The following is a 1,153,433-nucleotide window of genomic DNA, read 5'->3' on the forward strand; positions in this document are numbered from 1 at the left end:
ACTTTTGCATGTAACTTAATGCATTTTAACATCACTATAGTATCTGACGTACCATCCACTATTGTTGAGCTCACCTCTAGGAGCCCCCTGATTATTAAACTCATCCCAACCTCCTCCCATATCATAATGACAAATCCTAGCCCAAGCCTACAATTGAAAAAAAGGAAGAATGAAAGTGAACAATTCAATATTTCAGTAACAACTATTGTGATGAACATCAGATCAATGAATAACGTGAGCATCACAAATAGTAGCAACTCCCAAACCACTATATGTAATAGTAAAATATTTCAAATGCTAATTCCAAAAGTAAAAAATTATTTATGTAATGGGATCAGTAATGCAAATATGACTAGCAGTAGAAGTACAATAATGAAAAGGCATGCAATACGTAGTAGCAGAAAGAAACGGCAAGCGTGCAAAAGTAAATATGATGCATATCATGGATTAGGAATAGATGCAGCTGGTGAAATATGTCAACAATGAGTGGCAAGAAACAACACATGCATGCAAGGCCGAAGGACTTCTAGGATTATCAGAGAAAATTGCAGCACTCGTGGAGCAAACATGCAAGCATACATGGGCAGAACACATCACACAATTAACATGGATTGCGGCACTCAAGAGACCAGTAAAAGTGCATCAACAGAAATCATGCAAACTGTGCTTTTTCAGTGAAGGAACCGCATCTGTCGAATCGAATGAACAATGTAACCGAAGTGTCATAGTACCCGATCTATGCGCTTATGGATTATTATTGGATCTTTGGCCAGCAAGAGTACTTGCACCTCCCGCCTTCTTGGAGGGGCTACTGTTCACTAGCAACGCTGCACTCTGCCCTGTTTGTAGTACCCGAAGAGCGCCTGATGCGGAGACTCCTACTCAAAGCTCCCACCATACCCACAACCGCAGAAGCTTGAAACACAGTGCCACCCCCAAACATTTGCATCCTCCCCAAGAAAGGGCCCCATGACCGACTGCAAAGAAGAAAGAGAGCCTTTAATTACATATCCATCGACACGTCCGAATGGCTTGCGCGAATACCTGATGAATATAAGCTCTATAATTCAGCAGAGACATTTTGTGCATCTCTAGTACCCAGTATCCAGACACGAGCAAATGTAAAATGGCTCCAAACAGTGAGATGGGAGCTGATCCAGCTCGATAACGATACTGAACAAGGGTTCGATGTCATAGAAGTGGAATTAAGGGCCCTTAGACTAATCACAATGCAGAACCGCTATGTATTGGATCTCCTGACAGCCATGGAATGAGGTGTTTTCGAAAAGATCGGGAGTTCATGTTGCACATTCGTACCATCTGAAGATGCTGAAAATGGGACCCTATCACACTTCAGTGCAGTGGTACATGAGCTTGAGGTGAACATGAAAAAGAAGGTGGGGTCCAAGAATAAGAGTGGTTCACATGGCCTTTAACGGGGTCCCATCATGGCTTGGAACATTGGTGAAGATGTTGGTCCCCATCATCATGGTTATGCTGGTGATCTTTTGCACGTGCCAATTGGGTCTGTGGTGTTGTGCCAAAGCTGTGCCTAATAGCGCATTGGTGATGGTTTGTATTGGGAATGCTAAGGTACCTCGTGATACAAAAGAAGTAGAGTTACAGACTGATCAAAAGGACCACCCTGTTCACTACATGGTCCCAATTCCTATTGGAGATATAGTTGATAATTTATTTCACACGACCATTGTTCCTCACCCGGACCCAGAACATTAGAATGAGATATGGGTGGATCTGCCGGGTAGGGGAGGGTGTATCTGTATAACATGCACACCTGAACAATATACATAAAGGGGAGAACGTTTATGACGTGTGCAGAGCTTGGATGGCAATTAAGGGACCACCAGCATGGGACGAAGCTGAAAGGCGCACATATGAGAGTAACTATGGGGGAAGACAATGTGTTGCTGTAGCCAGAACTGCTTGGTCACATACTTTCTGCAAGAAACCACAAGCATCCCCAGACATGTTTCGGCCTCTTTGGGCGTCATCAGTGAGGAGTAGATTTCGTCTCTAGGCATAATGGGCACGAGACCATTGTCTGGACATACCCGTCCCACTCGGGCTGACAACAGCATAACAAAAGAGCCTTATTTGCATATGGTTTTCCCCTTTTTCAATGGCTTGGCAGGTGAAGAACAATGGTGAGAGAATGGAATCAGTCTGAGGTGAGAGGGAGGTGCTGGAGAGAGCTGGAGGTTTTTGAGATGGAAATGAGTATATCCCAACCCCCTAGGCGCTTTCAGTGAGGTGAACCCCATATGAAGTGATGTAGTGTACAAAGGGGGAGAAAACTGCACCACAAAACACAATATAGAAGCAATGCAGTGCAAATAGTAGGTGCACAGCATTATATAAACATATAGCATATGACTAAATTTTGTATTGGGCCTAATAAGCATAGGCTTGCATGATCCTGGTGTCTGCAAACCCAGTTCACTAGGCCCAATCTCAGTAAAAACAGAATGAATCCACAGAGACTCATTACCACAGAATTTCACTTCTCCCTCGTCCCTCCAGTGTTGCGAATATTTAGTATCTTCCACAGGATTGCGCCCTGCAAGAGCGTGAGACAACACCAGGCTCTGCGCTGCGTCAATTCATCTCCACTAAATTGCCAGTAGACCTCTACCCCCACCCAGCCTGTCCGGAGCCAGCCCCAAACCACTGACCCGACCCCCACACCTTTGCGTTCCTTGATAAGCAAGCAACCTCCCTGTCCCAGCTGCAATGAAGTGTCTGCAGAAGATCTAAGCATACGCGGCTGTATTTCTTCAAGCAGGAAAACACATCTCTTGTAACACGAGGTACAGGGAGAGATAAATTACTGATCAAAACCCTGGGTGGAGACCTTGAGGTATCAACGAAGTCCTGAATGTGTGGGTCAGTGTGACTGTATTTTATCCTCCCTTCCCCCGGCAGCATTTCTTTCATGTGCCACCCAGGTGCATGCCACAGTGATGGAATAGGGAGCTTAACGTGTTAGTTTAGATGATACAATGTACTATAAGAGCAGCCTAACCTTCACCCAAGACCACGATGAGACCAGCTGACCCACGTGGATCCTGATCGATGACAACAGAACTAACCAATGGTAACCTGGCATCTCCTATGGAGAAGGCCCCTCTATAGTGCTTAACCAATCAGTAGTATTAGTTTGTACTGTATACGATGAGAAGGCCCTTGAAGTTTCTGCTTTGCTTCAGAATAACCAGAGTGCTCTCGAGCAGCAGAGTACTTTTCTGATATTTGTATTCTGTACAATTACACTTTGTTATCCTTGCAACGCTATCTCCTGGCGTATTTCCCCAGACGGTTGATTTCATTCGGGAGTGTGCGTACAAAGGGACTTTCCTTCAAGGTGCAGGAAGAGGTTGATGTACAGAAAGAGCTAAAGGTTCAGGAGGAGGTGGAAGTGCAGAAGGAAGTTGAGTAGCAGGAGCACAAAGAGGGAACGAGACAGTGGAAGTTGCAGCGTGAGGTAGAGGTGCAGAGTGAATTGGAGGAATAGGGGAAGCTGGAAGAAGAAAGACTGGAGAAGGTGAACATCAGGCAGGAGAGGAGGAGACAAGAAGAGGTTGGGCTTGTGGGGGTAAAAGGAAGAGGAAGGACAGCAGAAGAGAGTGGAGTAGTGAGGATCAAGGAGAACGATGGGAGAGAACAGATGTTTGGAAGAAGTGAAGGTCTGGTGAGAGGAGAGATGACAAAGCAGGTAATAGGAATCGAACTCTGGGAGAAAATAAAATAGAATAAGAGAAAGAATGCCATAGATAGAGAAAGATAGCAAAAGAAAGACACTGACAGACAGAGGGAGAGACAGAGCAAGAGAGATGAGAGAAAGAGAGAGAGACAGAGAGCGAGAGACGAAACAGCAGGTGAAAGGAAGGAGGAAGATTGATCTGGTGAAAAGGCCCGCAGATGGAGGGGTGGAGTAACATCTGAAGATAAGGAGGAACGGCAGTGGGAATACCATTGTAAGTACAGAGCCAGAGAGAGTCATAGAGTAAGAAAACACTAATCTAGCCATTGTATGCGAGGAGGAACGAGCTTGTGGCAAGGTGGCCAGGAGGTCAGCTGATAAGTGCTCCTGGCCTGAACCTTTGGCACTGGCCTTGCACAAATGTGAGTGCTGCCTCTGTGTGGAAGGAACTATGAAGGGTTTCTGTAACATCATAAGGCCCCGAGACAGCATGGTGAGGAAGGACTTAGACAGCCTCCTCTGCCACCGCATCTCTGCGTGACTCTGAGAACTCTGCTATAGCAAACCCGATCTCTAGTGTCCAGAACTCCAGAGTGAGGTAATGTATTCCCAGACCGGCAAAGAGAAACCCACATGAAATCAAGAGAACTTCCAACATAGCAGAGCTGCACAAAAAGACCATGAGTGACAATGAGGAGTAGCCTGGATAAAGTGCAAAAGAGAGAGCTAGACAGAGGGAGAGACAGAGATGGATAGATGTTTTGACAGCAAAAGCTATTCTTGAGTGAGGAAACTAGAATAGGAAGTAGAATTCTGTACGAATTTATGTACACTTTTGAAAACACTTTCCACTAGACCTTGGTGGACTGATGGACACTATCAATTGTCTAGGAACTCTATTGCCATAAGGGAAGTCTATGAATGTCTCGGTGACCCTGGCAAAAATCTAACAAACTCAGTTGGCTGTCATGTTTTCTGATGTCCCTTGCTGTGGCACTGTGCTTTCTGTATGCTAATTAGTCCCACACTTATTTTTCATACTCTCATACTGGTGTTGTGGCAGGCATGACACACAGATGATCTCGCATTGGGCAGGGCTCATTTTAGACTGTCATTGGTGCACACTTTCTTGAGGAGGAGAGCTGCAGAACCCCATTCTTAGCTTTCACCAATGTTAGCTCTTGTTTTAAGACTGCCTCCTCTAGTTTGGATTTTGTGCTATATCTTCCCCCTCTCCAGATGCTCCTCATCTTCACCCACATGGCCTTATAAATGCTAGGCTTCTTCATAAAATGTCTTTGGCTTTGACGTTAGCGGGCCATTTTCAGGTCTATTCCAGTTACCCATTGCTTCAGAATAAGGATCTGAGGTCACTCGCAGAAATAGTCGCAGGAGCTGCGGGTTTCAGGGAGGCTGTAATCCATACTCCATCAATTAGGGCAGGCTGATTTTGGGTGAAAGGGCCCAATTGAGCTCCCTGTGCTCTTTCCCGACATGGTAGGCAAGTACGTGGGAGTACTTGCTGTTCAGCTATAACAGCCCCTTTCCAAGGGTAGGTTGCCAAGCGTAACCATGGATTATCAAACAATGACTTCAGTACACTTTCCAGGGCCAATGCGTTTTTTGGCTGGTGCCTTTGTCAGTAGGACAGACTGTGCCGGCACTTGCGATACCACCCCAAACCATGCCGTGGACAGTTCCAGTGAGATTCCATGGGACCTGGACATGTCAGCATGGCTTTTGGGGTCCACGCCCTTCAGGATGATTAAATACTATACGTAGCGACCTGATGACGAACTCTCCAGCTTCATTATGAATGCCAACTCAATGTTCTCTCATGCAGCTCACCTCTCAGGCTCTGGAGGACCTACTCAGTGCAAGGGTTGCACTTATGGGACCAAGAAAGTACTGGAGATATTCTGCCTGCTCTGTTCTTAAGGTAATTGCAGTACCCTCCTAGGGGCACAACAGCACAGGAATGGCCTCCTCTAGCATCACAGGCTTTTTGTCACTGCCCAGGGATGCTAGTCCCACCAGGCTCCTGCAGACTGCCATTGATCTCTGTCAGCATTCCTCTCTCTATCAAGGGGAATCAAGTCACTTTTGGGACCTATCTGTTTCAGTTACGCACTCAGGGGTCATCTTCTCATCAGTGATCTGAATGCTCTGGCGGCATGACATAAGCCATGGTTATATTGCAGGTATGGACTATCCCTTGTAAGTCTCTTTTCATCCAGGATAAGGGGTAGGAAACAACTCTCCTGCAGTCCCTCTACCCCAGGAGGTAAGTGCCACAACCGGCACCTCCCAAACTGACCTTATTTAGGATTGTTTGTTTCTCTCTGGCTGGGCACTCCTGTGACATTACCAGCTTCCTTAAATGCTCTTTCACTTATTAAGTGTTAAATGTTAATGATTCATTTTTCTGGCTATCAGAGCTTTTATATGAAGTAAAATCTGTTTTCACAGCCTTAGAAAATTGGTTGCTGATCCAGTATGGTGTTCTTCCATGATTCGGAATGATATGGTAGGGAATTTGTAATTCCCAAACATCTCACTTCTGCCGAGGCATCATGGCGCAGGCTGGTCCGATAAAACCACACCACCTGAGTTCTTTCCAAGTCCTGGGGATGTCCTAGCATTACCTAGAAAACAAAAAGGTTTTCAATGTCTTTCTAAATTCTGTGTGCTCTTAAAGGGGGTGTAAAGATAAGGGCTGTGAGTGCCATAGTTTTGCTCTCTATACAGAAAAGGACCATCCACAAAGACACACAGTTCGTTGTATTTCATTGGGATAGGTTGAAGACAGGGAAGTGACTGAAGGTGCTGGGTGCTCAGATGGGGCTATGCATGTTTTGAAGCTGCCTCTGCCATTGGTTGGGCTGGTGCATATGTGAGGGCTTTGGTGGAAACTTTAGGCTCTGCTGTGAGCTATTTCCTTTCAGAACGACATGGTTGATGAATAGCATGTTGCTATAGTCCAAATTCTAGATGCTGATTCACAGGATGACTTTTTTATAGTTAGATATAGTTTTACATTTGTACCTGTTTGTGATATACATAGATATACATAGATGATTAAAGGTATACACATGACTTTCTGTATTTCTCAGTCGTTGGAAGCAAACGTATGAGGGACAGTGTAGCAGGGCAGTAGAGTGGTCGGAATGACCTTTGCTCAGGCGACTTTGGCTGTGGGTGGCAGTGGTCTGGACACTTACGCGAAGTTCCGTGTTGTTCCAGAGCGGATCTGGAGTTGCTCTCCTGGAAGGCAGATCTTGGGAGGGGGGTAAATGCAGAGTTTTCCAGCCAGAAGCACAATCATCTCAAGACAGTGCTTGGCAATTTGGGTGGTGGTGCAGGAGACAACATTGGACTTGGAATTACAGTGGGTTGGCGGGTGGCATGAGAGAAGATCCATTTAAGCTGGAGCTAAAGCAGGCTTTCCATGTGATCATTTACATGAGAGAATTAGGACATTGCATATGGGCCCGCTGCAGATGGTGTTTATGAGGTTCCAAAGGTGGATAAAGTACAATTGAATAGGGTATTGGTAGCAGCCCTTCAAGGCGTGGTTGGAAATAGATGTATGTATTTACTTATTCATCATTCCCTTCGCTGTACATTCACTCTGTCCCATTTACCGCTTCATACCTTTACTTCTTCTGTCTTTCACTTCTTCTCAAATTCACTTTGTCATTACAGGGGGCGACCCCGGCACCCTCCATCTTTTCTAACCCATGCTCTTTCCCCTAACTCCTCCTTGATGCCATCCCTAACTTTACAGCTGAATTTACCATGGCCATTGCCTCCTAGACAATGTGAAAATGAAGACGAAGTAAAGGTAAGAAGTTAATGATTGAAGAGGTAAATGTCTGACGAAGTCAATGCAGAAGAGTTAGGTGTTGAAGAAGTGTTTTGGTGAAGTAAAGGGGGATAACGAAATAGTGGGGGAGATGGAAGAGGAAACAGATTCTGCAGGCTTCTGAGTTAACATGGAAGAGGAGGTGGTGTGGATCTGACTCTGCGATGCTGCTCGCCGAGACACATGCATCATCTTATGGGAAAGGGTGCTTAGTGTGCCCGCGATATTTCAAACATTAATGAGCACTGCAATCTATTCATTCAGTAACATACTACAACACACCAGCAGTCTTATAAAAGGTAGTTTTACATTAGTTAACAATTAGTTTACCCAGATTGAAACAGCCATGGCTTTTTAAATCTGTTTCCTAGACATTTGTAGGCCACTTGTACATTTTGGAAGCAGTGCACAGTTACTTTCTGCAAACTATGAGTGGTAGGTGGGCTGCTGGGTCTTTCTATAGTTTGCAGTACTCAGACAGACAGACACACCACACATACACATTAGAGGAACATTAGACAACACTGGCAATCCTTTATTGCCCAAATCGCATTAGAAGAGTCGTCAACGTAGATACAGGTTTCCTGCATGAGCATGGCTGCTGCTTACAGGTTTGCAAATTCATGTGGTGCTTGCAAATCCATTTTTAACAGAGAAAACAAACATTATGGATGGCTGAGCATCTTTGATGCGAGTACTGATTCACATAATTTTCTCAACTCCGATAGCTCAATGGATTAGGAGAATTGATTATCTAGATGACTTTATTAAAGAAAATCTTGCAGAAGTCAAATATTTATCCAGTCACAAAATTCACGGACTAAATCATGTCAAAAGCTGGTAAAAACAAAATGGAGTATAAAATGCCCATCTGCCCATGTGACTGTAACATTTACAAACATGAATTAAAATGTGCTGCTGGCCTTTTCACCTGACTCTAAATGTACAAAGAAATTTCGTATTAATACAGGAGCTTGTGCGGGTAACATGGCAGGTCTTTTGCTGAAAAATTAGGGTTTGTAAACCAAAACAAAGCTTCCTAAAGTTAATCAATGGTATTGCTTGATTTTATTTGACAGGCTAAGAATTTATTCAATACGTTTGCGTCCCAGGAATCCTTTTTATAAATCAACTCATTATCCTGCCTGGGAACCAATAACATAACATTACATTTCCTTCTTGTAAAAAGCACTAGATCATATGCTGACAATCAGTTTCATATAATGTGAAGATTGTAAAAACACCTATCGATATCAAATTGTGCTGCATTGTAATATTAAAGACTTTTCATAAAGTAGTTGGCTTTAGGAAACAGGTTCTCTTTGTTTTTGGTCTCGATTCTGAACAAGATAAAATGAACGGGAATAGAAGCGCTTCACAGGGTTTCCAAAACTCTTAATGCAAACATTGATAAGACCTTTTAGTTGGTCCAGCTCCGTGAGGCGTCCTCAGTAATACAGAAGTGCTCTTTAAAATATGATTTAAAAGGAGTATCTGCAGTGTAGTCTAAAATCGATCAATCATTTGAATTTTTGGAGTTTCGGTGGTCACATTTATGGAAATGCTGCAATGTTAAATAAGGTCCAACCTGTAGCAATTTCCTTTATTTTTATTTTTTATATCAAATAGAAATTAAACTCAATCTCTTGGGTTGGTCCCAACAAGACATAATTGTAATCACCAGTACCTACTTTTAACGTGGATCTAGGAGGTCAGTATAACACTGCTTCAACTCCATCATGCTGAAAAACACTGTTAGATTATGTGTGCAGGAAGTACTGTGAGATCACCAGCTCAGAACACAGTGTATCGCTGTTTTCTAAAAGGGTGCTCTCACGCTAACTCCCCCTCCAAACCGATCCTTCATGCAGTAAACATATTCAGCCATTGTGAGGATTTTAATGGTCATGTGAGTGGCATACTCTATAATAACTGATATAGAATGAAAAGATCCATGACACAGTCAATGGATGTATTTCTTTAATCTGATGGCATTCTTTAGAGCCCCCCTCTGCAAGCAGGAGTCCAGTTACCCAAAGGTTTAATGGGTAATATTAGGAGAATTAGAAGTTACTTATACTAGGCATGAAAAAGAGCTAAACACTTCATTTTTCCTATTCTTGATAGAGAACCAAACCTGTATCTGACCTAAATGAGGCACGCCTTCGATACCTATAGTCTGAGTATGAGTTAAGCGAAGCAAATGCCCCCTAAGGATGGAGTAACAGTATATCATATACATTAAACATTTTCAGAAATGTAGAAAAAAATAAAATAAGGTTGGCAATATTATAAACATTCATCTTGAACCTAATAATTGCAGAAAACCCCTTGTCCCTTTCTCACTGCCACCTCCTGCATTACTTCGTGTAGTAAGACTGACAGAAGTGGGGGTAACAGAATCTTCTTCACCCATCCTACCACAAAAAACGTCAAGCGGTATACAGACTACACACAAATGTCCAATCAGAGGTGTGGGGCACATCTCATTTTCTCTCGGTGACAGTTTTTCAAGTTGTCAGATTCCAATGGATCGTCCAGGTAGTCTCACACTGGCTGTGCCATACCAACATTGCGGACACTGAGTCTTGGTTCTGACAGTGTTGCACTGGAGTAACCACGGTTGAAAAAAAGGTCCTGTTACATTCGGCCATAATGTGATATCACTAAAGACAAGAAAATAAAGGGTAAGGATTTGAAAGGTTATCATGAACAAGCTTTTTTTCAGACAGCCTAAAAAGTGGACAAGAACGTCATTTTCTTCCACCACTATAGGTCCCAAAAAGTCTTTCTTTTCTTTTTATAGGAAAATACCCCAAACAATGCTTTTTTATTGTGGTTCCAGTTCACATGACAAGCAGAAGGATAGAGCTCCACAACAGGATCGACCACTGACAATGATTTATGGGTCGAGAATGTGAGGTTTCAGCGGATTTCATATGTGTGGAATCGACCAGACGTCTTTCTTCCGTCGGCACCTGAAAAAGAAAATGGTAGTTTTTACATTTATAAGAGACAACAGGTATTCTTGTGCGGTCATACTTGCAAAAAGAATCAATATGGCAGTATATTAGAACACAATAGGAACTTTATTATGTGTAATGTGTTTGTTGCATACTACAACATATTCAGGGATGTATGGTAATATTCTGTAAAATATGAGAGAATTATGCAGTTGTTTTTGTGTTTTTGATCAATATTAATGTTTTGTACTGTAGTTTTTTAATTAATTAGTCATATATATTCACTTTTAACGTGTATTTTTGAATGGAAACTATGAGCGAGCACAATATATTCAGAGGTATACTACACTTGACTAAAGTATTTTGTAAAAGGCACAGTTGTTTGTACTTAGCAACGAAGTTCATGATGTAACTACTGTACGAGTTGTATAAATAAATGGCAGTTTAGTGGATGATTCATTTAAAGTATATTCTCTATTAAAAAGTAAAGAGCTTGTATTAAGCACATAGTGACCACATAGGGGTCTGTTCACTAACAAAGTTGTACATTCACATAGACTTATATTAGACCTACATCAGGTCATGACTTGATATGGCATATTGTAGCCAAAAATACATGTCCCGCACAGGTGCAACCTTTATATACTTGTCAGGTCACACTCTTGAAAGCAGTTGTACTCAAAAAGACAGCACACGCCTACAATGTGGGTTTACACATGAATAAGGCGGAAAACACAGCGTACAATACGCTGTGCAAGTGAGAACAACTTTCTTAAAGTTACAAACTATTGAAATCCCTTTTTCTCTTGGCTGTACATACCTTTTCCATCACCGTTGCTTGCCTTTGGGTTAGCAATCGGTGCATTTTCCTAGTCACTTAAATCTAGATGACTCATATCTGGGTTTAGCATGCTGACAGGTGTATCAAATGCTTTAGCAAATATTTGTGAATTTTCATGAGGTTCATATTTCATGGGCTTTCACAAACATGAGCATTGCCACTACACATACTCACACGCACAGTTACACACAGAAAAAACACACACAAACATACAGCAATTGGACTGCTTTGAGGGAGCGGTGTCTGTAGACTCACCACCCCCTTAGGGGACACTGCTTTGTCTTCCATGGTAGGAGGGGAGGCAGGGGGTTAGACTATTACCATTCAATGACATCTGCCAAGTTGGTTTAAGGCTGTATTGGCACCAATCATCTGTCAGCTCAACGAGAGGCACGTTCTGTAGACATTGATGCATACTGCCAGATTGTGGCGGGACCGTAGGCATGCTTTCAGGTCCAGTTAGTGTCTGTTCAGGTGGCAGCTGTCTCAGGCTTGGCAGCAGCTGCATCAGTCTGATTATGGACATGAGATGCACATTGGCTCAGGCTGCCACATGCTCAGGCGGGCAGGTACCCTCTTGGCCAAGGTAGCAAGAACAAGCTTTTTTGCTTTTGCCATCTCCTTTTGTACATTATGGGCCTCATTACGAATCAGGCGTTAAGGGGTTAACGGCGCCGTAAACGGCGCCGACCCTTAACACCTGATTCCAAGGTCCCTTTGCGCCATGGTGAGTTTAACGCCTGCTTTTTGCAGGCGTTAAAATCTATGGCGCTAAGGGACCATGGTGCTAATTACGCCACCGTAATTTTCGGTGGCGTAATTAGCGCCTTCCCCACTCCCATTATGCCCTATGGGGCAAAAATGGGAATGGGGAAGGGTAAAATGGGAAATGGGGATTTACCGCCCCACTCACCTTGGAATGGGGCGGTAAATCCGCCATCCACCATAGTGTAAACGTAGTTTACACCATGGTGGTAAGGGTACGACCCAGGCGGTAACTTACCGCCTGGGTCGTAATGAGGCCCTATGTGCCTCTTCAACAAGATCTTCCATGATGTGTTGGCTGCCATCGGACACCCGGTGAAAATGGGACAGAGTGGCAATAAAGCCCTTATCATTCCGTGCCATCTTCTGCTCACCAGGGTCAATGGTGTGTAACATGGTCATGAGACTGGCGAATGGCCCTGTCAGTGGTGGCATGAGGGAGGAGGTAGGGGGAACTTGTGCGATGGCCAGGCCCAGGTGTCACAAGTGTAGTCTATGAAGTATGTGGGGATTGCAGAGCCTATGGGTAACTTTTGATCCTCTGTGGTGAGAACCCACAGTGTAGCACCCAGCCTCAGACTTTGCAGATCCAGAGGTTCCAGTATCAGGATGATGGCGGATGTATTCTGAGGCTGCGAGGGGCAGGGGGGTAATTGAAAGTTCAAGTCAGAGTGAAGCCAGATTTGTCTGGCTTTTTGTCGCTCTCTTCGAGGATTTCCTCTGCTGTGGTATCATGGACGCCACCTGCTATAGGGAGTAAGTTGCTAGTGTGCCTGAACCTACTTTTCTGAATACATTGCAGTTGCATATATTGGGTGACTGGTATGCCACAATGATGTGACTAGACGCTCATCTTCGTGTCGCTAAAGACTCTTGGCAAAGATCCACATGTTTGCTACATAAATACATAAATATGTCCACCAACGGGAAAATGGAGGGCTCATCAGAACTCTTATGAACGCTTGTTCAAGAACTGGCTTTGAGTCAAGTCACACACAAACATATAACTGCAGTCATGGCCAGTAAGAAAGCTTTGCCTCTCCACACTTTGTTCCTTTATAACTTCCTTCTACTTGGTTCCTTTCTAACTTGCCTCTGAACTGATAAAGATACTTAGATGGTTGTACTTTGCAGGCCCTCAGGACATTTTGATATGTTAAGACTTCTATGATGCTAGTACAACTATTGTAGCTCCCATCAATATTCAAGATGGAAGACTGTCCACACCTAGCATCACCTCTGCAACCACATGAAATCCACTTCCCCATCCATTCTACGGCATGTGTTGCATTGTCTCCACATTGTAAAAGGCCTGCGAGTCACATTATATGTACTCAACTCTCTTGGTTTCTAAACCTGGATTTCCACCCAACGAATAATAAAAATTAAATAAATGAATAACTGTATCCCTCCTTTTCACAATCTATCCATTCCTCACTCTCCAACTGCCCTTTCTACCACACTGGTGTTCTGCCCTCACTCATTTCTGCCTCTCGCATTGTCTATCAAAAATCTGCTTGCACATATTACCTTGTAATTGACGTGATCTACTTGCACTGTTTTCCTCTCTAAGGCATGATAATATGATATTCAGCACCTGATAAACTTGATACACAAGCTCTTTAATGTTTGGGGATTTGTGCTGTAAACATTTGCAGATAACCAGAATACATGTGAAGGAAATATTATAGAATGTCTCTATCTGCAAGGGCTTAAGGAGGTGTTATTTTTTAGATATTTAAGTATTGTCTATGTCCTGCGGAAGTCAGGACTGTGCTATCATTTTTGTCTCTTTGCCGAAACTAGAGTATACTAGTCAGCTTCTGTTTAAGGATTCTGCTCAATGAAAATGAATGCGGATTCAGGTCCAGTTAAATGAATGTGAGTTGTTGTCACTCTCATTACAGTTAATGTTTATTACTATGAATTCAGGATTAATAGTTCAGCTGGAGTACGGGCAATATTATCTCTGAAGTAGATGATCAATGAGGATCTATATTAATTACTGTGAAAGAAAATGTGAAAGTGGCCTGAAGATGTATGTGCATTTATATGAATTGAGGGTGTGGTAATGTCTCTCACTAGGTTACAGCTTTCTATGAGCACCTAAATGACAATATCATGTTGTAAATTGTCCAGTTGTATTAATTGATATGTGATATATAGTATTCTGGCAAATCCAGGATACAAGCATGAATGCTTTTGTTCCATGGTCTTGAATTTGGATACTTCACCTCTTGGACTAACAGTTTATGCCATCGTTGGAGGCGATTGCCTAGGTTTTACAATACCCCATCTGAACAAACAAATTTCTAGACCTTCACCATTCGGATGATATGTTAGTTTTTATAGCAACCCTATCTGGTGCAGATGCATTGCTGATAATAGCAGATGTTGTTCTGTAATATCAAGTACATATGCTGGCAGGTTTATAAACTTCAGACATAGGAAAAGCTCAGCCAGCCTTGCTGGAATGTGATATTCTAATTGTGCATATGAACACATATCTCTGCAATGGGTGCTTCACACACTGAGCTAACCTCTGAACCACTGTGGCACTCAATTTATCAATATGAATGTCACCATTGCCTATTGCACATGATCAACATAATTCCCACATAGTTGTGCCGTAAGGAACACACAAACTATATATAACACAGTGAACACAGAGAGCAATACATGATGAATTGATCAAGGCAGAATGTACTTGTGAAAACATAAAGGCAATGAGATTAAAGAGCCTCAGCAGCACCCCATAAAATATCCTCAAGTGTGCTATTTAAGACTGGAGAACAATGGAATCTTCTTCAGATCAGGCAGTCTTGTAGGGCCCCCTCCAAGGTGGTGGCCCGGTGTTCGGAAATAGTAACAAAAATGATAGGGGTGGTGGCATTGGGTGGAAACCCCCCCAAAAATAAAAAAATAAAAATGTTGGATTTTCCAGTGAAAAATCTTTGTAAAAAAACACCATTGAAAAAATAGCTGTCGAAGAAATGACATAGAACCACAGGAATCCATTGGAACAGGTCATTTTGTCTCCACAATGCTGTGCGTTCTTTTCACAGCTGGGATAAAAATGGGGGCAAAACCAATGCTAAAAACAGCCACCTCATCTGACATCTGCAAATATGCAAGCTCTATGTACTCTTAAGGCAGCAAGTGGGCATGTAAGCGTACACTGACTAAGGATTCGACTGCCTCTGAACACTGCGAGGGTCTGTTAAAACCACCCGATAGTGCCAACTCCGAGAAACCTAAAGTATTACCACTTCCCCATCTCTTCTTTAATAGGATTACCCCGGCGATGGCCATTAGTAGAACTCAGTCAAGCTCACAGACCAACTTTGTCCAGAGCTCGTTATGTCCAGTGTATTAATAGCATATTTCACATCATGAAAAAGGGATTCTAATGTCCTGTGAGCCATACACACTTTCCTTTAGATAAAAGAGTTGTATGTACAGGACACAGCCTCCCATAGCTAAGAATTGTGGGAGCCTTAGAGTTTGGGAAATATAACTCCTAGGCGAGGGACAACAATGTGGATCCATCTTAACAAACACCTTCTCTCACATCATCCTTCTCTCTTCTCAGAGAAGCGAAGATTGTCAGTAACAACTGTCAAAAAGACAACTCTATAGGTCACCTAAACCATCAGTCATCCTATCTCCTCCCAGGCTTCATGATATCAGGGGGTGCATTTCTGCTCTGTGCAGGGAAGAATGTCACACTGTCATAACCCAGCTGATCAATGATACTGACCATTGCGAGTGATGTCGCTGGTCTGCAGGAAAAAGGAAAAGATGAGCCTTCTGCATCCCAGGTTTTAGCCCAAAGTCGAAAAACCCATGCGTGACAGACCATCATTAATGCTGCCCCAATCCCTAATGTGAGCTCCGGGTGGAATGCCCAATACACTGCTGCTTTCATTTACCAACCATTTCCATTACGCCATCCCGATGCAACAGGCAACTACGTACCCTGACTCCAGTCTCGTGTCTTCAAGCCCCTAAAATATTAGCTTGTGCCAAGTATCATCGCCTCAGTCCATGAAGACATACATTACAGTGTCTAGAGCCAAGGAATGGATCCTACCTTATCCTGAATCGACGACTACATCTTATAGGTATGTCTGTATGTTAGCATCGGTTTTACAAAGCACAAACCTAACTGGGAGGTAATGGGATCAGGGGAGGGGGAATGTCCAGAAGGCCAGAAATATGGTTGATTGGACCAAATACCAATAAAACGACCCAAAGACAGGACTGTCCTCTGATTGGCTAGCAAGTGAACCACTACAGTCTGTAAACTTCCTTTGGCATGAAATCAATAATTTAGCAACCCTGACTGAAAGCAATGGTTTTAGTACAAGGGTCTGCAACCTTTGGCTCTCCTGATGCTTTGGACTGCAACTCCCATCAGTTCAAACATGTGGAGAGCCGTAAATTGTAAAGCCATGTTTTACTGCTACCCCGAATAGACCCAAATAAGATTAGAAAACATCAAGAATGGTACAAAGGATAAGTAGGTTAACATCAGAGATTCAATCTGAGGGATATATGACTATTGAAAAAGTAATCCTAAACTACTGATCGTGGTAAAACAGACAAGAGTAGGTTTTAATCCTCTGCCTGTTTTAATTGAAACTGTGCTGCTTGAAAAACACGTTCCCTATTAAGCCGCTTTCTAGTTTTGCTGAATACTTTGAAGATAGAATGGAAGTTTGCATAAAATACACCCACTTCCTCTAGGAGTGGAGCTACCATTATCAAATACATCTCTACTAGGAGGACTAACTCTTTGATGACTTCCATGTGCCCGGAAGTCACCCAATGATTCCCAAATGTCCAAGGAGGGGTTCGTGTCCAAGGCCCAGGTGGTCAGATTCATGGCAACTGTAGGAGGGAGGGTGAGATGAGGATTGGTCTATGTTCTTTGGCCACATGGTCTAGAACACACCAGCATATCAGATGGGATGGGGCTCAAACTGTCTTCCCATCACACAACTTGCTAGGATATGCTCTCATCAATGACTTTGCAGGTCATAAATCAACACTTCCCTACACACTGGTGCTATTGTGTTTGGGAAGGCCAATAGTGTCAGGACCAGCCTCTATACTTAAATGATTGGCTCCGTTTGCAGATTTATTTCTTAAGGGTTTTGTAACAGAGATGCCGTCCTATATGCAGGACACCACAAGTATTATCAACCTAATCGAAGGTCATCCCTTCGATAATCAAACTGAGATCCTGTTGAGTTTAGACATAATTTCCTTATAAATACAAGCAGGCCAGCTAAATAACAAAATTAAAAAAATACAAAAATATGTAAAAACATAAAATAAGAAATACCACAGGAAGCAACACTTAACATGGTAGAAGAACTATTGCTTTCCAAAAGACAAGGTGGTATCGCTCCTAATTATTTTTTTAATTGGTGCACTGACATGGCATTAACTGAAAACTATTTTCAGTTTAACAACAGATTTCACCAATAGATCCATGGCACTGCAATGCGGTCTGCAGCCGTACCCACATTAGGACATTTGTATGTTGAGTGTCTTGAACGAAGTAAGATACTTTTTAATGACAATCCCTTTAAGGATCAAATCACATTGTGGAAGAGATATATCGATGACGTGTTAGTCATCTGGCATGGTGATGTAACAAGTATTGAAGCCTTTTTTTGAGTGGCTGAATAAACAGAATCCTTATCTATAATTCACTATGAATAGCAGTAAGGACATGCTTAACCTTTTAGATATGACAATTTACGTGGACATTGACGAAAGGGTACTAAAAGTAAAATCATTCCACAAAACCACGGATAAAAACTCACTCCTGGTCTATGATAGCTTCCATCCAACACACATCCGTGAGAATTTACCTGTTGGACAATTTGTATGGGTCAAACGTAACAGCACTAACAGGTCAGCGTTTGAAAAGGAAGATAAAGTACTGAGTATCCATTTGAAGGAATGAGGCTATCCCAATAGGATCATAAAAAGAGCTTTCAAAAAAGCTTAGAATAATAATCGTGAAGCATTATTGGAATATCTACAGAAAGATGAGAAGAACGAGCAAATCATGTTTGAACGAGCAAATTATGTTTGTTAGCACATTTAATGCAATGTCTAACCCGATCAAAAGAATAGTTAATAAAAATTGGCATATCATATCGAAGGGAACTCAGCATATTGAAGCTATGAGACGTGCATGTAAAAGGAGCAAAAATCTGAAAGAGTTAATAACCAGGAACAACCTATACAAACACAATTTTAGACAGTTGACCCTAATAGAGACATATGGTTTGAATAGAATAGAGGGCCATAGTGCCTGCGGGAGGTGTAGATGTTCACAGAAAGAACAATTGGTTAGATACCCCATGGCAACAACGTAATTTTATTAATTGCAACACCCCACGGTTCCTTCATGTGATCTGGTGTCCATGTAGAAAGATCTACATTGGCAAAACAGAATGGTTATTTAAAATCTGCATCAGGGAACACAAACGTTTTATTAGGATCAGGATATTAACAGCCCCCATGGTAGGTCCTTTTCTGATGGCTGGACACACTTGCGATGATTTTAAGTGTTCTGCACTCATTAAACTAAATCAGAGTCATAATAATCAACGTGATAAACTCTTATTGACTAAAGGAGAAAAGTGCATGATTTTCCTAACTAACAGTCACATTATTGGGATGAACAAGAACATCGATTGGCACAGCTTATATTAACCTAGTCAGAGCAGAAGACTGCGATATGTGAACAGCAAAATAGTTTCATTTTTCTTTGAAGTTAAGAAACAGTACGTTTCATCAGCACACTCAAATTGCTTATGTTCAACAGATTATACAGTTGTTTCTTCATATGTGTTTGTAATTGATTCATCACTATGTATTGTTATTTCATGCTTAAAATTCAATAAAGATTTTTAAAATTAAAAAAAGAGTCGTATATAATGTGTACCAATTGCATTATTAACGGTCCATATGATAATAGTAATAACAAACTAGATTGATTATCAGATCTAAATGAGCCCAATAATACATATATACTGCTTCATAACAGCGCACGGTTTCCTTCTAAAAATGGCCACCAGATGTGACACTTGAATCTATGCAGACATGCTCTAGTTAATTAATGAATGCTTCTACATGAAAAGAGGTGTCTCATGAGAACCGTAGCATCAGGAAACAGAGCTGAGCGAGGTGCCGAGGGTTGAATTGTTTGCATGTGGATGGTGTAAGTACCAACAATAGTTACTGTATACAGACTTTACACTGACCGAGTCTTGGCAGTGTACAAGCACACAAATTAACTGTACCCGCATTGCCCCTGTACCAATGTACTCTGTCTGTTTTCTGTTTTCTGCTTCTTGCTGGTGTCTTCACCTCCGCCCAAAGTGCAGTTCTGAAGCTAACAACATATTCTCCTACAAAAGCACAAGCTCGGTGGTGGTGCCGCCCGATTTGACTATGCGGGATGAAGAGCAATTGTACAACAGAATTAAAGTAAACTCCCTTATAGATCATCCATGTGTTCATCTTTTGCTCTATATCATGCTCTTATTGCGAGCCGTTACTATGCTAGTAGTAATTGCGGGATTAGTAAATTATACAGTTATTTTTTTCTGTTATATAATTCCTGATGAGCACTACAATTCTAAATTATGTTGCAGATTGTCTGCCGTGTCTATGATTCGAAATTAATGAACACACCTATAAGACGCCACCCCTTGAGTACTTACCATTTCCAATGATAGACATACACCAGACTCTGCTACTAAGTAAGTAATTGGTGATGTGAGTTTTTAAATATTGATAAAGCAATAGTGACATTGGGTCACTGACTTCTGGTCCACATTTTTATGTCTTCCTAGGAAGGAAGCCTTGAGGTTGATTTATACACTCAAATTTACTCCTATTGCAAGTAAATACAATGGGTAAGTGAGTGAGTTTTGTAGAATACTATTTCACAATTAAGTTAAGTTGCTAAGTGCAACTCACTTTTCGATTATTTAACAATCAATTAAGAACAACTACTACAGAGTTGCTCTTGTTTATGTTCATGTTTCAGAACATCATGAATGAATAAAGAGCGAGACACATCAATTTTAGATATTGGTGACAACACAGAACTCGATTTGAAACCCCCTGAAGAATTTCCTACATTTGCACATATAATTTGGAGTATAGGAACGAAACATGTTGGGTTATTAGGAGCCACATTTAGTGTGCTTCATACATTTGAGCACTTTTGTATTTGTGTAATTGTTTCAGGTTTTTGACAATCAAGCTGTTGTTTGAGTATTGTGAAGTGTAAATTGTATATTTCTGTAGGTTTGTTTGCCTTGACACTGAGTTTGTGGCTATATGTCACAAAAATGCAGAGTACCAAAAGGGAGTTTATTTACTTGTTTTTGACTTGTTGTTTTCATATAACTGTATCCAAATAAAATATTTTTGTATTTTTGTATTAACAAGGGTAAATTGAATTATTTTCCCATTAATATTGCTTCTCATGTGGCCTCCTGTAATCCAGTGAACTATAGTACCCAGTCCTTTTTTGAGTTCTTTCAGGTTGTAACCAGGGCTGACCGGAATGCTAATTCCCCTGGAGTTGTTCTTTTGTAGATGAGCTATTGTGTTTGGTACATTTCCCAAACATTCAATAATTGATTTCAAAAACGTACCACTGTCCACAGTTGGTCATGAATTCGCTTAACAATCAGCTACAGAAATGTGTAAATTGCCCCAGAAGTTCCTTTTTGGTGATAGAACTATATTTGTTCCTCCAGGAGCTCAGGTGTCAATAATCGCTCCAGAAGCTCAATACGTGGTCTGAGAAGCTACATTATTGATTCCTATATTAGTCCTATCCCATTTATTGTCCCAGATGCTGATTAATGCTAATTAACATAGGATACCACTTAATGTGTCCCAACAGTGGGTTAATAGGTCACTCCTTGCTTTCAGACTTGTATTTGTATTTCACAATCGTTCACATAATATTTGCAGGAGTTTATGGATAGTCCATGAAATGTTTTTATGGAGAACAGAACATTAATGCTTGAGAAACTGATTATGCAGTCCCAGTCGGTCATCAATTGCTCACAGCTCAGATGCTGCTACCAGAATAAACTCCATACAATTATTAGATGGTCTCATAATGCTACTATTTACCTGAAAACGTGTATTATTGGTGTTGGGAAGGCATTAATAGGATATGGCTTGTGACATTGTCCTACAGGATTTCTGGTCAGTACAAGCTCACCTTGTAGTCCCAGATGCTCAAGAACTGTTCACAGGTTCTCATTAATTGTGACTATCTTAAAGGTTGCCCAACACATAGCATCAGTTTCCCCAGCTCTTTAATGGAAACATTCCTTAATGGCTGCCATTAACTCATGTATTATCTCACAGTCCTACACATATTCCAGAAGCTGATTCATTAGTCAAACATCATTAATTGGCCCAAGACACTAATTAATTGGTCATAGATCATTAATTACTGACAGGCCATTACTTGGTGATTAGCTCCAGCAGCCTATTATGGGTCCAGTATCTCTGAAAATGAACTGAACCAGTTAATTAATTAGTGAAAGAGGTTAATCAACCAATTTAATTTGCCCTATTTAATATTCTTCTCCAAAAGCTATTAGTTGCCCTCTCTGTCCCAAGAAGGATACAGAGATGAAACAGCAAGACATGCTAGGGCATTTAGGATTACTGTGATAAGAAAAATGGGAAGGTTCCTGAGTCTCCATTTATTCAATAACTTTAAAAAAAGAATACCCATTCGTAGAGAACATTTTTACCCTTTTGATGTTTTCTTTGGAAGGAATATGGCTATTTTCTGGTATGTGATACCTTTGTGATGCTACTAACAAACCCCTTTCAACAGGGATGGAACAGTCCGATATTGCATCTCCAGTCAATTTGGCCGATTCCGAGTCATACTGGTGGAAATCACCCAGTTGCAGAGAAAAAGCATAGTCACGTGGAAAGTACATGTGGGTGATTCCACTGGTAACACAAAGTATCAGGGATAAGGTCATCTAGCTACATAAACTATTTGGTGCAGCAAAAATATACAAACTAAATAAAACAACACACCAGCACTGAAGATACAAAAAACCCATTGCTGACTGTTGCAACCTCATCTAACCCTTGCCCCAGCTCATGATATGATATGATAGGTTATTTATTACGCACTTAATACCCAGAGGTTTCTAAGCGTGGATCCGGGGATTGAACCTGTGGTGCTCTGTGCCGTCTTGCTTCCAAGGCGAGCACGTTGCCCCTGAGCTATCCTCCTGGGAAATGCCACTGCAGACCATCACAATCTGCTGCAAGGACCCCTGGCCGGCCAGTGACCAGCTCACTGTTCTTGCACCACAACACCTGTGGCTGACTCATGGACTGCCTTGCCACCACCACACTTTGCTATCACTTTGTAGGTCCCACAAGAAAATGGTTGGTGAAGACGATGAACATAAAGTCTATCCTGGTGGGCAGAATAGTGAAGGAGATGCCCCATCTACTTGCTTCTCTCATTATGGAACTGCACCGCTAGGCAGGACCCAGATTTGGAAGGCCATCTGAACATATGTTAACAGGGTTGCTGTGTGTGTGACGGGATGCCTACTGCTCTGCGAAGGAGGAGTACAGGGGTGAGTGGTGGTTTGTAAAAATGTACGTCGCCCCGCTCTACTAATAAACTGGCAGCGATCTCGGTCATATCGGTGAATGAGGCACAGCATGAATGGGACACCCCCTTTGCCTCTTTAAAGGTAGCGTCCTAATTAAACTAAAATTACGAGCACACTATTAAAACACTAACAACCAATTCCTGTAATAAAATACACAGGCTATTCAGACATTTGGGTGAACAAGGCACTCTGGGTATGAAGACAGTGGTTTGCAGGGAATTGTCTTTGCAGCAATGTTCAATATCAAGAGCATGTCTTGAAGATATGAAATGGGATCTTATATTGCCACTATGACCCATAGAATAGAAAAGGGCCAGTGGGACAAAACAGCTGTTAAATACCTTAGTGTCTGTGTTGGGATGATGTGAGAACCTTCTCTGGGTCTCTGAGGAAAGTTGTGTCTGTTTTCTTATCTTCCCAGTCAGGAAGCTTCACAGGGACCCTTGTAGGTTTTCCAATTCAGCAAGCTGTGACCTGGCTACAATTCCCCAGCAGGCTCCTCAACAGCTGGGCTTTGGAGTGCTGTGAGTCCCTGCACAGTTATCCCCGTTTTCTGCCCTTCCCAGCCAGGATGGTTGACGGGGACCCCTCCAGGGGTACCCGCCCCAGCAGCTAGAGTCCTGCGCACCTGTGCACAAGTAATAGGCAGGCCTTTCCTAACAGCAGGTCACTTAAAATGTTCCTCTGAAGTGGTTCAGGGGAGGGTTTGCCCCCCTCCTTACAAATATGTATCTTCATTTCAATGGCTGAAGACTTACGGCAAGCTGTGCATCAGTTCTAGTGAAATCCTCCTCCTTCTCGAATCCAAACAGGATTCAGCTAAGAGGGAGTCTCATCTGCTTAGACGCTCATCTTTCTACAGCTGATTGGTCCGTTTCAAGCCTTGAAGCCTACTGCTGTGATAGGAGTGTTACAAGCTGATGCTCCCAGAGTGCTTTTTTCTGCATGAAGTTGAAAGGGGGCATGTAAGTGTTTGCGGGATGGGAATTCCAAGAAGGTGTAACCCTACTTCTGGAGGCAACTCCTCTTATTGGCTACAAAACATCTCTCCTTCCCCTTGTCTACCTTACATCAGAAATATTCTAATTCTTATCCCCTGGTTTGACTTTCCATTTTGCAGGCAGGGCTTTCTTTAAAGTACCTATCCTGATATTTTGGACTATGCTCCCATGATCTCTCTTCATTAAATACGCTGGCTACAGATGATGGGAGTTGCAGACCAATACAGCTGAAACACTTGGTTCCACAGCAATACAGCTGGAGAACCAAAGATTGCAAACCCTTGCCCGAGAAGCATGGCCTGCCTGCCTAGGAAGGTGTCAAGACTTCCCAACCTCTTAGACTGCTCACAGCAACCTGTTGTGAGTGAAACATAGCCCCAGAAAGTAATATACAAAAGCTACGTCAGTCACATGGGGTTAGTGGAAATCCAGTTGAATAAAAGGTAATCAAATTGGCTTCAGCAATATATAAATATATCTCCCTATATATACTTACGTATTATTATATTATTACATGTAAGCATGTCTCGGGGGAAGGGGGGCATTTATATTGAACCCTGCTTGTTTACCTTCTAAGGACTTCTTGTCTTTTTTCCAGAACAAGGCACATGCATAATTCAGACTTACTTTGTTTGTAGGCATGCCAGCAAGATGTCCTTGGAAGCCACCTCCCTGATATAGTCAGGAATATGACTTGCGATGTATAGACTGCTAGCAGATTTGTTGCAGGATTGCCAACCAAAAATGGTTCTGATGCATTAGTGAACAAATTGCCTAGCCGGTCAGATAGCAAATTAGCCGGTCAGATAGCACATTAGCCGTTCAGATAGCACAGCGAGGGCCCGCTTTGACATCTGTGCAGAGCGTGCCGACGCAGGTTTGAATCCTGGCGGGGCCAAACTCAGCCTTCCATCCTTCTGAGGTCGATACATGAGCACCACACACCGTGGGTAATAATAAGAAGCGCTCAGATGCCTCAGGGTTCGTAGCGCTATATAAATGCTAAATTATTATTATTTTTAAGGCACATTCTAAAATTGTAGCCTCATATCAGATAGCATGCTTTTGGCATGCCAATTACTGATGCCTAGCAATAAGCATACATGGGGTGTCTTATATATGGACATTGGTAACTTCAATACACACCCAACTGCTGACCGTTCCACTTGGGCACAAATCCACCAACATCACAGAGCGCTGTCAGATCTGAGTTTCCATTTAACAGAGCGCCTTATATTAATAAATAGAGTCCTCCTAATAAACAGCAGTGAGACAATCTATACAGGCAGTGGGTACTGCAGTGGTCTGCACAACTAACCTAAGTGCAGAAAAGGAGCTGAAACCTATTCTTTTGTTTCCTTGTTTACTTGTGTTTGTGAAATAGGAACAGCTCAGGGAGTTGAGTGCTTGCTTACTTGACAGGTTCAAATTCCTGCTGGTGTTACACAGCCCTTCATGCTTTAGAGGTTGATGCACTCTTTAGCATAGAATTGGGCAATAACAACAGCTATTGTTTAAGCCATTGGCAGCAGACTGATCCTGATAGGATACACTATAAGAGAACACGATTTTATTATAGTGCACACTAAACAGAATAAAGAAAGTGCCAATTTCAATGTATTTAATCATTCAATGTATCTTTATTGTACAGCCCTTACAAGGCATAGACTCATGAACTATAGTGAATATAGTAAAATCACATGTTACCAAAACCCCTAAGAAAATGAAACACCCCCTAAGAGATGAACTAAAAACAAAGCAACCTGTACAAGAAAGCCTTTGAATCAATTCTGTGAGAGTCAAATTGAAATCACCTACATGCAAAGGATTTCTGGTTAAAGAAAGGCGTAATGATTTTTTACGCCTTGATTTACATCTATGGCACCTTTTCTTGTCGTGACAAGTCGAGGCGTGGAACGCAGCGGAGATAAGGTCTTGCGCGTTCTGCCTCCATCTCGACAGTGAGTTTGATTTCACGCCTGCGTGACATTTTCCTGCCAGCGTGACTGAATGGATTTCCATGGGATACGCCTTGGTTTTGCACCTGCTCAAAAACAGATGAATTTCATAGGAAATGTGTAAATGCCGCCAATATAGTTTATTCGGAGGTGGCGTTTAACGCCGCCAGTAAAGCGTATATGGAGGTGGCGTTTACTTTTTCATGAGACGGAGGGGACAAATGAAAGAGTAAAAGCAAGTTTGCCTCGCCTTCGCTCTTTGCTTCTCCTCTCTACCTCATGGATGTTGGCATGCAGAGGACCCAACAGTATGTAAGTGCTAACATTGGTGATGACCTGCATGCAATTTGCATTTTATATCTATGAGGCTGATAGTTTGCAATAGCAAATGGATCTAGTTAATAGTCCACAATAAAGCCTCATAACAAAGCCAGAATCACACTTCTTAACCCTCAGTAATCAGAGCTCAATCCATCTTTTCTAATTGAATGATTGAATGATTTTTTCCAATGAAATTCTGTCCTAGATAAATGCCAGCAACTTTTCCTCCCCTCCAATGACCTATTTTGGAATTCAAAGGCAGGATCCTCAAATTCAGCTCTCTAGCCCATGGGTGGATTCGAAAGAATCTTCAAAAGTTGCTGCTGGATTTCAAGACATCGAAGCTCCGTAAAAGCCCCAGAAAGTCCTTACGACTTTCCTGCTGGATACAGTCCTTAGAGTCCCAGAAATTACACAGTCCTAGTTTGACCAGTGAATCCCTAATATAATCCAGCCAGGGTAGAGAATCAGAGAAATGGGCCATGAGAGTTGACCATTACAGGTTCATGATATCAGCCGGTGGATCCCAAAAACAAGATAATTCCTCCTTGGCCTAGATCATAAGCTAAAGACACAGTCGCTTCATCTTGGCGCGTAAACTACATCTTTTAACCACACATCCTTCCTTCAAAACAGGTTTAATGAACTCTCAGTGATGGAAAAGAAAGATGTAAGAAGGGTATTTTCAGCCACCTGTGACTTTTTATTTGGAACAACCCAAAAGCTCACTGCCATATAGAGTGTGGATCACCAGCATGGCCTGGTACATAGACAGAAGAGTGAGCAATGATTTCCCTGTTAAATCTCAAATTGAGTCTGCAAGGACGTACGTTTAGCAATCTGTCGATGTCAAGGTCGTGCTGGTGGAATGCCGCCCTTTCCCATACAGTGCTAATAAAATGTGGTATTACGTCATGTCAATTTTGTGCATGCGCTTAGTTCGAGTTAGGGAGGTTTTGCAGCAGATTTCGTCAAATTCGATTTCACCAAACTTATTTTAACAAATGTTGCAGGAAATGTATGTGGGCCGTGGGTTTAGGTGAATAAATAATGTAGGGGGTTCTGGGGAGTTGCATGGGGCCTCCCCCCACATATATTTGTGGCAAAATAATTTGATGAAATCGAATTCGATAAAATCTTTTTGACAAAATCACATAGGACCGCTTTGTTAATATGTGCTGATTTTCTGAATATTTTACATATCGAGGTGACCTATATTGGGGTGCTGGCAGTATTTGGCCAGGTTTTTGCCATTTGTCTGTTTCTGAGTATAAGGATGTACGCATGGTATGCCACGCCAGTCTGGTGCCCGCTACTGGTGCTCCCCTAGGCAGATGCATGCAGTTGCCATGCTGTAGTTTTAATTGTTTATTTATTTATGCAGCATTTACCGCACAGCTCAATGGCCATCAGTTGGATCCAGATGTAGATGGGCTACATCGCCAGGAAGCCATGTGTTACACATATTGGGATCTATTTTCAATTGGTATGTTGCCATGGCAAATAGTGAAAAGGCAAGCTTTTATTTTAGCTTTGGACCGCATGACGTTGCAGTAGTGCACGTTTTGCATCATCCCTGTACGGAGCTCTGTGGCAGTAGAACCTCTGTGCCCTGGCATTTGCTTGTTGTGTTAATTATGGAATGGATGTTGGCATGATGGGAGTGCAGTGCGAGGGAGTGTAGATTTAGGGTGATTTTGTCTTTGAGGTGGACAGGAGCTGTCTTACATGATGTCCCCGCTTGGGCAGGGCGGCAGGTTGGTTGTCTGGGTTCGGATCTCACCTATCCATATTTTCTGAACCAATAATGATCCTCGAAACTGCATTTTATCCTCTTTGGACCCACTGAGCCTTGACAGTCCTTTGTCTATGGCAAAGATCTAGTCCAATCTGGAGTTATTTAGTGTGCCGACAATCAAAGAGTGGCTTAATGAGATGATGGAAGTGGCAGAAGTTCCTGAGGAGTTTTAGCCTGAAATGGGATGGTGTAGCACCAATTCCAGGTTCAGAACTGAGTCCAAGGCCGGCTTTCCACATGACTCCCATGATTCTGACTTTGATCTTGGAGGGGATGGTTTGACCAAATGTTGCTCAGAAAGAGGGTATCTAGCATCCTGGGAAGCTGATAGGGTCCTACGACAAGGAGTTCAGACTCAACCCAATTTCGTTTGCAGCCTTTTGGCCCCATCCATGCTTTGATGGCCTCGACTCTATGCATCACAATGACAACCTAGTTTATATGATTACCGACACGGTGGCACAGCTATGTGACATCTACTTAGTTGTGGAATTGTACATCGCGTGAGCATGGGTGGGACACCACAGGTTTTATGCATCTGTTGAAAAGGAGGGTTGAGGGAGAGAATCTTTGTAGGGGGTCCACAAGTTACAGGGATAATGAACAGAGAACAGTGCCAGCTCTTACCCCCTCTACCCTGCTGCAGTTTGAAAAGCGCTGAACCACTTAAGAGAAAGCTTGTTGACCAAATAGTGGACCTTTGGAGGAGTATTTTATTGTATTTTATATAGCGCCTTAATCCAAAGCGCTGCACATTTTGAAAACAGGGCACGGTACAGAAATAATGACAGATATAACATATCAAACAGTAATCAATTCTGCCAGCAAGCAATCAGGGGCAGTGAAGAAGATGAGTTTTCAGAGAGAGACGAAAGAGAGGGTAAACAGTGATAGAGCGGACAGGGAGTGGAAGACCATTCCAAAGTAAGGGAACAAGAAGCTGTAAAGATCGGAAACGGGACTGAGCGCATGGAGGACGTGGAACGTTCAGTCTAAAGAGACAAGAGGAGTGGCGAGAACGCGAGGGAGTATAGAAAGGTAATAGCACAGCAAGATAGTCAGGTACAAGCCCATAGGGAGATTTAAAGACTAAGCAAAGGAAATGAAATTTGAGTTGGGAGTGAAAGGGCAACCAGCCAAGTGAGGCAATGGAAGAGGAAATAGAGTCTTGATAAGAAAGAAGACAAAGTAGACGAACAGAAGAATTATAGATTGACTTTAAGGGAGCAAGACGAGAGCTTTGGAGACCAAAAAGAGTGGTAGAGCAGTAAAAGAGTTGAGAGAAAATTAGGGAAGAGATAAGAAGTTTAGTAGCTTGAAAAGTGAGGAAAGGACAAACTTTACAAATATTATAGAGATGGATACGACAGAAACTTGAGGTAAGAGAAATTTGGTGAGCAAAAGAGAGATTCAAGTCAAGGTAGAGGCCAAGATTGCGAGCTGTGGCAGAACTAGAGAGAACAGAGGGAGGAAAGGATATAAGAGGAGCTGGAGGATGCGGGGGAAGAGTGTTAGCAGGGAAGAATGAGACCTCAGTCTTCCCTGCATTTAGAGTGAGACGGTGAGGGGCCATCCAGGATTTGATAGCGGAAAGACAAGCTGTAAGAGTGTGGTGGATTATCGGCATAAAAGTGATGAGAAAGACCCAAAGAAGAGATTATGGCAGCAAGTTGAGAAGTGTACAATGAGAATAGAAATGGACCCAAGAATTATCCTTGGGGATCTCTGTGCTCAAGGGGAAAAGGCGAGGAGGTTTTGTCAGCCCAGGAGACGGAAAAAGTTCTGTTAGACAGATAAGAGGAGAACCAGGAAAAGACAGAACCTCTGAGACCAAAAGGAAGAGAGAGATTCCAAGAGCAAAGAATGAGCCACAGTGTTAAAAGCAGCAGATAAGTCAAGAAGAATAAGAACAGAGGACTGTTTGGAGTAGCGAGCCAAGAGAAGAGAGTTTAGCACCCAGATCAGAACAGTCTCAGTCGAGTGAAGAGGACGCAAAACCAGACTGCAAGTGAGGAAGAAGAGATAGATCAGTGACAAAGGGTAAAATCTGAGAATATACAAGATGCTCTAAAAGTTTAGAGAAGTAAGGTAGGAGGGAGATAGGATGGAAATTAGAAACAATAAGAGGATTCGCTGTGGGTTGTTTCATGATAGGAATGATAGTTGCATTCTTAAAGGCTGTAGGCATGTGTGGAAGCCTTTGTTCGACATGTTAAGGAAGTTAAGTGCTGGAACTCTGGAGCACCATCTCAACCTACATCCGTATGGCATCATCGCCCTCGAAGTTCAGGTACGACCCAGAGAACTTGTTGTTCAAGGAGCTCCTTAAACAACACCGGGAGTCACTGGGCGTTGGTTCGCAGAACCCACTTGCAGCCAGCCTCGCCTATGGCATTCCATGTATATAATTTCCCCCTTGATAAGTGCTCTGTTGCTTCCTAACTGGGCCTGCCCTTTAAACATCGCCTACATTTATACAAATCTTGGTTTGGTGGTTTGGGTGCCGCCCGGATTGACTTTTTTCAACAATTATAGTTCAGTTGAAGGTGATTTAGAAGCTATGATGCATCAATTCTTTCTAGAATCCTCATAGCACACATATTTGAAGACAGCACAGTTATTATCATAGCCCTAGCAGCCCTCATTGTAGGTGAGAGGGAAAGGATCATAGGCAACATTCCGGCAATATAAATGAAACTAACTACCACGCATATGGGGACTTTCATAGACTGAAGTCTGCGGCAGGAGATCAACCTTCAGACAGTTTGGTACTGCCGCGCAAGCTGCGAAGGGGCGCGACAGTAAATCTCTCCAAGATAAACACCCAGGTAAGCACTTCTCAGCACCTGAAGCAGCTCTAATTGATTGTCTTATTATGTCCAGGAGATCACAGGACATTCGTCAACTTAATAGGAGGAAAAAGAACCTTCACTTTCACGGATCAGTTTGCTCCATAAATCAGCCTTTACAGCTCACAATAAGGTTTTTATTCTTTAATAATCCCATGGCAGGAAGGCACGCTGATAATTTAGGTTTCTTCAGCGCCTCAACCTTTCCAAGCCTTGCCAGAGATCTTTTGAAGGACTGCGTCTGCAGCATCTGGGTTTCAGGGACGAGGCTATATCTGCTGTGTGCAGGTGCTATAAATGACGCTAATTTACCCAACAGCACGTGTTATATCTTGTGATGTTTAGAAGGGACCCAACCCATATGACAAAATGTTTGCACTGGGACAGAAATGCAGCTAAACGACTGTGCCCATTGTGCTGGTTTGGTGCTAAGAGACAGCGAGTTGGGTATATGTTACAAAATTCTGGAACAGAGAAATAAATAGATTTGTCAATTTTATAAGATCTACATCATAATGAGAATAAATATTTCTCAAAATGCAAACGGTAGGGCAGTGGCAGAAAATACTCGTATTCTGCCCTTACGCAGCATAGCACCAAGTCTTCTATTTTCAAGCAGCAATTCTGTGTAAAAAAAAAATGAAGCATTTTATATAGTGCCAATCTATCTGCATAGCGTTGTAAAACAAGGGGCTCAGGTTGCAGGCTACAATGTTATGGCTTTGAGTAGAAGAATTGAGTACTAATGGCACAGCTAGAAGACTATGGAGAGAGTTTAGGGAAGGTCACGAGTTGGGGAGATAGGAGAGTGAGGGAAAGGTGGGCCCAGTCAGGGTCGAGAGGACGCGCAGGTGTGCTCCTTTTGAAGCTATATAGCTATATTTATGTGCGTTTGTACTGATCTGACAGCCACTTAGCAGGTGCCTGGATCTCCATCTTTGAGTCTCTCCTTTGCATTCTTCTGCTTCTGCTGCGTACTTGCAGACTACCATTCCAATGAAGGCTAGAAGAATGGACCCTCTGAGCTGACACAAGATGTCCGACAGTACTAACCATCCGATCACCCCCACCTGGCCGGCTATTTCCTGTCTCTTACTTGATTACCCACCCCGTCACCATGCCCTGCCATTACCCAATAGTGCACTGATTTCACTGGGTTCCAATTATGAAACACAAAACCTTAAAGGAGAGCAAAAGAAAAGTAAAACATTTTTAAAAAACTAAATTATGGTAACATTTCAGATTCATTTGAGCAACGGCAAAAGGAACACCATTATATTAATAAAGTTAAAATGCATAAATGGTTTTTATAATGATTTGAAACGGCAACATACAAAAATCAAGTAAACCTGACGGAACATTAGAGAAATGGAAAACAAAATAAAAGCCTTTAAATATGCATAAAAAGCAGGTTTCTGTGCTGTGCTTGGGAGGAGCGGACTGAGACGACAGACCAAAAAGGACTTTTTCTGGAAATTAAAGCAGACAAAGGGTTAAATTGTGGACAGCCTGTTTTCTGGAAAATGGATGGGAGATTATGGGGACTATGATTATTTCCAAATAGAGGATGAGGGCACATATTTGCATTTATTGAGGGAACAAGGAAAACATACACTATAAAACCTGAGTCATTGAGGCAATCCTCTATCAGGTGCCTTGAAATACAGGGAAGGTCGTGCTGAACTGGCTGCTTGATGATGGCGCAGAGTACACAGTACGGAAACCGGGATGGGACAAGAGACATGAAGACATTGATCTGAGCGGACTAGATATGCACAGGCAGAGGTAAGGACAGAGGCGTAGCCAGGGTTGTCTAACAAGTGGGGCCTCAAGCTAATGTATTTGGGCCCACTGCAGTGTCATTAACATCTGTAAGTTCCCTAACATTGAGTGGGCATGTACAGATTTTGGGTGGGCCTTGCCTGCTGAGACCCTACCCTGTTTAGACTTCTGGGTAAGGACATTGGGGAAGGTAATATGTGAGTAAATAGAGGAGGCTCTTTTTTGGTTAAGGAGGTGGAGCCTTAGCGAATATTTAGAGGAATGGATGGAGGAGGGGTTTTTAAATGGAGGATAGGGAGCTCCAGTGGTTTGGGGCAAGGAGAGAGAAATAGGGAATGTGAGAGGAATCGTAAGGTGGTCGGGAAATGGAGAGATTAAGGAGAATACTAGAGCAGCGGTTGCCCAGAATAGAATAGCAGAAGTGTCGTCCCCAGTATGAATTTGAAAATGAGCAGAAGGAATTTGAAGAGAGACAGGTTTCTGGTGGAAAGCCAACCTGCATGGAGGCACTGCGGGCAAGTGGAGAGTAGTGTGGGAGATGTAGAGACGAGGCCTGTAGAGTAGGGAAGGTAATTGAGTACCTGAGTCAGCATGTGGCTTTTGTTATAGTGGTAGGTGAGTGTGGGCAGATAATAATAATAATAATAAATAATAATAATAATAATGATCTAGCAGATGTTCCTGAGGTCATGCAGGTTAACACAGGGTGCAATAGAGGTAGTAGTAATACCCTGGTGTAGCTTGAGAGCGATGCCCAGGTGAGGAGGCGCTTGTTTAGGGGAGAGCAAGTCAGGGAAGAATGAGAGGAGTGAATTAGGGGTGGACACTGAAGGGAGGAAAGAAGATTACTTTGACCTTGGAGGGGTCACAGATTAGAAAACTAAGTGGTGTCCGAAGTCGGTTTGTTGATGATAATTAGGATGATGTGTTATGGAAATAGCGCTTTACATAGAACATATGTACATTCAATATCACCCAAACTAAGATGGTAGTCATTTATCGAACTAGGGAGGGTGAAAGATTGAGTTGGCCTTGCCGGGATTCAAAACTGCGACATGCAGGTCATGCACAAATCGCAGCAGCAAGTGCTCAACCCACTGAAATATCATACCGGCATTGTTGAGATGCAAGTCGAAAGGCATGCAGAGAAATTAGGAGGAGTAATAGTGGGGAAATAGAAGATTTGTGTGAAATCTACAAAGAAGTGGTAGGAGCACCCAAAAGTGCAAATTAGTTGGGCTATAGAAGATGTTTGAAGGTGAATAGTAAGAGGCCTGACTCAGGATCTTGAGGGACACCAACAATGGGGGATGTCAAGTTAGAGGGTCCCGTGTTCTATCAGATTGGGCAGGAACAATGAGTATGGTAGTTTGGAATCCATTTGAGAGCTGTCCCCTGGATTCAAAAGGCAGCAAGAGTTAACTAACGAACAGTTGGACACCATATCAAATGCGGCCGGGACTAGGAGAACAGAGAATTAACCATGTTGGATAAAGGTCCGAAAATTGGAGACGTCAGTGAGGGTTGTTTCAGTAGAATGACCTCTGCGGAATCCAGATCTGTGGGAGTCACAGAGGTCATTAGTGTCCGGGGTAGGTGGAGATCCTATTTAAGACAATACATTCAAGGATTTCAGAATAGTGAGGGAGGAGCGATACAGGGAAATTGTAACTAAGAGTATTTGGGCCTCTTTATTTTATTTATTTATTTATGTTTGATATGTTATTCATAACGCACTTAATAATGCACTTAATACCCAGAGGTTTCTAAGCACGGACCTGGGGATTGAACCTGTGTTGCTCCGTGTCGTCTTGCTTCTAAGGCGAGCACGTTGCCCCTGAGCTATCCTCCAGACACTTAAATTTAGGGTTGTGAAAACAGTCACTACCTTGAAGCTGGCAGTAAAAACTCTAAGGAACAGATAGAAATAGAAGAGGGAGTCAAGGTAGGAGCAGATGGAAAGTGCAAGCTCTTTAACCGTGTGCAGGGCAAACAGGCAAATGGTGATTCAGGAGGTGTTTGCAGTTCTCAGGATAGGTGCCAGTTTAGTGGGAGAAGTTGGGAAAAACCATTGTAGGTGGGGAGCTGTGGAGATAATTTGAGCAATCTTAGATTAGAAGTAATGGGAGAAGTCATTAGTAGATAGGGAAGAGAAGAGAGCGCACGCAAAGGTGTGGAGGAGCCCGCATGGCTTGTAGTGTAGGATGCATTTGTGGGGGTGAGAGTGAAGAGTAGTACTTGGATTGATGAAGTCATATGATAGTGTAGGAGGGCAGGACACTCTTGGTGCGGAGAAGTGAGGAGATCTGTTCCTGGCTTCACTTACGAAGATGGTGTTGCTTGTAGAACCACGTTTTAAAAAATGTTTGCTACAAGATAAGCTAAAAGCCATCTTATTCTCTTACCTACATGTTGTCGGGCCTTTGCATTAACACGCTGTTAGGTGATATGCACAACATATGTACCCAACATTTCTAGCCCTGTTTATGGCAATCTATCCAGTACGTATTCATCAATCAAAATACAGATAGCCTCTCTGATATTTTCACTTGCAAGCTTATTCACATCACATGTGGTTGCACCATATCGCACATCCGATTTAAAATGTAAAAGCGTGTGGGAGCCCCTCTACTGAGAACAAACTAGGTTCAAATACCTGTTCTATGGAATCTCTTGCACTCAGAAGGGTCTACAACCAGGTTTTATTGTATTGTATCCTTCACAGAGGAGCAATAGCCATTTGCATACCAGTCTAGCCCCACCCACATGGGCATTCCAGCAAGAAACTAAGCAATTTTCCTTTGAACAAGAGTACCGTCAGCAAACCTAAACACGTGTTTCAACCTTGTTGGGCCTCCGCACTGAGGTGAAACTGAGCCACTCTAAAGCACAGTGAGCAAGGGGTCCACGTCTGGATTGCCCTTAGTGACTTAGGGTGAACCCCAAGTGTTAAACAATGCCCCTTTACTGAGAACGAACATAGTTTAAATAACCTGTTCTATGGAATTTCTCCCACTCAGGAGTCTACAACCATGTTTTAGCTCACAGCACCCGACACAGAGGAGAAATATCCATTTGCATATCACCCTGGTCCCACCCACATTGGCAGTGGGTGGGACCAGACTGATATAATAAAGAAACCAGAGGCAGTACTGCCATGTCTGTATTTGTTTGTCTGACCCTCCAAATATGTTGCTAATGGTAAGAATGTGGGCTGTTACTGGCAGTCTGATTTGGGCCTTTGCCAGAAAATCTATACTATAATTCAGTCAGTGTACTATAATCTTTGGCTACTCCGGGCAGCCATTCCCTTTCTGCATCACAGTTATGTTCCAATAGTTGTGGGATCATTGGTCAACTCAAAGCTGGACTATGTCAAAACCATGTTAATACGTATTCCTAAATATCAGCTTCAACGACGGCAGGTTGTCCAAAATGCTGTGGTGAGAATTATTTACCGAGTTCCAAAATGTACATCTGTAACTAAGTGCGGAGTTTCTTTACACAGGTTGGCAGTTAGTTAACAAATTGACTTCAAGACCCACTGCCTGGTGTACAAATGTGTGAATGGATTGTCCCTCCATACCTTGCTAATAGGATTTTGGGCTATCAGCCTACAAGATCATTGAGATCAGAAGATCCAAAATTGCTAAAGGTACCTTCATCCCACTTTGTTCAACGAGGAGAAACTTTCTGTCTACGGACCATGACTTTGGAACTCTCTGCATATTGAACTAAGGAACATCACTTCTCTACTTTCATTTCGTAAAGCACTAACAACATAACTTTTTCAATAATTTACTCAATATCACATAATTTCATATCTCATTTGAAAGCTAATTTAAGATCAATGCCCAAACGCAGTTTATTCTGCAAGATGAGTGTTATAAATCACAAATACAAATAGAAATACTGATTACTGATATGATATGATTTTTTTATTGGGAATTTTCAATTTGGTAAAGACCTCAACTCTAAGGTCTACACGTGTTTCGTGCTAGCATATCTGGCCATTCTTCAGGACTTGAAATGCCACATATTTGTAATGCAAGAATTGAATAGAAAAAACAACAAAAGAAAATCCACCAGGAACACTATCAGATATATATCATATCTTATACAAAGTCTATCATAACTTTGCAATACAATGGAGTCAGTTTACTGTGTAGATAGTCCAATGAACATACCGAGAATCCATGAGGAGGAAAGTAAATGACCCAGTGTACTAACTAACAATACCAAGAGGACAGGAGGAGTGAAAGTTTCATTGAACCCCTTATAAGCTGCTACGATCATGATGCATTGCGGAGCGCCACAGTTGAGGGGGAATTGGGAGTAGGGCAGAATGATCCTTCTACCTGTGTGCTTGAACTTGTGAAATAAATACTCAATAAAAAGAAGTGGGGATGCTACAACAGTTTATGCTAGATAATCATTAGTAACCGTGTCTCAGTATCATATTAGGATCCAAATCCTGTGTTTCTATTGGCGATTTAGGGTACCATGTTTGAATGATCTCTGTTGTAGCCCCACTGCTATAGACCGAATCTGTTTCTCATAGTTTATGACTGAATCGATTTTAAGCTGAGCCATTGATGGCAACACCTCTAGCATCAAAGATGGCCTGCTAATTTATACAATTCCACTGCACTTAGCTTTGACATTGTTTACTGTTTTGTCCCAGTGAGTGTTCCAAGAGTTGCTGGTGCTAAACACCATACCCAATGGGTAACACTGGCCACTTTTCCAATGGGTTTTTCTCCAGCAAGGAGTACCTCTCTGCTGGACTCTTCTGGGTTACAAATGAGGTGAGCATGTTAATAGTGCAATGTCGTCAGCATAGAGGAGGGAGTGCACATGCTGTTGCTACATCTTTGGGGATATTGCTTGAACAATGCTAGTTGGCCTTTATGGTCCTAGTGAATTCCATCTTAGTGTTGTTCGTTTGTACATCTCATTTTTGAGGGTTTTGAGATAATTAATTTTTGTTTAATGAATTTATGTTTTTGCTCTTGTGGTGTTTATCTGTGTGTCATCACTAGTTAATTTGTAAGTTTCTGTAGCTATTTAATGTGGCCTCAAGAGGACCTGGCATGTCAGCTGCTACACACTGTCATAGCCCTATAGTGAATGGTTGGTTCATCTCTAGTGTTGTGCACGAAATGTAGACCTTGATGCAACTGCACTTAGAAGAAGTGTTCATTGTTTTTATGAAATCAACAACACCTATATATCTAACTTGACTTCCTACTTATAGGTTTTGACGTATCTACTTTATAATTGCTGCAGATGCTCAACAAGAGTGTGGAAGCCCCTCTTCTGAGAATGACCATGGATCAAATAACCTGTTGTATGGAATTTCTTCCTCTCAGGAGAGGTTACAACCACGCTCTAGCTCACTGACCATTCACTGAGGAGAAATATCCATATACACATTAATATGGTCCCACCCACAAGGGGAGCCCAGCACCCAAATTCTAGGCAATTCTCATCTGAACAAGAGTACAGTTACCAAACCCAGACACATGTTTTGGCCTTGTTGGGCCTGCTCAGTGAGGTGAAGCTGGGCCTCTCTAAGGCACAGTGAGTAGGGGCTCTATATTCTGGATTACCCTGGGTTACTTAGGGTGAAACCACAGGTTTTACAAATTCAACAAGTGTGTGGGAGTCCCTCTACTGAGAGCGAACATGGTTCAAATAACCAGTTTCATGGAATTTCATCGGGTCCTACTCACAAGGGCAGTCCAGCACTGAATTGCTAGGCAATTCTCCTCTGAACAAGAGTACCATCAGCAAGTCCAGACAGGCTTGTTAGGCTTCCTAAGTGAGGTGATGTTGAGACTCTCTAAGGCACAGTGAGCAATGGCTCCATGTCTGGATTATCCAGTGTTACTTAGGGTGAAAAACAAGTGGTGGGAGCTCATCAAATCAGGGTAATCTAGACGTGGACCCTTTGCCTTAGAGAGGCTTAACTTCACCTCACAAAGGAGGCCCAACAAGCCCAAAACACGTGTCTGGGGTTGGTGATGGTGTTCTTGTTCAGAAAACAATTCACTAGCATTTCAGTGCTTGACTACCCATTGAAAATGATCAGACCTTAAAATACACTAAAGAGTTGCAAGGAGAAGTATATGAAAAATAAATCAAACGTGAAGTGGGCAGAAAGATGTGCCATGTAAATGACCAGATCTTCAAAAGAAACCTCAAAGCCCAATAACAATTTATTGAGGAATCCCTGAGAGCATCCAGTGTTTGTCTTTATCAAGAATAGATCATTGGAAAAAAATAAAAATAGACAAAGAGATGGAGAAGAAGACAGAGCAGTGAAAGGCTCTGACCTGACAGCCTCCTTAAGGTTTATAAAACTCGTCTAGCTACGAGGATGCAATTTCTAAATATGATGCTGAAGTATATGACTCGAAGGACTCCGGTGACATTTTGCTACTATTAGTCCAAGCCCTTGTCTAGAAATCATTTGGAAGGCATCGACATTTTTGAGAGAAGCAGATCAGATTGGAAGATCTATCCTAATTTCGAATGTCTATGGGAGCTCATGATCACCAGAAAATCTTGAAACATGCACTGCCAAGTTCAATCACTAGTCCTGCACAAGAAAGAAGGATACGGAAAAGGAGTTTAAGTAGTCGAGAGAATATAAACAGAAGTCTAACTTGTGATATTTCCCACTGGTAAACATTTCTACCAATCCATAGGCACATTAGGGCACATAATAAGCACAAGACTCTCCGTAAACCCCCAGGGGCTTTATAGGGCTCTAGATGAGTCTAGCCATAAACCTCAATTTGAAATTGGTGCAGACGAACAAGGGCAAAAGTTACCATTTGAACATTGCTCACATACTTAAATCCTCTATGTAATGGCACTTAATACGGTACCCAACTACTTCAAAAGCCATCACATAAGGAAAAATTGTGCCAAGACTATAACTTACTTTTTTTCTGTTTAAACCATCAACAGGTGCGTAACATGCATGTGACAACATCTGACGGGATGGTGGTGCCTTGTATCACTGTCTTAGATCGGAGATGGTGTGGTAGGATTGCCAACATTTGCATATTTTGCAGCAGCCTCAAAAACACATTGGGCCTCATTACGAGTCCGGCGGTAACCGAGCCGGAAAAACCGGCTAGTTACCGCCGGACTCATATTACCATTCCGCCTCCGTAATTCCTGGAAACCGGGGCATTATGACCCCAGTGACCCGGGAATTCCGGAGGCGGAATTGTGAAAGTCCCCATTCCCATGGAGCCCCATAGAACTTCATGAGGACGGGGACCATGGAAACACCGGTTCCGTCTATGGCAGAGCCGGTGTTTCCATGTCCGCCTGTAGTCGGGTGGTGTTAAACCCGGCAGGTCGGACCTGGCGGGAGTGACACCTCCCGCCTGCAGGACTCTTAATCAGCTGGTCCGGAAAGAACGATGGTGGCGGTTTACCACCACTGTTCTTTCTGGACTGGCAGGGTCGTAATGAGGCCCATTGAGCAAAATGGAGAGGGACACAAGAGACCCACAGAATGAACAGACAGCAGTCACTACACGGAAATGCACCATATTTAAGCCTCCCAGTCCATGGAGAGGTCTGAGGGTGATGCATGTTCCTCAGAATTGCAGCCAACCTACACTTCACATGTTTGTATATTCAGCAGACAGGGTTGTCTTAGCTCTTCATCCTTCAGTGATTGATAAATTGATCACCATTCAATAAATTGGTGAGAATAGCTACCATTACAGTGAGTAGAATCGGGAGTCATCCGGCATGAATCGCTGTAAAAAAACATGGCATTGTGAAAGTTCTTATTAGCAGACTGGGCGGCGCAATCCCCTATTAAGAATGCTCAGAACGCTGGCTGTATTGACTAAGGAAAGCCAGCGTTGCGAGTATTCTCATTGGTGACAAGCGCTTCCCTTCCCCGCCCCCCTCATAATTTGGCACCCGTGTAGTTCCATACATAGGTGCTAATGGTGTCCTATTTTCAAAACAGAAAAAATAAAAATTAAACTTTGTGGTGTGGCTCGGCTCTGGCAGTGCTGCTCTTCGTGAAGACTGTTGTCCATTTTGATGACATCACAGTCATCAAGAAGGAAAATGGACTTCCCTGACAGCACTGCTGGAACTGAGCTGCCCCAAAATAGTAAGTTTCTGCCTTAAAAAAACAAAAACACAATTAGCACCCGTGTAGGGAAACTACACAAGTGCTACTGGCGATATTAACCATGGCGGTGGGCCGACCCTGTCAGTAACGGCACTGTGCCAAAGTTAAGTGCCCGAGCGACCGACAGGGTTGGCTAACTGCCTAAATTAATATCGCCTCATTACTATAGATATTATTAATAATAATACCCCAAGATCGAGAATATCAAAGGCTCCTGGTAACTACATCATGATAAGAGTAGGAACATCACCCAGATCCAAGGTAACATAAAATCAATGATCAGATAAATTGCAAACTAACAAATGTCCACATGAAGGTCAGTCCCATTTAATGATGTTTTCCCATAATTTCGATGTGAAGGGTTTACGGTTGTATTTCACATTTGCCAAAAATGCCCACACGTTTGAATTTTCTGAACTGATGAATTGAATTGATCAAACACGCTGAACGACACTATCTACATGTGAGGGGTCTTGAATGGATGAAGAACTTCTCAGAAGTTGTCCGGCCATCTTGATCATCCTCACACATGTCTTGTATTCTGAAGACAAAAGGCCTTATCTTGAAATACATTTCTTCGTTCACATTGATGATTCTGAGGGCACTTCTGCTGGGGGACAGTTATCGGGGCAACACATTAACAGATCTTGCCCAGATGATACGGCTTACAGAGGGTGGTCTTTGTGCATCCATTAAGGGGCATGAAGGAAGCTTGGGCCTTTTCTTCAGGTTGATTCCATGAACCATATCCACAGCCCGAGTTGGATCTGACGATGCATCTTCTTGTGCATTTATTTGCCAGGAGGAGCGTACAGTGAAATCCGAAGGACATCGCGACGGTTCTGCATATCGGAATGCCAGTATACCGTTATAGCAAAGATCTGCAAGCCCACTCACAGCGAACCTCCTTGTTAAAGAGCTGGAGTCCCCCTGAATATGTTATTTCCATTACAGCTCCATTTTTATTTACCTGGTCAATGATGTAGCCTCGTACTGTTGTTGCGTCTCCGATGGAGTTGGAGTTTCGCTCGTGCTTCCCCTTTCCTGTTGTTGAGATGATCGATGGACTTGTTGCCGAATTCAGATATGTCCCATTGCCGAAGGCACGAACTGCTCTCTCTAGGAGGAGATATAGGAACAGAGAAGGAATAGGCTGTTAAGAGGGCATTTGTAGTACAGCAAAAGAATGAACATTCTTCACCACTTGTCGATCTATTGGAAACACTGCAGCGCCAACTCAACACTGCAAAGGTGCGATGCAGATCTGCACTGCAAAGTGTGAACTGTTTGTACAAACACATTGGGAGCAAGAAGTAAAGGCATTAAAAATGCAAACACATATGCCCTCTTTACAAGGTTGGCAAAATTGACACCTTTGGAATTTCGACTGGCAGTAGTTTCTCCAATTTCCAATGAAGTCCTATGGGACTTGAAAATGGGGAGTAACCATAACTGATAATCTGGCAAAGGACCATTGTTACCTATGGAGGCAATGGTAAATCCATTGGCAGTATTATCATTGGTAATACTGCCAAACTCATAATGGTGACCTTTAGAGTATTTAAAAGAGCCAAACCGTAAACCTCAGTTCTGTCCATTATTTCAAATGGTGCACTGAAGACATGTTATTTAGAATGTGCATGTTTCAAACATACCTTCACAACTTAACATTGGGGATGATTTTATATTCCCACAGAGTGCAATATGCTGTTAAAACAAAGCGCAAGAGCTTTACGCCTTTGCACACTCCAAGGGATTTTCAAAGTTTTCACAGGTGGACTGTGGATACAGGATTACTGTCTTGGCTTCCCCTTCTGCTCCACCTGCAGAAACCGAATGGTTTTCTGCCAGCACAACAATGCCATGCTGGCAGAAAACCATTGGGCTCCTATGCACACCTGCTAAAAGCAAGCAAATTCCGTATGAAACCCCTGTAATTGCCTCCCATATGTGTTCAGTGTGGGAGGCATTTACACTGGATCTGCAAGGTTTAACACACATTATTTGAAATTTGCAGTACAAATGGCAAATATTACATGAACGGAGCCAAATTGATGGTCCCCATGTAATTGCAACTTTCTTTAATATGGCCTCTATTGTGGTGTTTCATTGATCAATCCAACATGATGCTCAGAGGTGATCATAAGTAATACTATTCACAAAAAAAACATCTTGGTTCTTGCCGACTGCCATCCCTGCCTCCTGGCTCTACTCGACCTCTCGGGTGCTTTCAATACAATAGACCACCAGGCGCTTACAGACACCCTACAGACACCCTACATAGCCACATGGGTATCAGCAATTTTGTCCTACGCTGGTTCAAGTCCTACCTGGCCAACCGCCAGCAGTTTGTTCTAGATCGCTAATGCTACCCATCACCTGTGGAGTCGCGCAGGATTCCATCCTCTCCCCAGGTATCTTCAATCTATACATGGAGCCGCTGGGAGCCCTCCTAGCCACACACAGCATCCACATCCACCAATACGCCGACAACACACAGCTATACCTCAAGATCGACTCCATCATCCATAGGCTTAAAACCTGCCTCTCACTGATCTAGTCTTGGATGTCCAGTGCATACCTAATTCATACTCCTCACCAACAATACCGAACACCCAGACATACAGACCTGGCTAGCAAACATGAATATTGAGGGCTTCACACCCAAGCTCACCTCCTGCGCAAAGTCCTTCTGGTTCCACATCGATAAACACCTCTCCTTCAAGACACACATAGCTAAGAAAACTCAGACAGCGTGGTATCAGCTCTGTCTCCTGCAGAAAGTCAAGCCCTACCTCCCTCCCGACAGCTTTTGATCCACCGTTCAAGCACTGGTCCTAACCCACCTGTATGAAGGCAATTCACTCCCCAAAGGCCTCCTGTCGTCCTCCCTTGTGCACCTGCGAAGTGTCCTCCACGCATTGGCATGCCTCATCCAGGGTCTACACAGCTATGACCACATCACCCTGGCCCTCATCGACCTACACTGGCTCCCACTGCATGCACAAATCCCCTTCAAGTCGTGTGGCTTAATGTATAAGGCAGTCACCCTCAAGTCACCAAGCTACCTCACAGAGCAACTCAACATCTCCAGCAGACAGTGCACCACCAGAAGCCAGGACACATTCAGACATGACATCCACTGGTTGGTGGGTAGATCTCTTGCCTCTGCAGGTGCCTGCCTCTGGAATGGCCTCCCTGCCCCTCTCAAACATGAGCCGGGCCAACTGAAGTTCCGAAGCAGCTCAAAACATTCCTCTTCTCTGCTTTCTCTCTCCCATGCTGACCTACCTGTCTGCTGTACAGACTGGTTGCTTGGCTACCCTCAGAGTCTCACTGGGTACCAGGCTCTTTCTTGATCAGTCACCCTTGCACTGCCTCTGGGCTTCACACACACTTAGGGGCTGTAACTGTAACCCTACAGTCCCTTGTTCTCCTTGCAATACCCAGAGCCACGCTGCCCTGAGTGAATTTACTCAGAGCATTGCTGCCCTGTTTCCTCCTCCCCTCTCCCTTGCACTCCCCCCTCCCTTTCCACTTGCACGATATGAATGACACAAGGCCTAGTAAGATCGTTTGTCTTGTCCTCCCTCTGTCTTCCCTCCCTTGTCGCTCCTAGAAACACTTGTGTACAGGTGCGTTATAAATGACATATCATATCATAACCACAGCTTGTTGTGCAGTTGCCGCCACATTTGGATTTCTGAAAACTAATCAAAACCTTGCTTAAACCTCTTGCAATGACCGGCCAGTTTCCCCCTTTATTCTGTTTGCATGGTTTTATCCTAGTCCAATTTGTCTTCTTGGAGCAGATCTCTATAAGGGTGGCGGGGGTGGACTAAACTACCAGCAAACTCTTTCAAAGTATCTCTAGGGGGTTCTTTCAATGGCATGTTATTTGTTTGTTTCAATAAAGAGAATATGTCGGGAGGAATAGCAGCACTGAACTGATTTTCTGAAATACCTCCGAAACATTATTTTAGAAAATGCACGTTTAGTATTCGTCAACCTTCAACAATTTAGTATCATCCTTTCAAATGGATTTGGTACAATAGTTTCTCACCTGCTATTGCACCATATTAACACACAGCAGGGTCATTAATGACCAGGGTTGAGTGAAATTATGCACAGAATTTCACATGAAATTTATCTATTTTGGCCATAGTTGTCGCATCTATAAATTGCAGTTTACCACGCTAAGGTTTTGCAATTTGCACCAATTTATGTGGCTGAAATAGATCTAAATTGTGGAATCGCAGCACTTTGGACCATTGGAAACATGAGCATCTCAGATTTTGCATATTCAAAATGTACCACGCAAAATGTTGGTTTTGCGCAAACTGCCGAATGTGAAATTCGGCAATATAGCTTCACCAGCAGAAAAGTTGCTCACCCCTATTCATGACTATGCTGTGCCTTATATAATGAAGGTAGTGAAAAGAAGATTCCAGAACCGTTCTGTCTCTTAAGCTGAAAAGAGAAGCTAGTGCCCCTTCTCTTGAAGGACAAAAGTTTGTTTTTGGGACTGTATGTATGCTGTCATTTGTTATGACATCTCCGCTATGCACAATGCCCTTAGGACGCACACGGTGTATAGAGAGCATATTGGACTCCTTTATCCCCTCACCTACTGCCAATACATTTTGATGTATCTGTATTTGAATTTTGAATGTGCTTCTCCTGGCTGGACAATGATATGTAATGCCAACCACTATGATGGCACCATCGTTACTGCCAATCACTATGGATTCCACCTCCTTTATTCTTTATAGCGGGAACCTGGCCAGTAGGTAGCTGAGCGCTTTACAGAGTTCAGGAGAAGCCAGAGGCTAGTGTCGAGCTAGCGTTTTTTACTGTAAACGCAGTACTGTGGGCGATTGTCAAGGCTTCAGTCCTGGGGGAGGAAGCGATGAAAGAGCCATGTCTTCACGGTTTTGCTGAACTGCATGGGGCATAGCAGGAGAATAATCGCTTTCTGGTCCTTTCCTTACAGATAAGCATGGACTCTAACCTTTTCATGGTAGAGCTACCGGAGGTGCGGGAAACCTCCTGAGATACCCGGTTATCAATATAGATTCAAGCCTCTCTGCTCACATCAAAGTTGGATATGGGCGACAACACTGTAGAAAAGAGCTACATTGGCTGGCCATGGAAGAGAGAATCACATTTAAATCCCTCACCATGGTCCATCGATGCCTATATGGGAAGGCCACAGAATACCTAAAGAAACAGTTTAAATGGCATACACCCACCAGATGCTTAAGATCATCTAACACAGGCCTTCTACAAATCATTCCAACAAAAAAGGAAAAAGGCCTTGACAGAGCCTTCCCTACCAGAAGCATCCAAAAATGGAATGAATTACCTCCATATTTGAAGCTTGAAACTAACTATATCCAATTCAGAAAGAATCTAAAAACACTACTGTTTAAATAGACCTTGATGTAATACATTTTCAGCACCTGCAAAGTTTTCACTACATGTAACTACTCTTGGTCCTGTCCTCTGCCACTATATGTCCCGTCTCTTTGTAAGCGCTCCGATGCCTGCAGGCTTTAGCGCTATATAAATATATAAATAAAATAAATAAATAAAATGTAGGTCTTCGCTCACGAGCGTGGATACCTACAGAGCATATTTCCTGCTCTCTGCCATGGAATATGGCAGCAATTGAATGCGAGTGGTAATAATGCAAGCCACAGCATTACGTTTTATCCTCCTATGCAAGGGGGGAAAAGGCAAGGGTATATAGTGCCAGAGGGAGGGAAAAACTTGGAATACAGAAGGGGTTACTCCTTGTCAAAGCAAATACAAAAGCTCCAGCCTGCATTTTTATTGCTGCCATTCTACTGCCAGCAAATTAACATATTTTCAATAATTATGCAAATAGTCTTATGTAGATCTTTATTTGTTTATACCATTAATGTGTGTGAACTTTGGAAAAATGCCTAAACGCCCTCAGAGATAGGTTCCCACTGCTTATTTTCCTGAACAAGTGCCCGGCTGCTGGTTTTTGCTGGAGGGATCAGCGACAAAACATTGAACAGAGGACAGTGCATCAATTGTGCGCCATTTAAAAACAAAAAACGTTTGCGGCAAGGACGCATTGAGGGCTCTAAGGTGGTTTGCAAAGATAAACAAGCAGAACATGTATTGCAGTGGAGCAGCCGTAACCTTATTAATAGTGGAGTAATGACGCAGGTTGACAATGATGATGATGACTGGAAGCAATAGGTATTGTAAGAATTGTAGCAAAAGACTGATGTGGATAGAACCCATCGGAGAGATCAATGGTTTCAAGGCATGCAGCTGGAAAAGGCAAGTACAAGGAGATAGCTGAACTACCGGTGCTTATGCACCTGCTCTGAGGCTACGGTCCACCAGTGCGCAGTGAATCCAAAGCTGAAAGTGGGGGATTAGCATAGGGGACAGCCATGTCTGGAGCAACACTTAAGATCATTATAAGAGTTCCAAAGGTGAGGAAGGATACAGTAATTTGTTCAATGTGTGGATATGCGTAGTGTTGTGTTTACTGGGTAGGCAAGAGGAGCTTAAAATTAAGATAGGATAGGACCTGGAAGACAAAAGCACAAGTTAGGAGACAGTGAAGAAATGTCTTATCTTGAAAATATATGTATGGGTGAAATAAGTGGAGACCAACAAAGGTTGATATGTAGCGTACTCTCTCTTAAGGCACTCCTGGGTTCAAATCCATTATCTGCTGGTTGAAGCGGTGATGCAGTGACGTCCTGCTTTGGCATACACTACCACTGTGAGCAGGAGCAGACGAGGGTGATGTAAGTACTACTTTTGAACATGACACTGCCTGAGGCCCGTCTGTCAGCCCTCTAATCTTCCCAGTGGCCTAATGGTTTTCTCGGATGCTTTATTTGAGAAAGATACTGGAAAGAGCTGTCGGTCAACCAACCTGAATCAGCACAATCCCGTGATTATGATGAGTGTTATGAAAGGCCTTGGACCATGGTTCAGTGGGGTATGCAGTAATTGATAAAGGGTCTCATAGTATTAGGTCCGTTATTTATTCATTCATACATTTGTAGTTTTTCTATGCCACCAACATTTTCTCCACAGGAGGGATCATGAGGTTTTTGGGCTAAGTGACTATGTGGAAGGGAAAGGCTTTCAAGAGTTAGTTAAAGGGCATCTTGGAATTAGTGGATCGATGATCCTTAGGAAGACTGTTCCCAAGGCATGAACCTGCAGATAACTGAGAATTGAGGACATTGGATGTACAAGATTAGCGTACACCAATAGTATCCTACTGGATTGTATCATTCATCTAAAGTCGTACCGAGAATGCAAAGCCACCTACCACTTTACTTTTTATATCGAAGAGACTTCGATATCACAGATGCAGTTTGTTATTTTGGAAGAAGTGGAGGCAACATTGAGAGGGGATGACTTTAACAAAATGTTATCGAAGAGACAGATTTTTTGGGATTGAAAAACTAGACACACAGGGAATTCATTCTGAGTGGGATATATCCTGTTTTCTATGAATTGGTGATAATGGGCAAGATATTGCTTTTTGAACATCTTGGGGGTCATTACGAGTATGGAGGTAGCCATGGTGCTATTAGCGCCATGGCTACCCCCATACCGCATACCGGGTCCGGGTTCCTTGAATGAGGAATTACCGGGCCATTCCAACCTTAGAGGACCCGGTAATTCCTCATTCAAAATACCCATCCCCATTCCCATTCAATCCCCCATAGGGCGCTGTTAACACCTTACCGCGAGGGTCGGAATGAGGCCCCTTGTCTTTATATGAGCATGTGTTTGTTCATAAAGGTAGTATAACATCTGAATTGCATAATATGTATGAGATTAATATACAAATTACATCCATATTAAAACTTTCTTAAGAGATTTACATTCATAATTGCTCAGACTGTAATTAATAAACTATGATACACTACATATAATTCTATTTAACTAGGGAAGTTAACTTGATTGCATAAAGAAGACAGAGGAATAGATTTCTGAGACACATAGGGGGTAATTCATAGAATTCAGCGCACAAGTGGCGCACGCGGCTGGCGCACAGTGTGCGCGTGCGAATCCCTGCGCCAGCCGCGTGCGCCAAAACCCATTTCCGCGCACAGCGTATTCATGGATTCCAGCCACCAAAACCAGCCGTGGCGCACAGTGGCGCAGCGACCTTGCAGCAGCGCCAGTTACGCCCCCAAGAACGCCTTCCACGCAGGGAAAAGCCATCAAACTCCCCAATCCAGCGCAAAGGGCTGCGCTAACCCTGTACCAGCACGGCAAGCGGGCTACGTGTATTTCAGGGGTTCACGTGAGGTTTCTCACGCGATCGGGCCTGGGGGAGCGGGCTACGTGTATTTCAGGGGTTCGCGTGAACTTTTTCACGCGATCGGGCCTGGGGGAGCGTGCTACGTGTATTTCAGGGGTTCGCGTGAAGTTTCTCACGCGATCGGGCCTGGGGGAGCGGGCTACGTGTATTTCAGGGGTTCGCGTGAAGTTTCTCACGCGATCGGGCCTGGGGGAGCGGGCTACGTGTATTTCAGGGGTTCGCGTGAACTTTTTCACGCGATCGGGCCTGGGGGAGCGTGCTACGTGTATTTCAGGGGTTCGCGTGAAGTTTCTCACGCGATCGGTCCTGGGGGAGCGGGCTACGTGTATTTCAGGGGTGCGTGAGAAGTTCCACACGCGATTGGCCTGGCCGCGTGTATTTCAGGGTTGCGTGTGAAGTTCCACACGCGATTGTCCTGGGCGCGTGTATTTCAGGGGTGCGTGGGAAGTTCCACACGCGATTGTCCTGGGCGCGTGTATTTCAGGGGTGCGCGGGAAGTTCCACACGCGATTGTCCTGGCCGCGTGTATTTCAGGGGTGCGTGGGAAGTTCCACACGCGATTGGGCTGCGTGCGGGAATTACAGGGGTGCGCACAAAGTTTTACACGTGATTTCAGCAGGGTACGTGTATTTCAGGGGTGCCGGGGAGTCCTACATGTGATTTGCCAGTGTGGGTCCTCCCAGGTGTTCCCTGTACACCCTCCACGGCCCCTGCAGGCAGCCCACACTACAGGGGACTACCCTGCATCCCTGGTCATGTCCCACAGGCAGCCCACCCAACATGGGCATGCCCCCCAGCAAAGGCACATGTCTCCTTGCACCAATGATCACCAACTCATGTCCCCTTGCACCCCCACCCCCAGCATTGCGGGGCACCTGCCAGCAGGCCCCCACCCATGTCTCCCAGCACCCCCACCCCCCCAGTCACCAGGGGCAGCCTCCACCAGGCCCCCACCCATGACTCCCAGCACCCCCACCCCCCCAGTCACCAGGGGCAGCCTCCACCAGGCCCCCACCCATGTCCCCCACCACCCCCACCCCCCAGCAGTGCAGGGGCACCCACCACCAGGCCCCCACCCATGTCTCCCAGCACCCCTAACCCCCCCAGTCACCAGGGGCAGCCTCCACCAGGCCCCCACCCATGTCTCCCAGCACCCCCACCCCTCCCAGTCACCAGGGGCAGCCTCCACCAGGCCCCCACCCATGTCTCCCAGCACCCCCACCCCCCCAGTCACCAGGGGCAGCCTCCACCAGGCCCCCACCCATGTCTCCCAGCACCCCCACCCCCACCAGTCACCAGGGGCAGCCTCCACCAGGCCCCCACCCATGTCTCCCAGCACCCCCACCCCCCCAGTCACCAGGGGCAGCCTCCACCAGGCCCCCACCCATGTCTCCCACCACCCCCACCCCCCAGCACTGTGGGGCACCTGCCAGCAGGCCCCCACCCATGTCCAACTCATGTCCCCCACCACCCCCACCCCCCAGCACTGTGGGGCACCTGCCAGCAGGCCCCCACCCATGTCCCATCCATGCCCCCCTGCACCTGGGTCCCAACAATCCCCAATCATGTCCGTAATGGCCATCCTCCCCTGCCAAAAGGCCCAACCAAATATCACATCCACCCACATATCAAAGGCAATTACATGTTACACACCCAATGTAAATAATGCAAATGAACACATGTCTGTCACACACAATGGCTGCAAGTGAATGTTAAAACACCCAACATGACATGCATGAAAGTAATGAGATGATACGACACATTGAAGGATGAAAATAAAAATGTATTGAAAATCAACAAGAATGGAAATGAAATTAGAAAAACCACAAAGCAAAACAACAAAAAGAAGATGAATGTCCATGAAAAAAATCCAAAAAATCCAAAAATCCATAGAAGAACTATATACAAGACAATCCCGGGTCCATGAGCCCAACCAAATGAAACCTAACTATGTCAACTAACTAAAAACTGAACTATATACAAAAAAGTGGCGCATTGTCCAATCGCAACCAAATAAAAAAAAAAATAATTTAAAGGAAACCTACCACTAACTATATTACTATATACAATGGCAGCGGGCAAGTCCTGCGGCTCACTCTGTGATGTTGCCGGCCAGGGCATCATCGAACTCCATGTCGATGTCCTGGAGGCGGGACTCTGTCCTGGCCCCGAGGTCTCGCAGGGATAACCCCATGTTCACCTCAAACTCCCTGCGAGCTTCCTCGAGGCACTCAGCCTGCCTCAACGCCCGACGCATGGAGAACTCCGCCCTGACCATGGTGAGCCTCTCCTCTTCCGCCCGCTGCTGCTCCGCACCTATCCGCTGGACCAACTGCTCCCACACGGAAGACACTACCATCCCAGGGTTCTCCTGCCCTCCGGCCGATGCCTGCCCCTCTGATCTTGATGGCCCCGAGCCATGATGCCTCCCACGTCGAGCCTGCTGCTGCCTCCGACGCCACTGCCTCTGCCAGCACGACGGCATCCAGGATGATGGAAACCACCGACGCCGTCGTGCACGTGCCCTGCCCGATGATGCCGTCACATCCTCCATCTGCTGGGGTCCAGTTGCTGTGTTGTCCACCCCTGCTGGACCTCTGACTCCCGACTGTGGCAGGGATGGGATCCCCACCGAGCTGGCTGCATTGGTCAGGGCAGGTCCACAGGGGGCCCTGGTGGCATCTGGGCCGGAAGACGGCAAGGAGAACGACTGGCGTATAGTCTCCACAGAGGAGGAGAGGGTCGCCAGATTGGCCGACACATGCAGGAAACCCCCGAACATGGCCGATCCCAATTGGGCCACGTCGGCACGGTGCTCTTCGTGATGACGTGCGTGCTCCTCCTGGGAAGCACGCACGGCATCACAAATCACAGCCGTGCGCATCGCGACCCCAATCAGGACCTTCTCCACACGGCCAGGGGTCCCCTCGTCCGCAGGTGGAGGGGAGTCAGATGACATGGACATCCCCTCTAACTGCGGACGGGCCTGGGACGGGGCATCCCTGCTGGTGCAAGGTGGTGCACCCACAGGTTCAGGGACAGCGACATGCACAGGCCCCTCCACGGTGACCTGTGCTGTCTCCTGCCCCTGCCCCTGGACTGCACCACTTGCACCAGCAGGGATGCCCCCACCAGGCCCCATGTGCGCCTCAGTGGCGGCCTCCTCCTCCTCTGTGGAAACCACCAACCTGGATGGCTCCTCGCCGTCTACCGCCGTAGCAGGCCCCTGTGGGGGCTCACCCACCCCTTCCGCTGCAGCCGTGGGGGCATCCCCGCCGCCTTGCTCCACAGCGCCGTCTCCGCCCTCTCCTTCACTAGCCGCTGCGTAGAGGGAGACATAGAACACAAGCATCAGGGTACTGTACAATGGTCCCCTAGACAGGAAGCAATAGCAGATGAGTGCCACTGTCAAAGTACACTTCCATCATGTCACACCACAACACATGTGTCAGTCCAGGCAAAACACACACAGTGACAGTCATGGTGCGTGCCATGGACATTTCAATGCATGTCCAATGGACTCTCGAATCATACAATGTAATGGGACTCACATGCATCATGGGTCATGCCTATCACATGCACACACTTCACCTCAGTCACATCCATCTGGCCCCGTACACCCCATTCACAGTGCATACAAGGATGACTAGGCTGCATCAGTGAATCTGTACATTGTCACAGACATGTGTTATTGTTATTTTGCACTTATATAGCGCCTTATATACCATTGGTATGGTCTGAAGGCGCTGGTAGGTTGAACGCCCTTGGGAACCGAAGTTCAGATCAGTAGAGAGAGTAGGGAGAGTCAAAAGGTGCGTGTGTGCACCGGATATGTGTGCAGCTCGTGCGGTACACATGTAATAGCTGATTCTTATTGATAGGTGTGGTGGTTGAGAGATCAGGAGAATGTGTTCGTTCTGGCAGGATTTATCCGGAACGGATGTGGCTGCGTTAGGCCTGAGGAAAACGCCTGGCTGGGGTGTGAGACCAGCAGTGTTTACATAGAATGATGTGGAGTAAGCGGTGGATGTTCGTATGGGAACAGTTATACCGAATGGTGTCATAGTATCTCTGTGTTCTAGTTGAGTGGTGATGTAAAGGAGAGAGTAAGCGTGGGGTGTGGTAAGAATGGTTATATGCTCTTTCAATGTGCAAACTTCTAAAATCACTTTCCCAGAGAGGCTACCGGGCGAACTTCTAAGTACAATTTTCCATACAGAGGCTATTGGGAACGTTTCTAAATTCATTTTATCAGCGAGGCTACTAGGCACACTTTTAAGTGTAACACTCGCGGAGGCTATTGGGTACACTTCTAAATGCAAAATTTCACAGAGCGTCTGTCTACTGGGCTACATTTCTAAGTTCAATTTTCCAGAGAGGCTATTGGGCAAACTTCTACTTGAGACTTTCCAGGGTGTCTATTGGATACACTTCTATAATCAACTTTCACAGATGCTATTGGTAGCACTTCTAAATGCAGCTTTCACAGCGTGGCTAATGGGCACACTTCTAGATGTAGCTTTCACAGAGGATATTGGGCCCATATCTAAATTCAATTTTCCACAGAGAGGCTACTGGGCGCACTATTAACTTCATTTTCCTGCGAGGCTATTGGGGATACTTCCAAATTCAGTTTTCCAGCGAGGCTATTAGGAACATTTCTAAATTCAGTTTACCCGGGAGGCTATTGGGCACACCTCTAAATGTAACTCTCATTGCGGCTAATGGGTACACCTCTAAATTTCACAGAGGGGTTGTTGGGCACACTTCTGAAAGCAACTTTCACAGAGTGGTTATTGGGAACACTACTAAATTCACAGCGAGGTTATTGGGCACACTTCTAATGGAACTTTCCAGAGTGTCTATTGGGTACATTTCTAAATGCGGCTTTCCAGAGTGTCTGTTGGGCACACTACTGAATGCAAATTTTCACAGAGAGGCTATTGTGCTCACTTCTAAATGCATCTTTCACAGAGGATCTTGGGCACACATCTAAATTCAATTTACCAGAGAGGCTATTGGGCACATTTCTAAGCTTGACGGAGAGGCTGTAAGGCACACTTTCTAAATGCAACTTTTACATGCTAACTTTCACAATTCCATCTAAGAGTGGACATGCTAACTTTCGGAATTCCGTCTAGGAGTGGACATGCCAACTTTCACAGTTTTAGAGTGGACATGCTAACTTTCACAATTCCGTCTAGGAGTGGACATGCTAACTTTCACAGTTCTAGAGTGGACATGCTAACTTTCATAATTCCGTCTAGGAGTGGACATGCTAACTTTCACAGTTCTAGAGTGGACATGCTAACTTTCACAATTCCGTCTAGGAGTGGACATGCTAACTTTTACAGTTCTAGAGTGGACATGCTAACTTTCACAACTCCGTCTAGGAGTGGACATGCTAACTTTCACAGTTCTAGAGTGGACATGCTAACTTTCACAATTCCGTCTAGGAGTGGACATGCTAACTTTCACAATTCCATCAAGGAGTGGACATGCCAACTTTCACAATTCAGTCTAGGAGTGGACATGCTAACTTTCACAGTTCTAGAGTGGACATGCTAACTTTCACAATTCCGTCTAGGAGTGGACATGCTAACTTTTACAGTTCTAGAGTGGACATGCTAACTTTCACAACTCCGTCTAGGAGTGGACATGCTAACTTTCACAGTTCTAGAGTGGACATGCTAACTTTCACAATTCCGTCTAGGAGTGGACATGCTAACTTTCACAATTCCATCAAGGAGTGGACATGCCAACTTTCACAATTCAGTCTAGGAGTGGACATGCTAACTTTCACAGTTCTAGAGTGGACATGCTAACTTTCACAATTCCGTCTAGGAGTGGACATGCTAACTTTCACAGTTCTAGAGTGGACATGCAAACTTTCACAATTCCGTCTAGGAGTGGACATGCTAACTTTCACAATTCCGTCTAGGAGTGGACATGCTAACTTTCATAGTTCTAGAGTGGACATGCTAACTTTCATAAATTCCGTCTAGGAGTGGACATGCTAACTTTCACAGTTCTAGAGTGGACATGCTAACTTTCACAGTTCTAGAGTGGACATGCTAACTTTCATAAATTCCGTCTAGGAGTGGACATGCTAACTTTCACAATTCCGTCTAGGAGTGGACATGCTAACTTTCACAGTTCTAGAGTGGACATGCTAACTTTCACAAATTCCGTCTAGGAGTGGACATGCTAACTTTCACAAATTCCGTCTAGGAGTGGACATGCTAACATTATGGCAATCTATGTTATTTGGTGGTAAAATAGAGTGGCATGGGCTTTCTGGAGTGGAGTGATTGCTCTACTCCCCTACCCATACCACACTCACGGTTTTGGTGGTGACTGTTGGTTGCTGGCTTCCTTGGCGTCCCCTGCGGACATCTGCTGACACTTCCTGGAGCCGCCTCTGTTGGAGCCGCCCTTGGCCATGGGTCCTTAGCCGATGGGGCTGCCGGGCAGGGGCTGCCCTGGGGGGATTGGCTTTGAATGGAAGTCCTCTTGATGCGACCAATGGGAGGGGGTGGGCGGGAGGCGGGGAGGGCCGGGGAATGAGGAAATGGATGCGGGGGGGGGAATGGGAGGCGGATGGGCTACGGGGGGGGAACGGGGACTACGGATGCCACCAGAAGGGTGGATTCGGACCTAAAACACAGGCGGCTGCACTCACCAGGCTCTCGGGGGCTATGGGAGCCAGGCCGGGCACGCGAGTAGCTAGGGTGGATGAGAAGTTGGATTGACATCCATGGCACTCACAAGTCACTCACAAGTCACAGACACGCAGGTCAGGCACACAGACATGGATACCACATATGTATCTGGCATCAGCACCCATCCCTCGCCCCCACCCATGTCCAGGAACAGAGACTGCCATGCTCTCATGTGTGCAATCTGCACAGGGCTCCCCACGTCGCATTCAAACACATGCAACAACCGTGCGGTTCACACATTACAGGTCGCACATGCATTCCCATGATGTCCCTGCACACATACATGCGTACATGGCCTATGTCACACATGCAGGCAAGTATCAGACAACCAGCACACTGCAACATGCCCTGTCTCACACAGCAATGCTTGGCCACTTACCGCTCAACTCCAGACGGGTCTCCCTCTCAAGGACCTGGGCGTGGAGCGCTGGGTGTGCGCGTTCCAGGACCCTCAACTGGATGGAACTCATGCGGCCCCGGCCCCCCTCCACGAGGCGCCGGGCCTTCATGAGGGTCCTGGACCTCAAGTCCTCCCAGCGCTTCTTGACCTTCTGGATGGTGCGGGTTGCCACCCCCTCCGCGTTGATGGCAACCACACAGTCGGCCCAGATCCTATCCCGTCCTTCCCTGTTGGCGCGGGACGATCCGAAGAGGGCATCATACTGCCCCAGGACTTGCTCCACCAGGACACCAACTTCGGTGGCAGTGAAGCTGGTGCCACTCTGCCCCTCTGGCCGGGGGTTGCCACTGGGGTCAGATGTGGATGTGCCCGACATAGCAACCCCAGGGGCAGGAGTGGGTGGGCAACTGGGTCCTGGGGCTGGGCTGTGGAGCGATGTTATTCGAGTCGGGAGTCTTCTGTACCAGCAGGGGTGGACACAGCAACTGGACCCCTGCAGATGGCTGATGTGCAGGCACCAAATGGCAGGGCACGGTGGCAGCAGGCAGGCAGGCAGGCAGGCAGGCAGGCAGCAGCAGATGGCACGTGGGAGGCTGCTCGGGGCACTGGGGGGCAGTGATTCGGCCTTCTGGGCAGGAGCGTGGTCTTCCGTCTGTTTTCGTGTGGCCAGCTTGATACGGAGTGATTTGGCACGTGAAAAATCTGCACGTCAGCGTGTAATTCGAGGAAAGGCCCTTAGCGCGTAAGCGTGTCAGCACGCGTATGCGATTTCATTGGACCAAAGGCCCTTACAGCGTAAGCGCGTCTGTGACGTTTTGCGCACAGGCGTTGCCCTGGCAGGGCTTGGAGATCCCGCGTGCCTTTATATTCTGTACGTGCTTTTCATGGGTGCGTGTTTTTTCCATCCGTTGGGGTTCACACGCTATTACTTCACAGCGGGTGTTGGCTACGCGTTCTACTACACGCAAGGCAGACGGTGAGTGGTACCCCCGATCGCGTGAGAAAGTTCACGCGAACCCCTGAAATACACGTAGCCCGCTCCCCCAGGCCCAATCGCGTGAGAAACTTCACGCGAACCCCTGAAATACACGTAGCCCGCTCCCCCAGGCCCGATCGCGTGAGAAAATTCACGCGAACCCCTGAAATACACGTAGCCCGCTCCCCCAGGCCCGATCGCGTGAGAAACTTCACGCGAACCCCTGAAATACACGTAGCCCGCTCCCCCAGGCCCGATCGCGTGAGAAACTTCACGCGAACCCCTGAAATACACGTAGCCTGCTCCCCCAGGCCAGATCGCGTGAGAAACTTCACGCGAACCCCTGAAATACACATAGCCCGCTCCCCCAGGCCCGATCGTGTGAGAAACTTCACGCGAACCCCTGAAATACACGTAGCCCGCTCCCCCAGGCCCGATCGCGTGAGAAAATTCACGCGAACCCCTGAAATACACGTAGCCCGCTCCCCCAGGCCCGATCGCGTGAGAAACTTCATGCGAACCCCTGCAATACACATAGCCCGCTCCCCCAGGCCCGATCGCGTGAGAAACTTCACGCGAACCCCTGAAATACACGAAGCCCGCTCCCCCAGGCCCGATCGCGTGAGAAACTTCACGCGAACCCCTGAAATACACGTACCCCGCTCAATCGCGTGTGTAACTTCCCGCGCAACCCCGAAATACACGTGCCCCGCTCGCACAGGCACTATTGCTGTATGTTGCCACTTTTGTAATGCGCAGGGACGCTACCGCCTGCCTTCGTGTGGCGGACGTGTTTGGGCTTGCGCGTGTCTTCCGCTGTGCGTGGCTTTGCCCTATTCGATTCCATGAATACGTGTGGTTCGGGTGCGTGTGGGCGTTCCCTCTGCTTCCCGCAGTACATCCCCAGTTACGCCCTTGTTTTTGCGAGTTGTTCCCCATTCCGCGCGTTACGCCCCGTGTTCCGCCCACTTTCTAGTGTATGCGCAGAGGTTGTGCGCTTTCACTGTGCGCGTCGCGCACGTCTTTCGGGATGTTGCAGTGACGTGTGCGCCATGCACGGGTTTGGCGCACATCCCGAGGAAGACACGCGCAGGGACTTCCATGAATCGCACGCCTCTTTTTTTCCGCTTGCGCCTGCTTGCGCCTGCTTGCGCCTGCTTGCGCGTAGATTTTCGGCGCACGTTTGTTCCATGAATCTGCCTCATAATCTCTTATACCATTCCAAGATGGTATCAGAGAGAAGACAAATTTGGTGTAGCGTACTATGCTATTAACAATCAAGGCATCCGTTACGGGTTTGACACGCATTTTTGCAGTGTTTTCACAGGGATATAGGTCTGGCCCTTGCACTGAGAGGGTTAATACCACTCCAGAACCAATGGGCTACATGAGAGATGGTGTTTCTTCTATAGAAGTATTTTGATATGATTCCTTTAGAACAGTGAAAGGATGATTTTAACAAGGTTCCCATTACATTTGGTGGGGTTTCTCATACAATTTTGTGTACTTTGCAAGCCATCTTTTATAAGCTTATAAATATGCAACATATTTCCATATTTATAAAAGATGGCTTGCCAAGTACACAAACAATAGTAAAGTACACATATTTGTATGTGTACCTTACTATGGTCTGTGCACTTTTCAAGACTTCTTTTTTAAATACAGAAATATGTAACACATTTCTATGTTTATGAGGCGTCTTTGTCCACCGGCAAAACTTTATAAAAGATGGCTTGAATTGTGTACTTTACAAGCCATCTTTTATAAATATAGAAATATGTCACGCAGTCCCCATGTTTGCCGAGGGTCAAAGATGCCTCGGTGAACTGGGGAGGGTGAAAGAAAAGGACAGTACTTCCCCTGGTGACCCCTCAAGCGAGGGGTCACCAGAGGAAATTACAGTGACTGACAGAAGTGCCAGCCAGAAACAGCGACGCTGCGGCTGGCTGGCACTTCTGCCAGCTTGCCTGACTAAATGACAGGCGCATATCCCATTGCGGCTGCGGCTGTGGCGGGATAATGTGTCTCACTGTTATTTGGTGGGACCGGGGTAACCCGGCAGACCCCGGGCTCAGCCCCACTTTTTGGAGACTGCCAGGGCCCAGCCCCGGCCCACTTAAAGCACTGAAGGGGAGCCCAAAACAGGTTAGGAAAGCTGGTGAAATACACCCGGCGTAGGGTTTCTATTCTCTTTCTCATATTCCTTCAGGGAGCTCCTCCTGTAGGATGTCATCAGCTACAGGGTACATTCGATAGGGTTGTCTCAATGGATATCTCCTTCCAAATACTTGCTGCGGTATTGGTACGATATCCTCACACTGTGTTTCATTGGTCTTCTAACCTATAAGGCCCTTTGTTATACTGACTAATACAATTGGTTGGCACTTTTGTGCCATGTCTGGGCAATTCGGGTCATTTAGCAGCACGTAAACCAAGACCCAGGTGCAGGGAGATAGGTCATAAAGCTACCTCACCACCCATTTAGCCCAACATCTCTGGCTTATTATTTCATGATACCAATGTCCAGTTTCTACATAGTGGTGGTTTCGCTTGCATTCTTTCCACTACTCATAGCTAGCTTCTACCTTGCATTTCAGCACCTGTACATTCATTGTTAATGTGTAATTTTACTTTGTCATTTGTCCTCTGTGATTCATACATCGAGCCTCATTATAAGTTTGACGATTTAGAAACAAGGGTTCTGGTAAGCTCACTAGCACCCTAGTTTCCAGACCGGCAAACTACATGTCTTCCTGCCATGGCCGCTGTACCTAACAGGTCTGATCCTACAAGGCGCAGCGGCCACAGTAGGCAGACTCCTCATGGAAGCGACGGCAGCATGAACAACGGTGCCGGCACTTCCGCGTCCCCACTCCCATAGAGTCCAATTGGACTCTATGGGAATGGGGACTTATATTTTACCGGCGCCTGACTTCCGGGTTGTAATCTCCCGGTGGCTCCAGGAAGTCAGGCACCCATAAAATATTACGAGTCTGGCGGCAACCCGCCGGTAGCACCGGCAGGGTCACCTCTGGACTTGTAATGAGGCCCACCGTCTTCATTCAGTATCTCGGGACAAGGTGGACACTTTCTTATGAGGTCACCAGTTCATTTTCTTTGCTCTTTCTCATATTCCTTCAGGGAGTTCCTCCTGTAGGATGTCATCAACTCCAGGGTACATTCGATAGGGTTGTCTCAATGGATAGCTCCTTCCAAATACTTGCTGCAGTATTGGTACGATTGCTGGTGTCAGGAAAGGCACAGCCTCATGTCTCCAATACAAAGGAGGTAGGGGGGCGGGATCTCCTGTGCATGTACACATCTGCTCCTCTACATTTCCTTCATGCACGGGAGGATGCTGTCCCTGCAGCTCACCCATGAGCTGACAACTTGCGCTTTGGTGAAAGCCAAGTGCTCCTTTCAATGGGACTTTGCCCCGCTTCAGGAGATGGGTGCAGCTAAAATTGGGTACCATATTTTCTCCCTTCAAGACACCACTTGGGCTATGCAGTGTGTATGCGCCACCAGATGTGGCAAGCACACAGAGTCTAATTGCTCTAAGCATGGCCTGCTAATATTAACCACACACGTGGCAATCATTCTGCATTAGGTTGGGGCACGCCACCCTATTTAAATGAAGAAATGCCCACTCTAGAAATGCCTACCGGATGGCACTCCATGTCATGCAATGGCACAATTCCATTAATGGGGCAAGAGGTACACTTGTAATGATGTCAATAGTATGTTGGATGAATCAAGATCTTGGACGCACCGCTCTGCTCTCGTGATTAGTTCCTAAAAAAAAGGCAATAAGAGCCTCAACAGAAACATATCACCTGCAGAAAGGGCCCCAAAGCAGTCCTATTCTAGCAAGCGTGCGGCGTATAGATAGTTGGAGCACCCCAACTACAAGCAGGGATAATCTAAAAGGCAAAAAATGTCCAATTGCAGGTGCTACAACCATAACACCTGCGTTGGTTAGCTCTCTAAGGAAAGGCAGAGACATCAAGCAAGGCACAACAAGGTAAGACACCCGTGTGACATTGTTAACATTATATGTGTATTGCTACCCACACATTTAACGTACCATTGTTACATTGCCTTTTTATAGTGCAACAAGCTTGCGATAAGGCAGAGCATTCAATTGAATCCAGTTGCTATGAGAAAATACACACAAAATAACAACTGAATACATGAACAAGTCACTCATTGTGTACTAATGAATGACCTAGCTAATCCTGCACCACAACTTTCGCTGGCACATTATACTGTTGCTCTTTCAGCAGCTTAAGCAAATTAGTTATTTCTGCTATCTCAATGGTATGCAATTGTGCACTGCACTGTTTTGCTCAGTTGCTCTACAATGGTGAGCCATTGAGCTTTACATTGTTATAAGCAAAATGCACAATCATTCGTCATGAAAAAACACTGAGCTATCTGTGCCCTGCAGGCAGCCAATAGCCTTATGAGTGCTGTGCTGTAGTGTTGGGAGCACTAGCAATGCTTGCCTCTTTCACAGGCAGTCAATTTCACGCATGGTGCATAGAATTTACCTACACAGCCATGGTTGACATGTTTCCTGGAGGTTTAGGCTTGGTGCCTGGCAGCCATATGTTATCTGTAGCATCAATTCAAGGATTTCTTTGAGTATCTATAGCACTGTTTCCTTGCTGGTTTTAGAGCTTAAAATATCCTAAGCCAATATGGCGGCCATGTATCTGCTTTCTCTCATATGGTCTCCAGGCAGCCGGTAGGGCTAGAGCCATCGGGACTGTACATTTACTGCGACTCTAGAATGTCGCCCGGGACTAACACTGCGCCTCTGCACAGTAAAAAAAAGGCTGAGTTCCATTACTGCCACTAATCGAAGTGGGGGTGCCCCCCACTCCTCTTAGTCGTGGTAATGGGGGTCGGCGGTGGCAGGGTTTGCGGGGGTGTCCCCTGCTTCCGTTAAATGAAGAGCAGGGCACAAGAAAGATTTGGGGAAAGAAAAAGGGACCCTGCGGCCCCAGCGCCGACCCACGCAAGTGGCTGGGAACTGATGCTGCAGGATGAGGTAAGTCTGTGTGTCCTGCTGTTAAGGTAAGTAGCTAGAGGGGGAGTGGGGTAGGGAGATGCAGGCTACAGTGAGCTATCTGATCACTGCGCCGTAATGGTCGTCGACATTTTCATCCGTGGAATTACAGCCGGCACAGTGATCACATCTATTCAGGCCTTCAACTCTCCCTTCTTTCTTGCTACAATATATGTCTCTAGAGGCCTTGCATTTTCCTGATGGAAGTCTGATCCTCGATCCCAATACCTGAGATTCTGGATTTTGTCATTTAAGCTACGTGGCTAATAAAGGGGTACCCCACTTAGCTGAGTAGGCATAACTATGCTTTTCCCAATGAGGCGGATTACAGTGGTTTCAAGGAAGGCTTACCAATATCTTTATCTCTAGAAGTACCAAGGGGTTTTGGAGTGATGTCTGGCATGGATTCACAATTCAGCTCACAAATGAGTGCTCAACAGATACAATTCAATCATGTTTTCAAATGACCCAACCTATATTTATATGATGCCAACTGAAACTCATATGTATTTGTACATATCTGTATACATTGTCAATGTGGATATCTTGAAAATGGACCCGGTTGATGTGCAGAGTTCGACAACAAATTGCTAGGGATAGAAACAATGACAACCTGTACATAACTTTGCAAAAGGCTGCGCTGTGCGTTTCTGCTCACTGGTTTAGCACCGCCGCTGTGCAGCGCTTCGGCCAATGGAAGTCGGGTAGTAATGCAGCGGTTCTTGATACTCACGGATGCAGATGTTGTCTGTGAAGAGGTGCAGAAAGCTCTCGCATTCTTCCTGTCGGTTTCCACTTGAGTTGCACGTGCACCAGGGTGCCACGTTTGAGGTGGAGTTGTCCATATAGTTAGGCGTAATGGGACTACCTGCAGAGTAAATAAAGTGCTCGCCGTTACTAGACTGTAATCTGCAAGACAGGCACCGTCTTGGATACAACAATGCATGAATGTGACCAAGAAAGACAGAGCAAATACTTCCTTTTGCATTTTTTGGGTTCATTTTCCAAATAGCGTATGCAACTGGCATGTTGGGAGCAATGTGTGCCCTTTCATATACTTTGAGCCCTCCATGCAATTTTCGTCATGGAACCGTGCAAAGTGTATTTTTGCAGTACAAAATGACTTTGCCCAGACTTTGCACGCCAAAAATACACTTTGCACGGTTCCATGAATCAGGGTTTATGACGGCAGTGCAAAGTCACTTTTCAGCACTGCAAATTCACTTTCAACCGGATAAATATTATTCTTATTCCCTATTTAACCTCCTTCTTCAACACTTGTCTCTCCATGGCCACCTTTCCTACGGCCTTCAAGCATGCCACTATTATCCCTATCCTTAAAAAGCCTTCTGTGAATCCCCTTCTTACAGCTAACTTTCGCCCAATCTCACTTCTACCTTTTCTCTCTAAATTACTTGAACGCCTAGCCTATTCTCAACTTTCGACCTTTCCACTCTCTCCTTCCTCCCTCGCAATCTGGCGTCCGCCTTAAACACTCCACTGAATCTGCTCTTGTGTCCTTAACTACCTCCTTACTGCTCGCTATGCTAAGCAATCCTCTATCCTCATCCTCCTCGACCTCTCTGCTGCTTTTGATACTGTCGATCACCCCTTACTTCTCAATACTCTTTCCTCCTTTGGCTTCCAAGGCTCAGTCCTTAACTGGCTCTCATCTTACACCGCTCATTCGCCATCTCTTGGGGTGGACATACCTCCTCCACCTTCCGTCTGGACTACGGCGTTCCCCAAGGCTCCGTCCTCGGACCCTTCTTATTCTCTCTCTATACTTCACTTCTCGCTCCTCTCATCTCATCATTCAGTATTTCTCACCATTTCTACGCTGATGATACTCAGCTGTTCCTCTCCTTTTCTTCCTTCTCTCCTGACCTACATCTAAATCTCTCCTCCTGTCTCACTGCCATTAAAAATCGGATGTCCTCTTACTATCTCTCTTAATACTGACAAGAATGAGGTCTTATTCTTCCCTTCTAACACAAGTCCTCCTCCTTCTCCCCCTCCCTCTATTCATTTTCTCCCTTCTAATCTTCCGATTTACCCTCATGCCCAGAATCTAGGACAGTACTTTGACTCATGCCTGTCCTATAGTCACCATATTTCCCTTACGTCTCGCTCTTGTCGCTACCACCTCTTCAATATCTGTAAAGTCTGTGCTTCTCTCACCTTCCATGCTACCAAACTCTTAATCTCCTCCCTTATCTTTTCTCACCGTTTCTACTGTTCTTCTCTCTTTTTCGGTCTCCCTGCCTCCCATCTTGCTCCCCTTAAATCCCTCTACCAGTCTGCCATCCGTACCCTCCGTCTTCTCTCTCCCCATGATTCCATCTCCAACTCACTTTCCGACATTGTCTGGCTTCCTTTCCATTCCCAACTTAAATTTTACTTCCTTTGTCTTGTCTTTAAATCTCTTCATGACCTTTGCCCCTCCTTACCGTTTCTCTCTTCTCTCATTCTGTACCCCCTCTCGCTTCCTTAGTTCTGCACATCTCTTCTTACTTTCCACCCCCCCTCCACCTTGCGGCGCCTCTCATTTCCGCTCCTCTCAGCTCCTTGCCCCCCTACATTGGAAATCCCTTCCTTTCATCCACTCCACTTCCAGCTAGTCCTCCTTCTGTTCCTCCTTGAAAGCACTCCTTCTCCACTCCCCTCCCTGACACCTTTTCTCTCTCCTTTCAATACCCTCTTCCTCGTCCCTCTTTCTTCCCTGTCTCCCCATGATCTCCATCCTCCCTCATAACTCCCACCACTCCCTACGCTTTCTCCCTTTTTTCCACCCCTCCCCTCCATTCTTCTTCCTCCTCAAATTCAAATTGTTCCACATGCTGTTTTTCTGGTTTGTGTCAAATATACTGTTATTGCTTCTATGTAGCATGTTTAATGTTCCTGTGTTGTTAAACTATAAAGCCCTTTGGTTTAAAGCGCTATATAAACAATACAATACAAATACAAATACAAATATTCCATGAATCAGACCCAAAATGTTAAAATTTGGTCTGCACGCTTTCACTTCACTTCGTAGCGCTAATGAGTGTAAATGGATCTCACTTTATGCTGCAGGAGGCATTTACAATACGTTGCTATGGAATCTGCCTGCTTTTAGCAGGTGCCAAAAACAGACCGAGTTCATAGGGACCCAATGGTTTTCTACCAGCATGGAAATTATACGCTGCCGGAAAAGCATTTGTTTTTTTTCCAGGTGAAGCGACAGGAGAGTTGGACATTGTAATCCCATTTCACCCCCCTTGTTCCACTTGCAAAAATGATGAAAATGCTGCAGCCCTCAAAGAAATGTTGCTACAGCAAGCTAAAACTTTTACGCCTAATTTTAGTGCCACGTTTGCACTTTAGGATCTAGCAAAATGTAAGTGCTTGTTTCGGCCATCCACAAACCCTAATTCTGAGCAAGAATTAGCATCAACAGAACCTACATTGCCTCCTTCCTCCCTGCCCGTAGAGGAGCTGTGTCTATAATGACATTGAAGGTTCATAAAGTGCTTCATTATTCTTGGAGATTTCTAACAATATTTTATCAATTTCGCATGACCACATTATCAATATTTTTCATTACTTTCTTGATATCAAAAAAGAAAAGGTAAAAGGAAGGAATTTAAATGCTCATTTCGTTTTTTTACATCTTTTTCCCAGAACGACACATTTTTTTTTCCCTCACGTACACTTGGCCTCATTACAACCCTGTCAGTATCCTGGCGGTAAACCCACCAGGATACAGGTAAAGGCTATTGCCGTTTCCAGCACCCGGTCCACGGTGTTGCCATTGGATCACGAGTGCCGGAGTGACAGTGTAAATCCCATAGGACTCCATGAGGTGATTTGCCGTCATTAACGGCAGTTCTGGTGCCGGCAAGGACAGCGTTATTTGTAGGACAACTGCCTTACCTTCAAATTTTAGCTGGAGGTAAAACCGGTGCCTCACAGCGAACCCTGTAGTCGGCTGGTCCGGTAAAGTGCCGGTATTTGGGGATACCGGCACTTTAATACTGGACCGGCCGACTAGGAATGAGGGCCAATGGCCCTCATTACAACACCGGCGGTAACCAATGGCGCTATTAGCACCATGGTTGCTGCCGGTATTGTAACGAGTCCGCCAATGGTAAATGGGGAAATACCGCCCCATTCCAAGGTTGACGGGGCGGTAATTCCCCATTTACCATTGGCCCTTCCCCATTCCCATTTTTGCCCCATAGGGCTCAATGGGACTGGGGAAGGCGGTAATTACGGTACCGCAAATTGCAGTACCGTAATTACCTCGGGAGTCCCTTTGCAGGTCCCTACTTTAACGGCTGGTCCAGACCAGTCGTTAAGGTCGGGAGCCGCGAAGGGACCTCGTAATCAGGCGTTAAGGGTTTAACGGCACCGGCACCTTTTATGGCGCCGTTAAACCCTTAACGCCAGGGTCGTAATGACCCCCAATGTCTTGTCAAGAGGAGAAAGAAGCGGTTTGTGTGCTGTGTGCTGAGTTTGATATGTACTTTTTATAAGTGCCCTGCTTTATATAGTGCTCGCACTGCTAGGTGGCCGTTTTACAATATTTCTTTAAGAAGAAGGATGGAGGGGACGAAAGACATAAGATCAATTGGCAGGCGAGCCGCCCCGAGAGCAATGCAGCCATTGCAAACCATAGGCCGAGATGAAGACGTAATTCTTCAATGTTCTCCAGAAAAAGATCTACACGCGAAAAGGAGACAACCTAAAATAAAGTTTTCTGGCCTAAGTTTATTATTGCTTAAGTCTTAAAGTAGACTTCTGAAAGTCGACCCTTTTATTTGATTTTTGATAATATTTATATGTTTTAATAGGGATCCCACATTCCTCCTTTACCTCTCACTAACTACACCTTTACCCATCTTTTGATATATAGTGAGTGGTGTTTTCTGTTCCAAGCATGTTTCAATTGTTTCTATTTATTTTTTCATTCAGTCCAAATGCCACATTAAAACCTATTCTATGTCAAATTGCACTAGTGTAAAATCTAGCATTGCCAATGCAAACGCTCACTTAGGTGCTGCTAGCCAATCAAATGAGAACACATCTCTGGGTATGAAAAGTATATAGGGCTTATCACCTTTTCTGACATTTGTTGATGGATGGAGTTATGCTGGTAGCATGAACAGTGCCCATTCTCTGTGCTGGGGTCTGTGTCAAGCTATGGTGATTTAAACAGCCATTTCTACTAAGCTGCTTGTTATGAAAATCCATATCTCATGAAATGGATTTATAAAATGTATTAAGGGTGACTGTGTTAATAACTGATCGTAAACTGATCCTCGGGTAATACAATCTTCATAGCCAAGTGTGCCTTTAATCACTAACCCACCACAACATACACCTATGACTGAAAGTATTTGTCTTATTTTATAATTTTTCTAGTGAAAAGGTATAGACAGTTTAGACATTGTTAGCATTTCAGTTCAATCAGATGTTGTCCAAAAGTGTTTGTGAAAAAAAGCATAATGTCATAAATTGCAACATATGCTTATAATCCGAACAGCTAGCTCCAAACTCCAAGTCACGCCACATAAGCCTGTAGGCACACATGAAACCTTCCTCTGGACTTTTGTAGGGATGCATTTCACAAGTGTGCATGTAGAACTATGGACTTTACCAGCTTTCTCTTCTCAAGCACAATTGAACATATACAGCGCATTATTGAAACTTCAGAAGTCATGACAGGGTTAATGTGTTCACTGGAAGCCACAAAAAAAGCTTGATGCATTTAAAATTGCATTTATTTATTTCTATGCGAAAAGCACAAGATAAGAGCTTGACTAAGCAATAAATCGCCCTTTTAATTTTGTCCCTTTTGCACATTGTTTTTCAGAACAGTGCAATCCCCTCGCTTTGCTTTAGTGAGCACTCCATCCCAATATCAGAATAGTTATTAAAATGTAGCAGCATTGTATTTAGAAAATTGCTTTCATTATTAATATGAAAATAGCAGCAGAGAGTATCCAAATTCAAAAACATATGCAATATTTAGTTACAAAAGAACATTATTCTGAAAAGGTTTTAATTGCAAACACGCCAAAAATGTTATCTATAAAGCACTGATGTTTTTTTTTTATCATTGGACAAAGGTGCACCTTGTTCAGACCTGCTAGTTCTTACCTAAGCGCCATATAACTACAAGATTGGCTATAGTTCAAATATAAACAAAGAAGATGTTCTGTTTTGCTGTTCCTACTGATTACATTAATGACATTAATATCTGTTAGAATGTGATTGGTTAATAAGGAAACAGGGATGGGACTTAGCTGATACATGTCAGCTGTTTAAGACAGTTTAGAGACTTCTAAAATTTCCCTGAAGGCTGCAACACTCTGAATCCTGACACGGATGGCACGAGGATACTGCTGTCCCACAGGATCTTGACATGCCTGGGTAGGGAAGCTGGAAGAAATTGTGATGGCTCGGCCAAGGCTGCAATTCGCTTCTTTGTCCCTAAAATGTACCACTTTGCTAACTTTTCCCAAATTCTGATGTGTAATGTTTGCTTTAATGACTTGGAGGCAGAGGCATATTTCAATGCTGTACAGCCTTGGAAACGTGCAGCAAACAGCTTTCAGATGCCTTCAGCCTGAGACAGTAAACTGGCCATGGTGCTAAAAATTGGCACTTTTCATAATTTTCCAAATTCTAATGTTGTCTGTGTTCATATTTTTGTGTTGGGGGTCTGAAAAAGAGTCTTTTACCAATTCCTTCAACGTACATTTTTCTTTTCTATGGGAGAGACACCGTTATATATTTTTGGAACCTGAAAAACTCCCCCAATATGTATTTAGCAGGTGCTGATTTTGTACAGCGATAGGGGGTGTGTTGGGAGTAATGGCATTTCTGGCACTCACAATTTGACTTACTTGTAAATGTAAGTGCTTTGGCACCACACATAGCACACACGTTGTTTGCTTTTTAAAATTGTTCTGTGTGTTAAGCACCTGCCAGAGAAAGGATTGTATAGTGCACGTAGGAGTTTGCATTCTGTTAATCACCCTTCTGATGTCAAATCACTGAGTTCCAATAACAGCTCGCATTACAGTGCTTAGAAATAGAAGACCCAATCACACACGCATACAGAAAACACTTGAACTAATAGTGCTTCTTACTCTTTACTACTGATGCAAATATCTTACAATGAACTTATCTATGCCATGAAGCACATAGCATTACCTAACTTGCTGTCTTCATTCAACTACAATTCTGCAACATGTATTTTATATGCAAGAACATTGACTTATGCAATAGTGAAACAATAGTAGAAAGGTAGTCTCACATTGAGTGCATGAGTAAGACTTTAAAAAAAGTCAAAAAGTACAGATTTGAAAACATTTCAAAAAGCACAAGCGTTCAAAGTTCACCATTGTCCATTATTCACACATCACAGTCACTACATTGTCATTTCACATATCTACACACCCTGGGCTGCAGCCTATTACTTGTGGCTTTGCCAGCGCGAGCTAGATGGTGTGTCGTGTACTGCTTGTATTCAAGGCATGGCATAATTGTGTATTATTATTATTCGTATTATTGTATTTATAGAGAGCAGGCCTAACTTCGGCGAGCAACAGAGTGCTTTTCAATCATAGGGGGAAGAACACAGTGAGTGAAGCAGAGAAGAAGGGAGCGGTGAGCTAACAAGGTAGGGTGGGGCGGCCAATTGTCAGCAAGGGATATACAAGCAACCATCTGAGGGGACAGTGGGGAGCAGATCACAGAGTCTCAGGTAGGGTGGAGAGTGCAGAGTGTGTGAGCCGAGGTGTTAGGGAGGTTTGGCTAGTGGTGTTTTAGGGACCCAGCAGAGAAAGGAGACCTTTTCTCAGTCTTTTCATGGTTGTTTAAACACATGATTGCACATCAGCCTTTAGAACTTCTTTCTTTGGCGAGAGGGGTGCTCTTGGCCAGTGCTCCTTCCATGATTACTGTGTGTGGATGGATTTCAAATGCAAGGTTTTTGTACAGAGAATTGATAAAGTAACAGGAAATTATTTACAAAGTTTTTTTTAATGGGATAGCGCCATAGTAAAATGATTTTGTCAATCAGGCCCACAGTCTTTAGTAAGCCAAGCTTTGTTTTTCGTTAGCCAAAAACAAATGTATTTCATGTTTGCATAAACAGCGCCTTGTCAGTGTAGTCATCTTAGAGAAAAAGGTTGTAACTCTGTAAAATTGGTGCAGATTGGTGAAACGGTGTGGAATTTTATAAGGAACTAAGCTTTGTCAAGCCACAAACCGACACCCACATTTTCATTTTTGCTGAATTCCGGGGAAAGGGGTCGCGTGTCCAGATGTCATGCAGGCAGTGATGTCTGGAGGGTCCTAACGATTGACTGTGCAAAATCTGGTGCAGAATGGGTAAACGGTGTGGAATTGTATAGGGAATATACGCAAAGTCACAACCCCACACACCCACACCCACATTTTCACTTTTGCTGAAATCCAGGGCAAGGGCTTTCCAGATGTCATGTAGTTAGTAATGTCCAGAGGGTCCTAACAGGAGACTGTGCAAAATGTGGTGCAGATTGGTGGAACGGTGTGGAATTGTATAGGGAACATATGCTTTGCCACAAACACACAAACTCACAAATGCTCACTTCTATATATATATAGAAGATAGATACATGTTTCACATGGTGGCATCATACAGCACAAGACAATTTAATATCAAACCACTATAAAGACACTTATACAGGAAACCAGCCTTGTACACACACCTGGTTGCAGTACCTATTGTTGTTTGGCATCAAATAACCCTGTATGATAATATTATTTACATAAACCTGTGCTATATTTGTAGCAGCATAAGCACACAAAGGGGAAGGCATACTGCACAATACAGTTAATTAAACTGGCCGTGTGAAAGATTGTCTAATATAAGAAATTGCTTCTTCTTGTATCTTTATCTATTGATTGGTACTGTTGTAGCCAACTCAGGGGGAATGTATGGTGAATTTATTTCCAAGGATATTGAGACTTGTTAGCTGTCAGCGCTGGAGTACATAGCCATGTTTTCTTTGTACACACACACTGCCCTTAATACAGATACCCATCACTCACAGGAATCCCCCATGTACAGACACATTTCCACACACAAACATGCATCCACAGGGCATCTCCATATCCCCATACACAGAGGCATCTGCAAACAGCCCCCTCACTGCACCCCTCTCCCCCGCACACACACTCACACACCCAACCACCACAAAAGGAGCCCCTTCCAATAATATAGATGACCTCCTATGTCATTTTGGTAGGAGACAGAAGGAGCAAACACATACTATGTATTAGTGCCCATTAACACTTATTTGCAAATTTCACCCTCCCCTTCTGTAACAATGCAGGTGCAATGGAAGCTGCCAAGAGGAAATACCTGTGGTTATGATTAATTCAAAACTTTCTAGCCATCATTTTATTAGTATTTATATTTAGTCTCCCTAAGTGGGCGGGGATATGCCCTTGCTTGCAGTGCCCAGAAAAAAAGCTGCACCTCAATGCTGAGCACCAACAAGGCTGAACATGTCTTGGGTGGCTTGTGAGGCCATGGAGAGGGGATGTGGTTTAACAGTCTGGGCTATCCTGCTTTCCTTGAGGGCAGAACCAAGATTGATTTGCATGTGGTTGGTCCCATTCTGTGTAGGTGCAAAGCTAAAAAGGATGGAATGGCAGCTGCCAAATGGAATGCTCAGTGCTCATGATTTAATTGGAAGGTTTCACATGATCACTATCACTTATCACATAAACACTCCAGTTTCATAATGTATGAATATGAAGGGGATTTTCATGTTAGGTAGCCGGGACATGAGAAAAAAGTCTATTTGTATTTGTATTCATTATTTATTTGTTAAGCACTTTCGCCAAAGTGCTGTTACAGACTAGTCAAACGGTACGAAAATAAGAAACCAAAAGCAACGTGAAAACAGTCAAGGAGAGGTACAAAGAGAAAGGAAATGTTCCTTGAGAAGAGTTTGTATAGTTGCCAAAGTGGAGGCAGAGCGCACATGCAGCGGCAAAGTGTTCCAATGTTTAGGGGCTAACAAAGAGAATGCTTGAAAATGGGACTGGGCGCAAGGCACCACAGGTACAGAGAGGAGAAATAAAGGGGAAGAACGAAGGGAACGAGAAGAAGTATACAGAGAAACTAGAGATGATGAATAAACAGGAGCAAGACCATGTAAACATTTATAAACAATACATTATTATTATTATTATTGTTATTTATTTATTATAAAGCACCACACGCCCAAGGGCCTCAGGGCACTAGGAATTGAAACAAAGTACAGTAGTGAAATGTAAGCCAGTGGCGCAAAATAGAGGAGGCTGAGATAAAAGAACGGGGAGGAAGGTGAAAAAGCAAGTCAAAAGAAGCCTTGAAAATAGAGGCAAACGGAGCTAATGCATACGCTGGAAGACCTACCAAAAGTGTGGAACAGTCATCGAAATGGGAGAAGACAAAAGAGGAGATCAAAGTCTTGTGGCATGAAACGTTATTTTAGAAATAATATATAAAGTAAAGTGTTGGGGGTAGGGTTGGGGTTACACAGCAGGGATTTCATGGGAGAATGATGTGGGGATTCTAGGGCGAGTCATTGGGGGAGAGCACTGTCAGTGGATGCCTTCTGTTTGTACTGTACTTTAATCAAATAAACAATACCTGCTGACCGAATACTGCTACCTAATATTGGCGATGAGGATGGGATCTGGAGGGTCCATGCTGCAACTGTACGGACCGGGGTGTCGATGTCTTCTAACACAGTGCGTCCTTCAGTCGCTGTGCCCCGGCATGGGGCTCCTCACCAACATTAGGAACCAGTCTTTGGTTAGCAAGTATTGTTTATTTTGAGTTGTAATTGCCAGGGATAAAACATGTGCAGCTGGCTTCCTGTCTAGACTTCCCAAGGTAGAGGAAGGTAATGGACTGGATGAGGTAGTGGTGGCAGAAGTGGAAATTGCAGCGATATCGGAGGAAGAGAGGACTCAGGCAGAGGAAAATGACAAGGTTTTTAAATGCATCAAGGGTGGCCTTTTGGTGGTTGGCCAGAAAAATCAGTACTAGAGGGTGATAACTTCATCAGATATCCTACGGATCGAGCTTCCACCAATTAGAAATGCGACAAACTGGGCACTCATCGAGTTCACTCCACCATCAATGCTGATGTTAATTCAATCTAATGTGCTCATTTTAGAGCAGTTCGGTCTGACGCTTACCACCTGTCGGAAAATAAAGAAACAAGTACCGCAACAAGCTACACTACAACTCTTGAAAATAGGAGCAACTCTACTGACAATGATAACTCGAAACGGACCAATTCACGGGCATTGCAAAAAAGCAATTACCCAGATTAAGGCAAATTCGCAAGTAATTGAATGCTGGGTGCCAGAACAAATGACGACAAAGGGTGGTTGACAACTACCGGAGAAAAACTGCCTGAAATGGATCTCCTAGAACACACAGGGATATAGATCCTTCCTGACCCGACCACTAGGAAGTGCCACGTTATTAGAACAAGATGTATTTATCTTACAGGAGATATGGGCCACAAACGGTTTCAACAAAGATGGATACACAATACTACATGGGCTAGCTCTCCCCTCAATTAAGGGGTCGAGCTAGCGGGGGCTTGGGCATAGGAACTAAGTCTAATTACTCATTGAAGGTTGCTAGTAGTCAAATGGCAAATCCATTTGTACTAACTGCAGTGTTTACCCCCTCTCTGGATAAGAAAGAATGCATTTTAATTATAAATATCTATGACCCTCCCCACGGCATGCATACAAAAATTATACAGAAATCGTCGGTTGGGGAACTAATCATGGATTGGCATGAAAAATCCCCAAAAGGGCTTATGCTATTAGCGGGAGATTTTAATGTTAAAGATTTGCCTACATTGGGCCTCATTACGACTATGGAGGTAGCCATGCCACTATTGGTGGCATGGCTACCCCCATACTGGGGACCGGGTCCGATTTCCCGGAATGGGGAAGTACCGGGCCATTCCGACCTTGGAGTGCCCAGTAATTCCCCTTCCCGGGAACCCGGACCCGGGACATCGCCATTCCCATGCGAGCCCCCATAGGGCTCAATGGGAATGGGGAGAATGCAAACAACGGGCCTGTTAATGACGGGCCCGTTGTTTGCATCCTGGTCTGCTCCCGGGACCCGCTAAGGATGCCTGGTAAAACTGGGAGTCCTTAGCGGGTCCCGCGAGGAGACCTCGTAATGGGGCGGTAGAGGGATAACGGGGCCAGCATCTCTACCGACCCTGTTATCCTTCTACCGCATACCTCGTAATGAGGCCCATTAACTGATAAACACAGGAAACTATATCGAAGGTGGAAACATTGCATAAGCATACATAATTTAGAGTGTTTATCATATGATATCCCGACCAAAAAAGAACCAAGCTATACATGGATATATGGACTGGTAAAATCACACATAGACTATGTGGTCACCGATTCGGATATGATGGTTCAATGTGGACAGGTCAAGATACTACCAAATGATCTTAGTGATCACTCAATACTGTCCTGGACAGTGGGCATGACCTACGCAGGACAAAATAAACAGAGAGAACTAAACATTGGTCAGTACAGGGGGGAACCGTATTAAATGTGGTTGGAAAAAAAATTAAGCATATAAACACCCTTTTATGGGATAACCATGGTGCACTGGGAAATTGGCTGGAGGTAAACAACTGGGAAATTGAAATGATGATAACGAAAATAACTATTGGTCTAGTACAACAGAAAGGAAATTCCTTATCCAAATTAGGTATCTGAAATAGAGGACCGTTTGATCCCCAAATACACCAGAAAAAAAGGAATATCGCAAAGCCAGGGCATGGTTAGAGGGAACACCATGGTAAATGAAAGCGAGAAAATGCTACTCCCAGCAACATGCCAACTGGAAACAAATTGCAGGCTGGTTAAAGTCACATGACAGTAAAAAGCGTTGGCCGTGTTTCAATACCTTCTGCAAAGGCCCATAGGCTGTGGAATTAAATCCAATAACGGAAGCCACATGGTCAAATCATATAGCTGAGCTGCATATTGAGAACATCGAAAACTATCAGTTAGAACAACCCCTCTTCCCAAAGGGCACAGCTAAGCTAATGGAGCTTGGGAAGATATGGAGTATATAATCTCAAAGCTTAAGGCAATATGTGCACAGCATAAAGAACATCCACAGCTATGGTCAAAGATACTGATAGCATTCATAGAGGCAATACAGTATAGGGGAGTTATCCCAGATAGCTGGACGAAATCAATACTAATCCTGATTTTTTAAAAAGGGGATAGGTTAGTTCCAGCTAACTAGCGGCTTTTTAGCAGTGATGGACTCTTGTAAAAAAATATTCACAACAATATTGTTAGGGAAGATCTCAAAATGGGGACGAATCAACAAACATACTGGAGCCCTATCAGACTGGATTTAGGAAATCGTTAAACACAACAACTAATCTATCTGTGATTCAATACCTAATAGCAGAGGATGTAAAGGGGGTCAAAAACAACCTATATTGCTGATATGTGTACTACATCAAAGCATTTGATTTGGTCTGCAGCACCCTGTTGTGGTAGAAATTGATAAAATGGGGGATAGACCCGACACTACTATATTAAATACAATTACTGTATACGTACTGCTCAGTCTCAGTTCGGCTGAGCCAATCAGAAATTTACATCAATTATCTTCAAACCATGAGGGGGCTCAAACAGGGTTGTGCACTAGCGCCTATGCTGTATAACCTGTACACAGCAGATATGCATGCAAGTCTTAAAGCTGTAAGGAATTTCCCGCCAAAGGTCAATGGGGAACCACTGTGGTGACTCACATACGCAGATGACATAATCCTGTTTGATAAAACCCCTTTTGGATTACAGTGAACAATTGATGCGCTAGCCGGCTGCTCGCAAAAAAAACATAAGTTTATTAACATCTCAAAAACCAAAATAATGTGTTTGGGGGGCAAATTGCCAAAAAAAATAAACAATGTTTGTTTGGAAATTGGGAGATCACAAATTAGAGATAACGCAGTATAGCTATTTAGGGCCCGATTCAAGGAATATTTGCCCGGTTCAAAGTGAATTTGCGCTGCTGAAAAGTGTATTTCTGCCGTGCAAAGTCCGGGCAAAGCCCTTAGGGTTTCCATTAGAATGGATCCATTTTTAAAATTTTACCATAGAGGGACTATTGGAGACTTACCGAACGAGTACAGTCACAAGTGTCCTTTATGGGGCATCGGTAGTGCCATGTCGATTTATGACAGGGTTGGATAAGATAGAAGGGAAACTCTTGGGAACTGTTATCCATCTCCCACCCTGTGTACCGGTTGAGGCTCTTAGGCTAGAATATGGACTAACAGCACTCTCTACCACATGGGGTCTTTAAAGACTATTACTCTACATTAAACTCCTACCAGTGAACAATAACACAAATGACTATTAAGGCTAATTGGAGGGAAGGCTACTATGCGGGACACGAATTTGTTTCTGGCGGAACTTTGAACTGACGCCCTTATGATCCTAAACAAGATGGGAGTCGAGTTAAATCAGATATTGGGCAACCCAAACTATGAAACAGTAAATCAAAATACATTTCAACTCAGGGATAAGGTAATGAGTGTTGATAAATTAAACTTATCAAAGAGATATAATGAATACTCCCACCAGAGTTTTGGACATAAAACCCCATGTAGATCCCTAAACAAATGCTGTGCAATTGTCTTGAAGTGCTTTATATTATATCTGAGGTCAAATCTGCTCCGTACTAGTGAGTACATCGGGCTTGGCTGAATATGCCATATAACGAACGACTCTGTCGTCTTTGCCAAAAAGAAATTGAGACGAGACATACTCAGGGCCTGCCGAGTGCTAGACTCAGATTATGAGAAGGGATAGGTCCATTTAGTACTAGGAAAAGATCAGATTGTCAAGGACCAATTTTGGAGTTCCTCGATGCGGAATCAGTGGTCTTAACGGCGGCAGCATATCATATATGGGAGGAGGCCCCCAAGCCGCCGCAGATGGACCCTAAATATGGGTAACTATAACTTGGTTAGGAAGGTGATCCAAGTTTGCACACGGTGGATGAGGTATGAGACCAATTGGTATTTTAACAGGTCCAACTGGAGAGTATATTGCTAATGAAATGGTATACTTCAGTTGACTTCATTTTAAAGCCGACGTTTATTATGAAATGCATATAATGAATATACAGGTGAATAGAGGAATTACATTTTAAACAATTTGGGAATGATTAACCTTGATTAATTGTAATGTGATCATTTTTATAATGTGATTTAATGATGTCTTTTTATATTTGAGGTGCTTAAAATGTGCTTAAAGTGTGTACTGCTGAATGCACAATAGAAAAAGCTAGAGGGTGATTGGGGTGGGTGGCATGAAGTCAGGGGTGAGATGTGCATTATTGATGGTAGTTTGAGGAGAAACAGCAACATAATACCCCTGGTTGCTATTATAGAGTGCATCATTAGGTTGGCCCATGAGGGTCATTTGGGTGGAATGTTACGAAGTAGAGACTCAGAGGGGGTCTTTACAAGTTTGCCAACTATGGTACTGGTAAGCATGCCAGTACTGTAGTTCCCAGACCGGCAAACTACGAGTTATGTTTGCGGGTGCCATTACGACTGCCAGGTCTGTATTGTCGGCCGTACCGGCACCCACGAGCAGAGCATCCGGCTTCTCCATTTCCATTGAGCCACATGGAGCTCAAATGGGAATGGGGAAAAATATTTTCTGGTGCCCAGGAATGGGCAATTACTGGGTCCGGCAAGGCCGTAATGACCCGTTAATTGCCTATTCCTGTGCACCGAAAAAATAAAAAATACCGGCGGCAGAGTCTTTCAGATGGCCAGTTATGGATGCCATGGCAGATCGAATGGTTGTGTGGAATGTGTTGCTGCTGATAAATCGAAAGTTGTCATGGAGACGCCATTACGACCTGTGCCAAGTGAGCCTTGGATGAAGGTGGTGGTGGTGGACCGGTACATGTTTTAGGATATGGAATTAAATTTGTTTTGGAAGATTTTCACAGCAAGTTTATTGAATGGTGTGCAGTCTGAGAGGTGTCTACTGGTGCAATGATCAAATCCTTCTGTGTGTTTATTCATGTATCTATTTTGTCTGATGTTTAAGACCCCAAACCCGTATTTTTTAGTTTCATTTTTTGTCTGTTCCTCTCACTAGTCATCCTGTCACCTCGAGACCAAGAGTATAGAGAAGGGGCGTGCAGCCTGCAGCTGTCCAGATGTTTTGGACTACGATCCCCATGATACCTCACCATTGACTATGCTGGCTAGGGCTGATAGGAGTTGTAGTCAACACCTGGTAGGTAAATCAAGGCCTTTTCTCTGTGGAATTTAGGACAGGACATGGGAGTGGCGGCGTTGCGTCAATTTTATGATTCATATTTGGCGTGACCTGCGTTCTATATAATATCATACCTTGAAAATGCTTAAACCTAAATGTGGCAGTAAACTCTCTGCCTACACATCACACGGCACTTTAACGCGAGTCACTTGCTATCCACATATATGGCTGCATATCTGATTGTAACCATCACAGTTCTAAGACTGGGGGCTTTAATGATCGCACGTGCAGCATTAATTGACCAAGGGCCAGCTGAATGTATGGTAATAATGCTCCATTAGGGAGCGGGATAGAGAATTGACCAGTGCGGAAAAGACAGCCAGGATTAATCAAGGGTGTCCACAAAGCTGCCAGCGCGAGGACCTCACTGGTGACATTTATGTTGAAATGTACACATAAGGAAAGGGAGAACTGAAGGGAAGGTGCAGTCCCAAAGCTGAGTCTGCAAATTTGCCATCCAAGGTGCCTTTGGGAATCAGGGCGAGCCTCAGCTTTTAATAACTCAATCATTGGGATCAAGGGGTGCAGTGGATACACACAATCAGTAGACTGTGATGTAGCCTCTTCAATTCCTTGAAACACATCTATAATTTCCTTATTGTGATGTATTACATGTCACTTACAGAAAGGTTACTTCAGGGGCCACATGTAAAATAGGGGTTGCATGGAAGGTAGGCGACTGGTATAGGGGGAAAAAGCAGTGCAATATTGTATTTATGTATTTATTGTTAATCTGTAAGGGGCCAGCTGCGTGCACAGCTGCTCCTTGGAGGGCCATTCAGGGCCACACTAGCAACCCGCCGCTGTAAAGGAATGATGCACAGAATATGCACTCCGTTGGTTGAAATAGGACATCTGGGTACGAAGACAAGTTTTTGCAGGAAATTGTTTCAGCAGCAATGTTCAAGTTTAAGATTATTGGCCTCATTACAAGTTTGCCGGTCTGGTAACAACGGTGCCTGTAAACTCCCGGCACCGTTGTTACCGGACCAGCAAACTATGAAGTCTGCGAGCGGGTGCATCCATCCTCCCCATTCCCAATGGGACTCGAGTGGGAATGGGGGAGTAATTGTTTCCGGCGGCCGGCACTGTAATGCCCCGTTAGGGCCCCATTGCCGGGTGCTGGAAAAAAAATGACTCCGGCATTTACCGGCAAGGCTACCACCGGACTCATAATGAGGCCCTGTGTGTATTTTTAAAAGGTATGGAGTGGGGTCATAATTGTGACTAGAGCCCATAGACCAAGGACCGGGGGACAGAACCACTGTTAAATACCTTAGTGTCTTCCTTGGAGCACTTTGTTATGTTAAGTTAGCTAGATTTGTAAAGCACAAGTTCACCCGAGGGCATCTTGGCGCTAGGAAACACATGGAAATGCTGCCCAATACCCAGACCTATAAGAGCAACGTCTTCAATAAGCATCTACATTCCACGTTGTTTTGAGTACGCCTAAGGACAAGGAACAGAGCGTTTGCCAATTTGCCAGAAGCAATTGAAAACGTGACCCCACACCCTACAAAGGCGGCTGAACTTTGGAAAGCACTGCCAGAGTGGAGAGCCCAACTAGGAAGATTAGGAATGAACCTATCTTGGCACTTAGCAGTAATAAGCTTGATGAACTCTTCAAACTCAATTTGTCTGGCCACTGGGAGCCAGTGGAGTGAGTGCAGGACTGGGGTGATATGGGCGCCATAGGATGAGTTGGTAGCCACTCGAGCAGCACGATTTTGCAACACCTGTAACATGTAAGAGGATTCAATTCAACACTACAGCTAAGTCAATGCCTAGTCTGGGATACTGAATGGAAACCCTTATTGATATATCTTTATGTCCAGTTCATGCGTTCTGGATGACTACCCCTATATAACACCCCTCTCTTGGAATCCCCCTGACCCCACTGAGCCAAGAAGTAGTTCTGTTTTGCAAGTTAAAAGGTTTATTTCAGAATTTAAACAATATATATATATATCACACTTTATAATAAATTAATAATTGAATATCACACTTAATCTTATATGATAAGGATTAACAACGGAGAATCTGGCACTAGCCCACTTCTTTATAATCACTAAGGAGTTGACATGAAATGGATAAGGTAGCACACTGGTAAATAGGGACAGAAGAATAATGTGGTAGAGAATGCTTTATAGGGTTCAAGGAAATGCAAGGTTGAATGAATGAAATGCAGTATAGAAAATAAACTGATATGGTTTCACAAAAGACAAGGTAATCACTTTCCCTTTGTGGCAATTCACCCCCCCTATACAATGTAAGGAGATGGAAGGAAGAGCACACAGTTCAGGTATACAATCACAATGTAATACAGAGTTCCAGTTTCCCAGCAAGCTTAGAGGAGAATAGATATGAGTTTTACACAGGCTCAAAATGCTTTAAAATGTGATAGCAATATATTGGAAAATGTGCTAAAATGATTTTAATTCCCTTCAGGAGGTTCAGGTTGAGGATTAGTTGGTTTAAATTAGTTCAGGCTTACTTTAGCAATGTTCTAGGAATGATTGGCAGGTTAAACGAATTTTTGGCAAATGAAAGCAAGGAAGCTGCTGTTTTCACACGTGGAGAAATTTGCAAATCGCGGCAAATTCGCGAGTGCGTTTTTCGCGATTGCGGCAAAAGTATAGGGAGTAGGAATGCGGTTCTAGGTTCGTTGAAAAGCCAAGATTCCCAGCTTTCAGAGGAAAGTTACTGCAAGTCTCTAAGACAAACGGTCACGGAGATATGAGCGATATGGTAAAGGTCGTTTTTCAGATTTGAAATTTTAAAAGTTCAAAGTGACAAGTTACAGCTTGCAACTAGAAAATGACAGGTGACAGCTTTGCAAATGACAGGTGACAGTTAGGAGACAGTTCTGGTTAGATTAAAATAGATTGAATTATATTATTTTAACTAAGAGATTGGTTCTGCACAGTTCTGCTAGGTACTCACAATATATTTAGAAATAGAATGGGCCTCGCCACGGATCTGGTCAGGTTTTCTTCACTCGCCACGGACGGTCTCTGCGCACAGCGGTCTGGGTCAGCTCTCTGGTTCTGCGAACAGCGGTCTGGGTCAGCTCTGCTCTGCCTCTGGTTCTGGATACTGCTCTGCTTTCTCTGGGTACAGCACTGCTTCTGGATCTTTCTGCACAGCTTTCTCTGGACCCAGCGCTGATCTGCACGGCTCCTGGATGCTGCTATCGCTGTTAGGTTTGCTGGATGCTGAGGCCCACTGAGAAGAGTTCTCAGTTTGTGGGTTTAGGCCCTTGCTTTGAGTTCTGAATCAAGTTCTTTGGAGTTTTAAAGTCTAAGTGTTGAATCTAGTATCTTCTGGATGTTGTGTGGTCCGGCATAGCGCGTTGCAGCAAATGGAATTGAATGTCCCTATCTGTCCTGACTGTCTGCTTTTATGTGTTTTGAAAGTGGGTGGAGAGGCTAGCTTTCTAGACCCTACCCCTCTCCACTTGTCATTGGCCACTTCATCCTCTTCCCCTTGATTGGGGGAATGAAATGAAGTGTCATCATGATGAGGTCTGTTTATGATACAGAGAACCCACCCCTGTCAAATTACACACAATCTATATTTTGACCCAAAAGACATAGTTGCACAGGTACACATTTGTTTAAAATTACATGCACCCATCACATATCACAGGAGGTATACCCTGTCCAAATCTGCTCTTCCTGAGAGCTTGCATTGAGAAATGGCAACATTTGCACTTTTTAACTGGTTTTGCAATATCGGACATTAACCCAAATTTACACACATGTGCGCAAGGAGTATGGACATTAATTGATGAAGTGTCAGATTTTTAACATGCATACATTTTAAGTAATACCCTCTTAACTGCTAGCTTGCCCCCAGATCATACCACCGGTTCTAAAAACCTCTTAAAATGTGGGCAGAAAAATCACAAGAATTATGGTATCATTTATAACATTTTCACAAGTCCGCTCTATGAATGATCCATCTTTTTAGAGTTATGTTCTGGCCCCAAAGGGGTGTGGTTTCCCCCCAGCACAAGGTTGAATTTCTGGTTTTTCCAGTTCTGCCAAGCCAGCTTGCTCTCACAGGCAGTGCTCCTCCCCTTTCCTTCCAGGAGGAAGCCACATTTACGACTCCCACCAATAAAACATTTGCCTGAGTCAGGACAGGGCTTTGTTCAATTTCCTGTAGAGCCCAGGTAATTCAATCAGAGAAGTGTCATATCCCTTTTGGTGGGAACAGCAAAAGGCAGCTAGGCCTGGGAACACAGCTGTTGTGCAAGTCTCATCTCCTGTCGGGGGTAGCTGGTGGGCAGAATTCAGTTCCTTAAGCCAGGCCCCAGCTAATGTCACTTTTAGTTACCCAGTTTTCTGCATTCAAATAAAACTAACCATTTTTACATATGTAGCTAGAATGCTGATTCTAAGTTTAAAACTATGACATTTAAACAATTGCAACCTATGTGACACTCAAAAGTAGGTCACTCATTTCTTTTAAACATTTAGATTTTTAGTGTCTTTCAGTCCAAATTTACTTAAACTGCTGAAATCCACAGCTCAGCCAGTCTTGTTATAAACCTTCAAGTCACTTCAGAATATAACTTTACATTGGATCCATCTCTCAGTAAGTCTTTCTTTGGCCTGCTTTGGGTTCATTTATTCAGTTTTACACAAAAAAGTCTGGTGTTGTTTTAAAACGCCGGCTTTCTGATAGTGGTGAGTACTGGTAATGCACCCATTTTTGGGATTTAAGAAAATGAATTCCCCACAATTCTAGGTTGCTTTTGGCAATCAGCATTGCCATTCCCAATGGTTTCAGGCTACTGTGTGGGTAGTCCAATGGTGGTTTTAGGCAGTGCCCTTCTGTGCCCATAACATCGGCAAAAATGGGTGGCAGCCTATTCTTCATGCATTTCCCTGGGCTTTTTCTGGGAAGCTCTGGCCATCATGATGTTTTCAATGCCAGTACTGCACAGTTTTTGAGGTAGGGCTCGGATGCATGGGTAAAAACATCCCACAAACAAATGGATAAGACCCGCAGGCTGAGCCAAGAACTGGGTGTTGCAATCATCTATTTGGCTTAAAATGAGTGAGGCCACTATCAAAGGTTGCAGATGACTAGGCAAGAATGGTAGAACCATGTGCAATACCCTAAAGTTAAAGTGACCAGTCTTACAAACCACACCGACCTGAGAGGCCATCGAGAGTGACGTAGACAGAGCAACCCCTACGTTCTTAACCACTGTCACTGGCATAGGAAAATCACCTAGTGCAGAAGGCCAGAAAGACAGGGTCCAACGTGTAGGATTAGGAGGAGAACCCACCCCCAAAACTTCTGTCTTGTCCCCATTCATCTTCAGCCATTTGCTGTTCATCCACCCCCTCATGGCTGTCAGGCACTGACACAGGCATGACGACTCCTCTACCTAGTTTGAGATCTAAACGAACCAGGATTTGGGTGTCATCGGCATATGAATAGCACTGGAGGCCGAAGGAGCAGACAAGTAAATCAAGAGGCTGAATGTAGATGTTAAAAAGCATAGGAAAAAAGGCAGAGTCCTGTGGGACCCCAAAGGATAGGGAGCAAGAGGGAGAAGAAAACCGAAGGAGAGCGAGTGATTGGCCCCTATCGGGCAGGAAAGAAGTGAACCACGCCAGGGTGGGCCCAGAGAGACCTTCAGAGACCAGGCGAGACAGCACGATAAAGTGGTCGACAGTGACGAAAGCCGCTGAAAGATCGAGCATTATCAGGGCACCCACTCGCCCACCGTCCACCAGCCTGGCTATGTAATCAACAACAGACACCAGGACACCATCTGTACCACGTCCCAGGCGAAAGAATGTTTAGCTACCTGGGATACCCAGATACTCATGCCAGGTATGATGTGTTTAAGATCATCCAAAGGAACTAGATCGGAAGGTGCAGTCAATTTAAGCTGCATAACAGCATTAACTACGGCTTCTGCAGAAAACATGTGACCAAGTCTGTAGGGAATCCACTAGAATCCATACTGGCAGCACACCAGTGTGCCAGGTGTACATTGGCACCTATTTTTTCAATTTTAGTTATAAAGTATTTAGACAGTGAGTCACAGAGCAGTTGAGTAGGAACAACAGTGGATGTGACGTAAGGTCGGTGGCAGAGGAAAGAGATGTGTGACCCTTCCCAGGGTCTGTGAGAACATACAAGTCCATCATCTGCATTCCTAGCCATAGGACACATGCAAGACAGGTACTTTAGCAGACACCGTTCTGGGTGCACTGTTCCAGCAGCAGGCAGGCTTTCCAAACACCAGGTCCTGGATGCTCCCTGGGATCCTGCACTGGATCACTGAGGAAAGGTGAGTCTATCTTCTGCCCATCCTAGCTAGGAAGGTTGCCAGAGAACCCCTGCATGGGTGACACTCCATGGGCTTTCAGATGTTCAGCAGTAGACATGATTTGTCCACCAGCAGGTTACTTCAAATGTCCCACCCATGTGATTGAGGGGAGGTTCTGCCCCTCTTCCTGAAAGGCAATATCTTCTCCTCGATGGGTGAACTCTTTGCCCTGACTGTACACCAATAAAGTTCCAGTGAAATCCTTCTTCTAAAGTCCAAAGATGAAACAATTAAGGCGGGAGGATGTGGACATTATATTTTCTTATAATTGGCCACAGGCAGCGCATTAGGATGGGCACTATTCCACCTGCCTGTCCCCCTAATAATGGTGCTCGCTCCAGCCCCAATTCCTCTATGCCTGCACATTCTAGCTGCATATAGCCACGTGACCTCAGTCTCATTCCCACAGCGTGTTTTTGGAGTCTGGTTACACAGTAGCAGCCTTTGTTGCTGTAATTGCCTCAATTCCCTCTGGATTACCAACCCCAGGGTTCGGCCCAGGTACACGGTAGTCAAGTGCCTTGCAATTATAGTACTTTTATTTTATTTTATTTAATGGCATTTTTTCAGATTCTTAACACTCTACTGGGTTTATTTTGTGACAGCGCCAGGTCTGACAGCAATGTAGCACACTCCTTGACCGTAGAGTCGAGTGCTACTTCTAAGGGCTTTGAGCCCCACTTTCTGACTACACAGGTGAGCTCAGCCCATTATTTTTATATACATCCATATCAGGTCATAGGTCGGCTTAACAGCAATATAAATGTGATACTCCGTGCTCTACGTTTCAGGGCCACACGTCTCTCTGGATATGACAGCGAGTTTATCTCGTAACAGGGGACATACCTAGCAATTACGTCCCCTAGTCTAGCTAGGAGGAAGGCTACGTTTATTTATTCTTTGTTTATTTATTGTTCGATTGTTAGGCGCTTACAGGAAGTAAATACTGTTTCAAAGCACCCACAGGGCAGCAGAGAGGATCTTCCGAAATTTAAGAAAGTCCTGCTGAATACAAAGAGGGAGGGGGAGCTGTTCCAAAGAAAGGAGCCAGCTGAGGAAAGCGATCGACCTCCTGCCCTCTGTTTAGCAAAACGCTTACACAGAAGGTGTTGGTGCCAGAGGAGCGCAGAGGTCTAGAGGGGGAATATTTGGTAAGAGAGAGTGCAGATTGTGTGGTTATCAGACAGCCTTGTGGATGATACAGGGGGATTTTAATTTAATCTATGAAGCAACCGGGAGCCAGTGGAGAGTTGTTTGAGAAGGGGAGATGCAGTTTCTGGGCTTGAGGCCAAGGATAAGTCTCGCTGCCCTATTCTAGATTATCTGGAGGGTCACAGAGTGAACAAAGGTAGATTCAGGGGGAGGCTATTGCAATAATCAAGCCTATAGAGAAACAGGGCTTGGGTAACATTGAGCTTCTGGGGGTAGAAAGGGTAGAATTCCTTTGAGAAGGAAGAGCTGAAAGTGGGACTTCTTGGCAATGTCCTGAGGGTGAGTGAGGAGAGAGTGGGATCGAAGATGGCTCAGAGGTTTCTGGCTTCAGAAGAGGGAACAGGGGGGAGAGCCCATGGAAGAAGGCCAGAGTGAAGGGAAGAATTTAGGTGCATGGGTCCCAATGGGAAGGATCTCCATTTTGCTAGCATTGAGGCAGAGATCATTGGAAGTGCACCAGGCCTGGATGGCAGAAAGGCCATCAGGGGTGATGGAGGATGCAAGGGGGTTAGCCAGGAGTTTGAAGAAGAGTTGTGTGAGCATAATACTAGACGTTGGGGAAGAAGGAGGCGATGAGGATTGCCAGCTGAGTAAGGGTAGATGTTAAAGAGCCACAGTAAGAGAACAGAGCCCTGGGGCACATCACAGGTGGAGCAGGAAGTAGGAGGGGAGAAGGAGCCTGGGATGACATGGGAGGAGCGGCCAGTTAGGAAGGAGGTAAGCCAGTCCAGTGCCCACTCTGAGATACCAAAGGTATCATGGAGCCTTTGTATGAGGATGGAGTAGTTGACCGTGTCAAATAGAGAGGTGAGATCAAGAAGGATGAGGACCGCAGGAGAGTTGAAATACAGGGATGTGAGGAGTTCTTCACTGTGGGTCCACTTATTGTTTTTATTAGTTTCATGATTTCCTCCACAGGGCATTACTGTACTTGATTTAGCTCTTTTTAAACGGTATGATCAATATTCACGTTATGGTAGGCACAAGTTTTGTTCATTCCATGCAGGATCAATGGTCCTGAAGAAGGCATATATCCGCCGAAACTTATGGATGGTCTAATGATCTGTGGACCAATTTCTTGTCACTATACACTAATCCTAGTGTTTAGTCATATGCTGTTTTAGATTTATAAATGAGACAATACATATATAAAATACATGTTCTTTTGTTTTATTTATATATATTTAATGTCATAGTATAAATTTAAAAACCTTACACATATAAAATGTAAGATTAATCAATCAATTCCAATTATACATTCCATTAAATCTTATTCCATTACACAGAAATAAATACACATCTAAAACCTGAAATGCGGATAAAATTTCTAATAAAATTCACATTACATCCACCTGTCCACAATCGTATGTCAAACTCACTATGCTAAACTTGGATACATCCAATGTCCTCATGGATTCGAAAGATGATTATTTTGATATCTCCAGATCTTCTATGATCAGATTCTTAGACACAAAGCTCCACACTCTGTACAGTGCCCTTTGCAAGGCTCTGTTCTTTGTATTTAAACATCGCTTCTAGAAAAACAGAGTTTTAATCGTTTCAAGATGATATACAAATTTACCTAAATAATTCATGTATATAGGGCCTAAATGTAAACATTCTGTGAGGATAAGTTTGGACGTCTCTAAGGATATCGGGTTTTGGCATATACGACAGTACCTTTCTTCTTCAGACAAAGAGAGAGACAGACCCTTAGAGCTTAATACAAGTAGAGGGTTTATATGAAGCAAAGGTATACATTTCCAAAGATGTATAGAGGGTCATATAACTAAGTACGACTGAGCCTTTTTATAAGAATATAGCATGTCCGTAACTAAAGTTTGACTTTTTAGGGTTCATAGATGCTCACAACAATCCCATAAGTGCATTTGCCTCTCCAGAGATTTCTTCGCTGCATAATACTCATTCTCCAGATTGGGATTCCATTCAATGCAATCAAACAACCGTATCAGGCTTTCCTTAAAGTTTGGTTTTGCTCTATTCCTGTCATTTGCTTTATCCAGACTGTATAAAAGGAGATTTGTGGGGCTACACAACATTTTAATATACAAGAGAGCTCGCTTTATCAGGACCATAGCTGTAAGAGAAGAAACCCCTAGCTTGAGCCAAATAGTGGTCATAGGTACACAGCTGGGAGGACAAAGGAGTTTTCTCCAAAATATTCCTTCGATAAGCTGTAGCCATTTTAAGTCTATGCTGGTGACAGCCGGTACTAGCCAATGAAAATAAAGTCACCTATCCTCCACATATGTGAAACCAGCTGTTCTCTACACAAAGTGGTCTATAAGGGTAGTTAACTGAGCCACCTTCCTTATTCGAACCTCTAAACATGTTTTATAACTTGGCCGTTGGTCAAACTCGACTCCTAGGTACTTGTAGTGTGCTGTATATTCATTTTCGAAGCCTTGGATCATTAACCTGGGGCATGCTATTATTTTTGCAGTAAATAACATGATCTGCGTCTTACTCCTGATTATAACCGAGGAGTTCTTCTCAGCATAATCCCATAATGCAGTAGCAGAACGTTGCATGCCTGTAAATGTACGATCAAAAATTACAAGGTCGTCTGCATAAGCCAATACACCACAATGGGTCACATCGAATTTTGACAGACATCCTCTTACAGAAGACAGGCACTTTGGAAGATTAGGCAAGTACCAATTAAAAGTAGAGGGGCCAGGACACATCCCTGCTTGACTCCACAGTTAGAGGTGACAGGGGCAGTCAAGGCTCCCCCCGCATCGAGCTTCAGTCGAGTTGTGCTGTTAGCATGGAAAAGCTTAAGGTAATGGAGTAAACAAACAGGGCTGACATACTGTTTCAACTTCCACCATAACTGGTCCCTGCACACAGAATCAAAAGCAGCTTTGAAATCAACGAACAATACGTACAAGGGTGGCAGGTCTTTCACATTAGCTTGTTCCACCAAGTATTATATTATGTTTTGTGGAGTAATCCGGGCAGAATCCACTTGGATATCTGTCCAACACGCCCTGCTTGTCTGCCCACTCCTGTAAAAGGTATATAGCAAGCAGCTTGCCTGTACAGTCCAAAATGGATATAAGTCGATAGTTTCCCATGTCTGTTGGACACCCCTTTTTCAACACAGGAACTAGCGTTACTGTTTGCAAAAGAGGTGGGCATTCTTCTCCCCTCTAACACCTTGTCAAAGAGGATCTTTAACAAGGAGGACCAGAAAACAGGATTTTGACTCAGCACCATATTCACAAGGCCATTTGGCCCTGGCGTCCTCGATGATTTTAGCCTACTAATCTTCAGTTGGATATCTTCCTCGTCAATTTCAAATGACTGATCAGAGGGTATTGTATCCATGTGCACTTTTGGGGCAATCAAGGTCATAGTACAACAGCTCTTTAGAAAAGCTACCCATAGGTGCTCATTAATGGGGATAACTAACTGCAGTTTCATACTTCCTTTGGCCTCCCCTCACATTGTCGAAATACTCCTCGTATTGCTGCTACTAAGAACGCAATCATACGCTGCCTCTGAGCGCACCTAGTAGAATTATGCCACCATCGTAACCAGTTACGTATGAGTTCTTTATAGATTTAATTTCTCTAAACCAAGCCATATAGGATAGCTATTTGGCTTTAGATTGAGCAGATCCCAACAGAGCTTACGCTTCCCATCTCTGACGATTCTATCATAGATTGGGATCGCTCTATCTACTCTAATAATCAAATATTGGTTGCTAGATACGGGGTGGCCTGCAACGGTAGATACCCAACCCTCAATTTACTCCATATCCTTCTACTTACAATCTAGGAGGAAAGAATGATTCACAGACTTAGTCAAATGTGTGGCTCAATGTATATTACTTTCGGACCAGCTAATCCGAATTCTGGAGTGGTTCACTTCCATATCCCCTAACTCTTTCACCACGGGAGCTACAACAGACCCATTTAACTTTAAAATGAATGCCCTGTGATCACCTTATTCATTGGCACTCACATACATATCAACCACTTTAGTAGATGCTTCTGAGTTAACAAAGAAGTAGTCAAGTGTGGCATTTGAACTGCCCCTGTTCCACGTATGCCCACCAGGTGTGTCCCCCTTGGTGTGGCCATTTAAATTTTCGAGGTACCAGCTCTGAAAGAACCTCATCCATTTGAATCCCTCAGCATCAGGAGCCGACTGTTACATGATACTTTTACTAGACAAATGTCCCATCGACTAATTATCCTTCACCACCCACACAATGACAATTAAGGTAACCACCTATAATAATACAATAAGCAACATTTTTGCCCCTCGACCAAAACACAAAAAGATCATGTAAAGCATTCTGGATCTGTTTACTGTATAGGGCTCGAAGTGGGTTATAGATTTTAAGCAGAAATATATGGTGGTTACAAGCGTTTAAAGGAATATCCACCTCACTGCTAGCAGGTTATCTGATCCAGTAGATCATTTGCGGGAATTTTAAATTATGAACGACTCTGATAGCCAAATCCCAAAAGGGTCTGCCCCTTATGCCCTTCTTTGCTGCAGTATGATATGATACTATCTGATAAGGCATTTATAATGCACCTGTACACAAGTGTTTCTAGGCGTGCCAAGAGAAGGAGAAGGAAACAGATGGAGGTCAGAACAACAATCTTACTAGGCCGTGTGTCATTCAGATTGTGCAAGTGCAGGGAAGTGGAAGGGGATAAGTGCCGTGGGGGCGGGGGGAGAAATGCATGTAACTAAATAAGTGCAGCCAGTGAGTGGCTCATAAGTGCAGAGAGAAGGGACTGTAGGGTTGCATATACAGACCATAGGTGCTGGGGGAGTCAGAGGCAGTGCGAGGGCAACTGGACATGCAAGAGCCTGGGCCAGAGTTTAGATGATAGCCAGGTGACCAGTGCGTGGAGCAATAGGGACATCAGCATGGGTCAGGAAGAGAGAAAGTTGAAGCAAAAAGGAAGGTCTTGAGTTGCTTCTGGAAACAGAGGTGGTTCTGCTCAAGTTTGAGAGAGGCAGGGAGGCTGTTCCGAGGGAGGCCCATCTGTAGAGAGTGATCTGCCCCCAACTCTCTGCTTGGAAAAGCATCTGAACCTTAGAGAGTTGGAAGTGGATGAGCGAAGGGCTCGAGAAGGGAGATGTTTAGGAAGAGAAAGTTGGAGGTAGTGCGGTACTAGGCCACAGAAAGCCTTATGGACGATCCAAAGGGTCTTGAACTTGATCCTTACCTCCACAGGGAGACAGTGAAGAGATTTCAGACCTGAGCTTGAGGCCAAGGACAAGTCTCACAGTTCTGTTCTGGATAAGTTGCAGAGGTTGGAGAGTAGAGGCAGGCAGATTTAGAAAGAAGCTGTTGCAGTAGTCCAGCGTAGAGAGGACCAGAGCTCTGGAGAAAGTGAGCTTTTGGGGAAAAGTGAGAAAAGGAAGAATACCTCTGAGGAGGTGCAGATTATAGTTTGACTTCTTAGAGACGGCAGAGATGTGAGGAGAGAAGGAGAGGGCGGAGTCGAAGATGACACCAAGGTTCTTAGCCTCACAGGTAGGAGCAGGAAGAGGGCCCTGAGTGTGCAGCCAGAGGGAGAGAGAGGAAAGGAGGGAGCTGGTGTTCAAATGAGGAGGATCTCAGTCCTACTGGCATTAAGGCAGAGATCATTAATGGCAGACCATTCCTGAATTGCGGTCAAACAGTCTGTTATGAGAGAAGCGGAAGAGGCGGCTGAGAGGAACCTGAAAGAGAGCTGGGTGTCATCTGCATAACACTGAAAGTTGGAGCAGAAAGTAGTGATGCAGTGGGCAAGAGGTGCCAGGTAGTGGTTGAAAAGCCAGGGAGAAGTGTTGATGGACAGTATACCAATCTATGAAAATTGCAGTACAGAGTGCAGAGAGCCACATGAAGATAGTAAATGGGTGAAACTTTTGTTTAGTAAGCGCCACAGGTAATGATTCTGCAAGCCTCCCACCTACCCTAAGGAATGAGACCTTGCACTTTGCCTTCCGCACAGCCCTTAAAACGAGGCTCTTCAATTAGTCCACATACCACCCTTAGGTTCACCACTTCGGTTCCTTTGTTCACAAATGCAAGAGTTGTAGAAGGTTCACTTGTAACCCTCTGAACTGGTGAGGCTCCATATCCTCTGTAACAGTATTCCTTGTACCACTATCTGTCCTTTTAGTAGGTTGCCTGTAACCCACAAACCACAAACAGGCTGTCATTCATGTGTAACTAAGTAAGCCTCCTTGTAACAGTGCCACAATGCCCCGCGCTGCTTTGTGCGCTTTATAAATGTAAAAAATGAAACAAAAAAAATAGATTGCATATCAGATAGCTGTACTTTGTCCTTGCTGGGCAATTGTGAAGTTGACGTATTCCAAAGAAGGGAAAGGGCTCGACCAAATGCAAATGCAGGGTCCACTGTTTCAGCTTTTACCTCGAGTTCATCCCCACAGCTCAACAAATGTGTCCGAAAATTAAGTAACTAGTGGACAGTGTGCATGTGTTTACCATGGACAGCCGACACATTAGAGTTAATGCTCTTTAACTGCTCGAAACAGTCAAAATCTTCTGACACTTAAACCCAAAGTTGTGGTATTTGATGAAGGTGGGGCATAAAAGCAGAATGACCAAGCCATTTATCCCTAGATTTTTGGTTCATGTTTTTATGTTTTTCACCAGCAGAACTGTGCTCTCAAGCACCCTGGCTCCTGATGGGTCGACACCTGTGGCTTATTTAAAACGAGGGAACGCGCATCCAGCAAGCGTACATTGAGAGGAGTGCTTCAGTAGAGTGCTGTTTGCTGTGGCAGAAGGACTTTGTGGCTGACTCCCGACGCAGTGTTTTTACACACTTTGCCACTGATAATGGATGACAAATATTATAAATACCTTGTGTGTCACGCAAACCCTCCTGATAATGAGGGGGGGTCACCCTTTTATTCCCTTAATCCTTGACTTCTATAGAGATAACCTGATTATTCTGATTCAAAAGATGAAATGCTCTAGAGCACCAGGACATAATGGCCGGGACTATATTGTCCTAAAGGAAAACCCAGAAGAATGGGCATCTTTATTAAAGATACTGTTTGAAAAAGTCTGTAAGTTGGGCATAAGCCCACTATCCTGGAGGCAAGCATTGGTTGTAACGGTATTCAAAAGGTCGAGACTTTCTGTCCAACTACCGCCTCTTATCTATGCTGGAAGTTTCTTTGAAAATGTTTGGTCTACTGCTACTTAAAGAATTAAAAAAATGGGTTAAGGAGCGGAATATCCCAGGAACATTCCAGACTGGGTTTAGAGGCAGTTCAACCACATACTCATAACATAGTAGTACTGGATGCATTGATCAGGAAATCCTCTACCAGGTATGTACCTTCCTGTATGTATTATATGTGGGCCTTTGGACCGCATTTAATGGTGTTGACCGTAACAAGCTTTGGTCAAAACTTAGCAGGATGGAAATTGCTACATGCTTGTTAGAGGATGTAAGACAACTATATGAGGGGATGACAGTACATGTTCCGCTTGATGGGGGCGGTGTGAGCACTGGCCCTGTACCTATTAATTGTGGGGTTAAGCAGGGATGCGTGCTCGCACCTCTCCTGTTCAATCTGTATGTGTGTGACCTGCCTCACTATCTTGTAGGGGTAAATTATTGCCTGACAAAACTTGGAGGGGTGCATATTAGATGGCTGTCCTACGAGGACGATATAGTAATTTTTGACAACACGTATGTGGGTCTGAGTAGGGCAGCCATCAAATTGCAGAGGTACGCTGACTCTAATGGGTTAGTTCTCAACTTCGAAAAAACAAAGTGTATGGGCCACGGAAAGGGCTATAAGAGATCTCTATTGAAGTTAGCTGAAGGTATAATTGAGGAAGTAGCGACCTATAAATACCTATGCCTGGAAATGGACAAGGGGAATTATATTGAAATGAAGATAAAAAAGATATGAAAGGAAAGAATCCAGACCATATTGATTAAAAAAATTGCCAGCAAGACTGCAGGGCTTTAGCTATTCGGGGAAATATAACACTTTACAAACAGAGATTTTGTCCCGCAGTGGTCTATAGCCTGGAAGCAGCTTATATGACTGAGCTAAGCTGGCTAAAAAAACTAAGGTACATTTTGGAGATATGTATTGTGCCTAGCTTGTTCGGTACCTATTGACCTCATATGACTAGAATTTTGGTTATCATCATTGGTTTTCCAGGTTTTAAAAAGAAGAGGTATTTTGCTGATTAAGTCAAGAAAAACTCGTCAGTGTCCTCTACTTAAACAGTTGTGCCAAGCTATGGTTGATGAGCACAAGGGGAATGGTTTATCCGCCTGGTCAGATTTGTCTCTCAATCTATTTGAATCCTTGAATTGGACACTGAATTGGTTGTTGAAATTCCTTGAATTTAAGGAAGAATTGATAAAGAAGATAACAGAGTGGGATTGGATTGCAAACTTTACTCATTTGGAGAGCTTCAAGAGATATCAGATACAAAGATGAATGTAGTACAAATGTAAGGCATCCAATCTTACTTGCTTAAATGTCCAGCCATTACTGTTCTGTTTGTAGATTCTATTTATTGTTACGATGAGATCAATTACCTACCTTGACAACCTTGCGGTCTGTGCGGGTCATTCCGAGGGAGTGTCATACATGTTAAATTTGCTTAAATTCCAAAGTTAGTGAAACAGCGCAGCACACTAACCTCTTACAAGAAGATGAAATTGATATCTCTGGAATTGTTGAGTGGATATGTTTATCGTCTCCAATCACTAAGTGAAGAGTCGTTTTAGAGATATTGGGCCTCATTACGAGGTTGGAGGTAGCCATGGAGCTATTAGCTATTAGCTCCATGGCTGCCTCCAAAACCCTTCCGACTCCTCCTTCCGAGGTCGGAGGGACCGGTAATTCCCCATTCACCAGGGCCATTCCCCATTCCCATTTGAGCCCCCATAGGGCTCAACGGGAAGGGGGAAGGCGCTAATAACGGTACCTCAAATTGCGCTACCGTTATTAGCTCTAGAATCCCTTTGCGAGTCCCGTCCTCAACGCCTGCAAAAAGCAGACATTAAAGAAGGACCCGCAAAGGGAACTCGTAGTAGGGAGGTAAGGGATTACCGGCACCGATGCCCTTACCGGTGCCGGTAATCCCTTACCTCCCACCTCGTAATGAGGCCCATTGTCTCAATTCTGGAAGCTTATATTTAACGAATGGCACTAAATTATGTGTGGATTGAAAAAATGAAATGGCTTGGAAATTACATTTTTAGAAATTGTTGATCTTAACTTTTTTATTGATAATTTTAAAGGTGTAATGCTATGTAATTTGATATGTGATTTGGTATTTTGTATTTTGTATACTGTGATGGTTAATATGAAATATGTGAAACAGTTCTTCGGAACTAGTAACAGATTATGAACAGTAAATATAAGTGTATTGCGCCATTCAGTAGGTGCCGAAGCGCCTGTAATGGCAAGGTGTCCTTTCTGTAATGTGTGCAATAAGTTGAACAATTCTCTAGAGGAGTTTGCAGCCGTGGAGATGTTACTATCATATATCTCCTTCTTAGAGGCGGGAAGAGCAGCTTTATATTGAGTTTGTGCTAAGGCACACTCCTGCCGATGTTCAATAAGACCTGACTTGTGCCATTTCCTTTCGGCCCACTGCATAATCCTCTGCAGATTTCCCACAGTGTTGATGTCAACAGTCAGATTATTCCGAGACCTGATCGTCTTTGGTCTGACCGGAGAGACGAAGTCCAGAGCAGCCTTCAATGAGCTGTGATACAATCGATCTTTGTTCTAATGATTTTAGGAAGGTATCCTTATTTAGTGGCATGAGCATAGGAGTCATGGGGCCTCATTACGACCCTGGTGCTCCCGTAATGAAGGGGGCCGGTATGGGACCGGCACCCTTCATTACGGGAGTGCCTATTACGAGTTTCCCTTTGCAGGACCCGGATCAGACGTCTGGTAAAACCAGACATATTTTCCTGGTCCTGCGAGTGGAAGAGGGAGGTAACAACAGGACACTTGTAATGTGCCCGTTGTTACCTCCCTCCCCATTCCCATTGAGCCCTATGGGGGCTCAATGGGAATGGGGAATGGTTCCTGCAAGGAGGAATTACCGGGTCCTCCTATGTCGGAATGACCCGGTAAGTCCCCATTACAGGAACCCGGTAATGGAGCCTGGTTTGGAGGCCCATGGTCTGACATGACATTCTATTATGGTTCTGGGAGAGAATTCTTGCTGTGCTGATCCGATTAATTGTTGTTTTCCCAGGCATCGCTAGCTCAAGGTTAAGCACCAAATAGTCTGACCATGGACATTTGGATAAGTCAATTTTTGTGATAACAACATGATTGGAAAGGATCCAATCGATGGTCCCCCCAATTTTCATGTGAGGGCCCCTGACTAGCTGTGAGAAATTGAGTTCTTCAAGAATGGCAGACAGTCAGACGCTTCTTTGTGGTCAGAATCCAAGTAGCCAAGATTAAGTTCTCCTAGTATGATGTTGGTTGAATTGATGGTCATAAATGATACAACTGCTTCTATGAGGGAGTATTTTGAGTATGGCATATGTTCACGTGGACGGTATAGGCATGAACAGTTGTATGTAAGGTTTCGATTGACCCAAAGTTTGATGTGAAGTATTTCACATCAAGATAGGTTGAATTTCCAATGCATATATGTTGAGACTTTTTGAGATCATAACAGCTAACCCACGCCTCTACACAATCTAAGCGATCTTGACAGAAGATAAGACGGATTTGTCAACAGACAGCTGTATGATGTGAAAGAGGTTTCTTAGTGCAATTACGTCTTAAAAAGGAAACCTACATGAGCAACTGTGACTCAGTGTCTGTAGTTGGACATTTGCAGCTGTTCATACTTTTATGTTAGGTACTGTGTGGGCGTATAGCTGCTGGCATGCCAACTCCTGATGCCTCGCATAAAGTATACATGTGGGGTCTTACGCATGGATGTTGGAAATGTCAACTATACACTCAATAGCTGGCAAGCCCATCTGCGTACAAACTCAGCAACACCAGATTTTTTTTTAAATAAGAGACCGCTGAAAGTGAGACTGTGTAGCAGATCTGACTTTCATGCCACAATACATTCAGTAGAACTCCTGAAATTTAAAAAAATAAATAATAATCTTGGCGATTCCCTCTAGAAGATTGAAATCTGTCACAAATATCCCGTCTGGGTCACTTTCAGATTCAACAAAATAGTGAAATGCTATGGACACGTGCTCCGAGTGGAACCATTTTCTAATTATGCCACCAAAACCTGCCTCCTCTGCGGCTTATGGTTCCATGGCTGCTGAGGCCAGTTGTTGGATTAGTCACACATGGCACTGGGAGCAGACACCGAATGAAAACCCAAGGGATCTATTCCTGGCAATTAGTACAAGGCGTCAGTGACTGACATTGAGGCTCTGTTACATGTGCATGCATCCGTGGGTCAAACAGAGGTTGTGGCACAGGATGGCAGCTGAGATGATCCAGTGAGAGGCAGCAATCTTTTCTTGATTGAATCATTGTGACTTTGCAACTTGGAAGTTCTATTTATAGAGTGTTTCGTTCTTATAGACAGATGAAGAAAAAAAACAAAGACTAATGTGTCCAAACTCTAAATTAACTGGAGTGAGCACGGTCCCTCATAATCAGGAGATGGCAATGTATATTTGTATTTATATTCATTTATATTTCTAAAGCGCTTACACCTAAGCGCTATACAAAATGAATAAGATGATACAATGAAGATATGCTATAAAACACAAAATTACTGTATACGCTAAAAGTGGCTGTAATTTCAACACACCACCGAATTAGGGGTTGGCACTAATTCTGCCAGCAGAATTAGCCCTGGTGGAATTACCACCAACATCAGGCAGAATTAGCATTGCTGCTAATACCGCCAGCAGAATTACCGCCAAGATGCAAAACGGTATTTCCACCATATCAAAAGATGAAACAAAGCTGCAATACCACCTAAAAGGTGGAGGTAAATGCAGTCAGGTGATAGAAAAATAGTCACAGGTGCACCCACTTTATTTATTTATTTATCTTTTTATAATGCGCCGGAGCCCGCAGGTATCAGGGCGCAAAAAGATTTGGTCAAAGGGCCAACAGATCAAAGGAAGGAAGGAATATTTATTTAAACAGAATTGTCTTCAGACACTTCCTGAAGTTGTGCAGATCTGGGATCATTCTCGGCTCCAAGGGCAGTTTATTCCACGAAGCCGCGGCTAGCAGTGGAAAAGAGCGACCAGTAGCTCTTTTTATCCGGGGACAGCAAAGGAGCATAGTGTCACTTGACCTAGTAGTTCTTGGGGACTGCTTCAAATGAATGCTGTCTCGAAGGTATATCGGGGATAAACCATACAAGCATTAATGGTTAATGGTACTAATCTTAAAAGGGATCCTCTCATCGATGGATAACCAGTGAAGGTCTCTTCTATGTTTATTAACCGATACACCTCTTGGGATACTTTCAACAATGCGACTTTTTGCAGTACCGGCATCCTTTGAATACACCTTTTGTTAGCTCCGGCCAACACGGCATTACAGTAGCACAGCCTTGGCATGAGCACAGCCCTTGTTAGCGTAATGCAATTGGCTTGGGAGAGGAAAGGTTTAATTAACCTGAGGAACCTCAGATGATATTGTGTCTTATTTACAATACTGCTAGTGTGGGCATCTGAACCTAAGCAAGGACATGGATCACTTGCTGTTCAATCCGAAAACCTGCATAGTCCGCACTCAGCTTTGCACTTGATTGGGTGGCCCCAAACACGAGGAACTCTGTTTTGGATCCATTTATGCGTAGTCCATTTTCCATCATCCATGCCTTGATTGATTCCTACACAAGGGAAATCTCCTCTGCGTGCTTGCTATTGTCATCACTTAATTGCATGACGAGCTGGGCATCGTCCGCGTAGTTGGTGAAGTGGACACCCAGCTCGTATAAGAGGTCACACAAAGGAGGACAGAACACATTGAACAGTGCCGGGGACAAACAAGCCCTTTGTGGAACTCCGCACTCTGTGTATTCTGACTCAGAACTCTCCTCCCCCCAGTGGATGCTTGACATCATATTACTGAGAAACGATTTTATCAATTTAATAACTGTTTCTGAGCAGTGTCCCACCTCTCCAACCCTTTTCACCAAATGATTATGGTACACAAAGTCGAAGGCTGCTGATAGATCTAAAAGCATCAGCTGCCCCAGCTTGCTGTTATCCACAATATCCGGCATTCCTGCCTGGAGATCTATCAAGGCACTTTCAGTGCTGTGGTAAGCGCTAAACCCTGATTGTTTTCCATGAAGGACCTTATTAGTCTCTAGAAATTCCTGTAAAAGCGGTACATTAGTGATAGGTCTCAGGTTGTTATAATTACGAGGGTCTTGACCTGGCGTCTTTGGTAGTGGAGTAAATACCACTCTTTTACAACAGACAGGAACTTTGCTGTGTTTGAAAGTGGCGTCCACCCTGAAAGACAACATAAGGCTGCCACCTGACCAAAACACACTTTCAAACAACATGCTGCCATCAGGTCTCGCTAACGAACATGTGTGTCGGTGCCACATTTTCTTGCCAGCAGCACTTTTGAGCACACTGGGCATGCTGCATTGCATGTACCAGCCCACTTTTTCACTTATGCTCGGGTAGGTGCTGCAGACATTCCTGTGCCATGCATCCTGGCACATCTTCCTGCCCACTACCATGCCACAGATAAATGCCACAAAGGCACGCATCTACACAGCAGCCAACATGTCAAACATTATTGCCGTGCTTGACTGCACCCATGCGGTGTAGTTTACCCCCAGGCATGCGAAGAGGCATACGGCAACAGGAAGCAGTTCCACTTGAATGTGCAGGTTACGTGCAACGTTGAACTGCTAAGAAAAGACTGCTGCACTCGCTTACCTGGATCCACCAGCGATGCCATGGCCCTCCGTAACAGCGCCTTGCCTGCGTACATTGAGAGCCATAGAGAGCAACGGACATGGATGCTGGGTACAAGTGCTGTCATACAATACAATCTCGCAGCACCAGTCGAATGCAATGTGAAGCGGGATGGAACATCCCTACTAATGATCAATGCATGCCCTGTCAATGCTCCATAAATGCAGGACCTGCCCTCTCATGCCACACATGACAACCACCAACCGACAGGACTAGGCCCAGAAGGACCTTGGGGTAGGATGACAGCAATGCATAATGCCCCACAAAGTTACTTCTGCACAGATGACTACAGGAACCACAATGCATAGGGCACAAATACATATACAGCCAACGTAACAGTTCAACACTGCACTGCTGGTGGTATGAGTGCCAGATGTGGTAGTGGTAACAGTAATTCTGCCGATGCCAGGTAGAATTAGCATCCAAAACTGTTTTACGGTGGTAATTCCACCGGATGTAATTACTGTTACCGAGAACATTGTGTGCGCGCTCCTGAGAACTTGTAATAGGGTCGTAATTTAGCCAGACACCACTCCGGTAATGTCAATTGCACCAGCGCAGAATTACTGCTGCATTACCACCCAACGCGTAATGAGGGCCAAACAGTCAATGCAAAGGGCAAGCAATTTGAGAACACTTGCAAGACAAAAAACATTTTTTGTAACACTGAATGAAAAGGAGGACTTCAATGATGAGGTAGAAACAGCCAAAACTGCAGATCGCCAGTAGAAAGCCTGGGGCAGAGAAAAATGTCATCCTGAGGAAGTGGGACGCCAGGGCAGAGGGAGGAAGGCACTGTACCCAACCAAGTCAGAGTCATAGCAGCGATGACAGCACAACAACACCAACTCTGCTGAAGGGCCAACCTCACCGCCACTTCTTGTGCCGATGGGGATACAGAGTGCCATCTCCATTGGACACAGTTCAATACATGGTTTTCGCCACAGCCTGTTCCCAAGAATGAACATTAAAGTTATGTTTAAACATAAGACTTATGCTGTGTACCTGAGCACTGGTAGAATGCAAACACCATTAGTTTGTGGGATAACACACTAGTCTCATGCTGGTCTTTGCCAGTCTCTGATCCCACAAGCATGTTCTAGCTCTGAGAAGTTCCAGGTTGCAAAAGACCAGAAATCGCCATAGAGTGTTACTTCCCACATCCCTCGCCAGGTCTTTCATTGCCATCAGCTGCTGTGTTCTTATTCTCCAGATGAATAGATGAACACAGATACATAAGCCAGTATTTTCGGTGCATGCTTATGTCACTTCCGGAGCTAGCATGTCCCAAAGATATTCCACAATAGCTTCTATATAGAGGCGAGGCACCAATTGCTGAGACACCACACAAGTAGATGAAGCCTTGGTTTACACGGTACCCAGTCATTTTACCGAAAACAAAACAGAGTGGTACATTTCACCGAAGTACATAACACCTAAAAACACCAAAAAGATTCATTAAATATATATGGGGTAGTGGGGTTAAAATGAGTCGGGATGGGGATGCAGTCCCATTATAAGCGTAGAAAAACCAGCGCACCCCAAATGTACAAATAAATAAAAATGTTGTGTTTTTCAGTATTATGGCAGCAAATAAATGTACCAGTCTGAAATTTGGGTCGGTAAAATGCATATAACCGGTTGACACCTGCGAATCACGGTTACCTTCTAGGCCATGTAATGGAAGTGTAAAGAGAGAGTTCCTAAACCTTGGAACAAGGAGACTGTTTTTACAATTCTTTCTCAATTCCTAGACCATTGATTTAGCACTGAGTGACTTAACTTGACCAGTTCAGCAGGTTAAGTTAATGCATATTGTAAGCCCCCAACGTGTGCATTCAAGGAAATAATACAACACCTTCTCCTGCTGGAAAGAGAAAACAAAATGTCCTCCGTTTCCTTTCTAGCACACGTGGACCACCATTTCCACTGCTAGCAAGAGTAGTCGCTCACGCGGCACACAGACTTGTTTTTCTATTAGTAGTTTGAGGGTGTGCATACTACCTTTCCAGCGTGGGTGTTGTGAAGGTGTAGAAAACATGACCGCTGCTCTGGCGCCATCCTCATCAAGCTCTTCCCTGCTTGAACCCTTACATTTTCTATCAAACCGCCCCAAATGTTTGAACGTTCGAGAGATTTCGCACTACCACAAATGTGTGTCGTTGTTTTCCTCAAAGAGGCTCAAGCGTGGCTATTGAGGAGGAGACACATTAAAGGGGGGTGCAAGCATGCAACCCCAGACATCCACACAGGGGTGTTGCTAGGTCTGGAAAAAATCAGGGTCTAAGCTAATATCGGAACTGGTAGGACTCTGGGCTAGCTAGCAGTTTGGTTGTAGAACCGAGCTTCTATCCGGGGTTACAACCAAAAGACCCGGGGCTATAGCCCTCTTAGCCACTCCCTATAGCAACGCCTCTGCATCCATGTGCATTTCTAGGGCACATTTGTAACAACGAGACTCTTTCAGACATTTTTCCATTTCTGTCCTCGTGCGTCTAGCATATTCTAATAGAATTATAATACACACACCACGACGATCACCCATGAAAACGTATTCCCGTTAGCTTAAAATGATACCTGTTAGCTGAGATTTCTGAAAAAGGTCTGTCACCTTGCAGCTGCGAAATAGAATAGGGTGCCTTGGAGAGTCCACATTCAACACTTTCACTAGCCTATAAAGTCAAATAAACTTGTTTTATGATACCCTTCCGCTAAGCTCGGCCTTCCACAGCATCCAACTGGGCCCCAATTACATTTAATTGTGTGAGCCCTTGGCTGACCACTTCACTGCGGTATAATATGTTTCCAAGTTTCTTTGTCTGTCTTCCCCGAAGGTCCCCTGCATTTTGAAAGCATGTGAAGTACCTGTGAGTGTTGGCATGTTTATGGCTCCATAACAGACCCCTCTTGGGAAAAGGGTTGCCAGCTGCAGGAACCCCGAAGAACATGAATTCATTTAACTCCCTCCATGGCCCACTAACTATCTCAAAAAGAGAAGAAAAAAAGTATTTCTTTTTATTTGTATGTGGACTGAAACAGCTTTTGTTTGGAAAACCTAAAAACGGGTGCAATAATGAGTTTTCGAATCAGGGTTTGCCTTTGCTTTTCTGCTTTGGGGTTATTTGGTCAAACTGAAAGAAGCTTATTGCTTGTCCTTACCTATTAGAGAAAGATGTGCTTGAAACTCATCGTAAGAATTTGGGGGCACATAAAATAATAAACGGTCATGTTTGTGATAAAACACCTTGAAATCTGGTTACCTGGGGCCAGATTACAAAAACCTTGAACTGGTGCAAGTGCAAAGTTTGCACGGTATTATCACTAGGGCAAAAGTTGCCCTATTTTGGACATGTTAGAAAACTATTGCACTATGACAAGTTTGTCGTGGTATAAGCACGATGGCAAAACTTGTTCTTGGGCAAAAAAGAGAAATGTTCACTCCATTATTGCACCAGGGCAAAGTTTGCCCTAGTGCTAATACGGAATGGTATTAGCACTATGGTAAACTTTGCCCTGGTGAAAAACCACATCTTTTTTTCACTATGGCAAGTTTTGCCTTAGTTCTTATACCATACCACACTGCACTTGTCATGGTGAAATAGTTTTCTAATACCTCCAAGTGTTTTTAAAAATAGGGCAAACTTTGCTCTAGTGCTAATACCGTGCAAATTCTGCACTTGCACTGGTGCAAATTTTCCGTGACCTGGCCCCCAGTGGTCAGGTCGTGTGCAATAATAATGCATCAAACACACTGGTGGTCATTTTCGATGAGGCGGAACGTTAAATGAAGACGTAATGCTTTTATGCCTCCACTTAAGACAATTTTTCTTACTCGTTTTATTGTTTTCATCAGTTAATAACAACAAACGTGACAGTGGTTCAGTGAATCAGCCCCCTCACCCTTACGCCCAAAATACATCATGATTCTGTTTCCTGTTGTCCACATCCATTGAGTGCAATTATCATCATACTGTTATTTCTCGACATCTCAGTATTTGCAACTGTACCCCCACCATGAGTGGGTATTCACCTCTCCTCCTACAACCGATGCAGACTACTTCCTCCACAATCAATGACAGAATGGGTTCAAAGTACCTCTTCTTCAGATAAGGTCTCACTTTCTTGGGATGCAGAGTGAGATGTTACTTATAAGGACCCTTATCTTTAGGCCTGGCATAGGGGTGGGCTAGTCTTCCATACTTCCTTTCCATTTCGTTACAGTAAAGGATATCCTTTTACCCACTGCATTAGTGTTGGACTCCTTGCTCTACTCCACACCATTGCCACCCTCGGTTTAGACAAAAGCATTAGTAGCCCAGCCAGCTTCCGCACCTGCCCAGTGATCTGCTTGGTATATCCCAGTAACGCCACTCTCGGGTAAGGCCCCACCCTTTCTGCTATTATGATCCTCATTGCATCAAAGACTCCTTCCCAAAACTGAAATATTGAAGGGCAGCCCCACGCTACATGCATAAAGTCATTAAAAAACGGGTGTGTTCTTCTGCAGTGTTCAGAAATAATGTATGTTTGTTTGTTTGTTTGTTTGTTTTATTTATTTGTATAGCGCTCCAGACCCAGGGGTATATGGGCGCTCAAGGATATGGTTACAGACAGGGTAAATACATTAGAATATATGTACAAGATTTATACATTTGCAGCAGTACAGTTAATGCAGATGGCAAAGAGACCGAATGTAAGGTAAGCATTTGGTAGTTACACAGAGTTATAAGGGCTATGGAAGCTAGTATCGCTGTGAGCATTTTGCTTAAGTGTAGTTTCATAGGGGTGTAAAACAATTGATGGAGATATTTAAAGTGAATGAGCTTAAGCCCACTATTAAGGGAGATCTTGCTAGTCTGGGCGCAGCAGTATTTGAACATAAGGAGAACTGGGGTTCGTAATTAAGACAGTGCGCTAGTTGATACTACAAAAATACATGGGTATGGCCTGCTGCAATGATACACTTCCACTGGCGTCCCCTAGTAAACACCAGTACAGATAAACATGAAGATGATGATGGAAGTATAAGTTCAGTGCACAGATCCCCAAAATTCTTGTTAAAAGTCCAAAAGACAAGTGAATCTGGCTTCAAATCCAATTTATTGATGACTAGACAGCCGACACGTGTTTCGACCTTTCAGGTCGTTCTCAAGGCTGTGCGTTAGTCAGAAAATAATATAATCACATATAAAGTACAGAATCATAAAGAAAAAATGTATGGGACATCCCAATCACAATAAAACCAGATAAAAAAGGAAAATGACATACCAGTTTTAAGTGCATGGTTGAAGCCAATAGAAAGAGAATAAAAAGGAAAAACAACAGAAATCAAACATAAAACAAAAAGATAATTAAAGTTAGTATGGGCTGCATGTCCAGTGTGACAATATTGATAATAATGAGCATGTGGGAAGTTGCTACATAACGTGACTCAGAATATATTATGAACAGATTGAATTTTCGCAATAAGTTTGTTGCCTGTAATGGTAATGAAATAACCCTTACTGGTGAGTCCATTACTAGTGAAAATGGTTTTGATAGTTGGTTTAAAGATACACAATGGCAAAATAAATAAAAGAGTTAGGCTGACTCACCCTCCAATGGGTATGTGTCTTTAAGAATGGATGATTATCTAAAAAGTAAAATATTGTATCACAAATTTGAGTGCTGCTATATGCTATAGGTATCTTCAATAGAGATATTGTTCAGAAGAAGTACTGTACCTGAAGCTGGCTAGCTCTTATGTATTCAGGGGTCGAATCCCCATGGTTGTTAGTGAGCAAGTAATCTACAATGGCGCCGTTTGCCACATCCATTGTAAATCGCGGCAAAGTGCGTTTTTGCGGGTGACGTCACGTGCGCACGGCCCGTAATTGACGTAAGTGCCCGTCATGGCATTAGATCAGTGATTAGATGTAAACAAGAGGTAAGCATAGGGAATACATCACAGCTTCACAAGTCATGCTCCTAAGCACCTACCAAGTTGAATAGAGTGTCATCTGTTTAGAGGCATAATAAGTGAAACGTCATGCTGCATGAGCTATCAAAATAAAATATTAGCTTCCAATTGACTAGCAAATCAGTATTGCGGAACTGTTCGTGTGTCATTAGACACTTGTTATGTATTACTGATGTGTGATACCATTAAAAATTAAGATGTGCAGATTCTCACAGCTCATTTTGGTTAAATGAGAAGACTTCTCAATGCCATCAATGTTAATAAAACAGATTGTAAAGCAAAGAATGCAGGGGCTGCTAAGGTAAATATATGGCATCTGAAATAACACCTTATTCAAATATTACACAGAGACATTGGGCCTCATTAGGACCCAGGCGGTAAGGGGGTTACGCCGGCGTAAACCATGGCGCCCCTTACCGCCTGAGTACGAGTTCCCTTAGCGCCATGGTGATTTTAACGCCTGCTTTTAGCAGGCGTTAAAATCCATGGCGCTAAGGGACCTTGTTGTTAATTACGCCACCGTAATTTACGGTGGCGTAATTAACGCCTTCCCCACTCCCATTATGCCCTATGGGGCCAGAAAGGGGAATGGGGAAGGGTAAATGGGGATTGGGGACTTACCGCCCCGCCAACCTCGGAATGGGGCGGTAAGTCCGCCAACCCCCATGGCGGAGTTGGCAGCTTAGCGCCATGGACCATGGTGCTAATAGCGCCATGGTCCTCCGCCAAGGTCCTAATGAGGGCCATTGTGCGCATGTTTCACAGAGACAAACTTAAATTAACCCTTGTTGGATGTATAGCCATTAGCCATTATCGGATGTATATAGGGTCAAATATTATAAACAAATGCACAGACAAATCATGTCTGTTATGTCAACACTATCATAACAGGTGTATAACCAATCATAGATAGCACAAATGGAGGAGAGATAAAGCTTGTGTTATCAATAGCAAGGCAAAGCATTTTACAAATGACATATGGACAGAAATGCTGAGAAATAAAACATGTTTTGTCAAATGGCAAAGCGTTTAACAAATGACATATGGACACAAATTTGTTTCCTTCACTTTATTATAGAAGCGGGACACACGTTTACTGGTATCCACCCTTTCCACTGCCTCATCTAACGTGGCAGCTCCCTCTGGTTCTCCTGGAAAAGTAGAGAATAAATCTTTCAGGGAGTCCCTTAACCTGAAATGTAGAAATAAATCTGAAGGCGTAATAACCTCTTTACTCTGCAGCTCCTCCACCATCAGGAACTGACCTTCTGGGAAAAGTTTGTGAAAGCTTACAATACCCAGCCAGTTCATGCTGTGTACATACCCCGGCTCACAAGTCAGTGGTAACCCTGGAATATGGATGCCCGAGAGTTTAGGAGAATACAAAACTTCAACTTTCCCCTTTTTCTCATTCGGACCCACCACTGGTTAATTATGGTTAATTCCATCATATTCGTCACTGTAGACGACCTTCCAGGGGTCGTTAGTATTATTGCCTTTAACAGAGATGGTGCTGCGAGCGCTCTTTCCATTTACACATGCCTCCTTTTAAGCCCTCCCTCACACCAGTATGCCAGAAATCCCGCCTGAGCCTGCCTCATAATACACCTCAAAGTTCGGCAACTCTAAGCCCCCTTTAACGGCTCCACCAGTTTCTTCCATGATATGCCTGCTTGCTTGCCTGCTCAGACGAACCGAGATATCTCTGACTGCACCTCGCGGAAATATGACTTCGATATCGCTATCAGTTCATTTAAAAATACATAAAGAAACCGAGTAGGACCATTTTTACCAATGATATCCTTCCGTAAAGATTAAGTGGGAGGTACATCCACCTTTTCAGCACCACCTTTTATAGCACCACAGCATAATTTTGCTGATACAAGACCTCAGGGGAATGCGCAATATCTATCCCCAGGTATCTAGTATAACTAATATGCCAATGAAACCCTAGTTCATCAGCCAACTGCCCTGTACTTTCAGTGAGTGGGAAAAGCACTGACTTTACGACATGATTTTCAATCCACAGTACTCCCCAAATTCCGATACTTCCTTCATAATCGGTCCTAAGTTAACTTGCGGATTACTAACATATATCACCATGTATGCTGCATATTGGGATACCACCGCCCTATATCTATACAACTGTATTCACCCATGTTGTATCTATCCTTCATCGTCTCCGCCAACGGCTCTATCGCTAAGGCAAGCATCAGGGATGACAATGGGCACTCCTGCCTTATGCCTCTCTGAAGCGGGATGACCGATGTAAATTGGCCGTTTACCCTAATCCGTGCATTGGGCGAGATATACACAATGAGACCAAGCATAGGAATTCCTCTCCTATCCCCAACCTTTGCAACACTAAAAACAAATAGGGCCATTCTACTGAATCGAATGCTTTCTCAGCATCTAACAGCATCACCATTATCAAGTCTTCCTGCCAAACTGCTGCCATTAACCCAAAAAGTCACTGCAAGCCATAGGAAGTAGATCGTCCAGGGATGAATCCAGACTGGCCTGACTTCACACATTTATGTATCAGGGGGGACAATTGCATCACTAATAATTCAGCCAGGATTTTATTATTCAAATTAATAAGCGAGATAGGGCAGTATGACAAGCACTCTTCAGCCCCTTTACCTGGTTTAAGCAGTGCTGTAACCACTGCCTCCCTTATAGAATCTGGCAACTTCCCATCCCGCAGAACCTGTCGATACACCTCCAAGAGATGCAGTGCTAATTTCCTGGCAAAACACTTCTAAAACTCGCCTGTCAGACCATATGGCCCAAGAGCTTTCCCTGACAATAGTGATTTAATCGCCCGCAGTATCTCTTGCTCCGTAACGGGTTGACAGCCATTCTCTCTCCTCATCACTGCACCAATATAGCGCTGCCCCTTCAAGAAAACCACTCATCTCTGATTGTGAAACCCAAGCCCGTGCGGAATAAAGGCGCGTTTAGAACGTGCAAAATTAATGGAGGGTGTCTCCATCTGCAAATTTCAGCTCCCCTTGTGCGTCCTTGTGTGATGGTTTCTAATGTGCATTTCGCCTTCCGACCTATTTCCAACATGGCTGCCACTTCTGCACTAGGAAATCGTCTACTCCACAGTCTAGTTGAGACTGATTCCAAGATGGCCGCCACAGCGGTTACCATCGCTAGCGTACAATGCAGGCTAGTTGTTAATTCCCAGGAAGCCTTTCAACCTTCCACCATCACTTCCTGTTCACTCCCTTATAATCCAGCAACAACAGAAGGAAGATGCGTTGCTACTCTCTCAGGAGCCGGCACACGCTTCGTAAGTTCGCCTCACTAGGATTACGAAGACCTTTCCTCTCAACCATTTTTTGTCTACTTTACTCACCTTCTTGTTCTCCATTCCTCCCTTTTATTTCAGAAGGCTTTACGGAACCTTTCATTTTCATTTCCGGCATTTCCGGGATCGATTCTACTTCTAAGCACGCTTAGACCCGGAATCTCCTCCATACCTCCCTCCAGGGAGTCTCTAGGTACTAATCTAGTTTTCATCTTACTTCTTCAATCACTCCTGGCTATCGGACTTCTGTTTCTAACTCCTCACCCTTCCTTTATAGCAATACCTTGTTGGGAACCTCCAGATTTTCCTCATCCACTCAGGCTGGCTCAAAAGGACTTGGAAGTAAAAGGGTAGGCTTTCTCCTAGTTCATCCTACTCTTATAGAACTAGATACATCCACCCTAAATCTTACGGGTCTTTTCTTTCCCTCATCATAGTGCCCTCTTACTTTTGCAACACGACGGAGATTCCTTACCTATCCGCTCTCTTCATGTTTAGCACATGGTAAGCTCTCAGAACCCTCTATAGGAACTTCTCCTTTCCTTACTTTCAGGAATAACTGTGTTCATTTTTACCCACTATATTTAGCTCAGTTTCAAAGGCCTCTCGTCTAAAACAGCCAGAAAGAATACCCAGACCAGCTCTCACCAGGTCTCCACAGGAAGACAACGCCCACCAGCAGCTCTTCCAGGGTTTTATCCCCCACGAGGGTTTCCCTCAGAGTTTCACGAAGGACAAGCTTTTGCAGGTCCTTTGAGCAGTTCTCAGGGGGATTTCTCCTATTCTTCAAAGATCCACCAGGGTTTCTTCAGACATCTGTTCACCATATAAATCCCCAGGTAGGTGGTTTTTTGATTCTTGCCAGTGTATTTCGGAACAATTTTGTTGTCTTTACAAAACAGTTAACACCTTGATCGATAGGATATGTTCCCTGGCCATTCTAGCTAGTCGCTTACCTAGTGTTGCCGTTCCCTATATTGCCGAATTACAGCTTTCACTCGCAAGAACTTCACCTCCCTTTGAGCCCCATCTCTGAATATATACAACTCCTCCCAGATCCCCCTTTGTACGGTAGGGTCAGGCGTACCCTCTGCAGCCACCTGTAAATCCCGAAGACGCATTTCACTAGCTGTTAATTCCCTCCTTATCTGTTTCCGATTCACTCGAGATGCACTCCCCCTAACCACATTTTTTAAAGCTTCCCATACCGTTGAGTTCGAAGGCACAGAACCTACATTTTCCCCAAAAAATGCATCCATCACCTGTGTTATCTCAGTACGGAACACCTCATCGCTCAAACATTCACTCTTTTGAACCCCCATGCTGGCAGTTGCCCCTGGTATCTCTAAAGCCAGCACCACTGGCACGTGGTTAGACAGTGTGCATGCTAAAATAGGAATGCCAGTTAGCCAGCTGGCTACACTACCTGAGAATAAAATATAATCCAGCAGCTACGCCGACTGGTGGACCATGGGGGTGAATGTATAGCCCCTCTCCCCTTTGTGTCTAACTCTCCAAATATCAATCAGCTGCCATTTCCAGCACAGATCCTGCAGTGTGTGGGTTGACTTTGAACGAGACCTTTGGAACCCCCCGTTCTGTACATATCCTGTTTCAGCACTGCATTAAAGTCACCAGCCCACATGATCATCCCAGTGGCGTTTTTGTCAAGTTGTTGTGCTATCCAGTCCAGTGTCTCGACAGAATCATGATTAGGGCCATAATAATTAACCATAGTGACTGCCTGATCATACAAAGTCCCCATTATCAGTAGTACCCGCCCCTCCCGATCCGGGTTTACCTCTGTCAATCGGAATCCCACCGAGCTGTGTATCAGCATACACACCCCATGGAGTAAGTGGAATAGGATGAGAAATAATAGTGGCACCCCCAACTTTGTCTGAAACATGTCTCAATCAATGTCGCTAGATGCGTCTTCCGAAGAAACACTATGTCAATCTGATGCATTTTCATGTATAGAAATACCTTGTGAGATTTAGAGGGACAGTTCAATCCTCTAACATTTCATGTCATACTTCTGAGAGTCTTACCCATAATCAGCCACTTCCCTCACATTGATAACAAAGTGTTTTTGCACGCATCCCATTCCCCAGTATATCCACCACTCATAACAATGGTAAAGCAAAAATTGTCTGAGGGAGATCTTCCGAACCACCATCGCCTCCCAACAACAACCCAAGCCTCACCACTCCACCGGCAACCCCAACATGCCAGTTAACTAAACCAGTGAATGTCATATGCTCTCGCATGAGGGCATCTCCCAGACCTAGCTACCCCAAACCCCAACAACAGTATATCCTCATCTCCCGCAGCCACTAATGCAGTTATCATAACATCACCAACTTGTATCAGTTCACACTTATATTTCACGGTGAGTCATCCCCATGTCCGTTATTCCCCTTGCGCCTCGGGGCTCTCAGCAGCGACTCAAGAAAAGTGTTGGCTTCATCCGGGTTTTGAAAGAACAGCACTCACCCCTCATGTTCAGTTTGGCTGGGAAGAGCATAGCATATTCCATTTCTCTCAGCTGCTTCTTAACATTAACATATCTCCTCCTGGATGCCTGTACCTTGTCTGGAAAGTCTGGAAAGATTCGGATAGAACCCTTTGTATGTCAAGGTTCCTTTCTCCCTGGTTTTACATGGAGCGAGGTCTCTGTCCCGGTAATTCAGCATACAGGCTATGATTGGTCTCACTGGTGCCCCAGCAATCGGATTCCTCCTGTTAGGGACTCAAAGTGCCCACTCCACAATGAAGACTGCTGAGAAGTCCTCGCCACCAAGTGCCTCACGTAGGATGGACTCAACCAGGGGCTCCATTAGTCTCTGATCCACGGACTTCGGCACTCTCACTATCTGCAGGTTATTCCACCTGGAGCGTGACTCAAGGTCCTCCTGCTTTGCCGCCAGTTAATTAAGGGCCTTCTTGATTTGGACGAGGTCACGCAACACCATAGAGGATTCATCCTCCACAGCCGAGACCTGGCCCTCAACCTCATCCAACCTTTCCCCGTGCTTGTCCAAGTGCACCTGCATGTGGTCCACTTTACATGTTAGAGTATCAATCTTTCAGTCTAATGATTGTATACCAGCCTGGAGCTGGTTGAACATGACGTTAATATCATTAAACGCACCACTGAGGTCCAAGGAGGAAGACTGAGAGCCCCGGCTGCAAGATTCCTTCATCACTTTGTTATTCTTGGCCTGACTGAGAGTCTCAAATTGCAACTTGGACTGTTGCTTCCCTCCTTTATGCGATTTAGACATGCTGCTGCAATGCCAGGCTTACTCCGAGGCACCCCTTCCACCACCAACAGAGGTTGCGGCCACCCCAATTCCAAAATAGTTGCACAGTGCCAGTTTTAGCCGTGCCATGGGACTTGGTTGGTCCGAACAGGCCCCCACTCAAGGCCGACAGTGCACCCCTCCAGACAGGCGGGAGCAAAACAGATGGCCCCCACTGAGCAACAACCAGCACACCAGGAACCCCCAGCCCTATGACTCAGCTTGTCTCAGCCAGCGTTACCAGCATCGTCAGCCCTACATTTCTGCCACTTCTCTGGGTGTAGAGTACGTCCCATCTCCTCTCAGCCTCTAAGACTGCTGTCTTTCTCCTCTCTTACTTCCAGAATCCTATGAGCACTTAGGTAACACGTCTCCCACCTTCCTCATGCATCGCCAGTGCACCAACCACTGAGGGTGCAAGTTGCTCACCCGGGGTATCTGATAACGAGCAGAGTATTTGTGTTTCCTCAAGTCAGTGTTTTAAACCGCAACTAGAGCAGAGCACTCTCTGGAATGATCTGTAAGCAATAGGCGCTGGATCATCCAAACATGTGAGCCATAGGTCCCCCACCATCTTCCCAGCCTTGTTCTGTGGTTGTGCCTTCTCCAAATCACAGTAGGCAATTCCCTGTGTGTGCAGGTGTGTCTGCCCCCTGTGACATTACATCACCAACCTGCAGCAGTATATCTCACCACAGTCTGGGCGTGCCGTCACTCCCTCAACTAGGGGTCCTGCAAAGTACAGGGTCCCACCATCCCTTCCAGGCAAGTAGGGATATTGGGCCTCTCACTCTCCCCAGCACCGGCAGCACAGTGCAGCTTGCCACCCGCGTTATCTTTTCACAATTTTGTAATGCCAGTCATGTTGCAGAGCACCTCACTCCCCGCCCCCCCCTGAGGTTACAGTAGCAAGCTCTCAGGCATGTCCACCTCGCCGCTCAGCACGCACCTCCAATCAGAGGTCCACGCTTCCCAGATCTCATCCAACTACCGGAGCCAAACCAGATCACAGTCGCGGCTTCCCACTGGGGGGCAGCAGCGCTGCTCACCTCGTTCTTCCTCGTACTGTGCTACTTTCTGCGAGCGCCCTCACCGACCTCCCACACTCCTTGTCGGTCTGCCCGTGGTATACTGGGCTCCAGCCTCCGATACCAGCTATTCACAGGGGGGCCACCCAAGCTGCCTCGCGTTTGTCAGTACCCTCAGAAGGGGTCTCCTGCGCCTTGTGCGTGGCCTCCCGCACCAATATGAATGTCAAGGCTCGCTGAATGTCAAGCACCACACGTATGACAGGGCAGCCAAACTTTGCCAGACAGCTCTGTATGTAGTCAGCAAGCCAGTACACTCTGGAATACTGCGAGGATGCCGTGGGTAAGGGCCAGATTTCTTCCGGATTTATGGAGGGGTCAGGGAGGTCATAGGCTCACGCCTATCTTGGCTGGGCTCTTTAAGGCCCTCCATGCACCCTATTTTTTAGAATGTATATATGTGGTTTTAGTTAAAAATTTAATTATGCTATTTAAGAATGATTTGTGTAAAGTTCCGTGTGAGCTGAATCACAATAAATAAATAGGTAAATAAATAAATAAATACAAAATAAATAGTACAATTTTTACCCTGAATTCCATCCTGCGCTCTGCCATAGCTTTAACAAGACAAAAGCAGTATTTAGTTTGACTCACGTTGACCAAACAAGCCTTGACAATACAAAGCTTCTGCCTTTTTTTATATGCATTTTACAAACATTTTCCAGTTACCATTTGCCAGCTATTGCCATTGAACGCCAAAGTACTAGCAACATTTGTTCTGCTACTAAGATCATGTGATAAGTATTGTTACCACATGCATACTAGTGCTTGCCATTGGCAGGGTTGGCCATCCATTGCCCTGGTCCATGGATTGCTATCAAATGGTCAGGTACTCACACAAGTGTGAAGCAGGTGAGGCGTGTGAAACAAGCATTGCCAAAGCCTCTTTGCATGGCTTTGTATATGTTGAGTGTTCAACTTCCTTTCTAAAGAGGAGAAAAAGGCTTATGCTCTACACTTGCAAAACAAAATTATTTGGCATTGACAATGCTTGTTATTTTAGATTCTCCATCAACGAGCATTCCCAATCCTTGCACTTAATAATGTCTTCCAGATTGACGCGCTCTCTGCGCTGCAACCTTATTTGTGTTTCAGTTTCTCTGACCAGCACCCTGTGTATACTCCTAAAATTACACAGCTCTCATTTGCATACCCACACATTCCTGTTGTTTGTGTTAGCTACTGCTGTTTTCTTGTTGGAAATCATTTTATAATTGCAAGCCTGGTGGACTACAAAGGGTTGAATGGAGTGAGTTGAGTGGATGGGTTTTATGTGATTTCATCGAGGAAATTGGTTGAATCCAAATACATCAATGTTTTCTTTTATTTTTATGTGCGGGGGAGACCCCCCTGCAGCCCACTCTTACCCCCCCCCCGCATCTTAATCATTACATTTACCCATCCCCCACATATAGTTACGGCCAAATTCGTCCAAATAAATGCTATGGATTTGGCTTCGACCAAATCTCCTGCGATGACACCTCTCTATCCCGAGTGGGTGGACAGAGCTGTGAGGGTACACAAGAGCTACCCACGTTTCAGATTATTCAATAATGGAGCATTTATATAAATGTCATCTACCTTGAAAAAAACGTGTTCAGTCCAACATACAAACAAAAAATTGGCCCAAGCGTTGAATACACAGCCCCTTCTCCCCTCCCAGCCTTTCTGTAAAACGTTGTGAAAACAATGGCGCGAATCTTCTCTAAAATAATGCATTACATTACATGACACAGCTTAACGTTTTCCCACACAAGTAAAACATTCACTAGAAACATCCTAGAAAGGACACGCACGTGTAACAAAAACATGGTCAGGCAACTCCACAATGGCCCTCATGAAAGGAATGTGTTTCTTTCTCAGATGCAATGTGCCAATGAAAAGCACTCTCTATACCATGAAGCAGCTAGTTGTTATGGAGTGTGGGCTTTAAAAAATATATATATTTTAGCAAAACTAACATTGTGAGCCACTGCCAAAAGAAAGGCAAATCTTATAATAACAACAGAACTAATGCAAGGAAATGACAGGTACCCGCTAGGACACTCTAAGAATGTTTGGTGGTTCTATTTATTTATTTTATTTATTTGTATTTATAAAGCGTGCATCGGCCCTTGGGCATCGTGGCGCTGTTACAGTATACTTGCTTAAGTGAACAACAGTTTGCATGTAAGTTCACAACATTTTACAGAGTAGGAAGGCGAGATGCAAAAAACATTCGGTTGAAACATAGAGATGGGTGCGCCTATCATGCATTGGTTATTGGAAGAGTTGCGTCTTCAGTGCCTTGCGGAAGGCTGTGAGGGAGGTTTCTTTCCTGAGGGCAGGGGGGAGCATGTTCCAGTTTTTAGGGGCTTGAACTGCAAAACTCGAGCCACCCACTCTGGATCTTTTGAAGGTGTGGAATGCAAGTTGGTTGCAGTGCTGGACATGCTTGGGTCTTTCACATGTGGTGCGGTGGATGGTTCCTGAGAGGTAGAGGGGTGCTGTGTTTGATAAGCAGGAGTGTGTGATGGAGAGGGTTTTAAAGAGGATGTGCTCTTTAACTGGGAGCCAATGGACGTCTCACCTGGCTTCAGATATGTGCTCCCTTTTCGGAATGCTAAGGGCAGCTCTGAGGGCGTTGTTCTGTGTGATTTTTGAGTTTCTTCAGGTTTTTGGATGATGTGCGTAGGAACAGGACGTTGCTAGTTAGGATATGCTAGTAGTTAGTATATGCTATGCCGTGATCGTCAAGGGCATTGAACAGAGAGAGGGTAAAAATGTTGTAGAGGGTAGGCGAGGGACAGGAACCCTGCGGGACTCTGCAGTGGATAGGGATGGGGGTGGCGCATGCCTGGCCATTAGTCTTCCTTCCAGGAAGGAGGTGATCCAGGAGGTGGCTTGCTGTGAAAAATGGGCCGCGGCCTTGAGGTGTCTGCATAGGGTCTTGAGATCTACGAGATCGAAGGCTGTTCATTGACCCTCTGTTGTGATCTACGAGATCAAAGGCTGCGGACACGTTCTCGGTTTCAATGACCCTCTGTTTCCCTGATCTAGTATTGGGTAATGATCGGCTCATTAGCTAATGTCAGTTAACATAAGCCCATTTTTGCAGCTGCAGGATTTTGGGAAATAATATGGGCCAAATATATCATGTCAGCCATCTTGCCATCCGGTAAGCACTTCCCTCATAGGCTCTGTTGATTAGTGGCTGCCCGGTAACCAGCTCTGCATCCTTTGAAGCATCAATCCCAAGTGCATCTTCCAGGCACTTCAGGTCAGACTTCATGGTCAAATTACACAATGTGTGTAGTCCACGTATTGAAGTTAGATACAGTGAGCCATGTTTTGATTTGCTCTTCCATGAAGAGATCTTTGAAGATATGGGCTCCAAGTGTCCAGAGCGGGTAACTTCCTGTCAACTGATGGCATTCAAGCATCTGTTACTCTCCGGCAAGACCTGACACAGTGTCGTGCCCACTTGTTTCCGCACAAAATCCATCCATTTCTTTTCACCATGTTGAGAAGTTGTGGATTCTACACCTCTGCGGTGACCACCTTCTAGAGCTCTCCGCCAATTCTCATGAGGTCAACAGAGTCTAATGTCTGCACGAAACCTTTTACCTTCCCTTTGGGGGTCCAGATAGGTTCAGTCCTTGGCCGCCACTCCTCTTTAATCACTATTTGAAGCCTCTTGCTGACCTGTTAAATGCCACGATACCCCATTTCAGTGCTATGACTTCATGATTCAAAACACCGATTGCTCTTCTGAAGTCATCGCACACTGTCAAGTCCCCATGCAGGACTGGGCCAATGGACAACCACCTATGCTTGAATGTCACAAATACAGAATGTGTCCATCCCTGCTTTGTGCCCTTTCACGTGGCCTTCCTCTATGGCCTTACCTAAGACACATGTCTCTTAAGCCAAAAACCCATGCTTCTATTTCGACGGACATCTGATCTTTCGCAGGCAGACCCGTAAGCACGCCAAAGCTTGCCGTTTGCACCGGCTGTCATGCTGAAGCAGATGTGCCATTCCTAAATATGGACCAGAGGTTGGAGGCCAATAAGGGTTATGGTACTAGCAAGACTTGACTATTTCAATAGCCTATACCATGGCCTCCCAGACCATCTGTTCCACATCTCGCAGTGTACCCAAAACAAAGTTTCCAGCCTCATCCTCAACTTAAGAAAGCATGATCATATGAAAGCAGCCCTGATTCCCCACCACTGGCTTCCCATGGAAAAAAGAATTGAGTTCCAGACTCTATGCCTCACCCGCTGAAAGATCTCACAGTAGTTGGACAATCTCCTGAAAAGGTACCTCCCTTCAGGAATGGCAAGACCCTCCATTGCCAAAGCGCTGTCTCCAGCATCCTTGATGAAGAAGCACCCTGGGAAACAATCCATCTGGTGCCGGAGGCGCCTGTGTGTGCAACTCCCTTCCCCCCTGGCTTACAGAATGATACAGCCTCTTGTCCTTTAGGCAAAAACATTCCGATACAAGGAGGCATTTCCACTAGACCAACACTTTCATATGAACTGCAGGTCCTCCTCCTCTAAAGCACTGCCTGCAGGGTGCCCATGTTGCTTGTCACGTGGACTTGATACCATGAACGTTGTTGTGCTCATACATAAGAAGCTGGTAAAATGGCTCAGCGCGTAAAATGCTCATTTCTGTGATTGATTTGCAGGTCACAGGTTCAAATCCCAGCTAGGCCAAATGAACTTTCAGCTTTCTGAGTTTGATAAATGAGTACCAATTTTGATTGGGTAATAATAGTAATGTATATAAATATGCCCTATGTAAAGCACTTTAGATTAAAGAACCATATAAAACAGCATATTATTACCTCCTTGCACTTGTTTAAAGCACTTGTTTTGCACTTGCACTTTCAGCTCCCTATTCCCCTATGCACCTACTCTGATCTGAATGTACCAGGCCCTGGGAATTATCATTTTTTGTGTTACTCCTCCTTGCCTTTCCCTCCCCACCTTGGAACACTTTAAAGTCACTTGTTTTGCAGATGATACTACACATATTAACAATAAATATATAAATAAGTAAACGGTCAATAGGATCATTCTTAGAAAACATGATGTTTGAGTCAACTAGACCTGTCACCTAATAGCTGCTCCCCGTGTATTAGAATGTATTAGAACGCCAAGTGCCTAGCTAATATCAATGCATGCTTCACCAACACCAAACACACCATGCTTATTTCAAAACCATGCCATCTGCTTATCACGTTGTCAAGCACATCAGGGGCCAGATTACAGAAGCGTTGCACTAGTGCAAGTGCAAAATTGCACAGAATAAGCAGTAGGACAAAGTTTGTCCTATTTCTAAAAACACTGGGACATATTCGAAAATCATTGCATCATGACAGTGCAGTTTGGCATGTTAAAAGTACTAGGGCGAAAATTCCCCCAGTGGAAAAAAGATACATTTTCACTGCATTTTTTGCACCAGGGCAAAGTTTGCCCTAGTGCTAATGCGGAATGGTATGAGCACTGAGGCAAAAATGCATCAAAAAGTTATCTTTTTTGCACTAGGGCAATTTTTCTCCTGGTGGTTATACCATGCCAAATTGTGGGTGTCATGGCGCAATGGGTGTCTAATATGCCCTGTGTTTTTAAAAAGGGTCAGCTTTGCCAAAGTGCTTATACTGTGCAACCTTGCACTTGTACACGTGCAACGTTTCTGTAATCTGGCCCCTCATGTCCTTCCACTCGCAGTGGAAGAAACCTTTGGTTGCCTCTTTCCCACTAACATACCCTTATCTGCTGAAAGCAGAAGAACATGTCATTTTTGTAGAATTTCCTTGGAGAAAAACTTAATTACAGCATTTCAGAGACAGAGGGAGGTCACCCAGTCGCTGCTAGGTTCCCATCGTAGGCAAATGTGATTTGGTTTCTCCCTGGCTACAGTGCTATGATTTCCTCATATGGGGCAATGCTGCTCGGTTTAGAAAGAAATATTAGGGATAGACATATATAATCTGTGGGTGTAGGCCAGTGGCCCCAATGCATATACATGTCTATAATCCCTGCACAGATGTGACTCAGAGGTGTTTTTGCTCTCTTATTATTAATAAAGCACGAACTATGACTGACAACTTTAGCTTCAATGTGCCGAACAGAAATTACAGTGCGCACTGATTAATGCCCGATCCATACCCGCACACACCCTTGACGTCAACGACCTGCTCATCAAGGACGTCCTCGACCTCCTCATCCTTACTGAAACTTGGCTCAATGAAACGTCAGGCCCAGCCCTAACCCTTGCCCTCCCACCTGGGTATTCCATCTTCAGGAAAGACCGCACCTCGCAGAAAGGTGGAGGTGTTGCCCTCATCGCCAGGGAAGCCATTGCCATTAGAGAAGTTGAAGCCCTGCTTGACAGCAACAGCGACTACCTCCCTCTAAAAAATGACGTTTCCCCCAACTGCACCATAACCATGCACATTGTATATAGACCCCCAGGCTCATCCTCTGACTTCTATGACACCCTTATCCACGCACTGTCCAACAACATCAAAAAAAATCACGGGTCTTACTTCTGGGTGACCTCAACCTAGGGCTGAATGACCCTAAGTACCCCCCAGCGAAATCGCTCAAGAAAGCCCTGTCCAACCTCGGCTTCACACACTCCATCTCCGAGCCCACTCATATAAAAGGGCGCACCCTCGACTGGATCAGTCATCACAACTGCTCCCTTCTCATCACTGCCAACACCCCATCCCTTGGTCGGACCACCACTACATCCAATTCACCCTTGGAACCAAGAAAGTGGCCTTCGCCCCCCCCCACCCACCGTGCCCAGCAACCTACGCTAGGTGCTCTCGCCTTCTCACAGTTGAGAATCTAGCACACTACCTCCTCAACCCTGCCCTCCAGGCCCCCTCCTCTAACAACCCAGAAACCTTAGCTGACACCTTTAAGGATATCATCACGTCAGCCGTTGACGCCATTGCTCCATTGACCCTAAAAAACGCAAAAAAAGCCAAACATGCCAACTCATGGTTCTCCAAAGAACTTCTTGAACAACGCGCACAAAAAAGGACTGCCCTCTCCGCCTGGAAAGCAAGCCCCCCTGAGGCCACCAAACAGAAGTTCAAAACCATCTCCAAATCCTACAAGACTAACATTACCTTAGCCATGGCCGCCTCCTTTAACACCAGGATCGCTGAAGCCAAGTCAGGGTCCAAGGAACTATTCACCATCTTTAGGGAACTGGAAAAACCATCTGCCCCCCCCATCAATCATCAAAGATGACAAGTGGTGTAATAGCTTTCAGTCGGCCATGCTACACAAGCTCAACACCCTCCAAACCAAAATCCGTGGCCACCAAAAAGCCCTCCAACATCTTAGCCAACTTGCGCGCTGAGCCACCCATCAAGACCAGCGCCTCCCCTTTATTTGAATTCAAAGATATCACTGAGCGAGAGGTCATCACCCTGCTCAACTCCATCAAACCCTCCAATTGCAAGGGCGACGCCTGCCCAGCTAGCCTCATCAAAGACTCAGCACCTACCCTAGCCCCCTTCCTTACAGCTTTTATCAACTCCTCCTTCCAGTCAGGCCATGTCCCGTCTGGACTCAAGGAAGCTTGGGTGCGCCCACTCCTTAAAAAACCCTTGCTTGACCCCACAGTCCCTGGTAATTACAGACCTATTACCACTGTACCCTTCCTGCTCAAAATTTTGGACAAAGCAGCTTACCTGCAAGTCCAGAAGTTCTTAGAGGATAACCGGCTCTTAGGCCTGCAGCAATCTGGATTCCGCCCACGGCACAGCACCGAAACGGCCCTCCTAGACCTTAAGAATCAAATGGACGATCTTAGAGATGCAGGCAAACCTGCTCTCCTACTGCTCCTTGATCTATCCGCAGCCTTTGATCTCGTGGACCACAATACCTTGTGCCACCATCTAGCCACCCAAGCCAACTTCTCCCCGAAAGCCTGTCAATGGATCACCTCCTTCCTCCAAGAAAGGGCCATGAAAGTGTTCTCGGAGTCTGCATCCGCCACCCCGAGCCTCCTCACCTGCGCTGTTCCCCAGGGGTTCTGTATAGCACCTGCGCTTTACAACCTTTTCACAAGGCCCCTGTTCATCATCTTGGATTCCCTTGGCATATCCTACACCAATTACGCGGATGACACACAGGTACGTATCCCACTCTCGGGCGACTACCTAGCAGACACTAACACCCTCACCACTATCTACTCCACCATCCAATCCTGGATGGCAGAGAACTGGCTTTGCCTCAATAGTGAAAAAACTGAACTCCTCCTCATGGAATCACCATTCACATTGGGCAAACTTGGAGACCAGTACTCCTCCTTCACCATCGATAACATTCCTATCAAGGTCTCAAACCATGTTAAGACCCTCGGAGTCTACCTTGACTCCGACCTTTCCATGGACAGACAGGTCAATGCTATTGCCTCCCCTTCAGCCTATTACTCTAAAATCCTCAACACTGCTAGGCCCTTCCTGGCCCGCCACAATTGCCTCACCATTGCCAGGGCAATTATCGGGTCAAGGCTAAACTATTGCAATGCCCTCCTCGCTGGGACCTCCAGATAAACGTGGCCAAATTGCAGCTAGCTCAAAACAATGCGCACAGGGCAGCCACAGGTCCTGCCAGAAGAGACCACATCTCTGAAATCAGAAGGCAAGCCCACTGGCTCCCTATCAAAGAGAGAATTGTCTTTAAAACGCTTGCCCTCACCCACAAATGCCACCACGAGCTTGCTCCGCCCTACCTGACCGACAGAATCATCAGGCACACGGCCACCAGACCCCTAAAATCACGCTATGCCAACACGATTGTCACACCTACATCACAAAAGGTGCGCGCTGGAGGCTCCAGCTTCCCCACCCAAGCAGCCACGCACTGGTACGCACTGCCACCTCACCTAAGACTGATTGAATCACACCTAGCCTTCCGCAAGGCTATCAAAACTAGACTCTTTGTCTAAACAGAATATCTATCACAAATTGGTTTGAGCAATTCCCTGCATATTTGTTCGTTATTGTGTAACCTTGAGCCCATTGGGCACCCACCTGTAACTCAAGTCTGCTTATCATCTGTAACAGCGCCTCGATGCCTCATGGGCTGCAAGCGCGCTTAAATAAATGCAAATAAATAAATAAATAAACTAAATTAAATAGGGGTATAACTAGGTAAAGTATATGCAAATACAAATCTGACATTAAATAGTCCAGTAAAATACAACCTGGCACCCCCCAGAGACATACAGATAACCTGCTTTTCGTGCCTCCTGATTGGCTGGCTCCCCCGCAGAGGTGCTAATGATTTAGTCAGTAGGAAAACACATTTTTTAACAACAGATAATATTTAAGGCTTTTTTTTTTTAAATCAAGTAAACTCACCTTTCCCCTGGAACCTGAAATCGCTCATTGTCCAATTATAAGGATCCCTTTTTTTTCCATGACATGGGAGCGTGGGTGACCAGGAAGAAGAGGGCCACCGGGGCGAGCAGGTAATTGAGCTGGTGTACGGTGATGATGGCTGGTGCTGGGTTCCATGGTTACTGGCAAACCAAAAATAGCAGACACCCAGGGTAGGCACTCGGTTGGACAAGAGAATGCGAGCGGTCATTGACAGATTTAGACCATGTTCCGGGCCCCCTGATTGGCTAATCACATTCCCTGGGTACAAATAATAGTAAACAATAGCTTGTTCAAAGCCATCTATGCATTCTCGTAGGCAGCACCTGACCAAGAAAGACTAGTCATCTGCAAGACAAGCTGTTTCCTTGAGTAACTTGGGAAGTAGAACATCCAAGTGAGGGCCTGGTGATTCTGTAAGAGGATTCAATTCAACACTACAGCTAAGTCAATGCCTAGTCTGGGATACTGAATGGAAACCCTTATTGATATATCTTTATGTCCAGTTCATGCGTTCTGGATGACTACCCCTATATAACACCCCTCTATTGGAATCCCCCTGACCCCACTGAGCCAAGAAGTAGTTCTGTTTTGCAAGTTAAAAGGTTTATTTGAGAATTTAAACAATATATATATATATCACACTTTATAATAAATTAATAATTGGATATCACACTTAATCTGATATGTAATCAATAATGGATAGTCTGGCACTAGCACACTTCTTTATAATCAATGATGAGTGGTTATAGGATGGATAAGATAGCAACAATACTTTTATGGTTTCAAATGGATGCAATGTGGAATGAAATGCAGTACAGAAAATACTCAATATGATTTCAACAAAACAATGTAATCACTTTTCTCTGGCAATCCCCTCCCCCCTTTAATGCAATGCAAGGAAATGGAAGAAAAGCACACAGTTCTCAGAAATGCAATCAAATGTAATTCCGTTCACCCCAGCAAGCTTACACTACAGATCGGAGTTTTAAACACAGGCCCAAAATGCTTTTATATGTGCTGGCAATGAAGTGAAAAATATGCTAAAATGCTTTTAATTCCCTCTAGAGGTTCAGGGTGAGTGGTATCTAGTTAATATTAGTCCAGGCTCACCCTAGCAATGATTCCGGAATGATTGGCAGGTTAAACAAATTTTGCAACTAGAAAATGACAGGTGACAGCTTTGCAAATGACAGGTGACAGTTAGGAGGCAGTTCTACTTAGATTAAAATAGATTGAATTATATTATTTTAACTAAGAGATTGGTTCTGCACAGTTTGCTAGGTACTCACACTATATTCTTGAATTAAATGGGCCTCGCCACGGATCTGGTCAGGTTTTAGACTGGACTCTGGTCTCTGCACTTCACAATGATCTGGGTCAGCTCTACTCTGCTGGTCTGGTCTGGGTCTCTGAAGGTTGATGGAGGTAAAGTATGGATTTTCCCGGCAGAGCTTCCAGCTGCAAATGGATTTGAATGTCCCTATCTGTCCTGTCTGTCTGCTTTTATCTGTTTTTAAAATGGGTGTGTGTGCAGCATCACTAGGCTCTACCCCTCTCCACTTGCCATTGGCCCAATTCTCCCCTCTCCCATGATTGGGGAAGGAACTATGAGTCAGAGTGATGCTGTAGGTTTTATGGGTCAGAGGATCCTCCCCTGTCAACTTTACACACAATCTATATTTGCTCAAAAAACATATTTGCACAGGTACACATTTGTCTAAAATTACATGCACCCCTCACATATCACAGGAGGTATCCCCTGTTCAAACTCTGCTCTTCCTGGGGGCTTGCATTCAGAAATGGCACATATTTCACTTTTTCTCTGATTTTGCAATTTCGGACATTAACCCAAATTTACACACATGTGCGCAAGGGGTATGGACATTAGTTGATGAAGTGTCAGATTTTTCACATGCACACATTTTGAGTAATATCCTTTTTTCCGCTAAAACCCCCCTGAACATACCACCGGGTCCTAACACGTCTTAAAATGTGGGCAGAAAAATCACAAGAATTATGGTGTCATTTAAATAATTTTCACAAGTCCGTACTATGAGTTATTCATCTTTTTAGAGTTATGTTCTGGCCCCAAAGGGGTGTGGTTTCCCCCCAGCACAAGGTTGAATTTCTGGTTTTTCCAGTTCTGCCAAGCCAGCTTGCTCTCACAGGCAGTGCTCCTCCCCTGTCCTTCCAGGAGGAAGCTCCATTTACGACTCCCGCCAATAAAACATTTGCCTGAGTCAGGACAGGGCTTTGTTCAGAGCTCCTGTATTCTGTGGGGGGCTCCCCTTAATTCAATTATCAGAGAGATGGCATATCCTTAGTGTGGCCAGCAAAAGGCAGATAGGCCTGGGAACACAGCTGTGACTCAAGTTTCATCTCCTGTCGGGGGTAGCTGGTGGGCAGAATTCAGTTCCTTAAGCCAGGTTCCAGATAAAATGTCACTTTTTGTTACCCAGTTTAAGTCAAGACAATGTTTACATATGCAGCTAGAATGCTGATTCTAAGTTTAAAACTATGACATTTAAACAATTGCAACCTATGTGACACTCAAAGTAGGTCACTCATTTATTTTAAACATTTAGATTTTTAGTGTCTTTCAGTCCAAATTTACTTAAACTGCTGAAATCCACAGCTCAGCCAGTCTTGTTATAAACCTTCAAGTCACTTCAGAATATAACTTTACATTGGATCCACCTCTCAGTAAGTCTTTCTTTGGCTTGCTTTGGGTTCATTTATTCAGTTTTCTACAAAAAAGTAAAATCTGGTGTTGTTTTAAAACGCCGGCTTTCTGATAGTGGTGAGTACTGGTACTGCACCCCTTTTTGGGATTTAAGAAATTGAATTCCCAACAGTTATGGGTTTGCTTTTGGCAATCAGCATTGCCATTCCCAATAGTTTCAGACTACTGTGTGGGTAGTCCAATGGTGGTTTTAGGCAGTGTCCTTCTGTGCCCATAACATCGGCAAAAATGAGTGGCAGCCTATTCTTCATGCATTTCCCTGTGCATTTTCTGGGAAGCTCTGGCCATCATGATGTTTTCCATGTCAGTACTGCACAGTTTTGAGGTAGGGCTTGGATGCGTGGATAAAAACATCCCACAAGCCCCCCTCTTGCGATGGCCATTCTGTTTCACTGATGGGACTCGCAAGACCTGGGATGTTTCCTCATCTTCTTCCAATAGATGGCACAGTTCAGCATCTTTTCCTCCATCCGGTCGGATCGATCGGTTCTCCTCGCCGGTCCTGATGGGAAGATTGGGCGGTACACCGGGCCCCTTGCGTCTCTGCTCCCGGTCTTCGGATCGTCCTCCTTGGCCCGTCTCCAGGTTTTCTTTCTCCTAGGACGACAAAGGAAGAGCGGCAATACCTACTCATAGACGTCTTTCCACCACTGTTGAGATAGTGGGGCAGCATATGTATTTCATCATAACGAAACATTACATTCTTATTTTTTTAAAAAAACAGTATAACTAAGAGACAGTTTCATGCAAATCACAATATTTTAGAGACTAGATGTGGTATGTTTTATGGTTGGAACTGAATTAGTCTGAGACAGTACCCGCTAGGATTCCAGAGGATTCCTCCAGTTGTTGCAGAGTGTGCCTGGGATGGCAACATTTCAACTGGTTTATGTGGACCCACTTGTCTTCCCCCTCTGCCAAACCGCCTTTGGGGATGTGGATTTTGTAGGCCACAGGGGAGATCTTGTCGATGATCTCAAAGGGTCCCTTCCACGTAGGCAAAAATTTCCGCTGTTTTGCCTGGTTTCTTTGGAAGTTGTATAGATAGACCCGGTCCCCCACCTGATATTCCTTCTTGGAAGTCTTCAGGTCATAGTGGGTCTTCATGCTATCAGCTGATCTTTCTAGATTCCGCTGAGCATAAGCAAAAGCATGTTGAAGGTGTTTCCTTAAATTCTCCACATACTCATGAGTTGTGGAGGCATTTATCAGTGTCTGCTCTTGGGTCCTGTAGAGCAAATGCTGAGGAAGCACCATCTTGCGCCCAGTCATCAACTCGAATGGTGACATTTTGGTTGCAGATGAAGGGGTAGATCTGATGGCCATTAGGACCAGAGGTAATCGGATATCCCAACTTGGCCCAGAATCTGCCACAAACTTCTTTAATATGCTCACAATGGTTCGGTTATATCTCTCTACTGCCCCAGAAGAAGCTGGCCGGTAAGCAATATGCAACTTCCTTTTGACCCCCAGTATCTCCCACATCTTTGTCATTACTTCACTGGTGAAGTGGCTACCCCTGTCTGACTCAATCCTTTGAGGTAGACCAAAACGGGAAAAGATGTGGTTAATCATCAGGGCAGCTGCCGTTTCTGCCTTGCAGTTTGGGGCTGGGAGACATTCCACCCACTTGGTAAACAAGCATGTCACAGTCAACATGTACTTATTCCCCCTAGCAGAGCGAATCACGGGGCCTACAAAGTCGATTTGTAAATCTGACCATGGCAGTGTTATCCCCCTCTTTTGGAGAGGCGCACGGTGCGTGAGGGATGATGGCTGAAATTGTGCACACACAAGACACCCCTTCAAGTATTGGTCGAGGTCCTGCCCCATGTGTGGCCAGTATGCAACCTCTCTTAAGATTTCCAATGTTGTGTGAAACCCCCTATGACCGGCGGTGGCCGCATCATGGGCGTGACTTAACATCAGGCTTCGGAATGAGGTAGGAACCACCCACTGATCGTGGCCAGCTTTGGATTTCCTTACCAACAAACCGTCTTGGATTCGGAACATTTTTGGACATTTCATCAACACTCTTAGGTCCTCTTTCCCAGTGTAATCGGTATCCGTCAGGGGAAAGTTCTCAGGGTCCTCAATGTGCTGGTAAAATTTACCAATTATTGGATCCCCCTTCTGAGCGGTAATCAAATCAGCATCAGGGGTCTCCTTACTCCATTGGGCAATTGAAAGGTCGTTGTGAGCATTTGTCTGGGACCTAGTGATAGCAGTGACCTGGATTTCCCCCAATAGGGACTCAATCTCAATTAGATCCCCTTGGATGGCCCCGGTTTTGGCCAGCTGATCAGCTAAGTCATTTCCAGTTTTGTCTGGTCCCTCTACTTTGGAATGACCCTTGATCTTTTTCCAATAGATGGTCATCTCATTCGAGGTGACCAGATCGTCAATGTTTTGGATCAACTTCCCGTGTTTCAAGGGTTTGTTATTAGCACATAACATGCCTCTGGTTTTCCAATTAACCAGGTGCTCCACGAACCCGTTCCGTACATAATCCGAATCTGTGATTATGACCAGTTCGTGGAGTTGATGCTGGACAGCAGTGAGGATGGCCTGATGCACAGCCATCAATTCTGCCACCTGACTACTTCGGGGACCAATTTTGTATCCAGCGGAGGGTTCTGGGGACTCATTCACCCATGCATTCCCTACGCCGGCCACCAGTTCTTTCTCCCCGTCGTTGTCAACGTGGTACGAGCATCCATCCACATAGACAGTGGGCATTCCCTCACACTTGTCCTCTTCAAAGACTTTGTGTGGGGAATTAAGGTATGCCTCCGCGTTGTCCTTGATTTTTAGACTTTCGTCCTCGAGACAGTTTTCTCTGGCACAATCATGCAAGTCAGCCAGACCTTGCGCGAGTGGACTCTTCTTGTTTTGGCCATATCTGACCTCCACAGGAAAGCCTTGCATTGACAGAATCCAGGAAGTAATTCGGGAATTACTCACATTTCCGGCCCGGATTCTGTCACTTTGGAGATATTGCAGAGGCTGGTGTGGAGTCTCCACTATGATGTGTTCCCCCTGGACAAACGGGCGGTAATTCTTCAATGCCCACACCGTTGCTAGGAGTGCCTTCTCACAATCGTTGAATTTTTCCTCCACAGAGGATAAAGTTTTGCTCGCATAGGAGATTACTTTATTGACCTTGTCATGCTTTTGGTATAATACTGCCGTCAAGCACGTATTAGAGAACCCCGTCTCCAGGAAGAACTCCTTGTTTCTGACAGGGTAAGCTAGGCAAGGCGCTTGTGAGAGGCTTCTTTTGAGTTGTCTTACTGCCTCGGCTTGTTCTGGACCCCATTCCCACTTGGCCCCCCCCCTTCAAGAGATGAATCAGGGGTCTGGTGATCTCTGCGTAGCCCTCAATGAACTTTCTGCTGTAATTAGTCAGTCCAAGGAGGCTCCTTAGTTCCCGCAGAGTTGTGGGGTCTTTCAGTTTCTGAAGTGCTTCCACTTTCTTTTCCTGGGGACAGAGACCCTGAGGAGTAATCTCATGCCCCAAGAAATTAACACGGGTTCTACACCACTGTGCTTTCTGAAAGGAAAGTTTTGCTCCGGCGGCTCTCAACTGGGTCAGAACATAACGGATCTCCGCTATGTGTTCCTCCACAGATGAACTTTTGATGAGGACATCATCTACATAAGCCAGGTTACCCCTTGCACCCAGGTCGGGCATGGCCTTATGTAGGAAAATATTGAACTCATTACCGGAGTTAAGGTATCCGAAGGGAGTCCGGGTCCATGTATACTGCTGGCCCCCAAAGGTAAAAGCCAGTTTGTATTGGTCCTCCCTGCTGACAGGCACAGTCCAGTATCCATTGGTCAGGTCTATTGCAGTGAATACCTGTGACCCCTGGATCTGGGCCAGCCCTTGGTCAATGTAGGGCAGAGGCCATCGGGAAGTATGGACCCGTTTGTTGAGTTCCCTAAGGTCAGCGCAGAGTCTCCACTGGCCGTTTGGCTTCAATATTCCCAGCACCGGATTATTGAAGGTGCTGTGAACTGGACGGATTATTCCCCGGGACTCAAGGTTCTTAATTATTTCAGTAAGGGACTCCATTGATGCGAGAGGCAAGCGATATTGCTTCACAAACACAGGAGTCATGCCAGGGTCCGTGGGGATTGTTGTTGTGTGGATGTCAGTGCGACCACAGTCATATGAGTCTACCGCAAAGAGATCTTGGAAATCCAAGAAAACTTGTTTCAACTTTTGCTTTTGTTCCAGAGTCACACAGGCATCAGCTAGGTTGACTCTCTCTTCCACCATCTGCCTGAAGCCTGGAAAGACTTCTGGTTTGGCTATCTCCGCGGCCTCCTCCAGCTGGGTGGAGAAGTCCCTGGTCAGAGTGCTGATTTGGACTGGAGGCTTCAGGTGTGAAAGGCAGACCTCATGGACCTGGAAAATCACCTCATCCCTCCTGAAGTCACAAGTCACATCTTCCTTACCATAAGGGCAAGAAGTGTACACCAGGAAGTTCCCCCCATGCCGGGTAAAAATCCTGTCTGGTGTTGTATTGTCATCACTGTCACTGTCAAAGCAGTCCTTGGGGATTGGCCCTAACAGTTCATTACCTAGATCTATGGAAAAATGTCGGTCATCAACCGCCATTCCAATAATGGTGCCTGCGGCTAGAGTAATACTCTTTAAGTCGCTGTTATCCACCTCTATTAGAATGGTGTCATGTTCTATGTTGACTAATGGTGTTGGGTTTACCCCCAACCCTTGCTGTTGGAGCGAAGCGTTTAGATGTATGTAAGCATCAGGGTTTTTCAAATGTTGTCCTCTTTTAACTTTCACTTCCAGGGAGAATTGTCGGGTCCTTTCTGGGATGGTGACTTCCTCTTTGATCTGAATTTCAACTGCATAAGGTAGCAATTGAGCTGACCTAAATGCTTTTTCTGGATAATCAAAGCCCATGGGATTATCCGCTAATCGGGACCAAGCTTTGAAGTTTATTAGGTCCAAACTAATGGCAAAGCGATTGAGAATGTCACTGCCAAAGTAAAAGGCGGCAGTGACATCTCGCACGACCCAACAATTATGGACTATGCTCTTGTTGCCAATGGAGATTTTGAGCATACACCTGCTTGGCAGGAGATGTTTGGAATTAGGCGCTTCCAGGTCCATTTCCCATTTGTCTATCAGTTTGAATGTGGGAATGGCTGGATCTTTTGGGAGTTGGCGGAACATGGCTTCGCTGATGAAGCTCTTACCGTTGTTCACGCACACTCGAGCGAGAACAGAGTCCTTCCCATCATTTAACTGACCAGGGATGAACAACTGCTCTCCAACTTGCTGAATATCAGCCAGGCTCTGAGCTGATTTCACATCTTTCTGGACTATAGGAGTGGGAGTTTCTGATTGTGGATTAGTATAGAATCTCAGAGTGTTTCCTTCCAGCGTGGAGTACCACTTTAGACTGGAAGGAAGGTTGATTTTCAGAAATAGAGAGGACCCCCCATCACCAGTCTGTTGTCCTACCGCTATTACTGTCACGTCTGGAATTTGGCTATTCTGGAAGTGAAATTCTACTTGGTCAGATTTTTGTTCAACCATGTGGCATGTGCCGTTTAAACTAACATGGTTGACACTCTGTTTAAATTTTATTGGTCGGCTAGTCTGGGTCCAGAGGACCTTGTTTACGCAATCTATTAGGGGTGACAACCTTCTCAGGAGGTCATTCCCTAGTAAACAAGGGGTGCCCTCTGGGGTCACTACTATGACCGGGTGTTTCAACTTGTGTCGCCCAATTTTAATGTCCAAATCTGCCGTCCCCTCGACGGGAATTTCCTTCCCGTCAAAGTTCTGGAGTTGTCCAGGAAGTGAGGTGAGAGGAATTTGGTAATTCCCTCCCCTTCATGCATTCAGTTCATCAAAGGCCCTTCTGGACAGAAGGGTGGCTTGAGATCCAGTGTCCACCAGTGCCAAAATTGTACCCTGCCCCTGTACTTGTACCGGGGCATAGTATCTTCCCTCCTTCTCCTCAAGGGGGCACAGATAATGCACATTTTTGGACAACTGGTGGGCTAACTTTCTGGTTTTGGACATTGCTAGCGAAGAGATTTGGGCAGAATTCTGTGGAGAGCCTTGGGAATCTGAAAGAAAAAGTTGGCAACTGGAGATCAGAGCCATTGTGGGTTCCCCTGGCTCCGGTTCCGGGCCGCCGCCCCCCTTTTGGAGGCAGTCACCAGGATGGGTTTGAACCAGGGGATTTTCTTGCTGTTGGTTCTGGGATGAGATGGTGGGCGGCGGTAGCTCAGTCTCCACATCTCCCCAGTCTGGATTTGCATCCCTAGGGACCCATTTCTCTTTGGGAGGAGTTCCCCCCTCTCTGAAGGATAAGATCCTTTTCCCAGGATCCTCTGAGGATCCCTCTCCCTCAAATTGGAAGATCTGTACCTCCTCCTCAAACTGAGTTTGTTTGGGTCTTTTGTTTCTCCTACCACCCCTCTGCTCCTTAGGAGGCAGACTTTTATGGGCAAGAGATTTTGTTTCCGGTTCCTGGGTTTCCAGGGGCTGTTTACAAGTGAGGAAGGAAGCTTCCTCCAAGGCTTTACACCCCCCTTCCCCTTGTGCCTCCTCCCTGGGAACCGGTGAGTTATCGGGGTGCTGCCCCCGTCATTGTTCTGGAGCACCAGGTCCAGAGTTGGGTGCGTTCTGCGCCGGCATGCCGATCTGAGGGTTCTGCTGAGCCCTCAGTATGTGACCCAGATCCCGCGCCATGTTTTGAACCTGGCGCTCTAACTGGGACACCCGCTCAGGCTGATACGGGGCCCTGTTTTCTCCCCTGGGTTGATCCCGGGAAGGGTAACTATCCCTTCTCTGGTAATACCCCGGATTGGGAAGATTTGGGTTAGGTGCTTGGCTGGATCCCCCCCTTGGGCTGGAGGAGTCCACACATAACCCAGGATGGGTCGATTTCCCTTGTAACGGGGACTTACATAATCAGGAGAGCGAGGGACCCCATTTGTGGGGCTGCCTCCCTGGCTCCCTGGCTCCCTGTCTGTGACTGGCCCGAGGACCTTCTGGGCCTAGCATTATTAGGTGCAGGTAGGTTTTTAGGCCCCCCCATCTCCAAATCCAAAACGGGGGTGACCTTTACCTCTGCCACCTTGGCAGCAGCAGGGGTGCTGTTGGCTTTGGGGTTTTTCTGGGCATTACTTTTGCTATCTACCGGTTTCTGCACCTCATAGATCCGGGTAGCCTGTTCAATGACCCAGTCTAAAGATCTTTTCTCGTGAAAATCCCTCACGAGCTGGGTCATTATGTATGTGGGCAAGGCATGAAAAAATGTATTAATGAATTCTCTATTGTCTGTGCGCACCCTTCTGGTGGTCTGCGCAAAAGCACGTTTCAGTTCTTGCACAAATTCTTGTGGGGCCTGATCCTCCCCACATTGCAAATTGTAGGCTGCCTTGCGAGCCTCTTGAGGATTTCTGTGAACAGAAAAATGTTTCAAGATGGCCGCCTTATAGGTGGACCATCTTACATGATTTTGGTCCTCCAGCCCCGCAAAGAAACTGGAGTATTCCGGGGAGAAGGTCCACTTTACATATTGAATACAGCTTTGGCTGTCCTTCAAATGGAAAGTCTCCATCATTTGCTCAAACAACTCTAAGTGCTCCCAAACAGAATACTTGGCGTTCTTGTGATAAGGCGTGATGACACTCCTGATTGCCTTTATTTGCTTCAATGGGTCCTTAAGCAAGGCCCTTTTTGCCTTATTGGCCCTTTTGGTCCGGGTAACCCTGGTCCATTCATCTTCTGACTCAGAGGCACTGCTCCCAGAGGTTCCCGTCTGTTCTTCCAGGTTTTCCCGGATTCTGCGAGCCTGGGAATGGCTGGCAAAATGTGGGGACCTGGTCTCCTGTGTCCTGTACCGCTCAGAGGAGTCTTCAGATCCCTCCTGGCTGCCAGGATTTAATAGGTACCCCCTCCACTGACCTAACTGGCAGAGGTTTTCAGGATGCCCTTAATGGGCCTACTCTCCTGGGGTTCCCCATTAAATTGCACTGTGCTTGGGTGCCCATACCCGGATGCCCGCCCCTCCATTCCTGGGTGGTACTGGCCTATGAGCCCCATGCTTCTGGCTGGATAGTAATCTGCCATCCCTGTGGCCCTGTGCTCATGTGCGCCAGGGGACATGGGGGTGGCAGAGTCCAGGGACTGAGAGGTATGAGGGCCTCTGGTACTAGGGCTCCTGAGGTTATGCTCCGGAGTTTCCCTTTCCCAGCGAACCTCATCTCTATCCGCCCCTGCTCCCTGTTGCAATGCAAGAGCCTGCATTTGTGCCTTCAGTTCCTCAGTTAAGGCCTTACTAGACTATCAGTCTCTCCTGCATCGCTACCTGTTGTTGGAGCCTATCATTGTGTTGACAGAGGGCCTCATTTTCCCTCTGTGCTTCCTGGTTGGTCCTGGAGAACTGGGCCAGTCTTTGCTGCAGGAGGTTTACCTCCTGAGTCCCATCCCTACTGGCCTGCTCCTTTCTTGCCAGAGCCTCTTCCACCCTTCTGGTGTGCTCTACCAAGTTCTTGTTTTCTTTTTGGAGGTCACCCAGCCCCTGGAGGGCCAGGTGATTTTCTTCAATTTCCTTTTTTAAGTGGCAGACTTCCTGGCCTAAAGTGTCTCTTTCCTGACTGAGAGCCTGCATCTGTGCTGCCAGGTCGTCCCTCTGCCGTTGAAAGGCACCAGCTTTTTGGCGCTCCTGATCAAACTCTGCCTGGGTATCCAGGTCTTTCAGAATTAGTTTGTTGCTCTCTGCCTTCACTCTATCTAGGTGGGCTTGCAGGGTGACTACCTGCTCAGCACATACCCTGTTGAAGTCCAGTTGTTGCTCCAGCTTTTTCTGGTTTTGCAGTAGGGAGTCCAAACCTTCTTGGTATTCCTTCTGCAAGGCCAGAAATCTGGTATCCGGTTCTGCCTTTTCCTGTTGCAGGATGTCCATATCCTCTTTTATTTTAATGATGTACTGCCTACTATCATCTTCTGACTCCTGGCTCCTCTGCAGCCTCTGCTCAGAAGAGACCAGGTCAGATTGGACCTTCTCTAACGCCATCTGTCGTTTATTCGCCAGATCTTGGCTTTCAGTACATTTATCCTGCATGTCTCCCATATATAGGTACAGGTATGCCGCTATCCTAACTATCTTGTCTTGTTCATCCTTAGCCTTAGGAGCCATGTATAGTTCACTCAGGGCCACATGTAAGGGACCCTGATCTCTCCATATATCTGACCCTGTTTCCGTGACCTGTTGCGTGATGGCCTGCAACCAGACTGTCTGGTCCTGGTGAGTCCACTCACCTCTCACAAATAACTTATGTAAGAAGTGCTCTCTGGCTATTTTCATGTCTACTAAGGTCGTCATTCTGGAATTTGAGTTCCTTCCTGACTTACAGAAGTTTGTATTTTATTTTTGCAAAACAGACCTTTTTCTTAGAGCGTTCCTTTGAGGAGTGCTTTACAGCGTAACACAGCGTGTGATCCGACCGGATATGTGTATCTGGTCAGCTGGCACGCTGTATTAATCTGCACAAGTGATAAATCTAATCCAAACGTCCGGCACGAGCCCCCAATTTGTAAGAGGATTCAATTCAACACTACAGCTAAATCAATGCCTAGTCTGGGATACTGAATGGAAACCCTTATTGATATATCTTTATGTCCAGTTCATGCGTTCTGGATGACTACCCCTATATAACACCCCTCTATTGGAATCCCCCTGACCCCACTGAGCCAAGAAGTAGTTCTGTTTTGCAAGTTAAAAGGTTTATTTGAGAATTTAAACAATATATATATATATATCACACTTTATAATAAATTAATAATTGGATATCACACTTAATCTGATATGTAATCAATAATGGATAGTCTGGCACTAGCACACTTCTTTATAATCAATGATGAGTGGTTATAGGATGGATAAGATAGCAACAATACTTTTATGGTTTCAAATGGATGCAATGTGGAATGAAATGCAGTACAGAAAATACTCAATATGACTTCAACAAAACAATGTAATCACTTTTCTCTGGCAATCCCCTCCCCCCTTTTATGCAATGCAAGGAAATGGAAGAAAAGCACACAGTTCTCAGAAATGCAATCAAATGTAATTCCGTTCACCCCAGCAAGCTTACACTACAGATCGGAGTTTTAAACACAGGCCCAAAATGCTTTTATATGTGCTGGCAATGAAGTGAAAAATATGCTAAAATGCTTTTAATTCCCTCTAGAGGTTCAGGGTGAGTGGTATCTAGTTAATATTAGTCCAGGCTCACCCTAGCAATGATTCCGGAATGATTGGCAGGTTAAACAAATTTTTTCTTTAACGGAAGGCAAGCAGCAGCAGATTTTTACACGTGGAGAAACTTGCAAATCGCGGCAAAATGTCAAATCGCGGCAGATTTTTCCCAGTGCGCCGGGCGCGATTACAGAGGAACTACAAGGACTATCAATTTCGTTTTGGGGTCCTAGGACAGCCTAGGATCTCAGCTTCCAGATGAAAGTTACTGCAAGTCTCTAGGACAAACGGTCACGGAGATATGAGCGATTAAATAAAGGTCGTTTTTCAGATTTGAAATTTTAAAGTTCAAAAAGACAAGTGCAGCTTGCAACTAGAAAATGACAGGTGACAGCTTTGCAAATGACAGGTGACAGTTAGGAGGCAGTTCTACTTAGATTAAAATAGATTGAATTATATTATTTTAACTAAGAGATTGGTTCTGCATGTTAGGGAGAATTCTCTGTTTAGGCTGAATTTCCCTACCTAGTGAGTCCCCCAGCAGCTTTGCTGGATTTCTGGGGTTTAATTTTTTTCTCCTGCCAAGAGTGAGACTCTTTTACCCTCACTCTTGGACATGTTGAAGTGTGTTTTCTTGGTTAAACCTTGTGTTGAATGGGCTATGGGGTCTTTTACTCCATAGGGCCTCATGTATTTTTGTGATGTGGGTCACACAGCACCCTCTGTGCCGTGACCCAGGGGTGTCCTAGGGACTCCCCAACATAGACTCCATACCCTGGGACTGACTACTGTCTCCCAGGGCATGTAAAGTCACCAAAGACTTTGCTAGTCTTGAATCCTGAACAGAACCAGTACAAACCATCATATTGTGGACGTACTGGCTGGGGCAATTCGATTGCCCCAGGGTCTGTTAGTCGAGGGGGCACGTCTCCGTCCCCCCTGATCGAGTTTTGGCTGGTGGCAGTGGAAACTACTTTTTATATTCGACCGCGAATATTTCCCTATGGGATTTCCCATTGTTTTAGGCTAACACATTTAATTATTTATTTACGGTAGCCTTAAACATACCGCCGGTTTATATATTTATTTTTATAACTCCGGTTGGGACTTTTTGCCAAAACTTGATTCTAAAATGGCGTTGGTGTTCGCCTCTGTAACTCTGACCCAAAGTGGAGCCCTTTGTTCCACTTTTGGCGGGCTTCTCCACAGAAGCCCTCCAAAGTGGTGCCACTCTGTCTGGGATACTTAGGAGGGGTGGAGGGGGATTTAGGCACCCTGGACTGAGTTACCTTGGTAACTCAAGTCGCACTCCGTCCTGATTGGCCCAAGTGGTGAGCCGCCCGGCTCACCACTTAGCATGTTTGAGTGACAGCTAGGCTGGGTGAATGGGGGCTTGCTGCATAAAAGCAGGGCTTTGGGGACTGGGACTTCAGAAGTCGCCACAGGACCAAGAATCCGACGAGGGAAGAGCTGAGCCGACCTGCTTCGACGACACCACCCGGTGGAGCCCTGCTGAACCGTCTCACCACTTTTTCCCGACGACCGAGGAGAACTCTTAACGGAGTGGCTCCTTCCCTTGACTGGTGGGGACAACCAGTTTTCGCCTTCTTTCCGTTCTTTGAGGTATCTCGTGGCCGCCTTGCCTGTGCCAAGCACCCCGGCATCCGGAATACCACACTTTACCCCCATACCGCGAAAGTCGGTACCAACCCTTTAACCGGAGGACTCCGCGGCTGGTTTCTTCCCGGGCAGTGCTACGACCTTTCTCTTCTGCTCTTCAGCGAGATATTCTTCTCCCCTGACCGACGTCGAGCCTTGCTGTCACTGCCTGGAACAACTGCCCCCGCTGGAGGATCCTTTCCGCTTAAGGTACTGTGTTCCGCCTGGCTTCCCTTGCCACCGACTGTACGGGGTAGATTTAGTCCCCGGCTTTCGAACCTGGGAGTGCCTGGGATACTTTGGCTAAACTTTCTGAGCCACTCTAAACTCTTTTTGACTCTTTGCAAGACTTTGAATCTCTAACTAACAGTGTGATCTTGGGCACATTTTCGCTCCGGCTACTCTAAGAGTGGGCCCTGCCTAGTGACTTTTGCTCACCTGTGACCTTGTGCTTCTTTGAGCCTATTGCAAATGTTCTGGACCTTAGAGTGGTGCGTTTAACCCATTTCTGCTTTTTCTCTCCCTTTCTTGGAAACTACTAGAGTGTCATCTAACGTTAAGCACTCACCTCTGTTTTAATTAAGTGGTGTTAACCTAGAGTTGTCTAGATAGGAGAAAGGATTGAATCTACTTTCATTATAACTGTGTTTGAAGTGTTTATTATATTTTGCTAGAGTGTTTTTAACCTATGTGTAGTTTAAATAAATAACTATATACTTTTGAAACCAAGCTCTGGTCAGTGTTTGCTTGTGCTATTGTGTTTTGGTACATATTGTGTATACTTTGCATACTGCCTAACTCTTCTTGAGAGAAGTCTGACTGCTCAGCCACAGCTACCAGGTAAATCTGGGTGGTACAGACTGCTACCAAAGGGGTTTACTGCTCTACCTGTAGTCTTAAATCTTTTGCAGTGTTCCCCAAGGGAACTGCACAGGTTTCTGCCTAACACTGCACAGTTTGCTAGGTACTCACACTATATTCTTGAATTAAATGGGCCTCGCCACGGATCTGGTCAGGTTTTAGACTGGACTCTGGTCTCTGCACTTCACAATGATCTGGGTCAGCTCTACTCTGCTGGTCTGGTCTGGGTCTCTGAAGGTTGATGGAGGTAAAGTATGGATTTTCCCGGCAGAGCTTCCAGCTGCAAATGGATTTGAAGGTCCCTATCTGTCCTGTCTGTCTGCTTTTATCTGTTTTTAAAATGGGTGTGTGTGCAGCATCACTAGGCTCTACCCCTCTCCACTTGCCATTGGCCCAATTCTCCCCTCTCCCATGATTGGGGAAGGAACTGTGAGTCAGAGTGATGCTGTAGGTTTTATGGGTCAGAGGATCCTCCCCTGTCAACTTTACACACAATCTATATTTGCTCAAAAAACATATTTGCACAGGTACACATTTGTTTAAAATTACATGCACCCCTCACATATCACAGGAGGTATCCCCTGTTCAAACTCTGCTCTTCCTGGGGGCTTGCATTCAGAAATGGCACATATTTCACTTTTTCTCTGATTTTGCAATTTCGGACATTAACCCAAATTTACACACATGTGCGCAAGGGGTATGGACATTAGTTGATGAAGTGTCAGATTTTTCACATGCACACATTTTGAGTAATATCCTTTTTTCCGCTAAAACCCCCCTGAACATACCACCGGGTCCTAACACGTCTTAAAATGTGGGCAGAAAAATCACAAGAATTATGGTGTCAGTTAAATAATTTTCACAAGTCCGTACTATGAGTTATTCATCTTTTTAGAGTTATGTTCTGGCCCCAAAGGGGTGTGGTTTCCCCCCAGCACAAGGTTGAATTTCTGGTTTTTCCAGTTCTGCCAAGCCAGCTTGCTCTCACAGGCAGTGCTCCTCCCCTGTCCTTCCAGGAGGAAGCTCCATTTACGACTCCCGCCAATGAAACATTTGCCTGAGTCAGGACAGGGCTTTGTTCAGAGCTCCTGTATTCTGTGGGGGCTCCCCTTAATTCAATTATGAGAGAGATGGCATATCCTTAGTGTGGCCAGCAAAAGGCAGATAGGCCTGGGAACACAGCTGTGACTCAAGTTTCATCTCCTGTCGGGGGTAGCTGGTGGGCAGAATTCAGTTCCTTAAGCCAGGTTCCAGATAAAATGTCACTTTTTGTTACCCAGTTTAAGTCAAGACAATGTTTACATATGCAGCTAGAATGCTGATTCTAAGTTTAAAACTATGACATTTAAACAATTGCAACCTATGTGACACTCAAAGTAGGTCACTCATTTCTTTTAAACATTTAGATTTTTAGTGTCTTTCAGTCCAAATTTACTTAAACTGCTGAAATCCACAGCTCAGCCAGTCTTGTTATAAACCTTCAAGTCACTTCAGAATATAACTTTACATTGGATCCACCTCTCAGTAAGTCTTTCTTTGGCTTGCTTTGGGTTCATTTATTCAGTTTTCTACAAAAAAGTAAAATCTGGTGTTGTTTTAAAACGCCGGCTTTCTGATAGTGGTGAGTAATGGTACTGCACCCCTTTTTGGGATTTAAGAAAATGAATTCCCAACAGTTATGGGTTTGCTTTTGGCAATCAGCATTGCCATTCCCAATGGTTTCAGACTACTGTGTGGGTAGTCCAATGGTGGTTTTAGGCAGTGTCCTTCTGTGCCCATAACATCGGCAAAAATGAGTGGCAGCCTATTCTTCATGCATTTCCCTGTGCATTTTCTGGGAAGCTCTGGCCATCATGATGTTTTCCATGTCAGTACTGCACAGTTTTGAGGTAGGGCTTGGATGCGTGGATAAAAACATCCCACAATTCTGCAGGTTATCTTGGTTGGATAACAAGCCAACAAGACAAAAGCGTATCATCAGAACCTTCTCGATTACCAAGAAGATGCAAATTCAGTGCTAGATTATTTGCTAGATTAACTTGACGATAGCTCAAGCGTGGTTAATGACTGCTTATTGATGTGCACTGGAGGACACCTCTTTTGAGACACTACATTATTCCACAAAATAAATCTTGCTATTATTGCCTCTACTTGCATTAAGTACTGCTAGATTCACAGCACTGGTAACTAATGCTGGTCATAATTACCCCAGCTGCTAAAAAAATCCAAGAGTGATACAGTATTTTCTTCACAGCCATAGACACATTCAGTAAAGCAAAGTCTACTGCTGCAGTAATTTGATTGTGTAATACTGCCAGCAAACATACATGTTACCTTCTGTTGCACGAGCATGAACCCTTGCCCATGATTACATGAGTGTTATGCAGCTAGACGTGTGACAAGACATGCCACATTCAACAGTTTGCACTACTGCTGAAGCTAATCAGTAAGATAGTTTTTAAGACCACCTGTCTTATTTTCGGTGGCGATTACCACTGATTTTAGATGTCATATTGCTGGTGCTGCTTTACCATTCCTAATAGTTTTACCGCTGGCAGTTAATCGTTGAGACATGTTTTGTTCTATTATAGTTAGCCCTTTTGGAATTTTGGGTAGTCTACCATTGGCAGCAATTACTTACTAACAGCGGTAGAATGACCATCCTTTAATTATCCTTTGTGATGCTTTTCATAGATGCTTGGATCCTTTTCAGATTAGAATTTCTCCATCTCCTCTCTAGCCAGCAACATGTTTATTCAAGTGATGGCGCTTCCATGTTTCTCCCGTGAGAATGCATATGCAGGCTCAGCTATAAAGGCTGTTGACACCATCCCATCTCATTTTTAGTTTGGGCTATTACGTGCTGCTTGCCTATGAGCCGAGACTATTGCATTGGAGTACAGATAGCATGCATGATCTTTAAGTGTCTAAAGGGAGTAGCCCTGGAATACTTAAGCAATTCAATCTCTCCTTAAATCCCTTCAAGGACACTTAGGTCAAGGGACCAATTGCTGCTGAGCAGCCCCAGGTCAATATTTGTTACCAGAGGAGACAGAAGATTTACAGTCTTCGGTCCTAAACTCTGGAACAGTCTACTGCAGAAGGTCAGGGAGTGTCAGACACTTGCCCAGTTTCAGAAGTCCTTAAAACATTTTTGTTCAAATACTAATAATCCAGTTACCAGTGACTTTTCTTCCTCTCCAGTCGCATTCTATATGCATGTCGTTCCAACTGGGTCTTTATACGGTTAAGTCCATCTTGGGCGCATTATAAATACTCAACATCAAAATAGAAAGGAATGCCATATGAGCGGGGACACAGAGGAATGACATATGAGGAGGGACACACAGTCTCCTGGTGTTGTTTGGTTATGTGTCCACCAATTGCCTGCCAATGGCCATGCTAAATCACTGTGGTCATTCCCACCCATTCCTGGCTATGCCTGCCAAAAACACCTCCTCATATGAACTCTTTGATCTAGTTTTAATCAAGCCTTACCATCAGGCTTTGCATTCAAAGTGTCTGCCGGTGTTTATTCAAATCAGTCTCATGAGAGTTAATGACTTACTTGAGTTGTAAACATGCTACTGGTATAATAAAAATGTCTTAGCAGGTCTTCCTTCAGCCACTCAATTTATGAACACTCTGCAACTCCTTCACTGAGGTCCTGTTAAAAACAGACATTGGCAAAGCCCCCGAAGTCCTGTTTCAAAAAGGCATTGGCAAAGCCAACATTTTGGGCTAGTGCATAAGTGTTAAGGTTTTGCCAGGCACTGCTGTTAGAGGTGCAGGTACTCACACCATTTTGCACCAGCTAACAAAATTGGATAGTTAATAACACTACGGCTGTGCCTGTAAAGTGCCTTTCCCATGCCTACACAAAAGTCTAAACTGTAAACATTGCCAATGCTTGTTAACTGGTTCTTCGAGTCTCTTTTATGGTGGGGCATTAAATATGTCCATGAGGCTACAGCTGACTGTTTTACAGTTTTAACAGTTTTTTTTCTCATCACAAAAGCATCGAGTAGCTGAAAGTGTTCTTAACAAAATCAAAAAATTCAAATCACTGTTAATATAGTGTTGTATGATTTAAAAAATGTTTTTAATCTATTTATATATTTATATGCAGGAGGAACAATGCTCTTTTGATCACAAAAGAACATACAGTAGATAAGAAATCAGATTTGACAGGTAGCAGTGAGCTTCTTACAATGAGTTGAGTTTAAAGGACCTTCTAACTAAGCTGTGGCAGGGAGTAAATGGAACAGTCACCAGGGACAATACATAAGTGGACATACATAGTTTAAGGACAACCAACATTGTACATTTTTAAGTGCAGGTAGGTGGTACGAACAGCTGTGCTCGGGATGTGACCATGATGGGTGAAGTGCTAGATTGGAGGCAGGCGAAGCGAGGTACAGAGGCAGGTTAGAGGCAAAGGAATGTTAGCTAGTAAGTAGATGAGAGGTAGGCTAAGAGGGTAACTCAGAGGAGAGGCGGTAGGCTTTTAGTTTGGATTTGGACACAGCCATTTGGACTGTTTCTCGTATGTCCGCGGTAAGAGAATTCCATGCAAGTGGAGCAAGAAGAGAGAAGAAGAGAATGTGAGAAGAAGTAGAGGCAGGGTGAGGAGCCACAAGGGTAGTGGAGGAGGCAGAGCAGAGATTCCAAGAAGGCTTGTAGAGTTGGATAGAGGAGGGTAGATACAGTAGTGCCTTAATGTGGATAGATTTGTGATCCAGGAGAAGACATTTGAATCTGTCCCTGTTTGCATCGTCAGCCATCCAACCTGGTGACGGTATGAGGTGAGGGAGCTCAAAGTAGTGAAGTTAATGATCTTGATGTGAGGACAGAAAGCATAGTTGGGGAGATCAAAGAAGATGCTGGAACAGTAGTCCAATGTAGAAAAGACAAGTGTTTTGGTACAGTTTAACATCAGAGAGAGCAGAGCCATCCAATATTTAATGGCAGAGAGACCGTTGGAAAGGTTGATAGAGAGATCACATGAGAGTTCAGGAAAAGAAAAGAAGATGTGGTTGCCATCCGTGCAGAGGTGATACGTGACCCCTAAGGAGGAGATTAGCTCTCAAATAGCAGAGATGTAGAGTGTAAAGACGAGCAGACCCAAAACATAGCCTAGCCTTGTGGAGCACCAACTGTCAGAGGAGTGAGTTGAGAGGTGTTGTATGTCCAGGAGACAGAGAATTGGCGAGATTCGGGGTAGGATTTAATCCAGGCAAGGGCTCGATCGTGAATCCCAAGAAGAAAGAGAGTATTAAGGAGATCAGAGTGATCCACACTGTCAAAGGAAGCAGACAGGTCAAGGACAATTGGGATAGAGGATAGGCTAGCAGTGCTCAGCAGAGGCGATAAATTTGGAGGACGGTCTATCACAAGTGATAGTGTTCTGAAACATACATAACAAGCACATACTCATCATCCAAGTCATCAAGAGCATGTGGGTCTGCTACTCACATATGTACTGCTCACAGTAGACTATGTCAGAAATAATTGACGTTTGTTAAATATGTTAATGGTTCTGGGCATGAAGTCTCTTTCAAAACATTATAGAGTAATTGATACGTGTTATGGTCTCTTTCAGAGCTCATGGTGATCCAAACCTATTTAATAATAATAATAATAATAACATGTTATTGGTATAGTGCTTTAATCTAAAGCGCCTTACATAGAAACATTTTAAATACATTTAGTACCCGGCGAGGGTCAACCAGAATGTACAAAACATTCTGATTGGCCCTCGCCGGGGCATTACCCGGCCGGGAATCCCTTGTGCTGGATCCCATACCTTTGTTCCCGGTGGGAGGCGTGGCAGCCCCTCAGCCAATGAGGAGACTCGAAACAGGGCCATCGCTGCTTCCAGCCTCCACACGGCTGGAGGCTGCCATCCTCCCTGGCCGGGGATTCAGTTAAGTTCCCCCATCCCCCTGCAAACAATCCTCTCCCTGCCATCCCAACCCCAATGACCTTATTTCTCCTTTTTCGGGAGCGAACACGCTGGGAACACTTACGTTCGCAGCGCGTCCAATGTCGATGGCCGCCATGGAAAGGGAAAACGGACTCTGTTTTCCCTTCCCCAGCGGCCATTTTTTTTTCTGTTCCAAAACGCTGCTGCATTTTGGAACAGAAAACATGCTATTAGTACCCTGGTGTTGCAGCTCTGGGTACAAATAGCAATACGCCCCTTGCTGCGGGGGCATTACCGAGTCAAGTAATGCCCTGAGCTCTTCGTTAAGGCCCTTGCTTTGTTTGGGCCTATAACTATGGGCCCCAGGGCATTACCTAACTTGGTAATGCCCCTGCAGCTCGGGGCTTATTGCTTAATTATTATTACCCAATCGAAATTGGCCCTCATTTTATCAACCGCAGAAGGATGAGAGGCTGATTTGACCTTGCCGGGATTTGAACCTGCGATTCTGGAAAAATAAGCATATAGTAAACCTTCAGCTCAGATGTCTCCAGTCATTGTTTGGAAATGTTTCTAATTGCCTCTCATGTTATCTGAAAATAAACAGAAATGCCGGGTACAGTCTACCACAGTGCCGGTGAGCCATGTGACCCTCAGTGGAAGATTTTATGTGACCTCACTAATGATGACTTTGGTTTCAGTGTAAGTAAAATGCACCATACCTATGATTCCTGTGTACGCCAACAAACAGGCGGCATAGTTCTCCCTGGCACAGCCCGAAGCAGACTGCTCTGAAGACTGGCAGTTATACTGGAACTCTGCATACCGAGACCTGCAGGAAAGGAAACAAGGAAAGTAGTGAGATATGATGCTTTTGTTTGACGATGTAGAGATCATCATTGTTTACAGCTGCTTCAAATTTACACCCAGAGCCCATGGCAAGCATGTGAAGGGTTCCCAGAAGATTTCATGTTGCTGGTATACTACTATTTCCAGTATGACCATGTATTCTATGAGTTGCAGTGTTGAAAAACTCGAATTGACTCAATAATGTCTTTATTTATTTATTTATTTTAGCATTTGTTAAAGCGTGCTTAACTGTTGGGTATCCGGGCGCTCGATACATTGATAGACCAGGAGAAAGAACAGCAGAAGAACAGGGGATGGGAGAATTGTTGCGGGGTACACCTAAGGTCAAGTGTAATAGTTTCAGTACACTGAGACGAAGAGTGTGGTTGATTGAGTCCAGGAGCGTGGTGCTTTAAATGAACAGCCATGTCTTTTGATTTTTTCTGGATGTCCAGTACGAGGGCTCCTTTCACAAGTCAGTGAGGAGGATGTTCTATAGTTTGGCGGCCAAGACAGGGACTCGAGCCTCCAGCGGATTTTCATCCGAAGCTGGGGACTTTGACTAGGTGGCAGTTTGCAGACCTAAGTGGGTGCATGGGGGTGTATCTTTCCACCCGCTGAGAGATGTAGACTGGGACAGTGTTGGAGAGGCATCTGTGCTGGATGGATAAGGTTTTGAATTTAATTCTCTCGCGGATCGGAAGCCAGTGAGCGTCTCTTCTACTTTCAGTGACATGATCATGCTTGTATAGACCTGTGGCAGCATGTGGGGCATTGCTTTGGATAATCTGTAATTTGCTCAGATTACGTTCAGAAGTTACTGATCAAAAGAAAAACCACGACTGAACAAGGGGTTGTAATGACTTGCAGTCATCAGGCTATGCTAGGGATCCTGCATGGTTCACAAATGCATCTCAACGTCTGCCCCTAGTGCTTGTTTAGTCGATTTCTGCGAGTCCACTTCCTAAACCTGCAGTACTTGATTCTTCTGACAGAGACTTCATTGGCTAATTTGTAGTCAAATGTCAGTTCTGCAAATTTCAATAATCAAGGACAATAGAGGGTGAAAAGGGAAATCCTAGCCACATATGTAAGAGAGAAGCAGAGGGTTCTCTGAAGAGAAACATTGATGGTTTAGGGGAAGAGACCACTGGGGTGCAATTATGTCTCAGCCCATAAACCACTCACTCTCCGCTATACTTGGTCCCCTACTGTTTCCTCCCCTGGTTACTTGTAGATCCATAGCTGTATATTGCCCTTCATCCCTTGTTGTTAGCTCCCTGCTCTCTTGTATCTCTGCTCCCTAACCTTATTCTTCCACCTATGATTGTAAAGCGCTCTGTTGCTTCCCGAAGCTTAGGCCCTTGCTCATAAATACCCTAATAAATAGAATATTAATAACATTTCCTGACTGGGGCAGACTCAGGTTATTTCGGAAATGGTTACCTGCGGTAATGTAGGTAACCATTAACATAAAGCTGGAGGCAAATCCAGCCCTTACCAGCAATGAACAGATGTATTGCCGGCACAGTAATACCGTTGCCGGTAATACCAGCAAAATCCCCCCATAAAGTCCTATCGGACTCCATGGAATGGGGATTTACTGTTTAAAACAGCACTTGTAATCTGCCGGTAATACCGGCAGACAAGTGCCGGTAACTGTATTACCGTTTACCGGTTTCTGAATACTATTACCATCATGATACCGGCAAACGCGTAATGACCCAAAATGACTTAAGCATGAGTGTGATGCAGTATACTAAGCTGTGCAGTGACTGAGGGTCAGTACAGGGGGATATTCTGCCATTGCTCCTAACTATAAAAGGTAGTCATGGGTCCATATGGACATGCTTTGCAACTTGAACTTTCCCCTTACACGAAATGCGACTAACCAGAGGTTCCATCAAGAAAAATGTGTGTCAACCTCCAATTGAGGGTCCGGTGCAATCTGTCATTCCTGATAATAAGAACACGAAGGGTAGACAGCAGGCAGGGAGGCGCAGAAGACAGGGGTGAATTTGTGGCCGTGCGTGATAATGCACTCGCCGCACGGATGCATGCAATTTCATTTTACAGTGCAATTAAAACAAACACTGAGGCGCTAGTGGTGTGCCACTCCTGTTTGTTTAAAGTGAACACAATGGTTTTTTACATGGAATGCTTGGGTACTTCAACCAACTGCACAAGTGATTAGATGAAAACTGCGCACAAAAGCAGTACTTTGGTTTCACAGGATGAGAAAAATAATCAAAATCAATCATCCATTCACCCTTCCAAAATGCAGCGTTGCAGGAAAAAACAGATTTTACCTTCCCCGTTCATGTAGCTCTTTAGTTCTCGGACTACGTACTGGTGGCACAGCTTCGAAGCCCGCTGTAGGAGGGCACAGAGTGATCCGACCCTACCACAGCCCAAGCAGATAATCCATTTTTCCAGTCTACTACCATGCCCCCACGCCATGTCCCAACACTGATTTATAGACCAGTTTGGCGCTCCTGCACATGTGAGCTGCATAGGGCCTAATTCACAGAAGCGTTTTAAAATGGCAAAACCCCATTGGAAAATGCTCTGTGAATTTTATAAGTGCGCATTTGCAGTGGGGTTTCAGTTTATGGAGGCTCCTCTCTAACGAGCGTGACCTCCATCACACTGTTTATGCACGAGGCAGGCCACATTAGACTGCATAAACTTATGGACATCATTTTGGGCGTGGCCGAGCAACTCCATTGAAGCAAATGGGTGGTCACCGCCCCATCCGCCCCAATCAACCAGCCGCAGCTGGTTCACACTGGTGGTCAACACAGATTCATTGTATACAGTGCTTTAAATGGGCCGGTCCTACCCGGACCTCAGTACCTGCCCTTCTTATTTTTGTGCATTTCAGTACCTGCCCTTCTCAACGCCTGAAAGAGAGTACCTGTACTCAACTATGCTGCGAAGTGAAAAGTAAAAGCTTTTCATTTTACTTTATTGCAACTAAAAGGATTAAGCTTCTGCAGCCTTTGGTGGGGAAAGCAGCGTCCTCTCCCTCCTCCTCTCTCCACCCTGCAGAACAAAAGGAGAGACACACATGCATCTCCTGTGCTCTCAGCACACCAGGCGCTGACTCGCTAAGTGGGTTTCACCTGTTGCCATTGGTGTCCTTTGATGGGGCAGGGATTGATTTGGAAAGTCTGGGAAATTACTTTTTAAAGATATTTCTTTGTTATTAGCAGTGCCTATTCTAATATGTAAATGAGGGAATAATTGGAGTTGTGATGGAACGTTTTCAACAGAAAACTCACACACAGGTCCAGTTACCTACCGAATTTCTCATTAGGCAATGAAAGCAAGCAATAATAAAACTCCTCTATTAAAGCTTAGTTTACAGCTATCAAAGATGCAAGTTTGATATGCAAAAAAGAAAGTCTCATTTAATATAGATATTCAAACTTTCATTAACACAATGCATAACAGCAAACTGGAAGTTTGTGTGAAAAGATCTGATACACTGCTTTACCAAAGTGTGTGCTCCTTGGCACATACTTTAATCTCACTGGGCATTGCCTGCAAATGAAAGGGTGTGCCTAAAAGGCAGCTATGCCCAAGGTGCCTTGCTGAAACTGCTGGCGCCAAAAGCACTGTGCCGGAATGTCGGGCTTTGTAGCTTGGTGAGTACCTGCAATTCTTTTATTTCCATTTAAAGTGCTGATTGTATGTGGGCAGCAGAGAGCCCAGGAATTTGGGATCCACCATGTTCATGAGGCAGGACACAGCTGTGTCTTTGTTGTGCAGAGGCGGGAGGGAAGAGTGACTGGAAAGAGCCAGACGGGCCAACAACGAGGATCCGAATGAGCCCCGTCAGGGGAGGACCTTTGCAGGAAAAAATGCTAAAAGGATGTACACCTCAGATGCTCATTTGGTCTCCAGAAAACTCACTCTATTGTACAACTGGTGGGTCATCCAATAGGTCTGAGTGAAAAGGAGCAATGTGTCACCCTAGCCCACGGGTCTGCAAAATGCCACTCTCCAGACGTATGGACAGTGGCTGCCACAATCCCTCACCAACGTCTATACTAGCTAGGGCTGATGGGAGTTGTAGTCCAAAAAATGTGGAGTGCCAAAGGGTGTGTCCCCCTGCCCTGGCCCAGCATTCCATGCATTTGGTATTCAGATTTCAACAGAACCTGCGCCTTCTTATTTGTCCAGGTTTCTTTTACCCAGAGAAAGATTCAAGGTGCTTTGACAAGAACAGTAGATGTCAAAAAAAGGACATTGAGGCAGGAACAGGAGTAAGTGGGCAATCCTGATTGAGCATGTTATGCTATGTATTCTGAGAGTTGCGTCCATTTCCAGAGCATGGCCAGCTTGCAATGCACAGTGGATTCCTTCCAGAAAAACAAGCTGGCTTTCACAGTGTGCAGTGCTCTGTCAATGCACTAACAATTGTTGGCAGTTTGTTCCAAGAAAAAATCAGTGTCTAAATATGATTTCATTTTTTCATACATACCTCTTGATGCTAGATTCCTTCCACTTCCAATTGTTGTAACAATAACTGATTTTACTATTCAAATTAATAGTATTACATTTACTGACCCCAAAGGATTGTAGGGCTGAGTCAGCCCTACTGTGATTTGAACTTCAGTAGTGCAGACTGACTCCATGCTAGAGGCAAGCACTGACCTCATTGGACTAGCCATCCATCTGAGCACTTTGTAGCCAATGGAGCTAGGGAAGGGCCAGTGTAATGTGATAGTACCGCCCAGAAGGAGAAGCCTCCTTTTACGGGTATTCTGAAGCCATTGCATGCAATGGATCTGAGAGTTGGAAAGACTCAGGCAATAACTGTTGACATTGGCACTTCTTGATGGAAACATGAGCAACTAGGACACACACTGCCAGGGACCTAAAAATGGATCCTTACCGAATGCCATTTAGTGGCCTTACAATTCAGAGTTTCCAGGCAACTGGTTATGTAATTGGGTAATAGCACTAATTACAGTCTTGCTCTGTACTAAGTGGTTTGTGGGTTTAGCACTTTGAGGGATAGTTGTGAGGTTGAGGGGCGCTCTCAATGTGGATGGTAGAGATTCATGATGGGTCCCTTCACCCCCCACCCCCACGAGTTGTAATAAGTAAGCAAAAAACCCCAATGGGCGGGGGCCAAGTAATGCCCCGGAGAAAAGTTTAAAACCCCCGCCCGAGTGGTTTATTGCTATTAGCATCCCAGTACAACATGCGTGTTTGCCATTTCTCAACCTGAAAGAAAATCCTACAAGGCAAGGAATAGGGAGAAGGCAACACCACATAGTCCTTTCTCCTTTTCCATGACAACCATTTCCGAGAAGAAGATGTGCTTCCAGGCGGGGAAGATGGCAACCTCCTGCTTCCAACGAGGCTCCGAATGGGGGTTTTACCATGTGATAAAGCCCCTGTTCTGAGCCTCCTGATTGGCTTGGAGACGACCGCCCCTCTACCCCACGCCGGGTTCTAATAGTTGTTATAGTTACCTGATATAACAACACTCTATGGGCCTCATTACACGTTGTGCGCTAAAAATCTCAAATTACCGGCATGGCGCTCTTAACGTGTCCGCCCTCGAAGAGGGCGCTCATAGCCTACCATTACGAGTACGCGGACACGAGCATAGCGCCATGCCGGTAATGACCCTACGTCATGCTGCTAAAGACCCCAAAAAGTCTCTTACCGCTTTCGACGAAAGTGCAGATAGAACCTCCGCCCTCACGCTGCATGCAAATAGCGGTCACCGCTATTAGCGGTGATCGTTAAATTGCGGAACCGGAAATAGCGTCATCGCACAGGAACGGGAAAGAGCACGGTGGCCAGGGCTGGACTGGGAACTAAAAGAGGCCCTGGAAATAATTACTGGGGACCAAAAGAGGCCCTGGAAATAAAGTTCAAAGTGGCCCCAAATGACACATTTTCAGCAAGCCCAATGCTTTTCCTATGAGAAAATTTGGAAATACCACAGAAAAGAGGCCCAGGGTGCAGAGGCCCACCGGGAAATCTCCAGAGTTCCGTATAGGCCAGTCCACCCCTGATGGTGGCCATCTTTAAAAACACAATCCATTGCCATCCTCTGCCCCCTGGACCTGTTTGGAGTAGCTTGCAGTTGGAAATCATCAGGGACACCCTCAACATGCCCAAGGCATTGAAAAAAACCACCGACTGGCAGCGGAAAGAAAAATTCTTCTCAGAGGAGATTATCATGCTGACCCAGACCCTAGCTGACAATGCCGCCGTGGTCTTTGCCAGCGACATGCGGCGGAAGACTCTCATGAAAAAAAGGCAATCTGGGCTGAGGTTGCATTAAAAGTCAGGGCTGTGGGCACCACCACCCGCAATGTGCGTGAGTGCCGAAAGAGGTGGGATGACCTGAGACCCCGGGTGAGAAGCATCCTTGCCGAAAACCACCAAATTGCCACAGCAGGTGGATCTGGGTCGCCCATAAAACTTAAAGAATGGGAGGAGACATGCGCCAACCTCATTGGCGTGGAATGCACAAAGGGAATCGGCACGATGGAGCATGGCGTGGCAACCACTTCAGATGGAGGTGAGTGTACACATGAAAGCATGCAATGTGAATCTACTGGTCCCCTCAAATGTGAGCCCAGAATCACCTCATGGATGGGCAAACATCCACACATGCATCACACCCTGCCCATGTCAGTGTCAGACCCAAACACACACACTTGCACACATCACCAGAGACAAGTGCCACACACAACCATGCATGGATGAGCCACTGCACTAACACAACACCTGTATCCTTTACAATGTAGTCCAAATGCCCACAACTGCATCATTGATGTATACTGCATTAAGTACATTGAACTGTAACCAGTAACATCCCCCTTCTTGTCCCCGACAGGCTCACAAACAGACAGTGAGGATGCTGGCAATGCATCACTAGCACCCCCTGCACATAAGAAACAAAGGGCTTTGGACACAGAGGACACCCCCACAACCTCAAGTGGCAAAGTCAGAAGGGTCCAGAAGCAGAGTGCGAAACATCGTTGGAGCACCACTCCCAAGCCACAAGTTGCCACACCACCAACAACTGCCCCACCTCCAGTGGTTAACCCACCACCACTGATCCCGGCCACAGAGGGCCCACCCTCGGCACCAGCTAGTTCAGCAGGAGAGGCGGCAGCCACTGCCACACTATCAGATGTGGAGGACCCCACCGACTTCCACATGGAGATGCACACCCCAACCCCCCCTGGAACTCCCGAGCCATCACCTCAGCACACACCTGGGTCCAATGTCACTGGCGATGAGAACATGCGAGCTTTTAGTAGCCCCCCGGTGGCTTCATCTGTTGACCTGGTCCCATCACAGGCCACAGCAGCCACACCACCAGGACCCAACACTGCCCTCGACCTGGCCAGCATCAGCCAGCGGCAACAAGAAATAACTGTGCTGATTGGGCAGCATGTTGAGGAGGCTGCCCGTCTCAGGGCAGACATCACGGAGACAGCAAGGCACTCCAGGGAGGGGATGGAGGCATGTACAGACAGGCTGTGTGGGGAGATCATCCGAGTCAGGGAGGTCCTCACATGGATAGCGGACGCATTGGACCGCCAATTCCCACCACCACCACCACCAGGACAGTCTGCAACATCCTCATCTGCCAGTTTGAGGCAGACAAGCCCCCTCCGCCGCTCCTCACGCACCACCAGGCGCACCTCTAGACAGCCTCCCAATGCTGGTGTTGGCAATGGCCAAAAGGGAGTGCATGGTGAAGCCTCCACGTGCATGGCTGGAGGGAACATTGTGCAAGACACATGTGGAACTGTTTTGGGGGGTGGGGGGAAGGGTGTTAGGGGACTGTTGTGGGGGTGGGGGGAAGGGTGTTATGGGACTGTTGTGAGGGGTGGGGGGAGGGTGTTATGGGAATGTTGTGGGGGTTGGGGGGAAGGGTGTTATGGGACTGTTGTGGGGGGGGAGGGGAAGTGTGGTGGGATGTTTGGGGATATGCACATTTTCTTCTTTATGTTCCTTAATACACTGTTGTTTGAACAAAACACAGGCTTGTACTTCTTCATTGTGTATGTGTACTTTATTGACGCCATGGTCCATTGTGCGCTTCCAAACAGACACCAGTGCACTACTACCCATATCCATGTGACAGTACAAAACCATGTTACTCAGAATATTTGGTTGATCAGATGCTGTCTCACAGCACGTCCCTCCTGGCCATCCCCTCTTGCATGACCTGCATCCCCTTCACCTCCGTCCTCATCACCATCATCATCCTCATCAGGTGCTTCTATTTCAACGTCAGGGACAGTGGCACATTCCGTCTGATACACATATTGTGCAGCATGACACATGCCATGGTGATCTTGGCCACCTTCTCATGGCCATACAACAGAGCGCACCAGACCTGCTAATGCACCTAAACCGTGTCTTCAATAGGCCAAAAGTCTGCTCGATCACAATGCGGGTACGGGTATGTGCACGATTGTATTCCTCTTCGTGCCTGTTCTGTGGGTTCCGTATAGGGGTGAGGAGCCACCTCTTCAGGGGATAGCCGGCATCACCTGTATTGGGGGACGAATGAGGTCCTGTTACTGCTCAGCTCAAGAGCGGCCTGTTCATATCACACAAATGGACTTTGCATTGTGATTGAAGTACACAATTAACAGCATACATACAGATGGTCTGTGTGACTGCAATGTGCAAAGGTGAGCTCGAGCATGCAAGTAGACATGCCCCATGAATGCCTCCAACAGTAATTGACATGTCCTGGGTGAGGCCAGGTCTCAGGTGTCCCTGGGCCCAGGCAGATTTGGTACCACACTGCTGGTGTGATGCCATTCCAACATTGATGTTCTCATTCTGAGAGGCATCACTTCAGTGGTGCTATAGGTGTGTGGTGCTATGCTATGGCTAGGGGTGATCCCTTTGCATGCTTTCAAGGGCACATTGCATTATTGTTGTTGTGCTGGACTAATTCTGTATGACTATCTTGACGGCATGTATGACATTTGTGTATTTGGTGGTGTGGAATGTTGTGCAATGTGGATGTGGATGGATGTATAAGGTTTGTAGACCTGGATTATCATCTATGTTGTGTAGCTTATACTTGCATGTCCATTCATCTGAAGTACGTTGCGGCCTTCCCAAATGGACATTGGCGTATATCTGTATGTGCATTCGTCCGACGGACGACAAGCTACACCCATTTCGAGTATGTATCTCTCCCCACCCAATCACACCCAGTTGGAGTATGTATCTCCCCCCGCCCCATCACACTGACATGTGCTTGTCCTGCAACTCACCAAGTAGCCACGAATGTTGTCCGGCTTGTCGCTCCATGTAGCGTGGGATAGTTGAGTTCCGCAGGACCATGGAATCATGGGTTGATCCGGGGAAACGGGCACAACAATGTGTGATTACCTTGTTGGCATCACAGACCATTTGGACATTGATGGAGTGGAATTGCTTCCTATTTCGGTAGACTACTTCATTGTGATGTGGTACAACCAATTCCACATGGGTACAGTCGATGGCCCCGATGCAACTTGGGATGCCTGCCAGTGAATAGAAGCCAACTTTGGTGTTTGCAATCTCCTGGGCAGTCCGTGGCATGAATATGTCTTCAGGTGCATGCTTCAGGAGGGCATCGAGTACCTGGTTCAGCGTGCGTGAGAATACTGGTTGTGAGATGCCATGCATCTGGCCCACTGTATACTGGTAGATGCCTGGGGCCAGGAAGTGGAGCACACTCACCACCTTGAGTAGTGGGGGGATGGCAGTTCTGATGTCTATGAGGCTCACAATGTCGTTGTGTATCATGTCCACGATGCTGGTGATGGTATCCTGGTCCAGATGGTACAGGGTGTGTATCTGCTCTGGGGTTAGATTGAATGGACTGGCTCTGATCCTGGGGATTGGTGGGTGCCTCTGTGGTATGATTAGGTGCCGTGGTGGTGCTTGCTGTGGCTGTCTTGCCCTCCTCCTCCTCCTCCTGCGTTTCCTCTGTGCTGCCTGTTGTTGTTGCTGCTGCACTGCAATCATGTCCTCCAGCCCATGTAATGCTGCAAGTATTGGAACCATCTTGGTGTGGGAAGGGGTGTGGGAAGGGGTGTGGTGTGCTCCTTTTGGAATGCCACAGTCTCCATTGCCTCCACCTGTGCTGATTGTGTCCACCTGTGGCAAGTGGGAACACTGCTTAGTTCTCTTAATGGGTGGTTTGCGATGGCGGTATTAGCGCCATCGCGGTAAGGGGTTTTGGGGGCTTTACCATGCCGCTATTGGCATGTCCGCTCGCCTTGTAATGCTGTGCTATTTGCGGCATGGCGTTATTTACGGGATGGAGGGTCGCGCGCACGTGGACTGCCCGCTATTAGTGGCACCGTACTTAACGGTGGCGCTAATAGCGGAGAGCCGGGTCGTCATTATCATGGGGATTTAACGATGGGGATTTAACGTTACCTGTATTCCATTACTGGTAACGTTAAATCCCTACCGCCTACCGTGAAATGAGGCCATATATATTGACCTCGAAAGGACGTGGGACAGAGTCATCCCTAATGAGACAAAATACGGGAAAGTCACATGCAATGCTTAATTTGTAAAACAAATTATTGCCAGAGCTCAATATTTTTCTTTGTCGGCCACAAGTGCTTTGTACAGCCCTACCCACAAGCAGTGAGGAAGAGTTTTTAGCTTGGAAACCTGTGGGTATTTGACAAAAGGATAACCATTTTTATCATAGTAAAGGCAGTGGTAACTGGTGAACTTGTTTTGAGGTGTTTCAGATCCATGAAATAGTATAGGAATAAGGGCATAATGGTTGATATTATAGGATAATTAAAAAAAATATTTGGTTAGTTGGTATAGGTAGAATGAGCAACATCAATGCAACTCCTTTTTAATGAACAGGTAAGCATAGAAAGAATCCCTTACACACAGGACAGGTGCAGTATGGGAATCAGCGCAAGCTTCCTTCACAAATAACCGGTGAAGTTGCAGGTGCAGCAGGTCAATCTTCACGGAACAAGCACAGGATGGTCCTCAGCAACGCAGGCTTCTCACACACGTTGAACCCGTCCAGCAGCAGTACAAGCCGGTGCAGGATTCTCTCACACAGAAAAGGTTGTCACCATAGGCCCCAGTAGAAGGGCATTTCATCGAACAGATCGGGTACAGAATGGGCTACACCAGTTCATGTTATTTCAAATCGAATATGTGAACATGAGCAGCTGTAGTGAATGTTTCCCTCACAATCAAGTGACCATGAACTTCAGTCGTGCAAGCTTCTCTTGCACAGAAGAAATCAACATCAGCCTCAGCAGTGAAATCTTCCCTCAATCAGAAAAGGGACTTGCGGGCTGCACTGGTGCAAGGTAACCTTCCTTCAACACAGAACAGCAAAGCAGCAGTGCAACCTTTCCTCATAAGAAAATAAGGACCGCATGGGACTCAGCAGTGCAAGCTTCGATTAGGTAGAATTGTTGCAACATGGGCTTCAACAGTGCAAGGTTCCCTCACAAACAATAGTCTTAGCATTGTCTCTAGCAGTTCAAACTCGACTCACAAAGTGCCGTCCTAGCATGAATGGCATCAGCAGTGCAAGTTCCCCTTCTGTAAAACAGCATTGGCCTGAGTCACAGCAGCATTTTAGAATGGCGCAATCCCATAGGAAAATGCTCTGTGAATCAGGTCCCATGTGTGTCCCAAGTGTAAGTTCCCAAAGTAAAACAGGTTCAGTATGGGCCTCAACAGTGCAATCACACTCCACATATATTCATCACAGTATGGGCCTTTGTAGTGCCTGCTCCCCTCAGAAAGAACAGACACTGTGGTATAAGCAGCAGCAGTCCAAGCTCTGCTCATATAGAACATGCATGTCATGGTCTTCCACAGTGCAGGAGTCCCTCTAATGTAACACGCATAGCATGTGTCTTAGCAGTACATGTACTCTTCATGTAGAATAGCCAGTGCATGGGTTTTAGCAATTCAAACCCCTGCCCCATCGTAACATAGTCACAGTGCCCCCCCACCCCCATGCATCCGGTCCTCTGTAAACCTCCCCACATCATGTTGTGCTCCCAGGCTCCCACATATAACGTCCCAATATGGGCCTGGGTAATGCTTGCTCCCTCACATAAAGTAGCCACAGTATGGGCTTCTGTAGTGTTCCCTTCATGTATCTAGGTTCCTACATCATTATGTTCTGCTACCAAAACGCCATATATAACAGTCACAATATGGGCCTTGGTAGCGTCTTTACCTTTAAATGGAATAGCCACCGCATGGGCCTCTGCAGTACCCCCTTCATGCATCTCGGTCCTCTGAAAACTTCCCCACATCATTATGTTCTGCTACCAAAAATCCACATATAACAGCCGTGATATGGGCCTTAGTAGTACCTGCTCGCTCACATAAAGTAGCCACAGCATGGGCCTATGCAGTGCTCCCTACATGCATCAGATGCCCTGCAAACTTTCCCACATCATTATGTTCTGCTACCAGACGGCCCTACATAACAGTCACAATATGGGCCTTGGTAGCGCTTGCTACCTTCCCCTAGAATAGCCACCAGATGGGCCTCTGCAGTAACCAGACATGCATCTAGGTACTCTGCAAACTTCCCCACATCATTATGGTCTACTACCAGAAAGCCATATATCACAGCTGTGATATGGGCCTTGGTAGTGCCTGCTCGCTCACATGAAGTTGCCAAAGCATGGGCCTCTGCAGTGCCCGCTTCATGCATCAAATGCCCTGCAAACTTCCCCACATCATTATGTTCTGCTACCAGACAGCCGTATATAACAGTCACAATATGGGCCTTGGTATGGATTTCTACCTTCCCCTAGAATAGCCACAGCATGGGCCTCTGCAGTTCCTGCTTCATGCTTCAGGTGCCCTGCAAACCTCCGCACACATCATGCTGTGCTCCGAGACTACAATATATAATAGTCACAATAAGGGCCTTGGTAATGCCTGCTCCTCTAACCTAGAATAGCCACAGCATGGGCCTATGTAGTGCTCCCTTCATGCATCAGGTGCCCTGCACACTTCCCCACATCATGTTCTGCTACCAGAAAGCCATATATAACGGTCGCAATATGGGCCTCGGTAGTGCCTGCTCCCTCACATAAAGTATCCCCCGCATGGGCCTCTGCAGTGCTCCATCCATGCATCCATGCCCTCTGCAAACCTCCCCACATATCATAGTCACAGTATGTACTTTGGTAATGCCTGCTCCCTCACATAAGGTAACCACAATATGGGCCTCTGCAGTGTTCCCTTTATGTATCTAGGTCCCCACATCATAATGTTCTGCTACCAGAAAGTCACATATAACAGCCATGAAATGGGCCTTGGTAGTACCTGCTCCTCTCACCTAGAATAGCCACAGCAAGGGCCTCTGCAGTGCTCCCTTCATGCATCAGATGCCCTGCAAACCTCCCCACATCATTATGTTCTGCTACCAGAATGCTATATATAGCAGTCCTAATATGGGCCTTGGTAGCGCTTGCTACCTTCCCCTAGAATAGCCACAGCATGGGCCTCTGAAGTTCCCGCTTCATGCATCAGGTGCCCTGCAAACCTCCGCACACATCATGCTGTGCTCCGAGACTACAATATATATTAGCCACAATATGGGCCTTGGTAATGCGGCTCCCCTCACCTAGAAGAGACAAAGCATGGGCCTATGCAGTGCTCCCTACATGCATCAGATGCCCTGCAAACTTCCCCACATTATTATGTTCTGCTACCAGACGGCCCTATATAACAGTCACAATATGGGCCTTGGTAGTAACTGCTCCCTCAAATAGAATAGCCACAGCCTGGGCCTGTGCTGTGCTGCCTTCGTGCATTTAGGTGCTCTGCAACCTTCCATAGATCATGTTCTGCTCACAAACTGCTGCACATTTTAGTCGCAGTATGGGCCTAGGTAGTGCCTGCTCTGTCACAGATTAATGGTCGAACAGCATCAGCAACTGCAGTGAACCTTTCATTAATTTGGGTCCTCCTGCAAACCATTATAATATTGTGCAGCTTGTCCTCCCAGAATGATAAATTATATGATTGAGTTATTCAGTCGAGGATGCATATTTAAACAAGAGTTGCAGATTCTTAGCTGGCCTTTTCCTACTTGCAGCAATAGAGCACGCGTGGACACTTGAAAAATGTAAACAAAAACGCTATCATAATAACACATGTGCAAATCACTTTATCTGGCTTTAAACTCGTTTCTTAATGCAAACATCTCCCAGTAATGGCCACATGTAAAGCTGGGGAATTTCATTTCAGTAACCATTTTAATATATGGAACTCTGCAAAAACATGGGCAGAAGATTACTCATGGCACTTATTTGTAAATATACATTGGCAAATAGTTTTTAAAATATAAGGCAGTCATTTCTGGCATTCATGGCACCATGACACTTATCTTGCCTTTTAAATCATTGCTTACGGCTCTGCTGAAGGCAGTGAGGCCCAGGGCCAATCCTTTTAGAAGAAAGTTTGTTTATTGTCGCCGGGCTGCAGAGAACTGATGATGGAGGAAGTTGTTGAGGGGTCAAGAGTGCCTCACCGTCATCAAAGTCCCTTTTGGGAGCGCCGAGCGGAGCTGCCTGCACGCTTACAGGCAGAGATGCAGAGCTCATGCAATGCAAACCTCAGAAGTGCCGGAGCCCAGCCCGTCTATTAATTATGTGCCGGGACTGGACACTGCCCAACACCTGCACGAATGAAGCACTAGATGCAGGATCATAAAGATCAATGCTGGATGAATGTTGTTTCGCGACTTCATGACTCTGCTAGGTCCCTAGAGTTTTCGGGTAGATGGTTCGGCAATTTGGCATTTGCACAAATGAAATCCGTCACTGAACCAAGGGGCTTGAGGGTTTTGAACATGGATTGTCAGTAGTGCGGTAGACAGGCACTGTTGTCTCAAATGGTAGAATTGACACTTTGTTGCTTGTGTTGGCCATGGTCGTGGTGATTTGTGTCACCATGAGCTGGTTCAGTATGTGCAGCCTGTCAGCTTGTGTTGCAAGTCTGTCCCTTGGCGTGGGGGCATTGGGAAAGGGTCCGTCGATCTGTGGCTTGACAGTTATCAGTATTGGATTAGTGGAGGTCAGGGGCATTCAGCTTTGCGTGGCAGTGGTATGAGGACAGGGCCAGTGAGAGGATGCAGGTTCTACATTCAGTCCCTGGTGGATATTTTTTGCAATTATTACCCCCAGGATTAGGGTCAGCTGACTCATTGAACCACCTAAGAAAGGATATCCAGCCAGATCTTCAGGAGCCCCACACTGGGGGATTATTGATGGATTTGTTTTCTGAAAACAACAACTGAGGATTGCTGTGCCTAGCCCTAGTGTTCAATATGTTATCTCGGTATAAAGTCAGGAAATTAACTCACAGGGTTCAATGCATGATTAACCAACGAATGTCATTGCACTGATTTGCTCACATTTAGTGCTCTTTTTTTTTCCATGTTGGGATGGTCGATATTGGTCTCAATGTAGAAAAAAGGTTTACATTGCGCGCACCATTTTGATGACTGGGCTAGGCGCCATGTTGACGCAATGTTGCAATCTGATTTGTATCTAGTATAGTTAGTTGGAATGGTATGAGTGTTACTATTAGTGTTATTTTGTGTGTAGTTTGCCACTTTTTAGATTGGCAAACAGGTAGGAACATAATGACAATTATGCGGGTACAGTGTGAGGACAATGTTGTTGGTTCATGTGCAACGTAGCGCTTATAGATGGGAAGCGAGGAGCTTTATATGCACGCACGAGAGGAGAAATCCAAGAATGGTGAAGCCACTGTGAGGGGATGTGGTAGTCCTGAACACAAGTACGCGATTATATATATATATATGGGGGTTTTCAAGGGAGATGTGTTTGGTATAGTTGAGGAACCGGGGGGAAGGGGGTGCATGGTGAATACATGGGAAGGTTGTATACATAGGTGGGGATTGTGTAGGCTGCAGAAGGCTGGGTTGGTGAGATGAACGTTGTGTGACCTGGAGAGTTGGTTGACCGGGGTCAAAGGAAGGAGGAGGGCAGCAAACAGCATTTGACGAGTTGTGTTAGTATCAAATGTTCATTCGAAGTCAGAACAAAATGAAGTGCTAGTGGGTCATAGGTTTATGACTTGGTGATGTTGTGAATAAGGGATATAATCTTCAGGAGAACAAGGGAGCTTTTTATTCAGTGACCAGGGAAGTCTGGCCATATGGAAGGGTCGACTTGGGGCCAGTTAATAAACCAGGTGCAAGAGCTGCTTAAGGGAAGAGGCGGAACATGGTTTATGGGTTTCAATTAGGTTCTCAGGAAGGTGACTAGGATGTGGGCCAGAGGCTATGTGGGCTGAAATAGCGCTTACAAAAAATTTGCATGAAAGGAGAAATACCAGGGATGCCAGCAAGTCTGGGAAGATGAGATGTTTAATGTTGTTCAAAGCAAACTTGTTTATTTCTCTTCCTCCTCATATTGGTGAAGTGTTCTTGTAAAAGCCACATTCATCACACCGGGGTTAGAGGTCACTGACCAGACGGAACTTGTAATAAATCCGGATTGTAGTAGGTGAATACATAATCATGGGATGATGTCATGATCAACTATGGAAAGATCCCAAAAGGGGTTGTACTTGTAAATATGATCTAATGTAAATATATGTTGAAGGGGATGGTGTTTAGGCGAATGTGTCCAATATGAGTGTGGGAATTTAGGGGGATTAGATTTCCTTATATAGGGTTAGCCAATCATATTTGGGTGGATGAATTTGTAACGAAATATGTGGAAGTGTGTTAAATGTTGCAACAATGTATATAACGTGTAACCTTTGTGTGGTTTGAGGAGAATCAGGTTGTTTCTGGCTATAAGGAGTCATCTATACCCTCCCAGCCGTCTGTATACAATGAACTTGCTTTACTGACAAACGTGCACCCTTCTCTTGAGAGGTGGACTTAGTTTGGGTAGAGAGACTTGAGGTTTGCCCCAGCAGCTATGTGGATGGATGAGGCAGAACTTTTTTTTATTTTTACTGTTTTGTAAATTCCTTATTTGGGAGGAGATGTTTGCTATCATTTGACCAAAGTTGGAATTCATTTGTTAATTTCCCCTGTTGGATGATCATAGTTTTAACTCCATGGGGCGTGTGTGATGAGGGTTGCATGACTCGATAAAGCAGGTATAGTTGGAATTCTGCCTACCGGGTTGGAATAGTGTTTAATGAAGGGGCAACAGCCTGGCACCCTAGTTTCTTGATAGGGTTTGGGTACTTGATTTCCATGGGCAGAAAGATGGTTGAGATGGTTTGTGAGCTCTCTTCCCAGTTGGATTCTTTCCAACGCTTTGCCTCCTGGATGGTCTTTTCCGAGTGTTCAGGTTTATCCTGACCAGATAGCCAACCTGTCTCAGTTTTAAAGAAGTACAAGCACCCTTCCTGGCATGCTAGACTGGAGAACATTAGCAGGGTTTGTTCCAAAGACTTGCTGCAGAGTGCTTCTGGCCATGTGTATTTTATACAGTAAGTAATATTACATAGGAAGAGATAATTCAACAAACCATCAAAGCACAACTCCATTTAGAATACTCTGTTACAAAGTATGCATTAAGTAAACAGACTCTTAGAGCCTGACTCACAAACATGTAGTAGCAAGTCAGAAGCTGTCCATGAGCATCTCAGACGTTCTCCTCCTTCCTGATACTGGATTCCCAAAACCCAAAACTGGAGATGTCGGGAGCATCTTTGAGATTCTCATGTAAAACTGTGATTTATAAAGTGTTCCTCAAGGTGTCTCATAGATGCTCCAGGGATCTCCAGATTTTCCCCAGACTTATGAATGATAAATATGCTATAAATTAGCAGGTCCAAATCTGAGATACTCATGTTGCATCTACTGATCTAGTTGATTGATTGATTGATTTATTTATTTATGTAGCGATTTGTACCTCCCATGGAAATCTTTTTGCATCACGCCCCTGTGGAATTGAATCCATGGGGTTTGCATCAAATGAATATCACCATCGGAGTAAACCTTTCATTCTCTGTGTGACCTTGGGCATGCAACCTTGTCTACCAGTGACTATGTTAAAGTGCTGGTAAAGTATCTTAACGCTGATGTAACGTATGCAACATTTGCAGTTGTTTTGGGGTGTTGCAGTATTTAGTATCCTAAGGTGCAGCAATGTGTGTAAAAAAGGCTTTGATCATTGCATAACATAACAGGTGTAGTTGTAAAGCGCACGTTCACCCCCAAAGGGGCATCTTGACGCTAATAACAGATGATTATTGTTACCCAACTTAATGGTACTCATTTTATCGACCTCGGAAGGGCTGAGTGGACTTCCTGGGATTTGAATCTGTGACTATGCGGTCAAACACAGGTCTCAGAAGTGGATGCATTAGTCCACTGAGCCACAGACCCGGCTATACACCTATATGTTCTAATTACAGCCCCTATAACCTGCAATACTGCATTGTGGTCACGTGTGAGCTACTTGTGGGCTATAGAAAAAGAGTATAGAAGCAGAAAGCGCAAACAGAATCCATTCCTTAACACCTAGGCCCACACCACCTCTCCTACCCAAATAACCTGAGACTTGGAATTGCCCGTCCCCCCTCCTCATTGTTAGTTTCCTACTTCCTTGTATTTATCCCTAGCAATTGCCTTCCCTCGTGGGTACTTCCCTCATATGACTTGTGAAGCACTCTGATGCTTCCTGAACCCAGGTCCACATGCAACAAATGCAGGAATAATAATAATGATAACAACAACAACAACAACAACAACAACAACAATAATAATAATAATAATAATAATAATAATAATAATAATAATAATAGTAATTCTTCACATTTGGAGAATAGATTACCTGCAGACATAGTTCTCTTTACAGGAATCCAGTGGGGCCAGGCAGTTTGGTCTTTCTTTTGCCTCGTAGGAACAGGCTGGGACAATGGTCTGCCTCCGTCGCTCGGCGCATGCCATATCGTCGCAGGGGCAAAACAACAGCTCGTGGGTGTACTGAAATGGAACACGGTCGAAGAACTTCCTCAGGGCCTTGTGGCACTTGGAGCGATTGCACATGTCGGCTCGTGCTTGTCGACGGATGCAAACTGAGACGTAGTACGTCCGTAGCTTCTGGCACGTCTCATCCATGTTGCAAGCCTTGGCGGCATCCAAGCAGCGGTTCACTTGGGTGACTTCGTTTTCAGAGCCTGCAAAAGTAGCACACCATGACATAAGAGTATGGACATAGAAGAAAGACTCTAATTGCAGCACTTTTTCACTCCAAAGATTCAAATAAATAGAATCAAATAAATACGATATAACCTCAGCACTATTCAAAATGTGTGTGTATAAGGGCACCCAAGAAGCATCGTACCACTCTACATATCTAAAAGCTACAAATACATAACAAAATGTTCTATACATTTGTGATCCTGTATACAATATAGAAAGTGTTTGAGTCAAGGAAGTGGGGTTCATATTAAAAGTTTAATCTGTAAGTGCATGTTGGTAGACATTTTTACAAGTATAGTGTTTTTAGTTGCTTTATGCCATTTGGTAGAATATAATGCGGGGTTAAACGCTTATTGCTGTGAACTGTGTTTGACCTGCAGATCGCAGGTTTGAATCCCGGCAAGACAAACTCAGTCTTTTATCCTTCCAAGGTCGATAAATGAGTACCAGTTTCGATTGGGTGATAATAATAATGCATGTAAATATGTCCTATGTAAAGTGCTTTAGATTAAAGCGCTATATAAAAAACCATAAAATTATGATTGTTTGTCCCTGCAGCACTTAAAAGATCTACTCCCAGCGTTCATTTTAGTGCTCTTGTGGGTACTCCAACTTAAGATCCGATGCAGCTCTTGAGACGCTAGCTGATATGTAATGGACTATGTAAGCTTGACAGTATTCCAAAAGGCCCTTGGTACCGAGCACAATACGTAATATGCACCCTACTGCAAATGGCACCAAGTGTTAGATGTTGATGAGCAACACTGGCCGTGTCCACGGTAGAGGGCTGAGGCAGTCACGCGCACTAAGTACTGCACTCCAAACATTATATGCTCGGGTTATTCCGCGTCATGAAAAGCAGCGCAACACCAAATGGATACTCACAGCATAGAATGCTGTGAGTGCATTCTCCATGAGGCAGGAGAGGTCTTGGGTTCCATGTCCTGATGAAAACAGCAGGAGAATCTCTGCCTGTGGTCCTCGGGCTGCCTGTGACATGATGTGATACACACAAATCTGGAGTGCACATTCCCCAGTGAACAATAGGGGGTGCCAGAGGACTGTGAATGGAAATGGCTTTACAGTGGCCACACAGAAACCAAATCTATCGACTATGCCAATTCATGTTAAGATATGAAGCAAAGGCATGATGAATTCTCTCTGCTGAGTTTGGCAAAAGTGCTGGCTTTCCCTTTTCTTCACTAGTTGTACCCACCCTTACAAAATATGTCAGTCTTTGTAAAGCAATGGACCAAGTGACATTCCAGTAAGTCGTTTTCTGTGCAATTATTTTCTCTGTATTCATATTACAACCCCTGTGCTGAATTTACAGTGTTCTCCACTGGGCTCGCTTATTTCCCTCCATTCTGAAGCCTTTAGATCCCCTAACGGTGAAGGCTCAGCGAAAGAAAACAAACCATCAATAACAATATACGTCTGCAGATACAAGTCATTACCAAAGGCTGGAAGAGTAAAATGAACAGAACATTTCAGCCAATACTGAAGTCAAGCCTATTTATCAGTACATGGTAGATATCGTTATTGACCTACTCTCAGCCAATCAGAACGTGTAAATTGCAGTCAATAACCGCTGGTATTGACTGCATTCTGAACATTCCATCTTCAGAAAGAGACAGAGAAACAACAATGCAATTCCTACGCAAGAGCTTTTTCAATGCAAACCTTTTTTCTGGCTGCAAAAACGCTATTTAACACACGAACGGGAAATATTTAAATTTTCTTATAGAGAAACTGTTTACTTTTCCATGACACCCAATGCATGCTCATCTTAAACATGCTCCAGTTCAAACACGATTCAATTAAAATACTTAACCTATGAAAACAACCATGTTATTTAAATACTGTAAAGTAATTTGTTAACTCAGTTCATAAAAAAATAAATTTTTTATTTCACCACCAAAATCCCAAAACAGTTATTGCTACTACCACTATGTACTAATAGCCTTATAGACTTTACTTGGGATAATGACCCTTCTCCAAAGTAATGCCCTCAGAGAATATCCCGTGATAATGACCCCTGCCTCAGTCTCTAAGGCTATAGTTGGGGGACGTATAGTATCAGTTGAGCTCAGGGCTTTAAGTGCGCTAGGGCCACCTGGGGCCGAGCCCTGGCAGGCTCCGAGATCTCGTTTTGTGGCAGGGCACTGCCGGGGCTCACTAGTCTCCCCTGGCAGCCCCGTCCACTACATGACAAGGATTTCTTCCTAAAGCCTGAAGCTCTCGCTCTCGCTAGAGCCCCAAATGGGAAAGCAGATTTAGGCAGAAACACAACGCGGTTGTGTTTGAAAATGCTGCGGCTTTTCTTTCTAAGTTTCTCAGGCTCAGAGGAGCCTGAGAAACTTAGAAAGAAAAACTGCAGCGTTTTCAAACACAATAACGCTGTATTTATGTTTGCGGTCGCTTCAAAAGCTACCGCAAACATAAATACAACGTTTTTAAAGCTGCGGTTTTCCGGGCACCTCCTTATAAAACTTAGAAAAAAAAACGCAGCTATGCTTATTTTAAAAAATAAATAAATAGCACTTACCGAGATGCAGCTGCAGCTTTTCTGCCTGTAGTCTCCGGTCCGCGTCCTCCGAGTCCCGGCACCAATGAAGGAAAAGCCACCCAGTGGAAGCTTTTGTTTACTACAGCTGGCTGGCTTTTCCTTCATTAGTGCCGCAAAAGCAAAAGCCAGCACAGGCGGGCATCCATTTCACAAAATGGATGTGCCCATGTGCTTGCTTTTGCAGATTTTGAGCTTGAATTGCTAAAAATTTTACATAGGGACTTCGAAAAAAAAATGCCAATCGTTTTTTTTTTAATATTGCCTATTTTTGAAATAAAACATTTTAGACAAACCATTCCTTTAAGTAGTGAAGCCAGGATCAGAGACTAGTCGGCATTTTAAGCACTCCATCACGTACAATTCTCAGGTCTAGTTAATAGGAAGGAATGCGTGTTCATGTTTGGCTTTCAAGAATGCTCTGTTTTAAAAAATGTACTTGAACACTACAGAAATCCTAATAAAACAGCTTGACACGTATATAGAACTGCTTATAGAAATATTGTAAGCAAAAAAAGTATAACTGTAACTTTCTCCCCCACTGCTTCCCCTTGAATTGAATGCAAGCTTACAAAATGACCTTTAGGTTTTGCAAATGCACTCTGTAGACGTAAAGGCACATACATAAAGATAGTGTGATAAGATTGCCTACTCATTGGTTAACCAAGGCATCCTGCTTATTGATATAAAGGGTGAAGAACATGTTAAGTACTGCATGAATGCAAATGCAAACCTTTCTTGTTGAGTGTCAAATAAGAACACATTATAACAATGAAAGGCAGACTTGAAATAAGGCACAGGCTTGGATATTTATTTATTGTTCGCTTGTATTTTATTGTATTTAATGTTTGCTTGTAAGGGGCTTATACAATAAGAATATACTGTTTCAAGGCGCCCACAGGGCTGGTTGGAAGGGAGAGTGGGAAGTGCATTACAATAATTACAACACAATATTTAAGGAGGAGAGGTGGAAGAGGGAAAGGGACAAACCTACTATGCCTTGTGAGTATTCAGAACGTGCAAGTGCAGATGGGAAGGGGGTGGGGCGGGTAAGTGCTGGGGAGTCTGAGCCCTTGGGTGAGACATGGAGTGTTGAGTGCTACACGGCCTGGGCCGAGGGAGGTGTAATAGGATATTTTACTGGAGCTTTATTTGCCCTTAATGAAATCACTGTGCATCTGGAAATGAAAAGCCCGGCACCCGACCTGCTTCTTACAAAGCTGCTGATTGGAGCAAATATTGTTATGGAGCTTCTCATTGGGTAGTACGCCGGAGGAGTTTGGAAAAACAGATTTCGGTAACCTGGAAGTCTTATGGCATGTAAGGTTGCTATGCCAACCAGATATTTTCAGTTCAGCCCTCTCTCTACTGTAACAATGCTTACAGCAATTTTTGTGGTGCAAGCGCCACAAACATTCACCAAAACCAAAAACCATGAAGGACTCTTTCTTCAGATATGTATATGTATTGCTGTCAATGCGTATGCTTATGACTGCTTGCTGCTTTAAGGATATTCCCAGTCCTACGTGCCATGTTAGTGAGCAGAATTCCTTCAGATAAAATTCATCACAAAGACTAGGCTATCCAGAGGTCTGCAACCTTTCGCTGTCCAAATGTTTTGGACTACAACTCCCATCGACCCTAGCCAGCACAGTCAATGGTGATTGATTATGGGAGTGGTAGTCCAAATCATCTGGAGAGCCACAGGTTGCAGACATCGATAACCTTGCTATGCTGATAACATCTAGGGACTTGAACAAACGGAACAGCTGTATTGACTTATCACCTTGAAATGCGTTCTGTAGCCTGTGCTCTTCTCCCAACATTGCAGCACCGTAGACTCATGTATGGAAAAACTGTGATTTAATCATAACCACTAGCAATCGCTCTAGACAGGGTTCCATTCCATTGTTTTGTTAGCCGGCTGAAGCATTATAGAAACGGAAAAGCAACAAGTTCTTGAATCCACTTCAAAGTATTCAGTGCAACCCAAACTGCTATGTTACATCCCTTCTACATGAGACCACTCATTGTTCCTTTGGACACTAGGCACAGCAATCATGAGGCCCACGCATGAGCATATCTGTACCACGTAAAACAAGGTTTCTATACTGAATGGTGAACAATGGAAACGCTTTTAGGTATCATAACCTCCTCTGGCAATGGCTCCAGGTAGCCTTACAGGCCACCATTGTGTAGGAGACTGCTGTGCCATTATAGAAGTCGAGAAATATATGCAAATCAGGTTTGATCCAAGCCCAAAGGGGCAGTCACCACAAACTGAAGAGTTAAATCTGTTCCACGTGAGACTACACGTAGCACCAGGCAGGATTCTGTCTCATTGGGCATCATCAGAGAGGCGAAGCTTCAGACTCAAGGCACCGCAAGGTCCGAGCCTATGTCTGGGCATAGCAGCTCCACTTAGGGTGGCACTGAAACAAAGAAGAGTAATGGACGGAGAAGCTTTGCGGTAATCAGAACCACTGGCAATTGATCTGGGCATCCTTACATTCTGTCATTCTTTAGCCTGTTTTACCATTATTAAAGGGGAATAAATATATGTCAATCAGCCTTGGTCCTACCACGTAGGGGTAGTCCGGTCCAAACTGCAGGCCAGAGTTGTTCTAGACACGACTGCAAGCAACTCAGACTTCGGATGGCATGGCAACTCAGAAGAGAGATAGATGGGAACGTTTTGAATTAATAATAACCACTGACATTCGTTCTGGGCATCTTTCTTATTCTACCCCAACTCCAAGCTGATTCGGTTCAAATTCTAAAAAGAATTACTTTATTTTTATCTATTAATTAATTCCACCCCCTTCCATACCCTGACCCATCAGGTGGCCAGCAATCTTCTACCTCTCTTAAAACACTCTGCAGACTGATAACAACACAAAAGTTCGAATGTTCTCAACCTTTCTATTCCAAACCCTGAAAGAAGAAACGATCCTGGTGCAGGAGAGCTTGGAAGAATATTCTCACCCTCATGCTTTGGCAAGAAGCACTGCCCTTTGGTTGAAGTAGCCATAGGCCGGCAGAGACCTATAGCATGTGACTGCCATACGTATATCATTGCTGGCACCAATGTATCTGTCTAACAGCATACTTGTGACTCCCAGGATTCACTGATGAGATCGGAGAACAGGTGAGACCGATCTATTGTGGAGGTTCTGCTGAGAGGATTTGAACAGCTGGATGGGGATTGTGGAACACACACATATGCAGGTCTCTGCTCCATCTTTGCTAACACTGAGCAAAAGCATGTGCAGATCAGACGTGGTCCTGCACCAAAGATGTTAGGAGAGCAGGTCTAAGAATTACTTAAGCCAACGGGGAGCAGCACCTGTGTGAGGAGATGCCACCTGGAAAGGGAGCAAAGCCCTGGCTACATTTCCGTCTCCAAAAAGGGTCATCTGCTAACCAGATTCCTCTTTTCGTCAACTTCATGCCAAAAGCATAGTGTTCCAGTGCCCTGCTGCATCCATAGCCTGATCTGCAGTGCCGGCTCTGTTCATGGGGCAGAGCAGGTTCAAAGGTCACAAGATGCCCACTCGACAGCTGCAGCAACAGCCAGGTCTCTGAGGCGCAGGGGTGGCATTTAAGATATGCCCCCTGTACCAAAGATACAATGATAATAAGTAACCCATGCTGGTGGACGGATACAACTATGCCTGAGTTTAGGCAAAGTGCATGGCACTATGTAGGATTATGGCCACCACAATCCAATGGACATCGCACATGTGTCAGCTCCTGGGAGTCAGCGCCTGGGAGTCAGCGCCTGGGAGTCAGCGCCTGGGAGTCAGCTCCTGGGAGTCAGCGCCTGGGAGTCAGCGCCTGGGAGTCAGCGCCTGGGAGTCAGCGCCTGGGAGTCAGCTCCGCTGTGGAAGGTGATGTGTATTCTTGTCAGACGAACTGATACTGCCAAATGGCAAATCTGAAATCCAGAGGACTAAACCTCTTCTTTGCTCCCTTTGTGGGGGCTGGTAACACCCTCCCCCCAGAGACAGTCCCCCAGCAGGCAGATGTCCTGGGCCCAGGCAACAAAGGAGAACATCCATTCAAAAGTCATAGCCTCACACTAGGGTGCTGCAACTCTGAAGGCCTTTGTTATTAGTGAGAAGGAAAGGGAGCAGGATTTAGGGTAGGGGGGAGTGCACTGGTCACTGGTAAGAGACTTCGACCATTTTGCTTTTCTCTCTCTCTCTTTCCCTTTCCTCTCCCCTCCACACCTCTGGAGCAAAGCACACCCTGCACCTTCCTCAGAGCCACACCCTGCTCCAAAGAGCAGATATGATAGGTTATTTATAACGTGCTTAATACCCAGAGGTGTCAAAGCGCGGACCTGGGGATCAAACCTGTGGTGCTCTGGGTCGTCTTGCTTCCAAGGCAAGCATGTTGCCCCTGAGCTATCCTCCCAATAGCAGTTCTGTGAAAATCGCTCCTGTACACCACTACGAGTTGTGCGCTTGAGACTGGCCACTACAGGGGTGCAGCCCCTCCAGATGTGCAGCCTAGAATCCTCCGTCTTTGCAGAAAATCTGGGATCACGTCGAGGCCACCAAAAATGTAGAAAAGCCCCGCAATGCTCACACCATAAAAAATACAACCATTAGTGAAAAAGAACCAGCACATCTCCCAAAAGGAGAACAAGGTTTATTCTCATAAAAACAAGTAGGCGATAGTAAAGAGCTCTGCTGCCACGGAGCCCTCTGGCAAAATCAGTGCACGCATTAGGTTTTAAAGGTAAAAAGCATCACAGCTGACGTACATCACATAGGTTACAAATCTACATAGCTGGTTGTTGCAACCCTATATATAGGTGTCCTGCTCCATAGGTGATGCCAGGCCATTGGTCCCAGCTTTGCCTGTCCTTCTTCTTCCATGTGGGATCCTTCTTAATATGTCATGAAGTGCAGGCCTCTTAATTGCCAATTATAAAAACTATTCAGCACAATGGCTCTCTTTGGCCTAATGTGCACCTGGTACTGCAGACAGGGGCTCAGAGGCTACTTTCGAGGTCACACTAACTCTAAATCCCTGCTTGATCCCAGGCGCATCAGCGCCATTCCAGTTCTTCCCACCCCGGGCTGAAATGTGTTACTTTCCCTCCCTGTCACCTCGTAGCAAAAATCAAAGGGACCCCAGGTGGGGTGATCTCTTTCTGCTATGATCTTTCTGATGGAGTAGCACACTAAGAGTTGTATGGTAAGTGGTCTCGGACTGACTGGTACACTGGAATGCTAGGGCCTTGAGACAGGGCCATCTGGGCACTATAACTTAAAGTTTGGACTGGTGAAGGTCGGAGGCTGGTGCCCTCCTTCTTGTGGGGTAGCTGTTCACAGGGTTCTCTAGGCCCCCACATGGCCGTGTAGGCTACATTCTTTCTGGGTCACACATGCTAATGATATGAGACAATGAGAGGTTTATCCTGCCTCGGCTGCAACCCGACCCTTCATTCACACACGCATCTCTATATTCCGTGCCCGGACCTAGTGTCTGGGTTACAATGCTGCGGCAGGCCTCAATTTCAAAATGGCTGCTATTTGCTAAGATGGCGTTTGATTCCTAGTGCAATCTACACCCACTTACCGTCTACCATACCATAATGCATCTTCTAACAACACCCACCACCCCCTATAACTTTCCCAAGCATCTACAACATACTCTTAGGCCTCTGTCGCATTTGAAACCTCTTGGGGGCCTGGGACTATTGTCCCCGCTTCCCAACTGGTGTGACATCAATAGGGCAAAGTCTACCCCATCAATTGGCTAACTATGGCAAGCTGGCTTTAGCCCAATCAGCTGAAGACTTTTTACTTTTAAAAGAGTAGTCTTCCAACCCTTGTTCAGATTCTCTCAGATCCTCTCTAATCCTCTTAAGTCTGCAGATTTTCTCTGAAAAACTCCATGGACTTCCTTTGAGAAATTGTACTTTCCAAATCCCTCAGCCGGAGGTGAAGAAGGGGCCCTCCAAGGCAGAAGGAAGATCTGTTCCCTACCCACTCCTAGGGCACATTGGGTGTGACCTCTGCTTTGGACCAGGCCCAACCACTCTGCACCAGAATCTCTTGAATCTCGGAGAGCAGACCCCGAAAGGAATGTTCCTGCCCTCGAGTACCCCAGAAAGGGCCTCATAAGAACCAGATGGCCATACCAGCCAAAGCTCCCTTTTCTACCACAATGAACTGCTCGCTCGGTGTTCACAGCATCTTGGATGAGAAGGAAGGTTCTGGCACTAGCTCTTGCTCCTCCACCAAACAAAACTGTTGCTTGCACTTCAAATCTGCTTGACGCTGCATCATGCCATAGCCGACTCTGACCAGTGGTTACAACAACGGCTCGACCCAGCTAGCCCTTTAATAGCCGCCTTTTTGGACTTCACATCGACACACACACAATCACCGCTTTGACGACTGCCGCCTATGACTCCACCCGCTGAAGGATCACTCATCCCCCCTTCCCGGCGTCTAAACCCCAATATGGCCTGGTCAACTTTGAAGCGATCCTGGGATTGCCTTGATCTACATCTTTGACAGCAGACTTTTGACCACACAGAGCGACCGGTTTTGCCCCTATTTCACGCGTGCTTGTTGCTTGGGGCTACATGATTCAATGTACCCGAACTGAGGTTGATCCGTTTGCATCTACGTTCAACACCGGGTCTGACTCTGTCAGCCCACCAAGAACTGAATCCAGGTATTGTTGACACTGAACTGCCTCCTCAGTCCACAAGGGCCCTAGAGAATATTTAGGTCACAATTCCCTTTTTTCTACAACACATCGTTTTCGTGGATATCGATTTACCTACCACCCTGAGAACTACGCTCAGAATGCTGCTTTCCTCAGTCTGTTGTATCTTCTTTTTTCTTCCTTTGGGGTAGGTTTTTATACAGTATTTCTATTAGTTCTATTTACAGATAGTGTGTTCGATTAAAGTATACATATCTTTATAGAACTTTCATTGGACGGTTTTACTGTGTTGTTTCAGTCAGTAATGGTTCACTTTCACACCCCTCTTAAGGGCATAGACTTCCTTCGTCCCATGCTACCACAAAATGCAAAGGTGTTATATCTCTTAACTGCCCTTGTTTTACCTTTATGATTGCGTTGGGTTTTGGTTTGTAGAAGTGTGAGGGCTGATGGGCTATTTTACCCATACTCATCCTCATACTCCTGCTGAGCAGAACCCAATTCATCACACCCTGTCCCAGGCTTTTACCAGAGGTGATATTAGCATATGGCTGTATTTAACGATACAATAGAAGGCGGAGCCATATTACCTTTCACTTTGCAACATGTGGTCATGCTTATTTCCTTTTGCCTCTGACCTTGCAACCTATGGAAAGGCTCGCCATAGAATGACTCATAAGATTCTTATAAGTAACCTATAAGAACTTAATAATCTAGTGAGATTTCGGGAACAATAATATGACTTGTATGAGAATTTATCTGACACCAAAATATTTATTGTATTTTTAATATATCTTATACGTTTGAAATGGAATTAAGTAAGATCTCATAAGATTCTGGTAAGATCCTTATGAGAACCCCAATAGGAAATGGTGGCCTGCTGGATATTACACTGGTGAGGTTAGGATTTACTTGACATGTTTAGAGACTTTCCACCCAAGAGACAACCATATTCCTTAATTTCAGAGTTGACAGTAGACGCCAAAAGGCCATTCAAGATGGTGGTCTTGCCAGATTGCAGCCCTTAGCGGCGTGAGGTATGCGTCACTTACGGACACCTTTACAGCGCTGAGCGAGACTGATTCCCCTCCCCCCGGTGGTGACACTCTCAGTCTAAAGTGGCAGCCATGCTTGTCTCAATATTTTGAAAGTAACCCCTTTCCTTGTGTTGGGCAATCATTTTACCAATCCCTATTATCCGAAAACAAAGCGACAGTAAATTCACTACACCAGGCATTTGCTTGAAAATCCAGATGGCCAGCACTTTGTCTCTGAGATTACTTCTTCATTCTTAGGAAACCTTTGCCCTGGGAGTTGGCATATTTACTACCTTTCTGTGATCCCTTTAATTGACCGTTCCTCAACTAAATTATAAATGCAGAACCACAAGTACCATAACACAATATGAAGTGAGCCTTAAAGCCAGAATCATCAGATTATTTCAGATCACACATGAGAAAAAAAGACCTCTCTGTACAGCGCCCTCTAGTTTTCACACCACAGGAGTCATTGTTTTAGACAAGTTAGTCTTCACCTGAATAACATGTTCAAGCATACATACATTTTAACACATTTTTTTCATGTCAACATGGAGACACATCACAGACTAGCGAGCTTTGTTAAATAAGTATGTTTATTCAAAGTTTATTTGGTCATAAACGTTTTAGATCAAAGTTTATTTGGTCATAAACGTTTTAGAATTATGGCTGACTACTTGGCCAAAGCTTCTTGTCCAAAGCTTCGACAAAAGTTTCTTCGCTTCCGATTGAATCTCTTGCCAACCCTAGATGTTTTGGCGAGCAGGAAGCAAATTCCAAATGCTGAAAATCAATGTCGGTTTTGTAAAAATCCTGCACAAAGAGAAACATTGGAACATTGCTTAATAGATTGTCCATTATTATCTATTATCCGAAAGAAGTGCTTCAAAAATGTCTTTGCGAATCAAAATGTGTATATCAAGAAAAACATGTGGCATTGTATCTTTACAACTACCTCTCTTTCAGTAAAGATAGCCACCGTACAATTTCTGGAGGCCATTTTTCCTGATTCGCACTAATGCTGCACTCTGCTTTTTAATAGCATTGTTCGTTACTTCTTTGCTTGGCCCTTGAACGGATTCTTTTTGGAGGTAAAATGATTTGCATTGAATTTTCATGTTATTTTTATCTGCTTTGATGTGTGGTCATGACATTCATGTAAAGATTATGTAAGATGATTTTATTTTATTTTTCTAAAGAGATTGTATTGTATTTCATTGTTTCGTACTTGTAAAATTTGAAAGGTTGATTTTATCAACCAAAGAAATAAAAAAAATTTAAAAAAAATAATAATAAAATAAGTATGTCTATGCGGTGCAAGTGTTTTGATTTTGGGTGGGCCTTGCCAACTCAGTCCCTACCCTGTCTACGCCTCTGAGTGTTTACCCTGGAGAGATTGAGGGCCCTTCGCTGTGTCTTGATAGAGAAAGGGACCATTGCAGCCGATGCAATCACGGTATTTCACCTGAATTCGTCACTGATCAACATGATACATCCGGTTTGTTCACAGTGAAGAAGCCGCCCGGAAACGCGAAAGTGATGACAGATGGAGAAAGAAGTTAAGGAGGGGGGCTGGGGTACGTTGTGTGTGTGTTGTTGTATGTCTGTATGTCTGTATGTTCGTGTGAACATAATTGTGGGAAGAAGTGCAGGGAGGGGAGAGAACGGGACGGAGAGCGACAGAGAATGGGACGGGGAACGGGCCATGGGTGTTTCCGCTGCGAACTCAGGGTAAATAGTGGGGGGGAGGGGGTTTGGCAGACGACAGGGTCTGCAGAGGTGTGTCCCGCGTAGGAGATTAGTGGGGAGAGGGGGACATAGAAAATATTATTTCCCCGCAGCTCCATGATCGGCCTTGGTGAACCGGGATTCAAATAGGCCTGTGGAGAAACAACGTACAAGTGAAACGGACAAGTCCCAACCTCCTTTTCGTACTTGTGTACGCCCAAGCTTCCAAATAAAAGAGAAATGTGCTACTTAAACCCTGATCAGGGGTAGTCGGTGAATGGCCAGTGAACATTACATTCAAATATGTATTGTCCAACCCCCTAGATCAGCGCCCGCAGCAAAAAAAGAAATCACCTCTTAGGAAACCACAGAGGTATAAATAAGCTTGTTATTTGCACTTTAACACAACACCCTTTCCTGTGTTTTCATGGATGCGGACGCGTATCATAGAGTGCAATAAAGTGCCACCTCTGGGCTGCTTCCTTTGCCTTTCATCTTGGGACTGTCATAGCATTTTAGATAGTGGTTTAAGCGTGGTGTGGCATAGTTTGCTATGGTTACGGCGACTGAAGCGATCACATGCTGCTTGGGTATGTCTACATGCAAGGACCAGACCTTATATGAAGATGAGCCGGAAATGCTTTGATTACTTGCCTGTAATGTTCATAATACAGATTCGCACCCGGGGAAGAGCCATTGACCAATCAGGTGGCTGGAACAGTGGGCGAGAATATACATTCTCTGCCCGCTGTTCTTGCCACCCGAGAATCTTACCCAGGTGGCACCATTTTTATTTGGCAAGGCAACAGGGAGCCTGTCTCTTTTTATATCTTACTTTTATTTTATCACCTGATCTACATTTTGGCCTCCCCACTCCCATACCCGCCCAACCAAAAAAAACTCATCCCAAACCCTCTCCCTCACTCTCTCCCCACTTACCTGCGGGAACCAGAGCTTTGAGCTCCAGTCCGCCGAACCTCCTGCTCTGGCCACCACAGAAATGGAAAAGGACTTACACCCGTTTCCCTTTGCCGGCAGCCATCTTTGTTTCTTTTTTCTTTTTTTTCTTCAGAGATTGGCATTGCTTGCGGAGCAAATCTCTGGGAATTAAAAGAAAGCCATTTGCACCCCCACATAGCTGTCATGTCAGTGGGAGGACAGGCATGGCAAGTAATGACCCACAGCACGAACTGAGGCCCTCGCTTCACTTGGGCCTACCATGGGTCAGGCTGGCGGCCCGTTACAGCCATGTCCACCTTCCCAATGGGGCATGAAAGCCATATTCTTCTATCCTCTTCCCAGTTCTTTAACTCACGGGATGTTTTCTCTTCGAACTCCGTCAGCTTGGCTGAAAACAAAAAGGGGGATTGTGGGTATGCTCATTAATTTTGCCTTTTAAACCGAAACTATTGCATTGCAGTACATATTGGAGGGAGCTTGGATGTGAGGAGGGACAGAGAGTTTGTGAATGCTGTTTGGCATTTTAAACAAATATTGACTGCCCAGGAATATGCTAATACCTATAGCCATTCCTACACTCTACCTTCCCCTCCCCACAAAAGCACACCCTCCTGGGATCTCTCTGAGCTAGCTCTATCATGCAGTAACATGAGACTGTGTGCTGTATAGTTCCCTGGGATAATACAAACTTCTTGTTCTAGTAATCATGCAGCCATTTCATTTATAAGCAATATGCGTGTCCTCCCATCTGTTTCTTGCACTGAAGTATTTTTTGGCTTTTGTTTAGGAGCTAGAGTTTAGGCATTTGTCAGGCACCAACATTGTATCCCCATATACGCACATGATTTTCAAATGGTTGCTATTTTATGGTCAGTTGATACCATTAAGGCAGTGCCTGGCAAATGATTGACCTGTGCTTGTTTTCCTTCTGGGAATTTTCTGGAGGCAACAGAGTGAACCTGCTGATAGGTGCACTCGCCTCATATATGGAAGAGGTAGGGAAAGTCAGAGTAATGAAGATACCTGTCAGCAAATGAGTCTTTCAAATGGATGGTTACACATACTTACCAGTGGTCGAAGTGTAAGAAAAGAAGTAGTGGAACTATGTTCCCTGCCAGCCTCCCCAGCCCCTCACAACCCCCATTGCGCTCCCCCCTCCCACACACAATACAAACGCCTGCTGTTTAAGGGAATGTTCAATGAGGTGCACTGAAAGTGCAAGTTTCAACTTCCTCCTACACTGTTATTTTAAAACGAAACAGTTCCAGAACGGTTTCTTTTTCAAATAAAAGTATAGGAGCTGTAAAACTTAATTAAAAAAGGTAGAGGAGCACCGCTCCCAACCGCTCCCGCTCACTTCGACCACTGATACTTACCGATATACACAATTGAACAGAAACAAAGTATGTTACATTTTCAAAGCTTTCAATAAGTTTCCTTTTCATTGCCAGAAGAACAGCTTCCTCATTTAATATATATATATATATATATATATATATATATATATATATATATATATATATATATATATATATATATATAGAACAATGATAGTTTTCTCACAAACAGCATCAGCTAACCCCACACCAGTCATGTGTGGCGTCCCACAAGTCTCCTGTTTGTCTCCCACCCTTTATAATGTATTTACAAAGCTTTTGTTCGATGACCTTGAGTATCTGGGTGTCACCTACACTAACTATGCAGGTGACACTCAGATACTCATACCACTCACCGGGGACTATGACACTGACACTAAATTGCTTAACGAGATCTACAGTATCATCCAAGCATGGATGGATAAACATGGACTCTGTCTCAATGACGAGAAGACATAGCTCCTCCTCCTAGGATCAAAACTCAAACTAAACAAACATAGCAAGCAGTTTGACCCTTTCATCATTGATGGTAACCTCATCAAGGTATCCAAAGAGGTGAAAACTCTTGGCAAATACATTGACTCCTAATTAAACCTAACAAGACTGGTCAATGCATCAGCCTCATCCACAGCTTATGCCTGCAAGCTTATTACTGCTTGCAGACCTTTTCTCTCTACACCCAATTGCATTACCATAGCTAGAGCATTAGTACTCTCCAAGCTAGATTACTGTAACACCAGCCACAAGAATTTGATAAAAATGCAAGTTCTACAAAACAATGCCATCAGGGCAGCTCTGAATATTCCCAGATACTATCACATTTTGGAGGCTAGACGTAACCTGAACTGGCTTTCAATTAAGCAAAGGATTGCCTACAAAACCCTCTCTCTGTCCCACAAATGTCTGACCGAACTTGTCCCTACATACCTGACAAAAAACATTATACGCAACACCTCTGACCGCCCTATGAGATCGGCTCAGACACACTGCCTCAAAGTCGAAAAGCTTCAAACTGCAAAATGCAGGACAGAACAGTTTCCCAGTACTCGGAGCCAAGTTATGGAACTCATTATCCCTCTCCCTAAGATCTGAACCAGTCTTCCTTCCATTTAGAAGAAACGCTAAAACCTGGCTCTCTGCGCAGGAACCTTAGCTCACCCTCCGTTGGGCCTGCAACCTTTGTAATTACTAGCATATTTGTTCTACTCTTGTAAATTTATAATCACATGTATAAGTGCTGCATATCCTAGACTATGCATTTGCATATTTCTGTAAAAACAATATGGCCATTTTCATTACTGTAACCTGTATTCTTGCACGTGTAATCTGTATTTGTTGTATATTTCACTGTAGCATCTAAATGTACTCTGTATTTTTTTCCTCACTTATGGTACCACTGTACCTCTGTAACCTTCCCTGTAAGAAATGCGCCCAGATGCCCTTTGGCTTGGAGCACTATACAAATAAACAAACTAAACTAATATATATATGTATATATATATTTAACAAATACTGGCAACAGAAAGCGGTCTACAATTGAAAAATGAAATTCATCAACAAACTAAGTGGTTCCTGTAAGCAAACTGTGCGGAGCACTTTTGTCAAATGGTGCCTTTTAAAGCAGACTGTAGCCTACTGAAAACTACAAACTTGCACAGCGCAAAAAAGGCGTTAAAATGGTTCCATGTGTTATTATCGCTGCAGAAATATCGCCATACAAAATGATCACCATATTTTAGAGGCGATATTAAGCCATGGAACCTACGGGGGACATCCCCGCAAACCCCATAATTTTTTTAATGGAGCGTGGGACACTCCCAATAGCCCCATAAATTATTCCCACTAATAATATCGCCTATGGCCTTATCCCACGACCATATATATGGCTATATTATTGGTGGGGATAATATTACCTGATACCGTTAAAATGACCAACATTGTCCCTAAAGACAAGCTCACACTGGCCTGTTGAGTCGGCTCAGTAGATATTGCTCTACTGCCGAAAGAGCCAATCCCAGCCTGTTGGCACACAGGGTGAATGCCCTTTGAACCAAGATCATGGCCCTCTAATCTTAGAAATGGATAAAAAGCCGATGCATGGCTGCGGCATCACTGCTCGTTTCAGATATATGTCAAGTAGTCTAAGGACAGGAAGAGTCGTGTGTTACTGAAAGGTCTTGTTTTGGGGTCTGAGAGATTGTGCACAAGGTCTCCAATGATCCTTCAAGCTGAAAACCAGAATGCAAAATGTGTAGTGAGAAAAGAAACAGAAATCTGAGTTTCTAGGAATGAAACCTGGTTTTTTCATCAAAAGCTTCTCTTCAAACATGGATGGGGGGGGCTTTAGAATTGCACGAAAGTGATTCCAAGCAAGACAGAAAACCAGATGTTCACCAGGTCGAGCAATTATTCTTCGTGCTTTGTGAAACCTGCTGAAGCCCTAACAGTCTGATATGACCACTTGTGTGCCTTTATTTTTTAATAAATATTTAATTATTTTATCACTGGTAAGGAAAAACAAAGTTACAGCCTATGGGCCTCATTACAAGTTTGAAGGGTGGTAAATCTAGGGTGACCTCACGTCCCAGTTTTGCCGGGACTGGGAACTCTGTCCCCCTGTCCCGAGAGCATTTATGTTTTTAAAACCCTGTCCTGGTTTTGGGCAAGGGGAGAGTGACAGTCCTGTGTTTTTTTAATCATAATCAATAATAAACTATATTAGATGATGTTGTCATTTTAGGATGGGTTCGAACCCCGAACGTTCCAGGTACAAGCCTTATGCATTAACTGCTTGCACCACAGAGACAATTTGAGAGGAAAGTACATAGCAAGCTATGTAATGTCAAACAGAGGGAAAGCACCTATATTATTTATATTTTCATGTTATTTAGTATGTTATAGTTGAGATGCTCAACATTTTAACACTAAATACCAATAACAGTTAAGTTCATTGTACAAATATACCATTAACATACATAATTCAATCAGTATAATTCTTGTTATTTACGTACGTTTATCAACACTCAAAGCTGCACAATTTGTATGCATATACTGTGGGAGTGGGGGTGGGGGGAAGTCCGGATAGTGGTTTAAGGGGGGTGGTCCTTCTTTTATGTTGTTGGCTGTCCTGTTTTCTTTCCTGAAAATCTGGTCACCCTAGGGAAGTCTGCTACCACCACTTTTAATGGGTCCATGTCTTTGCAAAACAGCATATACCAAGCTGCATTTACTGCGCAGGTCGCTATTGCGGAAACACATGCCGTGCCAGGCTTGCTCGATGAACCCAGCCTGCGGCCTCCTTTATGTATGAAGGGGTCCCCACCTACACCTCACCACCCCACCCCAACCCTTCTCTGGCCTCTTGGTTCGAAAGGGGTTCCTCCTCTTCACCTCCCGCTGTTGTTTCCCCCGCCACCCTTCACTTACCTCGCCGGTCAGCACCGTTCTTCACGGCTCCCCGCCTTGGCTCTACCCATGCGCCACGGACTTCACAACCCTTCCCTACCCGCTACACGCCCCTTCCCGCCCACTCTCAGACCCTTTTATGTGTGGCCCGACTTGGACCATTGCGGCACCATCATTAGCCGCATAGGGAAAGACCTGCATCGCAAGTTTGGCACGGTAAGTGCCTGCACTGCTAATAACAGCGCGGCAAAGACACGTCACCATTTACATGAGCTGCCACATTCTAAGATTCAAGGTAAAATGGAGGCGTCCCCTCCAGATCATATGTTGAGGTGTGTCTTCCACTGAAGGCATTACTGTGGGCAGGATTATTGCCACTGTAATACCTCCTAAATCCCCACGGAGGCCTATATGAACTACATCGTCATCCTGACACTTTTAAGAGGGCTGGTTGCACCTGATTACAAGTGGCAGTAACAGCAATTGGCATTGGCGGTAATTCTTCTGAGGTTACTGGCACATTTGTAATGCAGCCAGCACTAAAATCACGGACCGTGGAAAGGGATGAGAGTGAAGAATGGAAGGGAACATCTGGGGGCTTTGGAGACCCGTTCAGAGTGGTCTGGGAAACGCAGATCACATGACGATTAGCAGATCAATCGAAAAAGGACGATTGCTCTCCATTGTAAAAGAGCTCTTTTCTGTGGTGTTCAGACCACCATGGTCCTCCTGCTATGTACACCCGCTGGTTGCATGTGTCAGGGCTCTCAGAAGCGTAAGTGCGTCCCTGGCCTTGTTCCTCTCATATGATATGATAGGTTATTTATAACGCGCTTAACACACAGAGGTTTTTCTAAGCGCGGACCCACAGATCGCACCTGTGTGGTTCCATGCCGTCTTGCTTCCGAGGCAAGCAAGTTGCAGCTGAGCTATCCTCGCGAGACAAACTTGTCTGCTGCCCCCTACGGTACTGTGAGTAGATCCAGGCTCAGTGTGCTTCCTATTCTCATATTACACTCCCAGTCACCTTCTCCCAGAATGATTTTATTTTGTCGAACAACCAAAATGGGTGAGCTACAGCGAATAAACAGTCCGGGGAGCTGTTTGCTTCTGAGAGGCCAAGATTGTGTTTCCTCTCAGGAGTCCAAAACAATCTAAATAGGGACCGTTTTTGCATCCATAAGCCTCTAAAACATTTGCTGATGTTTCCCAGATTGTATAACAAATATTTAGTAACCCTAAAGATCAATAACCTTCACTTTACTTCTAAAATTCCTAGATAAGAATGTATTATTTATTTATTTGTTTTATTTATTGGACGCTTGTATGGTGTCCATACACATGTGTTTCCAGGCACCACAAGACAAGGAGGAGGGTGGAGCATGGGATATCATAAAAAAACAACAACAAGAACAAAGAAACGGTCATATTGGCCCGGTGACAATCCTAACATGCAAGACAAGGTGATAAGTGCAAGGGAAAGAGAGGGGACGGGAGGAAAAGTGCAGTGGACTGGGTTGGGATAGTCCAGGAAAGGGAGCCAGAGGGAAAGCGCTGGCAAAGGATGCTGGGAGGGACTGGCAGGGGGGTGCTCTGGTCCCTGTATGACTCTGAAGGAACCAGGCCCCAGTCGCTGTGGCAGGTGGTGAGTTTAGCGCGGGAGAGGGAAGGAAGAGGAGAAAAGGAAGGTCTTGAGAAGTTTCCGGAACTTAAGAAGATCCGTCTCAGTTGTAAGGGGGAAGGAAGGCTGTTCCAGAGGGAGGCGCCAGCTGAGGAGAGTGATCTACCTCCCACTCTCTGCTTGGAGATACGTTTGACCTGCAGAGAGTTGGTGCCAGAAGACCGAAGAACTCTCGCAGGGAGGTATTTAGAGAGGGAAAGCTGGATTTAGAGAGGTCCCAGGTCCCAGACAGCCTAGTGGATGATGCAAAGGGTTTTGAATTTATTCCTTTTAGTTTTTAATTAATGTATGCCAGTGCTTCATGCACTAATGTATGCCAGTGCTACCTGCGCCTTAAATCCAGTCTGTTGGAACCCCATGAAGTAATTGGCCCACATAGTGGACATTCACACAGTGAGATATTGCAATGCTTGTTATCTAAAGGGGCCATTTGAAACTTTAAAACATTTATCCATGGAATGGTAGGCACAATTAGGGGCCGATTCATGGAACAAACGTGCGCCGAAAATCTACGCGCAAGCAGGCGCAAGCGGAAAAAAAGAGGCGTGCGATTCATGGAAGTCCCTGCGCGTGTCTTCCTCGGGATGTGCGCCAAACCCGTGCATGGCGCACACGTCACTGCAACATCCCGAAAGACATGCGCGACGCGCACAGTGAAAGCGCACAACCTCTGCGCATACACTAGAAAGTGGGCGGAACACGGGGCGTAACGCGCAGAATGGGGAACAACTTGCGAAAACAAGGGCGTAACTGGGGATGTACTGCAGGGAAGCAGAGGGAACGCCCACACGCACCCGAACCACACGTATTCATGGAACCGAATAGGGCAAAGCCACGCACAGCGAAAGACACGCACAAGCCGATACACGTCCGCCACACGAAGGCAGGCGGTAGCGTCCCTGCGCATTACAAAAGTGGCAACATACAGCAATAGTGCCTGTGCGGGGTTGCGCGGGAAGTTACACACGCGATTGAGCGGGGTACGTGTATTTCAGGGGTTCGCGTTCTCACGTGATCGGGCCTGGGGGAGCGGGCTACGTGTATTTCAGGGGTTCGCGTGAAGTGTCTCACGCGATCGGGCCTGGGGGAGAGGGCTACGTGTATTTCAGGGGTTCGCGTGAAGTTTCTCACGCGATCGGGCCTGGGGGAGCGGGCTATGTGTATTTCAGGGGTTCGCGTGAAGTTTCTCACGCGATCGGGCCTGGGGGGGGCTACGTGTATTTCAGGGGTTCGCGTGAAGTTTTACACGCGAATAGCCTGGGCGCGTGTATTTCAGGGATGCGCGGGAAGTTTTACACGCGAATAGCCTGGGCGCGTGTATTTCAGGGGTGCGCGGGAAGTTTTACACGCGAATAGCCTGGGCGCGTGTATTTCAGGGGTTCGTGTGAAGTTTTACACGCGAATAGCCTGGGCGCGTGTATTTCAGGGGTGCGCGGGAAGTTTTACACGCGAATAGCCTGGGCGCGTGTATTTCAGGGGTTCGCGTGAAGTTTTACACGCGAATAGCCTGGGCGCGTGTATTTCAGGGGTGCGCGGGAAGTTTTACACGCGAATAGCCTGGGCGCGTGTATTTCAGGGGTGCGCGGGAAGTTTTACACGCAAATAGCCTGGGCGCGTGTATTTCAGGGGTGCGCGGGAAGTTTTACACGCGAATAGCCTGGGCGCGTGTATTTCAGGGGTGCGCGGGAAGTTTTACACGCGAACTGGGGTGCGCGGGAAGTTTTACACGCGAATAGCCTGGGGGAGCGGGGTACCACTCACCGTCTGCCTTGCGTGTAGTAGAACGCGTAGCCAACACCCGCTGTGAAGTAATAGCGTGTGAACCCCAACGGATAGAAAACACACGCACCGCGCGAAAAGCACGTACAGAACATAAAGGCACGCGGGATCTCCAAGCCCTGCCAGGGCAACGCCCGTGCGCAAAACATCACAGACGCGCTTACGCTGTAAGGGCCTTTGGTCCAATGAAATCGCGTACGCGTGCTGACGCGCTTACGCGCTAAGGGCCTTTCCTCGAATTACACGCTGACGTGCAGATTTTTCACGTGCCAAATCACTCCGTATCAAGCTGGCCGCGTGAAAACACACGGAAGACCACGCTCCTGCCCAGAAGGCCGAATCACTGCCCCCCAGTGCCCCGAGCAGCCTCCCACGTGCCATCTGCTGCTGCCTGCCTGCCTGCCTGCCTGCTGCCACCGTGCCCTGCCATTTGGTGCCTGCACATCAGCCATCTGCAGGGGTCCAGTTGCTGTGTCCACCCCTGCTGGTACAGAAGACTCCCGACTCGAATAACATCGCTCCACAGCCCAGCCCCAGGACCCAGTTGCCCACCCACTCCTGCCCCTGGGGTTGCCATGTCGGGCACATCCACATCTGACCCCAGTGGCAACCCCCGGCCAGAGGGGCAGAGGGGCACCAGCTTCACTGCCACCGAAGTTGGTGTCCTGGTGGAGCAAGTCCTGGGGCAGTATGATGCCCTCTTCGGATCGTCCCGCGCCAACAGGGAAGGACGGGATAGGATCTGGGCCGACTGTGTGGTTGCCATCAACGCGGAGGGGGTGGCAACCCGCACCATCCTGAAGGTCAAGAAGCGCTGGGAGGACTTGAGGTCCAGGACCCTCATGAAGGCCCGGCGCCTCGTGGAGGGGGGCCGGGGCCGCATGAGTTCCATCCAGTTGAGGGTCCTGGAACGCGCACACCCAGCGCTCCACGCCCAGGTCCTTGAGAGGGAGACCCGTCTGGAGTTGAGCGGTAAGTGGCCAAGCATTGCTGTGTGAGACAGGGCATGTTGCAGTGTGCTGGTTGTCTGATACTTGCCTGCATGTGTGACATAGGCCATGTACGCATGTATGTGTGCAGGGACATCATGGGAATGCATGTGCGACCTGTAATGTGTGAACCGCACGGTTGTTGCATGTGTTTGAATGCGACATGGGGAGCCCTGTGCAGATTGCACACATGAGAGCATGGCAGTCTCTGTTCCTGGACATGGGTGGGGGCGAGGGACGGGTGCTGATGCCAGATACATATGTGGTATCCATGTCTGTGTGCCTGACCTGCGTGTCTGGGACTTGTGAGTGCCATGGATGCATGACACATGTCTGTGACAATGTACAGATTCACTGATGCAGCCTAGTCATCCTTGTATGCACTGTGATTGGGGTGTACGGGGCCAGATGCATGTGACTGAGGTGAAGTGTGTGCATGTGATAGGCATGACCCATGATGCATGTGAGTCCCATTACATTGTATGATTCGAGAGTCCATTGGACATGCATTGAAATGTCCATGGCACGCACCATGACTATCACTGTGTGTGTTTTGCCTGGACTGACACATGTGTTGTGGTGTGACATGATGGAAGTGTACTTTGACAGTGGCACTCATCTGCTATTGCTTCCTGTCTAGGGGACCATTGTACAGTACCCTGATGCTTGTGTTCTATGTCTCCCTCTACGCAGCGGCTAGTGAAGGAGAGGGCGGAGACGGCGCTGTGGAGCAAGGCGGCGGGGATGCCCCCACGGCTGCAGCGGAAGGGGTGGGTGAGCCCCCACAGGGGCCTGCTACGGCGGTAGACGGCGAGGAGCCATCCAGGTTGGTGGTTTCCACAGAGGAGGAGGAGGCCGCCACTGAGGCGCACATGGGGCCTGGTGGGGGCATCCCTGCTGGTGCAAGTGGTGCAGTCCAGGGGCAGGGGCAGGAGACAGCACAGGTCACCGTGGAGGGGCCTGTGCATGTCGCTGTCCCTGAACCTGTGGGTGCACCACCTTGCACCAGCAGGGATGCCCCGTCCCAGGCCCGTCCGCAGGTAGAGGGGATGTCCATGTCATCTGACTCCCCTCCACCTGTGGACGAGGGGACCCCTGGCCGTGTGGAGAAGGTCCTGATTGGGGTCGCAATGCGCACGGCTGTGATTCGTGATGCCGTGCGTGCTTTCCAGGAGGAGCACGCACGTCATCACGAAGAGCACCGTGCCGACGTGGCCCAATTGGGATCGGCCCTGTTCGGGGGTTTCCTGCATGTGTCGGCCAATCTGGCGGCCCTCTCCTCCTCTGTGGAGACTATACGCCAGTCGTTCTCCTTGCCGTCTTCCGGCCCAGATGCCACCAGGGCCCCCTGTGGACCTGCCCTGACCAATGCAGCCAGCTCGGTGGGGATCCCATCCCTGCCACAGTCGGGAGTCAGAGGTCCAGCAGGGGTGGACACACCAGCAACTGTCCCCCTGCAGATGGAGGATGTGCCGGCATCATCTGGCAGGGCACGTGCACGACGGCATCGGTGGATTCCATCAGCCTGGATGCCGTCGTGCTGGCAGAGGCAGTGGCGTCGGAGGCAGCAGCAGGCTCGACGTGGGAGGCATCATGGCTCGGGGCCATCAAGATCAGAGGGGCAGGCATCGGCCGGAGGGCAGGAGAACCCTGGGATGGCAGTGTCTTCCGTGTGGGAGCAGTTGGTCCAGCGGATAGGTGCGGAGCGGCAGCGGGCGGAAGAGGAGCGGCTCACCATGGTCAGGGCGGAGTTCTCCATGCGTCGGGCGTTGAGGCGGGCTGAGTGCCTCGAGGAAGCTCGCAGGGAGTTTGAGGTGGACACGGGGTTGTCCCTGCGAGACCTCGGGGCCAGGTCAGAGTCCCGCCTCCGGGACATCGACATGGAGTTCGATGATGCCCTGGCCGGCAACATCACAGAGTGAGCCGCAGGACTTGCCCGCTGCCATTGTATATAGTTCTTTAGTTAGTTAGTGTTAGGTTTCCTTTATTTTTTAAGTTTTTTTTGGACCGCTCGGACAATGGCCACTTTTCTGTATATATTTTTTTTATTAGTTAGTAGTAGTAGGTTTCATTTATGGTGTTGGGCTCATGGACCCTGGGATATTCTTGTACATAGTTTGATGTTTGGAAAACATTTGTTGGATTTATATTTGTGTTCACCATGAGGCAATGGTTTTTCCTTATTTTTTCCCCCCATTATTTTGCTTTGGACTACATTAGTTTTTGGATTCCTTTGTTTTTTGATTTTTTCTATTAGTTCTCAGACATGGACCATTTGTTTTGTCATCCCCATTGTTGTGTGTTTTATTTCTTTACTTCATTTTCATCTTTAATACATATATTTATTACTTACATTTGTGGTATTTTCTCATTGGTTTCATGCATGTCATGATATGGGTTTTGACATTCACTTGCACCCATTGTGTATGTGTGTGTGACGGACATGTGTTCATTTACATACTTGCCATTGGGGTTGTATCATGTCATTGCATCTACTATGTGGGTGGATGCAATCCTTGGCTGGGTGTTTGTGCTGGGTATGCTGCCCATTACTGCCATGATTGCGTTTCGTCAGGACCTGGGGGCAGGGGGACATGAGTGGGGGCCTGCAGGAGGGTGGGGGTGCAAGGGGACATGAGTGGGGGCCTGCTGGGGGGTGGGGGTGCAAGGGGACATGAGTGGGACATGAGTGGGGGCCTGCTGGCAGGTGCCCCACAGTGCTGGGGGGTGGGGGTGGTGGGAGACATGGGTGGGGGCCTGGTGGAGGCTGCCCCTGGTGACTGGAGGGGTGGGGGTGGTGGGAGACATGGGTGGGGGCCTTGTGGAGGCTGCCCCTGGTGACTGGAGGGGTGGGGGTGGTGGGAGACATGGGTGGGGGCCTGGTGGAGGCTGCCCCTGGTGACTGGAGGGGTGGGGGTGCAAGGGGACATGAGTGGGACATGGTTGGGGGCCTGCTGGCAGGTGCCCCACAGTGCTGGGGGGTGGGGGTGCAAGGGGACATGAGTGGGGGCCTGCTGGGGGGTGGGGGTGCAAGGGGACATGAGTGGGACATGGTCGGGGGCCTGCTGGCAGGTGCCCCACAGTGCTGGGGGGTGGGGGTGCAGGGGGACATGAGTGGGGGCCTGCTGGGTGGTGGGGGTGCAAGGGGACATGGTTGGGGGCCTGCTGGCAGGTGCCCCACAGTGCTGGGGGGTGGGGGTGCAAGGGGACATGAGTGGGGGCCTGCTGGGGGGTGGGGGTGCAAGGGGACATGAGTGGGACATGGTTGGGGGCCTGCTGGCAGGTGCCCCACAGTGCTGGGGGGTGGGTGTGCAAGGGGACATGAGTGGGGGCCTGCTGGGGGGTGGGGGTGCAAGGGGACATGAGTGGGACATGGTTGGGGGCCTGCTGGCAGGTACCCCACAGTGCTGGGGGGTGGGGGTGCAAGGGGACATGAGTGGGACATGGTTGGGGGCCTGCTGGCAGGTGCCCCACGGTGCTGGGGGGTGGGGGTGCAAGGGGACATGTTGCTTGGCTGGGGGGCATGCCCATGGTGGATGGGCTGCCTGCGGGACATGACCAGGGGTGCAGGGTAGTCCCCTGTGGTGTGGGCTGCCTGCAGAGGTCGTGGAGGGGGTAGAGGGGAGACCTGGGAGGACCCACACTGGCAATTCACCTCTTCAACTTCCCGCACACCCACGTAATACACTGCCCCACTCGCACAGGCCCAATCGCGTGTAGATTTTCTCGCGCACCCCTGTAATACACGTACCCAGGCCAATCGCGTGTAGAATTTCTCGTGCACCCCCGGAATACATGTACCCAGGCCAATCGCGTGTAGATTTTCTCGCGCACCCCTGTAATACACGTACCCAGGCCAATCGCGTGTAGATTTTCTCACGCACCCCTGAAATCCACGTACCCAGGCCAATCGCGTGTAGAATTTCTCGCGCACCCCTGAAATCCACGTACCCAGCCCAATCGCGTGTAGATTTTCTCGCGCACCCCTGAAATCCACGTACCCCGGCGAATCGCGTGTAGAATTTCTCGCGCACCCCTGAAATCCACGTACCCAGCCCAATCGCGTGTAGATTTTCTCGCGCACCCCTGTAATACACGTACCCAGGCCAATCGCGTGTAGAATTTCTCGCGCACCCCTGAAATCCACGTACCCAGGCCAATCGCGTGTAGAATTTCTTGCGCACCCCTGTAATACACGTACCCAGGCCTATCGCGTGTGGGAACACCCGCACACCCCTGAAATACACGCTCCCCGCTCTGCGTTTGCTGCTGCCCTTTGCGCTGGATTGGGGATTTTGATGGCTTTTCCCTGCGCGAGGGGCGTTCTTGGGGGCGTAACTGACGCTGCTGCAGGGTCGCTGCGCCACTCTGCGCCACGGCTGGTTGTGGATGTTGGAATCCATGAATACGCTGTGCGCCTGAAGGTGTTTCGGCGCATGCGGCTGGCGCAGACTACCGCACGCGCACACTGTGCGCCAGCCGCGTGCGCCACTTGTGCGCCGAATTCTATGAATTGGCCCCTTAATGTACAAGAGATGCCCTGTTTGGAGTATCCCTACATACAAAGGTATTTATTTTATTTATGGTGCTTTGAAACACAACTCTGCTGTATAGGCGCCTAACAAATGCTCAAAAAAATAAAACATAAATGAATTAGCACTAATTTGTTTTGGTGTAGGAAGTGCACACGCAAGCATATTCGTTCAGGTATAGCAGTAAAACAATTGTGCGACATTATTATTAATTAATATTACTTATTAATGGAGGAACTGAAAGAAAGACATTTGAAGGAAATGTAATGTTTTTAAAAATATGTGTAATGTTTCATACAAACCAAAGAAACGAATAAATGATGTAAGTGACTTCAATCCAGCACTCCAACTAAGCCAAAGCCTAGTCTGGGATGCCCAATGAAAGCCCTTATTTATATATTTTTATGTCACGTTCTTAAATCTGGATGCTGAACCCTTATATAACGCCCCTCTCTTTGAATCCCCCTGACCTCACTGAGCCAAGAAGTAGGTTTGTTTTGTAAATTAAAAGGATTATTAGAAAATTAAACAATATATATATATATATATATATCACACTTTTATGAAAAATTAATATTTGATAACACTTATGATGAATATAATAGTGATCAACAATGGGTAATAATACAATAGCACAATTCTTTGATCACTTAGGAGTTGGTATAGAAAGAATAAGGTAGCAGAGAATGCTTTGTATGGTTTCAAGCAAATGCAAGATGGGAAAGAATGCAACACAGAAATAAACTTGATATGAATTCAATCAGAGATAATATGATCACTTTTTCCCTTGTGACAACCCACTCCCCCCTTATGCAATAGAAAGAGATGGAAATGAGGACACACAGGTTTCAAGAATACAAGTACTAATGCAGTTCAATCCCAGTTCCCCCCAGCAAGCTTAGAGATAACAGGGATGATTTAAACAGGCAAAAATACTTTTGAATGTGATTGCAATGAAGTGAAAAAGATGCTAAAAATGATTTTAATTCACTAAGGGAGATTCAGGGTAGGTGATAGTGACTTTGAATGGGGACAGGTCAACACTAGCAACGATTCATGAGTGATGATCAGGTTGAAAATGAAATTCAGCAGTTACAAGCAAAAGACAGCAATTTTGAATTGAGCTCATTTTTCAATTCGCGGCACGTTTTCCGACTGCGTAAAGCACGAGTGGGTTTATTGGAAAGCTTAGAATCTTAGATTTAAAATGACAGTTAAATCTCGCTTCTAGGACGTACGGTTCAAAAGATACAGATGTTTTTATGGAGGTAGATTTTCAACCATAAAGTAAATCTTTCAGAATGACAGATGGCGCTTTTACAGATTTGAAATCACAGAATGGACACAAGATTTTTATGCAAGTCTGGTCAGGTTTAAATGCTTTAAATAAGATTATTTTAGACTAAGAGATTGGTCTTGTACAGTTCTTAGACTGGATACTCACTCCTAGTTTTGGACTGGAATGGGCCTGGACTGCACAGGTCTCTGTTTAACCCTGCACTTTCTGAGAGCTTGGGTTCAGAAATGACAATTTATTCGCGATTTTAGTGGGTTTCGCAATGTTGGGTTTGCACCAAATCTTACACGGAGGTACACCCCTCACTGGGCATATTACAGTAAGTTGTGAGGTTTCTAGCATAACTACAGCAGCTACAATATTAATAATTATGGGGTTTGGTCTCAGAACCTCGTACAGACTTCAGCTTAGTCTCAAATTGTGAGGGCATTTGTCATATTAAGAATCCCAAAGTTGTACATTTCTGTCAGCTTGATGCAATATTCTATAAGCAATTTAATAAAACATACATTTGCCTCCACTTCAGTACACCCATTTGTTTGCCCCTGCCCCCAGAAGTTTGGCTCTGACTTAGATATCACATGTCTTGCCTTCCCCCAGAGCAGTTGTTGTTGTTACACCCAAAATCAGCATATTCTATTCAATTGGAAAAGTCTATTGTCTTGTGTTCCTGCTAGCAGAGCATCAGTCCAGGGTGCCACTCTCCATCTGATTAGCAGGATCATGCGATTTCCTGCCTTTTGGTGTATGGGCCTAGGAAGGGTAGGTGTGAAGAGTTCTCATAGACAAGCACGCCTTTGAAGTCTCAGCTAACTCAGGTTACTGTTTAGCTCCTGAAATACAGGTCTCCTGTCAGAATTTAGATCACTAGTGCCGGTCAGTGGCAAGCACTGGTATTGCACCCATTTTTGACAGCTGTCTTACCAGTAAGTAATCCTCAAAATATACTTTGTTCAAATATAGATACACTTCTGTGGACCTCAGATTCATGTAGCTTCTTGCGGGAGAATGATGTTGACCCCCCAACAAGGAGGTGGGACCTTTTTATTGGTTTTGGTGAGCCATGATTTTAGCAATTTTTGACAACAAGAAAATGAATTTCCAACAGCTCTGGGTTGCTTTTGGCAATCAGTATTGCTATTCCCAAATGGTTTCAGGCTACTGTGTGTGTAGCCCAATGGTGGTTTTAGGCAGTGACCTCCTGTGCTCACTAATATAGGCAAAAGTGTGTGGCAGCCTATTTTTCAGATTTTTACTGTGCATTTGTAGATGATTTCTGGCGAGCAGCATGCTTTCCGGTGGCCACTCTAATGTTTCTGCTGCCAGCGATGTTGTAGGGCTTGGATGCGTGGGTGAAAACATCCCACAATGAATACACAAAATATATGTTTTATTTCACAAGGGAGGGTGGCTCCCTGTGGTATTTGCCCTGTAATTGTGCTAGCAATGATGCATTATACCCTACCCACCTTCATTTAGGTGCAGCTTGCAGTGTTCATTAACTCCTTAGCCTGAGCGGGAGAAGAAGGAAGACGACAGGGTCAGACGCTCTCCTGCTCCCCTATCCCCACTCTGTAGTTTATTTGAAAATGTCTTTTCTTGCTCCAACATTCCTCTCTTTCCTTTAGTATTTCATTAAACATCATTGCTTCTCCATTCTGCAGGATTTTAGGTGGATGTGCCATGTCTGGATGTGTTGGTATTGGCCAACTCCTAGTGGTTTTACTCATCCTAATGTATGGATTGCCAACCAAGGGAATTTGCACTGCCAACACACTGCCAGCAAACACCTTATTCACAGAGTGGGGCAAAGTGTATGTTTGCAGTGCAAATAAGTCAGTGCAGTGTCAGTGCAAAGTTACGTTGCACTGCAAAAATACACTTTGCACCAGTCTGTGAATCAGGGTTTTTGTTGGCAGTGCAAAGTCACTTGTCACCAGTGCAAATTCAGTGCAGTGTCAGTTCAACGTTACTTCCATTGCAAAAATACACTTGGCACCGGTCTGTGAATCAGGGTGTTGGTTGGCAGTGCAAAGTCACTTTGCACCGTGCTAAAAACTCCATGATTCAGGCCCTAAGGGAGCTGACACATGGCACATTATAGTTTGATAAACCTGTTTAGAGATATCGGTTTGCTTATGGCATGCAGAGTTACTGGGAGACCCGCTCAACCCTTACTTGTTAATTTGCAATACAATATCAAATGCACCCCGACATTAGCCTCTGCATTTCTCTCCTAGGTCATCCACTTCAGTGTACCATTATCCTTCCTCTCCCGGTTGCTAGGCATCCGGAGAGCAATAGCGTGATGATACAGGTGTGGATTGGTCAAGCTATTCCTTTGCTCCCAGATACATAAATGTTTGTTCAAATAGTTAGAAAGGATTTCTGCAAACTGCAGAGGCTGTTGGACTCGACAGTCGTCCTGAAATTCAGTGGCGGCTGGTGAATTATTTAACTGGAGGGGCGTAAATATTTGTCCCAGATAGGCCAGAGCGACTAAGCCTAGGGAGGGACCCCACATCAGTCAAGCAGGGTTGGAGGAGGGGGGGGGGGTTCTGTCCCGATATTTATTTAAAATAATGGGTTAAATTTGTGCATTTTAGAGCATACCTTTTAAAAAAATTGGGTAAAAAGCCAAACAGTTTGCATTTGGGTTTTGTACGGTAACTCATGAAAAAGATGCAATAGATGCAAGTCACCAACAGGGCACAGGAGCAACATTGTCATGATGGCTTTTCCCAAAATATAAGCCAGTATAAAACATTTCCACACTGGCTGCCCATGCATTTCCTTGCTGATTGCAACATTATACCGTATTATTCCCATCTAAGAATATATTCATGTTTGCTTTGTGCATGATGCTAGTAATGATACTATAGGAAAGCATGTCCATGTTTGTTCTGCCAGTATATGACAGTGTCCCCACATAAGGACACACTCAAGTTTCGTTTACCATTAAAAATGCGTGCCAAAGTATGAAAACATGTCCCAACTGTCTGTACTAAAATGCCAGTAGAGCTACATAATAGCACTTATCATGCTTGCTTTATCAAAGATGACCAATACACAATGTCATGCCGCAATAGGAAATGGCTAGACTAACTGCATACAAGTAACAGAATTGTTTCATAATAGCACTTATCATGCTTGCTTTACCAGTGATGCCCAATACAAAATGCCATACCACAATAAGAAATGACTGAACTGGCTGCATTGAAATGCCAGGCTAGCTACATAATAATATTTATGCTTGTTTTACCTAAGGTACCTAATACAAAATGTCATGCCTCAGTAAGAAATGGCTAGACTGGTTGCATAATAAATGCCAGTCTTGCTTCATAACAACACTTATCATGCTTGGTTTACCAATGATGCCCAATACAAAATGTCATACCACAATAGGAAATGGCCAGACTGGCTGCATTAAAATGCAAGTCTATCTACATAATAACACTTATCATGCTTACTTTATCAACCATGCGCAATAAAAAAAATGCCATGCCTGCTCCATGGTGTGCCAGCTCCCTGCAGTCAGACATGATCACAATAATGATGAATGGTATTATGTGTGATTGTGAGGTGCTTTGGGGCACTGGTGTAAGGCATATTTTTATTACTGGGCATCTATCATAGATGTCCAGTAAAAAAATGACATGCCTGTCCCCTGGGTCCCAAGCTCCTCACAAACGCACACAATCAATTTGGATATGTATGTATGCCAGGCACTGGGGGACTAGGGGGCGGGATGGTATTTTTTACAGGACATCTATAATAGATGTCCAGTTAAAAAGACCATGCCTGTCCCCTGGGCCTCACAGTGCCAAATAAACAGACATAACTAAAGTGATTATGTGTCGATACAAGGCACTGGGGGCACGGGGTGGGGCAGGTATTGTATTTTTTTAATAGACCTCTATCATAGATGTCCAATAAAGAAATACCACACACACAAACACATTATGTGTGTATGCAAGGCGCTGGAGTGCCAGGGGGCAGGCATGGTATTTTTTACTAGACAAGATGTCCAGTAAAAAGATACCATGCCTGTCCCCTGGACCTCACAAGGCCAAACACACATACACAATCAAAGTGATTATGTGTGTATGCAAGGCGCTGGGAGATTATGTGTGTCTGCAAGGTGCTGGGGGCCAGTGGTGCAGGTATGGTATTTTTTACTAGACATGTATCATAGAGGTCCAGTAATAAAATACCATCCCTGTCCCCTGGGTCCCACAGCACCTCAGACTGAGAGCTGATTTTGGCCGGTGTGAAAGGGGTTTGTGCAACAAAGGCATTTTTAAAATGCATTTGTTGTACAAACCTCCTACCTCCACTCGCCAAAATCATCTCAGATCAGCACAAACATACACTCACACACAAACACACACACACACACACAACATACATACAGCAAGCTCTTTCATTCACATGAGCACCCATCATGCACTCACTCAGACAAAAGCATACACGCATCCATACAAATAGTTAAGTAATAAATATACAAACACACACATTTACACAACATACACAAAGCATGCACTGTCTCTTTCATTCACATGAAAATCCATCATGCACTCACTCAAAACACAAGCATACACCCATCCATACACATATTTAAATAATAAACATAAAAACACACACATTTACACAACATACACATAGCAAGCACTCTTTCCATTCACACAAACATCCATCATGCACTCACTCAAAACACAAGCCACACTCATCCATACACATATTCAAATAAATAAATTAACATACATTTGCACACATTTAAACAATACACGAGCACCCATCATGCACTCTCATAACACGCACACACACATCCATACACATATTTAAATACTAAATAAATGAACATACAAACACACACATTTACACAACATACACACGGAAAGCACTCTCTCATTCTCACCAGCTTCCATCATCATACATTCACCTAACAACACAAGCATGCACCGCCATATATATAATTTCAATAAAAAAAGTGAACATGAACAAACGTACCTTCTGCTACAGATTTGGAGGTTCCAGTGCCTCTGAATCTTCCTGGTTCCTACACATGCGTGCAAGGGCCATGAGCATGGGTCCGGAGATACCCACTCCAGCCTGCTCTGTCTGTATATGCAAGGAGGCACAGGAGTGCTCCCTTGCACATACAGACTTGCAGTTCCACAGCCAGCATTTCCAATGAGCCATGCAAATGCCCCCAGCCTTGCATGGCTCACTGAGCTTGTTCATCTGGGAAATTTAAATGTGTCACAGTTAAGAGCACTCCCTCAGCTGAAAAAGAAAACAGCTGAGGGAGTGCTTGTATTTTACTGTGCTCGCTCTTACATAATGGGTGAGTTGAGAGGGGGACAAGACCCAGTGGGTCGACACCCCCTCGTCCATTATGGATGATCCACCCATGCTGATATCGTTTCGAATACCCTGTACTTGAACGTGAACTTCATTGCAAGCCTAAGAGAACCACACCTGCGGCCCAGCTAGTTAGCATCAAGTTAAAAATGTTCCATAACATCTCCAAGGCCATGAGCACCAAGCTGCAAGCCAACAAACTTCCCACATCAGTCCACCACCGTACTGCCTTGGTGATGCTGGGAATCCAGACAGCACTCAAAGACAGGGAAAAAAAAAGCCAGTCTCCTCTAGTTATGAACCCTTGTTCCTGAGCAACTTCTCCTTAAAGAACCACTCCTCTCCATAAAATGCATGCATCAACCATCAAACCATAACTAGTATAGCAGTGCGGTGCTGGTAAAGTGGTGGGAATCATGTCACAGCCACTTTATTGCCATATCACTGCACTGCTGCACTACGAGTTTAGCTCCAGCAAAAAAGCTGCCGGTAAATCTTCCAGGTTGCCTCCAAATATCGTCAGATTTACTAGGCAGAATTACTGTTCACAGTAAATCCACTAAAAATCCCTGTGGAGTCTTAGGGATGCCAACAATGGGGACTGACACCACCGTGCCACCACTCGTAAACCTGTGGTAAATCCACCGAACTGAGCGGCGGTAAAGAAATTGGCAGATTTAACACGAAACTCGTAATGAGGCCCCATGTTTTCACAGGCTGCTTGTATTAGGCATCTATCTGTGAAGCCACGCTGCTGCCTTCTCCGCACTGCATGTGTGCGCGTGTACTGCAGTCGCAGCTGCATGTTTGCACAGGCCCATGGCAGAAAGACTTTCCCTGTGAAACAATGCAGCTCTTTCTACAGCACTAATACAGACATGCACTGTGCAACACTACCAGCAGCGGCAGGAAGCACTTTTCAATGTCTGGGAAGTGGATAGATTCTTGACAGTACCCCTTCCCGCGGCAGCCCAGAGGTGGCCATTGCTATCCAGAGATCCACCATAGGTGCATGGGCGAATGGGTCGACCGTCAGTGCACAGCTTTAATGGGGATAATAAATGAGGTGCAGCTGTGTTGAACCCGACAGTTTCAAGACCCTCATTACAAGTATGGCGGTAAGGCAAGAACGGCGCCGGTATTGCTATCGGCACCGTTGCTACCGTACCGCCATACTAGGAGTTCTGTTCGCGGGTGCCCTTGCAGCCACCAGGTCTGACCTGGTGGCCGTACTGGCACCCACGAGAAGCAGATGATGGTAGCACTGGTTCCGTTATTAACGGGGCCAGTGCTACCACCCTCCCCATTCCCATTGCGCCCAATGGGCTGAAATGGGAATGCGGATGTACCGGGTCCGGCACCCGCGAAAGGGCAATTACTGGGTCCGGCTGGGCCAGAATAGCCCAGTAATTGCCCATTTGCGGGTGCCGGACCAGGATGGGAGTTTGGAGGTAGCCTTGCCGGTAAAGCCAGCAAGTCTACCTCCAACCTCGTAATGAGGGCCATAATTAAATCGGGGATGTGGCCTAAGAGACGTGGTTTAGGTAATTAGGGCAGTGGCCTGGGCCACGTGGTCAAAAATGATGTCATTTTGTATACAGAGTACTCCTCTTTAGTTGGAAACACATGTCCCCTAAGGTTAATGATACCTTTGTAAATTACCTGTTTCGCTTGGTCAGGGGAGTTGCTAGGTCTGGAAAAGACCCGGGGCTAAGCTAATGTCAGAACTGTTGGGACTGGGGGCTAGCTAGTCTTTTGGATGTAGCTCCTGAGATTCTATCCGGGGCTACAACCAAAAGATCAGGGGCTATAGCCCCCTTAGCCCCCCCCTAGCAACGCCCCTGCGCTTGGTTCACACCATTATAAACTGGCTTACCACTTGTTCTCATCTTTGAGCTTTTTTCAGTTCTCTTCCGGGTAATCACTCTGCCACCTGTAAATGTGTTACTGTAAGTCATTTCTTATCGAAATTGACATCCTTGCTCTTCAAATATATACAAATACATAAATCCCAATGTGATTTGAGCACGTGCTTCATGGCTACATGCGTATCCTGCAAAACACACGGTCTAAAGTAAGGAGAGTAAGGGGCGTATTGCTTATCCTCCTCTGCAAAGCTCTGGCTGCAGCCTACAGGTCAGACGTTATAATGAGAGCGATATAACAAACGCTGTATGCGCCTCGGTGCACAGATTAGAGTGTTCCCTCCAGGCTGCCTTTTCCAATCCCAGTAAGACATGATCGAGGGTTAATTAATTTGCTGCAAAGCTGTCCGTGAAGACTGCACGACACATGTTCCTGCTAGCATCCAAACCGGCGTCCTGCAGGGTCATTCATGCACAGACAGACCTCAGCAGCCCATGTTTAGGATTACACAAAGCCTCTTATTTTAAAGGGGGCGTATGTTGAGAGGAAAGAGTTTTCCTTTGGGCAAATCACAATAGAGGTTTTTGCCATAATAATTATTAATGGGGATACAAATTAGACCGCCATCTGGTGAACCATACCTTTTGCCTCATAACATATTTCATTCATGTTGCTCTTTATTTTAAAATTGAATTCGTCTTGTGCTTTGAATTGTCTATGGCTATCTCCTATATAAGATTTTTCATTAAAAATACATGAGTTAAGAATTTTGCATTCTGAGAATGGCAGCCATGGCCTACAGTGGGTGGCTGAAGTCTCCTAAGGGTAGGCCTGTTGAACCTCTTCAGGGAGGGGCATGTTTATATCCTATACCATAGTAAGCAAGGGGGAACAGATATAGGCATACCATTGTCTTCAGGGGATTAAGACTACAACCGAAAAGTCACTGGTGCGATGTTCTGAAGTCATCATAACCACTGGCATTGCTTACGAAGTTTACACCGCGCTAAAAGGAATCTCATGTAGGAAGACAATGATATTCAGATGAATTGTGAAGAAAGGTGGGTAACAGAGAAAATAGTTCATAACTTTGAAGCATCAATATTGTAAAAAATCAGTAAGAGTTCCCAGAGGCCAGAGAGTGAAGGTGCATGAACCGGATCATGCCTGCATCCAGGGGGTAAGGCCCATCACCCTGGATTCTCATTAATCACTGCATGCAGCAGTAAAAGACCCCCGGTTTACTGCACTTTCCTCCACTGCATGCAGTGTATTAACTAACAGTGCTTCCTGCTCTGTTTGCGTTTGCAAAAGGGAGCTCACCACTAGTGGGGCCCATGATACACAGGCAGCCATCGTTGTCCCATGGATTCTAATGCACTCCACCTGCCTTCTTCTGCCGCAGGGAAAGCGAGCAGCACAATAAGCAGAGAGCGAGCCACTCTAGCGGTCTGGAGGAGGTTCGAACACCTGAGCCCTACAGACCAGTGTGCCATGTGGTCAAGGAACCCCACAAGAAAACTCTGGTCTCGAATTGTGTGTGGGGTCCCTGCACTGTGCAGTGAGTCAATCAGAATGGAACAGATGCAGAGAAAGTTATTAAGACCTTTGTCTGTGCTCTGTCTACTTTGGAATGGAGCATTTAGTTTGATGTTAGATCAACCGTCTTAAAACTGTGAGGCTGGTTCCCCTACAGAGGCACAAAGAATGTTTGAGGGTTGGGGGTGGGAGCCATTTCAAAAGGGATTACAGTGACTGCTTTCAATAGAAAATATAACTACTAATAGCTTGTTGGGGTGGAGGGGCAAAAACGATATTTTTTCCGAAGGGGGGCTCATTATAAAAAAGTTTAAATACCACTATGTTAGATAATTGCCTTCAAAATGCGGCAGAGACTGCAATAGAGTTTGTTCAGAAATGACTTGCTTGAGGAAAGCTCCTTGATGGCGAGGCACGTGTCCTGAGTATTACTGGTATTTTACAGAGGCTCACTAACTAGCTTTTAGTTACTCAAAGTAAGGAACATTAGCACAAGGGCCCAGATACATATTGTTTCTGTGCAATAGTGGGCACGCAATGGACTTCCTGCAGGCCGTCACTCGCAACGCCCACTTTTTTGCATGTTCTTCCCCATTTTCGGTCTTCGGTCCCATCCCCGCCCTCTGTGCAAGCCACTCCCACGCTCTGTGTGGTGTCTCGCGCAAGGCACTTGCCTGCTCGTTGGGGTATGCCGGGCTGCAGCGAAATCCACACGGCTCCAAAGAAAATCCTGCATATTCAATTCTATGGATCGACGAACAGGATTACACATGCGGTTTGCCGTGCATGTTTCCTATTTTCTGTGCAAATAATTCCATGAATCAGGCCCTAAAATGTCCCTAGAATGTTATCTTTCCACTGCTTCATCCCCCCCTCCTCTTCTCTCACTCGCGTTTAAATCTACAGTCGCCGTGTTACTTATAGCAGACCTAATCCCACAAAGAAACAGAAAGTTAGTTGAGCCTTTTGTAAAGCCTCAAAATTCAAGGTGGGCTGCAAGCCTGCTTTGAACATATTTGACCAGGTACCTGCTGGAGATATAATTGGTAGATTGCAAATGATAACCAGCAACATCATTTCATGAAAGCCAGAGAGATGGGTAGCTGAAAAGACATCACTTGACCCTTAGCCGCCTTGTTGACATCACGCGAAACGACAGCATATATATTTCTTTTAAAGAACATACTATGGGCTGTCAGCAAAATCAAAGAAAATTGGAGGGGTATAGGACGTTAAACACAATGGGCCTCATTACGAGGTTGGCAGTGCAGGAAAAAAGTGGAGATAAATCTGTCACTGCCACTTTTTCTGCATCACCAATTAAAGTTTGGTTTAAGTAGTAAATCCTTCACTTTTCCTCCCAAAGTCTCAGCAGTTCCACTCATGGTAATTCTGCCAAGAATCCTCAATGACGTCCTGTGGACACCAAAAAACAGGTATTTACACTGCCGACGACTACTTGGAATCCTATGGTAAATCCACGGTGCCAGTAACCGTAATTTCGTGTGTCAGTATTTTGGTGGATTTACTGTCAGAATACCGCCAAACTCATAACAAGGCCCAGTGGGACTCATTATGACTTTATTGGTAAATGAGTGGTAAATTTGCTGATTTACCACTGAACTTGTTTACCGCTACCATCACACGATCCCATGGCATTACCGCAGGACTATAAATCCATAGTACTCCATGGAGATTTTAGAGTGGCAATACATCCACCAAATTATAAAGGTACAGTGGAGGATATACTTCCAGCTGTTTATGGACAACTGTTTGTCAAAACTCAAAACCCCGGAATTCAGTAATGGGGTAAAAGTGGCAGTAATTCTGTTACTGCCAAAAAAGTGGTTGTAACAAAGTTACACCACATTCTTATTGCTATGCCAAACCTATAATGAGGCCCAAAGACTGATAAAATGCTCATACACCCACCTATTAAAATGAGCAAATGGCAACAGCATGGTGGACACCCCTGCCGGGGGGAGGGTAACGGTTAAGCAACATCTGAGGGGGTCTACAGCTTTTGTATATTTGCCTGAGGGCTAGACGTGCTCTAAAAAAGGCAAAATAATAAATAAATGCATGCATACATACATACATAGATATTTACAGATGAGGGGAACCTCATCGCATTTTGGACGGGTCACATTCAATGTGTGTTACGCACTGGAAAAATACTAGTATTCACAATGTGTAAACCAAACACGCCTTGAAACATAAGGGAAACTATCGCTACCCATAAGTATCCCCATATGACGCCTATAGTTACATCTAAATAACTGAGCCAGACAGACCTGTAGCAATGTAACATCTGCAAATATCACACTAATCGGTGCTGCCTGCACACCGCGGAGGCACTCTGCATCATGATGAGAGGTAGCACCGTGCCGCGGCCTGATGCAGAAACACTGCTGCTGGCCTGAAGGAACAGGCACATCTGGCAATGTTTTATACACCCATTCATCAAACACACTTCCACCCTGCTCCTCATTCCCCATGTGTTTTCTGATAGTAAGTGCAGTGCATGAATCCCAGGAACTGTGCGTAAAAGAGCTGCGGGTAAGTCTCTGATCGCTCCCACCGGGACGGCCTTTGGTAAGACAGAGCAGGTTGCTGAAAACTAAACCCTCTGCCATACCGCCTGAGCCTGTGTGGGCTACATGCGAAGCCAGCACTTGTGCTTTATCACTCCCTCGCTCTGTCTACTTCTTCCCCCGCATGTAGTTGGTGAGACTTGAGGTCAAATAATCTCATGGGCTTCCTACAGTTCAGGTCAGGTGGAAGGATTCTTTTTGTCATAGGCACGGTGCCATTTTATCACCCTAAAGCACTTTAATGCTCAATGGCCCTCAGCACTTTACAAATAAAAATAGCACAACATGATATTTGATTTGATTTGATGAATTTTTTACGCCCTGTGACCTTGCAGACTTTACTGCATGTGGGCGGAGATGATATAATTGATGTAGAATCCTGCTAATATCTTAACAATGATTTGAACAGCTAATGAAAACTAGGGGAAGACCCTTCTACACACAGGAATGTGTTTAACCCTTTGTGGAACTGGACAATTTTAGGGGTGGTACCAATTCCAAAGGGAGTGTCTTCCAAAGTCGAGGGCCATAAACCGCAAAGCGCTGGTTCCCTCTTGAAATACAGCGGGAAGTTGGAATACAAAGTAAGGTCTTGTCTGCCGAGCTACGCGTTCTAGTTAATTTTCTGGCCTAGGTAAGATAACCAGGCCCATGAAGACATCTAAAAACTAAGCAACAATATAACAACTGAGAGTTTCACCTCCTCTTTCTGCTCTAGCAGGGCCACTGCCAGGTGACTTTAGTGCCTGCAACTTCCCTGGCACTTCACAAGAGTCCCAGCTGCAGCGAAATGGCTGGACAGGCCCCAGATGGGACCCTCGACAATCAATACTCACAGAAAGGATTTCTCTTGACTGTTGCTCGCCCCCTCTCAGACGAATCCCATGTACAGCGGGCAGAGAAATCTCCAGCTGAATACCAGAAAGGCAAAGGGTCACTCTACTCCACTTAAACTCCAGAGGGGATCCAGCCCCCTGGAGGAATGTGCCAAGTCCCTTTGGCCAGGGATTGCATCACCCCCTTATTGCGTCAATGCATGTAATGTCTTAAAGCCAATTCTGCCTCAAACCTCCAGTCCAAGGGAAGGCAAACACACCATGTGAAAGCATCCAATTCGGGGAGACCACCAGGGGGCGCAGAGATGCACTGACGCATCTGCACTCGTCTCCTCCGAAGGGCGCCGTCAGCGGGACCTGAGCCCCCCCATACCCCAGGAGTGAAGGGCCGACCCCCACCGCAGCCTTCTGATGACTCGGGCCACCCGAGCGCCCCAACTCCGGTCTCCCGACGGGGAGTTTTGGCCGAGTTCTGGTCCTCTGGAGCCAGAAGGGAGAGAGAGTCCCACCTCCCCCAGCGCCGCGGCTCCGCAGGAAGTAACAGAGAGCCGCGGCTCAGGCGGGGCCCACAGGAGCGGCCCCCTGCCACACCGAACTTCACTGCGGCAGATCACTCATCCCCTGGAACCCGAGCGGGGCCACACAGCGCCTCGGGTGGTTAGCTGCTCTGTACCGGGAGGGAGAGTGACCACCGCCTCTTCCAGCACCGCGGCCCCGCACGAAGCACTGGCGAGCCGCGGCCTATATGAGACCCACAACACCGCCGGACGGCGCAGAGGTGCGCCCCCCCCCTGGACTTCGCTGTGGGGGTTTCCGAGCCCATCTGAGCCCGGGCGAGGCCACACAGTGCTCCGGGCTGTTTTCCCCTCCTGGAGCCACCTTCCGGGGCTGCGTGCCGGCGGACTGTGGAGCTCGCGCAGGAGCGCACACAGGAGGCGCGGTCTGCCCCCTCAAGATCTTCGGCCCCCTTACCACCCGCGGGGCCAGTCTTCATCGGAAGCCCCCAAGAGCTGAGGCCCCCACCAGTGGAGCGAGAGAGCGGGCTCCCCCCCTCGCAGAGGTGCCCACAACAGTCCCTCCACCCCCCCCATCGGGCCTTCCCTGGATCCCACAAAGCTTAGTAGACGTGCGACGAGAGCTCTGTGGCCCCCACGGGTGAGGGTGCCCCAAATCAAGAAACAGCATCATGGGCAAAGGGATCCTCCCCTGGGCTAACTGCAGCATTTATTGTCTGACCCCAACACAGTGACCACAAGGACCGCTTGTGCAGAGGCGACCTGATTTACAACTGGGCCTGGAGATTCGGCTCGGGCAACCCCCCGCCCTAACAGTGAGTACAACGTTGGGGCCGCATACAGGGAAGTCCCCTCGCTGCCCTCCCTTTAGTGTTGTTTGGTGACCCGGCGGCGCTGCCCACTAAACCAGGGGCATTCAGGTGGATATCTCGTGGAGATGGTCTGGGGGGGCCTATGAACTGGAAGGAATCCCTGGGCCTCATTACAACCCAGGCGGTAAGTTCCCTACTTTACCACCATGGTGTAAACCATGGTGTATGGCGGATTTACCGCCCCATTCCAAGGTGAGTGGGGCGGTAAATCCCCATTCCCCATTTACCCTTCCCCATTCCCATTTTTGCCCCATAGGGCATAATGGGAGTGGGGAAGGCGCTAATTACGGCACCGTAAATTACGGTGCCGTAATTAGCACCAAGGCGGGTTAGCGCCTTGCATTTTAACGCCTGCTAAAAGCAGGCGTTAAAATGGTAATCAGGCGTTAAGGGTTAACGGCGCCGACGGCGCCGTTAAACCCTTAACGCCTGGGTTGTAATGAGGCCCCCTGCAAAGATTTCGACGCTTGCCCCCAGGCTCACCAACTCGCCCTGTGTTGGCGGCCACGACATATCAGGAACTATCTGATACTAGCACAGTCACCAAAGGCATGGCTGCCCTCCTGGAGGAAATCAGGGGCTTCAGAGCGGACATAGCGGTACGACTGGACACCCTGGACAAAAAGGTGGATAATATGGAGGACGGGGTTCAAACGCTCGAAAACAACACGGACTCGAATGACATTTTTGAGACGCAATTCGACATGCGCCTATCGGAGCTCGAGAGGAAGGGAGAGAAATGCTCCCTAAAACTCGACGACTTAGAGAATAGGGAACGCCGCTGTAACCTGCGTTTTTTGGACTTCCCTGAGCGTGAGGGTGAAACGCAAACGGACATTATCAAAGCTGTTAATGCTGTGGTGGGATCACTTTTCGAAGGCGTGAACACGACTGAACCAACTATTGACAGAGCTCATAGAGCGGGTGCAGCCAACAGAGGCCCCAGATCCATTCTCGTACGATTCCACTATTTCACAGAGAAAAGCAAAATCCTTGAACTAGCACGCAAGAGTGGTCCGGTTGATTGGGAGGGGGCCCGGATCTCTGTGTATCAAGATCTGTCCGCCCTTACCCTGGCAAGACGTCGACTCTGCTCACCGCTGACGAAAATGCTCCAGGCCAAGGGGGTCCGATACAGGTCGGGATACCCATTTTCACTCTCCTTTGAGCTGGAAGGATACAAGTACGCCCTGGTCACAGAGGATGATATTCGTAGGGTGTTGGGGGAACTTCTGGATGAACCAAACATGGAGGTGGGAGAGCAAGAGCGCGAAAGAGCTCCGGTTGGCCCCGGGGGGACAAAGGCTCCACAGGAGAGGCGTAAAGTTCAAAGCCACAGGAAATTTAGAAGAGTGGCTCCGATATCCCTTGGCCAGCCTAACACTTGAGGTGCCCCGGGAAGCTACATGACCAAGTTTGTACATGACTCTGAATGGGGAAGCACTGTAATTGTTCATAATCTGAAGGCGACAGGGGGGTGAGGGGCTCAGGTTGTTTTTTTTGAAGAGTTCAAGAGCCCGGAGGGGGGAGACAATGGTGGCCTGGCTCAGGATGAAGCCGCTGGATTACCAGGCGTTCAGGGGGGAGGGGGTAGGGTGGAGGGAAAAGTGGGGGTTTGTTCTTTGGGGATTTAGTTGCGACAAGCCAAGTTTTCTGGTTTATTCTGTAACTTTAGAATTGTTTTTTGTCTGCAGCAGGGTGCAGAAGTATTGCGGGAGCACTGGAATTTGTTGCTCCACGGAGGGAGCCATGAGCTTTTACCATCGCTATGATGGATGATCCATTCCAATTTTTGACAGTGGGGTCGTTAAACGTACGGGGGCTCAACTCTCCTACTAAGAGGTCGTTGTTGGTGAGAGAATTTTCATACAAGAAACACATTAGGTCCGGGGCAAAGAACCAAATCTAAGGGCTAAAAACATTGACCAGGTGTATGTAGCGTCCTTTCATGCAAAGAAAGGCAGGAGTTGCCCTACTGGTCTCTCCCAGGGCCCATTTTGTGTTCAAAGCTCAGAGGTCTGACCCGGAAGGACGATATATCATGGTCAAGGGGGAGGTGAGGGGCCGGTTGTTTACCTTGGTTTGTGTATATGCCCCAAATGAGGCGCAGGATGGCTTCTGGGAAGGGATGAAAGAGAAATCATAGCATTTTCCGAGGGCCCTCTATTGGTGGGTGGGGATTTCAACATGGTTATCTGCCCCGAACGAGATAGGAGGTCGGTCAATCCATGTCCTAACCTGCGACTCCATAAAAAATTGGCTGAAGTCTTCCAAGAAGTTAACGGGGAACTGGGCTTGAGCGACACACACTCCACTAAGCAAGGCCGTGATCCTGACTTCACCTTTTCTCAAAGCCACATGCTACATTTTCCCGTATTGATTATATCCTGGTTGACTCCACGCTTCGGGGAGAGGTCACAGACTCGGGGGTGGAGGTTGTTCCATGGACGGACCACGACTTGGTTAGAATAAAAATCGGCATTCCCCCCACCCCTGCATCCGGGTCCCTGTGGAGGTGCAATGACTCCTTCTGCACGATAAGGAAGTACGCCAATATCTCCTAACGGCCGTAGAAGAGTACTTCACCATGGGGAGGTCGGTGTCATGGGAGTCTGGGAGGCATTCAAGGCAACCACCAGGGGCATTCTTATCGAGACAGGTTCGAGGAAAAAGAGGGAGAGAGGCCATGAGGAGAAAGCATTGAGGGAAAAAATAGATGCTATCCAACCAGGGGGGAAATTGAAAATGCAGATGTTCCCCGGAAAGTGGGAGGAGCTCCAAAGGCTGCGCTCAAAGTTGGCAGACCTCCAGGTGGGACAAACGGAAAGGAAGCTCTCCTTCCTGAAACAAAACTATATGGAAAAAGGGGAAAAAGCGGATAAGATATTGGCTTGGAAGCTTCGCGAGTTCAGAAATAGTAGGAGGGTGAATTCCATCCGTTCCCCTGAAGGGGAATCGACGGTAAGAGACAGTAAAATAGCTGAACAATTCCGGCAATACTATGAGCACCTGTATCCTCTTTGAAGAGTGGAACAGCCCCAGGGGATGATGGGTATACAGTCAAGTTTTACAAGACCTATCGGTCAACACTAGCCCCGTTTATGGCCAAGATGTTCAACTCAGCACTGGAACAGGGCTCCCTCCCACCCTCGATGATGTCCGCGCTGATATTAGTACTCCCCAAAGAGGGGAAGGATCCCTCCCAGTGTCAATCATATCACCCTATATACCTTCTCAACACTGAGGTTAAGCTCTTGGCCAAACTTTTAGCAAATAGACTGGCGAAACTCCTCCCCTCCCTAGTACATGGAGATCAGGTAGGCTTTATTCCGGGACGCCAGGGTTCGGACAATATACGGAAGACCCTGGACCTCATGTACGAGGCTTCGAGGCAGGGGGTGGAGGGCTATTTGCTTTCGTTAGACTCTGAAAAGGCCTTTGACCGTGTCGAATGGCCCTACATGGGTAAAGTTCTCCGGAAAATGGGTCTGAGGGACAATTTTTGTGGGTGGGTCTCAGCACTATATGACGGCCCCATAGCAAGAGTTTTGGTCAATGGCGGCACATCGGAACCCTTGGCCCTATCTAGAGGAACTCGTCAGGGCTGTCCCTTGTCACCCCTCTTATATGCTTTGGCAATGGAACCCCTGGCCATAGCGATCAGGGCTGACCAAGAAATCACAGGGATAAGCTGTGACGATTGCGACTTCAAACTCTCCCTGGTTGCAGACGATATCTTGGGCTACCTGACCAACCTCCAGGTCTCTCTACCCAGATTGTTTGATCTTATAAACTACTATGGTGCCTTTTCGGGGCTTAAAGTAAACACGTCCAAGTCTAGTATTATGCCTATGGGTCCCGGGGACCACGATATTGTGGGTAACTCTGACATACTGGGAGTAAGAAAAGAGTGAGTATCCACTAAGTACCTGGGCACTTGCATTCCTAGGGACCTTTCACAGCTCTACCAGTGCAACTTCCCGGGGATTTTGGCTACGATTAGCAGCGACCTCAAATGATGGGCGCCTCTTACACTCTCTTGGTTCTGGCGTATGGTTACGGTTAAAATGAACATCTTACCCCGCCTACTGTACCTCTTTGCAGCCCTCCCCGTGGAGATCCCCGATGCTTTCTCCGAAGTTTTGCAGTCCCGAGTCCTTCAGTTTATATGGGACGGGAAAAGAGCAAGAGTCAAGTTCTCTACCCTGACCCTTCCAAAGTCTCACGGCGGATTCGGCCTCCCAGACTTTAGACTATACCACAAAGCAGCCCAACTCCGGGTGATGCTGGCGCACATGAGAGATGACATGAGGACGTACTGGACATACATTGAGGACACCCACACCTACCCGAAAAAAGTTAGAGACCTATTATGGGCCCCCCCTAAAGCCCTCCCCTCCCACCTCAGAACACACCCTACTTTAGCGGTCCTCTGGGCATCCTGGAAACCGAATAAAGATAACAAAATGCTGTCATCCTGGCCGTCCCCTTTAACATCACTGTGGGGCCCCCCCGTCAACCTAGACACCAGAGGCTTCCGAGATACCCAAGCATGGTCAGAAATGGGTTTGGAAAGGATTGCCCAACTCTCTCGCGAAGAGGGCTTCATAGAATACGATCAACTGACTGAGGCACTGGGCGACAATCCACCCTCAATCTTCGAATATTTGCGCTTGAAGGAAATTCTGACTCACCCCCGGTGGGCTGACAACTTTAAACGTCCCCTCACCCCTTTTGAAAATGTCCTAGACAAAAGCACCTCCCGGAAGGGCTCCCTATCTAAGTTTTATAGCACATTGATAACGGCTAACTTGGAGGGTAGACAACCCTTTAAACGAATATGGGAAGAAAGGCTGGGTATGACGCTGGATGACAACACATGGAGGGCAATTTTCAAATCTATATTCACGGGTTCACTGTATACCGCTGCCATGGAAAATAGCTTCAAGATACTCCATTCATGGCACCGCCCCCCGTCCACCCTGTCCAAAATGTTTGAAGAGGTATCCCCCTTCTGCCCTAGGAAGTGTCAACAAAGGGGCACATGGTTCCATATGTGGTGGGGTTGTCCGGTCATTCAGGTGTACTGGTCGGAACTGCTCAGCTGGATTAAGGATATAGAAGGGTACTGCCCGTCTCAACTCCCACTGGAAATCCTCCTGGGTACTCCCATGCCGGAGACTGAACAGAACGCATTCCCGAGGGTCATCGGGGCCATGTTGAGGGCGGGGAGGTTAGCACTGGCCCAAAAGTGGAAAAGCGCTCTAGCGCCGTCCAAGGAGGAGTGGCTTTGCAAATTAAGGTCGATTTTCACCTATGAAAAGCTTACAGCAATAAAAAATGATACTGTGTCGGAATTTGCGCAGGTATGGACTGCAGAGCTCCTTCATGATGACTGCATTTCGATGCGTCTGTAAAACACGACCTATTACATATCCATTTTACTCATCCCACCACCGGCCCCAGGGACCAAGTTCGGCCCCCAGACTGCTTGGAACCAATCCGACCCCATTATGTCAAAGTGTATGACAAATAACACAATGATGTTTGAAGGTTCTCTCTGTAGCTTCTATAACCTGCAAAACCTTAAAACTTGTTATGTTGAAAAGTTGGGGGGGGGGTGTGGCGGGAGGGGGGGGGGGAGGGGAATAAAATATAAAAATACTGACATTTATGTTTGCTTATTGTATTGTTGGCAGGGACTGCTCGTGCACCCTCCCTTATCTGTGTAATGTCAATAAAAACAAAGTTAAAAAAAAGAAAAAGCCTCCAATTCATCCCCCAAAAGACCCAAGCCTATAGGAAAGCTTCAAGAAGAGCAGCATCCTCTAGGGGATTCCTACAACTGTTTGATGGCCTTCCGAAAGAGGTCTGCTCTAGAGAACTCTCACGCAGGAAATGGCACTGCCCTCAGTCCCCGGATATCGTTCTCCTAGAAATCATATCTATCACACACCCTTTTTCATCGCAGTCATCTAGTTTAACCACTACTTGACCCTTGTCAAATGTTCCTTCACCACTCCACCCCTCCCACTCTCCGCTCCCACCTCGCTCCTTCATGCTGACTTAGTAAACAACTCGTAAAAGGCTTACAAAACATCCCCTCTCCCCACACCCCTAAACCAAAACTACTCAAAGCGTATATTCCCCCGTGCATCAAGGGAAACTCAGATGACTCCTCAAAAATGGGCCTTGGTGGGACCAGACTTGCGCAAGGCCAGAAATGCTGCTGGCAAAGAGGCACAAAAACAGCAGAACAGGGGGCCATTCCCACAATCAAAATAGGGCTACTACTGAGCCAAAGTGGCAGAAGCAGTCAGCCAAGTCTTAGACTCCAATAGTGCACACACACAACTGCTCCTACTTTTTGCTCCTCCATCACACACCATGAGCTGCCTCTGTAGGAAATCCCGTCCCCTACCTCCTGTATGTTGGAAGCCTGAGATTGTGCCTTGCTTGACACCAGCAGTTGTCACCATACCACCGCGAATATTCGAAAGAAGGTACCCACTTAAAAAATCTTATCAAATGTATTCCCGAAGAGATGACAATCTGAGGGAGGAACTCCCTGAAGAAATATGAAAATGAGAGAAAGAGGAGCTGGTGACACCACGAGAGACGAACGTGGCGCACTGAGAAGACTGGCTGAAGAGAATGCATGGTCCTTATAGATACTGATGACGAAGTAAAGAATCAAGTAAAAAAAAAAAAAAAAGATTGCATAACTGAGTTGCACTGCAGAAAATACAAGTCATTCAATAACTCTACAGATGCAGCAATGCAAGTAGACTAAGTGATCTTTGAAGCTGGCTATACGTAGTGAATAGACTGCAGGCGGAGTCGCCATTGTATAGAAACTGGACATCAGTGTCATGAATTTAGTAAGCTCGGACCCATGGAGAAGGACACCCGAAAACTGTGTTGCAGCAAGAATTAGCTGAGATCGTGGACACAAATGGCGAGGCTGCTTGGCCTGGTATCAAAGTCAAGGCAGCCAAGGCCGGTTATCTATTCTTGAATGTTGTGAACGTGAGAAGCTGAATCATCCCTTGTTAAGGTGCAGAGAAAGAACACCACGCATGCCAACTTTTATTCATTTAAGACATTTAAATGCTGCAAAATGCTCCAAATCATGGTCTCCTGTCACGTGGGCTAAGGATGTAAATAGAGTTGGGCATGGAGTTCTAGAAAAAGCTCACAGACAAGAATACACTGCAAGTCCAAGTTCAAAGACAATCTTCATGTCAGAAGGCATACGTGATGAGAGACGTTGGGCTAATTGGGTGGGGAGGTAAAGTCAAGTCCACCTCCTGGCAACTAGGTATGATCTTCTGTGCTGCTAAGGGAACCGAATCTTCCAGACATGGCACAGGTGTGCCAACCAATTGTAGAGGGCCATTTTTGCCAGCCTACAAAATTACTAAAATGTAGATGAGTAGTGCATATGTCTATACTCGCAATCAAGCACACAAGTGTGTAGCTTAAAAATGTAATCCCATTCTTTGTTTCTGATGTGCATGTGTAATTCAATATTTCAGAAATTCTTAATTTGATATCATTACTAGTATACGTGACCAGATCAGTCTAACTGGCATATGCACTGGGCCCTGTTGTCCTTATTCCATCTCCTGACCAACAATGGTCTGTTTTTACTGTGTTTTCTACTGATGATATTGAAGCAGCCACCATGCGACTCAAATTTGCGTCGGCTTCTGATGCAATCCCTTTGAGAATACTAAAATAAATGATGCCCCACATTCTAGTTTGGGTCACACAAGCAGTTAATAACTCCTGTTCCTCAGCTATTCCTAAAGCAACCAGTGGTCATTCCACTCTTGAAAAAGCATACTCGTGACCCCCTCTGTACCTGCTATTATTCATCCTATATCACTTTGTCCTTTATTCATGAAGCTGTTGGAATCTTTGGTCTCTCCCCTTTTCACTTCTTTTCCAGAACGCTTTTTATTCCTCAACCCTTTCCAATCTTGTTTCTCCCATGGTCGTGGTATGGAGAGCGTGCTTGCTTCAGTCTTCGACGACCTGGACCGGCTGGCAGACCAGCGGGTGGTTGGTTCCCTGATTCAATTAAATCTCTCCATGGCATTTAACACAGTGGACTACACTATGCTGCTGGATCGCCTTGCCCTGGCCGGATGCTCGGGACAGGTCCCCTCCTGGTTTGCATACTTCCTGACTGAGCGAAGCTAGACACTAACTATTTCTTCCTTTTCTTCTGCCTCTGCTTCCCTTCTATGTGGGGTCCCCCAGGGCTCTGCCTTGTCCTCCGCGCTGTTTAATATCTATATTCAGCCTCTTGTTCTGCTCATCCGCTCCCACGGCTTCAGGTGTTACTCCTATGCTGGTGACACTCAAATCATCATCAAGCTTGACTCTGCTAAACTGGACACAGCGTCTCAGTTTAGGAGTTGCCTGGCGGTGGTGGGTAGGTGGATGGGCCACAATTGGCTGAAACTTAACGGGGTTAACCCTTCTCACTTTCCCCACTCTATTCTGTCCTCTTTTGCTTCAGTTTGGTCTTCGGCCTTCTGGCCCCCTGAGCCTGGTCCTTGCCCTATACCTGTGCTTGAGGTGAGGAATTTAGGTTTTAAATTCTCCTCTTCCCTTTCTACCTCGGGCCAGGTGGGTGCTATCTGCAAGGCCGGGTTTTTCCAACTCAGAATCTTGCGCAAAGTTCTGCCATTCCTCCCGGCTCACTTTCGTCCTTTGGTGACAGCTTCCATGGTCCTTCTCCGGCTGCACTACTGTAATTCCTTATTTCTCGCTCAGCTTCTTTACTTATTTTGCCGTTTGCAGCTACTGCAGAACTTTGCTGCCTGGATTTGTATAGGTACCCCATATGGTTTTAATATTTCGCCTGTTCTCCGTTCACTTCACTGGCTACCTGTACAACAGGTGCAGTTTAAATCTCTCTGCATGGCTCACCAGGCTTTTATGGCCACGGGGCGTAGTATCTGCAGGAAAATGTCAGCCCCTTTCGACCATCCCATGTGCTTCGTTCTCAGGACGCATGCCTTCTCTCAGTGCCTTGCTACTGGTTTGAGCGGGTGGGTGTTCAATCTTTTTCCATAGCAGCAGCCAAATTATGGAACTCTATCCCGTTCATTCTCTGTGCTACGAGAGATCACTTTGCTTTCAGCACGCGTTGAAGTCTTACTTGTACTGAAAACAGAAGTATTGGCCTTTTAACCCTGTTGTACTCCTAGTAGCGCCAAGATGCTTTGGCGTAGGTGCTTTCAATAAATGATAGCATAACATAACATAACATAACTCATAAATGCTTGTTACAAATGTAAGATTTATCTCAAATAACATAAGTACAAATTTGCACTCATTTTTAAAAAGCAGCCTATCCGATGTGGATACTGTTTGCATCCTTCAAGAAATCAAACCTATTTGTACTTGGGTATTGCGCTCAGCCTATAACGTGGCTGGAAACGTGGATGAGAACTACCAGTGGACCGCAAACAATTTATCAGCCACCCGAGACCCTTCACTGGTTGATGCCCTTTTTTTGGGTGCCTTGGCAGCTTGGCCTCTTGCCTCTCACCAGCCTCCATCACCTCCCTCTCCTCAGCCCGGCCAGGCCACACGTCATCTCAACCAACCCCCACTGTACTTACCCGCTGGGGCTATTGATCCCTTTTCTATTTTCTATGGCATCGGCCATCTTGTTTTTTCACAGGAGATGCATCTATGCCAGATACTCTCTTCAGTTATCAAAGCGGTCATATGCTCTTCCTGACATTTTAGGCAGTCTGATAAGTATGATTGGGATTGTCAAGGGATAACTTCAAGAAAATGCTGTTAAACAAGTTCTTTAACTCAACCAACATTCAGAAAAAAAGCAAGCTGATATAAGTTGGTTGATTCCGAACATATTGATGTCAGAGCTTGTGAGCACTTATTAGTACAGAATGGAAGATGGGCATTATGTGAGCTAATACTCTACTGTATTTCCTTTACAGTATTCCTTTATCTTAGGCTAGAATACCTCTAGGTTAAATAATTGCTATTGTATGTAAAAACTACACCTGATTAGAATGTTATGTTTTACATATTTACCTAAAAGTGCATACCCTTTTGCAGCATGATTATTTGCCGGTTCTATGTCATTTCACCGACATTCTTATTTCAATGGTTATTTCAATGGTTTTTGACATATATTTTTTTTGTATTTGTATTTGTATTTGTAGAGCGCACAAGGCCCGAGGGCAAATGGGCGCATTATTTAGTTACAGTCAGCTTACATAAAGTATTTACATTTAGAATATACAAAATATACATGTGACATAATCGAAGGTATACATATTACACAGACTGAGCCGAATGCAATGGCAGAGACATAATATAGTGCAAAAGCCTATGATGCCATGGATAATGTTACAGTCAAGGTCATAACTAGTCGAGGATGGACAGCCAGGCTTTGGCATTACGCTTGAAGGCAGTGAAGGATGGTTCAGCTCCGAGTGGGTTAGGTAATGTGTTCCACAACTTGGCTGCGAGGACAGGGAAACTGCAACCTCCCGATTTCTGGAGGTTGAACCGTGGGATGACAAGGCAATCAGAATGTGCACTTCTTGGAGGTCTCGCAGCTGAGTGAGGAGTGTACCTGTTGGACAGGTAGCTGGGGGCTAGGTTAGCAATACTTTTGGGTGTGAGTGCCAAGGCTTTAAGAGAGACTCTTTGGGTAACTGAGAGCCAGCGCAGGCTCCGTCTGTATTCGGAGATCTGTGCAGTTCTGGGTGGTTCCCCCCAAGAGCCCCACCCCCTATTGTTTTTAACTATCCCCGAGCCCGCACCCCTTATATACACTCACTTTCCCAATCCCCTTCTATATTTCGATTCGTTTTTTCATTAAAGAATAGTCGTTAATAAAAACATCAAGTTTTTTTGTTAAAGAATATTCATTAAGAGGGTGCTAGAGAGCCGTCCAAGATGGCGGCCTCCCTGTGAGCTCCGTGAAGCTCCCCCGAAATCCTGATCAATCGCAGCCATCGTGATGGTGATATGAAGCCCTAACGCCAGCAACATTTAGGGGAAGCGTTTACGAACCCGAATCTGCAGTTAAATCTGCTTGTTATCTAACGCTTCGCCTCTAAACACACGGCACAAAAGACCTGCCCCTTGCAGGCCTGAAAACGCGGCCTCCGCTTGGGCGCGGAAGGCCGGGGGAGCAGGAAGGGGGCCGGCTGGGAGGAACCTGCCTCCCGATTGCAACATCCGAGCGGCGCCAACTACAGGATAAGACCCGGGACTGCTGGATGTGCCCTGCGGTCACCGCTGTATCCAGGTGCGGCCTGAGAAGAGCGAGCGGCCCAACACCGACACCAGGAAGGTAGAGGCAACCGGCCGCGACCCGCGGGATCCCAGGTACGAGCGTCATGTGCACCCCTAAGCCTCATACACACGCACGGCAGACAGGCTGAAAATCCCGTGCCCCCCGTGCGACAAGCAAGCAAGCGACACAAGTCTCGTGGCTGCATTGGCCCTAAAAACGGAAGAGCTGCGGAGGGGGTCCTGAGGCGCGACACCGGTGCGCACGTCGGAGGGGACAGCGAGGAACACTCGGCACCCCCGGACTCAAGCAACGGAATATAGAGGGGAGCTCTAATCGCCCTGGGGTTCTGAATATCCTACTGAGGCACCATATACAGCCTTGAGTCCCGAGGACCTGCCATATCGCCTCCGAAGACGCAGTCGACCCTATCCACGACAAAAATGGGGAAAACCGATAGATCACAGAGAAAGCTGACCTTTGAAAGCTGCTGTTCAACCAAAATGGGGCCCCCCAACAGTAGATCGCAATCCCCCACCCAGGACCCACCGCATAACGGAGAGGCAACGCAGGACTTCGACATCAGGGAAATACTACTCGATCTTAAAGCTGGTATAGGTGGCCTAGGAAGCAAACTGGATACACTCTCCTCCAAAGTAGACCAGCTCCAACACCGGCTGGACAAGCACGCCGACCGGCTGGATGCAGTCGAGCAGAGGGTCTCCGACCTCGACGACGGGGCGTCATCCCTTACGATCACAGTGTCCTCACTCGAGACGCAAATGAGAGTGGTAATGGCCAAAAATGAGGACTTGGAAGGTCACTCCCGGCGCAATAACATAAGGATTGTCGGAGTCAGAGAGCACCAACTGACTTCCAAGATGGAGGACCACGTGGAGAAGATCTGCACTGACTTGTTTGGCCCAGAGATCCTGTCCAAGCTTTTTGTAGTTGAAAGAGCCCACAGAATCCCTAACACAAGACCTATCCCGGGAGCGAACCCGCGTCCCATCATAGCGAAGCTACTAAATTATAAGGATCGAGACGCAATCCTCAGGGCCGCAAGGGACAAAGGGGACCTACTGTACGAGGGAGACAAGATACGGTTCTTCCCTGACTTCTTGCAAGCAGTCCAGACACAGAGACGGTTGTTCACAGCTGTGAAACGCAGGCTGCAAGAAAACAAAATCCAATACTCGATGCTATTCCCGGCAAAAATTTGCATCCAATTCGAGGGAAAAACTCAGTTTTTTAACACGCCTGAAGAAACAAGCAACTACCTGGATTGCACTGGCTGCAGACCAGCCCAAAATAATGGCCTCCCACAAAGGGGACACCGACCAAGAAGGGACCCGCCATAACGTCGCCTCCGGATGCAAATACTGATCAAAGGCGTCCATTTTCCATTGACGCAATAACCTCATCATCACGAAATAAGAGCATAACAGTGGGAGGGAGCAAACCTCCTCTTGGAGGGCTACCAGTGCCCCTTGCACAGCAATGTTGACAGTTTGTTTTATTAGGGACTGTTCGTCGTGGGCCAGTTGGGGATTGCCCACTCAAGGGAGGGATACGAGTTCAGTACGGCCACCTTATACCCTGCACTCCCATTCCACAACAATCATGCTACACGAAGTAGTCCGATCAGAAGCCAAGTCCTCCAGTCACTCATACGGATCAACCCATCAGTCGCAATATCCGGACCTGTCAAACTTGAACTCACCGGATCACTCTGATGACAGTGCCAACACTTAAAGTCGCCACCTGGAACATCTGTGGAGGCAACCAGCCGGAGAAAGCGAGGAGAATCTTCCAGTACCTCCGTAGACACAAAATCAATATTACCATACTGCAGGAAACCCACCTCTTGCCACAGTCGGAACTGCACTGGTCCAAATCCTGGGGCTGTCATAGGTATTTCTCATCATACTCTTCCTATGCCAGGGGAGTCACAATCTTAATAGACAGGAGAACGAACGTTAGTGTAATTGACTTGCAGAAAGACTCTGAGGGGAGAGCTCTGCTGGTGAGGGGGATAATCGCAGGAAAGGAAGTAATAATTGTGAACTCCTACGCCCCAAATACTGACAGCCCAAACAACTTTAACTGGGTGATGTCCCAACTAGGAAAGACCAACGCAGCAACCATTATATGGGGAGCGGACCTTAACACACCAATTGATCCCAGACTTGGTAAATCCCACAACACAACGGGGAATCCGTCCAAAGCCAGCGCTCAAGTTCGGGAGATCTGCCAGACTTTTGTCCTTTCCGACACCTGGAGGCATCACAACCGAGACGCGAAGGACTACACATTTTACTCCGCTGTCCATAACACTAGCTCCCGGATTGATTACATCTTGGCGTCCACCCACAGCCCATTCGAAATGGCGGATGAGTCAAATTCTGCCACGTACCTTGTCTGACCACTCTGACTCTCGAGGTCTCCTTAGCGAACACAGCAGTCCGCGGCCTTAACTGGAGATTCAAACCAGGCACACTTACCGATGCAGTTTTCGCAGACGAACTGTGCAAAGAAATAATAGCCTTCATCGAGACAAACGAAGGCTCTGTTGACTCGCCCGGTACCATCTGGGAAGCTCTAAAGTGCTTCGTCCGTGGCATATGCCTAGCAAAAGAAAATGGCATATTGAAACAGATCGGCAAAGAGTTATCGGACAGTGAACTACGTCTGAAGACACTAGAGCTCCAGGTCCTCACGACCCCAAGCCCACACACCCAAGCCAAACTGAAGGAAGAACTTCCGAAGTTCAAGGAAACGGCCGAACGAGAGATAAAATTCCTGAGTCGCGGTTGCCAGTTCTGACAATATGGGGAAGGACAGAAACCGGGTGCTCTGCTAGCCCGGCTGCTGTCGATGGATAGAACCCCGACCCGAGTTGAATTCGTTAAAGACGATCAAGGGCAGCGAGTGTACGCGGAGGAGGACATTGTTCTCACATTTCGGAACTTCTACCAGAAACTGTACAGCTCCACAGGTATCTCAGATCCCAAAGCCATTTGTACTGGGTGGAAGCAGATCTACGTGAACCTCTGAACGCACCGCTGACTGAGGAGGAAATTCTGGAAGCAATAAAATCCCTCCCAAACTCGAAAGCACCAGGCCCAGATGGGCTTATTGGAGAGTTCTACAAAGCTCACGCGTCCATCCTCGCCCCACTCCTACTTCGCGTTTATGGAGAAGCAATCGAGCGTGGAAGCCTCCCCTGCGTGAAGCTAACGTTATGGTGCTACACAAAGCCGGCAAACCGGCAGATGACTGCGCATCCTACAGGCCAATCTCCTTAATCAACCTGGACAATAAAATCCTAGCCAAAATACTCGCATCAAGGCTCCTCCCGCTTATGACGGCTCTGGTGATTGGAGACCAAGCCGATTCATCCCTGGACGCAGCACCACATACGGCATCAGGAGACTGTTTGGAGTCATAGAGCCGCAGATCCAATGCTACAAGCAATTGCGGTAATGCTCGACGTCGAGAAGGCGTTTGACTCTGTAGAATGGCCATTCATGATGGCGACGCTTAGACAAATGGGCTCCGGCAGTTTCTTTATCAAATTAGTATCGCTGCTATACAACGACCCACGATCATATGTCATTCTAGGAAACACTAGATCAATGAGCATATCATTAGAGTGGGGAACACGACAAGGTTGCCCGCTTCGGCCCTGATATTCGCCCTTGTTATGGAACCCCTGGCATCGAGATTACGAGAAAACCACCTGACCCGTGGTATTAAACTGGGCCCCCACAGGCTGATTGTCTCTCTTTATGCTGATGACGTTGTGTTGTTCGTCAGTGACCCCCAAGTGAATCTTAACCCCGTAATGCGCGAAGTGATAAGATTTGGCCAAATCAAAATTAATCACTCCAAATCGGTAGTATTCCCCTTGACTCCCAGTACAACTGAATTTATTGATGATCATGGTTTCAAATGGGAGCACTCAAAGGTGCGCTATTTGGGTATTTACATGTCACGTAACCATCAGGAGATCTATAAGGATAACTATGTTGCCACGTTAAACTCCCTGCAGGAACGCATACACAGGTGGAAATCGCTACCACTAACGCTTTGGGGTAGAACGTCCTCGACTAAAATGGTCATTCTTCCTAAGCTTCTGTACCTGTTCATTAACATCCCATTACTCCTCCCAAAATCCTTTCTCCAGAAGGTCAAGTCGGCAGTCCTAGAGCTAATATGGGCGGGTAAACCGGCTCGTGTCGCGTACAACACACTAGTTCAACCGATGTCGAAAGGGGGTCTAGCGCTCCCGGACACTTCCTGAGCTTCTGGTATATGACTCACTTTGTTCGCCCACACGTGCAGGTGGAACGAGCCCTGGCCTCGCCCGACTTGCTAAGCGCCGTCATCATAAGTCAGATCCCAGTCCATACAACACGCTCAACACAGTCTTGTCTACATACGCAACCTGGAAGAAGATGGCGGCCAAATACGGTGTAGACGTAAGATTCTCCCCGCTTCTGCCTATCAGATTTATTCCTGGCATCCCCCTCATGAATGAAAAAGTATTCCTGATATGGGCTGACAAGGTTGATGTCCACTCATTCAGAGACCTGTTCCCAGAGGGCACCTTTTTAACCCCACAAATGGCCAAAGACAGGGGCGGAGACACTTCCCTGGATGTATTCCTTTACTTTAGACTACGTCACACATTACACAAAATATTTCCCTCATTTCCCAAACAACCCCCTACTTGGGAGTTATTGCACAACACGATTCAGGCGCAGGGGGAGGGAAGGTTAGTCTCACTGCTATAAATCCCTGGTGGTCGATATTGGGAAACCCAACCCTAAAACAAAGTTAAAATGGGAAACTGCCATTCACGAAACGATACCCACGGAGGACTGGTCCTATATCTTATGTCAAACTCAAAAGGTCGCACTAAACACCTGCTATAAACTCATACACTTCAACTTTGTACACCAAACATACTATACCACAGTTAAGAAACCCGGAAACGTCGCCCCAATGCGATAGATGTGCAGCGGCCCAGGCGGACTTCCTCCACCTGGCATGGGACTGTCCTGGAGTGAGGCGCTTCTGGAACTCAGTTTTGCAAACAATTGCCGACATCATAGGCGAACAGGTGACCCCCACTACCACTGGGGCCCCTTCTGGGTCTCACCAAATACCTTCAACCAGCAGCACGTAAATTAGCATCCCTTCTTCTGGTGCTGGCCTGAAGGAGGATCGCCATGTCATGGAGCCGAGGCCCACTACCCAAAATCGAAGACTGGAAAAAAGACATAACATACTGCCAGGACGTGGAAAACAAATTCATAAGAACCCTTCCACTGCATGCACGCCCCCCCGAAATCTGGGGACCATATATTACATACCTGCTAAATTGTAATGAATCGTCGGACTCCGATTCAGCTAGCACCTGAAAGGAGAGTATGGATCTATGATCTTTAAGACTGCACTGAATTTTAAAATTATCAGACTCTGATGAAAGACTGTCTCTGACATTTTCTCGTGCTGTGAGGGTGGGAGGGGAGGCCGCCTTGAAGGGGAACTCGAGATTGGGTAATGGTATGTTATTTCTCTTCCTTCTATTTTCCCTACATTTCCTCTTTTGCCCCCCCCCTTTTTTTCCCCTCTTCCCTTTTTGCCCTTTCCGCCCTTTCCAAAGGTTTCGACAGAGCACCATGTTGGTGCATTTGTATGCAAAATTCAAAAATAAAGTTTAAAAAAAAAACAAAAAAAAAAAGAATATTCATTCATAAAAACATCGAAACAACGACTGTCGATGAAAGGACGTTGTACCGTATTTGCAATATCTGGTGTGTGTGGTAATTGTTACTATATGTATCAGTGGAAGGGAACATCATTCCATCTCTGTACTGAGGTCACGCCCTAGTCATTCCCTCTACAAGGGACCAGCATTCTTCTTATGAACTATGTTAAGAGGTTTACTTATCTTGCTATGTAAGGAAACACATTGCTTGGCTTCAGGTAAAGTGCTAGCACAGCTAATAGCATTGCTGGGTGTTGGTAAAGTGCTTCATGCTGGGTTTCTACCGCTTCTAAGTGCTGTAATAATAGCTGTTATTATTTCCTAATTTATTGGCACACAACCTATATATCGACGGCAGCAGAATGAAGGGGTGAGTCTGTCCAGCTGGAATTCTGACTTGCGAATTGCAAGCTTGCCTGAGGCGTCTTCTTTCCCTTCCCAAATATATTCTGACGCATGAGAAATATCTTGAAGGTCTGAAGTGATGCTTTAAAGTTGGTCTAGATGGTGAGAATAAATATTCCTCCTTGAGGCACCATGTTCTATTCATATTTACCTTGGGATATGAACACAACACACTCTTTAAAGAGGGTAAGCAGGCTTATGTATTATTTACAAGAACAGCAAGGGCTATGGGCAGTGGGCATCACATGTGAATTCAAATTGTGTTACCATGTTATTAATATGACGATTGCGTGTTAGTTTTAGACATTGCCACAGTAAGCCACTCTTTTTAAGAAAAACACATCCTACTTCATTCCTTTCTTCCTTACATGGATAGGACAGATAAATGGTGTTGAGACAGAAGATTTGGTGGCTCACAGACTTTTCTGTAGACAAGCCATAACTGTGTTTTGGGGGGATTTTTGCATTTATTTGAAAAACAGGGATGTGAGTCCCTGTTCTTCAAATAAACAGATTTGCAGATGGTGGAGACATTTTCACAGAGGGTGCCTGTACTCCGCATAAGGATGAGAACAAGGGGTGAGACCGTTTATTGGGGTGTAAACAAGTGGGCAGATACCAGGGTCAAAACAAAACAGTAAAAGAAAAGTGTACATAAGACCGGTGGCCTGCAAAGTTAACATTAACCTAAGGGGTCAAGGGCGTCAAACTGAAGAGGAGTACTTTATAAATATACAAAATGACATTATTAAGCATCACTAGACGGAGTAGTATGGTCAGGTAGGTAGGATGGGGAGATGGCAGAGGGAGCTCCTTCTTTAGCAAGAACATGAAGTCTAAGCCAAGCTTTGATTGTTATGGGCAGCAGGCTCCAGTGGAGTAGGGCAAGTAAGGAGAAATAGCAGAAAGGAGAGGATGCAATCATCAGGTTGAGTGCAGAGAAGGATCGGAGCAATCGAGATGGTGAATCAGACAGGTACACACTCAGTGCTTCCAACCAGGCTGCCTTGGCTGGAAGCACAGAGAAACTACAAGACTACAAGATGCACTCTGATTGGCTTCTGGGTGCCTCCTATTGCGAGGCTCGGGTGAGCCGGGAGATGAAGCCTGGCCTTCTAGTAAGGCCCGGGGGTGTAAGCCCCCAGTCTCTCCCTGTCTGCCTGGGTTGCTGGTGATACCACTGAGGATGTGACCTGCAATTTACTGATATCCGCTGTGAGCGACCAGCTCACATGGCCTGCGACCAACAAAACACATTACCCAGCAAGCCTTCCAGGTAAGAGGCACGTCAAGTCTTCTGCTGATCCTACACCCCCGAGGTCACCCCCCACGCTATTACAAAGTTGTTCACCACTTTCATGGCCCCCGCCTGTCTACATGCCATGTCTGACCGCTTTCCTGATGAGTACATGTCTCTTCCCTAGCCAGCGGCACAATCCAAGCTGCTCTTTGACTCCACCTACTAGATTCCAGCCCCAAATATTTTCGAGCACTATACGGCTATGGTCTTGCTCCCTCATACCTTCCTGGCCCAGCTACACGGCCACAGCGAGCCAGCACACCTCTACTCCTGCTGAGCCCCAACCCACAAACACCTTCACACCTGCCGCTGCCTCTACATTTTCGCTGCCTCTCGAGGTAATGGGTTGATTTCCTTCATCTGCCGCACGCTACCATGCTCAACACACTGTACATTCTATCAATACCCACTGGGCCCTCGGCCTAGATGATGCAGCACACCAGAACACTAACCTCTCTTCAAACGAACTAGCTCCCCGGGATGTTCATGACCTGGTACCATCGGCCCCATTTGGTTGGCGCCAACACCACTCACTTCACTCATTATACCTGCAACACCATGCCTGGTGAAAATTTAATTTATGCCCATGATGCCTGCAATGATATGTCTTCTCCCCCTATACCTGGTGCAAATGTCATTAATGCCCCTGATGCCTGTAATGATGTGTCTCCTTCCCCCATGACTGATGCCAATGCTATACCAAGTCCTCATGACATCAAGAAAACTTCCCTAGCCCACCAGCCCTACACCCACCTGAATCACCCCCACCTGATAACTCACCTATTGGAAAAGAAGGCCTTGCTTACCCCACCCCTTCCTGGCTTCACAGCCCCCCTTCCAACACAATGCCCCTTAGCCTCACAGTGCTCCCCACATCATCCCCCTTCTTGGGCTCTTTGGTTTGGATCAACTCACTGACTCACCACACAAGTCAAAATATAATGTTCAAGTACCACTCAGCTTCACCCATGCCCATTCCTACAGTCCACACAGACAATTTTACCTATCAATCAACCACACTGACACCATCCACAATGCCTAGGGCGCCCCCCCGCAGTGCCAGAAAAAATCCATAAACCCACCCCATCCCTCAATATTGCTTCCGCACCTCCCTAGTACAAAGCCCTCCACGCACATCAGTCCGCCACCCGCAGTCTTGACTTCTCAGGATTAAATACCACCAGTCCCATACAGACAGGACCAAATCACCACCCCACACACCAACATGCACTACAGCTATCACCAAGCCTACCGCCATCCTCCCACCGCCATTGCCCCATCCAAGCCCTGACCTGGCACGCCCACTTCCACCACCTCCCACATCACCCATAACAACACAGAACACTTCTCTTGTGCACTCATAAATGCACGCTCCATCTGTGCCCACGACCCTGGCATTCATGACCTCATACTTGATAATAAGCTTGATCTGTTGGCAATAACGTAAACCTGGCTTCCCAAGGCAGCAACCCCCCCCTGTCTCTCGCTCTACCCGCTGGATATTCCATTTTACGAGCTGACAGAGAGGGCAGCTAAGGACGAGGAGTCACCATCATCTCCAAATCCTCCCTCCCCATCAGAGCCTCCCCCTCCCGGCATTGCTGGGATACGAACTCTTGCTAGATCTGATCGAGTCCACCCCCCAGACCACATCAACATCTTAGTACTCTACCGCCAATCTAACCACATGGGTGCACCGGATGATGACATTACCCTGCTCATCGCCCCTCTCCTCAAGCCCAAAACCAAATTCATACTCTTAGGTGACTTTAACCTAGGTTTCAAAGACCCCTCTGATCAGAAGACCACTGCCCTCACTACAGCTCTCGACAAGATGAACTTCTCCCAAGCTCTTCTCACCTCCACCCATGATAAAGGAAGGATCCTTGACTGGATACTTTCCACCACCGTCTCCGTCTAAGTCTGTTCCATTGACCCTGTACCATGGACAGACCACTCACTGATCTGCTTCACCATGGCCAATGTACCCACCACAACATGCAAACCATGTGACCTCCCATGTGTCACTGCCAGACACACACGTAAACATACCAAGGGACAAATGGAACCCACCATCCTCTCCTCCCTGGAGACACTGCCCGACAGCACTAACCCCAAAGTCATTCTCTCGGCCTACAACACTGCGCTCCTCTGAGCACTATAGCGGCATGCCCCCCTCAAAACCACAACCCGCAAAAGAAGTAACTACATGAGCTGGTTCACATAAGAACTAATCTCCCTCTGCAAACAAAATCATGCCAATGAACATCAATGGATAACAAGCCCTTAGCCCGCTAATAAGGTAGTCTTTAGCCGCTGTGCTAGTGCTTACAAAACAGCCCTCCTCACCACTAAAGCCAACATATATAAAATCACAATTACTGAATCAAGTTCCAATATCAGAGAGCTCTTCAAAATCCTTAAAGTGCTCGAAAACCCCAGCCCCCCTTCTGGCAGCTTCCCTAAAAACAAAGTCTGGGGCTCCCTCATTCAGTCAGCCCTAGCCACCAAATCCCACAACCTCAGGGATAAAACCCTACTAAAAGCCTCCCGCCTCCCGTCCTCAGTGTTGGCCCCCTTTGAATCCATCTCTCCTGCCATGCCCATTACCCCCCTGTTTCACTTCTTCTCGGTCTCCCTTACGGAGGGGCTCACCTCCATCCAACGCCTGAAAGCCTCAAACTGCTCTGGGGACATCTGCCCAGCCCACCTTGTCAGAAATGTGTGCTGATCCTCTAGCTCCCACCAATGCCAACTTCATTAATGCCTCCTTTAAGTCCAACACAGTACCCAGCTCCATCAAATAAGCTTCGGTCATGCCACTCCTTAAGAAACCCTCCCTCGACCCCATCAACTACGGCCCCATTACGACAGTGCCCTACCTCCTAAGAATTCAATTCTTTACCGCCTACCCCCAACTCTAATCACACCTTGAAGCCCCTAATATGCTGGGCACCTGCCAATCAGGGTCCATACGCAGTCACAGCACAGAATCGTCTTGACTTAAAGATTCAGCTCGATCACATCCAGGACACCATCCTCCTACCTCTAAACCTGTTGGCGGCCTTCGATCTCGTCGACCACACGATTTGGTGCCATCACCTCAGTGCCACCTTCAACCTCTCCCCCGAAGCGGCCAACTGGATCAAGTTCTTCCTGTCTGGACGATCCTCCAGAGTCTACATGGGAACGGAAGCAGCTGACCCCATACCCATCTCCTATTGTGTCCCACAAGGATCCTGCCTCTCTCCTACCCTGTAAAACATGTACACCAAACCCCTCTTTGACCACCTAGACAGCCTCGGCATCCCATACACTAACTTTGCTGATGACTTGCAGGTCCTCCTCAAACTCACTGCCAACTACGAACGAGACTCAGACAACATCCGCCACATCTACAGCATCATCCAGCCATTGATCCCACCATCTCTGTCTGAAAGATGACAAAACAGAGTTCCTTATCATGGGCTCCCTAAACTGCCTCAAACACCTTGACCCTTCCTTTACCTCATTTTGCAATGATGGGAACACTAACCCTGTGTCCTCCCATATCAAAACTCTGCGAGACTACCTCGACGCAGAACTAAACATGCAGAAACATGTCAAGGCAGCCGCCTCATCCACCTCCTACTCAACCAAACTTATCAATATCTCTAGAAAATGTGTTACCATTAATAACTGCCTCACCCTAGTCAGGACTATCATTTGTAGTAAAACTTAATTATTGCAATGCTATCCTGGCTGGAACACCAATGAAAAATATCAACAAATGACAGCTGATCCAAAACAATGCGCTCAGAGCAGCCTCGGGCCTAAAATGGTCTGAACACATTTCGCTAATTAGACGTGAGGCGCATATGCTCCCCATTAAGGCGGGCATTGAGTTCAATTTCCTTGCCATCACCCATCGCGGCCTTCACAGCACTGCTCCCCCTTCCCTCACCCACGGCATCATAAAAAAACACAATACACACAGTTTACGCTCCTCTTCCTCCACCTCACCACTCACCCCGGGATTCAACAGAAAGAGAACTGGAGGTGCCAGTTTCACCATCATTGCCCCCACCCTGTGAACTCTTTAACTTCCTCGATCCAAGAAGAACCCTCATACCCTAATTTATGCAAAAAGTTAAAACAGCCCTGTTTAATAAATACACTTGACTGCCCTACATGTAATGTAATGTCAGAAAACCTACAACTGCCTCCTCTACAATGACTACAGTATATTGTTCCACCTGAAAACCCACTTGTCTCGGGAGGTTAGCTCGGGTGCAATGTGCTCGCCTTGGAAGCAAGACGACATGGAGCACCACAGGTTCGATCCCCGGGTCCCTTCTTAGAAACCTCTGGGTATTAAGCATGTTATAAATAACCTATCATATTATATCATTTGTAACACCTATTACTTGTACTGTACCATGCGTCTAGCGCTGTGATACCTCTGGGTCTGGGTGCTATCAATAAACAAATAAATAAATACATTGATAGCTTTGTAGACTAATTTGAAAGAGAGTTCTTTTACATGAAGAACCATGTTGTCAGTAAGTAGAAATGAGGGAGGACCTGTGCAGGTTGTAGAGAGTGTGGCTAGCAAAGTTGAGGACATTTTCTAGAGGGAGGAAGGAGTAGAGAGGAAGGCCGCGGAGTAGGCTGGAGCAGCAGTCAAGTTTACTGAGCATGAGGGTGATAAGAGTTTGTGTAGGGTGGTTAGTAGGAAAAGGACACACTTTCCAAAAGGTAATGGGGTAAGTATGAGCAGCAGATCTGGTGCTAGTCATGAATTGATTTATTCAGAGGTCGCTTTCAAAGAGGTCAAGCCTTGGTCCAGGGAGCAAAAAGGCTAGGCGGGAAGAAGATGGGAGAGCGGAGGGATGGCATTGAAAGCCAGGAGAAAGAGGACTTCTGTTTTTGAAGGCTTTAGCATAAGGCACCAGAGAGCCATCTAGCGATGAATTGCAGTGGGGCCGGTTGTAATCCATTCTGAGATGGCTGGGAATAGTGGGAGACGGTAGCAGAGTCAGAGTGGCGTGCTGATAATGCAGCAGAGTCATGAGGGGAGAACTAGGTTTCTATGATAGCAAGAAGTGACAGTTGAGGGTGATAGGAGTAGAAGTGATCAGTGATTAACCAAAACATGTTGCAGAGGGGTCGTGAAATCGAGGGGCCAAGTAAAAGATGAATGGGTGATGGGGTAGAGGAATAGGTGTTGTGCAGGAGGTGAGGCGTCCAGATGAGGTTGGAGCTCCTGGGACAATGGCAGCGTTTTGGTTGAGGGGAAGGAAGGAGAGTGGGAGGCCAGGGAGAGAAAAAGTGGTTAGAACAATTTGACGCTGTAGACTTTGAGAGAAGGAAAGGAGAAGAGAGAATAGACGGTGGAATGGAGCAAAGTCAAGGTTCATGATGAAGGATAGAAGAAATAGGCAAGTGAAGACTTAACCCTTGGCACAAATGGGGCCCTTTCAGGTAGGGCGTTATATAAAAGGGTAGGTAGGCAAATCAACAGAACAGAAATAAACACAGGACACAGATTTCAATTAATGTGCTCATGTGCTTAACTGGACTTGCCTGACTGAGCCGTGTATCCCCACCTTGGAGGACACATAGAACTCTGGGACAGTGGACAATGGGCAGTTCCCCCCTGCCAGCAAGAATGGGCATACCCGAGAAGGATTCCACAAGGGAATTCACTGAAGGAAAGACAGTTTGAGGTGCCATTTGGAAGAAGGGGAATACAGTAAGGCAGATAAAAAAATATAGGGAGAAATAAGGAAGGAGAAAAGAAAAAAGAAAGCATCATGGGTGTGGGGAGGGGGGGGTGTCTGGCCCAGCCCAGAAAAAGACCTAAAGCCCTTTGCTGCCTGCAGTGTGTGACCCAAGTGAAGAAGTGTCCCCAGCCCGGGGTCGACGTGATCAGACGGGAGCAGAGCGAGAGCCCCGGCCGTGTGGTTTGGTGATGCCAGGGTGAAGAATCCTGACAGTGCCAGCTTCGGCGTCATGTGCTGGGACACCAGCACCGCCAGGTGCCTGTAAGGTCTGTACCTCCCCTGGGGCCAGATGGGGAGGGCGGATTGGAGCAGGACTTACCTGGAAGCCGGCCACGTGTCCTACGTGGAGAGGACTCATTGCGAATTGAGGTGGTTCCCTGTAAACTCTGCCCAGGTGGACATGGCCTGGGCTGAGCCCAACTAGAATTTCCACACCTGCCTTAGGTACCCTCATCGGGGAAATGAAATGGGGACCTCACAAAGTCCTAAAATCCATGTCATAGCGCTGCCACAAAGCAATGAAAAGGGCACCTAAAGCCCTATTAGTTGTTCAAGTACACCGACACGGAAGATAAAGGGTGAGCAGGGCTCCATTGGCTCTGTGTTCAAGCACTGCACTGCCACAGAGGAAATGCATAGGATTTCCAATGCCCTATAGAGGAAGTGTCACGTGGTAGGGCTGCATAAATCCTAGACCCGTGCAAGGTGAAGCACATCAGTCAGCAGTTAACCATTTCTGCAACCCATGGCAGCCGCCCGCAGCAGAGCAGGGTTTGTTGACAGGATGACGGACAGTGATACCTGAAGTATGGAGGTACTGCACATTATACAGTTATTAGTTATGTTATATGACTGACAAGTTGAGACAGACTGAGACTTGGAAATGAATGGCAGACTGCAGCTGCCCATTTTGTTTAAAAGAGAGAAGTGTAAAAGAAATCATTATGGGAACTAAGAGCGGTTATGTGGAATGAGCAGAGGGGAGCCTTGGGAAAGAGTGAAAAGGACATGTCCTGAAGTTTATATGTTTAGTGAGTGGTGTTCCATAGTAACATCTACTTGAAAAATGACATAGCCCATTAGGATTGGGATCATGAAAGGAGCCGGTTGTTGAAGCAAATGAATGTAACTGGTTAGTGTAATGTGCCTTATTTAATACCAGGAACCCAGGATTGTGGCCCATCTCCTGTAGTAACATTTCTTAATTGCAGGTTGCTCAGTTCCTCACCGGAACAGCTGGTCTGGGACGGTGGGGTGGGTCCAGTGTGGACCATCACTGGCCGGGGGTAATTATAGCATTGTGCATCCCTCGGCACGGGGCCATGAAAACAGGGGCTCCAAAGACAGTGAAGAAAGGGTGCAGCCCAAGAGAGTGGGGGCGTGGGGAGAGCCGAAAGGGTAGGGTTGGAGGGTTGGCTGGGCAGATGCAAGTGTACGTTCTGTGTTGGGCTAGAATGGGGCTACAGGTAGCCCAAGGCAGTGAACAAACCCAAAGCAGTAATGTTTGCTGGTCCTGTGAGGTAAGAGCAGCTACCATTCTAAGTTGGTGATGGTGGAAATGGACCAATGAAAGGCACTCTCTGCATCCAACAACAGAGTAATGGGAATTTGGAAGCTGGTTATATCTGTAAACTAAACTGAAATGCAGCTCAACAAGTGGTCACTATATAAAAGCAACATGTGACAATTGCCTTCCCAATTTACACAGTCGGGCTAGCTTCTACAAACACCCACAAACCCACAATACCTACAATATGACTATAGCAATGACCCTATCAATGACCCTATCTATGACCCTATCTAAGAACAATCTCTCCTTATCGAATTAGGGCACTTGAAATGATAGGCCAAACCAAAGAGCTGGAAATAAAATGTAATTTCAATAAAACTCAGAGGTGACCTTTGAATAAACTTTTGCTCCAGGTTGTGTTTTTTCTTTTAAAACATACATATGGAATTGGTTCAGAGAGACCAGCGCAAGACTGGTTCACTGCAGCTGCCATTGCTCTGGTGACCCAACAGAGGCCAAAGCTGTTTTCACCTTCATGACAAGCTCACGAAGGTTTCACCAGTGGCACCTGCCAGAGTGCCTTGAAATCTGAAAAGACATCTTCATGCATAATCTAATCATTAAATAATGCTGAATGCTTCAAATCTTACCATGGCACACCCCAGGTACTGTTAAAAAGACACTGATTGAGCTTCTCAACTCTACTGATCACCTTTGTAAGCCTCTTGTAGTCACACTTCTTCCTTCTAAGTAGTTTAAAAGCGTTGCCATCATCCCACTTACACAAAACATCACCATGAAACTCTGCTATGCCCTACTACGACGTCCCTTAGCAGGTCCCTTCCTTAACGCCTGGTCTGACCAGGTGTTAAGGATGGGACCCGTAAAGGGATCTGGGCGCAAATAATGGGCTTGGCATATGCTGGCCCGTTATTTGCGCCCTCCACATTCCCATTGAGCCCTATGGGGGCTCAAATGGGAATGGGGATGTTCAGGGTCTGGGTTCCTTGAATGAGGAATTACTGGGCCCTCCAAGGTTGGAATGGACTGGTAAGTCCCCATTGAACCAAACAAGAGTTGGTACCGGTATGGGAGGCAGTCATGGCGCAAATAGCGCCATGACTACCACCATACTCGGAATGAGGGCCACTGCATTTATATCTATTTGGCTGGTTGGACAGACTCTTCTACCAGAAGGTTAAACTAGCTCCTGTGGCCTTCAAATTTCAAGTTGATACATTTTATTTTTCCATTGCTTTCCCCCTTGTCCCTTTTTCTGATTTTATGTTGTACTGTTTTGTATGTTGTTTTATGTGTGCTCTGAGCTCTTCGGGCATCTAGCGCAGTATAAATATGAATGTAAAGTAAAGTAAAAGCAGACCTATACTTGAACTAAAATTCTTGATTTCAATGCCACTAGGCCTAGTAAGATTGTTGTCATTGTCCTCCCTTTGTTTCCCCTCCCTTACCTCGTCGCGCCGTGAAACACTTGTGTATAGGCGCGTTATAAATGTCATATCATAAACCTCAGAATGTAACTTATGGTAATGAGTGGAGCTTCCTGACTGACCCCTCTACTTCATCTGCAAACGTACAGATCCCTATTTTGTGGTACATGGGGTACAATGTATCTGTTTGAGACAGAGCGCAAGAGATAGTCAGAGAGAGGCAGGGAGTGAGAGAGAAAGAGAGAGAGATTCACAGTGGCAATGTGAGATAGTGAAATGGGACCTATCTGAAAGAGGCCAATGGAAGAGTGCAGGGTTGCAGGCTGTTCTATCTTCTGAGGCCTGCTCCCTGCAACCCCAACTCACCGTCTCCCCTCTAAGACCTCCTATCACCCTCCAAAACCCCACAGTCCACTGGCACATGCCTAGCCGTTCGCACATGAGCACTAATTGAACCAGGACTAAGCTTTCCTCTCTAGCCCTATCACATCTTCCCACAGCAGCGACTAACCAGATGAGAAGTGCTGTCGTCTATCTGATCTGGGGCTCTTCCCTGTGGATAAAATACTCTCAAGTGTCTCCGCCAAACCCATAGAAAGCAGACTTCCCCCTAAAGAACTGGGCATTTCTGATAAATATCCATCAACACTGCAAGTTACGCATCTGCCTCTCTCACTGCCCCACTAATTTTTCATACAAAGCCACAATCAGGAAGACCACCAAAAGTGGCTGTAAGACGCTATACAAGACCACTTACTATATATTACATTACAGAAGAAACATAAAGAGAAAAAAACACTGAGCACCGAGACAGTCCCTTTTCAGGGCACTTTTAAACAGTTTCATTGATTATATAGATGAAGGTGGGCTGGCTATAGGAGAATAAATGCGTCAGGGATTTTTGGTGATGATGAGACATACATATTCAACATTTTGCCATGGACCAATATATGAATTCAACATATATTAGCTTGTCCAGCATAAGAGTAGGAGGGCATGGTGGTTGTGGGGAGGGTAATAGAGTATTAGAGGGTACAGGATTACCCTTCATTGACCAACAGGTGGAGCTAAAGTCTGCTCTTAAATAATTCCACTTAATTGCTTTCATGCCAGGCGGGGATTCCATTGGTTAGGGGCCAGCAAAGAGAAGCAGTGGAAGATAGAGGCAGTGCAGGAGGCAGGGACATAGAGGTTGCTTAGAGTTGAAGGGTAGGGAGTCCAAGTGGAAGAGTAGAAAGAGATGCAATCTGCTAGGTACCGGGGTGCTATTCAATAGTTAGATTTCAAAATAAGTAGAACGAGGGAGTCATTGGGCCTCATTAGGAGTCTGGTGGTATGGTAACAACGGTGCCAGTAAGGCACCGGCACCGTTGCAACTGCACCGCCATACTCCGAGTTGTGCTCGCGGGTGCCTTCCATTCCACCAGGTCTGCCCTGGCGTAATGGAAGGCACCCGCGAGCACAACTCGTGGATGCACCGGCTCTGTTATGAACACCGGCACTTGTGAATGGGCAATTACCTGTCCGCCAAACTCGGAATGGACCGGTAATTGCCCATTCGCGGGTGTCCGTGTCGGATGCGAGTTTGGCGGTAGCCGTGCCTGTTTTACAGGCACGGCTACCGCCAAACTCCTAATGATGCCCATTTTTTATCTAGAGCTACGTGGACTGGTGACGATACACTGAGGTTGGAGCGAATCTATAAAGGTTGTAGAGAGCGCATGTGGTAAAGCTTAGCACTTTGTTCAGGGGAGAGAAAGAGCAGAGTGGGGTTGATGAGGTCCAGAGGAAAGGAAATAGGGGAAGATAGGAAAAAGAGGGAGAAGGGTTGGCATTTTCAGGGTGGGAAGAAATTAAATTCCATTGCAGAGGTGCTTAACATCAGGTAGCTATCAGTGTCAGATGGCAGAGAGTAAGAGAGTGATGTAATCTAAGATCACCTGGGAGAAGGTATGGCAAATGAAGAAAATCTGGGTAACATCAGCAAAGAGGTGGCAAGAGACGCCAAAGGATCAAATTGATTTACCATGGTAGGACTTACATAGGGCTAAGAGGAGTGGGATCAGGACAGATCAGGACAGACCATTGTGTGAAGCCCACAGAAAGGTGGTGAAGGAGGAGGTGCTGGAGTGCAGAAAGTGGAGAAGGAGCGGTATGAGCGATACCCGCCCATTCAGTACTGTGCTTCTTGTGCCTAGATAGGAGTGCGTTTGAATGCGGGAGGGATAATCCACAGTGTCACAGACTGCAAAGAGATCAAGTAGAGTAAGAACAGAGAATTAGTGGGAGGTATGAGCAGTGGTCAGAGTTGATGACATCCATGAGAGTGGTTTCTATCCAGTGTTTGCTAAGAAATCCAGAGAGGGGGCAGTAGAGAAACCGGTCTGTAGAAAGAGAGATTGCTACAATCCGCATGGGTATTACTGTGGCCATCTAGCAGCAGGCTGGAAAGATGACATCTGATGGAAAGAGTTTTAAGTGGTGAGAGCAAGCAGCAGGAGTTAGATGGTTGGGAGTGTAAAGCAATCAGTGCAGGATGTATTAGCTGAGTGGAAGATGAGTTGCGACTCAGCTGGTGGAAGGGAAGAGAAATGGGATAGAGAAGCCGGAGTGTGGACTAAAGAGGAGGAGCAAAGGATGGGCTGGGATAGCAGAGTGGATAGGGAGGTCTGTATTGTGGTGATTCTATGGGAGAAGTAGGAGGCAAAGTCATTGTTGGAGATGGAGGAGGAGGGGGAGCCACATTTAAGGGGACAAGGCTGGCCTTAGAGGTCATGGACAGCTAGTGAGGGTGTGTGTGGGAGCTTGCCAGATCAGTGTAGTAGGAAGATGTGGCAGAGCACAGGCGATCTCATGGACAGCTAGTGAGGGTGTGTGCGGGAGCTTGCCAGATCAGTGTAGTAGGAAGATGTGGCAGAGCACAGGTGATCTCATGGACAGCTAGTGATGGTGTGTGCGGGTGCGTGCCAGATCAGTGTAGTAGGAAGATGTGGCAGAGCACAGGCGATCTCATGGACAGCTAGTGAGGGTGAGTGCGGGAGCTTGCCAGATCAGTGTAGTAGGAAGATGTGGCAGAGCACAGGCGATCTCATGGACAGCTAGTGAGGGTGTGTGCGGGAGCTTGCCAGATAGGTGTAGTAGGAAGATGTGGCAGAGCACAGGCGATCTCATGGACAGCTAGTGAGGGTGTGTGCGGGAGCTTGCCAGATCAGTGTAGTAGGAAGATGTGGCAGAGCACAGGCCATCTCATGGACAGCTAGTGAGGGTGTGTGCGGGAGCTTGCCAGATCAGTGTAGTAGGAAGATGTGGCAGAGCACAGGCGATCTCATGGACAGCTAGTGAGGGTGTGTGCGGGAGCTTGCCAGATCAGTGTAGTAGGAAGATGTGGCAGAGCACAGGCGATCTCATGGACAGCTAGTGAGGGTGTGTGCGGGAGCTTGCCAGATCAGTGTAGTAGGAAGATGTGGCAGAGCACAGGCGATCTCATGGACAGCTAGTGAGGGTGTGTGCGGGAGCTTGCCAGATCAGTGTAGTAGGAAGATGTGGCAGAGCACAGGCGATCTCATGGACAGCTAGGGAGGGTGTGTGCGGGTGCGTGCCAGATCAGTGTAGTAGGAAGATGTGGCAGAGCACAGGCAATCTCATGGACAGCTAGTGAGGGTGTGTGCGGGAGCTTGCCAGATCAGTGTAGTAGGAAGATGTGGCAGAGCACAGGCGATCTCATGGACAGCTAGTGAGGGTGTGTGCGGGAGCTTGCCAGATCGGTGTAGTAGGAAGATGTGGCAGAGCACAGGCGATCTCATGGACAGCTAGCGAGGGTGTGTGCAGGAGCTTGCCAGATCGGTGTAGTAGGAAGATGTGGCAGAGCACAGGCAATCTCATGGACAGCTAGCGAGGGTGTGTGCGGGAGCTTGCCAGATAGGTGTAGTAGGAAGATGTGGCAGAGCACAGGCGATCTCATGGACAGCTAGCGAGGGTGTGTGCGGGAGCTTGCCAGATCAGTGTAGTAGGAAGATGTGGCAGAGCACAGGCGATCTCATGGACAGCTAGCGAGGGTGTGTGCGGGAGCTTGCCAGATCAGTGTAGTAGGAAGATGTGGCAGAGCACAGGCAATCTCATGGACAGCTAGTTCGGGTGTGTGCGGGAGCTTGCTAGATCAGAGTAGTAGGAAGATGTGGCAGAGCACAGGCGATCTCATGGACAGCTAGTGACGGTGTGTGCGGGAGCTTGCCAGATCAGTGTAGTAGAAAGATGTGGCAGAGCACAGGCGATCTCATGGACAGCTAGTGCAGGTGTGTGCGGGAGCTTGCCAGATCAGTGTAGTAGGAAGATGTGGCAGAGCACAGGCCATCTCATGGACAGCTAGTGAGGGTGTGTGCGGGAGCTTGCCAGATCAGTGTAGTAGGAAGATGTGGCAGAGCACAGGCGATCTCATGGACAGCTAGTGAGGGTGTGTGCGGGAGCTTGCCAGATCAGTGTAGTAGGAAGATGTGGCAGAGCACAGGCAATCTCATGGACAGCTAGTGAGGGTGTGTGCGGGAGCGTGCCAGATCAGTGTAGTAGGAAGATGTGGCAGAGCACAGGCCATCTCATGGACAGCTAGTGAGGGTGTGTGCGGGAGCTTGCCAGATCAGTGTAGTAGGAAGATGTGGCAGAGCACAGGCAATCTCATGGACAGCTAGTGAGGGTGTGCGCGGGAGCTTGCCAGATCAGTGTAGTAGGAAGATGTGGCAGAGCACAGGCGATCTCATGGACAGCTAGTGAGGGTGTGTGCGGGAGCGTGCCGGATCAGTGTAGTAGGAAGATGTGGCAGAACACAGGCGATCTCATGGACAGCTAGTGAGGGTGTGTGCGGGAGCTTGCCGGATCAGTGTAGTAGGAAGATGTGGCAGAGCACAGGCGATCTCATGGACAGCTAGTGAGGGTGTGTGCGGGAGCTTGCCAGATCAGTAGTAGGAAGATGTGGCAGAGCACAGGCGATCTCATGGACAGCTAGTGAGGGTGTGTGCGGGAGCTTGCCAGATCAGTGTAGTAGGAAGATGTGGCAGAGCACAGGCAATCTCATGGACAGCTAGTGAGGGTGTGTGCGGGAGCTTGCAAGATCAGTGTAGTAGGAAGATGTGGCAGAGCACAGGCGATCTCATGGACAGCTAGTGAGGGTGTGTGCGGGAGCTTGCCAGATCAGTGTAGTAGGAAGATGTGGCAGAGCACAGGCGATCACATGGACAGCTAGTGAGGGTGTGAGCGGGAGCGTGCCAGATCAGTGTAGTAGGAAGATGTGGCAGAGCACAGGCGATCTCATGGACAGCTAGTGAGGGTGTGTGCGGGAGCGTGCCAGATCAGTGTAGTAGGAAGATGTGGCAGAGCACAGGCGATCTCATGGACAGCTAGTGAGGGTGTGTACGGGAGCGTGCCAGATCAGTGTAGTAGGAAGATGTGGCAGAGCACAGGCGATCTCATGGACAGCTAGTGAGGGTGTGTGCGGGAGCTTGCCAGATCAAGGTAGTAGGAAGATGTGGCAGAGCACAGGCGATCTCATGGACAGCTACATGAAGTTATGTGACCAGGGGAGCAAGATGTTTACCAGCAGCTTCAGTGGAGATGAATGGTAGTCCTCAGCTGGGGACTGCTGGGACATTCATGGCGAGGGAGGGGTCAGGTAGTAGGTGAAGGAACAGTGATAGTCAAAGGGGGCCGGCAATGCACTGTTAAGTTCAGTATTCAGAAGTCACTTGCTTCATTGGCAAATTACCAGTTCTGGGACGTCCTTTAGAGAAGTCTGTAAAGCTGTAAAGAAGAATGACAAAGAAACAAGTCTAGACTGGTCCAAGTCCTCATCAGAATCAGTGCATCCACTTACTTGGCTGTGAAATTCAACCTTTTGGTAGGTAGTCAGTTCTCAAGGAGCGAAGCCAACCTGCTCCTTGAAATTCCTACCCTCAGTAGCAGGTGTTTATCCTGTTCTATTCCTCGCTTCTGGAATAACTATTACAAAGGGCCTCATTACGACCCTGGCAGAAAACCATGGTGCTAATAGCACCATGGTCCATGCCGGTAACTTACCGACTCCGCCATGTAGAAAGGGGGAATTACCACCCCATTGCAAGGTTGGCGGGGCGGTAATTCCCCCTTCCTCCATGGCCCTTCCCCATTCCCATTTTTGCCCCATAGGGCTCAATGGGAATGGGGAAGGCGCTAAGTACGGTACCACAAATTGCGTTACCGTACTTAGCACCAAGGTCCCTTTGCGGGTCCCTACTTTAACGCCTGGTGTAGACCAGCCGTTAAGGTCGGGTCCCGCAAAGGGACCTCGTAACCAGATTCTAATGCGTTAATGGCGCCGCAGCCTTTTACGCCACCTTTAACCAATTAGCTCCAGGGTCGTAATGAGGCCCATAGTCTTCTGTGGTGTCTTGGGTGCTATTCTTTGCTTTTTTGTCTTTTTCTTTTCTGTTTTAGCATTTTGTATTTTACGGGAGGCTACTGATGACTGGTGCATGGGTTCTGTTTAAGTAAATTGTATTTTTTTTTTTCTATAGTTTTCACATTGCTTGACTAACTCTTTGGTAAGGTTTGCACTCTATAAGAATGTTGAATGAATTAATGAATAAATAAATAAATAAATATACATACATACCTACATAAATATTGCAGTGCTAGGCTTTCTGAAACTTTCATGGCATTATACACTGTAAGCATCCATGCATGGGTAAGAGTATGGGTCAAAGGCAGAACGGCAGGAGACACAATGATCACTGAGCAACCAAAAGCAGAACTGTACCTGCACTAATGGACGCCAACCGGATGGAGTCGGGGCCTCGAACAACAGACTCATAGGGTGAGCTCTCCAGGGCGTTCATTCCTGAAACGTAAGGCGACAATATCAATCAGAAAGTCACAAAGAATGCTCAAACTTTAGTCTATACACTAATCAACTCATCGGGACGTGTATCGTACATGAACATCAGTGCGCTATGGAAGGACCACCAGAATGTCTACTGGTGGCTATGTTATACTATGTTATACATCTTTTATACTGGGCGATATCATCACCACCGTGGTCTCAAAGCATTGAGGCTTGTTCCGAAGTTGGCGTATTGTGCGCCTGCCCGGAAGTTGCACACTGTGTTCTGTTGAGGAAAGGAGAAAGCAAAACCTCTTATAACAACTCCTTATGGTTAGATGTCCTGATAGGACTTACAGGCCCCAGTCTAAGGCTACTGTTTGACTCATGGGTTGGCACCTACTTAGAAATGATAAATTGGGACAGTGTAACATTGATGCCATTTGGAGGCCAAGAAAGCTAGGGCACCTTAGAACGGCCGAGCCTTGAATGCCTCCGGAAAGGGAATTATTTTGCTTGCAGGTGTTTCCAGGTTATATTGGACATGTTACGTTAAAAAGCAGTGAGAATCAGATGGAAAAAGATAGTGCTCAAATAATGACAGATCCCTATGCGACGAATTGGATTCTGCTCAGCAGGAGTACAGGGATGAGAAGGGTTAAAATGGCCCGCTCAGCCCTCACACTTCTACAAACCAAAATCCAACGCAATCATAAAGGTAAAACAGGGACAGTCAAGAGATATACCTCATTCACCTTTTGTTGTAACGCGGGCCAAGGGAAGGCTATTCTGTTAAGAGGGTTATGAAAGTGAACCAGTAGTGACCCAAACAACACAGTAATACAGTCCAAAATAAATGGAAGATCCAATCGAGGTTCTAAAAAAATATATACTTTAAATAAACACACCATTTGCAACAGAACGAAATATAAACACTGTATAAAAACCCACCTCTGTGAAAGACGGAGAGGAAGCAACAGACTGGAAAAAGTAGCACTTTGAGCGTGAGCACAGTGGGGCAGGTAAATAACAACGATGAGAGCATATGTCTTGGATGAAAGAAGGTGCTGAGGTGACCTAACCAGTCTCTAGGGTCCCAGTCGACCAAGGGGGCTGTTTGGGCTAAACAGTACCCGGTTTCAGTGCTTGGTGTGTTGACGGATGTCGAACCCGGAGTAGAACGTTGATGCAAATGGATCAAGCTCTGTTCAGGCACGTTGGATCGCGTGGGCCCAAACAATAACCATGCATTCAGTAGGGGTGAATGCGGTCACTTTGTGCAGTTGAAGGGGGGCTCTCAGCGATGCAGGTTGGAGCAGTCCCAGGATCTCTTTGCAGAGATCCTGGATAGATGTGTGAAGGTGCAGTGGTTTGAGTCGGCGGCAACGGTCATCAAAGTGGCGATTTTGGGGGTGTCGTTGTGCAGGATGGTGAGGCAAGTTGTGCCAAGACGTGGTTGTAACCTCCGGTCAGAGTCAGCGTGTGACTTGCCAGTGATTCGGGTTGGGTGTCAGCATCGCACAGTAGCTTCGGGCCTAGCAAGTGATGGCCACAGCTAGGACATAATGCAGCATCAAGCTGGTTGAAGTGATAGCAATAGTTTGGATTGGTGGATAAGCGCAAAGGCCTGCACTGGCGTTGTCACTCTCGTTTCAGGGTGCAGTGAACACAGAGCAACCAGTTTGTTGTGATCTAACAGAGAACTTCAGCTGGTCTGCTCCGATGGCTACTGTGGGGCCCACTCAGGGGAACTCAAAGATCAGGGTCTGCTCTCCCAGCTTTAGGAGATTCTGGTGCAGAGAGGCAGGTCCTGGTCGACAGGTTAACCTGGTTAACCTCCAACGTGCCCTGGGAATGGGTAGGAGGCAGGTCTCTCTTCTGTCTGGGACGGCTCCTTCTTCACCTCAGGTTGATGGCTTTGGAAAGTGCAATTTTCCCAAAGGAAGTCCAGTGAGTTCTTCTCAGTTGCTTAAGAGCGAATCTTCAGTGGCTTGAGAGGTTGTGTTGAAGGGGTAGAAGACCCCTTCTTTTAAAGGTGCAAGTCCTTAGGTGATTAGACTAAAGCTAGCTTGCCTTAGTTGTCCAACCCCTGCTCTTGGCCTTTGCCCTCCGTATGTCACACCCAAAGTGCTTTCCTCAAGAGGAAGTGGAGGGAACAGGAAGAGGAAAGAGAAACAGAGAGAAATAAAATGATAGAGGTCACCCTCCATTGACCAGAGCACTCCTGCCGACTCTCATCCCATTCCCTTCCCGTCTCACTAAGAACAAAGACCTTTGGAGATGCAGAACCCTGGTGTGAGACTACTCCTCTTCAATGGGTGTGCTCTTGATTTGATTTGGAATTTGTCACATTCATATCCTTCAGGAACCAAGCAGAGAACCCGCATCTAGGTGCAGATATTCAATTCCTATGGCCACTTAAAACATTACCAGAGAATGGAAATTATTAGAACAAGTGAGGATAAGGATGGCTGCTTGACTTCAAACTACCGTCCGATCAGTTTTATTAATACTGATAATAAGATTCTTGCGAAATTATTGGCCATTCGTTTGCAGAATCTTCTTGTGAAGTTAGTGCACACCGATCAGTCAGGTTTTGTTCATGGTCGCAGAACATCTAGCAATATTAGGAACCTATTGTTATTGATGAGGCATGCACAGGATATGGAAGACGATGTTGCAGTGCTTTCCTTAGATGCGGAGAAAGCGTTTGGTCGCGTTGATTGGGACTATCTTTTTTCAGTATTGCGTGCTATGAATTTAGGTGAGGAGTTTGTTTCATGGATTGCTTTGCTTTATGCTTGTCCGACTGCTGCGGTCAGATCTAATGGGCAGATATCAGACTCTTTTGTACTGCAGAAAGGCAGGGATGTCCTTTATCCCCCCTGATATTTGTTTTGGCCATGGAACCACTGGCGATTGCATTGAGGTGTGATGTAGGGATACGGGGCCTGAGTTATCATGGGTCCAATCAGAAGCTGTGGTTTTATGCGGATGATCTGTTATTGTTGTTGCGGGATTTAGAGGTGTCCCTTCCGGCCTTGTTGGATGTTCTGGACAGATTTTGTGCGGTGGCTGGATTTAATGTCAACTGGACTAAGTCTGAGGTTTTACCTGTTTCTGGATGTTGTGATAGGAATTTGGTTTCTGGTTTTGGATTTCGGTGGTGTGACAGAAAATTTAAATATCTGGGTATATGGCTGACCCCACTGGTGGATGAGATGGTTGTGGTGAATATGACTGAGACTTGTAGAGAATTGAAAATGAGTATTTTGAGGTGGCCATTACTTCACTTGTCCCTATGGGGCAAAGTGAATGCTATAAAAATGAATGCAGCCCCGAAAATTAACTATGTACTAGGTATGCTTCCAATGAAAATTGGCAATCATTTTTGGAAGAAAATTGATGGTTTGTTACAGTCGTTTTTATGGGATGACAAGCCGCCGCGGTTAAAGTTATGGAAACTTCAGCTGCCAGTGGGAAAGGGAGGTTTGGGAGTGCCGAATTTCAGGGCTTATCATCTAGCTTTTTCAAGTCATTTCATTGTGCCCTTTCTGATGGAACAGCCTGATAGTTGGGTAATTGCAGAGGCAAGTTTGTTGAGCCCACTCCCCCCAGGGGCGCTTCTTACGGCAACGAACAATTTATGTAAGAGATCATCTCTGACAGTCTTTCTGAGAGATATGTGGAAACAGGTTCATGAATTACTGGGATCGGACGCATCTAAGACTATTCATGCTTGAATTTGGCTAAACCCTCAGATTTCTGTTGGAGGTAAATCTTTGTTCTGGCCGGATTGGTTTCTAGGTGGAGTCTATTGGATTGATGATGTGTTGGTGGATGGTGAGTGGATTGGTGAGCGTGAGTTGCGAGCGAAATTTCACATTGATAATTTCAGATCTGAAGACTTCAGAAAATTAAAAAGATGCATAGGTGATGTGGTGGACCAAATAAGCTCAATGGTTAATCTCTTTCTTAGAGAAAAGGTGCCAGGTGGTGGCTCGATTGCTAGCAGGATATACAATTGTATTGTGTCTGCTTATAAGGAGAATTCTGATTTGAGAGATGAATGGGGGAGGAGATTGGGGTGTGAGATTTCACCCGAGTTGTGGTTGGATATGTGTGCGAACATTAAACTTTGTGCAATTGATCTGGGGGAACGGCCTAGGCAGATAAAGATGCTCAATAGAGTGTTTTGGAGCCCGGAACGTATGTTTAAGAGGGGGTTGTTGGATTCGGATGATTGTTAGTGTTGTGGGAATGGACTGGGAAGTCTGGAACATCTGTTGTGGGAATGTGTGCGTGTATGGGGTTTTTGGCATGATGTTTGTGGTGCCTGCCTGCGTGTTTTGAATTTGGAGGTGGATTTGGATTTTGTGACAATGATTTTGGAGGTGGAGAATTGCTGGAGGATCTCTCTGTGCCACGGAAAAAGTTTTTACTCCGTGGAGCTTGTCTGGGCAAAAAGTTGGTCCTGAGGGGCTGGAAGTCACAGAATGCGCCTACTCTTGGTGATTGGGTTGAGGGGATGTCTGCCCTTGCATCCATGAAAAGGATGGTGTTCAAGAGGCAAGGGAAATTGAATTTGTACGGAAAGGTGTGGGATGACTTTTTGAGTATTTACTGATTTATTGCAAGTTATGTATATATAATATTCTGTTAATCTATATATTTTTGCTGAGTATTAATTGTTCTAATTGTTTGATTGATAATCTATGTGTAAAACTTTATAAATAAACAAATAAAAAAAAATAAAAAAAAAAGATTTTTTCGAAAGAGAGTAATAGACGATATTTGCCGTAGTTCAGCTGGTAGTACATTCCAGAGACAAGGGCCCCTGATAGAGAAGCATTGGTTACCCTTAGAAACAAAATGAGAGGGGGTACAACCAACAGAGTTTTCCCCGCCTAGCATAACGAACAAGGCGGCTGATAAAGCTTGAGTTTAGAGACCAGATAACTGGTTACCAAACCTTCAATACATTTATGTATTAGGCACAACAATCTAAATTCAGTCCGTTTCCAAACAGGCAGCCAGTGCAGCTTCCTCCGATACACAGAGATAGATATATTTTTTGACAGATTATATGACAGTCTGACAGCGGCATTCCGGGGCACCTGGAGTCGATGTAACTGGCTCTCTGGTGCTCCCAGAAGAAGAGTTCCGCAGTAGTCAAGTCTGGGTTTTATCATTGTCCCCATATACAGCCTACGTTTTTTGCCTTGCACAAGAAGGTAGCTGCAACATCAGAAATGGCAGGGCAGGAGGTGGCCACATGGAAGTCACTTATTAGATGATTTGGGCCAAACACACTCTCAAGCATCCAACACATCAGTTTTAGAGAGATTACGTTGGAGTTTACTCTCAAGCATCCAACTTTTTATTGCATTGGCAAAGGCTAGAATACGTTATGTGGCTTCCGGTGCGTATTTTAACCCAAGGTTCCTTTTTGTATCATCCGCATAAGAATGATAGTTCATATAAAACAGAGCAAAAATGTCCATTAATGACCTAAGGTAGATGTTCAATAGTATCGGGACAGAGGCGACCCCTGACACAGTCAGCATTGAACCGGAAGATTATCAGAATAAAAACGTCCAAGTTTAACTGCTTGAGTCCGATCTTCTAGAAAAGAAGAGAACCACTTCAGCCCGCCCTCTGAAACCTGGGCAACCTCAGAGAGTCTAGTTGACAACTGGCTGAAATCGACTGTATCAAAGGCCACTGATAAGTCAAGCATGAACATCATGCTCATATCTCCTTCACCAGCGGCCCCAAGGATGTCATCCCACACCGCCCCCAGAGCTGGCTCAGTCCTGTGACCTGGTCTAAAACCAGACTGGAAGTTGTCAAGAATGGAATTTTCTTCCAAATAGTTCTGCAGCTGTGTGGTAACAACTTTTCCAAGAATCTTCGAGAGCCAGGGCAAACCGGCGATTGAACGATAGTTTGCAAGAACTAGATGATCCAATGTTTGTTTCTTTAATAGTGGTGTAAGAAAGGATTTTCTAAGTTCTTGAGGTACGTTTCCCTGTATTAATGCAGCATTCACAAAATCTGCCAAGAAGTGTTTGAGAGACGAGGCATGTTGTACTGCCAAATGGTGCCCAGGCGCAGGACAGCTGCCTGCTGTTAGGCTGTCTCTGGCAGAGGGTGTTATCTGCCCTCACCAAGAGATCAAAGAAGAGGCCCAGTCCTCCAGGTTCCTGTCCGGCCATTTAGCACTCTGTACCCAGCTGACCAGAATATACATCACATTTCATAGCAGAGCTGACTCACAGGAGCTGGCATGTGTGCAATATCAATTGGGATGTGGCGGCCATGATGATATGATTTGTTATTTATAACGTGCCTATACACAAGTGTTTCAAGGCGCAACGAGGCAAGGGAGGGGAAACAGAGGGAAGACAGAGACAACGATCCTTCTAGGCCAGGTGGCAATGAAATTGCGCCAAGTGCAGGAGATGGTGGAAGGGGAAAAGTGCGGTGGGGTAGGGGAGGGGACAGTGCAGTATATATGATAACAGTAAGATAAATAAGGACAATAAAAAAAGTGCGGCCAGCTGGTGGCAAGTGCAGGGTAAGTGCAGACATCGGGTGTCAAGTGCTAGAAGGGGATGTAGGGATACAGAACAGTCCCTGACTGCAAGAGTTGCCAGGGGGGCAGGACAGGTGTGCAACTGGCGGTGAGGGGGCCTGAGATCATAGGGTAGCCAGGTAACCCGTGCCGTTTCAGATTGTGCTATCCACTATGCCTAAACTCTTTATTTTAGACATTACCTTGTCACCATCATGGTACAGGGGTCCATATCTTAAATGCTGCCCCTACGTCGCAGAGACTTGGCTATTGTTGCGTCTGTCAAGTGGCATCTTGTGACCTTTGAGGCAGCTCTGTGCCACGGGTAGAGCAGACGCTGCAAATCAGGCTACTGATTCAGCAGGGCGCAAGTACATTATACCTTTTGCATGGAGTTCAAGGAAAAGGGGAATCTGGTTTGCAGATGACCCTTTTGGAGATGGAATGACCCTCATCATTTTATTCACTAATAAAAATAAAAAAAGCCAGGGCTTTGGACCCTTGCCCCCGAGGAAAGTATGAAGTCAAAAGCACGTGAATTGTTACTACCGAAACACTAACAATGTAGATGAGCAGACAATGACGGTGCAAGTAGACCACCAACCTACTTTCAGGGCTGTCATAAAACTGCTGCAGACTCAACTTGTTAAATTATGCTATTTCCTGTCACTTTAAGTGTTGCTTGTATTGCACAACAGGCCTTCAAGGGGATTTTAAACTGCATCCCTAATTTATCAGAGCAAATCTACTATTATCCCAGCAGGATCCTACCACTCCATTAGCCTTTTACATTTGACGTATCAAAGAGGTTGTTTGTTGCCAGGCTACTGCAAGAGAGAATTCTGAAGGGCTGTAGGTAGGAAATACCTTTTATTTGCACCAACAAAGGAAATGACCTTTTAATAATGCATTATTCCGTTTTTTAAATGCTCCTTTCAAGTATTTTGGTAACTTGCAATTATTTTAAAATTACCGACTCTTTCTATGGTTTTCTTCGTATTCATTTTGTGGCTAACCTAAAATCTTTGTGCGCCTAATTAGACCAGGGCAGTGCCAAGCAAAGGAAGAGAAACCATTTATGAAATCATTTGATGCACCCTACATCTTCTGAGGACAATAGAGGCTACTCAATGGCAAATAACAACAGTTCATCAAAGCCCTACATTGAATTGATGTCATGTTATTGATTGTTAGCACGCATATTTTCATGTACGGGCTTCAGGGAACTTTAGGGAAGAGGGCGGTACAGAGAGGGTGGCATGAAGTGGTTCGATTGGAGATGGGCAAAAACCAGAGGTTTATGTCACTATGCGCGATGACGAAAGGAAGGTTTTTAGAGCTTGTTGAGAGTGATAGTTTCAGCCTCTTGGCAAAGGAGTGGAGGATGCAAGTTCCAGAGGGTTGCGCCGTGCACGTGGGAAGCTTGGCAACCCAAACCTTTGTATCTCCAGGGGGAGAGGACAAGCCATATTAGGGGGACAAACTTAGGTTCCTAGTTTTGTTCACCAGCCAACCAGAGCACGCCAGGCCGTACTTCGATTTTGACAGAATTTGTGCCGTACTTCTCTGGAAACACTGCCACCCTCAATGACTTTTAGCGCCTCTTGGTCCAGTGGATCTACCTCCATGTTAGGAGTAGCAGGTTAGCGGTGTAAAGCCCCATTTTTGGAGGACATAGCACTCAAATGGTAATTTGATGGATCCACTGTCTCGGTCAATTCCTTAAATCCAATTTTCAGCATTATAGTGGAAGGTTTGATTGCTACACATCACCCGCTCCCAAGGTCAAACCTGTAGTCTGGTGATGCCGTAGAAAGGGAAGTAGCGCTGTTAGCACCAAAGATAATCTCAGTAACAGAATTACTGGCGTTTTCTTAACGCACTGCCACATGTCTAATGATCCTCATTATCTCTAAATTTCTGTTCTACCCGAGTAAAAATAACAAATATAAAACAAACCCATCTACTATTTGGGGCGCAAGACTCACTCCCCATAAGACCAGGCATGGTAAAGGTGGGCACAGCTCGGACCACCTGTGCTCATGAGTTAAATATCTACTTGAGATCATTAATACCTTATTGCTGCCTGTGTATCTCTCCTTCCTAAGACCTCATCCTTCAAACTCAAACCAGGTAGAGGCAGGCCCATGCTGACAAGCACTTGACTAGCACACGGCTAGAGGACATAGTTGATATGATTGGTTATTTATAACACGCTTAATACACAGAGGAGTCTAAGCGCGGACCCAGGGATCGACCCTGTGTTGCTCCGCGTTGTCTTTCTTCCAAGGCGAGCACGCTGCCCCTGTGCTATCCTCCCGAGACATGTCCATAGCTTGTGCTGAGCTCTTCCATGAGGCAGCCGAAGAGAATGCTTCTTTCTTTTTTCCATTTAAAATGTGCTCAAAGCATGTAGTAGTACCACACACGTTACTCCTGCATACAATATCTGCGAACAGCATAACATTACAGCGATCCTTCTTCAGTTCTTAAAGCTCCTCCTATTGCAATTGGTACATAAGTTCAGGCGTAATGTGTATAAGACAAAGAACAAAAATCCAAAAACATGAAATATAATCAAACACAAAATACAGTCTGGAGGTCAGTAAGGCTCGAGTTACTAGGTGCAGATGTTAGAGCAACGAAAAGGACGCCATCTCGTGGGACTTGGGATGAACACCGGGGTTATCATGGCGAGTTATGTAAGAAATTAGGGGTCCCCATTCTACTAGAAATGGCGCCATCTCCCCTTTCAGTGCCACGTCAATTTTGCACATAGCGGCCACATACCCCATGGTCGAAGTGGCCGGGAGCAGTCAGGAGCGGTGCTCCTCTATGGGCCTCATTACACGGACGGCGGTAAGGGTTAACGGTCACTGTTAATGGTACCGGTGACCGTTAACCCTTACCGCCTTACTACGAGGTCCCTTTGCGGGTTGGAGACTTTAACGCCTGCTTTTTGCAGGCATTAAAAACCAACCCGCAAAGGGACCAGGGAGCAAATTACGGTACCGCAATTTGCGGTGACGTAATTAGCACCGTCCCCATTTCCATTATGCCCTATGGGGCAAAAATGTGGATGGGGAAGGGCAATGGGGGAAGGGGGAATTACCGCCCCACCAATCTTGGAATAGGGCGGTAATTCCCCTTTCCTCCAAGGTGGTGCCTGTATTTTACCGGCATGGACCAAGGTGCTAACAGCACCTTGGTCCACCGCCGTCTGTGTAATGAGGCTCCCATGTCTTTTAATTAAGTTTTACTGTTCCTATACTTTTATTTTAAAAAGAAACCGTTCCGGAATGGTTTCGTTGTAAAATAAATAGTGTAGGAAGAAGTTGAAACTTGCACTTCACTGCACTGAACATTCCCTTAAACAGCAGGTGCGTTGGTTTGGAGGGTTTGTATTGTGCATGGGAGAAGGTGTGGCGATGGGGTTTGTGGGGAGCGGTGCAGGCCAGTAGGGAACATAGTTCCACTACTTCTTTCTGTACACTTCGACCGCTGCCCATACCACACTCTCACCCACCGTGCCCTCACATCCGGCACAATCGAAGACTTCCAGTATTTTTCGATGACCAATCGTGCCGTTACCAATAGGTGGGTTATCAACTTGAAGGCTTTAGCGCCCAACCTGCAGTGCCCTTGCGGGTTCGCCTCTCCTAGCAGCGGAAGAAGAGAACATTTCTGCTTGAAACATGGTGTCAAATTAAGCAACCTCCACTCTATCATTTTGTATTCTCAATCAGCACGTCCCTGATAAAAGGACGCGGACAAACACAGGCCCAGCAGGAGTGAAATTGTGCCCCACAATGACGAATCGCTTATTCGTTACTTTTCGCCACACGTGTTTGAGGAATCGCTGGCAGCCTATGCGCATTGGGTTAGTTCCATTGGTCAGAATTGCTGGGTCCAGAGTGCGCCAACTCATTAAAGTCACCCACACTGGCCGACAATACCGGCCCACACTGGTGCACAGTTGTGGCGGAATTGTCCAATAGCCCAGTAGGCCTGTTCAAGCCTGAAACCGATCCCTGACATCACAGGGAAATGTATGGAAATAGTGAGGAAGTAAGCACCTTGGGCAGGAGTTCATAGGTCAGCTAATGCAGGGGCCTTGTTGCCGTAGTGAGAGCACCATATGCAGGAACAGCTGCACAAGAATTCTATGTCAAGCCTTACAGGAGCATGTAATAGACCTACAGGCTCCGCTATGTTTGATACTGTACGTCAATATGCAAAGTGACCAACACATAGAAAAACAATCATTTTCCTTCGAATGAATGGAAAACGCCTTTATTGGGTATTTTCACAATACCTTTTGTAGCGGTGTGCAGTCAAGACAGTAGGTTGAGTAGGACACCACCGCGTGCTGCTCACCAATACCACCAGCCTCTTGGCATACTGCACGTACAATTTTGTCTGGGGCTGCCCAGGCAGAAGCTGGAGACTATGGCAATCAGGATAATTAGTGCAGTGTCTGCCCTTGTCCCTAAAATGGCGGTTACCTGCAGCACACCTACTGACTGGCATTGGTAAAGCATGCACTGCTGTGATGATGCATAGCAGCATTTGTGATGCACACGTCGAATTGGGTAGAGGGAGCATCACTCTAGGTGGGTGACTTTGTTGCAGGCCAGCTTGTGGGCACTTGTTAAGCTGAAGCAGGAACATAGCTAGAAGCCAAAAGGAGTTGGGGACCAGGAACCCCAACCAATAGCCCTATCCACTTAGGTATCATGACTTTGAGCCAACATTGGGGATTCACTAGGAATAGTGCCATACATGGAGCCAGGGGCGGTTTGTCCATAATGAGGAGGAGGCGCCAACCCCCTAGTAACTTCGGCCATCATGGAGGAGCCACACCAGCCCAGTTGAAACACTGAGCGCTCCCTCAGCTTCTTGTTGCAGCAGATGAAGCTCTCCTGGGCTGACTTAAACTGTCGAAGGGAAATGTTTTTTTTAATAGTTTAGTTTCCCAGTGCACATACTTAATTCACCATGCAAGGCCATGGGTATTATCCTTCTCCGGCTTTGCATGGCCCATTTCCCTTCGACAGTTCTGTTCCCCAGCTTGCATGCCAAATGGGCCAAGCAAGTCCTCGGGCATTTTGCTTTCCCAGCCTTTCATGGCCCATTGGGGATGCAGGCTGCGGAACTACAAATGTGTATGTTCAAGGGGGCACGCCTGCACCTACTTGCACATTGAAATAGGTTAGGTTGATGCATCAGAAGCATTATGGCTCCTGCTCACATGTGCAGGAACCAGGAAATGCTGTTTGCTTCCTGGCTCCTGTTCTCACTGCACTGGAGCTGTCGGGCATGTGCAGAGGCAGTGGAGCAGGGCCCAGAAGCTGAATGCAGGCAAGAATTTATTTATGAATTATGATTGTTTAATGTGTGTGGGTATGAGTGACTGTATGATGTATGGGTGCGTGTGTGAATGCTGTGTGTGAATGAGTGTATGAATGTTGTGTGAGTGTGTGTGTATGCGTGTTTGTGCTGGATCAGGGAGCTGGTTTTGACGGCCAGAGGAGCATGGGTTGCAGTGGGGCAACAACAGCATTTTCTACTGCGCATCTATCATACTGTCATAGATGCCCAGTAACAAATGCTGCTGAATAAAACAAAAGGATGATATGTGTAATTTATTACACAGCTAGACCTGCATGTTGTGGTAGCCAGTCTAGCCATTTATTACTGTGTCATGAGTAATTATATTGTGCATCGACGATAAAGCAAGCATGTTATATGTTACTATGTGGCTATACCAGCATTATAGGGCTGCCAGTCTGGCCTTTTCTTACTGTGGAATGACATATTTCATTAGGCATTTATGATAAACCAATCATGATATGTGTTATTACGTGACAAGACTGGCATTTTGGTGCATCCTGTCTAGCTATTTCTTTTCTGCGGCATGGCATTTTTTACTGGGAATAAATGGTAAAGCAAACATGATCAGTGTTATAACATATATCTAGATTGGCCAACATTGTGCAGCCAGTTTGGACATATTTTCTTACTGTGGGTAGAATGGAATTTTTAAAGGCAACGCCAACAATCAAATGAATTTATACTGCCATATATTGTGAGTAAAGGCATCATGAAAATGTGCTGGGAAATGCTCCTGTGCTCTTTCGTTGACTTGCAGCTGTTGAGTTTTTGGATTGGAGTTACTCTACAAAACCAATTGCAAACTGTCTGGCTTTTTACCCAATTGTTCACAGAAAGTGTGTCCTACAATGCACCGTTTTAACCAATTTTTCTTAAACTTTACTCAGGGGGTAAAAGGAAAAGCCATCAAGATCGCAAAACCATCGCAAAGGGCTGCGCCAACACTGTACCAGTTTACCGGACTGGCAAAAGCGGGGAACGCGTATTACGGGCGTCGGGAACACGCGTGCGCGCGAATATTCACACGCGATCGGGCCAGGGGGAGCGTGTGCGTGTATATCAGGGGTGCGCGAGAAGTTCTACACGCGAATGGCCTGGGTGCGTGTATTCCAGGGGTGCGCGGGAAGTTCCACACGCGATTGCCCTGGGTGCGTGTATTTCAGGGGTGCGTGGGAAGTTCCACACGCGATTGGCCTGGGCGCGTGTATTTCAGGGGTGTGCAGGAACTCCCACACGCGATTGCCCTGGGCGCGTGTATTTCAGGGGTGCGCGGGAAGTTTCACACGCAATTGGGCTGCGTGCGTGTATTTCAGCGGTACGCGGGAAGTTTCACACGCGATTGGGCTGCGTGCGTGTATTTCAGGGGTGCGCGGGAAGTTTCACACGCGATTGGGCTGCGTGCGTGTATTTCAGGGGTGCGCGGGAAGTTTCACACGCGATTGGGCTGCGTGCGTGTATTTCAGGGGTGCGCTGGAAGTTTCACATGGGATTGGGCTGCGTGCAGGTATTTCAGGGGTGCGCGGGAAGTTTCACACGCGATTGGGCTGCGTGCGTGTATTTCAGTGGTGCGCGGGAAGTTGCACACGCGATTGGGCTGCGTGCGTGTATTTCAGGTGTGCGCGGGAAGTTTCACACGCGATTGGGCTGCGTGCGGGTATTTCAGGGGTGCGCGGGAAGTTTCACACGCGATTGGGCTGTGTGCGTGTATTTCAGGGGTGCGCGGGAAGTTTCACACACGATTGGGCTGCGTGCGTGTATTTCAGGGGTGCGCGGGAAGTTTCACATGCGATTGGGCTGTGTGCGTGTATTTCAGGGGTGCGCGGGAAGTTTCACACACGATTGGGCTGCGTGCGGGTATATCAGGGGTGCGCGGGAAGTTTCACACGCGATTGGGCTGCGTGCGTGTATCTCTGGGGTGCGCGGGAAGTTTCACACGCAATTGGGCTGCGTGCGTGTATTTCAGGGGTGCGCGGGAAGTTTCACACATGATTGGGCTGCGTGCGTGTATTTCAGGGGTGCGCGGGAAGTTTCACATGCGATTGGGCTGCGTGCGTGTATCTCAGGTGTGCGTGAGAAGTACCACACGCGATTGGGCTGGGTGCGGGTATTCCAGGGCTGCGCGGGAAGTTTTACACGCTCGCCTACAACACGTATTCATGGAAACGAACGTGGCCAATCCTGAAACACGTACGCCAGCAGGAAGTAGGCGTACGTCCACCCACACAGCATAAAAGTGCACGCAAACAACAAACAAGCTCAGATGCCAGGATGAACATACCGTTCCTAGCAGCAGTGGCCGTGGGATACCGCAGGAGGAGGAGGAGGATAGTCTGGGCCAGAATTTTTACACCCAGAACCAGCCTTTTTGGGATGCCTGATGGCCATGTGTATGGGATGTACAGGTTTCCACCTCACATAATACTCGACCTGGTCAGTGAGTGAGAGGATGACCTCACATCATCCACCCTGTGCTCCCAAGCACTCAGCCCCCTGGAGAAGGTCCTCAATGTACTGCACTTCCTGGCCACTGGATCATTTCAGCGGACAAGTGCCATAGTGGGGGGTGTGTCACAGGCCACGCAGTCACGCTGCCTACACCAGGTCTTGGCCATCATCACTGCACGCCCATCAGTCCGCAGGCACATATACCTGCCCAGAACACCTGCAGAAAGGCAGGCTGTTGCCCAGGACTTCTACAGGGTGGCACAATTCCCCAAAGTGCTATGTGCCATTGATTGCATCCATGTGGCTCTACGTCCCCCCAGGGCAACTGAGCACATCTATAAAATCCACAAGCACTGGCATTCCATCAATGCCCAGGTAGTATGTGATGCCAAGGGAATCATCACCTCAGTATACGCCAACTATCCAGGCTCCACCCACGACAGTTTCATCTACAGAATGTCTACCCTAAACCGGGACATAGAAGCTGGGCGGCATGGCGATACATGGCTGCTCGGTGAGTATAAATGCCACTGCGCATGCATGCATGTCAGATACTGAGTAATGTCACAACCCCACTGATGATACCCATCACCACCTCCCCAGGGGACAGTGCCTACCCTCTCAGCACCCACATGATGACGTCAATTCGGAACCCCACCACGCCACCCCAGGTAAGATACAACACAGCCCACATTGCAACCCGGGGCATCGTGGAGCGCACATTCGGAGTGCTCAAGTCACGCTTCCGCTCCCTTGACCATTCTGGCGGGCAGCTGTTATACGCTCCCCCAGTAGTGAGCAGGATCATAGTGACAGCATGTGTCCTGCACAACGTTGCAACACGCCGGGGCCTGGCCGTGGACATGGTGGTGCCCCCACATCCCCAACCACATGCATGCCCACTGCGCATGGGAGGGGAAAGGGCACGGGGTGAGGCAGCCCGTAGCAGCTCGTGGCTAATTACTTCACATAAAATCACACCCCTGTGGAGTGCACACAGCCCTGGCACATACCAGCTGACAATCAATGATGATTGTTACTGACAATTATGATGTGTCAATGGACAGTGAACTGGCACAACCATACCAGCCTGAGATTGTACATCTGGAAGTGTTCCATTGTGTGCTTCCCTACCTACACAAACAGCACCAATGCTGTGTTCAAAAGACACACTTCTATGCTGCTAAAATCATTACCCCTTTGCAAGACACAACATGACAACAGTGCCATGTCACCCAACCCCTCCCCAGCACCGCCACCCAACACACCATGGCATGACATGCCATGTGAGAGCAAACAAAGTCATCCCCCAAACATGACATGTGTCACAAAGTACAGTGTCCCTAATGTAAACTGGCCACACACAATATGCCCACATAAATGTAGAAACAACAACACACATGACCAAATACTTACCACAATACAATCGACATAGCATAAACATGACAGTACTAAGGCAAAGGATACGTAGTCTTACAACATGAGAATGCCAGCACATCGACCACCTCCAACTGTACAGTGTTGTTGCCATGCACATCTGGAAGTCCACTGCTCACAACATGAGCTCCATCTCCAAAGTGGATGGCCTTGTGAAGACATGAGGAATGAACCTGCAAATTAGGAGGGAGACATGGATGCACAAGCACACATCAATACACCATGCAGTGCACAAAACAACAACAATATGCACTACGAATGTATACACAGTATTGACCACAGACTGCCCACACAGCTCATGGGAGCCAAACGTCACTGTGTAATTCACTGTCACTTGGGCACACCCTTTGCAAGCCCATGGAAACGGGAAGCAGGAGGGGTGTGTGTCTCACTGACCCAAGCATCTAACCCAAACTCAGGACAAGCCTGCATGTGCCCAGCCGGAATACAGTGGATGCCCACGGGAGCCACACAAGGCAACACACTGCAACAAAAAATCAAAAATCAAAATTGGCCATGTGTGGGCCAGGGGGGTGGAGGAGGCCACCCAGGAGGTCCGAGGACAGGGTGCCCACCAACAGCCACCTGCGTGAATGTTGCGAAAAAAAAACACCTCCATGGGCACATGGCCTGCACGGCTACTAAATAGTGAGAGATTCACTGCTGGATTCGCTCTCCTCAACCTCTGCTGCTGCTGCCACAGGAGGTGGTGGTGCCATGCGAGGCAGCCCACGCAATGCCCTAGTTTGGTCCTCCATGGCAGCAAGCATGCGGGTCTGGAAGGCCTCGTTCTGGAGGGATATGGTGCAGAGATCCCCATGCAACACCCGACGTGTTGCCCGGACCTCCGCCCGAGTTGCCTGCATCTCTGATGAGAGCGTACGGGTGACGCGCTCCAGCAGCTGTTCCGTCCTGGTGACAGTGGAAGCCTCAAGGTCCACAAGAGTCTGCCTGAGGTGCCGGACCTCTCCCCTCAGGGCTTCCCTCTGTCCCTGGGCATCTATAGAAATTGATTCCCTCAGATTGTCCAGGGCCGCCTGTCTGTCCCTGTTGGACGCCAACATGTCCTCCCTGACTGATTGGCAAATGGAGTCTGTTGCCTGCTGTAGTAGCTCCATCTGCCTTTCTGAGGGGACAATGGAAGTGGCCACCCTCTCCATGGCTTGAGCAATCATTTCTGATGGTGCTGCCTGTTGGTTGGCCATACTGTAAATGGATTGCTCCCATGTGGTATTGCCTGGTGGCGGACGGCCACCGCGTTAACGGGCACCACACCTGTCTGGGGCAAGGCAAACTGCGCCTTGCTGTGTCGGTACCGCCTGAGGCTGCAGGACTGCATTTCCCCTCTGAACTGCTGGCCCAGGAACAGGATCAGATGTTGCGGAGTGTGGCCCTGCATCCGTAACCACCACAGGTGCACCTACCAACACTAACATCCCCATAGTGGGCTCTACCCCTGGTGCAGGTGGGTCGGACAGAACAGTATCCCTTCCATGAACACATACCTGCGAATCCACATAGGCCTCATCCGAATCAACACCTGAAAAGAGTTCTGGGGAGGTGCAGCCAGGGACACCCCGGGACAGTATGGCCTGCAGCAAGAGAGTGTTCTCCCCCACCACCAAACCACATCCCCCACTGGTGCCTGGTCGTGCTTCAGATCCCTCCTGGGCCTGCACCATCTCCTCTCCCTCAACAGCATCAGGTGCGTCATCCTCTGCAAAAACAAGAAAGACAAAAAATGGAAACAGGCATTAGCACCATGGCACGCTATTGGGCCAGACAAGCTACAGTACCAGTACTTGATTTACACATGTCCCACATGACTATAACCCTCCCATGCATGCACTGTCCATGAGTTGGAAGGGGAGGAAAATGTCAGAGAGCAACACATCAGCTGCATGCTGGCTAGCAGTGCCATCACACATTGGCCTGTGAGTAGCATGTCCAATACACATACATGACACATGCCATCACACAGATGGCATGTACCATGGGCATGTCATATATGTGACAATAGGGCAGAGTGATGCGCAGTAGAACCAGGTGAATTCCTACAATCAGCCTGAATGAACACAGCTAAATACGGAACAATGTGGTAGCAAGATGCCACTTCAAGGGAAACTGGCGCAATGTAGTGCAAAATGCCTACTGTGGCCAGAAGGGATACTGTAATACCCAAATCACGGGGCGCAGAATGCATTGGATGAAGCACATGGGTGGGACAAAACACTCAGGCACACACACCCTGACCTGGCACTCAACCAGAACCCCTCCCACAAACTACATACACATGGATCACACACACATGCATGTGCACTCACCGGACAATGCCTCGTAATCTGTCAGTTCTCCCACACCTTGGATCTGCTCCTCTGTGACGTAGGTCCCAGCAACATGCTCATGTAGAGTGAGTTCTATGTCCTCTTGTGGAGACCCACAAGTCAGGCTGCAGGGGCCTCCAGTCACCAGAGTTACGGCATGACATGAGGCCAGCTTTTTCTTTGCCCTACGCTTCAGGTCGTTCCAGCGCTTGTAGCACTCAACAGCTGTGCGCCTCATAAACCCAAGGGCACTTATGCTGTCTGCGATGGACTGCCAGTGTGCCTGACGTCGAGCAGGTGTAATCTGAAGTGACCAACATTTCGGCGTCATGTTCGGACACATACTGCACAAGTGCATCCAGTTCGGCATCATTGAAGCTAGGCTTCCTTGGCGTGCCGGACCGTGTAGCCGTGTCGGGGTCATCAGCCTGTGCTGGACGAGCACTCTTCCTCTTTCTTTTTGTGGGTGGTGGGGATCCGGAGTGCCCTACGCCACTCTGGACACTAGAGGCAGGAGCACCGGTGGACTGTGTAATAGTAGTGTGCGATGGCACACTGACCACATGACTTTCTGCAGGCATTAGCTGAAGTGTGATGATGACAGGGGGAACCTCAGTCTGATGTACCGGGACCAACACTGTCCTTGCTGGGGGAGTCAGAGCTGGGGTGGACGGAGCTGCAGCTGCCCCTGCAGCCTCCCCACCCCGCCTACTCGGGGCAGCAGTTGACATGGCTGCCCCTGTACCACGTGGCCTGGTGACACTGGCTTGCGCCGCCACCCGGGGCCTAGACTTGGTGACCTGGAAGTCAGCCTGGGAGTCACCCTGTGCTAGGTGCTAGGTCAGGTGCCACAACGGGCCGGCCCAACAAGGGCTGAGCAGGGATGGTGTCAGCCACGTTTCCCTCAACCATGGGGGGGATGTGTGTCCCTGACTGGTCCTCCACACGTGGGGGGCTTGGGGGAGTCTGCAAATCCTGGCCACGTCCCCTACCGCGCCCACCACGCCCACCTCTTGAGGCTCGGCCACCTTTGCCACCCTTACCACTTGCTCGCCTCCCAGCCATGGCACTGATGGAGTTGTGCGTATGGGAGTTGCAGTGGACAAATGTCCTGGGCAATTGGGGGTCAAAGGAGTAGGGTACTAGATGGAATTCGTACCCAAGTGCTCTAGCAAGGCTGTATGTAATCCTTGGGGAAAGATGACGGGTCACGCAACGCACAGGAACCCCTAAAACAGAAAATGACGTGCACGCAACCCCTCGTAGACCACGTGCGTGGGAAAAGGAACCTGCACTACGCTGTGGCACCCAGAAACACAAAAATGAACGTATGCGTGTCACACGCAGCCTACAATGACCTCTGAAGGGGTACGCTACACACGGGGCTAGCACAGTTGGTAAATACGTGCGCGACTCACCGTCTGCCTGGGAAAAGAGCGTGAAAAATACGCACGTGTGCGCGTTGGCAACACCCCCGCCAAAAGAAGAATTGTACACTGTCTGAGGAGACAGGACAAAAGGAGAAGTCAACGCTGTTTGAGGAAACAGGTCGAAGAGAAAATCAGAAAAATACTGACAGAGGTAACAGGGAGTACGAACTAGAAACGCTGTGAAGTAAATCGCGTGTGAACCGACAAGAAGTATAGATTTCACCCACTCGCTCTCCACGGGAAGCACGTACAAGGAAATGACGTACTACACGCACCTTTTAAACCGCACCACACGTCCAACGTCACTTCCGCGTATACGCACTGAGGCACTATCCTCCAAACACGCGGGCTGACACTCGGACGTGCAGTTTTTGGTCTTGTAACATTCCCCCGGGTACAGGGACACGCCCGTGCGTGTCACGTCACAGACGCGCCTGCGCTGTCAGGGCCTTTGGTCCAATGGAATCGCGTACACAGGCCAATCGCGTGTGGAACTTCTTGCCCACCCCTGAAATACACGCGCCCAGGACAATCGCGTGTGAAAACACCCGCGAGCCCCTGAAATACACGCACCCAGGCCAATCGCGTGTGAGACTTCTCGCGCCCCCTGAAATACACGCACATGCTCCCCCAGGCCCGATCGCGTGTGGAACTTCTCGCGCACCCCTGAATTACACGCGCCCAGAACAATCGCGTGTGAAAACACCCGCGAGCCCCTGAAATACACGCACCCAGGCCAATCGCGTGTGAAACTTCTCGCGCACCCCTGAAATACACGCACACGCTCCCCCAGGCCCGATCGCATGTGGAACTTCTCACGCACCCCTGAAATACACGCGCCCAGGACAATCGCGTGTGAAAACACCCGCGAGCCACTGAAATACATGCACCCAGGCCAATCGCGTGTGAGACTTCTCGCGCAACCCTGAAATACACGCACACGCTCCCCCAGGCCCGATCGCGTGTGGAACTTCTCGCGCACCCCTGAAATTCACGCGCCCAGGACAATCGCATGTGAAAACACCCGCGAGCCCCTGAAATACACACACCCAGGCCAATCGCGTGTGAAACTTCTTGCGCACCCCTGAAATACACGCACACGCTTCCCCAGGCCCGATCGCGTGTGGAACTTCTCGCGCACCCCTGAAATACACGCGCCCAGGACAATCGCGTGTGAAAACACCCGCGAGCCCCTGAAATACACGCACCCAGGCCAATCGCGTGTGAAACTTCTCGCGCACCCCTGAAATACACGCGGCCAGGACAATCGCATGTGTAAACACCCGCGAGCCCCTGAAATACATGCACCCGGGCCAATCGCGTGTGAAACTTCTCGCACACCCCTGAAATACACGCGCCCAGGACAATCGCGTGTGAAAACACCCGCAAGCCCCTGAAATACACGCACCCGGGCCAATCGCGTGTGAAACTTCTCGCGCACCCCTGAAATACACGCGCCCAGGACAATCGCATGTGAAAACACCCGCGAGCCCCTGAAATACACGCACCCAGGCCAATCAGATGTGAAACTTCTCGCGCACCCCTGAAATACACACGGCCAGGACAATCACGTGTGTAAACACCCGCGAGCCCCTGAAATACACGCACCCAGGCCAATCGCATGTGAAACTTCTCACGCACCCCTGAAATACACGCACATGCTCCCCCAGGCCCGATCGCGTGTGGGACTTCTCGCGCATGTAGAACTTTGGCGCACATTTTTTTCCTGCGCAGGGACGCTACCGCCTGCTTTCGTCTGGCGGACATGTATGAGCCTGTGCGCGTCTTTGGCCGTGCGCTGTTTTTCCCTATTCGATTCCATGAATACGTGTTGTAGGCGAGCGTGTGGGCGTTCTGCGCACTTGCCTCCTGTACTTCCCCTGTGACGCCCACATTTTCACGAGTTGTTCCCCATTCTGCGTGTAACGCCCCGTGTTACGCCTACTTTTGTTATGTGCGCCACATCCCACATTTTGCGTGTGCATGGACTTCCATGAATAGATGTGCGATGTTTTCTGTGCGATAATCGTACTTGCACTGCGATAATCGCACTTGCACTGCGATTTTCGCTATTTCACTGCGAATCGCACGTTTTCGCACGCGTGCGCCGTTTTTCCGGCGCACGTTGATTCCATGAATCGGCCTGAAAGAGAGGGGCAGCCATCTATTTACAAGGTTACCCAACATCTAAACGTCATCAGGAACACATAACCCAGCCCTGGGCTTCCATGCTCCATCAATTGCATTATTAGAGTATGTCAATTGAAAAATATCGCCTTATGGAAATATATAGTTAAAGCTAAGCTGAGCACTAGAAAGGGGTGTCACTGGTGACATGAAAACATGTGGTAGCCTTATTTAAAGACACGTATAGTTGCTTGCATTTAAGGCACTGTAAGCGCTGCCCACGGCAGTGGGCAATCACATTCCTGCTGTTGTGAGACACATAACCAGTGCATACATTTAACACAGAGTAAAGGGAACATAACAAAATGGTACACCCTGAAGCTGCCTGGAAACATTTTAAGGTGAACCATGGTAATTTCCATAGTGCAGTTATTTATCACATCTAGTCCCCATATTCTGAACCCTCATGCCCCAACTTGGGGAATTACCGGGAGGGGTCAGCCAGTAGGGACAGGAAGGCTCCTAGCCATATCTGAACTCCATTATTTGAATGGATTTTCATCTCCTATCCATCTCAGGGAACTGGCAAGCCAGAATTATATGCAAGATAACTGCTGGCGGTCTGCTGCCTGCAAGAGTCATTTTGTGGGCGTCGTTGAGAGTGACTATGACCTTAATTGGGATTCAGTTTCTGGGGAGCTGCTTCCCAACACTAATTCAGACACACCTGCTACTCCTGCCTTTACTATATCTCACAGCCCATGAGGGAGTTCTTCTGGAGTCTGGCCACAGGAAGCACTCTCTCATTAGATCTTGGAGTGATATTGCTTGCCTAGTACAGCTTCGTATGCCTTGCACTGAAATACAGGTCTATTGATCGCACACCAGGCCAAACTGGTGGTGGGTTTACGGTGTACGCAAGACCAGTCTATGGCAACTCTCTTGTGGCTGATAACGATGACATCATTGTTTGCATATTGGCAAACCAAAATACAAGCACTGTTATCCATATTGACACATTTTGCTGAATACCTGGAGACCTTCCTTAGACTAGTTAGGAGGATGATGGGTCATACTGCAGACCATCTACAGTTTCGAAAGAATTTGAAGACATATCGCTTTGATTTCTGGGTAGTTTCTTTCTTCCCCTAACAGTTGAAAATGTAAACACAATGTTTGTAGCATTTATTTACCTTCATAGCAGACATGCATTAAAAAAACGGCAGCATTGAAATATGATGGATTACTGGTCATGATGGAGGATGTGATAGCAAAAATGGCTCCCCCCTCCTCCATGTTGTTAAAAGAGATTTTGGAACGATCGGTTGGTCAGCCGTGTTCTTAGACTACGACAGTGTGTCTGAAAATGGAGAAATATTTGTATTTATGTGAGGTGTTCTAGCAGCTCATTCCACTCACATCCTCTCATTCAGCGAATGTGCAAGCTTTACATTTGTAAAATATAATTTTGGGAGCGATGTGTCAGGGACCACAACTTTCTTGCTTGTATCACTACAAGATTCAGGTCCCATGTGATTGTGCTGAAAGAGCCTAGACCGAGAACTTTCAATAATGTGTGTACCAAATAGTTTATTTAGTATTCGGCTGTATCAGAATAGAAGCTTAATAGTTCTTTTAGTTAATAAATCATGTGTCGCTTAAGCACCTCTCAAACCACTCATACCGTAGTGTGGGCACACTGCCAGCTACACATTGCTCTACTCTTTTCCTCCCCAGGTCACCTCCTGCACACCGACCCTACTCTCTGCTGCCTTCCCCGTCCACTCCCCACACTGTCCTAGCCCTTTTCACATCACCTCCAAAACACCCTTGCCCAATCAATATTCCCCAACACCTACCTCCTCCTGAACCTCCCACAATACACCCAGACAACCATGCTCCCTCCCATGCACCCCCGCTAGCACTCCCGATGCTGACCTCACAGCAGAATCCTCTTTCTCTATCCTGCATACACATTAACACCTAATCGGTCACCATAAATAAACACATTTTAGACCTCATATCGACCGAAAACCCAGACATCTTATTCAACACTGAAACCTGGTTCACTGAGGATTTCAAACCCTTCACACAAAAAGCCTTCCCTCCCGGCTACTCTCTGCTCATACACAACAGGCCTAGCAGAGGGGGGGCCTAGCCATCCTCCACAAACAACACCTTCCAGTAATCTCCACGGAGAGTCTAGCGAGCGTCACCGAATGCAAATCTTTTCTAGCCCAGTTCCTTCTCAGCCCGTCCGTCACCCACAGCTTCCTTCTCCTATATAGGCCACCCAGCTATGAGCAGCATGTTGCTGATTCTCTCTGTGACTCCCTCTCACGCATGCTGATCCAGCACCACATGCTCACTTTGTTAGGAGATGTCAACATCTGCTTTGATGGCTCTGCCAAACCCATGACTTGCTCCCTCAGCGACAATCAGGAAGCTGCATGACACAATTGACCACATACTTGACCCACATTGCTGGGCACACCCTAGATGCACTTTTCTGCACATCTGGCATGTCTCCCCACTCACGCCCTACCCACACATATGGACTGATCGCCATGATATACCCTTCTCCCTTGATTACCTCCCCACTCCCAAACACTTCCAACAAACATTACCTCAACTACCCCGGCCACCATCGCTCTTTGGAATAATATCATCGTGAATCCAGACCTGGCCAATTCTCTACTTCATACACTACCAGATCTATCTCGCAAGGAGGGCCACCCCTCAATCGATCTCTTTGGCCTATGGCTTCTGTGAAGCATTGACCCCCTCACACCATCACGTCACCCCTCCTGATGATCTACCCCACACCAAAAGTGTTACATCACCTCATTCAAAGCCATCAAAACCCACAAGCATTGACTAGAGTGAGCCTGGAGAATCACCCCTTCCTCTTAACAAAATGGCCCTTGCCAGACTATACAGGGCATACTTGTATGAAATCAAGAAAGCAAAAAAAACATTAATGGAAACAGAATCTCCAACTCCAAAACTCCAAGCAAGGAACTCCACAAAATCATTGGGGAATTCAATTCCCCAAGCTGCCTAAGCCCCCGTCCCCAAATTCACAAGCTCTCTGTGATGTACTCTCCAACCACTTTCATAATGTTGCACTTGAAAGTCACCACACCATAACCACAAAACTAGCTTGGATCCCGCCTTCGACATTTGGATCCTCTGCAAACCCGAACCCTCACCCGCCCTCCCGACCCACTTTCACTTCTTTCACTTCTCTTTCCCAGGCCGATTTCTGCAACCTAATAGCACTTAGCCAACCATTGGGGTAACCTGGAGATCCTTGCCCACCGTCCCTTCTAAAAAGATCTTTACCTCCACCTGTGCTGACAGCTTAGCCCGCTCCATCGTAAATAACTCGCTCGCATCAGGCACCTTCCCAGAGACCTTCAAAACCTCTCATGTCAAAGCGCTTCTAAAATAAAACAGCCTCGACCCATTCTTTCCTTCAAGCTCCAATACCTGCTACATTGCTAAACTGATGGACCACACAGCATATAAGCAACTTGGCACAGCAGTCAATATTCTCCTCGACCCAACCCAATCGGGATTCCGACCCATCTGTGGAACGGAATCTTCTCTGATATCCATCTGGGATGGCCTAAAAAGAACTGCCGACACAGAGGGGTGAGCCACACTCATCCTTCTGGATCTATCTGCGGCCTTTGATACTATAAACAGCACAATACTGAGGAACAGGCTCCTCACCCTAGGCATCAAAGAACTTCCCTCTTTCGCCTCCACCCCTCGCCCAGTTATAAAAGGGGTGCCGCAAAGAGCCTCTCTTCCACCCCTCCTCTTCAACCTCTACCGTAGCCCACTGCTAGCTCTCATCCGCTCACACAACCTTACCTGCTACAACTGTGCAAACAAAATGAAGATCATTTTCAAAATCCATGAGATGCAAGCCTCCCCACCTCCCGACCTCGCCTCTTGTCTCTCGGATATTGACCATTGGATGACTAACAACCACCTAATCCTCAACCTGGGCAAATCAGAGATCCTAATATGTGACAAAACTGCTCTGATCCCCCAACCTTGTCCATGGCCAGTTATCCTTGGAGCTCCACCTGCCTCGTTCACCTCCATTAAAAATCTTGGATGCACCATGGACACCGACATATCTCTCTTCAAACACATCCACTCCGTATCCACAACCTGCCACTTCCACCTGTGCATCCTAAAACAAATCTTTCCCTACCTCCCCTACCCTCAAATAGTCTCCGCAATACTGACCATTACCATCTCCTGCCTGGACTACGCTAACTCCCTCTATCTCAGCATCCCTACATGCCAGCTCAGGAAACATCAATGTATCCAAAACGTAGCAGCAGGATTGCTCCTTGCCCTCTCACCCAGAGACCACATCACCACCACACTCAGAATGTTGCACTATCTGCCAGTTAGCCTAAAAGCAACTTTCAAAGCCATGTGCATCACACACCGAGCCTTCCATAATGCGTGACCTGAGTGTCGACTGCGTCCACAGCAACACCAACCTCCAAGCCCATGGCGGCGCTGACTGTGATTGCAGAGGCCCAGATGACACACAGTATCATACACCTATCGTGACCCTGTTTCCCCTCAAGTGCCACTAGCTGAATCCCAGCCCTCATATAGGTAATGTCACAGGATTGATGAACGACTGCACCTGGCATGTACAGAAACACAGGCAAATCATAACAATAATGGTAGAAGCACAGTGGTGTGATAGAACCACCACCATTGCCATCGGAAAGAGTGGGATGCACTGCAGGGAATTTGTCATGGGAGGTCGAGCCACCATGGCCATGTCCCGAACCAGTAGGCCAGGTGGGGATCCCTCGGTCAACACTAAAGGGGGAAATCAAGAACCAGCTCAGCATCTCTCCAGGAGGAATGGGGTGATGGGTAGGCATTGAACAAGTATCAACCATAGGATGAGCTGCCCATGGTAAAGGTACCTCCTTAAATGATCAGTAAGCGTTAGATATCTGGGTAGATTTCCCAACCTATCCACCTAGATGAATCGGGAAGTACAACCCACGGACCACCTGTGGCAAACAGTTGGAATATAGACTATCGCTGTTGCTAACCATTTTATTACAGCTGCAAGAACCTACAGAAGAATATAAGTACCTAAGCAGGTGCCCAAACAACAAAGCGCCATTGGTTTCGACAAGGTGCCTATAAGACACCTCTGGCCGCAGGCATGGCTTTCCACACACACCAGTATACAGCAAGGACTATGAAAAAATGTGGCCGTGCTGTTCACATAATTCTTTGCCTACTTACATCAGACTACACATCAACACCTCTGACAGCAGAATGCAGTGCAGACCTTTGGCAAATTCGGGCATGCTGGACACATATTGCGTCTCTAGCACTGATGCCATCCCGACTCCTCCCAACACCCATCCGCATGCCTGACCACATGGGTAGCTTCTCTACCGGAGCCTGGCTCTGCTAAGCCTTTCTTGGTCAAAGGCCCACACGCATCCTAATTACTCCTTGTAATCATTATGTTATGCTTATTTAGAGAAGACAAGCCACAAAAACACAGATTATCAAAACAGGTACCAAATGTGAGGAAGGATGCTACAGGTGGAAACCTGGTGCTGCTTAAAGCGGCAGGCTTCAAGAATGCAAAAATGCTAAGTTGCAATAAACAAAATGGATCTTACAATTAGCAACTGCCACTGGGAATCACACCTATTGCAATCCCTTGTGAGTTGCAATTTCGCTTAGGCGGTAAGTGAGCTATTAACCTTCTTTGCAGCTGACATAGAAATGTATAGGTGCTTTCTTTCTGCTCGTGCCGGACACATGTTGCGGCTACATGTGAGTTGAGTGGACTCCATCTATCGACTTTGCACCCGATAAGCCATATTTGACAGAGGACTCTTCCAGATAGGCCGATATGGTTGGAGCGGCAGTCATTGCACACAGGAAAGCCTGACATACGACTGAATCAGTCCAAAACCTAAAACCTCTCAGAAGGCACTAGCCTGTCAATTCTACTAAATGTACTAAATGTAAATCCACATCCACTAAACCCGCCTACTTTCCTCTGCACTAAAGGATGCAAGTGTTTTCTATGTCTCTCACTCTTCAACCCTCCACAACACAGGCAGATATGCGCTCTGTTGTACTCTGTTCACACAAATGAATGATCTAATCTCTCCCACCTCTCTGGTTGGGGCAGACAGGCCTATAGTATTTTTCAACAGATTTTCCAATAGGGAGGTTCTCCAAAAAAGCCATTATGGGTTGGCAAATATCGTCCTCATTTTGCCCTGCCTGACTGTTATGAAATGACAAGGAAAAAGGGGACCCGACAAGATACCTAACAAAGTGTACACTGGAGACTTAATAAGGGCTAGTTCAAACAACCAAGTAAAACATGAAGCACCATCTTTTTTAGCAAATATAAGAAGATGATTACATGGTCAAGTTTAGCAAAAAATGTGTTATAATTTATTTTTTAGCATACTTAAGGACAACCTATATGGTTGGTAGAGCATTTCCCCTATAATATGGAAAATGTAAACATATTGTTATTCACATCTATAAAAAAATGCCTAGAAATACCCGCCATTCTAGGCACTCCAGTTGGCGGACCAGGGCCTCCCCCAGTGCCAATAACAAACAACATCGATCTCCTCACACAAAAAACAAAAAAATGTATTAGAACCCAGTCACATGGACAACTTATGATTGAGTACTTAAAAGCCGGGGTTATTCCTGAAGGTTTACAGGTCAGGAACATACCTCAAGTTTTTCTCGAAAACCCAAAATGTATGAAAGGTTTCAGCGGTGTAGGCAATAAATGCTCCCGTGACTGGGTTATATTGATCATAGAAACAGCAGAGGAAGAAGGCAAAATTCAACAGAAAGAATTTGATGCGCTAGAGAAAAAAATTAAAGAGGAGTCAGTGATTCCAGATATAAAATCTGCATTGGAAAAAATGAACGACGAGATGTCCAAATTTAAAACTTTTACATTGGATAAAAAAATTCGGAAACTAAAGAAAGATATTGCCAACTACAAAGAAGAAATTATGTCCATATTTGGTTCCTGGGTTTTACCAACAGTATAATACTAACCAAACAAATTGGAAAGGGATATATAATAAACAACAGAAAAACAAAAAAATCGTCACGTTTTCCAATTCTTCCAATAGCAGTGACTCTGATACTACCTCCAACGGCCCTAGCACAAATGGCTCAGCCACACCACAGCGTGGACAACAACAACAATTTTTTCAACGACGAGGGAATCGCGGAAGACACATACAGTGCGGAAATCATGGAATTCGCACATGACAGTGGATTCCACCACAAACCTGGTAAACCCAATTTTCTATTTAAGTACACACATATTGACACCAGCTGAGTCTTGTATCCTTTCCAAGGGACTATCTTTTGTTCCGGTGGAAAGGGCAAACACCTTTCAAACTGAAATAGAAATGAGAAATTTTTTCTGTATCATCAGACTCAAATACTTCTTCCATGACAAAGAAGCTACCAAAAGAATAGATGACAACCGCTCAGGGAAGAAGCCTCCATCAACCTTTACACTACTGCAGTCGAGGGTTTCGCCTGAGATCCTGGCATTTGAAAATAAGATCTTAAGTGATATGAAATATCTCTGTGCCAATACAAACAGACAAAAAGATAACCTCTCAAAATCAGAACGTCTAGCTTTGAAAGATTTAGAGGACAATTCCCTTTTTGTAATAAAACCTGCTGATAAAGGCAGTGGCATTGTGCTTTGGGATATCAATCTATACAATACAGAAATAGAAAAACAACTGTCTGATATTTTGGTATATAGAAGGCTTTTGTCAGATCCAACTAATAAAGTCATGGAGGAAATATGCAGTCTGATGACTCATGCTGCTGATGAGGTATGGATAAACGAGGACGAGAAAATGTTCTTGATCAATAAGCAACCAGTCACCCCGGCCTTCTACTGCCTTCCCAAGATCCATAAAGACCAAAGTACACCTCCAGGCCGCCCCATAGTGGTAGCTATTGGTTCTGTGCTTGAGCCATTGTCAGTATATGTGGACGTTTTTCTAAGACCATTTGTGAGCAATATGAAATCTTTTGTTCAAGACTCTACGTCGATGATCAGAATCTTAGACACTTTAACTCTGACTAGTCAAGATCTTTTTGTCATGCTAGATATTGTCTCTTTATATACTAATATCCCGCAAAATGAATGCACCAATGTGATGCTTCAACTTCTAGAAACACGTGAGGATAAACGCCCTCCATCAGCCTTTATCACAGAGTGCATATATCTAGCACTTACTAAAAACTTCTTTTTACATGACAATGTGTTCTATCAACAGCTACATGGCACAAGTATGGGGGCAACTTTTGCCCCCACGTAGCCAATTTATATATGGATCATTTTGAGAATTTGAACATATACAACAATGGCAATCCATACTTTGCCAATATTCGGGCATGGTATTGTTATATTGACGATATTTTCATGACCTGGCAAGGCACTGAATAGAATTTAAAATCATTTAACATCTGGCTGAGCTTTCATCCACAAGCACTTAGGGAAAATGTACCCTATGATCAGTTTCTTTGGATTAGGCGTAACTGTTCGGAGAAACTTGATTTCAAACAACACAGTGAGGCACTAAAACTGAATCTAAAAAACAGAGGATATCTATCTCAGGTTATAAGAAGATCCTTTAAAAGAGCGGCTAACGTCTGTCGCACACAATGCTTGCAGAAACAAACCAAAAACACGTTAGATAAAATCACGTGCGTGTCTTCATTTACTCCCATCAGTAATGATTTGTTTTTGAGGAAATCAATACTGAAGAATTGGAAAAATATAAATACTGAGGATTTTTAGATTCTTCCTCCACGGTTTGCTTTTAAACGCTTTCCGAATCGCAGAGATAAACTTGTCCATACATATCCACTGAATAAAGTAAACCCTTCCACACAGGCAACACTATGGCATCTCCCACCAGTGATAGGACTTTTTGAATGCGGAAATTGCAAGATGTGCAAATTCACAAAAAATCTGAAGTCCGTGGACCTGAAAGGAAAAAACTGGCAGTTAAAATCTTTTACTAACTGTGCCTCAAAATGGGTAATTTATTGTATAAAATGCCCATGTGAGTTGATATACATCGGGAAGACCAAAAGACCCATTCACACCCGAATAGTTGAAAACCGATGTTGTATTAGAAATGGCACAGTGGATAAACATTTAGTGGAACATTATAAACAGGCAAAACATTCACATGACGAGATTTTCTGGTGCGTTATTCAAACCCTCAATCAACATCCTCGTGGTGGAGATAGAGATCTGAAACTCCGCAAATTAGAACAAAAATGGATTTATAATTTGGATTCGGTAAAAAATGGCCTGAATTTGTATATTGAGTGGAATCTCTTCTTACATTAATAAATCCATATTCTTTGGCTCTACTGTTTTTTTTCAGTAATTCCCAGAATTTATACCAACTGTGGTGGTATATCCTTAATATTGTGAACTGATATATTTTTTTATTTTTTACTCCAGCGACAAATTGCCCTTGATCAATGATTGTCATCCGGCCTATGTTTTTAACATTGTATTGGTTAAAAGAGGCCTCTTTCGCACATATCAATATGGCCTGTGTGTTGAATCAGTTCTAAGTAAGAACCAGATACAATGTTGATGGTCTAGTTCTTTTTCTTTGCTTTTAAATAACCACGTCATCCCGCAATCGCCATGTGTAATCCTATCACATGACTTCGCAAGGTTGCACGGAGACTACTGCAAGAAGTCCCGTACACATCGAGTGCAACAATCACGTTGGACTGACTAAAGTAAGCTATTCCCCTTATATGCTTTAAAACCATTGCGGATACCTAACCAGATATCGAAGTTCCAAGTAACGCGTGCGTGTACATGTCCTTATATTCCAACAGGCGCCGATAGTGTGACTAAAATAAATTGTCCCGCCACACTCGAGCCATCGTGAATGAAAGAAAAGAAACCTTCGAGTTAGATGCCGCTCACGTAAAATCACAAGGTACTTCTTTTTAGAGTGCCAAATCGTATTTAACAAATGCCGCTATAGTTTTGAGTATTAAATAACGTTTTGGCGCGTTCTTTTCATGTCTTACTAGGTATAGAAAACTGAAGTAAGCAATTCAGTGTTGGATTCGAGCAATTGTTAACTCGAAAAAAGAGAAAGAAAAATAAACACTCCAAATATAAGTCGCTTACTGGATAGTATAAGGTAGGAAACTACTGCTTCTAACTAATATTGTCCAAAATGAATTTATATAGTAATAATATATATGACACGCGGTTATAAATTCAATTGCAGCTTCACCACCAGCGAAAAGAATACGATTGTGCAGGCTTGCCAGACTCGAAAAATGAGTATTGGCTGTGCACAAAAATAGAAAAGTATGCAATTATAGTTTACTTGACATCATAGAAGTCTAGGTAGAGAAATAAAAGAAGAGACAGCTGGTTTTGCCGTCTCTAGGAATATTACTTGATTACTAGAAAAACGAAGTGGGATTCTGCATAGCACATGAATGATAATTAAGCAGAATTTTAGCTTTATAAGTAAATAATGCAAATATTTGCAGAAAAAATAAATGAAAGTGTTTTTTACTCAGATAAGGCAAATTAAATATATAATGAGGGTGCACACTGAAAAGTAGTTTTGAGACAGATGGCACGTTCTGTCCAAGTGTAAAAATGTAAATGATCAGTATAAATTTCAGTATAATCGGTCGGCTAAAATGTATGTTTTTATTACAGGACTTGGATTTTAGCGGCTTCTCCTTCCCTCGAGAGACCCCCCTCCCCGTGTTCCCCTTGCGTTCTCCCCTTGGGACTTCTCTCACCTTGATTTTTGTAATGTTGCACGCTCCGTCCTGCCGTACTGGGCAGGTGAGCATCGTTGTTGGCTTGGTCGCCAAGTTACTTCACTGGCGATTGGCCGGACTCCAGTCCGGCTGCGACTCCACTCTTCAGGTAAGTCTTTTTAGAGGTTTTAGAATAATGTCTGTATGGGTAAATGCTCCAATAACCTTCTTCTCTTGTCATTCAGGGGCTGATGGAGCGAGCCGAGGCTGACGGCTGAGTTAGAAAAGGTAAGGATGCGCTAGATGCGGCGCAGAAAGCGCCCTTGCAAGTGGTCTGACCTGTGCTGTTGTTCTTTACAGGTCGCGGAGGATTCCTTGAAGCGGCAATAACTGGGGACCAAACGCCAAGGGTGATGTTCGGAATGGCGGAGGCCTTCCAGGAGAGCTGAGCAAGTAGCTTCTGATTCTTCTCTCTATTTTCCTAGGAGGGTAGCAGGAGGACGAAGGCTCCAACTGGATGGAAGAGCTGGAGCTGAACAGGTAAGAATGGCGGTGTTCTTGGAGTCTCTCGTCCGTGTAGGGCAGGATGCAGAGCATGTTTTGGGGTTAAGGTCGTGACAGCCACCCTGCTCAATCGTCTCCATGATAACCTGGGTATCAACGATCAGGCCATGGACTGGCTGACCTCGTTTCTCTCTGATCAACCCTCTCAGGTCCAACTTGAGTCCTGCATTTCCTCTATCTCACTCTCTACCTGTGGTGTTCCCCAGGGATATAACCTCTCTCACTGGCTGTTCAACCGATATCTGTCACCTCTCACCCACAGCATTGCCACTCTCTGCTCCAACTTTCAGTGCTATGCGGATGACACTCAACTCGTTTTCAGGCTCCCCTCTGCCACCTCTTCTCCTTCTCTCATCTCTGACTGTTTGTTTGCTATCCAGGAGTGATGTGGCGCCAACGATCTCTGTCTTAATGCCAGGAAGATGGAGATTCTCATCATCGGGACACCTGCACCATTCTTTCCTGTCATTCTTTGGTAGGCATTACTTGGCTTTCTTCCTGCTCCCATCTGTGAGGCTAAGAACCTCTGAGTCATCTTTGACTCCAAACTCTCCTTTTTTCCTCACATCTCTGACATATCTAAGAAGTCAAACTACCAACTGCACCTCCTCAGAGGTATTCTTCCTTTCCTCTCCTTCCCCCAGAAGCTCACTTTCTCTAGAGGTCTGGTTCTCTCTAGGCTGCAATACTGCAACAGCCTCTTTCTAAATCTGCCTGCCTCTACTCTCCGCCCTTTGCAACTCATCCAGAACAGGACTGCGAGACTTGTCCTTGGCCTCAAGCCCAGGGATCGTATCTCTCCAGCACTGAAATCTCTGCATTGGCTCTCAGTGGCTGCAAGGATTAAGTTAAAGACCCTCTGAATTGCCCACAAGGCCTTCGGGGTCTGGGTCCTCAATACCTACAACTCTCTCTTCACAAATACCTTCCTACTCAAGCTCTTCGGCCCTCCACCTCGAACTCCCTCAGAGTCAGTCGCTTCTCCAAGCAACAAGTTGGTGGTAGATCTATTTTATCGACTGGGACCTCCCTCTGGAACAGCATCCCTGCCTCTCTGAAATTTAGGAGAACCACCTCCGGTTCTGGAAGCACCTCAAGACATTCCTCTTTGCTTTTGCCTTCTCTCATACTCTCGCCTGCTGATTTCCTGTCTGATACTGCATTGGTGAAAAGAAAGAATTCACAGCAGGAACCGTCCCATCCCCTGCACACTATCGAATATTGAACCAATCCAACTTATAATATTTTAAGAATTTCAATAAACTTCATAGAAATTTCAATAGATACAGTCATTCATGAAGAAACATTCTTAACAACTCAATTTTTTGTGCAAAAATATATATTATTAATTTTTAACAAGCATAAAAGTTGTACAGAGCAAATCAAAACAGTAGTCTGTTCTCTGTTGCAACGCTTTTCGAGGAGTCTATCCTCTTCTTCATAGGGCCATAAACGGACTGTTAGAATCAAAAGATTGCACAAAGAAAGCCAAGTCAAAAAAATATTTTTTGCATTGCCTAGAGTAAAAAAAAAACACAAATCACAACAATTATCTATATTAGAATTCACAGACAATATCAAATCACCTCCATGGTGGTTACTTAAAGTGTTACATCTGCACAATGTAACAGGATCTAAGCAAATTGTTCATATAGACACCTTCATGGGGGATCGTGAACTACACCAGTCTTAGATCTGTAAGATCTGAGGGGGGCCCAATAGTTCAACGGCCTGTCACTTGGAGGAATCCAAGCACCTTATGCGGTCTCTCTGAGCTCGCACATGTTAATTTTATTCAGCCAAGCCTGGAAGTCAAGGGCCCTCCGTTTCCCCCAGGACCTGGCAATAAGGTACTGGGGGTTACTTTGCCTATTCCAGAGCGCGAGGAGCAACATCATCCCTCCACTGCCATCTATTTAGCACCTTCCGGAGGCTGTGCTAATCCGCTTACATCCCTTCTGGAGGTAGGAAAGCCATGTAAGACTTTTTGCAGTGCCCTAGCTAATTTCTGCAGATTCCGATTTTTGAACAGAAAAAAAAGCAAAACCAAAAATGCTGAAAATGTTTTTTATTCTCCCTGCAATGTTGTAATGATTGCCACCTTATGCCCTCCGTGCTGTGCACATGCAGCATATGTTGGAGCTGCTACGTTGCCTCACAGCTTTCTGCCGAAATTGCGGCACTTCGAATATGGGCACCGGCTTTTGTCTCTGTTCCAGCATGTTTTCCTTGCACACTTGTGTGCTGTGATTGGCCATTGCGATGCTTTTCCTGACCAACTGGGGACCGGCAGGCTCACTCCTAAGGCCCCTGCTTGCTCCCTGTCCACTACAGGTACACTCCCCACCCGCCTGGTCGCCTGTAATGCTGTGTGTGCCCCCCAGATCACCCCTGGCTGCCTGTGATGCTGTGTGTGCCCCCACCACCCCCCATGTCTCCTGTGAAGCTTTGTGTTCCCACACACCCCTTGGTCGCCTGTGATGCTGTGTGTGTCCCCCGCCCCCTGGTCACTTGTGATGCTGTGTGTGCCTCCCAACCACCTGGTCGCCTCTGATGCTGTGTGTGCCCCCCAATCCCCTTTCTTGCCCCTGATTTCCTCCCCTCACCCCCTCCCTGCATCCCACTCCTCCAAGCCTGATAGTCCCCCACAATGAATCTTTGCATATACATGCTGTTGCCTCCCTGCAACATGGGGTAGGCACCATGTATTTGCCTAATGCTGGACTTTCGCATCTGTGTGCTGCTGCCGCCCTGCAACATGGGGTAGGCACCATGTATTTGCCCACTACTGGACTTTCCCATCTGTGTGCTGCTAACGCCCTGCTACATGGGGTAGGCACAATGTATCTGCCAATTGATTTGACTTTCACATCTTTGTGCTGCTGCTGCCCTGCAACATGGGGTAGGCACCATGTATTTGCCTATTGCAGGACTTTCGCATCTGTGAGTTGCTGCCGCCTTGCAACATGGGGTAGGCACCATGTATTTGCCAATTGATTTGTTTTCGCATCTGTGTGCTGCTGCCACCCTGCAACATGGGGTAGGCACCATATATTTGCCCATTGATTTGACTTTCACATCTGTGTGCTGCTGCCGCCCTGCACCATGGGATAGGAACCATGTATTTGCCTACTGCTGGACTTCCCCATCTGTGTGCTGCTACCGCCCTCCTAAATGGGGTAGGCACCATGCATTGGCCCATTGATTTGACTTTTGCATCTGTGTGCTGCAGCCGCCCTGCAACATGGGGTAGGAACCATGTATTTGCCTACTGCTGGACTTTCACAACTGTGTGCTGCTGCCACCCTGCAACATGGGATAGGCAACATGTATTTTCCTATTGCAGGACTTTCGCATCTGTGTGTTGCTGCTGCCTTGCAAAATGGGGTAGGCACCGTGTATTTGCCCACTGATTTGACTTTGCATCTGTGTGCTGCTGCCACCTAGCAACCTGGGGCCAGGGTCAATGGATGTGATCACCATGTACTTCTCTTTTGCACTTGGCGTATGATGTGTTACCTTTTGCACGTTCCATGATGTAATTCAACTCTTGCGCTTCCTTTTCTGTAACTTGAAGCACTTACCATAACTGTATTCTTAAGGTAAAAGCGCCTAGATAACTCTGGGTTTTGTGTGCTATTTAAGTGTCAAAAAATAAAGAAACAAAGAAAAAGGATCTGGCTACCACCGAGACCATGCTGAGAAACCGCCGCTCAGCCCGGGGCCATACTTGATCAGGGCTATTAACCATGCATCAGGCGGGGTTACCCTTGGAATCTGTAACATTTTGACAACAGCCATCCCCACCGCCTTCCAGAACCACTGTATGAGGGGGCACACCCATACCACATGGAAATAATCAGCCTTATTCCCCAGAGCATCTACAACAGGACGAGGGGTGATCTGGATAAAAGCGTTGTAGCCGTGCTGGAGAGTAGTGTGCCTGGTGCAAGAATTTAAAGTGGGTCTGTCGCAGACGATTATTGAAAGAGAGGCCTTTGGTCTGCATGCAAATCAGTTTCCACTGGGAGTCGGTGAAACTCCTGCCCAGGGCAGTCTCGCATTGGGATCTACACTTGAGAACACAGGGGGCTTTCAAAGAAGAGATCATTATATATATAAAGGAGACACGTTTCGAAGAATGGCCGGGGAGGCTACGCGTTGGAGAAGCAAAGAAGGGGAGGGGGCGAGGGGAAAGTTGGGCCATTTAGAGCGAAGTTCGGCAGAAAGCCGGTAGTATAACAACATTGTGATTGCTTTCCAGTCGCCCCTCGCCTTGAGGGAATCCCAGGTAATGAATTGACTCTCCTCCAGCAGGTCTCCTAATGTGTGGACCACCAGTCACTCGAAGTGCTGCCGAAAGATCCGTTCTTGTGTAACAGAAGCCCCTCGTATAGCGTACATTGGGATAGCAGGGGAGTAACACACTGTCATATTTGTTAGTTTACCCAAACTCTCCCATGCTCTACAGGTAGTTTCAACTGGCTGTATCTCTGAGCAGGATATTGGTCGTGGACCAGCCCATACCAACCCCCTAAGGTCATAAAATGGCGTTAGGGCTTTCTCTATTGCGGTATGGGGTAGATCAGGGGAGGCGGTACACCACCAAGCGGAGTATTGTATCTGGGCAGCCAAGAAATAGCGGTAAAAATTGGGGTATCCCATCCCTCCCTCTGCATACGGGAGGCACAGAGTGTCATAAGTGACCCTAGCCGGCCTGCCCACCTGTCGGGGGGAAATTCTGCCGGGGTCGGCCGGGCCGTCCGCAGACCTCCGGGCAGGGAGGCCCCAACTCCTCCCGTATATCCCAGACGAGATAGAGTATGAGACACACACAAGGAGCAAGGTGACTCTGCTGTTTATTTAGACAAAACGGCAGGGATGGGTCAAGGAGCGTACGCGTTCGTCCTGACACACACACAATCGTGGGGCTCGCAGGCCCTTTTTACTGCATTATGACACGCTACTTGCGTCACTTCAGAAAGTTAACAAAAAACCTATCGCCACTCTTAATTGGTTGCTCGACTGGTAGGGTTAGTATAGTACACATATAGAGAATGATATTAGTGGACAAGGTGTAGTCAGGTGGTATATCTGGGTTGTCCCTACAATTAGATACATAAGAATTGTTACATGAAGACTCCTGAGGATTGGCTAGTATTACTGACGTCTGAGATAAGAGCCCCATGTTCTGATTGGTGCATCCGTGAGCTTCCCAGCCTGGGACCACCGTTGTTCCCAGCTCTCGGTGTACCTGTGTTTGCAACAATGTTTCAATATGGGTACGTGCAGACAATGTGAGGATTTATTCATAGGTGGAAGGCTGACCGCTCCCACTGTAGCAGATGTCCATTGAGCCTTTCAAGTGTATCGGCCTGTGTCTCGTAGTGAGGGACCCAGATGCCTTTTCTCTCCTGGGTTTTGGCATCTCGTCAGGTTCGGCTTGGTCACGTGGGGAGGGACCGTGAAAGAGGCAGAATTCTGCACAATTAATATTGTTTTTTCTACTGCGCGTCTGGTTTAATTTGTCGGCGTGCCTTTATCGTTGAGGCGCGGAGTGCGAGGTTGCAACATCGTGCCTTTGATGATTTGTTCTTGGATGTGGGTTTGCAACATTGCGACCTTGGCTGGTTGCTCCACCGGGTTCTTTCTGCAGGATCAGCAACCTGACTCTTGCTTTGTTAATGTCCACGGGAGCTCTTGTTTGAGGCCTACTCGGGCCTGGTGCTTAAGTAGTCTGTTTGGTGCATAGGTGCTTTTGGGTTATAATGGCATATATTTCCATGACCAGTATCGTGTTTCCATTATACCTCTCATGGTGGTAACGGGTTTCAAGAGAAGCGTGAGCAAGCGTTATAGATGAGTTCATGATGCGTCTTGCGTTTCTGCGTTCTGAAAGCCTATGTAAAAATAATAAAGATGCACGTCCGTGAATATGCCTGTCGCCTACGTCAGAGCACTGAGTATGTTCTTCGTGTAGATTGGTGTGGAAATGTTAAGTGTGTATATTTGTACAGATGTGCTTCCCGTTGTCTAGGTCGTCATGGCATCTCTAACGACGTGTGGTTTTTAGTCTAGCTGATCCGAGCCGCAGGTGTCGGCATGGCCAGTGCGGGCTGCTGGGCAGGCAGGTGGACACATCCGTATGTTCCTGTACCAGGGTACCTGGTCGTCTGGTAAATGGACAAACTCTTCTCGCGGCGGGTGTCTGGGCCGTGACCTTCTAGGCCAAGCGCGAGAGGTGAAGGACGGGAGCCTGGTCTTCCATTCTCCCACTTCACACCCAAGCCAATCGGATCAACAACGTACAGAGTCTGGCCCAAAAGACAGCTGGGGGCCAAACTGGAGCGTTGTTGAACAGGTATAATAATTAAGGGAGGGCCACCATTTTAGCCAGTGAGATCCTGGCCGCCTGGGATAGCGGAAGTAATATCCACCTCTCAACCCTGCCCTCTATAGATTTCAAAGATTTCAAATAATTCTCAGTGTAGAGAGCAGCCGGGGTCATGGTCATCTGGACACCCAAGTATCGTATCCCTGGGAGCATCAAGTCCCAGGGAATGTCTGCCGGGAGCACGTATGGCGTCAAGGGCATTAACTCAGATTTTGACCAATTCATTCTTAGACCCGACAGATCACCGAAATGTATGATTGCTTGGACCAATGGTTGCAGGTTATCACGCAGGTGAAGACCATGCTTTCTGAGATGGATAACTGAATCATTTTATAATTAATACACATGTTAAAAGCTGAAGCTAGAAGAAGGAGCCCTCCTATTGGGAAGTCTTCTGATTTCCAAATAGCCTCCATTCCTATCAATTTCCCCATCTCTCTATACATCTTCTGGCAGAGGAACCCAGAGGGAACCTGGAGAGATTTCAAAACATAATGGTCCTCTGACTAGCCGCTTACGTAGGGGTATGTCACTCTCCCTGGCATAAAACTGATTGGTTCAGCCTTACTGGTTTTCACCACCAGCTGTGAACTCTTAAAGTTTCTTCTTGGGCATTCTTCAACAAACTGAACCATTCTCACCTCCCCTTTTCTCCAATACACAAACATATGGACCGTAGTCTGATATTTTATTATGAAGGCTGCCATCAAATGTTTAATTCCATTCTGTTTTGCATTCTGCAATCTACATTCTGCACTCCATATTTAACTCTCTAGGTTGTTACAATGAAGAGTAAATATTTAGCAGGAGCCATATAGCAAGAAATTATTTGTCCATGCTCGAATTTTATTAGCGGAAATGAGCGCACAATTAAACGAAGCCAGCAAGTGCAGAATAATAAGAAATTATTTGTCCAGAGGCAAATAATATTTCTTTCAGCCTAAATTCGGATTTATATCTACTTGAATCTGAAATTTGGGACACCCCGACTTTACATTACTAATGCTTATGAACAAGATGGCCAATTAGCCTTTTACAAATGTGCTGGAATTTCCTTTTTTTCATCAATTGCCTTCTAGGACATCTTTTCTTGGGTCAGGTCAATTGAAGAAAATAAGACTAGAGTAAAGACAAAGCCCAGGGCTGTAGTAGGTTATCCCCAAGACATAGATTCTTCTTGTAATTATATGAATTCTCCTTTATTCTACCCAATGTGCAATGTGTCTATCAATGTGCACATGATTCCCTCCTCTTTTCTGCAACCCCGTAACCCACTATGTCCCCATGTTCCTGCGTCTGTCCTCTGCAACACTGTGGAGCAGTTTAAGCTCTACACAAGGGACCTACATAACATCAATATTCATCCTTCCTGGCCTTATGCCCTATTTACATCTTTCCTGTTAAAAGTGCCTTCCCTTTCATGGCCCCTTCTGTTCTCCTTTGTTGACCCTCTGGGCTTTAAAGCATATTTAGGGTAACCTAGGGGCAATGCACCCACACATCGTAACATGGAATGGCATTGTCGCCAAAGACCTTCATATAGTCCAGGGACCCACGACTAGTCTATTAGAGCCCTTCACTCTTCAATCACAAGGCCCCAGAAACCTTACACTCTCCATGGCAAAGACAATAAACAGTAAAGATGGGAGCTTCCGGGAAAAGATAGAATGCACTCTTAATTGTCATCATGGAGGAGGGTTGACATATGTCAGAAATGTTATACACCTGTTTGTGGTGGTGCCGCCCGTGTTGGTATATTTTTTATTTACTCAATGGACGGCAGTGACGAATTGACTTCTGCCCTGCTGGTGTACAAGCATGAGTGGAGGCTAAAGGGCCTACTCAGCTCTCACACTTCTACTAACCAAAAGCCAACACAATCATAAAGGTAAAATAGGCATAATTAAGAGGTATACCTCTTTTTGCCATTTAGTGGTAACGTGTGCCGAGAGAAGGATTAACTCTCAAGAGGGGTGTGCACGTGATTCAGTAGAGGCCCAAACAGCAAAGTCAAAAGTCCAAAGCAAAGGAATGTCCAGTCAAGGTTCTATAAATATATATACTTTAATCTAAAACCCCATATGCATTAATAATTAAATCAAAAACACTACATAAACCCCACCCCTGAGAAAAGAACACAGAATGAGTAAAGGAAGATGCAATGCACGGAGTAATGAAACATGGTTGAAAGGCAAGTCAAAGCCAATTGGCCTTCATTACGAATTAGGCTGTATTCTGGTGACAAAGCTGCCAGAATACTGTCCAACGGAATTACCGTTACCACCACTTGGTCTAGTGGATTTACCACCAGATTACAAGTGGTGGGAGGAGGTGTTAGTTCCCATTTTTTGGAGTCCATGGGGTTTTGGCAGAAATACCGCTGGTAGTAATTCCTCTGTTTTTGCGGATTTTTCAGCGGCAAGTGGGAGGATTTACCTCCAGCAGTATGCTGGAGGTAAATCCTCCACTCCAAGGCCAAACCCGGAATATGGAGGAGCAGTAAAAGTGGTGGTAATTCTGTTACCACCAACTTTTTAAGGATCCACTATATCCGTAATGAGGGCCAATGTTCTTTAAATGGATATGTTCTCGGGTGCAAAAGTGATAAATGTGACCTAACCAATCTCTCTAGCCATACAATGGAGCAATGGGGCCATTAACAATCAATAGTGCCTTTTTGAGGTCCTAGGCAGTGCAACAGCATTAAACCTGTCTTCGAGCAGTTGTGCGAGCGTTTGAGCCGAATTTGGGTGCAGCGAGGCGTGTTGATCCAAGTGGCAAGCCAGCATCATGCTGGGGCAAATCGAGGGAGCTCAAAAAGGTTTCTAAGGTGGCATTTTATCAATGCAGGTTGTTGTCTCCAGTAGGATCACTTTGGGTTCGAGCCAGTTGAAGTCTTGTTGCAACCTCTGGATAGGGTCAGCGAGTGATGCTCCCGTGGTTCATGCTGAGCGTTGGCGATGCTTCGAAGCGGTGATTCCGATGCACCAGTTTGCAGTTCCATGAAGGAAGGTTCCATTGGCAGTTCGAGGTAGAGCAGAGTTGAGTACTTTGTCTAATTGCTGGTTTGAGGCAACGAGTAACACTTCAGTGGTTTGTATCGGGGTGCAGGTGATATGTTTTGCGTTGTTGAGCAGGTTCGAGATGCATTGAGTGGTTTTGAAGAGTTTGAGTGCCAAAAGCAGCACCATCGGGTATTGTGGCTTTAGATGCGGTGAACCCATTTCGAAAGTATTTTGACCGGTTTCATGCAATGAAAACAGGGAGCCTAGCTATCTTGGCTTTCAGGGTGCTGTGAATTCTCGGGCTCCCAAAAACAGCCGAGGCTATCACTCAACTGCAGGGGTCCTTCAACATGGTAAGGTCCTGGGTACCATTGCAGTTGGCAGAGAGGCATGTCTTGTCCCAACAGCAGTTAATCCCACTGGTCCCTGTGGATGGTTAGGGGACAGAGCTTCCTTCTGCCTTGGGCACTCAGTCTTCACCTCATTGGCAGTAAAATTGGAAAGATCAACTCTCCCAACAGCAATTAATTCTTCCTCAGGGTTTTGTTCAACAGTGAATACAAGAAGGAGTGGTAGACCTTTTCTTTTAAAATTACAATCCACAGGTGATTGGACTAATGCTAGCCTGCTTTAGCGGTCCAATCCTTGTTCTTGGAAGAAGTGGACTTTGTCCTCTGAAACACATCCAAAGTGCTTTGTGATACAAGAAGCGGAAGGTACCGAAAGGAAAGATAGTGGCACAGAGAAAGAAGATGGTGGAACCTTCCTTCAGCTGTAAAAGGATCCCTCTGTGTACACTAACCCCACCCTTTCCTTCTCAAGAGAAGGAAAGGGCTTGTGATATGCAGCACCTGGTGTAAGGCTACATCTGTTGTGAATGGATGAGACCTTGATTGCTATTCCCTGGATAACTTCCTGTGGAGTGATTGTCTCTCTAGGGAGGTTATTGCCTGCCCCTACAAAGAAACAAAGAGAAGCAGTCCCCAAGGCTCAATGCCTTTATATTGCCCCAAGCTCTATCATGTGCCTCACGTTTCCTTCATAGCCAACCTAGAACAATAGGTAGACCTCATTTGGAAATGCTCTGGCATAACTCAAACCATTTTCTAAAGGTACATCTTTAATAGGAAGGAACTACTGATGAGTAGGAACTACTGATGAGTAGACAAAGTGACCGATCCATGAACGTTTGGCGCAGAGTAGGCAGATAAAGATCCTCTGAAAGGCAATAGGATTTGATTGCAATCCTCTTCATGCATGATCCCTATAATGGGCAGCTTAATTGCTTCAATTGAGTAAATACATTTCCTGATAGTTGCCCTGCAGTAATAGTAGACCCATTCTATTGTATGATGTAGCACTTTATTGAAGTGTTCATTATTAAACAATGTTTCAAAAAACATCCATGCTTATAATTATTATTGACCATGATTTGGCTTGTCGACTAGAGTGCCAAGAGCCAATGCACATGACAGAAGGTGTACTATTTACCATCCAAATGTATAATGTAACATAAAGCACTCAACAACAACAAAAATCAGCTGCCAGTGCAATTGCCACCAAGTGTAAAATATGTCATTCCCCTCTTACTAAAGATGTGAGGTCTGCGAGAAAATATAACCAGGAGTCCTGTAATGTGTGATAGGGAATTGACCATGTACAATATATGAATTTAAAAGCCCTGAAAAAGTTAAAGAATACCCGAGGTCATTGGGTCAGGAAAGAATTAGGAACAAATGGATAGACTATAAATATACAATAAAATGGTAAAAACACACATACAAATTGTTGTTGTTGAATAACTAAAAATGTGGTTACATTTGGGAATTTTGCCAAACCACATTAGGAAACCTGTGCAGTAGGAACCTCTACTCGGAAGCTACAAAACTACAGTAACTTAAGAAATTACCCAAAATATAGTTTCACTAGCTGTGAAGTACCGCTTTCTGTTTGGAAGGCATGAAACACTCTCATTGGTTGAGAAATTGGCATCCGGCAAGGTTGAAGATGCCCTGGCTTATTTGTTTTTTTTATTAAATAATAAAATGATGGTCTATCTCAGAAATGGTGATCTGCTATCCAGACACCCTGTTCTTAAAACTCCAAAAAAGCAACACATGAGCCCTGCTGCATCAGTCTATAGATGTGCAGCAGCTGCTTTCCAGTGGCAGAGAGCAGATTCATAAGTCATAGGTGCGGTTTTCAGAGTTGCTTTTGACAGCCAAGTCACCTCAACCAAGAGACTGCATTTAAAGTCTTCACCTGGTGGCAGTTGAATATTTAAACATTATCCATACCCAAGTATGCGGTTTGGTGGCTTTTAATTCCATAAATATCTGATTTCAATCATACACATGTCAGCACTGTAAGCGCAGGGCAACTGTGGAAGGGATATGTGAATTCTAGCCAGGCATGATGTCCCTGTCAGCCGGTAGTACAAGAGACTAAAAAGACTATGCCACTGTTTTGATCCTTTGTGAGGTCTGGTACCACCTGTCTCCAGCAAGAAAGACCCTCAACAATAGATGTTCTGGGGAATTGGGAATGAAAGGCACATCCTACACAAAAGGACTAGCCTCACACCAGGGTGTTGCATACCAAGGAGCCTTTAATGCTATGGCTCTGAGATGGGGCAGGGTTAGTGTAGCCAGATGGAGCTCAGCACATTTAGGAAAAGGTTCCACCATATTGGTTCTCTCTGTGCCTCCCCTGTGTCCCTGTTTTTTTCCACTTCCTTTAGCACAAAGCACTTTGCTTATGATGCAACAAGGCAAATACCAATTGTCACAAAGTTCAGGGGTCGATCCCTTAAAGCAGGCTTGCTTTTGTCCAATCACCTGCAGACCTTTGCCTAAAAAAAGAGAGGATCTCCCACTCCGTCTTAGATTCACCTTTGGACCATCCAGGGCTTAAGGATGAATTAGTTAGGACCTCTTTTGGGAGAGTCCTCAGCCATTGAGGTGAAAAAGGAGTGTTCTAGTGGTGTCTGGTGAACTATTCAATTGGCGGGCGTAAAACGTGTTCCACAAATCTATGATAGATGCCCAGAAGAAAATGCTGTAGTTGCCACACACCCACTCCCCCACAAACAGCTCCCTGGCCCTGCACAAACACATATGCTCACACAACATTCACTTTCTCATGAATAACCCGCATTCACTCACTCACTCATTCACATGCATACCCATACATCATACACTCACTCAGTCACACACAGATTTTATAATTCAGAAAAAATAAAATCTTACCTGCATCCAGCTTCGGTCAAGGCTCAGTTCTGCTGCACCCTCCAGAAAGCCCTGAAGATCCTGTGTGGCATGAACAGGAACCAGAAAGCATAGAAAGCTTCCTTGTTCCTGCACATGCATGCAGGATCCGGAGCACTTCTGATGCAAAACCACAATTCATTTGTATGTGCAGAGAGGCACGAGAGCGTCCCCTCACACATTCAAAAGTGCAGTACCACAGCCTGCATCCCCAATGGGCCAAGCAAGGATGGGGAAGCAAAACACCCCAGCCTTGCATGGCTCATTGGACATGCGTTCTGGAGTATGAAGTGACAAAGGGAAACCGGTTGTCCCTTTGACAGTTCAAACCAGCCCTGGAGCACTTCCTCGGCTGCAACAAGGAGCTGGGGGAGCCCTTTGTGTTTCATTTCCACTGGGCTGGCGTGCCTCCTCCATGAAGGGCACGTTTATGATTGGCTTGGCGCCACCTAGCCTAATAGGGACAGTCCTTCCCAGGGGTTTTCCAAGACCGAAACAAACTCTGCTCCCTACACACTGCCGGGGAACAATGAGGCGATACTTGCTGAGTACCAGGACCTCCCACTCTGCAGCAAACCTCCGTAGGCTGGGAAAGCAGAACCTAAAAGTACTCACCCTGTCCTAGAGCCCATGCAATGTTTCTCACAGCATCTGGAGGTCCCGATCAGCCAGGATCCCTCTTTTACTACACCAACCGGGTTAGAATGCATTGGAATTATGTTTATGGCACTTGAACCAGAGGGACCAGCTGGAGCTTTTATCAGCACTTTATTGAACCGTCAAACGGCTTCTGCTTTGCATTCACCGAACTGGCTTATGATCACATTGTGTCAAGCATAGCACGTCACCTGTTTGGCTTGAACAACCTGCTTGCCTCTGTGGACAAACTCACACTGCTACCTCTTCGAACCCTGCATCAGCTCACCAAGGTCACTGCATCGAACTGACGGAAATCGACTTGAACCGCTGGAGCATCGGATCACTTGCCAACCCCAACCAGCGGTTACCAACATTTCAAACCGATTCGACCCTCTAACCGACCCTAATGAGTCATCCGAACTGCACAATGCACACTCTGTAAGAGCCGGCACTGAGCTTCTGTTTCAAACTGACTAGACACCAGCTTCTGCTTGTCTCAGTAGGACTCATCACAACCAAACCTGGTATGACGCACACTGCAGTACAGCTCAAACCCTGGTCCGATGCTGCTGAACCTCCGAACTCTGGACTAAAGTACTGTGAACTGATGATGTCCACCTAGTACACCATTTGTAGCCCTAGAAACTTGTGCTGTTCCTTTTGCACTTGTTCCAAGAACAACATATCCTTTTCAGTTTCCTTGCTGCATTTCTTGCCTGTTTTGGATCACACTCCTTTGATTAGACTATAGCATTCCCTCTGTCCATGTTACCACAAAACACGAAAGAGTTATATGTCCGAGCTGTGCCTGTGTTACCTTTATGATTGTGATCACTGTTGGTGTGTAGAGTGCAGGGACTGAGTGGGCGGTTTGGCCACTACTCATCCTTATACTCCTGTAGAGCAGATGTCATTTCGTCACAAATACCTTACTCTTTAAATGTCAGCTGGTGATGGTGGGTTGTCTGATAGGGGAATCCACAGTTTTAGCTGTTTTGTGAATATGCCGACTCCTGCGGGAGATGCACCGACAACACAGAAGCAACAATATGTGGATTTGGCCTGATTGCACATTTCATATAAAGGAGATGTGTTAGGAGGTGGTCCAAACCTAACCCACTAGAGTCTACCTATACTCAGGGGTGCATATGAGCACTTCAGCTGGCTTAAATACTGGCAGGGATGCACGGTATCAGAATTCAGACGAATTTGCTGGAAAAGCCACAGTTCAACAACCTTTTTAGATGGTCTATGGCTTGTGATGCTCTCTGAGTCTCTCGTCTAACTGCTCAGCACCCAACATCACTGGGTCTGTTCATGCCGGTATTACCCAAATTGACCTTTTACAATTGACCTTTTGCACAATTGGCCTAATTATAGTGGTCCTAATTGACCTTCTGCACAATTGACCTTATATTATTTTAGTTATTTTATATATGTAGTGGGTTGGTTTTGTATTATAAATAATATAAGGGGATTGGGTGGGAGGTTTCAGGGGGTTTTGGATTGGGTGGGCGATTTGCGGGGGGTTTCCCCCTGCATATATGTCCTAATTGACCTTCTAAATTAGGTCAATTCTTCTGAGGTCACTTCTCCCGAGGTCAATTGTGAAGAGGTCAATTAGTATACCACCTTCATGGCACATGACCCACATTGCTGATCAGGGGCAACCTTCCCAAACTCAAACACCTTCATGCAAAAAGGGGCGTGCACCGGTGCCAACTGAAGGCCTGTAACACTTCCAAAGGTTGAAATGCAAGAGGCAGGACATTTCTGGTTTTCTGGTCCAGCAAGAAACGAATGATGTTGAAATGGATTGGTCCCTTGTGGAGACTTACACAATAAAAGTAGTCGGGGTCCCCATTAGTAGACACTGAGCATGGTAGTTTACGTAGAGTGTCTCAGTTAGGAAGGATTCCCGAGAGGTACGCACATGTTTTCTAAACCCCACACTAACAGGATTTCACAAGCAGTGCCCCAGTAATTTGAAATCTACCCTCCCAGCTGCACCTAGCAAGACTAATCCACTGACTAACGGGAATACACATCAAGCATTGGCATTGCCAACAGTTTTCAGTAGGCTTGGGAAAGGCATTTGCAAGACACTGCCATAAAGGTAAGAACTGAGCATTCACAGCAGCAGCTGCAAAATGGGCTTATAATAGCAGTGCCTGGCAAATGCCTAATATTAGATACAAGCCAAAACTGTTGGATTTGCAAATGCTTGTTTTTAACAGGACTGCAGTGAAGGGCATGTATAGAGCTTATAAATTGAGTGGCTGAAGGCAGACCTGGTTAAGACATTTTCATTACACCAGTAGCTTCTTTACAACTCCATTAAGTCATTAACTTTCAGAAGACTGCTTTAAAAAAAAAACATTGCCAGGCACTTCAAGCTCAAAGTCTAATCATAAGGCTTGATACACCTACCTCAAAGAGATCCTGGGAGTATGTGTTTCTGGCGGAGAGGGTCAGGAAGTGGAGGGTAAATAACCAAACACCACCTACAAGCTTTGCGATTTCTCATATGCCATTTCTCGCTAGATGTACTCTAATGCAATAGTAATGAAATAATAATGCAATGCAATAGTTTTGGCTTGTGGGTGACGGTAAAGCACAACCTAATAGCCAAAATTAAAAAGGGCCAATAGTGCCGGCCGAGCATCCTGATAATCTGCATACTACTGTAGCAATAAAAACAACAATAAGGAGCGTCATATTCACTACCCCATGCCAGAGGGAGATATGAAGGGGAATCGGAGCATGCATGCCCCCGACAATATATAAGAACTAGCCGGTTTGCCGCCGTTAGACCCTATTAGATACATAGGCCCCTCATGGACGAGCTATATGTATTAAAGCTGAGTTCTCCTTTCACACGAACAGCCCTCACCAGTGCAGATCCCATTAACAAATTCAGACAGAAATCAAAATGAACTGGTTGTATGTTGGGGTTTACACAAATAATGAGTTGGCAACCACTTTCAGAATGAAGCCAAGATACACAAAAAAAGTAATTGCACTACAAGTTCCCTGATCACTATCGATATCAAAAATACTGCCATCATGAATATAGAATACAATGGGCCTCCTTACGAGTCCGTCGGTAGCCGTGCCCGTAAAACCGGCAGGCTGCCGTCAGGCCCGTAGGGATTTACCGGCTCTGGACTTGCCGGAATTACCGGAGCATTATAGCCCCGGTGATCCAGTAAATCCAGAGCCGGCATTCTGTAAATCCCCATCCCCGCGGAGTCCCATAGGACTCCGCGGGAATGGGGAAGTGGAAACACTGGCACCATGTTGTAATGGTGCCGGTGTTTCCACATCTGTCTGTGGCCCTGCGCAGTTATGCCCACCAGGTCAGACCTGGGGGGTGTACCACCACACGGCCACATAACTCGTAGTTAGCGGTCCGAAAAAACGGTGCCGGTACGGTTTTACCGGCACCGGTATATCCGGACCGGCTAACCTTTAATGAGGCCCAATCTCTTCCCAAAATAGTTTGCCTGGAGGAATTCTAGCCTTAAAAGGTGTGATGCAGGGAGGAAAACGCTGCCATTATCACGGATATTTAGCTCAGCAGAAGGTCCTTAAAAAAATACACAATAGCCAAAATCAGTTATTCTAATCAGAATAACAGTCTTGCTAGGTACATAAATGGCATTGGTAACAGTATGCCCATAGGGGATAATGCCAAGAAGAGGTAGTTTTCACATAGTGTACTATCAGTTAATACCTTCCCATCATAAAAACTGCCTTTTGGAATTTCATCGGAGAAATATTAATGCCTGTCAGAAGGCAGTGCTATAACACTTGCATACTGTGCTGGAAATGTTTAGCCCGCCTCACTATGCAAAACATAATAACGCCTTCAGCATACAATGTCAGGGAATGATGCATTGGGGTGCCAGAGAATAATCTTACTACTTGTGTAGGGCATTCTGTGTTAAATGTTCCGTGCCGCAGAGCTGCTGTCCCATCTCTATCTCTCAATATATAAAGCAGAACATCTGTCAGTTTGTTCTTTATACAATTCCACACTGTTCCACCAATCTGCACCAAATTCTGCATAGTTACATGTTGGGACGCTTTGCACATTACTGGCTACATGACATTTGGACTCCCCACCCCTTTCCCCAGATTTTAGCCCCTTCACACATGAGGCGGTTGCCTGAAATCGGCACAACATCAATGTGGTTGGAGAAGTATCAGACAAAGCTCATTTTAAGCATCTCGGTGCGAGGAACAAAACTTGATCGAAACCCACATTTCAAGGCTCTAGGATGCACTGTTTACAAGATATGTGCACTGCAGCACACTGCACCGTAATAGGGTGAGGTGATAGGTGGGGAGAGTGCACAGAAGGTCCGAGTATGGTGCAGCATGCCAACTCTCACCTCCCCCTCTGCTCCGTGGTATGTCCGCCAGCCATACGTGCCCATTCTCAGTATAGTTTATTCAGAGCGCAAAGCACATCAGGCGATAAGCGACTAGGGGCAGCGACCTACAGGATTATAGATATTTAACAATTGATGAGAGTGTCATCATGTCGATATACAGAACCGTGTGGAGTACGGGTACTTTATGTTAGTAGAATATAAGAATATTCAAAGTGTTAGTCCAAAGTGCAGGAGCAGCTTCATTTAACCAAGGCACTAGTTGGCACGCCCCCTTGGGCATCTATTCTTGATTAGGATACACTGAGGCATTGCTTCATCCTTCAATACCACCATGGCGGCAAGAGTCAGTATAGTCTAAACCGATCATTAGGTGAAGGCTTCCCACCGGAGCTCCTCTTGTGCCTGGGAACTGGCAAGTTGGGGAAGGAGAGGATGGGAGGGGTTTCAACCAAAATAACCCACCTTAAGAATAGGTATCATATTGTATTGAATACTGGGCTAATTATTCTGTTTCAAAAACTGTAGGTGGAGAACCATCTCCACCCTACAACACCGTCTCCTCTAGGATAGTGCATCGCAAGCTGGGTATTAGCAAGAGCAGGCATCTCAGGTACAATGTCATGGCCACAGACACAAACTGTGCTCAGAGTCACAAAGATTCATGAGCAGCTTATTAAACCTTTTCATTAATATTGCGTTATACAACAAACCTATTAAACAGTTCTTACTGGAATGACTGGGACAGTTGGAAAAGGCTCCATAAGCTTAAGACGTTTGTAGAGGTGGAGCCAAGTACCCCCACTCAAAGCTCCGTGCCATGATGTCTATAAGTTGGGAGCCAGAGTGTGAGATACGTGCAGTACCAGTGAGAGTACCTGTACCGAAAGGAATCCTGGAAGTAAGATACCCATTGAGAAAGCCATATATGCACTCCCGACAATATGATGGCCATGGTCTCTAGACACTTGGATGGATCAAAATAGATACTGAGTTGAGCTGTATCGAAACCAAGAGACAGAGAATGCCTCTACTCCCTTTTATTCTCAGGCACAGAGAACATTTCCAAGGCCAATGTCAAAGGGCTAATTGACTGGCAGACCGCAAGAGTGATGATAAATAGGCTAATGAGGTGGGAAGCTATGGTTATGACCAGTCCACCAGCACCTGGGTGCCAGCCTGTGTGCTGCTAGCGTATGTGGAATAGTACAGAGGGGTACAAGGGTGCCAACCAATAGTAGAGGGACACGTAATAGAGAGCCCCATAGTTTGTATAACCAATGGGACGTTGTCTATTTGATGACATTAGTAGTGACTTGCACTAGAGGAGGGCTTAGTTGCCCCACCTGATGTTAGAGACCCAATCACCTTCCCAAAAATTATGGAATGTATACCTAGATGTTCCCGTTAAGCCAATCACTTGGAAGTTCAAGCGGATGTTTGTTGATGTTCGTTGTAACTCCCTGTTTTAGATCATTGATATTAAAACAGACGCACTTTGCCAACTTCCTGAGTCAGTCTATTTATTGATGTTTGAGTATATCCTGCATCTCCATCCATCTCAACGTATTGCTACGCCGTCTTAAACGGCCTAGTGTTGGGGACAGAGGTTCATGTTCTCTGCAGGTTACTGCAAAAGGACATTCCTTCTGCCCTCTGTCAGTAGGCCCACGAAGAGAAGCACCATAGCAAAACACAAGAGGCGATGGCTGGAAGGTTTAGAATTAATCTTAACCTCAGGCATTGCTCATGGCAACTATCTAGACCATTGTTTTTCGTCTGCCAAGGTATTACAGATGGGGGATGACCATATGCAACTCAGGCTGTGTCCCACTCCAAAAGGGGCAGTTCAGCCCGACTGCTAGGTCATATCCCTTCTGCACAAGATCACAAGCAGCCCGAGACATGGAGGGAGGCAATGCATATAGAGGGAAGGGCATTCCTATGGAGCACAGCATCCCTGCTCTTCCCAAGAATCCCACCAAATGCCTTGACACAAAGATGGGGAGGTGGCAGGCAGAGAACATGGAGCCACATCCATCGTTTGACGTTCTCTGAGTACACCCCGATGGAAGCACAGTATCCCTGCACTTAGCCTGAAACAAAAGACTGAGGGACTCATCCCCAGTTCGGCGGTAATTCAGAAATAAATCTCTGAATTTCCATCTAATTCATTTACTGCTACCAACACTTGGTCCAGTGGGATTTTCACAGAATTATCAGCGGTGGTAGCCATGCCGCTAAAAGCGCCATGGCTACCTCCATACTCGTAATGAGGCCCCATCCATGGCCTTTTTCAGAAGAGGTTATTCGAGGCAATATTTTTCAGAAAAAGACCTGAACACTCATAAATTCAGTACCGACCGCAGACATAAAGACAAAGGGCCTCATTACGACCCTGGCGCTAAGTGTTTAACGGCGCCGTAAAAGGCTGCGGCGACGTTAAACACTTAGCTCCTTAATACGAGGTCCCTTTGCGGGACCCGACCTTAACGGCTGGTCTACACCAGCCGTTAAAGTAGGGACCCGCAAAGGGACCTTGGTGCTAAGTACGGTACCGCAATTTGCGGTACCTTACTTAGCGCCTTCCCCATTCCCATAGAGCCCAATGGGGTGAAAATGGGAATGGGGAAGGGCCATGGTTCAATGGGGAATTACCGCCCCGCCAACCTTGGAATGGGGTGGTAATTGCCCATTGAACCATGGCGGACCCGTTACAACACCGGCACCAACCATGCTGCTAATAGCGCCATGGTTTAGCGCCGGTGTTGTAATGAGGGCCAAAGCATTTTAGATAACAGATCTTTCACCCTAATCTTTTGACCTCCTCTTGTCCTGTTTCTTCTGTTGTCCTTTGTGTTCATGTGGCCGGCGCGTTATGAATGAATGAATGAATGAATGAATGAATGAATGAATGAATGAATGAATGAATAAATAAATAAATAGGACACGAGTCACAAGGCACTGACCTTCCATCAGGTTGTGGTGCACGCTCCAGTAGATGTTGAGGCAGTGCTTCTCCTTTTTCATGCCCCGCTTGCACTTGCAGCCATGCAGCTGGCTAGAGAGCAGCGCTGTCACTGTGCTCCTGCACTGGCTCTTTGCATCAGGCCCCAGCTTGTTGGCACCGTTGCCTGCAATGCACTGGCGCAGAGTTCGGAACTTGGAGCTGCAGCTGGGGTCATTGGTGCAGGCCTCCCCTGCCTGGAGACAGTCTCTGGCAGCAGCATCCACTAGACCATCTGGGTAGAGAAGCAGAAAGAAAATGGCGATCAGGACGTACAATTGTAATGTTAACCGAAGAGACTGCATCTATTAGACGGCATCACTGCTGAATAAAAGAAAATGGCCCTCATTACAAGTTGGGTGGTGTTCAGGCGGTAAATCCGGTGGAATACAGCCCAACTGAATTACTGTTACCACCACTTGGTCTGGTGGAATTACCGCTGGATTACAAGTGGCGGTGGCCGAGTTAATACCCATTTTCTGAGAATCCATTGGATTCTAAGGGGCCTTTTTGGCAAAATTACCGCTGGCAGAATTACCACTGCAGTAATTCCACCGATTTTTGCTAGCAAGCGGGAGGATTTACCTACAACATAACGCTTGAGGTATCCTCCAATCCAGAGCCATACTCGTAGTATTGGCAGTGCAGGAACAGTTGTAGTCATTCTGTTACCACCAATTAATTCCCGCATCAACATACTTGTAATGAACCTCATGTGTTAGGGATGCTTTTAAAAGCCTATGGTGACCTTCAGGTGACATAAATAGGGGGCATGGGACCCCACCTGTAAGGGCCCGTCTTCTTGTTTTGCCCATTATATGGTGGACCATGCCACAAGTAGCTGAAACTTCCTTTTCTCCAAGCTGGGATTCATTCGGGAAAGAACACTTTGGATTTGAGTGGGAGGACTGATTGTCCAGCTGGGCACTATTCATTGCTCAGGCATTTATGGAGCGAGTGGGGGACTGCGAGGTAAGTACCCAAAAAGAGGACTATAACACATGTCACTTTCCTGTTCTGCTCTCACCCTGCTTCATCGGGAATTAGCCTTGTATACAATTTCTTTTCATTATTATTATGACATTATGGCTACCATTGTCATTTTTTGGATTGTTATGGTTTTGTGTATGATCTAATATTTGAATCGCAGAATTACAGTATTTGGTTTTGAGTGAATGGAAATGGGTCTAGCCCTTCCGAAGATGGGTGCATGCAGGGGTAATGTGACTGGGGAGGAAATGCAGCCACCATTAGAAGAACAATATTGCTATAGGAAATATATGTGTCGCTGGCATTTTTTTCTTGCATATGTGGACGGACACACATAGACCAGTGGCATAACCAGTGGGGATTCCCTTGTGTTCTCTAAATCCTGTGCTTTAAAACAGCCATTTCCACCTACGAATATATCTGTCTGAAAGGTAACTGGTAATCTGCAGCTAAATAGAAGCATGGTTATAATACAAGCTTCTTAACCAAGTGTGCCTACACTCACTTTATTTCTCAGCAATCTAGCGTCCTAACACACAGCCTTGAATTAAAGGCCTAACACATCTCATTCTATAGAAAAAAGTCAATTGTACAATATTTGAATATTTAAAAGGTGTCATGTTAACATTATATGAATGGGGGACATATCATCCTATAGAAAAGCTACAACTTTTGGCTTTGCCGATTCTTACTACATTTTGTAATACACACTGATGTGCTGAAGCAAACTTTGCTCATTCTTTTTGTCTGCACAATTCCACAGCAGGCTAAGGTCGAGTGTCATGTTTTTTACTCTCTTTTCAAGGGCATGTGTTGCAGATTTTTCATAGTGAGTGTAAAAGTTCATACAACATACCCATACACACATGTTTAAGCCACAGAATAGAAAAAGAAGTAATTATGCAACATTGAACCGATCCCGTAGTTTGTTTCTGTGATTTGCTTATAGCATTTCCTAGAACAATGACAATAGAAGCACAATAAAAAAAGCCAAAATAAGCATCATCCTTTTTTTGGGGACATGCAGTCATCTTGTTCTTTGCCAATGAATAAACTGATTAGTTATAGGGCTACATATATATATAATTTTTTATCTTTTGCATTTATAAAGCGCACAAGCAGCCCGGGGGCATCGTGGCGCTGTTACATGGATAACGGCTTAGTTACAGGGATCATACATGAGACAATGGGGGTAGCCATGTGCATAGAAAGGAAGGCAAAGGCTGATAGTAGAAAAGAAAAAAACAGGTTGTCAAGTCCAATCATTGGTCTGGCACTAGGGGTAGAAAATGCCCTGGTTACTTACCGGTAATCTTCATTCTGCTGAGCTGCAATCCTAGTCGTCACAGTGCCTACACAGTGATGGGGTACTCCTTACTGTTCAAAGACTGCGACGAGGAAGAAAGAGAAAGTTTTAGTGGCGGCCCATCTGGCCCACTGTGTCCATCTATGAGCATACTCAATCATCTTGTGTCTTCATTTTTAGCCTCACAAAGAACCACCCATTACTGCATAATATTGATAATGCAGAATGAAATATGAGGACACAAGAGTGCCATGCGCCAGGATTAAAACATGCTCTATGTTTCTTAACAATAGGTTTGGGGCTAGAATGATGATCCCATCTAATTAAGATGGCAAGGATCCTTGTCCATACGCTGATATTTTGTGCTCAATTAAAAATAAACACTCTACAGATCACTCTACAAATTAAATTGACTCTAGATAAAAAGGTCTTATTATCTCTCAACTGAAATGTACTTGTTTACTGACCTTGGAAAGATTGAAAGGCGGCGTGGAAATAGAATGATTTCAACCTGCGATCTGAAGATTACCCAGAAGCTATGCGCACTCTGAGCTATTGTAAGCGTGAATCACTATCGCAAACATGCAGGAGAAAGACCAAAAGGTGAAAGACCTGGAGGATAGCTCAGAGGCCACGTGCTCGCCTTGGAAGCAAGACGATGCAGAGCAACACAGGTTCGATCCCCGGTCCCACTTAGAAACCTCTGGGTATTAAGCACGTTATAAATAACTAATTACAAAGACTACTCATGTACCACATGCTATGACCTACCCAACAACAACGAAGATTTGCAACATTCCTGAATTCCAAAGCCTAAAAACCAGTGCAAATGAGGTGGGAGTGAAGTGGACCTTCTTTCCGAAACCCATGTACAAATGCGATTGACAAAGATTTTCTCATGTGTAGCGATGCTCCAGCCATCTACAGATGTGCCTCTGTTAGGGGTGTTAGGGAGCAGGTGCCAACCTACGATTCTCACTGGCATTAGAAATCTTTGTGATCAGGCCGAGTGAGTTAAATGCTTCTCTATTCATAGATTGAACAATTTGGCATTCGGGAAATTATTTCTTGCAAACCTAATAGTAGTCCCCACAACACCCAATGTCTTCTGAACCACCTACCTCTATCTTACTCTGAGAGTCAAGGGATTCTCTTGGTGGTTAATATCATCCTATATAAGATCCCGCCCTAATGAAAATAACAATAGACCAATCTTTATATGGTAGTTAATAAAAGATGAGATATGCCATAATCCCTTCCCCAGTTATCAACCATATATGGACCAATCAGAATGCTCGGAATGTGGTCTATAATTCACAATATAACCCAGAATCTGAGCATTGAAAGTGGCCCAGATGTTAGTGCCTGCCTAAAACCTATCTTTGCTCCACTGCTCTAGTAAATTTGATTCAGTTGCCCGCACAGACATTGCCACTGACTCTGTGGTGCAGAGATGGGGGTCATTCCAAGTTTGGTGGTATCCCGTCGGTAATTCTGGTGGGATACCACCAAACGGTATTATCATTTCTGCTGCCTGATATCTCGGTATTTGGTTCTTCCTCTATGGCAGATTCCTACATCATTTACTGCATCCCTTCTTTATAAAACCTGACATGCTGTACTTGTGTATTTCAGTCACTGAGGGTCATGTTTTAGTAGCCATCTTGGAATGGGATTCCAACATTCACATGAATGGGACCCTATCACTCTTTTGGCCCTCTGTTTTCTCTTTCACTCACGTTGCATAAAGGGGAAAAAGGACTGTCAAACTACTGCTGCTAGTAGTATTACACACCTCAGTGAGGTCATTTATTCTCGTTATGATACTGGTGGTAGACATGCCGGTAAAACTGGCACGCCTGCCGCCAGTATCATTTTCTTTCCGGCACCCGCGAATGGGCAATTACCGGGTCATTACGGCCTTGCCGGACCCAGTAATTGGCCATTCGTGGGCGCCGGAAAATATTCTTCCCCATTCCCATTGAGCCCATGGGAATGGGGAAGTCGGATGCAACGGCACCATTCGTGAATCTGTTGGGTGTCCTGACCCACGTTTGAGCTATCACGCTGCAACATTTGGTGCTGTGGGCTTAGAAAATCCAAGATGGCCAAAAAGCCCACAAGTGCGCCAGAATCCAGGAGAACCACGCAGTTTGTGCGCACACCAAAATGGTTACCTAACTTGCCACCCACCAGTGTAAAGAAAGATCTTTGTTAACAAAATCCACTGTTACTGATGTCAAAAAGTTGCTGAAATCGTGGCTCATTGGACCACTTTAAAGATTCAACCCTTTTGTGGGGTTCCACATAACCATTTTACTGTAAGGAGCCCCATCAAAACAATGTTAAGCAAGGATTTACTACCATGTAAGAACCATTCCTGTTTAGAATGCATTAATCCAAGAAAGATCCCAAAATTGCATGCAGTACCAACAAAATCCTCAAGGCGGCGCTAGCGGTCTAAACTCTGACAGGAGAACTGAGTGCAGTTGCTGACAAAGGGATTTGGCTCAGCTGACTTCAAAGGCTGCATTTTAATTAAAAATTAGCCACCTGCTGTTCCCAGAGGCCTGAAGCCTGGGAAACCCTCTCACCTCGAGGAGTTAGAATCTCACATGACCTCTTGATTGATAGAAGGCAGACTGGCTGGGAGCCTCCTGGAGACCACACAATAGGCTCTTGCAATTGAATGGGATATGTTGATTTTGACTGTTTCCCGTCAACAAAGGCCTGCCTGCCAGAAGACACATGTGACTGACCCACCCAAGTCTTGGAGGCGGACTCCAACACTCTGAGAACTGAATTGAAAGCAAAATATATATTTTACAGAAACACTGATAACTCTTTGTAATCAAATGACAGAAATGTATAACTTTGAGAGCCTTAATTTAAAAAATGTACCTTCAATTCAAGCCCAAACTCCAATTTGTGTGATGTTCTGGGGGCAAACTAGCAGTTAAGAGGGTGTTACTTAAAATGTCTGCATGTGAAAAGTCTGATACTTCATCAAGCAATGCCTGCATGCCTTGCACACATTTGGGTAAATTTGAGTAAGAATCTGATATTGGTAACTTGACCAAAAAGTGAAATATGTTGCCATTTCTCAATGCAAGCTCTCAGGAAGAGCAGATTTGAACAGGGTATATCTCATGGGATATGCATGATGGGTGCATGTAATTTCAAACCACTGTGTAGCTATGAAATATGTCTTTTTGATCAAATATAGATTGTGTGTAAAGTTGACATGGGTGGGTTCTCTGTATCATAAACAGACCTCATCATGATGACACTTCATTTCATTCCCCCAATCAAGGGGAAGAGGATGAAGTGGCCAATGACAAGTGGAGAGGGGTAGGGCCTAGGAAGCTAGCCTTTCCACCCACTTTCAAAACACATAAAAGCAGACAGTCAGGACAGATAGGGACATTCTATTCCATCTGCTGCGGGACGCTCTGCTGGGAAAATCCATACTTTACCTCCATCAACCTCCAGAGAGCCAACATAGAGACTTCAATCTATCCACCTTCAGAGGCCAAGACTTTACTTCAGAATTTGTAGCAGAGAGGTCAACTACAAGCTAAATCCCTCCTTAGCAGGCCTCAAATCATTGCCATTATCACAGCCAGGCGAGCTGTCTGAATTCTTTGCAAGAACTCTTGCCATTTGCCAGAGAGCAGTGTTGTATCCAGAGAGAGACCAGCTGAACCGGAGACCGCTGTATCCGGACCCACAGACCTAATCAGAACCAGAGACCCAGACCAGACCAGCAGAGTAGAGCTGACCCCGACGCTGTGCGCAGAAACCGTCCGTGGCGAGGCCTATTTTAAAATATATTGTGAGTACCTAGCAGAACTGTGCAGAACCAATCTCTTAGTTAAAATAATATAATTCAATCTATTTTAATCTAACCAGAACTGTCTCCTAACTGTAACCTGTCATTTTGCAAAACTGTCACCTGTCATTTTCTAGCTGCTAGCTGTCACTTGTCACATTCAAACTGATAGACACATGGGAAATGGACCTGGAAGCACCCAATTCCAAACATCTCCTGCCAAGCAGGTGTATGCTCAAAATCTCCATTGGCAACAAGAGCATAGTCCACAATTGTTGGGTCGTGCGAGACGTCACTGCCGCTTTTTACTTAGGCAGTGACATTCTCAATCGCTTTGCCATTAGTTTGGACCTAATAAACTTCAAAGCTTGGTCCCGATTAGCGGATAATCCCATGGGCTTTGATGATCCAGAAAAAGCATTTAGGTCAGCTCAATTGCTACCTTATGCAGTTGAAATTCAGATCAAAGAGGAAGTCACCATCCCAGAAAGGACCCAACAATTCTCCCTGGAAGTGAAAGTTAAAAGAGGACAATATCTGCAAAACCCTGATGCTTACATACATCTAAACGCTTCTCTCCAACAGCAAGGGTTGGGGGTAAACCCAACTCCATTAGTCAACATAGAACATGACACCATTCCAATAGAGGTTGATAACAGCGACTTAAAGAGTATTACTCTAGCCGCAGGGACCATTATTGGAATGGCGGTTGATGACCGACATTTTTCCATAGATTTAGGTAATGAACTGTTAGGGCCAATCCCCAAGGACTGCTTTGACAGTGACAGTGATGACAATACAACACCAGACAGGATTTTTACCCGGCATGGGGGGAACTTCCTGGTGTACACTTCTTGCCCTTATGGTAAGGAAGATGTGACTTGTGACTTCAGGAGGGATGAGGTGATTTTCCAGGTCCATGAGGGCTGCCTTTCCCACCTGAAGCCTCCAGTACAAATCAGCACTCTGACCAGGGACTTCTCCACCCAGCTGGAGGGGGCCGCTGAAATAGCCAAACCAGAAGTCTTTCCAGGCTTCAGGCTGATGGTGGAAGAGAGAGTCAACCTAGCTGATGCCTGTGTGACTCTGGAACAAAAGCAAAAGTTGAAACAAGTTTTCTTGGATTTCCAAGATCTCTTTGCGGTAGACTCATATGACTGTGGTCGCACTGACATCCACACAACAACAATCCCCACGGACCCTGGCATGACTCCTGTGTTTGTGAAGCAATATTGCTTGCCTCTCGCATCAATGGAGTCCCTTACTGAAATAATTAAGAACCTTGAGTCCCGGGGAATAATCCGTCCAGTCCACAGCACCTTCAATAATCCGGTGCTGGGAATATTAAAGCCAAACGGCCAGTGGAGACTCTGCGCTGACCTCAGGGAGCTCAACAAACGGGTCCATACTTCCCGATGGCCTCTTCCCTACATTGACCAAGGGCTGGCCCAGATTCAGGGGTCACAGGTATTCACTGAAATAGACCTGACCAATGGATACTGGACCGTGCCTGTCAGCAGGGAGGACCAATACAAACTGGCTTTTACCTTTGGGGGCCAGCAGTACACATGGACCCGGACTCCCTTCGGATACCTTAACTCTGGTAATGAGTTCAATATTTTCCTACACAAGGCCATACCCGACCTGGGTGCAAGGGGTAACCTGGATTATGTAGATGATGTCCTCATCAAAAGTTCATCTGTGGAGGAACACATAGCGGAGATCCGTTATGTTCTCACACAGTTGAGGGCCGCCGGAGCAAAACTTCCCTTTCAGAAAGCACAGTGGTGTAGAACCCGTGTTAATTTCTTGGGGCATGAGATTACTGCTCAGGGCCTCTGTCCCCAGGAAAAGAAAGTGGAAGCACTTCAGAAACTGAAAGACCCCACAACTCTGCGGGAACTAAGGAGCCTCCTTGGACTGACTAATTACAGCAGAAAGTTCATTGAGCGCTACGCAGAAATCACCAGACCCCTGATTCATCTCCTGAAGGGGGGGCTCAAGTGGGAATGGGGTCCAGAACAAGCCGAGGCGGTAAAACAACTCAAAAGAAGCCTCTCACAAGCGCCTTGCCTAGCTTACCCTGTCAGAAACAAGGAGTTCTTCCTGGAGACGGGGTTCTCTAATACGTGCTTGACGGCGGTATTATACCAAAAGCATGACAAGGTCAATAAAGTAATCTCCTATGCGAGCAAAACTTTATCCTCTGTGGAGGAAAAATTCAACGATTGTGAGAAGGCACTCCTGGCAACGGTGTGGGCATTGAAGAATTACCGCCCGTTTATCCAGGGGGAACACATCATAGTGGAGACTCCACACCAGCCTCTGCAATATCTCCAAAGTGACAGAATCCGGGCGGAAATGTGAGTAATTCCTGAATTACTTCCTGGATTCTATCAATGCAAGGCTTTCCTGTGGAGGTCAGATATGGCCAAAACAAGAAGAGTCTCCTCGCGCAAGGTCTGGCTGACTTGCATGATTGTGCCAGAGAAAACTGTCTCGAGGACGAAAGTCTAAAAATCAAGGACAACACGGAGGCATACCTTAATTCCCCACACAAAGTCTTTGAAGAGGACAAGTGTGAGGGAATGCCCACTGTATATGTGGATGGATGCTCTTACCATGTTGACAACGACGGGGAGAAAGAACTGGTGGCCGGCGTAGGGAATGCATGGGTGAATGAGTCCCCAGAACCCTCCGCTGGATACAAAATTGGTCCCCGAAGTAGTCAGGTGGCAGAATTGATGGCTGTGCATCAGGCCATCCTCACTGCTGTCCAGCATCAACTCCACGAACTGGTCATAATCACAGATTCGGATTATGTACGGAACGGGTTCGTGGAGCACCTGGTTAATTGGAAAACCAGAGGCATGTTATGTGCTAACAACAAACCCTTGAAACATGGGAAGTTGATCCAAAACATTGATGATCTGGTCACCTCGAAAGGAATGACCATCTATTGGAAGAAGATCAAGGGTCATTCCAAAGTAGAGGGACCAGACAAAACTGGAAATGACTTAGCTGATCAGCTGGCCAAAACCGGGGCCATCCAAGGGGATCTAATTGAGATTGAGTCCCTGTTGGGGGAAATCCAGGTCACTGCTATCACTAGGTCCCAGACAAATGCTCACAATGATCTTTCAACTGCCCAATGGAGCAAGGAGACCCCTGATGCTGATTTGATTACAGCTCAGAAGGGGGATCCAATTATTGGTAAGTTTTACCAACACCTTGAGGACCCTGAGATCTTTTCCCCTGACGGATACCGATTACATTGGGAAGGAGGACCTAAGAGTGTTGATGAAATGTCCAAAAATGTTCCGAATCCAAGACGGTTTGCTGGTAAGGAAATCCAAAGCTGGCCACGATCAGTGGGTGGTTCCTACGCTAAGAACGCATCACCTTCAAGGTACTGACTACTACCCACAAATGTATCCACCACACTGCACCATCATATCTCTCAGACACCATTCTCAGACAGACCTCATCCAGACCTACCAGACTCTGCTACACTAACCAACTCACTGTACCACGCATCCACAAGATTACAGCCGGGGGGCTGGGTTTCCCCTACATAGCACCAAAACTTTGGAATAATCTCCCCCACGCTCTAAGAGCAGAAGGCTCCCTCACAGCGTTTAGAAAAAAACTCAAAACCTCTCTCTTTAACTAAAATTCCTCTACCTACTGCCATTCAGGCACACACTGCTAACTATTGCTACTGCCCAAACTGTATGCATGTATGCCTCTGTATGCTGTAACTAAGACGCGCTTTCCCTGTAACCAGCGCTATTCTGTAACCAGCGCCACGATGCCTCAGGGCTGATTCTGTGCGCTTAACAAATGCGAATAAATAAATAAATAAATAAATAAATACCTCATTCCGAAGCCTGATGTTAAGTCACGCCCATGATGCGGCCACCGCCGGTCATAGGGGGTTTCACACAACACTGGAAATCTTAAGAGAGGTTGCATACTGGCCACACATGGGGTAGGACCTTGACCAATACTTGAAGGGGTGTCTTGTGTGTGCACAATTTCAGCCATCATCCCTCACACACTGTGCGCCTCTCCAAAAGAGGGGGATGACACTGCCATGGTCAGATTTACAAATCGACTTAGTAGGCCCAGTGATTCGCTCTGCTAGGGGGAATAAGTACATGTTGACTGTGACATGCTTGTTTACCAAGTGGGTGGAATGTCTCCCAGCCCCAAACTGCAAGGCAGAAACGGCAGCTGCCTTGATGATTAACCACATCTTTTCCCGTTTCGGCCTACCTCAAAGGATTGAGTCAGACAGGGGTAGCCACTTCACCAGTGAAGTAATGACAAAGATGTGGGAGATACTGGGGGTCAAAAGGAAGTTGCATATTGCTTACCGGCCAGCTTCTTCTGGGGAAGTAGAGAGATATAACCGAACCATTGTGAGCATATTAAAGAAGTTTGTGGCAGATTCTGGGCCAAGTTGGGATATCCGATTACCTCTGGTCCTAATGGCCATCAGATCTACCCCTTCATCTGCAACCAAAATGTCACCATTTGAGTTGATGACTGGGCGCAAGATGGTGCTTCCTCAGCATTTGCTCTACAGGACCCAAGAGCAGACACTGATAAATGCCTCCACAACTCATGAGTATGTGGAGAATTTAAGGAAACACCTTCAACATGCTTTTGCTTATTCTCAGCGGAATCTAGAAAGATCAGCTGATAGCATGAAGACCCACTATGACCTGAAGACTTCCAGGAAGGAATATCAGGTGGGGGACCGGGTCTATCTATACAATTTCCAAAGGGACCAGACCAAACAGCGAAAATGTTTGCCTACATGGAAGGGACCCTTTGAGATTATAGACAAGATCTCCTCTGTGGCCTACAAGATCCGCATCCCCAAAGGCGGTTTGGCAGAGGGGGAAGACAAGTGGGTCCACATTAACCAGTTGAAGTGTTGCCATCCCAGGCACACTCTGCAACAACTGGAGGAATCCTCTGGAATCCTAGAGGGTACTGTATCAGAGTAATTCAATTCCAACCCTAAAAGATCCTACCTATAGCCTATCAAATTCTGTGTTTCTCAAGTTTATGTGTTCCTGTCTCTTAATTTAAAAAAAATGTGCATGTTCATATCTGCTGAGTTCTAAAATATATATGCCACCCCACCATATCAATGGTGGGGGAGAAATGTCCATGAATAGGTATTGCCGCTCTTCCTTTGTCGTCCTAGGAGAAAGAAAACCTCGAGACTGGCCAAGGAGGACGATCCGGAGACCGGGAGCAGAGACGCAAGGGGCCCAGTGTACCGCCCAATACTCCCATCAGGACCGGCGAGGAGAACCGATCGATCCGACCGGATGGAGGAAAAGATGCTGAACTGTGCCATTTGCAGAATTGGAAGAAGATTATGTGGACAGACCAGTGCGTGGGTCAAAACCCTTGTGCAACCGACTCCCCATCGACTCAAATTCAAAGGGCAGTCACGTGGGGGGATCTGTTGGGTGTCCTGACCCACGTTTGAGCTATCACGCTGCAACAAGTGCGCCAGAATCCAGGAGAACCACGCAGTTTGTGCGCACACCAAAATGGTTACCTAACTTGCCACCCACCAGTGTAGAGAAAGATCTTTGTTAACAAAATCCACTGTTACTGATGTCAAAAAGTTGCTAAAATCGTGGCTCATTGGACCACTTTAAAGATTCAACCCTTTTGTGGGGTTCCACATAACCATTTTACTGTAAGGAGCCCCATCAAAACAATGTTAAGCAAGGATTTACTACCATGTAAGAACCATTCCTGTTTAGAATGCATTAATCCAAGAAAGATCCCAAAATTGCATGCAGTACCAACAAAATCCTCAAGGCGGCGCTAGCGGTCTAAACTCTGACAGGAGAACTGAGTGCAGTTGCTGACAAAGGGATTTGACTCAGCTGACTTCAAAGGCTGCATTTTAATTAAAAATTAGCCACCTGCTTTTCCCAGCGGCCTGAAGCCTGGGAAACCCTCTCACCTCCAGAGATTCACACCAGGAGTTAGAATCTCACATGACCTCTTGATTGATAGAAGGCAGACTGGCTAGGAGCCTCCTGGAGACCACACAATAGGCTCTTGCAATTGAATAGGATATGTTGATTTTGACTGTTTCCTGTCAACAAAGGCCTGCCTGCCAGAAGACACATGTGACTGACCCACCCAAGTCTTGGAGGCGGACTCCAACACTCTGAGAACTGAATTGAAAGCAAAATATATATTTTACAGAAACACTGATAACTCTTTGTAATCAAATGACAGAAATGTATAACTTTGAGAACCTTAATTTAAAAAATGTACCTTCAATTCAAGCCCAAACTCCAATTTGTGTGATGTTCTGGGGGCAAACTAGCAGTTAAGAGGGTATTACTTAAAATGTCTGCATGTGAAAAGTCTGATACTTCATCAATCAATGCCTGCATGCCTTGCACACATTTGGGTAAATTTGAGTAAGAATCTGATATTGGTAACTTGACCAAAAAGTGAAATATGTTGCCATTTCTCAATGCAAGCTCTCAGGAAGAGCAGATTTGAACAGGGTATATCTCATGGGATATGCATGATGGGTGCATGTAATTTCAAACCACTGTGTAGCTATGAAATATGTCTTTTTGATCAAATATAGATTTTGTGTAAAGTTGACAGGGGTGGGTTCTCTGTATCATAAACAGACCTCATCATGATGACACTTCATTTCATTCCCCCAATCAAGGGGAAGAGGATGAAGTGGCCAATGACAAGTGGAGAGGGGTAGGGCCTAGGAAGCTAGCCTTTCCACCCACTTTCAAAACACATAAAAGCAGACAGTCAGGACGGATAGGGACATTCTATTCCATCTGCTGCGGGACGCTCTGCCGGGAAAATCCATACTTTACCTCCATCAACCTTCAGAGAGCCAACATAGAGACTTCAATCTATCCACCTTCAGAGACCAAGACTTTACTTCAGAATTTGTAGCAGAGAGGTCAACTACAAGCTAAATCCCTCCTTAGCAGGCCTCAAATCATTGCCATTATCACAGCCAGGCGAGCTGTCTGAATTCTTTGCAAGAACTCTTGCCATTTGCCAGAGAGCAGTGTTGTATCCAGAGAGAGACCAGCTGAACCGGAGACCGCTGTATCCGAACCCACAGACCTAATCAGAACCAGAGACCCAGACCAGACCGGCAGAGTAGAGCTGACCCCGACGCTGTGCGCAGAAACCGTCCGTGGCGAGGCCTATTTTAAAATATATTGTGAGTATCTAGCAGAACTGTGCAGAACCAATCTCTTAGTTAAAATAATATAATTCAATCTATTTTAATCTAACCAGAACTGTCTCCTAACTGTCACCTGTCATTTTGCAAAACTGTCACCTGTCATTTTCTAGCTGCTAGCTGTCACTTGTCACTTTGAACTTTAAAATTTCAAATCTGAAAAACGACCTTTACCATATCGCTCATATCTCCGTGACCGTTTTTCTTAGAGACTTGCAGTAACTTTCCTCTGAAAGCTGGGAATCTTGGCTTTTCAACGAACCTAGAACCGCATTCCTATTCTCTACACTTTCGCCGCAATCGTGAAAAACGCACTCGCGAATTTTACCGCGATTTGCAAATTTCTCCACGTGTGAAAACAGCAGCTTCCTTGCTTTCCTTGCTAAAAATTTGTTTGCCTCTTAAGAACCATCCCTGAATCATTGCTCGAGTGAGCCTGGACTAATATTAACTTGATATCACTCACCCTGAACCTCTAGAGGGAATTAAAAGCATTTTAGCATATTTTTCACTTCATTGCCAGCACATATAAAAGCATTTTGGGCCTGTGTTTCAAACTTCTGTAGTCTAAGCTTGCTGGGGTGAACTGAATTACATTTGATTGCATTTCTGAGAACTGTGTGCTTTCCTTCCATTTCCTTGCATTGCATAAAGGGGGGAGGGGATTGCCAGAGAAAAGTGATTACATTGTTTTGTTGAAATCATATTGAGTATTTTCTGTATTGCATTTTCATTCAACATTACATCCATCTGAACTTATATAAAGCATTCTCTACCACCTTATTCTTCTGTTCCTATTCACAAGTGTGCTAGTGCCAGACTATCCATTATTGATTACTGCTCAGATTCAGTGTGATATTCAATTATTAATTTATTATAAAGTGTGATATGTATATATGTTGTTTAAATTATCAAATAAACCTTTAAACTTGCAAAACAGAACTACTTCTTGGCTCAGTGGGGTCAGGGGGATTCCAAGAGAGGGGTGTTATATAGGGGTAGTCATCCAGAACGCATGAACTGGACATAAAGATATATCAATAAGGGTTTCCATTCAGTATCCCAGACTAGGCATTGACTTAGCTGTAGTGTTGAATTGAATCCTCTTACAAATGGTACCGGTGCATCTGACATGCTCTGCTTGCGGGTGCCGGTACGCCCGCCAGGTCAGACCTGGTGGGACGAAAAGGCACTCGCAAGCAGAACTTGTAGTTTGCCAGTCCAGTAGTAACGGCGCCAGTAACTTATATTTTCTGAACCAGGTCACAGCTGTCCTTGAGCGCAGGGGTCCCAATGAGAAGGATCTCAGTGTTACTGGCATTAAGGCAGAGATAGTTAGCAGCGCACCATGCCTGAATAGCAGACAGGCAGTCAGGAATGAGAGAGGAAGAGGAGGATGCAGAGGAGGGAAGCTTGAAGGAGAGCTGCGTGTCATCCGCATAACGCTGTAAGTTAGGAGAGAAGGTAGAGATCAAATGAGCTTGGAAGTCAGGTAGATGTTGAACAGCCAAGACGAGAGGATATAGCCGTAAGGACTCTGCAGGTGGAGAGTGAGATGGTGGAGTGAAAAGGGTCCATTTGAACCTGGGATGGCCAATCCAAGAGGAAGGAGGACAACCAGTCCAGACCCAGGTCCGTTATGCCAAGGGTATTACAGAGCCGATGTATCGGGGTGGCATGATTGACTGTATCAAAGGTAGAGGAAAGGTCAAGAAGGATGAGAACGGAAGGAGAGCTGAAGTCGAAATTAGAGAGCAGGTCTTCACGGGTGTTCAGGAGAGCAGTTTCTTTGCCTCTGACAGCTCTGAAGCCAGGCTGGTGGTCGTGGATACAACCAACAGATTCAGTGTGATGGATACGTTGGGAGATGGCCAGTGTCTCCAAGAGTTTGCCCAGGTAGGGGGTTAAGGGAGATAGGGCGGTAGTTTGCCAGACAGAAAGGGCCATCAGAAGGCTTTTTGAGAAGAGGTTGCACAAGGAAGTGCTTGAGGAGTGCGGGGAAGGATCCAGTGCCTAGAGAGTGATTGCAGAAATCGCCAAGGATGGAGCAACAGAGAGAATGTTGTACTTGATAGTTCTGGAGGAGGAGGGGAGCACCTGCTTGGATGAGACCTTCATAGAGCTGACTTGTCTAGAAACCTCATCAGTTGTTATGGGAGAAAAAGAGGAGACTATGAGGGCAGGTGAGAGGGTGGGCCAAGGGAGGCCTGAGAGCAGGTGAAGGAGAAGGGTGAGGACTAGAGGAGAGTGAGGACAAGATGTCCTGAGTTTTGGAAATGAAGTGAGAGGCCAGTTAAGTGCAGAGAGCCAGGGAAGGTAGAGGAGAAGTGGAGACTGCAGTAGGGTTGGCGAGTTCTTTGCAGATTTTGAAAAGTTCAGCCGTGTTGTTAGCCACAGAGAAATGTAGGCTTGGATATAGGCCCCCTTATTTCAGCAGATGGAGAGTATTTATTGCCTTTGGAGCAGGCAGCAGGAAAGTTTGTGAGGGGATGTGCTTGAGGCCTGCCACTTCTGCGCAGCCACTCTGCAGTTGCGTTTCAGACCGGCCAGGTCAGAGTCATACCAGGACTTGTACTTGAAGGCAGGTTTCATGCAGATCCTCATGACAGGGGCACGGATGTCCAGAGTGTCAGAGACGGAGAGTTGAATGTTAGTAAGGGCTGAGTCAGAGTGAGAGTTAGTGGTAGGAGTAGGAGGGGGAATGAAGGTTGTGGCAAAAGCAGCAACTGACACTTGCTTCATAGGTCGAATGATGGAGAAGGAGGCTGGTGTGAGGGCGGGGCCTTAGCCAGGGGACCCAGGAGGTCCAGGTGAGAGAAAAGGAGAGCATGATCAGACCAGGAGAGAGGAGTAATGAGAGGGTTTGAGATGGGGATGTCTGAAGAGATGAGTGCATCCAAGATGTGTCTGGCTGAGTGCGTTGGATCGGAGGGATGAATGGAGAGGGAAAGAGAGTCATAGAGGTTGCGTAAGAGTCCAGAGGCTGCATCAGGGGAGTCGAGGTGAATATTGAAGGCTCTGAGGAGGAGAAGCCTGGAGGAGGAGGCAAGGAGAGAAGTGGTGAGATCAGCCCATTCAGAGAGGAAGTGGGGACCTGGCCAGGGGTCCTGTGGTGGTGGCCAGAGTCAGAGAAAGGCCAGGAGAGACACCAAGCCTGTAGACAAGGCATTCGAAGAGGAGTAGGACTGAGTGGGTATGATAGAAGCAGGGACCCACACAGGGAAGATCAGAGCAACTCTGCCCCTGGGCCGGTTAGGCCTGGGCATAGGAGTATCTTGTAGCCCTCAGGGAGGAGAGTGACAAAGCTGGCAGTGAACCACGTCTCAGTGAAGGCGAGCGTGTCTAGGTTGAGGTCTTCAGGGAGGTGGCAGATGTCATAGGAGTGTTTGAGGGCAGAGCGAGGGTTGAGGGTAGCTAAGTGGAGCAAGTTGCCACTTTTGAAGGTTTTCCAAGGAGGGGTACAGGAGTGTGGTACACACGTCAGAAGTGGAAGAGGGGCCAGAGTGGTGGCAGAAGGAGGAGAGGCAGGAGAGGGGAGGAAGTTGATGAGAGACGAAAGACACCTATCAAGAAGGAGGACATTGGGTTGAGGGCACATGCTGGACCATGACAGTGCCATTTCGGTAGACATTACGGATGACCCTAGAGGACAGGAAGGATGCCAAGAGTATCTCCCAATGGGTGCCACCATCTAGATCACAATCACCAAACTAGTTAAAGTTGGTACCTCTTAATGTCCAGTGCCCAGTGCAGAGTCAGCCACAGGAGTGCACAGGAGTGCAATGTCCTTGGTCATTTGCAGTGCCATGCATTTCCTGACTTTTAGCGAAGCAGTGCAGAGCAGGAGGAAAGCAGGGATGAATGCTCTTCTGTACTGACAGGGAGATGCAGGACATACATGCAGCATCTCTGCTTTCCCCCAGGCCAGTACTTGGTATGGTTTTGCATGCTATAGCATGGTATGGTATGCTATGGTATGCTATCATGATTTGTAAAGGCTATACCCTTAAAAGGCATCAAAGTGCAGAATTGGATCAAGGTAACTACTAGGCTTCCGGACTTAGAGATATAAACCATGAAAGATATCAAGACATAGGTTTACATTAAATACTACAGTGGACAGTAGCTAATGAGAAAACAAATAAAAGCATGCCAAGGACACAGGTCTGATCACTAGGCTTCTAATGATAGGTCAAGCCAAACTCCTGAGTTCCCGGCCTTCCCTGATAGACCAGGAAAACACCCCAATGAAAGAGTGCAATGTTCCTGAAACCCGCCCTGTGTTAAGCACCAACGTTCTCTCTGGGGAAGAAGGTCCATCTGTACTTAGAGAGAGAGGTTGCTGCAGAATAGGATTTGAGTCTTCGGTCGATTGACATTAAGCAGATTAGCTTTAATCCAACAGGTGACCTATTACACATCTTAAAATAGTCTACCACATCTGTAGAGGAAAAACTCTAATGGAGAATCACCTGGTCTGCATACCTATAGAACATTAGCACCCTGGACTGGGGAGTCAGCCAATCAGGTGGCTAGGAGCGCAAGCTTGAACCGCCGGTACAAGCCTGCGTTCCAAGCCGCCTGATGGCCAGCTCTCCCCGCCGCCATCTCTCCCCTCCCGCACCCTATGTCACTTTTTCCCCCAAACCGCTTACTTACCTTATTTAAGCGACACTGAATGCTCCAACTCTTCACCTCCAGCGGGGCACCATGGAAAGGGAAGAAGGGCTCCCTATGGAGCCCTTCTTCCCTTTCCATGGTGGCCATCTTGGAAACAGATTTTCCTTCCTACAGCAGGACACCGCACACGTCCTGCTGTAGGAAGGAAAACACTTTTTTTTACCACCCTAGGGGTGCTAATGGCCTTCATCCCCCTATAACGTCTTGGAGCACTGGTTATCTGCCCTCATTTTGCTTGAGCTGATAACTTGGGCTGTCGGGCCATTATCCCCCATTCCAGCTCCTGGACCGGGGATGAACGGCACATTAAACCAAATGAACGTACCAAATCTGCAAGGTGCATCCTATAGGTAATAAGGAACAAAGGGCTTAGTGAGGAACCCTGTGGAACACCACATTTAAAAGATTCAAATGAAGGTATGCAATCGATTGGTCTCTATGGGTAATAAAAGACCTAGTCCAAGTTAAGGCTTTGTGTTGCATGCCAAGCATTTACAACTGCCCAAGCAGAGAGCACCTGAACATTTCATGGCAATACCTAGCAAAGTCCTGCAGTACTTAGGTAAATGATAGCAATATCTGACTACTGTAGTAAATAGACATCAGGTAATGCGAGTATCTGGCAAATGCTAGATGTACTGGAAAAATGAATACAGTACTGAGGCAAATTATGGCAATATCTTGCAAAGGGTCTGAATACATGCAAGAATTGTTATATGATGGGAGTGCCTAGGCAAACGACAGACATACCTGGCAAATAGCGTAACTGTACATATAAAGACTACATATCACTAATAATGGCAATCGTGGCATATGATTTGAGTACCTGGCTACAATTAAATAAGATAATAATGACCAATATTATTATAGTATTTGAAAGCAGGAGGAATGGGGCAGGAATCCCTATGTGAATTCCTACGATCATTATCATTATTATCATTATTCATATTCTTAATATTTCTCTTATCATTATTATAAATACAATATCAGTCTCGATAACTAAGCATCTGATGACAAAGTAGGTAAGTGGCACAAGGCATAGGAGCAGATATTGCATGTGGTCGGCTTGCAAAACCCATACATTTCCTAGTCACTAATTGCCTGGCTAGGCTACACAACACTCCAAAGAGGCCATGTAAGAAGACAATAAAATCCCATTGTGATTGGAATGGACCATTTGAAATATGGGTGAACATCTCAGAAGAATATTCCTATATTCCAAATGTAGGTTTTGTCACCTAATACATTTCCTTTCCAACACTATCACCATGACAAATCATGGCAATAGGAAATCCCATTTGCCATTAACACTCCATAACCTTTTCCATCCAAGTATTGAGAACTGGTGTTTCTCCAGTGCTAGCATGTTGGTGGGTTAGGAAGGACAAATGAGGGTTTAGGTCAGTGGAGGTGAAGATGTGTGAGCAGCATAATGGTTGGTGGGGGTCTTCATGGGCCACAGTGTCATCTAGAAATCACTTTTCCAGCCTGGGGGTTGATCCTACCTATGCTAGAAAAAGACATATTTTTTCATCTCTGCCGCCCACCTGGCAGAAATCTGAAGTGAAATATATTAGTTTGGTTAAAGTAAGGCCACATAGGTGCTGGTGGAAGCATGTGTTAAGCTGGCTTGAAACATTACCAAGCTCTTCATAAGTATGGTGCAAACATCAACCATTCTTTAAAGGATAGTTCCGGGACTTTTTTTTTATTGTCCCTACGGGTCGGCCATGTGTTTGTAAGCATAAATCGGTAGATCGTAGGAAACTTTCCTATGGACCTTACCCGACTTTTCGCCCATTATCGCACTCGAAATCAGCCTCCATTTTGTGATAATCCTATCATTCCGCCGCATCGACCTGGCTCACCTGCCTTTGCGGCACTAAATCAAATCCCCCGCCCCTGAAACAGACTTTATCAAAACATTCATATTCCCCGCCTCTATCCGTGACGTGACTGAGCTGCGTAGGCAAACGCGCCCAGGCGTCTTCTACGCGACTCCACACAGACCCCGGAAATCAACACAGATCAGCTCACAATACAGCGCACCACAATTCGGAATATGAAACTGTACTTTGAAATCAAACCGCAAGATTGTAAATGTGGTAAAGTACATTTATTTGACATCAAATGTTTAGAGAATATTCAGCGATTTGCATTTTTATTTGCTCATGTTCCAAAAAGTTCGTATTGAGGAACGCGATGGTCCTTTGCTGTACACAGGGTCTTAGAGCATCTCACAATACAGCACCACAATTCGGAATGTGAAACCGTGGTTTAAAAGCAAACGGCAAGATTGTACATTTGGCAAAGTACGTTTATTGGACATCAAATGTTTAGAGAATATTCAGCGATTTGCATTTTTCTTTGCTCTCGATCCAAATTAGTTCGTCTTGAGGGAAGCGATGTTCGTGTGCAGTACACAGGGTGTTGGTTTACGATAAAAATAAGCTCTTCTGTCGCACTGATAATCGCATGGCTGTTCCAACAACGAGGCACTAGGCCACCACAACGGTAGGTATGTTGCATCTAACCGTTAGTACCGCGTAAGGGCATACTTGTACTTGGCGATCGTCCCATAAAATGGTCAGGGTGGTAACGTTGTTCACGCGGAGAAGCAACTGGCGGCTGTAGAAGCCGTCCGCCGGTGTCTGGTACTCGTGACACAGACAGTAGTGAATGATGTACCTAAAAACATAAAAAATGAAATTAGTCTCACCATCAGATCCTTATTAAAATTATTCATTTCATAGCGAGGACAGCGCTACTGGGTGTACACAAGTGTTTAAAGGCGTGGCGAGGCATGGAGGGGGGGGGGAGTGGAGTACAAGGTAAGTAGCATAAAATAATAAATAAATAGGGCCAGCTGGTGGCAAGTGCAAGGTAAGTGCAGAACAAGTGCTGGGAAGGGGGGGCTGTAGGATACTGAGACAGTCCCCCAGTGCAGGGGTTGACAGGGAGGCAGTGCAGGTGGAGAGTGGAAGGGCCCAGGACCGAGGTCGCAGACAGTGGACCAGTTGTAGCAGGGGAGAGGGAGAGAGAAAGCAGAAGCAAAGAGGAAGGTTTTGAGGTGCTTCAGTAAAAGCAGATGTTTCTCCTCCAGATAGTGCGCGGTAGAAAACACTATGCCACATAGAACGAACAAGTACAACTGAACCCGTCTTTAAAGCCACTGTATAGTAATGAAATTGCGGTATAAACTCATCAAAAGTTACTTACATTATATTTGCATTTTCCATTGTGTCTCTGTGTAGGGCAGACCCGAAACACCACTCCTTCTTTGCCGACGTTACTTCTTCTAATGAACGTGGCTCATCGTTTCGTTTCTGAAATTTTATTCATTATCTTTTCTTAGTCTTTCAGGATGGTCCCGACCTGTCAAGGTCAAATCACAATAGAACCTTATATTGGGTCGTGGGCCGTTCCGCCACCCGAGCAAAACATCAAAGCAGCTGACCTTCACTTTGAGCGAGCACACATTTCTAGTTAGCTCCAGTTAGTGTAAGGGCATCTTGTCTGCGTGCCTTTTTTTTTATTGTCCCTATGGGTCGGCCATGTGTTTGTAATACGGAAACATTCTATAATTTTTGTAAAAATGATTTATATTACTGTTTGGTTTAATTGCAATGGGCCTGCAACATGAGGAGACACGAGAGAACAGACAATCGAATTACAATCATTTAAACCGTGATGTGTATTTCTCAATGAGCTCTGCTTTAGGTGGACATGGAACAGAGGCAATGTTGGGTGGCAATGCAGTTGTCCCCTGCATAGGTTCGTTCACCACTCCATGTATGTGCCTATCGAGGACATCTACGATAAGTCTCTCAATAAACTCATATTGCATATCCTCAAACACTGGTTTGATCACCCATTGTTTACTTCTTTTAGTGAAGGCCTTATTGTAGCGAAGCGTCCCTAAAGTTCCGGTCGTCCTACTTTGTTGACGGCCAACATTATGGTTATGTGCCAAGACCGCTAGAAGAGTCCGATTTATCATGCCTTCCATGCCAAAATGCAATCTTTTGGGCCTGTACTTTAGGCACATATTGTGGAACACCTCCAAATCTCCTGTGTGGCAGAATTCCGTGAGTCCCCTCAAATCTCTTGTTATAGTTTTATCAAATACAATCTTTTCAATGGCCTTGTGAGTGGGTGATGAAGGAATCAACCACTTCTTCTTCCGTGCCTCCTCTGTGGACAAATGGCCATGTTCACATTTGTGGAAATGCTCATTTGTCGACCATCGATGTACGTTGCTACAGTGCAACATTACTGACCGCCATTTTTCCAGTAGAATTTCCAACGACCCTTCACATGTTTTTGAGCTCCACCAAAGATGGTTACTGATTGACTTGGACCACTGTGAAATACCTTGCATATCTTTTTTTTTTCCTGCAGCCGACAATTTTTTATTGATTGATTTTGCAAGATGCCAAACGTCAAATTGGTGATTTATATTTTTGTACTGTTCTCTCATTGTCTTGGCAATTGAAACGTGTCTGTCCGTGGCTATCAGGTCGATCACCATTCCCCGCGATTGTAGTTCTTGCAATGATGCTACAAAGCCAACTTTCTCCATGGCCACTGAGGATGTACTTTGTGACACCTGCACGACCACCGAACTCACAATTTTCTTACTTTCCATGTCCTGAAAGTGGTAGGTGCAGTACTTGGCTGAAAATCCTGGGCTGTCGCACTGTCCATCACCGGCTAGCCTGAAGCGTTTGCCCGCGAATGTACTTTCCATTGACATTTTTTCCATTCTCCAAGCTTCGCTGATGGCTGGAAATAGATAATCGGTTTGGTATTTGTAGAACTGACTTTTCGCAATGAAATGGATTCCCACAAACTGAAAGAAATACTGTAACTTTTTAAAACTTGAACCACTAAAAAGTGCGGCCGCTGCACAAAGTAGATTGCCTGCTGGCAGTTGCCCCAGCATGGGTTGTGCAGACCATGCAAACGGATGATATTGTGTACAGGTGGCATGTATTTTAAGGTTAGTGCCTCGAATTGCACGAGTCACATTAATCAATGGCTCCCCACATACTTCCCCACCAACCCAATGCCCACATTTCATCATCATAATAATATCCATCAAACAGCTATCGAATACAATGAATTTGGCCTCTTTCCTTATACTGTCACTCTGCATCCCAGCTGGTTCGGCCTGTAACGTTGAGGACATGTCACTCGCATGAAAGGTACAATCTCTGATATCGTCTTCCGCTATGCTGAGTGATATTGATGGTGTTTCATTGTCGTCCACTTCATTCTCTTCCATTGCAACATCTGTTCCTTGTCCGGAGATGGGAGAAAAAAACAATGTCTTCAACTTTCGCGTGCTCTTATTTTTGCGGGTGTGGATTCTGTGAATTGATCTACGACTGCATCCAAACTACCAGGAGGACATTCACTATCAATGGCTGGTGGTGGTATAGCTCCGTTGTCAATCACTTCATATTCTTCCCATTGGCACGATGCATCTCCAGTCTCAAGTCCCTGCCAAAAGGTTTGACAAGCAACATCTCTCGTTCGCTTCACTGTCTGTGTAGATCTAGTTCTTACACCCACTCGCAACTAGAGGACAGATTAGAAAAGGGATGTTCAGTTTAAACACAACTTACAGTAGTGAACTATTAACAGTGAAAAACAACATAATATAGTGAACAGGACACTAACCTTCTTTTGCTTTCTTTTCTTTGAAACTTTCTTTCCTCGAACTTCAACATCTGGACGCTGTTGCTCCGACTCATGTGTGCATGTCTCCACTTCCTCTCGCGCTGCAACGACTATACTTTCATGATAAGCACATCCATCACTCACTGAGGCTCCATCGACTCGCTGAAACATAGAACTTTCATTAGTATGTATAATAATATTGAAAACACAAAATGTACTTGGGGATCAATACCCATACGTACATCTCAATAGCAAAACACGAATGAACGCATTGTGTAGAACATTCAAACGACAATAGTTCACGCATTGTTGATCTAGTTAGATTGAACTGTCAAGATCCATACCTCGGGCTCCGCATAGACTTCCATTGATGATATTATTGAAGATGACGCTTCAGCAACTCCCTGAAACACAGTAATTGCATTAGTATGGTTTTCTATTTTGTTTAAAAGAACATAAACTTTCTGCAGGCGTCAACGGCTCATCTAAATAGACCTGCACAAATGATCAGTTGTCTAAAATAAATAATGGATATCTAAATATGATTTGATTTGCTCCATCGTTGGAAGTGTCACCACCCAGAGATCTGCATCAACTACTAGGGGTGATGTTCTTGTTGAAGAAGCTCCGTCAGCTCCCTGAAACATAGTACTTGCGTTAATAAAGAAGGAAGTATAGCGGATGTAATCACGTCATTTGATCTCGCATGATTGATCTGTCAGTAGCCATACCTCGAAATGCATAAGAACATCAAGGGACGCTGTAACTGCGGTGCACACTTCTGCAAGCTGTTGCGCCGACCCGTAACTGCATGCTCCCCCTTCCTCTTGGACTAATGCTCCATCGACTCCCTGAAACATAGGACTTTCATTAGTAATGAACACAATATTGAAAAAAGAAGACACATAGGAGGGCGACGACAGAAGGACATACCAATGGCTAAAAACGAAAGAAACATTGTGTGTAACAATCACGCTACAAGAATGCAAGATCTGATGATCTCCATCGATGGAACTGTCCGGAAACGTACCTCGAGCATCTGAGTGACATCTACGGTTGTCGTCAATGCGTTGGACTCCTCAGCATCTCCCTGAAAGACAGTACTTGCATTATTTTGGATAACAATAATTATAACTGAAAACAAAGACTAGAGGACGAGTACTGTGGTGTACCATTAGGTAAAATAATTACACGATCAATTAAAACTATTGATTTACATGCCTAAAACAAGTCAGTGTCAGAATAGCTAAGTAAGATTACCCGATAGGCGCTTGAAGTGGCTGATGACTGCAATAACGACACGGATGGAGAATCTTCAGCCTTCATATTGAGTGGATACATAAATGGGGAAATTATTGTTAGCTAATGCTACACACTACCGCAATGCCGAGAGATAAATACGTAAACTTGACTCACCAGTGGAGGGATGTGGACGAATAGAGTGGGAATAGCGGTTGAGAGCAATTTTCGCCTCGCTCGCGGTGTTTTCGTCCTTATTAGCAATGATGTGGAGTACATGTATGGGCTAAAGTGCCTGCTGCAGATGCGGTATCGATCACCCCTCTTGTCCGCAAAGACTTCTAGGACTCTACTTTCTATCTCGGAGGCTGGATATCCGCAATATCGGACCCATTCTCTTATCTGATCTATTGTCTTAGGGAAAACATGCATTATAGTACCTTCAGATTTGTTATGGGTCTTCGAAGGGCAACCGCCAATGGAACAGGCAGGCATTATGGAAAGTTCTGAAAAGTAAAGATCAACAATTCTCTATGAATACCAATGTGTTAAAACATTAAATGACACATAAAAGGTTCAATGCAAGGTCCGTTTTGGTTCTTGGAACTATACACGTTATTCACATGCGGATAAGTATTTCAATAACTTTCAAAAAATAGAAAAAGTAATTTGACTAAACTCAGAACATGTGACTAGTTCCTTGCATGTACTGTCGTGAACGAAAAGAAAACATGGATGCAATTTGATGACTACTAGCAAATAGATATAAATTAAAAAATTGGACGCAAAATGATTATGGTACATGGACTTACCTTGACGAACAAACAGTTAGATGCAGGGATCAGAGTAGTTTCTTGTCGTAGAACAGGGAGCAGTTCACAGGTTGCAAACTGACGAGTTTGCTCAAAGTGGTCACGGAAGTTCACAGAGACGAAGAGCAGATAACCAGCACCTTCACGGGTTGACTAGCAAAGCGCAAAGAAGTTCTCATTAGAAATATGAAGTGGGTTATAAAGAATTCGAAACAGGGGTGTGTTTGTGAATGAATGACGTGTATATGTCGTGGCATTATGCGGTCTGCAGGGGGCCGTCCAGCGTGAGCGGGGATGCTTGGCAGGAGACACGGGGTCTGGAGGTAGACATGGGAACAACAACCCATGCTCTATAGACCACTTTGAAGTGTACATGGTCTTTGGCACCTCTTGGCCTTTATCGCTCCCTGACAGCTCCACTTGCCAGCACAAGTACCCCGGTGCGAACTGCCTTTGATAGGGCGGGGGGTGGATCGGGGCGGTGGTCGTGCAGACAAGACACAGGAAGACTCGTGAATGGAGACACACTTATGTGGATTGCAGGGGGCCGTCCAGCGTGAGCGGGGATGCTTGGCAGGAGACACGGGGTCTGGAGGTAGACATGGGAACAACAACCCATGCTCTATAGACCACTTTGAAGTGTACATGGTCTTTGGCACCTCTTGGCCTTTATCGCTCCCTGACAGCTCCACTTGCCAGCACAAGTACCCCGGTGCGAACTGCCTTTGATAGGGCGGGGGGTGGATCGGGGCGGTGGTCGTGCAGACAAGACCCGTTTGCCACAGGGCCTCACCAAGGAGAGGCCATCTAACTGAATGTAAGAGGATGGCTGCAGGATCTACTACATGGAATGCAGGGGGGTGAGTTTATAAATACCTCACCCTCCCAGGAGAATATACACTAGATTCATTTAAAAAATCAAAACAACCATTGTTAAAATATATGTTGGGCTTTATTTTAGATTTTAATTAAACATAAATAATAAACATTACACATTGTAAAGTTGAGGTTGCAGCACATCGAGGGAAAATCCGCGGTATTGTCCACTGTCACTGGGGAAATGTTGTCTAATGGCAAGTACCGCACAGGCAGGTATTACTCTCCGAACGCGGTGTCCGAGCCTCCCGTGAAGCCACCAAGTGAAGCAACGATAGGCCACCAGCCTGTACCACCTGTGAAAAAAAAAGATGCAAACTGTATTAAACTGACCAAACTTTCTTATCAATGTCGATTCAGGTAACACATGTCATTTTTCTTAGAAAAAAATTATATCTAGAAAATGCACTATATGGAACAAATTTACATGCGTTCGAATGATATGTAAATGTAATTTTATATGTGGGAGACGACCATGAAATAGTGGTGGCATCACTGACATCACAAACAGAGTATACTTACTCGTTACTCGGATTACGCGGACGAACAGTGCCGCGAAGTTCGTGCATAAGCACCATCATCATCCTCAACACGGTCCGTGAGAGGCAGGCTTCCCTGAACTCTGGCAGCTCGGTGATGCATTGCGGACTTTGCTCGCCTTCCTGCAGACTTTGCTCGCTTTCCGAAATGTAGGCCAAGCACCCGGAATTTTCACGGCAGCAGCAGTTCTCCTCCTCAGTTGGCATTAGCTTGCACCGATTGCACGTGCACCAGGTGGAGACGCCGTCCATGCGACATGGTCCAGGCTCTTCATCCGTTGACTGGTCCTCCCAACTGCCGTCCGAATCCCCATCGTTTTCGCGTGCTTGACTTTCCAGTAGTTCTTCCTCGGTGTACTCGGGCTCGTACATATACGGCATTATTGTGGCCATTGTGCGGTAAAGATAGTAAAATAATTTACAGAGATGGTACAGGTGTTCACACGGGCTACAAGCGGCGAAGGTAGCTGACCAGAGCACTGAAACGAGTCACAGAATACTCAAAGTAACACAGAGAGAGGAATGGAATCGAAAATCTGCTGCTGTGTGTTGTGAAACGGTCTGTTTATACTTATTGGGGAAAGAGGCGTCCTGCCATTTCCATGGCAACACGTCAATAGCTGAGGCGCAGCGATTGTTGACACGAGACGTGCTTGAAATGGGCAGTACGCGTCTGCTGATGTCAGGCTCAGGGGCGGGGGATTTGATTTAGTGCCGCAAAGGCAGGTGAGCCAGGTCGATGCGGCGGAATGATAGGATTATCACAAAATGGAGGCTGATTTCGAGTGCGATAATGGGCGAAAAGTCGGGTAAGGTCCATAGGAAAGTTTCCTACGATCTACCGATTTATGCTTACAAACACATGGCCGACCCGTAGGGACAATAAAAAAAAAGTCCCGGAACTATCCTTTAAGGCTTTTATTTATCTTTCCTTTATGTAACTCTACATATTACTTTAACAATAGGTTTTAGCTATATTAGCACCCCCGGTGGGGCAGCCAGCCAATCAGGTGACTATGAACGTGGGCTTGAACCGCCGGTACAAGCCTGTGTTCCAAGCTGCCTGACGGCCGTCTCTCACATCCACCATCTTCCCCCACCCTCCCTCCCTGATTGTTTTTTCTTTAATAACACCCCGCTCTTCCACTTACCTTATTTCGGCTGCGGCGTCAAGGGTCCGCTGCAGCCACACTTTCCTCTCAGCTTCCCACGGCTGCCATGGAAAGGGAAGAGGGGCTCTGTAAGGAGCCCCGCCTTCCATTTCCATGGTGGCCATGTTGGTAAAGTATTTTTCTTCCCACAACGGGACGTGCGTGGTGTCCCATTGTAGGAGGGAAAATCATTTATTTTGTTAACCCGGGTTTCCGTTTTTGTAACCCGGGGTGCTAATGGCCTTATGTACCCGTTCCATGGGCAACACCGACCCAGTTAACGGCCCAAGCGAAGCAAGGGGTAAATAACGCCACAATAAGTCAGGGTGTAATTCTTGATTGTTAAAGACCGGCACTCGTTGCACTAACCCACTTGCCCCAGGACATCAGCTCAAAAAGCAATGTGTTTAGCATGTCTGCTGCATTCAAAAAAGCCGTCCCTATAATCTTGTTTCTCCATTGCTCTGGTCATGCGGTTTCCATTCAGAGACTGCAGACTGATCTGCTCGAGTGCTGGCACTTGGCTGGCCTCAGACCTAACGCGCTAACACTTTCTTTGTTCTCACTGCCAATCAGTGTGGCCACTATTTTATTATAATAATCAAATCAAAATTATTGGCCTGTCTGAAAAGAAATCTCCTGATCGCTTGTCATCAGCAGCATCAATATTTTTACCTCATTCAAAAAGTGTGAGATGATTGTATAACACTGCTGCTCTGAAGAATCGCAAAGTGCTGGTGTTCCTAAAAGCCTACAAAGCAAAGAGAAAACGTAGCCCTGGTATTTTGTAGGTATCCAGGCATTGTTTCGAAAACATAGTTTCGAATGACAAAAGTTTTGAAACAAATGCATCGAAAAAATGCATTTTTTTGTAGGTAAAGTTTTTTTTTTAACTAAAATGGGTGTTAAGGGGTACAAAAAAACGGGGGTTGGTGGAGGTTCCCCCCATTACATTTTTTTTTAAATGCATTTTTTCGAACACATTTTTATTCTTAATAGAAAGCAGAAGATGGTTTACGGGATGTATCCTCCCTAAGTGTTTACATGTCCATACCCCTTTGTGTTAAACACGCAGCACGGCAGGGGTTTGGTTCCGAATGACCCCCACGAATCAATTCTGAGAGACCCCAGGGTATTTTATTTATTTAGGAGGCGGACGGGTTTTCACTGGACATGCAACCACTTAAAAAAAAAACTTTGCTGCCAGTGCAAGTAACAGTTCAGCTTCTAACGCAAACATGTCCAAATATTTAAAAATAGTCTTTATTATAAATATAATATATTCCTACCTCCAATACATTTATTTATTTATTTATTTTAGTATTTGTAGAGCGCACTACAGCCCGGAGGCAACGAGGCGCTATAAGGAGATTTAAAGAAGGCTTGCTTGAGGGTTACAATAAGCGGCCCCATATGGTATACTTAGGTAGGTTCAGTTACAGGGTTACAGACGATATACAGTCCTATTACATAGTTGCAGCGGGTATACAGTGAAGGTTACAGTTGGTTACTCATATACTTTCCTAGGTAACAGAGCGTGTGCTAGGTGATATAGTGGAGGTGTAGACCTAGACTGAGGGGCTCTTTTATACAAAGAGCTGGGTTTTTAAGGCCTTGCGGAAGGCTGTGTGAGACTCAATTGATCTAATTTGAGCTGGGAGGTTGTTCCATAGGGTCGCCGCCATAGAGGGGAAGCTAGTGCCTCCTGCCCGCACTCTGCCCGCACTCTGACAGACGGAATTGGCCAGAGACACAAACTCTACATAGCAATTTGACACACACACCAGACATTCTATATCACACATAAGTACACTTATTGAAACCACCTTTACAGTACTGGGGCCATTAGGTGCAAAGTGCTAATAAAGTGCTACCATGCTTGTAAACATGTAGGCATTTAGAGTATGAAATCATGTCTGTATTGGTTAGCAATTAGTAATGTAATAGTTTGCTCATAGGGTTAATAGGGTGTATGTGTTTAACAGTCAACACTGTTTACAAGCATGGTAGCACTTTATTAGCACTTTGCGCTTTATGGTTCCATTACTGTAAAGGTGGTTTCAAAAATTATACTTATGTGTGGTGTGTGTGTGTCAAATTGCTGTGTAGATTTTGTGTTTCTGGCGAATTCCCTCTGTCATGAATGCTAGTTATGAATATATTATATTTATATTAAAGTCTAGCTTTGAATATGTAGATGTTTTTGCGTTATAAGCGGAACTGTTCTTGCCCTGGCAGTGAAGGAGGTTTCTATGTGGTTGCATGGTTCTGAATGATACCTACGGTGTTATGATGCAAAAGTGCCTCCACCTCTCGGATTGGATTGATAGGGGTTCTAAAAGAAGGAGCATAAGTGCAGTGACTCATCAACTTCTTTAAATATATATACATATAACTTTAAAATAAAAAACACAGGCGCCACTTAAATAAATATCGCTCACTTATATACAGTCAGTTTAGCCTTCAACTTTGCTTTCTTTCATTATTTTCACAAAAGACATTGGGCCTCATTATAAGTATGCTGGTGCGGTAACAAGGGTGCCGTTAGGCTACCGGCACTATTGTTACAGGACCGGCACACTCTGAGTTCTGCGGACAGGTGCTGTCCCTTGCGCTAGTTCTGATGGCACGGCACCTGGCCGCAGACTTTGACGGAAGCACCGGCATTGTTGCACACAGTGCCGGTGCTTCCGTCCTCCCCACTCCCCATTTTCCGGCGCCTGGCAATGGGTAATTACTGGGACCGCCGGGTCTGTAATGCCACGGTAATTCCCCATTGCCAGGTGCTGGAAAAAACACGACTCCGGCAGCAGCCGTGCCGTTTTCACCGGCACGGCTACCGCCGGGGTCGTAAAGAGGCCCGTTTTGCGGTATGTATTGATCTCTAGGGGAAAATAATTGCTATAGAATCACCTGATCGGAGAACATTACTTTGGGGAAGATCTATATATTATAACATCACAAGATGACATGGTGTCCGGGTATAGGCTTTCCTATCGTTGGGTTGAAATCTGCCTTTTCATTCAATAGAAAACTCAGCGGTGCATCCAGGCCTCTCAGGGAGATCCAAGTAATCGGTTATACATGGAGCAGTCACTGCGCATCTCCAGCCCAGCCCCACCTAAGGAACAGGCCATGAGAAAGGTGTTAGGCCCATGCCATGCTTAGTTCTCTGGGGAGAGTGATATCAGGCAGAGCCCAGGAGAATAGACATTTTACGGCAAGCCGCATTCAGTTCTCCATGAAGGAGCTATAGAGTGGACTGGCCTAAGGTGAGGAGGTTTCTCATTGTATTGCTTGTGAGGGCATCTGCCCAGTAATCTGCCCCTGGACCATCCTGTATGCCCATGTCTTTCATAAGGATCAGTCAGGACGATCCCCTGCCAATCTCTTTCTCTGATTGCTCTTCAGTATGGTTCAGGTCACGCTAACGCTAGCTTGCGGTGTGAACTGGAGACCACTCCCTACACTTGCAGAGAAGGAGCCTGAAACACAAAAGGGGTTCCTACCAGCAAACAAATCTTAAATCATTTAAATTGTCAATCCGGATTTGTTTATAATGCACATATCAAATCTTTTTCTTCCGGCGAGACAGCGCTAATTATTTAGCTACACTTTTAACAATTTGATTTAATCAAATGTTTTATTCAGTAGTTTCTAATTAGTATTTGTTTTGTCAAAAAACACAATCACATGCTAATGGGTTTTGTCAAAAATAACAAAAACTATAACAACCAAATACCAAACACCCATGTGTGATGACAGACAGGACGTAAGTGACAAACAAATAAAATTGAATTCTCACAAACAATCTAACTAAAGTGTTCTTAAAAACAGCTTAATTAAAGTGCGAGAGTTGTCCAAGGTCTAATGGAGCCATTAGCAGTTTTACTGTACCGGCTGTGTGTACTTACACATGCATGACTTAATCTTTGAGATAAGCATGTACTACTGCAGGATCAACCAGGTAAGAAGGAGTCTGGACACGTCAGAAAAAGGAGATCACTGGCTTTGCATTGGCCCTTACCTTCTGACTCGGAACGGTTCCATGTCTTAAAATCGTGTCAAAAATGGGCGTGTTTACAAAATATTGCCGCAAAAATGCTGTGGTTTTGCCGCCACAATCATGTAAAGGATGCGGGGAACACCCCCGCAACCCCTGGACCCATTATACCATTTAACGGGAGCGGGGGACACCCAGCAACCCTCACTCCCCTTGAATGGTATAATGGGGTACGGGTCAAACCACAGAATTTTTTGCGAGATTTATTTGACCTGTGACATTTGTGCCGCAATTTTATTACCTGATACACTCGGAACACACGTGGAAGCTTCTCTCTGCCAACTTCGATCTTAGTTCTTTCTTCCCCTACTGGCTCTCAGACCTCCTCTAATAGAATGGGCTATTCTTCAGAGCATGGACTCACACCCTGATCTGCTCAAGCTCGACCCTAAGGCACATCTCTGGATCCCTCCATGACGGTAAACAGAGCTCATAACATACTTTACTAAATGAGTAACTCCTACAGAGCGGTTACAGACATGTGGTGAGAGAAAGGTAGAAGAGAAATGTGGGTTTCACTGAAAATGAAAGCCTAATAGACTGACGTTTTTATGATGTGCTGAAATTTGGAAAAATCAAAGTTCTTGAGGTTAAGAATAATGTTGTTAAATAGATAACTTCCCTGTTTACATTTCTGCCAGTGATGCCATTTAATGAAAATCAGAGGTAGCATTCCACAATCTTTGACCTCCAATAACATCACAAAAAGAGACATCACATCCTTGACCCCGATTACAGACAAATACATATTTTTTAACCAACCTTATTTTTTTCAAAGTAGCAACCTGTGACCAGACCCACTCATCCTGCTTGTGTCCCACTTTGGATCTGAGCCAATCCTCAGTGTCCCCATTGTTTACGCTACAATGGTGAGCCTGGCAGTCTATTGCCTGTCAGATCTTCCTTCTGTGTCTCCATGTGGCCTACTCTCCGGAGCATGTTGAAACATGTTTTGTGAATGTCAAGGATCTTCTGCCATGTTCTGAAGAGACTTCTTGGTCCTCTTCCTTTTCTGGATTAGCATCAGTCTGATAACACTGTTAATATTTTTTCCATGTGGATTTTATCAGCTTCATATGGAGGTCAAACACCAAAACTGCATGCCTTAATTCTGTGCTCTCGCTTACTACTGAACTGTTCAGCGCTAAACCACATTGCAAATCCTGGGATCATATACATTGCTAAACCTATCTTGCCACTGTCAGAGCTTGCTCTATTACTCTACTGCTCATTTGTAAGTTACCATTTTATTATCTTTCTTGACTCACCATTCCAGCCTTCCTACTTACACCTGCCCTCACCGCTAATTGGATTCTTCCCTCTCTTTTCCTCACCACACTTGCACTTAAATGTCTGAGGTCACAGCTCATGCTTAGCTGGCTAGACTGCCTACCCTCTGACATGTATTTGTCCTACGTTTGTCCACCGCATTGTTCCTGGTATCTGTCCAATATACCCCTTCTCAAACCTAGTCATCATGCCACTCGAACTCTCCCCATTATAACAGGCTCACTGCCTGCTGCTTACCTGATAGATTACCTTATGCACGCTCCTTTGTGACCAACCAAACGTATTTCCCAGTATGCATGTATGCATCTATTCAAATAAATAATAATAACATATATTGTGTTTGTTTCTGATCACATACCAGCAATCAGCATGTAACAGGTCCGCGGAAAAGTGAGAGCAGAAACATCCAGGGCTTCTCGAAGGACCATTACCTGCATACAGGACAGCACAGACTCACGCCGCTGTTGAATTGTTGAGAAACATTTTTGGAAAACTGTTTATGGATGGGCAAGTCCTCATTTCCTCCCTATCGTGATAGTCACCCTAACGCTGTACACCCCTAAATAAAATGCAGCGAAATAATGTATTGAAATGGCTGTTCAACAAATGTGCTGAAATGGCCGAAGAGAGTTGGGTGGATAGCATAGGATGATCAGAAGGCTTGTATTTTTTTGTATTTGTTTATTATTTATATCGCGCACCAAACCCTGAGGTAACTGGGTGCTTGAAAAACTTAGAGGTTACATACATGGTAAAGAAAAGAACATTACAATCAGGTGTGGCAACCAGCGGTACCCTGGATACAGGTGGGTCAGATAGCAGGATATCATATACAATAATGTACATATAGCAGGAGATAATATACAGTAGTGTACAATGATCTGTCGCAAAAATGGGGGGTGTATAGACATAGTGATTACATCTTAAAGAAGAGGCTTGATGCTCAGCCAATTTTTTATATTGTCTTTGAAGGTGAGGAAGGAGGGTTCCTGCGTAAGAGGGATGGGGATAGAGTTCCATCATTTGGCAGCTTGGAGAGGGAAGCTGGCTCCTCCGGCTGTTTTTAGGTTGAACAGAGGTGTGAATGCAAGCATCCGCCATGCTTTTTTCTGATCACTCTGTAGGCTCCCTTGCATCTTTTTGTATTACCTTTCGATTTAAGGTAAAATGACTTCCACACACTTCTTTCGAAGGTTCTTAAGAGATATTTAGACATTTAGACCATGCAATAACTACTTACACTTGACTGAGGTTAGCTTGCTTGATATTTTCCAATGTCAAATGTGGTGCTTCCATTCAACCGTTCAAATGGATGAGTGTCATATATTTTAGAATAAATACACCTCTGTTTGGAAAAGCTTAGGCAAGGTGAGAGGAGGGAATCAATTACAACAATAACCAGCTCATTCCGACTTGGTGGTGTGGTAAACTGTGACTGTAAAGGGACGCTAATTCCATTCCTGTCACTTTCCTATGGACTCCAAGAATGGCGACTAACACCACCTAGGCCCCTGCTCATGCCTAATGCTTATGATGCTCATGCTGCCACAGCGGTGTGCTGCGGCTTCACTAGAGGAAAGGTACATTTTTAAGCAGATCTTACAACTTACACTAAAGGGCAGCAGCTGGGCCCTGGCGGTTTATAGTGATTTGGTCGAAAACAAAAATGTTGAAAGTCAAAATGTCGAAAAAAAAATGTCGAAAAAAAAAATTTCTTTTTCAATACGTTTTTTTTCGAAATGGGGGGGTTCCCCCCATCCCCCCTTTTTTCTATTTTTTTTATTTTACCCCTTTTTTTACTTGCCGAACCCAAAAAAAACATAGAAATGAAAAAATAATACATTCAACTTTTTTTTTTCGATATTTTGTTTTTGCCATTTTTGTCATTCGACTTTTTTTTCGACATTTTTACTGACCACCGGCCCTGGCACCCACATGTTTCAGCCCCTACTGTGTGCGGCCTGTAATTATGCAAATGCCAGTAGTGGAGAAAGCTTTGCATGCCTGGGGATTGGACAGCTCCTGAGTGGACAGTGGCATTGTAAACAATTTGAGGTCAGTGGTGGCAGGGGAACATCTTTAGTGCAGTGACATTAATATCTCCCACAAATCAGTGCAAGTTAGCAAGCAAACGAAGAGGGCCCTAAATATGGTAGGGGGAATTAGGCGATTCTCCTCCGAGAACATTTTAAAATGAAATACTGAAATGGTGCAGTTTACAATACACTTTTTGAGAAGAAAATCTACAAAATGTACTCTTTGTTTCCTAGGGTAACACATGAACAATTCAGTAGCTGCCATGTTACATTACACATGTGTATTTGACAAAATGTGAATAATGGTTGCATACACAAGGTATGCCAGTGTTACCATTGTAAGTCATTTGTATGCAGCTGCACCCAAAACGTATGCTAGCATTGCCACAGTAAATCATTTCATGGAGCTGAATATATGATACAAGCCAGCATTCCTAGTGTACATCACTCTGATTTTAAGGCAGAATCTATGTCATCATTGTCACTGTAAATGATTTGTATGAAGCTGTGCTCATAATCTATGCTAGTATGGTCACTATAAATCATCTTCCTAAAGTAGTAGCCACAATCTATGCCAGTATGGTCGCTGTAAATCGCCATCATAAAATGTGCCCACAAAAAGTGACAGCTTTAAAACACTTTCTTGAAGCTCTAACCACTATCTATGACAGTATGATCACTGAAAATCTCTTTCATGAAGATGACAGTATGACTACCGCTAATCACTTTCTTGAAGTTGCCTCCACAATCTATGCCAACCAAGCTATATGACAGCACTGCCAAACGCATTTACTACTATCAACATTCCATGCTACGGGTTGACCACAGGTTTACAAGCGGTGGAAAGCAGCGTAAAGTCCTTTTTTGGGAGACCGTAGAGCTGTATGGGGATTTTTGCAAATGTACCTTGCGTGGCAATTCTTCTGTTGAATGCTGAAGGTTAACACTCCATTTCACCACCAAAGACAGATTTCAGTGGTGTGGTAAAACTGGTGGTAAATTCACTTACCAAGCAACAAATTACTGCACAGCCAAACTCGTAATGAGTTTGATTGTGCTGACTACACAGTGAAAATAATGAAACCTCTGTCTGTTTATGTAGATATAACTTTTCTTCAGAAATACACAGACAGTTCATATTTAACTTTTACAATCCGGGAACCACTTTATAAACTTCTGCACAAGTACAAGTGGCTCATTCACTGCTAAGTCTCCACCTCTCTGGTTGTGGGCCTGTGTAGATTTCAACAGCTTAATTGCCCTCTCCTTATCTCAGAAGAGAGATATGTATGTTTCCATACCATCAAAGTGCCTGTGCTCGCGGTTGTCACCTTATGGAATGTCAATGAATAATTAAATACATTCCCCACGTTGATTGGTGCAGTAAAGTGGCCTGAACGACCTTAAATATGTACCTTTTTAGGGTTCTGGTCACAATAGTAAATAAAACAGGCAGTATTTCAATATTGCTTATAGAACACGTAGTATTTACCTCATGCACTATTTGGCGTAATGCAACATCATGTAAATACCCATAATTATGAGGTGGAAATGCATGGACTTTCCTCAGATTTCTACCTCTATCCAAAAGGTGGAATGGAAACCCTCCACCGTGATGAACATATATCCCTTACGTTAATTGATGTGGTCTGGGACCCATTGGAGGAGCAAAACTGTTGGCATCCTAGATGTCCACATTCTCACCCCATTCAAGCACGATGCACAGTAGGGCCACTACTGACCCTCCTGTGCATTATTTTACATAGGGAAGAAGCAGTGTGACATGTGACCCTACCATATCCATTTCCTTCCCCCAAACAGTGATGGAAACGCAATTGTTCATAAACCCCGAAACATGACAGGCGGCAGATTTTCGAAAATACCATAGTGATCTTCTAATTGCGGTTATCACAGAATGCGATAATTGGATGATGAGAGATCAAAGTCTTCTGAACTTGTTATGAGTTACCGTGACGAAGTTTTCAACCGTCTTAGAAGGTTTCATATCTATCCTTGTGTTGGAAGCTCATTTTATAAAGATGGGCCCCCTATGTCTTGGCCCCTATGTCTTGGCCGTTGCCAGGATGCTCTGATTATCGCTGATCTCTCAGTATGAGGGTGTGATTATTGCCAATTATCTGGTGCTGGCAACCAGACAGTTTTTCTATTTTTGAGTCTGTGAGGCAAGGAGTGATTTCCTAAACTGAACACAGGAACTGTGTATTCCTGACTAGTGTAGAAGGCCGCGTACACCTGCCAAAGTGAATATTTTCATGAACAGGGAGCACTATATATCTTAAAGCGACACCTGCCTCTAGCGGTGACAACAGGCAAAGATATGAAAATTGGCTTTGTCTCTCTATATCTTAATGCAACTGTGCCCTCTAGTGGTGACAACAGGCAAAGCTTTGTGAATGCATCGGACAAACATACATCTGGCCTTTTATAATATTGTTAGATTAGATACCCCATGATAATCTTAATTAACCACACAGCCTTTTGCTGTGATGCTTCCTCTGTATGCTGCGCTCACATCCAAGTGATAGCCTTGTGTGGTCAGAGGATAAACCCATACTTCAGAGAAACAGACATTTTGGACATCTTGAAGGAATGCTGAACATATCTCTTTGATGGCTATCAGTACCTATAGACATGCATGAATGATGAATACATTACATCTCCAAACAAACTCCACACATCATTTTATATGCAACTCGGCTCGAAGCCTTGTTGTTGTAAGTGCAGCCCCAACATTTCATCTGCAACTCAGGTTGAAGAATTGATGCAGGCGTGGCTACGCACATATCCTAAATGTATGCCAATTCAATCTTTAGAATAAATAATAGCAACGGTATGTTTTTATACACTGCTTATTACATGATTGCTGCCACTCCTAGGTGATGCGATAATTCCTGTAATCATTACCTAATATAACAGTGTTCAATTGATTGACCTCGGAATTATGAGTTGCCTCTGGCAGGATTTGAACCTGCAGACATACCACAGATGTCAAAGGTATGCACTTAACTGGGTGAGAGCTTCTTCCAGTTTACCAGCTTATTGTAAGAAGACACGTTAGCACTGTTGTTACTTCTTTCTGAAGTAACTTGCTATAGGGAATGGCTACAGACAAGGGACACACCGGCAGACTTCCCTTACCATTATCGGTGCCTGATATCCCAGTGTTACCAGGATATTACGGGTGCCGGAAACGGTGGTAAATTCCCATCCCATGGAGTCCATGGGATGGGAACTGCTGAATCACCGGCATTGCTGTTAATGGTGCTGGTGATTCAGTGAATTCTCTGCCGGTAGTTCATTGGTCGGGCCTGCCAATAGTTCATTGCCCCTACCGTCAGACTTGGAGTGAGACGGTAGCACTCGAATTGTATTCCAGATCAGCTCACTCGTAATGAACCCCAAGGAGTATGAAACATCGCATTACACATCCTAACACACAAAATAACATTAAACCTCTCTCTGGTCTTTTTAAAATCCCTGGTCCAACCCAACTAACTGTGCCTTGATCACCTTCCATGCGAGGTCAAGACTCCTGGTGTGTATTTTGTCCTTGGCACCACAACTCAGGGAGTAGTGGTGGGTACATGCACCCACTGAGAGTGGACCTGCATTTCAACATCAGGTTGGCCACCCATACAATGTTATCCATTCCTTAGCGCTCTGAAGTTTACCAAAACTCTTCACAGACTCGCTCACTCTTTTTTTCCTCAACACCCTCCTTACATCTCTAATACCGACAGGGATGACAACGTGCTGTACATAGAACCTTTTATATACAATTATTATCACTCAACCAGTGTCGGTACTGATCTAAACACTGTGGGAAGATGAAAGGCAGCACTGCCCTTGCTAGGATTCAAACATGCGACCTGCAGGTCACACAGAGATCTCCACAGCGAGCACTTAACCTGCTGAGCTTTCTCACCATGCTACATTCCTGCTGACAGTGAATCCTTAGGAAGAGGTGTGTCTGTGACCACTTATGCGGTTCTCACTCCTCCTGAGGGCTTTTCATCATCTTTCTGTGGTGGATAATGGCATGGGAATCCAGGCAGATCCCTGCCCCTGTGCCATCATAGGCTCCAGGGGCAAACATGCTCCCTAATGTGCGCTAATGCATGCACAGCTGTGATTAATAATGACTGTTCTATTGTAGCACAAACAAACCAGACGGAATCCACAGCCTCTGAGCTCCCTTTAAAATGAGCTGCAGGAGGAGACTCTGCTGGTTTCCCTAGACGAAGAGCAGGGAAACCTCCTAGAGTGCATTACCCACTCTGTACCCACCTTCACCCAGTGTCGCAAATTGGTGTAGCCTGTACATTAAACATCTACATGGCCCTCTAATCCTCACTGAAGGAGTTTTCACATAGGCATATAATACCTCTGCATTCAGCCAAATCAAAATGGCTGGAGGTGGAGAAACATGCATAGAACTTCTCGCCCATTTGAAGGCCACAACAAAATAAAGGTTGTTGTGTGTAAACCCCAGTTACCATCAGAACTGAAGATGCCAGCTCACTATCTGAGGAGCCCAATTGGGTAGAGTAGCCTCACTCTGCATTTAGCCTAGTTGTGCAAGGTAGCCATATTCTACATGTAGCTTACATTTGTATGGCAGCTATATCCTGCATTTAACCTAGTTGTGTAAGGTAGCCATATTCTGCATTTAGCCTAATTGTGCATGGTATCGTTATTATGCATTTGGTCTAATTGTGTAATGTAGCAATATATTGCAGTGTTTCTAAAATAAATCACTGAAAGTCTGTCTGTGCATTTTAGGCCCTGCTCCCCTTATAAATCTAGGCATTTTCACAATTTTGTTCATATTGCGTCTTCTATGCATTTTAGGCGCGGCTCTCCTTTTTTAATCTAGGTGATACCTAGCACTGCTCCTTGTACATAGATGGAACCCAGGATGTAAACATTGTTTTTTGTACAGCTAACCGATTTTCTCCCCTCGCACCCCGTACCTTCATAGCTTAGCAGCAGGCACAGGCGCACTTCAAACACCCTGCACTCACATATAACACAAACCCTATTGCACAACACCTCTGACATAAGAATGAAGCTACCTTTAACGACAAAAATACGAATTGTAGCTTTCCACATAATTGTCAATCTCCTTAAACACAGTCCACCCTGTTTAGTTCATAGTTTACCTCTGCTGCACCCAACCCCACGCCATTCAGACATGGGTGACTAGCAGAGTCTTGGCCACCCTCACATACCCTATAATAGCCGAAATGCACACACGCATAACAACACCGTCCAACTTTGGGACCATAATTATGGTGAAAGTCGCTATACAAAACACAAAAATGAATGAATGAATAAAGAGCGAAAAAGGTTGCAGACAAGATCCTGCTCATGACATCCACCTCCCAATCTTGTTTCTCAAAGTTAATGCCCAAGCCTTGCCAGCGTGAGACCAAAACTTATGATCAAAACCTATTCAGCTGCCTAGCAAAAAAAAGACATATGATGTGTGAGATGGTCATTATTGACAGTGTTACGCTATGGCACGCTGCCTGCGGGGCGCAGCCATTGAGACAAGCGTGATGACCCGCAGAGCAAAGGTATTTGGCACATAAAATGGCCGACTCTGAGTTAGACGTGGCCAGTTGAAACCGACCCCTGGCGTGGTCTCCATTCCTGCGTGCTAGCTTAAGGCATTGGTAGGCCTCAACATTTCCACTGACCGGCGCGCGGGCCAACAGCTAGAGCAGTAGGCCGAAACAGCCAAAATCTTTCCCTTAGTTGAGGACCCTTTGCACACAGTTCTGGATCTTCCTCCTCCCCCAGATTTGGGGGTCACTCTGCCCCAACTATGTGACCAATCCAAGGAGCAGGTGTTCTTTTTAACATACGCTCTAACCTTAGCTACGCGTTTCACAGCGCTCTGGGGCCTGGTTTCCGGTTTGTAAAACTGTAAAAATAAATACAGTCTTTAAAAGATGCCGCTTCTCCAAGGTCCCACGGTTGTGGAACAGATGAACCAGGTGCGCAGAAAACATTAGCTTGAAGCAGAGCCAAGGCACAGGGCCAGAAAACAACTGATGTCTTTAACATCCCAGCGCTGTGCAGAGGCCAATATTTGATTGTTTGGTTAATGTGCTTTTTATGTACTGTTGGTTTGCGCGGGAAGAGGTTGTCTGGAGGTTTTACAATCACGGCTTCATTAAAGTATTACATACGAAACCCATTAGTATTTTAGCAATAATAACCAACGAGCGAGGTCATTGGCAGGCATTAGTGGCTGGGTAGATGGCCTGCTCGCCAAGGGCTCTTAACCCAGCAGGGCACTAATGGACACAAAATAACTGAGTTTTGGGTCATTATTGTTCACATAAACATTGCTGCTAATTAGGTGATAACATAAAACAGGGCTGTGAGCTAGCGGGGGATTATCGCATGTTAATTCGGCAGTTTTATAAGGTGCGCCACAATCAGCATGTTCATTTAGCAGTTTTATAAAGTGCGTCACAATTCGAGCGTCCACTGCCTCACAAGACGGTACACGATGCCTTGGGCCGTGTAGCTGCGGACAGATCTTGTCTCCCTCAAAGGGGACATCCTGAAAACCTTACCAGGTGATTATTGGGGGCTCTTATTGAAACACCAACGTCGGTGAAGTGAGGTCTGCGTTCTTAGTTAGAAGAAAAGCCTGCGAATACGAGCACGCCCGCATTTCATCTTCTGCATGCATTTCAGTTATAGCTGAAGGAAAAAGCGAAATGTTTTGCCAGCAAGTGGCGTAACACCATTGAGCTGACCGTGCTTAAGCCCACAAAACATTTTGGGCTATGTTGACTCTAACGGGCTGACCTCCAGAGCCGTGGCCGGACAGAACTGGATACAGATGTTAAATGGTGCAGTTAACAAAGGCCCAGCAATTACTAACTTAAAGCATTTCACTGTCAGCACCTGTATATGCATAATACATGTTTAGGCAATTGAAATCATGATCTGTGGTTTAGTACTTGCATGCCAGGGGAGTGATTGGAAGAGTAGAGAGGACATAGTAGACCGCTCGTTTTCACAACAGTCTTTAAGGAGAGAGTTAACTACTTGTAACAGTGACTCTGCAGTACACTAGTCATGGCTCGGGAGGATAGCTCAGCAGCAAGGCGCTCGCCTTGGAAGCAAGACGACATGGGGCAACACAGGTTTGATCACCGGGTCCGCGCTTAGAAATCTCTGGGTATTAAGCACATTATAAATAACCTATAATATCATAATGCGTAAAGAAGTTAGATGCCTCCCACACAAATACATTTTCCCCTCCCCCACCATCCCTGAAGTTAGCACCAGTCCCAACATTTGAAGGGTTAGCCCCCCGAAATGTTGGTTTTGTTACACCCCTGTATGCCAGCATATGACGGAGGACCATTGAAGTATGACCTGAGAATTGTTTTGACCAGTAGAACGACCTTTTTTTCTTGGAGCTTTTATCCATGGATGTCAAAGGTACAACTATCTACTACATTAAGTTGATATTCAACTGTATAAGGACTCCATCATAGTATTAACTGTCATTTGACTTGAATGCAGAGTGGGGCCCTGAATCCTACTTCGCTGTCTTAGGTTTTAGGCTGCCAGACAGGACCGGTGGGATCGTGGGGGGCTTTGACATTGGGATAGGCCTAGGATAGACATAAGGCAAATGTGCCCGGACATATTTCCTCATGGATAAGGATTGGGCTTCAAAGAAGTATTTTGGGGGCAGGGATGGTCCTGTCTTTTGGGGACTGGCCACAGGGTACGGACAGGTCTTAATGTGGGAATGGCCGTTGAGCTAAGAATGGAAGTAGGGGAGGGAGTGATCTTCGGGTACTCGATGCAATTCAGGGTGGGATGACACTGGGGTGAGGATGGGCATCAGGTGGAGTATGCCCTTTGCGGGGATGGGCTTTTAAGCAGTAATGGGCATTGTGGCAGTGATGTGCCTCAGGGCAGGGACAGGCCATTTGGGTGGGGATAGGCAGCCTTTTGGGAGTGGTGTGGGATGCATCAACCCACACATCCAAGCCCTGCAACAGTACTGTGCATTGCTGGCAGCAGAAACATCAGAATGGCCACTGGGAAGCATGCTGCTTGCTCAAAACTAGCCAAAAATGCGCAGTAAAAATCTGAAAGATAGGCTGCCATCCACTTTTGACTATTTTAGGGAGCACAGGAGATCACAGCCTAAAACCACCATTAGGTCATCCACAAGGCAGTCTGAAACCACTTGGAAAAAGCAATGCTGATTGCCAAAAGCAACACAGAGCTGTTTGGGAATTCATTTTCTTGATTGTCAAAATGTGCTAAAATTCAACAATACAACCTTCTTGTTGGGTATTGCAAGAATCCACATCAATACAATATCAGCAAAGAATCATATGCTATCAAGCAAAATCCTATTTTAAAGATACTGATGTGAAGACAGCTGTCAAAAATGGGCGTTGTAGCGTTGCTCGCCTCCGACAGGTGCTGGCGATCTCCAGATTCTGACAGGAGAGCTGTGTTTCAGAAGTTAAATATGCCAAAGAAGAGAATTCCATCAAAATGCCATATAGAGTGGTACACAGTGATTTCATATTGAAAAAGACTTGATTTAAAGATATATTGCTTATTTTAAGTTTATAAAATGCATTTTTTTCATAAGGAACTCTGTTGAAATTGACTAGAAGGAAACTGATTTAATTAAAACTTCAAGAGGCCTTCTGTCCATGGGAACCCTTCACACCTTGTCCTTCCTACCAACAGGAGAGGATATTGCATGGACATGTTAATTAGAACTGTTGTGAGAGGAGGAGATTTCCCCTGCTGGCAGGGGGAAAGAGACAATAGACTCTTTCAACTGAATAGAATATGCTGATTTGGGTGTGCCTGGCAGGAAACAAGAGTCAGAGCCAAGCTTCTGGGGGCAGAGACAAACCGTTGTGTGTATTGAATTGAAAGCAAATGTATGTTTTATGAAATTGCTTATAATAAATTTTACCAAGCTGACAGAAATGTCAAACTTTGAGATTCTTAAAATGAGAAATTCACTCACATTTCAAGACTAAGATGGACGCCGTGTGATGTTCTGAGACCAAACCCCGGGATTTATTAATATTGTAGATACAGTGTTAATGCTAGAAACGTAAAAACGTACAGTAATATGCTTAGAGAGGGTGTGTATGTCTGTGTAAAATTTGGTGCAGAACAAATTTTGGCAAACCCACTAAAAGCGCAAAAAAGCTGTCATTTCTGAACTAAAGCTCTTCGGAAGATCAGAGTTGGACAATAATGTACCTTAAGTAATATGTGAGGTGTATATGTATTATGAACAAGTTGTGCACCTTGGAAATATGTTTGTTATGAAAAATTGATTTTCTATGAAAAAGCAGAGGGGAGGGATTTCAGCTAACCCATATACACAGCATCATGATGACACCTCGTGACATTCTGATCATTTTCTCCAGTCAGGGGACAGGAGATTCTCTGACCTATCAAATCCTTAGGGGGTTGGGCATAGAAAGTCAGCCTTCACACCCACTTTGGAAACAGATAAATAGAGACTGCTTAGGACAGATAGGACACACACCTTTCCACTACTCAACTGATTCCTGCGCAGCACCCTGCCGAAAGACTCCAGAGACCAGAACCTGGAATCCAGACTCCAGACTCCAGATGTAGAACCAACTCTAGAACCAAACTCTAGAACCTTGAAGCAGAGAGGCCTAATCCACAAGCTGCATCCACTTCAGCAGGCCTCAGAATCTTTTGCAACCTGATTCTCAACAGCCAGGCTGTGCTGTTTGCTTCCAGCGAAGAACCCTGTGCTAGAACCAAGATCCAGAGAAAGCAGAACTGTACCCAGGACCCACTTGATCCAGTCTAAGAGGCCGCGCAGACCACCGTGCAGTGCTGATCGTAGACCAGGGTGCCTGACCTGTCCGGTGGCGAGAGAACCTCAGCCCAATTCCTTGACCAGATCTTGACGGGGCCCATTGCCATTTCATTCGAAAACTAGGAGTGAGTATGTAGTCTAGAACTGTACAGAACCAATCTCTTAGTTTAAAGTAATCCTATTCCAACCATTTTAACCTGTCCAGAACTGCATCATAGAATCTTGTGTCCATCCTGTTGTTGGTAAATCTCTAAGGGGCATCTGTCATTTCTGGAATCTTGACTTTATTTCTGAAAATCTACCTTCACAAAAACATCTGTATCTTTTGAACCGCATGTCCTAGAAGCATTTTTGCAATTTACGCACACGGAAAAATTGCAGCGAATTGCAATTTAGCTCCATTTCACCACTTGTAAAAATAGCTGCTTCTTGCTCTCCACTGCTGAATTTGATTTCCAATGTGATAATCATTCATGAATCATTGCTAGTGTTGACCTGAACCAATCTAAAGTAACTATCACTCATCCTGAATCTCTTTTAGTAAATTAAAATCAATTTAGCAGATTTTCCCCATCCATTGCAATCACTTTCTAAAGCGTTTTTGCCTGTTTTAAAATCATACCCGTTTTCTCTAAGCTTGCTGGGGGGAACTGGAATTGAACTGCATTCTTGATTGTATTCCTGAAACCTCATTTCCATCTCTTCATCTTGCATAAGGGGGGAGTGAGTAGTCATAGGGGAAAAAGTGACCATATTATCTTTTGATTGAAATCATATCAAGGTTTATTTCTGTGTTGCATTCTTTCCCATTATTGCATTTCCTTGAATTACATAAAGTATTCTCTGCTACAGTATCCTCCATATTCATACTCCTAAGTGATTAAAGAGATTGTCAATTTGTAATATTACCCCTTGTTGATTACCGTCCATATTCATAAGTGTGCTATTCAAATATTATTTTATTCATAAAAGTGTGATATATATATTGTTTAATTATTCAAATAAACTTTTTAATTTGCAAAACAAACCTACTTCTTGGCTCAGTGAGGTCAGGGGGATCCAAAGAGAGGGGCGTTATATAAGGGTTCATCATCCAGATTTAAAGAACTTTTGACATAAAAATATATAAATAAGGGCTTCCATTGGGCATCCCATCCTAAGCATTGACTTAGTTGGATTGCTGGATTGAAGTCACTTACAGTGGCATCAAGAAAAAATTACTCTGAGTAGGGATGGACCTCAAAGCATGAAGGGGCATTGGGACTGGTATTGCGTGTAATGATCTGCCTTCTATTTGGATCAGCAATGAATGGCTGTATATTGTAACAGAAAGACACGTAACAACTTTAATTACATGCTCCAGTAGCTGCTGCATTTCTGCTCTGTGTTGGCGTAGGAAGCAGCATTGTGATGTCATAATCAGCTGTAACAAGATATTACAGATTCAGTAGTGATGTAATTTTCTTATTACAGGTTCGAATTAATGTAACCAGACTCCAATATATAGGATAAAGTACCCCATGCTGTATGTTAATGTTAAAGGACATTTGTACTGCGCACTATCATCATCAGAGTGGTCCCCTGGCGGCTCTGAAAGAGGGGAATGGGAGGGTGAGTTAGTGGGAGGAAGCTGGACAAGTGCAAGAGAGCAGTGATGTGCTGTTTTGGCAGTCTCAGCCCGGTGGGGGTCCGTTGGCTGGGCCTGGGGTGTTTGAGGCCGGTAGTCGTTGTATACTGTTGTGCGAGCCTAAGTGTGTTTTTGTTCTGTTATTGCAATGTAGTGAAGTTTGTGCGGTTTGATTGTGCTGTAGGTTTGTGGTTGTGTTTGGTTTGGAGTTTGAGAGGTGTAAGCAGAGGGGGAAATTGTTATTGGATTGGTTAGTTGGCATTTCTGTCTCGAAGTGAGGCGCTGGGTTTGCGTAATCGCCCTAGGTGGGTGTGGGGGCATTTCTGCACCTCTGTCCTGGGCTTGTCTGGTATTTACACTGTCCTGTTCATATCTGACCTTCCTTTCCATAAGCTCCCTTCATAAACATGAACCTGAACCTTAACTGGCATCCTTTTCTACTCATACGGCCATTGTACCTGCTAAAGTCCACAACTCAGCTCGAGTATGGTGATTGCTAACATATAGGAACTTTATGACAGTGTGGAACTTGGTAGCAATTATGGGGTGAATGAGGAAGTTGGCTCGAATTTGCTGGGGTTGTTGATTCTGTCTTAATGGGTGTCACATGTGTTTTATTTGACTTGGCGTTGCCTGTCTAGTTGTGGTGGGAGTTTAGTTAGAAACATATTGCAAGTCACTGAGGAGTTCCGTTACCAAACAGAGAAATTAACCTTTTTGCCCATTGTATGGTGTATTTTATTCCTAATAATCCATTTCCACACACTGTCATTCCCTTTCCTTCCTAGCTTCTTGCTTAATCTAATTTAAGAGTTCTTCCAGCTGTGGATACGTAAACTCAATGGAGAATCTGTTTAGATTAAAAAGATAACACTAAAAGGCAGCTTTTGTTGTGTTGCAAAAAAACAGTTTAAGCAGTTTAATAAAATGCATCTAAAAATGGTTTTGTTGTTCAAAATAAATGATAAATTATGTATAGATTCATGCTCTCCTATCTTAAAGTCCAGCAGTGCACAAAATAAACATATTATCATAAAGGGTTTCTTATCAATGAATTATTGCAAAGTATTAAAGAACACTAGTGTTAGCTGGTCAGATAGCACAGCAAGTAGAGCGTTCCCTTTGACATTTGTGCAGAGCTTGCTGACGCAGGTTTGAATCCCAGCAGGGCCAAAGTCAGCCTTTCATCCATCTGAGGTCGATAAATGAGCACCACACCATGGGTAATAAAAAGCAGCGCTTTTAGGTAGAAGAAAGGCATCAGAAAGTCTTGTCACAGATTTATTTAAGTGCTGCAGAGACAGATTTCATTCTTCTAATGCAGCAGGGATTGTAACATAACAATCCAACTGTAATATTACATTTGCTTTAGTGCCCTACATACAAATACTATACTGAATAGGCGCCTTTGCGCCGTACTAAAATCCTGTGACTAATGGAAGCGGAGGTTGCTGGGGTGTCCCCCCTTCCCTTTAATCAGAGTACTGGGGGTCAGGGGCTGTGGGTATGTCCCCCACTTCCATTAGATGGTAGCGGGGGACAATAAAGACAAGAAAGGAAAAAAAAGGACCATGCGGTGCCAGTTCCGACCCATGTTAGTGGGAGAGAACTGAAGCCACAGGGATACAGGAGAGAGAGCGGCACACACAGAATTGTGCAGCCGAAAAGGTAAGTGGGTAGGGGGAGGGCATGTAGGGGATGCAGGGAACAGTGATATATGTGATCACTGTGCTGCGCCATAATAGAAGTCGGCATTTTGAAAGTCGACATTATGTGCGACTCAGTGATCACATAATTCCCTTTAGTGATGTCATTTTCTTATTACAGGTCAGTAACAATGTATCAACTAGCCTAAATAAGAACATTAATTATAGGGTCATATGCGGCCATAGAGGCTGCTGGGAGATGTGCTCTGCACGTGTTGCAAAAGCCCAATCTCCCGTAAAAAACAACAAGATGGAAGTTGTCCCTTTTCTATTTCTATGGTGGCAGCAGGTGGGAGAGGACTGCCGGGACCGAAGCACAAGTCAGCAGGTAAGCAGGTAAGCAGGGAAGGAGGAGGCGAGATGTCTTTGAGGGTGGAGGAAGAGGTTGGGGATGTGGGCAGGGTACTGCCTCCGCACAATCAAGCTTAGCATGCTTATCATGGATGCAATATGTACTGGAAAAGATCATTAAAAATAATCATTGTAAAATATAAAAAAGTTAACTATGTTAGTTCGATTAAATGATGTCCTTATAGTTATTTTAGTAAATACCTTTGTTTGCAAAAACTGAATAACACAAGCCTCCCCCCACTTACAGATATCTGTGCATTTCTCCGGGCGCGCTGTTGTCAACAATAGCTTGGGAGGCTCTAGCAAATGTGCACCTGACTACACACCTGTCAGAGTGACAGAGGGAAAGACAGAGAGTGTGACAGAGAGAGACAGAGAGATAGAGAAAGCGGAGAGAAAGATCGTTGTATGATACGCCTGGTACCTGCTATTCTACATAGGCATATGGGTTGCTTTCAACAATGTGGGGATGGTCCACTCAGGGTTTCTAAATGACACTGAATAGTCAACGAGATTGACCCTCCAGTTGTCTATGATGTTACATTGAACTGTGACCTATTGAAAACGCTATGTTATGTATGACCCTGCTGTGTGGCTTGTCCACCTTATCTGCTGTCTCCATGGTTCAGCATTAGTTACTAAGGCACGCTTTATGTAGCACGTTTATGTGTGCATGCAATTACTTATTTTAAACCACAAAAAAGTTTTTAGAAGTATTAAAGTACTTTTTCTCAACACATTACAAGCTGCGTATTAGTGTTTTTTATTATGTGAAGAGTTCCTATATTGACTATATGTATCAAGAACTGGAGGATCTCCTTCCACAGAGCAAGCAAAGAGCCCTTGATGATGTGGACATGTATTATAAAGAATAAAGAGATATTTCAAACCACCTCAGAATTCTGTGGCCTCATAAAGTAATTGCAATACTCTACTAAAGGATGGAAGTGGTACTTTATTTAATTATTTGAATTTATTTATTTGCATTTGTAGAGCGCTCACACTGCATCGAGGCACTGTTACAGGAAGTTGTCTTTGTTTCAGCACATAGGTGGGCGATCGGTTACATTGGCCCGCAAACATGAATTATTCACAATATTTAGGTAATTTGTTTGGTTACAGTCGCAATACATAGGTTAGATACGTTGAATACATTTGCCCTTCATGTCTGGTTTTGATTGCCTTGCAGAAGGCAAGATGAGAAAGCTCACTTCTAATGGAGTGGGACAGTGAGTTCCAGTGTCTAGCGGGAATTAATGGGAAGCTAGTCCCACTGCCTTTTTCCCATTGGATTCATGGAACAGGCAGCAGATTGGCACATGGGGTTCTAGTGGGTCTTGTAGCTGGAGGCAGGAAGACTCTGTCGAAAAGGTAGGGGGGGTGCGGTGTAGTGGATGCATCTACGCGTGATGGCAAGTGTTTTGAAAAGGATGCGTTGGAGGACCATCAGCCAGTCTGCTTGTTTTCTGGCTGCCGAAATATGTTCCCTTTTGGAGATGCCCAGTGCTGAGCGGAGGCGTTATTCTGAATGGTTTGTAGTTTATCGAGGTTTTTTGATGAGGTTCCTGTATAGAGTACATTTTAGTAGTCTAGCCTCGAGCCTATGATGGCTCGCGCAATTGATAGAGAGTTGGCGGTGAAACGGTCTGATAGAAATATATATAGGTTCCTGTATATCTTATACATGAACCTATGTATATTTTTTTATTGTATTGTTTAAAGTGCGGCACTAGCTTGAGAGCAGCAGAGTTCTGTACAGAGAGTGCGTAGCCAGAATTTGGGATGGCATCTTACAGTAGCACAGTATTGTCAGGTATGTGAGATGGTATGTGCGTTCATTGGCCTTAGTCCTTGCCTTGGTCGGGTATAGTAATGGCATGTCACTGCGATATATAAAATGCACTTCTGCCATTTGCACGATCTCTTGGTGCTCTGGTAGAGCTGAAGAAGAGGTGATGGGTTAGGTTAGTGGGAAAGAAGAGGAATGAACAATAGCTTTTTGTTGGGTTGTGTTGAATGCCGACCGGAAGTTCCCTGAGCTAGGCATGATGACACAACTCTATAGCACAAAAGCAGATCTCTGATGTCATTACATGGGAGCCTGACAAGTATGATTGTCATCTCAACCTGTGGTTCAATAATCACTCAGAAACTGATTACTACTCAGACTGCTCAGAAGAGCCTTTTCCCAAATCTGTAGTACAAAAATGACTGTTTTGCAAAGAAATGAGCACGCAAACCTCGCTCCTGTCTGTACAGTGGACCAGGATCCTGGTCATTGGAGGGAATGGCCCCCTGCAAGTGCCAGACAAACCCCTGGCACTTGCAGGAGTAGTGGTGCAGAACAAAGGACTCACCTTGCCTCTGGAGATCTGGATCGGCCTCACAGTTACTCAGAAGCCCACAAGCATCTCTGAACCCTGTTTACTGCCTCAAGACACTTTTGAGCTGGCTCGACGGCGCTCGACTCACTTCGAGCAGCTGGAGAACCTGTGGTGCTGCTTTTGGCAGTCTATGGACTTGGAACCGCTTACCTGCTCTTCGAACCGGTGAGACACAAACTCAACCCAATGAAGTGGACCACCCCGACTTGACCCGATTGACGGCTCAACTCTGTGAAAGCAAAAGACTTGAACGTCGTCTTGACCTGCTGGAAGCAATCGACTTGCTTTTCTTGAAAGCCGACTTGATCCAGCAGAAGCAAGGTCTCACTGCTGACTCAGCCACTATCTCAAACACTGGAATACATTGACTCGTCCCGTCTGGAATGGTGACTCAGTCTAACCCTCTAGACACTGACTTGCCATTGGGGTAGCATGGCTCTACGTCTCGACACTGGCTTGGCTGCATTAAAGCACCTAGAAACCTGGCTCCATGCTATTGAGCCCCGAGACAAGAAACGACAGCTATAAAAAGCTATAAAAAAATAATAATAATATTAGTGCTACACACCCGTGGGTCTGAGGGCACTGAAATAACAGACACCATTATATGAATAGACCTTGTCCCCTTGTCCACCATAAATGACCTTACTAATTATAAGGTTACTTTGACATTTTACAAAACATATCCTTGAACATTGACATTGTCTGCCCTAATCAATTGCCTGCACCACTTTCTTCACCCAGAGCACTCCCTTTATTCTAAAGTCTTCTTTCTCTGTGTTTCCTTTACATGGCTGGTTCGTTAGTGTTTAAATTAGTTGTAATTGTAATGAGTTATTTATAACGCGCTTAGTACCCAGAGGTTTCTGAGCACAGACCGGGAATCGAACCTGTGTCCCTTCGCGTTGTCCTGCTTATTCTATGCCTTTTTGCAGTAGGGAAAAGTTTGATGTAGTGGCAAAATGGGTTGGTATTAGCACTAGGGCAAATAATTCCCTGGGGCTAAAATATGGTGCCTATACCATGACAAACTGCACTTGTCATGGTGCAAAGGTTTGCTAATATCCCCCACGAGTGTAAAGTTTCTGTAATCTAGCCCATTTCTCCATTGAAGCTTCTTCCCACTGACAACAACATTGAAATTCCAAAGTACATGTGGGAATAGCGCCTCTTCTCTATGTGATACGAGATCCATTTTGGTTAGATTGGCTCGTGTGGCCACTGCTCAGCAGCCACGGTCTCAGTTGCCTGCACTCCCGCACGGCACCACTTAGACACGAACAGGCACGGACAAGGCAGGGTGCAACACACCTTTACTCTCCATCCTTTTTCATCACAAGTGAAACACTCCTCTCCCCCACCGCCGCCCCGCTCTCACTGTGCCTTCCGGCACCTTCCCAGATCATGTGATCACACTCGTGATCCTCAGAACACCACTACCTGCCTCTTGACTTTATCAACACGGTGAGTTTAGAGGGTTTGCTCACTCCAAACTTCAAATGTCTTTTGTTAGAAAAACGCCTAATTCCTTTCTTTCAAATCCATTTCCTGACCAGGAGTTTTTGGTCTGTATAAATCGGTTTGATTGACGTGAGCTGGCAGCATAGATTACTCATCAGTCGTCATAGAGTCCCATTGATGTGTAGAAACCTAACTTCCTATCTGAAAGGAACTTTCTCTCCTTTTACCCAGAAGGCTTCCATGCAATCCTGGATCTCTTATTGCAAACACAATGCAATACAGTCGAACATGCCCGAATACATTTCAGAAAACACACTATGGTGATTTTGATGACATCACATACCAGGTTCTGGCGACTGGCAAGGTGGTGACCGATGGGCCCATTTCCACCTGGAGCCAGTGGATGTTTGTGGTCTCGTGCAGAAGGGATGTGACCTAGCAGTTCGGGCTGGACGGACCCTTTTGGTGTGGGACCAAGCCTGATTTGCATATGAATTTTCCCCTACTGTAATGGCTTGGTAGGTCGAAGAACAATGGCTTGGAGGGTTGGCCAGAGCAATGCCAGAGGTTAAGATTCATTCTAAACCTTCCAGCCATCATCTCTTTGTTTAATCCACAAGCAGTACCAGGAGGATCTCAGTGTCACCAAACCTTGGTCTCGATCACTTGGCACAGCCTTTCAAACCGCTGCACTACAGTTCAGCATTGGGGGTATAGTCTTCCCCTTGACACTAGGCCACAGAGGCATTGCAAGAGGGAGCCTGGGGCGGGGCTACAGCCACAGGTCTTTTGATTGTAGCCCCGGATAGAAGTTCAGGAGCTACAACCAAAAGGCTAGCTAGCCCCGAGTCCCGCCAGTCCCGACATTAGCGTAGCCCCGAAACCTTTCCAGACTTAACATCACCCCTGCAAGGCCAGTCCTGAAAACTTGGTCTTTGCCCAACCCCCTTTGTGAGATTCTGCAGGGCCTTACTGGGACAACTCCTCCCCTACTGAGAGAGCCTGAAACTACCCCTATTTAGAAACAAAACTCCAACACGTTAAAAGAAAGCTTTCCCTTCAATGGTAGCAAATGTTTTGATTCTTGTGATATATCAAAAGATTCTTCCTAGCGAGCTTGCAAGAGGAGGTAGTAACGACACAGGCAAGAGACAGCAGGAGGAGGTGATGCGTGTTAAAGAGTGATAGAGGATGTGATAGCATCACAAGAAGGATGATGCCAGGTAGAGGGAGTAACATCTGGTCAGCAGGAGGAAGTGGTATTACCCAAGAATGAGGACCTGGGAGTGTCACAGAAGAGGTCATATCGGGGATGGGGGGTGCTAGGTGACAGATACAGAACAGTTAGAAGTATGAACATCACAAGGGGGAAGTGACAGAAAAGGTGGTAGTATAGGTTCTACCACAGAGACTGGGTACAAGCAGTACCCAGTCTCTAGTATAGGTTGTTGGAGGGTGGAGGAATAACATTAGGAAGAGAGAGGAAAGCTGAGAGAATAGCATCCGGTGAGGAAAGGACCCAGGAGGAGGAAGTACGCCAACCCTTAGGTAGTAATAGAAGCCATATTCGGCATGCCCAGGCAGCACTAGACAGGACCAGAAGGTGGAAGGAGGGACAAGATGTTGTTAGGGAGTTTACTGTTAGATTAGAGAACAGGGAAAAGAGAAACCAGGAGGTGGCCCAGGTAGATCTTATGGACACGGCTCTAGCATTCTCGACTGACTACAACTTGCCTGATCACAAGACTGTCCAACAGAGTGAATCATTGGGTATGGGTCTCTGGAAAGCCTTCATCAAATTCAGATCAAGAAGAAAGGGTTAAGCTCATCCTTAAGCTACTCTTTAAAAGGGTTGAGGACACTCATAATCCCACAACACCAGAGTTGGGTGAGGGAACCCATTTTGGAACTGTACGAACTGGGACACTTGTTTCAAAGGTCAGGAAGATCTAGTTATCTGAAAACAGCACGAGATGTATTGGGCAGGGTGACAAGGAAGAGACCCAACCCCATTGCAGAGCACTCCCTTTGTTTTGTTCAGAAAGATTTCATAGTTATTTGAGTTTCCCATTCTTGTAACAAATCCCTTAAGAAAGGTAGTTTATTTATTTATATATAGGAAGAACAATGCTCTTTTTATCACAAAAGAACGTACACTAGCTAAGAAATCAGATTTTATTGGAAGCAGCAAGCATCTTACAATGGGGTGAGCTTGATGGACATTTTGAACAGGTTGTGGAGGGGAGTAAGTGGACATGCATATATTAAGGACAACCAACATTGGACATTTGTTAAGTGCAAGTAGGTGGTTCGGAGAGCTGTGCTCACGATGTGACCATGATGGGTGAAGTGCTAGAGTGGAGGCAGAGGAAGTGAGGGACCTATGTAGGTTAGAGGCAAGGTAACAATATCAATTAGCATCCAGATGAGAGGTAGGTTGAGAGGGTAACTCAGAGGCAAGATGAAGGCTTTTAGTTTGGTTTTGAACAGATAATTGTGGACTGTTTCTCGGATGTCCGGGGGAAGAGAATTCCATGCAAGTGGAGCAAGAAAATAGAAAGAGCCGGAGCAAGAGGAAGCACAAGAAGGGCGAGGAGCCACAAAGGTAGATGAGGAAGCAGAGCAGAGTGTAGATTATGAGAAAGCTTGTAGAGTTGGATAGAGGAGAATAGATACAGTGGAGCCTTACCGTGAAATGATTTGTGAACAAGACATTTAAATCTCGCCTTGTTTTATATCATCGGCCATCCAGTTTGGTGATGGTAGGAAGAGGTTTGTGTGAAGTGATCCTGGTAGCGAAGTTAATTACCTTGTCAAAAGGACAGAACACATAGTTGGGGGCACCAAAGAGGATGCTAGCACAGTGGTCCAGTTTAGAGAAGACCAAAGTTGTTTGGAGATGCTTGGTGTTGTCGAAAGGAAGGAGGTGCCTGATTTTCCTAATATTTAGGAGGTTGAAGCGAGCTTCCAGTTTTGTAGATGAAAGCCGAGAAGGTGTGAGAAGGGTCATAGATGACACCAAGGTTTCTAGCTGAAGAACAGTAGGGCAGAGTGTCAGGTGGAAACTGGATAGGCAGTGGACGCGATGAGAGAGAGCTTTTGCCAGGGAAGAAGAGCAGAGTTTAACATCAGAGAGTGCAAACCCATCCAATATTTGATGGAGAGATCAGTGGAGATTTCAGGAAAAGAGAAGAAGATTTGGGTGCCATCCATAAAGAGTTGGTACGAGAATGCAAAGGAGTAAATTATTGTCACAGGAACAGAACTGAAGAGTGTAAAGAGGAGCAGACCCAAGACAGAGCATTTTGGAACACCAACAGTTAGATTGAGTTGAGAGGTGTTTTTGCTCCAGGAGACAGAGAATTGGCGAGATTGCCAATTCCAAGAAGAAAGAGAGTATTAAGGAGATCAGAGTGATTGACAGTGTCAAAGCCAGCAGACATGTCAAATAAAATTAGGATAGAGGAGTGGTTGGAATCCTTAGCAGAGGCGATGAAGTTGGACACATTCATGAGAGCAGTTTCTGTGGAGTGACAGGAGTGGAAACCTGCTTGTAGGAGTTCTCCAAGGTTGTCGATGTCTAAGAAATTGGTAAGACGGTTGAACACAACCCTATCGAGCTCTTTAGAGTACGGCAAAAGTTAGCAAGTAGTAAACTCTGATATTTGGTATTGGTGTCCTTAATACCAGTGGTAACTCAGTGAGAGTAACAAAAGGGTTCCTAAGCAGTGATGTTTTCAGTCCTGGTGAGTTATCCCCTTGTTGAGTAGGGACACTTGTTTCATAGGTCAGGAAGTACTAGTTATCTGCAAACAGCTGAAGAGGTATTGGGCATGGGGAGGAAGAAGAGACCCTACCCCATTGAGGAGTGACACACCCTGACCTTTGTTTTGTTTAGAAAGATTTCATATTTATTTGAGTTTCCGATTCTTGTAACAAAACCCTTAATAAAGGCAGTAAACTCTGATATATGGTATTGGCGTCCTTCTAAATTTCAGGGGTAATCCAGTGACAGTAAGAAAAGGGTACCGAAGCAGTGATCTCTTCAGTCCTGGTGAGTGATCCCTTTGTTATCTCCAGATTGCCACTGCCAGTCCGCTCCAAACATAGCACACCCACTAAACACACCCTATAACCTGTCAGTCATTTCCAATATTCCAACCAGCCACTCATCTCTGATTCCCTCCCTTTCTCTCATTACTTCCAGCATACATCAGAACCAAGCTTGCACCTGCTTCTAAACCACTCACCTCACATGTTCACAGACTCAAGTCAGATGAATAAAATGTGATTATCTTTACACATTTTGGGTCTCTCGCTGTGACAGAGCCACTCATGAGTCTGCAAAATGGTACTAGATGTTTTGGACTACAACTCCTATCAGCCGTAGCCATCATAGTCAATGGCGAGGATCATGGGAGTCATAGTCCAAAACATCTTGAGAGCTTCAGGTTGCAGACTAATGAATGATAGTTTGCAATTTAATATATTGCCTTGCTGAATTTTTTGTATTATTTTCTGGATAATCACTGTTCGTCTCTCCATGGATGGTTCACTCTCAGACAACATCGATACTGCGCAAGGACTGAAACAAGGGTGCTTGTTGGCATCCGCTATATTTTATTATTTTATCCATGATGTCAGATGCACATTTGCAAACCTAATTTCAGACTCACCAAAATTCAAAAACCATCCAATTAAAACATTAATGTATGCGGACGATCTTGTCCTCATTTCAAAAACGTAAATGGGTCTCCAACATCTGTTAGATGCCTTCCATGGTTACATACAACTTAATGAATTGAAAATCAATACTGAAAAAAATCAGATTGTCTTATATTTCCCAAGGAGATCCAGGCCGATGGCTCACTTATGGGTCATTAATCAGTCTTTGTTGAAGGTAGTGGCACACTATACTTATCGGGATGATGTCTGAGGGCAAACACATCTTAGGGGCCATTTAGACCGAGTGGAGGCCAAACCTGCCACAATAATTTCCCAGGGTTTCATCATCATATATAAATATGGGAAATTTTCAGTCAAGCCCATATGGCCCTTTTGGAATAAGAAGCTAGTGCCTTCCCTGCTATATGGTTTGGAAACACGGCCCAGTGACTCTCCCTTCCAATTTGTTAAATGGGAAGCTAAATTCTGGTGGCAGTTATTACATCTGCCTCAATGCATTCCAGCTGCCTGGATTAGTTTTAAGATGTGGCTGGTTTCCCTCCAGGCGCAGTATAATTGGCTGTTATGTGCACTATTCAGGAAATGTCTACTCTCCACAGAGCTTGATGTTATTTTGAAATACATGTTCTCAGTGAAACATGTTTTTGTAAGCGCCTGATTATTGAAAGTCTATCAAATTTTAGCCAATTCTGATGTATCTCTCGATGTGTTGCTCAATAATCCTGACAAAGCTAACGTGAAAATATTTCAGGTAGACTGGATGAAAAAAATTTGTTTACAATATAGGGATGGTGACGTGATTCGGTTCCCTCCAAAAAAAGTTTGTAGCCTGCCTCCATATTTAGTGCGATCCCCTTCACAGAAATATTGTGCTGGTATATTGCGTTTGCGATTTAGCCTGTGGACTACCAATGACATTCAAGCTAAAGGCAAGCTTCTCTTGGAACAGGACAATTTCTGCCGGTTTTGCTTGAATCGTGATACACGAGAAACCTTAATTTATCTGATCAATGAATGTGTTGAACTATGTCCTTTGAGAGAGAGCCACTTTTCAAGACACTGCTAATTTCTGGGACCTTTAAATCCAAAAGAATGTTGGTCTAAAATTTTAGGTTCTTTTAATATGGCAATACAAATTGCACCCATCCACTTCTTATCAAGTTTAAATTTGGATGTTTTGGAGGACTAAATATATGCAAAACTCCATAATTAAGAAATGTTTTAAACTCACCATGTAATCTTTGGTTGATTTGTTTTTAGTAATGTGATTTGACAATTTGGGTGCCGTCTTACGTTGGCGTGGCACCCCTAAATAGAAGAGATTGTATAATCTGTTTCTTTTTGCTAAGTTCTGCAAAGTTTTGACATTTTAGTTGTCATTGGAAAAAATATGCTTGATTTTGTCTGCACTGCTTGTTTGTTTGTTTTAACATTGTTTCTTTCTTTTTTATGGTTTTATGTATCTTGAGATCTGTTATGTTGTGGATGTTTGAAAGGTTGATTTATTTCAGCCAATGCAAATAAACTAAATAATTGCTAAGTCCAGAATTACACCTGTGTCTTTTAGGTAATTATTGGCACCTGCGCTTACATTTGCTTTTCAGGAACTCGTGAAATGACATGTCTTGTTTGGTATCCTCTGTACCTTGTTAATGCATTGTTCTTCATGTTACTGTATTGCCTGTGCCCTTAAGCTCCACAGTCCTGTAGTGATCCTGGGCAGCTCCATTCTATGTGGCAAAATCTTTCTGCCCTGGGGGTTCCGGAATGGAGATGATAGTTGGGGGCTGATGGTGTGCAGGGATGCTGAGTGCTGCCGTAGGCCCCCTTTTCTTCTTCAATAAACAAATGACTTCTAACTACTGCTCTACATGTTGTTAACACACTAATTGGCAATGAGAGGCAGAACCCTTGAGTCTTATTGCAGTGACTCTCCTTCCGAAATCCCAATACTGAATCTATCCACGTTGCCCAGCTACCACCTGTAGTTCCACCATCTTGTGAGAGCACACAAGGCAACACACAACTCAGGTTAGTGAACAAGAGACTGGAGAACGGAAGGAGAAAGAACAAGGAAAAAGAAGAAGGAAAAGAGGAGGCTTCCAGTGAGCCAAAAAAAGTCCACACTTTGAATGAAGAAAATGGAATAAATGTTTCTGCTGCTGAAGAGGAAGTCACTATCCCAATCCTGTATGGTCAACAACCCGGGGTGTTCCTCCTCTAGCATAAGGGGACACGTTGCAGTGTATGACAATGGAACCTAAAGTTGGATGCATGATATGGATAGATATGATAGGTTATTTGGAAGGCGCTTAATACCGAGAGCTTTCTAAACACGGACCCGGGGATCGAACCTGTTTTGCTCCATGTCATCTTGCTTCCAAGGCAAGCATGTTGCCTCTGAGCTATCCTCCCGAGCATCCAGGTACTGGAGAGTTTACTTGAGGAACAAGTGATGGTCCTCAAAGGGATATCAGAAGGGGTTTGGGTGCTTGGTGGGGCTTACCATGAAGTGACCTGCATGTCGACGGGGTTCCCATCCCCATGATGGGGACATCTGTTCTATGTATACCATTATGACAAAACATACATGGGAGGAACGCCCGTAGAAGGACGTTTTAAAGAAACCAGACACTGGGCATCGAGGTGGGTTTGAGGGATCACCTATAACACAGTTGGTTTTATTTCATGACTTGGTGGAGTTCACAAACAGAATAGCCATGATCAAGATTTACAAGGCCCGGAAGAGCATTGACATCTTTGGCAGAAGAAATCAGGCGGCATAAAACAGCAGGTTACACCCCAACAATCCTGAACAATGATGAACATCATTGCAGACCAAAGGTCAGCAGAAGCAAGGGTTCCCAAAGAGTCATGTGACAGAACTGGTACCACCAAGTGATATGCACACAAACTTATCCACAAACTGATGTGCACCCCATTCAACCCTAGAGTCAGGTGCCGTACTCTAGCTGTGATGACGTTGAAGGAGAAGTGCGTAAAGGAGGACGCAATCAGACCAATATAGCCAGCCATTGAAGTGGCCCTGAAAAAAGAACAGCAAGGTCAGACTTTGCGTGGGCCAGAGCGACTTGAACAAGAACATTTTAGTGTATACTCTTTCCATGCCTGTCATGATGGCTAGTATGTTGAACTGCATCACAGGAGCTGACTTGGTCACCATCTTGCATCCATCTGCAGCATACCACAGCATACCACTAACCAATCAGTGTAGCACCTGATCTCCTTCATTTCAGCCATTGGACTCTACTGCTAGATGCCCTTTAGATTGACAACTCCGGCAACAGTTGCAAAGGGGGATGAGCCACATCTTTTGTTTTATTGTTTATTTATAACGCCCTAAATACCAGTGAGTGGTTTCTAAGCTCTGGATCGGGATTCAAACCTGTGTTGTGCCTCTTTGTCTTGCTTCCAAGACTAACCCGTTGGCCCTGAGCTATCCTTGCTGCTTTTTGAAGGCGTTATGGTGACGTTGGTTCATCATGAGGATCTTTTAATGCCTGGGAAGGATGCAGAGGTATATATTGCCAGGCTTAATGCAGTCTTGGGGAAATTATGCGTGAAGGGGTTGACTATCGAGGCATGAAAATGTAGGTTCTGGGCCCACGAGGTAGCATATCTATGTGATCTTGTTAATGGAAATGGATACAAGCCTAAGGAAACCACTTGCAGGGTATTACAGATGCACCTATGCCAACAATTAAGGATGAAGTAGGCTCTTTTCTTGGAATGGCTGAACTCTATAGCATGTTTCTCAGAAACCTTGCCAAGCTCACACACCTACTGCCCCTGTTATTTAAAAAGAATACTATATGCGCATGTGGATAAGAATGCTAGAATGTCTCAAGACTGAGCAAAAAAGTATTTGTAATGCCACTAACCTAAGGGGGGTTGGTTTACGTAAACCAGCAGTACGCCCTGTAGGTTCCAGTTTTAAGGGCCTGGCGCTGTATGTTTCCAGATGCAAGAAGTGGAAAAGAAAATGGTCTGCAATGCATCTAGATCAGTGACTGAGGTTGAGCCCTGTTATTCCATTATTAAAAGGCAGATCCTACCATGTTTGGGGGGACTTCAACACTTTTAGAAGTACATTTGGTGTAACACCATCGCCATCCCTACAGATCCTAAGTACATAGTGGAAGTGTTGACGGTGAAAGAATGGACCAGAGCCTATCCAGAAATTGCCTGTTTATGCTGGAGGCTAGGGTCTTTACTAGGATTGCTGATTTCCTGTCTTGCCTGCTCTCGCTAGGGCAGCCTGTTGCTGAAATACTAGGGGCAGTGGCTGAAGATGCAGGTGATAGCAAAGAGGATGGCAAGGTATGGATGCTCAGGGAGGACTGGGAGAAGGAGCTGAAACTGCACTGGTTTCCTGGCCACCCTCTGATCACGGGCCCAGGTCCCCTCTCCCGCTAGTCGCACTCCTGCACTGTCTTCCTGGCCACCTCCGCACTTGGGGACTGTTTCTGTATCCCTACAGTCCCAATACCAGCACTTGACACCCGATGTCTGCCTTTACCCTTGCACTTGCCACCTGCTTGCCTTACCATACTGTTATTTATTTATTTATATCCCATGCACTGCACTATACTCTCCCCTCAGGCCCCCCCGCACTTCTCCTCTATCCCCTTCCTATGCACTTGCGCGATCTGAATGACACTTGGCCTAGTAAGATCGTTATCGTTCTTCCCTCTGTTCCTCCTCCCTTGCTTCGTCGTGCCTTGAAACACTTGTGTATAGGCGTGTTATAAATACCATATCATATCATATCATACCCCGCCTTTGGAAAAGTTATGTATGGACATGCAACAGGTAGCCCACAAAGGGGCTGAGGGAAGAGGTCCTCTCACCCTTTTGTGGGACTAAAGGAGAATCATCGATGGAAGGGGGTGTTTTAGTGGGTGGTCACAAATTGGTGTCTCCACAAATTTTCAGACAGAATAAAAAAGTTGGCCCTTGGCACTCATTAGTGGTGCCCAGGTATTAAAGGTACTAAAGAGAAAGATGTGTGAGAGATACTGTTGGCCAAGCCTTGACCTTTTCATGGAACGTCTGTTGAGGGAGTGTTGACTGTGCCTCCAGAAATCCTAATCTGGCTGTAGGGAGGGACCTTGGGAGAGGTTCACAGAAAATAAAAATGTCAACACGTGAAAGACTACTTCTGAGACGTCACAAAGTCATATTTTAAGCATTGTCCAAACTATTGGAATCTTTAAGTTCATGGCTCCTATTTTTTTAGATTCGTGGAATTGTGTGAACTTAAAAAGTCACAAAATGCATAGCTGAAAGACTGCCGAACATGTGATTGAAAGCGTGATGCGTCTGTGAAATTTTTAGCATTGGGGTTTTGCGGAGCACCTGACACACATGCACGCATGCACACTCCCGCCTGTGATGTCCATGCTGTGATGTCCACGTGACCGCGGTCACGTGGTAAAGTTAAGCGTGGAGCCCGCGAACAGCAGTTCCCGCTCTAGCCACACACGCAGCGCCTGGTGTCTTCTTTTCATCTTCTGTGACACGGCGTGCGTCACAGGAGTAGGCGGCGCCTCGTTCTCTCCTCACACACCACATTGGCGACGGAGGACGGGATCTCCTACGAACCCCATCGGAAGCATCAGGTGATAATGTTTCCCTGGCAGCCCAGGCTCGCTGAGTTACTCGCGCCGGGCAGAAAGCCGTGGGAGCGTGGAGGAAAAAAAAAAATGAACAACAATAAAAGCTTTCCGTCGTGGACTTATGTGCGTCGTGGACTTATGTGCATCTAGCTTCCTGCGTGCTAATTAACGGCCACAAATTCAAGCCTCAATTTGTCTCCCAGTACGTCCACATAACGCCATAAAGGAAGGAGGGGCCAGAAAATGTTTTTGTTTTTTTTTGGTTCTTACATGAGGCACCTCTAATAAGTACAAAAGAGAAAAAAAACACAGCTATAGTCAAAAGGCAGCATATATAAACTTTTCAGAAGTTTTAGTCTACATGAGAAATCTGTGGTGGTGCAGACTGGAAGGGTAAACACAGTATTAAGAGACATTTTTATTGGTGAGGAAAGCACACCAAAGAAACCATACATGTGGTGACCGCATTTGACTTATTTCACAAATTAAGCTGTAATTGAAAAACAAAAAAAAGGTAGCACAGGCTGAATGTGAAGATGGCTGATGATATCACAACACCACAGAGGGTACAAAGCCAAAGCCGGCACCCCAAAACAAATACATGGTTAGACACCACGCAAGGGACATTCATGCAACCTTTTCAACCATTTGGTAGCCGCACTGGTCTCAGGTGCGAATTGTGGTTACAACAATTCGAACTTTCTCTCCACACCCGCAAGATTGAAGATGAGGAGATGAAAAGGGCCTTTCTCATGCTTAATTTAGGCACAATGGCTCTTTGCATATTCAATGCCCTACCAAACAGAGGTACAGATGAGGACTATGCAACCGCAAAAGACGTTCTAATGAAGACATTTAAACCAAAAGTGAGTCATGACTTTGAAAGATTCAAAATGAGTCAAGCCCGACAACGCCCACAAGAAAACATAGATGACTTTCACAGTCGGCTGAGAGAGATGGCACTGTCATGTGATTTTCCAGATGAGGAATTTGCAGTCCGGCAACAAGTCATACATGGGCTCTCCTCAGAGAAGTTAAGGCGTGCAAGTCTGGCGGAAGAAGACCTTCCACTTTACACTATTCTAACAATGGGATGACTACGTGAAAGAACAGAAGAATATGCGGGAGAGATGGAGCAGATTATAAGTCGTTTACCACTAGACGCTGATCTGTCAAAGAGCAGTCCCTCAACTGTCAATGCCCTGAGGCACCAGAAGGCACAAGGAAAACCATCCAACAACCATCCAACAAGAAGTCAAAAGACAGCATATGGTGTGGAGGACAACATAGCAGAAACGGACCATCCCCTGCATACGGCGCCACGTGCCATAAATGCGGGAAAGAGAACCATTACTCATCAGTATGTTTAAGTTCAAAGTCAACTAGGAACAACACTGGCCGAGAAAAGGCAATACGACACAGAGATAGTGTGAGACCTCAAGGATCCACCATTAGTCGAGAGAAGCAGCAGCACTGTTATGAAAGACCATAAGAGAAGCCCCGGAAAAGCAAAAGTGGGTGCACACGTGCCATTGGAGGTGAAGAGTCTGAGAGTGCTAGCAGTAGTGAAGAAAGTCAATCCAGCAGGGAAACATCACCAGGCAGCACCAGATGGAACTACAATCAGAGAAAAGAAAAAGCACATATGATATCAGCTGTGAAACCGGGAAACAATAACAACCAAAGTGGTGCCAAATCAAGAAGATGTACTGTACTAGTAGAAGACATTCCAGTTACAATGATGATAGACACTGGAGCCACTGTAAATGTTATGCCTGTCTCCAGATTTGACAGACTGAAACCACAACCGAGGCTCAGACGGCGTTCAGTCTTGTTATATGATTATGGGTGCAAGAAGCCTCTTCCAGTAACAGGATACTTTAGAACAACACTCTCACATTGCTGTGTCAGCTGCAAAACCCGTATCCATGTTGTAGATGCTGGCATTGAAAAGCTGCACAACGGCTGAACGTCTAGAAGTAATACAATTCAATCTTGCAATTCAGCCTGAAAACCTTGACAATCTTCTAAGGAAACATGAAAAACTTTTCAACGACATTGGATGTCTAAAAAACCGTTCAGTGAAGCTACACATCGACCGAACAGTTGAACCCCAAGCGGTGAGGCACAGGAGAGTCCCGTTTCATATGCGAGCTGCTGTAGAAACTGAGCTAAAGAAATTGGAAGAGCAGAAAATAATCGAGAAAATGACTGGAGCAACCCTTTGGGTCTCTCCCATGGTAGTCACAGCAAAACCAAAACAACCAAATGCTGTGCCTATTTGTATCGATATGCGCCTTCCAAATGCAGCTATTGGTCGGGAATGACACATTACACCAACAATTGATCTGACTGTAGACCTCACTGGCGCAACTGTTTTTAGCAAACTTGATCTTCGATCTGGCTATCATCAGATTTGCCTAGCCAAGGAATCACGCTACATTACCCCTTTCTCATCACATCTAGGGCTTCGACGATATCGTCGCCTCAATTCTGGGATATCCTCGGCAGTGGAGATTTTCCAAAATGAGATACGACGAGTGCTTCAGGATCTGCCAGTGTCACTAAAGTGAGTGATGACATTTTAGTCTATGGAAAAACAGAAAAAGAGCATACAACTAGACTAGCAGCGACTTTGCAACGATTAGATGAATCAGGACTCACACTTCATGCTGAAAAATGTGAGTTTTCACAAAAGTCACTGAGTTTTTTTGGGATATGTATTCAACGAAAATGGGGTCTCCCCATATCCTAGTAAAGTAAGTGACATCAAAAGTACAAAAGCACCGCTGACTGTGTCAGAAGTAAGAAGCTTCTTAGGTATGGCTACATACTGTGGCCGTTTCATCCCAGATCTTGCCACAGTTGCTGCCCACTACGAGAACTCACAAAAATGAACACTACCTGGAGATGGAGCACTAGAGAAGAACAAGCGTTTATGAAAATAAAAGAGTCACTTTCTAGTGACACCACCATGGCATTTTTTGACATTAAACGCTCAACGGAACTGCTTGTGGATGCTAGTCCAGTTGGTTTAGGAGCAGTACTGACGCAAAACGACAAGGAAGGAACAGTTTACACAATTGCTTACGCAAGCAGAGCGCTTACACCAGCAGAGAAAAACTATGCTCAAATAGAAAAAGAAGCACTAGCCATTATTTGGGGATGTAAACATTTTCAAGTGTACGTCCTAGGACACCCGATAACCGTACTCACGGATCATAAACCACTCATCCCAATTTTCCGAGGCACAGCCCCACATCCACCGGCAAGAATTGAACGATGGCTACTGCAAGTGCAACAGTTCGACTTGAATGTACAGTACCGTGCAGGAGCAGACAACCCGGCAGATTATTTATCAGGCCACCCCCGAGCAGCCACAAAATCTGAACAGGAGGCTGCAAAAGAAGAACATGTCTGTCACATCATTGAACTTGCCAGACCAAAAACCATGACACTAGAGGAAATTCAGTCTGAAACGGAAGCCGATACATGCCTATGACTTGTGAAAACTGCTACTTTGACAGGAGAATTGAAAACATTCCTATCGACAGTTACTGGAAGAACACAGTCAGCCCAAGAATTCTTACATGCACTATTTGGGATACGCCATGAACTATCTGTGTCAGCAGAAGGGCTAATCCTAAAAGGACATATAATTGTACTACCACTGTCACTACATGAGAGGGCAGTTCAGCTGTCACATGAAGGACACCAAGGCGTCGTCAAAAGTCTGGCATATTTGAAAACATGCATTTGGCTGCCTAACATGCAACAAAACGTTTTAGCTCTTGTAGAAACCTGCAGTGCTTGTCGGTCTTCTCGTCGCCCAGGACAGCCAGAACCCATGGAATACCTGCCAAGAAGTACTCGTAGGTGGGAGCCAATCTGCATTGACTTTTGCACTGTCGCCATTGAAGCCTACCTGTTAGTGGCAATTGATGAGCACACTAGGTATCCCTAAATAGAACTGGTCTACTCTACAGAAGCAGAAGAAGTCACTACAGCACTAGAGAAAATGTTTGCTACACATGGCATCCCCTCAGCAATTAGAAGTGATAATGGCCCGCCATTTACAAGTAAGGAATTTCACCGTTTTATTAAAGAAATGGGGATACGTCATCATCACATTATGCCATACTGGCCTCAAGCAAATAGAGATGTAGAGCGATTCATGACGTCTATCAACAAAACAATCAGAAATGCAAAGGACAAAGGTCGCAAGTGGCTCCCCGAACTTTAAAGATTTCTACGCACATATCGTCTCACACTACACACTTGCACAGGTGTCAGCCCGGCGGATTTAATGTTCCAAGTCCCGGTCCAAGGAGGTTTGCCCCTGCACCACTCGTGGAAACCGACCACACTTGACTGGGACTACAGTGAGTCAAGGAGGCGAATACACAACGCGAGAGAGGATGAGGATGTAAGCAGGAGAGCAGTGACCAGTAAAATACAAGTTGGTGACACAGTACTAGTGAAAACAAGAAATCAGAAGGGGAAAATGTCACTACCATATGAATCAGAACCCTGGACAGTAACCCAACGAAAGCACGGCCTTGTGACAGCCACGCGAGGGCGAGAGTCAGTGTCAAGAAATGCCTCCCATTTCCAAAAGATTCCACAAATACTATGGGAGGAGAGTAAGAGAGAAAACAATGTCAGAGAGAATCACCTAACACAGACCAACAACTCTCAAGAAGAGCAAAGTGATCCAAAAGATTCCACAAATACATAGCCAAGAAGGCCCAAAATAGCCTGACTCCAAATCTCCACCCATCGCAAAATCAAACCCTTCATTCCGCCACAGGACTTCAGAACTGTAGTGTAGGCCCTAGTGATCTACAGCATCTCTTATTACGGGTGCCTGAAAATCGAACCAAATCCCTCCCGTCCCACACAAACTACATTATCTTCTTGTCCATGCCAGGATACTGTTCAAGAGTTCATATATCATTTACAAAGCAATCATGAGTAGCACACCAGCATAGCTGGTGTCACAAGTTTCTCACACAGCAAATCGACCAACCAACTCAAATCACAACTTATCTGCAAAGAGAGAACTTGCAAACACTCTATCTCTAGTCAGGCACCCACCCTTTGGAACTCAATCCCTGTATCGGCTTGGAATTCCCCCACAATTCTACAATTTTGCAAATCTCTCCAACTATGGCTTTTTCAACAACACCTGACCAAGGACTAGTCCCAATGGATGCAGAGACTGATGCAAATACTGCTGCTCACAGTACTGCACTATTGTTAAAAGATACCAGCCCAAACGCTGTCTAAACCCACCCAGTACAGTGCTCCACTGCACTTCAGCAAGTTACACACTTTAAAAAATAACATGTAAATTAAAATACATTTTTTCACATGGAGTAGAATCAGGGGACTATAACATTCTGTCATCAGTTTTGCTGACAATTCTTCTTAATCTATCGAACCTACGGAACTTGAGCAAACACACCAAATTCTGGTTTTTAAAAAGACTGATGTGGCAAAGTTAAGACAGTTTCAGTCTAGACCCATGGCGTGCTGAAATGCCTGACCTGGAGAGGATCTAGCATGGACATTTATATCTTGAATCTCATATGTAATGTCCAAAAGCTGTTGTAATGCACTGGCTCACCACCGCAGTGTTCTGCCAGTGCCAAGGCTTATCTGGAGTGGTGTACTGTGGTGTACTCTGCCACTGCCTTGAGTATCCAGACCCTAGTTTAAGGAGGAGAGCGAACAATAGAAGGGGACAAAGGAATGGAAATAAAACAAGTATGTTAGCCATTCCTGGAACTCTATGCCCCATGTGATGTTATGTGACAAAGTAAATAAAGTATTACATCAAAACCCATTCAACATGCAGGTGAGCCAACATATGGCCATTTATATTTTGAAATATCAAGATGTGGTTTTGTTGTTGGAACTATGCAACGCCACACTACACACTTCTCTGATTGTTGATGGTTGATCCTCTCTTTAGCTATGTAGTCTCTCTTGGTAGACATTGGCCCTCATTACAAGTCTGCAGGTAATCTGCCGGAGCTAACGGCGAGTTACCGGCAGACTCGCCTTACCGTTACTGGCACTCGATATCCTGTGTTACCAGGATATTATAGGTGCTGGCAACGGCAGAAAGTTCCCATTCCATGGAGTTCAATAGGAATCCATAGAATGTGCTTGCCCCTATGTCAGGCACCAGTAGTAGTGGTTCAGGTGATAAGGGAAATTCTTTGCCGGTAGGGGTCTGAACTCCCGGCTAGACAAGCTCCCCGAGGTTCACTGCCCCTACCAGCAAAGACGGAGTGTGCCGGTCTGGGAAAAATGCTGGTTCCGGTATTACGGGCCATTTTACCAGCATTTTCCCCAGACTTTACACTATTCTAACAATGGGATGACTACGTGAAAGAACAGAAGAATATGCGGGAGAGATGGAGCAGATTATAAGTCGTTTACCACTAGACGCTGATCTGTCAAAGAGCAGTCCCTCAACTGTCAATGCCCTGAGGCACCAGAAGGCACAAGGAAAACCATCCAACAAGAAGTCAAAAGACTGCATATGGTGTGGAGGACAACATAGCAGAAACGGACCATCCCCTGCATACGGCACCACGTGCCATAAATGCGGGAAAGAGAACCATTACTCATCAGTATGTTCAAGTTCAAAGTCAACTAGGAACAACACTGGCCGAGAAAAGGCAATACGACACAGAGATAGTGTGAGACCTCAAGGATCCACCATCAGTCGAGAGAAGCAGCAGCACTGTTATGAAAGACCATAAGAGAAGCCCCGGAAAAGCAAAGGTGGGTGCACACGTGCCATTGGAGGTGAAGAGTCTGAGAGTGCTAGCAGTAGTGAAGAAAGTCAATCCAGCAGGGAATCATCACCAGGCAGCACCAGATGGAACTACAATCAGAGAAAAGAAAAAGCACATATGATATCAGCTGTGAAACCGGGAAACAATAACAACCAAAGTGGTGCCAAATCAAGAAGATGTACTGTACTAGTAGAAGACATTCCAGTTACAATGATGATAGACACTGGAGCCACTGTAAATGTTATGCCTGTCTCCAGATTTGACAGACTGAAACCACAACCGAGGCTCAGACGGCGTTCAGTCTTGTTATATGATTATGGGTGCAAGAAGCCTCTTCCAGTAACAGGATACTTTAGAACAACACTCTCACATTGCTGTGTCAGCTGCAAAACCCATATCCATGTTGTAGATGCTGGCATTGAAAAGCTGCACAACGGCTGAACGTCTAGAAGTAATACAATTCATTCTTGCAATTCAGCCTGAAAACCTTGACAATCTTCTAAGGAAACATGAAAAACTTTTCAACGACATTGGATGTCTAAAAAACCGTTCAGTGAAGCTACACATCGACCGAACAGTTGAACCCCAAGCGGTGAGGCACAGGAGAGTCCCGTTTCATATGCGAGCTGCTGTAGAAACTGAGCTAAAGAAATTGGAAGAGCAGAAAATAATCGAGAAAATGACTGGAGCAACCCTTTGGGTCTCTCCCATGGTAGTCACAGCAAAACCAAAACAACCAAATGCTGTGCCTATTTGTATCGATATGCGCCTTCCAAATGCAGCTATTGGTCGGGAATGACACATTACACCAACGATTGATGATCTGACTGTAGACCTCACTGGCGCAACTGTTTTTAGCAAACTTGATCTTCGATCTGGCTATCATCAGATTTGCCTAGCCAAGGAATCACGCTACATTACCCCTTTCTCATCACATCTAGGGCTTCGACGATATCGTCGCCTCAATTCTGGGATATCCTCGGCAGTGGAGATTTTCCAAAATGAGATATGACGAGTGCTTCAGGATCTGCCAGTGTCACTAAAGTGAGTGATGACATTTTAGTCTATGGAAAAACAGAAAAAGAGCATACAACTAGACTAGCAGCGACTTTGCAACGATTAGATGAATCAGGACTCACACTTCATGCTGAAAAATGTGAGTTTTCACAAAAGTCACTGAGTTTTTTGGGATATGTATTCAACGAAAATGGGGTCTCCCCATATCCTAGTAAAGTAAGTGACATCAAAAGTACAAAAGCACCGCTGACTGTGTCAGAAGTAAGAAGCTTCTTAGGTATGGCTACATACTGTGGCCGTTTCATCCCAGATCTTGCCACAGTTGCTGCCCACTACGAGAACTCACAAAAACGAACACTACCTGGAGATGGAGCACTAGAGAAGAACAAGCGTTTATGAAAATAAAAGAGTCACTTTCTAGTGACACCACCATGGCATTTTTTGACATTAAACGCTCAACGGAACTGCTTGTGGATGCTAGTCCAGTTGGTTTAGGCGCAGTACTGACGCAAAAAGACAAGGAAGGAACAGTTTACACAATTGCTTACGCAAGCAGAGCGCTTACACCAGCAGAGACAAACTATGCTCAAATAGAAAAAGAAGCACTAGCCATTATTTGGGGATGTAAACATTTTCAAGTGTACGTCCTAGGACACCCGATAACCGTACTCACGGATCATAAACCACTCATCCCAATTTTCCGAGGCACAGCCCCACATCCACCGGCAAGAATTGAACGATGGCTACTGCAAGTGCAACAGTTCGACTTGAATGTACAGTACCGTGCAGGAGCAGACAACCCGGCAGATTATTTATCAGGCCACCCCCGAGCAGCCACAAAATCTGAACAGGAGGCTGCAAAAGAAGAACATGTCTGTCACATCATTGAACTTGCCAGACCAAAAACCATGACACTAGAGGAAATTCAGTCTGAAACGGAAGCCGATACATGCCTATGACTTGTGAAAACTGCTACTTTGACAGGAGAATTGAAAACATTCCTATCGACAGTTACTGGAAGAACACAGTCAGCCCAAGAATTCTTACATGCACTATTTGGGATACGCCATGAACTATCTGTGTCAGCAGAAGGGCTAATCCTAAAAGGACATATAATTGTACTACCACTATCACTAAATGAGAGGGCAGTTCAGCTGTCACATGAAGGACACCAAGGCATCGTCAAAAGTCTGGCATATTTGAAAACATGCATTTGGCTGCCTAACATGCAACAAAACGTTTTAGCTCTTGTAGAAACCTGCAGTGCTTGTCGGTCTTCTCGTCGCCCAGGACAGCCAGAACCCATGGAATACCTGCCAAGAAGTACTCGTAGGTGGGAGCCAATCTGCATTGACTTTTGCACTGTCGCCATTGAAGCCTACCTGTTAGTGGCAATTGATGAGCACACTAGGTATCCCGAAATAGAACTGGTCTACTCTACAGAAGCAGAAGAAGTCACTACAGCACTAGAGAAAATGTTTGCTACACATGGCATCCCCTCAGCAATTAGAAGTGATAATGGCCCGCCATTTACAAGTAAGGAATTTCACCGTTTTATTAAAGAAATGGGGATACGTCATCATCACATTATGCCATACTGGCCTCAAGCAAATAGAGATGTAGAGCGATTCATGACGTCTATCAACAAAACAATCAGAAATGCAAAGGACAAAGGTCGCAAGTGGCTCCCCGAACTTTAAAGATTTCTACGCACATATCGTCTCACACTACACACTTGCACAGGTGTCAGCCCGGCGGATTTAATGTTCCAAGTCCCGATCCAAGGAGGTTTGCCCCTGCACCACTCGTGGAAACCGACCACACTTGACTGGGACTACAGTGAGTCAAGGAGGCGAATACACAACGCGAGAGAGGATGAGGATGTAAGCAGGAGAGCAGTGACCAGTAAAATACAAGTTGGTGACACAGTACTAGTGAAAACAAGAAATCAGAAGGGGAAAATGTCACTACCATATGAATCAGAACCCTGGACAGTAACCCAACGAAAGCACGGCCTTGTGACAGCCACGCGAGGGCGAGAGTCAGTGTCAAGAAATGCCTCCCATTTCCAAAAGATTCCACAAATACTATGGGAGGAGAGTAAGAGAGAAAACAATGTCAGAGAGAATCACCTAACACAGACCAACAACTCTCAAGAAGAGCAAAGTGAAGAGATGAACTTAATGTCCCCGGCCTGACCAAGAAAAGAAAAGGAGCCTGAAAGCCCGCCTCACACCCCTCTACGTGAGAGGAGCGAGCGGTATACCCTAAGAAGACAACCACTACCGTCGACGAGACTGAAAGACTATGTTCTTAATAGTGTTTACATAAAGTCACAATGATAATTGAAGGAGAACTTATAGTAGCCAACAAAGATCAAAAGAACACGTTCCTATGTTATGAATGTCCATCATTGATGCCGATGTTTTTGTTTGAACATACCATTCAAAGTTTGAATATTAGCCACTCTTTATGTTTGATCAGTTATCTGAAAGTTGATGAGGGATGTGATGTCCATGCTGTGATGTCAAGTCAATAAAGTTAAGCGCGGAACCTGCGATCGGCAGTTCCCGCTCTAGCCACACACGCAGCCTCTGGTGTCTTCTTTTCGTCTCCTGTGACACGACGTGCGTCACAGGAGTAGGCCGCGCCTCCTTCTCTCCTCACACACCACATCCCCCCCGGTCCCCACACGAGTGAAGGTAAGGGACATGATGTTGCACACTCCAGTAGTGCTGCTGGATTTGCATCTTTCCAAGTCATTCATAATTTTCATTCCTTGACTGTTTCACATACTTTGAGGTTTCTCAGCATCTCTCTCAGACTCTAGACTATTTTTGAACTTCCCAATTGCCATGCCAGGTCCTGGGTGTCTTTCAGACTTCTTAGCCCCCCTCTCAGGCCACTTCTTAGCTCCCCTCTCAGGCTCTAAACTCTTTCTGATACATCAATGCTCTCTCAGGTTCTAGGCGTCTTTCAGACCTCTTGGCCCCCCTCTGAGGCTCTAAGCTCTTTCTGATATATCAATGCTCTCTCAGGTTCTAGGCGTCTTTCAGACCTCTTGGCCCCCCTCTGAGGCTCTAAGCTCTTTCTGATACATCAATGCTCTCTGAGGTTCGAGGCAAATTTCAGACTTCTTAGCAACCTCTCAGGTTTTAGGCATCTAAAACCTTCTGAACCATTCTCAGGGTCTAAGCTCTTTCTTAAGCTTCTCGGCCCCCTCTAAACCTCTAGGAATCTTTCAGACCTCTCTTCAGGTTAGAGGCTTCTTTCAGACCTCTAAGCACCCTACAAGGCTCTAGGTGCGTTCTAAAACTTCTCAACATCCCACTCGGGCTCCAGGTGTTTTTCAGACATCTCAACACTGCCTTCAGGCTCTAGCAATCTTTCAGCATTTCTCAGAGCCCCTCTCAGGATTTGGAAGCTTCTTATGTCGTTAGCACCTCTCAGGTTCTTGTCACTTTAAGTGTCACAGGAAGTTCTTAAAGCATTATCCTCTCTGTGTGGTGCACAAACATTGGGACCAATAGGCTACAGCAATCAGCCTATTCGTACAGCTGCTTGATGCTCACTCCTCCAGCTCGACATGATGACTTCCATTTTTCTTTTCTTATAGCCATCTTCTTGAGCATTAATTGGTAGGGTGCTTTCCTCCAATTTCTTTTGAACTAGAATGGTGCGCACAGTTTACGCTCCGCCCCATTTCCTACCATTCTCTGCTTTATGGTCCCTCTTACATGACAGGAGAGGGTCTGGTGAATGTCTTGGATTTTGTCAGTTACTCTTTGTTTGTGAAAGTCACCACAAGTATCTGCTACCTCTTGAAGTGAGACGATCAATGAAGCACAATTTTCTAGGTAACTTGTTCTTTTCTGAAGTTATGGGCGTTTTGTTTAATGCTGGACGCCAGACTTTACTGACTGGTACAGACTGCATTCTAACTGACTCCCAGTTTCCTGCGAAGGCCTCAAAGGCTCCATCCTCTCACCAATCATTTTAAACCTTTACATGGAGGCCATGGGCACACTCCTCAAAGATCCCAATATAGCGATCCACCAATACACAGACGATACTCAGTTGTACATGAGAGTATAAAGCCCATAGGACATCAGTCATCTTTGTGATTACCTAGCCTTCATCCAGCCCTGGCTCTTGAGTGTCTACCTCAAGCTTAACCCAAGAAAGACAGAATTTGTCCTCATCAGTCCTCCCGCTAAACAACAACTTGTCCAACAATGGCTCAATAAAATGCATCTAGCAGGAATGATATGCAGCACTATGATTGAACAAAATCCTAAGGCCTCACCATTGACAGCAGTCAGTCCTTCCACAAATACATAGCCAAGAAGGCCCAAAATAGCCTGACTCCAAATCTCCACCCATCGCAAAATCAAACCCTTCATTCCGCCACAGGACTTCAGAACTGTAGTGTAGGCCCTAGTGATCTACAGCATCTCTTATTACGGGTGCCTGAAAATCGAACCAAATCCCTCCCGTCCCACACAAACTACATTGGCTTCTTGTCCATGCCAGGATACTGTTCAAGAGTTCATATATCATTTACAAAGCAATCATGAGTAGCACACCAGCATAGCTGGTGTCACAAGTTTCTCACACAGCAAATCGACCAACCAACTCAAATCACAACTTATCTGCAAAGAGAGAACTTGCAAACACTCTATCTCTAGTCAGGCACCCACCCTTTGGAACTCAATCCCTGTATCGGCTTGGAATTCCCCCACAATTCTACAATTTTGCAAATCTCTCCAACTATGGCTTTTTCAACAACACCTGACCAAGGACTAGTCCCAATGGATGCAGAGACTGATGCAAATACTGCTCTCACAGTACTGCACTATTGTTAAAAGATACCAGCCCAAACGCTGTCTAAACCCACCCAGTACAGTGCTCCACTGCACTTGAGTAAGTTACATACTTTAAAAAATAACATGTAAATTAAAATACATTTTTTCACATGGAGTAGAATCAGGGAACTATAACATTCTGTCATCAGTTTTGCTGACAATTCTTCTTAATCTATCGAACCTACGGAACTTGAGCAAACACACCAAATTCTGGTTTTTAAAAAGACTGATGTGGCAAAGTTAAGACAGTTTCAGTCTAGACCCATGGCGTGCTGAAATGCCTGACCTGGAGAGGATCTAGCATGGACATTTATATCTTGAATCTCATATGTAATGTCCAAAAGCTGTTGTAATGTACTGGCTCACCACCGCAGTGTTCTGCCAGTGCCAAGGCTTATCTGGAGTGGTGTACTGTGGTGTACTCTGCCACTGCCTTGAGTATCCAGACCCTAGTTTAAGGAGGAGAGCGAACAATAGAAGGGGACAAAGGAATGGAAATAAAACAAGTATGTTAGCCATTCCTGGAACTCTATGCCCCATGTGATGTTATGTGACAAAGTAAATAAAGTATTACATCAAAACCCATTCAACATGCAGGTGAGCCAACATATGGCCATTTATATTTTGAAATATCAAGATGTGGTTTTGTTGTTGGAACTATGCAACGCCACACTACACACTTCTCTGATTGTTGATGGTTGTACCTCTCTTTAGCTATGTAGTCTCTCTTGGTAGACATTGGCCCTCATTACAAGTCTGCAGGTAATCTGCCGGAGCTAACGGCGAGTTACCGGCAGACTCGCCTTACCGTTACTGGCACCCGATATCCTGTGTTACCAGGATATTATAGGTGCTGGCAACGACAGAAAGTTCCCATTCCATGGAGTTCAATAGGAATCCATAGAATGTGCTTGCCCCTATGACAGGCACCAGTAGCAGTAGTTCAGGTGATAAGGGAAATTCTTTGCCGGTAGGGGTCTGAACTCCCGGCTAGACAAGCTCCCCGAGGTTCACTGCCCCTACCAGCAAAGACGGAGTGTCCCGGTCTGGGAAAAATGCTGGTTCCGGTATTACGGGCCATTTTACCAGCATTTTCCGCAGACCGGCACAGTCATAATGAGGGCCCATATATGATAGGTTAATACTTTCAAAAATACAAGCTAAAAAATCTATCTAAATTTGAATTTATTGGTTGTTCTTTATAGTACACCTTCTTTTACAGTTTACCTCGAGGCCCATGTATCGCTGTATTCTTCCAGGATGCTTAGGTGGCACTGCATCTATTATTTGGTTGGTGCCAGGATGCTTAGGCCTCTGGTCTATAATAAGCATTTTTATTTCCGTGACATTCAAAATGGGAGCTGATGCTAGTGATTGCTCGAGCAGGGTTGCCGAGTTATTGATATAGATGTTAAACAAGGTTAGACTGAAATAGCATCCCTGTCAAACTGCACACTGCTTGGTTTCATCTTGCAGCTGATGAAGGTATACACAATGTTATGATATCATATACAACACTCTCAATTCCAGCGTGCAATTATTTGATATTTAGTCCTAGGTACCATATTGAGACAAATGTGTGACATTATTGGAACAAGCCAATCTTTGCCCACTATTTCATTTGCTTAATGCAGTTTCTGGTCATTGCTCGTAGGGTAAAGACTGTGACTCGAGGGTCTTTGAGGGAATCCCATTTGACATTTGCATAAACGGGTATCATGGAGAGGAAAGGCCTGCATTCTTTGATTCATAAGAATTCAGAAAGGTTTGCTGGTGCTACTGTTCACACAGGACCCTCTGTAGTTGTGTAGGTCTCTACAGTATCACCATATGTGTAGTTTTGGGTGATTAGCCATTTGGATAAAATTTAGGTGTAGAGGAGCACTCCCTGATTCAATGAACCTTAATGTGATCTCAAATGCTTAATTATTAGAATTAAATACAAATTTAGGTGCTAAACAGAGTTTGATTCTGGGCTACAGAATCAAGATAAACAATGATTTGAAAGATCACTTCAGCAAAAATGATCATACTCTGTGCACACTTTCAGGCATGAACATTGCAGAATGAGGTTGAATAGTTAAGTGATGTATTTCAACATCTCCTTTAGACTATTATCAGGGCTTTTTAAATTACTCTATTGAAACTGCTGTGCCAAAAGGCTACTGTTGATCTTTATTTCTGTTAGGCTACACTTTTCTAGTATATTTCTCTGATGCTCTGCAAGATTTTTAGCTGAGGTGTCCTTTTAGCGGTTTTTGAAGTAATATGCCCATGGAACGGATGAGGGGATAGAACAGACCGAGGAGATAGAACGGACGATGTGGATTGAACGGACGGTGTAGATAGAACTGATGGTGTAGATAGAATGGACGGAGTGGATAAAACGGACAGAGTGGATGGAACGGATGAAGTGGATGGACCCCCCTTTCCTGCTCCCGTGCTTGGTCGCAGGCGCTTTCCTGATAATCACCATATCACACTACTGTGCTTACTCTCTCCTATACACCAGCATTTAACTAGAACACAGCTATACTATGATAAAATTCAGTCTAGCTGTTCTCATACTAACATGACCCCACGAACACCTCATCATCCTAATAAAACAAAGCTAGCTGAGCCCATACCGGCTAGCTTACGTGTCTCCTCAAGCCTAACGCAGTCAGAACTCAGTCTGGGTGTTCCACCCTCCAATCTGAACACATTGAACGGACTTCCTCAGCACCACAACTACCGCTAAGAAGCAGCTAACATGCAACAACCACACCAGCTGCACACATATCCGGTGCGCCCACGCACCATACAACACTCTCTCTCTCTACTGACTAGATTTACGGATCCCGAGGGCGTTCAACCTACCAGTGCTTTGAGGTCTTACCAATGCAAGGATATATAAGGCGCTATATAAATGCCAAGTAACATAACATAACATATCTTTCCATCCTGAAACGTTAACTTTGTTTTTAGTTACTAGATGGTGCTGCAAGCGCCACCTTTAACCACAACTATTGCCATGAGAGGTGAATAAGATATGGATGGGATGTGAGGGGGCACGTGCAGCCTGCGCTTGTTCTTTGGATTTGTTCCTCATCCACTCACCATCTATGGCTGTACTAGTCTTCCAGTCCATTACTATCCACTTCCCGACCCTCACCTCCCAAAACACACCACCTGGCATCTATTTCAGTTAGATCTGTGCATTCACTGGATGCCAGAGTCCTTTCTAAACAGTCTTCTTAAAGGTATTGGTTTAATTTCCTGGTGTTATAAAAATTCTTTATCCAAGTGTTCGTTAGTATCTTGACTTCTAAGCAATGCTTGTTCTTGCGTGTGTTGCTTGCAATGAATTTCAGTTTGAACGCTAGCAATGGCAAAGCCAACTGTTTTTGCTCATGTATAGGCACGAGGCAGGCCTTTTCCAGACACTGCTGCAAAATGCTGAGGTTCTAACATCCTTTAGCAGCTGTGGATAATACTGTCAACAGTAGCATCGTGATCACAGTGTCCGGGAATTACCTATCCCAGGACTACACAAAAGTAGAAAATGTATGTTTTATTATCATTTTCGACAACGAGTACCATTTGGTTTAGCAGCTCGTTCTTCCTGTATTCTGTGCTGTCATCCTCATGGGTGATTGCAATACCTTTGGGGTTTTCTGGCATGTGATTCCTGCTTCAAATTTTACTGGACCTCTATTTTTTGTTTTGGCCATAAGTTACACTTTAACACCACCTGTAAGCTGAAACTAATGCAATGGAGTATTGCCAGGGAGAGATGGTATATGAGGAGGGACACAATGCTTTCAGGTGTTGTTTGGTTATTTACCCACCCGATGACTGCCCACGGCCATGCTAATCGATGTGGCCATTCCCACACTACCTGCCACTCCCTGCCGAAAACACACCTGCCTGGGATCCCTTTGAGCTAACTTGTCCAGCCTTAAAATCATACTTTGCACACAAAGTGCCTGCCATGGTTTTTTCAAAGCAGTCTTCTGAGAGATAATGGTTTAATTAGTGCTGTAAACACACTACTAATTTATTTTATTTATTTTATGTTGCCATTTGTACAGCGCACCTAACCCTGAGGCATCTGGGCGCTTGTGCTTAAGTTATCGGTTACATTGGTTTCTAAGTCATGTTGTAGTCATTGCATACAAAGGTAAATCAGTAAAACAGTAAGAAAACATTCATGGCAAAATAAGTTATTTTAGCTAGCAGTTTCAGTGACAGATTTCTGCAGGGAGGTAATGGGGAGTGTCGGAAGTGTTAGCCTACGGCATCTTATTGGGTATCTTGGGTAAAGAGCCAAACTTGAGGTTTCTTTGGAAAGGCAAGAGTGAGGGGTCTGAACTTAATGCAGGTAGCATGGCATTCCAATGTTTAACTGCTTTCACCAGGAAGCTACATCCTCCCGCTTTTTGCAATTTGAATATAGGGATGGCAAAGTGGCCAGCGTAGGCACAGCGGGTTGGTTTGTGTGATACCAATGTAATACAAATGTGATACTAGTGTAATACTAGTGTAATACAAATATCTTAATCAGGTCTGCCTTCAGACACTTCATTTATAAGCAGTATGTGAGTCCTTCAGTGAGGTCCTGGTCAAAACAAGCAAACAGGTTTGCCTTGTGTAAAGGTATTAGGCATTTTCCAGGCACTGTTTCATATGCCCAGGCGCGTGCAACATTTTCAAGCTGCTACTATTAATGCTCGGTTAGTACCATTACAGAAATGCCTGTCAAATACCTTTCCCATATCTACGAAACCCCCAAACTGTTGGCATTGCCAAAGCTAGTTCATGCTCATTAATTGCCTACGGTCTACATTCAGTTTCTTGGAGTCCCTTCCAAACCTTTTGTCATGTTCATCATTGTTTTGTGACTTTTCTTTGCTGCTGTGTCTTTAGAGACAGCGAGGCTGCCCTGCGATAAATCATACTTGTTCTTTGACTGCTTGATTTGTTTGTGCTGTTCTAAAGCTTTATTGAGGAAAGTGGTTGTCATGCTCTTTAGAACCGAAGTATATTTCTCTTGCCCTTCCCCTGTTCAGGTGATTTTGGCCTGAAGGTTGTCCAGATTTTTAGGTCTGTTTTCTTTTCTTTGGACATCCCGTTTTTTTGTGGCTATTTGTCAGTGATCATAAAACGCTGATTGTTGTTTCACTATGAGTCCATGACTTTCTGAAAAACCCTGATCAGTGATTACACAATCAATTCACCTGCTTCTGTGTACTTAAACTGAAGGTGAATTATCCAACGGTTGTGTCTTTCACTATTTCATTGAGAAGGGGAAGGCAGAGACCTTCGGAGAGATTTAGCAATCCCTCGCCACTTGAGCAGATGCCGGCATCATAGCTGTCCTTGATGCCGCTGTTGCTTCTGCATATGGACTATTTCATGGGAATAAGTGTATGTTCGCCTGGTTGAGGATGAAGTCTGGATCTGACTCTCTGTGCATTCATGCCACCATGCAATAATAGGTTCTCCTGTGTCTGAAAGCTGACAGTCTCTCACCAAACTGTTGTAATGTAGAATGGCCGAAACTGTTGTAATGCAGACTGCCAGGGAGGCCTTTAAATTGCCCAGTAATAGATAAGAGAGTGCAGGGAGCTGGAGTCATGTCTTGCGATTTTGATTTTTATCCCTCAAGCACAGGGGCCGCATCTCTCCAGCCCTAAAATCTCTCCACTGGCTCCAGTGACTGCAATGATCTGATTCAAGACCCTCTGCATCATGCAAAAGGCTTTCTGGGGCCTGGGACCTCTCTACATCCAGCTTTATCTCCCGAAATACTTCTCAGCCAGAGCCGTTCGGTGTTCTGTCACCAACTCTCTGCAGGTCAAATGTTTCTCCAAACAGAGAGTGGACTTCCCACCTCCCTCAGACTTGAACCGGATCTTCTTACGTTCTGGAAACTTCTCAAGATCATCCATTTCTCCTCTTGCTTCTCTCTCCTCCTCATGTGCTAAACTTTCCATCTGCAGCTGGTCTGGGGCCTGTTCGCTTCAGAGTCATACAAGGGCCAGACCACCCCCTACCAGTCCCCCCAGCATCTTCTGCCAGCACTTGCCCTTGGGCTCCCTTTCCTGGACTATCCCATCTTAGTCCTCGTGTCCACTGCACTCCTCCTCCCCCACCCTCTTTCCCCTGGCACTTGCCACCTTGGCCCAACCAGCACTTGTCCGCCCCCACCCATGGGAGCACCCAACTTCTGCACTACTCCTGCTACCCTCCTCCCCCTTGCACTTATCACCTTGTTCAGGCACTTGCACGGTAGGATTGTCACAAGACCAATATAACCTATTCTTTGTTATTGTATTCTTATGATTTCCCATGCCCCCCCCCCCTTTTGTCTTATAGCGCCTGAAACACCAGTGTATAGGCACCATACAAATGTCCAATAAATAAAATAAAAAGAATCCGCTAGTGGGCATCGAGGAATTTCATTAAATTTCATATAACTTTATTTCTATCCAAAACAGATCATAAAAGTCACGTATAAAATTCAACACTGAAATAGATCATTAATAAATAACATGAATAATGATGATACGGATAGAAAACAATAGCCCATAAAATAGTAGATAAAATTCATTAAACAGTACTGTTCATAAAACAATAAATTGCATTCCTTTAAACATCTGGAGCTAACACATCTTTCGTCAGAGAGGTAACATGCTTGGATCTCTTCCGCCAGGCCTGCTGTATATAGTCCCCCATACATTGAGTCGCTACTTCACTCTTCCCCCGCCTCTCCCGACATAAGTGGAGAGCCCCCCAACGCTTCTTATATAAGAATGTTTAAAACGCAGTATCAAATACGTCCTTCTTATGTGATGATGCTCTGGACAGAAGCCATTAAAGTGCTCTGTGCTTTCAGCTACATTTGGGCAGAATGGGCAGTCTACTGTGTTACTCGGGTTCCATTTGTGCTTCAGGCTGGCCATAGGAAATACGCCAATGCGTGTAAAGAGATAAGTTTGGCTGCATTCGATCGATATAATGTTCAAAACCAAAGTGTTCCTTCCTTGATACACATGAGGCTAGAATAGTTGAATTTACTAGTTTTGCACAAGTTTTGCTCTCCCACCTTCCTTCATAGGCCTTTTTCAATTGGAACTTGATCATGTTGGGGATTGACTTGGGATAGAGCCAATAACTTTCCCACCCCATCATGGTCAGCTCATTTCTTATGGCCGTAAACCAAGGTATGTTCGGGCCACCGGGCTTAGCAAAAACATCTTTTGCTGCTTTCCTATACTTGCCCAGGTTACCATTGGTCCGGAGGCGATCCCAAAGAAACACTGGCCTTGCCCCACAGATGAACCCAATGCCCTGCAGGGCCACCTCCCAGAAGACCGGGACATTAGGGGCATTGGCTGGCATGGTTTTAAGGAATTGCTGTTCCCCCCGTATTGCACATGCCCCAAAGCTCAGCCCCAAAAAGGTCAGCCTGTCCGGCTTGACTCTTGTAAATCTGCAAGATGGCACTCACCGGGCCTGGCCCATTGGCCTGGGTAAATCTAGAGACAGCCCCACAGTACCTAGTCAGCTCAAGTGCCGCCCGGTTCACCTGTTCACTCCATAAACAAATCACCTTCTTTCTGACCCCTAGGTAATCATGTGGATTTACCTGCCCAATCGAGCCATCTCTCAGTCTTGTTATAAGGCACAGTTTTCTTTTTTCCCTGCTTGTACTGAAGACCATTGGCTGCATTTTCTGCACATTTATTGTCAATCCATTCTCTTTGCAGTAGTTTTCAAAGATAGTCAATTGCCCCGGAAGGCCCTTTCGGGTCAGAGAAAGTAGGACAGCATCGTCTGCAAATAAGAGAATAAGGATTCTCTCATTCACGTCACTAGGCTCAGCCAATAAAACAAACCAGGCTGGGTGCGAGGACACCACCTTGCCTGACTCCAATGTCGATATTTACCTTATATGTTGTTTGGCCATCCAGTGAGCGTCTAATTATCTTCTTATTGACAATGTAAAGAGACCGAAAAAGCTCTAAGAATGCCAGACGGCATGCCCAGATTTGCCAGTATCTGCCACAATCTTACTCTGGGCACACTGTCCAAGGCAGTTCTGAGGTGGATAAAAACTGTGTAAATATTAATTTTCCTCAATGTGGCATATTTTTCAAAAATCAAATAAAGCCTCAGGTCTTGGTCTACTGTACTGACATTACGCTGACACCCAGCCTGAAGATGATTCAAAGCCCCCACCTCCAAACTCCATTGGAAACACCTTGCATCCTGCATCAAGAAGGGAGGTGGGTCTATAGTTGACAGGAGACACTCTTTCTCCCTTCTTGAATATGGGGACTGTACTGCTTGGGTCCATGAGTGTGGAACTTTGTTGGCTGCTAACAGAGCGTTAACATTTTTTAACAAATAAGGGATCCAGATGGCCACTTCCAGTCTATACTAATCAATAGCGACCATATCAGGTCCGGGCACTTTCCCCAGTTTCTGTGACATGAGTGCTTCCTTAACATCACTCATGGACAATACTAAGGGAACTTGGCACTCCTCCCTGGCCCTTTCTGGAACAGCACCAGTTATCGTACTGGACGCCAATTTGTCATGCTTATAAAAAACTCCAAAATGGAACATCCAGGCAGCCTCTCGGATGCCATGTTGGATTAAGTTTTGGTTGCTTCACTTTGCTGCCCCAACACATTTTCAAAATCTCCTACTATCACCAATTTTAGAGGCCTGAAGGAGGTTCTCCCAAAGTTGTTCAGAATACTCCACTTTCTTCGATTTTAACAGTTTCCGATATATAGCCCTTGATTCATCCAGGGCCACTGCACCCCCATCCCGATCCCCTTTCCATGCTCGATCAATGCCCTTTTTACAGCGTGGCATTTGCTGTCATACCATGGGGTTTTGCGTACTGCTTAAACACCAGCTTTGAGGCTTTCTCAAATGATCCCCCAAAACACTGACCAATGCTTTGTGCACATATAACATACAATCGGCATCCTTTACCTCACTAGAACAAAAAGCCTCAAGTGACGTCAAAATGATCGCATAGATATCTGGCGGTTTTGACTCCAGATGAAGTGAACACCATTTTATTACACGCCTGGCTTAACCCTTTATCACAAATGGAATTACACTAATCACTGGCTTCCCCCCTCAAGCCAAATAAGGCCCCTGACACAAGCACTACAATAGGATCATGATCACTTTCTGGTCTTTTCAACACCTGGAAGTCCTGCAGATGTTTCCATGATTCAATATGCACCAGGATATAGTCAATCAAGCTACATATAATGTGAGTTCCAAAGGTTGTACTAGCAGGGCGGTCGCTCACAAATCTGCCATTACACGCCCTGAGACATAGAGACGAAAACACACTGGCTCCTACCTCAGCCTCTTGGAGCTTAGCGCCATCAGCTTGTCAATGCCCTAGCTTGCATCCTCCTCATCAGTGAGACACCTCATACTCTTTAATGGTTCAAACTGGAGGTTCAGGTCTCCCATTATAATAATTTTTCCTAGGCCTTTTTGGTATTGCCTGCATTGGGCGCCCCGTGCCTCCAGTAATGAGAACAGGGAGTTACCAGCAGCATTACCATGTCGGTTGTACAAGTTAATGAGCAAGAGGTTAGTCTCGTCTGGACATCAGAGATGTGCTTCTATTTAATTCCTTCAGTCTATAGGATAGATGCATATTGACGTGAATAATTTTACATTGAGCCAAAGGATTAATCCACCATTAGGGCGCCCTCCCCTCCCCTTTAAAGCACGAATAGAAAATCGACAATGGGCCACCATCTTTCATGGCATCTATGTCATGGAACTGCACTAGATCTAACCAGGTTGTATCTTCCATGCATGTTTGAAGTCCATCAATGTTCCAACATCAACTCAAGGGAGTTACACATTGTACCTCGAGGTGAGGGTCATGGTAGGGGTGGACAGCGAACCAAAAGAGGCCCTGGTAATTATTTTCAAAGAGGCCCCATATTACAAATTTTCAGCAATCCCAACCATTTTCCTTTGGGAACCTTTGGAAATACCACGCAAAAGAGGCACAGGGTGCAGAGACCTTCCGGGAAATCTCCAGATTAGTCCCCCCTGTGATGCTGGAAATGCAGTGGAGGGACAGGGCCTCCCTGTCCTTGTCCTGTAGTCCTTTTTCATTGTGTTCTGTATTGTTTTCTGCCCAGGAATCCATGTGGTACTCCTGGCAGTGCAGCTCTTCCTGTTTCTGGTTTGGTGTACAGACCCATGGGATACCCTTATGGCACCCATGGGTGGGGGCACAACCCCGTGCCCCTGGTGTATGTTTCTGGGCACCTGTGGGTGGCCCGCAGAGCAGGGTATGGGCTGGTGGCAGCTCCATGCTAAATTGACAGGTGCTCTGAGTATCTTCCATTTTGGGATACCCAGGCCCGGCCATTGGAATCAGTTGATTCCTGATAGGAAACAAGATGGTCCCTGTGGCCTCTTGCTTTCTATTGACTGTTACCTCATTTTCCCAAAGTCCTGGGAAGCCCTGACTCCGTCCCTTCCCCCTTGACTGGCTGTTGGGTGGAAGTTCCATATATGGTGTTGTTGTGAAGTCCAGTCCAGACTGGCTGGAGCCTTCCTGGTGACTGTATGTTGTGGGTACACCCTGTGGGTGGGACCTGGGTGAATGGAGAGTGTGACCAATATGCACTTCTTGTTGTGGCTGTCTGGTTTCTGGTATGAGAGACAAAGACTGAGACAGCCCTGCCCGAAACTGGCCTGAATGCAGTGTGTAGTGTTGAATGGCTGGGTACTTGTCCCAATCCACATTCCTTGTTGTGAGTGTCTGAGATGGAAGAGGATGGCCTGAATGCACTGTGTGCCTGATTGGCTGACTGACTGCATGAATGCCCTTCTGTATAATTGGCTGCTGAGTGTGACCCAGCAGTGAGGATGCGAGACAGGATAGTATATCTGGGGGCCTCTCACCACTGGAAATTGTTGAGAAGCTGTGTCTACACTTGAAGAGTAACTGGAAGTGCTGATCCTCGACGCCCAGCTGGAAGAAGAAGACTTGCTGTTGCATTTGCTTCGACCTGATCTGAAAGCTGCGGAATTCGTCGAAGACTGATCCGAGAGTGGACCTGGTAAGGCGCCCTCTTCCCGTGCTCCGAGGGACCATCGAGCACCGCTGACTTTCGCCGAAGCTCCCTGGAAGTTAGACCCTCGAAAGGCTGCCGACCGGAGATGGGACCACCAAGGAGATCGAAGTGAAGCACCCGGACTTCGACGCCATCGAAGTCCATTGCCATCGACCAGGGTTCGCAGGTTTGTGTAACTGCTGGAGGCCCATCGAAGTTGTGTTGCCCCAGAAGAGGGGACTGCTTGACGCCATGCTGCCGACGACCGGAGCCGCCCACTCCTTTGCCTAAGAACATTTGAATCAAAGGACTCCCTTGTCCGCACCAACGACCGCTTTATCCCGCCGGAGAAAGTCAGGACGCAGAAGCGCCGAGGAGAATCCGCCGGTGGGTTTCCCGCCACCTGAAGGCCACAAAGACTTCGACGACTCGATGCCCTTGCTGGGCCACAGTTCTTCAGAAAATCTTTGCGTTCCTGACCAACCAATCACCGAGGTGCCCCGCACACCTCGCATGTTGTCGCCGAAGAGCACCACCTGGATCGACGCCGTGGTCTCGGCACCCTCGAACTTCTCATCGACGCTGTCAACGCCAAGCACACCTTCTTCGCCGCCTCTTGACGATCCGTGTCTCCTGCTTTAAAGGGAGTCACTCAAGAAGGATCCATCGAAGCTTCTTTGAAGAACTCTGCTCCACCAGGTACATTGGGGGGAGGGTAAACACATTATAGGAGAAAGTAAGACTTATTGATCAATATATGGACTGGGATTGTGCTATATCTTTATTTTGCAGGTTGCCCAGGTGGGGGGATCTCCACACAGAACTGTGCTTAAAGGTAGAGGCCAGTAATCTGCCTATTGTTTCAACCATCTTGCTTCTCCTCCTTTCTCTACTGCTGGTTTCCTTGTTACTGATCTGTGTGACATTCTGACAGTATAGTTGATGCACTTTAATGAGATCTGATAACATTGGTGGTACCACTTTAGAATTGTATATATTTGCCATTGTTGATTTCTGAGTACAAAGTGCGTTATTGTGATAGTGTACATACCTTTGAATATTAATTATATAAAGAATGTGTTTTCAGTAATACAGTGTGTGGACATTCCTTTGTGGGGGCTTGGGGACTACACTGTACTTAAGAACCAGCCTGCATCACCTCCTGAGAAGCTAGGTCTTGATTGCTCGTCCATTGCTACCTTATAGAGAATCTTGGCTGGGGTCCTCTGCGCCTCTCCTCTACCATATAGAGAGCAGAAGTACAGACCCCCCCCCTCCAGTCTTTCCACACCCTTTCTACAGTGGAAAACACCCCCGGCGCGCTATACAGCGTGCCACAGCTAAAGCACTCAGTCTAACACCAATAGCAGGTTTTGTCAAGACTGTCAGACCTAATATCAGTCCCCTCTTGTAGTAGTTGGAGTACACAGCGGGATGGGGCCTGTTTTCGCACATACTGCCACTCTCTACCCTGCGTTCTATGTGAACTACTACTCGACTAGGGGGAATTGGCTGGCGGAGAAAGGGCAAACACTGAGGGGGGTTCAAGCAAAAAACAATCTCCAATGTACTGGGGGGCATTGTCCTCTGTTCCATGGCCAACAGCCCCTCCACCAATGAGCTTTATTTTAGGTCCACTCCAATACAATCCCTAGACAGGATGTGGGGCAGGCATGAACACTGTACTATGTCGCTCCTAATGATTGACACACAGCCCCTCTCCCATCTCAACCAGTGGCATACTTTATTAATCAATCCATCAAAAGATTCCGTATATTGACTTTGTGTGCTGGGAGCATTGGTCAGAGAGAAGTGGGAGTAACAGCGCTGTGCACTAGGCGCCTGCCGAGTGAATGGGGGATAAATACTCTCTTTCTGACCCACCTCTCTTAAAAACTCCCTCCAATTTTGCCGATCTAAGAGAATGTGTCTCCTGGGGGCACCGCTGTCTAGATGAACCCAACTTTCGGGCACCCCTCCCAGAGGGTAATTTCCCCTATTCTTTCAAGTTGATCGTTTCCTGCCTGAAAAAAGACCCAACCCCTGCTGCAATTCCCCTATTACACTCTTCAACACTTTCACCTCCTTTGCCACCAATCTCAGGGCCAAATTGGACCACTCCAGGCTACAAGTGTTTATCGCAGCCTCTCCACAATTTCATACAGGGCTGGGGGGGAGTACACACCCTACTTGGTAGGTCCATCCCAGCCTTTGCCAGTGTCATGTCCCAGGTCCCACTGTCCACCTCTGTTATCACAGAACTCGTGGTCACCTTGGCATATCAATTAACCCACCCCCAGGTCCCCCACCCCTTCCCTGGATACATTCGGGGTGTAAAAAGGAGCATCAAGCCCATTTTCGTTCCTTCTGCCAAATTTTCACTGGGAACCACCATTTTCCCATCCTTCTGGTCCATTCTTGGTTCCCCCAGGCCATTCCCCAACAAATTCAGGGGAGAGAACCTGTTAGACAACTGGACTGATGTTGACTATAGAAAACCCTCATGTCCACTACCATCATGGAACGGGGGGCGTTCTACTCCTCCATCTTGATTACAAGACACAGGGTCACCAACACCAAAATTGCACTCAACGGGTACACCATATCTTTTTCCCTCGCTCTGCGCGGGAGGATTTGCTACCTCATAACCTGGCACTATTGTACCTACCTCCAACAATGCCGGTAGCGAGACGTTTACCACATTTAAAGCATTATCCGCTTTTTCTCGTATCTGAGCAAGCGTCAAGAACTTGTGAGATAACATGGGCACAATCCTTTAATCTATTGGCGAGGTATTAATGCTTTCCAGGATCGCCATGTCTATTGCTACACAGTTCTTTGCCTGGTGTACCATACCTCTCTCGCTGTTGTTCTTTGCCCGTTCCACACCAGTACCTTTCAAGGCCAGGTCCTTTGGCTCCACATCATATAAAAGTTGGTCAATTTCCTCAATCATCGCGTTTGCCTGGTCAATAGGATCAGTTAATGTTGCCATTTTTTCCCCTGCTGGCTCATGGCCTGTGGGGGGTTTGATCGCATTTGTGCTTCAAAATTGGGGGGAAAGCAACGTAGACAGTTCAGGGTTCCACATCCAGTAATCGGCAACTGCTTATCAACTCAGCAATTCACAGAATAGGAGGAACTCCCATACACATACCTTCGATAAGATCCAGTGCTTAGTACGCACCCTCAGCTCCAAAGATATAGTCTGGAACAAACAGCCCCCTCTGCGTGCACCGCACAGAGACCAAATGTGGTATCAGAGGAGTATTGAAATGCTGCTAGGGCGCAGGACCGCCTCTGTAAGCAACCAGACCATTTACCGGCTATGTGTTTATCCCCTGGTTTCCCCCCGAGTCGAAAGCGGGCTAGGGCAAGGAACAAAAACAACATACACCGACTGCAATTTTACTCACAGTAGAGTCAGATGTTAGAAAACAGGAAAAATGGAGATGAAGTACGGCGGCAGGGTACGAGGAAATTCAAAGGTGCCTACCCGCTAACAGCCCCATCAGGCCAAGAGACAGTGACCTAGCCCGGCCGAGGGCTTCCGCTGAAAGGTTTCTGCCTTCCCGATTTATCCAGAGGGAGTTTCCAAGCAGCAATTAGCCCTCAGGTGGGTCCAGGATGAAGAGGAATTCTACTAGTTCTTCTTTGTGCCACTCATGAGTCCCCCAAAGTGGCTGCCTCCCTTGCAATTCTTAGGAGCTGGGACTGTAATCTCTTCAAATGCCTTTGGGCAGCAGGTTTTGCTGCCTTTTTCACACCAAGTCGTCTATAAAATTATAATGCCATGGTTATTGCACTGGTATGACGTGCATTCATCGACATTGTTTTTTTCAATTTTTTTTTGTTGCATATTTTTAAAAAATAAGACTATACAAATATAGGGGGTTGTGGGTAAGGATATAGAAGCAACGGGGGGTCGTCAATAGTGTAACATGAATAGGGGAGGGGGAGATTGGGGGAACCCCCCAAAAATTAAAATAAATGTTTTCGATGAGTTTTAAAAAGTCAATTCTCAGAAAAAAAACATCGGAAAGAAACTGTCGAATAATGACCATATTAGCATTGCACTTTGCAAGAATTCTGCATTTTTTTTCTTCTGTCTGAATAGGGATGTGGACCCTGGATATTACAACCTATGATGGTGAAGGACCTCGTGGCTGGGCTTCTGGAGGTGGGCATTTTGACCAGTGCTATAAGGATAATATTAATTCTAGGAAATGCTAATACTACTGAGGGCAATCTTAGGCATATGATTGAGGAATACTTCTAGTAATCCTTCACCTTGGATAGTGTGTGTGTGTGTGTGTGCGTGCGTTTGTGTGTGCATGTGTGTGCACGTGTGTGTGCGAGTGTGTGTGTGTGTGTGTGTGTGTGTGTGTATTTGAAGGGCTAAACGGGGAGAGGGTTCACCACCAGCACTCCTGAGTTCTCTGAGGCCCGCGGGCGAGTGGGCACCATACAAAAATATATTAAAATAGCATAGAAAAGACAGTAGAAAATGAGAGATTAAACCCCAAACGTGCGGACAGCCGTGCAGCGTGCTATGACCTGCAGGCTTCCTTTTCAACTCAATAAGCAAGTAGCCATGTAGGATTCAAATCTCCCCACTCAAATCCATGTCCAATGGTGTTAAAAAATGAACTAGGTGATAGATGTCTGGATTGTCTGGTTTTAAACTCGATACTTTCCAAACGAATAGTGCACAGTGGCACATCTCCCTGTGTTACTGGAAGTGACAGTGCAGTGCAGTGCAGTGGCACAAGTGTATGGTGATGACTCCCACGCCAGCATTTATCTCACCACTAACAGAGTTAAACCAAACTATCTTTCCAGTGAAAACCAAATACATCATCAGGCCTACCTACCACCACTGTGACAGAGTCAAGGCAAAACATGTCTCCAGTAAAAACCAAATACAAATTCAGGCTCATCACTGCCATGACAGAGGCAAAGCAAACCATGTCTCCAGTAAAAACCACAGACAACGTCAAGCTCACCACTGCCATGACAGAGGCATGGCAAGCCATGGCTCCAACAAGAACCAAAGACAACACCAAGCTCATCACTGCCATGACAGAGGCAAAGCAAACCATGTCTCCAGTAAAACCCAAAGACAACATCAAGCTCATTACTGTTGTTTGAGAGGCCTGGCAAACCATATCTCCAGTAAAATCCAAAAACAACATCAAAGTCCTCACTGCCATGACAGAGGCAATGCAATCCATGTCTCAATTAAACCCCACAGTACACATCAATTTCATCACTGCCATGACAGAGGCAAAGCAAACCATGTCTCCAGTAAAAACCAAAGACAACATCAAGCTAATTACTGCTGTGACAGAGGCATGGCAAACCATGTCTCCAGTAAAAACCAAAGACAACATCAAGCTCATCACTGCCATGACAGAGGCAAGGCAATCCATGTCTCCAGTAAACCCCAAAGAACACATCAAGTTCATAACTGCCATGACAGAGGCAAGGCAAACCATGTCTCCAGTAAACCCCAAAGAACACGTCATGCTCATCACTGGAATGACAGAGGCAAAGCAAACCATCGTTCTGGTAAAAACCAAAGACAACATCAAGCTCATCACTGCCATGACAGAGGCAAATCAAACCATGCCTCCGGTAAAAACCAAAGACATGATCGAGCTCATCACTGCCATGACAGAGGCAAAGCAAGTCAAGTCTACAGTAAAAACCAAGGAACACATCAAGCTCATCACTGCCATGACAGAGGCAAAACAACCAAGACATTGCCATGTCTCCAGTAAAAACCAAAGACAGCATTAAACTTGCCACAGCCATGACAGAGGAAATACAATCCATGCCTCCTGTAAAAACCAAAGACAGCATTAGGCTCACCTCAGCCATGATAGAGGCAAAGCAAACCATAGGGCTTCATTACGAGGTCAGCGGTAATGTGCTACCGGCGGATTGCCGCTAACCTCATAACACTGTTTCAGCCGCCTGATATCCCAGTGGCCTGGGATGTCAGGCAGCAGGAACTGTATGTCCCCATTCCCGTGGATTCCTAAAGGACTCAACGGGAATGGGCACATGAAAGCACCGGCACTGTTACTAACAATGCCAGTGCTTCCATGAAAACCATGCCTGCAGGGGCCGGTTCTCCAGGCAGGTCAGACCTGCCAGGCGCACCGGCACCTGCAGGCATTCTTGTAGTCTGGCGGTCCGGGAAGGGTGCTGGTATGTTGCTACCAGTACCCTTATTTCCGGACCACCAGACTTGAAATGAGGCCCATGTCTCCAGTAACCACCAAAGAAAAAGCCAGCATCAAGCCCTCTACTGCCATGATAGAGGCACGGCTGACCATCTCTCCAGTAACAAGCAAAGATAAAGACAGCATGAAGCACACTACTACTATGAGCTGAGCAAAGGAGACTATTTATCCAGTAACAACCAAAGACAAAGACAGCATGAATCCCCCTACTGCCACACGAGAGGCATGGCAAACCACCTCTCCAGTAACATCCAAAGTCAAAGACAGCATCAAGCCCACTAGTGCTAGGAGGGAGGCACAGTAAACCATATCTCCAGTAACAACCAAAAACAAAGAAATCATGAAGCCTACCACTACCACAAGAAAGGCACAGGCAAACCATCACTCCCGTAAGAGCCAATGACAAAGACAGCATGAATCCCACTACTGCCACAAGAGAGGCACGGCAAACCATCTGCCAAGTAACAACCAAAGACAAAGACAGCCTCAAGCCCACTACTACCAATAGAGAGGCACAGCAAACCATATCTCCAGTAATAACCAAAGGCAAATACAGCATCAAGCCCACAACTCCTATGAGATAGGTAAAGCAAACTATCTCTCCAGTAACAACTAAAGACAAAGACAGCATGAATGCCACTCCTGCCACAAGAGAGGCACAGCAAAACATCTCTCCAGTAAGAGCGAGCGACAAACACAGCATGAATCCTGCTACTGTGACGAGGGAGGAATGGCAAACCATTTCTCCATTAACAACCAAAGACAGCATGAATCCCAATACTGCCACAAGAGAGGCACGGCAAACCATCTCTCCAGTAATAACCAAATTCAAAGACCACTACTGCCACAAGAGAGGTAAAAAACCATCTGTCCAGTAACAACCAAAGACAAAGACAGCTTCAAGCCCACTACTACCAATAGAGATGCACAGCAAACCATATCTCCAGTAATAACCAAAGGCAAAGACAGCATCAAGCCCACTACTGCTATGAGAGCGGTAAAGCAAACTATCTCTCCAGTAACAACTAAAGACAATGACAGCATGAATCCCACTCCTGCCACAAGAGAGGCACAGCTAACCATCTCTCCATTAACAACTAAAGACAGAAAGACAGCATGAATCCCACTGCTGCCACAAGGGAGGCACAGCAAACCAGATTTCCAGTAACAACCAACGACAAAGACAGCATCAAGCCCACTACTGCTTTGAGATAGGTAAAGCAAACTATGTCTCCAGCAACAACCAAGGCCAAAGACATCCTTAAGAACACTCCTGCCACAAAAGAGGTACTGCAAACCATCTGCTCAGCAACAAAGACAGAATCAAACCTGCTACTGCCACAAGAGAGGCACAGCAAACCATCTCCCCAGTAACCACAAAAGAAAAAGCCAGGATCAAGCCCTCTACTGCCATGATGGAGGCACGGCTGACCATCTCTCCAGTAAGAGTCAGCGGCAAAGACAGCATGAATCCTGCTACTGCGACAAGAGAGGAATGGCAAACCATATCTCCTGTAACAACCAAAGACAAAGACAGCATCAACCCCACTACTGCTATCAGATAGGCAAAGCAAACTTTCTCTCCAGCAACAACCAATGACAAGGACAGCCTGAAGACCACTCCTGCCACAAGAGAGGTATTGCTCAGCAACAAAGACAGAATCAAACCTGCTACTGCCACAAGAGAGGCACAGCAAACCGTCTCCCCAGTAACCACCAAAGAAAAAGCCAGGATCAAGCCCTCTACTGCCATGATGGAGGCACGGCTGACCATCTCTCCAATAAGAGTCAATGACAAAGACAGCATGAATCCTGCTACTGTGACAAGAGAGGAATGGCAAACCATCTCTCCATTAACAACCAAAGACAAAGGCAGTATCAAGCCTGATACTACCACAAGAGAGGCACGACAAACCATATCTCCTGTAACAACCAAAGACAAAGACAGCATCAAGCCCACTACTGCTATGAGATAGGCAAAGCAAACTATCTCTCCAGCAACAACCAAGGACAAAGACAGCCTGAAGACCACCCCTGCCACAAGAGAGGTACTGCAAACCATCTGCTCAGCAACAAAGACAGAATCAAAACCTGCTACTGCCACAAGAGAGGCACGGCAAACCATCTCTCCAGTAACCACCAAAGAAAAAGACAGCATCACATCCACTACTACTATGATATAGGGAAAGCAAACTATCTCTCCAGTAACAATCAAAGCCAAAGGCATCATCGAGCCTGCTACTAACACAAAAGAGGCATAGCAAACCATCTCTCCAGTAACAATCAAAGCCAAAGGCATCATCAAGCCCACTACTAACACAAGAGAGGCAAAGCAAACTATCTCTCCAGTAACAACCATAGAGAAAGACAGCATGAAGCCCACTACTGCGACAAGAGAGGTATTGCAAGCTATCTCTCCAGTAACAACTAAAGACAGAGGCAACATCAAGCCTGCTACTACCACAAAAGAGGCACAGCAAACCATATCTCCTGTGACAACCAAAGACAAAGACAGCATAAAGCCCACTACTGCTATGAGATAGGTAAAGCAAACTATCTCTTCAGCAACAACCAAGGACAAAGACAGCCTGAAGACCACTCCTGCCACAAGAGAGGCAATACAAACCATCTGCTCAGCAACAAAGACAGAATCAAACCCGCTGCTGCCACAACAGAGGCACAGCAAACCATTTCTCCAGTAATAACCAAAGGCAAAGATAGAATCAAGCCCACTACTGCTATGAGAGCGGTAAAGCAAACTATCTCTCCAGTAACAACTAAAGACAAAGACAGCATGAATCCTACTCCTGCCACAAGAGAGGCACAGCAAACCATCTCTCTGTTAACAACTAAAGACAGAAAGACAGCATGAATCCCACTACTGCCAAAGAGAGGCACGGCAAACCAGATTTCCAGTAATAACCCAAGTCAAAGACCACTACTGCCACAGAGAGGTACTGCAAACCATCTGTCACTAACAACCAAAGACAAAGAGAGCATGAAGCGCACTGCAGCTATTGGAAAGGCAAAGCAAGCTATCTCTCCAGTAACAGCCATAGAGAAAGACAGCATGAAGCCCACTACTGCCACAAGAGGGGTACTGCAGATCATCTGCCCAGTAACAAACAATGACAAAGACAGCATCCAGCCCACTACTACCACAAGAGAGGCATGGCAAACCATATCTCCTGTAACAACCAAATACAAAGACAGCATCAAGCCTACTACTGTTTTGAGATAGGCAAAGCAAACTATTTCTCCAGCAACAACCAAGGCCAAAGACAGCCTGAAGACCACTCCTGCCACAAGAGAGGAACTGCAAACCTTCTGCTCAGCAACAAAGACAGAATCAAACCAGCTACTGCCACAAGAGAGGCACAGCAAACCATCTCTCCAGTAACCACCAAAGAAAAAGCCAGGATCAAGCCCTCTACTGCCATGATGGAGGCACGGCTGACCATCTCTCCAGTAAGAGTCAACGGCAAAGACAGCATGAATCCTGCTACTGCGACAAGAGAGGAATGGCAAACCATATCTCCTGTAACAACCAAAGACAAAGACAGCATCAACCCCACTACTGCTATCAGATAGGCAAAGCAAACTTTCTCTCCAGCAACAACCAACGACAAGGACAGCCTGAAGACCACTCCTGCCACAAGAGAGGTATTGCAAACCATCTGCTCAGCAACAAAGACAGAATCAAACCCGCCACTGCTACAAGAGAGGCACAGCAAACAATCTCTCCAGTAACCACCAAAGAAAAAGATAGTAGCACATCCACTACTACTATGATATAGGCAAAGCAAACTATCTCTCCAGTAACAATCAAAGCCAAAGGCATCATCGAGCCCGCTACTAACACAAGAGAGGCAAAGCAAACTATCTCTCCAGCAACAACCTTAGAGAAAGACAGCATGAAGCCCACTACTGCCTCAAGAGAGGTACTGCAATCCATCTCTCCAGTAACAACTAAAGACAGAGGCAACATCAAGCCCGCTGCTACCACAATAGAGGCATGGCAAACCATATCTCCTGTAACAACCAAAGACAGAGACAGCATCAACCCCACTACTGCTATCAGATAGGCAAAGCAAACTTTCTCTCCAGCAACAACCAAGGCCAAAGACAGCCTGAAGACCTCTCCTGGCACAAGAGAGGTACTGCAAACCATCTACTCAGCAACAAAGACAAAGACAGAATCAAACCTGCTACTGCCACAAGAGAGGCACGGCCAACCATCTCTCCAGTAACCAACAAAGAAAAAGCCAGGATCAAGCCCTCTACTGCCATGGTGGAGGCCCGGCTGACCATCTCTCCAGTAAGTGTCAACAACAAAGACAGCATGAATGCTGCTACTGTGACAAGAGAGGAATGGCAAACTATCTCTCCATTAACAACCAAAGACAAAGACAGCATCAAGCCCACGACTGCCACGAAAGAAGCACGGCAAACCATCTCTCCATTAACAACCAATGTCAAAGACCACTACAGCCACAAGAGAGGTACGGCAAACCATTTGTTCAGTAACAACCAAAGACAAAGACAGCATCAAGCCCGCTACTACCAATAGAGAGGCACAGCAAACCATATCTCCAGTAATAACCAATGACAAAGACAGCATCAAGCCCACTACTAATATGAGATAGATAAAGCAAACTATCTCTCCAGCAACAACCAAGGCCAAACACAGCCTGAAGACCTCTCCTGCCACAAGAGAGGTACTGCAAACCATCTACTCAGCAACAAAGACAAAGACAGAATCAAACCTGCTACTGCCACAAGAGAGGCACGGCCAACCATCTCTCCAGTAACCAACAAAGAAAAAGCCAGGATCAAGCCCTCTACTGCCATGATGGAGGCCCGGCTCACCATCTCTCCAGTAAGTGTCAACAACAAAGACAGCATGAATGCTGCTACTGTGACAAGAGAGGAATGGCAAACTATCTCTCCATTAACAACCAAAGACAAAGACAGCATCAAGCCCACGACTGCCACGAAAGAAGCACGGCAAACCATCTCTCCATTAACAACCAATGTCAAAGACCACTACAGCCACAAGAGAGGTAAGGCAAACCATTTGTTCAGTAACAACCAAAGACAAAGACAGCATCAAGCCCGCTACTACCAATAGAGAGGCACAGCAAACCATATCTCCAGTAATAACCAATGACAAAGACAGCATCAAGCCCACTACTGCTATGAGATAGATAAAGCAAACTATCTCTCCAGCAACAACCAAGGCCAAACACAGCCTGAAGACCACTCCGGCCACAAGAGAGGTACTGCAAACCATCTTCTCAGCAACAAAGACAAAGACAGAATCAAATCCGCTACTGCCAAAAGAGAGGCACAAACCATTTCTCCAGTAACCACCAAAGAAAAAGACAGGATCAAGCCCTCTACTGCCATGATTGAGGCACGACTGACCATCTCTCCATTAACAACCAAAGGCAAAGACAGCATGAAGCCCACTACAGCTATTGGAAAGGCAAAGCATGCTATCTCTCCATTAACAACCAAAGACAAAGACAGCATGAAGCCCACTACAGCTATTGTAATGGCAAAGCATGCTATCTCTCCAGTAACAACCAAAGACAAAGACAGCATGAAGCCAACTACTGCCACAAGAAGGGTACTGCAAATCATCTGTCCAGTAACAAAGACAGCATCCAGCCGACTACTACCACAAGAGCGGCACGGCAAACCATATCTCCTGTAACAAAGACAGAGACAGTATCACGCGTTCATATATATATTAATCCGTCAAAAGAGAAACAATATCCTTGGAAAATAGTAAAGAAGAAAACTCAATTATCAAAGTATTTGTACAATTTCGCACAGCACGAAATGTCCCTTGCAGTAAGAACGCATACACGTTGCCTTTATTTCTGGATTTGGTTGTGCATGCGTGTGAAACCGGATTACCAAATACAAAACAGACATAGGAAGGTATCAGCTATTATTTCAGGGTTAGTGCCCAGGAAAGGAATTCGATGACTTGGCATTCTGTGTGGCAACTTAATTAAGATAACAGGTAATCGAGCACGTTATTAAATGGCCTGGAAATATAAAAAAGGCGAGCTGAGGAAAGAGCCTATTAACCAGGTGTAAGTGTTTTATTTAAGAGGGTGAGGAGCCACCCACATCAGAATGCATGTTTTGTACAAAAGGACATCAAATGAGAATGCAAAGAAAAAATGGGGGATATTAGTAATTAGTGTTCATATGCAGTATTTTCATGCACTCAAATAGCAGTGATTACACGATTTGTTATCAATGTCTCAACCTCAGAAGGATGAAAGGCTGAGTTAGCCCTGCTGTGGGGTGTGAGTTGCAGCTTGGCCCCGAGTGAAAGGTCAGCACTTACATTGGGATCTATCCACCTGGGTTGAACACATATAATGCAGACCCCACCCTGGGAGTGGTATGGCCTAGGAGGCAGCAGCCAATTGGGGATGCCACGTGAGGCTGCGGTGACCTCTTGTTTGCTTCCGGATTGCAGGTCCCAGCAACCTCCCTTTGGTTTGATGGTCTTTCTAGAAGGGTTAGAGTTGATGTGTGAGGCTCCGAGGGAGAACAGTGCTTGCTTAGGGCACTCTCTTCTAAAAGGAGTTGCAGTGGAATCCAGCACACTATGGTCTCTCCTTTGCAGTACACCGGATGAGTGAACTGCTTTGCTTGACTGCCTTATTGTGGGTCCATATTATTGTCGGCTCTCAAATCAACTTTTGTGGATGCTGGGAAGTGTGGTTGTTTGTGTGGCTATGCACTGTTCGGTGTGAAAGGGCTCCATCAAACGTCCTACCTACACCTGTAGCGAAACTCATCTTCCCATCCCTACCTACCAGTGACTCATGATTGTTGTCTGATGGCCGGATGGACTTAACTGTTTAGCCTTATCAGAGTTTGATCTGACTGTGTATCTTCTCTGCAGTTCCTGTGAGAGACCTTTTTGTCTCTCAGCTTGTAGCACTATTGGCAGGAAACTGACTACACCAGGGATCTGTAACCTTTGGTTCGCCAGATGTTTTGGACTGCAATTCCCACCAGCCATAGCCAGCATAGTCAATGGTGAGGGATCATGGGAATTGTATTCCAAAACATATGAAGCAGGATAGGTTGCAGGCCCCAGGAGTAGACGTACCTGCGTAGGGCAGGTGTACCCTGGGCCTTGCTTTGGCTACCTATTAGTAGCAGCGATTCAGCATTTAGAGCTCTTTGGAGAAGCGCACATACACCCCTGTTCACCCTCGTTCACCCCCACACATGTACATTTTTTTTGTTATGGTTGTTATATTTCTTTACAGATAGGTAACTCTGTATGCACAGTTAAAAAGGCAGGATCAAATGGAGACAGTGCCAGGTTGTAGAGGTATGGAACGCGTTTGTTAACAACTAATTGTCAGGGTTAGAGTCAGTCTCTGGGCCAATTCACTTTTAGTTACAATGTGGCTTTGTATCACCGCTCTTTCAAACAGTGTGTCCAAGGGGAACTGCTGGGCCAACCCGTGGTCAAACACACCATAGGTCGCCCTTAGAAGAAGCCTGGGTGCACGGGCAGAATTGTGATTGGATGAGCAGGATGTGGTCCTGTGGATGTGCGATTGGAATTTTGGAATATGGTTTGTGACGGAGACCACTCTAGCACCTCTGAAGCAACTGTTGAGCGGTCGGGGACCCAGTGCCTGGGAGCTTTTTTCTACATCCCTGCAATCAGAAGGTCCTGTTAGATGCTCTGGTCCCTCCTGGTTGGCGATGTTCACTTGTTTCCGATGGAACGATCCGATACTCACCGCTGGTTGTGTGCCGATCTTGCAGGAGCAGTGTTACAGGACCTTTGAGGTTCTACTGACATCAGGAAAAAGCTTCCCATGGATTTGTCAGAAGAAGGAGTGGCTCAGAACCACTGAAGATGAAGGTCTTGACTAGAGGACACTATGAACATCCTAGTGCAATGGAGCCACAGCTCTGGCGGTGTACGTTTGCAGGAGGACTTATACAATGACACTCAGGTAAGGCGGTTACACCACAAATGGTGACACATTGGACTTCGCAGGTCAGTGGTTGTTCTTTGGGTGTCTCAAGAAACTGCTGGTCTCAGACTTCTGGTTCATATCGTTTGCAGTGCTCTTGCCTCTCCTATATCAATCCAGCTGTTATGGTAGGTCCTGAGGAATCAGGGCAAGTGGGCTTCATACTGGAACAGGTAGTGAGAGGTCTGGCACCGCAGTCACATGGGCCCAGCTCAGCATCAGGAGCTGTATTGGAAGATTGAAAACTTCAGCGAGACTTCCTCGGCCAGAATCTTCTTCCATGTTCATGGGTGTATCCCCAAGCGAGTACAGGTAACTGAAATAGACCATCTACATGTATGGTCAATTAGAACTTTCAGGAAACGTTGCTCCAATCGCAGGGTTATATTCATTCAAAAAGGTTGAGATTAGCCCAGTCTTGTTTTCCAGGTCATTCAAACGTTGCATGCTCCTTCCTGTGCAAGCGCCCCAGATGTGGACTCAGCCCTAAATCCAGACATCATTCACTACCTGGTCTTATCTAGCAATGGCTGCTGGTGTCCTGCAGTCCTGAGCCGGGTCGAGCCAGGAGCCTATAGAGACACAGTCAGTCATGCAGTAATGAATTCATTCTAACACAGGCTGAAGACTCTGCACTGGATTCTTACATAGGCCTGGCTGGTAGGCCCTCCCCCAGCAAATCTATGCACCCTGAAATTAGGGAAATGCTTCTACCAACCAGTGGAAACATCACAGCCAGCCATGGGAGCAGATTTAAATAGGGAGTATAGGAAGATGGAACAGATTGACATTGAGGGTCACATAGAGTATCCACATCTCTGATGAGCCCTTAGAGTCCTTAGAATGCAGCTCTTCAGAAAAAATAACATTAAACAAGTCACGAAAATACATGGAAAACGTATGGATGATACACCAAAATGACAAAGTAAGACTTCCAGTCTCAATTCCACCTTCTCCTCATCAGCAACCACGACACTGACTCAAACACACTGAACAAAATATATGAAACAATTCAGGTTTGGATGGCACAACACGAGCTTTGCTAAATGATGAGAAAACTGAATTGCTCCTCATCGGAGCACAATCTCAGTTAAACAAACTCTCTGCCTCCTACAAATCATTTACTATTGACAGAAACACCATCACTGTGGCCAAGGAGGGAAAAACCCTAGGAGTATACTTTTCCCTAACGAGACAGGTAAACGCAATTACATCAGCTGCAGCTTACATCGCGAAATTGATCAACGCCAGCAAACTATGGCCCTCATTACAAGTCAGGCGGTGGACCATGGTGCTATTAGCACCATGGTCCATGCCGGATTCCGCCATGGTGGATGGCGGAATTACCGCCCCATTCCAAGGTGAGTGGGGATTTAATTCCCCATTCACCATTTGCCCTTCCCCATTCTCATTTTTGCCCCATAGGGCATAATGGGGATGGGGAAGGCGCTAATTACGGCACCGTAAATTATGGTGCCGTAATTAGCACCAAGGTCGCTTAGAGCCTTGGACTTTAACGCCTGCAAAAAGCAGGCGTTAAAGTGTGAATCAGGCGTTAAGGGTTAACGGCGCCGACGGTGCCGTTAAACCCTTAACGCCTGACTTGTAATGAGGGCCTATATCTGAGCACTGACAGCCACATCACATTCATCAGAGCCCTTACACTATCCAGGATTGACTACAGCACCTCCCTCTTTGCTGGCACCAATGCTCACAACATAAAAAATTACAAGTTATCCAGAACAACCCCGTAAGAGGTGCACTTAACATCCGAAAATAAAGACCACATTTCTATACCTAGACAAAATATTCACTGGCTCCCGGTCCGTGAACGTATCATGTTCAAAACACTTTCCATGACTCACAAATGCCTCTCGAACAATTCCCAGATCTACCTAGCCAGACAAATCTCCAAGGTATATTCTAATCGACTTACACGGGCAGCGTACCCGCACCTACTCGCCATCCCCAGTTACAGGCGCCAAAAAGCAGAAGGTAGCAGTTTCTCTGTGAAGGCCGCCAAACAACGGAACGCCTTGCCTTTAGCGCCAAGGTCAGAACCTTCCTTATGTTCCTTCCGGAAAGGGCTCAAAAGCTAGCTCTTCTTCCAAGAAATCCAAAGGAGTTGGAGCCGTACCTGTTAATACGTCCTATGTTTGTAACTAGAATCACTACCTTCACGTACTCTATATGCTTGTAACCAATTTGTATTCCTTTCTCTCATGTAACCACCACTGGTCGGCAACCAGGATAAACACCAAATTATGTAAACAGCGCCCAGATGCCTGTTGGCTTGGTGCGCTTTACAAATGTTATAATAAGTATAAATACATTGGGCCTCATTCCGAGTATGGTGGTAGTCATGGCGCTATTAGCGCCATGACTACCTCCCATACCGGTACCGCCTCCGACCTGGTTCAATGGGGACTTACCGGTGTAGTCCGAACTTTGCGGGACCGGTAAGTCCCCATTGAAAAAAACATTCCCCATGTTGGATGGGGAATGGTGAAGGAGCTAATAAAGGTACCGCAATTTGTGATACCGTTATTAGCTCTGAAGTCCCTTAACGGGCCCCGTCCATAACGCCTGGTCAGACCAGGCGTTAAAGGAGGGACCCGCTAAGGGACCTCGGAATAGGGCGCAAAGGGTTTACCGGCACTGGTGTCCTTACCGGTGCCGGTAATCCCTTTGCACCCAACTCGGAATGAGGCCCGTTGTATCTTAGTACCCTAAGCCATAAGGCTATGAATTCAACTGACGTTCCACAAGAACTTGCTGTGCTAATGGTATTTGCTCCATGGGGCCAACCAGCATGGGCACAGGGGTACTGCCCCAGATGCTCATTGAGGAGGCAGATTGGGTTCAAAGCTTTGGCAAAAGTCTTGAAATAGAAGATAGTTTGATGTATTTTCCGATTGGAAATAAGACCTATCCTGGTTGGGATTATAATACGGTTCTACAACCTACGACTTGCCAGGTATTGGGGACTACTAGTCCCATGATCCCTCACCTTTCACTATGATGATTAAGGGAGTTGTAATCCAAAACATGTGGTGGGCTTAAGGTTGCAGAGCAATGTTCTTGGCTCACACAGAAGGGAGTACTTCTGGGCATTGGGCACTGAAGGAGGACACTGTCCGAGCTTTGAGAGATATAGTTTATTATCACATGGTAACTACAGCCAGACCTTATCCAAGATCCTTCTGCTTTTCTTAACTGTGACCCAACAGCATTGCCATGAAGCGAATCGTATATGTACACGCAGCCTGAACAGAACTGGCCGCTTTTTACCATAAGGCATACTTAAATATCCAAATGTATGGGTGAGGGAAATACGCGCTATGTGGACCCCTCATGGTGTTCATGCTGGATTCCTCCCATTTTGTAGCACTCTATGAAAAGTGGCTATTACTTGTCCCTATAATGGTACTCTGGACTTCAGAAGGCTCAAGGTCTGAGATGACACGATTGCAACCTGCGACGCAAAGCTCTACACGGATCTCCGAAGCAAGGACCCAAGTTGCTTAACCTACACAGCAGCGCACTTTCTTCAACATTTTAATGGATGAATGGATGAATGAACAGGGATGAATCATATAACCTTCAGTGGTAACGTTTGCTGTGACATCATGAACTTTTGACAACTTGTAATAGTTGCTTGTGTGATCTTGACGCCAATACTTTTAAATCCCCACTTGAAAGTGCCTGCCTTTGGACACTCTTACTGAAAGACCCTAAATCAGAACCGACCAGACTGTCTAATGAAAAAAAGAGGCACACAATTCACTTACCTGATGGATTCATACCTGCCCCACTGGAATTACCCCCATCGTCATGCAATGCAGGCAGGTGATCACATCCACAACCAGTTGGGTAGTTACACACCGGAGTACAGTAGGCGCTCTCTAAAGTGGCTCTTTGACCCAACTGAGATGGTCTCTGCCTCGTTGCTTGCAGGGTCAGTGCTTCTGATTAAAAAAAAAACAAAGGAGAGGTGGATGCACTAATAAGTATGAGAGCAGGGCGCCCACCTCTCCTTTTGTTTCTAAATCAGAGGTACCAATCCTGCAGGCAGCCCTTTCACCACGCGATTCTGTTGTCTGAAAGGGCTTCCTGTGGGGGTCGACGCATGTGATCAAGAAAGAAATGGCGAGGTGGATGCAGAGAAATGAATGATAGAATAGATAGATTCCTAACTGGATCCCAGTACCCACGCTTGGTAGCAATTTCCATCCCTTCCAATGCTACACATAATTTTCCTCACCCCGTTTTTGAGAGCACCCCCTCCATTGCTCATCACACTTAAAGCACTGAACAGACATGCTGAGTTGTGGCCACTTCTTTGAAAATGATCACACTCACTAAAAGGAGATATGTTCGTGAAATGCTAAAATAAATGGTTTCTGAATAGGGAAACAGACGGGGGTAGTCTAATGTACTTGCATCAGGATAACATGATCTTCGATGGGTAGTACTGCCAAGGGTAGGATGTGAGACAGCACCTATAGTGGCTCAGATCCTTATTGGAAGAGAGACGGGGCTAGTCTAAAGGGCTTGCATGGGGAACACATGATCTTTGAGGGTAGTACTGCAAAGGTTAGGATGTGAGGCAGCGCCTATAGTGGCTGATCCGGCTTTTATCCTTATTGGAAGACAGACGGGCTAGTCTAAAGTGCTTGTATCGGGATAACATGATCTTCGATGGGTAGTACTGCCAAGGGTGGGATGTGAGACAGCACCTATAGTGGCTGATCCAGCTCGGATCCTTATTGGAAGAGAGACGGGGCTAGTCTAAAGGGCTTGCATTGGGATAAAATGATCTTCATTGGGAAGTACTGCAAAGGGTAGGATGTGAGGCAGCACCTATTGTGGCTCCGATCCTTATTGGAAGAGAGACGGGGCTAGTCTAAAGTGCTTGTATGGGGATAGCACAATGATCTTTGATGGGTAGTACTGCAAAGGGTAGGATGTGAGGGAGCGCCTATAGTGGCTTTTCCGGCTCAGATCCTTATTGGAAGAGAGACGGGCTAGTCTAAAGTGCTCCCATCAGGATAACATGATCTTTGATGGGTAGTACTGCAAAGGGTAGGATGTGAGGCAGCACCTATAGTGGCTGATCTGGCTCAGATCCTTATTCGAAGAGTGACGGGGCTAGTCTAATGTGCTTGTATGGGGATAAAACGATCTTTCATGGGTAGTACTGCAAAGGGTAGGATGTGAGGCAGCGCCAATAGTGGCTGATCCGGCTCGGATCCTTATTGGAAGAGAGACGGGGCTAGTCTAAAGGGCTTGCATTGGGATAAAATGATCTTCATTGGGAAGTACTGCAACGGGTAGGATGTGAGGCAGCACCTATAGTGGCTCAGATCCATATGGGAAGAGAGACAGGGCTAGTCTAAAGTGCTTGCATGGGGAACACATGATCTTTGATGGGTAGTACTGCAAAGGATAGGATGTGAGGCAGCGCCTATAGTGGCTGATCGGGGTCAGATTCTTATTGGAAGAGAGACGGGGCTAGTCTAAAGTGCTTTTATGGGGATAACACGATGATCTTTGATGGGTAGTACTGCAAAGGGTAGGATGTGAGGAAGTGCCTATAGTGGCTGTTCCGGCTCAGATCCTTATTGGAAGAGAGACGGGCTAGTCTAAAGTGCTCGCATCAGGATAACATGATCTTCGATGGGTAGTACTGCAAAGGGTAGGATGTGAGGCAGCACCTATAGTGGCTGATCTGGCTCAGATCCTTATTGGAAGAGAGACGGGGCTAGTCTAATGTGCTTGTATGGGGATAAAACGATCTTTCATGGGTAGTACTGCAAAGGGTAGGATGTGAGGCAGCACCTATAGTGGCTGATCCGGCTCGGATCCTTATTGGAAGAGAGACAGGGCTAGTCTAAAGGGCTTGCATTGGGATAAAATGATCTTCATTGGTAGGAACCAACGGGTAGGATGTGAGGCAGCACCTATAGTGGCTCAGATCCATATGGGAAGAGAGACAGGGCTAGTCTAAAGTGCTTGCATGGGGAACACATGATCTTTGATGGGTAGTACTGCAAAGGATAGGATGTGAGGCAGCGCCTATAGTGGCTGATCGGGGTCAGATCCTTATTGGAAGAGAGACGGGGCTAGTCTAAAGTGCTTTTATGGGGATAACACGATGATCTTTGATGGGTAGTACTGCAAAGGGTAGGATGTGAGGAAGTGCCTATAGTGGCTGTTCCGGCTCAGATCCTTATTGGAAGAGAGACGGGCTAGTCTAAAGTGCTCGCATCAGGATAACATGATCTTCGATGGGTAGTACTGCAAAGGGTAGGATGTGAGACAGTACCTATAGTGGCTGATCTGGCTCAGATCATTATTGGAAGAGAAACGGGGCTAGTCTAATGTGCTTGTATGGGGATAAAACAATCTTTCATGGGTAGTACTGCAAAGGGTAGGATGTGAGGCAGCGCCTAAAGTGGCTCAGATCCTTATTGGAAGAGAGACGGGGCTAGTCTAAAGTGCGTGCATGGGGAACACATGATCTTTGATGGGTAGTACTGCAAAGGATAGGATGTGAGGCAGCGCTGATCGGGGTCAGATCCTTATTGGAAGAGAGACGGGGCTAGTCTAAAGTGCTTGCATGGGGAACACATGATCTTTGATGGGTAGTACTGCAAAGGATAGGATGTGAGGCAGCGCCTATAGTGGCTGATCGGGGTCAGATCCTTATTGGAAGAGAGACGGGCTAGTCTAAAGTGCTTGTATGGGGATAACACTATGATCTTTGATGGGTAGTACTGCAAAGGGTAGGATGTGAGTAAGCGCCTATAGTGGCTGTTCCGGCTCAGATCCTTATTGGAAGAGAGACGGGCTAGTCTAAGTGCTTGCATAAGGATAACATGATCTTCAATGGGAAGTACTGCAAAGGGTAGGATGTCAGGCAGCACCTATAGTGGCTCAGATCCTTATTGGAAGAGAGACGGGCTAGTCTAAAGTGCTCGCATCAGGATAACATGATCTTCGATGGGTAGTACTGCAAAGGGTAGGATGTGAGGCAGCACCTATAGTGGCTGATCTGGCTCAGATCCTTATTGGAAGAGAGGCGGGGCTAGTCTAATGTGCTTGTATGGGGATAAAACGATCTTTCATGGGTAGTACTGCAAAGGGTAGGATGTGAGGCAGCGCCTATAGTGGCTGATCCGGCTCAGATCCTTATTGGAAGAGAGAAAGGGCTAGTCTAAAGTGCTTGCATCAGGATAACATGATCTTCGATGGGTAGTACTGCAAAGGGTAGGATTTGAGACAACACCTATAGTGGCTGATCCGGCTCAGATCCTTATTGGAAGAGAGACGGGGCTAGTCTAAAGGGCTTGCATTGGGATAACATGATCTTCAATGGGAAGTACTGCAAAGGGTAGGATGTCAGGCAGCACCTATAGTGGCTCAGATCCTTATTGGAAGAGAGACGGGGCTAGTCTAAAGTGCTTGCATTGGGAAAACATGATCTTTGATGGGTAGTACTGCAAAGGGTAGGATGTGAGGCAGCGTCTATAGTGACTTATCTGGGTCAGATTCTTTTTGGAAGAGAGACGGGGCTAGTCTAAGGTGCTTGTATGGGGATAACACGATCTTTGATGGGTATTACTGCAAAGGGTAGGATGTGAGGCAGCGCCTATAGTGGCTGTTCCGGCTCAGATCTTTATTGGAAGAGAGACGGGGCTAGTCTAAAGTGCTTGCATCAGTATAACATGATCTTCGATGGGTAGTACTGCAAAGGGTAGGATGTGAGGGAGCGCCCATAGTGGTTGATCTGGCTCAGATCCTTATTGGAAGAGAGACGGGGCTATTCTAATGTGCTTGTATGGGGATAACATGATCTTCGATGGGTAGTTCTGCAAATGGTAGGATTTGAGACAACACCTACAGTTGGCTCGTCGGATGTGGGGTGGGTTGTTATTGATTTTTATCATGAACCCAGTTGTGCAGCTTTAATCCCCTATGGCCTTGCACCACTCCCAGGTCCAACAGCATTAGTTCAGTTTAAGTTTTAGAGAACACATTTTCTGCAACCCCAGCGATTGCCTGTGCTCCCTGAGCACATATTTTCAATAGTGAACCGAGGTGTCCATGCCCCTCTCTGCACAATGAGCGTGCTGCCTCTCTGCACAATGAGCGCGCAGCCAACACGTGCACTGGCTTTATTTGCTGTTGGCTTTCACCGCCTTTCCTAACAGCATTGATGTCAGAGAAGTTATTCCGCCTGGATTGCAGCGCCGTATCGCCTTGTAGTCCATGGCAACAGAAACTAAATGCTGCCTTTCACTGCAAAGAAGTGACAGCCACCGGCCAAAGGAGCGAAAGTCATGGGGACAGGCGCTTGGGAAGATAAATATTGGTCATTTTAGCAGATAAGTGGGCAGTTTTCAGATACAAGACAAACACAGTGACGTCATCTAACAGCATCATCTTTTGCTTGCAGACTTCCTTCAGAAACAAACTTCCTACCGCAATAGCCAAACTCTGAATACCCACATTTTCTGCCTGTGGTGGATTCTGGGTGAACATCTTTAGTAAACACCTATAAATTGTCCAGGAAAATGTTTCATATTTTGCAACCTCCTGTAATATAAAAACAGCTTCCTTCGAGGAGCAGGGTAGATGTTGGGTTGTAGACACTATGGGCCTTCTTACGAGTTTGGAGGCTCCATGGCTGCCTCCAAACCGGGCTCCATTACTGGGTTCCTGCAATGGGGACTTGCCGGGTCATTCCGACATAGGAGGACCCGGTAAGTCCTCCTTGCAGGAACCATTCCCCATTCCCATTTAAGCCCCCATAGGGCTCAATGGGAATGGGGAGGGAGGTAACAACGGACACATTACAAGTGTCCCGTTGTTACCTCCCTCTTCCTTTCGCGGGACCCGGAAAAGACGTCTGGTAAAATGGGTCTCGCAAAGGGCACCTCGTAATACGCGCTCCCGTAATGAAGGGGGCCGGTCCCGTACCGGCCCCCTTCAATATGGGAGGGCAAGCCTCGTAATGAGCCCCATAATGATTTTTGGGGTGTGGGGCAAACATAAATGACTCCCTACCAATCCAGGAAATTAAATAATCCAGGAATCTCTTTTGGTTCCCCTTCCACCCAACGTAGATTCGGTTCAGCCCAATCACAACCCATTGCTTGATGTGGTGACCCGGAAGCAATCACTCCACACATGGGAGCTCTCCTTGATGTCCTTGGCCGCCATTCATCCATGGCGGAGTGAGTCAGAATAATACATAGGGGATCTTTTGAGGGCAACGTTAGCAGTCTAATGAGATGAGGGTACTTGTGTTCTAGCAAATGTGCAGGACACATTGCAACAACAGAAGCCACGAGTGGGGTACACGTAGCCCTACCACCGAGGTAGGAAACAGACCAGACCCTCATGAAGAAAGTTCCCATATCCCAGGGTGAAGAATTTAGCTTGGCAGCCTCACAGAGTGTCCATGTGGTCGTGTATGGCTAGAGAGGACAGATTGGAAGCAACGAGGAAGGTACACATACCATAGGACAGATGGAGACTATGCATTAGAAGCTACCAGGAATGCACATCTATTTCAACATAGACTCTGAGAAGAACTTGCCCATGATTTTAAAATGCTGTTGCCATGAAAGAACCAAGAGTAAAATGGCGTTTTGGTGAGCACTATATGAACGGTCACTATTATTATATAGGTAGCAGCAGTACAGCCAGTTTACGCATAGGTAATGAGATCTTCTGAGGAGCATATTCTGATATGGCAATTTCGAAAGATGTAAGTGCTAGCAATTTCGACAGATTAAGCAATTTAATATTAATAGAGTTGTCCAAGATCAAACACTTTGGTTAGGTGATGAAGCTGGCAATTGAGTACAGGCTGGCATTTTGGCACGTGGCCAGTTTTGGCACTTGACATGTTTCTGAGCTCTTGAGGTACAGAAAGGTGACATTATTTACAAATGCAGGGATGTTGTTTTGTAGCACATGTGTGTTCATATCACCAAATTCTACTTACACCACGCTCTCAACATTATAGAGAGAGAAAAGGCGGAGTCAAGAAAGAACAAGAAACTTGGCTGTTTTCTTAAACTCCGACTCAGCTCTGACGGTTGATTTTTAGACCATGACTGCTCTTTAGAATCCATGTGTTTTTGTGTTTGTAAGCGCCCTAACGCCTTTGGGTCCATGGTTGCCCTTTATAAGTATCTTAAAGTAAAGTAAAGTCCTTGCAGAGTTTTGAAACTGATCTGGCCTGCGGTCACAAATCTCTGAAGCAAGTGCTTAACAAACCGAGCTGTCTTTTTAATCCTATTGGTACCCAACCCTAGCAATATGTATTCCAACATTGGTTATTGAATGTGATCAAATCATTTGGCAAAGAAAGTGAAAACGTTACTCAAGTTGTGCTTTAGTGAATAAAGAAAATGCACACACTATATATAGTGAACACAGAAGGTATCAGAGGATTATTTTATTAAATTGTCCCGTTAAAGGGGAACTATTCAATGGTAAAAAATGCATCCCTTGTCAGTATTTTGGTTATTTATTTATTTATATAGCGCCAAACCGCAGGAATTAGGGTGCTGAAACATAAACACAGGGAAATACACATTCAAGATGTTACAACCTAACATTACTCGAGGTTATACTGAAGATGAGAAAATGGGCATAACAAGGACCTTGTCTCAGAAACAGAAACCTTCTTAATGCCTTTGGTTAGAACAGTCAGGGCAACATGTGGGGCATATGAGGCTTAACACCAATGTAATGGAGGACATATTAAGGAGGATCAAAGTTTGAAACTCTTTTTTAAAAGTATAAGAGTGTACATCTACCTTCCCCTTAATGGCCTCTGAACGGCAAAGTCAACAGCAAACTGAAATGCTAAGATTACAGAAATGCTTTTGCAGCGGTCGCCGGACCCTACTGCTAGTAGCCACCTCCTCCAGCTTCTGTGGATGTTCACTGTAACATGCAGTACAACCCCACCATACAGATATTCAAAGGGAAACTGGAGCCTTGTCTCGGGAGGATAGCTCAGGGGCAACGTGCTAACCCGGGAAGCAAGACGACATGGAGCAACACAGGTTCGACCCCCGGGTCCACCCTTAGAAACCTCTGGGTATTAAACGCGCTATAAATAACCTATCATATCATATCATTTAGCCCCATCAACCCCTTGCAAGCAGTATACACCCTGTCAAGGAGGAAGGAGCAACTCACCCCACACAAACCTCCCTAGACTCTCTTTCCTGTGCCCAGGGCCAAGCCACAAGCTGGTCTCTGGGTGGGAGGGGGGGCAGATTCAGCTCCCCATCCACCCCCTCCAGTTCCAACCACCAGCACTTCGTTTCTGAAGGGGTCGAGGACAGTGCTGGCTACTCCAATTCACACCATAAGCCGCTCTCGCTAAAAGGCAGTGGCCCCTAGAGTCAAGTCGCCATTGGCGCACCCAGCTTGGTCGTGGGAGTGGGTTCCCCTTGGCCCACAGCACCCATCACAATCCCCTGAATCTGTGCCATGCCCGTGCAGGCTGCGTCTGCCCCAATGCATCACCAATAGAGGTTTGATCGTCCATCTGCTCCTGCTCTAGTCTAGTTCTGTATAAAGGTGGGAGTGATTCACAAAGAAAGGAGAGCCTGTAACTGGGTCAGGGCATGGAATCACTCTCGGTCATCAAGCCAGGGTTTCTGTGGGATGCCCCATCCTGCCCGAATGATGAACCCATATGTGAGTTAAGAGAGATGGGGGCAATATGGAAAGGGCCCACTGCTTGAGGGGAGCCATGACTAGAGAAGGGGGGAAACACCAAAACATACTGGACTTGACCCCAGAAGATTTGGTTCTCGTTAGCCTCTGAATCATGCCATTGGCGAATTGTGCCAACAGAGCCTCTGGCAGGTATCAGGCTCCAGGTGGCACCTTAGGCCCATAGGTGGACAAAACCCAGAGCAATAGCTAGGCATTAGCTGCCTGTCTGGGCTGCCACCCTGTAGAGGAGAGTAAGCACACACTGGAACACACCTCCTTATGCCCTTTTCACTTCTCTGATCGACCTTAACAAACCCTCCCACAGATGGCAACATTGCAGGATGATGCCCTTCAGAGATAAAAAAGGACCATCCACCTAATTCTTGCTTTGATCCCACCAGGAATTTGTCTTTAAAACTACCGGCCTCCTGATAGAGGTCCAGTAAAATATAAAAATTACAGTAAATGACTACTTTGCAATGACGGTGGGTGGGAGCCTGTTGGGTGTCCTGACCCACGTTTAAGCTACCCTGCTACAACATTTGGTGCTGTGGGCTTAGAAAATTCAAGATGGCGGAAAACCCACATGTGCGCTGAAATCCAGGAAAGCTGCGCAGTTTGTGCGCCCACCAAAATGGTTGCCTCACTTGCCACCCACCAGTGCGAGAATGAAAGGCCGGGTTGCCATGAGGGAAATGGGTTGCCAAAGGAAAAACAGTAGCGCCGGTTAGCTTCAAAGCGCTTTAAAACCACCATTGGACTACCCGCACAGTAGTCTGAAACCATTGGGAATGGCAATGCTGATTGCCAAATGCAACCTAGAATTGTGGGGAATTCATTTCTTAAATCCCAAAAATGGGTGCAGTACCAGTACTCACCACTATCCAAAAGCCGGCGTTTTAAAACCACTCTGTGTGTTTTTCTGAAGGCAAGCAAAATGCCTATTTCAAACCTTGCAACATGTGCAAAATATTCACTGAACACCAGCAGACATTTGGCAGAATGGAGTTTTGTGTGCCTACAAAATCTGGGAAATGAAGAGCCCAAAAACAATGCTTATAACAAAAATGCTATGGAGTCAGCAGCTTAAGCCTAACTACAACTGGATTTAAAACCACCAAAATCGAAAATGTTAAATTAAATGAGTGACCTATGTTTGGTGTCACATGCCTTTGTAACTGTTGAAATGTCATAGTTTTGCACTTGGAATCAGCATTCTAGCTGCATGTGTAAAATTACAAGTTATTTTAAAAGCAACAAAAAGTTAGCTGAAAGTCTGGCTTAAGGAACTTGATTTTGCCTAGCAACTACCCATCAGCAGTGAAACTTGAGTCACCACTGTGTTCCCAGGCCAACCTTCCTTTTGCTGCCCAGGCTAAGGATATGCCATCTATCTGATAATTGAATTTCCTGTGCTCTGCCAGAGAGTGAACAAAGCCCTCTCCACTCAGGCAAAGGTTTTTTATTACAGACGTCGTAAAAAGTGGCTTCCTCCTGGAGAAGCTGGGAGGAGCACTGCCTGTGAGAAGCAAGCTGGCTTGGCAGAAACTGGAAAGACTGGTTTCTGTACCATGTGACCTGAAAAGACACACCCCTGCAGCAAGGATATGGTTTTATAAAAAGGGGGATAATTCATAGAGCGGACATGTGAAAATTTTATAAATGATACCATAATTCTTGTGATTTTTCTGCCCACAGTTTAAGACGTGGTAGGAACCGGTGGTATGTTCAGGGGGGTTTTAGCGGAAAAGTGGATATTACTCTAAATGTGTGCATGTTAAAAATCTGAAACTTCATCAGTTAATGTCCCTACCCCCTGCACACATGTATGTAAAGTTGGGTCCATGTCGGAAATTGGAAAAGCAGTTAAAAAGTCAATTATGTACACTCTTTGAATGCAAGCTCCGAGAATGAGCAGATTTGGACATAGACATGGCTAAATTCAGCCACACCATGTATATGTAATTTTAAACAAATGTGTACCTGTGCAAATATGTTTTTAGGTCAGATATAGATTGTGTGTAAAGTTGACAGGGGTGGGTTCTCTGTATCATAAACAGACCTCATCATGATGACACTTCATTTCATTCCCCCAATCAAGTAAGAAATGGAAGTTTGACCAATTAGAAGCTGAGAGAGAGGTAGGGTCAGTGATGCTAGAACACACCCACATTCTAAACACATAAAAGCAGACAGACAGGACAGATAGGGACATTCATTTTTCATCTGCCGCTGAAAGCTCTGCCGGAAAAATCCATACTTACCTCCATCAAACTCCAGAAAGCCAAACTAGAGACTTCAATCTATCCAGAGCAGAGAGACCCAAAGAACCGGTGCCTAGCAGAGACCAGACCCCTGTGAGCAGTTCCAGAGGCCAGGCGCTGTGAGCAGAACCCGGAAAGACCTGACCAGACTGAAGTCCGTGACCAAGTCGCTTTCCTGTTCAAAATCTCTTGTGAGTACTTAGCAAAACTCAGAACACATCTCTTAGTTTAAATTCATCTAATTCAATCTATTTAACCTAAGTAGAACTGCCTCCTAGCTGTCACCTGTCATTCTAGCTGCAAAAATTTGTCACTTGTCATTTTGAAAAAGTGTGCGTTTAAAATTTACAAAACCAAAAACGACCTTTACTAAATTACTCATATCTCCGCAACCGTTTGGGCTAGAGACTTGCAATAACTTTCATTTGGAAGCTGAGATCCCAGGCTTTTCTAGGACCCCAAAACGGTAGAGATAGTCCTTGCGGTTCCTTTGTAATAGCGCTCGGCGCATCCGCGAATTTTACCGCGATTTGCAATTTCTTCACATGTAAAAACTGCTGCTGGTTGCTTTCCATTGGCCAGAAATTTGTTTAACCTGCTAACTATCCCTGCATCATTGCTAGTGTGAGCCTGGACTAATATTAACTAGATACCACTCACCCTGAACCTCTATAAGGGAATTAAAAGCAAATTTAGCATATTTCTCATTCATTGCCAGCACATATCCAAGCATTGCCTGTGTTTTCAAAACTCCTATCTGTTTTCTGTAAGCTTGCTGGGATTGAACTGAATTACAGTTGATTGCATTTCTGAGGACTGTGTGTTTTCCTCCCATTTCTTTGCATTGCATAAAGAGGGGGGGGAGTGAATAGCCAGAGAAGAGTGATTACATTGTTTGGTTGAAATCATATTGAGTATTTTCTGTACTGCATTCATTGAATATTGCATCCACCTGAGCTTACATAAAGCATCCTCTACCACATTATACTTTTGTTCCTATTTACCAGTGTGCTACCTTATCCATTTCAGGTCAACTCATTAGTCATTATAAAGAAGTGTGCTAGTGCCAGATTCTCCGTTGTTAATATTTACCATATCAGATTAAGTGTGATATTCAATTATTAATTTATTATAAAGTGTGATATATATATTTTAATTTATCAAATAAACCTTTTAAACTTGCAAAACAGAACTACTTCTTGGCTCAGTGGGGTCAGGGGGATTCCAAGAGAGGGGTGTTATATAAGGGTAGTCATCCAGAACGCATGAACTGGACCTAAAGATATATCAATAAGGGTTTTCATTCAGTATTCTAGACTAGGCGTTAACTTGGCTGTAGTGCTGAATTGAATCCTCTTACAAAGTGGGGGCTCGAGCCGAGACGTTGGGTTAGATTTACCATTTGTGCAGATTAATACAGTGTGCTAACTGACGGGATACATACATCCAGTCGGATCACCACGCTGCATTACGCTGTGAAGCATTCCTCAAAAGGGACACTCCAAGAAAAGTTCTGTTCTGCAAAAATAAAATACAAACTTCTGTAAGTCAGGACAGAGACCAATCTCTAGAATGACGACCTTAGTAGACATGAAAATAGCCAGAGAGCACCTCTTGCATAAGCTATTTGTGAGAGGTGAATGGACCGAACAGGGCCAGGATGTGTGGTTGCAGGCCATCACACAACAGGTCACTGAAACAGGGTCAGATATATATAGAGATCAGGGTCCCTTACATGTGGCCCTGAGTGAACTATATATGGCTCCTAAAGCCAAAGAGGAACACAATAAGATTGCCAGGATAGCAGCATACCTGTACCTATACGTTGGAGACATGCAGGATAGATGTGCGGAAAGCCAAAATCTGGCAAATAGGCAACAGATGGCATTACAGAAGGCCCAATCTGATCTGGACTCTTCTGAGCAGAGGCTGCAGAGGAGCCAGGAGTCAGAAAATGACAGCAGACGGTACATCACTAAAATAAAGGAGGATATGGATGTGCTGCAAAAGGAAAAGTCAGAACAGGATACCAGATTTCTGGCCCTACAGAAGGAGCACCAAGACAGTTTGGACTCCTTACTGCAGAGCCAGAAAAAGCTGGAGCAACAATTAGACTTTAACAGGGCATGCACGGAGCAGGTAGCCACCCTGCAAAGTCATCTAGATAGAGTGAAGGTAGAGAGCAACAAGCTGATCTTGAAAGACCTGGATACCCAGGCAGAGTTTGATGAGGAGCGCCAAAAAGCTGGTGTCCTTCAACGGCAAAGGGACGACCTGGCGGCACAAATGCAGGCTCTTAGTCAGGAAAGAGACGCCTTAGGCCAGGAAGTCTGCCATTTAAAAAGGAAAATGGAAGAAAATCACCTGGCCCACCAGGGGCTGGGTGACCTCCAAAAAGAAAACCAGAACTTGGTAGAGCACACCAGGAGGGTGGAGGATGCTCTAGCAAGAAAGGAGCAGGCCAATAGGGACATTGCCCAGGAGGTAAACCTCCTGCAGCAAAGACTGGCCCAGTTCTCCAGGACCAACCAGGAAGCACAGAGGGAAAATGAGGCCCTCTGTCAACACAATGATAGGCTCCAGCAACAGGTAGCGATGCAGGAGAAACTGATAGAGTCGAGTAAGGCCTTAACAGAGGAACTGAAAGCACAAATGCAGGCTCTTGCATTGCAACAGGGAGCAGGGGCGGATAGAGATGAGGTCCGCTGGGAAAGAGAGACTCCTGACCATAACCGCAGGAGCCCTAACACCAGGAGCCTTCATCTCCCCCAGTCCCTGGACTCTACCACCCCCATGTCCCCTGGCGCACATGAGCACAGGGCCGCAGGGATGGCAGATTACTATCCAGCTAAGAGTATGGGGCTCATAGGCCAGTACCACTCAGGAATGGAGGGGTGGGCATCCGGGTATGGGCACCCAAGTACAATACAGTTCAGTGGGGAACCCCAGGAGAGTAGGCCCATTAAGGGCATCCTGAAAACCTCTGCCCAGTTAGGTCAGTGGAGGGGGTACCCATCAAATCCTGACAGCAAGGAGGAATCTGAAGACTCCTCTGAACTGCGCAGGACACAGGAGACCAGGTCCCCACATTCTGCCAGCCATTCCCAGGCTCGCAGAATCCGGGAAAACCTGGAAGAACAGACGGGAACCTCTGGGAGCAGTGCCTCTGAGTCCGACGAAGAATGGACAAGGGTTACCCGAACCAAAAAGGCCAATAAGGCAAAAAGGGCCTTGCTCAAGGACCCCTTAAAGCAGATTAAGGCGATCAGGAGCGTCATCACGCCTTACCATAAGAACGCTAAGTATTCTGTTTGGGAGCACTTAGAGTTGTTTGAACAAATGATGGAGACTTTCCATTTGAAGGACAGCCAAAGCTGCATTCAATATGTAAAGTGGACCTTCTCCCCGGAATACTCCAGTTTCTTTGCGGGGCTGGAGGACCAAAATCATTTAAGATGGTCCACCTATAAGGCGGCCATCCTGAAACATTTTTCTGTTCACAGAAATCCTCAAGAGGCTCGCAAGGCAGCCTACAATTTGCAATGTGGGGAGGATCAGGCCCCACAAGAATTTGTGCAGGAGTTAAAGCGGGCTTTTGCACAGACCACAAGAAGGGTGCGCACGGATAGCCGTGAATTTATAAACACGTTTTTCCATGCCTTGCCCAAATATATCATGACCCAGCTCGTGAGGGATTTTCACGAGAAAAGATCTTTAGACTGGGTCATTGAACAGGCTACCCGCATCTATGAGGTGCAGAAGCCCATAGAAAATAAAAGCAATGCCCAGAAAAACCCCAAAGCCAACAGCACCCCTGCTGCTGCCAAGGTGGCAGAGGTAAAGGTCACCCCCGTTTTGGATTTGGAGATGGGGGGGCCTAAAAACCTACCTGCACCTAATAATGCTAGGCCCAGAAGGTCCTCGGGCCAGTCGCAGACAGGGAGCCAGGGAGGCAGCCCCACAAATGGGGTCCCTCGCTCTCCTGACTATGTAAGTCCTCGCTACAAAGGTAATCGACCCATCCTGGGTTATGTGTGGACTCCTCCAGCCCAAGGGGGGGGATCCAGACAAGCACCTAACCCAGGGAACTTCCCTCCAAACTTCCCACAGGAGGGCAGAAATTTACCAAACCCTGGGCAGAACTTTTTCCCCAGATATCCACCCGACTTCCAACCCCAAAATCATCCATCCTTCTTTCCTCAATTCCCTGAGCCCAGACCACTGAATCCGGGAGAGGGGAGGCCAAGGGTGGAGGGGTACCAAAATCTTCCCAACCAGGGGTACTACCAGAGGAGGGACAGCTACCCTTCCCGGGATCAGCCCAGGGGAGAAAACAGGGCCCCGTATCAGCCTGAGCGGGTTTCCCAGTTAGAGCGCCAGGTTCAAAACATGGCGCGGGATATGGGTCATATACTGAGGGCACAGCAGAACCCTCAGATCAGCATGCCGGCGCAGAACGCACCCAACTCTGGACCTGGTGCTCCAGAACAATGACGGGGGCAGCACCCCGATAAATCACCGGTTCCCAGGGAGGAGGCACAAAGGGAAGGGGGGTGTAAAGCCTTGGAGGAAGCTTCCTTCCTCACTTGTAAACAGCCCCTGGAAACCCAGGAACCGGAAACAAAATCTCTTGCCCCTGAAAGTCTGCCTCCTAAGGAGCAGAGGGGGGGTAGGAGAAACAAAAGACCCAAACAGACTCAGTTTGAGGAGGAGGTACAGATCTTCCAATTTGAGGGAGAGGGATCCTCAGAGGATCCTGGGAAAAGGATCTTCTCCTTCAGAGAGGGGGGAACTCCTCCCAAAGAAAAATGGGTCCCTAGGGATGCAAATCCAGACTGGGGAGATGTGGAGACTGAGCTACCGCCACCCACCATCTCATCCCAGAACCAACAGCAAGAAAATCCCCTGGTTCAAACCCATCCTGGCGACTGCCTCCAAAAAAGGGGGGGCGGCCCAGAAACGGAGCCAGGGGAACCCACAATGGCTCTGATCTCCAGTTGCAAATTTTTTCTTTCAGATTCCCAAGACTCTCCACAGAATTCTGCCCAAATCTCCTCGCTAGCGATGTCCAAAACCAGAAAATTAGCCCACCAGTTGTCCAAAAATGTACATTATCTGTGCCCCCTTGAGGAGAAGGAGGGAAGATATTATGCCCCGGTACAAGTACAGGGGCAGGGTACAATCTCAGCACTGGTGGACACTGGATCTCAAGCTACCCTTCTGTCCAGAAGGGCCTTTGACGAACTGAATGCAGGAAGGGGAGAGAATTACCAAATTCCTCTCACCTCTCTTCCTGGACAACTGCAGAACTTTGACGGGAAGGAAATTCCCGTCGAGGGGACGGCAGACTTGGACATTAAAATTGGGCGACACAAGTTGAAACACCCGGTCATAGTTGTGACCCCAGAGGGCACCCCTTGTTTACTAGGGAATGACCTCCTGAGAAGGTTGTCACCCCTAATAGATTGCGTAAACAAGGTCCTCTGGACCCAGACTAGCCGACCAATAAAATTAAAACAGAGTGCCAACCATGTGAGTTTAAACGGCACCTGCCACATGGTTGAACAAAAATCTGACCAAGTAGAATTTCACTTCCGGAATAGCCAAATTCCAGACGTGACAGTAATAGCAGTAGGACAACAGACTGGTGATGGGGGGTCCTCTCTATTTCTGAAAATCAACCTTCCTTCCAGTCTAAAGTGGTATTCCACGCTGGAAGGAAACACTTTGAAATTCTATACCAATCCACAATCAGAAACCCCCACTCCTATAGTCCAGAAAGATGTGAAATCAGCTCAAAGCCTGGCTGATATTCAGCAAATTGGAGAGCAGTTGTTCATCCCTGTTCAGTTAAATGATGGGAAGGACTCTGTTCTCGCTCGAGTGTGTGTGAACAACGGTAAGAGCTTCATCAGCGAAGCCATGTTCCGCCAACTCCCAAAAGATCCAGCCATTCCCACCTTCAAACTGATAGACAAATGGGAAATGGACCTGGAAGCACCCAATTCAAAACATCTCCTGCCAAGCAGGTGTATGCTCAAAATCTCCATTGGCAACAAGAGCATAGTCCACAATTTTTGGGTCGTGCGAGACGTCCCTGCCGCCTTTTACTTAGGCAGTGACATTCTCAATCGCTTTGCCATTAGTTTGGACCTAATAAACTTCAAAGCTTGGTCCCGATTAGCGGATAATCCCATGGGCTTTGATGATCCAGAAAAAGCATTTAGGTCAGCTCAATTGCTACCTTATGCAGTTGAAATTCAGGTAAAAGAGGAAGTCACCATCCCAGAAAGGACCCGACAATTCTCCCTGGAAGTGAAAGTTAAAAGAGGACAATATTTGCAAAACCCTGATGCTTACATACATCTAAATGCTTCTCTCCAACAGCAAGGGTTGGGGGTAAACCCAACACCATTAGTCAACATAGAACATGACACCATTCCAATAGAGGTGGATAACAGCGACTTAAAGAGTATCACTCTAGCCGCAGGCACCATTATGGGAATGGCGGTTGATGACCAACATTTCTCCATTGATCTTGTAAATGAACTGTTAGGACCAATCCCCAAGGACTGTTTTGACAGTGACAGTGAGGACAACGCAACACCAGACAGGATTTTTACCCGGCATGGGGGGAACTTCCTGGTGTACACTTCCTGCCCCTATGGTAAGGAAGATGTGACTTGTGATTTCAGGAGGGATGAGGTGATTTTCCAGGTCCATGAGGGCTGCCTTTCCCACCTGAAGCCTCCAGTCCAAATCAGCACTCTGACCAGGGACTTCTCCACCCAGCTGGAGGAGGCCGCTGAAATAGCCAAACCAGAAGTCTTTCCAGGCTTCAGGCAGATGGTGGAAGAGAGAGTCAACCTAGCTGATGCCTGTGTGACTCTGGAACAAAAGCAAAAGTTGAAACAAGTTTTCTTGGATTTCCAAGATCTCTTTGCGGTAGACTCGTATGACTGTGGTCGCACTGACATCCACACAACAACAATCCCCACGGACCCTGGCATGACTCCTGTGTTTGTGAAGCAATATCGCTTGCCTCTCGCATCAATGGAGTCCCTTACCGAAATAATTAAGAACCTTGAGTCCCGGGGAATAATCCGTCCAGTCCACAGCACCTTCAATAATCCGGTGCTGGGAATATTGAAGCCAAACGGCCAGTGGAGACTCTGCGCTGACCTCAGGGAGCTCAACAAACGGGTCCACACTTCCCGATGGCCTCTTCCCTACATTGACCAAGGGCTGGCCCAGATTCAGGGGTCACAGGTATTCACTGCAATAGACCTGACCAATGGATACTGGACCGTGCCTGTCAGTAGGGAGGACCAATACAAGCTGGCTTTTACCTTTGGGGGCCAGCAGTACACATGGACCCGGACTCCCTTCGGATACCTTAACTCCGGTAATGAGTTCAATATTTTCCTACACAAGGCCATGCCCGACTTGGGTGCAAGGGGTAACCTGGCTTATGTAGATGATGTCCTCATCAAAAGTTCATCTGTGGAGGAACACATAGCAGAGATCCGTTATGTTCTGACACAGTTGAGGGCCGCCGGAGCAAAACTTTCCTTTCAGAAAGCACAGTGGTGTAGAACCCGTGTTAATTTCTTGGGGCATGAGGTTACTCCTCAGGGTCTCTGTCCCCAGGAAAAGAAAGTGGAAGCACTTCAGAAACTGAAAGACCCCACAACTCTGCGGGAACTAAGGAGCCTCCTTGGACTGACTAATTACAGCAGAAAGTTCATTGAGGGCTACGCAGAGATCACCAGACCCCTGATTCATCTCCTGAAGGGGGGGGTCAAGTGGGAATGGGGTCCAGAACAAGCTGAGGCAGTAAAACAACTCAAAAGAAGCCTCTCACAAGCGCCTTGCCTAGCTTACCCTGTCAGAAACAAGGAGTTCTTCCTGGAGACAGGGTTCTCTAATACGTGCTTGACGGCAGTATTATACCAAAAGCATGACAAGGTCAATAAAGTAATCTCCTATGCGAGCAAAACTTTATCCTCTGTGGAGGAAAAATTCAACGATTGTGAGAAGGCACTCCTGGCAACGGTGTGGGCATTGAAGAATTACCGCCCGTTTATCCAGGGGGAACACATCATAGTGGAGACTCCACACCAGCCTCTGCAATATCTCCAAAGTGACAGAATCCGGGCCGGAAATGTGAGTAATTCCCGAATTACTTCCTGGATTCTGTCAATGCAAGGCTTTCCTGTGGAGGTCAGATATGGCCAAAACAAGAAGAGTCCCCTCGCACAAGGTCTGGCTGACTTGCATGATTGTGCCAGAGAAAACTGTCTCGAGGACGAAAGTCTAAAAATCAAGGACAACATGGAGGCATACCTTAATTCCCCACACAAGGTCTTTGAAGAAGACAAGTGTGAGGGAATGCCCACTGTCTATGTGGATGGATGCTCTTACCATGTTGACAACAACGGGGAGAAAGAACTGGTGGCCGGCGTAGGGAATGCATGGGTGAATGAGTCCCCAGAACCCTCCGCTGGATACAAAATTGGTCCCCGAAGTAGTCAGGTGGCAGAATTGATGGCTGTGCATCAGGCCATCCTCACTGCTGTCCAGCATCAACTCCGCGAACTGGTCATAATCACAGATTCGGATTATGTACGGAACGGGTTCGTGGAGCACCTGGTTAATTGGAAAACCAGAGGCATGTTATGTGCTAACAACAAACCCTTGAAACATGGGAAGTTGATCCAAAACATTGATGATCTGGTCACCTCGAATGAGATGACCATCTATTGGAAGAAGATCAAGGGTCATTCCAAAGTAGAGGGACCAGACAAAACTGGAAATGACTTAGCTGATCAGCTGGCCAAAACCGGGGCCATCCAAGGGGATCTAATTGAGATTGAGTCCCTGTTGGGGGAAATCCAGGTCACTGCCATCACTAGGTCCCAGACAAATGCTCACAACGACCTCTCAATTGCACAATGGAGTAAGGAGACCCCTGATGCTGATTTGATTACTGCTCAGAAGGGGGATCCAATAATTGGTAAATTTTACCAGCACCTTGAGGACCCTGAGAACTTTCCCCTGACGGATACCGATTACATTGGGAAAGAGGACCTAAGAGTGTTGATGAAATGTCCCAAAATGTTCCGGATCCAAGACGGTTTGTTGGTAAGGAAATCCAAAGCTGGCCACGATCAGTGGGTGGTTCCTACCTCATTCCGAAGCCTGATGTTAAGTCACGCCCATGATGCGGCCACCGCCGGTCATAGGGGGTTTCACACAACATTGGAAATCTTAAGAGAGGTTGCATACTGGCCACACATGGGCCAGGACCTCAACCAATATTTGAAGGGTTGTCTTGTGTGTGCACAATTTCAGCCGACATCCCTCACACACCGGGCGCCTTTACAAAAGAGGGGAATGACACTGCCATGGTCAGATTTACAGATCGACTTTGTAGGCCCTGTGATTCGCTCGGCTAGGGGGAATAAGTACATGTTGACTGTGACATGCTTGTTTACCAAGTGGGTGGAATGTCTCCCAGCCCCAAACTGCAAGGCAGAAACGGCAGCTGCCTTGATGATTAACCACATCTTTTCCCGTTTTGGTCTACCTCAAAGGATTGAGTCAGACAGAGGTAGCCACTTCACCAGTGAAGTAATGACAAAGATGTGGGAGATACTGGGGGTCAAGAGAAAGCTGCATATTGCTTATAGACCAGCTTCTTCTGGGGCAGTAGAGAGATATAACCGGACAATTGTGAGCATATTAAAGAAGTTTGTGGCAGATTCTGGGCCAAGTTGGGATATCCGATTACCTCTGGTCCTAATGGCCATCAGATCTACCCCTTCATCTGCAACCAAAATGTCACCATTTGAGTTGATGACTGGGCGCAAGATGGTGCTTCCTCAGCATTTGCTCTATAGGACCCAAGAGCAGACACTAATAAATGCCTCCACTACTCATGAGTATGTAGAGAATTTAAGGAAACACCTCCAACATGCTTTTGCTTATGCTCAGCGGAATCTAGAAAGATCGACTGATAGCATGAAGACCCATTATGACCTGAAAACTTCCAGGAAGGAATATCAGGTGGGAGACCGGGTCTATCTATACAACTTCCAAAGGAACCAGGCCAAGCAGCGCAAATTTTTGCCTACATGGAAGGGACCCTTTGAGATCGTCGATAAGATCTCCCCTGTGGCCTACAAGATCCGCATCCCCAAAGGCGGTTCGGCAGAGGGGGAAGACAAGTGGGTCCACATAAACCAGTTGAAATGTTGCCATCCCAGGCACACTCTGCAACAACTGGAGGAATCCTCTGGAATCCTAGCAGGCACTGTCTCAGACTAATTCAGTTCCAACCATAAAACATACCACATCTAGTCTCTAAAATATTGTGATTTGCATGAAACTGTCTCTTAGTTATACTGTTTTTTTTTTCTCAAAATAAGAATGTAATGTTTCGTTATGATAAAATGCATATGCTGCCCCACTATCTCAACAGTGGTGGAAAAAAATCGCCTATGAGTAGATATTGCCGCTTTTGCTTTATCATCCTAGGAGAGATGAAACCATGAAGGATGACCAAGAAGAACGATCCGGAGACCGGGAGCAGAGACGCAACGGGCCCGGGGTACCGCCCAATCTTCCCATCAGGACCGGCGAGGAGAACCGATCGATCAGTACCGGATGGAGAAGAAAACGCTGAACTGTGTCATCTACAGAAGAGGAAGAAGATTATGCGGACAGACCGGTGCATGGGTCAAAACCCTTGTGCACGCGACTCCCCATCGACTCAAATTCAAAGTGCAGTCGCGTGGGGGGGACTTGTTGGGTGTCCTGACCCACGTTTAAGCTACCCTGCTACAACATTTGGTGCTGTGGGCTTAGAAAATTCAAGATGGCGGAAAACCCACATGTGCGCTGAAATCCAGGAAAGCTGCGCAGTTTGTGCGCCCACCAAAATGGTTGCCTCACTTGCCACCCACCAGTGCGAGAATGAAAGGCCGGGTTGCCATGAGGGAAATGGGTTGCCAAAGGAAAAACAGTAGCGCCGGTTAGCTTCAAAGCGCTTTAAAACCACCATTGGACTACCCGCACAGTAGTCTGAAACCATTGGGAATGGCAATGCTGATTGCCAAATGCAACCTAGAATTGTGGGGAATTCATTTCTTAAATCCCAAAAATGGGTGCAGTACCAGTACTCACCACTATCCAAAAGCCGGCGTTTTAAAACCACTCTGTGTGTTTTTCTGAAGGCAAGCAAAATGCCTATTTCAAACCTTGCAACATGTGCAAAATATTCACTGAACACCAGCAGACATTTGGCAGAATGGAGTTTTGTGTGCCTACAAAATCTGGGAAATGAAGAGCCCAAAAACAATGCTTATAACAAAAATGCTATGGAGTCAGCAGCTTAAGCCTAACTACAACTGGATTTAAAACCACCAAAATCGAAAATGTTAAATTAAATGAGTGACCTATGTTTGGTGTCACATGCCTTTGTAACTGTTGAAATGTCATAGTTTTGCACTTGGAATCAGCATTCTAGCTGCATGTGTAAAATTACAAGTTATTTTAAAAGCAACAAAAAGTTAGCTGAAAGTCTGGCTTAAGGAACTTGATTTTGCCTAGCAACTACCCATCAGCAGTGAAACTTGAGTCACCACTGTGTTCCCAGGCCAACCTTCCTTTTGCTGCCCAGGCTAAGGATATGCCATCTATCTGATAATTGAATTTCCTGTGCTCTGCCAGAGAGTGAACAAAGCCCTCTCCACTCAGGCAAAGGTTTTTTATTACAGACGTCGTAAAAAGTGGCTTCCTCCTGGAGAAGCTGGGAGGAGCACTGCCTGTGAGAAGCAAGCTGGCTTGGCAGAAACTGGAAAGACTGGTTTCTGTACCATGTGACCTGAAAAGACACACCCCTGCAGCAAGGATATGGTTTTATAAAAAGGGGGATAATTCATAGAGCGGACATGTGAAAATTTTATAAATGATACCATAATTCTTGTGATTTTTCTGCCCACAGTTTAAGACGTGGTAGGAACCGGTGGTATGTTCAGGGGGGTTTTAGCGGAAAAGTGGATATTACTCTAAATGTGTGCATGTTAAAAATCTGAAACTTCATCAGTTAATGTCCCTACCCCCTGCACACATGTATGTAAAGTTGGGTCCATGTCGGAAATTGGAAAAGCAGTTAAAAAGTCAATTATGTACACTCTTTGAATGCAAGCTCCGAGAATGAGCAGATTTGGACATAGACATGGCTAAATTCAGCCACACCATGTATATGTAATTTTAAACAAATGTGTACCTGTGCAAATATGTTTTTAGGTCAGATATAGATTGTGTGTAAAGTTGACAGGGGTGGGTTCTCTGTATCATAAACAGACCTCATCATGATGACACTTCATTTCATTCCCCCAATCAAGTAAGAAATGGAAGTTTGACCAATTAGAAGCTGAGAGAGAGGTAGGGTCAGTGATGCTAGAACACACCCACATTCTAAACACATAAAAGCAGACAGACAGGACAGATAGGGACATTCATTTTTCATCTGCCGCTGAAAGCTCTGCCGGAAAAATCCATACTTACCTCCATCAAACTCCAGAAAGCCAAACTAGAGACTTCAATCTATCCAGAGCAGAGAGACCCAAAGAACCGGTGCCTAGCAGAGACCAGACCCCTGTGAGCAGTTCCAGAGGCCAGGCGCTGTGAGCAGAACCCGGAAAGACCTGACCAGACTGAAGTCCGTGACCAAGTCGCTTTCCTGTTCAAAATCTCTTGTGAGTACTTAGCAAAACTCAGAACACATCTCTTAGTTTAAATTCATCTAATTCAATCTATTTAACCTAAGTAGAACTGCCTCCTAGCTGTCACCTGTCATTCTAGCTGCAAAAATTTGTCACTTGTCATTTTGAAAAAGTGTGCGTTTAAAATTTACAAAACCAAAAACGACCTTTACTAAATTACTCATATCTCCGCAACCGTTTGGGCTAGAGACTTGCAATAACTTTCATTTGGAAGCTGAGATCCCAGGCTTTTCTAGGACCCCAAAACGGTAGAGATAGTCCTTGCAGTTCCTTTGTAATAGCGCTCGGCGCATCCGCGAATTTTACCGCGATTTGCAATTTCTTCACATGTAAAAACTGCTGCTGTTTGCTTTCCATTGGCCAGAAATTTGTTTAACCTGCTAACTATCCCTGCATCATTGCTAGTGTGAGCCTGGACTAATATTAACTAGATACCACTCACCCTGAACCTCTATAAGGGAATTAAAAGCAAATTTAGCATATTTCTCATTCATTGCCAGCACATATCCAAGCATTGCCTGTGTTTTCAAAACTCCTATCTGTTTTCTGTAAGCTTGCTGGGATTGAACTGAATTACAGTTGATTGCATTTCTGAGGACTGTGTGTTTTCCTCCCATTTCTTTGCATTGCATAAAGAGGGGGGGGAGTGAATAGCCAGAGAAGAGTGATTACATTGTTTGGTTGAAATCATATTGAGTATTTTCTGTACTGCATTCATTGAATATTGCATCCACCTGAGCTTACATAAAGCATCCTCTACCACATTATACTTTTGTTCCTATTTACCAGTGTGCTACCTTATCCATTTCAGGTCAACTCATTAGTCATTATAAAGAAGTGTGCTAGTGCCAGATTCTCCGTTGTTAATATTTACCATATCAGATTAAGTGTGATATTCAATTATTAATTTATTATAAAGTGTGATATATATATTTTAATTTATCAAATAAACCTTTTAAACTTGCAAAACAGAACTACTTCTTGGCTCAGTGGGGTCAGGGGGATTCCAAGAGAGGGGTGTTATATAAGGGTAGTCATCCAGAACGCATGAACTGGACCTAAAGATATATCAATAAGGGTTTTCATTCAGTATTCTAGACTAGGCGTTAACTTGGCTGTAGTGCTGAATTGAATCCTCTTACAAGCCCTGGACAGACCCTGCTAAAGTAGTGTACTCCACTGCCTTATATGAGATATGAAAGACGGGGACAGTCAAACGGTGCATATAGCGTTGAACAGTCGATCATACCAGGCCAGACTATACCACACCTTTATTAAAAGAAGCCCTTCAATTTCCTACCAGTGGTTGGAGGATTACTTGGGTTAACTGGTAATTTGTGGGGGGAAGAGGTATTTTCAAGGAAATTCGGGTGGGCTTAGTTCATAACACACCTCCAGTTCCTGACCACAGGTTGCACAACATTTCATTTTAAACCTGGGTTACATTATCTCCTGCCCTATACTAAGTTTACATTTTGCAAGTGAGTACCAGTGACCTGTAACGATCCTGTACCAATCAGGAACTTGAACAGAAGGCTGTTGGTAACTCATGCCCACACTTCCCGATTCAGCGTCTCTTCTATTGGGAGAAGTTATCAGTTCACAGATAATACCCTCAAGCGTTGATCCTCCTCACACTCTTATACTCTCATTTCTTGACCTTTAGGCAAGTGTATCCTGCCACGGCAGACAGTCTTCAACCTCACACTCTCTCATGTTCCCCGTCACACTTCCCGTTTCAGCTTCTCTTCTATTGGGAGAAGATATCAGCTCACAGATATACCCTCAAGCGTTGATCCTCCTCACACTCTGATACTCTCATTTCTTGACCTTTAGGCAAGTGTATCCTGCCACAGCAGTCAGTCTTCAACCTCACACTCTCTCATGTTCTCCGCCACACTTCCCGTTTCAGCTTCTCTTCTATTGGGAGAAGATATCAGTTCACAGATAATACCCTCAAGCGTTGATCCTCCTCACACTCTGATACTCTCATTTCTTGACCTTTCGGCAAGTGTATCCTGCACAGCAGCCAGCCTTCGACCTCACACTCTCTCATGTTCCCCGTCACACTTCCCGATTAGCGTCTCTCCTATTGGGAGAAGGTATCAGTTCACAGATATACCCTCAAGCCTTGATCCCCCTCACACCCTGATACTGTAATTTCTTGACCTTTAGGCAAGTGTATCCCGCCACAGCAGTCGGTCTTCCACCTCACACTCTCCCATGTTCCCTGTCAGTGGGTGGACCCCACAATGTATGTGCACGCCTGACGTTCGACTTCCCATGCTTCCTGTCTTATACCCACTCTGGTTTGGGGCTACACAGACGGCAGTTTGACGAGATTGTCTTATTGTACCACTTCACCATCTCTTCTGCTGAGGGGACACTTAGGTGAACAGTTACTCCTCTCATGGCTTGGCCGCGCATGCCTAAGATGCTCATGTGTTGGTCTGTGGGGGCGATCCCAAAGGTTCAGATTCTGTCTTTCCAGCACAGCACACCCCATTGCATGCCCTCATTTTCACTATAGGGCTTGTGATGTCTACCTTTTTATCCTTGCACTCTGCCAACCCTCCCCGAATCTGCCCTAGCCATCCTCAAATGATGGCTAGGGCAATCAAGTTGGCCCTGAACCTGTTGCTTAAAACCACACACAAAACATAATGTTTTGTGGTGCAATTTGGTGTTGAACCCTCAACTCCCACTTCCCTCTAACCAGTGGAGTAATTTTGCTGAAAATGTTTGTGGGATGACATCTAAATGAAAGGGGCCCCTGCCATACGCGTGGAACAAAATGGTGTGCCGCAAACGTTGGGGGGTGGCACCCTTGTCCCTCCTAAATTACACCCATGCTTCTAACTATAGTGTCAGCTTTTGTACGGTTGTTCTTTGTGTCCCTGCCACCACTCGGTTGTTCTTCTGACTTATGACCCCCGTACTAGTCTGAACCACCACAAAAAACCCGCCCACTCCACGCACAAAATAAGAAGACTTAGAAGAAATGCGGGTGGAAACTTGACACAATTTTCTAAATTCAAGAAATCCTTTCTACAAAATCAGGACTTGGACTCCAGTGGAAGATCATTTTATTCCTGAGTCCAGGTCGGACCATACAAGTTGCCAGACAGCAACTGTGAAGCCAAAGCATACATAGGGCCACGTCATTTCATACCACGGCGTCACTACACACTCAGAGGAAGCTCAACATATTCACATGACTAAGTCTAACTTTGTTCTGTCTGAACCCCAGCAAATACTACCTACACGGGCTTCAAGCTCACACCACAGTTCCTTTGCCCCGCGAAGACCGCGAGGAAGACAGTTAATCATGTTTTGTCTCGGGAGGATAGCTCAGTGGCAACGTGCTCGCCTTGGAAGCAAGACGCCACAGAGCAACACAGGTTCGATCCCCGTGTCCGCACCTAGAAACCTCTGGGTATTAAGCGCGTTATAAATAACCTGTCATAATCATAATCATAGCAGCACCTAGAAAGGCTTGTTGCTGTGTAACATGTACTGATAGCTCATTGGTTCACTCCTTTATTTGGCAATATATGGGATGAAGGGAGCCTGCAGTATCCACAGCGTACTGGGTGATCACGCCGACAGAAGTGCACCAGTGGACAAACAAACCGGTGAACACACACCTCTCTGAACCTGCACCCCATATCAAAACCGTAGGTGAGTGCAGCATGGAAGTGGAGTGGTAATATGATGGAAAAGTGCTTATTCGCCATGAGAGAGTAGCTTCATTGCCCATAACAGGGGGTGGGGGGCAAGGGGGCGTGGAGTTGATTGGGTGGGTTATCCCGCTAAATAGAATACTTAGCAGAAAAATACTAGTGATAGAGAAATGCCCTGGTGACTACACCCTACATTCAGATCAGCCTAGTAGCGCCAGAAAGAAGTGTAACAGGTGTGGTTATGTGTTTGTGACCCAATCCACGTAGTCAACAATCCCGCCAGTTTCTATCTTTCGGAATGACTTATGTATTGTTGGGTTGCTCCATTTCCCATGGAGTCTCACAATGGGAATCAATCATGTTCTCAATAGGAATAATTGTATTTAAGCAATAGAACGCCCAGAGGCGGGACATTACCGGTAGGGTAATGCCCCCGGGCAATAGTTAGAAGCTTGAGCGAAGTGAGGGCTTTAACATAGCCCTGGGGGCATTACATGACCAGTAATGCCCTCGCTCCAAGGGTTCTATTGCTATTAGTACCCCGGCACGTTGTACCCGGGCAATTGAAACCAATTCTTCTAGAGTTGGGATATAGCATTACGACCGTTTCTCAACTCGGGGAAAAAATGCAGCCAGTCCCTTCTCCCTTTCCATGTGGGCGTTTAAAAAGATAGGGGAAAAAAGTAAACAAATAAAATGGTCACCATGGATGGGGAGACAGGCAGTGCTTTAAGTGGGCCGGGGCCTGCCGGGGCCGGGCCCCGGCAGTCTCCAAAAAGTGAGGCTGAGCCGGGGCCCTGCTGGGGCCCCCCAGCCCCACCACGCCATGGCAGGAAGCATTATCGCGCCGCGGCCGCGGCTGCAGCCGCAACGAGAGATGTGACTGGCTGGCACTTCCGTCAGTCTCTGTAACTTTCTCTGATGACCCCTCATCTGAGGGGCCATCAGAGGAAGCTACAGTGCCTTAGTTCCCCTCGCCAGGTCACTGACCCTCAGCAAACCCGCGGACTCCATGATCTAATATGTAGATTAGATCACGGAGCCCGCGGGTTCGCAGAGGGTGAAAGACGCCTCAGGCTCTGTGATCTCTGCTCAGAGCAGCGATCACTGAGCTCGAGGCGCCTTTCTCCTTTGGCAAGGGTTTATAAAAGATGCCTTCAACTGTGTACGTTTAAGCCATCTTTTATACACGTAGAAATATTTCTATGTTTATAACAGATGGCTTGAATCGTACACAATTCAAAGCAACTTTTATAAAGCTTTGTCGACGGACAAAACCACCTTGGGTTTTGTCCGTCCTCAACGCTTTATAAAAGATGCCTACGTTTCAAGCCGTCTTTTATAAACATAGACATATGTTACAAATGTCTATGTTTATAAAAGGTAGCTTGAATAGTACACAAACCATAGTAAGGTAAGCACACAAGTGTGCGTAACTTACTATGGTGTGTGCACTTTCAAGCCACCTTTTATAAACATAGAAATATGTAACATTGCTATGAATATAAAAGAAGGCTTGAAAAATACACAAACCATAGTAGTACGCAAACAAATATATAAATGCTCAAATACATTTATATATTTGTTTGCGCACCTTACTATGATTTGTGCACTTTTAGGCCACGCTCACAATGGAGGCCACGCCTCCAAACGAGGGCCCCCCCACAATTTCTTACCCCACTTAAAGCACTGGAGACAGGACTACAAGTAGTCCCTTCTCACCTTTCCCTGGCGGCCTAACAAGGAAACAGATGGAACTCCAGGGACAAGTAGTGGCAAACTTTCAGAGATGAGTCATTGTGGGCCTGGTAAGGACCGGGCGATGGCCAATCAGATTGATTGTTACAATCTGATAGTCCCTCGCCGGGTACTAATGAAATTGAATTTGACATTTTTGTATGCTGCTGGGAGGGTGGTAGTAAGGTGCATCTCTGGGTCTCCATTTCGATATGTATGTCATGTTAAAGAGTTTTTACACCGCATCAATGACCACCGTAATGGTCTTAAGCCACTGGTACCTTGTCCGAGAGATTGATGTATTCTGTCCCCGCCCGGGATAATCCAGACTGTAGTCTGTGGAGGAGCAATAGGAAGAGAGGTTACAGTGGTTAGAAGTGGGATGCCCAAAACTGACTTTCAGGAGCATACATCAGGTTAAAGTTGAGGGGGATGTCACTGTATAAGCTTGGATGCATGTGTGGTAATGTGGATCGGTTCCCCGGTCTGCTGATAAGAAAAAGGGCGAGTATATCCCTGGAATGCGGCTTCTAGTCTCTTGCCAGGATTTGCTGGAATGAATGTAGGTGCGGTTATGGTACTGAGATGTGCTCGGGAGGTCCTTGTAGTATGGAAATAAGTACTACCAGCAGTGTTGAAGCGTTCCTGCTACACCCCAGTGAAGTAATCATGGGGTGCCATAAGGGGAGCGGGAAAAGGGAAAAGACGAGACGGAATCCAGCCTAACTAAGCCATGTGCTCATAGCATCTGCATGATGAAATAATATCCCTGCCATAAATAACCCACCTGAATATCAAGCGATACAATCAAAGTGACACAAATAAGACATGTTACATCAAAAGTCACGTGACCAGTGAAAACAGATACTTTTTAAATAAAGAAACTGCATTCATCACATTACTTGTTTTTTTCTATCAAAAGAAATTGAGGTCCAAATATATGTATTTGTTTAGTAAATGGGAAAAGCATCCCATGCCCGGCTCAAATCATCAGCACGTTTCTGGCACATGTCCATCCCCCTCCGTGAAACAGTGAATAACCCGCCATGTTCCATCACACTTCCATCCCAATCTGGCTTCCTCCTTCTGGCCTTTTTTAAATTTTTTTTATCATATTTTATTTTCCGGTTATTTTTGCTTTCTTTATTGTTAGCTTAGTTTTAGCTTAGTTCATTTCACTATGGAAATGGAAATAAGTATACAGGTTTGTGAATGTTAGCACATGCCACACTTAGATGAAACCGTAATGATGACAAGAGCAACACCCGGATGGAATCATGATCACTAGCCTCCTCACATATAGACAGAATTTTGAATTAACAAGCACCACACATTCAGATGGAATCATAAATGATAGCAAGCATCACACCTAGACATAACTGCAAGGACCGAAAGGGCAACTAACCAATCCACCAACAATTTCACCCCTCTGCTCACACAGCTCAAACTCTAACCAAACACAACCACAAGACTAAAACGCAGCAATCCGCACCAACTACACTACACCGCAACAACAAAACAAACCGCACATAGACTTGCACAACAGCACACGAAGACTACCGATCGTAAAACACCCCAAGCCCAGTCAACGGACCCAGCGGGCTGAAACTGCCAACAGCAAATCACTGCTCTCTTGCACTTTTCCAATCTATTCCCACTAACTCAACCCCCACCCCACTCCCTCTTTCAGAGCCGCCAGAGCGCCAGGGGACCACTCCGATGGTGACAGTGCGCGGTACAAATGTCCTTTAACATTAACATTAACATATAAGTAATGTACCTCTTTATTGTCAGTATTCTGACTTTTTGAACATTATCTTCACAGTGAGCTGTACAACATCTGCTAATATGCTTATTGTTTCTTTGTGGGTTTAGAACTGGTAGATGTGATCTCTCATGAGCTACTTCCTATGGTTAATTATATTGACAGAAATATTGTGTTTGTTCATTTACCATGAGGTCATTTAATATATGGAATTCTTGTTCTCATGTGTTTGCTTTTCTAATTTACCTAAGTGTACAGTACTGTTTTATTGCACTTGACCGTTTTATGATGTGCTGCTAGAATGTGTGTGCTTTCTGTGGTGTTTCTTAAACGACAAGTCACAGTTACAATATGATTATCATTCTCTAAACATGTGTGTGCATTGGCAACAGTGCATGCAAAAAATCTATGTCTTCCTAACCCTGAAAGGCTGTCCAACAACGGTAACAGAAACGTTTTGTCCAAAATGGCTATTGTCCTCAAGGGAATGAGAGATGTCACGTCCATTTAATCCTCACATTCAAATCCCAAGGATATCCAAATGAATAGAAATGGTTCTGAGATAAACACATTTGTCTGTGAGTGTTGTGAAAAATTAAATGAGCACCGAATGGCCGCGCTGCACTAAGTTATTGAAGTATGCAACCCGTTAAATACAGACATTGGGCCTCATTAGGACTCCGGCGCTTAGCACCATGGTCGATGCCGGAGTCCGCCATGACGGAATGGGGAATTACCACCCCATTCAGAGGTTGGTGGGGCGGTAATTCCCCATGCCGCCATGGCCCTTCCCCATTCCCATTTTTGCCTCATAGTGCTCAATGGGAATGGGGAAGGCGCTAACTACGGTACCGCAAATTGCGGTACCGTAATTAGCACCAAGGTCCCTTTGCGGGTCCCTACTTTAACGGCTGGTAAAACCAGCCGTTAAGGTCGGGTCCCGCAAAGGGACCTCGTAATTAGGCGCTAGGTGTTTAACGGCGCCGCAGCCTTTTACGGCGCCGTTAAACACTTAGCGCCTGGGTCATAATGAGGCCCATTGTTGTGAAATATGAAGATCTGTGGGCAATCATGTCTTTTGAAGAAGATGCCCTTTAATTTGATTCAAAACGACCAGGAACCTTCATTGGTGCTATTTGTCCCTTCTCCCTAGAATCGGAGTGTACCAGAATGCTTATCTTGGAAATATAGCATTGTATCAGAAAATAATGTATATGGTTAAACTAGGTTTTGTTAATGTGTTTTGCTCAGTAAGATAATTGTACATTTTGTATCACTACTACAATATATACAGGGAGTGGTACTTAGAAATAAACATTGTACAATTTTAGTTAATTTATAATTTTAGTACCAATAAAAACTTCATTTTTCTTAATAACCCTTTTTTTTCTGAATATACACACCATGTTGTCGCTAAAAATGTCTTTCTTTCTTGGAAAGGGTCGCACCGAGAATACAAACTATGATCTGTTTCTATAATTGACATAAATTAGGAAATAACACCTTACAAAGTCCACCAGAAGCCCATCACCACTGCAGTGCATATCCACATCCCTCTCACCTGCCCAAATGGACATTTCCCCTCCAGTGAAATGCCGAGATTCCTGCAGGACATACACAATTGTAATTGTTGTCTCCTAATACCAGGCAGGTTCCAAATGATGTTCCCTCTTTTGCTGCTGCTCCCATTCCAATTTAGGTGAAAATGAATCTGTGCAGAACCCGAACCATTGGCTCAATGGTTAAAATCAGTGGCCGGCCCTCTTCTTTTGTGTCTCCAACAGGCCATGGTACTAATAGCAATAAGCCCCTTGACGGGGAGACATTGCCGTGTCAGGTAATGCCCTGGGACCTTTGATACTATGGGCCCCGGGGCATTACCTGACCTGGTAATCCCCTTCCCCCGTCTCAGTGCTTATTTCTTAAGAGGAAAAGGGAAAAGCGGTCTATACTTGCTATCCTAGCCTTGTCATGTTCAGGTAGGGCATTGTTGGACCAACCAGTGTGGTGCAGCTTAATTCCCTAGGTGTAGCAAGCAAAGCACCCACTTCTGGGCATATACACGTTCCCTTAGGGAAACAAACTGAAACCAACACGCATTGGCAAAGCCAACAGTTTGGGCCTTTGAGTAGGCAGAGGTTAGGCACTTGCCAGGGACTGCCATAAGGGTACCACCTGGCCATAACATGGGAACATCTGGAAACTGGTGCGAGTACAAGGTATATAATGTCACTGTCTGGCAAATGTTTGTCTCATACCTATACATATTGCTTGTTTTAGACAGGATCCAGTACAAGTAACAGATGCGAGGACACACACATTGCTTATAAATTAAATGGCTGAAGACGCACATTGTGAAGAGATGTTTATTACAACAGAAACTCATTTACAGAGGCAGGAAGCACTGAAAATAATGCTGAGATATAAAACAAGCAGGCCCTATAAGTTTAGTGTACGTTTCTGAAGAGCTATCTCATAGAGTACAATTGTTTACAAATCAGCCTTGGCCCTGCCACTTTTGTGAGCAGCCCTGCCCAAACTGTTAGACCACAAGTTCTAAATATGCTTGAGGTGGGTTGTGTTCCAGTGCAGAGTGGACATGGCCTAGCAATTCATATTGACCTGTGCTGTTTGTTGGCAGAACCAAGAGTAATGGCTTGAGCCCTTCTGTAATGGCACAACCATACTAAAGAATTATGAAATGGACGACTGCCCAGAGAAATGACAGTGTTACTGTTTAACTCAAAGACTTGCATCAAATAATATTTAGATTCTACTACACTTTCCCCTCCAGAATTACATTTTCGCACTACCATCCTTATCTTTTCACTTATGCACGAGTAGTTAATGCAGAAGACTATATACTTTGAATGTCATATGTCAGGGTCCTCAGCCGTTTATGCACCTGCTGCAGAAATCTGTGTCCAAGCATCATCACCTGCCAGTTATTGTTTCATACATTTTTATCCGTGCTATTCCCACACGAAATAAACATACTTTAAATTACAGAAATCCACCAGATAGGTTTGGAAAAATAGCCACCTTGAAACTGGGAGTTTGGAAATGTAAGTAAGAAGAAAAGTATGAGACCAGCACGGGATCTTGCTAGTTCTAGGCATCCTGCTGGAGCAAGTGTGCTACCTCACATAGAGGTGTGAATGAACCTCCATCTCCCTGGCCATTTGCGTGTTCATGGCTGGGGGACTAACACATTGCCCAAGGCAAGCAAACAGATCCTGCCCGGGCCTCCTGCAGTGCAGGCTGCAGAATGCTAATTGCTCTGAAGTTGCTACTGCACGTTTAGGGCGACATTTGCATTTGTATTTCATTGGATTTATAGTGCGCTTTCGCCAAAGCACCATGGCAAAGTTAAAATAACAACGGTACAATCAATTGATGAATATTGAGGAATAAATCACAAAGGATTAGACCGGGATAGAAAGTAGGACTTTAGACCGGCGCAAAGGAAAGAGTAGGTAGAGGAAGAACGAATTGAAAGAGGAAGAGAGTTCCAGTGGAGTGGGGTGAGAAGGGAAAAAGAACAGAAGCGGGACGGAGTGCAAGGTGTTTAGGAACCACTGGACAAAACGTGGATTCAGAACGGAGAGTTCCGACAGGGGACTAGAACGAAACAAGAGAAGCAAGATAAGGAGGAGCAAGACCATGGAGACATTTGAAAGAATAGAAAGAAAATGAAACATAAGTCGAGACTCGAAGGAAAGAATGCCAGCAATAGGGAGAGCAGATGAAATGAAAGATTGAGCGCATAGTCCAAAAATTAGACGGATAGCAGAGTTGTAAATAGAACAAAGAGGGTCAAGAAGGGGAGCAGGAAATCCAATTAGGAGGGAGGAACAGTAGTGAATATGAGAGAAGTGAAATTAAAGATAAGGAGTTTGGTAGCATGAAAAGACAGGAAAGGATGAGCACGACAGAGTAATGGAGATGAAAGAGACAGTTATGGGCCGTAAGAGAAATATGAGAAGAGTAAGAAAGACAAGGGTCAAAGAGAACCCTTATGTTACGGGTAGAGAGAGAGAGAGGGGAATCTGGGAAGAAGGGAATAGAAGGGAAGAAGGAGGGGGAAAAGGAGACAGAGAATGGGGGAAATTAAAGAATTTCCATTTTTGAAGGCTATAGATGAAGAAGGTGAGAGGCCATCCAGGCTTGGGCGTAAGAGACACAGGTGGAAACTTTAGAGTTAAGAGATTCAGTGAATTTGGAAAATCCAAAGAATATTTGAGAGTCATCAGCATATAAATGAGAGGAGAGGTTAAACAAAGAAATAAGAGAAAAGAGAGGGATAGCATAGAGCGTAAATATTAGGGGACCGAGGACAGAACTTTGGGGAACCCCGTAGAGGAGAGTGAGGGGGGGAGAAAGCGGGCCCGCCCAAGCTGCAGAGTAAGTGCGGCCAGAAAGATAGGATTTGAACCAAGCAAGGGAAGTAATGATGCAGGTTCTTAAGGGATTAAGTGGAGCGCTTGTATTTCAAGATGATATAATTGTATTCGGCAAGGGATCTGAAGAACATGATGGGAGATTGAAAGAAGTGTTGAAAAGATTGGAAGAAGTTGGGTTAAAAATTGAGAAAAGCAAGTGTAAATTTGGAGTAGAGGAGGTGGAGTATTTGGGGCATACAGTTAATGGCAAGGGATACAAGCCTAAAAGAGATGCCATGAGAGCAATCAAGGAGTCACCCAATCCGAACAACAAAGACGAATTAAGATCGTGTTTGGGGTTATGTGAATATTATAACAGATTTGTGAAAAATTTTGCGAGTGTAACTGAACCGTTGAGAAGGTTGTTAAAAAAGGATCCAAAATGTACATGGAGTGATGAATGTAGTGAGGCGGTTGAATATATAAAAGTAGGAATTTGTAACCCTTTGGAATTGGGAAGATTTGAGTTTGGGAGGTTGACTAAGATCACTGTGGATGCTAGTGGGAGTGGTTTAGGAGCGGTTTTATCACAGATAGATGAGGATGCAAATGAGAAGGTAATCAGTCATGCTTCCAAAGCCATTTCAGAAACAGAGAGCAGATATTCTGTAATTGAAAAAGAATTGTTGGCTTGTTCATGGGCGGTGAATTACTTTAGGAAATATCTGTGGGGAAGCAAATGTATAATTCAGATGGACCATAAACCTTTGATCGAAGTTCTTACGGTGAAAGGAATGTGCAAGGCTTCGCCGAGACTAGCAAGACTTAGTCTTAAACTGCAGGATGACAATTTTTTTGTGAAATATGTTCCAGGGAAAAGGAATATTGTTGCTGATTTCTTATCTATCTACCATTAAGGAGAGATGACACAGTTGTGGATTTAGATGAAGAAATGATGGTGGTTATTTTTGAGGTTACGTCCAAGGATACGTGGATTGAGGAGTTGGGTAAGGATGATGAGTTGCAAGAGATAAGGAGATACACAGAATCAGGGTGGCCTGAGAAGAGGGCAATCAGCGAAGGTTGCATAAGGTTTTGGTAAGTCAAGGATGAATTGTCTATGGAGGATGGATTTTTAGTGAGGGGAGACAAATTGATTCATCCACATAAATTTTGTAGTGAGCTTATTGAGAAGGCACACCAGGGCCATCCTGGCATCACTGGCACAAAGAACAAGGTGCGGTTGAAATACTGGTGGCCAGGTATGGATCTTATGATCGAGAGATTTATTAGGAATTGCTGGCCATGCCAGAACAGTGACAAGAGTTGCAGGATTGTCAAGTCAAAGCCAGTTAGCATTGACAAAGGTAGTGCATCATGGGAGATGGTAGGAATTGTTATCATTGGACCATATGTGAGGTTGGTTGGAGAGAAGAAGTTCCTAATAGGTTTGGTGGATTATTACTCTGGGTGGGTGGAAGTCAAAGCGGTGAGGAAAATTGACGCTGATGAGGTAATGAAATTCATCATGCAGATTTGCAGAAGGGAAGGATTTCCTAAAATAATTATTAGTGACAATGGAGTTCAATTCAAGTGTAGAGAAATGAGAGAATTTACTAAGAGGATGGCTATTGAATGGAGGTTTTCAGCGTTATACCATCCACAAACCAATGGGTTAGTGGAAAGATGTAACCGTGTGATTGTAGAGGCGGTGGAAATGGCTTTGGGGAATAATATGTCAGTAGATGAGGTTCTTAAGGAGAGGATATTGAGTATCAGAACATCTGTGAAAAGGGGTATGGATGTATCTCCTTTTGAACTAATGGGAGGAAGAGCTCCCAACACATTGCTTAATCCAGAATGGGTTAACCATAGGAAACGACTACAAGGTGTAAAACAAAGTTCTGACAAGCATCAGGATAGATCATCTTCAGAAGAGCCTAATTTGAGAATCCTACCAGGAGATTTTGTACGAATTAAATTTGGGCGTGAATTGAGAAAAGGTGACTCTAAGTATAGCAGTCCTGTTAAGGTGTTACAAGTGTTCAGGAGAGCAGTTAGAGTTGCTGGAGGTTTGGTGTGGAATTTGGACAGGGTCAGTAAGTGGACGTGGGAAGGTGAGCATGTGAGAGGTAAACAAATTAGAAGTGAGAGAAAGAAGTTTGATTTATTTGGAGATGAGTGTATTCATGATGACAATGAGAATAGTAACATGATGAGACAAGCTATGGAAGGGAACATGCAACAAGGTAGTAATGTTTCTGAACATGGGATTTTGCGTAATTCCAGAGAAAAGAGATTACCATTTTGGTCTAGAGATTACGTCATGCAAAGGTAAAGAAATAATGTTCATGTGGTTTACTAAATGTTATTAACTATAGACTGTTATTGGATGGTGTAAGTATAATGCACTATAGGTTCTCTATTCTATTACATTTCCCTTTATTGTTCTGTATTGTAAAGGGGGGGATGATGTGGTATCTATTATATTTACAAATGTAATTATCTTTGTTGCTTTGGCTCCCCGCCTGCGCGCGCTGTAGAATGTTATGTTCAAGGAGTACAGAGATTCTAGAGGCAGTTAGATCCAGCCTGTGGTTTGATGTGAGTGGTTGCAGTGCAGGGGCGCCGGGCTATACATTGTATGAATTTAATTAAACTATTTTAATTACCTCGCTTCGAGCATACTTCAAGAAGGCCCAGAAATGCCCTGGGAGGAGAAAGTAGATCTCAAAGTGGGGTGATTGACAGCTGCAGAAAGATCAAGTGGAATCAGGAGCGAGGAGAGTTTATTGTGCCGAGCATAAAAAAGAAAGCCCGAGACGTGCAGGTGGGAGTCTCGGTAGAGTGGCCAGACCTGAAACCAGATTGAAGTGGGGGAAGAACAGAATGAAGATGAAGGAAGGACGGGATTTATGAAAAGCCAATCCTCTCTGGGAGTTGGGATAGGAAAAGAAGTAGAGAAATAGGTCTAGAATTAGCGGGAAGAAAGGGTCAAGTGATGTTTTTTAGAATAGCTATGACAGTGGCATGTTTAAAGGAATTGGGCAAAACAGAAGAAGAAGAAAGAGAGAGGATAATAGTGTGATATGAGTTTTAGGATAGACCAGAGGAATTCATGTGGAAGGAATGAGATCAGAGGGAGAGGCAGTAGGGTGAGCCCAGGTAAGAAAGTGAGAAGCCTCCGTTTCAGTGAGGGAAGAAAAGGCAGAAAATGAAAGACATAGTGAGGGAGAAGGAGGAGAAGGAGGAACGAGGAAGGGGAGGAAGGATGGGAAGAAGCACAGAGATTGGAGTCTTTAGTAGTGAAATAGTGAGCAAGATCAGAAGATGAGATGAGGATAGAAGGGTGATCAGGTGGACGAGGATAGATAATAGAAATCCCGCCTGTCAGCAACCCCTCCTGCCCCTCCCAGGTCCCAGTGGCGGTTAACACCACAAGCATTCTCTACCACCCACCTGTGGAGCAGGAGCTCCAGGTCAGGTCCCTGCAGGAGCAGGGGACCCACGGAGGACACCAGATGCCCAGCCTTGCCCACCACGAATTATGGTAAGCGTTGATGCCATTAGCACAACCTTATGAAAATCGGGTGCATAGCACTCTTTTTACTCGAGCCGAGCACACATTGAATCCGATTCCTAGAAAGGAAAATAAACGCATTTTATTTTCTCAAAATGCTATTTTGAGCCCCCGCCGCCATTATGGTACACGAGGTACCTAGCTCTTCCAAGATGGCCGACCGCCTGCTGCATACAACCCCTTCCACCTAACCATGAGGCCAGCTGATTGGTCACCAGGCCCATATTGGATCCCATTGGCCGCCGGCAGGCATAGCCGGCCCTCTCCCTCCAAGGCCCTCGGGAGGCAAGGCCAGCTCCTGTTTTGAGCCTGTTTTGCCGGGGTTGCCGCCTTGCCAGCCCTCCGGACTTCTCATACTGGTCCATCACCAAGTTCTACTCTTCTGAGGTACTGATGGGCTGACAACTACCCCTCCTGCCATCAAAACGGTAAGAGTTTGCACGTTTATTGAACTGTCTGCATATTGCATCTCACCCACCCATCTACTCACCTTGTTTGGATGCTCCCCTGACTTTTGAATACGACTTCAGTTACATGTATTACCTGATTAACCATCCCTTTGCTGACTCTGCCTGCACGCAGACCTCTTAGAGAGCCCTCCTATATTGTTTGACTTACTTTGCCAGCAGCTGCTCCACGTGTACTTATGCTTACTGCACTGCTGTGTCTGCTTGTATGCTCCCCTCTCATGTGCCCTGATGCACCTGTCTGAAAAAATGCAAGTTGATTAGTGCCATGCCTCTGGTCGCCCACAGAGCACACCTGATTAATTTGTGTTGTGCCCTTTGGTCGCCTACAGACCACACGTGATTGTTGTGCTGTGCCCTTTGGTCGCCTACAGACCTCACTTGATTGTTGTGTTGTGCCCTATGGTCGCCTACAGACCACACCTGATTGTTGTGTTGTGCCCTATGGTCGCCTACAGACCTCACTTGATTGTTGTGCTGTGCCCTATGATCGCCTACAGTCCACACTTGATTATTGTGTTGTGCCCTATGGTCGCCTACAGACCACACCTGATTGTTGTGTTGTGCCCTATGGTCGCCTACAGTCCACACTTGATTATTGTGTTGTGTTGTGCCCTATGGTCGCCTACAGACCACACTTCATTGTTGTGTTGTGCCCTAGGGTCGCCCACGGACCACATTTGAGGAATTAGTCTGGAAGTAGTGCTAGAAACCTATAGGCAAACGTTCAATATTGTCCTTGCATGAGCTGCCTGATTGTCCTAGCACCCCCGCCCAAGACTGATTTCACAATCTCCATAGTCCACCCCACCCATCGGCTGGCGTATCGCATTTCTGCTATCGGGATATCTCATAGTGACCTGCTCTTCCAAAGTATTACGTATCGTGCCCCATGGTCATCTTCAATCTCCCTTTGACCCATGCTGAGCCCTGTGTTGTGCCCTATGGTCGCCACTAGACCACATTTAACCTATGCTGAGCCCTGTGTTGTGCCCTATGGTCGCCATTAGACCACATTTAACCTACGCTGAGCCCTGTGTTGTGCCCTATGGTCGCCATTAGACCACATTTAACCTATGCTGAGCCCTGTGTTGTGCCCTATGGTCACCATTAGACCACATTTAACCTATGCTGAGCCCTGTGCTGTGCCCTATGGTCGCCATTAGACCACATTTAACCTATGCTGAGCCCTGCGCCGCACCCTGCTGCACCCCTATTAGTGAATGTCTCACCTAGCCTATATGTGCCTTGTTAGTGATTGCCTCACCTAGCCTATATGTGCCTTGCCACTGAATTGCCCCTTTGTGCCTTGCTAGTGAATGCCTCACCTAGCCTAGATGTGCCTTGCTACTGAATTGCCCATTTGTGCCTTGTTAGCGAATGCCCTGTTAGTGAATGCCTCACCCAGCCTATATGTGCCTTGTTAGTGAATGCCTCACCTAGCCCAGATGTGCCTTGCCACTGAATTGCCCATTTGCGCCTTGCTAGTGAATGCCTCACCTAGCCTAGATGTGCCTTGCCACTGAATTGCCCATTTGCGCCTTGTTAGTGAATGCCCCACCTAGCCTATATGTGCCTCGCTACTGAATGCCCACATGCTCGTTGACACTGAATGATCATTTGTGCCTTGATAGTGAACACCCTATCCTGCCTATAGTCGTAAGCACCAATGTGCACATATCTGAACTCATTGAAAAATGCTGCATCCATTATTGCACTACAGCATTATAGCTGTTACTCTAAGTTTTATCACCATGACCCAAATCCTCACGGCATCTCCTGCCTCGGTATCAAACCTGATCCCACATATGCTGCCCAACATAGTGACTAATAACCCTACCAACTCTCCACCAAATAATATTGGTGCCAGAGGTGAAACCTTCACCTCCCTCCCATGCACCTTACTAGACAGAAATCTTAAACTTCGCGCAAGACTCACACAACTTTATGAACCACCTAGAAGAACCTTACCACCAACCAACCTAAAAACAAATTACCTACAAAAACCACACCAGACGGTAACAACAAATGTCACTACAATCAAAAAACAAAAGTTCAAGACCTCAGACACCAACTTAACTACCCTTAGCCAAGCAAATATGCCTAAAGAGACGCCAGTACTCAAAGGAGCACTCCTTAACGTGAGATCCCTTGTCGCCCATGCCCTTGACATAGCTGACCTCATTACAGAACACAACCTGGACTTCATGGCAGTAAACGAGACCTGGCTACATAACGCAGCCGGACCTTCGTTAATGCTAGCCATTCCAGAAGGCTACACCATAACAAGACAAGATAGGGATGGTACACGAGGTGGTGGAATTGCCATCATCTCCAAATTGAGCCTCTCTCTCAGAACATCCCCTCCTCAAATCTTACAATCTTGTGAAAATATCTTGGTTAAATTCCAGATAAATAACATACAAACCCTCACCATCCACTAAATTTATAGACCCCCAGGTCCTCTCGGTACCTTTGACGAGGACTTGCATAGCCTAATTACCAACAACCTTAAACCCACCTCCCAGCTTCTATTATTAGGAGATTTTAACCTTGGCTTTAATGACCCTATGGACAAACATAGCCAATACCATCAATGCATCAGGCCTATCTCAGAAAGTTAACAGACCCACTCACTCCAAAGGGAGAACACTAGACTGGATAGCAGATTACAACTGCACAGCCTCCATCACCTCCATCTCTCCTCAATCATGGACAGATCACTCTCTCGTCACCTTTAACCTATCTACAGCCAGACCCTCTCCGACGGTCCCATTGCTAGCACCACCTTGTCTAACCAGAAACAAAAAAAGCATTATAGCGGAAAAAGTCATCCCCGCCATCCTACCCACGCTAAACGCTCTATCTGACAATCTAGACCCCAGTACTCTAGTTGAAGAATATAACAAGATTATGCTCAGCACACTGGACAAAATCGCCCCGCTCAAACTTAGAAAAAGCAAACCTAAAGCACACCTTAACAAATGGTTCACGCCCCAATTAAGAGATTTACGACTCCTAAAAAGAAAAAGTGAAAATTCCTGGAGACTATGTCCCTCTATCGAAAATAAAGCAAAACTATCCTCTATCTCCTCTCACTTTAAAAAAGAAGTGAACCTTGCCAAAAAGAACTCCTATGATGAACGTATCACTAACTCTAATTGTAGCATGAGAGAACTCTTCGCCATACTGAAAGAACTAGAGTCACCAATAGTCACACCAGACTTAGTCACCAAGGATAAGACCTGGTGCACAGACATTCAAAATGCGCTAGCAATTAAAATCAATACACTTCTAACCAAAATACAACAAAAAAAAAGATATGCTCTATCTTCAGCACTCCCCTAACACCTCTACACATAGCATCTCACCAGAGGCAAACAACAAATTTCACTTTTCAAAAACCTCCCCACTAGAAGTAGAAAAAATCATTCTTTCACTCAAACCATCTAACTGCAAGGGCGATACCTGCCCAGCACAGTTAATAAAAGACGCTGGGCCTCATTACGACCCAGGCGGTAAGTTACCGCCTGGGTCGTACCTTTACCACCATGGCGTAAACTACGTTTACGCCATGGTGGTTGGCGGACTTACCGCCCCATTCTGAGGTTGGCGGGGCGGTAAGTCCCCAATCCCCATTTACCCTTCCCCATTCCCATTTTTGCCCCATAGGGCATAATGGGAGTGGGGAAGGCGTTAATTACGCCACCGTAAATTACGGTGGCGTAATTAACAACAAGGTCCCTTAGCGCCATGGATTTTAACACCTGCTAAAAGCAGGTGTTAAATCCTCCATGGCGCTAAGGGACCTCGGAATCAGGCGGTAAGGGTCGGCGCTGTTTACACTGCCGTAAACCCCTTACCGCCTGGGTCGTAATGAGGCCCGCTGCCAGAGACCTCTCACCATTTATTTCTAAATTAATCAATGCCTCCTTCACATCAGGCACTATCCCAGCCAACTTAAAACATTCCTGGGTGCTCCCACTTCTCAAAAAACAGACCTTAGACCCACTTATCCCAACCAACTATCGCCCTATTACCACTGTGCCATTCCTCCTCCGAATACTGGACTAAGCCGCCTATATTCAGATACAAAAACACCTTGACTTGTATAAGCTTCTAGGAGCAAGACAATCTGGTTTCCGTCCACTTCATGGAACGGAAACCGCCTTGATTGATTTAAAGACTCAGGTCGACGAGCTGAGAGATGGAGGAGGAACAGCACTCCTGCTCCTACTTGATCTCTCAGCAGCATTCGACTTGGTCGATCACAAGGTACTCTGTAAACACCTGGATTCTGCTGCCCACTTCTCTCCTGAGGCCATCAAGTGGCTAGAATCTTTCCTAAGCGAAAGAACTATGAGAGTATTTTCCTCTTCGGCCGCAGCTGACCCTACCCCAATATCATGTGGCGTTCCCCAGGGTTCCTGTGTCTCGCCTACCCTATACAATATCTTCACCAAACCCTTGTTCGATGATCTGGACCTTCTGGGTATCACCTACACTAACTATGCAGATGATACACAGATTCTCCTCCCACTTTATGCGGATCATAGGAAAAACTCGGAATTGGTGAACAGGGTATATCTCATTGTTCAAGCATGGATGGCTACACATGGCCTGTGCTTGAACAACGACAAGACCGAGTTGATAATCCTGGGAACACATATGAACACCAAAAAATTAAGTCAGGAATGCTCTTCCTTCAATATTGATGGAAACCTTATCAGGGTCTCCAAGGAAGTAAAAACCCTCGGTTTCTACTTGGATTCCACACTATCATTCGATAAACAACTAAAATCCTTGGCTTCCACCACCTCCTATACCTGCAAACTGATAAGAGCAGGCAAGCCTTTCCTCTCTAACAACAGTTGCATGATCCTGGCTAGAGCACTTATCCTCTCCAGGATCGACTACTGTAATGCCCTTTACAGTGGCGCCAACAAATCAACCATCCAGAAACTACAAACGCTCCAAAACAATGCTTTGCGAGCCACACTGGGCATAAATTAAAGAGCACACATTTCCACCATTAGACGTCAACACAAATGGCTATCTACAAACCACAAATTTCAATTAAAAATGATCTCCTTGACACACAAAGCTCTTAACAACGCTGCCCCAAGCTACCTCATGAACAAAATACAAAAAAAAAAATCCATCAGACCAATGAGAGCTACTAATACTAACTGTCTGGTAGTACCTAGATTTAAACTAACCACGGTCGGTGGGAATAGTTTCCCTGTGAAGGCGGCCAAAACCTGGAATCTATTACCTAACAATCTAAGAGCAGATTAGCCGTACCCACTATTCAGAAGGAATGCCATCCAATATCTTATCTCCAACGACCACTAGACATAGGTTTATAGTATTCTCAGACCTGACACTGGTCCCTCTCCTCTGTCTTACGACATTTCGACCTCTCCTCTGTCTTACGACATTATGCACACCATCCTCTATGGAACTCATCGACTTGCACGACGATGGTCCTGCACATTTGTATACTATTACTGTATCCTGTATAATTTGTATAACTTGCATAATATCTATAATATCCATTACTGTATCTTGTATAATATGTATAACTTTCACTGTATAATCTGTAACGATGTAAGCTTCGCATTATCCTACCTGCTGCGCCCTTCTACCTATGGGTCAGGAGCGCATTAGAAAAAAAACAAACAAACAAACAAACAAACAAGGCCTCCTTTCTAAGGGGGATGGGATCATTGGCTGGCCTTGAGGCGGCCTGGTCCCCCTGCTGCAGCTGTGCCTGGCTGTGCTGCACTCCTCTTCCTCTACAGGAACCAATAAAGAACTGATAGCCAGGAATTCTTTAGCCCAGTAACTGATTCCAAAGGTGCCGTTTAGGGGTCAGCAATGGCTGCTACTGAGACCCTTTCACGCCACCTTAAGCCTCTGACCTCCTTTAATGCTATCTCAGGTCTTGAATTGATCATTGTCATATACACTGTGCATTTCTTTAGAAACATTTCCTATAATTCCCTCTGTGTCCATGCTGTGTAGTTTTGTGATGTCACAAGGGAGAGATGGTTCAAAGGTCATAGGGTGTTCGTTCCTATGGTCTAGTCAGGGGACCCATGGGCGCGCCACTGTCATCCCACTGTGCCAATGCCAGCGGTATAATGACACCCGTGGAGTTAGTGTTTGTGAGCTCATGCGCAAAGAACTTTAGAAACAAAGCATTTGAAAATGTCATTAAAATCAGATTACACCATATTCAACATTAACAAAGAATTAACAAGTTAAATCCAGCTGCAGAGCCTCATTTAATTAAATGTCATGTTTTGTGCAGCAGAAAGCAGGTGTGGCTTCAATTGTTGGATTCAATGCTGCAATATGTCGTCTTTTGCTCTCACATTTCTAACATCCCACTGGGATGATGAGCGCCTGCTCAAATTCTGCTTTTCCATCAGCATCCCCTGCTGCGCATGCTTTGATTGGCAGATGATGTCATCAGCCCCGCCTCCATAGATAAGAGGCGCCGGTATGAGAGCGCCTCGCCTAATTAACCTCCCATAGGATTTGTACAAGCTATCTAATGTGCATGACTCGTATTGAAAGCCAATAGGCGCATAAGCTAAATTAACAACTGGTAGTCTACCCCTATAACTTTGGATAATTGCACACATCGGCCACTGCTGTGGCCTTATCGCATGGCCGGTTTGCCCCGGAGCCTTGCACTGTGGAGTCGGGCTGCTTGGATCAAAGAGTGGGCTTGGTGTGATGGTTAATGCTCTTTGTGGTGCATTGTGGTCGGAAACGTGCTCCCATCATTGTACTGCATCATGTCCGTGATACTTGGGTATGCCAATGTAGCAGCGAATAGTGTTTGCTGGCTATTAGGAGTGAGTTAAAGGAAGGTTCCTGCTGGGTAGGAGGTCTGTGTTAGAGGTATCCTGAGTCATGCATGTTGCCAGCGGTGTTTCTAGTTCTGGAAAAGATCTGGGGGTACGCTAATGTCGGGATTGTCAGGACTCGGGGCTAGCCAGCCTTTTGGTTGTAGCCCCTGAGCTCCTATCCGGGGATACAACCAAAAGACCCAGGGCTATAGCCCCCCCAGGCTCCCTTTAGCGACGTCGCTGCATGTTGCTCAGCGATATGCTCTGATCGTGGTGCTGTGTGATTTTCCCTGTGGCCGTTGCATGCGCCGGCGCTGAGACGTTATCGCTAAACGAGCATAGGACATGCAGGGTGGTTCATGCTCACGGGTTAGTGAGCCTGTTGACTTGCATTAGTGCATGTTGGGAAGTCACTTATATTTGAGAAGTACTGCTAGATCATGTAATCAATTATATTCTATATGGGCGTTGATTGACAGGGGAAGGGCGTAGAGCGGGAGGGGACTGTCAGATTTTAGGAGCTCACCAGAGTGGCCATGATGATGAAACAAAAGAGGTTTTCAGAACATTGTGCTTTAAACAAGAGGACAGTTCAGCTTCTCAAACTTGGGTTTTCAAGCAGAGAAATAATCTAAGTCCCTCATTAAGAGTTTGGTGCTATTACCTAATTTATGATGTCCCATTGGACTAGGCAGGATTACCGCATGTTGTAATACCGTGAGCCATTATAGCCACCATTAATGCCTGTTTTATCCCCATTCGCAAGCAGGCGATTTGACTACATCAGGTTTTCCAAACGCTAAATCATGTGATGTGGTAAAACAGACATAACATCAGTATTTATAGAGCGCACATTTACCCCAGGGGGTATCTTGTCACTATTGAAAGATGTCTGTTGTTACCCAATTCAATGTACTCTTTTTATCAACGTCGGAAGGATGAAGCGCTCAGGTGACCTGTGGGATTCGAACCTGTAACCATGAAGTCAAACAAACACAGGCACCTGTAGTGGATGCATTTGTCCACTGAGCCAGAGAACCAGTTGCAGGCAGAGTTTAGAAGTACTGTACATGTTTACCACTGCTATCACTATCCTACTCCCTCTTCACCTTACTAACCCTCCCACCTTATCATTTACAGATCCGCCAGAGCGCCTGGGGACCAATTCCGTTGGTGACGGTGCGCGGTACAAATACCTTTAAAATTTAACATTTAACATCAGAGGCAAATGCCAGTAAATACACACACTGCATGAACTTGGGGCTGTTGCCCCGCAATGCCAAAAGTGCCTGGAAGGATGGAATGGTGCCTGGTGGCCAAATAACCACATTCATTGCGAGGTTCACATGACCCCTGGGGTGCAGGTGGAGCTAGATTCTGGCGGCTGGATTCTGGATACGCTGGCTATGACTGAGCAGTTGTTCGAGGGGTGCCTAGGGACCTTGTAGTATTCCTTTTATTCTTTGATGACGCCCTGCATGCCGCGAGGCTAGAGAATGTTTATGTTCGAGGAGAGGGAAACGGAATGCGGCTTGAGACAGGGAGAAGACTGTGAGCGGCATGCAGGGCGCCGGCTGTAGTAGATATAAATAAACATCCTAGTTTATTTTAACTCGTGTGGACTGGCATACCTCATTTTGGCGACGAGGATGGCCGGCGTCCCAGAACCCACAGAAGCCAGGAAGGATTAATCCAGAGCGGAGCTCCGAGCTGCTGTGCAACGCTGCGCCTGGCTTGTGCTGTACAATTGGAAAGAGGGAGGAAGAGCAAACGTTGGTTTGTGCTGACATTTCTTCACTGTGATAATTTTTTTATTGTCTGTCTAACTCGAGTTTGTTAGACACGCTCCCATTGGCCACACCACTTCCACTTTCAGAGTAAAGGACCGCCAATTGCACAGAGACCACATGACTCACCCTTTGACCTTAGGCAGAATGAGGAGTAAAGAATAGACTCCTCATCCTCTTCACAGTACATGGAATTCATCCCTGGAGATTAAAAAAAAAAAAAAAAAAAAAGAAGCTTAAGAAGCAGAAATAAACGCAAATTAGGATAAATAGTATTCTGGTTTCCTCTCATACTGACATAACACAGAAGAAGTATGCAAGGTATTAGCATACAACCCCCGGCATGTTTTCTTCCAACACCTGGACAGCCTGTTGTAAACTGGCTAGAATGGAAAGAGTTTTGGCTAAACTATGTTCAGACCATTGATCAAGAAGGCCTATCTACTCACAAAAAGAAATCGCTACTGCTTCATGCTTTGGGCCTAGAAGGACAGAGAAAATACAGGGAGTTACCGGATTTGCCAGTGGATGAAGCTGGAGATATTGATGAACACGAAAAGGCCATAAGGCAACTAGACAAATATTATACCCCGGAGACCAATGTAGCCATAAACAGATATAATTTCTATACCAGAACTCAAAAAGAACATGAATCTATTGAAGACTACGTATCAGCTCTAAGGGTACTATCACGCACATGCAGATTTGGCATTGGGATCACACTAGATGAACTCATACGAGATCAAATTATCATACATGCCAAAGATAGTTTGCTCCAAGACAGACTTTGGATGGTAGGAAACCCATCTCTGCCAGAAACAATGGCCATTGCCAAGCGGATAGAACACAGTCATTTGTGCTCTAAAGAGATAAAGAATAAGAAACAAGAAGCTGTCACAAACATGCAATTACAGAATGACAAACTCTCATTGGAATCTGGAGATCAAAATATAGTCAATGCAATAAGAACAAAAGAACGTACGGAAAATCACCTGGTCAAGACCAATAGGCCAAGAGGATTTGATAATAGAGGACAGTCAATGAGAGGAAGAGGATGGGTGAGACCCGAAAACAGATCAGCTCCAGCACAATCTAGAGAAGGTGACAGATGCTTCAACTGTGGAAGATTAGGACATTTTACTTATGCCAAGCATTGTCCTGCAATTGGCCAAAAATGTGGCAATTGTGGAGGCAAGGGACATTTTGCTGTCGTGTGTAGAAGAAAAAAAAGAATCTCGGCCATACAAGAGGAAGAGGAAGATTCGGATGAAGACAGGGTTTTTGCCATTCGTGAACCACCTGAGGGAGATTTCAAATGCCCAAGTTGTGTCATAATAATTGACAACTGGAAACTCAAAGTAAAAGTAGACAGCTGTTCACCATGGACGATCATAACGAAGAAAACATGGAAGAATTTATTGGCATGTGGTCTAAAAAGTAAACTATTTGAACCTGATATTAAAAACCCGGGTGGATTTGAAGGCTCGACAATTAAGATGATTGGTTGGTTTTCAAGCATCATAGAATTCAAGGACAGACGAGCGGAAGTGAAGATATATGTTGCAGAAAAAGGAGTTAACGTCATTGGTTGGAGAGATCAAGCTGGTCTACGAATCAGATTAGATCCTTGTGAATCGGAACAGGTTTTGATAGTAAACTCCAGTCATAAACAGAGGGGAGAATCAAAAACCTTAGAGGATAAAGGAAACAAGGAATTAGGACTGTTGAAAGACTTTTCACACAGAATTCGATTGAAAGGTGGAGCAATACCTGTCAGACATGTCAAGTCAAGACCTATACCTTTCGCCATAGCAGACAAAGTGGAACAAGAATTAACTAAATTGGAGACTGAAGGAGTAATCGAAAAGATTGAATCCTCGGAGTGGACAAGCCCCATTGTAGTTGTAATGAAAAAATGTGGGAAAGTCAGGATTTGCGTAGACCTTAGAGATGTTAACAAAAACGTTATTGTTGACATCTTTCCACTTCCAGTCATATCAGAAATGCTGAATCGCATAGGTGATGCAAATGTATTTTCAACTTTAGATCTCTCCAGTGCATATCATCAGATAGCTTTAACGGAAGACTGCAGAGACATCACTGCATTTATAACTCCACATGGTCTATATAGGTACAAACGCATGCCATTTGGCTTGGCATCTGCTGCGGCAGTTTTTCAGAGGGTCATGGAACACGTGTTGAAAGGGTTGAAGGGGATTTTTGTGTATCAAGATGACATTATAGTATTTGGTAAAGGTCGAGATGAACATGACATGAGATTGAAAGATGTTTTACTAAAGTTGGAGAGTGTTGGTTTAGAGATTGAAAAGAGTAAATGCAAATTTGGCATGAATGAAGTTGATTATTTGGGACACACGGTAAATGGCAATGGATACAAACCCAAAAGTGATGCAATGAAAGCAATCAGAGAATCGCCTAATCCTTCTAATAAGGATGAACTTAGGTCATTTTTGGGCCTGTGTGAATACTATAACAAATTTGTCAAGAAGTTTGCTAACATAACAGAACCTTTAAGGAAATTGTTAAAGAAAGATGCCAAATTTGAGTGGAATGGCAAGTGTGATGAAGCAGTGAATTGCATAAAGAGAGAAATATGTGACTCCACGGAATTGGGTGGTTATGTATTTGGAAGGTCAACCAAGGTTACAGTGGATGCGAGTGGAAATGGTTTGGGAGCGGTACTTTCTCAAATTGAAGAAGGTGGTAAGGAAAAGACAATATGTTACGCCTCCAGGGCAATTTCAGATACAGAAAGCAGGTATTCCGTAATTGAAAAAGAACTTTTGGCATGCTCATGGGCAGTAAACTATTTTAGAAAGTATTTGTGGGGTTGCAAGTTTGTTATACAAACAGATCATAAACCACTAGTAGAAGTCTTGACAGTTAAAGGCATGTGTAGGGCATCACCTAGGTTAGCCAGATTAAGCATTAAATTACAAGATTATCATTTTGTGACAAAGTATGTTCCAGGTAAGAGGAATGTTGTTGCAGATTACTTGTCACGGCTGCCATTAAAGAGTGTGAGTGTAGAGGCTGAAAGTAATGAGGAGATGGTGGCAGTCATTCTTGAAGTAACCTCGAAGGAAAAATGGTTAGAGGAGATATCTAAAGATGAGACGTTAAATAGAATTGCAAATTTCACAATGTTAGGTTGGTCTGATAAGAGATCAATTGATGGAGAATGCATGAAGTTTTGGGAAGTGAAAGATGAATTGTCCATGGAAGAAGGATTTTTGATGAGGGGGAATAAACTTATACCTCCCAAAGCATTATATAATGAGCTCATAGAGAAAGCGCATCAAGGCCATCCGGGAATTACTGGTACCAAATGCAATGTGCGATCTGTATATTGGTGGCCAGGAATGGATATTTTGATTGAAAGATTTGTTAGAAACTGCTGGCCTTGTCAAAACAGCGATAAAAGTTGTAAAAGTTTTAAGTCAGAGCCGCTTGTTATAGATAAAGGAGAAGCTCCCTGGATGAAACTTGGAATTGATATTGTCGGACCATATCAGAGACTAATTGGGGATAAAAGGTTTTTAATTGTATTGATTGATTACTATTCAAGTTGGGTAGAATTGAAAGCTGTCAAAAATATTGATTCAAGAGAAATTATCAAATTCCTTAAGGAAATCTTCGGGAGAGAAGGTTTTCCCAAATCCATTATCAGTGACAATGGTGTTCAATTCAAAAGCAAAGAAATAAGAGAGTTTGCCGTCACATCTGGGATTTTATGGAAATATTCTGCTTTGTATCATCCCCAAACAAATGGTCTAGTTGAGAGATGTAACAGAATGGTTGTAGAGACGGTAGAGTTGGCATTGAGGAATAACATGCCTGTGGAAGAGGCACTTAAAGATAGGTTATGGAGTACAAGAATGTCAGTCAAAAGAGATCTAGGGGTATCTCCGTTTGAATTGATGAGAGGCAGAGCCCCCAATACCTTACTTATTCCAGAGTGGGTGAATTACAAAAGGACATCAGAGCATAGAGATAAAGGAAAGTATTGTAAATACTCTGAAAGCAAGACTAATTGGAATATGAGTCACAAATGTAAAGTCGAAATTGTACCAGGAGACATGGTAAGGATTAAACTAGGGCGTGATGTTAGAAAGGGTGAATCCAAATACAGCAGACCAGTTAAAGTTTTACAAGTCCTAGGCAAAGCCATAAGAGTAATGGGTGGATCAGTATGGAATATGAATAGAGTAAGCAAATGGAATTGGGATTTTAAGAATAGTAGAAGATTTTATCCCAGGCAGAATCACAGGCAGGATCGAAGTAATTGGTTGAGAAATGATATAGGTTTTCAATATGACACAAGAGATAATTTGAATTCAAATTCTAACGTCAGACCTCAAGTTGGGGAGGGACGCATACATGTAAGAGAGGACCAAGTTGCCAGAGCGGATAGTCAAACATTGAGAGGTAATGGTCAAGAAGATACTCCTTTAGAGTTTGAATCTGTCCAAGAAAGCAATGGCACAGCTACTGATGATGATAGAAGCATGAATGGAATTCAAGAAGGATGTGTGGCTAGTGGGAGTATGTACAACCACAGAGATAGAAAATTACCATTCTGGACAAAAGATTATGTCATGGGAAAATAATCATTTATATTGCACACTACCAATTTTGTTTTATACATAGCATTTGAGTTAACCTACATTGTTAATTTTTTTTTTTTCCACAATTTTGGTTGCATATGTAAAAAAAAAAAAAAATTTAAAGGGGGAAAGGATAAGTGTTGTTGTTGGTAAGTATCACCATCCACAGCCACACATGGTTCCCAAGTTTTTTAGGTTTCATTCGCACTATTTAAGGTGTAATGTTTATGGCTTGTCACAGCATAGTCCTAAAAATGTGTTGTTCTCTGAAAAGGAGGAGGTGGTGTAGTATTCCTTTTATTCTTTGATGACGCCCTGCATGCCGCGAGGCTAGAGAATGTTTATGTTCGAGGAGAGGGAAACGGAATGCGGCTTGAGACAGGGAGAAGACTGTGAGCGGCATGCAGGGCGCCGGCTGTAGTAGATATAAATAAACATCCTAGTTTATTTTAACTCGTGTGGACTGGCATACCTCAGACCTCAGAGTTTTGCATCATCGAAGGCAAAAGAGGGTAAGTGCCATGTTGGCCTGGCGTTGGGCATGGAATCTCACGAAGGGAAACGTGTGCTACAGGATCTTCAGCAGATGGCAGGAATATTAGAATAGCGCCTTGACCTGAGTTGTTGTGGTGAGTGGGGTTGTACGTGGGTGTGTGGAGCGGATTCATGGAGAGGACATGGTTAAGGGAGTGAGAGGGGAGTGGAGAAGAGAAAGAGGCAGAATGCAAGAGATGCAAGGGGTCAAGTGAAGTGGTAGAGGGAAATGATTAGAGGGAAAGCAGTAGGGGGAGGGGAGAAGGGGGAAGCTCTGAGGGATCCATGTTCTACTTTCAGGTGTAGATATTATTTTTACCTGCCTTTTCAAACCCATTCCTCTCAACCTGTTGAGTCTTCAAGCAGTGAAGTGAGATGTTTTTCAAATGAAATTAATGAAGAGGACACCTTCCAAATAAGGGTAAATTGAGGGCATGATATGATAGGTTATTTATAACGTGCTTAATACCCAGAGGTTTCTAAGCGCGGACCCGGGGATCGAACCTGTGTTGCTCCGTGTCGTCTTGCTTCCACGGCGAGCACGTTGCCCCTGAGCTATCCTCCCGAGACGAGTAAAATTCAGAACATCCAGTGCAGCCTGACTTCTTATACCTCTTCCACCCTTGCCACCTCACTAGCGGTAGCTAATTTCATTAACAGAGACCGGTGAGACTGGACCGGCAGCAGCAGGATGCCAGTTTCCTCCAGGTTTTGCTTTAGTCACACCGAGTGGGACAGGTATGCCCAGACGTGGGTCCTGTGCCTTCTGGGCCTAGAGACCCAAGCTGCTCCTCACTGATGCCACCCAATCGGGTGGAAACATGTCTGGGGATGCTTGTGGTCTCGTGCAGAAAGGATGTGACCTGGCAGTTCGGGCTGGACTGCCTCTTATGGGGTGGCACCAAGCCTGATTTGTATATATTCTTTCCCCTTCTGCAGCGGAGTGACAGGCTAAAAAACGATGGTCTGGAGGGTTGCCTGAAGCGGTACCAGTGGTTATGATTGATTCAAAACCTTCCAGCCATCATCTTTCGGTTTTGTTATTCTCACAAAGGAATCTTTTACTGCCCGCAGCAAGAAACACACCTCAGTGCACAAAATTCAATTATATGAGGAGCTGCTTTCTAACCTGGGGTTCTGCATGGCATCAGAGCACGTGGAGATCTCCGCCCCTTGTCCATGGTGCCGCGCTAAACACCACGCGGAAAGCAGCCCTGTATATGTTCTCAGCCCCGTTCAATTCTATCTCAAGTCCCTTTGTAATAGAGAGTGAGTGAAGATGTTTGGCAGGCTCAGCGTTATGCATGGTGCACAAAATTAGAAGAGCATTACAGAGGACCATGCAAACAAACTCCAGCAAGCTAAGCTCTTGCCTCAACATCTATTATCAGCCTATAGGTTGCAGGTGTGAACTCCAGGGCTTTAAGTGGGTCAAACTAGCTGGGGCTCAGCCCTGGCAAGATACACAAACGCCTAAGAGCCAGGCCTCTGTTGGGGCTCCCTACCTAACTTCCCTGTGCCCCAAGTCAATGGAAATAAGAACCGTGGCAATTCTACTCTTCCCCAGTAGATGTCACTATCAACCATGTTTACAATCCAATCATCTCATCAGTTACACACATTTGGAGTAAGACTATTTGAGCTGCATTGACCTCTTTTTATTTGATATTGTTCTTATTTGGGATGTTTTTAATTTTAGTTGTCTGTTGATTAGTTATATTGAACACACCTTTTAAAATAGTTTTTGCTCCCTTTCATGCGAGCACCAACACAGCCACGTCAACAAGGCCGCTCCTTTCGTTACATGCATCTTTTAAATGGGCCAACAAATTGCGATTCTTCGGCCGCGACAATCCCTTCTTTGGCCCCGCACCTAAATATTGTTTTAGTGACTTGTTAGGGCCGTCTCTTTATTTATTTTTTTATCCCGCTTAAAGTACTATCTTACCTGCAAACTGTATGACAATAGCAACATTAGTACAGTGCTTAGAAGCGGGATAGTGCGATAAGAGGCACTATATAAAAACGTGACATTCTTTTAAGTGCACAGGCTTTACAAAACGACCAAATCAGTGAACGACAGCGCCCCCTTCCTTGTTTATGGCCGCGTTGGGCGGGATTTTACAGCTTACATCCGCCATTTCCCCGACCTTGTGTTGTCTACACTGTGAAACTATCACGAGAACAGGGGCCCATCTCGTTGTATGCTTTGATAAATGACACCCAGAAAGGAGTTCATAATATTCGCGAATGGTTCGGTAAATCAGCGTAAAGATCCCATTAATGTCAAAGAAAAGATGCTTTGCCTTGTTCTCCAGTACACAAGTAAGTTCCGGTAGCTTGTAATGGCATTCATGGACTCATTAACGCTTTTTCATTGTTCTAGAGACCCACAAAAACGTCCGGAACCCAGTTTATAGACCACTTCAAAACGTCATAAAATGCAAACAGCTCACCCGCGCATAATATACATCCTACACTGTGCCAAAAACCAGGCAGGCGTGCATATCTACAGCCACGCATTTTCCAGTTACTACCTGGAGTCCTTCCATTTGGTGACGAAGAGGAATGCACTGAGCCCGTGCACAGCACCGTGTTACATGCAAATAAGTTTAGATAATTACTCGCAAATCCCTTTTATTGCGCGAATATTCATGATCAGCAACATGTCCTGAGTCTTATGCAGTTCCCACGATTGCCCACAAGGTGGCAGTGGCTGCAGCGCGAGTGAGACGTCAGAAAAGGTTTTCCGGCTTTTTGTGTTACTGATTTTCCCCCCAGGTAGCCCAGCCAGGCGTTTTCTTAGAAAACTGTTTTACTGGTGTCAATTCATCTTGGAAAAACCAGGCCAGCTTCAGAATCCAGCGCGTAACCTCAGTCTCGAGAGTGGCAACTAAAACTCGAATTTAAACCACATGTAAACCTGTGCACGCCTCTGAACCTTTTATCTCCCATGGGTGGGTGAAAAGAGCCCATTTTGTTACTGGTGGATGAGCGCCTGTTGAAGTGTATGTGTGAGTAGTGGGCGTGGCAGGTGAGTGAAAGGATTACAGAGCGGGTGACTCCCGCTAAAAGCCTCTGAGTTGAGAGGCATGCTTTTGCATTAAAGTGCAAGCTAAACCTCTGATCACACTTCCATCTTCGCGTTAAACTTTACAACTGAAACTTTAAAGCACCCTTGCGGCTGTAAAAGAGCACTGCAGATACATAATCAGGTGAACGTTTCTTAAATATTGGGGTCACGATTGACACATTACAGATCGCTATAGGGATTTATTTATTTATTGTTTATTTATATAGCGCTTATACACAGGTGAAGTATTTCAAAGCATTTTTGATACGTGAGATAGTTGTACTGAGTCCAAAGTACAAATACATTTTGCGACTCTTCCACTTGATGTGATATGATATGATAGTTTATTTATATAGCGCCTATACACAATATGTTTCAAAGCGCTTCAAAGCAAGGGAGGGAACAAGGGAAAATACAATGACATTCTTGCAGGCCATGAACAGTAAGGATGTGAATCATTAGTACCCGGCACGCGCTGTGCACCGGGAATCCAACGTGTTGATTGGCTCTTTTCCGAGCCATAGCACACGGTATTCCTGTGTACGCCGTGCGTGCGGGGTTCTCTGTTCCCGACGAGGGGCGTGGCAGCCCCTCAGACAATGAGGAGGCTCGAAACGGAGCAATCCCCGCTGCGAGCCTCCCCATGGCTGGAGGCTGCCTTCGTCCCCCGCCGGGGACTCAGGTAAGACTTTTTTTTTTTCCTCCCTCCTCCCACGTCCCTGCCCTCCTCACCCCACTTACCTTCTATCCCTTGGTCTTTGGCGGAGGACGATGGAAGCCTCCAGACGTGTGGAGACTCGGTGCAGGGCCATCCCCGCTCCGAGCCTCCACACGGCTGGAGGCTTTCATCGTCCCCCGCCGGAGCCGTAGTACTTTTTTCTTTTTTTTTCCCTTCCCCTCTCCCAACCCTACTTGCCTTCTTTTTTCTTCTTTTCTTGGGAGCGAACGTGCTGGAAACACTTTTGTTCCAAGCGCGTCCGCTCCCGATGGCCGCCATGGAAGGGGAAATGGACTACGTTTTCCCTTTCCCGGCGCCCATTTTGTTTTCACTTTTTATTTCTGTTTTGAAGAAAAAAATGCCATTAGTACCACGGTCTAACGGGCCGGGGTACTAATGGCAATAAGACCCTCGGTGGCGGGCCAATTCCGCCCACGGTAATGCCCCCGGGGCTTCATTAAGGCCATCGCTACGCCCGGGCCTCTAACTACGGCCCCGGGGGCATTACCTGGGGCGGTATTGGCCAGCCGCCGAGGGTTTTATTGCCACATTCTTGGCCTGAGGACATTTCAGATAGTGCAAGAGATAAGGAAGGGAGGGGGAGAGTGGGAAGGAAATGGAAACAGACACGCGACTACCGTACTAGGCCTAAGAAAACAAAAGGTGAGGGAGAGGGGTGCAGAAAGGGAGGGGAGGAACAAAACAAGCGACTATCGTTCTAGGCCTGACGACATTTCAGATGGTGCTGGGGGGGTAGGAACAAAAACAAGTAAGGGGAGAGGGGAGGAGACAGACGAGGTTCCTATCATACTAGATCCAGGGACAATTCTGATAGAGTAAGTGCATAGAAGAAAGTAAGTGGCGGTGGGGCAGAGATAGGAAAAGGAAACTTCACTCCTCTTTTCACCCCGATCAGCAACTTTCTCACTCCTAGCTTTACCTTTCTCCTCTCAGACTATCAGAACTGTCTTGAATCACTGTCACAGATACGTCATATATAAAAATGTGTATTCATTCTTCTGTTCCCAAAATGCCCTTTGATCGTAGGCAAAGGAGCAAATAGCTTAAACATCGTTATATTTTGTCTTCCTCACATACGTGATTTCTGGGCTGGCTGACGGCGCATGAGGGTTAAGTGGGGGCCTATTTCAGGTCTTGGGGCCCCTATACTCACTTCTGAGGCAGCTGTGCGGTACATAGATTATAACCGAGATCTCTCCTAATGCAAACTTCTATGGTGGATTTCCTTGAGTTCATCATCGAGGTTTCACCACATAAGTCCGTCCTTGAACTTTGTTATTCCCCAAGCATATTCCCTGTCCCACACCAAAGAGCAGAAAGCAGAGTGACACATGTCAGCGTCAACCTTTAGAGAAATCTTTCTTTCTAAAAAAAACATACATGGCAATTAGAACAGGAATTAAAACAGAAAAAATACATAAAACAAGTTCCCGCCCCATCCAATATAAAAAAGGAAGGCGACAGATGCTGTTTTAACCTACCCTTAGAACTTTGCGCAGTATGGCGGTTTTCAATAGCAGGTGGAAAACCTTTTTTTAGTGAATTTAGCCACCTGCAGTACGTCTTTCCTGCTTGATCGAAACGCTTGGGTGATGCCATAAGGCTTTAGATCCATGGCCAGGTATTTGGGCGCCATTCCCTGAGTGCAAGGAGCAAGTGGCGTAACTGGAGCGCTAAATGAGTTCTGAGGAAAGCTATTAAGCACATTCGGGCTAGCACAATTATTTATAGAATAATGGAGATTTACTCACTAATTGAATTGCTTAAATATACTAAGTGGGCGTCTCTGTGAGTGCGTGCAAAGTGCCTTGTGTGCCGGAGACTCTGCTGGTAGGAATTTTGCATCGCAGAAGATTTCGATACCATTGCAGCGTCAAATGCACTGGGAAAATGATCCTCTTATCCAGACTTGATTGGGCTTACCTGCTGGAACACTCTGTGCTCGGCAATGCTGCCTGGAGTTAACTATTATATTCTAATGGGCGCGCGTCAGCATGCGCATCCGGGTGAGTGCATTCAAAGTGCCTGGTGTGTCTTGGAGGCCTTGAGGCGGAGTCTGAGCCATCTATTGAGAGGGTACGGACGACTGTGTCTTTCTTTTTTCAAAAGGTAAAGCCCTCCAGGAAAGCCGTTGCACAGTGACTAAAGCTCTCTGATACTTAATTCTTTGTTGTAACTGGAACTAATAAGAAACATTGGCTGCTTCTGTTGGTGCTGGTGCTATAGGATCAAGGTAATATATTTCCTTGACATAGTTGGCTTACCATACCAGCCCAGTTTCAACATAGTGGAAACATGCCTGTTAAAGCAAGTAAGAAGGTCTACAATTTGAGGAATGGGAACAAACGAATTTGAGATTATGGGCCTTATTACACGGTAGGCGGTAAACCATGGTGCTATTAGCACCATGGTTGCCGCCGGTACCATACCGGTACCACCATGGAGAAAAGGGGAATTACCACCCTATTCCAAGGTTGGTGGGGCGGTAATTCCCCCTTTCTCCGTGGCCCTTCCCCATTCCCATTTTCGCCCCATGGGGCTCAATGGGAATGTGGAAGGGGCTAACTACGGTACCGCAAATTGCGGTACCGTAATTAGCAACAAGGTCCCTTTATGGGTCCCAACTTTAACAGCTGGTCTACACCAGCCGTTAAGGTCGGGTCCCGCAAAGGGACCTCATAGTAAGGCGGTAAGGGTTTACCGGTACCGGTGCCCTTACCGGTACTGGTAAACCCTTACTGCCTACGTGTAATGAGGCCCTATGACTAATAAAACCTCTGGCTTAAAAGATAAAACATCTGTTTGTGACAATCAAGCCACAAAATTGGCCCTTCCAAAATATAAAGAGGGTTAAATCAGCAGCTTCTTTAAAGATACGGCGGATGCTATTGCACAAGTACACCCCGTGCCTAACTGTATGGGTTCCATAGCGAGTACTGTAGAATGTACATCAGCAGAATTGGACAGCAGCAATTCTCTTCCTAATCTCTGCTACTCATTGCAATCTGATGTCCTCCATATGGAAGTTATTAAAGTAGAGAGGGCTGCATCTACAGTACCATCAGAAGGTGTAATAATGGCCGCTGACCATAGTACTGTGAGAAATGAGAGATTGTATTGCTCACTGCGTCTGACTGGATTGGTTGATGAGCCACAATGGACCGTACAGTATTCTCTCACTACCGTCTGATTGCAGGCCTTTGATGGCCACCGAAAAATCTGGAGAAACTCACCATGGTGCAACTGCCGAATTTTCTGAACAAGGGATCCTGGATATGTGTCAATCTGGATTTAGACCAGGATACGGGAATGAGACTGCGCTTGTCTCAGTGTGGGATGATATTCTGAAGGCTGCCGATGAGGATAATATTTGCATGCTAGTCATACTGGACCTACCAACAGCCTTCAATACAGTTGACTTTGAGATTTATGTCTCAAGGCTTTCCACGGTGGCCCAGGTGTCTAAAGAATCATTGACTTGGCTTATGTTTTTTTAACCAATCGAACACAGCATGTGACGTTGGGCCCACACACCTCTGAATCCCTACTGGTCAAATGTGGAGTGCCCCAGGGCTCTCCTCTGTCCCCTTTATTATTTAATGTCTACATTCATCGACTGCTGGATATTTTTTCACAATTTGACTTGCACTGCCATTCATATGCCGACAACATCCAAATCTACATCTGGCTAAAGGAACCTGTATTATCTTGTGCCAGTAAAATAAAAAAGTTGGATGTTGGATAACAAACTCCAACTAAACCCGTCAAAAACGGAGATCATAGTATTTGGGTCTAAAAAAAAGCTAGCGAACACCTAACAGTGTGTTTCCTGCCCAGCGCTCTTTGAGATGCCGACATAATTTTCATCCAACCTTGGATGTAATTGGCAAGCAAATTTAAACTGCAACCAGCAGGTAAATGAAATTGCCAAGCTGTCTATTTTCACCTGAATTTGGGAATCCTAAAAGACCAAATGCAGCTATTACAGGTCGCTGAAAATGCAGCCGTTAGACTTGTTTATTCACTGCCAAAATGTTCTGCCTTTTCTTAGTTTCGGCGGAACCTCCATTGGTTATTGGTACAGGAGAGGGTCCTGTTTAAGACCCTCTCTGCCTAACATTTAAATGTGTTCATGGGTTGGCCCTCCCATATCTCTCCTCAAAGACTTTTGTCTATCATCCAGATTGTCATCTCTGATCCTCAGGACAACATCTTTTGTTGGTTCAACCATCGAGATCTGTCTTGTGGGGCGATAGACGCTTTTCCTGTGCATTCGGAGGGCAGCGATTGTGTGGAAGAGGGATCAATAATATCGAGGAAAATAAGGGGGAAATTAAACAGGGCTAACACAGTCAAGAAGCCGGTGGTGAAATTGTCTGAAAATATTGATCAGACTATCAATTATAATAGTGATCTAAATGAAAAGAGACAGTCTGGCTCTAAGATATTAAGAAATAAAATGGTTAGGCGAGCGAAGAGGATGTTTAATAAGACTGGAAGTTTGAAACACTGGTATTTGGTAGTAAACGACCAAAGATAGAAGGCTAATAAACTTCAGCAACCGGTAGATGAGACAACAGTCTCTGAACCTGAGGACAGTTGCCTTGAATCCCCTACACCAGCTACGGCAGTATTGTTAGACAATAATTTCCCAAATGTAAATTGTATATCTCCTACTGTGAATGATCCTGTTTTGGCTCCTGTTGTCGTGGCTGTGAGGTCTTTACCATCTAACGCTTTTACTCTTTCGAGCTCGTTTGAAGGAGCTAGGCTCCCAATTAACCATGGTCATTTACTAGACATTTTTGGCACTTTCTTGGCCCTTAGATCGGTTAGAAGTAGTGACCTCGACTATGTGAAGCAAGTTAAGGGATGCTCCTACCCTCTTACCAAAGTGCATTGCAACTCATCTGAAGTAGTATCATTGGTTTGTGCTAACTTGGAAAACAGGGGATATGCCCTTGATTATGCTGCTGATAGTAAGCAGCATGGTAGTGGCAAGCTGTCGTGTAATTCTGATTCTCTGTCAAGGCACCTTTCCAGTCGAGCAATGAAGTAGTTGCCCAAGTGTATTCAAATGATTTAACGGCAAAGCCAAACTGGGAGTGGCTATGTTCCTTTTTACTGCCCATGGTCACAAAATCATGATTTGGCATTATAATACAATATTGGAATATGAGGGGCCATTCCCATTTATGTAGGCAAGATGGCTCCTCCAAATAGCTTTTTTCGGCAGATAGTGCCTCACTTCAGGAGACCTGGCTAACGGGTGAAGTTGTGTTTGATGGCTTAACTTGCTATGTAAATAAAGCACATACGGGTGAGAAGGGTCATCCATATGGTGGACCATTAACCTTGTTATCCAATTAGCTAAACTCTTATGAAATTATGGCAGATGGTGAAAACTCACATTTTTTGGTAGTTGAAATTGAAGTATCTGATTAATGTAAATTAGTGTTTATAAATATTTACAATCCCACATGGGGTGGGGCAACTGAGAGTATTTAATATTATGGGTCTGATTCATGGAATAGTGCGCGGAAATCCTGCAAGTGCAGCGCCCCGAGAAGGACAGTGCACAAGCATGCATGTAGAGCACAAGCATGCATGTAGAATAAAAAAGGCGCATTCCATGTATTCATGAAATTGTTCATGCAAAGTAACCATATTTGCAAGTCGCAGCCGGAACGCCCCCAACACGCCCACACGCAAAGCATAAACAGCCAGATCATCTACATTTGCATGCTCCCCCGGGCGTAAATACACACACTTTTCACAAGCAGGCCTGCATCTCGGGAACCCTGCACAGGGTCCCCCGTAACTGTTCCTGGCACCCCCGAAGAAATGCGTGTGAAAAATAGTAACTCGGTCTATACTCCAAAAATCTTCATGCAAACCCCTGTAAACCGTTCCTGCACCCTGCTACACTGCTTATGCACACCCCTAAGTAAGTTCAGAACCCCAGTTACGTGCATGCGCCCCTAAATCCGACAAGCAAACCCGCCTCTGCATTGCGAATCCTACGTGCAAGTGTACTTACACCTGCCTTCGGGAGGCGGAAAGTATGAAATTCTTGCGTTGTCATTTCCCTGCGGAGAGGATGCGCGAGCGAATCCATGAATACATCTTGTGCCGCACAATAGTGGGTGTGCGAAGGATTTCCTGCAGGCCGCCCCTCGGAACACACACTTTTGAACAAGTTCTTCCCCATTTTGGCTGTTCCGCCCCCTTGCCAGCCCTCTGCGCAAGCCATGCCAACGCTCTGCGTGGAGTCGCACGCAAGGTTTGAAATGGCCCGCTGAGACGTGCCGAGCCTGTGCAAGCTCTATGCAAGGCCAGGAAAGTACTACACATTCTATTCCATGAATCGACAAACTCGGATTAGGGTGAAGTTGGGCATGCAAGTACCCTTTTTTCCACACAAAGAATTCCATAAATCGGGCCCTATGTATGTTGTATGTTGTATAATGTGTACAATATCCTCTCAGAATCGTGAGATTGATTATATTGTATGTGGTGATTTGAATGCTAACTGTTAGCCTAAGCCTTTAACAAACGAGCCTCCTTTGAATGAATGGTTAAGTGTCTATATTGGGATCTGTAAAAAGAAGAAAACCATCAATATGTTTAGAATTCTTCCATGACATGGAACTCTACACACTGAATGGTGTAGTGTGTGGAGACGTCCCAGCTGCCCCAACATGGCGGAACAACTCGAAGATGTCTTCGATAGGTTATGTATTTGTCAGTGAGAACATTCTGCTGTGCCATTAACACCCAACCTGGCGTTCCGGATAGGGTGTTAAGGGCATTATCACTTTTGGTTACTATTGCTGCATGCGTCCCGTTCAAGGAATGAAAAAACTGTCCCAAGATTGCTCCATACAGAGCCCCTCTTCCATTTCCATGGTGGCCACGGATCTGGAACAGAAGCAGAGGTACCATCGCCGCCAAAAAAAACAGGTACATGGGGCGGAGGGTGGCAGGCAGGGGAAGCACCCTCCAGGTTCCATGGAATGCAGTCTGAGATTAAAGGTTTCAGCCCGTGAACCAGGTATCATGATCGGCTGCTCCCCCCTCCCCAGGTGCTAACGGCTGTTAAAGAGTTTAGAACCTCTTTTACAGACTTTAGTGATCATGCCTTCCTAACTGTGAGTTACAAGGCTGGCGATCTTAGAAAAAGAGGTTTGACAAAGTTGGTCTGTTACTTTCCACTGAGGAGGTAATAGACTTGGCTGGGCCGATAAGAATTTAGATAGAAGTGAATGGTTTCATGCTCAGAGAACAGGAGGATTGTAAGCATTTGGTGTCCTCCAGTGATCTTGTTGAATGGCTAACATCGATTGTTTACAATCGCCTACCTACGGGCAGCCGCAGATTCTTTACAGAAAGTAAACATGTCGACAGAATGTATGATAAAAAGATCAGTCAGGCTAAGAAACTAATGAGACAAGAACCTTGGGGTATTGTTCTCTCTGATGATAGAGTTTTAGTAAAGCAGACATTTATAAAAAGGGTCAAGAACAGACGATTATTAGTTGGGTGAAGCACTATAAAGTGGTGTGGCAAAATATGCTGGCGCCCCTAATTGCAGTGGGGACAGCAAGAAACTCTGGTTGTCGTTTAAGAAGATCACTCAAAGTAGAACACCAGGGGCCAGATTACAGAAACTTTGCACCGGTGCAAGTGCAAAGTTTGCACGGTATTAGCACTAGGGCAAAGTGTGCCCTATTTTTAAAAACAATGGGACACATTAGAAAACTATTGCACCATGACAAGTGCAGTTTGCCTTGGTGTAGGAACCAGGGCAAAAATTGCCCTTGGGCAAAAAAGATACATTTTCAATGTATTATTGCAACAGGGCAAAGTTTACCCTAGTGCTAATACAGAATGGTGTTAGCACTAGGGCAAACTTTGAAAATGTATTTCTTTTGCACTGGGGCAATTCTTGCTGTGGAGCTTATACCATGCCAAACGAGCTGTGATGAGTTTGTGATGTTTTAATATTGTATGGCTGTATGTGTAATGTGTATGTGTTGTCATTTTGTATTTCTATCAATGTTTAGAGAGAAATTGATCATTGTGTTTAATTGTTTTATTATATTATATATACATGTGTAAAGTTGTATAGCTAAATTCACAATGAAAAATAATAAATACATATTCTAAGTGAGAGACTAGTTTATTTAAAGACAACAAATATTTTTGAAACTAAAAAAGGGGGAGCTTTATTTACAGAATGCATACAAGACCACCGAAGAAAATGCTGAATGGGCCAAAATAGGTTTACTAGATCTTGCCTAAGCCACCTACCACTCCTTTAGGCCACACCCAGCCCACTCTGGCCACTTACCCTTTCCCCCCCTCGATTTCGTATCCCTCTTAAAGCGCTGTCTGTACGTGACCAACTTTTCCCTTTCTCTCCTAGAGTCCCTATTACCGCGATCTCATGTAATGATTTATATTTGTCACAGTCGCTTGCCTTTGGTTTGTCGTGTCTTGTTCCATCCTCTATTCCCTTTCGCTTCCTGCCATCGTTTCCCCTCTTTCTGTCATTGATGCAGCATATCTCACTCTCTTGTTCTCTCCCGTCTCTCTCTCTCTCTCTCTCTCTCTCTCTCTCTTTCTCTCTCTCTCTCTCTTTGACGCTTCCTCTACCTCCCTTCACTCCAGCCTAGTCCCCTCTGCCTTCATTTATTGACTGCGCAGTCTCTCTCCAGGTCATTGATAAACTTCTCTTTGGGGGCCTGAGATCATTGGCCGGGAGAGGTTGGGAGCGGTGTTCCTTCCTACTGTTTAAATTAGTTTTACTGTTCCTTTACTTTTATTTTAAAAAGAAACCGTTCTGGAATGGTTTTGTTTTAAACCCTTAAGGGGTTAAAAAAAAAGTGTAGGAAGAAGTTTAAACTTGCACTTTCAGTGCACTGCACTGAATGTTCCCTTAAACAGCAGGTGCATGCGTTTGGGGGTTTGTATTGCGGCGTGGGAGGGAGCGTGGCGATGGGGTTTGTGGTGAGCGGGGATAGGCCATTAGGGAACATAGTTCCACTGCTTCTTTTTGTACACTTTCGACCACTGCCTGAGATGATCAGGTCAAAGCAAAGGGGACCAACCTTGTAACCAATGGCAACAGCATCCCGCTGCCTTTGCTAGAATGTGTTCTACATTTTCTTTGCAAACGCAGCAGTCCTGTTCCATGGTGTCCTATAAAACAAGCATTGGAAAATCCAACAGTTTTGGCTGCCGTCTCCATTCAAAATGTGGTGGAAGTCTTTTTTGTAGTGTTTGGAAGAGCCGAGGGTTTATTACTTCACTTCCATTTGAATTTTTGTTTTCTTTGCAAAGGGGAACACATGGAGGCTCCTTACCAAGGGAGTAAGCCCAAGCGTAAAACTGCCACTTCGACTCATGCCGCTGGATTCTCTGCACCAAGCGTGCTATTCACCGAACCATCGATTGTGAACCAAGAGGCCGGCCTAGCCATCATAGGGTTCCCGCTGACTTTTTTTCCTATTAGCCTATATCCATGACTTCATGAAAGACAGGTAGCAGTTGTATTGGTCTACAAGTTACCAGAAGACTTGAGGAGAAAGTGCAGGAAAGAGGCCAGCCAGGACATCTTTTCCTTCTCCTTTGCTTCCACCTTAGTTTACGCCCATTTACGGAATGCTCACTGTTCAAGTCATAACTTTGAATTAAATGATTTTAGATATTCTAATTAGTGTTCATGAACATTTGCGATGTGTGGCCCAAGCGTAAACAGTAGATTCTCAAAAGCAGCTTCCCCCCCCCCTCCAATAGTGACAGCGATTGGCTACCTCCAAGATGCATATAGCTGTCAAGGATGCTATTTTGCCGGGGTTATCCGTCTCTAGACCTAATATATCTCCTGGACGCTGATCTGTTATAAGGTTTGAAAGTAGATTGGCTCATATGTGACACGGTGGGTCTTCCCATACATTGCAGCCGAATACGGCTTTGTGCAGAATCCTCTCAACAAACGTGTGGCACCAGCCCTCAATAAATCCTACTCGGCCAGGAGTCTAACTTCAATAGCTGCTATGGATGTGGCAACACTCAGGCCTTGCCCCAGACCTTTAATATCGGTTTCAAGGAGCCCAGAGTAGATTGGAATGTTCCGTGTTCATGGCATGCCAGGTTGGGCTTGTTTTGGCGTCTGGATTTGCGCTCTGGCAGCTCGAGGGTCAGTGGCAGCCAGGGTACCCCTTTAGATGAGTGAGTGGAAAACAGGTCCAGTGCAGGAGGACATGCTATTGATGCTTCCTTGCCTTGAGTACAAATTACTTGAATTACAGTTGATCAAGATGTTGATGGGTGACTTTAATGAGCAAACACATCTGTTTGATTTTAGTGGACATTCTCAAGCCTTTTCTCAGAAGATCCCTCCTCTGCATCAGGAGTGCAGCCATTCGGCCATGATTCATATTTGTTCCAAATGTCCTGGCTGGAGGTAAAATACAAGTATGATTCAAATGTTTCACCATAATAATCTCCGGAGCGATCAATGGTACTTCTCCTCTCTTCCTCCAGAAAATGTCCGTCTTCCATACCCTGACCAAAGGGCAGAACTGCAAAGGACGACCTTCCGGCAGGTATCAGTAATTCTCTTTGCAGGGGGGTGGGGGGTGCGTGGAAGCCTATGGATCCAGAGGGGAGAATTCTCTCATTCCATCATCTTCTTGGTGCAGAAAATATTGGATCAATTTCTCCCAATTCTAGATTTAAAATGGCTGAACACATGTATCAGGGCTCTCAACTTCATGATGGAGGCATGATAGAAAATAATCATGATGTGGATGGAAGTTCATGACCTGGGTGAGTGCATACCTGTGTTTCTCCACCAGCCACCAGATCTTTCAGATTTCCTTCGCACGGTCCTCACGATCAATTTACAGCCTTGTCATTCATGTACTAACCAAACACTTGTGTATAGGCGCGTTATACATGCCATATCATATCATATCAAAGCCTTGACATCCCCACTGGGACATATTCATCACCACAGTATTAGGGCCGTGTCATACCTGGATGACTAGCCTGGTTTTCTCATAAGAAGTGACTTTAGGCATTATGAAGATATTGTACAACCTCTTGCAGAAGCAGGAGCTCCTTTTGAATTGATTGACATCCCATCTGAATCTCTCTCCATGTCCTGCCTTCATACTGACCCTCGTTAAATGGATTTGGGCTGTATTCTTCCAGAGTGTCAGTCATCAAGCTTAGAGACCAGTGCTCACTCCATCTTTTGCTTTGCACAATATTCGTTCAATAGTGCCTACAAGTGAAGGGGGACAGAATGGGCTGTGTATTTGTGGTCCCATTCGCTTTATGCCTCCTCAAGCCTCTGCAAAGATATCATCACAGGTACAGGACCCTCCTCTCTGAAGACTTTGAGTAGTTGACTCAAGAGATGTTCTCCAGTAGATGCTACTTTTCTCTAATCTCAGCTGAAGTCTATCTCTGACCCCTCTTGCATGGTTGGATCTGGCTATAAGTCTTAATGTGGTGGGCTGAGCAATCTGGCCGTGGTCACTCAGGCCTTTATGCCTTAAATTGGAAGCAGTTTTCCAGCCCCATGATTCTTTGCCTTGCAATGACATAGCTCTGATGTGGATAGAAATGGGTTTTTGGGGGCTGTGGAGTTCTTGTCTTTCCACTTAGGCACATGGGCAAAGGAGATTCTATTGTGTCCATCAGAATCCTCAGTGTTGGTGTGGACAATGAGCTGGCAGAGCACTTATGCAACGCTTTCCCTTTGCAACCGTCTCACTTCGGTTCATTGGCTGGATCTCTTTGCCTTGTTTCTAACACATTGTCAGGTTTGCCAAGCTGTTATCCCACAGTGTGGAAGCTCTCTTTCACCCTTTCACCTAGCGCTCTCTTGTATGTCTTCCCCTTTCACGACCCTCATTTCTCTGTTATTTTATTTAATTTATTTAGTTAGTTATTGTAGATGTGTGCTGTACGACATACAAAGGGTGGCTCACTCCCAAGAGCTTCTCGGGTGCTTAATGCGTGGGGGGTGGGTGGGGTCAGGTCTCTGCAGTTGTTCTGTTATGACACATGTTGGCATGATTACAACTTCTGTGGCCCATAACAATGTGTCCCAAGTGTATGCTCCCTGCCCTTCTATTTGCTTTGCAATCTTTGGCCCTGTCCTTGCCATTGGCTGAGATAGTCGGTTTGGTGGTTGAAGCGCTAGATCTAGATCTACTTGAGCATCTCCCAAAGACTGAAAGTGGTAATTCATCTTTTGCACTAGCCACCTTAACTCCAGGTTAGCAGGAGCCACTTGCAATCCTTCAAGAGCCTTTCGGTTTGCAATGGATGTGGTGGCTTTTTTGTCTGTTGCAGTTCTCAGAGTTCAACAATAATCAGTCAAAGCCTTTTGGAGATCTTGGGGTCGGTGGTCGGAGACAGAGAATTGAGTTTCATGTTTTATCAGAGGTTTTGCTCCAGCTTGTGCTACATATACAGTGTTAATTCCTTTAGGGTATTCAGCCACGTCCCTTCCGGTCTTAATGGGGATCTTCTTGCTGGTTATTATGCCCACTTAGCATCGGGGAAACTTAGGGTCTCCCCTCTTTAGACAGGCCCTTCCGGCTTATCTTTACTTAATAGGTGGCACGTTCGTTCTTCATCGTCATCCTTCGTTATTCCCCATTTCAAGCCCTTCTTTCTCCTCGAGATTCGGTAGGATGAGTTGAATTATTTTATCAGCTGTGATGTTCTTTTTATTCCTTGTGGGGAGGGATGGTGCGATAGGAATATTCTTCAGTTTGGGGGTGGTGGCTGGCATAGTGAATGATATCAGATTATGATCTGTTCAGGGTTGGGGTGTATCGACATGATGGAAGTGGTGCAGTTGTAGTCAGCAATCCAATCAAGTGTTCGTCCTTTGTCGTGAGTGGCTTGGGCCACTCTTTGTGTGAGCCCCTGTTCACTTAATACATTGGCAATGGACAGGGCTTGGTGATCATTGGGGTAATTGAATCCCAAGTTAAAATCTCCAAGCAGGAGTATTTGGGAGGTCATTTTGGTATTCTCAGAGAGGAGAGCAGAGAGATCCTCTTCAAATGTTCCAATAGGTCCTGGCGGTCTGTAAATAGGATGGACAGTAAGGGTGTCTTTGCCGGAGATTGGGAGCTTAGCTGTAAATAATTCACATGAACTAGTGGCTGGGGAGGGTGGGATTCTCATGGCCAGATATGATTTAGCAATGAGAGCAATACCGCCACCTCTGGCGATGGTTCTGTCTGCTCTAATAATGTCATAGTTGTCTGGAATGGCTAGGAGAAGGGTGGGACCAGCGGCTGTATGGAGCCAGGATTCAGTTATGGCAAGGAAGTCGTAATTCTCATTACTGATCAGGTCTGCTATTTCTGTCAGGGGTGCTACTAGAGATCTAGCACAAATTAAGGCACCTTTAATGTCTGGGCGCTTGGTGTCAACCTGTGAGATCTTTGATGATGTTTTAATGTGAGGGCGGGTGGTGGCAATATGTATGGTAGGCGAGGTAGCGTGGCATATGTTGGATAAAGGGATGGGAAGAGTGGATGGGTGAGAATTTTTGATGTGGATGGGGTTTTTCGGAGTAGTGTTACTGTTGGTACCGGCAGGGTTGTATTTGGTAGACTTAGTAGGTAATTCGTGGAGTTTGGATAATCTGGCTCCGAGTCTCCGGTTTCTGGTAGGGGGTGTTCATGGGAGATTTGTTGAAGAAGTATTGTGATAGGTCGTGAGGATGGGATAAGGTGTATGACTGAAGACCATACTGAAAGAGTTATGTGGCTGTGTGATATTGGACGGGTGTTGGAGGGGAGGGGAGGGCAGGCAGCAGGGAGCTGGGAGTGCCGATTATTTGGAGTTGTTGTGTAGGGGCTGAGGCTAGCTCTAACTGTTCTGGGTACTTTTCTGTTGTTTGAGGTAGGTGTCTAGACGTTTAATCTTAGCAATAGCACAGTGTATGATAGTCTAAGCAGTATGACTCTAAAGCATGCATAATGCTAGGAGGAACTACGTGCAATAGTTAACACAAGGTACAGGTAGTATAATTGGGTCCAAAACGATAGCTCGAGTAGAGTACTAGTCTGTGTGGACCTCTCCTCAGGATGACATTTTGTAACACATTTATACGAGTCTGTGTAGTTCTCAAGATGATAATTTATGACAGTTGAATCGGCATGAGCATAACTTACAGTGATGGTAGGCAGTTAATAAGTGATAGCACTATTCATTGGTGGGACGCTTAGGCTTAGTTGGTTAGACAGTGGGTAATGTTATAACAGTATGTTCACAGTGTATGGCATTCATAGGTAGCAAGGCATGTATTGATCTTGATCGGTGCAAAGGCTAGTGCCCAAGCCTAGAGCGTGCTGGTAGACAGCTAACTGGAGTTGTTGGAGTTGTACTTTTTGACTGACAAAGGTCCGCAAGGACCAACAGTTCTAAAAATTCTACCACCAAAGGTTCGAACACCAAAAGTTTGAACCATTGCTGGTGGCATTGCAGGTAAGTTAAAAAAAAAGACTGCAGGGGCTGCGGGGGTGTCCCCCGCAACACCCCGCTCCGTATACTGTGTGGTATAATGAGCGGGGTGTTGCGGGTGGCACCCCAGCAGCATACCCGCAAAAATAAGAAAAAACAAAAAAAACAGGGGCTGCAGTGGTGTCCCTGCAGCCCCCGTAGTATATACGTGTGTCCGCATGACAAAGGTGCAAACCTTTGGTAGTTCGCACCTTTCTCATCCGAACGTTCCAACCGCAGAAAAATCAGCCGCGTTCGGATCATTTAGATCCCAGCTAACTATCGGGATGGTTGAGGCAGAATAGTGATAGTCTAACAGCAAGCATGGTTCCAACACAGGATGGTACACAAAAAGGAGCAGTGCATATAATGTCACGTATGAGCGTACATTTAAGACACAGTGTCTATAGCTAAGTTCACAGCATAATGGAATGATGTTGCAAGGTGAGCGCTTGGGGAGGCTTTATCAGAATGGTAATAGCGACTGATTGGGTAGGTTACAAGCAACGGTAGCAAGCACACAAAGCAAATTGCAGGATTAGGGAAGCAGTTGAGAGCTTGAAAATACTTGAACGAAGATTCCCCTTGTCGGATACAGTCGATATCATACTACTGTGAATGTTAGTTATCAGAGCAGAACACTAATAAAGGTGCGTCTACCTATGGCACGCTTACCAGGTCGGCTAAGCAGTTGGTGGGTTTCCAGGGTACGATGTTCGAGGGTAATTGTTTAGTTTGTGGCTCTCGAGTAAGTCAAGAATCGGTAGTCACTGAAAGAGTGTGTGGGCAATAGAGCAATGGGCAGGGTGGGGTGCCGTAGCCTAACCCACCTCACCTTGTCTGTGACTTCCCTTTGCTGGTGGGCCTTTGTCCATTGCGCTGAGGCAGTTCTGGTTTGGTGTAATACACATGGGGTAATAGGTAAGTTGTGACCGTGCAGCAAGGCGCTTATCACGAGGGTATTAATAAGCAGTCTAATGAGAAACTGTAAAACTTACCTAAGACCAAACCATTTCATTGGTAGGCAAAGCTGGGATTAGAAATCAAGACCCTCATTACGAGGTCAGCGGTAATCAGCCCGTGCTACCAGCGGGTTGTTGCCGAACTCATACAACTGGTCCACCGCCAGATATCCAGTGCCACCGGGACATCACAGGTCCCGACGGCCCTGGATGTCAGGGGTCGGAAAGTGTAAGTCCCCATTCTCGTGGAGAATGGGGAAACAGAAGCACTGGCACTGTTGTTAACGGTGCTGGTGCTTCAGTGAAAACCTGCCTATAGGGGCCGGTTCCCCGGCAGGTCAGACCTGCTGGGAGCAACGTCCCCTGCAGGCATACTTGTAGTCTGGCTGTCCAGAAAGGATGTCAGTACGTTACTACCGGCACCCTTGTTTTCAGACCGCCAGACCTAGTATGAGGCCCCAAAGCCGGCTTCCTGATTCTGCAGCCGATCGTTAATTCACACTTTGGAGTCTGGTATTCATCTTTATAGGAGTATTTGCTTCTGATGACCATGTCACATCAAGGAGACGACCAGGTCTATGCATTTCCCGAGCAAGCTTGTGGAATAGGTTGTGATGCATGTTATAGCTGACAATTGGGTTCATGTCATGAAGGCCACTGTCACCCACTGATGTTTTCTTTACGAAAAGGACTGTGAATGCTAGGACTTGTAGTCCCTTACTCACAATAGGAAAAACAACACTACAGGTTCCGGAATATAAAGTCTTGTTGTCTGAAAAAGCCAGGAGAGGAAGAAGTTGACCATCATGTTTTGAGGTCAGTTGGCTGCTATGAGATAAAGGCGTCTTAGATTTTGAAAGATGCGGCCTTAAAAAAAAAACACAAAAAAAAACCAACTGTAAGCAACATTAAAAGGGTAATACTTTTATAACGTAAACATATGGGCTGATTCTGTAGCCTTCAGGAGAGCTCAACCCATTCTTCAGTACAGATGGTATATAGGTCTGATGTGTACCCTGCATCAATAAATGCCATGTTTAAGCATGAGCAAAGAAAGTATGTCCCTGACATGCAACTCTCATAAACACAGCAAAGATGACGAGGAGTTGCTTTTTGAGCAGTGACTAATCCTAGAAATGAACAAATCCTGATATTAGCCCATCTTTCATACGTTACGATTTGCCCACTATGTTTAATAAAACAGTCTGCATTGTTAAAATGTCATTCCATATCCTAAAATCCATTGTAGTATCTCCGACCTGGCGGCAACTAAACAGTCGACATGTATGCATCATGGTGACTTCATTAATAACCGCACTGCTTCGCCGATGGATCTAGGGGGTTTTCAGTGACACTTCGGTGACACTGAACGTGCCACAATGAAACTACTAAATAAGTGGCTTCCCCACCAACACAGTTCATCTGCTGTGTGTGTGTGTGTGAGCTTAGAGGATATGCATTACAGCACTTGTGGTTGCTTTCCTAGGATGGTTTGATAGAGCACCAATGTTTCTTGTATAAGGGTAACGATGATAGACATTTGTTTTGAGCCACGAGCTGCCCTAGTGGTCACAGGGTATACATAAACAAATGATCCCATGTCAACCTAGGATCATGATAGTTGTCAAATTGCAATTTCCAAAACTAAATAAAACAAGCTTCATTCATGTGACTGTTTAATCATATTTGAATACAGAAACATGATACATTAAAGCACATAACATGCTTTATGAAAAAAATTCATGTTATCAACCCATTGCAACAAAAAGACACCACATGAGACAGAAATAGCAGCACATCTTATGCATTATTAAAACATTGTGGGCCGATTCATGGAAAGGAGCGCACTGATCCCGCAGGGGCTGTGTGCCTCCATGCAGAATAAAAAATGCGCGCCCCTCGTCTTCATGGAACTTTCTGCGCAAAGTAACTGTATACGCCAGTCGCGGATGGAACGCCCCTGATACGCTCCCATGCAAAACAAAAACAGCCAGTACAGCTACCTTTGCGTGCTCTCCCGGCAGCGAATGCATGCACCCATCAAACAGTGCGTTGGGTCCCCTGCAAGCAAGCCTGCATCTCGAGGACCATGTGCAGGGGTCCCTGGTAACTGTTATGGGCATCTTGACAACATGCGTACGATGTATCATAGCTCGGGTAAAACTCAGAAATCAGCGTGTGAACCCTGTTCCTGCAACACACTACACTGCGTACATGCACACCTAAGTCTGATCGGATCCCCGGCTGCATACATGCACCCCTAAATCCAACATGCAAACCCAATTCTGCATTATGAATGCTATGCGCAAAGGTACTTACGCAAGCTTTCGGGTGGCGGAGAGATGGAGGGATTTGCGTGGGCATTTCGCAGGTGGGAGGTTGTGCGGTTACATGCATGGATACGCTTTGTCGTGCACATGTGTGGGCGTGCTATGGACTGCATGTGGCCCATCCCTCGTAATGCCCACTTTTTCCATTATACTTCCTCATTTTCCAAGTTCCGCCCCCCTACTGCACACTCTGCGCAGGCCTCGCCCATGCTCTGCGTGGTGTCTCGCGCAAGGCACTTTACTACTCGGAGAGAAGTGCAGAGCCTGTACAAAGTCCACGCAAGTTAGTAACCAGTGCCATACAGTTGATTCCATTAATCGATGAATGGAGTTTTGCATGCAGAATGGCATGCAAATCCCTGATTTTCAACACAAATAATTCCATGAATTGCCCCCTAGGCAACATAAGCAATCTGTGCAAATAGCAAAACTGACCAGTACCCAATGCCGCCAATTCTTCTGCATTAATAAATTGTACTCAGACATTGAAATGGCAAAACAAACTGTTGCAAAATAATAAAGAGTGCATTCTTAATGTTATATTTCCATCTAGAGTATTACAAAACAAATAATTAAATACAAATGTTTGAAGTGAAATATGCAAATCTACACAAAGGGTCACAGTGACATTCTGTTTGCAAGAGCAGCAGTGTCACTCCCCATCTTTTCATTGATATTTAGGGTATCCGGTCATTCTATTGAATCCGAAACCATTGGAACCCAAACCATAGAATTTCTTCCATTGAAATACCCTTCCATAGAATGGCCATTTCTTTGAAAAAAATTTGATGGTTCCATCGACATGTAATGGTAAGTATTAGGGTTGGGGTTGGGGCTTGGGTTTGTTTAAGACGTTGGGTTGGGGCTTGGGTTCGTTTAAGGGTTAAATAAGGGTTAGGGCTGGGTCTAGAGTTAGAGTTGTGGCTTCGGATAGTTTAAGGGTTAAATTAGGGTTAGGGTTAGGGCTGGGGTTAGGGTTAGTTTAAGGGTTAAATTAATGTTAGGGTTGGGCTTGGGTTAGTTTAAGGGTTACATTAGGGCTAGGGTTAGGGTTGGGGCCAGGGCTAGGGTTAGGGTTTGGGCCTGGGTTAGGGTTGAGGGTAGGTATTGGGTTTGGGGGGATTGAGGCAAACCCCCAATATAAAAAAATAATTAAAACGTTACAAGAGGCTGGCTAGTGCTGAAATTTCAGCACTGGACAGCGCCATGTAACATTTTAAAGTAACAAAGAAATGCATGAAATGCTATCTTTTACATGTAAACGTGCATTTTCATTGAAACCAGTCCATGCATTTTGTCGATGGAATGGTTTCGATGGAATTGCACTTTTATATGTAAAATATAGGGCTTCCATGGTTTGTTATTCGACGGTTTGTATTCAATGCTTTTTGGAAGATGACCCTTTGTTTTCGACGTGATCTCTATAAACCATATTTAGCGTTCAGCATTGGGGGAAATCAGGTTGAAAAATTCAGTCAGTGGTCTCCATCAGAGCCCCTGCTCGAGAGCAACTCCCCCCGGTGTTCTGAAGCTATCGGTTCCACATATGGCTTGTTATTTAAAAAAACTCAAACAAATAATTGAATAAATAAAATCATTCCAAAAGCAGAAACACGATTTTTCTAAATGGTATTTTCCACTGAGCAGACATAACCGCCCTGACAGAAGCATTTTTTCTTCAAATTCCATTTTTTTTTCACCATGAGCACACATCATTCAGATCCGGGGATATGAGGAATTCATAGTACACAGCGACATCTCGCCGCCTCGTCTCAGTACCTCATTACACTTGCTCTGGAATCCCCCATCCGCATTACAGCCCTTCATTACACTGGCATCCTTGGTCACAGTTACTAAATAGCCTGATCTCAGCATCCCTCAGCATCCCTCAGACTAGTCACAGTCCTTTATTACACTTACCCTGACATGTCATCCGTGTTACAGTTCCTCATTACCACTGGCATCTCACATTCTCATCACAGTCCCATATTACCCTGCCTTCTCTCATTTTCATCACATTCCCTCATTACCTATGCAACCCACACATCCTTGACAGTCCCTCATTACCCTCATAGCCCTCATAAACTTCACAGTCCCTCATCAGCCCTGCAAGCATCATTCATGTTAAAAACCCTCGTTAGCAATCATCTGTCATTCTCACCACATTTCCACAGGTTACACGTCTTTGTAAAGAACCCCTTTTATGTATAATGCATTTCTACTGATACTTTTGTAACGAAAAAAACCCAACAATTTACTATTTTTATTTTTGGGGGAAAGGGGTGTTCCCTACCAAACCCTCGTGTCCCTCCCCTAAAAACCCACCACCACCGTTTTCCAAAAAGATTTTACCGTTTACCCAACCCACACGTATATTCTCATTATGTGTTTCCGTTATAAAAGTTTCGATATAAAAGCATGTCTTCATAAAAGATGCGTTATAAAGACTGCATACCATTCCCTCATTACCCGTGCAACGCTAATAACCATCACAGTCTCTCATTACCCCTGCATCCCTCATCCTCATCACAGTCCCTCACTATTCCTGCTACACTTCTCCTTGTCGCCTTCACTTATTACCCCTGTATCCCTCATTCTTGTTACAGTCCCTCATTAGCATTTTCACACCCATCCACGCGCTGGTTCTTACTTAACGTTAATGCAGGCATCCTTGTTTTGGTCCCTCATTGCCGTTTCCTTGCAAATCCTCATTCCGGGTCCCTCATTATGATGTCCCGGTCCCTCATTACGATGATCATGTAAATCCTCTTCCCAGTGTCTTAATAACATGCACATTCTCATCCTGGTTCCCCATTACCGGGGGGCAATTCTTGTCCTGGTCTTTCGTTAATGCACAAATACTAATTCCGGCCTTAAGAAAGACAGTCCCACAGATAAATAGGCCCAAAGATATATAGGCCCACAGATAGATAGATAGATAGATAGATAGATAGATAATCTATAGATATTGATTTTCAAGATTTTTGGCACGCATGGTGACTTTACTATGAAGTTGTTTATGTTTAAGCAATTTGAAAATTGCTTCAGCAAAACTTGCGATATGAAGTGGAAAACAAATATATATTTATTACACACACAGAACAGTTGCAATGTGCTATGTGTAATATTACATACACACAAGCGTATGGATTAGCATAAGACTCATGACATGCAATATTACAAACATGCATTAGCAGACGAATAAGATGAACATTATGATTAAAAAAGCATATCTTAGATATGATTAGCTAGTAAGATCGAAATATAGATGGTTAGAGAGATAGATAGATTGATAGGCCAAAAGATACATTGCATTATGAAACCTTTACACACACACACACACACACACACACACACACACACACACACACACACAGACACACACACACACGTCCTAATTAAAATGACCTAAAATGACACATTAATGATCCTGTCATGTATACAAAGGATGGGGGGCAACTACTAAAATGTTCACCAGTGACTGAAAAGTAGTCAGGTTCTGTCTTCAACTTGCATGAAATCAGCACAAACAAAGTAGTACAAAGAAAATAGAAGTGGTAATAAAAGATTGCCTGAGACAAAATGAACTTGAAAAAACTGTTAATGTTACAACCTACAGACAAGTGAAACCAAAAAACATTGGTAAACACAATGTTAGGGTTAAAGAAGTGTCTTATATGAAAACAAGCAGGAAACCAACACACAAGATTTTAAAAGTGTTTGTTGTTAAAATCTTTAAATAAAGTGATTAAAAAAAAAAAAAAAAAAAAAAGTGCCAATGATGTCATTTTAACTCACCAAATAAAATAGTGCCACAAAACACAGAATAGAAAAAAAAAACATTTCCCCATATGTACGATAAAGCTATTATATTTTGCAATCATTCCTATTAAAAAACAACCAGTACATACACTCATATATGGACAATTCATTTAACATTTACATAAAAAATACACAGGCTGTACACTACTGTAACATCTCTACAGTTAATCACCCTGAAAATGTTGAAGTTTATAACTCTTACTAAAATAAAACCTAACCCACATTATCAGCAGATCCCAAATATATATATATATATAGATATAATATCAATACCTTCACAATAATATAACATTCAATCACAAATATTACATTATAATAGATAGATATTAATAAAAAATAACCATATAAAATGTCATACACACACAAAATCAAAATAAAAAATAATAAGTAAAACACTTCAAAACATCAAAAATAAAAAAAACAATATTAATCAAATGTATAAGAATGATTTATTTGTAATTAACCTTTCGGTGTTTTGTAAAGCACCAGTACCAGGCAGGTAAAACAAGATACTATAGAGCACTGTAGGAAAGAAAATATAGATTTGGCATGTTGGAGAATTAGATGTGGCCTAAAGACTTTACACACAGTAAATAGAACAGAGCTTTACAGTTCTGACTAAACAATTGATTGCCCACTTGAAAACAACAAATATAAGAAATATTACAAACAAAAGTAAAATATATTCAAAGATTAAATGATATCAACCATCTGTGGTTTCGCCAAGCTTCGTGCAAATGCTTTAGTAAAAAGAAAAGGTTTTAAGCAGTTTTCTGAAAGTCAGATGTTTCAATTCTGGCATAAGTGTCAGGGGCAGACATTCCATAGTGTAAAATGGTTACCAATATTTATCATCATGTGCAGAACTTATATGGTACATATCAGAACAATCCCCTGCTTAAAATGAAACACAATTTAACCCCCATTTTTTGGAATCTCAACCTAACACACAATACCAATATATAATTATCATTTATCAAAACATCTCTTCCTTTCTTTTTTTTTAACCTGGTATGCTCCGAATCAAACTGCTGCGTAGGATTAAACAAACCTAAATCTGCCTATTGTTTTACTACAAAACATTTGTATTTGCCATAAAAGGTCATATATGGCACATATGTAAAGCTAAAAACAACTGAGCACACTTTAAAAATAACAGGAAAGCACTGTGCAGTGTAATCAAACATTTGTTTTCACAAGTTAAAAATCCCCTGTTCTAATATTTGTATCATACTAGGAAAAAGGATACAAAGGAGGATTGCAAATGAGCCAAATAAATAAAGTGAAATATTGTAAAAACTTAAAACACTGGAAATCCACTGTGGAAACTAATTAAACATTTCTTTTATATATAAATAAATGACACAGTCTGGTTCAATTCTTTACCTCAGTAATGGCCAAAAAGCATTTTAACTACCATTAAAAACAAAGATCCTGTAACATACAAATAAAATGCATTAGGCTCTAGTAATATGTATTTAGTTGAATGTTGCTTAAGTGTCTTTCAAAATATTTTCCTGAGAAAACAAACCCATTTCTTTCTTGGGAGGATAGACACTTCAGCCTCTGAAAGGTTTTCTTCCTGAGAAAACAAACCCATTTCTTTCTTGGGAGGATAGCTCAGGGCAACGTGCTCGCCTTGGAAGCAAGATGACACGGAGCAACACAGGTTTGATCCCTGGGTCCGCGCTTAGCATCCTTGGGGTATTAAGTGCGTTATAAATAACCTATCATACATTTTGCCCCCTCTTCAGATGCTGAACAGCATATGAAATGTGGATCTGTAGTTTACAGGCCAGATGACTAGAGTAAGGGCCTCATTATGGGATTGCTGGTATCCTGGTGGTAATACTGGCAGGATACCGGCAAACTGTAATACTAGTACCGGCAATCGGTCTGGTGGTATTACCGCTGGATTTTGAGTGCCGACAAGGGTTGTAAATCCCCATTCCATGTGGTCCCATTGGACTCCCTGGAGGGATTTGCCAGTATTTCCGGCACAGGTAATACTCTTGTCGTTAATACCAGCAATTATTGCAGGTAACGTGTCTGACTTTCCCCTAGCTCCTAGCTGGAGATAAATCAGGTCCCTTACTGGCAAACTCGGAATTGACCAGTGCGGTAAAATGCCGGTATACGGTAAAACCAGCATGTTAATACTGTACTGGCAAACTTATATTGAACCTGTGCAGTGGTCGAAGTGAGAGGAAACGGTGGGGCGCAATGTTCCAATACTTCATTTTTTACTTTTAACAGTTCCACTACTTTTTGCAACCATTTTCACCATTCCAGAGCTGTTCTTTGTGAAGTTAAAAAACTCTTCTCCACTTTACTAACCGATGGGCAATGCGGGGGTGGTGATCAGCATAAAGGCGGACGAAGTTTGAACAGCACAGGGTTGGAGGACGAAGGGGGGGGAGTCACGATAGGCTTAAGGGAGGAATGCAATGGGGACCAGGCAAATTGTAGGGGAAAACCGAGACTACGAAAGGGAAATGATTTGGGGGTAAGATGAAGGTAAGTAGGGGAAGGAAAGGAATAATTTAAGGGGGCGAAGTGATAGGTTGAATGGAACAAAGTAAAGGTAAATGAAGCGAAAATGACAAGGGAAAAAACAAATGGGAATGAGGATAGCTCAGCGGCAACGTGCTTGCCTTGGAAACAAGACAACATGAAGTAACACAGGTTCGATCCCCAGGTCTGCGCTTAGAAATCTCTGGGTATTAAGTGTGTTATGATATGATATGATAGGTTATTATAACGTGCTTAATTCCCAGAGGGTTCTGCGTTATAAATACGCAACTAAGACATATTCCTGTAACAGGGCCTCTATGCCCCCAGACTGTGTGAGCGCTTTAAAAATGAAAATAAAATTTAAAAAAAAAAAAAAATTAAAAATGGGGGTTACAGCAAAATCTGAAATCTGTTTCAACTCAATTGGCTGTCAATCTGCATGTCAGCAGCCCTTGAAAAAGTGTTTGCACAGTGCTCACTTCCTCCCTACTATGTCCCCCGCCGAGCTCCCAATTCCACTACTTTTACTTCCAACACAGTGCCTGTGTTTCATTGGTTCCTGGCAGCTTCTAAGTGTGAAATCCTGAGGCCAAATTCCATAATTCTTTCTCGTAAAATGCTATATCCCATCCCTACGAGGGCTAAAACAAGCATCAGACGCCTCCTGTACATCCATTTATAAGTGCTCGCTTTGTACAGGATCTATGGTTCAGAAAAAAGGTCTGTGGGTACCACGAGTGTACTCTTAGTATGGGGTCCAGGGAAACTGTGGCGTGGGTAAGGATCTGTGTGTATGCCAAAGGTCCGCAGACAACAGATGGTAAAAAAAGAGTTTCCTCTGCTGAAAAACACAATCCACAATGATATGATATGATAAGTTATTTATAGCGCGCCTGTACACAAGTGTTTCTAAGCGTGACAAGACAAGGAATGGAAGACAGGGAGGACGAGACAAAAGATCTTACAAGGCCTTGTGCCATTCAGTTCGTGAAAGTGCGATACGTGAAAGTTCAGGTGTGAGGGAGCAGAGGGCAAGTGCCAGGGGGAGGGAAGGGGGACGTGCAATCAGGGCAGCATTGCTCTGAGTAAGTGCAACCAGGACAGCGTGGCTCTGGGTAAGTGCAAGTTGGCAGGGGACTGTAGGGTTCCAGATACAGTCTCTAAGTGCGCGGTCGGACCGGTGGCAGTGCAGGGGCTACTGGTCATGGGGAGCCTGGTACCAATGAGACTCTGAGGGTAGCCAGACAACCAGTCAGTGCAGCATACAGGTCAGTCAGCAGGGGACAGAGAGTAGGCAGAAGCAGAACGGAAGGTCTTGAACTGCTTCCGGAACTTCAGGTGGTCCGGCTAAAGTTTGAGAAGGGCAGGGAGGCCATTCAGAGGGAGGCTCCTGCAGAGAAGAGAGGTTTACCCCCTGCTCTCTGCCTGGAGAAGCGTCTGCCCTCAGCGAGTTGGAGGTGGCTGAGGAGAGGGCTCGAGGAGGAAGGTGGTTATGAAGAGAGATGGATGAAATGTGGGCCCTGCCCCCAAAAAGCCTGGTGGACGATGCAGAGGGTCTTGAACTTGATACTTGCAGCCACCGAGAGCCAGTGAAGAGATAAGCTGGAGAGATACGGTCCATGGGTTTGAGGCCAAGAACAAGTCTTGCCATCCTGTTCTGGCTTAGTTGCAGAGGGCGGAGAGTCGAAGAAGGCAGATTGAGAAAGAGGCTGTAGTCCAGCCTCGAGAGAACCAGGGCTCTGGAGACAGGGAGCTTCTGGGGAAAGTGAGAAAATGAATAATACCTCTGAGGGGGTGCAGCTGGTAGTGCAGCTGGTAGTGGGCCTTCTTGGCAAGGTCTGTGATGTGAGGAGAGGAGGAGAGGGAGGAGTTGAAGATGACACCGATGTTTTAATGTTCCAGGAAGGTGAAAGAAGAGGGCCCAAGCAAGGTGGCCAGAGTTAGAGAGGGAAAGCGGGAGCAGGGATCCCAATGAGAAGGATCTCAGTGTTATTGGCATTAAGGCTGAGATCAATGGAGGTGCACCACACCTGAATCGAGAATAGAAAGTCAGGAATGAGTGAGAGAGGAGAGGAGGCTGAGTGGAGTCTGAAGGAGAGCTGAGTGTCATCCGCATAACACTGAAGGTTAGAGGAGAAGGTAGAGATAAGGTGGGCCAAAGGGGTCAAATAGACATTGAAAAGCCAGGGTGAGAGGTTAAAGCCCTGGGGGACACAACATTTGGAGAGAGACGTGGTGGAGAGAAAGGACACAAGTTGGACCTGGGACAGTCGGTCAAGGAGGAAGGAGGTCAACCAGGCAAGGGCCTGATCCATGATGCCTAGGTTCTCACATAGACGATTGATCAAGATGGCATGATTGACCGTGTCAAAAGCAGAGGAAAGATCGAGGATGCAGACAGATGGCAGGCTAGAATCAAGATTAGTGAACATCAACATCTAGGTGTACCTCTGTGTAGTTACACACATTTGTGCTTAAAGGGATAAGCTGCCTGACAGACCATGACATTTTGGACTGTCCTTATTATGTACTGGGTCTTCTAAATTGTTGATCCCAGATCTATCCATGTGTGTGCAGTCCACCAGTCCCTATAGTTCAGGGCACAGAAAAGTAGGCGCATGTAGCGCGTCAGAGCACCACAAAGTGAGTACACACTGTGTAGTGGGAACTGAGCAGTATTCAGTTATGAATTGGTGGAAAATAGTACGAAAAAATAAACTAAGTACTATTTGCCCAGACAGTAAATTAAAGGTCAAATGTAATTTTATTGTTCACATTAAATTGTCACAAGAACATCCATTTTATGACCTTGACAGACGGGTGAAACACATGATCAAAATAATAGAATGCAAATAAAGAATTAATACAAGAAATACACAATTATCCCAGAAGAAGAAAGTTAAATTGTTACATGACAATACAGTGTAAGATTGTGCAGATCCAGTACAAATGTGAAATGACACCCTGCCTGGCTTCCTACCAAATGTTGTAGGATGCCATGATCAGTGGAAAAGAGTTGTGTAGGTCTATGTTGATGTTTTCTTAGTCAAATCTATTTTACATTATTCCTCCATTGTCAGGAAAAGTAAATTGCATATAGGAGTCATGGTATCTATTTGGCCGAATCTGATTCTCTACTGTCAAGATTAGTGAGCAGATCTTCACAGATCTTCAGGAGAGCAGTTCCTGTGCCTCTGGCTGCTCTGAAGCCAGACTGATGGTCATGGAGACAACCAAAAGATTCAGCGTGGAGAGTAAGCTGGGAGATGGCCAGTTTTTCCAGGAGTTTGCACAGGAAAGGAGTGATAGAGATCGGGCGGTAGTTTTACAGACACAAAGGATCGACAGAAGGGTTTTTCAAGAGGGGGTGCACAAGAGAGTGCTTGAGGGGAGAGGGGAAAGTTCCAGTGGCAAAGACTAATTGCAGAAATTGGTCAAGGCTTGAGCAAGGGTGCCAATGTGGTCCTTGAGGGTTCTGGGGATCATAGGGAGCACCTGCTTGGATGACACTTTCGTAGATTGGACTTGTCCAGAAACATCATCAGGAGTGGTCAGAGAGAAAGATGATAAAGGAGGAGGAGAGGAAGAGATGGCCGGAGGGGACCAAGAGAGGCAGAGTGAGAGGAAGAGGAGAGAGAGGGCAGGATGTCCCGAGTTTTAGTGGTGAAGTGAGATGCCAGAGCTGTGCAGAGGGCCTGGGAGAGAACAGGAGAGGTGGAGACTGCAGAAGGAGTTGCCAGTTCCCCGCAGATTTTAAAGAGTTTGTCCATGTTGTTGGAGGCCGCAGAGATGCAGGCTTGGATGTGGGCTCTCTTCTTGGACAGGACAGAGAGTCTGTATTGCCTTTGGAGCAGGTGGCAGGCCAGTTTGTCAGAGGATGAGCCCAATGCCCTCCACCTCCTCTCAGCCCCCCTACACTTGCGTTTCAGGTTTGTGACATTGGGGTCATACCAAGAGTTGTACTTGGAGGTAGACTTCAGGCGGATTCTCATGACAGGGGAAAGGACATCCAGAGTGTTGGAGATAGAATGATGCAGGTTAGAGAGGACCGTGTCAGAGTGTGAGTCAGCAGCAGTTGTAGGAGGAGCAGAGAAAGTAGCAGCAAAGGCCTCCACTGACACACACTTCATGGGCCGGATGACCGAGAAAGTAGGTGGCAGTGTTGGGGTTGACTTTGCCTGGGGGACCGAGAGCTTCAGGTGAGAGGAGAGCAGAAAGTGGTCAGTTCAAGAGAGAAGAGTGGTGAGAGGGTCCGAGAGGGGGATGTCTGAGGAGATGAGGACATCCAAGGTGTTTCTGGCAGAGTGTGTCAGACCAGAGGGTAGCATAAAGAGAGAGAGAGTGTTGCAGATGTTGCGGAAGATCCCAGAGGAGGGATTAGAAGCATCCAGATGGATGTTGAGGTCTCTGAGAAGGAAAGGTTGAGAGGTAAAGGCAAGGAGAGAATATGAGAGGTCAGCCCACTCTGAGAGGAAGAGGGCGACCTGGCCAGGATGCCTGTAGATGGTTGCCAGAGTCAGAGAGAGGCCAAGAGCGATAGAGAGCCTGCAGATCAGGCATTCAAAGGAGGAGTAGGCCTGCGTAGGAATGACAGAGGCAGGGATCCACTCCAGAATGATCAGAGCTACTCCACCTCTGGGGCAGTTGGTTCTGGGTTCGGAGAGGATCTTGTAGCCATCAGGAAGGAGAGTGTCAAAACATGTGCCAGAGCTGGCCATGAACCATGTCTCGGTCAGAGCGAGGCTATCCAGTTCACATTCTTCAAGGAGGTGGCAGATGTCAGAGGAGTGTTTGACAGCATAGCGAGAGTTGAGAGTAGCGGCGTGGGGAAGGTTGTCACATTTGAAAGACTTCCGTGAAGGGGTACAGGCTTGAGGTATGCCCTGCAGAGGTGGTAGAGGGGCCCAAGAGTAGGCAGAGGAGGTAGAAGGAGATGGCAATGTAGCCAGAGAGGATGAGTAGAGTGCCAGAGAGGTGGTGGTAGAGGAGCCAGAGAGGTGCTCCTATCAAAAAGGAGGAGATTGGGCTGAGGGCCCTAGACCAAGACAGTGCCATTCAGATAGACATTAATGGCGGTCTTGGACGAGTGGAAGGAGGCCAAGAGGACCTCCCACTGATTGCCACTATTAATGGGAGACGAGGAAAAAGGCGAGAGAACAGAGAACATATGAGGGATCTGTAGGTCTGGAGAGGGAACGACAAAGAGGATGTCAGCAAGAGTCTGTCTGGAGGAAGCACTGATGTAGTTATAAGCAATAGAAGGCCTGTGTTGGAGACCAGGATGTCCCTCTTGAACTTCTTCCTTCCTGACTTAGTGCGCGGCATAGGATAGAAGATAGAGTAGCAGTTAGAGAAGATAGGGGAGACGGAGAGCACCATAGAGGGTGCAAGGGGGAAGTAGCAGGAGGAGGGAGCAAAGGAGAGAAAGAGATGCACAGCCCATTCCACGCAATGTAGGCAGCACGGGGGTGGGGTCACACAAAAGGGAACACACAGAAAGCTCAGACAGGTACACTCAACAGGACAGACAGTACCCCCAGTGGGGTGGGGTCATGGAGAGTGGGAGAGAGCCTAAAGACACAGATCACAGTACACCAGTAACCACATTAGGGGAGGGGGGGCTCCTGGAGGTTTGGAAATAGCCTACAAGGACACAGATCACAGTACACAGTAACCACAGTTAGGGGTGGAGAGTGGGTCCTAGAGAGGGGGAGAGAGCCTGAACAGACACAGATCACAGTACACAGTAACCACAGTAAAGTGGGCTGGGGTCCTATCCTAGAGAGTGGCAGAGAGCCTACAAGGACACATCACACAGTACACAGTAACCACAGTTAGGGGGGTGGGCTCCTCGAGAGTGGGAGGGAGCCTAAAAGGACACAAGATCACAGTACAATAGTAATCGCAGATGAGGGACCTAGAGAAAAGACAGAGAACACAAAGTACTGCTAACCACTGGAATGGGAGAGCCTAGGATTGCACAGGGATAGAGTATGTTATGTAAGATGGTTATGTGGAAGTACGTGCAAAGGACGCAAAGTTTAGTAGAGAGCAGAAGTGGCTGCACCCCCTACCCGCACTTTCTTACCTTTCAGACGCTGAAGGTTGACTGTTGCACTGCATGATCGCACTCTGAACCGTGTCCCCTTTCCCTGCCAAACACCTGCGTTGCACAATACAGCAGCCTTGTCCTGCAAGGGCTTTGCCACGGAGAGTCCGATCCTCGGTTCTTAAAGGTTTGGATGCATGTATGTTGGGGCAATGTATTACATGTTGACAGGCAGCGCCTCCTGCGCACCTGCATTGCACAACACTGCGGCCATGTCCTACAAGGGCTTTGCTTCAGAGAGTCCAATCCTCGGTTCTTACAGGTTTAGATGTGTGTACGTAGGTGCAACTTATTACGTGTCTTCAGGTAATTACATTATATGATATGATATGATTTATAACACGCTTAATACCCAGTGGTTTCTAAGTGCGGACCCTGGGATCGAACCTGTGTTTCTCTGTGTCGTCTTGCTTGCAAGGTGAGCATGTTTCCCCTGAGTTATCCTCCCGAGCTCAGACATTAAATCGGTTGGTATTTTCCAGCTGGGTGGGTCTGTGTATCCTTTTTGGGGAACGAGATGTATTTAAAGGAGTTGATGGACGTAGTTGACAAATTCATGAAGGTCCAGATATGTGTCTAGAGGAAGCAAAACACTATCTGGGCAGGGTTATGCTGAGGGCCAAAGAATGCCCGAGGAAAACAGTTAGTATTAACTGGGTTAGAAAATGTTATGAGTATAGAAAGGAATAGAGTGCGACTGACAAGAGGAAGAGGGGGTGCATAAAGAATGATGCATTCGGAAATTGGGGGACAGTGATAAAAAGAGGAAAGACATAAGCTGAGAATGTTTACATTGACTATAGAGTGCTGGATGGATATAAGAGGCCTTTCATGAAAAAAAGAATCAAGTGTCCGGGAGCAATTTCATCATAGACCTTTCAAAAGGGCTGTGCAGAAGTGGAACTCCTTTTGCCTACCGGGGGCCATTGGAGGGAGGCGTTGGGAGGATGCAGTGATGCGGTGGTGCAGGCTCTCTGGATTGGTAAGTGGGAGGCTAGAGCCCGCCCCCAAAGGACCCGCGCATGAGCGGCACAGACCCTTTCTTCCTGAGGCGAGATAAGCGAGGGCCCGATCACCCACTCCTTTTTGAAAGGATTTCCTATATAAGGACCTGGAAGGCGTGAAGAATAAGGGTGCCTGTTTCCAGATTGGATAGGTAATTTCGAAAAGGAGTGTCGTGAAGAAGGTACCAGGCCGGGAGAAAACAGCAGGGAAAGGTGAAGGTACAACGTAAGCAAGATGGGAGTGACACGTTGGGTGGTGGGGGGGGGGGTGTGTGATAAAGGAAGACATGTTTGGAAATGAGGAAACAGAAGTCGCAAGGAGAAAGCAATATGCCAAGACTTTTAATATTATAAATGGACCTTCCTTGTAATAAAGCGGCCAAAAACAAGGATATGCGGTTGCAAGTTTTGTGACATGCTACATGCAGAGGTATCTGGCTCAGAGTCCTGAGGAATAGGTGACACAGTCCTCCCAGAGGAAGCAGGGGCCTGAAAAAATGAGGACAAGGATGCAGACTACCTTATACTGTGGGGGCCACCGCTCGGCTGCCACCTCTACCCCAACGAAGGAGACAAGGGGTGCAAATAGACATTTCAGACGGGCTAACCTTTCACATTTTGGGAGAGGGGCTAACTTCAGAGACTGTGGGGGAGGGGCAAACCTACTTTTATGGGGGTATTTGACTTCATTACACGTTCTAATGAGACTATTCTGGTGCAGTCAATTAACTCTCTCCTTCACATCTGAAACCACACACTTAAGGACTGCTGTGAGAATGAGCTGTCTACTGCCCCTATTCTTCCAATCACTCCCCTGACATGCAAGTATTAACACCCCATCACGATTTCAATTAGATAAAAATGTATGCGTACAAATACAGTTGCTAACAATTAAATGCTTTACATTACTAATTGCCGGGCCTTTGCTAACAGTGCAGCCGCAGGCACTGTTTATTGTATGTGTCCTTTTGTGCGTGCCACAGCTCTGTAGGCCAGCCAGATATGATATGATAGGTTATTTATAACGCGCTTAATACCCAGAGGTTTCCAAGCGCAGACCCGGGGATCAAACCTGTGTTGCTCTGTGTCGTCTTGCTTCCAAGGCGAGCACGTTGCCACTGAGCTATCCTCCCAAGACCGAATAATCCACGTCAAGTCAACATAACCAGCCATTTCAGGGTGGAGGATGGAGGGATTAAGCCCAATTTGCCCAATGATAGTTGTGCCCGTGAAGCAGTCTGTTGTGCAACACCCACATGCAATATTCGCTTTTTGCTGAACATTGGAATCAGGGTTAGTCTTAGGCATGGGCGGTCTGGGCTTTTGCCCAGGGCGCCAAACTCATGCCATTTACAAAGGGCACCATAGCCACTACCACACCAGCATGGAGGAGTCTTTTGAAAGCGCCCTTGTGTTGATGCAGCGGCCTTTGTAAAATAAAGGCGTCCTCGTGTTGGCAAGGGAGCAGCACCCTAGGCAAGTGAAAAGCTATTTGCAGCCTGGGAGGCGCTTTTCACTTGCATAGTGCACCACTATCGCACCGGAATGGGCAAGCCTTTGGAAACCTTTCGCATGGTGGCTCCAGTAATTCCCTATTTGAGTTAGACGCCACTGCCATGCCAACAAAGAGAAGCCTTTGAAAGGCTACCCCGAGGTGGTGTGGTGGCAGCGCCCTATTTGAGTGAAAAATAGGGCGCCTCTGCCATGCCAGCACAGGCAGCCCTTGAAAGGCTTCCCGAGGTGGCGTAGTGGTGGCACCCTACTTCAGTGAAAAGCTCTGACCCCTGGGAGGGGGACTTTCACTAGCATCGGGCGCCTCTGCCATGCCAGAATGGGGGAGTCTTCGAAAGACTTCCCTGAGCTGGCGTGTAGATGGTGCCCTATTTAAGTCTAAAGCTTCCCACTCCTGTGGTGGCGCCAGGTGCACCATCATGTGGGCAGGGAGCGTTGCACTATAATAGGGCATTGCTTAGGGCACATTTCGAGGAAACATGTGGATGGATAGCGTCCGTCCCCTCTCAAGTGGACGTATCCTGTCCTCCTGTGTGTTAGGAATTTTTAAAAGTATATTATTTGCTTCACCTACAGTGCCTCAGCCAGTTTTCGAACCCAAGTCACGCAGCTGACAGGGATGACACTTAGACACAGGATTACAGGAATCACTGAGAATCCACTCTTTTAAGGTCTTATACTAAATTGTTTTTATGCCTTTAACACTTCTAAACTTAAAAACTTAAGCTACCTCACGCCCCCTGCACACCTTCTAACTGATCTCAGACCTTTATTAAACAGATATATATATATGTAAGACTAATTTACAAGATAATAAAAAATTAGGTGAACAGAGTTCCGGTTTCTTCAATTCAGAAATCTATAATTCAGAAAACACACATAATAAAAAGGGGAGCATGGGGGAGCCTTTGAGAAGCTTCCTGATCTAGCACGGTGGCAGCACCCTCGTTCAGTGAAAAGCTACCTGATCCTGAGGGGAGGAGCTTTTCTTAGACAAAGGGCGGCGCTACCACGGGAGCATGGGAGAGACTTTGAAAAGTTTCCCAGAGCTGGCACAGTGGGGGATCCATGGGTGGGCCAGATTCAAAATGTTGTTTGGTGGGGGAAGGGTGCTGTCTCCAAATTCTATTTCGCCCAGGGCACAGCATAGCTAAGCCGGCCCACATTGGATGGACCGTTTGTTACTCTTGCTTAGACCTCTCCAAAGAGGATGGGTCTGATTTTTTTTTTTGTTGAGGTTTTAGTTTGATGACAAACTTTTCCATCACTGTGAGTTGGGTGTGAAATAGTATGAGGAGAGCGAGAAAAGAGAAAAAAAATAATAAAAATAAATAAAAAATAAAAAAGGAAGAACCAGGCTTTTCTTCCATTGAGATCAAGGATGCTAGAGAGGAAGTCTGATTTACAAAAGTGTTTTACAATGGCACAATCCCATTGAAAAACATGTAGTTCCCCCCTCATCACCAGAGCTGGACCATTTCCTCCACTGTTGTAGTAAACACAGAAAAAGCTTAACTCTCTTTATTTCTCACAAACGGGGCTTTCATTTTCTTAGATGATGGCTCAAGTAGGCTTCCAGTCCTTGACTCTGAGCCTTTCTTCAGGAAGCTTCCCTCTGCCCGGCTTCAAAAGGGGAGAAGGCCGTCAGCACTCAGACTTGTATATTAAGCACGCATTCTAGTCAGCTCTGCACTCTGTGAGCGCCAGACAGGGAGAGCGAAAGCATTTCATTAGCGGCAGCCATTACTAACCCTCCATTATCGTAAAACGAGCGTCTGACTGTGTTGCGCTACAAATCAAAACTATTACGACATGGCTCACTAGAGCAATGCAAGCCCCTCTGGCTCTCTGACAGATTGCACGTGCATTTGCATTATGAGCGTTAACGCTCTCCTTCCCGAGAGGGTGAACATTGCACTTTGGCCTAAAGCGCTATATAAGCCTCATGAATACAAATACAAATACCACATTTTGGTCGATGCACTTAGAGGAATGAACGTCAAACAGTGTTCTTTGTAAAAAAAAATACTGACTGCGAAACAGCAAAAATAAAGAATTAAAACATATTGACTGCAAAATTTGAGAAAGTTTAATCATATTTTTTGTAATGATCTGCACCTGTATCACTATCATTAACACCACCCCTTGCTTCTCTCAACTCCCATAGTGGTCTGCACCCCTTGGCTCTCCAGATTTTGTGGACTACAACTCCCATCAGCCTGAGCCAACGTAGTCAATTGTGGGGGATCATGAGAGTCGTAGTCCAAAACGCCTGGAGAGCCACAGGTTGCAGACCTGTAGAAGCACCTAGCATGCCCAGAGGCATAGCCAGGATTGTCTAGCAAATGGGACCTGAAGCTAATGTAGTTGGGCCCGCTGCACTGACAAAAACATCTGTAAATGCCCACACAGTGCTGCAGCGAGGGCATTCACAGATTGTGGGTGGGCCTTGCCCCTCAGGCCCTACCCTGTCTACGCCTCTGAGCATGCCCCTTATATCTCACCCATTCCACCTTGAAGAGAAATACTGCTCCTTCAGAAAGGGAGTCAACTTTACACCGCCATTGCGATGGGGCCAGTCCACCCCTCAACACCACTTTTGTTGCCGGTCGTGACCGTAACTCTACCGTAAATTAATGTACTGTAAGGAAAAATCAAGGGGAAGGGGGACCAGTTGCACTGATTAAAGAGTGAGTGACAGAGAAGACAAGGAAGAGGAGTGAATGACAACTGGCCATCCAGTTTCCTTCATCTGTTATAGTTTCGTTCATTTTATATCAGTTCTGAAGGGTGCTAACTTAAATTTTTAGGATTCCCGCCTGCAAGAATGGTGGCTATCAGCAGTGTTGCTGCTGGGGCAAGGCTATAGAAGGTGGGTACCAGATAGCCCCTAAATGTAGCAAATGTGGTCCTATTGCTGGAAAAGAGGGATACAATGCCCTGAATCTGGCACAGGGGTCTGCAAACGTTGTACAGGTGCCCTCAACCTTAGTCAGTAGAGTCAATGGTGAGGTATCATAGCCGTTGTAGTCAGAAACATCTTCAGAGCAGGTTGAAGACCCCTGGTCGAACATGTCAAATATCCTTACATGCTGTCCCTTGTTATTTTAGTTACAATGAGATGGAGACTGGCTCATGAGTGGAGGGGGCTTGAACCCTGTCTTCTACTTGAACATCGTAAATGTTTAATTGTTTAAATGGGAAGTGACGTTTTCATGGTGCTCCTGCCTCTAAAAGATGGTTTAGTCTGAGACAAAGGGAGCCACATGCGACCCTAACTCTGCCAAAGCATTGCCATCAACAGTTGTGATATCACCCATTTACTTACCTACTGTACAGTGCTTATGACACATGTAACCCCCGTGAGGGGGATAAACAAAGTAAAAAGGAAGGATCCCTGGCATTTGAAGCCATGCTGGGGATACAGAAACAAAAAAAGGGTCAGAGTAAAGTACCCAAGCGCGTGCCAACATAAGGCTTCCTTTACTCTAAACAAGGAAAGGAATGCTCTCTGTCTCTTAACGGAATACCCTTCAAGAGGGTTAGAGACACTCCGTGCCCACTCACTGCCACTGTGTGGGCCTACATACTGGCGCTGCCCTGACTGGATGGGGAACCCCTGTGATAGCAGCCACCCCCTAGGTAGCCCATGTACCACCATGGGCCCTGGGCACATTAAATCAACGTTTCTCCCTGCAGCAGGGGAGTGCCCAATGTATTTAGCCCTACTGGGCTGCATATAATTGAGGAGCTGCCCACTCAACAGGTGACCCACCAGGACTCCCTGGGCCACACCTGGCAGAAGTGGCCAGGTAGAATGAACTGTGTGGGTCTCCATACACTGCATCTGAGTGCTGGGCTGCACCTAGTTTCGCAGCCCAGCCCAAGTAAAGATGTTGGGGACCCCCACACTGTTGCTGCTGCTGTTTCCCACTGACTGCCAGGACAATCGTAATAGAGCGTGACGCCTGAGAGGAACATATCCTTTGGTGATTACTCTGTTCCTTGTTGTTTTTCTTTCTTCAGGGTTGTTTGCTTGCATTGGTCTGCCTGTATTCCTGCTGTATTCATTACTTACTTCTAGGTTTCTTTGTGGTTGCGTTGTCTATGCATTGATCTAATTTTCTGTCTGTGTTCTCTCCTCTGCATGCCCCCTCTCCTTCCGTGTTTGCCCCCCTAGTGTTTCCCCTCTGCCTGCCCACTTCCCAGCACTACCGCCACCCCTCCCTGCTTGGAATCCCCCTCCCACCTTCTGCTCTCCCCGCTCTTCCTCTCTGCACCCTCTATGGTGCTATCTGTCTCCCCTATCTTTTCTAACTGCTACTCCATCGACTATCCTATCCCCCACATTAATTCTGGCAGGAAGAAGCTCAAAAGAGACATTCTGGTCTCCAACTGAGGCCTCCCTATCGCTGATACCCACACTGGTGCATCCTCCAGACAAACCCTTATCGACATACACTTTGACGTTCCCTCTGCAGGCATATGGCCCACCCAAATGGTCTCTGCTCTCTATCCTTTTTCTTCTTTGCCCATTAATTGTGGCACTCGGTGGGAGGCCCTCCTGGCCCCCTTCCACTCCTCCAAGATCATCATTAATGTTTACCTAAATGGCACCGTCTTGGTCCAAGGCCCTCAGGCCTACCTCCCTCTTTTTTGATAGATGCTTCCCATGCCTTATCACCTTCCTTTCTTCTCCTGCTGTTCCTTCTTTCCCCTCTCTGGCTCTTCTGCTGCCTCCATCCTCTGTCACCTCATGGCTGCCTCTGCTGCTTCTCCGTCCACCCTGTTGCCTTCTTCCTCCACCACCCCTCTGGTACCCACTACCTCTTCCCTGGCTACCTTGCCTTCTCCTCCTTCCTCCTCTACCCATGCTTGGGCACCTGCAAACTTCAGCAGGGTGTACCTCTTACCTGCACCACTTCACGGAAGTCCTTCAAAGGGGGCAACTTGCTCCACATCACTACTCTCAACTTTCGCTCCACTGTCAAACACTCCTCTGACATCTGCCGTCTCCTGGAAGAACTCGATTTGGATCTACTCGGTCTTACCGAGACTTGGTTCACGGCCAGCTCTGTCACGAGCTTTGACACTCTCCTTTCTGATGCAAGATCTTCTCCAAACCCAGAACCAACCATCCCGATGGGGGTGTAACCTTGATCTTCCTAAGCAGGACTAATCTTATTTTGAATGCCTGGTCTGCCGGCTCTCTATCTCTCCTGGCCTTTCTCTCACTGTGGCCACTATTTACAGGCCACCTGGCCAGGTCAGCCACTTCCTCTCTGAGTGGGTGGACCTCTCCTCCTCTCTCCTGACCTCGACCTTTCAACTTCTCTTCCTCTGAAACCTTAACAACCACCCGGAAGCTACCTGCCCTTCTTCTCTCTCTCTCTCTCTCTCTCTCGCTCTCTATATTCCTGCCTGACTCACTTTGCAGGGCATACCCTGGATGTTCTCATCTCTTCAGACCTCCTCCTCTCGAACTCTCTCATCTCTCCTCTCTCCTGGAGTGATCACTTTCTCCTTTTCTCCCACCTCTCCCTCTCTACCCGTCAATCCAAGCCGACTCCAGCACTGCCACCTACCTTCTCTGTCATACGACCCATGAAGTGGTTGTTAGTTGAGGCTTTCACCACAACCTTCTCTCCTCTTCTGCAACTTTTGCCTGACTGACAGCCTAACACAGCCCTCTCTAACCTTCATCTTTCTAGCTTTAACACTCTTTATGTACTTGCCCCTGTCATGAGGATACGCTTGAAGCCCAAATCCAAGTGCAACTCTTGTTACGGCTCCGACCTCGTCACCCTCAAGCGCAAGTGCAGTGTGGCTGAGAGGAAGTGGAGGGCACGAGGTGCACCCTCTGACAAACTGGCCTGCCGCTTGCTCCAAAGGCAATACAGACTCTCTGTCCTCGCCAAGAAGAGAGCTCACTTCCAAGCCTGCGTCTTTGCGGCATCTAACTCAAACTCTTCCAAATCTGCAAGGAGCTGGCCAATCCTGCTGCAGACTCTGCTTCTCCTTTTCCCTCCCAATCCTTCTGTAGAGCCTTGGCCTCTCATTTTATCACTAAAACACGGGACATCCTGTCCACCCTCTCTTCCTCTTCATCCTCCACTCCTTGCCCACCTGTGGCCATCTCTCATCCTTCCTTCTCTTCTTTTCCCTTGTTCTCCCCTGACGATGTTTGTAAACAAGGCTCATCTATGAAAGTCTCATCCAAATAGGTTCTCTCCTGTTCATCCAGAATCATCAAGGACAACATTGAAACCCTTGCTTCAGCCTTGGCCGATTTCTGCAACCAACTCCATTGTCACTGGAACCTTCCCTTCCCCCCTTAAAGCACTCCCGTGTGCACCCCCTGTTAAAAGAGCCCTCTGATGATCCTTCCTCTCCAGCTAATTGTTGCCTAATCTCCATCAACCCTTTCCTTGGCAAACACTTGGAAAAGCTGGCCATCTCCCAGTTCAATCTGCGCACTGAATCTGTTGGTTGTCTCCACGACCACCAGTCTGGCTTTAGAGCTTCCAGAAGCACGGAAACGGCTTTCCTGAACACCTGTGAAGATCTGCTCTCTAACCTTGTTTCTAACCTTCCTTCTGTCCTCATTCTCCTCGATCTTTCTTCTGCCTTTGATATGGTCAACCATGTCATCCTGCTCAATCACCTCAGTGATAACGTGGATAGCACTGATCAGGCCCTGGCCTAGCTGACCTCACTTCTCACTGACCAACCCTCCCAGGTACAACTGGGGTCTTACCTCTCCTCTCTCTCAATCCACGTGTGGTGTACCCCAGGGGGTCAAACCTCTCTTTCTGGCTTTTCAAGCAACACCTGGCACCTCTTGCCCACCACATCACTTCCTTCTGCTCCAACCTTTAGTGTTATGCAAATGACACCCAGCTCTCCTTCAGGCTCCCCTCAGCCGCCTCTTCTCCTTCTCTCATTCCAGATTGTCTGACTACAGTTCAGGAATGGTATGCCACCACTGATGCCAGTAAAACTGAGATCCTCCTCATCGGAACACCAGCTCCCTCCATTCCTCTCTCTCTCTGGCCACTCCCTCTGGGTCCTCTTCCTGCTCCTACCTGTGAGGCTGAGAACCTTGGTGTTATCTTCGACTCCACTTTCTCCTTCTCTCCTCACATCTCTGATGTCTCTAAGAAGTCAAACTATCAGCTGCACCTCCTCAGAGGTATTCTTCCTTTCCTCACTTTCCCCCAGAAGCTCACTGTCTCTAGAGCTCTGGTCCTCTCTAGGCTGGACTACTGCAACAGCCTCTTTCTAAAACTTCTTGCCTCTACTCTCTGACCTTTACAACTTATCCAGAACAGAACTGCAAGACTTGTCCTTGCCCTCAAGCCCAGGGATTGTATCTCTCCAGATCTGAAATCTCTTCATTGGCTATCAGTGGAAGCAAGGATCAAGTTCAAGACCCTCTGCATCGTCCACAAGGCTTTCTTGGGCCTGGGACCGCACTACCTCCAACTCTCTCTTCCTTAACATCTCCCCTCTCGAGCTCTCTGCTCATCCACTTTTAACTCTCTGGGGGTCAGCCGCTTTTCCAAGCAGGAAGTTGTGGCAGTTCTATATTATCAACTGGGGCCTCCCTCTGGAACAGCCTCCCTGCCTCTCTCAAACTTGAGTAGAACCACCTCCGGTTCCGGATGCAACTCAAGGGCCTTCCTCTTCACTTCCGCTTTCTCTCTTTCTCTCCCCTGCTGATGTCCCGACTGCTCCACGCACTGATCACCTGGCTACCCTATGAACTTGGGCCCAGGCTACTGCATGTCCAGTTGCACTTTGCACTGCGTCCCGGCTCCCCTAGCACGTGTGTTCTGCATCTGCAACCCTACAGTCCCTTCTCTCTGCACTTTGAGCCACACGCTGGCTGCACTTTATGAGTTACCTGTACCCCCCACTGCCCCCCACACTTCTCCACTTCCACTTCCCCGCACTTGTGCAATATGAATGACACAGGGCCTAGTAAGATCATTGTTTTGTCATCCCTATGTTTCCCCCTCTTTGTATTGTCGCGCCTAGAAACACTTGTGTACAGGCACATTATAAATGCCATATCATATCATATCACATCATATCATACAGAGAGCAGCAGCAGTGACTTTGATACAGCCCTCGCCAGGTTGTATCGGAAGTAAGGTCATTTTATATATAGTTTTTATACTGTGCACTGTATGAACTTTCTACATATTTTTGCATAAAGTGTCTTGTGATTTCCTCGTTTAGTACAAAACCTCAAAAGACCCTGCTGTTGTTCCGGAAGAGAAAAGTATGTAAGTGAACGTATAATAACTAAAGGAACCGTACACCAGCATTCCTTTATCTGCCTTTCCCTTTGTTTGTCAGTTACTATAACCATGTTTCATTCGCCCTTAGGGGTGTTCGGCGATCCTGTCCTAACCTTCTAATTTTCCCTACATTCATCACTTTGACAGTGGCGCTCACCAGGGTGATCTCGAATACAGGAGATCAGGGTTTGGAGACAGGTAAGAGGCGGCTCAAGTTATAAGTTAATGCATAATATTGTGTGCCCGCCTGCACCTGTCCCCAAATAAGGTGCATAACATGATCACCCGCTACACACATTTTTTCAAAATTGATCCATGACAAATTTAAGAGGGACATTGTTGATGAAAAAAGAAAGCTGACCATTGATAAGAGAATGGAAAGGAAAAAAGGAAGTTAATTAAAAAAGGAGGAGGGCGGGTAGGAAAGCCACGGTAAGTGCAAGAGAAGGCTACAGTGCGATGGATAGGCATAAGGATATGGGAGGAGGCGATGGAGGCATGGGAAGTCGAACACCCCCGTATCAAAAGAAGCGGTAAAAATGAAAAAGTCATAAAAAGTATCATAAAGGTAATTTCAACACAAATTGGGATGGCAATACCCTACACAACCCTGTACAGTAGGATCACGATGTTAAAATATATCTGGGTAATCAGAATGACCAATAAATATTCAAATAATCAGCACCAAGATTCACGATTTGTACATTTGCTTCTGAGTATACATTTTAAACACTGTCATGCTGCCCGTTAATGTGTCAATCTCTCAAATGGTTCCATGTCACTTTGCGACAGTAATTACTTCGACATTTTCTCATTGATTTTATTGTTGTTAATTTAGGGTGGTCCCCCAATGTCTTCCCTGCCCCTTCATTACTGCCCCGAACCCAAACCTTCACCCTTTTTACCCCTTCCCACAAATACCCACATTTTTTCAATGACATTCCGAAAGAATTACTTCCTGGTAAATTACCACAAAGTCATCACTGTCGGCGAAACAACAGATACGCTCTCAAACCCAGGAGGAGAAAAAAGGGAATGCGTGGCTGTGATCCCTCCACCCCCAATGTTCCAGATAAAAGGCAGGCAGTTCCATGTGATAATGTCACCTGGAAATGACGCCAAGTAGACGACTTTTTTTTTTCATGATCCCTAAAGTGCTTTTCCCAAATATTCTAGGAGAGGTATAATTTTATATTATAAACTCCAATCTTCGAATATTTAGGGAACGTGATATTATACTGAGGGTGCATTTCTGGGGAAATGTCACCCTCTGCTGTCTATTTCCCAAGCAAGGGGGACAACTCTGCAAAAAGGAAAATTGCACTGTGGAAATATACACAGGACACACACAATAGCTAATCACATTTTCATCCAGCATATTTCATACAGATCATTCCAAGCGTTAGGAATGCTTGGGAAAAGATTTTCTTACGGTCACCATCACCCGTTTTGACCATCCTGACATCTTCACTGGATTGTCCTAATGGACAATCCCAGACCGACCAACCAGCCCATCGCTGTATGGCTCCACTGCCTGAAGAAAAAACACCCCAGGGCCTACAGGTCAATCCTCTATACGTAAGGGGAGAAACTTAGGATACAAAGATAAAAAGCATTCAGCAATTTATAAAGTTATTAATGCGACATCACAGTTTTGCAGAATTTTATTCGGCAAAAGTATTCCACAAACGCTCATTTTTTCACATTGAAATAATAAATGCAATGTGAAATTAGTGAATTCTGCCCTTCACTAGTTCCTAAAAACATTGTTTTTAGGCAGAAGCACCAGAATCCTAGTAGGTTTTCTGTCTGGATATTATGCTGAGAGCAGACTCTGCCTGTGCAAGGCAGCAGTGATGTGGTCTAATGGTCACAGGCCCGGCAGCAGGCGGGCAGCATGATTTTGCACCAGTTGGAGTTTCTTAATCATCTCTAGCCGCAGGCCTGGGCTCCTGATGTTACGGTAATCTGAACCGGCGGTTCCCGTTGCCAAGATTATAGCAATATGGTGTGGGAGGCTTTTGTGGGGTCTAATCCTATGAAAATCTTATGCTTTTGCTTAAGCCTTTATCTCATGCAGGTAAAATCGCAGAGAGAATTATTTTTTTCAGAGATATGTGTGCAACCCGCAGTCATAGGCTCAAATATCTTCAATGAGTTTGGTAATATCAAACAACATCTGTTTTCGCAGGGCTCAGCTGTGGAGCGAGTCCCAGAATGCAAAGGGAAACCAGGAGTGGATAAGCATCTACAGATTGGAATGGATCATGTTGGCAACTATGTAACGCAAGCTTTATTCTTACCCATCTCCCACCAGGTGTGGCGCTTGTAGTTAATTCCCATTACATGACCAATTTATCCCCTGTCAAAGGATTTGCTCCATCGCCTAATTTACCTATTCTATGTCGAAATGGAATGTGTTCCCTGCTGCTTGCGTACTCAAACAATTGAAGCTGAAAGACTGCTGGAGAAGGGCCTTTCTCATTGATATAGCATATTAATAAAATCAGGAAAATTGTTCCAGTGCCTTCAAACCCATTTTCCTATCAGACAGTGCAAGCCGCCTGTCCCAATGAGGCACGGCTTGCACCTCGGCTCCATCCACACGATGGATACGCATTTTAAGCGCTATACGATATTCCTACTCACAATAGCGAACCCACATTCTCCTCTATGCAGAAATCAATCAAAAGGCAAAACCCAGCTGTCTGACGATATGCATGTGCGGTAGCTTTCCCATGCCACGCACGTGGATAAATGAGTACCAACAAGGTTGGGTGATATTGTATGTACATTTGTTCTATATAAAGCGCTTAAGCATAAGTGCTATATAATAACACATCATAATCATTTGGCCTTGGAAGTCTACTTGCATTCACACTAATTTGGTAATATGGGCCTATACACACTGATCTTAATGGTACATATGGCGATCCATTTTTGTATGAAATTTATATCACATTATAGTGATATCGTAACCATATTTTTCGTAGTGTACTTAGGAACAATGCTATGTGATGACGCTTCCTGTTTTGTCAAGGGGTGAAAGGTCGTGTTCCATCACTTCCCGTGATATCACTTCAGGGTGGGGTCAAATGACATCACTTCCTGTGATGTCATCAGAGGTCAAGGGTTGTGTGATGTCACTTCCACCGCCCCTGGAATTTTGGTGACATTACGTCCCTGCATGGAGATAGGGTTGTCTTTCTGTAATATTTGCACTTGGGTTTCGGAAAGAAAATATTTTCAATGCTCGTGATGTTGGTCCTTTTGCAGCTGAAACAGAGATATAACTCACAGCAAACCTAATGGTTAGAGTATCCAAACACTAATATATACGGTGCAAGTTGTGAGGGCGTGGCTCCCCACCTGATATCACGGGAAGTGATGGAACACGACCTTTCACCCCTTGACAAAACAGGAAGCGTCATCACATAGCATTGTTCCTAAGTACACTACGAAAAATATGGTTACGATATCACTATAATGTGATATAAATTTCATACAAAAATGGATCGCCATATGTATCATTAAGATCAGTGTGTATAGGCCCATATTACCAATTTAGTGTGAATGCAAGTAGACTTCCAAGGCCAAATGATTATGATGTGTTATTATAGAGCACTTATGCTTAAGCGCTTTATATAGAACAAATGTACATACAATATCACCCAACCTTGTTGGTACTCATTTATCGACCTCAGAAGGATGAAATGCTGAGTCGAGGTGTTTGAGAACAGACTAAGTCAGCGACTCACCCCCTGAAGTGTGCCTGAAATAAACCTGTAATGAGTCTAGCAATTATTGTATAGAATTCCAGAAAGACACATTATTTTGTATTCCTGTTCTTTCTTATTTAAGGTCACCGCTGAAAGTGTTGTGGAAACCCTGTTCTTTTTTTAAATTCTTTTTTTAAGAGGCCTGAACAAGAAAGCCAACCTCTCCAGAAGCAAAGAGCCACATGGCGCTGCCCACAGCCCAGGACCTACAGGGGTAGCAAGGGAGACCTCAGGGGTCGTAGTTGCGACCCCTGGCGACCCCTCAATGGTCCCGGTCTCTGTGCAGAGCAAGCGCTGAAGCAGCACACCGCATTGGCAGGTTAAAATCTGGGGACAAAGCATATCAAAGAAGCAAGTGAGAATTGGCATGGTGTGGAGGGGAGATCCCAGGGGTCCCGCTCTCCCAGAAATAAGAGGATGTGGATATGGAGATGTTGCTTCCATGAGGGGGTCTGTGGGGAAACCCTAAAGCAAGGCAGGAAGACCGGTAAGTGTGGGGTCTCCACCGGCCACAATGTAGGTAGGATAGGTTTGTGGGGGAATGGAACTGAGGTGAGGAAGGCAGGGGTGGGATACGAGGGAATAGCAAGGTTGCATTGTGGCCAGTCAGTTTCTATCTTGTCAGTAAAACGGGATGGCCATTAATCATAACGCGAGAATCAGGAATGTAGACCACCTGAAATGTAAAGTCTAATCAAAGGAACACAATACAACATAAAACCCAGGTCATCACTCGATTGTTGAGAATCAGGTGCCAGATTATCAAAGCTTTGCACTTAAAAATTGGAGCAGATGAATCTAGCATCAGTTTTGCTGTTTAGATCATACAGAATGGAGCATAAAACAATCTTGTCTCCTGGGAGAAATTGACGCAGGCTGTTTTACTTCCTATGTTTTCTGCTCATCATGAACAGAAATGTAGGAATACCCTTTGCTTCATTTCTGCCATGATGCAAAGGTTTTTAGAAAATATGGATTGTGCCAAAACCTTTTTACTTTATTTTGTATTACCAAAGCATTTGCTCAATGAATAATCTGGTCCCAGGTCTGGTACATTAATTATTTGTTTTTTCCACCACAGCTGCCTGTTTTTCCGATTTCACCCTTTCCAATAAACGGACTCACACAGTCTTGACACAGCTTTGATTGCAAAAAAGAAGCCACTGCTGTCCCACACCCATCTATAAAATCCTGGGTCTTGTGTTGGGAAAAGGCTACACACTCCCGTATCAAAAGGAAACAGATCTCTCAAAAACACTGAATAACTCGCCGTCCACTAACACCCCACTTCTCCACTGACGACCCTTGCTCGATCCGCTGCCGGCGAGATCTCATATATCTTAGCAGAAGCATGCTAGTTACACCAGGGTTCTAATACACCTAAATGCCCTCCCGCAGAGCGTCGCGCAGCTAATGTTCCCCACCTACCCTTTTGCCACCACAGATCCAGGTCTCGTTTTCCAAGGCGTGGGACCAAAACACACTCTGGACAAGCCTTGGCACGGCTCTATATTGTTACATCGGCAGTTATTTTTTCGATTCGTTTTTTGCCAAAATAATTTTTTGAAAAAACTCTTTGAATTTTATTTTGTATTTTGGGGGTCCCAAGCCTCCGCCTCTCCCATTATGTACACCTTACTCCCCAACCCCGATCCCTTATATCCCCTTACCAACACCCTCCTATATTTTTCAAAGAGTTTTTTTTTGCTGAAACATTTTTGGCCAAAAAACAGTCGAAAAATATACTGGCGATGTAAAAACGTTGTACCCCTTGGCACTGTGCAAAGACTATTTTCCTACTTACAGGTGGGCACGAGAACAGATCCACTCCCACCTTGCCTCTCTTAGTTGTGTTGTGTTGTGGTTTGATGCTTGGGTAGGACCCATATGCTATTGCTATGACCTCATAAGGTGGCAGGCTTGTCTGGGGTGTGCATACAGAGCTCTCAGTTCAGTACACCCTCCTCTAGGGGAAATCTATTGACCTATGTCAGCGGATATAGGATGGTTGGGTGAAGACCCTTTGTGGGATGAAGTAGCCGACACATGCCGGCCTCCTCATAATGAAGCCGGCTGACGCTATACCCGACAGCACAGAAATACATGGGTAGGTGTATCAGCCTTGTTCTCTGGGCGCACCACTTTGCAATTAGTCAATGGGCCTCATTACGAGTTTGGAGGTAGCCATGCCCTTAATAAGGGCATGGCTACCCCCAAATTCGAGTCCGGGTCTCGCAAAAGGAGACTTACCGGGACATTCTGACCTTGGAGGGCCTGGTAATTCCCATTCGCGGGACCCAGACCCGGTAGGTCCCCATTCCCATTTGAGTCCCCATAGGGCTCAATGGGAATGGGGAGGATGGTAGCAGCGGTACCGTTAACAACGGTACGGCTGCTACCATCCTGGTCTGCTCGCAGGTGCCGCTCTGGACGCCTGGTCGACCAGGCGGCCAGAGCGGCACCTGCGAGCAAACTCGGAATGTTGCGGCGAGGTAACAACGGCGCCGGTAGCACTGCCGGCGCCGTTGTTGCCTTACGGCAACCCTCCTAATGAGGCCAACTGTCATGTCAGCTGAAAATGCCTGAAAGTCCGTTTTTCGTATGCTGGCAGGGGCAAGAGCGAATTACCCTTTGTTTCTTCCAAGGTAGGTAGGAGATGTTCCCTATGGGGCATGAATATCTCAGTAATTCTGGTATTGCCTGACTGGCAGTACTCCAACTACTAGTCCCAGAATGCAAAGCAGGGAAACAATGGACTGGATGAGTTACTCATGCCTCAAATGAGCCAACATCAAAGCTATTCGACTGGTGCACTAGGAACACCTGTTCTACTAATCAGGCAGCCATGATTGAAGATGCGATATAAACAACACATATCATTTTTTATAGATGGGCAAACATGTCTGGGCTGAGACTGCAGGCTCGCACCACACCAAACGTACAGATGGACAGATATTGGGATCCCTCCCATTAATAGGAGCTGGGAAGGAAGTGGCGACCTAGAGGTTAAAGGGCCCGTGCCTCGTGTAATAAGCCCCCAATCGCTCAGGTCCATAACCAGCTTAGCTCCCATTCAGACGTGACCTTGAGCTGGCATGTCAGCTCGCGCAGCTGCCGCCGCTTTGCACGCATGCATCAGGGCGGCTTAAGTTAGAATTGGATCGATTCTTATGCATTGGAAAAGGAGTAGGACATACATCTCTTACGGGGTTCGATAACCTCAACCCCAGGGCCCCATGAGTCTCCTGCAAATCATATAAGGCAACCCCAATGAAGACAAGCATGCTGGCCCATTAAAAAAGTCCAAAACATGACAAATAACATGCCCGATTTATATAGGTGGCTTGCAACCAGTCCTCGTCTTTTAACCCTCGACTTGACGCCTAGATTTATAGAGTGGGATGTGAAACTACAAGTCCCAGAATGCAAAGAGAAATCCAATGGTGAATGGGCATCTCCCAACCGCCTTAGGGCAGGTTAGCATGCATGCACACACAGATGACATATGAATGGAGACGGTGCTCCAAATAGCGCAATATACTATATATGGTTTTATATAGGCCTACAAACCCGCAGGTATCTAAGAGCTGAAATAACAGTTGATATTATCATCCCACTGTGTGGTACTCAATTTATCGACCTCGGATGGATGAAAGGCTGAGTTTGGCCCTGCCGGGATTCAAACCTGCATCAGCAGGCTCTGCACAGATGTCAGAACGAGTTCTCAGCTCGCTGTGCTATATAACCAGCGTACTGTTCTTCTTGAGGCGGAAAGAATGGGGGCGAGGGCAATGCCATCATAGCAGTGTGCCATCGCAGCCCACCCAGAGCGTTCAGGTTGTCCCATGGCACCTGGGCACAGTGAAGCTAGGCACGGTACTCGCAGTCTTGCTTTCTCTATTTTAAATCAGGTCTGCCAGAGAAAAACAGGACTGGATTACCTGGCATCCTGTAGGACAACTTCAAAGTTTTCGGCATTCATGGAAAATATGACACACTTGGCGGGCGATGGGTAAGAAAAAGCTATTTAAGCAATAAGCCCCAATAAGCCCTGGCGCCCATAGTTACAGGCCTGAGTGAAGAGCATTAACGAAAGCCTGGGGAATTTCCTGAAGTGGTAATGCCACCCCTGCGAGGGCCTTATTGCTTAAATAGATTTATTCCTACCCAAGAGGCATTTTGTACTTGTTTGTAGCACTCAGGTACTTGGTTGGTCTCGATCGGTCTGCAGGGCATGATGGCAAAGCACCCATTTATGAGCCCCCAATGAGCATAGCAATTAGAGTGAGGGAGGTACAGGGGCACCCCAGGAACTTGGGGGAGCAGTTGTACAACTGGCAATGTGCAGATGGTGCCAGGCTTCCTGTGACAACGCAAATTCTAGGGTACCAGTGGTGCAGGGGTCAATATCAATTTCTAAACCATCAATCATCCTCACACCTCTAATACACCAGAATGGATCCAAACAGGTTGGATTAAACAAGCACACAATTAAGATTCTAAAACACCTTGTCCAATTATGGTAACGTGGACGGAACGGCAGCCTTATCTCCTCTAAAGGTCGTGGATTTTTGGCTATTTGCAGCACAGCGAAAATACATATATTACCAAACGATAAGAGGAGTGTCCAGTCAAGGTTGTATAAAAATATCTACCTTTTTTTTTGTCACAACAGACAATCTAATAACATTACTAAATACAAGCCACCCCGTAATGGAATGCAGAGAACAGGCAGAATCTAATAGAGAATCGGGATGCACTGTGGATACTGACAAGAGGGTAGTTGGTATGGTTGATAACCGCAACAGTTTTTAAAGGCTTCTTGGGTTCAGGAAATAGGGAGAACGGGTCTTAAAAAGTCCCTAGGGGCCTTCTGGGAAGGACCAAGGTGACAGAGCCATAAGGTACCACTTGCTGTTGTTCTTGGTGCTCAACAGCAGTGAGTCGGTTCAGGGCACTTTTCAGGCTTCTGCGACAGCGCTCAAGATGAGAGTCAATGGCAGGAATCCGTTGGCAAAATGGTTCGGTGAGCGAAGTGTGGCGAACAGGCTCTGTTGGGCCTTCACAAGACTCAGGGTTAGGAATCATCTCAGTGCTGATTGGCGATTCTGAAGTACTGGTCGAGAGGTCTTGGGTTCCTTCAGTGACTGCGGCTTGACGGCGGTAGCTCAAAGCTTAATGGCTGTCAGCATTGCCGGCGATTGCAGATCGGGGTACATGCCTGGCTCAAGAATGTCTTTTATGGTGGATGGCGGCAGGTGCTTGTCATAACTCTTCTCCCCGCATCTTCTAGTGGTCTTAAATTGTCATTAAAGGTGGATGGCCCAGAGCTAGGGAGTGTGTTTCAGGCAGCTTCCTTGTCCTTGGTTTTAGGTTCAGAGACCTTCCAGCCCTCCCTGTCCAGAGAGCTTGCTGCAGAGCCTAGCATGCTGAAGTAGCTGGAGGGTCTTATTAGTTCTTTTCTCCCTATCTTCCCTGGGAGATGTTAAGGGGAGGGATCTTGCTTTCCTAGTTGGATGTTCCTGGCCTTCCTTCACTGGCTGAAGCTGTAAGGCATACTGTACCTTCAGGAAGGGTCCAAGGATGAGTTCTTCTTCATGCTTCAAATGAAGTCTTCAGATGATCTGCCTGGGAGATGGGCTCCAGACCTCTCTTAAAGCTAACTGGCCCACAATGATTGGTGTAGGATGAGCCTACCTTAGGGAACCAATCCTGGGGTCCTACTAACAATGTTCACTATGTGTGAGGTCATAACCAGAGTGCTTTGTAACAGGAAAGTGGATCCTACAGGAACAAGGGGTGTCCCAGAAACAATATGGCTGGACCCTTCCCACAACAGAGTTTTAGGCTCACTCCCCTGTGATAGAAGGTCCCACCCACCTTCGTGTCTGCTGTGATCAAAGAGTCTCTCTGGTGGGTCTCCCTGTGCAGTTCCTTGTTAAAGTGGCAGATGCCCATTGAAGATGACAAGACTCTCTTGCTTTTGAAAACCACATTCTTGTATCTTATGAATGGTGTCCTCCTAGCAGGGGTTGTCTACTGCACAATACACTCCGACATGTCAGTTCACTGTCATTGATACTGAGAGGCGCGAGCTGGCTTCAGGCTGTCCATGGAAGGGGGAAGCTTTTCAACGCCCTCCTTGAGATGATATTGTACTCTTCTCTCCTGTCATATTCCAGCTAAATATGACAGGGGCAGACAATACCTGTAGGCTGTATCCATTCCAGAGTACACGGGTCTACGCGTTTGTTATGGTGTGATTATAAGACAATGAGTGTGGATTGGCTCCACATATTTTCCTGAGGCTGTTCTAAAATCATCCATTTACTTAAACATTTTAAAAAAGCCCAAGTGAGCCCACGCCCACCATGTGGATTGTCTAATTTCTCACACTTCCCCAGTCTCTATACTTTACTGGGTGAGGGCGGGAAGAGCTCCAGTGTGTTATGGATCTACTACGAGTTGCTTACAGTGTAAATGAGTACTTACAAATCAGATGATGTTTCTGTGGTCTGTGTTCTGAATCAGGGATTTGGGGTCAGTGATAGGAGAAGGATACTTTGCATTTGGAGAAGAGGACTGGGCTCCATCAGATTAATAATACATTTCAGATGGCATGCCTATATCAGGAAGTGGGTGAGCTCTTATGATAGAATCTCTCTAGGGATTGGTTGGTGGCATGATTCCCATTTCCCTGATAGGCTGGAAACAGTGTCAGTCCTGATATATAGGGGATTGGAGGCCTGCTGACTCATCCCGAATAGGTCGGAGGTAGAAGCGATTGGAAGGGTCCTGCCTTCTGAGTAACCACACAGTGGCGGCAATTCCTGAGAGAGCTATGCAGACCCCATAACCAGGATGAGACTGGAGGCCATCACGTATCCCCTCAAGTGGAAGCCAATCTATCACTTCCTCCCCATCCAGCCCATCCTGTCAGCAAGTGGTGACGAGATGCAGAAAGGAATAGGATAGGGCGATTATATTGTGGCAAGAATTTTTTAGACAAATGTGGCCACAAATATATGTGGGGGTGGGTAACTGTGATAATAAAGGAAGAGGGAGGTCAGGGGGAGTGTAAGGATTCTCCCCGCATATTTTTTCCACCAAATGTAAAAAAAGAAAAAGAAATTCGACAAAATCGAATTCGACAATAAAAACTCGACCACATCATATAGAACTGTAAGGAACTAGTTCCTGTTGGCCATTAGCGCATGCCCCGTTAGACAGCAGGCCACTGGATCTCTTTCCAGAATCCTAGACAGCAGGAGTGTCAAGAGAGGTAGGGAGTAGTGCAGTCACTATGGGCGAGAGTAGAACCCAGGCGAAACAGCCATATACCCTTGAACCTGCGATATTCCTTAGTTTACCAATACGCTGTATCCTAGGTCTTTCCTTTTGAGAAGATCATTGAAAGTCTCAAGCAAACTATTAATACTTGACCACCTGGTGGTTTTCCTCTGCCAGCGCTGACTCTCCAGACGGTCTGCTCATCACCATCCATCAGTGCCTTCCAGAACCTCTGATAATGATGGACCATCTGAGGCTGGGCCCAATTCTTGGACAACCCTGGTATGCCTCCCGCAGATAGCCACCATCCTCCTGATCATGGAAGGCTTTGCATAGAGGATCCAGCTTCCACCCTGCCATCTTCAAAGCCGGAGACAACGCAAGCCAGCAGCAAAGGTATGCTCGTGTTGGCAGTTTAAAAAGCTTGCCAGTGTTCCCAAACTATCAGGCGGGGACGCAATTCTAGAAAGTGGTAGTAGGGCTTGGGCAATCACCTAACTGGGCCAGCAAGGTCATGTCTGTATAGTTTATATATTTGCTAAGCTGCTTAATCACCATCCTTATTTATGGTGTCTGAAATGAACACTCTTTTCCTAGTAATTGCCTATTTGTTTTATTACCTTTTTTCCTTATATGAGAGGACGAGGTGTGGCAGTCACTCCCTGCAAACCCACCCTGCCGGGTACTTTGTCTGCCATTGCACACATTATTGCTCGGGGTACATGCACGCCGGGTGAGGCATTATTATGCAGGATTCTGGATGCTCATTCTTATGCGGGAGCCATCACCCACCACCCAATAATTCCTCATGGTACCATTGACCTGCCACCTGTTTAACAGGGGGCCAGTGCAATAGGTGAACTCTGCTAAGGTCCTATTCTAGCTGAAGAGCATAACAAGTCAAATGCATCAGGTGATCCTTTTCCCATAATTCCGTTTAGTGTTTTGCATAATGTATGCATCACACTAAGCTTCCAAATGGGCTGGCTTCATATTTAAACAACTCTTCACTCCCTTTTCAGTACATCTCGATCCTCTATGATCATTTTTGGAGAAAAGCGCTCTGTTTGGAGAACCCCCTCTGGTCAGACTCTTGGTTTTGGTACATGGAGATAGTATTTAATTTGATTTACAGTCCACACAGATTTGTTCAGAACCAATCCAAAAGCCCAATTCCTCTCCTCCGAGTTACCCTCCTCGTCACCTAGCTCTCATCTGCCTGCTAGCTAACATTGTTCTCTTGCCTCTAACCTGCCTCTGTCCCTCAATTCCTCTAACTTCACTCTAGTACTTCCGCCATCATGCTTGCACAATGAGCACGGCTGGGTGTACCGCCTACCTGCACTTAAACATGTCTAATGTTTGTTGTCCTTAAACTGTGCATGTCCATTTTTGCATTGTCCCCGGTGACTGCTCCATTTACTCCCCTCAACAACCTGGTTAGAATGTCCCTCAACTCACCCCATTGTAAGAACATCACTGCTTCTCATCAAATCTGATTTCTTGTCTAGTGCACGTTCTTTTGTGATCTAAATAGCATTGTTCCTCCCGTATGTAAATAAAGGAACAAATAAAATAAATACTGTAGTTGCCATCATCCTTAGTGCATACCAGTAATGGTGTGAATTTATTCCAGACCGTGGATCAGCTGCACCAATATCACTGTGCTGTAAAAATGTAGTGTTATGCTAGAAAATGCCCTCTGGTATCAGGCATAAGGTAGCAGTCACACTTGCTGATAACTCATGGTGTGATCCCTGCCCATCCTGAACTGAGATGTCTTATCAAGCATAAGAGAAGCCGCTGCTACAGCTTTACACAGTGAAATCCATGCATTGATGTATGATAGCCCATCATTTCTTGAATAATTGATGGGGACCTCTAAACGTCATCAAAAAAGAGTGCCCATGACCCGGAAGCACTTGCTTATCTATAGCTCCACAGGTTTTGTATAGGTATCAGATCTACCAAAATAAAGAGCACCTCAGCGTCGTTCCAAGAGCCGCGGGAGTTGCTCCCGCGTTGGTAACATGCGGTACCAGCCAACTGTACCAGCTTGCTGGCCTCATCCTGCAGGGCACCATCACCCACAACGAAGGGAAGAAGCTGGAATGAAAATACACCACATTATGGCACTATGATGTAATCCGAACTATTAGGGTCTCCATCTGTATTCTTGATTTGTATTTGGAGGTGATGAAGGTTCGGGATAGAAAGGTGGTTCTAGTTTGGACCAGTGAGATGCCACAGAATAACAATATGTGAGTTGTTCTTTGAAGATATGCCTTTTCAGCCCCTTTCTGGAATAGCTTGCCCCCTGCCGTTTGACCGTGGACTTTCCTCCTTCCGTTTAGTGAACAACAGAAGACCAAGATGCTGTCCCAGCCATTTTCCCATGAGTTTGCTCATGTCTGCCTGTGGAGAGGCGCATTATTCATTTGCTCACCCAACATGAAAGTCTTTTCTAAAGTCACAGGCACTTTAAATGTGCCTTTGTCAGCCAAAGAAAGGCATCTCTTAAAGATGAACACAAATCACAGACACCTTCCGCTCTATTTGAGGCATAAGCACGTATTTGTCATGCTGCTATGCAGCCATAGGTGTCTGTGTCAAAATAGTGACACAACCATCAGAACTAACCTTGTGTGTACTGCTGGTGTTTCCCTCACTAGGATAACCCGGGCTTCCAGTTCCTGCCCCTCCCAAAGAGAGCCAAACACCTGCTTAATGTACCTACATGTGCCCATCATTGGTGCTGCAGGGCATCCAATTGTGGGGCTTTTGAAATCATTTCATAGACCCAGCAATTACATTCCCAAGTGGGCTGTTGTTGGGGGTACAGCAGACCCCTCTGTCACCATCAAGCACAGATCACCCATTCAGCTGAACAACTTTCATCATGCAGCCCCCTCCCCTGTTCAGTTGGGCTAAACTGATGAATGAATTAATCAGAACTCATGAAAATATAGATATTGTCATTGCCAATACCAGCCTTTCCTAAAGGTCACACAAAACTCCTTCCAGAATACCAATAATCTTCATTTAAAATGCCCATGAAGACCACGGGCTCATCCCCATTTCCTGCCTGCTATTTACACATATGGAAGAAACAAAGTTGGATGGATATGGCACACTCTATTAGAGGAGGTAGTCCTGTAATGGATTAATGTGTAAAGTAGGAAATTGAAAGAAATTAGAGAATAGATGTGAGGTGCAGATGAGAGATAAGCAACCTTGACACCTAGGTTGCGTAAAGTAATAAGAAACAAAAAAAGTTCCCAATTAAGGAACTCGCGTCCCCTGCACACTTTCCAATATCTGGATGAACAGACCAACAATTAATTTGTATTTTAAACAGTATTTCTAATAATATCTTTATAAAGAACCATTTAGCGTAAAAAACACTTAGGGAAGTCAATTATTGAAGAAATCAACATTCAGTCAGAGTAGGTCACAAGAACCGAACTTCATGTTTATTCTTGATATTGAAATTGTGGAAGGCCCAAAGCGTTTCGAGTGGTACAACACTCTTCATCAGGGGCAAATCAAACAGTTCTAAGGAAAGATATGTACACAATTTACATTAGAATAATGTTTTCCATTGACAACAATTTTACAAAAACAGCTTGTGCAACCAACTTGAAAACAGTATATAGGCTAAGTAAATGAGCATCATTGGTGCTAAATATCATGCTTTCGAGGTGAATTAACACCCAAGGGCTAACATTTTCAAACTCAACAGTTCCCTTAATGTTACAATTTACAAAAGAAAGTGAGTCAGCATCATGAGCTTACTTAATAGACTGGACTGTGTTTTAAGAAATATTGTAAGGTCATGTGGTGGTTATAACAAAAGTGGACTGAAAAACAGAAAAGGAAATTCTAACCTTGTGAATATATAAGAATATCTTCAAGCGAAGAGATGGTGGATGCAGGAAAGGGATCCCAAGTAATCGACCAAGCAGTACTAAATTAGTAATGTCAACGCACTCTGATCAGTTTTAAGTTTTTAAACTCTATTACAGGCTGCCTCTATTTAGGCGCCGCTCGCACTGTTAGGCTGATCCAAGCTACTATCAATATGTGGCTTACTTGTTAGCCCTTGGGTGTTAATTCACCTCGAAAGCATGATATTTAGCACCAATGATGCTCATTTACTTAGCCTATATACTGTTTTCAAGTTGGTTGTACAAGCTGTTTTTGTAAAATTGTTGTCAATGGAAAACATTATTCTAATGTAAATTGTGTACATATCTTTCCTTAGAACTGTTTGATTTACCCCTGATGAAGAGTGTTGTACCACTCGAAACGCGTTGGGCTTCCACAATTTCAATATCAAGAATAAACATGAAGTTCGGTTCTTGTGACCTACTCTGACTGAATGTTGATGTCTTCAATAATTGACTTCCCTAAGCTTTTTTTTTACGCTAAATGTTTCTTTATAAAGATATTATTAGAAATACTGTTTAAAATACAAATTAATTATTGGTCTGGTCATCCAGATATTGGAAAGTGTGCAGGGGACGTGAGTTCCTTAATTGGGAACTTTTTTTGTTTCTTGCTATTTACACATATGCCTGAGCATGACTTGTGAATTCCTAAAGCAGATCGGCAGGATGGGGCCCCCATCAGCTGAGTCACTCAATGTGATAGTCATGGAGTGCAATCTATGTGATGGTGAGCAAATGTTTTGGCCTAGCTCGTGGCTGGCTCTTGCAGCCAGGGACCGTTGGCTTCACGGATATTCAACCGTTCTAGTGGTGACTCTTGGCCATTATGGCTTTCTGAAGGCCAGGCCGAGGCACTGTACATCATTGGGTTGGAGTGTTTTCAAAGACAACTACGATTGCGCACTTAGATGTGGCGTGTGATATGTGTCAGGGAGGAGCTATTCCTTGAAGAGGAGTTACAAACAGGCTTTACAGTATTCCAATAGTTACACAGACCAACACAACTTTGATGTCCCCAAACATTCTACTATTTATTGATTTTTTTTTATTGATTTTTTTATTATTTACAAACCTTTACAAAATCACAAAAAATATCACACATTGACGTTAAAAAAAGTAAGAGAAATACACACATAAAAAACCAAACTGTATAAACAAATCAATCCAAAATGTACAAATTATATAAAGAAATGTTCACATCGTAATAATATTACATTAAGCTCACAAACAAATTCAATTTTTGACATTATGAAAAATTCCAAATTCACGTACATTAACCTTTAAGATCAGTCACTATTTCATATGTCTAAATTCTTTACCTTCATTAACTCAAGTCACAAACATTTCATAAAAAACTTGTTACACAGATTTTTAAACTTGTACAATTATCATGTAACATTCTGTACCATATGAAGTCTCTATTCACTTCATCAGTTGAGACCACAAATTTCCCAAAGTACTCTAACCTTTGAGCCTTCAAGTGAGGGCAAACCAGTAAAATGTGTTGCAAAGATTCAATTACGCCAGAGATATTACAAAATCGGCACCATGGACCTCCTTCTATGGTGCGATTTCTAATACATTTTATTTGATTGGTAGGTAGAACATTAAAGCGAAAGCGCATAAAATCATTGCGCAGCTGCTTACACGGATATTGAATCAAATAGCCTTCGATGACAGATTGCCATTTCCAAGTAGAACAGGCAAATCTATATAATTTAGATTCTAAGATTTTACCTTTTCGTTCTTTGCCAATCAAAGCCCATAAGACTGATCTTCACTTTTTCCAGCTTGTTACATAACGAGACCATAGATAGACTTAACTCTTTCAGACAATTCTCAGTTTCAACTTTTAACACACACATGAAAGGATTCAGTACTTCGTGATAAGCATAGGCATACAAGGTTTTTTCCGTCGAGGTTTTACATTTTTTCCATAGGTATAGTCTCTTCCAAGTTGCATAGGAAGAAAGTGAGTACGAACCCAGTTCGTATCTAATTAGGTCTAATGGAATATATTTGGGCAGAAACCATAGCACAGCTCTCCAGATTTTTCCTTCAATACTGATCAAATGTTCATGTAATACGTTAGGGAATAGTTCAATTCCATAAGTTAAACGTGGAATTACTTTTTAGTTGTAGAATTCCCTCAACGGGACCATAGAACATTTTCCAAATTTGTTATCAATGGCCCTCAGCTGTCTAATAGCTATTTCTGATTTCAAATTCAGCTGACTTTTTATCAGATTAATGGTATCCTGCCTAGAAAAATAGAATCCCAAATACTTGAATGAGGGTTGTGCCTTCATCCTCTTTCCTTCACAGACCCAAGAATAAGCATTCTCTCTTTTATTGTTTTTACCAAACCAGACAATAACCGTTTTAGATGGATTGATTTTAAGTTTAATATTGTATATTAATATTTCAAAGGCTCTAAGTAGCCTTTGGGTCCAATTTTGGTTTTGTCCATAAGAAGGAAATCATCAGCGTATGCCATCCAAGCTATGCACACTCCGTTCAGTTTGGGACAAACCAGACCTTTACTACCAAGGCCGTTGTGAGCATGCAACCTTGCCATAATCCGTTCGGAATAATGATTAATTTAGAGAGTAAACCTTCAGTCGTTAGTCGTACCTTCAAACTGGTGTCTGTGTACAGAGCAATAATAATTTGGAGTAAGTGAGGAGGAATACCAAGTTCTTTTAACTTTAGCCAAAGGAGTTGCCTATCTACAAGATCAAAGGCAGAGCTTAGGTCCATCGAGGCCACAGAAAGAGGTCTCTCCCCCTGCTTCATAGATTTGGCTATTAAAGTTTTCAATACAAGACCCTCGCAATCAGTTCCAATGTTTTTTTTTTTAAACCTATTTGTTTCAGATCAAGAATGGATTTAGCTTTAATCCATTCTTGCAGTTCCATTAAAACCAAGGAGCAAAACTTTTTTGACTCTGGGTCAGCAATTGCTATCAGCCTGTAACTAGTGGGACACATACGTGAACCCTTCTTAAAAACCGGCATGACAATAGATACTTTCCAAGAGAGTGGAATAATCTCTAAAATGCTTTCCCCATAAAACTGGGTCCATTTTTAGCAGTTTATTGGACAAATTGTTCGTTCCACCCGAGTTTTTAGATTTCTTAATAAGGACCATAATGTCGTAAACTGAAGCCTTCAAAGACCATGGCTGACTTTCAACAGTTTTCAGTTTGCAAGTCACCTTGTTAGCAGTATATAGTTTGGAAAAATGACCAAGCCATACATCCTCATTAATAACATTCACGGCCATGTCCTGTTGAGGTTTTTCAATTTCATTTATCAAGTACCAAAAATTCGAACATCCATGTCCACGTAGAGCTTTCAACATCAACTCACCATCCTGTTGCATGCGAGAAGCTCTGTAGTGAATATGCCAATTTTTATAGGATTGTTTAATTTTATTTTTACTCAACATATAATCAAGTGGCAATAAAACTTCTTTTTTCAGTTGTCTAAGTTCTCTTCTGTATAGAATCCTACGTGCGTGTACCACTGTATCCGTGTGATGTCTATTTTTAACCTTCAGTTTCTTTCCTGTCTCAGGCGAAGAAACCAAGTTATCAATAGTATTTTTGATGTAATCACTGAAATTTAAGGATGAATAGCACTCCTCACGGTTGGGCTCAGACATGGACAGATAGTCATTAATCATTGTCGAAGTAAATTTAACTTTCTTTTTGTGGCACCACTTGATTCTGTTCACTTGCTGATTAACACTCAACCCATGAGTATACTTCTCAATAACAGGGTTATGAAAATCAACTGCCATTTTAAAAGTTAGAAAGCAATGATCACTCGTGCTGGAATCCATAACCTCAGAATTACATACACTCCTAAAAATGCCAGAAGAGACAAAAATATAGTCTATAGTTGATTCATGACCGCTGGCTTTCCAAGTATAATGATCCCCTCTTAGAAGTTCTAACCCCAAGGATTCCGCAAAGTGCATCCACAACCTTCCACATAGATTGCTATTACCTCCCACCCGTGAATGCAGGTCAATATTTGCCAACATATCATCGCCCAATAGCTGATCACAGAGACAGTTAGCATTCATGTCACCAGCCATCACAATGTGACCTCCCACATTTGTCTCCCGACAAGATTCAATTAATATTTCCAGTTTGGTCTGTTCCGTTCCAAGTTGCTGGTCAGTCAATTCGCTTGGGTTCCAGTAGATATTAATAAAAAGGACAGAAAAACAGTCCTTGTTTGTTCCTAGTTTAAAAGCAGCAACAATAATGTGGTGTACCAGACACCATTCCCCCATTTTAGAGAAAAGATTTGCTTGTTTGACTGCTATAAGTGGACCACCCTTCGGGCGACCCTTATTGGAACCATGTGCACAAGCTGTAACCACAGTAAACCTAACACAACTGCTCCCTTTACCAAGTCTCCTGGAGAAGAACACAATCAAATTGGGATAAGTAGCTCATAGCTTTTTCATTGTTCAAGAGAGTCAAGCAACCCCTTGAATTCCAGCTCACCAGTTTAAGATTCAAACAGGAGCTAGAGGGGTTTGCCGAGTTTTCTGAGTGAACCGATGGATTCCCTCAGAGTCAAGGCCAACCACCTCCAATCTTGTTTATTCAGGTCCGATTCAACATTATAAGGCTTATTAACTTGGCTGGATTCTACTTGCTCTGCTTCATGCAACCTAACCTTCTATTGTAATAACACATGGGATTTATATTTAAAAATGTAAAAACCTAGTTTTTGAAGTGCTTCAGCTTCCTTTAAAAGCAGAGATCTTACCAGAGGGGAGGGAATAACAAGTCTTGTATAGTCATATCTGGTTCTATGAATAAAGTCAATCAGGGTGATATCCGCAGAAGTAATCAAACTAAGCTCAGGTATAGTTGCTAATAAATATAGAATGTATGATCTATTTAATGAGATATGACCTCTGTCTTTGAATAATGCTTTCAAAATCAAGCACGGGATTTCTGGAAACACTGGCTGTCTTAGATCAATATCCTGGTTACCAGAAAAAGACCCCACATTATCAAGATCATTTTCATGAGGTTTAACATCATGATCAGCTCTTCCCAGTCCCCTGAGTTAAATCGGGGACGTCTTCTTGAAATAATCTAGAATGAGTTGTTCCCAAGGTACAATTATTTGTAGAGGCTTGATTCTCCCCAAGCACCTTCAAAATAATATGCCTTAAGTCATTCTCTTTTGCCTCTGCGTCAATACCCTGAGCACCAGTAATTGTCTCACAGTTAGGGTTGGAGAGAAAAGGCTCACGCTCCCCAATCAAATCATTATTAGTAATAGAGTGTGTATGTGTCTTCCAAACATCATTGTTGCTTCTCCACTCCACCCTGCCCTGACCAGAAATTAGCTGTAATTTCAGATTGTTTCACACAAGTAGTCCCTTTGGGTCCCCTTTCATTAGCTGATTCTCCGGTACTACCTGCACAACCTACTGATACAGGTTGAGGAATTTGTACAGCTTTAGGCACACTGTTATTAGTACAACCATCATTCAATTTGATCCCCCAAACAGCTTTAGAGTTTAAGTTATCTTTACTAAAGTCCAAAGAGTGTGGACCTTTAAAGATTAGGGGTTTCTTTACGCAATGCCACAGCAAAAGATTCAGTTATGTACTGAGGCATTTTCACAAACTCAATGGCTAAATTGGTTAGCACTGCTGTCTGTTTTCTCATTTCTGACAGCAGTAATCAATTGAATATGCTTAATGTTGCAGCAAAATCAGATCCTATTCCCAAATTGGTCACCTCATTTTTAGATATAACATCGGAGTCTAACATATGCCTTACCTCCAAAGATGGATTAAATAGAGAATCAGCAAAAGTTATCATAACAAAAACTGCTTTCTTTCGTCGCATTCTTTCGTCGCATTAGGTTCCTCCAAAACATCCTCTTACTCTGAGGTAATAACCTTCCCTGAAATAGATTCAGGTAGTTCCTCATCAACAAAGAGGGCTTGCAAGGGGTCCATTAGGTCCTCTATAGTCTTGCAGTTAGGAGAGCAGTCCTGCGCACATTACAGCATGGCTTCTTCCTCATCACTAATAACAGGAAGTGGAAGAGCCGCAGCCCGCACCAGGCTCGCCCATTGTGTACTGACTGCATTAAAAAAGTCTGCTCTAATGTCTTTCATTGCAAAGGCAGCTTTCTTTTTCCCCATATTCAAGTCACACAAAAACAGATTATAGTACACGTTTTACACACTTATACAAAGTGAACCAAAAGTGGACCAATTATATTTAACAAAAAGCACAAAAACTTAGCAGAGCCCACTAAATCACAAGTTAGCCTTACCAGCCAAAACTCCAGCACTGTGGCTCGTTTCTCTACAGGTTATCCCCAGGGATGTTTTTGCTCGGTGTAATAAGTATTAGGAAGAGGATAAATGAACCAGCACTGCTCACAGCGAACAGCAAACAGTGCTTACTGGTGCTTTGTGGTGCGCGCGCAGGTGCGCTGCACCATGGGTAGTTGTAGGGAGAGGTCGGTACAGCCAGGGGGCGGAGCCAGTGACGCTCGCTAAGAATCAAAGAAAAGAAAGTGTAGGTAAAATTAAAGTACTTACTACTTAGTAAACTAGTACAAACTAAGAGTCCATACATATAAATGCTTGTGAGTCCGTGAGTTAAACAAGTCCAGTATTGTCAACATGAAATTCCTATTTGCAGTGTATTCACCTCCAGGCAGCATCAGTGTTACACCCAAAGACGTCATCTTAGCGGCGTTGGCAGCAGCGTACAAGAAGGTCCGCTCAGTCAGTCCACACAGCAAACAGTGCTTACTGGTGCTTTGTGGTGCGCGCGCAGGTGCGCTGCACCATGGGAAGTTGTAGGGAGAGGTCGGTACAGCTGGGGGGCGGAGCCAGTGATGCTCGCTCCAGGCAGCAGTGGTGTTACACCCAAAGACGTCCTCTTAGCGGCGTTGGCAGCAGCGTACCAGAAGGTCCGCTCAGTCGGTCCAGACAGCAAACAGTGCTTACCACAGTGCTTACCACTCCCAGTTTCAGATGCCCCCATCCCTTTCGTAAGTTTCTATTTCTCCATAAGCATGTGACCAGCCACCTGCTTGTGACTTATTTTTTTATTTGTTTGTTTGCTTGGTGTTTTATAATGTGCCACAAGTATACAAAATACTCCAGAGCACGCAATGATGTCTTGTGCATTCTAGCCCTGCCTAGTACCGTCAGGCGCGCATTTCAACGCCAAACACCACTGTTGTGCACTGTTGAAAAATAAGTCCACAGATCTCTACTCTTTAAAGTATTTGTCCATCCAATGAGCTTCCTTCTCCCACTTTGCCCCAGCTGCACATTTCAACGCTTTTATAAAGAACCAAAGGTGTTATTAAAAATAAATGGCAATATTCCCTCAAAAGCCATACTCTGGTGAGGCCTGTGGATCTCAGGAAATTGATTTCTTACAAACGTGTGAAGCAAAATCAATCTGCCTTGATCCACAAACAAGATAGGTTATGGCAGAGACTAAGGCAGGACAACCACATGCCCTGAAGAATAGAGAGTACAAATATAGCATTTACTGTGATCACTCATGCATCAAACACTGGAGTTCAGAATATATTTTTTGCTACTATACATTCTATAAAGTTACATATTGCCATGGGTGTTATTTGGCATAGCCATGGGTAGCAGTTACTACCCCTATGCTGTCGCTTGCAAACCCCATGATTTAACCAATGTGAATGTTGATCTATTACAAATAATTGTGTCTTAAACTTTTTCGTAGCTTGGTGTTTGTGCTTGATATCAACCACTGCGTATTAACACACAGTGTGCATCGCTAGCGTCAATGATCATGTAATGTCACTTATTATGATATCTTTAATGGGATAAGAACCAAGTGATGTACGTTCCACTATCCCAATGATACTTATATTGGTTTTTGTGATGCTGCACATGTTAAAGCCGCATAATCTGTCCGAAAGACACTGTCCGCTCCATCTCTACTCTTTGGGCCCCCTCTCTAGATTCTTCTATTTACTAGTATGGGGCGGTCCCAGGCACGGGAATCCCAGGGTACCCGGGTGGATGGGCCCGCTAGTGGTCCATGCAGAAAATCCATATGGATATTCGCAATGGAGAACAGTAATAGAAGCCACCATTAAATACATGGCCATCACTACAATAGATTCAGTGAACTGCCCCTTCCTTTAAGAAGACTCATAAAAAACAGGAACAATCCCTCAGACGTCAGCATCACTCTGTGCGTCAGAATGCATACGATTCTATGCACAGTGCTGAAAACTGGGGGCATTTCTGGTCATTATTTCCCCACAAGCTTCCTGCATATCGCACAAAAGTCATCAAGAAATGTGGAGATGCAGGAAATGTCATGGAACATCTTTTTACTTGTACGTTTTCTTCATGTGCACCTTTTAGTCCTCCTTATCCTGACAGAGGTAATACACTCTATTTTAGCCTAATTTATGTTGCATTCGTTAAATGGGCAAATCCTGGGGAATATTCCTGAGGAATTCCACCCTTGTGGCCCACCCTACAACATAGAGCATGCTTAGTAGAAGCAGTGGTACACTCATTATGGACCACTGCCCCTCAGAGAGGGCTGCTTTCATAACTAACAAACATTCTGTAAAGGCTACAAAATGCTGGAGTTCTTCTAATATGGTGTGCGAGGCCAGTGGCTCCCTAGGCACACTCTTCATTGGACCAGAGGCTCCCTAGGAACACTCTTCATTGGACCAGTGGCTCCCTAGGTACACTCTTCATTGGACCAGTGGCTCCACAGGTACACTCTTCATTGGACCATTGGCTCCATGGGTACACTCTTCATTGGACCAGTGGCTCCCTAGGTACACTCTTCATTGGACCAGTGGTTCCCTGGGTACACTCTTCATTGCACCAGTGGCTCCCTGGGTACACTCTTCATTGGACCAGTGGCTCCCTAGGTACACTATTCATTGGACCAGTGGCTCCCTAGACACACTCTTCATTGGACCAGTGGCTCCCTGGGTACACTCTTCAATGGACCAGTGGCTCCCTAGGCACATTCTTCATTGGACCAGTGGCTCCCTAGACACACTCTTCATTGGACCAGTGGCTCCCTGGGTACACTCTTCATTGGACCTTTGGCTCCCTAGTGAAGTGGGAGAATGGAAGACCAGGCTCCCGTCCTTCACCTCTCGCGCTTGGCCTAGAGGGTCACGGCCCAGACACCCGCCGCGAGAAGAGTTTGTCCGTTTACCAGATGACCAGGTACCCTGGTACAGGAACATACGGATGTGTCCATCTGCCTGCCCAGCAGCCCGCACTGGCCATGCCGACACCTGCGGCTCGGATCAGCTAGACTAAAATCTACACGTCGTTAGAGATGCCATGACGACCTAGACAATGGGAAGCACATCTGTACAAATATACACACTGAACATTTCCACACCAATCTACACGAAGAACATACTCAGTGCTCTGACGTAGGCGACAGGCATATTCACGGACGTGCATCTTTATTATTTTTACATAGGCTTTCAGAATGCAGAAACGCAAGACGCATCATGAACTCATCTATAACGCTTGCTCACGCTTCTCTTGAAACCCGTTACCACCATGAGAGGTATAATGGAAACACGATACTGGTCATGGAAATATATGCTATTATAGCCTAAAAGCACCTATGCACCAAACGGACTACTTATGCACCAGGCCCGAGTAGGCCTCAAACAAGAGCTCCCGTGGACATTAACAAAGCAAGAGTCAGGTTGCTGATCCTGCAGAAAGAACCCGGTGGAGCAACCAGCCAAGGTCGCAATGTTGCAAACCCACATTCCAAGAACAAATCATCAAAGGCACGATGTTGCAACCTCGCACTCCGCGCCCCAACGATAAAGTCACGCCGGCAAATTAAACCAGACGCGCAGTAGAAAAAACAATATTAATTGTGCAGAATTCTGCCTCTTTCACGGTCCCTCCCCACGTGACCAAGCCGAACCTGACGAGATGCCAAAACCCAGGAGAGAAAAGGCGTCTGGGTCCCTCGCTACGAGACACAGGCCGATACACTTGAAAGGCTCAATGGACATCTGCTACAGTGGGAGCGGGCAGCCTTCCACCTATGAATAAATCCTCACATTGTCTGCACGTACCCATATTGAAACATTGTTGCAATCACAGGTACACCGAGAGCTGGGAACAACGGTGGTCCCAGGCTGGGAAGCTCACGGGTGCACCAATCAGAACATGGGGCTCTTATCTCAGACGTCAGTAATATTAGCCAATCCTCAGGATTCTTCATGTAACAATTCTTATGTATCTAATTGTAGGGACAACCCAGATATACCACCTGACTACACCTTGTCCACTAATATCATTCTCTATATGTGTACTATACTAACCCTACCACTCGAGCAACCAATTAAGAGTGGCGATAGGTTTTTTTGTTAACTTTCTGAAGTGACGCAAGTAGCGCGTCATAATGCAGTAAAAGGGCCTGCGAGCCCCACGATTGTGTGTGTGTCAGGACGAACGCGTACGCTCCTTGACCCATCCCTGCCGTTTTGTCTAAATAAACAGCAGAGTCACCTTGCTCCTTGTGTGTGTCTCATACTCTATCTCATCTGGGATATACGGGAGGAGTTGGGGCCTCCCTGCCCGGAGGTCTGCGGACGGCCCGGCCGACCCCGGCAGAATTTCCCCCCCGACAAGTTGGAGGCACTGCTGAGATCTGTTTAAGATCGACTTTTATTTTTAATTTTTCCAGGCACTCCCGTTGCGAGGAGGCCCGGCGGCGCGGCCCCCTCTGCCGTTGCCCCCTTCTGAGGACTACAGGACCATCGCGGAGCTGCGAGAAGACCGGACAGCGCAATCCGGATATTGGCCCTCGGGAGCCGGTTGAGAAGTATCCCGCCCGCGGTCGGCGAGTGTCCAGACGTGGTCCAGACGAGGGGAGGTGGCGAGCCGCTTGGAGGGGTGCACGCAGTCGAGCGGCCCTGCATCGAGAGAACTTGGTGAGCATGACACGCACAACAAGAAATGCGAAATTGTGAGGGAGGGGGAGGAAGTAAATAAGGGAGGAGGGAGGTATTGTACAGATGTGCGGCGAAGGTTTAACTGAGTGTTGCCAATGGAATGAATGGTAGCGAAACGAGTGCGAGAGCAGTCGGCTACGTTACGCGAAAGAGGGGGGCGGGGCACGAAAACATCACGTGCAGCCGCTCGTAAGACACTGATGGCCTAAATTGCGACTACGTGTGAGGGTGGGTGTGTGTGGTTTCCTACGATTTGACATTTATTGATCAATGAGTAGATGAGGTTCCCTATTGTTCGAGCAAGAAACTCGATAGGTAGATGACGTTTCCCTGTAGGCGGTAGCTAGTTACATAGTTGCCCAAAACGGAAGATAATTGGCTGGTTAAGCCCTCCTGTTGAGGGGCGTATCACACGCGAGGCGACGCAGCGTGCACAGTCCGGTTATATTATTGATGAGATTACCTTGTTCCAGGAGAGACAGGAAGACAGCTGTAGGGTTAGCGGGGTAGATTGCAAGTGTATTTTGAACTTAAAGAACATAACAAGAATGTACCAGTAGCTCGAAGAAATCAGTGACGTCACCAGTAGGAATTGAATAGGATATCGCGAGCACAAGGAACTTTGGGTTTGAGAGTGGTGGGGAAGAGAAACATGATAAAGGAGCGGATACGGAGATAAACGATAAACGAGTGGATCGAAAGAGGAGAAGGGGAAAGGGGCGTGGCTGCGCACGGAGAACGCCGGCCACGGCAAGTGTAAAAGGGGGAGGAGAACGGGGAAACAGGACGACTGTATAAGATCGTAGTAAGGGGTACGCAGCCGCGGGGGGCTGCGTGCGCTTCGGCCGCAGGGGGCCGTAGGGGAAGGAAATAATATAACATCATACATATATACATATATTTGATTTTATTATTATTCTTTTTTATTTTTTTTTTATTATTGCATAATTTGTAAAAGGATTGTCGTAAATCCCCACACTTGCGGGGCAAGGTAAGCAATACAAGGTTGTATATTGTAAACTGCTAGTAAAGGGAAGGGTAACAAGGGGAGTGCCACTATGTCATACGGGAGAGGGTCGGGAGGATGGGGGAACACCCTCACTACCCCACTACAACACATATGCACCACACTGCCACCACATAGGGAGAAATTAATTAAGTACAGCATAGAGTGGACCCAGTGGACGGACAACAAAATGTTAACACCATGGCCGCCTAATGGTAGTTTCGATCCATATGCCCAACATTCACTGCTAAACCATCTGCACAATACATACAAGGGGAAGAAGTTGGCAAATCATGTGGAGGTGTTTAACTTATGGAGGATGTTCCAGGGGTCCAGACCAGGACCAAATGGAATGTTCACTATGGGGGAAACACCGGAAGAAAAGGAGATTAAGAAAGAAGGAACGGATGGGGAAAAGGGGTGTGAAAGCACAAAGAATACGGGGAACGGAGGACAGGGAGGAGAAAAGATTGATAAATCAGACGACATAAAAAAGGAACCGAGCAATGAGATACCCATAACACCGGGAGTGAAAACAGAGGGAGGAGGGTTGTACCCTTTAAGAGAATTAGGAGAAATAGAAGGACAGTTAAGGGCGGCTGAAGGATACTCGAACCCGGCATACAGCCCTCCACCATATGTGGCTCATAGGAAGATACCAATGGGGGAGGGGAGGATTGGAGAAGAGCAGATTGCAGAGATAGGACATGATGAGTGGGTAGCTGCACAGATATTATTAAAATTACGGGGCTCACTAACGGGAGAAGAGAGGGAGGCAATAAAGAGAACAGATGAGGATAGTACAAGGGAGAGTGAGAGGAAGGGGGAGGAGCTATTACGACAAAGAGAAGAGATCTTGGAGGAAAAACTGGCAAAACTAAGGGATGAGCAGAACGGATTAATAAAACAGCTTGAGAAAGAGGAAAAGGAGAGAGTGAGGAGAAAAAAAGAGGGCAAAGATGAATTGGAAAAATTAAGGGAACGAAATGAGGAGCGAAGGATAGAAGCTGAAAGGGTAAAAGCAGCAGCAGACAGGGTGTCAAGAGCAGTGTTGAGAGAAAAAAAGGAGGAAGAAGAAGATAAGGAAAGGGAAATGGAAATATGGAGGAGGAGGGTAGTATCAGAGGCAGCTAAGAAATATGAAGAGGGGAAAGAACTAGAAAGAGAAAGGGTGAAATGGGAAAGGAAGAAAGAGGATGAAAGAATATTGGAACAGATGAGCAACGAAGTAATGGAGGAACTAAAAAGGAAAAGAGAGGAAAATAGTAGGGAGATGGAGGAGAGGAGTGAAGGGGAAAGAGAAGGGAGTAATAGGGAGAGTGAAAAATGGGGGGATGTATATAGAAGTAGAGAAGTAGCAACAACATCGACACCAGGGGGAGCAGTTGGTAACAAAGGAAGAGGAGAAATGGAGCTAATAGACTTAGAAACAGTAACAGTAAAAGGGAAAAAGGCAGAGTGGGGGATACCATTTATGACTGATTTTTGCAGTGAGGAGGAAGAAGGAGTAGATAGGGGGGGAAGAAAGAGTGAAAGGGAAAGCTTAGATAAGCTGTACCTCACTAGAACAAACATAGACTCGCCATGGATCAGTAAGAGAAGGGAGGAGCTAGAACGAAGTGAGGAGAGGGTGCACGAACTAGTGGAAAAACAAACCCATGAAGCCACACTATCATTGCGCTCTACATGCTCAACCGCCACACGCTCGCTGCGCACAATAAAGCTTGCGCCCTTCATGGACGAATTGACTCCCTATGCATGTCGGCTTAGAGACCTCCCTAGCCGCAGGCAAGACAGACAAATAAACATACCCATATTAAACACAGGAAATGACGAAAAAAGGGGAAAGGAAGAAGAGGGAGGTAGGAGCAGGGGTAGTAAGGAAGAATTTGAAGTGGTAAAGGAAACGGGGGAAGAGGAGGGGTGTGAAGACTCAATATTATGGAGCGTAAAGGGTGACACAAGACAGAATTTAATGCCACTGTTGGAGAGAGGAGGGGTTAGACCACAGTATGTACCTTGGAAACATACAGATAAAGAAAATATAAAATGTAGGCTCCCATCACTAAGTGGAGGTGCGGGTAAGTGGATATATGAAATGGAAAAACACACCGCAGGACAGAAACTAGCAGTAGGAGATGTGAAGGGCCTGTTAATATCAATATTAGGGGATAGAGCGGATGACATTGGAAGAGAGCGGGATTCCATGGGGTAACAATAACGAACACATCGCATGATGGGGCACCATTTGCAAACTGCAGACATGCGCTATGGCAGGCACTGAGAGTGCAGTACCCAGACACATCAGACATAGGAGCCATTACTTCCCGTAAGATGGGTGAGAATGAGGATCCTGTTGATTATATCCAGGATATTCAAGAGAAGTGGCGCATGGAAACTAGAGAACAATGGGACAAAACACCAGCCATATTTTATCATATACTAGTACAAGGGCTCCCAGAAGGAGTTCAGAAACAACTAAAGAAAGTAGTGGGGATGGAAGCAAAACCATGGCCAGAAATACAACTGACTATAGTACATCACTGCAGGACATGGCAAGGAAAAATGAAACAAAAGGAAGAGGACAGGAAAACAGAAGAGGCCAAACTAGTACAGAAAAAACTTACTAAATACACAATGGAAGGGGCACTAATAACTACGCCCACACCAATGGCCCAAAGCCCAACGCAAGTAGTGGCTGCACAAGATCCCGCTCAAATAGCGCCTCCACAAAGTGTAATACAGCAAGTGCCGCCTCTGCAATTACACGCACCAAACATGGGAGGAGGGTACCCAATGCAAGGAACTGGGTATTATAGTTATAACAGAGGGAGAGGAGGATTTATGAGAGGGAGAGGATACGGATATAATACCCAACAACAGGCTGGGGGACTTAGAAATTACTACCCCACAGGGCAACCCGTATACCAGGACAACACAGGGAGCTTCCCATGGCAAAGCAGGGAACCACCCGTGTGTTGGAGCTGCGGACTATTAGGACACATGTCACGTACATGTAGGGTCAGGCCAGGAACACCAGCATGGAATGAACAAGCACAACCTAGGACCTCACAAGAACAGCAGGGCATACAACAACAGCAGATGTCACGACAAGGGAGTGACCCACAACAACAAACAACACAACAGCCACAAACATATTCACTGCCACAACAACAAATAACACAGCAACTGCCACCGCCACAACAACAAGTAGCGTTAATACAACCACCACCCCAAACTCAACAAACGCAATTGGGTAGGGTGACGGTGTTGGGACACAACCCTTACACAGGGAATGGCCAATCATTGTACCCCCAATAGGTCAGCCCACAGACGGCCTTGGTGTGTCCCATCCTGTCAGTAACACCTAATAGTGCGGAGGAACCACGCATAGAGGTAACGATAGGTGACAAAAAATGATCATTCCTTGTTGACACCGGGGCAACCCGGTCTTGCATAAGGGAAGGTAAATTTAAGATGTCAGGCGAAGCCATGAACACCCAAGGATTTTCTGGGGCTAAAGGGTTGGTTCCATTTACTGATAACGTTCCCTTATCTATTGGAGATTATGATCTGTCAGTCCCACTTTTGTATTATAGTGCCTCACCAGTAAATATACTGGGGAGGGACATAATGAACAGGTTGAATATGACGATCTCCTTTACAGAGGATGGCATAATTTGCTCTACTCCAGGGATTAACATGCTCGCAGCACGACAGATTTTGCAAGCATACTGTGGACAGACAGCGATTAGGGCGGAGCCAGTAGATGGCGAGCTATTCCAGTATGGCACAGACATGGCATTTGCATGGATGCCAGGGATAGAAGGGAAAATATGGAGGAGGCCAGCAGCCTATCTGTTCCGACCAGAAACACCAGTTAATGAACTAGAAGGAAAGGTGTTTGTAATGGACATCGAGAGCATTATTGCAACAGCTGATTATGTTGCTGTGCACGCCCAAGATAAAGAAGGGAGAGCATGGAGGGCAGTGATAGCACTAGCAGAAGGATGTAGGCTGACCCAGGTGTCAGATGAAGAGCTGTTCTCAGAAGAAAAGGAGGAAGGTGAAATGGTGTTCATGATGAGTGTAGAAATATGGCTAAGAGTGGCTCACAAACAAGTAGCACAGAAAATTGCAATGGCACTTGAGGCACCCGCAGGCACCCCAGTCCCATTTTTTAAGGAGGATATGTCAAAGGTGCCCAAATCATTATGGACTATTAGCCCTTATGACGTGGGATGCATAAAAAGCATAGGGGGTGTAAGGATAAAATTGAAAAAAGGTGCCATACTACCAAGAGTGAAACAGTACCCATTGTCAAAAGAGGCAGATGAGGGCATATATGAAACCATAACGGCCCTTATAAACAATGGCATATTGGTCCCCTCAGAATCACCATGTAACACAGCTGTGTACCCGGTGCGCAAGGCTAAAGGGGGGTCTTGGCGCTTCATACAGGACCTCAGACCCTTGAACAACATAGTAGAAGCAGAGTATCCAGTAACAGCAAACCCGGCCACAATATTGTGTGGCATTCCAGCAGAAGCATCACGATTTACAGTGATTGACCTTAAAAATGCTTTTTTCTCAATACCATTACACCCAGACTCACAAGATTTGACAAGCTTCACTTACCGAAATACAAAGTGGAAACATACCAGATTACCACAGGGGTATTGTGAATCACCCTCAATTTTCAATAGAGTAATACAGATGGATTTGGGTAACGTTGAGGTGGAAAGCACAGTGTTACAGTATGTGGATGACATAATAATTTGCAGAACAAACTAAAGTAAATGTAGAGAGGACTCCTTAAAAATGTTGACAATATTGGCTGAAAAGGGGTACAAGGTAGACATGGAAAAGATACAATACTGTCAGGAACAGGTACTTTACATTGGCCAACTGATATCCCAACATGGAAGAAGGATTGCACCACAAAGAGCACAGGCCATCTCAAGCACTCCCATGCCACAGACTGTGAGAGAACTGCAGCAATTTCTGGGGCTGTGCAACTACTGTAGAGCATGGGTATTTGATTACAGCTCATACATAGGACCCCTGCTTGAGGGTTTGAAGGAAGCAAATAAAGGGGAGAAAAAGTTGGGGTGGACTATGGAAATGAGGGAGGCATTTGACGAATTGAAAGACGCGATATCAACTGCTCCAGTACTGGCATCCCCAGACTATGAGCGACGCTTTTTTATATTTTCACATTGCGACTCAGCAGTGATGAAAGCAGTATTGGCCCAAAAAACGAGCATGGGCTATAAACCAGTAGCATTTTACAGCGGTCACTTAGACCCTGTGATGTTAGGCCACTTCCCTTGTGAACAAGGTCTTGCTGCAGCTGCTTTTGCAGTAGAAAAAGCATCAGCAATAACTATGGGGTGTCCAACTACACTGTTTGTGGAACATGCACTATTTGCGATATTGAATAAACCTAAGTCCACACTAACGACACAGAGGGCATCAGGTTATGAGATTATTTTGTCTAAAGCTGAACTAGCAATTGTTAGATGTAGCACGGTTAACCCTGCAAGGTTCCTAGCAGAAGTAATTGAGGAGGGAGATTACGCCCACGACTGCACCCAAATAACTAAAATGTACTCATGTACTAGAAAAGTTGAAGAAAACGCACTAGAGGGAGGTGAGCTTTTGTTTATTGATGGGTCATCAACTATTGATCAAGGAGATGGGATACGAAGGACTGGGGCAGCAGTAGTAAAAATGATGGAGGCGCCGGTGTGTGTGGCTATGAAGTGTGTACAATTACCACAGCATTACTCTGCTCAAGCCGCGGAACTGGTTGCACTAATATTGGCATTAAAGGAAAGTTTTAATAAACGAGTAACCATATATTCCGACAGTGCATATGTTACATCCACTGTCCACTCAGGGTTATCAAAATGGAGAAGAAGAGGGTTTAGGAGAGCTGATGGCACTCCAGTACAACATGCCCTCTTGTTGGCTGAACTAATTGAAGTAATAAATGACCCCCAAGAACTAGCCCTAGTCAAATGCACCGCACACACCAATGGTGAAGACTACGTCTCAAAAGGGAATGCAGCAGCAGACGCACATGCGAAATATGCTGCATACTTTGGTGAGATATGGAACCCCACAGACTCACAGAGAGGGAGAGGGAGGGGAATAGCTAGGGAGATGTTAATAAGAGAAGGGTACACCCATCTCCCAGCCACACAGATTATGGAGCTACAAGCGGCTGCACCAATGGCCGAAAAAGAAGTATGGGTAAAAAGAGGATGTACAATGTCACCAACCGACGCACTATGGCGCCAGGGTGGCACTGGGAAAGTTGTAATACCGTTGGCACTGTTAAATACCGCCCTGAGCCAATTACATCACCCTGCCCATACAGGCAAGGAAATAATCGCAGCACGAATTAGAGAAGATTGGTTTTGTCCTGAGTTAAACTCTCATGTGTCAAATTTTATCAGCAATTGCCTCACATGTCAACAGTTTACGGCCGGTCATACTCTAAAAGTGATAAGAGGTACCATACCCCGGCCAGAAGGACCTTTTCGGCACCTTCACATTGACTATGTTGATATGATCAACATATGTCAATGTAATAGGTATATGATTGTAGTAGTATGCCCATTTTCTAGGTGGATTGAAGCAGGGCCCTGTTCACACCCTGATGCGTTTAGAGCAGCCAAATTCATAGTAAGGGAGGTCTTCCCCAGGTGGGGAGTGTGCGAGGTGTTAAGATCAGACAACGGCCCACATTTCGCAAACGAAATGTTCCAGCATATCACAACCCTGCTGAACATTAAACACAAATTTGCATGTGCATACCACCCACAGGCTAATGGTGTATGTGAACGCCTGAATGGCTTATTGAAGGAGGCAATTGCAAAAATACAACAAACAACAAAGAAAAGTTGGTTGTATTGCCTTCCGTTAGCTTTATTTGAACTAAGAAATAGGCCAGGGTCCGACCACCACCTCACCCCTCACGAAGTGGTTACTGGACGTCAAATGCGCCTTCCCCTAACCCCAACGTCAAGGGCATTCACCGACCACGAAAGTTCAGCGAGTGTGTTAGGTGATGAAATGTATCAATATGTGTCTTCTTTGATTACTAGTGTCGTATTTGTGTCTCAACAGCTCGAGCGCACACGGGGCGGGTCTATCAGCAATCAAGAAAAAGGCGCAAGTACAGAATTGGGAAAGGAGAACTTGTGCAAACTTGCCAAAGGTGACCACGTGCTACTTCGCAATTTCAATAGAAAGTGGAACGAGAAGAGGTTCACTGGCCCCCATCTGGTAGAGGACGTATCAACAAGAGCAGTAAAACTAAAGGATAAGCGTGCCTGGAACCACCTACATGACGTAAAGATCTACAAACTGCAGACCCGCCCCAGCGCCAACGACAGGTCCATTGGAAGAACAGCAACAACATCCCTGACAGCGGAAGACAGTTCCACCACAGACAACGACCCAATTGTTCCCTCGGAGACGATAACTGACGAAGAAAGGGGTGATCCCCATACTGCCCACCCCATGGTCACACGCTCAAAGAGTAAAAATACTTCATCCATCTGAGAGCAAACCCCCCCCCATTGACTCCCAAGTACAGTTGTAACTAAAACTGAAGGACATTGCTTGCACCAATACACATGTAAACACGTGAATGTTCTCTTTTTTCTCTCGCACATACAGGAACTGCGTAATATTGTATTGTTAAGAAAAAGCTAATTAACAAGTTCAGTGTACAGGCGTAGATGGTACTGCCAGACGATAACTACCCAGAAGAATTGTCACACCAATTTGTATACGAAATAAAAAGGCCAACATACCTAAAAAGGAGAAGGGTACGTGTCTACTACACAGCCTTCCTCCTGGCCATAGAATATTACATGCCCCACCTCCGCCCATACTTGCCGGTCCTAAGAGACCGATCACTTAGAGTAGCGTGGGAGCAGCTCTTCGCCTGGGCACTGAATGACTACTTGATAGGGAGAGCTTAAAGGAAACAAAACTAACATTTAATAACGAGCACTTTTGAGAATTTTTAGGCGGGCAACTTTAACGTCGCAAGAATACGCTGCCAGGACTGCAGCAAGGTAAGAGCAAAATGCCGGTGAGATTAGCATATGTAATAAAAATAATAGGGATTTTTATGATCACCGGGTTCTTGGCTGCCTCTGTCTGGCAGTACAGCTATGCTATCAATTTTATTGCTGCACCCAAACCTAATATACCCCCGTTCCCTGCTGCAACAGGTGTTACGTCAGGTGGTAATAGTAACATTGCACCCAAGCAAAATAGAGTTAAACGCAGCACATACTCAGACAATAAAGGTATTGATAATTATGTACAAGATTCAGCACACGTCACAAACAACATTTGGTACCAGCACATGACCCGCATTGGTAAACAGACAACTGAGGATAGCTGTTACGTTTGCTCATTAATACCATACGCCATGAGCGCTTCACGAACATTTGTTGCCACAGAAATAGATGAAAAGACAGCACAGTGCATAATATATTTGGCCCTGTTCCAAACGAAAGGAAGATTTCAAGGAACAGTAGTGCACATGACATGGAAAACACGAGACTCATACCCGTATGAAAACAACTTCCTCAAGACCTATCTGAGTCATCACAAGACCAGTTTACATGCTGAAGCATTCAAATACATAACAAGTGGCCCTGCAAAAGGAGAAACAAAGAAGGTAACACTGCAGTATCTACCATGTGATTGGTACGCCACTGAAGTTCCGGGTAAACAAGGATGCTGGGAGAGGCCGCTACTGACGATAACAGGAAAGGTGTATCTGGACAACAGCTGGGAGATAGGAGTGATTGGCAGCAACATGGTAACAAAAGAAACTATCTCAACCATCGAGACACACAATCATCGATGTTGGACGACGTGGATCAAGTATGTACCAATGCTCACGTGGGTAGAAGAAGATGAAGACCCAATAACAATACTACCATTGACTGCGCCCAAAGTATGCTACCAGCATAAAGGAGAGGTGGACGTAGGATATAACACCAATTGTGCAAGCGTGATGGAGTTACCTGAGGGGGGAGCGGGAACAGCAGTAATAATGGACCATTATTGGGCCTGTGGAGAAAAGGCATATCATACACTGCCTCCCCTGTGGAATGGTGTGTGCACAATGGTACACGTCAATGTACCATCACTAGTGGTACCTAAGAAGCATGTCGATGTGGCGAAATTTCCTAAAATGGATGAAGGGGATAAGAGAAGAAAGAGATCTGCACCACTTCAGAAGGAGCAAGAGAACAGGACCAACAGCAATGATACTGTCCTAAATAGGAGAAAAAGACAAGGAGAGCCACTGACAGGAAATTACCTGTGGGGAAGGTCGGAAACGGAACTAACATCAATACCGCCAGAACACAGACTATTCAGCAGAGCAGCAATGTTCTTCTCCTCAATAATACATCCGGGACTGCAGGCATACGCAAACGCAAAATGGCTCCAAATAACCAGATGGGAACTAATGATGACCATCAATTCAACAGTAAATGGGTTCAACGCAATTAAAGAGGAGCTGCGAGCTGTAAGGATGGTAGCACTCCAGAACAGATATGTATTGGACCTTCTCACAGCAATGGAAGGAGGAGTTTGTGCAAAGATAGGACAATCTTGCTGCACGTTCATACCTGCCAACGATGCTGACAATGGTACACTGACAGAAGCAGTTTCACAATTGGCCCAGATGCACTCCAAAATGATGGATGAAAGTAACGGTGTAGACAAGGATAAGAGCTGGTTTTCACTATTATGGTCATGGATGCCATCTTGGCTGTCAGATGGACTGAAAATAATAGTGGGGTGTACTATATTGGCTGGAGCTACTCTGATCATAATTAGATTTTGGAAGGCCCGGAAGGCACGCACGACTGACGAGTTGCTGGAAATGGTGGGAATGCACCCCTTAATGCCAGCAGATGACGGCCAGCATACAGGTGTGATAATACAAGAGAGGGAGAAGTTGCGCACCCAAATCATCACCAACCATCTAGACCCACCATCAGTGAAGATCGAGAACCCGAGGAACCCCAGGAGCTACATAGGAAGATGGGTATACTGTACTCCTGGAGGAACATGTGAATATATGTATTGGTCATTTGAAGATCATGTAAACCATTATGGACATCTCGGAGGGATAACTAAGATATGGAGGGTAAGAGGAGATAACGAGAAGGATATGTTTGTGGTCGACAAGTCGACCAGAGGGGGGACTGAAGTGGGAGAATGGAAGACCAGGCTCCCGTCCTTCACCTCTCGCGCTTGGCCTAGAGGGTCACGGCCCAGACACCCGCCGCGAGAAGAGTTTGTCTGTTTACCAGACGACCAGGTACCCTGGTACAGGAACATACGGATGTGTCCATCTGCCTGCCCAGCAGCCCGCACTGGCCATGCCGACACCTGCGGCTCGGATCAGCTAGACTAAAATCTACACGTCGTTAGAGATGCCATGACGACCTAGACAACGGGAAGCACATCTGTACAAATATACACACTGAACATTTCCACACCAATCTACACGAAGAACATACTCAGTGCTCTGACGTAGGCGACAGGCATATTCACGGACGTGCATCTTTATTATTTTTACATAGGCTTTCAGAATGCAGAAACGCAAGACGCATCATGAACTCATCTATAACGCTTGCTCACGCTTCTCTTGAAACCCGTTACCACCATGAGAGGTATAATGGAAACACGATACTGGTCATGGAAATATATGCTATTATAGCCTAAAAGCACCTATGCACCAAACGGACTACTTATGCACCAGGCCCGAGTAGGCCTCAAACAAGAGCTCCCGTGGACATTAACAAAGCAAGAGTCAGGTTGCTGATCCTGCAGAAAGAACCCGGTGGAGCAACCAGCCAAGGTCGCAATGTTGCAAACCCACATTCCAAGAACAAATCATCAAAGGCACGATGTTGCAACCTCGCACTCCGCGCCCCAACGATAAAGTCACGCCGGCAAATTAAACCAGACGCGCAGTAGAAAAAACAATATTAATTGTGCAGAATTCTGCCTCTTTCACGGTCCCTCCCCACGTGACCAAGCCGAACCTGACGAGATGCCAAAACCCAGGAGAGAAAAGGCGTCTGGGTCCCTCGCTACGAGACACAGGCCGATACACTTGAAAGGCTCAATGGACATCTGCTACAGTGGGAGCGGTCAGCCTTCCACCTATGAATAAATCCTCACATTGTCTGCACGTACCCATATTGAAACATTGTTGCAATCACAGGTACACCGAGAGCTGGGAACAACGGTGGTCCCAGGCTGGGAAGCTCACGGGTGCACCAATCAGAACATGGGGCTCTTATCTCAGACGTCAGTAATATTAGCCAATCCTCAGGATTCTTCATGTAACAATTCTTATGTATCTAATTGTAGGGACAACCCAGATATACCACCTGACTACACCTTGTCCACTAATATCATTCTCTATATGTGTACTATACTAACCCTACCACTCGAGCAACCAATTAAGAGTGGCGATAGGTTTTTTTGTTAACTTTCTGAAGTGACGCAAGTAGCGCGTCATAATGCAGTAAAAGGGCCTGCGAGCCCCACGATTGTGTGTGTGTCAGGACGAACGCGTACGCTCCTTGACCCATCCCTGCCGTTTTGTCTAAATAAACAGCAGAGTCACCTTGCTCCTTGTGTGTGTCTCATACTCTATCTCATCTGGGATATACGGGAGGAGTTGGGGCCTCCCTGCCCGGAGGTCTGCGGACGGCCCGGCCGACCCCGGCAGAATTTCCCCCCCGACACTAGGTACACTCTTCATTGCATCAGTGGCTCCCTAGGTACACTCTTCATTGGACCAGTGGCTCCCTAGGCACACTCTTCATTGGACCAGTGGCACCCTGGGTACACTCTTCATTGGACCAGTGGCTCCCTAGGCACACTCTTCATTGGACCAGTGGCTCCTTAGGCACACTCTTCATTGGACAAGTGGCTCCCTAGGCACACTCTTTATTGGACCAGTAGCTCCCTAGGCACACTCTTCATTGGACCAGTGGCTCCCTAGGTACACTCTTCATTGGACCAGTGGCTCCCTAGGCACACTCTTCTTTGGACCAGTGGCTCCCTAGGCACACTCTTCATTGGACCAGTGGCTCCCTAGGTACACTCTTCATTGCATCAGTGGCTCCCTAGGTACACTCTCCGTTGGACCAGTGGCTCCCTAGGTACACTCTTCAATGCACCAGTGGATCCCTAGGTACACTCTTCGTTGGCTGATTGTTCTAGGCAGAGTTTACTTACAATGGGATGACTTCATTGTTCTCTAATGTGCATAAACTGGCAGCCCCTTCCTGTTGGTCATTACATGTTGCAAAGCGCCACTTGTTGAACAGTCCTACCTTCAAGCTCACATCTATGGTCCCAGTGGTGAAGGTCTGGATTTTGATTCCAATGTATGTTAGTGCTAATCCGCCCTTAGTCCCATCTAGGAAACAGTTTAATTCCATATGTGTTTGTACTTACGTGGTGCCTAGAGACCTCTTTTCAAAGATCAGCGTGCCATATAAATGTAACCAATCAGTCAGTCTAAACTCAATAAATTGATCTACAGAGGGACCCTGTTGCCAGCCATCTGCTCTGTGAAGCAGACCCAGTGAATCATGTTGAAATCTATAGTATAATAATAATTTAGCATTTATATAGCGCTCCAAACCCTCAGTAATCTGAGCGCTGCTTATTATTACCCACGGTGCGTGATGCTTTATCAACCTCGGAAGGATGAAAGGCTGAGTTTGACCCTGCCAGATTTCGAACCTGCGTCCACAAGCTCTGCACAGATGTCAAGGTGAGCTCTACTCGCTGTGCTATCGGACAGGCAGTCATTACGGATGATTGTTTCTCTGATGCTTGGTACATTGACACATTTGGCTTTTGTGCTGGATTCCATTGTTATTATTTGTGTTGCTTTTCAAGAAAGTCCCTGCAATACAGCGATGAGACACATTTACGGAGCCGGAGACAATGCTTGTTTAATGGAGTGTTCATCTTCCAGCCAACATATTCCTGTTTCACATCCTCTCTCACTTTATCCTTCTGCATACACACTTCACTCCTGATTCCTATGTGCCTGTTGCTCTGCCCTCTGTGGGTATACTGCTGGAGTCGCCTCTACGACGGATTCCGTTCCTAGCATACAGGCTACAAATAAACATCCTACCATACCACCTCACACAGCCTCCAAACGAACCTCACACGGCCACCAAAAGGGCCTTAGCAACCATCAAAAGTGCATCATCTCGCTCTAAGGGATCTATGTGATCACAGCGCACCCCGACACATGTTTCACACTGTGCCGCTTTGCACCTACCCACAACGCCGACTCCTACTTACCTTTGCCTCTTGTCACTTACCTTCACTCCCGACTGTTCCTCCACTCGTCTGACCCCCTGCGATGTAAGTCTCCTTCCCCTAAAGTGGGTAGGGAATTCAGTCCTTTTATATATTTATTTTTTTCTCTGTAATATTTTCATCACCGGTGCCACCCTCCTTTCATTGGATGCAAGGGAGCCCCCCACCCGCAAGCCCCGAACCCATTAAACTGAGCAAGGGGAAGTTGGGGACACCCCCGCAACCCTGGTTCAATACAATGGGATTCAACATTTTGGGCCCTGCCGAATGTGCAGTAAACACGCATTCAGCATTTATTTTCCGCTATTTTATAGCGATACCGTTCTAAGCAGAGACACACAAAGTTACAAACACACTATAACTGCGCCTCAACAGTCCCTTTGTCAGATTCCAACCAACTCTTATATACCTTTAAAAGACCCCACACTACTACCAATTGGCCCTTATATAGTCCAAACAGACGCTCTTTCCCTATGCATGCTTTTTCCTTCTCACATTTCCTGTTTTGAGGCAGTCTTATGGTACAAAACACGTGATGTATAGACTACTCATATAATCCTTGCTGTATGTTATCCTTCACGGATTGAAGGGATGTTTATATCTTGCACTGTGATCCAAAGTCATCTTCTAGGGTGAACACTAATGTATCATGTGTAGATATTGTTTTTGTGAATTGATGAATGTCCTGTAAATACGTCTTAATTTAAATATAAACTATGTTATGTATTAAACCATTGACAAAATGAAAAGAATCCAGTCCATTGTGTGAAAATTAGTAGAAGTGTGTGCACCGGGTTCAGTGACCCTGTTCATTTGTTTTTTGTCCAGTCTCTGGATTGATTCTTCTGGGGGTGGACATCACTCAAGTGACACATGAGCCTCTTGGGACTTTCATTTGACTACTATCCTGAGGCTGTGTAGCCCGCTTCTTCACTCTCTTTATATTTAACCACCATCTTAACACTGATGGCCCTGAGGGAGGGGAGGGATCTGATTTGTGCTGTAAAATGTTTCCATAAAGGCTACTGGATGACTATTATCATAATGGGAGAACAAACCATGATATGGGAGAAGCCCAGGAACAGTATTTTATACCCACAGTATTATACATATGCGTATCCCCAAAGGTTTGTTATTTTTCCTTTTACACTTTGGCTAGTGATACCCTTGCCTATTGGCCGTTGGCAGTACTTGCTCAGAGAGCCGGTATCTTGCTCCTCAGGTGTGGCGTCGACACCCCTGTGTGCTTCATCGTAATAAGAACTGATGTCTTGAAAGCAATAGTCTGTCCATAGCAGTCATAATTGGTCCTGGTCACCTTCTGTGCTTCATCGTAATAAGAACTGATGTATTGAAAGCAATAGTCTGTCCATAGCCGTCATAACTAGTCATGGTCACCTTATGTGCTTCATCGTAATAAGAACTGATGTATTGAAAGCAATAGTCTGTCCATAGCCATCATAACTAGTCATGGACACCTTATGTGCTTCATCGTAATAAGAACTGATGTATTGAAAGCAATTATCTGTCCATAGCCGTCATAACTAGTCATGGTCACCCTATGTGCTTCATCGTAATAAGAACTGATGTATTGAAAGCAATAGTCTGTCCATAGCCGTCATAACTAGTCATGGACACCTTATGTGCTTCATCGTAATAGGAACTGATGTAGTGAAAGCAATAGTCTGTCCCCCCACCCCTATTCACCATGATTTCCTGGAATACCAGAGGCCACCGCCCTTTCACGCTGAATACTGGTGGCTATCATATTGATCATCTTGTGATCTATTTGTTCTCCAAGAGACTTGGTTAACTTGCGATATTGTAATTGAGGGTTACATTACAATATGCAGGCAAGGCATTGGACTCTCTGTGCGTAGGCCCTCAGGAGGGGCTTAACTATTGAGGCAATTTCACACTACGAGCTTATAGAGTGCTTGCCATTGATCAAATTGGTGATTATTTTATAATCAATAATATCCACCGAAAGGCAGTCTGAGAAATATTTAACTTCGATTATAATTGTTTACGATGCACCCGAGGGTGAAAACACAGCTGCTATGATTTTAATGATATCAAAGATATTGATGGAAAGGAATTGGGACCATCTCAAAGATGAGGTTATTATAGCGGGTGAGTTCAACTCATATTGTTACATTGAAAAAATGAAAAGGAAAGGCATTGGTGCCCTTAAGAGTATCCTTGTTAAATCGTGGTTTAAACTGCCTGAGACATTGCATTTATACTTCTAATAAACTAAAGGAAAATATAGTCTCCTTTAAAACCATCCACAATCATTTTAGTGACTTATCTACATTGAATATGGTTATAAACGTAAAAATCGCAGCCAATCACTTAAATGTAACAGTCAATTACACAAGCCCCAAGGCAATAGAATTGCCTGGAAGGAATCGAACAAGTATAACAACATACTGAACAAGGATATAACTTTAATGATGATTTGTTGTTCCTGAACTTCGATACCCTTATTGAGACATTAACAAATTACAGGAATAGGTTAATTCATTTAAATGGATATCTACCGTTAACATGGACGCCCATAAAATCTGCGATGGGGCTATTATGGGGGGAAAGGTGAGCATTCGAAAACAATATTGGAACCATTAGAAAGCTAAATATACTGGAAACCAGTAAAAAAAATACAAATGAGAAAGAGCTCAAAGAACAAATATAACAAGCATTGGTAATGTCAACAATTTCGGCTTTTGTGTGGGCATGGAAAAGGCACTTTCCAGGCAAAGCCGTAGTCGTATTAACTGGTCATTGATGGTAGAAAGTGCAAAATGGTGCTAGTACCTGGGCATCTAATAGCAGTGCCTGGCAAATGGCTAATACATATACAAAAGCCAAAACTGTTTTTAACAGTACTTCCGTGAAGAACGCACCTTGTTATTATAAATCGAGTGGCTGAAGGCAGACCTGGGTAAGGACTTTTAATAATACCAGTGGTGGGTTTACAACTCAAGTCATTAACTTTCCAAAGGCTGCTTTGAAAATACACTGGCAGGCCCTGAGTACAAAGTTTGATGGTAAGACATGAGTAAAGCGAGCTCAAAGAGTTCCCATGCGGAGATGTTTTAGGTGGGCAGGGGCAGTAAGTGGGTGGGAATGGTCACAGAGATTTGTATGTCAATGGGTGGGCAAATAACCAAACACAACCTACATGCTGTGTGTCCTTCCTCATATGCCATTTCTCCTTATCGTTTCTCTAATGCAATAGTTTCAGCGTATATGTGTTGGAAGCAACACCTAATAGCCCAAACTAAAAAATTGGGTCAAAAACCACAGGATGTCCACTAGAACCGCACAATGGCAGATTTTAGTTAATGCTCTCCATTCCAACGACAAGACATTTTGGCAAATTTTCGTAAAAACGTACTAGTAGCTTAAAAAAAAAATCAATGTGCTGCCGGAGACTTCACAATAGGTCAATGTATCTCAGAGAGCATTGCATCCATCCCAGTATTCATCATTATACCAAGGCTTATCTGCCTTGCAATTACACCTTAAAGGCGCTAGACAGCTCCGGCATTATGCTAACACTAAAGCCCTCCAGTGGCCCAGGCAAGAACTGCCTTGCTAATTAGGTCCTCAAGAAAAAGCCCAATCCATGGTCCACTATTTTAATCACATTATTCTCAAAGGTATCAAGCAAAGTAGAATACCTGACTCTTGGAAGAAATCCATATTCATTGCAGTTTGCAAAAGGGGTGCCTGTGATGATCCCTCAAATTATCGTTTACTGGCCATGATTGTCACGTGTTATAAAATATTTTGGAACATTATGCTAGAAAAACTTCAAGATTGCCTCGGAGATAAACATCAAGCTGTGTTCTGCAGGTGCATGGGCAGTGCACATAACATCTGAAGCCTCCAATATCTGATACAATCTACCATTGTGTCTCCAGGCTCCAATCTTCATCTGGTCTTTATTGACTATTCGGGAGCCTTGTCTTTGACTGTGTCGACCTCAATGGGGGCCAAGTTAGAAGTATTGGGTTTTCCCCAAGCTATGCCAAATCTAATGAAACAGATGTATCAATCTATCTATCTATCTATCTATCTATCTATCTATCTATCTATCTATCTATCTATCTATCTATCTATCTATCTATCTATCTATCTATCTATCTATCTATCTATCTTCTTGTATTGTGCCACTAACCCTGAGGCCTCAGGGCGCACACAAGAGAAAAAGAAACAGACAATAAAGAACATGGAAAGTGACGGGACAACAAAGATGATGAGAACAAGCCAGACTCTACCAGAGACACGGAGACAAGGGGTGCTATAGGTCAGATACAGGGAACGCAGTGTCAGTTGTAAAGTGAGAGGAAGCCTTACCCAAGAGCTAGATCAAACAAGAAAGTTTTCAGTTGTTTTTTGAAAACAGCCACTGAGCTGATATTAGCCAGATGTTTTGGCATGGAGTTCCATAGAGTGGGAGCCCAGGAATTGAAACTGGCTCCTCCAAACCCCTTCAGCACGGAGAAAGGTTGGAACAGAGAGATATTGCCGTTAGATCGTAGCAAGCGATCAACAGGTTTCTTTTTTAGCCTGGTCTTGAGGTATGATGGGGCCTTACCGTGCATGCATTTATGCACGATGGACAGCCCCTTGTGAAGCAAGCGTTGTCGAACAGGCAGTCAATGCAGGCTACGTCTTGCTTCCGAGACATGAGTGTAACGCCCAAGTCCAAGCACGGCTCGTACTGCGCTGTTCTGGATCACCTGTAATGTTCTAAGATTTGCCTGGGATGTACCAATCAGGAAGCTGTTACAGTAATCCAGTTTGCATTTCACGATTGTGGCTGCTATCAGTGCACGAAACATGTTCAATAAACATCTGTTACTACTAGATTCACAACACTGTTATATCATCTAACCTCATCAACACAAACAACATCCTAACGCCTCCTTCTTGCACCCCTCCTCTATCATTTATATGTTTCAAATATGAATGAGGCCCTAATTAAATGTAATAACATTCTCCGGCGAACAGATGAACAACATATTACTTGGCCGTCTTACGCAGATGATACTGTCTTTTTGGACAGGACTCCCATTGGACTCCAAAGATCCCTTTAGCCTCAACTAAATATACAGAAGATGACCTTCTTAAAATCAAATACACTAAAACTAAAACCATGTCTATTGGCATAACTAGAATCAAGAACTTTAATTGGAAAATCAATACTTCTCTTCCCAACTACTTCTCTACTTAGGACTTCCTCTTAGTGCTTCACGTAGCAGCTAACAGCTAGAAAGTCATATAACTGCAAACATTTTCAGGATATTCAGATTGATTAATAAATGCATAAATAATAACTCTGACTTCTCTTTAGAAGGCCTTCCGAATATTTACAAGTGGAACTCTATATGGATTGGAAAATTCCTTGGAGAGTCAACTTTACTGGATCAACCAATAAGAGGGGAAACTTTGGCGCACAGTTCTTGGCCTACCCAGTGCAGTACCAGTCAAGGCCATCCTCGATGAAATTGGTTTGAATTCTCTGTCTACCCTATTGAAAATTAAGGATAGCAATATTTACTTAAAAATTCTGCCAGATTATAATAATGAGAAATCGATATTAGGCCTCTTTGCCAACTTGATTAAAAAAGGATAAACTTTTGAATAGCACATTGAAAGAATTCAATGATTCTTTTCACATTTTTACAAGGACATAGATTGGATCATGGAGGGCGAAATTAATTATGGTGTTGCTAAAAAGCAGAATGGCAAAAAGGCTTTATATTGGGATCGTGCTACCAATTTGTAATGGCAACCAAGAAATCCTGTCATGAATACGTCAAACAAGGGGTTGACTATTTAATTCCCACTGCGTATGCAGCAAGTTACAATAAATCACATTGCGTCTTAGATGTAATTTTCTTCCATCTCTCTTTTTTACCGGGTCTTGGGGGAAATGCTTCAAACGTCGAGAATTTGTTGCATATGTTTCACTGAAATAGAAACAACTTGACAATTATTAACACAATGCTCGTATCTTCCCAATTTTTATGAGGCAGGTTACGTAAAATTTGTGTCTTATATAAGCAGAGTCCAACCTGATCAGTTTTGGTCATTTATAATTTTGGGGAACCCGATGACCCTCTCGAAGGCGGTATTCCACTTATGGAACCGCATGCAAGCATTGTTAGAGAAATGGTCCCGACTAAACACGAACAATACGTTGTGACCCTTTAGATGATTAGATTTTATGGATATATATATAAACAATTTTATTGAAAATTGTGTTCATGATAGACAATCAGATACATTGTTCATAGTGTGTTCACTTGAGGGTTTGGCCATTGAATATTGTGTGTTTTTATAACTTGTAAAAAGCAGGGGGGGACTGGGAAACAAAAGAGACCCCGGAAATAATGTTCAAAGTGTCCCCATATGTTATACTTTTTTACCAAGCCCAAGGCTTTTCCTATGGGAAAATGTGGAAAAGCAACAGAAAAGAGGGCCAGAGTGCCCAGGCCTGCTGGGAAATCTCCAGAGTTCCATACAGGCTAGTCCAGCCCTGCGGTAAAAGGTTCCTTGTTAAATGTAAAACATGTACACAGAAATCCGTTTTTTTTTTTAAAACAATGCCTTCACTCCCTCTCTTTTACCTTCAGGCAATATTTTTCCAGGTTCAAGGCAGGGGTTGTAGTTGGGTGTCAGCTGTTACATATGAGTCCTACGATCTGGGAAACTACTGAGCAATGGGCAAGAGGGCTGGACTCCGTCTTTTGGCGTCGAGCAATGCCTCTTTTTCTGTCCTTCATGGCTGCACAATACAAGGGCGCATGGCGAGCTTCTGTCCGACCTGACTTAGAGCCAAAATCATGGTGCTTTCAGGAATCATTGTAAACAAAAACAAAAAAAACGTTGCGCGCCCTGTGGCCTACGGGCATGTGGCGCGTTACAAACATTTAAATAAATAAAATAAATAAATAAACTACAAAACCCATAATGCAAAGTGTGAAAGTATAGGAGTGCGTGAAGGTGGGGCCACTCGGCTGCTATGCTTGTTCAGGACTTCAACTGGCCAACCTGTGGGTTCTCTTAGCACTCGAATGGTGTGGGATGTCAAAAACACGCTGAGGGGCCGCAGTGTTAAAACAAAAAAAAACAGCAAATCTAAATGGAATCAGGCTGCCATCAGAAGAGCGTGAAGCCGGCACATATCATATCAGATTCATGGCTTGCTCCGAGTAACCGACTGGGCTCGAATGGTTTCTTAAATCTGTCAAAATTTCGAAAATGCCATTTGCCGTTGCTAATGGCAATACCAATCAGACCGTGACATTTCTCCGCAGGCCACCACTGGTGCTCGCCCTGCTGTGCCCGGCGCAGTTGCAGCCCCTGGCATGGACCCTGCCTGCTGAAGCAGGCGCCCGCCTCCTTACGCGATGAAATGGCGGGCGCGCCTCGGGCGGAGCAGCCGCCATCTCGCAACGCTTTCGCGCCTTATTGGGAGATGTGACACATGTAAATATGTGTTTTCACAGCACAATCTGAAATGATGACGAGGGACGTCGCATTCAGGGAATCATGCAAACAATAGCTCCATTCGGCTAGCAGAGCAAGCTAGGCACTCACTGCTGTGATGTGAGTTTACGTCGGAGGCGTTGCACTTACTTACATGCGCCAATTCATCTCATTCTTCCGACGTCTAAATATAAATTGGTGGTTTGGCTTTATAATGATTATTTTTTTAGATTTGTCGTTAAACAGAGAGGCCAATGTCATGATTGATAAGGCAGCTCTTTACTCTGCAGCTAGTTTTGTATTTTAATTTCTCCGGTAAGTCCTGTACAGTCCAATACCCTGGCATGCCACAGCTCGCCCACCTCTGCCCCTCTGCCTCCGGCACCCCCCTACCTGGTCCAAAGGATTAGCAAACCTACCCCAGCTAGGCCAACAAGGACGGCGTACTCCAACAGGATCTCCGTACGCAAGACCCGCAGAGTTTGTCCAGGCGGTACCAGTTTCCCAAACATGGCTGCCACTGACTGGAACTCCCTCCCCTCTCACATTAGGCTAATTCAGTCTCATACAGCTTTCCGGAAAACCATCAAAACCAGGCTATTTGTATGGCACTGCAACTGTACCCTCCCTTTGATTCACCTTCTCTGGATCAAACATGCTGTTGTTACCCTCATAACTACCTGTATGTATCTGTGTAAATGTAACCTAGTAACATGTATCAAGTGAACGTGCTGTTGGGCTGCATTCCTGTAATCCTGAATTAAGCCTACATACTCTCTCCTGTTATAGCGCCTCGATGCCTGTGGGAAGCCTACCTACTCTCTGCTGTTATAGCGCCTCGATGCCTGTGGGAAGCCTACCTACTCTCTCCTGTTATCGCCTCGATGCCTGTGGGCTGTAGTGTGCTCCACAAACCCCCAAAATAAATAAATAAATACTGCATCCCGCTGTAGCTCAACTTCAAAAAGAAGTGGTCTTCCACTTGGCCCCTAATACCACCACCCTATATCTTTTGCCGACATCCTCTTTACCCCATCGCACAATACATATAGTCCGCAGAATTTCTTTGATAGGTACCTGAAATGTCAGCGTGTCATCACCCCCCACTGCCAGGGTTGCCAGGTTTAGCCTCCTGAACATCTGTAAAATGCATCCCCATCTTAACCTTGACTCCACTAAAACACTGATTCCACCCTGCCCTTCACCAGGCCCTCCTCATGGGACTTTGATCCAGGTTATGAACTTTACTTCAGGTACCTTCTGCACCCATGCAATGCCCAAACCCACCTCCATGATGCCTATCCATCCAAAGGCGTTCCATATTTAAATTTCCTTTTCTTGTGTTTAACACTTAGCATGGGTTACCTCCCCCAACTTGGCTGAACGGCTTCCGCTACTCACCCTAGCACTAGGCTCTCTCCAGTTTTCTGCAAACTAACCTTGCCCTGTCTACACTGGGCCACCTCACACTTTTGTTCCTTCACCCACCTGGCTCGCCATCATTGGACCATCCTTAAAAATGAGGACAATCTAACAGTGGCTGGCTAGAAGATGGCTTCTTGAGAACCCACTTCTCCGCCTGGAGGGCGCAGCAGAGTCTTATAGTGCCCTCATGCCTTCGTAGTCACCCACAACCATTGTCACCACTGGACTGGATACCCCTCTGGGTAATGACTGAAATGCATTCAAAATATATCTCCTCATTTTCTAACGCATGTTACTGCCTATCTGACCTCATGAATCCAAGCTTCACAAGACCATCACCCTCTTCCTGCTGCCCACGGCCCCATGCCAGCCTCACCTGTCACCTCCCCATCTTGAGGTTCTAACTGCAACACCTGTGCCCCCTCATGCCGCCATGTAGACCCACCCTTCCTCTTGTTTGTTTTGTTTGTTTATTTTACTTATATAGCGCGCCTGCCCCAGGGGCCTCTGGGCGCTGGTGGGTAAGAATTTGGTTACATGTTACAGATCATACATTGGGCCTCATTACACGGAAGGCGGTAATGGTTAACGGCCACCGTTAATGGTAACGGTGACCGTTAACCATTACCGCCTTACTACGAGGTCCCTTAGCGGGTTGGTGCTTTAACGCCTGCTTTTTGCAGGCGTTAAAAACCAACCCGCTAAGGGACCTCGGAGCCAATTACGGCACCGCAAAACTGCGGTGCCGTAATTAGCGCCTTCCCCATTCCCATAGAGCCCTATGGGGCAGAAATGGGAATGGGGAAGGGCAATGGCGGAAGGGGGATTTACTGCCCCTCCAACCTTGGAATGGGGCGGTAAATCCCCTTTCCGCCAAGGCGGTGCCGGTATTTTACCGGCATGAACCATGGCGCCAATAGCGCCATGGCACACCGCCTTCCGTGTAATGAGGCCCATAGTATTACATGAGACACATGATACAGATCATACAGAAAGGTACATGTTAAGGCATGAAATACAATAAATGCATAGAGTCCAGGCAGGGTGCAGTCGTGAGTGAGTAAGGGAACAAGTGAAGGTACATGGCTGAGGGGGGGGTAAGGTTAGTTCTTGTTGAGTAGCCAGGAAATAGCACTACTTCTCGTCATGAGTTACCTCCTCCATACTCTCCTTCTCATCTCTTGGGTAGCCTGGATTACCTCTTGAGATCCACCTTCTCCAGGTACCCTGGATTACCTCTTGAGATCCACCTTCTCCAGTTACCCTGGATTACCTCCTGAGATCCACCTTCTCCAGCTACCCTGGATTACCTCCTGAGATCCACCTTCTCCAGTTACCCTGGATTACCTCTTGAGATCCACCTTCTCCAGTTACCCTGGATTACCTCCTTAGATCCACCTTCTCCAGTTACCCTGGATTACCTCCTGAGATCCACCTTTTCCAGTTATCAACCCCCTGGTCTCAATCTCCTCACCAGCCCCTGCATAGGTATCAATCATGATTAGATACCAGGATGGCATACAGGGGCAGCCGAAAGAGGAGCGGATAAGTGGAGGGCAAGGGGTAGTAAATGATGCTGGAGTGGAGGGTGGTAGAGTTGGGAGTGGGTCAGAGGACTAGAAAGAAAATACTTTCGAGACGCAAGAGAGTATACCCAGAGTAAGCTCTTGACAAGGGATGTCAAGTTGCTGGGGGTGTTTGTAATGAGTTGCTAAAGAAACAGTGTTATAGTTTAGGGCACAGCATATTGCAGGCCTGAAGAATGCTGCAATGGGCGCTTCATGAAGTTCACAGTGGATGAGGTTCTGGGGTTTGGACACAGAAGATGAGGAGCGCCCAGGTGAGGCATGAGGGGTGCGTGGTCCTTTGGTGTATGAGGGAATTGCAGTTTCCTTTGCACCACCGACATTGGGAAGTCATACGATAGCCTTGGTGGACTTTCTTGAGAAGGAGTGAGGGGCTGGGCACTGGTTTGGAGAGTACACAGGCAGATGAGATGCGTTTGCTATGCAAAGAGCTGTCCTAGTGGATGATGACATCAGCGGAATTGCCTGGGGTAGTGGGGGATCACTCAATCGGCAGGAGAAATGGGTATCAGGGTGTTGGAAGGTGAGCAAGGTAAAGAGGCAAGAAAGGCAAGAAGGGAGGCTACAACAGAGGGGCTCTATATATATATATACAGCCACTGAGTTAGCAGGGTTATACATTTGCATTGGAAGTGGGGGCTGTACACTTTTAGCATTTGTTGCGAGTGCTCTATGGGGTGTTTCATGTGTCTGAATTCTTTGGGAGGAAGGAAATGGGTTGGGCAACAAGGGAGGATATGAGGATGGGTGAGGTGATTGTTTGAATGTATTTCAAAAAATAGGGGTGACGGAACATAAGGAGAAATGGGGATGTCCCTATTTAGTAAACCCAGAGTCTTTTTTTTCTTTTTCATTTGTATCTGATGTTGTTGATAATTTTCCATTATGCTGCATGCTCGAATTATTTATATTTGATATGTTTTCATATTTTAAGGAGATTTGTATGAGATTGTATGATATAAGTATGTTTTTCTCTCCTTTCTATTTTACTTTTTTCTTTTATATATTTTGTTTATGTTGTGTAAGGCTTTCTGTAAACTATGAACAAAACAATAAAAAATCAACAAAAAAACAGGGGACATTGGCCTGCGCTCGGTGAGTGAGATAACGGTTTGAAGGGATAGGAAAGGCTGCAGGACTTTTATCCATGACGGTGCCTCGGCAGTTCAAAGGGCAAGGGAGGGCAGCCATTGGCAGCATTTCATACTGGCTTAGTGAGGAGGCTGCCTGAAGATAAGGATTTTGGAAAACATCTTTTAGGATAGGGTGGATAAAAAGGAGTCAATGCAGACTTTGCAAAAGAGGGTTGTGGAGATCACCCCTTTTTGAAATGTATATGCACCCAGATTTCAGCTTGCAGAGAGGTATTTGTGGTAAACTGTCTGTACATGCACCCACCCCCTGCTGGTACGTAAGCAGAATAAAAGGGAGTAAGCAGAATAAAAGGGAATAAAAGTGTTCAGGCCTGATAAGCTGTGCTGCCCATCTAAAGGGAATCTATTGTATACAGTAGGTCTGGAGGAGATGATTCTGAAAATATCAAAACAGAGATAAGAAGATAAAAGTGCATGAGATAGGAATGAGTTGGGAGACCCCACGAGGGGATGGCGTGTATGAAACCCCACCAGGAGGGACTTTCCTGATGGCTGGAGCTACAGGTTTAGTTGATCAATCTTAGATGTGGCTTGTGCAGTGTTGTGGAAGTTAGGTAGCGACACTGAGGCCTGGATTCAGATGGCAGAAGCAAGGAGGGGATTGCAGAATGAGAAAGAGTTGGGAAATGGTATATTGTTAGAGGAATTGAAGAGGAATTGAAGGGACAGTTGAGACTCTCCTGGGGGCCATACACCCAAGAACAGGTCAATGGGCCATGTTCATGCCGGTACAGGGACTCCCAGATCCCCCATTGTTTTGTATACAAACATATATAAACACACTAAAACGGTGATGGAGCTCTGAGCTACAGCATAATTTTTGCCCACAGGGAGGCATGACATGGGCCACGTGTCACAATCCAAAGAGGATATCTGGAATGAATAAGTAAGGCCGGAATTAAGTCAAAACGGTCCAGTCCAACTGATCGTTATGACCAACAATATATGTGTAAAGTTGATAAATCCAAAATTGTTCCTGTCTTGCCAGAAGAGTTTCCACACTAACATTGCTGTTCGTGCCCACTACTTTTTCAATCACCCACCATTCAAAATCTTTCTCTCAATGTTGGACATCTCAAAAATGTGTCTCTTACGGAGCCGCTAAAACCTTGTTCTTGATATGCGATTTATGTTACTTGATGCGTACATGAACAGGCCATGACGTTTTTCCCGCATTAAGAGGTGGGACTATGGCATGAAGCATGTCAAAGTTGACAGTCAAGTATGTGCTTATTTTGGAACTTTGACCTGCTGTCTTGACCACTAAAAATGACTGTACTTAAAAGTCAGTTTTTCATACATCATCTGCATCATTTCAGGACAACCACCAATTTTCAGATGTTTGCTTCATAATTACTCTGGTTTTCCCAGCACTAAGCTGTTTCCATCTAGTTTCCATCATTGTCTGTTTGGACAAAATGCATATTATTGACATATGACTCAAGATAACTTCACACTAAAAAATAAATTAGCTTTTTGAAAATGCAACTTTCTGTCTTAACGGTTGATGCAGAACATTGCATTCCTAAAACTTCCAGGCTATTTTTAATTTCCATTGGATACTTTGTCTGATTCCTCGATACGGAATAACAAGAAGATCTACATTGTGTAGAGGTCTGCAACATGTGGCAAATGTTTTGGAACAGGACTCCCATAATTCCTCAACACGGACAATACTGGTCAGGAATGATGCAAGATGAAGTCCAAAATATCTGGAGACCCAAAGGTTGCAAACCTCTAGCGATCATCAATGGAGAATTAATCTTTTCTACTTTCAATCGAATACAATACATGTTTTGGACTCATATCTCCTTTGGGCAGCCACAATCTGTCTCCTGTGACGCACATTTGAACAAGTGTCTCTCACACCCAGGGACTTAAATACGGAATTAGTAAGGTCATATCGTTGGCAGAACTATAGCTTCTAAAGGGGCACAGTTGAGGAATCTTCCCAAACCAGACTCTGCCTGCTTTACTGTCTCTAACCTATATTCCTTGCTCATAACCCCTTTCTCTGTATCCTTCTCTATGTACCTACATTATTCCAACCTTCTAACTGAAACAATATTACAGTATTTTATTTCTGTATCCAATTCAAGTACCACACTCTACTGCTTCCCAGCGCTTCTATGAATGTTTGTCGCATGTTTTTTGCCAAATGGCAATTTCGCTAAATTGTATTTCCGCGGAATTTTCTAATTCGTTTACCAAAGCAGGAGTCACTAGGAGGGTACCCTCAGTACCCCTGCATTATATACCTTACCCTAACTTACCATATATCTCTTTGTGGTAAAAGAAAACCGGCAACAGAATGTGACAAAACAAAATTCAGCTAATTTGCAATTCGGCGAAAGTGAGCTAGACCTTCCTAGCTAAAACTCAATACATACATACAAACAGAAATACAATGCTCAGGAGTGTTGATCATTTTGAACATATGAGTATGCAATGGGCTCTTAGGTGTGTAAATACATGTGAACCCCTAGATCGGCTTCAATTCACACTGATTTGGAACATTAAGAGGCACTTCCCCTTTTTTCCTCCCCTGGTTGCTTGATGAAATCTTGCAGACACATCCCCCCATCTCCATCTCCTGTTGTTAGCTCCTTTGTGTCTTTGAATTCCTCACTGTGCACTTCCCCCTATGACTGTAAAGCGCTCCGTTGCTTCCCAAAGCTAGGCGCTCAATAAACACCCCAATAGTAATAATAATGCTTGCCCAAGGAGAACCAGGAAAGTGGCCCTTGGTAAGTCACTTCAGGCTCCTGCATGTGGAGTGGTTTACCTGGAAAGACATGGGATGCCATGAGTCATAGCACGCCTTGTACACGTCTCATCAACATATGGAGATGGAAGGACATGGGATGGCATGAGTCATAGCACGCCTTGTACACGTCTCATCAACATGTGGAGCTGGAAAGACATGGGATGCCATGAGTCATAGCACGCCTTGTAAACGTCTCATCAACATGTGGAGATGGAAGGACATGGGATGCATGAGTCATAGCACGCCTTGTAAACGTCTCATCAACATGTGGAGATGGAAGGACATGGGATGCCATGAGTCATAGCACGCCTTGTACACGTCTCATCAACATGTGGAGCTGGAAAGACATGGGATGCCATGAGTCATAGCACGCCTTGTAAACATCTCATCAACATGTGGAGATGGAAGGACATGGGATGCATGAGTCATAGCACGCCTTGTAAACGTCTCATCAACATGTGGAGATGGAAGGACATGGGAGGACATGAGTCATAGCACGCCTTGTGCACAACTCATCAGGATGCCATGAGTCATAGCACGCCTTGTGCACAACTCATCAGGATGCCATGAGTCACAGCACGCCTTGTACATAACTCATGAAGATGTGGAGCTGGAAAGACATGGGATGCCATGAGTCATAGCACGCCTTGTACACAACTCATCAAGATGTGGAGATGGAAAGACATGGGATGCCATGAGTCATAACACGCCATGTACATAACTCATCAAGATGTGGAGCTGGAAAGACATGGGATGCCATGAGTCATAGCACGCCTTGTACACAACTCATCAAGATGTGGAGCTGGAAAGACATGGGATGCCATGAGTCATAGCACGCCTTGTACACAACTCATCAAGATGTGGAGATGGAAGGACATGGGATGCCATGAGTCATAGCACGCCTTGTACATAACTCATCAAGATGTGGAGCTGGAAGGACATGGGATGCCATGAGTCACAACACGCATTGTACATAACTCATCAAGATGTGGAGCTTGGAGGACATGGGATGCCATGAGTCATAACACGCATTGTACACAACTCATCAAGATGTGGAGATGGAAAGACATTGGATGCCATGAGTCATAGCACGCCTTGTGCACAACTCATCAGGATGCCATGAGTCATAGCACGCCTTGTACACAACTCATGAAGATGTGGAGCTGGAAAGACATGGGATGCCATGAGTCATAGCACGCCTTGTACACAACTCATCAAGATGTGGAGCTGGAAGGACATGGGATGCCATGAGTCATAGCACGCCTTGTACACAACTCATGAAGATGTGGAGCTGGAAGGACATGGGATGCCATGAGTCATAGCACGCCTTGTACACAACTCATCAAGATGTGGAGCTGGAAGGACATGGGATGCCATGAGTCATAGCACGCCTTGTACACAACTCATCACGATGTGGAGCTGGAAGGACATGGGATGCCATGAGACACAGCACGCCTTGTACACAACTCATCAAGATGTGGAGCTGGAAGGACATGGGATGCCATGAGTCATAGCACGCCTTGTACACAACTCATCAAGATGTGGAGATGGAAAGACATGGGATGCCATGAGTCACAGCACGCCTTGTACACAACTCATCAAGATGTGGAGCTGGAAGGACATGGGATGCCATGAGTCATAGCACGCCTTGTACACAACTCATCAAGATGTGGAGATGGAAAGACATGGGATGCCATGAGTCACAACACGCCTTGTACACAACTCATCAAGATGTGGAGATGGAAAGACATGGGATGCCATGAGTCATAGCACGCCTTGTACACGTCTCATCAACATGTGGAGCTTGGAGGACATGGGATGCCATGAGTCATAGCACGCCTTGTACACAACTCATGAAGATGTGGAGCTGGAAAGACATGGGATGCCATGAGTCATAGCACGCCTTGTGCACAACTCATCAACATGTGGAGCCTGGAGGACATGGGATGCCATGAGTCATAGCACGCCTTGTACACAACTCATGAAGATGTGGAGCTGGAAAGACATGGGATGCCATGAGTCATAGCACGCCTTGTACACAACTCATCAAGATGTGGAGCTGGAAAGACATGGGATGCCATGAGTCATAGCACGCCTTGTGCACAACTCATGAAGATGTGGAGCTGGAAAGACATGGGATGCCATGAGTCATAGCACGCCTTGTACACAACTCATCAAGATGTGGAGCTGGAAAGACATGGGATGCCATGAGTCATAACACGCCTTGTACACAACTCATCAAGATGTGGAGATTAAAAGACATGGGATGCCATGAGTCATAGCACGCCTTGTGCACAACTCATGAAGATGTGGAGCTGGAAAGACATGGGATGCCATGAGTCATAGCACGCCTTGTACACAACTCATCAAGATGTGGAGCTGGAAAGACATGGGATGCCATGAGTCATAGCACGCCTTGTACACAACTCATCAAGATGTGGAGCTGGAAAGACATGGGATGCCATGAGTCATAGCACGCCTTGTACACAACTCATCAAGATGTGGAGCTGGAAGGACATGGGATGCCATGAGTCACAACACGCCTTGTACACAACTCATGAAGATGTGGAGCTGGAAAGACATGGGATGCCATGAGTCATAGCACGCCTTGTACACAACTCATCAAGATGTGGAGCTGGAAGGACATGGGATGCCATGAGTCATAGCACACCTTGTACATGTCTCATCAACATGTGGAGCTGGAAAGACATGGGATGCCATGAGTCATAGCACGCCTTGTACACAACTCATGAAGATGTGGAGCTGGAAGGACATGGGATGCCATGAGTCATAGCACGCCTTGTAAACGTCTCATCAACATGTGGAGATGGAAAGACATGGGATGCCATGAGTCACAGCACGCCTTGTACATAACTCATCAAGATGTGGAGCTGGAAGGACATGGGATGCCATGAGTCACAACACGCATTGTACATAACTCATCAAGATGTGGAGATGGGATGCCATGAGTCATAACACGCCTTGTACACAACTCATCAAGATGTGGAGCTTGGAGGACATGGGATGCCATGAGTCATAGCACGCCTTGTACACAACTCATGAAGATGTGGAGCTGGAAAGACATGGGATGCCGGAGTCATAACACGCCATGTACATAACTCATGAAGATGTGGAGCTGGAAGGACATGGGATGCCATGAGTCACAACACGCATTGTACATAACTCATCAAGATGTGGAGATGGAAAGACATGGGATGCCATGAGTCATAGCACGCCTTGTACACAACTCATGAAGATGTGGAGCTGGAAGGACATGGGATGCCATGAGTCACAGCACGCCTTGTACACAACTCATCAAGATGTGGAGCTGGAAGGACATGGGATGCCATGAGTCATAGCACGCCTTGTACACAACTCATGAAGATGTGGAGCTGGAAGGACATGGGATGCCATGAGTCACAGCACGCCTTGTACACAACTCATGAAGATGTGGAGCTGGAAAGACATGGGATGCCATGAGTCATAACACGCCTTGTACACAACTCATCAAGATGTGGAGCTGGAAGGACATGGGATGCCATGAGTCACAGCACGCCTTGTACACAACTCATGAAGATGTGGAGCTGGAAAGACATGGGATGCCATGAGTCATAGCACGCCATGTACATAACTCATCAAGATGTGGAGCTGGAAGGACATGGGATGCCATGAGTCACAACACGCATTGTACATAACTCATCAAGATGTGGAGATGGGATGCCAGGAGTCATAGCACGCCTTGTGCACAACTCATGAAGATGTGGAGCTGGAAAGACATGGGATGCCATGAGTCATAGCACGCCTTGTACACAACTCATCAAGATGTGGAGCTGGAAAGACATGGGATGCCATGAGTCATAACACGCCTTGTACACAACTCATCAAGATGTGGAGCTGGAAGGACATGGGATGCCATGAGTCACATCACGCCTTGTACACAACTCATCAAGATGTGGAGCTGGAAGGACATGGGATGCCATGAGTCACATCACGCCTTGTACACAACTCATCACGATGTGGAGAATGAAAGACATGGGATGCCAGGAGTCATAACACGCCTTGTACACAACTCATCAAGATGTGGAGATGGAAGGACATGGGATGCCATGAGTCATAGCACGCCTTGTACACAACTCATCAAGATGTGGAGATGGAAGGACATGGGATGCCATGAGTCATAGCACGCCTTGTACACAACTCATGAAGATGTGGAGCTGGAAGGACATGGGATGCCATGAGTCATAGCACACCTTGTACATGTCTCATCAACATGTGGAGCTGGAAAGACATGGGATGCCATGAGTCATAGCACGCCTTGTAAACGTCACATCAACATGTGGAGATGGAAAGACATGGGATGCCATGAGTCACAGCACGCCTTGTACACAACTCATGAAGATGTGGAGCTGGAAGGACATGGGATGCCATGAGTCATAGCACGCCTTGTAAACGTCTCATCAACATGTGGAGATGGAAAGACATGGGATGCCATGAGTCACAACACGCATTGTACATAACTCATCAAGATGTGGAGCTGGAAAGACATGGGATGCCATGAGTCATAGCACGCCTTGTAAACGTCTCATCAACATGTGGAGATGGAAAGACATGGGATGCCAGGAGTCACAGCACGCCTTGTACACAACTCATGAAGATGTGGAGCTGGAAAGACATGGGATGCCATGAGTCACAGCACGCCTTGTACACAACTCATGAAGATGTGGAGCTGGAAGGACATGGGATGCCATGAGTCACAACACGCCTTGTACATAACTCATCAAGATGTGGAGCTGGAAGGACATGGGATGCCATGAGTCATAGCACGCCTTGTACATAACTCATCAAGATGTGGAGCTGGAAGGACATGGGATGCCATGAGTCACAACACGCATTGTACATAACTCATCAAGATGTGGAGCTTGGAGGACATGGGATGCCATGAGTCATAGCACGCCTTGTACACAACTCATGAAGATGTGGAGCTGGAAAGACATGGGATGCCAGGAGTCATAACACGCCATGTACATAACTCATCAAGATGTGGAGCTGGAAGGACATGGGATGCCATGAGTCACAACACGCATTGTACATAACTCATCAAGATGTGGAGATGGGATGCCATGAGTCATAACACGCCTTGTACACAACTCATCAAGATGTGGAGCTTGGAGGACATGGGATGCCATGAGTCACAGCACGCCTTGTACACAACTCATGAAGATGTGGAGCTGGAAGGACATGGGATGCCATGAGTCACAACACGCATTGTACATAACTCATCAAGATGTGGAGATGGGATGCCAGGAGTCATAACACGCCTTGTACACAACTCATGAAGATGTGGAGCTGGAAGGACATGGGATGCCATGAGTCACATCACGCCTTGTACACAACTCATCAAGATGTGGAGCTGGAAGGACATGGGATGCCATGAGTCATAGCACGCCTTGTACACAACTCATGAAGATGTGGAGCTGGAAAGACATGGGATGCCATGAGTCATAACACGCCATGTACATAACTCATCAAGATGTGGAGCTGGAAGGACATGGGATGCCATGAGTCACAACACGCATTGTACATAACTCATCAAGATGTGGAGATGGAAGGACATGGGATGCCATGAGTCACAGCACGCCATGTACATAACTCATCAAGATGTGGAGCTGGAAGGACATGGGATGCCATGAGTCACAACACGCATTGTACATAACTCATCAAGATGTGGAGATGGGATGCCAGGAGTCATAACACGCCTTGTACACAACTCATGAAGATGTGGAGCTGGAAGGACATGGGATGCCATGAGTCACATCACGCCTTGTACACAACTCATCAAGATGTGGAGCTGGAAGGACATGGGATGCCATGAGTCATAGCACGCCTTGTACACAACTCATGAAGATGTGGAGCTGGAAAGACATGGGATGCCATGAGTCATAACACGCCATGTACATAACTCATCAAGATGTGGAGCTGGAAGGACATGGGATGCCATGAGTCACAACACGCATTGTACATAACTCATCAAGATGTGGAGATGGAAGGACATGGGATGCCATGAGTCACAGCACGCCATGTACATAACTCATCAAGATGTGGAGCTGGAAGGACATGGGATGCCATGAGTCACAACACGCATTGTACATAACTCATCAAGATGTGGAGCTGGAAGGACATGGGATGCCATGAGTCACAGCACGCCATGTACATAACTCATCAAGATGTGGAGCTGGAAGGACATGGGAGGCCATGAGTCACAACACGCATTGTACATAACTCATCAAGATGTGGAGATGGGATGCCATGAGTCATAACACGCCTTGTACACAACTCATGAAGATGTGGAGCTGGAAAGACATGGGATGCCAGGAGTCATAACACGCCATGTACATAACTCATCAAGATGTGGAGCTGGAAGGACATGGGATGCCATGAGTCACAACACGCATTGTACATAACTCATCAAGATGTGGAGATGGGATGCCATGAGTCATAACACGCCTTGTACACAACTCATGAAGATGTGGAGCTGGAAAGACATGGGATGCCATGAGTCACAGCACGCCTTGTACACAACTCATGAAGATGTGGAGCTGGAAAGACATGGGATGCCAGGAGTCATAACACGCCATGTACATAACTCATCAAGATGTGGAGCTGGAAGGACATGGGATGCCATGAGTCACAACACGCATTGTACATAACTCATCAAGATGTGGAGATGGGATGCCATGAGTCATAACACGCCTTGTACACAACTCATCAAGATGTGGAGCTTGGAGGACATGGTATGCCATGAGTCATAGCACGCCTTGTACACAACTCATGAAGATGTGGAGCTTGGAGGACATGGGATGCCATGAGTCATAACACGCCTTGTACACAACTCATCAAGATGTGGAGATGGAAAGACATGGGATGCCATGAGTCATAACACGCCTTGTACACAACTCATCAAGATGTGGAGCTGGGAGGACATGGTATGCCATGAGTCATAACACGCCTTGTACACAACTCATCAAGATGTGGAGCTTGGAGGACATGGGATGCCATGAGTCATAACACGCCTTGTACACAACTCATCAAGATGTGGAGCTTGGAGGACATGGGATGCCATGAGTCATAACACGCCTTGTACACAACTCATCATGATGTGGAGCTGGGAGGACATGGTATGCCATTTGTTTGTTTGTTTGTTTATTTATTTGGTATAGCGCAGAACCAAACCCGAAAGGGTAGCTGGGCGCAAACAGTACACGTAAGCTTAAGGACTTAGTTACAGGAGAAATGCAGTTGATACAGTTCACATTAGAGCGGGGGGTGGGTATACAAGAAAATGCAGACTACAGTTCAGAGAGTACAGGGCAGTACAGGAAAAAATACGGTTGATACAGTTCATATTAGAACACAAGGTAGGTAAGCAAGAAAAATGCAAGACTGCGGTTCAGTCAGGTTGAACAGAAATCATTCATCTAGTTACAGTCATCTAGTATCGTTAGGGGAGGTCAAGCTAAGTGTCATTGGCACGTATCCAGGTGAGGACTTTTCGCCTGAAACTGGAGTAAGGTTGGTCCGTTCTGAGATCTAGCGGGAGTTTATTCCAACTTTGCGCCGCTATGACCGGGAAGCTGGAGCCGCCAGCTGTACTCTTTTTGTATCTAGGCACCACTAGGGTAAAGGCGTTAATCAATCTGGTGGGACGGTTTGAGGTTCTCTTGTGGATTCTGTTGGCCAGGTAAGGGGGGGCTAAGTTAGTCATGAGTCATAACACGCATTGTACACAACTCATCAAGATGTGGAGATGGAAAGACATGGGATGCCATGAGTCATAACACGCCTTGTACACAACTCATCAACATGGGCCAGGAAGTCGGTCCACTATGGATGGCAATGGTACTCAATTTTCTAATTATTTAGCACTTGCAACTGATACTCATTGTCTGGCAATTGGGAATATAGGAGGCTGGCTAATATTGGCCGAGCAAATCAACTATGTTGTCGAGTGTGTCTACATGCGATTCTCTGTTTTTCACAACATGGGTGTTAATGATTAGCTGGGTAGGGCTTATGGAACTTGCAGCTTTGCTTACTAGTGGTATTTCTGTTTTATTTTCCTCTTGCTGCCCAATCTCTTTCTGGTTCGAGGATTACCCCTCACCGGTGAGCGGTACAGGCCAACTCTACATTGGTGGGTGGCGCAGAACTGGTCTTTTCATACAGCAGTTTGACACACCTTTTCCAGGCACAGAGATATCTGCTGTATGTTGGGTTTGTTAGCTGTTTGTCTGCAGAGTTATTAATGATAGATGGGCTATTTGCAATACGTGAGTTTCTTTACTTCTTAATAAACAGAATACTCAAACAATATGTATTAGTACATTCAGGCCCTTACTGCAGCAATCTGTGTGCAAAAAAAGAGAGAAAGAGAGAGAGAGAGAGAGATAGAGAGAGAGAGAGAGAGAGAGAGAGAGAGAAGTATAAGTGCAGTGCATTAACAATGAGTAAAAAAGTGGGTTTTTAAAAGGGGTAAAGTAGAAGGAGGCAGAAGGAGGGAAAGGTGTCAGTGGATATTAACAACATTTAAAATGCCAAATGTTTCTGAAAATTAGACGGTGCAGAAAAATAACATAGAACCTGCCTTTCCGCACCAACTAATGACTTTGCTCAGTTACATGTTGAAGAAAAGAGTGCCCTCAATAGGTACAATAATAACACCTGTTATTACATCACTGAATATCCCACTTAGACTTCCTAATTACAATGATAAAAGACAATATGCTATCTGCTCACCACAAGGGCATATTTCATCGCGCAGAACATACGAAATCTATGTGCCGGACTCGAACAACATTACAGCCTGGATAACCTCTGTTTGGTTTATCTAGAGGACAGTGTTTACGGCCAACATTTTAATCACCCATCTGCTATCACCTAATGTATCCGCCAGTGACTTGCCTCAGCTCACATGCCATTATCATCGATTCCAGCATGTTCATTAACTCAGAGAGTAATCGCTATTTGTCTGCAGAAGGCCCTGCCATCCCCCGAGATCAGCAGTTGTCCTGCATCGTCGCGACTGACTTGGATGGGATAAGTTGTTGTACCAGATAAGATTACAAGCCAACAGGCAAAGACGAAATAGCTTTTGTTGTTTCTGTGAATATAAAACGTTGCCTTCCAATCATTTTTTGACTATGTTTTGCTGAGGGACCCAACCGATATTCTTAAAGCTGCGGACTGCAACCTTTGGGTATCTAGACGTTGGCCCTAGTCTGAAACACTTGTGCATGAGCGCGATAGAAATAAAATATCAATTTAATTCAATTCAATATCAATTCAATTCATAGTCAATGGTAAGGAATCATGGGAGTCGTAGTCCAGAACATCTGAAGAGCTCACTTCTTTAACGTATCTAGGATTACTCTGGCTGTTAGTTGTTATCAATGTCTGGCTTGATTTCACATCTGTCCACCTGTTTTGGGCCAACAATAGAAGTGTCCTCACACAAATGATCTTGATGCAGTTACTGAGATTCTGACATAAACACAAAAATCTCCAAATTTTTTCTGGGCCTAAATGTGCCTCAAGTTCCTACGGCGTTCATGCCCTCCTGTTCCGGTTCCCCAAGGTCTCCCAGGAGCCCTCCTATGCCCAGTAACTCCAGCACCACCAGGATCCAGCTGGCTCCATCCACAGACTCTGGGTAGGACTCTTTCAGGAAGACCAACATAGAGGGAGCAGCAATCAATGATATCACGGATGAGCTGACATAACGTATCATCAAAGGCATCATTATGGGTATGCCTAATGTACACTAGGTGAAGATCTTCCCCACAACGGAACCCCAAGCAGCATACCCTTACCTACATTACAATCAGGCATGGCCTTTCACCTTGCTCTGAGAGATCTGTTTACTGGGCATGACTTCAGGATATTAACTCAGATCATTACCCTTGTTAATTATTTTCTGTGGCCTTGATATGTGCAAGACTTCCCATCTTCAGAAAACCCACAGGCTTTGGTAGTTGGGAACTGTACCTCTGCTGTGCCCCGACGAAGAACATCCGTGGGAAATGGCTTGCTTCCATGCCATCCGTTTATGGCGTCTGGGGCTTGGACTATGCCCATTACCTAGGAACAGTTTCCATGCTTGTAGTACTGAAAGGCTAATACATTATAAATGGAGCACAGCATATTGCCCTGCTACTAAGACAGTGTCTATATCCATAGTCTTCCCATTGGTTGTACTCAAAGTACCAACAGGGCATTGTATGAGTCATTGCCTGTGTTTAGGGCATGGGCTGCTGTGTCTAGGACATACCCTGCTCCATGCCCCAGACATAGCGGTCATACCCCCCACAATCACTAGGAATGAGGTTTGCAGCCTGTAAACACAAACACTCTCTTCTCTTCCCTTATGCTGTGAACATACTGGTGATGCCATATGTGACGTCAGAAGTGATGATATCAAAGCGTTTTGATCATTATGTTCCCAATCGTCATCTTAGATCACCCTCTGACGAGCTCCTGATTGTTCTTAAATGCATTCTTCAGAAGTGGGTGGACCGGCTTTCTCTGTTCAGGCAGCCAAGCTGCGGAATGCTCTACCACCGCGCTATCTTCTTTCAGAAGATCCCTTGGCCTTTAGGAAATCCCTGGAAACATGGCTGTTCCCTAGATAACTGCTTAGAATGGCTCTGTATCTTGTTGCATGCTGTGTGTGAGAAAATAATTCTGTGCCTTGATGACCCTTCTGGTAGCGAGATTTTATTGTGCATTACACATCTATTACATGCATATATATCACCTGTGATATAATGTGTGCTGCCATGAGCTGTGCACGGTGGGGGGTTAGGATTGCGTCATTTACCATAAATGCTGTAAATGTCTTCAACTGAAAGTATTTTAATTGAATTTCAATGGTTTTCATAAGAGAACTTCAACAATAACTTACAGGATTTTGTAATACTATTCTGGATGACTTGCGGGAAACGGTTGTTGCTGTTTTTGAAGATGTTCGAATAACTTTGTCATATCTGATCTTCCTTCCTAACGTATCAACTTTATTAAAAGAGACCATAAGAGTATGGGACTTGAATCAGAGCCTAGGTGCATTACACAGTAAGACACACTATAAAGAGTATAGTTACCAAGGCTTTTCGTCCAATTCTCCTTGTAAATACCTTATGAGGACTCTTAACAGCCCTCTAAGATGATGTATTACTGACAGGCACTTTAACATTCCTCCCACTATAGCGCTTGTCAGTAGTTAGTCTGGGATTGACTAGAATGATCGGAAGTGCCGTCTTTGCAAAACAGCGATTGAAACTTTTCGGTATATTTTGTCCATTATTGAACAATGCTTTTTGGAAGGGTTATTTTTCAATTGTGCCTTCTATGGGCTTTATATTGACCGATCAATTCTGGTCTTCAGGGAACAGACTCTGGTCCCACTACGTCGGCTGGTTTTTATGTATGGGCAAATGCACTTTCCTTAATTCATCCAAGAGTTTGATACATGAGTGTTAGCTTTTTAATGTACACATCGTTATATTCTTTTACTGGGTATTCTACAGTTTAACCCACAAGTTATCTTATTAATGGAATTTTACTGATAATGAAGTATTTTTAGTATCATTTAAAATCTTATATTATCATGTTATTTTAATGTTTATTGAAAAGGAAGTCTAATAAGGAATATTATTATGACAATTAATTAAAAGTTTTAAATTGTATTGTTGAACATTTCACAACTTTATTATGTAACTGGAAAATGTTTGGCTAATTGTGTATTTGATGATGTGTGCTAAAGGTTGATTAAACTAAACACACTAAATAAACAAATAAAACAAAATCTATGCTATATCAATAGGTGTCTATGGCCATGAGTCTCTGTGCCTAAACTACAGTGACTGCCCCTTCACTGCCTTCTGGACATGGCCAGCCAAAATGCCCAGTGGCCTTTGCACTCATGGCATGAATTCCAGCAAGGAACATTGATACTACCTTCAACTCTGGTTCGTCATTGCCTGTGGTCATAGAGAATGGTTGCAGTGCTCAGTGTTCAGTAGGGCATGCTTTAGGGATGAGAAACCTAGATTTGATCCTGCTGGGAGTGGCATGGGAACAAACATATCTACTGTGCCCACAAGAAGAGTAAGCCTACCGGTCAACTTCTCACCCACGTTTGGTGGTAATTTGTCCAGTAGGTTTTTGTGTTATATTTCACCAAAAGGGGATGTGAGGTACACCTATAACTTCTCTCGTCCCCCAGATCAAAGTTCATACAACTTTTCTAAACTAATCAGAGTGGGCTATACATGCTTCTTGGAAAGTTTTATCTATGCGGTCAATGTTGAATAGGAAACCTTTTTTTTGGTACCATCCCTATATCCTTGTTTACCCTAGACAGCCCTTCACAAAACATTTAAAAAAATATCAAAGTTGGTGGAATGTAATGCTGAAAGGTTTCATTCATTTCATCCATGGGGGCAAAGTTATGTTCCTCCCAAAATTGCATTTACCAACGGTCCAAAGAGACTTTAGGTTTGCCAGGGAATGGACAAGCTTACATAGCCTTGCTCGCTGAATCGACAGTCCTGTACCTAGATATGGGAACTCCGTGGTCAAGACTTTTCAGTTTTTATTTTTGAAAGCTGCATATGCTGCTACCTTCTGGGGTGTGCCTTTTCTAGCCCCTGTGCCAGAGGTGCCTCTAGCACAGGATCCAAGAATCAGGGTTTGCATCCATGGATCCCAGATGGTGACGGTATACAACATTTTCAATCTAGACATTCCCGGTTTCCAATTCAAATTGGAGCCACAGACCCACTGGATGAAACACCTTAACGTTATTCTGCCTCACGATTTTTTATTCCTTTTTCCTATTTTACAAACAACACTGATTTTCAAGTTACACTTTAAGATGCCAACTGTTACTGCTCTTTCTAGGTCCATTCAGCATTTATGGCACCATGTGTGGATAAACATTCCTTATGGATCTTTCAATTGGATTTGCAATTTGCCCCCTAAATCCCCCCCCATAGATATATGCACCTCCCATTAATGAGAGCACATGATTGGATACAAAGGTTCAACAATAATAATATTGAGGCTTTACTGACTTTACTGAAGTTATATCATGTTAAAACACTAAAGTTGTTGGCAATTGCTTACATTTTCATTTCAATTTTTGTATACTTTTAAAAGGCTTATTTCAGGAATAAAAGTAAATTCCTGATACAAGTCAGCTTTGATGACTTTATTAAAAATAATTGTAAAACTACTGTCAACCAGAATATGTCTGTAAAACTGATATTCGGTCAAAAATGGTTTGGGAATTATTCTAATTCAATTTGAAGAGGTCCTAACCTCTTCCCAAGGGTGAGTCATCCCCTTTGGGACCAGAGAGGTGAGGCCGCTATGCTTAACACCCCCTAGGAGAAAATGGTATGTGTTATCCCTCTGAAGATGACTTTCACTGAGGGGAGAGGTCATCTCAGAGAGAGACTTCAGTCACCCTCCCTTTACGCCAGAGACTAACATCGTCATTGGGTATGCAGGAACTAAGCTGTGTGAGAACTCTTTAACGATGGCTAGCTTGGGTTTGGACCCAAACCTCATTTCATCCTATTAAGAGAAAACAGCAGAACAACAGGGAAAACAGACTCCTGAAGCCATGTCAGGTGAGTAACCAATCAGGAAGGAGTATCCACGTAGAGTGAAAACTTTAATTACGCGCAGCACACATTGGGAGTAGAAATGCTCGTAAAGACAGAAAGCCAATTGTCATGTGGCACCCCGAGACCCACAGCTAGAGAGTCCAACGGGCTAGTAAAGCTTATAGTAAGGTAATGGATTACGGCCAGCAGGTGTGAAACCGGAGGGGGCCAAGGCGGAGCCTGGAGGAAGAACGGCCCAATAGCTCCCACGCAGAGCCTGCAGTAACCAGGAGGAGACGTCCACCGCAGGCAGTCCAGTTGAGGAGTTGCATAAGCGGCTGTGCAGTGGGAAGAGAAGCAGTCATCCTACACAGCATGAACAAGGATCACCGCTCATCAGATACAGGTGCACGGTGGCTTCTGAGGAATGGGAGGTGGGCGGCTAAGCCAGAGGAAGAAGCCCCGGTGTGGAGGAGAAACAGAGAAGCCCTAGAGTGGGAAAAGAAAACAAAAGAAGTCTCAGTGTAGGGAAGAAACAGAGAAGACCTGGGGTGGGGGAGGAACAGAAAAAACCTAGAGTGGGGTGAGAAACCTGGTGTGGGGAAAAAGCTAAGATGCCCCAGAATGGGAGAGAAACAATAAGACGCCATGAAGTGGGGAAACGAAACAAAGAGAAACCTGGTGCGGATGAAAGCACTAACAAGCCCAGAGTGGGAAACGAGCAAGAGAGAGCCACAGAGGGGGGGAGGAAGTGACTGAAAGAGCATCAGACTGAGGGAAGGGTTAAATACGAAATTCTCCTCGAAGGGAGACGGAATTTGAAGGAGAACTGGAGAGAACCGACTGGAACCCTGGGTTGGCACTCCAGACTTACACAAACTATATGTTTTGGACTGTGAACATATTAATTTATTTGCATTTTTAAAGTGCTCACACAGCCCGGGGGCATAGAGGCGCTGTTACAGGAATATGTCTTAGTTGTGTATTTATAACGTGCTTAATACCCAGAAGTTTCTAAGCGCAGACCCGGGGATCAAACCTGTGTTGCTTCGTGTCATCTTGTTTCCAAGGCGAGCGCGTTGCCGCTCAGCTATCCGCCACAGACAAGGACCTGTGGTAAAGTGACAGAAGGGTGGGGTTAGAAGCCAGCAGCCATCCCATTTACCGTCTGCAAGGCCAAACATTAGGATTTCTGGAAAGAGGACTTCGTTTATGTTTGACCGTCTCTACAGACTGACAGCACTCCTTGTTACCTTCATTTGTACAGGGCTTAGAATCACAGAGTTAGGGAAAGCATAGGGCTTCTGAATCAAAAGAGGTAATGAACCTTTTTTGGAAATCATGCCTACTTGTCTGTCTCCTGATTCTGACCTACCACAAGACCCATTCTTGTTTGCATACTTGACTCTTTGATTTTGAGTCCAATATTGTGGTTTGAAATATATATAATCGGTAGAACTTTCTTCCTTGAAAAGAAAGCTCTAATATTTTTGCATGACAGCAGCCGGAGCCGTGAGAATCTGAACCTCTAAATGGCAGCACATCTGCATGTTTGGGAAGGAAGCCCGTGGCGCCGCACACAGGCTATGGTCTCGTCGGGCATCACTGGAGTGGGCTAATGAATCTGTTGTATACTCCATTAATTTAATGGGGAAACTGTTTGGGACTCTTGGAACGGAATGACATTACAAGATGAGCATGAAATAGAATTATAGCCTGTAATACCAAACCGACGTGTACAAAGGATTCGTGATAAATTACCAAAACCAAAGATGTTTTTGTGCGGCAGAACATGCATTCATTTTGTAATGCTAGACTATCGCTGGGGAGCATGGTGTGCAGGCTTAAAAGCAGGCAAGTGCCATGCATTGAAATGTGTGTGCAAATACAGCTCCTCTGTGGCATGTTTACATGTTCTATGATCAGCAGACACCAATTTGCTTGTGGGCTGTACAGAGTAGTGAGTGCAGCTATGTTTGCCAGATGACTCCATGTCAGGTGGCACATGTTCCCATACCGGCCTTTCACATCTCCATCAATTAAAATGTTTGGATAAAAAATACTAGTACACACTTAAAAAAGTAAGGGGACGCAAATACGTGTTCTGTGTTAATTTCACGTCTGCCTCCTTATGCTTCAAATTAATGTCACTTTCAGTCATCAGATTCAAAGAATCTGGATAAAATAGAGGTAGATCAGCATCTCTTCATCAAAGACATTCCAGTGCAGTTATTTGATTTGAATGACTTTGTCCTTAAATTGATGGATTTTGATGAACGCTATTTCTAGTGAGTTCAAGACTCATACGATTTCAAAATTCAGGATACATTAAAAGGAACCCTGTGTTGAAATAGTCACATGTTAAATAGTACTCTATCAAAACATGGGGATGAAACGAAGCTGCGCCTCGTAGACTCTGCAGCATTCCACAAAGGGTAGAAACATAACAGCGAGGGAACCAATCGCCAAACCCTTTAGTTATTTTCTCTTGCAAATATCTGTTCCTCCAAGGACAAGATCACCATATTCCATGCAAAAAGCTTTGGTAAAATGACAGGTAAAGGACATTGTAGAGGAATTAGTTACATGTTTGGGGCTCCAAAAGGATATTCGCACAGAGGAAGATGTTGCAGTTGTCTACCAAACAGGGATGGACTGACCTATAGGGAACTCTGGAGGTTTGCCGGTAGACCTCTGCAACCTGGACCCCTTTTGTGTAGTATTTCCACATTTTTCCATAAAAAAATGTTTGGGCGTGCTGACAATGTGCAATATGGGGTCACTTTGAAAATTATTTCCAGGGCCTCTTTTGGTTCACAGCCCAACCCTCGTACTAAACCTTGGAACCTTTTTACTTGTATAGGAAATTGGATTTTTTCTAGACCTACAGCTACAATTTGAAAGGCATAACATACTGAAAGTGTACATCTTCCATCTGGCAGCATGCTGTAGACTGTTTCTCAAAAGTCTTCACATAATGGACATGAATTTGTCTTACTGACATTTTCTCTCAAGTGATGTGATAAGGGATTTCATTTGTAATATAATCAGTGTGCTCTAGATTCCAGGGATGTCATCGATGATGACATAAGTGATGGCATATGTAATGTGCCTGGCATATGTAATGTCATCAGATTGCTTATGGGCTATGCACTGGGGTGGTTTGGAGTTAAGGTAGAATTGCTTCCAACAGTGAATGTCAGAGGTCTTGTTGCTTTATACTGGAACCTTAACATCTCTTCACCTAATGATGTTTCCCTGAATTTAATGGATTTTGCTATCCTCTATTTCAAACCACCTGATGTATTCAGGTTTCTATTTTGACATCGTATTTAATGTCCTATGCAAATATATAAGTGTGCTTAAAAGCTATGCCTCACAGGGTCCTCCCCCTTGTGGGTCCTTAGGCCACGAGATATGTACTTTGCTTGAGACATGGCCTTTGATGATGCCACAAACCCAAGATTTGCAACCTGATGAAGAAGAGGGACTGGAAAAAATGTAGGGGTAAGGAAGAGGAAGCAGGAATATGAGGAAGGAGGTGCGCGTATCTGACTGCCACAAGGATGTGCATCAGGGGCTGTGACAAGGATGCGCATGAGGGACTGTAGTGAGGCGGTGCATGAGGAACTAGCTGTGACGAAGCTGCACACGAGATATGTGATGAGGATGCGTGCAAGGGACTGTGATGGGTATGGGTGCAAGGGACCTTGACATGAACTTGAGGGACTGTGACATCTATGTGCATGAGGGACTATGCCAGGGATGCATGTGTGGGACTGCGATGGGGCTATGTGTGAGATGGGGGAATGAAGTGCTAATGAGGTACTGGGATGAGGATGCATTAGGCACGGTTAGTGTAATGGTTTACTAATGGAGCACTGGGAGAAGGAAGAGGGAGGCATGGGAAATGTAATGGATTACTAATGGGCCACTAGGATGAGGAAGAGGGAGGCCGGGGTAATGTAATGGAAAACTTATGGCAGGTACAATCTCCCGCCATAAAATAAGAGTCATCCAACTTCGTCCCTTCACCTCTTCTCCAGTCCCGTTTACGCGTACCCTTCTATCACACCACTCCACCCTGGTCTCTGAGCTCTATCATTCTCTCTATTGTCCCCAAGTTCTCACCACACAACTCCACCCAGCCTCCTAAGTCAGAGTAAAAAACAGCATGGATGTGCTTGCCAATTGGATTTCCAGAGTGAGCAAGAGCGCATACAGCATGAATGTGTCTTACATGTGCATTATTCGTATTGCGGATCTCCTCAAAACCAGACTAATTTTGCAATTTGGTCGCTTGATGATCGCATCCATGGAGGTAAGGCCGTTGTAAGCATCAGTGAAGCCATTGCATACATGCAGACATATGGGGACAGGGGAATAGGGTGCGGTGGTGAAGGAAATCCAATAATTAGTTCAGGTAATTCTTCATATCCACAGGGAGCCTCCAAAAATGGTTTAGAGGATATGACTGATGGACATGTTTCAGTGAATGTAGAAGTATTACATGAATACAAAGTTCATTGAATGCTCTCTGGTTATAACATTAGATCCTCAAAATAGCTCTGGCATGTGAACGAACCAGGCGATGGGTCATTTATAAACTGGATATACACAAGGGGAATGCTTCAGTACAGGGATGATGTGGTCGAACCTATGCACCATTGAAGAACCAACAAGATATCATGTCCAGAATTGTGAGATGACAAGTGCTTGCAGAAAAATCAGACGGAGGGATGCCCGAATCGATAGAACTAAGAGATAAAATGCTTCTGAATATGACTCGTTTGGCTGCTCGTACCACTCTTTGGAAAACTCCAATCAAACTTTGCAACTGTTTCGCCGATTTTGGATCAAAATCTTTCAAATCTTCAGGAAGTTGACAGCCCTGCAGAAGAGGGTTTGCTGCCACACTTACCGGGGACCAAAAATATGACCCACTGTCTCGAAAGGGCAAGTAAGTCACCCCATTTCACACTGGATACAGACAAAAACATTTTGTATTTTAAGAGTGAGGAAGACCGGTTCTTGTCATTTCATCGACATCCATTTTTACAACGGGTGTTTTTATGCAGTTTTTTCCGAAAAACGTCATTGAATTTTTTTAAAATAATTTTTGGGGGAGTACCCCTCCAGCACCCCTTAATATTTTGTTTATTCCCGACACCCTAAACCGTTATTTGCCCTTTCCCAACCCCCCAACAAAAATTAGATGAAGTTTTTCGGAAAAACTGCAGCAAAACACCCGTCGTAAAAACGGGTGTTGATGAAAGGGCGCGATACCGGAAGACCACTAATGTTAGAAATAGGAAAATAAGTGTTTCTGTTTGTGATATCAGTGAGCTGGCACCCTTACAAATAATGTATTTTTAATTTCTAGTGCCAGTTGCCCGATCTGCGTTGGAGATTGAAAAAAACAAACAAATATTGCTTAAGTGCTTGGCAAACGGCTGGTGTCATACAGCAATTCCCCACAAGTGGACATACATGTGTAAAGTTGTGGCAGGAGGATTAGAAGTGAACATTGAAATATTTGGGTAAATTTGGCCAACCGCTTAGTTACCCACGAATATTTGCGGGTCAGTGAATTCATAAAGATGTCACAGGCAAATATGCAGGGAGCACTTAGCAGGGGTTCAAGTAGCAGCAGTAGCAGTACTAGCAGTAGTAGCAGTACTAGCAGTAGTAGTAGTAGTAGTAGCAGTAGTATCAGTACGAGCAGTAGTATCAGTACCAGTAGTAGTAGCAGTAGTAGCATCAGTAGCAGTACTAGCAGCAGTAGCAGTACTAGCAGTAGTAGTACTAGCAGTAGTAGCAGTAGTCTCAGGACTAGCAGTAGTAGCAGTAGTACTAGCGGTAGTAGCAGTAGTAGCATCAATAGCAGTACTAGCAGTAATAGCAGTACTAGCAGTAGTAGTAGTACTAGCTGTAGTAGCATCAGTAGCAGACTGGCAGTAGTAGCAGTAGTAGTAGTACTAGCAGTAGTAGCATCAGTAGCAGACTAGCAGTAGTAGCAGTTCTAGCAGTAGTAGTACAAGCAGTACTAGCAGTAGTATCAGTACTAGCAGTAGTAGCAGTACTAGCAGTAGTAGCAGTAGTAGCATCAGTAGCAGTTCTAGCAGTAGTAGTAGTACTAGCAGTAGTAGCAGTAGTAGCATCAGTAGCAGTAGTGGCAGTAGTAGTAGTACCAGCAGTAGAAGCATCAGTAGCAGACTAGCAGTAGTAGCAGTTCTAGCAGTAGTAGTACTAGCAGTACAAGCAGTACTAGCAGTAGTAACAGTACTAGCAGTAGTAGCAGTAGTAGCAGTAGTAGCATCAGTAGCAGTACTAGCAGTAGTAGCAGTACTAGCAGTAGTAGTAGTACTAGCGGTAGTAGCAGTAGTAGAAGTACTAGCAGAACTAGCAGTAGTAGGCTATAGAAAAAGAAAGATGAGAATCCAACAATAAAATTGCAATATACAGTTGGGGAAATACTACAATATCTTGAACTTAATGGTAATTCATTTAAGTAATGCATGGTCATCCTACAGTATTTACTAGATACAAACTAAAATCAGTTGTTGGAAACTTTCAACTGCAAAAATGTGTTTTCTGGTGGGCTTTCACAACTTCACACATGTATTACACCTAGACAGAACTGACTCACATATGTGTACTAATTCAGAATTCTTTCGCAGGTCGGCTAAGGTGGCAATTCAAAACTCCTGTGAACAAATTGCAATTTCCACTTCACTTTCCACAGGAAGCCATAAATACCATTTGTGTGGGATGAGTACATAACACCACACATTTCTGCATTCATAGTTACTGCTGCGCGTGGGCCAGGCCTGTGAACGCGCCAAACGGACCACAGAGTCGTCATCTCAGAGAAAGCCCGTTCTCTTGATACTGAAGGCATGTGGGTTCTTTACATGAATGCTGCATAGAAACTGCAGTAAATAACTGGCCCTAGTGTGGAGTCTGCATACAAGGCTACAGTAGGAGTTAGATATATTGTATGAGTGCTGGTGAGTTATCTTGTGATTTAGATGGTCGTGTGTGTGATTCCAGAGGATGCATAGGGCTTCCACCGAGGCAGAACATGCTATGGAATAGTCAGCTTCTTGGGAAGCTAGAAGAACAAGGAGGTTGTGACAGTTTGGGGTGATGCTGTTGTATGCATATTGTGTGTTACTTTATATTTATGAAACCAGTGTTTACGCCTATTTTGATGTACAATTATTACACTTATCCCTTATAATTTACATAAGAATACAGCTTTTTTGAACCACTTAGACAATATGCTATAGACAGATACTTATTTAATTACAGATCTAAGCAGCTAATAAATGAAATCATTTGTCCCGCGACAATGACCACTCCATAGGCCCTTAAGGCAAAAAAATTGGGGGCAGAGAATGGAAAGAGTTAGAGTGTGGGAGAGTAACCTGATGAATACATGGAGGTTACATGGCCTTTTACGTTTATATAAACAGTGGCATTATATTTGTGTAGTTCTTAAACAGGTACAACTTGTAATACATTTTAAAACAGCAATTGTGTGCTGACAGAACTATAGGACATTTCGTGTAGAGTCATCGTGCATCTACATATAGGTTTGGGGTATCTAGGAGTCATATGAGGTGATTTATATTCTGCTACTTACCGGTGGATTTAACTACTCCATTAAGAAGAAAGTAAACATGTATACAGTGCTGTTCATACCCAGAAGGTCTTGAAGCACCTTACAAAGTCCAAAGAGAAATGCATTTGCATCAAATTTTTTCCATCTAAAAACACACATTTTTTTTACCCTTTAAAATACTCCTGTACAAAAATTAACCCTTTAACCCCTAAAAACATGCATTCGATGTACATTTCTTAGATGGAAAAAAATTGATGGAATGGCTTTAGATGGAAAGGCATCAGATGGAATGACCAGATACCGGGCAGGAATATTGGTATAGAAAAAGAATAGCAGGGGAGGTGGTCTGGGTGCACAAGGTGTGGGGAAGGAGGTACGTTTTGAGACCTTTTAGAAGGTGATGATGATTATGTGACAGAAATGTTGGCTTGTCTAGTATTTGTGTAGTTGGTGAGTCTCAGTTTGTTGTCAAGGTAGGATGATGTTTTGAGGTAGATGGCCCTGTGCACAATGCAGTGTACCTTGAAAGCAAGCCCCTTGTGTATGGAGGTATTCTGTTTTGGCTGCATTGAGTTTGAGGATGAGGGTGGCCATTCAGTTGCCGTTGATGGAGAGATAGCTTCTGGGGGTGTGGAGTCCTGAGGCGGAGGACATTTGGAAGTATGTTTGCCGTTTGCCTGCATATTGCTGAAGATGGATGCTGTTGGAGCAAAGAGGGTTCAGCATGCAGGTATGCATGGTGAGTCAGTAGACTCAGCGTAGACCGTCAATCACCACGGCTGGTCATGGTGTGCAACCTTCAATGGTGTATGGATTATTAAACTTCATAAATGAGGTAATTCCACAAGAAGAATGCTTTCAGCTACTTCATTGGGTCTGGGGCTTTATACATATATGGCGGAAAGGAGTTCCAGAGCTTGGTAACAGCCCAAAAAGGACTGTTCTAAGGTTTGTTGGCTTTTGAACTCCTCAACTTTAGAAGGGCTCTTCGGAAAAGTGAGCGGGTCCCACTTTAGAAGGTCCGGGGCTCATTTAACAATAATTTCGAGAGGTTGGTGGTAAATCATAAGGATGACTTTTAACATTAAGTGTTTGGAACACGACCACCATCCACTGCAGCCTGTGCCTTGTTTTGCCAAATAACTGAGAGTGCTAGGGTGGATTTCTTTACAGGTTAGTTAGGCTGTCTTGAAGTCGGACCAAGCTTCACTCGTCAGTTACATTCGCACATGTCTTGTGCGGTCATGTCCCCAGGTGTTTGGCATCATCTATGTTGATGCCTGTTAAATAGCTTTTGGTGGTGTGGGTCTGCACATTAAAAATGCAATAATACTTCCTTGGCACAATCGGTACACATTGGGCCTCATTACAACCCAGGCGGTAAGTTCCCTACTTTACCACCATGGTGTAAACTCTGTTTACACCATGGTGGATGGCGGATTTACCGCCCCATTCCAAGGTGAGTGGGGCGGTAAATCCCCATTCCCCATTTACCCTTCCCCATTCCCATTTTTGCCCCATAGGGCATAATGGGAGTGGGGAAGGCGCTAATTACGGCACCGTAAATTACGGTGCCGTAATTAGCACCAAGGCGGGTTAGCGCCTTGCATTTTAACGCCGTTAAACCCTTACCGCCTGGGTTGTAATGAGGCCCATTATGTTCTGTCTGACTGTGCAGAGAATACCTGCAAAGGAGATATTTCACAGTGTTTTTAATGCGCGAGCTGAGTTGCAATTTCGGTTCCGGTGCAAACTTTAGGGACCAAGCATTGGCATCACCAATACATTGGACGTTTCTTGTAGGTATTGTAGGGGCATTTTCAGCCAGTGTACCAAGTGCCACTGGGAGCAGTGCGCCCTCATATTTTGTGAAACCAACTTGCGAGGCAATTGAGCTGGTGGTCTAGAGATTTTCTGTCCTAAGGACAATAGGACTGTGCATAATCACCAACTCCCAACACCTGCAGAGTCCTCAAGCTGCAGAAACCCTAATGCTGGTAGAACACTGAGGTGTTCCAACTCCTCAAGGACCAGACTAGAACTGAATACACACCCAAGATGGCCACATAGCTTCCTTTGTTTGTACAGTTATTCTGATATTGGAGGGGAGTGGGCACAGACAATGTTAGGCCCATACAAGGCACCCGAGGATGAGGGAAGACAGCTTTTGTTTAACAGGTATTAATGGCGCTGCTCAGTAGGACGGCCTGTTGGAAGGAGTTCACTTTGTTAATCCTTATGTAAGGGTGCAGAAGTAGGACTCTAAAATGGATGGGTCATGTTGTTTGCTACTGACCTTTATTTAAAGGTAAAAAGGTAAAGAAGACCCTATCTCACGCTAACTCTAAGAGGGGTTACCCTGCCTCAATGGAAATAACTAGTGTCAGGATGTTCAAAGTATAAGTCCCAATGTCCAGCATCAAAACCCTGACTCCTGCACACTAATCTTACTAAATGAAAGGGGATGTCTTCTTGCTCCAGAAAGTAACTCCCTTTCCCTGGACAAAAGGTTGTTCTTTTCTTGATAAGATTTTCCCAATGTGATTTCAGCCGCTCCGTGGCTATTGGAGAAATATCTTGCTTTCCCCAGCCTTCCTCGGGCTTACCATGTAATTCTTTGGGGTACCAGACTCTGGGTGGCAGCCTCTCACTAGGGGCTGTGCTGAAGAATAACAATGTGGATGCACTCTCCAAGCTGTAGAGGGCCCCTTACCCAAGTGTGCAGATCTGGTTCCCTCTCCACAGATACTGTGCCAAAGAAGAATAGCCTGGACACGTCCCAAGCAGTAGTGTGTCCCTAACCCTTGGGTGCAAACCTGGTTCCCTCTCACCAGGTACTGCGGTGAAGAGGCCTTTCCAAGTTGTAATGGGTCCTTGACCCTTGGGTGCAGACCTGGTTCCCTCTCACCAAGTACTGCGGTGAAGAGGCCTTTCCTCAATACTCTTTCAAAGATGTAATGGGTCCTTGACCCTTGGGTGCAGACCTGGTTCCCTCTCACCATGTACTGCGGTGAAGAGGCCTTTCCTCAATGCTCTTTCCAAGATGTAATGGGTCCTTTGCCCTTGGGTGCAAATCTGGTTCCCTCTCACCAGGTACTGCGGTGAAGAGGCCTTTCCTCAATGCTCTTTCCAAGATGTAATGGGTCCTTTGCCCTTGGGTGCAGACCTGGTTCCCTCTCACCAGGTACTGCAGTGAAGAGGCCTTTGCTCAATGCTCTTTCCAAGTTGTAATGGGTCCTTGACCCTTGGGTGCAGACCTGGTTCCCTCTCACCAAGTACTGCGGTGAAGAGGCCTTTCCTCAATGCTCTTTCCAAGATGTAATGGGTCCTTTGCCCTTGGGTGCAGACCTGGTTCCCTCTCACCAGGTACTGCGGTGAAGAGGCCTTTGCTCAATGCTCTTTCCAAGTTGTAATGGGTCCTTGACCCTTGGGTGCAGACCTGGTTCCCTCTCACCAAGTACTGCGGTGAAGAGGCCTTTCCTCAATGCTCTTTCCAAGATGTAATGGGTCCTTTGCCCTTGGGTGCAGACCTGGTTCCCTCTCACCAAGTACTGCGGTGAAGAGTCCTTTCCTCAATGCTCTTTCCAAGATGTAATTGGTCCTTTGCCCTTGGGTGCAGACCTGGTTCCCTCTCACCAGGTACTGCGGTGAAGAGGCCTTTGCTCAATGCTCTTTCCAAGTTGTAATGGGTCCTTGACCCTTGGGTGCAGACCTGATTCCCTCTCACCAAGTACTGCGGTGAAGAGGCCTTTCCTCAATGCTTTTCCAAGATGTAATGGGTCCTTTGCCCTTGGGTGCAGATCTGGTTCCCTCTCACCATGTACTGCGGTGAAGAGGCCTTTCCTCAATGCTCTTTCCAAGATGTAATGGGTCCTTGACCCTTGGGTGCACACCTGGTTCCCTCTCACCGGGTACTGCGGGGAAGCGGCCTTGCCTGGATACTCTTTCCAAGTTGTAATGGGTCCTTGACCCTTGGGTGCAGACCTGGTTCCCTCTCACCAAGTACTGCGGTGAAGAGGCCTTTCCTCAATGCTCTTTCCAAGGTATAATGGGTCCTTGACCCTTGGGTGCAGACCTGGTTCCCTCTCACCATGTACTGCGGTGAAGAGGCCTTTCCTCAATGCTCTTTCCAAGATGTAATGGTTCCTTGACCCTTGGGTGCAGACGTGGTTCCCTCTCACCAGGTACTGCAGTGAAGCGGACTTGCCTGGATACTCTTTCCAAGTTGTAATGGGTCCTTGACCCTTGGGTGCAGACCTGGTTCCCTCTCACCAAGTACTGCGGTGAAGAGGCCTTTCTTCAATGCTCTTTCCAAGATGTAATGGGTCCTTGACCCTTGTCCCTCTCACCATCTACTGCGGTGAAGAGGCCTTTCCTCAATGCTCTTTCCAAGATGTAATGGGTCCTTGACCCTTGGGTGCAGACCTGGTTCCCTCTCACCAGGTACTGCGGTGAAGAGGCCTTTGCTCAATGCTCTTTCCAAGTTGTAATTGTTCCTTGACCCTTGGGTGCAGACCTGGTTCCCTCTCACCAAGTACTGTTGTGAAGAGGCCTTTCCTCAATGCTTTTTCCAAGATGTAATGGGTCCTTTGCCCTTGGGTGCAGACCTGGTTCCCTCTCACCATGTACTGCGTTGAAGAGGCCTTTCCTCAATGCTCTTTCCAAGATGTAATGGGTCCTTGACCCTTGGGTGCAGACCTGGTTCCCTCTCACCAGATACTGCACTGAAGCGGCCTTGCCTGGATACTCTTTCCAAGTTGTAATGGGTCCTTGACCCTTGGGTGCAGACCTGGTTCCCTCTCACCAGGTACTGCAGTGAAGAAACATTGCCTGCCTGCTCTCTCAAAGCTGTAGTGTGTCCCTGAACCTTGGGTGTAGACCTGGTTCCTTCTCATCAGATACTGTAATGAAGAAAATTTGCCTGGATGCCTTTTCCAGGCTGTAGTGGGTCGTACAGACTTGGTCCACTAACCTACCAAGTATCTTTCGGATTTTCCACTACCTTCCAGTTCTTCTTATTTGGGTGCGAGTCCCAGACCTGCAATTCCAGCATTACATTATCCTTCTGTAGACTTGGTTTACACTCCTGCCAAGAGAGTCCTTCCAAGGGCTGTGTGGTCCTTTCATGGATTGGCCATGGTCTCTCTCTCCTTCACCTGCATGTCGGGCTCATCCTGGCTCTAGCAGTTCCTTCAGGGAGGGCTTGACATTCTGTCAAGTCCTTTGTTGGTTTTTATCTTGTTTCTTCCAATTAAAGTTCATGAACCACTAGAACGGTGAGAGAGGTTTCAAGAGTTACTCCGTATTGCTCTGCATTCCCTCCTCGTCTCAGTACTTAGTGAGTGGTAATGTGGCAGCTCACTAAAATTCCTCCTCGTCTGAGTATCCTCTATCTGTAATACTTTGGCAAAGTACATAGGTTATGAGGGTAGATTTGGAGAGGAATGAGGAGATGAAGGAAAGGAGGGGTAACTCTGCAAAGGGGTACCAGCGTTATGTGGTTGGTGGGAAAACTGAATTCTATCGATGTGATCCTCACTGGTCCCAAAGGGGGTTTCCCCTACCACGAGATCCTCCCGCTGAGTACCACCACCAGGGGCACTATTGGGTAGTAGACTCACCACCTTGGTCTCATGGGAAGGGGCTCCCTCTTTGCAGGCAGATTGGAGATCATGGGATTCGCCACACCTAAACACTGCCACTTCAGGGAGTACAAAAGTCAGTCAGTGTCCTTAGAACCCATGTTAGGACCTCAAAGATGGGTCATTTAATGCATCGTCCTACAATGGATGCCAGTGACTAGAGTGAAGCAATTTCTGGGAAAACAAACAAGGGTACACTTCATATTGCTCCTACTGTGTTACTAAGGGACAGTCCAAGAGAATTGACACTGACATACTACAATTGAAATACACAAAACAAATTTTAAAAGGAAGACATGGCATAAGCCAGGTTATTATGCAGACCTTTGCCATGCATGTAAATACAGCACATGTGGCTTTTGACGTGTTCACAGTTTTCTTGTTGAGCACCTGATACCGTGGTGTACTCCAGTCCGCTGCATGACCTACTCCGCTGCATGCCCTACTGCTGCTTTGGCATGCAGTGGGCCCTGTGAGCAAGTCTCATTTTAGTTTTTTCCTATTCGGTCTTGCCACATAAAAACCACAATGAGGGGAAAATACATAATTTAGGGTGAGTGGAGATCCATGCGGTGATAATATAAGGAGGATGGGCGGTCGCGATTATCATCATTGCTTAACTCTAATATGAACAAGTATGTACGCGTGTTGGTGGGTAGAAGTCACTTGTTATTGTTAACCGAAGGGCTGCGGTGGAGGAGAAACACAGTGAATTTTCATTTATGGAGGTAATAAATATTGGTATGGGATATGAATAAAGGAGTGCTGAAGCCAGGTGGATTCTAGGAAGGCACCGGGAAATGGACCTTTTTGGAACTGTTGACCATTTTCACCAAATCCCAGCCCGTAGCCCCTGGATTATAGCGCATACATATATGCAATTTAGAACATCTTCTATAGCCAAAAGCCTCCTCACTTCCTGCCCTGAACTGAGATATAAGTTCACATCTCATTTCCCATAAATCGCACACTATGAAGTTACATTACCAGAGAGGTTCCTCCCCAGCCAGCTCAACTATGCTCCTTCTCTTAGAGCTAAATAGGCTAAAGCATGCATCTTTTAAAGCCAAATCCACTACATATTTTGAGGCTATCCACCCAAAATAAATGTGAATGCTCCAAAACCTAAATGAGAGTTATACATAGAGTCAGTGATTATCCTGAAAATCGGGTGTGATTTCTGCTCTCGGGGATCCGGCTCAGAAAAATAAGCAGTAAAAAAAGAAAAGAAACTAATGCAATTAGATATGCAAAGATTCCCCTCCATCTTTTGTTCATATCTAAGGAAGGACCGAAGAAAACATATTTCCCCCAGACTCTAAAACTGTTTAGTGCAGGAAACCGGAGTGAAAAGCCAGTCTGATTGCCTACCCTGTTCTATTAAGAAATCAAGCCATTAGGCAGGCACTTGACGGCACTCAGTTGGATAGTCTATTTTCTGAGCAGCACTCTAGAAAATGTGAGCAACAGGGTTCAGTTTTTGCTGTCTCCATTATGGATGAAATGAGGGAGGCATGCAATTCGTTACTTCCTTTATGATGGCTGTACCACTCAAACATCCATTTACACAAAGGATGTCCTTCATTGGAGGTGGTAGGGGCAGGAGATCTGGCAAAGCACTCCACAGCCGAACACGAGCGCCATTTCAGACCCCATCAACCCATACTCACTGAACCTTCCTCTGCCTCAAAATCTTTATTTACTTATTTATTGTTTATTTATATAGCACTTATACACAGGTGAAGTACATCAAAGCACTTCAAAGCGGGAAGGTAACAAGGGAATACAGTAATCATTCTTAGGCCTTGAAGATTATGAATGATCTAAACAGAATCACTAGCATACTAGGCTGACGACATTTCTCTTAGTGCAAGTGCATGAAGTGGTACAGTTGAGACCAGGTTTGGGGGGGCGTTGGAAAACGGTGGGGGGGGACAGGACAAACAAAGTAACTGGTCCTAGCACATTTAGGTCATGCATGGGTACAGATGGAGGAGCAGAGACGAGGGGAGTGTGGTGGGGAACAAAGACTCTGGTCCAGCAGGGTCCTGAGTTAAGTGCAGAGAGGTTGCTCTGCTCAGGGAGCGTAAGCTGAAAGTACAGTTATGTTGAACAAAGTACAGTGGCCCGGAGGCAAGTGCAAAAGACTGGTTGGGGGGCCTGAGACCTGTAGGCTCTGGAGGTGGACCAGGCAAACAGTCCGCAAAAACTGAACAGAGTTAGGTAGGAGAAAGAAGGGTGGAGAGAAAAGAAAGGAGGATTAACAGGGGGGAGAGAGAGAGAGAGAGAGAGAGAGAGAGAGAGAGAGAGAGAGAGAGAGAGAGAGAGAGAGAGTGTTGGGTGTCCTGACCCACGTTTGAGCTATCATGCTGCAACATTTGGTGCTGTGGGCTTAGAAAATCCAAGATGGCCAAAAAGCCCACATGTGCGCCAAAATCCAGGAGAAACACGCAGTTTGTGCACACTAAAATGGTTGCCTAACTTGCCACCCACCAGTGCCCACCAGTGCGAGCAGGATGGGCCGGGGTGCCATGAGTGAAATGTGTGCCAAAGGAAAAACCGCACTTTAAAATCACCTTTTGTTTCCCTGAATGCCTGCTCAAAATGCCTACTTCAAACATTGCAACATATCCAAAAATCTCACTGAACACCAGCAGACATCTGGCAGAATGAAGTATGTGTGCATACAAAATCTGGGAAGTTGAAGAGCCCCAAAACAATGTTCATAACAAGACTGGCTGAGCTCTGCAGGTCTGCAGCAGCCTAACTGAAACTGGATTTAAAACTACTAAAAATCGAAAATGTTTAAATTAACTGAGTGACCTACTTTTGAGTGTCACATAGTTTGTCACTGTTGAAATGTCATAGTTTAGAACTTAGAATCAGTGTTTTAGCTGCATGTGTAAAAATTGTATGTTTGATTTAAACTGGGAACAAAAAGTGACATGTTAGCTAAATTCTGGCTTAAAGGAACTGAATTCTGCCTGACAACTTCCCCCAACTGGAGTGAAACTGGATCCACAGCAGTTCCCAGGCCTAGCTGCCTTCTGCTGCCCACACTAACAGGATATGCCATCTCTCTGATAATTGGATCAGGGGTGGAGCACCTACAGACTGCAGGAGGTTGAACAAAGCCCTTCCTTGACTCAGGCAGATGGTTTATTGGGGGGGGGGGCGTAAAATAGCTTCCTCTTGGCAGAAGCTGGGAGGGGCAGGGTCTCTGAGCTTGGCAGAAACTGGATAAACTGGTTTCTACACCATGTGACCTGAAAAGACACACCCCTGTTGGCCAGAATATGATTTTAAGAAAGATGTATAACTCATGGTGCGGACTTGTCAAAATTATCTAAATGATACCATAATTCTTGTGATTTTTCTGCCCACATTTTAAGAGTTTTTAGGACCTGGTGGTATGATCTGGGGGGTTGGTAGCGGAAAATAGGGTTTCACTCCAAATGTCTGCATGTTAAAAATCTGACACTTCATCAATTAATGTCCATACTCCTTGCGCACATGTGTGTAAATTTGGGTAAATGTCCGATATTGCAAAACCAGTTAAAAAGTGCAAAATGTTGCCATTTCTGAATGCAAGCCCCCAGGAAGGGCAGAGTTTGAACAGGGTATACCTCATGTGATAGGTGATGGGTGCATGTAATTTTAAACAACTGTGTATCTGTGCAATATGTATTTGAATCAAATATAGATTTGCAGGCAAACTGACCAGGGGAGGATCCTCTTACCCATAAAACCTACAGCATCACTCTGACTCACATTTCCTTCCCCAATCATGGGAGAGGGGAGAATTGGGCCAATGACAAGTAGAGAGGGGCAGGCTTAGCTAGGCCCAGGCACACACCCATTTTCAAAACACATAAAAAGAGACTGCTGGGACAGGTAGAGACATTCAAATCCAGTTGCTGCAAAGCGCTCTGCCGGACCACACAACATCCAGAAGATACCAGATCCAACACTTAAGACTTTAAAACTCCAAAGAACTTGATTCAGAACTCAAAGCAAGGGCCTAAACCCACAAACTGAGAACTCTTCTCAGCAGGCCTAAGCATCCAGCAAACCTAACAGCGGTAGCAGCATCCAGGAGCCGTGCAGATCAGCACTGTGTCCAGAGAAAGCTGTGCAGAAAGATCCAGGAGCTGTGCACAGACGCTGTACCCAGAGATCCAGGAGCCGGGCCAGGAGCAGTGTCAGACTGGACCAGCAGAGCAGAGACCAGACGCTGTGCGGGGCGAAACCAGAACTGAAGCCATCTTGACCCGATCCGTGAGACCTAGACCTTCCAAATACATTGTGAGTACAGCTAGGACGGTGTGAAACCAAATCTCTTAGTTTCCAGTGATATAATTCAATCTATTTAATGTAAGTAGAACTGCCTCCTAACTGTCACTTGTCATTTTTAAAAGCTGTCACCTGTCAATTTGAGTTACTTTAAATTCGAAAAACGACCTTTACAAAATCGTTCATATCTTTGGAACCGTTTGGGCTAGAAACTTTCCTCTGAAAGCTTAGAATCTTAGCTTTTCAACGAACCTAGAACCGACTTGCTACTCCTTATACTTTTGCCGTAATCGCGATTCACGCATTCGCGAATTTTGCCGCGATTCGTGATTTGGTTAAAAATCCAGCCACGTGTGAAAACAGCAGCTTCCTTGCTTTCCTTTGCCAAAAATTCGTTTATCCTGCTAGTTACTCCTAGAGCATTGTTAAAGGGAGCCTGAGCTCATCCCAAGTATCTTTCACTCACCCTGAACCTCCTAAAGGGAATTAAAACCATTTTCAGCATATTCCTCACTTCATTGCCAGCACATATAAAAGCATTTTGGGCCTGTGTTTCAACTTCTATCCGTAGTCTAAGCTTGCTGGGGTGATCCGAATTACATTTGATTGCATGTCTGAGAACTGTGTGCTACTCTTAATTTCCTTACATTGCATAAGGGGGGGAGTGGATTGCCAGAGAAAAGTGATTACATTGTTTTGTTGAAATCATATTGAGTATTTTCTGTACTGCATTTTCATTCAACATTGCATCCATCTGAACTTATATAAAGCATTCTCTACCACCTTATTCTTCTGTTCCTATTCACAAGTGTGCTACCTCATCCTTATACTACTCCTGGGTAACCAAATCAGTTTACTAGCAGGACATTATTCACTGTTGATCACTGCTCATGTTTTAAGTGTGATATTAATTATTAATTCATTATAAAAGTGTCATATATATATATATACTGTTAATTTTTTTTCAAATAAACCTTTTAAACTTGCAAAACAGAACTACTTCTTGGCTCAGTGGGGTCAGGGGGATTCTAAGAGAGGGGTGTTATATAGGGGTAGTCATCCAGAACTCATGAACTGGACATAAAGATATATCAATAAGGGTTTCCATTCAGTATCCCAGACTAGGCATTGACTTAGCTGTAGTGTTGAATTGAATCTTCTTACAAAGTGGGGGCTCGAGCCGGATGTTGTAACGCTCACCTGGTTCCCACGGAGGCGCGGCGTCGAAGGCGCAGAACTCTGAAGATGGACAGGAAGGGCCCCTCTATTCTGGCTTCCCTGGCTCGTTGGATACCCTCCTGTGCGTGAAAAGGGAGTATTACCAACTGTGGAACAATGCTCAAGCCTCCCACTCCCTTCCAACCCTCCACGATACCTCCTCCATGATTCCCCGTGAAGCCTCACCTTAGGGTTTGGAAGGATGAGCTCTCCATCCTGCTTCTGATGCAGGGGCGCGTTGAAACCCAGTTACTTCACTGGATTGAGGATTGATGGGAGTTCAGGTAAGCTTGACTGTTCAGGTAAGGCGCTGTAAAAGTTCTGTTCAAAAGTTCAAGCTTAATAATAATGTTCGTTGTCTAATTGCAGCAAGCGCTAATGCTTATGTCTTTTTCCCCTTAGAGGTCGGGGTTCGGAGTGCCGGAGATATGGCGCCGACCCGAAGTGAAACAGTTCTGGATGAGCGCTCAGGTAATGTCTTTGCATTCGCTCATTCAATGTCTTTGTCTTTTTTCCCCATAGGGGCCGGGGTCCGGAGATGCCAGGAAGCGGCAGGACCCGAAATGCAGTGGGAATAATCCAACAGGTAAGACTTAAAAGGAAACTGAGCTTTCCTTATTCCTTTTCTCCCTCTCACCTTTGTTCTTGTCTTTTTTCCTCTAGGCGCCGAGGCGTAGCTGAATCCGGAATATCGCTGCTGAAGATGGAAGCGCCTTGCAAAGGTGAGTAAAATGCAGCGCTGCAGCGATCAAAACGAAATGCCTTTAAAATGATGTCTTCCTTTTCAGGGCCGTTGGAGAAATGACTCCGGGATGCAGATTTAGCAGGTAAGGGCTTTTCTTCTCCTATTCTCTTCCTTTCTCCCCTTGCAGGTGTTCCAGGGTGCTGGCAGGCGTGGCTGAAATCAGGATGCAGGAGCTGACACGGTGAGCGTCCAGCTGCTAGGTGCAGAACAACGCGAAGCATGTGTGGCTGTTCGGGTGGGGTTTAAATAGCCTTGGAAGAAGTTCCTGGTATGTATCCTTCCACCAATCAGGTATGTATCCTTCCCCGACCACACCCGGGTGGTGAAGTAGTCCTCCAGGTTAAGTAGTCCCATACAGGCCTCAAGAGGGCCTGGATGAAGCAGCAAGGTCTGCATCAGGTAAGTGTGCACCCAAGCACTTAAACACATAGGCCCTCATTACGACCCAGGCGGTAAGGGGTTTACGCCAGCGTAAACTTCGCCGACCCTTACCGCCTGAGTACGAGTTCCCGTAGCGCCATGGTGATTTTAATGCCTGCTTTTTGCAGGCATTAAAATCCATGGCGCTAAGGGACCTTGTTGTTAATTACGCCACCGTAATTTACGGTGGCGTAATTACCGCCTTCCCCACTCCCATTATGCCCTATGGGGCAAAAATGGGAATGGGGAAGGGTAAATGGGGATTGGGGACTTACCGCCCCGCCAAGGTCGGAATGGGGCGGTAAGTCCGCCAACCACCATGGCGGAGTTGGCAACTTAGCGCCATGGACCATGGTGCTAATAGCACCATGGTTCTCCGCCAAGGTCGTAATGAGGGCCATATCCTCTTCTATGAGCCTGGCGCCTAAGGCGCCAGGACTGGGGTCCGCTATGAGCCTGGCGCCTGAGGCGCCAGGACTGAGTCCAAAGGGCCCCGACTTGGGCCCGCTGAGACTTCCCTGGGGAAAATGATGTCTGCCTCTGGGGTTGCTGGGCCCGGCCTGGCTCCTTAGAGGTAGGCATCATGACAGATGCCTGGGTTAGATCTATCACTTGTGCAGCTTAATACAGTGTGCTAACTGACGGGATACATACATCCGGTCGGATCACCACGTTGTTTTATGCTGTAAAGCACTCTTCAAAGGGACACTCTAAGGAAAAGGTCTGTTTTGCAAAAATAAAATACTAATTTCTGTAAGTCAGGACAGAGATCAATCTCTAGAATGACGACCTTGGTAGACATGAAAATAGCAAGGGAGCACCTCTTACATAAGCTATTTGTGAGAGGTGAATGGACTCACCAGGACCAAACGGTCTGGTTGCAGGCCATCGCGCAACAGGTCACTGAAACAGGGTCAGACATATGGAGAGATCAGGGTCCATTACATGTGGCCCTGAGTGAACTATATATGGCTCCTAAAGCCAAAGATGAACACAATAAGATTGCCAGGATAGTGGCATACCTGTACCTATATATGGGAGACATGCAGGATAAATGCACTGAAAGCCAAGATCTGGCAGATAAGCGACAGATGGCGTTAGAGAAGGTCCAATCTGACCTGGTCTCTTCTGAGCAGAGGCTGCAGAAGAGCCAGGAGTTAGAAAATGATAGTAGGCAGTATATCATTAAAATAAAAGAGGATATGGACATCCTGCAACAGGAAAAGGCTGACCGGCATACCAGATTTCTGGCCTTGCAAAAGGAGTACCAAGAAGGTTTGGACTCCCTACTACAGAGCCAGAAAAAGCTGGAGCAACAATTAGATTTCAATAGGGTATGTGCTGAGCAGGTAGTCACCCTGCAAAGCCACCTAGATAGGGAAAAGGCAGAAAGCAATAAATTGATTCTGAAAGACCTGGATACCCAGGCAGAGTTTGATCAGGAGCACCAGAGAGCTGGTGCCTTCCAAAGGCAAAGGGACGACCTGGCGGCACAGATGCAGACTCTTAGTCAGGAAAGGGACACCTTAGGCCAGGAAGTCTGCCATTTAGGAAAATGGAAGAAAATCACCTGGCCCTCCAGGGACTGGGTGACCTCCAAAAAGAACACCAGAACTTGTTAGAGCACACCAGGAGGGTGGAGGAGGCTCTGGCAAGAAAGGAGCAGGCCAGTAGATAAGGGACTCAGGAGGTAACCCTCCTGCAGCAAAGACTGGCCCAGTACTCCAGGACCAATCAGGAGGCACAGAGAGAATATGAGGCTCTCTGTCAGCACAATGATAGGCTCCAACAACAGGTAGCGATGCAGGAGAGACTGATAGAGTCTAGTAAGGCCTTAACTGAGGAACTGAAAGCGCAGGCTCTTGCATTGCAACAGGGAGCAGGGGCTGATAGAGACGAGGTGCGCTGGGAAAGGGAAACGCCTGAGCATAACCTCAGGAGCCCTAGTACCAGAGGCCTTCATCTCTCCCAGTCCCTGGACTCTGCCACCCCCATGTCCCCTCGCGCACATGAGCCCAGGGCCACAGAGATGGCAGAGTACTATCCAGCTAGAAGTATGGGGCTCATAGGCCAGTACCTCCCAGGAATGGACAGGCGGGCATCCGGGTATGGGCACCCAAGCACAGTACAATTTAGTGGGGAACCCCAGGAGAGTAGGCTCATTAGGGGCATCCTGAAAACCTCTGCCCAGTTAGGTCAGTGGGGGGGTACCCATCAAATCCTGGCAGCAAGGAGGAATCTGAAGACTCCTCTGAACGGCGCAGGACACAGGAGACCAGGTCCCCACATTCTGCCAGCCATTCCCAGGCTCACAGAATCCGGGAAAACCTGGAAGATCAGACAGGAACCTCTGGGAGCAGTGCCTCTGAGTCAGAGGATGAATGGACCAGGGTTACCCGAACCAAAAAGGCCAATAAGGCAAAAAGGGCCTTTCTCAAGGACCCATTGAAGCAAATAAAGGCAATAAGGAGTGTCATCACGCCTTATCATAAGAACGCCAAGTATTCCGTTTGGGAACACTTGGAGCTCTATGAGCAAATGATGGAGACTTTCCATTTGAAGGACAGCAGTAACTGCATGCAGTACGTCAAATGGATATTCTCCCCAGAATACTCCAGTTTCTTTGCGGGGCTGGAGGACCAAAATCATTTAAGATGGTCCACCTATAGGGCGGCCATCTTGAAACATTTTTCTGTTCATAGAAATCCTCAAGAGGCTCGCAAGGCAGCCTACAATTTGCAATGTGGAGGAGAATTAAAGCGTGCTTTTGCGCAGACCACCAGAAGGGTGCGCACAGACAGCAACGAGTTTGTCAATACATTTTTCCATGCTCTCCCTAAATATATAATGACCCAGCTCGTGAGAGATTTTCATGAGAAAAGATCTTTAGACTGGGTCATTGAACAGGCTACCCGGATCTATGAGGTACAGAAGCCTATCGAAAATAAAAATAACGCGCCGAAAAACCCCAAAACCAACAGCACCCCTGCTGCTGCCAAGGTGGCAGAGGTAAAGGTTGCCCCCATTTTAGATTTGGAGATGGGGGGCCTAAAAACCTGCCTGCACCAAATAATTCACAGCACAGAAGGCCATCAGGCCAGTCACAGACAGGGAGTCGAGGAGGTAGTCCCACAAATGGGGTCCCCCGCTCCCCTGACTATGTAAGTCCCCGCTACAAGGGAAACCGACCAATCCTGGGTTATGTGTGGACTCCTCCAGCCCAAGGGGGGGGATCCAGCCAAGCACCTGACCCGGGGAACTTCCCTCCTAACTTCCCCCAGGAGGGCAGAAATTCTCCAAATCCTGGGCAGAACTTTTTCCCCAGGTATCCACACAATTTCCAGCCCCAAAATCATCCATCCTTCTTTCCCCAATTCCCTGAGCCCAGACAACCTAATCCGGGATAGGGGAGGCCAAGGGTGGAGGGGTACCAAAATCTTCCCAACCAGGGGTACTACCAGAGAAGGGATAGCTACCCTTCCCGGGATCAGCCTGAGAGGGTTTCACAACTTGAGCGCCAGGTCCAAAATATGGCACGAGATCTGGGTCACATACTGAGGGCTCAACAGAACCCTCAGATGAGCATGCCACCACAGAATGCCCCAAACTCGGGACCTGGTGCTCCAGAACAATGACGGGGGCAGCACCCCGATAACACACCGGTTCCCAGGGAGGAGGCACAAGGGGAAGGGGGGTGTAAAGCCTTGGAGGAAGCTTCCTTCCCAACTTGTAAACAGCCCCTGGAAAACCAGGAACCGGAAACAAAATCTCCTACCCCTGAAAGCCTGCCTCCCAAGGAGCAGAGGGGGGTAGGAGAAACAAAGGACCCAAACAGACCCACTTTGGGGAGGATGTACAGATCTTCCAATTTGAGGTAGAGGGATCCTCAGAAGATCCTGGGAAAAGGATCTTCTCCTTCAGAGATGGGGGAACTCCTCCCAAAGAAAAATGGGTCCCAAGGGATTCCAATCCAGACTGGGGAGATATGGAGACTGAGCTACCGCCGCCCATCATCTCATCCCAGAACCCACAATACCAAAATCCCCTGGTTCAAACCCATCCTGGTGACTGCCTCCAAAAAGAGGGGGGCGGCCCAGAACCGGAACCAGCGGAACCCACAATGGCTCTGATCTCCAGTTGCCAACTTTTTCTTTCAGATTCCCAAGACTCTCCACAGAATTCTGCCCAAATCTCTTCTCTAGCAATGTTCAAAACCAGAAAGTTAGCCCACCAGTTGTCCAAAAATGTGCATTATCTGTGCCCCCTTGAGGAGAAGGAGGGAAGATACTATGCCCCGGTACAAGTACAGGGGCAGGGTACAATTTTGGCACTGGTGGACACTGGATCCCAAGCTACCCTTCTGTCCAAAAGGGCCTTTGAGGAACTAAATGCCGGAAGGGGGGAGAATTACCGTATTCCTCTCACCTCTCTTCCTGGACAACTGCAGAACTTTGACGGGAAGGAAATTCCCATTGAGGGGACTGCAGACTTGGACATTAAAATTGGGCGACACAAGGTGAAACACCCGGTCATAGTAGTGGCTCCAGAGGGCACCCCTTGTTTACTAGGGAACGACCTCCTGAGAAGGTTGTCACCCCTAATAGATTGTGTAAACAAGGTCCACTGGACCCAGACTAGCCGACCAATAAAATTAAAACAGAGAGTCAACCATGGTAGTTTAAACGGCACCTGCCACATGGTTGAACAAAAATCTGACCAAGTAGAATTTCACTTCCAGAACAACCAAATTCCAGATGTGGCTGTAATAGCAGTAGGACAACAGACTGGTGATGGGGGGTACTCTCTATTTCTGAAAATCAACCTTCCTTCCAGTTTAAGGTGGTATTCCACACTGGAAGGAAACACCTTGAAATTCTTTACTAATCCACAATCAGAAACTCCCATTCCTATAGTCCAGAAAGATGTGAAATCAGCTCAGAGCCTGGCTGATATTCAGAAAATTGGAGAGCAGTTGTTCATACCTGTTCAGTTAAATGATGGGAAGGACTCTGTTCTCGCTCGAGTGTGCGTGAACAACGGTAAGAGCTTCATCAGCGAAGCCATGTTCCGCCAACTCCCAAAAGATCCAGCCATTCCCACATTCAAACTGATAGACAAATGGGAAAAGGACCTGGAAGCACCTAATTCCAAACATCTCCTGCCAAGCAGGTGTATGCTCAAAATCTCCATTGGCAACAAGAGCATAGTCCATAATTGTTGGGTCATACGAGACGTCACTGCCGCCCTTTACTTAGGCAGTGACATTCTCAATCGCTTTGCCATTAGTTTGGACCTAATAAACTTCAAAGCTTGGTCCCGATTAGCGGATAATCCCATGGGCTTTGATGATCCAGAAAAAGCATTTAGGTCAGCTCAATTGCTACCTTATGCAGTTGAAATTCAGATCAAAGAGGAAGTCACCATCCCAGAAAGGACCCGACAATTCTCCCCGGAAGTGAAAGTTAAAAGAGGACAAAAATTGCAAAACACTGATGCTTATATTCATCTAAATGCTTCTCTCCAACAGCAAGGGTTAGGGGTAAACCCAACACCATTAGTCAACATAGAACATGACACCATTCCAATAGAGGTGGATAACAGCGACTTAAAGAGTATTACTCTAGCCCCAGGCACCATTATTGGAATGGCGGTTGATGACCGACATTTTTCCATTGATCTAGGAAATGAACTGTTAGGACCAATCCCCAAGGACTGTTTTGACAGTGACAGTGAGGACAATACAACACCAGACAGGATTTTTACCCGGCATGGGGGGAACTTCCTGGTGTACACTTCCTGCCCCTATGGTAAGGAAGATGTGACTTGTGACTTCAGGAGGGATGAGGTGATTTTCCAGGTCCATGAGGGTTGCCTTTCCCACCTGAGGCCTCCAGTCCAAATCAGCACTCTGACCAGGGACTTCTCCACCCAGCTGGAGGAGGCCGCTGACATAGCCAAACCAGAAGTCTTTCCAGGCTTCAGGCAGATGGTGGAAGAGAGAGTCAACCTAGCTGATGCCTGTGTGACTCTGGAACAAAAGCAAAAGTTGAAACAAGTTTTCTTGGATTTCCAAGATCTCTTTGCGGTAGACTCATATGACTGTGGTCGCACCGACATCCACACCACAACAATTCCCACGGACCCTAGAATGACTCCAGTGTTTGTGAAGCAATATCGCTTGCCTCTTGCATCCATGGAGTCCCTTACTGAAATAATTAAGAACCTGGAGGCCCGGGGAATAATCCGTCCAGTTCACAGCACCTTCAATAAACCGGTGCTGGGAATATTGAAGCCAAATGGCCAGTGGAGACTCTGCGCCGACCTCAGGTAGCTCAACAAACGGGTCCATACTTCCCGATGGCCTCTGCCCTACATTGACCAAGGGCTGGCCCAGATCCAGGGGTCACAGGTATTCACTGCAATAGACCTGACCAATGGATACTGGACTGTGCCTGTCAGTAGGGAGGACCAATACAAGCTGGCTTTTACCTTTGGGGGCCAACAGTACACATGGACCCGGACTCCCTTCGAATACCTCAACTCCGGCAATGAATTCAACATTTTCCTACACAAGGCCATGCCCGACCTGGGTGCAAGGGGTAACCTGGCTTATGTAGATGATGTCCTCATCAAAAGTTCATCTGTGGGGGAACACATAGCGGAGATCCGTTATGTTCTGACCCAGTTGAGGGCCGCCAGAGCAAAACTTTCCTTTCAGAAAGCACAGTGGTGTAGAACCTGTGTTAATTTCTTGGGGCATGAGATTACTCCTCAGGGTCTCTGTCCCCAGGAAAAGAAAGTGGAAGCACTTCAGAAACTGAAAGACCCCACAACTCTGCGGGAACTAAGGAGCCTCCTTGGACTGACTAATTACAGCAGAAAGTTCATTGAGGGCTACGCAGAGATCACCAGACCCCTGATTCATCTCCTGAAGGGGGGGTCAAGTGGGAATGGGGTCCAGAACAAGCCGAGGCGGTAAGACAACTCAAAAGAAGCCTCTCACAAGCGCCTTGCCTAGCTTACCCTGTCAGAAACAAGGAGTTCTTCCTGGAGACAGGGTTCTCTAATACGTGCTTGACGGCAGTATTATACCAAAAGCATGACAAGGTCAATAAAGTAATCTCCTATGCGAGCAAAACTTTATCCTCTGTGGAGGAAAAATTCAACGATTGTGAGAAGGCACTCCTGGCAACGGTGTGGGCATTGAAGAATTACCGCCCGTTTATCCAGGGGGAACACATCATAGTGGAGACTCCACACCAGCCTCTGCAATATCTCCAAAGTGATAGAATCCGGGCCGGAAATGTGAGTAATTCCCGAATTACTTCCTGGATTCTGTCAATGCAAGGCTTTCCTGTGGAGGTCAGATATGGCCAAAACAAGAAGAGTCCCCTCGCGCAAGGTCTGGCTGAGTTGCATGATTGTGCCAGAGAAAACTGTCTCGAGGACGAAAGTCTAAAAATCAAGGACAACACAGAGGCATACCTTAATTCCCCACACAAAGTCTTTGAAGAAGACAAGTGTGAGGGAATGCCCACTGTCTATGTGGATGGATGCTCTTACCATGTTGACAGCGACGGGGAGAAAGAACTGGTGGCTGGCGTAGGGAATGCATGGGTGAAGGAGTTCCCAGAACCCTCCGCTGGATACAAAATTGGTCCCCGAAGTAGTCAGGTGGCAGAATTGATGGCTGTGCATCAGGCCATCCTCACTGCTGTCCAGCATCAACTCCACGAACTGGTCATAATCACAGATTCGGATTATGTACGGAACGGGTTCGTGGAGCACCTGGTCAACTGGAAAACCAGAGGCATGTTATGCGCTAATAACAAACCCCTGAAACATGGGAAGTTAATCCAAAACATTGATGATCTGGTCACATCGAAGGGGATGACCATCTACTGGAAAAAGATCAAGGGTCATTCCAAAGTAGCGGGACCAGACAAAACTGGAAATGACTAAGCTGATCAGCTGGCCAAAACCGGGGCCATCCAAGGGGATCTAATAGAAATAGAGTCCCTGTTGGGGGAAATCCAGGTCACTGCTATCACTAGGTCCCAGACAAATGCTCACAATGATCTTTCAACTGCCCAATGGAGCAAGGAGACCCCTGATGCTGATTTGATTACAGCTCAGAAGGGGGATCCAATTATTGGTAAGTTTTACCAACACCTTGAGGACCCTGAGAACTTTCCCCTGACGGATACCGATTAAATTGGGAAAGAGGACCTAAGAGTGTTGATGAAATGTCCAAAAATGTTCCGAATCCAAGACGGTTTGTTGGTAAGGAAATCCCAAGCTGGCCATGATCAGTGGGTAGTTCCTACCTCATTCCGAAGCCTGATGTTAAGTCACGCCCATGATGCGGCCACCGCCTGTCATAGGGGGTTTCACACAACACTGGAAATCTTAAGAGAGGTTGCATACCTGCCACACATGGGGCAGGACCTCGACCAATACTTGAAGGGGTGTCTTGTGTGTGCACAATTTCAGCCATCATCCCTCACACACCGTGCGCCTCTCCAAAAGAGGGGGATGACACTGCCATAGTCAGATTTGCAAATCGACTTTGTAGGCCCTGTGATTCGCTCGTCTAGAGGAAACAAGTACATGTTGACCGTTACATGGTTGTTTACCAAGAGGGTGGAATGTCTCCCAGCCCCAAACTGCAAGGCAGAAACAGCAGCTGCCCTGATGATTAACCACATCTTTTCCCGTTTTGGTCTACCTCAAAGGATTGAGTCAGACAGGGGTAGCCACTTCACCAGTGAAGTAATGACAAAGATGTGGGAGATACTGGGGGTCAAAAGAAAGCTACATATTGCTTACAGGCGAGCTTCTTCTGGATCAGTAGAATGTTACAACCGGACAATTGTGAGCATCTTAAAAAAGTTTGTGGCAGATTCTGGGCCAAGTTGGGATATCTGATTACCTCTGGTCCTAATGGCCATCAGATCTACCCCTTCATCTGCAACCAAAATGTCACCATTTGAGGTGATGACTGGACGCAAGATGGTGCTTCCCCAGCATTTGCTCTACAGAACCCAAGAGCAAACGTTGATAAATGCCTCCACAACTCATGAGTATGTGGAGAATTTAAGGAAACACCTTCAGCATGCTTTTGCCTATGCTCAGCGGAATCTAGAAAGATCAGCCGAGAGCATGAAGACCCACTATGATTTAAAAACTACCCGAAAGGAATATAAGGTGGGTGATCGGGCCTATCTATACATTTTCCAAAGGAACCAGGCCAAACAGCGAAAATTCTTGCCTACATGGAAGGGACCGTTTGAAATTATAGACAAGATCTCCCCTGTGGCCTACAAGATCCGCATCCCCAAAGGCGGTTTGGCAGAGGGGGAAGACAAGTGGGTCCACATAAACCAGTTGAAGTGTTGCCATCCCAGGCACACTTTGCAGCAACTGGAGGAGTCCTCTGCAATCCCAGAGGGTACCGCTCCAGAGTAATTCAATTCCAACCCTAAAATATCCTACATATAGCCTATCAAATTCTGTTTTTCTCAAGTTTATGTGTTCCTGTCTCTTAATTTAAAAAAATGTGCATGTTCATATCTGTTGAGTTCTAAAATATATATGCCACCCCACTATATCAATGGTGGTGGAGAAATGTCCATGAATAGGTATTGCTGCTCTTCCTTTGTCATCCTAGGAGAAAGAAAACCTGGAGACTGGCCAAGGAGGACGATCCGGAGACCGGGAGCAGAGACCCGAGGGGCCCGGGGTACCGCCCAATCCTCCCATCAGGACCAGCAAGGAGAACCGATCGATCAATACCGGATGGAGGAAAAGATGCTGAACTGTGCCATTTGCAGAATTGGAAGAAGATTAAGCGGACATACCAGTGCGTGGGTCAAGACCTTTGTGCACCCGACTCCCCATCGACTCAAATTCAAAGTGCAGTCTCGTGGGGGGCCTTGTTGGGTGTCCTGACCCACGTTTGAGCTATCATGCTGCAACATTTGGTGCTGTGGGCTTAGAAAATCCAAGATGGCCAAAAAGCCCACATGTGCGCCAAAATCCAGGAGAAGCACGCAGTTTGTGCACACTAAAATGGTTGCCTAACTTGCCACCCACCAGTGCGAGCAGGATGGGCCGGGGTGCCATGAGTGAAATGTGTGCCAAAGGAAAAACCACACTTTAAAATGACCTTTTATTTCCCTGAATGCCAGCTCAAAATGCCTATTTCAAACATTGCAACATATCCAAAAATCTCACTGAACACCAGCAGATATCTGGCAGAATGAAGTATGTGTGCATACAAAATCTGGGAAGTTGAAGAGCCCCAAAACAATGTTCATAACAAGACTGGCTGAGCTCTGCAGGTATGCAGCAGCCTAACTGAAACTGGATTTAAAACTACCAAAAATTGAAAATGTTTAAATTAACTGAGTGACCTACTTTTGAGTGTCACATAGTTTGTCACTGTTTAAATGTCATAGTTTAGAACTTAGAATCAGTGTTTTAGCTGCATGTGTAAAAATTGTATGTTTGATTTAAACTGGGAACAAAAAGTGACATGTTAGCTAAATTCTGGCTTAAAGGAACTGAATTCTGCCTGACAACTTCCCCCAACTGGAGTGAAACTGGATCCACAGCAGTTCCCAGGCCTAGCTGCCTTCTACTGCCCACACTAAAAGGATATGCCATCTCTCTGATAATTGGATTAGGGGTGGAGCACCTACAGACTGCACGAGGTCGAACAAAGCCCTTCCTTGACTCAGGCAGATGGTTTATTGGGGGGGCCGTAAAATATCTTCCTCTTGGCAGTAGCTGGGAGGGGCAGGGTCTCTGAGCTTGGCAGAAACTGGATAAACTGGTTTCTACACCATGTGACCTGAAAAGACACACCCCTGTTGGCCAGAATATGATTTTAAGAAAGATGTATAACTCATGGTGCAGACTTGTCAAAATTATCTAAATGATACCATAATTCTTGTGATTTTTCTGCCCACATTTTAAGAGGTTTTAGGACCTGGTGGTATGATCTGGGGGGTTGCTAGCGGAAAATAGGGTTTCACTCCAAATGTCTGCATGTTAAAAATCTGACACTTCATCAATTAATGTCCATACTCCTTACGCACATGTGTGTACATTTGGGTAAATGTCCGATATTGCAAAACCAGTTAAAAAGTGCAAAATGTTGCCATTTCTGAATGCAAGCCCCTAGGAAGGGCAGAGTTTGAACAGAGTATACCTCATGTGATATGTGATGAGTGCATGTAATTTTAAACAACTGTGTATCTGTGCAATATGTATTTGAATTAAATATAGATTTGTGGGCAAACTGACCAGGAGAGGATCCTCTGACCCATAAAACCTACAGCATCACTCTGACTCACATTTCCTTCCCCAATCATGGGAGAGGGGAGAATTGGGCCAATGACAAGTAGAGAGGGGCAGGCTTAGCTAGGCCCAGGCACACACCCATTTTCAAAACATATAAAAAGAGACTGCTGGGACAGGTAGAGACATTCAAATCCAGTTGCTGCAACGCGCTCTGCCGGACCACACAACATCCAGAAGATACCAGATCCAACAAATAGACTTTAAAACTCCAAAGAACTTGATTCAGAACTCAAAGCAAGGGCCTAAACCCACAAACTGAGAACTCTTCTCAGCAGGCCTCAGCATCCAGCAACCCTAACAGCGGTAGCAGCATCCAGGAGCCGTGCAGATCAGCGCTGTGTCCAGAGAAAGCTGTGCAGAAAGATCCAGGAGCTGTGCACAGACGCTGTACCCAGAGATCCAGGAGCCGGGCCAGGAGCAGTGTCAGACCAGACCAGCAGAGCAGAGACCAGACGCTGTGCGCATAGACCGTCCGGGGCGAAACCAGAACCGAAGACATCTTGACCCGATCCGTGAGACCTAGACCTTCCAAATACATTGTGAGTACAGCTAGGACGGTGTGAAACCAAATCTCTTAGTTTCCAGTGATATAATTCAATCTATTTAATCTAAGTAGAACTGCCTCCTAACTGTCACTTGTCAATTCTGCAGTCGCATAGCTGTCACTTGTCATTTTTAAAAGCTGTCACCTGTCAAGCTGTCACCTGTCAATTTGAGTTACTTTAAATTCGAAAAACGACCTTTACAGAATCGTTCATATCTTTGGAACCGTTTGGGCTAGAAACTTGGTTTAACTTTCCTCTGAAAGCTTAGAATCTTCGCCTTTCAGCGAACCTAGAACCGACTTGCTACTCCTTATACCGTAATCGCAATTCACGCATTTGCGAATTTTGCCGCGATTCGCGATTTGGTTAAAAATCCAGCCACGTGTGAAAACAGCAGCTTCCTTGCTTTCCTTTGCCAAAAATTCGTTTAACCTGCTAGTTACTCCTAGAGCATTGTTAAAGGGAGCCTGAGCTCATCCCAAGTATCTTTCACTCACCCTGAACCTCCTAAAGGGAATTAAAACCATTTTCAGCATATTCCTCACTTCATTGCCAGCACATATAAAAGCATTTTGGGCCTGTGTTTCAACTTCTATCCGTAGTCTAAGCTTGCTGGGGTGATCTGAATTACATTTGATTGCATGTCTGAGAACTGTGTGCTACTCTTCATTTCCTTACATTGCATAAGGGGGGGGGGAGTGGATTGCCAGAGAAAAGTGATTACATTGTTTTGTTGAAATCATATTGAGTATTTTCTGTACTGCATTTTCATTCAACATTGCATCCATCTGAACTTATATAAAGCATTCTCTACCACCTTATTCTTCTGTTCCTATTCACAAGTGTGCTACCTCATCCTTATACTACTCCTGGGTAACCAAATCAGTTTACTAGTAGGACATTATTCACTGTTGATTACTGCTCATGTTTTAAGTGTAATATTAATTATTAATTCATTATAAAAGTGTGATATATATATATACTGTTAATTTTTTTTCAAATAAACCTTTTAAACTTGCAAAACAGAACTACTTCTTGGCTCAGTGGGGTCAGGGGGATTCTAAGAGAGGGGTGTTGTATAGGGGTAGTCATCCAGAACTCATGAACTGGACATAAAGATATATCAATAAGGGTTTCCATTCAGTATCCCAGACTAGGCATTGACTTAGCTGTAGTGTTGAATTGAATCTTCTTACAAGAGGAAGGTAGAGAAAAGGAAGGTCTTGATGAGTTTCTGGAACTTAAGGTGCTCCGGCGCGTGACGGAGAGAGGCAGGGAGGCTGTTCCCTTTTCCAGAGGGAAAGAATTTAGGCAGAGAGTGTTGTAGATAGTGCAGGCCCTTTCTTTTTGTGTATTCTGTGAATTTTCATATAAAATAACTGGGAGGAGTGGGTGGTGGCGATACACTTCAGGGAAAGGTTTTTGATGAACTACGGGTGAAGAAGCAACTTGGTTATTTTTTTATTTTAAATGTCTTTATTTAGTCATCAATGAGGAACACTTCTCTCTCTCGGTCTAACAAACAAATAGGGTGCATCGTCTCGTATCGTTCTTTGTCCCCGCAGCTCTACATCTCATAACAATCACTGTTGATATACACAAAAATGCAGACATTCAGATGTTATGCAGAGTTTAGACTCACCGACTGGCGGCACCATCAGCGGTAATTTTATTATACAAGTATGCCCAGTAACCCTCCCATATATTCTTAGGATGCTGGCTTGCTGAGATGGCAGAGATATAGGTCTCCTCTCGTTCATTTGAATAAGCTAATTCTTTTAACCACAAATGCTGTGTAGGGGCTGAATGAGATTTTCAACATTTCAGAATACACTTTTTGCCGATTAGGCATGACAAATTAAACAATCTTCTTTTCTCCATAGGACAGGTGTATAATGTAGTCTGTTGAGCACTTTAAATTGCATCAGGTGATATCTGGCGTAAAAGGATACCTCTTTGGGGAGAAGACAGTGCTGGGTGCATGTTTCATCAGATAGGTCGTGTCCTTAGTCAGCTTCCCACTGGGGACGAATCTGGGACGTGGATTTAAGGACCTGTTGAGTTTTATTATATATTTTTGATACTACCTTGTGACAAATTGAGTCTTGTGCAATGGTATCTTCCAATGTATGTGTTTTGGGTTCTGCAGGGAAAGATGGCCACCTCCGTTTGACAGTCTAAACCAGGCACTTACCATTGTTCGGACTGGATCAAATGTTCTGTTATCCTCGTACTGATCACCGAACATAACAGAGTGCAGGTTGAGTGGCCTCAAACTGAATTTTTAAATTTGTACATGACGATGTGTGGGAGAAGAGGCATACCAGTGCGCAGCAAACTGGGTCTGTGCAGTTAAGTAATATAATTCAAAATCTGTGGCCACCAGTCTCCCCTAGTAATATGGTTTCACCATATTTGGCCATGCCATTCTTGCAACACCACAACTCAGAAGAACTTTGAGGCCAATGATCGGATCCCATGCAAGAATGTCATGCCATGCCAAATTGTTATATTCATAAAAGAATAAAGAAGTTTAGGAAACACTATCATTTTCAAAAGCATGAGACAGCCATACAGGGAGATCGGTAGCCTAGACCTGAAATTCAGTTTCCCTATGTGAGACGTGAGATAAGCAGCTAAATTGTCAACATGAAGCGATCTAGACGATTTGGATACCCACTTCCCCAAATATGTAATGCAGTCCAGAGCCCATATAAACCCCATCATATCAATGGGTGGGTGCGTGTTATTCATCAATGGGAACAATTCTGATTGGATGGGGTGAAGATTCAGTTCTATTTTATAAATGTAGAGTAAAGCACCATTTGCGCACAGGGATATTATGTCAGGAGGATCTGAGATATGCCATTCGCATTGTCCATGTCTCCACCAAATAAGTTCTGCCAGGGTTTTAATACATAATGCAAAAAGCCAGCAGAATAGTTGATGATATTACGCCATTTGCTCGTATCCTAGCTTGTGGGGTTGAATATAGCAATCAGAGACTGTTGACAAATAACCATCTCAGAGGGTAAGATTCAAGTACCGAAAATAGAAAATTCCATGTGACTTAATCAAACACCTTCTGTGCATCAATGGTCACATCTACAGCGTTCGTCCGAGGATTGATCTGTGATGTAATGCAGAATAGTCATCTTAGATATAAAGCCGTACATGGATGAATCCTGCTTGGTCCGCATGGACCATATGTGTCTTCAATGGCATTAGCCCGCTTGCCAATATCCTGGCAATTATTTTTCATCTGTGTTAATTAGAGAGAGAGGGTGATAAGAGCCCAGGCATTCCAATGGTTTGTTTGGCTTTAGGAGCACTGTTATCCCTCGCATTGTGGGAGGTAATACGCTGTGTTCCATGGATTCATTCCAGACCTGCAAAAGGAGCGGTGCAAGTGTACGTTTACGTTCTTTATAACACTTTTTTTCCCTTTCCACAAATTCACAAAACACAAGTAACTCTGTTTTAATTTCTCCTGGTAGGTTGTGTGTAGGGCATATTCCATTATGATTTTCAAGGCAGTGGATCTTTGCTTCCTGATCATTTCATTCTGTCCTTTATGTATTAAGTATACCTATGGATGAGGATAGTTCCACCCCTCTTACAAATACTTTAAATGCCTCCCACAGAGTAGAGTGTGAGGGAAACCAAGTTTCAAGACATAAATATTGTTGGTCAGTGTATGTACAAACTGATTGTCAAGTAAGGCTGAGGGGGTTAGCCTCCATAAAGGGCGGGCGGATAAAGTTGCAACAAGTTTAAGCGTCAGTATTATTGGGGAATGATCTGAATTTGTGCAAGGAAATATAGGACAACCATGAACTGGGATAAGTAGTCAAATGGAGATCAACCAATAATCAATACGGGACGCATGTCAAGGACAGTAGAGTAGTAAGAGTATCACCTCACCTGTGGGTGTAGGTTCCTCCAAACATCTGCATATTAGAACTGTGCCATGACTTGTAGTATAGGTTTAGCTGTGTTAGTGAGGTGCCTTAAGGTACTGGTGGAGCGATCTCGCTCCATGTTCAGGATAGTGTTGAAATCACCTCGCAATATCATCGGGCATCCTTCCCATGTGTCTAGGAGTAAGGCCAATTGCGTATAGAATGCCAGGTCCTCTATGTTAGGCCCGTGGGTATTGACCAGGATAATATCTGAGCCCTCCAGTCTCCCCTGAACTAGAACATACTTGCACAGAGGGCCAGCAATGTATTTCGTCAGCTGAAATCAAGGGGTAGGAGCTGTATTATCTGCACCCACCCCACAAAGTAGCAAAGGCTTCATGTGTGTCAGATAATTCGTGAGGATTTTGTATGTAACATTCCTATTCAGGGATACTGACATTCGACATACAAAACCAATTTCCTAGCTGTCGATGACTTGTTAATTTCCCGCACATTCCACTGGAGGAGAGTTACTGGTGCAGCCATAGGTAGGTATAACCTAATGGAAAGATAGCAATATTTTGCATAGTATACCAGACACCCATATTGCGCCTCATTGATGCATCTAACAACTTTTGTGCTTTAACAATAACCCCCACCCCCACCCACACCCTCCATCCCAACTCTACAGTGAGGCCCATATTAACAAAAAACAAAACCAAGTAAAAATTCAGAGGGGGCATTAGGAGCAGCACGCTAGCGCAGCACATGAGGAAAGCCCATCTGACTACAACTATACAATGCACAGGTTAATATAATAACATGGCTTTGGAGCAACAATATGAGCGTCTCTTAGTAAGGATTACTATAACAAGTCACCCAACCCAATATGTCCATCCGCATGCGGGTCAGAGCTGCAGCTCGTAGAGGGGGAGGGGGGTCTAGGAGTCCATATCAACAATACTCACGAGACAGAAAATCCCATGGCCATTCAAGATCCGAGCCATATGAACTTAAAAGCAACATACACCCAAATCAGTGAAATCCCCCATCCCCTCATCCATACAACGAGGTCGACTCAGGGACCCCCCACAATAGGTACATTGTTGCATCTGGATCGAGATTCAAGGTCCTCAAACTTTATGTTGACCAATGCCAGTTCTCTCATGAGGATCATCACATCTGATTCCACTGTGGCTACTCGATCGACAGCGTCCCCAATTCTAGTTTCTGCGTGCGTAATGCTGCCACTTTCTTTCTCAAACTTGGCACGCAGTGAGGTGATGTTATGTTTATGTTTATTGAATTTATATAGCACTTTACTCCAAAGCTAATTACAGAATAACAACGAGGTACAATAATGAAAGAAGCATAATTTACAAACATGCAAAAAACTGGTAAAGTATATAGAACAATTTACTCAGTAGGAGGGAGGGGGAGGAGGGAGGAGGGAGGGAAAAGGAGGGAGACCCCAGGTGACCTTCTACGCCCTTTGGTGGTTACAGTACCCAATATGAGGTCATCAGGAGGAGGGGGAAGGGGCAAGGGGAAGGGAAAGGGGCAGGGGTTTGAGGGGGGAGAGAGGTAGGGAAGGACAGTCAGGAGGCAAGTGGAGAAAAAGGGCTTTCAGGGAAGAGCGGAAAGACAGGTAGGTGAGGGTGGAACAGATAGAGAGAGGTAGGGAGTTCCAGTGGAGGGGAGGAGGGCCGAGAGTTGAAAGGAGCGGAAGCGTGAGAAGGCACAAGGGGCTGGGGGTATAGTGAGAAGGTAGAGATCATCTGAGCGGAGAGCGCGGGAGGGAGAGTAAAATGAAAGGAGGGAGGAAAGATAGGGGGGTGAGGTCATGGAGAGATTTGCAGACAAGGCAGAGGAATTGAAATTCCAATTATGAGAGGAAGGGGAGCCAGCCGAGTTGAGAGAGTGAGGTAGAGATAGAGTCTCGAGGGCCAAGAAGACATAGAGTACGGATAGAGGAGTGGTAGATGGATTTTAGGGGAGTCAGGTGAGAGACAGGGAGTCCAAAGAGAAGAGAGGAGCAGTAGAAGAGACGGGAGAAAATAAGGTAGAAGATTAGGAGTTTAGAAGCGTGAAAGGTGAGGGAGGAGCGGATCTTGCAGATGTTGAGGTGGTGCCGACAGGAACGAGAGGTTAGAGAGATGTGGTTGGAGAAGGAGGGAGAGGAGCCAAGATTGCTGGCATGGGTTGAGATAGGAAGATTGGAAGGGGGAAAGTAGATGAAAGGAGGAGGGGAAGGTGAAAGAGTGTTAGGAGGGAAGAAAAGCACTTCAGTCTTGTCAGTATTGAGGGAAAGAAAATGGGATGACATCTCGTTTTTTATGGCTGTAAAGCAGGAAAAGAGTGTAGTGGAGGTCAGAGTGAAGCAAGAGAAGGAGAGAAAGAGTTGGCTATCATCCATGTAGAAGTGGTGGGAGATGCCGAAAGAAGAGATGACGGATGCAAGAAGGGAGGTATAGAGAGAGAAAAGAAAAGGTCACAGTACGGATTCCTGGGGAACGCCATAGTTCAGGGGTAAGTTGGTGGAGGTGCGGCCACCCCAGGAGACAGTAAAGAATCGGTTGGAGAGGTAAGAGGAGAGCCAGGAGAGGACAGAGACTTTGAATCGAAAGGAGGACAGAGTGCTAAGAATTAAGGGGTGATTTACGGTGTTAAAGGCTGCCGAGAAGTCAAGGAGGATGAGAATTGAGGATTGCTTAGCGTAGCGAGGGGTGAGGAGAGAATTAAGTACATAGGTGAGGGCAGTCTCAGTGGAGTGTTTAAGGTGGACAAAAGCTGATAGTTGAGAATAGGCTAGATGCTCGAGGAGCTTAGAGATGAAGGGGAGAAGGGAGATTGGTCTGAAGTTGGAGGTAAGAAGAGGGCTAGCAGACGGTTTCTTCAGGATAGGGATGATGGTAGCGTGTTTCAAAGCTGAATGAAAGGTAGCAGAGGAGATACATATGTTAAAGAAGGTGGTTAGGTAGTAGATGAGGAGAGGGTAGACTTTGGGGATGAGGGAGGTGGGATTTGGGATCAGAGGGGGCAACGCTAGGGTGAGTTTTGGCCAGGAGACGGCAAATGCAGGCTGGAGAGATAGGAGAGAAGGTGGACATGTTTGCAGAGGTGGAAGAGGAGGAGGGGAAAGGAGAGGAGAAGGAAGGGGAAGAGAGGATGTTTTGGCAAAGAGAGAGAATTTTGGATGAGAAGTTGGCAAAATCAGAGGGAGAGAGGGGAGAGTTTGTGGAGGGGTCAGAAGTAGGAGGGGAAAGAAGGCGAGAGAGGGTCTGGAATATACGGCAGGGGTGCGAAGCTTGTGAGTGGAGGAGTTTAGAATAGTAGGAGCGCTTGGCAGATGTGGGGCAAGAGTGATAGAGAGAGTGAAATGAGAAGTAAGAGGATTGGGTGGTCAGAGAGGGGGATTTGAGCCAGCATCGTTTGAGGCGATGGAGGAGGCGACACATGGACAGAAGGAGAGGGGAGAGCCAGGGTTGGGAAGATTTGTGAAAGGGTGAGAAGTGAGAGGATAGAGTTGGTCAAGACTGGAGGATATGGAGGAGTACAGTGAGGAGAGGGAGTCATCGGCCGAGAGGGATGAGAAGTTAGGGATAGGGGAAGAGAGGAAGAACAGGAGTCAAGGAAGAGAGAAGGGTTGAAGTTGCGGAGATCACGACAAGAGAAGGAGGGAGAGTAGGGAGAGGGGGAGGACAATGAGGAGGTGGGAGGAGAGTAAGGCGTGGTTAGAGAGAAAGTTGGGAAGAGATGATACAGGGAGGAAGAGTAAGATGAGAGAAAGATGAGATCGAGAGTGGAGCCAGAGGAATGGGTAGGGGGGGTTGGAAGGGTTGGAAGGGGAGAGAGGAGGTAGGAGTCAAGTAAGGAAAGAAGAGGGGAAGAATGAGATGAGGTTGAGAGAGGGAGGTTAAAATGGCCAAGGACAGAGAGAGGAGTAGGGGAGGGAGAAATGAGAGAGAGAAGATGGTCCAGGTCTTCATAGAAGGCCGGGAGGTCTGTAAATGATTAAGAAGGATATCGCGTGAGGGTAAGTGAAGGATTTGAAGAGAAGTTGAAAGGAGGAGAAGGTAGGGAGGGATAAGGAAGGAGATGACTTTTAGGGTGAATAATGAGACCGACGCCGCCTCCGCGACCTAAGGGGTGTGGGACATGAAAGAAGGAGGAAGAAGGGGTGGAGAGAGATGCAGGAAAAGTGAAATTGTGTGGGGGGGGGGGGAATCCAAGTCTCGGTGATGCAAAGAAAGTGAAGATAGAGTCAGAAGAGCAGATTAAGGGCCGCAGTATATTTGTTGCAGATGGATCAGGCATTCCAGAGGGCAATGTTGATGATACTGGAGAGATTGGCAGTGGGGAGGTGGATAAGATTAGAGCGAGAAGGGATTGTGCGAGGGGGTAGGGGTGGGCAGGGGGGAGGTGAGAGAGGGGGGAGGACATGAGGAAGAGCGGAAGGTAAAGAAAGGGGGGGGAGGAGGAGGAGGGAGAGGGAGAGGGAGAGGGAGAGGGAGAGGGGAGGGAGATGGAGGGAGACCGACAGTGGGAAAGGCAGGTAGAGTGCATGACAGGAAAGGGATGAGAGTAAGTACTGGCGGCCACACAGCAGAGTGCTGACAATTGGAGTAGGTGTCAGGAGCTGTTGCAGGTTTAGTGGAGGGGAAGGTGAGAAGGCTGGGGAGGGTGAGGTTTTAGGGAAGAAGGATGGGGAGTCACAGCAGTTGGGTGGGAGTCCAGGCAGTGGAGTGAAGGTTGTAGCTGTAGAGTTTCCGAGGGCGAATTGATGAGGGTGGTAGGATCCTCTGGAGATCAGCTGCAAGCAGAGAGCCAGACAGGGTGACAGTCATAGGTGGTCTGTAGTATTGAGGGTGAAGTGACACGCCCGCAGTGAGGCAACAGTCTGTTGCAGCAGAGCGCAGGCAGGCTGGGTCACACAGCGGTCTGCGACAGTGCTGGGTTGAGCGGGGGCAGGGATAGCAAGGTGGAGGAGGGAGGTCCAGTTCAGATGGTAGTCACAGTGGTGGTAGTGACAGGTGCGGCTGCGTGCAGAGGGCTAGACAGAGCGACAGTCGACAGGAGGTCCATAGTATAGAGGGCGGTGTGACACTCCCGCTGTGCGGCTACAGTAGAGAGGCCTCGCCAGTCTGTATCGTAGTGGGAGCGGCCACTTGCAGTGTATGGGCAGTGGCAGGGAAAACGGCTCCTACCTCAGTGTGGCTGCGGGTCACTTCGTGGGCTGCTACGGTGCTGGGCTGGGCGGAGGGCCGGGGCAGCTAGAGGTAGGAGGAAGGCACAGCTCCCGATGGAAGTTGCAGTGGAGGTGCTGTCTGGCGCAGCAGGCGCAATGACGGGGCGGCAACAGCAGAGGGTCCTGATGGAAGTTGGAAGTTAGAAGAAGTTAATCCTGATGGAAGGCGCAGCTCCTGATGGAAGTTGCAGTGGAGGTGATGTCAGGCGCAGCAGGGGTGATGGCAAGCACAGCCACGGTAGAGGGACACTCTGTTGTCTCTGTTCTATGGCGGCGGTCCGGGTAGCAAGATGTCAGATGTAGACGCAGCTCCTGATGGTGGGTAGGAGGTGATGGTAGGTGCTGCAGGCGTGATGGTAGGTGCAGTTGCGGCAGTGGGGCTCACCGTAGTCTCGGTTACCAGGACAGTCCAGAACAGAGAGGATAGTCCGGATCAGAGAGGAAGGGCCGCAGAGGAGGCCTCATCAGGGGCACTGTGCCACTTTCGGTCGAGCGTCGATGCAGCGCCACAGAACTCCTCTGCGGTAGCAAGATGTTGGAGGGAGGCGCAGTTCCTGAAGGTGGTTAGGTGGTGAAGACAGGCGCAGCAGGTACTCAGGATGGTTGGCTCCGTCGCGGCAGTGGAGCTCTCAGTAGCCTCAGTTCCCAGGGCAGAGAGGAGGGGGCCACAGAGGAGGAGCAGAGTGGAGGGGCCGCAGAGAAGGCCTTTCCCAGTCCGAAGTTGAATCAGCGCTCTTAGTAGCCTCGGTTCCCAGGGCAGAGAGGAGGGCCCATATAGGTGGAGCAGAGTGGAGGGGCCGCAGAGGAGACCTCTCCCAGTCCGAAGTTGAATCAGCGCTCTTAGTAGCCTCGGTTCCCAGGGCAGAGAGGAGGGCCCATATAGGTGGAGCAGAGTGGAGGGGCCGCAGAGGAGTCCTCTCCCAGTCCGAAGTTGATGCAGCACAACAGAACCACTCATGAAGGGGCAGGCGCCCATGGCTTACTTTTCGATGTGGCAGGCACGGCTGTGGGGTTCTCAGCTGCGTCAGGTTGCAGGGAACGGTAGCAGGAGTCGGGCGCCGAAGTGTATGATGGCAGACCGGATCAGACAGGAGGGGCCGCAGAGGAGGCCTCGTCGGGGGCCGGCACCTCACTCAGTCCGGTGCTGATGAAGCACCAACACAACCCCTCTGGTTGTGACTGGCTCCGACAGTCCTGCTGCTCCAAGGGCACACGATGGCACCTCTAATCCAGTGGCAGTGGAGGCGGCGCGTATCAATCCCTCAAGAATGTGGCCGGCGCAGAGGAGAGCGGGAAGGCTCGCTGCAAGGGGAGGGAAGGTTTGAGCTGAGATTTGATCCGTAGGTGCTCTAGGGTTTAAGAATCGGAATCGTGGAAGTTGGGTTGATAAAATTGTAGTAAATACTGCATTTCACACGGTGGGTGTCAGCCTGATGAGAGGAGACGACGGGTCAGGCACCTGAGCTTCTGCGCCCCCTGGTGGTAATGTTAGCCAACAGCTCATCCAGTTTGGAGTTCATTTGCAGTATTGCCTGTGCCATTGTGGATGTCATGTGCACCTGTTTGGATCCACTAAGAGTGAAAGGACTCAGCCACAACCAAGTTCATATGTTGTCACTGTGCAGGTGGATAGCATGTGGTATGCGTTGACAATCAGTCTGCATACAGACACACAGGCCTGAGGACTTGGATGGATGGACCCTCTATGCCCTTGTCTCTGAGTGGGAGAAGAGCTCTAGAACCCATGGCTCTGAGCGAGCATGAAACTCTGTGGAGCAGCGCTGGGAAGGGATTTGAGGCAAGTGGATAGGTGTGTTCTGTGATGGAATACACAATTTATGATTATCCCACCAAGAGCCTCTACATGCAAGTAAACATAGTTCCGCAGGTTAAGCACTCGCTGCTGCGATATGTGTATGATCTGCAGATCACAGGTTTGGATCCCAGCAAAGCCAACTGAGATTTTCATCCTTTTGAGGTCGATGAATGAGTACCAACTTTGGAAAATAATTGTATGTAAATATGTTCTATTACAACACTTTGCCGAAAGAGCCGTATTAATAACGACATGGCTCACTCCCCATCACCAGCGATAGGTACATATGAGAGTATCATTCCCACCTTTGACGAATTAAGCAAGCTCTACATCCTGGTCAGGATCTGGTTAAAAGCCATGTGTCTCACTTACAACCACCACCATTATGCCTGCCTAACTGACAGCCTAACTAAAAACAACTGTTTTTAGACTAGAAACCAGACTAGAAACTAGACGGGCTCGCAAGGACCAAACTAGAAGGAATGAATGTGTCCTCGGCCCACTAAAAAACAACTTGTCCAACAATGGCTCGATGATATGCACTTAGAAGGATTTGATCCATAACTCTCAAACTCAGCAAAATCCTTAGTCTTCACCATTGACAGAATCCTGTCATTCCAGAATCACATAACCAAGAAGGCCCACATAGCCTGGGTCAGAATCTCTACCCTTCAAAATACCCAACCATTCATCCCGCCGCCGGACTTCCGGACTGTAGTGCAGACCCTTGTGGTCTTGCACATCGATACGGGAAATGCTCTTCTGACTGGGCTCCCAGCTCTCCTCACTTGGCTCCCCTGAAAGCAGTCCACAACGTTGCAGCATGTCTTATTACAGGAGCACACACATTTGACTGAATGACCTCCATCCTCCATGAACTACACACTCCAAGCTATGATACTGTTCAAGACACAATGTATCATCTACAAAGCAGTCAGGAGTAGCACACCAGCATACCTGGTGGCTATGCTCCACATATTTGGTGGCCTACGCTCCTCGTGCCGCAAATTGACCAACCGGCTTGAATCAAAACTTGTCTGCAAAGAGAGGACTCGCAAACAATCCTTCTCTTGTTATGCACCCACCGTCTGGAACTCGATCCTGGTGTTGGCTCGGAATCACCCCCCTTGCCCCAAATCTCCATTTGTGTCTAATTTGGAGAGACATTTGGTGCACGTCATACACATGTGGCAGCACTGTGGCAGAGGCACATACAAGTATCACTATATACTGATAATGCTGTTTTATAATAATGTACCCCAGTTGCCCTTTATAGTTTAGTGGCTAGATAGAAGGAGTGGAAGTAAACAATTAATGCCCTACCATCTGCAGTGATGTGTATGGACAGATAGACAAATCTATTTTAATGATGAAAAAACTGGATAAGGGCCAGCACTATGATTATTTAGGCCTGTACTTAGCAGATAGCCTGTCAGGGAACCTACACAGGAAGAACATGTTAGTGTGTATTTCACATCGTAGTGGGGCAATGAAGCAGATATACAATATCTTGAAGGGCAGCACCCCAAAAAAGGCGATAAAAATATATAAAGTAAAAACAATAGGTATTATCATGGCTAGACATACCATTTGTGGGGTCATGAGCCTGACAATCATCTAAGTGCTAAAGAAACTAGGCTTATGCAAATATATTTGAATGGTTCTCATATCAACGCTTAGCAAGATGGTCTATATGGGGACAGGCTTGATCGAGTTTAGAGCTGAATCGTAAAGGGCACCAATACAAGTGTGGGTGCCTCTGTGTGCTAATCCAGCCGCTTTACTTACTCATAGGATCTCGAATGATGTACTCGTGTGAGATATCAGTTGCAATCAGCCGCGGCCACAATATACCATGAAGGCCCCTTGATAATGGGATGCACGCCCTTATTTCATCAAAGACACCATCTTGCTTCAAATGGAAACATCGATTTAATGAGTTGATGAAACAGTGTGTCATAGAGGGAAGGTTTTATGAGTTCCATGTATTTTTACTGCTGATTTGCTTACCACTGATATTTTCACTGCCTTTTATTAAGTCACTGCAATAGCAAATTGTGGGGGGAACCCTCCAGCCCATATTCACTCCCACCTTCTCCCACCACCTCCAGGAAACCAATCCCCCATTCCCCAAACTTACTATCAGTTTTTTCATCATATGGGTCAGTATTTTAATTGCAATTAAAATTGTGCACTGAAAAATATATGCAGTGAACACTGCAATGAAATCGATGGGTACCGTTTTAAGACATTGACAATGGTGATAGAATACTATCTCAGAAACATTGAATTTTACTTTGAGGTCTATTTAGGATATGCCAAATCAGCTAAATGTATAAAATGATATAACATTGGTCCGTTTTGGCCTTTTAGATACCGATCTGCAGAGAACCCGCAGGGACAAAGCCGATATCACCTTGGAATTGTGTTCATTCTATGACATCACTATTGGCGCAGCTATGGATGTCATAGTTTTCTGTCCCCTGAATGAAAAGCCAAGAAGGAGATTTTTGGCATCGGTTTTAAAAAAAAGACGAACACACTTTCAATTGTAGAATAGCCTTTCTCTATCTTGGGTTCTTCTTTTTTCTGTTGTGTGTTGGTTTGGTTTGTTTGTTTGTAACCCAACTATCTTGGGTTCTTCTTTTTTCTGTTGTGTGTTGGTTTGGTTTGTTTGTTTGTAATAAAGGTTTGTATAAACTAAATGTTACAATAAAAAAAAAGTAGAACAGCTATCTCTACCTGTAATCAGCAATAGCTCCGGGCCTGGGCATTGGGCTGTTTTTTAAACAGAATTGTTAAATAAGGAATCTCTTTTTTTTAACCTCATTTTATGATTGCATTTTTAACATGAATATAGTTATTGTGTAAAGTTGTATGGTGTGAGTTTTTTAAACTGAATAAAACATATGTCCACATCAATCGTAACATCTCTGATTTGTGAATTTAGCAAGAGACTTTGGATGTTGGACTATAGTAAAACGTTTAATATTTTCAATAAAAGATTTTCCCCTTGTCGAATCTCTCCTTCGGTCTGTATAAGTATCCCCTTCCATCCACCAGAAGTCTATTCTGTGTCTAGCAACAGTGTGGGAACAGAGTATGAGAGTTATTTTGCCTTCCACAATATATGGGGGAGTGGCTTAATATTATACCAGACCATCCTGTTAGAGCCAAACCCAATTTGCGAGGGATGGAGCAACAAGGGTACAAATCTGTGCAATACAGTGGCCAATACTTTAGTCAATAATTTCATGTCTATGTGATAAATTATATAGATCAAAAATACCTACAAAGTGAGGCGTCCCATCCTGGTTTTGAGATAACAGTTAATAAGCACCCTATTAAATTCCCCTATAAAGTTGCATTTAGAGCCAGCTCCAGAATATCATTTCATCAGGAGTGGAGGGATGTCATCACTAGAAATTATATAAAAGTCCATGGGGAGCCTTAGTCCTCCAGAGACTTAACAGATTACCTATTTCTTGTAGAGATTTCTTCTTCCATAATTAAGGTCCCAAGGAATTCCCTTTCCACATGATTCAGGGTAGAGAGGGTAGATTGTTTAGAAAGGTACATTCACCTTCTGATGCTGTAGGGGTTTTGGAAGGGTAGTGTGTTTGATAAAAGCAAAACCTTTAGCTGTTCCTGTAAGAGAAGTGATAAATGGATCTGTCATCTTTTGTAAAAAAAAAAGGAATTTTCATTGGGGCCTGTTTCTTCTCAAATTGTCATTGCAGCAATCAGCTTGCCTTATCTCCATTCTCTTAAAATATCTGCCTAATCGTAAACGGAGGCAATGCGCTTGGTTAGTGAAAAATGTATACAAGTCATATTTAGCTTTTGTTGGGGTTACATGAAGCTGAGTGCTGTGGAAGGTCAGTATATAGGGTACTAAACTCTTTACGCTTTTTATTTGGGTGGTCTAATTCTATCATTTTATGTTTCTTAGATAGGGAGCCCCCTTTTACCGTTGTACCTCTAAGATAAGCTTTGGCCTAAACCATTGACATTTCCGAAGAAGTTGGGATGTCTTATTTATCTCAAGACGTCCCGAACGTAGTCCCCCCGTTTCTCATGATTAGCAAGATCTTTATATCTACCGACGTTTGTCCTCCAGCGTGCAAAGGGGAGACTTTTCTCCTCTCTATCTCTATAAGGAGGCATGGCCAGTCACTTGAGCAACTCCATTACATTTGGAATTGCCTCCCGGCATAGTCGGGCAGTAACATAATCTCAAAGAGAAGTCTATTCAAATTGAGTTAATGGTGGCATAAAGTGAGACAACTACTAATTTTCGATTACGTATGTGCAGTTTTACCAATATAGCCCTGCATTCCCCATCATGCTCATTTTTAGTCACCTTGTGCGATAATTTGTGAACCATGATCGTGACCCGACATTTGTTCGTACCCCATTGGCATTGAAACTACATATAACCTCCACTGCCCAATCCCTTTGTACCTTCGACAATTCCTTCTCCCCAAGAGGGCTTATTTTAATAATCCAACTTTATTGCCTCTGTTAAGCACTCCAACCTATCCTCTATCCTAATTCTCCTTGACATGTCTGCTGCCTTTGACAGTGTCGATCACTCTCATCTCTTTAATTCCCTCTCTCTTCTTGGGATTTGCGATAGAGCCCTTGCCGGGAAAAACTTGATAAGGGCAAGTCTTACAATGATTTATGTCTACATTTTGCAGATAGCATGACTGGCCGCTTACATAGGAAGAAAGTGTGAGTTAGAATTGCACATAGTAGTTATCAATTAACAATTTTTACAAAAAAAATGCAATTTACATATATAAATTAAAAATAGAAGGTATTATCAGCACTGGACATAGCATTTGGGGGATCACGAGCCAGACAATTATCTGAGTGCTCTAGAAACTAGGCTTATGCAAACACATTTGAACAGCTCCCAAATAAACACTAAACAAGATGGTCTATATGGAGACATGCACGATGGAGCTTAGTGATCAATTGCAAGTAGCATCAATTCAACTTTGACTGGCTTTATCTACTAATCCAGCTGCTTTACTTACTCAGGGTTTCAGAAGACTTACTCGAGTGAGATATGTGATGCAATCAGCCGTCACCATGATATATCATGAAGACCCCTTCAATAATGGGAGGCATAAATGTATTTAATCAAAGACACAGTTTAACTTCAATTGGAAGAATCGATTTAATGAGTTGATGAACAAGTGTGTCAAAGAAGGCCACTATCCTGGCACTATCTAAATATCAAACGGTCTCTCTGCCATTAATTAAATATTGAATGGTTTCACTCTCTCTGATATTAAACTCTACGAAAACAGAAGTGCTCTTCAACCCTGCCAAATACTCTCTCTCTCATCTCTTCCCCTGCCTATCAGGTTCCCACATGACTCTCTCCCTTACTCTTTTTCATCTAGGAACTTCGGCACCATTTATGACGCTTCTCATACCTTCTTTACTTCATCTTTAAAACTGCAATGGTGGCTCGCCTCAACCTCAGAAATATTAGGGAAATCAGACACCTCCTCCCTTTAAACACCATCATGCATCTCTTAAACACTCTTGTCTTCCCTAAACTGGACTACTGTGCCATCATCCTCTTTGGTCTCACCAACTATGCTTTCTGTCCTCACCACAAGATCATTAACTTAGCTACCAGGACTCTCTTAGAACTCCTTAACTCCACACCTACTTCCTCGCACTGTCACCGGGCTGGATGACTGTCGATGCAAAGCAGGGCCAGATTAAAATTTCTTCTCCTATTCAGAAATATATTCATGGTAAGGCACTATCGTATCTATCCTCCTCTATCCAACTCTACAAGCTTTTTCATAATCTCCACTCTGCCTCCTCGACTACCCTTGTGGCACCTCGCCCACCCAGTACTTCTGATTTGTTCAAAAACCAAACTCAAAGCCTATCTTCTTGCCTCTGAGTTAATCTACTTCTCATCTGCCTTCTAGTTAGCATTTTCCCTTGCCTGTAACCTGCCCCTGTCCCGCACTTTCTCTGCCTCCACTCTAGCATGTCATCTATCACAGATACATCCCTAACACCGCTGACCGCACCGCATATCTGTATTTAAAAAAGTCTAATGTAGGTTATCCTTGATGTATGTATGTCCACCCATGTATTGTCCTTGGTTAACGTTCCACTTACTCCCCTCCATAGCCTGGTCAGCCTGTCAGACTGTCACTCAAACTCACCCCATTGTACGAAGCTCACTGTTTCACATCAAATCTGATTTCTTATCTATCATACGTTCTGCTGTTTCGTGATCAAAAGAGCATTGTGCCTTATTCCAAGTGGGTGGTCCGGTAAAAAAGTGGCAGTATTTGTGGATACCAGCACTTTGTCGGAGCACCCGACTATGGATTGCCGGTGGTGCACCTGGGTTTCCTCCAGCTAAAAGCTGGAGGTTAGCCAGGTGCCCTACCAGCATAAAAAGCTGTCAATACCACCACCGGCATTTCTGGTGGTCGTACCCCATTACTCCATCAATGGGGAGGAACACCATCACACCGACTTTCATAATGCGGCGGCAATGCTGCGGGAGTGAGCGCCGGTAAAGGTAAGCACCAAATGCCGGTCAGCAGCAGGGTCAGAATGAGCCCATTGTTATACAAATAAAATACATTTAACTCAAATGCTATCTGTCATCAATAGCAAGTGCCAGAGAAGTGTTCATGCAATGGGCAATTTAGTCGCGGCAGGTTGTGAGAAGATAGAGGATGTGTCCTAGGAGTAGCGCCCAATCACTAGTAAGCTCAAGGAGAGCCATCTTTGGCTGATTTACGTGTGACATTTACGTGCTCTTTAGGTGAACAGCATTGAACTGCTTGGGCGATCGTCCTGAGTGTCTTGGCTAGGTTGATGTTACAGGTCCAGTTGTTGCGGTCACCTTTCACTCTTCTGCTTGATAGGAATCTCACTTGGCAAGTCGTCCTTGCTACTTTTCCTCCATTAACCTACGTAAAAAAATCTTTCAGATCTGATTGGTCAAAACATCTTCTTGTTTTACTATCTTTTCGTAAGTAACATATGACTGGTTCTCTTTGCCCCCATCGCAGATACCACTTTTTTAGATCCAGGCCGGGGATCCAGAAAGGCTTTCCTTTTATCCATAATTGGGTTTGAAATAGGTAGATCTTCTTTCCTTTGTAAAATAAAGGATTCATATTTCTAGCAAGCTGGATGATCTACTGCACATGAGCGCGTGAAAGTAAGCAAATTAGAGAGTCTCTGGGCACAATCTTCTAATCCGGGTTGTTTCGGCAAACTCCATGGTCCCTCTAAATTTCCAAATGTGGGTCAATAGATGTTTGCATGCATACAGTCATTTTTCTATGAAGCAAGAGGGTTTACTTCGCCAAGTAATCTGGAACCCCAAACAGCGTATGTTATTCCAGTGACTGCAATCTTCAAAATCGTAGGCAGCCAATGTCTAGTTACACTAGACACCCTGTATTCCACCTCAGTGAGGTAGCCTGGTTGTGCCGTCAGATCATTCCCCCCACGCACCGTTTGCTTTAAAGAAGTCACAGAGCTGGAAACAGCCAATATCCTCAAAAACCTGAAGCCAACCAAATGCAAAGGAGACATATGCCCAGCATCAATCATAAAAGACTGCTCTGCAGCCCTAGTCGCTTTTATCACAAAATTCGTCAATGTCTCTTTCACCACTAATCTTGTCCCAACAGAACTCAAAGAATCATGGGCCCTCCCACTACTGAAGAAACCCTCACTATACCCAACAATGTCTAACAACTACCGCCCCATCACCACAGGAGCCTTCCTGCTAAGGATCCTAGACCAAGCAGCCTACAACCAGATCCAACATTACCTAGAATCCAATCACATCCTAGGGATGCGACTATCAGGTTTTTGCCCCGGCCATGGCACTGAAACCGCACTTCTTGACCTTAAGATCCAAATGGACTCCTTCAAGAACTAGGGCAAACCAGTACTCCTCCTTCTACTGGACGTGTCGTACGCATTCAACCTAGTAGATCACAAAATTCTATGCCATCACCGCCGCAGCCAACTTCTCCAAGGAAGCCTCACTCTGGATGGCTCCCTTCCTAGAAGGAAGGACCATGAGAGATTTCTCTGAGACGGACAGCGCCTCAGCCATCCCAATCCCATGTGGAGTTACCCAAGGATCAAGTGTTTCCACATCCTTTTATAACATATTCGCCAAACCCGTATTTGACCTCCTGGATGACCACAGCGTTTCCGACACAATTTATGCCAACGACACCCAAGTCCTTCTCCCCTTGACAGGCTCTTACGACACAGACTCATTAATGCTCAACAGAGTATACTTGACAATCCAGTCCTGGATGGCATCTAACTACTTGTGTCTAACCGACAACAAGGCCGAGATCCTACTGGTAGGCTCCCTCGCAGTACTAAAGAAACCCCGCCCACAATTCACATCCTTCCTGATAGATGGGATCCAGATCCCCGTCTCAAATGCAATAAAGACCCTAGGTGTCAAGATTGGAATACTGCAACGTCCTATTTGCAGGCACATCCAAAAGGTACTTAAATAAACTGCAAGTAATACAGAATGAGGCCCTCAGAGAAGCATTGAAAATCCCAAAAAAGGACCACATTGCAGATGCCAGAAAAAGGCTCACTGGCTTCCGATTAAATAAAGGATCATCTTAAAGACCCTCTCTATCACCCACAAATGTTTGAGCAAGACTGCCCCTCCGTACCTGTCCCATAAAATTGAAAGAACACATTCCAGCAGACCAATAAGATCCCTCCATGCCCACAAACTAGCCATACCGCGAGTGAAAATAGCCCAAGGAGGGAGGGGGGGTAAGCTTCCCAATAGTCGCAGCTAACCACTGGAACTCCCTCCCAGCAGAACTAAGAGCAGAGAACTCATACTGGGCCTTCCGAAAAAACCATGAAAACCTGGTTCTTTGTCTAAACTATCACCGACCAGAATGTCACCCTGCATGCACTCCATGTCCCGAATGGCCTGAACTCCTCTCTCCTAACTGAATGTCTTTACCCAATGCATTATTGATATACCCCCTGTTATGAATCAAGCTTGCGTACAAATGTAACCGGTCTGCAACAGTGCCCTGGTGCCGAAGGGTTTAGCCGCTTTACAAAATAAATAAATAAATAAATAAATAAATAAATAAATAAATAGTTCGGACTTTTAAGATCTGCATGGCGTCCTTAAATACTTAGGCTCCACAAAGGTGCTCGAGGCGGCTATGTGATTAAGTTATCGTTCAAGGATAGACAGAGATGAGAGTATTCCCCAAAGTCTCAGTAAATAAAACAGTGTGCTGCGATCCCAGGCACGTCAGTATGCATGCTGAGCTATCCTCGGACAAGGCCTAGGGCGTGGTTGCCATGGTTTTTATCTGCGCGAGTGCATCCGCCAAGCGAGCAAAAGCATATCATCCTCAAGGATCAGGTAAGGGATGTGTTTGGATTGGCGTGGCAGGGCAAAGAGAGCATAGGAGGGTGGCAGGTGGTGCGACTTATATGCACTCGAAGGGCTGTGCATTAGTGCATTAGTGAAGTGGGCACATCATGAGCTGCAATAACACATTACATGCGTCAGTCATGCTGGATAACCATTGAGGCTCATGTCCACAGCATAACCGAATGACACAATGATAATGCTCTTACTTGATACACTTCTCTGCAACGATCCCGGATGACTCCATGTGGAGAGGTGCTGTCCTCTTTCTATGTTTATAGTGTTAGATGAAGGTGAGGAGGTGTGAGTTGCAGTGTGGACCTCTTGCAACTTACAGAGTGCCACTGCAGCACTGACCTGCTCCCCCTGTCCCCAAGGCAATTTGGCCCGCAGCGAGACTCCATGAAGGCAAGGCGGTTTCCCATGCAGCTGGCCACGCTCAGCTCTAGCACAGGGAAACGGCCTACAGGAGTAAGAGGCCGCCGACCCACTGAAGGTCAGCTAATCAGTGCCACGTGCAGTGGAATAAACAATCCCAGTCGCCCCCTTCATCTGCCCATACGATGCACCACACGAATGTTAAGCTAATGCAGTTGTCATGTGTTGCCTTACGGTAGCTGCAGAGGGGCTCTGGAGGTTCATCTCACATGTTACATGGAAAACACTTTTATATACAACTAGACACACACCTAAAACATTGTGGCAAAGAAGACATCCAAACTCATTGTAGGCTCCATGGCAACGTGTTTAGGTAACCTGTGTGCCGATGTTCAGTTTACAATGTGTGATAAAATGTTATACAATTTCGTGCATACAATTCTGAAAATCAGTCCAGCTTTTTCCATGCATAAAATGTTCTATATTATGAGGACAGGTAGAATTATTACCAACTTCTGTGTTTCCAAGTCTGAAACCAAACAGCAGGCTCAGCAGCAACTCCATTTGTAAGAGTCCAAATCTGTCCACTGAGAGCATGGCAGCTGACTCAGGGAGAGGTCCAAGCAAAATAAAAAGCTTCTATGTTCTTTCATTGACTGTCATTTTTACGAATGCCTTTTTTACGAGTACAGAATTACGAAAAAGGTCATCGATTTTTTTGTTGTTGGGGGGGTTCCCACCGCCAAACCTCTCCTTCCCCACCTATTTTTAACTATTTCCGTCCCCCCAAACCCTTATCTGCCCCCCCAGAATTTCGATGACCTTTTTCATAATTCTGTACTCGTAAAGAGGCAGTCGTAGAAATGACTGTTGATGAAACTACGGTATACTAATAGAAATATCATTAGCACGTTTAAGAAGACTTATGTGGCTCCTGAGCTAGACGCCATCTTGTAAACACTGCAATCGGCGTGCACCATCCACTCCGGAAAAAAGATGTCGCATGTAATCTAGCGTGAAACATACTTTCCGGAATACATGGGAAGTCAAAAGAGAGAGGTTGGGCCAGCTGAGGCAGAAGCAAGGTATGGTGTGAGTGAGGCGAGCGGATAGGTGAGTGGTCCGGAGGGGGGATAGGTTGAGGTCACAGAGTTTCTGACAGGTTCTCCGGAATAGTTGTACAGGGTGTGGGTTGGGTGGTCTGGGGATGTCACCTGGAGACCTGACCAAGGGTGGAGAGGAGGGGGATCGGGTGGATAGCAACGAGCAGGCACGCAGTGATTTTGCAACCGCCGCTGTGCTAGTCTCATTGCAGTGGTAGCTATGCATCATTCTGATTCGAAAGAACCACATGGGGCCGCACAATCAATATCAGTCACAGGCTATCTGGTCAACTGGAGCACTGTCTACATCTGATATAGACAGTGCTCCAGTTGAGCCACACTGGGTCTGCTACATCTGATATAGACGGTGCTCCAGTTGAGCCACACAGTGTCTGCTACATCTGATACAGACGGTGCTCCAGTTGAGCCACACAGTGTCTGCTACATCTGATATAGAAGGTGCTCCAGCTGAGCCACACAGTGTCTGCTACATCAGATATAGACGGTGCTCCAGTTGAGCCACACTGGGTCTGCAACCTGTGGCTCTCGGGATGTTTAGGCCTAAAACTCCGATCGGCACCCAGCTAACCTCCATTAGAATGGGGGGGGTTCCTGGCCACATTTGGTCACACAGAAATGCAGACATGATGGCCGCTATAACTATAGTGACTTTCACGTCCGAGTCCACGTTGTCCGAGTCCACGGTGTCCGAGTCCTGCAGAGATACCCGGTGTAGAGTTGTCGGCCGGACGAGTGGCAGAGTACTGGGGTAAAGTAAGGAATTGGGTCACTGGGAGCCAAGTAAGGAGCAGAGTGTTGGCAGCAGCCTGTGGAAGAGTGATATGATATGATATATTTATAATGCGCTTAATACCCAGAGGTTTCTAAGCGGCGACCCGGGGATCGAACCTGTGGTGCCCGGTGTCGTCTTGCTTCCAAGGCAAGCACATTGCCCCTGAGCTATCCTCCCGACAGTGGAACAGAGATTAGACACGAGAAGCCATTAAAATGCATAAAGCAACTTCTTGTACTCTAATCATGTTTAAGAAAAGGAATAAAAAAATGGAGAAGTTTCATGTGTCAATTAAGGGGAGAAATTATTTTCAAATATAATTATGTTGACGATCAAATCTGGAGGATCTTGATAATTTTGAATCCCTTTTTGAGCATGCAGAGTTTTGGCATGGCTGGCCCCGTGCAGCTGCATTCCTCCCGAAAAAAAAAAACTTATTGCGAATCTGGCAGTAATGCGGTTCGAACTACCGCCATAGTCTTTACCATTGCCACCATTGAGTGCTGCAGATTTACCGCAGGATTTCGAGCTGCGGTAAAGTGGTGCTAATCTACAGTAATTCTGCTGCTGTATAGATAATCATTTTAGCAGGGTTTGGCCTCCTATGGCTCGTATTGTGACTTCAGCGGTAATTCTGTTCCCATTTCCACCACTCAGTCATACGCATTTACCGCAGGTTCACATGAAGCAGCAAGGCGGCATTAATACCCATTTTTGGAGTCCATAGGGCACATGGGGGTTTTCCCCGATTTACCCCCTGCAGTAATAATGCTGCAGTAAATTCAACGATTTAGAGAGGTATAGTGGAGGGTTCCTCTCCAGCTATATACTGGAGGAAACCCCTGCACTGTAGCTACCACCCCGGAATTTGGGGGTGAAGAAAAGTGGTAGCAATGTGGCATAAATTGAATTATCGCAACTTTAAAAACATGTTTACGTGCACCTCAGACATCGTAATGACACCCTATGTCGCTTTCATTGTTCATGATTGCAAATACAGCCTTCTGATTAATGCGTGTGTGCACTGTAATGACATCTCAGTGGTATGCCTTCTTGCAATGCCTGGACGCAGCTTACTAAGCATAGTGCCCGATTTGAACCTCTTGTCCTCTGAGTGCCTGTGTCCAGAATAAGCTGCACATTCTAGGACACACAATGGTGACACAGGGCAGTCAGATTCCCTTCTCATGTCCCAAAGCTGTCCCTGTTTCTCATAGGCTGACGATGGGCCCTGGGGTCAAGGTTTTGGTCAGCAAGGCTCGTAGTAACAGCACTCCTCCTTTTGCCTCACCTGGCATATTTAACTTCCCCCTCTGCGGCAAACGTGTCTAGGGATTTGGAGAATAAACAGGTGGCATTAAGGGCGCTCTCTTATGCCCTTTGTAGCAGGTGTGGTCTGTCCCTGGAGCTCATGTTTACTAGGAGGGAGATATTTCTAATTGTTGAGTGGCACTTTTCCTCAGAGCCCCAATAGAGGAGTTTGGAGAGGCAAAGTGGATGCACCAACATGCTCTAGGGGCAACTGACCCCCAGGGTTAATGTATAGTGTGTGAAGTGTGGTGGGCATTTCAAGGTAAAACTCGGCAGTCATCAGTTGAAAAATCAATGTTTCAGCCAGTTGGAGGGGGCAGGAGGCGTGGCCATGGGCTGTCTCCACCTGCCTTTATGTCTAGAGGAGAGGAGGTGGCATGGCTGCTGTTCCCTGGATGCTTGATAGAGGTCTAATCAGCATGCCCTCCCCCACCTGAGGACAGACGTAATGACGCGGGAGCTGGCTGGGCGGCGACCTACGGCGTGCAACGTCACGCCGCCGCGTGCGCGTCCGTCATCGGGCAGCGCCACAACGAGCATACCGACTCTGTGCCACCCACTACGGTGTGCATGCGTAAGGGAGGGCATGCTAGAGTCAGACAAGTGCTTGCCCGAGTTGGATTCTATTTTGGAGTCCAGGGCGATCGGTGGGTACAGGAGCAGAATCAATGCACAGTAAATACACTGCACTCTTTGATGTGCCACTCTGCGCCGCCATCGAAGAGCGCAAGGACACAGTGAAGGCAACGTGGCATTCTTTCAGGAAAGTCAGGAATGCTTCGGACCTGCAATGCAATGGCGTGCCTCTCAGAGTGCATGGCAAGCCAAAACTAAAAAGAAAGCAATTAAACACTCCTTGGGGCGCCTCTCTGTTCTTACATTCAGAAGCGCAAGGACACAGTGACGCCAACATGGCATGCCTTCAGGAAAGTCAGGAATGCTTCGGGTCCTGAAAAGGAATGGCTTGCCTCTCAGAGTGCATGGCAAGCCAAAACTAAAAAGGGGGAAATCAGAGCGAGTAACCATTCTGTGAAAGCAAAGGTAGCCTTCATTATTCCTGCAAGCAGCGACATAGGCAGAATAGAGGGCCCTGGCAGCCCAGATCTGCAGTTAACAAACATACTATACACTGTTCCTAGGTCATTAGATTATATATTTCATCAGGTAAATTAAGCCCAGGAAATGGAAGTTACAACTTCCATAAGCAAACCTACACACAGTCTGAAGGAATAATATCCATGATTAATATAAATAGCTTTTTTTCCACATAACACTAAATTCCTGCCAAAGGTACCCGTGGTACTTTAAAACAACAGGTGTCCTGTAATAGACGTGTTTCTAGTGAAACCATTTATCTCCAATTATAAAAGCAAATCATGGTCCTTTTAATGTGATTTATGCTGTCTAATGCCGAGATAATGATTATGAATCGGAGTGGCTTCTACAGCGCCAGGGCCCGCTGGATCTGGGGACTGAAAGCATGCCCGTGATGGTTGATGCTTAAGCGCCGCACAGCCTTTCAGTCTTGCTCACTCGGGGCAATTATCCCTCCCTTCTGTCACGCGGCTTGCGGGGGGGCCCCAATTAATATTCTGAATGTCACCAATCAGGGAGCTCGGAAACAAGATGAATTAGTCGCGCACCTGACGCGGTCTCTATTCATAAGCGAGGGCTGCCTGGAACCGAACAAAGAAGATACACGCGCGGCCAGGCATATAGATGTACATAGCGCCAAAACAAACGGGATCCGCTCTAGGCGCTAGCAGTTCCGACTAGGTCAGCTATAGTTGTAATATTTCATTGATTCAGGCATTTAGGGTAGCGACATGATGTTTTTCGCTGAGTCTGGTTTGAACGGTATCCCTACAAAATATCTCCACCAAAATTATCGCCGTACATAACGTCCCCGTTTGTCTCGCCATAGGTGATATTTTTGGGGGGGATAATTTGTGGGAGCGGGGTTTGCTGGGGTGTCCCCCGCACATTTTAAAATAATGTGGGGGTTGCATGGGTGTCCCCCGCAGGGTCCATGGGTCAATATTGCCACAAAAATATGGCGATATTTTTGTATTGCAATATTTATGCGGGGATATTAACACATGGAACCGTTTGAACACCACCATCGCTGTAGTAATGGTAACATTAGCTGATGATGGTCTCACTAGCCCTGGCGCCCCCTCTGGCCCCTCCCACAATTGTCGTGACCTATGGGCGTGGCAATCCAGTGTGCCTTTCCAAATTGATGGCGTCTTTGTGACCGTATAAAGAGGGCACTCTGTGGTCTGGTTGCTCCTTATGTCCCAGCACAAATAGAATATATTTCCAATATATTTACAATGAACGAAGCTACCAGTGCGACATCTTGCAGTGGTGGGCTGCCCATATGCCATAAAGGAGGGTTGTCCAACTCCAGGCCTTCGAGGGTCACAATCCTGACGGGCTTTCAGGATATCCCTCATTAATATTCATGAGAATACATGTGTCTTCATTTAGAATAATTGTATGCAAATTCATCTCATGAATAATAATGAGGGGTATCCTGAAAAACTGACATGGATCTGGCCCTTGAGGTCTGGAGTTGGACAACCCTGCCATAGAGGGATTGCCTCTTGTAGGAGGCTGGGGATGGTGGCAAGCTTTGTCTGTTCCAAATGCACTGGCAGTGGGAGACCCTCTTAACAAATCAAGCTTACACTTTTCTTTTGGTGGGTGGTGGGCACATGTGCAGGATGCTCCACTAGTGATAAGAAGTGATCTAGTTCCCAGGTCCCATGGCAATTATCATTGAAGAGGCTCTAAGCAACCAAAGAAAAACAAAAGAAACAAAAAACAATATGCCTATGACAGCGCAACCTGTCGCCCAGTGCAATTCTCCATCACAACATGCAAGATTCTCCTGTGGAATTTAGCGCAACTGGGAGACCACTGTATGGGACCTCTATAGGTTACTTTGCTGATCATAAACATATCTGACCCCTAACAGAGCTGCTAAATGTAGAGTGGAGCATGACACTCTCTACCAGACAAGGCAAACCGATATTTTAATATTTATTTACCACGAATGTTCACAAGCAACCAAAAATGTTGAGGGAGCCCAACTAATCACGGGAGCTTGAGGGATCCTCCCCCTGAGAAAGTTTTCGATATATTGGTTGGTGCATTTTACAGCACTATTCTTAACTTAGAAGGGCTCCCGTTAGACCAGTGTATTAATAGTTTTTTTTTCTTGAGTAGAAAAACGCCATGTTAACTGTTTCTCAACTTGAGAAAAAACAATCCAAAAATGGAACAACATGTAGTACCTTCTCCCATTTCATGGTGGCTACTCACGTGACGGGATGCAATGGGAACACTATTGTTTCTGGCGCGGGACAACAGTTTGTGGAGTTCGGGTGGGAGGGGGTACTAAATATGTGGAAAAGGAGAGTGAGGATTTACCTTGTAATCCGGTGGTGGAAGATGGCGGCCTCCAGCTCTGAGAAGGCTCCGAGCGGGTGCTCTACCATGTGTTAAAGACCCCGCCTGAGCCTCCTCATTGGCTGTGAGGTACTAGAAACGCCAACCTGGGTACTAATAGAAAATATATCCATGTATATAATCAACCACTACCTAATCAATAACAACAGTAATAAATTAGAAACATCCAGCATATAAATTCACACTAAACATAAACACACTCATTTAAAAATCTTGACTATTAGTCCCAATCTTGGATCCTAGCCATCAGAAAAATGGTTTGTTCATTTCTCTTGTCATTAATCATCACTTAGTCTGATGAACTAAAGATGTTTTAGGAGGTTATGTTGATTGTATGCTGAATAAATGGCACAAATACACCTATCAGATAAATTGCACTAGACGTTTTACAGCACGCCATTTATGAACAATTGGTTAAAAAAAAACTGTTTTTAGAAATGTGTTTTGTAGTGTAACAAATGAAAAAAAGCAGTATATGGCAGGCCACCAAAGTATTTCCCCACATTTATTCATGATGTCTTTTCCAACAACATGCTGGATGTGCACAAACATGTCCATACTGTTTGCACCAATGTCAGCCAGCAGAGCCACTTAAGAACGCTCATCATGCTGGCTTTGCACTTAATGTCAGTCAAAAGACTGTGCCAGTGTAAGAAAACATGTCCAAAATGGTTACAACAAATTAGGACGGTATCCACCTTTACGAACACTCATCATGCTGACTTTGCACATAATTCCAGATGTAATGCCACTGTGAGGTAGTATGCACATTTGGATGGACCAAATTAGGTCAGCAGCCACACAAAGGAACACTCCTCATGCTAGCTTTGCCTACAATGTCAGTAAAAATGTTATGCCAATATAAGGCAACATGACCTATATTGATGCAGTCAGTCTGGACATCCTGCCAGTGTAGACCAGTATTCACACTTAAGATCACTCGTCCTGTTGTCTTTGTCCATAAAGCCAGTAAAAATGCAATGCAAATGTAAGTAAACAGCCTATATTGGGTCTGCCACCATAGATAAGACGGCCATACGGGCTGCCCCAGTGTATGCCAATATCTCTCCTTAAGAACTCTCATTATTTTGGTGTTGCCCATAATGCCAGTACAAAATATATGTAATAAAACATGTCCATACTGGCTCAACAGATGTGGATCCACCAATCCAAGTCTCTCTCTCATGGCCTGCATGCAGACATATTCATACACATTCACATGTAAACCCTTGCGCTACAACATACACACTTCTCTTTCATAAACACACATGCAACCATACACTATTATTTACACACTGCACTCTGTTAGGGAGAATTCTCTGTTTAGGCTGAATTTCCTAACCTAGTGAGTCCCCCAGCAGCTTTGCTGGATTTTTGGGGTTTATTTTTTTTCTCCTGCCAAGAGTGAGACTCTTTTACCCTCACTCTTGGGCATGATTTGAGTGTGTTTCTTTGAATCTTGATGTGTTTAATGGGCTATGGGGTCTTTTACTCCATAGGGCTTCATGTGTTTTTGTGATGTGTGTTACACAGCACCCTCAGTGCAGTGACACAGGGGTGTCATAGTGACCCCCTAGTATAGACTCCATACCCTGGGACTGACTACTGTCTCCCAGGGCATGTAAAGTCACCATTGACTTTACTAGTCTTAAATTCTGAACAGAACCAGTACAAACCATCATATTGTGGACGTACTGGCTGGGGCAATTCAATTGCCCCGGGGTCTGTTAGTTGAGGGGGCACGTCTCCGTCCCCCCTGATCGAGTTTTGGCTGGTGGCAGTGGATACTACTTTTTATATTCGACCGCAAATATTTTCCTATGGGATTTCCCATTGTTTTAAGCTACTCCCTTTATTTAATTATTTACGGTAGCCTCAAACATACCGCCGGTTTATTTAATTAATATTAATTCCCCGGTTGGTATTTTTTGCCAAAACTTGATTCTAAAATGGCGTTTGTGTTCTCTTCTGTGACTCCAACCCAAGTCGAGCCCTTTGTTCCACTTTTTGGCGGGCTTCTCCACAGAAGCCCTCCAAAGTGGTGCCACTCTGTCTGGGGTACTTAGGAGGGGTGGAGAGGAATTTAGGCACCCTGGACTGAGTTGCCTAGGCAACTCAAGTCGCACTCCGTCCTGATTGGCCCAAGTGGTGAGCCGGCCGGCTCACCACTTAGCATGTTTGAGTGACAGCTAGGCTGAGTGAATGGGGGTTTTCTGCATAAAAGCAGGGCTTTGGGGACTGGAACTTCAGAAGTCGCCACAGGACCTAAGAATCCGACGAGGGAGAAGCTGAGCCGACCTGCCATGACACCACCACCGGTGGAGCCCTGCTGGACCATCTCACCACTTTTCCCAACGACAGAGGAGATCTCCCGCCAGAGAGTCTTCTTCCTTTGACTGGTGGGGATAACCAGTTTCACCGTCTTTTCACCTTCCCGACGTACCTCATGGCCGCCTTGCCTGTGCCAAGCACCCCGGCAACCGGGATACCACGTTTTACCACAACCGCGAACAAAGGTACCACTTTTAACCGGAAAACTCTGCGGCTGGTTTCTTCCCTGGTAGTGCAACGACCTTCATCTTTCCTCCAAATCAAGATCTTCTCTTCCCCTGGACGACAACGTGACTTGCACCCACTGCCAGGAACAACTGCCACCGCTGGAGGATCCTTCCCACTTAAGGTACCGTGTGCCACCAGGCTTCCCTTGCCACCGACTGTACGGGGTAGATTTAGCCCCCGGCTTTCGAACCTGGGTTAGCCTGGGACACCCTGGCTAAACTTTCCTAAGCCCTCTAAACTCTGTTTGAACCCTCTGCAAGACTTTCAAAGCCTAGCGTAACTGTGTGATCTTGGGCACATTTGTGCTCTGCTCTCTCTAAGAGTGGGCCCAGCCTTTGGACTTTGGCTCACCAGTGACTTTTGCTCTTCTGCCTTGTTAACAGTGTTCCTGAATCTTAGAGTGGTGTACCTTTCCATATTCTGTCTTTTTCCCTCCCTATCTCACAAACTTATTGGAGTGCCATCTAGTTAAGCGCTCACCTCTGTATGAAAATAAGTGGTGTTTTACTGTGACTTATCTGATAAGGAAAAAGGGGTGTATATATTACAATAGTAACTGTGTTTAGAATATTTTACAATAAGAGTGCTGGAGTGTTTCAAACAGTGTGTTTTTAAATAAATAATTATATACTTTGATACCAAAGCTCTGGTCAGTGTTTGCTTGTATTATTTTGCCTGAGTGCCTATTGTGTATGCTTTGCATACTGCCTAACTCTCCTTGAGAGAAGTCTGACTGCTCAGCCACAGCTACCAGGTAAATCTGGGTGGTACAGACTGCTACCAAGTGGGTTTACTGCCAACAACTGTAGTCTTAAATCTTTTGCAGTGTTCCCTAAGGGAACTGCACAGGTTTCTGCCTAACACACTCTGATTCATATATGCTCAAATTTGCATTTGTATTTATACAGACATTTATTTTCAATAACCACACATTTCTTTGGGTTCTCCTTTCCCAGGACTCCCACCTCAACACAAACACTGCCAGGCTGGCCCTCTGACTCCCACACACCCAGTTGACAGGAATCAGTAAGTAAGGGTGGGCCATTTAAACCCCACTCCCATTCCCATAGCAGACATGTGTTGTGGAGCCAGAACACCACCATCTTGCTTCCCCACACCACCATATTTCACAGTGAGGTACAAAGGCACACCCACACATTTTGGCCCGCAGTTTCCCACCCTGCATGCCCAATGCCCCATGCAAGTCTGAGGAAGCAAAAATCCCCTGCTCTTGCATGGCCCATTGTGTTTTCCGGGCTGGAGTGCTTTGAGCCATTTTTATTTTCATTTATTTTATTGGTTATTTGTAAGGTGCCTATAGAATAAATGATGTTTCAAGAAGCCACAAGACAAGAAAGGGTGGGGGGATTAGGGAGACATATACAATAATGGTCTTACTAGACCTTGTGACATTCGGATTGTGCAAATTCAGAACAAGAAGTGCTAGTGGAACGGGGGTAGGGGAAATACTGGACGGTGCAAAAAGTGAAGTGCTAAGGTGGAACAGGAAAGGAGAGAAGAGGCGAGATACAACTGCTAAGGGTAGGTCGGAGGGCAAGTACCAGGGAATGCAGAGGTGAGGGTATACATGATCAGTGCGGGCAAGAGGAGGTGGAGTGGGGAGAGTTGGTGCCCAGTAGTTCCCGGAGGAAGCCAGGCAGCCAGTCACTGAGGCAGAAAGAAGGTGTTAGCAGGGGAGAGGGAGAGTGAAGGAGGAGCAGAAAAGGAGAGTCTTGAGGAGCTTCTGGAACCTAAGGAAGTCCGTGTCGAGCTTGAGAGGGGCAGGGAGACCATTTCAGAGGGAGGCTCCTGCAAAGGAGAGAGATCTACCAACCACTCTTTGCTAGAGAAGCACCTGATGTGGAGCTAGCAGACCGAAGAGCTCAAGCAGGGAGGTATTTATGGAGATATAGTTGAATGTAGCAGGGTCGCAGGCCCCAGAAAGTCTTGTGGATGATGCAGAGGGTCTTGAATTTGATCGTAGCAGCAACTGGGAGCCAGTGGAGAGAAATTAGGACTGGAGAGGTGCGGTCCCTGGGCTTGAGGCCAAGGATAAGTCTTTCAGTCCTATTCTGGATTGGTTGAATGGGGAGAAGGGAGGATGAAGGAAGATTTAGAAAGAGGCTGTTGCAGTAGTCAAGCCTAGAGAGGACCAGAACTCTGGAGACATTGAGTTTCAGGGGGAATGTGAGTAAAGTGAGAATACCTCTGAGGCAGTGCAGCTGATAATGGGACTTCTTGGCAAGGTCTGCGATGTGGGGCGAGAAGGAGAGTGAGGGGTCAAAGATGACACCTAGGTTTTTTGCCTCACAAGAGAGCGAGGGGACCCATAGAGGGCAGCCAGAGGGATGGAGGGAAGGTGGGAGCTGGGGTCCCAATGAGAAGGATCTCAGTCTTACTGGCATTAAGGCAGAGATCATTGGCAGAGCACCATGACTGAAAGGAACTCAGACAGTCAGGGATGAGAAAGGAGGAGGAGGAGGATGGCAGCTTGAAGGAGAGCTTTGTGTTGTCTGCATAACACTGGAAGTGAGGAGAGAAGGAAGAGATCAAGTAAGTCAAATTGGCAAGGTAGATATTGAAAAGCAACGGCGAGAGGATAGAGCATTGAGATAAGCCGCAGGTGGAGAGTGTGATAGGGGAGGGAAAAAGGCCCAGTTAAATCTGTGAAGGTCAGTCGGAGAGGAAGGAGGTCAACCAGTCAAGTGTCAGACCAGTGATGCCAAGGGTGTCACAGAGCAGATTTGTCAGGGTGGCATGATTGACCATGTCAAAGACAGATGAAAGATCCAGGAGGATTAGAACAGATGGCGAGTTGGAGTCAAGATTCAGGAGTAAGTCTTCACGGGAGTTCAGTAAAGCAGTTTCTGTGTCTCTGGCAGCTCTGAAGCCAGACTGGTGGCCGTGGATACAACCTACAGATACAGTGTATTGGGTCAGTTGTGAGATGGCCAGTTTCTCCAGGAGATTGCCCAGGAAGGGGGCAATGAAGATATGGCAGTAGTTAGCAAGCCAGGAGCGGTCAGAAGAGGGCTTTTTTTAGGATGGGATGCACACGGGAGGGCTAGAAGGGGAAAGTTACAGAACTCAGACAGGTAAGGCACAAGGGAGGCAATGTTGTCCTTAATAGTTCTGGAACAGCAGGGGAGTGCCTGTTTGAATGAGACCTTCATAGAGAGGACTTGTTTAGAGACTTCATCCTGTGGAATGGGCGAGAAAGAGGAAAGAAGTAGGGAAGGGGATAGGAGAGCCAAGGAGGCATGAGAGCTGGGCAGGGAGGGGGTAGAGGAGAGTGAGGATAAAATGGCCTGAGTTTTGGAAAGGAAGTGGGAAGCCAGTGAGATACAGATAGTCAAGGATGACTGGGGAGATGTGGAGACTGTGGAAGGATTGGCGAGTTCCTTGCACAATTGAAACAGTTCTCCAGAGTTGTTAGTGGCCCCAGAGATGTGGGCTTGGATATGAGCCCTCTTCCTAGAGAAAATGGAGAGTGTATTGCCTTTGAAGCAGACAACAGGCCTTGTTTGTCAGAGGATGTGTCTGATGCCCGCCACTTCCTCTCAGCCACTCTGCACTTGCGTTACAGAGAGGCTAGGTCAGAGTCATACCAGGTGTTGCGTTTGGAGGCATGCTTCATCCGGATATTTGTAACAGGGTCAAGGATATCAAGAGTGTTGGTGATAGAGAAGTGGAGATTAGCAAGAGCAGAGTCAGTGTGGGATCCGTGGCAGGAGTGGGTAGGGGAATGAAAGTGGTGGCAAAAGCAGCAACTGTTACTCTCTTCATTGGTCGAATGACAGAGAAGGAGACAGGCAGTGCAGGCAGGGGCTTAGCATGGGGGCCTAAGTGATCCGGACGAGAATACAGGAGAGGGTGGCCAGATCAGGAGAGAGGTGTAGTAAGAGGGTTGGATATAGGAATGTCAGATGAGATGAGAGCATCCAAGGTATGTCCGGCATTGTGCGTTGGACTAGAGGGATGAATGGCGAGGGAAAGAACGTCATAAAGGTTGGGAAGAGTCCAGTGGATGCCTCAGGAGAGTCATGATAGATATTGAAGTCACGGAGGAGGAGAAGTGTGGGGTAGAGGCAAGAAGGGAAGTGGTGAGGTCAGACCGCTCTGAGAGGAAGAGGGAGAGCAGGTCATGGGTCCTGTAGATGGTGGCGAGTGTCAATGAGAGGGTTGGAGAGACACAATGCCTGCAGATGAGTCATTCAGAATCCATTCAACGAAGTTAGGCCTGGGCATAGAGAGAATCTTGCAGCCCTCAGAGAGGAGTGTGTCAAAATCAGTGACAGAGCTTGCAGTGAACCACGACTCAGTGAGGGCGAGAATGTCGATGTCAAAGTCTTCAAGAAGGAGACAGATATCATAAACATGTTTGATGGCAGTGCGAGAGTTGAGGGTAGCTAGGTGGACCAGGTTGCCACCTTTAAAGGTCTTCCGAGGTGGGGTACAGGGAGGTGGTAGCCCCATCAGAAGTGGAGAAGGGTCAAGGGGAGTGGCTGCCAGAGGAGTGGCAGGAGAAAGGAGGAAGTTGATGATAGAGAGAAGGCACCTATCAAGAAGGAGAAGGTTGGGCTGAGAGCCCTGGGCCATGATAGTGCCATTGTAATAGACATTGATGATGCACCTAGAGGATGAGAAGACAGCCAAGAGTACTTGCCATCTGTTGCCTCCATTAATGGGAGATGACGAGAAAGGAGAGTGGACAGAGACCATATGTGGAGTCTGTAGTTCCGGGGAGGGAGCGACAAAGAGGGTGTCAGTGACAGTCTGCCTGGAAGAAGCATTGACGTAGGTGTTGGCAATGGGCAGACCAAGGGATCCTTTTTTATTTTGTTCTTCCAGGCTTCTGGAGGGAGGTAAGATAGGTGATAGAGCAGCAGTTGGAGTAAATAGGTGATATGTAGAGCACCATGGATGGAGGGAGAGAGTAGAGAGATGGAACGACAGGTCGGAGAGAGACAGAGAAACTGCCCAAGGCACGATGAACTCAGGCATTCTAGCAGTAGATGGATGCAGATAGGTCTGTGAAAACATTGACCTATCCTTACTCTTCAGGGCCAACCAGGCCCTCCTACCAACGGGCAGATGCAGCGGGTGCAGGCCATAGGCTTTTTAATTTAATGGCGATGTAAGGTGCTAGGAGTCAGCAGCAGCAGGATGCGAGAACTTTTGCAGGGATTTGCCATAATTTTGTAAATTTGATGCTGTCATCACTGGGAAATAAAGTGGAGGCACTACGAGAGAAGGGAGTAGAGCTGCAGACAGCCTAGCAGCAAGACAGTTGAAGACAAGTCAGGTTCACTAGACGTCCCAGGTAGCTGAAAACAGGGTGACGCATTGCTCCAGACATGAGTGCTACAATGACCCAAAAGACAAGCACGAGAGTGTAGTGATCTCCAGCACCTCTTGATGGTAGAGGAGACACGAGGTGCTCATTAGATGAAGAGGAAGTTAGTTTTTGCTCTGTGACCGCCACTCATTTCATCCCCTCACAAACAGTCACTCTCAGATAAGGATTTTGAATTTGTGAGGTGCCCAGCAGAGAGTCTAAACAGGTAGAGCTGCTCTGGTCCTACAGGTTAGGCGTCAAAGAGAAGGAACACCACCTCCTCTACTGCATAGTCTGACAGCTTTCTTCCACTTGAAGGACTTCAATGGACATGATCAACACATCACACGCTAGTCTCTGCCCAGGAGCTAGGTATAATAATACAAAAATATACTCATGCTGTGGAAGGGTCTCAAGGTAGTCAGACAGGCATGGTAACCCCCAGTAGGGGTTGTTGGTAGCCATTTCAATCTCTTGTGCAACCCTTACAAGGAGCTAATCAACAGACACCTGATGCGCCATTCAGCTGTTGTGAGTGGGCAGGGGCCATCCATTGAGCTGAAGGATGCAGTTGCCGGGACCGCCATTCCATGGATAATATAATGTAGGGCAGATAAAATACTGCTGGTATGCCTGATAGTCTCCCGCTCACCTTTAATAGCGGTGGCTCTGCTTGGCAGTACCAGTGATCGGCCTCATATCCCGCGATAGGGTATCTGGTTTGCTCAGAATAGCAGTGGGTAACCATGTTTCCCTGCAGTAGCAAAACCTGCCCAGGAGTATGTCCTCGACTGCTTGCAGCTGAAGGAGTGCTCAGTGTTTTCACTGTGCCGACTTGTTTTGTTATTCCCTGATGGTTGGTGGGTTGGCAGCCCATCACACATTATAGACGAGTCACTCTTTCTCTCTGTTTCATATGTAAAGCACTGGAAGCAATCTTGGTACATCAGTTGGAAGGATGGGCAAACCAGGCTCTATTTGCTCAAGGAAGCTGCAATATGCTGCATTACATGGTGCACTCTTTATTGTTGTCAATATCATTGGCCCCCATGGTGCACTGTGAGATCAACAACTGTACTGTCTACAATATTTGACGTTTTGTGCAGCATATATGCAACAACAGTGTGGTATAATGAATGTTTTCCCCCAATTATTTTAAACATGTTCTCAGCCTAAGGGTTCAGTCAGGTTGCGATTGCTGATTGTGATTGTGGTCTGGTTGGTTTGACAGCGTTTTTCAGGGCTTATGCTGGCATCTAGCCGGCTTGAAACATGGCTTTCGTAAAGGGGTGTGGCATGTCATTTCTGCTGACTAATGAACAGAGGTGTCCCTTCTGTTTACATTTGGTACAAAGAGGTTTGTAAAACGTAGAGCTGCATTGAAGAGGTGCATTTTGGGTTTCATAAACAGGGAGAATGTCCCATTGTCTTTTAGATGGACCCCTGAAATTTGTTTTAAAACAATCTGTTGTTCTTCAAACTTAATGTTGTATATGCGATCTAATCTTTAATATGTTTGCAAGTAGTTTCCTTACGAAAATGTTCCCGGATTTCACAAAACTGCCGTCAGTCCCAGGAAGAGGAAGTGACATCAGAGGAGGAGAGGAAGTGAAGTCTCCAAATCAATTAGAGCAGCAAAGATAAAAAGTGAACAGTATATTCATTTTTTATAAACACGTTATGTCCATTTTACTATCAGGCCTACCTCATTGCTGGGCCAGTGGTTTTATGAGAAAATGTTCACAGTGTAGTCAGCAGGTAGCGCCTACCCCTTATGACTGAAGTATTGTAGGGCTCGAACACGGTAGCCAGGACTGGTGCAAGTATTTATACCCCCTTTGGTCAAATATAATCCCTCTTTCCTGATATTGTGGCCACGTTTCAAGCTTTTGAGACCACTAGTCTTTGATCTCCTCGTGGTTGCCTAGAACCGGCAATGGAAACAGTTACGGAATATCATTGCATAGCTTTACCTAAGGGTAGGGACGTCATGTTGGCGCTGCCAGGGATAGCACGTGCTACCCCTGGCTCCCCTTCTTCTACCACTAGACCTGTCCTTGCTACCCCAGGGCCACTGAACAAAGAGGCAGTGCCAAGAGCAGATATCTGTGTTGCATCTGAAAAATGTGGTTGAAAATGCAGCTAAATGTGCCACAGCTTTTTCACCTGGAATCTCGGTCTTGTTAGCTGGAGAAATAACAGGGATACAGGAATGACCATGCAGCTGCAATCGCTAACAGGTTGGCAGTGCATTAGTGAAGAATGCCTGAATGGTTGGGTTAAGAGCCTCGGCAGCTGAAGGTGCAGGGTCATTGTTATCTGAAAATACCAAAAAGTCCACTTTTGCAAACCATCTTATAGGAATCAGATCTTTAAATATTGTGTTGTTCAATTCATGGCATGATAAAGGATTCAACTCTTTGGCACAATTGTTGGATGGAAATGTCTTGCAAACCTTATTTCCCCAACACTGGTCCAAATACCGGTTCCTAGTGATTCCATCGATAGCCAACCCATCGACAACCATACCATTGACAAAAAAAACATTGAATGCATTTTAAAAAAATTTTTTTAATGGGGGTTCACCCCCCAACATTAAAACACATGCGTACTAAACTAAACCCTTTTACCATTTAAAAAATGCATTAGATGTTTGTTTTCCGATGCATTTCTTTCAATTGTATGGTCTGTCAATGCTTTGGATTCGATGAAATGACCGGATACCCCAAATACATAATGCCAGTATTTCAAATAACTCCAGATGATAAAGGTTTTCCTAAAAAAAACAGAAAACCTGCCCATGCTTACAAAAAATCCCATCTAACGCTTTGGTATTACCATGGAAATAAAATGAAATCAGTAAATACTATTAACTATTCATCACTAAAGAAGGCAATAATTCCAAACTGTATGCTCCGGCGCTGTCTAAAAGGCTTGACAGAGTCACTTGCACTCTGTGCCTGTCACAATCTATGTCCAACATGAATCAAGAAACCAAGCGCGGAGAATCAACCAATACAACATTTTATATGATTTTTATGTTACAACCGAGAAATTCAGTCTCAACGCGGGATCTTACAATTGGCCAAATCACTTGGAATCAGAGTCGATATTAGTCACATTTTCTTTAACTGCGTGCAAATAGCTCATTTCTCGGATTATGTCTTTCGGGTACTTATGTTACTCATCGACTACACATTGAGGAATTACCTTAGCCGGCCTTCAGTTGACTTTTATGCAAATAATTGTGCTTACATTTGCTAGTGCTAATATTGAGAAAAACAATGTATGACAACGATTGATATCTGTGAACAGGATGAATATGACAGGGATTTCTTTGAAGAGCATCTCTCTCTCTCATAAAAGATTTGATATGTTTTAGCAAAATGGGCTGATCTTCCCACATCTGCTTAGGAATCACCTCACTTATCGTTTGCTTCCTACCCTCAAAGCATCTGGTATTATAGGATCTGCCATCTGACTTAAAACTATGGACCTGATTCAGAAAAGTGGTTTTAAATGAGAAAATCCTGTTAAGCTTTGTAAATCGGTTTTCCCTTCTGTTCTTTCTCTTTTTGTTTTGAGAACTGCTGTTAGTGGGTCAACACTGAATGAGTTGTTCCATCAGAGCAGAGTCTTCAGTTCCTTCCTGACTTACAGGAGAGATATGGCTGATCTGTTTTTAAGGTTTTCTGATTACATTGCTGGTCAAGAAGGGTTTGAAATGTTCATCGATGGATGCATCAATATATAAACTGCGTCATAAAGAAGCAACGTCATAAACTCAGAGGACTGAAGCATTGAGGGATCACCGGTCCCTCTTGATCTTGCACTTTGTAAGCTCAATTAGAGGCCACGCAGAAGTAATAAGTCACATGATTTGTATATGACATGGGTAAATAACATCAACTTGCGATTGTAAACTAAGACTGGGCATGGTATTCACAGAAGACCATTTGCAACGTATGGGTGACCTATTGTAAGGATGGCCTCCACACGTCTCTTTGTTATATCAAGACAACAAGCCAACTGCCCGCAACCAAAGAATAACATTCCAATTCATGAGTTAGGCACTCCATATTCGACTCCAACATTCCGTCCTCTGCCAAGCACATACAACACTTAAACACTGAGTAAAATGAGTCTGTGATTGGCTGGAATTTAAGGCTCTAGTGTAGTGTACTCTTTGTGCCCGATTCATGGAAAAGCGTGCATTAATCTGGCAAAGGCCGCACGCTGAGAACGACACTGCACAAGAATGCATGCAGAATATTTTCTGCATGCTCCATGTATTCCGTAATCATGGAATTGTTTGTGCAAAGTAACCGTATACGCAAGGCGCGGCCGGAACGCCCCCAACATGCCCCCATAAAAGCAGCCAGAAACAGTGACCTTTGCATGCTACCCGGGCACGAAAACTTGCAACCTAAAAACAGTGTGTGGGGTCCCTTGCAAGCAGGCCTGCATCATGGGGACCTTTACCGGCACCACGACAACATGCGTACAATTTATTGTAACTGGTAAAACTCAGTAAATGTGCGTGCGAACCCCCGTAAACCGTTCCTTCACACAGCTACACTGCGTATGCCTACCCCTATGTTAGATCGGAACCTTGGCTGTGTGCATGCACCACTAAATCTGACATGCAATCCCACCTCTGCGCAGTGATTCCTATGTGCTAGTGCCTCTGCACCTGCCTTTGGGTGGTGGATCGTATGAGGGCTTTGCATGGCCATTTCCCAACCGATAGGCTGTGCGGGTGGGTCCATAAATACGTGTATTTCACGCAATTGTGGGCGTGCAATGACTGCCTGCAGCCCGTCTCTCGTGACACCCACTTTTTCACATGTTCTTCCCCATTTTCTGTGTTCCGCCCTCTTCCGAGCCCTCTACGCAAGTCACAACCAGGCTCTACGTGCTGTCTCGCGCAAGGGCCTCGGCCGCTCGCAGGGGCGTGTCAGGCTGTCACGAAATCCATGAATCGATGACCGGGATGTCACACGCAGTTTGGCACGCATGTTCCCTATTTCCCGCAAATAATTCCATGAATCGCCCCCTTTATGTCACCAAGGACTCAAAGACCATAACAAGTGTTCAGTTAATCAATGACTCTCCAAAATGCCCTGTATCCCTTCCTTTCCGGAGGTAGCTGTCACGCTCAGAATTCAGAAACTTTCGTCTCTGGAACAGAATGATGCACACACAAAATATCCACTGTTAGAATACTGGCAATGCAGTGCACACAGTACACCAGCAAAATATTAATGAAACATTATTAACATTTGAATTCATGTTTTCCCTGCCTAAAACATGTTTTCCGTGCTGTCCCTTCCTACATAGAGTACTGAACACACTCTCAATATTGTACCAATCGGTGCAGTTTCCCTCATTGCACCACTTGCACCCAGAGAATGCATGTGTAAATAAATGAGTGTGATGTGTACAGCTGCCACAGATTATAAATGTACCCATGCCAATGTAGGATTTGGTAGGTGATCTGCCCCATGTGTATTGCCCTTAAAAAGACCATTCCTGACAATGCTCTTGGCGGTGCCGTAAACGCATGCAACAAAACCTGTTCTTTCCCTTTAAGTATCGCACCACTATGCCAACGCACCCCAAAGGGGTTCATCTGTTGGGCAAAGCATGTTCTTTGCAAAACCAAGAAACAATTCCAGCAAATCTGATTTCTGCAGAGGAGTGTAATTCAACTGAGAGTCTCTGTTAACACCTGTGTAGAGAGAGTCTTTACAGCAGCAGAACACTGGCAATTCATTTTAGACTTTCTATTTTTATGGGAACAGGCATAATCATTTATATTGCAAACTAGAATATATTGATGACTACAGCGCTAATAAGATAGTGGCTCGTGATTTTAAGGGAGAAATGTGGGATACAGTAGTAAGAGAATAGCAGGTGGCCAAAAAGGCATTTAGGGGAACTGAGGAACTGTAGCAAGGAACACTAGGAACCTCGAGGGTATTTTTCAGGACACAGCCTAACAATTACCCTACCGGAGGCACACAATCCCAGGTCGTTGGCTTGGCCACTCCAGATGGATGCCCACAATATCCTTCAATGTCTCCACTGACCACTGCCCACACTAAGACGCCCCCATTCTACTTAGCAACACACAAAAAGCATGCCAACGTAGCCAGCCACAACTGAACAGTGCTCACAACAAACAACAGCGTTACCCCTCTCCAATCAACTGATATAACACAGTCTTGACCAACATATTGTAGCACTGTGGGCACACAAGGTTTCTCTCTGGGCACAGGTACCTCAAGTGCTCTCGACATGAACCACCTGGAAATAGACCCGTTCACACAGCACTTGGGTATTTCCGAACTGCACCAAGACACCATGCACGTGGCATCGGAGCATGGCACAAAGCTCAATAACCTAACCCGTAGCATAGTGCAGCCACCCATCGCTTTAACACAAGAACTTGGACTTCTGCATCCATGGGTAACTGAATAAGACTCTATCGATCACGGTGGTCTGCTAGCTTGGACCCCACTCACTTTCTGTTAGGGGAAGGGGGGAAGGAGTATGTTGTGGAGGAAGGCTGCATGTGGTTAGCGTGCATTCTAATGTTTCCAGCTCGCAAGCTGATAGCTATTAGTTGCAAGCGTACAGACAGACTGGAAAAGTATGGCCCAATGATTTGCTCCTGTGACAGACTCAAGTGCAAGAGGGCTCCCCTGCCTGCGGTCTCTGACAGAGTCTGGTGGCTAGCAGATGCCTTCCTAAAAGGGTCGCGGGTGTCGGGGGTGTCCCTGCTGGAGCTGATTGGCTATGTTTACGGTGGTTGCCCAAAGCTGGGCCCTTAGTGCCTCAATATGGTAAGCATTTTTTACTTGACTGCTTTATCTGATCTTGTCGATGCTATGGAAGCTACATCAAAACAAGTAAATACATACATTTAAAATAAATACGCAACCCATTATCCAGCACCTTGTTTATTTTTACCACAATAAATGGACCATGATAGATGGACCGCATTGGATCAGATGCTTAAGCACCTCACATTTACACAAGTGGCTGTCGGAAGCAACAGAAAGGCAATAACAGTCACCCACAAATGCGATTTACACTAATTGCCCATTTAGGCTTCCATCGAACTATGGAGTTATCAATTGCTCTTTCTCAAATTTAACCACTCAAAAAAGAGTGGGATCATAATGTAAGTAGGGCACGAGGCCAAGGATCTCATTATACGCGAATCCTTGCATATAAGTAAATGGATCATCTTAAAACATGCCCCCTGGGTGGGGTTTGGCGTCCCGTTCGATGCCCTGGTGCAAATGCGCAGCTCGCAGAGAGGTCTGTCAGGATCATTACGGCTAAACATCTGATATTGAGTTTGCAACGATCCAGGTGGCTGCACGGCGCGAGAAATTAGATGAATCTCCAACAGAAATGCGTGTGTTGATTAAGCGGTGCTCCAAGTACAGTTGCTCCGACAGGCAGGCAGCCACATGGCTTAAAGGGAGGAATAGGCTGTTTACAGGCTGGATTACCAGCAGCGGACGAAGGCAATTTGTAAACGCTGACTCGTGAAGAGGGCTTGGGGGACGCACGTGCGCCATGCTGATGGTAGCTACGTACCTCACATTTGAGTAATGATTCCGCCCATTTGAGGTAAGAAACCGCAAGGAGTTGGGTTCTGAGAAGCAAGGGCCAGCCGGATTTAGAAGGGAGAAGGGAGGTGCACATAGGCTTCAGTTGAGTTGAGGGAGAGTGCAGGCACCATTGCAACAGTTTGTTTGTTTATTTGGTAATGCGCACCAAATCATCGGGTAGCTGGGCGAAGCAGGTACAAGAATATTTGAGAATTAGTTACAGCATACAGGTCACTACAGTACATGAAACATAAACATTTACAATGCATACAATTTGGGTAGGGGGATCCACAATGCATGGTAGGTATAGTGATAGAGAAAAAGAAGTGGTATACACATGGGGTCGCACAGATTTAGACAGAGGTCAGAGGCACGGGTAAGTGAGCAGATTCTTAAATGTCTTTGGTCCGAAGCCAGTTCAGCAACTTACGTCTGAAGCTAGAGTATGGCTGTTTACTTGGAAGGCAGCGGGGAGTGCATTCCAGGAGAGAGCAGCTTTGAATGGGAAGCTAGTTCCACCAGCTTTGGAAAGTCTTGGAATTTCTAGGCAGAGAAGGTTAGATGATCCGGTGTGCTGAGTTGAGATTTTTCTCGTTAGTCTGGCAGAGAGATAGGGAGGTGCAGCGTTGTTGAGGCATTTGGAGGTAAGAGATGACATTTTGAGTAGTATCCTGTCGCTAATTTTTAGCCAATGCTGGTCTCTTCTGGTTTGGATTAGGAGGTAGGCTACTCTATCAATAATTATGAGAAGAAATGTGACCCTATTAATGGGTCTATAATTAATGGGGATGGCCGGGTCAAGAGTCTGTTTTTTAAGAAGTGGTAGCACCCACGATTCTTTAAGATTAATAGGGACAGTGCTTGACTTAAAAGAAGCATTGATTAGCTTGGAGATGAAGGGTGCTAGATCTCTAGATGCATCCTTAATTATTTGTGCTGGGCAACTATCGCCCTGGCATTTGGACGGCTTCAGGGAGAGTATAACGTTTTCAGTTTCCCGTATGGAGATGTTGGTGAAACTGAGAGGTGTATCTATGATTGGAGTTGCCATGGGTGTGGTAGGGTGCGACTCAGTGGAGGACAAAGAAGCTTTTTTGAAGGCTATTTTAGTCTGCAGAGTAACTATTTTGTTAGTTAAAGCATTTTGGATGCTGGTGCACCATTGTTTATCTTTCGGGACATTATCTGTGGGTGGAATAGGGTTTTCCATTTCACAAAAGATGGTAAAGAGCTCCTTGGTGTTAAGAGTTTGCTTTGGGGATTCTTTCATTGAACATATTTTTTTTGTTAAGGATCATTTCCTTCTCGTACATGTTCGCGAAGTTGGTTAATATGGTTTTGTTCCCAGCTGTGGGGGAGTGTCGCCAGATGGCATTGAGTTTCCTTTTTTTGGAGTTGTAGTTCTTTGATCTGGAGTGTGAACCAGGTATTAAGATGGGACTTTTGTTTGCTTTTGCGAACTTTGACTGGCGCAATAGTGTCAAGGGCCTTCATCACGGTATTATTTATTAACGGTTGCTACTAGGAAGTTTGTGTCGGTGCCATTGGTGATTGAGGAGAGGGTGGGTAGGAGGAGAGGAAGTAATCTTTCAGTAGTGTTATCTTTTTTACGTCTTGTGGGAGCCAGTGGTACTAGTTACATTTTTTTTGGTTTTTGGGACTCTATAGTGGATGAGAAACTGATTAGATGGTGGTCAGTCCAGGGTTTAGAGGTTATTTTGGTGATAGTGATGGCACAGTTTAGGTTGGCTACCCAGTCTAATATTCGCCCTTTTATGTGAGTGGGAGCGAGGACTTTTTGGGTCAGGCCATGTTCAGTCAAAATGTTTTCAATGGCATGGGCATGTTAATCCTTGGGATCATTGTAGCCCAGATTGAAATCACTGAGCATTAGGAGCTGCGAGGTGTTCTTGATGTTTTTGGTAAGGAGGCTGGAGAGGTCTTCTTCGAAGGTACGAATTGGACCAGGAGGTCTATATACTAAGAAGACCGTTAAAGTACTATTATCTGAGATCGGAAGTTTGGCTGAGAGTAGCTCGCAGGATTTGATTTCAGGAGGTGTGGTTAGCCTTAATGCTAGTTGTCTGGTATGGCTAACATGAGTGCTGGACCTGCTGCGTCATGAAGCCAGAATTCAGAAACAGCTAAAATGTCTAGGTCGTCCATAGAAAGTATATCTGCGATCTCTGTGGTATGTGCCATGAGGGATCTGGCATTGATAATGGCTACTGAGATAGTTATCGTTTTATTCTGCACTTGGATAGGGGAGGGTCTTTGTTTACGGTGGTTAGTTCTAGAGTGAATTTTTTGTAAACTTTCTGAGGGTGGTGTCGAGGAATTATAGTCTAAGGCACAGGTATCATGCCTGAGAAAGGAGTTTTGGGAGCTAATTCTGTTAGTTTTAGGTTCGTGAATCCGGGGCAGTCTTGCCCAGAGACTCATGTTTCTCTCCTGCGGAGTGCAAAGTATGAGATTGATGCAGGCCATTGTTATGAGAGCTCAGAGAAGTATCAAACTTATAATTGTTAGTTGAGTTTTTATGGTGGCCATAGTTCTGCTTGACAATAATGTTTATTGTGCTGCCAAAAGTGTATGCAGCCAGATCTGGCTGGGTGGTAGCAGGCAGGGCAGGTGCTAGGTAAGTAAACAGTAGGCTAGTTCAGTTCAAAATTCAGTTCACTGGTACAAGATAGGCTAGTTCAATTCAAAATCAATAGGCAGTATAGGCAAGTAAGCAGTGGGCTAGTTCAATTCAAAATCAATAGGCAGTGTAGGCAAGTAAGCAGTGGGCTGGTTCAATTCAAAATCAATAGCCAGTGTAGGCAAGTAAACAGTGGGCTAGTTCAATTCAAAATCAATAGGCAGTGTAGGCAAGTAGGCGGTGGGCTGGTTCAATTCAAAATCAATAGGCAGTGTAGGCAAGTAAACAGTGAGCTAGTTCCAATGGTAAAGAGGCACAACGATCAAATGAGCATGTAAGAGTTTGACAAGTTCGTATGACAAGTCTCTTTGGGTGACGATTGTTTGATCATAGGCATGTTTACATAAGACAAGAACTCATTCAGTCTGTGCATAGTACGCTGGGCAGCAAGGCATTACAGGTCCTGGGCTAGTATTTGCCTAAAAGACAGCGTGAGCTAGAGCAGAGAGAGCATGTTTGGTTAGCATTGTTCCACGTCATGTGGGCTGTTGCGAGGTGTGGCGAAGGTAGGGTGTCACAGGAGTGAAGTTAGCAGTAATGCATGGATATTTGGAGCAGGAGCGCTTGTCGAGTGTATATTGGGATCAAAGTCAAGATTAGGATGGTGCGCTGTGAGCAATAAAGGTTGTATTAACTTGCAGAGTGGGGAATCTCGTCTGCATCAATCCGCGGACAGTCGTAGACAGCTCCTGAACCTTAGTGCTCTTTGCCTTCATGTGAGTTGCCGGCTCTAGCCTTCCTGTGCTTCCGCAGGACGGATGAGGAGGTAGGTAGCTAATCAGGCTTCTGCATTGGCGAAATGCTCAATACAAAATGTTGCTAAGCAATGTAGACGCCACGAGGGGCGGCGGCCATCTTAGGTAAATAAACACACCAAATGCTGCTGGTTAAGCAAAGGGATGGTGCAATCTACATTGAGGTACGGAGAAACAAAGGTGTAGGGGTATATAGGCCATGCGTGGGGCAGTAGGTGCGCATTGGGCCTTAACCGAGTAAATCATGCACAAGAGGCATGTTTTAGCTGGTTGTGGTCGAGGTAAAAGAGGGAGGGCTCCTGCCCTTCTTCCTGGACGTCGGCGAGGGAGGTTGGACAAGTTAACTATGGTAACTATGACAAAGACTTCACCACTCTCAACAACATCTACAACACCATCCAGGCTTGGATGGCAGCCAACGGACCATGCCTTAACTCTGACAAGACTGAACTTCTACTGGTAGGTTCCCCCAGCACACTCAATAACTTTGACACACAATTCAGCCACTTCACCATTGACTCCATTAAAATCCCTGACTCAGACTCAGTCAAAACCTTCAGAGTCTACCTGGATTCTAATCTGTCCATGAATAGACAAGTCAGTGCCATCGCCTATTTTGCAGCTTACCATGCATAACTAATTAACGCAGCCAGGCCATTTCTCTCCAAGGAAAACTGCACCAGCATAGCCAGAGCCATCACTGACTCTAGGCTAGATTACTGTAATGTTCTCTTCCTTGGGACCTCCACAAAAACCTGGATAGACTACAAGTCATCCTGGACAACGCGGCTCCACACAGCCCAAGGCATATCCAAAAGAGAACACATCTCGGCTGCCAGGAAAACAGCCTACTGGCTCCAAATAAAAGAAAGAATCATATTAAAAAAACTGACACTGACTCACAAGTGCATCCACCTCTCTGCACCCGTCTACCTTTCGCAAAGGATCCACCCCTCCACATCTGCTAGACCAACTAGAACACCCTACGCCAACATGCTTTGCGTGCCCATGGTAAGGAAAGCCAAAGCAGGTGGCACCAGCTTCCCTTACCTCGCACCCTCGCACTGGAACGCCCTACCGGTGAGACATCTCTCATTGCTTTCCACAAAGCTATGAAAACAGTGCTCTTCACCTGACATGCGCCAAGATCACCAGCTAACCTATAAATTGTATCATGTATATATGCGCACTTATGTACAACTGTATGCAATTATATATCCCACTGTATAAGTGTACAGCCATCGATGCTGCTCCCACCCTGTAACTAGGTTTTCTGCAAATAACAGCGCCTCGATGCCCAAGGGCTGCTGTGCGCTATACAAATGTAATAACTAAATAAATAAATCAAGTTCAAAACAGTGAATTTGGACAAGTTCAAAAACATTGTAGTGCATCTTCCCTAGAGCATGTACGCATGTAGGCTTTATATGCTGTGGACCTAGTGGGGAAGCAACGGAATGGTGCACAATAAGGGGAAACCTACAGCAAAAGGGTACCATGATATGGATACAGTTTGAAGGGTTTACTATGGAGTGGGCCGTTAGAAGGCTATGGAGCAGTGGTATTCAAACTTCTTCATACCGAAACCCCCCCTCCTTGAGTGCAACTATTATTTCCGGCCCCCCACCCCACTTAGGGTTTGGCCTCCGTAGGGGTCCCGAATGGAAGACCAGGAGAGCCCCAGGCTCTTTAAAATATAAGCAGATTTTCTACTGCTTATATGTTATATTAAAAACAGTCAGCTTAATTCTTTTGTATATTAAAAGCAGCTGTCTTAATCCCTTTTCAAAGAGTCTGGAGCCACCTCTGGGCATCTTTCGCGCCCCCCTAGTTTTAAGAGTCCTCTCCTGCTGGGTAGATTAGGGTCACTGTAGGTGAGAGGGTTTATTTTTCTTTATACAGCACTGCATGCAACGAAAGTCAATTCAGAGTGCTAATATTTGACAATCACAGCACTGTGACTATCTTGCAATCTTCAGCGATAATACAGAGGTTTTCCCGCCCAGCATGAAGGGGACTGAACAGAACAGCAGCAGATGCATTTTTAGCCCTGCAGGTTTCGGAGGAGGCATGTGCGAATGCCAGGTCATGTGTGATGGGGGAAAAAGAAAACGAATTTCTTTCTGCGGCATGGGCAACTGCGTTGGTCCCCGGGCTTCATCACTGATGGGCTCCATTGAGTAAAGTACTGGTGCCACTTGGATAGCAAGTTGGGTAAGGACAATAGTTACTTACAAAGGCCAGTCTTTATTCAATCCTCTTCGCTGTAACTGCAGCACTAATATCGCTTAATCAGGGACAGATTGGTAACTGAAAACAACCATTGAAAGATTGCGAAAATTGGCCAGGTTACGCAGAATTTCCATCGAAAAATGTTCCATCAAGGTTTTTTCAATTAATTTTTTCCAATGAAAATATGTGCATCCAATGAATATCTTTGCATATTTTTGTGCGGTAAAGTGTTAATTTTGTTTGGGGTGTGTTTTTAAGAGTTAAAAACAGAGGGTTGGGGAACCCCTCCAAAAAGGGACCCCCTCAAAATAAATATGAAAAATGTCTTCGATGCTTATTATTTCGTTGGAAAAAATTGGATGGTATTTACCTTCGATTGATAAAATTTGATGGAAAGACATGTAACCGTGGGCCAGGCATATTGGCCATCCAGACTGTGGTAATATCCGTCTGCTATACCACCTACTGTGGGAACATGGAGTACTCGAATGCTAATGTGGTGTGCAAGTTCTCCTGTTCCTGCACCTGGGTCCCATGGGAATCAAAGTAAATCATGTGATATATCTAGGACAACCAATTCGGGAAGAGGGAATTATGTCAGAGTAGGGTTTAGTTTATGGGATGCTAAAGGCTTCCGCTCCTGAGGATAAGGAGCACCTGAGATCCTTGCATAGTGGAATATTAGACACAGCTGATCCGTGGTGCAGGTAAAATTCCCGATGCATAAGAGGTTTATTTAGATGAGATAATGCCCAAAGGATTTTAAAAACTTGAGGAATACAATCAACAGCACCCATGCTCTTTCTACTTTTGGTGTGGAGTGTAAACCCGTTTTCGTTGCCGACATAAGCGGTGTCGGCTTAGGATGTGCTGCCACATTTTCATCTAGATGGATTATCAGCAAATTGTGTTTGCCTCAAGGGTGTGAAGGGATCAGGATACAACTTACACCGCAATTGTGTGGTGGGCCTTTTGGGGTTTAGCATGCGTAGCATTGAACGACCAGGATGAGGAGTGACTTTTAAACTCCTACTCAGTTCCACTTGACTAAACCAGAAGTGATTTGAGTCCTAAAGGTGAAGGATGCACACCATGAATGGTATGCCTACTCCGCCACGGATGCTACTGTGGCCAAGGGCCGGCTAAACACTTCAAGAAGGAGTGTGAACTAGCGAGAAAGCATCAAGACAGCAATAGCATTGTGATACCAAAAGTAAAGGAAATGTACAATCCAGGTTCTATAAAAACACACTACCAGCCTACCACTGTAAGGGAATGCACATAAGACACAGACCTCTGGGTGAAAGGGCTACTCTGGATATGAATACAATGATCTACAGCCAATTGTCTTTTGCAGCAACATTCAAATTCAAGTATATTTCTTAACAAGGTTAAGCGTAGTGTCTCAAACTTTACTAGGGCCAGGGGGGTAGAACCACTGCTGCCAGGAGCCTGGGTGGTTTCTGGAGCTGCCCTCTGGCATAAGATGGGTGAAGGGAAAAATGTGTCCAACAGGTGGTGCAGTCAATAAGTGAGTATGGCACTTAGCATGAAGAGGTTTATTACAGGGATCTGATGTCTGGGCCATCCACATAGGAACTGGATCTAGAGTTGTTCCTTTGTTGCTGGGTTGCTGTGAGGCCCAGGACAAGGTCTCATAGGATAAGGTAAGCCCTTTTCTTCCTTTCACAGCCGGTAAGGCTTCCAGAAAGCACTTGCAGGTCTGTCTCTTTCAGTCGACAAAGTTCACTGTCTCAGTAGACAAGCAGGTGTTGTTCCAGTAGCAGTTCATCTCAAATGGTCCCTTTGAGAAGTGCCAGGGATCAGATCCCCAACTTTAACTCAATGACTGGGGGCTTCGGGTAGAATGGTGCACCTATAAGGCTTCAATGAATCCTTCTTCTTCTGATGTCTACAGATAATTGAACCGGGCATGTTTCACCTCCTTGCATAGTGATTTTGTCAAATGCACATTGGCCCATTTGAAGCCTACTGTTAAGGGACCAATTGAGGCTGATGTTACAGGAATATTTGCCTACTGCTGTCAGAAGTGGAGTGCTTTGTCTGCAGGAAGCGAGAATGGGGCACAGGAAGTATGAATGTCCCAGGTGTTTCCAAGAAGTTGGCACCCCTCTGTTGGATGCAACGTTTGCTGGGTAACTTGAAACTTCCCCTTCTCTTGTCTACCTTACCTGAAAGAGACTCCAGACATTTTCCTCCTGGTGCGACTTCCCTATTGTGTTTGCAGAGTTCCCTTTGAAGCAGTGACTTACACCTGGCCTCTTGGAGGCAGATCCTTTTCTCCTGGAAAGGTGTCAAGACTTCCCAACCAAGAACAAAGGAATCTCTGGGGCTGGGCCTAACCTATTATTTTAAAGGATGCCACCCCAAAGCATGCCGATACACAATACTCTGACCGGTGGCAGGGGTTACTGTAAAGCCAGCTTGATAAATAGACATCAAATTGTCATTCCATAACCCATTATATCAAACCGGGTATAGCTTTATTGAGGGATATCGGGGAAATATAAAACTGCTGGTTTACTTTCAAAGACATTTCTGTTTTTATTTTTTAAACAAAAGGGAATTGCGCAAATTAGAATCGATTTGGTTCCATACACTGCAGTAAACAATTTTTTAGCTGGCCCCTTCCTGAGAACCTACAAGTCTTCTTTTCTGGTTGTAGACGGCTACCTCTTTAGTAGAAGGATTTGCAACCAAAAAGGTATAAATACTTTTTAGTGAACACATTGGCTGAACATTTTCTAAAAGAGATATCCCATTGCTGCTAACATGCTGCTGGCAAGTCAATGTCTGAGGCCCAGTAGCAAGTATACTGGTGTGTCTTATATATGGCTATTAGTAAGTCCAATGATCTACCCAATGGCTTACAGGGCCATCTGGGTACACACCCTCCAACACCAGTTTGCAAAATACAGAAAGCTGCTTGAAAGTTAAACTGTTTAGTAGATCTGACTTTCATGGCAGAATCTAGTTACCAGAACTCTTAAAATTTCATAGAAACTGGGAGTTTCCCCCTAGCTGCTCGCGGATGGAAACCTCTCACACCAACCAGAATCCATGAAGGCCTAGTGTTGACCACGAAAGGTCTAGGATAGTAGGATGGATGATGGAGTTACAAGACTATAATATCAAGATGGAGTACTTACCCCGAAAAAAGCAATGTTGTAGCAGACTGTTACGCTTAACAATAGTGAGAATATATCTGCGAAAAAGTGGCAGATTGAGGCATTGTGACTGCCAATGTGGATATTGATACAATGGAGCCTTGGACAGTGTTACATGCCTGGGACTAGTTTCCTGCTGCAATTGTTGTAGTGAATTGTGTGGTGTTGCCCGCTTTTGCCGACCTACAGTTTCACCGAATGCATTTTTACTGACTTTGATCCACTTTTTTGCTGCAAAACACAGATAGTAAATTGGGGTAAGGTATATATGGGGTTGGGAGTTGGGGTAATAAGGGATGCACTGTGGGGGGCATTTTGCAGCATAAAAAATGGAAAAGTCAGTAAAAAGAAATTCTGAAAACCTGTAGGTCAGAAAAATATATTCGCCAATTCTTCATAGAACCAAGTGTGTGGAGTTAATTAATTAATTATCACCCGAAGCCACATAGTTCCCCTTCAAAACACATTAAGTACAGCTTTGACTGCTACTTGGAACCATTCAGGCATGTCAGGTTTATCCTTTAACAGGATCATTAAACACATGCTGCTGTCACTTTTTTGACTGAGTACAGGTAGAGCAAAGGTGAGCAAGTGTAAACAAAGACCCTACCCTCCATGTTCTGGACAGGCAGAATTTCTTCTGGTGGTTTTCTGGGGAGCGGTGAACTGTAGCAAAACTCTCAATATTTCCCATGTATCTCTGGTCTCCCCTGTATTTAGCAGCTGAAAACCATTGAGCTGGGATGGTAGAGTATGAAGTCGCTATTGGAAAATTGTATTTTCTATAGCTCGCTTTATGATTTATTGATGACGTGTGAGAGAAATCTAAAAGTTATAGCTTTGAGTCCCACAATCGCCAATCCAAATAATATAATTAAGTGGATTAATAAAGCTGTTGCAGAGATCCCAGTAAGCTCCAAACCCTGAGTGAAATAGCTCAGGAGGTAGTGTGCCTGCAGGAGAGAACTATATTCAGCCTGCTTGCCAAGTATATAAAGCAAGTACGATGGCTCAGTGGGAAGTGTGCCTATGGCAGGGGTGTGCTTTTAATATTGAAACATAAGTTATCATTCCACCCTCCACCTTTCGCATGTTGCCAAAATGAGTCCCTTTGAATTGAATAAAAGTGACAGATGTTACTAAAGAACGTGGCTAACTGCAATGCCCCAGTCTACGGACGCAGAGGTATTCCTCCCAACATTAGAGTTAAAAACCGAGGGATGTGTGTGTAATAAAGAGAAGGAGTTACACGCTTACAATTTAGAAACAAAGGACCAAATGGATGTACAAGTGAAGAAAATAAGTAAAATAAATATGCAAATGCCAGTTAAAGATCTGAAAATCAGCACTGACCCTTCCCGTTAGGGTTAGTCGAGAACCATGGAGGACTAAGCATTCGCTACATATTTTTGTCTGGTTTCTTTTACCATGCCCCAAAACACCACTAACACACCCCACCCGATAAAGAAAGAAAAATACCATCTATTAATGAAAAGACATTTTTCAAATGCCTCATCCCCACTCAGTACCAAAGGTAGAAAGAGTGCCTTTAGCATCCCAAAGGTTTGTATTCAGAAGCGCTTCAGCAGTCAGCAAGGTGCTAATTGATGTAATCACTCCTTTTGTGTTTCGGTGCCTTGTTGGAGCTAGGAGGCTAAGGATGGGCAGATCCAAAAGGAGCATTTGAAAGCATAAGTAGACACATCCCAGTCTCCCCTCACAGTGATTCCATACATGCATACTATACTTTTGGGCTAGTCCTTTTTACTTGGGCTCTGCCAACAAGCAACCTCCATGAATGCACACAAATTCAAACTCTGCTGTTATTGAACAGGTTTTTTTCTGATTTAATCCTTTCATGGTTTACACAAACATCTTCTGTAGACAAAAAAGAAAAACAATGCAATAATGAATGGATATACATATTTTAAATTGGGTTTTTCTTGTCTACTCAACTTTTTTTTATTAAAAAGACACCGATTCAGCTCCGTATTTGGCTCCGGGCGACTATTCGGTATTCGGCCAGATACATAAATTTACTTCTCGGTACACCCTTAGCCAAAACACCCTACGTGTCACTGTTTTAGCAGGTGTCTGCTCATTCCATGATGCAGGCCATAGAACTGTAGTCGTGTGGGCTTCCTCCAGAATGCTACTACTCTAGGATCCCCGCAGAGATGTAGGAATCAGGAGTCTGAACATGATCATAAACCTCTAGCTGCCTGAGAGTCTTCCAGAATGGGTCCTAGCTCTGCACACTGCCTCTAGAAGTGCATTAAAACAACTGTATGTATTTGAGGCATTTGACATAGAATATACTTAGCGCCAACAAGCCGTGTGGTGCTTTGCAGCGCTCCTTATTGAAGCTGGAGCATCTTGAACATGAGATACGGAAACAAAAAAACAATATGCTATGTGTGGTCCAGGTGGGGTCCATGTGGGGTCCAGGTAACACCAGATTACAAACATCGAAATGCTTTTTGGAGGATTTTGTCTGCATTGTGAATTTGAGGGGTTTAAGAACAGACTAAATCAGTGACTCACCCCCTGAAGTGTGCCCGAAATAAACCTTTAATGAGTCTAGCAATTATTTTATGGAATTCCAGAAAAACAAATAGCTCAAATAGCCACATTGCATTGGCCACAGGCCAGGAGCTTCAATTTGTAAAAAAAAATAAAGCCACCCCTTTCTTTTTTTTAGGGGTAGCTAGGGAGACCACAGGGGTAGCAAGAGAGACCTCAGGGGTCGCATGCGCGACCCCTGGCTCCCCCCTAAATGACATCCCTGCCTTCCAGTGGAGAGATGCAGAAGTGGACGGTAGCAAGGCGGACAATACACTATCCACTTCTGCGGGGTAGATTCTCCAGTGGAAGCCGCCCTCTTCTATGATTGGTCCAAATGTGCCTAATGAGAGAGGTGGGAGGTGGGCCCAGTGCACAAACATTTTGGCCAGTCAGGAATCTGAAATGTTCTTCCCACTCAAATGTGCGGATTTCCCAACATGACTGTGTCTCGGCTTCTTCTCGGGTGGATTTTGGCGGCAGGAAGCTGGTGGTTTCTCCACAAAGTCTGCAGAGGCAGTTTCAGAGATATTGCTTTGAAAATTGCGATCTAAACAACTCCGTATACATTTTCCGCGCATAATCTGGTCGACTACGTTTGGTAGACAGTTTGAGGGCTGGGAGGGTGGGGGACAGTGGGTGCAAATGGGGCCCCACACACAACAAAAAATCCCAAAAGGACACATTCAGGTCGACCAAATGTGGTCGACCAAAATGTAGACTATGAAAATATAGTCTGTCAAACAATGTAGTACTATTTTCTGCATATATATGTGTGGAAGTCATAGCAGACAGTGCCGCCATCTATTGTTCTGGCGCAAGGAAACCATGTTGCCTCAGAAGCAGCCAATCAGCCCATTCAAACCCTGACAGGATGATTCGGCCATATTGTTATTTTCTTTGCATTGCTTTAGAATTTTACTCGGGGTCAATGACAACTGTACTTCACAGAGTTGTCCAAACCACATTCTGATGCCGGTTTTTCGCAGATCCCTTTATGTAGCGGCGGAGTGATTGTTATTGATTTTAAAATTGCGCAGCTTTGTTGAAGCTATTGAGACGTAAACTCGCACGATTTCTCCTTCGGAGCTCGGCTCCCATTACTTTAAATGGCTTCAGGAAGAGCTTCGAATTGCAGAGAAAAGACCGCGCGCTCTAATAACTCGCCAGAAAGAGGTAATTACACAGGTCTGCTTAAGCGGCTTACGCTTCATCGCTGTTCTAGAATCCGAGAGAATGGTAGGGAGACGGCGCGAGGCGACAGAGCCAGAGGAACACAGGCAGGGGGATCTCAAAACATATGCAACAGGTCCATGCAGAGGTCACCAGGTGTCTCCACGGATGCTCCATTCCATTGTACTTTATTTTAATCAAGACTACTACTACGCATGACTACAACTCCCAGAATAACACTGGTTGAGATACTAAACGTCTGTACTGGACTATGATCACGTGGGTACAGGGAGGCATCTGAAAGCCTTACTGCATGGTGGGCCAGAGACCTTTGAAATGACGTCAAGCAATGGCAAAGCCAATAACTTTGGTATTAACCTATTGAAACTGTGTATAAATCATCGGGCACTGTAAGAGTTGCCTTCATCTGGCACTATTTGCTCTTAACGCATGACAGCTCCTCCCTCGGAAAGCATAATTAATTATTCTTTTTTAATGCACTCAACACTGGAGACCAGCCTGTAAGTGCGAAACCAGGATGTGAACCCGAGTGGATCTGCTTTGTCCTGCTTCCTCAAGACCAACACCTTTCTCCTGAGCTATCCTCACGGCCCCGGGGAAGCATATCTCCCCCTTTGTGTTCTTTGTACCATCTGTCACTGGATTGTTCTTCCCAGTTTTCTGCTCAACTTTTCCAAAAACTATGCCATCTGCCTCTGAGCGGCTAACTCACCGTGACTTTCTCCTCCCCCCAGACATTTTCCCCCTGCCCCCCCACAGCCTCTCCAAGGCACACAACCTTGAGGTCCTTTCCAACAACAATCATCAGGTCCGAAACCTTATCACTAGGCAGCCACTGCTGCCAGCAGACCCCTCCCCACTTATCACTCTGCCGAAACTCTAATATCCACCCTTATCTTCAGTTGCCTCGAATATTGCTCACGTCTCTTGGTTATATGAGATTTTACAGACAGAAAATTCAGTGGTACATTTCATCGAAACCCTAACACAGATTGTTTTGTAAAAAGAAATTTGGGGATCCGCCCATACCCTCTGATTTTCTACCATTATAACGCCACCCAACTCCTTCCCAACTCATTTTAACCCCTTATTCCACTACCCTATACATATTTATTCAATATTGTCAGTGTTTTTCGGTATTAAGGTCTTCGGGGAAATGTACCACTCTGAATTGTTTTCAGTAAATTGACTGGCTACCAGTCTCTTCCAGAGCCTCCTCTGCTGCTCCTTTGCTCTCCTTGACAAAGTCCTTAACTTTATGCCATGCACCCTTTACAATCTTCCCTGACCCCCACCTAACCCCTCCACCTTCCTGCTGACTGGCTCTCCAGGCACAGCTGGCCCCCTTTAAAGAAACTTCTCGTCTTCAAGGCTGTTTGTGGAATTTCTCAGATACTCCACCTGGCATCTTCTATCTCTCAATTCTTATGGTCTGGTGCCCACTTAAATCTTTTTGCAACCTCTCAATTCCGCTCCTTTTTCCTGCTTGACCCCTCCGCGGGATCTCCCTGCTTCCTGACATTTAAAACAAAACCAGCATTCACTCATTTAAATAAGGACAGAAGCTCCACCTCCTACACCGTGAATGAGCACTCACCATCTAGCTGAACGTAACACCCTTGAAGTCCTCCCTACCTGTCAGCATGGCATTTATTGCCACCTACCTCAATAATCACTCTCTTTACTTTTGAGTAGATGTCCTACTGCATATGTGTCCCTGGTGAATGTACGTATCCCACCTCCCATCACCGCCCGGAATGGGCAGTGAGGGACATTGTGATGCACTGGAAGAGAGTGGCTGTGTAGAAGCAAAGACAGAGGACACTGCTAAGTACCAGGGAAATGTGAGGTGCTGTGAGGCGCAGGGGTCACTCTGCCTACATGGGGTGAGTTGTGAGGATCAGCCACAGATGGCCATGGGCACAATGAAGCAAGGGGGTGCACTGAGGAACAAGTGGCTTGTGAGGATAAGTACAGTTGTAGGTTATGACAAATTCATGGATGGAATTGTTTGATTTACGATTAGCTCTTTCATTGGAATGTGTCTCAGTGTAACAGCTCAAGGTTACTGTTCTGGCATCAGTCTTCCGAGGGTGCTAGACTTCATGAGGGCAGTAGGTTTCTATTTAATGCCCTGCTATTGTTTGCTATATATGGGGTAGGATTTGTGAGCTATCCTGCCATGTGAACTGCATATCCCGGGACACAGTGGTTCATGCGTGGGCTTTAACATTGCCGATTATGACTCTACTGTATATGATACTTGCGACATGCGTCTCATCGGGCAAGGAGGTGATAGCCCAGTGGGCTAAATCTTCCCTCTGGCCATCACATCTTTTAAGTGCTCGGACCTATCTGCGAATGCGTTTAAGGTTCTGCCTTTAGCTTCCATCATGATGATGCCATTTTAATGCAAACCAATGGTGTATTTTACTGGGTATGATCCTGTTTTTGAGGAGATGTTTAGACGATAGAACCTTTGAGAGGTGGGATACATCACTGCCTTGTTATGCTAAATACTTTGGTATGAAGACCGGATGGATGGAGTGGACCCTCTTGGGTAGATAGTGCTTGTGACGGCTGAGCAGGGCTTGGGGCTCTGCAGCTCAAGGCAGCAGGAATACCTTTTTAGCTGTGATGGGCTACTCTGTGTGCTTAATGCTTGGTTGCAGGCCGGCCAGTAACCTCATCAGGCAAATGCTCAGTCTGCTGACAGCATGGCAGCCCCCCCAGGTCTGCTGGTTTATGGTAGCATCACCACATCTTTGCGGGTCTAAGGTAGGCTGCACCAGCATTTTCCCGAGGCTGCTGGTGGCCTGCCAGCCTGCACTGGGCAGTCGAAGACAGTGGACAAGATTAAACAACAATTTTGAATCACTTCATTTCTTATGGTGGTTGTTCCTCTAACTCAGGGTTGTTCAACTCCAGGCCTCGAGGGCCAGATGCAGGTTGGATACTCCTGATACTCTCATTAATATTCATGAGATAAATTTGCATACAATGACTCTAAATGTATACACATGAATATTAATGAGGGATATCCTCGAGGCCTGGAGTTGGACTCTTGGTCTCACTATGGGAGGCACTGATTGGATGCAGGGTGTGGATGAGATTTCTTTTAGGAGTCTAGGTTTCGGCTCTAAAATGATCTTTCATGGTGAATTTTGCTTTGTTGCAGGACAATGTATTCTGATTCTGTACAGATTCAAGAACACCCATTCAAGATCACCCCTGCCAGAGGTGCCATTTTGTGACAGCGTGAACGTGGGCCATTTATTTAGCTGCCACATGCTTCTGTAATTCATGCCTCACTCCCTGTTTCTGCCCGAGCAATTTTAACTGTTGGATCATCTACTGATTTCAGTTCCAGAATTTCTAGAAATTCAAATTCCGTACACATTTCCGTGAGCATAGGGACTGAAGCAGAAACACCTCAAACGTTGTGTGGCTGCTTACTGTCCACTCCAATCGAACCTCAGTGCAGAATAAAGCTGAAAGGTCATCATTAATATGAAGATCATTGTTCAAATCTGCGTACATTTCATGGAGCGAACCTCTAACTTTTGCACCTTTGTGCAAACAAGTCCCACCCACGTAATTGTCATCATTTACAGCTCAATGTGCAAAAAAGGAGCAAAAAGCAAGCGCAATAGCCTTTACACCTGTCAGCAAATACTCTAAATGCCACTTGCCATTAAGAAGTGGCAGGCAACATTAACAATGGATTCATAAGGAATCTGCAAGATTTTAACAGGTCAAAAAGCTGGCAGATTCAATAGAAAGCCAATGCATTGCCACCATGAAAATCAGATGCTGGAGGAAATGCGTGCAGATTGGTGGAGCGGGTGAGGTGGCTGAAGCAGTAGTTCTGCTCTCCGACCCCGCTCAGCCATAGAAATCAGAGGAAATTTGGGAAGGCAGGTGTAAAATGTTTATAATTAATAAGAGAGGAATCCCGGTAGTCACTAGTCCACCACACAAATTGGATTTTCGTGATTATGACAACCCTCCTGATGAATGTTCTCTGAGTAACTCCCTAAGAACAGAAACATGTCGAGGCAACTTCCTGGATTTATACAGGGATATAACAACTTGTGTTATCTAATAGTGATTAGAAACTGATACATTGCCAACTTTATGTTGAATGTATTTTGCACTTTATGTTAATCGACCATTCGATTGTAATTTGACGAAATCCTTGCTTTTTATGTGATGATCTTAACAGATCCTTTTTGTAATTGTGTATAGGAATTTATGATGATCGTTATTAATTGTGTGAATCATTGATTCTTTATGTGTATTTAATTAAAGTTTATATACTTTTTTTAGGAACACTTTTGGTTGTGCAACCTGTTTTTGAGCTTTGTCTCTTATATATTTTGAGGTAAAATGTTTATGCAAGCCTTTTATGCATGTTTTTTTATGGTACAACTAAATGAAAATTACACCCTATGTGTTTTTGACGCACAATTAGCTTTCTCTCTTTGACTCTTTTGGGGGCCATTTTTTCATGTTATGAACATATTATTGTTGAAGTCATTCATCTGATGGTTGGCATTATAATGGAAATCCTACACATATACTACATTAGCACCGTTAGCGTAATCTCCCAATGTTAGCCTGCGTTCCAAGCCACCTGATGACGTCTCCACTGCCCGCCATCTTCCACTCACCCCCGAACCCCTTTTAATTAATCCCCCCTCCCCATTTATCTCATTGTGGCGGCGGCCGCCGCATTTTCAGACGCTGCTGCTGGTTCCTTCTTCTTTTTCGCATGCATGAGGCCGCCATGGAAAGGGAAGAGGGGTTCAGTACGGACCCTGCCCTTCCTCTCCATGGTGGCCATCTTTTAACAGTCTTTTCATTCCATGAACGGGAGGCCACCATGCGACTCATTCATGGAACGGAAATACTTTCAATTAGCCCTGTCCCAGCCCATGGGATGGGTTCTAAAGGTGTTAAGCAAACGTTCCAAGGGCTGGAACGGGTGGTAATGGCCAGGGGTCCTCGTTAAAAGACATTGGGCCTCATTACGAGGTGGACGCAAAGGGATACCGGGCACCGTTAAGGACATTGGTGCCGGTAATCCCTTTGCGCCCTATTCCGATGTCCCTTAGCGGGTCCCTTCCTTAACGCTTGGTTTTACCAGGCGTTATGGAAGGGGCCTATTAAGGGACTTCAGAGCTAATAACGGTACCGCAATTTCCGGTACCGTTATTAGCGCCTTCCCCCTTCCCATTGAGCCCTATGGGGGCTGAAATGGGAATGGGGAATGGCTTTTTCAATGGGGACTTACCGGTCCCGCAAAGGTCGGAATAGACCGGTAAGTCCCCATTGAACAAGGGCGGACTCGGTACCGGTATTGGAGGTAGTCATGGCGCTAATAGCGCCATGGCTACCTCCAACCTCGTAATGAGGCCCCTCGCTTCGCTCCGGCCTTTAACTAGTGCCGCCGTGCCGTTACCACACATTCCAGTCCTCGGAACAGGTGCTTAATGGAACTTCATTTCAGATTTCACCCATTTCTACGTTCTAAATAATGGATTTGATTTTCAATTGTGGTCCATTTATTGACTTCAGATGGCTGAGTTGGCCCCGTTGCACGATTCAAACTTGTAAAGTGCTGACTGGCCCTGTGCCTGATGCAAGCACTTCACCTTGCTCAGCGGGCCTCCATATCTAACTGATCCTGCTGTGGTTTGCAGACAACTGTTTTATACAGGTGCATGCTCCACAAATATTCTTTAGAGCCTTAAACCTCCTACATTTAAAAGGGCAAAAGGCCGAACATGGTAAAATAATAAAATAAATGCAAAGCTAATACTAACTAATACTAATAGTAACATGGGGTGCAACATCCAAGCACACAAAAGGGCTGCTTGACCTGTGTTCAAAAGCTTCCAAAGATGGGTGATCTCTGAAGAAATGAAACACAATAAATACATTATTAAAAATAGAAGGGACGGGCTCTGAATAGAACAGAAAGACTTAAGTAAATTAGGAAGTATGCCAGCACTGTGATTACACAGGGCATTGAGGCTAGAAACAGAGCCCACATTTGCAAGGAGCAGGCTGAGGCACACCTGGCACAACACTGCGAGACAGCTAAAGGGACAAAGTGGAGTCAACAAATGGAGAGAAATGGACATTATGCGAGGCAGCCCCAATGACCAACCTTCCCCATCTCCTGCTGGGTAATTCTACTTGGCACTAATATTTGCCTAGTGTGATAACTAATTGAACTCAGAGCGAATTAAGCCCCTGGCAAAGGTTGTGCCCATCACAGCCTTGAGACAATTCGCCCAATTTTGAGGTTGATTAAATATTTGAATCACAAATTGGATTACCATTTCATCAATGGATGGAAAGAATAAGACGCCTGCCCTAGGCGCGTCCCATATGACCAAAGCCTGTGTGGTCCAGCACTAATGTGTGTCAAATGGAGGGCAATGGTAGGCCACCGGTAGCATTTATTGAATTTGTAAAGAACATTTAAAAGAATACTTCATTTGTCAGTGATGCAGAGCCTTGGGGGATCTGGTGTTGAGAGTTGGTACCAAGAAAATTTAGGAGTCAATGCGGCTGCAAGCATCCATGTCTCAGACACACCATTGAGAGTCATTGAATGGCACACAAAGGAAAGCATGTTGGTATTTAAATAAGCGCTACCGATAGGTTAGCAGACTCATATTTTATAAACCGACAACAAAACCAATTTAAGAAAATCCCTCTAAAAGAACAACAAACCTGCAATACGATGACGTCTGAAGGGCAGGAGAAATACAGATCAGTGCTCTCACATTTCATAGCAATAGAAAAACCAACCTTCAGGGTTGTTACCATGTAAAAATAAAACGAGATAAATTGATGACACGTACAACTATTGAATGGAAAATAAAGGAGGTACGAATACGGAGTTCAGAATATCTACAATGTCAAAATAAAGATTCCAAAAACAAAGCTAGCAAATAATAAAGTGAGGGCTTGGATCATGCTGTAATAATGAGAGAAGGAGGTGGTGGTTTCAGAGTTAAGAGTCCACCAATCAAAGATTGGGAGGATAGCACAGGGGCAATGTGCTCGCCTTGGAAGCAAGATGATACAGGTTCGATCCCTTGGCCTGTGCTTAGAAACCTCTGGGTATTAAGCGTGTTATAAATAACCCATCATCCTCATACTCAAGGGGACCTGCCTCTTCTGAGCTAGCGTTGGAAGGACACTGTGGCAAAATGCTGATATGGCTCACAGGAACACAATGAACTGAATAGCAGGTGGATATCCATAGATAGTCAATATTTTAACTATCAATGTTATCATGGCAATATTAAGTGATATCATATTTTGATCCAAATCGTGTGATTTTCAGAACCTACTCCGCCTTCTCACACATCTACAGAGGCCTAACATTTGCAGTTAGAGGTGCCCCATTCCCTACACATTTTCCTCGATTTTCTCAACCAGCTCTTGTTAGGAAAAACACTTGCTGATTTCCACTCCAGTTGCCAACATATAGGACTATATTGCAGCTAAAGGTTAGCCAAGCTTCTTGAGGTTATAGTGATATACCCCTGTATAACATTCTCAATGTTTGCATTTAATGATAAAATAGGTTATTTATAACGCACTTAATAACCAGAGCTTTCTAAGCATGGACCCGGGGATCGAAACTGTGGTGCTCCATGTCGTCTTGCTTCCAAGGCGAACATGTTGCCGCTGAGCTATCCTCCCGAGACATGGATCCCGTCAAGGACATATCAGATTAAAGAAATATAATCAGGTTCTGGCTATAGCGTATGCAATTAGCCTTATAAAACAATGAACGGGTATAATAGTTTTCACTGGGCACATTATTTTGATTACAATTATAAACAATGTACTTTCGTCAGCAAAAGATCTACATTTTAAAGCACTGACATTTGCTACACTTCATAATACGAATCATGTCACCATAACTCCATATTGAGTCTTTGTTGCCTATCTATTGTGAGCTCAAAGTGATGAGGCCTAACCAATCATTGCACTATTGTTTTCGGATAGTTCAATTGGCCAGTGAGGTTTGATCCTTTCCACTTCTTTTCCCAGTTCTTGGGTTGTCCATGTTACCATGGATAAACAGAGTTGGCCACGTAGATACATGGCCATCCCTGCCCCATGTCTTAAGTTTATCAATGGTAGTTTTGTCCAGGGACTGTCCATGATTCATGATCATTACGTCCATGGTCTCGGTCAATGCAGAAGGACTATATAAGAAAAAGGCGACCAGACCTGCCGACTATTATACATGGACAGCGTTGACTTTGTCCAGTGCAATTGGTCCATGGCCATGGTTTGTCAAATTCCATGGGCATCTTTGCCTTGGCTTATTTCTTCCTTTCTCTGGATAATTATTAAGTGATGGTGTGTTAATATTTGAGAAGAAAATGTCTACATCTGTTAACAATAACATTCCAGTTACTATGTTTCTGTACTCCCTCACAGAAACCCCAACCCCTTAGCCCCACCCTTCTAAAATTTAAATTAATTGCAGCCTAACCCCAATGATTGCCCTTTTCCTCCGCCCTCTAAGCATCCAGTTAATCTAAATCATTTTATCAGCACAGTATGGATTGTAAGCAGTTGGCATGATTCTCATGCAATGTGGGGCAAAGTGTGGATGCCTGCTCCTTGGATATAGAACTGCAAATTCTCGTTCCCAGGGCCGACCCTATTTGAATGCCCACAATGTGAGCATCTAAAGGGGTTCATTTTCATCAACATTCTTTCCGGCCGCGGCCCACCCTTTACATCTGCGCCAACGCAACTGCGACCATCCGCTCTTCACTGTGCCTCTTCCCTTAATCCTCCGCTGTCCCCCAGGCCTCCGCTCCTCATTTCATTTCCGCCCTTGTCACTTTACCACAAGGAATTGCATCTGTCCTCAAGCAGACTGTTCACTCAACGGGGCACCCTTGTGACCCCTGTTTTTTGGGGGGAGTGTCTTGCTGCCTATAAATATTCCATTACACTGTTGATATCCTTTCAATATGCAATTCTTTAAAGGCATCCCGATATCATTAATTTCTTTCAAAGGTGGGGGCCTGCACTAGGCAGATCCTTGTTACTCAACAGAAAAACCTGAGGTACCATAAAAAGCTCTTTTTGCTGATGTTTTTGCGTGGTGTTTGCTTTCTCAGTGCTTGCATGTCTGGACATTCTCTGGTTTTTTGACTATGCAGCTATTTCGAGGGCTTTTTGAGCGCTATACAAATGTAATAAATAAATAAATAAATAAATACATTTCACTAAGACTGCTTACTTCACCATGCAATAGTTCATAAAACATTCATGTTCTGATAGAAATAAGGCCATGGCTATGTACTATTTTAGCTTTGAACCACAAGGTGGCTAAAATGCATCTCTCAAATGAACATGCCAGGCCATGCAAATGTTCATGACTGTCCATGGTTATTCCATAGTTATCAATTTTCATGGACTAACATGTGTGCGTCCCCCTGATACCATGGCTGTCCGTGGTCTGATGCTGAGCTATTTAATATCCGTAGTTTTCAATGGGTAACCACAGTGAAAAGCATGGAGAAAACATGGTCGGCCATGGACTTTGCCCTCATTGACCATGGTACAACCATGGAAAACCGACGGTTGTCCATGAGCTTAAATCAGCGTTATTAAGAGGGGAGGAGGACCAGTTCTAGGGTAAGTGATTCGAAGCAGTTTGCAAGGCATCACCAGGAGGGCGGCCATTAGTAGGTGCCAGACTGGCCCTTTCATGATCATGCCTGGCCCCAATGAAGGGAAGGTGAGGCTGCATACATTTCTAAGCCTGTGAATCCACATTATCTTAGAGTGTTGCTTGTTATCTTCTGAGATGAGCTAAAGAAAACATCTTTTGTGTGCACTAATCACACCGCAACAGCCATGGGGTGACTATCTGCAACTCATCACAGTACACACACACGGTGCTGTGTTGCTGTCTGCCTCTCAACACTCCTGCCTGTTAATTGGACAGGATGTAGAGAGCTTTGCTGCTCCCCAACGCACTCTACACCATATAAATATTATGAAATATTATTAAAGAAGTCATAATAATACTGTAGAGGAGCAGGTGGACATGTCATCCCTAGCTCCCGCCCCCTCACCTGCATCATACTGGAATAGTAGCAGAAGAGCCCTATGTGGGACAGCAGGTATCTTCCCAATACCGCATAGAGTGTATGAGAGGGGATATGCACTCAGACAACCGTATCAAATGTACCCTCGCACTGAGAGGCTGGAAGGATGTCTGCACACACCATTGGACATTATAGAGTTATATGTGAAATTCGACAAGTGCAGAGTGATGTCATACAGGAAAGATACTGAGATTCACTTAAACGATATGCAAATAAATAAAGAATAAAGATGTAACTGAAGCAACAAGAGAAACATGAAATCGAATCTGAAGAAATCATATGCAAAGAAGATAAAGTAACCTGATTAATAAATGCATATACGCAGAAACGCAAGGTAGATGAGACATATAGAAGCTTGCTGTGAAATAAAACAAAACATGGCTAAAGTGGCCGTGATGGAAATATGGATGTCGGACTCGAATTAAAACCATTCAAGCGACCTCGGAGACAGACCAGGGTTGCAGAGTCAGGAGACGCTGGAAACACAGCTCTGTGTGGGGAATAAAGAGGAGTCTATTGGCTTGGGATCAAGGATGCTATTTCAAGGAATAATTGCAAGGCACAAGGTGAGTCAAAAGGATAAGCAATGTACGTAAGACATGTTGCTCTTTGATTAAGCAAAGGAGAAAACATCTGCAAGAGCCAAGTATTAGGCAATTAAAGATGCGGAAAACCTATTCAAGATGGAGTGAGCAAGTCTCCAGAGTCCTAGAAGGGTAATGACATCCATCTCAAATTGAATCAAATAGCAGTAAGTAGAAGGTCGAGATCGACACATTTGTGGTCTCCTCACACTTGATTCAGAAGTTGAAAACAAGGGCTATTCATACGAAGATAATAGTGTGCCCACACTACCTTGAATGTCCCGGAACAGAGAGCAGGCTTCGAGGTCAACTACAAAGGAGAAGCTTTGGCTTGGGGCTTGACCGATGAGAGTTGATTTTTTAATTGGGAAAGTGGGGAGTAGTCTAATTTTGCTCTCAGCATCACAGTTTCGCTTTGCTTACATGCTGCTAACGTGCCGAAGGCCCAAAGTAGGGAAAGCTTGCTAACCAATTAGAGGGTCTATGTAGAAGCATGCTGTACAATGTTGTAAAGACCAACCTGCTGCCATTTTTCCTCTATAATCAGTATTCTACATATTTGGATGTGGTTCGAGGTGTGCCCATCAGATAAGGGCAGCCAATGAAGTTATTAACACTTATGTATACTATAGGTACATATGTTCCCCTAACCAATACCTCCCTTCAAAAGGTTTTAGTTTGCCTCGTAGGATGATGTCATAGATGATGCATATCGAGGTATAAAACCTTTGTATAAGTGAGGGCGTGAATTACTGCTTGTTATTCGCTAGATTGCCCTACTTTATTTCTATGCTGATAAGAAAGTAGTACTTTGCCATATTCTTTGAGTCTGTCCGGTTATTTGGGTCTAAGATCATTATTGATAATTCCATCTAGTACATGAGACGTTGCAAGGTGCTAGAGCACAATATAAGAATAATAATACTTTACCACTTACTGGCCCACTGGCAAAGTACGGACTTGAGCGCAGCAGGGCCTTAGGACAGGTACTGGCGCAGTTGTGAAGTGAAAATGTCCCCCAGGTACCCTGGCACCCTGGGGTACTAATATGGATAGATGAGCGAAATCTTGGTTAAGGCTTTGTGGGCACCAGGGTGTGGACAGCCAGAAGACAGCAAAGAAGGTTGAAGCAGGTTACAGGGCAGAGAGGAGGCAGGCGCTGAGTGTCATAAGAGGTTGAGCAGAGAAGACATCTGAAAGGGGAGGGGAAGGGAAGAGGCCCCCTGTCGAGTCTGAGGAGGAGAAGACTGCTAGTAGCATGTTTCTTTTAAACCTCTACCACAGCCTGCATGTGGATCGAGGAGCCCCTCTTCCATTGCCATGACCAGCTTGTTGTGGAGTGTAGTGGGCAGAAGCCTGGGACCGGAGGCAGCAAGAAAGGTAAGTGCGTGTAACCAGATGGATAGGGGAAAGATTTAGGTGGAGTTGGTGGTGGGAGACGTGGGAAGGCCACCGGGACATGTCAGGTGGTAGAGAGCAGGTAGGACGATGGCCGGGCTGGCTTATGCAACTTTCAGCTTGCACGGATTGAAGGCTTGGATGGTGAGATTAAGCCTTCGATCCAAGCAACCCGATTGGCTCCAGTGATCTGCCCAGGTGCTAATACATAATATTGACAGTGAGCAAGATTGCCAATAAAAGATAATTGTTTTTGAAGCAATTGATCAATAAGACGTCTGTATGGAAAGTTACAGAAATGAATAGTAATGCCTTTTCCCCAAGAAGGGGAGGCCCATTGCGGCGGGCAAGTAGCAAACATAGAATTTGCCACCATTCAATTTTAGTTCCTATTAAACCTCTTGCCTCTGACAAATTAACCAAATTAATTCACATTCCTTTTTATCTCATGACGCCATCTGTAATACTTGAGTTAGGCAGAGGCATATCCAGGGACATTCAACCAATGTTCTTTCCATTTTTCCATGATCCTGCATGGTTCTCTAAGATGTCAAAGCCTTGAGCGAGAGGTACGTTCATGAAAGACTGCAGATGATTGGTAGATCAAAAGCCCTAGGCTGGCCTTGATGATGAATCCATGACAGTGCTGCATCAAAAACACACAGCACTAACAACAGCCCTCACTATTTCTTCTCCAAAAAATCAAATTTTCCATCTTCAGTCTTAGCCGCTCTAGTTTCTCTTTTCCCATATTTTTGGTTGATTCAACTCTTTGTTTTATAACACAGGTGAAGGCAGTGACAAATAGTAAGCACAGGTGACTGCACATGATATGCAAAGTTTACTCTACCTATCTTTGGCCATAAAGTCAAACTAGTCTAGGTTTTAGGGGTGCCATGTCTGGTTTAGTGGAAGAGCATTAGAGAAATGTGAGTCAACTATGATCAGTCTAAAACCAGGCAGTCAGAATTGTTCTCAGTTTAAAATGTTCGGCCCCTATTTCTCTTCACTTGAAATCCTTGCATTTGTTCCTGATACTTCAAGACTCATTGGTGAATTGAGCAGACTGGCCACATGGCTCTTCGTACTAAAGCAAGCTTACTGGGTACTACATATGACCACAGAACCTGAGATTGGCATCAAGAGGAAGAATTTACCCTCCCCCATCTCAAACTAGAAACAACATGGCTGCAAGTTGCTTGGCTCAATGGGCCATAGTTCATCAAACAATCCGATGCCTGGGAGAAGGGCATGCTGTTTCCCAAAGCCTTCCTTCTGTGAGCGACTTGACAAGCTTACTATCATTGATGTACCATGCTTATAGGGACTTGGAGGGACCCTTTCTTTTTGATGTCCTGCACTACGGACATTCAGTCACTACCATTGCTTGTTCCAAGAGAAAGTCATAGGCCCCCTGGCCCCTTTTGTTCTGTAACTAGGATCTGGAAGGGGCCTTGTACTTAGCTATGATAGGTTTCTCCCCATGTTCCACAGTTTATTTGTGTTTTTCTTGTCCATGTTATTGATCTGTAAATCTTCCCCCACTTAAGTATGCATTCTCTGTTCTTTGAAGTGGTAGCCTATGCACAGTGTGCACCGTATTAATCATCAATGAATACATGATTCGCATGCAGACTTCTTCTAAAGCACTGAAATATTGATGAGCAAGCCATTGTTTCAGAAATAAAAGTGTAGGCCATGTTGTGAAAACTGGATTGAGAGTGTTCTTAGTCATTTTCAAAACATGGCAAATCTCTTTCCACTAAACATATCTTCGGCATGGCACTGCAGATCTGGGACCCCCTTGCTTCTACTCCCCCACACACTGTTCAATTGTTTATAGCCAGTTATCCTAACTCTGTCCTGAGTTAGTGACCTATTATATTTAGTGTGGACGGCTGCTCGCGTTGACCCACACATAATTTGATTTGATTTAGGAATTTGCTCAGTGCACAGTCTGAACAAAATTCCTAAGTGCAACTGAACTAATGGCCATTGTTAGAAGAAAAAAAAAACATTTCTAGAGCTTTTCGAAATGCCAGAGTTTGGTAAACCACTGTTTTTCACTCAGAAGGGCATTCCATAAGGTAGGGTTCTGAACCGAGAATCTCCGGTCACCTAGTGTTATGGTCCTCTAGGGTAGTTAAGAAAGCATCAAAGCACTATTTGGAAGGTAAGGATTCATTTTGGCCAAGGGAAAGGGGTGAGTTAATTCATGAATACACTAGAAGACGAGGCCATACATCTCAATTAAAATGTGGGTATGGGCTGGAAGCAAATGAAATGAGTGTTGAGAAGGTCTGATCGGATCTCTTATTCTCAAGCCAAAGTTCACTATAATGGCAGCATTTTGGATGCTTTGCAGACGCTGGCTTTGAAGCATTGTCAAGCCTACATAGAAGTAATTTGCATAATCCAACTTTAAATTCTTCAAGTATCCAACCACTATATCAGGGTTGTCCAACTCCAGGACTCGAGGACTGGAATCCTGATGGGTTTTTTTCAGGATGTCCCTCATTAATATTCATGCAATACAATTTGCATGCATTTATAATCATAGTATGCAAATTGATCACATGATGTCCTGAAAATCCAACATGTTTCCGGCCCATGAGGCCTAGAGTTGGACAACCCTGCACTAAATGATGCCCACTGGATGGGAAAAAAAGGAACTCTTGTGGATGACATTGCTCTGGCATGTCTAGCATGGCTCTGGCATGTCAGGCATTGATCTGTCAGGCCAGGCTCAGTGTGCTACTTTCTCTGCACATTAGATGGACCTGACCAAGGAATGCAGGTGGAGAGGGAAGACTTGATGGATTGCGAATAAAAAAATTCAGCCAGAAGAATATAGTAGCTCCGTCTTGGAGGCAGTGCGTTTAAGTTTACCATTCCACATCCAAAATGAGCCTTTTCAAGTCTAGAGAAATTCAGACAGGTTTTCTGGATTTCCACGGTTCTTCTTTATGAAAACAATTTACACACATTGAATTTCAATAGACATGATGACCTTGTTTTTTGTGGTTATTCTCAAAACATGAATGGCTATTATTTTCAGATGGTTTATTTATTTATTTATTGTTTGCTTGTTAGGCGCTCATACAGGAAGTAAATACTGTCTCAAAGTGCCCGCTTGGGACTAGATGCAGTAGTGGCAGTGGGGAAGGTTTTATTTGATGCAGACATGTTTCAGTGCTAGGTTCTGACTCTACCACCGGCCCTGTTGTATCTCGGTCTTTCACACCCTGTTTTTGGTCCAGGCAGATTGCATTGGATTTAATATGACCACTGAATATGCTGAGCTAGAGGCTTCCCATGGCCTTTCTGTGAGCCAAAAGCACCCCAGTTTATTCATATGGCTATACATTCATCGGCACAGCTCTGTGCTCCAGGAGCTTTCGGGGTGGCTTCAAATGCACATCGGGTGGAATAGAGTGAAAGCAGGGCGTGCAGCCAAGAGAAGTAGAGAGGTGCAGGGTAAATATATCTTAATCGCTAACCTATCGGGATTACTACAATGGGGGCAGTTTTACTGTATGTGAGAATCAAGCACATCCAACACTTATAAAGTCCAGGTGATGCAGAGTTGAAACACTACAAATAAAATAAAGAAAACACTAAACATACCTATATAAGCTTCTTTAACAACCCATGTACTTAATAGCCTTGACTTCGGGGATGAACACAACACACGTTTTTCATACACAGTTCATCATCTTTAGAGCCTGTGGAACAGAGGGACATTTTTATCATGAGTTGTGACTTACGTACGTCAGCGTAAGCAAAATCAGTTCTGATATAGTTACTCGTCTTCTCCATGGTGAGTCCTAATCTCAGGCCTTCTCAGTGGCACGGAGATAACAGAGCACTGGCAACTGGACAGACCAGGACATCTGGATTAATATGCTGTGGGGTATGCATCGAAGAACAATCTAGAAAGAGCAGTTTATACCTAAGACATGTACCAGCTGCAATTATTCGAACATCGTCCTGTCCCGCTAACAGAACTATTCTTCCTCCATTAATGGAACAGGCCCCAAACTCCCCATCAGCCCACTCCTTTCCTTAATTTCACACTTCTAAGCCCCATCAGTGGTCCTCTGGTTTCCTGTAGCGTCTGAGGACCTTTATTGTCACTGGAGCGGTCTGCAGATTCCTCGGAACACAGGCGTTTGTCCCCTGGTAGGTAGAGACTTGCTTAGGGACCAAAACTGATCAAAGTTCTCAGAAATCGACTAAAACATTTTATGACCCTGAGGAACCCCCCTTTAAAATTGAACCATATGTTAGCATTGAGTGAACCACAGAGACAGGACCACCATACCATTCTACCAATCAGATGCAACCTTTGTTCTTAGTGAGACATAAAATTTGAGGTTGAGGTTGAAAGGGCCAGAGGCTTGCCTAGAGCCAATTAGACAGAACTTTGGATACTTGTGCTTTGTGTAGACTAAACGTCTAAGGTCAGACACTGGTGGCCCTGCAAGTACCCGAGACGTCCCTGTTAACTTCAAAAGAAGCTTTTATGTGTGACACCTACATGCTAAATACACATAAAAGTTCTAACATGTCTGCAACAGTTAAGTTTATCTAGAAGTGTAACCTTGTGTAGATATTTGTAGGTGTTTGTGTCATTCTGCTCGCCTTTAGAGGTGTGTGCCTTGGTTGTTTGCGCATACCTAACTGTAGTGTCTGTGCTCATCTGAAGGAGGCAGGAAGGACTCAGGCATCACCAGGAGGCGTGACTACTAAAGGAATCGGTTCTTTAATTTATTTCAGGTGTCAGGCTAGTAGGGAAAGTAGAGTACAGTCAGTCAGCATCCTTGCAGCTAGGCTCCCATAACCTGGATCTTGCACGGTCCCTCATGGACCTTCAGGGTAGGCCAGGCTCCATGGCATTCCACAGTCCATCCCAGATAGCTGCTACACTAACCCAGTTGGATAAGGGCACAAGGAAGGTGCCACATGCTCGCCTAAATCAGGCAGGTGACAGTGGGGCTTAAAAATGGTTCAGGCCGGTTCCTACGGACACTATGATCATCCATGCATTTTTGTATTTTATTGTATAAGCTTGCTTTTTTTCATCTATCAGGGTACGTTATGTCTATGTTTGTTTTGTTTGCTGCTATTGTTAATCACTCTGGGTTTGTCACTTCTCCGTTCTCCTATTCCAGATATTGTATTGCCCACTGCAAAAGCACCAAATGCCACCCAGAAATGACTTAATCATAAATATATGAATATGAGATTTTAACTAACAGATGGCTGATAAACAGTCTCATGCAGCATGCTGCCCCTCCTCAGCCCGCGGACCCCCAGTCCCACTATTATCAGAGCAACAGGCTCAAGCACCCTGCTGAACCAGCGCGCAGCTGAATTCATATAGCCTTACTCATTCTCGCATCAGTCTTTTTTCCCTACGACAGGGATCATCAACAAATCGCAAATATTTTAACAATTTCAATTGATACAGGCCAACGTGCCAGCCTTGACACCCAGCTCAAAGCAACTATGAATGCCTTGATAAAGAGCCAGTGCTGGGCCGCAACACGTTATGGCTGTTTGTGTGTTCATTTTCTGTGGATTTCAACATGTACACTTCTGTACCTTGCAAAACACACGTGATATATACTATCCACACACATTATTATCTCTGGGTACGTTTTGTGTTACTTAATTCACTTCTATTGACCTTTCGGGCTCAGGGTCTTTATCCAGATACATGCTGCTGGATAGATACATATTTTTTTTTAATTATTATTATTTTTTATTTGTATTGGATAATAAAATCATTCTTTCAAATTATTTAAATGATATATTTCATCACATAGATAAACAAATCAAACATTTTTACATATTAAATTACTTATTAATCATCAATACATAAATTAACCAATTTTTACGATGCAATCATATCAGGAAAGGTGGCCAACAAAAAGTGAATAATCGCTGTGCGAACTACATATTATTACCATTGCCCAGACTAGCGCATGTGAACGCAGAGTTCGTAGCCCACCGTACTCCCAGAGTGTTATTTAACTACCATGTTTATTGAAAATGATGTTCACAAAAGGTTTTACGTACAATGCCATTAACCAATCAGAATGGTACTTACTATATCAATGTCAACTGAGCCCGCTGGGTTCCAAACCTACAACCTGCAGATGACGGATAAGTCTCAGCATCGAGTGCTTAACTCACTGCGCTATTGTACCTGCATGCTGACTAATCACTCAAACCAATATTGTTTTCTTTTAAAGAATGTGACACACTCTAGTGCTGTGTCAGGACTGCACATATCCCGTTTTTAAATTCTCACACCTTCGTCACAGCACGTATTTCTGAAAGTCTCAGAGCCACTGCTCCTGGAGTAACTTGCTCTCCCACAAACTTTCGCATGCCCGACTCTCATATGCCAAACTGCAGATGAAAAACGGTGTTAACCTACTCTTTAGTTTTGGCTATAAGTTGGCGCTTAAGCACCACCAATTACCCGAAATGATTGCATTAGAGTACAGGTAAGGAGAAATGGTATATGAGGAGGTGCACACAGTTTGTCAGTGTTGATTAGCTATTTTCAAACCCATTGACTGGCCATGGCCATGCTTTTCCCTATGGACATTCGCACCCACTTACTGTAATTTTAATTGGTTATTTTTAACGTGCTTAATACCCAGAGGTTTCTAAGCACGGACCCGGGATTGGTTGCGCTGCGTCGTCTTGCTTCCAAGGCGAAGGCAATGCCTCTGAGCTATCCTCCCAAGACTGTCCCTCACCACCCAAAACACATCTCCCTTTTAGCTCGCTTTCTCAAGCTTTACCATCAAACTTTGTGCCAGCCAGTGTTTTTTCAAAGCAGTCTTCTCAGACCTAATGATTTAATTGTATCTCTAAATGCATTAATGGTGTAATTAAAATATCCACCAGGTCTGCATTCAGCCACTTGATTTATAAGCACCATGCCAGTATGCCTGTCCTTCACTTAAGTCCTGTTAAAAATAATGTTTGGCAAAGCCAGCATTTTAGCATTAACATTCGAAAGGCACCGCTATTATATGCCCAGGTGCTCGCCCCATTGTGCAGGTGCTACCATCAACGGCCAGTTAATTTATCTTTATTTATTAATGTTTTTTATATAGCGCAAAACCACTGACCCTAGGGCTTAAGGGCGCTGACATACACAGGAACAAATGGTTATAAGCCACAAGAGAGAAATGCTGAAGGAGGAAAGCTGACGGTAAGGGCCATAACATTGTTTAATTAAACAAGTAAGTCTTCGGGCCTTTTCTAAAAACTCTGTGGGAGTTTTCATCTCTCAACTTGATGGGGAGATTATTCCAGGCAATAGTTGCCGCAGAGTAGAAAGCTCCCACTTTAGCCTGCGACAATCTGCAAGCTGGGGCAATTAGCTGGGAGTGAATATTCGATCTTAGGCTGTATTTACCCATCTTTAGCCTTAATTCATCATTAAGGTAGCTAGGACCCTAGTCTTTCATGCAACTGAATGAGATGGACAAGAACCCAAAGAGAATTCTTTCCTTAATCGGGAGCCAATGTAGCTCCCTTCTCGCCTTAGATATGTGATCTGATCTCTTCTTGTCCAGAACAACCCTGACAGCGTTGTTCTGCAACACTTGCAATCTATTCAGTTCACAATTATGAAGGCCGATCAAGGGACTACTGCAGTAATCTAGCCTCAAACTTATCAGTGCTCTCGCTAGGGTTTCCCTACTTGTTTGCGAAAGAAAGGGACGGGCATGAGATAACAATTTAATATAGTAGGCAGACGAGGACACAAGGGTGCTGACCTGCGCCTCCATATTGAGATTGCAGTCAAGTTATATCCCTGGTGTCATAATCTTTCTCTTGACTTTTATAGCACAGTCGTCAATCACACATTGAGAGTACTGGTCTTCCAATTTGTGGGTTTTAGGATCAGTACCCACAAGCATGAGTTCAGTCTTACTTGTATTAAGGGCCAGTCCATTGGAACACATCCAGCTTTGGATGAGGAGGTAAATCCTATTGATGTTTTATTTCATCACCCAGGAAGACACCCGTAATAGGGATAATACATTGGTTGTCATCAGCATAGTTTGTAAATTCTATGTTATTAATATCCAGGAAGTCCAAGAAAGGCACCGTAAAGATGTTATAAAAAATAGGAGAAAGACAAGCTCCTTGTGGGACTAATTGAGTCAACTCCTTGGTGTTAGCGTCTGCCAGATTACTACTCACTCTCCATTGGCGATCTTTCAGAAAGGAGGTGCCCCAGTCAGCTGCTGATGCTGAGAAACGTGCCACCTCCCTCAACCTGGAGACCAACACTGTATGGTCTACCAGGTCGAAGGCGGCAGTAAATGCCAATACTCCAGTTCCTGGCAAACGCCTTTTCTATGCCTATACAAAAACCATTGCCAATGCCATTTGTTTTAAAGCCACTTCATCAAGCTTTGTTTTGCAGACAAAACAATAAAAGTCAGCACGCTTTAGAATGACCATTCACACTTGGTGCATGGAACGCCTTTGATATATTTTAAAGGGAGCATTTATGTAGAGAGTAATGCTAGCATCTGGCCTCATCACACACGGTACATGCAATGTCGGAAGGTCATAACATGACCCCCAACAGGCTCCTGGGTTAGCCTGAGCTCTCTCGTGTATTTTATGTCACCGTTTTCTGCTGTCTCCAATGTGCTCTCAGAGTTGCACCTTTTGTTGAACTCGGGCGTGAGTCTGAGATGTATATTGTAAGAGGATTCAATTCAACACTACAGCTAAGTCAATGCGTAGTCTGGAATACTGAATGGAAACCCTTATTGATATATCTTTACGTCCAGTTCATGCGTTCTGGATGACTACCCCTATATAACACCCCTCTCTTGGAATCCCCCTGACCCCACTGAGCCACGAAGTAGTTCTGTTTTGCAAGTTTAAACGGTTTATTTGATAATTTAAACAATATATATATATATCACACTTTATAATAAATTAATAATTGAATATCACACTTAATCTGAGCAGTAATCAATAATGGATAGTCCGGCACTAGCACACTTCTTTATAATCAATGATGAGTGGTTATAGGATGGATAAGATAGCAACAATACTTTTATGGTTTCAAATGGATGCAATGTGGAATGAAATGCAGTACAGAAAATAACTTGATAGGATTTCAGCAAAAGACAATGTAATCACTTTCTTGGACAATTCACCCCCCTTTTATGCACTGTAAGGAGATGAAGATGACACAGTTCTTAGGAATGCAATCAAATAGAATTCTGTTCAATTCCCCCCCAGCAGCTTATACAACAGATAGGAGTTTTGAAACACAGGCAAAATGCTTTGAATATGGTGACAATGCAGTGAGAAATATGCTGAAAATGGTTTTAATTCCCTTTAGGAGGTTCAGGGTGAGTGAAATATACTTGGGATGAGTTCAGGCTCACTTTAGCAAGGATCTAGGAGTAACTAGCAGGTTAAACGAATTTTTGGCAAAGGAAAGCAATGAAGCTGCTGTTTTCACACGTGGCTGGATTTTTAACCAAATTGCAAATCGCGGTAAAATTCGCGAGTGCGAGAATCGTGATTACGGCAAAAGTATGAATAGTAGGAAGTCGGTTCTAGGCTTGTTGGAAAGCTGATATTCTAAGCTTCCGGAGGAACGTTAAACCAAGTTCGAAGCCCAAAAGGTTTCAGAGGTACGGACAATTAAATAAAGGTAGTTTTTCGGATTTTAAATTTTAAAAGTTCAAAGCGACAGGTTACAGCTTGCAGCTAGAAAATGACAAGTGACAGCTTTGCAAATGACAGGTGACAGTTAGGAGGCAGTTCTGGTTAGATTAAAATAGATTGAATTATATTATTTTAACTAAGAGATTGGTTCTGCACAGTTCTGCTAGGTACTCACAATATATTTAGAAATAGGCCTCGCCACGGATCTGGTCAGGTTTTCGGACTGGACTCCGGTTCTGGTCTCGGCACTTCACAGTGATCTGAGTCAGCTCTCTGGTTCTGCTAACAGTGGTCTGGGTCACTCTGGATCTCTGGCCTCTGGTTCTGGATACTGCTCTGCTTTCTCTGGGTACAGCACTGCTTCTGGATCTTTCTGCACAGCTTTCTCTGGATACAACACTGCTTTCTGGCAAATGGCAAGAGTTCTTGCAAAGAATTCAAACAGCTCGCCTGGCTGTGAATAGTTTACAATGATTTGAGGCCTGCTAAAGAGGGATTTAGCTTGTAGTTGACCTCTCTGCTACAAATTCTGAGGTAAAGTCTTGGTCTCTGAAGGTGGATAGATTGGAGTCTCTGTGTTGGCTCTCTGGAGGTTGATGGAGGTAAAGTATGGATTTTCCCTGCAGAGCGTCCCGCAGCAGATGGAATAGAATCTCCCTATCTGTCGTGACTGTCTGCGTTTATGTGTTTTGAAAGTGGGTGGAGAGGCTAGCTTTCTAGGCCCTACCCCTCTCCACTTGTCATTGGCCACTTCCTCCTCTTCCCCTTGATTGGGGGAATGAAATGAAGTGTCATCATGATGAGGTCTGTTTATGATACAGAGAACCCACCCCTGTCAACTTTACACACAATCTATATCTGATCCAAATACATACTTCCCCGATAGACAGTTGTTTGGCATTGCATACACACATCATGCCTTTACTGATGGTAGCCCCTGTTCCAATTCTGTCGTTTCTAGGAGCTTGGGTTCAAAAATGGCAACATATTTCACTTTTTGGTCGGGTTACCAATATTGGATTTGTCCCCGCATTTACACAAATGTTTGCAAAGCATGTGGGCATTAGGTGGTGGAGTGTCAGATTTTTAACATACATACATTTAGAGAAATATCCTCTTTTCCGCTAAAAACCCCCTTGAACATACCACCGGGTCCTAACACGTCTTCAAATGTGCACAGAAAAATCACAAGAATAATGATATCACTTATAAAATTTTCACAAGTCCGCTCTATGAATGATCCATCTTTTTAGATTTATGTTCTGGCCCCAGAGGGGTGTGGTTTCCCAGGTCACATGGTGTAGAAACCAGTTTATCCAGTTTCTGCCAAGCTCAGAGACCCTGCCCCTCCCAGCTTCTGCCAAGAGGAAGCTATTTTACGGTCCCCCTAATAAACCATCTGCCTGGGCCCTGGAAGGCCCATTGTTCAAAAGGAAGCCATTTACGACTACCCTAATAAACCATCTGCCTGGGCCCAGGACAGGCCTTTGTTCAACTCCCTGTAGCTGCTCCACCCCTAATCTAATCAGAGAGGTGACAACTCCTTTTGGCAAGGGGAAGAGTGGCTGAGCAGGTTTTAACTCCTGTGGGGGTAGATGTCAGGCAGAATTCAGTTCCTTAAGCCAGGCCCCAGCTAATGTCACTTCTAGTTACCCAGTTTTCTGCATTCAAATAAACTAACAATTTTTACACATGCAGCTAGAATGCTGATTCCAAGTTTAAAACTATGACATTTAAACAATTGAAACCTATGTGACACTCAAAAGTAGGTCACTCATATTTTTTAAACATTTAGATTTTTAGTGTCTTTCAGTCCAAATTTACTTAAACTGCTGAAATCCACAGTTCAGCCAGTTTTGCTATGAACATTATTTTAGGCTCATCCTCTTTCCAGATTTTGTATGCCCACAAGACTTTATTCTGTCAAATGTCTGCTGGTGTTCAGTGAGATTGTTGGATATTCTGCAATGTTTGAAATGGGCATTCTGAGCTTGCCTTCAGAGAAACAAAGGGTGATTTTTAAAGTGCTTTCTAGCGAACAGGCACTGCTGTTTTTCTCTTTGGCACCCCATTTCACTCATGGCTCTTCTGACCCAGCACACCCGCACCGGGGGGTGGCAAGTCAGGCGACCATTTTGGTGTGCGCACAAACTGCGCGGTTTTCATAGATTCTGGTGCACATGTGGGCTTTTTCGGCCATCTTGGATTTCCTAAGCCCACAGCACCAAATGTTGTAGCATAATAGTCCAAACGTGGGTCAGAACACCCAACAATATATGTAGCTTTGTGATACACACAGGGAATATAAAAGTGAGATAAGAAGGCATGCCTTTTCGTATAAATATTTTGTGTATTCAATTCGTGTTGCATATCTTTCTTTCCTACTTTCCTATTAGACAATAGAACCAGCATCGTCCGGGAGGATAGCTCAGGGACAGCGTGCTCGCCTTGGGAGCAAGAGAAAGCGGAGCAACACAGGTTCGATCCCCGGGGCTGATTATAAATAACCAATTACAAGCGTGTTCTGCGTAAGTGCTGAGGACTCGTCTTATTTGCATAGACATGCATGATAGCCCAGCATTGAAGGGGTTAAGCCTACACTGATCTGCCCCTGAATCGTAGGAGAGGGGGAGGTATTGGTCCTTGGGGGAAAATGTAGATTTTCGGGTCACCCATCAATCATTTCAAACCACCGAATATAGAACAGTTTGCTCATTAATTAAAAAAAGAATATTGGAAAAATGTATTCAATCCCCCCCTCTAAACCCCCCCCCCCTTCCTGGCACTGAGAAATGGACTGCCTAGTGCTAGAGATCTAGGAAAGGGGAGGTGGAGAGAAAAGAGAGCATGCGCCTTTTATGATCACACTGCTCCCTGTATTCCCCATCCAAAAGGGGACTGACATCTTTACTGTGCATTCCAAAATACACATTGCCATACACTCAGAGACACGTGCATGTATACACGCAGGCTCTCGTGCACACGCACACACACATGCTATCACACGCATAGTACAACCTTGCATTAGTTGTTTTTAAGCTGCGGAATCAAAGCACACAGAGTGGGCAGGTGACCCATTTTTACTTGGGAGCGGTGAGTTTCTTGCTTTAGTTCTGAGCACATACTTCTGCAGATGTCAGTCAATCAATGTTTATTCGGTATACACCATTAACATCCAGCATAAATAAACAATTGAATGCATATTATGAAAGGAAAAGTACCACATTTCAGGGTCTTAGATGGTGTCACTTTAAAATGACAAGAGATGTATATATACATGGGTCAGGCATCTCCCAAGGATGCTCGGGAGTCAACCATCTGATATAGCTTGGGTTCATAGGTTACAAAAGCACGCTAGGATGCCGGAGAAGATCCGGGTTGTGAGAGAATTCATATAGCGTTCACATCGAAAAGCCCCTGCTTCTAAGCCCTGTAATGAAAGCTGCTGGTAATATTCATTGCATTGACCTCAAAAGGATGAAGGGTGGATTCACCCCTGCCATTTAGTCGTGGAAGATTGCACTTCCAGGACGGCGAGCGATTAACCTCTGCTATCCACCAACACGTTTTCCCGTTTACTGAAACCCACAGGGCCCGGTTCATGGCATTTTTTGCATGGCGCAAAGTGACTTTGCACTGCTGAAAAGTGACTTTGCACTGCCAACACAAACCCTGATTCATGGAACTGTGCAAAGTGTCTTTTTGTCCTGCAAAGTCACTTTTCAGTGTCTTTTTGCCATGCAAATTCGCTTTGCACTGCACAAATACACTTTGCACAGTTCCACTCTGATTCACGGAGCAGTGCAAAGTGTATTTTTGCTATGCAAAGAAACTTTGCACAGCTAAAAGACACTTTGGACTGTTCCATGAATCGGGGTGTTTGTTGGCAGTGCAAAGTCACTTTGCATCACTGAAAAGTCATTTTGCACCGGGTACAATATTCCATGAATCAGGCCGACCGTGTTTTTTTACTCACATTTCTGTCCAATCAGGCTACCTGCATCACACTGCCGAGTCTCAAGTTGTACTCAAGACCGTGCTTTGCGGATGATGAGAATACCGAGGGTGATGCATGTTGATGAAGACCTTTGTGGTGGTGACTTGTGAAGAAGGCTTTTCCAAACGCCAGATAACTGGGTGCTCTGGAACAATTTTGCCTTTCTGCCTGAAGAGGGCAGGTTTCAATGAAAGTCTGGGGTGATTTCCCTTCCTGCTTTCTTTTCAAGCCAAGATTTACTGTGACTTTGATTCTATTTGATCAGATCTTCCCAACTGCAGGTCAAACAGTGGCAAAGCCAATAGTTTTTCCTGTAGTATACTGAGGCGATATGCCCCGAGGTGGCGGGTCGGGCCTGAAGGTAGCGGGAGCCCACCCAAGTTAAGGGCCTGTGTACCGTCATTGTTTCACCTGCAGGTTGAACGATCGGATCAAATACAATCAAAGGTGTGGTAAATCTTGTTTCGAAAAAGAAATTAGAAAGGGAAATCCCCCCAAACTTTCATTTAAGCCTGCCCTCTTCAGGCAGGAAATCATTAGTGTTCCAGTACATCAGTTATCCGGAGTATGGAAAGGCCTTCTTTATCTATGGGGGTGCTAATGGTGCTTATAGCAATAAATGGTGAAAACTTATCTTAGAAGCGTGGCCCGACGCCGCACAGTGCTGTTGGACAGGAAGTCTGTTTTCATTGTTGATGATGTTGGACGTCATCGACATTGAAAATGGACTTTCTGGATGACAGCACAGCGTGGCTCCGGGCCATGCTTCAAAGGTAAGTTCATTTTTTTAATTAAAAAAAACACACCCTTAGCCCCTGCGTAGGAAACTATGCGGGTGCTAAGAGATGAGGTGGGAGGGGAAGCAGGGAAGGGGCCGTGGGCAGACCAGGCAGCTCAGAACGTGGGCTTGTAGCATACAGTACAGAGATCCAAGCCCCCTTATTTGCTGGCACCCCCTGCAGGGTGAACATGTAGTGTAAAGATCAGGAAGAGGGGACGGTTATATTTTTATAGAAAACGTAAAGATTAGTAGTAACATGCTACTTTTATGCCTGCTAGAACGAGGTAATCACTTAATACAATAATGATTGCTTTAGATGCAAAGTGATCCTTCCCTCTGGTGCAATGGTTTTTCTGAGAGCTGCTTCTGCCAGAGTCACAGCGCTTTGATCTCCTGTAATCTATAAAAGTTTATAGATTTGCAGTCCTGAACACAGCAAAGTGTAGCTTGCTGCCTCATCTCCAAAATAAGGTGGGGTTGGGTTGAAAACAATGCTAATTTCTGAAAATGAATAATGCACTGGCGAGACAGATATACACGTGCTTGGAATTGGGTTAATTGTATGGCCAGATATGTGTGTTTGTTCCATCACTGCATATATTAATTACTGATGTTTCAATTTGTGAATAAAGTTACACTGATAGTGAACACACAGGCTCAGATTAGTTTTGCCCAAGATCGCAAGGCACTCCGATGACATTTCGAGACTTCTGAACGCCTACCAAAGAGTGACCCAAGCGTACAGTGGAGTGCACACTTCCGCTGAGTGATGCAAATAAGATAAGATGCTTGTCTGTCAAAGTAATCACAAATCAGTCAGCTAAGGAACTATCGCCTTTATTGTGGCAACTGCACTTTTAAATACTATTACAAAAAGGTAAACAAAAGTAAACTCTGCTTGTTTCGAATTCTGATGAACTTGTCCTCACTCTGGTGGGTTCACAGTGCATTTTGTCCTTTTGGTGAGGTGGATGGAGCTATGTAGGTCATGAGAGAGATGAGAGAATCAGAAGCTAATCTGATTCTAAGTGCACGCCCTTGTTTCCCTCCATACGGAGTTGCACGTGGATTACTGTTGCTGTTAAATCTTCAAAATAATGATCTGACTCAAAGAGGTCTGTTTTAAGTGGTGTGTTCATTTTCCAAAATGTATTCCAGAGGTATTGAAGTATGCCTGACTATTCAGCGCCAAGATCTATCTATTCCAATGCATTTCGGACATGCTCCGCCATCAGGGCTTCAAGGAACTGGATGAAATGTCAGTGTGTGTGACCGTGGCGTATGGTCTTAAGGGCGTCAAACACCTGGGAGGCCAGCATCAGCTAATATAGCTGTAATTCCGAGCTCACGCTTTGAAAATGTGATGCGCACCCTTAATCGCCTGGCTATGTAGTTTATGCACATTTTTGGAGTGCGGGACATGCACAAGGTACCCTCGAGTCCACTGTGAAAAGTTGGCATCTACGCACTCAAACTGGGCAAAGTCCTAAGCATTTCAGAAGAGTGGACAAGTATAGTGAGTTTTGCATCACTTCGTGCCGGATACCAGCCTATAGGCACGGGACCAAGAATCAAACACTGAACACTCTACATTGCCTTGCTTCCAAGACAAACACCCTGCCCCTGAGCTAGCCTCACAGCCCTCGTAACAGCTCATTCAGAACCTCTGCACATATGGAATCATAAAGTTGAGCTAGAGGCATTTCCCAAAAAGCGCTACGGAGGGGTTCCCATCACGGTGCACACAAGTTCCCTGACTTTCCCTCTGGTATTCTTGCTTTCGTCCCTGGGTCTAAAACAAGACTAATGACCTCAAGTGACACCATCACATATAGATGGATGCCTAAGGGTGGTCCAAGTACCTTGTTTCACTCCAGAAACCTAATGCTGGAACTGGTAACAGTAGTCAGACGTGATTTGGGATACAAAGCAGAGTATTTTTAGATAGACTCAAGTGAAACAACAATAATCAATTTCTCATTAATCTCCTTCACAGTCCTGCTTCTCTGTTCCTTTTCACTTCCCACCCACGTGGCTTGGAAACAATTGCTGGTAATAATTCTTCTAGCGTCCTTCTTTGTATTTCGCAAACTGCTTAAAAACCACCTGTTTTCTCCTGACTTCTCCTAATTTCCTAACTTTTCAATGATTTATTAAACTGCTTAACATAATGTGCCTGTGATTTTCTGTCCCATAAACTTGGTAAAGTTGAAAAACGTTAATTCTCTATCTCTCTGTCTCTTTCCCCCCACCCTTTCTATCTACATGAGAAGCCTCTGTGACTTGTTGAATAACGTCAGCGTTTGTTTCACAAATTACGCCGACGATACGCAACTTGTTATTGAATTGGAGGGAAAATATAGCATAGTGCTAAAATAGCGGTGTGTACTGCATAAGAGATCTCTGGATGCAGCAACACTGGATGTGCTTAAAAAACACGAAAACAGAGCTTATGATCTTTAGAACCAGCATAGCTGGAGCTAAATTAGGGGAGGAGTATAAAACCTTCTCTATTAAAGAGGCCAAAATACAGGTCATGAGCTAGGTCAAGACAATGGGCATGATGCTGGATGCCTCGGTGAGATCAGAGGCTCAGGTCAATTATTTGCATAAAAACAATGCATATCACCTACGCCCCATGAGAGCAATCAGACCGTACCTGAATGAGGAAAACACAGCAACTATTGCTAGAGCAATAGTTCTGTCGAGATTAGATTACTTCGAGCAACCAAAAAAAGTAATGGAAAACGATGCGGTACGTATATTTAAGAGAATAAAAACCAGGGATCATATAACAATGGCAAGAAAATCCCTGCACTGGCTAAGAGCTGAAGACAGAGTGAACTTTAAGTCTATGACCATCATACACAGATGCCTCTTTGGAGACGCCCCTTGCTACTTTAAAAATCAATTTGTAAGATACACTCCCGTGAGACAGCTACGCTCAGCGGACAAAGGATTGCTTAATGTGCCAAGATACAATCTTAAAGGGATGGTTCGCCCAACATTTTTTATTTCAAAAATAGATAGGCAATATTAAAAAAAATCCCCTATGTAAAATTTTGAGCAAATCAAGCTCAAAGAAAGCACATGTTTACTACAGCTGGCTGTCTTTTCCTTCATTAGTGCCGCAAAAGCAAAAGCCAGCACAGGTGGGCATCCATTTCACAAAATGGATGCGCCCATGTGCTTGCTTTTGTAAATTTTGAGCTTGAATTGCTAAAAATTTTACATAGGGACTTGGAAAAATAAATGCCAATTGTTTTTTTTTAATATTGCCTTTCTATTTTTGAAATAAAAAATGTTCGCCGAACCATCCCTTTAAGGCAGGAATGGGCAGATCCTTTTCAGTACGTGCTGCGCAACAGTGAATAAACTACCGTCCACTTTGCGGTTGGAAGAGAATTATCAAACATTTAGGAAATGCCGGAAGACCTGCCTTTTCAAGTGATGGTACTTATTTAGGAAATAGAGAGTGCATCTGGATGCTAAGGCGTGTCCCAATGTATGTCTAGTATTGTTATATGTTACCAGCGCCGTGATGCCTGCGGGCTGCCAGCGCAATACAAGCACACTTAAAATAACATAACATATACCACCAAGGAACTACCACATGAGTTAAACCAGCCCCTGGCTTAACCCGTGGTGACATACTGTGGGTACCACACACATACTAATTATTGTCTGCATACACAGGTGGTACATATGACGGGGCACTGTGTGCACAGTGTACATGCAGTGAACACAATCCACATCTGAAGGCTGTGGTCCATATATCTTAGAGAAGTACAAATGTAATTTATTATGGTACATCGTTAAGGAAAGCCTACATAGTCAGCAAAAAAACAGTTGTTTATGACACTAGATTTTACGAGGAAGACTATGGCACAAAACTTACATAGTTCCCTATATTTTCCAATTAAGGGAAGCTATATAACTTTAACTCTCGTGGATGTGCTGCTTGCGACCACAGAGATCACAGATTGCACCATCTTAACAGGGGCATGTTGGGGTAAACCGTGGGTTGTGGAGTGCACCACGAGTGCTGTTTGGTTGGTGTTTGGTAGCGGAAGCACTCGAAGACACCAAAAGCCTTGGAGCTTTTTTGGACGAACCGTGTTGGGTGGCTTTTTATTGGCTACTGGGTGGAAACCCACCTTCTATCCGCAAGACGTAATAGAATCCAGTGCATCACGCACCTGCTAGCGCGCAGTGGTGGAGTGCACCAGGAGTGCTGTTTGGTCTGAGTGGCTAGTGGCACAGGCACAGACATAATGGATTTTGCATTTAAGTCCCTCCAGGCTTGATGAGTGATTTCTGAGACTTTTTGGAAAGCATGCACGATTTAGGGAATAGAAAGGCAGAGGGATGTCATTTCACCAAAATGCCATCTGATGACATCACAGGAAGTGATGCCATTTTACTCCACCCCAAAGTGACATCATGGGAAGCGATAGAACTCAACCTTTCACCCCTTTAATGAGTCTAGCAATTATTGTATATAATTCCAGAAAAACAAATTATTTGTTATTCCTATTGTTTCTTATTTAGGGTTGTAGAGGAGGAGCCAAGTACTCCCACCTCAACCATCCCGTCCATTTTACCTATAGACTGAAAGCCAAAGTATGAGACGTATACAGAACAGCTGAATCAACAACGAGCAGAGTACGAACTCAGTCCAGTACCAATTAAAGGTCCAGTACCTAAGAGAATCTGGGAGCCAAGGTACCCATTAAGAAAACCATACCTGCATACAAGAAAATATGATGGTCATTTGAATTAAATCTCTGAAGAAGCAGAGCCAATAAGCGGCAAGGATGAATGGTAATGTTATTTACCATTGCCAGTATATTTTACATGAAGCTGAAGATGACGAATATAAAAGAGAGGCAGTGATCAGATAATGGAGATATTCTATAAGGCATCAAGAAAGTATCAAGGATAAGTGACATCTTGGGATTAAAGTGAAAAATCTTATGCCGCAGAACAGATACAGATGTCAAGTTGTTTTACACGTTTACAGATGCAGAAGAAACGCAAGCAGCAAAGTAATAGTGAAGCTAGCTCCAAGCTTATAGTTAAATAGACTGCGGCAAGCGCCAACGTATATATATATATAGGAATGAATGAACTATGGATGGTTTCCATTACGTGTTATAGCATGCTGGACAGTAGCAAAAGGCTTCATTTTAGTGTGTTGCAGTTAAAATACAGAAATTTAATTACAAGTGATCTTCAGCAAAGGCGAGGTTGAACGAGCCAAGAAGCCAAGGTCTTATCAAACTGGAGCAAACTGACTTTTGTTACAAATCGTGTGAAAGAACAAAACTCCTGTTCAGAAGGCATGAACATAACAAGGACGACATCAGAGGTCTATTGGAAAATAATATTAAATACACAAATAAACTTGATTTTATGGTCTCTAGTCACATGGAAGCATGAAGTTGGATGAACAAGATTATCACATCTACACATGGAGTCCGACTGTGTGCCTTACTCCCTAGTTTTCTCAGAGCTTAGAACACTCTCAAGCATCAAAGGATGAATTTCAAAGGCCTAATTGACAGCAGACAACTGAGGTGATGATGGCTGGATATGCTAATTGGTGGGAAGCTGAAGTCAAGGCGACCTCACCAGCACCTGCATGGCCAGTCTGTTTGCTGCTAACGTAGTTGGAAAAACACTGAAGAGGGTAGAGTGCCAACCAATTGTAGAGGACCTGCGTATTTAGGGGGTCCTATAATTGTGTAAACCAATGGGACGTTTTGTATGTAGTGACGTTCGTAGTGGTCATTTTAGGGGGAGGACTTAGTTGCCCCACCTGATGTTAAGTAACCAATCACATATTCACACTTTTTTTAGATTAGTATGGATCGTATACTTAGATGTCCATGAAGTACCTATCCCCATTACTCTTAGGTTTTTGTAGTTTGCCACGTAGGATGACGTTAGCACACACTTGGTTTAGACATCATTGATGACACATATTGCTTATAAAAGTTCAGTTTTTTCTTTAATGCATTGAGTTTGAAGATTGAGCGATTGCGTTGATGTTTGTTATGCTCCCTGTTTTAGAAAGTTGATATTAAAACAGTCTTCCTTTTTGTCAACTTCCTGAGTCGGCTCTATTATTTGATGTATGAGTAAAGTCTGCATCCCCATCCATCTCGAGGGTAATTGCTACTCATCAAAGGGGCAGGGTTACCCAGTTCACGGTCACTGCTCAAAGTGTTACACTTGTTGAACCCCCTGTTTGTTGTAAGAGGTCTCTATAAAAATGACAGCCAAACCAGAAACAAAGAACGGCATGGCTCTGGCCACAGCCCAGGAGCTTCAATGTAAACATGTTTTAAAAAAACAAAACATTTGTCTTTTTAGGGGACGCAAGGGAGACCACAGGGGTAGTAAGGGAAACCTCAAATGACAAACCTGGAAAGGCAGGGGGAGTTAGAGAAATTGACTCTTTTGGATGCTGCATTGGCTTTTACAGGAGAAGGGATAGCTTAAGCCAGGTGTTGGCTACTCCTCTGGCACCTTCCCCCCTCCTAAACAGCGACCACAGGCTAACTCTGACAAGGGGAATGCCAGGACAAAGGGGGCTAAAAAATGGAATAAGCGCTGTGGCAAGAAACTATTGGGGATTATAACTCTCCACATGTGGGTTCAACTATCATTACTGCGTCATTGCATGCGAGTTATCTGGGCTTCCTGCCCCCCTCCCTCCCCGACGGTGGAAAATCAGATCCTGGAGAATGAGAGCATTTTGATTGAAAATTAAACTAAACCATCAGTGGAAAATGAGATTGATTTGCCTCAGCTATCTGCTTCGCTATTAAATACTCCCCTAATCTTTATTGGTGTATGGCTCTGAGGGGCTAACACAGGAGGAATCTGTAATTAATAACTCTGCAGGAGTGGTTTCACATTCAGAGCCCCAAACCTTATCCATTAATACTACCCTCATTGAACTGTGCAAAAGCATATTTGAAGAATTAAAAGGTCAATCAAGCAGCCTAAATAAAATGTTGGATTGGCTTGACAAGATAGATGCAGGCAAGTAGGCAAGTAGGGTGATTCCTGGTGAAAGGGGCTCTTCGAGACTTAAGGACTTGTGAGAAACAGGGTGCCAGACAGACAAATCCTGCGGATAAACATGAGGTGGTCTTGAAAGATAAAGTGAGTGACCTACATAGTAAATAGAAGGGTAAAACCAAAAAGAATAAAAAGAACAAAAAGGATATAGCAAAATCCTCAAGAAAATTCCTTCCGCAATATAAAAAAAGAAATCAGGAGTGGTCAACGGATATGAGGGATTCAGTGAATCTGAAATTAGTTGAAGAAAGTTGGTGTTCTGGAAGGGAGGATAAGGCTTCAATTATGACAGTGGGACGTTTTTCTACCTTCTAAGCATCGGGAGAAGTATCAAGAACAGGGTAAATCTACTCTGCAGAAAGTCTGTACATTAGGGCAAACAGATCTGGGAGGAGAAGCAGGAAGATATGACTTTAATGTGGGCATACAGACCCTTGAAGGGAATGCTCAAGTCTACACAGGGGCTTAAAAACCAAGCCCCTAAACCCCTATTGATACATGCTGATTGCCAGACGGTGCAGCAATCGCCACCTGAATGTAACTCACCCATATCCCGGGCTCATGATATAAGTGTGCCCCTAAGCCCATGGCAGCTATAAGAAAGATGAGGAGGACCATGGAGTGCCGGACAGAACTTATTATATCTTATAACTGGGGCTTGGTGGGAGGTGATGCCTTCCTTGGATACTTGGTCCAAAAATCTCTATGTGCGATAAAGAGGCAGACAGGATGGACCTATATAATGAATAAATGGCAGGAAAGAAAATGTCCAAATGCAAAGGTTTCACAGAATACCTCTTCTGTTTACCTTTGGATTAGTCTCTCATACGTCGCTTAACCTGGGAAACGAAGTAAGGGCTTGATTGCTGCCTCCGCCTGCTTGTCCTTATATGCCCACAGGTGCTCCGAAGCTCCTGTCTCCATGTCCATTTGGTTCTGCAACAAAATCGATAGTGATCCCTCAGTCCTTTCTTTATCTGTTTATACAGCCAAGACTTAATTGACCAATCATCATTGTGTTTAACATGCATGTTATAAAAAAAACAAGCCCCGCCCCATTACCCCGTAGATGACACCGATATCAATAGCCTTCTGCTCCTCTCCCCATGTGTGAATACATTGCCCACAACACTCATCGACATCGCTGGGATCCCATAACTAAGGTAAGCTTGTCGGGCTGGGTTTGGTAAAACTGTGTTTGTCTGTATGTTTGCTCTATGACGTCCACCTTTACTGAGAACGTTGTCATTCTGACTTTCTGCGTCTCTCCCTTCCCTACTCACACTGGAAAAAGGGCAGCGCAACGTAGCTGTCGGATCCACGCGGCACTCGCTCTGCATGATGCTGTCAGCCAATGCATCGCGGCTTACGCCTGATTCCGCGAGTCGGGCCAGTAGCGGCCAGGTTGTCCCCCAGTTGAGTGGAGGGAACTATGTCCGTGTCGCGCCCCACCATACTCCGGTGAAACGAGTGGTCTCTGTGTTCTCCGTTCTGCGAGAATAGAGGTTTCTGGAGGCCGTGGTTTTCTTCTATGTTCTCACATATACCCCCAAAAGAATTGAGCCGTTTGGGTTGATCTACACTCCTGGACAGATAGTCGGGTATCAGTTGAAAAGCAGCAGGTTTATGTATGGTATGGAAACAAAACTCCTGTAGTGTGAGGAACCACCTCAAAACCCTTTGGTTAGAGTCTTTGTGCATAGCTAGCCATTGTAGTGGCGCGTGATCGTGAACACCGCAAACTGGCGGCCGGCCAAGTAATACCTGAGGGTCTCAATAGCCCATTTATTTGCTAGACACTTTTTTTCTGTGGTGGAGTAGCCTACTTCATGAGGCAACAACTTACAGCTGATAAAAGCCACTGGGTGCAACTCACTCTTTACCTTGTGATATAACGGCACCAAATCATAACCCTGATGCATCGGTTTGCAAGAAGAAATGTTCACCAAAGTCGCGGCATCGTGGAAAATGATGTGCAGATATAACTTTTTTAGTTCAAGAAAAGCATTCAATGCCTCCTCATCTCGGAGTAAGTCCCCTCTATAGGACGATTGGAGGGCTTCCGTCAAAGGGCTTGCAATAGTTGGAAAGATCGGGATGAATCTTCGGTAGTATCCGATAAATCCCAGGAAAGCACGTACTTGTTTCTTGTTGCTTGGCATAGGCAGTTTCAATATAGCATCTACTTTATCCAACTGGGGTCTAATGACACCATTCCCAACTAGGTAACCTAGGTATCTAGTCTGCTTGGCCGCTAATATTGTTTTCTTGGGGTTTATTTTCAACCCGGCCACTTTTAAGGCTGTTATCACTTCGCTTAGGTGTTCCAAGTGCTCCCTCAAGGTTTTGCTGAAGACTATTATATCGTCCAGGTATGCTGAACTATATTGAGTGTGTGGCGCTAGTACCTGATTCGTTAATGACTGAAAAGTATCCGGGCCCCATGTAATCGGAATGGCAGAACCGTGAACTGGTATAAACCAGTAGGGGTGGAGAAGGCTGTTTTTATTTTGTCTTCTTATCTCAGGGGAATCTGCCAATGGCCGTTTGTGAGGTCAATTGTGCTAATGAATTGAGCTGAACCCAGTTGTTCGAGTAGTTTGTCTATGCCTGGCATAGGATATGCTTGATATGTGGAGATAGAATTAAGCTTCCTGTAATCCATGCAAAACCTTGTGCTTCCATCTGGTTTCGTGACAAGGACAATAGGAGATGACCAGTGGCTGTTGGATGGTTCTATTACCCCTAGGTGTAGCATGTCCTCCACCACCGCTTGTATGGCTGTCCTTTTTGACTCTGGAAGGCGGTATGAACGGATTCTTACTATTTGTCCTGGTTCGGTGTCTATAGTATGTTCTACCAGGGAGGTCCTTCCCGGATTGAAAGAGAACACATTTCTCAGAGGAAGTAGATGTCAGCAAATGCATTGCGGCTTCCACCTGATTCCGAACCTGTCCCAGTCGGGTTGCTGCGAGTTGGGCCATTAGCGGCCAGGTTGTCCCCCAATTGAGTAGAGGGAACTATGTCCGTGTCATGACCCCACCATACCCTGGGGTTGACGGCATCCGCCACAGCCGGGTCATTCTGTGCCTGCCTAGTGTAGGGCTTGGAATCCCTCCGATGAAAAGAGTGGTCGCTGTGTTCTTCGTTCTGCAAGAATAGAAGTATCTGGAGGACGGGGTTTTCTTCTATGTTCTCATTCTATGATTATGATGTTAAGAGTGAGAAATTGCTGTTAGAATGTCTTTTACAAATGGGGAGCTCAGGGATCTTGAATAGGTCTAAAGTTCTATCACTATTCCATTAATTAATTAGCTTAAGGTTGATTCATTCTGATGATACAGACTTGGTGGCCTTTATAGATCCGTAATGAAATGATCGAATCGTCTTAACCATCCCATCTAGGGTTGTTTATAACATTTTAGTGAAGGAAATAGGCACATTGCGTGACTTAGGCTTTGGTCTTTCTCCATATGCAATGGTCACGCCCATCTCTAATGGGGGAGGGTGACTCCTCAACCATTGGATGCCATTAGAGATCATAACCAACAGAGGAAACTGCACAGTATGAAAAGAGGCTGGCTCTATTGGATTGAATGAGTGGTGCTGGTTGGTGTTAATCCTGAAAGAATCTATCCTTCAGTTAAAAGATCTGTAGAGTCCACTTTAGTGGCTTGGACCTGATTAGGTGTATTCCTTGGAATACAAGAGGTTCTAAGAATGTAAAGTGCAACTCTATGTTATGCTCATTTTTATTAACTCATTCAATTATCTGTTTACCAGAAGTGTCGCTAATTTTGTGTCCTGCATTAGATGGAGTACAGATTTGGTTTCAGTTTGCTGTTAAGGGAAATTGTGGACACCCTTCGGGGGGGCTTATTACTGTGGTTCGCAATGATTCAGGCTTCATATTCGTTGAGAAGATGGATACGGAAAGAGGTATTTTGGCTGTAATCCTGAAACCACAGTGGGGAGGGAGGTGTGTATTAATTTTATTGGACAACATCTATTACAACAAAGCACATTGTGCTTTAGAGGTGTTTTGGGTTATCTGTACATGCTTCTGGAAGATTGGAAGCAGCTATATCCGGGAGACTAAATCGGGATAGGAAGTTTTTGCCGCAGGAGATTCCATCGAAGTAGAATTCATCGACGTTGTTTCACAGATTTTGCCCCAAATATATATGTTGGGTGGGTTTAAGCGAACCGTTAATGTACAGGGTTAAAGGGATGGGCTGCGTTGGGGGTTCCCTGTATACGTTTGTGATACAATCTACCAGTAAAAAAAATAAATAATTCAATGATATCAATTTCAATTAAAGGTCTTTGCACGGATCATATAGAACCGCATACATTTGATAGTAGGGGACTTTAACTTGAATTGTCTCGCAAAGGGGCTCCAGGAACGCATGAGGCAGGATGATAACTGGGGGCAATGCCTACTGTGGAAGAAATTTATAAAAGATTGGGGATTATATATACTCAATGAACAATTGCATGAGGATTCTAGGAACACACCTACTTTGCACAGTGGTGCTCTTCATTCCACCCTTGATTTTATGATAGCCTCAACTAAGCTATTTGTCAAATGTCATTATTTCTGCATCAAGAAGACGAATATAGGTGACCATAATATGTTAATAATGTCTTTTAAGTGTCCTATTCAAGGGCGATGTTCTGGTGGCTCTCGTAACCTGGTGGCCAAATGTGCTGGTAAGAGGGTAGGTGGAATAATAATAATATAACCTGCTTTAATAATAATATACAGCATACCCTAATTAATACAGCTTTTGAGCAGCAAGATAAAATGAACATGGTGGGGAATATTGAAGAGCTGATAAACAAGGATACAAAGTTTTTGACACAAATTAAATAAAGATATAGGGAGATAAAACACACTCATAAGTTTGATAAAGAAGCATGGGAATATAAGAGGCAGTCTAGCAGGAATATTCATTACATCAAAAAAAGGGGGAATCCCTTATGGATCCCATTATCTTTATTAAAAAAGTAAAATAGAGGCTGAAGAAATGGCAAAAATCATAAATATGAAATTATTCAGCGTGATGGGAAAGGGATGTTGACAATTATTAGGAAGAAACAAGATGCAGATCTTCGGCCTGTGTTTAGCACTTTGGGAATGGATCAAGTGATCATGCCGGCGATTTCTATTCTAGAAGAAGCTTGGGAAAATAACTTTTACTCAATTGTATGGATGGAGAACAGAGATGTTTGATTGACATGATGTGGAAGAGTAGGTGGTATGGCATCTGGACTTCTCCGAAGAAGAGATTGTTAGGATTATTACGAAAGTAAGTGACACCAGGTAGGGGGACCAAATCAGCTAGCCAACAAATTATCCAAAGAAGATCCTGAATTATTGTTTTGCATTTTAAATAAATGATTTGTTGATGCTGTTAATAAACAAAGGACACCGCCCTCCCCCCTATCTTGGAAGACAGTTTTCATTATTCTAGTTTATAAAAAGGGTAATAGGACATCGCCCGATAACTTTGCTGGATGCTGACTGTAAACTGTTCTCTGTAATTATTCTGGAAAAGTTGGAGGAATGGGCCCAATGTAATGATATTCTTCTTATTTATCAAACAGGGTTCAGAAGAAAGATTGGAATGGAGTGCAATCGTTATTTAATGTCCTGCATACAGAAACTGGCAGGAGCCTCGCAGGCTTCCCTCACGTATGCAGTCTCCCTCGATCTGACTACAGCCTTCAACTTGGTGGATCGAAATTTATGGTGGGCTAAACTGGATTGTTGGGGGCTAAATTGGGTCCTCCTGGGTATTTGAATATACTTACACTGGGACACTTTGATACAGATTAAATTAGACAGTGAGGGCCATATGTCAAGAAAGATTGATACCTTTTTGGGATTGCGACAGGGGTGAATTTTGGCCCCCTGTCTATTGAATCTGTACATTGCAGACATTGGCGTCTGCTTTGTACAGATTAAATAGACAGGGGGCCAAAATGCCATTCTGTTTGATAAAACTACTATTGGCCTTCAAAGATTACTGTGGGCTTTTGAGGGGTATATGCCAGAAAATGATCTGGAAATAAATCCCGCAAAGGCGTGGAAATTTGCCAAGAACAAGGGAAAGTGTAGTTTCACTTGGTTTTTTAATGGAATTCACCTGGAAACTGAATCAAATATGGTATGTCTGGGATATCCAATGTTGGCCATGCAGAATAAGGCTTTCTTAAGGGATATGCTTAGGAGGAAAGGGAGTATGCTCGCAGCCCAAAGGAAATGCATTCTTAGGAAATATGGCACAGTTTCTTTATGCCCAGTCATTAAGTTTTATAAGGGGAAGGCGGTGCCCATGCTTCTTTATGGGATTGAAACCTCACCTGATTGGATGTTGAAGAAGCTGTATAGATATGAAACACTGATTGGGAGGCGAGTCTTGTTCTTTTTTTCTGAAATGCATTCCAATAGAGGCGATTCGCCGGGAATTGGGGCTGCAGTCATTATAGAGAAGAGCAATCTGGAGGCAGTCATAGCGGCTCTGGAAACTGATGAGCTCTGCTTTTCATCCGTTATACTTGTCTTTGGGGCTTGGAGAGGATTGACTCTGAGAACCTACGGTTGAACATGCCGAGCGGGAGCTCGGGTGCCATGATTCTAGCCCTTATAATATTTGTAAAAATGTATACAATATTGGAGTGATCATTTTTTAGATGTGTGCTAGTATGAAATATGATTTTCATTCTTTTGAGTTCATAGCATTTTAATATTGAATCTAAATTTGTGAGTATTATGTATATTCATCTGTTTCAAATTTTCAATTTTGTGTCTGATATATTTTTTTAAAGGTTTATATTTGCATAAATCAAATACAATATGTAATGTTCTTTTTAAAGTAAACAGTGTGCTAGTAGAGGGCAGTAACAATTGTTATAAGGCCTCCCTTTTCATTCACAGAATTCTGCATGAATTTCCAGAGTCACCTGTAACCAGCATTCAGATCGTGCATTTGCAAGATGTGAATGACACAATGCCTAGTAAGATCGTATGTCTTGTCCTCACTTTGTCTCCCCTCTCTTGTCTTGTCGTGCCTAGAATCCCTTGTGTGCAGGCGCTTTTTGAATGACTTATCATATCCTATAATTTCACCTTAAGGTTCACTGTAAGCTTCCAAACACCTTATCTAAACATGTGCCTTTGTTTTTAACTAATAGCAGTTAATTTACCATTTTATAATGAGATTTGACCCGTGGGGTGGAGGACTGTAACGGATACTATCAGCCCTTACCCTCATCAAGCACCCTGGGCTTTGCTTCTGGTTTAAAAATCAGATGTGGGCCAATAACACATGTTAATGCCGACAGACCTTGGACTGTAAAATGAAAACATTAAATTGCTTTTATTATATACACTTCATGCTGGAGTCCGACCTCTAAGCATGGGACCAGGTATTGATCTGTGCTGCTGCTGTGAACCTTACCTCAGGACCTCCCGACATAAACACATAACCTTGAATTCCGACCCCCATCTCTAGGGCTTGATTCACAGAACGTTTTCCTATGGAAAAACATTTTTATGTATTTATGTTATGTTATGTACTTACTTTAACAAACCTCCCTTATTCAATGTCCCAATCTTTCTGCTCAAAATTCCATTGTAAAGCCTTGCTGAATTATGCTCTCTTTGCAGAAGTGTGTCCAAATCTTTCACCATGCGCACCCGCCCTCCTCCTCCTAGTGTTGGTGTTGCACGACTCCCCGGGAGAGCTTGTCCATGCAAACAGAATCATCCACGCCTTCCCAAATGAGACCACAAATGACCACATGCAATCAGCTCCTTACTGCAAGCTATAGCGAAACTCCATCAGGACCGGCATTCATTCCTGGTGGTCCCGGGAGGATAGCTCAGCAGCAACATGCTCGCCTTGGAAGCAAAACGACATGGAGCAACACAGGTTCGGTCCCTGGGTCCGCGCTTAAAAACCTCTGGGTTTTAAGCCTTTTATAAATAACCAATCTATCATATCATTCCATAGAAATGGAAAACAGATGCTGTGTTAATGCCCAAAGCCCGTAATACAGATCAGTACCAAACCATAAGTAGCACATTAGTGTCCAAGGGCGGCTCTGAAAATGAGCATAGCCCCCCACCTGAAACCACAAATGATATTCTTATTCATTTATTGTTTTATTTTATTGTGAATTTGTAAGGTGCTTATACATCAAGTAACTTGTGTTTCAAAGCGCCCACAGGGCAGCAGGGAGGGGACATGGAAAGGAAGAACATATACAGCAATTAACGACATGGGCAGACCTACTGGGGGGTGAGTGCTAGGTGTATCAAGAGCTCGGGTGTACCATCTCTCTTTAGGGGTCACATTATGAGTATGGGGGTAACCTTAAGAATATGTGCTATTTCATCCCTTTAACTGCTGGGCTACTGTGCATTTCTATGCAAATAGGACAAACATACGCATCCTCAGCACTGAACAGGTGTTTTACAAAAGACCTTTTCAGTGGCGCAATCCCATTGGAAAACGTTTTGTAAATCAGGCCCCATGTGTTTGAAACACGAACTAATTGTGAGATGGGCTTTCATGTGGATTTTAGCCCATGCATTTCTTTCCAGGTCATGCCTTAAGCACAAAATATCCTATGTGATCCCAACCTGTACTTGGTATTTTAGAATAAGGAGGTATTACCACATGTTTTTACAACCTGTAAAGCTATTAGTGCTCCAATGACAAGCTGTAAATATGATTAACCCCCCTAATGAGATTTTCAAATTCCCCTTGGATTTATGAATTCGGCAACAAAATACAACACCTGCTCAACCAAAAGGCCGTACGTCCCAGGCATTCATTTAATGCTTCTTTTCAAGTCTTGTTGCCACCTTTTCTGAAATTAGCCCTTGCAGCTCCACTGGCCTGCCACTGGGGGCAGACACTGACTGCTTGTTAGGGCGATCTGGCACTGCACTAATTGTGACATTATAAGTTTCTCTTGATTTACCCTTGAACCAGTACATGCAATGTTATTTTATTGGCGTTTATACCTTGCTTAAAATATGTGTAACTTAATGCAATGTAAGTAGTTGTGTATACCGCTCTTATATCGCTATTGGTGGCCTTGTTGCACATGCTTTGTAAGAAAAAGGGCCAGGTCATTAATGCGACAGTGGGATAGGCAGATGTGAAACCTGTGGCGCTGACCGGTGCAGGTCAGAAACACCTAATTTCTGTGTGTCAGTCTGATTTGTATGGGTTTGGTGGAGCAATGTGGCAGTATGTTATCCATAGGGAAGAGCCCAAGATCTGATAGACTATAGCATTTTGGGCTTTAAAAGCCGCTGATGTGGGCGAATGTGATAGGACTAAAGGGGAGAATCTTGTCACTGGCCTGTGCAGCTGCACCTGGGAGGTTTATGTTTGTAGTGTAAGGTGCAAGGAGATTTTACAGGGGAGTATGCTAGTCGTGGTATGTGTGGAGTAGGCTTTAAAAGAGAAAACAACCGTCACCCGTGTACACCTACCACTGGCCTCTTACAGACAGGTCAAATTTCCCTAGCTCACATTGCCACTGTCAATCCCACTGTCAATTTCTCTCTCTCTCTCTCTCTCTCTCTCTCTCTCTCTCTCTTTCTCTCTCTCTCTCTCTATCACTCTCTCTCTCTCTTTCTCTCTCTGTCTCTCTCACCCCTCTTTCTCTCTCTCTCTCTCTCTGTAGACGTCTAGATTGTATCCCATGTACAGCCAAACAAGCATCTGTGGGTACGCAGAGGAGGGAAAGGGGCCTGGGGCCTGTGGCAGAAATACCTTCAACTCTCTCTTCCCAAATATCATCTTTCCCGAGCTCTTTGCTCGTCTGCCTCCAACTCCCTCAGGGTCAGTCGCTTCTCCAAGCAACGAGTTGTGGTAGATCTCTCTCTTCGGCAGGGGCCTCCCTCTGGAACAGCCTTCCCGCCTCCCTGAAACTTGAGGAGAACCATTTTCGGTTCCAGAAGCACCTCAAAACCTTCCTCTTTGCTTCTGCTTTCTCACCCCCTCTCCACTGCTAAATTCTTAGCTGAAACTGCACTGGTTACCTGGCCGCCCTGTCTGATCTTGTACCCAGGCCCCGCCAGTTGCAGACCTGCACTGCATCCCCGGCAACCTCCGCACCTGGGGACTGTTATTCTGTATCCCTACAGTCCGCCTACAAGCACTTATATCTGCTCTTTCCTTGCACTTGCCACTATCTGGTGGCAGTTTTTATTTATTTTTTGTTTGTTTTTTATTATTTTATTATTCTACAATCCCATGTACTGCACTTTCCCCCCTCTGTTCCCACACGCACTTTTCCCTTTCCCCCTGCCCATGCACTTGCGCGATCTGAATGACACCTGGCCTAGTAAGATCGCTGTCTGTCTTCCACCTGTTCCCCCTCCCTTGTCTCGTCGCGCCTCGAAACACTAGTGTATAAGCACGTTATAAATGCCTTATCATATCATATCATATCAGTAAGGAAAGTTTTGTCATTTCCAAAAACCTACCTACTAAGGCTTGTAGGAGGCAAGAACATTTTGGGTGGAAATTTCAAGACTACAGTCATCCATTTCATCTTCCGTAATATTTTGGTAGGCACAGTGAGAGATGCTTCAAACCTCAATTTAACTTGCTGAGGTGCTGTTCTCAGTAGCCTGCTGGGACTTTTTTCCATTGAGGGCAAACAATCTAGAGGTTCATTGAAGTTCATAAACTTGTCCTCTTCAAATCGTTATTCATTTGCAATCATTTGGTATTGCTGCTGGTAGAGAAACTCATTTGGTAATCTGGTCGAAGCATTACGCAGTTGAAGGCTATGTAGGACCTGAATTCACAATATTTAAGTGTTGTGTATATCTGTCCGTGCCCCACTATAAATGCATGGAGAATGGCTTGTGCTACTGTAAAGGACTTATGGAGACTTTACATCCCCATGTACTATTTCTGGAGCAGGTAAACTTAGTAAACAAAGCGTGTTAACAAGACCATTTGGGCCTCATTACGGGTCCGGCGGTAACCCTGCTGGTGGTACCGGCGTGCTGCTGCCGGACCAGTAGGACCAGTAAAAAATGACTGCACCTGACTTCCTGGTGCTACCAGGCTATCACATGTATGGCAGCCAGGAAGTCAGGCACCAGTAATTTTGTTAATCCCCATTCCCATGGTAGTAAGGACATGGAAAACTGGCACCGTTCTTAACGGCGCTTGTGCTTGCGTGACAGCTTTGCCTACCCTGACTGCAGTGCCCGGCAGTGTCAGACCTGTCGGGCACAGCTGCTCCAGCAGGCAAACCTGTCGTTTGCCGGTCTGGGGTCTGGAAACAAGCGTGCCGGTGAGCTTACCTGCAACCTTGAACCGGCAAACTCGGCATGAGGCCCAATCTGTTTAACTCCTACTGTAATATTCAGCTTTCAACAATTTTATCCCAGTGTCATTGGGCCTCATTATAAGTTTGGCAGTAGCCTTGCCGGTAAAACCAGCAGGCTGCCGGCAAACTTCAGAAAAATTCTGGCGCCCACGAATGGGCAATTACCGGGTCATTACGGCCCTGCCGGACCCGGTAATTGCCCATTCGTGGGTGCCAGAATGTAATGCTCCCCATTTTTGCCCTAGGGATCAATGGGAATGGGGAGGTCGGATGCACCGGCACCATCCGACATGTTCTGCTCACGGGTGCCGTTCCTCCCGCCAGGTCAGAACTGGCGGGAGAAAAGGCATCCGCGAGCAAAACTCATAGTTTGCCGATCCGGTAACTATGGTACCGGCAAACTTACCGGTGCCATAGTTACCGGACCGGCAAACTTGTAATGAGACCCATTGAGTAATCGTGTAGGCAAAGCTGGTATAGTAGTGGTTAACAACTAGGTGCACACTAAACCAAGTGACCCATCATTTACTTTCAAATAAAAGAAGAAAACATGATTCGGCCTACTGGTTAAGCAGATCACTATATATGAATATATTTTTGGGATTGAATCGTCCTCATATCATTGGGCATTTAAGATTTTCAAGTTTTAGGAGAATGTGATTGGTGATGCAACTTTTTGACGCATGTCCCGCATCACCATCACCACAGTGCCACTTTGTGCCTACCCACAATGCATACAGGGCTGCTAAGGGGTCTGTCTATGCCCCGGTAAAAGTCAAGCAGTTCCAGACGAAGAGGGATTTTTGTTTTCATGTTCCGCTGTAATTACAAAGCAAAGCTGTTAAGGAATTCAGACGTTCACTGGTATTTTACAGCCAATTAAAACTATGAGTCCGCTCCATTAGGTTTTTAATACCCTTTATGCGATGTCTGGCATTTCGGGGTCCGCTTTATTGCATTTTATGCTGAACGGCTTCAGAATGGCGCAGTTTGCAGTGATAATGGTGTTACAGACCCCAATTTTATTAATGTCACTTTATTTCTCTTTTTAGGGTTCCTCACTGATACAATGTGTTTCTTCCTTGCCGGCAAACATTCTGGGATAGAATGCTTCATTTGCTCTCGAGCGCCGCGCTTTAATACAAAGCGCAAAGTGCTGAAACACCTGCTATTGTATGATACATAAATACTGAAAATAGACACAACATGGCCGCCCTCACTTTCAAGGTAAGAGGGTTGGAAAAGCGAGACCATCTAGATAGCCGCTGAGATCACCTTTATGGAGGTCTGTGATGACAGACGTTCGAAAATGAAGGCATGTTTTTTACAGAGACATTCCAAAATATATGTGTCAGTGTCAAATCCATATAAAATGTCTTTGATTATATTTGTGTATGCCTTACAATTACTCTATTATCTAATGGAAACACAAAAAATAATTAAAAAGCTAACAAAGATTCAGGGGCAATGCAAATCATCCTAGGTGCTGGGGTTGCTTCTAAGCCGCCCCCTAGCCCTCTCACCATTGCAAATTCACAGAAAGCAGCAGATAAGAACTCCAGGCTCTTGTGTGCAAAAGACAATGGGCCTCATTACGACCCTGGCGGAGAACCATGGTGCAATTTGCACCATGGTCCATGGCGCTAAGCTGCCAACTCCGCCATGGTGGTTGGCGGACTTATCGCCCCATTCCGACCTTGGCGGGGCGGTAAGTCCCCAATCCCCATTTACCCTTCCCCATTCCCATTTTTGCCCCATAGGGTATAATGGGAGTGGGGAAGGCGTTAATTACGCCACCGTAAATTACGGTGGCGTAATTAACAACAAGTCCCGTAGCGCCATGGATTTTTCCGCCTGCAAAAAGCAGGCGTAAAAATCACCATGGCGCTACGGGAACTCGTAGTCAGGCGGAAAGGGGCGCCATGGTTTACGCCGGCGTAAACCCCTTTCCGCCAGGGTCGTAATGAGGGCCAATGTGCTAAAACTGAAGCACTTCAGAAAAATAGAGAAAATGATATTGTACATTTAGCAGCCGATCGCAGCGTCAAGTGCACCTTCGTTAGCAGAGTTATAACCATTTCTAAAAGATTTAAAACTGTAGAAATAGTTTATCAAACATTAAAAACATTGGCACTACTTCCCAAACACTTCAGCAACCTTTGGAAGATAGAGACAGCGGAAACGATGTCTCACTTGCCTCGTAAGTCAAGCTTTGGGTGTTGGATGTTTGGATGTTGAGTCAAAGGAGCAATGTTACTCTATCAAATGTTTTTTTTTACAATGTCTAACATTTTAGCCCTCATAACTGTAGCCTTTCATAGGTGGTCTGTTTGAATGACAATTCCTGCAGCCGTTAGGGGTCAGGAGGCACCGATCGCCTTCAATGGTGACATTTGTAGACAAAAGAGCCAATGGCACTAAAACACCCTGTTGAAAGAGCCGGGCACCACCATTTCCTTTGCGTTTTTCATGTTTCACAGTGGCTGCTTGCCATCTGTACCAGCATTGGTACATAGTATTGAAACCCCATTAAAGGAACATCTTTTCATATCTTATTGTATGATCGAGGTATGACACATTCGTACAGAATCGTTTTTACAGCCCGCTAGAGGTTTTCTGAATTAGCTTGTCTGTGGATTGCCTGAGTGCAGGGTTGGACTGAACGCAATTGAAGTGTTTGCTATTTTAGGGCAGTGCTGAGTGAACACTCACTGTGAGGGTGCGGTGCTTCATTTCCTTAAAACACGTCTCCAATTATTCATTCTTGGAGGCAGCCTCGAGGGGGTGTCCTGGCTCATTTACTGAAACACTTATTATTCGTATTTATATTATTAGTATGTGATTTATTGAGCGCAAACCTAGCTTCGAGAAGCAACAGAGAACTTTACAGAGGTAGACAACAGTACAGGTGCATAATGGAGCGCTATTCAGAGGTGTACAACAGTTCAGGTGCATAATGGAGCGCTTTACAGATGTGTAACAGAGCACTTTACAGAGGTGTACAACATTACAGATGCATAAAGGAGCACTTCATAGAGGTATACATCACAGATGTGTAACAGAGCACTTTACAGAGGTGTACAACATTACACATGCATAATGGAGCGCTTTACAGAGGTGTACAACATCACAGATGCATAATGGCGTGCTGTTCAATGGTGTACATTACATATGTGTAACAGAGCACTTTACAGAGGTGTACAACATTACAGATGAATAATGGAGCATTTTACACAGGTGTGCAACATTACAGATGCATAATGGAGCACTGTACAAAGGTGTACATTACAGATGCATAATGGAGCACTTTACAGAGTTGTACAACATTACAGATGTGTACCGGAGCACTTTTCAGTGGTAACAACAGAACAGATATACAGCTGGGGTAGGATACAGAGGGGGGCAGCAGAGGGGTACAGCTGTACTAGGTGGCGGGGAGCAGAGGGGTGGGCGGTGTCTAGTGAGTCAGGGGGTATAGGGGGCTTGGTGATGGACTAGGTATTGAGGAGGAGAGACTCCTTGAAGTGTCACACAGCACCTTTAGTGCAGTGACACAGGGATGTCTTTTAGACTTCGCTTGTGAACTCCATTTCTGGGGATGACTACTGTCCCCCAGAAAAATGTAAAGTCACCATTGGCCTTTACTAGTCCTTTTAAAATACAGATCCAGTTCAAGCCATCTTACAATGGAGTACTGGAGGGGAATATCTTACCCCTGTCCTTCTGTACCTCGAGGGGCACTTTGTGTCCCCCTTCCCGACTCGACATGGCTGGTGGCAGTGGTAACTATCATTTTTACACGGATTCCTGTGTTAGTGTTCTGGCTGTGGTGACAGACGTGAACATAAAACCTGACACCCCATATAGTTTTTATTGTGGGTCCTAGCATGGTTTTTTGCCATTTTTTGTTGGAAAGGTCTTTCTTGGTGTTTGCTTTTCATGCCAAACCAGGTTTCCTTCTGCAAAGAAGCCCTCCTTTGGCATCTGGGTGTCTAGGTGGGCTGAATGTGAGGGAGGGGTTTAGTAACCCCCTGCACAGGGTCTTCTTGGAGACCCTGCACTTTGTGTCGATTGGCTGAGGTGGTTGTCCGGGCTGGACAATCCCCCTGCTGTGTGATTGACAGCCAGGCTGTGTGAATGGGGGATTTTGGCATAAAAGGCAGGACTCTTGGGCTGGAAGTCAGAGTCGCCACTGGAACTACAAGAACTGAAGAGAAGTGGAGAAGAAGACGGCTGCTGCAACTCCTGGATCCCAGTGAAGCCCTGCTGCAGTCCTGATCTATCTTCCCTTCAACGACAGAAAAGATCCAGTCCGGAGTCTTCTTCCCTTGAGCCTGGTGGGATCAACCAGCTCACCTTCTACAGCCAGAGAATCCTCTTCTGTGTCGAAATCGCTACACTGGGCTGTAGTGATCCGGATAGCCATCAGAAGAGCCCTCTCCTGTTTTTAAGGAGCGTACCTTTTATTCATCGTTGCTTTGCTGCTGCTGGCTTCATCCCTGGGTAGTGCAGATCACTCCAGATCGCCTCCTTCTTGTCCCCACGACTGAAACTTCAGGAACTGTGAGTCTGCAGGAACTACCAGGAACAACTGCCGTAGCACCAGCTTTCTTCAGCCGAATAAGGTACTGTGTCCATTTGGTCGTTCTCTCCGTCCGACCTTGAGGAATTGGGATGAACCCTTTTCCTTTCCAAAGGCTTGCCCTTTCTTCCTTCCGTCTTATAACTTTTGCTTCCCTTTGACAATACCCAGTACTCCTGCCAGCTGTAATCTGAACTATTCTAATCGTGTGATCCTCGACAACAGAGCCCCTGCTCCATTTGACACTGGCGCAGGCCTATTGACTTTTATCTGCCTCTTAGAAAACGTCCCCTGATTCTATTGCCTTGACAAAAGTATTGACTATGATTTTATCCACTATTCCCTTGCTTTAATTCTCTGTGCTAAGTATGTTTGAATTCAGGTTCATTTCTTCCCACGGGTACGCGTTATTTTCATAAGACTGAACTGTTAGTACTGTCAAAAAGTGATCGCGTATAAAACCACGGTAACGTCTTTGTTTTGAAACACTGGTCTGTCAAATCCTAATGTACTTAACTTGAATTGACCTGAACAAGAGGAATTGGTTGTGTGTAGTATATTTAGAGTGTGGTTTTACCTAATAGATGTGAAGTGTTTTGTGAACAGATGGTTTAAATATAAATGTACTTCTATTTTTTAACCAGAAACCTTGAGTCCGTGTTTGTTTGAGTCACAGTAATTGTAGTCCTTTGTGTAATCCCTACTACTGCTCATTTGCTCTTGAGATAAGTCTGGCTGCTCAGCCATCGCTACCACTTTACTGTGTAGTACAGGCTTGTACGAAAGGTGAAATTGTACTATCACTTGTTGTCTTAATTGTATGTAGTGTTCCCTAAGGGTACTGCATATGATTCTGCCTAACACTGGTGTACAGTGGTGGGATTTTTAAGTACAGTGATTACACTTGGAGTGCTGCTATTACCTTGGGTCAACTAACCACAAGACTAAACACCACAAAAATCTGTTAACTGAAAAATCATGTCAAATATAGAAAACTACAGTGAGGAGAGCCTCCTAAACTACACTGCTGAGGTTTTAAGAACCATGTGTAGGGAACAGAGCCTCTCTGGTAAAGGAAAAGAATCTGAACTGGTTGCTAAGTTATTGGGAAAACAAAGTCTGGAGAGTGGGTCAGAAGGGTCTACCCCTCCAGCCTATGTGGATAATGATGTTTCTGATTCTGAGAGTGTTGGATTAGAAGAAGTAGATGAGTCTATGTCAGAAGCCCCTATAACTCCTCTCCCTGCCCAGAAACCACAACCTCTGTCCACAAGGACCCGATCAGGTCCTACACTCACTCCTGAAATTCTTGCACTTGACAAAATGAAAAATACTGCTCATTTGCTCTTGAGATAAGTCTGGCTGCTCAGCCATCGCAGCCACTTTACTGTGTAGTACAGGCTTGTAACAAAGGTGAAATTGTACTATCACATGTAGTCTTCATTGTATGTAGTGTTCCCTAAGGGTACTGCATATGATTCTGCCTAACAGTCCCTCCAATGCATCACACACCCATCAACTCCCACCATAACATAGCTGCAAATGGCACTGAACAGGATAAGTAAAGGGCACCAATTCGGCACAATTGCTGTTAGGGCATCTCCTGTTCAAGATATTTTCACTTAACAATACTGCCTTTATTACCAAGAAGCACTGCACAGCTGGTACCCGGCCATTACGGCAAGCATACTGAAGTGGATAGAGCCAGTGATTTCAAGAGCACGTCTAATATCCACTAATGCTTAGTTTCATGGAGGTCATCTTTGATATCAACTGAGATGTGCTGCAGGACTAGGCCCTCTCATCTATCCTCCGTAACATTACAAATATCCACAATCCTGCATTCTATAAGATGGCCAGCTTAGTTATTGCACGTATATTGATGATGCTCAGCTGTACCTCATGTTTGCAGGAAGGTTCTGGATGCATCCACTGAGCAACCAACGACCTCCCCTGTCTAAAATAATTGATGCAACCAATTGTTTGCCAATGACTCCAAATTTGAGATGCTGCACATAGGTTTGGTGTCTTTCTCTGGTTTCTACTCAAGACTCTCCCCTTCTTTAGGTCCTCCTTCAGCATAGCAGTGGAAATTCCAATATCTGGTTGTGCGCTTTGATGGTCTAGCCACTACATGGTATCATCGGGAGGAATTGTGGTGATGCAAAGAGTATTCATTAGCAGACATAGCCCTGAGGATAGACTGTTCTAGTCTGAAATGCATCGACTTTTGGGTTCTGCACCTGTGATAAAGAAGGCAGATGGAATGACTATAAAAGACTATTAACAAAGCAATTACAATTGACAATATTCTTTATATTCGTAGGGAGATATATTGTATTATTAAGCACATTCTTTAATTGAATCAAGAATGTAGTAGCGTTTGCTACAAAGGGAGTCATTAATTCTCATGAATTAGATGCACCAGTCTACTAAGATAGTTTGTTGGCGCTCTTTCCACCCTTGATAATATCTGGTACTGTTCTCGCAATTCTAAAACAAAGTATATTTGCTCACCCCTTAAATAAGCCCCCTCTTGATCTCAATCTTGTATCTAACATCTGTTCCATCCCAATTGCCTCTCCTGGTCAAAATTTGGAATTTCATGCAACCACTCTTATGCATTTCAGGGACTTTGGCTACATGATTGACACCTTCCAAGCAAGCTTCTGCCCTGGTTGAGGCACCCAGGCCAGGCACTTGATGTCTGCGAATCAGTGTGCAGCCTCTGACCCAGTCAGCCATTCTACCCTTCTGAATCACTTTTTGAAAGGACCGCTATTTGAAGTTTGGTTCTGGCCTGGACCAGTCTTTCCTTACTGGCAAAACCCGGTGAGGCTTCCTCCTTCAGTTTATATCTCATGCTTGTCCTCTGGCTTGTGAAGTAGGCCAGGACTCAGGATTATTGCCTTTGTTATTCAACAGCTACATACAACCCACAGCTTTGTGCAGCCACGTATGCCGACGATATCCAGATTCAACTCTGTTTCAATCAACAGCCGGAAATGACCACCCTTTGGTTTCAATAATGTATGTTGGCCACTGGAGAGTGGATGGGAAACCACAAGCTGAAAATGAACTGTGAGAAGATAAAGTTTCTGTTAATAGGGGGCAGGTTTGGTCATGGGAATTACTCTTGCTATCCCACAGGCATCAGACCTCTGTATGAACCTATAACCTCCACCTACAGTCTCATCTTCAAACTGCCAAAATAAAGTTGCGCCACAGATACACATAAATGCAGTAGTGGCAAAATGTTCACCAACTTGAGATGCTGTGTAACATTCTTCCATTTCTTCATTCTGATTTCCCCTTAAAGTTGCGTCATCCACTATTTGTTCCTCTGGGAACTCTTCAGACCTCAGTCTCCCACATGCAAAATCCGCCATTTGCAATGAGTGCATAAAGTGGCTGATAGCTCTTCGGAGTCCACGGCCACACTCATGTCACCCCTATTCCCTGCTTCTCTCATTGCTTTCCAATTAAAACCTGGCTCACCTTTAAAACTCTGTGGTTCAAACTCACAACATATAATTGCATGGGGGCGCCACTTCATAGACAATCTGGACATCTATATTTAGGGTCATCCGCATTTGATCCAAAGTCATTATCTTTTACTCTGCTCTTCTATGCCTTTGCCCGCAACCTTTTCATATCTCTTCCTCCTTATTTCCCAAGGTTCTTTTGAATATCTCTCCTTTTGCATGGAAGTTAAAACCAGCATGTTTCTCTACTTTAAAATGTACTCCACACACCCAAACATGCATGAGGCAAGATGGCCTCATGCAATATTGCGCTTTATTAATTTCATTCCGCACCATACCAACCTGAGAGCTGTATAAATGAGTTTCCTTTACCTGCAATTTCATTGAGGGTTGCTCCTACACTTCCCATACACCCCACACATCCTACAACCACAAACAAACACAATCCCTGCAGTAACCTCTTCCCCTGATCACTTCAATGGTGTATAACGCACAAAGTAAACAGTGTAAACAAACGTTAGAGTCCTCAAAGGATGCTGTTTGTGTCATCTGTCCCATAAGAGAGTTGACAGTACCTCCTGAGCCAGGAAACACCATATGCCATAACAACCCCACAAAACCAAACCTTGCACAAGCGAGGAACATACAAATCCAAATGATTCAATGTTATAAACATCAGTCAATGCAAGAAATGCCTGCAACGGAAAGATGTTGGGGAAATAGACCAGGAGCTGCATGAAAACACCATTGAGTCACCACTTAACGTAAAATGGGCGCACATTGTAGGTTTTACCAGTGATGTTATAGAAAGGTGACCTCTCAAATAGCTCACACAAAAACATGTGGGAGTTACAGTTCTTGCAGATGCTCAATCTCAAAGACAGAGGTCTGAACACTGATATAGATTTTATGAAACACTTTGGCACCTTTGAGCATAGGACTATCAACCCTATTGAATCAAAAATGCAATAAGACAACCTGTCAGTAGATCCTCTAAACAACAGCGGTAGGATACTAATGCTCAAAGCCCCTAATGAGTGAGAACCCAAGCCATCAACAATGGACATCTTGGGTGCCTAAGCTAAAATGGCTGGGACCATCATTGAGCATGAGAATCACTGAGTTAAAGGAAGACTTTGTATCATTCATGCATTGGCAATGTATTTTGTATATGTCACATTATATGCAAGCCAGGAAGCTAAAACCGCAAATAAGGCACACTCATTGGACAACAGGAAGACATTTTGTATGCATATTGTAAGCATCCATTAAGTTAAGGAACTCTATTGTAGTCATTTCACAGCTCTGTCCCTGTATGGAGGTTCCAGAACATATGCTTACATCTGTTTTAATGGTTTAGCAAACAGTGTTCTGGCCACCCAGTCTACACCCATGAATTTGACATATTCTCACATTCAAATGGCAAATTTATGACCGCTGTGCAAACCCAGAAAAGTACAATGGCCTATAGGCTACTGGCCTATTACAGTGGTACACTCAACTCAGTTATGCGAGGGCAATTTGCATGCGAACAAGCACTTGCTGTGGCTGCATTCGCAATAGAGAAAAGTTCCACAATCGTAATGGGATGCTCAGTAACTTTGTATGTGGAGAATTCACTATTCACCATTTTAGAAAGGTGAAAATCTACGCTGACAACACAGAGAGCATTGGCATATGAGATAGTCCTCTCAAGCCCAAACATTCATATAGTACGATGCAAAATGAAAAACCCTGCAAAGTTTGATTGGACATTGAAGTTGCTGCAGGCAAATGAATGAGTGGGCTGCCACAGAGATTCATACATATGAGTTAATAGAATTACTGATAGTGGGCTACAAAGGTGACATTTTATGCATACCTGTTAACATTTCTGGACTCTGTGTGTAGTAGATGTGAAACAGCACACAATGAATTCAACATACTGTGCTTTCAAATGCCTTATTTGAATGTGTTTCTAGGGTAACACTGGTAATATCAGAATTTATTAGGTTCCATTTTGCGATTATTGGTGCCTAGTTCATATATTAAATGCAACAGTTTTGCATGAATAATGTGTCCCTTCTTCAGAAGTGTGATTCCCAATACTGCTAAATGTATGCCTCTATCGATACATGGTCGTTTGAGGCATGCATTCCACGTGGTCTTTTATTTCTGATCCTAAGGAAGTTTAAAGTGAAAAGTCTTCCTTTCTGTGAGAAAATAATGTGCAGTGTGGATTTGTTTTTAAATTGGTTACTCAATAGCTCTCTGATGCAGAAGTCTACAGCACAATGTACCATCATAGCATTCTATTTTCCGTTAGTCCAATAAAATGTCATCAATTCATGGATATTGTATGATAGGTAAAGTGTGATAGTGGTGAGCAGGCATAGTGTTGAATGACTGCGGTATCAGTCAATTACTGAGCGAACAAAAATACTGAATGCAAAATTGGCGAATTTCGATGGGTAAATTTCCCTGCAATTGTATGTGGGGTGGGGCGGTTTAGGGTTGTACAAAATATAAGGGGAGTATGGGCAGGGCAGCGTGGGGTCTCCCCCGCATTTAATTATGGGAAATGTTCAGGAAAAAAAGAAATTCAGCATTTTTGAATTTGACATTTCTTTTTCTCAATAATGCCACAGATCCCTCACTCCCGGTGGCAAAATACTGCCTACTTCAGAAAGGGTGGTGTTAACACGGTAACAATCCCCTACATCTTTCCAGCAGTGGAAAACTCACCATGGGTGGAACGATTTAAATGGGGGCTTATCCACTCAAGTGGCCTATACTCTAAGGGCCCGATTCATGGAAATATTTGTGTGGAAAATGGGGGCCTTGTGCACCAAACTGCATGCAAATCCATATTGTATTGTATTTGTATTTATTTATTCATATAGCGCACCTGGCCCGGGGGCATATGGGCACATTTCTTCAGGTTACGTGTTGCAAAAAATACAGATCACATTAAAAACATTACATAATAAAGTCTACTTACAGGGTGTATACACAGTAATTACACAGGTGAAGGTCAAATCCGTGTGCAGCAATTCATGGAACTGACTGCACAGGACTTTCTTGGGACTTGCGTGGAGCTTGCGCAGGCCGGAATGGCTGTGTGAGCCGTCGAGCACCTTGCGTGAGACATCATGTAGAGCATGGGCGTGGCTTGTGCACAGGGCTGGGAAGGGCAGAACTCAGAAAATGGGTAAGAACATGCGAAAAAGTGGGTGTTATGAGGGACGCCCAGCAGGTAGTCGCTTGCATGCCCACATTTGTGCCAAACGACACGTATTCATGGAAACACCTGCACAGCCTGTTGGCATATGAATGGCCATGTAAATCCCTCGATCATTATGTCACTCGAAGGGAGGAGTAAGTACACTTGCACTTAGGATTCACAGCACGGAGATGGGTTTGCATGTCGGATTTGGGGGTGTGTGTGTGCAACCAGTGTTCTGATTTATGCAGTGTGGTGGGGTGCAGGTACGGTTTACGGGGGTTTGCAGGCAGATTTTCTGAGTTCAGACTAATTTATGTTCTCATACGCATGTTGTCGGGGTGCCAGCAACAGTTAAGGGGGACCGTGCACAGGGTCCACGATATGCAGGCCTGCTTGCGCGGGACTCCACACACTGTTTGAAGGGTGCATGTTGTCATGCCTGGCGGAGCGTGCAAAGGCAGCTGTTCTGGCTGTTTATGCTTTACATGTGGGCGTGTCAGGAACGTTCTGGGCGCAACTTGCGAATACGGTTACTTTGCGCAGTAAATTTCATGAATACTCAGGGCATGCATTTTTAATTCTGCGTGCAGGCTTGTGCAGTGTCCTTCTCGGCGTGTGGTCCAGGAGGGATTTCCGCCCACATTTCCATGAATCAGCCCCATAGCCTATATCCCTGCTGCCTAAAAGTCCTACCGAATGACAGAGCAAAGCTCTGAATAATATGGCTCTGCACACATGAATCGATTCTACTTTGTACTTTTCTGTTCCATGTTGGACTGTATGGTCCGTTGGCTAATAAACATGCCTATGCCTCTGGAATGGTCTCTGGGGAAGCTTTTCTTACATCTAACATACACTATTAGTTATCCGCGCGCCTCATGCTTCCTGGATTCCGCCCGTCACACTAACACAAGCCGCTGCTGATTTCCTTTCAGTGGCGGCACACAATGCTTGTAAGGTCAGTCAGAAGACTCTGATGGGCCAATGCGCATGCGAGGCTGGAGTAGATCCAACATGGCTCCATTGCAGCCTGATGACTGTTCAATGACTGAAATTGTAATCCTTAGAGCCCCCTCTTCAATTTTTCTGTGCACCTTCCCCTCCCTCTCTTCCGCCTCCTCCTCACATTGTGTGGGAGTTGATGGGAATACATGCAGGAGATGCTTCCAGGGATTCCCCAGGCTCCGCCTGTCGCTACTTACCTTGCCTGAGTAGTGCCCGAGGTGCCTGAGGTGTGTCAAGGAGCAATGCATAGTGTGGCACATTGAGGAGTCTCATCTGTTAAGACTGGAATAGGCAGCAGCCTGGTCCTGCTGCTGAAGCCGGTGCCAGTGTGGCACACGAGGAGCTCAGGGGGGGTTTCCCACAGATGGATTGGAGATCTATGAGTCAAAGTCCCCGCCCCCAGCCGCACCAGGTCTAGAACTATTTGAACCCAATGTAACAACAACTGTGAGTTACAAAGGTATGGGACAAACAATTAAAAACCCTAAACATGCATTCAGTCTTTTCTGAAACTATCAACATTGAGACACATAAAACACAGAGTGCATTACAACACAAATTAAGACAAGACACCCAGCTAGGTCAGCTTCTCATAACACACTGTGATCCTTATTTTGTTGACTTGAAGAGAATGAAAGGCCAACCAAACGAGGATTCAAACAATTACTTTGATGACGATTTATTTACTTAGTGTTTTTATAGAGCGCTCCCACTGTCACACAGCTCCTTCAAAGTGCTTTCTGGAAGGATAGGGGGGAAGGAGATCATTTCGAGTGAGGTGAATTGGGGCATTGGCTTAGCATGCTTCCAATAGGTGCCCCCAAGTCGTGGAGTTTACTGAAGGCAGTGTCTAGACGAAGATGTAAGGGGAGAGAGTTCAACATGGAAAGCATTGAGCGTATAATGTTCTACCCCGGAAGTGTTTGTTTCCCGCGCCGTGGATTGTTATCCACACATTTTAGTCAAAAAATCGGTTAGTCAAGGCAGAAGCTCTGAGGTTATGCGCTAAATACTAACAGAATATGAAACCAACATAAGGGAAAATCCTCTGTGTTTGAGAGTTCTTGCTTCCTCAGGAAGGATCTAAATAGATCTTAACATCTGTGGGGAAGCATTGACCAATCAGGATCCGCAGAACCCAGGCGTGACTAGGCAGTGACTGCCGGCATTCCTTGCCGCCTTCCTAGCAGCTTTCCCACTGCCGCCATTTTCACACCCTGTGTCACGGTGCATAGTGCTGTGTCTCCTCCTCACCTGTCTCCAACCTGCCAAGCATTGATGGGCTCCTTGCCTGCAGCCCTCTCACGCTTTAGTTCACCCCTCTCCTGCAGTGGCTCACCCTGCTCCACTCAATGATGAATTTTCCTTCCCTACTCTGCCACATGTTGCAGGCTTTTGAACTAGGGCCACCTCGTCCATAGAAATGAAAAAGAGACTCCACCTGAAGCCCTCTTTTTTTTTATTTCTATGTCTGATTTTCATTTTTTTTATTTTAGAAAAGCACACAATCAGCACGCGGATGTGTGCTGGATGCTAACAACGTTAAGGCCTGCCCTTCGGCATTAATGGTCCTGATCACTCACTGAGGGCATTCACTCGGGCCTGCAAAGGCTCAGGCCGATGACACGTTATTGCCAAAGCTTAATGCTATATTATTCCTTTGAATCTCAGCTTCATACATCGATTATAGGTTATTGGTTGATAATCGGAGGGCTTCTCTGCATTAGGAATAACTGTTCCAGAGAATGGCCATTGGCCATCCCATAACGACCTTGCAGAGCCGCTGGTCGAATGCAATCCAGCATCCCTCGCCTTTATCACACGCCAGGGATGAACCAGCCTTTCGTCGAAAATGTCTGTCAATATTTTCATCTCTTATCACTGCAAACTGGGCGCGCTTTTTTTTTAATACATGAAGCGAGCGTCGACTTCCTTCAGAAAAGCAATGTCTACCTAAGGATGCAAGGAGAGCCGCGGGACTCACAGTTCAGCTCCCAACCGCCATTTTGATTTTGCAGAGAGCATAAACATTTTAATGAAAAAGAGCCTTCGCACAGGGAGACCGTGTGTCCTTCCGCCTGTGTTCCTCCTACCTTTTGAAGTTTAAGCACTGTTCATTTCTCTCTGAACAACAAAGCTTCACTGCTGGTTTGGAAAATTCAATCTTATCGCAGCCAACCACTCGAGCTCCGCACACCTTGCGTCTATCCCCCACCCCGAATATGAGCTTAGCACGGGGGAAGCAGATTACAGCAAACCGTGGCGCTGCCGGCAACTATGCCCTCCTCTTTATTTTTGTATTTTTACCATTTCTTGCCTTACTTGCAATTTCCATTGAGCGCGGGGCAGCACTGTTAAGTGAATTTAACTTTCTTGCTAAATCTGCAGAAAAAGTAAGCATTGTATAAGGAGTAGGGTGGAAGGATGTACTTTACCGTACTCAAAAGATACAGAGGGCCTCATTATGAGTTTGGTGTTGTGGTAAAAAAGTGGTGGTAATTCCGTTACCACTTCTTTTTTTGGCAGTACTGCAATTACCGCCACTTTTATTGGACTGCCGAATTCAGAGTTTGTCCTTGAAGAGGAGGATTCCCTCCAGTGTGATGCTGGAGGTAGATCCGCCTCTTTACGGCCAGATTTACCACGCGGTATTACTGCTCGCGGTAGGCATACCAAAACGCCACATGGGGTCCTAAAGACTGCAAAAATGGGAGTTAACACCATCCTACCACGACTTGCAATTCCCTGGTAAGCCCATGGGACCAAGTGGCGGTAACTGTAAACAAATTTACCACCGATTTACCCCCAAATTTGTAGTTAGACCCAATGTTTAGAACCGCATGGTGTGTGTTTTCTTTATTTGCTTTGTTTTTTTCTAGCTGGCGCTGAAGTCATTCTTGTACTGCCCTACCCTGGGCCTCTCACAAGTACAAATGTACAAAACAAAAGAAAACATAGAACATGGCAGAAATATATGCAGTGTAAATTAAGCAAATTCACAACCACAGCGATAACATATAGAACAATTAACAGAGAAGAAACCCTTCTTGTCTTACTGTATTGCTGTAGATGGCCTTAGAATTAAAAAAAAAAACAATTGCCTTTGACTCTGAAAGTACTGCTGTATGCAACTATGACATCAAGTGAACGGAAACAGACCTGCACAACCTGCAACATAGGTTTTCAAACCTATTACTCAGGTGCTTAAACTGTCGAGAAGTGCCTCAGACCGTCATTAAAACTCAGAGCAGTACATACAGGGGTATCAACATTACCAGGTTTCGATAGCAGCCTAAACTTCCAGGTAAGTATTCCTGACCACCATGCACCCCAGGGCTGCAACCACAAGGACCAGGATGCCAGAGATCCCAGACAGGGCCAAGACTTGGGTGCGCAAGCTGCTCTGGAAGTACTTCTGATTGCCATTATTTTCTTTTTAATTGTAAACCCAGGAACAAATGAGACTGGATTAGGTACATTCACAGGCATGCATCATGTATGTAAACACAGCAGTCATTGTTTTAACTCTTCGCTCAACTATGTCTGTCTTGCAGTCGGTCGGATGCTCTACTCTCTCCAGGGTAGTGGAGTTCTCTCATTAACACAATCCTCGGGCAGCGCTCCAACACTGCACACTCCTTGCTATCAGTTACATACATTGACACAGCGACACTGGGCACAGCCCATTTTCTAGCAAATTCTTGCAGATTGTTGACGCTGCCGGTGTCTGAGTTTGGACCTTATAACTAGGCCAATTATGGCAAATATCTCTTCAAACAAGGTGCAACTGCAGGATGTTCCACCAGGAGATGGGCATACCTTATTCTATCAGTGGTCAACCTTTCCAGAAATTTCAGTTATCTTCTGTGCCCAGTTTGAACATAAAAAAGTTGCCCAATTAAGTTTCAGTAAGGTCTTAGAGCATAGCTTAGAGGCCGTTCTATACTCATGAATTCTGACTCTGAGGGAATATGGGGTTTAAAGTGGGGCATCTTGATGGGTGAAATACCTTGGTAGCTCCATCTTAAAGTGTCTAACAGCTCCTGCCCTCAGACGCAGGCACTGAAAGTTTCCAACCAACTCCTGAAATGGTGTCATGGTGTCATGTGTTCGTTTGACCATATCTGGTTTAGTCTAAATATCCCATGCTTGATCCATAAGGGACAGTCCATCATCTTGCTGTTTTTCGGAATACAGGAGTGATTGAGATTCTGGCAGGTGTTTACATGGTGGCCCACAGCTGTCGTCTTGTGATGAGATATGATTGCTGACCTGGCCTCCTTAATTGTTTCTGGGAGAACCTCTTTTTTGGGATGGATCTGGCTTCCAGTGTGGATTGTTATGGGGAACCAACCTTAGAAAGCACTCCACCGCTAGACACTGAGATTCCATAGTCTTGCTTCAATTCCAGGAGCTACAGTTTCGTATCACGGGGTCAGGTGATATCTCCCCGTCTTATACTAGTTCTCAGCTGTTTCAGAGAAATTGATGGCTTGCGGTTTGGAGAGCATTGTGTTAGGACAGAAAAGTCACAGGTTTCTTTTAGAATCAACTAACATTTTGACAACACAGTAATCTTAATTCAGGTTTTCTTTACCCGCAAGGATCTCTATAGCGCTGACTACTGCCAATTGTCTTTTTCCAAATTAGCAATAATAGCAAAGACGTTAAGTGTGATCAGGCTGCTCAGGAATGGGTTGCAGAGTATGCCACGGTAGCTGATTTGGTTTTTGGCCAATTTAAAGTACCAACTTGCAACCTACTGTGACATTGCCCCTCATTATGGGTCCAGCAAAAAACCGTGCCGGTAAAATCAGCAGGTAGCCGCCGGACCCATAATGATTTACTGCTGACTGACTTGCCAGAATCACCGGGCGATTACGACCCCAGTGTTCCAGGAAGTCAGGCGCCAGTAAATGTTAATCCCCATTCCCATTAAATCCCACAGGACTGAATGGGAATGGGGATGACAGAAGCACCGGCACCATTAATAACAGTGCCGGTGCTTCCGTGAAAGTCTGCTGGCGGGTGCGGTTCCACCCGCCAGGTCTCATCCTAGCAGGCAGTACAGCAGACTCGTAGTTTGCCAGTCCGGAAACAACGGTGCTGGTAAGCTTACCGGCACCGTTCTTTCAGGACCGGCAAACCTTTAATGAGGGCCATTGACTGATGGCAACTTATATAATTTTGAAACCTGGGAATGATCCAAAGTTTTGACCATGGCAAGGAGTGCTGGATCGGACAGGCATGATCATGAGAGAATTGATGCATACCTGTGTCAAATAACATCAGTTCACAATCCATTCCTATCCATTAGCCCCCAATGTCCAAGTTACCTCTTATCAAAATCGCTAGTGTTAGTAAGCAAAAGCTTAACAGGAGCGAGGATAACGGCCTTCTTTGCTGCGATTATAACTCTGCTGTAGATATGGGAATGCCAACATGTGTTGCAGATGGGTGAATAAGCTGCAAGGATGTACTTCAGACTGCCATGAAACTCAGGGCAGTACATACAAGCATGTCAACATAACAGTAATACATTGTTCATCTAAACAATTACGGTTGTGAGTTAGTTAGTTTTTTGGGAAGTTCACCCTAAAGAGGGGGGCATTGAGGTATGATTGATTGCCATCTGTCAATGGTGTAAAAGCCCTATCTTGTTTTATATTTATAACATTTTTTTCTTTTTTTTTTTTTAATTTTATTGACTTTAGTTTGGAAAAATAAACAAACTTTTTTTGTCACAGTTTTCATCACTACATTCCAATTTCCTAAAGGGGAGCAAGAAATGGGACAACCAGCGATGGGATGGAAAAACAACAAGGCAAGAGCATGGCCATCAATTCTCCTCCTGTTTGCCTTTCCACCACAGTTTATCTCTTCCAGTTGTCAAAGTCTCACTCAACTCATCATTATGAGTTTTCAAATTCTCTATTCAGTTCTCTTCATCAGCTCCTCCTGCTTGAATTTGATACTTCACGTCTCACTATCACTCGGCTTTCTTTGCCATGGGAGTATCATATCAACAAAATTAATGAGCGAGCATGTCAAATTGGTGTTAATCCCTGATATTACATAACTCCACCATTCAGCCATGTTTCCATTCTTTGGCGCAAAGCACGACAAGTGTTGTGAACGCTGGTTGGCAATCTTCGGGCATTCAATTATCAGATGTTTCAATGATTCGATCTCTGCCAAACAATAGCGACAGATGTCACTTGTCGCCGGATCTTTCCTTTTCATCAAGATCTTGCGAGTGTGGTAAAGATTGAGTCGCAGTCTTAAGAATTGTTTTCTATGGTATTGTGATGGAAATCTGGTAAGATACTTAGGTAGGTCTCCTACTTTTGTTGAAGACATACCTGGATCAATATTCATAGGCAATGCGACTCTCATATTGGTATTTATGATGCAGTTCCATTGGTTGAAGTTGACTTTTGCCAATTGCGGAGTATTCATTACCATTGGCATATTTATGTCTGCCGCTTCTAGAGTAGACAACAATTTCTCTTCCCAGCTGTTTAGCAATTCTGCGGACGGATCTTGACTCTTGTTATTTAGAATCAAATATGGTTTTGCTCCTGGTGTTATCTTCATTTTACGGAGCAAACATATTGACGTCCATAGAACTACCCAGTACAAAGAGTTAAGCCCAAGCTCATTGCGGATTCCCACCATTGGGGTACATTGTGGTAGTTTGAGAGCTTTCGCCAGAATTTGCCTTCCACTTGGGACCAAAAGTTCGCGTTAATATTCCAACTTGTTTTGCTGCCAAAACATAATATTGGAACCACTTTTTGGGAGTAGAAGGTGATTAGTGGTAGTAATAAAAATTTCCCATAGGTAGCGTGCAGTTTTGCTCCTTGTAGGGCTAGGATTTTCATTCGCGAAGTTACTTTGTTTGTCCAGCTCCACTCTCTTATCGAGATATTGAGCACAACTCCCAGATATCTAGTTGTATCTGCTTTACACAGGGCTTCATTGTTTATTTTCCACATAAATGTTTTACCCTTGATGTTTGTTTTTGGACCCGGTGCAATGACTTGCGACTTCTTTACATTTATTGTCATGTGATTTGCTGATAGATATGCTTGTAAAGATGACAGCAGTCTTTGGAGTCCAATTTCCGTGCTGTCTAGTAATACTATGTCATCAGCATATACTGTATGGCTTATCTGGTTTCCATTTACTTTTGGCGAAAAACACCTTGCTTGTCTTAGTACAGCTGGGAGATCGGCAATAAATAGTTTAAATAATAGAGCCGCTAAGTGACAGCCTTGTTTCACGCACTTTGTAGTTAATATTTCATCTGTTAGATCACCTTCCCTGTTTAAACGTGCACGAATGCTAGTATTTGCATAAAGTGCCATTAGTGGAGCCAATAGTTGATTTGGACAGCCCCAGTTTTTCAGTTTGTTCCAGAGGAGTTGGCGGTTGATACTGTCAAAAGCTTGTTTTAAATCGACGAATGCCAAAAATAGCCTCTTCTTTTGTTTTAACGCATTCAGTTTGGCTATATTCAATATCACTAGATTCAATTCCACTCCAACGCCTTTTGTAAAGCCTGTTTGTCTGTTATCTGATATTAATGCGTCTTCCGCCCATTGAGCAATTTCTTTTTGGAGGAATGTGGCAAAGATTTTACCCATGGTATCTAGCAGCGCAATGGGGCGGTAGTTCTCTGGATCGGCACGATTTCCTTTTTTAAAAATTGTAACTACCACCGCGCTTGTCCAAGATGGAGGTATCTTTTTTGTCATTGCAATATGCTCAAATAGTGTTTTAATGAATTTCGGCCAATTTTCTTTATGTACTTTGAGCATTAAATTTGAAATGCCATCTGGTCTGGCTGCTCGCGAGGTTGTCAATTGCTGAATTGCTAATTCGATGTCTTCTATGGTTTCGATGACATTACATCTTTCTGCTTCGACCCAGGGATCGATTAACTTCCAACTTTCCTGGTCATTGAATACTGTTGTAAAGTGATTTACCCAACTGGTTGCATTCACTCCATTCGCTAGTGCGTCTGACTTCTTCAATTTGCCAGTATTTATAATTTGCCAGATGTTACGGCTATCTTTTTGTATTAATAGACGGAGCATCAGTTTGTCTTGTTCTTGAGATCGTATGTGATTGAATGACTTTAGCCAATTACGATAACGTTGGCATCTCCTCTTCATCAACAACTCTTTTTTTAGTCCACCTTTTTTCCTTATCTGCTTCAGATCTTTTTGCAGCTGTTTCTTTGCCTCATCTAAGGCTGGGCTGAATTGATGTGTATTTGAGATACTTCCTACCTTTGGTTTGTTTGTGTGGGAAATCTTTTTTAGTAATGATATATATTCCACTTGATTCTGTGATTTCTTTGTTTGACTATATCCCGTTGTTAATTTGTCAATCTGCTTACTGTTAATTCGTATTCGATTTTGGGTATTATTTATGTCTAGTGGAATTATATATCTTTGCAGCTGCTTTTTGTACGGGTTCTCCCACGACAGTACTAGCGGATCAGGGTCACTTTTTACACTCTTCTTTATCACAAGGTTCGTAATATGCGAATGAAGATTTTCGGAGGCCCAAATATAATCAAGGGTTTTTGACGTGTCCCCTCGCAGCCACATATCGGCTGCGGGGATGTCTCCCTTGATTACACCGTTCAGCATTGCACATTGTCGCAGCATCAACTGGAATTCCCATTTTGTACCGCGATCGTCTGACTCTGATGGACTTTTTAGTAGTTTGCATGGCTTACGCATTTTAACCTTATCAAACCATGTGTAGTTTAAATCTCCACATGCTATTACAAACGGATCAGAGAAAGATGCATAGCATTTATCTATTTCCGTTGTAACCACATCTAGAAATTATTTTTCGGCAATCATCACAGGATTCCAATATAAGTTCAATAGCAGTAGTTGTTGATTTGAAGATTTCCCATCCTGGGTTTCAACTACTGTTTGCAATGTTAAAGCTTATACGAACAAATTTGGATTATGGGTGTATAACACTTCCCATCCTGCCGAGTTCTTTACCATGGTTAGAAGGCCAGAAAAGGGACGTCCAAATATATTTTTTCCTGCTGTGTTTAGAAATATTGTATATCCGTCACTTGATGGAGGCTCTCGCAGCCACGTTTCTTGCAGACAAATAAAGGTACTTTTTAGATCTTGTATATCGCCATCCTTGAATAAATGTGCAAAACCACGGGTGTTCCAAGATGTTAAAAGTTGGGTCACACCTCTTGACCCTACGTGATCCTAAGCATGGATCTTGTCGTCATGCATTCTAGTTGCGTTAGATGATTGCTGTTTCATTTGTTTCCATAAGTCGTTTCTTTTGTTGTTATTTGAGGATCTATTCTGCTTCTGCTCATTTGCCTCGTCCATTGGTGGCTGTTGGACATCACAAACTGTCAGATCAAACCCATTATTAATAATAAAATAAGGCGGTACTCCGTCTCAGAAAAAGAGGCCTGCTACACAGGGCCTCCTTTCCTAAAATTCCATGCAAAAAAACATATACTCCGTCTCAGAAAAAGAGGCCTGCTACACAGGGCCTCCTTTCATAAAACTCCACGCAAAAAAACATAGTGTACACGTGTGCCCACTGCACCAGTCTCCCGAAAGAGCTTCAGTATCTGCTCTCCAGTGGCACAGAGCAGATTCAAAGGTTACGTGTGCCATTTTGACAGTTGTTCCAGCACAAGGCTTCTGCAGGCAGAGGCTGCATTAACTTCAGCACTTCTGATGTAACATATCAAAATCCTGGATCTGTGAGTTGGGTGGCAGGTTAAACTGTAAGAATAAGCCATACTGGTTTCAGTATGGTGACTCTTAGAAACAGGATTCTTAAAGCTGCATCCTTTAGAGGTGAAGCACTTAGAGAACACAAGTGGACTTGAGGAAGTGTTCTTCCATCTTATTTCGTCTGCAGTTCTTCCCAAAGCCCTCTGCCCGAGTTGAAGACAGGTGCTCCAAGGCAAAGAAAGGCCTTGGTCCATACCTATACCACCGGGACATTGGGGTTGACTTTTGCTGAGGACCAAGGCCTGCTACTTGGCTAGCAACATTTCTAAGGCTGGGAGATCAAAGACTCAAAATTACTTACCTTGTCCTGGAGCCACCTCCAGTGGGTTTTACAGCATCCGGAGAAGCCAAAGAGATAGGTTTCCTGTTTTCATTGCTCGACCCAACTAAAAACGGAATTTGAAGCATGTTTGACACTTTCAACCCACAATGCTGCTTTTAGCACTCAACTTCAAAAGTTCAAATGGTCAATTGCAGCCATTGAACCAGTTCCACTCTGCATCACGCCAGCAGAGCCTTGTCATCGATCTGGTTCAAACACCTGTGGACAGTGCAAACGACTTTGAACTGACGCACTTGCCAACCAAGTAGCGAACCACCAGGACTTACATTGCAGGTGGACTTGAACTGCTGCAGCAATGTGTCACCCATTAACCCAAACCAGCAGTACCCATCAATTTGAACCACGCTCGATCACCAAACCACTTCTGGGTTATCCATCGACATGCGTCGCTTGATGCCTCCTTCGAACCACATGGAGCACTGCTTGAACTCAACTCGATGCTGACACACTGCTTGGGATTAACACAACTTGCTGCCTCCGAACCCAGTTCGACCGACTAGCATCGCAACTTGAAGCCAAGTTCGACCCCGTTGTACAGCTGAAGGACAGCAATTGGGTACGGTTGAGAGCCCCTGTCCCCTTGGTCCATTTGTGGGGCCTTATTGACTAGTTTAAGCCAGAATACCAAGAAGGTGGAGGCCCACGGCATGTCCTGAGACTGTTCATCATCATATGCCATTGAAACACCAGGAGTTTATTTATAGCCAATTCTATAAAATGCTTGGGACTATGCATCAACCCTATGGGGAATTCACAGCATTCCACAGTTTTAAGCTTGATCCAAGATACAACCCATTGAGTACGTCAATGAGGTAGAAACACACCTGTCCTGACTATCAGCATGGGCCGACTCAGTCCCTCATCCTCCTGGGTTGATAAACTCCTTAACACAAGAGGGTAATGATAGGGATACCAATTTTTATAGCACTTAGAAGATGGAGAAATCACAAATGTATTATTATTAAACAGTTACTTCCCTTTTGTGGTGACCCTTGATGAGCTGAAAATAATAAATAATATTATTATTCCCCCGGAGGGAACTATATAAATTGCATTGACTTGTCATTAATGTACTGATGTAATTAGGCAGTGGAAGGAGTAGAGGCTGGAGGTAGACGAAGAGGAAGAAGAAGAAGAGGAAGAAGAAGAAGAAGAAAAAGAAGAAGGAGAGGAAGAAGAAGGAGAAAAAGAAGAAGGAGAAGAAGAAGAAGAAGAAGAAGAAGTAGAAGAAGTAGAAGAAGAAGAAGAAGTAGAAGAAGAAGAAGAAGAAGAAGACATTTGAGCTCTTTTACTGAAGGGCTTGCGCATGCCCAAGTGCCTGCTGGGATACCAAAGTAATACATCAAGTAGTTAAAGACTATTGGGTCAAACAATTGCTTTCTGTTTTGATGATTTCTGTTGAGAATCCCTAGTGAGAGTAGGGAGCGTCTACTCATAGACCCCCACAACCTCTGCCCGTATGGATTCAAGCAACGCCATCCGGGAAAGCTCCACACGGCAGGAAGCAGTCTAGACTTGCTCAGTACATGAGGTGCGGCCTCAGGGTTTGGCCAAACTGCACATTCTGGTTTGGAGCAGGCTAATTTGCATTTTGGTCAGTCTTCTTTTGTAATGTCACAGAAGAAAGCCATGCCTTTATTTAATGATGGAGTTTTTTCTTATATAGATGTTAATTCTTCATTTCTTCAGCTCCTAAGTGAGAGATGTTTTTATTACACATTTTTGCAACTTTCACACCAGTTGTTATAGTGTGCACACAGATTGTTGAATCAAGCGCTTGAGAAATACAGTATTTGAGGCCAGTTTTTATGTCACTATTAGATAATTGAATAGCATACTGTGTATTAGATCCCTTTTGAGAACGGTTTCAGCCAGTCCGCTGGATGAAATTCAGGGCACTAATCTCTGATAATGGTTGGAATTTCACCCTGTGTCTGGCAGGGCTGTCGGCAAAATTCACTTGCCTGCCTCTCCCTTCTCCGCTCATTGTTTGGCATGCCAAACTGGCATGAACGTCATTTCACCAAAATGCCAGTGGTAGCAGAAGTGACATCACACGACCCTTCACCTCCGATGACATCATAGGGAGTGATGTAATTGACTCCGCCCCAAGTGACATCACGGGAAGTGATGGCACACCACGTTTCACCCCTTGACAAAACAGGAAGCGGCATCACTTAAGCATTGTTCCTCAGTGCACTAAGAACAATATGGTTACGATATCAATGTAACATGATATATATTTCATACAAGAATGGATCACCATATGTAGTGTTAATATCAGTGTTATCAAAGACTGGAAACAGCAACTGACCAACTCAAGTCCAACCAGAAGACAATCAGAGGCTGTACCACTTCATGCTTTTATATTTGGACAATATGCGCAGGGATTTTCTTGTAAATAGTGCACTTTGAGCCATTGTACAGCAACCCACTCCCGCCAGTCACCCAGAGCCTGAGTATCTCCCAACCATTTTCACCATGGGCACCCCACCATCCACTGCGAGTCACTAAGGGCCCTCCATCAACAGCTTTACATTTCTGGCACCTACTCCCACCCTCCAACACCCTACACCACCAATGCCTTGCCCCAACACCTTCATGTTTACACAGTAGCTCCCTCCTGCAAGTTAAGACTCCTGCATTCTCCAACACCATCAATCTCAAGCAAACTAGCAACTTAAGTCTCCAGTACCCTTCTTCAACACCCCAACAGTGTGAGTCTCAATTATCCTCCTCAAATATCTTATATCTGCATTCAATGCATTTCAACACTCTTACAACACATTACGTCTCTAAAACACTCTCTCCAAACTTTTGTAAGTCTCTAGTACATCTTAAGTCTACAGTACCAGTCTCCATAACATTGAGCCTCGAGCACACACTTCAAACCCTTCTTAAATCTTAACACACCAACACTGCAAGACCGTTACATCTATTACACCCTCTTCAACGTCTAGAGCCTCAAGCATCTTAAGTCTGCAGCACTCTCCTACAACACATTGGGCCTCAGTATAAGGTAGCCGGTCCATAAGCAACGTTACCGGTAAGCTTGCCGGTACTGTTGTTTATGGACCGGCAAACTATGAATTTGTGAGCAGGGGCCTTTCCACCCACCAGGTCACCTGCTCGCAGACCTTGACGAATGCACCGGCACCGTTATTAACGGTGCTGGCGCATCCGTCCTCCCCATTCCCATTGAGTCCTATGGGACTCATATGGGAATGGGGAGTAATATTTCCCAGAGCCCGGGAATAGGCAATTACAGGGTCTGCTGGGGCTGTAATGCCCCAGTAATTGCCCATTCCTGGGCACCGGAACATTTATGTCTCTGGCTACCGCCTGGGTTGTAATGACCCCCATTGAGTCTTAAGGACTCTCCCCTCTATCTCTCTCAACTACCCTTCTCCAATAGCTTGCGCTTAAAGCACATCCATCAAACTTTGTTACGACTCCAGCACCCCCCACACTTTTTGTATCAAGTGCAATCTCCAACATCTTAAGTCTCCAGTACATTCCCTCAACATCTCACATCCCCAGCGCCCCATAAAAGCCTTAAATCTAAAGCACACTCATTAAACGTCCGAGGTTCCCGGCATGCGGCTACCATACCTTAAGTCTGCTGTACCATTCACCAGCATCTTGAACCTTCCAGACCAGTGCCCAGTGCACTCTCCGCCAAGCCATACATCTTGCGCACCCTCCACCAACATCCCAAGTGTCCAGTTCATTTTATTAGATGAGAGATAGAGGGGAAGGATGTGTTCCAGGTCACAGTAATTGCAGTTTTTTTTTTATTTTTAAATGTAAACAGCAGCAGCAGCTCCAGGACATCACCCTTAGGAAAGTCCCATTTTATTATTTTCTCTGGTCCTGCACATTAATTTATTAATTTATTTATTGGGTATTTATTATTCGTCTATACAGCAACAGGTGTTTCAAGACACAACAAGACAAAAGATGAAGAAAAACAAAAACGGTAATACTAGGCTGAGGGAGGGGGTAGGTGACTGTCAGGGTAGAAAAAGGGTCCATGGGTAAGGAGAGTGCTAAGGGGAGGCCAGGTGGACAAATGCCAGGGAAATGCAGAGAGGGCAGGGGAAAGAAGGTCCACATGCTAAGTGCGAGGGAAGGGGCTGGAAGGAACAATGGGTGCAGGGTGAGGGGGCCAAGAAGGACAAGTGCAGGTTAGGTGGGAGTCAGGGGAGACCAAGTGCAGGGGTAGACTGGTTGAGGAGGGCCTGATGCCCTGCAGGAATCAGAAGGAACCAGGCAGCCAGCCAGTCAAAAAGAGGCAGAGGGGGACATTAGCAGGGGAGGAAAATAAAAGGAGGGTCCTGAGAAGCTTCCGGAACTTAAGGGGATCCGGCTCAAGCCTGGGAGGGCCATGGAGGCCATTCCAGAGGGAGGCAGTTGCGGAGGAGAGAGATCCACCCCCACTCTCTGCTTGGAAGAAATGTCTGATCTGCAGAGAGTTGGAGCTAGATGACCGAAGGGCTCTAGCAGGGAGGTATTAAGGGAGAGAGAGTTGGATGTAACGGGATCCCATGCCCCGAGGCTTGTAGATTATGCACAGGGTCTTAAACTTGATCCTTGCAGCAACCAGGAGGCAGTGCAGAGATTTTAGGGGTGGAGAGATGCACTCCCTTGGTTTGAGGCCATATTCTGGATTAGTTGAAGGGGACGAAGGGAGGAATTAGGCCAATTGAGGGGGAGGCTTTTGCAGTAGTCCAGCCTGGAGAGAACCAGAGCTCTGGAGACATTGAGTTTCTGGGGGAAGGTGAGTGTGCCTGTGATGCAGGTCTGGAGGATCTGGGCCAGGTCACACAGTGCCCCGGCAGGATTGGTGGCAGAAGACACTGGGGCACACCCCTCTCATCACAGGCCCGGTGGCTCACTAGATGTGCAAAGCAGACAACAAGAAACACTGTTGAGATTTGCGTTCATACTGTACTGTCACTGAGTACTTCAGGCTGCTCTTACCCATTCCCAGCTAGCTATACCTTGCACCCATGCCCGTCCTGTTGCTACAGTACTGGGTATGAGCTGCACAGACAGTCCTACCTCTGAACCCAACAATTCTTCACTAATGGACTGCCAACCTGGTGTTGATGGAGGTGTTTTGGTTTATCCTGCATCTCTGTTATTTCTCAAGCTAACGAGATCTAGAATACAGGTGAAAAAAACAGTGGCACAGTTAGCTGCATTTACAACCACCTTTTTCAGGTGCAACACAGATATCTGCTCTTGGCACTGCCTCTTTGTCCAGTGGCCTAGGGGTTGCCAAGATAGTTTTAGGGGTTGCAGAGGGAGTGGGGTCAAGGGTTAGCAGTTGCTACATGTCCCTGCAATCTGGTCCGTATCGTCCTCCACGCTGCCAGGAGGAAGCGAGGAGTGGCCTAGGGAGTAATTTTCTCACTGTTCTGCTCGCTTCTTTCTGCACTAGCTTCACTCGTCACTTTGGCGTTATCATGCAAACACAGCGTGTCCAGACACTCCCGCGTGGCCTCATACCCATCCTCGCCTTGTTTCACCAAACCGGCATTCCTCCCTCGTTGCCCGGATTTGCGTTGCAACCTTGGCAGATGCTAAAAGCCTTTGCACCCTGGGGGATAGGGAGCAATGCCAGCCTGCACTCTTGCTTGGGCTTTCCAGGTGCCCAATGGCCGGATTTGCCCCTCCCCCTTAGCCTCAGTGCAGAAAGGCCTATTCGTTAGGAAGTGTCATCACTTACATTCCATTGGTAGATTCACTATCTATTTGGGACATGACTCAACGTTGCCTGCAATGCCTCCTGTCCCCAGAGCAAAGCCACTCAGGAAATAAGTTTAGAAGTTTATCGCAAAACAATTGGCAAAGCAGCGTTTTAAAAAATATATATATATATATTTCTAAGATTTGTATCAATTGCTCCCTACACCTTCCATTAATCTGCCTGTGTCAATTCAGTTTAGGAAAAACATTACATTTAAGGAAATTAGTAAAAGTCATGACATTCCAGAATTAACAATCAAAAGCTGTTTAAGGTTATTAAACGTATTTCCATAATTGATTTAAACTCCCAAGTATAGGGCTGGGAGCATAGATCGGGGGCAACGCCACGACGCAGAGCAGCACAGGTTCGAATACCGGTCCTGTGCTTAGAGACTGTCTTATACAGTGGTCTAAGTGGGAGGGAGTGGTTGGTTGGGGGGGGGGGTGATCCTCTAGTTTTTTAATTAAGTTTTACTGTTCCCATACTTTTATTTTCAAAAGAAGCCATTCCGGAATGGGTTCGTTTTAAAATAAAAGTGTAGGAAGAAGTTGAAACTTGCAATTGAGTGCATTGCACTGAACATTCCATTAAACAGCAGGTGTGTTTGTTTGGGGGTTTGTATTGTGCGTTGAAGGAGGCGTGGTGATGGTGTTTGTGGGGAGTGGGGCAGACCCGTAAGTTACATAGTTCCACTACTTCTTTTTGTACACTTTGCACACTGGTCTGACTCTTAGAAAAGATCAACTAATTAATTAATTAACTGATTCTTATTGTGCCTCAGTGAAACATGTGTTACAAAAAAGTAGTGGAACTGTGTCTCCGGTGGGGGACAGCATAGAAATGAAGGGAGCAATGTGCAAGATAAGGTTTGCAGTCATGCTGGTTGAGAGCCAATTAAGTTGATACATATTTCAGTTTAGCTGTAGCTGATGTGCTCTAGCACCTTGAAGTGTCTCTTGTGCTCGATGGAATTACTTATAAGATCTCAGACCAAATAACCGGACAGACTCAGGAAATGTGGGAGAATACTACTTTATTCTCATTTCAATAATGCAGGGCGAAATGACGAACAACGGACTGATGCTCGCACACTCACACACAAACTTGATTATACAGAGGTTATATACCCCAATATACGTCATCTATGAGAGCCGCCTACGTGGCACACTACAAAACCTAAGGAAGGGAAGTATTGGACAGTGGTCAAAGAAGTAGTGCCACTATGTTCCCTACTGGCCTGCATCTGCTCCTCACAAACGCCATAACCACCCCCCTCCCACACACAATACAAACCCCCAAACACATGCACCTGCTTTTTAGGGGAACGTTCGGTACTGTGCACTGACAGTGTAACTTCTTCCTACACTTTTATTTTAAAATGAAACCATTCCGGAATGGTTTCTTTTTGAAATAAAAGTATAGGAACAGTAAAATGAAATAAAAAAAATTCGAGGAGCAACACTCCCAATCGCTCCAGCCCGCTTTGACCACTGGTATTGCTTAAGCGAAAATATGTACCTATGGCATGCACAGGGGTTAGTACTTCATTGACTACCACTTATCTGTAGGGCACCTCTAAATATTTATAATACTGATTATAGTAGAGAAAATGGCAGCGGATTGGTCCATGCAACATTGTATAGTGCGTTGCCTCTGATTGGTTGGGATGCTCACCCGACCTTGGACTTTCGGCTCATTACCATCTCGTAAGCAAAGCAAAACCCAGGTGCTTGAGTCATGTCAGATTACTCCCCGCTTTCCCAATTAGTCCATCATCACTCATCAGTCCAACCATATTCCAAAGATTCCCGTCTGTGACCTTGTAGTTTTCTCTCTGTTCTGGGACATTCGAGGGAGTGTAAGAACATCACTATCTTCATCCAAAGCTTAATGAATACCCCTTGTTTTTGAATTCTGAATCACACGTGAGGAGACTGCAAATTTATCCATTTCGACCTCTTATTTACTGCTATTTGATTTACTTATGCTGAGTGTTCTTGCTGCTCTTGGCCTCCAGAGACTTGCTCATTCCATCTTGGAGGATCCTCATCCATTGTTAATTGTCCAATACTTGGCTCTTGCAAATGTTTTCTTCTTCTTTAATCTAAGACAAATATGTATTACTTATGTGGCTTATCCGTCTGCCTTCCTTTGTACCTTGCAATTATTCCTTAAAATAGCACCCCTGATCCCAGGCCAACATAGATTCCTCTTTACTTTCATACAAAACTGTTTCTTCTACATCTTCTGACTCTGCATCCCTTGTCTGTTTCTGAGGTAGCTGGATTGAATCTTTGCACGAGCCGATGCCCATTTTCCTATCATGGCGGTCCTTGCCATGTTATATTTTCCTCTATTATTATTATTTTATTTAAAGTGATACAGTTTAGTTAAATAAACTTTACACATGTCATAAAAATTATACATAAAATATAAAAATAGTACTAAAATCAAATAATATAACATAGCATAGCAATTAATAATATATTTAAATATCAAATATCAAATATCAAATCAAGAAAAAAGACAATCACTTTCACTTTTAGCAAAAGAACAATTAAAAATGACACAATTAGGAGTTAAACAACCAAGCCCAACATATCCAAGATCCAAACTATGCCACCTTAGCTGCAAAGGAACAGGAGAAAGACGTATATACGAGCATCACGCTGCTTATCATATCATTAAAGTCCTCGGATCTCAACAGCCTGGAATATTTTCCTCTATAGCCTGCTTCTATTTGTCTCAACTACCCTGCGTTACTGCGTATTTACACTTATTGGTCAGCAAGTTACTTTATCTTCTTTGTATAAGATTACTTTATCATTTCGTGCATGTTTCTCTTGTCACTGAAATTACATCATCATTATTTAGCATTTTCATATCGTTTCTATATGTCCTTGCAGATCTCCTTCATGTCATCACGCTGCCCTAGTCAGATTTCACTCAGCATTATATGATGTCCATTGGTGCATGCTGACATTATTCCACTCTTTCCGTATGAGGGTACATTTGGTATGGTTGCCTGAGTGCATATCGTCTCTTGTACACTTGTTGCAATAGTTCCTGTATGACAGCGGTGAAGGCATCCACCTGCTCCTCTACATTGATATCCGGTGGTAAATTGGAGAAGTGTGCTTTAACTTCACAAAGAACAGTTCCAGAATGGAGAATGTGGTTGCAAAAATTAGTGGAGCTGTTAACAGTAAAAAATAAAAGTAGCGGCACACCGCTCCCGACCGCTCCTGCTCAATTTGACTACTGTTGTGCCTACGTTGCAAAGTACACATTGGAGCATGAATAGCAAACCAGTGTTACGTTCCTGCTTCCAATGTACTGCTCCATGACCTGTATATCGCTACGTTGCTCGCGAACTAGGTTTGCGCTAGAAAGTTATGTAGCAATAATAACGATGATAAAAATAATGAAACATGCTCCGCCCATGGAAAATGTGGTCATGAGCAACTCCCACCAAATAAAGACATACATTACGACTGTGCCGGTCCAGTAACAACGGTGCCGGTAAGCCTACCGGCAATGTTGTTTCTGGACCGACACAGTATGACTCTGCGGTCGGGTGCCATCCCGCCCACCAAGGTCCGACCTGGTGGGTGGTATGGCACTCTCCCGCAGTGTATCACAGAAGCACCGGCACCCTTATTAATGGTGCCAGTGCTTCCGTGGTCCCCATTCCCATTGAGTCCTATAGGAATGGGGACTAACAGAATTACCGGTAACCTGACGTCCCTGTTACTGGGGTTGTAATACCCAGGTGTTACCGGGAAGTCAGGCACCGGTAATGATTTTCGGGTCTGGTGGCAACCCACCGGTTTTACCAGCAGGGTTACCACCAGACCCGTAATGAGCCCCAAAATCAGGGTGGGTAATTGGGGTAGGGTGAGGGGGCTTGTAGCTGCGGAAGTGCAGGGAGGCCTGCTAGGCTCCAGTGAAAAAGGTAACTGTGTCTGTGTTTGCCTCTCAATGGACACATTCCTGCGAGACTGCATTTCTAGTTCAATAAATGAACGGGCCATTTGTGTCTGTCCTATATAATATTGTCACTACTTTTGATAATAATAATAATTTAATATTTATACAGCGCTACGCACCCTCAGGCATCTGAGCGCTGCTTATTATTACCCATGGTGTGTGGTGCTCATTTATCGACCTCGGAAGGATGAAAGGCTGCGTTTGGTACTGCTGGGATTCGAATCTGCTGCACAGATGTCAAAACGAGCGCTCGACTCACTGTGCTATCGGACCGGCACCTTTGAGGATCTTTAACACACATGGATGTGTCTTAATAGAACATAGTTGGCACGAGTCAAAATGCAAAAGTGTGGCCCTTTCCTTTGCCTGCCCAGCTTCATGTTTTGAAGCCCCGCTTTGCTTCTTTGCCTGGGATTACCCATTGAAGCTATGAGGGCCAGGCCGCACTATAAGCCCTTTCTTCCCCAGAAAACCTCGACGTGTCATCAAAATATTTCTGCAGCCGAGAAATGTGCCGCAGAGAGGAAGTCCTTTTGTGCTTCCGAGGACCCAGCGACACCAGCTAATTCATCCCTGGCAAAAAAGCGACAGCTGCGTGGGTCGCAGGGCCAGAGAACCCAACGATTGAGTGGCTAGCCTCCGACCCCCAGGGGATCAAAGTTCAGCTCTAAGTGACTGGCCCCATTCTGTGAAAGGCCCGCCTCTGAGTAGGGACACACGCTACAGCCTGGCACCACATTCCGCGCTATCACGTATCGGACAAGCATATCTCGCAAATATCGAATTCTGTCTCCGCTCTTTGTCAAGTCCTTGTCCACGAAGAGCAATTATTTCGCTGCGGTCCTTCAATGGGGTGTATTGTGAACAGGCGGCCTGGCCTGTTGGTTATGCCCTACGAGGGGTGGGCCCGAGGTTTCTGAACGCCCACTGCCATGCATTCAATTCCTGTCCCTCTTCTTGGTGGCTTTGAATGGAAAAGACAGAGGGTAAAGTAAATTGATTGTCCGTAGACGAACCCCACGGACTATGCCAAAGGGATCCTCAGGGCTTTGGAATTTGATGGAAGTTGTCACCAAACACTGAACAATGCACCCCTACCTGCCCTTATAAGCATATTAAGTCAGAGAGCAGTGCCTTGCCCCATCAGCGCAGTAGTTTATGCAGTCACAGAACTTCATGATTTTGATTTGGGTACATTACCGCATATAATGCCAAGATAATAGGGTATCAGTGATATTGTCCCCATATATAATGTTGCCATACATTTAGTCACCAGGAAACGGCATAGGAGACATTATATATGGGGTAAATGGGAGCAAAAAAAAGGGGGGCTGCAGGGGTGACCCACGCAGGTTCCATATGATAATGTCGACTAAAAAAACTGCGATATTTTTTGCGGGGACATTATCACCTGGAACCGATAATAGTGGGTAATTGTGACAGCCCCCCATGGGAATGCCGGGTCCCCTGTATGCACTCAAGTACAGGGGTTTTTGTCAGAGCTGCCCATGGGATCTGCACGATGGAAACGCGGTCTTTACGAAAGAGTCCATCGGTGCCTTGAAGCAAGGACGCTGTTGCAATACTTCGAAACGCAGTCTTTACGAAAGAGTCCATCGGTGCCTTGAAGCAAGGACGCTGTTGCAATACTTCGAAACGCGGTCTTTACGAAAGAGTCCATTGGTGCCTTGAAGCAAGGACGCTGTCGCAATACTTCGAAACGCGGTCTTTACGATAGAGTCACTTAGTGCCTTGAAGCAAGGACGCTGTCGCAATACTTCGAAACGCCGTCTTTACGATAGAGTCACTTAGTGCCTTGAAGCAAGGACGCTGTCGCAATACTTCGAAACGCGGTCTTTACGAAAGAGTCCATCGGTGCCTTGAAGCAAGTACGCTGTTGTAATACTTCGAAACACGGTCTTTATGAAAGAGTCACTTACTGCCTTGAAGCAAGGACGCTGTCGCAATACTTCGAAACACGGTCTTTACGATAGAGTCACTTAGTGCCTTGAAGCAGGCACGCTGACGCAATACTTCAAAAGACTGCCTTTCTTTCGGCAGGCATTCTGTGTACATGGGTGCCATTCCTCAGAGTGGAAGATATGCCTCCAAAAGACACCGGTGCCACCCACACCACGTGCCAGGTTATCTACTGGGCATTAATACATGCGTAATATCCTTGGAGCAAGGGGTGTTGCTAGGTCTGGAGAAGATCCGGGGCTAGGGTAATGTTGGGGTTGATGGGACCGGGGGCTGGCTAGCCTTTTGGTTGTAGCCTCCGAGCTTATATCCGGTGCTACATCAAAAAGACCAAGGGCTGTAGCCCCTTCAGCCACTCCCCCTCCCCCACACCCCAGAAACACATCTGCTTGGAGCCCTCTAAGTGTGGCTAGGGGTGGATGAACCTTCGCCCAGTGAAGCAAATAGTTGCATTGTACCCTATATTTTTGCTTTTCCCATTCGAGAAAAAAGCAGTATTTCGTGCAGCAAATGTTGCACGTGTTGTAGCAACAATTTGCTTTTTTTCCGCAATATTCCTGTGATTTTCCAATATCTGGAAAATGCCATCCACATGATTCGGCAAGAAACTGTGAAACTCTTTGCATGGAACACGGGAGGATAGCTCAGGGGCAACGTGCTCGCCTTGGAAGCAAGGTGACACCGAGCACCACAGGTTCGATCCCTGGGTCTGCGCTTAGAAATCTCAGTGTATTAAGCGCATTATCATATCACGGAAAATGACGTTTTATAGGTGAGGTGTAATTGGGCAAAGTAGGCGGATTTCCGTGAAGCGGATGTGCAGAACTTTGCCCACTCCTAGATGTGACATCCCAACTGTCTGGCAATGTTGCAATCTTCGAGTAATAGAATCAGAACTGGCAGATCCTATCAGCATCGTCGGACGTGACATAACATGAAATAACATTTGTTGTACTGGGATGCATTAACGGTACTGACAACGAAATGAGTTTCCATGTGTAAACCAAGAGTCAAATAAGTTGTGGTGTGCAATATTTCAACATTCACATTTTTTAAAATATGTAACTGCTCCATAGTTTACTAAATATAAGAGAGTGTTTTTAATAGCCATAGCTGCAAACTGACTCGCTTCTAGGGGCTTCTAATGTGGGCAGATAAGGAACAGGGAGATGACATGATATGCCCAGGATCACATACTTTACATACGTGGTGAAACCAAGATTTGTGCCTGCGATGTAAGCACTTGATCACATCGAATATATTCCCAGCTATAGTTCCTGTAAGCATTTGTTAATCTTTGGGTTTCGATAGATAGTGTTGAAACATTGGGCCTCATTACGACTCTGGCGGTAGCCGTGCCTGTAAAACAGGCATGGCTGACGCCGGAGTCGTTTTTTTTCCGGCGCCTTGCAATGGGCAATTACCATGAATGGTGCTGGTGCATCCGATGTGTTGGGCTCACGCGTGCCTGTGTGCCCGCCAGATCAGACCGGGCGGGCACACTCGTAGTCTGCCGGTCTGGGAACTACAGTACCGGCAAGCTTACTGGTACAGTAGTTCCCAGACAGACAGACTCGTAATGAGGCCTAATGTCTTTAAAAGTACACACAGCCCTGAAGAAACTCACTTGGCATTATATTGATAGTTACTGAAACACGTTGAACATAAAGAATATGATTATAGCTTTATTTTCCTCATCCTTAATGGAATCTTACCGGAAGAACCTGCAAAGGTAAATATGGGAACCAAAACACACCTTAACAGGTTGTACCCACAGTGAAATAAAATGCAACGCAAAATGAAGTCATCTATGGGGTCATTATTTCACACGGCATGCAGCGTTATCAGCTCCTCCCATTTGTCATCACGCGCCATTTGGAGCAGGTAAGGGATTCCTGTCCTTTACCAGGTACCCCTGATTCTGGACCATCAACCTCAAATATCCCGTGTTGTAATGCTCTGCTGGCACAAACAGAGACCAAAGGCAGAGCTGCTGTGCTTCCCTTTGATTTGAGTTCTCACATGAAAAAGTGTGAACTCTTAGCTGGGAAGTCTCTGGACAGCTGATCCTGCTTCAGAGGAGCAAAGGCGGACTTGTAAGCCTTCCCGGCCTATCTGTGTATGGGACGTGGGACACAACCCATGAAATTGGGACAGTCCCGCAAAATACGGGACGATTGACCAACCTAGCCAACGCCTACATTTTCTTGTAGTTTGGGATAGGCACACCCATAAGAAATTTTCCACAGACCATATTTATGTACACAATGCCAATTAGTTCCCCGCCACCATGTGGACATTCTGAGTCCTTAGTCGCTGTAGCCGTACGTTTTGAACAGTTCTCTGTTGTTCTCCATCTACGATCGTGATTAAGAAAACCAGACTAGCTAATACAATTGCAAAACACATTTAAGGCAGTTCACTGAACATCCAGTGCCTGACTGCTGCTGAGATGCAGGTGTAAAGCTCTCTGGATCTATGTAGTTACTCCACAGGTTGTTTTGCGCCAGAAACCGGTTTGCCGAGTCTAGCTTTGGCACTGCCGGGAAGACACATCTCGGTGGCCACTCCCCCTCTGCCTGTTGTCTCCTGCAGAAGAAAACTCTGCAACCTCTGGGGCTCACCATCCTTCTTCCCCAACCCAAATCCCTTCTCATGCCGAGGACACCCGCGTGACCCTACGGCATCCAGTCTGATCTGTTCACTTCGCCCCCCCTCTTCACGCCAATTGCATCACCCGGCCCTCTGCCAATTCTTTCCACCACACCCAACCTCAACACTCACGCTGCCTGCTCCTTAACTTGTAGGGACAACCGCCCGGTCATGCGGCTGCCTCTCCTGCCTTACGTTGGTCATGCGCAAAAAGCTGGTGCGCTAATTCCCGACAGACTGCGTTTCAAACAAAGCAGCCTGTCCGGGAATTAGCCAGCGGTGAGAGTGGGCTGAACGAAGCTGGTTTAAGACTGTCAGATTAATGTAGTGGGTGTCTAAGGGTACCCTTCTACAGAGTCCCTACTTAGACCAGTGGTTGAAGTGGGCGGGAGACGTTGTGATTCTTACTGTTTTACTGTTCCTGGACTTTTATTTTAAAAAGAAACCGTTCCGCAATGATTTAGTTAAAGGCTTGTGCTTCACATCAACATATTTACTCCTTAAAAAAAGATTCCAAACCTGCCATTTTTTTTATCTATCCATTAAACAAATTAATTGAACACACAATCCTTGCCTCCTCTTACGTAGAATGGGCATTCATGCACAGAATTTTTGAAAAAAAGAATTATGATTTGTTTAAATGTTGCAAAAGTAATTATTTCGCCAATTCTTATACACTTTTTTATTCGTTTTTCAGTCATATCTCATTCATACCCAGATTACATACAAGCCACAAAAACATAATTTATGAAGAAAGAATTATAGCAAATATACCCGTTCACTTATTTTAAATGTTTTACACTTAATGCACATGCCTTTTGGAATACTATAAAAAAATTCTCGTTTTTGAATGGTGGTAGTATTCAACTATCATATACTTTAGAATCCTTAAGCTTTTAACTTGAATACCAACATGTTTCGACCTATGCGGACTTCTTCAGTCATCCTCAGGGTGAAGTACAATCATAGGTTAATTTCATCTAGGGACCACTAAGTCGTCTTGGTCTAATATTGGTTCCTAAATTGGGTATATCTCACTGATTTGTTTGTTGCCCTTTAACATATAATTTCCTATTTACGGAAAAACTGCTACTGTAAAGTTCTTTTGTCAAGGTTGTTTTGACATGCATATTACTATCCCACCAAGAGGGATGCAAGTCTGTGATCTTTACGTGTTCTCCGGATATTTATAGTATCTGTATATGACCTGTGATGAGGGGAAGACTAGGCAATGCTTTTGACTCAAATATAAAAATAATGAGTTTTTTATATATTGCTTTAATCTAAAGCGCTTTACATAGAACATATTTACATACATTACTTTTATTATCCCAATCAAAACTGGTACTCATTTATCGACCTCGGAAGGATGAAAGCTGAGCAGCCTTGCTGGGATTTGAACCTGTGACCTGCAGATCAAACACAGATCACAGCAACAAGTGTTTTACCTACTGAGCCATTTTACCAGCAATATATAACCATCATTATAGATGCAAATAAATTGGGTACTATTATATTGGTTAATAATAGAAATGATTACAATGCTTGGGTGGAGGCATCTAGCATGAAGTTCTTTATTAACACTTGATTTTATGATTAAAATAGTGAAGATGGATGCATCTTTTAATAGCATCCGGGGCAGGGGTGTTGTCAATCAGGGTCCTTGTTTCGTAGGCTGTTACTCCTGAGCTCAACTCACGTTCTATGCAACTTGATGGCTGCTTACCCCCCCCCCGCTCTGCCATCTTCTCCTTACCCACCCTTGCCCCTTCTTTTATTTTGACTAGACCAAACCCCCCTCCCCAGCTCCACTTACCTGATTGTGGTGGCAGTGGTGCCCGCCACTGCCTCAACAGCTTCCCTGCATTTCACTTTTCCGGCAACCATGGACATCGAAGAGGGACTCCGTATGGAGACTTCCACAACCATGGCGGCCGTCTCCGCACAGTATTTTCATTCAAAACACTGGACGCATGCAGTGTTTCGTTCTATCAATAACATTTCTTTTTTTTAACACACAGAGTTACAGCTTTGGTAACCCGGGGAGCTAATAGAGTTAGCAATGCATTCCATGGGCAATACCAGGGTAAACGTCCTGGTGCCCTCGTTAAACACCCTTGCTTTGTTTTGCCCTTTAACTCGGTCTGCTGGGCCGTTTAACCCGTTTACCCCAGGAATAGCCCATGGAATGCGTTACTAACGCTATAATAGAGCACTCACATGTTGGAAGTTCTAATGCAAACAATGCAGCTGCAGAGGGCACTAATGAGGTGACATTACCCGCCAGGGCGGGCCGATCTTGGTGGTAACTGCCTGCCTGGCTTTAGAACATTACTGCAGTGAGGTCCTTAAAGAGGGTTGAGTGGTGACATTATAATAGGGGTTGGTTTGACCTAGTGCGTAATATCGCCATTGGCACCTGCAATCATAATGCGTGGGTGCTAAAGTCTGTCATACAATTTGAAAAAGGCAAAATTAAACTTATCCTATGTGCTGAGAGGCTACTGCATTTTGGTGAAGTCTGTTTTCAGTGCTGATTACATCATGTGATCAAGACGGAGAACAGACTCTACCAGGAAGGTATGTTTAATATGGCTTTTATACATTGGGTGAGAGGCATCATACTATCACAGATGCTGATGAAACACTGGTTGTGGTCATGCTGTTGGGGTGAGGGTGGAGGGGGGGCCGCGCAGAACAGCTTTGAGGATCCAGGCCATGCAGCCCTCGGCTTGCCACAGAACGTAGGCTTAGTTGGTGAAAACAGCCTCTGAGAAGCCTGATTCACTAAGTGCCTTGCCCAGGTTTCTAATGGCAGGTTTCTAAGTCTTCTGTCCCAAGATTTCAATGTTTCTCCTTTCCCATTCCTTCACTCCGGCCATTACCAAATGGCAAGGTCCCTTGGCCCGCATTAATGGCCCTCGCACCAAGGGCCGTTATCACCCAGTAATGGCATTCAGAATGTGGCATAATTGCAGAAGTAAGGTGTTTTCGCTGATCTGACTTAAGTGGTGCAACAGAAAGCCCTAAACTGCATTGCTGGGGTAGCTCTGACTTATAAAACAGTCACTTGACTGGCATCTTCAAATGCAAGCTTTAACCCGCCGAACCCAGAGTGCTAATGTAAAAAATAAACAATTAATTGCACAAAATAGAATTGGCTAGCACGCACATAAAGCACTCATTATCCCTGGGTTAAACAACCAGAGACTATTTCATGAATATTTGCACTGGAGCCAATCAGCAGATGCCATGGGCATCTCAAATGTGCTCCTCCTACCTCATAACTGATTCACAGAGCACAAAACCAGAGTAAATGTATCGAGGCCTGCAGCATCTCTGGGAGGCCCTTCACAATCTTTTCAAATCGCATTTGCACCCAAACACCTCAGAGATGCTCCAGGTATCTTCCGATTTGCTCCAATTCTCGCCTTTGTGGACCAGGTATACGGTAGCAGAAGAAAATATTAGATGCTTCTGGTACCTCCGATTTGCTCCAGTTTTTGCTTTTGCGAACAATGTCTAAGTAAAGTCGGGACTGTCGGGACTTGGGGCTAGCTAGCTTTTTTGTTGTAACCCCTGAGATTCTATCTGGGACTACAACCAAAAGACCTGGGGTTATAGCCCCCTTAGAATCCTCCAGCAATTCCTCTGAGCAGGAGAAAATCGGAGATTCTCTGGGCATCTCATTTGCACCCGTGAAAATACATGTGAATCGTGCTCCCAGAATTTAAAAGGAAAAATTAGCACAACCAAAAGTTTCACACAAACACCCCAGCTGCTAGACTAGATGGTGACTGCAGTGTGCGTTTTCGTTAAACACTTTCTTTTTCTCATTGACTCTCAGTTCATCCAGCTGTGATTGTTCAATTCATTAAAACAAGCCGCTCTGGCGGTGTGAATTCCAACAGAAAATACGCGATTGATTAACATGCTCTGTACTGACTGGGGGCAGAAATAATTAGCAATCTCAGGTGTGTCTCTCCCAGCGCAGCCGGAAAGAAACATCTCGAAATGTATCCCTTGCTCTGGGAGGGAGGGCATTGGCGGGAACAGACGGCAAAGCAGCAGATCGTGAAATGAAAAATGAAAGAAACAGAGCGAGCGGGCACGCGGCTCTCGCCTGCAACCCGCCCGCGTGCTTGAGGAGAAAGATGCATTAAGGCAAACACTGGGGTGGTGTAATAGACGGGTCATTTGCCTTAACTGGATTCGGTTTTGAGGGTTCCATGTAATTTGATCGACAGTAATTACTTTGTGATCATTTATTACAAAGTAATTACTTGGAAATTTGACTCCAAATTGTTTATTTTTGGGGGGGTCCCAACCATTCCCTCTTTTACCCTACATTACTACCCTCACCCAAAATCCTCCCCACCCCTTTTCTACCCTTAACCCTTAAATACCCATATTTTCTCAAGTAATTTTGAAGTAATTATCACAAATTAATTACTGTCTAGGGAATGACATGGAACCATCAAAAACATTTCCAATTTGCCACAAAGTAATTATTGTCGATGAATGAACTGGATGCCATTTTTGATCATCCCTGGAAAAGGGTTGCATTCACCCAAAACACAAGTGGCTATTATTTTGTTTTTTAAATGGTAGTTTAATTATAAACTTTTCATTTATAGACATTTTTGAGTGTTTTCCTTTCTACGACTATGTCATTTAAATCTATCTGTCACTATTTCTGGGTTTCTTCAATTTGGTGTCTTTGTCCAATTCCAGTATGATTCTGAGAAATTGGTTAATTGTGAAAATTAGTTTGTTCGAGTTGCCGCTGAGCATTAGTGACCATCTTGCTTCGGTGTCCATGGTTTGGGCGGAGATGTTGAACAGGGCGCCAAATCGAGTTCTCTGTGCGGGCGAGGTTTTCGCATTCCATGAGAAGATGGTATAGCGTTTCTGGTTTTGTGTGCTCTTTACAAAAGCAGCAAAATTGTTCTGTGAAGGAATCAATCTCACGTTGGCTAGGTAAGAGCGTGTTGGTATTGTGTTCATTCAGATTTTCATATACATTGCTCTGATCTTGTTGTCTGGAAAGATTGTCAGATAGCTGGGTAACTCGTTGATCGCTCGTATATCTGTGTGGCAGTTGAGTTTCATGCAGTACTTTTCTTGCTGATTGATGGTTCTTATCCATTGGTTTCTCATCAGTTTTAGTTTTGCATGTTGTGGGCACAAGGTTAATAGTTCGAGTGAAATGTCTTCATTCACGAGTTGTTGGATTAGTTTGTATTTCCATGCTTGCAGGACAGAGTTGGTCATGGTATTGGGGTGATACCTCTGGATTTGGATGGCGGGTGTTTTCTCAACAGATATTAGTTTGCGCAGTATATCAAATTGTTTCCAGAGAACAATTGAGTCGATTGATTGAGCCGCTATTTCATACCTTATTCTGGGCATGGGATATGTCAGCGGGAGCTGTAGGATATTTCGCCAAAAGTTTGCTTCAAGTTTTGTCCAATTGTATGGCCTCACTTCTGTATGTGATGGACAGAATGACTTTGTGTCTGTAGTAGTTGACTACAGGTTTAAAGGAGAATTTTTCATACTTGTGATGTAGGACGAAACCTTGCCTTGCTAAGGATTGTGTTTTTTCTTCAAGGTTGGTTGTCTATTGTTTTTCTGACTTAGATTGATTGATGTAGATTCCCAGGTATTTGAATGTTTTAACTTCATCTAACTGATTTCCACCGAGCGTTAGGTTCAGTCGTTTTTCCCTTTTGAAGTGCTGTTTTGCTAGAAGCATGACTTTTGTTTTTTGTACATTGATAGAAAGTTAATTCAGTTCCATGTATTCACCGAGTTGGAGTAGGCTATTTTGTAGCCCAGAGGTTGTTTTGTCAAGTAAGATGATGTTGTCTGCATACATCATAATTTTCACCGGTACTCAGTTTATCTTTGGAGGGTTCAGTGCATCGGTTTGAAAATGGTTCTCTATGTCTGCAGTGAATAAATTGTACAACGTGGCAGCCAGTGGGCAGCCCTGTTTCAGACCGTTTGTTGTTTGAATGTCAGGGGTGGTTATGCCTTCTTTGGACAATCTGATCTTTATAGAGGTGTTCGAATAGAGCTGTTTGATCAGCCTAATAATGTCCTTTGGGCAATTCCAATTCTCTAGCTTGTCCCATAGTTTCTGTCTGTAAATTGCGTCAAAGGCCATGTGAAGGTCGATAAATGCCACATACACAGTAGCGTTATTCTTTATTGCTTCATGCTTAATCAGATTCAATATAAGCAGATTGATGTTCGTGCTGACATTTTCTGTGAAGCCTGTTTGTCTTGTTGTAAAGTGGTTGGTATCATTGGCCCATGTCTTAAGTTTCTGAAGGAGAATGGAGGAAAGGAGCTTTCCCAGAGGATCCAGTAAAGCAATAGGTAGAAAAATTTGCTGGGACGTCTCAAGCCCCTTGTTTGAAGATCAGAACAATTATGGCGGTCTGCCAGGAGGGTGGAATTTGATTTAATTTGTTATCAGCAAGATGATGTTATCCAGAAGGGTTGCCCAGGTTTGTGGATCTTTCTTGATGGTTGCATTAGAGATCCTGTCTGGGCAAGGAGCATGTGATGTATTTAATTGTTGTATCATTGTCATGATGTCTTGTTTATTGCAGTTTGCTTGCCACTTATCTTTCCCATCTGTTGTCGCCGGTGCAGTATCAGGAATGTCGTGGTTTGTATATGTCAGAGTAGTGCTGAATCCACCTTTGTTGTGAGACATTTGCGGTGAGTCTGTGCTGGTTTCCGGAATTATTGTTCAGAAGATTCCATAGTTCTCTTAGGCTGTGGGTTTTGTAGTTTGCTAGTATAGCTTCTGCATTGTTTTGTTGCAAGATCCTATGGTGGGATTTTCTCCAGTTGGTGTAAGCCTGTTTGGATGCTTTTATTTTTGCTGCATTATCTTCTCCGTTGGTGTTTCTTAGTTGTCGGAGTGTCTTTCGCAGGATCATTTTTTTTTCTACTAGTTCTGCGTTGTACGCATCAGAGTGTAGTTTTCTGGTCTGCGTTGTGAACTGCTTGTAGTAGGGGACAAGTAACCATTGATAATAAAGTTTGCCTGGAGTGTTAGAAGGTGAATGAACGGAAATGAGAGGTAGCAAAGGAGCTAGTGATCTCAGAGTGTGAGGGAGTAACAAGAGATGAGTTATCAAGGTGGGTTCATCTTATGGATACAGTTAGAGGAAAGAAGGAGGAATTTAAAGAGTGTGCTTTCACGCATGGACCACCACTCCACACAGAAACAATGTGCAGAGGTGGCTGTGGATCGCAGAAGGTTGAAGAGGGTGTAGGTGGCCAAGCAAAGTAACTTGTCAAGTGGGTAAAAGGAGTAACAGAAAACTGTAGCAAGAATGGAGGAAAAATAAAGAACAATGGAAAAAACGCATACCAATGAGAGACACGACTATACAAAGCCAAAATACTCAAAGCAAAAAAGAGGTTATACAACGAACGGGTCACAAACTCAAGCAATACCCAGAAAGAGATGTTCAACATCATAAACAAGTTAAGAAACTCAGTAGCATGCAACAACACACCAGCCCCATCACAAAAGCTATGTGACGATCGTGCAGACCACTTCAAAAAGAAAATTACAAACATCCAGCAAATGATTGAGAGCAAGCTGAAAAGTACCTTTGACCATCTCACTCAGCCAACACAGGTACGCCTACTAGACTAAGCCACCTCCCGCCGATCTCGACAGAAAAATTCAACAGCCTAATGAGCAAAAGCAACAGAGCTGTGTCTCTAGCAGACCCATGCCCACCAGATGAATACAAGACTATCCTCACCCAGAACAGGACCCATGACATGAGCCTTCAAATTGGCTTACATCAAGTCCCTCCTTAAAGATCCATCGGGAAACACGGACGACCTAACCAACTTCCGACCTATCTCAAACATCCCATACCCAGGGAAACTATTAGAAAGCTACATCTACGAACAAATTGTGGGGATCATGTAGAAAACAATCGGTTACTAGACCAGGCACAAGTAGGCTTCAGACCCATGAGAGAAATGGAAACTGCATTACTATCTATATAGGGCGAACTTAAAACCCATGCAGACTCCAACATTAAATCAGCACTAATACCACTTGACTTGTCATCAGCCTTTGAGGCAGTCCACCGCAAAACACTCATCAAAAGACTTGGAGGTACTGGAATTGGCAACACAGCACTCCTCTGGCTAAAATCTTTCTTGACAGAAAGAGTGAAAACAACTTGGATATCATCATACAAGAAAGCACCTCAGAAAACAACATGTGGACTCCCACAGGGCTCATCGCTATCACCACTACTCTTCAACATCTAAATGACACCCTGATTATCCTCATTAAAAACATGACCTCACCTGCTACAACTACTTAGATGACACTCAAAACATCTACAAAATCCATGGAAGTGAAGAACAAGACCCAACACTCACCAACTTCCTGACTGAACTAAACCAGTGGATGAGCACCAACAGCCTTAAACTCAATCTGGACAAAACAGAAATCATGATCGCACACAAATTACCATTGAATAACCACCACATCCCATAGCTTTTCCGACGTGGGAAACCCACCAGTACCATCCAAAGCGGTAAATCTCAGAATACTTAAGGACATTGAACTAACACTAGAGCCACAAGTCAACACAGTAGTTGAGAAAAGCTTCTTCTACTTGCACACAATCAAGAGGCTACTCCCCTTATACACCTTCCCACTCAGAACACTCACTGTCATCTGTCTCGTCATTTCAATAATAGACTAGGCCAACAGAATGTACCTCCGAATGCCAGAAAACCGTATGAGAAAACTACAACGAATACAGAATTCAGCGGCAAGATTACTCCTCAGACTCACTAAGAGAGAACACATCACACCAGCACTGAGAACACTACAATGGTTACAAGTCAAAAACAGATTCTTCTTCAAAACACTCTGCATAACACACAGAGCAATCCACACCAAAGGAGCGGAATTCATACAGTGAAAATTATCCATCTACAAACCAACATGAACACTATATTCCAGAAATGACATTTGCCTCTAAACTGAAGGAATACGCAAAACACAAATTCAGCGGAACAGCATTCTCCTGCATAGAGGCGAGAGTGTGGAACTCGCTTCCGAGGGAAAAACAAACAACAGAATATCACCTAAAATTCGTGAAAGTGTTGAAAACATGGGTATTTATCTCATCAAGCTAAAGAGAGTACACTGGCAGAATAAGATTAACCCAGCGGATCTCCCAAAGCACAGAAAAAGATTCAGCAGACCCCCTACTGCCCCTTCTAAAAACGCTATAATACTCTGCATACCCACCACCCATCATTGAAGAAAAGAAAACATACCTTTGCCATAAAACAAAAATAACGCAATCTACAAGCTATCTAGCGACTCTTCACACTACCTAAGATGCAAAAAAACACCCACATACAACCACCCACCAAACACCACACCAATCGACCAACTAAAAACATAACAGCACACAGTGACTTTTTTTCCGAACTTACCACAAACAGCACATCTAAGATCTGTTGCGCTTTTGCCTCTCAATCCCACTAACACATCACAACTCACTTCCATTTCAGATCTACCTGGAGACCATGAAAGTTGCTGCGGTGTGCGGTACAAATTGCAATAATATAACATGAAGAGGGACCCCAGGAAGAGTCAGGAAAAGAAATCTAGCCCACTCAGGTCAAGTATGAATATGAGAGTATTAGCAAAGTGAAAGTTCAGAAAGCAAACAAGGCCAGCAAAGCAAGAAAAGCAAGCAAGACAAGCAAAGCAAGAAAAGCAAGCAAGAAAGCAAGCAAAGCAAGAAAATCAAGCAAGAAAAGTTTGTGGCTTTTGCGGAGGATACATCTGGTAAAGAAAAAAAGGCAGGTGGAAGGAAACCACAAGAACAAGACAAAGCATGATAAAAAGTCGGTAGATAAGAAACAAGGATTAAAGGAGAAACCACAAAGAAGCAAAAGATGTTTTTAAAAAGATAAGGTTTCTAGCAAACCTGGAAATGAATCAAGAGGCTGATGATCAATTCATCCTGAAACTGCACTGACACAGAAATTACTCCACAATCAGCAGGTCACAGGCAGAGTTCTTGAGTCTCGCCAACCAGGATCTGTGCATGGGAAGGAAAAGAAGATTTGCCAGGAATGCTACCATCCCTCAACCCGAGGGTGCTGTTTTGGTGTGCCGAAGCCTTCAACCAAGGGCCCACACATATTTAAAACTTCAGGTCAGGCAAGCTGAACACCAAAGCCAGCCCAGATAATTGAAACCTAAGAACAGAATATCCTGTCTCTGAAAGGTCAAGATAAGGAAGCTTTAGGCAGGTGGCAAGCCGAATAAGAATCAAATGCACAAATTGAGAGAAACTCGGCAAAATCACGTGATCATCTGAGTGAAGAGAAGCACGATTTCACACCTACGCTTGGCATCCACCCAGGAAGAGATGTCGCAACTTTCCCAGACAGAAGATGCAGTTTCAAGGCCAACCACAGTAACATAATTGACACATAGTTGTTGAAGTGATGATTGATTGCAACCTTAATTGGAGAATGGAGGGGCACCCTGCACCTGGCTGACCATTCTGCGTGCAGCTAAGCAAAGTGGAAATGTATGCATAGGGTTGGTGCCAACCGAATCACAATGGACCAAATAATCTAGGGTCCTATAGTTAGTGGAACCAATGGGACGTCGTACTTTTAGTGACGTCTACAGTAGTCATCTTTGAAGGAAGGGCTTAGACGCCCACCTAACAGTGTTTACCCAATCCCCTCACTCTGTGACCATATACAGATACAGTACCTATATTAAAGTTACCTTTCCTGACCAATAGAATTGCATGTTCACTTTTGAGTGTTAGACGTCAATAATGACGAGTTTTCAGTATAAATTCTATGATTTTTATGAAATTCATTGGAGTTGAAGCGAGAAGGACGATCGCATCACTGTTGATTTCCATGACTCCCCGGTTTTTGTACTTGTCATTAAACGGACTCCCTTTTCCAAACCATTGAGTTGTCCTTATTGAATGGTGTTGGAGTAATAAATCTGCAACCCCATCCATCTCAAGGGTGCAGCTATCTCATCTTAAAGTACTTTCGGAGCGAGCCTCAGCTCTATGGGCCGGTCGGGGTTGTCCAGAGTACAGATTGGAAACGATTACAACTATCATGAGCTAGGTTCTTGTATTGAACTTAACACTTGGGTTACTAAATGCTCCACGATATTGGCAACTATAAACTTGACAAAAGAGGAGCTTACCTGATGACCTGCCAGCACCAACAAGAAACTTTATCAAGTAGATTGGATGCTAAACATGGTATCCCGTTTCAACGATGGAAATTACTTTGAAGTAATTTACTTCAAAACTACTTTGAAATATATATGTAGTTGTGGGTTTATGGGAAGAAGCGGTTTGAGCTAGCAGTAGTAGTGAAGGGGAAAGAAGGGCATGGAGGGGAACCCCCAAATAAAAATTAAAAAATCGGAGTACCATTTCAAAGTAATCACTTCAAAGTTAATTACCTCAAAGTAATTTCTTTCAGCTAAATGACATGGAACCGCTATACAGAAAACAGATTTTAAATCATCAACTGTTTTATCATGTTCGAAATTAAATTAAAACGTTTAATGATGTCTCTCGTTACCTTGCTAAAAATCCATACCACAGTTTTAGAAATTATTTTCAACATTTCAAAATTAATTTATAATCAACTAAAGAAGTAGTAGGAGAGTCCTGAGGTCTGAGATGTTATGTCGCTTTCACTTACGAGAGGTTTAAACTTTATTGCATTTAATAATCGAATGTGACTTTGTTATTTCCTTTGGTGTATTGGTTTCATAGATGTGTCTCTCATGAATAAATGTCATCTACTGACCAATTCTAGAACAGGATTTTGAATGCACATCAAACTTCGTTATGTCTGGCTGTGTGTTAGCTTTTATTAATCAAATTCCAAAATCTTAAATAGTGGAACATTAACCTCGAAGTCGATTTTGTTCTTAGTGAATTGTACAGTGTTTTAGGAATATACACTTTCTGTTGCATAGTTCGGGAACAGGATTATAGACGGACAATACTTTCTACGCTATCTTGCTGTGCCAGCTTTTTTATTAATCAGAATTTGAAAACGTTTTACTTGTGAAATTATATAAAGTCGAGCTTGATTTTAAGATCTGTTTGCTATTTTATAAGTGTGTAGTTTGTATTGATGATTCTTGTGTGAAAATTTTACTTTAAACTGTATCACATGTAGATAAATAATAGTACAATATTTCAAATGAATTTGTTTTGCAGGACATATTACCTTACAGATCATTGGCTTCGAAAGGTATGCTCCTTTTAAACTTTGCCAACAACACATTAACGGTTCAGAGTGCATTTAACGTTAGAGGTCAAGAACCACTTGATGATTCAAATTCATATCACCGTCAAGAGAATGAACCGATACCTAACTACACAAGAGAAACACATGAAGAATTAACTCTTCACTGCTTACGAGTCTTATCAGTCCATTAACGGCCTGACATAGCTATGCTTTTAAAGTCCCATATTAGTTGGTCTGAAACCTACGGACATGATATGATCTAAGTCATTTCTAGCGCGCCTGTACACATGACAATATAGAACTGAAAAAGGGTTGCTGTTGACCGCAAAGAAGGCTATTCTCCCTAGAAGAATTTCTGATATTTGTAACATATTGAGAGGAAAACAAGATGTTGGGTTGTTAATTTACACACCTAATAGGAAGGATTGTTCCAGAAGAAGCTAAATTTTTGTTCGAGATTGTGCCGATCACTTGACAGTACGCAACATGACCCATTATTTAGTGTCAGTGATTTATCTTGTTTTTTTGTTAGAGTCCTTCTTTTGTTTTGCTGTCAAATTGGCCTGATGTACTAAGCACTAGACTGATCATTCTGAATATTTGTACGGTCAAGCCATGCCTCAGATGCGCATCTGACTTTATACTTGCCTAGAATCCTAGAGTACGTTTTAAAGGTTTCATTGAATATATGAATACATTGTAATTTTCATTATAATTGGTAATAAGGTAATTAAATCATGTATACTTGAGGAAGCGGCGCTGCCCTCCTGTATCATGAACACTTTATTACACACATATGCTCAAGGTCTGTCGGATTAGAGTTGTCTCATTTGTTACCAGGAATGACCTTGAAGCATTACATCCTGGAGTCCCTTCTTTTGGTTTGAGGGTGTTAATGTCCCCCCCCCCAAACTTCTTTTTAGGACTTGTACATTGGTAACGCACTGCAAAGGCACCTTGCAGGGCAGTGGTCTATGGGATCTTGGGCACCTGCCACTATTTCTCAGTTGATTGCTCTGTAAGTGGTGCTTCACCATTTTTTTGTTTGTGGCATTCTATTGTCCCAGTAGGTTTTCTTGAACTTGCAAACTTTTTCATTTTTTTTAATTTGATCTTTTAAGGTTGAATCTTTCTTTCCTTGTCTGCTAAAAATAATCTTGCCAAAGAACTCTTCGGTCTTTTCACACCAAGATTTCTTTGGGGTGAGGGTTGTCGTCTTTCCAAATAAAAATCATTAGTTCATTCACAATGAAAGTGGGAAAAGCCATTGGAAACCAGAGTCTTGCGAAGTGAGGTCTGGAAGGATTCATGTAGGTGGCATCCAGTGAGAGATAAACATATTAACACTCTTGTGTAGGCCCGCCATCCCGGAGGTCGACCCTATTGACTGTAACCATGCTATTGTTGCCATAACAACCATCCTTGAATCTGCTCATGTTCCATTCCGTTGCTTCCGGGTTGCATAATGTGACGTTGAGGCACTTCCGTGTTCATTTCTTCAGCTCTTTAATCGCCTCTATGTCTTGCAGGTGTTGAACTTGGACAGTCTCTCCATTTGGAAGACTTTTAGTAGGAAGGAGAGCGACCAGCTAGTCAGGGGCTCCTAGGGCCAATGGAAGGAAACAAGGAGATGTACAGACAGAACGATTCATGTCTGGTTTCGTCCATTTTGTATTTATCCTTGATGAGTGTTGTATCAGGATTGCTGTGTGTGTGTATTTACTGATTAGCGTTCACCTGGAGGCCTGTATCACCACACTATCTCGCAAGTCCCCATGGGCTGAGATGGCACAGCCCGCTGGGAAACTGCAACCCATCGCCCTGTTCTTTTCTGGGTTACCAACACCTGGGAACCTTGCCTGTAACCCCTCCTGAACTCACCACAAACACATGTAGTTTGGCAAATATATTTGTAGGGAGAGTTAGGGGCCAGGTGGGCCAGGGCTACTTTCAGACCCTGATAAGCTATCTGCAAAGTAGTGAAATGGTGTTGACTGGTGCCCTACGGGGAGCCCCTTCACCCGCTCTCGCACCAAAACCAGCCCCCACCACTGTGTGGCGCCTTGGATTTTCCTCGACTCCTTGCAACCATTGAAGCAGGAACTGGAAGGCCACCCGCAGACCAGGCCAGGGAGTGCGTGGCCACGTGACTTTATCCGCCCGCTAGGAGTGAAGTCTCGCCGTGGTGCAGCTCCAGAAACCCAAGCTGGGGAGAATATATTTGTCAGCACTTTCCGAGCCAACTGTCAGGCGACGTGAGGGTAAATGCCTGCGAGCAGAGCCCTGCTGCGACGGCGGCTCTTGGAACAGGTTGAGCCTTGAAAGCTGGCACACTAATTGTCCTTTCAAACCGGGGCGAGATTTAAAAGGCGAGCGCTGAAAGGAAAGGAACGCGACGAACTTGTGTTCCTTGTTATTACGCACCAAGCAACTGAAGTTTGAAAAAAATGCACATAATGACGCGCAGATGTGTTCCACAATATATTTAATGCCAGCTGATTGCCCGTCGAAGTTGCCCAGAGATGGACGTCAAAAGTCCATCTGTGGGCAACTTCGGCGGAAGTCGGCGTGCGTCAATAATGTGCAAGGCACACATGCCAACAACATACACCAGTCTCATTCGGGAGAAGCGCGCCCACGCTGGCTTTGCATTCTGGTAATTGTAGTTTTTTCAGGAACGAAAAGAAAAACAAAACAGGTTGGTTGGTGCATATGTCGTTAGTGGAATCCTGGACAAGCGCAAATGTATTTAATTCTATTTTACGAAAACGTTTGACTAAATGGAGATGATGGCCCAGGGGCAATAAATAGGGTGCTGTGCAAAAAAGAACATTATATACAATAAAATGTAACAGGATAAAACAAACCAAAAAACAAAATCATAAAAAGCACAGAGAGGAAGTAGTTTATCAACTTGTAGTTGTGCTTTATGTAGCGTGTACCCAGAATGAGAGCAATTGCGAGCTGTGCAAGAGTTCAAGCAGGATCAGGGGTGCTCTTTACAATGGGCCCTGAGTGTTGGTAGTCCATGGGACAGAGTTACCTCAGTGCCTGAGGGTGTCCTGAAGAGCAGGGTTTTCAGTCCTTTCTGAACTGCAGGGGCACTGGAGCAGCCCTGATAGCTGCTGGGATGTTGTTCCGGGTTAGCAGCAGAACTGTTTCATGCTCTTGTCCCCGCAGGCTTATTTAGTTCCCAGCCTAGCAATGGTCTGGCTACTACATGGCTACTAGAAGAGCATATACCACCAGAGGCGATAAGGTTGTCAGCATGGTTAGCCAGCGCTTGGATTATGGTTGACTTTTAGGCGCTACAGGCAAAAGGATTCTGGTAAAGATAGCGAGCAAGTGATGGGTTGCAGTATGGGTCTGATGTGGTTGAACATTTTAGAATTGGTGATAAGGCTGGCTGCGGCATGATAGACTGATTTGAAGGGAGCCAGATGTATCACGGTCAGGGCTTTAAGTGGGCTGGGGCCGGCTGAGGAGGCGGGGCCCTGCCGGGGCCCACTAATCTCCCCTGGCAGCTCCGCCTACTACACAAACAAGCTTTTTTTCTAAAGCCTGAAGCTCTCGCTCGGTGCTGAGAGGGTGCTGATCACTACAAAAGGCTGCCTGGCAGGGGTGTCAGTATCCCACTGAACCAGGGCAGGTCAGGGGTGTGTGGCCTAGCGGGCCAGCAGGATCCCTGCTGTTAGGCCACGCCCCCTTGATGAGCCCCATCTAATTTTGTAGTGCCACTTAAGGCACTGACCGCGGTGAATTCAGCGAGCAGGGTGTCACCCACATCGATGCGTGCAATTTACCGAGCACCAGTGCCATCACAAACGTACCAACACAACGACGAGGGGAGTCAGTGGGTATGATCACAAAGAATGTCTGCCTCACCAGGCAGACTTGTGAACCCCGGTTGCAAGCCTGGAGTGTTGCCGGAGATCATTTCCGCGGATCTAACCATTTCCCTTGCTTTAAGCATCACACAAATCAAAAGGATGAAACAAACGGTATCGAGTCATTTTGCCGAAAAAAAATCAGAGTGGTACGTTTTACCGAAGTACAAACATTCTGAAAAAATACCGAACATTTTAAATAAATATATATGTTGTAGTGGGGTAAGGGTTTAACATTTGTGGGGATGGGGTTAAAAAGGTAGGAAAACAAGGGACTTGGGTGAGCGATCCCCCAAATTAAGAAAAAATAAATCTGTATTTTATCGGTATTCTTCAGTATTTGTTTTGGTATTTTTCCAGTATTTTTCGGTATTTTTTACCTCTGTAAAATCACATATAACCAAACAAACATTTTTAGGTTAGTTACACATCCATACAATCTATTAACTCACAGCCCGATACCCAGGGAACGCCAAAGACTGGATGGGGTGTGGGACAATCAACTATTTTTGTGCCCTAACCATATCCCTGAAAATAGGGCAAGCTCTAGGTGTATCCCCGGTCTACGATGAAAAAAAAACTTCAGCCTGAGGTATAAAATAAAGAACAGTCTGAGGTAAACAATGGAAGGTCTAGACAAAGTGTGAAATAAAAACAGAACACTTCCCTCCCTGTATATTACTAAAGGGTTAAAAGGTTCATTCAGCTGTGGTAAGGAAGAATTTCCTTTCAGAGGGTCTTTGTTCCTAATTTTCTGGGTCTTGTAAAACCTTTGCCGGCTTCCAAGGATTTTCGACTTTAAATGTGTGACTGTTGTGACTTCTACTGAAGTGCGCTTTTCAAAGGGGCCTTTTTTCTGATGTGCTGCCCTTACTAGACCATGCGGCTACCAGGGCAGGGGTGCTTTTTAAGCAGACCATTATGGTCCCAGCGTGATTCTATGAACATGAAAGTGTGCTGTGGAGTACGCTGGTGGCTGCTGCGAATTTGTTTTGGTGACACCAGGGTTCTAACCACTTTTGGAACGCTAACAGCTCAATGCCCACGGAAGGGAAGATATCAGGGTATTCAATTGGGGTACCAAGGTTGTTTTAAGTACTGCTCCTGGCCATTTTATTTTTGTTTGGTTATTCCTTTGTCTGTGTGGATCACAGGGGATGGGCAGAATGGCTGTTTTGCTGGTGTAGGCTCCATTGGTGGTGGGTGACTTTTTTAATTGTAGGGGTGTAAATGCTCACCGCAAATATGCGAGAGCAACCGAGAGTAACAAAGGAGCCTGAACCAGCTAAAGGTGAAGGTGTGTTTTCCACCCTAGAAAATGTTTTGAATAAGGGGTCAAATGGGGCTTTATTCAGCACACTTTCCCTGAAAAATTGGCCAAAATTCGAGACAGTTTTCAATCAGTTTTGTGGGGTATCACATGACAATTCCAATAGATGCAAGTGACCAACAGTGCACAGAAGTACAGGAGCATTTTCCAACACATTTTCATGATACTATTCCCCACAACACGTGCCAGTATTAAAAAAATAAATCTTGATTTACTTTGCACATAATGCTAGTAATTATACAATAAGAACACATGTCTAAGCTTGCTGTTTTAATATATGTCAGTATCCCAAAGTAAGAACATACTTCTGTTGGCTTTGCCATTAAAAGTGCCTTCCCGCAATAAGAAAACATGTCCAAACTGGCTGCACCAATGTAGGCCAGACCAGACACACATTAACACTTATCATATTTGCTTTATCAAAAATTTCATGACAATACCATGCCACAGTAAGCTATTATAAGTAGATTGGCTGCACCAAATGTAGCCACATAATAATGCTTATCATGCTTATGTCCTTACAGTTGCCCAATAAAAAATGGATGCCACGGGAAGAAATGGCCAGAATGGCTGCTACAAAATTCCAATGTAGCGACGTAATAACACTTAACATGCTTGCTTTACAATAGATGCCCAGTAGAACATTGTATACCACAGTGAGAAATAGCTAGACTGGCTGCACAAAAAGGACATTTCTGTCACTTAATAACACATATCATGCTTGCGTTATCATAGATGTCCAGTAAAACAGGACATCTCTTCCCCTCCAAGGCCCCTCAATAAGGCCAAATCACTGCCCTGGACCAGCACAAACCAAACACAAGCACACACTCATTCAAACACACATTCACAACACATTAATTCACTCATTCACAAAACATTCACTCATGCATTCACATGTGCACCCATACACCATACACTTGCTCACTCATAGGTGCACTCAGCCACCCATGCATGATACGACCCCTCATTCACACACATATAAATGCACACATAACTGCATACACATCATACATATTAAATTCTACACTTATCTTCAGGCCTTGTCTGGATGCTGGTCCTCACCGCCATGCCCCTTCCCATCACAAAGGCCCTCTGGGTTCTGTACACTATAATAGGAACCAGGAAGCACAGCACGCTGCCTGGGTACTGCACATGTGCATAGGTGCCGGAGCACTCCATTGTTAAAGCACCATTCCATCTGAATGTGCAGGGAGGCTCAGGAGCCCCCACTACGCGCTTTCAGATGTGCAGTTGACCAGCCTGCATACCTAATGGCAGTGCAAGCTGGGGATGCAAAATTTCCCCAGCGTACTTGGTCCACTGACATGCAAGCTGGGGAACAGAAACTGTCAAAGGTTTTTTTTTTTTTTTCCCAGACCCACACAGACCGTAATGGTGTCTTTGGTTCTGCAGTAAATCAAGCCATTAGGATGCACAGGAAGAGAATAGCTAGTGGTGCCTATCCCTAGCGAAAATCGGACAGACTGGAGAAAATGGGTGGTCCCGTATTCAAGATAGAGTGAAGCCAGCTAGTGGCGGTTCTGAACGGATCGTCTTCTGTTAATGTAAGTGTCCAGATAATTTGTTTTTGCACCTGGTTGGGAATACACACTCTTGTTGTGGTGCTCAGCGCGTGAAGGCACACACAGTTTTTATGCACACCGCGTAAGAGCAGAAGACTGGCACCTGATGGGGGTCACTTGTCACGAAGTAGCCTGAAGGGATGCGGTTGTTGTTCTTGGAGGGGCTTAGACCTTCCCCCAAACGTCCTCATATTGTGTTGGATATGGGATTTGTCCTTTTGCACTTAGTATAGTGTGGTAACAAAGGCTATACGGTCTCTAGTGCGGCCTAAACGTAGGGGGTGTCCAATATCGAGTTTAAAAGTTCATAGTTATCCATGAGCATATGTTTATGAGCAGAATTTGGTACTTAAGGTGAATTGTTTTTCCAGAGCTGCTAAAGGACGGTGGCATTATTACACGTGGTGTCTACTACAACGATGGGCCTACGACACCATGCAAAGCATTATTTATTAAAGCTACCATGGTAAGTCTGCCACACAAGACTAGGAACTCCACTGTTGGTGAGATATTTGATTAAGTAACAGCACAACTTATGGTTGTTTTTTATGATGTCCCACATAGGATCACAGAGGAACACTTTCACACGAAGTTTGAAAAGATTAAGAAAACCTGCATGTCGAATTTCCCCTGAAGAAGTTCTGTCATTGTTCTAACATTGTTAAGAGAACGAAACATGTTGGGCGTTGTTGTTGCTATATTTGTAGGCAACTCTGATTAATTAATTATAAGATTAATGAGAACCTTGCATAACAAGGATTCGCCTAATAAGGACACAAAGGGTCTGGAGGGAGCAGTCAGAATTTGTGAGCTCTCTGTTTTGTGTATTCGACAGGTGTCTGCACAACAATGTATGCTGAATAGAGTGTGAATCAGTAAATGTATGTGAGGTGTGCCGTTTGAAAGGAAGCACTATCGCACTTTGAGTTGAGTGGTATTAATTTTAGGCAATCATTTATCTGCATAGTTTTTTTTTTTTTTTTATGGATTGGGTAACACATTTTTAACATATTGTCTTAATAAAATCATTTTTGTAATATGACATTTTTCTAGTGGTTGAGTGTATTTTAGTAACAGGTGTAGGTATTTTTACCTAATTGTGTTCTTCTTTCCCGCCAGTGGGGCACAGCATAAAGGCAACGAGAGTCTTTAATCTAGGAGCATGCACAAGTCCTTTAGGGGGGACGAATCTCGGGGCCAGTAAAAATGTCCCCTCAATCTTTTTGATTGTATATGTGACTGTCAAAAGGAAACCACATTTCCCATAGACAGTTGTACACCACGTTTCCTCCATGATGGGTGAGGGTACAGGTGGGCCGGCATCCCATTGTCCCAGTCTTGTTGTTGATGTTTCTGTTCAGAGTGTTAAGGAGCGCTCTGATGCCTGCGGGCTATGGCACGACGTAATAAATGAATACATGAATAAATAGACAAGCCACCCCAGTTAGACTCATTGAGAGCCCACAAAGGGGCCATAATGTGTGGTGTAAACTGCTGTAGACTAGTTTAATATAAATACAGCATGGACATTAATGTATGTGTGGTGATTATTAGGACCAGCCTGGTTGGCAGACTGGCAACATCGTTGTGTCCTGCCTGGAGTGGTGTGATCCTTAGACATTTCCACTTCAATAAGGGACAGTTTACAATGTTAGCACAATTAAATAATGATTCTTTTGTATTTTCTAAACACCTGGACAAACAATGTACAGCTAGCTGAGCAGGAGTAAAGATTCTTAGGTATAACATAGGTGTACAAAGTGATGTAGATCACAAACACAAACATATTTCTATCGAATTCAAAATGCCTGTTTTATTTGTACACAGCTCCCATTTGCCTGCACTGCCTTGAATAATCTCTTAAAATAACTATACATATCATTACATGGGCATCTCGTAATGAGGCTATTCTCAACAGACCTCACTCTTTAGTAGATGTAGTTATTTCGAGGTGAGGATAGCGCCTCTTACAGAAAGGCTGTCCAACAGGGAATGCCCAGACATCTGAGTGTTCCCGTTTTCGGATGTCTTACAATGAGTGGGCAACAATCCCATTAGATAACGTGGACGCCTGGTGAAGGGGGAAGTTCAGAAAACAAAAAGACAGGCAACAAAGGCATTCATTTTAAGGTGAAAAGCGCTCTATGGCCAAAGTGCACCTGTTGTCACCCGCAAATTGAACAAAGGCTCATACATGGGCCACATGAGCCGCATGAAATGTGACCCTTTTGCAGTTTTAATAGCAGAAAAGACCTGATCCCCAAACAAAAACTCGCAAGTACCAGTAAGTAACAAGCATTGGCAACCCCATCAGTTTGGGCTTTTGTATATGAATAGGAAACTCATTTTCCAGGCACTGATGTAGTGGTATCAACTAGTCATCGATGTTAACAGCTGCAAAATGGTACGCGTACCTGGGCATTTTATAGCAAGCAGTGCCTGGAAAATTCCTAATACTTCTACGCAAGCCAACACGGTTGGCTTTGCCAATGATCGTTTAACAGCACTTCCTAGAAGGACAAGCATAGAGCTTATAAATTGATTGTCTCAGGGCAGACCTGGTTAATACATGATTATTGCACCAGTAGAACGTTTGCAGCTCCAATTAAGTCAATTACTCTGAGAGCACTGTTTGAAAAGAAAGTGGCAGGCACATTGTGTGCAAACTTTGATAGTAAGGCTTGATTAAAGCTAGCTCAAAGAGATCCCAGGAGGATGTGTTTTGGGCGGGCAGGGGCAGGGGGAAGGAATACCATAGGATTAGCATGGCCATGGCCAGTCAATAACCAAACTTCACCTACAAGCTGTGTGTCCACCGTCGTATGCCATTTTTCCCTAGATGTTCCCTAAGGCAAATGTTTCAGCTTACCAGCTAATAGCTAAAACTAAAAATGAAAAAGGAGGCAGAAAAATGACACAACATAAAAATAAATATATTCCTGAAAGTTTTGGAAAAGTTAACTCATTTTAGGGAAAAATGTTGACATCATTAAACTTGTTCCTGAAGATTTTAGAACAGTTAGAACAGTCAAAAAAATTCTACAGGATCAGGTTTCTTTTTTATTTTATAAATTGGTTTGCACAACCAGGGCTTAAAGAGGGTCGGGCTAACATGGGCAGGGCCCCGTCAGTCTCAGAAAAATGGTGCTGAGACGGGCCCTGCTGGGGCTCCCTAACGTCTGGCAGCCCCAGCCGATGAGGCCACTGATGGCCAAGGTTTATTTCCTAAAGCCTGAAACTCTCGCTCATGAATGAGAACTTGAGGCTTTAGACAAAAAGGCCTTTTGTCCATACTGTTGGAACCAGCACCTGCCAGGCATCCCTTTGATCAAGAGATTCTCCTGGGCTGGCCTCACCTTAATGGAAAAAAAGGTGAGGCCGCTGGAAACCGAGTCCTGTTTTTCTATGACGCTTTTGCTCATTCGCGGGAGCTTCAAGCATGGCCGTAATTTTAGGGGGGGACAGGGGTGTTTGTCCCCCCCAACTTTCATGGCACACAATTATGTCCCCATTCATTTGGCTGGGGCACCTTTTCTGCAGATGCGATGTCCCCCCAAACATTTTCAGCAAAGTTACTCCACTGGTTCAAGCCTCGGGAAAAAAGGTTATGGCTTCTAGCAGCCTCGCCTTTTCATCATTATTGGTTGGGTCGGCCCCTCGCCAGGCACCCAAGGGTGATCGCTGCATCTCTTAGTAAAAGAGATGCCTGGCCAGGAGCAGCAGCGCCATTAAAGATTGAAAACATGTGGCGCTGTTCCCTGGCAGGCATCCGTTTATATAAGTGATGCAGGGCTCATCACCCTCAGACCCTGAAGCCTATTAGGCAACTCAGGGCTAGTTGGGGGGCGTGGCCTAGTGGTCCTCAGACGAACCTCACTGCTAGGCCACACCTCCTGCACAGGGCCGGCAGGTTTCCCTTATGCCACTTAAAGCACTGTACACGTGTTCAACCCGAATTTGAATTGCAAGGCCATTACCATTATGTCAGGCACACCCAGTTGTCATATGTAAATGAGGTACCTCTCGAGGTGCATACACTGCCCACGAATTCGCAGGAAGCCATTTTTTAAATTCTGCTGTGGTGCATTTGGCCGTTAAATTTTTCTAGTCACAATTATATGTGAAGAAATATTTGTTTGTAAATCAAGGCCAATGACCTCAGTAGACAATCAGTTTCCAACATTGCATTGGTGAGGAGGGGCTGCGAGGTGGTTGGGGGAACAGGGTGGATGGAATTGCACTTAACAGCTCTATTTACATTTTCACAAAGGTGGCAAGTGGATTGGGGATCAGGGAGGAGGGATGATGACATGATGTAGATTTAAAGGCTGTAAGGAGATAACTTACACCGAACCTATTAATATTATGGCGGGAAGGACCAGGACAGGATCCTCATGAGGGGCAACACGAGGCAATGGAAAGCGAAGGGTCTTTGGGAAAATGATATTCCTGCAGGCTCTCCAACACAAATATCCGCAGCAGTGCTGAGGCTCTCTGCACACCCCAGAATACATATTTTAAATTCCAACATCATCTCGCATAGGAGAAAACGTTCCCTGAATCTTTTGCAGTTTTGCATTTTACGTTTCGTGCTAAAATTATTTAAATTGCCCCATTTAGCACCAGGTAAGGAAAATGATATGTTCAAGGTACACAGCATTGACGATTGCCGCGCAATCTGGCTAAAAACAGTAGCAGCGGGCCAGCAAACGCTGCAGCACTGCCCATTCAGCGAACAAGAACATCCCATACTAATTGCCACATGCACAGCGCTCTTTAGAACTTTTTGTTCTTAGTCCAGCTGCTCCAGAAAATGTTTCCATAGAGGATAGGATTTGGGCACAAACACTGCAAAGAGAAATGGCAATGCAAGGTGGCAGTTGCTCAGCGGGTTGTGGCTTTGCATGTGTTCTTGGATAACCTACGCATATTAAATATATTTGTCCCGTTATTAAATAGGGGGGACTGATCTTGCTGCACTTCTCATACAAGCGTTTTTCGACTCCTTTTGATCCGTAACAAAAAGCCATACTTATCGGCATTTGTTCGAGAGAAGAGAGAGAGAGAAAGAGGAGGGCGAGCGAGACAGTGGGAGGGAGAGAGAAAAGAGAGTGATAGACAGGACAAATGAGAAAGAGTGAGAGGGTAGGGACGTCATTTCACCAAAATGCCAGGGGTAGCGCAAGTGGCAACACTCTGATGACATCACACGAAGTGATGTTATTTCACCCCATCCCAAAGAGACATCACGGGGAGTGATGGAACACAACCTTTCACCCCTTGATAAAACAGGAAGTGGCACCACATAGCATTGTTCCTAAGTAAACTACAAGAAATATGGTTATGATATCACTATAATGTGATATGCATTTCAAACAAGTATGGATCACCATATGTATCATTAATGTAGTGCGTATAGGTTGCATATTGCCTCTGTGAATGCAAGCAGATGTCCAGAGCCAAATGATAATATGATATGATATGATATGGCATTTATAACGTGCCTATACACAAGTGTTTCAAGGTGCGAAGCGGCAAGGGAGGGGGAACAGAGGGAAAAACAGCCACAGCGATCCTACTAGGCCAGGTGTGATTCAGATTGCGCAAGTGCAGGGGAATGGGGAAGAGGAAAAGTGGGGAGTTGAGGGGGGTGGGGAAAGTGCAGTACATGGGGCAATAGAATAAATAATAATAAGAGAAGTAGGGCCAGCTTGTGGCAAGTGCAAAGGGTAAGTGCAAATAACAGGTGTCAAGTGCAGGGGGGGACTGCAGGAGTACAGAAAACAGTGCCCAAGTGGGGGTGATGCCAGGGAGGCAGTGCAGGGGTGTAACTGGCAGGGGAGGGGAACTGGGCCCGAGAACAGAGGGTGGCCAGGTGACCAGTACAGTTTCAGCCAGGAGTTTGGCAGGGGAGAGGAGGAGAGAAAGCAGAAGCAAAGAGGAAGTTTTTCAGGTGCTTCCAGACCGGAGATGGTTCTCTTCAAGTTTCAGGGAGGCAGGGAGTCTGTTCCAGAGGGAGGCCCCAGCCGAAGAAAGAGATCTGCCACCAACTTGTTGCTTTGAGAAGCGATTGACCCTGAGGGAGTTGGAGGCGGATGAGCGAAGAGCTCGAGAAGGAAGATTTTTAGGAAGAGAGAGTTGGAGGTACTGAGGCCCCAGGCCCCAGAAGGCCTTGTGGACAATGCAGAGGGTTTTGAACTTAATCCTCGCAACCACTAGGAGCCAGTGCAGAGATTTCAGTCCTGGAGAGATACGATTCCTGGGCTTGAGGCCAAGGACAAGTCTTGCAGTCCTGTTCTTGATGAGTTGCAGAGGCCAGAGAGTAGAAGCAGGCAGATTTAGAAAGAGGCTGTTGCAGTAGTCCAGCCTAGAGAGAACCAGAGCTCCGGAGACAGTGAGCTTCTGGGGGAAGGTGAGGAAAGGAAGAATACCTCTGAGGAGGTGCAGGTGGTAGTGTGACTTCTTAGAGACGTCAGAGATGTGATGAGAGAAGGAGAGTGTGGAGTCGAAGATGACCCCTACGTTTTTTGCCTCGCAGGTGGGAGCAGGAAGAGGGCCAAGAAAGGCTGGCCAGAGAGTGATAGGAAAGGAGGGAGCGGGGATGCCGATGAGGAGAATCTCAATCTTGCTGGCATTAAGGCAGTGCAGTGATCATTGGTGGCACACCAATCCTGGATAGCAGACAGACAGTCAGAGATGAGAGACGGAGAAAAGGTGGCCTAAGCCTGAAAATTAGCTGAGTGTCATCCGCATAGCAGTGGAAGTTGGGGCAGAGAGTGGCAATGCATTGGGCAAGAAGGGCCAAGTATTGGTTGAAAAGCCAGGCAGAGAGTGTAGACCCCTGGGGGACACCACAGATAGAGATAGAGGAGAGGAAGGACCCAAGTTGGACCTGGGAGGGTCGATCAGAGAGGAAAGAGGTCAGCCACGCCAGGGCCTGACCGGTAATACCCAAGTTATCACAGAGACGGTTGAACAGGATGGCATGGTTGACTGTGTCAAAGGCGGAAGAGAGGTCAAGTAAGATGAGGACACAGAGGGTGTTGGAATCAAGGTTAGAGAGCAGGTATTCACGGATGTTCAGGAGAGCAGTTTCCATGCTTCTGGCAGCTCTGAAGCAAGACTGATGGTTATGAAGACAGCCAACAGATTCAGTGTGAAGATTAAGCTGGGAGATGGCCAGCTTTTCCAGGAGTTTACCCTGGAAGGGAGTGATGGAGATAAGGCGATAGTTGGCCGGGCAGGACAGGTCGGCCTACGGCTTCTTAAGAAGGGGGTGCACAAGGGAGTGCTTCAGGGGGAGGGGAAGACTCACGTGGCGAAGGAGTGGTTGCAGAAGTCGGCCACAGCAGGAGCCAGGGTGCCAATATGGTCTTACTGGTTTTGGAGGAACAGGGATGAAGCTGTTTTGATGAGACATTTATAGATCAGACTTGTCTAGTAACCTCTTCTGGGGAGAACAGGGGAAAGGCAGAGAAGAGGGGGAGGAGAGGTGGCCGAAGAAGGGCCCGAGGAAGAGCAGGGACTAGAGGGTGGAGGGGGAGAGGAAGAGAGTGAGGACAGGATGTCCTGAGTTTTAGAGATGAAATGAGAAGCCAGAGCCGTGCAGAGGGCCTGGGAGTGGACAGGAGAGGTAGAGACTGCAGCAGGATTGGCCAGTTCCTTGCAGATTTTAAAGAGTTTGGCCAAGTTGTTAGATACCGTGGAGATGCGGGCTTGGATGTGAGCTCTCTTGTTGGTGCAGACTTGCCTTTGGAGCAGGCAGCAGGCCAGTTTGTCAGAGCATGTTCCAGAAGCACACCATTTCCGCTCATTCAATAATGTATTATATAGCACTTACGCCTAAGCGCTTTATATAGAAAAAATATACATACAATATCAACCAACCTGTGTTGTTACTCATTTATGACCGTTTTGAGACAGGTTAGTTTTACCCTACTGATGATGTGTTGTTGCAATAGTAATCCTGCTCAGTACGAGAGAAACCGCAGGTTCAGACATTTGGTGCATGTGCTTAGTTGAGGAGCCAATGGGGCAAAGCTATGTCCCGGGAGGATAGCTGAGCGCCAACGTGCTCGCCTTGGAAACAAGACGACACGAAGTAACATAGATTCGATCCCCGGGTCCATGCTTAGAAACGTCTGGGTATTAAGCGCGTTATAAATACGCAACTAAGACATATTCCTGTACCAGCGCCTCAATGGCCACAGGCTGTGTGAGCGCTTTAAAAATGCAAATAAATTAATAAATGTATCATCCTCAGAAGGATGAAAGGCAGAGTTGAGGTGTTTAAGAACAGACTAAATCAGTGACTCACCCCGAAGGATGAAAGGCTGAGTTGAGGTGTTTAAGAACACACTAAATCAATGACTCGCCTCCTGGAGTGTGCTGGAAATAAACCTTCAGTGACTGTAGCAATTATTGTATAGAATTCCAGAAAGACACATTAATTGTTATTTCTATTCCCTATTATTTAGGGTCACTGCTCAAAGTGTTAAAGTTGTGGAGCCCCCTGTTTTTTAAGGGGCCTGAACAAGAAAGCCAACCACTCCAGAAACAAAGAGACACAAGGTGCTGGTGTTTTCTAAAGTTTATTTATTTTAGGGGTAGCAATGGAGACCCCAGGGTTAGCAACTGCGACCCCTGGCGACCCCCAAATGATGTCTCTGTGAGAGGGATAACAAATATCAAAAGATAATCATTACAATTTTTACAAAAAGACTATCATATATTCACAGAAAATTCTTTTACTTAAGAGAGAGGTTAAGGTGATCTGATTCATCAAAACAAAACCCACGAAATTCAGTGGATGTGGGAAGTGATGACCGGCTTAACTTCGTAGACCTCTATTGATTTCCTTCATGACGCCATTTTGAATCTCTTCTGCAATATGTATGCACTTATGGACTTTGCAACCAGGAGGATGCCGAGATAAGATGGCCATCAGTTCCCACCCCCCCTAATTTTCAATGCTTTCATTGCGATAAATCAGCTCGCTCTCAAAACTAAAGTTTTATCAGTGAATTTTAAGGGTTTTGTTATGCTATATTTTCTTCAGGGCCCCCTAGACATGGCTTTTGGCCATGGTCTGTGGCCACAGCCTTACCCGTGGCCACTATCCACGTTGCAACCATTACTTAAAAAAGGTAAGGCCTACTCGATCGCCATTTAACTCTCTCTTAACTAAAGGTTTTTCAAGGCTTTTGCTGTACTAACAGTTTTTTCGGGCCCACTAGAGTCCTTCGATTGTGACCACTCGGCATGTTGCACTAATGATTTTAAAAGAGGAAAGGCCACTGGCCATGGCCACGATCTCAGCCTGCCCTGCCCTTTGGCCAGTCACCGCGGCCCATTAGCCATAGCCGACGTCCTCAGAGTCCTCTTGCCATGGCTGTTTTCTTTGTATTCCACTGGCTACAATTGTGTCCATTGTAAATGTTGCACCAATGATTCCCAAAGATCCATTGTCCCCTGTCTAGTAAGTGTGATCTGTGCAGGTGTAAAAGAATGCACCAGTGATTTTGTTCCCCTTTTCTATTCCAAGAATAATCATTCCTGGGTATGGGGATTCCCACAGTAAAGTAACAATTGATGATTCCCGTACAAACGCGAAACCGCTTGAAAGTGAGTCAAGTCTTCCCCATCATCACAGGCACTCACCATGTGTGCCACTCCTCTTTTCCTGGTGCTCTCCACTCTTACATATTGTGTTTTTCCTCACGGACCCTATCCCCTTTCACTCTCAGTTTGTGTCACACACTTTCTTTTCAGAGTGTGTCTTGCAACGTTAATGCAGTAATCTTGTGAGATTCCCCCAGGATTCCCCCGATCATGCAAAACAATGAAGGCTTTCCCGTCCTCACTGGCACTCACCATGTGTGCCACTCCTCTTTTCCTGGTGCTCTCCACTCCTACATATTGTGTTTTTCCTCACGGACCCTATCCCCTTTCACTCTCAGTTTGTGTCACACACTTTCTTTTCAGAGTGTGTCTTGCAACGTTAATGCAGTAATCTTGTGAGATTCCCCCAGGATTCCCCCGATCATGCAAAACAATGAAGGCTTTCCCGTCCTCACTGGCACTCACCATGTGATCCCCTCCTCTTTCCTTGGTCCCTGCAACCCTCACCATTGTTTTTCCCTCCATGACCCTCTCCCATTACACCCTTTCCCTCTTCGGTTTGTGCGATGCACTTCCCAACGCACCTTCCAAAGTTACTGTGGTAATCTTGCATCCTTCCACCAGTATTCCCAGATAAGCTGAAATGTTGTACCCCAAATGGGTTATCTAACCCACTCCCAACTCCACCACTTCACATGTTGTCCTCTTTCCCCCCACCCCAGCTCTAGACTGATGTGAGTACATCCCTTTTCTTCCTCTAAATAGCATTTTGAGCACTTTTATCATTTTCAGCCTCTGCCGATATATTGTAGGAATCGATTGCATTGTTCAAATAAAATGGTGGCATTTCATACATGAAAAGCCTCTCAACCCATCTGTCTTAAAGTACCATGAGAGATATATAACGGTTTTTCGGCAGCTGGGCCAACCTCTTCCCCAACAAATATTTGTAATACCACTGGACAGATTTACCCCAAACCAGTAAAAGGCATATCTGTGTTGCTTTGTGCCCAAGTTGTTTCTTATTTTGTCCAAATCACTCCAGTGTTATTTGTGCTATAGTTCTGCAATCAATGCACCTTTTCTTTATGGGAAAATGAATGTGACAAGGCCGACATTTATTTTTTTTGTTTTTTTGTTTTCTTAACTTTTTCACTTTGGGTAAATTTCATCCAATCACATCCAGTGATTCAAAAGTTAATAGTAATAGGATTTTGGAAAAAGTCTATGCACACATGCCTCACCCTAACTATAGGGTGGAGACTCTCACCCTATAATATCACAGGGCCTGAAGAAGAGCACATTTTGGGCAGCTTATAAATTCACCCCCCCCTCCCTGGCGAAACCTCACAAAAAGTACCCTGTCAGGTTGATTCTGAGAAGTTTGGTGAGGTTTCGTCCAGGGGGGAAAAGTTATAGGGGGACCCAAAATGTGTTTTTTTTCCCATAGACACAATGGAAAACAAAATGTTGCTCACGCCTACAGCCCAAACCACTGGACAGATTTTTACCAAATTTATGGCAGAGCAGCGGTCTGGTCCCAAAAATGTATACATTTGGTGTAAATCTGTCCAGTAGTTTTTTTTTAAACAGCTAAAAAGCAGGTACAAAAAATCTAGTGATATCTGGGCTTGGTCCACCTACGATTGGTCCAGGGGGCAGCGTGAGGTCCATGGAAATCAGACGCACCCGCTGATTGGATGGTGAAAAGCGTGAGCTGCGTCATGTTTTCTGAAATGCCCGCCATGTTGTATTCGTGGCCAGTCGCGGCTGGCCGCGGACATCATTGTGGGGAAAAAGTCTTGAACACACGTTTTGGGTTATTTGGTGGGGGAAAGAAGGGCTGGGAAGGGTGGGTGAGTGGAAAAAGATGATATGGGGCTATTTTTGTAGGTGGAAAAAGGTTGGGCAGGTGTCGTAGCAGCCCGCGGACACCACAGTAGTTCGCGGACAGGGCCATGAGTGGACGGCTTGGGAAACAAATGTACAATTATTTGGCGTGTCTTCCAAGTATGTGCTCTGTGCTAGATTGTTAATGGATAGTGAGTAAGAATAGATGTAGGAGCTGTGCAAGGGTACATTTTGAGCTAGAAAATTCCTAGATCATCAGAAAATGCAGTTCCGTACTGTTCATGAAGCACAGACTCCTTCGCGAAGTGCGGCAGAATTCACAAACACATAATCATGATGTGCGCACAAGCGTGTGGTCACATTACACTGTCCGGAAAGTCTTCAATGACATTAGACGTTTACGAATGTCGACAAACACAAAAATACTGGAAAAAGTTGCAAAAAGTTTATAATAGGGTTGAAAATGATGCTAGAAGGTGGGTAAGCAGAGTTTTAAGGTAAAACTTTATAAATTGGCAACAATATTGCTATATTGGGGTAAGTATAATATTACTAAGTTGTAGGAAATGATTGCGCACTAGTAAAAAACAATGAAATTCAGTGGAAAACATTGTTAAAGGGACGTTAGGGTTAAGTTGCACTAATAAGCACCCGTGAAATTCACTGAAAAAACTTTGTTAAAGGGACATTATGGTTAGGTTGCACTAATTAAAACCTATGACATTCAATAAAAAAACGTTGTTAAAGGGACGTACGTTATGGTTACAAGTAAAACTGTAAACCCCCAGAAATTCACCAGTTTTGTTAAGCTAAGCAACCATAACTCGCGCCACCACTGTGCCCTGCTAAGACTAACACCCAGGACATAAAAGATGACATCACATATGTGATTAATGACATCACTGATGACATCACATATGCAATTAATTTTAATAAACAGTCCCTGGAAAGGGTTGAGTTTATTAATTTAATTGGTGATTGGGAGAACTATCATGAACTACTTAATGTATTAAAGTATGTTCTCTTGTAAAGAAAACATATTGTAGTGTTGTTGTTAGTAGAGGAACTTAATCATGCATACATATAGGCAATTGTTGCAGCATGCATCTCGGAAGTGAACTATTTTTGTTCTAGCAATTTCCGTTAGTAAAATAACGAATACTACCTTGTGAGAGTTTTGAGTAATGTTAAACATGAAATAAATAGATAACAATTGAAAACCTATCACACACTTGTGTTAGTAGAAAACATACATATGAAAATGCACAATGCATACACATTAGAGGAACATACAGGTAAACTAGAGTAAGGAAGAAAGAAACAACAGCACCAAAAAATGACAATTACATTAGAGTTAATAATCATTTACACACATTAATTGTGTGTTTGAGGCTTGCTTGTTGCCCCATGTATGTGCACTATGAGCTCAGATTAAACTCTAAGGAAAGTATTTTAAGAACATATCAAAGGGTTAATGTGTAGATGTATAGCACCTTTTAAATTCTGGAAATTCTCATTGTCAGTAGCCTAATCATGTCAGTAAACAAAAACAAGTGGCCCAGATATGTGATATCATCAATCATGTCATCAATGACATTTGTGATGTCATCTTTCAAGTGCTGGGTGTTAGTCTTAGCAGTACACACTGGTGGTGCAAGTTATGGTTGCTTAGCTTACAATAACTGGAGAATTCCTGGGGTTTTTCGGTTTTACTTGTAACCATAACGTCCCTTTAACTAAGGTTTTTCATTGAATTTCATAGGTTTTTATTAGTGCAATTTAACCATAACATCCCTTTAACACAATTGTTTCAGTGAATATATATAGTTAAGGCGAGTGGGACTCAATAGGAACCTCGAAAAATTCTATTTTCAATAACCTTTGATTTGTGTGACGGATTAGGATGAATTTGTGAAATTAGTTAGGGATGCGTAGGCCCTTCCAGATTGCAAAGTTTTGTAAGTATTCATTAAATAATATAAAGTTATTAAGAAGAAAAAAACATATTTTTCTCCAAAGTTGTGGCCTACTTCCGATTCATTTTCCCTTAGACACACAAGGTACATTTTTGACTGATCTTTTTATTTTTTTAAATATTTGAAATGTCTAGAAGGGGAATATTTAGTAAGAGAAAGTTGTATATAGTGTGATCCCCAGCCCCAGACAGCCTTGTGGATGATATAGAGGGATTTGAATTCAATCGGTGCAGCAACCGGGAGCCAGTGAAGACTTTTTAGGGCTGAAGAGATGTGGTCCCTGGTCTTGAGGCCAAGGATAAGTCTTGCTGCCCTATTCTGTATTAGATGGAGGTGTCGCAGAGTGGAAGACGGTAGATTCAGGAGGAGGCTATTGCAATAGTCAAGCCTAGAGAGAAGCAGGTCTCGGGTAACTTTGAGCTTCTGGGGGACGGTGAGAAAGGTAGAATTCCTTTGAGAAGGAAGTGCCGAAGATGGGACTTCTTGGCAATGTCCTGAGTGTGTGGGAGGAAGGAGAGAGAGGAGTCGAAGATGACTCCAAGGTTTCTGGCTTTAGAAGAGGGAGCAGGGAGGGAGCCCATGGAAGAAGGTCAGAGTGAAGGGAAGAAGTCGGGAGCAGGGGTACCAATGGGAAGGACTTCCGTTTTGCTGGCATTCAGGCAGAAATCATTGAAAGTGCACCAGGTCTGGATGGCAGATATGCAGTAAGGGATGATGGACCGTGCAAGAGGGTCAGCAGAGAGTTTGAAGAAGAGTTGTGTGTTGTCAGCATAACACTGGAAGTTGGGGAAGAAGGAGGAGATGAGGAGTGCCAGCTGAGTAAGGTAGAAGTTAAAGAGCCAAGACGAGAGAATAAGCCAAGGCACTTGGGGAAAGTTATTTTGGATTTTTCTGAATTGCATTCTGGTATTTGTAGTTTTCCAGGCCGCAGTCAAGATGTGAGGAAAAATGCCACAATTGTACACTTTTTTCCTAACGTAGTTCAATAAGGATTTATATATTTGAGTGACACAAACCTTCCTCTTCGCTTCTGCCTTCTCTCTCCCTCTCCCCTGCTAAACCTGCTTAACTCCCCACTGAATTCTGCACTAAACCTGCATCTGGGCCACTCTCAGTGACCTCGGTCCAGGGCCCAGCCACTCTCCACTTGCACTGCCTCCCTGGCTCCCCCTGCACTGTGGGACTGTCACTGTATCCCTACAGCCCCCTTCCCAGCACTTGCTCTGCACTTACCTCGCACTTGCCACCAGCTGGCCCTTTTATTTATTATTTATTATTTTATTACGCTACTTACCTTGTACTGCACTTTCCCCCCCACCTCCTCCCCCTGCACTTTCTCCTTTTCCCCTTACCTCTGCACTTGCGCGATCTGAATGACACCTGGCCTAGTAGGATCGTTTGTCTGTCTTCCCCTTGTTTCCCTCCCTCCCTGCCTCGTCGCGCCTTGAAACACTTGTGTATAGGCGCGTTACAAATACCATATCATATCATATCACGATGGAATATGTACTTTTAAAGTTATTTTAATAAAGCAGAGTATTGTTGCAAGCCAGACATGGGGGTGAGGAGCAGTAATTATGAGAGGGCATGTAGGTCATGAGTATTTTTGCACAATGTGGCAAGAGAGTTCGGAATCCTGGACACTGGTGCATTTATTCCTCCCTGATTGTGGCTGTCTTTAAGGGCATAAGTAAAGGACACATGTGGGTGAAGAGCATAACTATTTTCAGAAGGCGGACGCAACCCCCTAAGGGTTTTTTGAGGCTGGCAAGCTTGCTCAAGTATTTGGCCACCAGGATTTTAATCAGGTTGTCATGTTCCCAGTGCAGACACGTATCCACAAGACCACAAGCACTTGTTTCGTATTGGGATTTAGTTTACCAGGGAACGTTTCACAACAGATTGCTGGGTTTAAAAGGTGAGCACTTTTTATACTTTGCCAGCATATGTATTGGAACATTTCCTCTCTCAGGTTATTTTTCTGGTGTTCATTACTTTTTTAAAAAGTCACTGCTTTTTTGTCTTGCACATTTTCTACATTTGCATATTTCACTTCAAGATACAAGTTCACTTACTGTGCGTACATTCATGGGTGCCAGCTTTTGATTTATGCAATGGGGGCAAAAGTACCTGGGCATATGTTATTCTTGCAGCTGGTCATTTTTTTCCGTGCTGCTTAAATGTGGTTAGTTGGGATTGTGCGATGTATCACAACAGTTACCAAGAGACCGGCCATAAAATAAAGGGCTTGAGCACGCTGCTTAACCAAAGTGTGTGGCTCATGACAAATAATGTAATCTCACTGTGCATTGCCTAAAAACATTGTGAGTTTTCAAAGCCTGCAATCTTTCATACATAACAATACCACTGTCAAAATCAGTTTGTGATGGATGAACATCTTTGTGCGATGTGTTGCAAAAGTTTTAAAATACAGAGTGGCTGTGCCCACTGGCCGTGGTCGAAGGCCATGGCTATTTGTCTGGTAGTGTTCTAACAATGTATGGAATAACTAAACCCTTGAAATCAAAGGAACATCCTTTAGTTGCAGGGATGTTAAGGCGAACAATACATTGTAACAAAACCTTTGAAATTCAAAGAGAAAAAAGTTGCCAGGACGTTAAGGTGAAAGCTTAACGCAACAAAATACCTGAAATTTAGCTAAAGCCACCTTAACTTCACACACCCTATTGCGCAGCCTATGACCACAATTATGACATCACAGATGACATCACTGATGAAATCACTGATGCCATCACTGGTATTATCCCTAATGACATCATCTATGACATACACAAAAGTCAATGTATTTAAACATTGGATATTAATTAAAGATTACTTTTACTTTGTACAGTATGTGTTTAATTTAAATTTTAACATGCTAACCACAGAAACGAGTTGGGGTGGGTTAGGGGCAGAGTCTGCAACACAAAACTTTCCCATACCCTTGTGTATTGAAGGAATAACCACGGCACACAGATGAAACTGTGTCACAGAAACAGCAAGTGAAAAATACAGTAGTCACGCCTGAAGGCCATGCCCACTGGCGACAAAAAATATACAGTGGCCACAGCTGAAGGTCATGGACTGTGGCGTTGAAAATTATACTGTGTACCGAAAAATATACAGTGGGCATGAAAAAAATAATGTTATAATAAAACCATTGAAATTCAAGGAGAAAGGTTTAGTTGAAGTGCAGTTAAGGCGAGTAAACTTAACGCAAAAAATCCTTGAAATTCAGTGCATTGGAAAACTCAGGATTTGCTTAACCTAGAGGGTTCCCTTTGCAAAGCCCACAAGCACATATATATTATAAGAGAAGGAATTTACAATGCCATACAAAATGGCATTATGGGGAATATGCCATTATGGGGGAGATCAACAGGAACGCGTTGTGTTAAGCCAGACCTGAGTTTCCCAATGCGCTGAATTTCAAGGGTTTTGTTGCGTTAAGTTTACTCACCTTAACTGTACTTCATCTAAACTTTTTTCCTCTCATTTTATAACGTATTGTTCCCAAAATATGCAGTTTGGGGGAGCCCTTGACAAGCATTTTGTTTTGTTTTTAAAATTACATCCAAGGCCATCCAGCAAGGCAAAAGTTATTAGAAATACAATTTTGATTACTGCTTTTTCATTTCTAAAAATCCTGTCAGCCTGTGTGCTGCAATTCAGCATGGGAGATATTCTTATAATTTTGGAAGAAGGAGGCATTCCCTTCTACGTCAAATATTTAAAAAAATACTGCATGCAATAATTCTAGTCCTGCCCTTCAGAAACCGAGTCAACTCTTCGTGTCTTCGTGTCCAAGTTGTTTCGTACCTGGTCAATTCTGGTCCAATTCTGTCCGCTGTTTTCGTTTTTTGCTGTGCAATTCACGTTTTCTTTATGGGAAAATGAATGGGAACTAATCTGACACTGCTTTTTGTTGTTTTCTTAATAACTTATTCATTTATTAACAGATCTTTGCCAATATTTCCAGTCTGGGTGGGCCTGTGGGTACAATTTAATTTGCAGAATTTCAGCCAAATCCATCATGCGAATCAAACATTATTAGCAATTTCATATTTCGGGTTTCCTCTATAACATGATACACACCTCACCTGGAAAATGGAGGGAGAAGTAATTCCGGTTGTGAAGGAGGTCCTTTATTTGGGCTTTCTCTTCCATGAGACCCTGAGTGTGGCCCAAAGTGGTCAAAAACTCTTGCTAAAAACATCTCAATTTTCAGCCCAAATGGTCAAAATCATGAGGAAATATTGTATGTTTTCAGTTCTCTCTCTAGTCAAATATTATACAGTAAAAATCATACCAACTCTCCTCTATGGTTTGGAGGCAAAACCACCAATTTGGGACTTTATCTGGGTTTTTGGCCTCCCTTTGAGTCTTCCGATGGTAGGCTTATGGTATGAGCTGGCACTCACATCGTTAAGGGCACTGGAGACTCGTTTTCTGTACCGTTGGATAATGGCCTCCCAGTCAGACTCTCTTTATGAAGATCTTCAGTCCCATTTGATCCAACGAAGATCATCCCTCTTGTGTGCCCTTGAGAGGTTGGTGCTGACAGCCCTCACGGACTGTGGTAGTAACGTGGAGACTCTCATCACCAATCCAGATAGGACCAAAGGAGCCCTCTTTCAGATGGACTGGATCTACACCATCGACCAAATGCAGAAACTAAGAGTGGGAAGTGCCCTCTCTCCTTATGACAAAAAGTGGGGGTTTCTAGCAAGTTATATGAGAAAGTTCTCAGACCCTAAAGTTAGACAGAATTTATTAAGGTTTCAATTAAATATTCTACACACTGGTGAAATTTTGGCCTGTTGGGGTCGATGTAATGAGGGCCAGAAACTATGCAAAGTATGTGAGGATCCACGTAAGCAGACCCTGAGACACCTCTTGATGAAATGTGAGGGTACCTGGGAGTGAGAAAAAGGTGTCTTCGACAGATGGTGGAAAGCAAGGAACACCTTCTTTCCGAAATGTTCTGGGACAGGCACATAACGGGTCTCCATGTGAGGATAACTATTAATGTAATCAGGGTATTGAATGGTATTTGAATCAAACCGTCAGCTTACTGTTGAAAGGTTCTCAGAAGGATTTTGTTGGGAAGGATAAAGATGCAGGAGGTCTGTGTGTCTCTTGTTCCACTTGGCAGGCTGTGTACCGTGCTGTGGTTTTTCTCAAGCACGCATTTAACTTGTTTTGGATTTCTTTCTAATTGGTGCTATTTATCTGGTTTGAAGAATTCTTCTTTTAAGGCTTTGGATTTATTTTAGTGTATTTCCTTTTATTTTAATATTTTGTTTGCTTATGTAAACTGTGGAATTTTATCTTTGTATGGTTCTGTGTAAAAATCGATTTGTCGTTTCCAATACACAAATAAAACAATTGAAAAAAGATTCTCACCTTAACTATAGTGAGGTGACCGAGTTTGATTATAGAGTTTGATTACCTGGGAATTCGTTTTTATGAATTTAGGAAGGGTAATGCACTTATGCACAGACAAAGAATAACACTTAGTCAGTCACTGGGAGGGGGTAGTCTGCTTCACACAATAGTGCAAGGAGAAAACACGTAACCTGATAATGAACGTTTATAACATTCAAACAAGGGCAGCTACGAACAACGTGGCCTCCATTCATGGGTATGAAAATGTCTCTTCACTTCAGATTGTAGAGAATACCTTTTTTAAGAAAATGTTGGGCTTACCGTGCTCTGCCCGACCTTTGCAGTACATGGCACGCTCAGAGCCAAATATTTGTCAGATGAAGGGTACCACGCCCCATCATTACATTGGCTGAGTATATGGTCAAACCCCAGAGCATTGGTAACGCAAGAAATGATCTAGACCTTGATACGCAGTGATGCCTGGAGTAAGATACCCTGGCTGTGGGGAACATTTTGTGAAGTCTTTCTGGGGTATAGTGCCATTGAATCATCACTTTGGTCCATGCTTCCCTTGTTTGAATTCCCCGGGTCCACTTGGGGATTATTTGCCACAGTTATATCCACTGCTTCCTCGTGATTTGTTTTCCCAATGAGGTTTCCCATTTTTTCATGTATAGCCAAGTAATATTTTCTTCTTGTGCGTTTATAAATTTGTAGAGGGTTGATACAAACTTCTTTTCTCCAGTTTGGGTCATTATGTATGACTCGAATGGGGTGAGATCCCTTGTCATGGCCTTCGTTATTCTTGGGGTTGTGAGCCAGTGGTGGATCTGTTCATACTGGTATCTGTCTTTCTCTGTAAGGCCCAGCAAATCCTGACATTCCGTGAAGGATCTGATCCGTTGGCCCACAAACATGTCTCCCACTTTTGAGCAGCCGGTGTCTCTCCATTTCTGGAATGACCCTTTCGCCATCCCTGGGGGGAAATCCGGGTTGTCGAGCAGTGGTATGAAAGGGGCCGGGTCTATCGTTAGGGTTTCTCTCTTAGTGGCCCTATCCCAGATTTGCATGGTAGAGCTCAAGACTTTGCTGATCTTTATGTTTTGGTGCCTGTGCTCAGGTCTCTTCCACAGGAGGTGACGCAGGTTCGGTCTTGCGACAGCTCTATCCTGTGCCTCCCACCATTTTTCTGAAGTGTCTGTGATCCATTCGTTGATTACCCATAGTTGGGTCGCCTCGTAGTACTTCCTGAAATTGAGGAGCGCCATTCCTCCATCTGATTTGTGAGCTGTGAGCGCCTGTTGTGAAATTCTTGGTGTTTTGTTTTGCCATACGTATTTGGTGATGATTTTGGTGAGTGACTTGAAAAAAGATGTCGGAATCCTTATGGGGAGTGCTTGGAAGTAATATAGCAATCTGGGCAAAACCGTCATCTTGATTACAGTTATTCTGCCCCACCAAGAGATTGTCAGCGGGTTCCATCTGTTTAGGTCTCTTTTGACGGCTTCTAAGAGATTTGTGTAGTTCCCCGCGTACAGGTTTTGTATCTTAGGTGTCAGTGTCACTCCTTGATACCTCACGCCTTCTGCCGTTTGTAGTTGTAGGTCTTTTGTTAATTTGTGGATCTCTTCTTTGTTTCCAGCTAGTGCCATTACTGTTGATTTCTGCTTGTTAATTTTCAGCCCCGAAATGTCCCCATATTTGTCTATTAGTTGGGTGAGGAGTGGGAGGGTTTAGCTTGGTTCTGTGATTGTCATCATCATATCGTTGGCATATGCGGCTGTCTTGTGTGCTTGTCCTCCCATTTCTATACCCTTGATGTCTTGGGGCGCTCTGATTTTCACCAGGAGGGGTTCTAAAAAAATCGCATACAGCAGTGGTGACAGGGGGCCGATTTTGATGGGATTCGAGTGTTCCCGGTTGACTGCTATCCTGGCCGTCGGTGCATTGTAGTTGGCACGGATCATGTTTATGAATTTGTTTCCCATGCCCATTTTCTTAAGGGTCGCGAATAGCATTCACCATTCGAAGCGGTCAAAGGCTTTTTCCGCATCTAGCGAAATTATTGCCGATGGGATAGTCATGATCCCTGCCTTCTCTATGAGATGTACTATTCGTCTTATGTTGTCGTGGGTTTTCCTGCTGGGGATGAAGCCCGCTTGTTCTTGATGTATCAGTTTGGGGAGCAGAGGCGCCAGCCTATTTGCAAGAACCTTTGTGTAGAGTTTGGCATCGACATTAATAAGGGCTATTGGGCGGTACGAGCTCAGGTTTTCTGGATCTTTTCCCTTTTTGTGGAAGACGAGTATCTTAGCCTCGTTCATTGAAGCCGTGATATTGTTCGAGGTCTTGAAGGTGTTGAATAATGTGGTTAGATGGGGGGTCAATACGTCCGCAAATGTTTGTAGAAGGCTGCGGTGAAGCCATCCGGGCCTGGGGCTTTATTCTTGGGGAGATCTCTTATTGCTTTCCCTACCTCCTCCAGCGTGATGGACTCCTCTAAGGCCTCTTTTTCAGATGGCGATACAGTAGGGAGAGTGATTTCTTTCAGGAAGGCTGCTTGTTCTTCTTCCCTCGGATGTTGCAAAGAGTACAGGTTCTGGTAGAACTTTCGAAATGCTTCTTTTATGTCTTTCGTTTGTGTTTTCTCTGTTCCTTGTTCGTCTTTCAGTGTTTGCACCATTTGTTCCTGTCGTCTACCCTTTAACTGTCTTGCCAGTAGTTTGTCGGCTTTGTTTGATTTCATCGCGTACCAGTGTTTTGTGTGCATTAATTGCTTTTCTGCTCTTTTAGCCCTGATCAAGTCTAGCTGGCTCTGGATATGTCTATGCGCTCTCTTTACTTTCCTGGAGAGATTCTTGACCATTTCGTCCCCTATTTCTACCAGTTTTTTCCCCAGTTCATCTTCCCATATATATGATTGCTTGTCTTTCTGTGCCTTTAATGCGATTAGATGGCCCCTCATTACTGCTTTGAATGCTTCCCATGTTGTGCTTGTGGAGACATCCGGGGTGTCGTTGTACTCGAAGTATTCCTCTCTCTTTTCTCTGATAGCTTCTTTTGACACTGGGTCTTGTATTATGTCTCTAGGGAGCATCCATCACCATAGATTCGATCTTTTCATGATTTTGGGGAGTGTAATCCACAATGGGGCGTGGTCCGAGAGTGATATTAGGCCTCTTTCTATGTCCCGTATTTCTCCGACTAGGGTCCCTGATGCCCAAATATAGTCTATCCTGGAGCTGGTGTCATGTACGTGCGAGTGGTAGGTGTATCCTTTCGTTGATCCTTTAAGTCTGCACCATACGTCCTCCAGGGCTTGGCTCTGCCTCGTCTGTTTCAGCGCCTGAGAGGGAGATCCTACTTGGTTACTTTTGGGGTTTGATCGATCTTCTTTGTGGTTCCATGCTAGGTTGAAGTCTCCGGTGAGGATCACCTCCCCTTCTGTGAAGTTTTCTAATTTGTTGATTGTGTCCTTGATAAAGCCCTCCTGTCCGGTGTTTGGAGCATACAGGGTGGCTATTGATAGTTGGCAGTTGTCTATCTTGACCTTTGTGAAGACATAGCGAGCGTTCTTGTCTGCTTGTGTCTCTTTGATCTGGATCTGTAGGTGATTTGCAAAGTCAATGAGTACTCCTTTCTTTTTTTCTTCATTGTTAGATTGGATAATTTGATTGTAGCCCCTAATCCGAAGGAGGCCTCTCCTTTTTTTCTGTATATACGTCTCTTGGAGCGTGATGATATCATATTTTTCTCTGTGCAGGAAGTGTTCCAGTTTTTTCCATTTTACATGCGTGTTCAGTCCTCTGATGTTGTATGTTAAGACTTTCAGCCCCATTCTTCTGGGAAAGTCTTTGTTTTCTTATTGGTTTTCCTTTGCGGGTCCCTGTGATGAGCTAACGAACAGGTGTTGGAGTCTTTATCCCTATGAACATCCTCCCCTCCCCCCCTCCCTCTTTATCCCCCAACTTTGTTCCTGAGGAGGGCGCTGGGCCCTATGGTTGCTCCGGCGTCGCGCCTTTGCTCCATGCCCTCTAGCATCTCAGGGTTAACTGTTCGTGGATTGGGCTAAGTCTTGCTAAAGCTGGATTTCCTTACCATTCATTCTAATTTGCTCCATTGTTCTGGCTTTATTTAAGATTTGTTCCTTTTGGGCGTACAGTGTCATGGCCACTAATACGTCCCTTGGGCGTGATCCGGGCTCCCCAGTTCTTCGAGGATCTACTCTGTGTATCCTATCGATGTGGATGCCGCCCCCAGACCCGTCTTGCAATATTTCTTGGAATACTTGCTGAATCGCTGTGCGTAGGTCTTTGTCGGCTACTGTTTCCGGCATATTTTTAATTCTGATGTTCGATCTTCTGCACCTGTTTTCCAAGTCTTCGCATTGGGTTTCCAGTTCCTGCGCCGGGCGTGCGAGTCGATCTGGGTCTACCCCCTTGTTTTTCTGTTTGTTTGATCACTGGGTCTACCCCCTTGTTTTTCTGTTTGTTTGATCACTTTGGTATCTGATTTTCTATTCCCCAGATTTGGGTCAGGTCTTGGTCTAGCCTGGAACCGCTTTTGCTTGCCGCTGTTGCCTGGGTCCCACTCTTCGTTCTAGGTCTTGACATGTGTATGTCTCTTTCCCCCTTCTGCCACTTCGTCATTGGGTCCTCCGTAATGTGTGGAGTTGCTGTCGGCTGCGTATCTCTTACAGAGGACCAGCCGCGCTATGGGGTGCTTGCTGGAATTTAGGATCCTCTTTTTCTATCTTTGTGGCGCGTTCCCCACCGCGCGTTGTGCCATGGTCTTGGGGGCCTGAGTTTCTCCCTTTAGGTGTCTCTTCGTGTTTTTCTGGGGTCCCTTCTTCGTTCCTTTTGTGGTTTCAGTGTCCCTGAAAATGTCATCCTTGCAGGGCTTCTGCCGGTTCGCTAGGTTGAGGCCTTCACTCTCTTGGTGTGCCCACTTTGCTGATGGAGCCCCCGCCGGCCCACCTTGATGTCGCCGGGCGGGCCTGGGTCCTTATTTCTTGCTTCGTGGGGGGAAGCCGGGCTCTCGCAATCTCCGGTGTGGAGCGCCAGGTTCCCCGCCCCCGATCTTGTCCGAGGGTGGGGGGGCGCTTCCTTATCTCCCCCGTTCCCTGTGCGCTTCCCTTTGTTCCTTGGGGGCCCGTCGCCTTTGTCTGTATGAGGGAGGGCGACCCTCCCCATCAGTCCCAGGATCTCGCCCCTGGCGTGTACCTGCGTTATGGGTGCACCTCTGCTGGACTCCTCTGGATCCGGAGGTCTGCTGTGCTCAGACCGCTGTCTATTTACACTTGATCCTGCTGCAGAGCACAGACCCATCACTAGTGGGCCATAATAATACACACTAAACTAGGCTTGGGGCAGAGCACATATGCCGTTGGTGTTTTCCTTAAAGTAATACAACACTGTGTCACATCCCATTTCATACCCTTCCGTTGCATATATTATCACAGGTATCACATCACACAGCTGTTGTTGGATCATCAGAATCTGCTCCCTTGAAACTGTAGACTGTGCCTTTGCTCCCCATACCCGTGCAATAACCTCTGATGGTAAATGTATTGACTTCATGAACCCCAGTTTCACTGGTCCCTACAGCTATCCTATTAATGTGGCATCCATCCCCCGTTCCAGAAGCCATTAGCACCTGGTTGCCAAAGCGGTAACCTAGGGTGCTAAAAAAAAAAGTATTTCCCTTCCTACAACAGGACACGCACGGCGTCTCGCTGTAGGAAGGAAAAACCTTTTCCAAGATGGCCACCATCTTGGAAAAGATGGTGGTATCTTTCATTTCCCTCTTCCATTTCCGTACCGGCCTGTGGGAGGTGAAGGGAAGAAGCGGATGCGGCAGTAGCATCTGCCGCCGCTGAAATAAGGTAAGTAGTGGAGTGGGCTGAGAAAAACAAAAACAAAATGGGACGGAGGGTCGGTGGAAAATGGCAGCGGGGGGAACTGGCATCAGGTGGCCTGGAATGCAGGCTTGTCCTGGCGGTTCAAGCCTGTGTTCCTAGCCATCGGATTGGCTGGCTTGCCCCGCCCGGTTGCTAATGCACAATCTGTTAGGGGTTCTCCTTCCCTGCCTATGATCATGTCTCAGCTGCTAAACATGCAGATTTTTCAAAATCACTGAGGGAGATCGCTGTAGCCTGGCATCTACCACTGGGTAGTTAAAGTCACACAGATCAAACTAATGGCATTTGTTGAGGTTTGATCAAAAACATTGCTCAATAGAGGAAACAGTCTCCACCACTATGGCTGGATAGAGGGACGGGGGGGCAGTAGAGGTGGGTTAAGGCTACTATTCGTGCCATCTCTACTCAGCAGGCAGACACCATAACCCGTCCCCCCCACCAAGATGGGATAACGAACAATCAGAAAGGAGTACAGCCAGACGCAAACAAGGGGGATGTTCCAAAGTTCTAATGTTACTTGGTTTGAATGTTATGCACGACTATGCGCACCAATTGTACGATGATTTATATGAGATAACACATATGTTTTGTTCTGAAATAAATAAATAAATAAAGTTTTATTAAAAAAAAGAGAAAAAAAAAAACATTGCCCAGCTTCAACCATCTCTCGATTAGGCCATGTACAGCACACCCTTGGTGTTAGCAACATTTTGTTAACACCTTGTATCTGAGTTTGAATCCTGCTGAAAAGGTCCTGTCAGAGGCATGCTTCCCCACTGATTTCCCAGACTGACTCTACTGGGTACTGAAGCTATGAGTTTCCCCTCCACCGAGAAAATCAGGGGCTTGCAGTTCATACTGTTGTAGAAGCTGCATGTCTCTTTGGTGGGGCAGAGACTTGATTTATCAAGGCAAGACGTGTCGACTGATCAAGGCCCTCGCAATATCATATGCAATAATTACCACACGCGGTAATGCCAGGTCTCTGCCAAACTAACAGCGATGGACAAGAATTAAAGTTACAATCACTGGAATCTTTAGTCCTATGGAAATCAGTGGCCTTCTATAGGAAGTGCAGGTATGAAAAGGGTATTGCCCCGTTGCAATCTTTAACTCTACCGAAAATAAATGTGACAAATATTTGATCCAGTGGTATGCAAAGATTGAAAAGATTCTGCAACATAATGATACCAGTCCAGAAGGGTTAGAAGCCAATTCGATCAAATTTAAGCAAAAGTTGCAAGGCCAGGACTGGATAAATACGATGGAGAATTGTGAGGGAGTGAAATTGAGCTGTTCAAGATCAAAAGAAAGGGCATGAACTCCCTCCCAAGTTACCTGCAGAAATTCCCATCCAGGTATTATCGCGATATGCTGCTTAGGTGTAAGCTTAATTGCTTGCCAACGGGAGAAGCTTTATGGGCAAGGAAGATGCCAGGTAACAGTTTGCGACTCACTTAAAGAAATGTGACAAACTTATTTAGGAGAATATTTTATGGGTGAAAGTACATTGAGTCCAAGCGGGTGGTGGAATTGGGTGATAACGGGAGAAAAGCTAGGTTTAATAATTGCAGTGTTGACATTTATTGATAGAGTGTTAATGATGAAGAAGGAATTGAATGAAATAATACATGTGTAATTGTATTCGTTTATATTTCCTTCTTTGCCTTTTATCTTGTTTTATGTTTTTTTTTAAATACGATGTAATAATGTTAAAGGTTTTGTTAAACCAATAAAACATTTTAGTAATAAAAAAAACAGCGGTGGCTTTTTAAGAATTACTGTGCACAGTAGTTCATAAAATCCCAAATTTTTATTTTCTATACATGTTTAAATTCATTTTCATTCTCGTTTTTCAGGTGAAAATATATATTACCTACAGTTGCAACTCATACCTCTGCTGTAAAATTGTTCATGAGGCAAAGGAGGGTCATGACTGACCCTTCCCTGCACAGCATCGTAAAGGGCGGGAGAAGGCGGGCATCAGTGATGTCTCCAGGCACATTTTATTTTCCTGACGAGAAGGGATGAACGTGTGCATCCCTTCATTGGATTAAATAGTGCATTTTAAACTTCAGTTGTTAAAATGTGCACCTGCACAGCCTGAGTGGAGGTCAACATGTGAATCATTTTCATGATGTTTTTTATCTCGTGCTGTTCCAATGAATACCCCAGGCGGTAAACCCCCCATGCCTTAGTTTGCCAGGTAGTAAAAGCAGGCCGTTTTTGAAATACCCGCTGATTGTACCATATTCACTGTACTCATAACAAGGGCCAAAATGCTAGAACGCAGTTGGATTTTCTGGGATTATACCATTTCTGCGACCTCTGAAAATGTCTACTTTTCATTTAATTTGACCCTCTTTCCCCACATATATATGTTGGGGGATTATGGTATATAATGCAAGTAGGAGGAGCTGCGGGGTGTCTCCTCGTGCATATGTATATGGTGTAAATGTGAAAGAATTAAAAAAAAGTCTGAATTTTCAGGGTCGCAGTGATGGGGGTCCGCGGTAATCGTATAGATTCTGATTTTCTGAAAGACAAATATGGAAGATATTCCCACTGAAGTTTATAGTAACAATGATAATTGGATGTTTTCATACAAAGCTCCGTGCCAGATTCCCCCTGCCATGTTCACTCTCTAAGTCCTGAATACATGAATGGATTTTTACTAGGGCCTCATCACGAGTTTGGCGCTAACCCTTAAATGCGGTAGTAGCGCTATTACCGCCGCATTTAAAGGTCTGCCAGATCATGACCTTGGCAGTCTGCATCAAATTTGCCGATTTTCACAGCGTTTACCGCCAGCGGGAAATCGGCCGGCGGTAATAGCACAAATTTCCCCATTGGGCCCAATGGGGAATGAGGAATCCCTGAATGGGCCCAATGGGGAATGGGCAATAACTGTTCTGCCAAACCCGTGATCTGGCGCTAATAGCGGCGGGGGGTTTGGCGGTAGGGCAATTAGCACCGGCGCTAATAGCGCCAGCGTTACCACCCAACTCATGATGAGGCCCCGGTGTGGGCTTGGATAGGCCTTGCAAGCACACTCATGGGCTGTTAGGGGGCAGTTCAGAGCCCCAGAAAGAAACGCTCATGTAAAGCATGAGCACTTCGAACATTTTTATTTTGAAATTCAAGCAATGTCAGAAAAGAAAAAAAATTATCATTAGTGATGCACCTTGTACTGCAAATAAGATCCCTGAACCCACATGGGTTTGATGTGAGCCCAGTCCACCATCTTTGTGGTGCAGATGCCTAATGCATTTTTGTGGGAGTATGCCTTTCTATGCACAGTAGGGGGGTTGTGAATCTCTGGCCCACTCAGCTAGACCCTTCTACTACATGTGAATCAGGGGGCTTGGATGCAGAGCCATGAAGGTGTAGGAGAGTGTGCAGCATTTGCATGCCTTATTTTAATTTGTTTTTTTTAAATTTACATTGGTTATTATAACGCACATAACACCCTACAGTTTATAAGCACGGACCTGGGGAAAGAACCTGTGTTGCTCTGTCTCATCTTACTACCAAGGCAAGGCAAGCACGTTGACCTTGAGCTATCCTCACAGCACAGAGTGAATATAGCTCGGGGCAATGGAGAGATGACCAAGTAACAGAGCAAAATATTGCTGGTGAGAATTTAACAAGTCATCAAACAAACATTTATAAGTATAATCACAGTACGATAAATAATATGTTATTTCTATAGCGTTGTAGTCAAAGGGCTTAGCATAGAAAATATTTAGATACAATATCACCCAACCGAAATTGGTACTCATTTATCTACTTCAGAAGGATGATAGGCTGAGTTGGGCTTGCCGGGACATAAGCCTGAGACTTGCAGATCATACATAGATTTCAGCATCAAGTGTTCAACCCGCTGAGCTATTTTACCAGTATATATTGATGCTATCCCGTGGTTTTACCAATTGAAATCACTTAAAAGTAATTTACTTCATCATCATCAAATATCTCATACTCCTTTGATGCTCCCAAGATCTTCACATGTGAATATTGATCCGATTACTCAACTGAATATTTACTGTAATATATGCCAATGTGCCTCTCTTCATTAATATCTACCTCCCCTCTTTTTCCCCCCTCCCCTCACATCTCGTGTTTGTCAAATGTCAGTCTTGTGTTTGTCTTCCCCCACTTAAGACATCATAATGCAGAGATCGTTCTACACTAAGTTTTGCACAACACTGTGCTATAGTTGTTTCGCGAATGTTTTCAATTGTATTGACAATTTGTTCCTCAAATGCTCAACTTCTAATTATACACAGTGTACTCAATTAACTGCTCTTTTGGAACACTTTCTTTTACCATTGCTTAACCTATACTATTGTAAAGGTTTCACTGCATTATGTTTATGAAGTTATGACTTTATGATTGTATACTACATACCTCAATAAAAAAATTATTAAAATTAAAAAAAAAGTAATTTACTTCGAAGTGATTCATTTGAAATTATTTTTGAAATATATATAGAGTTGTGGGTGAAGGGGTTAAAAGAGGGTGGGGAGGGGTTTCAGCTACGGGCAGTAGTGAAGGCGAAGGTTGGTACGGGGGAACGCCCAAATAAAAAAAATAAAAAAACAGAAGTACAATTTCCAAGTAATCACTTCGGAGTAAGTTACCTCAAAGTGAGTAAATTATCTCAAAGTGATTTCTATGAGGAAAATGACCTGGGACCATATTGATGGGGGTGTGCACAAGGTAGCTAGTATCTAGGCTACACCAAGGTGTTGCCGGAAGAGCTGCGTCTTCAGTTCTTTCCTACATTGAAGGAGACTTGGAGCAGTCTAGATTTTCATAAGGATGAAGTTCCTGAGGGCCAGAATGTAGAATGAGAAGGTCAGTTTCCCAGTTTTCTCCTTGCATACCAGGGTAGTGTCCAAGCTGGTGGAAGTCTTACTGTGAGATGACTGTGTGCAGTCTGACGTTTTTAGCTCGGTCGTTAGGTAGGCTAGCGTACCAGCTGCGGTTGCCACGCAGGTGTTGCACGCGGTTTTGAACCAGATCGTAGCCAGGATAAACACATGTGTTGTGGGCCTGTTCTTGATCTGTGGGTGAGCACCTTGAAACAAGAACTGGATGCCGGTCTACCATACTAGGAAATATCTATCATTGCACGCCTGTGGATTCGGAAACAAAGTAGATCCATGGGGGCAGTGATTGCCCACCCTCAGCACACTTGCAAATTCCTGCGCAGTACACACTGAGATAAAAAGGGAAAAAATATCAGCCATTAACCAGAATTTACATGAGGGTAAATCTGGATTAAGATACCGTCTCAAATTTGGATGGTTTAGGGTGTGAGATCAGCGCCTAGATACCCCATTGGGTTATAGAGCACTGTACAAACGCCTCAATCAATCAATCAAAAATCGTGACCTCCAACAGTAAAAGTCACAATTTGCACGTTAATTACACAAGGAAAAAAATCGATACACATTGACTTTTTAAATTCATTTTGGCCCCAGGGCGATGTTTGCCCTGCCTAGTGCTAATATGGAAAAGCATTAGCACTAGAGCAAACTGCGCGCTGGTGCAAACATGCGTCAAAAGAATGCAGATTTGACATTGCGCATTTTATGGCCCAGCGGTAATTGCAAGCAAAATAGCACCTGCACCTGTGCCAGGTTACTGTAATGAGGCCGCAGTACTTAGGTAAAACATTTAAAGTGCCACCTGCGGCAGTGATGCTAGTAAGACGTATCAGCATGTGTTGCTAAGTGTCAGAGCACGTGAGCATTCCGACTTCATGTCTAAGGCTCTAGAATAATTCATTGGCGGCAAATCCACAGCTCTTTGGCTTACCTGTATGTGCATTTCAATCAAATGGTCTCATTTCTTTTATTATAGACATTTGGTAGAGCTACAAGCAGTGGAACGCTTTATCTATTTATTCATTTGTAAAGCGCACCTAACCCAAAGGCATCTGGGCACATTCCTTGAAGATTACAGTAGTGTTACAGTAGGGAGAGACATTTCATTGCAGTCCAGAAACACATGGATACATAGTGAGAAAGACATATATAGAACGTAAGATATATAAAGAACATACATTGCATCAAGTTACATGGAGCAGAATGGTGTGTGACCTGTGCTGTGACCTCACTCCAGTGCAGTAGAAGACAGAGTGCGGTATACTCTCGTTTTTTTATACATAATTGCATTGCATGTATTTAGAAGCAAAAGCCAGGCACTGAAACAATAACGACACTATGGGCTCATTACAAGGTTGGCTCTCCGGTAATAACGGTTCCGGTAAGGCAATACCGGCATCCATTACCGGGCCGTTGTGTCAGGACCCTAGATGCCGGTACTACCGGCATCGACAGGGACCCTCTGTGTCATGCACCACCATACTGGCGTGCGCACGAGCATGCAGGCGCCTTGCCAGTAACACCGGCATGCCGCAAGGAAGAGGACATCACAAGTCGCACGGCCATGCAAATACCGGTATCCAGATGCCAGTAAGAAGGGCCACCATGATTCCGGCAATACCGGCATCGCGGAACACCCGTTAACAGCAATCTGCTGTGTTACCAACTGCCAAAGCTGCACACAATCAGCACAGGTGGAGGCAATGGAGTCAGGCCCAGCACAAAAGGAGCACACCCACACACCACACCCCTTCCCACACCAAAATGATCCCTCTTGCTGTTGCGATTTTGGGGCTGGAGGACATGCCGCACTGCTACTCCATGAGCAGCAACTACAACCGGCACTACAGAGGAGCTGCAGGAGGAGAAGGAGGGTGAGACAGGCCCAGCAAGTTCCACCAGTGCAGGCAGTGGTTCCACGGAGGCAGCCACCAATCCCTCGCATCAGGGCAAGTCCATTCAACCTAACCCCTGTGCATATCCACACCCTGTACCACCTGGACCGGGACACCATCACCTCCATTGTGGACATGATATACAACCACATAGCCTGATTGAAATTCGCACCACCATCCCCCCCGCAACTGAAGGTACTGTCTGTGCTCCACTTCCCGGCCACAGGCACCTACCAGCACACAGTTGGCCAGCTGCATGGCATATCACAACCTTGTTTTTCGCGCATGCTGAACCAAGTGCTGGATGCCATCCTGAAGCACGCAAAGGACTACATATCCCTACCATGGACTGCCCAGGAGGTGAATGACACAAATATGGTTTCCATGCACTGGCAGCAATGCCAAATTGCATTGGTGCCATCGACTGCACCCATGTGGAATTGGTGGTCCCTTATGCCATGGAGGTGGAGTACTGCAATCGTAAGCTATACCACTCCATCAATGTGTGGATGGTATGTGACTCCAGCAAGATGATCACACATTGCTGTGCACAATACCCCGGATCAACTCATGATGCAATGGTGCTGCGGAACTCCTCGCTACCCCGCTACATGGAGCGACATGCTGCAAAACGTGTCTGGCTTCTGGGTAAGTCGGCTGACAGGCCCATGGTAGTGAATTGGGGGGGAGAGATGCATATACCACCAGGGTGAGCCTGGGGGGGAGATTCATATACCACCTGGGTGAGCCTGGGGAGGGGAAGAAATGCATATACCACCTGGGTGAGTCTGGGGTGGTGACTGTACACTGTCCATACTGCAAAACACTGTGCCCCTAAACATCCCAACCTGAACATGACACTGAAAATATCATCCAGCTCACTCTGGCGGCACACCAATGCCAAAATGTCAGACTAGCAAGCAGCCCACACCCCTCATCATGTCCACTGCACATCATCAGACCATACCCTCAGCAACACAAATCAGCAACATGCAGTCAGTAAGCATAATGTACATGACCGCATCAGAGCACCACACAGGTCATGCATCCATGAGTGCGCTTGAATAAATCCCACCCAGGGAATCCACTGATTGTCACTGGCCCTCCACCACAGTAGCGCTGCATGCCACCATGGCCAAATGAACAGATGAATGACAATGCAATGATAAACTTGTGACAAGACTGCTAGTAGACCTACATACCAAGTAGTCAACATCACCTATATGAGTGCGATTTGAGTGGAAGGCATCCACAGTACATGAGTACCACCATGCAAGTGGACACCCTGCATCTTCATAGGAACGGAACCCGACACCTGTGGTCCATACCACCCAACACATTGTGGCATATTCACATGTGTGCAGACGTCCCGGGACTTGTGCATGGGGTCATCAAATAGCTGCAAGCATGAGAGTGCAAAGTACATGAGACATGGTGGACATCAGCCGAAAGCACCAAACATTGGCCAACATGATGTTTGTCACATCACCTGCCACACATCCCTCACAGGTGCCTACATCATTGTCCCTCTCACTCCATCGGGTTAAGTGGTGAGTCCGATGTGAAGGCCCCTCAGTCCTGTATGTCACACATGCCCTCCACCATGTCCTGGCCATGTCATCAACAGGCAGTCCGTTGCGGATATGTGTAGCCAATGGCTGCCATCGGAGATATCCTGTGTACCAACATGAACAATGGGCAGGCTAAGCACAGGTGCCATAGAGGAATTACCCTCACTCATACCTTTTTGTGCTCCCATGCAGGTGATGCAGGCTGTCCCTTGAAGCCGAGGCTCCTCACCCCTGTCAGGAATCCACAGAACAGGCACGAAGAGGACTAAAATCAGGCTCATACCCGTACCCGTGTTGTGATTGAGCAAACCTTTGGCTGGTTGAAGGCATGGTTCCGCTGCCTCAGCAGGTCTGGTGGCGCACTTCTCTACGGGCCTGAGAAGGTGGGGAAGATCATCATGGTCTGTGCCAAGCTGCACAACATGTGCATCCAGCGAATGTACCTCTGCCACCTGACATTGACCAGCAAGCCCCGGGTGAGGATGAGGATGAGGATGGAGAAGATGTAGCACATCGGCCAGGTCACGATGCACCAGATGTACGTGCTGTGTGCCAATCAGTGATAGCTGTTTATTACTGAGACGCTGGGATGCAGAGGGTGCAATGAATGCTGTAGTCTGGGCACTGGGATCGTGTGCATATGGACACTGGGTGTGGGGTTAGATGGGCACTGTGCACTGTCATGCATTGAATAAACACATGCCAAAGACCAATGTCCACTCATGATATTATTTTGCACACAACGGGTGTATTATACAGTATTTTCAATGCGAACAGACCCTCCAAATCCCACACACCCCCTCCCCCCGCACCCTTCCCCCCAAAACACCCACACACCCCTGCCCCCCTCCACCCAACACCCCCACACATGCACGCCCCATGTCCCCAACACCCCCACAGACCCCCAATCCCCTCCCCCCACAACCTACACATGAAGTGCAATAAATGTCATTGGATGCAATTGAAGTCAGCTCTTGCAGGGTGCCCCTGCTACTGGCAGCCTCTCTTAGGATCTGGGGGCTGCATTTCAGAGCGCTGCATGCTGAGCGTGGCAGCTCACACAGAGCTGGTTTGGGTGGAGCTAGCAGGTGTGCCAGATGATGATGATGTGCCTGGTTGTGCGTCAGTTGGTGCAGGACGCTGCTGCTCAAAGTTCTCTGCTATCCTGGCCAGGACCTGGGTGACTCCTGCTAACCCATCATGGATCAGCTTACTGTTCTTGTTCAAGGCCTCTATGATGGCCACAGTGTTAGCACAAACTTCACATCGTGTTAACTCACCCTCTGCCACATACTGCTTTACAAGGTCTGTCATTTGCTGCTGGCGACCCTCCATTCGCGTCATGCGCCCGTCTATGTCCCGAATAGCGGTGGAGGTGGACGGGGCATTTGCAGAGGATCCCAATGCAGGGCTGTCCGCTGATGGGGACCACACCTCTTGACTCCCCTGTCCTCCAGACTGGAGCTGAGGGCTTTCATCTGGGGTGCCCTGTGGGGTGTGCTGGTGATGGGCTGGGGGCTTGGTACATGTGCAGCATCCCAGACAGGTTTTCGTCCTCGTGTAAGTACACCTCACCATGGCCCTCTCCCTCGTCACCACTATGGGGTGCTGAGGTAGCTCCCTGATGGAGCTGGTGGTGGCCGACTGTGTCCCCTCTGCCTCTGATTCAGCAACAGTGGACATGTCCTGTGTTAGGGTTTCCTCCTGAGGTATTTCAGCTGGTGTTTGGCGGTCCTGTGCCTTGGGCTGTGACGATGGTGCTTCTTTTAGTGGCAGTTGGGGCATCCTAGTGCCCCTCGATGTTGATGGCCTGGTGCCATCATCCCTGGCCCTGGGCTTTTTCACAGCTGTCCTGGCCTGTGCGGCTGCATCCTGTCCATCACTGTCAGCATCCGTGACTGTGGGAGACAGAGAGAGGCAGGGCATCAGTGATGGTAGTACGTGCTTCATGCATATATTGGTGTCAGTGCAGTTATTCCCATGTGATTCATTGCATTCTTGTAGGTGTGCAAGACAGGGTGCTTGCAATATGGGGGGGGGGTTATATTGGCATACGGCGGGTTCTCACATGTTTGTGGTGGTGTCTGCTGTGGGGCCTACCGTTGTGTTTTGGTTTGAGTGCTGTGTGACACATGATGTTTTGCTGTGTGTAGGGTGTGTATTGGGTATGGGATTGGCATGCAGCATGCATGTTAATGTGACAGTGGTGGGGCCAGCATCTGGACAGGGTTATGTCAATGTGTGTATGATGAGCTATGCATTGCCTTACATCACTATCACATTAGTTGGACAGCATCATGCTTCGGTTATCTGTGGTTTGTGTGGACACTCACTTTCATCTGCCGATGACGGTACTCCTAACTCCGAATCTCCAATTCCCTCAATTCCATCCATGTTGATGGTTGTGCTACATGTCTCTTCCATCCTGGAGAGCTTGATGGGAGAGTGGGCCCCGCCGCTGTTGCCAGCCTCTGGCTGCAGATGGCCGACAATATGTTCTTTACGCGGAGGCGTAGGTCATTCCACTGCTTTTTGTAATCTTTGACCGTGTGGGCGATGGTGCCGACCCCACTGACCTTCCTGGCCACTTCCTCCCATAAGTCCTTCTAACGAAGTTGTGCGGGACACCTCAGGTCTGCGGCAAACACTTCATTGGCGTGCCCCACCAATGTGTCAGCCAACATATTGAGCTCTTCATCTGAGAATAGAGCTTTGTGCTGTCAGGGGGCGCCTTTCTTGGTTGCTTTTGACATCTTTAGCAGGTTGTGTGTGCTGTCTTGACAGTACAGGTCCTGCGTGTCGAGGATTACAATGGATTGTGTTTTTAAAGATGGCTGCCGGTGCATTTCCTGTTCCGGCGCAATGACGTTACTTCCGGGTCCGGTATACCAGTGCCGTTATTGAGGGGTGGGAGGAGGAGGAGGCGGTATCAGCGCATTACATGATGCCGCTATCGGGGGTTTGAGGGTCATTAACCGTATGGTGGTACGGCAGTTACCAGCATGGCGGTAAACGTGTGCACATGCTCTCATAATCGGCCGCTATTTGTGGCATCAAGGCCACCCGGACACTTTCTTACTGCCATGCCGGTAATGACTGATTTTTACCGCGATTCTCATACTGAGACCCAATGAGACCAAAATGACACACTCTGAAAAGAAGGAACCGGTGCCCTTAGAAAAAAACAAGATCCAAACAGGAAGATAAACAAACTTGTACTTGTGGCCAAACGCCAAAACTGGGGTTCAGATTCCAATGAACTTTTTAACCTCTAGACGAGGGTCTCTGCTGAATCTGTCATATTTCAGATGTATTATTTTGTACAGCATGATATATCAGATGTGTCAGTGTATGTTGGCAAGTTCATGTAATGCAAAAAAGATAATAGGTAATGCACATGAAAGCTACTCCTTGTGAGAATACCGTGTGCACTAGTGTGTGCCGTGAACCTCCCTCATGATGTACATGGGAATCCATTGAGAGGGTCATGCCCAAGCTACATGATACTTAGGCGACTCTATCTGGGAGTCCCATACCAACCTTCATGACGCACCTGAGACTTCATAACAGATGTGTTTATAGAGCCCACATTTACCCAAGCGGTGCTTCTTGGCCAGAATACAGGTATTTATTGTTACCCAACTCATTGGTACTCTGTTTCTCGATGTTTGCTACCCAACTCAATGGTACTCATGTTATCGACCTGGAAAGGGGGATGGGCTGAGTGTACCTGCATGGATTAAGAGCTGTGAGCATGTGCTCAATCACAGATCCATGCAGTCGATGCATTAGTCCACTGAGCCACAGGCCCTACGCTCATGAATCCCAAAGCGCCATCGGAGAGTCGCAGGGTTCAAAACTGAAGGCAGCTGGGCGCTGCTTAGCTCCTGCTTGTAGCCTAGAAGAGCCTGGTTAGCTTGACACCAACATCTACCAGGAGCTTATCTTTGGCTCCCAAAGACACCCGATGCCTATGGAACACACCTAGGTGGATGTTGTTTTTAGCTCCTGCTTATCTAATCTTAACTTTGAATCCCAGAGTATCACTTTAAAGATTCCAGGACCTGGACATGAAACACCACCCTAATTATTTGTCTATCCTCTCTGCATAAATATCTATGCCATGTGGCCATAATTATGCAATAACCCCTGAGGCGGAGGTGAGGGGTGGTCTTGCTGACTATTAATGGCCTGAGGAGCAGGTTACAGGTCATAGAAAATGGAAGTCCTTAATGCAGTCCCCAGTGCCATTACTAGTCGGTAAAGCCCCCGTCGCATGGGTATTTAGTGGTTAGTACTCCAGGACAATCAGTGTGGAGTAACGGGATACTAATTGGGAAAGTCTGGGGTAACGTGGGAGGCGGTGCATGTGGAGCACCGGAAGGAGGAAAGAAAAGAAGGACGAGGCCAGGATACAACCCAGACCCTGCAGGGAGAGAGAAGGGAGAGGTGACGTGTCTGCGGGACCAGCAACGCGGCTGTAGGTGTGGACTATCGGTCCTTCTCTTGATGCCACGGAAAGAAGGTATCTGTGATGCTTCTCGTGCTGATGCTGCGGAGATGAGCAGCCAGTAAAGACACTGGAATCCAAGCAGATAGCACCCTTACCAACATTACTGGTATATATGTATGCACAACTTGTCCCGCCATAGATTGTACTTGCCAAAAAGTCATCTAAGGATTGAACATCAGAGCACACCTTCCACCAGGAATTATTTCATCCTCAAAGGCCTTTCCTCAAAGAGAAAAGAGGTCAACAAATGACCACGTGATACTGTCCTAATACACATATTGATGTACTAACGCATCCTACATACTAGTCAATTATACAAGTGCAGATCACGCCCCAGTACACATATTGATTGTCAGTCAACACTAATTACCACATAATACATAACAGTTAATTATACAACGCTGGAGAATAAAAGAATAGAATACATGTATTACAGCTATAAATGACTGGGTGGTTTAATGGATTTTTAGCACAACATACAAATGCATATGATAAAAGCAGAGATTCTGCGGCTCAATTGATTATCTGAGAACATTTAAATACATTGGGTTTGTAAGCCTAGCACCACGAAACAATGTGCGTCATTGATTTTCCGAGACGAGCCTGCCTGTACTGCCAGAAGGAAATGGGCGAATTGATCACCAGTTACAGCGAAACAAGCAAAGTCCGTTTATATTCCCCATCAGATTTTTTCACGATACGAAACTACCTCCATGAAACCCGAAGAGCCCGTGCATGCTTCATGCTACTGCGTCATAGTTTGGAGATTTTTTGATTGTGGGGCTTACGCATGGGAAAACAGATTTTTGAAGCACACGTGACGTAAATCTTACACAAAAAACCCCAAAACCTAGGAAACAGATTGTAGAAGGTGGATTTCCCACGAATGTTGCCATTTGCTTTTTTGCAATTCCACCAAGCCCTAATGGCCAGTACAAAACCCAGAAATACGTCAAAACCAGAACCAATGTTAAGCCTGGACTAGTAATAGAAATGCAGAAACCAGAATATATTGCATGATTAAAGTAGAAATTCCACAAAGGGAATTTAGTTGACAGAGCTGGCTTTTCCTCCTGCCAGCGCACAACCATGGGACTTTCGTGGTGGTATTTTCAATATGTGGGCATACTCTTTGTTCCAGGCCGTGAACAGCCTGCGATTCTGGGTGTAGAAGTTAGGTGAGCAGTTTGAGAAGTAGTTGAAGTGATATTCCTGAGTCAAGATTTTAAAGTCAAATTTGAATGCTTTATAATACCCAGATACCTTTTCTGTAGCGTTCCTCTTTGCTAGTCAACATTTCCCTATAGATAACTGATGGACTTGAAGTCTTAAAATGGCCGTCAAGCGAAGGCGTGCCCTGGAAGTGATGGAGTGAGCTGACCTTTGCTGCAAACCTCCACTGCATCAGCCACAACCCCCGAAGATACAGTGAACGGTAGCGGCCCCACTGCAACTCCCAGCCCAGGTGCACACTGCACATGCAGTTCCATTTTGTAGTTGCTGTTTTAGGAAGATGTGCAGCACCCATATGTTTATACCACAACATTATTTCTTGCAGCAGCCAAACAACAGCACTGACATGTTATGACACCGGGCCTGCCCTGTCACCAGACTCCTAACCCTACTATGCAACAGACGCAGCAAGAAAAATATTGAGGTTGGCAATATACTCAACAGCAATATTGCTATAAATAAAACAGCACCCCAACCAAAAAATAAATAGCGCGCTCAACCAGGAGCTTTCAACTGCTGCGAACATGAACGGAAAATTTGCACTGGTTGGGATTTTCACATGTTATTAGACTGCTCAGCTCCATGCAATCCTTCTACTGGCCAAATATTTGTATTAATGATTAGGAGAACGTTACAACAAATTGATAAATATACAAATTGTTGATGAATAATTTGTAACATGTAAGAATTATGAAATACAATACATATTAAGTAATAAATGTAACAGCAATGCAAATTTAAATAAGATATTTTACAAAATTGATACTAATAACTATAAACTCTATCATGCGATCCTTCTAAGTGACCAATCAAAGCTCAACGGCACTTACGATATAAAACCAGGACAAATGCAGGAAGTCATGAACCTTTTCAACAAGTCCTCAACTTTATAAATTAAGGGTTTGCTGAGCATTGGATTAGCAAAAATGCTCAATTCCGAGCACTCAACTTGTTTGATCGTTTCAGTGCGACTAATATATTTATTTTTACATTTATTAAGCGCTTTAAACCCTGGGGCATCAAGGCGCTGGTTACAGACAGTGGTAGCAAATGTGCTGACATATGGCTAGATTAGTAGATGTGAACGATTCAGCCAGTTGGCATCTTCGGAGAGAAGAGTAACGCCTTAGCAAGTTTCCTGAGGGTCCAGTAAGATTGTTCAGATCTCGGGGTCAGAGGTAGGGAGTTCCAAGTCTTGGCGGCAATGACTCATGGTGATGTTCAACTTGCCTGGAATGAATGCTTGGTGAACGATCACTTAAAATGTTTGTAAGTACTTTGGACATCAATAGCATCATGGACTTATTTGGTAACAAATCCCCAAACTATCACCAGCTATGGGATCCAGATTGGACTTCCTCTCCCAGTACTGTAGAAGGGGGCAACCCCCACTTGCATTTTGTACAGTCATGTGGCAGCACTCCAGCTGCAGCATGCAATGCCATCAACAAACAAGGACTGGTGAAGCAGCAACAGAGGGAGACAGAAACACAAGTCACAAGCATGAGGAAATTGGAGGAGGAAGCTGGACTGTATCGACAAATGCACCTTTCATCTCTCCCACCACTACTCACAAGGAAAACCTCAAAGATGAGAGTGTATGTCCCGTGCCAAGTGGGAAAGTGGACTCAGGAGTTAGACAGCGCTGCTGATGGTAGTGTTGTCAACGATGGCGAAAATTGGCAGCTAGAGAGGCATGATCTGATCGCAGAGTCTGGGTCAGTAGAACATGAGCTGCTTGTGGCGAGATACAAAAGTGGCTGAACAAGCGTGGGGTTGCTATGTGGCCACAATCCATGAAGCTGAACTGGTATATTTTTGAAGAGGAGCTGCGAAAAAGGTAGAATGGACACAGTGCTGACAATCACAATTCTGAATAAGGGTTCAGAAGCACTTAATCGGACACTGCAAGATAGCAACGTAATCAATGACCAAGGGAATGCAGGCAAACTGCTACAAAAGCCGCAACAGAAACAAGACCATTCATAATGTCTATGACTCCCAGCCGCAGTTGCGTCAATGCGCTTTGTGGTGGACCGAAAGTCCAGGTATGGGAGAATTCTAAGAGTTTAGTTTAAGATGCACGTGTGCATTCTGCCACGATTAGGACTTAGGAAGGATGGCTACGCTCCAGTAAGCAACCCAGAGATCCGGCACATGGACAGGTGCTGCCGCAAGTGGAGGCAGATTGCTAGTGCAGGAGATTTGATGTGTGCCCAGCTATACCAAAATTAGTCATAGGTTGTTGCTGCATACTAATGGCAGAGGTGTTGAGGCACATCAGGGGTTTCAGAGCAGATGGCTATGTGAGCAGCTACACCGGATTTGTCATAGCCATAGCTGTATTCTAGAGTGCATGGATGGGGAGCCGTGCCTGTGGCATGTGTCCACAGGCATGGTGTGGTTTATACATCCCTCAACTTGGATGGAGTTTATTTTCAATGTTGCTTTCGTATATCTCCCAAGGCGAATGGCTGGTCTCGAAAAACTGAGAGCCACTTAGATTTGAGAACTTGAGCAGTGGCCAGCAAGACTCACCAGGACCATGTATTAATGGAAGTGAAAGGAGGAAGACAGCACTGCCATCGTCTCCCAGAAAACTCCAAGTACCACTGCTGTCTTGTCCATGCTCCCTCGGTCAAGGATCCGCCTCATCATTCCCCATTTTATGATGCTTCCGAGTTACCTAATTTAATAGATCTGTGTCTCATACACTCAAAGAACATCTACGAACCAGCCAGGAAGGAATTACTCACCCATGTCATGTACTTCTGTACATCCCATAGGCTTCTGATATACATGCCACAACCAATGCTTATTCCCTCGTGTACTTATTCTTTCCCACCTTGGACCTAGTGGTCTCACCATATACTAAAAAGGAGAACTTGGATTCTGGGAGGAACATTGTTGTGTGATCTTCTGCATGCTGAGTGTGGGAGGGAAACTTTCATAAAACGGTCCTTCATATTGAAGTAAATATGCCATCTGCCAGTAAGTAAGTCCCGCTTAGCCTAGGTGTCACCCCTTCCCAATTGGAAAGGCAACCTCAGCCAAGATGCGAGAAGCAGCCCCTTAAGCATGTTAAGAAGCCTTAACACAAGGCCTCCAAGTGAAATTGACCCCGGTACAGCCCCCACTGAGTATCAAAGAAGCTGCCTGACATTTGTCTCATGTATCTAAATAAGGACCTCCTTTTAAGATTCTAGATAACACTGGCCCACAATATATGAAAGAAGGTACCACTACAAAACAGAAACTTGATGCCGACACGTTGACGAAACAATTAGCATCATCACAATGACTTTCACTGTCACGGTGGTGGGGTGGGCCACTCCCACTAGCAGCCCTAAGCGCAATCCCCACCAACTGAGCAAGGTTGTGGCCGAGGAGGGAAAATGATAGTGTCTGCATTGCCAGGACAGGGTGATGAGAAGTAGGACCAATTCAAGAGTAACAGGACCAATTCAAGAGTGACCAACAAACATGAATAGAATACACCAACAAAAAATACATTCAGTTTCCTCTTCCCAAATCCAGCTTTGACAGAGCCTACCACCAAGCACAACGAAGTCTCAGAAACCTTACTAGCAAGACAAGAAGACACACACATTCACCCTACCTTCAAAATCATACCTGCATCTTGCATAACTCATTACATTACATTCCACCACCTCAAAAGAAAAATAGAAAAGTCTCCCATGTCTGCATCCTGGGTGTGGACGGGCACCCATACTGGAGTTGAAGTCGCCTCTCCTGGCACATCTACCCCCAAAGCTTCCCCAATTCCAGCATCGAGTGGTTAAGTGAAAACCACACACATTCATGTCTCTCAATCTGACCAAACAAAGGTTATGTGACAGAAAAAGGGGAGCAAGAAAGAGGTCCACGGCTGTACTTCTTTCCATGTGGGTGAGGGGGTGGGTTGTATAGCGTCATGTCACCTTTCAGACGTTTCAGTGCACTTTTGCACACAGGGAGATCGTTTTCAAGTGCATCACAAGTTAAACATATTATTGCAAAAGCATGTCAGATTGTTAAAGCAAGTAAGATATAATCGGTATTGTCCGTGTGCCCTCACTGCTAACACCCCCAGTGACGTGCAGAGACACCAACACACCCACCACCACACGTGACATTTGAGTCAAACAGCACCCACAACGGACGAGCTTCTTTATCGTTCAGGACAGTGCATTGTCTTCTGATCTGGAGTAAGGACCTCTTTTGGTTCCCCAGGACAGTGCATTGTCTTCTGATCTGGGGTAAGGGCCTCTTTTGGTTCCCCAGGACAGTGCATTGTCTTCTGATCTGGGGTAATTTTGGTTCCCCAGGACAGTGCATTGTCTTCTGGATCTGGGATAAGGGCCTCTTTTGGTTCCCCAGGACAGTGCACTGTCTTCTGGAACTGGGGTAAGGACCTCTTTTGGTTCCCCAGAACAGTTCATTGTCTTCTGATCGGGAGTAAGGACCTCTTTCGGTTCCCCAGGACAGTGCATTGTCTTCTGATCTGGGGTAAGGGCCTCTTTTGGTTCCCCAAGACAGTGCATTGTCTTCTGATCTGGGGTAAGGGCCTCTTTTGGTTCCCCAGGACAGTGCATTGTCTTCTGATCTGGGGTAATTTTGGTTCCCCAGGACAGTGCATTGTCTTCTGGATCTGGGGTAAGGACCTCTTTTGGTGCCCCAGGACAGTGCATTGTCTTCTGATCTGGAGTAAGGACCTCTTTTGGTTCCCCAGGACAGTGCACTGTCTTCTGAATCAGGGGGTGAGGACCTGTTTTGGTGCCCCAGGACAGTGCATTGTCTTCTGACCTGGGGTAAGGGCCTCTTCTGGTTCCACAGGACAGTGCATTGTCTTCTGGATCTGGGGTAAGGACCTCTTTTGGTTCCCCAGGACAGTGCATTGTCTTCTGGATCTGGGGTAAGGACCTCTTTTGGTTCCCCAGGACAGTGCAGCATTGTCTTCTGATCTGGGGTAAGGACCTCTTTTGGTTCCCCAGCACAGTGCATTGCCTTCTGATCTCAGGTAAGGACCTCTTTTGGTTCCCCAGGTCAGTGCATTGCCTTCTGACCTGGGGTAAGGACCTCTTTTGGTTCCCCAGGACAGTGCATTGCCTTCTGATCTGAGGTAAGGGCCTCTTTTGGTTCCCCAGGACAGTGCATTGTCTTCTGGATCTGGGATAAGGACCTCTTTTGGTTCCTCAGGACAGTGCACTGTCTTCTGGAACTGGGGTAAGGACCTCTTTTGGTTCCCCAGGACAGTGCACTGTCTTCTGGATCTGGAGTAAGGACCTCTTTTGGTGCCCCAGGACAGTGCATTGTCTTCTGCTCTGGAGTAAGGACCTCTTTTGGTTCCCCAGGACAGTGCACTGTCTTCTGGATCTGGGGTAAGGACCTCTTTTGGTGCCCCATGACAGTGCATTGTCTTCTGATCTGGGGTAAGGGCCTCTTTTGGTTCCCCAGGACAGTGCATTGTCTTCTGGATCTGGGGTAAGGACCTCTTTTGGTTTCCCAGGACAGTGCATTGTCTACTGGATCTGGGGTAAGGACCTCTTTTGGTTCCCCAGGACAGTGCATTGTCTTCTGATCTGGGGTAAGGACCTCTTTTGGTTCCCCAGGAAAGTGCATTGTCTTCTGGATCTGGGGTAAGGACCTCTTTTGGTTCCCCAGGATAGTGCATTGTCTTCTGGTCTGGGGTAAGGACCTCTTTTGGTTCCCAGGACAGTGCATTGTCTTCTGATCTGGGGTAAGGGCCTCTTTTGGTTCACCAGGACAGTGCGATGTCTTCTGGATCTGGGGTAAGGACCTCTTTTGGTTCCCCAGGATAGTGCATTGTCTACTGGATCTGGGGTAAGGACCTCTTTTGGTTCCCCAGGACAGTGCATTGTCTTCTGATCTGGGGTAAGGGCCTCTTTTGGTTCCCCAGGACAGTGCCAGGACTCTCTTTGCCAATGGGAACTCTATTCGGGACAGGGAGATTATCATGTAGGCGCACTTCTCACAATCTCTAGCTAGATGACCAAGCTGCTGGTCTGTACGGACAATGGATTCGGCTGCACTGAAGGCCCCCCATCCCAAAATACACTGCCTTGCAGGCAGCTGAAAATGCTTGCGCTTATCAGGATGACCATTGGTGGCCACACTGTTTGCAGGATGTCTCGGGAGGATAGCTCAGGGGCTACGTGCTCGACCTTGGAAGCAAGACGACCCAGAGCAACACAGGTTCAATCCCCGGGTCTGTGCAAGCGTGTTATAAATAACCAATTACAATTACAAGCTGTACTGTGTACTTAAGCCAGTGAAATACCTCAGGAAGTTAAGTGCTTACGAGTGTGATCTGAATGTGTTTTCACAAATACAAGCAAAGATGTTTCAGCCTTAAATCTTTCAGAAGGTGATAGATAGATCGTGTATAAATTTCTCTATATATTATCAAAATGTCAGAAAATAAAATGGGCAATGTGAGACCACCTTAGCTCACCCCTTGGGTGTGGATGTCGAAGCACTACAACCACCCCATTCTGCAGCTACAACTGCAGCTACTGAGTACTTCTGTTGCCCCACATCTTCAGTAAAAAGGGCCTTAGTAGCAAGCCCCCCAAAGGCGCTGACAGTGGCAACACCGTAGTGTCTGCTGTCAACAATTACACCTGTAGTCAATGGCGGCCACGCCTCATGCCGATCATGTCGCATTATATTGACATCAACATCAAGTACGGCCACCAGTGGATATAACTCTGACCGCCCATTGAGTTCTTCTCTGAGCATGATGCCTTCACTCTCGCCGCAAGGTGGTCTTCATATGTTACCTGGGCATCTTCTACTATGCATCGTAACATAATATATCTAAATTGTGGCAATACCCTTTCTTCATGGATACAATGGGTTGATGAGTGCATAAGATGCCTCTAATTCTCCCAGCAACACCGCTTTCGCTTGGAAGGACCCTCCTTTATTTGCCTAGGCATGTGTTAACGTGTCTGATCAATGTGGGTTTGCATGTTATCATGCAAGCACACTGATAGCAGGGATTAGGTAATCAATGTATTTCATCATATGGCCTTGAGGTATGCTCAGTTCTGAGTAGTCCGGTCAAGGCCGTACTATCCAAATGCCTACATCGGTTCAGCCCAAAATGTCGTCAAATTCAAAACGAACAGGACTTACCATCCAAATGCATACCTTTGTGGAGTAATGGAAGATGACCAGGATGTACCATCGAAACGCATACCTTGTTGGAGCCCAATAAAATATGTAATTGAAGAGAAACAGGAAGTACCACCCAAGCATCTACCTTGGTTGAGCCCAATACACCATGTAATTGAACACAAACAGGAAGTACCACCCAAGCAGCTACCTTGGTTGAGCCCAATACACAATGTAATTGAACACAAACAGGAAATACCATCCAAGCATCTACCTTGGTTGAGACCAATACACCATGTTGTTAGTCTAGAAAAATTGATACCTCTACTTTGTGACCGCAAACGCATTTTGGTGGCCGTGGGCCAACCGTCTCATGCACGATATGACAGAATATAGGTTTTCGAGTTTGCCAATGAATGACCATTTTAATGTAACAAGAATCGCCATTTTGTTTTCTAACCATTGCTCATTGCTTTCTGTTCCTTTTGCTTCGCAGTATATTTTCCGCTTACACTGCTCGACTGTAAAACATTGTTGTCTGTATGTGAAAAGGACAAGGCCGCAGGGCCGAAAGGATAATAAGAGTTTGTTGAAACACAAACGTAGGCAGCGCCAGGAAGAATGCCCGGCTCCCTCCCGAATGTAGCCTTGAAGCAGAGCTGCAGGGCATTTAATCATTTCGCAGCTGCCAGCCAGTCTCGTTATATGGTAGAATATGTTAGAATAATACCACTAAAGGCTTGAATTATGCTATTCTTACGGCCCCCTTTGCTGAGCCCACTAGAGCATGTCGGCTCCCAGGACACGAATAGCACCTAATAGATAGCAAGGTCCGTAATGCATCTCTTCCCCCCGTATGTAGCTCGCTACCAAGAACAGAAGCGCTGTGTTCTATTCAAAAACTGAAAGATGCCTTCGCACTCACAAATTTCAAATTGTACTAGAATAGATGTTTGAAGGTATCATAGTTGTTGGAGATGTCCATCATCACACCAAGTTCAAAGAAACCCAATAAAAGGGGGGTGTTAAACATGTCATAGCTCATTGTTTGATATGCATTTTGTATATATGTAACTGATGTACGTAATTCACTCTCTTGCGTCCCTGGAGGTCTAGAGATACACGTCGTGGGGCGTGAGACCGAGTTGGCCAACTGAGACTCTTGTTTTGCAATACACCCTAGCTTTGGGAATACAACCTTGTGTCTGGCGTATCTATTGCGTGTGGTGACTCGCCTTGGTTCCATAGACGTCAGGGTCTCCTAGGGGCCCCTTTCAATGTAATTGAACACAAACAGGAAGTACCACCCAAGCATCTACCGTGGTTGAGCCCAATACACCATGTAATTGGACACACGCAGGATGTACCATTCAAATGTGGTTATGCCCAATGCATGATGCAATTCAACACTAATGGGACGTACCATAAAAATGCCTGCTATGAATGAGCCCAAAATAACTTGTAATTCAACAGAAAGAGGTTGCATCATCCAAACGCTTACAATGCTTGATCCCCCTACATCATGTAATTGAACGCAAACACGTCATATCATCCAAATGCCTACTTTGATTGAGCTCAATCAACATGCAATTAAACACAAACAGAAAGTGCCAAACAAACGCTTACACTGGTTGAGCACAATACACCATGTTTTTCAATATTAAGGGTATAACCATCTAAACGCCTTCTTTAGTTGAGGCCGAAACACCTTCTACTTCAATATGAACAAATGCATAACTTCACTGAGCCCAATAAACCAAATAAATGATCATGAACAAGATCTACCATTTAAAGCCTTACCTTGGTTGAGCCCAATGGCCTAATACACCATGCAATAGAACACACCACTCAAACCCCTACAGCGTTTAAGCCCAAAGCACCTTGTAATTCAACAGGAACAATCACCTACTATGGTTGAGCCAAAAACACCATGGAATGGAAGACAAACAGGACAAACAAAATAAACAACTTCTTTGGTTGAGCTCAACAAACCCCGAGACGATTGAGTTACACAGTTACATCCTCAAGGATTGTTTAATGGCATTCCACGTTGCTAAGCTACTGAAGCTTATACAAGTCATTGGATATTGTGTGGGAGTTGGTGACATTAAAGGAAACCTTCCGGGCATTGATCAGCCGGGCTTGACAGAATGTGTGTCACTGCCGGTTTCAATGTAGGGGTTAAAGCAATTTATGTATTTTTCCGAAGAGCCAGCTTTTAACAAGTTTTCTGAAGGTCAAATAGATGCGTTTGTTTCTGATTTTGGCTGGCAAGATGTTCCAAAGTGAGGGAGCAATGACCAGGAAGCATGTACCACCCACTCTTTTGCTGTTAAATGTGGGGGTGGAGAGCAAGATACTGGTGGCAGAGTGCAGCAAGCACACATGACGTTTTGAGACAATGCAGTTATTGAGGTAGAGAGGAGCCTCTTTTTAGATACATCTAAGTGCAATGGTCAGAATTTTAAATTCAATACAGGCTTTGATGTGGAGCCGATGAACCTTTCATCTGGAAGCTCAGATACACTCAGACCATCGTAAGCCCAGGGCAGCACGGAGTGCTTTGTTTTGTAGGAGTTGTAGTTTGCCGATGTTTCTCGAGATTGTGCCGATGGTGAGGGCATTGCAGTGATCTAGTTTGCTGAGGATGATGACTCCGGTGAGAGTGAGGCAGTTGTCTGGTGAGAGGGATTGTCTGCTTTGGGAAATGTGCCTGGCTATGAAGGCTGTGGAGGAGGCGAGGGCGTTTGTTTGTTTGTTTGTTTGTTTGTTTATTCATTTGTATGGCGCACCAGACTCGAGGGTATGAGGGCGCATGAGCAGCAAGGTTATTCAAAGCTTGGTTACAGGTTGCTTATAGTTTACATTACATAATTACGGTGTGGCAATGAGGAACATGTGTGCAGTTTGGCAGGAGATAATGCAATACATATAATTAAAGAATTACAAAAATGTACAAGTTTAAAATTACAAATTTACAGATTTACTTAAGGCATGCAATGCGGAGAGCAACCGAGTGCTGTTAGAGGTATTAATGGTTCGTGTTCTTTAACCAATGGATGTAGTTGCGCCTAAAAAGTGAGTAAGATTGGGGAGTTCTGAGTGATGGTGGTAAGGAGTTCCAGTGTTGAGGTGCTTTCACCTGGAAGCTGTTGCCACCCATTTTGGTGTGTTTAAACCTGGGGACAGTGAGCAGATTAGCATTGGAGGATCTGGTGGGTCTGATGGGGGTGTGTTTGCATAATCTGTCTGCTAGATAGCATGGGGCAGCGTTATTCAGGCATTTGTGGGTGAGTGATGCTACTTTAAGCAGAATTTTGTCTGTTGTGCTGAGCCAGTTATGGGATTTCCTGATATTAGAAATGTGTTCCCTCCTGGGAATGTTGAGCGCTGCTCTAAGAGCGTTGTTTTGTAGCGTCTGAATTTTGTTGGTGATTTGCTTGGTGGCTCCTATATAAAGGCCGTTACAATAGTCCAGTTTGGATAATACCAAAGCTCTGGCTAGTGTAGTACAACTCTGGGTGGACAGGAAGGGTTTTGCTGCTCTTATAAGCTTACATGTGTAGGCCGTGGAGGATGCCATCGAGCTAACCTGTTTGTGGAAGGTTAGGGAGGAGTCGAGGTATCTTCCTAGAGTTTTTACTTCTTTTGAAACCTTGATTGGGTTCCCATCTATGATGAAGTTGGCGTAATTGTGGTGGAGTATGGTTAGGTTGGAGGTGGAGCCAAGGATGATGAGTTCAGTTTTGTCATCATTCAGGCATAGACTGTGCAAAGCCATCCATGCCTGGATGATGAGATACACCTTGTTCACCAAGGCCAAATCCTGGTTGTAATCTCCCGTCTACGGGATGAGGATCTGTGTATCATCGGCATAGTTAGAATAGGTGATACCCAGGCCATCTACATCATCAAACAGGGGCTTCGTGAACACGTTGTACAGAGTGGGGCAGACGCACAAGCCCTGTGGGACTCCACACGTGATGGGGATGGGCTCGGCGGCGGCAGAGGAGGAGAAGACACGCATGGATCTGTTGTTGAGGAATGACTCAATCCAACTGATGGATTCTTGTGAAAAGTGGGCAGCTAAGTTTAAATGATTACATAGGATTTTATGGTCGACTATGTCAAACACCGCGGAGAGGTCTAACAAGAGTAGTAATGCAGTTTTCCCGTTATCTCTAAGGACGTCTATTTGGGCTTTCACATCTATCAGGGCAGTTTCAGTTCCATGTTGGGGTCTGAAGCCGGATTGTCTTATTCCTAGAAGGTGGTTTGTTTCAAGATATTTTTGGATTTGTTGGTATGCTGTCTTGTCTAGTATCTTGAGGAGGAATGGGACGGTGGTGATCGGTCTGTAGTTGGTCGGGATGGACGGGTCGAGGGAAGGTTTTTTGAGGAGAGGGAGGACCCAGGATTCTTTAAGGTTAATGGGGACTGTTCCTGAGGAGAAAGAGGCATTGATGAGTCTGGTGATGAATGGCGAGAGGTCTCTTGCCGCATCTTTAATGATTTGTGGGGGGGCAGAGGTCACCTTTGCAATTAGAGGGTTTAAGGCCAAGAATTATTTTTTCTACTTCGAGAGTAGAGACTTTGGAAAAGCTGAAGCGAGCAGTGATGGGTGTGTGGTGACAGGGTAGAGGGCTCGAATAGGTGTTGATGGGGTTGGTGAGTTTGGTGAGGGAGTCTTTGTTATTTTGAATTTTTGTTTGAAGGCCAGTGACTTTGTTAATTAATGCATTTTGGACACTGGTGCACCATAGTTTGTTTTTAATGCAGGTATCTGGGATTGTTACCAGGGTTTCCAATTCTTTCAGGCTAGTAAATAATTCTCTGGTGCTGGACTTGGATTGTGAGATTCTCTGGTTATAGGATTCTTGTTTGGCCGCTATGATTTGTTGTTTATAGGTGGCCTTTATTTTGTTAAGCAATAGTTTGTTATGGGCTGTCGGAGATTGTCTCCAGACTTGTTCCAGTTTGCGCTTTTCCAATCTAAGGGTTTTAAGATGGCTGGAGAACCATTGGTTGAGGTGCTTTTTTGGTTTGGATTTTCTGAGTTTCAGTGGTGCAATGGCGTCTAAAGCTATGCGCATGGTGTTGTTGTAGCCTTCTACGAGGTCATATGGTTATTCATCGAGAGTTCTGCATCAGGGTGCATCCCTAAGGTTTTAACATGTTTAGAGACTGCAATAGGAATACCGTCAACTGTGACAGAGGCGTAGGCGTGGTCTACGTCTTTGATGTTGGCAGGGGGGCGAGGATGAGCAGTTAAATGTTGTTATTGTTGAGATGAAGGTTCTGGGTGACCACCCAGAATTGAATAACATTGTACACACCCTGATTACCATGGCGGTGTCTTCAGTGTGGTTTCCAGAGATGGGGATCAGGATTTGGGTATCATCCGCAATGTTTGTCTAGTGAATGCTGAGGGAATCAAGCAAGTCAAATAGAGGTTTTGTATCGGTATTGTCAAGGCTAGGGGAGAGGCCGGAACCTTGACAGACTCCAATGGGGGCGCTGACTGAATTTCCGATCGATACCCTGGAGGTGCATTCACAAAGGAGCAATTTGACCCAATCTGAGGCTGTAGTGGAGAAGCAGAAGATAGTGCCGAGGTGATTATGAAGCAAGTCATAATCCACCAGGTCAAATAATGCTGAGAAGTCTAATAACAGGAGCAAGGCCAGGTTGCCTGAGTCTCGGATGGTATTCATTTGAATTTTGAAGCCCAGTAGGGCGGATTTGGAGAACAAAACTTGGCTTAACTTCGAAAACCCTCAAAATGACATCAAACAACTCAACCAAACAAGAGAAAATCTCATGGTTCTAACTCCAAGAGGCACAGAACCTAGAACATTATTCACACATCCCACAAACCACTAAAGGGCATAATCGCATGTGCTGGCACTTGGATGAAGCTACCTCAGCCTGGGTGTAAACCAGTGGGAACGCACTTGTTAAGATAATATCCAGTTCACATATAGCACATGTAGACAAATCAGACACAATCGGAATACCACAACAGAAGGAAATCTTTAAAGACTCTCTCTCATAGGTGCATCGATTGATGTGCCTTACTGTTTGTTTGTTTGTTTATTTGTTTGTTTATTTATTTATTTGATAGTGCACACCAAGCCCTTGGGCAGCTGGACGCAGCAGTAAAAGAAATATCGAAGCTTAGTTACAGTGCAAGTAAGTACAGTGTAATATACAGAATATAGTACAGTACAGACAATTGCCAATAGGAAAAAAGAACATAGTTGGAGAAACTGGTCCTATGCATAACATGGATCAGGCTTAACAATGCGTATGTTTAGGGGGGTGCCAGCAGCTATGGATAAAAGGTTCAGTATGTACGTTACTGTGGTGAGGTTAAGTGCAGTGTAGGTCAGGGCAGTGTCAAGAGGATAGGGTGGTCGATGGGAAAAAAAATGTCCACTTTACATGTCTGATGCCTGCCAACATGTACTGACACTAAGACACGGAATGGCCACTCACTGGTACAGAATCGTGCAGGAAGAAACAGGTAAGCCAATTGGCGAGCAGTTTCCTAGTTCATAGGGTAGGGCGACAATCCGAAATGGCAATATTGAGGCACAGAAGGACTTGTGCATTTGAAGTCATGCACACGCGTGATGCACCGAGGCCCTTGAGAAAGCCCAGGTGTCAATGGCTCAGTAGCTGGGGTGTCACGCTTCCCTCCCGTTCTCCCGCAGCCACCCGCCAATCTGGAGAAATCGCAGACAAACAAGCATGAGACCACCTGTCCCCTTTATCACAAGGTACTTGAAAAAAGTATCTACAAAACGTAAGGACGCTGTTATTCCCTTCCCTGGCAGACACACAAAGGAACAAAGTGTCACTTAGAAATGCAAGTCGCAGCACAATGGGACCATTTGCATGCCTCACATCGTGCCGCAGAAGTAATTGCTCTGACTATCTGTGCACAAGAGCATTTGAGAAATAAACACCGCTCAAATCTTCCCGCGTCTCGCAAAGTTACAAATTGAAAAAGCAATGAATTCCCACTGTGTACATGTCCGTCTTTCCGTATAAAAGAGCAGTCTGCTTCACTAGTGTGCCAACTGCTGGGAGAAGGGAAACACGTCGCTCGGTAAGCCTGCAAACCAACAGGGAACTGGCCTTTTATTTAGGTAAGCCTGCAAACCAACAGGGAACAGGGCTTTTATATAGGTAAGCTTGCAAACCAACAGGCATATGGGCTTTCATATAGGTAAGAGTGCAAACCAACAGGGAACTGGGCTTTTATATAGGTAAGAGTGCAAACCAACAGGGAATTGGGCTTTTATGTAGGTAAGCCTGCAAACCAACAGGGAACTGGGCTTTTATTTAGGTAAGCTTGCAGACCAACAGGGATATGGGCTTTTATATGGGAAAGCTTGCAAACCAACAAGGATTTGGGCTTGTATATAGGTAAGCTTGCAATCCAACAGGGATTTGGGCTTTTATATAGGTAAGCTTGCAAACCAACAGGCATGTGGGCTTTTATATAGGTAAGCTTGCAAACCAACAGGGATTTGGGCTTTTATATAGGTAAGCTTGCAAACCAACAGGCATGTGGGCTTTCATATAGGTAAGCTTGCATACCAACAGGGATATGAGCTTTTATTTAGGTAAGCCTGCAAACCAACAGGGAACTGGGCTTTTATATAGGTAAGCTTGCAAACCAACAGGGATCTGGGCTTTTATATAGGTAAGCTTGAAACCAACAGGGATCTGGGCTTTTATTTAGGTAAGCCTGCAAACCAAAAGGGATCTGGGCTTTTATATAGGTAAGCTTGCAAACCAACAGGGATCTGGGCTTTTATATAGGTAAGCTTGCAAACCAACAGGGATTTGGGCTTTTATATAGGTAAGCTTGCAAACCAACAGGGATATGGGCTTTTATATAAGTAAGCTTGCAAACCAACAGGGATTTGGGCTTTTATATAGGTAAGCTTGCAAACCAATAGGCATATGGGCTTTCATATAGCTAAGCTTGCAAACCAACAGAGATATGGACTTTTATATAGGTAAGAGTGCAAACCAACAGGGATTTGGGCTTTTATTTAGGTAAGCCTGCAAACCAACAGGGATTTGGGCTTTTATACAGGTAAGCTTGCAAACCAACAGGGATATGGGCTTTTATATAGGTAAGCTTGCAAACCAACATGGATTTGGGCTTTTATACAGGTAAGCTTGCAAACCAACAGGGATTTGGGCTTTTATATAAGTAAGCTTGCAAACCAACAGAGATGTGGGTTTTTATATAGGTAAGCTTGCACACCAACAGGCATATGGGCTTTCATATAGGTAAGCTTGCAAACCAACAGGGACATGGGCTTTTATATAGGTAAGCTTGCAAACCAACAGGGATCTGGGCTTTTATATAGGTAAGCTTGCAAACCAACAGGGAAGTGGGCTTTTATATAGGTAAGCTTGCAAACCAACAGGGATCTGGGCCTTCATATAGTTAAGCTTGCAACCAACAGGGATATGGGCTTTTATTTAGGTACGCCTGCAAACCAACAGGGAACTGGCCTTTTATATTGTTAAGCTTGCAAACTGACAGGGATCTGGGTTTATATATAGGTAAGCTTGCAAACCAACAGGGATATGAGCCTTTATTTAGGTAAGCTTGCAAACCAACAGGGATATGGGCTTTTATTTAGGAAAGCTTGCAAACCAAAAGGGATCTGGTCTTTTATATAGGTAAGCTTGCAAACCAACAGGGATATGGGATTTTATTTAGGTAAGCTTTCAAACAAACAGGGATATGGGATTTTATTTAGGTAAGCTTGAAAACCAACATGGATCTGGGATTTTATTTAGGTAAGCTTGCAAACCAACAGGAAACGGGGATTTTATATAGGTAAGCTTGCAAACCAACAGGAATCTGGCATTTTATATAGGTAAGATTGCAACCCAACAGGGATTTGGGCTTTTATATAGGTAGACTTGCAAACCAACAGGGATATGGGATTTTATTTAAGTAAGCTTGCAAACCAACAGGAAGCTGGGATTTTATATAGATAAGCTTGCAAACCAACAGGAATCTGGTATTTTATATAGGTAAGCTTGCAAACCGACAGGGATCTGGGCTTTTATATAGGTAAGCATACAAAGCAACAGGAAGCTGGCCTTTTATATCGGTAAGCCTGCAAACCAACAGGGATTTGGGCTTTTATATAGGTAAGCTTGCAAACCAACATGGATCTGGGTTTTTATTTAGGTAAGCTTGCAAACCAACTCGGATCTGGGATTTTATATAGGTAAGCTTGGAAACCAACAGGGATCTGGGCTTTTATATGGGTAACCATGCAAACCAACAGGGATTTGGGCTTTTATTTAGGTACGCTTTCAAACCAACAGGGATCTAGACTTTTATTTAGCTAAGTTTGCAAACCAACCGGGATCTGGGATTTATTTAGGTAAGCTTGCAAGCCAACAGGAATCTGGCCTTTTTTTTAGGTAAGCTTGCAAACTAACAGGGATCTGTTTTTTTCTAGGTAAGCTTGCAAACCAACACAAAACTGGAATTTTATTTTAGGGAAGCTTACGTACCAACAGGTAACTGGGCTTTTTTATGGGTAAGCTTGCAAACCAAAAGGGATCTGGGATTGTATTTAGGTAAACTTGCAAACCAACAGGGATCTGGGATTATATTTAGGTAAACTGGCAAACCAACAGGGAAATGGGATTTTGTTTTACAGTTTACCTCTCTGCTCCCTCGTCCCTCTGCTCCTTGGAACCTTAGTGGTTGTGTCTGCTCTGCCTCTTCGTGGGGGAGTCCCCCTATACCCTCTCTTTTATTTCAATCCAGCAGAAACGTAAAGCTCAAAATTAAGGCCACAATCCAATCACACGCACACCAAAAGGTGTAGGCATCCTGAAGAATGCTTAATAATTAGTGGAGTAACTTTGCTGAAAATGAGGGAACATGACATCTAAAGGAAAGTGCGCCCTGCCAAATGAGGGGGAGAAAATTGTGTGCTACGAAGTTTGGGGGGAAAACATCCTTGTCTCACCCTAAAGTAACCCCCATGTTAATAATTGTTGGCCTTTATTACCAAACCCCTACTTTTGACTGGCTCACACAGTCTCCACACACTACTTTCTCTTATTTCTAGTTCAGCTCACAGCTCAACTCCCTTGGATCGTTGTGACTAACACTTGTGCTGTGGTTTAGATGGACGAGTATAGGGAATTGCCATCAGGACCAGCTGTAATGAGAATGGCCACCAGAAATGCGGGATGTCAGGCTCAACCTCTGCTTCCTCTGTGTAGGCCGGCGGTCTGAAACCTTTGGCTCTTCAGATGTTTTGGAATACAAATCCCATCAGACCAACACTGTATGGTTAAGGGTGAGGGATCATGGGAGTCTGTAGTCCAAAACATCTCGAGAGCCAAAGGTGAAGGCCCCTGGTTTAGGCACTACAGCCATTTGATAGGTGCCGGACTCTAATTATGGAATTAGGGTCCGGCACATTGCACCAGGGACACTCCAGACTGAGAATGCCTGATTATGGACTAGGGCCGAGTACTCTACTCTATCGACCAACATCCAACCCTCCAGTTTTTGACGAACATTTGAAACACCCCCATTGGGAATATACAGGGCCCAAGATCCTGTTTCTCAGATGGTGCCTATTTAAGAAGGTTTACTATCATGCCAGAACTTTCTGTGCAATACCAGAGGAGGAACAGCCATTTTAATATCAGTCGTGTCCAACACCTTAGCATTCCCAGATGGTAAGACTGTGTGTACTTAAGCATTACAGCCTACTTTAATGTATGGTAGGTGACTGTTGCCCTTGTTGGTGGCGCTGTGCTGAAGCTGAGGGCTTCCATCGAGGGTGAATGTCACCTAGTACACAACATAGCCCGAAGGTAAGGACTCTAGCATTATTAGAGGTTGTGAAGGGGAGGGGGATGACAGCCTGACCTGTTGCTTTCCTTTGACACAGCTTGTCCCTGACTTCTTGACATAATGTGTACACATTTCAAAGGAAACCTTGAGGTGCAGTGCTTACGAATGTTGGAGCCTCCATTCCCTGCTTGATGATTGGCTAGAGAGCTGGAAGCTGTGAGAAGAACAAAGGATAAGCATGGAATATGGGCTTCTACTGTGACAGAGCCTGGATTCCACACTTTCTGATTGTCTACAGAAAATAAATATGCTCTAATGAGGACTATATCAGCAATCGATTTCTTAAGCAGATGGCCCTCTAAGTGGCCAGTTACACCCTTTCCCATAATGCCATCTGCAAGTGAAAAATCAGACATTTCGTGGAGTGATCCGTAACTCCGCGTGCATGGGAAGAGCGAGAAATGTAGCAATCACAAATGCAATGTATTTGACATATCTACGTGATAATGATTGCGTAACCAGTTTTGTCATTTCGTATCGCTGCATATAATAGATGTCGATTTCATCTAGTTTAATGCTAGTCAATTAACTGACCCCGAATCTAAGCAGGAAGAGCCTAACTCATTGTCTAATTAGCCATGCAGCACCTCCTAATAGTAGCGATATGGAAGCAAGGGAAGATCGAAAGAAGTGTCTCATTTTGCCATATCTTCCCAGACCTACAGGTGAAGAGGATAAAACTTGGGCAGAGGAGGTGACTCTTGTGGTGGCGCAGGGACATTTTGTTTTTTTTTAGATTCTGCCGAGTCTGCTGGTGCTTTGGGTCTGCTGCCTTCTGAACACACCAATGCAAGTATGGTAGGACATTATTGTCTACTGCTAAGACATGAAGTACTATTTTGCCTAGCGAATTGAAGACAGCGACTATTATGTCCCAGGCTTTAATAAGGGCTCCGTTTTCAAAGCATAACAACAATATCCTTATATTTCAATGGTAGGACGGGCCAAATGAGGAGGCAGGTGGAATCGGCCTGTCTCTTCAAGCTCGGCTCTTTGTGTGGGGTGTAGATTTTGGCTGAGATGTCAACAGGGGTGGACTGTGATCCAAAAGTGGCACAGGAAATGCTTTTCAAAGTGGCCCCTCATGACAACATGGTAACAAATGCAGCCAGCATGCACGGCCCCTTTAAGTAGAATTTAGGGAGGTGAGGGGGGGGGGCTTCTTCGTCCAGGAAAACTGTGAAAAGTGGGTCGACTTATTGAATTTTAATAAAAGTCGTTAAACGTAACACAAGAAAATGTGAGGAATAACATACTGGAAGCTTTATAACACATTCTTTGCTTCAAAGGCATGTGGTGGAGGGGGAGAGATGGAAGGAAGCAGCATGGTGACTGGTAGAGAGGATAAGAGTCAGAAAGCAGGGGTTCCCCACACACATGTCGTCCATGGTGTGGAGACCCAGGGGGAAGAAGTTCCCAGAGTTCCCTGTGGGACACTGCACCACTAGATGGCACTGGCAGGCAGTGCTTCTGCAGGGACTCAGCTGAGGGACTCCATCAGAGGCGATGCCTGTGTTCAAACCAATTATCGAATCTGTCAAGTGCTAGAAAATGTAGCACCAGTCAAAAGTCCCCCCTGGGGGTCCAATGGTGGATGAGAGGTTGCTGCGGGATTCTGAAGAGGCCACCAGCGAGCCACGTGGAAGGCAGAGCCCCCGGTGTGTCAGGTAGTAGTAAATCCTGTCTCTTCAATATGCATCATTTCAAACTGCCTCATTAATATATATGGTTCAAGCCGGATTAATTAAAATGGTCTATGCTAATCCATGTCATTGCCTGTCCCCATACTAGTGCTGAAGTGCAGGTTAGTTTCCCTCACAATTGACCAATGTACAGCACAGAAGCAGAGAGCAAGCAGAAAATGTATGTATGGACCTTTCTACAGAGTAACGCTGACTTTCCAACTTCAACAGCCTCATGGACATCATTTAGGGGTTGCCAGGTAAGGCAACTGCGACCCCTGATGTCTCCCTTGCTAACCCTGTGGTCTCCCTTGCTACCCCTAAAAAAAGTCAGAAACCCCCCTTTTTTACATTGAGGCTCATGGGCTGTGGCAAGTAGCATGTGGCTCTTTGTTTCTGGAGTGGCTGGTTTTCTGATAGCTATAGCGGGAAGACAGTAAGATAGCTCAGTGGGCTGAGTGCTGGCTGCTGAAATGTGTGTGTGATCTGCAGGTTGACGGTTCGACTCCCAGGAAGGTCAATTCAGCCTTTCATCCTGCTGAGGTTGATATATGAGTACTAATACATGTTGGATGATATTGTGTGTATATATGTTCTATATAAAGCACTTAAGCATAGGTGCTATAAAATAACACATCTTTATAGTTTGGCCTTGGACGTCCGCTTACTTGCACAGTGATTTGGTAATATGGGCCTATACGCACTGATATTAATGATACATATGGTGATCCATTCTTGTATGAAATGTATATCACTTTACAGTGATAGCGTAACCATATTTTCCGTAGTGTACTCAGAAACAATGTAATGTGATGCCACTTCCTGTTTTGTTGAGGCGTGAAAGGTCATGTTCTATTGCTTCCTGTGATGTCACTTTGGGGTGTGGTCAAATTACATCACTTCCTGTGATGTTATCAGAGGTCAAGGGTCGTGTGAAGTCACTTCCACTACTCCTGGCATTTTGGTGAAATGACGTCCCTGAACAGCCTCAAGCAAAAACAGAAGGATATCCCTGGCCAGGCTCAGTGTTACTCGATGTTCCACAATCACAGGCACGCAGGCCATGTCTTGGATGTAACCTGATGGCTGCTCTGCTGAAATGGTAGGCTTTCAGAAGAGTGTTCTACTGAGCCTCTAGCACTCATTGGAGCGGCAGCAATATCACCACATGTGGCACCTGTCACCTCCAGCAGGCACCATGGAAAAGCTCATAGCCAGACGTTATGCGGCTCTCTGAATAAGGTATGGGTGACATTTAGAGGTCAACTAGGTTTGAAACTATGATGTCTGAGCTCCCCTTGCATTTTAACTACTTTTGAGATTTTCAATTTATATTGTGATTTATAAGGTGCGATGTGTGAGCGTAGTTGCTTTGTAGCACCCCAGGTTGGAATGGAGGTAAAGGGGTGAAAGAGAAGTGGGTTCTGAACATTTGCATCCTTGGTAGATTACAGATATATCAATTAGGGGGTGGAGGTAAGGGGAGAAGTGCTGAAAAAAAGTAAAAGAGTAATACAGACACATACATGCAATTAAAAAAATGCACCTGGGAGTGACTCATTAATTAGAGTTTGTTTACACTTACAGGACAGAACTCAAAGCACTCCTCTTCAAGGAATGGCTCCTCCCTTACCCCTACGTCCACCCACCCTCCATTCCCCACCAAACCTGACACTGGGCTATCTGCTCCCACCTGTTTTTTTTACCTGGGCTGTTTCTAGATCTCTTGCTGCCAAATTGACTGCCATCCCCTCCCCCATTGTTAGCTCCCCTCATCCCTTACATTATGTACATTTAGAGTATGGCTGGTAATCGAAAGAACTCTGAATATATATGTATATGAATTTGTCTGATACTATGATACCGACCCTATTAGAGGTTTGATGATCTTTATATTTTCGTAGGAGCAATTTTATTAATGATGAATGATTAATGATTAGAACAATAAGTATAACATGCTTGAGTTGTGCTTAACTGCAATTTAAATTTTCTTTTTAGTTAGATAAGTAATATATGTACTATGAGACTGTTTATAAAATGTATCATTATGTGTAAAGTTTAAATATAAACGGTAACACATTATTAATAAATTAAATTATTATGTACATTATGCTTCCCTTGCAGTGAACTTCCTCTTAAGGCACTGCATTGTTTTGCAAAGCTAGGTCTGTGCTCAATATAAATAATAATAATAATAATAATAATAATAATAATAATAATAATAATAATAATAGCAATATTAATAATAATAGTAATTATAATAACACTACTCTAGTAAAGATTTGAGGATCCCCTTCCTGTGATGGAATGCTCATTGTCACTTCCTCTGATGTAATAACAGGTTAGCCTCTTATGTGCAGGGTTTAAACAATTTCCTATATATATATATATAAATATAAATATATATATATATATTGTGATGAATTTCCATCTAGTAAGGGTATGAAAGCCTTCGCTTTTTTTATTTGTCTTCAATAATAAAATAATGTGGGTAATTCCATCTCAGAAAGGGTGGTCTGTTGAACAGAGCCTGCTTTCATTAAACTCTGTGCCATAACCATAGTGTACGCCTGCTCCCTGTTGCATAAATCTCCCGATATTCAGTGGTACAGAGCAGGTTCAGTGGTCTCAGGTGCCCTTTTTTACATTTGCGGTGGCACTGCATTTAAACTTCTTTTACAAAACCACATAATAATGATAATCCATCGGCTGGTGGCATGATAACCTGTAAATATAAGCCGTACATAGGTTTTTGTATGGTGGCTGATAAATCACACCGTTTTTAAATCCACGTATGATTTGGAGCATACCAGTGGTAACCCACTGAGCTCAGACCAACTATGAGAGGCAATGTGGATGTCATGCACCTGTCTGTCTGCATTCCATGAAGGGGGACAAAGGGACAAAGGGAGGTTGGGTAACTCTTGCCTTCCATGCCCCTTAAAGCACAGCAGGAGTTCCCCTGGGAGTCTGACCTCAAAAGGGCAATTCTATAACAAAGGCCTGCCTCACAACAGGGGTTTCTACGCCAGAGAGGCCTTTGAAGTTCAGTCTTAGAGAAGGGGAGGGTTTAGGCAGTCAGGCAGAGCAGATCAGAGTAATGATCCCTCCATCTTGGCTTTCCACTGGCTTCTCTTTCCTTCCTGTCTCCTACACTTTCTGCACAAGCAAAGCACTTTGGATATGTTGCCAAAAGACAAAACTCACATTTTACCTCAATAGTTATTGTCCCCCTTAAATCAGGCTTACATGGTGGCTTTTCGCCTTTTTTAGGAAGGGGTCTCCCACTGCTTCCTTCATCCATTTTGGAACTTTCAAGACTTCAAGAAGAATGTGTTTGGACCCTGATAGGAAAGCAGTCCTTCCCGAGTCCTCCAATTGTGAGTTGAAGACAGGTATTCCAAGGCAGAGGCAACTTCTGCTCCCTACTCCTCCCCAGGGCACACTGGTGGTCAACTGCTGCTGGAGCAAGACCTGTCTCTCTCTGTCAGCTGCACTTGTACCCATGCTCCTCACCGGAGATAAATTACTATGGCAGGTGCTAGATCGCCTCCCCCAACTTTGGGGTGAAGAGTACAAAGACCCTTCCTGTCCTTGAGCCACTGGATTTGGAAGCTGTAATAAGCTTCTCAATAAGCATATTCTCTTTTTTTAACCACTCTAGCAATTGCCATGCATTGCAGCATTTAGCACCTCCTCACGTCAAGTCGCAAATACTTACAATGCGGTGCGTTTAGAAATATTTCTTTTTAGGAGCACTTTCATGAAAGTTAAAAAATATATAGGTACATTTATAGCAGCATGTGTGTAACTTTTTTCTAAAATATAAAAAAAAGCAGAGGCAAGATAGTTAGATTAAGCCAACAGGTATACAAGTACTTAAAAAATACCCTTCATTGCAATAAATTTGAAATACACCATCAGAATTCCTGTTACTACAAAACGCCTTCTAAAGTCTAATGTAGTTATAATACGCCAACAGGTATCCAACTACTTTAAACATTCCCATAACAACAACGCACTCCAAACAAACATACGATCACACTTACAATTGACATAATTGTATTAAGGTTTTTTAATCCTATATGCATTTTTCCCCAATATTTATTCAAGTCAATACAACAGTGTAGCACGCACTAATGTTGTACTAAACATAGTACATTGAATGTACTGTTTATGAGGGTTAAAAAAAGTAAATGTATATGTAAATCCTGCTTAAAAATGTATACTGTTTTTTTCCACAGAAAACAAACCAGAGATTCCAGCTTCACTACTGTATACAGCTAAATAACCGTACCAAGTGAAAACAAATACATATTATATAAGCACTATCTTCAATTGTACTACAATCATAAATATGACATACTTTCTACTCCCCCTACAGTACCTATAATTACTATACACATATTACCATAATGGTTGAGACCAGTGGTCGATTCTTGGGGCCATGGCCTGCGGTCATGGCCCCACAAATGTGGCCACTGGCTACAACCACCACAATATAATTAAACCATATAACAAAACTCGTCCTTAACCCCCTGTCATTGAAATGATGTCTGCGGACACCAGAATTGACCGCTGACAGCGCAGCACCTGCACACCATTTTTCCATATATAAAAACAGCTCCATATGATCTTCATTCCACTCCCTCACACTTTCCAGTCCCTCTTCCAGCCACCAAATAACCCAAAATGTGTTTTCGCAACTTTTTCCTGACTGCACTATCCGCAGACAATGGGCACTGTCTGTGAATCCAACATGGAGGCTGTTTAAAGGTTTTGACGTATCTTACGTTTTTTACCATCCATTCAGCGGGCATGTCTGATATCCGCAGACATCACGTCGCCCCCTGATTGGCCCGAAGGCCTGTCCGCAGAGCAAGTAGGGAAGTGAGTCTGCAGACCGAACCCAGATATCATTGATTTTAGTTTTCACTACTTTTTGGCTGTTTTACAAAAATAAAATACTGGATGGATTTACACCACATTTACAAAAGCAGACTTTCGGGTCCAAGCTGCCGCTCCTGCCACAAATTTGGTGAAGATCCGTCCAGGGTTTTGGGCTGTATGTGTGAGAAGAAATGGTTTCCATTGCGTCTAAGAGGAAAACCACACATTTTTGGACACCCCTATAACTTTTCTCCCCGAGATGAAACCTCACCAAACTTTGCAGAATCAATATGAGGGGGCCATATACTTATTTTGCAAAGTTTGGTGAATATTCGTCTGGGGGGAAAACTTATAAGCCACCCAAAAAGTGCTCTTCCAATGGGTTGAGCTACTTAACCATAACTACACTGCCCCTACCGCATGCCGTGTAATATATCGAATAGACCAACCGGGAGGCTGTCAGGTGCGCTCTGGGAAGGTGATGAAGATTTGATGATAGACAAAACAACGCAAGTAGTCAACCTGTCAGAGTGGTCACTGCAACCGAGAATCAAGTGTTAATGAAGGGACTCATGTTTTGCCTTACTTCTAGATTTGACTATCCTCAGTCACGGATTGATCTACGTTGTTTACTGCGCAAAATAAGATTTGCAAAACAGTTTGAAAATATTAAAACATCAAACATTAAACCACATAAAAAACTAAAGATTAGTGGCAAACCATCTATTCTAATGACCCGAGAAATACCAACATTGTGTGCTCTAGATTCACTGTGCAATCAAGAAGAATTTCATGCGGAAGGAGCAATAGATAGAGATGAGCGGGACATGAATGTCCCTGACACTATCACTGTCTCCATGAGAGTTGATAGAAAGCCAAAGAGCAAATCCAAATGTATACCCATGACTCCCAACAGCCCCAACATTTACCTGTTCCAAGACTTGGTAATGGAAGATTTGAAAGCTCTGGCATCCAAATCTACAGCAAAGAAAACACGAATTTGACACTAAATGAATGGAAAGCAATGGGAGATTTAAGAAAAGACAAGAACATTGTGATCAGTCCTCTGAAAAGGGAGGTAACATGGCTATTCTGAATGCCCAAGACTATCAGAGGGAAGCAATACGTCAACTTAAGGACTTAACTAGCCACAAACCTTTGATTGAATTTGATATCAAGCTGCATGGCTGGTTCGATCAGGGTCTTTTGGAGTGGGATGAAAGAACATTCTTAACCAAGAATTTTCCAGCTGCACCTTTTATACATTTAATTCCCAAAATACACAAGTTGAAGAAAAGACCTCCAGGTAGACTCATAGTGGCCTCCATAGATTCACTACTGGAGGACACTTCCAATGTTTGTAGATAAATTCCTGTTCGCCTTTGTAGAAACACTATCTCCTACACTAGAGATACCACAGACTATTTTAATCAAATAGACAATGTTCCTTGGAATGAGGGTTACTCACTAATCACCTTGGATGCCATCTCCCTCTACACTTGTATTTCAAATGGAAGGGGTCTTGAGGCAATCAAACTGTAGGAAAGGAACCATAGATACCAGATGTGGTCTATACCAGTTTATTTTAAAGTTCGCCAGAACAGACCCCCAGCAAAGCTTCTCCCTCCAATGCTGACACCAACCGATGTGCTTGGAATCTTCTCCATCCAATAACATTCTGTATGGAGTGTTAGGTACATGGCATTCCCAACTCATCACTTTACAACAAGATACATCATAACATATCTCCCTTCTTTTACCCAACACAACCCCTCTTCACTACTGCAATCCTGTTCTTACTCCATACCGGTCCACCACTCACATGCACTGCACCCTTCAGAACAGCAATAACCCGCATGGGATCGGAATATAATAAATCTCCCTTCCTCTTAACCACACCTTTCTTTATTCGCACCTAGTCACCACACTCCACTCTGAGCTCTTGCTTTCCCCGCCTCATATTCTCTCTCATCACCCACTTCCCTTTCTTCTCTTTCAACTTCCTCCTCAACTCGTCGACTACACAATCTGACTCTCTCTCTTGTCCCAACTAAGGCGGACTCACTTCGGTGTTGGCCTTGCGCCTTCTCATGAGTTCAAAAGGAGTCACACCCATCATAGCGTGCAGAGACATCCTTAATGCATCACAATCTCTCCTGAATGGCTACCTTCTTGTCCATTCCACATGCGCCAGCCATTCGAAGGGCATCCATAATGCACCTATTCATTCTCTCAACCATCCCATTTCCTTCAGGATGATACAAGGTTGACCGTTTGTGCTTCACGTCTTCTTTGCATATTCCATGAAACATCCCCCGGTAAATTGTGTCCCATTATCCGTTAAAATACTACTGGGAATGGCTTCTCTCACAAATATATTCTGCAAGAAATCAACAATGCCTTCTCCACAGATCTCCTTAACTATTCTGAACTCACTCCACCACGAAAACAAATCTACCAACACCAAAATGTACTTCCCACTGCCAAAGCCAAGATCAACGGGACCTAGAATGTCCATGGCAAAATCGTCCTATACTCTGCACGTATCATTGAACTTCATTACCGGCTGCCCCTTGGCTTACACACCTTTACATCCTTTTATACATTGAGCGCAATCTCCTTTCAACATTCCTATCGAATCCTGGCCCCCAATATACACTCCTCAATATTGCTTTTGTCTTAGTTATCCCAACATGTCAGCTGTGAGCCAAGTCAATTATCCTTTCTCTAATGGATTCGGGAACCACTGCACGTTCCCACCAGAAAATATTCTCATGAACCACACTCGATTCTTCACGCACCTCCCAGAAAGCTCTTTCCCTTTACTGTAATTCTGCCATTTTGGGCCATTCCGATTCTATGAACATCTTGCCCCTCACCAGTATAGCATCCATAATTGGTAGCATCAGTTCACTCTTCCTTGCTTACAATTCCTTCATGGTTCACAAACACCAATTCTGACGGTTCATCCTCCTCACGTTCTTCCTTACCTGTACCCAACCTTGATAAACAGTCAGCCAAAATGTTATCTTGTCCTGGAATCACTTGCATTTCAAATCTATGGCTTTTCAACCTTGTGACCCAACTCGCCACACATCTAGACACCTTGTCTAAATCCTTGCACTCGAAAATTGCTTTCAATGGTTTGTGATCTGTCATTATGACAAAGTCAGTACCCCACAAAAAAATGTTGAACCTCTCAACAGCCCAATGACATGCTAGAGCTTCTTTTTCCAAAACTGAGTATCTTTTTTCTGTTCCTCTCAATCCTCTTGAAGCATGAGCAATAATCCCTTTCTGCACTCTTCACCTGGGATAATACCACATCAATGCCAACATCACTGGCATCTACTGTAACCAGACTCCTTCTAAAAGTATCAAACTTGCTTAACGGTCCAGCTAGGTCAATCTCTTCCTTTATCATGTTAAATTCATGTTCACATTCATCATTCCAGATAAAATCGTTTCCTTTTTTGAGCAACCTTCTCACTTCACCAACCTTATCAGCATAATTCTTTACAAACTTTTGGTAGAATTCCATCACACCCCAAAACGAACGCAGTTCTCCTTTTTATTTAGGCCACTCCACTTCATTCATAGCACTTACCATATACTTTTGTGTTTTAATCCATGCGCTATTACTTCATGACCCAAATATTCAACCTTGTTCACCCTAAACACACATTTATCCTCCGTCAAGGTTACACTCTTACATTCCAGAACCATTAATATCTCATCCAGCACTTTGTCATGTTCACTCGCAGATTCGTCACACACCAGTATGTCATCCTGGAAGCAAAACACTCCACTCATCCCTCGAAAAAGCTTGTACATAATTCTCTGAAAGACTGATGATGACGAGAGAAGTCCAAATGGCATCCTTCGAAAATGGAACACACCTTCATGTGTTATAAAAGCTGTTAATTTTCGGCAACCCTCCTCAAGTTCCACCTGGTGGTAAGCGGATGCCATATCCAATTTTGAAAACACACGCCCATGACCAACCTTAGCTAGCATCTCTCCCATATTGGGCAATGGATGGCGTTCTATTAGCACACATCTATTGAACTCGTGCAAATCTACACATAAGCGCAATTCACCTGATGGCTTCTTCACAACCACTAAAGGGTATCTCCACTCCATTCCACCAGCCCTTTCGATAATGCCCATTCATAACAAATTACTTAATTATTTTTTCACATCCTCTCTTAGAGCTAATAGCACCAGTCGTAGTTTTGCTGAAACTGGGACCCTCCCCATTTTTAATACAAATTGGTGCTGCATTCCCTTCACTCTACCAACTCCCTTTTTGAACACACCTTTTAAACTTTCATCAATGTAGATCCGACATGTAAAACGTAGTCCTCAGTGTTGGGATCTAATCTAATTTTCGATCTCTTTTGATCGCGCCATCCAAGCAGTGTCATCCCTTTTTAAGTCACGTGCACCTTCCCTTGGGCACACCTCCCTCTGAACTCAAAATTGGCTACAAAGTAACTGAGCAGAACAATTCTATCTTGATTGTACCCCCCGGGATTGACATCTGGTTCTAATAAAGTCTGAACATCCCCCTCCATATCCTGCTTGAACACCATCCTAGACATAAGAAGTATTTTTGGCCCTGAATCGGCCATCATTGATACCAACCTCTCATTCACCAGTACACTTGCATGCGAATGTTCACATCCATCCTCATCTGCATTCTGAATTACATTGACAGTAACATTTTCTACATTACATCCTTCATCATTTTCATTTACATTGACAGTAACATTTTCCTACTCTCTCCTCCTACACCTCCCTGCGCCCCCTCCCGCTTCCGCTCTTTCAAACTCCTTGCTCCGTTCCACTGGAACCGCCTACCCATCCGCTCTTCTCCCTCCTACCCTTCCTTTCGCTCTTCTCTAAAATCTTATCTTTTTCATTCCACCCTAACACCTCTCACTTCCTCTCCTACTTCTCCCGCCCCCATGCCTCACCTCTTACTCCCCTACCTCTATACCCTCTCCTTCCTCTCTATTCCCTTTTATCCTACCTCCTGCTCTTATCTAGTTTTATTCTTCCCTCTCTTCTTCCTCACACCCTCTCGCCTCCCTTCCTACTTCTGCTAACACCTCTGCTCATCCCACCCATACCCTCTCACTCCTCTGTCCCTCTCCACTCCCTCCTTACCTCATCAATAATGTAAATTATTCCTTATACTGTTTTCGAGTTCTGATTCAATTACCATTTTATGCTTTTTGTATTTTTTCTTGTTCTCATGTAAAGCTCTTTGGATTAAAGTGCTATATAAATTCAATAACATACAAATACAAATCATCAGAAGACCTATGTCCATCTTCTACGTTAACACATAAGACTTTCTTCTGACTGAACTGAAAGTTCTTGCAGCAATTTGTAAAGTGTCCACGTCTTTTGCATTTAGCTCAGACCACTCTTCTACCCAGATACGCTAATGATCCAGCAAAATGTGCATTGCTGGCACACCTAAAGCACAAGCGGTCATGCTCTTCTCTTCTCTTCTCACCACCAACACCACCAGTAAACTATTGAAAACACATGAATTAGTTTGGACCAATTAGAGGCACAACACCAATATTTCCAATATGTTCAGAATGTACCTGCGTATAAAAACCATTTATTGTCCTTATCTCTAACATCAGCATTCAAATGGTGACTAGCAATTAGTCATAATGGGTTCCAACATGGCGCACTGCACTGTCCCATGTTAGACATAGGTATGTACTGAACACAAGCAAGAAACCAAAGAAGGATGTTTAAAGCATTACAAAAGTGTCTTTGCAAATGCTGACGGTTCCATGTGTTAATATCCCCGCAAAAATATTGCGATACAAATATATCGCCGGCTCCCTACAAAATATCCTATTAATAATTTTTCAAAATATTACACTTTTGAAAACATAAAACATGGCCACTTTATCCCCATTGGTCGTCCCTCATGGTCACGGGCAGAACCCAGATTGTCCGGCGCATGACCTTATGTCATGACCCTGACAATCTGGCCACTGCCTATGGCCACAGGTGATACCTCAGTCACCAACAGTAATTTTTTGTACCTACATAATGACACTTGTCAAAAAATAAAACACAGACACATTTGCAAAACCATGCTTTCAGGTCCTTAGGCAAGTTTGCTGGAAATCCGCACCATGTTTTATTTTTTCAAAAGTGTAAAAATGTATGTACATACAATAGTCATATAACTTAGCCCTCACGTGACTATGTTGGGAAAGTCTGCGATGACGTCAGATGTTCGCCAACGTTGAACGACACAAAAACAGTGGAAAAAGTTGCAAAAAGTGTATAGAAGTGTTAAAAATGATACCAGAAGGTGGAAATAGCAGAGTTTTAAGGTGCAACTTTGTAAATTGGACACAAATGTTGCTATATTGGGTAAGTATGATATTAGCAAGTTGTAAGAAATTAGCATGCACTGGTAAAAACCCATGAAATTCACTGAAAGAAATGTTGTTAAAGCTACATTATCGTTAAGTTCCACTAATAAAAACCTATGAAATTCACTGAAAAAATGTTGGTAAAGGGACTTCATGGTTAAGTTGTGATGTCATCTTTGATGTCCTGGGTGTTAGTCTTAGCAGTGTACGTTGGAGTTGCAAGTTATGGTTGCTTAGCTTACCATAACTGGCGAATTTCCAGGGTTTTTCGCTTTTACTTGTAACCATAACATCCCTTTCAACACCGTTTTTTTCACTGAATTTCATAGGTTTTTATTAGTGCAACTTAAACATAACGTCCCTTTAACAAAGGTTTTCACTGAATATATATATATATATATATATATATATATATATATATATATATATATATATATATATATATATTCATAGAACTTTCACAGGGCATTCCTTTATTTTGGACTGTTGTACTATTGATGTTTGGGCTGCTACTGTCGTCACATTCCCACCCCTCTTAAGAATATAGCCTGCCCTCCGCTCATGGTACCACAGAAGGCAAAGGAGCTATTTCTCTTCACTGGGCCTGTTACAACTTTATGATTGAGGTGGCAGTTGTTTTGTAGAAGTATGTGGGCTGGGGCTTTACCACTAGCCGTTCCTGTACTCCTGCAGGGCAATAGTACCTTCGTCGTATGTATCCCCGCAACATTAAAGGGATTAAACGGCCATGATGTTACTGTCACACCCTGTATGATTTTGATGATATAATGCCCATTTCTAAGTGCCATGATTTGAAATGAATGAATGTTAAGAGGTGATTTCTGCAAACCATCTTAATGTCACAGTGAACAAAAGGTCAATTTCAAACATCCACAGCTTCAGGGCACGCATGGCTTCTCGGGAGGCATTCCTAGACTTGCAGTGATGGTGCACAGAATGGTCCTCTATCGCTGGTCAGCCACCATGGAAAACTGTGCCCACAAATGCAGGGCAGTGCAAAACATCCACCTAATCCTGGTCAAGGTTAGCCGACCTATCACCTTTCAGATGCTTTGGCCAAACAATCTGGAGGATGCTTGAATGGCTAGCACTGAGCTACGACACTTGTTAACAACCCTTGGGTGCCAAACTGTTGTTCCTAAAGGTTTCAGAATAAATAATCATCAGATACATTTACATACAATTCATAGAAGAGGGTCGTTAATAGGCATATTGGAAAAGCCTGTTGCCCCCAAGGACCATTAAACAATAATAACATTCTAAATACTCAGGCAGGAGAGATAACCCGTGGTCCTGCCCTAGCGGTGAGGAGGATACATACATATACAAATATCGACCTACCTATATTTAGCTTATTTAGTAGTTTGGTAACAAGTCGACATTGCACCAACCCTCAGAATGATTGCCATATACCTGCGCTTGCTGAATAGAAGAATGTGTGCATGGCGACATCATTGAGAATGTGTTGCTCTTGAACAGGAATCCGACATTGCTGAAGGCAGCAGGGTCTCCTGGCTCCTGCTCGAACACACACACACTTTGCAAACACACAGCATCATACAGCACCTTCAGAACAAACCCGCAATTACAGATCTGTAATAATTGCAATGGTATATAATTACAGTTCTGTAATAATTGTTCTTATAATAAAGCCCTGCTGATTAACAATTCTTTATGTGACAGTGGAGAAGGGTTTCGTACAAACTGGTATTAGGGCAATTGCAACTCAGTTTTGCATAAAGTGACACTGGACTGTATTGTGCCTTACCTTCTGTGTGCTGAAATATGGACTATGGGGTGTTTCCAGCTCGGTGTGCCCGTGCGCATACTGTTTATGTGTAAGGAGTAGGGTGAAAGTATAAGTCAGCAGAAGAGCCAAGGCCCATATTTTAGAACTTGGCTCCGGTGCAAGTGCAATTTTGCAATGTATTAGCATTAGGTCAAATACGTGCCCAGAGCAAAACATGTATCATCTCAATGCATTCTTGCGCTTTGCCAACCCTAGTGCTAATAGGGGAACACTATGATTTATTTATTTCATTTTGTTTACATTTATAATGCGCACTAAACCCTTAGGCATCAAGACACAACTTAAATAGAAAGAGCTAGCAAAGCAGACAGAAAGGAGTAGAGTTACTGGACCATGATATGATATGATATGGCATTTATAACGTGCCTATACACAAGTGTTTCAAGGCACGACGAGGCAAGGAAGGGGAACAGAGGGAAGACAGAGACAATGATCTTACTAGGCCTGCCAGCTGATATTGAGATCGTGCAAGTATAGGGAAGGGAGTGAGGGGGAAAAGTGCAAGGGGGTGGGGAAGTGCAGTACATAGGAAAATCAGTAAACAAAACAATAAGAACAATAAATAAGAAGTGCGACCAGCTGGTGGTAGGTGCAAAGATAAGTGCAGACATCAGGTGTCAAGTGCTGGTAGGGGGCTGTAGGGATACAGTAACAGCCCCAGAGTGCAAGAGTTGCCAGAGGGCCAGTGCAGGTGTGCAACTGGCGGGGAGGGGACCTGGGCCTGAGAACTGAGGGTAGCCAGGTGACGAGTATAATATCAGTTTCAGCCAAGAGTTTATCAGGGGAGAGGAGGAGAGAAAGCAGAAGCAAAGAGGAAGGTCTTGAGGTGCTTCTGGAACCGAAGATGGTTCTCCTCAATTTTCAGAGAGGCAGGGAGGCTATTCCAGAGGGAGGCCACAGCCGAAGAAAGAAATCTGTCATCAACTCGCTGCTTGGAGAAGTGACTGACCCTGAGGGAGTTGGAGGCGGATGAGCGAAGAGCTCGAGAAGGAAGATATTTAGGAAGGGAGAGCATGTTGCAGCTGGTACATTACGTTAAACCCAGAGTTTTCAAAAGTTTCCCAAAGACTCAATAAGATTATTCCTCTCTTAGGGTAGGAGGAAGTGAGTTCCACAGTTAGTACGCGATGACTGGGAAGCATGAGCCACCCTCTCTTTCTAGTCTGAAGTTGGGTTGGCTGAGCATGCTTGCATAGGCCTTTCTGGTTGGTCTTTCAGAGGAGGCTTTCTTGAATTTGTGAACAAGATGGGGAGGGGAGGAAGTCTTAGAGAGGCACTGATGGGTGATTGACAGTGTCTTGAATAAAATTCTTTCATGTATCGGGAGCCAATGGTCCTTTCTTCTGTTAGAGGTAATGTGCTCCCCTTTAAGAATGTTTAGCGCCAAATGGAGAGCATTATTTTGAATCGCTTGCAGTTTGTGAATACTTTTTTGGCTGTGCCAGCAAACAGGCCATTTAAAGTAGTCAGGTCTAGAGCCTATAATGGCGTGGGGCAATGGTGAGGGAGCTGTCAGCCCACAGGAAAGGTCTACAGGCATTAATAGGATGCCATTGACTCGACATGAGAGAGAGAAGCATCTAGGTAGACTCTCAGGGTTTTTACTGACTGGGAGACAGTGATGCAATTGTCATCAATAGTGAAGGCTTCAGTTTCCTGACTGAGGTTGTGGAGCACCGAAGGCATTCCGGCAAAGAGCTGCTTGGTTTTATCATCATTTAGACTAAGAAAGTTTGAAGCCATTAATTTTTGAATGGTTTGGTAGATCGAGTTTATTTTCTCTGAGTCATGTTGATAGTTGAGAGGGGGAGGAGAATCTGGGTGTCGTCGGCGTAGTTAGTGTAGGCGATACCCATTGTGTCCAGAAGAACAAAAAGAGATAACAAAATGATAACACCAGGGCAAACAGAGCCCTGGTGCAAAAACACATTGAAAGAATACACTATTTGCAATAGTGTCATTTTATCCTTGCACTAATACCAGGTAAAATTGCGCTTACACCAGTGCAACGTTTCTGCAATAAGGACCCAGGAGAGCATGCACCTTGAGGGAATCTGCATTTATATTACTTTGACTCTTCAATCTCATCCTGTAACTGCAAATACAGAATATGCTCTTTAATATAGCTGTATCCTGAGCCAATCCTAAAAAGAAGCATTCTTGTGATATTCACTGTTGCCGGTGACAACTAACAGGTTACAGATGGTCTTGTAGTGTTATACCTGAAACGAGCTGGTGAGGAGCAGATACAACCACCTAAACTGGGCTTGGTCCAGAGTGTTGCACATGGCCCATGGTGTACCACTCATTGGAGGAGTGCTGCTCGCGGATGAAGGATGGTGCTATCTATGATTGTAAGACGTGCTAAGACGCTGAGTGATATTAGCTCCCTGTCAGTTGCTGCCAGGCAGAGGGCGGCAGTGCTATTACCCGGTTTGAGGAGGTCGAAGGTTGGTGTTAGATCCGGGTTTATGAGTTTGAGGGGTGTGCCTGGTGGATTGTAATGAAGGTATGAAGGTATTGCAGGCTATGGCAACATTTAAATACAGTGTTTGCTGCATTTGTAGTGAATCTGTGCTTGTGGTTCATTTGGGCCTGATTGTGTGTGGGGTGTTAAAGCGGGCCGGGGGTTCAGGGGCCTGAGCTTCCAGCGGGCGATGTGTACCGCCTCCTCAACTCTACAAAGTCGACGATTACCGTGGAACAAAAATGTGTAGACATGACCAATAAAAACAACTATTAAATTCAATAGGAAGGGAGCGTGACAGATACACCAGGCTGATGCAGATATAGAAAAGGGACTATATGGTCTTTGAAACTCTTGCTTAAACACACTGGTTTGTGCTGCAACTACAGGGATCTAAAGCCTATGGCTCTCCAGCTTTTTGGGTTGTGCCTACCATGACCCTTCGCCATTGTCTATGCTACCTTTGTCCATGCTACCTAGGGCTAATGGGAGTTCTAGTCCTAAACATCTGGAGAGCCAAATGTTTCATATCCCCTACTGCAACTCATTACTGGAGGCAGGGACTTCCATCAACATAAAAGAGAGGCTACTTTTAACCATCGGCATAATAGGACTTATGCTGTATGTACCCTGCTAACCTAATCAAGTGCTTGTTTACATTATAGTGAAGCCATACCGTGGAAAATGTGAAATCCTACTGGGAGGTTCGAATGGAAATGTAGACGCTACAGAACGGTACCAACATGGTTCTACCACCGCTGAAGGGGCCTCTCACTGGATTTTGTTAGAAATGTGATAGAAGAATTTAGTTACAGAGAACAAACTTCATTAAATCATGGAAGAACTCTCTTGGCACACAATGATAAGGGTGACAGGCAAGGGTCAGGATTTCTGAGCCTAGTCCTGGTGCTTTGTCTGAAGAACACTGTCCAAGCAGAGGGCTCTGGTGGGCTGGTGATGCTGCTGAAAGCATTTCACAACTTGTGCCCACAGGTCACTGATTTGATTGCTATTACTTTGCTTCAGGAAGATTTTACTTCTGGGCACACTGTTGCAAGCTTGTACTAAAGGATAATATCAGTTATTATAATAGATTCCACCTGTTATTAAGCGTCGTGAAAATAGATGTTTTTGTTACCCAATTTACCGGCACTCAATATATCGGCCATTTAAGGATGAAAGGCTGAGCTGACACTTTGGTAATTCCAATTCATGAAGGGCTAGCTTTCACCAAGTCAGAGGTGAGTACTTAAGCATACACGCGGTATACACTTGGGTGGAGATAGATGTGTTGTATTACAGAGATTCAGGATAGTGCTTTTTTGATGCATATTTAGTTCAAACCTCACATAGGGTTTAGAATACAGGCCATCGATTTTTGCTAGCAATTTGTTGCAGGCGAGTGTATCAAGTGGGTACGCCACTGAAAGCTTGTGGGCACATGGCATGTAGACTATATTGAAATGGGCTGGGGCACGTGTGGGTGTGTAATGGGTATGCGTTGAAGTTTCATAAAGAGTATGTGCACCATTAGGCATGTGGGTGATGAATTGAGGGGAGGAGGTAGTAAAAAAGAGACGGAGGCCAGGCAGAAGGTGCAGTGGTCTTGAGTAAAGATAAAGATAAAGGAAGGACAACTTCCAAAGAAGAGGTGCCTGTCTGAATGAAAAGACCACCCTTTTGGACAAGGTGAAAACGTGGAAGAAGGAGAACAAGCTTGTTGGATGACAGTGGAAACGCCCACGTTGGTAGGGTGAAAGTTTGTACATCTGGAACTGGAAGCCTGCAGGCAGTAGCCAAGTAGGCTTTGTCAACGGATCACAGCACCATTAAAAGAATACTATGCTAACCTAGAGTAGCTCGGTGAGGAAAGGTAAGGTGTGGGATGAGTGTTTTACCCGGGAGATTAGGTGATCAGCCGTATTTTGAATGAGCGCAGGCACCAGAGGTGAGAACCCAGGACATCAAGGCTTATTGAGTTGCGGTATTCGTGAAACAATGCTACACATGTGGAACCGGCTATGGCTTTGGTCTGGGGAACAATTTTCTCATTCCTTAAAATTAATTTCAGCTGATACTTAGGGGGAAAGCAATAATAAAGCCAAAGTTCCTGGTTTCGAACTGAAGAAAAGAGTATGGAAAGAGGACCATGTTAGTGGGCCAGGGTTGGAGACACATATTCTGAGTTAAGCTTCATCCAGATTTTAGCCACTCACCCACCAAGAGCCTCCATGCCATCCCTGAAGTGACAAGAGTCTGACACTAGTCCTCAAGGAATAGGATCGGGATTTCACCATTGGAGCAATGAAAACAGAAGCCATCCTCGTAAATGAGCCTGGTAAGAGTTTGAAGATTAAAACAAGCATTGGCAACGGCAACAATTTTTGGCGTTTGTGTAGACAAAGGAAAGATATTTGCCAGGCACTGCCATAATGGTTCTAACTGGCCATTAATGATAGCAGCTGGAAAATTGTGTATGTGCATGGCATATGATTGGCGTTCCTGGCAAACGCAAGACAGAAGACACAACTGTTAGCTTACCAATCCTTGTATTCAAAAGTACTTTAGGATATGCATACTTACAAATCAAGTGACTGAAGGCAGACCTGGTTAGGACATTTTTATTACACCAGTAGTGCGTTTACAGCACCAATTAAACCATTAACTCTCAGAAGACTGCTTTGAAAAAACCCTGGCAGGCACTTTGAGTACAAAGTTTGATTTTAAGGTTTGAAAAAGCCAGCCAGAGAAATCCTAGGAGGGTGACTTTTGGGTGAGGAGGTTCAGGAAGTGGGTGGGGATGGCCATCTGATTAGCATGGCCTTGGGCAGTCAATGGGTGGGTAAATAACCAAACAACACCTACAAGCATTGTTTCCTTACTCATACGCCATCTCTCCCTAGCTTTATTGAATTGAATTGATGTTTTATTTATATCGCGCTCGTACACAATTGTTTGAGAGCGCAACAAGGCAAGGGAGGGGAACAGGGGTGAAAAAAACTATGATCTTACTAGGCCCAGTGACATTGAGAACGTGCAAATGTATTGGAAAGGGAAAAGGTGAAAAGTGCATGGAAGGAGGGAGAGTGGAAAATGTGGAGGAGAAAAACAGATACATAATAATAAATCAAATAAATAAATAAAGGCTATAAACAGTGTAGTGTAGCCAGCAAGTGGCAAGTGCTGGGTTTAGCAGACAAGGTATGTCTGATAAGTGCCGAGAAAAAGGGGTTGGGGGACTGTATGGGTACAGATACAGACTCCAGTGCAAGGGATGGCCTGGATGCAGTGCAGGAGGGTGGCAGGGTGAGCAGGGAACTGGGCCCAGAGGACAGAGGGTGGCCAGGTGCACAGTGCCAAGAGAGGAACTGATCAGCAGGGGAGATGGGGGACAAAGGCAGAGGGAAAGAGGAACAACTTGGGGTGCTTCCGGAACCAGAGATGGTTTTCCTCAAGTTTTAGAGTGGCAGGGAGGTTGTTCCAAAGGGAGGCACCAGCCGAATACAGAGATCTGCCCCCAGCGTATTTCTTTGAAAAACGGCTGTTCCTGAGGGCGTTAGAGGTAGAGGAGCGAAGAGCTCGAGAGGGGAAGTATTTACTGAGGGATAGTTGAAGGTATTTTTGCCCCAGGCCCCAGAAAGCCTTGTGGACAATGCAGAGGGTTTTAAATGTAATCCTTGCATCCACTGGGAGCCAATAAAGGGATTTCAGAGCTGGAGAGATACGATCCCAGGGCTAGAGGCTAAGGACAAGTCTTGCAGTCCTCTTCTGGATTAGATGCAGAGAGCGGAGAGCAGAGGCAGGTAGATTTAGAAAGAGGCTGTTACAATAGCCAAACCTAGAGAGAAGAGCTTGGGAGACAGTGAGCTTCTGGGAGAAGGAGAGGAAAGGCAGAGTACCTCTGAGGAGGTGCAGTAACAAGTTTGACTTTTTAGAGACGTCAGAGATATGGGTGGAGAAGTAAAGTGTGGAGTCAAAGATGGACCAGGGGTTCTTAGCCTCGCAGGTAGGGGTAGGAGGAGGGCCAAGGGAAGCCGGCCAGAGAGTGAGGGGAAAGGATGGTGAAGGTGTACCGATGAGGAGGATTTCAGTCTTATTAGCATTTAGACAACGATCGTTGATGGCACACTCCAATGCATTAGCTTCAGTTTATATAGCTAAACCTAAAAAGACAGAACCCTAGGTTGAACCAGCAGCAAGCTGCAGAGGAGTAGAAGAGAAAGGGAATCAAAACAGATGGGAAAAATCAAACCCATGGAAGGATTTCCCCTTTCATGATGTTTTCTGCCCCACTAAAAGCATTGTGCTCGTCTAGACACTGTCAAGGATCATGATCAACCTATCAGTAGATACCTCCAGATGTTTTAGACCATGACTGCCTTGATACCTCACCATTGCGTATGCTGGCTATGGCTGCTGTAGGGTTTAGTCCAAAACATTGGGAGAGCTAAGGGTTGCAAAACCTAGTTCTAACTCCTCACCTTTCAAACCCATTTGGCCGCCTGAAAATCTAACCGCCAGTGAAAGGTTGAAATGAATCACCTGAACACAGCGAAAGGCAACAAGCCACACCAACCTCCGTCAACAGAAAACCAACAAGGAAGCACCAAGAGTCGAGACCAGTAAACCTTCGCCTCGCCTGATGGTTTGGACTACATCTATCATCAGATCTAGCCAGCACAGTCAAAGGTGAGGGATCTTGGGAGTCGTAGTCCAGAATATCTTGAGAGTCACAGATTGCAGACCCCTGACTTGGACTGGGGAATTTGGCTCCACTGTAGCAAGTTTTAGCAGTGGTGTTTACAATAGAGCGCACTGGTTATTGTCATTGAGAATAACACATACTAAATTATATAAGAATAGTAAAGTGCAATTCAGTGTATTCTAAAAACTCAAGAGCAATTGAAAGATTATTCAACGTAGGCTATACCGTAGTTACTGTTGCTGACAAGTTTTTTGTGATTGTATGAGAACAGCACACATATGATGCTGTAGCTAAAAGTATATATGTCGTCTGTTGTGTTATAATTGTAGGTGCAGATGTGAATATCTTATTTATAATTGAAATACATATTTTTGCAGATTGATGGTGTACTTTTTCTGTGACTATCTGTGTCCTGCCATGGCATAAGGGAATTAAGACGGAGGAGATTGCAGAGGTTTTTTGATAGGGAGAGATGGCTGGACTCTGACGATATGTGAAAGAGAATTATTTCAGGTAATGAAGTCTCCTTGATAACCGAAGTGGTCAAACTTCTTAATGATCTAAAATTGATCATGTTCTCATTTAAACTGGTGAGGTGAGCTAACGCTCGGCATGAAGGAGGAGGTTATATTTGTGTTTTACCCCCTCCTCTCCGTGTTTTTCCTGTATTCCTTTGTATTCCTTTGTATTTATCATGATACTTTTCTGTTGAAAGTATGGTAATTTTTCTTTTTTTATTTCGTTTTAATCAGAATTGTTTGTTTGACTTTGCTTGCTGTATTTACTGTGATGTAGCTGAGTAAAGTTTTAAGCAGTTATTGTTTATTTGCACTAAATGATGTAATCTACCTTCAGATGTTTTTAAGTTTTTTGTACTGTGAGTAAAACGTAAACATTTGTTTTGGCTAATATTCATAATAAAAATAAAAAATAAAAAAAAATCTGTGACTATCTGAATGTGAGCCTCTCCCTTTTGCTACAATAAAAATGTGTAAATCTCAGGCGGTGAGAGATGAGTTGTTTTCGGGCTCATCCCCCTTTTCCCTTTTAGTCTACCATAGCATGCGCACTTGAATCCCCTGTGTGGTCTGATTTTGCACTGCTATCGATTTGCCTGCTTTTCCTCCCGTGTTATCCGGAAGAGATCGTGCCAGGAGCAAGCGAATACCATTACCAGCCGCACGTGACTCGCGCGCGGGCACCGGAAGCAGGCGTGTGATCAGCCAAAGGTTACGGCTGACGCTTTCAAACCGCATAGAATGCAAGAGACTCTCTCGCAGATAGAAAAAAAGGTCACTCCATCACAGCGGTGTCCTCGGGATAAACATCCCAGCCTCAGGCGTGCAACCTACGCTACTTAACGTAGCTTAACATGGGTAATTAATTCATTTGCCGTTTGCACTGATTCATTAAGATGTCCCCCGCCGTCCTGCTAATGAGACACAAAACTGGAATAATGCAATTCATTAATACTGCTTCTGCTGAAAGGCCACATTGCTCATGCTCCTGTGTGAGGAGCGTGCAGCAGAGCAAGCTGTTTACTTCGGCGTGTAGATTTTTCTAAAAGGCCGGCTCGCTCCCAAGCGCCTGAAAAAAAATCACACCACCTTTAATGCTGCATGCTGAGCCGTCATGATGGCTTTAAGGCATTCATTCGCAGATTGGCAAATCTGAATAAAAAGCCAGGAAAAGGTGTTCCCTGTTTTCACCAATTTTCCCTGCATGCAGTGCTGCTGCAACTTGGCTATATGCCTGTGGAAGCTGCAGGCATGCAGTTACCACACAGAAGGTTGTGCACACTGGACACTGGTGACAGTGAGTCCCTCAGCATAGTGTGATATTCCCGGTGGAGGATATCTCTACGCAAACAACACGTTGCCCCGCCGCCATTGTAAAATGTGCATTTTCTGTTCCCCACCCCCTTTCATCTATTGGACCTTCAAGAGAACCTTAATTTACATAGGGAGCAATACAAAGTAACTTAAAATAAAATAACATGTGAATGGTGTAGAGAATACATGGATTCTCTGCGCACATGCCAAGTCTTCCAGCATGCACACGGAGAATCCTTGTACCGAATTTGCAGGGAGTCCGTGGAGAATCCCTCGGGAACAGACAGATCCTGCTGTAGAAGTGGCTATCTAATCCTGGCAGACTCTCCTCCATGCAGCTACCTTAGGTGTGTCCAGGGAGTGGCCCGGGATGGTCCGTGCTACCCCTGGAACCTGATTGGCCACCCCAGGTGCCCCCCCCATTATCATAAACTATGATCATTATGTGTGAGTGCGCTCGTACTTCATGCCACCCCTGCATAAATCAGTGCCCCAATTGGACCATCCCAGTCAAAAGAGTCTGGATACGCCACTGATAAGAATGAGAGGCTCCTTCCACCTCCATCTATGCTCAAGTTAAAGGCATGAACCGTCCGTGCAGATTGCAGTGCCTGCCTGGCAGTTGGGTTGCACATTAAAACCCTGGCGTATCTCCTTACCTACTTTTGCCCATCTCCACTGAAGCTCCACTGATCCTCTCTAAATCTGTGCCAGCATCTCTGCAAGAGATTCAGAACAAGGTAGATACATCCTCTCTAGATCTGTGCCATCATCTCTCTACTAGAGATTCAGAAGAAAGTAGAGTCATCCTCTCTAGATCTGTGCCAGCATCTCTGCTAGAGATTCAGAACAAGGTAGATACATCCTCTCTAGATCTCAGCCATCATCTCTCTACTAGAGATTCAGAAGAAAGTAGAGTCATCCTCTCTAGATCTGTGCCAGCATCTCTGCTAGAGATTCAGAACAAGGTAGATACATCCTCTCTAGATCTCAGCCATCATCTCTCTACTAGGGATTCAGAAGAAAGTAGAGTCATCCTCTCTAGATCTGTGCCAGCATCTCTACTAGAGATTCAGAAGAAGGTAGAGACATCCTCGCTAGATCTGTGCCAGCATCTCTACTAGAGATTCAGAAGAAGGTAGAGACATACTCTCTAGATCTGTGCCAGCATCTCTACTAGAGATTCAGAAGAAGGTAGAGGCATCCTCCCTAGATGTGTGCCAGCATCTCTCTACTGGAGATTCAGAAGAAGGTAGAGACATCCTCTCTAGAACTGAGCCAGCATCTCTCTACTAGAGATTCAGAAGAAGGTAGAGACATCCTCTCTAGAACTGAGCCAGCATCTCTCTACTAGAGATTCAGAAGAAGGTAGAGACATCCTCTCTAGAACTGTGCCTGCATCTCTCTACTAGAGATTCAGAAGAAGGTAGCTACAGCACCGCAAGATAAAGAGTTAGACTCTGCTCCTCAAGATCAGTATCAGCATCCCTACTAGAGATTCCGCGGGAAGGGAAGAGACATCCTCTCTAGTTCTGTGCCAGCTTCTCTACTAGAGATTCACATGGAGGCAGAGACATCCCTCAAGATCAGTATCAGCATCTCTACTAGAGATTTAGCAGAAAGGGAAGAGACATACTCTCTAGATCTGTGCCAGCAGCTCTACTCGAGATTCAGAACAAGGTAGAGACATCCCCTCAAGATCTGTATCAGCATCTCTACTAGACATTCAGCAGGTAGGGAAGAGACATCCTTTCTCGATGTGTGCCAGCAACTCTACAAGAGATTCAGAAGCAGGTGGAGACATCCACTCAAGATCAGTATCAGCATCTCTACTAGACATTCAGCAGGTAGGGAAGAGACATCCTTTCTCGATGTGTGCCAGCAACTCTAAAAGAGATTCAGAAGCAGGTAGAGACATCCACTCAAGATCTGTATCAGCATCTCTTCTTGACATTCAGCAGGTAGGGAAGAAACATCTTCTCTCGATCTGTGCCAGCAGCTCTACTAGAGATTCAGCAAGAAGGGAAGAGACATCCTCTCAAGATCAGTATCAGCATCTCCACTAGAGATTCAGCAGGAAGGGAAGAGTCATCCTCTCTCGATGTGTGCCAGCAGCTCTACAAGAGATTCAGAAGCAGGTAGAGACATCCTCTCAAGATCAGTATCAGCATCTCTACTAGAGATTCAGCAGGAAGGGAAGAGACATCCTCTCTAGATGTGTGCCAGCACCTGTACTAGAGATTGCAAAGAAGGTAGAGACACACCCTCAAGATAAGGAGGTAGAGACAGCCCCTTAAGATAAGTATTAGAATCTCTACTAGAGACTCTGCAGGAAGGGAAGAGACATCCTCTCTAGATATCTGCCAGCAGCTTTACTAGAGATTCAGAATCAGGTAGAGACAGCCCCTAAAGTTCAGAATCAGCATTTCTACTAGAGATTCAGCTGGAAGGGAAGAGACATCCTCTCTAGATCTGTGCCAGCTTCTCTACTAGAGATTTAAATGGAGGAAGAGAAATCCCGTCCAGATCAGTATCAGCATCTCTACTAGACATTCAGCAGGATGAAAGCGACAGCCCCTCAAGCTCAGTATCGGCATCTCAACTAGAGATTCAGCAGGATGAAAGAGACAGCCCCTCAAGATCAGTATCAGCTTCTCTGCTAGAGGTTCAGATGGATGGACGAGACAGACCCTCAAGATCAGTATCAGCTTTTATACTACAGATTCAGCGGGACGGGAAGAGACATCCTCTCTAGATCTGTGCCAGCTTCTCTACTAGAGATTCAGATGGATGGACGAGGCAGCCGCTCAAGATCAGTATCAGCTTCTCTGCTAGAGGTTCAGATGGATGGACGAGGCAGCCGCTCAAGATCAGTATCAGCTTCTCTTCTAGAGGTTCAGATGGATGGACGAGGCAGCCGCTCAAGATCAGTATCAGCTTCTCTGCTAGAGGTTCAGATGGATGGACAAGGCAGCCGCTCAAGATCAGTATCAGCTTTTATACAACAGATTCAGCGGGACGGGAAGAGACATCCTCTCTAGATCTGTGCTAGCTTCTCTACTAGAGATTCAGATGGAGGTAGAGACATCCCCTCAAGATCAGTATAAGCATCTCTACTAGAGGTTCATCAGGTAGGAAGAGACAGCCACTCAAGATCAGTATCAGCTTCTCTTCTAGAGGTTCAGATGGATGGACGAGACAGCCCCTCAAGATCAGTATCAGCTTTTATACAACAGATTCAGCGGGACAGGAAGAGACATCCTCTCTAGATCTGTGCTAGCTTCTCTACTAGAGATTCAGATGGAGGTAGAGACATCCCCTCAAGATCAGTATAAGCATCTCTACTAGAGGTTCATCAGGTAGGAAGAGACAGCCACTCAAGATCAGTATCACCGTCTCTACTAGAGATTCAGTTGGAGGAAAGAGACAGCCCGGCAGAATCTGTGCCAGCATCTCTAGTAGATATTCAGCAGGAAGGGAAGAGACATCATTTCCTTTTTAATTTTGTGTCTGGTTTATTACAAACTTTCACCTTTACAACACAGTTATTTTACATTTCATTAATGTACAATAAAATACAAAAGGTAGAAATGCATTGACCCTTTACCATCTGCATTAACATTTTAATTAAAAATCCAATAACCACTGCTACTAATTTGACAACTCTTATCCCTAAAATGTCTTCTAAAAATCTGATTGTGTCAACAATCAATGGAAATGAGTTCCCATCCAGAAACCGGTACCACAAACCATCCGGTATAACCCTATTTACATCATTTACAAATTGGCTCAAATATTTCAGTCATAAGCCAGCAAATTTGGGACATAACAACAGTCGATTTTTTCAAGAATCCTCTTTGTTTGAAGACTCACAAAACCTACACTACACACTATACTTTCCCGTGGTGTACCCAATCTTATTCCTATAATTTGTTTGGTCGGGTAAAGATTGAGTCCGAATTTTAGGCATTGCTGTCTTATTTTAGAGCTCAAATATCTTGCTATGGATCCTAGTCTTGCCCCATCTCTGACGCAACCGTCATACAAGATATAGGATTTTAACTTAGTTACTGTTTTTCCCCCATCATACATCCAAAGTTTATGTTATTACTTTATTGAGGCTGCTTACCAAGAGGGCTTTGTTCACAATTAAGCCCCACTCGATATTATCACATCTTGTCCACCATTCACTACACTTCTATATGTCTCTAAAATAACATCAAACAGTGAGAGGTAGAGACATTGTCTTAGGATATGTATCAGCATCTCTAGTAGAGATTTAAAAGCAGGGAAGAGACATCTTCTCTAGATCTGTGCCAGCAGCTCTACTAGAGATTTAAAATGAGGTAGAGACATCCCCTCCAGATCAGTATCAGAATCTCTACTAGAGATTCAGCAGGAAGGGAAGACACGTCCTCTCTAAATCAGTGACAGCTTCTCTATTAGAGATTCAGAATCATGTAGAAACATGCCCTCAAAATCAGCATCGGCATCTCCACTATAAATTCAGCAGGAGGGGTAGACAACTTCTCTCAAGGAGTCACAGCATCTCCACTAGAGATTATGCAGGAGGTGGAGACATCTCTCTGGACCAGTTCCAGCATCCCTACTCGTCATTTAGCAGGAGGAAGAGACATCCCCCATAGACCAGTAATAGCATCTCTACTAGCGATACAGCAGGAGGGAGATCAATCCTGTCTAGCTCATTCCCAAAAGCCCAATATGTGATGATATCTCCTATGGAATTAAATGATCAGGGACTTGCGCCCCAGCCAGAACACCTCACAGAATCTGAAAACTGGTCCTCTATGCCCAAACGACCTACAAGTGCAGTCCTAAGTGTCTGTGGGCTCGGTGAGCAGACATTATGCCTTCTCCCTGGTCCCAATAGTTCTCCTTTGCCCGCTGTTTTGATGGGATGTCCCTTTTGATTGTAGACACTGCACAGGCTTCCATGAAAAGAAGGCACTGATCAACTCAAAGTCGCTGTCGTCCAGGCTTACGCCTTCCTGCAGGTAAGCATGACCAGAGGAATCTTTGCCTAATCAGTCCTCTATACCCATCTACTTTAGGTAATGACTAGGGGACATCCGCACTCCCATCGATCCCGCCCTACTCTGCATGCTAGGGTTAACTCATTCTTTGGATACTTTCTAAGCAGATCCTTTGATACGCGCCACCTCAATGGCCACAGCTCTTATATCGAACCTTATTCATCTTATCTCTATTACCTATTCATCGGAGTGCCAAACTTAAGCACTGATCCCAATTGTCCCCCCGACGGGGACGTATTTCACTGAGCTCAGGTCGCTTTTTACATACATGTATCCATTCCAACTTCATCCATTTCTTTTTGTATTGAATGTAACTGTCTGGGCCATTTTATTGGATTTCCAAACTGTAAAATCATGTTGCAAATGTCAATGCAGCTGCTCATCACAACTCAAGCTGATCTAAGTTTTGTGTCTGCTACCAAAAAGAGGGTGCAGAGGACTACCAGGAGTCCCTGTTAGTGCTGTGTTGTTCAGTTAATGCACCCCAATATGCTTTAACCTGTCCTATTCTGGCTGAACGAAAGGGCACATCCTCACTATGACAATATGTTCTGCTTCCGATATAAATGGAAGCTTTTTCATGAACATACATGTTAAGTTAACAACCTTCCAAGGACACTTATCCTTTTACTGGACGGGTTGTTTGGTCTCTTCTCCCCAGTCTCCAATGGTCAAAACACATCATCCCCAAGTTGCAGAGAAGCTGCTTCGTAGCAGAACATAACAACAAGTTTTCTCCCTGAGTCACAGAGGAGCCTCAAGGTACCATACAATAACAACGTGTCTTCTCTGAGTTACAGAGGAGCACCAAGGTAGCAGAAAATAACAACATGTGCCCTCCCTGAGTAACAGAGGAGCTCCTAGGAAGCCACGAATAACAACGTGTCCTCCCTGAGTAAAAGAGGAGTTCCTAGATAGCAAAAAATAACAACATGTTTCCTCCCTGAGTAACAAAGGAGCTCCTAGGTAGCATAAATAACAACATGTTTCCTCCCTGAGTAATAGAGGAGATCCAAGGTAGCAAAAATAACAACATGTGTCCTCCCTGAGTAACAGGAGATCCTAGGTAGCAAACAATAGCATGTGTCCCCCTTGAGTAACAGAGGAGCTCCTAGGTAGTAACAAATAACAACATGTGTCCTCCTTGAGTAACAGAGGAGCTCCTAGGTAGCAAATAATAACAACATGTGTCCTCCCTGAGTAACAGAGGAGATCCTAGGTAGCAAAAAATAACATGTGTCCTCCTTGAGTAACAGAGGAGCTCCTAGGTAGCAACAAATAACAACATGTGTCCTCCTTGAGTAACAGAGGAGCTCCTAGGAAGCAAATAATAACAACATGTGTCCTCCCTGAGTAACAGAGGAGCTCCTACGTAGCATAAATAACAACATGTTTCCTCCCTGAGTAACAGAGGAGATCCAAGGTAGCAAAAATAACAACATGTGTCCTCCCTGAGTAACAGAGGAGCTCCAAGGTAGCTGAAAATAACAACACATGTCCCCCCTAAGTTACAGAGGAGCTAATATGTAGCAGGAAAAAACAACATGTGTCCTCCCTGAGTAACAGAGGAGCTCCTAGGTAGCAAAAATAACAACATGTGCCCTCCCTGAGTAACAGAGGAGCTCCAAGGCAGCTGAAAATAACAACACATGTCCTCCCTAAGTTACAGAGGAGCATCTATGTAGCAGAAAAAACAACGTGTCCTCCCTGAGTTACAGAGGCGCTCCAAGGTAGCAAAAGATAACAACATGTGTCCTCCCTGAGTAACAGAGGAGCTCCTAGGTAGCAACAAACAACAACATGTGTCCTCCTTGAGTAACAGAGGAGCTCCTAGGTAGCAAATAATAACAACATGTGTCCTCCCTGAGTAACAGAGGAGCTCCTAGGTAGCAAAAATGACAACATGTTTCCTCCCTGAGTAACAGAGGAGATCCAAGGTAGCAAAAATAACAACATGTGTCCTCCCTGAGTAACAGAGGAGCTCCAAAGTAACTGAAAATAACAACACATGTCCTCCCTAAGTTACAGAGGAGCGCCTATATAGCAGAAAAAAACAACGTGTCCTCCCTGAGTTACAGAGGCGCTCCAAGGTAGCAAAAGATAACAACATGTGTGCTCCCTGAGTTACAGAGGAGCTCCTACGTTGCACACAATCATGTGTGCTCCCTTAGTTACAGAGGAGCTCCTACCTTGCACAAAATAACATGTGTCCTCCCTGAGTTACAGAGGAGCTCCTAGAAAGGACAACATTAATAATGCGTGTCCTCCTGAGGTACAGAGGGGCTTGGAACCCCGAGGAAGTTATCCTCCCTGAGTTATAGATGAACTCCTTGGAAGCGCAAAATACCATATATGGGGACTCCCGGGAACCAAAGAATCATGGTACGTGCCGTCCCCGAGTTACAGAGGAACTGCTACAAAGCACAAAATAACCATTCCTGCCCTCCCAAAGTTAAAGACAAGCCCTTATAAATCCCAAAAATTACAATAGGTGTTCTCCCTGAGTTACAGAGGAACTCTTTGGAAGCACAAAAATAACAATACATGTTCTCCCAGGGCGCCCCATATCATGTTTCAATTCTTTCAAAAAGTTGAAAGAAAGGTTTGAGGGTGAGTGAGTAGGAGAACGGAAATAATGCTTAGACTTAAGCGATAATAAACAAATAAATAATTAAATAAAATACAATTTTTTTAAAAAAAAGATAATAATTGAAAATCTCACAAGCATATGGAATAAGCTGGCTCTGTCGATGAAATGGAAGGTGGTTAAATGAAACTCTATATGCATGAAATGACCCCAAAGGCACGCCTCACGCAATCAGATGTTGCCATTCTGTCCATGCTTGGAAAGCTCTGCCTGCCACCGCTAGTCCATGAGGGACCCAGAAGAGAGAGCATCGGTATCCAAGCCCTGTGTGTAATCCTTTGTGGCATTTGCATGATGTACTAAGTGCATAATCCGTGGGCCGGGGATGGCAGCATAGGAAGCAGCCGGATTAGTTCCCCACCCTGCTTTGTCGGCGCGCATCCGGCTCACAGAAGACGATCATTCGTATCATATGCCGAGGCTCCCAATGGGGGTGCTTATTAGGGCCGCTCGGATTGTGGCATGTGTACGGATTGGGCATTCATTTACCAGGTAGAGCCAGTGGCCGAAGTGTACGAAAAGAAGTAGTGGAGCTATGTTCCTTACTGGCCTGCACCGCTCCCCAGAAATCCCATTGCAATGCCCCCTCCCATGCACAATAAAAACACCAAAGCGCATGTGCCTGCTCTTTAAGGAAATGTCCTGTGCAGTGCACTGAAAGTGTAAGTTTCAACTTCTTCCTACACTTTTATTTTAAAACGAAACAGTTTCTTTTAAAAATAAAATAAAGGAACAAAAACTTAATTAAAAGAAGAAGAGGAGCTCCGTTCCCGACCACTCCCGCCCACTTCGACCACTGGGTAGAGCAGAGGATTGGGACAGAAAATTAAATTTGTTTATGCAGGCCGGGGACAGTGAATTAAATTTGTTTATACTGTGGTCCTGCCTCATACGTGTGTGTACGCATCCAGGCCCGACTGAAGAACTATGGGGGCCCATTTCAAAATGATGGTTTGCCCCCTCCGCGCCTCCTCCTTGCTTAGAGCGGAAAACAGTCTGGGACACCCATGGGGCGCATACATTATAATGGAGACCAATACAGCCAGGGGTTAAAAGCCGTCAGTTATCGTGAGACCGCAAACCAGTAGGGACCTGAAACACTAGGGCCTAATTCATGTAAGTGTTTTATAATGACGCAATCCCATAGGAAAACATTCCATGAATCAGGCCCTAAATGCCCACTGATTATCGCCGTGTTGTCTTTTAACACTGGTTCCACCACATCAGCCTCGTGCTGACAAAGAAGAACGCATAGCTTTTCAGCAGGCATTTAGTGTTTCAGCTCTTCAGCCTTCTCGTGATATCCGGCAGCTATTAAGGCCTGGGTGTTTTTCTTTGCTTTATGTGTGTTTTGCAGCGCTCACAATACAAACTTCCTTTGCTGGAGCCCTTCAAATCGTCACTTCCAAGTGACGCTCTGAAGGGCTCCAGCAAATGAAGCTTGTATCACGAGCGCCGCAAAGTGCACATGATGGCCTGAAGGGCTCCAGCAAATGAAGCTTGTAACACGAGCGCCGCAAAGTGCACATGAGCGCTCCAGCAAATGAAGCTTGTAACACGAGTGCCGCAAAGCGCACGTGACGACCTGAAGGGCTCCAGCAAATGAAGCTTTTGACACGAGCGCTGCAAAGCACACGTGATGACCTGAAGGGCTCCTGCAAATGAAGCTTGTAACGCGAGCGCAGAAAAGCCCGATATAAAGCCTGAGAATGAAAATAATATAGAAAGGAATCTATTGTATTATTATAAGACTGTCGATTGGAAACATGGGAGTAGTTACTGGGGGTCCCCTGAGGCCCCTTTCTTTTGAAATGGTTGAAAATCCCTGACGTCATCTCTGGACGCAGCAAATAGGAAAAGTGAGCTACGTGTGCTCTCGTTACTGTGCACGCATCAGTGGACCTGATTGCACCCACCCCATTAAATGAGATGGCGTGGCTGCAGCATAGTACACAACAGCATGATTTACTGTGTAGAGGGGGCAGTCTAAGCAGTGGTCTTCAAACTGTTGGGATGGACCCTCTAGGGGGACGCAAATGATGTCCAGGGGTGTGCAAGGCTCTTCAAGAAGGAAGCACGGTTACTGCTTTTTATTGAAAATATAAGCAGATATGCTTTTATCAAGAGGTGCTCAGCATACAATATCTTTATACCATTGGAGTAGATGTTTAATGGCTTACCATCCTTGATCCAACTAACCAATGAGCATAGAGGTCTTTTTAAGGAACCTTGACTTTCCTTTTGGTGGCTTGGCCGTGTCTCAGCCACACCTGAGGTGTAAAGTTATGCAGAAAGCACTCAAGACCAATGCACAACGGTGAAAGAAGATTTATGAAATAATTGAGAAAATGTATTAAATAAACGCAGCTAGAAAGGTCAGAGGTACAAAAATAGGAAGAGCTGGGATAAAAATAACCTTAAGTGTTTTAAAATGAATACCTACAAGTCGGAGGGCGTTAAATGTAGTCAAATTTGGAGGAATGTGCCAAAACAGTCGAACGAAACAGAAAAGGTATCTCCATAATCTGTAGAACTGTCTGAGTATCCACCAAAGTGGGTCAGTGAGTCAGGGTCCTTACACAGACCGGATGAGCGTGCGAGGAGCCCTGAGGAAGGTCGCCTTGCCGCTTGCCCTCAGTTTACAGTGTCATGAGGTTTTCTCTCTCCTTCAAGTCTTGCAGTGGTGACTCGCTTGATATTTTATGGTGATGAAATAATGTGAACCTCAGGTTTATTAACCGTTTGTCGGGCCCCTTGTCTAGTGGTTGAAATGGAAATAAATTGACTGAGGTACTCCTGTTCTCCTTGGGGGCAGGGCCGTGGGGAGGAAGGGGTGGGCTGTGGGGAGGAGGGGGCGGGGCCGAGTGGTGTGTTCCCATACTTGGTCACACAATACAGTATCTCTTCATAGAACACAAGCGTGGCATTTGCATAAAAGCAACGAGCATTATGGTGACATAAGAATGCCCACAATTTCATGTTTGAAACCCTTTTGAGGAGTAATGGAAGTTGGACTCTGTTTTTTTCATTAGTCACAAAATTCACCCTAACAAAACAAGTCTGCACAGTGCAAGAGACATATCGATTTGGACAGCTGCTAAACCTATGTGAGATTTTGGCTGTTTCTGCATTCCATATCCTCCCGAGTCTACTGAAATACAGACTGTGAAACCTCGGCTTGAGGGTGTACCTGGGAGTTTCGTAGACTAGCTCTGGACCCCAAGACGTAGTAGAGCACTAGCAAGACCGTGCCCTTAGTCTCTAAAGTGGAGCGTTGGGGTTTGCACTCAAGGAGTCCTTGGAACACCTCGGGAGTAGGATCTATGTAATTATAGCGCAGAAATCATTGCGAATGCCCAAAACATTGATCTTTGTTCTTCCACTTTGTACACTTTTTGTCATAAATAAAAGTGGGGGAGACCCTCTGAACCTCTCCAACCCCTATTCTTAATGAATACCCTACACCACAACCCATCTATATTTGCGCGTAAAATTGTACACAATCGATAAAAACAAATCCCATGTTTTCGTCCTCGCGGTGATAGGATTCGAGATTTTGGTATGATACCGTGTAGGCAATGGTAAACAGCGCATTGCCACCCCACCAGCACATTACTCTGAATGTAGCTCTGTCACTAATCAGGCTTTGCATGGACGTGGTGGCGAGCTGTTCCTAAAGGATTTTATCTGACAGGCATGGACCCTATTTCTATTTCCCTTTCCATTGGATGCCTACTTGGTAGCCTTTGCTATTTCCTGCATGAAGAACCTCATGGGAACCAAACATAAAGGTCCTTTTGATGTTGTTTATGTCCATTGGGCCTCATTACGACCCTGACGGTCGAGTGATAACGGCGCCGTTATCACTCTACTGCCACATTACGAGTTCAGCTCGCGGGGCCGCTCTGTACGCCTGGTCAGACAAGACATGCAGAGCGGCACCCGCTAGCAGAACAGGATGGTAGCAATAGGTCCTGTTATTAACGGAACTGTTGTTTCCATCCTCCCCATTCCCATTGAGCCCTATGGGAGCTCAAATAGGAATGGGGACATACCGGGTCTGGGTCCCGTGAATGGGAAGTACCGGGCCCGCAAAGGTCGGAATGGCCCGGTAATTCCCATTTTTTGGGACCCGGACCAGAGTTTGAGGATAGCCATGCCGGTAAAAACGGCATGGCTACCTCCAAACTCGTAATGAGGCCCATTCTCTATACATTTTTGTATAATGCCCCGACCTATGACTTACTGGGTCCAGAACATATTTTTCTGTTATTTCATAATGCACTGGACACCAAGCATGACGTATAACCCAGGTACTGAGTATTCGCATATTCTATTAGCTTATTTTCTCAGTCTGTAGCATAAATAGTAATGTGACACTGTTGCTATTTAATGCCTACTTTCACATTACCTTGAGCCAACAGGTACCCCATGGTACAAGAGCCAAGGTTCTAGCCTCACCCCAGCTCCATGCACAGAAGAACAGAATGGTCAGAATCTCTGATTGGAGAATGCTTTTAGAGAGAGCAGCATCTTGACTTTACTGGAGACGTCTGTTCTGAGTATGACGCAGAGCTATGGGAGTTCTCTCTAGGAGAGTAGTAACCACATTTTGATCTCTTTCAGGAGATTCCTTTGGGATAGTAGGTCGTCAGTTCATAAATCCTTTTAGGATCCTGAGCAATAGGTTTCAGATCTTATTTTGGTGATTGGATCAAAACAATATAACATACCGTAATCCAGGTCTCTTTTGGGAGACCTCATTAGGTAATTCATTGTGCCTTCTAGATCCCTTCTGGAATATCACTTCATAACTATAAGTCAAAACGTCCCATCTTTTTTAAGTCAGTCACTTCCTTAATGTAAACTACATCTCCCCGTCCATCCATCTGTTGATGGTAAGTCACTCTGTCATTCTGGCAGTTGCTGAGCCTGAGCTCAGCCTAGAATGTGCCCTCACTGTGGCTGATTGGCCTCATTATGAGTGTAGCGGTGCATCATAAAATGGAGGTAAATTACCATCAAATTACTGGACTGCTATACTGCCAAGCACCATTGGAATGAGTTCTTATGGTAAAACCAACCGAACTCCCAATGGAGTCCTATGGACTCCAAAGAAACTGGGATTAACGTCACTGTGCCACGACTCATAATCCCATGGTAAATCTACAGGACCGAGTGGCAGTAATGGTAATTCACTATGGTGATGCATCAGTGTATTTAATACTAATTTACTGGAAAACTCGTAATGAGACCCAGACGGTCTCTTTAACACAGCCCTTGTTTCCAGATCTATAGCTCATTGGTTAAGTGCTAACCTAAGGAAGTGGGCCAGACGGCTCATCACAAATGTGCATCCTGCGGCATGCCCGACTCAGCCATTCATCCGTTTTCAGACGGCTAAATTCAGCAAAATTAAATTGGGAAATAATAGTACCTGGTATTACTGTGCTTAGAAGCAAGTGGAATCCAGTGCGAAATGCTGAACAATGAATAATAATAATAATAATAATAATAATAATAATAATAATAATTACCAATAATACAACAATTAAATAATGAATATCATGATTATTATTATTAAACCAGACAACACAAGGTATGTGAGTATAAACATATTTGGAGAGGTTCCATTATAATAATAATAATAACAATAATAATACTAATAATAATAATAATAATAATAGTAATAATTACTATTATTATTATTAGTATTATTATTATTAGGTAATAGACACTACTGAGGCCTTTACAAATGTGGAAAATTAAGGTGAACTGCATACATATCCCAGATGTGACTACCGAACAGAGCCACTAATTCTGTGATCCAGAACCAGGTATTGGCCCAGAGGGAATATTTATATGACTTCAGGGCAATGTATGATGCTGATGAGAAAAGACACAATGAGAAGAAAATGTACGCAGATTGACTACAATATGGATTCATTGAAATCGAAAGAGAATTGTATTGCTCAAGAGTTTGCAAAGACATTTAAAGCTGGAGCTGCTCTTCTGGGGTAATGGATATTGTTTACGAAATGATTGCGAATGTTTCCTAGTCACCCATTTAAGATACTCATTCACCTGGGTTGTAGACTCATGTTTGCAAAGGGAGTGTTTATTGTATTTACTGATAGATAATTCAGCTCATACTTTACCTGTAGATATCGCTCCACCATTGAAGGCCTTTAACCAGTAAGAACATTGCACTTTCCACTTCTTGAAGATGTTGAACTCATCCAAGAGACCTTAGTGCAATAGGAGTTACTCTTGGCCATGACTACTGCCACCTTTTCTCACAGTGGTAAATGGTGTTCATCTGTTGGTGTTAGGGCGGGCATCGATTCAACACATGAAGGATTGCCATCTGGAAGGGTGTGAATGCCCTAGTTTTTGTCGATATTTTTTCACATTAAATGATTCAGAGAGTTATGTTTCTGTAAGGGTAGTCTACTAATCAGAACCTTTTCATAAATGCTTCATGCCAAAATGATAGGGCACACAAGTGCCTTGGCTGTAATCAGCCTTCCTGACATCTACAGTGGCACAGAGCAATTCCAAAGGTCATGTGTGCATACCTTACAGCGGACAGAACACAAAGCCCCTACAGGCAAAATTGGGTTTTTAACCGTCTCCACCTCTGGTCGAATTTATAATTACTGTAGGCCTAACTCAGTCTGGTGGCATACACATCTTTAAATATAAAACATGCCTGGTTGTGCCATAGTGACTGCTAAGTACACACAATTTTACATCCCCATCAATTTGATATCACAAGAGTGTCAACTCTGTGAGGAAGGTCCAACCATGACAGCACCGATGCTTTTTAGTGTGTCTGCTCTGACTGTCTCCACTACAGTCATGTGGAGCAATAGCCAGGATACTGTCCCTTTGATTCTTCTGCAGGATGGGTACCATTTTTCCCCTGGGGCATGGGAAGTTCTCTCTGCGAACTGGTGCAGCACTGACATAACAAATCCACTTTCACACCAGGGAGCTGCCTACTGGAGTCCCTTTGAAGTTAGCAGGCATGAGGAGGGGCAGAATTAGAGTAGCCAAGAGTGACAGTAGCCAGGAGAAGAGTCCCTCCACATTGTATCTGTTAGGGCACTCTTCCTTTTCCTATCCTCTCCATTTCCTAAAGTAAAGGTTCTCCAGTTCTGATGTCATAAGGCAAAAGGCACTTGTTAAAACAACCTGAATAGGACCCCTTAAAGCAGGTGACAAAATGTGACATTTTGCCTTTTAACGGAGAGGAGCATCCCTCATTCGTTCATTCATTTTTGGACCTTAAAGAGAAGAAGGATACACTTTTGGACTACGGTTTAGAGGCCAGTCCATTCAAAAGCCCTTTACCAAAGAGGTGAAGACAAAATCATTTATGGGAATGGTCTAATATTAGACCAAATTCGTCCTCTACTTGCACAGGAAAACTGAGTGCCTAAGATGTCCTACAGTGGAGACAAGGCTACATGAATTAAAGTGCTTTCACATCACAAGTGCGAACAGAAAAAGGAAAACACGACTTCGTCATATAAGTAAAAATAATGACAAGCACTTGTCCTGTGAATCATTTCAGGCGGTACATATGGTGCGGGAAATGTAAAATATGAACTGACCACTTGCCCTTTGTAAACATACAAGGCCCTAAACGCAAAGGCTTGTGGATACCATGCTGAGCAAGATTGGCATTACAGCTATAAGAATACAGTCACTTGATTGAGCACATCCCAGGATGCCAGTCCCAGCAGGCATACTCCACTCCATATTACCAGTCAAAATTGGAACAATATAAACGTGTCTCAATGATGAGTGTACCACGGACCTACTATCAGACCCCAACAGCATCAAGAAGGAGCACCCAGGCAGAATGAATGGGAAAAGAAGACAACATGCTAAACCGTGTGAGGGTCCAGAGCAGAGAAAACTAGGCCTGGCCCAACTTGTTAAAGTAAAGTGTTGCAAAATTACACCCGCAAGGCTCCATAGTCGCAAGAAAAGCTACCTTTTTTCCTCCAGTAGACCTAGCACCCTGACTTGCCTATCTGGGTCACACAGGCATGACCCTAAGCAAGCAGTGCATGGCAGAAATCGAGTGATGACCGTATATAAACACAGACATTTTGGGCCCGATTCATGGAATATTTGCCCGGTTCAAAGTGTATTTGCACTGCTGAAAAGTGACTTTCCACTGCCGCACAGGAACCCTGATTCATGGAACCGTGTAAAGTGTATTTTTGCAGTGCAAAGTCTGGGCAAAGTCAGCGCACAGTCATTTTTGCAGTTCAAAATGAGTTTGCCCGGACTTTGCATGGCAAAAAAACACTTTCCACAGTTCCATGAATAAGCGTTTGTGTCGGCAGTGCACGCTCACTTTTCAGCAGTGCAAATTCACTTTGAACCAGGCAATGATTTCATGAATCGGGCCCAGAGTGTCAAATTGAGAGTGTGCGCGGAATGCAGAGACTGTTACAAAAGATTCCGAATCAGAGCAGCACCACATCACTCAGTGGGGTGGGATTCAGAAACGTGGCCCCAGCTGTGGTTCATTTCAATGGTCCCATGCATAGGCTACATGCATTGTGCCAGTGCACAACTCATCTGAACATATAAAGCTATAGAGGACATCACCAAAAAAAGTTTGAAAAAAACAACAGTCTTCTTCCAGGAGGTCTTTAGAAAGGATGGGAAACTTTTTTTAAAAAAAAAGTAGTTACAGACAACGGTATGCAGTTCAAGTTAATCGAGAGGAAAAAATATCTAAAAGAAAACATAAACCAACATCTTCGATCAGCTCTCTACAACCCACAAGGCAATGGGCATGTAGAAAGGGCAAACCGCTACACAAAGGGTATTTTGCCAGGGGCGTAATTTTAGGGGGAGACAAGGGTGTTGGTCCTCCACACCCCCTCCCTCCACCCCTCCCACAACTTTCGTGGCATACCAGTTAGGTAGGGGCCCCTTTCCTTCAGATGTCATGCCCCCCCCAACATTTTCAGCAAGGTTACTCCACTACATTTTTCCAGTGGCAGTCACCACAGAAGATCACTGCTCACAGGGTCACTCCCTAAAGAATTACAGGAGTCTCCCCGTTCTTGCCAATGGACAGAAGGTCTGCAAAGAAATCCCTCTCATGGAGAACAAGTAGAGCAAAGACTAAGCTAACAAAGATTAAAGGAAGCACAAGTCAATAGAGAAGTGCTGCATCATGCCAGATCACTGGTGGGAAAACATGGAGGCTGGAGTGGGTGTCTCTGCACCACAGACAGCCCACAACACTTTAGGAAGGAAAGAAGGAAAATTAAGCATGCCAGACTGGAAAAGGCCACCATCACGAAACCACATCAACAAAGAAAGACGTCAGCAGTAAAACCAGCTGAAATATCTAAGGGCTGCATCATGCATGGGAACATTTAGAGAAAAACCTTTTTGCGCTCTGAAACACTTGTGTACGAGCGCGATAGAAATAAAATAAATAAAATACATATCAATCAATCAATACCAAAGTTCAAGGACAGTCCCAGGGAACCAAGAGTGAAAAGTAAAGAATGCCAGGGACTAAAAACCAATGTCATGAACTGATGTCCCTATTTTGCTTAAGGAAAGAATATAGTGTAGTGTGAAACTTAACCGCAAGCACCCAGCCAGGGCCTGCACCAGGCAATGTCCCCCGTGTGCACAGGAAAGAGTGTGTGCGAGGATGAGCGTAGAGATTGGCAAGAAACGAGCTGTGATACACCTCATGGAGCTCTAGTCACATTCAATACTTTCTATGCAGAATAGGGTGACCAGACGTCCTGGTTTTGCCGGGACCATACCGGAAGGAGGAATCCTGTCCCCCGTCCTGAGAGTTTTTTAAATTTAAAATGCATGTCCGGGTTTTGTGTAAGAGAGGCTGAGTGTAGCAGAGAATTTTCTGTCGGTTGCCGACATGTACTGTTGTGGGAGGCTATGTGTGGTTTGTTTCGTTGTTGCGGTGTAGTGACGTTGGTACAGTTTGTTGTGCTATAGAGATATGGTTGTGTTTAGTTTACAGTTTGAGAGGTGTATGCAGAGGGATGCGTTTTTTAGTGGGGTTGGTTAGTGGCGATACTTTGTTGTACTGCCTCAGTTTTGGCTGCCTGTGGCACATATCCCTGCCAATGTTGTACACTGTGGTGTGCCACAATTCCGACTCCTATTTTATGTGCAGAAGTGTGGGTTGTTAACAGGGCTATTTGGGGGTGATACCTTCTCCACCCCTGTGTTCAGACTAATGGATGTCTACATCACTTTACTCTCTGGCACATCTCGGTGTGCAGCGACCATCACCTCCACGGGCCCCTTACAGAGGAGGCACCTCTTCCCTGTTCCTTTGAGCTCCCTGGGCCCCATGGTCTATTTGTCCGGTCGTCACTCTTTCCCCTTTAATTCTACTGCCCTCTGTGCTTCAATTAGGTTGGTCCCATCTCTCTCCTTTATTTCCGGTAGGGCCCTCTAAGGGAACGGGTATACCTGGGTCTCCCTCCCATTCAGAGGTCTCTCTACTTCCCTATATTTCTCTTGTGGTCTGGCCTAGTCCCCATCTTTACATTTGTGTATTCATTCCATGGGGCATCAGTGTTGCTCATTCATTTGTGTCCCGTTCTGAGTTGAAGAGACAGGTTTTTAGAAGTTATCTGAATTTTAGATGGTCCTTGGTCCATCATGGTTTATATTTCTCTGGGGAGGGAGTTCCAAAGTTTAACGGCTGGGCAAGAGAAGGCTGATCCACCAAGTTTTTTCCTTGTGTACGGTTTATGCTCCAGGTGGATGTCGTCGCTGGATTTGAGTGTTCTGGTCGGCTGGTAAATGGTGATTTTCTTTTGTATGAAATCTGCTCCCTGGCTGTGTATGGCTCTGTGTTTTATGCACATTTTTTTTTGGATGTAACTCGTTTTTTGTCTGGCAGCCAATAGCATATTTAGCGCTGGAGTGATGTGGTCCCTTCATGAGAGTTTGAGGAGAAGGCTGGCAGCTGTGTTCTGTATACGTTGCAGTTTCTTCAGTAAATAATCCGACATTCCAAGGTGTAGGCTGTTGGAATAGTGTATCCTGGACATGATGAGGGAGATGACGGCCAGTGTTTTGTGCATGGAGGTGAGGCATGGTAGAATCTTTTTGACTGTATGTGGGTGGAAGAAGCATTCCTTGCTTATCGTGTTTACTTGTGGTTCTAAGGTTAGCTCGTTGTCCATTGGGATTCCAAGGTTTTTGATCATTTTGGATGGTGAGGGTGTTGCTCCTTGTTCTGTCGGCCACGGGGTTTAATGTGCTTAGGGTGCTAGTCTTACTTTTATGTTTCTAACCTGTCCCGGATTTTCATTTTCAAAATCTGGTCACCCTAATGCAGTGCCGCTGCATGGCCATCTGCAAGGAAGTTTGAAAGAAGCAGCAGGAAAGCTATTCCAGTTCCGTTGCGTAGCATCATTATATTCATGTAAGCCTTAAGCACAAAACCTCATTTTTTTTGCCTCGTGTGACCTTGATGGGGGCCTTTACTTTGCGCCTCTTTTTTGAAGTGCTGCCTACTTGGAAACATGGAAGAACAACTTTCTGATTTTGGAAATACAAAAACAACGGTATATGTTGGACACCACGCTGTAAAGCAAGGCCAAAAAACAAAAGCGCCACTGGACTCAATAGCAGCGCGTCGGCGGGATTGGAAAGCACCTCAGAACCGGCCCCTTAGTGCGTCATTAGCTTGCGCACTTGGAGCTGGCCTTGCAGTTCCGTACAACTGAATATATAATGGTTGATCAATAAACACGTCTCAGCTGCTTGACTGCTGTTTCCTCTCCTTGGATTTAAGTTAACACACAACTCTTCGTGTTTTGCAGACACCGCCTTTCGTCTCGTCTCTGAGCGGTGCCTCAAGACACTCACTGTAAACAGCCAATGCGATTTTTTTTGTTTTCCTGTGAAGGACTTTATCGCAGAAAGCGTCTGCTTGATTGGACGCGCTGACCCCAAGCTTCTCTCCGCGGCCTGCTGCTTCCTAGCCTGACTCTGCCTTTGTAAGCGAAGCTTAAAGAGGAAGCGGGCACTCTCAGAACACTTACGCGCTTTCTGCGCGATAAAACCCCGTCTGCTGTGAAATTGGACATTGTCACTGCCACGGTAGGCGAGGTAAAGGCTTGCAGTGACCTGTCAGCTGCGCACGCAACAGCCACTACGGAGAATCATTCATAACATGAGCTGGCAGCGGCACCGGCTGCCAAGGCCGCTTCCATTCATGGCGGCGCCGTGGCTGGGTCAGGAACAGAGCGCAGCTGGCTCTCTGCAGGCTCTTCCTCAGCCCCGTTGATGTCATGTGGCACACAGCTGGCGTGCACGCATTTGCAGCATGTGCGCATGCGCCGTGATGCTCACGTGTTCTTCACGTGCACGTTGCACACTGGTCTGTACCGCATCGTTACCGGGACAGCAGCACCTGGAGCCAATCTTTTAACGCCCTAGGAAGTCGTGATGCACTCACAACAACCAGATATTATTTAAGATTTGTTTTTTAAATATAACTTTTCATATTGGGGTGTAGCTGCCAAGCTACTAGAAAAAAGTACCTAAGACATACACATAATTTGCGAGTCACCAGCGCATGCAGGATTGTCCCCCATTGGGTTCCCTAGCTACCACTGTACTCTTATTTTTTGTTAATTTATTATTTCGTGTTTTGTAAGGCACCGCCGATGAGTACCGCCTAAATGATGAGACGCTTGATACTCTCAGGGCCCGATTTACAAAAATGTTTTAACATGAGAAAGTCCCTTTGCAAATGAGGGCCTCAGTTTGCAGGAGATCCCTGTTCCTAGCGCCCACACAAGCTGAGGAATTGGTCATTTAGTTCACTACCCGCTATCCACACAGGCAAGAAACTGGATGCCGCCCATTCGTGGGCCATATTAACGGATGACTTAAATGTGCTTACTTCAAAGTTTCATTTTGTAGTTCTGTAGTAATCGTCCTCTCTTGCAGTGCCTGTCTGTTAGCCTGTATTTGGTCTTGGTTCACGTGTGAATGTTCTTGGTGAATGCAGACACTGTGTGTGATCTTCAGCACTTTTTCCTCGCCATTATCCTCTGCCTTGTGTTCCCCACCCTGACCAAGCTGTCATTTAGTGGACGCAAAGGGTTAGAACTGCACCCCCTTTGCTCCCATTTGCAACTGCATTGCCTACCTTTGATATGTCTTCGAGCGATTTTTAAGTTATTGATCCATTTAGAAGTTATTGAAGGTTTTTACATCCGCTTCCTTTGATTACGCAAGGGTCAAGGGCTATGTGGGTTCCCTTCCCATGTTGCCATCTCAATAAAAGGTCACATGCCTTTACTCACATTCTACCACAATGAAATAGCCGGAGTGACCGAGGCACTCGAGATTAATTATTTTGCACGGTGCAAAGTACTTTTCACTGGTGCAAAGTGACTTTGCACTGCCAACAAACACCATGGCAAAAAGACACTTTGCACTGTTCCATGAATCAGGGTGTTTGTTGGCAGTGCAAAAAAGACAATTTGCACTGTTCCAAGAATCAGGGTGCTTGTTGGCAGTGCAAAGTCACTTTGCACCAGTGAAAAGTACTTTACACCGTGCAAAATATTCCATGAATCAGGCCCTAGGTGACTTTCCCAAAATTGATCAAGTCGTCAAGTCCGGATGACCATGATAACATATCTTATTTTTGCTGTGAATTTCTCTAATTTCCAGCAGCGACAGTGAGCGCTTTCGGGCATTAGTTTGTTCAATAACTCAAGCATAAACAAAATTTAGTCTGCATTCCAAAAATTCTGCTCTCATAACCATCTCTAATACATTTTTCATAACTCTGCTTTATACCAGAGACCAGTCACTAGGTGCTGGAGCAGGACTCGAATCCTTGTTGCTCAGTGTTGTCTTGCTTCCACGACAAACGCATTGCTCCTGAGCTATCCTCCTGGCCTTTCATATAAATGGAGTAAAAAATTAATATTTTATTTATATCATGCAATATTTATATACACTTTTATCCAAAGCAGTATCTTAAGACTATCCCCCAACAGTGTGGAAGTTGGTGGGAAAGACAAGCGAGTGAATCGATAAAGCAAAAGCATATTCCAGAGGCATGGGCCCACCGTTCCTATGCACTCTCCACATTACTCTGCAGTAGGGTAAGGAGACATGCCAACGAAGAGCAGAATGCTAGGGCGCTTTGCAGAATCCCACAAACATTATTTCCCAGTGCTAGTGTAAGATCATTCTGCATACTGTGTGATCTTTGCCCTAATCTGTATCTGATGGGGCAGCCGAGGGGGCGGAAGCCCTCTCCAAAACTCTGAATGCACCCTACTGTTCTGATCTAGGTCACGTCTACTTTATTCTATAAAAAGGGCAGCATCTACCAATAACGTGGCAAGACAAAACATAATTGTGTAGTGTGAATTATTGCATTGGTGGATATTAATTATAATTAGTACCCGGCACTTCGTTCCACGGGATTACACTGAGAGGTGATTAGCTCATTTTTGAGCCATACCACAGTGTAATCCCGTGGACGCACATACGTGCCTGTGTTTGTTCCCGGCGGGGGGGCGTGGCAGCCCCTCAGCCAATGAGGAGGCTCGAAACGGGGCAATCCCCGCTCCGAGCCTCCTCAAGGCTGGAGGCTGCCTTCGTCCCCCGCCGGGGTCTCAGGTAAGTTTTTTTTCTCCACCCCCCTCCTCTACAAACTAAGCCCTCTCCACCCTCCCAACCCCACTTACCTTCTTTTTTCTTCTTTTCTTGGGAGCGAACGCGCTGGGATCACTTCTGTTCCCAGCGCGTCTGCTCTTGTCTGCTCCCGATGGCTGCCATGGAAAGGGAAAACAGACTACGTTTTCCCTTTCCCAGTGGCCATTTTATTTGACTTTTTTTTCTGTTTCATAACGCAGCAGCGTTTCGGAGCAGAAAAAAATGCTATTAGTACCCCGGTCTAACGGGCCGGGGTACTAATGGCTATAAGCCCTGAGACAGCAGGCCAATACTGCTACGGTAATGCCCCCAGGCCCCGGGGGCATTACCTGGGGCGGTATTGGCCCGCTGTCTCAGGGCTTATTGCCACAATATTGTCTGAGTCCTAGGTTTAGTGAGCAGACATCAACTTTCCGCAGCACCATCATGTAGAAAATGCATGCAGTGATTTTATTAAATCTGTAATGACATATGTACATTTGTATTTCATTTTAGCAGCATTGATCTTGTGAATAAATGATATTAACACATGGAGATTGTTATTGAACGCCTCTCACCCAATCAGGATTTTAAGAACACAGCCAAAAACGATCAGTATTGACCGTTTTCCAGGCGTTGTATCTTCAGAAGTAGCCTGGGGAACATCTGATACCGTTTCTCTGCGCTGCACAAACAGCAATGCAATTTCCCTGCAAGATTTCTTTCAGCAAGACACTGGAACCTAATTTAACACACTAAAGAAAAACTGCTCCCATTAACGTTGCACCTAACGTAAGCACATTCGAAAAGAATTCCAGTTCAACCAAGTTTACAATAAAAATGCATACACTCTTATTATTTAAATATTACAAAATAAAAACACTTTACTAACATGTTTTGTGTACGTTCCACACTATTTAACTACCACTTTATACTTCACAGCTCAACTCCAAAACATGTGTGACGATCAACCATGCGCTAATAACCTTATAGGGCTCGGGAGTGGTCCTTATCCCGTGATAATGACCCTCCCTCAACAATAATTTGGGGCTGGATCATTATCGAATGACAATGACCTCAACATCGGGCTATAAGGCTATATTAAAACTGCACTTCTTGCAATGTACCTAAATACAGTTACAGCACATCGCAACTCAAGTTATTTCCATTGATTTGACTCATTCTCTTCGGTATATTTTTGAATATCAATTTCTGATCAGCAATGAAATTAAATTATATTGTTAGAATGAAATTTCCGCTCACAAATACCGCCCAGATTTAGTAGAATAAACAGCAACAACGTTCAGGAACCACACACTCTTTTAAAATAAAGGGCACACTGTTGTGGAAACATTGTTTTCTGTGGGCTATTCCACAATCCCACCAATATGGATTGTTTTGTCCGACAGAGCGGACATCCTGGCAGCAGATGAACTCAGTAGGTGTCCCTAGTACGTGCAGGGAATACTCATGCGCCTCGGTGGACTCTGTATTCTGAAGTTTGCCTGGAGGCTGAATCCATACAGACTACCAAGCTTGTGCAATCCGTAGGAATCCTGTGTAATGAAGGCGGCCATGTCTCCTATGGTCCTGCCATGGTGGCGGTCTCAGATTGTCATTTGGCAACTGTAGCTCACAGCCTTACAAACCAAGCCATCAGGCAATCAGTTATTTCACGAGGGAGTCCTCGTGAACAATTTCAAGAATCAAGAAAGGCATTGGTGTAATTGTTGTCACCACTCGCCCACAAACATTGTTGCTGCTCAGAACATTAACCATGGACACCTGCAAAATAACCAAGGAAATAAGAATTTCCTATACCGTTGCTGGCAAAGTATAACAGGTGCACACCTTTTTAAACCTCAGAAACTATATTGAAATACTTCCCATAGGCGACAAATACAATGAGTGAGCTCACAGACATTTTCATCAGATTTTCATGTGGTCTTGTGGGTAAGTGACTCACTCCTGGTCATAACCAGTGCGCTAATCCAAGAAAATAAATTGGAGAGACTCTGATGGGAAGTGACGTCACAAGTGAACAGATGCAAACAAATAAAAATGCACATTTCATTAAACTTTGCTTTCACAATTAAAAAAGGGCATTTCCCAAGAGAACATATTTCCTATTAGTACCCGGAGGGTGTGTGCGAAAGCCATGGAGAAGGCCCAGAACGGGGGTATTACCAGACAGTAATCCCACCACCCTGAGCATCCTCAGGGCTGGAGGCCGCCATCTTCCACTGCCGCGGACTGAGGTAAGTGCTCCCTCTCCATCTCCCTCCCACCCCATCCTCAGATTTTCCTCCCCCTCACTTATCCTCAATTCTGTCCCCAGCGCGTTAGCTACTGATCTGCAACATGCTGCCATGAAAAGGAAGAAGGGACTACGTGTAGTCCCCTCGTCCTTTCCATTGCGGCCATATTTTTTGTTTACTTTTATTATATTTTTGAAATTGCCGCCATGGAAAGCGAGAATGGACTACATGTAGTCCCTTCTCCCATCCATTGCCGCCATTTTGTTTGTTTACTTTTTTTTGACTATTTACAATGGCGCCATGGAAAGGGAGGACGTACTTCGTTTCCCCTTCCTTGGCGGGCATTTTTTTTTCAGTTGCGTAAAACCGGCTCATTTTGCAACTGAAAAAAATAGCTTTTAGTACCCCCGTTTTATGGGTTGGTGTACTAATAGCAATAAGCACCTTGCGGGGGGTGCAGTACCGATTCAGGTAATGTCTTAGGGGCTGCATTATAGGCCCCGAGGCATTATGTGAAGTGGTAATGCCGCCCTTGCTCGGGACGTATTGCTTAAATGACACTGCCGGCTAATTACAGAAGGTATGTACGCAGCTTTTAAAGTTAAGAATCATGTCATTTATAGTGGACTGTCAATAAACGTCTTTCACAGGGCTGTTGCAGGTGAATGTTGTGGTTTTGTGGTTAAGTCTCCTGCCTCTCGCCTGTAAGAACTGCGTTTGAATCCTTGCTGAGGCATCATTCATCCCAAGGCAACTGGTCAACAATATGTGACATTTTATAAAAATCCTTAAACACACAGAGGAGACTGCATTCGCCTTGGTTTCGGAACTGTTTTAAACACAGAAAACACTGCAGGTGCAGTATTCGTTTGGACAAGGGCTTGGTGTTTTTCTAAATCTGTGGTCCAGAGAATTTTGTTTTGCTGTACCCGGTCAAATCAGGCCCAAATTCAGCCCTCCTTCTGCGTGTCTCTGGCTCTGCTGTACGTGTGCTTGCCTGTGCATGTGTGTAAAGTTCTGCCATCATATGCTCAGGTGCTTCCACTGGCATAGTAAATTGGGCCGATTTAAACCAAACATTAAAATGTCAAGACACATGTAGCAGTTATCGGAGAACATGGGTCATTATGAGTTTTCCTATATCCCAGCAGTAATACCGTTACCAGCACTTGTCTTCGGGGATTACTGGCAGATTACGAGTGCCGGTTTAAACGGTAAATCCGGTGCTGTAAATACTGGCAGTTTTTGGACAGTAGGGGTCAGATTTCCAGCATTTATAAACGGACCGGAAAACTTGTAAGTACCCCTAGTATGTGCTTTGTGGGGCGTAATGTGAAACTGTCGGATTTATGTGATTATTGCAACGGCCGAAAATGCGACTTTTTTTTAAACCCCTTTACACCACATTATATTCTATACCCCCCCACATATATATGTGGTGTAAGGGGGGGTCGAAAAGAAAAAGCATTTTTGGCCATCGTAATTGTCAGGGCGACATCTTGGTACGATTCCAAACTGTGCATTTGCATTAATCAGTACACATTAAGCAAATATACTATTGATGAAATGGTATTGAAACAAAGGCCTTGACAGATAATGTAATGATGCCTCAGTGAACTGAGGCCAACGGATGAGTGCACTGCCTTTGAAAAGTGCCTGAACGGGGACTGGATATGGCATGCCGGAAATGAGAAAACCATGCATTCAGCTGCAGGATCATCTGTGCCCGCGTTCTGGTTGTAGCCCAGGACAGAAGCTCAGGTTCTACAACCAAAAGGCTAGCTAGCCCCGAGTCCCATCAGTCCAGACATTAGCGTAGCCACGGATCTTTTACAAACCTAGAAACATCCCTGCACCCAGCAGGTGGCACAATCTGTGGAGTACGGAGGCAGGAATGCAGGTGACAAGAGGGCTTGATAGGGAAGAAAGAATTAAAGATTGGGGCAGGGTAAGGACGGGGTGGGTGGTAAGAAACATACATAGGGAAAGAATGGCGATACCGGGAAAAAAGGACTGAGAGAAAAAAAGTAGGGGGTAAGTGACACCTCTCTGTAAAAAAATAAGCACTAAGCAGTGATGGCTTAGAATTCCACTCCAGCTACCGGGTGTAAATAATGACATCCAAGAGAAGATGTCAGATTTACCAAGGCAACGGGCCTCATTACGAGTTGTGCTTGCGGGTGCTTTTCATTCCGCCAGGTCGCAATACGAAGAAATGACAAGCCAAAGATGCAGCAGAGCAGTGATTCGTCAGAGTAGAAACAGTATGAAGGGAATTTGGCACGCGGAGATGCCGACATAGAAGCTGTGAAACAGGCATGGCTATGAGGAAACGGACCAGCCAATTGTCAGGGGGCTATGCAAAACTGGCATGGCATTATGCGCTTAGATGCTGCGTCGTGTGCCACATGCTTCCCCACTTGAGATTTATCAAATGTAACTCTGCCACTCACATCGCCAAGTGGCAGTGAAGATGAGGGATGCCTGAATAACTGGACTGTGCTAGGGCTTTCATGCTAAGGTATGTAGGTTCAGGGAATCAACAGACCTTCTAAAGCTGTAATAAGCGGTGTTGTCATTATTACCCAATGACATGGTATTCAGTTTTCTCCTTTAGTTCCTCACTGCATGTGGGCTATTAGGGGGAATCTACCAGTTATGTCTGGGGTAAATTACTGATGTTCACTGCAATCGTTTCTCAGTTCACCCTGCTGTGAGGTGTGGGTTGTGTCAGTTTCCTCACCAGTGATATCAGACAAGCAGGAAGAAGATGGTGAGGGGCAGCAGTGGCTTGCTACCCTATACCAAGGGCAGCTGCACAAGTGCTCAGAAACATTTTGAAAAGTATCTTCAGGCGTACATACAAATGTGGAGGGAGACAAATTGAAAGTAAGTGAAGTATATTTATCGATCGACACAGCTACAGTGGCAGAGTCAGTGAGAGTGACTGCCCCCTTGGAATTCCCTCTATGCATGTGCACAAGTGAAATGCATGCATGTGTTCAGAGAGGGCCAGGGGTGGTGCCAGTCAGGGCAGGGCCACACGAGCATCATCGATGAGATTCTCAGTGGCAATACTGGCATATATTGTGAGTGTGACATCAAGTGTGCAACATAATGATTTATGATGGAAATACTGAATTACATTGTGGGCATGACATTTTCAAAGCGATTTGCAGTGTAACTGCGCATCTCATCAGCAAATTTATTTTCAGTGAGAAAACTGTCCTATATTGTGTGTGCAGCATCAAGGAACAACATTATGGCATCAATGTTGGCATATATTGTGCACGGCATGCTGTCATATATTGTGGGTACACCACCATGGAAGTACTTTACAGAATCATATCATCAAAGTGATTTATAGTATCAATGCTGGCACATATGGATGTCCAGGGTGCTAGAGGTAGAGAGGAGAGTCCAAAGAAGGGAGACAGGAAGGATGAAGGAAGATACAAATGCAGCAACTGATACACATGCTCCATTGGTCAAATGACGAAGACGGAGACTGGCAGTGTGGGTGAAGGCATCATCAGTGGACTGGAGAGGTCAAGATGGGAAGAGAGGAGAGACCAGGAGAGTGAAGTGGCACCTATGTCAACCATAAAGATGAAGTGTTTGCTTCCTATCTCAGCGCCCACCAAGGTTTCCTCATCAGGGTGGACTGTCATGGATAGTACTGGGCACGCGCAAGCTTTCTGTGGGCTGTCCTAGTCAGGATAGGTGTTTGTGTCAGGGAACAAAAATTGTTACCTCCCATGACGTTGGCCCCCCGCTAAGGTGCAAGTATCCTTTGTGGGCATGTGTCCTCCTTGTAAAGCATTGGGCGGGGGAATATGTGGCTGGGCAATTTGTGGGTTTTGCATTTGTGCACTTGGGGGCCAAGGATACAACTGGGTGAATGCCTGATGGATTTCATACTGTACAGAAGTTTGCATCTGTCCTTGTGGCTGGGGCAGTGGGAAATAGTTGCTTTATCCGATATAACCTGCCCGGGCCTGCTCCTACATTCTTTTGCAAAGTGTCCTCATTTCCCGAAGCACCAACATTGCGAAGGCCCCATATCACCACATCAAGGTCCCATTCCCTCAAAATCCCCAAAACACCCCTTCCCACTCTGAACCCTCCTCTTCCCTGCTGCTGACCTCCTTGCTACCACTTGGGGCTGGGTATTGTTGCCACCATCCCCACTGTCCTTGTCCACTTCCTCGTGGCCACAAAGAAGCTATCCTCACGTCTGGGAGTGCCTGGGTGCTCCCTGTAGTTTCTGCCAGTGCAGGTGTGGGCGCCGTCCCTCCTACAGCTATTTTAGCTAACTTTGTCAGTGCCAGTTTTGCTTGTTCTGCCTGTATCAGCTGTGCTGCTTAACTTTCGTGCTCCTTAAATCTTTTACATTGGTGCAATATTATCGTCTGAATCTGCGCCCACCCCTTCGCTTCAATACCCCCTATTTTGTCTAGTGCCTTCTACACTTCCTTGGGTAAGCCCCGTTTTATAACAAAATAGAAAAGTGGAACTGATTGGTCCCACTGGTCCCCCGTCTCTGCCCTGCACATCTCTTTAAGTTCATTAATGTACTGTGCAGGGTCTTCATCTTCACCCATAGTGTACTGCATTATAGACTGTCCATCTGGGGTGTCGAGGTATGTTCGCTGTAGTGCCTCCCACACTTGTGCCCTAAGGTTATTGAAAGATGACCCATTGTGTGCATCATCATCCAATTTGCTCAGTATATCCCGCCTTAAGCTATATACTCAGCCTGATCACCAACAATTGCCACCAACAAATTCATATCCCCAACCGCTAAAGGTACGCCTGCCGTCTGTTTTTCAAATGCATAAATCAATTTCCCATTGCCTGCAGTGAGGGGCGGGAGCGCCTTGATCCAATTGTTTTGTCAATCTGTGCCCATGGCTCACAATGTGCCCTACCCGACCTTTGTGCAATAGTGGCAGCTGCGTGGCCATCCTCCTCCCTTCCGTCCAGTCCTCCCTTTCTTCCTCACTACAGCCACTCAGCCAAACCTGTTCCTTAAACTAGTGTAACTATTGTTGCTCTCTACCCACAATGTTATCACTACCGCCCGCTGTTCCTCTGCTTCGTGATCCTCAAATTAATCTATTCTGTCCCATTGATCCTCCCTCAATTTTCTGTCTGTTTCTCTATGTGATCTCACTGTCCAATATCCTGTGCTCCCAACTTGCCCGCCCGTATCCTCCTTCCTTTGAACGTGCACATCCTTTATTGCGTACTATCCAGTCTAAATAAAATGTCCCCCACCCTCCAATCATCTAGTCCACCCTCTTTTAACCTTCTCTCTGTCTGTGCTGTTGTTCATCGTGCCAGCTCTACTCATGCTGCTTCCTGCGCCTCCTCTAATTCCTGTTACCCTTTACAGTCTTGGGGTGGGGCGGTAATTGGGGTAGGAACATTGCGCAGGTGGCTAGGGTGGTGGCACGGAAGTGGCTGGGGTGGGCAAATAGGTTGGGTTAGTGTATACCATTGCTGGGTGAGCCGCAAACGGATATAATCCCTTATGTTCTGTTGAGGTCCCACCCCCTCTGTTACGGTGGCTCCTGCATGGATATCTCGCATCCCTCCCTCGTTGGGGCTCTCCACGTCCTCAGTAATTTTCCAAAGATCTAAAATCTCCTTCCTCTTCTGCAGCTGTCTGCCTTTATACCTCGCTGCTAAATATGTGCTCATGTGTTCTAGCACTCCCTTATTATGGATGCCCGGCTCTGGCCAGGAGCGGTCCATACCCACTGATGTCTCTACCACCCGCTGCTTGTGCTACTTTTTGATCTTGTCCCTGTAGAATGGCAGCACACTATTAATTTTAGCAAATAACGCATACTGACCTCTTAAGCTTGCGTTTGCATGCAGCGCACGCTGCAGTTGTCAAAGTCGATCCCAGGCTTCTGTTCCCTCCTCCATGTCGGCCCCAGTCAAAATCCCCCTCCCCCTTTCTTTCACACAACCAAAACCACACTACACTCACTGGAAACATTTAAAATACCATACCTGCAACAACCCACTATGGGCCTCAACTCGTCACAAATAAAAAGTCACAATACACTAAAACAACAAACTAAAATAATAACTACAACAACAAATACTACTATAACTGAGCTCCTATTAGTTCGCCTTCGTGTCACAAAGCAAATGGTAGCATCATCTCCCCTCACTCGGGAAGGTTCCCTACACTCCTTTATTTTCCTTCCTTATTATTCCTCTAAAAAATGTGCAATTAAAAAGTGACAAATTCTCCTTTACCACACAATCAAAAACACCCTTCCGTCATTTCATTTGCACAATCCCCATTTTCCTCACATACTCATGCTTCCCTACTTGTTATCACTTGCAAGGGTATCCTCACATATCCATGTTCACCTGATCTAACTCCGTCACAGGGTCCCAACAATGGCCTGCACTCTCCCCAGAGCTGCACCCTGCTTCAAAGAGCAGACAAGAATTCTGTAAAAACGTCTCCTGCACCCCTCTGGAAATGACACGCCTGGGACTGTTTGCTGCAGGTGAGTGCAGCCTGAATGTAAGCCCCATCACACTCACACCAGAGAAAATACAACCCACTAGGGAAAATGGCCCAAAACACCGCTTGCAAGGATAACAAGTATTTATTTCTACAAAGCAGAAATGCATCAGCAAAGTGCTCTGCTGCCGCCGAAGGTTCTGGCAAATTAGGGCTGTTCAGTAAGCTAAAAGGACACCTGGCATCATCTATGTTGTCATTGCATACAATGAAAACCCGCAAGGCTGGTTGGGGACGACCCTATACATGGCGGGCCACTCCATAGGGGATGCTAGGCCATTGTCTGTCTCTGTCCATGTGGGTGCTGCTGGGCTCATCATCCACAGTAAAACTGAGTCTAATAAGCAATCAGTTTCTTCTGAAAACAAGACTACTCTTTTATTGTAACAGCGCACCTGGTAAACACTGATATGGGTCCTGGGGAGAGCTGAGGACACACCATCATCCATACGTCACTCACTTCCAGATACACTAGCAGCCTCCAGAGGTCCTCCACCCTCGCTTTGAGCTATAATGTCATCCCTCCTTGGCACCTCGCAGCAAAATCAAGTGGCTCAAATGTGAAGGCAAGATAGCCTTGCTTTCTGATCTTATTGATCGATTGGGGATCTAACAACTCTATGGTTGGTGGTCTGGGCCTGGCTGACACCGCGGTATGTGGGAGTCTTGGGATCGAAGTAAATGAGGGCTGCAGCTCTGCCGCAAGGGGTGTTGGGGCAGAGGGGTCATACTATCTGTATCGTGTGAGGGTAACTGCCAAGAAGTGCTCTGCTCCCTTCTCATTGCCTTACAGAGCACATTCTTCCTGGGGCGCCAAGGCCTACAGCCTATGAGACAATGAAAGACTTGCACTTCCCTGAAGCTCACTCGTGGTGTGGGTTGTTTGTGATAATGATGCAGGCCTAATACTAACACGTTTAGTGCGTTTGATGCGCTTGGACCTACATTCCAAAATGGCCAATAACAAAAATGGTGTTTACACTTGCCTCTACTGTATATCTCCTAATGCATGCACTACGCAAACATGCACTCTACTAAGCGCACACACCCCTGCCCCCTGCTCTCTTGAAGTGAGAGCTATTGTTTGTTTCTCATTCAGGATCACCTAGGGGCTAGGAAGACCCACTTTCCATCGCAACAAGAGAGGGGTTGTAAGATGGTTGGATAGTGGGATGTCTGTTGAGATGAGAGCATTCAAGGTGTGTCCTGCAGAGTGGTTTGGGCCAGAGAGAAGGATAGTGAGGGAAAGAGTGTCACAGAGGTCGCGAAAGAGTACTGTAGCCACATCCAGAGAGTCGAGAGGGATGTTAAAGTCCCCAAGGAAGGTTTGTTTGGGAGAGGAGGTAGGAAGAGAGGAGGACAGGTCTACCCATTCTGAGAGGAAAAGAGAAGTTGGTGTGGGGAGCCTGTAGATGGTAGCGAGAGTAAGAGAGAAGGTTGGCAAGACATACAGCCTGCAGACGAGGCTTTCTAAGGATGTGTAGGTTTGAGTGGGGATGATGGAGGCAGAAACCCACTCATGGAAGATCAGAGCCACTCTGCCGCCATGCCAGGAGGGTCTGGGATTGGACAGGATCTTGTAGCCTTCAGGGAAAGAGTGTCATAAGCAGTGACAGAGCTGGCCTTGAACCACGCCTTAGTGTGAACAAGCTCGTCAAGGTCAAGGTCTATTGTGCAGGAGAAGGAGCGAGATTTGAGGGTAGCTAAGTGGAGCTGGTTGCCCCCTTTAAATGATTTGTGGTGGGGGGACAGGAGTGGGGCCACCACTGGGGGGGGGATGAGGGAAGGAGGGATGGCGAGAGAGGGGGTGATGTTGAAGAGGGATGGAAGACGCCATTGTGATAGACATTAATGGTGTATTTGGAAGATGCAAAGTGTCTTTCATTAAAGGCCTTACAGGGTAAATGTTGGCATATATTGTGGGCACAACATCATAAAAGCGATTTATAGTGGGAATGCTTGCATACATTGAGGCTACAGCATTGTAAAAGTGATTTTTAATGTTAATGCTCAAATATATTGTGTTGTGGCATCATAAAACATGTACTGAAAGGCTCCTGTGTGCTGCTATTGAGCTTGTATCTATTGCTGTTTAGAATGTGTTACCAACTCTACAGAACCAGTTTTAAACTGTTGGCTTTCCCCCCGTTTTCCTCCAAACGGTGTCATAAAATGCACCAGTTGAACTCATTATTTAAAAGAAGAATTCTCAGAGGAGAACCCATTCAAACACTCTTAAATTGCTGAGGGCTCCTTTACTACAACTAGTTTCCCATGTTTTTTAGGGGAAATAGTAATACTCTTTCACTCAAAATATTCATCAGCCTCCACTGACCTTGAATCAGTTAAAATGACAGTGGAGCCACCTGCCTGCCTACTGGCATCAAAATCTGCTGCCCCTGCCCCCACCCCGCAGCTAAAATATCACCAAGGGCAAACGGCCCTGCATTGAAATATAAACTATGAATTAGAACAAGCACGCACATTATTACTGCGTTTCGTTTTTATTACAACTGACTTGACACCTTTGCACAGCGCCATTTTAGGTTGGGCAGCAGTAAACGTGTCTACACAATGATAAACTGCATTTATGCTCAGCAGGCCTCACATACTTTTTATGATGTGTTTACAGTTATACACTATGACATTGTGACACATGCTGACCTACAAGGAGAGAATTTTTTAGATTATAAATTATAATTGCTTATTTATAACGCGCTTAATACCCAGAGGTTTCTAAGCGCAGACCCAGGGATCGAACCTGTGTTACCTTCTGTAAACGAGTGTGCGCCTGACCACATTACTTTAAAATATGGTGCACCCTGAAATATGAATAATAATGTAGTATATGAAACAAAAGTAAAAGGAGAAAGAAGCAAAAATACAAATGGCGTAACCGTTTTCATAACACTGTATGAATACTGAATGCGCATGTATAAAAAATGTAATACATGCACTCCATGGGCGTCCTCACAACACAATACGCACGTAATTACATGGAAAGACTTTCATGCAAATCTACTTGGAGACTAGGAACCCTCCGGGTATTGTTCGATGCAGATCCAGGTGATTAGACGTGCATTTTCTATGCATGAATTGTGAGTAATTTATAAACCAACGCAGGGATGAATATTTAAACGGTGATAGCAGTCTAACAGAGAGATAGAACTTTGCCAGGCTGAAAGCATACACTTGGCCTGTGGTTTCCCTTCCCCCAAGCATGCCCTTCTAAAGTTATTGCCCGCAACCTAAGATCTTATGCACATTGTTTTTCTGACCAACCCGCCATGACTGAAGCGTGAGATAGCTAGCCGTACCCACACGGGCCATCAACATCCTGGCCGAGCTACTCTTTCTAGAAATATCATTTGGAAAGTACTGCTTGGCTATATCATCTGAACTTTACCCATCCTGTCCGCCAACATTTACCCTTCGAGAATTCTCTCCATGCCACTTCTTCTTCTGCTACACCCCTGGAGCTACTCAATGCTTACCACCTCAGTACTTCCTGGAAAGATGTGTGGTGCTACCCATCCCCCCAGCCATTATTTCGGAATTCCCTATGAGCCCAACCTCTCCCTACCCAGCCCTTGATCAGATCTTCTTATAGCTCGGCCCTGAGCACATGTACCACCGACCTTTACTTTACCGGAGAGCACATGCGAAGCATGAGCACATACAAGAGCTGCTTGCTTGCCTCCTACCTATCCATCGCACAACGCCCACCCTCCTCGCCCCTTCTCCCACTTGCCACCACTCCCATGAAGGGCCACGTTCACCCACCCCATCCAATTCTGCCTCTCTCATTGATTCTTGGCATGACTAGGATAGGTCAATGAAATGCCATACTGATACCAGTAGTCCATGGCCTAAAACCAGCAAGTGGACTGTTTCTTCATGGCGGAAACTTGGCATTCACATAACTATTCTCTTTCCTTCTCGTGCATCATATACGACCATATTTTTGAGATGGAAACCTGGAATTCATACGACTGCTCTCTCCCTCCTTCTCCTGCTCCATATACCATGGCTTCTGTATGGTAGAAATTTGCTGTTCACGTGACTACTCTCCCTCTCCTTCTCCTGCAACATATACCATGGCTTCTTTATGGTGGAAACCTGGCGTTCAAATGACTACTCTCCCTCTCCTTCTCCTGCTCCATGTACCATGGCTTCCTTAAGGTGGAAACCTGGCGTTCACGTGACTACTCTCCCTCTCCTCTCCATCTCCATGCCCCATGGCTTCTTTATGGTGGAAACCTGGCGTTCACGTGACTACTCTCTCTCCCCCTCTCCTGCTCCATGCACCATGGCTTCTTTATGGTGGAAACCTGGCATTCACGTGTCTACTCTCTCTCCCCCTCTCCTGCTCCATGCACCATGGCTTCTTTATGGTGGATGCATGGCGTTCACGTGACTACTCTCTCTTCCCCTCTCCTGCTCCATGCACCATGGCTTCTTTATGGTGGAAACCTGGCGTTCACGTGACTTCTCTCTATCTTTCTCCTGCTCCATATACCATGGCTTCTTTATGGTGGACACCTGGCGTCCACGTGACTACTCTCTCTCGCCTTCTCCTGCTCTGTATACCATGGCTTCTTTATGGTGGAAACCTGGCATTCACGTGTCTACTCTCTCTCCCCTTCTTCTGCTCCATGGCTTACTCATGGCTTCTTTATGGTGGATGCATGGCGTTCACGTGACTACTCTCTCTCCCCCTCTCCTGCTCCATGCACCATGGCTTCTTTATGGTGGACACCTGGCGTCCACGTGAATACTCTCTCTCGCCTTCTCCTGCTCTGTATACCATGGCTTCTTTATGGTGGATGCATGGCATTCACGTGACTACTCTCTCTCCCCCTCTCCTGCTCCATGCACCATGGTTTCTTTATGGTGGAAACCTGGCGTTCACGTGATTACTCTCTATCCTTCTCCTGCTCCATGCACCATGGCTTCTTTATGGTGGAAACCTGGCGTTCACGTGTCTACTCTCTCTCCCCTTCTTCTGCTCCATGGCTTACTCATGGCTTCTTTATGGTGGATGCATGGCGTTCACGTGACTACTCTCTCTCCCCCTCTCCTGCTCCATGCACCAGGGCTTCTTTATGGTGGATGCATGGCGTTCACGTGACTACTCTCTCTCCCCCTCTTCTGCTCCATGCACCATGGCTTCTTTATGGTGGAAACCTGGCGTTCAGGTGATTACTCTCTATCCTTTTCCTGCTCCATATACCATGGCTTCTTTATGGTGGAAACCTGGCATTCACGTGTCTACTCTCTCTCCCCTTCTTCTGCTCCATGCACCATGGCTTCTTTATGGTGGAAACCTGGTGTTCACGTGACTATTCTCCCTCTCCGCTCCTGCTCCATGCACCATGCACCATGGCTTCTTTATGGTGGAAACCTGGTGTTCACGTGACTGCTCTCTCTCTCCTTCTCCTGCTCCTTATGTCAAATGAGAAATTATATTGTGCCTCCTATCACAATAAATATACGTATATTGGCCTACACCAAGCTGCTTATAAGTCGCTTGCGAAGAAATCCGTGTTGCAAGGTCCTTACCTTAAAAACAATGTAAACCGCCATTTTAGGTCAATCCGCCATTCTAGGTTTGCTTTGTAAAGTCACCCTGTGAGTTAAAATGGTGGACGATGTCATTCCGAAATACAACATGGCTGTCTTGACCTCTGTATGTAGCTAATATGTAACTTGCCTCCAGGACACTTGTTGAGGTTGTGATCTGAGACCTTGTCCTTCGTTGAACTGTGTGTAAAGGATTACTCGTGCAATGAAACTAATCTGCGAGCATATGTTAAGAACAATGTATTCAAATACTGAAAGTAGAAAACTTGTTTAACTACATTGTATTAATGTTTGAGAAGACCTGCATGGAAAATTCCAGAATACACAGTTGCTGTATAGGCTTGTTGATATATGTATTAAAAGCAAACCAGTTACATGTGGATGTGCGAAACTCTGCATGAACCCTAGATCGGTGATGTAATAGCGGAATATTAACCCGGAGTAGGGCTGGACATCGTGGTCACGAAGAGTATAAAAGACCAATGCATTCTAATGTACAGCGTCTCTCACTGAACACACTGAACCACGCTGGAGTTCGTTGTGTTGCAGTGAGGGTCGATAGCTATCTGATTTTGCTCTGTTCTTCGTAACTGGATTCAGTATAAAATAAAGTACTTTGGATGTTCCTTTGTAACCCGTGTTCTGTGTATTTCCTTTTGGGGTACTCAGCCTCGACATTTTGATTTTGTTTTCACACTTAGACTACTCTCCCTCTCCTTCTCCTGCACCATATACCATGGCTTCTTTATGGTGGAAACCTGGCGTTCATGTATCTACTCTCTCTCCCCTTCTCCTGCTCCATGCACCATGGCTTCTTTATGGTGGAAACCTGGCATTCACGTGACTACTCTCCCTCACCTTCTCCTGCACCATATACCATGGCTTCTTTATGGTGGAAACCTGGCTTCACGTGACTACTCTCCCTCTCCTTCTCCTGCACCATATACCATGGCTTCTTTATGGTGGAAACCTGGCGTTCATGTATCTACTCTCTCTCCCCTTCTCCTGCTCCATGCACCATGGCTTCTTTATGGTGGAAACCTGGCATTCACGTGACTACTCTCCCTCACCTTCTCCTGCACCATATACCATGGCTTCTTTATGGTGGAAACCTGGCTTCACGTGACTACTCTCCCTCTCCTTCTCCTGCACCGTATACCATGGCTTCTTTATGGTGGAAACCTGGCTTCACGTGACTACTCTCCCTCTCCTTCTCTGCAACATATACCAAGGCTTCTTTATGCTGGAAAAGCCTTCACGTGATTACTCTCTCACTCCTTCTCCTGCTTCATACACCATGGCTTCTTTATGGTAAAAACCTGGTGTTCACGTGACTACTCGCTGTCTCTCCTTCTGCACCATATTCCATAGCTTCTTTATGGTGGAAACCTGGCGTTCACGTGACTACTCTCCCTCTCCTTTTCCTGCAACATATGCCATGGCTTCTTTATGGTGGAAACCTGGCGTTCACGTGACTACTCTCTCTCTCCTTCTCCATATGTCATGGCTTCTTTATGGTGCAAACCTGGCATTCACGTGACCACTCTCTCTATCCTTCTCCTGCTCCATATACTATGGCTTCTTTATGGTGGACAACTGGCGTTCACATGACTAGTCTCTCTCCTTCTCCTGCACCATATACCATGGCTTCTTCATGGTGGAAACCTGGCATTCACGTGACTGCTCTCTCTCCTTCTCCTGCTCCATATATCTTGGCTTCTTTATGGTGAATCCTGTGTTCACGTGACTACACTCTCTCCCCTTCTCCAGCTCCATGCACCTTGGCTTCTTTATGGTGGAAACTTCGCATTCACGTGACTACTCTCCCTCTCCTCTCCTGCTCCATGCACCATGGCTTCTTTATGGTGGAAACCTGGCGTTCATGTGACTACTCTCTCACTTCTTTTCCTGCACCATATACCATGGCTCTTTATGGTGGAAACCTGACGCTCATGTGACTACTCTCTCACTTCTTTTCCTGCACCATATACCATGGCTTCTTTATGGTGGAAACCTGGCGTTCATGTGACTACTCTATATCCTTTTCCTGCACCATATACCATGGCTTATTTATGGTGGAAACCTGGTGTTCACGTATCTTCTCTCCCTCTCCTCTCCTGCTCCATGAACCATGGCTTCTTTATGGTGCCAACCTGGTGTTCATGTGACTACTCTCTCTCTCCTTCTCCTGCTCCGTATATCATGTCTTCTTTATGGTGGAAACCTGGCGTTCACGTGACTACTCTCTATCCTTCTCCTGATCCATGCACCATGGCTTCTTTATGGTGGAAACCTGGCGTTCACGTGACTACTCTCTATCCTTCTCCTGATCCATATACCATGGCTTCTTTATGGTGGAAACCTGGTATTCACGTGACTACTCTCCCTCTCCTTCTCTGCAACATATACCATGGCTTCTTTATGGTGGAAACCTGGCATTCACATGACCACCCTCTCTCTCCTTCTCCTGCTCCATGCACCCTTGCTTCTTTATGGTGTTAAGCGGGTGTTCACCTGACTACTCTCTCTCCTTCTACTGCATTATATACCATGGCGTCTTTATGGTGGAAAAGCGTTCACATGACTACTCTCTCTCTCCTTCTCCTGCACCATATACCATGGCTTCTTTAAGGTGGAAACCTGACTACTCTCTCTCTCCTTCTCCTGCTCCATATATCATGGCTTCTTTATGGTGGAAACCTGGCGTGCACGTGACTACTCTCCCTCTCCTCTCCTGCTCCATATACCATGGCTTCTTTATGGTGGAAATCTGGAGTTCACATGACGACTCTCTCTCCCCTTCTCCATCTCCATGCACCCTGGCTTCTTTATGGTGTTAAGCGGGTGTTCACCTGACTACTCTCTCTCCTTCTCCTGCATTATATACCATGGCGTCTTTATGGTGGAAAAGCGTTCACATGACTACTCTCTCTCTCCTTCTCCTTCTCCTGCACCATTTACCATGGCTTCTTTATGGTGGAAACCTGGGGTTCATGTGACTACTCCCTCTCCTTCTCCTGCTCCATATACCATGGCTTTTTTATGGTGCAAACCTGGCGTTCACGTGACTACTTTCTCTCTCTCCTCCTATATCATATACCACAGTTTCCTCATGGTGGCATTCAAGTAACTGGTCCCTCACCTTCTTCTAAATCATATACCAATGTTTATTTATGATGGAAACCTGATGTTCATGTCACTGCTCCCTTCCCTTCTCTTCTATCAGTCACTTTATGTGACTGCTCTCTCCATCTATATCAGACCACATTTTGAGGTAGACACGTGGCTTTCACACAACTGATCCCCACCCTCTTCCTGTATCAGACCACGCTTTGTGGTGGAAACATAACATTCACATGACTGGACTCTATCCTTCTCCTGTATCATGCACTATGTTGTTTTATGATGTAAACCTGACGGTCACATGATGGCTCTATCCTTCTCCTGTATCATGCACTATGTTGTTTTATGATGGAATCCTGGCAGTCACATGACTACTCTCTCTCCTACTGATGCATCATATGCTACCATGTCTTTATAATGTAAACCTGACGGTCACATGATGGCTCTATTCTTCTCCTGTATTATTACTATACTACTGTTTCTTTCTGGTGTTAACCTGGCAGTCACATGGCTCCCCTCTTCTTCTCCTGGTTCATATATCATGGCTTTATTTATGACAGAAAACACATCCACATGACTGATCTCTCTCCATCTGTATCTTTGTGGTGCAAAGCTAGTGTGCATATGACTTCTCTCTTTCCTTCTCCTGTGTCAGATATCACAATGTCTTTGTGTTGGGATCTTCACCTTGATCAGGGGTCTGTAACCTGCAACACCAATGATCCCTGACCACTGGCTGTGCTGCCTGAGGCTGATGGGAGTAGTATTCAAAAACATCTGGCGAGCCAAAGCTTATAGACCCCCTGCCCTATATCTGTAAAACTTCTGGATCGACCAACCGCCAGAGGCAGGAACACACATATGGTTTGTAATGTAATGCTTTGTGGCCTTTTCACTGTTTCTGCTGCTCCTCAAATCCAGGGTGTGGTGATATAATGATGACTTGCGATAATCTTTTTCTGGCCCACCTCCTGCGTTTCGATCCCCATATCCCACCTTTTCCCCCACTAATAGCTTTAGAGATAGCATTCAGTTCACCTCTGACTTCTGAACCATCTGCCCCAAGTAGACCCTTATCAATGAGCACTCTCTTAATACACTTGTTGTGTATTGTGTGTGAAATACTTTTGGTGTCTTCAAATAGTAGTGATGTGGCACTAACTTGCACATTATTAATGATAAAGCAAATACACTATGGTGCAGCACTAACCACATATTCTCATTCAGCTGCTGCTGGAAAGGAAAGTCGAGGACATCATTAGGTCTGCAGATGCCTCCTCCACAGGCAGACAGTTCGGAGGATGAATTTGTGAGCAGTGAGCATAAGACTCCTTAGGGTCCCATAGCCATCTTTAATCTTTTCGATGCTGACAGTGGAGGTGGGTGTTTGGTAGAAGTTGATGTGGAGGCAGGGCTACACTGCTACGTCACCACCATCATGACCTAACGCGTTAGCAAGCCTATCCTCTCCAAAGCAATAGAGTGAGTCAGACAAGAATTAAGCATTCATAGACAATCCGGCGTGGGCCGATCGGAGGTTATCAGTCTGAGGACCGAGCTAAAGACCTGAGCATAGCGAAGGCTTTTAACAAGAGTCAGCAGACTGATATCACCCAATCCAGCAAGCCAGAGAGAGTAAGGGGGCCATTCCGAGTTTGGAGGCAGCCATGGTGCTATTAGCACCATGGCTGCCTCCAAACCCGGGTCTGGGTCCGGTGTCTCTGAATGGTGACTTACCGGGTCATTCCAACCTTGGAGGACCCGGTAAGTCCCCATTGAGAAAACCATTCCCCATTCACATGTGAGCCCCCGTAGGGCTCCATGGGAATGGGGAAGGAGCCCTATTGCGGGCCTTTTATTAGCTCCATGGTCCCTTAACGGGTCCCGCTAAGAACGGCTGGTCAGACTCGGAATGTGGCGGTAGGGGGTTAACGGCACCGGCATCCTTACCGGTGCCGTTAACCCCCTACCGCCATACTCGGAATGAGGCCCTATGAATGCTAGTGGCACCCCGGGTTGCCAATCCGGTAACCCGGGATGCTGAGAGCATTGCATTTTGTTTGAATGAACGGGACGCCTCACAGCATCACGTTCATTCAAATAAAATACTTTAGCAAGATTGCCGCCACAGAGCTGGAAGAGAGGCCTCCATACAGAGCACCTCTTCCATTTCCATGGCAGCCAGCACGGATAACGGGTGTAGGCAGCAGCAGCGGTGGCAGGTGCCGCCGGTGCAGAATTCAGGTAAGTGGGGAGGATTAAAAGAAGAAACGAGGGCGGGCGGAGGGAAAATGGGGCGAAGGAAGCAGCCATCAGGTTTGTTCGGAACGCAGGCTTAGATCGGTAGTGTCAGCCTGCGTTCTGAGCAACCTGATTGGTTGCTACCCCTGCCCTGGGTGCTATTATGAATCAGAGACCAAGCATTCTTTGACATTGAAGAATCAGTGACAAAGCAGTCACTGCAGGGAAAATTCTGATGCCAAATATTCACTGCCATTGAAGCGTCAGAGGCTGCCAGTAAGATATCAGAGAGCAAAGATATACAGCCAGTGAGGAATCAGAGTTCTGGCAGGTCCATCCATTGAACAATCAGGCTGCCAGTGTTTTCTGCGGTTGAGAAATCAAATTCCAAACATTCACTGCCATTGAAGAACCAGACCAAAACGCTGCATCGAAGAGTCAGAGAACAGTCACCATTGACAAAACAGATTTCATACATTCAACGCTATTGAAGAATCAGCTTCCAAATGTTCAGTGCCTTTGGAGATTGTCTAGAACGCGCGGTGCTGTCGCCTGTCAATGCTCGTCGATGAGTGTCCATCACCTTGGGTTTTCCAAAGGTTGACTACACTTTTGTGTTACTCATTCACCTCCTTCCTCAACGAGGAGGCCAGACATGGCCATTTCCCCTGGAATGTAATTTGTCTTGTCTAAATCCCATTGCCACCTTCTTTTCTCAGGATTTTCTGGGGCCTTTATTATTAAATATTAGCTGTGGGTTTTAATAATGCATGATTACATGTGGTGGCAAGATAAGTCGTCCCACCTCAAACATGGTATTTGGACCTGTGTCTCAACTACCTGTTTTTAAGAGCCAATCACTTTGTTTGGTCATCAAGATGTACTATCCCGAGTTCCTTCTAAAAACATGTGGATTTCCATTAGCCCACAGCAGATAGTCTTAATCTATTTATTTTATTTTTGCAATTATGTAGCGCCCACAACCAAAGGTATCATGGCACTGTCACAGAATGAGTGGGTACATACAGAAAGTACAGTCAACAGGTTATGCATATTTGTTAAAAAGTCAAGTTTTCAAGAGTTTTCTGAAGGCAAGGTGTGATGTTTCCTTTCTCATGTGGCCGGTGAGAATGTTCCAGAGGGTCGGTGCTGTAACACAGAAACTAGAGTCCCCAGCTCACTGAAGATTGAGTAATAATTAGTATGATCAGCAAGTAAAACGCTCCTTTCAAACATCTTCATTTAGCCTGGATTGTACACATTTAACTCCCCAACCAACCAACGCGACCCTTCAACCTTCTGGGGTTGATAAATTCAGTACCGTTGAAATGGGTAATAATAACACACCTTATTACAATGGCTCGACACAAGAGAAGTCCAGTATGGCGAAGGTTTAGTTAATGAAAGCATTGCAAAAACAAGGGACTAACTAGAAATTCCTACACATGTGTAAAACCTGTGAGCAGCTTCAAAATCTTACAAAACACCTGCCATCCGTTACTGTGTCATAACATGCCTGTCTACGAGGTCTTTGATGTTACCTGCACTAGGGGGGTGGTGCACATAAAGATCTGCGTCTCAGCCCCTCTAAGTGCGAGGGAAAGCTAACTCGATGTATTAATACAATAGGTTATTTATAACGCGCTTAATACCCAGAGGTTTCTAAGCGCAAACCTGGGGATCAAACCTGTGTTGCTCCGTGTCATCTTGCTTCCAAGGGGAGGGCGTTTGCCGCTGAGCTATCATCCTGAGACTTGCTATGCCCTTAAAGAGAGAATCCTGCAGCCCCCGGTCTCATCGGTTAGACAATTGTGATTTGCTCCCATCAGCTATCCTGGTAATGTGGGCCATTAAAATGCTTCTTTGGATAACTCCTCAACAGCTTTTTGCTCAAAAAGGCTTATAACGAGGTTCAGAGGCAAAGGTCCCTAAATGAGGGCCACGATGAGGATTGCCTCTAAATTCAACTTGTCTGTTATCCATCTGAAAGGCTATCTTGGAATATGAGATGAACGGGGAGGTAGTGTAAATATCTTAAACAATCTTCAAATTGTCCCTTGTTATGTGTGAGTAGCTCATCTAGCTCTGGGTGTGCTTATCCTTATGGGACATGGAGCTTTGTATTTTGCATTGTAACTGCAGAAATACAAGTGTGAACAGGCCATGCATGAATAACTATGGTGTTGTTGAAATGTCTTCAGTTGAAGCAGTAACATAGGAAGTCATCTTTCTCTCAGCTTCCAATGACATTTCCACCCTTCCCCCACCTATCTCCTTTCCACTTGGTCCTCTTTGATAATGACATACGACTGAAACAGTTCATTACTACCACCGCCTCTGCTGCTCATATCATCCTCCTCAACATTAGGAAAAGTGTTCCTTTTCTTGCTAACCGCTCCACAAAAACTCTAATTTCCACTCTGGTTCTGAGCAAACTAGACTACTGATCAAACCTACTACTTGGCCGTTCTCTCTACTTCTTCTTCCCTCTAAACGAAGTCATCAACTTTGCTTCCTTCACTCCCTACAACTTATCAAGAATCCTGCAGCCACTTCTATCTACCGAAAACGTGCTTTCTGGCTCTCTTTGCAAAACGTCTCTCTATTTAAGTTCCTTCTGCTAGATTAAAAAGATATCAATGGTCTTGCTTCTCAATACCTCTCTGATTGAATTTCTGTTTACTCACAATATCATTCCTTCTGATCCCTCTCTACCCTCAACCTCAATGTCCCATATCCTCCCTGTGTGTGCTCTCGCTTCCACTCTTTCTCCATACTCGCAGTGCTCCACTGCCCATAACAATCAAAGCCAGCCTAACTGTGGATCTCTTGAGAGCTCGGCTCAAAGTCCACTTATGTGCTTAAGAGGGAGCTCTCTCTACTCTCTCCCCTCCCTCCATACGTTATCTCACCACTGCCTGCAGTGACGCTTAATAATGTATATTTAATTAGTACTCCTCTCTTCAGTTCGTAGCACTTGACCCCTTAGGTTAATTTAACCTTTATAATCCACTTGTTTTCTTATACACATTTTGTTTTGTCTCTGGTGTATGTCCTAATAATTGTATACCCTCAAACTGGCTCACCACTTGTTCTCATCTTTATGTTATTGTACAGGTACCCTTCATGGGACTGTTTCCGTCATCTGTAAATGTGTGATTGTAAATAAAAAAATAAATAAATAAATACACACTCACTGTCACACACAAATGTGTCACCTCCAGGGCACCCATCTACCTCGACCATTGCCTTACAGGCAAAACCACACCCAGAACCCTCGGATCCAACGCCAACACCCACCTTCTCATTCCGCCATTCAAACCCCACAGAACAGTAAATTTGAGCTTCACGGTAGCAGCCCCCAGAATCTGGAACTCACTCCCACCAAATATCTGCAACAAACCCTTCCTCCCACTCTTCAAGAAATTACTGAAAACTTTGCTTTTTAATAAATGCTAACAGCCTTGACTGTCCAATCCTGCCTAATGTTCAACGGTCCTTGCTTCTTGCTGTCTCAAATGTACCAAAAAATCCTGTGAGCTCTGCCGTGTTTCTACTAAGTTTTGCAAGTAATCTTTGTAACCAATAATCTTGTAACTATGTCTGTAAACAATAATTTTATGTAAGCTTCAAGTATTCTGTAAACTACGCCGTGAAAGATACCTCAGGGCTTGGGCGTGTAAACAATTGCAATAAATAAATAAAAAAAATGAAATAAATATGTTCTTTAAAACTCAGAGAGCAGATTATCCTGCCCAACCTTTTAATTCCCCAGGGTATGTGAAAAAGAAGAATTTTGTTTTGGGGCGGGTGAGAGCCCATTGAAATTAATGGACGGGTAGGAGGCATGGCGGGTGAATGCATTTATTCCAAGGCGGATGACACCCGCCTAAATCGTGTGCGTTGAGAGGTATGGTAGGGAACAGGTCGAAAAGAGGCATTTGTAAATTGCTGAACAGAAGCTTAAATCCTGGGATTGTTGACTCTGTGTTTGATCCTTCATAGAGTGATAACAGGAGTGCGTTTCAGTTTAGTAGTTGTGTAGGAATTACTTATTAAGTAATAAAAAAGAAAGTATTTGTGGTGTTCACACACACTATAAAAATGTCCAATATTCTAGCTAAACGTCTATGGCGGTGCACTCCCACGCCTCTTCCTCATCTAATGGAGCATTTTTCTTTTCCCTCTGCTAGTGTTGACACCTGTTGCCCAACTGCCCCCCCTACTCCCATCTCCCTTGCACTTCTTGTTACTGCTCTTGCACAACCCGAATGACGCAAGGCCTAGTAGGACCGTTATTGTGGTTTTCTTCCCTGTCTCCCACCTTTTTTGTCTTGTGGCGCCTTGAAACACCATTTGCTCTATAGCGGACTTATCAATATTCAATCAATAAATAACTAACTAACTAAATAAATACATAAATAAATAAATAAATGTAAGCCATCATGGGAGATAACACGCCAGGTGCATTACACTGAAGGATAATTGCAATTGACAAAAGTGCTTTTGTCAGCAGGCCTTTATCATGTTCGGACTGGCCTATATGGCAATAGGGCAATTCCTGAAGTGCCAGTGGATCAGGCCAGTGCAGGCTGGTTGTATAAATCTATATAGACCAGTGTAATGACCTGGTTCACTGTGCAGCTGGTAGTCCTGATCAATGCTACTGGAATGACGTAACTTAGACTGGAACACCCCCATTTAAAAACGCTTTGTAAATCAAACACATTTGCTTCTAGGTAGCACTGACATAGAATTGACACATCCTGAATTGCAATTTGTGAATATGGACCACTTTTTTATGGGTGCACTGGACAGTTTTTTGTGCCAATCCGACTCTGGCCTTTATTCCTGAGCGATTACACCACTTAGGTGTAGGTGTGAAACATTGTAGCAGAAGATCTATTTACATTTTCACAATCAGAATCACTCATGAATTCTTTACAGAATTATCTGGTTCCTACTAATTGAGCTAACAACATCAAACTCTCACCCCACCCCCAGCACTGCTTTACTTTTGTGTAGACTTAACTGTCCATTTATAAGTTGTGACTAGTAAACTCAGGAGGATGCTACCCTCCTGAGCCAGTCGGGAGGCTAGCTCAGGGGCAACGTGCTCGCCTTGGAAGCAATATCACACAGAGCAACACAGGTTCGATCCCCAGGTCCCTGCTTAGAAACCTCTGGGTATTAAGCGTGTTATGAATATCAAATTGTAATTTATTTTTAATAATAAACCCTCAATAAGCTCAACAACGTTTTTCTCTGTACAAGAGGCTATTGTAGAATGAGCCCAGATTAGACCACACCATTTTATCAACCATTCGCCTTGAGTGGGGCTCCAGGCAAATGATACCTTAGAACGGAAATATATTAGCAGGCAATTCTGTGAGTCTGTGGGCCTCAGATGCTTTTCTGCATATCAATTCGTAACATCATTTTAGATTGTCTTTTGCATGAATATGTAGATTACAGCTGTTTTGCATCTTAACTGTATAATAAATGCTTAGAATGTTAACTGAGTTCGAGGGTGTGCGGTGCGCGCATCACGCGCCTGGTTATTTCTAGGCTTTTAACAATAACTGTATTGGAAAAGGGGATCGGTTTTCCTAGAGGAAATGTACACTCTTAAAAACAAAAAGTTTACAAACAACGCTGTTAATAGTAGGGATTCATGCGGGCATTCGAACAGTACAACACCGTTCCTTGTTTCGGAAAGCTGTTGAGGGATTGGCCAAATTGTTATCATAATGAGTTCTCTTTAAGGGAATTCCATGACAGCAGACCACGACCGTGTATCAAGTAGGGGTAAGAGTTAACAGGATCCTCCCCTTTTGTTTGTAGGTAGGCTATATAATTAATTGGTTTGACCTGGGGCCCATGAATCCCCTTTCTAATTGTAACCTTGATGGAGAATTGGCAGATAACTTTCCTTGGCTATTATGTTGAAGGTCATGAAGGGGGAGTAAAGAAAGTCCCCTATGGTTCCCAAAGAAGAAACAGGGTCAGTTCTGGTTGACAGTCAATACTAACTATAAGCACCTATATTAAAGAGTGACAACAGGCACCCTTGGGGGATTACATTTATTCACCCATGTTCTTCAGATTTTTGGATAGAAAGTAAGTCTTATGGGAGTGTGACAATAATGTGTTTTTTATGGTTTTTTTTATTTATTGCATTTGGTTTCACGCCTAAACCCTGGGGTGTCAAGGCGTAGGTTACAAGATTACTTAGAAACTCAGCTTGCCATACATACAGGGTTATGTACGGTTACAGGGTGATGCAGGATTTCAACTTGCAGGTCTAGTAATTGCAGTCAACATATAATCAGTTACAAGGTAGTACAATGTTACAATTTTACAGTTAAGTATTTACAGTCACAGTTGAATGTTGTAATGGTGGTCTCGTAGTTATTTAGAATTTGTTAAAGAGGCAGGTTTTGAGGATTTTCTTGAATTTTTGGAAGGAGGGCTCATTACAGATATTGGCTGGTAGTGATTTCCAGATTCTGGGGGCTGCTATTGGGAAGCCGGAGTTACCTGTTCTTACATTCTTGAAATGGGGGATGCATAGGTGCATGTCTGAGTTGGATCTCAGTGTTCTGGTTGTGATTTTGCGTGTTAGGCAGTGATTGAGGTAGCTGGGTGCAGCCCCAGATATACATTTATGTGCTATGGTGAGGGTTGTATGTAGTATCCTAGCTTGAATGGGGAGCCAAGGGGCCTCTCTCCTACGTTGTGAAATATGCTCTCTCTTTTTTTAATGCCTAACGCTGCTCTGAGTGCTTTGTTCTGGAGAAGTTGCATTTTGTTTATGGTTTTTTTTAGGTCCTTAGAAGTAGAATGTTGCAGTAGTCGATCTTGGCCAGGATGAGGGCTCTGGCAATCGTGATGCAGTTTTGGGGCGTGAGGAAGGGTCTACTTTGGCCGTATATCCTGTAGATGAGGAGAGTGCGCTAATGTGTTTGCACATGGTATGGCTAGAATCCAGGTAAACCCCTAGTGTTTTGACTTGGTTGGAGATGTTGATTGGGTGCCGTCAATTACTATGGCAGAATTTCGAGGGTGAAGTTTACTTAGTCTGTCTGGGGATCCTACCATCAAAATCTCTGTTTTTCCTCCATTAAGGCAGAGACTGTTAGTCGCCATCCAGTTCTGGAAGATGGAGTACATATTGTTGACAGCAATGGTATCCTGCTCAAGGTTGCCTGAAATGGGAATGCGTATTCGTGTATCATCAGTGAAGTTGGTGTATATTGCTCCCATAGCATCTAATGCTGCAAATAGTTCTATTGTGCATGCGTTGTAGAGTGTCAGGGACAGGCAGGAACCTTGGGGGACACCCAGTGGGACTGTTACTGGGTCTGCTGCTACATCGCCTATCGCTACTCTCAGTTTGAGGTCTTCAAGAAATAATTTAACCCAGGCAGAAGCGTCCTTTGAGAATTGGAAGTTCTTCGGTAACGTCAGAAAAACTTTATTATTGTCTACTAAGTCAAAGGCTGCGGATAAGTCAAGTAAAAGTAGAATACACAGTTTCCCTGAGTCCCTGATAGCATCCATTTGGTTTTTTAGATCTAGTAGAGCTGTCTCTGTACTGTGTCTTGGTGGGAAGCCTGATTGTCTTTGCCCTAGCAGCTGGTTATTTTCGAGATGGGATTGGACTTGTGTATATGCAATTATTTCTATGATATTGAGTAGGAAGGGGACTGTGGTGAGGGGCCTGTAATTGGTGGGGGTGGTGGGGTCTAATGATGCTTTTTTGAGGAGTGGGGTGACCCAAGATTCTTTGATGTTGGCTGGTATGGTCTTGGCGTTAAATGAGGCATTGATGAAGTTGGTGATGATGGGCGCAAGTATGGGGGCAAAATCCTTAACTAGTTAGGCGGGGAAACTGTCTCCCTTACAGTTTGACGGTTTGAGGGAAGCTATAGTTTTGAGCACCGTAGCTGTGGTGTGAGTCAAAGCTAACGTAATTGGCTCTGTAGTGGGTGTTAAATGTTTTCTGTGCATCGCTGTTTTATTTTGAAATGTGTTTATCTTGGAGGCTAGTGCGTCCTGGGTGGTGGTGCACCATTCCTTATTCACTTTAGCTAGGCTAGGAGGGGTGATGGGAGTTTCTAATTTTCTGATGATGGAGAATAGTTCTTTACTGTTTGAAGAGGCATTAGTGATGTGTGAGTTCAGTGAGTCGGCTTTCTGGGTAAATACTTCCAATTTGTAGGCTATGGAAATTAGTTGAAGTTCTTTTTTGGTCTTGCTGGTAGGATTTTTCCTGAAGCGGTGTTCTAGTTGCCTTTTTTTACTTCAAAGTTCGATGAGGTTGTCATTGAACCATGAGTTGCTGTGTTTTAGCTTGGGGAGTTTGGGTCTAAGAGGCACTATTTCTATAGCTGATTTAAGACAGATATGGTAGTGCGGAGCGATGTTCTCTGGGTTGGTGTCCACTAGGGTGCACATTAAGTAACTTATTTAGCACGGGGGATAGATTTTCGGGCGTGAGTTTTCATTCATTTCTCACTAGTATGGGTGCGGGTGGGGTAGTGGGTGGACTAGTGACCTTAGTTAGCATGATGTTGAATTTAATGAGGGAGTGATCTGTCCACAACATTTCAAGGATCTCTTCTAAGTGGACTGTGGTGTTCAGTGTAAGAATCCAATCTAGGATTGATTTTATTTTATTTTATTTAATTATCTTGCACATAATCTCCTATGGTGGAGAGAAGCCGGGAAGACTAAATGGATTTTGGGCGCCGGTCTTACGGATTTGCAGCTCATGTGAAACAGACAGCAACTGAAAGAGGTAGGTTTTCAAATTTTTTCTGACGGTCAAGTTGGAATTCTTTGTTCTGAGTTCGATGGGGAGTGAATTCCATAATCAAGGGCCCAGGAATGAAGAACGTCAATCCACTCTCTGGACAAAGTGGGATACAGGGACTACTAGAGGGTGTTGATCAGAGGTATGCAAAGCTTGGGGTGGGCGATAAGGAACAGGTTTTGCCTTGAGAGAAGAAGGGGCAAGTCCATTCATGCATTTCAATACAAGGTAGAGGATCGTAAAAGTTATTCTCTGTTGAACTGGTAACCAATGGAGGTTTCTTCGATTCGGTGAGGCAGACGAATATTTAGGGACATAAGAAATGAGCCTCACAGCAGCATTTTGTGCTTTTTGTAGCTGTGCCAGTTGTTTTGCCAAAATCCCTGTCAGGATGGAGTTACAGTGATCCAATTTGGAATGTATCTGAGAACCCACCACTACGGGTCGATCTGACTCTGGAAGGAAAGCTAGAATAGGTCATAGACGACGAAGGCGGAAATTAAAGCTCCTGAATATTTTCCCCACACGGTGGTCACATTCCAAGTTAGATTGCCAAATACACCCCACATCCCTTGCCTGACTAGCAAAAGAGGTGGAGAGGTCAAACTTGCATGGGGCAGCAGAGTACCTTAGATGGGATGTTTAGGGTCTTTTTTGGGCCCAAGAGAATAACCTCAGACTGGATAAGTCGTGAGAGACAACCCAAGATTGAAAGCAGTCCAAACTGCCATTAATGCCATGTGACAGCAGCAGTACAGTCTAGAAATTCCAGTTCACGAGATGTCCAGAGCCAATGTTCCTTATATATTTCAGTGACTCATATCACACATACACTGAAATGTGTAAGGTGATTTCATCCACTACGGGAAACGGCCATGCAGATATCTTAGGCAGAGTCCCAGTAGGACCGCGATAATACATATTCATTAATTAACCATTTTGTGCCCCGTGCCTCGGAGATGGTTAGACTTATTTTTTGATTTAGACATGCACGTGCATTGAGTACACTGATTTTCAAATTTTTACCTAAAAAACGCTAGAAACCTGCAAGATGCGAGATCACCCACCCAAGGATGATGCATGGATGAATGCTTTTTTGTTGACCCCAGAATCATCCAAATGCACACACATTCAATGTTAGGTGTCCTTCTCCTCCCTTGTAGGGTATGGGTTTTCCCCTAGCACATCATTTTTAACATGGTTCTGTTGGAGTTGCTGGAAGAGGGAGATGCTGGTGCCCATAGGAGAATGCAGCATTTTTGTTTCTTTTTGCCATGACATGCCATACCAGCTCCCCAACAAAGCAGAGCCCTGCTCACTTCAGGTGCCAAACTGGAGTAAAATACTAGAAGCACTACCTTCTGAGAGGTATGTAGAAGATATGTAGAAATTGAGGGTGTGAGGTTTTAGGAAAAATTTATCCCTTCGCTGAACTAGTTCAAAATGAACAGTTCCTCCTGCTGCCAGTTTCAGGGTTTCTGCGGGACAAGCTCCCAAGTCCCTGTGTGTGGCAGTATGAGAAAAAGGATGGAAACCCTGTGTGTGTTGGCGCTGGATTAGTGAAGAATTTACTGGTGCCATGGGTAAATGATGAGTCATGACACTTAATTGTGCGTGAAGTCTTGATTTAATGAGCAAAGAATTGCCACAGTTTGCGGAGCACCTATAGTGCTATTCACATGGGGAAAGCCAACACGAGTTTCGACCAAGGGTCTTTATCAAGGTTGTACTGTTTTTGACAAAGTGAGAGTGCATGTTGGTGACGTGGTCAGTTGCCGTGAATGGTAACGATGCAAGTATGGAAAAACATTTGTCAATTGATATGATGACACACATAGTTCATATATACAATGTGTTGAGGTGCGGTTCGAAAAGCGTGTTGGCTTTCGCCATTTGAATAGCACTACAGGTGCTCCAAAAACCGTGTCAATTCTTTGCTCATTAAATCAAGACTTCACGCACAATTCAGTGTCCTGACTCATCATTTACCCATGCCACCAAGGCAACAGTGAATTCTTCATGAATCCAGCGCCAACACAGATGGGGTTTCCATCCTTTCCTCGTATGTAGAAGATAGCCTTTCTACTAAGCCTACTTTGAGTTGGAACCTGCAGTAGAAGGGAAATCATCAAGTATGTCTACTTCAGGATGCAGGTTAGAGCTACTCATGTTACTCTGGAACAAGTAGGACTCATTATGTGGAGAGGCAGAAGACTCTTCGATGGGACACATAAATAATTAATTAGGTTGCCTCAGGGACAGATCTGTGAATATTGATAGGTCCATTTATGAACAATTCTCTCAGGCCTACTAGAAATTGCAATCATCACTCGGGGATACAATAAAATGTATGTTCTAGCTCCCACACAGGCCGTACCCAGAGAAAAATGGTGACACGATGGAGCAAACGTCTTAAAAGTGGAATTCATGCATTGGTGTCTGGAGGTAATGTACGCCGGCAGACTCTTCCTATCTACCGACATGTGCTGCCTCACCATTGCCAGAGCAGTTTTTGGATTGAGACTGGACTATTGCAACACCCTATTTGCTGGGTCTTCTCTGAGCAGCATCAATAAACTCCAAATCATTAAAAATAATTCACTTAAGGCAGCATTGAGCATACCAAAACATGAGCACATTTCAGCAGCAAGGACAAGGGCTCACTGGTTACCCATTCTTGAGTGTATCATATTCAAGACGTTAGCCCGCACTCATAAGTTCCTCGCTAACACAGCCCTGAGGTACCTGTCGCAAATATTTGCTAAAGCCCATTCCTCAAGGCCTACCTGATCGCCCTATACCATCTCCAGATTCAGTAGGAAGAAATCAGGGGCGGGTGCAGTTTCCTGGCCATCACTGCCAAAGGTTGGAACTCCCCACCCCTGGCTCTGACATCTGGGCAATCTTACTGGACTTTCAGGAAACAACTTAAAACGCGACTCTTCTCCCACAATGTGTGATTGATAGGAACTGTAACTGTTTACTCATCTGTCTTGAAGCCTTACTTTTGACACTTCTGCCTGTAACCCGCGCATTGATGCCCTTGGGCTTACTGCGCTTAATAATCCAAGAATAAAAAGAATAAAATAATAAATGCGTGATATCACCATAACATGCAACTTAACTCAAACTGGCCAGTTTACCACTGATAAATGATTCCTATATATTCTACTCAGCTGCTTGAGACCTATTGAAGCTTTCCATAGAGACAGTAAAGAGTTTATTAACTTGACTTATAAATAAAATGTAAGATCACAGAACAGGAACATTGAATTAATGTGCAAGTACATAGATCCAAGATAGTGAACAGAAGACTGAAAACAATTCTGTACTGGTGTGATTTGCAATAACACTCGCCCAAACTCTGCTGACAGACATATTTCCAAATCAGAGATGGCTGAGCTAATTACAAAACCCGCCAGGCAACTTAACGTTTGCCGACTGACAAAAGGATCAGTCAGAGGAACTTTTAGGGGAATAGAGAACATGGGGTGTTTTTTGTCCTGCTGTCGATAGCCTTCCTTCACCGCCTCAACACATCATGCCAGCAGGTCAATGAATGTACAGGAAGCATATTAATGGGCAGACTGTGACTTCACAACAATACACAGTGCAGCGGAAATTCACCAAAAAGTACTAATTCCCTTTGACAAATGTGCAGAAATGCGTGCCTCATTTTTTGTGGGGCTTATTTTCAGTATTCTGCCCATAGAGTTAGGTCGACATAAGGGAATTTTTTTTTTAATAAATCCTGATCACCCACATTTCTGGATGACATTGATTTGTAAAAAAAAAAAAACATTTTGTGGTTTGGGTGAATACAATTAATTTAGGCCCCTCTGCCGTATAATATATTTTCAATATGTAAAGTCCTCTGTGGTAGAGTAAGCTAGCCTAGCAAAGTGCAGCATTTTTTGATAAAGTTATGGCACTGTTTAGGCATCCGCATGTCAGTGGGCTGATTGGTGTCATAGAAATGAAAGACAGACTAACTTCTGTTATGACTAAAATATATAGATAGCCAACATAATCTTGTATGCTAACGAAGAACAGGGATTGGTTACAGGGGTTTGGTGTTACTTTTTTTAATATGAAGCACGGAAGTATCGAAATCTACTCTCAAAAACATACATTTAAAAAAACAGCTTTGTGTATACATTTCTATCATCTTACTGTAGGTCGGAAAAAGTAAGTTTGAACATGTTTATTTTTTTGTAGTGCTTAATGTTTTGTTGTCATCTTTCAATTGCATTTCCCTCGCAGCCCTCCTGGGTTCCCTCTTCTAGGTCCTGTGAGATATATGTATGGGATCACTAGTAATGTGGAGAGTACTTTTGCACCCTATCACCAGCGCCACACATATAGGAAAGAATATATTTTTATTAATTATTATGGAAAGCTGAATAATCTAACTATCTCACACGCCATGCCAAATTCTCTGTGGCACCAAAAGAAATATTTTATACCAGTACACAGCCCTACAGATAAATTGTGTATTGGCCACTTTTACTCCCTAAGAATTGGCAAATTCTCCCCAAAAATTAAAACATGGACTAAAGAAAAATTTGGAAAAAACATGTAGCAAGCATTGTGTGCCCCTGCTTTCACCCTCACAGCTCCATAGCTATGTTTGGATCAGTAAAGCACACAGTCTCACAGGAAGAAACTATTTTAACTGCCTGATTGGAAGAAGTGAACCTATATCTTTTAATGTGCATGAATAACTAGGTGCAAAAAAGTATTACAAAAACATTTCTGTTTTTCAGTTAAAACATATTTTTACTCACTTAATACTCTCATTGGGCATTGTACTTACATTTTCACTACCTAGAAAATCATTTTACTTTAAAAAATACTCCCACTTCCAATTCTTATCTGGGGCACTGCCAAAACATGTGCGTTTTTGCCTTTAAGTCTCAAGTAAATAGAATACAGGTCAAATGAACATTTCAGTACTTTTATCATACACAAAATCCCTGAATGCAAGAAGGATTCTGCACCTTAAAATATAACTATATATGAAGATGAATTTAAATAAACTGCAATACTAAACAAAACTTCAACACCCGCAGTGTTCTTGATTTTTATCTCCCTGCATGCTTGACAATTCTAGCAATGCTGGAGCACAACAAACATTTCAAATCAAACCTTTTCCTTTATTTTGGAGACCCTTTTCATCACCACTCTGAAATGCAAAATCTCCCTTCTCTCGGGAAACACTTTTCCTCATTCTACAGAGATGTACTTTTAAATCAGTGACTGTCCTCTTTTAATCTTGAGAAGACACTGGGGGTCATTACGACCCTGGCGGTAAGGGGTTAACGGCGCCGTAAAAGGCTGCGGCGCAGTTAACCCCTTAGCGCCTTACTACGAGGTCCCTTTGCGGGACCCGACCTGAACGGCTGGTCTGGACCAGCCGTTAAAGTAGGGACACCCAAAGGGACCTTGATGGCAATTACGGTACCGCAATTTGTGGTACCGTAATTGCCACCTTCCCCATTCCCATTGAGCCCTAGGGGGCAAAAATGGGAATGGGGGAAGGGCCATGGAGAAAGGGGGAATTACCGCCCCGCCAACCTTGGAATGGGGTGGTAATTCCCCCTTTCTCCATGGCGGACTCCGGCATGGATCATGGTGCTAATAGCACCATGGTTTAGTGCCGGAGTCCTAATGAGGGCCACTGTTCTACCCAAACACAAACCCATTTACTCAGCTGATCATTTGGGACCTTTAACAAGGGTCTGTGGAATGTCGTTGTGATGCACCCCTTCTTTTAGGAAAATGTGGGGTTGGCAAAAAGAAAAGGAAACCTAATTACTTTATAGGCTATATTTTTTTATTCATACTGGAAGGAAGGTTGCTCATTTCGAACTTCAACAAGATTACTCCATTTAATTCAACTATATGGGAATTGAAAATGTGTTTAGCAAGGGTCTTCTGCCAGCCCCCACCCACTTATTAAGAGGAAGGCATGAAATGAAGCAGGTCCCCACAAGACTTAGTTAGGATGGACAAATTAACTTACACAATGATCTCTGTGTCTGCGCATAGGAATGGACAGCCAGGTCATCCGGGCTCCCAAAATCATCTCATGGCCACAGGGACTCAGACAGCCTCTCCTGGTGAAAGGTTCCAGTCTCTCCTTACTACTGGTTTACTCCAGTAATTGCATCAGCACTTCCAACACAAATGATATCAGGCAGTTTTCCTCATTCCTTCATTTCCAAGGCAGATCCTCCTTTCCATTGTATGACTGCTTATAAACCCATAATCACACCCACAAAAATGTCTAAATTATAATATGCCAGCTTATTGGCTATACATTTTAATTGGTCAACTATTCTCAGTCTCAATCTCCTTATCCAAGGGCAGGCCTCTTTTCTCTGATTAGTCCCTTCGGTATACCAAGGCCAAATTTAGGAGGGCATTTACCTTTTCACATTTTAATTTTTGCACTTTCAAAGTTCCTATATGGCAGCTATTGCGAATTTACAGTTAAACATAATAATACTTACGTGACTAATATGGTCTGCCCATGCTGGTTCTAATGAAACGTGTCCCACCTCCACACAATATTGCATGTGCAAATGTTTTTTTGTTTGTTTTACTCAAAACTTATAACAGTTCTTAACATATAGGTTTCTATGCATACATCTAATTCATTAAGCTATCGCCTCTCTGAATCTCTGCTTTTTGACATTTTCTCAGAAGTTACATTTTTTTCCCAATGTCGAATTGTTAGGGGAGTTTTGCCACTAGAAAAAGTTCATTAGCTTTCCATATCTAGGTTATCTTTCTACGACTTGTGGTTCCTGTGAAAACCAACAAAATATGATATTTAATACAACTCAATGGCAAAATAATCACATGCATATTTCAGTTTTCACATTACATCTCATCAAGCCTTAATTAGTGGTCTGGCCACTTGTCTGCCTTTCTTAGTGTTCCTGCCACACAGTTCATTAGCATTTTTGTAAGTTCAAAGATCAGACCATGGTTCTGCTTATCTTGATGAGCATAGCAGATGGCCCCACGAGCATGCTCAGGGAAAATTCCCCGGGGAACAACCCTGTGATCAGTGTCTCTCAGTTCCACCACAAATCAAATTTAAATACATATATTTTTAAGAGTTCAACTCACTTAATGGCAATCTTTCCGTTGACCCAGCACACCAATAAATTGCTCTGCCATGCATGCAACCACTCTTCTCTCTGGCCATGACACTTCAAAGCAATTTTCTTTCAGCTGGAGAACATGAGCAGAGCATGTGGTGGGGGAAGTCACTGTTTTTAACTTTTAGGGGAAGATTCTTTGCATTCACACAAGCCTTCTGTGCTCTTAATAACATAAATAGTTGCTTTCCAATCTGCCACATTTACTCTTCATGTGGGCCTTTTAATATCTTACATCATGCCGTCAATGTCCATATTTATATCCATATATATATGGACACCCTTTATGCTTTTCTCTCTATATCGGAAAGGTTAGACTTTAGCACCAGTCACATGTTGAAATGCAGGTCTGTGGTTTTTAACTTGCATGGAAGGCCCATGTTGTTTTCTTGATTTTCAATATATACAGCCTTTTGATTTGTGTCAGTGGAGAATGAAATGCACCCCTTTCAATTTGGCAGTCATCTCTGTGTGTTTTAATGCACTGCATTTAGGCCTACATTTGCATGGCCTTCTTGAACACACCGCTTTCATCTTTTTGTAGTTGAGAATAAACCGCTGTCCTTTTTGTTGAAGAATCACATTTTCCATATATCTTTTCTGCACACTTTAGACCTAATTTGGCCTTTCAGTTGATTTAATCCTGCATATTATGTTAGAACCACAGCACCCAAACAATGGCCTATCTGCATCCCACTCATCTACCCTCCTGCCAAAAAGACAATATCACCAAAGTGTGATGGCAACAATATCTGCAAGACACATACAATGACTGTACGTCTTCAAATACCATGTCTAGAGGGGCTAGGTGTGTGGCTGAAAGCCCAGTATGGAGGGCATTTCACCTATCTATGTGTGAAATAACGAGGGCTTGGACCTATGTATGGATTTTGTTCGCGGAAACGAAGTGTATGATTTTGCATAGTGTGTGGATCTGTATCCATGCAACATTTTTGGATAAGTGCTTTTGGAAGGAAAGGCTTCTGTTTACAAAGAAGGGATTGGCTGAGTTTGACTGTCGAGGGGTGAATCCTCCCAGACACGTCATTCAGCTATTGTTGCATAAATTATTGTTTGGTGGGGGCGCAGATGAGGACAAATTCGGTCTTGGTCGGGTTCAGTTTAAGGTAAGCATTTGACATCCATGTTTGAATAGTAGCCAGCCATTTGCAAGGGCGAGTAATGTCCTTGGGTCCACTGGCCTTAAGGTACAACTGAGTGTCATCAGTGTACTGGTGGATGGCTATGCTGGGGTCATTTAGGAGAGTTCCCAAGGGTTCTATATATAGATTGAAGATGATTGAGAGAGACACGAACCTTCGGGGACCCCACGCGTGACTCGGAGTCCATTGAATCTGAATGAGCCCACCTGTACGACCTGGTGCCCACCGGATAAGTCGGATGCAAACCATTTTAGGACAGTTCCAGAGAAGCCCATCCTGTCTCGAGGAGGCAGGGGAGTATTTGGTGATCAACAATGCCAAAGGCAGCTGAGAGGTGTAAGAGGACTAGGAGACACGAGTTCCCGGTGTCAGTGATTCTGAGCACATCATCCACCACTTGGATGCTTGCAGTCTCAGTGCAGTGATTATGGCTTTAAGAGTAAATACTTTGTTGCTTTCCTTCATACACATTTGGGTACAAACGTCTAACTTTTCATTCACAAGTGCCCTTGGTAGGGACTAGCCTATTTATAATGATAACTAGACGTGTTCAGGGCTTAACAGAATCTCCCGTTTTGAGACTCCCATTTGCAGAGATCCATTTGCGAGACCTTGATAAATCTGCTACCTGATGAACAAATAGGAAACTACTGCAAAAATACATCATTGTTGCAAAGGATTTGCCCAGAAGAAAAGATGCATGCCCTTAATTATACAAAGCGTATATTGCAAGCATTGCTCCATCTGTGGCAACCAAAATAAATTGGAAAACGGTGGGAAACTGTCACTGCGGCTCCTGCATGAGGCTCATCGCTGGGGGGGGGGGCCTGTACCTAAAACAGCACATCCACAGTGACAGCAATGGAAGACCTTCAGGGGTCTACACCTTGCAGCTCTGCAGACGCTCTGTCTCTGTCTCATCCTTCAGCCTTGAATATGTTGGCTAAGGCTGATGGGAGTTGTAGTCCAAAAGAGAGCCAAAGGTTGCATCAGGTCTGAGAAACCATTAGAAAGCGCTCGTCCTACAACCTGCTCCTGTCCATTTCGCAACAGGCAGAATAAAAAGAGTGCTTTAGAAAGCAAAACGATCCTAAAATGCAAATGAAAAATAGAATTAAGATTTAAGTTGAAAGGGGTGGTCTTGAAAAGCGAAAGCAATATTTTTAACCAACCGGATAGCCCTTCCACTCTACAATAATGATTTTCAGGTGTGGTGAGTCCAACAAGATACATGAGGAACGTTTATGATTTGCTGCAATTGGGCAGCCGGCAGCGAGCCGTATTATTACGGAAGTGAATAAACACCATACCGAAATTACTGATATAGTGTTCACAGTCGATCAAAACGGATATCTTTACAGCTCCGATTTAGGAACAGGAGAGATATGAGGCATAGAGCGCTTGCTCCGACGTCAGAGTGTTCGGTTTGTTTACGGAACCCTCCTTACCTTTCTCCTGGCAGCATATTGCTGGCTCTCTTAACAAAGCAGCGACTCACTCATATTATGTCCGCATGCTGCTCAAAGCAATTGCTAGGCATTTCGGTGGTGGCAGGGCTTTCAAGCAACTGGCCGCCCAGTTTAATCAGGAGCGAGAGAGAGAGTGAGAGAGAGAGAGAGAGAGAGACAGAGAAAACAGGGGGAGAGAGAGAAAACAGAGAGAGAGAGAGAGAGAGAGAGAGAGAGAGGGATACCTGAGAGCGGGAAAACGGGGAGAGAGAGAAAGGGAAAGAGAGAGAAAATACGGAGAGAGAGAGTGTGTGTGTGTGTATGAGAAACTGCGCATGAGAGAGAGTAACCCTACCAGTTCAATGCAAAGGCAATGCCAGGCAGATGCCTCTCCCTGGGTGGCACCCACTATGGGGCGAGGGCAGATCATTCTGTAAGGCAGCAAATAGTTCTCCAATACCAGAGGAGCTGGGCCCCTAACCTAGTGTCATAAATAACTGCTTGCCTTGTCTGTGACTGTATTTAGCCCATTGGGGTGCATTGGTCTCACCAAACAGTTGAGACAAACAAGTGAGGCCTTTATCACAATGCAACCTTTGCACAACACCAGGTGGGTGTATGCATATCTTCACATAAGTATGTGTTACGCTCTTTTCAGAGGCTTTTGAAGCAAAGGATAAGAGCCGTGTATCAGGCAACAGTGGTGGCATTTGAAAATTGATCGCCACATAATCCAAGAATGCTTGCTGCGGGAGTTGGCTTGGGGCTGGCATAGAGCCCCAGCACTGATGCAATATATGTCTGCCTCCTGGGCATCATTTTAAGACATCGATTGTACAGTCCTGCCAGTGTTATAGCAGGCACGGTGGCAGTAAGCGGACATTGTTGTAAGGCACAGCATGTCGCATCACAGGACTAAGAAAATTTGACCACAACACAGCCATCCACAAGGAGCTGTATTGGCTACCTCTTAAAGCACGTGGCATGCTTAAGACTGCCTGTATCACCTACAAAGCAATCACAACCAAAACACCACTCAACTTGGCAGGGAAACCCGCGCTGTAAGAAGGTTAGCACACTACCAAAGCCACAATATATCCAGACAGGAAACAAATACAAGAGGGGGGGGGGAAGGAAACAGGCCTAGTCCTACTCAGCTCTCTATCTCTGAAACAACTTCCCAATTCATACTCTTCTGTCGCCATCCATCCTAGACTTCAGAAATACCCTGAAGACTGTTCTTTTTAAAGATCATCTTGACAATGGGTGATTGCTCCCTTCAACTCTATTTGCATTTATTTTGTATTTATTACATTTTTATATAGCGCTTTACGCCAAAGCGCTTTCTGCCCATCTGAAGTTCCGCTGCCCCCAACTATTGACGCTCATGTTTTGTCACAGACGTTATTTTCTACCAACATCTGAAGCTTATAATTATTTTGACTACCAGAAAAAAATCCTTTTGTCCTGTGCCCACTGGCTCCCCAAAGCAAAACTCTAGCATTCCAGTGGTGCTGGTTGGTGGTGGCAGATCTCCCAATCAATAGCTGCACAGGTGGTGTCTGTTTAAGCCGATGCTCATGAGTGCGCTTTATTTTATTTATTTATTGGGCATTTGTATGGTGCCTATACAGCAGAGAATGTTTCTAAGTGCCACAAGGCAAGGGTGGGAAGAGGGGGGGTGGGCGGCAGAGGAAAAGAACAGTAAAACGTTCCTACTAGGCCTTGTGACATTCGGATCGTGCAAGTTCAGTAAACAAGGAAGTGCAAGGGGTGAGATGCAGTTCAGGCGGAAGGAAGGAGCGGGAGCAGGGGGAGGGGCCCCAAGGTGCTGGGGGAGAGGAAGTGCTAGGGAGGGAACTCCACGGGCTGGCTAAGCACTCAGGAGTACAGAGACGGCAAGTGCGTAGGTAAAACAGCGGAAGGGAAATCAAGTGCATGGACAAGGGTGGTCCAGCCTCAGTAGGCTAGTCAGGCAAGGGTGCCTGAGTGCAAGAGCTGGTCATACTGCATAAGACTGGTCGGGGAATGGCCTGGCCCCTGTATGACTCAGACGGGACCAGGGAGCCAATCGTAAATCATTACTTCAAATGTGTAGCCGTGGAATTGCATGAATGCCTCTACAAGAGTATTAACTGAAGACCAAGCTATTTGCGTATGCCGAGCTTTCACAAAAATCAGGGTTTTCCCAGGTCCGCTTTGGTCATCTGGCCACTGCAAGCCAATCAGCATTCACTATTTCCAGTGAGTTGTTTTGCGTCAGCTGCTTCAGACGCGCACTGTCGATGACGAGGAAGTGTTTCTTTCCCCGCTGAACGCCTGAAGGGCTTCCCACAGAGCGGCTTCCTGATTGCCAAAAAGCTAGATGTACAAAGTGTTGGACTGCACAAAGAACAGTGACAAATAAGACAAGAAAACTAGAGAAAGGGCGAAATAAATCAACAAAACATAGATCAGGCTAATTTCTTTGGTTTAGCGACATTAGATTTTCAAGAAACCATATATTCATTCACAATAACGACCGTGGTTCCGGTTCCAGGACAATGAAACAATGTGCGCACATTTTTCAAGAATTTATATTTCTGCTCTAAATCTCTACAATATACACTTAATATAATCGTTTATCGCCGTTTTGTGCCAGTTTTTAGCAACCAAATCGTTGAATCAACCAGTTTTGACTAAAACTATATTATCACTGCTAAGTATATAGTTGTATTTTGCTGTCATTGTTTTATCACTTAAATCTCACGTTAGTGCAGGCACACAAAATCATTTTCACGAGTGTATGTATTTATGTAGACACACTTTCTCTAGGTTTATTTGACAATACCAGCGGTATTGAAACCCATACGCCATGTATATGCTATCTGAGTAATTTCCTCAGAATGTCATATTCCTCAAGAAATATAGATAGAAATATAGGTTGCCACCAACCCTATAACACTGAATCCAGAACCTGACTTCCAGGCTTGGGAAGTCAGGCGCCGGATTGTATAAGACCCCATTCGCATGGAGTCCTATTGGACTCCATAGGATTGGCGACTTGGAAGCACCGACACTGTTGCTAACAGTGGCAGTGTTTACGTAACAACTCTGTCTACTGGGACTGATGCGCCCGGCAGGGTCACACCTGCCTGGCGCAGCAGCCCCGGCAGGCAGACTTGTAGTGTGCCGTACGGAAACAAGGGTGCGGGTAAGCTTACCGGCACCCTGGTTTCTGGACCGCCACACTTGTAATGAGGCCTAAAGTATTATGAAATCAACCATGTCAGTTGGAAAAGATTTTCTCTAAGCACATGAATTAATTTGAATATTCAAAACAAAACGGACCAGGCAATATGCGCTCCAGTTAAGTAAGTGACCATTGCTCCTCATTAGAAGTTCCAAATAAAGAGTAGCAGGGAACCAATTACATTAAGGCCCTTTGTTTTATCAGCCTACCTTCACTTCAAAAGTAAACAAACCAGTAACTATCAACCTTGGTGGCAATACCTGTCAAATATAGTGAGTTTCAGGTCACCTCACTCCATTGCCTGACAAGTACCTACATGTTAATGCTTTCTATTTCTTTGCTGCTTCTTAGCATGATGAGCATGAAGCGCCTTTACTACTACTTCAGGAGCTATTCTTTATAAATGTTTACCTGTGAGTTCATCTGAATTGCAACAAGAGCCGCGGTGACCATCCTGATGCCCTGTTGATGTGCGCCATAGGAACCTGCCTGGTACAAGAAAGCATACTCGTTGGTGAACCATTCCATTACTGGCTAAAGGACAGAGCAAACTTCATAGAGTTCTTTGTTAGTCCTTAGGATTTTAGCACTTGAGTATTTATCGCCTACACAAATTCAACCCCATAACATGTGGGTAATACTCGAACCCGCCCACCATGTCGCAGCCCTTTCAGTGCATTAGTTAAACCGGCTGTTTCCCCACATTGTTTGTGAAATTGGTAGGTGGGGGCGGGTTTGGAAATAATTAAAAAATGATTGCAAACGTAGTGGGGGTGTATATGGGGCTATGGAGGCTCGCCACCATCTAAAACCAAAGGCACCAAAATCATGGGTAAACAGCCACCACGCCGAGATGGGCCAGATCCGGTGATAGTAACTCTTTCTAAGAGCCCTAATGATCACTTGCAATGCTCAAGTGTGAAACTTGTGTCCGCTCAACTCAATGACCTTTGCATTGAAAATGTATTTGATGCAACAAAGAAAATATGACCAAATATGACCAAATATGACCAAATACCAAGGTTGGCTCTAGGATTAATTAATTAATTAATTAATAGCTTAAAGCCAGTATCAATTGATGTCCCCCCACTGCCTTTTTTACTTACATGTGTCTGACCTCAATCAGTTCTTACAGAAGGTTAATAATTACGGTGTGATGTTAGGGATATTCATATATATATATATATATATATATATATATATATATATATATATATATATATATATATATATATATATATATTAGTGTTGTTGTCAGACGGTTTGTTTATTTCCATTTTTATATAATGGTTTTATTCATCAGGGGCGGATGTGTAAACTATTCTTTTGACCGTGTCAGTACATCATTGATTCCAATTTTGTACTACTACTGTTGTTTATATTTGGTGGTACCCTGGAACCATGGCCCTGCCCTACATGGAAGGCGTGCTCCCGATTATAATTCATGGTCATTTTGCCATGATTCACATTTCTATGCACTTACTGCAATTTTTATTGTGGCGCCACTTGGCCTTTAATTTTGCTATTTTTGCCATTCCTTTCCAATATGGCCGCCGCCTCTTCCATTTGTCCAGGTACCCATGTAGTTCCAGGGAAATAGTAAAAGGACTTCCTTTGTCATATTATAAAAGTGCTGTAGTCCTTCTTCTCTTCGCGAACAACCACTCAGTTGAATGTGAAACGCGTTGTGTGCGGGTCGTGTGTACTGGCGTCCTGCCTCTGTTTTTGCCGCTGCTCCCCAGCCGTATCTTGTGTATTTTTTTGTTTATTTTTTGGTCACATTAAATACTCTAAGACCTTTACTTTCTTTGTGAGCTGTGCTATGTGTGTTTCCTCATGGATTTTGGTCTTTTCATTGACCGCAGAGAGTGCGGTTCACTTTCTCCTCTTTTTTGTTCCATATATATATATATATATATATATGGCTTGTGTATGCTTATAATACAATTCTCTTGATAAAATACAGATTGGAGTCTAACAAAATCTAGATAAAATTTGTAAATATTCAATGGAAAATGGTCTGATGATTAATATCTCTAAATCATCCATTATGCAATTTCAAAGACATACAATTGGAAGCAAGAGGACAAATTCAATTGGTATCTCAATGGACAGAAGATGACAGAGGAGAAGCAAATCTACTATTCAGGCTTAACGATTATCAATTCTGCCTCAAAACTTGATTATCATAAGATTAAAGCTAATACAATTCCTCCAATGGTTGCAAAGTTAAAAGGCCCTATTTTCCAAATGGAAGCTTTGCTTTTAGAGCCTTTTCATTGCTTTATATGCAAAAAATCATCCCTTTTCCACTATATTTTATTAAGATGTCACCCTGGGTTTCCAGTAATAGGTTTATTAGTTGGCAGGGGCGAAGCTGGCGAACTATCCGAGCGAAATAGGAGTTTTCCTGAAAAAAATGAAACTCTTCATGAGTTAGATGATCATGAACTCTTTCTGGAACAAAAACGGGTCTTAGGTTTAAATACTACCTACTATGCACTTTTCATTTTTATGAGGCAATGTGAGGATTTTATGAATCTGATTGATTTTATTCCCTGAAAATGTTCCTTTATTAAAAATTAAAGTGTTAAGCTTGACTTTGGAATGGCGAATCCAATTACTAGCATTTGGAAACTTAAATTCTTATAGTTGAGTACATCAAGAATGTTCTTACGTTCTTTGCCACACAGCCCTAGATTTGCACATTTCATAATTGGTGTAATGCTGGGTCATTAATGCTTTTTCGCTTTTATTTATTGCAAACATATGAAATCATGGATGCCTGAAAAGTGATTACGAGGATTTGACATGCATAAAGATGGTAACGCATCTAACATTTGTTTTGTCCAGAGTAAGATGTCACTACTTTGAATGAATTTTTCATTAGGTTGAAATGACTGGTTTTAAGTTGTTGTAGAGTAGGTGGATGCCAGATAGGGAGGTTTCTTTAATTTTAGCTCTATAAAACCTTGTAGCTTTATTGTATGTATTTAGTAAGTTCTCATAGGAAGTGTTCTTTTTATGAGACAGTTTTGCCCATTTGCTAGTGTGCATTTATATTTTGTATTTGCAATGTGTATTGCCGCAGAGTGCATCAATCTCGGACATTAGGGTGGCGGCCAGGTGTTCTCAGGTTGTGAAATGTTCCTGGACAATTAAAGCGTGCTAAGTCCAGCAACGCCAAAAGGCTCATCGCAGACAGGACTGACCCGGCCTGTTACCCAGAATCTTGGGTTCATTTTCAGCATTATTCTCCATGTGCACTTCCGCCTCAAGTTCATTCAGACTTTTAGGTCCAATTTTGCCATCCTACCTCTTCAGGCGCACTTGCACGCTACAATTGTTCAGGAACATTTCACAACCGGAGATCACCTGGTCTCCACCCTAATGTTCGAAATTAATGCACTATGTGTCTTGCCTCAGTGCAGATTGTATAAACGACCATGTGCCTTTAATTTCCATTTGGAATATTGCCAACAATTGTAGGCCTTGATAAAAACCCAGGAGGGGTCGAAACACGTGTTGGCTGACATTCTTTTCAGACTGTTATGTCTTTTGTGACAATGTTATATAAATATGATTGAGCTCGAATAACCAATTCCTGTGTATACTCATGTCATTTGTATTAGCCCAACCAATGGCAATACCATAATAGAAGAATTCTAGTTATCCTCAAGCACAGTTTCACTCTGCCCCAGTGCAGCTGTGTTAAGGACCACTGACCGGTTTGTCTTAATTATTTTAGCTCCTTTTGAGAAGTTCTTTCTCTTTTTTGATTAAGCATGAAAAGCACATATTTTAATCGGACAATGGTGAAACAATGCTTGTGCTGCTCCGCTACGCTTATATGCTTTTTTCATACAGGGAGGTTGGGTAATGGGCCTTCTGGTCTACTGATAAGACTACGGAGTCTAGGGAAATGTGTAATTTTCTAGTTTCGAAACTACAGTGGTCATATCTTTTTCATCCTAAAAACGGATCCATGGAAATCTGGTCTGAATTCTTTCTGGACTTCTTCTTGTCCCCCTCAGCTTAATAAATATTGCATGCCACAGAACAGAGCGTAAAGGTTTATTGGACACGGTTTGCTAACCACAGACACTTGCAGATACTTTGTCAACAGTCCTAAGTGCTCTGCTATGCTCTCAGTATGTGCTCAGTTACTGAGCACTTTTGGAAAGAACTTTTAATCAATTTCTTATCATATCCTAGATATCATGTCCCCAAACAACCTCTCTGCTCCGTACTTTGTCTTTTGCTAAAGCTGCTTGATTTCCCCTCAGTACTGCACGGACGATTTTACAATCATCGCCTCAGATAAATAGAATTATGCACTTCAAGATATCAGGGTAAGCAATGTTTATTTCAAAGCAGTGATTATTTCAGGATATTGAATTTTTTTTCCAATTGGATTTGGTGGCAGTCATTACCTAATATATGTGGATTCTCCCATGTGGCATTACGTGGCATATATTGTATTGAGAGGCTAGCCCGGGCCAATGTGCTCCCCTTGGAAGCAAGACGTCACAGAGCAACACATGTTCGATCCCCGGGTCCGCGCTTTGAGAATAACCAATAACAATATATGTACTATATCAACTATTAAAAGGCGTAACCTAATTGTACGTTGAACATTGCTTGCAAACCAATGAGTTCAGGATCACAGTATTTAGACTTGTTTCATGTGCTAACTTATTACATTCTTTTGAAAAGATCCTGCTTATCAGTTACTCCCAATATGGTAGCCAAAGTAACTGATTCAGGTTTTGCATAATATTTAGGGCACATTTTGCCACAAAGGCCCATAGGCTCTAAAGCCTTTGACTTTGGAAAGCCTGAAGATTGCTCTCCTAACCCCACATTGTAAATTACATGGTTTAAATCTATGGGACATTCTGTTTTGCCTGTTATTTACAGGATCGAACCTTTTTTCAATAGGTGCCCCTGTGTATACACTAAAATTAAGATTTTACATACTTAGCTGTAGTTATTGAAAGTGACAATGTTAATGATAACAAACACATAGGTAACAATGTAGACACAGATTTAAACTGCACGCTAACCTGATATCAAGAAAGCTTAGCGAGTTAGGTACTTGTTTCGGAGATGTATGTTCAATCTGCACACATTTGCTTTAATCCCACCAGGACCAACTCAGGCCAACTCAGGCCTTCCACTGCAAGAGCTGGATAAAGTGAGTCCCAAAAATGTAGACAATCATAGCACATACTATTTGCATGTTTACAAGCAGGAGGAATCTGGCATGAAGCACAATCTACACATCTTGTGTTATCTAATTATAATCGATTTCACAGGGAATGTTAAAAATCAACCAATTCATGGAGAGCAGATTCATTAATGAACCAGTCATGTGATGAATAGACTTTGGAATTTGGGACCATAATGGCTGTGCTAGGGGAACACATGTTCTTCAGAATGCGCACCCATGATTGGCCAAGTATAACCATGTTTGATTGGCTCTATATTTCCCAGAGAGTCAGTGAATTGACGGTGTCTGTTCTATGATCGATGTTGATGTTGAGGAGTCCAGCACAAGGAATGGCTGATAAACATCAACACAGTGTTTTAATTAACCTAAGGCTTTCTGCTATTTGATTATAGGGAAACCGTTGCCCTTCTATGGGAATACGTTGGGCTAGATCAATATTCACAGATTCAGAACGGAGCGCAATGATCAGTTGAGTGATGCTGAAAGTGAACTGAAGGTCAGGCTGCCTAAATGAGTGAGATCAGTTGACATCTACTGCTGGAGAAGACTGTTCTATGGTGCAAAATTGGCATTTTTAATAAATATAACATATTCAAGTAAATTTGATCTCCGTCAGCATTCAACAAATGGCAGTTTTAACAACGTAGCAGAGATCTGCTGCTTTTGATAGACTTAAAGCAATTTGAGTTCGTAGATTGGAGCATCCAAACGACAGTGACAGCTGGAAGCAGAGGCAGAAAGGGACATAGAGGGCTTTGCTCAGTGGTAAATCACTGTTTTTCCTGGGTCTCAGTAATTGTGAACAAGTGACAGATATTGGGGTGGGAGAATACTTGAGAGCTATTAATAACCAGAAGTTAGCAAGTTTGCCCTACTTCAGGCCTCGAGGGCCAGAATTCTGATGGGGTTTCAGGATAACCCTCATTAATACTAGTGAGAAAAATGTGCATATATTTAGAAGCATTGTATGCAAATTTATTTCATGAATATTAATGAGGGTTATCCTGAAAATCCAACATGTGTCTGGCCCTTGAGGCCTGGAGTTCGACAACCGTGAGTTAGAGAATAGCCCAGGAAGTCCAACTTTGCACAAGCAAGGAATCAGTGATGTTGTAGGGGTGCGATATATGGGTGCTGTGGAAATGATACAGACAAATGAGCTGCTATTAGTGCCAGAACATCAAAACTAGGGCACAGACACCACAACACAGGCAGTGGGACGGGCCCTGGCATTGATAAATTAACAGGGATCCTGGGACACTAAGATGGGAATGCAATTACTGGGACAGAGGCCGTGACAAGGACATGGACAATGGACAAGGGAGAATAGCTCTGTGGCAGCGCACAGGTCTTGGAAGCAAGACCATGCTGAGCAACACATGTTCGAATCCCGGATCCGCACTTGAATCCAAGCACGTTTTATATAACCTGCACTTACACAATCTGAATGTACAAGGCCTAGTAGGATCATTCCCCCTACACCCCCCCCCCCTTGCCTTGGTGCACCTTGAGACACACACGTGTATAGGCAGATAATAAATGACCTATACAACAACAAAAAAGCACTAAAACGTGAACACCAGAGATTAACAGTAAATTACTGGACACACCCCTTTGGACATGGACATGGATCATTCAGTAAGCTACACATGTGCTAGAACTTAACTATGACAACATGAATACTTGGACCCCAACCATGGGACACACAGACACTAGCCCTGACTCAGAGACAGAGATCCTGACAAGGAATCACTGGACACTAACACTAAGATACTGCTCTGGACAATGATACCGGGAGGATAGCTCAGGGGCAACGTGCTCGCTGTGGAAGCAAGACGACACGGAGCAACACAGGTTCGATCCCCGGGTACGCGCTTAGAAACCCCTGGGTATTAAGCAGGTTATATATAACCTATCATATCATACCGTACAGTGACACAGGAACACAGACTCTGGGACCTGCATCCTGGTGCATAGGTCCTACATCACAAATACTGTCAAGGATACTACTGCAACACAAAGAATGACTCTTACACCCAGACACTGGGTGTGGCTGCCAGATACTCACACAAGGGCACTGAGGCACGGACAAAGGATACTAACACAGTCACTGAAAAACATACACTGCACCACAAGGACAACAAAACTGAATGCTAACTCCTCTGAGACATTGACATATGGGTTCCAGATGCCAACAGAGGTACACTGAGACAGGGGAATAGGACTCACACTAACACATTGGAGCACAAACACTGGACACTGGCCAGTGAAAGGTGATGCTGAGACGTGGGACTAACCACACAAGACACTAACACGGAGACACTGAGACACGGGAACAGAGAACTGACACTCAGGCACCAGTGCACCACCATGGCGCTGACACTAAATGGTAACAATGAGGCTTTGGGATATGGTCTTAGCACAAGCACACCTTACATGAAGACAGGATACTCTCGTATGGCCCCGGCGACTGAAAGCCATGCAAACTGCCCTTTACAAATACAACATACCAATAACATACAAATTATTAGCACATCAAATACCAGCCAATAAACACAGTACGCCACAAATAGTATGGTTGTTAAAGGGTGGAGGCACAAACAACAAGAACGAAAGTAGTTCATATTTAAAGGTTCCAGCAAGTGGAACACAGGAGGGTGCATTTAGAAAAGCAGCACAGATGCAGGCCAAGCAGTGTGGGGCACGGGGGCGGGGGCAGGGTGGTGGGCAAAGGCCACATTCACGAAATAGCACAAGCAGTGAAACCATGAAAATAAATCTGTCTGGATACATTAGTGATCGGGGAAAGTTCAAGAGTAGAACTGTGAGGTCAAAGGTGGGAAGGGGTGGAGAAAGATTGGACCCTCGCTTCACAAATACCTTGGCAACATATTCACAAAAGAAAGCATTGATGTATGGCATTAAAGGAGGTGGCACAGATGCCCCTTTATGGGAGGAAGAAGGGCAAGGACAAAACTAAACATAGAGGAGGCATTGGGGCCAGATGTGGGACATCATAGGAGGCCGAGTGGGCTTTGAGGGCACATCAACCACCACTGACATCCCGGCGTAATCACTCTCTGGAGAGAGATGGGGTCACGGGCCTACAGAGGACAGGCTGAGGCTGGCGATTCTTGGCCTGGGAGCCTGACCTCAGTGAAGGGGAAATTAATGGACACAAATGCAAAATAACCTGGTTTCAATTTCTGACGGGCAGAGGCCCAGACTTCCCGAAGTGCAAAGCGTCAGCAGGAGGAGGGCCTGCCAGGCGCGTGCACGGGCCTATTTCACTGTGAGCTGGAAGAGGAGGGCCGGGACTACTTGGATCCCAGGGAGGTCTTCGATGCTATTTTGCACAGCAAGCTCACGTTTTAACCCTATAAACACGGTGCTTGTTGGTTGGTAAAGCAAATTAAGAATATGCAAAGAATGTGGAGCCTGAATTGTCTCGTAATTTCATGTCTTAATGGGAAGGAATGCAAAGTGGCAATAGGCTCTGTGCTAGAGCCATCATTGCATTTATTTATTTATTTACTTCAGTATTACTTATTAGTAAAGCGGCTTGTTGTGTCCGGTCATCTCACCGAAACACGCTGTCTACAGATTTCATTTACGCAGCCTTGATAATGCACTGCAAAAGTTAAATCGAGCGAAATTGCACACAAGGAAACTGCGGTCCAAAAACAAAGGTTTAACCCTCTGGAACACCAAGAGCTTCTGTATGAGTGTGGTGTAATGGAAAGCATGTGGTATTTTATAAAAACGCGTATTTTTTAAATACCCTCTTTTAATGAGTTCGGGTCCCCATGGCATAATTACTGTATGTGGTACTTATAAAACACTCCATATATACCACTTCTGGTACGTGCTATATGCCCCATAGAGCAAATAACTCATGCAATGCCAACTCAATATTAGGTGGTACTTGAAAAATACAAGGTATTTAAAATACCACATGCTTTTACTGTAAAAGCCATACTCACAATGAGAGGGCACACATGAAGGCAAGACCTAGCTCGTCATCAGAGGCGTTGGTACGGGGGGAGGGGGGCTGAGGGGGATATAGCCCCAGGTCTTTTGGTTGTAGCCGGGTATAGAAGCTCAGGGTCTACAACCAAAAGTCTAGCAAGCCCCGAGTCTCACAGTCCCGACATTAGCATAGCCATGGATCTTTTCCAGACCGAGCAACAACCGTGCCCGCCATCCAGTGAACAGTTCCAGAATCCTACAAGAAGGGATCGGGAGAGTATGAGATCCTGATTCTCAGAGAGGTTTTCCAATGGGAAAATGCACTTGACCAATGTTTTATGGATCAGGCCATCAGTCGTGTTAATACAGAAACTGAAAAGAACATTTGCCAGTAGGATTCTAGGCAAGGAGACAATCTGCTAAGCGGTACGTCTGACTGCCACTAATAAAAGTTAATAAAAGGCTGAAAAAAAGGCATGGGGGCCAGATAACAAAGATTTCTGCTGGCAAAATGCTGGTAAACAGAGCAGAAAGCATAAGCTTTCGTATCTGGTCTTGTTGCTCCATTTTCCAGCACTGGGCCAGTGCCACCAGGAAAACCGGAATTATGGGTAATTCAGCATATTTTGTTATCTGGCAACATCGATCCCCATTTATGCCGACTAACAAAGCTTTTCCTGTCTAATTTACATGGGTTTCACCTTTATTGTGCACTCCCCTTTAGCAGAGCTGTTGCAGGGTACTTTTAGGCCGTTTTGAATTTCTTTTATGCTTGTATTTTAAGCCCACACCTGGCCTGAACTACTATAATGCTGTAGAAGAAAGGCATGTAAATCACCAACAAAAATAAAATGCACCACAAATCAAGATAGACTATACAATCCTGGCTTGGGGGCTTTTATTAAAAATCTGAAATTCCAACGTTTTTGGTGACCTGTTGTCTATCCCACTTCTGTTTTGAGCTTGTTTTATGAATGCCAAATCCCTTCTGCTTATATCTGTGTGTTTTTTTACTGTGGCTCCTGGGCTCCCAGGTTTTTGAGACCACTCTGTCTCACTTAGGTCCTTCCCCTGACACAAATCCTATTGGTGACTGGTAAACAAGCCCCGCCCATCCGTCATGGGATGAAGATATTGTCACACTGATCAGAAGCAAGTGTCAGGCAGGCCGGATCTCTTCATCGGCTTCTGACGATTGATCGTTGTTCTAACTCGCTTAAGATGGATGCTCTGCCCGCCAACCAACGTGATGAATTGCTCCTGCAAAGGGACCACTGGAGGCCTAGCAGCACCACGCCAACAAAACCCACCCAAAAAGAGCCAATGTCTTAACTCTGCCGATTGATGTAAACAGGAGCAGGAAAGCGGGATCAAAAAGTTTCCGGGCAGCAACAAAACAAAATAGAAAGAGGACTATTGATTTAATAAACAGGGAAACAAGTTAAGCAGCAGGTACACGAGTTGTTTATTACCATTTTGATGTGCACAAATGAGACTTGATACCTGTTGTGGGGGAATCCCTGGCCCCCACCGTGCTGTTCCATGAGTCCCGGGCCTCCCCTCCATTCCAAGCACTCACACGGAGACATGGTCAAGCTCGGGCTACTGGGTCGCAATGCCGCAGCCGAGAACGCCTCTTTTATTTATAGGGCACATGGCGGAGTGCAACGTCACTCCACCACGTGCTAATCCGTTAAAGGGGCAGCACCACAATACCCCATATTAAGGAGTCGGTGAGAAACAAGATGCCAAAGAAAGCTTGGTGCTGCGAAGAAAGTCGGAGGCCGGTGTTATGACAAATTACAGGTGAGCAATCGCAGTGCTGATGCTAACGTTCTTTGCCCATTCACAAACACAGACTGCTCGTGCACAGTTATATACGCCTCAAACAAGCCATGCAAGGCAAATCTAAGAGTTTTCCTGGATTTAGGAGAGGTACCAGAAAATCGAGTGCTTTATTTTTTAACGACAGAAAATAAAATTCACACACATGAACTTCATCAAAAACACATGTACGGTCAGATCCTGCATATGATGAGACTGCCGCCCTCTTCCCAGTACACACGCTTGTGTAACTTTATCAATTAAATGATTCATTGATACAGGTAACGTATTTATCAAAGATACTTGCATTTACTTGACATGGGGTGGACTGGGAATTAAGAGAGGCCGGGAAATAATGTTCTAACTTGCTCCATATTACACCTGTTCAGCAATCCCATCCCTTTTCCTATGAGAACATTTGGAAATAACCACAGAAAAGAGGCCGAGGGTGCAGAGATCTCCGGAATTCCCTACAGGCCAGTGCATGTCTGTACTTGATTGACAGAAACCCACCAGTATACACTTACTTAACTTGTGAACTGTCTGGGGATGGTTGAAATGCAAGAGAGCTTGAAGAGGTCCCCTAAGCGCGAAAGCAGGGTATGAGAGCCCTGGCTTGTACTATGGGCCTGATTTACAAAGCGTTTTTCAATGGGCTTTTATAAGCAAAGAAATCCGTGTCTTTCGTGCTATGGCACTCCCCCAATTTCCCTACAACTCACGTAAAAGACTTGTATTTGGCGTTGCAGACAACGAATCATACATTTATGCCAATTCAACCTATATGATATGTCGAATGCCCAGAAAATAAATTTCATATCTGTTTGGAGTACAGATAGGAGTGAGATGACACAAAATCACTCATTGACCGGTCATATCCAGGCTAATCGCTCTAACCATTCCCACCTACAACCTGCGCCAAGCCGCGGAAAACACATCCTCCTGGCATCTCTTCTAAAGCTCTATCAACCATTAAAATCAAACCTTGACCCCACAGTGTTATTTCTAAGCAGCCTGCTGAGAATTAATGGCTTAAATGCAGCTGTAAATGCGCTGCTGGTATATTAAAAATGTCTTAACCAAATGTATTTTTAGCCACTTGATATATGTCTCTTCCTTTCACTGAGGTCCTGTTAAAAACAAGCATTGAAAAAGCAAAGATTTTGGCTTATGTATAGGTATGGAGTGTGCAATGCCAGGCACGGCTACGATATGCCCAGGTAATGACACTATACTATTTTCTAGTTGTGCCTAGAAAATTCCTATCCTGTTGCAACACAAAATCCCAAGCTGTTGGCTTTGTCAATGCTTGTTTCCTAATAAATCTTTCTAGAAACTAACCTTAGTCCATTCTACTTCAACAGCTCTCTGCTTCTATAGACAAAACACGCTTCTATACACAAAACAATGGTCGACATACAACACTCTTTGACGTGTAGCAGATATCTTTTTTTAAAAATTATTATTATTACTTGTATTTAATCATAAAAAAAGATTTTTACAAGAGTGAATTTCATCTGGTCGATTTCATATTCGCATTGCGTCTTAACATCAATGCCGCCCTTACAGTTAGATTAGTTGTTAGGCCATTGTAGGCCCAACCTCTGGTGTCAGTTTTGTTTTTCCCATTGCCAAGTTCAAAAGTTTAGCGGCTGCCGTAAGCCATTGAGACTTTTCTTCTGTAATAAGGCGATTCCACCAGATGTATTCGTTTCCCGCAAAGGAGGTGGCCGTCAAAGGGGTGAAGTAGGCAATCCTGGCTTGATGGAGAGCAGGGCAGCGCATCAATAGATGTTTTATCGATTCAATCTCTTCGGGGTTTGCACAGAGTCTAGAGGTTTTTTTCACTGAACCGGTTCTGGTCGCTAGAATTTCTTGGGTTGGTAAGAGATTTAGGCGAGCTTTTAAGAAAATTCTCATCAGTGATTTGTCGGGGTATCTATTGCATTAATCCATAGGTTCTTTCAATTTATTCATATTCATAGGAAGGTGGGCTAGAAGTTTGTTTGCTGATGCAAGTTTTTCAATCGTGTTAATCCAGTCCAAACATTCCAGTTTTATTTTGATCCTAGTTGGATTTTCCTTCAGTTCTTCTCCGGTACACACTATTGTCTGTAGTTTTTGTTTTTGGTCCATAGCCCACAGATTTATAGTATGATTGGAGCCTTTTTCAAATTCTTTTGCCATCATTCGATAGATTTCGAGACTCTCTGGGTGAATGATTTTTCTATATAGCTGAAGAGAACTGTGGTCCACCACTGCTTTCAGGGACAGAAGGCCAAGTTCTCGCCTTATAGGAGCTATCGAGGTCGAGTTTGGTAGACCCAGGACCGCTCTCCATATGTAGCCTTCGAGTTTTTGCCAGAGTAGTGGAGGGATTGAAGGTGTGGCGTCCATGGCATAGGTCAACGAAGGAACAATCTTCGTCTTGTAGTAGTTTATTGCCGGTTGAAGTGAGAACTTGCCGTATTTTCGGTCTACTAATCTCAGTTGCGCTGTTAGATTTTTTGTTTTTGACCATAAGCTAGCTTGCATGCTGCAAGATTTCTTCGAGCTGTCAAGTTGTACTCCCAGATATTTGAATGAGTCCACCACTTCAATTTGTGCCTCGTTGAGATGCCATTGAAACCGCTCCTTCTTTTTACTGGCAGGTTTTTGTAGGATCATTATTTTTGTTTTAGATTTGTTAATCTCCAAGTTATTTTCCTGTATATAGGTTGAGAGATTATCCAGTTGACGTTGGAGACCAACCTGGGTCAGATCAAGTAGAATTAGGTCATCCGTATACAGCAGTCTTGAGATTCTTGCCGACCCTATTTTTGGTGGAAATGACCTGATCTTACTTTGGCTATCTTTGAAATCCCCCAGAAAAGATATAAACAGCGCCGGAGCCAGAGGGCAACCTTGCTTTACTCCGCGACACGTCGGGATGGAATTTGATAGTAAGCCTTGGTTTGTTTAGGCAAACTTTTATGCTGGTGTCGCTATGTAGACTGATTATGGGCTCCAAGATCAAGTCCGGACAGTCCCATGTCCTCAGTTTCGCCCACAGTTTCTGCCTGTCCACTCTGTCGAAAGCTTGAGATAAGTCGACAAATACAAGAAAGATTCGAGGGGCTCCTGTCAGGACTCTTTCTTTAAGTATGGTCAGACACATTATGTTTGCGCTGGTACTTGCATTTTTCTGAAAACCTGTTTGCAGAGGATCAAAACATGTGGAGGTAAGTGCCCATTTCCGAAAATGTGACAAGAGGGTGGAGGCGAAGATCTTTCCAATAACGTCAAGAAGGGCTATTGGCCGATAGTTCAGGGGGTCTTCTCTGGAACCTTTTTTAAAGATTGGGACGATCAGTGCTTTTGACCATGATTCTGGAACAGTTCTTTTTTCTCTGCACATTTTGAAGATTGAGCTGATAAGATTACACCACTCGTCTGGATGTTGTTTTAAATCGCAGTTCGCCAAGCCATCAGGCCCTGCTGCTCTTGATGAGTTTAGTTTCATTATTGTGGCTTTGATGTCACTTATGTCCGTCAAATCCACCCACGGTGAGTCGGTTGCTCGTATAATCTCCTCCTTGTTGCCTTCTGGTGGTTGAAACAAATTCAAAAAGTGCATACTCCAGTTTTCTTCCGAGACTGGGTTAATCATGTGTGAATTTGAGAGCTTATTGGGTTTGTTTATCAGTGCCCAAAAGTCTCGGGATTTTTTGTTGGCGAGTGCCTTCAACATCTGTTCTGCGTCCGCTTGATACAGGAGGCTTCTTTTTCAGCCATTGCTTGTAATGTCTTGTTTCCACTTTAAGAGTTTCCCAATCTGATGGTAGGTTCCAAATTACTGCTTCTCTTCTTAGTTTTCTTATAGCTCTGCGTTTGGCGACCAAAGTTGCATTGTATTCATGGGTGTGCTGGTTCGACTGTGTGTTGAAATTTTTTCTTGGCTTTTTGAAAGCCAGAAGAAGTGGAATGTAACTCGATCTAGCCACATCATCTTGCAATGCAGAATCAGACATTAAGGTTGTGAACTGGTCTGTAAGTTTACAGACGTCTGATCCGATCATACGTAAACGAGTTTGTTGCGGATTAGTCTCGATTTTCGGATCGTAGAACTGCGACTTGGTCCCCTTGTTTCTGCAGGTGAGATTCAGTAAGTTGTGATCGCTATGGCTTGTTTTAATGACGCTGAAGGAGGCTATATTGAGATATAGAGATTTGGAGACAAAGATGTAGTCAAGAGTGGCCGATGACGAATCACGTTCCCAGGTTGGAATCAGGGCATCTGAGTCAGTCACCATGGCGGAGTTAAGGAGATTACGAGATTTCATAATTGTTTTCCATGCCAAACCCCTATTTGAAGCTGTTGAATTTATGGATTGTTTTCTTGGAGTCATGCAAGATGTTACGCAATTGGTGTTGAGGCCACTGCAGATCAGAATATTAGAAGATTTATAGTTAATTGCGATTTCGTCGATTGTGTTGGTCACTTCCTCACACATGTTCGCAGTTGAGGTCTTTTGAGGGTTCCAGTACACATTTATTATTGCTACAGCATCCTGTGTTCCAGACTTTGTCAAAAAGGTTTCCGGATTCCATGTGGTTAGAACTGCCAAGATTTCATAGGTCCGCTTTATGACCTTTATGATGGATAGACCGGAACCAATCCGGATAGCTGTCAGTAAACCAGACGAAGGACGGCCTAAAAGTCCCTTGTGGGCTGGAGATATTTCAATGCAGTAGCCGTCAAGTGCCGGTTTTTCACGCAGCCACGTTTCTTGCAGACAGATGATGTCGTAGAGGCTCAGGTCGTGACTCTCAGGTTCTGTAAAATGAACATGTCCCCTAGTATTCCATGAGGCTATGCTTAGGATTTCCCTCACAGGTGTTTTCGAAGATGGATGGGATGTGAGTAGCATTGACTTAGCATCCCCAGATGATTGCTATCTTTTCGACCCCGGAGTTAGGGCACTGCGAAACCAGCTCCATTTGTCATTCTTTGTTGATTTTTCTGGCTCAGTCGGGGTTTGCTTAGAGACTCTTCTTACGGACCTGTCATTGAACAGCGAGGTTCTTCGTTCATGGTCTCGAAGACGTGGGGTTGTAGCAGGTTTTAGACACCGATCAGACTTGTGTTTTTGTCTCCGATCTTCTCTATGTTCAAATCTTTCATCGCTGCTTGTCTTATGTGTCAGGCGGCTAGTTCCAGAAACTCCTTCCGATGAAGTGCCGTCGGATCTCAGGATCTTGTTCGATACTGATATTGGGCTTCTTCCCCTTCTTACTGATCGATATAAATCTTCAGTTCTGGATTTGAATCTAGAGTTCTTTTTTGGGGAAGTTCTGTTGTGAAGTCTTGGAGATTCTTTGGGGATCGCAGCAGGAATCTCACATAAGTTGAACTCCAAGTGTGCTAATTCCCCGTATACATCTTGGGAGAGTTCTTCCAAGGCACGTTTTTTGATGTGCAAATACGCCTTTGCTAGCTTCTTTCTATGATATGGCTCAATTAGGACAAAATCGTCCGATTTTAGGTTTCGTAGAGTTTTTACCTTCTTAAGTGTCTTGAGAACCGTATTGCGATTTAAGACCATGTAATGGTCGATTGTGGTTTTTTTGTTCGATTTTGAAAAGACGTGTCTCTGTTAGAGACGGACCTCTTTGTCTGGCATGTTCGTCTCTAGAGCGTTTCGATGGACTGTTTCTGCGGTTTGTATGAGTGCCTGGCACTGGAAGTTGTTTTTGATGCTTCTGACCCGCCGAGTCCGGTGCTGATTTAAGATTTTTCGATTCTGGTTCAATCGTTTGTGCCGAGGGAGTAGTTACCTCGATAGGATCGATGGTTTGGTCACGGTACCCTTTTGTATTCACTGGGCTCGTAATTCCACCTTATGCTCCATCCAAATGTTGAGTTAGGCCCATCATCGAACTCTGGACTATAAATTCTTTGATCGACCTGGGAGAGGTGGAAATGCAAATTACTGAGTTGTTGACGCTTTGAGTTGACTGAGGTAACTTCGGGGTTTCTTTTGATGATTCCTTTTGTTTATTTCTCTTTGTCATCAGGGAACCCAAAGCCGACACTGTTTGCTCTCCGCTTCCTCTTGATTTGTTGATCGTTGTAATTTTCAGCAATGGTTTACTTTTAGTCGTCAATATTGTCGTTTGTTGATTTTCTGTAGTCTTCTGATGTTTAGCCACTATTGGATTGGCTTGGGGAAGCTTTTCTGTTTGTTTTTTAAAGACTGGTGCCAGATCTCGTGGCGTATCCGGCACTTCGGTCTGGGATTCTTTTTCCACAGTAGCCGGAGTAGCTGGTTTAAGACGGGACAGGAGGTCTTCCAGTCGGCTCAGTTTTGTGTCCCATATATCTCTCTGATCTTTATTTTTTTGGTCCAGCGCTGTAATGAAACCTTCTACAAATATAAATTTGCTATGCATCATTGCGGCTAGGACCGAACTGTCTTTCAAAGAATCATTGATGGCTTCATACAGCTTTCCGAAAGGTGCTAGAGCTATTGTAATTGCTGACATGATTATTGGGAGATCTGTTTTTTTTAAGGCAAATCTTTGTTGCCTGAGGCTGTAATTTCACTGAGTCTTCGATTTTTTGGGTGGGATCTGGGACGTGGTGTTTGTTGAGATGCTAGGTTTGAAGCTTGCAAGTGGTCGTCAGATTGAAAAGACCTCACATCTGGGACCCGATGGTCAGGGAGAGGCTGTTTTTCTGGTGGCGTCGAGAATGGGCCAGCTTGTGGTTCAGGGCTACGTTTAGGTGTGGACGAGATTTGTTTGCCACGTGTTTGGGCAGAGTCTTTAGGGCTAGACAGCTTGGTTAACTCATGTTGATTGTCCTCTGCCACACGAGAGTTGTCAATGCTAGATCGGTTTGCACCGATTGCGTTGCTGGTTATTCCCTGTGGTTCTGGATCTTTGTTAATTTCTTTGTCCGATGGAACCTTGTTGATAAGGTTTGGTACACCCCTTTAGGGTAGCTCTTCTTGTCTGGGCGCCTCAAAGGCTTCTTTCGATCCCATTAATTGGTTTTTGATGGCCGTTTGAATCTGGGCCTGATTGGGCGGCCCAGAGGTTAGTTTCCTTGCTTTGCTCATGGGTGGTAGGTCCTGAATTGCCTCCAAGATTTCTGCATCTGATAATTCTTTGGTTTGGTCCAATTTTTTTTTAAATTTTGAATTGCTTATTTATAAAGTCTTTCAGTGCACTGGAGAGAAGGGGTGCCGGGAGGGTTGCCTTTCCTGTTTTCTTTGCTCTACTTAATTTTGTTTTTGCATTTGTTGTAATCTTTTTTTTTATCTTTTGACTTTGTTTAGTGGCTTCTTGAGAGTCTTTGACTTCTGATTCCGGTACAGTAGCTAATTCCAGATGGGAACTAGACAAATCTGAAAGCAAGTCCGTATGGAGAAGTGTGTTTGGATTCCTTGGATGGACGGGCAAACCCTTTTGGGTCGCACATGGCACTTCCACTTCTGTTTCAGCATTTCCCTGAGCGGAAAAATCTGCCCGATCTGTTAATGGTGGGGCCCGAGGGGCCAAAAGACAGTCTGTATTGCTTGACACTTCTTGAGAGGCGTGGTATTGGGCCTCCACCGTTATTGTCATTGAGTTTGCAATGGAACTTTTGTCCGTTGTGGAGCCCTTTATGGGGCCCTGCGGTTCAGACAGCAGAGCAACGACATTCTGGGCGGGCTTTGCGCTAAAGTCTTGCACCCTGCGAGAACTCGCCGGGCTCAACTTTTCCGCAGTTTCCGCGGTTAGTGTCAGAGAGGAGTCCCGTTCTCTGGCGGCATCCGCCTTTACCTTTGCCCGAGGCGACCCACTTCCCAAGGGGCACATCCCACACCCATCGCCCACGACCGGCTGCACAGGGGTCCGTGCCAACTGTCCTTCGACGGGTAAGCCCAGAGCACCCCTCGTCTGTTTTCGAAACGGGAAGGCAGAGCCTGTCGGGTGGGGGAGCGGTTGCCAGAAGAAGAAATGTAGCGAGCCGGCTGTACCACAACAGGACGGAAGGCGCCGGAGGACCCCAACCCCTGAATCCGAACCACTGGAGAAACAGGTATGGCAGGTAGTATGTGCATGTTAGGCTCGGTGATTTCAATGGGCGTTACTGTTTTTGCCGTTTCTGAATCAGAAATGTCCGACACATTAAGGGTCGTATTAGCCGATAGACTTGATGATTCAGAAATAGTTGTCGAGGTATTTAAGGGTTCCGCCTCGACCCTATGGGCAACTTCCAAGTTCTGGTCCTTACTGCCAGTAGGACCGTTATTTGTGTCGGAAAAAAGATAGTGTTCGCCATGTTCGTTAAACTCGTACTGGTCGTGGGTACGACTATTGTTGTCTTCGGTGGTAATCTTTGTTCTTTTAGCTTTTTAAGGCTCGGCGGTGATTTAAATTTGATTTTCTTGTTGTCAGCTGTTTTCAGGAAGCTCCGTAGTATTCGGAGGAAGGCCTCCGAGGAAGAGTCAATTGTGGCGGCGTTTACAAGCTGTTGAGGCCGGGTCTCAGGCATACCAGTCGGCTTCAACGGCTCCATCGTCTGCAGCAGACTGCAGACGACTGCTCACCCTCTGCTCACGCTCCGCTCACCGCTCCGCGGTGTATGACTGAATTAAAGTGTCTTCCAGCAAAGGACAGCATAGAAAGACAAGCGTGTGACTTCAGACGACTGCTCACCCTCTGCTTAATACACTGCTCTGCTGCTCGACTGCCGCTGGCGTCGTTCCTGTCAGTGGTAATATGTGAAATAGCAGAGATCTATATACCGAAGACTTGCTAAATCTTCCACTCAAAAAAATGTTTAAAAAAGAGGTCAAAATGTCCACCAGCTTTTTGGCCTCACCAATTCAACATTATCTCTCATAATATAGGATGCAGAGACACCATGACCCTTGTGTGATGTGCTGAACATATACAGCAGCTGCATAGTGCCTATGTGTTCCCTACATTACAGAAACAACAACAAACACATTGCAAGTCCAGGAACAGATGTGGCTGCGACAGCAGGCCCTCTGGTAGGGGTGTGAAGCACTAGAATTTTATTTGTATCAATATAAAATGATGTGGGTAATACTGTTTCTGAAAGGAGAGTCTGCTAATCAGACCCCCCTTTCATAAGGCTCCATGCCAAAAGCATAGTGCATACATGTGCCCTAGCTACGACAGTCTCCAGACAACTGCAGCACCTGCTCTTCAGTAGGACACAGCGGCTTCAAAGGCCACATGTACATTCCTGACAGTTGCTGTGAACCAACGTCACTGCAGACAGAGACTGCAATTTAACTTCTGCACCTCTGATAGAAAATGAAATAATTGTTGCCTTATCCATCTGGTGGCGTGGTATACGCTAAGAATACGCTATGACTGGTTATGGTATGGTGACTGATAAGAGCACACAATTAGTAAAGCAACACCAATTTGATATCATGCAAGTGTTAATCCTGTGAGCCCAGACCAGTTATGTGAGGGCAATGTGTATTCGTGGAAGCCTGGCTATCTCCACTTCAGCAAGTGAGACAATAGGCAGGATTCCAGCTTCCTTTGAGTCCCTGGAGGAAGGTTAACACCTCTGATCATGCCACAGGAGATCTCACCAGAATATTTCCTGGTAACACTGCTCCAAAAGGGCACTCACATAAGAAATGCCGGCCTACCACCAAGGTGCTACCAAAGGCCCTTAAAGCGCATGCTCGGGAAGGGGATGGAGTTAGGGGAGGTACACAGGAGGAAGGTGACCCTAGAAAGGAACCCAGCATCTTGCTTTTCTGTGGGGCTCTCTTTTCTTCCTGTCAAATCCTTCTCCTTTAGAACAAAGCACTCTGGGAAGGATGCCATCAAGTAAGGGTCACTTCTTACAGTGAACGGGATTGAACACCTTACAGCAGGCTTGCTTCTGTCCAGTCCCCTGTGACCTTTTACCTTTATAAGAAAGTGGTTTGCCACTCCTTCCATGATTTATCTGTGGACATTCAAGAAGACAGGAATTCACTGGACATCCATTGGGAGTGCAGCCCATTCCACAGCCCTCTAATAGTGAGGTAAAGATAGAAGGAATCCAAGGCAGAGGAGAGCTCTGTCCCCTAACCATTCCCAGGGAACAGTGTGGGTGACTGTGGTTAGGGGCAATGTCTGCCCCTCTGCTAGCTGCACTAGAACTGGGATACTCACTAGAGGGTAAGGATCGCCAGTAGGTGCCAGCCAAGCTCCACCGAGTGAGATTGCAGCACAAAAGGATTTACCCTATCCTAGAGCTCCTTGATTGGTAATCATCAAACTGAAGAAGTCCAAGATAGCCTGGTTCTTGTTATCACCGCTTTGATCCGACTTTTAAATGCTTTAACCGAGACAGGACCTGCAGTGCTGCTTTGCACTTTTTCGTGTCTTCAACCCGCTGTTTGCATCTTCAAACTAGTTTGACGCCACATTGCAGTAGCGGCGCTCATTGCTGCCTCGACTCCAATACTGTTTCACTGCTGAGGAAGCATTCGACTTGCCACATCTTTGAGCACCATATTAAACCAACGGGACCTCGCCTCAACCCAACTCAAATATCGATGCCACCGCTGATAACAGTATTTTGGGCCTTTTTCAAAACGTATTGAATCAAATGCTGCATCAAACTGCACACAGCCCTATAATGGGCCTGATTACACGGACGCGGTAAGGGTTTACCGGTACCAGTATTTTACCAGTACCTGTAAATCCTTACCGCCTTACTACAAGGTCCCTTTGCGGGTTGGGGAATTTAACGCCTGCTTTTTGCAGGCGTTAAAAAACCAACCTGCAAACGGACCAGGGAGCTAATTACGGTACCGCAATTTGCGGTACCGTAATTAGCGCCTTCCCCATTCCCATAGAGCCCTATGGGGCAAAAATGGGAATGGGGAAGGGCAATGGTGGAAGGGGGAATTACCGCCCCGCCAACCTTGGAATAGGGCGGTAATTCCCCTTTCCACCAAGGCGGTGCCGGTATTTTACCGGCATGAACCATGGCGCTCATAGCGCCATGGTTCACCGCCATCCGTGTAATAAGGCCCAATGAATTTAAAGCCCTGTTTTGCACCTTTTCTTGAAAAGGCATATCCTTGAACAGGGACACTGCTACAATTGCTTGCCTGGTCACCACTGCTCGAGTACCCATAGTGCCATTCTCTACAAGTTCTGCATTTTCTGTGATCTTTGCATGGGTTCGATTTTTGCTGGGGGGGGTTTCTGTTCAGTTATTTGCATTCCAGATTCTTTCAATAATGTACATGTCTGTCGCATATAACTTTGGACATTCTTTTCTTGTTTGACTCCTTGTACTATTGCTGTTTCGGTTGCTACTGCTATCACTTTACACCACTCCTACGAGTATAGCTTGCCCTTTGTGAAGTTACCACGAAAGACCAAGGAGGTGTAACCATCGGGCTGGGCCTGTTCTACGTGTATGATTGGGATCACTGCTGATTTAGCAGCAGTGGGAAGGTGAGTAGGCGTTCTTTACGCCACTACTCATCCCTGTACTCCTACAGAGCAGTAGTCATTTCGTCACAGTGCCTACTGCCTATTTTCTGGAAGAACCTCTCTCTTCACTGCTTCTGTCCCTACTCTTATAATGTGTACAATATCCCGGAAGTCATGATGGCTTAATGCACTCCGGTGTGCGTCTGACCGTCCTCCCCGCCCCCAATAGCACTTGAGTTTTCATGTGGCTTACTTGCAATGTGGCGTATTACGAAATTCCAGCAAAATAACATAATAAAGTGGGAAGGAGGCCATCATCTTCCACTAAACAATATGTGAGAAAGAACGGTGGTCAGGCGGTATCCAGTGGTTTCAGCAAAAACAATTACAGAGAGGGAATTTATAACGAAACAAAAACAGCGGAAGAAAACACAGTTTTTGTTGAAACATAGATGAGGGTGGGGTAAGGGGTTAAAACGGGTGGGGAGGGGTTTGGGGAGGGCTTGAACACATATGGAAATCGAGTGCTTGGGAAGGGAACTCCCTGGAGGGACCCTCCGAACAGAAAAAGAAAATTCAGTGGTTGTGTCGGCTGTTTTTGTTTCGTTAAAAATTACCTCTCTGAAATAGTTTTCTCTAAAATCACATAGAACGTCTCAGACGTTGGCGTGATAACTATATCTGAATGCAGTAATGACTCGTTAACAGAGGCGTTGCTGGCAGGGCAGAGGACGCTATAGCCGCAGGTTTTTTGGTTGTTGCCCCGGATAGAAGCTCAGAGGCTATAAAGAAAAGGCTGGCTATCCCTGAGTCCTGATAGTCCCGACATTAGCGTAGACCCAGGTCTTTTCCAGACCTAACAACGCCCCTGCTCGTTAATGACTTTTTCTCATATTTCAAGAATTCCTCCTTGTACTCCAAAGGTGCATTTATTGGAAAAGTGATGTTTGGAAACATCATCTATGCCTTGTTAATATAGCCTTTATAATATAATACATCATAGTAATGGAATAATAATGAGTTCCATGGAAGAGCCCTAATGGCGCGAAGCACGTGTTGATTCAGCTTTACTGTATTGCACTATGATACTGGATGTTTAACAAAAGAATGTTCCCCAAGAATAGGATGCCATAATTAAATCAATGAATCAGTGGAGTATGAGTACTTTTAAAAAAAAAAATCTTCCCACACTGAGGTGGGGGGCCATCATGCTTTCCACATAATGGTTGGTAGCATCGTTACCTCAGTAGCTCGCCAACGACAATCTCAGACAAGCCCAGGCGCGACGGGGCAAGCAAACAGCCACCGAAAGATGAGTACATGCACACACAACATCAACATGCTATTTTTGAAACCTTAAATAGTTATGCTGCAACGTTCCTCAAAGCACATAATATGTTATTTAGCTTTTATGCTTCACCAGGTGTGCACCATGGTGTTCTCAGAGTGCCTAACCTTGTCTGGAAATGTGGTAGACTTTAGAGTGCAGAGAGCAAGGAGCAGTGGAATGGTGAGAGGATGGGGAGATGGAGTAGGTGCCACAGACAAAAGGAGTGTTGGTGATGCAGCAGGGGGAAACATGATTTGCCTTAGGGTGGGTGAATGCCAGTCCTCTTAGGAGGACCATTGATCAGAAATGCAGAAAAGAAGCTTGGCTGCCAAAGTATTTGGGATCCACTGGGATCCAAGGCAGATTTGGAGAATAGCAAATTGGTGCGCAATGCAATGTGTGGATGCTTGAGGACAAACCCATGAAGTCAGGTAGCCTATTTGCTGCGTATATATTTATACCATAACACAGGGCAAGCACTGGGATAATGAGTCTGGAACTGCCAAGCCTAGACTGTTTGTGGCCTCGTCAAGGAGAGACTGTGTAACAAGGTGAATGCTGATGGACAGCAAATGGCTAAGAGGTATTAGCATGGGTTTATTGATGACATCGAATATTGGCAATATCTGGCATGTCAACCGTAACATCTTATTGTTAGGTATTTATTCCATGTTCACCTCCTGTTAGGATTCATTCTAATTCTGAAGATTACATGAAAGATCCAAATCATGAGAAAAGCTGCTGGATTGTACAAAGTAGACTCGGCCTGGCGATGCCACTCAAATAACCCGGGCAGGTAGCTCTCTGCTATCACGATGTGGCGGAATAGCTCTCGTTGTGATAAAAGCTAAAAAATAGAAGCACAAAAACTGCCAGCGGGCACTGGCAGCAAAATGTCCGCAGTTTATAAGAAACACCAAAGGCCAATGATCAATTAAACCCAGACAATATTCTTCATCCTGTCCCCCCACCCCCCGTTCACTTTTTGCGGCGTGAAACATCATTTGCTGTATAGGCGGATTATAAATAGCAAATAAATAAATAAATAAGTCCCCCCCTTCCCCTAACCGCTTCTTATATAACAAACGTTATTGTGGTGATTGAGAGGCTAGACTTGAAGCCCCGTTCTTCTGAGAACATTGAACATTGCCTTCTCTCTCAAGCAGCCAAAGCCAGCTAACACTGTCATGCCCCAAGACCCAGACTGGTTAGTAACAAAACTAAAATAAACCAAACTAAAAGAAGCACAGATTAATTTGCTTCAAACGCTACTAACATTATTAACTCTTCCCTATTAGATGGGGTGTTAGTCTCTAACTTCAAAATATAAGTTGGCTGACTACTGTTCAATATAGACACTCTTACTCAAGAGCGCCAGCACACTCTAAGCGCACTCCTCATTGTCATCCAATCATCATAATTTACTCTCAGGACTACCTTTAGTTCTAAGCATGTCCTCTTCGTTTAACATTCTAAGGTCGTCTTTAGAGGAGTGTAGTCAATTCTGACATAAATAAACTCTCTTATATAATGATGCAAAGAAGACCTAGTGGGAGGATGAACCTGGTCAGATGTTCATGCTGGCCTCCTGAAGACTAGATAAGGTAAATCTACTCTGCTCATAATCCTCCAACATGGCTGATGCGAGCGGCATCTTCTGATGGTGGGATGCTTAATGCATCCTGTTAGGGTTGAAGCTGAGCTATTTGGGTGCGCTTTTCTGTAGGCCGAATGAATTCAAACCTTTTCCATCTTTGTCTTGGGCAGAGACTCAAGTGGGAACCAAGCTCACATATCCTCTCATTCCTTATGTAATGCTATTGAATGTTAGGTAATGTTATGTAATGTAACTGCCACTTATAATGAGCTCTGCTGCCATTTGCATGATCTCCGTAGAGATATGAAAGGAGGAGGTAGGCTGTATTAGGGCGGGAGGGAGGAAAATGCAAAATAGATTTGCTGTTACGTTGATGGATGCAGAGCAGAAGAGCCCTGAGCTCTGTGTGTGGTTCTGTTTGTAAGTGCTCAGTGTTAAGAGCATGGACGCCTCTGGGTCCAGTCTAGGTGGAGTATCTTGTGCCCATGGTGCTAAGATGCATTGGCCAGGGTGTGTGAGGTATTTTGGTTTAGGTGTGTTGAGGTGTGTATTCAGCTGGTCAGATAGCGAAGCGAGCTGAGAGCTTCTTTCTGACATGTCGGCGTAGCCTGCTGGTGCAGGTTTGAATCCCAGTGGAGCCAACTCAGCCTTTCATCCGCCCGAGGTTGATACATTGAGTACCATGTGGTGGGTAAAGATATCAACTGTCATTACAGGGCTTTGGTGCCCTTGGGTGAGCTAGCGCTATATATAAACTGGTATTATTATTCAATTGCAATGTGCAGTTGGCGTGGTTGGTATGAGTACTTTGCACTGGAACTGAGAATTTAAGGTGCAAGGAGCATCCAGTGGATACCTTAACATGCAGCTTGGGGAAAGACGCAGATAATCACTCACTGCTCCAGACAGCTCCAATTTCACTTTGCGCCTTTCAAACAGTTGCTGTCTCTCCTGAGAGGATAACAGATACAGTGAACACCGTGTATAATTATAATCTTTTTTTTTATAATACGCTTAATACCAGAGAGTGGCCTCTAAGCACGGGATTGGGATTCGAACCTGTGTTGCAGTTTCTTTTCCTGCCTCCACGATAAATGCGATGCCCCTGAGATATCCCCCCTGAACAAGGATTCTTTAGTTGGAAGATGGGAGAGAGAGCCTGGATAAGCCTTACACCATCTACACAGTGCACATCATGAGTGACCACACCTCTCCCATGTCTTGGTCAGGTTGAACTTTAGTATCAATCTTTAAAAAAGGGAATCGTACTGATCCCTTCTACTACCGGCCTATTTCACTCCTCGATTCTTCTTCAAACATCATTGCTAATCCAGTGTTTAAGGAATTATAAAAGTGGGTGGAAAAAATGTATCTACTCAGTCCACTACAGACAGGATATAGGATGCAGTTGGAACCATTATGAGTGGTTTAGCCCTTAAAGCCTGCCTTTCCGATGTAGGAGCTTATTCAGGGAGAACATTACATATAGGAGCAAATGATCTAATCTCCACATCTGAAAATGTAGACATCAATAGACTGTGGTCTAAAATGTTGAAAAACAGTATTGATCCAGCTTTATTGCCAATGATTCAATTACTCTATTCCTTTTTTAATTTGTATTTATTTATAGTGTAATTGGATAATTAAAACCTTAAACATTTACACAACAATAAAATTTCATATCACAACCAATTCAAATTCCAAATCACTTATACAATATTAAAACTTCGTATCATGTCAAGTTACATTTCTTGTGGCAATTTCTTATCTCAACGTATGGGGTCAAATAAAACATTTCTACAACATTTCTACAACATTTCATCCAATAACCATTAGTATCTCATTTCATCATTTCATTATTACATTGATTATTTACATCATTGCTCTGTCTAATTACATTTCATAAAACATAATTTAATTTCCTAAATGAGATAATATCCAAGCTAAATAAACCCAATCAATTTTCCTATTTACATCAACTAATTCCATTATCTAGTAACATTTCATAAAACTAATTTGATTTCACAATACTATTGTCAGTCGAAGCTTCCAATTTTTTCTTTAATATCTCGCTCCATATATAGTGGGCTGCGCTAATATACATCAGTGTTTCGGTTGCATAAATACTTGACCAAAATTGGTCGGATGCAACCATCTCGAAATCATAAAATAGGTCTTTATATCCTCTATAATATAATTCCAATAAATTCTCACAGTCCGTTAGGAGGTGTCTTATTGTTAGTACCTCCTTTGGGCACAGCCTACACAACCTTTTATCGCTTGGAACACCCGTCCAACCACCAACATATTCATAACAAAGAAGTACATTGAATCTTAGTAGCATGATAAATCTGGTAAGATCACGATTACTCTTTTCCAACAATTCAACTAAGGTTAGACTTAATACTCTGGGATATCTATCAAGAAAAACTTTGCTGACCAAAGGAGTCTGGCAGAGGTGTGTAGTCACCCCCACTCTTTTCATTGATTATATAGCAGACCTTTGGGATGCAAGTAAAGAGTGGGCAGGATTTGTGCTGATGTGGTCATGGTTCAAATTAAACTGTATCGCATATGCGGACGATATCTTGTTAATGGACCACACACCTGGCGGCCTCCAGCGTCAACTTGACGGCGTCAATCAGTATTTGAATGAGAATTCCCTACAAATTAACACCTCTAAATCGTATGTAATAGTCGGTACCACCAAGATAAATTGCAGGGAATATGTGTGGAAATTGAACAATGCAACCGTACAGCTGGTCGACTCAATTCGATACCTAGGATACGAAATTGGGGTGAAGAAACAAAGGGAGAAGGAAAAATCCTGTCTTGTCTTTCCTTGATGGAAAGGATAAAGAGAAAATTGTGTGCATACTATCTGCTTCCTATAATAGAATTCTATAGAGTCAAAGTTTTGCCCATATTCTTTACTGATGCAAACTGATGCACATTACTGATAGGACATTCTTCGATGTTTTGGAAGGAAAAATCCTGCAACAAGTGTTGGGGCTCCCCATCTTGGTGCCCATAAGTCTCATCAGACTTGAGCTGGGGTTAGCGTCCTGGGGTCACAGTTTGTTAGTAAGACTCTGTATATCTGATTTATTCTTTGGACAGATCAGGAGAGAACTTATTGGGGTATCACCTACATATTTTGTTTTGGAAAAATACAAATCCATTTATGAAAAAACTAAAAATGAGTAGCGATAAGTTCACAAACATGCTGGGTCTAGACAGCTGAGTCATAACAAAATGTAAGAATAAGGTTAAACAATGGGACAAACCTAGTGATCTATCAGATCTGAGCTGCCTAAATCTGTACAAGGGAAAATACTTATTGTATATACCTTTTATCAAGCTAAGATCCTACTTGGCAACAATCCGAGCTCAAAGTACCGCGATTGGTATTTCAAATTTAGCTTAAACTGCCTTCCGACTCTGGAGGTGGTAAGTCCCAAGCTGGGAGTACCGCGTGAGCTGAGACGATGCAAAATGTGCGATCTGAGTATGACTGAGTCTCTGTTCCACCTGGTGAAGCTTTGTTCCAAATTCAACAACCAGAGAACATACTACTTTGAATGATTTGTTCACTCAACATCTACGGTTTTAACTAATGATCTATGGCACAGGTTAATGATGACCTCTAAGCTGTCATTATTAATTGAGTTAGTAAAAATGTTAATCGTCATCTTCTCTGAGATCAACAAAGTTACTGAGCAAGGAATTGTGGATTTAAACAATGTGTGTCAATGCGAATTCGATCAACTGAAATAAGGAGGATTTGTATTTGGACTGTGCTTTCTGTAAGGTTTCTATTTTAAATTAATATTTTTTTTTCTCTTTCTTCCTTTCTTTTTTGTTTCTTCTCAATTGTCTTGTCATCTTCAAATGTATTATTGATGATTGTAGAGTTGATTTTTTGTTATGAATTGTTATAAAAGATTGTGTATATGTACAATTTGCACAACTGATATAAATAAAACAAAATAATAATAAGTGAAGCACTAATGCTTATGGAGGCTTGAACTTTTTGGTTCAAAGAAATGTCTGCTAGAGATTTTTTTTTAAAAACACGTGCTTATTTCCCCGTTCTTAGTATGTTGGTTACCAGGGTAATAGTCACCTTAAACCTCACTCTCACTTGTTGGTGTGCTCTGCTCAGTGGGCCGCTAGGACTTTTGCCCATCAGAGCAACGTACTTTGGGCAATGGATGAATTATTTATCCCAGAATTCTACCTCAGTGTCTCCAACAAGCCTTGCACCATCTACACAGTGTACACAGTGCAAACGGGCACAAGCCAAAACTGAGATTAGCCCTCACTTGCACTCAAGTTATATGTCCTCATTTGCACTTAAGAACATGGACCATGTGTGTATCCAGGAGAAAGGCTTTACGGAGCATCCATTAAGAAAACCCTCAAATGTATTCTCGGGGCGTGCCTTAAATGCGCTCACGGAGGAGGCACAATTATAATAAAGAAGGAGGAACTTAACTGCACTTCAGAGAGACTTATAATTATAATAAAGAAGGAGGAACTTAACTGCACTTCAGAGAGACTTATAATTATAATAAAGAAGGAGGAACTCAACTGCACTTCAGAGAGACTGTTAACTGATTCACAAGGTGCACTCGAGAAGGCGGTCATAAACCACATTAGAAAGAGAGGCACTTAAGGTCATCCTGGTGAGATGTCTACAATTGCATTTAAGGGAGAGGATCTTAACTACGCTAAATAGATAGTACTCAATCAGCATCAAAGAGCAAGGCCTTCAACTGAATAGAAGGTACGGTGCACCTGCGAATCAAATGTATAAGTACTAAACTCCATCAAAGAGAGAAGCCTTCAAATACATAAAGGATATTGGTCATTTGTGTGTCAAAGAAAGAGACCTTCAAATGCCTCAAATGGGGAGACTTTCAAAGGCTTCGAAGCAATAGTTCATTTGTTCATCAAATGAGATCATTCAAATGCATCCAATAGAAAGACCTTCAAATGCATAGAAAACGTGGATCATCTGTGCATAAAAGAGAGAGCCATTCAACGGCGCAGTAGAAGTAAATAGCCTGTGCCTCAAAGAGAGAGGCCTTCAAATTCATCAACGAGAAATACCTTTAAATGCATAGAATGGGTGCATTATCGGTACATCAAAGCGCAAGGCCTTCCAAAGAATCAAGAAGAGAGACCCCAAAATGCATAGAAGGGGTGCATTATCTGTACATCAAAGCGCGAGGCCTTCCAAAGAATCAAGAAGAGAGACCCCAAAATGCATAGAAGGGGTGCATTATCTGTACATCAAAGTGCGAGGCCTTCCAAAGAATCAAGAAGAGAGACCCCAAAATGCATAGAAAGGGTGGTTTATCTGTACATCAAAGCGAGAGGCCTTCCAAAGAATCAAGAAGAGAGACCTCAAAATGCATAGAAGGGGTGGTTTATCTGTACATCAAAGCGAGAGGCCTTCCAAGGAATCAAGAAGTGAGACTTCAAAATGCATAGAAGGGGTGGTTTATCTGTGCACCAAAGAGAGATCCTCAAATGCAATAAAGCGGGAGGACTACAAATGCATGGAAGAGATGTCTGACTAGTACATCAAAGTGAGAAGCCTTAAAATGCATTTAAGAGATGGATCATCTATGCGTCAAAAAGAGGGGGGGTTTCCAGCACACCCTATCAATTCTCTCGTTTTACATTGGTTACGTCTACATTTCCCCTAGACCCTACATCTTTCTCAGCATGGAAAAGAGATTAGATATGGTTGCAGGCAAAGGTTCTACGACAAGGCTTGCATATGCTCTGAGAATGTTTTGAGACTGAGATATAAGGGTTTCTCCCTTTGGTCCACTTCCCACATGTTTTTTCTAAACTCGTGTTTGACTTCCTTGAGTGGCACGAGAAGATCTTACTTTATAATACGCGAGTTTCTAATCGTTCTTCGACTGCATTATTCAGCATATGCTCAGCAACTCATTGATCTGTAGCTGACCCTTTAGTTTGTAAATAGTAGGCAGCAAGCTTTATTCTGACTGGGTTGGCACCGGAAACTCTGGCAAGTTCCTCACTCATTTGTTAGATCTTTGCGCGCAGGGAAATCCCTAATGTTATATTTGATAAGGCACCCTCCAACTTTTCCAAACAAGTTCAGCCCTTTGTTGCCCAAACTGTAGCCAAGTACAGTATTCGAGGACAGGGTCTCTGCCTAAGCCACCATACTTCCAGTTGCCACTGTCAATGTCACCATGAAATGGTGCACGCTGTTGAATAGGAGCAGTCAATAGCTTTTCCAGCTAAGTTAGCCGTCGAATCTCAGGCCCAGGTGCCTGGATTCCCCCTCAGATTCTATTAGCCTTGGCTACCAGGATCAATTTCCTCAAACCATCTTTTTCAGTTTCTGAAGAGCGCCTCAAATTAGGCTCTGGCTTATTCATGGCTAAATATCTAAGGAAGTTCAGAAGCATGTGCACCTCTCATTCCCTAAATGCAAACCTGTTGCTTTTATGATCAACACATTTTAAAGGCCAGCGGGCACTGGCATCCATTAGGGGTGACACAAAATGTCCAGGTCTATTTGGAAGTGACGGGCATACAAAATCCAGTGGAACTCATTTGCTGCAAAGCCGGTTCTTTTTAAATGAAATGCAGCATCTATAAGTAACTTCCTAAACATGGGTGGCCAGTTGGGTGCGCAAAGCCCATAAGAGCCGGATGTGTGAAAACAGAGGCTTTGCTTAAAACCTTTGTCAAGACCGTATTTGGTGGTCGCTCACTTTCCGACCATTGATCCTACCACCAACAAGCGACCTCAGTGGGTTGAGCGTCCATTGACGAGATTTGCAGGTGACTGCTTCCTGTTCCAAGCCACGTGTCACTCGTGATCACGTGGCAGAACTCATCTGGGGTTACTGTGGTTGTGTTGTGTAGAAGCAGCCCGACCCCTTCAGTGCAATGATGCTTCTTTATGGCGCCGTTGGACTGATTTGCATATGGTCGGCTTCCATTCCCTTTGGCACAGACATTCTAAAATATGGTGGAAGGTTTGTTGTTCCCACCCAGTAGTCTACAAGTCATAGCTAAAGCCCTTCCGTTCTCTGGCTATGTGGAGAGGGTAGATCCTGACATAGTGACCTTGCACCCATTGTCGCGGGAGGATAGCTCAGGGGCAACATGCTCGCCTTGGAAGCAAGACAACCTGCAGCACCACAGGTTCGATCCCCGGGTCCGCGCTTAGAAACCTCTGGGTATTAAGCGCGTTATAAATAACCTATTATATTATATATCATATCATTGGCTACAGAGCCAGGTAGGCTTTAAGTTGCCAGGGGGTGCTTGCTGTTTTGTGCAGAGGAGGGATGGCTTCACAGTGCAGAAAGGAAAGGTATCTTTATACAGTACGTTTGATTGATTTGCAGGGCACCGTCTGTAATGGCACAGGCAAGCTAAGAAATTGTTTAAAAAATGAGTATGTCCTGTGGAAATGCAAATGATTTAGAATGGTGAGCGCAAGTATTTCCTTCTTATTTCTTCTTGTCTGTGTCGCCTCTCTTGGGAGTGGAGTCTTGCTTGCTGCACCCCCGGACTCAAGCTTCACAGCACTGACAAGTTCCAGAGTTTGCGCCTGCGCAGTTGCTGGTGGTCTTGTGCAGAGAGGATGTGACGTCACACAGAAGGCCAGACGGCTTCATTAGGGGCGGAAATGAACTGGTGTGCATGAGGGTGCTTCTCTTCTGTAATGGCACAGACGAGCTAACAAATGGTGGCGCCATTCCCAGTAGTACAAGCAGAACCATGAGAATGTGTATAATGGATAGTCGTTTCTGCTTTACCTCCCTAGATTCCTGACTCGTGGTGCCTATGGACTCAAGCTCCACCGCACTGACTGTAAAGCCAGTGAGGCCCACACTTGCTTGGGGTTGTTAGCTGTCGTTTGCTGCTGTCTTGTATTGGGGGAGGGAGGGTTTAACATCACTCTTGCCGCCTGCAGGCTTTGTTGGTGTAGTTAATCTGATTAGCATAAGGTTGGGACCTTTTCTACTAAAAATTCTTCCCCATTTTGGGGAGGGTGGTAGCACCGGTACCGTTAATAACAGTACCGCTGCTACCATCAAGTTCTGCTTGCGGGTGCAGGTGCCGGTACGGCCCCCAAGTCCGACCTGGCAGCTGCAAAGGCACCCACGACCAGAACTCGTAGTTCTTACCGTAAACTTGCAGGTACCGTTGTTACTGTACCGGCAAACTCGTAATGAGGCCCAAGTATTGGTGCTTTATAAATAAACTATCATATCAAACAATCATATCATTGACACAAGGGTTGGCAAAACATATGTTGTTCTCTGCTTTGTCCCCCTGCGTAAGTGGAAAATGGGTTGGTCTGGCTACAAGCCCTGACCCACTTAGCCCCCAGGGGGAGCACTACCTGTCGCCCACCGGGCCTGAAAAGCCTGCAGCACGCCTGAAGAGGCCTGCTCCTAATTGCAGACTCATCTAGTGGGGAGCTGTGCCCTCACACTTCTGCCTATCCTGCTCCTTTGGGTGGCAGGGTTGAGGTCCGTCTGCATGAAGTTGGTTCTCTACTTGAATTGCACGGAAGATATAAAACATGATTGCAAGTGCTGTCAGATGGAAATCCCAGTGGTGTTGATGTCTGAGCTCGGAAAGTCCCATCACATGTGTGGTTCTAGAATCCCAGCACGTCAAGGCCAGCCTTGTATATTTCTGCGGTCACTGAAATAAGTACTGTTGAGTTTGGATTGGTCAGTACAGTATTAACAGACCGCCAACATGTCCAGTTAACGTGGCACTGCCATGTCTCAGTATGTGCACACTAGGGTGACCAAACGTCCCGGTTTTGCCAGGACAGTCCCGGAATTTAGTACCCTGTCCCCGTTCTCTAGATTATGTTCCCATTGGAAACTGCGGTGGTCCTGATTTTTTGTAGTAGGTCTTCATAGCTCGTGGGCAGGACGGCACAATCTCACACAGAAGAAATGCTGCATTTCACAATTCAAGATAGCGTTAGTTAGTCATAAATGAATTATAATATGTGTTTATTTGAACAGTAACACTTAAACCCCCTTCTCCTCCAAACGCTACTGAAGAGTAGTGCCTTGACGGCCACTTTCAAGAGCCAGTCCTACTTTTATGTTAGTTGCCCTGTCCCGGTTCTTTACTTTTTATATCTGGTCACCCCAGGGCACGCTCACTCCTTTGCATGTCCGGGGGCATGCACGTGTTGGGGTACCTCCTAGAGGTGTAAACGGAATGTGCAGCTGGGAGGCCTCGCCACTCTAATGTCTTGTGGGTGGCATTTCAAAGGCAAGCCGGAGGCGTTCTCCTCGGCTCTGAGGCCTGCTAAGTCGCAGCAAGCAGGCAGTCAGGCAGAAAATGAGAGTTATTAAAACAGGCTATCACACGCAGCCGATCTGGAGGCACGCCCGAGCCGAGCAGAACCATGTTGATCTTAGAAATAGCTCTCAATTTCAAGCCATCCACGCTCCCTTTACGCTTGAGGGACACCAGGACGAGCAACAATAGCGCGCGGGCTCGCCTTCAAATCAATATTGCAAACAGCACTTGGGTGAATTAACTGACCGGGCCCACCGCGTGCATCGAAGCCGGGCTTCGGGGCTCGTTTGAAGCGCCAAGAGGCATTGGTAGCACCAGGCGGGAAGGGGAGGTGATTCGTTATAACTGTGGAACCAGGAGACGTTTGTCCCAGTCCCGGCTCCCTCCTACATACATACATCGTGTGACCTTGGGAAAAACTCTTCCTATCCGAGTGCTTCTGCTGGCTGTAAAAGTCGGAAGAGCTTGGAAATTACCACACCCCTTGGGCCCCCAAAAAATGTCGGGTAAGAAAAAGTGAAACACTCCACGTGGACCTGTGGAAGAAGACCCATCTTGATCAGCAGTGCACACATTTGGAAATCTAATTAAAAATCGAACTGCAACGCCAATCTCTCCGAGTAACGTGTTGTTGCAGACATCATGGACACACGCCCTCGGTAATAATATATTGGGCAGAGAAGAGGCAGTGAAAGGACACAAACACAGACAATGGTTGCGGGGGCAGGGGGGCGGGAAGAAAGTAGGCGCTAATAATAGAGAGAGAAAAACAAACAACGAGGACAAAACGCCCAAATTCACACGGCCTGCTTCATAACGACTGGTTCCCTGAGTCCCAAGCCAAACCCCTTAAAAGAAACAATGGGAAAACCAAGTACCAGCTCCTTGGTCATCGCCACCTGCACGCATATCCTTTTACATGACATTCAATCCCTTGGCCAATCCCAATAGATAGCTCGGCGGGTTAAGCACGCGTTGCCGTGAGATACCGGCTCGCATCAACGCAGGCCTATTGATGCCATCAATTAGGGAGATATCCCCATTTGCTGCCAGGGCGCTTAAAAGAGGGTTGTCTGTTTTAAAGCGATTTATAGAAAGTGATTGTGGATGACACACGTGGACATGGACGCGGATGATGGAGACGGGCTCGGCAATGTGCTAGAGCGTCGCGTTTTGCATTCCAGGCGGCGGAGCAGTAGCGCATTCCCCTCGGCCCCCTGCAGAGCTGCCTGTCAGCAACACGAAATGGAAAGCGGCGACATGACAAGACCGACCACCCCGGTGGCACCACGGGGGTTGGCTGGGGTACGTTTAAAGACCATACACCGACTCTGGTGCTTTCAGCTCGGTCCGGTCAATGGACCAACACAAGAGTGCTCAGTGGGTTGGAAATTCGCTGCATTCCATGTAGTTGGAATCCCGCCACTGCCGACTCCGCCTTTTATCTTAGCACGGTCCATGCAGTGTTGACACTCCGCTCCTTGTGACTAGCTCCCGTCAATTAAGAGATAAAGAAAACATCGGTGTGTGGCGCGTATGCACAACTCAGGGAGTTCACACAAGTGGCACAAAGCAGGTGCCGCTGCTCCGGTCTCTGCTGTGACCAAGGCATGGCACCAGCGCAGCGCTCGTGAGAACCACACTCTGACCTATTTGGAAAAAGGAAGCTCTATTGTAATGCACATTTATATCATCTTAATCGACGTAGATCGCGTTTCCAGGAAATCCATGGTACTCTTTGAGCCATGCAACATGACCGCCGTGTGTTTACAGTGCCAGTGTCCGGGATGCCAAGCAGAGCATTATCGGCCTTAAACGAACATCGCCTCGTCTTGTCCTGGGCATTGTGCGAAAGAGCCTCAGAAACACACGGCGGCGCTTCAGATCAGCCGAAGAGATGGCTCAGCGGGTCAACGCGCCTGCTACGGAAACCCCTGTGCAGCCTGATCACAGAATCGAAACTTTTAGCTCGGTGCAGCCGTGATTAAAAAACGGGGAATATTGTACAGCCCCGCCACCCCAAACTTCTCCTCCACCCTCCTCCCACTCCGCTTTTCATGTGCCAATCTAATCGGCTCGCTGGCGTTTAAGGCACATGGCACCCAGTGCTGCATAAAGTGCTTACTTGAGGGGAGTGGCCAGTGTGTTTCGCGCACAGCAGGGCGCAGAACCGTTCTGGTAGCGCATGGCGATTAAATAGCCTCCGCTATGTAATCCAGGCTGCACGTGTACAGTCCTATCCCGCCTCACTGCTCCCATCAGACAAGAGAACTGGCTACAGTGCGCGGTTTATCCAGGATCACACAAGCTAGTCACGTCGGAGGGACCGTAGCGCCTGCCTGTTCCAGGACCTGAACACAGCCTCTCCAACAGCGAAAATCAGTGCTTAACATTAGAATAACTTGTGCAAGAATGTGTTCCTTCCTGAGAAAATAACACACACGCACACACATACGGCGCACACACACACGCGCGCGCTGCAGGAGTGTAAGCAGATGCTGCCAACCCCAAAATTGCTGTAAGCACAAAAGGGCACCGAGCGCCAGGCAGCGCTGGTATCTGGCAGGTGTACCTGTGCAGTGGCGAGTCACTTCATAAACACGCTTATTTGGCTCGTTGGTTAGAATGGACTCAGAGAAAACACACAGTGCATAGAAAGGTCGCCGGGAATCATCGTGTTGAATGTGGTACGGTGTGTGCGGTGCGGTGTGGTCCGACCCTCTCTCTGCAAGTAAACTGGCCCAACAGAACGGCACGCTGGCTGATACACAACTGCACTTCCAGGCGAGCAGCGAGAGAAACACTGGAACTCACAAGCCCGCAGCACACACTGAAAATAAACCACATTCAACCAACACTGCTGCGAGGTGGGCAGTTGCGGCTTACGCCGAGCCCCTAAAAACATGTTTAGCGAGCGCCCACTTACCCAGGAAGATGGCGATCAGAAAGTAGCGCATCTCCCTCGCCGTGCCCATCCTGGAACACACACTCCTGCTCCCACCTTTAACTCGCGCAGTTCGGGATAACTTTATGGAGATGTCGGGGCGCGAGAGGCGCGCCGTTCCTCCGGAGAGATGTGTGAAGTCAGAACGCCACTAAATCGTCCAGAGAGCTTTTTGGGAGCATCGCTCGCTACTGCATCCGAGCAGTGGGGGGCAAGCAACCTGGGCAGAACAAGGTTCGGGCGACGAGGGCTAGCACATCCCCAGAATCCACTGGTCCTTCCCCAAAGTTTGCGTGCGATGAGATCCCAGGAGTGGCGTGCAGGTGGAAGAGGAGGGACGGACTATCCCTCTGTCCTGGCAGGTCGCAGGGGGGTCACATCCAGCCAGTAAATCATGCCCTGAGAGCCTCTCGGGTCGTGATGGCAGGTCCTCTTCTCGGCGTGCGCGCCTGCTGCTCGCAGAGGATGCTGCCGCGAGAGGGTGTGGGGGCTGGCGGTCCTCCTCTCTGGAGCACCGGCTGCTCTGTCTGGGGCGCCGCTGCAGTACCGGCAGCCGCCGCGGGCAGGGGAGGGGGCGCAATAGCATCTTAAAGCAGCCGGCGCCTCAGGCGGACAGCATGTGGGGTCCTTTTATGGCCGGGCCGCGCTCGGCATCGTCCCCCTTTAAGGCTAGCAGCAGACCACCAAGGAAGCCAATTGCCCCCCTATTGTGCCGGCTCCTGATGAAGGGACATCTGTGAGCTTGGTATTTAGGAAATTCGCAGGAAGCTGTCTATGTAACAGCGTCCGCGACTGACCTTGGTTTGCTTAATCGATAATTTAATTATCAATACAACCATGGCTTGTACAATTAATAATTATTATGGCAAACGCCACAGCGGAGTTGTCTCTCGATGCTTAATTATTTAGGCGTCATTATTTTCCAACTTCGCGAACTTTAAAATCTCCTTTTTAACCCTTCTCCAAAGGTTCGTCAGCTTATTTATTTATTTATTTGAATATATGAACTTACTCCGCACAGCTGTCCTTACCAGACAGCCTTTCAAATTAAAACGAAAAGAATGCGGCTTTTAATAAACATTATCGTTATTAACATAATATTTGTGCTATCCAGTATAACTGTTAATGATTTTCATGTGTTTACTATGTTGCATTATTATCTATCATGTTAATTAGTAATGCTAATATTAATATCAGTAATACTATTCTAAATATTGTTTATATTATTCATGTTAACCCTACTATCATCACAGATATGATATGATAAGTAATTTCTAACGCACCTGTACACAGGTGTTTCTAGGCGCGACAAGACAACGGAGAGAAGACAGAGGGAGGACAAAACAAGCGAGCTTCCCTTTACTAGGCCTTGTGTCATTCAGATGTGCAAGGGGTGGGGGCTGGGGGGAAAGTGCCAGGGAGAGGGAAAAGGGAAAGAGGGCAGCATTGCTCAGAATAAGTGCAGCGAGGGCACACAGCTCGGGGTAAGCGCAAGGAGGCACAGCATGGTAGAGGTTACAGTTACAGCTCGGTAAGCAGTCTTTCCATCGAAAAAGTTTCCAACAAAACTTTTCCCATTGAAAGTTTTACAATGAAAATGTTTCCATCAAATGCATATATGTGTGAGGTAAAGGGTTAATTTTGTTTGGGGTGGGTTTTTAAGGGTAAAAAACAGGGGGTTGAGGGAGACCCCCAAAAAAATACAAAAAATGCATTATATATAAACATTTTCATTAGAAAACTTTCGATGCATTTTACTTTCGTTGGAAAGTTTTCGATGCAAAGATTATAAACCTTACAGCTTCTAAGTGCATGGTAGGCCCGGAGGCAGAGTAGGGGTGACTTATCAAGAAAGCGCCTGGTACCCAGTGAGACTCTGAGGGTAGGCAAGCAGCCAGTCAGTGCAGCAGACAGGCAGGTCAGGTAGGTCAGCAGGGGAGGGAGAGAGAGAGAAAGCAGAGAAGAGGAAAGTTTTGAGCTGCTTCCGGAACTTCAGGTGTTCCAGCTCAGGTTAGTGAGGGGCAGGGAGGCCATTCCAGAGGGAGGCACCTGCAGAGGAGAGAGATCTACCCCCACTCTCTGCCTGGAGAGGCGTCTGAACCCTTAGGTAGCTGAGCAAAGGGCTCGATAAGGAAGGTATTTTGGAAGAGAGAGTTGATGTAGTGCGGGCCCTGGCCCCAGAAAGCCTTGTGTTTTGATGACCTGTCATGGCTTTTCTTTTATGTCATCACATTTTCACTGCACCTTTATGGAGCCACACACGTTGATGAACTTGCGAAAAAAGGTTGGAAGGGCCTATCTATTGTTTTTATTTTTTGTTCATTAGTTTAGCGCCCAGACCCGGAGGTATCACAGCGCTTGTACATGAATTGGCAGGGCAGGCAGGCATGAACAGTAAAATAACAGTGGAGTACATAAAGGATGCAGTGTCAAGTTGAGTTCAGTTATGCTGAAAACCGACACAGCCAAAGATGCTGTTCTATGCTATGGTGCAACTCACAGCACCTATCATCACATTTTAATTCTCCACTCAGAGCACAGGGAAATGTCCATTGGCATTTCTGTCCGGCAGTTCAGCAGAGGAATATCTGACAATTCACCTCTGAGCAAAAGTACCACCAGCAACCCCGGACGTGGTACATGTTGTTTAAGTATGCCTACATATAAAAATTAAAAAATAAGTAGTATGCTTGTATAGTCAAACCTGTTAGCATGTCATTGGTATTTTCCGTTGTAAAGATGGACTGGAAAACCCAATTTTAAGCAGAGAATTAGAGGCCGGAAAGTCCCACAATCAATAATGTAATTAGTTAAAGTGAAACGCGAAACCCAGCTCTAATAACAATCAAACATAATGCAGGGACTGTATACAAGCATCAAATCTCGCAGCTTTCTGAGCTGCTCATACAAAACTACAGATTATAAACCAAAAACACGTCATAATGACGATATCAAAATACAAGACCTACGGGGTGAGGGGATTGGTTAAGGGATACACCCCATATACATATCTATATGGGTTAACTTTCCAATTGGGTAACACTTATCTAGTGGCTCTCCTGGGACTACCTCTAAATTGATAAGAAAAATAAGACATCACCTTTACAACTAATGATTGGTAATCTTAATACGTATTGGGCGGCCTGGCATTGAGGGGGTTTCATTGGTTGCCATCTTGCTGACCAATCTTGGGCAACTGACAAGTCATGAAAACATGAGCTAAACTGGGAGTAGGGGAAGAGAGGCCCACAAACTGCTTATGTACTTCAATAAGAATACCATCCCTCATCTCCTAGGCCATGGACCAGAGTGATCTGCTTTGTAGTTAACCTTGTACGGTGCACTGTGTCTGGAAATATGCATGGGGAAAGCCATGTGTCTTCTCTGTGTCTGTTCTAATGAATAGACAGTGTTCATTGAATTATGGGTCACCTGTGAGAGGACTGTGTTTTGAATTAGTTCACCCTACATTTCTGAGTATTTATCTACTATTACTTCAAGGGTTATAGTTTTTCTCTACCACTAGAGACTTGGTTGAGCTTACTTCTCATCAAATCTTTTAACCTATAATTACCCTGCATCTGGCTCACAATGGATGGATGTTCTTTTCCAAACTTTAATTAATTCGGAAGTTTACTTCTTATGTTTCGGGAATCCTTATCTGGTGTCTTCTCAGCAGCATGCATACCCTCCCTAAATTCTTTGGAACCTTGGCCTGGGCTGTGTAGCTACTGTCTGTGCCCTGCACAAATATGTTTTTCAGCAAATTCAACAGTTTTAGTTTTCGTGGAGCCTTGAGGCTGAGGGGTAAAATATAGCCTCTGAATTTCAGAAATAAAGAGGCCATTCCAGGCCAGGATTTAAGAGTGAAGCTGGCCGGTGATATCTATTGGAAAATGCAGGCCAGTCCAAAACACGTCTTTTTCTGACTTAAGACCATGTGACATGGAAAGAAATGGGCCTAGTTAAACTCTACTAAAATGGACAAGTGCGCACATGGAGAAATTAACATACTTTTCCCAAATGAACTTACCTTTTGGAAAGGCCTTCTTGGAGCATTAAAGGACACACCGGTTTTTCTTGGTAAATAATGGCATATGCATCAATAATACCAAAGAGATACTCACGCCTTTTAAACTGTTATATCAAAGAAATACATTACATATGGACAGATTTGAAAACTGCAGCAGTGCACACAGGATGAAAAGAAATAGTTGTGCATTTGAAGCTAAAAATGAGGAATAATGCATTTTTAATTTAGAAATAAAGTCAAATGGCAGACTGCTTTTATGGAGTGATGAAAGACTTGTTTTCAACTTGATTCCCTTTGCTAACTATGGCCTATTTTGTATGCAGGAGATTGTTTCATTGACCTCTGTTCTAATATTGTATAAAGAAAAGATTATATTGTGAACAAGAGACCCTGGTGCAGCATTGAAAGTTACAAAGACACGGTGGACAAATTTAATATGCCACCCTTTCAGAATAGTAAACCGTAACTTGTTGTCTCTGAGATGAAATCCCCATTTAACTGTGAACTCAATAGTGTTTCAGGATCCTGACCTTGCAGCCCATTGGTTTGATGAATACCAGGGATGCCAGACTGGTTTCAAGTAATTGCTTAAATAGACAGAGAAAGAGATCAAATTTGTGGTGAATTACTGATAACATTATTAACAGAAGTGACCTTAGGGTTAAATATCCACATAAAAAGTGCGTTAGTTCTAAACAAAGACCCTTTGAAAATCTCAAGACCTTGGCTGGGCCCATCAAGGCAACAGGTCTCGCTGTCAAACTCAATGCTAAGATACACAAATAAGTAGGATGATAGTTATGGGAGTTGCTGATAACATGTCCTGCAGAAGTAACCTTATGGTCAGGCCTCCCGATAAACAGTGCATTCAACACCAATCAAGGCTTTGAAGCCAAGGAGAGAAACAGTTACGATAAACCAGATGGCTGGTCATATGTCTTAAGAGGAATAGAAACTGGGAGCCATGTTGATTAAACGTTGAATACAATTTTTTCCTAAATAAAAGGAGCATCGTGTGTCCTATCGAGCCCACCCGGGTTCAAATTAAAGGGGATAAAAAGCCAGTCAGAACCCCGTAAAAAATGAAATATGTGTGATGTACACAAATTCAGTCATGGGAAAAAATATGATCCTGCCATTTTCATACATGTGAGAAATGGGAAAGATGTCAAAGGGGTAGAGCATGAAATTAAGGTGTAATTGGAAATGGTTCCATTTTCAGCTATTTCGGTGCAGCAGCAAACCACGTAAAACAGTAGCTCCACCCAGGAAGGGTGTGCTGAAATAAAATATGTATTGTCCGACTCCCCATAAAATATAGAATTAAAAAATACCTATATTCATGTGATTATCTGAAAGACCAAGAAAGTTGTAAATTATGAGGTTTTTCAGAACACAAAATGTGAAACTCACTGTCAGTTTGAAATGATGTATTTTTTCTCCTCCCTAAGCCTACATCATACACTCCTCTCAATTGCTGGTCCTATCAGCAGGCAGGGGGCGTGGTGGGGGAGGGGAAGTGAGCGGGCTAGCCAATGCTGACCGTGGGAATTATGACCATAATGGAGTGTCATCACTCCTATAAGCGGGTATGTTTGCATCAGAACAAGGCTTTTTCTGACTTATTCTGGGAGATAGCCTGCTGCTGGACTCTTGCGAGGAACAACTAGCAGAGAGACAAGGGGAGCTACCAAGGCCATTAGGGTAAACCTTGCCTGCAAACCTGGTAGCTCTATCTCGGAGAGGCCTATTTGGAGGGACCTTGCTGTGGGAGAAGCCTGGTGTGAGCTGCCTAACAAAAGAGGGTTCTAAAAATACAGCTGGCTGCCTGAGATAAGAGCAGAGAGTCCCCGTATAAGTAGACCCATCCCAAAAAGCCATCCATTGTGTGGGAGCTACCTGCCCTTATACCTTTCTATTAGTGGGGAAAAGAGGGGGGGTGATACTGTGTAGGCCCTTTGCACACATTTCTTGAATTTCGCTTAAATTATTTCCCCATAGAAAACCAACCCCTATGTTGAATTTGAATTGTGTTGGGAACAGCCCACCTTAATCCTTGTGGGGGAAGGGAGAGACACTGTTTAGATCTTTAGCACATTTGATAAAGTAAATCAATTAATTCCCATATAGAAAATCACAGGATGAGTGTTGTTAGATTTCGAAACAAACAAAGTTCATGCCTATTGTGTTAGAGCCGGTATAGCCCATAAAGACTTGGTTGACTGTTTTCTGAATCACTTGACTTCCAGTCCGGAAGGGAGGGTGTCCATAATCCCAGAATAGGTAATCCTAAACGCTACCTTTCAAGTGATGCAGAGGGTGTAAAACAACATTCCCCATTCATCCCAATTCATTTAAATCAGAATTACAAAGCATTGCTTTCATTTTCATATCTGTTGCAAAATTGATTTTTCCCACTGCATTCCTGTCCATAATATAGCATTTCTAGTCCAAAACAATTTTCCCATTGAGCTTCTTTCCCAAACCTTGCTTTCCAAATCAATGCCAAAACGAGTTTCCCATTGTGTGTACCTTGCCTTCCAATCAGAGGGGTCATATTTAATTGATTCCTTGAGGGTGCGGGTTGCAGGGAGAAAGAGTTTTGCAACTAAATAAAAGTGTCACTGTGTGTTATATTTGTATGGATTCAATTGCTAGAAATCTGATGTAAATTGTGAAGGCACATCTCAAAATTCGACCTATGTTGTTGTAATCATGGAGCGCCATTGTGATTTGTGATATTGTGTAGTGCCACGGCGTTGGTGGTTGAGGTTTGTGATTATCCTCCTATTTTGGTAAAAACCTTAATAAATATATATTCTTCCTATACACCAGCCTGGTTCCTAGTCCGTTGGTGACACAGGGTAATTGTTGGGGTGGGTGCGAGACGGGTTGGCGGCCTCACCAAAATAGAATCCGTAAGCGCTTTATTGTGTGCCACCTGGCTTGGGGTTGGGAGGAGGAACTCCCTGAGTTGAGTGTGACTGCCTAATAAACTGCAACAAGGCCTCTCACTTACTTCAATGCATGCTGCAACTTCCATTTTAGAAAAGATGACTGCCCATTACTTACTTCAATGCATGCTGCAACTTCCATTTTAGAAAAGATGACTGCCCATTACCACTCTGATTCTATGTTAGTGTGCTATACTTGCATGTGGTTTAGGTTTCATTCAGCCTATATTATGTTCTTCATGTCTCTATGGTTGCAAATGTTAATATTCTTCATGTGCAGATGCATATTTGACCGGGTGTATTTTCTTCGTGTTGAGTGCATGTTTGCTTCATGTCTAGTGGATACTTCTGTGTAGTTCCATCGCCTGTCTGGTCATTCTCGCCATCTTTAACTCACATCGTGCTCAACATTTGTTGTACCTGCTTGGGTTATGGGCAGTATGGTTCACTCAGTGAAGGACATTTCTCACCAGGCCCGTATTGAGCCAGTGGAGGGGCATTAGCTATAGGTGACATATTCATCTGTCCCTCAACATTCCCCCTCTGGTTGAATTCTTACCACACCCTCGTTCTTGCCCTCCTCGCATAGGGTACTTTGGGTATCCATATTTTAGTCACCCCCCTCAGGTCTCCTACATGTCCTATGTGTTCCTCCACACTCCAGGTCATATAGCTGCACTCCCCATTGAAGTTGAATACCCATCATCCAATGTAGTTATAAGGGTCTTGTAGATAAATACATTTTGATCCTAGAGGGACAATAGGACGTTCTTTCATGTGGACATAGGGTAGATTGTCAGTTTGTGTGTATTCATGAATGTGAGTGTCCACGTTTATTACTGCTTCCTTCCCAACGCCTCGTTTGGCAGCCTTTTATGCTAATCATCCAATGTAGTTATAAGGGTCTTGTAGATAAATACATTTTGATCCTAGAGGGACAATAGGACGTTCTTTCATGTGGACATAAGGTAGATTGTCAGTTTCGTGTGTATTCATGAATGTGAGTGTCCACGTTTATTACTGCTTCCTTCCCAACGCCTCGTTTGGCAGCCTTTTATGCTACTAGAATGAATATTACTATGGCTATTAATACCCTGAAGGCATTAGCCATCTAGGTGGGGATCCATGAGAACAGATCAATTAACAATTCATAATTCTCAGTTACATCTACCTCCACCATTTTCATGTGCAGGTCTATTAACATGGCTATGGTCTCTGAGTGGGTTCCATTGTCGTCATCATGGAATGGTGTGTATGTGCAGTAAGAAAGCCCGATTTATGTGTACACACCCCCTCTATGGCTGTTATCAGATCGAGGACGTACCTGTTTTGGAGAGTTATGAGCCGAATGGTCCTCAACTCTTCTTTTATGGCAGTGAAGCCTTTCACAGTTGCATTAATTGTTAGCAATAACTCCCATCTGGTAATTTGTAACCATTTTGCATTTGTATTTGCTTGCAACCCCGGAGAAAAGAGGGACGTAAAGAATGCTGTTACTCTCTTGAATAACTTATGCTCATCTGGTACGTCATCAAAAGCTTTAATTGATTTTGGGGAAAAATAATTTCCACTCTTTCTCCGCTGAAAGAGATCTTTTGTCGCTCCAATGTGTATCCATTCGGGGAAAGCCACAAAATTGTATGTGACTTGGAGGTACTACTAGGGCTGGTGTTCCTATTGTTTCTATGGAACACAGACCACCCCAATTCGGGGGGAGCTCATATAGGCTCTTGAACCACAGGCCCAATAGTGGTCCATTAATACCACTGTGCCTTCCTTCATCCTGGGTAAATCATAATTCTTTTTGGACCCCTTTATTTTCCTGTACCTTTACTGCACCTGTATTTTATATGCATAGAGAGGGATTAATCAAAGGGAGTTTGTGCAGTGGACCTGCTCATTCTCTACCCACGTTAGCATTCTAGCATATTTAGTCCATGCTTGGAGGCACTCTTTGTTTAACTTGTTGACAACCACCCGTGGTTGCTCTATAAGTACCTCTGTTTTACAATCAACCAGTCTGTCGGCCCAGCCGTTTGGAGAAAATATGTGTCCGTCTATATGTAACTGGCCCCTTTCACAACATCCAGCTATTTCACTTCCTCGTTTGTCGATGCAATTCAAGAATTTGTGATCTTCTCTTATCATTTTGCCTCTTCTCTGGCCTGATAATGTATAACATATTACCTCATGTTGTTTTTGATTATTTCTCATCATTGGCACCTACTTTATAAAATGATCTACATGTGGGGAAACTTGCCTTTTCGTCACACATGTTGCAAGCTGCGTCAGGCAGTGTGCTGTATCTAGGGGTACTTCTGTTGCTATAAACACTCTAGAAGTGTTCACCGCATAGGGGAGAAGGGAGCACAAATAGCAGCCCTCTTTAGATGTCTCCCTCCCTACATTAGTCATGTGTGGATACCATACATTTTCTTTTTTTAAAAAACATTTTATTTTGGATAGTTTATTATAAACTTTTCACATCTTAAAAAGCAGCAAACCTTGAATTCATCATTGTCCCCATATAAAAAAAACATCTTAAAACACTTCACAGTTTAAAAAGGATGGATACCAAGGTCCACGATGGACCAACTTTACAAACAGTTATGCCCACAAAAACACAGTACGGTTTCTCTCCCAACAAAAATACGCTCCACCATTCATCCACAGACAATGGGCCTCATTACAAGGTTGGCGGTAAACCGCTGGTGCGACTGGCGTGTTTCTGCCAACCTCGTAACACCATTACTAATGGTGCCGGGGCTTCTGTGACGAGTCTACCTACTGGGACCACTGGCCCAGCAGTGTCAGACCTGTCGGGCGTAGTGGCCCTGGCAGGTAGGCTCAGAGTGTGGAGCTCAAGATACAAGGGTACCGGTAAGCATACCAGCACCCTTGTTTCTGGACCGCCACACTCATAATGAGGTCCAATGTTCTCAAGTTTTCAACGTACATTTTTAAATGTAAGGTTCTCTTTGGGGTTAGGGCAGGGCAAGAAGTTATCAAATGTTTTATGGATTCCGTTCTTTTTGAGTTCTTACAGAATCAACACATGTTTTCTTCCCACCGCCCTGTTTCCTGGCAAACAATAGTTCTTTAGTAGGGTATAGATTTAGTCTTAGGCGCAAGAACTGATTTTCGATGGTACCTGCTAGAAAACGTCATCAAGTATCCAAGCTCAGTGTTCATTGATCGAGATTCAAATGATAGGTCTAGCGCCAGTTTGTATTGCATTCTGTGGGCCTGGGTTTATATCCAATCCTGCCTTCTCAGCTTTTGCTTGACTGCACAATGGTTGCTTATCAGACTCTCTATAGACATGCCCAAAACGTGCCAATGTGTCATGTTTTTATCATTCCACTTCGTCAAGGGCCACGACAGTACTTCTTTCCAGGGTGAAGTTAATATTTTATATGGGCGGGCAAAATCAGTCATGGAGATTTTCTTTAGCAGCAGTAATGCTTTCCAAAGGAAAACAGAGTGTAAAGATTGAAGCCACAGTTCGTATATGATGGCCACTGTTAGGGAGAATTCTCAGAAATGTGCTAATTCCTCTCTACTTTAGAGACCCCTAGCACTTTTGCTGGACTCTAGGTCTTTTTTATTTCTAACCTGGAGAGAGAGAGATCTTTTTCCCACTCTTTCATGTATTTTTCTTATGATTTTGACTGTGTTTCTTTTTGGTTTCTGGAGCCTGACAAACTCCATAGACATCTTTTTGCAGTGTGTCACACAAAACCTGTAGTGCAGTGACACAGGGAAGTCTTTTATATTTCCCAAGGTTTAAATACCTTACTCTTGGATTAACTACTGTTCCAAGTGCAGTAAAGTGAAATTGACTTTGCTGTACATTGTAACTTTCTAGACCCAGCACACACTATCTTACAATAGGGTGCTGGAGGGATTACTTAGTAGTCCCTTTGTCTAGGTTCTCATATAACATTTTTTATGTTACCCTTTAAACAATGAAGGGCTGGTGGCTGGGGTTACATTTTACTACTGTGTCATGGCTTTACCTTGGGCTGCGTTCGCAGCTACAGTAAAACACCCATGGGTGCCATTTTTGTCAAAATGGCCTGGTCTTCTTTTTTCACCATTTCTTGTTGTTTTGGTCCTTCTTAAGATTTACTCTGTGCACCAAACCAGCTTTGGTCCCTTTGTTCGTTTTGTCTTTGGCGGGCTTCATGAGTGAAACCCACCTCTGGCTCCAGAGTGTCTGGTGGGGGCAGGAAGTGAGGGAGGTGCCCGAAACTCTCTTTGCCTAGTCTCCTAGGAGACCCGAATGCACTCTGTGATGATTGGCTGGCTGGCTGTCCTGCTGGGTGATTGACAACTAGGCTGGAATGAATGGGAGAAACCTACATAAAAGGCAAGGCTTTTTGGCTGGAAGGCAGAGTCGACCACTGGACGAAGGAATCCGAAGAAGAACTGGAAGAAGATGCCTGCTGCATCTACTGGACCATTGCTTTGCCCGATGAAGCCCTTCTGCTGTGCTGAAGCTCCAAGTTCGCCTCAACAGAGAAGCTCTGCAAAGACGACTTCTCCCCTTGAGTTGGTGGGACCAATCAACTCCAAAGTAAGCCACCTGGACATCCATATCGGAGTTGGTTGAAATTTCTACAGAGTGCTGCTGGAAACCGTAAAGCCAGGGAGAGGAACACCAGTTTGTGTGTGTTGCTTCTAAGTTGGCCAAGAGCTCCAGGAAGATCCTCCAGACTCTGAGGAAGCAGGACTGACTGAGCCTGAGCCTCCTCAACAGAGTTTGGCACCCCAGAAGCAAGGAAGGTCCATCTCAACAGCCAGGAACCGCAGTGTTGCTATTTTTGGTAATCGCAAGAAGTTGAAACACTGAAGTGCCACTTGTTTGAAAGTTTGCTGGTTGCGGTCGGTGACCGTTGTGGTGTAGGAGTGCCCCGAAGTCCTCCCTCTTGTCCCCACGACTGAGGCCCAGGAACAACAGGATCTGCAGAGCTTCACAGGAACAGAGGTCATTAGCTGTACCTTTTTCTTCAAACCAAAAGTACTGTAAAGCCTGAGGGAATCTACCTCTCACTGTAGATTTGCTTGCTCTTCTACTTCACAAGTCTCCTGGCTTGTGGCCCTAGACTTGATTCTTATTTCTTCATCAAAGACTTCTAAAAACACTGTGCAAAGACTTTGACCCACCTTCAAGAAGTGCCTCAGTTACATTGACATTTGTCTATTGACATTGGCTTAGCCATGTTCCCTGAATTACTCTTCTCTCCTCTGTTTTGTGTTGTACCTATCCTTCCAGGAAGGGGTTAACTTAATCTGCATTGGGGGTTTCAAAGGTATGTGCCTGCTTAAGGAAATATTTGAGACCTCTTGTTTATTCTGTTTAACCTTTCTTCTTACACACTCTCTGCCTACTCTAGATGCAACAGTTCTATATTAATGACCACACGTATCGTAGTTATTTATGTCACCTGAGGGTGTAGGAGTTGTCTGTGTGTCATCCCCAATGGGAAGCTACTGAATCTAAGAAACCTAAGAGTGTAGATTTGTGAAGTGTTTTTGAGTGTTGTTTTTATATTGTTCCTTCTGAAGAAGGCTTACGGAAATGACTGGTAAATAAATTAATCATTGTTCTATCAAGAAACCTTGAGTATAAGTGTTTATTTGAATACATGTCACTGTGAATCTCTCTGTAACTTTACCGCTCACATTTACCCCTCTTGAGAAATGCTTGGCTGCTAGGCCACACTACCAACCTGTGTCGTTCAGACTTATACCAAAGGGTGGGTCCCTATTGCCAGAAGGCTAAGGTTGTTGTAGTGCACTCTAAGGGTACTACCATGATTCTTTACCTAACAGCCACTACTGGGAGACGTTTTGGTAGTCCCAAGATCTTCCTCCAAAACAATCCCTCCAATGTCTCTCAGATGTTCCACGACAGATTTAAACCGGCCTTGCCTACATATGTTAAAGCCGGAACAACTTTCTGGTTATAAAATGTTAACATTAGGATTCATTTAAATTTGTTGTGTCTTGCATGTAATATAGAACCCTGTAAGGCTAGCATTTTGGTTTTTGATTCAAGTTCTAGAACTCAAGGATGTTCATTCATGCTCTTGTTATAGCAAATTCCCAAATCAAATACGGACTCCACTTGCTCTAGGTGTTCTTGTCCCACCCACCATCTGAAGTTGGCTCCACGTTTTCCACTCAGTGCACCTAGTACCAAGATTTTAAATTTTTTTCACATTTATCGCTCGATCATTGGAGGCCATATATTCTTCCAATTGATCTAGTCTTCGCTGCAGCCCAATTTGGGGATGGTCAACCAGGACCAGATTATGAGCATATATTAGCTGTCAGAGGGGACGCCCATTGGTCTTTGATAGAAAAGATTTGCCTGGTTTAAACTAACATTCATAACTGAACGATGCACATCATACCATACATTCTAGGCAACATGAATAGAATCTGATATATAATGATTCACATGTGCCCAAAATCATCCTCTGGCATGCTTCTTTTTAATCTTTTCACTTGTGTGCTTCCCACAGAAAATGCATTTATTGCAGCTTAATTTGTCATGGTGATTGTAGATATATTTCAATATACTGATATATCTGTATTATATAAGACCAACTCCCTCAAGGCTATAAGTAAAATAAGGTAAAGGATGCAAAATATGAAAAAGGTTGCCATGGGCATTATTGCTAGCATATCTACCTTCTGCAAATAACCAGGAGTATTATTTCTTCTCCATGCTACCTCCAAAGTCGTAATGAGGCCCATTGTCATATGCAGTTTACTCATCAAATCTCTCCCCAGTATGTTGACTGGCATCTTGCGGGAATACAATAATGCCATGGAAAGATTGTGTTCTCCTATAGTGATAGGTAAATTATCAGTAAAAGGAACCATGCTTGTTGCCCCAGAAAAAACATGTGCATTCATGGCAATGCCTGACATTGGGTACTTTCCTCCTTAACACAGGGTCGAGTCATCTCAGTATCTACAAGGAAGTAAAATGTTTTGTCACCTATGGTTACCCCGACTCTCGGTTCCTCTTGTGGGTCTGGTGTAAATGATACACATCATGTCTTTCTGTGGGCTGCCCTAGTGTGAGTATAAGTTTAGTTCTGTGCCGGTGAAAGGTCCCCTCAAACTATCATCATACCCCCTATTCTGCATGTGTGCGCCTGTGGCAATATGTTTGTGTTCCATGGTGCCACTGTATTCTGCTGTATGGGTCCTTGTGTTTGCATCAGTGTCTGCTAAATCTGCATCGGGGCTTGCTGTGTTTGCATTGGTACTTATTGCATTTCCATTGGCCTTCCTTGCTGTGTAGGCTTCATTTGAGGTGCTTGTGTATGATATTGCGTGTGATTTTGAGCAATTTTGCTTCCTCCAGATTCCTTTCCTCAATTTTCTTTTTACCTTTCTCTTGTTTTAACTGACAGTTGTTAACTATAGTCAACTGAATCTCTGGCTATGGTTTCACTTCCATGCCCACTATTATTTTTAATTGTCTCTGTACTGCCTCAGGCAGCCTCAGGCACAAACTGTGATACAAAATAGATATAGTTTTGTCCCACGGTTCTCTAATTTCTAGCCACCATATTTTCTAAATCTCTTGAATATAAGCAGTGGGGTTTTTGTCGTAATGCATCTTATGTGTCACAATTGCGCTCATGTCTGACGAATTGGGATACTGAACCCCAAGTGCTCTCCATACATCAGCCCTACAATTATTAAAAGATGCTCCATCATGAGTGGTGTTCTGGGCCGTCTCTCCAGCATAGCCTGGTCATTTCCAAATGTCATCTGCCCTTTCGCCTTTTATGGCAGCAAGCAAGATTTTTATGTCACCCACCGCTAACATCATTCCTGCTGTCATTCTTTTGAATTCATATATCCACTTGCCCGCTCCTGACTGGAAGCTTACAAACTAAATTATGTTTGTCTATCTGTGGCCATGGAATATATTGCGGCCGTTCTCCCTCCTTTTAATTCTCGTAATGGATATAATCCCTGCTTCTCTGAGGGTGAATTGCTTGTCTGGGGAGGAGGATGAGGAGCCAAGGGTACTGTGCCCTCCCTTTTATGCTGATTAAGCATCCATTCTTTCACTGGTGGTTCCTTCTTATCATCCCGATAAATTTTTCGTAATTCCAGAATGGCGAGTCATTTCGCCAACTTCTTCCATTTGTATGCAGCATGTAAATATGTCATCATGTGTTGCAGTACTGATCATGAAGGAGTGCCCCCTTCTGCGGCCAAGGCATAAACATCTTACCAGCAGTGTCCCAAATCCACTTGGTGTGGTACTTGGACAATTTTGTCCTTGTACCAGGGAAATGCTTCACATAAATGAATAAGGGAAGTATTTCCCCAGATGGCATATCACAATTTAGTCTGCCGATACTTACTAAACCTCTATTTCAATTCTAACATACTATTCTATTTCAGTTCACCTCTCCTTCGTACTCTTCCCCCAACAATGTTTCCCTTTACTCCCAGCTCTTCTAAGTCTATCTCCAACACCACACCATCTACGTAACAACAAAATACCCAGGCAACAAAACAACAACTGCCCATGCTCCAGACCGCGTCCTTCGGTCCAAACTACAACTTCACATCCTTCAAAATATACACCAATATACACAAAAATTCACTTTTCACAAACTCTAAACCGTCATACATCTTATGGCTGGTGGTAGCAATCTCTACACAAATGAATGCAATTCAAATACAATACAGACATCTTCCCAACTCGCCTTGTGAGGAACTCTTCTCTTCTTATCAAACCGTGGAAGGGTGTTTACTACACAATCTTCCAAGACCTTGTCCCGGGAAATATCATCATCATTAATATCTTGTCGCAAGGTTTAGTACAAAGTCTTCTGTGACCTTGTCACTGGCTATCCATCATCATCAATCCACAATTCCCAGAATACACAAACAATTCCCTCCCCCGTTTCCATTTTACTAGACCAATGATATATACTTACATCTGTGGATCAGCCGAGGGCCTTTGGTATCGAATTTCCCCAATCATCCAGCCGTCCTCCGTCCTACCGGGTGCACTGCAGGGATCAGACAGAAATCTTTCCAACGGGGCTCCTGTTGACTTCTCTGTTCATGCGTGATATCCGTCTCTGCAGGTCGCCTCGCAGTCTTCAGGTCACGCTGGGAAACGTGAACAATCTGAGTGCACTGGCAAACCATCAGCTCTGCTATCATATGTAAAGATGGTCTGGAAAAACCCAATTTAAGCAGAGAATGAGAAGCCAGGAAGTCCAGAACTCAACAACGGAAATATTCGAAGTAAAAGCAAAACCCACTTTATTAATAATCCAACATAAAGGAGGGACATCATACAAGCATCACATCTTGCAACATTTGGAGCCCCTCATGCAAAACTAGAAGATTATTAACCAACACCATGTCATAATGACAATATCAAAATACAAAACCTACTGGATAAGCGGAATGGTTAAGTGATAAACTACATATACATTTCTATATGGATTAACTTTCTAATTGGGTAATACTTATCTACTGGCACCTCCGGGACCACTTCTAAATTGATAACAAAAATAAGACATCACCTTTACAACTAATGATTGATTATCATAATACGTATTGGGTGGCCTGGCATTGGGGGTTCTCATTGGTAGGGATCTTGCTGACCATCCTTGGGCAACTGACAGATCATCAAAACATGAGCCAAACTGGGAGTAGGGAAAGAGAGGCCCACAAGCTGCTTATTTACTTCAAGAAGAATATGACCCCTCATTTCCTAGTCCATGAGCTAGTGTGATCAGCTTTGTAGTTAACCTTGTACGGTGCCCTATGTCTGGAAATATGCATGAGGGCAAGGCAGGTGTCTTATCTGTGTCTGTACTAATAGACAGTGTTCTTGAATTATAGGTTATGTATGAAAGGACCACATTTTGAGTTATTTCATCCTGCATTTATGAGTATTTTACCTACTATTAATTCATTTGTTATCGTATTCTCTACCACAAGAGACTTGATTGAGCTTCCTCTTCATAGAATCTTTTAACTTAGAATCACCCTGCATCTGGCGCACGATGGACGGTTATGCTTTTCCAAACTTTAATTTATTCGGGAGTTACAACTTGCGTCTTGGTAATCCTAATCTGGTGTCTTCTCAGCAGCATGCAGACCCTCCCGAAATCCTTTGTAACCTTGGCCTGGGCTGCATAGCTACTGTCCGTGCACTGCACAAATATGTTATTCAGTGTATTCAGCAGTTTGAGTTTACGTAGAGCTTTGAGGCCTCTCGTTTACTTCAATGCATGCTACGATTTCCTTTTTAGAAAAGCTTTCTTAAATAACATAATTTACTTTCTATATGAGATTGAGCTTCATAATATATTATTGTTTAGAAACATGTGCTGATTAGTGTCTTTTAATATCGATCCTGAAATTTATGATACTTTGGAATGTGTACATCATAATTCCACAATGTATACACTATCAAAGTTCTGATAATTTTCGTAATAAAGTGGTCATTTATTCAGTGCAAGTTTTAGTTTGGACAGGGATCTTGAAACAGATTGTGTAGGAAAGCTAATAGTTGTCCGTCTACCTTGTGGGGGGACTTCTGCTTGTGCTGTCAACCTGCAATGGTTTTTCTTCCTTTATACTGTGGGGGAAAGTCTGTGCATAGCATTTTGTGCATTATAATATTGATTAGGAACTGCAAACTGCCATGTTTAAACACTGTTTCTTAACTGTGCAAGGTGAGGCTTTAGGCTTTAATTTGCATGTCTTTGCGAGGATGATTCTTTGCCTAGTGTGTAGGTTTGTGCACCTTCATATCTCTTGCTTCTGACCTGTTTCCTTATTGTCAAAATTAAGCATGCTTTAGGCTCCCCCTTTCTTAGGAAAAGCCGCTTAAGCAGAAGGAAGTAATCATACTGTGGGCATGCTGGGCTTCCCCAGAATATATCATATTATGCTGTTTTCCCTGATAACATTGCCTTAACTTGCCTTAACATGTAAGAACGCAGCTGGTATCAAAGACCTGTATAGTGGATCTTTGTTCCCTGCTTGTAACATTGTTTCAGTCTAATTCCTTGCCCTGTTTGGACCTCCCCTTCCATTGAAATTCAAGTGCTCCTTTGGGTATGAGAGAATGTTGCATGGAGGGAGGGGGGCTCACTTGCGTTGAAGTCTTGTATTGTCATTGGTTTGTGTTGTCCTGTTGCCTGCTTTTTTACTAATAAGTTGTTCACCAATCCACCGGAATAGTCGGTAGTAATTTTTCCACAAGTTTGGTGCCGGCAATGTCGAATACCCGCTGTCCTGCGTCCAGGTGCAACGGTCGCTGGGAGCACCCCGCGGTGAACCACAGGGGCCCAGGAGAGATGATTTTGTCAGGGGGGAGAGCGGGCCGGAGCACCCGGAGACTCGGGGAAGGTGGACTGAACAGATGCAGAATAAGAGCAGACTGAAAATCGTGGGTTGGTGAACACAGGTAATTGCATAAGTGTATCAGTGTATTGCCATATCTTATATAAATATTGTTTGAAATGGGGTGGGGTAAATGTTTGTCTCTGGTCTCTCGTTAAAGAATTCTGAAATCGTAAATCTGTTGTGAATATCCAAGGATACAAGGGGGAAGGTACCTTGCCTACAGAACTGCTGATATGAATAAGAAAGAAAAAAAGTGGTTGGCCACTGCAGCATAGATAAAAAATACTGATTTAAGAGGACAGGAGTAGCGTAGTATGGACCAGGGATTAGGATGGATATATTCTGTATGAGACATATTTTGAGTATGAGAGCGCCATGGCTGTTTTGTCGAAAACCATACCTCGATACTTGAAACCCTAAATGCACGACTCAGTTGCTACGCTGCTTTATATTTCACTCTCTACAATATCCTTGTACGGGAGTTGTAACAGGCTCTGTTTCTACCGATTATCTGTCTTTTCTTTGACTCTTAACTACCCAAGTCTATGGGCCTTATTATGAGTATGGAGTGCCATGGCTGCCTCCATACCGGGCTCCAATACCGGGTTCCTGCAATGAGGAATTACCGGGTCATTCCGACATTGGAGGACCCGGTAATTCCTCCTTGCAGGAACCCATCCCCATTCCCATTTGAGCCCCCATAGGGCTCAATGGGGAGGGAGCTAATAACGGTGCTGTCAATAACGGCCCATTATTAGCTCCCTCTTCCCCTCACAGGACCTGCTAAGGACGCCTGGTTTTACCAGGCGTCCTTGGCGGGTCCTGCAAAGGGAACCTCGTAATTGGCACTCCTGTAATGAAGGGTGCCGGTCCCGTATTGGCACCCTTCATTACGGGAGCGCCAGGGTTATAATGAGGCCCTATGAAACAAGCTGAAATACCCAGCTGCATTGTGGGTAGCGTAATAGGGGAAATAGGCTGTGAACAAGCAGTCATCGGAAATCTGACCAACACCTGTGGGTGTCTCTGAGATTTCTGTATAGGGGAGGAAAAACTCTCAGCTGGTGATCCCTGAAGCTTTCAATTCATATGACAGAGTGGTCAGCTATGAGCTGTACTCACTCCACCAGCCATGGGACACGATAGTGCCTCGATTCTGATGGAGCTTGGAACGGACCTGGATCTGAAATAAATCATACCTTGTCATATCCCTGTGAGAATAGGTTCAGGTCAGTCTAAACAAGGGCCAAATAATCCTAAAGGAAGTACATCACACTACGGTCCTCATCACAAGTTGGGTGGTATCCTGGCGGTATTGACGCTGGGATACCGCCTGGGCTAACAGCGTTACTGTCAAACCCCTCAGCACTATTTGCACCGGATCACGGGTTTGGCAGAATGGTAATTCCCCATTTCCCATTGGGCTCATTCTGGAATTCCCCATTCCCCATTGGGCCCAATAGGGAATTTTCGGCACAACTACCGGCAGCGGCATTACCGTGCTATTATTGCACAAAAAATTGGCAAATTCCTGGTGGATTTGGAGCTGGGGGTGAATGCTGCCAAACCCGTGGTTTGACAGACCCTTAAATGCGGTGGTAATAGCGTTACTGCCGCATTTATGGTTACCACCAAACTCGTGATGCGGCTGTGCATGTTTACTCACTACTCACCCAAATCTTGTAAGTACCTGGATAAATGGTACAAATATACACAGAGTGAGTCCCCTAGACACTTCACCCAGGAAGGCATTAACCTAGATAAGATAAGAAGCCTACGCAAGGCGTTAGAAAAGAATAGTGCAAATGTACACCACTGTTAATGAGACAGCTATAGAGACTGGTATTCCAAAGCTACTAAGAGACAGACTCAGTCCAAGACCCGGCCACTGAAAGACACGTAAGAGAAGCTCCATGAGCAGATAAAATCCCTCAAAACCGAGTACTCTAACCTGCAGGTACCGGCCCATAAAGCCGGGTACAAACATTTATATCCTGTAATGCAAGGGTAGCCCCTGACAAAGGAAACACCGGAAGACATTCTGGACACTTACAACCCTGCCATTTTAAATGTTTCACCCAGCCATTAACCAGCTAGCTCAGACACTACCCAACTGCAACCCATTGGCCCTTTTACCCCTGAATTAGGAGCCCAGAACGCCAGACGTTTTTCACCTTTCTCGGCCACATTTGAAGGCTTCCCAAATATAAAGCACAATACAAGTACTGGCTCATTTCTGCTCAGACAGCTCACTGGAGGAGGCAATACGTTAGTTACTATACATGCACCCTGGAGAGCTACTGATTTGTTCAACAGTGTGGAGAGATTCCCAAAGATAACAGAAGATCCTGTTAAGTTCCAAGAAGAGCTTCAGGTTATAATAGACTGTTATCACCCCACATCTGTTGATTTAAATCAATTATTACAAGCAGTGCTGCCCACAAACATGATTGTTTCGAGAGAATAGCTCAGAGGCAATGTGCTCACCTTGGAAGCAAGACGACATTGAGCAACGCAGGTTCGATCCCCAGGCCTGTGCTTAGAAACCTCTGGATATTAATCACGTTATAAATAACATATCATATCATATCATTTTACCCTGCTGAAAGTGTGCTCCATCTGGCCAGCTGAAGCACCTGCTTCTGCCAGCTACTTGAAAATATGTACTGACAGACTGTTGGAAACCTTTTCTGGGATCTGCCACTGAAAGACTGATTGGTCAAAAAATAGTGTGCAAGCAAGCCAAGTGTGAAAATCCTGCAGAATATCTTGAATGTTTGAACATATTTTGAACAATACTCTAAGATCGTTGACACAGCCATTACAGCACCATAAGCTCTGGTGGCTCAATTTGTCAGGGGTTTGCAACTTAAGGTATCAGAGGGAACTAAAGCAATGTTAATAGGATTTAAAGGAAAGGGTTTGGTGGAGGATTTATTGGCTGCACAGCACTTCCATGAAAAGAGCGAAAGACAGAAAGAAACTACTAAAGGCAGACTTATGGCGTTGCAAATACAGAGTTTACAACCTTCCCAGGGAAGAGGAGGGTTCGGGTTTGCCCTATGCCAAGGGAGCATGAGCGAGGGTGGGGAAGAGGGAGAGGCGCATCCCAATCACATGAACCAGGACAACCCTTTGAAAGGTATTACACCATCATGAATGGTGTTCAGTGAAACTAGTGCAACGAGTTTGGACACTAGAAAACAAAATATCCACATCAGCCTCAATATGACCATCAAGTCAGAGAGTCAAGCACGCCAAGCAGAATGACTAAGTCCCAGACTCCACCGTCACCCCTCCAGACTGATAGTTAGGATTGCAAAGGGGTCTCTGAACTTGTTGCATCACTCATACTGATTGTTTCTACTTCCCCCTACTTTGATTGTGTTATTGCTGGTCACAGGATTTCATGTTTGGTTGACACTGGAGTATCACGTTCTACAATGAAATGTTTTGAGTCACCACAATTTATGATTCTGATAAAATTGTTAATTCTGTATGGGGGTACACCAATACCCCATCCTGTGTCTACCCGCGTATGGTCACAATAGGTCCAATTTCTGATCAACCTACATTTCTGTTGAGTCGCTGTTCCCCCATTAATTTATTTGGATTAGATTTATTGTGTAAGCTAAGTTGCTCTATTCACTGTTCCCCTATTGGTGTATACCTTGACATCCCTGCTCACAGAGAGCACAAGGTGCTGGCAGTATTACAGGAAATCACCCATTTGAACCCTGAAGACTGGGCCAACACTCCTTGCTCAGGTCAGGGACTGTTGGACTGAGTTCCAGCCAAGTTATGGTGAACCAATGTGAATTACACTGGTTATATGGTTAATATTGAACCAGTCAAAATTACTCCTGATTATGATATGAATCCTGCCAAACCCCGGCCATGTATACATCAGTGTTCTATTTCCCGACAAGCTGAAGAAGGCATTCATATTGTAATAGAATCCTTTCTGCAACAAGGTATTATTGTACCAGCCCACTGTCCCGGCAGTTGCAATACTCTGATTCTGTCTACAAAGAAGCCAGGTAAAGAGGTTTATCATTTTATTTTGGACTTACATGCAGTTAATGCAGCTGTGCTACCAGCATTTCCTGTTGTACCTTCCATCTTGTCATGCATTTCCTAAACAGCTAAATCTATCACAGTTGTAGATTTGGGTTCAGCATTTTTCTCCACACTTGTACATCCTGACAGCTGGGAATCTGTTCGCATTCACCCATAAATCCATGCAATATATGTTCACTAATCTTTCAATGGGATAGGTAGAGAGCGCTGCTCTATTCTCTCAAATTACTCATTGCGTTGTTAATGATTCTAAGTCTGTCTTGCCTAATGATGGCCTGTAAGTGTCTCTATTACCGAGCATGCCAACTTGCTTAGAAGTCTCTCAGACTGCTCAGGTACTTTACTTTCATACTACTGAAGATATACCATGTTATGACATGCCTGGATGTGATGTTTGTTCCCATAAGGATGTATGAAATGAGACTGGAGTGAAGGTCTCATATGGAGGAAAGTCTGGAATTCAACATTTTATGTACTCCCCTAGTACACTGCTGCATTATAATATTGAGTAGGCACTGCAAACCGCCATGTTTAAACAATGTTTCCTGTCTGTGCGAGGTGAGGCTCTATGCTTTACTGCACATGTCTTTGCGATGAAGGCTCTTCACCTAGTGTGTAGCTATGCCCACGTTCATGTCTCTCCCTTCTGATGTGTTTCCCTTTTGGCAAATGCAAACATATTTTAGGCTCTCACTTTCTTAAGAAAACTGGCTTTAAAAGACGGAAGTCAACATACTGTAAGCATGCTCGCCTGCCCCAACCTCGTGTGAACATTTGAGGAGTATATTCTGCTTTGCTAAATCTATCACGTTACCCTGTCCTCCCTGAAAACACTGTTTTAACATGTAAGAATGCAGCTGGTATTAAAGACCTGTATAGTGGAGCTTTGTTACCTGCATGTACATTTTTTCAGTATGATTCCTTGCCCTGATTGGACCTCCCCTTCCATTTAAAAATGTATGTGTTCCTTTGGGTGTAATAGAACATTGCACATGGGGCTTACTTGCATTGAAGTGTTATATTATTGTTGGCTTGCACTGTCCTGTTGACTGATTTGTACTAATAAATTGTTCACCAATCCACCAGAATAGTCAGTGGTAATATTTCCACGACAATAACGAGCATTAAGTGGTTTTCAAACTCACATGAAAGCTCCATCACTTTGACTAAGGCAAAGTTTAATGTGGACACTAATAGCATTTGTAAATCAAAGCCATTACATTGAAAACAGGTTACAGTTCATCAATGTAAGAATACACTCTGGTGATCACGTGTGAGACATTGATTTCTAAAACAAATCTATCTTTCTGTATTTTGTCAATAAGGTAAATGAAATATGTTTCTTTATATAAACAGAAATGTTTTTGTTTTCTTTTGATATGTATTAGCCATTTTAAGAAACTTAGAAGTATAGCCAATATTTCCAAGAAACATTTAAAGAACGTTAAACAATTCTTCAAATTTCCAATAACAAAAAAGCCTCTTGTGAATGATGTTAATACAATGTGCTCATTAGTCATTTGTTATTATGTGATGTATTTCATGTACAATAAAGACTGTTTTCTCTTGGGAAAAGCAGTGCAACTCGACTGCCACTGTCCTTGATTTGTGTGCTTATATGTACAATGCCAAAATATGTCTATTATTTTATTGACTATACATTCTGCAACCCCCTTTGTGCTGAATTCCATTTCTGAAGGTGAAAATGAAAGGGAAAAAATAAGTTATATCAAATCCCTCATTTTCACCCGAGGCCTGCACAATCTGGGGGATGGGGACATTTTTCTGTTTGTCTTTATTGAAAGTTTCAGAATTCTAGCCTTTTTTTCCGCATGGTTCTTTAAAGTTCCTGATTGAATGTTCATGATTTCCCAATGGTGGTATGTTCCACAGGAAAGAAAGAGCAATGCATCATATATTTATATCAATGTTCCAGTTTCTTCAATTGATGATTATTCTCCTTAGTTCCTTGGTTCCTCTCTCCCTGGCAGTACTTTTCTTTCCTTTAGGGATTGGCTTCACTCTTGCACTGTTTCACCCAGGGCTGCATGACCAGTTTTTAAGATCTTTGGTTAGTTATACTAGAGGAAAGGAGTAGAATGGCGGGTTTAGTGTTAGGCATGACCACAGAGATCTATTGAACTTCCCTTCATTAATATTTTAAACAATATTGTATTAGTACAATCGAAGTAGTCATCACTTCATATAAACATCCTTATTTAACTTCCTGAACTGATTCCAATTCATCTTCCCTTTGAATTTAGGTCAAGGTCTTACTCAGAAGCCTCCTAAGTGATGGGTACACACTGTTTCTCAACCTATTTAAGTGCTGATCATGAATGGCAGTTCTTCAGCTGATTAATATGTACCTGATGTTCTTCTGCCAGATTCCTTTTTGGATTGCAATTTTATAGGCAACTTGAGATATCTTTACTATCATTTCAAACAATCCTCTCCAGGAAGGTAAAAACATAATCTCCGGATTGGTTCCTTTGCTAGTTATATAGTTAGACTATGCCACCCACCTCATATTCCTTTGTTGAAATTCCAAAGTCATAATATGTCTTGAAATTAGTACACAGTCCTCAAATATCCATTGGGTCTAGTTAAAAGCATGTTGGAAATGTTTTAGAAGACATTCAACATGCCCATGAGTAGCAGAGGCATTCAATATCACCTGATTCTGTCTTCAGTATAACAGAGGCTGAGGTTGCATAATTTGTTCTGGCAATCATAAGCTCAAATGTGGACATTCATGTGGCTGAAGAAGGGGGGTAGACCTCAAAGCCATCAGCAGCACTGGTAATCACAAGTTGCAACTGGGTTCAGAGCCCCCACAACTCCTCTTCAGGAATTGTTTTTTTGTATCTTTCTACCACTCTGTTAGATGTAGGGATGTAGGCAATGTGAAGTTTCCATTTCTTACCTATGATTTACCACATATTTATCATCACTTTGCTGTTGAAGTGAGAAACCCATCAGACTTAAGACTAAATCAAGAAAAGTTGTGGTATGTGCCTTAAATTCTGTGGCTTGGAAAAATGGAATCCTCTTCATAAATAAGCATTCAACAGTCCACACATATTTATTTCCTTGTGCAGAATGGCTCATCTTCTGCCAGTGCTTTCTTCATACACCTAATGCAGGGAATTGAGCTATGCCTCCATCTTATCAGTAGTCTGAAACCCTATTCTTCTACATGGTGATCCTTGAAACAGTCATGCATATCTGTCAATCCATGATCCATTATAATCATGTTATTTTAACCACGCCAGATCTCTAATGGTTAGCCTTCATAGAAAGAATACTGGAAGTAATACTTAAATTAGTACATATTTTATCTCTCTGCTAATACCGCAGTGGCATGTGAAGGCCTCAACTATAATATGTTCCCCATGAATAAATTGCTAATAGGTTTTCAATACTCCTACAGTGAGAGGAGCACTTTCTCACCTTAATTGAGCTTAACCTCGACAGGTGATAATGTCTTACTTTCATTAGAAATACCCCTTTTAACTTGGTCATGCTTCCCATACAAGACCACAGTTAAATGGTTGTTGGAGAATCCCATTTCCTGGAAGAACTCTGTGTTCTTTATACAACAAACAACAAGCAGCTTTGGAAAGACTTATGTTTTCTGTTTGTGAGCCACCTCGCTACCACTACACCTCTGCCTTCAATAGATAGACTAAAGGCTTTATGATTTCGACATAGTTCTCTATGAAGCTACAACTGTAGGTGGTCAACTATAATTCACATGAATTTGGGAGGATCTTCAATTTCAGTAAAGCTTTAACCTCCCTTTTCATAATTACCGTTAAGGTCCTTTGCTGCGATTTCATATGTGGCAGACCTCCGCTATGTGCTATTCCTCAATTTTACATCCTACCAGTAGATCATCCACATATGTCAAGTTCCCTCTTTCTCTGAGGTCAGGTAGCATATTAAATGTATACTGCCTGTTGAAGTATCCAATGAAGGACATATAGGTCCATCCATACCTTTGACCACCTAAAGGAAAAGGCAAGTTTATATTGGTGTTCACAGAATACAAAGACAGTCCAATATCCAATTGTCAAATCAGTGGCAGAGAATACTTTAGACACTTGGATCTGTGCAAGTCATTGATCAACGTGAGAGAGTGGCCACCTTGACATGTGTGCCATCTTAGTCATCGGTTAACTTATGTGTGCACAGAGTCTCCATTGACCATTAGATCTTAATATTCTCAGTACTGTATTGAGTTCGACAAATGATTCCACAAGATTCCAAATGTTTGAAAACCTTTGTAAGGAATTCCATGGACATGGGATGCAGTGTGTACTGTCTCAGGAATACTGATGCCCCAGCAGAATATATGGGTCTGTGGGAATATTTGTCCATAGTCATATGAATCAAGAGAGAAAATGCTCTGAAAATCCAGAAACACCTGTCCCAGTAGTTGTTTTGGTCAGTGAGCTCACATGCATCATGCAGACTAAAATGTTCTTTGACTATCCAAAGGATGCCTAGTTGTACATGTTGCGTAGACATTTCCGATGTATCCTTGAGTTGGGTGTAGTGATTTGTTTCTGGTGTCTGTCTGGATGGATAATTCCATAGGATTGCGGTAGTTCCTGGTTCTTTGAATTTTACTTAATTATCCATTGTGTCACATGCAACATCCTGCACATTATAGAGCCAAAGGGAGTACACCAAGAAATTCTCTCTTGTTGTGTGTAGAGCGCATCAGATTGAATACCATCAACTTGTTGTGAAAGTCATCAGGTATTTGACCAAAGATCGTATTTGTTAGAACCGTTGAAAAATATTTGGAATTAATGGCCATTCAAGTAAAGTGTCCTGAGACAGAAATGTCAAATTGTGGAAGCATATTTGTCAATCAATATTCTAACTGGTATAATTGTTAAGGTGTACTAATGGCAGTGGATGTAAGGATACTACTTGTTGCTAATGAATGTTATTTAAAGGGCATGGCTACCGCCAGGGTCGTAATGAGGCCCATAGAGTCGAAAAGTGTGCTATGCAGTCTAGTGGGAGGGCTATGTTGTGATTTCAATACAGCTGATAAGGTTTATGGGCGGTATATAATACGGCACTATAAAATATGTTCTCCATTTTTAACTGGTGCAGTCTTTAAAGTTATCTCAATATGCCATAAGATACACAATGGCTTATGGGCTTGCATCGAATTTATAGATATAGAATACGCTACCCATTTTTGAACACTCAAGATTTCCATTGTGGATGTCTTGTGTCCTCATCCTTTAAGTGTTCTGAAGAGTAGTGTCCAACAGCTGTTGGTGAGAGATGGTACCAAAGGGTTGACATGGTTCACTTGCTAGCTCTGGGCTCAAAGTTGGCCATGGAGCATCATAAAACCTATAGCTAAGTACAGACTTTCTTTTAGGTTAAGCATCTTCTAGTACATGAGCTACAATGTTCATCTGTGTGTAGGTTTGTAAAGCAAATATTGGACATATTTTGCCTTTGCATAAATTAGCACTCAAATCAAGGACAGTGGCAGTCAAATCCCACTAATGCACGAAATGGCGACTGACTGGTGTTTCTGTCTTCTGGTTCAAGATGGTGTATCTTTTTAGGTTCATGTGTTCATGCAGCTCCTCACAGGTCTAACCTACATACTTTGTTGGGGGTTTGTTTCATTGGAGGATGGATACACTTTCCAGATGTCCTTCCGGCTTGCCATTCCTTCCACTGAAACTACATGATCATCACTGTAGACTATGAATGCTGGAGATGGCCGCTCAGATCTCTAAACTACTTTGGGCCAGAACGCTGACTGTTTCTGTCTGAAACTGCTGAAGACTGAGCAGTGCAATGATCCCACTAAACTTTGGAAAGTGTCTAAATAGCATCAGTACCTGTATCACGATTATAGATGGATAGATGCTCCATACACTGTATGTATGAATGTCTGCGGGCGGGAGCCGTTCCGCCCGCCTCGTCTGGCACTGGCAGGAGGGACCACACCCATCCACAGACTCGTAGTGTGCCGGTCCGGTAACAGCGGGGCTGGTAGGCTTACTGGCACCGTTGTTACTGGACCAGCACACTCATAATGAGGCCCAGTGACAGTAAAGCATGTACTCATTTAATGAGAACAGCTGAATGAAATGCGATACTTGTTTTTAATAGCTTTGTAAATATAACATCTTTTCTAACATTGGAAGACTTCTGGAAGCATGCTTTGAATAGAGTACACATATCTTTGTCTTTAGACAGTTTTATTTTTTAAAATATAATTGTGTGAGGGAAAAATAGGAATGAAATTAAAAAGAACGTATCGATAGTTATTTGATTTGTTTTTAATTAATGGCTTTCTGTATGCTTTAAAACGTTCTTTTATGATAATCCAGAAAGCAATCAATAAAGCAATAATAGTGTTTAAAAGGAAAACAAATTGGAATTGCCGCTAGGTTTAAAAATATAATAGTACAATAGGAAAAGGCGTTGCAAGCCAATGCTTACAAAATTACTTTTACAATTTAGGTAAAAAGATATATAACCACGACGGGCATACCAACCCAATAGAAACCTGAGATCAGGCACTGCAATCCTCCTTGTGGTCCCTCCCTTCAAATCAACAAGAAGAGCGGGGCCCTCCTTCTCCATCCACGCTCCCAGAACTGGAATGCAATTCCCCTTAGCATCCGCTGCTTAGAGGATCACCTTGCATTCCAGAAGGCCCTCAAGACCTGGCTTTTCCCACCCGCATCCTGCGTAACCCATTCTGCCCTTTGGGTTACCATAACCGCCTGTCAGATAGGACGAGGCAGCAATGAACCCTTCAAAGAACGTATTGAGCGATGCAGAAAATAAACCACAGCAGACCGCAGGACAGAAACCACGCCACATTAACAAACCAAGAAACCATCCAGGACACACCAGTATGTATTGCACTCCATGTTGATGGAAGATAGCTTCAGGCACGCCACCCACACTTACACATCTGCTATTATACGCTACTTGAAGACACATCGCACAGCACCTTAGAATGCAGCTATGTCCCAGGACAAACATTCGGTCTAACTGGACACATAATCAGTCTCCTGCATTTGCATGCTGTCCAGAATGTCTCACACTACCCACCCACAAGCCATCTCGACATGGTGGCTAGCAGGGACTTGGCCACCCCTACATTCCTTCTTATTGGCTAAAATGCACACACACATTCTAAATTCCACTGATGTATCTCCCATACCTTGGACTTCGGTCCCCCGAGGGTGTTCACCTACAACACTTTTAGTCCATACCATTGGGAAAAGGAACCATACAAATGACAAATTACATTACATAACCAGGAAGCATAACCAGAAGAAGCCCAAAGAACATTCTGCAACTTTTTGAAGAAATTATAATAGGACAATATTCTGTATGATAATGATCCAATAGGAAAATAAAAAGCTATACAGACACTCTTAGGGGCAGATTCTCAAAAATGAATACAAATGAAAAAAGCACAGACTATTATCCACCTCTTTTGGATGCCAGAGCAACAGTGTTGAGAATTTGCCCCAGTGTGTGCATTTGGGATGCCCACATTCAGATGCCCGTCGTGTATTGGGCTGCACCTTTTTTGTGGTGCACGGGATGTTATGTGCTAGTGCATCTCATCCCCGGAGCCAAATAAAATGGTTTTGAGAATGATAGTCTATTGATTTACCGAATATCATATCATTAGAGGGAACAATATTAGAATTGATAGAAGGAATATGAGATGCAACTAGAAAAACAGGGAAGCTTTTGGACTAATTGGTCTTCATAATGAATTTTGCCAGAGATCTTAACACCTTTCCCTACCCACGATATATATGATTTTAAGCACACCCAAGATGAGGGCATATCACTAAGCATTTCACTAAGCATATTAAATAACGCAATCACCTGTGCATTTTTTTTTTTAACCTGGGGTAAGATCCCACAATACGTATTACCCTCTCTCATTAATCTATTTGGACTTTTGCTGTGATCATTTCTAAAAGCACCATCTTTATAATAGTGAAGCTAAAAGGGCAAGAATAACAAGGGTGAAGGCTCATAATGACACCCTGGTTTAATATAAAGGGTTGGAGAGAAGGATCAACGAGTCATAGTACAAATAAAAACGCCTTTAACACTGTTAAGTGGTAGCTAGGGTTTATGAAAAGTTACTGCAAAGACGGGGTTAACCAATTCGATAACCGCACGTATGCCAGTGTTGCACAGAAAGCCACTCGCTGAATTAATCATACATGTCTCTGTTTTCCATTTTTACTGATTTTCACACCTAAGGGCTAATGGAGATCAAACTGTTTTCTTACAGTATTGACTTGTAAAAAAAATAGAAAAAAGTCACAAAAAATTAAACTATTAATTGAGTCCAATTAGTCCAAATTCTGTGCAACGCAACAAAGACTACAACATATGAATCTCTAGGGTACATTTTTCCATTTGTAAGAATGTTATGTTGTTATGTTTATGTTAAGTAATTTGTAATGCGCACCTGGTACCCAAAGGCTGATGGGCGCAGACTAACAAACACAAAACAGAAACTACATATACATCAGAGCTAAAAGCTGTCCATGGTTAACACTGACACAGCTCTAAGCGAAGAGCAGTGTTTTCAGCTTTTTTTAAAAAAAGTTCTGTTGAAACCAGGGTTGTTATGGGAGTAGGGAGGGCATTCCAGGCGATAGGAGCCGCCTAGAATAAGGTAGTAGTTTCATCTAATAGCTGTTTATAGAACAAAAAATAAAATACGGCTAAAACACTGCTTAAAATAGGAATTGATAAGTAGATAGACGCTGAGAAAAATACAAGGAGTCTTAAACATTCATGATTTCCAGACAGAAGCATTTGTAATCGAAATTGAAAACGGAGAAGACTTTGCCACAAGTGGTCCTTTGAAGGAAGGATGACAACTTGGCCCTCTACTCCTAGCTGCTGCATTTCTGACCATGGACCAATGCGTGCAAAAGTCCTGGAAAGCAAGCAAAAGGGCCACTTGGCCCATCCTCTCGTGCAGAGCATTATTTTAACACACTCAGTGCTAGCTTTACCGTCTGGCGGGAATAATTGCCATCCACCTTTCTGACAGAAGTTTTTCTCCTGTGTGGGCAAGTACGTTAAAGATACTTGGGCTTCTATAGCATGGCACAGAGGCTTCCTATTATGCGTTACAATCTTATCTTTATTCAATAATAATAGGGAGAGGCTGCTGCAGAGTCTTTTGGTCTGTGTTTGTGCAAGACTCTACAGGTTTTTGCTCCAGATTTTTTGAGGAACTGAAGCCCTTTTTATTCTCTTTCCACTGCTATTACCTGGATACTTTAAAATATCCAGCAAGCCGCGGAGCGGCCGCGGAGTCTCCTGCAGTCTTTTGGTCTTTAGGCTCTGCAGTCTCCACGGCACTGCTATATTTCACTCCCAAAGTTCATCAAAGGATCCTCGTGAAAGAAAACCTCCGCTGGCTGAACCCTCACAGCATACCACCGCCCCCATGCCCTTGTGGTGAGTGACAATACCTCCCCGCCCTTCCCGCCTGTTCACTCACCCGCCACACCCCGCACCCCACCCTTCCACGTACAGAACCCTTCCTGCCCACCTGTGTGATCCGCCATGTTCTCACCTCCCCCCTCGGTGCATCTCCTTCCTCTGCTCGAGGATCGCGCTGAGTGCTGCGGTGAGACTTCCCCTCTGTCCGCTACCCTCCTCGACAGATCCTCACCAACAACACCGGCGCCCACTCTCACACCCGGCAATCACCCCCTCGCGCTGCTGCCCCGCCTTTCCATTCTTGACAGATCTGCAAGACTCCTACGTTCCCCCGTACCCGCACTACGAAGACAACGCCCACCCTCCACTGCTTACCGCAACAACAGTGCTAAGGCCTCCCTCCCGGCGCCTCCCCCTCCTTTGCTCATAGACCACGCTGAGAGCTCCCTGCCACTTCCTTCGGGAATTCAACTCTTCTGCCCGCACCGTCTGCCTCCCGATACTCCAACAAAAAAACCAGACCTGTGTTCGAGCCTGCACTCTGCTGTATAACAAGTCACAACCCCGGACGACGCCTCTCCCCCCCCTTGCTCGCGGACCATGCTGAGAGCTCCCTGACACTTGTTTTGGGAACTCGACTCCTCTGCTCGCACGGTCCGGCTCCCGCTACTCAAACAAAAAACCAGACCTGTATTTGAGCCTGCGCTCTGATGGAAAACAGACACAATCCCAGACGGCACCCCCCCGAAACCCCGCCACCTGGCAGGATTATTGTCCAACGAACAAACAGCAAACCCACGCTGCAACCCTGAAAGCACGCCTAATCTACACAGTGCCCCAAAGCACTACTGCACTAGTGCCTCAACAATGCAAATTATCCAGAAGAAGATCAGACCTGCATACATAAATTTGCTACAGACTGTCATTCCATTGGCGCTCTATTTCCAATCGTTTCTCTATGCTTATCCGACAGTGCCGCAATAGAGACTGCTCAGCACTAATTCTGAAGTACTGCAATCAGAGAGCGAACAAAGACTCCTAAGGTTTAAGAAACAGGCAATCGCAGGGCCCCCCCCCTCCTGACCTCCTACACCACTAATCATCTTGTACCGTACGTAGCAAATTCTTCCGTGCAAGAATGCTTGAAGCAGCTACTACACATGTGAACAACGAGATCTTCTCCAACTTTGTTATTGCCTATCACCATTCGCTGGGTGCTGCACGAAGTACACCACCCCCGACAAAACCACTCCCAAACCTTAGAGAAGATACAAAGAACTTCACTCCTCTGCTTCGCTTTTTCAAACTTTAAGCAGGCCCTCTGCTATATCCTCCAGATGACATTCCGGAGCCTGCAACTCAACCTACCACTCTGTCTATCACTGCGCAAACAGACTGAACGGACCAGTCCTACAGAAGACCTTGGATCACCTCAGCCAGGATTCCGAAAGGGTCTGGCTCCTGGATCTACACAGAGCCCCTACAACAACCTCTGCTCAGGAAACCGGAAGGGCCTGTCCTTGGGATCCTGTAGCCCACAAACAACTTGATACTCATCGACCGCATCTGTTGAGAGACCGAAAGGGCTTGTCCCTTGGACCTTAACAGAGCTTCTTTAATGTCCTCTATTCAGGAGACTGAAAGGGCTTGTCCCTTGGATCCTGTAGCTTACAGTTTCAACATTGCACTTCCAATTTCCTACTCATCAACCATATCTGTTGAGAGACCGAAAGGGCTTGTCCCTTGGATCTTAAAAGAGCCTCTTCAACGTCCTCTACTCAGGAGGCCGAAAGGGCTTGTCCCTTGGATCCTGTAGCTTACAACTTCAATATCGCACTTCATCCTCTGTTAGGAGACCGAAAGGGCTCTGCCCTTGGATCCTAACCGAAACGCAACAACCTCTATAGCACAGCCTCTACCAAGGAAACCGAAAGGGTATATACCTTGGATCCTGCACCACAGTAACACCAACGCTCCCTTTCTCCGGTCAGGAGACCAAAAGGAAACTGTACAACAACCTCAACTGAGTCACTGTCATACTTTCACCCAGGAGACCGAAAGGGGCCGCACTACAGATCTCAATATAGACCCTAGTAATAATCAATAATAATCAAAGGAGAAATGTCGGCAACTCGACCCAAACAGCAACCCATTGTGCGTCCTAAAACAAGACCAAGAACCAAACTCAACACCGCCGCCATGTCTGCCCTAGACTCTTCACAATTAACCTTGTAACAATCACTCTCCAGATCCCATACGACAAAATCTGATCTGAATCACCACCAACAGAAAGTGGATCTGGACATTGAGCATGTCCCCATCACAGATGATCCCCCCAAAATAAAGTCTGATCTTCCGACTCCAGAACTAAATTGACAATCGAACGATCAACCAGTCTTACCGAATCAGATCAATATACAAGCACAAATCCATAGCACCATCGCCATGATTGAACATCATGACATCCAAGGCACCAACATCCACAACGATCCTGAACTAGCTTCTGCTCGACTAGTAACCCCCGCTAGTCAGTCATCCAACGATGTTCAACCAACAGAAAGTAACTCACGACGCTATGTCGAACGGGAAGAACTACCATCACCGACGTCTCGAAACCTACACCCTCTCCAGCAGCAAAACACTACTGAAAGTGTAGAAAACTGAAAACCGGACTCCATTACTAACGATACTTCGACCAACGATATCACACAATCAAACTGCAACACTAAGGCTTCTATTCCACAAGAACGACTTGTATCACCACTAGGAGACACATTGGCCAGCAACCCAGCTTCTGCACCAACAGACAAAACAACCAACTTATCTCACAATCCTCCTGCTGGCCTACACCAAGATTCATCTGCGCCATTTTTTGATTCACAGAAATACGAGCATTCTAATGATACTGCCAATAACCAACCAATAGAGCGTAACACCCATACACCCAAGACTCAGCCTGCCACCCTAGAAGAACCAAGTGCGATCACGAAAGATTCCAACATTCATGAAGTTGGCAAACCTCAATCAGATGAACCACGACTTACCACTATCTTACAAAAACCACCAACCAGTTTAACACAACAAACAAAGAAAGAAAAAGCAAGACTAGCCAAACTGGCATGGTTACACACACATAACTCAATCAAACTTGCTGAAGCTCCGGAAAACGTCGACAATCAAACTACAACCAAGGCAAGAAGACTTTCAATGGATATTACAGAAATTGAATCAATCATGCTAAGCCTCGACAAACGAAAAGAAATATTTGGCAACATAACAGGATACCATCAATCACAGCTTACTTCAACCCCATGCTTAACACAAGGAACCGGTCAAAGACCCAATCATAAGAGAAACCGAATTAAACCGATCAAGAAACAAAAATATTCCTACTCGATTCAATTATGATACAGATGAATCCTACTACACACCTGATCCTACGACCAAGAATAAACAACCCACGCCTCAACTGAGCGCACCATAAATTAAATCTACCAACACGACATTCAATAAACTCGAACACGAGGATTACACCAACCCCAGGATTCCGACGACCATGCTCAACCTACAAAACATGCTTATTGCAGTGCTATCGCAATCCATGATTACTTTTATGAAGTTACACAAAGCCATGAACGATAATATCAAGGACCAAGTAACTCTTTTAGCACTGATACACTCCAAACAGATCTACATAGAGAACTTCATAACCACAATCGAATCTCGTTTGAATTTGGAAGCAGAACAATCCAATTGATGGCAACAATGTCTATCAGAAATAGCAAGAAGCGATCGCCAAGAAAAAACCAATCTAAACACCAAGGCACTAGCTCTACTCAAAGCTCATCATCAACACCAAACAGCGCACAAAGCAACTATAATGATCGATCAAGCTACATTAGCTCCCTCAGTTAACGATACGTTCCAAAAACCAATTGGTGGAGTCCGAACCATTGGCACATGTCATACACAACGGAAAACTGGACCTGCCATAACCTAACATCCAGAGACTCAAGATCCTAACCACTCAATTAAGAACACTACAGAGCAGTACCAGATCTTCTTGAGGGATAAACTAGCCACTACCATGAAACCAGTACAGTCAAAACCAAACAAAAAATGACAAACAGGCTCAAGAGCGTTCCTCAGAACAGTAAAGATGACAGAACAAAGGCATCCACTACCAACAGAGAAGATGACGGCTCAAAGTCATTCATTACCTGCAGAGAAGATACCCTGTCCCTCCATAAAGGACAACAACCCAAACCAGCAGCAACATACTGGAGTCTTACAGACCCATGGACAGACAGAGCCACCATCCGAACATTCCACCCAAGATGAAGACCTCCTCAACCTTTCAATCCATGGAGACCAGATAACAGACGACACACTGCCACCCAGGCATCCCACAATGCCCTCAAGCTTCATAATAATAGATGAGTACACCACTAATCACGAACCACAATCATTGGACATGTATGAAGAAATTTCTGAGGACTCATTACAAGAAACCTCAGATATATCCCTCAATCCCAGCTCCTTCGCCTCATCAGTATCAGAATCATATGACCAAATTTCAGACGACTCTCTCAGTTCACGTCCATCAAGTAATACCGATTGTATATTTCCCTCATTTGTCAATCTGCTACAACAAAACCAAATCTATGAAATCCACATCGAAAATAAAACCAACAGATCTGAACCACTAATACTCAACAGAACAAATACTCTCTGCCTTTTCTACAGCTACAAAAAAATAACAAAAAAAAAGATCGATCTAATAACTTTTAAAGACGACAAGCATCTAGATAAGATCGTTGCTGAACTATCTGACACAAATGACCAAGAACTGATCCTATCAAAGCACGCCCAGCTCCTCAAACTTGGCTTTAACTGCTGGGCATCTACATCAACAAGAAAACATCAACCAAGTAAGCAGATGAGCAACCACAGCGAGGATCACACAAAAAATGCTCAAATTCTGACTCACGTTCGACAACCGGTAAAACCAGCTGTTAAGGTCAGGTCCCGCAAAGGGACCTCGTAGTAAGGCAGTAAGGGTTTACCAGTACCGGTGCCCTTACCGGTACCGGTAAACCCTTACCGCATTCCGTGTAATGAGGCCCTATGACTCTAACCAAACCACAATCAAAAACAATACACCAACCACAATTTAACATCAGTGGAATCCAATTAGAAAATGTCACAACATTCAAATACCTCGGCATATTAATCAACCAATTCAAGACTGAAGAACAATGGCTGGATAAAGTGGAACAAAAGGCACAAACACTGGCACGCCAAGGATGCACACTCCATAGAAAATATGGAAAATTTTCATTCAGACCAATCATTGCCTATTACAGCCTAAAATACACCCCGATAATAACATACGGAACAGAAGCAATGATGAATACTGAAAAAGTAAACTGGATGAAATTTGAGTCAACCATTTGGCGTAAGATTCTCCACCTTCCACACTCGTATCCAATGCTGAGAATATGATATGAACTAGCAACACAATCTATTGGATCCATTGTATGCTGGAAAAGATTAGACATCTATCGAAAACTACTATCTGACGAGAAAACTGCTGCAATTCAAATTCTGAAAACCCAACCAAACACCTTTAACGACACAGTGCTAGAAAAATGGAAAAACTCTATCCTTAAAGAAATGGAACAGGAAGAGATGTATCCGAAGAACTCCTAATCATGCACCCCCAAAATGCCAAAACCAAACTCTTACAGAACGATTGGATCAGAACCATTGAAATAAGAAACAGCTACAAACAGACCCTCCAATGTAACAAAGACAACAGAAAAATACATGAACCACAGCCGTATTCGCTATCATTCCCAGACCAAACCCTCAGATCAACATTTCTAAGAATTTGTGTGAACATTTTACCAACAAACTCTCATCTGGCCACAACAAGACGGATTGCCAGATCACAAAACTACTGCCGCTTCTGCAAAGCTCAAACAACACCGGAAACCATACTCCACCTGGTTATGGAATGTCAGTCCATCGCATCTGAACGCAAGTAATGAGGCTCCTACTTCAATCTCGCATCGCAACAAATGAATACAGAAGAAAGATGGGCTGCCATCCTCAGTGGAAATAACAACAAATACATATACACAATTTCCCTCTTCCTCTCCAGCATCCTTGAACTCAACGGAAGAAAACCCTGAATCACAGCAAAAGAATGCTCTATCTTTTTTCTTTTTTTTATTATTATTATTTTTTTTTCATACAGTCTCCCCTTAACATATCCAATTCACAACGATGGAAAAATTTGACACCAAACTAAAACATAAAAAAAGCAAAAAAATAAAAATAATAGGCAGAGTGAAAAGAAAAAAGAAAATACAATTGCTGTCATAATCTCCCTCATGCCCATCCTAGTATGACCATACAGGCATCCAGTAGTCCTTAATCTGTGGGCGGGCCAAAGACTGATATGCAAATGGGAATTTCCCTTCTGTGAAAGCAACAGTGAGCTAAAGTGAAGCTGCATGCTCTTGAGCCGGTACCTTCCCAAAGAACAGGTGATTTAGCTGTGTCCGTTTCGCAGAGGGGCGCCTATGACTTTAAGAAAAAAAGGTGATTATTTAATCTGTGTTCCATTAACCCACAATGTCATATTCCCCTACTGCTTAATTTTGAAAAACATTATCTAGTTTTGGTAATCTAAGGATCTATTGGACTTTAGCAGCCTTAACAGGGGCTACCGTGCGGTGGTGGAGCCAGGCTTTCAGCATCGTCACTGAGGGTGAGAAGATTGAGGGCAGGCATGCCCGCTTCCGGGGAGCAAGTGAGGGTATCTCACTTTCTGGTGCTCATGCTGCATCAGTTCTGCACAGGACATTTTGTGACAGGTTACTAGAAAGTGCTGAACGTGGCAGAACCCACAGAAGAGTGAGAGTACCTATGGCTGTCAGTTGGGTTGAGAACACAAATATTTTTATTTATTCATTTACTTATTTATCATTTATATAGCGCTGAAGCAAGACCCGTAGGTATAGGAGCGCTGACAAGACCTACTACAAAGAAGATAAACAAATGAGAAAAAATAAGAGAACCGATAAGAAGCTTAGTTGCTCCAAAAGTAAGAAAAGACTTTGCGTGGAATAAATGCACTGTGCTAGGTGCGGAATAATGGAATCAAAAGCGCCCAGAAACTTGCAGCGCAATGAAAAATTAGTAGAGCCCGGCACGTCCACAACTTAACCCCAAAAGCTTTTGCGTCAGACCCATGGCAAAAAAATAATCAAGAATTACTTACCAGCACTCACCATTACTTCCACTCCTCTCCTGCAAACGACAAGTTCTCGTTGCAGTATCCCCACTAATCTGCACCCAAACCACCTACATTAAGACAGCACCCATACATCCAGCTTCATCCTAGTACCCCACTAATCTGTGTCCCAACCCCATACATTAAGGGGGCACCGACAAGTTCACCCTCATCTCAGTACCCCCAGTAATCTAAGCCACAACCACCTGCATTAAGGCAGCATCCACAATTCCACCCTCATCCCAGTACCCTCACTAATCTGCATTGGAGCCACCTGTATTATGACAGCACCCACAATTACGCCCTCGTTCCAGTACCCCCACTAATCTGTGCCCCAACCCCTTAAAGTAAGGCAGTACCCACAAGTCGCCTATTGTCCTTGTACCTCCACTAATCTTATCCCCAACAACCTACATTAAAGCAGCATCCACAAATCTGCCCTCATCCCAGTATCACCACTAATCTGTGCCCCAACCTCCTACATTAAGGCAGCGCCCACATGTCCACTCATATCTCAGTACCCCCACTAATCCGCACCCCAACTGACTACATTAAGGCTGTATCCACAAGTCTGCCCTCATCCCAGCACCCCCACTAATCTGCGCTCCAACCTCCTTAATTAAGGCAGCACCCACAAGTCCGCCCTTGTCCCAGTATCCCCATTAATCTGCACCCCAACCACCTATATTAAGGCAGAACCTACATATCCGCCCTCATTCCAGTACCCCTAATCTGCCCCCAACCCCTACATTAAGGCAGCACCCACAAGTCTGCCCTCGTCCTAGTACCCCCACAAATCTGCGCCACAATCCTCTACATTGAGGCACCACCACAAGTCTGCCCTTGTCCCAGTACCCACACTAATCTGCATCCCCACCCCCACAAATCTGTGCCCCAAAATCTGAATCATTCTACGCCCTCTCCTCTCCCACAGAGTACTTGCCCCAACAAGGTGCCACATCACAATAATATACACCAAATACACATCACTCCAATGCCCACTCTTACTATTACAATGCACAGTACTGACACAAGGAGTTGGATGAAATGTGAAATAACTGACTGAATATCTAATGAACCATCTTGTTTGCAGCTGTCCATGAGGAATCCCCTGTCCACCTAAGTAGATCACACACACTCCCACGTAATTTGGCTACAACATTTTATGACAACATCTCACTGGATGCCCCCCCCACGCCCCTTGCACATAATGACCCAGCAATCTTACTCCCCCAGATGTACAAATCTTGTTTCTGCTGAACAGTCAAAACATTATGCTGGCACAAACTCATGATCTGTTGAGAAAAGGTAGAGTCACATATCTGTTGGGGAGTACCGTAATGTTGGAGAATACATCCAACGGCCCAAACGTGCATGAAAATACAAGCTTTGAAAGTCATTGTAAGAAAGCTCAAAGAGGACAAAGAGAACCTCACAATTTAGGACAAACGAGACGCCAGTAGCCATGCTTCAGCGAGCTATAATTCACATTCCTTACATTTGAACACAACCATGTGCCCTTAATACATACAGCAGCATTTACCACTAGCCAGGAAAACTCTGAGGGACTCTCATAATGCCAGTGAATGATATCAACTATCTATACTAATTGAATGAATAACACATCTAGGCCTCGAGATCTAGTTAACCATCTCTGAAATATGAAAACCCCCACCTCGTCAACAGAATGCACCAGCCAGGCCCTAGTTGAAAGGCGTGCACATACCAAGTTGCAAATTCCTACAGCTAGACTAAATGCTTCGTAGTGTTTGGTCAAGAAAAGGGGGGCAAATTCATTCCCAGCCCTGAGTTGCAGTAGTGAGGTCATGACAAAGCAACAGTGAAAATATTAGACCCCAGAGATGAAGGATAAAAACTGAGCCTGAGTTCAAAAGACATATAACAATTTATGTTCCTAGGCAGTGCATTCAAATGTATCATACTAAAGGTCATAAGCCAACAGGAACCGAGCAATGAGCAGTAAGGAGTATGCCTGTCCAGACAAAATGAGTGAGGCACAACACTGCCCTCTGTAGGGAAAATTCTCACAGAAAGGGCTCCAATTGTAAAGGAGGGAGCCACGGGAGAAACACCATTGCACACATAATAAAATTCATTAGGCATCAGTAACATTTCTGGAAACCTATGCACAATCCTCACAGCACATACACAGCACAAATTAGTGGTGAAAAGAATGTTTATTATATTGCAAGCTGCATACATATATTCACATCAGTGTAAAGGAATGAAGTTTGCAAGCAACTAAGCCCCCAGCTCATGAGGTCAGAGGCAGGGCAAACTAAATCCTGAGAAAAGGTAGGTGAAGAGAAGCAAGTAATGTTTTCAAAGACGAGTTGCAAAGTTGAACTGCTGACGAACAGTTCATATTGATGGGAATGTTAAGTGCCAAATGATTAGGTCAATGGGAAGGGGATGTAAAAAGTTCTAATTTCATTGTCACACTGTCACATTTCACTCCATGCATATTCCTTCTGAAACAACCAATGAAAAGTAAGGCTTAGATAATATAGACTTAAAAAAGTACTACCCAATCAGCACTATGAGAACGGAGCTGATCTCACTGTCAAGTGATTAATAAAATAACATCTTAATCAGGACACAAGGATAGAATAGGCTAATAGTGCTAGATAGCGTATAGATTCACCTATGGTTTGGAATTGGTCCAATCAGAAGCCGAAAACATTTGAATAATCTGTAGCATTTGCTGTTATTTCTCTTTTGTAATTTACTATATAACCAGCCATTTTTCATTATACAGTTTTATGTCTTTTTGATCATTTCCGGCCTAAGCTGTGTGTGCGTTATGATACATTTTTGTTTTTCTCATATCTCCTGCATTATTATTTGGCTCATTGAATTGAATTTTATTATCAATTGGGGACTTGCCTTACATACCCAACAGCCATTCACTGTCCCTACAATGTGATGAACAGGCTTGCCGGCCTTGTTCTGTATGATGATGGAGTGAGCTTTACAATTGTTGTAAAAGCAGCAACCCTTGCCAGCTAGCTATGCATCTTGAACAGCCATGGCCCAGTTCACTGTGGAGCACTTATGCACCTCAAATACTCTGGCGTCTTGTGTCTATCAGGAACAACACCAGGCAGACATCCTCTTCCAACATGATTACTTGGAAGCAGTACAGATGAATCCAGGACATTCGCCTCTTCCATGGCTTCCCCTTGGATCACACTCAGCTGCACAACAACAGCCAACTATATGTTTACTGCAGCTACGCTTTGGTTCCTTGATGTTCAGGTGACACAGTGCACATGTGAGGTGTGAAGCACAGTGAATCAGAGAGAGACCACATCCCTTCTTGTCATCCACAATGGCAATAAGCTATACCAGTTTTGGAAGTGTGAGCACACCCACATGGACAAGCAAGTGCCATAGGGGCATGCAAACAGTTGTGGTAGCATAAAGGAACACAACACAAAAGAACATGAAATCTTGAGAAGAGAATGGGTGTAGGTGAATGAACTGTCAACAGCTGTGGAACATCTGGACATGCACCTAAACAAATGAGTACCCATTCTCAATAAGAGACCCAAAACCCCATCATGAAATATACCGCTAATCTCCAAATATCTCCCACATTGTCACTATTAGACACACAATCCAAAACATACTCAACCAACACTGATACACCAACAGCAAACATGAAATGCCCCTGCAGAAGGAATGGCCTCAGGCAACCATCCCTTGCTACCCCACCCTTGCGATGGTCCCTCCACAACATATGTCCACATGAACATATGGGCAATTCAACCAACGTAATGCCACCATGCCTACCTCAAACAACCACCAACATCAATCAATACCCATGAACACAATAGAAGTGCCATGCCAATCACAGCATATATGGTTGACACACCCACGTACACCACGTACATTAATGACCAACATGCATTGAAGTAGCCACCAGATGTGTATGACAAAGACATGAAACACGTGCAACTCCAAACATGTGATATCCCCACATCTACCATCGTCCACATAAGTATATTGGCCATGAATGCATTATGCTAAACATCACACTCACATGAATAAGGCACATATGTCCCACAGCAAATAGGACAGTACCAATATAACCAGAGCTTGTACCCTAAACTTACATGACAGCCATAGGACACAGTTAGTTGGAGATCATGTGCAAACAAAAGGTGCACAGGGTCAAAGAAGCACAAAAACATGCATACACCAGTAAGCCAAGACATGCTTCACATAGCGCAGAGACAGCAAACGGTGGTGTTCAACAGAATATATAAATATTTTGAGGTAAAGCAATGATGGAAACTGAATAATGGTCCATAAATAAATAAAACAAAAGTAAACCTGCAACTAGTGAACTATATACAATAGTCGGCGGGCTAATCCATGCTTATCTCAGACAATTCCGCAGCCAAGGCTGACTCACCATTCACATCTGCCTCTTGCAGGCAGGCTTCCATTGTTTGCTGTAGGGTTTGCAGGGCCTCTGTCATCCTAGACTCAATCTACCCTGCTACCCTGCAAGAATCTTCCAGGATGGCAGCCTGTGTCCGCATCAACCTCTCTTCAACCTCGGCTCTGGCCCGGGCAATTTCCACCTCACGTGCCCACTGCCACTCTTCATCCTGCTACCTCACAAATTGCACTTGTGATGACACCAGAGCCTGAAGGCGCCTCCTTGCCTCCTCCTGCTCTCAATGGCATCCATGATTTGCATCCTCACTGACAACATCTACTATCTGTCAATGTTTCTGCGGTGTAGGTACTGCCTCAGACTGGATGATAGTCTGCGTCAGTGGAGTATAGTTCCTGCACTGCCATCAAGTGCATGGTGTTCCTCCACAGCCTGTTTCCCTGTATGTTCTTGGGCAGACTTAGTGAGCCCCTCATCTGCCATGGTGCCGTCCTTCACGTCCACCAGGAACGCAGGCACATCCAGGCTGGCCAATGGCAGGACAGTGGCACAGGAGCCCAAGGTGGTAGCTGGCATGGAGGCCTCAGTTGAGTTGAGTGGGGCACAGATGATGAGGTGAAGGAAGGGTCCATTGCAGTGGCCTGCCCATAGGGGCCACCGGAAAGCAGTGATGTTGCCAGTTGAGACGGGAGGTAGCCCACCTGCCGGTAATACTCTACAAGCAGCTGATGGTTGCTTGCAAAACATCACATATAGCTGCCTGCCACCTCAAGCCACCCATGAGCAGTGGCATCACTGCATCTCAGATGGCCACATCGTTCCGAAGTGCGGGCTCTGTCTAGGTGGAGGCATCAGCGAAGAATGGTCAGTCTCGAGAAGATGGCCCTAGGACAGGAGGTTCTTCTGATCCCTCTACAGTGGACTGCACAGTCTCCAGTCTCAGGGCCAAGTGTGTGGCATGCTCATCCCCCTTTGCCCCCCAACCTGACACCATGGGCAGGCCTACAATGGCCTCCACCTACTTCTCCACCATCAACCCAGACACCTCCAATGTGGACTCCATGCCTTGATGCCTCTGTGTGGTAACATCACCAACACCACCCTGTCCCTTTTATGCTGATGGGATCCCAAGCCTCCACCTCAACAGCATTGCCATCTGAATGGTATGCTCCCACAGGAACATCACTCTCAGAGGAGCTGGACACAATGTGGCATGTCTTGGGTCTCCACCTGTGTCTGGAGGCCTTGCCCCTGGGATGTAGCTCCACAGCACAGGCCGTACCCTCTTCTACAGCCACACCAACTGTGGAAAAGGGAGCAAAGAACATAGGAATCAATCATACGTGCCAATGCATGTACTCTCTTCCCATGGGCATTAGTAAAATGCTGTCAGCATTAGTCAACAAGCAACTGCCTCATGCACACAGGCCCATGCTTGGAAAATTGGAAAGAACCCAGTCTCAGAACAGAAAGCAAAATGACAAGTCACAATGATGAGACATGCACATGTGAACACAGCACATTATTGTCTGGCCACACACAGGTGACAGCAACTAATCGCATATCACAATCACAATGAAGCTGTGATCCAAGTGTATCCTTCAGGCAGGGCTATGGAAAGGGCCCCTGACCATATGTGTCGGTAGCAACAAAGGCACTTCTTCATTCAACCACATCTACCAACATGCACGCTGCCAGTCCAACATGAAAGTGTGCAACACATACATGCACCCGTTTCTGAGGATCAAGCATCAATGCTCTCGATCCTAGCACAAACAAATGTCATGAAGATATACCATGTTTGCCTCCTCAATCAGTGCCCCGGCAGGACCCAATGTTGATCCGGATAATCAAATGCACTATCTTGGCTTGCCCACACATCCATACTCGTGTTATATTCTCAGCTGCTGAGTGGAGATGATGCAGTCATCATACACAATTGAGCAATCCATAGAGAAGCCTGCATGAATGTTCCTCACATGCCCTCAACATCTCAATCTGGCAACTATTCCTGTCAGAGACCTTGCTGTCAGCATCTCACAGTGCATGCACATGAGTATACTTTCTCAACAAAGGCTATGAGAGCTCATTCCTGCACCTGTCCACTTCACAGATGTGTGCCATTGCATACCTTCAGTGTCGGCATGAGGCTGCATGCCAGTTGAGGATTGTGCAACACACATGCTGTGAAAAGCACTAACTTGCTCAAGTCATGCATACCCATGCTGGACATGTGCACCCTGTGAGTACTCACCAAGGACCTGGGAATGGGCCGCTGGGTTGATCCTCTCCAGGATCAGGAGGTGAAGGGGCGACGCTCGATGGCGGCCTGCAGATTGCACTTCCATGGAGGCACCTGCCTCATGATCCGCCTTTACCTGGCTCTCGATTCTAAGGTCTTCCCAGCACTGATGGCAGCTGATGGCAGCTGTGATGCAGAACAAAGAGGCATAATTTGCCAGGACATGCTAATGCAGGATGGCAACTTCGGCAGCTGAGAAGTTGAAAGCTCTCAGCCTCACCTCGGGGGTGCTTGTCGATGTTGCTGGCATGATACACCTGAGGCAGGTTGGGTGAAGCTGCGTCCTGACTATGCACACAGTTGAGCTGTGCTGGTGGTATAGAGGTGTTGAAGTCCTTGTATGGCAGATGAGGTGATAACAGAGTCTGACAGGAGAGCCACAAGAACAAACTATCGGGGGATACCAGTCACTCCAAGGCAGTGCTAGTGGTCAGCAGCCAGTGACAAACTACCAGGCGACAGGTTATGAAGAGGTTTGTAGGCAAGGAAAAGCTGGAGGAGGCAAGATATTGCACAACAGCAAGGCACATGGTTCTACATGCCATCCACAAGACAGCAGTGACAAAATCAGAGGAAGGGTCATGAAGGGCACACACATTCTGTACCAGAGGCAGAGCGCATATGCACCTAATTCTGTAAATAATGTGCTCATGCGAGCCTCCAACCCACATGCGCATTCCCAGGCTGAATGCAGGCAGGGAAATTTAATGGGAACTACACAGATATGGAGGCAGCGATATTTAGGGGGTACCACATGGATTTCCTACCATGCGTGGAAGTGGCATAATATAGGGGGTACTACGCAGATTTGGAGGCCGTGAGATGTGCATGTACCTTGCAGTGAATGGGCTCCATGGAGAGGACGAGGACTGGTACGATGGCAGAAGTGTCCACCTGCTAAACATGGTGGTGAGCCCACAGGTGCTCCAGTACCACCAAGGGGTAAGAGGGCCCAGCTTGCAGAGCATGCCCAGGCACAGGCATAACCCCATGAAGAGGCACAGGTGAAGGAGACACCAAGGAAGAGGAGCTTCACAGATGATGAGCTAACAATCCTCTCAGATTACGCCGATGAACACAATGTTGACCTGTACCCCTGTCACTTAGCAGTGGAGGAGGTCACAGCTCTCATCAATGCCTGTAGTGTGAAGGGGTGCAGAGCAGAAGAGGTTCACAAGGGGATGGTTGACCTCATGAGGTGGACCAATGAGAAGTTCAGCAGCAATTTGGCCTCTGTCCAGGCTACTGGAGGTGGATCACCACATGTGGATTAGTTGATTCCATTTGAACAGGTCACCAGTGACCGCATCAGTAGTGAGCAGGTGGTTGGAGTGGGAGGCATGGACATCTATGCAGCCACATCAGGTGAGTGCCAGGTTTCTATGATATTAATACTTTCTGCAACACATATATGTCATGACCACTGTGAGGAGGCACACGTTGTGCCACAAGCAGGCTCCCACCAGAATCATGAGGGCCTTAAAACTGCCGTAAAAGGAGCCAGTCCTGGCGCCTTTGGCACCGGGCTCATATGTAAGAAGGAAGGGCTGTTCAAACTAGGTCCCATTTATGTACATGGGCCTTTAAATCCAACATGGAAGCACCCACACAGTCTAGTTCAAAGAACCAAGCCATGCGGTCTAGTGGTTTGGGTGTGGCAGGCCTGGAACTACTTTCCCTGGTACTACTTTACCTGGGCTATATAAACCACACCCTGACTGCAGGACACGCTTTGTGTTATTCTGCAACCCGCAGCGTCACGCTCACCGTGTCCAGCTCCTGGTCTTCAGCATCTTCCTGAAATCCTGCAAGAAGAAGAACAAGATTATTCTGTTTTACCTGAGCAAACACCATCCAGCACTAAGCATCTCAACTGGGCTGCAATCTGTGGAAACCGAGAGAAGAAGAAACATCACTCACCTGTGAGTACTAGCTTAAGGACTTCCGGCGAACCGTTACCACAGCTGCTGTTCGAACATTGCGACCTGCAATAACGAGAAAGGGAAAAACAATATTAGAATGCGTGCTTCCAAAAAATCGAATTCCATCCATCCAGAGCAGCACAGCAACATCTGCAAAGGAAAAGAGACATATTCAGGTTCACTTTCAATATTAAACAACCGCACAGCGCTGTACTTACCTTAACGGATTCCGGGATCCTGTTTTTCATCACGCTCTCATCCACTCGCAGCACCACAGCGGCCTGTGAAAAGAAGAAGAAGAAAACACAGATTAGCTTTAAAAGGCAATGAAGACAATGAAGGCAATGAAGGCGCTGAGCTTCGTGCTTTCGCTTACCTAGAAAACGTGCCTCTCCATCCAGCACGCCAGCATCAAGACCTTCGCACCTGAAAAGAAGGAGATAAAGACATTAATGAATTCCCACCATAAATAGAACAAAGACTTACAATGAACAAACCTACCTGCCTACCAGCAGATTTGGGGTCACAGCAGGCATGGACCCAAGGAAGGAGTACTGCACCAGTGAAGCAACTCAGGCTGCTCGCCAACAAACGTCAAGCGCACCTGCACAAGAAATGCAGGACGGATAGCTCACCCTACAAATAACTAAGATTCATTATTCAGCACTGGGCAACTACGAATCCAGGGTTCCATATCTCAGAGCCTTCCAGACGCCCCCGGGGATATCAGTTGAGCATAACAGAACACTTAGCCTTTAAACCTTATCCACCTGGGCGTCATGGAGACATCTGAGACTGATCTGTTAGCCCAGCTTTTGGGACAATTACGCGCTGAGGTACACACAGTCCGGCAGGAAACAAATGACTTAAAATGAGAGTTAAAGCCATGGTCTAGTAAAAAATGTTATTTAAAAAATAGATAGGCAACATAAAAAAAAAATACTAGCATTCTCTTTTTTAAAACTTCCTATGTAAAATTTTGAGCTATTCAAGCTCAAAATTAGCAAAAGCAAGCACATGGGCGCATCCATTTTGTGAAATGGATGCCCTCCTGTGCTGGCTTTTGTTTTTGCGGCACTAATGAAGGACAAGCCAGCCAGCTGTAGTAAACAAAAGCTACCGCTGGGTGGCATTCCCTTCATTAGTGCTGTAGGCGTAGGACGGGGACCAGAGACCAGAGCAGGAAAGCTGCAGCTGAATCTCGGTAAGTGCTATTTATTTTTTTTTAAAAATAAGCACTAGCTGCAGTTTTTTTTCTACGTTTTCCGGGCTGGAGGAGCCCGGAAAACTTAGAAATAAAACCGCAGCTTTAAAAACGTTGTATTTATGTTTGCGGTCGCTTTTGAAGCGACCGCAAACATAAATACAATGTTATTGTGTTGGAAAACGCTGCGGTTTTTCTTTCCAAGTTTCTCAGGCTCCTCTGCCTAGGAGGAGCCTGAGAAACTCGGAAAGAAAAACCGCAGCGTTTCCCAACACAACCGCATTGTGTTTCTGCCTGCTGTGGCTATCACTTTGGGTCTCCTGTGCTCCCTGCAGGGAGCCCGAGAGCCCCAAATGGGAAAGCAGATTCAGGCAGAAACACAACACGGTTGTGTTGGAAAACGCTGTGGTTTTTCTTTCCGAGTTTCTCAGGCTCCTCCGAGGCAAAAGAGATCCAGAGACAGGCCAATTACACCCCTTGGCATTTTGGTCACGTACATTCTCACCATCAGAACTTAACTATGCAATTACAGACAAAGAATTGTTGGCAATAAAATCAGCCTTCAAAGCCTGGCGGCAGTATCTATTAAGTGTCAGACATACCATCACAGTAATCACAGATCACCGAAACCTTCACTACCTAAAGTCAGCAAAAGCCCAATCGTCATGACAGTTGCAGTGAGCTCCATTCTTCGTACAATACGATTATGCAATAACATACCGACAGGGAGTTCGGAATGGGAAGGCCGATGCCTTGTCTCGTAGGGGTGTTGAAAAGAAAACGAACAGTCCCCGGGACCCTGTTGCCATCATCCAATGTGGGACTCACCACCACATTGACATTGAGTGAACTTCAAGATAAGATTTGAACCTTAATGAACCCCGAGAGCTTGCAGAAATGGAATTCCCAAAATGAACATCACACGGTTCTGGATGGATTGCCCTACTTAGGGGAACGACTACATCTACCAAGGATCTGTAAATATCTACAAGAATTGGTCATGCCTGGTTATCACGATTCCCTGATCGAAGGCCATCCCGGAATTGCTAAGACTCTAGCCAAGGTTAAACAGAATTATTAGTGGCCAACCTGGCGTAAGGCCATTGCTCCATTTGTTCTATCCTGTGGGATATGTGCACAGAATAAATCACAAAAATAGAAACCAGCTGGCCACCTACAACCACTGGATATTCCACCGGCTCCCTGGCATACTCTTTCTCTTGATTTTATTACATACTAACCTCCCTGTCAAGGTTTTAATACCATTCTGGTGGTCGTAGACCTATTCACTAAAATGGCACATTTCATTCCATTCAAAGGACTTCCTAATGCTACCGGTCTGGCAAAAGCATTTCTTGAACAGATTATAAAACTGCATGGTTTCCCCTCAGTCCTAATCTCAGATCGTGGAAGCCAATTTGTATCCAAATTCTGGAGGAAATGTTGTACCATGGCACAAATAGATGTTCGATTATCCACCAGCCATCATCCCCAAACGGATGGACAAACAGAAAGAACAAACCAGACATTAAAACAGTATCTACGTTGCATCTGCATCAAGTGGAAGAGAATTGGAAAGACTTGTTATGGATAGCGGAATACGCATACAATAACTCCATACAGACCAGCATGGGACAAAGCCTGTTCTACACAATATATGGAAGACATCCACGTACCTCTGAACTAGACTCCTCTACGACCTTGGAAATGCTAGCAGTAAAGACTCTCCACACAAGCATAACCCAAGCCTTCAAAAGGGCAAATGAACATCTATTGAAAGCCAAAGTTCGCTTTTAATATTAAACAACCGCACAGCGCTGTACTTACCTTAACGGATTCCGGGGGCCTGTTTTTCATCGCGCTCTCATCCACTCGCAGCACCACAGCGGGCTGTGAGGAGAAGAAGAAGAAAACACATGTTAGCTTTAAAAGGCAATAAAGGTGCTGCGCTTCGCGCTTTCTCTTACCCTGAAAACGTGCCTCTCCATCCGGCATGCCAGCATCAAGACCTTCGCACCTGAAAAGAAGGAGATAAAGACATTAATGAATTTCCACCAAAAACAGAACACAGACTTACAATTAACAAACCTACCTGCCTACCAGTAGATTCGGGGTACAGCAGGCCTGGGCCCAAGGAAGGCCTACTGCACCAGTGAAGCAACTCGGGCAGCTTGCAAACAAACGTCAAGCACCCCTGCACAAGAAACGCAGGACGGATATCTCACCCTACAAATAACTAAGATTCATTATTCAGCACTGGGCAACTACGCATCCAGGGTTCCAGATCTCAGAGCCTTCCAGAGGCCCTGGGGATATCAGGTGAGCATAACAATATATTTGTATTTTGATTATTATTTGTATATATTTGTATATATGATATGTAACTTAAAGGTTTGGCGTATTAAGAAAGTCACTCAGTGCCTTGGACACTTGAGGTTATTGCAGTCTGTCGCACTTGGTAAATACCGGGAAGTATTACCCCCTCCTTCAAACAGAAATATTAAGGACCTTGGTACTCTTCGAGTTGAACCAGGACCAACAAGACGAAATCACATTAGCAAGGATTAATTCTTCGTTTTACTTGCACATTTATTAGTATATGCATATATTAATTTGCATATTATTACATATAATAGAAAAAGTGTCCTTAGGTTAACACGTGTTTCAGCCTTGATCCTTTTTCAAAACCAGACATTTTCAAAACCGAACAACAGTTAGATCATTATAGATGTGTTGGTAGTGTGTATCATGTGTGAAATTAGACAGAAAAAAAGGGATTGGCAAAAGGTAGGATTCGAGGGTAAAACAAAGTAGGACAAATAACAGATTTCATTAGTCATGTTTTACCCTTCCTTATATAATTTATCTTCGGGGTTGTCAATCTATCATTTACATTATGTATTTTATGTCTTACTCACCAATTCACTTATCTTGCATGTCACATGAATATCATGGGTTTTCGAACTTTCGCATTCCGGGGTTAATTGCCTGTTTCTACAATGGAAAAATTTACATTATGATTTCAATATAGTTTCCTTCCAACTAATCATAATATTTGTTCAAAATTAGATAGGTTCATCTTCCCTAAGCTTAATCAACTTCCTGTGTGTGCATTTATTGACCGAATTAATATTATATCTGCCGTTTATGTAGCTTAACTCAAACTCTTCTTCGTGCTTTTAAATCCCGCTCCCAACTGTTTCTACAGGTAACATGGTATAGCCATTCAGTATGCCCACATTTTTTGCAAATTGTGCATCACAAATTATCCAGCATTACTTAACAAATCGATTCCACATTTCTTAGTCATATATTAAATCAAATTCAAGGGTCTTATGCTCTGCCCCCACCTATTTAAAAACCTTCGTGATACAGATAATTTCTCCTTACATATGTGCATAGTTTAGATAGATTCATTAACCAAATGGTAGGTACCTCCAATAATGGGCATTAGCAGAGTTATATTCACTTGACTTGAGTCTCGAAGTTGTATCTCCTTGCGATCACGTCCTGTGCATTAGGACGCGGTCGTCATCTTGGACATCTTTATTTACAAGCCACGGCCACCGCATCACACGCTGCATCACCTTTGATAAGTTCTTAGAGTGCATACCTGTAAAATGCCCCTTCCTCCATGTCACTGCCAAATACTTAGGTTTCCTCTGGCATAATTCATAACTCGGAACCCTACATATGTTTGCATTTATTCTTTTGGTTAATTAATTTTTTACTTTATGAAAAGTTATTCAGAAAAAGTATTTATAATATAATTGTATCTTTGAACATCATTCAGGATTAATACTAGCCTTTCATCCCTTATTATTCCAAATCAGACTATTAAATTGGGTCATTGTAACATCCCTCATGTTGCAATAGTTCTGAATATGGCTAATTACCGTAAGAAATATTGAAGCAGAGTTACACTCAACAGGAGCGATTCCCTTCATGATATGCATCATTTAACTTAACCAATCTATTTTTCAATACCTTGTTATGTTCATCATTTCATGTATCTAATAAATTCCTCAATGTATTTGATCAATTACTGGATACCAGCTTGATGGAAACAATCCTTGTCCTCCAATATCTGATAATGATTTATAAAAACAAACTCATCCAATTGTCCACGTTTAAACGAAACTTTTTTGTTCAAAACTTACATATGATGCTTGCCACAGTTTGCCTTACTAGGCGTTCCTTGTTTCCCCCCTCTTACTTAATATTATTCTCTTCAGACCTATAAATCTAATTTCATGCTTATTACGCATCTGATGGCCCTTCTGCTAGTGCTGAGCCAGGGGTAGTCTAGGGTCTTGGCTGTTGATAGAGGACATATGTTCCCTGATTCGAGTTTTTAATGGCCTAATTGTACTGCCAATATATACCTTCTTGCAGACACATACTAATGCATATACAACAAAAGGCATTTTACAATTTACTGTTGTGATATGCAATCACATCTTGTAGTACAGTTGGTTGGTTGTGGTCTTTCTCACCCATCGATGAGTACCATGGTAATGAATACATGTAAACTTTCACTGCAAGTTGTGCACCCTGGAAGGTGGGTGCTTGAACCACATTTGCAGTTGATATTGCTCTTAAAGCACTCATTACTGTATGAAGTATTCTTTGGAATTGTCGCTATATGTGGCAGTAGCCTGCAAGACACATGTCATTGGACACACACACTACGTCATGCTTGTAGATAGTGCTTTGTGAACACTAATTGGGTACTACATTGTCCCATTGGTGTTAAGATCTTTGGACAGAGCAGCTTATCTGCAAATCCAACATAACCTAGAAGCCAACAATATCCGAGGCATGCAACAATCAAGGTTCTGACCAGGCCACGGAACTGAGTCAGCTTTACTCGACTTAAAGATCGAGATTGATGAAATCGGGGCTGAAGGCAAGCCTGCTTTGCTTCTCCTCCTCAAAGTATCAGCAGTATTTGACCTGGTAGATCATAAAATCTTCGGTGAGCACCTCTCCATCTCAGCCAACTTCAACCCCCCCTCACCTTTTTCAATATCTCTTTGCCGCTAGCCCATCATTGGCAATTAAATCATCAACTGAGTGATAAAAAGGAAATAAGATTTGCAGGTTTGAAAAAGGTGACTTTAGCACCAAGAGGAGGCAATCATGAACTCAGATTGAGACAGGAGGAAGCAAAGTTATTTTGCAAATTTAGAACGGTAGAGAGGGGCCTGAATTCGGACAATGAGATGTCCTCATTTCTATAAAAATTTGATAATTGTATTTTGAGACTTCCGAACAGTGAGAATTTAGATCCTGACAGGTAACTAAGAATAATCTGTTTGAGGAAGTGTACATATTAGTCACAAGCTTTTGTCAATTGTGAACCAGAGTTAATTTACTGGGAAGACACACGTAGACAATGAGGCACTGGTATGTTAAACAATTAAATGTCAGTAGAAACCGATTTGGACGTAACCAGGGAACGTATGTACATGTCACAAAATCAATTTTTGAAAATTGGAACAGTTAGAATTTGCACATAGATGAATGGGACCAGTCATATTAAACAGCTAAATGATAGCAGAAGTAGAACAAGATGTAACCAGGGAGCATATGTACGTGATATAATATTCATTTTTCAGATATTTGGACCAATTAGAATAGGGAACTCAATATACACTAACCAGGTTATAAATGTCAAAAAATAATGTCAAAATTAACTAACTGATGACTAGAATCATGAATCTAAGTATTTACCACTAGGAAACAAAGGCGCGCCTTGATAAATGAGTATTTTACTAATAAGATTCATTGGATTTCAAAACTCATGTGTGTATGAAATTACTGTAATGGAGACAGAGTAAAATTCTTTTTAATAAACAAGGTACCAGCACGAAGCAGATGTGAGCCTTTTTCCTGACCAAAAGTAAATATTCAACATTTATCCAGAATTATGCTATGGAAGGTGTCCCAAAAAATGGCCGCCAGAGTAAAGATAGATGAAGGACTAATCGTGGTTGTCATGACTCCGTGACCACAACATATTATCTCTTAGATCAGGGACAAAGGTGGAAACAGACAGACACACGGGGAAAGCCTGGAGAGACTAAGGTAAGCTATTGGGGAACAGCAATTAGGAGCGGAATGAACAAGCGTTTAAATCCCAACCCACTAAAATGGGACAGCTCTATGGGATACAAGTGTTTGTTTTTTGGGAAAGAACAGTGCAACTTGCATAGTTTTTTCAGGTAATTTTAACCGGGAGGCAACGGTAATTGTATTAAGAAACAGTGCAACAAGGATAGGACAAAGATAGGACAGGTCAACGGACATGTTAAAATTAACAAAAGTATACACAGGCACGAGTTATAATTCATTGGATGCAGAACTAATACGAGCGTGTCAGCAGGCACACAAATAGTAACTATTGTTATTCACCCAATAGGGTGGGATTTAACCAATGACCATACCAATACAGATGGAAACAATTAGGTAAGAGGGGCTTTTTCATTAATAAACCTCGATCTAGTATGCAGACCTGTACAGTTACTTGCTATATGTGACTGTTAGACATATGAAGGCTAATAATTCATTGTTTCTTTTCTTTCTGTGTTTGTTTTTTCTTGTGTTTCCTTTTAATGCGTATTAACTGCATAGTTATGAGGTTTGTTTCTCCTTCCTAACCATCCTCCCTTTCTCCCTCCCTCTTTTTCTGTGATTACACAAACAATGGCAATAACGTCTCAACACACTTGTATTATATGGTTTTTGACACGTTTGTTTTAACATACATATATGAATTAATGTATGTATAAGCTTTTGTTTACTTTATATACTTTTCCTTGGTGATTCACAATGCTTTTTGCAAATTGTAACTAAACACTGATAATGCACAATCCATAGCAACAATACTATTTTCTATGAACATGAAATAGAAGAGAGGAACTAAATTACAAGCATTTGCATGTGAATTAGCCCTGATTTGAGGAAGACGTTGGGAACGTCGAAACATGTGTCATCACATAGGGAAATCTATACAAAAAACTATCCAATACAGTGTAATCTACTTTTTTGGCGCATGATTATATGAAGCATCTTTGCTTTACTGTACACAAATGGAGTTGAGGGATCTACTGTCTGCGTCTCTCGCTTCATTCACATGCGACACACAGTTGGAATTTCCAAAGAATAGAGGTCGCTTGGGTCCACCAGTTTGCACCAACCAAAGGATCCCTCAATCAACTTGTCTATCATATCATACTATGCATAATGAAATCGTGAATGTTTTATATTTTTAACCTTTAAAATTATGTCTATATATTTTATACCGAACTCTGGTGCACTTTAAGAATACCTTTTTATTAAAATAAAAGTGCCACACATGGCACCTGTAAAGCTAGTAGTCTTCATATTCTGAGTATAAAGCAAGGTTATGATTAGAGCAGAGTGGAGTCGTCCCAAGCAGGATTTTATATTTAAAAAAATACATTATAAATCATTATTTTAGGAAAATGTATTTTAAATCTTCATGTTTCAAATCTATCCGTAATAATAATAACAGTATTGTGTTCTTATATAGAGCTTCCTGCCAGACTACTCCAGCTGCTAAGTGCTAAAGTATGTGTTATAATGATCACATTGTTATTGATGTCTGCCGGACGAGAGGTTAAGTCAGCCATGCCGCAGGATTCATACTTGTGAAGTGTCTCACGTTAGACAATATTCTACCCATTGTAAGGAAGGCATGGTATCAACAGTAGACACAGACACAATAGATTCACGTTTCAAAAACCTTTATTTTGTAGTTTACTGGGGTTGTTGAAACCCCTAACTGGCTCTAAATCTAAAATGGGAGTAGTCTCGACAATAAACTAAACAATAAACAAGTCCAAATCAGTCTAGTCAAACTAAAGGCCTATAATATGAAAACCTAACCTTGCCCTCCTTCTCAAATGACAAATGTGTAAGGGGAATACAAAAAGCAAAAATAGTGTCTCAGAAGAAATGTCAGAATGGCTTAGGTAACAACCCCCTTCCCCACGTTCAGGAGCACAGGGTCTCGAGAGTTTCTTAAAAAGTATAGGTGGATGGCACAGTTCTATCAGTCTTGGACACTCTGGTTTGCTGGTAACATTCAACAGTTCAGGTTTGGGCCTCAGGTTTTTGACAGTTTAATCAATTCTTTAGGCATAGTCTGCCTTACCACAAATACACAGTTCTGCTCTTGGCTTACACTTTGTCACTATTCAAAACAGGTTTCCCTCTACTGGGCTCAAGCATGCCTCTCTTTTCACATTCAACTCTTCACTTCATCAAAGTACAGCAGAGGAGTTCCTCTGCCGCGTTCAAGTTTGTATTTCTATTTGCAGGGGTTCCCTTCCCCACATTCTGTCCTTCACTCTTAATTTTCACTTTACCACACTTCACTAGAGGCTTCCCTGTGCCGGGCTCGAGCATGCCTTTCTCACAGTTCTATCCCTATCCCTTTTTACTGTCGAAGACTTTCAAAACTGCCAGGATTTTACATAGACCTCTACATGACCACTTCAACCTCCTTTTAAAGAATTTGAAAATCAACAATCTTCACAACACCAATGCTCCTTGGTACTTGTAGTTTTACTTTTGCCCTCTTGGTATCTTTCAAAGTACACACGCAACACCAATGCCTCTTGGTACTTGTTGTTTTAGTTATGCCCTCTTGGCATCTTTCAAAGTTCATGTCCTCTTCATGAACTCTCGTTCGGGATTGCAGTTACTTTCTTGCCTTCGTTTCCAACTTTCCATTACTCAGAACATTTCAGAGAGACTTCTGAACGTGTGATTCCGCTTCGCAGCACCACTCTGTTACTTTGTATTCTTTTCTCAGCATTCAATCATTGTTCTCTTCATTGAGTGTTTTATTGAAACACGCGTAACCTTGTTTCTTGTTACATGCCTCTTTTGCTCAGAACACAAACCGAAAACCAAGCTTTTGTTTGCCTTTGATAACTCACCGGTAGTGTTAATTGTGCTTCTATCTTCAATGCTTTTCCCGTAGCAGTCAAGGCCATTACCAACGCCTCCTCTGCTCCTCCCCAACTTTGTGGTTGACCCGGAGGGTAGGGGCGTGCCTGGAAGCACTTTTCCGCTCACTCGTTTTCGGTCGTGGAACGCTTACGTCTTCCCGAAAGGATGGAATTCTCGCCATGCTCTCTCTCATTCTCCGTAGCAGCTGATCAGCCCCTTGATCTTAAAACATTCGTAGCTTGGTTCGCTTCAGCCCGAAAGAGCTGTTCTTTCTCGTACCCAGCCTTGCTCAGAGTGTGCTTGTGCACACAACCTTTTATTATCCTGACATGAAGTGTTAGCAAGTGGCAGGTTATTTAATTATTAGCACGTGCCTGACTCTGCCTGATCTCATAAGAGGGACAGAGCCATTGCAAGTCAGTAGAGGTAATCCCCCTGGCCTCATTCCTCATCTTCCTTGGCTCAGTACTGTTGTCAATGTGCAGTGGGGAGCAATTATGAGAGTTGTAGTTTCCCATGAAATAAGCAGGGATAGGGGTTAGATGGGTTAAGGAAAAAGGGGGATATCATGTCGCATCATCAGGTGCTACACCCAAACTTCCAGAGGACCCCCTGCACAGGTGATCATCCCTCGCTTGTCCACCCCAAGGGTTTGTATTCAAAAGCAATGGCCTTTCCCTGGCCACCTGAGTACGGGATCCCTGGAGACTAGGCTGTGAAACCCCCTCTTGTTTTTCACATCATGTAGCTACCCACTCTTGGCAAGCTGACCACTTGCCAAGATTAAAAGGTAAAATAGTAAAAGGCACTCTATGCATTCCTCATAGGTCTTAAGATGTCTGAGGGTATTGATATGAGTATAGATTACTGTTACTCGAGTATGAATTGTACATTATTTACCGGCTTTTAAATGGCTATTGTAGATTGCCATGTATTATTATATGGAAAGAATGAGAAGCATTGCATATTAAAGTTACAGTTAGAAGGCTGTGGAGAGAAAGGATGCCAGTGGTTACAGACCTGAAAAGAAATGCTATGGGAGGAAAGGCCAACACAGGTCCTGGAGGTTCTGCAACAGGACAATCTGTTGTTAGATAAAATCAACCGGGACATGCATCATTTTCAGATTATTGCGTGCAGTATTTCTAAAGTAGCCCATAAAGGTTTGTGGAAGTAAGAAGACGTGGAGAAACACGGGCTCGATCCCTGGGTCCGCACTTAGAAACCTCTGGGTATTAAGTGTGTTATAAATAACCAATTACAATTACAAATGGATAGAAAGACTAGTAACAACCTTTCTGATTATTGTTCTGGGTTGGCAAAGCGTCGTGCAATGAAAGCATCACTGCACACATTCTGATGCCCGTTGGATGCTAAACAAAGAGGTGCATTCTCGCTTCCCTTAAGGTGAAAATGTTTTTTGAGGCACCCGCCCCAGTATTTAATCCAGCACTTATTCTTAACTGTGAATGGTGGTGAAAATGGGTTTTCTATAGGGTTTCTATTCTGACTTTGCCTTTTTATTTTGAACGCCAATAACAGAGAGGCAAAATGGAGCCCACAAGCAATACAATTAATACTAAACCAATGTAAACAATACAATGAAGTGATAGAGCACCATCCATGCTCCATCTGATCCGCGACAGGTTTGCACTGTGGAAAAAAGAAAAAGAAAGAAAAAAACGAAAGAAACCACATCAGGGTACCACAAAGACACGTATATATACACATAGATAATATAATTTGGTTGCGATTCTTACTTGTGAAAATGAGTTGCATTTCGGGTTCCCTCACTGCCTCGTAATCATGCATCATTGGAAATTACACATCTCATCAGGAGATTGGCAGTATCCCGGTGGTAATTGCGCCGCGATACAACCACTGCAATTAGCGTTAACGCTACTCGGTCCAGCGCAATATACACCGGGTCACGAGTAGTGGCATAGGTGGAATTCGGGTCCATTGGACCCAATGGGGTTCAGGGCACTATGCCACTGAAAAACGCCCTCTCCGCCGGCACATTCACCTTCAGCTTAGAGCTGGAGGTGAATCCATCCTGGCAGGGCCGAACTCGTGATTGGGCCAGCCCTTAAATGCAGCGATAATAGCGTTGCCGCCCCACTCAAGGGCTAAGGTCCAACTCGTGTGGCCTTTTCAAAATATCTCCTGGGATAAAACTTGTAGTGAAGAATTTGATATTTGGAATGCCACATTTTTACCGTTTTCTCACTACTCGAGACCCGCCGTGGTCTAAGACAGCCTCTTTGCAAAAGAAAACGTGTAATCTGCTCAAAGCTATCGCCGAAATCCATGTGAAAAGACATATACATGCAGACGCAAGGTCATTGCACCCCGTCAAAGTCGCCATCTTTATGGATTGAAGCAAAATGGCTTTCTGTTATGAAAAAGCTTCAGAAATTATGTGCAGTGCCCCCCTCGAGCCATCAGAGGTCCGCCTGGCTGCAATAAACCGTATCCCCTTTGGGTGTTTAATCTGATATATTCGTTTTTTTTTTATTCTGTCTACAGTAATCTTGGAAAAGATTTGTAAGGATGAGTTCAACGAGGAAATGGGGTAGTAACTCCCAGTGAATGGATAGCATTTGCTAGCTTTGCATGTGGGGGATAACAGCCTGCAGCGTGCACATCAAGAGCTGATTGTTCTGCTGTTCCTGGGTAGCGTGCTTGTCCGCGGAGCCGGGACGCGTTAAATGGGGCAATCACTTGCAAACTGCCACCGAGGAGCTGTCAGGCCCTCTGGTGATAGGGCTTGTAATGTACTCGGCTGTCAGCTGTGCTCAGTTGGGGTGATAGAGTTTAGCAAAGCGCAGGGATGCTGATAGAATAAACCAGACTGGGGGGCCACCTTAAAGGAATCCTTCAGACTCAAACATGGTAACATGTTTTTCTTAATGCAGCTCTTGAGGTTCCTGGCATTCTTTGGATTTTGCCATGCGGGTTGTTGGCAGATTCAATAGATAAATGAAATGTATGGACTGTTTGGACCTGGCAAATTAGCTGTTGCCTAATAATCGTTTTCTTCTAATTTATAAGTGGCGTGTGCCCCCATTCCATACTTCACTCATGCCTTGCCCACCTCGTGTTGCCACTTGCCTCGCCCCCACAATGTCTTTCACCCTATCTAGAAATGTATATATTATGGACTGGCAATCACATTTCTACCAACAAACAGTGCACTATAAAACTATGGAGATAAAACGACTTCAGATCTACATTAATGGTGTCTGCTGCCTCACTGGTATTGCCTTTGTTAGTTCTGATTTTGATTTTGTTCAAATGCAGGTCTGTCCTCATGTGGGTTGATGATATGAACCACCCACCCCATTTTACTCGAATGATTTATGTATTAAACTTGGTGGATCAAGCCAACAGTTGGTTTTCAGTGAGGTTTCTAGTGATCAAGGGTAGCCTCGTCGGAAAAGCAATCGCTATAGCAAAGATATACGCCGCTAATGTGAATCAGGTCACATTCCTTAATCAAGCGTTTAATGTTAAGGAGGATTGGGGGGAGGGAGCCGGCCTGGTGGGGATGATTTTAGTATGATAACGGACCACGGAGTAGACTAGTGGTCTGTAAAAGGGGCCATGGCTAAGAAAAAAGGACGGGACAACCAGGAATTTGCACAACTGCTTAAGGTTATCTCCTCTGGGATCCTATTTTTATTTCCTTGACCCTTTTGTGGATCTGGTTGCCGCTCTTCAAATTACATTTTCTAACCTCTGGTACTGGGCCAATTGTTTGAGTCCCTTACTGACCCTTACCAACAGTTTGTACATGAATCCACTAACCTGTTTGGTGGTATCCTGGACCTTGTTTTTTCAGCAGACCCGGTCTTCGGCTATCACCCGCTAGGCCAGTGCTCTGGTCCGATCATTATTTAATTCCTTTTTCGATTCTGGGTATCACACCCCCACCCGAATCCGGGCCCAGTGGCTATTCTTAAACGCAACTGGCGGGGAGTAGGCTAGATAGTTGCAGTTATTACTGACAAGTGTAAGAATGCCCCTACATTGGAAGTTACTTTTTTAGGTCAGACATTTCGCGATGTTTCTCCACTTAAGCTTACCCGCCCCTGCCCGCGGAATCATCTTTTTGGACCTTGGTTCTCTGCTGAGCTCAGAGCTGCTCACCTGGAACTGAGGAAGGCAGGGTTTTCCGGAGCCTTACCAACGACTACCACGCTACTATTAAGCTTGATATGCAAACCTTTGTTACTGGTAAGGAAGAGACAGTCTAAGGAGCTGTTTGCAGTGGTGAAATCCTTCTCGTCCACCGCCGTATTACTCCTAGTGTTCTTTCTACTCCAACCCTGTGTGATTCTTTAGCAAAGTTCTTCATCACTAAAGTTGCTGACATTGCGAACATAAATATTTGAATTCCCAGATGGCATTAAAACCTGCCAAGTTGAGGCTGTGACCGTGGTTTCCCATTTCTACAGAGGCAGTGGCCAGGGCTGACAGGCAACTTAAATCTGCCGCCCCATCTGACCCAATTCCCTTAGGAGTACTCAAAGTGATCCTGCCTTGTATGATCTCCTGGGTTACCAATGCAGTCAACGTCTCATGCCAAATGAGCGTTATCCCGGTGGAGCTTAAACAGGCTACTGTCCTTCACCTTCTGGAAAAGCCAGCACTGAAACCTTTGGTTTTGGCTAATTTCCGTCCCATCTCTCTTCTTCCGTTTCTCATGTAACTGTTGGAGTCTTTGGTCTCACCTCTTCTCTCGCCTTTTCTGGAAACATCTACTGGCCTTCATCCTTTCCGGCTGGGGATTGGAACCAAGAGTATCGTGTGCCGGTTATAGATGATTTGGCCATGGTGTTGATCGGGTGGAGTAGGAGCCGCTAAATCTATCTGCGGCATTTGACACCATCAGCAACGCCATCCTGCTATCCCGCCAGGCCAAGGCTGCCTCTCTGGTCCTGCCCTGACTGATAGGGGTCAATTGCTTTCTCTTTCTCTGTTTCTGTCTCCTTCTCACTCACTCGCCTGTTGTGTAACTCAAGGGTCCACCCTGTCCCCAATGCTTTTCAACATGTATGTCCAGCTGTTGGATGCCTTGCCTACCGCGCACAAGATGTTCTGTAAAAGGACTATGCAGAGTACAAGAAATACATAGAGATGCTGGAAAACTGCTGCTGATCATAAGTGCAAACCGACCCAAAGTCGGATATGTGCACAAGGTGAAAGATCAGTGAGACCTTGACAAAAAACACCATTATTGGGGGAAAAAGCTCAGATACCACATCAGCTTAGCCCAGGAAGAAGGATATAACTAAATATCTGAAACTCGCCAGCAACAACATTTGAAAACAAAAATATGTTTTTTTGTCTCTTGAAGTAAAATAACTACTGATGTGGATGTTGATAAACAGTATCAGTACATCATATACAGTAAAAGTATGGAATTACTGTACTTGAGTTACTAATGAGAAAAAATAGTGAGCTCTGAGTTAACAGTGTACCTTTGATTGTAGGTTTATGTTTTTTACCTCTTATATGAATTTTGTGATAAGGAGAGATTATGTGGAAAAACATTAAATAAGTATTATGAAAAAAGGAAATTACTGTACGTTTTTTTAATGTAGTAAGATTGTAATAAGTTAGTAAGAAAATGAGGGTAAAAGAGTCTTGAGTACGCTGGCACCGTTGAATGTAGAACAGTATGATATTGCTACAATTGGTGAGATTAGGATATCTACCAACATGATTCGGGGGTTGAATTTATTTTGGTGCCAAAGACTAATAAGCAACACTAATGCCAGCATTAGTTATCGCACAATTGAAAGGGTATGAGCATTTCACACTTATATATATATAATATATTCGATGAAAAAACTTTGTTAAAGGGACGTTATGGTTAGGTTGTGCTACTAAAAACCTATGAAATTCAGTGAAAAACCTTTGGTAAAGGGACGTTATGGTTAAGTTGCGCTACTAAAAACCTATGAAATTCAGTGAAAAAAGTTTGTCAAAGGGACGTTATGGTTCCAAGTAAAACCGAAAAACCCTTGAAATTCGCCAGTTATGGTAAGCTAAGCAACCATAAATCGCGCCACCACCGTGCACTGCTAAGACTAACACCCAGGACATCAAAGATGACATCACAAATGTCATTGATGACATCATGATGACATCACATGTGTATGTACTTTTCATGAAATATGTGTACAAGGGATTCTTATTATAATGTTGCGAAACAAGTGTCAAGGATCATTGCAATAAATATTATACCCTAATTAGTGCATTGAACGATGCATTGATATAAATAGCATTCTATTGTGGGGTTCTATCTAGTATACTAAGCTACTCATACAGAAACATAACATTGTGTGCAGTGTACAAGATGAAGGTATAATATTCGTAATGTTAATATGTTGAATAATGAAATGATAATTGTTTTCTTAATAGATTTTTGTGTACTGTGAAATATGTAATAAGTAGCTAATAAAACACATGTATTACATAATTGCATCACTATAGACAAAACACAAAGACACAAGAACACATACCAATATGGGTATATACAGGGAAAGTGAAGTTAGCAAAAAAGCACAAGTAGTAGCAGAAACAATTGATAATTTAACTGATTATTTTCATGCAAATAAATGATTGCTCTGTTTCAAAGCTGCTATTTACCCTAGGTATATGTATCACTTGATGTGATTGGACCCTAAGGAAAGTAGTGTGAGTACACTGAATACAAATATGACCATATACAGGGAAAGTACAGCCATAAAAAAAAAAAAAACAACAGAACTATCAGAAAGTGCTCATAAGTCTATTGATTATCTTCATGCACAAAAAGGATTGCTGTCTTTCAAGCTTGTGTCTTCCCGTATGTATATGTTTCATATGATGTGACTGGACTCTAAGGGAATTACTGTAAGAACCTACTTGAAGGATACGTCTACAAATAAAATAACATTTTTAGTTTCTGACTGTTACTGAAGAAAACCATGTGGCCTAGATATGTCAGCAAAAGAAAAAAGAGTGAGCCAGATATGTGATGTCATCAGTGATGTCATCAATGACATTTGTGATGTCATCTTTGATGTCCTGGGTGTTAGTCTTAGCAGTGCACGGTGGTGGTGCGAGTTATGGTTGCTTAGCTTACCATAATTGCCGAATTTCAAGGGTTTTTCGGTTTTACTTGGAACCATAACGTCCCTTTGACAAAGTTTTTTCACTGAATTTCATAGGTTTTTAGCAGCGCTACTTAACCATAACGTCCCTTTAACAAAGTTTTTTCACTGAATTTCATAGGTTTTTAGTAGCGCAACTTGACCATAACGTCCCTTTAACAAAGTTTTTTCATTGAATTTCATAGGTTTTTATTAGTGCAACTTAACCATAACGTCCTTTTCAATAGATGAAGACCACTAACATCTTATGTCCTCAAAGTGGGAACGCCGGGTGGTAAAAAAAACAAAAAGATTTTCCTTCCTACACCGGGACGCCTGCGGCGTCCCGGTGTAGGAAGGAAAATCTTTTACCAAGTAGGCTACCATGGAAAGGGAAGGCGGGGTGTATAAAGAACACAACAGGGCATGAGCGGGGGGTGGGGGGGGAACAGGGGAGACACATGGGCATGAGAGGGCACAGGGTACAAACGGGGCATGAGCAGGGGATGGGGGGAAAAGGAAGGAAACACGGGGCATGAGCGGTGGTGGGGGTAACACGAGAGAGACACGGGGCATGAGCAGCGGGTGGGGAGGAACATGAGGGAGACACGGGGTATGAGCGGGGGGTGGGGAGGAACACGAGGGAGACACGGGGCATGAGCGGGGGGTGCAGGGAACACACGGGACATGAGCGGGAGTGAGGGGGAAAGGAGAGAGACAAGGGGCATGAGCCAGGGGTGGGGGGAACATGAGGGAGACACGGGGCATGAGCGGGGGGTGGGGGGTAACACGAGGGAAACAAGGGGCATGAGCGGGGGGGTGGGGAGAACAGGAGACAGACATGGGGCATGAGCAGGGGGTGGGGAGAACAGGAGACAGACACGGGGCATGAGTGGGGGTGGGGAGAAGAGGAGACAGACACGGGGCAGGAGCGGGGGGTGGGGGGCAACAGGAGACAGACACGGGGCATGAGCGGGGGGGTGGGGGCAACAGGAGAGAGACACGGGGCATGAACGCAGACTGGGGGGTACAGGAGACAGACACGGGGCATGGGTGGGGGCAACAGGAGACAGACACGGGGCATGAGCGGGGGGTGGGGGGAACAGGAGACAGACACGGGGCATGAGCGGGGGGTGGGGGGAACAGAAGACAGACACGGGCATGAGCGGGGGAGTGGAGGGCAACAGGAGAGAGACACGGGGCATGAGCGTGGGTGGGGGGGTACAGGAGACAGACACGGGGCATGAGCAGGGGGTGGGGGGCAACAGGAGAGAGACACGGGGCATGAGCGGGGGGGTGGGGGGGTAAGGGAGACAGACACGGGGCATGAGCGGGGGGTGGGGGGCAACAGGAGAGAGACACAGGGCATGAGCGGGTGGGGGAACAGGAGACAGACACGGGCATGAGTGGGGGTCAACAGGAGACAGACACGGGGCATGAGCGGGGGGTGGGGGGCAACAGGAGAGAGACACAGGGCATGAGCGGGTGGGGGGGTACAGGAGACAGACACGGGCATGAGTGGGGGGTGCGGGGGTACAGGAGACAGACACGGCGCATGAGCGGGGGGGTGGGGGGCAACAGGAGACAGACACGGGGCATGAGCGGGGTGGGGGGCAACAGGAGAGAGACACGGGGCATGAACGTGGACTGGGGGGTACAGGAGACAGACCCGGGGCATGGGTGGGGGCAACAGGAGACAGACACGGGGCATGAGCGGGGGGGAACAGAAGACAGACATGGGGCATGAGCGTGGGAGTGGGGGCAACAGGAGGGAGACACGGGGAATGGACGGGGGGTGGGGGGTACAGGAGACAGACACGGGGCATGAGCAGGGGGTGAGGGGCAACAGGAGAGAGACACGGGGCATGAGTGGGGGGTGGGGGGAACAGAAGACAGACATGGGGTATGAGCAGGGGAGTGGGGGGAACAGAAGACAGACACGGGGCATGAGCGGAGGAGTGGGGGGAACAGGAGACAGACACGGGGCATGAGCAGGGGAGTGGGGGGCAACAGGAGAGAGACACGGGGCATCAACGCGGACTGGGGGGTACAGGGAACAGACACGGGGCATGGGTGGGGGCAACAGGAGACAGACACGGGGCATGAGCGGGGGTGGGGGGAACAGGAGACAGACACGGGCATGAGCGGGAAGTGGGGGGAACAGAAGACAGACACGGGGCATGAGTGGGGGTGGGGAGAAGAGGAGACAGACACGGGGCAGGAGCGGGGGGTGGGGGGCAACAGGAGACAGACACGGGGCATGAGCGGGGGGGTGGGGGCAACAGGAGAGAGACACGGGGCATGAACGCGGACTGGGGGGTACAGGAGACAGACACGGGGCATGGGTGGGGGCAACAGGAGACAGACACGGGGCATGAGCCGGGGTTGGGGGGAACAGGAGACAGACACGGGGCATGAGCGGGGGGTGGGGGGAACAGAAGACAGACACGGGCATGAGCGGGGGAGTGGAGGGCAACAGGAGAGAGACATGGGGCATGAGCGGGGGGTGGGGGGGGAAAGGAGACAGACACGGGGCATGAGCAGGGGGTGGGGGGCAACAGGAGAGAGACACGGGGCATGAGCAGGGGGTGGGGGGGTAAGGGAGACAGACACGGGGCATGAGCGGGGGGTGGGGGGCAACAGGAGAGAGACACAGGGCATGAGCGGGTGGGGGGAACAGGAGACAGACACGGGCATGAGTGGGGGTCAACAGGAGACAGACACGGGGCATGAGCGGGGGGTGGGGGGGTACAGGAGACAGACACTGGCATGAGTGGGGGGTGCGGGGGTACAGGAGACAGACATGGCGCATGAGCGGGGGGGTGGGGGGCAACAGGAGACAGACACGGGGCATGAGCGGGGGTGGGGGGCAACAGGAGAGAGACACGGGGCATGAAGGTGGACTGGGGGGTACAGGAGACAGACCCGGGGCATGGGTGGGGGCAACAGGAGACAGACACGGGGCATGAGCGGGGAGGAACAGAAGACAGACATGGGGCATGAGCGTGGGAGTGGGGGGCAACAGGAGGGAGACACAGGGAATGGACGGGGGTGGGGGGTACAGGAGACAGACACGGGGCATGAGCAGGGGGTGAGGGGCAACAGGAGAGAGACACGGGGCATGAGTGGGGGGTGGGGGGAACAGAAGACAGACATGGGGTATGAGCAGGGGAGTGGGGGGAACAGAAGACAGACACGGGGCATGAGCAGAGGAGTGGGGGGAACAGGAGACAGACACGGGGCATGAGCAGGGGAGTGGGGGGCAACAGGAGAGAGACACGGGGCATCAACGCGGACTGGGGGGTACAGGGAACAGACACGGGGCATGGGTGGGGGCAACAGGAGACAGACACGAGGCATGAGCGGGGGGTGGGGGGAACAGGAGACAGACACGGGGCATGAGCGGGAAGTGGGGGGAACAGAAGACAGACACGGGGCATGAGCGGGGGAGTGGGGGGAACAGGAGACAGACATGGGGCATTAGCGGGTGGTGGGGGGAACAGAAGACAGACACGGGGCATGAGCGGGGGAGTGGGGGGCAACAGGAGAGAGACACGGGGCAGAGCGGGGGGTGGGGGGTACATGAGACAGACACGGGGCATGAGCAGGGGGTGAGGGGCAACAGGAGAGAGACACGGGGCATGAGCGGGTGGGAGGAACAGGAGACAGACACGGGGCATGAGCGGGTGGGGAATCAGGAGACAGACACGGGGCATGAGCGGGGGGTTGGGGGGGCAACAGGAGATAGACACGGGGCATGAGCGGGGGTGAGGGGAACAGGACACAGACACGGGGCATGAGCAGGGGGTGGGGAGAACAGGAGACAGACATGGGGCATGAGCGGGGGCGTGGGGGGCAACAGGAGACAGACACGGCACATGAGGGGAACAGGAGACAGATACGGGGCATGAGCGGGGGGTGGGGAGAACAGGAGACAGACACGGGGCATGAGCGGGGGGAACAGAAGACAGACACGGGGCATGAGCGGGGGGAGGGGGGAGGGAGACAGACAAACGGGGCAAGAGCGGGGGTGGATGGGAGGGAGAGAGACACACAAGGCATGAGCGGGGGTGGGGGGAAGGGAGAGACACACGGGGTATGAGCGGGGGTGGAGGGGAGGGAGAGAGACACACAGGGCATGAGCGAGGGTGGGGGAAGGGGAGAGAGACACATGGGGCATGAGCGGTGGTGGGGGGAGGGAGACAGACAAACGGGGCAAGAGCGGGGGTGGAGGGGAGGGAGAGAGACACACAAGGCATGAGCGGGGGGTGGGGGGAAGGGAGAGACACACGGGGCATGAGCGAGGGCGGAGGGGAGGGAGAGAGACACACAGGGCATGAGCGAGGGTGGGGGTTAGGGAGAGAGACACATGGGGCATGAGCGGGGGTTGGGCGGGAGGGGGAGAGACACACGGGGCAGGAGCGGGGGGTAGGCGGAAGGGGGAGAGACACACGGGGCATGAGCGGGGGTGGGGGGAGGGAGAGAGACACACGGGGCATCAGCGGGAGATGGGGGAGAGGGAGAGAGACACACGGCATTCGTGTGCAGGTGGCAGATCCCACTCCTCGGCCCTCCGCTGGCCACCGTGTGCCGATGGCGTGAGCGGGGGGCTGGAGGAACAGGGGAGACACGGAGCATGAGTGGGGGTGGGGGGGACAAGAATGACACACGGGGCATGAGCGGGGGTGGGAGGAACAGGAGACAGACACAAGACTTACTGTGCAGGCGGAGGAACAAAGATGGCGGGCGTCCAATGAGAGAGCACGTCAGATGTCTGCGGACATCACGCAAGCTGCTTCCCAATCACCATCCTGTCCGCGGAGCGAACAGGGACGTGTGTCCGCAAAGCGAACACAGATATCACACATTTTTTTCACTTACATTTTTGTCATTTTTTTTAAAAACTACTGGACGGATTTACACCAAATAAAGCAAAGCACGCTTTCGGGACCAAGCCGCCACTCCTGCCGCAAATCTGGTGTAAATCCGTCCAGCGGTTTGGGCTATAGGCGTGAGCAAACTTTTTTCCCCCTATAACTTTGCCCCCCCTTGACGAATCCTCACCAAACTTTGCAGAAAAAAATCAGAGTGACCCAAATACTTTTTTTGCAAAGTTTAGTGAGGATTCGTCCAGGGAGAGCGAAGTTATAAGCCGGCCAAAAAGTGCTTTTTTTTTTTTAGAGAGTTTTAGATAGAACCTCTTGGTAGAAACCCTTGCCACTATTTGGTTATAAACATACTAATCGGATCTAAGTGTAAAGATTTATAGTACACTTAATGTATGGTATGTATGGAGCATGCTCATTGTTGATAAGTGAGGTGTATTCTAACATCTGCCACAGGTATTGAAGCACATTATATATGACAAACATACAGGGGATGTGGTTTCTCAAATTTTGCTACAAGGGACCAAGATGGTGGATTTTTTTTTTTTTTATGACAACCATAGTTGTGCAAGCTGCAGGAAAACGGATGCCATGGGGTAACATGATTATCCAAGGTAGTATTAGGGATAAACAGTAACAAAGTTCTATCTTCATGGTGAATGTATTTTTAGAATGTTACACAATTTCTCTTTTCTGAATTGTGATGTGTGTTGGAGAAACACATGTAAAGCATAGTGAATGTGACCAGCCTAATTCTATTTGACGTATGGATTCTTATTCCTCAAGTGTCCTTCACTAGAAATTCGGATACATATGATTCTATTAAGTTACATTAGATAAATAACAAAGAGGGATAGCAGCAGTTCCATAGTGTTAGGACAACCCAAATGTGCAATTCAAGAGGGCAGGTGACGCAATGGGTTCTGCCCGCGGAATTTGTTACCGAGATAAATACACGTAAAATCAAAATGGCGCATGCGCTAAAATACACGCGGGACGCCCGATGTTCGTGGATTTAACCAGAGACTTTAGGTAAGAAAAAGCATTTTTAGATGAATAAGGGCTGCACTTTTGACCCAACTGGAATCCGATATGGGTTTACAAATACATTGTAGGAAATATCACATTCAACAATTGCTGTATTTAGAATTATAGACTCGGTATCACATAAGACTAAGGAAGCTGGAGACTATGAATAATTGGGGCAGCGCCATGATATGAGATGTACAAGTATTTTCCCATTTTTTCTCGCATCAGATGGCACTTAGAAGAATGAGCTAATATTTGCAGTTATTTCTGCTTGAAGGATAAAGGCAAGTACTTAACCTTGACATTCAAGTCACATCCAATACTATTTTCTTTTCAGCAATTGTGCCAACATCGTATGATGAAAGAATTAGATACTTGTCTATGTAAGGCATACACTTAATTACTGCACAGGGTAAGTGCAACAATGGCAAATAAAACAAGTGTAATGGATCAGCCTATTACAATAGTCTGAAAGATTATCTGATATATTACAGAAAAATGTATTATTGAAGAAGAATACAGCATCAGGAATAGATACCTAACATTGATATGATAGTATGGTAAGTGTCACGACTTGAATTTGATTCTATTGTATGCAATATAGTATTTAAAAGAGAGTCAAAGTTCATGTTGTATTTGTTAAATGAATGCATCAGCAATAAGGAGGAATGTGATTTCATTAGGAACATATCTTAGCCTTGAGAACGACCTATAGTCGAAACACGTGTCAGCTATCAGTTGATATATTTAATCTCTTCACATGGTGTGACTAAATAATGAAGAGTTGTCTAGTGGGCTATCAGCAATATGTATAATTCCATTTGATGTGTACGGTGAAGATGATCTGCAAGATTGTAATAGGCTTGCCTTCTAGGGGGAATGCCTGAATAAGAGTGCACGAGCACTATCTGTTGGCAACAACAGCTTTTGGGTGTACATCCATTGGATGGTCACATCTGCTCCCATAGTTTCTATTGCTACTCCTATGCCTATGACACCCATGTCCGGTCTGTTTTGATCTTGACCAGGCTGAGGTGTCAGCATGCTTGTGTGCGTGCCTGGCGGCCGTGACGGTGTGGATGAACAGCAACTGGCTCAAGCTTAACTTGGACAGAGGTTATGGTAGTGGGTCTTCCCCTGGGTCTACTCTTTGGGACCCGTCTTTCTGGTCGACTGCTCTGGGTGCCTCTCCCATCCCAGTGACAGCGGTCAAGAATCTGGGTGCCTTTCCTTCTTCCACACTGTCAATGGCGCCCCAGGTTAGTGATGTGTGTAAGATGGGCCACTATCTCTTGAAGGTGCTCTGCAAGAGCTTCTCATTCCTGGCGGCCTCTTTGTGACCCCTGGTTGTTGCCTCACTAATCACTAGTCGCATAGACTATTGCAATTCCCCATTTTTGGCTCAGCCTTTGGGTCTCATACATCGGCTGCTGCGCCTGCAGACTCTTGCTGCTCGGGTTGCCACTTCCTCTTGTTAAGCGGCTTCACTTCAACACTACAGCTAAGTCAATGCCTAGTCTGGGATGCTGAGGGAAAACCTTATTGATATATTATTAGGTCCAGTTCATGTACCCTGGATGACAACCCTTATATAACACCCCTCTCTTAGAATCCCCCTGACCCCACTGAGCCAAGAAGTAGGTCTGTTTTGCAAATTTAAAAGGTTTATTTGAGAAATATAACAATATATATCTATCACACTTTTATAATAAATTAATATTGGATATCACACTTAAAATATGACAGTGATCAACAATGGATAAGGTTCTACTGGTAAACTGATTTGGTTACTTAGAAGTAGGATAGAGGATGAGGTAGCTGAAATGCTTTATGGTTTCAAGGAAATGCAAGGTGGAATAAATGCAGTACAGAAAATAAACTGATATGGTTTCACAAGAGATAATATGTTCACTTTTCCCCTGGTGGCAACTCACCCCCCCCTATAAGCAATGCAAGGAGATGGAAGTAACACACACAGTCTTCAGGAATACAATCAAATACAATACGGAATTCATTTCCCACCCCAGCAAGCTTAGACAACAGGTATGCTTTTTAAAACACGGGCAAGAGTGCTTTGTAATGTGGTGGCAAGGAAGTGAAAAATGCTAAAATTGCTTTTAATTCCCGACAGGTGGTTCAGGGTGAGTGGTGGACACTTTATATCAGTTCAGGTCAGCCCTAACAATGGTTCAGGGATGGTTATTAGGTTGCACACAAATTTTAGCAGTTCAGGCAAAAGCGGCTATCTTTTTACAGATGATGAAATCAGGCCAAATCGCAAATCGCGGTAAATTTTGCGAGTGCCTAAAGCTTTCAGAGGAAAGTTAAATCTCGTTCCTAGGACAAACGGTTCCGGAGATACGGACGATTTTGTGAAGGTAGTTTTTCGGATTTGAAATTTTAAAGCTCAGAATGACAGATGACAGTTTTCAGTTTTAAAGATGACAGAATGACACGATTCTAGGAGGCAGTTCTAATAGGCTAAAATAGTTTGAATTAGATTATTTTAACTAAGAGATTGGTTCTGCACAGTTCTGCTAGGTACTCACAATATAAATTTGAAATAGGCCTCGTCACGGATCTGGTCAACACGTCCAGCGGCGGTTCTCTCTGCTCGGCGGGTCAATCAGGCACCGGTCCTGCTCACAGCGATCCAGATCTCTGGTTCTGCTCACAGCGGTCTGGGTCTAGTCTGCGGTTCTGCCAAAAGTTCTTGGCAAAGAATTCAAACAGCTCGCCCGGCTGTTGAATAGTTTGGTTAGGTTTGCTGGATTCTGAAGGCCTGCTGAGTATACTTTTGCTTGCAGTGGGCCTTCTAGGTTCAAAGTTCTGTAGTCTCTGGGTCTCTGGTTCTGGTCTCTGTCTGGATGGGATGTCGGCCGTCAAAATGCTCAGCAGAAATGGAAAATGAATGTCTCTACCTGTCCCAGCAGTCTCTTTTTATGTGTTTTGGAAGTGGGTGTGTGCGTGGCATAACTGAGCCTGCCCCTCTCTACTTGTCATTGGCCCAGTTCTCCCCTCTCCCTTGATTGGGGAGCTGGGTTGGGTGTCATCTTTATGGCTTACGGAAAGGCACTCCCCTTGTCAATGTGCACACAAATCTATTTCTGATCCAAATACATATTTCCCAGATACACAATTTGTTGAATTTACATGTACACATTATATATTCCTTATGGTCCATGCTTGTCCGCCTCTGATCTTCCTGGGGGCTTGCATTCAAAAATGACAACACTTTGCGCTTTTTGACTGGTTTACCAATATCCGACATTTACCAAAAATTACACAAATGTGCGCAAGGAGTATGGACATTAATTGATGAAGTGTCCGATTTTTAACATGCAGACATTTGGAGTAAGACCCTATTTTCCGCTAGCAACCCCCCAGAATACACCACAGGGTCCTAACACCTCTTAAAACGTGCACAGAAAAATCACAAGAATAATGATATTACTTATATAATTCTGACAAGTCCGTACTATGAGTTATCTATCTTTTTAAAACTATGCCCTGGTCAAAAAGGGGTGTGGCTTCCCACATCACATGGTGGAATAACTGGTTTATCCACTTCCCCCAAGCTCAGCTTGCTAGCAGAGGCACTGCCCCTCCCAGTTTCCCCCAAGAGGAAGCCACTTTACAACCCCCCCAAAATAACATTTGCCTGAGCCCAGGACAGGGCTTTGTTCAACCTCCTGCAGGTGCCCCTCCCCTAATTTAATCAGAGAGGTGTCATCTCCTTTTGGTGGGGAAGCAGGATGCAGCTAGGCCTGGGAAGAGTGGCTGAGCAGGTTTCTCCTGTCGGGGGTAGTTGTCAGGCAGAATTCAGCTAAATGTCACTTTAGTTCCCAGTGTAAATCAAACTTACAATTTTTACATATACATTAAATAATTACTACCTTCAAGTCATTTCAGAATATAGTTTTACATTGTATCCGCCTCTTAGCAAGTGTTTCCTTGGCCTGGTTTGGGTTCCTCTGTTCAGTTTTACACAAAAGTCTGGTGGTTTTAAAACGCTGGCTTTCTGATAGTGGTGAGTACCGGTATTTCATCCATTTTTGGGATCTGTCTTGAATTACTGCATTTCAATAGAGTGGTCTTTTGATTGATAGTATAGGACCCTTGCTTAACATTGTTTTGATGGCATCCTTACAGTAGAGTGGTGATGTGGAACCCCCCACAAGAAGGTTGTATCTTTGGAGTGGTCTTGTGCCAACTGCACAGTTCTCCTGGATTCTGGCGTGAATATGGGCGGCGACAGCTCATCCCCACATCCACCCAGTCTATTGATTTAGTTTGTTCTGGGATAGAATAATGGGCGGCGACAGCTCATCTCTACATCTACCCAGTCTAAGGATTCACCATGGGTCAAAACCCTTGACAAACCCCCCCGCCAGACTGCGCTTTGATTCGAGTCGAGGGGAAGTCGGGTGCAAAGGATATTTTGAGCCCTGTGCTGGTATGTCCGCATTATCTTCTTCCAATTCTGTAGATGGCACAGTTCAGCATCTTTTCCTCCACCCAGTTGGATCGATCGGTTCTCCTCGCCGGTCCTGATGGGAATATTGGGCGGTACCCCAGGCCCCTCGGGTCTCTGCTCCCGGTCCCCGGTCGTCCTCCTTGGTCAGTCTCCATGGTTTCCTCTCTCCTAGGATGATAAAGCAAAAGCGGCAATACACATTCCTAGACATCTTTCCACCACTATTAATGGTGTGGCGAACATGTACATTTTATACATCCGAATGCATTTTGCAGTCTGATTTTAAAAACAATATATAACAGGGAACATTTGAATTACGTTACTATATTTTTGATATGTGGAATATTTTAGAGTTTGAACTGACTTACTCTGGAGCAGCCCCCTCTGGTATTGCAGAGGACTCCTCCAGTTGCTGCAGGGTGTGCCTGGGATGGCAACACTTTAACTGATTTATATGTACCCACTTGTCTTTCCCCTCTGCCGAACTGCCTTTAGGGATGCGGATCTTGTAAGCTACAGGGGAGATTTTTTCTATAATTTCAAAGGGTCCCTTCCATGTAGGCAATCATTTTTGCTGTTTGGCCTGGTTCCTTTGGAAATTGTATAGATAGACCCGGTCTCCCACCTCGTATACTTTCCTGGTGGTTTTTAGGTCGTAGTGGGTTTTCATGCTATCAGCTGATCTTTCTAGATTCCGCTGAGCATATGCAAAAGCATGTTGGCGGTGTTTCCTCAAATTCTCCACATACTCATGAGTTGTGGAGGCATTTATCAATGTCGGCTCTTGGGTCCTGTAGAGCAAATGTTGAGGAAGCACCATCTTGCGTCCAGTCATCAACTCAAATGGTGACATTTTGGTTGCAGATGAAGGGGTAGATCTGATGGCCATTAGGACCAGAGGTAATCGGATATCCCAACTTGGCCCAGAATGTGCCACAAACTTTTTTAATATGCTCACAATGGTTCGGTTGTATCTCTCTACTGCTCCAGAAGAAGCTGGCCTGTAAGCAATATGTAGATTCCTTTTGACCCCCAGTATCTCCCACATCTTTGTCATTACCTCGCTGGTGAAATGGCTACCTCTGTCTGACTCAATCCTTTGAGGTAGACCAAAACGGGAAAAGATGTGGTTAATCATCAGGGCAGCTGCTGTTTCTGCCTTGCAGTTTGGGGCCGGGAGACATTCCACCCACATAGTAAACAAGCATGTAACGGTCAACATGTACTTGTTTCCTCTAGACGAGCGAATTACAGGGCCTACAAAGTCGATTTGCAAATCTGACCATGGCAGTGTCATCCCCCTCTTTTGGAGAGGCGCACGGTGTGTGAGGGATGATGGCTGAAATTGTGCACACAGAAGACACCCCTTCAAGTATTGGTCGAGGTCCTGCCCCATGTGTGGCCAGTATGCAACCTCTCTTAAGATTTCCAGTGTTGTGTGAAACCCCCTATGACCGGCGGTGGCCGCATCATGGGCGTGACTTAACATCAGGCTTCGGAATGAGGTAGGGACCACCCACTGATCATGGCCAGCTTGGGATTTCCTTACCAACAAACCGTCTTGAATTCAGAACCTTTTTGGACATTTTATCAACACTCTTAGGTCCTCTTTCCCAATGTAATCGGTATCCATCAGGGGAAAGTTCTCAGGGTCCTCAATGTGTTGGTAAAACTTACCAATAATTGGATCCCCTTCTGAGCTGTAACTAAATCAGCATCAGGGGTCTCCTTACTCCATTGTGCCGTTGAAAGCTCATTGTGAGCAGTTGTCTGGGACCTGGTGATGGCAGTGACCTGGATTTCCCCCAACAGGGACTCTATTTCTATTAGATCCCCTTGGATGGCCCCGGTTTTGGCCATCTGATCAGCTAAGTCATTTCCAGTTTTGTCTGGTCCCTCTACTTTGGAATGACCCTTGATCTTTTTCCAGTAGATGGTCACCCAATTCCATGTGACCAGATCATCAATATTTTGGATTAACTTCCCATGTTTCAAGGGTTTGTTATTAGCACATAACATGCCTCTGGTTTTCCAATTAACCAGGTGCTCCACGAACCCGTTCCGTACATAATCCGAATCTGTGATTATGACCAGTTCGTGGAGTTGATGTTGGACAGCAGTGAGGATGGCCTGATGCACAGCCATCAATTCTGCCACCTGATTACTTCGGGGACCAATTTTGTATCCAGCGGAGGGTTCAGGGGACTCATTCACCCATGCATTCCCTACGCCGGCCACCAGGTCTTTCTCCCCGTTGTTGTCAACATGGTACGAGCATCCATCCACATAGACAGTGGGCATTCCCTCACACTTGTCTTCTTCAAAGACTTTGTGGGGGGAATTAAGGTATGCTTCCATGTTGTCCTTGATTTTTAGACTTTCGTCCTCGAGACAGTTTTCTCTGGCACAATCATGCAAGTCAGCCAGACCTTGCGCGAGGGGCCTCTTCTTGTTTTGGCCATATCTGACCGCCACAGGAAAGCCTTGCATTGACAGAATCCAGGAAGTAATTCAGGAATTACTCACATTTCCGGCCTGGATTCTGTCACTTTGGAGTTATTGCAGAGGCTGGTGTGGAGTCTCCACTATGATGTGTTCCCCCTGGATAAACGGGCGGTAATTCTTCAATGCCCACACCGATGCCAGGAGTGCCTTCTCACACTCGTTGAATTTTTCCTCCACAGAGGATAAAGTTTTGCTCGCATAGGAGATTACTTTATTGACCTTGTCATGCTTTTGGTATAATACTGCCGTCAAGCACGTATTAGAGAACCCCGTCTCCAGGAAGAACTCCTTGTTTCTGACAGGGTAAGCTAGGCAAGGCGCTTGTGAGAGGCTTCTTTTGAGTTGTTTTACTGCCTCGGCTTGTTCTGGACCCCATTCCCACTTGACCCCCCCCTTCAGGAGATGAATCAGGGGTCTGGTGATCTCTGCGTAGCCCTCAATGAACTTTCTGCTGTAATTAGTCAGTCCAAGGAGGCTCCCTAGTTCCCGTAGAGTGGTGGGGTCTTTCAGTTTCTGAAGTGCTTCCACTTTCTTTTCCCGGGGACAGAGACCCTGAGGAGTAATCTTATGCCCTAAGAAATTAACACGGGTTCTACACCACTGTGCTTTCTGAAAGGAAAGTTTTGCTCCGGCGGCCCTCAACTGTGTCAGAACATAACGGATCTCTGCTATGTGTTCCTCCACAGATGAACTTTTGATGAGGACATCATCTACATAAGCCAGGTTACCCCTCGCACCCAGGTCGGGCATGGCCTTATGTAAGAAAATGGTGAATTCAATGCTGGAGTTGAGGTATCCGAAGGGAGTCCGGGTCCATGTGTACTGCTTGCCCCCAAAGGTAAAAGCCAGTTTGTATTGGTCCTCCCTACTGACAGGCACGGTCCAGTATCCATTGGTCAGGTCTATTGCAGTGAATACCTGTGACCCCTGGATCTGGGCCAGCCCTTGGTCAATGTAGGGCAGAGGCCATCGGGAAGTATGGACCCATTTGTTGAGCTCCCTAAGGTCGGCGCAGAGTCTTCACTGGCCGTTTGCCTTCAATATTCCCAGCACCGGATTATTGAAGGTGCTGTGTACTGGATGGATTATTCCCCGGGACTCAAGGTTCTTAATTATTTCAGTAAGGGACTCCATGGATGGGAGAGGCAAATGATATTGCTTCACAAACACTGGAGTCATTCCAGGGTCCGTGGGAATTGTTGTGGTGTGGATGTCGGTGCGACCACAGTCATATGAGTCTACAGCAAAGAGATCTTGGAAATCCAAGAAAACTTGTTTCAACTTTTGCTTCTGTTCCAGAGTCACGCAGGCCTCAGCCCGGTTGACCCTCTCTTCCACCATCTGCCTGAAGCCTGGAAAGACTTCTGGTTTGGCTATCTCAGCGGCCTCCTCCAGCTGGGTGGAGAAGTCCCTGGTCAGAGTGCTGATCTGGACTGGAGGCTTCAGGTGGGAAAGGCAGCCGTCATGGACCTGGAAATCACCTCATCCCTCCTGAAGTCACAAGTCACATCTTCCTTACCATAAGGGCAAGAAGTGTACACCAGGAAGTTCCCCCCATGCCAGGTGAAAATCCTGTCTGGTGTTGTGTTGTCATCACTGTCACTGTCAAAACAGTCCTTGGGGATTGGTCTTAACAGTTAATTTCCTTGATCAATGGAAAAATGTCGGTTATCAACCGCCATTCCAATAATGGTGCCTGCGGCTAGAGTAATACTCTTTAAGTCGCTGTTATCCACCTCTATTGGAATGGTGTCATGTGGTGTCATGTTCTATGTTGACTAATGGAGTTGGGTTTACCCCCAACCCTTGCTGTTGGAGAGAAGCATTTAGATGTATGTAAGCATCAGGGTTTTTCAATTTTTGTCCTCTTTTAACTTTCACTTCCAGGGAGAATTGTCGGGTCCTTTCTGGGATGGTGACTTTCTCTTTAATCTGAATTTCAACTGCATAAGGTAGCAATTGAGCTGACCTAAATGCTTTTTCTGGATCATCAAAGCCCATGGGATTATCCGCTAATCGGGACCAAGCTTTGAAGTTTATTAGGTCCACACTAATTGCAAAGCGATTGAGAATGTCACTGCCTAAGTAAAAGGTGGCAGTGACATCTCGCACGACCCAACAATTATGGACTATGCTCTTGTTGCCAATGGAGATTTTGAGCATACACCTGCTTGGCAGGAGATGTTTGGAATTAGGTACTTCCAGGTCCATTTCCCATTTGTCTATCAGTTTGAATGTGGGAACGGCTGGATCTTTTGGGAGTTGGCGGAACATGGCTTCGCTAATGAAGCTCTTACCGTTGTTCACACACACTCGAGCGAGAACAGAGTCCTTCCCATCATTTAACTGAACAGGGATGAACAACTGCTCTCCAATTTGCTGAATATCAGCCAGGCTCTGAGCTGATTTCACATCTTTCTGGACTATAGGAGTGGGAGTTTCTGATTGTGGATTAGTAAAGAATTTCAGGGTGTTTCCTTCCAGTGTGGAATACCACCTTAAACTGGAAGGAAGGTTGATTTTCAGAAATAGAGAGGACCCCCCATCACCAGTCTGTTGTCCTACTGCTATTACTGTCACGTCTGGAATTTGGTTGTTCTGGAAGTGAAATTCTACTTGGTCAGATTTTTGTTCAACCATGTGGCAGGTGCCATTTAAACTAACATGGTTGACACTCTGTTTTAATTTTATTGGTCGGCTATTCTGGGTCCAGAGGACCTTGTTTACACAATCTATTAGGGGTGACAACCTTCTCAGGAGGTCGTTCCCTAGTAAACAAGGGGTGCCCTCTGGAGTTACTACTATGACCGGGTGTTTCACCTTGTGTCGCCCAATTTTGATGTCCAAATCTGCAGTCCCCTCGACAGGAATTTCCTTCCCGTCAAAGTTCTGGAGTTGTCCAAGAAGAGAGGTGAGAGGAATACGGTAATTCTCCCCCCTTCCTGCATTCAGTTCATCAAAGGCCCTTCTGGACAGAAGGGTAGCTTGAGATCCAGTGTCCACCAGCGCCAAAATTGTATCTTCCCTCCTTCTCCTCAAGGGGGCACAGATAATGCACATTTTTGGACAACTGGTGGGCTAACTTTCTGGTTTTGGACATTGCTAGCGAAGAGATTTGGGCAGAATTCTGTGAAGAGCCTGGGGAATCTGAAAGAAAAAGTTGGCAACTGGAAATGGTTTCGGGTTCTGGGCAGTCATCAGGATGGGTTTGACCCATGGGATTTTGGTATTGTCGTTCTGGGATGAGATGATGGGCGGCGGTAGCTCAGTCTCCATATCTCCCCAGTCTGGATTGGAATCCCTTGGGAACCATTTTTCTTTGGGAGGAGTTCCCCCATCTCTAAAGGAGAAGATCCTTTTCCCAGGATCCTTTGACGATTCCTCGCCCTCAAATTGGAAGATCTGTACCTCCTCCACAAACTGGGCCTTTTTGGGTACTTTGTTTCTTCTACCCCCCCTCTGCTCCTTTGGAGGCAGACTTTCAGGGGCAGGAGATTTCGTTTCCGGTTCCTGGGTTTCCAAGGGCTGTTTACAAGTTGGGAAGGAAGCTTCCTCCAAGGCTTTACACCCCCCTTCCCCTTGTGCCTCCTCCCTGGGAACCGGTGGGTTATCGGGGTTCTGCCCCCGTCATTGTTCTGGAGCACCAGGTCCAGAGTGTGGGGCATTCTGCAGTGGCATGATCATCTGAGGGTTCTGTTGAACCCTCAGTATGTGACCCAGATCTTGTGCCATATTTTGGACCTAGCGCTCAAGTTGTGAAACCCGCTCAGGCTGATACGGGGCTCTATTTTCTCCCTCGGCTGATCCCGGGAAGGGTAGCTATCCCTTCTCTGGTAATACCCTGGATTGGGAAGATTTGGGTACCCCTCCACCCTTGGCCTCCCCTCTCCCGGATTAGGTTGTCTGGGCTCAGGGAATTGGGGAAAGAAGGATGGATGATTTTGGGGCTGGAAATTAGGTGGATACCTGGGGAAAAAGTTCTGCCCAGGATTTGGTGAATTTCTGTCCTCCTGGGGGACGTTAGGAGGGAAGTTCCCGGGTCAGGTGCTTGGCCGGATCCCCCCCCTTGGGCTGGAGGAGTCCACACATAACCCAGGATGGGTTGGTTTCCATTGTAGCGGGGACTTACATAATCAGGGGAGCGAGGGACCCCATTTGTGGGACTACCTCCTCGACTCCCTGTCTGTGACTGGCCCGAGGGCCTTCTGGGCTTGGCATTATTAGGTGCAGGTAGGTTTTTAGGCCCCCCCCATCTCCAAATCCAAAACGGGTTTGACTTTTACCTCTGCCACCTTGGCAGCAACAGGGGTGCTGTTGGTTTTGGGGTTTTTCTGCGCATTATTTTTATTTTCGATGGGCTTCTGCACCTCATAGATCCGGGTAGCCTGTTCAATGACCCAGTCTAAAGATCTTTTCTCATGAAAATCTCTCACGAGCTGGGTCATTATGTATTTGGGTAAGGCATGGAAAAACGTATTGATAAACTCTCTGCTATCCATGCGCACCCTTCTGGTGGTCTGCGCAAAAGCACGCTTTAATTCTTGCACAAACTCTTGTGGGGCCTGATCCTTCCCACATTGCAAATTGTAGGCTGCCTTACGAGCCTCTTGAGGATTTCTGTGCACAGAAAAATGTTTCAAGATGGCCGCCCTATATGCGGACCATCTTGAATGGTTTTGGTCCTCCAGCCCTGCAAAGAAACTGGAGTATTCTGGGGAGAATGTCCATTTGACGTACTGGATGCAGCTACTGCTGTCCTTCAAATGGAAAGTCTCCATCATTTGCTCATAGAGCTCCAAGTGTTCAAAAACAGAATACTTGGCGTTCTTATGATAAGGCGTGATGACACACCTTATTGCCTTTATTTGTTTCAATGGGTCCTTAAGCAAGGCCCTTTTTGCCTTATTGGCCTTTTTGGTTCGGGTCACCCTGGTCCATTCATCCTCTTACTCCGAAGCACTGCTCCCAGAGGTGCCCGTCTGATCTTCCAGGTTTTCGCGGAATCTGCGAGCCTGGGAATGGCTGGTAGAATGTGGAGACCTGGTCTCCTGCGTCCTGTAACGCTCAGAGGAGTCTTCAGATCCCTCCTTGCTGCCAGGATTTGATGGGTACCCCCCCACTGACCTAACTGGGCAGAGGTTTTCAGGATGCCCTTAGTCGGCCTACTCTCCTGGGGTTCCCCACTAAATTGCACCGTGCTTGGGTGCCCATACCCGGATGCCCGCCCATCCATTCCTGGGAGGTACTGGCCTATGAGCCCCATACTTCTAGCTGGATAGTAATCTGCCATCCCCGTGGCCCTGGGCTCATGTGCGCGAGGGGACATTGGGGTGGCAGAGTCCAGGGACTGGGAGAGATGAAGGCCTCTGGTACTAGGGCTCCTGAGGTTATGCTCAGGAGTTTCTCTTTCCCAGCGAACCTCATCTCTATCCGCCCCTGCTCCCTGTTGCAATGCAAGAGCCTGCGCTTTCAGTTCCTCAGTTAAGGCCTTACTAGACTCTATCAGGCTCTCCTGCATCGCTACCTGTTGCTGGAGCCTATCATTGTGCTGGCAGAGAGCCTCATTCTCTCTCTGTGCCTCCTGATTGGTCCTGGAGTACTGGGCCAGTCTTTGCTGCAGGAGGGTTACCTCCTGAGCTGTGTCCCTATTGGCCTGCTCCTTTCTTGCCAGAGCATCCTCCACCCTCCTGGTGTGCTCTAACAAGTTCTGGTGTTCTTTTTGGAGGTCACCCAGTCCCTGGAGGGCCAGGTGTCACGCCGCCTGTCTTGGAGCTTCCTTACCAGTTACGACGCTCCCCGTCCTGGAGGCTGTACTCGCGCTTCCGTCTTCGGGTTGCTCGGCGCATGCGCGGGCGGCCGCTCTCCGCGCATGCGCCGTGCGCAGAGTGCTCGATTCAGGGAATCCTGCGGCCCAAGTCTCGTTGTGGGCTGACCAATGCCTGGGAAACAGCACGGCTTGCGTTGCAAGCCTTCCAGGTGTTGGTGGTCACATATAAGGAGCCCCGGCCCTTATCCAAACCGCGTCTCAACACGGTTTGGTTCGGACCGTGTCTACGCTGGTTCCTAGTTTACTTGCCTGTTTCCTGAGCCCTTCTGCCTTGCCATGTTCCAGTCTGTTTTCCTTCTGGTTCGCTTCTTGCTGACTTCCTGTTCCCTTCTCCTTCCTGGGGTCTGGGTTCCTGGATTCTCCCTGGCTCCCTCTCTGGTTTTGGGGTGGTTTCCTTGCTGGCCTTTTTCCATTTGGTCCTTGGTTCAACTGCTCCTTCTGGTTCTCCTTGCCTGCTTGCCTCTGTCACTTGCTGCCTGTTGCTGATACTTGGAAGAACTTTTCAACCTCAGCCTACTGGTCTTCATCATACTTCATCTGGAGCCTATTACCTTCTGTGAACCCAGAACTACCCAGAACTATCGACAAGGAGGCTCCCCCTGTCAGTGCTTGCACTGTCCCGACGCCACGCTAATCAGGGGTGAGCGAACCCGTGGCGTTGGGAGCTGGTTCACCTCCAATCCGGTTCCATTCGGGCTGGAGTTGGGCTGGTTTCCCGCGCCATCACTAACGTCTCCACGGAACATCAGACAGTCTGGCATCATCTTCGAGACCCCAAACCGGACGAACAGGTACGCAACGCCCTCGTGACGCTATCTTTAACACCAGGTGATTTTCTTCCATTTTCCTTTTTCAGTGGCAGACTTCCTGGCCTAAGGTATCCCTTTCCTGACTAAGAGCCTGCATCATTGCCGTCAGGTCGTCCCTTTGCCTTTGAAAGGCACCAGCTTTCTGGTGCTCCTGGTCAAACTCTGCCTGGGTATCCAGGTCTTTCAAAATCAGTTTATTGCTCTCTGCCTTCTCCCTATCTAGGTGGCTTTGCAGGGTGACTACCTGCTCAGCACATGCCCTATTGAAGTCTAACTGTTGCTCCAGATTTTTCTGGCTCTGCAGTAGGGAGTCCAAACCTTCTTGGTACTCCTTCTGCAAGGCCAGAAATCTGGTATCCTGGTCCGCCTTTTCCTGTTGCAGCACATCCATATCCTCCTTTATTTTAGTGATGTACTGTCTGCTGTCCTTTTCTGACTCCTGGCTCCTGAGCAGCCTCTGCTCAGAAGAGTCCAGATCAGATTGGGCCTTCTCTAACGCCATCTGTTGCCTATTTGCCAGATCTTGGCCTTCAGCACATTTGTCCTGCATGGCTCCCATATATAGGTACAAATATGCCGCTATCCTGGCAATCTTATTATGTTCGTATTTGGCTTTAGGGGCCATATATAGTTCACTCAGGGCCACATGTAGGGGACCCTGATCTCTCCATGTATCTGAACCTGTTTCAGTGACCTGTTGCGCGATTGCCTGCAACCAGACCGTTTGGTCCTGATGAGTCCACTCACCTCTCACAAATAGCTTATGTAAGAAGTACTCTCTGGCTCTTTTGATGTCTACCAGTGTCATCATTCTGGAATTTGAGTTCCTTCCTGACTTACAGAAGTTTATATTTTATTTTTGCAAAACAGACCGTTTCCTTAGAGCGCTCCTTTGAGGAGTGCTTTACAGCGTAACACAGCGTGGTGATCCGACCGGATGTATGTCTCCTGTCAGTTAGCACACTGTATTAATCTGCACAAGTGATAGTTCTAACCCAGAATCTCCGGCTACGAGCCCCCACTTTGTTAAGCGGCTTCACTTCAACACTACAGCTAAGTCAATGCCTAGTCTGGGATGCTGAGGGAAACCCTTATTGATATAATTTTAAGTCCAGTTCATGTACCCTGGATGACAACCCTTATATAACACCCCTCTCTAAGAATCCCCCTGACCCCACTGAGCCAAGAAGTAGGTCTGTTTTGCAAATTTAAAAGGTTTATTTGAGAAATATAACAATATATATCTATCACACTTTTATAATAAATGAATATTGGATATCACACTTAAAATATGACTGATCAACAAAGGATAATGTTCTACTGGTAAACTGATTTGGTTACTTAGAAGTAGGATAGAGGATAGGTAGCTGAAATGCTTTATGGTTTCAAGGAAATGCAAGGTGGAATAAATGCAGTACAGAAAATAAACTGATATGGTTTCACAAGAGATAATATGTTCACTTTTCCCCTGGTGGCAATTCACCCCCCCCTATAAGCAATGCAAGGAGATGGAAGTAACACACACAGTCTTCAGGAATACAATCAAATACAATATGGAATTCAGTTCCCCCCCCAGCAAGCTTAGACAACAGGTATGCTTTTTAAAACACGGGCAAGAGTTCTTTGTAATGTGGTGGCAAGGAAGTGAAAAATGCTAAAATTGCTTTTAATTCCCGAAAGGAGGTTCAGGGTGAGTGGTGGACACTTTAAATCAGTTCAGGTCAACCCTAACAATGGTTCAGGGATGGTTATTAGGTTGCAAATGAATTTTAGCAGTTCAGGCAAAAGCGGCTATCTTTTTACAGATGATGAAATCAGGCCAAATCGCAAATCGCGGTAAATTTTGCGAGTGCCTAAAGCTTTCAGAGGAAAGTTAAATCTCGTTCCTAGGACAAACGGTTCCGGAGATACGGACGATTTTGTGAAGTTAGTTTTTCGGATTTGAAATTTTAAAGCTCAGAATGACAGATGACAGTTTTCAGTTTTAAAGATGACAGAATGACACGATTCTAGGAGGCAGTTCTAATAGGCTTAAATAGTTTGAATTAGATTATTTTAACTAAGAGATTGGTTCTGCACAGTTCTGCTAGGTACTCTGTACCTGTCCCAGCAGTCTCTTTTTATGTGTTTTGGAAGTGGGTGTGTGCGTGGCATAACTGAGCCTGCCCCTCTCTACTTGTCATTGGCCCAGTTATCCCCTCTCCCTTGATTGGGGAGCTGGGTTGGGTGTCATCTTTATGGCTTACGGAAAAACACTCCCCTTGTCAATGTGCACACAAATCTATTTCTGATCCAAATACATATTTCCCAGATACACAATTTGTTGAATTTACATGTACACATTATATATTCCTTATGGTCCATGCTTGTCCGCCTCTGATCTTCCTGGGGCTTGCATTCATAAATGACAACACTTTGCGCTTTTTGACTGGTTTACCAATATCGGACATTTACCAAAAATTACACAAATGTGCGCAAGGAGTATGGACATTAATTGATGAAGTGTCAGATTTTTAACATGCAGACATTTGGAGTAAGACCCTATTTTCCGCTAGCAACCCCCCAGAATACACCACAGGGTCCTACCACCTCTTAAAACGTGCACAGAAAAATCACAAGAATAATGATATAACTTATATAATTCTGACAAGTCCGTACTATGAGTTATCTATCTTTTTAAAATTATGCCCTGGTCAAAAAGGGGTGTGGCTTCCCACACCACATGGTGGAATAACTGGTTTATCCACTTCCCCCAAGCTCAGCTTGCTAGCAGAGGCACTGCCCCTCCCAGTTTCCCCCAAGAGGAAGCCACTTTACAACCCCCCCAATATAACATTTGCCTGAGCCCAGGACAGGGCTTTGTTCAACCTCCTGCAGGTGCCCCTCCCCTAATCTAATCAGAGAGGTGTCTCTGATTTGGTGGCAAAGCAGGATGCGGCTAGGCCTGGGAAGAGTGGCTGAGCAGGTTTCTCCTGTCGGGGGTAGTTGTCAGGCAGAATTCAGCTAAATGTCACTTTAGTTCCCAGTGTAAATCAAACTTACAATTTTTACATATACATTAAATAATTACTTCCTTCAAGTCATTTCAGAATATAGTTTTACATACATACATACATAAGAGGTGGATACATTGTATCCACCTCTTAGCAAGTCTTTCCTTGGCCTGGTTTGGGTTCCTCTATTCAGTTTTACACAAAAGTCTGGTGGTTTTAAAACGCCGGCTTTCTGATAGTGGTGAGTACCGGTATTGCATCCATTTTTGGGATCTGTCTTGAATTACTGCATTTCAATAGAGTGGTCTTTTGCTTGATAGTATAGGACCCTTGCTTAACATTGTTTTGATGGCATCCTTACAGTAGAGTGGTGATGTGGAACCCCCCACAAGAAGGTTGTATCTTTGGAGTGGTCTTGTGCCAACTGCGCAGTTCTCCTGGATTCTGGCGTGAATGTGGGCGGCGACAGCTCATCCCCACATCCACCCAGTCTATTGATTTAGTTTGTTCTGGGATAGAATAATGGGTGGCGACAGCTCATCCCCACATCTACCCAGTCTAAGGATTCAACATGTGTCAAAACCCTTGACACTTTTCACATGGCGCCCACCTCAACGCTGTTCTCTGCTCTCTTCATTGGCTACCAGTGACTGAGAGGATTACATTCAAATCCATTTGTCTAGTCCACCGGGGGGCACTGCTGCCAGGGGGAGGATTATGTTCAAGACAAGTTTCAGCCTTATATTCCTGGCCGGACTCTCCATTCTGGTCTGGCTGGCCAAGTTGTCCTCCCAACATTTCAGCTGATTAGAGTAGGAGGTCATGCTTTCTCAGTTGTAGCCGGGAAACTATGGAATTACCTCCCTATTGCCATTAGGGACATGGGGAACCACCTGAAATTTCGTCGCTCTCTAAATTCTCTGTTATTCTAGGTCTAAGTATCTTTGAGCACCAAGCACCAAGATTTTTATTATTTTGCCCTAGCACCAAGATGCCCCTTGGGGCGCTCTTTACATTTTGTTAACATAACATAACATATACAGAGGACGAAGAAGAGGAAGCGGGACAAATCACATCTTATTGGTGGCGTCCAGGAGCTGTATTGCTCAATGTTGGGAGAGGTATAAAATCCCTTCTGAGAAGGAATGTGTTAAAAAAGCAAGAGCCATACACGAAATGGAATACATAACACACCTAATGGACAGTCAAAGAGAAATATAGAAGCAGCCTGGCTCTCTTTCTTTGACAAATATGGAAGGTAGCCCGCCATTGAAGTGGAACCACGATGCATGGTATTATAATAGTAAATGTGGGATGTACATGGTGTTTCAATTATGATGCGTGAGAGGGAGAAGAGAGGGTTCTGGGAATTTACAGGGGAAGGGCGTCTTTCTCTTTCTTAGTTTTGTGAATGTAACCTGTTATTGTGGTTTTATAGATACTTCAAAAAATGACACTAATGGGGTCATTACGAGTTTAGAGGCAGCCATGGCGCTATTAGCGCCATGGCTGCCTCCAAACCCGGGTCCGGTCTGGAAGAATGGGGACTTACCAGGATATTCCGACATGTGTGGACCCAGTAAATCCCCATTCAGTTTACCATTCTCCATTCCCATTTGAGCCCCTATAGGGTTCAATTGGAATGGGAAAGGTGCTAATAACGGGCACGCAAATTGCGGGCCCGTTATTAGCGCCAAGGTCCCTTAACGGGTCCTGTAAAGAACGGCTGGTTAGACCAGCCGTTCCTGCTGGGACCCACTAAGGGACCACGGAATAGGGCGGTAAGGGTTTACCAGCACCGGTCTCCTTGCCGGTGCCCGTTAACCCTTACCGCCCACCTCGTAATGAAGCCCTAAAACTTGATTTTGAAAAAAAACGTGGTGGTTCAGATTTGGTCTAGCCTTTACAAATGATGCCTATGTTTATCAGATATTTGGCAGAAATTGTGATGTGCGACTGAAATAGTTTGCCTGCAGGCTCATTAGTATTCATGCAAGGCATGGAAAACAGCCAATTTAAGTGCAGATGCACAGCTGGCATACATGTATACCTTTTTGCCAAGTGCCAATGGCAAAATCATTTCACAAAAAATATGACATCCCATAGACACATTTTAAACTCAGCCAATGTCAAAACTGAAGATTTACTCACTGACACAGCTGACTGGAAATGACACAAGAAACAACCATGCACTGTGCAAAACACACAGGAGCCATCACCCCACTACAACGGCACTATAACACGTGAAGAACAACAGCCAGAAACAGAACATTGCACACTGTGCTGCATATTGTAAGACAACAACAAAGTGAATGTCTGCAAAACATGTAGCAACTGCCAAGTCTCGTGGCCACCACTGCTACAAATGGCACCACCATCTTATGATGGGGCTTAATCTTACATGCATACATGATGATCCACTATTTCCCCATGAGCTATGTGAAGCACAAGAACACTGCCTCAGTGTCACACTTAAGCAATAAACACCTCTGGGCATGGGCATTGCTGGGCCAGTTAATGCACTGAGCCAGCTAGAAGCCAGAGCGAAACGAGGCATTTCCTGCCCCTGCGCAGAGGGGTTTATTGCTATTAGTATCCTGGCACATTGTACCGTGTACTAAGAGGTTTTTCTTTGAAGTTGAGAAATGACGTGTTTACTGTTTCTCAACTTGTGAAAAAACTACAAAACAAGATGGCCGAGCATGAATTATCCAGAAGGGAAATACATGTAGTCCATTCCCCCTTTTAGTGGTGGCCATTACTGGTATACAGCTCAGACCGCGAACACAAAGTGTTCCAGGCCCCGGCGAGGGACGAGGGAGCGCAAAGTAAGTGGGGTTGGGGTGGGGAGGAGGGGAAGTGGGTGTTGGGGCTGCACTTAACTAGTACGGGTGGGGAATGTGGGGGTCTCCCGCTTCCAAGGAGGCTCAGAACAGCTGTTTTACCATGCAGTAAAACCGCCATTCTGAGCCTCCTTACTGGCTGGGAGGGCACCACCCCCTTCGCCCCTAGCTGTGTACTAGTAGACCTGAATTGCCTCCACATAACCTAGTACACCATCTTGATGTTCCATTGTCCCTGTGACTGCCCTGCCAAGGTCCCACCCTGAATAACCAATGGAGAAAACAGCCAAATAGCCACCAATGTTTAGGGGTAGTAGCCACAGACCCATTAAGTGTATTCTTTCACGGAATAAGACATGCCTGTGGCTGACCAGCTTCAAGGGTAGACTTCACTCACACAAAATGATTGCAAAATCCAAAATATGGAGCGTGCTCCTCTATTATGTGTACTTGCACAGTGCACAGCACTTTCAGCCCCACAAAGTATCTACCGATTCAGGGCTTGTGACTGTACACCACACACAAGGAGCACGGGTATGCCAACTCTCATGTACACAACAATAGTGCCCACAGAAAATCAGACAGACCTTATCATCAATCACTAGTGACACTCAGTTCAATACATCTGGACTGCACACTTCCAGCAACACGCACACAGGAATAATGTTACTGTGTAGATTAGTAAATCTATCATACAAGGAATGGAGATGTGCACATAGTTATACATGAATTGTGAGACTCCTCCATGGGAGGAGGGGGGACCAATGTATCACAAGGGCATAGCTGTGTCTCCGGCTGTGAAATACAGGATCCTGAGACCCATCCACCACTCATGCATATTTAACCCATGTTAAACGCACTACTAGCAGGAAGGCTACTTGAATGATGTGTGGAGGCTATACATGACATTCTAAGGTTGTGTGGTGGTTTCTTCTTCACAGCCTTTATTCTGCATCCTTTCCCCCTAAAATAGCTGTCAGTGGAAGGTATTTAACAGCTTTACAAAACTATGTTTTTAAAATTATTTTTCTTATTTAGCTTCTATAAGGGGTTATAGGTCATAGTACCGAATCAAAAGGATCGAATGACAAAAGGGCAAAAGGGTCGAGTCAATTCGACCGAAAAAAAGGATCAACATTTTTTTTTTGTTTTTTGGGGGGATCCGTCCCCAATCCCGTGTTTTTGGTGTAAACACACCCGTTTAACGCTAACCTAGAGCAAAAAACAAAGAAATACATTTTAATTTATTTTTCGATCCTTTGGTTTGCGGTTGAATGCACTCTCACCTTTTGCATTCGATCCTTTTGTTTTCGAAACTTTAACTGGACACCACTATAAGGCTGTGCGCTACAGCCTTATGAATAACCAAACCAGAATTTCGGGTCTGCACAGTACACTTAAGGGATTTGCCAAAAACATATAAGAGTGTTCAGCAATCTATAGGATGAGCCCTGCGTGTGCTAGCCCTCCCTTTTCCCATTGACATATCTCAAAGCCTTCATAGGCCGAGACCTCATAGTTCCTGTGCCAGCCTTCACTGTTCCATATTTCAGCTGGCCACGGTATCCTGGATACACAGAATTGTCCATGTATATATATATATTGATCCTTGTTCCATCTCTGCATTTAGTCCATGGTCTTTCCATGGAAAAAGTACACAAATAGAAAGGCAGGCACATATCTCCATTGCTATGCAAGGACCTCCTTCATTGTGTTAAAAGTGCATTGACCAAATTCTGTCCATAATCTATGGAAATTGCTACTTGGTCTTTGCTGTTTGTTTCGATCAAAATAGTAACCTGAATGTTTGAGTTAACAGAACTATACAAGAACTATATTTGTTCTTGACATAAGAACCTTTATGTATTTTAACAACGCAATTATTGTCAGTGCATCAATAATCCCTCAAAGAATCTGCATCATTCTCAAAGGCAAATTAAATACAGGCTGATGCAGAGTGAATCATTTACACCACCCAAATTCATTTTGCTATTTTGCTTTATTCTCAAAAGCTCAAACGTCCCCATCATCGCCTTTGCAACTCCTCCCCTGTTCATGTAAGGTGTTAAGGGTGAAGAGAAAGTACCATGTAACATTTGGGCTGCACTGCAAGTATTCTTAAGGAGATTTACACAATTATAATAGGCAGACAATATGTAAACACTAAAAGACACAACATATTTTGATTAATCAATGTTCCTTTTTGCTTTTATAATATGTTTATTCGAAACTTGGTAGAACATCATTACCCATTTACCAGTTTACATTATGTCCAGTTATCAAATTACGTCATTCTGTGTCTATGAGTGGTAATTCCACCCCAGCAGTATTACAGTCACTGTCGGGAATGACTGCTGGAATTACGGCCATATTATGACCTGGCGTGCGCGCACAGACCCCTATTGGCGGAAATGGTAATACAGTCTGGCGGATTCTACAGCCGGCAATGGCCATCGGGCGGTAATACCACCAAAATCACACAGGTATTTCAGTTACCACCAACACACCGGCCGGTAGTACCATTGCTGCAGGCACAGCAGCCAATATTACCACCACCGGTAATACCAGTGGTGGAAATAACATCACATCCGGAACTGGAAGCATAGCAGTGGCCATCTTTAAAAACCATTCCATTCCGAATCACCCATTTCCTGTTGCCATCCAGTCCCCATACGTGTGGTAGCATCATGTCACAGGAGAAAAAATATGCCCCCCAGAACTCCAGCTGCGGAGGTCCAAGTCCAGAGTTCACTGCACTGCCAGATTTACTAGTGGACATGCAGAGGAGCTATTTCAGAGCAGGCAGTGGGCAGTGGGCATCGTTCCCTGTGAAGCTAAGGACTGCACAAGTAATGGGATGACCTGATGCTGAGGGTCCTTAGCCTCATTGCCAAACACAGGAGTGAGAGAGCAGCCACAGGCATTGGGAGGAGACAGCCAGCTCCATCTTCCACATGGAGGGCAGAGAGGGGATACGGAGCGTGGAGGCCAGCGCAGGGGCCTAAGGCGATGGCGGTAAGTCTATCTTACCCCATGTTCATGTGAATGCAGTGTTCAAAAGCATGCGACCCCCAGCAGAGATGGGCAAAGTGGACAAGGGAATGGGACAACACATAGCAATCAGAGCAGCTGCTCAGTGAGTACACACATGTGCCAGAGGTAGCAGGGAAATGTAGCAATGCACATGCAGCACTGTAGGTGAAACGTGCATGCTAACATATGAACACATGAGCAGCACCCATGTGTGCCATGATCGTCCATGTGTCCAAGTGATGCCCCAACACACCCACAACAAGCCACCTTGGCAGGCCAGCAGGCCAGCAGGCAATGTGCACATGCATGCACCGTGTACACCTTCAGCTGGAACTACGACCACCTAGTAGTAGCAGCACTCCTTGGACCGATACCACCCATGCCAATCATACAAAATGTGCATCGCTGGAACACACACAATGCAGGCACATCATCTGCCTCCACCTATGCATAGGCCAGACCCCTTGCCAGCAGAGGCAAGCAGCAGAGCAGGGCAGCAATGCCACCACCACAGCCACCTCTACCTCCTTTACCACCACAGTGGATACACCAGAAACTCTGGAGGATGTCACCATCCCAACAGCGGTGCTCAGTGGCCCCTTCAATAGCCAGGCAGGTGGCACGGCTGTCAATGAAGCTGCCTTTGCCATCCCATAGCCAGCACCTATTGTTGTACACACTGCTGCCGTCCCTGCTCTGGCTGGAAGGTGTGCTGTAGCACCTTGTAGCATTTGTTGTGCTAGATGGATTTACAAAGTAAAAACCTCCGACCCAATAACTGGACAGAATCAAAGGAAATGGAAAAATACTGCTTTAATCTCAAGAAGTAAAGCAGGGCGAATACACACACATCAACTCGACACATGCAGGATCACACAGTTTTTTTCAATCATGCGTAGTTTATATAATGCTAGATGCATCATCTATGACATTATCCTACGTGGCAAACTTCAAAAACCTATTGAGGGGTGGGTTTGGATTAAGGGATTAAGGGAACAATTCTACATATAGAATGCATGAGTGTTAGTCTCTCATTGGCAGCCCCTTGTTTCTAGGACAGACCCTGAGCTACTTCTAGTCACAAAGTATAAAGTAATCATCACAGCAGAAAATATGGCAGAGGACTCATATTCTGCAATATTGTGTGAAAAAGTGCTTGGCAGGCTATTTTAATTGGTTGGCAACCCACATCCAACCTTGGACTTGTTAGCAGCACATAAATAGAAACGAAACCCAGGTGCTTGGAGATACATCAGATCTTCCTTTGTTTCACAATTAGGCCATCCTGTTTCATCGGTAGGCCTCATGCCAGTGTCTTCTGTTTTGAAGGTTGACCATGCCAGTCTGCATAGTCTCGGAACATTTGAGGGATTGTATGTACACCGTTATCTTAGCACCAGGCCTAATGAATAGCACTTGTGAGCTCTTCATCACGTGTTGTAAGACTATGAATTTGTCCATATCGACTGTGTTTTTAACCTTATTTGATTCAACTTTTGCTGGGTGCAGTTCTTCTTTTGTTTTTTAGAGACTTGCTCACTCTATCCCACATTGACTTAATGCCTTTTAATCACCCAATATTTGGCATCAGTAACTGTTTGTATTCTTTAGAAAATATGTCCTTGCGCATGGTCTGCTCATAGACTCCCTTCGTGGTTTTTCTTCATTTCTCAAAATAGCATTGTTGGTTCAAAGCCTATGTGCTGCCCTATTTTGCAAGGGAAACAGCTACTGCACCGTCTTTCCACATTTAAGATCCTGGGCTTGTGGTTTTGAGGTAATTGGGTTGTTTGACAAGAGCTGTCATCCATCATGTTCTGATGGTAGTCCTAAACATTGAATATGTACCTCTATTAAGTAAGCTTCAATGTATTCTTTCTACCTTGCCTTTTCAGTGTATTTCAGCGTATTTACAGTTATTTACCAGGGGGGCCACTTCATTCTTATTTTAGTTACGTCATTATTCTTAAGTATTTTCATATCGTTTCAACATAGGGTCATACATCTACTTTCGGACCCTCTTTTGCTCTTGTACGACTTTGGTTAATGTACATCCATATCGCGCACCTTTTTATTCATGGCTGCTTTTTGACAACTCAGCAAGACAAATCCTTCTTGGTAGGTTTCCTACACTGTTTCAACATGAGGGTATATTCTGAATGGCTGCCTGAGTGCATATCGTTTTTCATACAGTTGATGTGGTATGGACATGTTGCATAAACTTGTGCATTGGTTCCCAATTGAAGCTCCTCATCTGTTACTCCAACAGGATGGGGGCGAGGGGGCGTTGACTAGGGAGAATGCGTCCACTTGCTCCTCAACATTGACCCCTCTCATCACATTCTCGACCAGACTCTTCAAATCCTCTTCTGAAATTCCTGCTTCATCTTCTTTAATCATCTCATCATATTTTCTTTTCTTTGGAACCCATATTTTTCTCACCTCCCTCAGGTGGCCAGCATTGTTTATGTGTTCATGTTCATCCACACTCCAGGTCATCCATCGACAATCTCCCTCTGGTGCATGAAATATCCATCGTTCCAGATATTGGTTCCGATCCTGCTGATAATAGAGCTTTGTTCCTCGAGGTGCAAGAGAGCGCTTCTTTATATTTTCTTGGATACCTTCTTCTGTTTGCATTTGTTCTCCGGTATGTTTGTTCATGTCAATCATTATTTTAGTTCCAATATCTTTTCTGGCTGTTTTCTGGCATTGTCCCAAGATGATTCTTATGAGACAGAATCCCAACAATACTAATAGCAATATTCCTCCAAGCAGTTTAAAAGCATTTGCCAACCAAGATGGAATCCATCCAATCAAGGATGAAAACCAATCATCTTCTGCTGTTTTATCAGTTTCATCTTTCGTCTGTGTATGCAAGGTTGTCAGCATCGTAATTGCCTCTGTCAATGTCCCATTTTCTCCATCATGAGCAGGTTTAAATGAATAGCAAGAAGGTCCAAACTTGGCGCATACACCTCCTTCCTTTGCTGTTATCAGATCCCGAAAATACCTGTTCTGGACAGTCATCAGCCTGATGGCTCTCAGTTCGTCCTTTATTGCATTGAACCCTTTTATTGTTGCATTGATCGTCTGCATATAAAAGGGGAAAGAATCTGAGAGACCAATTGTTAAGGCAGAACGCAGTAAAGATGGCAAAGGACACTACAAACCAAAAAATGTGGCACCTTTGCCTGTTTACACTGCGTAACTACAATAATATAACAAAAGAGCACTATGTAAGACATCCAAGAACAGGTGCTAAGATTAAACTTCGACATTTTGCGACTTGCAACACTAAGTCAGTAATTTATGCACTAAGCTGCTCCTGTGGGATCTATTACGTAGGGCAAACAGCATGCAAAAGGAAAGAAAGATGTAATGAACATAAGAGAAACATCAGGACGAACAACAGTCGCACAACACTTTACAGAAAAAAGATGTAATGTGGCACAATTGACATACCAAATACTTGAGGTAGTGCTTAGAGCCCCTAGAGGAGGGAACCATGCGAAGAGATTAGACCAACGTGAACTCTGTTGGATTGACAAACTAGACAGCATGAATCCACATGGTATGATTGAGGAGTTCCACCTGGGGGTATTCTTGTGAGCAGAACATCAAGATGATCAACAAAAGTGAGATATCTTTTAGATGAATACTGCCAGATACATTCCTATCTGCTTGAGTGCCAAACAACTCCTTGCATAGCCAACTTTGGGCAAAATGATAGATCTCTTGAGATACATTACCCTTGGATCCCTATTGCAGCCAATATCCGGTATTTACTGATAGGTAAACAACCAAAGTGGATATGCTTTAGGTTAATGCAGCCATGTACAGCCCTACCTACTTCTGTGTCGAGCAACACACAGCACAGCCAACCTAGGGTAATAAGATATATTACTTTGGATTAATAACCCTTGGGTTTCTATTGTGGCTAATATCTAGTCTGAATAGATGTGCCTAACAGAGGGACTGTACATACTGAGTTTAATAAGATATGTATATAACCAACTAGCCCAACTCCACCAGTTGATGGAAACAACGTGCAATCAGAAGCTTTGGATCATTTAAATGCATAGGAACTGTCAAACAATTGCATACTGTGAGATGAGTGCTGATTGAGTAGCATAGATACATGTACAGCAATTTCGCGTGAAACTAGCTATATGAAAAATGTAGCTTCAATAGATTGTGAACATGAGCACCCTGTACACATTTAGATATGAAATTGACCTATGAGGACTAACGGCAGAATTCAGCATACATATCGTGGGCACCGCATGGTGACTTCATTTGTTTACATCTGATGTCACCACGTGGATGCACGCACACCGCACAGACTATACACGACAAATGGGGATGAAGGAGAGAACTGAACCACCATTATTCACAGACAACATAGACTATAGATACTCCTGAACACAGAACAGAGATGTGAGTACAGGCTACATTTGTCTAACCCACAACAACTACATATACGGACGGTTAACCTCACGATCCATATCATAATTTTGCATTCCAGATACGGCAGGAAGAGCAGGATCAGAGTGCTGCTGCACTAGCTATAGGAATAGCACAGCGCTATTTACACGGCGGGAACAGAGTCTTTATGGACCATATACCTCTATAGGTAAGTGGATCAGACAATGAGTGGGAATGAACAGCATTAACATAATGTGGAAGCAGGGGTTCACAATACAGATGAACAATTATTATTGTTATAGAGTTAAAGCAAAGTGAGTGACACTAGCCCATTACATTGACTGGATGACTAAAATCTTAACCGGCTTGAGAGAGAGAAAATAACACCATATTTATTACTCGTTGGCAATAAGGATGCACAAGAGGCTTTGTCCCTAATGACAATAATATATTATCTACTACATAGATTCACGTCACCCACCGGGCCCCCTCTTTACAAACGGAATACTGGACACTACAGAGCTCAAGCGCTATTTTGAAGCGGGCTTTCTACTTCACATCTAGCTAAAAGGTAGAATGATACCATATTCAGAACACCCGCAGAATTTGAGTAGTGTTACATTAAGTAGCAAATTCTATAACAGTACATATATCATCCAACTTGTAGGTCACTTTCCTAATTTGAACAATTGAACTCCGACTAACCTAGTCTCTACCAGACATCCACATAGCTGACTGCAAAAGGATGCCCATGAGAGGTAGGGGATTGTGAAATGAGCCATGTACATTAGATATTGAGAACAGTTCTTTTGGTAAAAAAAACAGATTCACTAATTAGAAATCTGTTTTTTTGATTACACAGAAATTACAGAATGAATTAGAAGATAAATCCCACAATAAGAACATTGTTTAATGGTTTTGCTCCTGAAGAAGGGATTTAAAGTCCCGAAACACGTCAAGCTCATTATTTATTTCTTTTTTTAAATTTCCGTTTATTGATTGCACCAAAATATGTACACAGATGCATTGGACAATATGTACAGAATATTGCTGAAATATATCACTTCATGAGATTGATTGTTTTCGGTTTGTTGATTTAAGAATTGTATATCTATTTGAAATATTATTTTTGCTTTTGGAGATATGATTGAAATACAATTTAGAATGAAATCTGAGTGACAACTCTTTTGTGAATTATTCTAATATTTACTAGTAAATAAGTGGATCTTCCTCCCACCAAGATACTTTTATTCAAACAACTCCAGATATCTGACTCGCTAATACCAAATCAACTATTGTTTGACAAAAACGTAGTGTGTGCAGGGGACGTGAGTGTTCCACAGCATGTGAACACTGTTTCCTTCTGTTCGTCTGCAGTGGTTCCCACCTTGTAATCTGGAGCCACTTGGCATTTACTGCCATTTGAAGTCCTAGTATGAATATAGACATCATTATCATAGAGGTTTTTCTGAATCGTTTATACTTATCTGGAATGTCGTTGTAGGCCTCTATGGACTTTGAGGAGAAGTAATTCTCTCTTTTTAATTAACGAAGATGAAGTGATCTCTTCCTTCTGTTATACTCATTCATTTTTGGGAACTCTTCAATATCAAGGCCACTTTGGGGAATCGCAAGTGCTGGGACATGTACATTCGCTAAGAAACTCACTCCTACCCAATCCTGAGGCAACTGCATGCATGCTCTGGGTCTACAAGCCCAATATCGATCAATTATAACTTAATTTCCTCCATTCATTCCAGGTAGTTCAATTATTTCTCCAAATCCTTTATTTTTTCCAACATAGACCTTGCCATCGTTCTACATGCCCATACACCAACAGCTACGTTCTTTCCCAGCATCCTGGTTCTCCTGATTTTTTCAGTCATGTCAGAGCAATTCATTCTCTTATCAACAACTTGTCTCTTCTCACTAAATTGGGATGGATACATATGTTTTTTGTTTGTCCACTCTAATCCACTCCCCATCCTTTTTCTCTATACATATGTATTTTTGTATGGAAAAGTTTGTCTTGATCGCCATCTTAAAGTTGCCCACTTCCCTTTGAATTGGCTTCTTGTAGCGCAGGCTGCTAAATGACTGAGTCATGGTGTATCATCTGGAGACATTTCTCTTACAATAAATGTTCTTGCCACATTCATGGCATACAGTATTAGGCAACAAATATAGCAACTTTCTTCTGAAGTACTCTCTCCCACCTCTTTCATGTACTGATACCATCAATTATTTGCCAAATTAGCCGATTTGTCTAACTAGGAGTTAATGCTTTCATTATTTTCTCCAGCATCTCTTTTCATGCGGGAAAAGGGTTTTTTAACATCAGAACAAAATGGGGTTCTTGGTTTCTTAATCTGGAAAATGGGAATAATGGGACTGGTAGGGGATGTCTTATTTCCTACTTTCTCACTGCCTATAATATTTGTGAATGCCAATGTTATAAGGAGAATGGTCAAAATCAGAATACCACAAAAAATGCCACAAATTATTCTGTTTTTGGTGTATATTTTTCTTTGAGCTACAGCTCTCACTTCTTTGAAAATTTCTATTGTCAAAACTTTATTTTTGCTATATGTCCATTTTTATCGTTTCATTCATGTCATACATTTATAGCAAGAACTGTAAAATGATCGCCAAAACAATTCTTAAAACAACTAAGCCATTTTTTGGTTCTCCCAAAAAATTTCACTATATTCGTATTCCTTCTTATTAACGCTGGATAAGAATGAAGTATATAAGAGAAAACAGCAAGTAAGAATGTATGACGATTGGCAACATAAAAGCTCAAATATTGGGTTCCCTCTTTGATTATTCCATAGTTTTTTCTATTACACTTCTAGAGTAGATATTTAGATATTATTGCAGGTGAATTAAGCCATAAAACAAGCTTAATCTAAAAGTGTTTTGTTTTCTTTATCCAACATTTTGACCTTTAATCTTTTGGTCATCCTTTGCTGTTCTTCTCTTCGCTGTAGACACTTGCTTCACTGGAAATGCTTTCTTCGCTGTGGGAACTTGCTTCACTGGAAACGGGTGCAGGAGAGGTCAATGTTGTTTCACTCTTATACGGTTTGACATCATGGAGATGGATCCAAGCCCTTCTTCCTTTTATTTTAACAGCAGTAGGTCTTATGTTGTCCACCTTACATGGGCCTTCAAATTGAGGGGCACTCCAAGTGCATAGAAATGTGCCTTTTAATACTTGGTCCCCTATATATACTGGCAATGCCATCAATGAGTTTTAAATTCTTAGGCAAATTGTCCTCTTTGTTTACATTTGACCCATCCTGTTGACGCTTGATCTGTTGAGAATTAAACAAAATACTTTGAGACATCGTTTTTAAATAATCATGCATTCCATCACCTAATGACGTTGCTACACTGTGGGCACCCGTATTTTCACTTGTTGGGGGGTAGGGGTGAGAGGAGTCCTCATTCGGACTCCAGTCACCAATCCATGGGTTGTTAAATGTTGATTCCTCAGTGCATATAATGCAAGAGGTACGCAATGTAGCCATCCTTTGTATAGTGTTACCTTTAGCTTTGCGATCCGTTCCTTCAAACGTCCATTTAATTGATCACATAACCCATTATCTTGTGGGTTATAGGCCGAAGCAAACTTATGCTTAATGTCTAATAGTGAGACAACATTTTCAAAGAGTTCATTCACAGAATGCAGTCATTGGGCCTCATTACGACCCTGGCGGTAAGGGGTTAGCGCCATCGTTAGCTGCGCCGACCCCTTACCGCCAATCACGAGTTCCCTTTCCGCCATGGCGGTTTTTACACCTGCTTTTAGCGGGTGTAAAAAACCATGGCGGTAAGGGAACTTGGTGTTAATTACGCCACCGTAATTTACGGTGGCGTAATTAACGCCTTCCCCACTCCCATTATGCCCTATGGGGCAAAAATGGGAATGGGGAAGGGTAAATGGGGATTGGGGATTTACCGCCCCGCCAAGGTCGGAATGGGGCGGTAAATCCCCTTACCGCCATGGCGTTAACGTAGTTAGCACCATGGCGGTAAAGTCACGGCCCTGGCGGTAACTTTCCGCCAGGGTCGTAATGAGGCCCATTGTCGGATCGCAAAACTTCTCACACCCCCCATCTTTAAAAGACCTTGTGAACCAAAAACTTTGTGGCACATGAAGCATCAGGATGCATGCATGGTCCTGCCTCAATACTTCTAGAAAAGGGACAAACTATAACTATGATGTATCGATAGCCAATACATGTTTTCAATACATTTTCTATGTGCAAATGGTGGAAGGGGCCATTAGGTCTGGTAATTACTCCTCTCACCGTTCACATGGTCTGCCCTGCTGTACATTTTGTGCACATAATACAATTTACAATGAACTGCGCCACCTGCTCACTGAGGTTGGGTATGAAGCAGTCTTCTGATATGGTAGCAACTAGACTCTCTCGAGTCACATGCGTGGGATAGTGGAGCTGTTCCAATGTTACTCTCAATAAAGCTAGAAGCATAACTGGCTTTCCTTTGCTATCCTGCCTCCAAATAGCCTCAGTGGGGGATGAAGAACAACCCCACTTTTTCCATAACTCATTTTCTTCCTGTGATGCTAGTCTTGGATCTCAGTTAACTGTCCTATAGACATCATATTAAATCCTTCTTTAACCAACATACATCGACATTTCACTTACTATAATTCTTTTAACTCATCTTCACACATAGTTGAGTAATATTCAGCACATTTGCCTCTATGAGTGCGGCTTCGTTCCTGTGAGAAATAAGTCTGTTCTTTTTGAATGTGCTCCACATTTTATGATGGCTATGGTGTCTGGGAAGCTCAAAGCTTCAAGGAGTTTGTCTAATTGTCCCACATGTTGCACTGGAGTGCCGTCTGTGTGGAGGAAGCCCCTCCTCTTCCAACATGCTAGGCTTGCATGTACTGTTAACATCACATAGATGTAGTCAGAGTACACCATTATTTCCTCATTCTTAAAGCTTTGCAGTGCATCAATAAACGCAAGTGGAGTTTGCTGGAGACAGAGTGCTGGAGTATTGCGTGCCGTGCCTTTAATTTTTTATCCCCTCCCTGCCCTGCCGACTCAGCTGCTGTTGGACATATATTCACTCTCCTCCGCACAGCCGAGCGAAGTGAAGACAAGTGGAGTTTACTGGAGTTCGGTGGGTCTCGGTGCATGGTGTGCGGCGGAAGGCGTTGCAAGCGAGGAAAACAAAAAATAATAAAAAGACAAAGAGAGAACAGCTGCAAATGCTCACCACGAACAGTCCCCCGGGTGCAAGAACACGTCTTCATGTAAGATGCGGAGAAATCATATGGTTGTGAATGACCTAGTGGGGTTTAAATCACTGGGTGGGCAGCAGCAATCTGATATGCTGACTGCCGAGATCCTGATGGAAGGTGTGAGCGATGACCCGAGGTTGTCAAACAATGGGGAGTGGGGCTAGAACGAAGGTTCTGATCCTCAGGAAAAGAACGTTTGTCTGAAACAAGCAAGTGGGGGCGAGCAGGAGGGAGTGAAGTACGCCTCCAGTGGGCTGACTGACAACAACATGCTGACAATAGAATCAGCGGTAGTAGTACAGAATCAGGAATCATGCACCAATGTTACACAAGGAGCATTGAATAGCCCTAGCCGTAGGCCCAGCAGCCTACAGGAACTATCCAACCTCAAAGGGGACAACAACAGTGGATTACATCTATATATAGAGTGGAATCTTTTTGTCCACAAATAAAACTCCCCTTTACTAAACCAATAGGGCATCAACATAGACAATATGTTCCCCTCTCTTAAAATAGACTGAAATATCCCCATTTCACTGTACCTTGTTTTGGGATAGAGCAATTTACATTCTAATCCCTATAGTGGGAAACCAATCTTCCAGACATTTAACAATGGCCGCCATGTTAGATCACAATCACTTACCGCGTACACCTTGTCGCGATGACGCCAATACGCAGCGTATTAGAAATACAAGGCAGGTCATGTGATCGAGTAGCAATCGTTTGTACCTGCACACAGATTTTGAAACGCTGCAACCGCACCTGAATAGAAGTAAGTGCGTCCGTGTCATATATTCATTGCCTCACTTAGGGAGTTTTTCATTATACGGCTTCACTATATGTCGTTTCTTTGAATTTATTTCCACAAAACGCTCGAATTATAAGAGCATTTGGCAAGAGAACTTCCCATACCAATTTGGTAACAAGAAGCATTTTCTAAGTGTACCCACGAAAAAACACATCTGGGAACACATAGCCCCACGGGCTTAGCAGGAAGGTGAAGGTAGGAGTAAATACCCGCCATTCGTTTTTACATTATAACAATTACGCTTGTTGAAACATATGGTCACCATTCCCTTGTATACACTGTTTTCAATGCAGCTCGATATGGTGCCGGCTGACATTTGATGCATTCCTTTGTCAATATGGACACATCCGTTGCAGTAAAAATAGACACCGCCCCATACTTCTTGGAGCGTCGGTTTTGAGAAAATATGAAGGTATGATTATGGTTAGAAACCACCACTACACAGATACACATATAAGGTATTGTTTCTTGTGGATTACATTAACGTATGTATGCCCCACAGTTTGGAGTATATAATCAGCCATTTTTTGACTTGAATATAATGAAATTACTATTAGTCGAACTAAAGAAGAAAAATAGATTAGGACAAGCAAATTGGGTCCGAATAACACCAAGTGGTATATCTATTATTGAATATCGATATATCTATGGTGCACATGTAACAATGAATGAAATGGTTGGACATATAAAGAAAGATGAGGCAGTATTTTTAAATGATCATCCGTAATGGAGTTGGTTTTTAATAAAATTATATATTTGTGTTTTTCTGTTTAGATACACTGGCTAATATAAAGCATTCGTTGTGAAATACATGACATCAAACACCAGTTGTCTTTTGGGTGTCCTGACGAAAGCCTTATTTGGATGACTAGACGTCCATGCGACAACAAGCTTATGCATATCATCTTGTGGTTTGACTTATATAAGACATCCCTCCACACCCTCATCAGCCCCCTCGCATCAAGCCTCCGGGAGCTGATGGTAGAACCAATGGAAAAGTGAGGGACCTTCGCAGTAGAAGACCGGGCCTATTTTCAACAGATAGTGATGGCATCTCTATCAGTGTCCCTAACACCATTTACAAAATTGGATGAGCTACTGTACAATTCTCTACAGGATCAATCTACCCTCATCACAGCCATCTCAAACAAGATGGTGGGTTTAGAATTTCTGGCTAACAGGGTGGACTTACGTTTGGATAAAGAGGCGGAAAACTCCCTAATGTGGCAAAATCGCCATTGTGATCTTGCAAGGAGGGAATCTGCGGACAAAGCCTTGTTGATGGATGTGCTGTTAGCCGACTGCAAGTCGGTGAGATCTCAATGCAAACAATCGAAGCCTGTAGAAGTGGCTTCCCCGCACCAGATATCGACAGAAAAGGAGCCAAATTCAGACAAGGCGGTGATTGTGATCACGTCAAATAAACCAGTGTCCCTGAAACCTTCCAGGGAGGAAAATATCTTCTCAATGTTTAAATCAAACAAGCTTCCCGAACCCAAGGAAGACTCCATATGTGGTAACAAGAAGCCTACTCAACAGAAACAAAAATCGAAAAATATGACATCTATGACCAAGCGGAAATCGAATGGGTCAAGAGCCTTTTTGAGAAATCTGCGCTCTCCACCCCCAACGGACAATAGACCCACATCAAAACATGCAAGGAAAGAATTGACGCTTCCTTTTGTGGAAGTGTTTGGCGTTCTCTAGAAAACATCTCCTGCTGAGAGTCAAGAGAAAGTAGTCGATCTTTCAAACTCCTGTCTCAGTGATCTAATTGAAGAAATTGAGAGGTGGAAGATGTTGACAATTCTAATGTGTCAAAATTGAGATCTAAATGGCCTTAGCTACCCAACCTCAAAATATTCCAAAGCAAAGGTCTAACACCAAGCGACTGCAATCAATAGCACAAAAGAATTCAGTGCGATTTGAAACAATGGAAGAAAAGCGAAAGAAAATTCAGCAAATATCAAGACCAATGGATACTCCCGCGGAAAGTGTGGCAAGGGCCAAAGGAGAGTGGGAGTCTCTGGGTCATTTTCAAATATTGGAAAATAGAAATCTAAAACCCCGAGAAGTGGTGGCTTCAATGACTAGCCCTAAGATTTATCTTCAGTGAATTATCGCTGGGCCTAATGTACCGATCTTGAATAGGAGGAATGTCTTGAGACTGCTGCACTGCATCCTACCACTGTGACAGATATCCACAGATGACATCAAGGTTGTGGAATTCGTACTAGAGAACAGGACGGATTGGGTTATTCTGCACATAACCTCACAGGCGATGAAGGATTCCCTTTTGAAACAAAATGAGAAACTCTTACCGCTAGGGTATGATATAAGTGAAAACCAGGAAAAGATTAGAGCCAACTGGAAGGAGGCGACAGACAATAAGAACAAAACAAAGAGTGACTCAAGAGTAATCATGAAGGATACACAGGCACGTAAGCCAAAGTCTCCGTCCTTTACAAAAAGGGATCTCATTCCGTTAAAGTGCACAGTGGAAAACCAGCACAAAATGCCCAATACTAATGGAGAAAACAAGTGGACACAAGGAAGGAGGATAGAGCTTTGGATTGGCTACCAGGGGCTTTAGGAAACCCTGGCCAGGAATAGATTGTTGGTCTCACGATGAGACATACCCTCAAAGTTGCTTCGTGGAATACGAGAGGATTTCGAGCTCTCTTTATTGAAAAGTCCCTTCTTTTGGTGCAGTTTGATATACTGTGCTTCAAGAGACATGGCTTTGATCGTTCCCCCTATGCAAAGGTTATTTAGCCTATCTGATTTCAGCTCCCAAAGGAATCATCAGACACCCCTTCTCAGCCCTGTTCACTCTGATAAAATAGGAGTCGGGTCTGAATGTAACTAGCTATGAAAACCCTAGCGCATCTGTGCAAATCATGAATTTAACAAGATCATCTAATGGACAGTGCATTCCCTATCTCCTAGTCGACATCTATTGGAGAGTGAATATGGCCAAGCAAATTAAATTTGTCCATAATGAGGGCAGTGAATGAGGCCATGAGAGAATGGGATGATGCAAGGATAATTCTATGTGGTGACCTTAATATCAAACTTCTTGATAAAGAAGAATGCCCATTGAAAGATTGTGAATGGGATGAGAGAGTGTGTAAGTGGATGACAGGTTTGAGGCTGAGAGATATGCATATGCACAATGCGCAAACAGAGGGAGATATCCATGTGGATATATGTGGAGAAATGGGTTATTAACATCTTGTATTGACTACTGTTTTGTGTCCTTAAATTGGAGAATGAAGGTGGATCAGAACATTATCTTCGCTGGAACCAGTGAAATGTTTGGAGAAAATGGGCGAGGTGGAGTTGGAATGGGGTAAGAACAGGTTAAGGTTGAGAAATAAGGACGTTACCAAAACAGTAAGTAAATACAAAGTACTGATCCAAACGAACCCGAATAGGGTAGACTATTTTGGGATCCTGAAGGATTTTTGTTAGAATGTGAGTAATATGGGTAAAAGAGTTCTGACCCCAAAGCATGTCTATGACATGGAAGTGGTGAGGTTGGGTGCCAAATGCGTGCTTCCATTCGAAAGATTCAGAAAGACGGTGAAATGTTAAAGAAGTTGAAGTAGGAGAATGGGATAACACCCTCCCTCCAATCTCATCCAGACCATGGCCTATGGGATCACGGCCCAGCCATCCCCCATGAGAGGAGTTCACTTACTTACCAGATGACAAAATACCCTGTTTCAAAAGCTTACACATACTAGGAGTATGCCCACCAGCAAGCCATGCTCAAGCCAACGCCTGCGACATGGATCAGCTCGACTAGAACAACAGCCACAAGTATCCACATCGTTAGAGATGCCATGACGACATAGCCAACTGACAAGAACACATGTGCCACCATGCACACTGGTCAATCACACACCAACCAACACAAAGAATATACTCAGTGCTATGACGTAGCGGACTGACATACTCACGGACATGGATCATTGCTATTTTTCACACAGGCCTTCTACAGCACCGCAGAAACGCAAGACGCCTGAAGAGCTTGTGTATATGCTTGCTGATGCTTTCTCGCTATCTATCACTATAAAGACGCTACCATGTATATCTAATGCTGTGTATGGCGCTTTGTCACCCTGCGACCCCCATAATATGGATTATGTACTGCCACCCACGAACTAGGCCCAAGTAGGCCGCAAGCAAGAGTCCCGAGGCAGGAGCCTCACAAACGAAAATCCTCTCAGAACGAAATACAAGTGCTGACCATGCAGAACAAGCCCCAGCGAGAGCCCGCAGCCAAGGCCACGATGTTGCAACCTGCATGCCGCGCGCCCAGCACCAAGGTTATACCTACAGGTGCCAAGCCCTCAGAGACAAAATACAAAATCCAATGCTCATAATTCTACTCCAGCTACGGTCTCCCCACACGTGACTAAGCCAAACTGTCAAGGTGCCAAGCCTACGAGACAGAGAACCGCCAGGGTCCCAACTCTGGGACACAACCAGCAACAGCGAAGCGGCAAGTTGGACACCTAGAGCGATGGGAAAGACCTGCTCACCAGCCCATAAGCAGACCTGTCCATTGTCCGCACAAACACATAGTTGCACATTGTTGCTAATGTCAGGTACACCGCGAGCTGGGAAGGACGATGGTCCCAGGTTTGGGGGCTCGCGGGAGAACCAATCAGAATACAGAGAGGCTCACCACTGACGCTATTACTCTTAGCCAATCACCAAAGGTCCCCTTGTAACAATTCCAATGTAACAACTGTTAGGGACAACCCAAGTGTACCACCTGACCCGTCCTCACCCACTAACATTTCTTCCCATAGGAGATCTATACTAACCCTACCACTCGAGGAACCAACCTGAAGTGGCGATAGGTTTTGTGATGATTTTCCCAGGTGACACAAGTAGCGCGTCATACTGCTGTAAAAAGGGCCTGCGAGCCCCGCTAACGACGAGAGCCACTCCGGATGCATACGGACTGAGCTTATCCCTGCCATTACTCCAATAAACAGCAGTCACTGCCTTGCTCCTTGTGTGCGTGTGTCATACTCCTTTTGGGACGCGGGAGGAGTTGGGGCCTCCCCAGACCCGGAGGTCCGCAGATGGCTCTGCCGGCCCCCGGGAGATCACCCCGACAAGTTGGAGGCACTGCTGAGATCTGTTTGAGGTCTACTACCCTGAGAGCACCATTTCAGGGCCTCTTGCAGCGGGGAGACCCGGCAGCGCGGCCCCCTCTGCCGTTGCCCCTTTTGGGAACTACAGGACCATCGCGGAACTGCGAGAAGACCGGACAGCGCAACCCGGATAGTGTCCCTCGGGAGCCGACTTGAGAAGTATCCCGCCTGCGGTTGGCGAGTGTCCAGACGTGGTCCAGACGAGGGGAGGTGGCGAGCCGCTTTGGAGGGGTGCACGTGGTCGGGCGGCCCCGCCTCAAGAGGACTTGGTGAGTATGACACACCCAACAAGCAACGTAATGTTGTGCAGGAAGGGGAAGGAATTGTGAAAAGGGTGGTGGGAGGTGTTTACAGTGTGACGTAAAAGATTTGATAAATAAGTGACGATAGGCAAGTGAGCGGTGGCTGGACAGGCACGAGGGCCGTCTTCTACCGCGTCACGGAGCGAATTGGGTGGAGCCGAAAGGCACCACATGTGGTTGTCAGAAGGCACTGATTTGTCAAGATTGCGGGCACCTGTAGGAAAGGGGTGTGGCTTTCCTATGAATTGGCGTTATAGATCAATGAGTAGATGAGGATCCCTACTAATTGAGTGGTGAAGCTCATTAGGTAGATGAAGTTTCCCCGCAGGAGGTGGCTAGATTGTTCCCGAGTGCGGAAGATGGTTGGCAGGTTAAGCTCCCCCGGTGAGGGGCGTATCACACGCGATGCGACGCAGCGTCAGCAGTCCGATTATGAGAGTTTATTGTGGTTTACCTTGCTCCGGTTGAAGCGAGAGGACAGCTGTGGGGTTTACGAGGGACAAAAGGGGTTAAAACTTATTGCGCTCTCTTTCATTTTGTAAAGGTTTCTTACCGGTAATAGTTTGAAGAAGTTGGTGACGTCACCCGCAGGGCTTGTATAGGACACCGCGACCATCTCGGGTTGATCAAGGGGTGGCTGGGGGATAGGAAGTGGAAAAGGGTGGGATAGAAGAGGTGAGGAGCCGCGCACGGAGAACGCCGGTGCCTCCCGATAAGGGAGGGGCAAAAGAGGGAGAGGTGGCCGCGCACGGAGAACGCCGGTCACGCTCAGCAAGGGGGTTGGAAAAGGGAAGGGAGAGGTTTGAAGAAGAAGGAAAGGTGGGGCGGCTGTAAAAGCACGCTACACAGGGCACACAGCCGCAGGGGGCTTCGTACGCCACGGCCGTAGGGGGCCATATTGGTGACATCAAGGGGGACAAATAATAAAGGAAAAGAACTGTATATTTTGAACTTGTATCAACTTTCAGTGGACAGTCCGAAGTCCCCAGTTTACGGGGCCAGGTAAAGAAGGTTGATATTGAGAAAAAAAAACTGTAACATGGCTACATACTACGGGTCGGGGTCTGGAGTGAGGGGAAACGCTTTAACTACACTGCTCCAACACATTTGCACGTCACTATCACCATACAAGGAGAAGATTAGTAAGTATAGTATCGACTGGACACAAGGAACAGGCAACAAAATGCTGACACCATGGCTGCCTAACGGCAGCTTTGACTCATACACCCAACACTCGCTATTGACATACATACATAACACGTACAAAGGAAAGAAATTAGCTCACCATATAGAGATGTTTAACTTGTGGAAGATGTTCCAGGGAGCCAGGCCAGGGGCAATGGGGATGTTCACTATGGAAGGGGCAGCAGAGGAGAAAGAGAGCCAAGAAACAAAGGGAGGCAAGGAGGAGAAGGAGAACAGAGGGGGCATGCGCACGGCAAGCATCAATGCACTATGCGCAGAAGAGAGCAAGAAGGAGAAAGAAGGATCAGGTACATCATCAGAGGAGGAGGTGAAAAAGGAAGAGACAGAAGATATGCCTTTGGCGAAGGTAGTGAAGAAGGAAGAAGGAGGGTTGTACCCAGTGACACAATTAAGAGAAGCCGGCAGACAACAACTGACAGCCGCTGAGGGGTACTCTAACCCCGCATACAGCCCTCCACCATATGCTGCTACAGTTAGCTACCAGAGGGGGGAGGAGGTGACGAGCACGGTAGGTTCAAACTCCACGCAGGCAGGCACGAAGGGAGAGAAGAAAAGTGGGGAACACACAGCAAACATATGACCAGACGAATGGATAGCAGCACAGGTGCTCTTAAAGCTCTGGGGGGCACTAACAGGGGAAGAAGAGGAGGCAGTGAGGAGGATGACTAAGGAAGACGCGGATAACAGGCAGACAGAGACAGAGGCGAGTAAGACTCTGTCACAGGCAGAGGAAGAGATGCTGGAGGGAAGGTTGGCTGAATTAAGAGACGCACGAAGTGCACTGATCAGACAGCTCGAGCAAGAAGCACGAGGAAGGAAGGAGAGAAAGGAGAGTAGGGACGAGCAGGAGAGGATGAAGGAGTGAATGGAAGAGAGGAAGAAGGAAGCAGAGCGGATGATGGCAATAGCAGAGAGGGTGTCACTCATGGAGCAATGGGAAATCAGAGGGAAGGAGGAAGAGAAGGATAGGGAAATGGAACTGTGGACAAAGAAAATACTATCTGAAAGCGCCCGGAAATATGAAGAAGGCAAAGTAATAGAGAGCATATTTGAAAAGGAAAGGGAATAATGGAAAAGGAAGGAAGAGGAAGAGAGGATATTAGCGAAGGTAAGTGCCGAGGTGTTGGAAGAAATAAAACAGAAGAGAGTGGAAATAGGTGGTGAAATAATAGAGAAAAAGGATGAAGAGAGTGGGGATAGGAGGGTGGAGCGCGGAGTAAGAACATACACACGCCAGGACCCAGAGGTGGCTACAACATCAACTCAAGGGGCAGCTGTTAAAGGAGAAGAACACAAGGAAGCAGACTTAATAGATTTATGGACGGTGACAGTGGGGATCGTCTTTTCTTGATGGATTTTACAGCGAAGAGGAAGAATGTGCAGGGAAAAGTGGAGGAGATGGCAATGGGGAAAGTTTAGACAAACTGTACATTACATGCACCAACCGCGAGTCACCATGGTCATGCGGAAGAAGGGAAGAAGATAAGAAAGGTTAAGAGCAGGTAAGAGGGGTAGAAAGGAGAACGTCACAACCATTAACACCGACACCAGTACAAACACCACGCCCTCTACCAACACAACATCCAGCACCACGCCCACTGACACCAACCCTTTCACACACCCCATACGTCGACAGACTTAAGGACCTCCTAGGGTGCAGACAGGCAGAATGGGTAATCATGCCCACAATGAGGGAGGACGGCAAAAGGAGAGGGAGGAAAAATGAAGTGGACGATAGAGCAATTAATTGTAATATTGATATGATTGAAGAATTACCCGACACAGGGGAGGAGGATGAATACACTGACATAACCCCACGGGCACGGGGGGAGATGAAGGGGTACAATCTAATGCCACTTCTGGAAAGAGGAGGAGCCAGACCACACTATGTTCCCTGGAAGCATGCAGATAAAGAGAATATTAAATGCAGACTCCCATCACTAAGTGGAGGAGCAGGAAAGTGGATTTATGAGATGGAAAAACACACTGAGGGGCAAAAGTTAGCGGTGGGGGACGTGAAGGGACTGCTAATATCAATATTGGGGGATGCTGCAGATGAAATATGGAAAAGGGCAGTCTTCCCAGGGGTCACTATAACTGACACATCACATGATGGAGTACCATTTGCCAAATGCAGACATGCGCTGTGGCAGGCTCTAAGGGTCCAATACCCAGACACGTCAGACATAGGAGCTATAACGTCACGCAAGATGCGTGAGAATGAAGATCCTGTTGATTACATCCAGGAGATTCAGGAGAAGTGGCGCCTGGAAACTAGGGAGCAGTGGGATAAAACACCAGCAATTTTTTACCATATCTTGGCTCTGTTTGAGTTAAGGAATAGGCCAGGGTCAGAATACCACCTCACACCCCACGAGGTGGTGACTGGATGTCAAATGCGCCTCCCACTTACGCCACCATCAAGGGCCTTGACCGACTATGACAGCTCTGCAAATGTTTTTGGTGATGAAATGTATCAATATGTGTCTTCCTTGATTACTAGTGTCGCCTTTATCTCTCAACAGCTCGAGTGCATGCGGGGCAGGTCGAAAACCACTGGACAAGAAGACACAGACGAGGAGCAAGGACAAGCTAACTGGACTTTTGCGGAAGGAGACCACGGTCTCCTCCTCAACTTCAACCGCCGGTGGAACAGCCCTCGCTTCACTGGGCCCCACCAGCCGGAAGCAGTAGCTCCTCGAGCTGTAAAGCTGCATGATAAAAAAGTGTGGAACCACCTGCATGATGTCAAGCCCTACAAAGATAAGACCCGCCCTTGCGTTGACAACAGGGCCAACGCAGCAACAACAACAACGAAGGACAACACAGCAACAACTGCAACAAAATACAATTGGGACACTGCCCCTGGCCCACCCTCATCCACTGACTCTAAAAACTTTGGACATTCACCCACAGCCCACCCCATGGTCACGAGATCCCAGGTCAAACAAAACCCCTGCCCCAGCAAGCCCGCCCCTGCCACTACCCAAATAAAGGACATTGCCTAACAAATTGTTAAGTTGCACCACACTTGCAGACACGTGCATGTTCTCTTTTTCTTTTGTCTCGCACATGCAGGTATTGCGCACAACTGTTTCTGTATAAGGAAGAGTGAAGAGAATAACATTGCGTTTGTAGCCCAGGGGTAAATGCTGCCCACAAATGACAACACCCCTGAAGCTTTGTCACACCAATTTGTATATGCTATAAAAAGACCAAATTATTTAAAGAAGAGAAGGATACGTGTATATTACAACACGTTCATTTTGGCCATAGAACAATCATTCCCACATCTCCATGGCCACTTACCAGCTCTGAGAGAGAGGTCACTGAGATTAGCGTGGAAACAGCTTTTCGCCTGGGCATTAAACGACTACCTGATAGGGAGAGCTTAACAACTAACACCTTAATGCATATCTGTTAGAGATTTTCAGGCGGGCACCTTTAGCATCACAAAGAATTAGCTGCAGGACCGCAGCAAAGGTAAGAGCAAAATGCCAGTGATATTAGCTATTGTATTAAAAATTGTATGAGTATTAGTTATCACTGGTCTTCTTGCTGCCTGTGTCTAGCAGACACGCCATGCTTCTCGAATTATGGCTGCACCTAAAACTAATCTACCCCCTCCCACAGCTGCAACAGGTACGGTGTCAGGTGGTACAAGTGACACAAGAGGTAATGGGAATAGGGTTAAACGTAGCACATATGCACATAACAATGGGATTGATACATATCTCACAGATTCAGCACACATCACGAACAACATGTGGTATCAGCACATGTCCAAAATTGGTAAGCAGACAACTAAGGACAACTGCTATGTGTGCTCGCTGATCCCATACGCCATGAGCACGTCAAGGACGTTTGTAGCTACTGAAGTACCGGCAAGGACAGTCAAATGCCTAATATACATGGCACTGTTCCAAACAAAAGGACGATTTAAAGGGACAGTGGTATCATTGCAATGGAAGACAAGAGACTCATACCCTTATGAAAATAACTTCATCAGAACTCTTAACATGTACAACAGCTACCGCCTACACACTCAAGGGTTCAGATACGTAACGGATGGCCCTGAAAAAGGAGAGACGAAAAAAGTAATGTTACAATACCTGCCGTGTGATTGGTATGCAAGTAAAATTGCGGGTGAACAAGGTTGCTGGGAAAGAGCTCTCATTGTAATATATGGGAAGATATACACGAATGAAGGATGGACAGATGGAGTGGTAGGGAGCAATATGGTAACAAACGAAAATGCGAACTCAATAAACGAAACAAACTACAAGTGTTGGATGGAGTGGGTAAAAAGTGTACCACTGTTAACATGGCTGGAGAAAGATGAAGATCCAATAACTATACTACCACTAACTGCACCCACACTGTGCTATCAACACAACGGTGATGTCGATGTTGGGAATAACAACAACTGTAAAAGTACAATATTGATACCTGAGGGGGGTGTCGGTACAGCTGTTATAATGGATCACTATTGGGCCTGCAGCTATACGGCATATCACACACTATCTCCATCATGGAATGGGATATGCACTATGGTACACATCAACGTACCATCCCTGGTTGTGCCTCAGAAACACGTCAACATGGCTAACTTCCCCAAGATAGACGAAGGAAATAAAAGGAGGAAAAGGTCTGTCAGGTTTGAAGGAGGTGAAGAGAAGAACGGCGCAAACATTCTGTCAAGAGTGAAAAGACAAGGTGAACCACTGACAGGAAACTACCTGTTCCGGAAACAGCTCTCACTTCCATTGCACTAGAACACAGGCTATTTAGCAGAGCAGCAATATTCTTCTCATCAATAATACACCCACAACTACAGGCATATGCAAATGCAAAATGGCTCCAGATTACCCGCTGGGAGCTAATGATGATGATGGCTTCAACGCAATAAAAGAAGAACTCAGGGCGGTACGTATGGTAGCACTACAAAACAGATATGTGCTAGACCTCCTCACGGAAATGGAAGGAGGAGTTTGTGCAAAGATAGGACAATCATGTTGCACATTTACCCTGCTAATGATGCAGACAATGGAACGCTTACTGAAGCAGTATCACAACTTGCCCTGATGCACTCGAAAATGGTTGAAGAAAGTAAAGGAGTGAAGAAAGATGACAGCTGGTTCTCCTTTTTGCGGTCATGGATGCCCTCATGGCTGTCATATGGACTGAAATTGGTAGTTGGCTGTCTATTAATAGGAGTGGCTGTGTTAATAGGAATGAGGGTTTGGAAAGCAAGAAAAGCATGTACAACGGACGAGATGATGGAAATGGTCGGCATGCAGGCCCTGCTCCCAGCCGAAGACGACAAGCACACGGACATGATTATAGAAGAAAGAGAAAGGTTGCATAAACAGATACTTGAAAATCACCTAGACCCGCCATCTGTGAAGGTGGAGAACCCGAGGAACCCGAGGAGCTATGTTGGAAGATGGGTATACTGTAAACCCGGCGGCGGATGCGTTTATATGTACTGGTCATTTGAAGATCATGTCAACCACTACGGACACCTGGCTGGAATAATGAAAGTATGGAGAGTAAAAGGAGATAAGGAGAAGGATGATTTTGTGGTCGACAAGTCGACCAGAGGGGGGACTGAAGTAAAAAAATGGGATAACACCCTCCCCCCAATCTCATCCAGACCATGGCCTAGGGGATCACGGCCCAGGAATCCCCCACGAGAGGAGTTCACTTACTTACCAGATGACAAAATACCCTGTTTCAAAAGCTTACACATACAAGGAGTATGCCCACCAACACGGCATGCTCAAGCCAACGCCTGCGACATGGATCAGCTCGAATAGAACAACAGTCACAAGTATCCACATCGTTAGAGATGCCATGATGACATAGCCAACAGACAAGAACACACGTGCCACCATGCACACTGGTCACTCACACACCAACCAACACAAAGAATATACTCAGTGCTATGACGTAGCGGACTGACATACTCACGGACATGCATCATTGTTATTTTTCACATAGGCCTTCTACAGCACCGCAGAAACTCAAGACGCCTGAAGAGCTTGTGTATATGCTTGCTGATGCTTTCTCGCTATCTATCCCTATGAAGACGCTACCATGTATATCTAATGCTGTGTATGGCGCTTTGTCACCCTGCGACCCCCATAATATGGATTATGTACCGCCACCCATGAACTAGGCCCAAGTAGGCCACAAGCAAGAGTCCCCAGGCAGGAGCCTTACAAACGAAAATCCTCTCAGAATGCAATACAAGTGCTGACCATGCAGAACCAGCCCCAGCGAGAGCCCGCAGCCAAGGCCACGATGATGCAACCTGCATGCCGCGTGCCCAGCGCCAAGGTTATACCTACAGGTGCCAAGCCCTCAGAGACAAAATACAAAATCTAATGCTCATAATTCTACTCCAGCTACGGTCTCCCCACACGTGACAAAGCCAAACTGACAAGGTGCCAAGCCTACGAGACAGAGAACCGCCAGGGTCCCACGTCTGGGACACAACCTGCAACAATGAAGCAGCAAGTTGGACACCTACAGCGATGGGAAAGACCTGCTCACCAGCCCATAAGCAGACCTGTCCATTGTCCGCACAAACACATAGTTGCACATTGTTGGTAATGTCAGGTACACTGCGAGCTGGGAACGACGATGGTCCCAGGCTTGAGGGCTCACGGGAGAACCAATCAGAATACAGATGGGCTCACCACTGACGCTATTACTCTTAGCCAATCACCAAAGGTCCCCTTGTAACAATTCCAATGTAACAACTGTTAGGGACAACCCAAGTGTACCACCTGACCCGTCCTCACCCACTAACATTTCTTCCCATAGGGGATCTATACTAACCCTACCACTCGAGGAACCAACCCGAAGTGGCAATAGGTTTTGTGATGATTTTCCCAGGTGACGCAAGTAGCGCGTCATACTGCTGTAAAAAGGGATAGCTCAACAGGACACAGAGCATATGCTAAAAATGGTATGTGCCAGGAATACGAGAAATCTTTGGTAATTGATAAACAATGGAGGAAACTTCAGGACGGCCAACTCTATAAGTATGGTTGTGGAGGAAGCCTGGGTATCCCATTATACCTCCCTATTTGTCGATCCGGGAAGAGTAGAGAGAGAGGGAGGGGGCTCCGTATCTTCGAGATGGAAATTTGTATTTGATGAGGAGGAAGCCCAGGGAATGATTGGGAATTTGAGCTCATCTAGAGCAGCAGGGTCTGATGGGCTATCTAACCAAGAACTGAATAAAAATAAGGACCAGTGGGGGAGGCAATCATAGTCATGATATTTAAGGAGAGAGATAGGGCAGATCCCAAGAAATACCACCCCAGCGCACTTCTTGATTCATTGGGGAAATTGTTTGCAATCTAGCTATTGAGAGATCTAAATACATATGTGGGCAGGAGTGGAATTTTGGAACCAAGACAAACAGGGTTTGTTAAGGGTTTAGGGACAACCCTTAATCTCTTTATTATTAATATTCTTAAAGAGAGGGCCCTGGACTCAAAAACATGTCTATATCTTCCATTCATGGACCTCGAACAGGCTTTCAACGGGGTAATCAGAGAAACGCTTTGGCTTAAGTTGAGAGCCTGGCACTGCCCCGTCGACCTGGTTGAGGCCATGGAAGCTATGTATTCCAACTTCTTAGTACGGATTAGATTGTTGGATCATGGTTATCTGACCAGGAAGATGCCTACATATCGGGGATTAAAACAGGGGTATGCATTAGTCCCCCTGTTGTTCTGCCCCTATATTGCTGATTTGGCAGTGTCCCAGAAGGACGTGTTAGCCTTTCCTCCTACAATCAATTTTGCTGAAGTCCCCAGGGTATTATTTGCAGACGATTTAGTCTTTTTGGATTTGACGCCCATTAGCCTTCAGAGGAGAATTGAGACATTCAGAACATTTCTTACTAGAAATGGTATGACAGTCAATGTGGTGAAGTCTAAAATTTTGACTATGATGTCTGCACATAAGAAGAAGGTTGGTGGTTTCACATGGACAGTGGGAGATAAACCCCTTGAAATAGTGGAATTCATTATATACCTTGGGGTGGTGGTAAAAAGGAACCTGGATGAAAATTATCAATGTATTCCTCTAAGGTCCAAGGTTTCTTCCTTAACCAACCAGGGAAAGGCCTTCCATCGAAGGTATGGGAGGTTCTCTATGGTACTGATCATTATGTTCTATAAACAGAGGGTCGCCCAGATTCTCACTTATGGGGCAGAGGCCGTTCTGCATCTGTCCTGGCAAATCTGGGAAAGGCTAGAGGGCTTCTTTTGGCGGCGAGTATTAAAACTCCCTAACTCGCTGCCTATGAACTCGATTAGGAATGAACTGAGATTGCAATCTCTCGTGTCTCTAGTGTTATGGAAAGCAGTGGCCCTCTACAGAAAAAGATATGAACCTGCAGTTGCCCCCTTTGCTATCTTTGACCCTGGTAAAGCAGGGCAGGATAGATACATAATGCAATGGGAAAATATGGTGGAAATGATCTGGAAGAAAAATGTATTGATATGAGTGAGCTGGTGGGAAATCCTGTTAAAGCCAAAAAGAAACTCCAAGTCTTAAATTGGATTACAACAGTGGAGAAATGGAGTCAGGATAAACTGCGACAGCCACTTGATTGAGAGCCAAAACGTCTAAACTGTATACCAGTATATCTTTAAAAATGTCCATCGCGGTATATAGAGACCTCCTTCTTAGATGTCGATTGAACATGCTGAATACAATGGGCAAGGAAAAGGCCTGGGATTAGGAATGCCCAATTTAGATTCTGGAATGAAATAGGAGGTGTAGAAACAATGTTTCATTTAGTAAACACTTGCAAACCACTAAGGGAAGTGAGGAGAACATTTCTGAAGGGGAATATGAGCTCCTGCGGGTCATTGAGGCCCACACAATGGTGGGAATGGGTGCATTTAGAGGAAAGAACCAGCTTAACCATTGCTGTTATGAAGATAGTGGCATTTATACTAAAAGAAGCTGTGAAAGCGGAGGGCAAGCGAGCTGGAAATAGAATGAATTAAAAGTTTCTCTAAAGTGGAGGTTTTTGTCTTTGTCTTTTCTTATTTTCTCCCCTTCCTACTGCCCTTCTTGGTTGATTTGTTTTAAACAAGTAGCGATTTGAAACCTCAAGTGGGTTATTTTAATTGATTTATTTTATTGATTGCAATGTGAATAATGTGTTAATGTGTTAATGGAGGATTGTTATGTTAAAGTTTTAAACTCTTGTTCTTTTTTTAAACCAATAAAACATTGTTATGAAAAAACAACAAGAACAGATAATTCTGCAGCCTGCGCTGAATAGGTTGACGGTAATCATCTGCTTATTAGTACTTCAAAGGTGCCCTATCGGGTCACCCTTACTACTGCCGATCCCGAATGTCTCAACCCAGTTTGTTGGTCAACCTTGGATGAACCATCAATGAAAACCACTGCCTTTCTTCCCAGAGCATTCTCTCTAACATGGAGAATATCATTGTAACATTCAGTGTAAGTGACACAGTCATGCACATCATCATCGTCTCCCACTGGTTTGGCTAGGAACGTTGCTGGATTCACTGCTCTACACCTTACAATTTTATTTTGAGGGTTTAAGATAATTACTTCATACCCCAATGCTCTTTGATGGGCCACTGTGCTCGTGAAATTCTCTAAAATTTCAAATGACGCATGCTCTGCAAACAGAGTTAAGTAACTTCCCATAGTTATACTTGAAGCCTTTTCTATGGCACATGTAGCAGCCCCCAAGATTGCTCACATGAATAGTGTCCTTCATAACTTGATCTAAGATCCCACTGTAATAAGCTAATGGTTTGTGACCATGTCCTAGTGTTGTCCATTGAATAAGGACTGCTGTCATCACCTCTCCATTTCAATGAGAAAATAAGTCAAAATCTTCTATAATTTGGAATCCCTAATACAGGAGATGTGCTAATCGCATTCTTTAATTGCTTCAATCATGTTGTCCGTCCACACCAATTTAGTTTTAGTCACCTGTGCTTCTTTGAGTGCTTACCAGAGTAGTCGAATATATGTGCTGTAGTCAAAGGCCCAAGCCCTGCAGTAATTGCATAGACCTGAAAATTGCTGCATTTGTCTCACTGTGTTTGGCCGCATGGTACCCATAACAGCTTCTGCTCTTTCAGGTGTCAATATTTTGCCTTCATGCGATATTAACTGTCCTATGTATAACACTTCTTCTTGACAATACTTTAATTTTTATTTGTCTGCTTTGTACCCTTTCTCTGCAAGAATCGTCATAGGTTTGACAGAGTCTTCTCTGCATCTCTCTTCTGTCTCACTACACACTACAATGTCATCTACATATTGAATAATGGCGCTTTCGAGCTTGACATTTCCTGAGTCCAAGTCCATCTGAAGGGCTCTGTTAAAAATGGATGGGGACTCACAGTACCCCTGAGGTAATCAAGTATGTTTCAGGCAAATGGTTCTATATGAAAAGAAAGTCAAATCATGTGAGTCCTCGTGTAAGGGAATTGAAAAAAATTCTGTTTAGAAATCGACAACAGTAAAATATCTGGCTGTTGACGGGATATTGCATGATATTATTGCAGGGTTTGGAACTTCAACTATATGGTCTAAGGGGCAAAGGTCCTGAATTAATCTCCATGATCACCCTTGAATTTTTCTTAATAGGGTACATGGCCGTGTTGCCTGGCGAATCTGATGGTTCCAGAATGCCTTGTTTCATTAGTGCAGACATGGTTTTGAATATCCCCTCATCCGCTTCTCCCGACATCGGATACTGTTTTGCATGTGGCAAAATAGCTCCTGGTTTAAACTTAATTTTCACTGCTCCTACTCTTTTAAATAAGCCCACGTCATATGGACTTATGGTCCATAAGCTACTTGGCACTTTTTCCATATCTTCCTGAAAAAATGGCAGCAACATTTCTGCCAACTCCATTCTCTGTGGTACCTTTATACTCTCAACTTTAATCCAATAAGTGAGACTTATAAAGAATACTAATTCGTCATCCTTAAACAGTTCCTCATCTGTCAGGTCTGGCAGTGTATATCCTTCACTGATGACTATCACTGTTCTCCATCCTCTTCCCTCATCGTCTGTCCCATGAAGCATTACCCTTTCTTCTCTTACCATTGCTGGTTCCAATTTCAAAGGAATAACTTGCCCTTCCTCATCATCCATGACAGTTTCTGGCCTGAACAAAAATGTATCCGGCAGCCTTATTATTTTACCTGTTAATTTAGATAACCATGATAGTAAAAAGTGCATTTCATATAAGAATACTTACTCATCTCGGGGGCCTCCCCGTAAAGCTTTCCTTCCTGCAAAGGCTAGTATAAATTCCCTCACATTTATATAATGTATCCCTGGGCTTGAACACACTATGCCTTTGTCAGTAAAAGATATCGTAATGTTAAGTTTTGACATTTGATCACGTCCTAATATATTCACTGGTGTCTGTTTGGAATATAGCAATGGCATAGACATGTTGTGTTCCCCTATAGAAATAGGTTATTCATCTGTAAATGGAACTAAAGTCGTCACCGCAGTAAATCCATGCGCATTCATGGCAATGCCTGACATTGAAAATGTTCCCTCACAGACACATGTACGAGTCGCTCCCGTGTCCACAAGAAATGAGTATGTCTTGACTCCTATCGTCACCTTAACCCTTGGTTCCTCTTGCTGGTCTGGTGTTACAGATAATACTGAACATATCAGGTCATCCTGTGGGCTGTCTTATTGTGGGTACATTTCCTCCAACCACAGTCACACTCCCTAGTTTGCGTTTGACTACCTGTGTAGCTCCCGTATCCATCTGCCATTGTGATGCACCTGTCTGTTGCATTGGGATATATGGTATCTGTGAGTGGGTGCCTGTTGCATTTGCACGGGTGCTTGCTGTTGCTGCCCCTGTAATGATTACGTTTGAATTGGTACTTGTTGGAATTGCTGCAGTTGTGACACTTCTATCTGCATTGGCGCTTGCTGAAACTGCTGTGGTTGTGGCGCATTGCCTGTTTTCTCGTATGATCTTGGGCATAATATCCTTGCGTGTCTGTGTTACATTGTGGAGCATATCCCACCCCCCCTCTTGAAGATTGCCAATTCTGCTGTGGCATGGCTGCTCTACTACTACATACTCAAGGCATGTGCCCTTATTTTCCACATTTTCCACATTTCCAACATGTCAATGATTGTTCACCATTAAATCCTCCACTTCCTTGAGGTTTTTTGAAATCCTCCTCGTCCTCCTCCTTGAATCCCATTCCCTCTGCCTCACGGCACATAATTATTCCCATTCTGATCTTGGGCATTGACTATATTATTTTGCTGTGGGTATTGTTCTCTTTGCGCTGTGCTTCCCTCACTGCTTGTCAACACTGCTCCCTCTAGAGGTATTCAAATTGGCGCGAGAGCCCAGCATGAAATGTTTTTAAAAAAAAGTGTTCTTTTTTTTTAGATTGGAGGAAATGGGCAGGGACGGCTTAAATGGTCAGACTGCAATATAAAACTGTCTCAGGCACCATTGAAAAAGTGGCCCACATTTTCAAAGGGATATTCATTCCATCACAGACTGTTTGAATAGTACCCAAGGGGGTGTTTTATCTTAAAATGTAAGCAAATTGTGATATTTAAAGAATATTTAATCATCAACAATTTATTCAGCAACAACAGTCAAAACTACTAGCTGCATAGTGAAGTAACTCATCAAACTGACCCTATAAAGTAGGCCATTTTGACAGGCCCACGCTAGCATTTTGCATTTTTGGTACGGACATTGCCCTTTAAGCCAGTTCGAGCCTGGTGACTCATCCATAATGGGCGAGGGTGCATCCACCCAGTGGCACCCTCAACCATTATGGTGGAGCCGAGGAGCTAGCCCAGTGAAACACTGAGAACTCCCTCAGCCTCTTTTCCAACTGACGGAGTGCTCCTGGGCTGGCAGAAATGTCAAAGGGAAACACAGTTTCCCTTTGACAGTTCAGTTCCCCAGCCGCACATGCTCACTGAGCCATGCAATGCTGGGGGTGTTTTGCTTCACCAACCTTGAATAGCTCGTTGGACATGCTGACTGAGGCACTGCATGTCTGTATGTGCGAGGGGGGAGCTCCTGAGAATCCTCGCACATGCGGACAGAGCAGCCTGGAGCAGGGTCGTTACAGCACCCACGCGCAGGCCCCTGCAGAAGGTACGTTTATGTCCATTTATTTTTTATTTACATATATGTATGGATGCATGTTGCTTGTGTTATGAGTGAGGTATGCTAATGAGTGCTTGTGTGAATGATGGAGTGATTTCTGTGTGAATGTGTATGTGTGTGTGTGTGTGTGTGTTTGTTTTGGTCCGTTGAGCTGATGTTGGCGAATGGGGGGTTTAAGGGGGAAGGAGGGTTGTACAACAAAGGCACTTTAAAAATGCCTTTGTTGCACAATCCCCCTACCCACCTGCCAAAATGATCTCTCCTTCTGAGGGGCTGTGGAGACCAGGGGACAGGGATGTTAATTTTTAACTGGATATCTATCATAGGACGTCCAGCCGGCAATGGCCCTGGGACTGTGCTGGGAGCAGGGCGAGGGTGCCCTGGGACTGTGGTGGAAGCAGGATGGGCAGGAGCCATGGGATAGGGGTGCGAGCAGGATTTGGAGGGCCTATGGTCTGTGGTGGGGTGGGGAGAGCACAGGGTCTGGGCTAGGAGTGGGATGAGGGAGGCCAGAGACTGTGATGGGAGCAGGTGGGGGAGCCCACGGACTATACTGGGAATATGGTGCGGTAACAGCGCATGATAGTTCAAAGCCATTTGGACTTACTGTCCATTTTGCATATTTGCGGGGCCCGGCATGCCCACATTTTGCTTGGGGGGGCCCAGGCCCAAAAAGTTTGAAGACCACTGGCACTTTGGTAACTTTTTCTGCACCAACTTCACCTCTTCCTTCCCTCAGCTTTTTTCTTATCTTTTTCTTTTAATATTCTACAATAATGTACGATTGCCAATCCGGCCATGATTTTGCTTTCATTCCCACCTGTTTCTTTAACTGCCTCTGCACTGGTTCTGGCAATCCCTGAAATAATATATGGTAAAATAATGCTACAGTTTTATCCCATGGTTCATGCATCCCTGCGCTCCATTTATCTTGAATATCCTGAATAAAAGCAATGGCGTCTACATCTTGCCTCATCTTCTGAGTCAATATCACCCCAATATCCAATGTATCTGGATATTGTACTCGTCATAGATCTGCTCTACAGTTATTGAATGGTGCTCCATCATGCACTGTATTTTGTGTAGTTAATATTGGGTACCCTGCTCTTTTCCAAATGTCATTAGATCTTTCCCCCAGAATGGATGACAATAGGCCTTTTATATTGCCTATAGCTTATATCATTCATGACGTCCTTTTCTCTAATTCCTTAATCCATTTTCCTGCACCGGACGGCAAACTCAGTAGTGTGCATTTTAAATTATCCCTATCCATCTGGGAACATTGTAAATATTGTGGTCGACCCCCTCCTTTCTCTCATAGTGGGAACTGTGAAAACCCTGATCCTTTATCATACCTACCCACGGTCCTTTTCTTCCAGACAGCATTATCATCACCTGCTTGTTTTCTCCATGTCAATGCCCTTAGTGTGTTCACATAGGGTGGGGACGCATCCCCTGTACTGCACAATCGTACTTGTAGTTGTTCAGTATATGGTACTGGTTCTGGTGTTTTTTTATGGGGTTCTCTAGATCTCGCCATTTTACCTCTTTATCTATGCTTGATTCTCCTGAAAATCTGCACGCGCCTTCTTCTTGCGCGTTCTTATTTTGTTTCCTTTTCTCATCTGACATCTTTATACCCCAACTTGAGTGACTAGTGTCCTCTTCCACACCCTCAAGATCTAACCCACTTAAGGATATAATCCTATGATCGTTTATTCTGGCATCATCTAAACTTCCTCCTGTTCCCCTAAAGGATGCTCCTTGTTCACCCTCTTGAGTCCTGTACCCTTCCTCATCCCTCATTTGTCTTTATAGTTTTCCCCTCCTTGTTCCTATGCTCTCCGTATCTTCTTCTGTTCATGTTGGCATATCTAATGGTCCTCGCCATCCTGCACGGGACGGTTGCGATCCTCTCTCTTTTTCAGTTTGCTCTTGTGTTTCTATGGGTAATATGCTTCTATGGCATAAATATTCAATCTCAGCATCTTTAAATCCCCTGCTTCTATTAATTTGTTCCTCCCTTCTCCTAATTTCCCAGGATTTCTCTTCCTCTCACCTCCTTGCAACCTACATGCTTTCAATGTGTGGGCTTCTACTTTTTGCATCTCTTCTAACCTCTCTTTCTCCCTTTTTGCCTCATGCTTCCTTCTCTCTCCCATTTGTTTACATTCCTTGTCTCTCTCTTGTTTATATAACCTCTCTTCTTCCTTCTCTTTCACGTTTTTATCTTGTTCTTCCCTTCCCCTCTTTCTTGTGCTCCACTAATACCTTTGCCAAATAACTTAAATAGTATTTATCCTCCCATCCATTCATTCTGTACTATTGTTGTACCCTTACCCATATCTGTTGTTCTCCTTTGTTTCTCTGCCTCTTCTTCTTCTATCTCTATCTGTTAATCTATCCTTATTCTCATCACACTGCTTCCCTGCATATATTTACGTTCTCTTCTTTTGTTCTCTTCTTCTGTCTCTTCACTAATATAGGCAGAGGGTTCATAGAGTGCCCGCTGCTGTTTTCAATTCCTTTAAAGGGAAAAACTCTCAATGTCTTGTTTCTCAGAAGGGGAAAGAGGAGCTGAAGGTATTACGGCTTCCCCTTTGAGTTGACTTAGCATCCACGCCTAGTAAACTGGGTCTTCCTTCTCATTCTGATACATTTTCTAGCGCTCTAATACTGCCGATCTCATCTGTAGCTTCTTTCCCTTATATGTGGTATGCAAATATGTCATCAAATTTCGCAATACTATGTTTGATTATGAACCTCCTGGAGCCCAGGGCATAAATGTTTTATGATTGTGCCCTTAATCCATTCGGAATGGTACTGCATAATCTTGGCTGTATATCTTGGTAATGTCCTACATAGGTGTGTGAGAGGTGTCTCCTCCATTACGACAAGCCGATTGAAGCTGTCAATACTTACTCACATTTTTCTCTTACTTCCAAATTAATTAAATATATTGTTTCAATATTTTTGAGTAGACACCATCAATCGCCACTCGTACTCCAAAAGATCAGGAGGTTTCCCCTATCTTTGTTTATTATTTTTTTAAACAAAATGTATTCAACATAATTTTTCTTCCTCCTTCGTTTGTACTTTCTATTTATTATTTCTATATCGTTCTTGGTTTTTTAGTATCTTTAGATTGTATTCTTTACTTTTATTTTAGTTTTGATCTAACTCTAGCTTTTCGATCGACGTTGATCCATTGTCAAAAGCTGTAAGGAAAACATTGTTTTTAATTTATTTATCTTTCTCTATTTTTTCTTTGTTTTTGCTGGTTATTTTGTAAACACATTGGGCCTCGTTACGAGTCCGGCGGTAACCGTGGTGGTAAAACCGCCTGGTTACCGCCAGACTCGTATTACCATTCCACCTCCGTGACTCCTAGAATTACCCGGTGTCCCGGGAGTCAAGGAGGCGGAATGGTGTTAATCCCCATTCCCATTGAGTCCCATAGGACTCAATGGGAATGGGGAAGTGGAAACACCGGTACCATCTCGTGATGGTGCTGGTGTTTCCACGTCCACCTGCAGGAGGGAGGTGTTCAACCCGCCAGGTCAGACCTGGCGGGAAGATCACCTCCCACCTGCAGGACTCAGGATCAGGCGGACCAGAATTAACAGTGGCAGCGGGTTTACCACGACTGTTAATTCCGGACCGCCCAACCCGGATGTTGTGGTTAAGTTGCCCTACTAAAAACCCGTAAAATTCACACAAAAAAACTTTGTTAAGGGGACGTTATGGTTAAGTTGCACTACTAAAAACCTATGAAATTCACTAAAAAAAACGTTGTTAAAAGGACGTTATGGTTACAAGTAAAATCTAAAAAACCCTGAAATTCGCCGGTTTTGGTAAGCTAAGCAACCATAACTGCCCGCACCACTGTGCACTGCTTACACTAACACCCAGGACATCAAAGATGACATCACAAATGTCATTAATGACATCACTGATGACATCACATGTTTAGCCCCTTCGTTTTTGTTCACTGCCATATCTAGGCCAGGTGGGTTTATTTACTGACAGTCAGAAACTTAACTTTCAAAAGGTATTACATTTATAGATATTGCTATTCTCACATGTTCTTACAATACTTTCCTTACAATTTAATCGCATCTTGTGATGTACATATATAGGGGAAGAAGCAGGCCTGAAACACAGCAATCATTTTTGTGCATGAATACAATCATGTAGATTATACACAGTTGCTAATGATACTGCCTCTTGTATGCTTACTTTACTCTCCATATATAAGCCCCATATTTGTATGCATTGTAGTCTATTTATGTTTTGTGTGTATTACTAGAAATATGTAGTAAGTGATGCATTATTGTCAAATTAGTACATGTTTCACAGACCAGAAAAGTGTGATACAGAAGCATTCAACGTTTATTATACAACTTTGGAAAGTAAAAATATAGCACCTCTGTGGTGTATGCTGCAGCCAATACCTACATTTCTGTATGAGTAGGTTCCTGTACTAGAAAGAACACTGCAATGGAATTTTCTTTAAAACACTACATTGCGTGATGAAGTATGTAGTTTATTACACATGTCCTGATAATCCCTGATACTTTTTTGCCAAAATTACATTCACAACCACTTGTCTGAAAAGAAAATGCACATGTGATGTCATCAGTGATGTCATCAATGACATTTGTGATGTCATCTTTGATGTCCTGGGTGTTAGTGTTAGCAGTGCACAGTGGTGTGGGCAGTTATGGATGCTTAGCTTGAATTTCAGGGTTTTTTAGATTTTACTTGGAACCATAACGTCCTTTTAACAACGTTTTTTTTAGTGAATTTCATAGGTTTTTAGTAGTGCAACTTAACCATAACGTCCCCTTAACAAAGTTTTTTTTAGTGAATTTTTCGGGTTTTTAGTAGGGCAACTTAACCATAATGTCCCTTTAACAAAGTTTTTTTTAGTGAATTTTACAGGTTTTTAGTAGGGCAACTTAACCATAACGTCCCTTTAACAAAGTTTTTTTTTACTGATATATATATATGTATATATATATTCAGTGAAAAAACTTTGTTAAAGGGACGTTATGGTTCCAAGTAAAACCGAAAAACCCCTGAAATTTGCCAGTTATGGTAAACTAAGCAACCATAACTCGCATCACCACTGTGCACTGCTAAGACTAACACCCACAACATCAAATATGACATCACAAATGTCATTGATGACATCACTGATGACATCACATGTGTATTTACTTTTCATGAAATGTGTGTACAAGGGATTCTTATTATAATGCTGAGAAAAAAACTGTCAAGGATCATTGGAAAAAATATCATGAGCTAATTAGTGCATTAAGCAATGCATTGATATAAATAGCATTCTATTATGAAGTTCTATCCAGTATACGAAGCAACTCATGCAGAAACTTAGGCAGTGTGTGCAGCATATATGATGAAGGTACAATATTCATAATGTTCATATGTTGAATAATTAAATGATAACTGTTTTCTTATTGGAGTTTTGCGTACTGTGAAATACGTAATAAGTAGCTAATAAAACCCATGTATTACATAATTGCATTATTACAAACAAAACACAAAGAGACAATAACACATAAAAATATGGGTATATACAGGGAAAGTGAAGTAAGCAAAAAAGCAGAAGTAGTAGCAGAAATAATTCATGACCTAACTGATTATCTTTATGCAAATGAATGATTGCTCTGTTTCAAAGCTTCTATTTATCCTATGTTGATGTATTACATGATGTGACTGGATGCTAAGGAAAGTAGTGTGAGTACAATGTATACAAATATGAGCATATACAGGGAAAATACAGTAATAAAAAAAAAAACTATCAGAAAGTGCTGATAACTCTACTGATTATCTTCATGCACAGAATGAATTGCTGTTTTTCAAGCTTGTGTCTTCCCATATGTATATGTTTCATATGATATGACTGGACCCTAAGGGAATTACTGTAAGAACATATTTGAAGGATAAGTCTACAAATATAGTACGTTTACAATTTTTAGTTCATGACTGTTACTGAAGAAAACCATGTGGCCTACATATGTCAGTAAAGGAAAAAAGAGGGACACAGACGTGATGTCATCAGTGATGTCATCTTTGATGTCGTGGGTGTTAGTCTTAGCAGTGCACAATGGTGGCGCGAGTTATGGTTGCTTAGCTTACCATAACTGGCGAATTTCAGGGGTTTTTCAGTTTTACTTGGAACCATAACGTCCCTTTAACAAAGTTTTTTCACTGAATTTCATAGGTTTTTAGTAGCGCAACCTAACTATAACGTCCCTTTAACAAAGTTTTTTCACTGAATTTCATAGGTTTTTAGTAGCGCAACTTAACCATAACGTCCCTTTAACAAAGTTTTTTCACTGAATTTCATAGGTTTTTAGTAGCGCAACTTAACAATAATAAGTCTGACTTTGTGTACCTGTAAATGGAACATACTGAACCCCCTCTACTGAATTTGATGTCCGCGAACACTTTTAATGTCCGCGGAAATGTTCGGACAACAGCACCACTACCCAAAAAGTCTGGGGGGGTATGTTTAATTGTTATATCATAACATATGAGCATTTTACAAATTCACAAACCAGCACACATACACATTTATGTAGTAATAAATAAGAAGTGTAACCCATATATATATATAACACACTAACCATTCATTTAAATACAATATTTTCTAAAATGGAATATACCAAAAGAAGAAAGATAGGCTTCCAACACGTTTACCTCACAGAAACTCCACAACTAAGAACAACAGCAGATCTACAGACCACTCAGAACACACCTTACCTGAAATAGTAAGTGTACTGCATTTTACTCATATATTTGTAAACTTTCTGTATTAGATACAAAAAAGAATGATATTATGTTTTTTTCTCACAGAAATGTCTAGTACTCTGGAGTGGCTAGAGGAGCATTTCCCAAGTGACATATATATCTTTTTTTGTACAGACCATACAAAAATTGAAAATACTAATGAAAAAGCTGTATTGGATAAGACTCTTCAGCACATAGAAGAAAAAATTGACCTACTCTTGGCAAATTTTAATAATTTGAAAAACTTTGTGGAGGATCACTTCAAACAAACAACTACATACCATTGTCCCACATGTACCTGTCCCCCCTCACCATATCCCAGTCAATTATCCCCAAACCCTCTCCATGAACCAAAATGTTTTGATGAGACTCCCATCCCTTCTTCACCTTATATAAATCCTATTGAAACCCCTAATTCTCCTGTTTTTGTTTCAGTTTCTGCCTCACCTTCTCTATCATAAATTTAACATACATGTAAAATGAAATAAAATTATTATATTGTGTCCTAATTCATTTTTCTTTTTTTTTTAAAAGCAATTCAGGTGTCCGCGGACAGCGCGGGTGTCCATAAAGTCAGTGAAAAAACGAACACTATATCTGTCCATTCTGTTCGCTAGCAAGTTGAAACTGTTCTAAGAACACAAGCAGTGTCCTGAAATGTTCGTCAATGGACGAAATGTGGGTGTCCTGATGATGCTGTCCGTATTGTTCGGTGGCAACATGAAAGTGTTCTTAGAACATATTATGTGTCCTGAGATGTTCATAAATAAACAAAATGGAGGTGTCCTGAGGACGCTATGCCTGTCCGTATTGTTCGCAAGCAAGTTGAAATTGTTCTCAGAACACAGGCTGTGTCCTAAAAATGTTCGTAAATAAAGAAAATGGGAGTGTCCTTAGGATGCTCTGCCTGTCCCTATTGTTCGCAGGCAAGTTGAAACTTTTCTAAGAACACACCCGGTGTCTTGAAATGTTCGTCAATGGACGAAATGTGGGTGTCCTGAGGATGCTGTCCGTATTGTTCGCTGGCGAGATGAAAGTGTTCTTAGAACATATTATGTGTCCTGAGATGTTCGTAAATAAACAAAATGGGAGTATCCTGAGGACGCTATGCCTGTCCGTATTGTTCACAGGCAAGTTGAAACTGTTCTAAGAACACAGGCTGTGTCCTAAAATGTTCATAAAGAAACAAAATGGGGGTGTCCTGAGGACGCAATGCCTGTCTGTATTGTTCGCAGACAATTTGAAACTGTTCTAAGAACACAGGCTGTGTCCTAAAATGTTCGTAAAGAAACAAAATGGAAGTGTCCTGAGGACGCTATTCCTGTCCGTATTATTCGCAGGCAAGATGAAACTGTTTGAAGAACACAGGCTGTGTCCTGAAATGTTCGTAAAGAAACAAAATGGGAATGTCCTTAGGACGCTATGCCTGTCCATAATGTTCGCAGGCAAGTTGAAACTGTTCATAGAACACACGCAGTGTCCTGAAATGTTCGTCAATGGACGAAATGTGGGTGTCCTGACGACGCTGTCCGTATTGTTCGCTGGCAATATGAAAGTGTTCTTAGATCATATTATGTGTCCTGGGATGTTCGTAAGGAAACAAATTGGGAGTGTCCTGAGGACGCTCTGCCTGTCCGTATTGTTCGCAGGCAAGTTGAAACTATTCTCAGAACACATCAAGTGTCCCAGAATGTTCGTAAATAAACAAAATGGGGGTGTCCTGAGGACGCTATGCCTGTCCATATTGTTCGCAGACAAGTTGAAACATTTCTAAGAACAAACGCCTGTCTGTAACTGTTTGTTTCACTTGTGATGCACTTTTAATCACTCCAGGACCCGAACAGTGTCCGTAGAACACCAACGCACATGCGCAAAATAGTTTCAATGCATTTGGTGTCTTGCGGACACCCGTTCCCTTCGCGGACATGTTCGCGAAGCTATCATGTGACCGCGCCCATGATCAGCGTATGTTCTGATTGCGAACACTGTTCGTGTCCCCGAACAATTTAAAACTAAATTTTCAAGTAATCTACAATATTTTCCAACATAAACTCACCCTAGATCAAGTCCCACATAGTAATCCTGAGTTTCTACATACTTTTTGAACCCTTTTTTCTCTTTGATCTGTCCGCGGACAGCGCGCATGTCCGCGAACCACGCACAATCACCCCTATAAAAGACCACGCCCTAGAGCTCATTCTCATTGTGTTTCTGGCTATCCTACAGAACACAGCAAATTCTGCTGCCAATTTGCAGATTTCCATCGTGAACTTGATGGCATCCGTGGCTCCACTACTGCCACCTGGTGCTGCATCTGCCTCACCACCACCTCCCGAAGGGCCTGAAGAGGGGAACAGGAGTGAGGATGCACAGGAGGAAGAAGAGGATGATGAGAATGAGGTAGTGGAAGTCACTACTATCAGCACTCGGTGTGAGTCTCGGGTGTGGCGGTTATTTACCATTCGTGGTAATGGTCCTAAGGCGCGTGCGAACCAAGTCACCTGCAATGAGTGCAAAATGGTACTCAGTCGCGGGAGACATGGTTCATAAAGCTTTGGGACAACTACCATGAAGTGACACCTAAAGTCATTCCACTCAGGGGTCGTTCGCAAAGTTGTACCTTGCGAGGAGTGTAGCAGGTTGACTTCCTCTACTTCATCCTCTGTTTCCTATCCTGTCACCACAAGGAACACTCCTGTGGGACAGCGTATTCCTCAAGCTGCCTCACAGGCTATACGCAATGCTGATGACCCTTACCTTTCGAGGGTCACAGTTGTGTGTATGTACTGCGATGCAGTACTGTGCAGGGGGAGAGACTTTGTAGTGCTTTTGAGGCTATCGTTTCAGAGGACGAAAAAGTCTGCTCACTACCCAAGTGAAACCCACTCTACATCTTCCTCTATCCACTCGCCCTTTCTTATCCCCGTGGTTGGTGTCCCCCCTTACACTCCTTTCCCCTCCTCTCCTAGTGTGTCTTGTATAAAAAACCAAAAAAAAAGTAAAACAACAAAAATCTAAAAAAAAAGGCTCTTTTCAGAGCCGCCTTTTACAGTTAAAAAATAGAAGTGAAAATAAATGAAGCAGGACTCTGTGTATTTTTTAGAAGTCCGCGGACAGTCCGCGGACATGTAAAATTTTGGGGTGCTACCCTATCATAACCATTGCAGTTTTATCTGGGAGGAAGTGGTGGCTCTGAAAAGAGCCTTTTGGTGGTGCTTATTTGTGTTTGAAAAATTTGAAATGCTCAACACCTACTATAAAATGGAGGAAACGTTGCAACTGTGCCTGCACTTATTTGTGCCATATATTTTATCTTGGCGCAAATAAGTGCAGGCACAGTTGCAACTTTTCCTACAGTTTACAAATGGAGTAGAGGAACTCAGTGTCTCCGTAGTGACCTACACTAATGCGACAAAGAACCAACCACAAAAGACAAAAACCCTAAAAAGGCTAATAATCACCAAGTAACCCCGATTTGGTCACAAAGGTACAGGCCTATGATATCTCAAAAAAGTTCCTCAATGTTAGAATACTATAAAATGGATGCTGTAATTCCAAAAAAGGCCGCAATGCATTTTGTACATATCTCAAAAAAATCTGCCTACGAACAGTACGGACAGACATAGCGTCCTCAGAAACCCTCATTTTGTTTATTTACGAACATCCCAGGACACATAATGTGTTCTAAGAACACTTTGAACATGCTTGCGAACATGTGTTCTTAGAACAATTTGAAATTGCTTGTGAACAGAACAGACAGGCATACCGTCCTCAGGACACCCCCATTTTATTTATTGACGAACATCCCAGGACACATGATGTGTTCTTAGAACAGATTCAACTTGCCTGCGAACAAAACAAACAGGCTTACCGTCCTGAGAACACACCCATTTTGTTTATTTTCGAACATTTCAGGACACCGCCAGTTGTCTTAGAAAACTTTCAGCTTGCTTGCGAACAATACAGACAGGCGTAGTGTCCTCAGAACACCCCCATTTCGTTTATTTAGAACATTTTAGAACATCCGCATTGTCCGCGGACAAAGCGAACACAACAGGGGGGGGTCTACCTCCTAAATAAATAAAACATTTAACCCATCTCTTACTCCCCCACCCTCCCCAAACACTTTCACACAACAACACACTGTACTAAATAGTATTTTTCAACAAAGTTTCACTGCGCTGTCCGCGAATCCAAGATGGCGGGCGTTCAAAAAATCTGACGTGCTTCACGCTCTTCACTGTCCAATCAACGAACACGTTGCATGTCCGCGGACATGACGCAAGCCGATTGGTCAATCAGGACACTGTCCGCGGAGTGAACAGGGAAGTGTGTCTGCGGACCAAACATAGATATCACTAATTTCTTGTTACCTATTTTTTGCTCATTTTATAAAAAACTACTGGACGGATTTTCACCAAATTTGCAAAAGCACGCTTTCGGGACCAAGCCGCATCTCCTGGTCCAAATTTGGTGAAAATCCGTCGAGCGGTTTGGGCTGTAGACGTGAGCAAAGGTTTTTCCCCATTCAGTCTATGGGAAAACAAGAAGTGTTGGAACCCCCCTTATAACTTTGCCCCCCCTGAACCAAAACTCACCAAACTCTGCAAATAAATTCAGAGTGACCCATATACTTTTTTTGCAAAGTTTGGTGAGGATTTGTCCATGGAGAGCAAAGTTATAAGCCACCCAAAAAGGGCTCTTCCTATGGAAACAGCAACTTAACCATAACTACACAGCCACTACCGTGGCTGTGTAATATATATATATATATATATATATATATATATATATATATATATATATATATATATATATATATATATATATATATATATTCAGTGAAAAAACTTTGTTAAAGGGACGTTATGGTTAAGTTGCGCTGCTAAAAACCAATGAAATTCAGTGAAAAAACTGTGTTAAAGGGATGTTATGGTTAAGTTGTGCTGCTAAAAACCTTTCAAATTCAGTGAAAAAACTCCCGAGGCGACGCACATAAAATAACTTCTTTCTTCCAGCTCGAAGGCGCGATGGATCGGGAATTCAGGTAAGGATCAAAGGTATTGCTCTTGTTCTAACCTTTTCTCCTTCTTTCTCCCTTTTTCTAGGAGCTCCAGACTCGAGGCGGGCATGGCAGAAGACTGGATGCAGACTTGCAGGCACGGTGAGCGTTACGCTGCTGGATGCAGAATAACGCGAAGTGTGTGCTGCTCTTCGGGCGTGGTTTAAATAGCCTCCAAAGTAGTCCCAAGTGAGTATTCCTCCCCAGCCCCACCCAAGTAAAAAATAGTCCCTAGATAAAGTAGTCCCTTCCAAGCCTCTTTTGGCTTGGAGCTCTTGCAGCATGGTCTCCATCAGGTAAGTTTGCAGCATGGTCTGCATCAGGTAAGTTTTAATCTATGAGCCTGGCGCCTATGGCGCCAGGACTGACTCTCCATATGAGCCTGGCACCATAGACGCCAGGACTGCACCCAAATAGCCCCAAGCAGGGGTTGTTGGGCTTGCTTGGGATAACTTGATGCCTGCTTCCGGGGGAGCTGGACTTGGTCTGGGTCCCCGGGGGTAGGCATCATGACAGCACTCCTCCCAAGGCCACTCCCAAAGTCGTTTTTCCCTGTGGTTTTGGTTTGTCTGGGAAATTTCGGTGGAATTCTTTCACCAATCGGGGAGCATGAACATGGTCACTAGGTTCCCATGACCTTTCCTGTGGTCCGGAACCTTTCCAGTCGATTAAATAAAAAAGTTTTGACTTTATCAGCTTGGAGTCCAGGATGTTCTTAACTTCAAATTCGGGCTCCCCGTCTACAAGGATGGGGTCTGGTGGCTTGGTTAGTCTTGTCCCTGGTTGCACTGGCTTCAAAAGTGACACATGAAAGACAGGGTGAATTCGCATGTTAGCAAGTAAGTCCAACTTGACAGCCACCGGGTTGATAATGGCCTTAATAGAGTAAGGTCCCAAATATCTGGGGTTAAAGGTCTGTGTTCCCTTTAGAGGTATATGTTTTGTGGCTAACCATACTTGGTCCCCTATCTGGTATTGTGGAGTATCACTTCTATGTGATCAGCATCTTTCTTGTATTTTTCTTTCGCCTGTTTTAAATGTGCAGTTGCTTCCTTAAAGGCTTGTGTAATCGTAGCGTGCAGATGGTCCAATGTGGGCATTTCTAAGTGTTGGGGTGAGTCAAGGTCTGAGGTTCGAGGATGGTGCCCATATAAAGTATAAAAGGGGCTTTGTCCAGTTCCAGAGTGTACTGAATTATTGTATGCATATTCGGCAATCCAAAGAATGTCTTTCCAATTACTCTCAGTCTGATGTAACATTCAACGCAGGTATTGTTCGAGAGTCTGGTTGGTCCTCTCTGTTTGACCATCGGTTTGGGGGGGTGACTGGTCGATAACCTCACATCGATTTGCGCCAATTGACAGCATTTTTTCCATAAATGTGAAATGAATTGACTGCCCCGGTTAGAGACCAATACGGACGGAAATCCGTGTATGCGAACAATGTTTTCGAGGAACTCCTTGGCCAGGATTGAAGCTGAAGGTAATCCCTTTAAAGGAATAAAGTGGGCCATCTTGGAAAAAAGATCCACAATAACTAGAATGGTGTTAAATCCATTGCATGGGGGTAGATCAGTAATAAAGTCTAACGATAAGGTGTGCCATGGTGTAGGCGGAATGTCTAAAGGTTGTAAGAGTCCAGCTGGTTTTTTCTTTTGACTTTTGTTTTGTGCGCAAATGCCACAAGACATCACAAATGATTTAATATCCTTTCGCCAGGTGGGCCACCAGAATTGTCTTTTAATTTTAGCTTCAGTTTTTGCAATACCTGGGTGCCCCTCCATTAGGGTATCATGATAACGGGAAATGACTAGCTCTTGTAGTTCTGTGTGCGGCAGAAATTGCCGCCCTTGGTAATAAGGCAGGTCATTGGTGACAGAGTAGTTCGGGCCTTTCTTTACCCAGTCCTGCAGGGCTGTAGGATCAAAGAGTTGCTGGACCTTTATCTCAATGTCCTCTAGTGTCTGTAGAGTAGTCATGCCAAGAATCCTTTGTTCAGAAATTATAGGTACTGGTTCTGGGTTCACTTCTGCCTCTCCCATCCCTATTCGGGATAAGGCGTCTGCTTTACCATTCTTACAACCTGGTCGATCGAAATCGAACTCGGCAAAGAACAATGCCCATCGGAGTTGGCGTGACGATTGGGCCTTGGCTGTCTTTAAATACTGTAAGTTCCGGTGATCGGTGATCACAGTAATGGTATGCCTGGCACCGAGAAGATAGTGCCGCCAAGCCTTGAAGGCGGATTTAATGGCTAATAACTCCTTGTCGGTAACTGCATAGTTTAACTCGGGTGCCGAGAACTTTCTGGACCAAATTGCTACTGGGTGAAGCTGGCCAGTTTCAGGGTCTTTTTGCAACAGGACAGCTCCCATGGCTAGACTGGATGCATCAGTTTCCACTATGTATGGAAGTTCAGGGCGCGGGTGCTTTAATACAGGTGCAGACGTGAATTTCGCTTTCAGCTCTTGGAAGGCTTTTTCAGCTTCTTCAGTCCACATAAAGCGTTTATTTTTTCTCAAGAGTGCTGTGATGGGATGTACAACATGTGAAAAATCCGGGTCGTATCTGCAGTAGAAATTGGCAAAGCCGAGCATGCTTTGTACTCCTTTAACTGAACTTGGTGATGGCCACTTAAGGATTGCGTCCACCTTTCGTGAGTCCATTCGGACTCCTCTTGGGGTCAGGATAAACCCAAGGAATTCAACTTCTGTGGCAAGAAAAACGCATTTTTCCAGTTTTGCATATAGTTTGTGCTGGCACAATTTCTCAAGGACTGCTCGGACGTGCTTCACATGGTCAGATTCTGAAGAGGAGTATACTAGAATATCGATATATACGACAACACAAACGTCAATGAGTTCACGAAGGAAATCGTTCATGAAGTATTGGAAGGCTGCTGGTGCATTGCACAACCCGAAAGGCATCACCTGGTATTCGAATAACCCATACTTAGTGTGAAAAGCAGTCTTCCATTCGTCGCCCTCTTTTGCACGTACCAGATGGTATGTCCCCCGGAGATCTAACTTAGTTTATATGCAAGTGTCCTTCACTTGGTCTAGTAATTCAGGGATCAGAGGCAATGGGTATCGGTTCTTAACAGTTATCTGGTTCAATGCGCGGTAGTCGATGCACGTTCTGAGGTCACCTTCCTTTTTGGGCACGAAGAACAAAGCTGAAGATGCAGGGGACTTGGATGGGCGAATGAAAACATTGGCAAGGTACTGGTCTAAGTATTGTCGTAGGTGAAGGTTCTCAGGTTCCGTAAGGGCATAGATCCTGCTACAAGGGCGTTGTGCACCGGGTATGAGATTGATTTGACAATCGTACGATCTGTGAGGTGGTAAGGTGTTTGCCTGTTCTTTTTGGAAGACATCCTGGAATTCTGGAGGTAGTTGCATGACTGCTGTGGTTACTGTGGCCAGGCCTGCGTTCAGATTTTTCTTTGGGTAACAGGTTTGCGCACAATCCGGGAAGTTTATTCTCTTCTCTCGCCAATCAATACAAGGATTGTGTGTTTCCAACCAAGGTATCCCCAGTATTATTTGGAACTGTGGGGCTTTGATTAGATCAAACACAATAGTCTCTCGATGCCCATCCTGACCCAATAGTGTCATCTCAGTGGTGGAATGAGTTACAGGCCCAGAGGCAATTTCAGTTCCATCGACTGTGGTGATGACATCTGAGGTGGTTTTTCAGCAGAGAGGTAGATTCATCCTGGAAGCCAATTCGTAGTCCACATAGTTTCCTATGGCCCCGCTATCAATGTATGCCCTTACTGCGTGCATACGCGATGGCTGCCTTGGATCTATGAGGACCATTGGTATGATGAAATGCGAGGTCTGAGTATCCTTCTTCATGCTCGGCAAGCGGACCTCTACGCTTGTCGGGCGTGGTCGTTTCCCGAGTCTGACTCCTTATGGCCTTTATCAGCAGCTCCTACCACCTTCTTGGGTGGTTTTACAGGGCAATCCCATAGAAAATGCCCAGAAGTTCCACAATATAGACACAATTGCATTTGCCATCTCCTTTCTCTTTTCTTCTGGGTTAAGGGTCCTTTAACCCCTCTGATTTGCATGGGTTCTGAAGCATCTGTTCCTTTGGGGTAAGCGTGGGTTTTGACCAATACCCGATTCTCAAATTTAGCTCGATCAGCCTTTCTGTTCTGAAGTCGATGATCTAACTGGTCCACTAAGTCTATATATTCAGCGCAGTCTTGAGGTGGGTTCACGACTTGAGCCAAGACATCCTTGAGTTCTCCTCAAAGCCCTCGATGAAATAACGTGATTCGTTTTACCTCAGGCCATCCAGTTTCCACTATCAACCTATTAAAGGTCGCAATGTAGGATAGAAGGTCCTGGTTACCCTGTCGTAGGGACAAAAGTTTGTTATCCAGGGCCTGTCCTTGGGAGTGCCGGGCAAATAGTCTTTCCATGCTTATTTGAAAGCCTTGAAAATCCCTAAGAATTGGGTCATCCTGCGTAACTAGTAGAATCGACCAATCAGCTGCACTGCCGCTGAGATATGACAATACAAAGGCTACCTTGGCTTGATCGTTTGGGAAGGCTCCTGGTCTGCATAAAAAGTGTAAGCGGCATTGGTTCATAAACACGGTGAACCTTATGGGATCTCCGGCAAAGCGTTCCGGCGGAGCTAATGGAATATTTCCTGGTAGGTTTATTTGCACAAGGTTACTCGATAACACAGGAGCTGGATTTCCCCGGAACCTGGTAGGGGTGCTTGTCCAGCCTGGCTTTGCAGTAGTTGCCTAGCAAGGTCATCAGTTCGCTCCTTTGACAAAATCAGTTCTCACCTAAGAGCATTGGTTTCTTGACAGGCGGAATGCACTTCAGCCCTCAGTTCCCCTAGTAATTGGGCCAATTGGTCAGTTTCTGAGGTATCCATAACGTCCGGGTGGGAAGTTGTGGGTAGGCTTCGTGTTCTGTTACGCTCACCTGGCTTCCACAGGGGCGTCGATCTGAACTGGACAGCTGCGGTCTCCACCAATGTGACGCGTAGTGCCGAGATGACGGACTGGACTGGCCCACTTAGATTTGTTTGCTTGGCCCGTAGGAATATTCTTCTGCAAATGGAGAAAGGGAATTAACCACCCGTGGAGTTTAGCGTTAACCCCACCCCCCCACTCCCGCTGTTCTCCCCACTGATCACCTTTGATGCCTCTTCTTATAATCTCACCTGATGGTTTGGAAAGATGAGCTCTCCATCCTGCATTGAGCGCAGGGGCGCGTAGATAACCAGTTGCTTCACTGGCTCGAAGGAATTGGTGAGTTCCAGAACAATATTGACTCTGAGATTCCTGGCAAGATGCCGTAAGTATGCAGTTCGTAAGAGTTCAAATGCCTGACTTTCACTCTTGTCCGATTCCTTCCAGGTTGCAGCTTGACCCTAGCGAAGAGTTCCTCGTGGCAACGGTAATGTTCAGGTAAGGATTTGTATTATCCAACACAGTTCGATAAAATAATGTCATTATGTAACCTGTTGCTTTCTCCCTTATTCCGGTGCTGAGAGAAAGTATGAAGTCTCCGGGAATAATGCCTCCGGCGGTAAAATCAGGTAAGTCTATTGTGGTGAGGACGTTTCTCCTTGTTTGTCTCTTTGTTTCACCTTGCTGTCCTTTTGTTTCCCTTTAGGGGCCGGGGTTCGGCGAAGATGCAGTGGAGGCTGCGCCGACCCGTGAAGAGGATTAGTACCCCCGGTGGTAAAATCAGGTAAGTCTATGGGGGGTAACTAATATTGCCTCTGTGTATTCCCTTGGCTCACCTTGCTGTTCTTGTCTTCCCCTTAGGTGCCGGAGTGCGGCGGGAACATGTATGAGGATGCAGTGGAATGTGAAGATGCTGCGAAGGCCGGTGAGTTCAAAAATAACTTCTTTCTTCCAGCTTGAAGGCGCAATGGATCATGAATTCAGGTAAGGATCAAAGGTATTGCTCTTGTTCTAACCTTTTCTCCTTCTTTCTCCCTTTTTCTAGGAGCCCCAGACTCGAGGCGGGCGTGGCAGAAGACTGAATGCAGACTTGCAGGCACGGTGAGCGTTACGCTGCTGGATGCAGAATAACGCGAAGCATGTGCTGCTCTTCGGGTGTGGTTTAAATAGCCTCCAAAGTAGTCCCAGGTGAGTATTCCTCCCCAGCCCCACCCGAGTAAAAAATAGTCCCTAGATAAAGTAGTCCCTTCCAAGCCTCTTTTGACTTGGAGCTCTTGCAGCATGGTCTGCATCAGGTAAGTTTGCAGCATGGTCTGCATCAGGTAAGTTTTAATCTATGTGCCTGGCACCTATGGCGCCAGGACTGACTCTCCATATGAGCCTGGCGCCATAGACGCCAGGACTGCACTCAAATAGCCCCTAGCAGGGGTTGTTGGGCTTGCTTGGGATAACTTGATGCCTGCTTCCGGGGTTGCTGGACTTGGTCTGGGTCCCCGGGGGTAGGCATCATGACAGACAGATAACATTTCCCAGAATTGAGACAGCGGACACACCGGACGTAGCAACCCCGACGGTGGCTGCTCCTGAGTGCATGACCGCACAACCGCTGCTTCCTGGTGACTTTGTGTACATTCAAAATTTTGTGCATAGGTGGAACAACCCTCGGTTCCACAGGACCTACAAGGTGGTGTTTTGCACTCCCCTCACTGTGATGGTAAAGGGCCTGCGATATTGGGTCCACTTCTCTGACATCCGCAGGGCACCTCCAGACAGCACATTGGCACTTCAGTTGTCTTAAAGGAAGAGCTACCCGTGCCCTATCTACCTCACCGGCCTGTGTAGGCACAGTCAAGTGTGCAGTGTCACACTCCTCTAATGGGCCGCAGCTCTGCGGCTAGCTCTACCTCCATATTTTCTTTTTTCGGGAGAACTCTCTCTCTCTCTTCCTCTCTGTAAAAGTATGTCTTGTACGTCTCTCCATTTCTGTGTTCTGTGTATGTTGCTTTCATGCACAAATGACAGAATATGAGACAATATATGGGCCTATGCCTATTACTGTGGAATGACTGTTATTGCAGGTATATGTATGATGTTGATGCTATTATTGGAGCTTTATTCAGTATGTTATAGGGGGAGTTCCTATAAAGAGGAGGAATGGGACTGTATACTTAAATGGGACAGTACATACAAATGTGAATAATATTAGTGGATTTACATATATTAGTAGCAACATGAATGTTAAAAATAATAATGGAATGCATATAGGAGTAGCAATAATGTTCATACAAGTATTAGTGATGATTATAGCAGGAATAACATGACAGCGAGCGTGCATGCACAATAGGCATAGAGGGCAATAGTAAAGAGTTTGTTAGCATTTAGAGGACTGTTTAATAATTCAGAACAATATGATGATATTTTCGATAGCACTGTTAAAACTGGCACCCCTGAGAGCATGTATAGAATAATGAAAAAGGAGGCCAAAAGAAGTATGATATGTATCAAGGAATGGATTTGCATGTGATTGAGGATATACGCCATTCTGAGTTTACCAACAACTGGTATACTGACATGAGTGGCGTGGAAAAACCGTTTTGAATGGAAGCTGTTTTGTGTGGTCACTCATTCCACTCGTGACAGGGGCTCCCAAGGTGATAGTACTGCAAGAAGTCCCAATTATAGAGGCACAATGCCTAGTTCATCTTGCACTATGCAGAATAAAAGGAACGTCCCAGGCACACAGTGTGCAAATACAAATGGTGGGCCGAGATCTTGTGAAGTGCAACGACAATCCAAATAACATCAAGTGTGTGGAGCTACCCTATTTGATGGTGAAGGGGTGTAAACATGTCAACAACAAATGGCAGGACACCACGCTACATTGCCTGGTAGAAGGACTGGTAACATATGGCAAGGAAGCGATAGTGTGAGTGGACAAGTTTTGTGCACAAATATGGACAGATCATATCACAAAGTTGATGTGGATTTCAACAATAGAAAAGCTGGTGCGATTGCACAGGGAAATAGTATATGGACTTTGTTTCCGAGGCAAGGGTACGGTCTTTGTCGGCTCAAACAAACGTTGCAATAAGACCCTCCTCATTTCAGACATTAAGAAGGGAATGGCTGTGATGGATTACTACTGAGTCTGTTGCCAGGAAGCTTACTTGCACCTCCCACCATCATGGAGGTGCTGTTGTTCGCTAGCCATGCTGCACTCAGATGAACACCTGAATGGGGAGCATGACCTGCCCAGGAACCAACTAACACCCCCCCCCGTATTCGAAAAAGAAGAAGAGAGCCCATTATCCATACAAGAACTCTGCATCTTGCCAGGGAAGGCACAGTTCCAACAACTAAAGAGGAAGAAAAGATCGAATTACATGTACAAAGACTCCTCTGCATTACGTGCTTAAATACCAGAGGAATACTGATGCTTCAGCTCAGCAGAATCCTTTTCCGGATCTCTACTGTTTCCGGGACTGTAGGCTGCAGCAAATGCCAAATATCTGCAAATCGTGTGCTCAGAGCTGATACAGCTCACAAATGACACAGACAACGGGTTCAACGTGATCAAGGTTGAGTTGCGTGCATCAAGACTTATGATGATGCAAAACCGCTATCTGCTGGACATGTTAACAGCAATGGAAGGCAGGGTTTGCAACAGGTTTGGCGATTCCTGTTGCACATTTGTTATTCCACATCGTTGCAACCCTCCATGACCTGAGTGTTTACATGAAGAAGGAGGGAGGAGTACAGGAGAGTGACTGGTTCACCTTGGCATCTAACTGGGCACTGTCTTGGCTCAGAGCGATCATGATGTCGGTGATGCCCATTATCGTGTTCACCCTAGTTATCTTCTGCACCTGCCAACTGAACCTTTGATGTGCCAAGAATGATGGTATCAATTGGGGTTTCAAAAGCGCCCACAAGACAAAAGATAGTGAAGTACAGAAACAAAGTGGCCCTAAGTCTGAAATGCTCCCCATCCCATATGAAAATGAAGTTGATCACCTATACTCCACTATCATTACTCCACCTTTGGATTTAGAGGACTACACAAAGGTTTGGGTGGACCTAGCAGGAGATGGGGGATGCATGTATATCACCTAAGGAATACGTGCGTTGGGGCAGAGTTTGCAGTCAGTATGCAGGGCTTGGATGTAAATAAAGGGAACACGGTCATAGGTGGAAGCAGAGAGGAGACAGTGGGAGAAAAGGGGTATTCAGGATGTTGTTACTGCAAATGTAATGACAGTGGGAATGTTGGGAAGGGGGCAACCCCAACCCACCACCCTAAGCGCTTTAGAGTAAGGCAAGCTGCATTCGAAGCACTATGATGGGCTCAGAGGGAGGGGAGATGGTGTAGGATCCCACCCCTTATAAATCAACTCACATTGTACATCCAAAGACATGAACACAACTGACTTTTTGTGTAGATGTTAGTGCATTTTGCTTAGATGTTAGTAATCATAATTAGGAGACAAGGTCTGCTTGGCAAATGCAGCATTTCTTGCACTAGGCCCTAATTGCGAGACGTGGGAAACTTCCAGCCATGCCCGAGCTCCCATGAGAATAACACACACCCCCAACTGCCATGAAGTTCCTTTATTATTCTAACAGTGCTGCAAAGACGTTTTTCTACCCAAAAGGAATGTGCCCCACAAGGCCACGATCGTAGACAGGCGTCTGGTGTGCATGTTATCTCACACTGGTTAAAGTCTGACATGGCCCACCCCCAGGCAAACATGAGTTGTAGCCCATATAAATGACTAATCCCCAAGATCTTTGAATTCCATGGCACTAGGTGACCTTCAGCCATGACCCCTAAAGTAACAAGTCTTGATTGTTTAAAGAGAATGAACATTGCAGGTCTGTGAGCTACAATCATTTGATTTTTATTGCGAGGTGGTGGGAAGAATAAATTATCATTTGAAACAAGAGTGGAGGCCTTAGGGCTGGATGGCGTGACTGGAAGTGAGTGAAATGTGTCTGTGGAGGTCAGACGGCCCCAAAACCTCCTTTGTGTCAGTCTTAATGCCTGCCAGGTGCACAGTATAATGTTGAAGTAGCATTGTGTTAAGAGTGCAGTTCATTTGTTCTTTGACCTTCGTCAATGAGAAGTAGATGATCTCTGCAGCACCCACGTGATGGAAGACGGATGGGCTGGGCTGGAACTAAAGACCGGCCATCCCTTATGGAGCAGGTGGAACCTGTGTAGACACACACAAACCAGCCGCACAGGTTTTTACTGTATGGTATTGCATCATGATGACGATGTGTCTCCTCTTAAGCCTCTGCTTTCACCCTTTTTCGGCAGAACGTTCTTAGCAGCAGAGTTCTTTTCTGATGCTCTCCTCTTTGTATGAGATTAAAACTTGTTATCCTTACAAGATCGACTTGGTCCTTTCTTCCCTAGTGGGTTGTATTCTCTCTGGTGTGAGAGTTCAGAGGTGCGCTTTCAGTATTGTTAAATGATTAGTGGGGAAGTAGTTGATGGAAGTAGTGTAGGTTGGGTATGGTGGGTTTATGATCGATCAGGGTGGGGTTGTGGTAGGGTAATACGAGAGTGAAAATGATCTTAGTTGACATAGTAAATAGAAGGTAAGAGCTAGGAAGGGGTGGTAGTTAAACCATGGAGCAATTGACTCTTGAAGAAGGGTGGAGGGCAGTGGCAGAAGGCCAGAAGGAAGAGGGATGGGCAAGTGATACAGAGATTGAAGATGTCTTGGATGGTAGAGCAGTGAGTGGTTCATTAGGGAATGTGGAGGATTTATATAATCTAAGGTGCGATGTGGTGAGTGCAAGTAGAGAGGGTAAGTTGTAGGAAAGAATGTGAAGGTAATTAGCAAGGATGAGGAAGGATGGGTGTGAGAGAGGAGATGTGTGGTGCAGAAAGTGTAGCATTGTAAAATAATGTGGATGGCCACCGGAAAGCGCAAAGTGCGCAATTTGTATATTTGGCTGTAGACTTGTTGCCAATAAATATGCTATGTTATGGTATCCTAGTAAGGTATGCCAATTTCTTTACCTTTTGGTTCTTAGAGACTTGCAAGTGTTGGGCTTAGTTGTGAAGCTATTAGGAAGAAAAGGAGAAGAGCATGGTGGTGTTGATCGGTGTAGATCAGAACAAACCGGCTGTGTGTGTGCAGGTAAGCTTTTAGGTGTTTTTGAAGGTGTGGTGTCTGGTGAGACCATGGACATTTCCTGGGGTATGTAGATTGATAGCAAGTGTGCATCTTTATGGTGACCCAGTCAGGTTCATGAATGCATGTCAAATGTTCATGTCTAGATTGTGGCCAAGGATCTGGAGTATGGAGTTTTTCAGTGTTGTTATGATGTAGTGTTTTCTCTTGGGTGGGTGGCTGAAATGTTAGTTGGTGTTAGACAGCGAATTAGCTTTGGCTGAGGCACTGCTGTGAGGAGCTGCTGTGATTGAATTACATCTATCTGGTCCATCAGTGCCCAATGAATGGCATAAGTAGCCTCTGGGCACTCGGATTACCACACTCCATCTACACCATTGGTCCTTATTAGGTTTGAATTGAGCCTAAAATCATTATCTGCAAGAGGGAAGTGGAAACTGCTCCTGTTCTTCCAAAAATCGGTTGTGCCTCCGGCTACATCTCTGTATGGGGATCTAACTGATTTAATGAAGAAGGAGAATAGTGGTACAGTGAATCATTTTAAAGTGTACTGTACAGAGCTGTAGCAGGGGCTGGGTTTCTGTGGGAGTGATCTAATCACTAGAACTGGGTGTGTGAAGACCGCCTTATAGAAGGCTTACTGGATTACCACCATGCAAGATTTGCATGGGTATATACAGGATTACCAGCATGGAAGATTTGCATGGGTATATACTGGATTACCAGCATGGAAGATTTGCATGGGCATAGACCGTATTACCAGCATGGAAGATTTCCACAGGTATAAACTGGGTTCCCATCATGGACGATTTGCACAGGTATAGACTGGATTACCAGCATGGAGGATTTGCACGGGTATAAACTGGGTTACCACCATGGACGATTTGCACAGGTATAGACTCGGTTACCACCATGGAAGATTTGTACGGGTATAGACTGGATTACAACCATGGAAGATTTGCATGGGCTTAGACTGGTTTACCAGCATGGATGATTTGAACAGGTATAGACTGGGTTACCACCATGGAAGATTTGCACAGGTATAGACTGGATTACCCACATGGAAGATTTGCACGGGTATAGACTGGGTTACCAGGTATAGACTGAATTACCAGCATGAAAGATTTGGATGGGTATAGACTGGGTTACCACCATGGAAGATTTGCAAAGGTATAGACTGGGTTACCACCACGGAGGATTTGCACAGGTATAGACTGGATTACCACCACGGAGGATTTGCACAGGTATAGACTGGATTACCAGCATGGAAGATTTGCACGGGTATAGACAGGGTTACCACCATGGAAGATTTGCACAGGTATAGACTGGATTACCAACATGGAAGATTTGCACGGGTATAGACTGGGTTACCAGGTATAGACTGAATTACCAGCATGAAAGAGTTGGATGGGTATAGACTGGGTTACCAGCATGGAAGATTTGCAAAGGTATAGACTGGGTTACCACCACGGAGGATTTGCACAGGTATAGACTGGATTACCAGCATGGAAGATTTGCATGGGCATAGACTGGATTACCAGCATGGAAGATTTGCACAGGTATAGACTGGATTACCACCACGGAAGATTTGCACAGGTATAGACTGGATTACCAACATGGAAGATTTGCACGGGTATAGACTGGGTTACCACCACGGAGAATTTGCACAGGTATAGACTGGATTACCACCACGGAGGATTTGCACAGGTATAGACTGGATTACCACCATGGAAGATTTGCACGGGTATAGACTGGATTACCAACATGGAAGATTTGCACAGGTATAGACTGGATTACCACCACGGAGGATTTGCACAGGTATAGACTGGATTACCAGCATGGAGGATTTGCACAGGTATAGACTGGATTACCAGCATGGAAGATTTGCACAGGTATAGACTGGATTACCATTGTGAAAGATATGCACGAGTATAGTTTGCTAGCTCATCTTTCTAGAGAACACAAAAGTATGGGCTTTGCAGCACTTTATTTAATATGCTTCCCTGATGCCAAGGTGAAGAATATTTTATTAATGTTTTGCTTTAATATAATACCCACCAGTGTTGACTAAAAGAGGTCTCATTCCCCCATATCTCCCTTATTGTTGTCACTGTAAGAATATTACTGAATTAGAAACATGGGCCGCCATGGAAAGGGAGAAGGGACTACGTGTAAAGCATTGTTTGCACCTGCATTCATATGCATACATTTTTAGGCAATTGAATCGTGATTTGGGGTTAGTACCTGCATGCCAGGGGAGTGACTGTAATGGTAAGGGGACAGGAGACAGCTCATTCTCACAGCAGTCCTTAGGTGTGTGGTTTGAGACGTGAAGGAGAGAGTTACTGCTTGTAACATTGAAGCTTCACCAGAATAGTCTCATTAAAATGCGTAAAGAAGTTGGATGCACTCACACAAGTAAGTTTGCCCCTCCCTCACAGCCCCTCTCCCAACATTTGAAGGGTGAGCGCCCCCTGAAATTGTTACCCTCTGTGCATCCATGTATAAGGGCACTCAACCAGGGGTTTTGGGCCCCTAAATGGGCAAAGAACTCCTCTGTGAGTCGCAGCGTGATTACAGCACACAGATGGGTGTACGCTATGTTGCAAATACTGTCCTTATATGCGCTTTTGTAAAATAAAAGCAAAAGTGCTAGATGCATATAGAAACTTAGCTTTATTCATTAGTAGAAGAGTGCTGAAAACTATGCCGTTACTCTTGTTGCTGTTAATGGTATTTCGATTTTTGTGACTGTATTGTTTCTGTGGGAGAAAGTTGTGTGCACTTTTCAGCACATAAAAAAGAAAACAGAACAAGGCTAAATCGGCAGAGGCCTCGTTGTACATGTTTAATGTTCTCTGCCGATCGAAACGCAATCACGTGATGAAGTTTTCCGTGATTATCAAAAACAAAGCAGAGCAGAAAACGAGCTCAGGTGAAAGGTTTAAGTGCACACCATGTGGGGAAAAGCTTTTCACATGAGGCTTCAAATTGCTTTGTTAGGAGATGGTGTAATTGAAGGAAATGGGCACTTCAGCTGTAAGTGCCCATGCTTAGACGAGCACGTAAACAGCGACAGCCTCGCCACCACCAGTGAACTTCAAAAGAGGCATTTAAAGGGGACGCTGCCCACTGCAAGCTCCAGTTCTAGCAACCCTGGGCCTACTCTGGTCTGGGGCAGACAGGGACAGCAATTAGGGATGGGCAAAAAACAGCGAAATATTTCTCTGCCGTGTCACGAATCCACACGCCTTGGCTCTACCCTTATCCATGCGCATAACATGGAGGAGGAAAGGCAGCAGAAAAGCAGGGTTTCTTTGCACATTTCATGATTTTGTCAACCCGGATATTTCTAATGATCGTTCAGAAATGTGACGCATTTCGCAAAAAGTGAAACCAGATCACGCACGCCACTCCCGGCCGCCTATGGAAATGCGTATACAGCCTAAAAAAAGCAATGCAAAGAATTCTGATGGATTCTGACTGGCCGTGCTGTAAGAGGTCAGTTTGCAACAGAGCTCCAAAGCCGTTTCATTTGCAAGTGGGAAAAGAGGGGCCATCAAGGGGACTGATTCCTGAGTGTTGTGGGCTCTTTAAGAAGGGCCGTGAACGAAAGGGCCATCACGCAAGGCACGCGAGCAGTGAATGAGCGGGGCCCAATAATGAGATGGGTGTGTATAAAACCCGGAACGTGCACAATAGAGACCAGGTGGTCGGGTGTTGTGTGCGACAGCACTCAGTGAAACCCATAGCGGAGAGATCCCGCAGCTCCCGCCTTATAAGCGTCCCCCCGGGAACCCAACCGGAAGTCAGGGCCAGGGGGAGGCCTCTTCCGCCTGGACAGAGGAGGAAGAGCAGAGGCTGGCCCTACCCCTGGAAGGGGGTGGCCAGAGGGGACAGCCCGCTATATAGGCTGTCCCTCTAGCGCCCCCTGCGGGGGCAGGTCAGCCTCTTACCTGCCTGTGTGCTGGCTCCTCGTGTGAGCTCCATTCGTTTGATCCAGCGGCAGTAGGTGGACTGGCGGTCTTCACGACTCTGCTTCTCTGCTTCTATATATTACATGTTTGGGCATTCCGGCGCTTTGAGGAAATAGAATAGGAATAGGCGCTACACAAATACCACATTACATTCCTAGAGTTAAATAATGATGCAGATGAGAAGATGGGTGCAGGTTGTCAAATAACACTTTTGGGTCAAATATAGCATCTAATCTAGAATGGTGTTCAGTGAGGGTCGTTGTAACAAGGTGAAACTTGAAATGGTATTGGGTTATCATTATTGTTGAGTGTGCACTTTATTTTGGCCACCATCTACTTAAAGTGTAATAAAAGAACATTACGGTATTTATTAAATTACTGAAATAAAAAATAAAAAAATAAAAAAAACGACTCTGCTTCCAATGCTGGAGGTGCCGCTGAGCCGTTAGAAGGTGTCCAATAACAACTGTGATCCATTGGAACAGTTTTGGTGGTTTGACCCTGGACTATTAAAACAGTGACCATTGCTGGGCTCTGTGAGCAGAGTCAGAGCACGGGTCATCAATGACTGTACAGAAAGAGGTTGCAGATCCACACAGCGTGCTTGTGAACCACTGAAGTGTATCTGACAAGGAATAAGGTGTGTTCAGTTGTACAGAAAACTGTGGTGAAACTCCTCTGGGTGTTCACCCACACAGTGCAGCTGCTGTATTTATACAACTGTCCTTCAGAATCTCTATTTCTGTGAGCGGGATCATGGCCCATGAAGTGGAGGAACCTCAGCTTGCGGGAAGATTGCTAAGGCAACAAGGGTCATTGGCCCCACTTGTAAAGTTCGACATTTCAGGTACTCCATCACGCCTGTGTCCCAGATGGAATCTATAGATTGAAAGGCTGGAAATGCATTTCGATGCCACTGGGGAGTTAACCGATAATGCCAAGAAGCAGACCCTACTGTATTCTGTGGGACCTGCAGTTCACAAGGTTTTTAAAACACTTCGACCTGCTGACAATTCATGAACGCCTAGTCTACTCCCAGCTCTCTGCTTTTGTCATCAACCTTTCCCTCCTTCCCTCCTCTCAATCTGGTTTCCGCCCTAAACACTTCGCTGAAACTGCTCTCACTTATGTTGATTCTCTCCTCACTGCTTGCTACTCTAAGCAATCCTCGGTTCTCATCCTTCTTGACCTCGCTGCTGCCTTTGAAACCGTCGATCACCCCTTACTTCTCAACACTCTTTCCTCTTTTGGTTTCAAAGGTTCTGTTCTCAATTAGCTCTCCTCTTACCTTTCCTCCCGCTCTTTTGTAGCCATTTGGGGCAGTCGCACCTCCTCTACGGTGTACCCCAAGGCTCTGTTCTTGGCCCTTTTCTATTCTCTCTCTACACCTCCCTTCTTGCCCCCATCATCTCTTTGGAATTTCCCACCATTTTTATGCTGATGACACCAAGCTCTTCCTTTCCTTCTCTTCCTTCACTCCTGATCTACACCTTAATCTCTCTTTCCTGTCTTACTGCTATTAAAAACTGGATGTCTTTCCATTTTCTCTCTCTCAACGCTGATAAGACTGAAGTCCTATTCTTTGCCTCCAATACTGTCCCCCTCCCCCTCCTCTAGGCATCCACTTTGACTCCTCCCTCTCATTTTCCCCACCATATCTCTCTTACCTCTCGTGCCGTCGCTATCACCTGTTTAACATTCCGCTCCTCTCTCACCTTCCACACCCCTAAACTTTTAATCTCTTCCCTCATCTTCTCTCGCCTCTTCTTTTGCTCATCTATCCTCTTTGGACTCCCTGCCACTCATCTCGCCCCCCTCAAATCCCTCTACCACTCTGCTATCCGTACCCTCTGTCTACTTGCTCCTCATGACTCCATTTCCTCCTCGCTCTCTTACCTTGGCTGGCTTCCCTTTCATTCCTAACTCAAATTTCATTTCCTCTGTCTTGTCTTTAAATCTCTTCATGACCTTGCTCCCCCCTCATCTCTCCTCTCTCCTATCATTCTACACCCCTTCCCGCTCCCTCCGTTCGGCTGACCTCTTCCTGCTCTCTGTTCCCCTACCCCCATGTGCCTCTTCTCGCTTTTGCTCCTTTCAGCTCCTAGCCCCTCTACATTGGAACTCCCTACCTCTCTCTATCTGCTCCATCCCACCTTTTCCTCCTTGCGTACTTCCTTGAAATCTCTTTTTCTCCATTCCCCACCCTGAAACTGCTTTTTCTCTCTCCCACATGTCTCTCCCCTACTTACCTCTCCCTACCTACTTCCTCTCCTCTTACACTCACCTGTCGTTTTCTTTACAGGCTAATTGCTCTAGTCACTGTTTTGTTGGTTTGACTCATTTTTTTTATAATTGCTTCTACTGTTATAATCTACTATGTATCTTGTTGTCATAATGTGAAGCACTTTGGAGTAAAACGCTATATGAATACAATAAATACAAAAATACAAATACAAGCACTGCCGCATTGAGGGAATACTTCATCCCAATAGTGAACATTGACTATGAGCGTTTCCTGATGAGATCTAGCAAACAGAGAGAGGGTGAAACGCTTGATGTTTTTTTCCATGGCAGACTGCGTCCGTTGGGATTTACATGCACTCTGGCCACTGAAGAGGAAAAATGAGGAGACAGATAATGAGAGAACCTGGAATCATGCTGGCAAGGACACTAAAGTAGGGCAGTTTGCATGAGTTGGCTGATGTAAGGGTGTCAAAGATGGACGCTACCATGAAGGCTATAGAGCTAGAAGACGACTGTGCAGCGGGGAAGGACCAGACGAGTAGGTCGTTCAAGAAAAACACGTGGTGCGAGAAAATGAACCATTCAGAGGAGGTGTGTATTTGTCCACATTGTGGGTATGATCTACCCCAATCTCGAGATTGCCCAGCGAAGGGTCACACATGTGGGAGGGAGATGTGGTATCCAAAATAACTTTGCTAGAGTTTGCCGTGCACCAGGACCAGCGGTACAGCCAAGAGGAAAGGCAGTCGGCCAGGGGTGATGATGAGAAAGATGTTTTCTTCATTTCCAATGTGTTGGAGAATAAAGACTAATCAACCAAGGTGTGATGAATGCATACACAGCACGCATTCCCCTGTTCTCATTGACACAGATGTGTCAGTGAACTTCATGCCCAAATCTTTACAGGGCTCTGCATGATCCCCCGACAATGGACATCACCAAAATTTGTATTCATGTTTGGGGGAACCAAGCCTCTGCCATTGGATGGCGTGTTCATCTCCTCAGTACATCATGAAGGGGAAATGATGAAGGCCAAATTCTACGTGACGAAAGTGAGCAAGGAAATGCTGTTGGGCCGTGCAGTAGCTGAAGCTCTAAAGATTGTGAACTTTGCTTTTGGAGTATACGTGGAAGATGTGCAATCGCTCATTGACCGTTTCAGTGACCTATTCTCAGGAATTGTAAGGATGAAAGGTGAACCCATTTGTCTTCATATAGATGCTATTCTCTCTTCCGGCTGTCCCTCTGCTTCTGCACACCATTTGCACACTCTCGTCGCACCCCACCTCCCAATTTTCTTGAGGTTTTCCTTGCAGACTCCGGATGCCAGAGCACACCCGGTGGGAGAGATATCAATGACAGGAAGAGGAACACTGTTTGGGTCCTGCACTGTCATCCAGTGAATACACTTAAACAATAAGCCCCGAGCTGAGCGAAATTTCGGTTCTGAGACGCACCAGCGTTTCGCAACTGAAAAAAAAATCACAAATCAATGCCTGCCAAGGAAGGGAAAATAAAGTCTGTTCTCCCTTTCCATGGCAGTCATTGAAACTAGTTCAAAAAGTAAACAAACAAAATGGCTGCCATGGAACGGGAGAAAGGACTACATGTAGCCCCTTCTTCCGTTCCATTGCGGCCATTAAAAAAATAGGAAAAAAGTGAACCAAAAAATGCCCGCCATGGAAAGGAGAGAAGGGTCTACATGTAGACCCTTCGTTCTTTCCATGGTGGCATGTCGCAGATCGGGAGCGGGCGCTCCGGTAACAGAAGTGTTTCCAGCACGTCTACTCCCGAAAAGGAACAAAAAAGCAGGTAAGTGGAGCTAACGGGGGATTGATGGGAAATATGTGTATCGGGAGGGGGAGAGGGGCTAGGGGAGCACTTACCTCATACCCTGGTTGGGGAAGATGGCTGCCTCCAACCCTGAGGACGCTCGGAGCAGCAGGATTACCATGTGGTAATGCCCTTGTTCCGAGCCTTCTCATTGGCTGAGAGGCTGCCACATTCCCTCCCCCCTGCCGGGTACTAATAAGCATTTCTTCCTGTTCCACTTCTCTTGGATCTCTTGGATACTAGCCATTGTACTCTCACACTCGCACAGGGTTACCCAGGGAGTGACTAACAAATCAAAATACATGAGTGCTTAACCGTGGAGGACTGTCTATGTGCCTGTGGCAATGGGAATGTCTATATGGCTATAAGACACACTCATTGTTGCATATCATAATGCTAATAAACAAAAATGCAAATATGCAAATGTCTCTCTTTGTGCTGTTTATTTTGAAATAGTACATTACAATCCTCACATAAACTGTAAGTGACACCAAAAATGTATGCTCAAAGCAAACTATCATCAACATCCCTATCCTCAACAATCATTTTGAGAAGACGAGGTTTGCAGGGAAAGTGTCTGGGGTATTAAATGGAGATTCTGTAAGGAAATGACTACTGGACTGCAGGAGTACAGGGATGAGTAATGGCTAAACTGCCTACTCAGCACCATCCTACTTCTAGACCAGCAATGATCACAATCAGAAATGTGAAACAGACATAGCCCAATGGGCAATGATAATCATACCGTATTGTATCGGTCACCTAAAAGCGTGGTAGGCCGAGGGATGAGGCGCAACTGTCCAGAGGCAAATTAGCGTGTTGAAAACAATGTCATGAGCCGGGGAGTTCAGGTTTAGAATAGATCGGTTTTAATGCATTTGCGAAATAGAAGGAGGTTTTCAATTTTGCATAAGTCCAGAGGGCGGTTATTCCAGAGTTTGTCTCTGATGATTGAACCCAATCTGCCATAGCTGTAAGATGTTTGGAAGTGGGCAATTAACATTAAACATTGTCAGTCTGTATGGTGTTGTCTGTGGGCAATAAGGGCGTTGGCCATTTGAGTGGTGTTTTATGTACAATGAAGCTTGACGATACAGGGTTTGTGCACCAAGCCTAGAAGTTTGAAGGAGACTTTTGATTTGATACGAAGCTAGTGAAGTGACTTTAGAGTTGGGGATGTGTGTGCATGTCTAGGGATGTTGCGCACAATGCGGGTTGCTGTATTTTGCAGTAGTTGTAGGGAGTGGATGAGGGATCAGGTGGTTCCTGCATAGATGGAGTTGCCCTAGTCTATCCTGGCTCCAACGATTGCTCTAGCGATGTTGGCGGAGTGCAAATCTGATACTAAGGGTCAGATTTGCCTGAGTAGCATCAGCTGGAAATCCATGACGTACAGCATGTTATTTAGTTTGGGGGACATCGAGATAGTAGGGACAAACCAGTATGGAAGAGTTTTTACAGCACTAGATGGAGAGATGTTATGTCCTGATTGGGACAATTCACGATTAAGCTTCTGGATTTTGGAGAGATGCCAAGAGAACTGACAAATAAGATTTCGGTTTTCTCTTTGTTTAGAACAAGCCAGTTGTTAAACATTCATAATTAAATTTTTGAATATGCTGTATGGATTTTGTTGTAGGTATTGAGGGACGAAGGCACTTTCAAGTTTGAAAATAATCTATGGGTCACATTCAGGACTGATAACAATCTGTGAATTTTGGAATTCGGCACCGAGATCCATTAAGAGATCATGCAGTGGTTTACTGTACAGATTGAATGGTACTGGAGATATGCAGGCATCGTGGGGCACACCAAACTCAACCTTTATTGTTCAAACAAAATGGATACTATTTTCACCAGAGAGTTTGTGTTTTTAAGAAAGGTGTCTACCCATGCTGTTGTTTTCTCTGATGCTCAGCCAGGCCATATAAGGATTGTTGAAGAAAAAGGTTTTGCTCATGCTTATGCCAAAGGGCTTTACATCAAAACATATTTCCATACAATATCACACAACCAATACTGGTACTTATTTATCAATTTAGGAAGGGTGATGACTGAGTTGGCCTTGCCGGGATTCAAACCAGCACCCTGCAGATCAAACACAGATCGCTGCAGCGAGCACTCAATCCACTGAGCTATCTAACTGGCTATGCCAATTTAAGTTTATTTAACATAAATGTAATGCACGTTCACTAAATAAGGTGCATTGTCCATTGCTTTTCATCTCTATATTGTTAATCCCACATAGCAAAATTGTCCCAAACTAATTTTCATTGCAAAACGGGTTTTTCTTTGTGAAGTCATGTTACATAATTGTCCCATACCGTTTATTTTAATATCTGCCAAAAAGTAAGTTAATATATACAATATATTATACACATTGAGTTAAGCTTGTTGGTTATACATTCATGGTTATACATTTCATTAAGTAAAATAGACACCATAGCATTTCTTCTCATTTGTGTGTCATGTGAATATGGTCTAATTCAGCTGTAGTCTTGTACATTTGGTCTGTGCTGATTCAGCTCACTTCCCAAGACAAAAGGTCCAGAGGTCAGCTCTCCGTCATACCAAGACCGACAGTTATACCATTGTCTTGGGAAGATAGCTCAGGGTCAACGTGCTCGCCTTGGAAGCAAGACAACACATAGCATCACAGATTCGATCCCTGGGTCTGCACTTAGAAACCTCTGGGTATTAAGCGTGTTATAAATAACCTATCATAACATACATGAATCCATTGGCTGAGTTTAACAGTTACAGCAGAGTATATTCAGAACATATGGTAAACCTTATAAATGCAGGAAGATAGGGTGCTTACATTCTAGAAACTCAAGTTCTGTGGAACACAGTTTATGAGCAGCAACTATGAAAAGGTCATGTGTTTGTTAGTGAAACAATGCTTCAAAATACGATGTTTTATGTACAGTCCTTACACTGTTAACCTGAGGTAGATAAATAGCCCCTTAGCTATTGTGCGACAGCTCATGGTTTGGAATTTCAGTTGCCTTAGTATGTTCTGTCAATGATGGACTCTGATAAACCGGCAATGCACAACATTGGAAAAAACAAAGCGAATTACATTTTTTAAATGGCACCAAAACAAAAACCATATTATCAGCTATAACTTAAGTACACTTTCTTGATTTAAAAACTGTAAACATATTTTAATTCAGCATCATACTCCCCATCACACATGTAAAAACAAAATATCTTAGTAAGCCAAATTATTCATGAGTTTGTACATGATTTATATTGGCAGTTAATGCAACATGAAGGCTGTCCTAGGATTTATAATTGTCATAGTGTTTTGGAAATATAGGCCTCGATAATGTTACAGGTCCATAACAGAAATGATGAGGGAGATATAGATGCAGTCCAATTTGGTTATAACTATGGATGGGAGGAGAAAAAAACCTCTCCGCATCAGAGGGCAAAATACATTGAACCAATCAGAATAAAGAGGAGTATATTGGAATTTTCAGTATTTGAATAGAACCTATAATAGGTCCCGCCCAATGAGAAAATGTAGCATCAAAAGATGCTGCATGACTGAAGTTTATCAAGTATTTAAGGCCAAAAATACAAGAGCTGTGCGTGAAGGATTCTTATTCAAAAGTGCTGATTGAAGTTCCACCTGGATGTAGCTGATGGAAAACCAACTTCAAAAAGGTTATTACCGGAGTGAGCCTGATGCAGAAGCTTTGCCCAAGATTGAACAAGAGAGGAATGTTTAAAGCATGGTATAGAAAGGGAGCACAGATCACTTGGTGTAGCTGCCTGGAGCTCTTGATGGCCCTACCAGTCTTGTGTATTTGAAATGCAGATCAAAAGCTAGTTCAATAACTACTGTACATTTAGAAATAAGTCCCAACAACTAGTTAAGCCTCTAATAGCAATTGGAAGTCTTTTAAAGGAATCGTTTACAAGCTAGGTCACTGAAAGAGAAGGGTTGTGGAGTACATTTAAAATAGTATGCCCACTGATTGCATGATTGTGCAGGGCCCAAAACATTATCTAAAATGTACCTCATAAATGAATTCCTGAGTTCTCACAGGGGCAATTTATATCTGGATTTGTGACATGATGTACGACATGTTTTATAGATTTACCCACATTGATAGACTTGTTGACCTATGCAAACCATAGTTGATATAGTTGATATAAAAAAAAATGCTGAACAGAGTTATACCCCTTAGATTGGTATAGGAATGAGATTAGTCTGTCAATTTATGCCCAAGAAAATATTGTCAATTTAAATAACCAATGCCATTTTTCTAAATAACATTGGGCAAAAAAGATAGGATTCCACAGTAACCTAATGTAAATTAAGATCAAGTGTTGTTTAATTCGTTATCTCAAGTGTATTTGTTACCTTTCATATGAATCAAGATTTTGTGCTCTACAAAAACACTTCTATCATAAACCCAAGCCTGTAGACTAAACATCCAAACATAAAATATCCATTATTGTATTAAATATGCCAATCTAGAAGCCAACATTACCCTCCATCTAGAAGACAATTACTCCTAGAATAAGAAGTTATATGTGAATTCAATGTTTTTCTCTGATCACAACACTTGTCGATGGTGATAGAGGAAATTAAGTGAAATGTATATTGTAAAATGTTTTCTCTGATGCCAATACTTGCCGATGATAAGTGACATATATAACATACATTTTGTATGAGAATATTAAAATGTTTATTCCTTGAAATGTGATGCTAACAAGCAGTGATAATTTGAATATTTATATTGGAGAAGATTACATATTTTTGTCTAGCATATGTATTGCACTTGTTTAGATCTCTTTGGGCATTAGTGGGATAATAACAGGCTGGTTGGTTGTACTTTTTTTCTGTGGACAAGCTGCCTGTATTTAAATGGAATATTGCAGGTGACATCCCTAGGATTCAAAGTTGGGGGACCACCTTTAATTATTTTAATGTCGTTTTTTTTTTAAAGAAACAGAATATTCATATAAAAAAAACTGCCTGTCCCAGAATTATGGGGTCAAATTTCCACAGCAGAGTTTGTAGGGGTAAAAGATATGTTTCTCTGTAAATCAAATGTTTCTCTATAAAACAAATGTTCAAAATTGATATCTTCTACAGATAAAGGCACTACAGCTCCTTGACCATTTGTGGAAACATGAGTTGAGGGCAGGCTATACTCTACAGTAGGGTGTGAGGTGATAACAGTAGCAATCCACACAGAAATAGTACAAAGACTTTAAAATAAAAAAAATATCCAATGAACGCTCTTTAAAATATGAATACGCTAATTAAACAATCAAGAATGCTAATATTTAGCTAGAAAAAAACAACAACATAAAACCTACCACTGTGGAAAAGAACAAATGTTGAACTGGTATAGAATAACACTCTGAGTTTTTGAGAAGGGGTGAACAGGGAAACAATTGTAGGAATGTTATTGTCCAAAAAGGACAAGTCTTACAAGAAAATTATTCAAAAGGAGGCTTACAGGTCACTTGTGTCCCAAAAAGTGGACCACTGGACAGGATCTCTTAACAGGGCTATGTTCTTGATCTTAGGTGGTACGATAGCAAGGAACCCGACATCTCTGCGCTTTCCTTGCTGTCGAACAAGGGTCGAGAAGCACGTCATCATGTTGATCCACGCGGCAAGACGCATTGTAATGAGGCTCTGTATGGTTCAAATTACCATTCTCTCTGGTGCAGTTTGAATGGTCCCACATCCACAGATTGGTGGTTGAGACGAGGTGAGACAATATTACCACTTTGTCATGGTGAGGTTCTGTTGGTTCCTTGAAGAAGCAGTGACTCAATAGTGTCTGCAGCAGTGAGGCACTATTCGAGTTGAGGTGGCGAAGAGCACTATTTATGAGAAGCAACATTAAGCCAGTTCGAAGGTGCAGATGCGCAATTTGAAGTTAGGCAGTGCCAAAAGCACCACTGTACCACCATCCTCTGAAAGTTGGCAGAGACATTTTTTAAAGCCAAAGGACAAAACAGTGAACTTGTGGTGACCTTCTGACCTCTCCTCCTCTTTGACAACTAGGTCGACCCGCCAGTACCCAGCAGTGAGGTCACAGGAATTCATGTACTTGTCAGAGCCTAATCTGTCAATCAATGAGGTGAGCATCTGTCTTGGTGATGGAAGTAACCATCTGTAGTCCACACAAAAGCAGAGTTCCATCTTCGCATTACTAGACCTTTTAGGTACCAGTAGCCTGGACTAGCACATGGGATATGTGATAGCTCCATAACCAAAACGACCAACATTTTAGTGACCTCGTGATAGATGGTGTCCTTTACCTTTTCATACATGCAATGTATTCAACCCTTCACTTACTTACTGACCCCAGTGTCAATATCAAAGATGCACCAATCTATTTTACCTGGAGTCACTGAGAAAAGACTCACAAACTGGCCCAGCAGCTGCTGATGGTTTCGCAATTGCTGCTCTGTTAGGTCTTGGGAGATCTGAACTCCCTCCAGAGACCCATTTTCTGGACTTTGCATGCAGCAAATCTGGGAGAGGATTTATCTCCTCCTTAATCTAGTCATCTATTTTGAGTCAACACTAACTAATCCCAGCTGCAATGAGGATTAAACCAGTTGACATGAAGAACCCTGTGCGTCTGCTTCAGAGCTATTCTATAAAAGATGTCGTTAACCTCACTGATTTTCTCAAGCATCACATAAGGCCCAGTCCACTTATCATGATCATGAAGGGTGCTGGGCACGGTAGGTTCCATAATCCAGACTATGTCATTCAGTATATTCGGTCACTTTGGCCTTTTGGTCATGCCCGTCTTTTATTTGGCTCTTCGATGGCTTTGAGATTGTGTGTACTCTGTTCACTGTACTTCACCATTTTGGATCTAAATCCTATGACATGGTCTAATATGTTATTGAGTTTGTGGATTATCCTCTCATCCAACACATCCCAGACTCAGGGCATGCCTAGCAGCATGCCAGACATTAGCTCTGAGGGTCTGAACCCTAATTCACACGTAGGCACCTCTTACTGGTGAAAAGAAAGCATGGTAGGAGAATATACTATTTTCTTCCCAGGTGCTTTTCTAAGTCAACTATTCTGCCCTTCAGGTCTGGTAACCCTTTCAAAAAGCACATTGTTTTTTTACTCACATACCTGTTGACAGGCTTCACACACTCCTTCTGGTCTCTTTCATTTGTATCCACTAGATGCTGATGTAATTCCCTTTCATAGTTTTAAGACCATGCTTGCAGGTGAATTAATTATATATCCCTTCAAATGTGTCAACTTTGTGACCTGTGACCTACCCACTCAGATACTGATGCACAAAAATGCATCAAAGGTTTGATTCCCCTTCTTTTTATGTGCACTGGTTAGGAGCCAAGAGAATAATTAAATCAGTTACAACTGTCTGTAAAAGGGGCTTCTCCCCACATTTCCTCTTCCACCTCCTTGAGGTGGATTGTGAGTTCCAGCGCCTTGAACTAGTCAAATATGTTCTTCCTCGCCTCATAATGTTGGACTCGGTCCTCAGGGATGTGATAGCTTGGCTTTCCTTGGGTGCCACCACTTGAAACACTCCCCACCTCACTAGAAGGTTGTCTGTGGGTCTCCCTTTTTTCCTCCAGCGCAGATCGAGCATCACTTTATCTTTCTGTTTTTGTTCTGCTAGTGTTGCTAATTCCCTTTACAAATCTACATAACTGTATTTAATAAATACTTCACTTTCAATCATTTTACAGAATACATGCATATCCCAACTTCATACAGAATCATTTGTTTTTGTTTTGGTAGGGCCAGACTCTTTTCCTCTAGAGGGAGCTTCCGAGCATCTGGGTCATCCCCAGTGAGACTAGGCTGAAACTTGGCCAAGGCATGGGACTTAACATGGGACTTAACTAAAACGCTGGAGTTAAGTGAGACCTGGGATTTTTGAGAGACCACACTGCCCACTCCCTGGGATGTATGGTGCGAGTAGCTATCACTATTGTTGCCCCCACATATCTATGACCCCCAGAGAAATGGGTACCTGAGCTTGGGGCTCCAGATTATAACTGGTGCTCCTACACCCCCATAGCTTCCTCAACAATTGTATAAAAACTCTAAAATAAAAGAATGTCCAATTTAGGTTGTATACACACATATATATATATATATATATATATATATATATATATATATATATATATATATATATATATATATATATTTTTTAATTAAACAATCATGAATGCATCTAAATAACTAGAAAGACACCAACAAAAACCCACCGCTGTGGAAAAGAACCCAGAAAATACAGAACTGGAATTTTTAATTACAATTACAATAGGTTATTTATAACGTGCTTAATACCCAGAGGTTTCTAAGCATGGTCCCAGGGATCAAACCTGTGATGCTCTGCGTCGTCTTCCTTCCAAGGCGAGGGTGTTGCCCCTGACCTATCCTCCTGAGACAATAGAAGAGCAGTCGTGTACTTAAGCCGTGTGACCAGCCAACCAATTGCAGCAATGCCACTGTTCAAAAAGGGAAGGTCTTTTAAGAAAAGGCTTGAGAAGGGGGCTTAAGTCACCAGTCTCCCATAAAGAGGATCAGGGGACAGTACCTAGTTCTGGATCTTGAGTGGTTTGACAGCATGGAACTCTAGTTCTCTGAGCACTCCTTGCAGTTCAATAGTGGTCAAGATGCAGAGAGCCAGGCTGATCCAGGCAGGAAGTTCACGTAGAGATGGGGATCTGTGTGACTCAAGTCGCTGTTTGATCTGGTGCAGAACTAAGGGTCTGATAGGTTCAGATTGGCAGGTCAGTCAGTTTGAGACAACGGTATTCCGGGATTGAGGTGAGGTCCTGTTGGCTCCATGCAGTGCTCAAAGACGCAGGGAGTTGAGGGTGTGTGCAGTGGAGAGCTAGTCTTTAAGGTTATGTGGCAATGAGGGTGATATTGGGAAATTAATGTGTATGAAGGTGGGATATATATGCACGTATTCAGCCAAATGAATTGAGGTGTCAGTATTTATTAAATACAGGTGTGCAGGTTTGTAAAATGTTCATATAAATTTGTACAAAAAGAAGAAACCAATCATGGGTGTAAACTGAATATTTTTTTTAAATCGAAAGTGGCAAAAACACTAATTTAGATGTGTTGTATTCTGTTCTGAGCAATTGGTTTTGACCAATATTGTGTATAACAATGTTATGAGAGCCTGTAAGGGCAAGACTGGGTCATGTACCCTCTTTATTAGAGACACACTTGATAGCTGCCATGCACAGCTGACATGCACACCACAGTTGGTGGCTACCCACACATGTATCCAGGTTGTCGCCATGATCGCCACCACCAACATGGCTTTGCAGCAAGAAGACCTGTTCTTCCACATTTAACGTCACCTGTATGTTGGCCTGAAAAATGGATTTCCACCAATCATTAACTGCTGCAGTCACCTGTGAGAGTAATAAGGACGGACCTGCAGAGACTACCCGTGATGCACAATCTAAGGGCTCTTCTGTAGCAGGCATACGCACGCATTACATCACTTCCTCTTGACGCACCAGGACAGCAAACAACCATAACTCCTTCCACACCAGCTGCGTTTGCTGCCCCAGAGGCAGTGGCAACTAATGCCTTATCATGCCATAGGGCTTTTCAAGGAGGCAGACCAGCAAATAAATGGGTGCTAATGGTGGTGAGGAACCCTGTGTGGCCCCTGTAATCAAGACAACAGATTGCATGCTGCTTAGGTGCAGATGGAGTAGACACTCCATCCCCAGGAACTTCCTCGTGCCATTAAGGCATCCTCTGGCAAGAATTGAATCACAACCGAGTTCAAGACTTTGGCAAACCATGGTATGTGGGTTATGGCATCCTTATTCTGGGTCTCCTCCGCTCTGCTCATTCTATAGAGGCTGGTCATCTGGTTAACACACTGCAAGCAGAGCTTTGCTGGTTGACATGGCATGGTTGATATTTACCCATTGTGTGCCACAGACAGGGAAATCCACTGAGGTGATGTCATCTCGTCAGTGCTCTCTGCACTTGTCCACGTGTTCCTGGTGAGATGCGAGGTTTGGAGGGGTTACATACAGATATATCAGACGAAGCAGTGGCCTGTTTGGTTATTGCTCCGCATTCAAAAGTGTGCTCTACTGCCTGGAAAGCAAAAACATGTTATAGAAATGTTGAGATTATCCACCAAAGAATTCCTCTCAGTTGGTCTTCTCAAGTCCACCTTGATGGAATGTGTTTCTGAGGTTGATTAGTTGCCTTTTCCTCTGTCCTATCTCAGTGGAATCCTCTTAACCCCCTTATAGAATTCTATCTTTTGATAACTCGTGATTGTTCAACCCTCCTCCCAACTCACTGGCCCGCAAGCCTCAATTTATTTATTTATTTATTTATTGTGCATTTGTACGTTGTGAGAATTGATTGGTACAGCCTTTTGCCCCACCTTGGGCTACCTCTTTTTCACCTATAACCTCCAGTGAACATTTATGTAGCCGTTGCACAGATAAGACTTGGAGAACGGCCTACTCCGGTCCCCAATCTTCTACAGCAGGGGTTCTGCAACCCGTGGTTCGCCAGATGTTTTAGACTCCAATTCCCATGATCCTTTGCTATTTTGTATGCTGGCTGCGGATGATGGGAATTGCAGCCCAAACATCTGGATAGCCAAACGTTGCAGGCTTCTGCTCTAGAGCCATCCCCTTCTTGCAACAATAGACCGCCACCCTTAGCTGCTACCCCCTTCCCACCTTCTGAACTTTCCCTCATCGTCCCCTCGCTTTATAACGCCCTTTTTCCTTGTGTTCATGTCATTTCTTAAGGGAGACTTGTAATGAGCGTACATGGCCTTATCATAGGTCCATGTCACATTGCGTGTTTCTACATGCCAATCTCTGCTCTATGGAAAGTATTCCAGAACCCTGGGGCAGACCATTGCCATGTATTGCATGAGAGAGCATGGATTCTGATGTGGCCATGAACATGTAGTTCCATAACATGACGTTGCAGCACTGAAGTGAAACTATACAGCCACACTCACAGCATGCATACATCTCAAACAGAAAATCACATTGCATAACATCAAACACTCATTTTGATTGAGATTGGCAGAAAAACATGTTTACTGTCGCTTTCAAGAATTGACCCTCCCAGTACATTAAAATTGATTATAAATTTGTGCAGCTGTGCAATTTTGATAAAGGGCCACTTAGGGTTTCCATTTGTGCTTGCCTGCAGCTTTACCAACAGCTTTTCATGGGCGTCGACTCCTACAGAGGTATCCGCCACATATGTTTAAGATAGATAGTTAACAAAATATTGATACAGGATATATGTCTATATGTATGTGCCTATGAGAGAGTGACTATGTGTTGTGCGTAAGAGGTAGTGTGTGAGGGACAGACAAAGAAACACACAGAAAGGAGGCAGCCATTAGCTATCTATCTATCTATCTATCTATCTATCTATCTATCTATCTATCTATCTGTCTGTCTGTCTGTCTGTCTGTCTGTCTGTCTGTCTGTCTGTTTGTCTGTCTGTCTGTCTGTCTTTCTGTCTGTCTAGCTATCTATACGTCTATCTATCTATCTATCTATCTATCTATCTATCTATCTATCTATCTATCTATCTGTCTGTCTGTCTGTCTATCCGTGAAAATGGACGTTATAGTTGCAAAGCAAAACAACTAAACAAAATGTGTTTAAAGTTCTGGTTTCTAAAGCCACCACCCTCAGAAAAACAACACAGAACCTCAAAGCAGGCCTCATGAGGTCTCTTGTTCAGCTGTTCCTCTTGGAGACCCCCAATCCCTACGCAGTAGTCACCGACCATGAGCAGAGTTATAATGTATGGTCCTTTGGCCAATTACTGCCCCCTTTAAACCCACCCATCGTGAACACTGGCCTTTGGGTTTCCCCATCAATTTTTTGCAAATGATACGCACATATTTGTTTCCTTCCCTACTCTCAAAGCTGATCTCTGTGCATATATTTGATTGCCTTGCAGAAATCCGCCATTTAATGTCTCTAAGACCAAAGTCCCAGGTCCCAATGCCCCATTTTCATCAATCTGCCGATCCCTGAATGCGCACAGCCTTGTGGTCCTTTTTGACAGTGATCGCAAACTCCCAAACCGCTAGCTCTACTGCTTCTAGGATTATCCATCCCAATATAAAGACCATCCATACTGTCTCCACCTACCGCTACAACAAACCTCATATTCGTTGCAATACTCAGTTGCATTCATTGGTCTGCCTTCCTCCCCCTTGGTATGCCCCTTTCTTCCTTTTCTACACCTAACAAGTACTCACATCATCACAGGCACTCTGTATAATCTCGCATGCTCTTCCCGGCTACCAGTGACCACTTCCCTGCTGCCAGGGCCACCAGGAGAACATGGTCCTTATTAAAATTCCTATTGTTGGTCTTCAAGTCCTCATGGACGTGCACCTCATACATGGGCAACTCTTTACCTTCCTGCTTCCCTCCATCCATGGGCAATCCCCCTATTTCCTAACTAACCTGCATTCACTCCTACCCCCTCCTTGCCCCTCACTACTGGAATGTACTAGCAACCCTCATACACAATTACAATCGCCTCTTTTGAATCTGAACTGAAGCTCCGCCTCCTAAGCCCAGAATGAGTACTCTTAACTGCCGCCCCATTACTCTCCTACCAATCCCACTCTGCCCCCTGCCCCACTGAACGTGGTATTAGTACATATTCACACCCCTTGTCGGGTCCCTGGGTTATGAATAGTGTCGCCCCTAACATGACCTGGTTGTTCAATCCCTATTATTCCATTTTATGTAAAACATGTGTTTTAGGATTACCTTATATTATGCTGCTCCGTTATAAGTGTTTCTGGCACCTGGCGTTTGCCATATAGTCTGTGTCTGTGGGGGCTAGTGACCACTGTACACACATCAGATTTCTGTGGTCCTCCGCAGGGCTAGTGTTAGCCTACGGATTCGCCATGGTCATTGGCGGTGCCAGGTCATGGACAAGGGCCATGCAGCTGCAACACTGTCACTGAGCATGGCCTCTTGCCACGTCCACCAGGGACCACGTTGCGTAGCTTGCGGGTGACTGGGATATTTCCATGAATGAATTATGGTTACTTTAGGGACAACAACTGATTTTCTGGAGTTCTGGATTTGTAACTTGTGGATATCCTCCTCCTTAGGTGCAATTGAGGACTAGAAATCTCTATTAACACTCAAACAAACCCTTTCGAACACTGAGCTTCTCCGGCGTCTTCCCCCTGTGACCAGCTGCAAGGGTCGCTTGCTCCTCTCTTTATTTTATGGGATCATTCCAACCCATATTTCTCACCACTTACATTCCTGGCTCATTTTTCACACATCTGCATAGGATGATGCTATGATCAGTGACCACGGCTTGAGGGCTGTTTTTACCCATGCATCCAAGCCCTACCATAAAACTGTGCAGTACTGGCATTGAAAACATCATGATGGCCAGAACTCCCCAGAGAGTGCACAGGGAAAACATGAAGAATAGGCTGCCACCCATTTTTTTGCCTATGTTGTGAGCACAGGAGGGCACTGCCTAAAACCACCATTGGGCTACACACACAGTAGCCTGAAACCATTGGGAATGGCAATGCCGATTGCCAAAAAGCAACTCAGAACTGTGGGGAATTCATTTTCTCAATCCCAAAAATGGTTGCAATACCGGTACTCACCACTATCAGAAAGCCGGCGTTTTAAAACCACCAGACTTTTGTGTAAAACTGAACAAAGGAACCTGAACCAGGCCAAGGAAAAACTTGCTAAGAGGTGGATACGATGTAAAACTATATTCTGAAATGACTTGGAGGAAGTAATTATTTAATGTACATGTGAAAATTGTAAGTTTTGATTTAAACTGGGAACTAAAGTGACATTTAGCTGAATTCTGCCTGACAACTACCCCCGACAGGAGAAACCTGCTCATCCACTCTTCCCAGGCCTGGCTGCATCCTGCTGCACCTGCCAAAAGGAGCTCACACCTCCCTGATTGAATTAAGGGAGGGGACCTGCAGACTGCAGGAGGTTGAACAAAGCCTTGCCCTTGACTTAGGCAAATGTTATATTGGGGGGCCGTAAAGTGGCTTCCTCTTGGGAAAACTGGGAGGGGCAGTGCCTCTGCTAGAAGCTGAGCTTGGAGAAAGTGGATAAACCAGTTATTCCACCCTGTGATGTGGGAAGCCACACCCCTTTTTGACCAGGGCATAATTTTAAAAAGATAGATAACTCATAGTGCGGACTGGTCAAAATTATATAAATAATACCATTATTCTTGTGATTTTTCGGTGCACATTTTAAGAGGTATTAGGACCCTGTGGTATGTTCCTGTGGATAGTAGCAGAAAAAAAGGTTGTTACTCCAAATGTCTGCATGTTAAAAATCTGACACTTTATCATCTGAAACCCATATCCCTGGTGCACATTTGTGTAAAATCTGGAAAGGTTTAGAGGTCGTTATCTGGATGAAAAGGGGAGAATTCTGTCATCAGAGGACACGACATCGTACAAAGACAGGGATCGGATGGTTTGGTGCTAGAGAAAATATGTAAACTGGACCTATAATATGAGAAAAATGGTACATAGATAAATATGTATTTGGATCAGAAATAGATTTGTGTGCAATTTGACAAGGGGAAGTTCCTCTGACCATAAAACCTACAGCATCACTCTGGCACTCCATTTCTTCCCCCCAAACAAGGGAGAGAGGAAAGCTTGGCCAATGATAAGTGAGAGGGGCAGGCTTAGCTAGGCCCAGGCACACACCCATTTTCAAAACACATAAAAAGAGACTGCTGGGACAGGTAGAGACATTCAATTCCATTTGCTGCGGAGCATGCTGACCGATGACTTCACATCCAGAGATCCAGACTTCAAATCCATCAATCTCCAGAACCTGTAGCAGAAATTAACTCCAGAATTTGTAGCAGAGAGGCCTGAATCCACCAGCTGAATCCTCTTCAGCAGGCCTCAAAACCAACCAAACTATTCAACAGCCGGGTGAGCTGTTTGAATTTTTGGCAAGAATTTTTGCAAGAACCTGTAGCAGTATCCACAAAGCAGTGCTGTATCCGGAACCCGAGAGAACCACAAACCAGACCGGTGTGAGCAGATCCGGTGCTTGACAGACCCAGAGAGCAGAGCTGACCCAGATAGCCGGGACTTCAGAACCACCCGCCGGAAGTCCCGTCCAACCTGACCAGACCGTGACGAGGCCTATTTCAAATTGATATTGTGAGTACCTAGCAGAACTGTGCAGTTAACTGATTAGTTAAAATAATCTAATCCAAACTATTTTAACCTAAGTAGAACAGCCTCCTAGAAATCGTGTCATCTGTCATTTTTAAAGCTGCACAACTGTCACCTGTCAATTCTGCAGCTGCAAGCTGTCACCTGTCATTTTGAGTTTTACTTTAAATCCGAAAATCTACCTTTATTAAATCGTCCGTATCTCTGGAACCGTTTGGGCTAGGAACGTGATTTAACTTTCATTTTAAAGCTGTGATTCTAGGCTTTCCTTATACTTTTTGTGATTTACGCACTCGCGAAATTTACCGCGATTTACGATTTTGGCTCAATTTCTCTACTTGTCAAAATAGCAGCTCCATTCTTTCTTTTGTTAAAATCCGTTTGCAACTTGGTAATAACTCATAGAGCATTGTTAAAGTGAGCCTGAACTAATATAAAGTAGCCATCACCTACTCTGAACCTCTAGAGGGAATTAAAAGCAATTTTAGCACCTTTTCACTTCCTTGCAAACCACATTAAAGTAATTTGCCTGTGTTTAAAACTCATCCCTGTTTTCCCTAAGCTTGCTGGGAGAACTGGAACTGTGTATTGCATTATAAAGTGTGATTTGTTGGGATTCTTGAAGACTGTGTGCTCTCCTTCCATTTCTTGTATTGCATAGGGGGGGAGTGAATTGTCAAAAGAAAAAGTGATCATATTACCTTTTGCTAATATCATAACAAGTTATTTCTGTACTGCATTTTATTCCACCTTGCATTTCCTTGAAACCATCAAGCATTTTCAGCTACCTCATCCTCTTCACTACTCCTAAGTAACGAAATCAGTGTACCCCTGTAACATTATCCATTGTTGATCACGGTAATATTCTGAAGTGTGATATCAGTTATCAATTTATTTATAAAGTGTGATAGATATATATTGTTGAATTGTCCAAATAAACCTTTTAAATTTGCAAAACAAACCTACTTCTTGGCTCAGTGGGGTCAGGGGGATTCTAAGAGGGGGGGTGTTATACAAGGGTTGTCATCCAGACTACTGAACTGGACATAAAAATACATCAATAGGGGTTTTCCTCAGCATCCCAGACTAGGCATTGACTTAGCTGTAGTGTTGATTGAATATCGCTTACAACCTCTACCACTTGGGCCCCTCTGAAGACTGTTTTTCAGGCCGAAACATGTTTGCGAATGCTTGTGGTCTCATTCAGAAGGGATGTGACCAAGCAGTTCAGACTAGACTGCCTCTTTTGGAGTAGGACCAAGCCTGATTTGCATATGGTCTTTCCCCTTCTGTAATGGCTTGGCAGACGAAGAACGATGGTATGGAGGGTTGCTAAGAGCAATGCCAGAAGGTAAGACTAATTCTAAACCTTCCAGCCATCACCTCTTTTATTTTTCTGTAGTCACCCTGAGTGGGACTGATATGCCCAGACGTGGGTCCCGTGCCCGTGCCTGCTGGGCCTAGAGACACAAGCTACTCCTCACTGATGTCACCCAACGAGGCTGAAACATATTTGGGGATGCTTCTGGTCTCGTGCAGAAGGGATGTGACCAAGCAGTTTGGGCTGCACAGCCCCTTTTGGGGTGGGGCCAAGTCCGATTTGCATATGGTCTCTCCCTTTTTGTAATGGCTTGGCAGGAGAAGAACAATGGTCTGGAGGGTTGCCCAGAGCAATGACAGAGGTTAGGATTAATTCTAAACCTCGCAGCAATCATCTCTTTTGTTTTGCTATTTTTCATTCGGCAGCTTATTTAACCACACATGTATGACATTTTAAGCACATTACCCTCAGGTTATTGTATCTACCTTTACTCCGACTTCACTATAGATCCTTTTTCAAGATCGGCTGAATTACTTCTAAAGCTGTGACTATGATCCAGCTGGCCGATATGACTTAGAAAATAATCATTTCTGGTGGATCACGGCTTACCAGGAGTGCTGATATTTTGACATTACTTGTCCCCTGCTACACACACCCCTGCCTTTCTGCACAAGTCTTTTCTGCGTCAGCTCCTAATGGGTGGAGTGCCCTCCCGTCTTTTCATTTACCCCTTTCCTCAATTGAGTTTTGGAAGGCTCCCAAGACCTATCTATATCAATTTGCCAATTTATAATTTCATTTTGATATTTTGTATTTTAGTTAATAATTTTTAGGCTGTTGGTGTTAAATATTTTATAATTTTTATACTGTTATTTTGAATTTTGCTGTTCAATTATCTTGCCTTGTAGCCAGGGCTCCACGGTATAAGATACTAAAAGAACGGTAGGAGGAGAACCATGGCGCTAATAGCGCCATGGTTCATGCCGATAAAATACCGGCACCGCCTTGGTGGAAAGGGGAATTCCCCTTTCCACCATTGCCCTTCCCCATTCCCATTTTTGCCCCATAGGGCATAATGGGAATGGGGAAGGCACTAATTACGGTACCGCAAATTGCGGTACCGTAATTAGCTCCCTGGGTCCCTTTGCGGGTTGGTTTTTAACGCCTGCAAAAAGCAGTAAGGCGGTAAGGATTTACTGGTACCGGTAAAATACCAGTACCGGTAAACCGTTACCGCCTACCGTGTAATGTGGCCCAATATATAATGATAGGGTTGCGTTGTTTTGTGTTGCAGTCATAAACTCCTTTTAGAGAAAGTGTTTAAAGGTTTTTTAAGATAAGCATTACCATAGTGCCCTTTGAACTGAAGATTCCACTGATATGCATGTGTGCATATAATGCTTCTAAACGTTTTGTTTTCATATCTAAATTCACAGCAATAACTTTCATTAAAATGGATATTATTGTTAAGTTTCACTAAAAAAACATACATATTCTGTGAAACAACGTTTTACCATGAACATTATAACAGCAATTAACAATAGTATGGCGATCTTGCACAGAGCTTCATTCCGGACTCCTGCCACTTCGGGGCGCTGTATCATAGGTGGTATCGGCCCTCATTTTGAATGGTGCTCGTTTTAGCGTCCGCAGAATGACAAAAGGGTAATTTATTTTATATGGGTAAATATTTATGTATTTATTTTCATACAGGGAGGAACAATGGTCTTTTGCTCCCAATAACATGCACTAGATACAAAACCAGCTTTGACAGGAAGCAGTGAGCTTCGACTAATGGGGTGAGTTCAAGTGACATTCTGACCAGGTTGAAGAGGGGAGTAAATGGAACAGTCACCAGGTAATTCATGGGTCTACATGCATAGAATTAAGGACATTTGACACGAAAGGACCAACAAGAGGGTCTCATGCCTGAGTGTACCCTATGGGGGATATTGTAGTCAAATATCTAATTCAGAGTTTGGGTTTGCCCTCTTGTGAGGTACATAAGATTGCTTTAAAAACTGCTTCATAGATGCATAAAATAATTTGTATTAGATTTCTCTATCCACAGGGTATAAAAAGAGGATACACATATATGTATTTCTATTGGATACTTGTATTCATTTTTCAAAATTTCCTCAGAATTCAGGTCTCCCTTGTCATTTATTCTGCTCTGGTCTTTTTCATAATTTTACCAGAGTCTTTTTAGAGATAATGATGATTCACATCTTTTTTGAGGGGGAGTGAGAGAATTTGATGAGGAAGCCCGACGAGTTTCAGGAAAAAATGTATATCTGCTCGTCTGGGTTTGTTCCTGGTAAAGAAGCCACAAAAAGCCTACCGCTTTCAGTGGCACAGGCTAGATAAAGGCCACATTCACCAGGGCTGGGCTGACACTTAAAGGTTGCTGTGTCGACAAATGGGTAAATGGTTGGATAATGCCAGGAGATCCCACCTGCAGATAGAGGGGGAAGAGAGGGACAGAAAAGGCACCATTAATGTTGTTCCACAATAGGAAATTACATGGGTGCTATCATCTAGTAGACTGGGACTAGGTTTTACCTAGTTACAGGGGTCCCCACGAGTATCCGTGTAGAAGGGAAGATTAGGTAGTGCACTCCTCAACGAGACATGGGACATTTGGCATGCTCAAAGATCTGCAAGAACAGACAATGATTTAAGTCTTATGGCAGAAGGGTCGAACGCCATGTGGATAGAGAAATCTAATAAAAATTATTTTTTCATCTATGAAACAGTTTTTAAAGCAAACTTAAGTACCTCACAAGAGGGCGAACCCAAACTCTGATTAGATATTTGATTACAATATCCCCCATAGAACCGATCAACCTGAGTAGAATTAAGGACAGCCATGATTGGACATTTTAAGTGCAGGCAGGTGGTACCATGATGGGTGAAGCACTAGAGTGGAGGCAGAGACAGTGAGGGACGGTGACACGTTAGAGGCGAGGAAACCATGTTAGGTGGAATGTAAATGATGAAAGGTAGCTTAAGAGGGTAACTTGGAGGCGAGGATGGAGGAGTTTAGTTTGCTTATCTTTTTTTTTCTTTTTTTAATAAGTGCTTATAGCTGGATAGCCAGCTTTTTACACTAAACATGTAAAACCCATGCAAGTATATTTAAAATCATGAAACCAACATTTTCCACAATCAAGAATACAAAAACAGAATGAAAACGTCCCTAAAGCTTACAGCTCACTTTGTACTGAGCCTCCTTACTATCATGGCACCTGCACCAGCTGTCTCTTGCCCACCTAAAGACAAGAACATGAGACTAAGGGCTAAACTGTCCCAACTACATGAACCATCATCCTACCATACATTTAGGGGCTATACCAACCTAACTAACCCAACAAACAAACAATCTCAACACACCAAGCCCGCTCCTCTGCCCCTAGGCTCCCCTGCCACCAAACAGCTCAAGCCGTGACCTTAAATAAAATGATGCAACCCACTACTACTTTACCAACTAGCACCCTTCCGCTAACTGGCTCCCTCATTAATGCTAGATTCATGGTTGCCTACGCTACTGAGATCTCAGACACCCTAACTAATGAGAACCTAGACCTGCTATGCATAACTGAAACCTGGCTCCATGAGGCTGCTGGCCCTGCTATTATGCTAGCAATACCAGACGGTTACCAACTGCTAAGAGCTGACAGACCCAACACCAAAGGAGGTGGCTTAGCTATTATCCACAAAGCCAACCTGCCTATCAGACTAGCTACTACCATGCCACTCCAGTCCTGTGAACTCCTCATTGCCAAACTTCAACTCTCATGCAACTGTACTCTCACCATCTATGTGATCTACAGACCACCTGGACCACTAGATACCTTCGAGGACGACCTAACTAGTATCCTGATTAACAATACAAAAGACCATGCGCAAATCCTACTATCAACCTTGGTTTCAATGACTGCAACGACAAACATGCCACATTGGTTACAGCACTACTGCACGACAATGGATTAACGCAAAAGGCCACCACCTCCACCCATTCCAAAGGTCGGACCCTTGACTGGGTTGCTCACCTGAACTGCAACATCAGCATCACTAGTATAACCCCTCAAATATGGACAGACCACCATCAAATTTTGTTCTCCGCCTCACATGACCTTACCCATCCTAAACCAATAATAATGGCCCGTCACTCCCCACTAGAAGCAAAAAGACATCACAGCAGAACAACTCCTCCACACCTCCTCCTCACCCTTAACAATGTAGACAATATTACAGACCCGTCCTTACTTGTGGAACCCTATAATAGCACCATGACCATGGCATTAGATCTGATCGCCCCCACCAAAATCCGTAAAGGCAAACAACTCTTCCACCTGAATAACTGGTTCACACCTCAACTGAAAGACCTTAGAACTCAAAAAAGAAAACTGCAATCTATATGGCGACACTCACCTTCTGAGGAGAACAAAATCAAGTTAGCCACCCATGCCAAACAATACAAAAAGGAAATCCTTAGTACAAAAAAGAACACTTACAACGACAGAATAACCAAAGCCAAATCTGACACTAAGGAATTATTCTCCATCCTGCGTGAAATGGAATTGCCCATACCGCAAACGGATAATACTCCCAAAAATAAACTTTGGTGCACTAACATACAAAATGCCCTTGCAGGAAAAATTAGCTCTCTTCAAACCAAAATTGCAATAAAAAAAGCTGCCTTGCTATTGCCACCGGAGCCCACTCCCAAGGTGCAGCCCTCCCTAAACCAGGCCAATAACACTCCTCACCCCTCTAGCTTCAAACAAATAACCATACTTGAGACAGAAAAAAATATACTCTCCCTAAAGCCATCTAATTGCAAAGGAGATAAATGCCCTCCTCAAATTATAAAAGATGCAGCAAGAGACCTAGCTCCCTTCATTTCAAAACTGATCAACGCCTCCTGTATGACTAACCTAGTGCCCAATAACCTTAAACAGTCTTGGGTCCTACCCCTGCTAAAAAAACAAACTCTCGACCCTTCCATCCCGATAAACTACAGACCCAAAACTACCGTCCCATTCCTACTCAAAATTATCGACAGGGTAGCCTACCTGCAAATCCAGGATTACCTTGAAACCAACAACCTTCTAGGCTCACGACAATCTGGCTTCCGTCCCTTCACGGCACTGAAACAGCCCTGATTGATCTTAAGACTCAAATTGACGAGTTGAAGGATAATGGAAAATCAGCTATGCTACTGCTCCTTGACTTATCACAGCCTTCAACCTGGTAGATCACGCAGTTTTATGCAATCACCTTGGCTCCGCTGCCCAATTTTCAAGCGATGCCATAACCTGAGTTCAATCCTTCCTTGCCAACCGGACTATGAGAGTCTTCTCCCCCCTAGCAGCTGCTGATCCCATACAAGTCTCCTGCGGTGTCCCCCAGGGATCATGTGTATCTCCTACTATGTATAACATCTTTACCAAACCCTAGTTTGACAAGTTGGATAGACTGGGTGTCATCTACACTAACGATGCAGATGACACTCAGATCCTCATCCCCCTCTCGGGAAACTTCTTGGAAGACTCAGCTTTGGTAAATAAGATATATTCAGGCATGGATGGCATCCAACGGCCTATGTCTGAATGACGGCAAAACAGAGATTCTGATCCTCGGCACAGAGACAGCGATTACAAAACTCAACCCTAACTATGCCTCATTTAACATTGACAACAATGTCATCAAAGTGATGCCTGCAGTCAAAACCCTTGGGGTCCATCTGGACTCAGCACTCACTTTCAAGAAACAAAGTAACTCCCTAGCTTCCTCCACAGCCTATACGTGTAAACTGATCCGAGCGTGTAGGCCGTTCCTAACGGAGGCTAGCTGTATTACCTTAGCTAATGCACTTATCATATCCAGATTGGACTATTGTATGCCCTATATGCTGGATCTAACAAGTATATCCTTAACAAACTCCAATCTCTCCTCTTAGAGTAGCCTTAAACATACCTAACAGAGCCCATGTCTCCACCGCCAGAAGGAACATCCACTGGCTACAAATTAAAGACAGGATCACCCTCAAAACTCTCTCGCTCACATCCAAATGCCTCATTAATATAGATCCTCTCTACCTAGTAAACAGAATCAACAAGAGAATCTCAATCCGCCCCACAAGAACGGCCAACGCCTTCACCTTGCTGGTGCCTAGTTACAAAAAGAGCACAGCTAGCGGCGCCAGCTTCCCAGTCACAGCTGCCCAAATCTGGAACAAACTCCCCTTAGAACTCAGAAAGGACCACCCGTACCCAACCTTCAGGCGTAAGGTGCTCTCATGGATACGCTCCAATGACATCTAATGTGATCCCCCTCCTTAATAGAATCACTCGTCCTGATTGACACCCTCCTGTCTATGCCCTGGCTAACCTGCCCCCTAAGGACCCCGATCTCCACTGCTAGTACCCAGCTACCTCACTGGACTCCACTGGGACTACAAACTTTGATTGACTGCCACTCAGCTCTTTCATGCTCCCGACACCTGGCATTCAACTGCACAAGTATATTCAGACTGTAACATTGTTGAACTTTCATACGGCCTATTTCCTTTTGCTTCCAACACCTGGCATTAACTGTATAAGCACATGTTGAACTGTTCCTACTGCTTCCTTATGTGTGTGTCACTGTAACCAAGTTCTCAAGTATCCTTGTAATGTTTGCGCCCGGCTACCTGTGGGTTTGGTTTTGCGCTATATTAAATAAATAAACAAACAAACAATAAATAAAACTAAATGATGAAATAGACATTCAGCAAGGAACAGCAGCCAACATTTATTTAACCCACAGCCAATGTCACCACCAGCGACTTCGCTCCATATACTGTACCCCAAAATTGGTCACAATGATAGTACTGACATTTAGAATAACCTTTCTCATAGTTAGGTCTAAGCACAATACATTCCGTTATATGACGTGAAGTTTCCACTTGTAGTTTACATAGCTGGCAAAGGTGCTCAACCCTCAACACACCCTTCCACGCACCCATATACTCAAGAACTGGTAAAATACCCAGACGGAGATATAAAATAAATTGAATTAATGCCAAAGTGCACAACTTAATCAAATAACTGTGTGTGGAGATTCAGTGCCCTGCTGTGAGTATAAAGCGTATTTTCTTTTATTAGCCAAGCCAGCAAGAGACCAACACTCGGTCATGTGCTATCGACTTCGCACCTAGGTTTCTTAAAAACACGGCTGCTTCCGAGGCTAACGGAACTGGCAAACCTATATACAGACAATGACTGCTGACTGTAACCTCCATGGCCCTGTACCGAAGACTCCTCGAGCAAAGCTTCACGTGACTAAGAGTGTTCATTTTGCCCTAGAGCTTACAAACAGCCATCTTCAATAGCAGCATAAGGGACTGCAACCCCAATTCCAGTCTAGCAGCCTCCAGGGGAACCGCCCCCGGGGGCCAAGTAATGAGTTGAATATTTTGGTCACTAGCTTCTGCAACCGTAAGAGTGCCTGCTAAGGGAGAACATCCAGAACGTTCAAAATACCTGGAATTATGGAGATCTTGTATGCAACAATCATAGCCTCAATGGAACGTCCCCACACGATTACTCTTTTTATCGCAAGCCATTTCTGCCAGGCTTTAGGAGGGATCACCTCAGAGAGGTATACGAGTGAAGGAGATTCCTTCACTCCTATGAGTAGGCCTAAATACTTTACTCCTATGAGTAGGCCTAAATACTTCACTCCTAATGAGTAGGCCTAAATACTTATATTCTTGCACTTGTTCTAAAAGGGTGCCAACAATCCTCCACAAATAGGATACACCTCCATACGCCCTTTGTCATTATTTTAAGGTTAATGCGAAGGCCATTTTGTTCAACATGCAATTGTAAGGCATCTAGCGAATACTGTAGACCCACATCCGTCTTATCGAGAAGGACAGTTTCATCTGCATATGTGAGACAAAGTATGCCTTCATTACCGAACTGAGGGGGGAAATTGCAAGCAGTCTTCAGGGTCGAGGATAGATCTGCTACATATAAATTAAAAAGGAGGTTTGCTTTTCAACAAATCTGTGAGGACAGTTTCTGGGATGTTTGAGGGAAGAGCATTTCATGCCAGTGAGGCAAGAAGAGAGAATGAGTCACAGCAAGAGGAATCACAGGGAGGGTGAGGTGCCACAAGGGTAGTCAAGGAGGCAGAGACTACGAGAAGGCTTGTAGAGTTGGATAGAGGAGAATATATACGGTGGTGCCTTACCATGGATAGATCTGTAAACCAAGAAAAGATGTTTAAATCTGGCCCTATTTTGCATTGTCAGCCATCCAGCTTGGTGACAGTACGAGGCAGTAGGTGTGAAGTGAGGGAGTTCAAAGAGAGTCCTGGTAGCCAAGTAAATGATCTTGTTGAGAGGACAGAAAGCATAGCTGCAGAGACCAAAGAGGATGCTTAGTTTAGAGAAGACCAGAGTGGTTAAGAGATGCTCGGTGGTGTAGAAAGAAAGGAAGTGCCTGATTTTTCTAATATTTAGGAGGTACAGGCGAGCTGCCATTACAGTTCTGGAGATGAAAGTAGAGAAGGTGGGATAATGGTCATAGATGGCGCTGAGGTTTCTAGCTGAAGTAGAGTAGGGGAGAGGGGCAGATGTGAACAGGATAGGCAGAGGAAGAGATGAGAGAGTATTTGGCAGGGAAGAAGATAGCCTCTGTTGTGGTAGTGTTTAACATCAGAGAGTGTGAAGCCATCCAATATTTGATGACAGAGAGACAGTTGATCATTTCAATAGGGAGATCAAAGTAGAGTTCTAGAAAAGAGAAGAAGATGTGGGAGTCATCGGCAAAGAGTTGGTACGAGAACCTAAAGGAGGCGATTAATGTCCCAAGAACAGAGGTGTAGAGTGTAAAGAGGAGATGACCCTAGACAGAGCCTTGTGGAACTCCAACATTTAGAGGAGTGAATTGAGAGGTGTGGTTGCTCCAGGAGACATAGAATGGGTGAGGTGCCAGGTAGGAATGCATCCAGGCAAGGGCTCGATCATGAATCCCGAGAAGAAATACAGTATTAAGGTGATCAAAGTGATCAACAGTGTCAATGGCAGCGACGGGTCAATGGGAATTATGATAGAGGATAGGTTGGTGTGCTTAGCAGAGCCAATGAAGTTTGAGACGTTCATTAGGAGAAGTGACAGGAGCGGAAACCTGCTTTTACGGGGTCTCAAAGATTGTAGATGTCTAAGAAATAGGTAAGACAGCTGCACACAACCCTTTCGAGCACTTTAGAGTAGTGTGGAAGGGGAGCCACAGGGTGAAAGTAAGCCAGTAGATTGGGGTCAGCACCTTGCTTTTTTAGAAGAGTGATGACGGTAGCATTTATGAAAATAGATGAAAAGCAAGCAGAGTGGAAAGACAGATTGAATAGTAATTGTTTTGGAGGAGGGGTGTGTTTAGGGTGCCCTGTAGCCAGCAAGGATGGTTGGAGTGAGAGTCAATGAGGGTGAGTTAGAACTCACTTTTTTCTCTATCGAGAGAGGACCTAAGAGAGTTCAGGCCTGAGAGGTAGAGTGGCAGGTCCTCATGTAAGTGCAGAGTGCAATGTTCAGTTGATGCAGCAAGGAACAGTAGAAAAGTTGAGTCTCAGAGGAAGAGAGGCAAGATGGAGAGTTGTTAGTTGAGGTTTGGATAGCACGTCTGCCTTATTTGTTGGAAGTAGGTGAGAGATGGAGTAGTGGGAGTTTCGAGATGTGAGTTTTGGGATAGGGTCAGAAAGGAGGAAGTTGTAGCATGACTAGAGAATGTGTAGGTAGAAGCAGGAGTGAATGCATTATAGGTGAGTGCCACAGTGTGGAGAGACAGCACAGTAATTAGGAAGCTGGGGGTACTCACCAGTGCAGCAGGGAGCAAGGCAAAAGCAAAGGCCCGATGCAATGTACTCAATACATTTCAATTTTTTTAAGGTTATTCTTACCTTCCCCAGAAAACGCTAGAAATTCAACAAAAACCTTTGGTTGAGGTACATCCTGGCTCAGTTTCCTTTTAGAAAAATCCCTCAAATTCAGTGAAATTGTTTTTGTATCAGGACTTTTTTGTTACAATTCAAAACACCAAAAACAAATAACTGTGCATTCCTGGTTTGTATAGAAAACATTTCTACATCACCTGCATTATAAAAAAAGAAAACTACGCCACCGGCTTGCAAAGCTCTTGAGCAAGGGCACAATTATGGTTCCTTTAAAATCTAAATGCATTTTGAGGTTTTGTTGTCCCTGGAAGAAAGTGTTTCACCAAATTTATATAGTGACTCTGTAGTTCTAGTTAAGTTGAAATAGCCTTAACGAGAGCACTTTTTGGGATGCTTATAAATTTGCCACCATAACATGAAATTTCCAAAAAACGTCCACATATTATAGTTGTTATCCAGTCATGTTACTGAAAAAATATAGTAAAAAAAATAATAATAATAATAAATATATATATATATATATATATATATTTATATTACACAGCCACAGTGGTGGCTGTGTAGTTATGGTTAAGTTGCTAATCCCATAGGAAGAGCACTTTTTGGGTGGCTTATAACTTCGCTCCCCGTGGACGAATCCACACCAAACGTTGCAAAAAAAGTATATGGCAAAGTTTGGTGAGGTTTGGTCCGGGGGGGGGAAAGTTATAGGGGGGGTCCGTCCCGTAATTTCTTTTTTTCCCATAGACTGAATGGGGGAAAAACTTTGCGCATGCCTACAGCCCAAACCGCTGGATGGATTTTCATCAAATTCACGGCAGGAGCAGCAGCTTTGTCCCGAAAGCGTGCTTTTGTACATTCAGTGAAGATTCGTCCAGTAGTTTTTTAAAAAACGATCAAAAAGTAGGTCTCAAAAAATCCAAACACCGAAGACCTATGTTATAAGTACTGAAGTTATAAGGCACCATGGGTGTGATATGGAGTGGTGGTTGTGGGCAGGACCCACCCAAGACTGAAGTTATATGCACTGAAGTTATAAGCCACCATGGGTGGCTTATAACTTCGCTCTCCCTGGATGAATTCTCACCAAACTTTGCAGAAAGTGTGATATGGGTGGGCACATATAGACAGTTAAAATGTTTGATTCTATGGGTGTGATCAATGGGTGTGATATGCTGAGGTGGTTGTGGCCAGGGCCAAGAGTCTTGGGTGCATGGCCGCAGACAGTAGGCCGTAGGCCATGAACCCAATGCTCTAGGCCCTGGCCACAACCACCGCAGCATATCACACCTATAGATCACACCCATAGAATCGAATAGCTATCAAATGTTTTAAATCTATAGTTTCTGTACTGTTTGATTTGTATAGTTTGTATGTGAAATTTTGGCTACGTCATGTCATTAAGATTGTAGAGTTTGGTAACAAGCACTGTAGTATAACATATACATGGAAGTGAACATATTTTATTGTGGTGTATGATTAGATGTTTGCTTCAATGGTTCTGTTATTCTGCAGTATTTATGCTTTCTATTAGAATATACTTACTGTTTGATTTTTTGAGATTGGATATATTTTTTTCATGAGTTTGGTAACTGGAGTACATATTCTTTTTCAATTTCTGTGATAAAAGAAAAGAGCATGTTAGTGTATGTATTTTATAAAGACTTATTACATTGAATAATAGACATTTCAGCTTTTTTTCTACCCTCATATTTAGTAGTTTACAAACCAGTGTACTGTGCAATTTGCTCAGTTTCTGTGTTTGTTTTTCAAATCATTGGGTCTGTGGAAAAAAAAACATGTTGGATTAAAAAAAAAACTTTTTTGTTATGCTACAGTCTATTTGTTTGTTTTCAGTGTTCACTTGTTGTTTCTGGTTAATATTCCATCTGTTGGCTTTTTGCAGATTTTTGGAGCAGTTAGATACCTGTTGGCGTATTCTAACAGTTTACAGTTATTTAATTGAAGTTTTGTTAATGTTTAAGTACAGATTAGTTATTAAATTTTGGTTTTAAGAAGATTAAATAAGCGTTTGTAAAATTTGCTGGTAATCTCTGCTTTAGAGTAATGGTACTATCTTTACATTCAAACCATCCACATTTCTTTTTTATATATGCAGTGTAGTGACCTGCATTGGTTGTGGCTACTGCGTGGTAGATTATACATATTGTGTGAAGGTTTTCTTACCAAGTGATATTTGACCATGTGTGAATCCAGTCAGCTTGCATTTGTTTTTGGTACCATCTGCATTGTAACGTAGAAGCATTAGTATTACTTATTTACTGTGTGTTTATATTAGTAAGGAGGAGTGATTATCTGAATTGCAGGTAGTACATAATCTACAATGGTTTGCATTTTGTACAAGTTGCTGAAATGGAACGATTTCACAATTAGGTATGGATACATACACAAAGCGCTCATTAGTGATTTGTTCCTGTGTCACATTGTTGCAGAGAGTGCATGTATGTTTCCACATGTATAAATCTGGATGATTTAATTTATAGGTACGTTTTTGTTTTCCAGTACTTGTAGTAAGTACATTAGACATTCTTGTTGATATTATTGTGAGTTTATAGTGAATTTCACCATTCCAGCACAGTAGTCCAATTGTTGTCTTATTCCATGAACACTATACGTGTTGTCAGGATTGTTTGTTGCGTTTCTATGAGCGACTAACATTTGCAAAGACAATTGGTCTGTACTGTGTAAGTAAATGTTAGCAACAATTGGTGGCAATTGAAATAGACTATTCATTGCTACATTTGTGTAGCAACTTACAGCAGTTATATTTGAAAATTTGAATGGACCAGATAGTTCTGTGTCCAAGTGATTTTTTCGGAATATGTGTTGCTGCTTTGAAGAAGTACCTGAGTTACTTTGAGTAATAGGTTCTAAATTGATTGTGTAATTGATGAAGTATTAGCTTCTTTTACTCTCTTTGGAGGATTTGCAGTGATCCTGTTGCATTTCTGTTTGAATTAGTTTTCTTTTACAAGGTTTTCCTTTTTGTGTAACAGGATATGTTTTTAGATGCGGGGGTGTATAGTGAACGTAGTCTATTGTATTCTATAATTAAAGGAATATCAGCGTTTATTTTACTTGCATCAAAGTTGATTAGAAATAGACCGTCAAGTGTATAAAAGCGTGATAGCGCTAGGTAGCTCATGCCTTCTTTAAAGACTGTGTTACCAATGTCTATCAATGCTTTGTCTATGGTAAGACCTTGTGATTTATGAATGGTGACTGCATATGCTAGACTTAGAAGAAACTGTTCTCTACGTACATACATGTCTTTGAAGAGAAGGAATCGAGCTGTTGAGCACCCTATACTTTTTACTTCTGAAAGTTTGTCAAAGAGAATATTGACAAACTGAATGTTGCTGTCACGTGGGCATGTTTGAAGCCAACAACTGTACCCAGTGCTCCACTTACTAGTCCTTGCTCCACGCCAAGGTTACGTTTAAGCATTACTCTACAGTTTAAGGATAATTTTAATATTTTCTCCAAACTAGCTGTGTTGGAGATAGAATTTTCTAAGGTATTTAGTCTTGTTGTGGCTTGTTGACACATGGGTAGTGTCATATTATGTACGTCCAGTTTGTCTGTGGAGCAAATTTCAATTATTGTTTGCATTTCTTTTTCCAACATTGTTTCATTGAATTTGGAACAGCTTGCAAGAGTTGACATTAAGGGCATAAAATTGACATTTTTGTGCGCTAATTGTTCCATAACATCAGTAGCACATGAGTTATTGCCATAAAGTGCATGGATGTGCCGGGTTTTTAATATTGCTTGTGCTTCTTGAGATAGTACACCAACTCTAATACTTTTTAAAATGTTGGCGTAAGTGAGGTCTGCAGATTGGCGCATGTTTTCTGTTAATTCTCTGTATTGGAAATGTTGCCAAAGGTTGACATTTCCTATGCTGCCAACAGTTTTACGGCAGAGTTTGTGTCCTAAGGTTTTAAAAATAGGTTCACCTTTCACTGGTGTCAATTGAAGAGCTCTTTGTAGTTTGTTTTAAGTACTTTTTGCAATCTGAGGTGAATCAAAGCTGAAATAAAGCCAACATTAGGTTGGAGACCATGCTCACTTCATCTGTTAGTAGCATTTTCATTTGTTTTAACACTCTGCGTAGTTTCATTGCAGATTCTGTAGAAAGTTTGTAATAGTCTAATTTGTTTTGGTGTTCTACTGGAAGGAGTAGTAATCGGTGTAAAGTGACAATGCTAAACCTGTGGGGGCAGTTACAACAGCTGACAGTTTACTGAGATAATTAAAGCTTGCTCTATTGGATGTGCACGTTGTGCACATTTTCTTGCAGATCTAATGGTAAATAAACTACTTTACCACGAATGCCTTTCACCAATTCAGAGTGAGGTAATTTTGCTGTTTTTGGTTGAAGGCGTATAATTGCTTGAAATGGGTGCAATGTTTGAATTATGATGCTCTCATACAAATTGAGTTGTTGTAGGGGTTGTGGTAGTGGGAATAATTCCAAGTTATTTGTGATAGCACATGAAGGAGTTTGGTTGTTGTTAAGTTTTGTAGTGCAGTAACTGCAAAGTATTAAGGGGTCAGTTATTTCGAATTTGTGTTCTGCTACAAGGTAGAGAGCTAATTCAAACCATTTGGAATCTTCATTGTCTTCTATTTTGTATGTTATGTCTATAGTTTTTGTGTTACTTTGATAAAACGTTTTGCTGCAACACACAGACACATGGTTTGATACTTCAGCAGATGTACTTTTAAATTTTGGTATTTCTTTTTTGTATGTGTGTAGTAGAAGGTTGCCATGTGCAGAATTGTTGCTAGTCTCTTGTAAAGCTATTGCATTTTGTAAGTGGCTTTCATTTCCAAAATATTTTCTCTGGATACGGTCAATTTCTTCTTGTAGGTCTTTGGGTGTACCATGTAGAAGAGTGTTATTTAAATTGGCTAGTTCTAAAGAAGGACTTTTGGCTTAGTACAGTTTATAGACTAGATTTCTTACAGTTGAATGATGTGTTGAAATCATTTTGATATCATGGAAGGTGCTTTTGCAAATAGGTCCTGAAATGCAGGCTAATGAATGTCCTTGTAGTCCTGTGTATTTGCGCACTGGGCAGGTATCCATATTTTGCAGCACTTGCATTTTGATTTTGTCTTTACCTTTCACGTACTGATTGAGGAACTGACGTAAAGATTTGAAAGATTTTTTGTGAATGTTACACATTGACGTGCATGTCCATTTGTATGCTGGACGTTCTGGTTCAGTCGAATGGAGAGGTAATTCTGAGTTTTCTGGGGATATTTTTGTAAGCAGTATTTCTTGTCCCATTATGGTATTATACATTTTTTCATAACCTCGTCCACTGCGTTAGATGGCAATTGTGTTTGTTTGGTTTTGTTTGTATGCTTCTTCATTAAAATATGGTTCTGTGCTCGTGGTGTGACTCCATTCACCTCCACAGATATTTAAGAAGTTATTTTTGTTGACATTCCTTTTATTGAGAATTTATTTTTGTAATCTAGTACTTAGTTTTGTTAGTGCTTTCATTCTGTGTAACACTAAAAGGAATAACTTTCTTTTGAGAAGGATTGCAATGTCTATTAAAGCTTCTAAGATTAATTTTCTATGGAAGGTTTGAAGGGTTGTGCATGATTTGTCTCCTGTTTTTATAAGATTCTGAAGGACTCTGTGGCGAAAATCTTTTGCTAAAATACTTTTTGTTGTTTTGGTTATTTGCTAGTATATCAAGATTTATATTATCAGTTTTAGCATTAGTGGTAGCCGAATTCTTGTTGAGTATTTTTTGTTTGGTTTTACATTTTGATAGAGGAGGCAAAGTTTATGTACTAGAAGCTTGTTTTGTTTCACTAAATTACTGTATTAGCTGTTTTGTTTGAATGTTTTGTACAACCTCTGGTAGAGATGGATGCTTATTTTGGACACTTTTATTTTCATTTGCTCTATTTCTGCGTTGCTTTCTGCAGACTTACTTTTTGGTAGGCATTCTTTAGGGTCTGTTGAAAAAAAAAAGAAGGTATGGGTTGGGCCGTTTTGCAATGTATGTGTGCTGTGTGCATGAGTGTCTGAGTATGTTAATCGAAAGATGCATGTGGTGGTGTGTGATTGTGCATTGGGCAGTTACAATGAGTTGGGAAGACTATTCTTCTATTTGTGTGTTACTAAACTGCGGTTCAGATGAGAGTAGAAAGTGAGCTAGTGGTAAGGAGAAGAATTAATAGTAAACGTAATGGTATAAAATTAAAGAAGTTCTTTGTTTTGTAGTATTAACATTGTAAGGATTGAGTATGTTATTTGTGTTCCAAAAAAACAGGGATTTGTGTGCCTTTCTGCCTGCTAATCTCTGTTTAATAAATGGGTTTTTGTGGGCAGAATGGTTCAGAAATATCTATTTTTGTGGTGTGCAAATTACATGAATGAACCACACAGTGGGCCTCATTACGACCCAGGCGGTAAGTTACCGCCTGGGCCGTGACTTTACCACCATGGCGTAAACTACGTTTACGCCATGGTGGTAGGCGGACTTACCGCCCCATTCCGACCTAGGCGGGGCGGTAAGTCCCCAATCCCCATTTACCCTTCCCCATTCCCATTTTTGCCCCATAGGGCATAATGGGAGTGGGGAAGGCGTTAATTACGCCACCGTAAAGTACGGTGGCGTAATTAACTCCATGGTCCCTTAGCGCCATGGATTTTAACACCTGCTAAAAGCAGGTGTTAAAAGCGCCATGGCGCTAAGGGACCTCGTAATTGGCGGTAAGGGGTCGGCGCAGCTAACGCTGGCGTAAACCCCTTACCGCCAGGGTCGTAATGAGGCCCAGTGTCTTTGAGGAACAGTAGGAATATTAAGGTTGTATTGTACTTACTCTTCTTTTGTGGAATGAGCAGGTTTCTTCGGATATGTTGTTTGTAGTTCAGATGCTGCTGATTTTCAGGAGAGTGGTCTTCACTGCAATTTTAAAAGAAAGAAGTTAGTAATTGTGTGTGTTTATAGCACTGATGTTAATGTAGACGTTATTTTTTAAGTTTTTGTGGTAGTATTCTTGTCTGATATCTGAACATAGTGTATGCATGCATTTCATTGGACTATGTGCAGCGTTTATATTTTATTTACAATATGTTAGTTCAACATGCTTTGCAAATGAGTAGAATTTTAAGTGTATGAAATTCAATTGTTTTTTTAAAGGTGTGTTGTAGATACCAGACAGGTTTGGAAGTGACAGTTGATTATAGTAGATTTGAAAAATGTCAATAGGTGCATTTTATAGGTAGACATGACAACAATCGGGAGCCCCTGAGAGGGATATTTCACCACAGCAAACTGGAACATTTATTTAACCATAGGATTGCATTGGGATTAGCATTAATTTAGGCAGGAGACATTAAAAAATAGTGCCATTTTTCAATGAAAAATCGTGAGTCTCACACCTAAATCGGGAGGGTTTGCATGTAGGTATAGGTTACGCGAGAGACAGTAAAAAATAGTGCGATTTTTCAATGAAAAACCATGGGTCTCGCGCTTAAATCAGGAGGGTTGGCATGTATGCATAGGCTATACAGGTTTAGTGGCATTACTCTGTTTATATGCATTCATAAGAGTTGTACATGTATTCTGAATAAAATATGCATACCTGTCGTTTGTATTCATGCATGTGGATATGCATGGATCTGTAAGTAGAAATCTTGGAGACTTGTACAGTAGTTTTTGTAGTAGGTGCTTTCCAATGATATGAGACTTGCACTCAGAGTGATCAACAGTACATTTGAAGTGCGGAACTCTGATGATGCAGAGGTCTTGGATGTGATTGGTGGATGGTTGTGTGACTGCTTAGCTGTATCCAATGAGGGAATGGCACCAAGCGTGATGTGGAAAGGGTAGAAGGGCTGGCTAAGAATTACGTGCCGCATGGACATGGCGGCTGTCCGTGGGTAGGGCGTGCCACATCCGGGGTTTTCGAGCAAATCCAGTATGGAAAGGGGACTGTAGGAATCAGCCAATCAGATGTTGACGTTGTGGATTTGTGTAGAAAGAGAGTGTGTGTAGTGAAGATGGCAGAGTTTGAGAAAGTCAGGGTGTTGGTGCTCGGAGATATGTTTGTCCATGGTTTACAGCAGTATGCTCAGTGGAGGCATGTGGCAAACAATTTTGATGTTAAAGGAGTGGAGGTGGTGTGGAGCGCTGTGCCTGATTGCAATGTAGAGGGAATTCTACAGGCTTGTGAAGATATGCATAGGATGAACAGTCCCATCTGGTAGTTTTGCACTATGGTGCTTTCCATTTGGGCTACGCGAGTGCCCCTACCTTGTTGGCAGATTTGGAACAGTTGGTTCAAGCAGTAATGAACATCCTTCCAAATGCGAAAGTAATTTTTTCTGGATTACTACCTAGGGCAATATGGGACAATAGTTCGGTTTTTTGTTCTCAGCAAAACATTGCTAGGTGTGCAATCAATCGAGGCACGTGTGCTTTCATGCTTAGAGCTGGAATGTTTTTCTGTAATAATGAGAATATTGATTCGAGTAATTCTGTTTATTTTGAAGAAGATGGTATTTCTTTATCTTTCTTGGGAAATGCCATGTTGTTTTGGAATGTAAGGGTTGCTTTGGAGAAGGTTATGTGAAGATTTTAATTGTAAAGTAAGAAGAAAAAACCCTCCAAAAAATACAAAATAACAGGTGTCTGTCAGGCATCTGCAAAAAAACAAAAAAAACAGCTCTTTTCAGAGCCCACCACAAAGGGGAAATGGTGCACACCATTTAAATGTACATTCACCACGCTCAGATCTTCGATATGTTCGCAGACATGGCGGTAGTCTGCAGACAGCGCGTAATACATACGGGGATTCTGGGGTGGAGATGCATGCGAATGAGAATGAGCGGAACTAGGGATTGGTCAGTAAAGTTTAGTGGGTGCGTTGTGGAAGGAGAGATTATGTCAGAACGTCTTTTTCCTGAGAGAAGAACAGATAGCTATGGCTGTGTGTTTTCGAAAACAGATTTTCTGGATTTTGGGAGACTCACGGATCCATTGGTTGGAGGTGCATGCAAAACATTGTGGAGTAGCTGCAGATCTTGGATTCCCTCATGTGGAAGTGCACTGGCATGGAGTGCGTGGAATGAAGTGGCTGGACTTGGTACCTCTCTGTGCTACTTTAGAGACAGAGCATCATCCAGACATAATTATAATTCATTTTGGAGTGAACAGTTTAGGACATGCGTCTGGAATTTCTTTGCAATTTGCAATGAAAGAAGGACTTGAGAAGGTCATGGACATGTTTCCAAATTCCCAAGTAATTTTTTCTCGTATTGCGTAAAGACAAATGTGGCTGCGTTCTTCTTTATTTCGTCCACAAATGGAGAAAGCGAGGCGCAATGTCAATAAGGCTGTTTGTGCCTTTCTAAGAGATGGTGGCATGTCCTCTTTTCAAAAGCTTATGCTTATGCTGGCAATCAGATTTTTCTGAGAAATGTACAAAATGCATTGCAACCTTTTTGGAATTAGAGTGACCTATTTTCAAGGATGGCACTCTGTCAAGAGTGGCACAGGGCACCCAGGTAGGGTTTGGGTGGTTGTGTTGATGTAAGGTGGACAGATAAATACACACACAGTGGGAAGTTCAAACAGAACGAAGAGTAGGCAAGTGTAGCAGGGAAATAAAAGGTACAAACAAACTGGATTCCCTCTTGGGGTGCATGCAGAAATGGAAAAGAGTGTTCCACGGACCATAGGAAACTCCAGCCTTCTGCACAGATTGCTATAACAGAGGCCCACGCTGTATGCTCATGGCTAGGAACAACAGCTGTGGGTGTCTGTAACACTGAGCTTAAATACCGCCCTGCCCTGTACTGAGGCCGGCTAATTGACAGCACCTGGAGCAGCACACCTGAATACAATCTGCCTCCTCCCTCTCTGGTCGTGTGATGGTGGAAGCAGCACAGATCCCTAGGGCTCCTGGGGATTGTAGTTCCAATGCTGACGAATGGGAATGGCCCCGAATTGATAGTTGTAGCAACGTGCATTGTGGTACGTGTAGTTAGTTGAGTAAAATAAAAAAGCACCAAAGTCACGCAAATGGGAATTAAGGACCAAAGTGTGAATGGGGCTTGTTCCAAGAGTATTCTGTAGGTAAATGAATAACAAATAGTCCATGATGATCGCCAATGTGTGCGCCTATGGCGCAGGCATGACACCTATTTTGCAGTAGATATTTACAATTTCAAGTTTTTCAAACACACAAAAACACCACCAAAAGGTTCTTTTCAGAGCCACCACTTCTTCTCAGAGAAAAGTGCATTGGTTTTGCTAGTGCAGCACCCTAAAATGTTATATGTCCTAGGACTGTCCGCGGACTTTCAAAAAATGTGCAGGGCCCTGCACTGTTTATTTGACACTTCTATTTTTAAATTTTGAAAAGAGCCTTTTTTTGGATTTTTGTTGTTTTATTTTTTTTTGTTTTTTTTTCCACATGACACATTAGGAGAGGAGTGGAAAGGAGGGTAAGGAAGGGACACCAACCATGGGGATAAGTAAGGGCAGGTAGAGAGAGGAAGATGTAGGCTGGGCCTTACTTAGGTAGGTAGCAGGTCTTCTGGTGGTCCGTGACCGTAGTCTCGAAAGAACTTCGAAGACTCTCCCCCCTGCAGAGTACTGCATCGCAGTACATACACAATATTGTGACCCTCGAAAGGTAAGGGTCAACAGCATCGCAAATGGCCTGTGAAGCAGCTGGAGGAATGCGCTCTCCCACAGGAGTGTCTCTTGTGGTGAGAGGAGCAGAAACGGAGGATGCTGTAGAGGAACTCAACCTACTACGTTTATCACAAGGTACAACCTTGCGAATGTCCGCACTGTGGAACGAAGTTAGGTGTCGCTTCATGGATGTCGTACCAAAGCTGTACGAACCATGTCTCTCACGACTCAGCACCAATTTGCACTGGTTACAGGTGACCTTGTTTGCTCGTGCTTTTGGTACGTTACCATAAACGGTAAACAATCACCACACCCAAGACTCCCGGCAAGTGCTGGTAGTAGGGAGATCCTCGACCTCATTCTCTTCATCCTCTTCATCCTCGTTCTCTACATCCTCACGCGTATTCCCCTCTGCAGGCCCTTGGGGAGGTGGTGGTGGTGGAGGGTTTGGGGGTGGTGCTGAGGCAGATGTAGCAACAGCAGCCATGGATGCCATTAGGGTTGATGAGATAATCTCAGCAAGAGCAACAAAGGCAGCAAAAGTCAATCTGCAATAGCCATAAGTACAATGAAGATCAGCTCTGGGGTGTGGCCTTTTATAGGCGTCGAGGGGTGCGCCACGCAAACATATCGAACACCCAAAAAGGTTCAAAAAGTTACAAAAAGTATGTGGAAAGCCAGGGCCATGGTCTGGGACATGTGAAATGGTGAATTTTTACTGTAAAATAATTTGGATTGTCTGAATGAGTTCTTTTAAAATGTTGGGGAACCGGACAGAGTCCGCAAATTAGGACACACGCTCAGCGTGGGTGCGGTCACATGATGACGTCGGGAACACGTTCGCGAAGGGAACAGGTTTCCGCAGGACACCAAATGCACAGGAACGGTCATGCGCTTGCGCGCGGGTGTTCTACAGACAGTGTTCTGGTCCTGAAGCTAATTAAAAGTGCGACACAAGTGAGACGGACAGTTACGGATAGGCGCGATGATTGCAGGACATATGGGTGTGGTGCACATGTGTGTAGATGTTCTGCAGACTGTACGGCCAGATATAGCGTCCTTAGGACACCTCCATTTTGTTTGACTACGGACATCCCAGACACCGTGCGTGTTATTAGGACAGTTTCAACTTGGCTGTGAACGGTACAGACAGGTATAGTGTCCTTAGGATTCGTCCATTTTGTTCACTTATTGATATCTAGGACAGCAGGTGTGTTCTAAGAACAGTTCCATCTTGGTTGTGAATGGTACGGACAGGTATAGTGTCCTTAGGACACCCCCATTTTGTTCATTTACGGACATCCCGGACACCTGGTGTGTTCTAAGAACAGTTCCATCTTGGTTACGAATGGTACAGAGATGTATAGTGTCCTTAGGACATCCCCATTTTGTTAATTATGGACAGGCCGGACAGGCGCCCTGTCCGTGGACATTTTAACTGCTTTAAAAAAAAAAAATAAGACACAAAGAATTTCATTAAAAGAAACGTAACATTTTTTTTAAATTATATACATCTACACAATTTATGAAAGAGAGGGGGAAGCAGAAACTGATACAAATACAGGGAAATCAGGGGTTTGGAAAGGATGGATGGGAGGGGATGAAGGGATGAAAGTCTCATCAAAACGTTTATCTTGGTGTTGAGGGTTTGGGGATAGTTCACTGGGACATAGAGAGGGGGCACAGGTACAGGTGGGACAATGGTATTTAATTTTTTCTTTTATGTGGTCCTCCACTAACTGTTTCAAACCATTGAAATTTTCCTTGAGCATGTCTATTTACTGTTCCATGCATTGCAGAGTCTTTTTCAATGTGTTTTTTGGTGTAATATTTTCAATGTTTGTATGGTCTGTTAAAAATAAATATATATATGTATAAAGTAATGATTATTAATTTGCTTATATAGAGAAGTGTCTACCATTATTATCACTGTCTTCAGACATTTCCTCACGTGGAAAATTGACTTCAAGCCACTCCAAAGTACTGCACATTTCTGTGTGAAAAACAAAAATATATTAATTTCACTGTACATCATACAAAAAGTTTAGAAATATATAAGAAAAATGAAGTGTACTTACTAGTTTCTGGTAAGTTGTATTCATAGTGTTGTGTAGGTCTACTGTGGCTTCTAGCTCTGCAGTTTCTGTGAGGTAATTATGTTGGAGGCATATCTTTTTTGTTATGTATAATCCATTTTATTACATATGGTATTTAAATGGATGGTTGATGTGTTAGATATGTAGGTTCCACTGCTTATTTATTATTACATCTAATGTGTTCATGTGCTGCTTTTTGAACTTGTGCACTGTTTATATGGTATGATAGAATAATTTAAGATACCCCCTGAGTGTTTGGGTAGTGTTGATGTCGTCAGCGACCGTCCGCGGACATCAAAATCATTAGCGGGGTGTTCGGTATGTTCTATGTTACATGTATATAAAGTAAGGGAATCCTAATAAACATCTATCAAATTTACACTATGAAAATGTATATTCAATAAAACAACTTTGTTAAAGGGTCGTTATGGTTAAGTTGCGCTACTAAAAACCTATGAAATTCAGTAAAAAATCTTTGTTAAAGGGATGTTATGGTTAAGTTGCGCTACTAAAAACCTATGAAATTCAGTAAGAAAACTTTGTTAAAGGGACGTTATGGTTAAGTTGCGCTACTAAAAACCTATGAAATTCAGTAAGAAAACATTGTTAAAGGGACGTTATGGTTCCAAGTAAAACCGAAAACCCCCTGAAATTCGCCAGTTATGGTAAGCTAAGTAACCATAACTCACGCCACCACGGTGCACTGCTAAGACTAACACCCAGGATATCAAAGATGACATCACAAATGTCATTAATGATATCACTGATTCAGCCAATAAACATATATAAGAAACCAGGTGATTTACAAAGGTAACATTAACCTAGGGGGAAAGTGCTTCAAATGTATAGGAGAACTATTTAAATATACACAATTGCATTATTATACATAACTGGAGGCCCTTGTGGGGTCAGGTAGGGAGGATAGGGAGATCCCTCTTCAGCAAGTAGTGAAGTCTAAGCTGAGCTTTGACGAGATCCAGAGTTGGGCTACCTTGATTGTAATGGGCAGTGCGTTCCAGTGGAGTGGGGTGAGTAGGGAGAACATGTGGACATAAGAGGAGACTCAGGGAGGGTATTGGATGGTGAGGTTGAGTGTAGAGGAGGATCTGAGGGAACAGTATTGTGAGTAAACTGAAACACAATTAAACAGTGTAAGAGGATTCAATTCAACACTACAGCTAAGTCAATGCCTAGTCTGGGATACTGAATGGAAACCCTTATTGATATATCTTTATGTCCAGTTCATGCGTTCTGGATGACTACCCCTATATAACACCCCTCTCTTGGAATCCCCCTGACCCCACTGAGCCAAGAAGTAGTTCTGTTTTGCAAGTTTAAAGGTTTATTTGAGAATTTAAACAATATATATATATCACACTTTATTATAAATTAAAAATTGGATATCACACTTAATCTGAGCAGTAATCAATAATGGATAGTCTGGCACTAGCACACTTGTGAATAGGAACAGAAGAATAAGGTGGTAGGGAATGCTTTATATAAGTTCAGATGGATGTAATGTTGAATGAAAATGCAATACAGAAAATACTCAATATGATTTCAACAAAACAAGGTAATCACTTTTCTCTGGCAATCCCCTCCCCCCTTTATGCAATGCAAGGAAATGGAAGGAAAGCACACAGTTCTCAGAAATGCAATCAAATGTAATTCAGTTCACCCCAGCAAGCTTAGACTACAGAAGTTTGAAACACAGGCCCAAAATGCTTTTATATGTGCTGGCAATGAAGTGAAAAATATGCTAAAATGCTTTTAATTCCCTCTAGAGGTTCAGGTTGAGGATCAGTTGGTTTAAATTAGTTCAGGATTACTTTAGCAATGTTCTAGGAATGATTGGCAGGTTGCAAACGACTTTCTAACAGTTCTAGCAAGAAGCTGCTGTTTTCACACGTGGAGGAATTTTCAAATCGCGGTAAAATTCGCGCGTGCGTTTTTCGCGATTGCGGCAAAAATGTAGGGGGTAGGAATGCGGTTCTAGGTTCGTTGAAAAGCCAAGATCCCCAGCTTTTAGAGGAAAGTTACTGCAAGTCTCTAAGACAAACGGTCACGGAGGTATGAGCGATATGGTAAAGGTTGTTTTTCAGATTTGAAATTTTAAAGTTCAAAAAGACAAGTGACAGCTAGCAACTAGAAAATGACAGGTGACAGCTTTGCAAATGACAGGTGACAGTTAGGAGGCAGTTCTACTTAGATTAAAATAGATTGAATTATATTATTTTAACTAAGAGATTGGTTCTACACAGTTCTGCTAGGTACTCACAATATATTTTTGAAATAAATGGGCCTCGCCACGGATCTGGTCAGGTTTTAGACTGGACTCTGGTCTCGGCACTTCACAGTGATCTGGGTCAGCTCTCTGGTTCTGCTAACAGTGGTCTGGGTCAGCTCTGCTCTCTCTGGGTACAGCACTGCTTCTGGATCTTTCTGCACAGCTTTCTCTGGAGATTGATGGATTTGAAGTCTGGATCTCTGGATGTGGTATGGTCCGGCAGCATGCTCCGCAGCAAATGGAACTTGAAGGTCCCTATCTGTCCTGACTGTCTGCTTTTATGTGTTTTGAAAATGGGTGTGTGTGCAGCATCACTAGGCTCTACCCCTCTCCACTTGTCATTGGCCACTTCATCCTCTTCCCCTTGATTGGGGGAATGAAATGAAGTGTCATCATGATGAGGTCTGTTTATGTTACAGAGAACCCACCCCTGTCAAATTACACACAATCTATATTTTGACCCAAAAGACATATTTGCACAGGTACACATTTGTTTAAAATTACATGCACCCATCACATATCACAGGAGGCATACCCTGTCCAAATCTGCTCTTCCTGGGAGCTTGCATTCAGAAATGGCGACATTTGCACTTTTTAACTGGTTTCGCAATATCGGACATTACCCAAAATTTACACACATGTGCGCAAGGAGTATGGACATTAATTGATGAAGTGTTAGATTTTTAACATGCATACATTTTAAGTAATACCCTCTTAACTGCTAGCTTGCCCCCAGATCATGCCACCGGTTCTAAAAACCTCTTAAAATGTGGGCAGAAAAATCACAAGAATTATGGTATCATTTAAATAATTTTCACAAGTCCGCTCTATGAATGATCCATCTTTTTAGAGTTATGTTCTGGCCCCAAAGGGGTGTGGATTCCCCCCAGCACAAGGTTGAATTTCTGGTTTTTCCAGTTCTGCCAAGCCAGCTTGCTCTCACAGGCAGTGCTCCTCCCCTTTCCTTCAGGAGGAAGCCACTTTTACGGCCCCCGTAATAAAACATTTGCCTGAGTCAGGACAGGGCTTTGTTCAATTTCCTGCAGAGCCCAGGTAATTCAATCAGAGAAGTGTCATATCCCTTTTGGTGGGAGCAGCAAAAGGGCAGCTAGGCCTGGGAACACAGCTGTTGTGCAAGTCTCAACTCCTGTCGGGGATAGCTGGTGGGCAGAATTCAGTTCCTTAAGCCGGGCCCCAGCTAATGTCACTTTTAGTTACCCAGTTTTCTGCATTCAAATAAACTAACCATTTCTTACATATGCAGCTAAAATGCTGATTCTAAGTTTAAAACTATGACATTTAAACAATTGCAACCTATGTGACACTCAAAAGTAGGTCACTCATTTCTTTTAAACATTTAGAGTTTTAGTGTCTTTAAGTCCATATTTACTTAAACTGCTGAAATCCACAGCTCAGCCAGTCTTGTTATAAACCTTCAAGTCACTTCAGAATATAACTTTACATTGTATCCACCTCTCAGTAAGTCTTTCTTTGGCCTGCTTTGGGTTCATCTATTCAGTTTTACACAAAAAAAAAAGTCTGGTGTTGTTTTAAAACGCTGGCTTTCTGATAGTGGTGAGTACTAGTAATGCACCCATTTTTGGGATTTAAGAAAATGAATTCCCCACAATTCTAGGTTGCTTTTGGCAATCAGCATTGCCATTCCCAATGGTTTCAGACTATTGTGTGGGTAGTCCAATGGTGGTTTTAGGCAGTGCCCTTCTGTGCCCATAACATTGGCAAAATGGGTGGCAGCCTATTCTTCATGCCTTTCCCTGGGCATTTTCTGGGAAGCTCTGGCCATCATGATGTTTTTAATGCCAGTACTGCACAGTTTTTGAGGTAGGGCTCGGATGCATGGGTAAAAACATCCCACAACAGGTACTGAGACGCCAGACTATTGATAGTTTTGTAGACTAGAAGAAGGAACATGAAAAGAGAGCGGCTGTGCATATAGAGCCAAACAGTATGTTGTTGGTAGGTAGACATGGGAGAGGATCTGGGTAGGTTGTAGAGAGTACAGGTAGTACAGTTGAGGACTTTGTCTAGAGGGGGGAAGCTGTAGATAGGAAAGGCATTGCTGAGCATGAGAGTGGAGATTAGATTATTTGTAAATTGGTTAGTAAAAAAAGGATACATTTTCTGAATTTTTAGGAGGCTAATACAAGCTGCAGAGGCAGTGGTAGTGAGGAATTGTTGCAGTTGTATATGATTTTCAAAAAGGATCCCAAGATTGCAAGCCTTGCTTGTTGGAGCAATATATTCTCACAGTGAAGACCTCGTAGATCTGTTAGAATGTGCTTTTATACATTTTCTGGAGAGGTATCTTGGAGCTGTGGTAGCAAGGCATTTGTACGTTAGAGTCATGGTTTTGAATACGATAGGTTCCTGAATCGGCAGCCAACGCATACTTCTTCTAGCTAACGATATGTGGTCTTTTCTCTGGATATTCAAGGCTGCTCATAGCACATTATTTTTAATCACTTGCAGTTGTCTGATGTTCGCCACAGTGGACCCTGTGAAGATAGCATTTCAGTAGTCTAGTTTGGAGATAATCAGAGCTCTTGCAACTGAAAAACAGTTGTTCTATGAGGTGAAGGGTCTTCACGCATTAATGAGCTTGGTTGTGTAGGCCGCGGATGATGCAACTGTGTTTACTTGTCTAGTTAGTGAGAGGGATCAGTCTGGAAAACTCCCCCAGTGTTTTGATTTCTTTGGAGACAGGGATCAATATGCCTCCAATGCTAAAAGATTTATATTTAGTATCCAGTTAGTTTAGCAGTGTTTGAGATCCTATCATGAGTAGCTCACTTTTATCATCATTTAGACATAGAGAGTAGAGCGCCATCCACATTTGAATATTTTGGTAGACTTTACTTAGTGATTTCAAGTCAGTGGCATATGATCCAGAGACGGGAAGGAGGATTTGGGTGTTGTCAGCATAATTGGTATAGGATGGGCCCAGGGAGTCAAGTAAGATGAAGAGTGGCTTAGTAAAGATATTGTAGAGCATAGGGTAGACACAGGAACCTTGAGGAACTACACAGGAGACTGGAGATGGGCAGGCTGATGCTGTGTGGGAGAAAACCCTCATAGTTCTGTTTTAGAGGAAGGAGGTGATCCATGTTGTTGCATTTGTGGAGAAATGACCTGCTGAGGATAGATGCTGTGTGAGAAACATGAATATGTCTCCCTGACTAAACCCCAGGGATCCGTCATCCAGGTGGCCAGGTCACAGCCATCGCTATTGGATCGATTTCCTGGCGGTGTACCAGTGACGGAAGGATCACCTGGATGGGGGGTCCTTGGGCAGTGGGAGTGGGACACCGACGGGTGAGACATGGTATCCCCCTTTCTTCAATACCGCTTCCCCATCTTACCACAGAGGACATACAAAAACACTGCCCCCCTTTTTTCGACATGAACAATTTAGCACAACACGCAAGAGAATGGACTAACCAGCACCATTTACCTGACATGTCCGAATACAAGAGTCAGGCAAAGTCAGGCAATTGATCAAAATCACACACACCTGACGGTTCTTCCCTTCCCCACAGGGAAAAAAGGTAGAGTAAGAGAGCACAGTATGAGCACGGCAGACAGCACGACGATATGGAAAACCAAGAAGGGCAGTTCAAGAGAATGAGAAAGGCGGCAGGAATCGAGAGGATGGCGAGGAGAGAAGTGACCTGGCCCTTTTCCTCCCAGGTCCATGGAACCTTTTTGAAAGAGGACATAAGACCACAAACATAGCACAAGTGTTTTGCAGCAGATGTCAATGGTACACACGGCCAGCCTATGCTGATTCCTGCAGCCGTGGTATCCTTGATTCCAGTGAAGAGAAAATCCAAGCGGTTCATCACAGTCGATGACTTGAAGGGAGAACCGATAAGAACCGGGCTGTGTTGAATGAAAGTCACAAAGTGGCAATTTGAAGGAAGTTCAAAGAACTTTGAGATTGTGTAAGGGAAGACCAGCTACAGAGGGGACCAATACCAAGTGGGTGCTAAATCGAAAGACTCTGGTCGACCCAATCTTGATTGAAACTACAGATACCAGAAGGCCATAGGAGAGCCGCCAAACAGGTCAACGTGGCCATACAGGAGGTCAAGCAAAATCTGTGTGCAATCGAAATACTTTTATCTACAAACAGTTAAGAAAAGCAAGGGAAGTGTATCCTGCATTTACAGAAAGCATGGGAAGTTAATCCCACCATAATTGTGAAAGTAAACAGGGGTCAGCGCCCAGAAGAGGGGGGAGCCAGGGGTGAGCCACTATCATCCTAATTGAGAGCCACAGTGAACCCGGTGGAGGGAGGCTAACAGTCGAGAGGGGTCGGAGCCTGACAGAGGGGGGTACAATGGTGAAAAGTTGTCACCCCAAAGATTGTTGAAAGCGAAAGTAAAGAGTGAAGTTGGCAAGAGGGAACCCAGAAGAGGGATGATGCTAATGAAGTGACAAGAGTGAACCAGACTGGGGGATGCCGATAACGAAGGGTCAAAGTCCAAAGTCCCAAGAAACAGTGTGTTGACAAAGGCGAACCCGGATGAGGGATGTCCACTGGAACTGTTTAAAAAGACATTAAGATTTGTGAAGGAGAAAATCCATAGTGAACCCGGTAGAGGGAGGCTGAAAGATTCGAGAGGGGAACAGTGCCCAAAGAGGGGGACCCAGGGGTGAAGAAGCATCATCCCAAGTATTGAAAGGAAACAGAATCATTTTGTAAAGAGAACTGTATTTTCTGACAATAAAATTGAGAAGGGTCAGCGTCCAGAAGAGGGGGACACAGGGGTGATCCATTATCACCCTAAACAAACTTTAATTTGTTTAAAGGAACATTTGTTTTGTTTTTTTAATACTTCAGGCCCTTGAAGGCAAGAGACTTTCAAGAGCAACGAGACTTGGCCATCAAAGGTCCTGAGAACTGGAAGAAGAACTGTCGTCTCATGCTGGGGGATTTCGACCGTGTGCTGTGCTCCAAGATCCCACTTTACCCCATGCTAAAAATGTGGGAAGGGAGACCCAAGCTACCGCATCCTGAAATATTATTTGAGAACACTTCTTTCATTTTCTTGAAAGCTATCCCACACCTTTTTTGTATTAGCCTAAGGTTTGGCAATAGGATTCTTAGTATAGGCTCTTTTTATTTGACACAACGTGACTAGGACTGCCTGATTTTCATTTGGGAACAGCGTTCTTTCATAGATGGGTGAAATTTCAATGGTTTTTACCCTGAGTACATTTTACCTAAAAAACGTATTGAAATATAATATATAGTGTGGTTGGAAAAGTATATAAAAGGGTTGGGGTGGTCGGGAATAGGTAAAAAACCATAGGGGATGGGGGTTTGGGATGGGAACCCCCCCCCAACATAAAAATAAATCAATTTCAATTAGTTTTTTCAATAAAAAATACTTGGAAAAAACCCATCGAAATTTCACACATCAATGAAATGACATTCATCCTTTCATTTGATAGTCGACGCTTGCTCCCATCTTAGATTTAGGTTTAATTTAGGCATTTTTCCAAACTGCATCCAGTTTAATAAACACCCTTGAACTGTGATCACTTGTGTCTGTCTTTACTGTTGCCACCATGATTTCCTTACGTCTGAAACAAGATTTTATGGTCCACCAGGATGAAGCCTGCGGAAAGATCTAACAGGAGCAGGAGAGCCAATTTACTGATTGCGTTCCATGGCCAGGGCAGAATCCAGAATGATGTAATCCAAGGATTAATTATTGGATTCAAGATGTTTCTGGATCTGTAAGTATGCAACTCAGTCTAATATTTTAAGTAAGAAAGGGACTGTCATTATGGGACTGTAGTTGGTCGGTGTGTTTTGGTCGACGGTAGGCTTCTATAGGAGCGGGAGGACTCAGGAATTGTTTGAATTCAATGGTTCAATGCTGGTCGGGAAGGAGTTATTAATGAGGGCAGTGATAAAAGGTGCCAGCTCAGTGGTGTGGTCTTCGATGACTGGGTCTGGGCAGATGTCGCCTTGACAACTGGAAGGTATCAGTCCTTTTATGATTTTGTAAGACATTCACGTTGGAGACTGAGGTAAAGTCGAACCGTGGGGTATCGATGGGCAGGGATGAAGTCACTTCGGTGGCTGTTAATCTATTTTTCTTGGAGAGAATTTTGACTCGTAATAATGATGTTTTGTCAGGAAGGCCACTTTAGATGTTGGAGCACCAAACTGTGTCTTTGATGCAGCGGACTAGAGGAGTAACGAGTGACTCGAATTCCCTGAGTATGGCGAAGGGTTCTCGAGGGCTGAATTTGTTTTTTCAGTTCTCTCGTTGTAGGTTGAGCTTTTTGCAAGGATAGTGGCCTGTTTGTAGGTTTTGGCTAGGGATGTGAAGAGGTCTTCGTTGGAAGCTGTCGGATACATTTTCCAAGTGGACTCCCCTGCTCTCTTGGATGTGAGAAGGGTTTTGAGGTTAGGGGAAAACCATGAGTTGATATGTGCCAATGGTTTTGGTTAACGTTCTATCAGAGGAGCTCTTTTTTCGATTGCATCTAGGATAGTTTGGTTGCATAGATCAACCATTATGGTGGGGTCTGTTATTGATGGCTGATAGGCTGTAAGTGACTTTAAGAGCAGAAGCAGGTTATCTGGGTTTATGTTCCGGGCATTTCTCGCAGGAATGGCTGGTGAAGGCAGTGGACTAGTTAGGGCGTGGCTATTTAATGGTATAGTGAAGGAGATGACATTGTGGTCTGACCATGGGAATGGCACATTACTGTAACGTTCACCTGGTATCCACAGGGACTTTACTCAGCCTGTTCTGACCTCTTACGACCTCGAACCCTTCCCTGGAGGCTATTCAACTGGAGACTGGGCCTGAAACACAGGATTGGTAGAGTTTAACTCCCTATTGTCTCTGTGTGCTTCAACCCCTTCTTCCTCGGGGTCCAACCCTTCCCTTTGATCCACAGCTCACCTTGTTTTCTTGGATAGTGTGCTCTCCGTCCTGCTTTCAGTGCAGAGGCACGTCGATTGATGCGGGCTCGTTGCTGCCTAGTTACTTCACTGGCAAGAGTCCGACAGGTAAGTTTAATGAGTCTTTGGAACAGTTCTCTAACTTCGTTCCTTTCCCTCCTTAGATGATGGCCGGCATCCGGGGATGGCGGCGTGCTGCTGAGATGAGTAGCGCTGAAGATGGGTGAGAGCGCGATGCGCGATGCACCCCTTTCGTATTTGCATTGAACTGAGTTATTTTTCTGTATCTTTTAGGTGCCGTGACATTTTCAGCGCGGTAAGCGGCGCCTCTAGATGTTTCCACGCTAACCTGGAGTGTCTTTTCCCTCTTGCAGATGGATGAGAAGTTCCGGAGACAGAGTTCCCCCAGAGCGGCTGGGATTCAGGTAAGCGTTTGAAGCTCGTACAGTACTTAAAAATAAGCGAAGATTTGCAGAATGCTTACTAATGCCTTTTTTCTGTTCTTTTCCCTTTTCCTTAGGAAGCGGTGTGCCGGGATGGGAATGACACCGCCGGAGATGTCCGCAGAACAGAAGGAGCGATGAATGAGGGGTAGAAGTGCCGCAAGGTAAGGCTGTTCCTAACGGTGTTCTTGTTCTTGCAGGAGCTGAGTGCAGAAGAAAGATGCAGACCTACTGGAGACCGATCCGAACACGGTGAGTGTCACGCTGCAGGTGAAGAAAACGCAAACCATGTTTCTCAGCCTAGGTGTGGCTTAAATAGTCTCTGGGTATCCCAGGTGTCTCTGGGCTGAATCACACCCAAAAGACTAGACCGCACATGCAGTTCTGGGAACCGAAATATGTGGGGGCATCCATCTTGTCCCCATCAATGCACTACAAGTCCAATCCCCAATGTTATCCTATGGGAGTGAGTGAGTCTGGTGCCACAAGCGCCAAGTCTGACTCCAAGTGGGTCTTTGGAGGGGTGGAGAGGCTCTTGAGGGCCATGTAGGTGATTGTGGCCTGTCTCCAGCCTGACATCTTGGAGGGCTGGGGACATGAGGGACAGGAATCATGACAATTACAGAGTATAGACATGTTGCAGTTAAGATCTAATAGCCAATCTAGCATGCAGCCCTTTTCATGAGTCGGGTATGTAATGCGTTGGGTGAAGCCCAATGCTTCTGTAGGGCTCGTTAGCTCTAAGGCATAGGTGTCTGTGCTATCGTTAAAGCCTAGATTTAAATTGCCCATAAGGGCTATTTTAGACGAATGAGGTTACTAGAGGAGATTGGAGGAGAGACACTGGGCGATAGTGTGCTGGGATTTGAGGGTCAGAAGATGGTTTCTTCAACATGGGTTAGACATTTGCAGGTTTGAAGGAGGCAGGGAAGAGTCCAGCGGCGAGAGAGAGTGTTTGAAGTGCTCAGAGAGATCAGTGCAATTGAGTAAAACCATGGGTTGGCACTGCAAGGGATGGGTGCAAATCCAATAGGAGAGGTGGAGGAGAAGCAGTCAAGAGTAGGTGAGGTGGGGGAGAGATGGTGGACAGAAGCATGATTGGGGTGGGAGAGAGGGGAGGGCTGTGAAAATGTCACAATTTGTAGAGATATTAGAGAAAAAGGAGTAGCAATGTCATTAACAGAACGAGCAAGAGCATGTGGGGATACTGATTTGGAATTGTGAGCAAAGCTTGGAGGGTAGGCCAGTGCAGAGGATAGGGCAGCCAGTGGATTTTTTTAGGCTAAGAGTGGTGTACATGTACATAATTATCTCCAGCATCATAGGTTATAGCGCATGTCTGTTAAGGCGGGGTTGAATTTCAGAGGTGATCCAAGAGTGAGGACGGGGACGTGAAGATGTGAATAATCATGCAGCATAGAGTTGGCCAAATGGAGTAAAACGTTCACAGTGAAAGGCGGATAAAGCACCGTCAAGGGAAGAGGCATAAATAGTGAAAAGAGACAGGAGCGAGATCCTTGCATCATCAAGGTAAGGGGTGAGGCAGTCCAGCCTGAATTCATTATTAGTCAATGAAGGGGGAAGATGAGGAGTAGAAGGTGGTGGGACCAGGATGTTAAAGTGAAAATTTGAGATATCAGAAAGAGAGGGGTCAATAGAGAGGTCATAGGAGCAGAGGGAATTAGAGAAAGACATGTTCTCACCAGAGTGGGCAGGCTGGTCATGGAGGGAGGAGAGGCAGTGGTCAGATAGGAGGGAGTTAGGTTGAAGGCAGGTGGCTGCAGAGTGTTTGGGAAGTTTAAAGTCCCTGAGCATGATAATGGGGATGTCAGTAGGAAGTAAATCACGGAAAAGGGTCTGACTTGGGACTAAGGCGTTGAGAGGACCAGGGGGTTTATAGAGACCCAGAACCGTGGGAGGAGTAGGAGGGAGGAGTTGAATAGTGGTATTTTCATAAGAGGAAGAGTTGATGTCCGATGGGGTAAACGAACAGGGTTGAAACCCTTATTGATAAGGAACCCCACATTGTTGCCTTTCCCAACAGGTCATGGGCAGTGGGAGAAGGTAGAAGAGTCAGTGTGGATTGCTACGAGTGTGGCAATGTCATGAGGGGAGATCCAAGTTTCTGTGATAGCAAGAAGTTAAAGTTTTGGGTTATACAATCACCCATCCATAAGAAAACATTACACACATACCAACACAAACACTAGCACTCATCCGAGGCAGTGAATCCTACCCATACGGTGACAACACACAGGCCTCCCGAACCATCTCCCACATGCAAAACAATGCTCACAGATGCCAGTTCCTCCTTGTTCTGAGCCTATCCTATCATCACTAACACATCCAGACCTCCTTTCTTGCAGAGTTCCATGAGCCCCTGGAGACTGCCCTTGGGTGGTAGCGGTGCACATTATAAATCAACATAACAACATATGAGTCATTGTGGTCAGTGATGAAGGAAGACTTTTTGCAGAAGGATGGTGCATTCCAGAGGCACGTTGAAGAGTGATAGGAGGTGGGGCAGAGGAGCAGGTGTTGTGCAGTAGGTGAGGGGGTAGATTATGTTGGAGATCCTGGGAGTGCAGGAGCATCTTATTTGAGGGTGAGGGCAGTGCCATATTAAGCACTTCTGGGATCTGGGGAACGGACACCTTTGGGGCCTCCCTCCACCAATCCAAAAGGATCAAGACTATCTAGTTATGCCCCCTAGACATGCTGCCTCGCAGAGATCAAAATAGGCTAAGGTACTCCCTTTCAGTCACCTTACCCTCTTAATTCTTGAAGTAATCAGAATGATAAGCAAGTAGTATTACAAGGGCATAATTAGCAGTCCACAAAGAGGGTACTTGTGTTCTACAATATGCAGAGGACATTTTTTAACAATAACAGACATGAGAAAGGCATACCGGTTGCAGTATAAATGCACTACACAGATCATTTGAAAATTGTGGACATAATCCTGATTAGACAGACAACTCAGATTATCTCCCTCACAGAATGCAAAAGTGCTCAAACATGCATACAGGAAACAAATTGGAAGCAAGTAAAAGCTACACATACCATAGGATAAATAGTGGATGAAGATTAGAAGTTACCAGAAAGGTGTCCATATCCATACAGACTGAGATTAGAAGAGGGACATGGTTTACAGGAAGTGTTGCCATTAGAGAGCATAGTAACAAGTGGCTGTGGTGTGCAGTATATACATTCTCCCTATTATTGTAGAGAAAGCAACATTATAGCCAGTGAAACCCTGCGTAAGACTGTCTTGAAGATAATACCATGAGAACAAAATCACTCTGATGGGGGACAATATTGAAAAGGTTTAGAGACTGACCATTTTTACAGGTTATGCAATACAAAATGAAATGAGGTGCTCAACATCACACATTGGTTAAGAGGTCAAGCTGGGATTTGAGCCCCCTCTGCAATTTCTGCACTTCACCACTTTCTTTCTAGCACTACAATTAACTTAAATAATCGCATTTATAGAACTGACTTAGAAAATGGACACATCACTTAACCCATCATGACAATTTTTCAAAACAAAATGTTATGGAAGAATATTAAGCATTATGGAAATGATTTTAGCTTCACTGTCTCTCTCATCAAGAGAAGTAAAAAATACCAGCATACAAACTGAAGATCTTAAAAGACTTCAACTGGGTTTCTCTTTTGTATTTTAAAGTGTTAAATACGGCCAAAACACAACCATGTGAAATTATTATTTATAAATGTACAAAAAAAACCTTGAGTTGCACAAAAAAGCAAACCTTTTTTGTGTCAAATGAGAAGACCTTAAATGTACTTGCAAGAGGCCTGGAATATCTGGTCCACTCTCTTCTGTCTAGAAGTCCTTCCACTGAATGGCCTACATAAATTCTTGTCACAGAAGGCAGCACCCTAATGTCAGTGTTATTCTAGACGAACACTGCAATAAATCAGATAATTGCCCAGAATCAATCTATCGCCAGCTGGCCTCATCACCACTTGAACTAAAACTTTATGGTCAGCACCGGGAGCACCTAGGATTTACAAGTCCGATCTGAACAAACCAATTTCTAGACCTTCACCACATTAATCCTGCGTTTGTTTTGATAGGAATCGCTTAACAGGTGCAGGTACATTGCTGATAACCGCACATGTTGTGCTGTAATTCACATACATTTACACACATGTTATCTGCTTCAGAGATTGGAAAGGTTGAGTCGGCGTTACTGGAATTTGGCATTGTAATTTTGCATGTGAACTCACTTCTCTGCAATTAGTGCTTGTATTTGTGTTTCATAGATTACCCCGGAGCCTTAGATTGTGTTCATCGCAATAGACTCTGGGGTAAATTGCAGAGTTGGGGCATCTACCCCATAGTGCTGCATTTTATTAAATCTATGTATACGGATACTACAGTATCTAGCCATCTGGATAGGGGCGGATCAGCCCCATTTGCTACTAATAAAGGCTTAAAACAAGGATGTGTGATTTCCCCGGTTTTGTACAATCTATATGTATGGATATCAATGCTATTTTGAGTGATATTCACATCTTTCTTCCTAAAATTGGTGATATAGGGATTAGATGGCTGACATACGCAGACGATACTATTATAATGGACAAGACCCATATTGGTTTACAGAGGTTACTAGATGCCCTGTATACGTTTGCTACTGAGAGCAATCTTATAATTGCTATTAAAAAAACTAAGGCAATGATAATTGAAAATAAAATCGCCTTTTCTTGGAGAATTAATAATGAGTCACTGGAGGTGGTCGACATCCACCTTTATTCAGGTATACCTATTGTGAATCAACCTCTGATTATATTTTATGAAAATACATTATCTGTTAAAATTGTAAGCAAATTGAATGTGATCAAAAGGTTTTTTACTAAAAGAGGTGGTTGTTCTATGGAAGGCTTTCTTGAGATCTATACATCTAGTCTTACACCTAGTGAGTTATATGCCTTGGAAACAATTGAGGGTAAATATGTGACATGGTTTGATAAGTTAGAAGGGAAATTATGGAGATCTGTTTTAAGATTACCTAATGCTGTCCCTATGGAAGCTATTATAACTGAATTGGGTCTTGTATCTCTTGCCAATTTGTGGAAGATTCACTGTACCAGATGTTATGTTAAGATAATGCATACCCAAATGAACCAGGAAAGTCTATTTGGTATTATGGCTAAAGCTACTTGTGGCGGACAACAAAACTCTTTGGTGATGAATTTAGGAAAGCTTTAGAATCGGACTATGATAAATTCCATGGGGATTTTATAAACAAAGAAACGTTATGCACTTTATACTAGGTAGGGTTTTAAAACCAAAAGCTTATTTATTGAAATTTTGTAGCCATGATTTTAAAAGATTTATAACATGTCTTAGTTTTAATATACTTCCCTGCTATGTGTATATGGGGGCATGGTCATTGATTCCATATGAAGATAGAAAATGTCGATTTTGTAAATATGAAATTGAAACAGCTAGGCATATATTTACAACATGTCGTTGTTTGAGGTATTATTATAGGGGCTGTAAGAACTTGGTTAGTGATTTAAGGATGGTTGCTTGGGATGAATGTTGGGCTGCTTTTTATGCTGCTGATTCATTGCTGTACATTAGGGCTGCATAATATGTCTGGAAATAGTTTTTTAAATGATGTATTCATTATTAAGGTTGATATGAATTACTTTTGTTATTTTATGACTCATTCTGTATAATGTTTTCTATGATGATGTAACTGTCTAATTATTTTATTTGTACTGTATGTTAATGTATATATTGTTTTATTTTAATTGTTTACTTCCTGCATAAGGTTTTAATTAACCAACAAGCACATAATAAAAATACAATGATTGATTAACACACTGAACTATCTTCTGAACCATCACAACATTCACATTTATCAATAATCATTTCAGCTTTGGCTAATGGACATTATCAATATAAACTCCAGAGAAAAGGGAGAATGCTACAGGTGTTTTTACAGTAGTGAATGCACAAACTATGAATACCAAATTGATCACTGAAAGCATTACAGGATTAATTGATCAGAGCAGAATGTACTTAACAACAGACAGACATTACAGTTAGAGCCTCAGTAAAATAAAATATCTTAACATGTGCTATTTAAGTTAGATAGCCAATGGGAACTGACTTCTTTAGATCAGGCAGCCTTGTGCCCTCCTTCAAGGTGTGGACTTGGAGCAAAGGCCCCTTTTGCCCTCCCTTAAAGACGTTGTGCAAGTGCAGGATGAAATAACTAACTTATTATCCTTTTGTTGTTTGTTGGAAATTCTTGCTGCAGTTTTGTTAAAAGTACCTAAAAGTGGATATGATAATATATCATAATATAATATAATATAATATAATATAATATAATAGAATAGAATAGAATAGAATAGAAGAGAATAGAAGAGAATAGAAGAGAATAGTATACTACTATACAGCAGAAAAACAAATTAGATATATCTGGTTTTACTCGGAACAATCCACATGTAGCTTTTTGGCTGCCAGATTGGATACCTTTGAATCAGGTCTGTGAGCATACATACACACCCAGTAAGGGGCACATACATAGCTCTTAAAAAAGAGCCTTTCTTTGGTTGATTAGCAGGTGGACAATCATTTTAAGAGAGTCACATTTGATACCTGACAATTTATTGCAGTGTTCGTCTAGAATAGCACTGAAAAAAAAAGAGAAGAAATATGACATACTGTAGCTCCATTCAAGTTTCCACGATTATGTGGAGCACAAGACGAGGCCCCAGAGGGGTACCATATACATCCTAAATGTACATATACATTGCCCTTCTGTGGCAGAATTTGGGGGCTACATGATGGGCCAATGAGCCATCAAGTACGTAGGAAATGACGTTAGAGTCTTAGCCTTGGATGCAACCCATGCACCATATTGGTGGCACATCGACATATCTGGCTGCCCATGGGTCACCAACTGGATAAATCTGACCAGGAACCCTGTCCCTATATCCATACCTCATACCTAGGAGTCTTGGCTGTGGGACTTTGCTGTTACAGCAGACTATGCCAAGTGGTAATTTTGGGGGATGTAGACCTGTTACCACTTTTGGTTGGACAGACCACTGACAGTGGCAATGGCCATGGCCATTTATCTCTCTGGATGTTTTTGGATGGCTCAGGCATGTCTGAAGGCCGTGACTCTGCAAAAGTGGCAGCTGGCTGCAGAACATGAACAGTACCCACTTAAGGTGGCTACCTGATAGGCCTTTGGACAACCCAGGATGCCAGAGGGCAATGATCTGGGACATGACACAGGAATCAGGGGTGTGGCCGGAGTACCATGGACCCACTGGGTCCAGATGCCTCTGAGCCTGGCTGCAGGCCAGGTCCATTCATCATTTTCTATGGTGCAAATGGACACATGGCACAGCCATCAAGCAGACAGACATGGCTGCACACTATTTCTAGTGGTTTAAAAGATTGTTTATATCCCATACGTACAATAAATATTTAAGAATTCTAAGAAACAATAAACAATTTAGAAACTCTTCCATCTCATGACGCTTTAGAGAAGGGGCAGTGTATGGCTAAAAGCCTTGTCCAGGACATAGGAGCCACTGTCAGTTGTCGTTTAGGGGGCTGGGGATGTAGGGAAGTCCACCAATCAACCAGACAATAAAAAGCAATCCTCTAAGGAAGAAGGCCTAGTGCACCTCTTGCAAGGATAGCAAGGTTTATTTTGTGTACAAAAGAAAGACAGTTCCAGAGAGTAGTATACGACCCAACTGTCACAGAGATCTCTCAGTTAGTTCAAAGCAAGCACAGCATTTTAAGAGATAATTGTGTCACTCCTGACACAAGCAGTATACAGTATTCCTTCCCCACCCTCATCGGTTGTCCCCCATCTACATACTAAGTACTTTGACTGATTGGTCATACCCAATGTGTTCATACCCCCAGCATGTGGTGTGTTGCTCCGCCACCTTGAATTCTCTGTACATGATTGGCGGGAATTTAGGAAGGGTTCCCTTCCCAAGGTCAAATCACATGATGTGCATCTGGACATTTTCATGAGCTCAGTGGATACTTGCAAGGTCAAATTAGTCTTCTAGAATGAAGAAGCACTTCTCATGATCCCAGTCATGCAGATGCCCTGCCACGCCTGCCCATTGCAAGACTGGATTTCTTTTCATCACCTCTTGCACCTCGTAGAACAAATCACAGGACATCGAAGTCTGCGTTCCTTGGCACCAACCCCTCCTTGGGTCTTCAACTGGCCTGTCACAAGACCACACTAATCAGCCAAATTGTGAGGGATTTAGGTGTTCTGTTTTGTGGGCATCTGGCGGTTCAAATAGATTGACCATTATCCTGGGGTTCGCTAGTGCCCTAAATCTGGGTTGGGATGTTTTGGCAGCTCAAGACCTATGCCCTGGCTCTGAGGGGTATGTCCTTCAGGAACGGGAGCAGCCCTACCCGTACTTGGCCAATCACATTCCTTTCCAGTTTCTCAGGCCTGCAACAAGAAACTATCACATTTTATCTTCCAGACCTGGAGGTTAGCTCCCTTGCTGGGAAAGGGGATGGGAATGTGCTTCGGGACTAGGTGCCATGATGCGCTGCTGCTTTAACCGCAGCCTAGGCCTCAATTTTAGAGTGGCCGTGTTTCAGTATTTCCTGCCACCAACCTGGGGGCTATGTGTTACATTCGTCAGTCTTGTTGCTTCATAACTATATTATATTAATGCACACATACACACCCTATGTGTAGCCCTTCTTGAAATATATGATCTGCTATGCTTTTGTGCCACACACTACCTCTACTTCACATATTGCACACCCCTATCCCACCTACGGCCGTGCATCTTCATTTCTTAGTGTTCCTAATATATTCTCCCTCAACCTGAATTGTTTGGTGGGACAGGGGAGCTGGACATGTATCCCATCAGAGATTACACACTATTGTCTGTGACCACTTCAGAGACAGATAACATCAACTGGTCATTTTCGAGCCATGGCCAGTGGTAACTTTGGGTGGCTTCAAAGGGAAGTAGATTGGAGGAAGGACATTTCCCCACCTAGTTAATGAGTGGCACAGTCCATGGTGATTGCCCTCTACCAGTGTCTTTGGGTGTTTGGCAATCCCCCAGGCAACCTATCCTCTGGCCATTCATTCCCGGTGTTCCATTTTGTAGGTCAGGTTTTTCGGCAGGGTCTTGCCCTTGTCTGGTCAAATAGCAACTGGGCATGGCTACAGGCCAGGCCCAGTCAGCCTCTCAGGTGGCTTGGGGATTCAAGAGGCAGGACTCAGCCCTGGTCAAAGTAGTGGTTAGTGCCGAAAAAGTGACATACGGGTTCTCTGAATCTTTCCAGGGTTATGCACTAATAGTAGCCCATGGTTCTGTAAATATGTCAGAAGCATGGGGTAAAGTTGTAAAATCTCAAAGGAAATATTACTGTGACTTTGAATTAGTACCCGGGATGGTGCTTATATTTGGCGTACGAATACTGTCTATGGGAATGTAAAGGACTATCTTGAGGAGGCTCTCATAATTGTCCCATCCAGTTTTCCTTCAGGGGCATCGCTAATTTTTATGCCCAAAGAAATTCCAACAATAAAAACCTGAGTAGACTATCAATGCTTGAATACAGTGATTTTAAGGACTGATATGAGCTTGGTTTGTGAAATTGTGGATACTGTGTATGAAAGCATGGTTTTTGCAAATTTACACCAGTCCGGTGCTTGCCTCCTGCTATGGGTAAGAACAGGGTAAGAACAGGCAGTGAGTAGGAGAGGGCTTTAAGGACAACCTTCAGGTACCATGAACATTATGTCATGCCCTTCTGGTTTCACACTTGCACGTGCTCCATCTTTTCTTATTTATATCTTTGCCTTGAAGAAGGAGAAACTTAGTTTGGCAGTTTGCGCCTAGGTGCCAGCTCGCCAACAGTCCACCATCAAGCATTTCACAGATGAAAAGCATGGACAGTCCAATAAGAACACCTTACGACCAATAGGAACAATAGATTTATAGACGAGTCAAATACATTTCTACTGTATTTGGGAAACAGTGTCTGCTCATATTCCAGTAAAATAAAAACCTTTACTGTTTAGTATTTTTCCATTAGATTGATCATTTATTGCACCTAGTTGTCCCAGTACTATAATATAAGATGCAGTCAGGTCTACAACAAGAATAAATAAGTCCCTACTGCTCACATATCTGATCTATCTCCAGAGGAAAACATTGCACTAGCTAAACCGTTCTGCTCAGAATGCATTTGGGAACGCACTGGGCCTCATTGCAAGTCCGGCAGTAACCCTGGTGGTGCTGCCGGCAGGTTGCCGCCAGACTTGCAATATATACCGGCACCTGGCTTGCCGGAATCACCGGGAGATTATGGCCACAGCATTCCGGGAAGTCAGGCGCGGTAAATGTTAATCCCCATTCCCATTTGAGTCCCATAGGTCTCAATGGGAATGGGGACCACGGAAGCACTGGCACTGTTAATAATGGTACCGGTGCGCCCATGAAACTCTGAGGGTGGATGCCATTCCGCCCGCCAGGTCTGACCCTGGCAGGTGGTATGGCATCCGCCCACCGACCCGTAGTGTGCCAGTCCGGTAACAATGGTGCCGGTAGGCTTACCAGCACTGTTGTTACCGGACCGGCACACTTGTTATGAGGTCCACTGTCTGTATAGAAAAAAAACTGTCTGGGTACCTAAGTGCAAGAGTAGGAATTACTCTTAAAAGCAATAATATTGATCAATACAATTTGAGAGGTACTGTTGGAAAGGCAAAGCAATCGACCAGAGGAATGTATTCTTGCTGGCACCTGTCTCAGGATCAAGTGTGGATGGATGGCTGCATAGAAGACCCTGAATACCCACAGCTCAAATATTGACTTTCAGATTTCGAAGTTGGGAAGCTTAATGTTTTATGCAATTTACTAGCTGTCCAAATGCCCCACCCGCATGGCCCATCCGATCTACTGGTCCTGCTTGAACTAACGCCATGATTGGCTCCCACAGTATGCACATGTTTAAGACCTGCCTTCCCTGGAGTAGATTTTGGTCAGCTGTTTCTCATGGAGATCAAGGGGCTGGTTTTGAGTGATCCCATACACATATAGCAGTGCACATTCTGCCGAAGAAAGGAGGTAGGGTGTGTCTCCTCCAGGACTTTGACCCATTGCACGAATAGTGGTCTGTGTTGTGGAGCACCACTGACGCAATGGACAGTGTCAGTTGCACTGCACTACTATTTTGCATGCTAACCGTGCAAAGGCATCCTGGTAGTAGGCATTGTTGCACTTCAAGTTTACACAATTGATTTTGGAGAGGAAATGCACTGTATGTGTAGGGTTATTTTTTGTCCATAGTGCGCAACACCGAAGAGGAGTTAATGGAACGGTTGGGATCTTTGCTGACTGCAACCCTTCGCAATAAAGCCTCCCCGCTGGAACACAGATATTTGCTTTCATATCTGACCTTGCCCGTCGGAAACCCCTTAAGTGCCAAGGGGGTGAGTTTGAGTTTCAAATTTGTAATGTGCATATCCAAAAAAGATGCGGGCAGAAACTGCAACTGAGCACAGAGGTACTAACCGTGGAGGCAAGAAGGAAAGAAATTGAAGAGGACAAATCATTGAAACAAATAGGATTTAAATTTCTTGCGAAATAACAACAGAGAGTCGATCTTCCAAAGGTCGGCAGGCAGCGAGTTCCAGATACAAGGACTGCTAATGGAAAAACATCGGTCTCCACAATGGACCAACCTGGAAAAAGGGATGTTAAGACGGTTTTGGCCAGAGGACCTAATTGAACGCTGTGGGCAACGATGCAAGATTTTGGTGGCAAAGTAGCTCGGGGTAGTGCTATAGATGCATTTGAAGATCAAACAAAGGATCTTAAATAAAGTCCTCTTGTGTTCTGGAAGCTAGTGTAAAGTCCTACGAAATGAGGAAACAGAGGCGGACCTGGGAATCCTGTAAAGTAATCTGATTGCAGCGTTCTGAGCGACCTAAAGGCGATGGAGCTGTCCAGATGGAATGCCCATGTACGTTCATCCTGAATTCCCAGAGGGAATCATTGTAGGCTCCTCCCACCAGAGGCGTAGCCAGGATTGTCTAACAAGTGGGGCCTGGCGCTAATGTAGTTGGCCCACCGCAGTGATATTAAGATCTGCAAATACCCACACAGTGCTCATGAGTGGCATTTACAGATTTTGGGTGGGCCTTGCCCGCTCAGGCCATACCCTGTCTACGCCTCTGCCTCCCACTCCTGCACTTTTAAGCACACCTGTTTCCAAGACCATGCAGAAGT

General features: G+C 44.9%; 1 protein-coding gene across 1 annotated transcript; it reads right to left on the minus strand.

Moving 5' to 3' along the window:
* Positions 1-8,332: 8,332 nt before the first annotated feature.
* On the minus strand, positions 8,333-937,677 carry GFRA4 (GDNF family receptor alpha 4). The gene is made up of 8 exons (XM_069632254.1): positions 937,005-937,677; positions 294,628-294,900; positions 240,737-240,817; positions 164,453-164,798; positions 145,466-145,575; positions 62,999-63,133; positions 41,726-41,874; positions 8,333-10,564 (listed from the first exon to the last, which is right to left on the minus strand). The coding sequence occupies exons 1-8, from the start codon at positions 937,051-937,053 to the stop codon at positions 10,433-10,435; spliced, it is 1,275 nt and encodes a 424-aa protein (XP_069488355.1). The 5' UTR covers positions 937,054-937,677; the 3' UTR covers positions 8,333-10,432.
* Between the last annotated feature and the right edge of the window lie 215,756 nt (positions 937,678-1,153,433).

This window comes from Ambystoma mexicanum, chromosome 6q (assembly GCF_040938575.1).
Source record: "Ambystoma mexicanum isolate Mex_15411 chromosome 6q, UKY_AmexF1_1, whole genome shotgun sequence".
NCBI lineage: Eukaryota > Metazoa > Chordata > Amphibia > Caudata > Ambystomatidae > Ambystoma > Ambystoma mexicanum.

Coding starts and splice junctions, on each gene's coding strand:
- GFRA4 (XM_069632254.1), bottom strand. CDS start 937,053: ATGGGCACGGCGAGGGAGATGCGCTACTTTCTGATCGCCATCTTCCTG. Junction 145,576..164,452: donor AAAGAGAACTATGTCTGCAG/GTAATCTATTCT, acceptor CCTTTCCTGCAG/GTCTCGGTATGCAGAGTTCC. Junction 41,875..62,998: donor CACAGACAACATCTGCATCC/GTGAGTATCAAG, acceptor ATCTCCTCCTAG/AGAGAGCAGTTCGTGCCTTC.